This window comes from Lissotriton helveticus, chromosome 9 (assembly GCF_964261635.1).
Source record: "Lissotriton helveticus chromosome 9, aLisHel1.1, whole genome shotgun sequence".
NCBI lineage: Eukaryota > Metazoa > Chordata > Amphibia > Caudata > Salamandridae > Lissotriton > Lissotriton helveticus.
Window position 1 is genome coordinate 514,739,836 of NC_136070.1, and position 1,153,433 is coordinate 515,893,268.

A 1,153,433-nucleotide genomic window follows, 5' to 3' on the forward strand; every position below is an offset into this window, starting at 1 on the left:
TTCTTAATGACCGACAGAGACTGGACTGACAACACAGTCCTGTACTGTCGGTACATAGACGACATATTTTTAATTTGGCGGAATTCTACAACATTGTTGGAACAAAAAATAGCAGAGTTGAATTCACGTGATGAGAGTATCCAATTTACTCACGATATTGACGAGAAGGTTATTCCATTTTTGGATGTTTTAGTGAAACTGGGCGATGATACTTTGGAAACCGAGGTATATCATAAGACCACAGACAAAAACACCGCCTTGGCATACAACAGTTTTCACTCTAAGAACTTGATTGACAATTTGCCATTTTCGTTAATGTTGAGAGCCAAAAGAATCTGTTCTCAAGAGGAGACCTTGCAGACGAACATCAATGCTATCTGCAACAAATATGCATCTAAAAAGTATCCGGCAACTGTTCTACAAACTGCCAAAGATAAGGTTGATAAATTACCAAGGGAGGAACTTTTGCTCAAAAAAAACAGAGAACAGTTAAACCGCCAGGTTTTTGTTTCCAAGTTTTCAACAAGCTCACAAGAAATCAAGAAGAGCATCAACACTCATTGGGAACTGTTAAGTAATGAGACTGACTTCAAAGGGCTATTTACACACAAACCCATTTTTGCCTATAAAAGGTCTCGCAACATCAAAGAATTATTGAAGACCAAAAATGTGAAACATGTAGAAAACTTGAAAGGAATGAAAAAATGCCAAAACTGCATTCACTGCAATAATGTGATTGTTACTGATTCCGTAAAACACCCACACACTGGCGAAACTATCCCCATTAGGATTAACGCGGACTGTAATTCTATGAATGTAATATATGCCATCAAATGTCCCTGCGGATTATTATATGTGGGAAAAACTGAGAGAAAAATCAAAATACGAATTTCAGAACATAAAAGCACTATTCGCAACAAGAATGCAAACAGCAGCCTGGCAGTACATTGGGACAAAAACAGACACACCATCGCCCAGTTAAAATTCCAGATACTGGAAATGGTCACCCCAACACCCGGAAAAAGTCTCACTAAAACATTACTGCAACGAGAAATTTTTTGGATCAGGAAGTTACAGACACAAGATCCCAAAGGGATCAATGATCGTGCAGACTTTATTTGTTTTCTATGATAATTGCGCAAATGAGAACGCTGGAGACATGCTTTACATCTGTCTATGTCCTTTGAATTTTCTCCGATTTGTATTTCAGTTTGACTCATGTTTGTAACCTGTTTGTATTGTGTATATTCACATCTTTTTTTCACAACATCAATATGGTGCATGCAGGACTCACACATCCACGACATGGTTTCTAGTCCGTCGTTTATTTTCAGTGCACTGTCACGCTTAGCAACCACGTCATCATTGTGTTCAGTATTAGTAGAGGCGGCGTCTTAAACATTGTTGTTCGCCGAGCACCGGGGACCGTGAGGAAAAGGAGAGGGCCGACGCGCGAATGTTGACATCTGTGGCAGGGAAGAGAAAGGTAAACACTGCTCGTACCGGCACAACTTAGATTCTGGTTACACTCGCGAAGTCGAGTTTGTTCACACGTCGCTTGTTTTTTTCAGTTGAACCAAGTTGTCGGGATTGATAGAGCAATGCGGTAATCTTGTGCATCGTTTTCGCCTGCAGCGGCAATTTTAAAGGTGTGTTTTGTTTTGTTGTTTCCTGTATATATGGTTCCGTTTTGGACACTTAAGAACAAGTGCTTTTTTTTGGCAATGTCCCGCTTTGAGGGAATCAATGGAGATTAACACACACGACCCTTCTGTTTTTGCTTTTCAGACAGATTCTTCCACGCTGGGGTCAAAGTGATACACCAAACAGTTTTAGTGTTTGTCATCTGACAGCCAAACCAGCTGTTGTCGTTAGAAACCGCATCCTCCCTTGGTGCACAGATTTTGCGAGTAAGTTGAGAGGAAAAGTGTCGCATTTATTGTTCCTTTTTCGTTTTTTCAAAAAACCTAGCGAGAAATAGAACTTAGACGTACTTTTTCTTCCTATAGAACGGCGGATTCAGTCTCTTTTACCGGCACATTTGAAATACGTACACCTACATACAGTATTTGCTGAGCTTGAAGTGAGTATGATATTACAGAACAGGGTTGCAGCAACAGTAATATTTTGAGCACTCATTTTTATGACTTACAAAGCACACAGTGACTTGCTATCTGCTATGCAATTTGAAGAACCCCATTCAGTTTAGTGATGGAAATCAATTTTCTTGTTTTTTAGGTACCGCCCCTGACGAAGGGCCGGGTGGCCCGAAATGCATTGGGCAGGAAAAACAACCATTATTTGTTATTGTCACAAAAATGCTCATGATGAAATATTGTTATCCGGATTGATTTAATTCATGTATTAATGGTTTTTGTACACGAAGTGTGTGCCATGATGATTATTATAATTTGTCAGTAAAGAATATGAAGATCAAATCACAAGAATAATTTGCAGTGTGCTTTTTGATGTAATTTGAATTACTTATTTGATGAATGAAGTGAAGAAGTTCCCATTGTGGACTTGCAACAGTGCACAGAGGGCAAGCGGCCACGCTTGAATTTCAGTTTATGTATTGAATAACTGCCTAAGGCGAAACAAGGAATAGGAGTAGTGGATGTGATCAAAAAAGGATATTCTATTATATGATTGGTCACTGGATATATATTGGGGATAGTTTAATTCTCTTTCCACATAATTCTGGCTGTTTATTCTAAACGTTGCAATATTTTTGTAGTAGGTTGGTATCCGTGTTATGTACTTAATATGATAGAAGACTCTTAATTAAAATTTCATGATGAAATATCAGTGCTAGAAAAATATGTTATGGAAATCTGTGCATCCAGGTTTTACTTGCTTTGGCTATTTTTATTGGATATCTGACAGATATAAAATGTTTGTAGATTCAGCCTCTAGCTAAGTTAATGCTAGTGGCCTAGCCATTGGACTAGAAGACCAATTCCGGATGTGATACCTGTTAGGACCTATCATAAATCAATTCTCTTTGTTGACATGGAGGGATATCGACGATTACGAATTTGTGTAAGAAGTCAGAATGCTACAGAGTATCATTACAATGGTTGACTGAGGAATAAAAATAGACCTGTCTAGTCCTACGCTGATCTAAGAGTTCAAAATAATAGATATGTTGTATGTTTTTGTTGTAAATGTTTTGGAGATTTATGATTTCGGCAAGAAAATACCTGAGATGCTACTATTGGCCAATTAAGGAAATACTATAGTCTGATTGGATATCCACTTTGACCTTTGCGAGTGTTTGTTTCATGTTGACTTGCGAAAAGCTCCTATATTTGTTCTCATGATATCTTCTGAGATTGGACGCCCCGTTGCTGGGGCAGCTGTCGCGCTCAATAAACCCCTTAACATAACATAACATTGAACTTTTGGGCTGGAGAATGCCAGGGATGCTGCCATTGGCTAAGAAGCCCCATACTTCACATTCTGATTTGATACCCATTCTGACCAATATAAGCAGATGTGATTTCGTGATGCGTGCAAATTACTATTATTGAGTATGTTAACATTAAGCGACAATTATTTATGTGCCCGTCTCGATATTTTATCACTGGCATAGATTTTTCACCTGCCTGTTGCGACTCAGAGCTTTTGCCTTATTGATGGTGGTATTTAGATGTATTTTACCTCTACATTGAGATATTTATTTAATTGTTTACACTCATTCGTCTTATAGTTGAGCTGTATTTATTGTTTATAATATTTTTCTAGGCACATCAGCTTTTTTACATTATACTGACGTCGGATTTGGACTATCGCCTGATAAGGCAGCCTAATAGGTAAGGCAGTATTCTCTGCTGATGTCTATACGTAGCTAAGTCGGGACTGAATTGCTGGGACATGTTTATTGGAAGGAGTGCATAGTGGGATACGAATGTAGCAAAATTACATTCAGCTTATGTTTATTCTTGTGATAGTGATGTGCAGATTAGATTTCCAAACAATTTAATTTCCCATATCTTTGCAGGCAAAGAAGACATATTTTGTCTTTGTCCGTACACACCTCAACGGAGGTGACGTGAAACGGGGAGTTTATAGTTGACCAAGCCGGATGATTATTTTTTTCGGGTTGAAATTTATAAGCAACAATATATTTGGTAGGTGTATTTCTTTTCTTTTATATAGAATGACTTGTGTTTAGGATCGAGTTTACCCGGCAACCAGATATGAAAAATAACATGTTAGATTGGTACCATACAGTCTGGGTTTGGGGAGTAATTTTGTTACTTAACATTCTCTTCTATCTTTTTTCCCTTGTTTTCTGCTTCTTAGCTGTGCAAATATTTTTATCAAATATATATATATTTTTTCATTCTCTCTTTCTTTTCTCTCCTTATTATTCCCAGATTTTCTTTTCCGAATTCAAAGCTTACTAGTAGATCATTAGGTCCTAGTACAGGGCAATGGAGACAAGCGTTGGATATTACCTTATGAATTACGTTTGTATGTCATTGACCATTAATAGGAGGCGAAATGCTTGGCCTGGTATTGTATGGCATACCTATCCACCAGGGGTCCCTGTTATAAATGGGTTGTAACAAATCATTAGGCTGTAATAGGAAGCTTTTTTGGGGGGTTCTGTGTGGGATGACATATGATTACTGGGATGGAATATGTTTTAATTGTGAAGGTTTCAACGAACAAATGATCAAGTGCAGATGTTGTTGATACATGTAGTCTGTCAAAACCTGGATTAGGGGAAGTTTTTAATAAATGTCTTCTGTCTTTGCATATCTTATTAAATATATGTGTATCTATTTATAGGCAATATGTTGTATTACATATTTGTTTTTAAATGTTTTCACAGCCCTGATGAAGTTCTTTTAATAGAACGAAATGTGTTGGCTGTTTGGTGTATATTTTCAATTATAAACAAGAATAAAGATTTTTCAACACTATCAACACTGGATGGACATTCGTAAAGTTGTTTATTTATGGACATTTGGACTGTGTGGTACAACCTACAGTTGGCAAAGTAGATGTTGGTTATTCTAACTGTCCCTTAGGAACGGCAGGGGCAGTGGTGTTGCACACGGTGAGAGCATAAGGCTCATTGTTTTTGTTTAAACATAGGAGGGATATAACGTAGGGACCTGTGTCTTTACCTAGAGGGAGGTGCATCACAAACTCTTTCAGTGTTTGTATGGTCTTACTGTTTCCTATTTTGTTTTGAATTTATTCAAACCTTGTTGCACTCGTCTACCTCCAATACAACTATATTATAAAGGGAAAGTAATGGCTAAATTCAAAGATAGGAGAGAGGAGTTTGCTTCAAATCTATTTTCCTCACAAAGAATAACAGGTAACTTAACAAGTGAGCCCAATATAATGGCAGGATTAAAATTACAATCCAGAGGCTAGAGAGACTTAAAAAACAAGTACTTGCAAGGTGTTGAGATGGCATCACCTTGCAACAATGCCTAGATAATAGTAGGGTTCCTCGAGGTCTGAGGATTTTAATCTTCCTGACATTCGAGGACTTAGATGAACACCTTTTAAATGAATGGGAGGACAACCTATCCCACTCTTCGATAACCATGATGAAAATGTAATTGTCCACGCAGAAAAGAAAGCGGCATCCTTCCTTGTAGAAATTGACAAAGTAGAAAAGGAGATTAAGGCTAATCTACTTACTGAGGTGGTAAAAAAGAACTATGAAATCCTAGAAAAAGTGATGGAGGAATATCAAATCTATCAAAGGGACAAAAAGGCTAAGAAAATACAGAGGGACGTGACAGATTATTTAGAGGGAAGGATATATACTTTTGCAAAAAAGTATGATATTGTGAAGACCACTGAGCCAGCAAAAAGGAACAGGGAGGAGGTGTCGGAGTCTAGATCAGCTAGCAGTAGCTCCTTTACCTCCACAGAAAGTCTGCAGTCATGTAGCGACAGAAATGATAACATACTACCACAAGAAAAAAGCAATGTTTAATTAGAAATGGAGAGGCTACGCCTCAACAACAAACAACCCAAAAGAAACGCAAGACAAGGCAGGGAGGCAGGGCCTGGCATAAGAAACAAAAAAGAATTGCCAAAGCTGACAGTAGACTTACGTTCATCCAAGAGCAAATCAATAATGCTACTGCTGTTGAATTGGATGTAGTTGGTTCAAACACACTGGTGCTTAATACCTGTAACTTGTCAATTGTTAATCTTTCGGACCATTGCCTTACTACAGACGAATGTAACATATTGCAAAAGGGTCTTGGTTTTTGTCCAACACAGGCATGTAAAATTATTGATGTTATTGCTGATTTGAAAAATTCACACACATTTTGAAATTAAAACATTTTTTTCATACCAATCCAAAATGTAACAAGTCTGATGTTTCAAAATGTGTATCCTCTGATTATGCTGTAGGGGATGTGGAGAGTATACATTTGTTAATGACATTGAATGAGGAAACTACTATTAGCATGGAGGAACTAAATATGGAACTAGGAGTCCATCCTAAAACGGAAATAGACAGTGGGCTAAGAACACAACCTAAATTCATGCCCCAGGTGTCGCATCCCAAAATTGATCTTTTTAAAACACTTGTCACTGAGGATCTCCATCAGTTATTGAATGGTGACCAATATAGAGATGTGGGCCCATATAATCTAACCAGGGCTGAGCAACAGGCCTTACAGACCCTGAGGAACAGCAAAAATTTGGTAATACGTGAAGCCGATAAAGGTGGAAACGTTGTGATCATGAAAAAAGATGATTATATGGGGGAGATAATAAGACAATTGGCGGACTAGAGCTGTTATGAAACAATCCTATTCAATCCGATGCCAGACTTGACAATTTTTATCAACATGAAATTGGGAGACTGGAGGGAAAAGGGTCTTCTGACTGATGGGGAATTTAGAAATCTGGTGGTAACAAAACCAAGTTATCCCTGCATTTACGTTCTCCCCATAGTCCACAAGGGGGGAGCATTCCCCCCAGGCAGACCTATAATTGCGGGGATTGATTCTCCAACGGAGCGTTTATCTGAGTATGTGGACTCATATTTACAGCGCGAGTAAAAAAACGTACCTGCCTATATCCAGGATAGTAAGGACATCCTCAACAAGTTTGAGGATGATATATGGACTGAAGGGTTACACTTTGTCACATTTGATGTAACTAGTTTATACACCTTCATCAAAAAAGATCTAGGCCTACGTGCGTTGGGATAATATCTAAAAACGAGGTCAGCTGAGTTGTATGAACACAATGAAATAATCCTTGAAATGACAGAGTTGATTTTGTCCAAAAACTTTTTTCTACATGGTAGTGGGTGGCATCACCAACTCCAAGGGACTGCGTTGGGAGCAAAATTTGCCCCATCGTACGCAGGATTGTTCATGGGATGGTGGGAAAGGGAACAATGCATGGGGTCGATATGCCTCCCCCTGGGTAGATAACATCATCTTTTGGGGGAGGTATATCAACAACATCATCCTCCTGTGGAATGGATCTATTGGTCAATTGCAGGAATATTATGCTTTCCTTAATAACAATCCATTTAACATGATACTTACAATGACACATGCTGCAGACCAGCTAGATTTCGTGGATATTACATTCTATGTGGAGGCGAATAAAATCCAGGGTAAATTATATTGCAAACCAACAGAGAGCAATAGTACATTACATGCTACTAGTGCACATCCGAAGGCTACTATCAATAATATTCCATATGGAGAAATAGTGAGGGTAAGCAGGAATTGTAGTAACATCGATGTATTTCTGGAAAACTTACAAATCACCAAAAAGAGATTTGAAAAGAGAGGTTATAAACCTAGAGTTCTGGATAATGCAGAAAGAAAGATCTGATGAAAGCAAGGGAGTCTACTTTACAAGATAGAGGAACTCCACGTCACCAGCCAAAATCCAATGTCTTCTATTAATTATGTTACAAAATATAATAAACACAGTCAGGGAGTTTATAAAATTCTCTCCATACATTGGAAGTTACTGCAGGAAATGCCAGGAGTCAAGGGAGAAATCTTATTGAAGCCCAAAGTAACCTACCGAAGAGGCAGGACATTGCGAGACATACTATGTCCTAGCTATGTGACATCTAAAAAGACAAGGGAGACGTGGCTGCCAATTCAGGTACATGGTTTTTTTACATGCACAGATTGTAATATTTGCCAATATGGAAAAAACAAAATAAAGGAATTTAGTTACAATACCCCACGTATATACAAAATCAGGCACACTATCACATGTAAAACTACACAAGTAACCTATGTAATAGGATGCCGTTGCAATATAATCTATGTGGGCAGTACAACTCGGGCCTTTAAGATTAGAATCCAGGAACATATGAGGGCAATCCGGCACCAAGATACTAGATACCCGATGACAGCACACATGAATGAATGCCATGGGGCAAGACCTGAAATTTGGTTTCATGGCATGAATCATATTCCTGCAAGACCGAGGGAGGGAGACAGGGAGCTGTCCCTCCGACAGAATGAAGCAGGGTGGATTTGCCGCCTACGCAGTACAAAGACAGGACAGCAATACGGATGATGAGCTCCACTACTTTATGTGATTATCAACAAACCTTTTAATGTTTTGCTCTTCTCAAATAAAATGGTACAAAATGAACTGAGGATCAGTTTTTGACTGTGCTAGGCTGTCTGAGGTAACATTTATAATGTTGCATGTATAAACACCACTCAGCTGCCAGAGACTGTTCAGCTTATATTACTGGTTGTTTTACACTTGGATGACTGAAAAGGTTTGCTGGATGGATGACAACACTATGGTCGGGGTGGGGTCGAGCATAATCTGACACTGCAAGGTCAAATCTGGCAATACTGTTCACCTAAGACACAGAGTTCTCTAATGTTTCTTAATGTTTACTATCTTAAAACAAAATGCTATAAAATGAATTTAAGATCAATGTGTGACTGTGCCAGGCTCTCTGATGTAGAAATGTTACAATATTGCATGTATAATCATCACTCAGTTGCCAGATACTGCCCATTTTTGTCACTGTTTGTTATGGTACAAATGCACACCTTGACGACTGAAAAGGTTTGCCAGATGGGAAACAACAACATGGTCGGGGGGGGGGTCGAATATAATCAGACTCTACAAGGTCAAATATGGTAATACTGTCCATTTAAGACCTACTATCCCTGAACTCTATTCTTTTCACTATAATTTTATGAGGTTTGCTTGGCGGCACTGGTATGCTGTGCCTTTACATTAGGCAATTTTAGGAAATAGGCACCCGCCTTTGGTGGTGTGAGAGGCCTTCAGTTGTCATAGGAGATAATGGTATCATTCTTGATTTTATTTGACTTTTAATTAGAACAGAATGGGGGGCTGTCAAGATATTACCATGAGATTGTGATGCATAGTTTAATTTAGGTACATGTGGAACACTGAGGTGTATATTTAAACCTGTATGAATGAACAAGAGTTCGAAGAATTTGACTTGTATCTAGTTTATTGTTGGCTTGATGGGTGTTCCATTTAAGAAAGTATTTCGAAAGGCTGGTGTGACTTTTGGGGCTATTATTTGACCCCCCTTAGAGGATTAATTTGTCCTGTGGTTAGTTTAATGTCACTTTGATGTATGCTCAATTCAGGAAGCTTTTGCGATACTCCGGTTTGACCTCCCTTAGAGAATTAATTTGTCCCGTGGTTAGTTTAATGTCACTTCGATGTATGCTCGATTCAAGAAGCTATTGCGATTCTCCGGTAAGACCGTATGGGGTCTTATTTAACCCTTTCTAGAGGTGTTAGGAACTGAGGTGTATATACAAAATTGAACGTTTACAGGAGTTCAATGAACCTGTCTCGAGGCTAGATTGTTGCTGATCCGATGTGTAGCTTATTAAAAAATCATTGCGATATTTTGGTGAAATATTTGAGTAAATTTTTTGACCCTCCCTATGGGCTTTAGACACGGGAACTGCATAAAGAGTTAAGTAATTTTAGGACTCCCCCCTCACTGCTCGCAACGATGCGCGCTGGTTCGTCGGTTGATGTCATTTGATGCGATCAGGTGCTCAAATAGGAGGAGAAGGTTTGGGCGTCCTCTTCGAGCACTTGGAAATTTTCACACTTTAAGGCCCGAGACCACGTTATTTTGGTGAGAGTGGGAGTTGATGGGATTTGCGTTTTGGAACTGCCGCATGGAATACACGCTTGGGCACAATGCCTCATGCTGGGATGTGTCTATCAACTGGGGATCGCTAATTTAAAATGCGTCCCTAGGATGTTTTTGGCCTACATACTGGGCATTTAGACTCTGTTGTGCTTCGGAGCATGCAATATAACCAGATGGTTTCTCATATGTGTTTTCTACCAGGACCATAATAATATGATATGTGTGAGTGCGTTCCGAGACATTCTAACTGGCTAGGGCGCTAAGATATTCGGGTATACTTAATTACAAACAAGGATGACACAAGTAGATCCAGGTGGAACGTAACGGGTATACGTAGGCAAGATTAGTGCGTGGTGGCGGGGACTACATAATAGCCAACGTGCAAATTACAATTATTCAGTATTATTATTAATATTTATATGGCGTACGAATCATCCCCGAATTGATCTCTCGGCGCCCGGGAAGGCAGACAACGACATACTGAGTGAGTACCCTAAAATAGCCATGTTTGAAGGCCATGAATGTGGTACAGGACCGCAGGTCAACTGGTAGAGCATTCCAGTATTTGGGGGCAACATAAGAGAAAGCACGTCCCCCCATCTTGGCCTTTTTGATTCTAGGAATTTGGAGGAGCCTATGGCCACTAGATCTTAACTGCCTAGTAGGAGTCTACCATTTTAATTTCCTCCTTAGATATTGTGGACCTGGACCGACCAGGGCCTTGAACGCCAGACACAGGAGTTTAAAGACTGCTCTTTTCCTCATTGGGAGCCAATGTAGCCCACTCAATAATGGAAGCGAGGGAGTACGTGCAGATTTGTTAAGAACTAGGTGTGCCGCCGTATTTTGCACGACTTGAAGTTTGGAAAATAGATCTTCCCTCATCCCCACCAGCAGGACATTTCCGTAGTCAAGCCTGCTGACTAGGAGTGCCTGTAACAGGACCTTTCAGGTGGACAGCGGAATCCAAGGGAAAATCTTCTTTAGCATGCGGAGTAGTCCAAAACACTTGGCAGATAGTGTTTTCACATGCTGCTCCATAGAAAGTTTGGAGTCAATTGGTACACCCACATTTTTTGCCCAAGATTTAGGTAAGGGAGCTTCTCCTAGTTCTTCTGGCCACCAATCCTTAGTCCATAACTGCTCGGCTTTCCAGAACAGCAGGATCTCGGTTTTGTTTGAGTTTAATTGAAGGAAGTTCTTTTTCATCCATACTGCAATTTTGGGCATACATGCTTTGAATCTATCTCTAGTTTCTCCGGAGTCCTTCTCTATAGGGACAATGATCTGCGAGTCGTCGGCATAAGAGACGGTATAAAAACCACATGATTTAATAACAGAGGCCAAGGACGACACGTAGATATTGAACAGTGTGGGACTTAATACAGAGCCCTTAGGAACTCCATTGTCCACGATTGTGGTTCTGGATACCAAGATGTCAAGTTGTACACATTGAGATCTTTCAGAGAGAAAGCTATGAATCCAGTCCAACGCTCTCCCCATGACACCAATCTCCCGCAGTTTATCTAACAAGATCATTTGAGAGAAGGTGTCAAAAGCCGCTGATAGATTCAAAAGAACCAGCATGGTGGGGGTCCCTTCGTCCAGCATCAGCCTGATCGTGTCTGACACCTCGGTTAGTGCAGACTCCGTGCTGAAACCTGCACGGAAGCCTGACTGTGAGGGGTCAAGGAGGTTATTCTGTTCCAGATAATCTGAGAGTTGACAATTCACCAGAGACTACATAATCTTTTTTCAAAATAGCAGAAGAGAAATGGGTCTGTAGTTATGAAGGTCCCCATGATCAGCCAAGGGTTTCTTAGGCAGAGGTTTAATAAATGCCCTTTTCCATTTTCATATGGACGATAAGCGATTTGAATGTATTTTAACTCTTTTTCTAGGCACATCTGCCTTTTTACATTATACTGCCGTCGGATTTGGACTTTCGCCCAATAAGGCAGCCTAATAGGCGAGGCAGTGTTCTTTACTGATGTCTATACGTAGCTTAGTAGGGACTGAATTGGTGAGACATGTTTATTGGAGGGAGTGCACATTGGGATACGAATGTAGCAAAATAACATTTGGCTTATGTTTATTCTTGTGATAGTGATGTGCAGATTAGATTTCCAAACAAATCCATTTCCCAAATCTTTGAGGGCATAGAAGACATATTTTGTCTTCATCCGTACACACCTCAACGGAGGTGACATGAAACGGGGAGTTCATAGTTGAACCAGATGATTTATTTTTCTGGCTGAAATTTATAAGCAGCAATATATTCGTTAGGTGTATTTCTGTTCTTTTATATAGAAAAAATGTGCTTAGGATCGAGTTTACCAGATATGAAAAATAACACGTTAGATTGGTACCATACAGTCTGGGTTTGGGGAGTCATTTTGTTACTTAGCACTCTCATCTCTCTTTTTTCCCATGTTTTTTGCTTCTTAGCTGTGCTAATATTTTTATCAAATATATATATTTTTTCATTCTCTCTTTCCTTTCTCTCCTTATTATTCCCAGATTTTCTTTTCCAAATTCAAAGCTTTCTAGTAGATCATTAGGTCCTACTATAGGGCAATGGAGATATGCGTTGGATATTACCTTATGAATTACGATTATATGTCATTGACCATTAATAGGAGGCGAAATGCTTGGCCTGGTATTGGATGGCATACCTATCCACCAGGGGTCCCTGTTATAAACAGATTGTAACAAATCATTAGGCTGTAATAGGAAGGTTTTTTGGGGCGTTCTGTGTGGGATGACATATGATTACTGAGATGGAATATGTTTTAATTATGTCGGTTTCAACGAACAAATGATCAAGTGCTGATGTTGTTAATACATGTTAAATAAGTCTGTCAAAACCTGGATTAGGGGAAGTTTTTAATAAATGTCTTCTGTCTTTGCATATCTTATTAAATATATGTGTATCTATTTATAGGCAATATGTTGTATTACATATTTGTTTTTAAATGTTTTCACAGACCTGATGAAGTTCTTCTAATAGAACAAAATGCGTTGGCTGTTTTGTATATATTTTCAATCATAAAGAAGAATAAAGAATTTTGAACACTATCAACACTGGATGGACATTCATAAAGTTATTTATTTATGGACATTTGGACTGTGTGGTGCAACCTACATTTGGCAAAGTAGGGGCCAGATGTAGGAGCCTAAATACCGGTCGGTAACGGCCGATTTCGGCCGTTACCAACCGGTATTTAAGAATTGGCATGTAGGGGCATTTATTTTACAGAATCGGTAAATTTACCGAATCGGTAAATTTACCGATTCTGTAAAATACCGAATCGGTAATTTTACCGATTCGGTAAATCCAAATGTAGGTGGGACTCTTCTGAGTCCCAAAGGCAATACAGAATCGGTATTTTACCACCCAATTCAATTGGGTGGTAAAATACCGAATCCAGGTGTGCATGCACATGTGTGCATGCACACCTATGCCATGTGAGAGACAGACATGCCCTTAGGGCATGTCTGTGTGCCACATGGCACACATGCCTGTATTTGGGGTGCTAGAGGGTGTCAAAGTGACACCCCCTGCACCCTTGCAGGAATCGGTATTTACCGATTCAGTAATTACCGAATCGGTAAATACCGAATTTTAAAGAATCGGTAATTCAATTACCGATTCTTCCTAAATCTCCCTCCTTCATATTTACCGATTCATAAATACCGAATCGGTAAAATTCGGTATTTATGAATCGGTAAATGTCCCTCATCTACATCTGGCCCTAGATGTTTTATGTTTTTGTTGTAAATGTTTTGGATATTTATGATTTGGACAAGAAAATACCTGAGATGATACTATTGGCCAATTAACGAAATACTATGTTCTGATTGGATATCCACTTTGACCTTTGCTAGTGGTTGTTTCATGTAGATTCGCGAATAGCTCCTATATTTGTTCTCATGATATTTTCCGAGATTGAACTTTTGGGCTAGAGAATGCAAGGGATGCTGCCACTGGCTAAGAAGTAAAACCAAAGGGGATGATGGACGGAGTGTTGAACATTGCAAGCACTCACCCCCAGTCAACTGATCTGGGTTTAATCCATCATCATTCTTTAGCTCACTCCGCCACCCCAGTTCAGACATGGCCATATGCAAATCAGTCTGACCCTGTGCTTCATGGGAACAGTCCAGCCCGAACTGCCAAGCCATGTCTTCCCTGGACCGGAAACAAGCATCCTGGGATCGGTTTCTGGCTAATCAGCCGTCATCAGCCAGGCTAGCTTGAATCCAGTGGCAAAGTGAGCAAGGGACCCACACCTAAGAAGCCCCATACTTCACATTCTGATTTGATACCCATTCTGCCCAATATAAGCAGATGTGATTTCGTGATGCGTAGCAATATTTAACTACTGTTGAACGTATAGAAGATTTTCTTATTGTGAACAATGCTAAGTGTTGATTATACCCAGATACTCTGAATATACTAATTGATGTGAGTATGACATAAACGTTCATATATCTTTGTGGCCTAGATGCAAACAGTTTAAACACTGCTCAACTTGCAGCAAAGTAGAATTACTTGTCGGATCATAGTGGAAACACGTTAGTGCCTTTCACTTTCTCGTATGAGTGAACTCGATGGGCTGTATCTTTCGTCTTTTCTGATTGGTTTGTGAAATAGCATAAGAAGCGAATGTGATTTCTAGTCAGTTTCATCCTGACCTTGGAAGATGGAGGTTGCCATACTGGTTACTCGATGGAAATGAAAGTAAGTGATGTAGGTCGATAGATTTTTACGATACCATTGTGGCCCCTGTGTTTGGGTGAGACGAAACTTTTGACAAAAGAGCTAGTATACATGGTCATTTTTTAAATGGTGATATTCTTGTACATGTATTTGTGTAATTTTGAAGTATCGGTGTGATGATATCTAATGAATAGGATGATATATAGGTTGTATTTTAATTTTGGGGTACTAACATATATCCAATATTGCACATTTGGGATATTTTTTAAAATTTTGATTATTGGTTTTATTAGAAAAAGCGGATAGTGCGTTATGGAGATTGAATTTTGTTTTCAGATTCGTCCTGAGATTTCTTGAAAAATATTGTTTTCCCTTCGAATGAAAGAGGGCACACATATATGCACTGAAACCTCATATATGGTAGGATTCTTTTTGATGTAAGTAGTGTAGCTTATCTCACTCATCCATCTAGGGATTGATAAAACAGAAACATCATTTTGCTGAAATATAATCCAATGTATCTGTTTACAGATGACTATCCAATGATTGGATTCGAAACAGTGCCAGGTGCTTTTTCCAGTTACAACAAATGATGATATATTACAAGTGAGTAGCGATGAGAAAGGGGTGGTTTTCTTTGCAAAACTGATATAAAGTTACCACGCAGTCAGACATGGATTCTATATAGCTGTAGAACTCCTCTATGAGGTTAAAGTAGAATTTCTTCTTAATGGATTTGAACAAACCTAATTGATAAAAGTTTATTTAAATTGCGGGATTATTAATCTTATGTCACAGCCCTACTAGAATTGGGTGTATGTAGGTAAGCCGTTTAGAATTCGGACATAAGAGGAAATTGACTGTTGAGAAATCAGTTTTGTGTACATTACTGGTGGTCGATATTGACCTTAATTATAATGATAATATACATGGAACATGTGCTGTATGGATATTAAATCTCTTACAAATGTATATAGGACTGAGTTCCAGTGGTGAAGACACAGTGTTTTTCTTGTTTTTATTTCTCATATTTATATAAAAGTAACATCTGAGTTTTTATGTACATTTTTGACAATCATTGTAACAGTATTTTTGTATATGTTGTTTTTTTTAACCATTACAGCCCTGATGAAGTCCTTGTTGGCTGGGCTGAGCATGTTTATGTATCTGAATAGGGAATACAAATAAATCAAGGAGCTTTTCATTACAAACCACCTGACTCCATTGCATGATTAATGACAACTCCCGATGATTTCTGTTGGACTGATTATAATAATTGTAGTCATTAAACTGTGATGCTTTTATGTCATTAATATTATGAAACAAGTACTTACTTGTAGGAATATCATATGTGTAGATAACAGACGTTCCTGTGTTATCTTTTTCAATAGCCCTCCTCTTTTGTATTTAAGTCACCCCTAAGGTAGGGCCTAGGTAGCCAATAGGGCAAGGTGCATTGTAATTTATCATAAGGGACATATACTTTTAAGTTTTATATGCCCTGGTAGGGAAAAACCCCTCAATTTATCTTTCTCTACTGGGAGGCCTATCTGTCCGATAGGATAACATTGGGTTGCCTTATTACGTGCTAACTTTTGATTGAGGTCAGATAGGCATTTCATGTTTGGTAACTATGAAATTTAATTAAAAGTCCTCTTTAAGATGGATTTTAAATTGGAATTTTGAAAGTGGCACTGTTAGAAATTTAGCATTTTCCTGCCCCATGCCTTTTGGTGCCTACAGTGTGTCTTAGGTCACATGACTGGGTGTAACTAACAGCTAGATTTTGTGAATTCCTCCCAGATAGTCACACAGTAGAGTGAATTGGTTTTCCTGTATGGGCCATCTCCAAGCAAGATGGGGCAGATCTGGGCACAGCCCCACTTACAACTAAATAGGCCGTGCTCTGCCTTTACACAAAGGGCTTGCCACCTCCACATTGTTACAGCAGCCAGGTTGGAGCCCGGGAGTCAGGAAGTTCCAAGCACGTCAAAGAGAAACCTCTGGAAACGTAGCCTAACTTCAAAGAAGACACCAAGTATAAAAATAGGGCTCTCAGACCCACTCTTTAGTTCAATTTCTGGACCTGCAGAAGGACTCTCAGAGGGCTGCCTACTGCTGTGGCCTGCAATGTACTCCACAAGACTACTTTGGTTCATCTTGAAGGACTGCTTTGTTGCCTGGAGCCTACCTTGAAACCTCAGAGGCACATCCTGCTGTTTAAGCCCAGCCCCCTGCCTCGTCCAACTGGAGATATTGGCCTTCCAAAAAAATAACTACGTCTGAATGAGGAAATTCTCACCACAACTTCCTTCAGTGGCTTCCCGATGACGACCTATCCTCCTCGGACACCGCCTGCAGCCTTGCCCCACTGAACTTTACCTTCTCAGAACAGTTGTCTTGAACATTTGTCTTAATCCAAAGATAAGCACTGATTGGGCATCATCTACATTTTATATTGGGCCTGTGCTCCGTCACAATCCGCCATATTTTTAGATTGTGACCTGGTCATGCGGCACTAGATGTTCATGGTTGACACTTTGATCTTTTAGACACTTGTTTTTACTAAAAACTTTAAAAACTCATAACTCTGGTTCTACTGATTAGATTTGTTTTTGTTTTTGTGTCAAATAATTTATTAAAATGCACTATACTTTTCTAAATGGTTGTGTGATTTTTTTTCTTGTTGTGTTTCCACTTTATTACTGTTTGTGTGCTGCATAAAAACTTTATACTGTGCCTTTTAGGTAAGCATGACTGATGCCATTTCTAGGGACCTTACTATTCTGGCATTTTCCTTGTCAAGAGAAAACATTTGCTTCACTCCCTCCTTAGAATGGACATCAATACTATCTGGTGAATCAAAAAAAAGTGCTCAACCCAAGTTCTTGAAAGGCTTGCTTGACATTTGCAAACCAAGGAATAGAAGTCCTATTGCTTATGCTAAGACAGTCCTCTAAAATCATGCAGGAAAAGCTGGTTTTTGGGTGTGGCCCAAAGTTTTAGCCACAAAAGTGGGATGATTGTTTTCGGTCCAGGGAGGACCTTGCTTGGCAGTTCAAGCTGGACTGTTCCCATAAGGTACAGGGACAAGACTGATTTGCATATGGCTGGGTCCAAACTGGGGTGGCATGGTCAGCAAAAGAAAGATGTATTTAACCCAGATCCTTGTGACTGGGGATGAATGTTTGCATTGTTCAGCATTCCATCCATCAATTGTATCTTTTTACAAAAGTAAGGGAGCCATTCTCACTTGGTCAAACCAAGTTCAAGGTGTAAAATAAAGCTTGGCGTTGTTTTGGGAATAGCCTAAAGCATAGCTAAAAATTTGTCCTCCAAAGACTGCAAGTTATCCAGAACAAAGCAACCTCATACACCTGCCCGATAGGTCCCACTGAAAGGCATTTGCTCTTGTATAACAAGATAATTTCTTTAATTGGCTTATGGCTTAACATTTTTGCAAAGATGAAATTCGCTTTGCAAGACGCTACAAGCTTCTGAGCTCTCTGAGTGATTAACCTGTCCCATTTCAATTTGCCATAAACAAAATGCTCAAGTAGTTGAAATTCAGTACCCCCAATTGAATAATTGTTCGATTGGGTATTTTTTTGGGCCCCATGTCAAAATAAACGATTTCTAGGGATTAACTTTCAAATGTAAGTTCCTCATACATTCACTGAATTAATCTAACAGTGCTTGTAAACCACTGTTTGCACGAGCGATAAGGACTGCGTCATTCGCAAATAGGAGGAGAGAAACTTTGCAGAGCCTGATTTTAGGGACGTCCTTAATGCTTGAGACAAGTACCGAATCAAGGGCATTGATGTAAAATAAAAACAAAAATGATGCTACGGTTCAGCCTTGCCTAACGCCTCTTGGAGCCCATATTGAATGAGTGCATTCTCCATTTTGGGTATAGGGCACTTTCATAGTAGTGTAGTTTTGAGAAGGTCCATCAAGGGACGAGTAATTCCTGCCCCACCAGTCAGCTCCCACAGTTTCCCCTATCAACAAAATCAAAATCACAGGAGAGATCCATATGTAAGGCTCTCCTCCTGGCTTTGACATATTTCCCTGTCATTAGTGACAAATTAAGCGGTTGATCAATGTGCATAGCCCTGGATGGAACTCTTATTGAACTTCTCAAAAAAGGAAGTAGCATCAGCCGATTCTTCCAGCTTGCCCAGAATCACTTGCCGTTTGACAAAAGTATCCAGTAACGAAATGCGGTGTGTTACACGGCTGGTAGGTTCTTGTCTCTTTTTTTGAAAATTGTCATTATGAGTGAATCCTTCCAAGATTTGATTGGACCATCCCTGATGCCAGCTCGAAGTACATTTGTTAATAAGGGATAACAGAAAGTGGAATGGTCCTTAAACAAATCGATAGGGACTCCATCATGGCCTGAAGCCTTCCCAACCGTAAAACTCAGAATAGCCTTGGTGATGTCTGCCACCTCAATGGAGTTACTAAACTGGAGTTTGGCAGCTAAGGAGAGCACCAAACAATCTAAGGATGGGGGCCGATGCAGCACTAGGTTTCCTGAATCAAACGTTTGTGAAAAATGGGAAACACAATCATTTGCCGGAATGTGACATTCTATGCCTGTAGTTGGGCGTTCTAAAAAAATGAGTTATTTACGATTTCCCAAAATACTCTACAGTTTCTAAAATGAGCGGCTGCTTCCAGATCTTCTCAAGATTTGATTCGAACTTCCTCCTTTCTTATTTCTAGGAACGGGATTATATTCATTTCTCAGGTTTATGATAGCAAATATATTAGTTGCAATCGTATTAGTGGCTTTTTAAAGAGCTTTAAGGGCAGCAGTACAGTCACGTTTGAACCATGATGGACTGGCTGTTCCTTGATTGTTCTCACAATAAGATACATAAAGCCGTTCTACAGACTGCTATAAATCTATCTAGGACTACAAAGCAACACAAGACAGCACTGAATCAAATAGGAAAAAATACAGCAAAAGTAATATAATAGACTAACACACATAAGAACACCAAAAAATACAAAAACACCAATGCACCACAACGCAAAACATCAGCACAAAACAATAACACCTCACAATATCAAAGCGAAAAAAACACAAGCAGAAAACAAGAAAGAACACAACAAAACAGCATAGAACACAATCTAACAGCATAAAAACACACAACTGCATTTTTGTGCTGCTGTGTTTTTTTATATTGTTGTTCTGTGTTTTGCGATTACGTTTCCATTAACGGAAGTTATAGAAGCTGGGACATACAAAAAGTTATGGATGAAATCCTTGAATTAATCTCACACTGGTAATCGGGCCGCATCGTAGTCCATCATTATTTTGCACAACATGCCGCCTCAATTTTGTAGCAAGCCATATGCAAATCAGTATGGAAGATAGGGTCAGATGACCAATGTTATATGAACTGTTACAAAGTGCTGTGATACAAATGTGTACACGGGTGAAACATTAAAAAGATGAATATTGCTATTAATCAGAATAGCTATATATGTGCACGACCCCGCTGAGTAGATTTCAGACAAAAATTTGTAAAATGCATTTCAGAATGGAGGTTGAAGGTGGCATGGAAAAAAACTTGAGTGAATTCGTACCCAATTTACTCAGACGAGGGGAATAAAAACACATTTTTAATTTGACTTAATTATTCGATTTATCTAAACAGGGCTCAGAAGGGCTGTTTGGCGAAAGCGCTAAATGCAAACATTGTTTGCAATTTCAAAACTTTTGTCACAAATTGTGTATATATCTGTCCCGTAGTTATTCATCTGCTGTCTGAGATAATATGCATTGATCTGTTTTTCCATTGTCGCTGATGCCTGCCCATTCCCCGTTTTGCTCCTTTAGAGGCTAACGGCCAGTGCTTTCCAACAGCAGGAGGGGTTTAAATTCTGTGACAGGACCGGAGGCTTCGGATTATGCTTTCTCTTTCTTTACTGATTAATTCAGCAGCCAATGATAAATTTGCAATACATACAACAAACTACATTTCCCATCATGGCATGGTGCATATCCACCAATCACAGTGTCTCTGTTCCTATAAGAAGGGCCTTCCTAATAATTACTTTCTCTTTCTTTGCTGCTTGCAGCTGAGTTAAGTGCCCGTTACATTTCTTTATTATATTGCTCTGTATCATTTGTTTAGTGCATGTATATACGTTGATGCTGTTCATTGTGAGAAATTGTTTACTGTGCTAATTGTATAGTGGATTGAGCATTTTGTTGCCAGTTCCTTGTTTTGCTGGTAATGCGGGCGTGTGTCGGCATCGGCTCGTGATGAAAAGATCTGTTCACCACCTGCAGGTGTTTCCCTGTGATTGAGCTCAACGGTGACTCATGTCTCGGCGTTCAATGGGTTCCTGGGGGTGACACTCGCAGAGTGTCAACCCCCGGGCGATTTCGGGCATTGGTACGCCCTACGCCTCGTGCCGGTAACCAGCTGTTTTGGGAGCAGGGGCGCGAGACGCGGAGGCCGGCTCTGACGTCACCGCTAATCACACAGGTGGTGCAGGGCGCGAGAGCCGGCTCTCCTGCGTCATCGTGTGTAGAGGCAGCCTTTTCCTCACAGAGGGCTGAAGGGAGCTGAATTCTTTGGATTCCTGGCGGCGTTTTGCAGAGCTTTATTTATTGCTTTCCTTGTCAGCATGGAGCAAGTTTCCGCTTCGGTGAGAGTGTAATGTAGTTCCTATTATCCCAATAGGCTCTGCGCATTGGAATAATATCTTCAATAGTATAGACCTAGGGCAGAGGTTGTCTAGGTCTTCTACCGACGATATTAGACTTAAAGTTTTGTGTTTGCCAGCTAGCTCAGAGTTCACTAGAAACTTTCTCGAATAGGCAAGGAGGATCTGAACCTCCCTGGATAGACAAGAAGGGATTTAGTTTCTGACAACCATAGAACATGACAACTTTGCTCTCCCCTAATCAAGAGTGTATCTCTAGAGTCGTGTGAAAACAAAAGACAACTTATTTTACTCAGTCAGTTCAGTGCATTCTTAGTTTCACCAGTTTGTAGAGAAAGGAAGAGATGGGCGTGTTCAATAAAAAGATGTTATTTATTGATCAGTCTCTTTTCTCGTACAAGAGAAATGAATCGCTATTATTGCAATACTTATAGTTAAGTAAAGTGCATACAGTAAAGACAGAATTATAAAATAATACTGTAAAAGCATTGATATGGTTTCTGAGCCATATGATACTTAAAATGGATAAAATAGATACATACATATATACATTTGACTAATCGTACTCAACTGGTGCTTCTAACCACGCCTACCCCAGTGTACCTGACCTAAGCCTAATACGTGGGCGGGAGTAGATAAGTAGCAGTTTAAGTTAAGTATGTTTTGCCAAGGGACTGACTCAAGAATTCTCTGCAAGGGGTTATTCAGTTCTGTACCTGGGATCTAGAAGGTTGAGGACTGGTATCTCTTATCCCAGGTCTTGATATTCCAGCTGCCTACGAGGGCGGCTTGGAAGCGCCGGAGCTGGATTTCTCGGCAGGAGAAAAGCAGCGTCTCTCTCTCAGCGCGTCAGGATGGAGGGGAAGCGTCTGTTGGCTTCGCTATCAGCTGGGCTCCTCGGCAAGTCTCGCTGCTCCAATCTCGTCACCACCGCGTGTGTTTGCTTAAGGCAATGTCGGTAATATTTATACCTGAAAGGTGCCGAGATTGACGTAAGGATGGACATAAATACGTCAATAAGGATGTCATACGAACGGGTTCGTTCGCACATTCTTTACTGAAGTTCTCGATGAAATCAAAACAATGGCTGCAGGGATTTTCCCAGGTCGCTGTAGGTTTGATTTGTTTAGAGAACTCCGTATGCCTATCAGGGGGCTGGAGGAATATCGCTTGCCTAATTAGATGGCAAGCGTTATGACTTAATCAGATAACGCGCTTCTGTGCCGTGGTGTGGCTTAATCAGATAACGGGTGTTTGCGCCGTTAGATGGCTGCTAGTTACTTATTAACCAGACAAGGGTCAGGAATAGGGGGATCGATACAGTACCCATAGGAAATACATCACACCCACTCCACGTAATCTATGTCCATATTTACAAATCTAGGCATAGTAAAAAATTAGTAGTGTATGTGTATACGGTACCACCCCAAAATACAATCACATGTATTTCGTAAACTGGAAATGTGAAATACACGAAACGATGCGAATAGTTACTATATGCACTCAAGCAGTATAATAAATGAAAAATCTGTTACGCATATTTCTAAATCAGCATAAATGAAAATGAGAAATTTACACATGAAATGGCTCTTAATACAGAAGAAAAAATTGCGAGACCATTCCATCACAAGCATAAAATACTCATGAACATGCTAGAGGGTAACTAAAGTCTCTAGAGCACCTAAGAATAGAAATTTAGTTCTCTAAGAATAGTTCTACTTTAAGCAGAAGATAAGTGTACCAAAAATTGTGTAAATATTTTCGATTGGAAAAAAATTGTTCCCGCTGTCTGAAAAACTGATGAGAAAAAATTCCCATATCGCTTTTTAAAGTTTGAAGGCCAAATTCAGGATGTAGGGAACTCCGTGTGCTAGCTTGCTCAAAGTCATTCCTTCTGCTCTGGTGAAAACATCATATCATTCAGACTGTTGAAAAAACTGTCAACAGCTTCTTGCGAGAGTTCCACTAACTCGGAAAAAGTTGTTACCATGCATTCATGAGCATGATTGCCTCCATTGATGTTTTGATCAGCATAGCTGACTGAAGGTCGTACCTGATCGATGCTGCTTTCATCTCGTACTTCACTACCCCTCAATCGCAGTGGTGAAGTCTCCACGAATGCCGTCATCAGGATAGGTAGCCGCTGGGGACAGCAAAATGCATGAGCCGTTACCGGACCCAACAATGTATCCGCGTCCATTGGCACATCCGATTGTAGTGCCAGACAGGTGTCCAACACGCATTCTTCGCCACATAGCAAGCACCTTAATACAGGCATACCACAACGTTGCCACATCGGTCTAAATGGAAGAAACCAAGTCATGTTCAAGTCCCGAAGCCGTGCTAGTCCAAGGACTTTAGTTATGCGGTCCCGGTAGCCAATGGCTAGGATCGTTTCTTCCCTTGTCGCAGGTGTTTTGTCTGTGACATGGTTTGCCATAGCGAAGCAACAGGATCAAAAATAGGATGCCTGCCACTAGTCCCAAAAGGAGAGGAAGTCCGCCAAAAATGGAATGGACAAAATCAGGAAAAATACCCAGGATGGCTTTGAATGGTGTTAAAGCTCCTGAAAACACTGTCTTAAATACACTTGAGACACCACTGGTATCAGAAATATTTAAGATTTCGTTCAGTATTTCTGCGAAATGTATGGGGGAATTAGTTGATAACAATGAATGAATCTCTGCCGTTGTCCTTGCAACTTGGAGATCATACGTTTCTTTTGATGACGTTAGCCTGGACGGCGTCTGTAGGAGCACTGTCTTCATTCTGCTTAAAGTATCAATTCGAATAGAAGCAATTTTCAAGTTGGGCCATAACCTTGCCTCCCTGTCTGGAGAATCGTTCGGGAACAATACTCGTTCACAGCACATGACCTTCCTAGTCACGGTTATGAGATAAGGTTTTCCGGGCAGCAAACTACAACATCTGCGATCTACTATTAGAATGTAACTCCCGTTCGAGAGCCTCCTAAAGAATGGTTCTATTTGTGTTGCAGGTGTGCCTAGCTGGTGACATGAAAGATTATTTGAAGTCCCTTCACAGGCTCCATGCAAACTAATACCCTGACACAGAAGTGTACCGCTTAGTGACCTCGCACAATTATTGCCACTAAGAAACACACTCTGGCCTTTATTACTGACACATGCGTGTGTATAGGGCAAGTTCCATGTTGACTTAATGTACCCTTTACCCAACCTTTCATACTGGCCTGCCTGTATATATTTTTGGCAGTATTGAAACCTGAAAGTTGATATCGGAATATTAATTATCCCATGTATTATCCATTCAATGACAGGTCGTTCTGACATTGTCAATGGCAATCTCTCGAGTTTCTCAATGCTCAGGATTGTATAATCAGCACTCTTCTGTGCCATACTGATTTGTTTATCAGTAAGGTTAAAGATATTAAATAATGACGTTGTGTTGATTAAACGCCAAGGCACATAGCCTGAACGCAGATTTTGTAACGTCCAGCCAAGCTGTACAATAGAACGCAATTGGGACTGACCGTGTTGTAACATCAGTAAGTCTTGCGATATTATATCGATTGCTGAAGACACAATGCTGTCCAGAGAGTATATTCTGGAGGACAGAGTCATTAACCCATTGTCCACAACAGAAAGTGATTTTTCCAAATTAATACGGTCAATTTCCCGTATTTTCTCTGCTGTCTCAATTTGAGCTTCTTTCCAGGCTTCGTTATATGCTGCATATATAGAGGCCGCTATGAAACGTTTTTGACGCTGTTTGCGTGGTCCCATAATGAAATCACGCAAGTCAGCACCTTCTGTAAGTAAAGTTAGGTGTTGCTTAATTTCTGCCAGTGTGGATGTTTGTAGCCATTGAAGGCAGAGCTTGCCCACACTGTAGGTGGTTACTATCCCTGGATGTTGTCTTTGGGAATATCTAGGGTCTGGCCTGGTCAATGTGAACCCCTGTATTTTGTTCAGGAATCTGTCTTGACAGTTATTTGTATCTGTGGGCCAGATCAACCATTTTTTCCATTCAGAATGTGTTCTGTTTTGGTTTAATATATGGTTTACGTCTATCTCAACATCTATAGAGCTATTACTGTTCACTGTTGGCTTTGGAATAGACGGTTTGTTTAAATCTTTGATTTTGGCTAAGCCAAGACAGGTAGTTTGTTGAATAGTGTCATTCAAAAATATAATTTGTTCTGGGATCATGCAGGCTCTAAACAATGATTCTATACCTTGTACTTGCCAATCTCTTGTACCCCAAACAGTTTTTGCTTCAATATTATTGTTCCAGAAATCAAAACCAAATGTATTCATTTGCTCAAAAAATGAATCTGAATATATCAATTTTGTGTTTGTAAGCATGGTCTTCATACCTGTCTTATTTGACAATTTGAAATACAATGTTTCTGCTTGACTTGTGTTAAAACCTGAAAAGTATGAATATTTATCATAAAATGTTTTCGAGCTACCTTTTGGAGGAGTAGCACAATGTTCCCATTGGTTATAATTTAAAACATTTCTAGGTTGTGCAGATTTATGTAGATAATGGTTACCATAGTGGTTGTAGCAGAACATCTGATCATAATTAGACGAACCCTGCAAATAATCATGTTCTGTAAATTTAGCAGACATCACTAGGTCAGACACCATATCATTAATACTTTCAAAGTCCCAATCATCAGCAAATGTGCTTGGTTTTACAAAGTCACTCAACGAGATCTTGAATTGGTGTGGATACTTCAGGATTTCAACCGGACCATAGATTTCATAATCAGTATTGTCCCATGCTACCCCGCCGGGTATAGGGTTGGCTGTGAAGTTGACTGAAGAAAGTTCTCTTTTCTCGACGTGTGAAGATGTGTGTGGTTTAAGGACCAAGTTGATTTTCTGGCTTGCTGTGTCCATTTTAGCATATTTTCCCTCAATGAAATGTCCCAAGCATAGTACCATGATGAGCCAAAGTATGAGGATAAATGCACCTAAGGCCACCCAAAATTCAATCCATGGAGAAATCAGATAGGTTTCTTTCAGTTGTTGAAAAAGTTCCTTAGCTTTATCTTTAAAAGTTTTTGTTGATGGCTGTTTCTTCGATTCACTCAGATCTTCAGATGAATATATCGAAGTTGATGAAGTAGCCGGATGCTGTTCTGTCAATTGTTCCAATTGCTTCTGGATTACTTTTTGTTCTAGAAGTTTTCTTTGTTTCATCAGCATAGTCATATGTTACTGCATTGTAGGTTGGTGTGTCTTGACTAAATGTTTTTATTTAGGTTTTTAGAGGTTTAAGTTCCATTGCTTTGTTGCATAGTCCTTGTTGATGTTCTGTAGGCATTTCGAATGTTATTAGCCTCTTAGTTTGAACCTCTGAATTTGTAGCAAACATTGGTGTTCTACTACTTCTTGGGAGTCCACTTGGCCTACTGTTTGTTATCGGCCACATGATTGTGGTTTTACCAGGTCGATGGATACAACTCGGTTCTCCTTTTTACCAGCAAGGGGCGGTAGTACTACTGATCTTGTCCCGTTGACAGACAAGACAGGAACTGCTTTTCTGTAAGAATGCCCAAATTCCTTCTTTACCGCGATCTTCTCTCTGACTAGATCCCCGACTTTTGGAATCCAGACAGGCCTTGCTGGGACAGGTGGTTTCTCTTCAGTGGTTGTTGGCTGCTGTTTCAACTTTATGTTGCTCAGGTCTTTCCTTGTTTCATTTAAGTCCTGTAAAATAGCCAAACGATCTTTGATATCAAAGCATTTATCTTTAACCACTGAAGTCTGACTATCAAGATCTTGGATCATCATTCTAGTCCCGAACAATAGTTCGTACGGACTGAATCCTTTCAGAGAATTTCTTGGCAGGTTATTTAGACTACGTTGGACACTTATTAAATGTTTGACCCACCCAGCTCCTGAACCTAATACCTTTGCTGTTATAGATTGCTTTATGTCACGGTTTTTTCTTTCTACGATTCCGTTTCCCTCAGGATGAAATGGACAAGAGTACCGCAATGCAATGCCCATGCTGGCCATGGCCTCCTTATAGGCTCGAGAGCTAAAGGCAGGACCCTGGTCAGAATGTAGCATGCCAATTGCGTATGTGCCGATAAAGACTCGCAAATCTTTTATAACAGTTCTGGCGTCAGCCGATCGCTGGGGCCACATCCATATGAATCTCGTACATGAATCCACTGCGACCAAGATATATTTATAGTTACCATCCCTTTGTAAGGGACCACAGTGGTCCAGATAAACACAGGCTAATGGTTTATCTGAGATTAGAAGGGGCGTCTGTGCTGGTCATCTCACTGTTGATACTTTCATTCTTTGACATATTTCACATTCTAGAACATAGTTCCTTGTCTGTCATCTCATTTGTGGCCACCAGTATCTCTGCTTTAGTAATGATACTGAGGCTGAAACGCCAGCATGTACAGAGGCAAGCCCTTCGTGTGCCGCTATGATGAGTCCTAACCTATGTTCCATGTTTGGAATTGCCCTATCCCCCACTCCAGGGATTCGAGCAAACGGAACATTATTTGCATCAGTTATGTATGAGTACTTTACAGGAAAGCCTTTCGGGAGTGTTTCTATCGCATCTTTTACTGTCGCGCTGACAGCCTGTAATATTTTGCTGTCTATTTTTGTTTTTGACCGGGTGATGGCAGCTACGGAAGCCGTTTGCACAGCTGCCTTCGCGGCCTCATCAGCCAATGAATTCCCTGCAACGTGAACGCCATCACGTTGATGACTCAGTGTATGTATCACATGAGTCTTTGGTAGTTCCTTTTGTAAAAGAACTACTTGTTCCCAAAGCATCTTATGCTTGATTGTGCCACCTTTTGCATCTTTAAAACCATTCTGAACCCAGATCTGCAAGTATTCATTGTATGATTGAACGCAATAATACGAATCACACACTATGAGTGTGGGGAATTCTTGATCGGTATTTTCAAGCACCATCTTGAATGCCAGTAGTTCTGCTCGCTGAGCTGTACAATCTCCTAGAGATTGCGTTTTAGTGACCAGTGGTTTAAATTTTCCTTCGTGCCAGCGACCTTTAACAATCGCGCACGCAGCACTGTAAGCTTGTTTACCCCCCACTGCGGGGTGTGCTGATCCGTCTGTATATATTATACTTATCTTTGCCTATCGGACCTGTTTGGAGGCACCTTTATTCCTGCTGCCTGTCGTCGTTGGACCACCGGGAGAACTCAACAACTTGCCGGACCCGCTGCGCGGGTCCCGCTGCGTCTACAATCTCCGTGGGGCGCTGGGAGGCGAACTGAACACCCTTGAACCCCTAGCGCACCCGCTAATTCTAAAAAATCATCCTTGGGTCACATAGCATCTGCCATCACCCCGGAGCGTCAGGACAATCCGCGCTGCGTAATCACGCAGGCGGTTGTCCATCACACTCCGGTTCCGTTTGCCTCACCCTTACCCTTGTGCCCTACACCTCCATTTGTAAGTCAGCTCCCACTTGCGGTTACTCTTGACCAACAACTCACTACCACTCCCCATTCCCCAGATATTTCCGATGTATCCACATGTAATAGTACCAAGGGCAAACTACATAAAAGGAAACGTACCTCAAGGTCTGCTTACTCACGTAAGAAGTCTAAAATTGCTGGGGCACACCTATTCAACGTTGGTAACATTCCCGCGACTAGCGTTATAGGAGGGTATGCTTCCTCGTCATTGGTTCCCCAGGTAAAAGATAGTGATGGTGCAGCCTCTGCAACTACTAAAGATAATGTAACTGCAGAGGAAATCGGTTTACATTCAAAGGATCAGGAAGGGAGGGATGGGGAGTTCATAGGAATAGTCTGGGAAACCTTAAAAAAGCTATTATCTCCTTTGGACCTAAGACTTTCACGCATTGAGAACCATCTATTAGAGATGGAAAAGAGCATTATAGCTTTGGCCACTCTTGGCTTGCGAGGTCTAGAAAACCAAGATTCCCCAGAGAATAATATAGCCCCACAGACGCCAATCCTTCCCTCTTCAGCACCAGTTACAACAAAGCCAATCCCCAAACCTCGTACTAAGGGAGTCGATTACAAAATCTCTGATCCCCCGTCTAGGGCGCCAAAGCCAAAGCCCCCCATCCCCCAAGCCCCCATACATACTAATGTGGGTGCTCCCTTGAGTCAGAATGTTAGCAATACTACCCACCGACCCACTCAGGGCTCACATAACAAGAGCAACTTTCGAGGGGGGTATATTGATCTCCCCCCAGAGGCCAATGACTACGTGGTGGTGCTGACGGGTGTGCCGGAGGTCGTGAATGGCCAGCACGAAAACCATTGGTCTCTAAAGAACAAGGCCATGCACTGGCTTAATGTGCATAGACCGATTCCAAATGGTCGGACAAGTGGAGTTATAATGGTACGAAGAGTTCCCTGGGTGGGTCCCTCACGGAAATCTAGACCTGGCGATTGTATAGTCGTGACGTTTGAGGATCCTTACACGGCCCATCACATCTGTTCATGGCGTACTGATGGTGAAGGCTCATCCATTGCACCCAGGCCACTAACTTTCTTTTATCCACCAAGTACCGCACACACTTATGGGAGCAACTGGTCCATGGTTCATCACCAGTCCGGGAGGGGGTATTCTACTAAAGAGCAAATTCCAACTAGACGCTGGTTCGGGGTACCAACCTCGAACAGGTACAGCTGTCTCGAAGAAGTAGACTGACTCTTTAAGCCCCTTGGTCCTTCACTGCTTCCAAAGATTTCCTTATCTCATGGGGAACCTGACTCCTGTTCCTTGGTAACCAAATCTGATGGGACTAGTTCTGCCCCACCTGTTCAACCAACGGCACATGCTTTGCCAGTGCAGGGAGCACCGAACACCGTTAATACCGATAGAACTCATGCAATAGTGCATGAGATAGCTGCATCACCAACGACTGCTATGTCATTCCACCAGTTGTCCTTGCCTGCTGACAAACGAATCACCGTCACCAGGGCAAACACTCGAATCCAGAAAGATGCCACCCAAACACCAGTTAGAGCCGAGGTAATGGCGGCAGTGTCTGATCATGGCCCAAGGGTAGGCCTTGTTCCTAACCTTGATCCCCCTGTTTTTGCCCCAATGACCAGACAGAGAACCACAGGTAACCCACAGCTGAAGACCATAAGTTGGAATGTGGCAGGGCTAGCACGTAATGTGGACAACCCTGATTGGAATTCCTTTGTGGATCCTTTCGGGATCTGTATCCTGCAAGAAACATGGTGCTTGGAACCCCGCCACAGGGTAGGGTATACGACCTACTCGGTGCCTGCATCCCAACCTCAGGGCAGTAGAGGTCGCCCGTCGGGTGGTCTTCTTATTTGGGTCAGTATTGCATTGGGATTAACTATAAGGCATATAAACACACAATCTCCTGATCTCCAGAGACTCACAATACAGTGCCATGGGGGTAGGAAGCTAGAAGTGCTTAACCTTTACTTAAGGGGGGCAAGGGGGGGGGAATTCAATGTTATCCTCATCCGGAGTAGAAGAGGAGCTTAGATCTTGTAATATCGATTCCCTTGTTGTCTTAGCAGGAGACTTCAACTGTTGTTTCGAACCCCTAGCCAGTGAGGACATCTTGGACACCTGGGCAGACGATGCTAGGAGAGGCATTCCTCTGCTCTCTCTGGATCCGATTAAAAAATGGACCCAGAGTGCCATAGATATCAACTCACTTTGTATGGAACACGACCTTAGAGCTACTAATGGTCGATCCAAGTCAGATCCTAGGGGAGCGCACACCTATAACAGGGTAGGATATACTTCTAGAATAGATTACATATTGCTGAACCATAAGCTTTGGTCGTATTTCCATGACATGGAGGTCCTATTGACATCTGACAGCGACCATAACCCTTTGGCCCTAACCCTAACCCCCCTAACAGGAATCCAATTACGTCTTCACCCATATGGAAATCATCCCATGAATTTGTTCCTTCGAACTGCGGTAGACGACAAAAATGGGCTAAAGTTGCTGCGGATGAGGGAAGGATGGCCCAAGCTAAAACCATAATGTCAGCTGTGAAGCTCCGTCTAGACACATCGGAAATCATCAATCATGATATCTTTACGGTCCTCACAGAAACTGTATCAGCTCTAAGTGAATTGTTCATAGTCCCACAGAGTAAGGCAAGGGCCACAAGTAGAACCGCAACCAAGTGTATAGATAAGTGGTACTCCCCTGCATGTTGTGCTGCCAAAGGGGAACTCATCCTAGCTGTGAAACTAAAAGACCCAGTTCGAATCAGACTCGCTAGGAAAAGTTATAAAAAAGTTCTATCCGTGGCAAGGGAAGCACATGAAACTAACTTCTGGAGAGAGCTAATGGATGCGAGCTCTAAAAAGGACACAAAGGGGTTCTGGGATATGCTTAGAGGCAGGGATAGGCCCGTCGATTCGCAATTGACTTGCAACATTACAGGGGAGGCTTGGTTTGCCCATTTCTCTAAGCTCTATTCTATTTCATCAGGCGCACTAGAAATAAATAGGGGTTCTTTGCATTGAGCGCCGGTTGCTAATACAACCAATGACCACCCCTTTGCTGCTAAGGAAGCTGAAGGGGCAATCAGGTGCCTTGTTGCTAACAAGGCTGCAGGCCCAGATGGCATCCCAGGTGATCTGTTGCGGGTCAATATAGAGGTCTGGAGCAGACTAATTGCCTCACTTCTGAATGAGGCCGTGACGGGAGGGTGCCTTCCGGACTCCTGGAGGGGCGCGGAGGTCGTCCCGATCTTTAAGAAAGGCTGTCGGGACGACCCTGCGAACTACCACCCAATTAGCTTGCTCGACTCCACCCAGAAGGTTGCAGGCAAAGTAGTCCTAGGTAGGATTTTGCACTGGGCTGAAGAAAATCAGGTCTTGTCTGACTTCCAGGCCGGCTTTAGAGCAGGAACTGGTACTATTGAACAGACATTTCGCTTTTTAATGCTCTATTGGAAAGTGGTCGTATTGGGCAAAGGCAGTCTGTATCTCGCATTTATAGACTTACGGACTGCCTTTGACCTGGTCCCACGAGACCAATTGTGGAATGTCTTAGAGGGTTTGGGTATCCCTCCGTATTTGTTGGGTTTGCTCATCAAGTTTCATGAAAGCAACTTTGCTCAAATCAGGTGGGGAGACCAGGGCCAAAAAACATCTTGCATTCCTGTAGATAGGGGTGTCCGCCAGGGCTGTGTGCTAGCCCCCACTCTGTTTTCACTCTATGTTAACGGAGTGGTGGAGCACCTTCTCAAACATCCAGCAGATGCACCCTCCCTGGCGGGCAGAAAAATACCTACCCTCCTATTTGCAGATGACACCCTCCTGATCTCAAAGACCCCGATAGGCCTCCAAACGTTGCTTTCCAGGTTCAAGGGCTTCTGTGATTCTAGGGGCCTTGTCATTAATGTAAGCAAAACCAAATTCCTGGTCCTAAATCCCCCTAGGAAGACAGTCATCCCCCCAACCCTAGACTCAGTCCCACTTGAAAGGGTAAGGGAATTTGATTATTTAGGCATCCGACTCTGTGACTCCATGAGCTGGAAGGCCCACCACCAAAAAGTCTTCCTGACTCATAAGAGGGTGACAGGAGCCCTGCTAAAAGAACATCGTGCCTCGTCTCTTAAACCCATTGGGGTGATATTAGACATCTATAGGGCAAGGGTGGTGAGTGCGGCGCTGTATGGGGCGGAATTGTGGGGCACTCAGAGAGTTGATACTTTGACTCATCTTGAAAACAAATTTCACAAAGATCTCATGAGGTTACCACACAGTACTCCCACACTCCCTCTCTTATTAGATGCAGGTACACGCCCAATATGCGAGCAAGCAAGGTTACGTCCCCTCTTATTGTGGGCTCGAATATGGAATGTACCAGAACTGTCGAGTTACGCAGAAGCCCTGAGTGAACTTCTTTCATCCCCTGGCTGGCACAAGGTTGCCTGGCTCATGGAAGTTAAGCGGCTTCTCTGTGAACTGGGCCTTGGAGACGCTTGGGTTAATAGAACAGCTCCACCCAAACAGATGTTAAAGAAATTATATTGGTCATGGGTGGCAAATGAGAGAACGAGCAATTCCAAATTATGCAGATCTGTTGTTGAGTTTTTGTTAATCAAGGACCTCCCCTTTAGAGAACCTTATCTGGACTTGATCCTTAACCCGATGGATAGGTCATTGTACTTTAAATTTAGGGTGGGAGTTTTACCTGTAGGTCAGTGGACAGCAAGCTGGAAGTCACTGCTGCAAACCCCACCGTATTGCCCTTTTTGTGAAAATAGGGATGAGTCCATTGCCCATCTAATGTTTGAGTGCCCAGCCTATGTAGCACCTCGGTGCAGATGGCTGAAACCACTATGTATGAGCCTTGGCACGCGATCGCACTTGGAGGCTCTACGCATCTTAAGATCCGATGCTCGCCCTTTGTTCGCCTGTTGCCTGGCAAAATTTCTGGGTTGGGCATGGCGGATAAGATCCGTGAGGAAATTGCTTCTCCAGTAACAAGATCTGCATTGATCTAGCATGTTTTAATAATTTTATGGTAAATGAACTCCTTCTTACGTTATTCTATTGATGGTTACAAAAACTGAAGAATTGATAAACTGTATTTATTGAATAGAGGGATGATTTGTTAAATTGTATTGTATTTTCAACTGTTTTTGTATTGCAATGCTTTTATGATATGACAAATATATCGAAATAAAGCTATTCAAATCAAATCATATATTATACAGCCGTAATGTTCTAGAGGCAGAATTTCGGTTGGCGGAGGACATTCAAATTCATATTGGAGAAATTCTTGTGTTTTTAAGTTGGGATCAAATTCGTATACCACGTCTGTTGCAGCAAGAGAGTTAGCCCACTGTATCCACCTTGGATGGAGTGCTTTAGCATTCGGAATGCTTGCCTTTGTTACCGCCTCCAGGGCTGGTATCGGTGTCACGATGATTATTCGTTTACCTTGTGCTAGGGCCCGTTCCTTTGCCACAGCAGTCTGTACCGGGGTCAGAATTTTTTCCGTTGGGCTAAATTCCATTTCAGCTTTTGTGTACAAGTGTGATTTGTATGCAATTGGTATCTTTTCTCCCTCATTAGAGGTCAGGTATGTGAATCCGCATCTTCCTGGGATGACTCGAATCACAAGGTTGCGTGTGTTATCACGTGTTTGTAATTTTGTTTTAACTAACATGTCTGTTTGTAAAGATCTCAAAATTTCTGTGTGTCTTTGAGTCCAGTTGATTCTTTTAAAATCTGTTTTTATTAGATCATAGAGAGGTTTAACTCTCTCTGCATAATTTATAATGTAAGTTCTTCCGAAATTCAGGAAGCCTAGAATTGATTGTAAGTTTTTTAATGTTTTAGGTGCTTGGATTACAGCACATTTCTCTAGGAAATTGTCAGCCAGGCTTTTGCCTTCACTTGATAGTTCATATCCTAAAAACAGGACTGTTAGATGGGCAATTCTTGACTTTTTAAAGTTGAATTTGTAACCCTCTGCTGCGAACCCAAGTATTATGGTGTTCACTCGCTTCAAGTGAGTATCCAAGTCATCATCTGTTAGATAGATGTCGTCGACATAAGATAATGCCTCGTCATCATATGTTTGTAGTAATTCTGTTACTCTCGCTGAGAATAATCCTGGGCTGTTCTTGAACCCCTGGGGCAAACGACAGAAATTTTTTTGCGCGCCATTTATTGAGAACGCCGTCAAATATCTGCTCTCTGGTGCTATATTTTGACAAAAGAATCCATTAGAGATGTCTAATGTTGTTTTGTATTTTTTGCGCACTATGTTATTCATTAGTGCAGCACTATGCGAGTTTTGTACTGCAAAGGTTTTGCAACATGAGTTCAGGTGTCTGTAGTCCAAAACAAGACAATATGAATTGTCTGGTTTGGAGACAGGAAACAAAGGATTATTCATTTGTGAGGTGCAAGTTTCAATCACCCCCTGGTATTCAAGTTGATCTAGGATCTCTTTTACCTGTTTTTTAGCTTCTTGCTTAATTGGGTACTGCCTCTGTGCAGTTGGTTGTGATTTTAACTGGATTTTGTGAGGAGGAGAGTCCTTATCCCATCCCACATGATTTTTATATAAGGCAGGGGCTTGAGCTACTGCCCACTTTCTTGCAAGTGTATATTTTTTATGAATTGGAATATGATTTGAGAAGGCAGGCATAATTATTTCTTCGCCATGTGGGCACTCCCTGACAAACTCGGGTGGCCAGTCTCGTTCAGCTAGAAGGATGTCATAGCCTTTGGAGAGATTATCCCAAAATAGTCCCCTTATTTTTCTAGTCTTATCCCCCTCTATACGCAATGTTATTTCATATATTTTATGAGGTTTGCTAACTCTGGTATCTGCAGTTTCCACTTGAATGTATTCATTCGTGTCCACTGTCTCCAGATGATTCATAAGGACTTTGCGAGCTATGCTCACTTCTGCTGCGCTGTCTAGCATTGTCTGAGCCCATTCTCCGTTTTTCAGCTGTGTCCTCAGTATTCTCGGCATGATTTATTACTTTGATACTGGCTACCTTCTTCTTTGGAAATTGTAATTTTTTATTTTGATGAGCAGGTTCCTTGTCTTTGGACTTGACGTGCTCTTCCCTGTGTTCTGATCGTCCTCTTCTTTCCGATTTCTGCGAGGAAGTCTGAAAAGATTGAGAGGGACGTGTATCAATATCTTGATATTTATCAGGTTTTTTATATTATCCCTATTTCTAAGGTTGTATTTTTTCACAGAGGCCTCCCTTTGGGGAGACTTGCGTCCTTGGTCAGGAGATCTTTCTCTCCGCCGAGGAGACCTTCCTCTGGACTGGAATCTTTTTTCTTTAGGAGTGGATTGTTTATTTCCATCCCAGCTCTTTTTTTGAGTGTTTAGATTATTTTTAATAAATACCTTTTCAGGACTTTCAATTAGTTGGGGTTTCACCGGTATTCCACCCAAACTATCTCTTCCTAGTTCTTCATAGGATTTTTCTATAATTCTGGCAATTTCAGATGGTTGGTCTGCTATATTTGTCTCTTTTAACCTCTGGCGGATCGCCACATTTGCTGCTTCTCCCTTTATGTTGGCTAATAATATTGCCAAGACCTGCTTGAAGTCTTTCAGTAATTTCATACCGAGAGTTAAAGCGGGTTCTGGACCGTATTCGTCTTGAATTTGTTTTAGCACATCTGGTATTACTGACATGGATGGTACACCATGTGCTTTTGTGTAAATGGAAGCAAAGACTGTTCCCCAAGTGTCACAGTCCTCCACATGTGGTGCGATTCCCATTGGAAGACAGATAGTCAGAATCCTGTGTTTCTCAACAGGGGTGGTATCTGGAAACACCGCCTCTATTTGAGTAATTTTTTGTGCTAGCCAGAAAGGAATTTGTTCCCGTTTTGCGGGTACTTTACCTAGACAGGACTGTATGTTCTGTGGTGTAATTTTATTTGTGTTCCCCTGATGAGGGGTCAGCTGTGGAATTTTAATTGCTGGTTGGACTGTTGAAGTCCGCATTACATATTGGACTAATTGTTTATGTATTTTTATTAATTGTTTTAGCTGTGCTAAAAGGTCTGCTGCAGGCATTTCTTCAATGTCTGGATGTGGTGTGTATCCGGCTAGGACCGGCCACGTTGCTCCTGGTCTACCTAGTGGACCGAGCCTGGTGATGTGATTATTATGTTTTAGGGCGCCATTAAACAAGAGCAGGTGCTCTTGGAATTTGAGTGGTATTTCCACCTCCTCGAAAGGAGTGTACTCATTAGGAGGTTCCTCTATTTTGTAATAGTGGAAGTCCTTTGTTACAGCGTTTGCTGCTGGAAAGTTTATCCATGAATAGAATACCTCTGTCTGCCGATATTCGTGTGCCTCAATTACGAATATGACTGTACCACCTCTTGGTGTCAGCCCATTTTCTATAAGTTTTAAAGTTATAGATTTTCTTATGTTGACCGGGATGAGTATTATATCCGGGTCATTTTGCAGCAGAGTATTATCAGCTGCTATGAGCTCAGCTGCTATTCTAGCTGTCTCCCTTTCTACTTCACTGTCTGACATTTTACTGTTAGAAAGGTTATTTTGTTTGTTTGCAGATCAGGTTTCCACGGAAACAAAGATTAGATGCACAATATTTTGGAACAGTGTATCCTTCAACGTTGAATAAACCAAGAACCATACATAGGAGTCTCCTCCTGCGAAGTTTGGCGGATATGACCTTTCACCCACTCCAGACGTCTTTGGAGTATTATGGGGAAAAAGGGGGTCTGTGTGAAAAAGCACGACTGAGTTACTCTAGTGTCTTGTGTTAGTTTTATCGCCTATCCAAACGGTTGGGCGCCATGTAGTGTAGTTCCTATTATCCCAATAGGCTCTGCGCATTGGAATAATATCTTCAATAGTATAGACCTAGGGCAGAGGTTGACTAGGTCTTCTACCGACGATATTAGACTTAAAGTTTTGTGTTTGCCAGCTAGCTCAGAGTTCACTAGAAACTTTCTCGAATAGGCAAGGAGGATCTGAACCTCCCTGGATAGACAAGAAGGGATTTAGTTTCTGACAACCATAGAACATGACAACTTTGCTCTCCCCTAATCAAGAGTGTATCTCTAGAGTCGTGTGAAAACAAAAGACAACTTATTTTACTCAGTCAGTTCAGTGCATTCTTAGTTTCACCAGTTTGTAGAGAAAGGAAGAGATGGGCGTGTTCAATAAAAAGATGTTATTTATTGATCAGTCTCTTTTCTCGTACAAGAGAAATGAATCGCTATTATTGCAATACTTATAGTTAAGTAAAGTGCATACAGTAAAGACAGAATTATAAAATAATACTGTAAAAGCATTGATATGGTTTCTGAGCCATATGATACTTAAAATGGATAAAATAGATACATACATATATACATTTGACTAATCGTACTCAACTGGGGCTTCTAACCACGCCTACCCCAGTGTACCTGACCTAAGCCTAATACGTGGGCGGGAGTAGATAAGTAGCAGTTTAAGTTAAGTATGTTTTGCCAAGGGACTGACTCAAGAATTCTCTGCAAGGGGTTATTCAGTTCTGTACCTGGGATCTAGAAGGTTGAGGGCTGGTATCTCTTATCCCAGGTCTTGATATTCCAGCTGCCTGCGAGGGCGGCTTGGAAGCGCCGGAGCTGGATTTCTCGGCAGGAGAAAAGCAGCGTCTCTCTCTCAGCGCGTCAGGAAGGAGGGGCAGCGTCTGTGGGCTTCGCTCTCAGCTGGGCTCCTCGGCAAGTCTCGCTGCTCCAATCTCGTCACCACCGCGTGTGTTTGCTTAAGGCAATGTCGGTAATATTTATACCTGAAAGGTGCCGAGATTGACGTAAGGATGGACATAAATACGTCAATAAGGATGTCATACGAACGGGTTCGTTCGCACATTCTTTACTGAAGTTCTCGATGAAATCAAAACAATGGCTGTGGGGATTTTCCCAGGTCGCTGTAGGTTTGATTTGTTTTGAGAACTCCGTATGCCTATCAGGGGGCTGGAGGAATATCGCTTGCCTAATTAGATGGCATGCGTTATGACTTAATCAGATAACGCGCTTCTGTACCGTGGTGTGGCTTAATCAGATAACGGGTGTTTGCGCCGTTAGATGGCTGCTAGTTACTTATTAACCAGACAAGGGTCAGGAATAGGGGGATCGATACAGTACCCATAGGAAATACATCACAAGAGAAGCGCTACGAATGCTGGCTGAGGCAGGGAGAGAAGACCTGCTTGTTCCTGGCATGCTTTCCCAAGCATGGGTTGGCCTGGAAAGGGGAGTGCGTCAGTCGTCCAGAGGAGTAACAGCAGCTGTATCGGCATGCCTTTCCAGCGACGTGTCACCTGCAGTGTCAGGAAGAGGTGAGCCTTCACATTTGGATATTTCTGATGCTGTCTCGATTCAGAAGCAGCAAGCCACCACGCTTGGGGCACAGCTCAGCAGTGTACCCCCCAAGAGGAAGGGAAAGGCGGGCAAGACATGTAATTCTGCTACATGTGACATTCTAATGACTGGCATTTCGACCCCTGAGAGCAGCACACCTCTCTTAACAATTCCATCCTCACAAGCGTCTCATTTGCCTTCACCTCCCTCTAGTGGCCTTGTTGGGAATAGGTTTTCTTTGCCTGTTCATGCTAAGGATGTTTCACAACCGCCTTTTATTTTTGGCAAACCGAAAGCTACTAACACTGTGTTTTCACCGGCAATGCCCAGAGATAGGGGGTTGTCCCCTATTATTTCTCATGCAGAAGGAAACTTTTCAATGGGCCATAATCAGCTTTCTTCGCAGGCGCAAAGTGCAGGGTCCTTGGTTAGTATTAGCACTTCAGACGCCGCTACGGCTTCTGACCTGTCAACTGCAAAACTGGTTAGTATTCCTTCTGAAGATACAATGACGACGATGATTGACTTCCAAGGTCCCTGTTCCACGCAATTTGGAATCCAAGGAGACTGGTTTTGGATTCCTCGGGACATATCTGATAAGGCAGAATTGAAGAATTCCCGAGAAGAAGTTAGTTCCTCAGCTGCACGGTCAAGCGCTTTGCGGTTCTCCGAGGGTACGACACTGCCAAAAGCTAAGGAGGGCAGTGAGAGTGTCCCAGCCAGGTTTCGGGCGGCCTGTTCAGCCAGCGCTAAGACTTTGCGGGCATTTTCAGCGGCTTTCCGACACCATTGGACAGCAAACAAGTTTTCAGAAAGTAGAGAATTGGAGGAATTTTGATGGCGGTGTGGGGGATGGAGAAGTCCCGGGTAGTAGTAGTTTGTGTGTGAGGCAGAGACGGGATGAGATGGTAGTTCTCAGCCCCAGGGAAGAAGAGTCTGTCTTTTTAGAAGATGGTGAAATGTATCACTTTGCTGACAGGGATGTGGGTCTTTCACAGCATGAGAGGAGCATGGGGGGGGTTTCTAAAGATCTGTCCAGTTTTTCTTTCCTACAGAATGGCGCAAAGGATACCGACAATCCAGGTGGCAAGGGAAAAAAGAGGACCAAAGGGGCGATGGAGGCTCACGTGGCAGAATACAACGCTCTGCATAAGTCAGGTGAGCAACGTTTGCAGACTGTAAAACGTATAAGGTTGGACAAAGGCGTGGATACTGAAGCAGGGGATGCTCTGTCTAACTTACCTCCGGCAGTGCCAGCTACGGATACTGTTACTACACCTGATGCTGGGTCTCAACAGGTTGTTCATTTCAAACGTTTGCCATATATGGGCGTAGCGATGCCTTTGGGCGCACATTTGAGCAAGGCCACGAAAGATAATATATGGAAGGGGGATTTTATTGATGTTTTTAAACTCCTGCACAGGGACATTCAAGCTAAAGAGGGCTCCAAAGAAGAGGCCTGGGAGCTCTCCAAGCGGCCAAGGGTTCCCACAAATATAGATTTGTGGACTTCTGACTTTCTTATCTTTGCCAGTGTGTATTGTGAACAATTTGCGGACAGATCTGTTTCCCTGTTTAAATATATGATATTATCAGGAAGGCAGCTAATGAGTTTGGGGGGTACGCTTGGCTACATTACGACGAAGAATTCAGGGCTAGGTTATCACTTATGCCGGACAAACCTTGGGGGGAAGTTGATAATGAACTGTGGGTGCAATGGATGTATCCCCAAAGGCCACCCCCTTCCTTACACACAGCTAGCGGTTTAGCGGTGACTTACAGGCCTTTTCAGTCTAGACCCATCTCGGGGGGGGGGGTTATGGAACAGATCTAACACAATGCCATCTGGTGCATGCTGGAATTTCAACAGAGGTTTTTGCACCAGGAACCCGTGTAAATACAAGCACGAATGTTCCAGATGTGGGGGAAGACATGCAGTCACACAATGTTTTGGGGACAATGTGCACTGGGGAAACAGTTTTCCAGGCAGAGGGCGAGGTTTCACTTCACAGTTTGGTAACAAAGGCTTTTACTCCAATCAAGGTGGGCATACTATGTAAATGGTTGCGCTCATACCCTGAGACTCAAGATGCGAATATGCTTTATTGGGGTTTTCAAGAAGGTTTCCGGTTGGGTTATCAGGGTCCACGTCACCCCAGGTTTGCACCAAATTTAAAATCAGCCCGTCTTTTTCCACACATATTACGGGAGAAACTCGTGTCCGAGGTTAGGGCAGGCAAAATGGCGGGTCCTTTTAATCACTGCCCTTTAGATAACTTAATTGTGTCCCCATTGGGCGTGGTTCCTAAAAAAGCGGTAGGTGAATACAGAATCAGCCAACACTTGTCCTGGCCACAGGGTTCTTCAGTTAATGATTTCATTGCAAAAGAGGATTCCATGGTACATTTTGAATCTGTGGATTCAGCTCTGCTCATGGTAAAAGACATGGGTAAAGGGTCGCAGTTAGCTAAATGCGATATTAAATCCGCTTTCCGATTGTTACCCATTCATCCTTCTGATTTCTGTTTACTAGGTACATTTTTTGAAGGCCAATACTTTGTGGATAAAACGCTTCCTATGGGCTGCGCTATATCATGTAAACTGTTTGAAGCATTCAGTTCTTTTCTCCAGTGGTGTTTCACTTTTCACACAGGTCACACCGGCATTACACATTATCTGGATGATTTCGTTTTTCTGGGACCTGCAAATTCACAACATTGCACTTTGGCTTTGAGGGATTTTCAACTACTGGCAGAGACTCTGGACGTGCCCCTTGCAGAGGATAAAACCGAGGGCCCTTGTTGTTGCCTCACGTATCTGGGCATAGAAATTGATACTATTTCAATGCAGGCTAGACTCCCTACGGAGAAGGTTAAGGAGATTACACGATTGTTAGTGCACGCACGCTCTGTTCCCAAATTGACTCTGGTGGAAGCGCAATGTTTGCTAGGACACTTGAATTTTGCTTGTAAAGTTGTGCGTGCTGGCAGGTCGTTTTGTAGGAGACTTGGTTTTTCTATGTCTGGCATGCAGCTTTCTCACCATCGTATTAGAGTGACAGCACATATGCGGTCCGATTTTGAGGTTTGGTCCACTTTTTTATCGGATTTCAATGGCATTACACTTTGGTCCCTTGGGGAAATTTTCGTCTGGCAATTGCAGTTGTTTTCAGACGCCTCTGGTGCACATGGTTTTGGCTTGTTTTGGGACGGCAAATGGTGTGCAGAGCGATGGCCGGACAACTGGTTTTCTGTTAAAAAGAGCATCGCCTTTTTGGAGTTTTTCCCCCTCATTGTTGCACTCACGGTATGGGGTCCAAAGTTAGCCAATAAAACTGTTCTCTTTAATGTGGATAACAGAACAGTAGTGGATTTAGTGAACGGACAGAAAGCCAAAGACAAGCAGATGTTGAAATTGTTACAAATGTTCATGTTGGGATGCTTAAAATTTAACATTACTTTCAAAGCAAAACACATTGCAGGTACGGCTAATAATAAAGCGGATGCCCTGTCTCGTTTTCAGTGGGAGAGATTCCGTGGTTTGGCGCCCGGAGCAGACTTGAGAAGGACTCTCATTCCCAGCGAGATATGGAATTTGGGGATTTGACCGCTTATCAGCTCGTCGAGAACTCTCTAGCGCACAGCACCAAGTTGGCTTACAGAAGAGCTTGGCTGGAGTTTCTGGGGTCAGGTGCAGCATTTAGACATTGCCATAGGGTGGGGCTATGTCAACGTAGAGATGATGTAGTTAACTTCATTATGCTTAATATCCAAAGAAATGTTTCCTCCACCACTATCGCGGGTAAACTAGCAGGTATTTCTTTCTATGGTAAATCATTTTGGGGTTACGAGCCTTCTGCTGGTGAGATGGGGAGGCGCATATTGCAGGGCTGGGCAAAATCCAAAAAGCGCCGCGCATATCTAAGAGAACCAATATCGCTCCCTCTTCTTGCCAAGATTATCAAGGTTCTTCCTCAAATTGTTTTTCCAATTTTGAATTTCATTTGGTTAAACTGTGCATGGTTTGGCTCTTTTTTGGGGCTTTCAGGGTATCAGAGCTTCTAGGGTCCAACCTTTCCAATGATTTGAAAACCATAAATGTTTCTCAGTTTTCCTCACACATCGACGTTTTCCTGGACCACTCCAAAACTGACCAGACAGGAAGAGGTTCCAAGGTTGTTTTGCAAGCTATGGGAGGTTCACTTTGCCCCTTGCAGGCATGGTCCAACTTTTTGAGCGTTGGTGGGGCATTGTCTGATTTTGTTTTCCGCCATCATGATGGCTCTCGCCTGTCAGCGCCACAAGTCCTGGGTATCCTCCGGAAGTCTTTGAAGTCCATTGGTGAGAACCCACAGCACGTTGGTACCCATTCTTTTCGTATTGGGGCGGCTTCTGAAGCAGCCAGGTGGGGTTTTTCTGTGGGCGATATTAAGAAATTGGGAAGGTGGTCTTCTGATTGTTTTTTGCGTTATGTTAGAAAGTTGTAAAAATTTACTCTGTTTTCTTGAACACTAATTGTCATTTCTTTCCAGGCTCGAGGTCATCACACAAGAATGTCTGGGTCATCGGCCATTCCTTTATAAAGTGGGCAGCCACACAGGCAAATAAAAGACATTTTGGTGTGAATCTTGGGTTTTCGTCGGATGCAGTGGCCATCTCATGGTGGGGTAAGAGCGGTATGAGATGGGGTCAGTTGTTACCACTGGTTGCTGAATTTCCCCCCGCTAATATGCCTGATATTCTTTTAATTCATTTGGGAGAGAACGACTTAGTGCAGTTATCTGGTCTGGGTCTGTTAATAGACATGAAGGCAGATCTAGTGCAATTGATGGACAATTGGCAGCGAATTCAACTTATATTCACAGCATTACTGCCTCGCAGAGTTTGGAAGGGGGCAGACAGTTATGTTGCCATAGAAAGGGCACGCCGGAAGGTTAACCGCGAAATGCAACGTTTTTGTTTTGTGCGGAAAATGTTTTGGTTATTCCATGATGAAATTCACACTGCTGACTTCCAATTTTTCAGAAACAACGGGGTCCACCTGTCTTTCATAGGGAACGAGATATATTTGTTAAATATTAAGGACATGTTGGCACGCATACTGAACATTAACCCATGGTGCTAAATGGTACGGTAACAGCGACAGTGGGGGTGTTTTTTTAGTTGTTGCTATGGTTGCATTCTTAGTAGTTTGCTAGGTTTTTCCATCTCGCTGCTCCTTCCAATTTCTTTCATTTTCTTCCCTTTTTTCCCCCTGTTTTCCTTTTAGCTCATTCCTTCCTCAATTTCCTATAGTGCTAGTTTTTTCTTTCGAACATTTGGGGGAATGGGGGTTTTTGGGTTATGGTTTTAAAGTGCATTGCATTTATGTGTTTTTTACGCTATTCTTGCGGCAGTATATTTTGCTTACCTTTGATTACGTTTCGTATTGTAATAAAGTTTTTTCCTGTTTGGTGTCAGTGGTTTGGTGATCTTTTGTCAAGAATGGCCGTTTGGGGGGGGAACAGGAAAAACACCCGTGATGGGGTTTTTCCTGGTGGCAGATTTGGAGGGAAGCAAGACAGGCAGGAAGGGTTGGGGGCATTAGGAGTAGGTTTGGGCTGAGGGAAAAGGGGAGAGTAGTTGGACACAAGAGGTAGGCAGGAGACGGAGTTAGGCGTTAGGGGAGGAGCTTTGGGATGGCATAGCTTAGGGGAGGGGGGTGTTAGGGGGAAATGTATGTATATGATATATATGCACTATTATTATTCTGCCTACCTGTCCAATAAAGCGGCCTTTTACCCCACTTTGGCGTGTGGCGTGGTTATTGCCCGATGGGTTTCTGGGGGTGACACTCGCAGAGTGTTCACCCCCGGGCGATTTCGGGCATTGGTACGCACTTCGCCTCGTGCCGGTAAGCAGCTGTTTTGGGAGCAGGGGCGCGAGACGCGGAGGCCGGCTCTGACGTCACCGCTAATCACACAGGTGGTGCAGGGCGCGAGAGCCGGCTCTCCTGCGTCATCGTGTGTAGAGGCAGCCTTTTCCTCACAGAGGGCTGAAGGGAGCTGAATTCTTTGGCCCTCCCTCCCACCCTCTTATGTTTCGCAATCGTACATCACTGTTGTTTATACCTTTTTACTGTTTAATAATGTTTTTATAATGGTTTGTCGTCGCGTGGACAGGTGGCAGATTCGGAGGGAAGCAAGACAGGCAGGAAGGGTTGGGGGCATTAGGAATAGGTTTGGGCTGAGGGAAAAAGGGGAGAGTAGTTGGACACAAGAGGTAGGCAGGAGACGGAGTTAGGCGTTTGGGGAGGAGCTTTGGGATGGCATAGCTTAGGGGAGGGGGTTTTAGGGGGGAAATGTATGTATATGATATGTATGCACTATTATTATTCTGCCTACCTGTCCAATAAAGCGGCCTTTTACCCACCTTTGGCGTGTGGCGTGGTTATTGCCTGCATCTACCGCCCTCATACTCATCAGCGCGGTGAAGCGCGCTTACCAAATTGGCGCAGAGCATTTCTTCATCGGGTCTGCGCAGACAAGACTTTTTTCTGAGGGCCGGACACGCGAAGCCTAATTGACCTGGTTTTGGACTATGTGACGTCCAGAAAGAAAATTCCTCCTCGTTCCGTGCTCTTTTAGGCCGGAATGCAGCACAGAGAGTATCATGTCTGTGTGGTATTACACCTGTCCAGGTTGCAAAAATAGGAGCAGGCCCAAGCCAGGTGCGGGCAAATATATTGATTTATTGGCTTCCTTTACGCCCTTGGGGGCTGCAATAATACAGATTACAGCTGGGCTGAAGAGTACAAATTTTCCAGTGCAGTAAGGGTGGCTACCCCTATACTAATTCCCTTGAAATTGACTTGGCATAGTGATATCTTTAAATAATTGTCATTATCTCCAAAATGAAAGAGCAACATTTGAGGAAGACGGGTATGACTATTATGAAGAGCAACAGGGTCCTTCTCTTTAAGATAAATTGGTGGATGCTTTAGATGCATTGGTGCAACAATCTGCAAATAGGGCCATTGAATCTGCCATTCCCTAGACAGTCAATCAAACCATGGCAGCTGCTCTCAAGCCCATTACTGCTCAATTAGAGAATTTAACCAAAAGACATGGCTTACAGTCACCTGATGCTTCAGGCTCAACACCAAATCCCTTAGATGGGAATCCCAAAACGTAAGCGAAGTCAGCTACATGGCAGCATTCGCAGGCCTTAGTGCAACTTCCTCTGGGATCACCAATATTCTGCCCCAGCAGTCACACCTCCAGCGCAAAATAAGGCCCAAGATACAGACGCAGGTACTGATACCAACTCTTCAGGCCACAAGTCCCCTCCTAAAAAGAAGAAGGCAAAGAATGCGCACCTGAATCCACCTTCCTTAACTCATTTTCAGGCCACAAACCCCTTTGATTTTAATCCACAGGACATTGTCCATCCGAGGTCCTCCGACTGGGCTCCGGCCCCAGAGGTGTCTGACTATATGCACCAACACCTCTGCAGAAATGTTGGCAAAGAGGTCCATTACAGGCTAAGAGCAAAATGCCTGATATTCCGCACAAGGTAGCCAAGACCTCAGACATGGATTCCAACATGCTGGCGTTTCTTTAAAAGTTCGCCAAAGACCCAAAGAAGGGCTATGACTGCGCTTGGCGCGGTTGCCAGGACAAGCTCCTGGACGTCGCTGGCTTCTTGGCAAAGGTCCTCAAGATGGCACTAGTGGCCAAGGATACATGTGCACCGGTGGATTCCGGACATACTGGCAGGATGGACACAATGTGCTATTTGCTTTCTCAGCAACACAAACTGTGCCGTTTCAGTCGAAAGGCAGAAATCACTATTAATGCATTGGATACCAACCTCACTGAGGTAGCCTCCACAGAGGTGGGGCCTGTAGTGGAAGGTCTCCTGTTTGGCGACAGATTCGTAAAATACGTTGGCACATTCACTTCTCGCAACTAAGCTCACACAAACGTAAAAAGGGTCTTCCAAGCCGGCCTTTTTGGATGGGCCCGGCGATGCAGAGGCCGCCCTCAGGCCGCCAATATTATCAAGGCCCTCCCAGAGGCGGCTTCGTCGCTGTAGAGGGGACTGGCAAGATACCGCCAGGGGCTGTACCTTCTACCCGACAAGGAGATTCTCCTGTTGTTGTTTCCATCGAGACAGACAGAAGGAAAATTTCGCACCCCAGATTACCTCAGGTATGAACACTAGACGACTTCTTGTTTCCTCTGGGGGGGTCGTGTCCGACTTTTTCTGCACAAATGGACATCGATTACACAGGATGCCCGGGTCTTATAAACAGTTCAGGGCTTTCACATAGATTTTTTCCAGACCCCAATACGAGTTTCTGCCTCCTCAGCTGACCTTCTCCAGCTGCACGCGCTGGCATTTGGCGACAACAGCCCTAGGGGCTTCTGCAGCAATGTTTTCCCTAAAAGACTTCAATCAAGTTGTTCATTACAGGCATTTTAAGATGGAGGGTATTCACCTATTGACAGATCTATTGAGACAAGGTCATTGGATGATCCGATTGGACCTCGAGGACGCACATTTAACCATACCGATCTTTCCTCCACACAGGCGGTTTCTACAATTCCGGTGGAAGGACTGATGGCTGAATACTTGGTCCTGCCTTTCGTTCTGTCTTCAGGTCCTTGATGCTTCACCAAGTTGGTGAAACCAGTGGCGGCTCACCCTCAGGGAACAGGGGATACTACTAATATTATATCTGGATGATATATACTCATCATGGCCACAACCTTGTTACCTAGCATACCAGCACTTGCAGACAACAATATTACTGTTCAAGATCTCGGGTTTGTGATCAATTTGTCCAAGTCAGTTCTGTGTCTAACTCAATCAACAGAATTCCTGGAATGTGTAATGAATTCCCAAATGGCTGAACTACAACTGCCCAAATCGAAATTACAAGCCTTGAAGAAGGAACTGAAGTCAACCGTATCCAAGCAGTTCATGTCCTTACGAGCGATAGCGCGCCTAGTGGGTCTCCAGGCCTCATCAATACAAGCCATCTTTCCGGGTCCCTTACATTTCCGCGCCCTACAACGCCTAAAGATACGTCACCTTCAGAAGGGTCTGTGGTATTCAGATCAATTTCCCCTAACAGACAAGGTCAGGGAGGAGCTCAGATGGTGGCTAGCCCACGTGGATGCCTGGAACGGCTGGGCAATATTTGACTATCTCCCAAAAGTAGTGATTGAGTCCAATGCCAGCCGATGGGGCTGGGGTGCAGGCTGTTGGGATGTAACCACATGGGGCAAATTGTCTCTTCAGGAGTTGTCGCTTCACATCAATTGCCTCGACCTCCTGATGGGATCATTCGCAATTCGGACCCTCTCCCCCAAGTCAGTATCTTGTTGCATTCTCCTTCGGAAGGACAACATATGGACAGTGAGATACATAAACAAACTGGGGTCACAAAATCCGCAATGTTAGTAGAGATTGCCAAAGACTTCTGCCATTACTGCCTCTCTCACCAGATATCAGTGATAGCGCAGTACCTTCTGGGCCAAGACAATACAATAGTGGACTGGAACTTCCATCACTTGAGGGATTACAGCGATTGTCAGCTCCACACCTCTCTGTTCCAGCTGATCCATTTAATCTGGGGTCCATGCACAATAGATCTGTTCACCTCCAGACTCAATCGCCAACTAGAGACCTTCTTCAGCTGGAGGCCAGACCTTCTGGTGAAGACCACGGATGCCTTTGCGCCATTTGTCCTTAATCCCAGTGTGGCTATTCTCTCACCAGAAGGCGAAGATTCTGATGGTCACTCCGATATGGAAAACCCAACCACGGTTCCCCATGATTCTGGATTTGGCGTGCAATTACCCTCTCATTCCATGGTCTCAGACGATGCTCCAGGATCCTCAGGGGAACTGCATCCACTAGTGTTGTTAGAGCAGTTGTCCCTGATGGCCTGGAGGCTTTCAGGCAACAATGGATGTCGCCAGGGATTTCTGAAATGGCTTCAGTCCTCATCCAGCAAACCTGGGCACTCCCCACAAGGAAGCGATATTCTTCAGTATGGCATGGCTGGTTGGGTTGGTGCTTGGAAAAAGACGTGGATCCCGTGGAGGCAGAACTTTCTCAAGTGATAAACTTTCTTTCACAAGCCTCAGAAGGGTTATCTTAGTGATCGGTGAACAATTTCCGATCTTCCATTTTGGCGGGCATGCTCAAATAGATGGGAGACATGTAGGTATGCATCCCTTGATATGCAAACTGCTCAAAGGAATTCGGGTAGCAAACCCACCTAAGGCTAAGTATTCTGTTTTCTGGGATGTTTCTAAGGTGTTAAACTTATTTGAAAGGTAGCCAGAAAATGTACAATTGTCTAGAAAACAGTTATCTACCAAACTTGCTATGCTTCTTTGCTTATCCGCTTGTCGACAAGTCTAGGACATAAGGGTTCTTGACCTAACAGGTAGAGTATTCTTCCCTGAGGGGGTTTCTTTTGCAAGTTCTGCTAGAATGAAAACGTTTTCATGTTCTATTGAATATAATGCTTTTCCTTCCACCGATCAGCGGTATGTGGTTAATTGCTTAAAAGTATATGAAGAAAGTACCCAAGCTCTACGGCCAGAAGGTTGTTCAGTGAGGGGCGCTATGGCATCAAAATCATATATGTTAGGTACTAGTGTGCAGGACATAATGAAATCAGCTGATTGGTCTTCTGCTTCTACATTTAAACAATCTTATTACAAACCTGTGGGGGATATTTCTTCTATGGTGCTTGAAAAGTGTTAAACTAGCATGATCCGAAACATCCAGTCCTGAAATAGAATAAAAAATTTGCTAGCATTCGCACCAAGAATTTTCAGTTCTATTAAGGACACAGAGGCAAGTATTATCCCACCCAATGTATAATTATCATTATTATTGTAATTTTGTACCCACCTGATTGGAACTATCTTCCACAGTTATCACAAGTTTGGCCTTGGTTTCTATTGAGTCTTCTGTTAAAGTCAGTTTGGAGTTTTTTTCTGTAAATCTGTCGATGTTGGACGGTTGAGGATGGTGAAGGACAATACTCGTTCGAGGCAAAGAAAGAGGATGTGATTATAAGGAAGGTCCTACTTATTGGGACAGAGACACTGTGATTGGTGGATATGCACCATGGCATGATGGGAAATGTAGTTTGTTGTGTCCATTGAAAGTTTTTCATTGGCTGCTGAATTTTATAGTAGGGAAAGATAAAGCATATTCCTCGCCTCCATGTCCATAATAGAATTGAAAATTCGTGGTGCGAATGCTAGAATTTTTTTTATTGTAATCTATTCTGCACTCCCTGAGAATCCAATTTAAGATCTTTTGCACCATTGATTCAAAGAGACGCTGCCCAACACACTACTCTTGAAAAACAGAAACTTAAATACAAATACTATATGCCAATTTCATTTAGGATATCAGCCGACTGCTTGCACCCACAGGGGGTTTGGTCCAGTGGTGCGGCCGAGATCTATATGGTTCTACTTTATGGGCTGGAGGGAGCAGGGCACTTATGGGGCCATTCTACACTCCATGTCACCATTTTCAGTTAGGTGGTACAGCAGCCAGCCAGGGTTATTAGACAATGTTCTAGGGTCTTAGAAAATTTCTCCTAAAATGTAAGAAAATTTGCCTGGGCTGTACAGGAGGCCATGCACCTGCTTGCTAAGGCAGGGCACATGAGCCTGATTGATCCGAGGGCTCGTGCGACAGTGCGTCCGACAGCCATCGGTGTGGCTGCGGCAGTGTGGCATGTTCCCCACCCCGGCCACGGGACACAGAGAATGCAGGCAAGGTATGTTCCAGAGGCCACGAGAAGGGAAAAGGAGGGGTTCCTGGTTGCAAGAAGCAAAAGGAACAAATGATTGATGGGATGCTGAACAATGCAAACATTCACCCCCATTCACAAAGATTTAGGTTTAATCCATTGTTCTTTTGCTAACCACACCACCCCAGTTTGGACCCAGCTATATGTAAACTAGTTTTGACCTTGTTTTTTATGGGAACAGTCCAGCCCAAACTGCCAAGCCACGTCCTACCTGGACCGGAAACAAGCATTCTGGAACTGGTTTTGGGGCATCACCTCATATCAGCCATGCTAGCTTGAATCCAGTGGCGCAGTGAGCATGGGACCCACGTTTGGGCATACCCTTCCCACTCCGGGAGACAAGGGGCAATGGAGCATCTCCTGGTTGCAAGAAGGCAGGGCTGGGGGGGCGGGGTGAGCACAGCATCCCGCTGTTCAATTCTTATCAGGTAAGGACGTTGCCGTTACACAGGGCCCATCAAAGTAGCGAGGAGAGGAGCGTGGCTGGAGGAGCTGAGCATGCAGGAACAAAGGGGGCCAAGACCGCTGGACACACAATATGAATGAGCAATTTCGGCGACACAGCAGGGCAATGCGATGAGCATGGGCGGGAGGACAGCCTCTGCAGCATACAGGACATGGAGTTTCAGGAGGAGGCGGCCTTGGTGTCATGCGCCCATTTTAGCAGATTACACAGGGGCAAGCCTGGAGGGAATGGGGCTTTCGAAGGTAGGGTGGTGGGAGGGCTACCCAGATGGGGGTGTTGAGGGAGGATACTTAGGAAGGGCTAGTGACGGAGACTGGCTCAGTCAACAACAGGGGCACTAAGCATCAGCCCCCACAAGGGGATGAGGGGACAGTGAGTGAGGAGGGTCCAAGAAGATGAAGGCAGGGAAGGGCCCCAGTTGGGGCCCGTCTTCTTAGAATAAGGGGGTGGCTGGACAGGACACCACAGGGCTCAGGTAACAGTGGTTTGAGAAGGGGGTGTGAAAGCAGGCGGCGTGCCCAGGCGATAGCGACAGGCATTCAAGGGGAGGGTGGGAAGGACATCGGGCGAGGTCAGAATTGGGCCCAACGTCTGCCTTTGTGGCAGCACTGTTTAAATGGAGTGAGGGTGAGGAGCAGGATGAGCGCCTTTCAGGAAGACTAGATGTGGAACGTAGGCCCCTGGCCAAAGTATATTCACGTCGGAGGTTCGAGGAGAGTGGAGGCTCAGTGCGATAGGGAGAACACTCAGCGGAAGTGGGGAGGCTGGGGGTACCTCAACAAACCGTAGCAGGGGGACAGGTAAGTGGGTGGGGAGGATGGGAGGAACCCGAAGGGAAAAAATGGCAGTGGAGGCTGCTGGTAATGGATCCCGGCAGTAGGGAGGGAATGTCAGGTAGGGCTGCTAACCCGGCTTGCCGGATGTTACTTTTACTTTTCAGGAGCAGCAGCTTTGTGGACAAACAGACTTGGCAGAGTCATATGCAGCTCAAAGACCCCAAAGGGAAGTGATTGCACGGTATGGGGCAGCCAACCGGAGTTCAGGGAGAGACGTTAACGCCGCTGCCACACAAAGGTCAAATGTGGCCTTGGCAGAGCACCACCAGAATTGGATCAATGCAGCCTCTGGGTCCTCGGGGAGATTGGAAGCAAACAAGGAGTGTTGTACAGAGTTCCCCAGTGGGAGCTAGTGATATAGCTCGGTCAATTTTCTCTCTCAATTGTAGTGGCGGGACAAGTGCATGGTGTAGACCCTTTTCAGAATATAAGGATACCTCACACAGGTTACCGACAGGACAACACCTGTTGTCCCAATCGGTGGCCGTCCAGCGTCATCATCGGTATCCTGCTCCTACGGCAGGCTGGCGGTGCAATGCCCGTCGGGCAGCCCAAGGGGCTGCACTTTGATGGAGATCTTTTATTCCGAGCCAGCGGGTGTATGTGTGTGAGGGGCCTAAGGAGTGCAATAGTGAGCATGGGGGTGTGTGTGTAGGATTTAAAAAAAGTCAGTCGAGTCCATTGGGAATAAATTTAATGATCAGGCTCGCTGCTTTATTAAAAATAAGGGGTATTAAGGAGTGATAAACAATGGGACCAATCCTTATTCAACCCTTCATGTGAATATGGTCGACATGTTTCTTGCCGTAAGGGCAATTCGTCAGGACCTTAGTGCTCATATGATTGCTGGGTATCCTCTGAATTGAGAAGACCCCCATATACGACCTGAGTAGTATCGTACTGAAATGGTTCCAGGCGAGGGACCTGCTGGAAACTGAAAAAAATTAAATAAACAGACATACATGATGTTAAAATACGGTATTAGCAATTTACATCAGAAGGTGCCTGTGTTCAAGGTGACTTGATGGTGCGTGTCCCGTGAATACAACCACTGTGCCATAACAGATTCAATGGTACTGTGAGAGAGAAGTGATTGATCAAAACAGTGCGCGCAGTTGAACACGCTCTGTATGTGGGCAGTCATGCTGTAAGTCTTTAAGCATGCATCTTGGTGCAATGGGCGTGACTCAAGACTATGCAGCTTGCCGAGTCCGGTGTGAAACCAATATACCGGGCCATTGGTGATGTTGCGCCCTAACCCAGTTAGCTGGTATGGGGGGCCCGTGTATTTGTTAAAAGCTATACATATATATGTAGACTAAAGAATTTAGCCGTACAATCCAAAAGAAACCGCAAATATAAACAAAAAGATAAAATTAAAGTCGCTCATATGTAGTTTGACACTCTGTTATCTGCGTGGGGTCGGTGCTCGCGTGGTGATCGCGGTCACCGGCAGGAAGTCAAAACAAAACAACGCAACACAAAGAAAGTGCCCTGATTGACATATGCGCGTGAGCGCGAGCAATGTCAACATCGACGATGCGCTTACCCGTTATGGTTGTTCCCGAGGGCCTCACGAGCTGTCCAGGTGGGGCCAGCAGCGAGTGAGGGGTTCCTATAGGGAAAGTAAGGCATCCCGCGGGGTTATTGAGAACGGTAAACACCTTCACGCAGAGCCCCACGTGAAGGGGATCCGCTGGGTAGTGACTATCCGGGCGTCTAGCAAAGAGCGCGCGGATTGTAAAAAGTGGCTCAACACCTTACCTCAAACGTCGCTGAAGGCAGGCATCTCAGCACCTACCCGTCCCACGGTCACACGAAGTAAGGACATCCGACAAGGTAGCCCGGCAATCTCCAGTGTAGTTAAGGAGAAATTGAGCGCGCACCAAGCGGGGGGCGTGTCCCTCTGGTTGCTAAGCCCCGGCACGCAAAAGTAAAAAGTAAGAAGGGGTTAGCTCAAAGCGGCGAGTAGGATGCACTTCAATGCGGGGGCCATTTTGGAACGTGCAAATAGAGCTGATTTGTCATCTTAGTAGTCATTTAGGGATGGACAAAGGAGTCCAAATCATGACTATCTGGCGAGGGCAGTCCAGGGCACCCCATCGTTCAGTCCCCGTTCCTCGCACTGTAATCGATGTACCCATCTTTGTTCGAGTCGGAAGAGGGCTTGTTGATTGAAGTTAGGTACACACTCTAGGACTGCCCACCTGATATTTTCTGGGCGATGATGATTTATTTTGCAATGTTCATACAGTCTGGTGTGTGATTTTTGACACCGAATGTTGCTGTTGTGTTCCATTATACGTTGTTTAACTGGGCGCATGGTCATCCCAATGTATAACAGATCGCAGGGGCAGATCAACACATAAATACACTTGGAACTGTTACAGTTGGTATGTTTGTTCATTGTCCATGTGTAGTCGCCTGGAAGTACAATGGTCTTGCCTTGGATGGTCTGAGGGCAGACAACGCAGGACCCACAGCGATAGTGTCCAGTTACTGGAGGAAGGTCCCAAAGAGTATTGGCAATCTGGGTGATGGTTTTCTTAGGACGGGTGTGGATCAGCGTGTCCTTCAGATTAGCCGTCCTCTTAAAAGCAAAGCGAGGGCGTGGTAATTCCATCCCAGCAGAATTGAGAAGGTCCCAATGTGAGGTGATTGTTTTTTTGATGAACGAGGAGTGTTTCGTGAATGAGGTCACGCAAACAATCGTGTCCTCTTGCTCCTTGGGGTGTATTTCGAGCAGAGCCTCCCTGTTGTTGTTAAGGGCTCTCTTAGTGGAGGTTTTCAAGAGATGAGTGGGATAACCCCGAGCCTGGAGCTTGGTCTGCAAGGATTGTGCTTGCTGTTTATAATCAGTAGTCGAGCTGCAATTCCTCCGAAGACGGAGAAATTGGCCGAAAGGTAAATTGTCCCTAAGGGATCTAGTATGGTGACTGGTGTAGGGCAATAGACTGTTCCTGTCAGTATCCTTTTTGTACAGAGTGGTACTGATAGTGGTTGGTTCCAGTGATATTGAGAGGTCCAGAAAAGGTATGGATTGGTTGGAGATCGTGCCCGTGAACTTTAGAAACGGGTTTTGTTGGTTTATCCAATAGCAAAAGGCCTCGCAAGTCGAACGATCACCCTTCCAGAACACCAGGATGTCGTCGATGTACCGGCGCCAACACGTGAGATTTTCACGGTACGGGTTCTGTTCCGGGGGGTAAATACACTTCTCTTCAAACAATGCCATATAGATACATGCTAGGCTCGGCGCAAAGGTCGAACCCATCGATGTTCCACGGATCTGATGGTATAGGTTCGACTCGTATTTGAAAAAGTTCTCAGTTAGTGCAATGTGTGCCAACTCCATGATAAAAGAGATCGGGGTGGAGGACAGCCACTCCTCTCGTCGGAGAAGGGACTCCACTGCTTCCAGCGTGGCCTGTTGAGGAATGTTTGTGTACAACGCTTCCACGTCGAGGGTAAGGAGGAGGTCGATGTCTTCTCTGCCATCCATGTCGTCAATGAGACGTAGCACATCTCTGGTGTCTTGAAGATAAGACGGGATTGATTTAACCAGAGGCTGAAGGAATGCATCACAGAACTGGGATAGGGGTTCTAAAATAGACCCAATGCCCGACACAATCGGTCTCCCTGGGACTGGAGTGGTGCCCTTGTGTATTTTTGGCAGTGTGTAAAAATACGGTATTATCGGGTCCGTTGTTACCAGGAATTCTGCTTCATTCTTGCTGATCCATTCGTTAGTCTCTGCTTCAATGACTAGAGACATCACGGTAGTGGTTAGTCGATTGGTGGGATCCTCAGTTAGTAGTCTATAGTGGGTGGTATTGGCTAGTTGGCGTCTACACTCCCGATCATAGTCGTCATGATTCTGTATGACCGTCGCTCCCCCTTTGTCAGCCTGCTTGATGACAATTGAAGGGTCCCTGCCAAGGGCGGTAGCTGCCTGTCTCTCAGCATTGGACAAATTATTGAAGGGTTTGGTTGGAGGTATCTTCTGCATGGTTTTCAGGACTGCTCTTTCAAAAGTTAGGACCTCTGGAGGTACCATCCCGTCAGACGGGGTGAAGGTCGAAGGTTTCCTAAGGCCTGTGTCGTCGCTGGGGAGTACTGGCCGATTATCAAAAAACGCTCGGAGGCGTATCTTTCTGAAGAACTGCTTGAGCTCAATCATTTCCTGGAAGGAGTCAGGGATTGGGGTAGGGACAAAACCCAAGCCTTTTTCCAGAACACTCGTCTCTGGAGTCGAGAGAGTTCTATTTGATAGATTCACGACTAAACTCGTCTCCCTCTGGTTGTCGCGCTCCTGGTCTCCACCCCGGTTGGCTCCGGCGTCTGGTCCTGCCACTGTACTCCCTTGTTTCCGCCTCGCTTTCGCCCTCTTCCTCTGCCCCAACCTCTGCCTTGAAAAGGAGGCTGATTAAGAGGGTAGAATTGCGGGGGGGCTTGTGGGTAGAAGGGGTACTGCCACGGTGGTGGTAAATGGGGTGGGCCATGGAACACTGGAACTTGATGGTATCCCTGTTGCCAGGGCCGTGTAGGTCGTGTATTTCTCGCCTGGTAGCCACCACTGGAGTCACTGCTTGTAGACCCCCGTCTGGTGTCCGTGCTCGAATTCTCATCCGAGGAGTAGGTGTTCTTCTTTGCTTTAAAATCATCTTTAAGGTAGGGGTAAACCTTCTCCTTTGAGAATTTGGCTATGTCCTTCTCCAATTTCGTGGTTTTCTGTTTGAGCAAGAAGTCATGGTGGTCAAGCATCTCTTGATTGATCTCAGAGAGTTTTGTAGTGAATGCTGTTTTGTTGTTCTTTGTAGTAGCGTTCTTCATGGTCGCTTCAAGGGCAGAAATTTTCTCTTGTAGTGCTTCAGATAATCGTCTCGCAGTCTGGGTGATCAGAAACAGCAGGTCCTTAGTACATTTCCAGGAAACCTGGCACCAGTCAACTTTGAAGCGTTTATCATCCAGGAACAATCTGGGGATGATGTTCACAATTAAGCCCTGTGGTGCTATATTGCTCCGCAGGTACTCAGTCATCATAATCCCGTGGATCGTTATTCTGATCAGTTCTTTCTTCATTTCGCTGAGTGTGGACCACTCATCAGAGGAGGCTCCTGATGTGGCAGCAGGGGGATTGTTGAGTAACGACGGTGTGTTCCTTAGTGTTTCTGCTATGGTGTCTTCGTCGAAGCTGAGACCCGGGACATCCTCCATCTTCAAGTGCGGTATGGGATGGGGTGCCCTGTACTACTTAGAACCAGAGCAGAGTGTCAAACTAGGGGGAAATGAGCGTAAGATATATACTCTGCGGTATGGTCCAGGGGAACGAGGATGTCTCGCCCCTGGTAACCTGTGGTATACAGTTCCCGTGCGGTCAGCACGCTGAAATTAATATCAAACAAAGGGAATAAAAGTGGACGGTTGTTTAGTGGGGTCCAATGTACTCGTCCAAAGCAGCAGCAAACAAGGAGTGTTGTACAGAGTTCCCCAGTGGGAGCTAGTGATATAGCTCGGTCAATTTTCTCTCTCAATTGTAGTGGCGGGACAAGTGCATGGTGTAGACCCTTTTCAGAATATAAGGATACCTCACACAGGTTACCGACAGGACAACACCTGTTGTCCCAATCGGTGGCCGTCCAGCGTCATCATCGGTATCCTGCTCCTACGGCAGGCTGGCGGTGCAATGCCCGTCGGGCAGCCCAAGGGGCTGCACTTTGATGGAGATCTTTTATTCCGAGCCAGCGGGTGTATGTGTGTGAGGGGCCTAAGGAGTGCAATAGTGAGCATGGGGGTGTGTGTGTAGGATTTAAAAAAAGTCAGTCGAGTCCATTGGGAATAAATTTAATGATCAGGCTCGCTGCTTTATTAAAAATAAGGGGTATTAAGGAGTGATAAACAATGGGACCAATCCTTATTCAACCCTTCATGTGAATATGGTCGACATGTTTCTTGCCGTAAGGGCAATTCGTCAGGACCTTAGTGCTCATATGATTGCTGGGTATCCTCTGAATTGAGAAGACCCCCATATACGACCTGAGTAGTATCGTACTGAAATGGTTCCAGGCGAGGGACCTGCTGGAAACTGAAAAAAATTAAATAAACAGACATACATGATGTTAAAATACGGTATTAGCAATTTACATCAGAAGGTGCCTGTGTTCAAGGTGACTTGATGGTGCGTGTCCCGTGAATACAACCACTGTGCCATAACAGATTCAATGGTACTGTGAGAGAGAAGTGATTGATCAAAACAGTGCGCGCAGTTGAACACGCTCTGTATGTGGGCAGTCATGCTGTAAGTCTTTAAGCATGCATCTTGGTGCAATGGGCGTGACTCAAGACTATGCAGCTTGCCGAGTCCGGTGTGAAACCAATATACCGGGCCATTGGTGATGTTGCGCCCTAACCCAGTTAGCTGGTATGGGGGGCCCGTGTATTTGTTAAAAGCTATACATATATATGTAGACTAAAGAATTTAGCCGTACAATCCAAAAGAAACCGCAAATATAAACAAAAAGATAAAATTAAAGTCGCTCATATGTAGTTTGACACTCTGTTATCTGCGTGGGGTCGGTGCTCGCGTGGTGATCGCGGTCACCGGCAGGAAGTCAAAACAAAACAACGCAACACAAAGAAAGTGCCCTGATTGACATATGCGCGTGAGCGCGAGCAATGTCAACATCGACGATGCGCTTACCCGTTATGGTTGTTCCCGAGGGCCTCACGAGCTGTCCAGGTGGGGCCAGCAGCGAGTGAGGGGTTCCTATAGGGAAAGTAAGGCATCCCGCGGGGTTATTGAGAACGGTAAACACCTTCACGCAGAGCCCCACGTGAAGGGGATCCGCTGGGTAGTGACTATCCGGGCGTCTAGCAAAGAGCGCGCGGATTGTAAAAAGTGGCTCAACACCTTACCTCAAACGTCGCTGAAGGCAGGCATCTCAGCACCTACCCGTCCCACGGTCACACGAAGTAAGGACAGCCGGCAAGGTAGCCCGGCAATCTCCAGTGTAGTTAAGGAGAAATTGAGCGCGCACCAAGCGGGGGGCGTGTCCCTCTGGTTGCTAAGCCCCGGCACGCAAAAGTAAAAAGTAAGAAGGGGTTAGCTCAAAGCGGCGAGTAGGATGCACTTCAATGCGGGGGCCATTTTGGAACGTGCAAATAGAGCTGATTTGTCATCTTAGTAGTCATTTAGGGATGGACAAAGGAGTCCAAATCATGACTATCTGGCGAGGGCAGTCCAGGGCACCCCATCGTTCAGTCCCCGTTCCTCGCACTGTAATCGATGTACCCATCTTTGTTCGAGTCGGAAGAGGGCTTGTTGATTGAAGTTAGGTACACACTCTAGGACTGCCCACCTGATATTTTCTGGGCGATGATGATTTATTTTGCAATGTTCATACAGTCTGGTGTGTGATTTTTGACACCGAATGTTGCTGTTGTGTTCCATTATACGTTGTTTAACTGGGCGCATGGTCATCCCAATGTATAACAGATCGCAGGGGCAGATCAACACATAAATACACTTGGAACTGTTACAGTTGGTATGTTTGTTCATTGTCCATGTGTAGTCGCCTGGAAGTACAATGGTCTTGCCTTGGATGGTCTGAGGGCAGACAACGCAGGACCCACAGCGATAGTGTCCAGTTACTGGAGGAAGGTCCCAAAGAGTATTGGCAATCTGGGTGATGGTTTTCTTAGGACGGGTGTGGATCAGCGTGTCCTTCAGATTAGCCGTCCTCTTAAAAGCAAAGCGAGGGCGTGGTAATTCCATCCCAGCAGAATTGAGAAGGTCCCAATGTGAGGTGATTGTTTTTTTGATGAACGAGGAGTGTTTCGTGAATGAGGTCACGCAAACAATCGTGTCCTCTTGCTCCTTGGGGTGTATTTCGAGCAGAGCCTCCCTGTTGTTGTTAAGGGCTCTCTTAGTGGAGGTTTTCAAGAGATGAGTGGGATAACCCCGAGCCTGGAGCTTGGTCTGCAAGGATTGTGCTTGCTGTTTATAATCAGTAGTCGAGCTGCAATTCCTCCGAAGACGGAGAAATTGGCCGAAAGGTAAATTGTCCCTAAGGGATCTAGTATGGTGACTGGTGTAGGGCAATAGACTGTTCCTGTCAGTATCCTTTTTGTACAGAGTGGTACTGATAGTGGTTGGTTCCAGTGATATTGAGAGGTCCAGAAAAGGTATGGATTGGTTGGAGATCGTGCCCGTGAACTTTAGAAACGGGTTTTGTTGGTTTATCCAAGAGCAAAAGGCCTCGCAAGTCGAACGATCACCCTTCCAGAACACCAGGATGTCGTCGATGTACCGGCGCCAACACGTGAGATTTTCACGGTACGGGTTCTGTTCCGGGGGGTAAATACACTTCTCTTCAAACAATGCCATATAGATACATGCTAGGCTCGGCGCAAAGGTCGAACCCATCGATGTTCCACGGATCTGATGGTATAGGTTCGACTCGTATTTGAAAAAGTTCTCAGTTAGTGCAATGTGTGCCAACTCCATGATAAAAGAGATCGGGGTGGAGGACAGCCACTCCTCTCGTCGGAGAAGGGACTCCACTGCTTCCAGCGTGGCCTGTTGAGGAATGTTTGTGTACAACGCTTCCACGTCGAGGGTAAGGAGGAGGTCGATGTCTTCTCTGCCATCCATGTCGTCAATGAGACGTAGCACATCTCTGGTGTCTTGAAGATAAGACGGGATTGATTTAACCAGAGGCTGAAGGAATGCATCACAGAACTGGGATAGGGGTTCTAAAATAGACCCAATGCCCGACACAATCGGTCTCCCTGGGACTGGAGTGGTGCCCTTGTGTATTTTTGGCAGTGTGTAAAAATACGGTTTATAGGGTCCGTTGTTACCAGGAATTCTGCTTCATTCTTGCTGATCCATTCGTTAGTCTCTGCTTCAATGACTAGAGACATCACGGTAGTGGTTAGTCGATTGGTGGGATCCTCAGTTAGTAGTCTATAGTGGGTGGTATTGGCTAGTTGGCGTCTACACTCCCGATCATAGTCGTCATGATTCTGTATGACCGTCGCTCCCCCTTTGTCAGCCTGCTTGATGACAATTGAAGGGTCCCTGCCAAGGGCGGTAGCTGCCTGTCTCTCAGCATTGGACAAATTATTGAAGGGTTTGGTTGGAGGTATCTTCTGCATGGTTTTCAGGACTGCTCTTTCAAAAGTTAGGACCTCTGGAGGTACCATCCCGTCAGACGGGGTGAAGGTCGAAGGTTTCCTAAGGCCTGTGTCGTCGCTGGGGAGTACTGGCCGATTATCAAAAAACGCTCGGAGGCGTATCTTTCTGAAGAACTGCTTGAGCTCAATCATTTCCTGGAAGGAGTCAGGGATTGGGGTAGGGACAAAACCCAAGCCTTTTTCCAGAACACTCGTCTCTGGAGTCGAGAGAGTTCTATTTGATAGATTCACGACTAAACTCGTCTCCCTCTGGTTGTCGCGCTCCTGGTCTCCACCCCGGTTGGCTCCGGCGTCTGGTCCTGCCACTGTACTCCCTTGTTTCCGCCTCGCTTTCGCCCTCTTCCTCTGCCCCAACCTCTGCCTTGAAAAGGAGGCTGATTAAGAGGGTAGAATTGCGGGGGGGCTTGTGGGTAGAAGGGGTACTGCCACGGTGGTGGTAAATGGGGTGGGCCATGGAACACTGGAACTTGATGGTATCCCTGTTGCCAGGGCCGTGTAGGTCGTGTATTTCTCGCCTGGTAGCCACCACTGGAGTCACTGCTTGTAGACCCCCGTCTGGTGTCCGTGCTCGAATTCTCATCCGAGGAGTAGGTGTTCTTCTTTGCTTTAAAATCATCTTTAAGGTAGGGGTAAACCTTCTCCTTTGAGAATTTGGCTATGTCCTTCTCCAATTTCGTGGTTTTCTGTTTGAGCAAGAAGTCATGGTGGTCAAGCATCTCTTGATTGATCTCAGAGAGTTTTGTAGTGAATGCTGTTTTGTTGTTCTTTGTAGTAGCGTTCTTCATGGTCGCTTCAAGGGCAGAAATTTTCTCTTGTAGTGCTTCAGATAATCGTCTCGCAGTCTCCTCGGGGAGATTGGCAGAGCGGCAGGAGCACAAGGCTAGGACAACAGGACATAGTGCGGCCCAATGGTACCCGGCTGAAGACATTGAAGAGGTAATTCAATAAAGGAGGGAAGGGGTGGAGGCATGGGTAAACATGCAGGCATGTTCATGGGAAATGGAGGAAGACACCACACAGTTGCAGAATGATGAGAGGGGCAAGTAAGAGGGGGAGATAATTGAGGCAGAAAGAGAGGGAGCGCAGGGAGCCTGGGGTCACAGTAATGAGTTTGTGCCTGGTCTGTTGCAGGATCGGAGCTGAGAAGGATACCCTGCATGGGCTGATGCCATTCAAGCCCCTTCACAACTGGTTAGGCAGCTGTATCCAGTGCAGACGACACCTTAACGCCATGTAAGGGCACTGGGGGAGATAGGACGGATCTCAGGGTCACACAAATGACAAGGTGTCAGTGGGGGTTAATGTGTGCGGCAAAGACGATAACTGAGAGGTCAGTCTCCAAACGGTTACTATGTGAAGGATACCGGGTGGGTACGGAGACATAGGAAAAAGAGGGGAGAAAGTTTAGGTGTTGACAATGGTAGGTCAATGGGAACAAGGGGAAAAAATGCAAGCACGCAAAGATGAGGACACAGTGGTGGAGACGTACAACACAAAGCCACAGGACGAACAGGCACAGGAAAGTAACGAGATAAAAATAAATTACCTTACATTGGTCTGATGAAACCCTTTGGAGCGCACCTTCTGTTAGCAACCAAAGAGAAAATATGGAAAGGGATGTCAGGCTCCACCTTCTTGATTCCTCGGGATTGTGCTGAATTACCTATGACTTCCCCCTCACGACGTTCCCAAGAGTCTGGAGCATAAACGCAGACTGCTAGGATAGTCAGGCGAGGGAAGGAAATGAAGGGGACGGCAGGGAGGGAGACCTGAAACGATAAGAGCATACACTTAGTACATAACGCCAGAAAGTACTCAGTTTGACATCCCCAAGAACACTCTACTTCTGAACCCTGTACTATCCTCTTTCCTACCTGTAAAATACAATACTGAGGGCGTAATTCAGGGATGAGGAATGAGGCGAGATCAGAGGTTCATCAACTGTAATAGAAGAGTATAAGGCAGATGTTGAGACTCTCCTATCTTTAGTGCAAAACAATTCCTGTTAGCATATCCACAGCATACCTATATACTCATAAGTTCACGTCTTGTAGAAAGATAAATCCCTCTGAGTCTCCCCCAGTTCGTCTCTCCTGTATTAGAACATAAAGATGTACATCAAATGAAGGGTAACGAAAGTAAATATAATAAGCCTGGGTTAATGGATTCTTAACCTTGCCAGCTGTAGGAAAACAACCTTGTAAAGTTTGGTGATTGAGGACTCCCTTGAACGAACTCCCAGGTCAGGAAACAAGTAGGCAAATGAGTATGGCTGGAGCCCCAGCCAATCCTTAATCCACTCACTTAGCTCCCCGTAACGAAACAGCAGAATGTCTGTTTCCTCCAACGGGAATGCTGTAGCTCTAGCTCTCTCTCTGTCTCAGTCGAGAGAGCAACTCCAGGATACGTGACTTAGCACGAGGCGGACTTCACCTCGCCTCCCAAAAGGACATTGAACCCAATCCGGAACGGGGTTCACAGAAGTCTTAAGGAACGTAAATAGATGCAGCGCTTACCGGAGTTCGGAAACGTACAAACCACAGCCTCTGACAACAGCAGAATTATCGGCTCTGCCGTCATCTCAGGTGCCTTGTTTTACTTCCGGTATTGGGTGCCTTACGTCAAGCACGCGGCGTTCTCCCCGGGCATGCCGGGAATTGTAGTTTACGGCGGTTTGTCCTTGCCGATGCCGATCAGCGACCCATGAACATCCAGGTCCTGACAAGGGATATATGTGGGAATGCAAAAATTGCTTCACAGGGAATTAAGGACAAAGGAGGTGTCAAAGAAGGAGGAACTGTTTTGGGGGTATAACAGTCAAGGACAGCAGTTTGGCCAAAGAACCAGCACCCTGACTCCTACAGTGGACAGCAGATGCACCGCCGTCAGGGGCATGGAAGGGCGTGCTGCACAAGGTTCTAAGGGAAAAGGCTTGTACGCCCATTAAACAGCAAGTCAAGAATTCCGAGAGGGGTTTAGACTAGGGTACAAGTGACCACGGTCTACCAGGTGGGCAGAAAATGTACGATCAGTCAATTCACATAAGGCAGTAGTGCAGGAGAAACTTCCGTCAATAATTTCATATCTGTTGAACTAACATCTGTGTTTTACTAACCTGTTGACTTAGCCAGGAAACTGGTGGGGAAAGGGGCAGAGATGGAAAATGAGATAAAAAGTCTGTCTTCCAGGTACTGCTGGTAAACCCAGGTGATTTCCAGCGATTGGTCATTCAGTTTGATGGTCAATTCTTCGTGTACAAAGCGTTACCATGGGTTGTTCCATATCTTGTGCCATGTTTGAGCGTTTTATTTCATTTCTGCAATGTGTGTTTTCATGGCAAACTGGTAAAGATACGGTGGCACACTACCTTGATGACTTCTTCCTGAAGGGACAACTCGGTTCGATGGACTAGCAGCAGCAGTTGACAAGGTTCCAAGAGCTCATGGGGGTACAGGGAGTGGCTCTGACACCAGAGAAGATACAAGGTCCAAGCAGGGTGTTGTCATTTCTGGGAATTTAATTGGATTCAGTGGCGATTGAGGCATGCTTACCGACAGACAGAGTTGCACATGCAGATGCTGTTGGGTTGCAGGGAAGGGCGTGCAGCACAAGGTTCTATGGGAAAAGGCTTGTACGCCCATTAAACAGCAAGTCAAGGATTCCGAGAGGGGTTTAGACTAGGGCTCTTACCAGTATTACGACAGCTAGGCTCGTCTCAGACTCCCTGTGATTTTAACTGTCCCGTTTTGTGGTATTTTATTTAATTTCTTTTTTCACTGTTTCCCCTTGTTTTTAAATCCCCGGTCGCATTACCTGCACTTAAACTGTCTCCTCACTGCCTCTTTGGCGGGCCGGTCCCTCGCGCTCCACATTTGGTGAGCGCCATCTTGGGTGGGGTAGGGAGACGCTGGACACTCCCGCGCTCTAGCAGTCACGAGGACTGGCTAGAGACCGACGCTGGGATTTGCACATAAATAGAACAGGAGGTAGGCTCTCCTTGCTCTTACCAGTATTACGACAGCTAGGCTCGTCTCAGACTCCCTGTGATTTTAACTGTCCCGTTTTGTGGTATTTTATTTAATTTCTTTTTTCACCGTTTCCTCTTGTTTTTAAATTCCCGGTCGCATTACCTGCACTTAAACTGTCTCCTCACTGCCTCTTTGGCGGGCCGGTCCCTCGCGCTCCACATTTGGTGAGCGCCATCTTGGGTGGGGTAGGGAGACGCTGGACACTCCCGCGCTCTAGCAGTCACGAGGACTGGCTAGAGCCTTATTTTAAATGGTCATTATGACGCGCAGCGTGTGCGCGCAGCGTGTTTGCCGCAGCCACGCCGGAGTCACGCCAGAGTCCAGCCCGTCTGCGCCCGTCCGCGCTGAGGACGGGCTGGATGGCTGGACTGCTGGCCAGGCTAAGGTAAGCTCCTATCCACCTAAATATTCCCTACAGGATTTATTACGGCTTAAACCTCCATCTGCACCCTGTCTCCATCGGTGCACCCCTGAAGACCTCTTATTACCTCGGGGGTGCGCTTGCTTTCAGACAGACCTAGGGGGTTACAATCCTCTCTCCCCCCTGGGATTTCTGTTCCTCGGTGGGGCCCAATGTGTCGAGCGATCTCGGCTTTCTTATTAACGCTCGTTCTCTCGTTAAAAACAATATTGTTTTTAAAGAGTTTATTTCAGAAAGGAAGCCCTCTTGGGTTTTCATTACTGAGACTTGGGCCAAAGATTCTTCTGGCCCTGATCTCGTGGAAGCAATCCCTGAGGGCTATTGCCTAGCACGACAGGACAGAATAGGCCGAGTTGGTGGTGGCCTGGCCATCCTGTATATGGACAGGTTTCATTGTCACATCACACCTCTCTCTGACCCCAAGGATTCGTTCCAAGCACTTAACTTCTCACTGTCCGATCACTCTAATCCTGTGTTCAATGGGATTCTGCTCTATCGGCCTCCTGGCCCTAGAGCGGACTTTGGGCTGAAATTGTTTCAGATCTTGGAACCTTATTTTGGTCGCCAAAATCTCACGATTCTAGGTGATTTTAATTTTCACCTAGAGTTGCTGGAGGCAAATGACACCATCTCCCTTCTGGAAGCTATGTCGGCATGTGGACTCACCCAACTGGTGAAAGGACCCACTCATCGAGCCGGACATACGCTCGATGGTATTTTTTCTAATGATCAAAGGCTGACAGTTACCAACTCCCTCCATCTTTCATGGTCGGATCATCTGGCCGTTCCCTTTGGTCTGACTTATCTGACCCAGAATACAGCTAGAAGGTCTTCAGGGACGGTGGAAGTACGCAGGAACCTTAAAAACATTAAGGAAGACTCTTTCCATCCGTGGATACCTAGACTGTCCACTGCTCAGGAGCCGGACGCTTCATCAGCGGTCTCACAATATGAAAAGACCATTTCGGAGGCCCTGGATCTTCTGGCTCCTGCTAGGTCCTGCTATACAGCCAGGAAAAGACCCCCAGCTCCTTGGTTCTCCGAACAATTAAGGCTCTTTAGACAACAAGTAAGGAGACAAGAGCGCCTATGGCACTCTAGCTGGAACCCTAAGGACAGAGAAGCACATAAGATCTTGCTTAAAAGTTACAAACTGGAAGTGATCAAGACCAAACAGGATTACTTTACGTCCCTCACTTCCTCACTTTCGTCTCCTAAAGAGCTCTTCAGGATTGTTGATTCCCTTACTTCTCTCCAGACCCCAGACCCGGTGGTTGCCTCCCAGGGGCTCTGTAACGAAATAGCCTCTTTCTTTCAGTCCAAAATATTGGATATTCACAGTGCTTTGGAGTCCCTAAAATCTTCCACCGCTATGCCTTCGGTGCCCGTTATTCTGGATTCTAACGGTGTCGTCTCTCCTAGGCTCATAGGTCTTGAATTTTTTCCCCCTCTCTCCTACCAAGATCTTGAGATCCTCCTTACTAAAACCAAATCTGGATCTCCGTTAGATGTATGTCCGCTAAAGATCCTAAAGCAGTGCAGAGAATCCCTCCTTCCCCCTCTGGTTGACATCATGAATAGGGCGATGGAGGAGGGCGTTTTTCCCCAGCAGTGGAAAAATGCTGTGGTAAAACCTCTGCTCAAGAAGTCTTCTCTTGACCCTGGGGTATTAAAAAACTTTCGCCCCATTTCTCTGCTCCCGGCTCCCGCAAAGATGTTAGAAGCCCACCTAAATAAACATCTTGCTGCATTTGTGGAGAACTCCGGATGCCTGGATCTTTCCCAGCATGGATTCAGGAGGGAACATAGCACCGAGTCTGCCCTCACCATAGTGCTTGATAACATCCGCACGCGGGTTGATGGGGGACAGACCTCCCTCCTGATCCTCTTAGATCTCACGGCTGCTTTCGATACCCTTTCTCCCTCAGTCTTAACATCTCGACTGAGGGACATTGGAGTTCGGGGGGCGGCCCTGGGACTCCTTTCCTCTTTTCTCGATCATAGAGAGCAAAGGGTGATGCTGGGTAAGTTTCTATCTCCATCCTTGTCTGTGCATTGTGGGGTCCCTCAAGGGTCAGCGCTTAGTCCTACCCTTTTCAATATCTATGTGACCCCCCTTGCCAGACTTATTAGATCTTATGGGATGGAGGTAGTCTCCTATGCAGACGACACCCAGATCCTCGTCTCTCTCTCCCAATCAGTTACGTCGACTGCCGCCAACTTTAGATCTTGCATGGAGGCAGTCGGCCAATGGATGATTCACAATTCATTGAAACTGAACGGGGAGAAGACTGAGGTGATGGTGTTTGGAGGGAGGGAGGATATTTGGTCCGCCGAATGGTGGCCGGACTCTTTGGGTGCCTGCCCGGATCCCACATCCTCAGCTAAAAACCTGGGGGTCATGATCGATCCTATCCTTAGCATGTGCCAACAGGTCAACAGGACTGTATCGACCTGTTGGGGGATCATCCACATCCTTAGGAAAATCAGGCTCTATCTGTCCTTACAGGCAAGACAGCAACTGGCTGTTGCCCTGCTGGGCTCGCGTCTGGACTACTGCAATGCGCTGTATGCTGGACTTAATAAGTGCCAGCTGCAGCGCTTGCAGGTGGTTCAGAACGCAGCAGCCAGATTTGTTCTCGATCTACCCCAACGCGCCTCTGCCACCGCTGCTCGGAAGCAGCTGCACTGGCTCCCCGTTGCGGACCGCATCCTCTTCAAGTCCATGTGCATGGTTTATAAGGCCTTAGCTAAAACCAGCCACACTGGGATTGGATGCATTCTGTCCCGCTATAATCCTGGTAGGAACCTCCGTTCCTCAAATAGACTCCTCCTCTCCGTTCCCCGTGTTCGGAAGACCAGATGGGGTGGCAAGGCTTTTTCCAATCTGGCCCCTAAATGGTGGAATGCTCTCCCTCTTGAGGTAAGGTCTCTCCCCACTCTTCAAGCCTTTAGATCTGCCCTAAAGACTCACCTCTTTGTTCGTGCCTATCTGTAGTAGTGCTGCTGTAATTTGCTGATCTTTTTTGGGTAGGCGCCTTGACACCTTCGGGTTGAGTATGCGCAATACAAATCGCTTAATAAATAAATAAATACAAGGGATGTATGACGTTACAACACATACTTTTACAACGCATACCTTTACAACACATTTTTTACAAAACAACATCCATTACAACGCATTCCATTACAACGCACGCCATTACAACGAATTTTTTAAAACTACCTTTACAACGCATTCCATTACAACGCATACTACCTTTACAACGCATACCATTACAACGCATAACATTACATTGCATGTATGGTAAGTATTGGATAGTGTTGGGGTAAAAATTACTATTCTAACTCCAGGGGGGTGCAACATAGGGTAAGTGTTGGATAGTGTAGGGGTAAAAATTACTATACTAACTCCAGGGGGTGCAATAGTAGGGTAAGTGTTTGATAGTGTAGGGGTAAAAATTACTATCCTAACTCCAGGGGGTGCAACAGTAAGGTAAGTGTTGGAAAGTGTAAGGGTACTATGCGTTGTAATGGTATGCGTTGTAATGGTATGCGTTGTAATGACTGCGTTGTAATGACATGCGTTGTAGTGGTATGCGTTGTAGTGTCATGCTTTGTAATGGTTGCGTTGTAATGGCTTGCGATGTAATGGATGTTGGGTTGTAAAAGTTTTGTTGTAATGGTAGTGCGTTGTAAAAGTTGCGTTGTAATGGTTGTTTCCCGGGTACAAGTGACCACGGTCTACCAGGTGGGCAGAAATTTTACGATCAGTCAATTCACATAAGGCAGTAGTGCAGGAGAACATTTTCAAAGAAGTTACTGAGGGAAGAATGGAGGGCCCATTTACAAATTGTCAGATCCAAAATGTGATCATTTCACCTATTGGGATTGTTCAGAAGAAAGAGGCAGGTCAGTTTATATCAATACAGCACTTGTTTTGACCGGAAGGAGTTTCCGCCAATAATTTCATATCTGTTGAACTAACATCTGCGTTTTACTCACCTGTTGACGTAGCCAGGAAACTGGTGGAGAGAGTGGGGAAAGGGGCAGAGATGGAAAATGTGATAAAAAGTCTGTCTTCCAGGTACTGCTGGTAAACCCCGGTGATTTCCAGCTATTGGACATTCAGTTTGATGATCAATTCTTCGTGGGCAAAGCGTTACCATGGGTTGTTCCATATCTTGTGCCATGTTTGAGCATTTTAGTTGATTTCTGCAATGGGTGTTTTCATGGCAAACTGGTAAAGATACAGTGGCACACTACCTTGATGACTTCTTCCTGGAGGGACAACTCAATTCGATGGACTAGCAGCAGCAGTTGACAAAGTTTCAAGAGCTCATGGGGGTACAGGGAGTGGCTCTGACACCAGAGAAGATACAAGGTCCAAGCAGGGTGTTGTCATTTCTGGGAATTTAATTGGATTCAGTGGCTATTGAGGCATGCTTACCGACAGATAAAGAGTTGCACATGCAGATGCTGCTGGATTACATGTTGGCTAAACAAAAGGTGACAGTAATGGAGGTACAGGTTCTGTTAGGACATTTGCATTTTGCATGTAGAGTAATACGGACAGGAAGGACATTCTGAAGGAGACTGAGCATGTGATTAGCAGGACTTCCGTTACCATAACATGAATAAATTAATGAATATTAATCTTATAAAGCGCCAGCCTTGCCCAGAGATGTCAAGGCGCTGCGTAAAGGGCCAGCAGTCAAGCTACATGAAAGGCTCACATGGATTAGACAGTGAAGAGCCAAATCTTTAAGGCCTTACAAAAAAGAAAGCAGGACTCTCCTAAACCTGGGGACCACCAGCGGATTTTTGCCAGCAGATCTTAACTGCTTGGTAGGAACTCATTGTTGAAAGAGGCTTTTAATACCTTCGAGCCTAGATTATAAAATGCCTTGTGAGTGAGGCAAAGGGCTTTAAACCGAATTCTCCGGCCTAGAGGGAGCCAAAGCAGTTTACTGATAGACCCAGAGATTGAATGGAATTTGGGAACGTTCATCATCAACCTGGCAGATGCGTTCTTTACCAGCTGCAGTCGGTGGATGAGCCCCTTATTAGAGTCCAGAAATAGGGCATTACAATGGTCCAATCAGGACAATACTAGAGCAACAACTGCACATTCAGGGTGTCTGAGATTTGGGGGAGAAAGGTAGTGCCAGGGTTCGACAGGAGGGAGGTAGGGGGTGGAGACAGGGATCTAGGTTCCGTAGCAGTAACGTTGAGACACTCTACTACAGATTAAAGGGGTATAGACAAAGTGGTGCTGATGAAGGCTTGCACTGAACAAGCCTTGTGCCCAGTTTGTTGGGGTCTGAAGCTGAGAAATATGTCTGACTCTGGGGTGGCTTTCTGCAGAGTCTCCGGAGAGGTGGTGACCTCGGCCCAACTACTGTGGGTTATTCAGAGGGCCTGGTCAGTCAGTCAAAATTACTTTATTGGGTTATTATTAAAAACCATAAAAGCATGTTAAAAATACCCATCCGCAATACAAAACAGAAAAAAAAAGACTTTTACATAAAATAATCCTTGATTGAAATACAAACACAGAGCCGAATATGCATATATCATTATAAAATGCAAACAATATAAAAACATTTCATATACAATAGGGCAAAAATACACAAAAGGATCCGTACACATAAACATGCTTCACTCGCTACTTCCTTTTTTACCTTGCTCTATGCTGCTACTAGAAAGCTAGCAATGTTGAAAATTTCCCAAGGATTACTCAACAACTGCAGTTATAAAAGAGCTGGCCTAGCCTGCAGAAAACCTTTGTTCTTTAAAATTGGAGGAATATAACGCCTGCGTATTGATAGATGAAAATTGCAGAACAGGGAAAAATGCATTGTGTCCTGCCTTGAGAAACAATCGCATGAGCAAGGACCCAGGTTGTCAATCTTAGCCCAGCCTAAAGGGTCAGACAACAAAGGATGTAATTATTAAATCTAAATCTCGTCAAAAGAAAACGGTTTTGGGGTTTGGTGACAATGTCCAGGCAAGGTTCCATATAATAAGAAGTTTTTAGGAGCTCGTGGGCACGGACAGTAGGTTTCAATAATTCCGAGGCCTCTTTTTCTTGTGATGCAATGAGCAGAAATTAGGTCTTGGCCCACACAAGATCTTTTTACATATATTTTCTGGATTGTCAAACAAGGTTGGGCGACCTAACAACTCAGCTGTGCCTTTCAAATGTCTCAACCACGGTATACTACAGGCCCTACCTAGAGCCATGCAATCTTGTATGATCTCTTTGTTTAACACTAAATCAGGATTAGACCAGATTGAAATCCATGTAAGAATGGGAGACATTCTGATCGCATCAGCATCATAGCCGAGGCCCACCTCTTGATGAATTATATACAAAGATATAGATTGGGGGACTGAGAGCAGGCTTCTTAAAAATGTATTTTCAACAATTTGGAGCTCAGTGCAATTATTAGAACCTCAAATATCGGAGCCATACTTCACAAGGCAATACTCTTGGCCGTATATATATATATATATATATATATATATATATATATATATATATATATATATATATATTCAACATGGCCTGCATGGGCTTGGCGTCCAGCCTCTGGGCACAATCAAGAACTGCACCTGTTGATCTAGCCATAGCATTTCTATTCGCCCTCCTTTGTGGAACCCAAGAACACCTATCTTCGAATAAGACGCCCAGGTACGGGACTGTGGAGACCCTAGTAACTTCGATCCCGCCACAACAAAATAATTTGGCTATCTTTGACTTCCCTCCCAAGCTCACATTTAAATCTAATGAGCCCATAAAATTGGCGAAGGCGGCCAACAAGTGCTGAAGCCCCAGAGCTGTGCGTGCCAAAAGCGCTGCATCATCTGTATAGGGCAATGCAGGGATCAATTGGTTCCTTACACAGGGAATGTCCTTATCAGCTCCGGATAAAACCCGTTCGAGATGGTTAATATAAAGGGTAAATAACAAGGGCGCAAAGATACACCCTTTTCTAACTCCTCTTGTGATATCTATCTGCTGTGTAAACTTACCTTTTTGATCGAACCTTACTGCTGCCGAGAGGTCCCTATGCAGGTCCGCCAAAAGATATATAATATTCTTATCCATCCCCATTTCTAATAATAGGTCCCAGAGCTTGGACTCATTTACCCAGTCAAAGGCAGAGGAAAGGTCCATAAAGGTGAAATGTAAAGTCCCTTTCGTGGCAATTGTATATTTCCCTATTAAAAGGTAGAGGTTAAGGCACTGTTCCATGGTGCCTCTGCCTTTCCTAAAACCATATTGGAGGTCTGACACGACACCCGCTCATCAATCCATCCACTCAGTCTGCTGAGGACCACTCTCCCCAACACCTTGACTGTGAAATCGATCAGTGATATTGGCCTGTAGCACCTTGGATTCCCTCTATCGGCTTTTTTAAAAACAGGGACAATAATAGATGTTAACCAGGATTTAGGCAACCCTTTTAGACATGCTATGTTAAAAACATTTGCCAGTAATTTTGACCATAAATTAATATCTAACCTAAAAAGGTCAGCAGGGACCCCATCTGGGGCTGATGCTTTATTACACGTCATTTTGGCTATAGTCACAGCCACCTCTAGTGCAGAAAAGGTTATACTAACTGCAGTTTAGGGCAGATAGGGCCTGTATTAGCCTGATCAGGTTGGTCCCCATAAATATGTTTAAAGTGGGTAAAGCAAAGCTCTTCAGGGATGTTACACTCTACCATGTCAGTCCTAAGGTATGAAAAGAAGGGTCTATTGCCGATCTCCTAAAATTTTGCGCTGTTTTCAAGCACATCCACTGACAACAGGTCGAACCTTGCTTCTTGTTTAATTTCTGATTTGCGGTTGCATAGTGCCAGCTTATACTCGGACCTTGCCATGCCTATTCTATTTCTGTCCTGGGGTATTTGTTTCAGAGGGCCTTGTCACAGTTGGGGGAAGTCCCAAGTGAATTTGGCACTCACTCATTCAGGATCGGGGTAGCTACAGATGCAGCACCACAGGGTAGGTGAAAGGACAGGATAAGTCGATTGGGGCGATGGACTTCTGACTGCTTTCACAGGTATGTCAGGCTGGGGGATTAGAGGTATGCTTACGCATGTGTCTTTTCAAGTGCAGCAGCTTGGTCAGATGCTGTGGATCTGTCCATTAGGATAGTAGGACATTCATTCATAAAATGGGCTGGACGGCATGAAGTACAGAAGGTGAAAGGTTTGGATTCTAGACTGAATAACTCATTGTTTAAAATCGCTTCGCACAAGAAGGGATGGATGCCTTGGCACAAGCTTCTGTCTTGTTTGGAAGTGTGTAAAGGTTTAGCGTTGCTGAAGCAGATGAAGAGCCATTTACTGGAAATAACGCAGCAGTGGTCTGGATGTTTCGTCATGTGAATGGAATTTATCTCACGGAGACAGTGGAGGGGGGCAGAGCGGCCTGCCATATTTACCAAAGCAAGGAGATAAATCAACAGGGACATGAGAATATTTTGTAGGGAGGAAAGTGTTGGTAGGGTATAGTACCATGAGTTGAAGTTTGCAGCGGACGATATCTTCAAAGGAGACGCAGTGCATTTGTCTCACTTCGGGACAGAGCTTTATTTGACTCAGATAAAGGAGGCACTGGACAAGGCTCTGTACATAAGGATGTACTCTAGCTCTCTCTTCCTAATTGGGCGGGGGGGGGTCAGAAAAGTCAGGGAGAAGGAAGGACTTTTCTGAGTGAAGGTTGGCAGCTCATTTTTGCATGTTCACGGGTAAAGTTTAAGGTTGTGAACAAGTTACACAGGAGGAAGATATACATGAGAAGTTAAGCTAGGAGATACTTAGGTAGATGTTTATAGAAGTAGCTAAGAGGTTACAGGAGTTAAAGTTTAACAGTTAATGACAGAGTAGGGGTTTTAAACAGTTGCAAGGAAAGGATGTAAGGGTGGGAACCTTAGGGGTTGGGGAAGAAGTCAAAGTAGGTGAACAAATGTATAGTGAGGTGTAGTTTTGTAAGGCAAAGGCCAAGGTTAACATTGTGAGGTGCACCTGTCTGCAATAAAGCACCCTTTTTCACAAATAAAGAGCGAGTTTGTGGTCTGTGTTGTGCCTGGTTTAGCCCAAGGCAGCAATAAGTGCAACCTGCTACCGAAAGCCCCGAAAAGTCCTTGTGCTGACTCCTGGTGGCCTCAGAGTCTCTGGTGCTTCGCTTCATTAACCAGTTCCTAGCCCCCAGCATTCAGATACAGGTACAGGAGCTGTGCAGCCCATGAAAAGGAATCCAACTGGATGATGGGATATTAAGATTTTGTGGAGGAAGGTGAGGCGTGCATGTTTTCCACTTACACTTGTACTGTTTGAACCCTCGTTGCATTCTCTCAGCCAAAGTTGTTGAAATTTGCCTAGTTGCCTTCTATACCACACATATTTGTCTATGCCTGTCGCAATTTGAACTTGCAAGTTCCACAGCTGATATTGACTGATAGGAAAACGTTTTAATGAAAACCAACATAATATGGTTTATAATGAAGGTGCAGTATTAACGAGCAAGCTTAAAAGAAAGAAAATGCATTTAAAAGATGTGACAGAATGCACACAGCTTCCATATTTAGACGTACTAGGCCTGAAATAGCTAAAGTAACACTTCAGAAAGCTTAAATTGCTTAGAAATGCTTAAACACACACAACATTATAGAAGAATAAAGATATTACAAAAATGTTTAACTCTTGAGACTTCCATAGAAATGCTTTTCATAATGATGTAAGCATTTTATGAAATTTCACACATTTCTGCAGAATATTTCTTCTTAAACAAAGCTTACTGTTGAAAATGATTAAAAATTATTCTTTTTAATGGAGAAATTATAAAATCATACATGTAGAATCTGCATTTAAAATGTATCTTTAATCTTTAGAATAACTTGATTTCCTTTTCAGTGAATGTTTGCTGCAAACATTTTTTTTGGTAAAGAGATGCTTCAACTTTTACATTCGTGTAGACATTAGATTTGAAAGGTTAGTGGTGTACAAATATACGTGGGGAAGTGAATCTGAATGAGAAGCTGAACCATACTCAACATTAATCGATACAAATAGTGACTGTAAGAGCTATTGTTCTCTCGGTGATAAGATGAGGAGTGATCCTGTTCCCAGCAAAGCACTTGTGATGGTTTGCGACTATCAGACGGCGACGACCAATCCAATATGGCAGCCGCCGAGAAACCAGGAAGTGAAGTCAGCGGTCTAACTGACTCGCAACGTAGGGCGGTCGTGCCCATTGTAGAGGGCTGGTGGGAGGCGACAGGGTCGTCAGGTGTGTCGGACTCGTGTTCGGGAGGAGGAGAGGACGACACGCAACCAGGAGCGGAGGAAGAGTGGAGAGCGAAGGCCACGAGGAGGAAGAAGTCGGCATCGGGAACAGAGGAGGAACAACTCGGGCCCTACCCACCAATCGGGTGGAAGACAGAAAGGACACTGACGGCTCGAGGAGCATTGCCAACGGGACCACTGTTCTCCCCAACGGCGAGGAGGCTGGGTCTCCCATCGCCACTGCCCAGGAGGGTGGTGGGAGCAGGCAAGTGCTGAGCGCATGCACTGTATTAGTTAAGGGGTTGTGGGCATGCTTAAAGGGCACCAGTGAATGAGCACATATTTTTCTTACACACTAGGCCCCCCACAAATGTTAGGGCTCTGGTGGCGGTGCATGCTTCCCCCTCCCCTATTTCTGCCTGAGAGGTACAAACAGTAGCCTGAGCCTTTCTTTTGTCTATTTTGTTTTCTGGGTCAACGCTCGCCTGACACTTTAAGAAGAAGCCTGGAGTACAGAGACCAGAGGAGCCCAAGTCAAGGACCCCATGAGCTACACCCCCTTTTTACCCTGTTAAGGCTACAGACTGATTTTGATGTATGTGTTGTTAACACACACAAAGTCATAAAGAAGGACAACAAAGAATACCTTAGTGTGTTGGAAATACCTACCAGAAGGGGTTGGGAGGTCCGTACCGGGATCACACGACCACAGCACTGAATACTGATTGGATGAAAGAAGACTGAAGATGCAACTGTTTGTGACTTTCATGAAATATGTTGTTTATATAAGTGTGTGTTCCTAGCGTAGGTTACCACCTTCTGGCCCAGAAGCTTTCTTCATTTGCTTCAGACCCTACGCCACATTGCTCTGAGACTCTACTGAGTTTCTTGAACTTCTCTTTAAGGGACATTCTGCTTTGATATTCTTGATTTAGTGAACTGATTACCTGCTGAAGCTTTATGCTTACTCTCACTCTCGTTCTCTCTCTTAAATAGAGCTCTTTATGGGTTCTGACTGACTCCTTTGCCCCATATGTTTAGAATAGGGATTCTTTCCTTAATGGCCTGTGCTTAATACATGTATTAATATTTGCCTTCTGATTGATTTTAAGATTTTAATGATGAATTTTTGATGACTTAAAAAGATGATCTACTAAAAGATTTCGAATAATTAAACACTTAAAAACTTTACCTAACTCTCTATATTGACTCAAAATAATATTGATGATAATTTACTTGATTCATTAATCTTGTCTTCTCAAAACAACGGCTAAGATCCAAATTGGCCTGACAGTTGAGAATTAGCCAGGCTGTTGGTAAACCACAAACATTTAATTTAAGCCTGCGTCTGGACTCACGGAGGGCGGGAGTGAACCAGCTGGATTTCCTGGAGTGTTGCTTGTCTGCTGTCTTTTTGAGGGGGTGCCAAAGTGTTGGTGATCCATTGGTGAAGGTTACGAGCTGCGGTGCGGCGTCTGGTGGTGTTGGTGGAATGGTTGTGCTTAGAAAGTTGACAAGAGGTTCTTCGGTGGATATCGTGGGGTGCTGGTGGTTAAACAGTGCTGCAGTGTTTTTTTTACAGTGGGCTAGTATTGCTGCACTCCTGCAAAACCGTCCCTCAGTAACAAAAGAGGCCCCACTGGTCTAAAACTGGCTCTCACCCTTCCGACCCACCGGGAAAACGGCCGGCGCCTGCTACAGCCAGTAGGGCCCTGATGAATACTGACCATTGTTATGTTCATTTTGAAAGATATTGGTGTTCTCGTGTTGGATGAACTGGAGCTGCTTATGTGTTTATTGTGAAGCAGTTGAAAAGGTTATTGGGCTTGAAGATCCTGAGATAAATAAATAGATATTGAGATAAGTATAAAATACACTGCATGTTTCTTTGTCTGCTAGAGATTTGTTGTGTAGTGGTGTAGATCATGAGGTACCGCTGACTGCACAATTGAAATAGGGCCTGCAATGATGTTATGACGGTACAAATATTGATTGATGTTAGTGAAACCTACCTGGGCAAAACTGGAGCTGCATTGATTAGGGTGCTCTCCTACTGGTCGAGCTATCATTCATGTGCATGAAAGGTTTTTGTATGAAAAGTCAGAGGATGTTAAAACCTTTATATTCTGATTGTTGCCTATTTATTAATTTCTTTAGACAAGCAAACAAAGTTTTGTTTATTTTGCTGAAATTTGTGAAACTGTGTGTATGAGAGAACATGTACAGGAGTGTGAACTGCTACGAGGAGTGAGATCATACATCATAGTTAGCTGCACAGTTATTGGTTGGTTGGTGTACTACTGCGCTGTTATAGGTCAAAATTGTAAGTAAGTTTTGTATTGAGATCAGTTAAAGAGTCCTCAAGTATTAAAGCTTTAACAGGATTGGAATAAAGAAATCTGATGTTTACAGAAAAGAATCAAAACATTTTGACTTTCGAATTTTGCAGTTTGCTATTTTCTGAATGACCAGAAATCATGAAATGTTTTATAAGTATTAAGAATTTGGTGAAATGTGATGTATTCCAGTACAAAAAGGTGAAGGGGCACCTCCTGAGGGTCCACCAGCACATTATATGACAACAAATGTGGGATTACATACATTTTTATGGCTTTGTCAATGGTGCAAGGCAACTGAAAACGAGAGTCCTTTGACTTTTGCAAAATATAGCACATTTGACTTGAAAATTATTTAAAGATTGAGAGACAAGCTATATGAAATGAAGCCACCAACTAAGCCCGCACAGTATGCAGCATTACACTTTTGGGGTATAACAGAACATGCTAAGGAGAGAGAGAAAAAACAAAATAGGACTAGAAGAGCAGTGCATAATTATGCAGATGCTCAATGGGATGCGGAACAAGAGAGATGGAGGAAAACTATAGGCAAAGGGACTAGGCTGTATCCAGCCATTACTACTGACAAACATGAGAAACCGAAAAAGTATAAGACACATGAAAAAGATGATGAGGAAACTGCAAAGAAATCAGAAACTAAGAGTGATTCAGGGGATGAGATCTTGGATGCATTGTTTGCCACGTGTCCACTGTAATAAATGCTGAGGGTACTTCGACAGGGACTACAGCCCCAGTTAACCCGAATAGGGTTCAAATTGAAAGACCATTACAGATGACACAGCCCATTGCACAACCTGTTATATCAGGAATTGTGCCGACACGAATTGAGACTGCTCCTACAATGATGCATCCAGGTGTTACTGCTCAAATATAACTGCTGATATTTCAAACAGTGTTCCATTTCAGAAAGGTTTTAGGGTACAATTGGGTGATGAGTCTATTGAGACAACACACTCTTCAGAATGCGATTACATATCACTGAATTAATAAAATGCATTCGTAGATGGGGTGATTTTGGGAAATTGGAGAGTAAATGGCAAAGAAGATAGAAAAGAAAAAGATGCAATCAGGGTAGATGAAGCAAACAATAAATCGACAGGTTCCCTGGATGACGGAGATGTTTTGATCTATTCTTTGAGAGAAATACAGGGAGCAGCATATGCACATGTATCTTGGAGCATAGGAGATCTTGCAGAATTTACTAATAATTTTCAAAAATTGAGAGACAGGTCCATGCAGTGGTACACACAATTTGACAGATTTGTTAAAATTTCAAAAGTGCTGTGGATTGATTTGAATACATTTTTGACATTGTGGTGCTGAATGATTTGTGGGCTGAATGAAAAGTTGTTTTTCAATGCCCACATACAGAGTCAAAGAGCGATGCCAACACTGATGCACCATCTCCTGACATTATGGAGAATAATCAGTGATCACATTTCTGAGAGGCAACGTTCCTACAAAGGATTTGATTGGGTAAAGAGTAAAAGAACCTCACAAGAGCCAGAAGATTTAGTACATGATTACTATGAGCTGTTGCACAACGTGTTTCAAGAGAACAGTGTATGGGAGTTTCCCAGTTCTAGTTATATGGGGTTTTCTCTCAGTTTGTTATTGAGTTAAGACCAGAGATCAGTACGCACATACAGAAGAGTATGATTTGTTGGCAGACAAATTTGTTGGATGAGATTCTGAGGTATGCAAAGTATTGAAGTGATGAACAAGAGATGAAGCAGAAGACGCTTAAGGAGAAATTCATGTTAGCCCAGACAAAGCTTGCTCAAAAAGATTTTCAAAATCAGTTGTTTAAGGGGACTCAGAGTAGTATGCACTGTAATGGTTCACAAGCTGGAGTACAGGGTACTCAAGAAGGTTTTGTTTCACAGGGTAGAGGTAGAGGTGTTCTGATTGATCCGAATTCTAGAGTAGTTATTGCAACGTTGAAGAAAATTACCCCTTGTCAACTTCGTAATAAGATCAGGCATTGGAAAAGGGAGTATAGACTTAATCCAGATTGAATGTATGGAAATGTTCAAATGGAAGGAGGGTACAAGATGCAGATGCAAAATGTACCTGTTTAGCAGATGCAAATGCAAAGGCAATGCAAAAACAGGTACCAATAATACAGATTCCAAAAGCCCAGATGGTCCCACAAAACATGGGAAACCCTAGATTCAATCTAAATCAGGTGCCTCGGAGTCAATATAAATAAATTTCAGAATCAGAACACATTTCAATAATTACCGATGTTAGATAATTACTGTTTTAGGTCCCACAATTCCCAATGATGGGGCCTGGGGGAGAGGGAGGGAGTTTAAGTGCTTGGGGCAGTTGTAGAGGTGGAGATAGGCCAAAGTGGACCATTTGCAGAAGAAGAAGTAAATACCCACCAAGTGTAATTTCTGTTTGACAATGGTGCTATCAGATCCTCTGTTGGAACAGTGGAAGTCCCAGACCTACACCTCTTGGAAAAGAAGGTCCAAGTTGTAGGCATTTCAAATAAACAGATAACTAATTCAGTTTCAGAAAAGATCCCGGTAAAAATAGATTTGTATGAAGACAATAATCAGTTTGTTGTCATGATTCCAGTGAAGTAAATCTGTTAGGAAAGATTTAGGGGCATATTTATGAAGAAGTCACTCAACGCAGCCTCCTTGCTGAGCTGTGTGATAGAGAAGGGACAGGAATGTGCAGTATTTAACATCATATTGCGCATTCCTGCCTTTTCCCAGTGCTGGCGCACAATGTGCTGCCGAGAGCCAACACAGCCACTCTAGCGTCATGGTGCAAGGGTGCCTCTGTTTTAGGCACAATTGTTTTTGTGCATTAAGAAACACCTTACTGCGCAAAAACAATCCCCTGGGGCATTCTCCTCTATGTGTGATACAGAATGTGGAACACATAGAAAGAGGAAAGAACAAGTAGAAATAAAGATATCTCTACTCGTTACGCCTCCCCTGGGAAGGCATAGCATTTTGGGCATTCCCAGGTCTACAAGAAATGGTAAATCTGGTAATGCGTCAAAATATATGATGTGTTTGGTGAGGACACCCACGCACCGCCCATGGAATGCCTTCCTGGGGCAGAGTAATGCAATGCAGCAATTTACACTGCGTTGCATTGCCCTGGATTTATCAAGGTACTCGGCCACACAAGTGGGCCTTGCATGGCTTTATAAATCACATCTTTGGGGTAGCGTAGCTTTTGTACCATGTTCTGTGGTAAAAAAGCAATGCAACTTATTGATAAATACGGCCCTTATTATGCAACTTAATTGCACTATTCACTGTACTTCGAATGGAGTCGAATGAAGCTGATTTTAAAATGTCCCATGAAGAAACAGCTGTAGGATTGAAACCAGTGAGGACAGTGGAAGAACTGCTCCTGATTTAAAAGAAATAGTAAGCCTAGAAGTATAGAATTTCACAGGAAAGGATATTTGTCTGATTAAAGATGTAGAACCTGTCAGAATCACTGTGAGACCTCATGCTGTGTATCTGAGAACACCACCTTATAAATTGACAGCAGAAATAACTGCAGGAATATCTCCTGTAATTGAAGACATGCTGAGGAAAGGGATTTTTCAATTCTCTGATCATAGGCTTACAGAACCCCAATGGTAAATATTGGATTGTGTAGGACCTCCGATAGAGTAATAACATTGTTGTTCCATGCTGTCCCATGGTATTGAATCCAGCCACAATACTTTTCCAAATTCCATGTACTGCAGAGGGGTTCACGGTAGTGGATCTGTGTCAGGTTTCCTTTTCAGTTCCATAGCATGAGGGCAATACTTGTTCTACTTTGTGTTTAGAGAGGGTTTTGGAATTGTGCAGGGTTCCACAGGGGTATACAAAGAGCCCATCCATTTTCAACCAGATCTTGAAAAAATAATCTAGAGTCCTTGCAGATGCCTTACAGACCAGTTCTTGTGACGGCCTGTTTGTGATATCAGATACACAAGAAGCTTGCAGACTGGATACAATTGCTGTCTTGAATCACCTGGCTGGTAACTGACATAACGTGCCCCCAGATAAACTGCAATATTGTCAAAAAAGAAGTCCAATACTTGGGACATATCATTGAGAACGGAGCAAGAAAGGTGTCACCAGAAAGAGGGGAGGCCATTTTGCAAATATGCCCACCCAGAACTCAGACAGAAGTCAGAATGTTCCTGGGAATATTTGGCTACTGTAGACAGTAGATACCGAACATTTCCCTGGTGGCTAAGCCTTCACTGAGGCTGTCACAAAAAGATGTACCTGATCTGCTTCCTTGGGATAATGAGTGCTTAAACTCTTTCCTAGAGGTGAGAGAAAGTCTCTGTTGTGGCCGGGACTTGGAATGCTTGATTATAGTAAGACGTTCACAGTGTTTTGCAGTGTGAGGGAGGGCTGTGCTATCTCAGTGACAGCTACACACACAATGGATGAGTCAAAGTTAAACGTATAATTCATGAATTACAAATCAGAAGATGATTCTACAAAGGTTTATGATAGATTAGTTCAAGAATACCCACGAGCGATGGACACCTAAGACTGCTATGTCTGTGGCCATTTGTCTTCATCAGCTGCAGAAGAGGTGATTTACCACCACCTTCCTTACCCATATGCAACCACATGTAGTATATTGCTTAGTTTAGCGTATAGATGAGAAACATTTGAATATTTCTATTCAAATTATGATCTGATACTTTCACAAGTGCCATTACGAAAAAGCATGAATTTACACTCACAGGCAAAAGACATGAACACTGCTTGGTATTATTTAAGGCCGTTACTACCCATAGATAGTGTCAGGGCATACAAAAACAAGTTAACCTTCTTAATGTGACCTTTGCGAAAAGTATTCATCATGACATTACATGAAAGAAATAAAAACATTTCACGCAGCAAAAATGGAGAAGATTTTTTGAAAAACGTTTGGAAGAGTAAAAAGAAAACCATATACCCTAGACTGAAATTAGACAGCAGACAGAAAGGAAAAATATGTCTTTACAGAAGAAGAACCCAGAGGAGAAATTGACATGTAGGAATTTGTAGTTGTGAACCCACCTTTGAACTTATGGGAGGTTCATGGCAACTTTTGCAAGGATAGGGAACAGTTATCCCTGGTGTTTATTTAGTATGCAGACAAGATGCTTATTTTCAATTACAATCCGACTGGGAGGGTATTGCTATTTTGCTATATTATTTCAGTAGATGTACCATGTGAATAATAGAGCTGCTTTAATGATAACACCTTCACACAGACCCAACCGTAGTATTCATGATGCAACACTATTACTTGGGGACATATTTGAAGTAATAATTCCACCAGAAGGAATTATTCTAAACAATGTGAAAATTTTAAAGCTTTTCACGGTTGTCATCAAGCTGGCAACTAGTACTTCTGGAGCTTTATTAGTTGTAACCACAGAATTAGGGACTATTAGATGAATGCTTTGAAGGCTATATTTATGCCAGTACTAATAGTAGGGTGTTGAGTATTGATTTCATTTGTTTTTTTCAAAGGCTGCATATTAATAAAAGAAAAAGCAGAAAAATGAGTAAAAGAATAGCGAGGGAATTTGAATTAAATGACTGCATACATCAAGAATTCGGAAAAGCAAATCCATATGAGAGATTGAAAAGAAAGAGAACGAATTTAACTAAAGATGAGAGTGAATTCGTCTGTGAAGAAATTGTAATGGTTAGTTAACAATTAGAGGAGGAATCTGGGAAAGTGTGTTAATAAAATACAAAATAATATAGTTTACTAGCTTACCCGTCGCGTGTTGCTGCGATCTCTGAAGAAAGGAAATTCAAGGAAACTCGTTATGATAACATTCAATTTACATTGTGTCATTTGTATTGAAACTTCTTCCTTTTTAATATGGAAAACATTTCAAAGTGTCGTTTTAATTCTATTTATTTATTTGAGTGCTTGTGGATACACGATTTTTTGTTTAAAAAGTTTTTATGCCAGAAACCTTCGCGGGAGTGTACTCAACAACTTCCCAAAGGTTCCTGGCGATCGGATGAATGCTGTTTTAATTCTATTTATTTATTCGAGTGCTTGTGGATACACGATTTTTTGTTTTTCCGTCTTGTGCGTACATCAGTATTCGAAAGATTATGAGGGCCCTGGGGGGGGCTGATATTTAAAATAAATTTATGACAGAAACCTTCGCTGGAGTGTACTCAACAACTTCCCAAAGTTTCTTGGCGATCAGATGAATGCTGTTTTAATTCTATTTATTTATTCGAGTGCTTGTGGATACACGATTTTTTGTTTTTCCGTCTTGTGCGTACATCAGTATTCGAAAGATTATGAGGGCCCTGGAGGGCCGATATTTAAAAAAAATGTATGCCAGAAACCTTTGCGGGAGTGTACTCAACAACTTCCCAAAGTTTCATGGCGATCGGATGAATGGTGTTTTAATTCTATTTATTTATTCTAGTGCTTGTGGATACACGATTTGTTGTTTCCTGTCTGGTGCGTACATCACTATTCAAAAGATTATGAGGGCCCTTGGGGGCCGATATTTTAAAAAATGTTATGCCAGAAACCTTTGCGGGAGTGTACTCAACAACTTCCCAAAGTTTCATGGCGATCGGATGAATGGTGTAGTAATGCATAAAGGACAAACAGACAGACAGACATTCGTTTTTATATATATAGATAATGAAGCTGCAGTATTAATGAGCAAGCTTAAAAGAAAATGTGTTCAAAATAGGACAGAATGCACACAATTACCCTGTTTACATGTACAAGGCTTCAAATGGCTAAATATCACTGATAAAAGTTTAAATTGCTTAAAAATGCTTAAACACACAAAATGTTATTTCCTGAACAGGAGATGATGTTACACAACTATGTAGATTTAACAAATTATGTTAACTCTTAATCCTTACATAGACATGCTTTTCATAATGAGGTAGGTGTTTTAAAAATTTCACACATTTCTGCAGAATGTTTCTACTTAAACAAAGCTAACTATTGCAAATGATTAGAAATTGGTCTTTATAATTGAGAAATGATGAGGTCATACATGTAGAATCAGCATTTACACTTGATCTGGACCCTTTCGCTTAAATTGCCTTTCCTTTTCAGTGAATGTTTGCCTCAAAATACCTTCTTTTCTAATAGAAATGTTTAAACTTTTACATAGCATATTGTGTAGACATTGGATTCAAAAGGTTAGAAGTGTACAAATATACGTGGGAAAATTATTCTGAATGAGAAGCTGAACCATACTCAACATTAGTTGATACAAAACTAACATAGTGACTGGAGGAACCATTGTTGTGATCCTGTTCCCAGGAAAGAATAGAGCGCTGATTGCATGGAACAAGACTGAAGGTGCAACTGTTTCCAACTTTCTTAAAATGTGTTGTTTATATAAGCTTGTGTGCCTAGAGTAGGTTACTGATTTTTTACCCAGAAGCATTCTCCATTTGCTCCCGTCCCTACGGTACATTGCTCTGAGACTCTACAGAGTTTTCTTGAACTTCTCTTAGTGGTACGTTCTGCTTTGACATTCTTGATTTATTGAACTGATTTATTGCTGAAGCTTTATGCTTACTCTCCCTCTCTCTCCAATAAGAGTTTGTTAGACCTATTTATTTATTTTTTGTCCCCTTTTTGCTCCTCAATCTTTTTCTTTTTATGTCCACTGGACTTTTCAGGTGTTGACCTAGGGGTTAGGTGCCCCTTGCCCTCGTAGTCTTTTTCCTGAGGCTTAGGTGCCTTTTCTGACTAAAAACTAGGGGATACACAAAATGGTGGCCAATAACTGCCACAACTGATTACCTCAGGGACTGACCCATTGACTAATATGGGGGATCTAGAACCTTCTGGCCTGTTCTGGATACTTGGAACTAGGGGTATAAATAGGCCAACTGTAGTGCGGCCATTTTAGTAGTGACCAGAGAACTTGAGAGGACTTGGTGAGGAGTGAAGCGTTAGTGTGGGGAGGAAGGCGCACTAATAGTGAATAGATCGTCCTTTGGGCCGGCTGCGCTATTGGTTGACGTGCCCCCCTTCTATCGACTAAGCCCTACCCTGGGGGAATTTGCCACTAATCCCCCAAACTTCGCAGTGCCTGCAAGGCATATCCCTAAAGCGCTAGCGGAGTACTGTGGGCAGCTAGCTGGGAAACCTTCCTTGGGAGAAGAGTCTGACTGGGAGACCCCTCTACCTTGTGTCCCCTCCGGTGAAACCTTCAGTGAGCCAGGAAGAGGCGGGAAGGGGACTCGCGAAGATTCTGTCGCTAAACTTGAGTACAGTCCGAGGAAAAAGGGTCCGCGAAGCAAGACCCACCTGCTAGCCGAGATAACGGCTTTGGGATTTCCGGCCATCTAGTTGCGGCCCCCGCTGAGGAGAATCCGTGGGGAGGGCCTGGAGACCATCAGCTGAGCAGCCCGACATCGAGGACGGAGCCGCAGAAGCCAGTCGGAGCTGACGCGTGAGAGCTGAGGAGGGGGCGGGGTCCGGAAGAGGCTGTCCCGCGGAAGCACCCTCCCTCTCTTCCGACGGAGCTGAGGGAAGTGACGGGAGAGAGGGGAGGAAACCCCGGCTTGGCCCGCTGAGAGGAATCTGCCGTGCCAGGGCTGGGAAACTCCCGTGAACCGCCGCGACGTGTTCAGCGAAGGTCGCGCTGACGAGGGAGCTATCCGGGACGATCTTGTAGGAACCCGGTAAGACTGAGAAGTGAAGAAGGGGGCCCTGGGGCTAAGTGGGCCTTGTGGCTGCCTCAAGAGGGGAGCGGGAGGGGTGAGACCGAGTAACCTAACTGACCGTGATTGATGGCGTAAACCAGACAGTAAGGCCTGGGTCAATCTCCGTTTTCCATCCAGCGCTTCTGGCATTACTTCAGAAGAAGCGCAACTGAGGGCCTTCAAGACGGTCTCATTATAGTGAGGTTATCTTATTTTACAGCCATTACGGTGGGGGTTTGATTTACTGCCAGGTGCGCAGTGCTGTATTGGGAAAAGGGAAACCTGAGATGAGAAGGAATTCTTTCCCTCAGAAGTCGTTAAACACCCAGGAAAGTCATTGGAACAAACTGTAAATGCATTGAAGGTGTAGATCCAGCTTTATAGCTGGATGAGTTATTGAAATACCTTGCTTGTATAAGTCCAGACACCACACTGTGAATCCCAGTTCTAGTGAGCTAATTGTTGGAAAGTGACTGAAACCTGTATTTTCCTTCCAAGGATAGCACTGAACCCTCTGGGTAAAGCACCATCGTGTATGGTTACAAGAAACCTCCAAGTTCACTAATTACCTCAACAAGAGTTGTGTACTACACTTTGCTGGTTTTAATGCTAAAGATGTGATTGTGCATTTGCTAATGAACTAAAGTAAAGCTATACTTGTAACACTGCTAATAAGTAAAAAGAGAACTACGCAGAGATTTTATAAAACAGCCCGTATTTTTCTAAACTGGTGTAGTGTCCTTATTTTTGAGTGGATGGACGTTATGTTACTGAAGGGTGTGACGCAAACTTAACACATGTACCTTTGGGACTAGCCTACCTGCTTTGTGCCAAGCTACCCTATGTAGACTGGTAACCCCAGGTCCAACATAATTGGTGTCCAGCGGTGGGATGAGAACTGTGCTTGCGTCCACTCTATAGTAACCTAGTGTACTCCACAGGCCTACACCTGGAGTTTTCTCCTTGCGGACTCCCTAATTGTCTTTTTGTTTTCCAAATTTACTCCTGGTGGTGGGTGGAGGTAGCTTCTAAAGTGTCCTCTAAATTAATTCCTTCTAAGTGGCTGTCCCCGTCTCTCATTGGCAAAATGGAATTTGCTCTGGAAGAATTGGAGACCTATACTGTGGCCCAGCTTAGGGACTTTTGCCAAAATATGGGAGTGTTCTTTAAGCGTGGTGCTAAGAAGGGGGAACTTCAAACCAGCTTGAGGGCGTGGGTGGCAGCCCACCCAGATGGGAAGGAGGAGGAGGAGACAGACAGGGACACTGTCATCGGGGTCGATGGATTGTTCCAACCTGAAATGGGGAACCTACTACCGGGTCCTAGGACATCTTCAAGGGAGGGCAGCAGTGTCTCAGCGAGAAGCTTAACTGAAGCCGAACTAGCGGACAGGAGGGAAAAAAGACAGCTAAAGTGGGAGTTAGCCAAGATGGAAAAGGAGAAAGAGGAGCAGAGGATGGCACACAGGGAGTTAGATCTCAAGGCCCTACAGATAGGGACCTCCAATTCTCCAAATGGTGGCAGCGAACCAAAGGATTTGACCAGGGAACCCAGACCCTATTTACCCAAGGATGTAGTCGCCAGCTACGGTATAGGGGATGACATCGCCAAGTGGCTGGCTGCCTATGAGGTCTCCTTAAGAGCCCATGGGATATTGGAGAAACACTGGGGGGGTGGCTTGTATAAGTACATGCCTCCTGCAGGGAGGGACACACTCTTAGCCCTGGAGCAGGGGGAGCAAACCCACTACCCCACCATGAAAGTGGCGCTAATCAGAAAGTTTGGACTGACTCCAGAGAAATACCGTCAAAAGTTTAGGGGTAGTCACAAACTAGGCACACAGAATTGGGTGGATTTCCTAGACTACGCAAAGAAGGCATTAGAGGGCTGGGTGCAGGGCAGCGAGGTGGAAGACTATGAGGGGTTGTATGACCTTATCCTCAAGGAGCACCTACTCGAGAAATGTTTTCCCGAGCTGCGTCAACACCTGGTGGACAGCAAGCTGACCAACCCCCGGAAGCTTGCAGAGGAGGCGGACATCTGGGCAAGTACCCGGGTGTCCTCAAAGGGGACTGGAGGGGATTCCCAAAGGACAGGACAGGGCACCCCCCAGAAGAAAGAGGGGGGAGATAAAAAGAGGGAGTTCTCAAAAGGCCTCCAAAACAGTTTCCAGGGAAAGGGAACAGGATTCATCCCTAAGGCTAACCCGCCCAGAAACCCTCATCCTGGCCAAAGTCAGCAGCAAAGGGATGTCCACTGCTTTGAGTGTGGTGGTGTTGGACATTATAAGGGAGATGTCAAGTGCCCAAGAAGACCACCCCCTCCCACCGGAGGAAAAGCCCCGGGAGTCGCTAGTGTAGTGCTCGGGGAGGAGTTGCCCTTAGATAAGGGGGGTGAGTGGACGGGTGTCACCTTAGTGTCCCTGGGGGACCGGGAGATGGTTCCTAAGATCCAGGTGCCCTCAAATACTGTCAAGGATGGGCAATGGGTCACCATCAATGGCCAAAGAGGGGAAGCTCTGAGAGACACAGGAGCCAGTATGACTATGGTAAGGAGTAAACTGGTGTCTCCAGAGCAGGTGATTCCACATGTACTCCACCCCGCCGCGATGGCTGACGGCAGATTGGGCCACTACCCTGCGGCCGAGGTTCCCTTTGAGTGGGAAGGGGTTGCAGGTTCACTTCGAGTTGCCGTAAGCCCTGCCGTGCCAGTCGATTGTCTGTTGGGAAATGACATGGAGCACAATGCTTGGAAGGAGGTGGAATACCGGACTCATTCGGAGATACTGGGTACACCTGACTGGGCCTGTGCAAGCACAAGGTCCGCGACTACCCGGAGGGGGAGTTCGCATGGGCTGGAGCCTGGAACAATGGCCCAGCCCGCTGCCAAAAAGGAAAAGAACCAAGGACAGGAGAAGCCTGCTTCGGCTTCCACGCCCCATGAGACAGATCGGCCACCTGCAGTGGTGGACCAGGAGTCTGTGGGGGAGGAAGTAGTCTCCCTGGAGGACCTACCTATCCCTGCTGAGTGGCACGTGGAAGGAGGGCCTACCAGGGAGGAGTTTTGTAAGGGCCAGAAGGAGTGCCCTACCCTTGAGGGACTGAGGCGACAGGCCGAAGCCCAGGCAGCAGGGAACGTTGCAGGGCACTACCATATTTACTGGGAGGACGGACTCCTCTATAGTGAACCCAAGGTACCTTTGCCCGGCTCATCACGGGCCTTGGTAGTCCCTCAACGATACCGAGCCTTTCTTCTAGAATTGGCTCATGAAATTCCCTTGGCAGGACACTTAGGACAGGACAAGACCTTTGCCCGGCTTGTCCCCCACTTTTACTGGCCTCAGATGAAAGTGGCATCCGACACATACTGTCGGACGTGTGTATCCTGTCAAGCCAGTGGGAAGACAGGGGTGAAGCTGAAGGCTCCCCTGGAACCACTTCCTGTCGTTAGCACCCCCTTTGAGAGGGTGGGCATCGACATTGTGGGGCCATTGGATCCACCCACTACAGCTGGTCACAGGTTTATCCTGGTTCTGGTGGATCACGCCACGCGGTACCCAGAGGCAATTCCTCTGAGGACTGTCACTGCACCTGTAGTGGCTAGGGCCCTGATGGGGATCTTTACCCGAGTGGGTTTCCCCAAGGAAGTTGTGTCTGACAGGGGGACCAACTTCATGTCAGCGTACATGCGGGCTATGTGGAAGGAGTGTGGAGTTACCTACCGGTTTACCACTCCTTATCACCCACAGACCAATGGTCTAGTGGAAAGGTTCAACAAGACCTTAAAAGGCATGATAAGAAGTCTGCCTGAGAGCCTGCGGAGGAAATGGGACGTCCTCCTACCCTGTTTGCTGTTTTCCTACAGGGAAGTGCCACAGAAAGGAGTGGGCTTCAGCCCCTTCGAACTTCTGTATGGGCATCCTGTACGTGGACCTCTCAGCCTGGTGAAGGACGGATGGGAAAAGTCTCCCAGAAAGCCTCCCCGGGATGTGGTGAGTTATATGCTGGCCTTCCGGAGCCAAATGGCAAAGTTATGGAAGCAAGCTTCTGACAACTTGGAAGCCAGCCAAGCAGTGATGAAAGAGTGGTATGACCACAACGCTCAACCTGTGGAGTTGGAGCCTGGCCAGAAAGTGTGGGTGATGGAACCTGGAGAGCTAAGTGCCCTCCAGGATCGCTGGACAGGCCCCTTTGAGGTGAAGGAGAAGAAAGGTAAGGCCACCTACCTGGTGGACCTTAAGACCCCTCGACAGCCCCTACGGGTGCTGCATGCCAATCGCCTCAAACCCCACCATGAGAGGCCCGAGGTCATCTTGATGATGGTGACTGACGGTGCAGAGGAAGCGGAAAGCGAGCCTCTCCCAGATCTTTTTTCGTCTCAGGAAAAGGATGGGTCGGTGGAGGGAGTGATTCTCTCCCCATTCCTCACTCCTGAGCAACGAGAGGACTGCCGCCAGGTCTTGGAGCAGTACTCCTCGTTGTTCTCCCTTGTCCCGGGAAGGACCCACCTGTATACCCATGATGTGGACACAGGAGACAGCCCACCAGTGAAGTCTAAGACCTACCGGCTGTCAGACAAGGTGAAGGCTAGCATCCACGGTGAGGTTACCAAGATGATGACGCTAGGAGTCATTGAACCTTCCAGTAGCCCCTGGTCCAGTCCGGTGGTTCTAGTACCAAAAGCTGCCCCACCGGGCACCACTCCAGAACTGAGGTTCTGTGTGGATTACCGGGGACTGAACTCAGTGACCAAGACTGATGCACATCCGATCCAGAGGGCGGATGAACTGATTGACCGGCTGGGAGCTGCCCAATATCTGAGTACCTTCGACCTTACTTCAGGGTACTGGCAGATCTCCCTTACAGATGGAGCAAAGGAAAGGTCAGCCTTCTCCACGCCTGAGGGCCACTACCAGTTCTGTGTGATGCCCTTTGGCCTCAAGAACGCCCCTGCCACTTTTCAGCGGCTGGTGAACCAGGTCCTCTCTGGAATGGAGGCTTTCTCCGCTGCTTATCTGGATGAAATTGCCGTCTTCAGCAGCAGTTGGGAGGACCATTTGTGTCACTTACAAGCTGTTCTCCAGGCCCTGAAACAGGCTGGCTTGACAATCAAGGCCAGCAAATGTCAGATTGGGCAGGGGTCGGTTGTGTACCTAGGCCACTTGGTGTGCAGGGGAGCAGTGCAGCCCCTTCAGGCAAAGATTGAGGCAATCATGGCCTGGGAGCCCCCCAAGACCCAAACTGAGGTCCGAGCTTTCCTGGGCCTCACAGGTTACTACCGTCGCTTCGTGAAGGGGTATGGCACTATTGTGGCGCCACTCACTGAGCTCACCTCCAAGAAACAACCTCGACGGGTAGTCTGGACGGAGGCTTGTCAGCAAGCCTTTGGAAAATTGAAACAGGCAATGTGTGCAGCACTGGTCCTGAGTGCCCCATACTTCTCCAAGGAGTTCATTGTCCAGACAGACGCATCAGAGCATGGCATTGGGGCAGTGTTATCGCAACTCAATGAAGAGGGTCTGGATCAGCCTGTAGTCTTCCTGTCCAGGAGACTGCTTCCCCGGGAACAAAAGTGGAGTGCAATTGAGCGAGAAGCCTTTGCGGTGGTATGGGCTCTGAAGAAGTTGCGGCCATACCTGTTTGGCTCGCACTTCCTGGTTCAGACCGACCACCGACCCCTTCGCTGGCTGATGCAAATGAAGGGGGAAAATCCCAAGTTGTTGAGATGGTCCATCTCCCTACAGGGAATGGACTTCCGGGTGGAACATCGGCCTGGAGTGGACCACGCCAATGCAGACGGTCTCTCAAGGTATTTCCGCCTTAGTGATGAGGACTCCCAAGGGGTTGGGTAGCTCTCCCCACTTTCAGCTGGGGGGAACGCGTGTTAGACTTGTCAGCCCTTTGGGTGGTCCCTCCTAACTATTTATTTATTTTTTTTAGTCCCCTTTTTGCTCCTCAATCTTTTTCTTTTTATGTCCACTGGACTTTTTAGGTGTTGACCTAGGGGTTAGGTGCCCCTTGCCCTCGTAGTCTTTTTCCTGAGGCTTAGGTGCCTTTTCTGACTAAAAACTAGGGGATACACAAAATGGTGGCCAATAACTGCCACAACTGATTACCTCAGGGACTGACCCATTGACTAATATGGGGGATCTAGAACCTTCTGGCCTGTTCTGGATACTTGGAACTAGGGGTATAAATAGGCCAACTGTAGTGCGGCCATTTTAGTAGTGACCAGAGAACTTGAGAGGACTTGGTGAGGAGTGAAGCGTTAGTGTGGGGAGGAAGGCGCACTAATAGTGAATAGATCGTCCTTTGGGCCGGCTGCGCTAATGGTTGACGTGCCCCCCTTCTATCGACTAAGCCCTACCCTGGGGGAATTGGCCACTAATCCCCCAAACTTCGCAGTGCCTGCAAGGCATATCCCTAAAGCGCTAGCGGAGTACTGTGGGCAGATAGCTGGGAAACCCTCCTTGGGAGAAGAGTCTGACTGGGAGACCCCTCTACCTTGTGTCCCCTCCGGTGAAACCTTCAGTGAGCCAGGAAGAGGCGGGAAGGGGACTCGCGAAGATTCTGTCGCTAAACTTGAGTACAGTCCGAGGAAAAAGGGTCCGCGAAGCAAGACCCACCTGCTAGCCGAGATAACGGCTTTGGGATTTCCGGCCATCTAGTTGGGGCCCCCGCTGAGGAGAATCCGTGGGGAGGGCCTGGAGACCATCAGCTGAGCAGCCCGACATCGAGGACGGAGCCGCGGAAGCCAGTCGGAGGTGACGCGTGAGAGCTGAGGAGGGGCGGGGTCCGGAAGAGGCTGTCCCGCGGAAGCACCCTCCCTCTCTTCCGACAGAGCTGAGGGAAGTGACGGGAGAGAGGCGAGGAAACCCCGGCTTGGCCCGCTGAGAGGAATCTGCCGTGCCAGGGCTGGGAACCGCCGTAACGTGTTCAGCGAAGGTCGCGCTGACGAGGGAGCTATCCGGGACGATCTTGTAGGAACCCGGTAAGACTGAGAAGTGAAGAAGGGGGCCCTGGGGCTAAGTGGGCCTTGTGGCTGCCTCAAGAGGGGAGCGGGAGGGGTGAGACCGAGTAACCTAACTGACCGTGATTGATGGCGTAAACCAGACAGTAAGGCCTGGGTCAATCTCCGTTTTCCATCCAGCGCTTCTGGCATTACTTCAGAAGAAGCGCAACTGAGGGCCTTCGAGGCTGTCTCATTATAGTGAGGTTATCTTATTTTACAGCCATTACGGTGGGGGTTTGATTTACTGCCAGGTGCGCAGTGCTGTATTGGGAAAAGGGAAACCTGAGATGAGAAGGAATTCTTTCCCTCAGAAGTCGTTAAACACCCAGGAAAGTCATTGGAACAAACTGTAAATGCATTTGGCGGTGTAGATCCAGCTTTATGGCTGGATGAGTTATTGAAATACCTTGCTTGTATAAGTCCAGACACCACACTGTGAATCCCAGTTCTAGTGAGCTAATTGTTGGAAAGTGACTGAAACCTGTATTTTCCTTCCAAGGATAGCACTGAACCCTCTGGGTAAAGCACCATCGTGTATGGTTACAAGAAACCTCCAAGTTCACTAATTACCTCAACAAGAGTTGTGTACTACACTTTGCTGGTTTTAATGCTAAAGATGTGATTGTGCATTTGCTAATGAACTAAAGTAAAGCTATACTTGTAACACTGCTAATAAGTAAAAAGAGAACTACGCAGAGATTTTATAAAAGAGCCCGTATTTTTCTAAACTGGTGTAGTGTCCTTATTTTTGAGTGGATGGACGTTATGTTACTGAAGGGTGTGACGCAAACTTAACACATGTACCTTTGGGACTAGCCTACCTGCTCTGTGCCAAGCTACCCTATGTAGACTGGTAACCCCAGGTCCAACAGAGTTCTTTATTGGTTTTAACTGACTAATTTTCCCCATATTTTTAGAATAGGGATTCTTTAACTTTATGGAACATACTTAATACATTCATTAATATTTGCCTACTGAACAATTTTAACAAGATTTTAATAATTGAAGAATTGTTTGATGACCTAATAAAGAGGATCTACTAAAGGTTTGTGATTAATAAAACCCTTAAAAACTTCCCCTAGCTCTCTTTATCGACTCCAAATAATATTGATGATTGTGATGATAAGTTACTTGATAAATTAATCGCGTCCAATTTAGGTGCTTTATTGGAGGAAGTCAAAGGTCCCAGATTTCAATCTGATACTTTCCCATTAAAGTTAAACAGCAAGGATGAGACAGCGCAGGAGACGCAACTCCTGCACCACCAGTTATGACCGAGCACAAAAACAAAAAATGAACACTGAATACCAACACAGTTACCTCAAACTTAGCTTCCACACTGGGAATCCTCTTCCGGCATTGGGCAGACAAATAACATTTATCGGTGGGGCAGTGGGGGGGGAGGGAGGTGGGTTTGAACTCCCTGTCACCTGTACCCCAAAGGCTGCTTTCAAAAAGGGAGAGAAAACAGATGAGAAAAGCGGGGAATAAAGACAGTAATTGTTCAAACCATGTTAGGGCTAATCTGGATTTACTCTCTTTTCAATCATGAAATTCCCCCGCAGAAAGCAAAGCAGCAGCGCTCTTAGAAGCCTCCAAAAAAGTGATCAGATCACCAGCTGGAAAGTTGCATCAGATAATTTTTCCAAATCAGTACTATTCTAAAGGCAGGACAGTAGCAAGCCAGAGTGGACCTAAGAAACAAAGACCCATCTACCAACTTGCTTGCCCTGTGCCAGAGTCAACCACCCTCTATTTGCAGTCCACTGGCCCTCACAGGGCTTCTTCCTTCTGTGAAGCCAGCCGAGCCCATCCTGGTTCCTCCCAGGAATAGCAAAGATACCATTATTCTTAAGGATGAAATTCTGCCTATTAGCAATCTGGTTAGCGTTATGAGGCCCAAAAGCATGATAAAGCAGCAGGCAGCTCAACTTTCCTAGGTATAGGTAATCTTCTGTCCTCGTACTTACAAATTGGAGCAACAGCATAACTTCCTGAACAAGGCTCATGTCAGTCCTCGGGACTCGATAGTCAAGGAAAACGCCTGGTGAGACAACATCTGCAGGGCTCGAGGCCACTCGCAGACTTTGTTTGCAAATATAGAATCTTGTGCTGCTCCCCATCTTTGTTTCCAAAGACAGACATGACATTCTTAACAGAGGAGCCATACTTAAACTGAATGGCACCTTGAAGAGCCTGGAACACATTACCTCCAATCATCTTGAATTTGTAGAACTCAAGCCCTACCCAACGATGCAAGGTAGAGAGATTACTGTGACCTCCTGGTCTACGCAGGAAACCGCCAACCCTATCTGGGAATTCAGGAATAAATTCTCAGATCGGGGCATATAGGTTTTAATTCAGGCCTCCTTGCGTTATTCCACCCTCTTTGTCTTGGGTCCTTCAAACCTTTTCCCACCTCATAGAGGCACTCTTAGAGGTGCTGTTGGGCTGGAATGGCATAGGAGCAATAATTTAAGCATGTAAATTACCAGAGCTGTTTTGAATCTGTCTCACCGTCATATTAACACCCTGCCTTCTGTGCACCGGCAGCAGATCGTTCTCCCACCTCGCCACCAAAACCTGGAACACCCTCCCCATCTCCTATGGCAGACCCAGGACCTTCTAACCTTCAGGAGGCTACTCAAGACCTGGCTATTTGAGCAGTAGCAGCACCCCTCCCCGTCCTCCCCGTCCTCCCCGTCCTCCCCTCAGCACCTTGAGACCCTCACGGGTGAGTAGTGCGCTTTACAAATGTTCTGATTGATTGATTGATGTTGGTGATTCAGAGCCTAGGTTCCCACAGGGGCCTTTCCGTGCATGAAATCAATATCTCCCTCTTTCACCTGAAAAATTATATGTAGCACCTAGTTTCATGCTGGATGAATTGAGATCTGATCGATTTATGTGCTGAGATTCATCTGCTGTTTTTCTGACAACCAATGGTCACACTGCTCCTCTACCTCTCACATTCTTAAAACAATATGTGCCCCTTCCCCCACTGCTAACAGCAAGAGCATTCTGGAACTGAATGGTGGGCCGTCCTCTCACAAAGAGGAGATTGTCCCTTATCAACCTGTCAATGCTCCTGTTGTAGAACTTTTTGCCTCAAGGTCTGTGACCCTATCTAATCTCAAAGTCCAAGAGTCAATCGTTTTTTGGAATGTGGCAGCCCTAGGGCTAAAGGCGGAAATTATTCATAGGTTAGCTTTATGGACATATTTGCCGTAGCCTGCTTGCAAGAAACTGAGCAGTTAAGCAAGTACACTTAATGGATTTAGGAGCTAGCATCATGTTGTAATTCCATCAGCATCTGGTTGCCCAAATGGCGGCATGGTATTTTATCTTTCAGAATGGTCCATGCTAGGACCTTTTTATATAAAGCCGACACACCTTTTTATGAGCTACTCAGCCTTGAATTCCGGACAGCACAATGCTGGGCTCACACCCCTCACAAATCACTTATGCACACTTTTCTAAAAGCCTATAGGGATCCGCAAGAAGTTGTGCAGTGTAGGAAAGTGTATCACATGGCAAATAATACCAGGAAAAAACTTGAGGAAGCTAGTTTTAAGAGAGCCCTTAAGGCACTCAGGGGCGTTGTGAACCATTGTTAAGTAAGGTGTAGCAACAGGAATTCTTAACAAGTGATTTATCCCGTGGGTCCCTGGCTCTCTGTTCGACTGGATTCAATCTAGCCTGGCTGATGAGGGGTGTTACCTCAAAACCAGTCACAGGATGCTTGTTCCTGGGCCAGGGAAGACCCAGCTTGGTAGTTCGGGCTGGACTATTATCATAAGGAACAGGGTCAAGACTGATTTGCATATGGCTAGGTTCAAACTGGGGTGGTGTGGTGAGCAAAACAACAATGGATTTAACCAAGATCTCCTGACTTTTTCAGACAAAAGCACACTACGGCTGACCAAAGGTTCAGCACCTCAATCCCTGTCACATTTAAATTGATGATATGTGCATCTACTTTCGGCCCTCGCCACCGCTGAGCGCCACTGGAATCCAGAGACAAAAAGATACTTTTAAATGGAAGGGGCACCAGAGATGTAGTCGGGATAACAAGTTTAGTCCATCAATCTTCTTTATATAAACTTGAGTTATAATCGACACTCAGCCTACACACTTTATACCTTGTGCATAACAAACTTCATCAGGGGTGAAACAATCACATAAAGACACAAAATATATTGTCCCACAAAAAAAATTTGAAAGAACATAACAACAAATTATTTACATATATATATATGCATATACATACCATAATTGATAAACACAGACCACTCCAATTGGACATGGAGATGACGCATAACATGGATTATTATTAAAAAATTACACTATACATAATCAGGTCGCTAGACAGTCCACATAATATTGTTATACAACTATATACAATAAATAGACCAAAGAACATATATAAATAGAATCACACATATATACAACTTTCTGTACAGCCTAGGAGTATATTCTACCAGAGCGTTGCCATAGTCATTATAGTGCATGAATTTGTGCTAGGGTGGGAAAAGATTAGATTGTATATGGGATTACCCTGATATCATAGCGAGGGAAGAATTGTACCTATATACACAGGAAAGATTTTGCTAACTCATCCCCATATTCATAACTCAATGGCATCTCACCTTGATTGATAATGTAGAGTATTCACAAGAAGTCCTTAAAGTATGCAGTAGTATTGCCCAGGTATTCACCTCACAGTGAGGGCAAATCAAGTCAGATCCCAGCTCGAAATCTATGTGGATGATAGTTCTATTAGCCTTAGTCATAATACAACAGAGTATCATGGTACATATCATATCAAAAAGAGAGCAATCCATGCCTAGATTCCTATCATGCAACCAACAAATACAGATCCTATATAGGACCTGCATCAAGAGCAGATATAAATATCAAATAACCTAGACGGACCCATTTGAAATAAAGTAAATTTTCACAAATTCACACAATGACCCACACATGGCAGCATACATAATAGTATATGATAGTCCATACAAAAGAGATCGACGTAGTGAAAAATTGAAGCTAAACATTGTGACCAAATCTCTCGGGCATATTAACCATATCTGACAAAGGAGCACAAGAAAGTGTTTGTGTTATCTGTAATAAGTACTATAAATGTATTAGAAATAAAAAGTGCTATGTTTTCATAAAGCCAGAGCCCGTATTTGTGGACCATATGTCATCTTCAAAAATCAAAATGAAAGCACTACCCTGAGTACAGTTAAAAGGGGTAAAAAAAATACTTACTATATTATGTGGTACTAACTCCAGTAGGGCATAAGGGCCTGTTGATTAACTTCTAGACACAGTAAAAATCAGAAGTTGCTATATTTAACAATAGTCACCCCAGTGTGGCGGGTAATAATGATCAAGGCTAGTCACCAAGGAACATAGTAGGGCCTCGCAGCAGGAGCCCATGTTATAGACCATAGAGTGATTCCATCCACACTGCTCAACTATTCATCTTGTAACAAATTAAAGGATATTTCATAAGGTAATGTAAGATGGCATAGAAAAGAGTCATACTAAACAGCGGTCTATTAATCCAAATTGCTGAAAAATTACACAGTAGAGAGTGAAAAAACACGAGTAACCCTATTGTTAGACCTGTCTGACTTTTTGGCGAAGTCCCTCCTAATTTTTATTTATTTTGTCCCCTTTTTGCCCCTCATACCCTTGTTAATTTTTGGGTCTACTGACTTTTTGTAGGTGTTGGTCAGGGGGATAGGTGTTTTCTCCCCCCCTCATAATCTTTTACCTGAGGCCCAGAGGCCTGTTCTGACAGGAAAGTTGGCACCACCTAAAATGGTGGCCACCAACTGCCCTAACTGTCACACACAGAACTTGGCCATAGCCTAACATAGGGCATTCCAGAACCTTCTGGTCCATTCTGGACCACTGTAGGGCAGCCTATATAAGGCGGAATGCGGGGCAGCCATTTTGTCTACCTGTGGAAGTCAGCTGGAGGACAGGTGGTAGCTAAGGGTGGGAAAAGGTTAGACTTAGGGTTGACCTCCTGAACTGGGAAGCTGCCTATTTGGTCCAAACCCCCAACTCCCCTTTTAGTTATTTGTCCTGGCCCCGCTGTGGGAAGTTTCTGGAGACCCTGGGCGCCTAACTTGCCCCTTTCTAAAATATAAAGGGGAAGTCTATAGGAGAAGGAGACTGCAGCGCTGCGGAGCGCAGTCCTCTGCTCAGCAGCTTGATTCTGAAGAGACTGTGAAGAAGGACTCTCCCACGGAGAGGGGCTTATCCTGGTGCCCTCTCTTTGCTCTGCTTGTACCCCAGTGCTGCCCAACTGTGGGAATCGCGCCCCCCCCCTGGTGCCAAAACCCTTCTGTGACCGTCCCCCTACCTGAGACCACCAGGGCTGGAGAGGCGGAGACAGCGGGACCACAAGCGGTTCTACACCTGGGTCGGCGGGGGATTATTGAAGGAGCAGAAACGGCTGTTCAGCTGGCCGTGCTGTCCCTGCCTCGGTGTGGGCAAAGCGGGGCTGTTGTGGAGCTGTGATCGGAAGCTCTGAGGTGAGGAGCGGACTGCGCAAGCCCTCGTCAGTGTCCAAGGGGGCGGAAAAGGAAGGCGGCGACGATTGCAAAGCGCGACCTCAGGCGGTGAAACACTCGCCTTTCGCGCATGCCCATTGCGCTGCCGGGCTCCGTGAGGCGGGGCCGGATAGGAGAAGGCAGGTCCGGGAGAGAAGAGCGTCCTTCGCTGGAGGCTGCGCGTTGAGCGACGACATCAGCGTGTGCGGAGGAGCGCCGGTCACCGCTGCAGCTTGAGGAGGTGTTTGGCCTCACTCCCTCGCTCGAGCGCCAAACGGAGGAGCGGCGCGAGTGAGAGGCGAGAAACAGAGGAGCCGGCTGACTCCTAGTGAAGCGGTTGAAATCCATTCCCGCTCGAGCGCTACCAGAGGAACTCGCTCGAGTGGGAGAGGGGAACGCTGGTGTCCTGGAGACTGAGGTGCCTGGCTAGTGCTAAACATCCCTAACCTGGCACATGACCCGCTCCACCCGCTCTCTGACAACTCAGGACCCTGAAATGCAAGTAAGGTGGTAGTGTAAGGGGAAAGAGCCTTCTACCTAAGGGAACTCTGGCAGGTCTTAATAAACTATTGATCTGAGTGGTTCTTAACCAGTTGCTTTGGAGAGAGGAATAGAAGAAAAGCTGTACTGTTATCCATGCAACAGGGTGTTGCTCTGAACTGATTTATGTGTAGCTCTTGCCAACCTTTAAAGTAATGCGGTGTTAAGAGTTAGGATAAGGTGCGCAGAGTACAGTAAATGAATAGTTAACTAACAGGAAATTTAGTGATGTGATGTAAATACTTAAGGTCAGTCATCCTGTTTTAAAACAAAATGCTACTCCTGGGATGATATCTGTTTGGGCTTATAGAGAGTAGTAGCTTTCTCCCAAGATTCTAGCGGGTTAATAATTAGCCTGATTGAACCTGAAGTACAGTTTATCCGAATGTAAAAGTGTGATAAGAATTCAGAAATACAGTGACTGCTAGTAATTTAAAAAGTGATTATTTGCTAATGATTTAAAACGTGTAATTGCTAACCCTGAAAGTGATCTAAACTGATTTGAATTATTTATATGTGAATTACTGACGTGACAACACAGAGCATATTATTTTTATATAAAGCAACACGTATTTTCATATAAATTTTGGTGTAGTGTTTTTCTTTTTGAGTGCTATTGCGTGAAATTACTTTTGGGTGGTCTGCAACCTTTACACTGTGCCTCTAGATGTTAGTCTTGCCCTAGGCCAGGCTACCTAATTCCAACATATTGGTGCCTAGCGGTGGGATTGCGGACTTGGTTGCAGCTACTTACTAGTAATTTGACGTAATACACCTAACCTACACCAGGAGTTTTCTCCTTGCGGCCCTCTCAATTAGTCTTTTTGTTTTTTCTAAATTTATTCCTGGTGGTGGGTGGAGTTGGCTTTAGGTTGCCTTTGCCACTCTAAAATTTCTGGTGTGTATCCAGGTTTGCCTGTCTCACAATGGAGTTTGCGGTGGAAAACCTGGAAGTCTATTCCGTGCCCCAATTGAGAATGTTCTGCCAACAAATGGGGGTCTTTTTCAAACAGGGTGCCAGGAAGGGGGAGCTCCAGACTAGCCTTAGGGCCTGGGTGGAGGCACACCAAGAGACAAAGGAGGAGGATGAAGAGGTTGACCAGGACATGCTGGGGGAGGTAGAAGAGTTATTCCGCGATGAGGGGGAAAACTTACTCACCAAACCAATGTCCTATTCCAGTAAGGGCAGTAGCATCTCTGGGAGAAGCCTAACAGAAGCCGAGCTCACCGATAGGAGAGAGAAAAGACAGCTAAAGTGGGAGTTGGCTAAGTTGGACCAGGAGAAAGAGGAGAGGAGGATGGTCCATGAGTTTAGACTGAAGGAACTGGAGCTCCAAAGTCTGCGACGGGGGTCCTCTCCTGTTAGGAATGGTGGCAGCGAACCAAAAGAGTCAGCCAGCGAGACCAAACCCTATATTCCAAAGGACCTGATAGCGAGCTTCAGTCAGGGGGATGATGTAGCTAAGTGGCTGGCCGCTTATGAGGTTTCTTTGAAGGTTCATGGAGTGCAGGAGAAGCACTGGGGGGGTAGTTTGTACAAGTACATGCCTCCTGCTGGTCGGGACACCTTGCTGGCCCTGGATCCAGAGGAACAGACAAACTACCCCACCATGAAGTTGGCGTTATTGAGGAAGTTCGGGCTCACCCCAGAGAGGTACCGACAGAAGTTTAGGGGGAGTCACAAGATGGGCACTCAGAACTGGGTGGACTTCCTTGATTATGCCAGAAAGGCCTTAGAGGGTTGGGTCAAGGGCAGTGAGGTAAAGGATTATGAGGGGCTGTACAATTTATTTTTGAAAGAACACCTCCTCGAGAAATGTTTTCCCGAGCTGCGCCAACACCTGGTAGACAGCAAGCTGACCAATCCCCGGAAGCTTGCAGAGGAGGCGGACATCTGGACAAGTACTCGGGTGTCCTCCAAGGGGACTGGAGGGGAATCTCAAAAAGCCGGACAGGGCGCCCCCCAGAAGAAGGAGGGGGGGGAGAAAAAGAAAGAGTTCTCTAAAGGTCCCCAAAATAACTTCCAAGGGAAGGGAGCAGGTTTCACCCCTAGGGCAAACCCGCCCCGGAACCCTTATCCTGGCCAAAGCCAGCAGCCCAGGGTTCCCCACTGTTTTGAATGCGGTGGCGTTGGACATTATAAGGGAGATGTCAGATGCCCAAAGAGACCACCCCCTCCCACCGGAGGAAAGTCACCGGGAGTAGCTAGTGTAGCGCTCGGGGAGGAGTTGCCCTTAGATAAGGGGGGTGAGTGGGCGGGTGTCACCTTAGTGTCCCTGGGAGAGCGGGAGATGGTGCCAAAGATCCAGGTGCCCCCAAATACTACAAAGTATGGGCAATGGGTTACCATCAATGGCCAGAGAGGGGAGGCTCTGAGGGATACAGGAGCCAGCATGACTATGGTGAGAAGTCAGCTGGTGTCCCCAGAGCAGGTTGTTCCTAATGTACTCCACCCCGCCGCGATGGCTGACGGCAGAATGGGCCACTATCCAGTGGCTGAGGTTCCCTTTGAGTGGGAGGGGGTTGCAGGTTCACTTCGAGTTGCCGTAAGCCCTGCCGTGCCAGTCGATTGTTTGTTGGGGAATGACATGGAACACAACACTTGGAGAGAGGTGGAATACCGGACGCATTCTGCGATGCTGGGTACACCTAACTGGGCCTGTGTCAGCACAAGGTCTGCGACTGCCCGGAGAGGGAGTTCGCCTGGGTTGGAGCCTGGAACAATGGCCCAACCCGCTGCTAAAAAGGGTCAGAAACGGAGACAGGGACAGCCTGCTCCTGCTTCCACGCCCCATGTGACAGATCGGTCACCTGCAGTGGTAGGCCAGGAGTCCGTGGAGGGGGAAGTAGACTCTCTGGAGGATTTGCCCATCCCTGCTGAATGGCATGTGGAGGGAGGCCCTACCAGAGAGGAATTCTGTAGGGGGCAGAGGGAGTGCCCTACCCTTGAGGGACTGAGGCGTCAGGCTGAAGCCCAAGCAGCAGGTGATGCTACGGGACACCACCATATTTACTGGGAGGATGGCCTCCTCTACAGTGAACCTAAGGTTCCTCTACCTGGCTCATCAAGGGCCTTGGTGGTCCCGCAGCAATACCGAGCCTTTCTGCTGGAATTGGCTCATGCGATACCACTGGCAGAACACTTAGGCCAGGACAAGACCTTTGCACGGCTTGTTCTCCACTTTTACTGGCCTCAGATGAAAGCGGCGTCCAACACATACTGTAGGACATGTGTATCCTGCCAGGCCAGTGGGAAGACAGGGGTGAAGCTAAAGGCTCCCCTGGAACCACTTCCTGTCGTTAGCACCCCCTTTGAAAGGGTGGGCATCGACATTGTAGGGCCATTGGATCCACCAACAACAGCTGGTCACAGGTTCATCCTGGTTCTGGTGGATCATGCCACACGGTACCCAGAGGCCATCCCTCTGAGGACTGTTACTGCACCTGTGGTGGCTAGGGCCCTGATGGGAATCTTTACTAGGGTAGGATTCCCAAAGGAGGTTGTGTCTGACAGGGGGACTAACTTCCTGTCTGCTTACATGCGGACTATGTGGAAGGAGTGTGGGGTGACCTACCGGTTCACCACTCCTTATCACCCCCAGTCCAATGGACTGGTTGAGAGGTTCAATAAGACCCTGAAGGGCATGATAAGAAGTCTGCCAGAGAGTTTACGGAGGAAGTGGGACATCCTCCTACCTTGCTTACTGTTCTCCTACAGGGAGGTGCCACAGAAAGGAGTGGGCTTCAGCCCATTTGAATTGTTGTATGGGCACCCAGTGCGTGGGCCTCTCAGCCTGGTGAAGGAAGGATGGGAGAAGTCTCCCAGAAAACCTCCCCAGGATGTGGTGAGCTACATGTTGGCCTTCAGAAGCCAGATGGCCAAGTTGTGGAAGCAGGCTGCTGACAACTTGGAGGCCAGTCAGGCAGTCATGAAGGAATGGTACGATCAGAATGCTCACCCGGTGGAGTTGGAGCCTGGCCAGAAAGTCTGGGTGATGGAACCTGGAGAGCTAAGTGCCCTTCAGGATCGTTGGACAGGCCCCTTTGAGGTGTTGGAGAAAAAGGGTAAGGCCACTTACTTGGTGGATCTTAAGACCCCGAGGCAGCCCCTACGGGTGCTGCATGCCAATCGCCTCAAACCCCACCATGAGAGGCCAGAGGTCATCCTGATGTTGGTGACTGATGGTGCTGAGGAAGCAGAAAGCGAGCCTCTCCCAGACCTCTTTTCATGTCAAGAGAAGGATGGGTCGGTGGAGGGAGTGATTCTCTCCCCGTCTCTCACTCCTGAGCAACGAGAGGACTGCCGACAGGTATTGGGGCAGTACTCTTCACTGTTTTCCCTTGTCCCAGGCAGAACCCACCTGTGTACCCATGATGTGGACACAGGAGACAGCCCCCCAGTGAAATCCAAGACCTATAGGCTGTCGGACAAGGTGAAGGCTAGCATCCATGGCGAAGTTGCCAAGATGTTGGAGCTAGGAGTGATAGAACCGTCCAGCAGCCCTTGGTCCAGTCCGGTGGTGCTAGTCCCAAAAGCTGCCCCACCGGGCACCACACCAGAACTGAGGTTCTGTGTGGATTACCGAGGACTGAACTCAGTTACCAAAACTGATGCTCATCCCATCCCCAGGGCGGATGAGTTAATTGACCGGCTAGGAGCTGCCCAATACCTAAGTACCTTTGACCTCACTTCAGGGTACTGGCAGATCTCCTTGACAGATGGAGCAAGGGAAAGGTCAGCCTTCTCCACGCCTGAGGGACACTTCCAGTTCTGTGTGATGCCCTTTGGGCTCAAGAACGCCCCTGCCACATTTCAGCGACTGGTGAACCAGGTCCTCTCTGGAATGGAGGGTTTCTCGGCTGCTTACCTGGATGACATTGCTGTCTTCAGTAGCAGTTGGGAGGACCACTTGCAACATTTGCAAGCAGTTCTCCAGGCGCTGAAACAAGCTGGATTGACCATCAAAGCCAGCAAATGCCAGATTGGGCAGGGGTCGGTTGTGTACCTTGGACACTTGGTGGGTAGGGGGTCCGTGCAACCCCTACAGGCGAAGATTGAGGCAATCATGGCCTGGGAACCCCCCAAGACACAGACTGAGGTCCGAGCTTTCCTGGGCCTCACAGGTTACTACCGTCGCTTTGTGAAGGGGTATGGCACTATTGTAGCGCCCCTCACAGAGCTCACCTCTAGGAAACAACCTCGACGGGTAGTTTGGACAAAGGCTTGTCAGCGAGCCTTTGAAAAGTTGAAGCAGGCAATGTGCGAAGCACCGGTCCTGAAGGCTCCCAATTTCTCCAAGGAGTTTATTGTGCAAACAGATGCATCCGAACATGGCATTGGGGCAGTGTTATCGCAACTCAATGAAGAGGGCCTGGATCAACCTATAGTCTTCTTATCCAGGAGACTACTTCCCCGGGAACAGAAGTGGAGTGCCATTGAGAGGGAAGCTTTTGCGGTGGTGTGGGCTCTGAAGAAGCTGCGGCCATACCTCTTTGGCTCGCACTTCCTGGTTCAGACCGACCACCGACCCCTTCGTTGGCTGATGCAAATGAAGGGGGAAAATCCCAAGTTGTTGAGGTGGTCCATATCCCTACAGGGAATGGACTTCCGGGTGGAACATCGGCCTGGAGTGGACCACGCCAATGCAGACGGTCTCTCCAGGTATTTCCGCCTTAGTGATGAGGACTCCCAAGGGGTTGGGTAGTTCTCCCCACTTTCAGCTGGGGGGGACGCGTGTTAGACCTGTCTGACTTTTTGGCGAAGTCCCTCCTAATTTTTATTTATTTTGTCCCCTTTTTGCCCCTCATACCCTTGTTAATTTTTGGGTCTACTGACTTTTTGTAGGTGTTGGTCAGGGGGATAGGTGTTTTCTCCCCCCCTCATAATCTTTTACCTGAGGCCCAGAGGCCTGTTCTGACAGGAAAGTTGGCACCACCTAAAATGGTGGCCACCAACTGCCCTAACTGTCACACACAGAACTTGGCCATAGCCTAACATAGGGCATTCCAGAACCTTCTGGTCCATTCTGGACCACTGTAGGGCAGCCTATATAAGGCGGAATGCGGGGCAGCCATTTTGTCTACCTGTGGAAGTCAGCTGGAGGACAGGTGGTAGCTAAGGGTGGGAAAAGGTTAGACTTAGGGTTGACCTCCTGAACTGGGAAGCTGCCTATTTGGTCCAAACCCCCAACTCCCCTTTTAGTTATTTGTCCTGGCCCCGCTGTGGGAAGTTTCTGGAGACCCTGGGCGCCTAACTTGCCCCTTTCTAAAATATAAAGGGGAAGTCTATAGGAGAAGGAGACTGCAGCGCTGCGGAGCGCAGTCCTCTGCTCAGCAGCTTGATTCTGAAGAGACTGTGAAGAAGGACTCTCCCACGGAGAGGGGCTTATCCTGGTGCCCTCTCTTTGCTCTGCTTGTACCCCAGTGCTGCCCAACTGTGGGAATCGCGCCCCCCCCCTGGTGCCAAAACCCTTCTGTGACCGTCCCCCTACCTGAGACCACCAGGGCTGGAGAGGCGGAGACAGCGGGACCACAAGCGGTTCTACACCTGGGTCGGCGGGGGATTATTGAAGGAGCAGAAACGGCTGTTCAGCTGGCCGTGCTGTCCCTGCCTCGGTGTGGGCAAAGCGGGGCTGTTGTGGAGCTGTGATTGGAAGCTCTGAGGTGAGGAGCGGACTGCGCAAGCCCTCGTCAGTGTCCAAGGGGGCGGAAAAGGAAGGCGGCGACGATTGCAAAGCGCGACCTCAGGCGGTGAAACACTCGCCTTTCGCGCATGCCCATTGCGCTGCCGGGCTCCGTGAGGCGGGGCCGGATAGGAGAAGGCAGGTCCGGGAGAGAAGAGCGTCCTTCGCTGGAGGCTGCGCGTTGAGCGACGACATCAGCGTGTGCGGAGGAGCGCCGGTCACCGCTGCAGCTTGAGGAGGTGTTTGGCCTCACTCCCTCGCTCGAGCGCCAAACGGAGGAGCGGCGCGAGTGAGAGGCGAGAAACAGAGGAGCCGGCTGACTCCTAGTGAAGCGGTTGAAATCCATTCCCGCTCGAGCGCTACCAGAGGAACTCGCTCGAGTGGGAGAGGGGAACGCTGGTGTCCTGGAGACTGAGGTGCCTGGCTAGTGCTAAACATCCCTAACCTGGCACATGACCCGCTCCACCCGCTCTCTGACAACTCAGGACCCTGAAATGCAAGTAAGGTGGTAGTGTAAGGGGAAAGAGCCTTCTACCTAAGGGAACTCTGGCAGGTCTTAATAAACTATTGATCTGAGTGGTTCTTAACCAGTTGCTTTGGAGAGAGGAATAGAAGAAAAGCTGTACTGTTATCCATGCAACAGGGTGTTGCTCTGAACTGATTTATGTGTAGCTCTTGCCAACCTTTAAAGTAATGCGGTGTTAAGAGTTAGGATAAGGTGCGCAGAGTACAGTAAATGAATAGTTAACTAACAGGAAATTTAGTGATGTGATGTAAATACTTAAGGTCAGTCATCCTGTTTTAAAACAAAATGCTACTCCTGGGATGATATCTGTTTGGGCTTATAGAGAGTAGTAGCTTTCTCCCAAGATTCTAGCGGGTTAATAATTAGCCTGATTGAACCTGAAGTACAGTTTATCCGAATGTAAAAGTGTGATAAGAATTCAGAAATACAGTGACTGCTAGTAATTTAAAAAGTGATTATTTGCTAATGATTTAAAACGTGTAATTGCTAACCCTGAAAGTGATCTAAACTGATTTGAATTATTTATATGTGAATTACTGACGTGACAACACAGAGCATATTATTTTTATATAAAGCAACACGTATTTTCATATAAATTTTGGTGTAGTGTTTTTCTTTTTGAGTGCTATTGCGTGAAATTACTTTTGGGTGGTCTGCAACCTTTACACTGTGCCTCTAGATGTTAGTCTTGCCCTAGGCCAGGCTACCTAATTCCAACACCTATGTAGACACATGTACAATGCCACAATATCACCGGTATTGTCAGAAGGCATAAAATGAGGCCATACCCAAAGGGCAATCTACCGATCCGGTTTGCACAACCACAGTATGTAAGCAGTAGGGTTAGGAACCATATGTGACCCCGTATAAATATAGGTGCATAGCCACAATGTTGATGGTTTGAATTGGAAGGAATGAGATAAAGCCAACCCTAAAGCGGGTCTAACGATCCACCTTATACAAAAACACATAGATATCGTAAGCAAAGAAACATCAGTGACCCCATATGGACAAAAGTCCATTAACACAATAGCATGGGTAAAGTCATAAGGCATAACATAATAAGGCCATAAGCAAAAGACAGTCTGCCGATCTTGTTTCCAAGAACATGCAATATATTAACAAAAAAGAAGGAAACAAGGGGAAACTAAAAGGAACATGAGTGACCTCATAGAGGCACAAATGCGTGGCCACAAAATTATTGGAGGTGTTTGGAGAAAAAACAACCCCCCCACAGGCAGGATCTGCTGCGCTAAGGACAAAGAGTAACACTCAAGCTACGAGTACAGTATTCCCAGTTACGGCATGGTGGCCAGCAGCTGCAAGGTCTGCCTTGGCGTGCCATGTTCAAACAGTTATACCGAAAGGAGATGTATCATCGCCGTCATGATGCGAATTGAGTATCAGCGGTGATGCGGGGCTTAGCATATCGACGCGCCTTCTTGGAATACCTTGGAAAAGGATTCTCATACAAACCGGCAGAATTGCCATCACAAACACTTCACCGGCATAATGTGTTCAATCATCATAGTAATAAATGATCAAATTACGTATGTTTTAACTCAATCCGACTCAACAAAGAAGCAACATGAAATAGCAACGTCATCAGTGTCAAGACACAAATTGCGTAAGGAGGGTGACGCATTGGCGCGCCATCTTTAAGTATCATACAATCTTACATTTTTCATACTATTCCAGCTTGACGGTCATCACCTTAAAACCACCGGCATCATGAGTAGGTTTGCAATGTCATCAGTGTTAAGACGCGAATCACGTAAAGAGGGTGACGCGAGGGTGGCACATTGGTATACAATCATACATTTTTAATTAATCATACTTTACAGCTTGAGGGACATCACCATAAAACCACTGGCATCATGAACAGGCTTGCAACGTTCATTAGAAATTGAACGTTGTGACCCAATCAAAAAGGCAAACAGAACACCATAAAAAATGACCAAGGGTACATAATACGGGCCAGAGTTTAAACATAAAGATGCTTGTATGTCATTGACAGTTGAACTGTACTTATATAAGGCCATCATATATTGACTGAGCACAAGTGACAGGCCGTATCAACCCATGCACCAGTGTCATAGGTATAAATCAAGAGCCAATCAGACCATATTAAAAGGCTCGACAATCATAGTGACAGGTAATATACTCAAACGTGTCAGCATTAATATCATAAGGCAAAGGCCATCAAAAATAGTATTTCCATAAAGTAGATTGACGAACTCTATGTACTGGCATGCCAGAGCCGAAAATCGAAATACAAGTTAGGATAGCGAGTAACCAGATGTACATCATTAAATCTCATGTGGAAGGTAAGACTAGTGAAATCTTGTAAAAGCATGTTGGATTGGCACAAGAGAATACAGGGCATACAGTTTAGATACATAACAGTTTATTTTTAAACACTGTTTCGTATGAACATAGGAGTTCAATATGTATACAGAGTGTCATTACATATTACACATTTAATCAGACTTCATGATACAGTGATGAATCAATTCAAAGTGTAGTTCACCCCAATAAATAATGCAGCTCCCCATCTGTATTATGACCCTTAAGTGCTGCCTTCAAGCGACATATCCATTTAGCCTTTTTTTGCCTGAGCAGAAGTTCTCTGTTGCCACCCCTTTTTCCTACAGAGACGTGGTCAATGCCATGGAACCTTACCTGGAGGTGAATGTTTGATTCATTCAGTATTCCGTCCATCATTTGTTGCTACAGCACATTGCGGCAACCGTCATATTGCTGTCACGTCGCTGACTGGGCAGTTACGACCTAGAACACCAAGTGCGTGCCACATGTAAAAGTAAATACTCTATACATCTTCCACCTTTATTAATAATTTTACAAAAACATAACTGAACTGTACAAAACAAAATTACTACAAATTGAACAAAAGATGCATGCACGAATATCTCTGTAAAATTAAACCAGAATAGGAAGTGCGAAAAAAAAGAAAAAGTAAAACAAAAGAAAAACTTGCACATTCATTCCTTATGTGTGCAAAGATAATCAGACATCCACACAGGTTTCAAGCAGACTCTTCTGTTAACCGAATTTGTGTTAACCTTTTTTTCTTGGATTTTCCCATTCGCATGTCCCATCTCTCTCTCTGTTAAAACATCTCTTTCCCAATCCTGTGGTATAACTTCATTAAGTGCATCATCCTAAAATTCAAAATCCTCAAGAGGCCTGGAATTCTCCCTGTTAATAACATCTCTCTCCCCTTTGAGAATGGGAATTTGTATGTCAGGAAGCGGAGGCGAGGATTATGCATAATCTCTCTTCACTTTATTAACAGCAAGTTCAAAGGTAAAACTAAAAACACACTCCTTGCAATACATATCCCATGAACCCTAGCGGTAACCATGGTCACCAAATGACCAATCACAGTCCATTAACAAAGTCCATATAAGCAATCCTCAAGCGTAGTCCTTCCTCTTTCTTCACTGCTGCCCCCGTCAGTTAAGTCCCTTCACGCACGTATTTTGCCTTGGGGATTTGACGCATGGGGTTTTTCACCGTTATGCTTATTTGTATTTACTGGTGACCGCTTGTGTTTTGGGTTGTTCACCCGCTTGGTAATTAACGCGGTAGGCTTCGGCCCAAGTGTTTTTATTGCAATTATAGCGCGAATGCGTTGGGTGGTGCTGCCTCATGCTGCCAGCGTTTTCTCTGTTTCTCAACAGCGCCCTTTGCTCACGTGTGGCCGGAACGCGCAGGGAATTTGAGCGCTTCTCTTTCTGGACATTTCTTTCCCTCCCTCCTTTACCTGACACCGCTTTTGCGGTAAGACTGACGGGCCTAACCCTTTTTATATTTGCACAACATTGTACCAGGTGCTTCTGACGTTTTTCAGGCATTTTCTGTTGCTGGGCACTGGTAAAGGGCGGAACCCTTATATATTTCAGCAGGGTGTGTTTTTTCCTTATATAGGTGCCCGGCCCTCTGTTACTATGCAGTCCCGCAATGAGCACGACTATTTTACATTGCCCTCTCAGGAGGAACGGCTCTCACAAGGACGCATTCCTGCAGGGGTGGACAAGCTCCTTTGTTTGGCCTTTGCCCAGGCGCTTGCACCTCTGCTGGACAGTGTCAATAAATTGTCAGAACAGGTCTATAATAGTACTGCCATCCTGGGTGACAGAGGAGCCAGGCCTAGTGGCATGCATTCTGTGATGCCTCGCAGGGCCTTTAAGCGTGACGCGGAGCACCTCGAAGGCTTCGGTCGGCTGACTGAAGTCTTCCATAAGAGTGCGCGCACGCTGCGTAGCGCACCCTACCGGGAGGAGCGGTTACCCGGGCTTACTGGTGACGACATTACCCCGGAATTTGACCCTGATGACGGGTTTCCTGATGGCAGAGAGGGTGAGGACGAAGATGATTCCTCTGATGATTTGCAAGATTCTGGCAGGTCTTGGCGTCCCCAGTCATCTTGCTCGGATATGGGGGAAGGTGAGTCAGTTTCTTCTGATATGTTTGACCCTGAATACATTTTTTGTCCACGTTCTGTGGATTGGGTCCCTGACAAGAAGGTGGCTGATTACGTCGCCCTAAAAATTCGGCAGCCCCTTAATCAAGAGGTTAGGTCTTGTCTCCGGTCGGAGTGCCCTAGGCCTTCCCTACCCAATAGAGTCACGGCTACTCCGGAGATTAATCCGAAACTCTGTACGTTTTTCGCAAAATATATGAAAGACCCTAAAAAAGGAATAGATAGGTCTTGGAGGGCTTGCCAAGACAAGCTCCTGGATGTTGTTGGTCCCCTCACCAAGATTATTGAATTGGCAGAAAGGTCACGTGAATCTGGACAACCTCTCCCTACAGATGACATCGCCGGGTGGGCACAGAGGGCTATGTGCCTTTTAGGCAACGCCAACTGCGCCCTCTCGGCTGAACTTCGCCGCTCTCTTTTGTTGAAGATAGATCCCAAACTTGGAGAATTGTCATCTTCTGAGGCCGGACCGGTGGCGCAGGGCTCCCTTTTTGGAGATCCATTTGTTAAAGAATTGGGGAAGTTTGTCGCCACCTTTTCAGCTATGGGCAAGGCACAGGCTTCGATGAAAAAGATCTTTCCCAAAAAGGTATTTGGTGGGGCTGGACGAGGCAGGGGTCGCTCTTCCGGCCGCCAATCCAGTCAAGGCCCCAACAGAGCGCAGGCCAAACGCAACAACGGCTGGAATGATGGTCGTCAAGGCACCTTCTACCCCTCACGTGGCGGCAGAGGAAAGAACAGAGGCCGTGGAAGAGGTCAGGCCAATTCCAGAGGATACAATGGAAAGACTGGAACTCTTCTCTCCCGTTCGGTTGGGGGCAGACTTTCTCTGTTTCTCGCAGAATGGGCGGTTCTCACATCAGACCCTTGGGTGTTGGAGACTGTCCAAGGTTTTTATATAGAGTTCTACGGGACTCCCGTTCAGACTTCCCAACCACGTCCTTTAGTGTTTTCAACCCTAGAAGAGTCCCTGATAGATCGGGAAGTTCACGATCTTCTTTCCAAAGGCGCTATTCTCTTTCAAGTCTTCATCCAAGAGGCTTTTTAAGCAACATTTTTCTTGTAGAAAATAAAAACAAAGGCTTCAGACCGGTTATCAACCTCAGGTCTTTCAACGAGTGGCTGGTTTACTGTCACTTTAAGATGGAGGGGATCCACCTCCTCAGAGACCTCCTTCTCCAGAACGATTGGTTAGCTCGATTGGATCTAAAGGATGCGTACCTATCGGTCCCCATCTTTCCTCCCCATTGCAGGTTCCTCGAGTTCCAGTGGAAGGATCATATATCTGAGTTCAGAACTCTTCCCTTTGGTCTTTTCTCAGCACCTTGGTGCTTTACCAAACTTCTCAGACCGGAGGTGGAACATCTCCGGACAAAGGCCATCCGATTGATTATTTACCTGGACGAGGGATCAGATTCTCCTCCATCTGCGGATTACCATTTCCCTTCGGCAGACTCTGGGGTTTACCATCAATGCTCAGAAGTCGGATCTTGTTCCTCAACAAAGCATGATTTTTCTTGGTTTTCGCATCGACACGCAGGATGCAACCTTGAATCATCCATCTCAGAAGATTCCCCCCCAAAAAAAGAGATTCGTAAGGTTCTTCGTCGAGACAGAATCTCCTTACGACAGTTGGCCAGGATTGTTGGATTGTCATCGTCTTCTATACAAGCCATTTTTCCGGGGCCTCTGCATTACAGAGCTCTTCAGAGGTTGAAGGCCTCGCATCTGCGGAGGGGCCTCTCCTACTCGGAATTGATCTCCATAACCTTGGAAGCCAGGTCAGTACTCCAGTGGTGGATAGACCACATGGAAGCTTGGAATGGGAGAGCAATTTTCAGTTTCCGTCCGGATCTGGTGATAGAGTCAGATGCCAGTCGCCTGGGCTGGGGAGCCAGGTGCAGTGCAATCTCCGTGGGAGGCAGATGGACGGAGGAGGAAATTCTTCTTCATATCAATTGTCTGGAGCTCCTGGCCGGCTCCTTTGCCATTCGCTCCTTCACAACGAACAGGGCCTCCTGCTGTGTTCTCCTTAGAATGGACAATACAACGGCGGTGCAATACATCAACCGTCTGGGGGATACTCACTCCAAAATACTGGCGGAACTAGCCAAGGATTTTTGGCATTATTGTCTTCAACATTAGATTTCGGTGACGGCAGAGTATCTCCCGGGGATCAGAACTGTGTGGCGGATTGGAACTCCAGGCATTTCAGGGATGCCAGCGACTGGAGGCCGGACCCTGCGGTGTTCCTACAGATTACGAACCTTTGGGGACTTCCTCTGGTGGATCTTTTTGCCTCCAGGTGGAATGCCCAGCTTCCCCGATTTTTCAGTTGGAGACCGGATCCGGGAGCAGAAGCTGTGGTCGCTTTCCTTCAGGATTGGTCTGGGATTCTGGCCTATGCCTTTCCCCCCTTCTTGTTCATCCAAAGAGTCGCAGCCCAGGTCCGTCGACAGAGAGCCTCTCTGATTCTGATTACCCCGATTTGGCGGGCTCAGATTTGGTTTCCGTCTCTTCTGTAATTGTACTGGGACAGACCAATTCGACTGCCCTCATGCCACGGAATCCTGTCGGATCCTCTGTGCCAGCCTCACCCCCTGGTTCTCCAGGGGGGATCTACACCTTATGGCGTGGAGGATTTCAGGAGACTATGGACTGACGACTCGCTTTCGAGAGAGGCTGAGTTCCTTATCCAACAAGCCTGGGCCCGGGTACTACCAAGCGATACAGATCAGCCTGGAGGCGATGGGTTCGTTGGTGTGTGGCAAAACACCTGCATCCCGTGAGCGCCAGCATTGCAGAAGTAGTAAACTTCCTGGCGGAACTCTTTCAACAGAGACTAGCTTATTGCACCATTAATTCTTTCAGGTCGACCATTTCGGCTGGTCATTCTTTAGTGGATGGTGCCCGAGTTGGTGAGCATCCCTGGGTCTGTAAGCTTTTGAAGGGTATTAGACTTTCTTGACCCCCAGAGCCTCGATATGCGGGTCTCTGGGATGTTAACTTAGTTCTTCATTTGCTGGTTTCTTGGCAAGATAACGACTTTGTATCCAGGAAGGAGATCTCGGCTAAGTTAGCTATGCTCCTTTGTCTTATTTCCTGCAAGAGAGCGTCTGACGTCAGGGCGCTTGACATTGCTGCTCGGGTTTTTACCCCAGAAGGGGTTACATTTACCGTTTCCAGGAGGACTAAATTGAGTACAAGGTCAGTAACTTATCCTGCTTTTTCTGATTCTCCAAAATTGTCTGTGGTCAGATGCTTGAAATCCTACGAGGATATGACATCGGAGGTTCGACCTCCTGGAGAACGGCAACTCTTTATTGCCATTAAGAAACCGTTTAATGGGGTCTCCTCTCCGACCATCGCTAAGTGGGTCAAATGGATTATGTGAGGAATCCGGCATTGATGTCAGGGAATATGGTGCACATTCTACTAGGGGGGCTATGGCTTCCAAGGCTGTCCAGGTAGGTGGCAGGTTGGACGACATTATGAAAGTGGCTGATTGGTCTTCGGAATCCACTTTTAAAAAGTTTTATATCAGACCAATTCACGAAGCCGCAGCCTTGGTGGTAAGTAAGCTTTGAACATGCATAGTCCTTGCCTTCGCTTCCTGACATAGAATGAGAAATTTCCTAGTTAGCATGAAGGAAACTTTCAATTCTATTAAGGACGCGGAGGCGAGGATTATCCCCCCCCCAGGCAATCTTTATTTGCCTCCCACCCTGATGATCTGTCTGTTTCATGGGTGTTCTGATATATTTTTTCTACGGGAAGTAATGTTGGTCTTATGATTATTTGCGTTCAGTCTTTTTTGTACAGTGAACATTTGCATTATATTTCTTGTTCTCATTATACATTGCTTGAATTCTAGATATATTCCTATGTATTTTCATATGTGCTTGTATTCTTGATTCCATGGTTTACTGCCTGATAGTCCTTTTGCTGTTTTATTCCTAAATGTATGATGCACCTGGAGATTATAGTGTTTTCTGTTCTCCTAGGTGCGGATCCCAAAACGGAATAGAATGCGGATGGCTTAACTTCCTGCAGCAGCGAAATAGGAAGGACTACGCTTGAGGATTGCTTATATGGACTCTGTTATTGGACTGTGATTGGTTATTTGGTGACCATGGTTACCGCTAGGGTTCATGGGATATGTAGTTCAAGGAGTGTGTTTTTGTTTTACCTTTGAACTTGCTGTTAATAAAGTGAAGAGAGATTATGGATAATCCTCGCCTCCGCGTCCTTAATAGAATTGAAACTTTCCTTCATGCTAACTAGGAAATTTCTCATTCTACTTAGATTCTATACTGTTCCATCATTGAGTTTAACAAGATTATTTCACACTTTCTCTATTTCAAACTGCCCCATGAATTGACTCTCGCCATTTTACTCTCCAAGGTTTCTTAACCTTTACCAACACTCCATCTCTGACAATAGGACTCTTATTAGATCCTTTTATTTAATCATACTTGGACTTGCTGGGTTTCATGCGTTTCCTCTATTTTTTTTCTCATCACATCCATAGCCGCACTGGCGGAGGTAGGGGCATGTTTACAAGCCGCTTGCGCCACCGATGCGTCACTTTTTGTGACGCATCAGTGGGGTTTTTTGCGCAACATTTACAAGGTGACGCATCTACGGAGATCCGTCACGTAAACCGATATGCGACGGAATGAAGCTGCGTCGCGTAAGAATTAATCTATGCAAGGTAGGTGTTCCCACTTAAAAAGCAACTCAGTTCCGTCACAAGCATATTTACGTCATTCCGCTGCGTCGACGCATCTACAAAATGCGTCACGCAAATGTGAAAAAGTGCTTGCAAGCCTACGCCTCATAAACCCACGCGCAGGAATTAACGCAAGTCCCTCAGGACGTCAAACAAAGTGCCTCAGAGCTGTTTTGAAGCACAGGAAGAAACATGGACCTATCAATCCTGCAGTTGGGAGTTGCACCAAGAATACAACAACCACCACCACAACAAATCCCACAACCTCATCTTCCACCCTTACCACAAAGGCAGCGCAGGAGAAAGGAGCGCATTTACCGTCCAAGGACCACACTCATCGGACTGCGGAACGAACAAGTCATCAAAATGTATCGCCTCAAGAAAGTCTCAATTGTGACCCTGCTGCGGCAGATCACACCACAGCTGCAGACTCCAAATGAAAGGGGCACCAACATCCCACCGCTGACAAAGCTACTGGCGGTTTTGCACATGTTGGCATTGGATCATTTCAAACAACAACAGCAAAAGTGGCAGGGGTCTCACAGGCATCTTTCTCCGCCTTCCTCCCTTCGGTCTTGGATGCCATAATTCAACTCACACCACAGTACATCCATTTCCCAAACACCCACCAGCAGCAGATGGACATTAAACAAGGCTTCTATGCCATTGCTGGCTTTCCACATGTGCTTGGAGCAATGGACTGAACGCATGTGCAGCTTGTACCACCTGCAGCAACTTCACACCTATATCGCAACCGAAAGCACACACACTCTATCAATGTCCAAGCCACTGTCGACCATCGGGGACTATACATCAATGTACTTGCTAAATATCCAATTATCCTGGGAGTGTGCATGATGCATACATATTCCAAAACAGCATCATCAATGACCGTTTCCAAAATGGACAATATGGCAATGGGCTCCTTGTAGGTAAGCACACATTATTGTACATATAAGTATACTATGCAACAATAGATGACACTCTGCCACATCACATGCCTGTAGGTCAACATGATGTAAGAAGTCAATGTGAAAATTCAGACCCACATATATACTATAACCACATAACATACAGTACAAAGTTGCATGTAGGAAGGTGGATATCTGACTATATGGTTACCCCCACTTTTTGCCTGGTGTTTTGTTGGTTTTCGACTTAGTTGGACTGGGACCCTGCTATTCAGGGCCCCAGTCTATCTGCTTTCTCTATAAAATGGACTCCATGTACTTTAGGTACATACCAGATTGATTACTGGGTCACCCTTGTGAGCCCCTGTATAGTCTACCCTAGGTACCCAGGGCACAGGTGCACCCTAGGCCTATCAGGGGCTGCAGCATGTACTGTGCCACCCCTGGTTTGCCTTCCAAACTGACACCACAAGTCTGTTCTTACAGCCTGGGTAAGGTGGTGTAATCACCCCTTACTTAGATATAGTATACCTATATCTTTATACCTATATAGACACATATACACCTATAAGCCACTCCTAAGGCAGACCTCGACAATCCTGGAGGTACAGTGCTTGGTTTTATGTGAGAGGGTGCCCTAGCATGAGCTGAGCCCCTCTGCAGCTTTCAGAACCATCTCCTCATAGCTGTTCTATGATATAGCCATACCATATACTCTTAAGTGCATTATAGTCCTCGTGGTTAATGCTAACTTTGGTTTAGCTTTATAAAAACATGTCGTGTAAGCTGGCAAACACTTTACAATACTACCCCCCCCCCGCGAGTCCAGGGGCGGGGGTGGCATTCCACCCTTCTAGAGGGAGAAGACATGTAGTTACTGCTTTACCCGGTTAAACTTAAACAGAGCCTCAGCATTACAAAATGGATGCTGCTGCCAGAGACACGAGTCTGACCTCCTGTTGCTGGACGAAACTCAGGCAGGAGCGGCCTGGACAGTAGGTTTCCTGTCCAGGGAGGTGCTGGCACCTTCCCAGACAGGGTTTTGTATATTGGGGCAGGGAGGGCTGCATTCAGTGAATGCTTTACAGACACTGCCTGGGGCACACAAGGTGCTCCATGCATAGCCCAGTTCAAACCGGTGGCTGGGGCACTCTGCCCCAGCTCTGGCGCAAAACTGGACAAAGGGAAAGGGGTGTAACCACCCCCTTCTCAGGCCCACCCATAGGAGGGACCTTAAAGGTAGTCCAGCCCCTAAACGTAGTATAAGTATAGGAACCCAGTCCCTAGGAATTTAGATTACCCTGGACGAAACTCTGAAACATAAATCCTGGACATTCGACATTCCATTTCGACTGGAAGACGGAATACATCTCCCTTTTGGTCAAGGAGTCACTGTATTGTAGTTCCTATATTCTCTGCGCATTGGAATAATAAATCCTGTGGTTTAGACGTAGGACTGAGGTCGACTAGGTCTCTACCAAATCTATTAGACTTAATTGTGAGTGCCAGCTACCTCAGAGGTCACTAGAAACTTTCTCGAATTCACAAGAAGGGATTCGTTTCCGACAACCGCATAAACATGACAACTGTGTTTCCCAAGAATAAGAAATCAATCTCTAGAGTCGCGGAAACAATAGATAGCTATTTTACTCAGTCGTTCGTGCATGCTTCATTTCACCAGAGATGCTGAGAAAATAGAGAGACGGGCGTTTTCAATAAAAAGTATTTATTGAACAGTCTTCTTTCTCAAGCATAAGAAATGTACTGCTACAATCGTAATACTGGTAATAAAGTACAGAGTATATAATACGAACAGTATTATAAAGTAGTACTGTAAAAGCATGATATGGTTTCTAAGCCATAAATTGCCTTAAAACGGATAAAATACATACAGTGTTAAAATGATGGCTAAAAGTACTCAACTGGTGCTTCTAAAATACGCCTACCCCGGTGTACCTGACCTAAGCTTAGCACAAGGGAAGAAGTAAGTGAGGAGTAGTTTAGTTTAGTTTTAGTAGTGCCAAGAATCTAATCAAGAATTCTCTAAGGGTCTAATGAGCTCCGTACCTTGGTTTAGAATGAAGGAGGTCTTGTATCTCTCTCTCAGGACTCGATTTCCCAGTAACCCGCAAGGGTAGCCTGGAAAAACTGGAGCTGGATTTCTCGGCAGGAGAAAAGACAGAGTCTCTCAGTGCGTCAGCTGGAGGGTCGGCTTCCTTCGGCACTTGCTGCTGCAGGGCGTCGGGCAAGTAGTTAGTCGATCTGCTCCAAACCACCGTGTGTCTGCTTGGGCAAATCTAGGCATATTTATACTATGAAGGTGCCGAGTTTGACGTGTGATTGGACTTAATAACGTCATAGAAGACTCAGTTCTTCGAAAACTCCATGATTTCCTAGATAAATTAGTATTCAGGCAAGGGGATGTCCCTAGCTGCTGAAGGCGGGTTTTTCTAAGAAGTTGTTGCTGATTCTTGGAACATAGTGGAAGTAGCCATGCTGTATTTGGGCTGCATAGGCTCAGTCTAAATATGGTAATGATTTCTATGCCTATATAAGGATAGGATAATCCGTACCTATATAAGGGCATGAATTGGGAAAATTTACACTAGGGTCCTAGATTCATTTACAACACCTACTCCACGATCTTAAGTTCAATAAAACTAAACCTGTAAGCACTGAACATATCTAAAGCTGGTGTATACAATCCCACCCAAAATACAACATACAAAATTGCATTTGAAAAGGATTGTTTGAATGTAATGAGTATAGAATAAGCAGGTCTTTATAGACATGAAGCATAGTATACATTCTATCATTGTAAAATATATTCATGAAATGTCTCTGAAGTTTTACAGAAAGAAAAAATAAATTTTCAAGACCATCCCATAACATACTTTATAAGACATTTTTGTTCTGATTATTAGGCTATATATAGTCATTAGGAAGTTTTTCAAAATAAATCTTGTTCTCCAAGAATAGTTCTACTTTAAGCAGATTACTCTGTGCCAAAAGTTCTATTTTGGAAAAAGTTCAAATTAGTGGATTGTTTTGAAAAATGAAGGCCGAATTTCAGAGTTCAGAGAACGCTGTGTGAAATAATCAAAAGCTATTCTCAGGAGTGTCAGGAGAAAACATCAGATCGTCTAGGGTGGCAAAAAAACCGTCTACCGTAGTAGGTGAAAGTGGAACCCCTTCAGTTAGCAGATCAAAAGTGCAGAAGTGTGGATCATCGCCATCAGCGTTTGATGCATTAGCAATGTCCGTAGTAGATGGTACCTGAATGCCTGTAGTTTCTCGTATCTCACCCTCAGTTAGACTTGCCGGTGAGACCTCAATGAATGCCGTCATCAGAATAGGCAGCGGCAGAGGGCAACACGATGCATGAGCCGTTACTGGACCTAGCAAAGCGTCAACATCCGATGGCACTACTGATGGAAGTGTAAGACAAATGTCCAACACGCATTCCTGTCCGCAAAGGAGGCATCGAAGAACAGGTAAGATGCAAACTTGCCAGATTGGTCTGAACGATAGAAACCAGGTTGTGTTCAGATCTCTTAAACGAGCCAAGCCAAGAATCTGTGAAATTCTAGCATGATACCTCATGGCAAGGAGGCATTGTTCCATGGTAGTCTGGGTGTTGCTGGTGGCCGAACTTGCCATATCAGCGCAGAAGGAATAAAAATAGAATTCCTGCTTCTAGTCCCAAGATGAGAGGCAGGCTGCCGAACACAGAGTGCACGGAATTTGGAAAAATGTCGAGGACTGCTTCAAATGGTGTTAACAGTCCCTAAAAAATCGTCTTAAATACATGTGCGATGCCGCTGGTATCAGACATGTTTAAGATTTGACTTAACTTGACTGTGAAATGTACTAGGCAGTTTGTTGATCCCTAAATGTGTTCTCTGGGAGTATCTTTGATCTGGCCTATTTATTGTCAAACCCTGTGTTTTTTTCAGGAATCTATCATGACAGTTATTAGTGTCTGTGGGCCAGATTAACAATTTTTTCCAATCAGGATTAGTTCTGTTCTGTTTTAAAATATACGGTACGTCTACCTCCTCTTCCATAGTATTATCACTGTCAGATGTGGGTTTAGGTATAGACGGTTTATTTAAATCTTTTATCTTAGCTGAGCCAAGACAAGAAGTTTGTTGAACAGTGTCATTTAAAAACATTATTTGTTATGGTATAATGCAGGCTCTGAATAGGGCCTCTAAACCTTACACCTGCCAGTCTTTTGTGCCCCAGACAGTTTTTGTCTCAATGTTGTCTTTCTGGAAGTCAAAACCTAATGTAGACAGCTGAGCATAAAAGTTTGCAGAATAAATTTGTTTAGTATTGGTCAACATTGTTTTCATGCCTGTCTTATTTACATTTTTGAAATAAAACGTTTCTGGATTTGTAACATTAAACCCTGTAAAGTATGGAAACTTTTCATAGAAAGTTTTTGAGCTGCCTTTTGGCGGCGTTGGAACAGTGTTCCCATTGATTATATGTATAAACATTTCTAAGGTTTGCAGATTTATGCAAATAATGGTGACCATAATGATTAAAACAATACATTTGTTCATAATCTGATGAACCTTGTAAGTATTCATGTTCAGTAAATTAAGCAGACATCTCTAAACCTGACATCATATTATTAATAGTCTCAAAGTCCCAATCATCAGAAAATGTGCTTGGTGATACAGTCACTTAAAGAGATCTTGAACTGGTGCGGAATCTTCAGAAGCTCTACCGGGCCATAGATGACATACTCAGTTCTGTCCCATGCTATACCAGCAGGTATAGGGTCGGCTGTGATGTTCACTGATGACAGATCTCTTCTTTCACGATGGAAAGATTTATGAGGTTTCAGGACCAAGTTGATTTTCTGACTTGCTGTGTCCATTGTATTATATTTTCCATCTATCATTTTTCCCAAGCTCAAAACCAGAATGAGCCAGAGGAGAAAAAGTACTCCTAACACAATCCAAAATTCAATCCATGGTGAAACCAGATATTTTTTCTCAAGTTGATGTAAGAGTCCTTTTATTTTTTCTTTGAAAGTTTTATTTGCTGGCGCATCTTCGGGCTCATTGGGATCCTCAGAAAATGTATCAAAGTTGATAAAATAGCCGGAGGCAGTTCTGTCAATTGTTGGAATTGCATCAGGATTGTTATTAATCTTTGGAGCTGCTTCTTCCTTTGTCATATTTGTATAGTCAGAGGCTACATCATTGTAGACAGGTGTTTCTTGACGAACTGTTATTTGGGTCTCAAGAGGCACGAGTTCCATGGTTTTGTTGCATAGTCCTTCTTTTCTCACTGCAGGTTTATCGAAGGTGATAAGTCTTTCAGTTTGAACCTCTTGAATAGTAGCGAGATTTGGTCTTCTGCTACTTCTTGGGAGTCCACAGGGCCTACTACTTATTATTGGCCACAGGATTGTGGTTTGACCAGGTCGATGGATACAACTCTGTTCTCCCTTTTACCAGCAAGGGGCGGTAGTACTACAGATCTTGTTCCTTGGATTGCCAAGATAGGTACTGCTTTTCTGTAAGAAGGCCCAAATTCCTTCTTCACCGCGATCTTCTCTCTGACTAGATCCCCAATCTTTGGAATCCAGACAGGTCTTGCTGGGACAGGTGGTTTTTCTTCAGTGGATGTTAGTTTTTGCGTTACTTAGACTTTTTCTTGTTTCGTTCAAGTCCAGTAAAACAGCCAAACGATCTTTGACATCTAAGGGTTTTTGTTCCACCACTGAAGTATGACAATCGAGGTCTTCGATTAACATTCTAGTACCAAACAATAATTCATACGGAGTGATTCCACCCAGAGAATTACTTGGCAGATTGTTAAGACTACGTTGGACACTTATTAGATGTTTGGCCCACCCATCAGCCGAACCTAATACCTTAGCTGTTATGGATTGCTTTATGTCACGGTTTTTTCTTTCCACTACCGCATTACCCTCAGGATGGAAGAACTAGAATACCGCAATGCAACGCCCAAACTAGCCATGGCCTCCTTGTAAGCTCAAGAGCTAAACGCAGGACCCTGGTCAGAATGTAGCGTGCCTATTGCGTATGTGCCGATAAAGACTCGCAAATCCTTTATAACAGTTCTGGCGTCAGCCGAGCGCTGGCGCCACATCCAAATAGATCTTGTCCTAGTAGTTGTGGGACTGCATCCGTTCAATATAACGTTTGCGTGTAGATAGTCTAATGCTGTCTAGCAATGGTATCTGAACTGGGCTGGCTACTCTGTAGTCAGGTATCTGGTGGCTTTCGCTGCTGCGATTTCTGTTGCAGTTAGGGCAATAAATTGCGAAATTGTACACATCAACTCCCAGTCCCGGCCACCAGTACATCTTTTCTAATTCTATTAGAGATTTTGAGATCCCTTGGTGTCTCAGACCCTCTCCCATATGTGCTTCGTGTACCAAAGCAGCTCTCCGATTCCTGTTTGGAATTACTCTGTTCCCCACTCCAGGGATTTCAGAAAAAGGAACGTAGTTTGCATCAATTATGTATGTATTTGTGAGTGGATATTTTAGAGGTAACGCTGCATAGCTGCCTTCCATTGAGGCTTTTACTGCTAGTAACGTTTCACAGTCTATTATTCTTTTCGAACGAGTGATTGTAGCTACGGAAGCCGTTTGCACAGCTGCCTTCGCGGTTTCATCAGCCAATGAATTCCCTGTAACGTGAACGCCATCACGTTAATGACTCAGTGTATGAATCACGTGAGTCTTTTGTAGTTCTTTCTGCAAAAGAACTACTTGTTCCCAAAGCGTTTTATGCTTAATTGTGCCACCTTTTGAATTTTTGAAACCGTTTTGAACCCAGTTCTGCAAGTGTTCGTTGTAATATTCATCGCAAAAATACGAATCGCACACTATTAGTGTGGGGAATTCGCAATCAGTATTTTCAAACGCCATCTTGAAAGCTTGTAGTTCAGCTCGCTGAGCTGTACAGTCTCCGAGTGATTGAGTTTTAGTGACCATAGGTCTGAATTTACCTTCGCGCCAACGACCTTTAACAATCGCGCACGCAGCACTATAGGCTTGTTTACCCCCAACTGCGGGCTGCGCTGATCCGTCTGTATAGATTATATATCCGTAATGTTCTAGAGACAGAATCTCGGTCGGCAGGGGACATTCGTACTCGTATTGTAGGAATTCTTGTTTTTAAGTAGGGGTCAAACACGTATTCAACGTCTGTTGCAGCAAGAGAGTTAACGCATTGTATCCATCTCAGATGTAAAGCTTTTGCATTGGGAATGCTTGCTTTCGTCACTGCCTCTAAGGCAGGTACAGGTGTAACGATCATTATGCGTTGACCCTGTACCAGGGCTCTCTCCTTTGCTACTGCAGTTTGAACCGCTGTCAGATTTTTTTCTGTAAAAATGAATTTTATTTCCGCTTGTGTGTACAAGTGTGATTTATATGCTATTGGTACCTTTTCACCTTCATTAAAAGTCAGGTACGTGTATCCGCATCTCCCTGGGATGACTCGGATCACAAGGTTGCGTGTATTATCACGTGTATCTAATTGTGTTTTTGCTAGCATGTCTGTTCGCACTGAACGCAAAATTTCTGTGTGCGTTTTAGTCCAATTAGTTGGTTTGAAATCCGGTTTGATTAGTTCGTAGAGAGGTTTAACCCTTTCTGCGTAATTCAGAACATATGTTCTTCTAAAATTAAGGAAACCTAGAATTGACTGTAAGTTTTTCAGCGTTTTTGGAGATTGGAGCAGCGCACATTTCTCGAGAAAGTTTGCTGCCAGGCTTTTGCCTTCACTTGATAAGTCGTATCCTAAGAATAGGACGTTGAGGTGGGCAATTCGTAATTTCTTAAAATTTAATTTGTACCCTTCAGAAGCAAACCCAAGTATTATGGTGTTCACTCTTTTCATGTGCACGTCCAAATCATCATCTGTAAGATAGATGTCATCGACATATGATAATGCCTCATCATCGTACGTTTGTAGTAACTCTGTTACTCTGGCTGAAAATAACCCTGGACTATTCTTGAATCCCTGGGGGAGACGTCAAAATTGTCGCTGTGTCCCCATAATTGAGAAAGCGGTCAAATGCCAGCTTTCAGGTGCAATTTTTTGACAGAAAAACCCATTTGAAATGTCTAATGTGGTTTTATATTTTTTCTGCACGATGTTATTCATCAGTGCTGCACTATGTGCATTTTGTACTGCAAATGTTTTGCAACAGGAGTTTAAGTGTCTGTAATCCAAAACTAGACTATATGAATTGTCTGGTTTGGAGACAGGAAACAAAGGATTGTTCATTGACGAGGTGCATGTTTCAATCACCCCTTGATATTCAAGTTGATCTAAAATCTCCCTGACTTGTTTCTTAGCTTCTTGCTTTACTGGATACTGCCTTTGTGCAGTAGGTTGATTTTTTAACTGGATTTTATGGTGAGGGGAATCCTCATCCCATCCTGTATGATTTTTATATAATGCTGGAGCTTGGGCCACAGCCCATTTTCTGGCATATGTGTATTTTTTATGAATAGGAATGTGATTTGAGAAGGCTGGCATAATTACTTCCTCGCCGTGTGGGCACTCCCTAACAAATTCAGGTGGCAGTCTTTTTCAGCTAGAAGTATGTCATAGCCCTTAGAGAGCTTCACCCAAAAGAGTGTTCTTATTTTTCTAGTTATGTCCCCCTCCATCCGGAGTGTTAATTCATATAACTTGTGAGGTACACTAACCCATGTGTCGGTAGTTTCAACCTGAATGCATTCATTCAAGTCCACTGTCTCCAGATGATCCATCAGGATCCTGCGAACTATTGTGACTTCGGCTGCGCTGTCTAGCATTGTCTGGACCCACTCCCCGTTCTTGACTTGTGTCCTCAAGATCCTCGGCATGTCTGATCTTTATGCTTGCTACCTTCTTTTTTGTGAATTGGGTTTTCTTGTTTTTTGGAACGTGCTGTCCTTCTTTGGACTTCACGCGTTCCTCTTTCTGTTCTGATCGTCCTCTCCTCTCGGATTTCTGCGTAGAAGTCTGAAAGGTACGAGAGGAATGAGTATCAGTATCTCGATATCTATCAGGCTTTCTTAAAGTATCCCTATTTCTAAGGTTATACCTTCTTTCAGAGGGTTCCCGTTGGGGAGACCTATCTCCCTTTTGGGGAGATCTTCCTCTGGACTGAGAATGTTTCTCTTTAGGAAGTGTCTGTTTAGTATTTTCCCACTTCTTTTTAGGAGTAGTGAGATTATTTTTAATAAATACCTTTTCAGGATTTTCAGTTAGCTGGGGTTTTAATGGTTTCCCTCCCAAACTATCTCTTCCTAGTTCTTCATATGATTTTTCAATAATTCTTGCAAGCTCATATGGTTGGTCTGTTATATCTGTTTCTTTTAACTTTTGGCGGATTGCCACGGATGCTGCTTCACCTTTAATGTCGGTTAATAGTATAGCCGAGACCTGTTTGAAATCTTTCAGTAATTTCATACCAAGATTTAAGGCCGGTTCTGGACCGTATTAATTTTGAATCTGTCTCAGAACGTCTGGTATCACCGCCGTGGACGGTACACCATAAACTGTCGTACGATTCGTATTCGTAGCCGTACGAATGAAAAAAGTCTGTCCGAATAGCGTAGTACGATCCGATTCCCGAAAATCCGTCCGAATATCAGCGAACCTTACGAACCACAATCGAAGACCCGTACGAAATGTCGTCGGAACTCTAACCGTATGATTTGTAAACATGCCGTACGAACGAACAAGTACGATCCAGACCAGGGACCAAGTACGCGATTTGTACGGGCAAACGTAGTCCCGCATGAAGCATGATTCATACGGAAAACATCAGCCTACAATGTCTCAATTTAGATGTTACCTAATGTTTATGGAGGTGTAGTGCCAAGGATAGAGCCAGACTGAAAACAGAGCAGGGGTTAAAATGGATGAGGCACAGCTTAATTAAAAAACGAAAGAATTAGATTTTATATTTCCACAGGGGCCACAGAAAAGATTTTCCCTTTATTTGTTTTATCTAATCTACAAGAATGGGCGGAGGCAAAACATGTTATACCACTGGGGCAGGTAGAAGTTAGAGCGGGTCACTTGACTCTGGATAATATAACTGTGATAAGTCTTATATTGGAGAAATATGTGAAACAGAGGGGGGTGCCTTTCTATGTGGCCTATATTGATTACTACACTGCTTTTGATTGCGTAGACAGGCAGACCCTTTGGTGGAAGTTGAGTGCCACTGGAATGCCAGGGAGGGTGTCCCCTAAAACTCATAATTTCCCTTTGCACCGCTACCTGGTGTCATGGTATGTTAGGAAGTAGGCGGGTATGACTCCGGAGAATCCTTAACAGGAAATGACATGAAACAGGGTTGCCAGTTGGCAGTCCTCCTTTTTTCACAATATATGGCAGATCTCCCTGATGTGTTGATTAAGGTAGCTGGTGAGGCCCTAAAATGATTTGCTTATCCTTTAGGTACACTCCTTTATGTGCATAATATTGTCCTGCTAGACCTGACTCCTAACGGTTTTCAGAGACGTATTGATACCCTGTCATCTTATTCAGACGCTCAGATCTTGATGGTAAATATAAATAAAGCTAAGGTCATGAGGTTTCACCCAAAGGGGTGTCGGATTAATACAAAGTATAAGTGGTTTTATAACAATTCTACCATAGAAGTAGTAAAATCTTACCCTGATCTTGGAAGAATTATGTTAGCCAACTGACAGTGAACATATCGCACATAAATCAAATAAGGCATTTTCCCATGGAAATGATTAAAATCACTTTACGGAGCAAAAGGTCACAGTCACTTTAATCATCTCTTAACACCATATAAAATGAAGATTCCGCCAACTCTTTAATATGCTATAGAGACAAAAATTATTTTATCAATGGCACTTTATGCATAAGGTGGAGGGGAAGATTCTGCGCACTATTTGCACTTTAAATTCTATTGTATCAATAGAAGGCCTAAAATTAGAATTAGAATTGGCGGCTATTTTATGATGGTGCACTGTATACTACAGAAACGTCTTTAAGGAGTGTTATGGCTTCAGAATATTTCATTCCTACTATAAAGACAGGATCATGCTTAACTAATATTTTAACTACACTTATGCACTTTTCTTTGACTAGATTAGATATGTTTCATTCCTACTATAGAGACAGGATCATGCTTAACTAATATTTTAATTACACTTATGCACTTTTCTTTGACTAGATTAGATATTCAGTCTGAGCTATATTCACCTTAAAAATGTAGTTAAAGCATACCATAAAAATTGCTCCATGGAAAATTATACAGAAATATGTTGAGCACAATCTTGTTTCTGTTGTATTATTCAATCATGTCAAACAGCAGTCTCTCAAATGTATTTCAATTGGAACCTGGAACATAGGGTACGACGATTCATAATGCTATGTGAGCTGAAACATTTACAGTTAACTGTGATGATGTGATGATGCATAGCAGAATGTAGTTTGGGAGGAAAGAATATGCAAATTATGTTAAAATGATGTACCCACTATTGAACACGTTATATTTGTCTACCTTTAAGAATATGAATATGGAGGGAGGAGCTTGGCGGGCATCCGTGATGGCCGCGTGAGCACAGCGCTCTCCGGACCCCCGCCACTCCCGGCATGATATCCTGAACATATCCTGATTCTTCACGAGGATTTATGTAGAGGACGCTGGGCTGATCTTCCTGTGATTTTTGGAATTTGATTTGGACCCGGGACGCCGAAGATATGGCGATTTGAACTTTCGGGGTCCGCCCTTGGGGTGTGCCCGGGACTTGGTGAGGTTTTCTGGCCGACTCGGAGTTGAACAACAACGGCAGGGGGATTGGACTTGTGGGTCCCCCTCTTAAGTTTCGGTTTCGATTCTGCCTCAGACTGCGACATCTGGCAGGGGAGTCTGGCCTGGGCTGGGTCCGGCACACGGTACGGCTGTCGGGCCTTTGGCTGGCTTATTCTCCTTTCAAGCTGGTCCTCTCCTAGTGGTACCCTTGCAGCGGCCTTCTGGTCCCGACGCCCTACTTTCCTGTGGCCATTTCCATCGGGTCGAGTGAGTCTCCTGGTAGCGCGGTTTCCGACATGGCGGGCAGAGGGGACCGAGAGACACGAAAGACCAAGACGCCCCTGCGTGGGGGCCCGGTCCAGTCTAACGTTATGGACCGTTACACCCATGCGAAGGGGTCCCCCGGAGCCGCCCTGCCTGGCCCAAGTGCGGTTGATCACATCGTAGACGCATCAACGGAACCGTCCTTGCAGGACATCATGGGCGCCATTTCTGGCATAAAGGAAACGATAGGTCAACAATATGAAGCTTTGGCCCACAAAATCGACACCGTGGCCATTGATGTGAACTTGATTCGGGCCGACCTATCTAAAACCAATGAGAAGGTGAAGTCATTGGATCTCAAGTCATCCAGCCTCACGGCAGACGTCTCGGAGATACAGACAGAGATTGGCAATCTCCGTAGGGTGAACGATTTCATGACCCGGCGCTTGGAGGACTTTGAAAACAGGGCACGTCGCTGTAATGTGCGTGTGGTCGGCGTTCCGGAGAATCCAGAACCGCACTCTGTTGATCTCCTGGTTGAGGACCTGATCCAGAACTACCTCTCTCCATCTGGGCTGAGTAAGTTCTTCGCAGTGGAGCGTGCCCATCGTGTTCCGGGAGGCCAAGGTAAGCCTGGCGCCCCGCCGAGGCCTATTGTTGCGAAACTCTTCCACTATAGGGATCGGGACGCTATCCTGCAGGCATCGCGTGTGAAGGGCCCGGTGGCCTTTGAGAATGCCACGGTGAACTTTTATCCGGACTTTTCTCAACTGGTGCAGAAACAGCGTATGGGATTCCGTGGAGTCAAGAAGCGTCTCCGGGACATGGGACTGCGCTACGCTATGCTTTTTCCGACCAGGCTGCGAGTTGAGTACAATGAACAAACCTTTTTCTTTGTTCGGCCTGATTCTGTGAATGACTGGCTGGACTCCCTGCCGGACCGACCCCCTGCGGCTGAGTCCGCCGCCCACCCGGGTGGTGCTGAGGGTGGTGTAGAGAGCTGAACTGTTTGTTTATGCCCGGGTCCTCGTGTCAAGTAACTTCTTCTGGGATTCTATGCCCAAGTGCCTCTGCTGTCTGAGTGATCTCTTTGTTATTTTTCTTGTTGGGGTGGCGGGTGGGTCAGAGCCTTTCCTCCTCCGGGGTCTTTTTGTAGAATGGGGGTTCTTGGGCGACAGGCACACTGCATGTTGGGGTGGCTTTTTAGCTTCTTGCAGGGGTGCAGGGTGGGGGGTGTTTTCTTGATTGTTGGGGGGTGGGTGGATGGGAAGTTTGATGTTTGTGTGTTGTGTTCTCAAGGCGATTCTATCTTGCTAATGATGTTTTTGATGTCATGCTCATTGGAGGGGGGTTGCGGCGTTACTTTATGGGATGGGGGGTAGCGGGTTGAGGTTTATTTCGTGGAATGTTAATGGTCTGGGGGATCGTATTAAGCGGGGTGTGGTGTTGCGATGTATACGACGTTTGTCTCCAGATATTGTTTTTCTGCAGGAGACTCACTTGGTAGGCAATACATGTCGTGCAATGAATAGGTGGGGCTATCGCCTCGCCGCACATTCGGGGTTTACCACGGGTTCCAGGGGGGTGGGTATCCTTGTTCTGGCTTCCCTCCCCCTAGCTATTGATGATGTGATCCTTGATGATCGGGGGCGATACGCCGTCCTCGTGGGTCGCTATGAGGGTCGAACCCTTTCCTTGTTTGCCGTTTATGTGCCCCCTGGTCTACAGACCTCTACCTTTTCCGACTTGGGCCGTGTGTTGTTGAACCTCCCTGATAGTACTCTCTTCATAGCAGGTGACTTTAATTCTGTGCTCTCCGGTCTACATGATCGTCACCCCCCTAGGGACACCCCTTTGTCCCAACAGTGGCTGGGTGGGTTTCTGGATACGTTAGGCTTGGTGGATTGCTGGAGACTTATGCATCCTACTCAGCTTCAATACACTTTCCACTCTGGGGCCCATGGGAGTCTGTCTAGACTGGATTATTTCCTGATGCCTGCGGCGCAGTCGCCAGCGGTTCGTGAGATTAGGCACCTTCCCCGGGGCATCTCTGATCATTCCCCGCTCTGGCTTTGTTTTGAGGTGGGGGTGGAGGCGGCGGGCCGGGTGGCTCCTATCAACCCTTGGTACCTCACCTCCCCCGAGACCCGCAATCTCTTGATTAAGTCTTTGGACAATTATTTTTTGGACAACGAGGGTTCCGTCTCCTCTGCTGTATCCCTGTGGGAGGCCTTTAAGACAGTGATTCGCGGGCAGGCCCTCGCCCTTATTGCCGAATCCAAGAAGGCGAGGAATCGGGAGGTGGTAGACCTTGAGAGGGAGATTGCTGAGATAGAGGCTGACCTAGAATCGAACGTTACATCTGATAAACTCCACGCCCTGGGTCTGAAGCAATTTGCTTATAAGTCTTTGGTCACGGATGCGGCTAAACTGATGTTTCGGGAGCAACAGGGTCGTTTGTATGATGTGGGGGACAAAGCGGGTAAATTACTGGCATGGTTGGATAAGACGGAGAGGGCGAATCGTGTGGTGCCTGTGATTCAGACTTCGAGTGGCGTGGGAGTGACAGACCCGGTTGAAATAGTTGAATGTTTTGCGGATTATTTTCGTGCGGTTTATACCCCTGTGTCTGAACGGGATGTTGATGACTCTCGCCTTTTGTTGCGTGATATAGCTCTGCCCAGTGTTTCCGATTTAGACCGAGTCTCTTTGGAGTCCCCTTTTACTACGGACGAGATAGCGACGGCCATTCGCTCACTCCGTTCGGGCAAGGCTTTGGGCCCGAATGGATTGCCAATTGAATTGTACAAGCTACGTCCTGATAAGGTGGCGCCCTATCTTCGTGCCATGTTTTTGGAATCCCGCGAACGGGGTATTCTCCCATATGATCAGCGTTTGGCTACGATAGTTGTTATTCCCAAAGAAGGTAAACCTCGGGACCTTTGTTCGTCTTACAGGCCCATTTCCCTTTTGAATGTTGAACCCAAGGTCCTGGCTAAGCTCCTGGCAACCCGCCTCTTGACGGTCATTAGTGGCTTGGTTCATCCGGATCAGTCCGGATTTATCCCGCATCGCAACACGGCTCTCAATCTACGCCGTCTCCACGGAGCTGTTGCGAGGGCGGGGCTACTGACGGAGCCGGCCATTTTGGCTTCGCTGGACGCCTCGATGGCCTTTGACACGGTAGAGTGGCCCTATCTTTGGGCAGCTCTTGAGAAATTCGGTTTTGGGCCTGAGTTTATTGGTTGGGTGAAGTTGTTATACGCCGAACCCTTGGCACAGGTAGTAGTAAACGGTCGAGTTTCTGTCCCCTTCTGTCTTGGTAGGGGGACCCGTCAGGGGTGCCCCCTGTCTCCGTTGCTTTTCGCGCTTGCTCTGGAACCGTTGGCTGCGTGGCTTCGATGGGAACCTTCACTCAAAGGGATCCGTTGGTCACCGGATTTTGAAGACCGCGTCTCGCTTTACGCGTATGACATTCTTCTGTATCTTACTTCCCCGCGTAAATCTTTAAATGTCTTATTCGACGTTCTTACTTTGTTTGGTGCTAACTCGGGTCTGGTTATTAATTGGGCTAAGTCCTGTGTATATGTTCTCTCGGGTGTTTTGCCCCCATTGCCGGACAGGTTTCCTATCCAGGTTGTCCACTCTGGCTTCAAATATTTGGGGATTTTTATCACGCTGGACTCCTTAATCCGGTTCGAGCGTAACCTCCTTCCCCCGCTTCTTAGACTGCGACTGGATGTGGCCCGTTGGCGTAAGCTACCCCTGTCTCCTCTAGGCAGGGCTGCCCTTTTTAAAATGATGTCTTTGCCGCGATTCCTATACGCGCTTCAAAATTCTTATGACGACATTCCCGCTACCTATTTCCGGGAGATCGAGAGTCTTCAAAGGCAACTGATCTGGGACGGGCGTCCACGTATCGCCCTTGCGAAACTTACTATCCCTTGGTATGACGGGGGCATGGCGCTCCCCGATATCAAGAGATATTATTGGGCTGCCCAGCTGTCTGCCATTAATCACGTAATGTATTCCCCGGGTCGAGATCCGGCCTTTGAGATGGATAGACTCCAGCTGCCGGGAGGGGATTTTAATAGGGCGCTTTATTCCAGATCGGCCGGGCGCCATCTTGTGGGCCCGTCCAGGATCGCAGTCAATGTGTGGCGCGCCGCGAATGTGAGTTTGGGATGGGAGAACCGACTGACAATGGCGACCCCGCTTTATGCTTCTGAACGTTTGGGGTGTCTCTGGTCTACTAAGGGCTTTGACCGCTGGGATGTGATTGGGATATGTAAAGTGGGTGACGTTTGTGTGCAGGGTAGAGTGAAGTCTTTCCAGGCCCTTAAGGCAGAATATGACTTGAGTGATAGAGAGTTTTTTCGGTATTTGCAGGTCCGGCATGCCCTGGCCTCAGTTCTGACTCCTGATGTGACCCTGCCCGAGTCCTCTCCCCTTGAGGATCGTATACTGGATGGACACCTGCCCGATAGCACTATCTCCCTTATTTACAAGAAACTTATTAATAATCGCGCTGACTTATTGGTCCGACTTCGGGAGGTTTGGGTCGATGACGGATTGGACTTGGATGACGAGGATTGGCAGTCGGCACTCTCTTCTCCGAAAGAGGTCGCCATCCCCGCCCGTCTCCGTTTGGTTCAACTTAAGATCCTCCACCGGGTGTATGTAACTGGTCCGCGTCTGGTTGTGATGGGTTTTTCCCCGGATGGTCTATGTAAGCGTGGTTGTGGGATGAGTGCCACATTTCTGCATATTCTTTGGGAGTGCCCGGTGGTAGCAGCCTACTGGATTGATGTGCTTGCGGTGATGACTGTTGTGACTGGTATTACCCTGCGGCCTGAGGCCCGACGATGCCTGCTGAACGTGTGGGAACCCACCGACTATTCTGTGGCCCAGACCAGATGGGCGACCCTGGGATACATGGTCACGAAGCGGGACATTGAGCAACTTTGGGGCGCATCCAGACCTCCCGAAGTTTCGGTGTGGGAGGATAACATGGACTGGTCCATGTTCCGAGAGAAGACCGTCTATGTGGCTAGGGGCAGACCCAGGGCGTGGACGAAGATTTGGGGTCAGTGGAATGCATATCGTGGAGATATTTGTGTCCCTCCCCTGGTTGACGCTCCAGATGTGACCCTATCTCCCTAGGCTGACATTCCCGAAAAAATTTTCATATGGTTTTAGGATTTTCCTGCCCTCCCCGCTGGCCCCCCCCCTCCGGCCATGCCGAGTTTCATTGCTTTGTTTTTGTCTTCCTGATTAGTTGCTTTCCCCTCCGCCTCCTGGGCTGACTTGATTACTGTGCATTCGCCTTGTTTTAGAGTTTGTTGTTTTCATGATTATTATAAAAATTGTCATGTCCTGTCCTATGCTTCGAGCAATAATTGGTACCTTCCTTGTGCCCGGCCACGGGAATGATCGTTCGCTACTTATGTTGTGCGTTGCTACTAGCGGCCAGCCCGTGTGGTTGTAGGCCCATCTCTGTAACTCTTATTTTATTGCTCAATAAAAGTTTTTAATTAAAAAAAAAAAAAATAATAATAAAGAATATGAATATGGTATTCAAAAGCTAAATCTGCAATGGAGATGATAAATCTCCCAGTTAACGAATAATGTGTTATAAAAAACATCTTTTAAAATTTGCATTATTCGATATAATTTTGTATATTGTAGAACTCGTAAGATCTAAATCGCTAATAAAACCTTGAATATTTCACTGGGGCCAGCTTTAAGCCTGTATGAGGCTTAATAATAGCTGCTGTATCGAGGATTAGGATGAATCCCTCTTTTCCTGTTCTGTTCACACAGAAAAATAACAGCCATATGTTCACCTTTTAAATTCTAAAAAGGAACAGATTCTTTAGTAGAACGTTATATGAAATCATCCATCTTCGTTTTTAACCCCTCCATTCTGTCTTGGTTTACTTTAACTATCAAATCAGGGGTCATTGGCGCAGCTGTAGAACACATTTTTAAGTAATTTTCTGACATTTATTGTTAAGAATATGTACTGATAAGTGGTAAAAAAAAAATACTGCCTTTAGGTGATTGTTCTATTGTTGTACCTGCCCGGAAATTAAAAGGGCGGTCATGCCGGAGTAGTGCCGGCTCGGCCGGTTACGCAGGTGGAAACCCCGTCACCAATCGTACATTCCATATAGGACACGGATGTCTTTCTCGGTGCATCCCCATATACAACTAAGAACAGTGATGCTCTGCAACTGCCTCTTCGTGTAAAATGCATCGCTCCACGACCTCAGTCAACACCCTGTGTGCGCCCGATGCCGCTCATCGGGGTCCCAAAACAGAATTAGCTTCCTTGAAATCCTACTCCCTCTGACGCCCAGACAGCATCTAAATTGCCCCCTCTGCTACTAGCCAGCTATACGAGTTTTCTGCACAACCACAAGTTCCGATCTTTTATCGATGCTTTCGCTCAGTATAGCTACAAGTACAATTCAAATTATGCGCCTCTAACGATAACACTAGAGAGATTAAGACCATGGTCGACCTTCTTTAAACACCTCTTCTTATTGGCTGAGAGTTAGATCTTACGCAGCGCGTGCCAAGTCAGCTTGCTCACGCTTCTCCATGGAAACGGAAACTCGCGCAGGAGCAAGCGATACAGTCTCTCTTTTATGTTAATGCAGCCGAACTAATTGTGACTGACTTCCTGTACTACCGAACGAGGCTCTAAGATAGGTGTTAATGGCAGTGGAAATACATATATTTATAAAAAGGGGGTAAATATGTAGTACACGCGAGAAACAAGTGTGCAAATGTAGGGAAAACGCGACACAGTCCCGAAGCCTCCTGAGTTCCGCCTAACTCTGTCATGGCCGCGCATGGGACTCGGCTCCGCCCAGATGGTATGATATTACTAACAGTGGCAGCACATCTCTTGGGCTGTTTCACAGCAGCAGATGGCTGGATACTCATGGCTTCGAGTAGTAGTGCACGCAAATCGCACCGAATCCAGGGAAAGGGCAAGAGCCCGCCGGGCGCCGACAGCGAAGTCCGAAACCTAGATGTCAACCCGGTCAGGCATCCCCCCGGTCTTCTACTCAGCCTGTTTGTCTTCACTTTTGTTTCAGCTAGTTACGTGCACACAATGCATCCCTCGGTGCCAGGTGGAGATTCCGGTAATTTTCCCATTTACATCTCTGAGAGCGTACGAGCTAATATTTAGGAACAGTCATATAATAGAACGATTAACAGAACATCGCGAGGGTGGACTTTCATTTCCTCATTAACTTGCATTGGTGTAGAGGCAATGTATTCGGCTACTAAAATATAGGCATTTTTGAAAAACGGAATACATTTCTACAAATTTGTTGGCGGGGCTAGTGTGGCCGCCTTTGTTCAATCCGGGGCAATTTTGTGTCAATCTATTGTATTGTGGTTGCTTCTATTAAGCAAGAAAAACACCTGAGAGCAACGGTTGGAAGGTAACTAGCATTGGACTTGAAACAATAAAGCTCGATGATGTCAGCTTAAGTGGTTACCATAGACGGAGGTGCATTTCCTCTCCACTGTATATTTTAACAATAGACCACACGTGTAATTAACGTCTCAGTGTATGCTGAATTGCAACAGGAGCTGCCCTGTTTCTTATTTACTTATAATGCTGTTAGTTGTTCTGTTCCTTCATTTTTCCTAGCAGACAAGATCTCGTTTTCCTATAGCATACTAGAGCTAGAAGCCGTGCAAATGGTCATCACCCTAACATGTAACTTTCTACAGATGGAGAAGAACTCTTGTGTTCTGCTTTACACCCCTATCAATGATTTTCAGCAGCTCGGCGGGAGAGGTTTCAGGATGTGGTCTCCATCGTGTCTTTCCATTCAAAGAAGAGGGAGGGAGTAGCAGAGGCTCATTCAGCTTCCATTAGTCAATAACCATTAATCAGAATGGAGGAAAATGAACCACATCTGTCTGTGTGCCAGAGTCTCAGGAGAAATTGTCTCGGAGACCCTCAACCACGCTCTCACAATTGGCAGCATATAGACGACGTGGAACGGTCTGTCTTGATCAAAGGGTAAAGTGTAGGGACGTAAATTGCAAGTTGCAGCATTAAATAATGATATCAAGCCACCAATATAAGATAGATAAGGTTTCTAAAAGAGTACGTATTCTAAGAACGGGAGAAAAAAGAACATGGTTTGCCTAATTTATCACATACCTGACATGCAGCCGTCCATCGTGGTACTGCTGCTTGCCTCTCATGTCCCGAATGTTGGTGGTAGTTGGGGATGACTGCGTTTTATACTATGCCAGGAGGCCTTGATTATTAAGTAATTATACCAGGTGGTGTGCCCGGGGATGCGCGTTACGTGAAGTGTGGAATTTAGTAAGCACAAGCTACTGCTGTCCCGGCGGCCTGTCCCAGCCCCCATTTCCCACCTACCTACCTCTAGTCCTGCCCCCTCCCCTACTTAATGTCGGCCGTTGCAAAGGCGCGCTTAAGGCAAGCCCGTCGGCACGTGACCAGCGCCAGGGACCCTGGTTCTACCAGGCCCCATCGCTACGACTTAACCACCCTCCACGCCCTCAATCCCGGAAGACACGCCGACTGCGGAAGATCCTCGACTAACACCACTCGTGGACAGTTCTCCTGCAGACCCTGCCGCAGATCTTGCCCCAGATCCTTCACCATCGACAAAGCTCACATAAACGCTGAAGGTCCTGCTTGAATCGCACCTCTGTAACCCTGACATGCATCCTCCTCAACGGGCACTCCCTGCACCAACACGCTGTAGAAATCTGGGACCTGATTGACACCCTCTCGCCCGACGTCACCTTTTTCACGGAAACCTGGACCAACGCCTCCTCTGACCCGACATCGCCACTGGCATCCCCAAACCTCCCCCCACCGCCCAGGAGGAGGACGCGCCATCAGCGCCACAGACTACATTCTACTCGGGGACCTGAACTTCCACGTCGACAACTGCAGCAACCCTGACTCCACCACTCTCCTCGACAACCTCAGACTGAAGCAGCTGGTAACACGCCCACTCACAGAGCTAGACACACCCTCGACCCCATCTTCGCGGGAGGGACAAACATTCGCTTCAGCCACACCACCCAGCCCCTCTGGACAGACCACAACTGCATCCTTTTCACCTTCAACACCGCACCCAAGCCAGCCCACCCCCGCCGCGATGGAACTGGAGCAAGGTCACAGAGAAGCACCTCAACACCCCCCTCCTCCAAACCCCCCCCCCCCTCTCCACGACTGACACCAACACCGCAGCCATAGGATTTCACCGCTGGATCTCCTGCTGCGCTGACAAGCTTGCACCCTTCGCAACCCCGCCAAACAACGTCCTCTGAAGGCCGCCTGGTTCACCACAGAACTACAAGAAAGCAGACGCTCCTGCAGTTGTCTAGAGAGAACTTGGCGAAACCAGAAAACCACAGTAGCACGGAACAACTACAGGAGCGCCCTGAAGGAATGCTACCAGCGCATAAGAGATACCAAACGGACCTTCATAAGAGATAAAGTCTAGACCAACGCGCCCAACGCCAAGTAACTGTTCAACGTCATACAACAGTTTGCAAAACCCACCAGCGAAGCCACGGACGTCACACCTTCCCAGGAACTCTGCGACCAGCTTGGCTCCTACTTCCATCTGAAGATCAAGATCCTCTACGACAATTTCAATTAACTGACACCGGACACCACCCCCCTTACGCACCTCCGCCGATCAGCCAACCATCATGACCTGGGATCCGACCACCGCCAAACACATCACTGCGACCATGAAGAAAACCCACTCAGGAGTCCCAACAGACCCCTGCCCACCGCACATATTCCACAGGGCCACCATCGCACCCGAACTAGGACAGATCATCAACTCCTCCTTCATTTCCGGCATCTGCCCAAACGACTGGAAGCGGGTGGACTTTAAACCCCTCCTCAAGAAACCTACAGCCGATCCAACGGACCTGAAAAACTACTGGCCCATCTCTCTCCTCTCCTTCACGGCCAAAGTCACTGAGAGACTCGTAAACGCCCAGCTGACCGCCTTCATCGAAGAGACGCCTCCCAGTCTGGATTCCGCAGCAACCACAGCACCGAGTCCGCTCTCCTCGCCGCCACAGACGACCTCCGCTTGCTACTCGACCAAGGACCAACTTCGGCCCTCATCCTTCTAGACCTCTCCACAGCCTTCAACACTGTTTCACATCGCACTCTCGCAGCCAGACTCCACAACGTGGGTATACAAGGAACCGCCCCCGACTGGATGCAATCCTTACTCTCCGGCAGAACACAGAGGATCAGACTCCCTCCCTTCCTCTCCGAACCCACCGATATCAACTGCTGAGTACCCCATGGATTATCGCTCAGCCCCACGCTCTTCAACATCTCATACAGCGTGGGCTCGGCATTGTATCCTACGCCGACGACACCTAGCTCATCCTCTCATGCATGAAGAATCCTGAAGACACCAGACTCTGCTTCCAGGAAGAAATGAAGAATGTGGCAGCCTGGATGAAAGACAACTGCTTGAAGCTCAACTCAGAGAAGACCGAGGTCCTCATCCTCGGACCCTGCACGTCTGCCTAGGCGGCCCTCCGCCCTCGGAAATCCACCCACCCCTACAGACCACACACAAAACCTCAGCATCATCTTTGACTCCTCCCTCTCTATGAACCGCCAGATCAACGCCGTCGCCTCCACTAGTTTCAACTGCCTGCGCATCCTCCGTAAGACCTTCAAATGGATCCCCCCGACTGCAGAAGGACCGTCACCCACACACTCATAACCAGCAGACTGGACTACGGCAACGCCCTCTACACCTGAATCAACAGCACTCTTCTACACAAACTCCAAACCATCCAGAACGCCGCAGCCAGACTCGTCCTCGGGATACTACGTCACAAACACATCACCCAACACATTTGAGGCCTCCACTGGCTCCCCGTCGAGAAGAGGGTCACTTTCAAACTCCTCATCAAAGCCTACAAATCCCTCAACATCATCGGACCCAAATACCTCAACGAGAGGGTATCCTTTCACGTAACCAAGAGGAACCTCCGCTGCACCGGTCTCGCCCTGGCAGAGGTCCCCCGCATCAGCAGAAACAGAACTGGCAGAAGAGCCTTATCCTACATCACAGCCAAGACCTGGAACGAGCTCCCTGTGAACATCAGACGCTCCCCGACCCTGCACTCGTTCAGGAAGGGCCTCAAGACCTGGCTCTTCGACTGATCTGGAGCCGCTCCTTCCCCCCAGCGCCTTGAGACCCTCACGGGTGAGTAGCACGCTTTAAAACCCCCCTGATTGATTGATTTAGTAAGAGGAAGGTGCTGGTTAATTAGGTCAATGTACGTCTCTAACGAGACGCAGTGGGTCTTTGCCTCTGTGTTTTCTATAGATGGCCAGTATGACCCAAAATAAGATTGATAGGTAGACACAGTTGGGAATAATAGAGGTAGCCGATGACTAGCTGTGTGGTAATGGCATGAAAAAAGAAAGAATAAAATGTTTTTTTTTGTCAAAATCGCTTTATCACTATATATTTGATCTGGCTGAGTGTAACATGCAGAAGTAGGTGGGTGTCAATCTTTGTGTGTGTGTATATGTGTATATAATAAATTATTTTCAGTTTTTACTATTGCTTGTGTTTCTGGCAGTATCAGGTTGTTGCCAATACAGAGAGGATCTGCAGGTATGATTCCTTTAACTGTATCAAATAGAGTGAAGTAGATATGATTCTTCCAGAGTTTCCTACTTATAGGATCTTGCTAAATAAGTACTGACCTGAAGTCGTTGTCTTAAAGCTCTTATAGTGCGTGTATCTACTGATCCTACTGGTTTAGGTTTTGGCCAGCCAGTACGTTGTGGCTGTATGTGTATACCACAAAGTGTGGTTTGATGCTGAAGATTAATCTGTAGGTAATGTTCTTAATTTATCTGGCTGTCCTGAATGAATGGAAAAAGTATAGGACATGTTTTCTTCTGATTGGACCCTCAACGTAGAATATTGTCAACCATGTATTTGTCAGTAAGTTTCAGTATCTATTTTATTCTACTGGATAAATGCTAGACCGGGAATATTATCATTCAGCCCTTTGTCAAAAGTTGTGATGTGGTAGATCCATCGTTGCTCTTCTTGAAAAAGGATGCATTCTTCATCTTGATGATCAAGTAATGGTTGTCTTTAAGTTCTTAGAGCACTTTTTGCTCCTTATTGGTTATGTTGTGGAAGGGTTTGTAGTGTGTCTTGTCGATAGTTTAGATTTCCTTAAATAGAGCCTGTACAAATGAAAAGGATATCAACAGGTGTCAAGTTAGGTGGACAGAACGTTGATTTTCTCTTTAAATTAGTGTCTCCTGTTTGGGGAGTATCCTTGTCCTTGAAAAATGCTTGAAGTTTGATCTATCGACAGAATTTCGCTATTTTACTTTGGAGTTTAAATTTGTCGAGCGTTGGTGTAGGAAATATCCTAACCCTTTGTTGAGGACCATTTGTTGTTCCTCTGGCAGTAGTATGGTCAAGTTAAACACTAGCGACTGCTTGTGCTGGTTCTAGGTTTCTCTTGGTCTTTGGTCTTTCTCAGTGTGTGAATTCTTTGGTTTGTGTCTCCCCATCTTGCTTCTTTTATCTTCTTCCCACGCTGCTGATTCTGTCTTCTCCCCAAAAAAGGAGGCCTGAACATAGGGGGGAAGTTAGGTCGAGGTCCTGTCATATAGGGGTTCATCCAACCTCAAAAATGTGGCTAGAGGGAAGGCACTGCACGCTGATAACAAGCATTGGCATAGCCAATAGGTCTCGGTTTTAGGACCTTATAAGTATTTAGTTATGCAGCACAATATCCTTGGTGCAACACCATCAACTGTTGCATGGCAAAACACTTATAAGGTCCCAAAAGCGAGACCTATTGGCTATGCCAATGCTTGTTTTGAAAAGCTACAATTACTTGCATGTGTGAATTTAAAGATGCACACCAAGACAAAAACCTAGCATTGGCATAGCCAATAGGTCTCACCTTTGGGGCATTATAAGTATTTAGTTATGGAGCACAATATCCTTGGCGCAACAATATCAGCCGTTGCATGGCTAAACACTTATAAGGTCCCAAACGCGAGACCTATTGGCTATGCCATGTGACCCATCAAACAAAACCATAATTTGCCATAGTCAAAGGTAGACTGTTTTGTTCATGCCCAAACCAACATTAAAATCAGAAGTTACCTGATGAATGTAAATATTAAATGAGATTGGTAAGTAGGTAATCCTTAGGAAAATCTATAAATATTGATGATGGAAGGAAAGAAAAAGGAGTTGAAAGAGATGGTTGAAGTGTGCAACTAAAGGGAGGAAACCGTTCTGGTTAAGAGGATAGCCTTTATTGGGAGGTCCAACTTTGTTACTGCAGCCATTAAATGGGCAGTAATGAAGCACAGAAGTATTTTAGGATTTGTTCATTTCAGATTCAAAGACAACTCACGGAAAGCCTGTCTTCAGAATGAGGTCGGCAGGGTTGGATCAATTGGCAGCAGATGAGACCTGACCATGTTGGCTTTGAAGTGGAAGTAAACTGGTTACATGTGGATTGTGCTCTACTATTTTGGAGAGGATTTTTAAGACAGCTGCAAAGGTGCTGCCAGTTTCTGGAAGCCATAGTGCCGGCGATATACGCTGCTCCTGACCATACTTTTATTTGTATTTATCCTAAAAATATCCACTTGCGAATTACCTGATGAATATGGGAGCGCGTAGTCGCATTACACTCTATAGTGATACTAATGACCTCAGTGACGTTTGTCATGCTCCTCTCTGACTGGAATGTTAAAACGAGGAGTGGCAGTCTTGTTGGAAATAGCCCTTAGGTCGTGATGCTTTCACTATTTGTAGATTTTAATGATGGGAGTATCGGGCCAGAAGAAGGGTGGCTTGAAAGCTTCCAAAACATTATTAATCTTGTGAAGTGCGCGTATCCAGTAGTGTTGATCAAAATGTAACGAGTTTTCAATCGGAATGTTGAAGAGGTTGGCACTTTTGTATAGTTTGAGCTTGGAATTTAATTGATGTTGGTTACCGTGGAACAGCTTGTGCTGGCTTGGGATGGGCGTGATCTGTTTACTGGGCTCACCGGTCACACCTGGACGGCCCATAAACGACCTGTGTAGTCAAACATGCAAAAGATATTTCCACACAATAATGTGTTCATGCCAGTTATAAAAGTTGGCAGTATGTAAAGTAATTACTATTGTCTGCACCCTCACAAAAGCTGTGTCATCGCAGGGTTTTCCTGTTTGTCTTGGAGTGCCCGCAGGACCAGGTAGTGCTCTGAGGTGCTGGTACTGCTCAGAGAGTGTAATAAGCTCTAGCTGTTCGAGCTGCTGTTTGGCGCATCTGTGCACGGAGTACCATAAATAGCGGGCCGGACTGGACATGACGACTAGACCGCGGCTCAAACATGGCGCCTCTAGTCTTTGTGTGGCAAGGAGGAAGTGGCTCTGAACATGGCCACTAAATACTAGTAAAAACAGCTGAAACCACAATGAAAGTTAAAACACACTTTTAAAATTCACGCAAGTTTTAAGATATAAATTCACACAGATGTTATATTAGCAGCACAGTAAACTGCAAGAATACCGGCTTGTGTTGTGATCTTATGCTTGATAACGGCTGCCAATCCTTCTGCTCCACTCATTCCTGATCAGCACCCTTTTCAAGCACGGGAAGCTAGAAGGATAAGTAAGGGAGCAAACGAGAGAATAAGCGAGATGAAGGAGCAGAGAAATGAAAATAACGAAGAAAGTTATCAGTACAAAATTCAATAAAAACAAGGAAACACTCCGGGCAGTGAACCTCGGCGTGACTGGAATAGAGAATGCGAAAGCAGGGAAAACAAGCATTGTCCGCCCGCGAGGAACAGCCCAGGTGAGGCCTAAAAAAATGATCCTTGCCACCTTGGTTGCCAGCCACGTCCTCTTCCTCAACATCTACTATGATTTTCTTCTCCACTGCTCCATCGCGCAATAACAACATTCCACACCTTGTTATTCTTAGCAGAAAAGGTCACTTTATCAGGACAGGCAAACAGAATAATCCTTCTTAAAGCACAATTTTTGTCTCGAGAGAGAAAGAAAACATTAGCAAAACTTCAAACGTTTTTCCTCATAAATATATAATCAAAAACATTCCCAACAATACTTATCAATAAAACCCACATACTGTACAATCCCAACATTTCCATTTTCTTCCTCTTTATCTTTTTCCTACCCATCTTTCCGTCTACCCTCCCCTCCACCCCAGAGGGAAAGGATAAGCCCGCTCCAGACCATCCAGACCCCCAACTAGCGCCTAAAGAAACAGAAAAAACAATGAAAGGAAAAGCTGTTACCCGTCCTAAGGTGACATTATTTTTTTTTTTTTGTACAAAATAAAAGCAGCAAAACCATAAGGGTTGGGTGGGTGGGACAAACAAAAGCTGGCTGACGAATCTCCTTGAAGTGAGGCGTTCCCGCCCAAGAACCAACCCACGTAGCCCTCACTAAATGCCGCCCCCTATTGCCCTCCTAACCTATCGCGCTAGATGGATTGTTTCATCGCGCGAATCATCCCAGGGGGACACCGGCTCGCGCCAGGTTCCCCCTGGGTCCCATCGCGCAATAACAACAATCCACACCTTGTTATTCTTAGCAGAAAAGGTCACTTTATTAGGACAGGCAAACAGAATAATCCTTCTTAAAGCAAAATTTTTGTCACGAGAGAGAAAGAAAACATTAGCAAAACTTCAAACGATTTTCCTCATAAATATATAATCAAAAACATTCCCAACAATACTTATCAATAAAACCCACATACTGTAAAATCTCAACATTTCCATTTTCTTCCTCTTTATCTTTTTCCTACCCATCTTTCCGTCTACCCTCCCCCCACCCCAGAGGGAAAGGATAAGCCCGCTCCAGACCATCCAGCCCCCCAACCAGCGCCACCCAGGAAAACCAAAGAGTTTTCCTGGCCCCACCCCTCTCCTGCTCATAAACAAGGTTATTTGTTATTGCTATCACACCACAGGTTTTCGCCCCAAAAACCCGCCAGCAGATCCCTCAATTCCATCAGATAGTATGCTTGACCTGTCTGAGACTGGTGCACACCATCATCCCGAAAAAGATGTTGTTCAACACCTGTGATGTTTTCATGAGACAAGACTTTGATACCCATGGCAGGACAAAAAATGTTCATGGCACGGTTGAGTTTTCTCCGAGCTTTTTCCAAAGCAACATGACTACGAGCCCCCCTCCAATGATGACGATAAATAAATTCAGTCCAAACCACCGATGTACTCAACCAGTTGTCCTTTATGACCGCCAAATCCAGTTTCATTTGTTTTAAATGCGTTATACCGGATAACCTTACAAGATTATTTTCGCCTAAATGTATGATCAATAAATCTGTAAAACCTCTCTCCCGTGACACTTTGGAAAGCAAGGGAAATAGATCGCCCCCATTTCATCCCACCCCCTTCCAAAAATCTTTCTGACCCTTGCTGTGGAGGCAGAGAGCTCTGCCGCAAATCTGCCACTCTGCAAATGTAGCTGACCATTTTACAAAAGAGTGTCCTATAATCCAGGTCTGCATTTTCCTTGGTAGAGTCTTAACTCGACCTAATGCAGGAAAAAACAAAATTAGACAGGCATACTAAAAAATATACCACATTCAATCATTTCCTGCCAAAACGAGAACAGCAGTCTGATTTCCATCTACCAATTTGTTTGATATCCTCTCAACCTAGACGCTTCAGTAGCAGCCCCGGTTCTAAAAGAATGTGTTCCAAATGATAAGGGATTTTGTCCCACCCGAATCAAGGCTTTCCTTAAAACTGCAAGCAGCTGATCACAGGTAATTCTTTCCCGATTAAAATGTTGAAACATCACCCCTTGCCGAAACTCAGCAGACTTCAGGAATGACTCCCATCTCCCAAAGGACAGCAACCCCGCACACCACTTCCACTCAAATGAATCCACGCATCCTTGCCCAATTGATCAGTTTTCGATTATCTCAACAAAATCCTCAAAGACCCCTGATGAAAGTGAATATCACTAGTCTGAATGCCCAATTGACCTCGCAAACCCAGCACTTCGGACACTCTGAATGCCCCGAAAAACAACCAAATAATACAAAGTCTAAAACGTGTAAGCTCCCACCCAGAATAACAACAGTTTGGCAATTGTAACAACAATTGCTGCAAAAGTGTATAAGTTATTGGCTCACGCAAAGGCAAGGAATGAACCCTCTCTCTACTAAAAACCTTTTAACATACGCTGTAACAAAACGCCCCCCCCTAAGTCCAGCCCCCACAATAATTGTCCATAGAATGAAATACCAGAAAGTTTACCAGCAATGGTCGTATGAGATAAACCCTTGTCCATCAAGGATAAAACAAACTGTAACATGAAACCTTCGTCACCAACCGATAACCCTGAAACATTCTGAGACGTAGCATAACATAAAAACTCAGACCAAGCCTGGAGATAACTGCGTCTGGTGGAAGGAGCAATGGATTGTTCAACCAGCTCGATGATCTCAATCCCCCAGTGCCCAGATGTCTTGAGGAATCGCAGTTTTGCAGCTGTCCGCCCCTGGCGCCAAAGTGCGGAATTTCTGCCAATGAAAGCGAGATAAAGAGTCTGCGATTGTAGTATTAACACCTGGAATGTGTCTCACTCTAAAAACAATATTTAAACGGAGACTCTGTAACATAAAAGAACTCAAAAGATTCAATACACGTGAATCCTTAGCTCTTTGTCTATTGACAAGATCCACCACCGACATATTGTCGATTATGAAATAGCACACATCTATCTCTGAACTCTTCACCCCTGACCAACAAAGCAACAATGAGGAGAAAAAACTCGAGAAAGGCAATACTACGTCCTTGATGAAGCCACTGCTGAGGCCAAAACCGTGAGCCCCAGACGCATCTGAAAATATTTGTATCTGCCATATTGTATCATCTTCGACAAAAAAGAGGGAAACACCATTAAAGTCTTCCAGGAACTGAAGCCAATTCAACAGGTGATCCTTGATGGCTGTAGTTAGTCTAATTCTGTGGTGGGGAAGATAAGCTCCCGACATAGCCATACCCAGTCTCCTGCAAAATGTTCTGCCAGCCCTGACCACCCTACAGGTGAAATTCAAGTATCCCAGCAAACGCTGGACCTATCTTAGTTCAAGTTTTTCCCTGTCCAGTACTTCCAACAAAAAAAACCTGATTTCATCCGCCTTACCAGCTGGTAAACGAGCCATCATGTCTTCAGTATCAATCTCAATCCCCAAAAAGGTAAGTTTGGTAGAGGGTCCTTCTGTTTTCTCAGGAGCTAATGGTACACCAAATTCAGACGCCATAACCTGGAAAATGTTTAAAACTCTGCTACATTAATCCAGCTTTGCCTGTCCTATGAACATAAAATCGTCCAAATAGTGACAAACAGAAGTGTGATCACTTTTTTGCACCAAACACCAATATAAGAAAGTGCTAAAGGTTTCAAACAAAGCACAGGATACTGAACATCCCATAGGCAGTACTCGATCCACATAGAATGCACCATGAAAGAACATGCCTAACAGCTCAAAATCGGATGGGTGAATAGGCAGCAAACGAAAGGCGGACTGGACATCACATTTCGCAAGCTCAGCACCAGTTCCAGCCAATCGCACCAAACGTAAAGCATCATCCACAGAAGTATAGGACACGTTAGAGTCAGTAGGGGAGATGAAATCATTAACTGATTGACCCTCCGGCCACGACAGGTGATGAATTAACCTACATTCGCCTACCACCTTCTTAGGAAGAACACCCAAAGGGTAGACAATCGCATTTTGTAAAGGAAGCTGACTAAAGGGGCCGGCTTGCAATTCCTTATCAAGTTTTTGTTGGACTATATGGGGTAATTCCTTGGCAGATTTTAAATTATCGGCCCATCGATGGTAACGTGGCCTCTGATAACCTATTTTAAAACCAACCGTAAAACCCCAAAATAATTTGGAAGCCGCATCTGCATCAGGATAAAGCTCCAGCCAAGCCAACATTGACTGCAAATTAACTGGGATAGGAGCCCTTTGGAATAACTGGGGCAAAAGACCCTCTGCCTCTCTGACCCCACCCGTGATCCCCGACATTCTGGTTCGTGAGACATTGAGTAAGGGCATGTCTCCCTCCACATTTGCGAGCACTCGTCTTTAAATCTGCAAAATTGCCTGGTGCAGATACCTCGGTTGAAATTCCAACAGGCGCCTGCTGCCAGCAATTGTCCCCTACCTTAAACACCCACCCCCATTTGGGCGGGACGCTGCAGAAAGGGCCGATAAATTATGGGTAACCTGCTAGCCGTATGAGTAGTTGCATGCGGCTGTGTAGATGACATCCATTGTAACCATAGTTCCTGATCCACCTCCCCCCAAGGTTTGTCATGAAAAATGCTGGGTCTGGCCCTGAATTCCTCATCATAATTTAACCATGCGTACCCGCCAACTTGTAACTGTGCTCTACGTATAGTATCCATGTATTTAAACATGGCAACCGCCCTGTCCTGATGCCTCTCGCAATACACGCTGGCGTAGATTAAAAAAGCAGCGGTCCAATTTTCAATATTCTTGGGTACTCTGGGACGCCTAGATAATTCCCATTCTTCCTCCTTGGAGCATTCTCTGGCTTGAATGTCTCTATGTAATAATTTGAAGACATCACCAAATTCGTGTTGCCAAATTTTTTGCTTTGTTTTTTCAGAAAGATGCATACCAAGTGGCATAGCTAAACCTATATAAGGAAGTTTTGTCCGAAAAGTCATGGGACTTGAAACCTGTCCAGCTCTGGAAACGACCCTACGATATTACGGGGAAAAGGTGTAAATTCCATTGCAGACCCTGCTCCCATGTGATCCCCACCTACCAAATGTTGATTTACCATACCAACAGCAACCTCCCCAGAGACAATATTGCATTTGCCCGTCAAAGGTTGTGACCAAGCAGCCCACCAATGAGACTTACCTGACGTCAACTGGGCAGCTCTCTTCCGAAATTCCTGAGGATCATCGCGACCACGATGTCCACCACGCCGACCTTGACCCGATGAAGAATCCGCTCTTGATCTCTGTAACAGACTAGCAGAATTGATTGCACCCGACCCCTTCCCGTCAACCCCTGATTAGAACCCAAAAAAGTTGCATTGCTACCCACATCATCAGTTAAAACTGCATCATAAAAATTGTCCTCCTCATCTTGATCACAATGATCCCTAGATAAATCCAAAACATCAGTACTGGTGCTAGGCATTTCACCATCCCCAACCCCACCATCATAGGCTGTCCAACAGGTCACAGGTCTCCGTGTAGAGAGCCCGGCCGAAGAATCAAAATCCGCACTTGATCTGCCCTGTACCATACGGAACTTATTTGAAGTTGCAACTTGCTTCGCAGACGCCAATCTGGAAACACCAGGCGCCGTTGAAAAGTCTAAATGGGGCATGAACTTCTTACCGCTCCTGCCAGAAGCCGTTGAAAACTTACCAGAAATAGATGCCGAGATGGAGCCTACAGCCTCCGACGATGAAGAGGCAGAATGTTCAACCCAAACCCATTGACCACTCTGTGGTCCAAAAGAAGAATCAAAGTCCACCTGAGGATGAGAGGGAGGGGGGCGAGATTCTGGAAAAATAGAGACCATGCCTGAAACATTGCCGACATCTAAATGTTCATGAATGTGCTCCATTATAGGCCCTTCTTCCACCCCCTGAACCATGAGAACGCCCCCCCCTCCAAAGCATCTGCAAAGGCCATGTCCTCTGTGGAAAGCATCCTATTATGGCCTGACGTAGATTTTGACCTGGGGGGGGGCCCTAGGCTGAGGGGTTAACACATCCTCACTTGACAACACACCACATGTAAATTCCTCAACCTGTATATTACCAGTATCCTGTTGTACAGGCGTCACATTTGACAAGTCACTAAAGACCTCCTCCTCAGCTTCACTGTCAGTCGAATAATCCACCAGAACTGTAGGGCACCCAACATCAAAAACAGGGGGAGCAATATTAATAAGTGTTGAGACTGGTTTCAGTTGCACGCTGTGCTCCTGTAAATCATTCTTTAAGTGCATCTGTTTGTTCAGAGAAACACACTCCGTATCAAAAAATTGTAAATCCCTCGCTTTGCTCCCTCCCTTCCTCATTAATAAATCTAGCAAGGGGAGCCGGAACACTACTAACGTCCATAAAACCTCTTTATTGTCCGTTCTTGTGCTCACTCGCTGTAGACCAGAATGCTGAGGGGTACAACTGGGGTCTTGGCTAGTGGTCAGCTGAGTATTGGGGACAAGAGTCCTAAGTGTCACCTGATTGTCTAGAGGAACCAAGCCGGAAGGAACCCAGCCGGAAGGATCTATTTGGCAACCGGAACCCCTCCCTTCGATGTGGATTGTGTTGGATTGGCACTGTCTTGTGTTTACGTTGAATCCCCCAAAGTTGTCAATTTGTTGAGTTGAACAATTAGGGGGGCAACTTCTTCCTTTAGGATAGCTCTAAATTGAGTCATCAGATCTACCAATAAAGTCTGAGCCCAAGGTGGATACTTAGGATTTAAGTCCGTGGTAGCAATGGATTCTGGGGTAGGATTTAACATCGGCATGTATTCTACACTTGCCTCATTCCCACCTTTCGCCTTCTTACTATTAGGTGCCCTCCCAACGGCTTGCTTACGTTTTCCATTTTTGCGAGTGCCTACCTCCGCAGCCCCTGCAACCCCCTTCCTAGTTACAATTGTCGAGTCATTTGCTTGTTGAGAGGGCGGCGGGAGGCATTTTTAGTAGATGAAGGCACTGGGGGAATAGTATTCGGCATGGGCGTCTACTATTGGAAGGGAAAGATCAGGAGTTATTGACAACCGCCTTTCAGTGCGTTCAATTTCTGTTGTGACGGCACCTATGGCCCTTTGCAACATTTTGTCAATTGAAGTTGGGAGGGGCAGGGATAAAGGAGTGGCTTGGGCCAGGGACTTTTTAGTAGTACAAGTACGTTTCCCCATAGTTCAATTTTAAAAGACAATCCACACTATGACCGCCCTCAGTACAAGTCAAACAGTCCAGCGAGCAATAGGCAAACACACAATCCTACTGGTAATATAATGAGGAAGGGACCCAGGAAAATTTGTTCGACTCATAAGTAGAAGTAACCATTAATCTATCCCCCTTGAGTCGCTAGTAAATATCCTCAAAAATATCAATAGCGGGAGCGCCGTGTTCAAAAAATTATTCTCATAGGTTCAACAGAGTTGATTCCAAATCTTCTTTTATTGACGTTTTTTTATTTTTTTTTTTATTGAGTTTTTACCCCTTTTATCCCGTGGTGGTGGGAGAAAAGTAGACCATCAAAACATACATCATACAAAATGCATACATAAAAGAGTTATAGAGGCATGACAAATAAGATGAAAAAAAAAAAATAATCATAATTAATTTGCGACCCATTTTTCAAATGGTGCCCAGTTCTTAGAAGCTATTAAACGTCTTCTCTTTCCTCTGAAAGCCTGAACTGAAGTCTCAAGTTTGTACCAGGCCAACATCCTGGCTTTCCAATGACAGAAGGAAGAGGTTCAGGATTCATCCAAAGTGATGTAACACAAAGTCTGACCATGCCCATAGCAATAAAGAGAAAAGCTTGCAAATGTCTTGTTTTTTCCAAGGCCGTAGAGTATTCATAGCCGGTGATGACCATTTCAGCCGAAATTTTGACTGAAATTTGAGTAATCTGCGTGAGAAAGGTTTCAATTTGGTTAATGAAAAGAGATAACTCCGGACAACTATAGAACATATGAACAGAATCTGCAGAGGGAAATTTACATCTTGCACAGAATGACCCTTTGCCCCCACAGACGACCCCCCATCTAACAAGTTTTGCAGGTGTATAATAGAGATTGAACATAGCCATATAACTTTGTGAGCGGAGGGTACCGGATACCAAGACAGACCTAGCTAATACCAATGGAAATTTTAAATCGATAGAAGATACTCCGAATTTTGTCGCCCACTTATTATTCTGATCATCTAGATCGTCAGGAAGTTGGGATAGAAAAGACTGATATAGACTGCCAATTTTCACTTTCTTTCTAATAGATTCAACTATAGCAACTTTTTGAAACGTTGGGTTCTGAGAAAGCTTTTTATCCAAAAAACTTCTCATTTGGAGATATTTAAAAGAGTGTAGCTGAAATTTCTCCTTTAAGAAAGCAAAAGAAGCTATTTGCCCTAGATCAGCTAAATCACTGATCTCCTTTAAACCAAGAGCTATCCAGATATTTGCCACCCCATCTTGAAATATCATTGGGAGTAGTCCAGAGGCAGTTAGTGGGGTATAATAAGTAAGCTTAGAGATGTGAAAATATCGACATACTTTTTGCCATACCGAGAATAATGCCCACAATACCTTGAATTTAGTTTTTTTGAAATAGCTTGGTTCGAGTATACGAGTAAGTACCCCTTTTGTGGAGTCTCCCAATGATATTGAGTACATTGAAGGTGAGAGATGGACCGGAAGCTCAACAGCATCACCTAGTAGAGGGACAGCGAAGTGTTGGACCATAGCTGCCCAATAGTAAAGCATTAGATTTGGGACTGTCCACCCCCCACGATCCTGCGGGAGACAGGTCCACTTAGCTGCCCGTCTTGGTTTACGATATGACCATAAAAATCGTTGGCAAATTCTTTCTGCTTTTTTTAAAATTAAAGAAGGAATTAATAATGGGATAGATCAGAAAAGATATAAAAATTTAGGGAGAACGAACATTTTAAGAATATTAGATCGGCCAAACAACGAAAGGTGTAAGTGATCCAGCCGCTCTAATTTGTTATGAAGAGAGTCAATAGTAGGTGAATAATTCAAATCTAAGATTTGATCTACATCGGGCGAGATTTGAACACCAAGATATGTTGCTTCCGAAGTTATAGAAACTTGGGAAATGGGCATAGCCGTAGATTGTAAGATTTGCGTTTTCGCAATATTTAATTTATAGCCCGAAATTAAGCCAAATTGGGCTGCCAAAATCTCCAATGCAGGAAAGGATTGAGCGATGTTATCAGATAAAACTATGATATCATCAGCATATGCCAATGACTTATATTTGGTTCCATGAACAATGACGGGAGTGATGGTCTGAGATTTTTCTATTAAACATAAAAAAGGATCAATGAATAAAGCAAAAAGAAGAGGAGAACAGGGGCATCCTTGTCTGGTGCCCCTGCTAATGGAAAAATATTGTGATTCACTACCAGAAATACGGATTTTAGCAACTGGAGATATATACAGAGCTTGTAGAGCTTGAATAAACTTTGGTGTGTAGCCCTTCCAGGATAAAACACCCCATAGATACCCCGAGGAGACCCTGTCAAACGCCTTCTCGGCTTCTAACAGGATCACCCCGAGGGCGGAGTTTGTGGTTTTTGCCCAGTCTAACAGAGCTACTACACGCCTGATGTGGTCCGTCGTGTCCCGACTGGGAATAAACCTGTGTTGACGGATAGAAACCAGAGGGACAATTGTTTGGGTTAAACGAAAAGCGAGTATCCTTGAATAAATTTTGCTGTCTGTATTAATTAATGCTATCGGCCGATATGAGGCTGGGTTTAATTCATCCTTACCTTTCTTTCTAAAAAGTACAATGGTAGAGTGTCGCCAAGAATCGGGAATTAATCCAGTCTGGGCGAGACGAAAAACTTCTAGCATTTGCTGCTTGAATAAGTGTTGGAAAGTTTTATAGAATTCCAGATGGATGAGATCCGGCCCTGCGGCTTTACCATTAGAAAGAGATTTCATAGCGATCAGAACTTCCTCCCAGCTAATAGGTTCAGCCAGGATTTGATTTTGATCGTCCGTAACTTTTTGGGTGTCCATTAGTTGGAAAAATTGATTTAAACTAGTTTGTTGCTGTAAAATTATATTGGTATCTTCCGTGTATAAGGCTGAATAGAAATCAACAAAAACATTTACAACACCGGTAATTGTGTCCTGAATGGTACCAAAACGATCTTTAACCCTAATAATCTGATTAGCTACAGCCCTTTGTTGTAATCGTTTTGCTAGGACCTTACCAGAATTTTCACCCAATTCATACATTGAGGTTCGAAATTGAAAATATTTGGTTGCTATATCTTTATAAAAAGGCTCTAGTAAGTTAGATTTGGCTATGGCAACTAATTTTAAGCTAGCTGCTATGTCTTCCCCCAAACTAATATTGAGACTTAAATCCAATTCAGCTTGTTGGAGAGCTGCGAATCTAGTTTTAACGGTTTGTTGCTCAATCTTCCAGCGATAGGAGGCAAATCTTTTGGTTTCACCGCGCAATGCAGCTTTAAATGTATCCCAAACGATACCGACCGGGGCAGTACCAGTGTTAATTGCAAAAAACTCTGAGATCCAGAGATTAAGTTGTTCTTGATATAATTTGTCAGTTAAGAGTTTTTTGTCAAATGTCCATGGTCTAATTTGATTGATTGGGCGATCCCAGGGACAGCTAAAGACGATAGGATTATGGTCAGATATAGTTCTTGGGTTAGGTTCAATCTTGACAGACCCAACAATTTGGAGAGAGGTGAAAACATAATCAATACGGACCATTTTATTGTGGGGTATTGAATAAAAGGTATAACCCTCTTGATTTGGATGGTGATAGTGCCATGTATCCGACAAACCGTGTTCAATCAGAAGGATCCGGATCGCCTTATAGACTTGGGGCTTTCGTCCAACATATATATTGCTCTTTATTATATCTAAATGACTAGGAATATTTATATTGAAGTCCCCACAGAAAAACAGCGGATGAGGCCACGTAGCTAACTCTAAGTTTAGATTCCTCAAAACCTGTGGGTCGTCTAGATTAGAAGCATATATTGAGCAGATAGAGAACACACGGACGTTGACCAATCGCTCTACTATTAACCATCTACCGGAATTGTCTTGTTTTACTTTTTTAATACGCCCTATCCCAGTCTTTAAAATAACAGCAACTCCCCTGATTGTAGAGGTTTGTCGGGTACAAGCCGCTAATTCATAACCCAAGAATCTAAGATAAGCCCGGTTGCCCCAAGGAATATGAGTTTCCTGCAGGCAGATTATATCCACCTGCATCACCTTCAATAACTCATAAAAAATTCTGCGTTTCTTGGGGTCATTTAATCCACAGATATTCCAAGTTGCCCACGTCAATCTAGAAGCAGCCATGAAATTTGAACAAAGACCGACAGCCCTGGACAACTATTAAATCTTTTATAGCAGATATAATTACAATCAAACTGTTTCTTGATGAAAAGTAGAAAAATTAATGTCGCGTCAGATGCATTCAAAAAACAGAACCAATTATAAATCAATAATCTGGTCATCTCTGTCCACCACCACCACCACACCACCACACAACCCACCCTAGTTGGCGCACCCACCCTGTCTAAACCCACCCTCCTACCCGATGAGCCCCCGCACCCCTCTCCCCCCAAAGTGGGCATCAGGACCATAGTCCTTGTGATGGTTGAGTAAGCGTTTCCCCACACTCCGCTGAACCGATAGTGTTCCCCCTTATCAGATATCAGATGACCCTAACACATCCTAGAAAGGAAAAAAGGAAGTTACAACATTTTATGTATATCAAACGGGTCATCGAGAAAATAAGAATAATAAAGCGCAAAAAGGAATGACTTCTGTCATATGTTAAACAATCTAAATAATAATAATACATTGCCTAGTTCAGGCTATATTCAGGCTATATTGAGTCCAAAAATTCCTTAGCGGATATCTCCGACAGAAAAAACCTCGTCTGGCCTTTAAAAGTGACTTTTAGTTTTGCCGGAAAAAGCAAAAAAACCTGGGCCCCCTTAGCCTGAAATAAAGGAATCAGTTGCCGGAGATGCCAGCGACGAGTAACCGTCTCTGAGCAAAAGTCCGGACGAACGAAGAATTGACATTCCTTGGCAGATCGCTTCTTATTAGGTCTGGCGAGATCGAATATACGTTCACGGGCAAGGAAGTTATTAAAGCAAACCAGGATAGCACGGGGATAGAGATTATTCGCAGTGGTGGATTGTTTTTTCTTGTTTAATGGAAAGCGATGTGCTCTTTGAATCTCGAGATTCCAGTCCCACTGGGTGACCTCTGGAAAGGCCTCAGTGAAAAGCTCCACTATAAACTGCCGGACATCATCGCCCGGACAGAGAGGTAGGCAGGGGGGGCTCCAGTGGGCAGAACGAAGCTGCAGGCGAGTGTCCCAGCCGTGGGGGGAGAGGCAGCGCTTTAAGCGCAATGTCAGGCGCCTCCCCCTCACTAGCGGCAGCTGTGTACAGCACACTGGGACCCGTAGTCCCCCCTGGATGCTCACTGGTGCTGGAGTAAGGAGCTGGGGAGCGTTCAATGTTGTCCTGGGACTCTGGTCCCACCAGGACATAGAGGTAGGCAGAGGGGGGCTCCCGTGGGCAGAACGAAGCTGTAGAGAGCACTGAAATAAACTACAGCACGATCACCCAGGTGTGGGGAATGGAGCAATGGCTTTTTCCCTTCTGGACTCACCAGAATCTAATCTATGGACATAAATAAAGGATTCATACAGATGGTATCAAACAAGCATTATCGGAGATTGGATGACCTGACTCATGGTCAGATTGTCATGACCTGAAGATGGGATGACCCAATACAGCCACCCACATACCCCATCACTCACCTATACTGCCTTTCACAAATCTAGTTACTCGCCCATATACCACTGACCCATGCAGTGACTCACACATACACACACATGCATACACTCATCCATGCAGCCAGCCACACGCACATGCACTAACCCATATAGCCAATGACTCACTCACTCATCCACTCACTCATCCATACAGGCAGTCATATATTCACTCACCTACACACAGCCATACACCCAACTCATGTACGCACTCACACACCCATGCAGTCACGTAGACACCAGATCACAGACTGATACATACATTAACACAACCTAGTCACGCACCCACTGCATCAAACATACAGGCAGTCATACACACACTGGTTCACCAATGCACCTTGCTATATATATGTAACACTCATAAACCTTTCAAAAACACTTAGTCACTGGATGATGTCATCAGTGATGTCACTGACCATGTCATGAGTGGTGTAATATGTGAGGTCATAAGCAGTGCATTGCGGGGGTCCAAGTTCTAGTTAGCTCAACTAATTATAACTGTTGATTTTCTCTGGTTTTGTACGAGTGAAATGTTAGTTAACTATAATGTCCCTGTAACCTGTGACTTTTTCAGTGACTATCTCATATATATTCTATCAGAGAGGCAGTAGCCAATTAATAGTTAGGGTGACCAGATGGGGATTTTTCGGATATTTGTCCGTTAATAACTTTGCCCCTATATCATTCTTGGAGTCCTGAAAGTTTTGTGATGTTTCGTCAAGGGGGTACAAAAGAAATGAGGGTGGGGGGCTCCCAAAGCGTGTGTAAAATCCAATGCATTTTTCATAGACTTTTGTATTTCTCGTGGCCCGAAAAGAAGTATATATATTTTTGTGTGCAGATGATTCTTTGTGGTACTGCACCTAAGTAAGGCAAGTATTTCAGAATTTTAAGTGTTTTTAGTTTAGCTATATCTGTGACAGCGGTAGTACCTTGGTGCTCTTGAGGTATTAGCTGATTGGCTGATGACTGCCGTTATACAAGTCAAAGGCATCCATATTGTTTTATTAGGTTTGGACTTAATCCAGTACCTATTACCAGTTAATGCAGTGTAGAAGGTGAGGTGAGAAGACTGTGCAGAGGTGCGTGAGTTACGTGAATTGTAAGTTGTTGCGTCAGTTGAAATGTGACTTCGAAGTATGACATTTCATGAGCGATGTAATGTGTACGGTCAAAAGCCGTACATTGCAGTGGCGTAAGTTATGGTTAGCTCATGTAACTATAACTTTTGAATTTCAATGGTTTTGTACGAGTTAAATTTGATCCTATCTATAAGGTCCCTGTAACTTCTCTCCCTCTCTCTCCCTCCCTCTCTCGCTCTCCATCTCTCCCTCCCTCTCTCGCTCTCCATCTCTCCCTCCCTCTCGCTCTCCATCTCTCCCTCCCTATCAAAGCAATGCCAGAAAATTGATGATTCAAACAAATCAATTATTGCAGTGGGCTGGCTAAAAAGATTTGTTTTCTATGGGATTTAAGTTGGAATTGGCCTAATGTCACCAATATGTTTTTCACTTTGTTTGTACTTCTGCCTATTCTTTCCCCCAGCCTCTCCTATTTTGGTGTTCTGTTTTCCTCATATTTCCTTCACAGTCCTTCTCTCAGCACCACAGTTCTTAGCCTCTCAATGGCATTTTTTCTACCATTCTGTTTTCCTTGCACAATATGTTAGTGTGGGGAAAGGGGGTAGAGTTTTAAAATGTTTTATTCACTATGACTGATTGATAGAATGGTCTGTGTGAAGTTTCTCTAATCCTGGCTAACCATAGCATGTTCACTTCTCTGCAGCCAGCCATCAGACCAGACCAGGGCCTAAAGTAAAACCTTTTTATTTTTTTACGGTATCTGCTTCTATTCACCAGAGAAGTGAAAAATCATTAACAGCTACATGTTTCTGAATACGTTATATGTTACCTGTGCCAGCCAGCGGACCTGAACATTCCACTAGTTTGTCAATGTAACACTGTTGCTATTCCTTGTGACTGAAGTTCCTTGCACAGTCCCTCCATTTGCAGCCACCCATTGGACATTGCATCTTTCCAAACTATGCTCACCACTGGATTCATCCATGTTTCCTCATGCCACATCCCCGCTCATCTGTACTCTGCCCACCCCAACATTTTTCTTTCTGTGGACCTTAGTGCTGCATTCTCCTTGTTACCAGTGGGCCTCATTGAAAATGACCATTAGTACCCCCATTCTTTGCAGAGATAAGTAAAGAAAGTGTATTATAACCATGGTCACCTGCCCTCTAGGTGGATGGAGTCTTTGCCTGTTTCCTAGAATTGCCTCACTTTCTTTAAGAACTCTCCCTGTACTGACCTCGCTCAACCAAGATCTCACCTACTATGAAATCTATGTTACACATAGTTCACTTTTGAGGCAATCTTGGCTGTTTGCTCCAGTCCAGGCCTTGATTAGCTGTATCTAGGATAGTGGTTCTTTAATGGATTACAATTGCAGCCCTGGTCTTCCTAATATAAATGATCAAGATCTTCTCCAGAACATGCAAAGTAGCTCAGGATCTTCATGTTCCCTGAATGGAAGTATATGCTTTCCCTGCATAAAGAACCTCAAACCAAGCATCTGTGTCCAAACCGGTGGTGGTTCAATTTCCTTGAGTGAGCTTTTGATCTGAATGCCTGATAAAGGTAGTTCTACATGATGACTGGCCCTACACCATATCCCCAAAATACATACATACATACATACATCTTATTACTGGACATTACTGTGACCTTATTTTCCAGGCCATCTTGAAGCTGTAGGGCAAGACCATGAACCTACCTTCTCCGAGCTCAGAAATTGAGTTAACAAGCTAAGATGAATCCCACATGAGGTTGCATGTTTGCCCATAACTTCCCATCTCTTCACCCTCTCCCCACCTACAGCAGACTGGCTGTAATTCCACATGTCCTCTTCCATGCACAGCGCCAGACTTCTAGCGCCCCTATAGGCACCATCTTTGACTTTCAGGCTATGCCATTAGCTCCCTACCCTGTCCTCCAAAGAGCTCTGTACTCCAAAATGCCTGAATTGGACTCTTCCCATGCACCACAATGTTAGCCATCATTTCCACAGATAAACATGTTAGTAAAATCAGAGGCTTTGCTTCATCAACTCCTCCTTAATGCAAATCACGAAAACAGTGCACAAAGTATTATATCCTTCCTCAAAACTCAGAAACATTTCTCCTACTTTTCACTGTCGGTGTCCTCTGAAGGAATACTTCAAAACTGTCTACCTCTATCTCACTCCAGACTTGCAGTCTGTATCTGAGATTCAAAAAAAAAATCCACCTCTTTTTTTCAGTGTCCTTCTTTGCAGTCACACTAGGATGCCACCTCAGGCTGATCGCAAATGTATACAACAGTGAAATCATTATTTCCCAGGGCACCTGTAATATCTTACCACAGTCACCATCTCTTTGCAGTAGCATTCTTCTGTGTAAGTTCTCCGTTGCTGTCTGTATTGCAAATATATTTGTTGCTGAGGGTGTAAGTGTGTTCGCTACCACGCTAAATGATCCCACTTACAAATTTGCCGTTTCAAGATTGGCAACGTGGCCAAAACAAGGATTGTGTTGTGGTACATTCGAAACTTGAATCACTTCCGTTAACCTGATTCAAGGCAACCTCAATCCTGAACTATTTATCAATACAATGCTGCACTTCTGAGTCAAATTACACTAGACTAACACTGTGTTACATCTTACAAACCAATACAGAAGACGTCGGGTGCAGGTAAGAATATTTAGTGGTTTAAGTGAGCATTATAAAAACCACCAGTCTTTATCCAGCTTATCTTCAAAAGTAACTGCCCAACTTTAGTAATCCGGCTCCTGTGACATCCTCAAGACTCCAGTAGCGGGGTCATACAATGATATAGCAACGGTTCCTCAGCAAAGTTATCACACACCTCCAACCCTTACAATAAGTTGAAACAAAATTAAAGAACTGAGAAAATTAACATCTGGAATCAAGGAACAGAACAAAGATGAAAGAAAAGCAAAGTTAGTTAAATATGCATTAAAATATACATAAAACCTCTGATTTGAGAAAAAAAGAGAAATTGTGGGGCAATATTTGCAAAATGACCAGGTACCTTGACACAGCACATTGGCAGAGATAACTAGTCAATATTATGGAATGAGGAAGGCAATTCTGTGTGTATTCTTAATCCATGAAAATTGGAAATATGGAAGCACAACTAAGAATTAGGCTTTAACTAACTAGGATGTGTTTCACTCTTCTTACGAGTCCCAAACTACCACATTTCTCTTGACTTCATGATAAAATTTCCCATAACATTTTTAAACTCTTGACATGACCAGGTTTTCTGACCGCAACTTTGTCATCCAGCATCCAACTAATTGAGTCGGTGGGAGTTTGGCATGTTACCCATCTTTATACTGATTTAGTAAATTTTATGTCTTCCAGCTATCATCTCATCATGTAGGATTCTTCCTCAACCCACCTGCATCATTTTTCAAAAACTCTGGATTGAGCTTAGAGTTAGTTAACTTACCCCTCAGGATGAAAAAAGGAGATCCCAAAGTGTTGGAATTTGGTGTGTCTTTGAGCCCACCAAGCTTCACAAAGCACTTCTTTTAACACCACTTTATTCTCCGCTGTCCTCTGAACGCAGCTCTTAAACATTCTGTTCATCTGGTCAGCTAGCCCTTTGGCTTTAGTAGAATGGAGTGTCATTTTCAAATGTGAAACAGAAAGACTAGCTAAGAACATTTGCATTTCTTGTGAGCTAAATTGAACATGATTGTCCATTACCAAAGACGGCGGAATACCTCTCCACTGAAATTCCTACTTAAGAAACTCAATCACTGTTTGCGTGTTGCCCACCCTTACATACTTAGTCACCACCTACACTGGAAGTATAGTCACTTAGCATCTAAATATAATGTTTATTGTGAGACAAAAACTCAAGCAATCCCACAATATCCAGGCTCCACTTCACCCAAGGTTTAGTTGGCACTTCAACTGGTGACAAAGGAGGAGACCATGCCATTCTGCTCTAATCATTTGCTGCATGTGGCCAACAATCCTTGACTACAGCCTCCCCAGTACCATTGTCTCTTTGGTTAGACTTCTATTAAACTGTCCTTCACTGGCCAAATGTATCACCTTTTCTTCTCATGTATAACTCGCGAACATCTGCACACCTTCCCTTCCAAGAGATTCAGCTCATCACGGACATTCCGAAATCCATGCTAGCAGTTGCATAAATCCTTGATATCAGGCCATCCTTTCCTTACAAAATCTGACACCGCTTCTCTGTAAAATTAGTCTTATCCCTTGGAAATTCAAAAATTCAGTTTTACTCCAAACAAAACAGCAGGTTCATACACCTCATCAACACAAGGACAAGGTAATCTAGGCAAGCAGTCCTCAGCCTTGTTACTAGCACCTAGGATATATACAATCCAAAAATGATAATCTAACAAACCTTCAGACCATCTTCTAAATCTTCGGGTCAAGTCCACACTACACTTTAAATAAACAAAGTTGCACGAGGGTACAGTGATCTGGCTTTTTTTTGCAAAATCATTTTTATTGGCATTTTTTATTTCCACACTGTACATACACTACAGTTATGTCGGGAATAAACATCCTTCAAAACCTACATCATGACATTATATAAAGCTAAAGTTCTGAGTTTAGCACATACTGTATTTACTTAGTTGTTATTGTCGATGTAAGAAGGCATACAAGTGCAAAGCATGTTTCTGTGGGAAAATCGCCTATAGTATGTACTGTGTGCTCAGTGCTTGTCTGCGGCCCTAGTACTATGATTTACATCTTGCTAAGGTAGTGAGAACAATCCAAACTCTTCAACAGCGGTGACCTAACTGGGGTATACTGCATCTGAGGCTATGTCATTCAGTAGGAATCTGTGGGCTGATGCGTTTTTACTAGACGAGGGACTGTGTATGTGCTGTGGGAGTAAGTGGGAGAGCCAATTCAGGGGGATTAAATGTGTTGCATATCCTCAGCTTCCACCCTGCCTCACTGTGCCCCTACTCCGTAGAGGCACTATGTCAAATCTCCCTGTATCGAGCCTGAGCTATGGGGGAACGAGTGCTTTGCGACAAAGACGTTTCGGTTGTTTCCTGCGTGAAGGAATACAGCAGGATGGCCCATTGCATGGAGATGTGGTGTTTACGGAAACCCTTAATTTCTTCTGATCGAAGCACCTCCTCTACCGAGGTGCCCCATTTATTAACCACCCCCACCCAGGCCGCTAGCAGTGGTCCCCCGGGCGCCCTCCAGTGCATTGCTATCAATCGTTTAGCTAAAAGGAGCACCAGAGATGCTAAATGTGTCCCTACTTTTTGGTGCTTATGGAGTTTGGGAATGAACAGTGATCTGTCTTAACAGTGAATGGTATATATACCTTTCTACAGCACCTTTCAGAGAACGTGACGCAAATGCTATCACCTTTTCTTCACCTTCAACAACTTTGGAGAGAACAGCCTCTAGCCCAGGCAAGCTAGCATTAGTGGATAACAGTTTCCCTGCATGCAATTGACTAAGAGTAGCTAAAACAGCAATACTTCCTTTTATTGTTTCAAAAGCTTTGACACAATCTCCAGTCCAATGAAACGTTATCCCCTTTTTAAGTAGAGGCCTGAAAGTCAAAGACAAATTGGCAATATTTGGAGAACAGTTCGAGCAACATTCTGTCAAGCCTTGAAACAAAAGCATGAGGTCTTTATTACAAGGCCCAGATGCTTATGGGCAAATCCAAGTTGAGGCTAATAACTTCACAAGAGATTGTGTTTCCCCAATAAGAAGTCGATTCACCCTAAATTGACACTTCTCCTTTTTAAGGGTTAGATCAAAACTACACAATGTAACATGCGCTGTAAAATATCATCATGCTTACAACTGTCTATTCCTAACACAAAAATGTAATTTTAAAACACCAGAATTGTTGGTATGTCTGTCAACATTTTCTTGGTTACCCTTTGAAAACATTGTGCAGCTGATGCTAACCCATAGGGCAAGCATAGAAATGTGTATGCTCCTAAAAGGGGGGACAAAAATGTTAAGTGTCTAGATTCTTCATTTAAAGGAATCTGATAAGCCGATGATATGTCCATCACACTAAACAACTTGGCCTTACCTAAGGTTGTCAGAGATTCAGAAATATTGGGCAGATGTCTGTCAACCCAAATGTGTTTGTTGCGGTCAGGTAAGCTGACACACATCCTTATTTTCCTACTACCTTCCTTTGGTGCTATAACTACTGGGGCAAACTACTTAGTGATGTCATCCTAGGAAAATGTCCTCTCTTTTGGTCACATAAACCTTCCCACAGTCTGCTTGTCCCGGAATTGTATCCTTATTACATTATAACCAAGCACATCAAATTTGACACCACCATATCCTGCTTGATTAATATCCAATGTAACAACTCAATATTTTCAGAACCAAAAATACTCTCCCAATTCTTATTTCCCGCGGTCGGTACCCATTAGCCTGCACATTGGGCGAAGCCACATTCTCCGGGGCTCGATGTACACTGGGCCTTCGAATAGCAGGTGTCCAATGGTTTCCGGACGAGCTAAACATGATGGACAAACAGCCTTAACCCCCGGAGACCACCTACTAGTGAATGCCCCTACCGGTAGGCTCCCAATCCTCAGTTGGAAATATAATTTACGATCAAGAGGTTTCAAGATAGCATCCCAAAAGGCTTCCAGTATTGGGACATCCTTAATATCCAAAAACATTCCGGTCAAAGACCCAGGGTCAATAGACTTTTAAGCCCCTGAGGCCACAAACTGCCAATAAAGGGTCTTTAGAATCTTTTTGGGCGGGAACCTTGAGTTTGTAGGATCCTCCCACAGATTCCGTAAACCCATGCTAGTCAAAAGGCCCCGGATATGCTCTAACCACTTGATCTTATGAAAGATGTCACTATGAATAATATCAAGCAGGCACCTTGCAAAAATCTCAAGTTCCGGCGTGGTCCAGATCCTCCTCCAGTATAAAACTGGACGAAAGGATGCTATGAGCGCTATTGGGGATAACCCTAGATCTTAAAAGAGGGGATTCATAGGGGTACTCTGTGGTAGTTTTATTAAGTTCCTTAAAAAGGAATTTTCAGAGATTGACATCCCCCTCAGGCTTTCACATCCCCACATTTCAACCCCATACAAGGCGGAGCTGACTTCCTTACCATTATAGACCGCCAGTACCGGAGCTATTGGCTTGGTAAGTGACTTCTGGTGTTCGAGGCACAAGGCTCCAGTTAACTGCCTATGTCTTAGGGTGGCCAATTCAATTTGTTGTTTCCGAAACAAGTTGCTTGGACCTTTTCCAGAGGACGCGGATTCATGTTCACAGTACCCTTAAAAGATTTAGAAGCATTAAAAGTCATAAACTTTGATTTCTGTATGTTTACTTCTAAACCCCGAGCGGTACAAAAATCTTCAAAAAGCTTCAAGCCTTTTTGAAGCCCGCTAGGAGTTTTTGAAACTAAAAGACAATCGTCGGCAAACATTAAAATCGGGACTTTTGCTCCAGCAAGGGTCGGTGCATCAATATTGGAGTCAATTAAAATCTTTGCCACATCATTAATATATAAGGAAAATAGTGTTGGCGCCAGGATGCAGCCCTGGTGTACTCCAGTTTCCACTGGGAACTGCGGCGTAACATTCCCGGGACTCCCCCACCTGATTTGCGCATAGTTTTACTCGTGGAGTTTTTTTTACCAGCGATAAGAGGTGCCCTGGCAAACCCATGCCGCTAAGAACACTCCATAAGGTGGAACCAGGTCAAATGCCGCTCTTAAATCTATAAAAGCGGCATATAAGCTTCCATGTCCAATCAGCACGGTCTTCCAGTACAGCATAGCAAAATGCAGCACCTGGTCGACCGTGCTGATTGAAGTTCTAAACCCTGCCTGCAAGTGGGATAAGATCTTATTGTTACATTCCCAATCAAGAATTTTATTTAGAACCAGCCTGCCAAATATTTTTTGGGAGGTGTCAATCAGGCTGATTGGGCGATAATTACCTGGCTGCGACTTATCTCCTTTTTTAAAAACGGGTATGATCTCAGCCCTGTTCCAGGAGCTTGGTATGGGGGCTCCCCTGGCAACCATATTTGCCAGAAGAAGAATATAACAGCCCCAAGAATTCTGGTCTTGCAAAAAAAGATCTGCGGGTATGCCATCAATACCTGGCGCTCTACCAGGAACCACTAGATCTAGTGCACACTGAACATCCTTCAAAGTAAAAAGATCTTCAGTTTGGGGCTCAAAAGGGACTTCCACTAATGGTTGCCTGATCCTTGGCATATTGGGGCTGAAAATGTTCTACCCACTTTTCTTGGGGAACCCAATTCTGTGGCTTATCAGGGTTACCCTCCACACCCCACTTGTAGACATTCCAGGACCTACGGGTGTCTTTACAGGAACCTGCTTCCTTAAGGTCAGTCCATCTTTTCTCATCCCAGGCACGCTTGGCTCTGGAGACAGAGTTTTTGTACTTCTGCCTGGCTGCTCTAACATTCTCGATAAACTCAGATTTAATTGCTTTTCCCAAATCAAGGCGGGCCTTTCTGCATTCACCAGAGTACCAACGTGGTGCTTCCGGTGCGCAGGGACAGTTCCGCCTACAGGGCTTAGCAAAAAGACTTTTTAATTCACCAAAAAGAACCTCATGGATCCTAGTTCCTTCTTGTAAATTTAAAATATTATTGTCCCCTTCCGATATCAATAATAGATCTAATTTCGCCTGACCAAGCTTACTAGTTATAAAATCCAAATTCTCTTTATAAAGGGAAACTTTGGGCCATCGGACGTGGCGCATATCGTTTGATAACACAGTATCATGAGTGGGAGTAGGAGCCATTACGACCCCAGGATAATCAAAAGATTCCCAGTAAGTGAGGTTCATAGACAAGGGATTGTGGTCACTCTCGAGCCTATCTATGATCATCATGTCCTGAAGATATTTCCACAGGCCCAAGTTGAGCAGAATATAGTCTATTCTACTCTTACGTATACCACTACTAAATGTGAGTGCCCCAACCTTATCACCTGCGGTCCTTCCATTTTCTGCTTTTAAACCTATATTTAAGCAAATAGAATTCATTTGAACCACTATGTCTGACCATTTACAAACCGGTTCAAAATCCAATTTGGGAACCCCCCACTCTCTTTCCTCCTCCTCCGACACATTCCAGCTTCCCTTCATAAGAGGCTCAACATTTACATTAAAACCCCCCCACAATTACATTGAATGGAGAACAATGGTTTTCCAGTGAATCTTCCAAGAGCACAAGAACCTCTGATTTTCTGCCCCCGTGCTTCTCACATACATGTTGTAGACATAAACTGGTACAAGATTTGGAAACTTAAGTCTTAGGACCTGGAGATCTCTGTGGTTAGTAGGAATAGTTTTTACTACTACCCCCAGGTCCTGTCTTAACCAGATAGTTAGCCCTCCAGATGGTCTCCCCCTCCCTTCCTTCACTGCAGGAATGCTATAATTTAAATAGCCAGGGAAATGCACTTCCTCCATTGCCCATGTTTCCTGGAATAGGCATAGTTCGTGTTCTCGGATAAATAATGCCCACTCAGGTGACTCTAGCTTAGTTTTTAGGCCAGCTATGTTCCATGAAAGAACGGATCCATGGTTACTGACACGAGGCACAGAACAAGCCTTTCCTGAAAACTCTTGGTAAATAATGGGGGGGATAGATTCATCAGTGGGACAGGCCCCTAGAGTTTGATTTATAAGGGAATTTGCCAAAATACAACTAGGATCCTCTCCTGTAAATTCATTTATATCTTTTTTACTGGCTGATACGATTGGGGGTAGGATAAATTCATCAGTGGGACAGGCCAATGGAATTTGATTTATAAGAGAATTTGCTAGAGTGCAGCTAAGATCCTCTCCTGATGTTTCCCTGTTGTCTACTTCACTGACTAATTCGATTGGGGGTAAGAATGGAAGTCAATCGTTCAAGTCTAGTCGTGAACTTTCCCCATATGCTCTATCGTCCTGATTCCCTCTTATAGGCTTCCAGGACTGGCGGGGGGTTGCTCTCATCTGAATCCTGGAATGATCTGGGGAACCGGATCTAAATTCTAGATTTAATAGTTCTCCAGCTACCATTGGGTTTTTTAAATAAGTTCTATGCAGTCGTAGGCATCACCCTGGAAAGTTAGCCTACTTGCGCACAGGATGTCCTCCCTGATCACTGATCTACATCCCCTTACATACCTGATCCAATGGATAGCTTTGTTGGTCAAAGAATTGGGAGTTTCGCTTTCCCTGCCAACAGGGAGCTTAGGTATGTTAATCAAGTATACTGGTGGTGATTTGGCGAGATTATGATTTGGTGTAGTGAAACCAGTGTTTGATCCTATGTAGCCCATTTGCTGCCGGCTAGATGGGGGATTGTACCCAGCCTGAATTAGTCTGGGTGGTCGATTATCCACAGATTGCCTTGTTGCGCCCCTTGTTGGAACTAAGTTGTGCCCATGGGATTGGCGATTCTCCAAAGGCACTATATTCCCTGATCTAACAGTCTCATTTGCTCCAGAGCTTTTGGGTGCAGCTGCATCTGGTCTTGATTTTTTGTTTAACAAGGAGGTAACATTTCCTGCATGGGTTGATACGTTTACCTGGTTAGAGCTAGGGGCTTTAGGTATTACAGCAGCTTTATTTTGTTCCACCTTTAAGTTATTTACAACAGTAGTTAAGTTATCAATCTTAACTTGCATACCCTTGATTAGGGCACATAAATGTGTTACTAAGTTGAACAGAGGCTTATCACGATGATCAGCTGCCTCTGGGAATATCTCAGAGGTATTTTCTGCTGAACCTAGACCAGATCCTGTCAAGTCCAGCCCACTATCTAGATGGGAATTTTCGGTAGGGCTAAAACAGTGAATTTATTAGTACAGGGTAGATTTAAGAAGCTTTCTGTAATCTGATCTGCATTTGATCCACACACATCTGGGTTATCCTCTGTAACCTTAGGTGCTAGTGGATTAGCCTCTACTGGTGCTTTACCCATAAACATTCTAGGTATAACTGCTGGCCCCCTTGTTTTGCTCTTTCCACCCTTTGTTACCCCTAAGCTAGCTATCTCGTCAGCATCTCCCCCTGAAATGGGGGTGGCTGCTAGCAAATCAGTACAGTCTAGGATCAGTTCATCAATTCTATCAATCCGGTCCATTACACAATTTTCCCCTGTGTTTAGCTGGCGCTTTCTGGCGGGCTTGCATTTCTGTCTCTTAGCGCGTTTTCCTCCCTTGGTAGCCCCTCCAACAGAGTCAATAGGGTCCTCCGGGATTTTCCTTTTCACCATTGTTCCAAACCTTTAGGACCACAAACTAATAAACAGCAAATGAATGTACAGTACCGTTTGTTGGTAAATGAAAGGGGGGGCCCAGCCCTGCCTCCTCCTGCCCCGGACGGCCACAGACGGCCCGCCCTTTGCCCAGGCTTCGCCCGGAGCACTCCCGCGCAGCGGGAAGCCTGAGTCCAATATATAGAACGTGCGACTGTCAGTAGGCGGGGCTTCCAGTGATTTCAGGACCAGGTGTAGTTGATCACGCCGAGGCTCGTGGGACTTTGAGTCCCCGCTGCAATACTCTCCGCCCTGAGAAGGGTCTTACTGGCAGGTTTGCTTGCACCACGATCCCCCGGTGCCTCCAGCCCAGGTAAAACAGTGTTCACGATGACAGGCGCAGCGGCACCCGCGAAGCAGGTGCTGCAAGTTGTGGTGCGGAGGCGCTAGTTTACTCCTCGCTGTCAAGAGCTTCTCTAAAGTGGCCAGGCAGCTCCCAAAAGTTTGTGACCCAAAATGACTTCCTTTCAAACATTGGCACAGACATCTCGTACGAATCATCAGCTTCTCCATCTCCTCTTCTGATGGTATCTCGTCATGACTCATAAATGTTCCTTCCTTCAATACCTAAATTGTGAAGAAGTACTACCTGTTTCCTTTCAGTGTCTCCCACCAATGGAAAAAAGATATGAGTAAAATCAGTTTTTCCACTGTTTCCCCAATCAACAAAGGATCTCCCTTTTCAGAAAGAAATTTTGGAGTTTTTGACATTCGCAGCTGCTATGTTCTAACAATCCACGACGGAGCAAACAGTTGTATGTGTCTGCATGGTGTCTACAGTTTCAGATGTTGCAGTCTTCCAGATAATTATGATGAAGCTGAAACCAAAAACGTTTAAAAAATGGTGTGCCATTCACCACAGACAGACAACATTAAGGTTAAACAGAAACAAAACCTAATGCATCAGAACGAGAAGGGGTGAAGTAAAAAAGGCCTCCACACATGCAGGGCTGCATGCTTTTGAGAAGGTGTGAAGGTATCTCAAACTCATCAGTTGACCGCCAATACAAATATGGACTAGACTTGAAAAACTTTCTAAAGACAGGTGTTAGTATTCATGTGGTACTATAGAACTCCATCCAAGTATGCTTTGTACTATGCACTTCATAGTATGATTATCTGGGCTACGCTCTAGTAAGGGCAATGTGTGATGTTTTATTACTCATAGAGCTAAATCTCATCTATAGAAAGGCTTCTGACGAGGTGGTGAGAGTGACTTACACAAAAATCTTGTTCAAAGAAGTATACAGGTTTTACCTGCAGATCATGTGCCTTGAAATATATCTGCAGTACTATGGTAGAGGGTTGGAAGGGTGCCTCTCAGGCTTTTCCCCCAGATCCATGAATATATAAATACCACCTAGCCATATCAAAGGCATGTACTTCCTACGGATCAGGATTTAAGCAGCTTGATCTCAAATGGAAAGATAAACCTCGAAAGGCTCCTTGACTTTTCAATGTAGTGTGGTTGAGCAGTTTTGGCTTAGTTCATGGAAGGATTGAATACATTATAACACATTCATTGCAGTCTCAGTAAAGTTAGAATGTTTAGGTGGGATCTTTACCTTGAAAGAGAACACTTTAATGACAGTGTAGTTGTCCATAGATACTAAAAAGGTGAACTAAATATTAAGAAATCAAATAATACAGACAAACTCAAAAATTATTGTTTGTGGTCATTACAATTATCGTGATGACTGTAGTCCGGAATCCGATGATCCCAAATTATAGTCAAGTTCAAGAAGTCTTTATTCGATTAGTCAATCATAAAAGACAATAAAAAATACAATATATACATATTAAACAATTAATACAAGTATTAAATCATTTACACACTAATCAGCTTCTTATACAAATATACAATTAGTAAAAAATGAACACGTGGACAGCCAACATCGCCATGTTGCAGGAAACTATACAGTCACCATACGATTGTTTTTGATGAACCTGCTTCTAAGCACCCATGCCCACCCGAGAAATTTAGCCACCCCCACAACAATGAGGGGATCCAAGGTAGTTTTTAGCAATCTTGTAGCTTCAACAGCCAGTCTGGTTCCTAGGTGCCTACACACAGGCTTTAGCCATTTGGCTCTGGGGGCAGAATATAAAGGGCACACATAACAGATGTTCTAGGCTTTCCCTAGTACCTTGACAGTAAGAACAAAAGCCAGACCAATCTGTTCCCCATTTCCTTGTAAACTCCCCGATGGGAAGTGAACCGCATCTAAATTGGAAAAATAATTTGCGGTCCAGGGGTTTAGTAATAATGTCCCAAAACCCCTCTAACTTTGGTATGTCTTTGTGTACAAAAAACAAGCCAGTAAGGCTACTCGGGTTAGTTTCCGTGTACATATTCTGGGTCACCCAGTTCCAGTAGCTTGATTTAAGATCCCTTTTGGAGGGAAAATTAGCTGACTCGGGCGAGGACCACAGATCACCATAACCCAGAGCTAATAAGGTAGACTTGAGGTCTCTAAACCATCCAATATTTGAGGCACCAGGGCTGTTCTTAACCTCCAAACAGGCTTCTGCATAGTAATGGAGTTCTGGCGTGGTCCAAAGACGGCGCCAGAAGGTGAGGGGACGAAGTCTTGCTTGGTCTACTACCGAGTAGCACCCTAGATCATAGAGGAGGGGAGTTATTGGAGTCGACTGTGGGAGCCCTGCTGCCAGTCTTAAAAATTTGTTATGCGCATGTTTTAAAGAATCCAAATTACTGCCACCCCATAGTTCTGCACCATAAAGGATCGCTGGTAGAACCTTGCCACCATAGATCTTAATGAGCGGAGACATTGGCTTTGTAAATGACCCTTTATGCTCTTTAATCAGTGCTCCGCCTAACTGTTTCTGTTTCATGGTCATTAGCTCAATCTGGTGAGTCCAGCTCAGAGTGTCACTGAAGGTGACACCCAGATAGGTGAAGTGTTTTGTTTGTTCCAGGGGGATATCCCCCAGGGTGACCCTGGCATTTATTAGCTTACGCCCCCTTAAAACCATAAATTTGGTTTTGGAGACATTCACCTCCAGCTCATGTTCGCTGCAGAAACTCTCGAACCTTGACAGTGCGTTCTGCAGGCCCTGCCTGGTGCGTGAAATTAGGAGAGTATCATCAGCGAACATGAGCAGGGGGATTCTCATGCCGGCCAATGTTGGAGCATCCGTGGAAAAGTTGTCATAGTACTTGGTAACTCTGTTGATATAAAGAGAGAACAAGGTCGGTGCCAAAACACAACCTTGCCTGACACCCTTTGCCACTGGAAATTTCTCTGTCACCTCACCCGGTTTGCCCCATCGCACAAATGCGAATGTCTGAGCATGAAGATTTACTATAAGACGCACCAAAATGGGAGGCATCCCCATGTCCAGTAGGCAGTTCCAGAGCCCGGCCCTCGGGACTAGGTCGAACGCGGATCGAAGATCCACGAAAGCGGCATATAAGTTCCCTTTGCCCAAGGTAACCGTCTTCCAGTGCAGAAGCATGAAACGAAATGCCTGGTCCAGGGTACTCACACAGGGTCTAAACCCTGCTTGGAGAGGAGTAAGAATGTTAAATTCCTCAATCCAAGCCTGGACCCTTGACAGGACAAGGCGAGCAGTAATCTTCTGAACTGCATCTATTAAGCTGATCGGCCGGTAGTTCGAAGGAACCGACCGATCACCCTTCTTGAAGATGGGCAGTATTTCAGCGCCTGCCCAGGAGACAGGAACCCTGGCGCCCACAACCAGCGCATTTGCTAAACGCACTAGGTAAGGTACCCATAGATCCTGATCTTCTTGGAATAAATCCGCTGGGATACAGTCCGGACCGGGCGCTTTGCCCCTAGGGATGGCATTCAGGACAGACTCTACCTCTTTGGCCGAAAACACAAGTGTGTCAGAAATAATCGGCCAGTTAATGGAGACCTGCGTGGAGCCTTGACAACTAAATTGTTCCTCAAAATATGACACCCATTTTTGTTGTTCAATGGATGCGGGGCTAGGGCGGTCATCCTGAGACTGGCCCCACCTAAGGAGGTGCCAAAAGCGTTGAAAGTTCCTAGAGCCACAAGCCTCAGCAAGAAGGCACCACCGCTCGTCGTCCCATGCAGCTTTTGCCCGATGTTTGGCTACTTTGTACGCCTTCCTACAGGTTTTGATTAAGGCTGAGTTTTTTTATTTCAAAGCCTTAAACAGAGACATATGGGACTCACGGCAGGCGTCGTTAAACCAGTTCGCTGGTTTCTTACCCATCCCCCTTCCCTTGTTAACCACAAATTTAACAAACAAGGTTTTTAGAGACCTAAACAAGCTGGCATGGATATCTGTGATTGTTGTGATCATCGTTTCCTGATTTACACATTTGTCAATTTCCAATATGGAATTTGATACCAGGCTTCTGATCTTGGCACGTGCATCCAAATCTACAGAAACCTTTTGCCATCGCACCCTCCTCATGTCATTAGATAAAACCACAGCCTCTTGCACGGGATTAATCTGGTGGACAATCGGCCCAGCAAAACTCTGGTCCTTCAATTCCGCTAAAAGAGGTTCATGATCACTTTCTGGACGTGGTTTGACTGTCATATCCAGAACTAAGTGCCACATTTTAATATCAACTAAGATATAATCAATGCGACTACTATGTCTGCCATTAAAGAAAGTGAAATTGCCTACCCTATCGGAGCATACGCGTCCATTCAGGGCTCGCAGCCCCCAATTTAGGCAAAGGCCTTTAATAAATGTGGCTGCTTGAGACCACTTGGAAATCGGGGGTAACTCAAGATGGGGGATCCCCCATGTCCGATCCTCGTCATCAGTTAGTAGTCCATCCTCATTGCCTAGGGGTTCAAAACAAGTATTAAAATCCCCCATAACAATCACGTAACCAGTTAGTTGGGTGGAACCCAAGAAGTCATCCAAACATGTAAGAGTGGATGACACACGGCCTCCCGCAATGCCTCTTGCATACACATTAACAAGCAGTATTTTTAGCCCGCTACGTAGTTCCATTCTGATTATCAATATATCTGGACAATCAATAAAAACCTCCTTTACAGAAACACCTGCTACCTGACGAACCCAAATAGTGAGACCACCCATAGCCCTGCCTCTTTGGCCTCTAACTGCCGATTTATCAAAATTCAGGAAACCTGGAAAATAAACAGATTCGGTTGCCCAGGTCTCCTGAAACGACCAGACATCTCCTTGACGTATAAAATCAGCCCACTCAGGAATACAAGCGCAGGAATCAATTCCGGCAATATTCCAGCATCCCAAAATGATGCCCTTTCCGCATGGTTCATCGCATATTTTGGTAATAACATTTGAGCAGGGTTCTTTAGTCAGGAGGGTGGATTCAACATATCCCACAACATCTGTAGACGGACCATCCATACTCAAATGCATTGACCCAACCAAACTTATTGACCCACTACTTGCTCCTGGAGTATTAACCTCAGTGGTATACATGGGAGTAGATAACAAGGTTAATAGCTCCAACTCATCACTACAACCAATACAGCCCCCCACAGATTGATAAACATGATCCACTGAGCATTCAGCAACATAAGGAGGAGTACCCTCCAGACTGGTTAGCCCACTACTTGCTCCTGGGGTATTAACTTCAGTGGTGTGCATGGGGGTAGATAGCATGGTCAATAGCTCCAACTCTTCACAACAACCACTGCTGCCCTCCACTGTTCGAAAAACTTGATCCACTGGACTTTCAGCGACATGGGGAGGAGTACCCACAACATCTTCCCCCCTCCAACACTCCAGATTAGAAACAACAACCCCAGATGAAAATGCTGGTCAATCATTGGTCGACAGCCATGATAATGGATCGTATAAGTTTCTCAAGGGGATCTTCCAAAACTCCTTGGGCTGAGTAGCCACATTTGGAAAGGGGTGTGATGGGAAGAAACCTGAGTACTGCTGTGACTGTATGTGTGCGGGTGGTATAGTGACCGGTGGATACAGGGGCCCATTGGGGAATAAAGAGTCGGGTAAGACTGAAGGGCCCTTGGTCTGGGTATTGATTTTAGCCCAACCTGGCGTCTGATCGGGACAATTATAGTTGGATTGGATGTAGGAGCGATACTGCGCCTCCGGATTGAACTGAAAACCATAAAAATTTGGAGTAAAGTTAGTCCATTTAAGGAGGCTATTGGTGTTTTTGCTATTAATAGCTGAAGGTTGATCTAGAGGTTTAATCAATGTCTCTGGGTAAAAATAAGTAAGATTCCTCGTTGAGATCCCACCCTCGTTACTTCCTACATACCAATCAGAGAGATGGGATACAACTTTATGATCCCTAAAGTTGATAATAACTATATCCCCCTCTATGTCTTTGGGGCGTACCCCTACCCACCGACATCTTCTGACTGTAACAATGTCCCCGTTTAAATGTGAAGGAAGGGGCCTATTTGTTTTCAGCCAAAAGATGACTTTGTTTTTTAGGCTATCATAGTTTTCCCTATCCCCTTCCGCAACAGGGGGCACACCCGTCAAGACAATAACGTAATTCGTAGAGTCCGGGGGCAAGTCAACATTTTTCTTATGTGGCAGGGGTCTACTAGTTTTGCCAGTGGGAATGGCGGATTTGCTCGCCCCGTTCCTTGGCTGAGACACAAGACCCTTCTCGGGTTGTTTATTATTAACTCCCACCCTGGGATTTGTTTTAGCAGTACTTGTTGCTGGCGGATGTTTGGCCACTGGAACCAGTGCTTTATTAGCTATAATAACATTCTCAGTATTGGAAGCATTTTTAGTAGATCTGTTAGTAGAACTAATAACATTACCAGCACCCTGGGATGAACCGTGAGTTGGATTAGGTGGTCCCTTTACCTTGTCCGCGCTAGAAGCATGGATAGGCTCAATGGTCGCCAGCAAGCGGTCCAATTTGTCCCCCAGTGTCCTAACGCGTTCCAACACGGGAAGCATGTATGATTTAATAAGCTTCTCAATGTTGGCATAGGACACCTCCTGAACCCCTTCACTACATAATTCAATAGTTTCCAACCCCTGTGTGTCTAAGACCATAGGCGCTACGATGGGTGGTAGTGCCAAATCAGTTTTCCGTTGAGGTGATGTTGGTGTTGGTGAGGGCGGCCGACCACTATAGCCTTTCCTTTTTACCCCCCCCCCCCTTCCTCCTTCTTTTCCTTGGTGGCGATTGCACAGCCCTTTTAACCTCAACAGGCTTGGCTCCACTATTACAACGACTCTTAGGTGGTATACCATTGCCTAGAGTTGGACCAACCAGAGAGGGAGTGGGCAACATGGAACGAGAATCCAAATCAATAAGATTGGTAGAGGGGATGTTTTTTTCCACAAAACTAGAGTGATCAACCGGCGGGCAAACCAAGTGTTCGCCGCTAGTGGCATTGACACAAAGCGGGGAAATGGTTGGAAAACTAAAAATTCTTGGGGTTTGATTAATGTCAGTAGCATCGGCCTCAATTGAGCTCAACCCATGAGCAACCACATCATGGGTAGAGTTTAAGACAGTTAGAGACTGCATTGAGATTTTCTTTATATGCTCAATTGATCGTCGACGCTCTGCTCTTCTCTCGGCTAAAAGGAGGTCCATATCTACTTCCTTGGAGGATTTTTAAAAAAATTTATCAAGTGGACCAAGAACCGAGTTACCTACACCAGGGGGGGCAGAGTGGCTCATGACAAAACCCAAGGACAGTAATTGGATAACAATAAAATAAACATGCAACAATCACCAATACTAAATGTTGATAACCTGGCCCAGCCCGGCCTCCTGCGGCCCCGGACGGCCACAGACGGTCCCGCCCTTGTCCCGGGCTTCTCCCGCGCGCTCTCCCGCGCTGCGGTAGTACTAGAGGCTTAATATGGAGAGTGCACACAATAGGTGGAAGGGGTAGGAGGGGTCGGGGAGAGCGGCCCAGGTGTAGCTGTTCAGGGCTGGCGGGCGCTCCTGGGAAATGCAGTCCCAGAGAGCACACGCACTCGCTCGCAGCCCCGAGAAAGTACTTCCCTCGGTATCCCCTTCAAAGCGCTGCAGTCAATCACTCCTCACGCAGCGGGACCCGCGGAGCGGGTTCCGCAAGAAGTAGGCTGATGGCAGGCAAATCCAAACGGTAAGAGCAAAAACAGCAAGGCGTCCCACTCGCTAACTCAGCGAGAGCAATTGATAAAGGCTCGGTGGAAGGGTAGGAGGGGTCGGGGAGAGCGGCCCAGGTGTAGCTGTTCAGGGCTGGCGGGCGCTCCTGGGAAATGCAGTCCCAGAGAGCACACGCAATCGCTCGCAGCCCCGAGAAAGTACTTCCCTCGGTATCCCCTTCAAAGCGCTGCAGTCAATCACTCCTCACGCAGCGGGACCCGCGGAGCGGGTTCCGCAAGAAGTAGGCTGATGGCAGGCAAATCCAAACGGGTAAGAGCAAAAACAGCAAGGCGTCCAAATTATAGTCTTTATTTTAGAAAAGCTTGTACCATCGTTAACCTACATGACAAGAATTTAACCACCAATCCTACACTAGGTCTAGTGTCAAAGTCATGATGATTAAAACAACACTGTTCACAAAGCAATGATCACAGAACAATCACACAAACAACCAGTATAATGCTGAAATATTGCAGGGGAGTTTCAAATACGGTGTCAGTGCCAAATATGATGACTGTTGCTGTACGGCTCTTGGTCCAGACATGACCCGTCTTGCCAATGAAGGCCTTCATTTTGGGCTCTGACACTCAGATGCAAATGGTATGTGAATCCTTGAAGAGAAGGGATACACTTAGACTGTCAGAGGTACTACTTAGAGCTTTGGATCCAGCTATTCAACAGGGTGCTGGCTCTTTACCCAGTCATGCCTCTGATCCCTTGTGTGTCACTGGTGTTTGGTCTGTGCTCTAGACACGCCGGATGAGGACTAATGGGTAATGTTAAAGTGGCAGGAGGGAGAAAGTGGTATAAAGTTGAACAAATAATTTGATAGCGCGGGAGACTGCACCTGATGAATATGTTTTTGCAACTCTTCTCTTAATCTCTGGCAATGGTAAAGTGGGCATCCGGGTACTTTGTTCCGCTATCTTTGGACTTTTTGGGCAGTTTGGGATTTCTTTGCAGGTAAGATCGCAGAAGGATAAGCCAGAATATCTTTACAGGGCTCCTTAGAGCTCAGCCTTAGCAAAGGAGGAGACAGAAATGTGTTTCTCTGAATGTTTAGGAATCCCCTCTGCATGGCCAACGCAGGTGAGTGATGATGTAGCTTTTAAACTCACTGGACATGGGCTTTAGTGTATATATTCAGCCCAAGGCAGTTAGGCTGCATCCTACCTTCAATCGCACTACATCCTAAAAGTTCAAAATTGCTGACACTGATGTTAGAGCAGGATTTCACACTTCAATAGCATACTGATGTTTCACTTCATTAAGAATACTGATGTTTCAGGGCAGCACCAGCTTGTTCAAATCCCAGCATGAATGGCATGGCTTGGTAGCTATGTTGTCCCACACAATTAATTACCCCCAGAAAGCTACTATTACGGCAAAATCTTGTGTAAGCCACCCAGCTCACTCCCAAACTAAAAAGAGTAGGAAGTTAGGATGGCCTATCTGTTTTCTCTGGCAGCATCACGTCTTCGTCTTGCTTACATGAATATGCTCACGATCATCTAGGGGTAACACTCACGATTGGTGTAGCAAGGGTATTTGCAAATACTTTTCTGTCCAAACTAGTTTTGATTTTTGACTATCAACCTTCAGTTCGCATATATACATATTGACATAGGGGTCCCGGTTACCAGAGCTCTATTTTTGGAGGAAGATAGGAAATTCAGTAGTTAAGTATAGGCGAGTGTCTGCTTTAGCATTGTCTTTTTCTGACCTCCTTGCTGAACAAGTTGCCAACTAACCCTGAGTTTCAGCCATTCATGTGTTTTTTAGCCGTTGGCACTCCCCATAACAGTCTGGAGTGTCAAGTTTCCTATTTTGAGTGCGTGCATAAGGGTTTCAGCATTTAAGAGGTGTTGGCTGAAAAACCGGTCTGGCATCGGCGAATCTTGCCGCCGCATGGAGAAGGAGTCACACCGCCTTTGTCATCGTGTCCGGACCAGGCTTGTTTTCCCGTCATCCAAGGCTCACCGCCGCTCATCTCGCTGAAACTGTGATCCGAGTCCGGTCACTTTGGTGTTTCTTCCCCGATCTCAGAGGGATGACACCGACCGTTGTTTAAAGGGTTGCCTAATATTGTATCCTGACCTACCACCTGAAATTATGGCCTCCTGGAGCCTGGTCATCAGACATAATTGGAACATTTAAGAGACCCAGATTGGTCACTCCAGTTCCCTCCCTGAGCTCTCGCTGGATCCTCAACAAACATTTCAAATTTTGATGTTCCGGATTCTGACTGCCTATCAAATTTATTCGTGTACTGGACTCCCATCTATGGTGATGCAGCTTCTCTCCTGCTTATCATCTGAAATCTTACAGTGGCCCCGTTCTTGAGGGCCCTTTGAATATCCACCCTTGCTGTTACTAGGACCACTTCCCAGGACCTTGTGTCAGACGACATTCAATGTGTCTGTATGTCCTATTCCAAGTGCGCCCTGATGAAGGAAGCCTGTATTGGCACTTGTCCGAAACGCGCGTCGGCGCTTCTTTGTGTGTGGTGATAGATATGTATGTGAATGTTTGTGTATGTATCTGATGGTACAATAGGTGTGCTTGAGTGGATGAGTGAATGGACTGTGTGCCTTCTTGAATTATTACTGTGTGTCCTAGTTTTTATACTGTACCTTTGTATATGATTATGAAATGTTTTTCAGATGTTATTACACTGTTTAAATGAAATTATTTTTCTATTAAAATGATCTAGACATATATATATAAAAAGTAAAACTAAAAATCCTTTGAACAAATCTTTCTCCTTTTTGGTTGTGTGGGCTAGCTGAAAGTGAAAATAGAAATTTGTTCTCCTGGTACTTAGGGAACCCCCTTTTCATGTTTTTCTCGGTTGCATCCTACCTTCAATCGCACTACATCCTAAAAGTTCAAAATTGCTGACACTGATGTTAGAGCAGGATTTCACACTTCAATAGCATACTGATGTTTCACTTCATTAAGAATACTGATGTTTCAGGGCAGCACCAGCTTGTTCAAATCCCAGCATGAATGGCATGGCTTGGTAGCTATGTTGTCCCACACAATTAATTACCCCAGAAAGCTACTATTACGGCAAAATCTTGTGTAAGCCACCCAGCTCACTCCCAAACTAAAAAGAGTAGGAAGTTAGGATGGCCTATCCTTCTGTTTTCTCTGGCAGCATCAAGTCTTCGTCTTGCTTACATGAATATGCTCACGATCATCTAGGGGTAACACTAACGATTGGTGTAGCAAGGGTATTTGCAAATACTTTTCTGTCCAAACTAGTTTTGATTTTTGACTATCAACCTTCAGTTCGCATATATACATATTGACATAGGGGTCCCGGTTACCAGAGCTCTATTTTTGGGGGAAGATAGGAAATTCAGTAGTTAAGTATAGGCGAGTGTCTGCTTTAGCATTGTCTTTTTCTGACCTCCTTGCTGAACAAGTTGCCAGCTAACCCTGAGTTTCAGCCAGTCATGTGTTTTTTAGCCGTTGGCACTCCCCATAACAGTCTGGAGTGTCAAGTTTCCTATTTTGAGTGCGTGCATAAGGGTTTCAGCATTTAAGAGGTGTTGGCTGAAAAACAGGTCTGGCCAAGAGTCTTTTTCAACAACTTACGTATTATGGGGTTTCTGGTGAATTGGGTGAGTGGGAATTTGATTTTCTGTTCCCCAGTTTTCATGATGATTTACTCTTGCCAGTCTATTTTACAATGTATTAATGTAGTCTTGTATAATTTGAGGATGTATCAGAGACTTCATTAGAGACCTCAAGATATAGGTACAGCGATAAAAAAATAAAAAATAAATATATATATATACAATTGGAAAACATAAAAAAATTAAGTAACCTAAAGTGCTTGAGAGATGGGGTATGTGCAAAATTATGAAAGTGTCTCTGATGAGGAATAAAAGTATCAAGACGGATAGGAGAGAATGGGTTATGTACAGAGAAGTCCCTGGACAGCGAGGTAGGAAGTACTGGACATAGAAACCAGTCAGAAAGAAACGACATCTTTTATAGAGGGGGAGATATCTACTATGTATACAAAGTGGTTTGGTGAAAATAATTGTTGTCTTTGTCGCAGGTTGGATAGTAGACAAAGTAGAAAAGGGGTAGTAGACAGAATTAGATTAAGCAGCAACACTGGCGTTGAAAATTCAAAGATTAACGCGTGGGACTGTGGAGTGGCGTAATGTAAAATGATAGGAACTCCCTGCAAAATGAAGTGTGGGAGTTCTGAGACTTATATTCAAAAAGGGGGGAGAGAGGAGATCTAAGTCGATCAGGAGGGCAGATTTACCACTTGAGAGAAGTGGAAGGTCCAGGCCGCAGTATTTGCCCCGGTAATGCGTTCAACAAAGAGAAGACTGGGCTGTTCCTAGGGTGCGTGCACAGGTCAAAGTAGTGTTTTTAGTTTACGCATGGGACCAACAGAATAAAGTTCCTTCTGGTACTCTTGCGTTATTTTATTTTCACCATCCGTCTACTACCACCACTGGCCCCTCACCCACACTTCACCCACGGGCATTTGGAAAAAGATCTCCGCTAAAGAGCCCCTCTTTTACGGTGTAGCCCGTTGGGTATTGCACCGCCCACCCAACGAGGAGCATCCGCCCATGATGAAGCATGACACCTGCAAGGGTGTGTGAGGCCATTATATCCAACAAAATGGATACCCATTGGTTGGTTACCATTTAACCACCTTTCAATATCCACTTACTTTGACCTGTGCACGCACCCTAGGAACAGCCCAGTCTTCTCTTTGTTGAACGGAGTTCTGAGACTCCCATATCTTGCACATATTTTAGGCCTTGGGCTGAATAGGGGCCCCTTGTGGTTGTGGCCACCATGGGCAACAGGGCCTGCCGCGGAAAAAGTGGTGAAATCAGCTAAGCAGGACATGATGTGAAGTTCAAATTTGAAATCCATAAAAGAGAGATTAGTGGAAATAGCAGATTTGCCAGACTTTAAATTCTGGGAGAGCTTTCTGAGAAGGCTAGATGTATATTGTTACCATTAACTGTGCAAGTTTTAAGAAGTGCTGTTTGTTTTCCACGCCTTGGCACTTTGCAGCTACATCTGAAACTAAATAAAAATAGTTTCTTCAAGAAAAACGACCCCGTTATTCATTCACAAACTATCTATCCAGTTTTATTTCAATACATTCGGTTTGCTATGGCGAGACAAACTGTCAGGGTCAAAATATAGATTCACGTTGTAGAAATAATGGAAGTATTTTGGGTTGCGATTTACCAAGTATACTGTATATTGGAAAAGGAGCTTGCACACACTGAGCAAAATGTGTTGTTCTAAGAACCACGTGAATCCCCTGGAACTTGGAAAGCCTCATGATGAGTTAATTGAATTCTGGGCCCAAACACACACACACAGACACACGGAGAGGCATTTACGAGGCTCATACTGGAGAATGTAAGGCTTTGAAAATGCATTTCAGTGCAAGGTAAATCTGTCCATGGTTAAACACAGATACCCTTGATTGCCTCTCAATTCAAGATATTTAGATTCTGAAAAAAGAGACAGTGGAACGAAAATGATCTTTGAAAATTTCACGCTGTGAAGTCTCTGGAGATTTATCAAGTCGTATTAATGCAAAACCGTAGCGCAGGCATGTGGATTTGGAAAACTTGGAGCAGTGTCGTTTCCCGATAGTAATTATTGGTTTTGTATTATTTGTTCACAGGGGAGCTGATCACAGCCTCGTATGAGCTCGGGGTAAGTATTCGTTTTATTGTTTAATCAGTGTTCTCATTAGCAGTTTTAGGAATTAAGAAGGTTGAATAAAGCATGGAGTAAAGTACATTCATTTTATTTCCAGGCTTCCGTTTTTGCTAACTTACACAGCAAGTAGACTATGCGACAATTTGCTTTAAGTTTTAAATCCAATTAAATGGAATTATGAAGCAACGACTTTGCTGTACATACTGTAAATGGCTTATTAGCAACCCTCTTTTTCATAAGCTTGGGAGCAAAAAATGATTTGGCTCAATAGTCCTAATAAGTTGTAATATTTAATCAACTTTATTAACGACCATGATCCCTTAAGCCAAGATTTTAGGACTGTGATCAGGGTGGTAATCCGATAGCAGTGTGGTCCCACCATTGCTGGAGCTAAGCACAGAAATGGTTGACTGTCTTAAATATATGGTCGCTTTTGAATCCGAACATGAACTGTGTTTCTGGTTAGTTGATTGATTGTTGATATGCTCGAAGCACACAGCTGAAAAGTTTTCAGACAGCTTATGTGTGACATTTCCATATGTTCCATGTGTTTGAGTGACATTCAAATGGCTTATCAGTGACACTTTGACTGATATTTAGCACAGAAGTTATGCACATGCAGTGGGATACATTTTAGAAAAAAAATGTTGGGTGAAACCTTCAGCCTTTTTTTTTTTTTAGATGACCGCAAAGTTGAACTCTGGGATTTCTAGTTTTGTTCATAAAAACAAAAAAAAGACCAAAACGCGCTGAAAGTTGGACACATGGTTAATATAACAAACGGTTCTGTCGGGTGCGAAACATGAGTGATTCAAGGAATACCATTAATGTAGTTGAGGACCCCCCTCAAAAGACAACACAATTCAGATCCCCACAATTAATGACTCGGGGTCTTTTTCATTCCATTCTCATATTTATATGAATTAAAGTCATTCACTTGATTTTTCATGTAATACAAAAAGACGACTGTCAAAATAATTTTTTGTGCAAAAAACAGTGACAGTAGTGAATAGTGAACAAGTGGTGAAAAATGGGAATTACAAATCTGTACAGTCAATATATACATATATACATAGTTATTTTATTCGAAGGCCATTCCTGATAGATGTCTAGAGAAACTCAATTGCTTTAAGTTTTGGAATCCTAGATATCAATGGCCTGTTGTGAGATGTCGACGTTTCGACCCTTCTGCGCCTGTGTCTAAGGTCGCGGCGGGTCTTTTTCAAGACAAGGTGTGCTGCACGACAGTCCACGGAAAACAGGTCGTGTTGAATCGCCTGTAAAGATTGAGGCTCACTGGCCTAGAGATCCTCTTCCAAGTCGTGAAGGGATCTGATCGCTGGCTCGGTCGGACACATGACATCGTGGCTTCATGTTTTCATTACCTTAAGTCCAGATAGTGTGAGTGGAATTGCAGAATCTTGTTTGCTGCTTTAAAAAGTTAATTGGGTGGAACCTGCTGTGTGCTTGTGAAGTTAGAAGCCCAAAAGATGTTTTTAACCCTCCACTTTGCTGAGTTAGTACTGCTGCTTAGAGTGTTGACATTTATAAATGCGGAGTTGTTAATCCAAGAAGAAGTTGTTATTGTACAAGAATTGTTAGAAATGGGTAGCGTGGTGCAGAGCGGCGGGCCAAACTCCGGAGGAAATGTGTAAAGCATCCGCGCAGCACACACAGGGACACACCAGGCACACTACAAAAAGAGACTCCACACCAGGGTAGATGAAAAACAGCATGTGTATTGTAGAATAAACACATCGGAACGTAATCACCGTTGCAAAACAATGTGCCAACCGGCACGGGGTAGCACATTACACAGGGACTATTTACAGGGCAGTGCCAATCTATCCGCTGCCAGAACAATCGCTCGTACAGTTAGGATAAATGTAAGTGTGAAGAATAAAGGTGAGGTCCATCAATTTTAGACGGGTATCAGCCAGCAGTTCTGGCAAAATCCTGAATTTAGAACTTCCCCTTAGCATAAGAGTATCTCATTAGCAACAACTATTTTAGCATAAGTCCATTATGCCTAGCCTGGGCAACATTGCCATACACATAAAGCATTACAGTTAGGCATAGACCTGTGGGCATAAATCACATTAACATGAAGCACCGAACCTGGGAAACATTAGGCATAACCATGAAGCCTCATCATGAGCTAAATACAACCTCATTAGCATGAAGGCAGTAGGTCTGACCTGTGAGCACAAGGAAAGAGAATTAGGCAACATTAACATAAAGGCATTAGTCATGAAAACACATTATGCATAACCTCAGGCATAAATAATCTTTGCCGTAGCCTGGAATAGAAACATCAGGTTAGGCGTAGTATATAGAACACCAGTATTGCAGCCTTAGGGGAAAAGAAACCATTAGCATTAGGCGTAAAACACACAGTGGTCAGGCATATAGCATGAATCAACACCTTATGCCTACCATCACAGGGGACCTGAAAACATGAATACATCAGGCATAAACCGGTGAGCATATTCTGCATATTATTAGGTACACCATACTCAGCATGGGACCTACACATGAGGTCTAGAAACAAAACATCCCTGCATCATCCTATCACCACCAAAGTATGAGCATGGGAACATATGGGCATGGAGGCATAATCCTAACATAAATCTCATCCGGCATTGGGCATAATCATGGGAGCACTGGGGCATCAACCTTACGAAAAAGCGTCAGGCCCATTAGCATAAATGCATTACCCTGCGGGCATGACGGCATGAGTCATCACTAGCATGAAGGCAAGTAAGCATGAAACCGTTAGGCAGTAGGGAAAGGCTACACCTATTATCAAGGACCCGCAGGCCAGCTAGCCTTCTGCACCAAAAACGCATTCATGTTAGTCCCACTGCAGGTCGCTGACTCACTCAAGAATGGCCCAAAGTTACCTCGTGCAGCGGCCCGCAACTGCGGCACCGCTGGGCAGCCACCAGACACTGTCACCATTGTGCGCCCACAGGAGCCCCCACTCAGGGGCTCTGAAGTACAGAATGCCCAATGTGGCAGCTGCCCACTGTCCTGCGGGGCAGCTGTGTTTAGCAAATCAGGCCAGGGAGCACGGCCCATGTTGGAGCCCCGCACAGGACGCTAAATCTAAAAATGCCCCCAGACTTTGCAAAACTGTTGCAGCGGCCCGCAACTGTGGCGCCGCTGTGCCCGGGGATTAGTGCGGGCCCTCCCAGTACGTCTGGGGCCTCAAGCACCGACAGTGTGCCTCGGCCGGCCCCCGACAGTCCCACAATGCAGCCCCACTCACCGGCTGCTCTGGACTCTGCTCGTGCTGGGCTGGTGCCGCAGGGCTCTCCTCTCCCACACGGAGCCCTGCAGGCGTCCACGCTGCTTCCTCCCATCTTCACTCTTCACCTGGGTCCCTCGCCTGGGGCCTGGGACTTTAACATGGAGCCGGCGGGCTCCGGCTGCACTTGGGCTCTCCTCCGCCTCCGGGGCTGCTTCACTTGCGGGGGCACTGACCGGTGGGGTGGGCTCTCGCTCCGGTCTCCCTCCACACACGGGGCTCCCTCGTCACCACGGGAGCCCCGCCACACCTTCGCTTCCTTCCGGCTTCCTCCTTCTGGCCGGCGGGCCACGCCCCCAACCAGGCGCGCTCCTGCCTGGCTTCCGGGTCGCTGCGAGCAGCGCAGTGGCCCGGGGTTTTCTCGGCGCCCGGGTGGCGGTGGTGATGTCGGCGATTCTGAAGTGTGGGGTGACCTCCTGTCTTCAGTTTAAAATATGCAAGTCTTCTCGTTGCGGCTCGGCCGCAGCGGTGATTTCGGGCAGTGTTGAAGTGCGGGGTGGGCTCCCGCTGACTTCAATAAGCACCACGTTGTGGCACACATGCGGGGTAGGCTCCTGCTGCTTTCACTAGCACGTCAGGCGGTGTAGGCACTTGCCAGGGGTGAAGACGCTGTACAGCAGTCTATACTCCAGCAGCGGGCTCTCACTGGCCCTGTGGACAGCAGAGGGGTTACAGTTGGGCACAGGGGCCAGCACACAGACCCATGCGGCGGTACCTCCTGGCAGTAGGTCCCCACTCATTCAAGTCCACCCTCAGTCTGAGCACATGGCATCCCAGCTCCGCTATTTATACGCCCCTCACCCCACCTACCAGACAGTGCCAGAAGCTTCTAGAAGCGTCTGGGGAAACTGGTTCTAACTGGTTTAGGGGGAGGTGGCCAGCACCCTGATTGCTAGGTTTCCCTCCAAAAGCCGGGGGTGCTGGGAAACAAACAACTAGACTGCTAACCCACCTCAGTCAGGTGGCACAACACACAGCCATGGTATCCATTTTAAAAGTAGCATGTTTAAATAGTGAAATTCACTCTGCGCATGCCATTGCGCATCATGTATTATGGCATCTCACACCACACGTGGCCTCTGCATTCTTCTACGATGGGGGAGAAATCCTCTAATGGGGGAGTGAAAAGCGAACCTTTTCAGGGAAAAGGGGCCAAGTCCAACAAGAATATTTCCACTCTGATGGTAGTTTGTGTGTGTGTGTGTATATGTATATGTATATGTACATATATATATATATATATATATATATATATATATATATATATATATATATATATATATTATAACGCACAATTTCCTTTCAGACATAGAGTGACGCATAAATTGTGCAAAAAAAGAAGCGGCTACAGTATAGAGCACTCTCAGCACCAGCGACACTCTACATTTGCTCACCTCAAATGTCTGCTTTTCTTACAAAGTCTTTAAGCGTAGGATTAGGACAGTGCCATCCACGCCGAGATAGAAAAGGACAAAGTCTTTTACCATTTCTGCAGCAAAGTTTTTTTAGCATAGGATCAGCACAGTGCTATCCTCGCAGAGCTGTAAAATTGGCAAAGCCTTTTGCCACTCCAGGCACAGTATTTGGATTGGTAAATACCATCCAAGCCAACCTGAAATGAATAAAAGCAACCCCTGACACGTGTTTCGCTCTCAGAGCTCTTCAGAGAGGTACAGCTTTGTCCAGACACAAGGGAGCTCCCAGTATAAGTCAAAACAATTCCCTTTCAGCCATGACGCATAAATTATGCAAAAAAAGAAGCAGAAAGCTCTGGGAAGTTCTCATGTTTAGGTGGAAAGCAGCTCCAGTATAGAGTACTCTCAACACCAGCGACACTCTAAATTTGCTTACCTTAAATGTCTGCTTTTCTATCAAAGTCTTTAAGCGTAGGATTAGGACAGTGTCATCCACGCCGGGATAGAAAGGGACAAAGTCTTTTACCATTTCTACAGCAAAGTTTTTAAGCATAGGATTAGCACAGTGCTATCGTTGTCGAGCTGTAAAATGGCCAATATATATTATATTTCCAGCAGTGAGGCATGATCTCTGTCTAAAATAATTACCAAACTGGAAGTTGTGGCATAACAATAAGAAAAATATGCCATAAGCAAACTTTAGGCCGATAAAAAAAAAGACCTATTACATTTTAAGTTAGCAACGTGTGTTTTTATTGAAAGGCACAAGAAAAAAACCAAGCATTGGCATAGCCAATAGGTCTCTCCTTTGGGACCTTATAAGTGTTTAGTCATGAAACAGTTGATGTTGTTGCACCAAGAGTATTGTGCTACATAACTAAATACTTATAAGGTCCCATAAGCGAGACCTATTGGCTATGCCAATGCTAAATTAACAAGTGTTAGCACCGTCTAGGCAGGGTGAACCTAAAAGGCTACTGAGCTTCCGGTGCCAGAAAATCGCTCCTGAAACCATTCCAGGGGTTACCTTCTCACCAGAAGCTGGTCTTGGTTTGCCGATACTCCAGGCCTAGTACACCTTTCGCACCCGCATGCCACTCCCGTACAGCACCTGAAGCCTCTGCTGACACATCAACAAAGATGACAGCCGGACTGCACAACAAGGGGGCATGGGGGAAGCCAACCAATCCCTGGCCGCAGTGCGGTGTCGTCAGCGCACACCTTGTGGTTCTTCCTCCTACGAAGAGCATCTGGGTGTAAATTTCACAAGTGCAACAGCTGAGCCCTGGAGCACGACAAGAACAGGACCGGAGCTTCTTGGTTGCTCGGTGCGCTGTAGCCCTAGTCACGTCCACACAGTCTGCAGTACCAAGACCTAGGTTCTCACTATTTAAAATCAAAGGGCATGGCAGCGAAACGTATACTAGTGTTTTACACTGCTGCTCCTACCAACCCTGGAAATCTCCAGTAAGCACATTAGTTCCAATTAAGATACACGTACCAACTGTATAGAGTGCGATACAAATGGCCAATGTACAGAATTAGTACAACCACTATGCAATTTATTTCACAACTCACATCTGAGTGTATTATCAGACGTGTACCTTTTTAAATGAAAAGCGTGTTTCAAAATGAGTGAAGCACGATTACCTGTGCTACAAAGCCCCACCACGAACATCCCAAAACACTCTATAGTAATCTCGAATACGGTTATGATTACAACAGGTCCCATTCCTTATTACTAGTGGTGTGATTCGGGGGTGGGCAATCCTGACCCGCCCCCGCTTTGGGTAGCGGGCAAGGGTTGGAAACTTGCCCTACTTCAAAAGAGCGCTGTGAAGCCTGTTGCATGTATTGTACTTACAACCTTACTAATGTGAGGAATTTCGAGAACAGGAAATAAACATACCAATAACGTGACTACCTAAACCAAGCACCCAGTTGGGACAATCTGCGTCGGTGGCACAAGGTGGAGCCTAACCCAATGGAGGTGGAATAGCTGCTCGAGGAGAATGCGCAGAAGGTGACGTGCTCATGACGAAAAACAAGGACGAGTGGTTCTCGGCACTTGATCGCACCACCGAAGCTGTTGCAAGGCGGATTTAAATGCAAAATAAACTTGAGGTGGTGAGAAGAGCCTACTCATTAGCACCAACCCAGTTCACTGTGTTTACTGACATGTCCTTGCTGCATCGGACTGGCCACCAACGTACAGGCACACTCTAACTACCATAAAGTCAGCTTCTCTGTGGTTCTGTACTGTAAACTACCCACTAACGTAGGGCAACACGTAGCAAGTGGCAGCCAATGCACAACTGACAAGAGATTACCAGCCAACCCCATGAAAATAGTTCTCTCAACCAATAGAATGGCGTTGGACTTTTATCTTAATTAGTAGAAAGTGTGAAGTGATTTGTTGTGAGTATTTGAGTGCAAGCTTGCTCGATCACAGGGGTAAGGATACTTATGCGTGAAAGTTAAAGGAGGTTTACAAGCACTGGCCACCCAGCTGTGAAAGTGATGCGGCCGCGAAAGTGAAAGTGATTGCGGGCTTTAAGGGTGCACTTAATGACCCATGACGGAGGAAAGCCAGATGGCGGCTGCGCGCGTGCACGTGCGCGTAACCGCAAATGTGAGGCCAGCAAAAGCGTGTGATAGGACTTTTAAGAGCCCACTTACTAAATGTCTCGCAGAGCAGTGAATGCGCTCGCTCAGGCGAGACCTAAAAAACAGAGAGGAACACAGCTTCCTTATGACTTAAATGTAGTAGTGGAAGGCAGGAAGACGAGGTCAGCCTGTGGCCACCAAACATGAAGCACAGTCCTAGCATCTCATGACTCCTCCTCCCTAAGACACCAGACCTGTTGCTTTCTGAGGCACTGTTGTGCTTAAAGCACCTATAGAAAACTTGAAGCCAGAGAGAGGTGCCGCTAAACTAGCATGACATTGCAATTCAGTGCGGTGAAGCGCCAATCTGCACTGAAATGCATTAGACTAACATACACAGCGTGGCACTCGGCAGTGCTTGGAAGCATGAATTATTCTTATGGTTAGGTGCTTGTTGGTGTGGCCATGTACGTCTTTCAGGTAAAATATCCTGTGTACTGTGCTTTAGCATTGTCATCTGTCAAGAACTTGCATCGTCTGCTGGTGAGATGATGCTAATAAATAAATATCTTTATTAAAACCATTCAAATTCTAATAAAATTCATGCACTCCATAAATCACAGAAGAACACTACATATAAACCAAAGCACATATCAGATCTAAGACTTAAAGGAATATAATCCTATAAATTGGCCAAAAGTGCAGGTGCCAGGTATGTTTTAGAAAAAGTCAAATATGCTGCATTTAGAAAAATCCCGGGGTTATCCGATAAAGCAGATCTTGCTGCCACCCTGTCCATGAACCTCACAAAATGTACAATGTGCCTGCAGTCCCCACATTGCTTCCTGACATAAGCAAATGTTAATTTCTCGAAATAACGGCTTGAGTCAGACTCGCCTTTCGCACTCAAACCCAGGGCAGGAGGAGCACAATACTTTATACACCGTGGGCCAGTACTTGACTACTGTTTCATGAGCTACTCTTATCTGTTTACTTTTGCTTAGATCTAATTTTTTGCCTCCCTTTCATGACAGGAGCAGATGTTGTGGTCTCTATTGCAGACCAGTATGGAAACTGACAGAATACCCGCACAGGCACAACAATAACTTTAAGCAATTACTCTACTTAAGAGCACTGAACTTCACGAGTACCAGATTTATAATTCTGGATCTGGGCAGACCTATTTTTTTTTCCTTTCTTTTTTTTTTTTACGGAGTTTTATGTAGGGCGAACTTGACCCTAAGGTATCGGGTATCAGAGCGCTTTACACGAGCACCAGTTGCATTACATGAGGACACATTCATTAGGTCTCGGCCTGATCCACCGCATGCGCTGACCTCGGCCGAGACCTTAAGTAGGGCTCTGAGAAATGCTACTTTGCCAGCGATCAGCTTGCTAGAACATGCACAAGAGCGCGCGCGCGCATGCGTGTTATAGCAAGCTGATTGCCGGCAAGGTAGCACTTGCGGTGCCGCGCGTGCTCGTGTTTTTTTTTTTATTTCATTTTGCGGCCAATGATCTGTAACATGCACCATTACCAAATATTTATTTATCTTTCTCGATGGATACACCTCAAACATCCCTTTTCAGATCATATAATTAGCTAAGCTAGCAACACGTTACTTCATTTTGCGACGTTATTGTACCAGCTGCGTCCTGTGGTAGCAAGTCAGTGAGCATAGTGTGCAGGGGAGCTCCGAGCTCCTGTTCCTGCATGACTCGGCAAGTGTCAAAAAGCGACCCCTTTTATCCAGGCCAGCGAATGAGACCCCACTCTCTCTCACTGTAAAGCTGCCGGGGGTATAACTCATCCGTCGGATTTAGTGTTGCCTGAGCACAATTCCTTCCTCTGACCTCACTTACTACATCCTCCTGCCTGGCGAACTCACACAAAATAAAGGACGACCCCAGCTGCTCCTGGTCAAGCACAGAGTCGCTCTGAGGCCAGCTGTCAGATTACTTCCGGTTCACCAAGTGCGTCTGGAGATACAGCATAACATGACTAGGCCCGCTGAAAATTATTAAAGAGCCGCTGAGATGTCGCCATTTCTCAAACGCATTAGCTGAATGGAGACCCCACACCCCCCTGGAATGGGTGCCCTCCCCACTTGCAACAAGGTTATATACGGTACCATATTGCGTTCAAGTTAAATTGCGTGACATCCATTAAAACCCATTAAAAGTCTCGGCCCGCACGTATTTTGCTTTAATGTCAGGTCCAATCTCTTTCCTCTCTCGTGATCGCTGCAGCTCCACAGCAAGTGCTCAACACCGCTCCATACTCCCCCAGGAGTCCACCCGGCTGCAATCCTTGTTAACAGAAGTGATTCTTAATTTGCCATGAAATTCTCTGCTACTTGTTTGTGTCTTCTCTTTACTTCCTGTGGAATCAACCCTCATGTTCACGATAGGAGTGAGCTTCATTGCAGATCCTAGATCTGGCCCTGCTGGGCCCGCTCCATGGGTGAATGAATGCAGGGGGCCCTGCCCTTGATAAGGAGTGAACAGCCGCATTCTTCTACGTTTACTTTAGTGCATTGAAAGTTTGTAGAATGTTTTCACTTGTACATCATTGAGTCGTAGTACTCTGATGTTCTTGACTGATATCTGAAATTAATGTTTGTACCTATTAAGACATCTCTCTGAACTATTTGTTTTAGTGAGGTGTGATAATAGCAACGTTTTTCTCTCTAAAAAAAACTCTGCAGTCCAACCAGTTATACAATTATCGACCCGAGCAGTAACAAGGCGCTTCTGCCATCGCATAGCAACACTTCTGGGCCCATTTGTCAAGAATAAAATCTGCGTGGAAAAAAATGTGCCCCGATCTGCATTTATTGGCACAGTGCAAAGGTAAAGTTGCACGTTTCCCCCAGCACAGCTGCATCTTCAGGATATAATTTATATGTGGATGATCACGGTTCTTAAAATATACATGCAGATGTACAGAGAGCAATATCTTATTTATCAGCATTGTCGAGCGAGGGGAGGTGCAGCAGGACCCCCTCTTTGGGCTTAGCTCTGGTTAGAAATGGCAGCTCTCAACACTCGGCAGCGGCGCCGGAGTTAAATAGCATATGTAGAGTATATTGTTACCTGTGTGCTACGGTTTTAAATAGAGGTAAAACAAAACACACAACAGTATTTTTTAAATGAAACAGTCTAATGTTTTGGCAACCTGCTTTTATGTAAACGTTGACTTGTCTTTTAATTATATTCTAAAACAGGCTTTTTATGTGCTAGTGCCACAACCGTAATAATAATAATAATAATAATTCTGAAGCTTATAAAGCGCATGGTTACACTTACCAGTGTGTCCCCGCGGTGAATAAACCGCTGAGGAACCGATCCAGGCCTGTTCCTGTGAGGCGCCCAACTCCTGGGCACCCCCCTGGTGAAGCCAGGCATCCTTAGCGATTAGGGACGGTGTGGAGACTAAGCAAGCTATTGCCCAGAGTTGCAGCGTGGGACCCCATGATTAGAGTAGGCACCGTGCCGAGAATTATCGGGTCCGTGGACATTTGAGCTCAAGACCCTGCCGCAACGGGAATTGAACCCTGGTCCCGGGCCAGACCTCTGCATCAGGGTCTGCCGCTCTAATCAGTGAGCCACACTCCTCCACTACCAATTCAGCTTGTCTCCTGTCAGCTGCATTCTATGAGCATGTATATTGTTGAAATTATATTTTAGTGCATACAAAACACACACAAATCAACAATACTATAAGAACAGTTACACTGAGGAAACTTCTTCCTGCTCACTAGGCGGTTTTTGTTACTGCTCCGCGTCTGTTTGTCCCACGCAGACACTGTCATCTTTCCCCTACATACCCACTTCACCTCTCATCTTTCTCACACTCCCAACACCCACTCTCATATTGCAATACCACTGCCCTCTCTCGTCTATCCTTCACACTACCTATTCCTCTTTATACTGCCTACTCACACATGCTACCTTCATCTACCTCCTCACGTACACTAGTTCACCTCTTGCCTACCCCCAGGTGCCCCTTTCACTTGTCCCTCTATCTCTCTGTCTCACACTCTTTCTCAACCATCTCTCTCGCTCTTTCACGCACTATTTCTGCCGCTCTCATATGGTTAACTTCAGGTCTTCAAACACAGTTACTATCCCTTAACTTTTCAAAGTTTCCGTCCCTCAAACCCATGCCCTCCTCCTCTTCTCAGGGTGCGTTCTGCGTACACAAAACCAACCCTTTTTGTGCATCTATGGCCTGCTCTCCCGTCGTTCTATCTTTCTCACATACTATTTCTGCTCCTGTCTTAAGTTCAATAACCGCTTCCTACAGAAACTACCTAATCCTCTCGTTCTTCCTTTCTGGCTATTCTTTGCAGCTCTCACCACCATCTATTCACTAGGTCACATAATTCTCTTACACAAATACACTACACTACACACAATTCCACTACTTACAGTTCAAATACAAACCAACTAATCTCACTTCACACTCATCCACTACACTCCAAAACAAAACCTTATCAATTACAACGCCATTATCTCTAACACTCACAAATGCGAGACCTATTGCATTGCAAATGCTTTTTAACCCCTTCGATGCTGATGACGGCCCCCAGCCGTCATGCATCACGGGGCTCGTGTGCTGATGACGGCTGGGGGCCGTCATAAACCCACCCACTTTGAAAAACGCCGCACAGGCGCATAATCGCGGCCGCGCCCAAGGGGTTAAAGCGGGCCATGCGCTTTCTGTTTTACAGGGCAGCCCGCACACACCACTACCAGGATGCTGCCATTAATGAATAATGGCTGGGGCTTAAAATGTGCCTTTCTGGCAGTAATAAATATACAAGACTAGACGCTTGTAATGGTTTGTCTCTGTTGGAACCTAGCTCTTCATGATTGCTGACTCATGGTTGGACACAGTCTCTGGTGATATAACGCCATTCATTTGCAGTGACTGTTATGCACAGCTTAATTCATATATATATATTTTTAAATATACGTAAGTGGAGGGTTTTCTTAAAAACTGTCCACTCACACCGCTTTAGTCCATTTCATATAGGTTCTTTCACTTCCCTGCTTTCACCCTCTGTCACTGTTTTTCTCTTGCTCCTTCTTTCTCCCTTTTCTGCCTTTCTCTCTCTGTTTCGCTGGCTCAAAGACGATGATAAACAAGCATTGGCATACCCAATAGGTCTCGCCTTTGGGACCTTATAAGTGTTCAGTTAATCAGCACAATATCACTGGTGCAACAACATCAATTGTTGCATGGCTAAACACTTATAAGGTCCCAAAGGCGAGACCTATTGGCTATGCCAATGCTTGTTTTTTTGTTTGTTAGGCACAGGGAGATTGAGTGATTTGCCCCAGAATCACAGAATGTTGAGCATCCTTCCTTGTCGAGATCTTCTGCACATGTGTGCAGGTAACTAAATAGTAAATGTATTTGCTGGGTTTGAGCTGCATTTTCCGACTTTCAAGACAATTTACAGGGGGCTGTTTGTTCCCCTTGATATAACTAAGTTTTTGTAAAGGGAATGCAGCCATTTTCCATGTGCCTAGAACGGCCCTGAGCACGGGAAAATACAACATGCTACAGGCCACTTCCCCACTTTCTGTGGCTACTGTCTGCAAGCCATGCTTTACCACGGCTCTCTTTGTCTTCAAGAAGCTAAACCTCAGGTGAAGAAGGTGTTTTTCATGGGCTGTCACTTCTGTTTTCACTATGTAGTATGGGGTAGTGTTTCATGGTCTACATTTGGTAAGTTGTGACCAGTATTTGCACCATTGCAAATCTGTAGACTTTATTCTGTGTTGGCTTTCTGTTAACTCCTGCTCTGTATCTGCTTGCTTGATATGAAATCTTTCTGATGATAATTTTCCTCTCCAGTGCTGAAATCAATGGAATAGGCTGAAATCTCCCAAAATACATCATTACCTTAAGTCTCATTATGCGGCAAAATGATTGCTTATTTGAAATAGATGAATGTGTCTAAAATGATAAATGCTTTTTATATATTTAAAATCATCTAAAAATGACCTCTGTGCTTCTCTGCCTGTCACCGATTGTATAGATTTAGGATTTCTAGAAAGAAATTGACTCCTTTCCTGTTGTATTTTACCACTCACATCTATTCAGCTTCATTGGTGATGTACATCATGCATTGTCTAGCAGACTGATCAGTTGGGTTTTTCATGGGACTAGCCAGTTCTGCTGAACGAAAACATTATCAGAACAATATTTCTTCTTAAAATATCTTTATGCGTCAAGGCTCATTTCCAGTTTAGGTTTCACCTCCGTGCCACTGTCCAGCCTTGAGAAGAGCCTTTATATCGAGATTTCTTGACGCTATAGGAACGTGAGTTACTTTTTTGCTATGCAGTTTGCAAACACACCTTCCAAGTGCATAGCAAAGGTTGAAAGAAGAGCCCCTTTCTTATTCTTTTTAGCAAGTGGAGAAAAATGCCTAAACAAACACTGGCAAAGCTAAAAGATTTGTCTTTTTGATAGGGGAAGTGTTTGGAATTAGATGGGTAACTTTGTGTGTTGTCCCATGTGTCCTAGAAAGAAAATACAAAATAAAGCATCTTGGAGTACAATAGTCTGGAGGAAGGGGATTACGGCACCTTTTCTGAACAGACTGCAATAGCGTCACGAAAATGAGTCAGAAGTAACAGCATGACATATTAAACTATAAAAAACACTAGAATTTACCAATTATAGTTAATTCAAGTAACTATAACTCACGCCCGCCATGCGCAGTTTCCTCATCAATAATTTCACTCCAAAAGTTGCAGTGATATTATCAATGATGAAGTAGAAGATGTCATAGGTGATTTAATATGTGGGGTAATTAGCAGTGCACGGCGAGGGCACGAGTTATAGTTACCTGAGATAACTATAACTGGTGAATTTCAATGTTATTTAGAGTTTAAAACATTTTGTTGTTACGGAACAATTCACCCAAGTATAACCCCACTTTAACCTTTGTTTTTTGTCAGTGAATTCTTTAAAAACTATTTTTTAAAGTATTATTTAATTACCATATGTAATTCCAACCCCTGCTTTAAATTGAAAATGTGTTGTCTGTAGAGACAGTGCGCTACCACACCATGCATACTCCACACTACCCCACTCCACGCCCTTCAACACCATTCTACAACACTCCATGCTATGATATGCCACTCCACTCCCCTCCACTCTAAGACACTCTGTGATACACCCCTCAACTACACGCCACTCCAATCTATGCCACTCACTCTAATGACATGCCATTTCACTCTATGCACCTCCACTCTACACCACTTATTTCATTCCAATCTACCTAACTCCACTCTGTCCCACTGCAATCCAATGTACTCCAGTCTACCCCATGCTACTCCACTTTGCTAAAATCTACACCACTTAAATCTACCCCATTCTACTCCATTCTACCCCACCCCAGTTTACCCACCTGTCCCCTATTTACTTCACCCCACTTCAAATGTACCCTATTCTAACCCAAGCTACCTCACTCAAACCTACCCATTCTACCCCAATCCAGTCTACTCCAATCCAGTCCACCCCACTCCACTCTACCCCACTCCAATCTACCCTGTTCCACTCAAGTCTAACCCACTCCAATCTACTCCACTCCATTCTACCCAGTCTACTTCACTCAATCTAACACGATCAACCCCACCCCACTCAGGTCTACCATGCTCCACTCCAATCTACCACACTCCACTCAAATCTACACCACTCCAATCTACCTCAATCCACCGCGCTCCAATGTACCTCAGTCCAGCCCACTACACTCCAATCTACCCCACGCCTCTACTACACTCCAACTGTCAATTTACCCCATTCCATTCACCCCACTCAATACAATCTATCCAACTCCTCTCTACTCTAGTTTACCCCATTCCACCATAATCTACCTGACTCCAATCAACCCCACTCCACTCTACCCAAATCTACCCCATTCCACTTCACTCCAATCAAATCTACCCCGCTCCACTCCAATCTAACCCACTGCACCCAACCCCATTATATCCCACCTCACTCCACCCCAATCTACCCTAAACAATCCACCCCACCCCAATGTACTCCACTCCAATCTGTTTCGTCTATTCTACCCCACTGCAATCTACCTCACCCTATCCCACTCCAATCCAACCCACTTCCCTCCAATCCACCCCACTCCAATCTACCCCCACTCCACTCTAATCTACCCCAGTCCAGGCTACCCCAATCTTCTCCACTTCACCCCAATCTACCCAATATAATCTACCCCACTCCAAACTACCCCAATCTACCCCACTCCATTCCATTCTATCCTACTATAATCCATGCAATCTGCCCCACTCCACTCAAATCTACCCGACTCCACTCCAGTCTACTCCCCTCCAGTCTACCCCACTCTTCCCCAGTGAACCCCACTCCAACCCAATATATCCCACTCCACTCTACCCCAATCTACCTCACTCTAATTTATCCCAATCTACTCCACTTCATTCTAACGCAATTCAGTCTACTCCACTCTAATCTACCATGCTAATCTATCCAACTCCCCCACTCCAATCTACCCCACTAAAGCCCCACTCCCCACTACGCCAATATACCTCACTCCAGTCTATCCCACTCCACCCCATGCCACTAACTTTTAGCCATGCTGAACAGCCGCCACACTGGTATACATAATGGCTAAAACACATTACCAGAGCCAATAGCTCTCACAAAGGCGAGACCTATTGGCTTTGCCAATGCTTTGTCTCAATCTCTTTCCCTGCTTGACAGCTAAGTCTATAACTTCCAGGAAGTATCTTAGGTGGACTAACTTTTTTGCTATATTAATTCTATATTTGTATTTATATGTTACCGAGTGGCGATCACCAGGTGTAGTCATAGGTAGGTCAGAGTTTCCATAGGAGTATCAATTCCCAACGAAAATCTCTTTCGCAGATACAGAAAAACAGCTGAACAGTATTACACCAAAACTGGCAAAAAAGTTAGAACTTTACTCAGTGTTTTTTTTAGATTTGGTACAAATCTCAGCACATTCCCTATAAGTTCAAGCTATCTCCCTCTGCTATGTGAGAATAACGTCTGAAATGCTTAGGAAAACATGCAAGTCCAACAGAAGCAGCAGCAGCCTGTCAGTTGATCCATCTGAGTCCTACTTCTGCTTCCGACAGTATTCTAATGAACAATAACCGCACTAACATGCTGTATTTATGACAAATGTGCGGCACACATGGGGCCATCTTAATAGAATCAAAACTGTAAAACTTAAAACATTTCCTTTAGAAATGAGCAAAATGAGGTGGTTCTTTTTGTCCTCAAAATTATGATTAGTGCTCTAGAAAGCTAAAATGAGGACCTATTTTCTACGAGTTCTCAAATACCTTCCTCACACTTTTTGGTAAAATATTCTGAAATGCTGAGTGAAACATGTATTTTCCAGAACAGCAGCACTACCATCAACACAGAGTTCTAATGTTTTTTGGGGACATTCATGCTGGCTGGGCTTTGCAGGCTCAACTCTCTCTTATCCTAGCGCCGGCCGGGCTTAGCTCCGCCGAGCCGCTAGGAGCCTTCCTTCAACTACATCTCCCAGCAATCACACATGCCCTGATTGAGGCGAGGACGCCGATTGCATCACCATCCAGCGCCTGGAGGCGCATAAAGGCCCGTTTGCTGCCGAGGACCCCGTGTTACTTTGTTTTTTGGGGACATTCATGCTGGCTGAGCTTTGCAGGCTCAACTCTCTCTTATCCTAGCACCGGCCGGGCTTAGCTCCGCCAAGGCGCTTGGAGCCTTCCTTCAACTACATCTCCCAGCAATCACGCATGCCCTGATTGAGGCGAGGATGCCGATTGCATCACCATCCAGCGCCAGGAGGCGCATAAAGGTCCGTTTGCTGCCGAGGACCACGTGTTACTTTGTTTTTTGGGGACATTCATGCTGGCTGGGCTTTGCAGGCTCAACTCTCTCTTATCCTAGTGCCGGCCGGGCTTAGCTCCGCCGAGGCGCTAGGAGCCTTCCTTCAACTACATCTCCCAGCAATCACGCATGCCCTGATTGAGGCGAGGACGCCGATTGCATCACCATCCAGCGCCAGGAGGCGCATAAAGGTCCGTTTGCTTCCTCATCCCGCGGGGACGCGCGCGGGCGGTGCCGGGCCAAGCCCGGGCAAAGGGCGGGCCGTCTGTGGCCAGACGAGGCTGGGCTGGGCCACCCCCCTTATATCGGTGGACTCAGATACTTACAGTAAGCTTGCAGTATCTCCTTAGTTTCTATATTAATTGGACTTATATTACGTTGCACTGTGCAATACATAGTGCTAAAACATTCTCTCATGTTATTTTGTTTTTTCCATTAATCTATTTTTTTTCCTTTCCTCATTTGCATTGGATTTCTGTCTCTGTAAACATATTGTATAGGAACATGAGTTCACGCCTTAGCAAAGGCAGGAAATCGCTGGTGGGAGGGTCTGTCAGAGGGACATTAGACCAATTCATAACCAGGGCCGCTTCGGTGCTGGAAGGTGAAATAGCTATCACGGAACGGCGCCTCTCTTCCGAACACCTATATAATAAACGCTCGTCCCTGGGTCCCATCCAGCTAGCGATCACCCCACCCGTTGACAGCACAGTAAAAGATCTATCTGGGGACATTAGCATTCCCTTACAGCTACAAGACAAAACAGACTCTATTGAATTAAATAGGGACCGCTACACAAATAATCCAAACATAGATTCACTATTAGAAATCACATCTGAAGAGCATTCACCCATAAATTCCCCTAAGCACATCCCGAGAAAGAAAACATATAATAAAACAACAAGATGAGCGCATATATCAAAGAAAAGAAAGCGCAGGGGGAATAGCCATAACGGTAGATGTGCAAAAACATCGAAAGTACTTCCAAGCCCCCTAAAGAACTTAAGACCAGCTGTGAGGAAGACCATGTCAGACCATCTTCCCTCACCCTCTCACCACACCCAAGACCTAATGGGAAGCATTGAGCAACTAGTTAAATCTCTCTTACTACCTCTTGTTGAGAGGGTGAAAAGAATGGCAGAACAACTGGGGTCTATAGAAAAGGCAATTTCAACCAATAATGAGTTAACTAGGGAACTGACAACCTACAGGCAGAACCAGCCCACACAAATCATATCATCAGGGCCGACACCAACAAACTAAATGAATAGTGAGGTTCCACCATCTTTCCCCGATGACAACATTCTGGACCCTCCGATTACGGAGAAAGCCATTTCGACTGTCGGGGGAGTGAGAGCGGGAGGGCAAGTTAATAAACCAGATAGCTCCCAAGTAATTGCCGCTAGGACGCCCCCTTCTGTTAACAAATTAAGAGTACAATTGACTTGCCACCTGAGGCGGCACCCTATGTCGTGGTACTAACTGGGGTCCCGGGATTGGAGGTTGGAAAAACTGAAGGTTATCAAGAACTTAAAAATAAAGTTGTATATTGGTTGAGAAATAACAGACTTGTCTGGGTGGGGCATAGACCGAAGGATATAAAGGGGAACGTTATTATCATCAACTTTAGAGACCGTAGAGTAATTACACACATTGGAGATTGGTACATCGAGAAATGCAGGGAGGAAATTTCGACACGCGACCTAAGTTATATCTACCCTCAATCCTTATTGACAAATCCTCCAAGATCCCGGATCCCATATAGGTGTAACTTTAGCTATAACATCCCCACCTTTAACCGTTTTTCCATGCTTTCCGGATTGGAAGGAGTAGATTGACTCCCCAACCAGCTGCCTAGGGACCACTATACACTTAAACAACTAGAAATGTCAGTGGTCCCAAAGGCTGGCCTTCAAGGCAAACTGATTAATCCAACGGACCTCAAGAAAGCGTATGTGGAAATAAAGCCCTCTGAATGGGCGAGAGGCAACTCTGAAACAGACAGTAAACAGATCCGGTCAATAGAAATAGTGCCAGTCGCTCCTCCCCAGGAAATGGTCGTGGAACTTAGATCGAATGCCGATTCGCGATTGAAGTCGGTTATAATGGCATCGGACAAGAACTCAGGCATAGATAATTCCTCAATTGGGATACTTTTCTGGAACATAGCCGGACTTCGGCCTAAGGTAGACAGTAGCATCTGGGAGAGCAAAAGGTGGTTTAATTATATATGTTTCTAATCTGATAGGGGGACTGGAAATAACCCCTATAAAATTGGAGGTCAATTTCCAGATACTTAGGGCCAGATGTAGGTCGCCAATTACCGGTCGGTAACGGCCGATTTCGGCCGTTACCGACCGGTAAATGGTTTTCGAGATGTATGGGCCAATATTTTACAGATTCTGTAAATTTACCGAAACGGTAAATTTACCGAATCTGTAAAATACAGAATCGGTAATTTTACCGATTCGGTAAAACCCAGATGTAGGTAGCACTGTTCACAGTGCTACAGGCCTTCAGAATTCGGTATTTTACCACCCAATCCAATTGGGTGGTAAAATACCGAATTCAGGTGTGCATGCACATCTGTGCATGCACACCTGTGGGCATGTCTGTGTGTCACATGGCACACATGCCTGTATTTGGGGTGCTAGAGGGTGTCAAAGTGACACCCCCTGCACCCTTGCTGAAATCGGTATTTACCGAATCTGTAAATACCGATTCGGTAATGCCCATTGATTCCTATGGGCTTCAATGCCCATAGGAATCAATGGGCATTACCGAATCGGTATTTACAGAATCGGTAAATACCGAATCTTAACGATTCGGTATTTACCGAATCTGAAATACCTACATCTCCCCCCCTCTATTTTACCACTTCTTAAATACCGAATCGGTATGATTCGGTATTTAAGAAGTGGTAAAATAAAATTACCTACATCTGGCCCTTAGTCTTTGTTTTAATAAAGCGGACACAGTTCTCTTGGTAAACTTTTATAACAACCTTCCAGATGGAGAACTGTTGACAGTATTGCGACAGTTGCATCTTGAATTATCTGTCCAGACAAGGGGACTTGTAAAAGGCGCAACAATAATCTGGGGTGGTAATTTTAACCAGCATCCATGCCATTATAGTAACCCCATTTTTTTTGGGATAGCAGACGAAAATGATGATCCAATATCCCATTTTTCTCATTCAATTATAGGAAATTGTTTAAATGAAATACTTTTTGATTTGGATCTTGTAATCGCTAATAAAAAGAATGCTTCCTCTCTGCTGTTGGATCCAACCTTCCTTGGTAGGGGCAGGCAGAGCACCATAGATTTTATTCTCATATCTAATATAGATGGTGAACATGCCACAAATTTTGCAATATACATAAATGTACTGAGCGATCATTGTGCGCTCAGTATAACATTTCGACCGCTCTATAAGCACAGCACCCAAAGCATAGTCAGTGCATTGAAGCAAAACACCCTTCACCTGGATAGACTCAATGGATTCTCCATAAAATGGGAGAAAGTCGATCCTCCAGAGATCACCAGGAAAGTTATAAACACAGCATTACTTCCAATTCGTAAATGTTTAGATTTGTCTACTCCAGATGAGGAAGTATTAAGTAATTTCAGGGTGGTCTTAAATGCAATAAAAGAGGCACTTTTTGTAAAATTAAAAAACTTCAATCAAATAAAAGGGGGTGGTTTAATCATAGGTGCACAGCAGCCAACTCCAAACTGAAAATAGCCCTGCAAAAATCGAACAGGGTCCCTCAAGAAATAGCAATCCTTAGGAGGGAATACAACGCAGGACTCTCTGAGCAAAGTGGCGGGTAGAGTCATTCTTGACCGCCTCCAGCAGTGGGCGGTCGATGGTGGGATTCTCTCGGACCTCCAATTTGGGTTTCGGGAAGGCCTAGGGACTATTGAACAGGCCCTAAACCTGACAATGCTACTAGGCAAATATGTAAGTGCTAAGGCAGGATCTATGTACATGGTATACGTAGATCTGTCAGCAGCCTTCGACTGCGTCTGCCATACCAAACTTTGGTCCGTTCTATTGGAAATGGGGGTAGATTTACCACTGGTGAACTTTTTGCGTGAATTATATTTTAACGCATCTGCTAGGGTGAGGTTCGGGGTACAGGGCGAGTTAACCGCACCGTTTGGAGTGGAGAGAGGCGTCAGACAAGGTTGTGTCTTGGCTCCCTTCCTCTTCACGCTTTATACCAACGGTTTGGAGAGGGATATGATAAAAGGGAGCCGGGACCTTCCTTTAATAAACAACCGCCCGATTCCAGCTCTACTCTACGCCGACGATGCGGTGATACTGGCCCGTACCCCCATAGAACTACAGAAGGCGCTAAATAGATACTCCCAATTCATGGGTAATCTGGACTTACGTATAAATATCAAAAAAAACTTTTGTCATGACAGCAGGACCGGGGGAAAAAAGGATAAAGAACATCTATTTAGAAAAAGAGAAATTGGCTACCACAGATCAGTATCCATACCTGGGAATTATTTTCGACCACAGACTCAATTGGAAACCAGCAATTGAGTCTAGGAAACTCCATCTTATGAGAGCGACTATGGCCCTGGTAAACTTTTTTTAAAAAACTGGGAAAGAGGCCCCGGTAGAGCTTCTACAGATATATAAAGCCAAATGTCAAACAGTTGCACTGTACGGGGCTGGTGTGTGGGGGTATGTAAATACCAACATTTTGCAAGTGGTCGAAAATGCCTTCCTGAGGTTTCTATTAGCAGTACCAAGGAGCACAGCTACTTTCTCATGCCACACGGAATTGGGGATTTCACATTTATCAGATATAGCCAAAATACAACCACTCCTTCTATGGCATCGAATCTGGTCTTCAGATAAAAATGTTTTTATACAGGAAATCATTTTAGATTGTATGTCTTTGGATCACTCTCATAAAATCGTCTGGCTTCTATATATAAAACGTTTTTTGAATGACCTAAGGTTGGAAAAATATTATCTTGTACCATCCTCAATTCGGTCACTATCAAGGAAAGCACTACAGGTGTTGTGCCTCTCACACCTAGAAGAAATAAGGATGACTAAAGAGGCCATTAAACCATCTGTACAACACTGTATGGCCGTTCAAACTACCTTTTCTATTCAGCCTTATTTAACTCCTGACTTCTCCACGTTTGAGAGATTTCTTTTGACCAGATTTAGGTTAAATATTTTCATCGTTTGGTTGCCTTCCCAAAGAGAAATAACTGGGAATTAGAATTACCATCATGTCCGTGTGACAATATTTCTATTCAGGCAACCATTCACACTCTATTTTTCTGTAAATATTACATTGAACATAGAAAGATCTGGCTGATTCCGATACTAAAACATATGGGCATTAGAAGATGCCGTCCGGCCTTGCTTTCTCTACAGTATTTGGGTGAAGAGTGGATATCGAAGTATATTGTCAAATTCCTGAAATGTATTTTTCGACATCGATTAAACCTGTAATAAACAAACCGATTATGCCAGTAAAAAGTGAGATGATGTCCCTTTCTATGGTTTTATGTACATAGCCAGTACTTTTTTTAAAGAAATGTTGTATAGATTATATTGTAAATGTCTTTTTTAGAATTTTATATGTTTTATAATAATAGTTTTTATACTGGTAGTATTTCGCTTTAATGTAGAATGTGAAAATTAAATTTACTTGTGATAAAGCTTTCATGGTTTTTTTTCATGATAAAAACCGAATAAAGAAATACTTGACTTGACTTGAGCAACTAGAGTGCTAACACTTTTTATTCAAGACAGAAACGAGGCACTTCTACCTGCCACTTTATAGGAGCAGTTTAAGTGAAAGCCTTTCCTAAATGGCAGGCTAGTAAATGAGCATTGAGATGTTAATTCAGGAATAAACCAGAATGTTAAAAATGTGAGGGAGGTATGATTTTTATGAGAGAGAGAGAGAGAGAGAGAGAGAGATTAATTTAAAGGGGCTAAGCATAGTTAAAGTGAGAGATGTGTGCAGAAGTACAGCATCCATTTTCCAATTCAGCTTACTCATCCTACCCATCTTCTCGGTTGCTTAACGGCTCTGAAAAAACACTGAAATACACCATTTATAGTTTAGTAAACTAAATAGAACATGCACCTCCATCATGTACTGCTTATGTCCTTACACATTACTTGATTCATGACATGTCAAATTACCTAATTGATATCACTCATGACATATCAGTCATAGTCTCCAGCCAGACACTGCTTCCGAATCACATCAGGACTTATTACCCAGGCTCTGACAAGGCCCTGCACTCAACCTTCTGCAAGTATCAAACTTACACTGCACAGCTGTTGGAAATTGGGTTTCTGGTTGGCAGAGGTAAGTACCCTGTAAAAGCAGGAACCACAATCCTAGTCGGGGTAAGTTTAGTATACAATAAACGTTTACTTGTGCTCACCCTCTGGTAGCTTGGCGCAGAGATGTCATGCTAAACTAATGAGGCAATATGTAAAATATTTGTGCACACACACAGTAACACAAGGAAAACACCACAAAAATACTCCACAACAGTTTAGAAAAATAGCCAATATTTATCTAAGTAAAACAAAACCAAAACGATAAAAATCCAACAAACACAAGTCAAGTTAAGAATTTTGCAAGATTAAACAAGCATGCAGTGCTTCTTAATCAATAGCCCCAACTGGGGCTATCTGGTCACGCTTGACAGGGTAAATTCCAAAAGTCCAGTCTGACCGCGATGTAGCACGGATCAGATACTGGAGTAACGCAGACTCGTTGAAGCTCCGAGACGATGCTTTGAGCAAGGGAAGGGATGTGTCGCTGTCGAAGACGATGCGTTGTTTCCAAACTCATGCAACATCATTGATGTTTTGATGTCGAGCGCTGCGCGTCGGGTCGATGCATCGTGGATTTCAAACTGCTGGGATGTGTGCAGCACACAAACAATGCATTGTCACAATGTCTCACAGCATCTGAGCCTAAGGACGGGCGTCACAGATGTCAGCGATGCGATGTCCGAGACCCATGCAGCACCCAACCCAGATGTGTATTCCAGAGCCAGGCAGAAGGCACAGAATGCTTAAAGTAAGAAAATGTCAACCTTCTAAAAGTTCCGTTTGAGTCGGAATGCCGATCACTGAAGGCCTATGTTGTAGATATGTTTATCTCAATTATGGGTTAGTCTTTTCTTTGTGTTTCCTACTTGGAATCCTGACTATGTATGGGGTTCTTATGTTCTGTGCAGAGTTCTAGGTCAGACAGTTGAGCTTGGTCTGATGGTGGCTTGTCCACTCGTTTTCTGTGCTGTAATTAAACTCTACAATTTATCTGGAAACTCAATCGTCTCAAGGAACTTCTTGTTTACTACATTTTGGCGACAAGGAACCTGTGGAGTATCGACCAAGCTGAATGAAAATTACAGCGGAGAAAATAATAGAAAAGAAATACAGAAAACGAAGAAAACAGCCATCAAGAAAGAAACCACAGCGTGCTACACTGTGTCTTTCCTGTTAATAATCAGCCGGTTATGAAGAGATCGAAAGAAAATGCCATAATCGGAAAAGACTGAAGGTGAGCGCTAAACAGACTATATAAGTGAGCGTTTGAAACTTACTTCACGCGCACACTCGAGCTTCGTCCTCTCACAGCAACGCGTCACACTCGCTATTTGACTTCCGTCAGAAAGCCTGACGTATGCGGTGTTCGTTGCTATACCAACATCGACGAAGGCGCACTTCACCCTTCACGCATATTTGACCTTGACGTCGTGACGTAAGACGTTAGCGGCCATCTTAATAATTTTTTTGTTTACTCACATAAGGAAAAACGGAGCAGAAAGAAACAACGAAGGCTCTTGCTCCACTTCCCGCTTATCATCGTCCTATGTCTACGACCGCATTGATAATACACATGGACTGAAACAAAGGAAGCAATCAGCTATCTCGCTAATTTACTGAAAGCGAAGAAAGAAAAACAGAAAAGTAAGCGCTATTGTTTATTGTTCTCATTGAATATATTTCTCATCTTCTTTTTGCTACCATTTGAGACAATCCATCTTGAAATTAACTACTGACTAAAAGGTTTAGTACACAATGTCCCAACAGGTAAATATAGCCTTACCTCCTCCTTTTCTATCTGAACCTGGCAGTCCGAGTATTGCATGGGAAGATTGGGTGGTCATGTTTAATAACTACTTAGAGGCTTTAGATGGAGAAGATTTTTCCCCCAAGAGAAAGAAAGCACTGTTAATTTGAGAGAGTTGCTTTGAGAAAGCAACAATTTTATTTTGTTGATCTACATGTCATGTCCCTCACATTATCAACGAGTGCCTTACAACTGTGTAATTAGTACTTAAGAATAGCAAAGAAGCATAAAGGAGACTTTGGCTTGACAGAGAATCTGTGGACAAATGTCCAATAACTATCGGTGCACGGAATCCTTGGAAAGTCAAAGAGCAGGGCGAAATTAGTCCATAATTGAGCCGGAGAAACGAGGGGACAGAGGTAAAAGAAACAGGACTGGACAAAAGCTGTTCTGGAAAATAAAATATGGACAATGGTCATGCAAGTGGAGTCAAGTTTGCAAGATGGACAAAATGTTCACAACCGGGACAAAGGTCCTAGGTGAGAGTCTCGACGGAAGGTCCACATCGGGGACAGAGGTCCCAGGTGAGACTCTGGATAGGAAGTTCACAACGGGGACAAAGGTCCTGGTCCCACGTGAGTCTTTGGACGCTAAGTCCATAATGGGGACATTGGTCCCAGGTGAGACTCGGGACGGTGAGTTCACAATGGGGACAGAGGTCCCAGGTGAGACTCTGGACGGTAAGTCCACAACGGAGTCAAAGGTCCCAAGTGAGAGTCTGGACAGAAAGTCCACAACGGGAACAGTGGTCCTAAGTCAGAGTTTGGACAAGAAGTCCACAACGGAGAAAGAAGAAAATTTAGTTTTAAACAGATACAAGTTCTACAAGAATAGACAACGAGAAGCAGAAACTGTTGACGATTTGTAGCTCGTCTACGAGAATTATCAGTGAAGTGTAACTTCGGGCAGATGACTGATGAACATATACGTGACCAACTTATTGTTCAGAGTAACAACCGCAAAATAGAAGAGAGACTATGGGCTGCGAAAAACCCAACTTTAAAAGTTGCGATTGAACTTGCTAAAATTGTTGAAGAATCAGAAAAATGTATGGTAGAACTACAGAAAAGTGGCCTAGACCAGAGTGTAACAGAAGTGTCTCACAAGTCTGTATATAATAGTGATAATAGTGATAGTGAGGGTGGAGCAGTTGCAATGGTAAGAAAAAAAGGGTATGTTTTGCAAAAAAAAAATATGAGTCAGAATAATAACAAATGGCAAAACAAAGTGTGTTCGAGGTGTGGTAGCAACACCCATAGTTCTGATGCAAAGTTTTGCTTTGCAAATAACAAAGAATGCTTGAAGTGCGGCAAGCTCGGTCACTTTGCTAAAATGTGCAAGAGCAAGACTAATTCAAGAGTGACTGTAGTTAGTGAGCAACATGAGTTAAAACGTGATGCTACCAAAATTCTAGGTGTGGATGATACAGTAATCAATCTAGAAAATAGAGAGAGACGTCCTAAAGCTGATTTTATAATTGATGGCAAAGACATTAGTTTAATGGTCGATTGTGGTTCTAAGTGGACTATTATTCCTATGTCTTTGTTGAGACGTGTGTGGGGTGATAGGATCTTAGTAGCTCCTGATATTCACCCAAAAGGCTATCAGGGCGGAAAGATTGATTTAGTTGGATGTTTTGAAGGGAAAATTCAATTCAAAAACAGATTGATTCACGGTAAGGTCTATGTTTCAACTGACGGTCCAGCCATTTTAGGTTGGATGCATCAATTTGATCTTCATATAATAATCGATCCAAGAGCAATCGAACCTGTTTTAGTCGTTGATGATCTTAGCACTGATGATATCCTTCACAGTTATCGTAATGTGTTCAGAGATGAATTGGGAGAACTACAAGGGTATCATCATAAAATTTTAATAAAGGAAGGTTCCATCCCTGTCCAACATAAAGCTAGAAGGGTTCCATTTGCCGTTCGGAATGTATTGGAAGTATTGGAAGAGATGCTTCAAGGCGGGATCATTGCGGGATGCTTCAAGGCGGGATCATTGAACCTGTCGAGGCATCGTCATGGATTTCGGCAGTGGTGATTTCTCAGAAATCTGACAAAAAAATCAGATTTTGTGTAGATCTGAGATCTCTCAACAAGTGTGTTGTAGCAGATGTGTTCCCGTTGCCAAACATAGGGGAGTTAATCTCTACATTGAAAGGTGCTAAATTCTTTAGTAAACTGGATTTAAAACATGCTTACCACCAGATTCGTCTACATGACGAGTCTAAGCATCTTACGGCTTTTATTACTGCTGAAGGGACATTCCAGTTCAATAGATTACCTTTCAGGCTTATATCTGCAGCTAGTGTTTTTCAGCGGATGGTGTCTGAGGTTTTTAAGGGCATTGATAAGGTAATTTATTTTCAAGATGACATATTGATTTTTGGAGATTCCTTAGAAGAACATAACAATGTTCTCCAGTCTGTTTTGCGTAGGATTGATGAGGCTGGCCTTACACTACGGAAGGAGAAATGTTCATTTTTGTCACAAGAAATTGAGTACTTAGGGTTTACACTCTCAGCTGATGGAGTTAAGCCTAAGAGAAACTTGCTAGAAGCAATTGAAATGGCACCGTCTCCCGTCCATAAGGACCAGTTACGGTCATTTATGGGACTTATTGAATTTTATTCAAAATTTGTGAAAGACTTTTCCAGTAAAACAGCTCCTCTGAGGAGTTTACTTAAGAAAGGAGTCAAATTTTGTTGGACTTCAGATCAAGAAACTTGCTTTGTGATGATAAAAAAAGAATTAGCTTCCACTGAGGTTCTTACCCCTTTTGATATAAAATGTTCTTCTATCTTAATGGTGGATGCAAGCAGCATTGGTCTAGGTGCTGTTTTATTACAGAGGCATGGCTCGGAGGAGAAAACAATAGCCTTTGCCTCTAGACCTTTAACATCTTCTGAGCGGAACTATTCTGTGATTGAACGAGAAGCACTAGCAGCTGTCTGGGGCACGTACTACTTTAGGACCTTTTTGTGGGGTAATACGTTTCTGATACGGTCGGATCATAAACCCTTAGTTAATGTTCTTGCTCCTGGTGGTACGGGAAAGGGGTCTCCGAGATTAGCTAGGCTAGCTTCACGTCTTCAGGATTTTCAGTTTGAGTTAGAGTTCGTACAAGGCTGGAAAAACGTACAAGCCGATTGTCTGTCTCGCCTTCCTGTTCAGTCTGATGAAAAGGTTGAGTCTCAAGACGATTGTGCCATAGCCTTTATGGAGGATGTTCTTTTCCTGAGTTCTGGTTCATTCACTTGGGATGAGTGGTCGGTGAGCATGGAAAAGGATGTTGTTCTCAAGGGGATAGTGGATCTTATTAATAAAGGCACAAGGAGAGAAAGTACTGTTGAACCTTCTGTTCGTCCTTTTATCAAGATAGTGAATTAATTGTCTCTCTCTAACGATATAGTTTTGATGAGAGGGGACCGGGTTGTTCCTCCTTGTTCATTAAGACCCAAGATACTTTCCTTGGCTCATGAAGGACATCTGGGCCAGACCCTTACTCAACACAGGGTAAAAGAGAATTTTTGGTGGCCTTCTATTGATTCTGATGCTGCTAAATATGTTGTACAGTGCGAGTTTTGTAAGGAGGGGGAAAAAAGGTTAAAGATTGTGGGTTCCAAAGAGAACTGTGGAATTTCCTATCTCAATCAGCCTTGGCACACAATCAGTTTAGATCCCATGGACGAATTACCTTATAACCAACGTTTTGCAATCGTGGTTATAGATTGTTACTCTAAATGGTTGACAGTACGTTTTGTAAAAGAGATTACTACTGATGCCACAATTGATTTTCTCAGAGGTGTATTTATTGATGAAGGATTTCCTTCATTTATAATTACTGACAATGGCACACAGTTGACTTCACACAAAATGAGTGTGTTCTTACAGAGTTGTGGTGTGACCCATCGAAGAACTAGTCTCTACAATTCTAGAGGGAATGGAATGTGCGAGAGAGTTAATAGGTTGGTGAAAGGCGTTATTCAGATGTCTTGTGAGTTTGGTTGCTTTTCGGATGAGAGAGTTCAAGAACTTGTATGGGCCTATCGGTCTACTCCTCATAAACAGGGTGAAAAATCCCCATTTGAGTTGATGCGAGGACGTCCACCAGTCACGAAATTGATTCCTTCCTGGCTATCTAATCTTGGTGTGAAACCGTCCTCTCAACCTCGCTGTAATGATGTTTCTTTGCCTGTCGGTGTGGGGGATCTTGTCAAAGTTAAACCCGGTAGATTTTCTAAAGGTCTCAAGAAGTTTCGGGGTCCTTTTTGCGTCAAACAAGTGTTTCCTCACTTTGTTGTTCTTGAGAATGGGGAGAAATGGAACTTCCGCAGGGTTGCTTTATATAGAAGATTTTCCGATATTACTGGCAACTCAATTCCTAAACCCAATTTGAGCAATAATGGGTATATGTTCTCTACTCAAGCTACTCCTGATGAATGTTCGCAATCTGGCGCAAGGAGGGAGGTGGGTAGTGGTGATGCTTCTAGTAATGGTTGTGAGAATTTCCAAGTCACTTAACCTACCCATGAAAATGTTTCCAGTAATGACTATGCTGTTACTACTAATATAAGGTCTTGTGTGCGGAGTTCTCGCTCCCGACATCCACCCGCTTATTTGGGTGATTATGTTTGCTAAACAATTTATTTTTCCTTTTATTTTCCTTAGGTATTCAAGGGAGGGAGATGTGTTGTAGATATGTTTATCTCAATTATGGGTTAGTCTTTTCTTTGTGTTTCCTACTTGGAATCCTAACTATGTATGGGGTTCTTATGTTCTGTGCAGAGTTCTAGGTCAGACAGTTGAGCTTGGTCTGATGGTGGCTTGTCCACTCGTTTTCTGTGCTGTAATTAAACTCTACAATTTATCTGGAAACTCAATCGTCTCAAGGAACTTCTTGTTTACTACAGCCTAATGGATAACTGACACTGCGAGTGTCGACTCGTCAACTATTTAATGGTGATTACTTCACAAAGGGTGTCACAAGTAATCCTCCATTGGCAATAAAACTGTTAAATAATTCAATTATCTGGTCCAGATTGCACTAAGCCTTCATTGGGGCTATTCATGCATAGGTCCAAATCCATCCCCCCTACAAGGGTCTTCAGTCTACATATGAATTGTTGGTCCTGAAGATGGCCTTTAAGATGTTATACAAGATGAGACCGAAACATCGACAATTATAACCCATCTTTGCCAACATTGTTATATAGCTGTTAATCATCGTATGCTAAATGATAATTTCCATCTATTAAAATATATGATTTGTTTTGCTCAAAAATGATTAAGAGAAGATTATTATAAAAACAATTAATCTTAGTCATTTTTGTCAGTGTGAACTGTGCTTAGTACCCTCTTGCTATGCTATTTATTCACATAAATTTGTATAGAAAAAGTATACACCCGTCTGTTAGTTCCTTTTGATTTACTTCTATATGATTTTTGCAATTAATTTCAATAATTCATTTAGTTGAGGCCACTGATTTGAGCCCTCGGAATTGGTTTGTTAAAAACCACACTAGTTTGTGTTTAACAGAAATCTTTGGTAGGCACTGTTACCTGACACATAACTTTCTAAAAGTGGCATTTTTATTATTTGTTTTTGTAGAGTTTTATATAGCGCGAACTAGACCCGAACCGAATCAGGTATCAGAGCGCTTTACATAGCACAAGTTACGTTTTACATGAGGACACACACTTTCAATTTTAGGCACGGGGAGATTAAGTGATTTGCCCAGAATCATAGGAGGTTTTGGCGTCGTTACCGAGACTCGAACCCAGATCCCCAGGTCCGAGGTCGAGCGCCTTAGCCATTAGGCCAACTCCTCTCCCCTGCATTTGAAAAACCAACTGCACTAAAAAAAATGTGTTTTTACATTGCAAGTCCAGAGACACCACATTTACTTTCCCTATCTTTTCCCAATTGAAAGTTACACATGCAAAATGTTACAAGGCAGTTCCAATGTTAACCTATGGGAAAGATAGTCCTTGCAGTAATGAGAAACAAATTTAAGAGTATTTCACTGCTATGACCTATAAATCGTAAAAAGTACACATCCTAACTTTTACGTACACTGCACCCTGCCCACAGGTTGTCCAGGGCCTACTCTAGGGGTGACCTATGTGTAATAAAAAGGAAGTTTTAGGTCTGACAAATAGGTTGTCTTGTCAGGTAGAAATGGCCGTTGAAAAACGCATGAACAGGTTCTACAGTGCAAAGCCTGAAACTTGTTTGAAGGGATACTCATTTGGGTAGCACAATCAGTGCTGGATTCCCACTAGTAGCTTTTGATTTACATGCACTGAGCACATGTAGTGCACTGTACTATGGACTTCTCAGTAAATCTGATATGCCGATCATGAAGAAACCAAATTCCGTTACATTTTATACACATGGCACATGCACTTTAGCACTGGTCAGCATTTTAAAAGTGCACAGTCCTTAAACCAGCAAAAACGAAGTTCAGCAGACAGTTAAAAACAGGAGGTCAGAAGGCAAAAAGTCATGGGAAACCACACCAAAAGATGCCATGTCTAACAACATCATCTTTATCCATACAGAGGATAAGGTTGACACAGGGCTTAGCCTTTGCCAAGGGTCTGCACCCACCCCTCCACTAACAACCAACCCCCCATTATGCACTGACTCTGGCATAGACAGTGGAGGTTGTTTGCAAGGCCTGGTATTACACCGTACCCTATATCCAACATATAATAGGGATTGCCCAGTGGGCTTGCCCTATTGCCAGACGCTGTAGCCAACCCCTGCTGTGCATGACCTGTGGCCATGAGCAGCTGAGCTTGCCCTTGCCTTTGCCCAGGCCGTATGCCTACTCTTGCATGACCACCTAACACCTAACTTGCTCAGCCCTTCACCACAGTGGTTGATTCAAGGGTCTATTAGTCAGTGATGTTCAATAGCCATCTCTCCTCAAGTGACCTGCCCCCACTGCACCCATTCTGTGGGTTAATACAAGTGAAAAGGCAGACCTCCATAAAAAATTACTTCACTTCTGCTATATCCAGTTTCTTTTGCTTCTTTTGAAAGCTTACAGACAAGCGTCTAAATGTCCAACCATCAATTTAAGTTGTATTACTTCTCGTTCACAAAGTCTGTAGCACCCCGTTAGGATCTTTGGTTGATCTGCGTAATTTCATTAATGTCGTTATTTAAATATAATCAGTGTTGTCATCAATGATGTCATTTAACATCATGCGTTATGAAATTTGCGGGACATGATAGGGTTTGAAAATTATAGTTAGTTTATTAACATCACTTTAACCATCTTTTGTGAATATATATATATATATATATATTACCTACTGGCGGTCGCCAGTAGGTATATATAGTTAGGATTTTTTCCCTATGGGATTTTTGAAAATTCTATGTCTAATAACTTTGGCGTTTGTGGACGGAATTGGCTGAAATTTTCAGGAAAATTTTGTTTCTGAGCAGCCCCTGAAAATTTTGGGGGGGTTCGTCAAGGGGGGGCCGAGAAAAAAGGGGGGTCCCAAAACGCGTTTTTCCCATGTTAATTTCCATAGGGCGGTTGGCCTCACTTTTAGCCCGAACGGCTGAATGGATTTGCACGAAACCTGGCAAAATTGTAGGGACTGGTAGCCCGATGTGCCTTTTGTAGGTCTCAATATATGTGCTCCAGTGGATTTTGAGAAATTAACGTTTAAAAAAAGATATATATCTGTAACAGCGGACTGGGCAGCGCCCCAGGACGCGTACTTTTCGCGCAACGGAGCTTTGTGAAGCGAAGCTGATTGGTTCTCCGGCGTCTGTCAACATTCCAAACAGTCCGTAGCGGCCGCCATCTTGTCTCTCGGTAGGATCGAGAGACAAGAGGAGGCCGAAGCGAAGGGGCAAATGACCATAAGGGGGCATAGTACATTGTCGCTGACCCCCTAGGTTTGATGTGGAGGTTTTAAAAGGGCCCCGCGGGGCAAAAAAAAATAAAAATAATAATAATCGAACAGCTGAATGGATTTGCACGAAACTTGGCAAAATTGTAGGGACTGGTAGCCCGATGTGCCTTTGCTAGATCTCAATATATGTGCTCCAGTGGATTTTGAGAAATTAACGTTCAAAAAAAGATATATATCTGTAACAGCGCACCGCTTCGCGTACTTTTCGCGTTACGGAGCTATGCGAAGCGAACCTGATTGGCTCTCCGGTGTCTGTAAACATTCCTAACAGTCCGTAGCGGCCGCCATCTTGTCTCTCGGTAGGATCGAACAGCTGAATGGATTTGCACGAAACTTGGCAAAATTGTAGGGACTGGTAGCCCGATGTGCCTTTGCTAGGTCTCAATATATGTGCTTCAGTGCATTTTGAGAAATTAACGTTCAAAAACAAGATATATATCTGTAACAGCGCTCCGCTTCGCGGAGATAAAATTATATGTGTATTACCTAGCTGTTGCTAACACCAGTTAGCGACAGCTAGTAGAAGATAGCGACCATCTTGGGCCCCACTTTGCATGTGAGTGATATTTATCACTAATGACATGCAAAGTGGGCATGCCAAGATGTTAGCGACTGGAAACAGTCGCTAACATCGCTATCTCCTATTATCAACTTTTGGAAATATTCGAGATAAGCCCGAATATCTCCAAAAGCTACCACCTGCCCTGAGCAGTTCTTAGCCATGTTATCCAATGGGAGGTGGATAACATGGCTAAGAGCGTTAGCTCGGTAATGCATGAATATCGGTGAGTTTTCAGCGATATTAATGCATTGCGGTCGTTTTTTATCGTATTTCCGATAAACCTTGATAATAGCAAGGTTTATCTGCGATAATTTCTGACGGTAAAAAAATCGTTGCTAAGCATCGTTATGGATAAATATCGCTTAACTTTGGTAATATGCCCCAACGTCTGTTAACGTTCGATTCGAAGGAAATCAGGAAGTGTTGAAAAACATTGTCTGCGCCATCTTGTCTTTTTTCAAATGCCACACTTTTGTCGTGCACGGCAGCCATTTTAGATGCCTTGACCAGACCCACTCTGTGCACGCTGTCGATCCTTACCATGGCTCCCCACCCTCGCAAGCATCTCCCCCAGGCAGTGGTCACCCCCGCTCTCTGTCTTATGCATGGGTAATAAACCTCCCCCCATCTGCGCTGCTCTTCCCTGAGAATCACACCCTGTGCCCGCCCGACACCTCCCTTTCGCCCTATTCACTACCGCACCCTCTGACACTCCTTTTCCTCTGTGTCCGATTGTCCAGGCTGGTCCTAGGGTATCAGCTAGCCCTGCAGATATAGTTTATGGCCACAGCTGTAAAGAATCACCCCTCTTCAAAGGAGTTATAGTAGATCAAGGCCTACACTCGATGAGATCCGTCACAGCAGAAGCGTTGCTATTATCTGAAAACCATCCTGTATTGTGATTGGGGAGGGGACCGAGCCTGAAGCGGAAGATTCAAGGGATGACTCTTTGTACATCAAAGTTTTTACAATTATGTGTCACATTAAAAATATATAGCACTCCGACAAAGTAGTAAGATTATAAAACTTTAATAATTTATAAGTTCGAGGCATGTGGGCTGCTAAATTCATATCTTAGCATTAGATCGCCGCCTAGTGTTGGGCTCGGATGATCGCACATTGTTGTCCTGGAAGAGTCTTCGAAGTATCCTGAGATAGGTGGCTCCTCCCCTGGACTACAGTGCGCATGGGCATCGGCTCCATCCCCAGATTGTTTTTTTCCGCCATTGGGTTCGGATGTGGTCTCGACGTCTTACTGTCGGAACCAAGAAAAACTAACTTTTAGCGGCCAAAAGGCCTCGATTTTCTTGCGTCGGTATTGTCTGCGCACGGTCTCGAGTCTTCCGTCTCTTGGAGCCGGAATAAGCGGAGTTTTCTTCGCTCTCGGAACTTTGAGGCCTTCTCATCGCGATGTTGTATAGCTCCTATATATCCTTATATCGTGTTAAGTTAGCATAGGTACATTTCGGATTTAAACGCCATTTTTCCTTTCTTGCAACTTCTGCACACGACCCTTAATTGTTGACTTAGCTTTCAACCTAGTGGTTTGCCGTGGTGTATGTGAGAATAATATGTTATTGCTCTGATATCAGTCTTGTTTAATAAACCATGTCTGCACGGAGAGTGCTGAAGTTTCAGGAGCAACACGATATGGAATTGTTATGAGGTCTGATCTCCACGCCTTCATAGTCATAACACAAGTGCAGCCTTTGCCAACTTGGGCTTGAGGCGGGATTGATATTGCTTTGCACGAGAATTGTTAACACACTTGATGCGGTGCACATGCAGAGAGAGCTGGTGTATGCTGATGTGATTCCTTCATGCTAGGACACTAAGGTATGGGCCCGCCCTAAAACAACCCAAAGAGACCTTCTTAGATAATAATATAATATATGTGTTAGGGAGGGTGAGATATAAGTGTTGTTAACTCTTATTCATTACAGCATGTTAACATGCTGTCACCATTCGCTTTTTATGTCTTAGTAACTATGTTGATAATTTTGCTACTGATAATAAGTATACTTGTATTATCAAAGATACTGCGCCTGAGAAGACGGCATTAGTAAATAAACATTTCAAATGCACATGTGTCTTCTTTACTCCATGTTCTGGTTTGTAATGATAATATAACAAAAGAGTGTTCATGAGTCCCACGTACCCTGAGGTACTGTAAGTTCATGTTCTGGTTTGTCTAAACATTGGGTGTTTGATATGTCCAATGAGACACTGTAGCTAGCTCGGTAAGGGGTGAGTTGGTTGCTAAGGTAAGTTTTGGGACATCCTAATTTGCCGAGGTTCCACTCCTCTGTGCACAGTTCTGTGTGAGTACAGAAACCCTGCAACATGGCGCCCAACGGTTTCGGTGGTCTTATATCATGACACTCGAGTAGTTTATCGTTCATGCCTTAACCCCTTCACATCCGTTTCCGGAAAACGGGGTGTTGGTGAAACCTACCTATTTTTTGAAATAGGTCTTTATTCAAGCTTGATTCTTACTTAAACGGTTTCTTTGAATTACTACTCTAATTGTAAGTGATTCTTACTACTGTGTCCAGTCTTACAATGAAAACTTGTTCTTTTGGATTCAAAATGATTTTCATGATTCCAAGGGTAGCACAATAAAACATAAAATGATCTGGGTTCGAGTGGCAGAGCTTAAGGCTATGTTGCCACTCGTTTATGTGATTCATACTCTCGGTCATCAGCGCGTGGGAGTTCACGCTGTTGGCAACTCGCTTGCTGATGAAGCAGCGAAATCAGCAGTATCTACATACTTAGTTGCAGCAGTTACTAGGTCTAAAACCAAGATTGATAGCGACATCTTGGCAGCGATTGCTGCCTCTGAGAAGGGAAGTAAACATCCTTCGGGATTCCCTTCGAAGTATAAATACCACTTAAGTCCCGAAAAGGTTCCTTTTGTGACAATTCCTGATGTTGGGGAACGGCTGATTCCCAACTCGGATCGCAGAACAGACTTGATTACAGCGGCTCATGAAGGTGTGGCGTCTGCGCATGCGGGCGTCTCGGCCACTGTAACTCAATTACAATTACGTTTCTGGTGGCGGGGACTGTACAAACAGACGCGTGATTATGTCCTTCTTTGTGACATATGCCAGCAGATTAAACCTTCAACTGCTACGCGTCCGCCTCAGACTCAGTTGTACATTTCTAATAAACCACTAGGCTGTGTTTATTTAGATCACTGCGGTCCATTTTCATCTGATACTGCGTATAAATACATCTTAGTAGCAGTTGACTCATGCACACGCTTTGTGTGGTTATGGCCACATCGCAGCGCTGATTCCCGGACTGTCATCAGAGATTTGCGTATCTTTATAGGGATTTTTGCCTGTGGTACCTTCCATTCGGATCAGGGTCCGGCTTTCGCCTCTAAGGCGTATAAGGATGCCATGACTTCGATGGGGGTCCAAGTCAAGTTTTCGTCACCCTACAGACCCGAGGGTAATAGTGTAGTTGAACGAATGAACCGTGATTTAAAGCAATCTTTGACAGCCCGAGTTATAGGCACTGGCAGAAATTGGCTGGCTCACCTCTATGGCGTGCAGCGTGCTCTTAATAATCTCCCTAGAAGGTCTCTGGGTGGGCGGACCCCATACGAAATGCTCTTTGGCATCAAGATGTTCGTCCCTGACCTTGACGGTCTAGACTCGGTGGTTCGCGCCACTTCCTTTGACGCAGATGAACATTGCAATGTTTTACAGAATCTACAAAAGACGAGAGACACTCTTGCAAAGGAACATTTGCCCTCCACATCGGATGATGCGTTGCAGATCCCGGTAGTTGGCTGGCTACCCCAAGTTGGAGAACTGGTTCGAGAGAAGATCGACAACAAGAAAGAGTTTGGTCCCTCCTATCGAGCTCCGGTCCCAGTGCTTGGAGTGAAGGGCACAAGAACAGTCATTTTACCACCGCTTCCAGGTCGTAAGGAAAACAGGTTTATTTCTATTGACAATGTCAAGATACACAGAGTGGCCGATTCTTCTTAGCATGACACCGGCTGTTTCCTGTCCTTCCATTGTGAGAAATTCAGTTATGCCCACTGCTTCTAATAATGAACCTGAGGTGGCCATCGAATTACCTGCTGTTTCCAGTCCATTATTGAATAATTTACCAGGAACTATCCTTGATGAGACAGACTATACATACCCCACTGATTTGTCCATGCCTGACCTGCGAGCTCGTTTAGCCACGGAATCCAGATTTTCATTTGACTCTGCTTCCCTTGCCTCGAAAAAACCCTCTAAAATTGCAGTATATGCTAGCCTGTTTAAAAAACATTTTTTGATACCTCCTTGGATATACATTTGGCTGGTCCTTTTTTCAGTTTACCTTTTTATGTCAATTGGTTTTGTGTTTTATTTTTTTCGCATTATGAATGGACACTATGTCGAGGAGAGAACTTGCATTACTCATTTGAATGGAACTTTGGCCCCACTTTCCTCTTCACATTCTACACACAGATTAAAAAGAGACTTGAGTTTGGTTAACATCACAGCGTGGCCTGTTCTGGATGGAATCGCGTGGGATGCAGTTCGTTTTCAGATTCATGGCCCAACGGAAGTCGTTAATGTCCCTAATGTACTAAGAGTTAATATGGGGGATGTGGTGAAACAAAACATTCGTTCTGATGATTGGGATGTTAATGCTGTGGAAAGTTTGTTTTCTGATTTGAAATATTATGCTGCTTTTGATGCTGAGGATTTATATTTAGAATCTGCTAATTATGGTGAATTGTTCTGTTACCAACATTATGGCAATCACTTCTTACACAAGACATCTTCCCGAAGGGATGCGGTTAATTTTACTCAGTGGGAACATTGCCCAGCACCAACACAAGGGAGTTCAGAAACGTTTCTTAAAAAGTATACTTATTTCACTGACTTTAATCAGTCCAATCCCGAGTCCTTTTATTTTAAATTTCGCAAACAGCCACTGTCCAAGGTTCGACTTACAAATACAAAATTGTTATATTCATAGGCCTTCCTGGATCAATTAGTTACTGGAGGGTATGAGTTATGGAAGGATACCATAGACCTTAAATCAGTTTGGGGCTCGAGGGCCTGGCAGGTACAAGGCACTGAGGCTTTGCACCGTGCATGTCTCATCCCAAATCATATGTGGTTTTTAAATGAAACCATTTCCCAGACCACGTGCTTTGGATTGGCTACATCTAAAAGGTTAAACACCCGGTCTTTCCCGGAGTTGGAGGAATATGAGAATTGGAGTAATTTTACTAAATTGTCCATTAGAGAAATACAGGCTCTGCTTCTGAATTCCTCCTTTAACATTTCCAGTATGAATCCCAAGGGTTGGCTGCTTTGGCACCGTAGTGCTGATACTTGCCAAAAAAGATTTTTAAATATAACTGACGGTTTTAAGACTGTTAGATCTGATCCCCGTTTTGATTTGAGTCATACTGTCACCTCTTACTCTGTTGGCAAGTTGTGTCAAGCTTGGCTGAAACATTCAACTTTACCTGCGGTTAAGTATCACCTTTCCAAACTGAATGCAGACGTGGATTTGAATGATTTCATTAAGGGCCCAGCTAGTGGCAGGTCGAAACGCTGGTTATATGGTGTTTACAATGAAATTTGGAAACTCTCACAAATTGAGGCTGCTTCACGCCTTAGGGCTATTGATCAGGCAAATCTTGAGAAAGTGCTTGCAGTGGTTGACAATAGCATTAACGTGCTTTCTTCTAGAATTTACACATTAGATAATATTGTGTCGTCTGTTGTTGATATTGTGCATGATGAAGTGTCTGTATTATACCATGGTCAAAATCAATTACGTTCAATCATGCAGTTTGCATGGACACTACAGACTCTAAAAATGGGTAAAGTTCCCTGGGGATACATGAACGTTTCCTCTTTATTTGCACCGTTTAATTTGACAGACAAACAACGCTTGCTTTCAATGCGTGATGCTTCCTTTTCTATGCTCCATATTGAAAGATTGGAATCTTTACCTTTTTCTGTGGCAGAGACCACTGCTGCTACGTGGCTTATCCACGGTTTAATAACGCTGCCTTTTGCTTTATATAAGTTTTCAAATTGTATGAAATATGTGCCAATAGGTCGTTTTGAACCATTAGGTAGCGGTTTTCTTCATGAGGTCTGGTCACTCCCATACACATACAGATGTTTCAAGGATGAACAAGAGGTTTATCTAACAGGGGATGAGTGTACTGAGACGCCAGATCATTCTTTAATGTGCAGACACATACAGTTACACGGTTCATGTAACAAGGACCGACCGAATATGGCTTGCGTTTTACAGGGCACGCCAGTTCCTGCTATCATCCCCACGTTTAAATTGTTAGAGAATGGTAGTTATTTAATGCTCAATAATGAAAACTGCTGTGGTTTAACTAAAGGTATAGCTTTCATAGTAACGGTTAGTGAGCGAGTTATTTGCTGCAGAAATGTTCTTTATCCTCCCACACGTGAACATAGGGAGTCTTCCATTTGGCCACAGATACCGACCTTGGGAGCAGAATTCAGCGGCATGGCTAGAATAAGAGCTCTATTGTCCCAGAAAGAGGTGGCCTTGAGCTCGGCCCGTGAAACTTTCGTGCTTCACATTGCTAACACCCGCACGGAGGTTCAGGCTCTTTTAAACACTGATTTGCCCTTGCATTTCGGAGCCATGGTCCGTTCAATCTTTAACGCATCCTCCACAACGGGCCTAGCACATTTTTTTAAAGTTGTTAGCGGTGGTCTCGTGACTTCCTTTGAGAAGATTTTTGGAGTCATCCCTGCTTTCTTCCATTCTATTTTTTCATCCTTGTTTGGAGGGTTCCCGTTTTTGCTTGCATTAGCGGCTGGCGCATTGGTGGTTTTCTGCCTTTTTAAATATGGATGCCCTTCCTGTGCAAGACCACGCACAGCTACTACTGACGCGGTTTCGCAACCGCATGCTTGATTACTATGGCACACTGCCGTTAGCGACTCTCAGCACGGCGTTTGGATTATCTTTTCGGTTCTCCTATTTCACCTGTGTCCAGCCTGTATTTCGCTGTCTGACCTGTGATTTCCTTTGGGCCATTGATTTGTGTCTCTGCGGACCAGCATCTTCTGACGTCGATTTTGATCAACTGATGAGTCCTATCATTGCTCACGAGTTGGTTTGTTCTGACGAAAGGGTTATGGCCTTGGCGGTGGCACATGGACTAATGGGTCCCTGGGATGTGTTGTCGGCAGCGAAAAATTTCTTGGAACTAAGTTTTCTTGAGAACCCACCGAGCTGTCCTCTGATGGTTATAGAGGATCCGGTGCTGGAAGATCACGTATGTTCCTTTCATCTTTTAAATTGGATGGCTGAACTGTTTTCGGATGAGGACAGTGACTTCCTCCTGGAGGCTGTTGCAGCTTACTTTTCATATACAGTCTTATCATAGACACTGCCTCAAATTGACATGCTGATTGATAGCATTTCCTTGATTTTATTGACTTTTGGTCAAGACATTTTATTTTTGCTTGCCTATTGGCTTGAGCCACATTATATTTGTGGGCTATTTTTTGGCATTAGTTTTTATAATTGAATTTTTATTCATGCTCGTTTATAAATGGATTCTGCTCTCATGTGATGGCACTTCTGTTACCTTATTTAGTCCGTTCTCGGATCATGGGGGGGTGTTGTATAGCTCCTATATATCCTTATATCGTGTTAAGTTAGCATAGGTACATTTCGGATTTAAACGCCATTTTTCCTTTCTTGCAACTTCTGCACACGACCCTTAATTGTTGACTTAGCTTTCAACCTAGTGGTTTGCCGTGGTGTATGTGAGAATAATATGTTATTGCTCTGATATCAGTCTTGTTTAATAAACCATGTCTGCACGGAGAGTGCTGAAGTTTCAGGAGCAACACGATATGGAATTGTTATGAGGTCTGATCTCCACGCCTTCATAGTCATAACACAAGTGCAGCCTTTGCCAACTTGGGCTTGAGGCGGGATTGATATTGCTTTGCACGAGAATTGTTAACACACTTGATGCGGTGCACATGCAGAGAGAGCTGGTGTATGCTGATGTGATTCCTTCATGCTAGGACACTAAGGTATGGGCCCGCCCTAAAACAACCCAAAGAGACCTTCTTAGATAATAATATAATATATGTGTTAGGGAGGGTGAGATATAAGTGTTGTTAACTCTTATTCATTACAGCATGTTAACATGCTGTCACCATTCGCTTTTTATGTCTTAGTAACTATGTTGATAATTTTGCTACTGATAATAAGTATACTTGTATTATCAAAGATACTGCGCCTGAGAAGACGGCATTAGTAAATAAACATTTCAAATGCACATGTGTCTTCTTTACTCCATGTTCTGGTTTGTAATGATAATATAACAAAAGAGTGTTCATGAGTCCCACGTACCCTGAGGTACTGTAAGTTCATGTTCTGGTTTGTCTAAACATTGGGTGTTTGATATGTCCAATGAGACACTGTAGCTAGCTCGGTAAGGGGTGAGTTGGTTGCTAAGGTAAGTTTTGGGACATCCTAATTTGCCGAGGTTCCACTCCTCTGTGCACAGTTCTGTGTGAGTACAGAAACCCTGCAACAGCGACACGACTGCAAAACTTTTCGGACATGGAGCGGAGCCCGTTTAAGTACTGCCCGCTCTGTGGGTCCAAGTACCCACACATCGATCTACACCCCGTGTGTAACAAATGCCTTTCGCCTGACCACGACGACAGCAAGTGCAAGTTGTGTGCACAGTTCCGCTCAAAGAAGACTCTCAAGCTTCGGCGCGCGATGCGCATGGAAGCTAAACAAGCGGCCCCGGATCCGGAGAACATCTTCGGCGACCAAGACGAAGAGGACCAGGGTCATCATCTCCAAATCTCCCCACCCGAGACGGAGGTCGAGGCGGATCCGGGAGACGACGACGGAGTCGCGGGTCAAGGCCTTGAATACGTCGACGAGGTAGGAGACGACGATGAGATTTATGGGGCCGCGGCAGACAGCTCGGGGGACGAGCTCTGCCCCGAAGGTTACGAGGATACCGACCGGGACACGGGATCGCCTGTCGGCCTTACCCAAGACCCGTTGCCGCAAGCCACAGCCCCGCCTTCGGGCCCGGCCACGGACTTACTTGCTGAGCAGACTGTTTCGAAACCGAAACCGAAACCATCGGGATCGGCAACACCTAAAATGGCCGACCCGAAAACGAAACCGAAACTTAAGGACTCGAGTGTCCCTAAGATGGCTGCCGTGCCGGTGAAAACGACGGTGCCCGCTACCCCATCGCCTCCGTCGACCTCCGGTCCGCAGAAGTCGAAGAAGTCCGTCGATTCCGATGCTGCAAAATCGAAACCGACGCCAGAGGAGGGGTCCTCCAAGAAAGATGGTCGGCACGGGTCAGCGGCTACGACGCCGTCCAAGCCCGCCAAAGTCGGCGCCAAGGAGGCTACACAGGCACACGGAAAGAAGTCTGCGCCCCGAACACAGGAATCGGAGGCGGTAAAGACAGGATCCGCGCCCAAAGCGCACAAGGCCCACAAGGACGTCGGATCCGAGGGAAAGATCAGACCATCCTCGTCAGCGCCGACACAAACTGTGAGTGAGGCGTCCCCCATAGCCGAATCACTGAAAAGAATCAGGGAGAAGGCCTTTGCCCCGTCGGCTCCGATACCGTCGCCGCAGCCGCAAAAGGACACTCCAGCGAAGCCATCTGGGAAACTTCTCTTTATTTTGCCGCCGAAGGAGGCGCCGAAAGCATTTTCAACCAAATCGGCACCGAAACAGGTGATTTCTTCACCGACTGGCCCACTTCCACGTCGGGTACTCGAATCCGAGGACGATTCAGAGCATTTCATCGACGCTGACACAGGCAAACTGACCCTCTATAAGAGGAAAATCACTTCGGAGCCAGTGGACCCCTATGTCATCCCACTAAAGAAGAAGAGGGTGCCCCTTGACGCCTCAGGCCTCACGGAACCAATCCAGCCTCCTCCGAGACGGAGCCCTACTCCCTCCCCTGAACACTCTGCGGGTGAGGGGTATGATGAGGACGAGCAGTACAATTTCCCAATCAATGAACCTGATGCACAACCGGATTCATATGATGACACTGGTGACCAGAACACCCAAGGTGCGGGGCAGGACCCGCAGCTTTTCAATGCACGGGCATCCCCGACTGAGGATTCAGCAGGTTTTCATGCACTACTCGAAAGGGCGGCAGCCAATCATGATGTGGACATGCATGCCGACCCGGTTGAGGAAGACTTCCTTTTCGACACTTTTTCAGTCTCTGAAAGGACAGTATAGACACTGCCTATGCTTAAAGGAGTCCTCAAGCATGCTGGGGACATATTTAAGGAGCCTACAAGAGCGAGAGTGGTCAACCCTCGCATTGAAAAAAAAGTACAGACCTGCACCTGCAGACCCCGCATACATTCGGGGACAATTGCCACTGGACTCTCTTGTGGTCGCCAATGCCAGGAAACGTGCCAACTCCCAGACTACGGGTGAAGCTCCTCCCCCGGATAAGGAATCCAAAGTGCTAGAGGCAGGGGGCAAAAGAGTAGCTGCACAGGCATCAAACTTTTGGCGCATCGCCAATACACAGGCGCTCTTGGCGCGTTACGATAGGGCGCACTACGACACCCTAGAACAGATTGTACAACACCTGCCTCCACAGTTCCAAGAGGGCACCAAACTGCTTATTGAGGAAGGAAAGCTAATCTCAAACGCAGCCATCAAGTGTGCACTTGACGCTGCGGACACAGCTGCTAGAGCTATCAACACTAGCGTTATGCTGAGACGACAAGCGTGGCTCCGCATCTCAGGGTTTAAACCGGATATTCAGACGACAATTCTTAATCAGCCAGTCAATCCTGATAGTCTGTTTGGTCCGGATGTTGACACCACCCTAGAGAAAATAAAGAAAGACACAGAAACTGCTAAGTCTATGGGGGCCCTACAGTCACAACAGTTTCGTGGCAGCAATTTTCGTCGCTCAGGTGCGCGTGGAGTCACCAGAGGACAAATGGGTCAACAATCCCAGTTCTCAAAAGGTGGGGCACAATCCTCGTTCACAAAACAAAACAAGGGAGGTTACAGAAATAACAGCAACAGAGGTCGCGGCAGAGGAAACAGCTCCCGCTCCTCTACTCCAAGCAAACAGTGACTCTCTGTCACTGCCCCCCGACCACCTAACACCTGTCGGGGGGAGACTGCAGCAGTTCCTGCCCGTCTGGAGAAACATCACCACAGACAGGTGGGTGCGACAACTAGTCCAGTATGGTTATTGCCTAGAGTTGAAGTCCACTCCACCCAACATCCCGCCAAGGCAAAGGCCTATGTCCGCAGAGCACTTGCTCTTATTGCAGCAGGAAGTAGTGGTGATGCTGCAAAAGGGAGCAATCGAGCTCGTGCCGGTGGGAGAGGAAGGCACGGGGGTATATTCCCTGTACTTCCTTATTCCAAAGAAGGACGGATCTCTCAGGCCCATTCTAGATCTACGTCCCCTCAACCTGTACATACTATCAGAACATTTCCACATGCTTACACTGCAACAGATTCTTCCCTTGCTAAACCAGGGAGACTTCTTAGCAACCTTAGATCTCAAGGATGCTTATTTCCACATTCCACTACACCCGTCACACAGGAAATACCTCAGGTTCACTATTCAGGGCAGGCACTACCAGTTCAAAGTCCTACCCTTCGGAGTCACAACAGCCCCGAGGGTGTTCACCAAGTGTCTGGCGACAGTAGCGGCGCACCTCAGGAGGCAGAACATCCATGTCTACCCCTACCTAGACGACTGGCTCGTGCAAGCCAAGTCAGAGCAACAGTGCGCCGCAGACATGTCGGCCACAATTCACCTTCTTCACGATCTGGGTTTCTCCCTGAACTACCCAAAATCGCATCTTCAGCCGGCACATGTCCGGCAGTTCCTAGGTGCAACGATCAACACCCTGACGGCCATGGCTCAGCCAAACCAAGTCAGGATAGACAGCATGCAGGCTCTGATCCAAAAGTTCAGGCCACAACACTCGCTTCCAGCGAGAGTGTTCATGCAGTTGATAGGCATGATGGCCTCCTGCATCTTCATAGTCCCTCACGCACGGCTACATATGCGCCCGCTCCAGGAGTGCTTAGCGAATCAGTGGACACAGGCTCGTGGGCAATTGACAGACCTAGTGTTGGTTACCAGTCGGGCATACGACTCTCTGCATTGGTGGACTCCACACAACCTTTGCAAGGGCCGACTGTTCCAAGAGCCTGTGCCGCAGATTGTCCTGACAACGGACGCATCTCTCCAGGGATGGGGAGCTCATGTGCTCACTTACACAGTGCAGGGACTATGGACGACGCAGCAACAGAAGATGCACATCAACTATCTGGAACTGATGGCAATCTTCATGGCGCTCAAGTCCTTCATTGTACATCTGTGCAACAAAGTCGTGCTAGTCCGGACGGACAACATGACCGCGATGTACTACATTCAAAAGCAGGGGGGCACCCACTCGCCACAGCTGTCTCATCTGGCTCAGAGCATGTGGAAGTGGGCCATTCAGAGGAACATTTTCCTCATGGCAGAACACCTCCCAGGAAAGGACAATCAGATGGCGGATCTGCTCAGCAGGTACAGCCATCAAATGCACGAGTGGGAGTTACACCCATCTGTCCTCCACCCGTACTTCCGGCAGTGGGGTCATCCGGAGATAGACCTGTTTGCCACAAAAGAGAACGCAAAATGCCAACTCTTTGCCGCCAGGTTCCCTCACCCACAGTCGCAGGGGAATGCGATATGGATGAACTGGTCAGGCAAATTTGCGTACGCTTTTCCGCCAGCCCCTCTCATACCGCTGGTCGCAAGAAAGCTAAGGCAGCACGAGATGACTCTCATCCTAGTTGCTCCAACGTGGGCGCGCCAGGCTTGGTACACCACGTTCCTCGAACTCTCAGTGGTGCCGCATCAAAGACTGCGTCTCACGCCCAGTCTTTTGACGCAGAACCATGGAGACATTCAGCATCCAGATCCGCAACAGCTCAACCTGGCGATCTGGCTCCTGAAATCCTAGAGTTTGGATACCTTAACCTACCTCCGGAATGCATGAACATCATCAAGGAGGCAAGGAAGCCAACTACTAGAGCATGCTATGCTGCAAAGTGGAAGCGTTTTGTCATTTACTGTACAGCCAATGACATCAACCCGCTAGATGCATCTATCCCCAACATCATCTGCTATCTGTTGCATCTTTACAAGTGCAATCTAGCGTACACTTCCATTCGGATACATCTATCCGCCATAGCGGCTTATCTCCAGAACAGGCAGCACCTCTCTGTCTTCAGAGTGCCCGCCATTAAAGCCTTCCTTGAAGGTCTGAAACGAGTCATTCCCCCAAGAACACCGCCAGCTCCGGTGTGGAACCTCAATGTCGTTCTCACCAGACTGATGGGACCGCCATTTGAGCCACTGCACTCGTGTGAACTCCAGTTCCTTACGTGGAAAGTAGCTTTCCTTGTAGCTATTACGTCTCTGAGGCGTGTCAGTGAGCTGCAGGCGCTCACAATCCAAGAGCCATTCATTCAAATTCATCCAAATAGGGTAGTGCTACGCACTAACCCCAAATTCCTTCCGAAGGTGGTGTCACAGTTTCATCTAAACCAAACTATTGACTTACCGGCATTCTTTCAAAACCCGCAAACGGTGGCGGAAAGAATGCTCCATACCTTAGATGTACGGAGGGCGTTGATGTACTACATAGACAGAACACAACCCTTTAGAAAAACAAAACAACTCTTTGTTGCCTTCGCACCACAACACAAAGGCAACCCGATTTCCAAAGCAGGGATAGCCAGATGGATTGTTAAGTGCATCCAGATATGTTATCAAAAAGCCAAGCGCACTTTAACAATACCCCCCAGAGCGCACTCCACACGCAAACTGGGGGCATCCATGGCTTTCCTAGGGAACATTCCTTTAGAGGATATTTGCAGAGCAGCCACGTGGGTTACACCACATACCTTTACAAAACACTACTGTGTTGATGTGCATTCCAAGCAGCAAGCTGCTGTAGGACAGGCTGTTCTGAAGACACTTTTTCAGGTTTCTGCAGCTGGCACGGGCAACCGCCGCTGATGGAGGGACTGCTATGTATTCTATGCTAAGATATGAATTTAGCAGCCCACATGCCTCGAACTGAATATGCTACTTACCAGTATGCATCTGTTCTTGGCATGTAGGGCTGCTAACATTCATATCGCCCGCCCTCCTCCCCGGTGCCTGTCGCAGCTGCAGATATACTATTGTATTTATTCATTAGCATGGACATCCTTTACACTTTTCACTCCATCTTCTGCCACAATGGCGAAAAACAATCTGGGGATGGAGCCGATGCCCATGCGCACTGTAGTCCAGGGGAGGAGCCACCTATCTCAGGATACTTCGAAGACTCTTCCAGGACAACAATGTGCGATCATCCGAGCCCAACACTAGGCGGCGATCTAATGCTAAGATATGAATGTTAGCAGCCCTACATGCCAAGAACAGATGCATACTGGTAAGTAGCATATTCAATATATACAAGAAAACAAAAATAGTAATAACATATAAACATTTTTAGGGAAAAACAACGAAGTAGCGGTCGGCTGTGCGAATAGTCCCAACGCAGCACAACGTCCAGATTTCCGGCGTGGGGCGTCGCGGGGGGGTGGGTCATCAGTAGCAAACTGTTGTGCGAATAGTTCCAAGGCAGCAGAACGTTGAAATCTAGATGACACGAAAGTGATGTCTAGTAAGTTGCCACCCAGCAAATAACGGCATGGGGCGTCGCGGGGGGTGGGTCATCAGTAGCAAACTGTTGCGCGAATAGTTCCAAGGCAGCAGAACGAAGGCACCAAGGTGATGTCCAGTAAGTTGCCGCACTGGTTTTGGTATCGTACAATGCTGCTCCGAATAACGGCGTGGGGCGCCCCGGGGGAGGCGGTGTGAACGGGCCTCTCCAGGTGGAGTGTCATCTGTTGTAGTGGGGCGCTCCTTTACCGTTTTAGTTGCCATTCCGTCCGTTTTTGGTCCACTGTGTCAAAAGCCGCAATTCAGCTGAGTTGCGCCCACTCTTGCGGTGCAGCGATAGGCGGCTGTCACAGGACTCTCAAAATGGCGGCAGGCTGTTTCCTTTTTGGGCCTGGTCCACTGAAATGGCCCTGGGACACCTTGGAAATCGGACGCTTGTCTGCTAGGTCTTGGACCCCATTCTCGAAAGCGTCCCCTCCGCCTTGAGAATTCATCAAAAGTTTTGGGGGCTCCGACTCCTGCAGGCTTCTGGTGGGGAGCGGCTGCCATGATTGCTCGCGGAATGACCACGACTGAGCTACGAGATGGTGGTGCTCTCATGCTGACGCCAGCTTCAGTCTGAAACATCCAGAAACAAGGTGGGGCTTTCATCGTTTGGGAAAAAAAAAAGTTTTCATCCAATGAAAAGTGTTGTTTTTAGGTCACATGATCAAGCCTTCCATCATTAGGAAACCAAAAGTAAAATGAACCAATGAAAAGTTTTATAAACAAGTCACATGACCTGTTATGCGGCATAGGGTGTAAAATGCGGAGAAAATACGTTGGCACGTGAGGCGGCGTCATTAGCGGACCGATGTGCGAATAGGCCGAAGGCAATACAACGCGCCAAGATCCGGATGGCACCGAGGTGGTGTCCAGCAAGTTGCAGCAGTGGTGTGGCCATCCTACAATGCTGAAAGTCGGCGTGGGGCGCCCCGTTGGCCTGTGAGTTTGCGTCAGTAGCGGACCGATGTGCGAATAGGCCGAAGGCAGCACAACGCGCCAAGATCCGGATGGCACCGAGGTGGTGTCTAGTAAGTTGCCGCACTGGTGTGGCCATCCAACAATGATTTTGTTTCTGACGCGATTCGGCTGGGCACGCTGGTGTTTGTCTGTGCCTTTTGTGGCTTTGGATTTGGTGTTCTGGGCACTCGGGCCCTCGTCTGGGGGCGATCCGCTCCGGAGGGTGCCGCCATTTCGGGTTGGGAGCCGGCCGAGCAGTGCAGTGCTCCGCCCCTCCCGCCCTTTCTTCTTTAAAATCGTGACTCTTCTCGCATGAGACTGACTTGATAGTCTCGGTGCGGGGAGCTAGCGTCCTGAGGCGGAAGCCGGGACATTTAGAATAAAAAAACTATAGCGAATCAGGCACTGTTTTGACACTGTTTTAAAAATTGATTTTATTTCTGACGCGATTCAGCTAAGCACACTGGTGTTTATCTGTGCCTTTTGTAACTTTGGATTTGGTGTTCTGGGCACTCGAACCCTCGTCTGGAGGCGATCCGCTCCGGAGGGTGCCGCCATTTCGGGTTGGGAGCCGGCCGAGCAGTGCAGTGCTCCGCCCCTCCCGCCCTTTCTTCTTTATATGGCCCCCCTCATGAGGAAGCGCAGCGGACGAGCGCAGCGGGCGCGCCGGCGGCGCGCCAAAGGCGAGCCCGTCTGCGCTCGTCCGCGCCAGACCCGCGCCCAGGGCCAGTCCCCCTGTCGCTCCCACACCCTACCCATTACCCAGGCTTGTCTACAACAGAGACACGCTCCTAGCCATAAACATCGTACATCCATGTAGGGACGGCAATATCTGGGATCCCGGGACCAAACACCTTCCTATGCCTTCCCACTGCCCCAAGTGCCTGTCACCATTGCTCAAACCTCTCTGGCTACCAATTGCTCAACTAAGAGACCAGTCTTCCTGTTCTACAACCAACTACCCACTGGCAAAATGCCTCCTCCTCAATACGAGGTCTCTTGTTAAGCACAGCTTAGAAGTTGCCGAGTACATTCAGGATACCGGCATAAAAATTGCATTTATCACGGAAGCCTGGACCGATGCAGCATCAGGTCCAGATATAGTGAAAGCCACCCCTCAGGACTTTATCTGCTACACCCAAAATAGGGATAAGAGGAGAGGGGGCGGCTTAGCCATCATATATCACAAAGACATCAGAGGCTCCTTTCAACCCGGTCCCTCTGAACTAGACGAATCTCTGTTGTTCAATTTTACCCTCTCTAATCACCAGTCTTTTACAGGATGCCTTGTTTATAGGCCCCCGGGCGAGAAAACTAGATTTCTAGCAGCCTTGAGCAAATTACTAGAAGCAGCAGCCTGCTCCCAAAGATTCACTCTTCTGGGTGATTTTAATTTCCATCTGGAATGCAAGACATCTCCTGACACCCAGGAACTAACTGACCTGTTGGCGGGGATCGATATGCTACAACTAGTAACTGATCCTACTCACAGAGCAGGACACACACTAGACGGGATCTTCTCTAATCAAGTCCATCTGAAAGTCTCCTCTGTTCTGCCAGTCTCTTGGTCCGACCACTCAGCAGTTCACTTCTCTATCCCTCTCACCACCCATGAAAAATCTGTTAACAAGAGAAACAACCCGAAACTAGTGAGAAAATGGAAAAATATCACTGGGGACTCTCTAGACAACACATTAAACAACACATTGCCCCTTCTCTCGAACACTGTGGAGGAAGCAGCTAAGACTTACACTACCTGGCTGGACCGGGCTTGCCTTCTCTTAGCTCCCCCCAAAACCATCTACTCCACTCGGGCCAAGCCTGCCGCCCCGTGGTTTACAAATCAAATAAGGGAACACAAAACCAGGTGCAAAAAACTTGAAAAAATCTGGCGCATGCACTATAGGGAATCGGACAAAAAAACGCTTAACTCGGAACAAAGACGCTACAAGGAATCCATCCTACAAGCGAAAAAAGCCTTTCTCACGAGTCAGATAGAAGACGCTACTAATACCCCTAAAGAACTCTTCCTCACGGTCGCTTCCCTAGCAAACCCCAAACCCATTGAAATTCCAGCAAGCCTCCCACTCTGCGAAAGTTTGGCAACCTTCTTTCGTGAAAAGGTGGAAAACATCTTTCTCCCCCTAGACAGGATAGTGATGACCTCCTCACCGAGAGAGGCCCCCGATCCCGCCAGACCTGAACCCATGCTTCAATTTTTCCCGCCCATTACGGAAAAGGAAGTGAGCAGTCGCCTACTAAAAATTAAATCAGGCTCCCCTCATGACCCCTGCCCCACGACAATAACTAAACTCGCACCAGATGCGATTGCCAGGGTTCTCACCCCCCTCTTCAACCAGATGTTGGAGAAAGGGGAATATCCCGCTAGTTGGAAGCAAGCCTCCATCCTACCCCTGCTCAAAAAACCCAATCTTGATATCACGGAGATGAACAATTATCGCCCGATTGCCAGACTCCCCCTCCCGGCCAAAATAATAGAAGGTTACCTGAACGCACAACTTAGTGCCTTCCTGAAATCAGCGGATGTACTGGATTCCTCCCAACACGGCTTTCGAGAGGGGCACAGCACGGAATCCGCCCTGATTAAATCTATGGAAGATATCAGGCAGGTGATGGATGCAGGGGGCAGAGCAGCCCTGATCCTATTGGATCTTTCTGCGGCCTTCGATACGGTCCACCATAAGCTATTGGTGGACCGGTTGAGGGCCTGTGGAATTCAGGGTAAGGCTTTAAAAATCTTACAAGCCTTCCTGTCTGATAGATCCCAGACAGTGGCGTTGGGCAGCTACGAATCTCAACCCTTTGTACTTCCCTGTGGAGTCCCCCAGGGCTCCTCGTTAAGCCCAACCCTTTTTAATGTATATGTGTCCACCCTCGCCCCGGTGATTCGATCGTTCGGCTTTCAACTCACGGCCTACGCCGACGACACTCAGATTGTGGTGTCCCTCCTTCCCGGCAACACAGAAAACACCGCCGATAGATTCAGAAACTGCATGCTCGAAGTTGGCCGCTGGATGGCACAAAGCTGCCTTAAACTGAATTCCTCAAAGACCGAGGTTCTGCTCTTTGGTGACAGAGACAACTTTTGGTCCCCGAGATGGTGGCCAGACGAAATGGGACCTCTCCCAGAACCGGTGGACAAAGTGAAAAATCTCGGTATTCTGGTGGACACCACCCTGACCTATAAATCCCAGGTGGGTGCCCTCTCCTCCTCCCTTCACTTCATACTCAAAACCATCAGGAAAATGTTACCCTACCTTGATAAGAAACACAGGAAAACAATAGTCACTGGTCTAGTGCTCTCACGCCTAGACTATTGCAACAGCCTGATGTTAAATGCCCAGCAGAGTATACTGAATAAACTCCAACTTCTGCAAAATGCAGCCGCCCGCCTAATTACTGACACACCCAAATTTGCCTCAGTATCTCAGGAGCTGGTTAACCTACATTGGCTGCCGATTCGTAAAAGAATCACTTTCAAGGCAGTATGCATGGTCTTCAAGGCCCTCCATGACTCGGGACCTAGGCACTTGAAATCTCTTTTCTGCTGGCATAAACCAGCAAGAACTTTGAGGTCAGGACAACTGGCTCTGGTTAAGGTCCCCAGAATTAAAAAAGCTCGCTGGGGAGGCAGGAGCTTTTCTCTTGGGGCGGCTGAGGCCTGGAATAAACTTCCACTTGCGCTCAGACAGACCCAGAATCTGATGGCCTTTAGAAGAGGTCTAAAAACATGGCTCTTCACTCAGTAAGCATGCTCCGTTACACCAGTCTATCTTTCTAGCGCCAGGACACCTCCGGGTATTAGAGCGCTCTATAAATATGCAAAATAAATAAATAAATAAATAAACAATGCTGAAAGTCGGCGTGGGGCGCCCCGTTGGCCTGTGAGTTTGCGTCAGTAGCGGACCGATGTGCGAATAGGCCGAAGGCAGCACAACGCGCCAAGATCCGGATGGCACCGAGGTGGTGTCTAGTAAGTTGCCGCACTGGTGTGGCCATCCTACAATGCTGAAAGTCGGCGTGGGGCGCCCCGTTGGCCTGTGAGATGGCGTCAGTAGCGGACCGATGTGTGAATGGGGCCGAAGGCAGCGCAACAATATTTTCGGAATAGAAGACACCACTAGGCGCTGAGATGCCAAGATCCGGATGGCACCGAGGTGGTGTGTAGCAAGTTGCCGCACTGGTGTGGCCATCCTACAATGCTGAAAGTCGGCGTGGGGCGCCCCGTTGGCCTGTGAGTTTGCGTCAGTAGCGGACCGATGTGCGAATAGGCCGAAGGCAGCACAACGCGCCAAGATCCGGATGGCACCGAGGTGGTGTCTAGTAAGTTGTCGCAATTCTGTGGCCATCCTACAATGTTGAAAGTCGGCGTGGGGCGCCCCGTTGGCCTGTGAGATGGCGTCAGTAGCGGACCGATGTGCGAATGGGGCCAAAGGCAGCGCAACAATATTTTCTGATTTGAAGACACCACAAGGCGCTGAGATGCCAAGATCCGGATGGCACCGAGGTGGTGTCTAGCAAGTTGTGGCACTGGTGTGGCCATCGTACAATGGTAAAAGTCGGCGTGGGGCGCCCTGTTGGCCTGTGAGATGGTGTCAGTAGCGGACTGATGTGTGAATGGGGCCAAAGGCAGCGCAACAATATTTTCTACAATATTTTCGGAGTAGAAGACACCACAAGGCGCTGAGATGCCAAGATCCGGATGGCACCGAGGTGATGTCTAAGTTGCGGACCGATGTGCGAATGGGGCCAAAGGCAGCGCAACAATATTTTCTGAAGAGAATATACCACAAGGCGCTGAGATGCCAAGATCCGGATGGCACCGAGGTGATGTCTAAGTTGCGGACCGATGTGCGAATGGGGCAAAGGTAGCGTAACAAGATTTTCTGTATGGAAGATACCATTAGGCGTTGAGATGCCAAGATTCGGATGGCACCGAGGTGATGTCTAGCAAGTTGTGCCACTGGTGTGGCCATCGTACAGTGGTAAAAGTCGGCGTGGGGTGCCCTATTGGCCTGTGAGATGGTGTCAGTAGCGGACTGATGTGCGAATGGGGCCAAAGGCAGCGCAACAATATTTTCTGACTGACACCACAAGGCGCTGAGATGCCAAGATCCGGATGGCACCGAGGTGATGTCTAAGTTGCGGACTGATGTGCGAATGGGGCCAAAGGCAGCGTAACAATATTTTCTGTATGGAAGATACCACTAGGCGTTGAGATGCCAAGATTCGGATGGCACCGAGGTGATGTCTAGCAAGTTGCTGTACTGGTGTGGTCATCCTACAATGCTGAAATGTAGTGGGGCGCCCATTTACCGTTTCAGTTGCCATTCAGCTGAGTTTCGGCTGCTCTTGATGCTACAGCGACAGGCGGCTGCAAGAGGACTCTCAAAATGGCGGCCTGTTCTTTGGATTTGGGCCTGGTCCACTAAAATGGCCCTGGGACACCTTAGAACTCGGACGCTCGATTTTTTTTTCCTTTCCTGTACATGCAAAAAAAGGTAAATGCCCGGTACGTTACACGCTTCATCTGCCACGATGAACTCTCCAGAGGAACCGAAAAAAAATATCGTTGTGGTAACTATACCATGCATCGTCATATGGAGAGGTGGCACCAATTAATTATAGTGCTGCATAAAAGAGAGATTTGGAGGAGAACCCCTGACCTGCTAGTACATTCATCAAAGAAGTGGCACTGAGAGCTTCAGAGGCAAGGGAAACGGTCCCAAATATTTAGAAGAACTTTGGAAAGATTAAAATGACATGTTTAGATTGTGGTAAATTAATTTCATGTGGACAGATGAGTGTTACTCTAATAAATACAGCATATGAACATCATCATAGTCGATGGTTGGTAGAGACATTTTGACTATATCCTGGACCTGCCCGTCCTCGCCCAAAATGGCGCCGGAATAAATGGGACTCGTAACTCCTTGTTGTGTACTGGTTGCAGAACCTTGAAATCACGAGATACGTATGCAGTTTTGAAGCACATGGCGGGCGGGGACGAGAATTGATTGAATATTTCGACATCCCTATTGATATTAAGTTCTGATGTGTTATTGATTACTGTACTGTTGAAAATTCGAATTAACGTCACCCATGGTACTTGCCCGCAAATGTATATCTAGATAATTTTATTGTAACTGGCCCTGTCGTATTTTAATTATAAAATGTACGTCCACCGATTCCGTAACTGTTAGACACCTTAGTTCTTGCAACCTAATGGCCCGCCCGTTACGTTCCTCTACAGTGTAAATGTCTATTCATCATATACGATTACAGTTTGCTCCGTGGCAGGCCCACGTGGTTATAGGCTCGTATTTGTATAATGAAATTTTCACAATAAAGGTTTTTAAAAGAAAACATGGTAGTAGTATATACATTGGTAAAGTTTTTAATAATAGTCACTGTTTTAGAATCATTAAAAGGCAAGTGAAATAAAGCAGACCAATTACATGAAGGGTAAAAGGTATAATACGAAGGAACGCAGTAAAGATAAATGGTCAAGGGCTGTTGTGTTTTCTATTCCTGCAACATAAAGTGATCGATAAGAATCTCATATTCAGGCGTATCGGCGACTAAGACAGCAGGTCGACCCTCTTTTGCTCAACGGCTCCGTCATGGGACGAAGAAACGCTCTTTTTCTCGAAAAAAGAATATATTTTACTTGCAGAACAGTTGTAAAATTTCCGGGAAAGTACATTAGCCTGGAACATTATAACATATATTTAAAAAAAAATAATGTTCGGAAGTAATTAAAAGCGTAATTTTTAGGTGATATGACCAAGGCTTTCATCATTAGAATAAGAAAAGTAAAATGAACCAATGAAAAGTTTTATTAACAAGTCACATGACTTGTTATGCTTACGTTACGCGCTGCGCGCCCCGGATGACTTCCGGATGCGCTAACGCGGCGCGTCATATGACGCATTACGCGACAACGCAGGTCCAGAATATAGTCAAAATGTCTCCACCAACCAGCGGTCGAAACACAACCCCTTTCAGCAGGCTAAATAGTTCTGTTAAATGACAACAGAAGGGACAGGCAACAAGAACCATCAGTCAAAGAGGGGAGGGCTAGTTCTCCTCTACCGGGTTACATTGGGGCGCTACCGGAACTGATCGAATTGGTAGTCTACAGTGTTTCTGGATGTTTCAGACTGAAGCTGGGGTTAGCATGAGAGCACCACCATTTCGTAGCTCCGTTGTGGCCATTCCGCAACCAATCATGGCAGCCGCTCTTTATCGTTATTTTGGGCGGGGTGGGTGGCGGAGCCGAGCTGTTTTGCAGCCATCATTGTGTGAAGTTCAGTTCATCTCACTAGTTTTGTATTTGTCATGAGGGGTTGTTCCTAATGTTTCTATTTTAGCGAGGTCAAAAAGAGATCCCATTAGTGGCCTACTGATTTTACTCGATTCCTTTTCTTTTTTTTTACACGATTTTTCGTTATCTGCAAAGACTAAACAGAGTATTGCGACTCTGTGTTTGTTTGTAAATAGAGAATGAACCAAAGAGAACTAATTCTAAAACAGTAAATACTTGGATAACAATCAATCAAATGGAGAGAGAAGTAGGCACGACGGATTACAACCGGGGCAAAGGCCTGCGTTAACTACCTTTCACTATCTGCAAAGAGAGAGTACTCCTAATAGAAATGGGGGGGGGGGGCACCATTCAAAGCAGATCAGTGTGCATAAACACGAAAATGTTTTTACTTACCACGTACTTGACATTCGACAGCTTATGATATTTGCTATTAAAAAAACATTGAAATTCACTGAAAAAAACATAGGTTATAGACCATATATAGTTAGGAATTAGCATTTACAAAACCTTGAAAATTCACTGAAAAAACCATAGGTTATAGACCATATATAGTTAGGAATTAGCATTTACAAAACCTTGAAAATTCACTGCAAAAACCATAGGTTAGAGACCATATATAGTTAGCTGGACATTTTATTGACATAAAACCAATGAAATTCCATATATAGTTAGTTGCACTAACTATATATCGCGCACCCGCAATCCACTGCTGATGATGTCACATATTACATCATTCATGACGTGGTCAGTGACATCACTGATGACATCACTGATGACATCTCAAATGACATCACTGATGACATCACTGATGACATCTCATTTGACATCAATGACCACATTACTGATGATATCATTCATGTGACAATACAATGCATCTCCTCACATTTTAATATAACCAGTGTTAAAAAGAGAGTATAATTTTTGAATCCATTGACACACCAATACTAGTTACTACATACGCACTCACTGATTGCTACGTCTACACACACCTTCACTCATTCACCCATACAATCATTCATACATACAATCACTCATCTTTACACTATCATATGCACTCATACACCTATACAGACACTCACAGTCTGCCACTCATCCATGGAGTTACTCACACACCTAGTCAGTCCTGGAAAGAATCAATGACACTTCCATTTTCTTGTCTATACAGTTAAACATAGAGCACCTTACATTTTCAAACATATACTAACACATACTTATCTTCTTATACAATCATTGATACAAGTACAGATTGATCTGCACAGAGTCACACACCTCCCAGCTAGCCACACACACACTCAGTCTCCCATACAAATACTTGGGCAATCAATCAATAACCCATATAGTTACTCATATAGCTACTGATCAACACATGCAGCAGTTTACAGAACAACAGACATAATGATGCACAAATTAAGACAGTTTAGTCACTAACCCATGCACTCAGTGAGACACATTTAATCACTCACTCATACAGTCAGTCATGCACCTACTAAATCCTTCGTCCAGACACTTACACATCCACTCATTCTTCAATATGTAAGACATATTTAAACTTTATAGAAACAAAAAAATCACTGGATGTTGTTATCAGTGATGTCATCAGTGATGTCATTTGAGATGTCATCAGTGATGTCATCAGTGATGTCACTGGCCATGTCATGAATCATGTAATATGTGACATCATCAGCAGTGGATTGCGGGTGCGCGATATATAGTTAGTGCAACTAACTATATATGGAATTTCATTGGTTTTATGTCAATAAAATGTCCAGCTAACTATATATGGTCTCTAACCTATGGTTTTTGCAGTGAATATATATATATATATATATATTTATAAAACAATTAATGAAATGCCCTCTTTTGAACATTTACTTGTTCCATTACGCTCTTTGTTTATATTGCTTGTATGATAGATTATTGTTTTACTGAAATGATGTTGTTTTAAAGTATTGTACATTGTACTTCTACTGTTCCTCCTTTATTAGGTCTCGGCCTGACGTAAGCAGCGCATGCGCTGCTCTCGTCATACAAGGCTTTTTGGAATCAATACGATTCCAAAAGCCTCGTCCCAGCTCCGCCTTCGGTTGTGATTTGTGCGTTTCGTTTAGCGTCACAAATTATGCCAAAGACAGTGCAATGATTGCACTGAAGGCATGTCACTTACTGTTTGTTGCCACCCTGTCTCCTTTGATCCCCGCCCACCGGGATTGGTTAGTTTACGGGCGGATTTCCACTCTTTCCTTTAAAGGCTCGAAGCACTTTTTTTTCTCATTTGCAGCATGGTCCAAATGCTTGTAAAGGCTGCTCGGACAGCCTCCCCTGCTTCAGCCCCCCACCCTTGCAAAATGTAGAATTCTGCTGCTTACTTTAAACTATTCAGCGCGGCACCCTTTTCATTAGCGCCATGCTGTTTCTATTTTTTGTGTGACTGCTCCTCACGTAATGGCCGAGCCGAGCCATAAGCTTTTCACAGCACAGATGGTCTGCCTTTCAGTGCTTCGCTTGGAACTCAGCTGTGCCATTTATTTCAATGTATTCACTTTGAGCTGCGTCTATTTACTTCCCCCTCCCCTTATCTTTGTGGACCGCATCCCCCCCTTAAAAGCACCACCCCGCGCCTCCGGATGCCTCCTTGGTATTAGTGTGGCTTGGCAGGAAATGTAGTGGAGTGGAGTTGGAGACAACCCGCCAGAGGTTGCGCGCCAAGCCCACCACCACATCTGTGGTTGTATATAGACCCAGATACACCTCCCACTGGGTACAGAGTGGATTTGCTCTAATTGATCTTATACCCAACCTGGCGCACATATTCCTCGAATATAGGTAACGTGAGGGAGTGTCTCTGCCGGGTTTGTCACATAGAGTAAACTTTCATCTGCATACAGGGTTATGCGTTCCTCGTGTATTAGACAAGCTTCATCAGCAAACCTTCCCAGCCCCAGGACGGCTCTGATGACGCAGGCCAGGGGTTCAAGTATAAGGGCAAACAGTAAAGGGAAAAGGGGGCATCTCTGTCTAGTCCCTCTCTGGATCTGCCAGGTGCTCGAGAAGGCGCCATTCACCTGATCTCTAGCCTCCGGGGCCTTGTACAGTAGCGCCACCCACTACCTAAACTCCGGGCCAAAGCCAAACCTCTCTAATGCACATTTCAGAGAAGGCCAATGAACGGTGTCAAACGCCTTTTCAGCGACCAAGGACAGGAGCAGGTGGGCCTCCTCTCGATCACGGACAGCGTCCATCCAATTAGCCACTCTTCGCAAATTATATCGTGTGGCCTGTCTCGGCATAAACCCGGTTTGATCACCATGTGTCAGGGATGTGATGACGGTTAGGAGACACGTCACAAGGATTGTAGCCGATATTTTGGTTTCTATATTTAACAATGATATGGGACGGTAGGACCCACACTATTCTGGGGTTCCCCACCTTGGGTATCACCACCACCGTCGCCAATCTGAGATCCGGTGGGAGCTTTCCCTCCTCTTTCGAGGCCTGAAACATGTTGAGTAAGTGTGGAGCCAGCAGGGCACTGTGTGTCTTAAAAAAATCCCCAGGGAGCCCATTCGGGCATGCAGTTTTACCAGTTTTCAGGCGGCCGATGGCTTCGACGACCTCCGCAAGGGTAAGATCACCCTCTAATCTCTCCCTGTCGATTTGCGTAAGACTCGGGAGTTAATTCTGTTCAAGGTATTGGGCTATATTGGCTTCACTTGCTAATGTCTGTGGTGCATAAAGTGCCAAGTAGTACCAGGCAAAAGCCCCTGCAATGTCTAGGGTTGTGGTAAGGGTCCGGCCGTGCTCCCTAATCGAGGTAACCCATCTTGACTCCTGTTCCTTCCTACCCAGCCAAGCCAACAGTTTACCTGCTCTATCTCCCGTCTCATAGAGTCTATTCTGAACCGCTAACTAGTGTGCCCGTGCATCTCCAGTAACCAGTGCCTGATATTTTCTTCTAGAAATGTCTATTTGGTGGAGGATATGCTCAGTCGGGTCAGAAGGGCAACTATTTTCAAGGTCCTCTAGCCTGCGCTCAAGGTCTATAATCTCGTTTCAAGATAACTTTGAACAAATCCACCGCTATTGCCTTCAAAGGAGCAAAATTATATTGGTTAGAAGAGGCCCCACAAATAGAAATACCAACTTTAGGAACGTGTAAGATGGCAATATTTTTAGGAAATTATTTGGCGAACTGCTACTTCCCAGGTTAGGTAGCTGCACAAATAGTTCCCTAATAATGGTGAACCCAATTTGGGAATACCAGTTCTCTTTTTGAAACTTCTGATATTTTCATAATATTCAGACCTAGACCTTCTGCTGAATCTAACCATTTAATTGTAGAAAGATGTGTGGCATTCTATGAAAATGTTTCATTTATTTTAAAACCACTTCATAACAAGTATGAATGTCAGACAGAAAATGTAGACCGTAATACTTGAGCAAATAGCAAAACATTGCAGCACAGAAAAAAAACATATAATAACAAGTGGATGGACAGCAGGAGACAAATGCAGTACATAACTTTCAAGTGTTGCTTGTCTAATGACTTCAGGTTTGGGCTCATGTCACTTCCCTTGTTATGCACTAGTCATAGGACATAGTCTTTAGCCCTTTCCCAGTCTGAAATAGTTTCTCTAAGGTTGGAATTTGTGGGAATATATTCTGCCTTCACAAACCTATCCTGTCACTATATGTTGGTCCATAGTCGCACACCATCTATCCCAACCAGAACTCTGCATTTCCTCCTGTCTTGCTTCATCCCAGTTCTTGATTGTTAAACCCATGGAGCTGAAGGTTTACTTTCCTTTGACCATGTGTACACTAGTTGGAATATCCAGGATAGTGACTTGGGGTGTTCTTGGCACTTCCAGTATCTGAGCAAGTGTATGTATATCTCTGAACTATAATGTCTGGGCATTCCATATCATGTGAAAGAAGGTACTTTCAACAAGTCTGCACTTCAAGCAAGCCCCATCTGGTACCGGGTCCCTCCTGTGTACTCTGCCCCTTTTATAGTATGTTGTATGAGGTACCGTCAGTTGGATGAGTGTCAGGTCCACTGGAACGGTAACGTCTCAAGGTGTATTAGAGCCATCTCAATATTCAGATTCTGTTCCCACATATTTCTAAGGGTGAGTAGGGAGTCGGGGGGATTATTAATCAAAGTCTTATATATGGCTGATATTTTCGCTTTGGTCAACTTTTAAGTAAAAATCCTAATCTCTATTGAGCTTGCCTTGGGTATCTGTGATGGGGTCAGCTCAAATTCCTCTTGTAGCTGGGCATATAATTGTATTCCCTCCATCCCAGCTAATTCTCCCCCTTTAGAGATGCCTATGAGATCCCACCCCTTAAGGGACACCCCTTCCCTACGTAATGTGGCCAAAATTAGGAAGATTCCCTTCTTGTTCTGTAAATCCAACCTAGTGGCAATTAGGTCCCTTTTCACACCCCAATTTCATTTGCAGAGGCTAGAAGTAGTGTGGGTTTCTCTCTTCCTGTAGATCCAGTGTACACTTATCTCTATTGGGCACATAGCGCAATGCATGGATACCATTCACCCCAGAGCAAGGACTGTACATCCCCATATTTCCCCAAAGAAGGTATCCAGAATAGTTTATAGGGTGCTCTTCTCGCAAGGGGTGCTTATTTTAAAGACTGGTTCTCTTCCCAATAGAGCGTATGATCGTTTTACCCCTGTATTGCATCCCCTCAGAATTCAGCCAATCTTCTCTTAACATTACAATCAAAGAATGCTCCAGCTCACAGGCTATTTTATGTCTCCAATGTTAGAACCTATCTATGCTGATTGTAAGGCCTGTGGACCCTCTCTGTCTCATATGCAAAGGGTACCTGTCGGAGATGGGGTGGAAATGGAAACAGGAGGCCGGATTGGGGGTTGAATTGGGAGATTTATTGCGAGTATAGCACAGAGAATATGGAATATGATGTCAGGAGTCAATAGTTGGTCCAGTGGGTGCGGGAATGTTCTATTGGTTCGCCTTGTCTTGAGGTTCCTTCTTCGTTCCTGGTCCTGGTAGCTAGACCGCCGTCCCGGAAGACTCAGGCTCAAAAGAGAAAGGAAAGAGCGGTCAGTGGACTGTATGAGGGTTTAACGTGCTTTACCGTCACCACACCCGAAATGCATAAAACTACCAGAGGATTAAAACGTAAGGGAGTATTTCGGGATGAAAAAATGCTCTCCTTGATGAGGCAAACTTACTCGGGATTTTTAGGGAAAATGTTATGGTGGTTACAGGATTCCTCTCCTATATCGCCGTTCTTAAAAAGAAACAGTTTCGACGTTGAGGGCTGCGTTTGAGGGCAAGGGATTCGGGAATGGGTGTTCCGGACGTGCAGGGTACTCAACACGACACTGTGCCCGTATGCCAAATTACCCGTGGTTCCCTCCCTCTCCTCCCTTCCTCTTGCGTACACTCACCGCGTCTGCCGCAACTCTCCTGAGTTGCGACGGCCTTTCAGCAACCTCCGGGGGCGATCACCATTCCTCGGACCAGCACTCCGCGTCCTCCCCGTCGTCATCTTCTTCCGTCGTCGTCCCTTGGAGCTTCTTCTCGGCCCGTGAATCTTTCTCCTCCAACTCCGCGGCGTCTTCCAGGTTCGTGCTCTCCGTCTTCCTCGGTGTCCACTCCCATAAAGGAGGTAGTCCTGCCTCTTCTGATGAGGTGGCGCTCTCCGATTGGATCCTGTTGCCTTCCTTCTCCTCAGCTTCCTCTAGAGAGGAGGGAGGGCTTGCGGTTAACTCTTTGAGTCCAGTGTTTTCATGCGGGAGAATCACAGTCGGCAATGGTAAGTCCTCGACCTCCTCTGGCTCCTTTTCACAGTACCCCACTAGTATGATGGATTTAGACCAGCTGAACCTGAGGATTTTGTGTAGTCCATTAAGATGTCCCCCAATCTTGGTATTGCTCGCTAGGTGTCTGTGGCATATATGTCATCATCGTAAAGCAAAATGTTATGCTCATTTCCTTCCACTGACCTAAAGACCTGTTTATCTGACACTTTTCTACAGTAGACAAGGCTTCAATAGTTAAAGCAGGAGGATTGAAGACAGGGAACACCTGTGTTTACTCCCAGTTCAGATGTTGCAGATATCATGCCATTCACTCAGAGTGCCACTGTATAGCTTTCTATTTCCTGTCCTTTAATTGTTCAGCTTGAAAGCCTAGTTTCTAAAGAATAAACCTCCACTGTTGACCTTTCTGCCAAGTTGGAAGCAACCTTTGTTTAGTATAAGAAAAAATGACCTTTATTCTAGCATTTGAGGTTACATGAGAATATCAACCATCTTCTGTGTCCATTCAGTGAAATACTCCTTATGAGTCTTCTCAGGGTCTCAGTCAACGAAACACTCACCTGATGGCATCCGTTATGTGTGACCTATGATTGAGCTTGTCCCTCGGAAGTATTGTGGTATTGGTTAAACCAATGGGCCTAGGAAAGCCTTTAATATGAAACATTCTTACTTGAAACATCTGGTATTATGATCAATGTATCTACATGCTCTTTTCACATTTAAATCTGATAAAGTTTTCTTTTTAGGACATATGTAACTCCTTACCCATGATTTCTTTATTTTGGACGATTCAGTGCACCATAATTGGTTACATAATGTTGTCCCGTCACTGAAATTCTTCTCATCTCTTTGTGGTCATTATGTCCAGGAACCATTCTAAACTTTCAGGATGTCCAATTAAAATGTGTTTTACATAAAGTGAACCTAAGCAGGAATCTTTTACATGTTCATTGGTTATCCTGAATCCCAAGTTTGATTGTGCCCTCCTCAGACCAGTGTTGGACACTCTTGCTAGAATATTTGGATAGATGACAAGCCTTTGAAGTCCGCATTGACAGGGCTATGGATGTGAAACGTTGTCTCTAAAGCACATAACATAACAGGACAGGATAATCGAAAAACAAACGATGCTATATGTTTTAGCATGCTTACTCTGAAGATTATGTTGCCCTCTGTAATCTGTTTCTAGTGGTTTCAAATGGGAGAAGTAAGCGAGGTAAAAGCAAACAAAAGTTACTATAGTGAAGACTAGACAAACATCCACCTTCTGTCTCCACTTGGCATGTATTGGAGCCCCCATTATTTGCTAGTATCAATCATGGGATGTTACGTGAAGATTTATGGAATGCAATTGAAGAGCATTTTAAATGATCTTTAACATTTGGAAATTCGTTTCTAATCTCAATACTTAGTGCTTCAAGTCCCTTATGGTATTATAGCTGAGTTCCTGTTTCCTTTATTATAGCTTTGTGCATTGTTACACGTTTTATCTGTACGCTGTTATAAATTTTGAATATTCTTTATTTCCCTGTTCTCTAAGGTGGAATTTGAAGCTATGTTTTGACGTCAAACATGAAGTAGGTTTGTGTGCAGTAGGGGGTCGTGAAAAATGATTTTAGCCATTGATCTTTGTGTGAGAATTTGAGGTTTTGTACATTTTCTAAAAAAGATCAATGTGTATAGTTAATGAAGTTTGTAAGTAATCCATATATCAAAGCTTTGAAGAATTTGTTTCAAACTTTTATTATTTGATAATGTTCCAGCCAATGAATATTTTGTTCATAACATCAATCGTGTATAAATGTGTGGCTTGTATTTGTCTTTAGGTTGCTCATCCTCCTGGTTACCCTCTGTTTACTATGCTGTCCAGACTTGCAATCAGCCTTTTTCCATTTGGATCCATAGCGTACCGGGTTAATTTTCTCTGTAGCTTCTTTGGAGCCATGGCTGCTACTCTACTATTTCATACAACATTCCGGTAAGATTTTGATGACATCTAATTAACATTTACAAGATTTCTCTGTACGCCTTACTCATAAAGGCATTCATTGAAAAAATTATTAATATTGATCAATACTTCATTTGCATTGTAATCTTAACTTTTTAACCTGCAAGTTTTGTGACTAATTTGGAGTACTCCGTAAGAAGGATCATTTACCATCCTTGAAATTTGTTTTTCTGCCAGAGACCGCTTTAGTTTTTTGATCATGCACTAATTTTGTTTTTTGTTTGGTTTTATGTTTTTAGCCATGAAGTGCATTAATTTGTGCTGAGTACAGGCTGGGATCCTTTACCTCATTCACATACATGGACCATTTGTAGACCCAACTTCCTCTAGGAGTAGTTCTAGATGCGATTGTATGTCAAGTAATGAACTTATGAAGTATCTGTTGCGTGTTTCCAACAAATTGGTCAGGCAGTTTGGGATCCCTGTGCATCTAAAAGTATGCTTGAATTTATAAACCGAGCAAACAAAGCAGGACTGAGCTGTGAGAAGTAAAGCGCAATCTTTCGTAGAAGTTAGATACTCACAATAGTCAAAATATGATTGCTAGTGTGTATTTTCCAAGTAATATGTGTATTACTTATAATTATGTAACACTGTAGGAAATCCACTTAGTTTTCTGGCAGTGTAGCTTGACCTCTGGGCAGTAAGAGGCTGCTAATCTGGTCTCAGTACATGTGTTTTGTCCCCAAAACATGGTACCTGTTTTTGGAAAACTAATTGTCAATAATTACTTTTGTGTAAGTCCACAGGATAAGATGGAGCTAGTAGCGAAAATGTCAAAAACTCAGTGTGAATTGTAGGAGTATACTCTGAGCACCAGTACAACCTACTTTGGTTCAAATTGACACTGAAATACAATCATATGGGGCTGAGCCTTGAGGATGGGTCTTATAAATTCCGACAGTACTTGATCAGAATCAGGTCGTGGACATATGGGGCTGTGGGAGGAAGTTAGGATGTACCTCTGCCTAGTTCTTTCTTTTATGTATTACCGTTTTCATCGAGACTTGTGTCAATTACGATATCGGATTTATATGAAGACCACTCTGGCCTCGATGTACCTATATTTAGAAATACATATATCAACTGTGTATGCATTTCTTATATATAGTTAAGTTCTTGCTGGGAATCCTTGTATTTTTTAAGCTTGTTTATGATCAGAAAGACAAAGCCAGGTCTGCTATATAAGATCTATTTAAGGTCTAGTTTTTAAACCTGCCTTGTGCATAGTGCTTACTTTCCTGTGTTGAGTACGTCTAGGTCATGTTGAGTATTTGTAGATGACTCAGTTGTAATGGAGCAGATTTTTTCTGGATCAAGTCTTTTAGGGATACTACCTTGTGATTAATAAAATGAAAACAACTCCACTAACCTGCGACTAAAAGAAGGCCTCACGCAAAACAGAATTGTGCCTCTGCTATATTTTACATGGGAATATAAATTTGCCCTAAAGTCCACTCAGTTAATTTTTTTGCGAAATTCTTTTTTTTTTGTTCTGAAAAACAAAACAAAGGACTGCCATCAACTCATTACAAATTGTAGTCAAGTCAAGCTTTAAAACTATATAAAGGATTTAAACGAATAACAAGAAAATGCCCCGCCCCCCCTCCCCCTTTCATATGGGCGTTTTGAGTATGATCTGGAGTTCAGCTATTTTACATTTTGACAACTTTGAGTATACAATTATCCAGTTTCATAATGCACTATGAAAACATTGTGGCGCTGGCGCTGGTGCTTGCAACATTCCAAGACCATACTTTGTTTAATGTACCGACAAGATCAGAACATTAGAAAGCCCACAGTCTATTAGGAGGAAAGAATAGGTTTTCTGAAAGAAGCAATGTCATGGGTTTCCCCATAGCAGTAAATGTATAGCTTCTTTGGTTTATTCTGTGTATTGACATTTCCAGTGCTTTTACTTGCCATAGCTTATGAACGAAAGAGCTAGGTAGGGGCTTGTTTCTTCCCTAAGTAGTGCAATGAGTTGTTCAGCTACCTTCAACATATGCGATAAAGATGGCCCTCTAATGGGAGCACAACATCTCAAAGAGTTCAGATCTTAAGCCTAAAATGGCATTTTGTGGGTCTCCAGGTATGGGGAACAACAGGACCCCCTTACTGTGGCTAACAACTTCTTTCTAAAATACATGCATTTCTGGGGAGGACCACCAGATGCTAAGTGGGGCTCCCCTAATATTCATTCATCTCTAACACTCTGACATGGCTGTGAAGAGTTGGTGGAAGTATACTGGGATTCTGTACTATTGAAACATAATTTTGTATGCTGATTCCATCTGTGGTATACTTCTATATGTTCTGGATATAACAGGCCAGAGTATCACCCATTCCCTGTCTAGATCTTGTACCCTCTTTACGTGATAACTGCCAGTTCTTTATTGGCTCGCCAAACTGCAGTGTCTGATAGATGTTCAGTATAAGGCCCCTGTAGCTTGAGTAACACCAAGCCAGTTTTATTATGTCATCGCACTCTGATTCCTCCCTCAGGTTGCTTATGTGCATGTTTCCTGGCACGACCTGTTTTTAAATTGTCACACGTCATCGTGAGGGCTTTTGCCTGAACTTGAGTTGTCCTTATTCCACATAATCTGTCAGCTACGAATCTGCTGACTCCAGTCTATGGTTCAACGCATCAGTCTCTGGGTCAGCATCTTGATTTCTTAGATGTATTTGCCCATTTCTGGTCTTCCAGTAGTGTTTTTCAGGCAGGTCTTCAGCTTGGATTTCGAGGATGTTCCCAACATCTCCCCCTTGTGCTGTTCTTGACATCCTGCGCCTGTTTGAAGAAGTATTCAATGCCTCTTTGTGCTGTCTGATGGGTTGCATGCTTTTTGGCTTGGCCCGTGATGTGTCCATAGATTGGGCGAGGAGGAAGTATCTGCTTATATGAGTACATGTTAACATGTTGACATTGAGCCATTGCTGTGGATGTGCTGTTTCTGAGGCAGACACAGTAGCGTAGTCCCCATCCGTATTGTAGTGCATAATTGGTGAGCTCTGTTAAATGCAGTCTTCATGGCTTTGGAACTGAAATGAAAGGGCCTTCATGACTTGAAATTGTATCATGTGTTATCTAGATCCATTGTTGTGGATGTAGAGTCAAGATGTGCTGGCAATTGAGCTTGTGCTGCGCTGGAGTTGTGAATGTGGTGGGGCTCCTGAGACGAGCCTTCCCGTTTCTACCCCCAAACCATAGGAAGACTCTCATCCAGACCCTTATTATAAGCAGAATGGATTACTGCAATGGTCTATACATCTCAGCAAATGAAGCACAGCTAGATAAACTTCAGGTTGTCCAGAACACGGCGGCTCGACTGGCCCTCAATGCCCCTCCCAGAACGCCGTCCGGCCCCCTGCTTCGCCAACTTCATTGGCTACCCGTAAAGCAGCGCATCAAATTCAAAATCTGCAATGTTATATACAGATGCCTGTTTAGCACCAGCCCCAGCTATCTAAAAGCTAAATTCCTGCCCTACATTCCTGGCCGGACTCTTCGATCCTGCAACCATCTCCTGCTCCAGGTCCCTAAGATCAGAAGGGCAAGACAAGGAGGCCGAGCATTGTCCTACAAAGGACCCATTCTCTGGAATTCCCTGCCCATTGAACTAAAACAGACTCGGAGCCTAGAACTATTTAGGAAGAAACTGAAAACGTACCTCTTCACCATGCCTTACATTTTTCAGGTCTTCCTTTCAGCTTTTTTCTTGCAGTAACCCTCTAATGCTAGCACTAGCGCAGAGATATCCCTTCGGGAATTTGATTCATGCGCTTTACAAGCAAATAAATAAATAAATAAATAAATGCTGTCCATCAACAAGTAAGTGTAGGGCAGTGCTGGAACAGATGCTGCCCCTGATCTACAGCAGTAATCCGACCAGGCCTCCTGGCCATCAGAGCCCATAAGTCCTGAGTGGGAGTCAGGCCTGGCCTGCATCCTTGAGACTCAAGGCTTGCTAGGACCATCCAGGTACTACCACCCGACCACATCTACCTCTCACTGACCTTCCTCAGTCCACTGATGTTGGCTCCCTTGGAATTCATCACTCTTCCTCCAGAGGGTCCAGGTTTTCCACTGAGACACAAGAGTCCCCTCTGTTCACCAAGGGCAACTAAACCGGGCTTAAGTGCCCAGGTGCCACCAGCTTGGATTCCCATAGCCAAATTTGCGCACATGCAACTACTCCCTAATATTTCTGTTCATGGCATCTGATATCTGTCCCTCTTTAAATTGGTGCGTGCTCTGGGACCCAACAACATTAAGACCTTTGATGCTGCATTCTGGTGGGTGCTGTAAGTAGCCTGGGAAGAAAGCAAGGCAGAAGGTGATACATGAATACTGCTACGGTGCCACCATCATGACTGGAACTCTCATCATCCGCCATTTGTAACAAAACATTTTGTTCTCATGAAAATCAAGTTGTTAAAATGGTTGAATACAATGTCCAGTGCTGCCAGGGGTTGTGTTATGCACAGTCTAAAAATATTTAATGGCTACAGTGGCAGAACATTAGTAGTCTCACTTTGAAATTCATAATTGCATAGAGATATATCCGGAGTATTGTGTGGCTTTAAAAGTGATTCTGAAGTTTAGAACACACCCATAAAGGGTAAGACAAGATCTATTGTAATGTAATACAGAAACAAAAAGATTCACAAATGGCTCCTGTTCACAGCCCTTGAAGCATACATAATTGTTAAGATAGATGGTTCCAGACTTTCCCTAAAGGGGTTACTTTGTGAGCAAAGTAATTATCAAGGCCTTTGATCCCATATGTCCATGAAAATCCTAAAACAGTAAAATAGCAAAGCAACATTGTGATTATAATGTCAAGAGTATCTGCAAGGAAAGGGCATAGTATCTCATGACATATGGGTGTTGTCTTTGTGGGCATGATGGAGGAAGCTAACCTTGTGATGTGGGAGCGAGGAATCCAGCTGGAGAAAAGACAGTTCCAAGAACTGACCATGGATGTTGCTGGATACATTGAGCCAGTCAGTGAGGCAGCTGCAGGACTGCTACCCTCAGCATGGTCAAGAGAGCAACAAAAACGACTTTCAGTAGTCCGCTTCTTGAGCTGATACTCTTCACCACTGATGTAAGTTTCATGAAAAGTGGATGTTTATACTTCTTTCAGTTGTCTTTGCAGTTGACTCTTCAGGGCCCTGCCTCCATTTGTGGTGAGGGGTAGAGTGGTGATGAGCTCTCATCAGCATTCCTAGACTCCTTGAGGTGACTGGAGGGTTTCCTTCAGGGCATGATCAGCAGCAGGGCAGGCAAGTAGAGGTTAAGCAGGGTCCAGCATTAATGCTGGTCAGGAGGAAATGGTCAACACAGCGGCTTCCATAGTCAGGATGTACCAAAGCAACAAAGGTCAATGCAGGTCATATTCGAAGAGATGATCTATGAGCTGCTGGGCTGCTCCGGCTTATATTCTCAAAAGTTGGACAGATGCCATCAGCCAAACACCGCCCAGTGCATCCTTACTGTTCAAAGGTCTAGTCAGCCAGGCTGGAGTAATTTATCCCTTCTCTAAGAGGATCTGAGACAGCAATTACGTCTAGGTGTGGGCTCCGATGAATCCATAATGGCTCCTCTGTCATGGAGATATGCGCTTTCCTACAGGCGAAAATGGGCAACGGGGCAGTCCTCTGTGGGTAGCACTCATCCTCCATGTATGTCTATGTGTGTGTATATGGTATTTCTATAGCACAAACCTAGACAAAAGGCACCGGAGAGTTGTACAAGGTCAAAGCAGAGCCTAAAGTCAGCTAGTAATAGAAGTAGTAGATGGGGTATAGATGGTTAATGCATTGTGATCTAGTGTTCTTTAAAGAGGTGAGTCTTCAGCTCTCTCCTAAATTGGAGCAGCCGTGGGGCATCCCTGATGGATATGGGGGAGTTATTCAAGATCCTGGTTGCATAGATGGAAAAGGTCTGATGGGTCATTTAAAAAAAAATGTTTTTTTACACTTCCTAGTCAGCAGTCTGATGGTGTCCTGGCTGCCGATGTGCCAAGAAACATCAGAAATGCTGAACTTGTCTGCAAGATAAGTAGGGTGCTGATCTTGATGGCTTTTGAAATAATGTGGCTAGTTTTGATGATATTGCAGGCTGGCAAAGAAAGCCAACGACATTCCATCATCATGGGGTTGATGTGGTAATATTTCTTCAGGCCCTGGATGAGACATGCTGCATCATGTAGGATTTCCTAAAAGGGTGCTGGTGTAGACTTTCGGAGGCCATGAACCGGCATTACCACCATCAAGATGGAGAGTATGAGGACTTAAACACCAGTTTTGAAAACCCTTTCTGGAAGAAACAGTTTGACTTTCTTTATAAGAGAGAGCTGGTACTTGGATTACTTTGTTTTTTGGTTAGTGTATACCTTAGGTTGGAAATTTGTGTCCAGGGTGGATCCTAGTGACTTGGGGTTTAAGCTGTTACGGTTCATGTGAGTGAGCCAGCTTTGTACTGTTTGTTTTTCTTGGCAAACAGTTCTGTCTTGGTTGAGTTGAGCTTTCAGTAGGCGCTTGACATCCAGATCTGGATGATGTGCAGGTAATGTTTGAGGCATTGGATGTCTTAAGCAGAGTACACTTTCAAGTAGACTTGTGTATCACTACATATTGGTGAATCTTGATGCTGTTATCTGGGAGTAGAGCACTAAATGGTTCTTTATTAAGGTTGAAGATGTCAGGAGACAGTATGGAACCCTGGGGGACTCCGCAGGTGACAGGGATCTTTTGGGAGCTGGATGTGCCCTTGTGAACAAACTGGTGTATGCTGGAAAGGGAGGAGTCGAACTGTGATCAGGAGGGCATCATCTCCTATATGTAAGTTAGTGGTCTCCTTGCTACAGTGTCATCTGAAGCCATCATGGTAGTTCTGCACGACATGGTTAAAATAGATGTGAACTTGGAGTTGAATATAGACTGCTTTTTCAATGATCTTGCTGATGAATTGTATTTGAGTGATGGACCAGCAGTTGGTAAGGTTTTCAACATCCAGTGTCTAGCTTTCTCTAGGAATGAGTGAAGCTAGCCTGTCTTGAGAGCATCTGGGAAGATGTGGTTAGTGATTCAGGCATTGACTGTTGTGAGAAGGGATGAGAGAGTGTCCCCACGAAGAGTTTTGAATAAGGATGAAGGTAAGACCTCATCAGTTACTTTGAGGGAGTTCAGTATGTCGAGAGATCAGTGAGAGATGGGGCTTTGTAAGCTGACCATTGAAGGATTCTACAGGGTGCAGTTGTGCTTAAGAGATGAAGCAATTCATAAAGGGGGTGGTGATGGACAGAGTATCTGAATTAAGCAGAACACTCCTACCCAGTCAAAAGATCAGGGCTTGATCCATCACCGTTTTTTAGCTCACTGCACCATCCCAGCTCAGAACCTGGCTACATGCAAATTAGTCTGACCCTGGCCCAGTGCATCATGGGAACAGGGCAGACCAAACTACCAAGCCAATTCTTTACTGGAAAGGAAACAAGCTTCCGGGGACCGGTTTCTGGCATTACAGCCGTCTTCGGCCCGGCTTGCTTGAATCCTGATGGTGCAGTGAGCAAGGGACTCACATCTGAGCATACCCTTCCACACTTGTGGTGGCCAAAACGATTCATAAAGGGGGTGGTGATGGACAGAGTATCTGAATTAAGCAGAACACTCCTACCCAGTCAAAAGATCAGGGCTTGATCCATCACCGTTTTTTAGCTCACTGCACCATCCCAGCTCAGAACCTGGCTACATGCAAATTAGTCTGACCCTGGCCCAGTGCATCATGGGAACAGGGCAGACCAAACTACCAAGCCAATTCTTTACTGGAAAGGAAACAAGCTTCCGGGGACCGGTTTCTGGCATTACAGCCGTCTTCGGCCCGGCTTGCTTGAATCCTGATGGTGCAGTGAGCAAGGGACTCACATCTGAGCATACCCTTCCACACTTGTGGTGGCCAAAACGATTCATAAAGGGGGTGGTGATGGACAGAGTATCTGAATTAAGCAGAACACTCCTACCCAGTCAAAAGATCAGGGCTTGATCCATCACCGTTTTTTAGCTCACTGCACCATCCCAGCTCAGAACCTGGCTACATGCAAATTAGTCTGACCCTGGCCCAGTGCATCATGGGAACAGGGCAGACCAAACTACCAAGCCAATTCTTTTACTGGAAAGGAAACAAGCTTCCGGGGACCAGTTTCTGGCATTACAGCCGTCTTCGGCCCGGCTTGCTTGAATCCTGATGGTGCAGTGAGCAAGGGACTCACATCTGAGCATACCCTTCCACACTTGTGGTGGCCAAAACGATTCATAAAGGAGGTGGGGATGGACAGAGTATCTGAATTAAGCAGAACACTCCTACCCAGTCAAAAGATCAGGGCTTGATCCATCACCGTTTTTTAGCTCACTGCACCATCCCAGCTCAGAACCTGGCTACATGCAAATTAGTCTGACCCTGGCCCAGTGCATCATGGGAACAGGGCAGACCAAACTACCAAGCCAATTCTTTACTGGAAAGGAAACAAGCTTCCGGGGACCGGTTTCTGGCATTACAGCCGTCTTCGGCCCGACTTGCTTGAATCCTGATGGTGCAGTGAGCAAGGGACTCACATCTGAGCATACCCTTCCACACTTGTGGTGGCCAAAACGATTCATAAAGGGGGTGGTGATGGACAGAGTATCTGAATTAAGCAGAACACTCCTACCCAGTCAAAAGATCAGGGCTTGATCCATCACCGTTTTTTAGCTCACTGCACCATCCCAGCTCAGAACCTGGCTACATGCAAATTAGTCTGACCCTGGCCCAGTGCATCATGGGAACAGGGCAGACCAAACTACCAAGCCAATTCTTTACTGGAAAGGAAACAAGCTTCCGGGGACCGGTTTCTGGCATTACAGCCGTCTTCGGCCCGGCTTGCTTGAATCCTGATGGTGCAGTGAGCAAGGGACTCACATCTGAGCATACCCTTCCACACTTGTGGTGGCCAAAACGATTCATAAAGGGGGTGGTGATGGACAGAGTATCTGAATTAAGCAGAACACTCCTACCCAGTCAAAAGATCAGGGCTTGATCCATCGCCGTTTTTTAGCTCACTGCACCATCTCAGCTCAGAACCTGGCTACATGCAAATTAGTCTGACCCTGGCCCAGTGCATCATGGGAACAGGGCAGACCAAACTACCGAGCCAATTCTTTACTGGAAAGGAAACAAGCTTCCGGGGACCGGTTTCTGGCATTACAGCCGTCTTCGGCCCGGCTTGCTTGAATCCTGATGGTGCAGTGAGCAAGGGACTCACATCTGAGCATACCCTTCCACACTTGTGGTGGCCAAAACGATTCATAAAGGGGGTGGTGATGGACAGAGTATCTGAATTAAGCAGAACACTCCTACCCAGTCAAAAGACCAGGGCTTGATCCATCACCGTTTTTTAGCTCACTGCACCATCCCAGCTCAGAACCTGGCTACATGCAAATTAGTCTGACCCTGGCCCAGTGCATCATGGGAACAGGGCAGACCAAACTACCAAGCCAATTCTTTACTGGAAAGGAAACAAGCTTCCGGGGACCGGTTTCTGGCATTACAGCCGTCTTCGGCCCGGCTTGCTTGAATCCTGATGGTGCAGTGAGCAAGGGACTCACATCTGAGCATACCCTTCCACACTTGTGGTGGCCAAAACGATTCATAAAGGGGGTGGTGATGGACAGAGTATCTGAATTAAGCAGAACACTCCTACCCAGTCAAAAGATCAGGGTCCCCGGAAGCTTGTTTCCTTTCCAGTGAAGAATTGGCTTGGTAGTTTGGTCTGCCCTGTTCCCATGATGCACTGGGCCAGGGACAGACTAATTTGCATATAGCCAGGTTCTGAACTGGGATGGTGCAGTGAGCTAAAAAACGGTGATGGATCAAGCCCTGATCTGTTGACTGGGTAGGAGTGTTCTGATTAACTCAGATACTCTGTCCATCACCACCCCCTTTTTGTAATTATTTTGGCCACCATAAGTGTGGAAGGGTATGCTCAGATGTGAGTCCCTTGCTCACTGCACCATCAGGATTTAGGCTAGCCGGGCCGAAGACGGCTGCAATGCCAGAAACCGGTCCCCGGAAGCTTGTTTCCTTTCCAGTGAAGAATTGGCTTGGTAGTTTGGTCTGCCCTGTTCCCATGATGCACTGGGCCAGGGACAGACTAATTTGCATATAGCCAGGTTCTTAACTGGGATGGTGCAGTGAGCTAAAAAACGGTGATGGATCAAGCCCTGATCTCTTGACTGGGTAGGAGTGTTCTGATTAACTCAGATACTCTGTCCATCACCACCCCCTTTTTAGGTCGCGCCTGCGATTGCAGGGGCGAAAGCCCCTGCTGTCGCAAAGCGATCTATTGCAATCATTTCAGTCATTTTGCCTGTCAAGGACTAGGCAGAGACAACAGACTGTCACGAGCACGCAGCCGGCCGGAATCGGATCAGGTCACGCGCTCCGATCCCGGCCGGCTGTTCACAACACATGCACACGCAGGCACAGGCAGGCACACACGCAGGCACAGGCAGGCACACACGCAGGCACAGGCAGGCACACACGCAGGCACAGGCAGGCACACATGCAGGCACAGGCAGGCAACCACGCAGGCACAGGCAGGCAGGCACACACACACTCACCGTATCTGCCTCAGAGTGCGCCCCCGCACGTTGGATCTGGTTGGGGTGTGGCTGTAAGAAGCTACCGTGGCTCAGTGGAACTACCCGTGGGATGTACTCTACTGCGAGGTGCTCTCGCAAAGGGTCAGTGGGTCTGGGATCTCACCTGTTCTGCCGCCGCTCCCAGCGCCTCTCTCCAACGTCGCTGGTTTGCCCGAATGGCCGCAGACACCTGCAGGGCTGCGTCATAGCCGGGCGCTGCACTGGGGGCCTGCGGTAAAGCCGCCACACGGGTCCGAGGCCCCAGCAGTCGCCGCCCCATGCCGGGCCGTGCAGGAAACCGCCACCGAGAGCTGTGAGCCATCTGCGGCCGCTTCCGAGGGACTGAGCAGCAACAACACACGGCGGAGCGGGAAGGTGCGCCCCGGAACGTGCATGAGTATATCCCGCACAGGCTAGCCAAAGGACAGCACTTCAGAATACAGATTGCAGGGTCGTAGAGAGCGCAGCCTTGTCCTCCTCGTCTCCTCATTACTTCACAATTTGCTTTAAGCTTTTATTTATTTTTAAGCGCCCATCCCTCCTCCTCTACTAATACTAAATTCTGATCACTGTGCAAACAGGAGTTTGCACAAGGATTCTAGGGTGACCAACCGTCCGTAAATTTCGGCCGGTCCGTAAATTAGGGCTTTTGTCCATTGTCCGTGATGAAGGTTTTAACGGACGGCATTTTAGCTACTCGGATAAATAACAAAAGTTGATTTGCACAATTCAGATTCCCCAGCTGACGTGCAAGGGAGTCTCCTGTGCTGCATTCCGGAGGGAGGGGCAGACGGTGAAAAGAAATAAGCCCAGGGTGTCTGCTTCCCCAAAGAAATGCAAATGTGTGTAAATGGGTAGGTGGCAAATGTAAAGGCCGCTTGAGAGGCGCTAATTGCTGATAGAAAGTAGCCTGGGGCGCCGCGCACCAAGCACACAGTTCGTGAACCACTGCATGGAGCTCGATGCAAAAAATAAAAGCTTGGCTGAGGAAAAAAATGTTTCTCTCAAAAAGGCAATGACTGTGAACAAAGCGCAGGCAGCTTCGACTTCACTATAGACACTTGCTGAACTAGGAAGCGTTACCAAACCAAACCATCTTCCAGCGTGATGTGCATAACCAGCGCCAAGTCCACGTTCACTACACTCCTCACTGAGGTTTGCATTATGTTTATTCCCTCTCTGACTGCCAGAGCTATTTAAAACGCACGAAGGTAGGATCGACGTAATGCCACAGTCTGTCTTTTGAGCCAGGTATGCCATACGTGGCAAATAATAAACAATTTTTCATTCCTCGTGCCGAGGTGTGCTGGGGGGGGGGGGGGGTGGGGGGTGGGGGGGGGGGGCAGGGGAGAGGGGCATGCAGGTTTTGGAATCTGCTGAAACCCCTATGTTCTTAGGAAATGTCTGCCTTTTTTAATCTTCTATTTCTTTTCCACTGAATAGCAGGTGGAACCGCTGGTTAATCCGACTATAAAATTCAAGTACGTACATGCCAATATCTGGAAAGAGATAAGAGGGAGGTTTAGATAAAATCCCGGGAAGGTATTGTCTCTGTTGGGCTTTTATTGAACAGGGGGATCTTTTTGGCTGGGGGACATGTAAAACAGTCTGATTGTTGGGGTAAACAGTGTCCCACCATAAGCAGAAGTGCTGGAAAGAATGGTGGTTCTGTTATTTTACTTCTGGCCTTTAACATTAAAATAAATGTTTAAATTGGCTGCATATGCTCAGGTTGTGCATCTGTTTTGTTGCTAAGGATTGGCATGGATTTGCATTCAGTTTCATTCAGTGATATACAGGGTATGATGCAAGATGCTGCCATTGAAGGCTTCAAGGCCTGGAGTTTAAAAGTAGAAGAGGTTAGGCGAGTATTTGTTGCTGATAAAGGAAGTGCTTGATTACGCACCAGTACGGTGACACAAAAAATGCTACACAGGGCATTTAAAGGTATTTGGCATTTATGTTTTTTGTGGCTGGCCTTCCTATATATCATGGTAAATAAGTAGCACGTTAAAACGCATTGGCTGTAAGCTATTTCCTTAGCTGTTGTATTGGGATCTAATGGGATGAAAGTGACAGTGCCTGTGCATGGGTGGGTTTTCTGAGTGTATTGCACAGTGACAGGGAACAGTGACAGGATAAGCCACGAGAGGGGCTTGGGAGGAGTGAAAAAACCACTCCTATAGAAAGGCAGAATCGATAATTTCACTCAAACTTTTGCATATACCTCCTTCCATGATTTCAGCATCTGGCACACAAAACAGTTTATCAGCAGCCATAACATGTAGCACCCATGCATATACCTTGTAGAATTAGGTATTGTTAGGGGTGGGGCCTAGCATGAAGCATTCCTTCACAGTTCCCTTATCTAAGAACCCGGTATCCATCCAATAAGTCATTGACACCCCATGGGGCTCTGCAGTGAATAAGATAGGATTACATCTGTGATTATAAAAGCATCATCCCAATTATTTTCAGGAAGAAAAACGAAGTACACCTGAGGCCAGGCTTACATTCCCCCACACATCAAGAAAAGTGACATAATGGGGAGCCGTAGCTAACAGCCAATAGGTCAAGGGAGCCATGGGTCGAAAAAGTTTGGGAACCACTGGATTAGGGCAAAGCAAGCTGTGGAAGGGGATTTCGGGACACACAGAGAAGTATACTGCAAACTTTGAGAAAGAAAAGGGCACCAAGATCGAACACCTCAGTACTAGGTGCTGTTTAATTTATTTTCAACTGCTGGGTGGCAAGCGTTGGATAGCCACTTAGAAGTTTGGCAAAGAGCATATAGTCCTCCAAGTTTTTTATCCTACTTTATGGCACATTATGCAAAAGTGTGCAATAGCACCATAAAGGTTTGAGTGAGCACAGTTTTGTGTCACTTCAGCATACATTATTTCTTGGATATTCTGATGTTTTCCTTTGTTTGATTAGGAACTTCAACAATTTGTTTAGAAACGTAAACTTTCTTCTGCAGTATTTTTTACCAGCTTTTTTGTATCTCCTCTGATTCCTACATCTGGCATTGCCACCCTTTGACATGAAGGTGTAAATTTTCATTTATGTACCACATTAGAATTTCATTTTGGTCATCTCGTAATAGTGCCACCTGAAAGCAGAAGTATTAGATTTTTTTCCTACAACCTGAGGAGCCATTTTGTCCATCAAGTTCTGGCCTTCTACTTAGACCTACTGATTACTGCTACTATCGCCTGAGGCTTGAGCCGGGCGGTCACTCCTCTCTCTTGCTATTTTAAAATACTTTTTGCTTATTGTATTCACTTGCCCTTTGTGTCCTCTCCCCCCTGCACCAGCGCGCGGATTTAGCGCGACGCTGTGGTGTCTATGCCGATTTCGGGCAGGACATTATTTTAAATTAACTGACCTTTTAAAATTGATTGGTTGCACTCATTCTGCATAGCGCTGCCCCCCCCAGACAATACAGCCGATTTTAGGGCTGTTTGACCTGCTGGCAAGGCTGGAACTATTGCGGCGGCCATCTTGAGTAGGGCGATCCTTACTTAGGGGCGAGAGTCACGGCTATAAAAAGAGACGGCAATGACTCCGCGCAGCGGACGCGATCAGCGGACGCGCCGGACTCGCGCCGGAGTCAAGCCAGAGTCCTGCCCGTCTGCGCCCGTCCGCGCACGGGCCGGGCACAGGGCTAAGGACTCTGCTGAGACTACTAAAAGATACTACAGTAGGCAACAATTACTTGCATTAAAACCAGTCCTTGATTGTGAGTGCCACAACTTAAACCCTTCAGACTGGACAGGTCCGATGAGCTGCCATAAATGCCACAATGCATTTTCATGGTCTCAGGTCTCCGCCCTTACCACACTTACCGCCCCCACCCATACTTTAAAAGCGGGCTTAATTAACGCTAGATCTCTACCAAAACATGCTCAGCACATACATGACCTCCTTACAGACGACAACCTGGATTGTCTCTTCATCACAGAGACTTGGCTCAAACCCTGGTGCACCCCTGATCTGGTACATGCCCTACCATTAGGGTACAGCATCCAGAGGGTGGACAGAGGTATTGAACAACGGGGGGGGGGAGTGGCCATTATACACAGAGATATATTTGGGTGTGTAATGACAGAACTCCATGACATAAAGGATGCGGAAGGGATGGGCTTTAGTCTTAAAATCCATGACAACTTCTCGTTCTCTGGGGCCTTAATTTATCGCCCTCCCGGCACTAGCACTGACTTTCTAGGAAGTGTGGGAGAAGCGCTAAGCCCTTTGATACTCAGATACTCAAACTTTACCCTGCTGGGGGATGTGAACATTCATCTGGAATCTATAACTGAGACATCTACTGCCTCCTTTAGAGAAACCATGGAAGTACTGGGTCTTAAAATATGTGACACCCCAGCCACCCACGAGGCGGGACACACGATTGATTGTATTGCTACCAACTTAGATACCTTATCAATAGACCAGCTGAAACCCCAAATATGGACAGACCATGTACTGATACCTTTCTCAATCATACCAGAAACTAATGCTAATAATAAGCATACCTGCAAAAATAACCAGGCCAGACAAGAGGACTGGAAAGCCACTATGAAGCACCCCGAATTAATACCAATAGCTAAAGAGTGTAAACCTAAGGCAGCAGGACCCCCAAATTTAAACACCTTTAGGGAATGGATGACAGAACTAAAAAACATGACTGGTCAGGGAAGACACAAGCGTAAACCCGGGAATAAGAAGAGATCCGCCCCCTGGTTTGACCTAGAGCTCAAAAATAAACAGGGGGAACTTAGACGGGCTGAACGTAGCTGGCGGAAAAATTACCTCAGCACAGAACGCAGTAAATATAAAAAGACCAAGAAAGCGTACCATGTACTAATCAAACAAGCCAAAACAAAGTACTATACGTCAGCCATAGAAACAGCCAATAGTAAACAGAAGACGATCTTTAATATCGTAAAAGACTTTAGTAAACCTAAATGGCTAATGCAGGACATCCCTCCCTCACAGGCGCTCTGTGATTCTATTGCAGACTTCTTTGAGGGAAAGGTTAAGGGGCTGACGAACGACTTTGAGGCTCCCACCCTCGATCAAATATATGAGGATGAAAATACTAGGCAGGAAATCCCTCAACTTACAGCTTTCCGTACAATCAGCCTGGAGGAGTCAAAACGGGCTATCTTGGCAACCAAGTCAGGATCTCCGTTCGATCCATGTCCTATAGGACTCCTACATCTCATTGCTGATATTGTTAACCCGGACATAAATACTATTGTTAACAACTCTCTGTCCACTGCCTACGTTCCCCCTGAGTGGAAATTGGCAGCTGTAAAACCCTTACAAAAAAAACAACTCCCCGACCCCACCACACTCTCTAATCTACGTCCGATCTCATTACTTCCAACATTGTGCAAAATCACTGAGTCCACCGTGAACAAACAGCTGACACACTTCTTGGAAGAGAATGAGACATGGCACCCTAACCAAGCTGGTTTTAGGACCCAGCATTCCACCGAATCGGCCCTCCTGTTCACCACAGAAACCATCCGCTCAGCCTTAGATCAAGGCAAGAAGGCCGTCCTGATACTATTAGACCTGTCGGCGGCCTTCGACACGGTCTCACATGCTATCTTAATAGACCGGCTAATAACATCTGGCATAAAAGGCATTGCCTTAGAGTGGATAAAAAACTTTCTTGGTAACAGGCGACAAGTGGTGACCTTGGGGGATTTTCGTTCCAGTGAGAAGCCACTGTCAACGGGAGTACCTCTAGGTTCTAGCCTGAGTCCGACATTGTTTAATGTCTATACCGCACCCCTGATACAGCTGATATCGTCCTACGGCATAGATGTAATAGCATATGCCGACGATACTCAACTGATCCTGGTCATGGACAAAGATAACCAGGTCTGGGAAGAAAAACTCAAGTGTTGCTTAACAGCCACTTTTGAGTGGATGCGGAAAAACCACTTAAAATGTAACACAGGCAAGACCGAGATTATGCCCATAGGCCCTAATAATGATTTCATCCCTAGACTGTGGTGGCCTGAGAAGGCTGAAATACCACCCCACACTACCTCCTTGGCTCGCAACCTTGGGGTGCAGTTTGACGCCGACTTATCGTTTAAACATCAGGCGTCAAAAGTGGCAGGCACCTGCTTCGGGGTAATAAAAATGCTCAGAAAGTTCTTTGACTTGCTGCCCCTCGAAGCTAGGAAAACAGTCACGATTGCATTGGTCACTTCTCGCATAGACTATTGCAACAGCCTGTATGCTGGTACCAATAAGGTGGTTACACATAAACTCCAGATGGTACAGCATGCTGCGGCAAGGCTTGTTCTGAAATGGCCAAGAAGATCTTCAGCAACCAAAGCCCTCAATGTATTACATTGGCTGCCTATAATCAAAAGGGTCCTTCACAAAGTACTAACAATTACCTTTCGCACTGTACACAATTCAGGCCCCATGTACCTAAGAAAAAAATGTGTTAAATACTGTCCCAATCGCGCACTACGATCTTCAAATGCCAATCTTTTGACCATTCCAAGTTTCAGACTCAAAACCTGCGGGGGTAAATCTCTGTAGGTACTGGGTGCCAAAGCATGGAATGCGCTGCCCCCTGCACTAAGAGCACTAGACAGGGAATCCGATTTCCGTAAGCAATTGAAAACCTGGATTTACAATCTTCCAGACCCAATGGCCAGAGCACTGGTGTGACTCCGGTTTTGGTCTCCTTGAGCAGTAAGGCAACCTTTTCATCTGGTTGTCCTCTTTTTGGCGCCGAGATGCTCCCTGGAGCGATTGTTAGCGCGATATAAATGGACTCTACATATACATACATATACATACCTCACATTTGTTTTTGTTGCGTTCTCATGTGCTTTCTTTGTTGCTCTTTGCTGTAGTTGCTGAAGTGGCTGACACGCCAGATTTTGTGGGGTCAGGACTGGAAGCTTCTGCCCACACCAGCACACTTGAGGCCAGAAAGCAGGGTCCTGAAATTTGCACCAGTCGGGCGCATAAACAACGGATCTTTCACCCGCTGCGCAGGATACTCCCAGGCAAAGACTGGGCCAAAAGTGGGCCTGTTTGCGCCTGGAAGAGGCTGCGCTGGGCCATCGCCCGTGGTTTTGCTGCTAGGGGAACTGTAATTTCGGACTACAAGCCTGTAATTAGCGTGACCTGCGACTTTAATCAGATGTCATTGTCTGTTAAAAGCACCCTAGCTTATCTTGTTTTCTGCCCACTAGCATTGTTGGATGGCTAAGCGAAAGCTAGGTCCTAAGATGGAGGGAGCCACTGCCAAAAACAAAAACAGACCAGTACGTAGATTGGTATATTACATAGATTGGTATATTAAAAAGGATTGAAGATTCCCTGACTTAAATATATCAAGCTGGAACAGACGAATCTTGGAAGGCCGGCCCTCTTCTCTAATCCAACCGCCATGACTAAATCAGATATAGTCTGGGCTAAAAAAAAATTAACGCACTGTGCACTGCCAAAGGGAGGAACCCGAAATCTCAAAAACTACTATTAGGGAGTATGTTATGTTACAAACCTTACCATCCTTGGAGCCGTATCTTGAGTGGGTGGATAAACCGAGACAGATTGCCCTTAATTTGGTTTAGACTAGGCTTTGTGAGATGGCACCTCGGTGTCCCCCTTGGGCAGAGAGTTCATGTATATTACATACAGGTGAGTCCAATCTCATATGTAATGATATGCCCTCTGTGGTGAGGGGTGATATGTCCTTTTTGTTGAAGGGTCATAAGAGGTACACACATCCTCGCCCCTTGCAGTGCATTGCCGCTGACTTAGGGTGGCTCTCGTCCTGAAAGGCTGCTATGGTCTCGCAGCACTCTCTGGCCTTTTCCTCGTATGTCTTCTTTTGTATCCCTTCCCTGGTATAGTCCGTGCTCGTCCAGACAGAAATTCACACTAGTTCACACAGCTTTTCTCTCCCTCAGTCGGAATCCATGGGCTGATGATGCCATTCTGGAGTTCATCCTTATCTGAATTATTTACTATTGAGCGACCTCCTCTGATGTGTCTGTAAAACTTACTTTTTGTCCCAATTTTTTTGTCCTGAATTTTGACCTTTTGTCCTGAATTTGTGTCCTGAATTTTGACCCTTTGTCCTGAATTTTTACACTCACTGTCCTGAATTTGCACCCATGCCAGTTGGTCACCCTAATTGGAGCTAGTTGTGTGATAATTATGACCCCATGTGAGATTCCATTCTGGGGCCACAGAGCAGATAGGAGCATTGGGCTCCGACCCTGGTGGTTGAGGTCCTTTGCTTCTGGGCTCTTCCCTTCTAAACTGCGCCTAGTACAGCCCTTTTCAAGCTTTATTCTGTGGGTAGTAAGGGCGAGCAGTCATGGATTTCTCCATAAAGTAGTGCGGTGCTGCTTGAGCTCAGAACTCAGCAGGCAACCAACAGACAAAATAACGTAATGTCCAGTCCAGTGCTTATTGGTAATAGAAAACAAGCATTGGCATAGCCAATAGATCTCTCTTTTGGGACCTTATAAGTATTTAGTTATGCAGCACAATATCCTTGGTGCAACAACACCAACTGTTGCTTGGCTAAACACTTATAAGGTCCCAAAGGCGAGACCTATTGGCTATGCCAATGCTTGTTGTAATTATTTTGGCCACCATAAGTGTGGAAGGGTATGCTCAGACATGAGTCCCTTGCTCACTGCACCATCAGGATTCAAGCAAGCCGGGCGAAGACGGCTGCAATGCCAGAAACCGGTCCCCGGAAGCTTGTTTCCTTTCCAGTGAAGAATTGGCTTGGTAGTTTGGTCTGCCCTGTTCCCATGATGCACTGGGCCAGGGACAGACTAATTTGCATATAGCCAGGTTCTGAACTGGGATGGTGCAGTGAGCTAAAAAACGGTGATGGATCAAGCCCTGATCTGTTGACTGGGTAGGAGTGTTCTGATTAACTCAGATACTCTGTCCATCACCACCCCCTTTTTGTAATTAAGAGATGAAGCAGGCTTGGTGTACTACATTACTTTGGCTGATGTGATGAGCTATCTCGTACAAAGTATTTAAGCCCCTAAAGGGTGAAACTCTGATAGGGAAATAAAGATGAGACTAGATTTAAAGGGAGCAAACTGAGATGGGCTTATGAGCAAGAGTTGCTGCCTGAGGATACTGAACCACTCCCCAGTTAAGTTTCAAAGACCCTATGGACTAAAGTGCAGCAAGATGTGCAGCTGAAACTAACACAGTAAAAGACTCAATGTCCAGCCCTCTGGTTGCCTTCTACCCTAAGCGGCTAAGTGGTTCTAATTTTCTGATAGAGACAATATGTAATTTAAAAGGATTGGAAAGACTCAGAAGACCAAATAGTTGCCATAGAAGGAAGCATCATGGAATGGAGAGAGCAACAAAAAGCAGGCATTGCATTGTCTGGTAGACACTGTGGGACAAACCAGATATAATGTCAAATCCCAGTGCACAAAAAATTAAGAATGCACACGTTTTTGTTTTCAAGGGCCCAAACTGCAGAGGGATGGGGGGATTCAGTACCCTTTGACTTTATGGCTTTCTCCTTGTCTACTCTAAACTGGAAGGGGCATGGTGGACTTGTTACAAAGCATTGGTAAAAGTACTGCATCCCTACATTCCATATTTCATAACTTGCAGGAATCCCTGCAAACCTAGAAAACAAGGTGATGCACCTGGAGAAGTCTGCATGGTCCAGCCTAGAGGAGAGGGTGAATGGAGACAAACATCACTGGGTTGGAATAAGATCTGGCATTAGTCTTAAAACAGCAAAGCAACACAGAACCGTGAGCAGAATTAATTGAGGATGCTTTCAAACTAGAAACCTAAAGATATTTGTGTCCTAGAAGAAGAAGGCAGAGACCAAGATTTCCTAGTGGAGTAGTTAGCTGAAACCCTACATTTCACTCGAGAACCAATCATCAGAGATATTCTGTGGTGCTTGTGTCTGATATCATTCACATCAAATCTGTCAAAGAAGGGAAGTGGCTCCTCAATCCTATATGTTTGTATGAGGATGAGGACCTGTCCAATAGAATAATCGAGGCTATCAGGCAAAGAGAAAAGCTACTGTTGTGAGGCGGCCGTGCCCCATTTTTTACCCCTGCTGCCTCTCACACCACGCAGAGGAGCCCCTTGAAAGATGTTGTTAAGAAGAAGTGTGTATGGACAAAACTGCTCTTAACAATGAGTGTGAATTGTGCTGAACTAAATATCTGTTCTGAGATAGGTTCGATGATCAGAGGTTTCTGTAGCCTATCCTTTCAGCTGGGCCTCAGAAACCATAGCCTGCAGGCATTCTAGAGCATTAAGGAAACAACTGTTCCAGCTAAGGATGTACTGGTCACTCCTGTCATCTTATAAATTAATCTTGTTGTACTCTGTGCAGATTTGATGATAATGGAAATATAAACATCTCATGTTTCAGAGGAGACATTGGGTGTTCTATTACCTGAAATGGCCGCATGGGAAGATGCCTGTGCCTCCCATGCAGGGTTGCTGGCATTCTTTCATTGCTTTTTCAGGTGAGAAGAAGTGCAGAACGCATAGCGAATTCAACTTGAGAAGTACTACAACTAAGAGGCTAAGGCGGGCGGGGGCGTTGCTTTTCTATGCACTTAGATACATTTGGGATCCAAGCAGGAAAAGTTTCCCCTTTGCAAATGCTGTTGTTTATAGATCTGGGTTGGAGTCTTTTCAACCTTATTAAATAAAAGAGAAAAAAACATTTATACAGCAGCTTTGGGTCCTGTCTTTCATTCAGGTTGTGCTTCCTCCCATTAGAGCATCCAGCATGGGTCAGTGGGTCACCACACTTCAACCACTGGCTCTCTTGCCCTCTTTGTGTTGGCATTTTGCTTGATTTCATGCCTACATCTGCGTTAAAAATAGGGTCTCTCTTTGGCAGAGGTTTGCACCTTGTCCAAGTAGGGACCACAGTCCTAGTCATGGAAGATAACTACACAACCTAAATGAACCTGTGCTCACCCTCTGGTAGCTTGGCACAGAGCAGCCAGGCTTAACTTAAGAAGCAATGTGTAAAGTATTTGTGCAACACTTTAATTACAGTAACACAGTGAAAACACCACAAAAAGACTTCACACCAGTTTAGTGAAGTAGAGAATATTTATCTGAGTAAAATGACACAAAAAAAACAAACCTCCAATAAGTAGAACTCAAGATATACATTTTTCAAGTATAAACTGCAAAATAGTGCTTTAAATTCAGTAAAATGTATGGGTTACTCGAGGTCACGCCTGACCGGGGTTAAGTCAAAGTGCAGGCTGACCACGATGGAGGACAGGCTGGCTACTGGACCCACGTGGGGTCTGCTGAAAAAGTACCTTGGATGGAGCAAGCATGTCTCTTGAAGACTTGATGCGTCAGTTTCGATTCACACAGTCGGGCAATGCGTCAAAGGCAAGCCTTGTAGTCGGGTCATGCATCATCAAATCCCTTATGATGCAGGGGCTGCATTGTCGTATGGAAATCAGATGGGCGCTGCAGGGTCATCGAACCTCGCAGTCAGATCCCGCATTGCCATTGAGTCGATCAGCACTGTGTCTGCATCGAAGGGCACTGCGTCAGTTCTAATTGGCGCAAAGTCGTCACTGTGTTAAATTTTCCTGGGAAACAGCTGCAGAACCCACTTTCAAGGCCCAGGACTGGATTTGCACCTCTTGACAGAGCGGTACTCACAGTTGGCAGAGTCCAGCAGCTGAAGCAGAGTTAAAGGAAGTCTTTGATGGCCCTGAGACTTCAATACAGGAGTCTAGCCAGAAAGCCCTTGGAGAAACTTGGGTTGAAGGATGTGGCGAGCAAGTGCAGTCCTTCTCACTATCAGGCAAAAAGCAATAGGCCAGAACAGCAAAGCAGGTAGCAAAGTGGCAGTCCAGCAGGCAGCTGGCCACCGCCGCAAAGCAGTTAGAGTGGCGTTCTCTCCAACAGCACAGCAGCACTTCTTCCAGGCAGAATGTCCTTGGTTCCTGCAAAGTTCTGATTTGGTGGTGTCAGGAGTCCAGTACTTCTACTCAGTTGTGCCTTTAAAGTGAGGGGCACTCCAAAGAGGCTTTCGAAGATCACAAGGTCCCTGCCTTTCCTGCCCTGGCTCCGGACTCACTACAGGGGGTATCCAGCTCTATGTGTAGAAAAAGGCACAGCCCTATTCAGGTGCAAGTGTCAACTCCTCCCTCCCAATCTAGCTCAGGAAGGCCCATCAGCCTGGTGATGGACCACCAGGATGCAAATGTCACACCCCAGGTCCCTTTGTGTGTGACTGTCTAGACGGAATGCACAAAGCCCAGCTGTTACCCAACCCAGATGTGTATTCAGAGGCAGGCAGTGGCAAGGAATTGTTAAAGTAAGAAAATGCTAACTTTTTTAAAAAGTAGCATTTTCAGACTTACAATTTAAAATCCACTTTCACCATAAGTTGAGTCCAAAGACCCCAATCTCCAAATCTACTTTTTTTTTCCAATTGATTTAAAGCAATCCCAATGTTAACCTATGGGAGAGACAGGACTTGCAGTAGTGAAAAAAGAATTTGGCAGTTTTTATAATCTAACATAATGTGTATTTGCATGTTTTTAACTACCAGGACATGTAAAACTCAAAAGTACATGTCCAACCTTTTAAATACGCTGCACCATCACAATAGGGCTGCCTTGGAGGGGACGTATATGTAATAAAAGAGAAGGTTTGGGCCTGGCAAGTAGATTAACTTGCCAGGTCGAAATGGCGTCTTGAAACTGCACATGCAGGCTCTGCAGTGGCCAGCCTGAGCCATCTTTAAAGGGCTACTTGGGTAGGTGGCACAATCTCTGCTACTATCCCACTTTTTTCTTTGCTATCCCACTATTAGCATTTAATTTGCAGGCCCTGGGCACACATAGTTCACTTTACTAGTGACTTATGAGTAAATTAAATATGCCAATTTTGGATAAGCCAGTGTTAGCATCTTTTGAGTACAGATCATATGCACTTTAGCACTGGTTAGCAGAGGTAAAGTGCCCAGAATCCTAAAGCCAGCAAAAATGAAGTCTGTAAATCAGGAGGTCGGAAGGCCAAACGTTAGGGGAAAGCACACCAAGGATGCCAGGTCTAACAATCTGCGTGACAAGAAGCGAACTCGTGCTTGGAATGGTGGGCCAATACTTTATGTTCTCTAAATATTTTTTTTAAAATTATTTATCCTTTGTTTTTTAATCACACTTGAGTGTTTAACCTATGTCTTAACATAAAGTGCCAATAGAACCTTTTCTTTGCAACAGTAAGAATCCTATTTTCCAGTGATGTGATGCGGATTAAAACCCAAAAAACTTTCTGCACCTGATGAACTCATAGCTAGAGCGAAACCGGTCCTGGGTTGCTTGTGTTTTCTTTCAGGGTGTACCTGGCTTGGCAGTTCAGAACGGACTGTTCCCATGAGGAATAGGGTAAATAATATTTGCATGTGGCTGGGTCCAAACTGAGGTGGCATTGTGAGCAAAAGAATGATGTGTTGGAGTGTGACCCCTAACGATTGCCAATGTTGAGACTTATTGCAAGGATCCTCCCATCACCTTTTGTGTGGTCCCTTCTAAGTATACCTGCCTGCCGGAAACACCTTTATTGTTGTATTAAATTTAAGTGTGATAGTTGATATTTTTTAATTTTTATTGAAAACACATGCCCACCATAACATGTAGGTGGCGGTATGTTTTCTTTTTCTTTTTTGGGCATATACTTGGAATAGAAAGGAAAAAATAACCATTGCATCAGCTTACCAAAGCCAGACCTATTGACTTTCCCAATACTTTTTCTTTTAAGTGTATTAACAGAGATGTCTTATTGGTGATACTGCATGAAAACTTTGACAAAACTTAAGTTACCAAAATAAGAAATAATGTGAGAAAGAAAATGTGTTGTGTTTATGGACAGCACCTTCCTCTACCTGTAGGATTCTATGTGCTCCTTATGTGAAGTAATAATTAAAGTGGATAAATCCGACCCAAAACTTAGTTTTTCCTACCCTTTGAGTCTCTAATGTGGATATTGAAAACTGAGACATGCTATTGACAACATGTCTTTTTCTCATTACTTTTGCTTTAAATAAATATCCTCCCTATGGTATTCTTCCACTTTACAATGTTGTTTAATTTCTCCACCAGAAGATGTTTTTTAAGAGAGGAGTGAGACTAGCAACTGAGACATTTATATGGCGAAGTAAGATAGTCTTGATTGAATGCAGATAGGTACTCTGGAGAATGAGTAAATGAGATTGGCTTTTCCTATCCTTTCAGCCAATGTAAGTTCAGCTCATAGTGTTGATAGATTGCCTTCAGACTGCAGAAGAGGGCTATACACTGGTAAGACTTATGACATTTAGGTACAAATATCTGTATTGACTGTATTAAAATACTAACCCTCATTATGGCAACACTCTGATGCATAAAGATTAGGCAAGTGGGGATTCTTGGAAATGCTCTGTATATATGTTACCTATTTTCATAACATTTATACTTTCTGTGTACAAGCTTGCTATAATTTTATTGATTTCTGTAATTATTTAGTGATATGTATTCTGCACTACATTTGCTTGAATTAAGAGTGTGGATTTATTGTGTGTGCTCCTTGTGGAGAAAGGCTGCAAGAACTCACAACACCTATAAATAAATATGCTTGATAGCCTCTCGCATTGTTACGTATCCTATACGCATTACCTCAAGGTAATTTCAGGAGAGGTGTAGGCTTCATAAATTGACTGTTCCTTCTTTTCAGATTTGTCAGATTGGTTCATGACTGTTAATATAGTGCTTGTAAAATCGTACCTGTTTGACGTTTGTCTTGTTGGTTGATTAATTAAAAAGACTTATCCCCTGTGATGGTGATCAACCCAGGAGTTTAAAAATTGTGCGAGTTTGTGTGTCTGTCTGCCTGTCCATCTCTCACACCTCACTAGCTGAGAGAAGTTGAGTCTTTCTAGATATATGACAATGGTTATTGGCTGCGGTAGGGAAGGTTGATCATGCCAGATGTGCAGGTCACCAAGGATCCAGAGGTTCATATGACTTAGGGAAATGTCTGATATGGCATCAATGTACATGCACTTTAGACTAAACAAGATTTATTATCTGTCAAGAAGTATGTTTTTAATGTTGGGAGTTAATAATCATTATTTTAAGATTACAGTCAAACTACCTTCCTCTGGTGGTTACATGCATCGATTGCCTATCTCAATCAGATTGCCCCATAGAATACCTATGAATTGTCTTCTCCAAGCCACGTTTTGGTAATGAAGAGCAGGTTCAGTCCAATATCCGGTCAAAGATGTTATGTCATCTTATTTGTTGAATGTGCATTAATCAGCAAGCAGCTCAAGTGTCTGGTAGATGAGAGCAGGCTGAAAAAGAGGAAACGGTAGTAGGGGCTTTACTGTATATGAGAAAAGGAGCACTATGAATGAATCGAGGTAGATGGAAATTAGAAGAGAGAAAGAAGTGCATGTTGAAAAAGAGGAATCACTTGAGGGGTTTGTTTTCCTGCTCAAAAAGGTAAAAATGTCATTAGGTTGGCTAGAGTAGGTGAAGCCGAGGGGGTTTCATTTATCAGTGTGAAAAGGTTGGACGTGCATTAGCTGATGTACACTATGAAAGTGGGTGGCTTCACTCCCTCGCTTTCACCCTGTGTAAAATCTCTGAATCATGATTGATCAGACCCTCACATTCGTCCCATACATAAATAAGGTAGAAAAAGGTGCAAACCTCCACCTTCATGCATTGAAAAAATCTGTCCTTTCATTTCCCCTGAAAGCTGAAAACAGTTGTCGAGTCATTGGTCATAGACAGATTAGACTTTGGAAACGCCAATTTGACAGGAATCCGCAAATCATCCTCAGATCCACTTAACGCTGTATTAAACTCAGTGGCCAGGCTTTTAACGACCACTATAACATTCATTCACATCAACCACACTTTGCATCACATCCACTGGCCCCCTATCATAGCACAAATCAAATTCTAACTAGGCTGCCTTTGCTGTTAGTCTACTCTGATAAGAAAACTCCATACCTGGTGAGTATGCGTTTCTAGGGAAAGGGAGTGGTCCACAGGAAATGCCAAGTCTATATCAGTTTTCACGTTTCATATATTGAAGGGAACACACTCAAAAAACTCTGGACCGCTTGAGTTTTGTACCAAATAAGTCTTTGAAGGGAATGATGAGTGTGTTTAACCAAATTGTTGATGTCCTTAGGCTGAATCCTTGCTCATGTAATCAGAGTCAGAAGTCCATATAATGTAGAAAAATTACTTTTTATTAAATTAGGTTAAAACATGAACAGCCGACACGTGTTTCGCCCCCTGTGGCGAATTGCGCCGGGGCTTTTTCAAGGCTGTAAAAGATCAAGAAAGTACAGCTGTAAGCGCGAATAATATTAGACAGAGAGCCTTCGACCCAAGTGCTTGTGAGATGGAAAGGCAAAGGAAGAGTGCGGAAGTATGAACTAGAAAAAAGCTAGCGTGAATTTATAGTGTGAGTGTTCTGATTAAAATAGTTGATAGATGGAAAAAAGCTCAGTGATAATAGTGAAAAACAAGAGGGAAAACGGATGTATGGTGGTCTTAAGTTTATCTCCACTGTGATTTATATAAGTTTAGTGATATTATGGCTAACGATTCAGTGAGGTTATTTACCAGTAGTGAGATTCAGAATATTCGAGGTAAAATAACATGACCAATGTGATATAATCATAGGTGATCAAAATAGGCTGCCATTAAGTGTAAGGCGAAAGGAAAAGTTCAGACAAACTTCTGCATACCTATTTACAGTATCATGTGTTCATTTTACATATCTTCGAAATATGGAATTATTTTCAAAATCTCCGATTATTTTTGAAGTTTCAATCTGTCAAATATAACATATGTACATTCAGAATGATGTTTAAATTTTTTGTAAGAACATTTATAAAAAGCATTATACGAAAGAACATTATTGCATTTCAGTGAATTTTCTTATCTAGGCATGATTCACATATTAGTACATTCACTGCATTTAATTTGCTCCACAGAATTCGTTGCATTAGCCATATGCCATGTTTTCATGGGTTATTTGTGAATATTTTTGTCACAGGTGTAGCTGTGAAGCCCAGAAAGTAGAAATGTAAGCATTTGTTTAAGTAGAAAAATACCTTAGTGGGGCGAATAATAAAAAATGCAATTGTTCAAAACTTTAATACTACAGCCAGAAAGAAGGCAGCATTATTGGAAAAAAGGGGGGTTAAGAGCGTTAACGGATTGTTAAGAGTTGGCTTATGCGAGAGAGGTATTTCAACATATTGTTGGAACTGTCGCATTTGGCAAGGATTAAAAGGCCGACATGGAATCGTAATGTGGCAAGTTTGGGCGTCCGGTATTAAGTCAAGGTTGCAGTCGGTGACGGACGATAACTTGGTCATGGCAAAAGTTTAACCCAGAGGGAGTGTACATGACGGGTGAAAGCCACTTACTTCTCAAGGTGTAATCCCAGGTCACATCTTTTTCGTCCGCTCGGAATTTGCCGCTTTTGCGTTTTGAAGCCCGGCCCGCTGCCACTTTTAACCCGAAGGCAGAGTGTGGCTGACCCGGAAGTTGGGGTCGCCCGATGTTATTCTCATAACGAGTTGGTTTGAGAAAATGCCTTCGCTTGACAGCGGGGACAGAAGGAGTAAGGATTAGTTAGCTTTTGTTAACTAATTACTCTTGTTTGTGGAGTGTGATCAGGTTAGCGTGAGATTTGTCATCAAATGACCCGGATATTAATGCGCAGCACTGTTGGTGTGATCACACTCGAAAAGGGACTATTTGTAATTATGTGTTCCGCCATATTGAAGAGGTCGAATCACTTGCTCGAAGATCTTGAGACAGAGAGCAATGTACATAAGGAAACGTGCTGTAAGCAAAGGTTTCCAGCCTGGTAATTCATCATAGGTGCAAGTATGCTAAATGCGGATTGCGGAGGTCTATGAAAAAAATACAAGAGTGAGGAAAGGTCACTACATTCCTTAATATGTAGATAGAAATGCGAACTGGATATATTAAGGACACCTTATTAGGATAGTGAATGATTACGACTTGTTGCATCTAGACACAGGTCTAGTTTTTATGAAGTTTAGGGACAATGAGTATTTAAGGATATTTTTAGAGAGGGAGGTTAGTTAACCGTGTGCCATAGAGAGGTGTGAAGTTGTATTTCGGAATGGTCTGCAACATTGTTATGTGCATTACAGTAATGAATTCCCACACAGACTAAATAGGAACAAACAAGAAAGTCATCATAGTCAATGTAAAACAATTTGTATAGTGAAGACAACACATGTTTGATCTAACATTATTAGCTTGGATCAATGTGTATAGGTTCCAGAAAATGTAATCTACATGGTAAGGAAGAAAATGTTCACAGATTAAGCCATTATGTTGCTTTGAAAGTCCTTCTATTGTCTATCAGAAGTATATGGCCATAACAGTAGAAAAGCTACAGCTTCCTTAATCAGAGTTCTGGTTAGCTTCCGTAGGTGGTTACAGCCAGTGGTGCCATTCATATTCTTGATTTAGGCCTTTTTCTACTGTTTCCATTTTGATAATCAGCGAGCTCTCTTCCCTTCGCAGGAGGCGGTCTAAATCTCCGCCGCGTTTTGGTGTCTTTACTCTTTTGATACCTACAAAGGAAAATGTTAGGTTGTGTTCATGATGTTGCAAGTAGTGTTCCACCAATGATTGTCTTGTATCTGATTTGTGGATATTCCGATAGTGTTCCTGAATACGAATTTTCAGGGGTCTCCTTGAGCTCCCAATATAATTTTTGCCACAAGGGCAAGTAATCAGGTATATTGTATTTGTGCTTTCACAGTTGATGAAATCATTGATTTTATATCTTTGTCCGTTAATATTGACTTCTTTGGTCTTGGATTTGCCTAGTTTGCAGATTGAGCAGTTGGTGCATGTGTAGAAACCTGTGATTTGTGGTGGAAAAGCCCTAGGCTTGTTTTTTGCTTCAAAGAAGGAGGGGCAGAGTATATCACGTAGGTTCCTGCTTCTGGAAAATCCTAGTTGTGGCTTGTCAGTTAGAGAGTCTGATAGAGTAAGATTGTCTCTCAATAAATGCCAGTGTCTGTTCAGGATTTTACGAATTGTGTGTTGTCCACTATGGTATTCGGTATTGAAGCGGATGATGGATTTTTCCTCTTTGGTGACATTATTGTGAAGTAAGGATTGTCTGTCGGTTTTTAGCAACTTCTCTTGTGCTTTGGATAGTGCTTGGTCGTTGTAGCCTCGTTGTTTGAGTCGTTGTGTAACTTCCTCAGAGTAGCTTTGATATTCTTTAGTTGAGCTACAATTTAGACGGGCCCGTCTATATTCTCCTCCTGGGATGTTTGCAATTGTATGTGATGGATGGCTACTGGACGCGTGGAGAATTGAGTTAACAGACGTTGGTTTCCTGTGTATTTTTGTCTGTAGTTGTTGTTCCGAGACATAGATAGTTAGGTCCAGAAAATCAATTTCTGTTTTTGAGATATTGTGTGTTATTTCAATGCCCCATCTGTTGGGTACTAGAGACTTGATGAAGGTTCTCAGTTTCTGTTCACTGCCCTGCCAGATTAGGAGAATATCATCTATGTAGCGACCCCACATTATTATATTATCGATGATATTGTCAGGTCTTTCTTGCCAGAGCCAGTGTTCTTCAACTGCTCCCATCAGGAGGCAGGCATAGGGCGGGGCAAATTTGGCCCCCATCGCAGTCCCTTGCATTTGGGCATAGTACTTGCCATTGAAGAGGAAGTAATTATTGAAAAGACAAAATTCTAGTAAGTCCAGGATCATTTTATTTCGTGCAGTTAGATGGACTGATCTGGTCTGTAGGTATTTTCTTGCTGCAGCTAGGCCATCAGAATGTTTGATTGCGGTGTACAAACTACAGATGTCAATTGTTGTTAGTAGGTAATCATCTTGCCATGTTATGTTTTCGAGCTTCTGTAGGACATCTTTAGTATCTTTTAGGAAGGACGGTAACGCTTTCATTAGGGGTTGTAGTTCCGCATCTATGAGTGCTCCCACATTTGAGCAGATGGAATCTATGCCTGCTATTATTGGTCGACCTTTAGGTATTCTTCCTGGTTTGTGCACCTTTGGCAACAAATATAGTGTTGGTGTTATAGGGTTTTTGATGAAGAGTAGATTTTTTTCTTCTGTGCTTAATAAGCCTTTTTCATGCCAGTGTTCCAGCAGAGTGATTAGTTTGTCTTGAATTTGTTGAGTGGGGTTATGGTCCAGTAGTTGATAGCATGTCTTATCCTCCAGTTGTCTTTGAGCTTCCAACAGGTAGTCATTGGTGTTTAGGAGAACAACGTTCCCCCCTTTGTCTGCTTCTTTGATCGTTAAGTTTTCATTGCATTTCAATTCTTTTAGAGCAGCTCTTTCCTTTGTAGAGGTATTGTTGGGGATATATCTCTGTTTGGCTTTGTGTTTCTGGAATTCCTTGTCTAAATCCTCAGATACTCTTTTTGAAAACATGTCAATGGAGTTACCTGCTGGTAGTGAGGGAGTAAACTTCGTTTTTTTCTTTAACATGCTAGGTTTTGAGTGGAAAATGTCAATGCCCAGGTCATCGGCCGTTGTTGTTAATAGCTCTAAGTGATCTGGGTCAGAATCTGTCGCAAGATGTTATAACAAGTTGCTATTTTCCAAGTCTTGTGCTGACATGTCACTTGTTTGTTGACTGGTGTAAGTAGTATACTGTCGCTTTGGATTTTCATTGAAAAAGGATTGGAGCTTAAGTTTCCTTGTAAACTTGAAGAGGTCGACTTTTGTTTTGACCAGGTCCCAATTTGCCGTAGGGCAAAACGAAAGGCCTTTATTGAGGATTTGATTGTGTGTTTCTGATAAGACCTCTGTAGATAAGTTCAAGACTAAGTTGTTGGTTAGGTTTTTGTCAAGTGTTGTTCCTTCATTCTTGCTCTGGTTTGTACACCTGGTGTGTTTAATTTTGGTGTCCCTAGGTTCGGTGGTCGTTGTCGGTTTTCCTGTACATTCCCCAAGCGATGTCGCTGCACTTCCTCCCGAAAATTTACCTGAGGGCGAAGGTTTTTTGTTGTTGTTAGGTCTTCCACTGATCCGGCCTCAGAGGAACTTGGAGTCTGGATTGGAGTGTTCATGTTACTGCTAGTACTTTTGGTGTTGATATTATCGTACTTTTGAGCAAATGTATAGACTCTTCCCTGTTGGTAGTCATTAAGGTCGCGTCTAAATTTGCGATTTTTCCTCTGTATAATGTCTTCTTCAAACTCGTCCAGAAATTTGTTCAAAATGTCATAGTTTTTTGTGGTAATTTCTCCCCAGTTGGCCTCTTCAATTCGCTTGGAAAGAGTGTCCACTTCTTTTTTATTTGTTTCGTATTCCTCCTGTGCAATGTCTATGAGTTGTCTTATCATATTATTGGATGCGGTGCGTAGATTTTCTTCCCATAATTGTAGTTTTTCCGGCGATGTAGTTTCTATGGGCGGGAAGATAAGTATACGGAGGCCTCGTGGGATGAGATTGTGTTCCAGATATTTTTTAAGAGATGCTCCCTCCCACCATTTTGAAGTCTCTTTCTTTGCAGCTCTTTCCAGTGCTTGGAAGGTACTTTTTGCTGACGTCAGGTTGGTTGTGCTAGATGTTTTGCTGATTGCTGCTCCGGTTGGGTCAAAGGCTTCTGCTAATCTGTTATTGCGTCTATCCCGGCGATTGCCATATGATGACATTGTAGCGTTATTCTTCTTTTTTGTTCTTTTTTTCTCTTTTCTCACCAATTGGTTTATATTTTGCGGCACTTTTATTTCATGTGTTAATCAGATCAGATATAGAACTTGGAAGTCCGTACATAGCGTTTCTAGGGAAAGGGAGTGGTCCACAGGAAATGCCAAGTCTATATCAGTTTTCACGTTTCATATATTGAAGGGAACACACTCAAAAAACTCTGGACCGCTTGAGTTTTGTAGCAAATAAGTCTTTGAAGGGAATGATGAGTGTGTTTAACCAAATTGTTGATGTCCTTAGGCTGAATCCTTGCTCATGTAATCAGAGTCAGAAGTCCATATAATGTAGAAAAATTACTTTTTATTAAATTAGGTTAAAACATGAACAGCCGACACGTGTTTCGCCCCCTGTGGCGAATTGCGCCGGGGCTTTTTCAAGGCTGTAAAAGATCAAGAAAGTACAGCTGTAAGCGCGAATAATATTAGACAGAGAGCCTTTGACCCAAGTGCTTGTGAGATGGAAAGGCAAAGGAAGAGTGCGGAAGTATGAACTAGAAAAAAGCTAGCGTGAATTTATAGTGTGAGTGTTCTGATTAAAATAGTTGATAGATGGAAAAAAAGCTCAGTGATAATAGTGAAAAACAAGAGGGAAAACGGATGTATGGTGGTCTTAAGTTTATTTGTAATCAAAGGGGAAAGGATCACTTGTCCTGAACAACCTTAGGTCTGCAGGATGGTTTTCGGGGGGAATTCTGTCCCAATAAAAAGACCCTCATGCACGTGATGGGTATGGTGTTGTCTCAGAGCGGTATATCTTGGTTCTCCGCTTCTATTTCACGTGTGTGCATAATCATCAGGTCTACTTAGGTTATGCAGCCTCCACCAGGAGGATTTTACCCAAAGGTTGGTGCGGGTGAATGAGTCTGCTGACACATATTCGTGGCATGCAAGTCATACTCTGCGGCTTGGTGAACTGGGGGCGCCGTGATCGTAGCGGCGCCACGTGGCATGCAAATGTCATTTACGCTAGCAGTTACCTCGCGCATTGCTAATGCACACTTCCTTCAGCCGGTAAGAATATTGGAGCGGGCTAAAGGCGGGAATTAAACAAAAGTAAGCATTAAGGTTAGAGCGGTTGGATGGTACTTGCGGTTTTTGTGGACCGGGTAAGGGAAATCTTCTTGCTACCTGTTTCGCCTCGTCCTCAGCTCGCTATTGTGCGCGCTGCTCTGCTCTTACCGAACCGGAAGTGGTTCCTGTCTCTTCCGGGTCGCTTTTCTTGAGCCGCCTTGTGGGCGGTGCCGAAGTTCTTTGTGTGATCCTATTGGACCATCGGTGTTTACTAATATGAAACACGGGTAGTGTGCTCTTATCATTCCGCTAATCACGGCGCCCCCAGTTCACCAAGCCGCAGAGTATGACTTGCATGCCACGAATATGTGTCAGCAGACTCATTCACCCGCCCTGATAACTACAGACAAACTCACGACCATTATAGTCACGTGAATCCACAAACGAATATATTCACGATACAAAGATAGTCCTGCACTGCCCCTCTGCCAGCATGCTATAGGACGGTGCCTGAGCATGGAGAGGTTATGAGAGTTGACACTCGAATGGACACGAACGGTCTATGAAGTATTGCCATTTTTTAGTTGTTTATTGTGAAAATGACAGCGCAAATCGCTGTGGGTGTGTGTCTTTCCCTCCCTATCCCCCGACCCGGTGTGTGTGCGTTACAATTATGTGTTTACTCATTACAGGTACCATAAGACCTCCAAGACTTAGAAACAGGTCAATAACCTTTTCTTTTCACTTATTACACTGTATGATATTTTGCACGTTATTTCACGGTCCTGAAGAATGCCCGTAAGTCCTATTAGCAAGGCAACCGAGGCAGAAACATGTCGACCAACCTTTTAATCCCTTCATCACTCAAAGTGCAACTGTAACTCCTAAACAAGTACAAACGGATGCACAAAAGTTGAGTTTACCAGACCCGAAATCAGACCTATTAAAGCTTTGCCCTTCTGATCTCTGGTCTTTTTATCTCTGGCTCACTACTGCACCAACCTTTGGGTAAAATCCTCCTGGTGGAGGCTGCATAACCTAAGTAGACCTGATGATTATGCACACACGTGAAATAGAAGCGGAGAACCAAGATATACCGCTCTGAGACAACACCATACCCATCACGTGCATGAGGGTCTTTTTATTGGGACAGAATTCCCCCCGAAAACCATCCTGCAGACCTAAGGTTGTTCAGGACAAGTGATCCTTTCCCCTTTGATTACAAGTTATCTATTGGAAAATGAATGGATCAATATTCCATCTCCCTCACCTCTGATTAGAAGATTATAAGCAGCGCACAGCTGTGGGAGTCCCTACACAAATTGGAACAAAAGTCCTGTTGACTGCCGAAGACAATCTAAGATGGCAGAGAACTTAGGATTAAGCTATTCCATCGAAGAGATTGATGCAATACTCGCAAGACCGCCACCGTTCACGAACAGTGACCTCTCAGCAACCCTGTCCAGCTCAACCGAATGGGATGAATTAACGGAAACAAAAAAAGAAAGAGTCAGAACGGCCGTACATGGCATAATCATGACGGAGTACTTGAGAGTGAATGCGGCACCCAGAGGCCTCTGGGTCACCACAGCTCCAAGGATCTTCCTGAAAGATCTAGCCTTTAGAAAAGACTGGTCCGCAATTTCGTGGAAATGCACAAGAGATTACCTGGTACTGATTATAAAAACAGCTTCGAGATTGGCAGATGACTTAACAATAAAAATCCGCCTCCTAGAATCAAATCTGAACAATACAGTTGATATCACCATATACAAGACAAAACTAGATGAAATCAATAAAGAAATGAGTGATTCACATGAGTACCTGGTTCAGACAAAACTACAAAAATTGGCAAAGGAACTCAAGAAGTTTTCCTTAGAGAAAGTACATCCCTACAGCAGTAAGGACTACAAGGCAGATGACAACGCCTCCAGTAATGGGTCACACAGTAGTGCATCAAGTAACAACTCTGACCAAGGAGGCCATAACTACAACCCAAGACAAAGGAAAAGAGGTAACCGCCGTGGAGGCAACTCCTGGCGCCCACCCTTTTTCCAAATGGACAACCAAGGGATGCCCTTCCAGCCGTTTAATCCCCATTTTCAAGGTTGGATGAACCCATACTTTCAAGGCCCACAGATGATGAATCATCAAATGCAACCCCATGGGGGACAAAATTTCCAACCACGCATTCCTTTTTTAGGGAATGGCCGCACGTCCGAGAGAACGCGGAGAAGAGGAGTGACCTGGTCCGACCAGACGAGGCAGGTACAGACAAGGAGTGTAACCAAGGCCCAAACAGGAACATCAGCGAATCCCTCATCGTGAACCTCACAGATCGAGCCTTAACAAAAGATGAAGAAAGCGTACTTAACAAAGGATTGGGTTATGTCCCCACACCAAAACTAGACGTTTTCAAAACTAAATGTGAGATGGCGGAATTCTGCCGAAAACTAAAACTAAAGGCCTTTTTCAAAGGAGAAGGACCCAGAAGAGAGGAAGGAGATACATCCTTGAAAAAGAAATCAACCTTCTGCCCCCTCAACTCCCAGGTCCCAATCGAAATCCAGACCTTTGAACAAGCCATTTTCAAAGGGATTGACGATCTGGCTCGGAAAACTAAGAAACCTTTCCAGAATATTACTAGATCCGAACAAACAGCCTTGAATTCATTGACAAGTGACAACAACATAGTCATTAAGCCAGCCGATAAAGGCGGAGGGATTGTCCTACTAACCAGTACAGGATATAACCAACAGTGTATGGACCTGTTGTCAAACGACAAATTCTACAAAATTCTATCCACAGACCCAACACCAAGACTACAAACCACAATAGCCATGATGATAGAAGAAGGGGAGACCAATAACTGGATCTCCAAAAAAGAGGGGGACTACCTGAGAACCACAACACCGAGAACCCCCTACTTCTATTCCCTTCCTAAGACACACAAAGGACGAATTCCACCACCAGGACGCCCGATAGTATCGGGGATTGGTTCGATCCTTGAGCCCCTTTCCCAGTTCGCCGACCAATACCTGCGGCCACTGGTTCAAAACACTCCAACTTATTTACGGGACACAAGGGATCTCCTGAACCAACTAAAAAACATCGAATACTCACCTGAGACTATGCTCCTGGTGGGTTTCGATGTTGAAAGCCTATATACTAGCCTCCCCCAAGAGAAGACCATGGCAACCCTTGAAGATACTCTGTTTAACATTACATGGCCACACAAAACCCCCAGGCACTTCGTTCTAGAGTGTTGCCGCTTGGCCCTAATGGAAAAATTTTTCCAATACAGAGAGACACTATACCTACAGTGCCATGGGACATCGATGGGCAGTACCTTTGCCCCGAGCGTGGCAGGGCTGTACGTGAGCTCCTTCGAGGAGACTCACATTCTGAATGCAAGCAACAATCCCTACCATCATTGTATACGTTTTTGGAAACGATACATTGATGATATCTTTGTAATCTGGGAAGGAGACCACCAGACGCTAACATCATTTCACACCTGGCTGAATCAAAAGGACGAATGCTTACAGTTCACCCACTGTGCCAACAATAGGAGCATTGACTTCCTGGATATAACTGTCTATGCTGCAGAAAACACCCTCCACACCCGAACATTTTTCAAAACGACTGCAAAGAACAGCCTGTTATCTTATAACAGCTTCCATCCCCGCCCGCTACGAGAGAACTTACCTTACAGCCAGTTCCTCAGGCTTCGGCGCAATTGCAGCAACCCTAGAGAATATAAAGAACAAGCGAGTGACCTCTGCAAAAAATTAGAAAAGAGAGACTACCCAAAAAAGATCATCAACAAGTGTGAAAAACGTGCAAAAAACCAGAACAGAGAAGCCCTCCTAGAGATTACTCCAAGAGAACCTGTGGAAGAAGTACTTACATGCGTCACCACGTACAGCCCAATGACTAACAATCTTAAGAAAATAATCAATCAGAATTGGCGCATATTGACATCAGGCGATCTTACTTGGCAAAAACCACGATTTGCAAATAAAAGGAGCAGGAACCTGAAAGATATCTTGGTCCATACAAGACCTCCCCCAAAAAGACTGAGAGAAAATCTCAACCCATGGGGAAATCCACAAGTAAAAGGACACTATCCATGTGGCTCATGCTCAGTTTGCAGCCTAACAACAGCAACAAAAGAACTGCAACTCCTGCCAGATTTCAGATGGACCCTGAACAGTCACACGAACTGCAATACCACACACGTGATCTACATGATTACATGCCCGTGCAAGATGAATTATATTGGGATGACGTGCAGGAAAGCAAAACAGAGACTCTGCGAGCATAAGAGCAACGTGAAGTGCAAAAAGAGCACCACAAAGATGGCCACCCATTACTTGGAAAAGGGCCACACTACACTTGATTTACAATGGGTGATCTTGGAAACTCTCCAAAACAAAGACCACAATGCAGAACGAATCCTCTTTGAGAAGGAGCAGAGGTGGGTCCATAGACTGAAGACAGACACAGAGGGGCTGAATGACAATATACCCTGGCTCTCAGTGGCAAGAAAATAGAGGTCGTACCGTGCACCCTATGAATGAGCAAAACCAACCCAATGAAAGCTATCCAAGAATTCCTTGTAGAATGCTGACAACTATATTAAATAACATGAGAGAGAACGAGCTCTCAATCTGCCAAAGGTTCAATGAAGATAGATGTCAGTAAATAAAGATCGACATCATCGCACACACCCGTAAGGAAAAAGAAAAGACCCCAAAAATAACCACGCAGGTATGCACCTTGAAAGCAATTCTAACGAACATCGATAACTATTGCTAAAATAACCTTGAAATATCATACGCGATAGAGCCAACAAGATATCATAATGTCACCTAAAAGAAGAAGATACCACTCACCACATAAACGTAACCATGATGTAAACCAATCATGCGAGTAGCCCATCACAAAATTCTTTCATTACTACTAGCAGAATGATAAGAGCAATCTACCCGTGGTTAATATCTATGAATACTGAAGGTCCAATAGAATAATACAAAGAGCGACAGTACTATTGCAAGAATAACCTCGCCCTCCAACCCCTCCTTCGAAATATCACCTGTGAAAAAACAAATAAGAAATCACAGCGTCACCAAAAAAGACACTACTTGTCAGATAACATCACAAGCTGTGCAAGTAGTCCATCAACCCTCTTTTATAATTCCTTGATTCGTGTAACTTTCTTGGACATTAGCGGAATGATAAGAGCACACTACCCGTGTTTCATATTAGTAAACACCGATGGTCCAATAGGATCACACAAAGAACTTCGGCACCGCCCACAAGGCGGCTCAAGAAAAGCGACCCGGAAGAGACAGGAACCACTTCCGGTTCGGTAAGAGCAGAGCAGCGCGCACAATAGCGAGCTGAGGACGAGGCGAAACAGGTAGCAAGAAGATTTCCCTTACCCGGTCCACAAAAACCGCAAGTACCATCCAACCGCTCTAACCTTAATGCTTACTTTTGTTTAATTCCCGCCTTTAGCCCGCTCCAATATTCTTACCGGCTGAAGGAAGTGTGCATTAGCAATGCGCGAGGTAACTGCTAGCGTAAATGACATTTGCATGCCACGTGGCGCCGCTACGATCACGGCGCCCCCAGTTCACCAAGCCGCAGAGTATGACTTGCATGCCACGAATATGTGTCAGCAGACTCATTCACCCGCCCTGATAACTACAGACAAACTCACGACCATTATAGTCACGTGAATCCACAAACGAATATATTCACGATACAAAGATAGTCCTGCACTGCCCCTCTGCCAGCATGCTATAGGACGGTGCCTGAGCATGGAGAGGTTATGAGAGTTGACACTCGAATGGACACGAACGGTCTATGAAGTATTGCCATTTTTTAGTTGTTTATTGTGAAAATGACAGCGCAAATCGCTGTGGGTGTGTGTCTTTCCCTCCCTATCCCCCGACCCGGTGTGTGTGCGTTACAATTATGTGTTTACTCATTACAGGTACCATAAGACCTCCAAGACTTAGAAACAGGTCAATAACCTTTTCTTTTCACTTATTACACTGTATGATATTTTGCACGTTATTTCACGGTCCTGAAGAATGCCCGTAAGTCCTATTAGCAAGGCAACCGAGGCAGAAACATGTCGACCAACCTTTTAATCCCTTCATCACTCAAAGTGCAACTGTAACTCCTAAACAAGTACAAACGGATGCACAAAAGTTGAGTTTACCAGACCCGAAATCAGACCTATTAAAGCTTTGCCCTTCTGATCTCTGGTCTTTTTATCTCTGGCTCACTACTGCACCAACCTTTGGGTAAAATCCTCCTGGTGGAGGCTGCATAACCTAAGTAGACCTGATGATTATGCACACACGTGAAATAGAAGCGGAGAACCAAGATATACCGCTCTGAGACAACACCATACCCATCACGTGCATGAGGGTCTTTTTATTGGGACAGAATTCCCCCCGAAAACCATCCTGCAGACCTAAGGTTGTTCAGGACAAGTGATCCTTTCCCCTTTGATTACAAATAAACTTAAGACCACCATACATCCGTTTTCCCTCTTGTTTTTCACTATTATCACTGAGCTTTTTTTCCATCTATCAACTATTTTAATCAGAACACTCACACTATAAATTCACGCTAGCTTTTTTCTAGTTCATACTTCCGCACTCTTCCTTTGCCTTTCCATCTCACAAGCACTTGGGTCAAAGGCTCTCTGTCTAATATTATTCGCGCTTACAGCTGTACTTTCTTGATCTTTTACAGCCTTGAAAAAGCCCCGGCGCAATTCGCCACAGGGGGCGAAACACGTGTCGGCTGTTCATGTTTTAACCTAATTTAATAAAAAGTAATTTTTCAACCATCCTGCAGACCTAAGGTTGTTCAGGACAAGTGATCCTTTCCCCTTTGATTACAAGTTATCTATTGGAAAATGAATGGATCAATATTCCATCTCCCTCACCTCTGATTAGAAGAGGTCTTAAGTTTATCACTGAAATGCAATAATGTTCTTTCGTATAATGCTTTTTATAAATGTTCTTACATAAAATTTAAACACATCATTCTGAATGTACATATGTTATATTTGACAGATTGAAACTTCAAAAATAATCGGAGATTTTGAAAATAATTCCATATTTCGAAGATATGTAAAATGAACACATGATACTGTAAATAGGTATGCAGAAGTTTGTCTGAACTTTTCCTTTCGCCTTACACTTAATGGCAGCCTATTTTGATCACCTATGATTATATCACCTTGGTCATGTTATTTTACCTCGAATATTCTGAATCTCACTACTGGTAAATAACCTCACTGAATCGTTAGCCATAATATCACTAAACTTATATAAATCACAGTGGAGATAAACTTAAGACCACCATACATCCGTTTTCCCTCTTGTTTTTCACTATTATCACTGAGCTTTTTTCCATATATCAACTATTTTAATTAGAACACTCACACTATAAATTCACGCTAGCTTTTTTCTAGTTCATACTTCCGCACTCTTCCTTTGCCTTTCCATCTCACAAGCACTTGGGTCAAAGGCTCTCTGTCTAATATTATTCGCGCTTACAGCTGTACTTTCTTGATCTTTTACAGCCTTGAAAAAGCCCCGGCGCAATTCGCCACAGGGGGCGAAACACGTGTCGGAGTTCATGTTTTAACCTAATTTAATAAAAAGTAATTTTTCTACATTATATGGACTTCTGACTCTGATTACATGAGCAAGGATTCAGCCTAAGGACATCAACAATTTGGTTAAACACACTCATCATTCCCTTCAAAGACCTGGTGAGTATGCACCGTTTCGGTTGGCTAGAGGGGCCTCTGAAACCTGGACATGTCGTTTTTAAATTCCCAAATTCTGGACCGTCTCCGCACTGATAATGTTCTACACTGGGCCACCACCACTGCACGGATCTCTCTTCTTTTGCAATTAAAAGACACAAAGCGCAGTATCCACTTTCAGGAAGCATCTTCAAACACATCATGTCAGCAACTCCTGAATTAACTTGCATCAAATTTCCTGGAGATAGCTCAACTCCCACTAAGTTCTATATTTCTTCTGTTCAGTACTTCTATTAGAATTGTTAACTCCAGCAAGGTTCTAGGATAGGATGCCTCACATGAAACTGCAACAGTAGCATACACTTATGTTTGCTGCAGTTGCAGTTTCATGTGCGCCATCCTAGCACCATTTTCCAGGATACTACATTAGAAAATTAAATAAATAACACCCCAGAGATAACCGTTGTTCCCTGATGTGCATTTCCTAGCTTTACCTGTTGACAGCACCTAACTCGAAGGGTTTTTTGTTGCACATTCCTGATTTGAACCATCTGCCTCTCCTGGCAGTCAGTCAGCACCACATGGTCTTCTGCGTGTAAGGCAGCAAGTAGGACTAATAATTTGAGTTGGAATATGCACTTCATCACCCAAGGGACAGGTTTCTAACAACTGTTCAACAGCGTTAATTATGTCACTTTTAGTATATGGACGGTTTAGTATATTTCAAAAGATCTGCTGGGTTGATCATATTGCAAATACTGTATAGAAGGCCTGTCCATGTCCATACTTTTCCAATAGTGTCTTTTTTCTCAGTACCACGCAAGTTGTGATTCCAGCTTTGTCATACCTATTCTAAACCTCAGGTTTTGCTACAATCAGGCATTCTGCCATTGAATGTTGAAGACTATAAGTCACTGAGGCAGATGCCACCTCCACCCCTGTCTCTTAAGTGAACTAGATCAACTTCTGACAGCACAGTGAGACTACCTGCTCTTCAGGAGTCCCTTGAAAATGTGTTAATTTAAGCATATGATGTACTATGAGTTGAGTGTATCCATACAGCTCAATTACCAAAGGGATTGGTGAAGGGAGTGCTGTCATGAATTACATTCAGGCTGGACTCTTACTATGTCACTCTATCTTTCCCAGTTTTATATTCACTTACCATAACTCTTAAAGCAAACTAATTCCACTACAAATAAACATATTAACCAATTGTAGGTTTATCGACTAGTTTAGAAATTGAGATGTTTTGACCCGGAGCTCATAGAGCAAGTGTATATTGTTCCAAAGTTCCCAGATAGCTCAACACCTGGTGTGTGGTGATGATGGGGAAAAAGTATTTGCACAAACATTGTAGGAAAGTAGGAACTGCTTCTTATGGTTACCCCCACTTTTTTGCTTGATGTTACACTGTTTTTGACTAGTCTGACTGGGATCCTGCTAATCAGGACCCCAGTCTATCTGCTTTCTCCTTAAAATGTTATGCATGTACTTAGGTACACTCCAGATTGGATACTGGGGTAGCCTTTTCAGTCGCTACTATATGGTACACATGTACCCAGGGCATAGATACCCCAGAGGCTTTCCATGGGCTGAAGCATGTATTATGCCACCCATGAGAGGCCATGCAAAATGGAACTACAGGCCTGCCATTGCAGCCTGTGTAAGCTGGTGCTTGAACCACTTACTTTAGATATAGGTTTACTATATCTATAGGTCACTGGGTTTTACGTGAGAGGGTGCCTCTGCATGAGCAGAGCCCTTCTGCAGCCTTCAGAGACCATTCTCCCAGGTTGTCGCTGAAGCAGCTAGACATATAGGTAGAGGTGCATTATATGCTCGCGTAAAATGCTATCTCGAAAAAGGCTGCAACAAAACATGTTGTGTTTGGTATCAAACACCTTGGAATCATACCTCCACACAGTAACCGCGTGGGAGGTATGATTCCACCCTTCTGAAGCTAGCTTCGTGGGGGTCACTGGTATTTCCAGTACCAGCCTTCTCGACCCGGGCAGCACAAAATGGTTGCTGTTGACCAGAGACACTTTTCTGCCCACCTGCTGCTGAGCCAAGCTCGAGCAAGGGAAGGCAGGACAATAGGCATCCTGTCACAGGGAGGTGTGACCACCTCCCAGACAGGATTTTGTGTATTTGGGCTGGGTGGGTGCACTTCCAAAGTGCATGAAAGTCTGCATCTGGTGCACACTTGGTGTCACAGTGCATAGTCCAGTTCAATCCAGTCCTGGGATCTGTTGGCTCCTGCTCTGGCCCGAAACTGGACAAAGGACGGGGGAGTATCCTCCCCATTGTCCAGACCCTCCCTGGCAGGATCTCCTGAATCTGTCCAGCAGTCTCCCGTGGGGACAAAAGGGCTTACCTGGCTGTAGGGCCCTAGATTCGACGTGGACAAGATTCTGATCAAGAAACCACTGAACTTCAACCGTCTGGACACTCTGACTTCACCGGACTTTGACTGGGCCCAGCTTAGTCTTCCTCTCCGTCCAATGCATCTTCTGTGCACCATATAGGCTCCGTGCAGGACCTGTAGTGCATCAAGGACATCCGAAGTATCTCCCTTGGGGTGAAGGAGTCCCTCGCTTGCATTTGCAGGCAACGTAACGCAACTGACCTGTCTGCTGATCTTGAGCTCCTGCGGACTTAGAAGGCTCAGGCAAAACAGGAGATGGGTTCCTACGTTCCTTGAGGTCAAGCTGCCCTCTCACCGAGTTTGAGGCCAGTATCCCTTGTGGGGACCCCATAACACGAACCCCTGTGCACCGCGTACTTTTGCAATTGCATATGCTTGTTGGCATTCCCCAAATAAGTGTATTGGGCTATTGATAGCCCCAACCTCTGCGCACATTTCATACAAAGGACTTCGGCCTCCTCGCACTTCATGCCCTGCAAGCTGTGACTTTGTGAAACTGCTAGAGCTCCCCTCGCAACTCCTGTGCCTTTGGCCTGTGGGTCAATTTGAGGGACAACACTGATTTTCTTGGGCTCCCCTGGTTGCTCCAGCCCTGCCCTGACTCCCCTTGCTCTGGTGAGTCTCCTGGTCCTTGCTGGGCCAGACCGTGATCTTCCTCGACCTTCTTCGTGGGTTGTCGCTGCTAAGGTTTGTTGGTGCTCCCGCCAGACACGACCCCTCAGCACTCGACATCCTTCGTGGGACAGCTCGTATCCGGCTCCTGGTCATCTTCGACATCTCCTGGTCCCCGTCGCTGCAGAGTCAAGGTCTCCGTCTTCGCACCTGAATCACCCGACATCGGTGGGCATTCATCTACCGAGCCCCTGGTCACTCCTGAGTGACCCAGACTCAGTCCCCTCTGCTTTCAGGTTCCTTCCTTCAAGAATCCACCTGTGGGTTCCACCGGACACTTTTCTTCTTTCCAGCAGTGCCATTTTTTTTAACACTCCCATTGAGAGCGACAGCGGTTTCCGATGCCACTTCAACCCTATGCACCTGGCTTCCCTGGGATAGGTAACTCTGGTACTTCGGTATCCACGGGTGGGGTGGCTCACCAACCTTCTATGTTCTAAAGGATTTCTTCGTAATCCATAGTGAAGAGTCCTTAAAAACGAAAACTGCAACCGGGACTCTCCCATTGAATGCGTTTGTGTTCTCACATAGCACCCGTCCTCCTTGGGGTCCCTACTTACTCACCTTGGGTGGTTCCTTGGGGTCCCAGCGATTCTACAACCTCTAGACACAGTCTTGACTCGAGTCGTGGTTTTTATACCACTATTTTAGTATATGGTTTGGTCTCCCCCTGGAGCCCATTGTGTATTAGTGCAACTTAGGTTTGTTTCTGTGCTACAGTATTGTGTGCTTTGTATTTATCTTCGTGTAGTAGATACTGAGAGGTATTTAAGGTGTGTTATAATAATTACCTATTTTGATAAATACTGTGTGGTTCTCCTTTCATTTAACCAATACATTAAGGAAGCCATCCGGTAAAACAAGCTGCTTAACATTCCTTCAAGACTAAGCCTGAAGGCTGCTCTCCACATCTACCACTTGGACAGCTTTCTAAGGTTATCTTTGACCTCTTAGATCACCATAAGGGTTGTTTGGACTGGTGCAAGGTGTCCACTTTAATTAGTGAACATCATATACCAGGCCACCTTCTCACAAACCTGCATTGTATTTTTTTGTTACAAAGAATGTGATAATGTTTGGAATTATCTTCTATGCTTTGGAGACAATAGGGCTCTCTGATGTATCATTCATCAACAAGTAGGTCGAAATAATTCTCCCATTCAAAACTGATGATCCAAAGACAATGTAAATTTTCTTCTGCCCAAGGAGTCACCAGATTGTTTTCATTGGATTATTTTCCAATACCACAGTTGATGCTTCTGGCCTCCCATCTATAAAAATACCTTTAGCAGAAACACTGTTGGAGCCTTTCATCCAGATTTATACTTTTTATATTTTACATGGTACCACAGCCACTTCACAGCACTTTGATATGCAAATGAAATGAGTTAAAATAATTCCCATTTATCATTGTGACGTCAAAAATTAAATACTTACCAATTGTTCTAAGCACCCCTCACTAAGGTGCCAGGTTAACCGATATGTGATAAGTTAGGCATAGACAACTTAGTGAACTCAATTATATTGTCTACAATTACATGTTTGCTAAATTCATTTCCAATGTGAGACATTTTTCAAGTTACTGATTTTATCTTGGATAAAAAAAATACACGGAATAGAGTTTGATTATATCATAGATGGCTAATTAGACTCACGGAAAATAGTTGCCCAGCTTATGTTGTTGCTTTTAAAATCTGAATTTCCAGGATTCCCATTAAAGGAACCATGTCGACTGGGTACAGCATTCAACCGAACAGTGAGACTTGCAGACCATTAAAGCAAGCTTAAATGACCTTAAAAGATTGTAACGAGCAGCTACACCTTTTTGTGTTTTTATGTTGTACTACCTACCACCTTGTTAAGGAGGCAGCATTTATTTGTAGCATAGTACCGCATTTGGTTATAGAATCTGTATTCTGCACATCTTGCACTAGAATGTGCATCTGCCCCGATGTGCATGCTGATCAGTCGCTGTACATATTAATATTAAATGCAATTTATATTTTGAAGCATCTTTTCTGATAGGATTGTTTTATGTCTAAATTTTCTGAATTTGAACAGTCTTCCGTTTTTTTTTTCTTTAAGCCCTTATCCCTTCGCAATAATTGCTCCCACAGTGCATGCCGTACATTTACATGACAATGATTCAATATTACAGGAGTACATATAATTGATGAAGTACATTGCCTAGGGGAATGTCACAGTTCAAGTGGCAAATCTTTCTCGTCAAACAATAGATACCATTCAATAACCAGCAAGTCATCTCTATGGTAATGGGACTAGCTGTGCCCTATTGATCGCGCGGAGGAAGACATTATACCGTGTCACTGGGATTGTTACTCTTTCATTTGTCTTGCGACCTGAACTTAACCTCTAAATCTTTTTTTCTGCTGAGCACGAACCAACCAGGAGGACCAGTTGTTGTGAGATCGAAAGCGGGGAAGGAGTCAACACATATCACCTTGGCGAACAGTAAATTATATGCGGCTCTATAAATGGTTCATGGCAAATAATGGATTTGTCACGCTTACATTTTTAGTGTCAGAGGCATGATCACATTCATTTATGTAGTGTTGTTGGATGTGCTGATTTTTTTTTTTTAAATGAACTGACTGTAATTTTATTTTTTAAAAATTCGTATCCATCATTAAAACTGTAGAATATTATAACCATTTCAGCAGGAGTATTTTTGAGTTGGGAATGATAATTGCACACAGTTATGAATCTCGCAAGGATATTTCTTACTTAGCCTGTGCAAAGGAAAGAACAACGGATCACAAAAAAATCTGTTTTATAAAATGCCCACAATCCTATGGAACGTGCATAAAAGTCAATAATACTTGTGTGACTTTCTCAGAAACAGTCCCATCTATACTACTGAATTTTTTATCATGCATGCTGTTAATCTACATATAAGATTATACTATTTTTCTCATTTTCTAAATAATTTATGTATGAAAATACTGTGGCAGTATCATATTGTTGGGACTACATAGGCATTTCAATTAATTGGATCCAGTGTTCTTACAGAAAGTACAGTTTAATTTCTATGTAAGAATATTTATACATAAAACATATTTAAACCACTTTGGAGCCGTATTAAGCGTATTGTTCACAGATTTGTGTGACCTTTGTTGAATCCAAAATGGCGGGCAATTTGTCCGGGACAATTTGCCCTAGAAACAGTGATATGGTTCATCTGCATCTTTTAGCTGTAAGCTGTACCTTTGTCAAGACAGACCATAAGTTCCATTTGGTCCCCAGCATTAAACTGCATTATTCTTCGGCACTTTGCTCAGTTTAAGGTAATTATGCCTGGTGTTGATACCAGTGGCCAGTTAAAATTCAGGACTCTCATTTCCGTTAAACTTTTTCATGTTAAGCGCAAGCAATTTGGTTTACTTACATGTTTTAACTCAAATAAGTGCTGTGTATTTTAGTAACCTTATGGAAAAAGAATAGCATATTACTTTAGGATTTTGCTTTGATTTTCAGTCTGTTATCACTTGCAGCACCCACTTGTCTACACATCAGTTTAAGTGCATAATGTGTCTCCAAGTGATGATAACCATTTTTTTTATTAGGTCTTGCCTAGAGAGTGCTTTAGGTGTTTCACCAACCTGATGCGTTCCAGAACAAATCGTAATAAAATTGTGCGTGTGATGCACATCAACCCTGATTATCTGTTTGTGTGTTCAAGTGTCACTCACATTTTGTTTCCAACGCCACATTATGGGGCAATGGATCAGCCTGCTTCTTCCATTTTCTCGCTTCACTATGAGTGACAGCATTTTTCTTATACACGCATGCACTTCCACCTAAAAAAACAAGTTGTCGTTTTCGGTGCCAGGGACAATGAGCCAATCTCTACTTTCCTTTCTGCTTTCATCTTATGTTTTTTTGAAAGTATTTCGCTGTGAGTAATTTTTTAATTCATATGCATGCCACCTTTATTCGTATTTTATTATTTTGCGAGTTTTATTGCCAATTGCATGTTTCCAAAAAACAAAAATAAAATATCACAGGCTTGCTATGGCAAGCCCTTCTGGCTTTAGAAATGCTTGTTTTTTGTGTCTGCTTGAGAAGTCAATATATTTGAGGAAATGTAATGTATTTTCTTTGATTTAGCCTATGCTCTTCTTCTTTATGGTACTTGCATCAACTTGGGTAAGCATAAAGTCATTGAAGCAATTGCTTGTCGCACCATTGAAAGTAAATGGTTTCAAGTTAGCCACATTTAATTTTAACGGGTTTTTTCTCATCCCACATAGTTTGACTAGTTGCTTAGAACCGTGGTTCTTAACCCTTTGACTTCTGTGGACCTTCAAATAATCATTACTGGAACCCGGGTCTCCACTGCATCATTATTGGAATCCAGGGACCCCTACTAAGTCATTACTGGAAACTGTGTGTTAAGTGTCGAAGCTCATTACTGCTATCTTAGCTTCCACTCTGAAAATCTGTGCCTTGTTTTCGGTTTAAGAAGTATTTACTTAATAAATTAAACATTCTGGAAATGTTGTTGTCTACATTTAAAAACGTACTCAGCAAATTCTGAACTGAATCGCAAGATGCCAAAGATCACACATGCTGTCAAGATTGGAACCCTGAATTCAAACTTTCTAACTTCTAAAGCCAATACCTTAACCAACCAGACCCAAGCCTAGTATAATTCTTGTAACTGGTACCGATTTCTTCTGCTTGTCTCATCCAGAGTCTCGGGTAGTGATCCACAAAGTTCCGATCTAAAGTTGCTAATTACACATAGCATAAATAATAACCTTTTGATAATGCATAACATGAAAACTTGATATGTGCATAATGTAGAAAAGGAGTATATGCATGCCTGCGTGAGTAGTATTCACGCTTTGAGAAGACATTTTGATACCGCTAATGCTTTGACAGCCACATGTGCTAAATAGTGAGAGTGGAGGGTCTGATCAAAGTTGATTTGCTCCAGAGCACTTCTTCGATCCATACATGGAACGCTGAGTAACATTTCAGTTGCTTATGGACCACTGAATGCGCAGCGTATAATAGTCCTGCCCCAATACTAAAATGCATTTTGTACTTACTACAGCATTTATGGATTTAAGACTACCAATGAAATAGAGTTAAGAAAACTTCTGGATTTCAAATTAAAATTATTCTACGCATTAAGCAATGTTCTACTGTAGTAAGGAGCAGATTCCTTTTAACACTCTGTTTTACAGATTTTAACTCTGTTTTACAGATCTAGCAGTAAGACGTGGTCTCGCCCCTAGAGCTGCTGAATTTGGACCTGGGGATTCAGGTTTGAATCCTGTCCTCAGCTCGGTACCCTGTGATTCTAGGCAAATCACTTCATCTCCTCATACCCCTCCAAAAATATGTAACCCATTCTTGTGCTCAGGCCCAGTTTGCGCTGTATAAAACTTAAAAAATAGTTTTGTTATGACTATCAGTCAATTGTCTTGCCATCCATTTAACAAATGACCAAAAAAGTATTTCTTTATTTGATTAGCAGTTTTATGTAGCACAACTTCAGCAGTAGTATTGTGGGTTTGTCATGAATCAAGCATGTCTAGTAATTCATTACACAAATCGAGTAATTTTGAGCCTTGGGAGTTGATTCAGGTGTGGAGCTGTAGAGGGGGTGCAATACGTTTTGTTAAAGGGACATATATGTTTGGAATGCAGGTTGTAAAGGCAAGAGTTATAAGTCTCGAGACAAGTTCATTCTCACATTCCTAAGAGACCCCATGTACTCTGAAATTGTTCTGACCATTATCGTATACGTGTAGCTTTTAATTCAGTGTATATTTTGCATAAAACTTCATCTATCTACAACATTTATTGGTTCGTCTGAAAGCATGCTATAATGTTTTCTTTTTAAATAAATTCCACATTATAATCATAAACAATAAAGTAAGTCATGAATGTTTCATTAAAACGCAAAGGAAACCTAAGATTAAAGCATATTCAATTAGTTTTCGTTCTATGAAACGTGGTTATTTTTTAACATTTCCTAAATGTCATAAAAAAAATAATGAATTAGGAAACCGAGTTAAACTTTAGCTCGAATGACAGCATTTTTAATTACAATTACACTCTACTCATTTGCATCTTGTTTGAAATTGCACTCCCAGCCGCAGCACCGGGACTTTGTTTTGACTGAATAAAGTAGTGCAGAAGTGTCCCTGTTTTTTTTGCGGGAGATTGCCGAATGCTTCCTGACAGCTAGTCAGAGTCAGAATTAGTTCAAGGAAATGTTAATAACGCGCTGCCTAGCCTAATCCCTTTGATATCACCAGGTAGCCTCCCGTTCATGGGTTAATTGCTTTAAAAGCACAGGCGATATTCCGAGCGGTGGGCCGCTTCACCTTTTCACAGCTGTTACCATTGAGTGACAACTAAATCCCATGTGTAAAATGAGGAAGAGCTCAGGCTCCAATTGGGAGAAAATTTATGTAAACCACAATCCCTTCAGAATGTGCGGAAGTCATAGACTTTCTTGATTTACCCTGCTTTTGCCAGAAAGCGCCATTGTTCCCTTCCCTAAGTCCCATCAGCCCTTTGTAGCGGAATATCACAGCGGCAGCAGATAGCTTGAAATATATAAATGCTATCATAGCTCTGATTAATAGCAGTGCTTATGAGTCAAGTCTGATAACAGTGCAGCTCTCCACTCAATTTCAGATACTGCTAATGGAATCTGTCTTCTCCAATTGTAATCTGAGAAGGGCTAATTTGCTATGGAGCTTGGAGCTGTCACCAGTAGGGGATTGTGAGGTCAGATGGGAGCTGCCAGGTTTGTGCCCTGCAGCTTGTATCTCTCACTTTGAATAGAGCAGCCCCCTGCCTGCCAGTTTGCTGATAGGCCGCCATGGGGTTTATGCCACTTTGTACAATAGGCAAGGGCTACATAGCTGACTTTGTAATTGTGAAGCGAGCTCGTATTGCCACAGCTACTGTGCCGCATAATTTCTAATAAGTGGTCTTAACAAATGTCAGATTATGAAAAGTTTCCTCAATTACAAAAACTTGTAAAACATTTAAACTGCTCAATGCGTTTCTCGCTGAAGTTTTTTTTGCCACTGGCTTTAGACATCAGCTACAACGGTTATTTACAGCCACAGACGTGGCGTTTTGAAAATATGTTTAATTTATGAGTTCAAATGAAGCACTGCTAATTTAGACAAGAACATGACTAATTTAGCCTTGATGTTGTTTTTCATGCCTTGAAAAAAACAAGTGTAGTAAATTGAGTTTGTATATCGGATTACTTTGTACGAGTAGGGTGTTGCTCTCAATTCTAGAAACGTAAATAATTTGCATTTACGAATTGCAACTTTTTATCTAGGGAATTGTTTTAGGGAAGTATGGGGTTGAGGTTCAAACAAATCGGGTTTCGTTCCTTGATATTTTTGATTACTTCCTTGTGTTTTCCTTGAAATTACTACTAAATGTGCTGCTACAACGTTTTGTTTGATGACAATCCAACCTTTAATTTCCATTAACATGTCGGGTTTACAATAGTCAGTGTGCCTGCAAACATTTTTATGATAGGTTAGTATTTTTTTAACCTTCCACTCTTTATTGATGTTGCCTCACAGTTTGAGAACCTCTGCTCAAATCTCAAAAGGCCAACATTTGCTGAGGGTTGTCACCGGGGAGTCATATCATGTAAGATGCACCACCCAGAGCGCTTAGTGTTATAAGTATAAGGATGAAGGGCAGGCAGTAGGTGACATTTCCAAGCTATCAGCGGGACTTCTATCTGCCCTCTGCTACTGGTGTTTTTTGGTGCCTGCGAGGAACCTGTGTCCACCTGTATGGGTGTGTGTAAACGTGTATTAATGTTCTTGTGCATTTTAATGAAGAGTTGTGATGACTGTGCGTCAGGATCGCTTTTTTTTCCATAGCACTAGAGTGTAATGAAAAAAAAATCATTTCTGTGAAGGACCCGCATGGCAGTGAGTCAAAGTTATGGTAAGGTATGCAACGATAATGATTTCCATTTCGTCCATGATGACCTCACATGTGACATCACAGCTGACATCTCAATTGCTGGTGCCATCACATATGTCTTTATTGATGACATGCATTGTGGCACATCACATTGTCATGTTCACCAGCCCTGGTGTTCACCATACTATTATTGAGGATCACAACTGGTAGATCCTCAGAGCCTCAAGAGGGAGAACTTTAGTGTTTTCCACTCCTTCTTTAGCAGGTTATGCTCTGTTAGACAGAAGTGTCCTATTCTCAAAGGTACAATTACATGTGTAGATTTACTCACAAGTAAACTTTTTACTTCCCCTAGCAGCAACTTTACATGTTTTTGCTATTCATATTTCCCCGAGTGTAAATTTACTAATAGGTGCTGAATTGCTCATCACCGGCTCCTCAAAAACTGGGGCTTGGACGTGATAGAACATGTTTTTCATAGGTTCAAGAAGCTTGGAGGCAGCACCAGGTAGGCAGTCACAGAAGAGCCAGGAGTAAACGTTATCAATATTTTTTTATTCTTCTTCGTATTTAAAATGGACCAACAGCCAACTCGTTTCGTTCCTATCAAAGGAACTTCGTAAGGGCAGATGATATAATGTGTCGACCAAAAAGAGTTCCAAATGGTGGGCAATCAAAATCAGATGGCGCCTAATCGAATCCAATATCCAAACGATAATTTGGCCAAGCTCCTGTTCATATACTCTATAGTTCGTATTCACAAGTTGTCAATTAACTTCAATTCAAATCAGCGCACAAGTCATCAAAATGGCTCAATTCACAGTAATATAATAATCATATGTGTAGGCGACCAAATTTTCAGCTGTGACAAGGCAGGATAGTGGAAGTGGCCCTGATACGCCACCAACCTCCCAATCAAAGCGAAGGGTCAAAGGAACTGGCAGTATAACGTCCGCTCCCGTATCATGTAAAACGCCATTCTGATGTGTGGGTAGAGCGTTGACATTTGATCAACGCATGAAGAACAACGTGGGATTGCATCAGGGCAAGAAAAGTATGGCAGCAATCTGGGTACCATGAAGCAACCTACTGTGTTTTTTTGGCTCGGACTCCTTCCCAGTGAAACTGGGAGGAGTTTCGAGAACTAATGTTAAAGGAGAAAAAGAAGTATCTCCTAGGGCCTTGGAGAGAGAAATTCCACACATTCCTTAGAGTTTTCTGTCATCTGGTCAGTGATTCGTCTTCCTTGTGTTTTCGTTTTAATAGGCTTGAAGTGATAGGGTAAATGTAGTTTTGTTCCGCCATTTTGGGCATATTTCGTGCGTGCTTGCGCAAAGAAGTACATAAATTATAATTAGGAGCTGTCAGGGTGCCTCCGTTAGTGAATACAGATGGCCGGGCGCGTTCACAATTCTGCAGCGCTCAGCGCGCAGCTTCCTTGTTTTAATCGGCTGCTGCGATATTTCCCCCGTGGAGGCGATAAGCAACGGTGCATTTTTTAATTTCAAATGTACTCGAAAAGGAACCAGTACGCTCATTTTTTTGAACTCGGTCGACCTTTTGAGGGATTATTTGTAAATCATTTTAAAACGATGTAAACATGGATGGTGTGCACATGATCAACATCCAGCGGTTGATAGCGGCTGCAGAGTATTTGGAGAGGAGAGATCGAGGTAAAGGGCGCATGTTCCATGTGCATTTTATTGATATTGTGTGTGCATGCGTCGATTACACGTGTTATTGTTATACATGTTTATATTTTGTCGCCATGCTTTTTCTCATTTTCGAATATGACAGCGGGTCACGTAAATATTATTTTTGAGGAAGTGGGGAGATATAAACCTTCTGCATTACGGCGCCCTCTGTAACCAGAGATCTGCCACAGGGAACCCGACGCGCTGCGCTGATTCAGCCAGCATTTTGAGGCAGAAACCCCAGAGCGCTGTATTGAAGCAAATGCTTCATGGCCTGTTCTGATTACCGTGTAAAAGCGGTCTGAATACAAAAACCTCGGAAGAGATCACAACGTCGCCAATGACTCGCTATTTCTGTTCTGGGCTTGAGGTAGCGCAAAAGTTATCGGAGCCTTTCCCGCACAACAATTATGCTACCAGAGCTCCAACCTTCTCCCCAAACAACTCCGCCCCAGCGCCATAAATAGCGGTGCGTTGCAACACAGACGCCTTAAACCGTCACCACCACGACCAGTGCATCAAACTCCCACACGGAGCCACAGACAGAAAGAGGGAGACACATCGCTACAGTGCCCACACACTCCCCGGAACAACCCGACGCCAGACCACGATATGATGGCGACAGCCGGACGAACCAAAAATCGGCCAGACACCGCCTACCCCAATAGTCTTTAGAAGGGCGTGGAAATACACGGAAACGATAACTGCGACCAAGAAGTGCGGCAAGCTGAATCTCACCATCCATGGCATCTCCGTGGAAACCGTGCCCATACCAAACTAGCGCGGGCCCACACCAGCGAATCCCCATGCCATCGGATCTAACCGATGCCCTGCACCGGATATCGCGCTCGACCCCTGCACCCCCACTCGTATGGAAAGACCTTCTGACCGGGAGGAAAGTCAATCACTGCGAACTGAACCCACAGTACTAGCAGCGCTTACATAGCGCACCATAACCAGGCAAGAACACATCACCCGCGGGCCCATACACGCGAGACAGGCACACATGCCCCCGAAAACCCACGACCGGGCACTGGAGATGGCATAGGCCTCTGAACCCCCAGCTGTCCCCTCACCCGAAATGGCACAATTAACCAAAACCTTCGAGCAAACCGACTCACCACCATCGAAGCTAAGCCTCGGTCCGGCGGAAACAACGGAACTCCGACGCCAGATCAGGCCTCTGGCCCTCCAAGGTGCCCGCGTGACCAGAGGGCAGCAAAACGGCGTCAGGGTGAGGGGACGGCGGCCTAACAAGCTGTAAAGACGTACTGTTCGCTCATACTGTATGTGAAATATACTCATGCAAAGATGTATGTTCCTGTTAGTTGGTTTAGATGGAGTCGTAGATAAAAGCCTTTTCATTTAGAAAAACAATCACACTTTTGACTAGCTGTATTTTATACCCTCAGTGATGTTTTATAAACGCTTGTGTGGGAACGCAGTGGGTGGATTAAAATGCTATTTGTTTAGTTCCTGTCATATGTTTAGCTCTTTTTTCATCTAAATTGTTGACTTAAAAAAACCTGAAATAATATCTTCGGCCCCAGAGGGGGGGAAAGTGAGCGTGGCGTTCGTCTTTTTACAGACGTGCTTGAATAAAGGCAGGTCGTGCAGGTATGCCGACCCAGACACATCAGTTGCATTACGACCAGGCAGAAATCAACAGCAGTGTCTATAGAGCACGAAAACACGTTGCACTAGAACCAACTAGAAATCAAATACTAATCTTCAGACTGCATAGGGGGAATGTGGGCACAGTGACATCACCGATTGTTGAGCGAGCTGTAGCATGCATGCTGTGTTAGAACCAGGTAGACAGCTACCACCATTAGCATGCAGAGTAAATGCAGGTCTTGCCACCATACTGGCACCAGTGTTTGTATAGCGAGGGAGGCCTCGCTGTATTAGAATACACCAAAAGTACCAGTCATATACAGAATAAATGTAGGTGGTGCGGGCATACTGGCATCACAGTTTGTAAGGGAATAGGTTGCGTCGTACCAATTAGAAACAATTTAGAATAACTGCATGCCTTGCAGACAGACTGACATGTCTGTTTATAGTGCTGGGGCCACACTAGTAAATACCCAAATATGAATCCAATACTACTGTTCGGAATAAATGCAGATCATGCAAACATCAGTGTTTATAGAGCGAGAAACCCGACAACCACCCACACAAACGGTCAGACACACACAAACACGTGCCCTACACAGTCTGACTGCCCGCTTGACTTCGCTGCCATGCAACTCTTTTTGCCAGGAGGTATGCCGCTTGTAAGCAGACTTAATCAGCCGCTCGGGCCGGCAGCCCTTTGTCGGGTTTCTGTGGCTGTGGGGGTGTGATGTGCAGAGATTTGCACGGGTCAGGAGCGCCTTTCCAGCCGCACCGTGTATACATACACCACACACACATAACGCACACACAAACCACACACCTCAGTCTCTCAACACCACACACTTGTCACCACTCAACACAACACACTCACCACCACACTCACTCCCCAGGCTCACCCCCACAGACTCACCACCACACACTCACCAGCACATAGAAAACAACACACACAACAACACACCCCCAGCCGTCAATTAATGCTTTCACCATGCACAAACACCAACAACCATCATCCATCTGTGCACGCTTTTACCAAGCACACACCCACCAGCCGTCAGTGCACCCTTCCACCAGGCACACACACCTCCAGCCGGCAGTGCACTTTTCCACCAAGCAATCGCAGTATGGTACACTTTACTTTTAAACATATTCATATAAAGCACAGCATGCCACCATTGGTAAAATTACAATTCAACAAACATACTTCCACTACACACCACATGCAGACACTCCATAACACATGGCAAAAAGACATTGGCATTTACAATGCCATTAGCTCAAACTCAAATAAATCCGAGCCCGATTGCATTTCTAATGCTTGTTTTTTAATGAAGTGAGGAGATTAAGCAGCGGCATCTAAGAAAGTAAGAAACAATTAAGACTACAGATACCAGAGGGCAATGCGCCGAAACGCCCACAGGGCGGGACTATCACACTTTAACAAGCTACCTGCTCGCTGCCTCTCCCAGTATGCCAAACCCGTGATCAAGGGCGCAAGGACGCCAGAAACATGTTGGGACTTGAATGGCTGAATTTGCTACATCCACTATTTTGCAAAGCTGTACTGCCTGGCGGATGAAAGAATAAAACACGCTGTGTGAGTTTCTCCAATTGTAGGCATTTTTCGCATGGAATATATAAATATATATATATATATATGTACAAAAACCTTTTTTCTCCCGTTTTCGAAGAAATTCACAGGCTACTTCTGATGCTTAAGTGATTTTATTTAGAGGCACGAAATCAGCAGCTCCCTACCGACGCGTTTCGCCACTAAGGCTTGGTCACGGTAAATGTGATCATTTGCAAAGTGCTATTTACATATTCAACTCATAAACATGAAAAGAGGACTTTCCTTAGTCATTCCGGACCACTTTTGTAGTCGCCATCATGGAATGGTCAGAATTCAACAACATAAGTATTGCCACATTATGCCTTACAAACAATAATTATAGCACTACATCGGCTAATATTTTAAATCCATTCATGAATGAAACTTATTTGAGTTTCGCCCAAGTGGGCAATCATATAAAACTAATGCACAATATATAACGAAAATAGACAACAAATTATGTAGAAAACATTTTCAACATAAATCTTGCTCATGTGGGCTCATTGAGCTACAATAGTTCATTCCTGAATTTATGGATCTTGCCCTAGTGGGCTATTTGCTCGTGGCTGTCCTTGTTCAAAAAACGATTTTTAAGTCCTCCAGGTCTTATTTCATGTTCCTATATGAAAGAAAGATGTGTCTTTTAAAATCCAATATACCTAACATATTTATATATTAAAATTTAGAAAGAGATGTCAAAACCGGTTACAATTCACAGTTCATCCTAAATGGACTGCCATTTCTTCACTACAGTTCATCCCAATTGGATGTAAGGTCTCAAAATCAATAATGAACTTCGATTCCAAAATTCTCAACTGTCGCAGTCTATCACCCCCTCTTACATTATCTTTGACTGCATCAAGTACCAAAAATTTCAATAAGTTGTAATTTTGGTTGTGGTGTGTCTTGAAGTGGCGGGCAACAGGGTACTGTTCGTTATTATTCCTGATATATATATATATATCTGCTCCGTCTGCACCAAACCGGGAGTCACTCGTTGGGCGGGTGCTGTCGCGCTTGGTTGCAACGTGCCAATATGCTCGCTCCATAAACCTCCCAAGTCCTTAGGAAGTAAGACAGCACTCACGGGGTGAATTTAGACAGCATTTACCCCGTGAGTGCTGTCTTACTTCCTAAGGACTTGGGAGGTTTATGGAGCGAGCTTTTATGGAGATATAGATGTGTGTGTGTGTGTATATATATATATATATATATATAATTTGTTTTTTAAATATAAAAACAGAAGTAAATTAACATGACATATTTAATAATAACCTAGAGCTAAAAAAAGTTACTAGAAAAAACAAGGGGGACCCTAAAGGTGGCTGTGGACCAAGGGTATAGGTCAATTAAGGAAGAACAACGGTCCAAAGCAGTTTCAGAGATGTAAGGCAATGATATACAGACCATAATAGGCTGACCTGTGGTTGCTAGCTCGCACGATATCCACGGACATTGCTACTTCACACCGCGGATCCAACTATTCTCTTGGACCGTTACTCATCCGGGACGATCTATTCCTGCCTGCCAAGTGTGCAACCCTCTGAACAAACCTTGCTAAACCGCGCCCGGTACAGAAGACGGTAACCCTACCATGCTCTGAGCCCCGCTAGAGCTTTCACTCACACTGGAACCTTATCTCCCGTGAAGCTGAAACCCGTACCGCTGAGGCGCATCATTGTTTTAACCAGGCATAATAATTTTGTACAGTCCTGATGATGATCCCAATGTAATTTAGAGCGCGGGATCGAAACGTCTACCTTTTTAAAGTAGCCATACAGTGAAACCAATGTGTATTACTTTCTGTATGTACTACTCTGGCAAACACTTGTAACACTGATTTAAAAAGTGTCCAGCTTGCTCACTTCTCTTTTGCCTGTGAAATCTCCTCTTCTCTCACAAAGCTATTCTCTATTTCTTCACTGTGTTCTCTGTTCCGAGTAAGGCACAGGATTGTGCCCTTTATTTTCGAAATGTTGCTTTTGTACTGAGATGTTACAAATTCAATGAATATTCTAAAAATAAACTCCCCGTTCGTCTGGACTTGGACAAATATATAGCAGCCTATTATGGTCTGTATATTATTGCCTTACATCTCTGAAACTGCTTTGGACCGTTGTTCTTCCTTAATTAAAAAAAAGTTACAGCACATTAACTCATTAACTTAAATATTTTATATCCTATTAGTTTAATTCATTGTGATTCTTTAAACTTTAGAACATTTTAAAAAAAAGCAAATAAATGAAATAATGTAATTTTTAAAATGACTATAACTTTGCATATTTGTTAATATATTTACGGAAAAAGCTTAAGGTTATAGATACATTATAGTTATGCTCAGATTTCACTCTTACAAAACCAGTGAAATTAAGCAGTTGTAGTTCCCTGAGCTAACTATAACTTAAGCCCGCATAATGCACTGCTTGAGACCTCACATATTACATCAATCAGGAAATGGTCAGTGACATCACTGATACCATTTCAAAGGACATCACTGATGACATCAAGGAAGTGTAATTGTTTTTAAGAGTTTATGGGTGTTAAACATATATACTAACCTACTACACAAGTTGAATTGAATACTAGCAGCACAACTACTGAGTGATACTACTTCTAACATATGTGAGTGGTTGTGTGACTGTATATATGCTTGTGTGTATGGGTGTGTGAGTGCTGTATGAGTGTATAAGTGGGTGTGTGAGATGCTGTCAGTGGCCGAAAAGGTGAGTAAGTGGGTGTGTAAGTGGCTGTATGGGTGAGTGAGTGACATGTGAGTGGCTCTATGGGTGGGTAAGTAGTGACTATATGGGTGAGCGAGTGGGTGTCTGAATGGCTGTATGAGTGAGTGAGTGACTCAGTGTGTAAGTGGCTGGATGGATGAATTGGTGTGTGAGTGGCTGTATTGGAGAGTAAGTGTCTGTGTGAATGGCTGTGAGAGTGGATATGTGAGTGCTTGTATGGATGATTGAATAGGTATTTAAGGGGTTGTGTGAGTGCTTGTATGGGTGAAAGTGGCTGTGTTGAGAGGCTGTATGGGTGAGTGAGTGGCTGTGTTGAGAGGCTGTATGGGTAAGTGAGTTGGTGTGTGAGTGACTGTAGGTAAATAAGTGGGTATGTGAGTAGCTGTGTGGGTGAGCGTGTGGCTATGTGAGTAGCTGTGTGGGTGAGTGACTGGTTGTATGAGAGGATGTAAGGGTGAGTGAATGGTTGTGTGACTGCCTGTACGAGTGAGTGGGGGTGTGAGTATTTGTATGAGTCTGTGAATGGGTATGCGAGTGGTTGTATGGGGGTGTGAGGGGTTCTGTGGATCTCATCAGTGATGTCACTGATCATGTCATTAATGATGTAATATGTGAGGTCATAAACAGTGACTTACGGGGTTGTAAGTTATAGTTAGCTCAGCATACTATAACTGCTGAATTCCACTGGTTTTGTGCAAGTGAAATCTGAGCCTAACTATAACATCCCCATAACCTTTGTTTTTTTTTCCAGTGAAATTCTATGGTTTTAAAAAAAATTCTATTTCCTAAGTATAACATCCCTGTAACCTTTGGTTTTGTTAATGTTAATTTCTATGGTTTTTTAACTAGTAGTCACGTTTGCTGAGTGGTGGAGAAAGGGGGCGGGTCTCCGACAACCTCTCAGCAATGCAGCTGTTTGGAACTTACTGGAGGTAACAGGAGGGGTAGTTTGCCCCCAAGGACCCTCAAGAGCCACTGTGACTTCATCCCCCAACTAGTAGTGCGCCAGGAGGTGCGTTTTCAGAGTGGTAGAGAAAGGTGGTGTGGCCTCCGACAACCTCTCAGCAATCCCGCTCTGTGGGACTTAATGGAGGTAACAGGAGGGGAAGTTGGCCCCCAAAGTCCCTCGGGAGTAAAGTGGACTTCTTCCCCCAACCAGTCATGCACCAGGAGGTGCGTTTTTCAAATTGGTGGTGAAATAGGATGGGGTTTCCGGCGGCTTTTTAAGAAATATTTTTGATATACTGGGGGCAGGGGGGGGGGGGGGGGATGTGGCCGATTTCAGCATCTGGGATCCCATTCCCCAGGGCCCAGTTTTTAAATATAAAAAAAAATAATAATTTTTAAAGGGAGGGGGGTCAAGCGGCCCTCTTCCTGGCCGACCCCAATCCCCAGGGCCCGGCCTTTTTATTTTGTTTTTTTATAAAATTTGGGGAGTGGGGCCTCAATTTTGAGTGCCCTGGTCCCACCAAGCACACCCACTCACAACTGTTGGGGACTGTGGGGTGAGCCTCAAGGCTCCCGTGGTCCTTGTCGACTCCCCGCCTCCTGCCGGAGCCAGCATTTCTTTCACATACAAAACGTAGCTCCCTGTGTGTTAAAGCAGTTCTGCTCCACATCAAGCAAGCGAGAGCATTTTAATGCTCTAGCTTGCTGGAAGCAGAGCGTTTGATGTGGTTTGCTGGGAGCAAAGAGCTGTGTCCATATGGTAGGCATCCTGGGACGTAGCAGGAGCTGGCCCTGTGGGGGTGGAGGTCCCAGGGCCATATCTGGCTGCAAGAGGGGGCGGCGCGGCCTCCTCCATTTTTCTGTGTAGGGCCTGCCCCGGGGAGGTGCGGCCGGCAGGGGAGGAGGGCTTGTGGCCCCATCCCAATTATTTTAAAAGAAGATGACCCCGGGAAGGGTGGTGGTCCGGGGGGGAGGGGGGTAGTCCCTGAGGGCCTTACTTAATAATATATTAGCCCCGGGTGGTTCTAGAGACCCCCCCCCCCCATTTTTAAATGAATACTCCCTGGGGAGGTTATCGTCCCAGGCCATTAATAAGTCCCAGGAGGTAGGGGGGGCACGCATTCCTCGGCCCGCCCTGAGGCCGTTTACTAACAAGAGCCTGCGTTTCATTTTTTTTTTTTAAAGTTCTGCGGGGGAAAACAATGCTTTTTTGGCCCTTTGTGATCGGAAGGGATCGCGGATCCTCTGCACCCCCATATATACAATTGGAAATGTATTTAAATAATTCCGCAGCTACTGAACAGATTTACAGCAGTTTACAAAAATGTCGCTTTCTGGATCAACAGCTACCTTTCTGCTAAATTCTGCTAAATTTGGTCATTCCCTTGATTAGAATGTTTGGGTATATTGCATGGCCTTCACCACATTCGGTGCTCAGTACACATCACCTTATCCAAGGGCCTGGACTTAAAACAGCATGTTTTACATTCCGACTTTCCATAGAATTTCCTATCAGAATGCAACTTTTTGGAGCTGCCTAACATTTCTGGCCTGCCTTGACCAATCTGCAAGTGATATTATTTAAAAACAATAAAAAGCTCCTAATTTGCCATATAAAATTTCAGTTGAAGGGATTTGTGGTTGCTACACCAAAACCTAAGACACTGAAATGGACTCCTCATGGCCTCAGCAATGATGCTGTAAATGACACCATCTATGACCTCATTGGTGACAACACTTGGCGTCACTTGTGGCATCATCAGACATCACAAAAAGACATCACAAAAGCTGCAAAAGATTACCCTTTTAAAACTATGAATTCCTTTACTGTGTCAACTGTGATGTCCAGACCATTTCACTAGGGATGTTGTTTCACAGATACTCATAGCTGTAGAATTCCAGTGGTTTTCACTTTTTGTTTTCTTGTTTTACTTATACCGTCGCCTGCAACCTACTGGCTGACGAGAAGCAGGGAAATCAATATTTTATAATGCCAGACCTCACTGCACCCACCAAGCACACCATGCCTACGTTAAAAAAAGAGAAATACCATACAATTAATTTATTGAATTAGGTTTCTATTGCGCCCTTGTTGATGCTCCTCGGTAGTCTTTTAACAGGAGGGAACAGAGTTTTGTCGCCCGAGGTTACCTTTATCACCATATGGTACAGCAGGCATGTTGTCTCCTTCTATTCAGTTGACAGATATTCCAGGCAGGATGGCCATTCTACATCAAAAGGCCCCTCTTTTGTGCTCACGTTATATTCTCCTCAGCCAAGGCTACCAATAGTGTGAATGTCCAATCCCTCTCTGCTGGGAGCTTTGACTTCACTGATAATAAGGCAATTGCCTAGAGGGCTGTTACTATGTCGTGGGCAATGTTATTCCCAATTGAGGACCAGTGGGATGCAGCCACCCTTGAATGGGCATTTCAGTAACACCATCTCGTGACCCCTTGTGATTTGAGTGTCAAGCTTCTTATCTGCTGCCTTCAGAATCATTTTCCGTTCGAAACCTAGCTTTCTGTATTACCAGAGAAGATGTACTAGTGAGGTCACCTGGAACATTTTGTATGGTGTGGAGAGCAGGTGTTTATGTTTGCCCCTTTTGCCAACTTTTGGAATTCTGAGAGTTTCAATGTAATTTGGTGCATTACCCGGTAATGGACTGGTAGGTTTCTGATCCATTTAGTTTCTGACAAACCAAACTCCGTTCTGGGGTCCTCAAAAGCTTTGAAAAATCTTCATGTCCCCCACCCTGAAGAGAGGGCAAAGTATTAGACATTTGCACTCTTATAGTTTTTATAAGCCACCCCTGTCCTGGTCCAGTTGCCGGCTTCTCAGAGATCAGTGTGAAAGTAGATGGATACAATTAAAAACCTTTTGTTTCTGCCCACTTTGTTCCACATGTAAAGTGTCACTTTGGTTAGCGGAGACAAATACATCCCCTAAAAACCTATATTTCCTCTCTAACCATGGACCCTCCAGAGAGAAATTCCTGCAACAACAGATTTATAAAGCACTGTTGCTTGTCTGTCTCCATTTTCCAAAATCCAGTAAGAAATCATAACCTGACTGTGTCGCTTACAAGTAGGCAGTTAATTTTGGAAGGCTTGATTGTCCACATTTTGAGTTGTAGGATGGAAAAACTTAGGTAAAACATTGCATGCCTTTACAACGCATTTTTTACGCCGCATTTGTTCTGCACACATATGGTTTTAGATCGCATGCGTTTACCACATTATTAGTGTAACTAAGTGAAGTTTAAATATATATTTATGTATATTACCTACTGGCGATAGCCAGTAGGTATATATAGTTAGGATAGTTTTCCATAGGGAAATCGCAACATTCTATTGGGAATAACTTTGGCGCCGGTTGAGGAATCTTCCTGAAATTTTCCTTAACTTTGCCTCGCGGCGCTCCGCTCCTTCCCTGAAAGTTTGGGGGGATTCGTCAAGCGGGGGCCGATATAAAAGGGGGGTCCCAAAACGTGTTTTCCCCATGTTAATTTCCATAGGGCGGTTGGACTCACTTTTAGCCCGAACGGCTGAATGGTTTTCCACCAAACTTGGCAAAATTGTAGGGACTGGTAGCCCGATGTGCCTTTGCTATGTCTCAAGATATGTGCTCCAGTGGTTTTTACGAAAATTAACTTTGAAAAAATATATATTGGGCTACATTCGGCTATATATATAGGTTAGAGCCCAAATGTAGCCCAATGTAGCCCAATGTAGCCCAAAGATGGCCACCAGAGACAAAAAAAAAACAAATGTAGCCCAAATATCAGCCAGATGTAGCCCAACTATAGACCAATGACAGAATGTCCCAGAGTGTTCTAAAGAACAACTAGAGCGCTAACAGTCTTACTTATGACAAAAGTATGGCACACCTGAAGTCATCTTAATTGGAATAAAGTGTTAACACTTAAAACATTTAATTTGCAAAGGAACAAAATGAGGGGGTTCATTTTGCCATAGAAATTATGATTAGTGCTGAAGAAAGAAAAATTAGGGCACATTTTGAGTGACTTCTCAAATCCTCTTATATTTCATTAAAAAAATTCTGATATGCAGTCTCCCAAGATGGCCACCAGAGACAAAAGAGCCCAAATGTAGCCCAAATATCAGCCAGATGTAGCCCAACTATAGCCCAATGACAGAATGTCCCAGAGTGTTCTAAAGAACAACTAGAACGCTAACAGTCTTACTTATGACAAAAGTATGACACACCTGAAGTCCTCTTGATTGGAATAAAGTGGTAACACTTAATACATTTAATTTGAAAAGGAACAAAATGAGGGGTTTCATTTTGCCATAGAAATTTTATATATATATATATATATATATATATATATTCACTGAAAAAACCATAGGTTACACACCAGTTATAGTTAGGAATTAGCATTTAAAAAACCTTTGAAATTCACTGAAAAAACCATAGGTTTCACACCAGTTATAGTTAGCTGGAAATTTTACTCGCATAAAACCATTGAAATTCCCACGTTATAGTTAGTTGGACTCACTATAACTTGCACGTCTGCAATGCACTGCTGATGACGTCACATATTACATCACTCATGCATATATTTAAATATTTAAACATTACTCGCTAATATATGTATTCACTAAGATACACTTAATAAGCCAGTTAACCAATCAATTTTTTTTTTTAAAAACACTGAAAAAACCATAGGTTTCAGGCCTTATATAGTTAGGAATTAGCATTTAAAAAACCTTTGAAATTCACAGAAAAAACCATAGGTTTCAGGCCTTATATAGTTAGGAATTAGCATTTAAAAAACCTTTGAAATTCACTGAACAAACCATAGGTTTCAGGCCTTATATAGTTAGGAATCAGCATTTAAAAAACCTTTAAAATTCACTGAAAAAACCATAGGTTTCAGGCCTTATATAGTTAAGAATTAGCATTTAAAAAAACCTTTGAAATTCACTGAAAAAACCATAGGTTTCAGGAGTTATATAGTTAGGAATTAGTTTTTAAAAAACCTTTGAAATTCACTCAAAAAACTATAAGTTTTAGTGGTGTTATAGTTAGCTGGACATTTTACTCATACAAAACCAATGAAATTGCTCCTATATAGTTAGTTGTACTAACTATATTTCGCGCACCCGCAATCCATTGCTGATGATGTCACATATTAGATCATTCATGACAGGGTCAGTGACATCACTGATGACATCTCAAATTACATCACTGATGACATCATCCACGTGACAATCACATACACCTTTTCATACACTATTACAATTTTTCATCACTGTTTGTAAAATACAGAGTATCATATTTAAATCCATTGTCACAGCAATACAAGTATCTATAAATTCACTCAGTGATTCATTGATGTATACACACATCTAATCACTTACCTATGGATTCACTCATACATGCTGTCAATGAACAATAGAACACTATCAAAAATACTTATACATCTATATCGACATTAAACAACAGCACGCATCCTATTCACATATGAAGTCATCCTACTCACTTATGCAAACAATGGATCATACTTACATATTTACTTAGCAAAACACTTATACAAACACCACTTCTTCTATTCATTTAGATAGTAAGTCATACTTAGTGAATTATAAAATCATTATTACAAGTATACAGTTATCCATACAGTCACTCACACAATCATTGTGTCTTATGTATACTTATTTATATACAACAACTGACACATACAGTGCCTTTTATTTTTCTAGTTTGTTGGACCTGTACCTTTGAGAAATATATTTGCTCATCACCACACCCATAAAGAGATTCCCTCACCCAAACTGTTAGAACATGCAGTTTTAACTTCATATATCTACTGAATCAACTATTCACACATCTTTGGACAGTCACACACCCCCCACCGAACCACACACACTTTCACACTCCCATACAAATACTCAGTTAACTAATCAATAACTAATATAGACTTTCACATAGCTAGTAACCAACTGTAGAATCAGTTTACACAACAACTGACAAAGTGATACAGATATTCACACAGTTTAGTCACTATCCACTATATTTAGTGAGACATTATAAATTGGTCAAGTAAACAGTCAATTACACTGCTACTAAATCCTCCATCCAAATATTTATTTATATATATCCACTCATTCTTCAATGTAAATTGCTATATATATAATGCATATTTAAATAACGAAGCAAACCTCATTCACTGGATGATGTCATCAGTGATGTCATCAGTGATGTCATTTGAGATGTCATCAGTGATGTCACTGACCATGTCATGAATGATCTAATATGTGACATCATCAGCAGTGGATTGCGGGTGCGCGAAATATAGTTAGTACAACTAACTATATAGGAGCAATTTCATTGGTTTTGTATGAGTAAAATGTCCAGCTAACTATAACACCACTAAAACTTATAGTTTTTTGAGTGAATTTCAAAGGTTTTTTAAAAACGAATTCCTAATTATATAACTCCTGAAACCTATGGTTTTTTCAGTGAATATATATATAGATGTCATTTTTATCTATTTGGAGGGAGACCCCAAAAACCCCCCTACTTACCTTAAATGCAAGGTAAAGGCATACGTGGTAAAGGCCGATATGTAGTAAAAACTTGTGTGGTAATAAATGCATGGTAAACACACTGCGAAGTAAAAATCTCGAGGTAAAGACTGTTTCCCCACATGTTATAGGAATGTATGTCCAGTTGACCCTATCAAATACTTTTTCTTCCTGTATGGTGAGGGGTAAGGCATTCTTACGAGCGTGCTGGATGTTTTCTGTAAAATACAGTATTTTCTTCAATATTGTTGCCATGTTGGCAGCCTGGTATGAAGCCGAACTTATCCGGATGCACCATGTGTGGCAGCATAGGGTTCGCCGATCATGCCAAAATGCCAGTGAACATTTTAGCATTGATGTTCAAAAGGGATATTGGACTAAATAACTGCATTGGGTTAGGATTCTTGCATAGTTTGGGTATGATTGATACCAGGTTTTGTTACATAGAGTTAGTCACCCACCCCCTATCCCCAAAGATTCAAAGAATCTTGATAGAATTTGAATCCGTGTTTTTCAGAATAACCATCTGGCACCGTGCTTTCCCAATGTTTAATGTGTGCATAGACCCTATAAATTCTTCTATTCCTGTAATTTCCTCCAGGGTTCAATCCACCCATTCATCCTTTCACCCTTCCGTCCACGTTTCCACACACCCACCCATTGATCACATCTTTCATCAATACTTCCATTCTTTCTTTTGCCTACCGATGCAGATGTGCTTTAACCCTTCCATTTATCAATCCTTTCACCCTTACACCTAGCATTTCATCCTTTTGAATTGATGTATCATTTTATATAGCGCTCGAATGCCCTGAGGCGTTTTGGCGCTGCTGCTGTACTAATCAGAGGAAAAAAAGATGCAGAAATATGATAGCTCTCTATCGATTAAAGAGCCAGGTCTTTATTGATTTCGGAAACAATAGGAAATCTGATTTCCTTAGGTTGCCAGGAAAGGCAGACCATAGCTTAGCGGTCCTCAGGACAAAACTCCTACCGCCCCATGTGGCGTGTTAAACCTACAGTAATATTAAGAGCTTTGCATCTGAGAATCTAAGCATCCTCTGAAGGGTATACCAGACGAATTTTGTATGAAGGTAATGAGGTCCAACATTGTGAAGTGCCTTAAATGCAATCTAGAGTGCCTTGAATTCCAATCTTGTTGCTACGGGGAGCCAATGTAAATTCATCAAGACCTGTGATGCTGATTGATATTTTGATATTCCTGCAAGAAGCCGTGCAGAGGCATTATGCAGCATCTGTAATTTTGGAAGAGAATATTTTCGGATGCCGATAAAAAGGGCATTTCCATAATCTAGTTTAGCTAAAACTAAGGTGGAGACTTCAGTTTTTTAAAGGACCAAAGGAACGTAGGGACAAGTCTTTCTGATTTTTTTTAAAGGTAAAGCACACTGATGAGGCAAGGGCGTTGACCTGGTCTTCTTAGCGAAGACCCTTCATACTTGTACCAGGTCCTTCCTTCTTTTTGTATTTCCTTAATTTTTCTCTTCCTTCCTGCCTCCTTTCTCTTTCTCTTCATTTTTCCACCTGGGCCTCCTTTACTGGGATTGATTTTGTATTCTTCACATCTGTTATTTGATTCCCTGACTGTTTATTAGGAGATTTTGTTTGCTGAGCTACAGACAGAACATGCTTATAAACAATCAGCCTTTTTAATGCCAACACCACCCCTCTTAAGCCCCTGCTTCTCGCTGTTCCTCTCAGCAACGATGTGTCCTCCTCTGTAGTGGCCCCCTATAATTCATGTCATGATCCTCCAGGGTAGACCAAATTCAGCCCAGATTCTGCATTGCAGTAGGGTCAGATAGGCTGTCTTGAAATTTCCCCACAGCCGCGGTGACCTTGTCTCCAACACTGTGCTGGTGGATGTCAGGCGACAAAGGAGGCCGATGCCAGTAGGGAGATAGTAGAGTTCAGTAATCTCACATCTCTATTTCCCCACAAAGCAAAACCCTCTGACCCCTTGGTTGTGTTATAAATATTTTTGGTTTGGTACCAATCTTGGAGCCAACTATGCCATTCATTAATGAAAGGGTTTTAGTGGGAGAATCTGTTTATTTATACTATAAAAGGATAGAATTATTCTCTTTAGTTACTGGTGAGGCCCTGGGTCTATATATATATATATATATATATATATATATATATATATATATATATATATATATATATATATATATATATATATATATATATATATATATATATATATATATATATATATATATATATATATATATATATATATATATATATATATATATATATATATATATATTATTCTAATAAGGTTTGTCCTACTTGCTAAATTTGCTCCAGATTTGGAAGAGACCTGTCCTGTCCAGCTTTCAGACAACATTTAAAATTCCTACAATAGCTGAACAAGGCCAAAGCCTATGGGAGTTGGTGTGCATATAAAATCCTTATATTTAATCTTGCTCTCTAATGCAGAAAATTGGCAGGCCACTTTTACTTCAACCTTGAAATGAAGATGCTTCTTGGATCAGAGTAGATTTTTTGTGGTTTGGTGTAAGCCTGGTCTAAGGATGATCTTATATGGATGATGTCCCAATTTCAGCTTTATTATATGCCAATGAGACAGTCCTGTTAGTGAGAACAGAAGTTATTTATCATCAGTTAGTAGCAGCTCCTACGATGGATTATGAGAGAAACCAGGACAAGTAGACGATTCGACCAACTGTGGATACACGTTTAACAACAAAGGCATCTGGTCCTCGCATAGAGAGAAAAAAAGATATGAAGATATGAAATTCCTTTGAATACTGTGAGGTTGTATAACACCAAGTAAGGGGGAATGTTAGGTTCTCCCCTTGTAGCTCCATTGAAGACTTCCTAGACTAAAATTCGATATTGTGCTCTTCACAGCACCAAACATGGGACTTCCTGCAGAGTTGAATCTTTAAAGATTCCCCAAAATAAGTTTTTTGAGGAAGTTATGCAGTTTGCTGATTTTTACACTCATGATTGAGATCTGAAGAGCATGAGAGCTAAGTGTATATATAATAATGCTACATTACGAACTATAGCATCTTGTATACGTTTATGGACAAACCTCAACATGAGAACATTTCAGGATTGTGTTCCTCATATTCTACAATTGGAAAAAGCCAATCAGGTTTCCAAAGTTTCTGGGTTGAGTCTAAATGCATAACTGAATGGGACGTACAACTGGTTTGTAACCACAACTGGGAAAACGTTGAGTTAGTAGAAAATAGAAAATTATTTAGTTCTTCGCTTATCTGCTGTATTAAATTGTGCCAGGAAAGGATTGTCATTTGGAAACGGTTATACCTCGATATCTTTGTACTCTTTAAGTTTAGTTGTGCTGTTAAGTTGAGTTGATTGGGGTGTATGCCGTTTGGAAATTTTAATGCATCGTTATATAGCGATAATTCAGAGCTCTGCATAAGCGAGGATGGAGACAAGGAACATACAATGCACTTTGTTTTCCTGTTCATATAATAAGAGATTGTGTATCTGATGGCTCATATCTTATGCTACTGAAGTGTGTGGTGTAGTGTCAGTCAGTTAAGCTTTATTCGATTATAAAATAATTATAAAAGCATATTTATAACACAATAAAATCACATGTTACAGAAAGATAAAAAACCATAAAATTATGGAATAAGTTATACAGTGCAAAATCTTACATCAGAATAGATTTTCTACACTTAAAAACAGGCTTTAAAAACAACGAAACAATTAAAATTACAAGTTCTTCCCCAAGGGATTGCATGACTATGAATGCAGGATGGCATTGTCTCAGGCCTAGTGTTCTAAGTAGCGGGAGAATGCACCTTTTCCTCTGGACTGTATAAAATTTACAGAAGAATAAAACATGCATGGTGGATTTTGCTGTCAAATCGTCGCATGGGCAGTTAGACAGCTGCCTAGACCAATCGTTAATTGCTGGAAAACTAAACGATCTATGGACAATGCCCGTCCTGAAACGTGTTAGTAAAATTCTTTCAAAGTCCGAGGATACAAAAGTTAAATACGACTGCATCTTAAAAGTAGTTAGGATTTTTGGCAAAAGTCCTCACCACGCGGCTGGGAAAAGTGATCTCTTCTCTGGTGGACCCGGACCAGTCCGGCTTCATGCCTGGGAGAAGCACAGCCCTTAACATCCTTCGGCTCCATAATGTGCTGGCGTGTCGGGAATGTATGGATGAGGACACAGTCATACTGTCACTTGATGCATCCATGGCATCCAATTCAATCGAATGGCCATATCTTTTTGAGGTTCTCATGAGAGCAGGGTTGGGCCCTAAGTTTATACGGTGGGTGAGGCTGCTGTATACCGATATCCAGGGGCAAGTTAGAGTTAACAACTATACGTCCCGAACGTTCACCCTAAAGAGAGGCACCCAACAGGGGTGCCCTCTATCGCCGTTGCTATTCTCCCTCATGCTGGAGCCCTTGGTGGCATGGATTTGGCGTGACGTAATGGTAAAGGGTCTACGATGGTCACTAGAGTGTGAAGATAGAATATCTCTCTATGCTGACGATATATTGTTATCTTACTTATCCGTACAGATCCATCCACACTGTTCTTAAGATTCTCACAAAATTTCGGGAAGTATTCGGGGTACTCAATTAACTGGAGCAAGTTCGTGCTGGATGTGCTCCATGGACAGACCCTCCGCCTCCCAAAAGATTGTGCGCTGGTAGTCCCAGCGGACGGTTTTAAGTACTTGGGAGTCTTCGTCACGCCGGACCTGGCTCTCTTTTATGGCCGCAATTTGGCACCCCCGTTGGCCAAGCTGCGCTCTGATATTAAGCATTGGAGGTCACTGCCTCTGTCGCTGATGGGCCGTGCTGCTCTTTTTAAAATGCTGGCTCTCCCAAGATTTTTGTACATTCTCCAGAAATGCCCGCACAGAATTCCGGTTACATATTTTGTTGCAGTGGAAGGGAAGTTACGCACACTACTCTGGGATGGCAGGGCCCGAGGATTGCGTTTCAGAAATTAATGAAAGGATGGTATGAGGGGGGCATCGCACTGCCTGATGTACGGTTGTATTATTGGGCCTCGCTATTGGTGGCTGTAAATAGGTGGCGATATGCCCCACCGGATGACCCAGCATGTGCCCTGGACAGGTATCAGATCAATCGTTCGGGCTATCTTGGGGCTCTGTATTCCCACACTAGGAAGCAGCAGTATATCGGCCCCACTCAACATACAGTACAGATTTGGCGGTTAGCTGATTCACGTCTGGGCTGGGCAGGCGTTCTTACCAACTCAGCATGCTCTGTCATCACCCGGGGTTCGAAAGATGGGATGTTATCGGTATCTCGACAGTCAAAGACGCAGGTAGCCAGAGCCACCCGGACCGCCCCGCCATCTCACAGGAAGCTGTTCATGAGAGCATTTACTTGACAAAACCAGGACAGAGGGATGGGATAAGGGTAGTTTTGCAATTTGTATATTAAGCGCGGCAAAGATACCATTTTAAAAATCACTGACCTACCGTAAAGAGACAGGGGAAGATGGTACCATACAGTCGTCCCCTCCCGAACCGCAGGAAGCAGAGGGGCCATGTTAAGCGACCATGCGGAGGTGGGATCCCTGTTGATATAAACACCAAGGTATTTAAACCCTTCCCTAGCCACAACTAGCTATGAAACCCAGTCCTGACTCCCCTGCTTTCCACATATTGGGAAAAGCCTCGATTTAGACGGATTGGCTCGGAGCCCCGTCATCTCGCCAAACACCCGAAGTATCTCCAGCACTCTTGGGACCGTGACCTCGGCCTAGGCCTCTTGGGGGGGAAGGGGGTCCCAGAGGGACCCTGCTAGGGCATAAAAACCTTTATTAAAAATAATTTTGGAAAAAGTCGCACTGGAGCCACGGCTCTTGCCCAAAAACAAATAAAAGAGAAGTGTGGCCTCCCGTGCTTCTCCATGGTTTAGCCCCTGGGTGGGCCAGCTCTCGGGGCATGCGGCCATTGTTATTTTTAGGAAAGGGGGGGCTCGTGGTACCCCCGTGACCCGGAGACCCCCGCCTCCCTGGGGCTTATTAATAAGTAATGGGGGGGTCTTGTGGACCCGCCCAAGGGACCGACACATCCCCTAGGGTATTGTTTAAATGAATGCGGGTGCCAATGGCCTCCCTCTCAGCCCCAGGGACCTCCGCAGCCCCAGGGACCTCCACCGCCCGGGGCTGTTTGATGTAAAATGGCCTCACAGACCCGGCCCGGGACCACCACTTCCCCAGGGCCAAAATCAATTTCTTTTGAATGGGAGGGGGCTGTGAGGCCCCCCTCACAGGCCTTTCTTGGCCCCAGGACCATCAATTCCCCGGGGCAGGCCCTACTCCAACAAAGGACTCATTCCTGGAGCCAATAATGGCCCAGGGGACCACCACCCCTCAGGGCCGGCTCCTTGTATGTCCTAGGGTGCCCACCCCTTGGACATAGGTGTTTGATGTGGCTGAGCCACTCCCACCAAATCATAGCAAGCAAGAGCAGAATTGCTTTCAGACACAGGGAGCTGCATGTTTAGCAGCTCCCTATGTCTGAAAGCAATGCTGGCTCCCACTTGAGGCAGGGAGGCGGCATTTTTCAATGGCTGGGGGATGGGGTTCCGGGGCCGAAATCAGCTAGGGGAGGGGGGTGCACAGCCCCCCTTCCCCGTTTGGTAATGTCTGGACCCCAGGGATGTGATCTCCTGCTGAAATTGTAAAAGGACCTGTCCCCCGGTGGATGGGGTCCACAGGGCTGAAATGGGCTTGAGGAGGGAGCCCTGTGACCCCTTCCCTAATAATTATATAAATATTTTTTAAACGCCAGCCCCGGGGAAGCTTCTGGAGGCCCGCCCCCTTTTTCCATCACTCTGCAAACATGCCTCCTGGCGCACTATTGGTTGGGGATGAAGGCACCTTGGCTGAGGGTCCTTGTGGGCCAAACCTCCGGTTACCACCAGTAAGTCCCACACAGCAGGATTGCTGAGAGGTCATTGGAGGCCCGCCCCCTTTGTCCACCACTCTGCAGATGCGTCTCCTAGCTCACTACTGGCTGGGGGATGAAGTCCACTTGGATGCTGAGGGTCCTTGGGGGCTAAGAAACCTCTCCTGTTATCACCGGTAAGTCCCACACTCTGGGATTATTGAGAGGTTGTCAGAGGCCTTGCTCCCTTTTCCCACCACTCTGAAAACACGCCTAGTAGTTAAACCATAGAAATTCACTTAAACATCAAAGGTTACAGGGACGTTATAGTTGGGTTCAATGATGTAATATGTGAGGTCATAAGCAGGGCATTGCGGGGGCATAAGTAATTGGTAGCTCAGGTAACAAGAACTGGTGAATTTCTATGGTTTTGTACGAGTGAAATCTGAACACACACACAAGAACACACTTCCATACTCTCTCGCTAAGAAAATGGTTTTGCCATTTAACAAGATTTTGGACATTATTTAAAAAGAGAATGGAGGAATTTGCACCTGTACCCAATGCTGTGAAGACGCAATCCTCTATATCATATTCAGATATCACTTGGTTTATATAAAGGCAGTTGGGAGTAGCGCAAGCCTTTAGACTTTGGTTAAATTGTTAGAAATGTTGCTCTGGTAGGGATTTGCCTTGAAAAATTAAAAGACAAGAGGCGTTTGGCAAAACAGGAACAAGGTGGTTTAATTAAACTCAGTGTCCTGGAGAGTATCAACAGCGTAGCATCTGAAGAAAGTTTCTCATTGTACAGACGTTTTGTTCGACCATTTATATGGTTCGTGAGGTACAATTAACTGATCTGGTGAAACAACACGTAAAAACCATCTGATAAGGGGGACATAGGTGGCTCTCAACCTCTGGGAGAGATAGTTTGGGCCAGTGTGCATGTGTCCAGATGTCTGGAGTGGGGAGCGTTTGATCACTATGTGTTGTGTATGCTGTGTCCTGATTGGCTGAGTGTTCCTAACTTTATGTGGCATCTATCTTTGTAGTATTTTGGAAACACGCGCCTTTGACCAACGTGTTTTATTGGGACCAATTTCCTCTGACCTGTTTTTGGTGTATCTGCCTATCTGTGGGATTGATCAGGGTTTTCTCTGGGTATTCGTTTGTCTTTGGGCTAAGTGTAACCCCACCTGTGATCTGTCAATCAGTAGGCTCAAGTTTGGGTTGCAGGGCCTGTCTGACCATGTATCTCTTACTCTGGGTTAATGGGGAAGTCACCCTGGGTAAATCCGACAGCAATGATAGGAGTTTATTCAAATATTTACAATTAACATGGCGGTCATTGATATCATTTTTACCAACATCCTCAGTATTGTGCATACAGTTATCATAGCTTACATCAATATCATCTTTAGTGATATCGGCATTGTTATGTGTGTATAGATTATGGCATACACTTACATTGTTTCTACTGGTATCAACATTGTTATACAAGCACATTTTGTAGCGTGTATCAACATTGCATTTATTGATATTGTCGTGGTTGGGCCTGTATATATCATGGTGTGTAGTAGTAGTAGTAGAAAAATCTTTATTCCATTTCTTTTAAAACATAAAAGCACATCAACATACAGAGGCAATTTAAAGATTTCCAGTTCCCATTCAGGAAGTTATTTGATGAAGTCCCGAACCATAAGTACATCACATGCAATTTAATTACAATAATCACTTGCTGGTTCGGGTTTACTGGGTTTTCAGCTTTGTCCAGAAATCATATCACAGCTGTATTGGTGTGGTGATATCTAATATATGCTGTGATAATAAATAAAATGCCATGCGCAATATTCCATCACTATAATTACTATATAGAAAGTCAATTACATGAGTGAATACAGTTTCATGAAAATCTGATCCGTTCTAAGAAAATGTTAATAAAATGTATAAAAACATTTAATACCCCCACATGTAATTCAATTAAAAAGAATAAATCCTCAACTATCACCTCAAACAGTACTCTTGATCCGCTATAGCCAGTGTCATGTCACAAGTGATAATATCACTAATGTCCTAGGCAAAGTGTCCTGAGCAATATTTCATCATTCGATTTACTGCATAACAAATCATATTATGAGACTACTTTTGATACTATCAGTAATAAAAATCTCATGAAAATCCAAAAGCTTATAGATTGATATGACTGTGCCAAAGCAATAGGTGGACATAAAGACAAACACATACAGTACTTCATAGTTGATTTAATCCTTACTCGCCGATTTCAACATCCTAATTCCTAGTGTCCACGCATATACTAGGTGTCTAGACACAGCAAAAACTAAAAACTCTGTGCAGTCACTTTTTAAGATCCTGATGATCTTTCAATCTATTTGCAGCTAGAATCCATCAGATGGGGATTAACCAAGTTCTTCTAATCTGCGTGTACTTGGGCAAAAAAATAGGAAATGAGCTTCAGTTTCCGGTTCGGCCTTACCTGCAGGGCAGCTAGGGGAGGTATTAGCACTCCTCCAGTTACTACAAAAACTGTTATTTGGCAGAATGCTATACCTAAATTTCAAGTATAGAGATTTCACTAACGGGTGTTCTATACGGTTTATAAATTCTTCTTGATACATATTATCTTTAAAACTCAAGAACCTGCCTGTTGTCAACTCCCCTACAGTTCCTTTATTTAACCATGTATGATCAACATACTACCAATATTTCTTTTTGGGGATAGGGAAGGTCCTTTTTTTAATACTATTGGGCTTGTCCAAAGATCACTCATACCCAGTTTACTAACCAGCCCTTAATGAAGTTGAACCACTGAATACTCCCTCTAGCATCAAGAGAGAATACATCAAGTAAAGATTCTTTCATAGGAAGTTGTGTGTTATTTGACCAAATATGGATCCAAAAAGCAAGAGGCCTGAAAGCAATCGCATGAGCTACGTTCTTCAGTCCCAAGTCAAGATGCATCAGTGTCAAGGGGGCATTCTGAGAGAGCTCCAGAGATGTTCTCGTGAATAAATTTTTGATTTTTTTGGTTTGGGACCTTCATTGAAATGGCCCTATAGCTCTGCCCTATAAAGAGTTGCTCTGATACCCTGAGCTTGGTACACTTGGAACACTTGGGCTATTGGTCTTTATATTGATTTCCCTAGATTTTTTATTGTGTTGTAATGAGAGCTGGCTTTTTGCAATTTGTCGGGACCATGATTTTGTGCTGGTCAACCTTACTCCCAGGTAGTCATATTGCTTCACCTCCTCAAGTAGGGTAGAACCCACCTTTATGCCCCACTGAAAGACTTATGACTATTAAATGCCATGAATTTGGTTTTCGAAATATTAATTTCTAATACATGTTCCTCGCAAGCCACACCAAACTGATCCACTAGGTTTTGAAGCCCCATTGGACTTCTAGACCTAAGCAGGGTGTCATCTGCAAAAAGTATCACAGGCACTGCTTGTCCTGCAAACGTAAGGGTATCGGCCCTGAAGTCTGTTAGAAATTCAATGTTTGTTAATGTAAAGGGTGAAGAGAGTGGGCGAAAGGACACGCCCTTGTTGCACTCCTCTGTTCACCCTCGCATGATCAGTCAGCTCACTCTCGCACCCTCACCTAACTTGGGCGTAATTATCCCTATGGAGTCTAATGATGATCTGCAATAGATTTCTCCGGATCCCCATTTTAGATAGGACTACCCAGAGTTTTTCACGAGGGACTAAGTCGAATGCTGCACGGAGTTCTACAAATACAATATATAAATGGTCCTTTTTGATGGTCACATATTTCCATAAAATCAGTAGGAATCGGAAGAGCTAGTCTATAGTGCTAGTGCTACCTGTAAATTCCACCTGTAGAGGTGACAATATGTTCCCATCCCTTATCCAATCTAAAAGTCTCTCCAGCAAGTGCCGGCAGAATATTTTTTGGGCAATATCGATGAAGCTGATGGGCCTGTAATTCGCTGGATTGCTTTTATCCCCTTTTTTGAATATGGGCACTACCTCTACACCTAGCCAAGAGTCCGGAATTTCTGCCCCTTTTAGGATGGCATTAAAGGTGTAATTTAAAATAACACTCCAAACGTTGGGCTCCAGAGATAAAGGCCCCCTTGAATTTTGTCTAGGCCAGGTGCCTTACCCCATTGCAGTGTGGCAATTTCTTCCTGGGTTTCTTCTATGGTGAAGGTAAGTTGATCCATTTCGAAATCTAATGCAGGGTATGCAGTAGTGATTTGCTTGATATCCTTTGGTCCTGCGTACAGTTGACCAAAGTGGTCTTCCCAAGTCTGTGGCAGTATGTGGTAATTTTCCTCTGTGATTGAATCTTTTGACCCATTAGATATCAAATGCCAAAATTGTTTACTATTCATGGCTTGTGCCGCAGCTAGAGGTCCTCTCCAGGACCCTTCATGCCAGTTCCTTGTTGCCTCATTTTGAGCATTTATATAAGCTGTCCTTTTTGTGACTACCAGAGTTATTTAACCAGCTTTAATAGCTCCCTTTAAAGTTTGTTGAGCTTGCTTGCACGACTCATCAAAGCACTCTTTGTTTCTTACCATTTTCTTGCCACTATTTCCCTTATAAAAAAAAATCTTTTTAATATTGCTTAGTAAATTCGTGAATGTGTCCACCAGAAGTTGATTCTCTAATCCCTGGATACCCATATTGGCTAACTAATGGACTACTATATGGTAAATACTTGCAAGGGTATCAGCGTTGCTCACAGTTGTGGGCCACTTGACCCTCCTTCTATGGTTACTAAGAACGGGCGAAGTGGGGAAAATGGTCTCTAGGGATGGATGGCAGGAATTGAACACATTGATTAATTCTAAAGTTAGGGCATTATGGTCACTGTAAAATCTCTGTTACCCACATATCGACCAGCTTGGGCCAGAAGAATACATCCAGCAAAAAATAGTAAATCCTTGTTTTGCAATTGGTTCTTTTATATGTGAGGCCAAGCTTTAGATCAGAGGTAGAACACCTGTTAGCAGCCCTCAACCCAAACTTGAGGGTTAGAGAAGCAACTTGGAATGCTACCTTTACATTATTGGCTGACTTTTCCTGACTCTGGCATGGGATACCTACTTCAGCGTTCTCTTCATCTGTTACATTTTTAGTTACCTCAAGGGGCTCAAAAGTTGTAATTAGGTATATTGCGTGATTCCCCTTCCCTTTCAAGGAACTCGTCAAGGGCAAGAATTGTGGGGAAGTTGTGGTGGTGAGAGTGAAATTTATTGTAAATGTTAACCAGGAACACTGAGTTGTTTTTGGTGATTCCTTTCATTCCTTGAATATTCAGGGCCAATATATTAGTGGAATCTATATCAAAGTCCCTCAGGTTAGTTTTGGTCCAGATAGTAAGACCACCAGCTGGGCGACCCTTCTTTGATGGTGCAGCTTCAACATTATAATTAGTGAAACCCACTCTAAATAATTTATCAATGGCCCATGTCTCCTGGAAAAAACAGATATCATAACTATCCACAAATTTCCCCCATTCTTGACAAGCTATTTTAGACCCGAGACCTGCTAGGTTCCAGGATAGAAGTCTCAGTAGACTCAGGATTTAATAGACGGCCAAACAACAAGATGTTGATGATAATGTAATCATTGAGGTAAGGGACTGCCTCTCCCCATCACTCTTCATATTAACTCCAGGTAACTGCTCTGGCTGTGATGGAATATGGGAATAATAATCTTCCTCTGTTTTATTTATTCGAACACAGTGGGGAGACAGTTCCTCCTTATGTCAGTTGCACGTAACCGTGGGATCTGTCTGACCCCTGGGGTTTTGTTAGTGAGTATTATCACTTAGTCTCACATGCTTTGGGTCGGTTGCCAGATCCTTGCTTGATAGAGAATGTTTAAATTGGATCGACGATCCGTTGGGAGGTAAGATGCGGAGGTCCAGGTTAACTAAACCATCCGCTATATCCCTACCAGCCAGATCCAGAATAAAATGGTGTGTAATAACATTGTAATCATGGAAATTAACATACCCCTACTAGTTGAATTTTCAACTATTTCATCCCCTTCATATGTAATTACAGATATATTATTTGAGACTGTATGTGTTGCTGTAGTGTCTGTTATTCTTTCCCTAGCTATTTGCATATAACCTAATTTGAGGACTGTGTTTTTACAGCAGGAAAACCCCATTTGTAGGAAACCATACAACAGTAGTACACCAACGAAAACTGAAAGCAGTGATGTAAATAGTTTGGACACCCATAGGGGAATCCAAGAAAAAAAATACTGTGAAACCAGTCCTGCTCAGGGGCACCTCCCTCCTTTGTCAGCTTGTAGACCATGCCCCAGGGGTGTATTGTATTGGTGCAGTGCAAAAAGAGTCTTCTTTTTGTTTATTTGTTGTAAAATCAATTTGTAGTCTGTGTTCTTGAGCGGATTGTTGAAGTCTTTTGGGAGCTTTGATCGAAGGGGCGGCAGACCGCTGCAATGTTGGTGCATGTGATGCTTGACCATAGCCCTGGATGTTAAGAGCTGTGGGTTGTAGGTCAGCTTGGGAAAAACACATTGTTAGGCAGATTTTTGGAAAATCCCTGTGTTTACTTTTGTAGCGATATTCTATGGCTCCACTGTGAGTGACATTTTCTAGTGTGGTACTGGAAGGAGGTGATAGCATTTTTAGAAAATGGTGAGTTTAAGCTGGTTTAGCGCTATTTCTACTTTGGTTTCTCCTCTCGACTTGCTACAGTGGGGCCAATAATTTTCCTCTGTGGGCTGCTTCTTTCAAAGGTGTGTTGTTTAACCGGTGCGGAGTGTACTTTTGACCTGCGGGGACTACGTGCAACTTTAAGGGGAAGTGGATGTTTAATTTTTTTGGTTGATGTTTCTGTTGACATGTGCGCATCCCTCTGGTCTCTGCATGTGGCGTGTAATGAGATTTTCTTTAATGGGGTTGGGTTGTTGGGTTACACCCTCCTGGCAGGTTTGGGGATTTTGGGCTACTTTTGGGCTAGTTTGTGCAGGTCCCGTTGGGTGTTTACCTGTCGTTTGGGTGATGCTCCTTCTAACGCAGCCAATGGGAGGTAGTCAAGGAGTCGTTCTTTGCCCCGCACGGTCCTGCAAAAAAATGGCTGGAATTGTGTTTGTTTGCTGTGTTTTCGCTGAGAGTCTGGCGTGCCTTTGGGACTCGTGTGCTCGGCCCGATGTGGGCAACACTAATAGACTAAATGGATTTTTCCCTAAGAACTGGGGTCTTGTGGTTGTTTCTTTTTAAAGTTTTGAGGAAGTCCCTGCCCTAAACATGTGAGAAGCCTGACTCCCATCACTGGAGCATTTGCCTCACTTTTGGAACTATAGGAAGGCCTCCATATGTTGAAAACCCTGGGTTTGATGAGACATAGCTTGCCTAAGGCTGGGCTTGGACTGCTGGACCTGGGTGCTGTTTTTTTGCACCAGTTGTGGCCCGCCCTGCTTCCTCGTCAGACTCTCTTCCCCCCCAGGGGCATTGTCAGCCAACCGCACCCGGGAGATCAACAGCAGTGGAAGCCCAGGCCCCTGAGCTCACCCGGATGGCGTACTCGAGTGTGAACTCCCGGTCGGCATAGTAAAGCGGCCCTAATGTTGGCTGCTATTGTGTCATATAGTTATGCTTTGCCTATATGCTGTGTTAAGTTAGCATGAGCTTATTAGGAGTTTAAACGCCATTTTACCTTTTTGCTGCTTCTGCACACGACACATAAATGTTATTGTAGCTTTGAGCCTAGTAGAGTGTTTTGATTCACACACGAATAATATGTTTTTACTCTGATATCAGCTTTGCTTAGTGAGCTGTGTCTGTACAGTGAGTGCTGAAGCCTTCAAGGATATCTCGACACAGTTGTTGTGAGGTCTGATCTTCGCACCTTCCTAGACATAACATACATGCAGCTGCGGCCAAATTCAGGCTTTAGGCGTGTTTTATATTGCCTTGCACAGAGCATACACACACACTTGATGGTGCTTCGCATGCAGAGAGCTGGTGGAAGATGATGTGATCCCTTACCACTAAGATTTGAGGTATGGGCCAGCCCTGCTAAAACCCAAAGAGACCTTCTTTGATATAATATAATATACTAGCTAGGAGGGAGGGTGAGAATTAGGTGTTGTTTAACCATATTCATTTTAGCATTTTAACATGCTTTCACCTTTTGTATTCTATGGACTAGTAACTATGCTGATTACTTTGTTTCTTATATTACGTTTGCTTGTATTAGCTAAGATACTGTGTTTGAGAACACTGCATTAGTAAATAAACATTTCAAATATGCACGCGTCCTCTTTTACTCCTTGTTCTGGATTGAACTGATTGTATAACGAAAGAGTGTTCATGTGTTCCACGTTACCTGAGGTATTCTAAGTCCATGTTCAGGTTTGTCTAAGCATTGGGAGTGTGAAATGACCAATGAGGCACTGTAACTAGCCTGGTAGGGGATTTTGGGTACTAAGGTGAGTTTTGGCACACCCTAACTCACTGAGGTTCCAAGTCTCTATGCACAGTTCTGTAGGAGAACGGAATCCCTGCGACATGGCGCCCAACGTTTTGGTGGTCTTATTGCATGACACTTGAGTAGTACATCATTCAGTCCTTAACCCCTTCACTATTGTTTCCGGATAACAGTGGTGTCGGACAAACCTACCTATTTTTTAAATAGGTCTTTTCAAGCTTGAATCTTTCTAAAACGGTTTCCTTGAATTACTACCCAGGTGTGCTACAAAGTTTACTTTGTACCTAATTCTTTCTGTGTCGTTATGGCCACGGTGAACATTCCGCAGCATAGTCGCATTGCGGTGCGCAATCATTTGCAGAATTATAATGTTCCCATGGTAGGCATGGCCGTGATTATGGTGGTGAGTGCAGAGGTGGCTTACCCTTACGAAATCTTTTACTCGTGGGTGACCTTCCCAGCTGCGAACGCAAATACTACTGTGTTCGACACATACACTCCCACTGCTGTGCCGCTAGAATATACTCCGTATAGGGCACAGGAAGTTCCTATTGATGCTTGGCAGCACCGCGTTTGGTTTGATGGCGCCCTCCCCCACTCTTTGACAGCTCCGAGGTTAGGTCCTTTGTCCATTCCAGGTGCAAATTGGCCTGTTTTGCCTGGATTTACGCCTCATCCTCAACATGGCGCATGTACCGTTTTTGAACTAAGGCGACTACATGTAGTCGCAATTAGTGTGATTAGATCGTTAGTGCAATACATAACCCATTGTGATACGGTCCCGCTATCCTCCCCACCAGGACTGGGCCCTCTCGAACATGTACCGCCATCCTTTCCGCCAGGACTAAGCCCCCTCGAACATTCCCCTATGTCAGGAACGAGTCCCGAAGTAGAAACCATGACGATTAGACCCCGCCCTTCTCTGTCTTACAGGAACCAACCGGAGGAAGGCATAGACAGGAAGCACATCCCTCTGACCCCGGAATTTCCACCCCCGTGGCAGCGCCAGAACAAGGAAAATCGGAAGCAGAGACCAGAACGCCGTCGGAGCATCGTGGCAGGACACTCGGACTGGAGCTGAAGAAGGAGAGCAGGCGAACACTGAAAAAGACGTGTGGACGGAAGATTGGTGGAGTCCCCAGGAGGTGGCTGAAGAGCGGCCGCGACTCACGGGAGAGTTGCGGCGGACCGTGTGAGTACCCGTATTTCCATCTTCAGAGCACGCTAGGTGCTCGCTGTAAATACCCTGTACAATACTCTCTTAGTCACAAGCGTCGTGATAGCTGCACTGTATAGTACTTGTAAAGCACCCTTCACTGTGTATAAAGCCCTCCCCCTCACGACCCTACCAGACACTCTCTCGCTTCATACCTACCCCTCCCCCCTCGAAACCTTGCCCTTCCTCACGGTCTTCTTTCCATCCCTCACTACCCCGGGTGACCGTAACTGGTACAAATACTCACTAGAGTCCCAGACAGGACTAACAGTACCTTTTTCTTTCCTCTTATTGCCCTCCGAGGATCCTCCCTGATTCTGGACCCGCCATCTCTCCTCGAAGAAAGGAGCCCGGACCCAAGACCCGAAGAGGACCCGGACACCCTGCCTTGGAACCCTTTTTTTGTTTATGACATAACTGTTTTCTGACTTGTGTGAAATAAAACACCGGCATAGCCCACTATATCCGGCCTCCTTGCCTGCTTTTCCAGCCTGCGGCACACCCACGATCACACCCGTAATCTCCCGGGCGGGGGCCCGGGAGGTGCGGCGCTTCCCAGCTGGACAGGGCGGTATGAAGCTCAGTCCCGTGATGGTCAATGCTGTGATGGGCAAGCGCCCCCAGGATAGGGATGATTTTCCTTTCTGGCTTGCCGAGAAGTTTGACCAGCTGGAAGAAGTATTTCCTAACACGACTCCTGGTGAGAAACACAGGATTCTGACGATTAGCATGCCGAAAGACTTGACCCCTGAAATCGGTGACTGTGAGACCTGGGATAGAACATTTGCGGCAGTCTATGCGAGGTGTTACGGCACACCGTCTATGACTGTTTTGCCAACGGTCCTTAAGCGTGTTCAGGATGAGCACGGACCAGAGGCTGCTGTTGAATTGGGTATACGCCTTTGTGGCTCCTTTGATGTAGTTTACGATCTCATACTTGCTAATGTCAAGGGGGATGCGGTGAACTTTCAGGTAGCCAATGCTTTGCAGGCGATACCCGAAGTCGAGAAACCCCGACAGTTAGCATGAATTATTGTGGCGGCTTATAAAACCGTGGGCCGCAATAGTAGGGGTCTCAAGACTTTTTCTACAAAAGAGAAAAAACAACCCCAAGGGCAAAAGTCAGAAACTGACAAACAGCCCAAGACCAAAAAACAAAATTGGCCGAAAAAGCAAAAACAGGGTAAGCAACAACAGATACAGGAGTCTCGTCCTGCGTCTCCTTTGCCTGCGCCCACAGAACGTGTTTATGACTTGCGCGATCGCGCGACGATAAAATCACCTGATTGTTTTCAGGTTTCTGATCAACGCTCTCCTCGTTCTTTTCAGGAGTCATTGGCCTCAACGACCGGTGGTGGAGGAGGCGGCAGGGGTCGGATGGCCAGCAGGGAAGCGACCAGCCCCGCCCGAAAGACGGTAAAGGCAAGCAGGACGATTCTGCACCAAAGGGACCTCAGTTTCAGAAGAAGAAAGTCGCTGCTTTATCAGCGAGATATGCCACAGATAGTGAGAACGCAGCTTCGGAATCAGACATGGGCTCTGACCTTGCTGGACAGCGCGGCGGAGATCACCATAGTGCGAGAGGCCCTGCGTCCACTACTGAAGGTGACAGCGACTGACCGTTATGTTGTTGTGGAAACAGCTGACACTAGAGTTGCTCACCCTGACAGACTTTACGAAATAGTCTTATTAATTGAAGGTGACATACAACGTACCATAAAAGGGGTATTTTCGGAAAATCTTACAACTACCTATGACATTTTGTTAGTGAGGCTGACTGGCCCCCACCTTTTGTTCTCGCAGCTCCGAGAGGGGAGGAGGTAATCCTCCCTAGTTTCGCGCACACGAAAGAGCATGCGCTGAATTTTGCAGAAGAGTGGGCTAGAGCCCTTGCGCCGGCTCTGTACCGTACACACTGTGGTTGGGATACATTTTCCCCACACTCCGAGATTCCTTTGCGGTCACAGCCACAGCCTCAACCTCAATATCCCATCAGACGTGAAGCTAAGGCTTCCATTGCAGAACTCCTTGAACAATTAGAATATCAAGGGGTGATTGAAACGTGTGTGTCACCAATGAATAACCCACTTTTTACTGTGACCAAGCCTGACGGATCATATAGTTTGGTATTGGATTGCCGGCATTTAAACTCGCATTGCCGTACCTGTGCAGTACAGAATACTCACGGCTCTGCCTTGGTGGATAGTCGTGTGCGTAAGCGGTTTAAAACCACGCTTGACATATCCAACGGTTTTTATGCCCACCATTTGGATGGTCTAAGTTCCCAATGGACCAGTTTTACGTGCGGCGGCGTCCAAAAACAGTTCAAACGTTTACCGATGGGCTATAAGAATAGTCCTGGTGTGTTTACTGCCCGCATTGTCTCTCTCTTGCAGAGAATCGAACCTGATGCTTGCTCGTATGTGGATGACATTTATCTCACAGACGACGAACTTTGGGAGCATCTGTGTCGAGTTGACCGCTTAATTTGTAGCTTTGCAGACTTCGGTTACAAATTCAACTTTGCCAAATCACACATTGCAGAGTACACAGTGTTGTTCCTGGGCTACGAGCTCAACAATGAAGGTAGAGGATTGGTTCCTCACTTCTTGGAGAAATGCGCACAACTGCACGCTCTGACAACTCTGAAAAAATTACAGTCTTTGCTGGGATTTTTGAACTTCGGGAGAACATACATTCCTGAATATGCCCAGCGTATCAAGCCTTTGTATGCTTTGATACAACCAACTGTTACCAAATCATGCTGGCTGCCGTAGCACTCAGCAATACTGCAATCTTTACAGGCTTCTAAATACTTACTGACTCGTGATAACCACACCAACCTGGTGATAAGAATCATTCCTGGGACGGTGGGTTTCACTTACCTTACTTTTAACGAAGGAGACACAGTACCTATAGCCTACAAGTCACACTTGTACACTTCGGCTGAAATGCGGCTTTCCACTGTGGAGAAAGTTTTGACGGCTGTACAGATGGCGATTCTTAAGGAACGTGCTCTGTGACAGGGAAAAGGCATGTTGGTTGTTACCCCGTGTCCTGCTTTAGAGGCAGTTACGAAAGCCAGTGTACCTAATTCTAAAGCTTTGCACCCTCGGTGGATACAATGGGCAGCATCATTGACATCTCCTGTTGTCACTTTTATTTTTGATGCCTCCTTGCGATCGCAGGAGTTTTTGCAATATGAATTTGTTCATCCTGCACCTTTGGCTATGCGACCTTTGGAGGATTTCCATTGCATCATATATACTGATGGTTCGGCGCAGGTTGCGCATGGTTCTAAACACGCCTACGTTTCCGCATGTGCCATTGTGGTCGGTGCCATGGTGAACGATGAGTTCAAGTCCAGTGTCATGCACACACAGACTCTAGGGGACTGCACCGCACAATTGGCAGGTCTTCGTGCTCTGATGCTTGCATTAGAGTACGCTGATCCTAGTGTGACGACTCTTATTGTAAGTGATTCTAACTACTGTGTCCAGTCTTACAATGAAAACTTGTTCTTTTGGATTCAGAATGATTTCCGTGATTCCAAGGGTAGCACAATAAAACATAAAATGATCTGGGTCCGAGTGGCTGAGCTTAAAGAGCAGTTGCCACTCGTGTTTGTAATTCATACTCTTGGTCATCAGCGCGTGAGAGTCCACGCTGTTGTCAACTCGCTGGCTGATGAAGCAGCGAAATCTGCGGTATCGACATATTTGGTTGCAGCAGTTACACAGTCCAAAAGTAAAATTGATGATGATATCTTGGCAGCTGTTGCTGCGACTGAGAAGGGAGGCAAATATCCTAAGGGGTTCCCTTCGAAGTACACATACCACTTAAGTCCCGATAAGGTTCCTTATGTGAAAATTCCTGACGTTGGGGAGAGATTGATTCCCAACTCGGATCGCAGACATACATTGATCACAGCGGCACATGAAGGTGTTGCGTCTGCGCATGCGGGCGTTTCTGCCATTGTGTCTCAATTACAACAGCGTTTTTGGTGGCGGGGACTGTACAAACAGACGCGCGATTATGTCCTTCAATGCGACATTTGCCAGCAGATTAAGCCTTCAACTGCTGGGCGTCCGCCCCAAACACAGTTGTTCATTTCTAATAAACCACTCGGTTGTGTTTATTTAGATCACTGCGGTCCTTTTTCTTCTGATACTGCATATAAGTATGTCTTAGTCGGAGTTGATTCATGCACACGCTTTGTTTGGGTGTGGCCGCACCGCAGCGCTGATTCACGTACTGTCATAAGGGATTTGAGTGTCTTTGTAGGGATTTTTGCCTGTGGTACCTTCCATTCGGATCAGGGTCCTGCTTTCGCCTCTAAGGCGTATAAGGATGCCATGGCTTCGTTGGGGGTCCAAGTCAAGTTTTCGTCTCCATACAGGCCTAAGGGCAACAGTGTAGTGGAATGAATGAACCGTGACTTAAAGCAATCATTGACAGCTCGAGTTATAGAAACTGGCTGGCCCATCTCAATGGCGTGCAGCGTGCTCTTAATAATCTCCCTAGAAGGTCTCTGGGTGGGCGAACCCCATACGAAATGCTCTTTGGTATCAAGATGTATGTACCGGACCTTGACGGTCTAGACTCGGTGGCTGACGCTACCTCCTTTGACGTAGATAAACATTGCAATGTTTTACAGAGTCTACAAAAGACAAGAGACAGTCTTGCAAAGGAACATTTGCCCTCCACTTCGGATGATGCGTTGCAGATCCCGGTAGTTGGCTGGCTACCCAAAGTCGGTGAATTGGTTCGGGAGAAGATCAAAAACAAGAATTTGGTCCTTCTTACAGAGCTCCAGTTCCTGAGCTTGGTGTTAAGGGCACAAGAACAGTAATTTTACCACCACTTCCAGGTCGTAAAGAAAACAGGTATATCTCCATTGACAATGTCAAGATACACAGAGTGGCCGATTCTTCTTAATATGACACCGGCAGTCTCCTATCCTTTGATGGTGAGGAATTCTGTATTGGCCACTGCTTCTAATCCTGAGCCGCAGGTGGCCATCGAGATGTCTGCAATTTCGAGTCCTTTATTGAGTACATTGCCTGGTACTCAACTTGATGAAACTGACTACTCTTACCCAACTGACTTATCGATGCCTGATTTGCAAACTCGTTTGGCCACAGAATCAAGATTTTCATTTGACACTGTTTGACACATATCAGGAAAGCCCTCACGGATTGCAGTCTATACAAGTTTATTTAAAAAACATTTTTTGATTCCCCCTTGGACATATATTTGGCTGGTGCTTTTTTCAATTTACCTTTTTATGTCAATTGGTTTTGTTTTATTTTTTCCGATTCGTCAATGGACACTATGTCGAAGAGAGAACATGCATTCGACATCTCAATGGAACATTGGCACCCCTTTCCTCGTCACATTCTGCACACAGACTGAAGAGAGACTTGGCATTTGTTAACATCTCTGCTTGGCCTGTCCTGGATGGGATTGTATGGGATGCTGTTAAATTTCAAATCCATGGCCCCACTGAAGTCATTAATGTCCCTAATGTGCTTAGAGTTAACATGGGCGATGTAGTTAAACAAACATACGTTCTGATGATTGGGATGTTCAGGCCGTAGAGGCATTGTTTTCTGATTTGAAATATTATGCTGCCTTTCATGCTGAAGATTTATATTTAGAATCTGCCAATTATTGTGATTTATTTTGTTTCCAACATTTTGGCAATCACTCCCTAAATAAAGCTAATTCCAGAAGGAGTGCTGTCAATTATACACAATGGGAGCATTGCCCAGCTCCTTTACAAGGCAGTTCAAGTACCTTTTTGAAAAAGTACACTTATTTTACAGACTTTAATCAGTCCAATCCCGCTTCATTTTATTTTAAAATGACAGAGAAGTCCATGCCCAAAGTTAGACTTACCGATACTAAGTTATTGTATTCAAAGTCCTTTCTAGACCAGCTAGCTGTTGGAGGCTACGAGTTGTGGAAGGAAACAGTTGACTTTAAATCTGTTTGGGGTTCTAAAAGTTGGCAGGTACAAGGCACTGAGGCTTTGCACCGTGCATGTCTCATCCCAAATCATATGTTGTTTTTGAATTCTACCATTTCACAGACAACATGCTTTGGATTGGCTACTTCTAAAAAATTAAATACTCCTTCCTTCCCTGATTTGGAGGAATATACAGGTTGGGGTGATGCTACGAAATATTCGATCAGGGAGTTACAAACTCTAATGCTAAATACGTCCTTTAACATATCCAGTTTGGACCCCAAGAGTTGGCTGCTATGGCACAGAAGTGCTGACTCGTGCCAACATCGATTTCTGGGTTTAGCTGATGGCTTTACACAGGTCAGGGTCGATCCCAGTTTTGAGAATGACCATTCTGTCACCACTTATTCGGTAGGCAAATTATGTCAGAATTGGCTCAAACACTGTACCTTGGCGTCAGTTAAACTGCATTTGTCTAAACTGACAGAAGATGTTGATTTGAATGATTTCATAAAAGGCCCGGTTAAAGGTAGATCTAAAAGATGGATATATGCGGTTTATAATGAAATCTGGAAAATATCACAGATTGAAGCGGCTACCCGCCTTAGAGCTATTGATCAAGCTAATTTAGAAAAAGTGCTTGCTGTTTTGGATAATAGCATTAACAAGCTTTCTTCCCGCATTTACACATTAGATAACATTGTGTCATCTGTTGTTGATATTGTGCAAGATGAAGTGTCTGTATTGTACCATGGTCAAAATCAATTGCGTTCCATTATGCAGTTTGCGTGGACCCTGCAGACGCTTAAGGCTGGTAGAGTGCCTTGGAATTACATGAATGTCTCCTCTCTCTTTGCCCCGTTTAATTTGACTGACAAGCAGTGTTTGCTTTCAATGAGAGATGCATCTTTTTCCATGTTACACATTGAACAATTGGAGTCTTTACCATTCTCTGTGGCAGAGGCCACTGCTGCTACATAGCTTATCCACGGATTCATTACTTTACCGTTTGCTCTTTTTAAATTTACAAATTGTATGAAGTATTTTGCCATTGGTAGGTACGAGCCTCTTGGTAGTTCCTACCTTCATGAAGCCTGGTCGCTTCCTTTTACATACAGACGCCTTAGGGAAGGAAAGGAAGTTTATCTCAAAGGTGAAGAGTGCATGGAAACACCAGATCACTCATTAATGTGTAGACATATTCAATTACACGGCTCTTGTAATCAAGAACAGCCTAATGAAGCCTGTGTTTTGAAAGGTACCCCCGTTCCAGCAATCGTCCCCACGTTCACATTACTGGCAAACGGCAGTTTTTTACTTTTAAATAATGAGGATTGCTGTGGGTTAATAAAAGGCATTGCTTATGTGGTTACAGTCAGTGAACGGGTGGTTTGCTGTAAAAATATTTTGTATCCACCCCCGCATGGGAACTCGGATGTTTCCTTCTGGCCGAGGATTCCGACCTTGAAGGCAGAGTTCAATGTAATGAGTCGAATAAGAGCCCTATTGTCACAGAAAGAAGTTGCCCTGACTTCAGCTCGTGAAACATTTGTCCTTCACGTAGCTAACACCCACACAGAGGTGCAAGCTTTATTAAATACTGACCTACCGTTACATTTCAGTGAACTGATTCATACAATCTTTAACGCATCCTCCACATCGGGGCTGGCACATTTTTTTAAAGTGGTTAGCAATGGTCTTGTGACTTCATTTGAAAAGATATTTGGAGTCATTCCTGCTTTCTTCCATTCGATCTTTTCCAGCCTCTTTGGTGGATTTCCCATTGTACTGGCGCTGGCCTCGGGCGTTCTGGTGCTATTTTGTTTTATTAAAAATGGATGCACATCCTGCGTTCCAAGACGAACTGTCACTGCTGGCACTGTTTCGCAACAGGATGCTTGAGTACTATGGCACACTGCCGCTCGCCACCTTAAGTGCCGCATATGGATTATCGTTTCGATTTTCCTACTTCACATGTGTCCAGGCTGTCTTTCATTGCCTGAGCTGCGATTACGACTGGGCCCTGGATTTGTGTCGCTGCAAAATGGTGTCTCCTAACGTGGATTTTAATCATCTCATGAGTCCCTTAGTTGCTCATGAGTTGCTTTGTTCTGACGGAGGGATTATGGCCTTGGCAGCAATGCATGGAGTACTGGGTCGTTGGAATATATTCGCAGCGGCGCAAGATTTCTTGGCACACCGCTTCATTGAAAACTCACCGAGTTGTCCTCTGATGGTGCTAGAGGCTCCGGTAATTGAAGAGCATGAATGTTCTTTCCCGCTATTGAATTGGATGGCTGAATTATTTTCGGATGATAACTGTGACTTCCATTTGGAAGCTGTTGCTGCTTATTTTGCATATTCAGTCCTGGGCTGAGACCAATTCAGGTCTTTGTTGACATTGCACTTTTTTGTTAAAATTTTTTGGGGGGGATTTATGCATAAACTTTTCATATCCCAGACCTATTGACTTTGATCAAATTGAAAACTAAATTGTCATGATGGTGAGATTTTGTTTTTTTGGGTGACGAAAAATATTTTTTTCTCACGTCCTCAAATTTGAACTGACTGTCGTTCTTGAACTCTGCATTTCAAAAATGAGCCCCTTATCTTCTCTTATCTTCTTATCCGTGCTCGGATCATGGGGGGGGGGGGTGTCATATAGTTATGCTTTGCCTATATGCTGTGTTAAGTTAGCATGAGCTTATTAGGAGTTTAAACGCCATTTTACCTTTTTGCTGCTTCTGCACACGACACATAAATGTTATTGTAGCTTTGAGCCTAGTAGAGTGTTTTGATTCACACACGAATAATATGTTGTTACTCTGATATCAGCTTTGCTTAGTGAGCCGTGTCTGTACAGTGAGTGCTGAAGCCTTCAAGGATATCTCGACACAGTTGTTGTGAGGTCTGATCTTCGCACCTTCCTAGACATAACATACATGCAGCTACGGCCAAATTCAGGCTTTATGCGCGTTTTATATTGCCTTGCACAGAGCATACACACACACTTGATAGTTCTTCGCATGCAGAGAGCTGGTGGAAGATGATGTGATCCCTTACCACTAAGATTTGAGATAATGGGCCCGTCCTGCTAAAACCCAAAGAGACCTTAGATATAATATAACATACTAGCTAGGGAGGGTGAGAATTAGGTGTTGTTTAACCCTATTCATTTTAGCATTTTAACATGCTTTTGTATTCTATGGACTAGTAACTATGCTGATTACTTTGTTTCTTATAATATGTTTGCTTGTATTAGCTAAGATACTGCGTTTGAGAACACTGCATTAGTAAATAAACATTTCAAATATGCACGCGTCCTCTTTTACTCCTTGTTCTGGATTGAACTGATTGTATAACGAAAGAGTGTTCATGTGTTCCACGTTACCTGAGGTATTCTAAGTCCATGTTCTCGTTTGTCTAAGCATTGGGAGTTTGTAATGACCAATGAGGCACTGTAGCTAGTCTGGTAGGGGATTTTGGGTACTAAGGTGAGTTTTTGCACACTCTAACTCACTGAGGTTCCATGTCTCTATGCACAGTTCTGTAGGAGAACGGAATCCCTGCGACAATTGCAGGTAAGGAAATGTAACTGGGAGCGGTGTGAAGGGGATAGGTCGCTTTGGGGGATGGTTTTGGACTTACTTCGTGTTTGTACTCTGTAATTGCACAAGGACATTGCCACCCCCAGACAGTCTCCCCTCCCTGTCATGGCGGCCGGTCACTGTTGCGGCAGTTACCCTGCGCTTAGCCAACAACCCTGCCCCAGTTGCTGCGGGTGGCTGTAGCCTGGTTTCCTTGGTGCTGATTGTACGATGCAACTGCATTGCTCTGAGCTAGGTTTTGGGGATGGATGCTCTGTGGGGGCTTGTTAGACCTGGCATCTTTGGCGTGGTTTCCCCCTATCTTTTTGCCTCTACCTCCTGTATTTTTGATGTTGTGCTGGATTTTGTTTTTGCTGGTTTAGATGCTTTGGGCACTTTGCCACTGCTGTTCAGTGTCAAAGTGCAAGTGCTCCCTGTTAAATTTGTATTGAGATTGGTTATCCATGATTGGCATATTTGTGTCAACAAGAAGTCCCCAGTAAAGTGCACTGAGTGTGCCAGGGCTGGTGATAACAAATGCTACTAGTGGGCCTGCAGCACTGATATTGCCACCCACATGAGTAGCCCCAAAATGGTGCCCTTGGACAGGGGGCAGTGTATGTGAAAGGTAGAGCATGTACTTGTGCAGGCGACATGCTCTGGTAGTGAATTACAGCCATTTTTGTTTTTCACTATTGTAAGGCTATCTTGCCCCATAGGCTATCATGGGGGATGCTGGCTTCAGTGGCTACCAGCATATCTTCCTATAGGAGAATGATAGGACATAAAAGTCTGGTATCCCTAAACTCAGAATTTAATAACACATCTTTTAGGAAAGGTTGTTTTTAAATCCTGTGTTTTAGAACAGCACTTTTAGAAAGTTGCTGTTCTCTTGTCTGACCTTTCTGTGTGCCTTGGCCTGTTTGTGAATTGACTGTCTGGTTTGTGAGTGACAGGGGCTGGGTGGCTCCCAGAGTCTGAGTGGGCCATCCCTGGGCTGAATAGCTCCATCTGCATCTAGTGTAGTGGGAGGGGGTAGCACCTGGGCCTGAATAGGGCTGTGCCTGCCCTCCACAATGCTGGCTCTACCTCCTGCTGGGCGGCTGACGACCCTGCCCCTCTCTCTGAAAGGAAAGGAGAGGCCAGGAAAACAAAGTGCTCAAGGAACACCCAGAACTGGTTCAGACCGGGCTCAGAGCCCTCCTGCTCAAAGGGATCAAAGACTTTTAGGGGTATAAATAAAGGACCCCTGACTACAGAAAATTAGATCATCCTGGAATTTAAGAAGGAACCTCTGCCAAGGAGAAAGCTGAAACTGAAGAAGGAAGACTGTCCTGCTGTTGCTCTGCTGGACTGACCTGCTGTTGCTTTGCTGCCAAGGAGAGGGGAAGGACTTTGCTTTTGGTGCTGTGTCCCCTTGCTTGAAGGAATCTCCAATGGCCTGAGAAGAGCTAGCTCCCTGTTAAGAAGTCCCAGGAACAAAAGGACTTCATCCCCAGCTTCCCTGAACTCTGCTGAGAGAGTTCTGTCCTTTCTAGAGTGCTTGAGCCAGTTGTGGTGCATCTAGAAATCTTACCTGTGTTGGGAAGCTGGAAACCAATCTTTTAAAGACTTTCTGCAAGTTTTGTTGCATCGCTCGCTTGCGGAGCGCATCCCCGTCAGTGCGAGGAAATTCCTGCCACTACGAAGGCCGAGATCGTCGCAGCGCCCGTTGCCGCTGCCTGAGTCATCGCATCCTTCGTCTGCGGGACGACCAGACCGGTGCGGGAAGATTACCATTACTGCGAGTGTCGTCGCAGAGCCTGTCGCATCGAGGAGCTGCGAGAGGAAGATCACCGCTGGTCCTCGCATCGTCGCTCTGGAGATCGTCGCAACTCCAAAGATCATCGCTTCGTGCCTTTGCAAGTTTTTTCACTACGGAACCTCCGAACCGGAATCCATACAAGGTCGCATCCCTTCCCCTACAGACCGGAGTCACCGCACCACGCCCGCTACATCCAGCGGGGCTGTCTCATTGCCTCTCCAAGGTCTCAGGAGTTACGCATCGCTTGTTTTCCACCGCACCAGCTTCTGTTTTGGAACTTGGTCGCATTTAAAGGTACTGTTGGCTAAACGTGACACAACTGTGAACTTTTCACGCAACTGTGGATTATTTTATCGCAACTTTAGGAACTCTTTTGCAACCATATTCTTTGTTTTGTCGTTTTGGTCTTGTGTAGTTTAGATTATTATTATTAAACATTCTTTTTATTGAAATAAATAAAAGAAACATTAGCATCAGGTGAACTATAATTGACATCATTATGAGGTTTATGTTGTCATTTGTACAGAATCAATAATCACATTCTACATGAAATTTGGGATCACCGGGATTCCTGCATTTCTACGTCTCTTTGTCGCATCGGGGGTGTACATATTTCGCTGCAAAACCAATTCCAAACCCCCCAAATCTTCCCCCACTTCTCCGGACAACCCCTGGCCACACTGCCCTTTCCCTGAACATACACCAGTCGAGCTCCTCGGCCCATTTAGTAATCCGGGGAGGCCTGCTGGCTCCCCACAGCTTAGCAATATTGTGCTTAGCCACCATACATGCCAACGTTACCCACTGTTTCAAATATCCATTCAAATCCGTGGGTTCCCATATATTCAAGACACACCTCCTGGCCTCTGGTCGTATCTCCACCCCCAGTACTCCTTTAATCTCATTGTGTACCGCTGCCCAGAAGGTTTGTATCTCCTCACAGTGCCATAGAATATGTATGAAAGTGCCAAGTTCTCCACAACCCCTCCTACATTCTCCGCTCATTGCACGCCCCTTGTATACAAGCCTAGGCCCAGTGATATATGACCTATGTAAGATCTTAAGCTGTACCAGTCGGAGCCTCATCTGGATTGCAACCACCTTCGAGGAGGAGACTGCCTCTACCCAGTCTTCATCATCTAATTCCAGTCCATCTGCTCCCCACGCTGCTCGAATACTCCCTAACGGGTCAACCATATTATTAACAAGCTTCCTATAGATCAAGGAGATAGTTTTGTCTGGGATGTATCCGTCTAACACTCGGTCCTCAAGAGGAGAAGCCCCTGGAAGTTCCGCATCCCGGGATATGTGTGTAAGAAGAGTGTGCCTAATCTGTCGGTATCGAAATTGTTCATTATCATTCAACCGGTATTGTTGTTTTAAAAATTCAAATGTCTGCACACTGCCTCTTCCCCACACATCTGTGTAGTTTAGATTAAATACCTTTATTTTTCTAAACTGTTGTGGAGTCAGTTTGTGGTATTTTCACTGTGTTACTGTGAGTGTTGGTAGAAATACTTTACACATTGCCTTTGATAAGCCTTGCCTGCTCGTGCCAAGCTACCAAGGGGGTGAGCAGGGGTTATCTCAGAGGGTTTCCTCCTTACACTGACTAGAAGCAAGGGTCCCTATGTGGACAGTGGTACCTACCTCTGCCAACTAAAAACCCCCAGTTCTAACAGGGCTGTACTGGTATTATTCCATTCTGGTCGTGGTATAATTTTAGGCGGCACTGGTTAGCCATATGGCCCATTCGTGACAAAAGTGCCATTCTATGAGACCGGGTTGTAACCAGCTTCCCTGACCTTGGCTGTTAGGACTGAGTAGATATCCCCTGGGATCTGGGGGTGGAGCTCCTTTAAGGACTGGTGCCATCTGGAAATTTACGGCCAACACTGCTCCCTGGAGGGTGTTTTTTTCAGCTTTTGTTGGACCTATTTGGCGGTAGCTGTCTGGGCCTGCTCTTGCTTTTGCCTATCCTTCTGTCTTTTCTGGTCATAATGTAATATGTGAGCCTGTATATCTCGCCACGGTTTGGTGCCCCATCATGCTCGGCGTTGGTCAGCGTGACTGTGGGGATGTGGGCTCGGTAAAACACTGTGTTGGTCTGCTCACCAATGAGGCCGCTGAGCAGATTTTTGATGTCCGCTATAGCTAAGTTCATACCTGTGGTGTTTTTCGAAAAGCATGAGATCCACTTTCCTGCCCTGTCCATCAATGGTGGCAGTCTGTTCCTGAGCCCTTCTTAGTCCATTTTTGCCCAAGGCACATAAATGGTCCCTGCCATACCTTTCTGTAGTAGCGGACATATTCTGGTGTGGAATTGCCCCTTTGGTTTCTCACCGACATAGTGCTCCCATTGTCTCAGGCATTGTGGCATGGATTCCATCGTGGATCTCCCCCTTCATGACGGATGCATTCTTCTTCAACTGCCATGTTCTCTTGCTCAAAGGATCCCTCCTCTGGCCAGGGACTATCACAGTGGCCCTTCCTTTTGGTCCATTAGGTGGCAAAAAGTTCACGCCGGGGCCTCACCACCTTCTCTGGATTCTATCTCCCTAGGCGTAATTTTTTTTGCCTGCCTGGCACGTTCAGGAGTGGGCGAACGCCTTTGTCGTTACTCTCCTCGTGCACACGTAAAGGTGCCATTGTGCTTCTCCTTTATCTTAATTGTGTTTCAGTTAGGCACTCCTGGTTTCTTATCTCATGGTTGGCCCCTCTCCTACGCCTATGGCCGGGTGGAGTGTGTGTTTCAGTTTGGGGCCTTTCTCCTGACTCCTCCCCCTTATCACCTGGCTCATCCTTCGGTGGAACCCAGACCCTAGCTCTGCCTACCTCCAAGGAAGGGTGAGTTGTTCTCTCTTCCTGTTGGGCTTCCCATGCAAGAGTTCTTTGTCTCTTTCCTACCTTAGCTCACGCCTCTCCTCTAACTCCCACCTGGGCTGCCTCCTTTGCTTAGTGCTGCGTGCTGTTCTTCTGGGTAGCATGTTGACCTCACGCATACTCCCTGATAATTCCTCCGAGGAGTGCATAAAGCCTATCGCTCCCCCCTCAGAAAAGAGAATTTCGGCCAATATCTCCGAGGTACGACAGAGCCAAGACTGAAGCTAGAAACTCCAAATCTACTTCAGTTGAAGAAACCATGCAGATAGGGTCAATCAGAGGTACTTTATTTAAGGAAGAAAAAGAAAAGAAAATCGAAGCATCTATGCATGCACTGTGGAAATTCTGAGCATTTTGTGAGAAAAAGTCAGAAGAGACCCAAGTCTAGTCTATCAGGAAAGACAGGTCCCATCATAAGGAGAAACTCCAGAAGCTCAGCAAGTTGTAAATATTCTTCAATCTGTTGCTCTGCATCGTATTGTATCATTAACTCCCAGGTTTGGAAATACTGAGATCAAAGAAATCTCTATTATGATAGACTTAAGGGGCCACTGATAATTTTTGAGATTTAAAATATGCAGAGAATGGGAATGCGTTTCATAAAGCAAGAGATTTTTGAAGCATTTAAGAGTTGTGAATGGAACCAACCTAACATTTGTGCCCATCACGTAGGAGACAAACCAGGCCTCAAAAAATCATTAAAATGTTACTAGACCTGCAGGTCTAGTGACTTAAATAATCTACTCGACCTATTTGTAATGCTCTTGACCCATAAACTGGTTTCAAATGTGATCATGGGCAAATAATTTAATTAATTCAGCCACCATTTTTTTCATTATCACATGAGAGCACCTTCAAATGTGTCTCCTGTACAAAAAACTATTTTGTTTGATTTAATAGACTAAACTTTTTACAATACAAATCTAGCCACATATAGGATACACATGACCCCTGGCTTGCCTTTTAGTTCATTAACAGCATTTTAATCAGGGTGGGGGCAGCAGGAATAATTCTCAAAATCATGTTAAAAACTAGCATTTTTAATAAATACATAACTAAAGAATGAAGTGGCATCTTAATTGCTTGTTTACTTTCTTAATGAACAGAACACCTGTTCCTTTCCAACTTAAGTTTACTCACCAGATGGGACTATTAGGTACTAAAAATAGCTCACAATCCAAAAACTAAAACCGGGAGCAATTTTACCCTGTAGCAGAATCTATGCATTAAGTGAGGCAGAGAATCAATACCTTTAAACATACTTGAAGAAGTATTTAGAAAATTGGTTTATTCGTCCTTTATAGTCACCAGTATTGCCCTCATTGTTCTTCAATCCCAAGTCTTTTCCCTCTGTCCTTGAAGCACTGACAAATGTGTCAAGATTAACAGAGAATTTAAAAGCATCATTATGTATGGCTTGTAATTTCCCGACCCTCAAAGAATTGGCTGTTGGAAGTCATAGTTTGGGGAACGCTATCCTAGATCACAAGGCTCTGGAGAGATCTCCAGTTGAAGCTGAGGTCCGGAGTCTGTTGTCCACAGTTCAGGAGCTATTACTAGTTGAAGCCTCAGTCCTCGTCAATAGTTCAGATGCTAGTGGATCCCCAGGTACCTGTTGTTGGTTGTATCCAAAACCGTGGTTGGCCCCCACTGGAAAATTTGTACTTTGAGTAGCATATTCTAACACACAGACCCAAGCCACTACTCCCATCTAAGGAACACCTAGGTTGAACTGGCGCCCTGCACAGCCACTGGTCCCACTTCGGGAGCCCAGTGGATCCTAGACGTGGACTCTGGTGAGTGGGGTGATAGACCGCCAGGCATCCATAATTGGACAACGGGCGCCCCTCCCGCCCGCCATGGGCACGGCTTGAGACTCCATAAGAAGTGTAATATAAGTGCTGCATATCTTTGACGGGCAGAACCTAGATGGAGCAGCCCATGGATGCCCCGAGCTTCTACTGCTACAGACTAAATGTCCTTCTGATCAGCTCCCTGACTGAACATGTTCCTCTGTCTTTCAGCATCAGGACCTTTTGTAGTAGTTCACCGACAGAAAAAAAACGATGCAATGAAACTCTTGTACCCAGGACTGGACTGGAAACCACAACCGGCCCTGGCAAAGTGCTCGGCCGCCCCCCCCACCCTCTCCACTCGGGGTGGGGGGGGGGGGGTTGGGTGTGCAGCCGTGCTCTTTGCCGAGGCCGGTTTTCGGCCGATTTTGGTACAGGGCCGCAAAAACGGCCCCCAGGGGCCCAAAACCGGCCCCCAACCGTGCGGCGCACTGGGTATTGCCCGGTGCCCGTTATGGCCAGTCCGGTCCTGCTTGTACCCATGGCACTCTTGAGAAAGCATGCTTGATGAAGATGCAGTTCGAATAAGATCAATGTTTCCAATACATTATGAATGTGGAGCCAATATTTGCATTGGTAAGCGTATGAAAACATAATGCATGAGCTTTGCTAACATAATGCAATAATGTATAGTTTACAGTTTGCTGCTAGTCTCAGAATATGAAACTAATCTGGCACAGGATTTGGATTATATAGGTAATAAGGTCATAAATGATACATCAGTTGATAGATGACACATCGTACTTATGGCCATGTGACTTGGGGCTGTGAAATGCTCTCATCCCATTAAAAAGTAAGTCGATCTAAGGCTGGAAATAGAAAACTGATTCTGCAGGTCACTGGTGTCATTCACGCCTAACACTGTCTATTAAAATAGCAGACAGTTTAAAGTTGTGCAGATGGAGCACATGATTTTGAAACAGTGCGGCGCTCCACATCTCGCCAATCAGCACAAGGACCAGGTTGGAGCATCCAATCAGTGGTCTGGAATAGCTGATAGACTTAGAAGTATATTGGGGAGGAAAGGAGGGAGGACACTTGCATCATATAAAGCATGAAGTTACTAATGACAGGCACGTACTTTATAATGCCTTTATAGATGATGGATGCTTATTGACAGACTTTCATATTAGTTATAGAAATGTTGGTGGTCTTATTTATGCATAGGTTTCCCCCCTTACGAGTGTTTAGCTATACAAGTATACCCTTGTCATCTTTCTTTTTTTGTTAACAAAATGAAATGTAATCTAAAATTAATTCAATCTATCATGTTAATGTGATGGGCATAATGTTAGCTTCAGATACTGCCACGAGGTATCTTTTTTCCTAGTTACTGTTATGGAAGAGTTTGGATTCTGTTAAGGAGATACTGTGATGGGCTCTATGGCACCCTTTTGTTATGTTATGATTTCCTGTAATACTTAATTAATACACTATTGATAACGCCCGATTGTGTAATACTTTTGGTCATGACCCAGACTTCTGCGGTCCATGTTGTGTATATTGTGCTGTGGTAAGAGTCCAGCCAGGTATATCTAAAATCACTGGACATAAATGTGTAACTCATTTTTTTGCGGGTCCCCAATGAGAAGACCAGGATGACATCATCACCAACACAAAGGTTCTGCTGCCTGAACGCATGGAACAGAGTACCGGTTGAGACTGCTGAACACGTTGTAGTTATTTTTTATGACAATTCTCATTGTTTATGGGTGATATAGTTGTTCAGTGTTTCATGATTTGCTGCTGAACTTTGGCAATTAATGTGTGTTAGTTAAATGTAATTCTTTCCTCATGCCCTTGATGGAGTCGAACCTTTCCTGAGAGTCCGCCTCCCCCCGTTCAGATCCAAGGCCACCGAAGTAATCTGCGGCGTACCACAAGGATCATCACTCAGCCCAACCCTCTTCAACGTCTTCATGAGCCCCCTCGCAGCCATCGCACACCAACACAACCTCAACATCATCTCCTACGCCGACGACACCCAGCTCATCCTCTCCCTCACCAACGACCCAGCCACCGCCAGAACCAACCTACACGAAGGGATGAAAGACGTAGCCGAGTGGATGATGAACAGCCGCCTGACACTGAACTCAGACAAGACGGAAGTCCTCATCCTGGGATCATCACCCTCGGCCTGGGACGACTCTTGGTGGCCCCCTGCCCTGGGCAGCGCACCCAAACCAACGGACCACGCACGCAACCTCAGCTTCATCCTGGACTCCTCCCTCTCGATGACCAGACAAGTCAACGTCGTCTCATCATCATATTTCAACATCCTACGCATGCTCCGAAAGATCTTTCGATGGATCCCCACCGAAACCAGAAAGACGGTCACACAGGCACTCGCACCAGCCGACTGGACTACGGGAACACCCTCTACACCGGAACCACAGCCAAACTTCAGAAGAGACTCCAACGCATCCAGAACACCTCCGCACGACTCATCCTAGACATCCCCCGACACAGCCACATCTCCGGACACCTGAGAGACCTGCACTGGCTCCCCGTCAACAAGAGAATCATGTTCCGACTCCTCACCCACGCACACAAGGCCCTCCACAACCTGGGCCCCAGGTACCTCAACAACCGCCTGACCTTCTACACTCCCACCCGACAGCTGCGATCGACCAGCCACGCACTCGCTGCCGTTCCACGCATTCGAAGAGCCACAATGGGAGGAAGATCCTTCTCCTACCTGGCAGCCAAGACTTGGAACTCCCTCCCCATCCACCTCCGTCTGACCCAAGACCAACTCTCCTTCAGGAAGCAACTCAAGACCTGGCTGTTCGAGCAGTAGCGGACCCCCCTCCCCCTAAGCCTCGAGACCCTCCGGGTGAGTAGCGCGCTATACAAATTTCTTGATTGATTGATTGATGGATTGGATTTACCAGGCAGAGGCGTAGCGGAGGCCCCTGCGGTACAAGCCCCCCCCCCCCCTCCACAAACTTTCGGGGGAGCTCAACCCTTCAGAGGGCCCCCATTTAGCAGCCCAAGGCCTGCGAGGTAAAGGAGACTTAGGGCCACTCTTCACAGTCTGAAGGGCGAGCCCTTCATTTTGCCTTACGTCACTGTTACCAGAAAAATCTACATTCTGTTTGTTCCCATTCAGTAATTCTTGGCTTTCTAGCGCCCACTGCTCACGAGAATATCTGTGTAGAGTCAGTGAAGTGCTCGGCGGCATGCTGCTGCGTCAGTGGTAACTAGACTTTCAAGTCAATATGTTTATGTGGTAAATAATGTGCAACTTATCCGATGGTCGATATGTGTACTTGGAAGCAATTATATATGATTTCTGATGCTATGCAAAAGAGAAACCGTAAAGTAGGCCGTTTTTGGCTGAAAATAAGATTTTATGTTATCTGTATTCGCAGGCTCTCTGGCTCGTGTGCTGCAGGAATCCTTGCTGCGGGGATGTTTTCGTTTTCTCGCCTCACATGGCAGTGGTCCATTGCAGCGGAGGTTTTCAGCCTCAACAATCTGTTTGTTGGGGTGCTGATGGCACTTGCTGTACAGTTCGATGAAGCAAGGAGCGCAAAAGAGAGATCAAAGGTAATTGGCGTTGGTGGAACCACTGTAAATGTGTTTTCTTGATCAGTTCTCATCTTGCCTTACTTGATTTGCAAAATCAAATAATAAAACCTGAAATAAATCTGGAGGCTTTTTTTTTTCACCCCCAAAAAAATCGTAGCATATTTTAAAGACTGATATAGCAAAATTACCTGCTTGGTCCTGTGCTTAAATACAACCTGTCACATTTCCCGCGAATGCTGTCGAATGTCTAATTTGCAGTTTAAAAAAATATTTTGAGCATAATTTAGTTCATAGTCCAGTATCTTTATTTAATTTAGAACAATATTTTCTTTTACCTCCGCAAACGGAGCATGCATTCCTAACACATGTTATTTCTGCTACCATCATTTGTGTAACACATTTCTGCCACTATATCTATCTATCTATAGTGCTCTTAACAGTCCGCCATGTGCCTTTTAGGACTTTCACAAGGTCTGGAGTTAAGACTCAAGTTGGTCTGGTGTCTTTTTGTCTGGTCTGTGTATGTTCTCTGTAGTGCATCGTTATGGGGCATTTATAGTATGTGATCAATTGCTTTGGGATTGGGTGACTGAGCTGTTGGCCGTTTCGCCTTATATTGGTTAGCAAGTGAGATTGGTTATTCGTTGTCTAAAGGTTTGTGTTCCGCTTTGTTGTTAGGTACTATGCAGCTTTGTTGCTACAGTGTTTAATTGAGTGTGTGCATCGGCTGTCTATGTTCCTGTGAATTGCGAGCTTTAAATTGTTTTGAGTGGGGTTTGGTCAGATGCATTTCAAACCAACAGAATGACTGACAGGTGGATGTGCCACGCATGTACGGAATCTCGGAGTGTCGGTGTTTGTTTCTGTTTTGTGTTTGTGGCTTGCATCATGGTACTGTTGGAGAACACTGTATTGACAGCTATGTAGCGCTGGTGCTTTGATGTGTGCAGGAGGTTATGGAAAGCACTTTCTTACCTATTGTGTTGCGTTGTCTCTGAAAATGATGGTTGTGATAAATGTGTAGAAGCTTTGTTCTTCAAGAAGCATTGTTTTTTACTTGCATTGATTTGGAGCTATGTCGTGCGAGTTGGGAGCTGAGAAGGTTTGCCTAACCTATTCTGTATGGAACGTTGAGCCTTGTCTACATTTGTGGATTGCTTAGCCGAGCCTGCATCCAGCAACAGAGAAGAAAACCAGATTCCAAGAGACCCAGCTTTCTTTGAAAAGTGAATCAACATTGGTTGGCTAAAAAGTCAATGTTAGAAAACCTGCATCAGGAGTATCTTATGCAAAAAGGTGCTTGTTCATTTTTTGCACCCAAATCTCACAGTTCTCTCCACAGTGCTAACCTATTGCCTTCAGCTATGGCCCTCTGTGTTCAGTGGGTTTGTGTTTAGTAAATTGAATTTAGTGACACAGATTCACAATCTAAAAATATTGTATTTGTGCCTTATATTGCATTTTGTTTAAATTGCAGGCCCTTTAGGGATTCACAGAAGATTGCAGGTCTCCTCATGGAAATATCTTAAAGATGTAGATTGGCAAATATACTCTTGCTGCTCCGTACTGAATTATGTAGCTCATCAACTGCCCTTACAATATCCTTCAAAGACGGAGTTATGTACCATTTATAGAGAAAAATATACTTTTTTTCAAATTGATAAATTGCTTGCACAACCTTGTAGTGTGTGATGATAGCAAAACCTTCTTACAAGGCTGCATGATTGCCTATTCCTAGATTAGCACAGAGAAGAAAGGTGCAGTCAATTGGCATACAAGTAGTTTGTCAGTACGTGTCACGGACCACGAAAGAGCAGTTTTCAGAATGATTCTAGTCAGGGTTAGATGTCTTCACTATTGCTAAAATTCAGCACCTGCACCAGGAAGCTATTACCAATTTTATTTTAAACTCAATTATGTTAGATTATCGAGAAAAAACAAAATAAACAGTAAGATATTTACTACCATGTCTCAAGAAAAAGCCTTAACCATAAAACCAAGCCTATAAACTATGCAAGAGAGTGTAACGTTCTGGAGAATTCAGGAGAGATATACATACCCACAAAGAGTACTCCGCTTTAAAATTACCATTGATCAGGAGATCGGACGCCTCCTGACTTCCTTTATGTGGTCTCCAGAATTAGCTACATTGAAGTTATTAATGGATTATCAAGGTAACCCTTCTTTGATATCCTCCTAGAACCTCTAAAATAGCCTTGGTGTTGAATTTGTAGATCTGAGGTTCTTTAAGGAGGTGAATATTTGCTTTGACATGTATAAGAATTTGGTGTAAAGTGAAAACATTCCCTGGCATCCAATCTCTTCATGTTACATGTTCATGAGCCTGACACAGTCCAGCCGCATACACCAGGATCACTCAAAAATCAGCTTCAACAATAGACCTCACCTTCACGGATCATGAGCTTTTCCCATCTATCCCAAATTTTCAAATATTGGACATGACCGAAAGCGACCACCAACCGCAATCTTTCACATTACTAAGTAACATAGATAACCCTGTGCCAGCCAGAGTATTATCCCACCAAACGCAATGCTTCAATTTAAAACGTCTGGCATGGAAAACAGATTTGATCATCGATATCATGGGGACATGCACCCACCTCTTAGAAAGATTTCAAACAGAACCCATAAACACTCAGGCATGGGAGCGCTTCACCCTAGAATTAAATCAAAGATTTTCCAAGCAGGCCACAGGAAAAAAGTAAAAAGACACCAAGGGGCTGATTGGTTCACAAAACAACTCAGGACTCAAAAACAACAATTGAACAAACACCTTAGAAGACTACGCACCCAGTGCTCCGCCCCCTCCCGGGACCTCTTGCAACTAATTACCAAAGCCAGAAAAGACCTAAGAAAAGACATTAAGGCCGCAAAGAAAGCGTTCCAAGAACAACTCTGGGCCAAACTCCACCATTCCACCAAACAAATGGACTCTAGGCTCTTCTGGGAAATAATCAACCAGTTAGCAAACGGCAAGAACCGGCATTACAATTCTGACATCATGGAGGACTCCTGGAGAGCCCACATCGATTACTTATATAATGATATGTCAACGGTCTGTCCGGCAACTCATGGTTCAGAACCAGGCGTGAAGCCAATTGTAGCACGCCGCGTCAAAATCACCCCCAACCCTGAAGCATCCGAATATTCTCCGCAAATCCGGAAGGAGCAAATTTTAAAAATCATTAAAAAACTGAGACCCGAGGGAGCTCCAGGACCCAACGGGTTGCCAAACACCCTGTTCCGGCATAATTCTTCATTCTGGTCCAAACTCCTCACGCCACTTTTTTCTTCTATCCTTGCATCCTGTACCATCCCAGACTCCTGGAGGGGCAGTATTTTAAACCCAATATATAAGTTGGGTGCCCGTTCCGACCCCTCCAACTACCGTTGAATAGCCTTAATCGATGTGGAGGCAAAAATGTATGCATCAAACTTGTTGGCTGACTTGGAGGACTGGGTCAGAAGAAGTAACCTCATTCCCTACACCCAAACAGGATTCAGGGCAGGGATGGGCACACTCACGAACATCTCTGCGGTCACCCTGCTAGCGAACCAAGCTCTTGCAAAATCCAGGCCTTTGTACGCATGCTTCATAGACCTTAAAGCAGCCTTCAACAAAGTCCCGAGAGCCAAGCTATGGGTAAAATTGCACAACTGGGGTGTCCCAACCAAACTCTTGGACGCCATAATCAACTTGTATTCCCAGACGTGGGTTCAGGTCAGGAAAGGTGAGGGGCACAGCATAACCAAAAGGTTCCAAACCCTTAATGGGTTAAAACAAGGGTGTGTGCTGGCACCCTGCCTCTTTAACATCTACATTGCCGACCTTGATAATCAACTACGGTCAATTCAATCTGACCCCTCAAAACTGGGCAAAGTCCCCACACCCAGTCTACAATATGCGGACAACATTGTGCTCCTTGCTCAAACACCTGTAGGTCTGCAGCGACTCATCACCAAACAAGGAGCTTACACCACCATGGCCCAACTAACCATCAACCACCAAAAAACAAAAGTGATGTGTTTTTTGCCATACTAGTTAAAATAAAGGCTCACCGCAAATTCATCTGGTACCTGGATGGGCAACCTCTGTCCCCGGTAGACTCATGCAAATATCTAGGTTTCCTAATAGACCATAACCTCAACTTCAAATTACAATTGGGACAAGGCCATCCCAGAGCTAAACAACTGCAGTTTGCCTTCAGAGTCTTAAAGAAAAAACTCACAGGGTGTTCTACAGGGCATTTGCTTAAAGCCATTTCAGCAAAATTCCTACCCTCGATCTCATACGGCTTGGAAATCCTAAACCTGAAAGACTCCATCTCCCTAAACTCTGCACAATCAACCTTCTTTAAGGACCTGTTCTCAATCGCCCGACATATTTCACAATACCAAATTCATTTCTAGTATGGTCTAAGAAACCAGACTCCCAACAGACAAGAGGCATTAGCCAAATACTACTGGAGAATGAGGGATGCAGAGGACAACACCCTTGCACATCACTGCTGCGAGGAAATCGAAATCCAAACCAGGCTAAGTAACTCAATGTTCAGTGTTCTGAAGTACCCCCTTGTGGCATTGCAGCTAGAGGAGGCCTAGCTCACCCTCCCCACCTACTCCAGTTTCAAAACCGTAGTGAATAAGGCAATCAAAAGGACCTCCTTATTAATGGACAAAACAGCTGTCTAAAAAAAAAACACCCATGGGCCGTGATTCAAGGCTATCAGCGGCTGAAACCTCAACCATACCTGCTAGACCACTTTTCCCAGGAGAAAAAGCACTACCTAACGCTACTGCGGCTGGGGTCATTTCCATCAAAAGACCAGACACCAAAACGGGCAACTTTTGGAAGGCTAACTTTTAGGGGCTATCTTGGCAGGCACATCTGTTCATGTTAGAACTATCCTAGCTCGAAGTCTCACAGATATTTTGAACATTAGAGATGTTTTTCAGACATTGCCAGGATGACCCATCCAAATTAGCAATAAAGATTGTCCAATTAGCAAATATCAATTAGATCTGTGACGAAGCTGCTGGTCTTCTTTATTTAAAACACTTGGTATCCCTATAGTGGCCAAATCTGATGGGGAATGAAGGCACTCTTTATGATTTCCATAGAGAAAATCCACAAATACCTTAAACGGGAGGAGGTAGCTTGTCTCCGGTGAGGTGTGTCAGATGTGAATAAGTTGCAAATGCTTGCTGGCTTTCAGGTGCATAGGTTTTGGACAGGAGCCTTCTCCAATACCAACTATATTCCTTGCAACTAGGATATTTAAGTAGTATTCTTCAATTTACAAAAGCAATTAACACTGAATTGACGTTTGTCAGTGTAGATTGGTCATCTTTGTATGACCAGGAAATGGAAAAATAATCTCCCTCTTTCACTTATGGAATGGAAGAACGTGATACTGGAGTTCTACTTTCTGTTATTACTGCCAGTTATTACCTTTGCTGCCACAGATGGTCAATTATTGTTATATATTTTTATTTGACCAAGTGCCCAAGAAAATGAAAAATATTCTCAGCATGCGCCTCTCCCACAACCACTTTAGCTTAATTTTCAAGTTGTCCCCATTCTTAAAAAACTGTGGTTGAATTATGACCCCATTACAAAAAAAACTGAAAACAATGAGTCGAAAGATGCTTGTGATCCCACGGTTGGGAGATGCTAGTGTGCCAATGAACAGCCTTTTTTTAATTTATTTATTTCTATTTGTTGATCACCATTTTCCATTTTGCTCCCTATAGGTTGTCATTGCTGTGCATGTGCATTGTTATTTTTATTAGGATAATACCTTGTCAGTACCTATCAAAAGCCTGAAACTATTTGGATAGTGATAGTAGTTGAACAACATAACTTGAGAAGTCGCAGCAATGTTTGTTTCTTGTGGAAAAGAAAAAGATTAAAATAGGGAACATTGATCCTGCGACAATACTTTTGTAACAATATACATTTTAGTAATATTTCATGATAACCTACTTATTTTTTTTATTTCAGATATCTAAAGTTGGTGCATTTTTCTGTGGTCTTAGTTTATGCAATCAGCATACCATTGTACTCTATGTGCTGTGCATTGGATTATGGGTGGTGCTCCGACTGTTTCACCAGAAGGTAATTTTTGCAATATTGACAATTTACCATTTGTTCTGTTTCCGAAAGATGGTGCTATACTATACAACCATCAAAGTTTAATTTCTTACTTCTCGTCAGTTTGATTTTGGTTATTCGCTGTGGTGGCTTGTGCCACCATTTCTGCTGCCATGGCTGCCTCACAACTGCATCCCAACATTAGTCTTCCAGTAGTTTCATGCCTGCCAGCTTCTTCTGATGCAGTTGGTACCGTTGTTATCTTGATTCAGACGACCCCTGTAAGGGCCTGACCTCAAATGCCCTTTTGTTAAATATGATAAATATAGCACTCAATGAAATCCAACGCTTAGAATGTATCAGGTGCAATAATTAATGCATATTCCGAGTTTAACCCACATAAATAATTACCCAATATGCGGATTTCGGTTTTAACTGCACCCAATCCGCCTCTCAAGTATTTAGTCTGCATTTTTCACCCATTAAAATGTAATGGGTAGAGCGGATGGAATCCGGTTATTACCTGGTGTGATAAGCATGGCAACACTTATAAGTGTGACTGCGCTCGGATTGCAGTTTCTCAAGGACGCGTTTAATCTAGCCTTAATGCTGCATACTTTGATATTCCTAAAATTTTCCATCAATATTTGTTTTTTTCATTTTACATTTTTATGTAAAATGTGTTCCCGTGCTTAGGAACTGCTGACACCTACTTTCTTTTGTACATGTGTTTGCATCTAGTGTTGTGTAAACAGACATACATGTACTTTCCTACTGTACCTTTAAGTTGTAAGAAGCATTTGGCGACACTCTCAAATAGAAATTAAGGATTTCTGTTGTGTGAGATAGCAGCAAAAAAATATATCCCAATGTAGATAATTTCTGTTTTATGTGTTCTCAACCTTCCTTCCCACATACATCTCCTTTTCTCAGCCCACTCACAGTTTCTGTCACTAAGCAAAGTGTGTGTCCTCTCTTAACACCTACGAATAATTTGCAAGCTGCACCCCTGGGCCTCAGAGTATATACCTACTTGGGCCACACACAGCTTATCTGCCATAAGGGATATTTGTACTGGAGTCTTAAACTATGCACCATGAGTTCTACATAATGTAATCTGTCCACGGAAACATGCAGAGTGTTTAACATTTTGCAGCTTAATATGCTTGAAAAGTGAGGCAATCGAATTCATAATATTTTGGGAATTGGTCTTACGTATTGAGGATATTTGTCTGGCACAGTCCATATTGGTTACATCAGAGCATTGCTAAAACCAAGATGAAGGAGATATGTCCGTATAGAGGAGTAGCAGAGTCCATGAGGAGATGAAGTTGGGGCAGCTGGGCTATCAAATTATTATTAAAAGCAATTTCATTGATGGATTTGAAGCTGGTAGGAGGCGAGTTCTGTTCTGGGCCTATTTTGTTTAGGTGTGAATTATTAAGATTATCTTGCCTAGATCTGAGAATGCTAGTTGGATGGAAGTGCTGAAATCCTGAATGAAGGATTCCTGCTGTGGTTGCCCTTGTGGGCAACTGCAGTCTTGAGCCAGAGTAGCTTTTACGATTGTCGGGATATGGCCCTGTGCTACAAACTTAAAAGTAGCATGGACGTCCAATTTTGTATATTCTGTAACTTGATAAGCCCTAATATATGCTCAACATAGGAGGCGTTCCCATAGTTAAACTAGATAGGATGATGGAAATTATAATCTATGCTTGGCACAGAGTGAGACAGAGATGGTGATTGCAGATCTTGGAAATCTGATTACTATAGATTTTGAATTTGATCAGTTGGTCAGATTCACCTAATAAATCCCTGACCCTTTTGGAGAAAGGGGAGGTGTTTGGGGATCTTAAGAGAATCTCGCCAAGGGAAGTGGAGTTGAGTTCCTGGTGTGAAACCCACAACAGAAATTTCAGTTTTACTCCCTTTAAGGAAAATCAAGTGTTTCATCGGGCATAATCTGATTAAACATGCTTGTAGGTTGATTTAATGGCCTCTGTGTAGTTTTACAAATAACCGTTCATTGGCGTCCAACTGAAACTGAAGGTGGAACTAACTGCTTTATATTCCCAGAGGGGAGGGAATCATGTAGCTGCTGAAAATTATAGGGGAAAGATGGGGACCTTGAAGGGATGGCATGGTGGAGTTCAGAAGTAATTGACCAAAATTACTGGATTTTTACTTGCGGGCAGTGTCTCAATGTGAAAGAAACAAGACAGTGACGTGTTGTGTTGTTGACTCTTGTGAAGACAGTTTGATGCTCATGTAGAATTTGAAGATCTGTGTTACAGAAAGCTACAGAGACATCTAGCAGAAAGAGCATGGCACACTGGCCTTATTCAGAGATTTCCCCCAGTGACTGGAGGGTGTCCAGGAGAGCATTTGTGTCCCATCAGTTGTTCGAAAGCCAGCTTGATTTGCCCTTTAGTCAAATGGATAATGAAACATATAGAGCAAATGTCATTGTGTTGCATCATATGAATTTTCTCAATTACCATACTTTAAGTTATATTATTTCCTATTGAATTTATTTTTTTTTAATTTCAAAAGATTTTATTGTTATAAATAAACAAATGAAGATACAGAATATAAATAAAGTGATACATTTGAGAGCAAATAAACAGACCATCAGAAGATGAAATCCAAAAATAATTCATATGAAATGCATCCATATATAGTAAATAAAAGTATTCTGCCAGAGATAAAAATATGCATTCATGAAGACCAATCAGGTTAGCTTATATGTAAACCATCCACAAATGTATCACTATCAGCTGATCTAGTCAGAGGAGGAAAAAAGCAGAAAAAGAAGGAAGAAAAGCGAGAATAAGAAGAAGCAGATGGAAAAAAGAGGATACAGAGAAGAAAGAGGGGGAAAAGGAAAGAAGGATTTTCCAATGGATAAACCTTAAAAGTAAGGAATAAATCCGAACAAACAAGACACCATTCAGCCAGACATACGAAAGGGATATTGATCAACCAACCCCTGTGATGACAAATCCATGTAATTGTCTAGCGCGGTCCACACGCCACTAGCAATCGACGGAGAGAGATGAGCTTGATCGACCGAAGTATGAGCACTGCGTAAGAAGGAAACCCAAGCCCACCAAGTATGATACGAAACAGAGGAGAAGGATTTCCAGTCCATAAGAATTACTTTCACAGCAACGGTCAATAGAAGATCTAATAATTGTAGCTCCATGGGCTCCAAGGGGAGAGGAGATGGAGCCGTAAGAGGGCCCAATAAAATTAATGGGAGAGAAAGTTGAAAATTAATATCAAAAATGAGCATAATATGTTTATGTATGAGGTCCCAAAAGGGTTGGAGTAGAGAGCAGTCAAAAAACATATGTGAAAAATCTCCTGGCGATAAGCCACAACTCCAGCATAGATTATCTTCTTTGAGACTGAGCGAATGTAAGCGCACAGGTGTCCAATGAAGAAGATTAATAGAGAAAAATTTAGATTGCATTAACGATGGGGCGATTTTATTGCGAAGAGAAAATTTACCAATCATCTGCCATGTATCTGAAGAAATATGATCGATGACACTATGTTCAAAATGACGTAACCATTTATGTTGAGCAACCGTATGAGGGGAAGATGAAGACGTAGATAAAAATTTATAAATTTTTGAGGCTACATGACCAGATTTCAACCAAATTTGAAAAAGAGTAATCGTAGAAGAATTCGGATGAAGACGTACTTTAGCAAGTGCCACCTTAATTTTAAGAAAAGTATAAAAATCTAAATTAGTTAAGGAGAATTGTTGAGCTAAAGAGGAAAAGGGTAGAGGCTCCTCATTAGGACCATAAAGATGTTTAACCAACGATATCCCTTTAGCCGCCCAGTAGGAAATCAAGGAAGAATCAATATTAATTTTAATTTTAGAGTTCCGCCAAATAGACGACCATCTAGATTTATGAAGTGGAAGCGCCACCAACTTGTCTACCTTTCGAACCGCAGACAGAGTGTCTAAAATAATAGAGCGGGAAAAAGGGATAGAAAGAGTAGACGCAGTGCAAAAAGATGCAGTCGGTAATGGAGAAGCCAATTCCTGCTCTATGAACAATCAGAAAGGCACGTGACTAACGGGACAAGAAAACCAAAGAGCACCTTGGGAAGCCAAAAAGGCAGTTTGGTATTTATCCCAGTCAGGCAGATTAACCCCTCCCATATCATAAGGCTTCCGTAAAAATGTATAAGCAACTCTCGCTCGTTTATCATTCCATAAAAATTTAGACGTCAAAACATCAATTTCATGAAAAAAGGAATCTGAAAGTTTCACCGGAAGCATAGAGGATACGAAGTTAACAATAGGTGTAATCATCATTTTAAGAGTCTGAAGACGACCCCACCAGGAAATGTGTTTCGGTGACCAAGTATCTAAAAGGCGGCGAATTTTGAGAATAGTCTGGTTTTCATTATAGGCAATTGTATCATATAAAGTAGAACAGAAATAAATACCCAAATATTTTAAGTGTTTAGACTGCCATTTGAAACCAGCAGAACCCATATGTGTGGGGAAGCAATAGGCATTCAAGGGAAACAACTCCGTTTTATCCTTATTTAAGGTGTAGCCAGAAACCTTTGAGAAAAGGGCAATCGTATCCGAGATAGCAGGTATAGCCACGGCAATATCATCTGAAAAAATAAGGACATCATCTGCGTACGCCGCAGTTTTAATGCAATGAGGACCAAAAGAAAACCCTTTAATATCCGGATTCAGCTCAATCAATCTAAGGAGAGGGTCAATGGATAACAAGAATAAAAGAGGGGATAAGGGACAACCCTGTCTGGTACCCTGGCGAAGATTAAAAAAAGATGACGTAGCACCATTAACTCGTATATTAGCTCTGGGCTGGGCGTATAAGGACATGACCATGTTAATAAAGGAGTCACCAAGATTATGTGCATATAAGACAGCCCGCAGAAATGGCCAAGAAACCTTATCAAAGGCCTTTTCAGCATCAAGTGCCAAGGCCGCAGCTGGGAGATTAGATCGTTTGGCAGCTCCAAGAATGTGACAAAATGTGCGAATATTGTCACGCGCAAGACGGCCTTTCACAAAACCGGTTTGAGAAGAATGTACCAATGTAGGAATGAAGGATTCTAATCTCTTGGCCAAAATTTTAGCAAAGATCTTAGCTTCCATATTCAGAAGGGAAATGGGGCGAACATTTTTGGGATCTGAATGATCCTTTCCCTCTTTAGGGATCACCACAATCGTAGCATCCGCCGCAGTACCAGACACAGATCCATTCTGAATAAAAGCATCAAACACAGACTGAAGCTTGGGAACAATCACAGGAAGAAAGGTTTTATAAAATAGAATAGGGTAACCGTCAGGCCCTGGAGCTTTCCCCGAACGAGTAGCCTTAATTGCGGAGGTAATTTCATCAGAAGTAATAGGGCCACCTAAAAAAGTATTATCTTCTCGAGAAACCGAATTCACAGGAACAGATTTTAAGAACTCTTGACATTGTTCAAAAGAGGCCTGATCAGAAGGTGAGTATAGGTTATTGTAAAAATCCCGAAAAACTTCAAGAATTTCCCCGGTCTGAAATTTTTTAACACCAAGATGATCAGTAATAGAAGAAATTTGGAAAGACTTAAAGGAAGAATCTTGGAATTTCAATGTAGCTGCGAGCATCTTTCCAGCTCTATATTTTAACAATAACCTTTTGGATTTCTGAGCTTGAACCCCAATATAGGCTCTCTTGGTAACTATAGTGTTGTATTTGTATTTTAGGTGCTTAATTGACTGAAGGCAAGACGTATCTTTAGAGTGACGAAAGGAAGATTCCAGATTTTTAATGTTAGTAGCGAGATCCGCAAGTTTTGTTTTAATATCAGCATTCCTTTTAGACATACATTTAATAGCCTGGCCTCGGAAAGTACATTTGAACGAGTCCCAGAGAACAATCGGGGAGGAAACTGATCCTTCATTCTCCAAAAAAAAAGTGTCAATCGCGCTAGAAAATTCATCAACCTGGGTAGTGTCATATAGAAGTTCTGTGTTTAATCTCCAAGATCTAGCTTTTGATTTGGGAGCAAAGGACAAGAGAGTAAATGTAACCGCGGCATGGTCAGAAATCAGAATAGGATGGATAATCGGAGAGGAGGAAGCAGGAACAAGGGAAGAATGAACAAGTAAGTAATCAATACGAGAAAAGGTAGAGTGAGGTAAAGAAAAGAAGGAAAAATCACTACCAGTAGGGTTATGAAGGCGCCATATGTCTTGCAGATGAGAAAGGGAACACATATTAAGCATTTGTTTATGGGATTTTGGAGGACGAAATTGAAAAGCTGAATTCCTATCAAGAATGGGATCCATCACCAAATTAAAATCTCCCCCAACAACAAGGTTACCAGAGTGAGGCGTATCATTCAATTTTTTGGCAACTGATTTCCAAAAGGCCGGATCATCCTTATTAGGGGCGTAGATATTCATAACATAAAGATCAGAAGAACCATCAGACAGTCTAGTTAATAACCAACGACCTTCAGAATCGTGATCAGAGGAAACTATGGACAATTCTGAATTCCTGGAAACCAAGGTGACAACCCCATTTCTTTTGCCACACGCATCAGAGCAAACAACATCTGAAACCCAATCTTTCTTCAAGAATAATGCTTCTTTGGTAGATACTTTTGTTTCCTGAAATAGGACTAAATCTGAAGAGAGAGATTTGCAATAATCCAAGATCTTGGATCGTTTCACAGGATGATTTAAGCCCTTAACATTAAGGGACAACACATTCAAGCCAGGCATCGACTAGTATGGAAAACAATAACATAGGCTATAAATAATAGACAGAAAGCAACCCACATGAAGACAAACATCCAAGCATCCAACAACAATGTCCAAAAAGGAAAAACCATTGGGGAAATCCGAAAAGAGAAAAGAGGAAAGGAAGAAGAAGAAGAAAGAGAAGAGCCAGCGTAGGGGGTCTGAAAAAGACCAAATTCATACTAGGGGGAACGTGGGACGACAAACAGGGGAGCCGTCATAAGGAGCAAATATAATAGAAATCAGCAATCTACAACCCCACTGTATAGCAGGACGAAGTATAATTAATAGGGAAGAGAGAAAACATGACTATGGAATAAAGTTAAGTAGAGGATTATAAAATATCTCAACATGAAAATCTATGAGAACAACCTGCGTATATCATGCATGTATCAATATAATGGATAGGTATGAAGACATGTTAAGAGTAAATAAAGCACATCCATAAGAAACAATATACCTATCAGGGAACAATACATAGAAGGAGTTATATCATATAAGCAATATGCAAAAAGCAAGAGAAAACAACTAATCAATCAATTGACGTAAAATATGTAGAGCTGATTATGTGTAATGTAGAAACTCATGTAAGAGTATGGCAAATATAACTGAATATACAGTAAAGTATTAGAGAACTGAAAACTGCACTATTGACATAATCATTAAATCTAGTAAAATTATACAATAAGGAAAGAAATAAGCAGTAAGTGAGTGAACAAGCAGGAAATAAATAGGTGAATTAAACAATTATTAGAAGCATAACTTTAGATACATGACTGGAAAGAATAGGTAGCAGCGTAGCAATAACTGTAACAATCCATAAGACAGTACCGAAAAGAAATAAATGATGGAAGAGTCAAAATAGATAGCAGCAGAAGGCACACAAGAGTTTATCAATCAAACTCATATTAGAGGGAGCAAAGGGAAAGAAAGGTCAAATATAAAAATGAAGATAAAGAAATATCATGGAGACTGCAGAGAAGGAATGAACCGAAACATAAATGAAGATAAGAAAGAAAAAGAAAGCTGAAATAAACCAATGGTAACCAAAAAAGTAAGGAAAACATAGAAGCACTAACAGGACAGTCAAATTGAAAGGTAACCTAGAAAAATAGGCAGTACCACAAAAAGAATCGAAAAAGGTACAAAGAAAGTACACCAAGACATAGACAACCTATAGCATAAAGGGAAAGGGGAACAGGTAAGAAAAAACGAAGAAAAAGAAGAAGAACCACACCACCGTATTAAGTTAAAACATCGTATATAAACTAAGTGACTAAAAAAAGAACAATATTCGTGTACGCTAACACCACTACTCGAAGGAAAGAGACAGACCTAACAGCTCTTAAATAGAGCAAACACATTACGTGGACATGCACTGTCTCAGGTACAAAGGCGTCAGGTATAAACGAATCCTCCAGTTGCAGATCCGTCTGCAACAAGAGAAAAGACAGGTACAGAACTAACAAACACAATAGAAGCAATATAGAAAACAAGCAACCCACAGAAGAGTAGAGAAAATATTGAGAGAATATCTCAAACGTGGGAACGAATGAAACAGAAGAAAGGGAGGAAGAGTAGAGAGAATGAAGGAAGAGAACATATCGCACATTTAATTGGCAACGTCAAACAGAAAACATCAGAACACAGAGAAACATTAAGAACGGTGGACCATCATGCCACCACCCAGATCTAAAAAGACAAACTTAAGAGATCTGAGAGAGAACAAACACATTACAGGCATGGACATCCATCTCAAGTGCCGGAAGTACTAGGAGTACGCGAAGCGTCCATTTGAAGCTCCATCTGAAGCTCCATCTGATTGTCCAAAAAAGAGGCCAGGTCAGCAGGCTCATCGAAAACTCTAGAACGGCCTTTGAAGGTAATTCGAAACTTTGAAGGGCCAGAGAAGGAAAAGGGGATATTCATCTCAGATAATCGCTTCCGCAGGTTTAGAAAGCCCTTCCTTCTTATCACCGTGTCTCTGGCAAAGTCTTGAGAAATGGAAATCCGATGGCCATTCCAGGAAACATTCTTAACCTTCCTCATGTGCGCCAAAATTTGCTCCGTATGTTGATGACGCAGTGGCTTAAAAATTATAGCCCTTGGTTGTGAGGCCGATTTGGAGCGGAAGGTGGGGACACGATGTGCCCGCTCTATCTCAAAATCTCTTTGGAAAGACATTTGCAATGTAGCAGGAAGCCAATTGGATATAAAATCAATCATAGAAAGAGCCTCTTTCTCAACATCCTCAGGAAGGCCAAAAATGCGTAGATTGGATCTACGATTGCGATCTTCTTGCTCAGTGAGGTCTCTCCTCAATGCCACCATTGAACGCTCTAGTTGGCCCAGAGATCTAGATTGTTTCTGCACAACATCTTCTGCACCACTAATACGTGTCTCTGTGGCGGATACACGAAGGGAGAGAGCCTTAAATTCATTCCTGATGGCAGACACCTCAACTTGGAGCATATCTGTGTTTGTTTTGGTGGACTGAGCAATGTCGTGAACATCATTCAAGCGCGTCAGAATAGTCTCTAGCGTGGACGCAGTGTCCTTCTGAGAAGACTCAGGCGTGGGAGATGGTTGTTTCAATCGCTTTAAAGAGGCTTTAGCATCTTTGGCATTTGAGGGCTAGCCCATATTCTCAGCCATAAAGGTAACGTCCCAAAAAACGACAAAGCAACAAACACTGCAGCTATTCAAGAACAGCAAAAATTAAGGAGAGTGGGAGGGAGCCCACGACACGCAAATAAATTCTCACTCAAAAACAATAGTAAAGCGCCTCACAACCAACAGGGCAGAGCAAAATATATTGCCAACCATATGCGAGGAAAAAAACAAGATATAGCAGAACTCTTCCAAAATAAGCCACTGCGTAGTAAAAATAAAGCACTGTCACAATGTAGTATTGAAAAGGTAAAAAATCATTGACCAGATGAGAAACATCGTAAAAATAACGAAAAGAGTCATGAATAACCAACCAGAATCTGTTCCGACGTATTTCTGTCAAGTGTGTGACAAACGCACTGTCAGCTGAGGAGAAATTACGATCTCCGTCACAGGAATGCAAGATGGCGGCCACTCGTGAGAAATACCGAGCAGTGCAAACATCCGGAAAAATACATCATTCCACCAGCTGTCAAGGACGGAGAAAGACCGTAAGTTACACACGATGTGTTCATGCAGGCAGACACGTCTCTCTCGGGAGATGGGGCTCCTGGAATCAGCGTAAAAAGCTCCGACGGACCCTGTTCGTCGCGGAGCTCAAGCGCAGACCGCCATGTCAACGCGGCGCGCAAGCCACGCCCCCCTATTGAATTTATTTTTATAATTTAGATAATAACTCATTAACATAAGTTCTCATTCCAAGTTTCTTAGAATTGTAGACATGAGCTATTGGGTAAATCAGGACTGCAAGAAGTGCAGTGATTCAGCATATAGCATAGCTGCACCCTGGATTTTCAGAGTTCTTATTTCCCAAGTATTGCATGGTTGAATATGTTCCTTAAACTGGCCCAGAAATCAGGAGTTCCAAAATCAGTGTGAGAACATTGATTTATGAGGTAATTCTCAAATCACGTGGAGAAATTGTAATATTGTCCTAATTCTGCATCCTGGAATTACCAATCCCCGCAGTCTGAGTAATTGTGCCAGGGAAATTAGTGGTATGTTGAAAATAGGTTTGCTTTCTGATTAAACAATTTGTAAATTGATGGGTGGAATGGAACACGTCCACTGTACAGATGTTGGTAGTATTTTTTGTTGGAATGTCATGGCATGCTGTGAAGACCTAATATGGTGGAAATCATTCCAGCCTTAGGTGAAACCAGTTCATACCTTTTGGAATTGAAATGCTAGTCAGGAGAAAAGGTTATTAAGACAACCCCAATCTCTTAAATTGGACGAAAATGAAGCAATTACTTCCATATGCTAATTAAACTCCGTGAAATGCAAGCATACATTTAGAAATGTCACCTGACAAGATAATCTAGGTTTGTATTGCATAAAGTGAGCTCTGCAAAGGCTTATTTCAGATTTGTTCTCTGCCAAAGTTTTGGTTTGACTCGTGTTTTAAATAGCTGATTCGCTGGTGTAGCGCTATTTTACCACCTCCCCAGTGGTAAATAGTTTTTCACTGAAGATTTTACTGCTTTTAGCTGTAACTTAGGTTTCAAAACCAGGGGGTTGATTCAGTTACGGACCCTTGAGGCTGGAATCTATAAAGTAAGGAACACTGAAAGGGTACCTCTGGGACCATCAAGTCTCAATTTTACTAGCAGTATTTTTGCACACAAAATCATTCAAAGACTCATGATTTTTAGGTAATCCTACTGTATTGTCATATCTGTACCGGGATACATAAGACTCAAATTATCCTCGATAAACTGTTACTGAATGGTCCTGCAATAAAAGACTGTGCTCAGAATAACATGAAAATCCTGTTTCTATGTTTAGACCTTCTTATCTTTGCTAAACTTGTTATATCTTTTCCTCAATTTCAATTTTTATGTTACAACTCTGAGTCACGTGAGTATAAAAGTGAATGGTGTTGGTGCAAAAATCATGAGTCTTTGAATGATTTTGTGTACAAAGCTATTGATGTATAATGTGCTGGTTCTTGATATTTGTGTTTTGCTCATTGAAACATGGTTATATGTAAATGTATGCACACAAACCATATGTAAAATATAGTACTGAAATAATTTATAATTTGAGCCTCTATGAATGAAGTAAAATTCTTCAGAAAAAGAATAATGGAAATTGTCTATTTATGTTATGGTGATTGATGCTGGAAAGAGACAAAGTAAAGGGGCTGTCTAGCTATCTTACAGGTTCAAACAATCAAAAATTATAGGTTTCATTTATTGAAAGTGACGCTGGTAAAATAAGAATACCCTCACTGCTAGTAAAATTGAAAATTGATGGTCCCAGAGGTACCCTTTCAGTGTTTCTTACTTTAGCTGGGACTGAAGCAGCATTTGTTGACATTTAGAGTAAACAACAGAACATAATAAAATAACATAAAGCAGTAATACATCACAATTGAAACATAACAGGAACAACATTAAAGAAGTCAAAACAGAACGCAACACAATGACCACGGTACAAAGTAACATCAAATACTAGTATAGTGCTAAACTACAGCATTGCATAAAACAGAACATATCACAACCACAACAAAATGCCACTCTACAAATAGGCACAAACAATCTAGTCACACATTATCACATCTAGAAACTTGCTTTCATGCTATGGTGGTAAAAGGTGTTTGCAGCAAATACTGCATACACTTACCAACCAGGACATGAAACAGTGCCAGTCAAAGATATCTTTTGTGATCTGGCCCCTCGGTTGGATAGTTTGCTTTTGTGGTTTTAGGGCCAGATGTTCGAAAAAGGGTTGTGGCTCAAATACTCAGTTTGGGATTTGCAACAGCAAAAATGTTTTTGCCCATGTACTAAACCAATTTTAGGAGTTGATAAGGTTTTACTGAGTCCTTAAATGTTTTTTTTACTACCTACCGATACAGTATTTGGGATTATTTTTTTAGCATCCCTTCCAACTTCCAAATCTGCATCAGGCGTATCAATGCCTTGCAACTGGAATCCTGATTGCAAACCAGTGAAAAGATGCCAATCCACTTTAGGGTGGTAGCTTATTTGCAAAAGTCAAAGAGTCTCCCTTGGGCCCCTTTTACGAATGGGGATTGTAGCATCGTGCTACAAATAACCAGGGACACAAGTTATGGTTTACTGGAGGTTTATTCAGCACCTCTTATCTCGACCCTGTCCCTACTCTAACTACCCTCATCCTGTCCCTGCTCCGCCTCTTCCTTTCCCCTGCCCACCTAGCTCCTCCCACCCAACTACTAGACTGTTAACACATAACATCTCCCCCTTTCTTAACAAAATAAAACAACATGTTCAGTCATATCTCTTCAATGAGTCTCTTTGGCCGTTGGATATTGCGGCGCGGCCTTGCGTTCACTTCATCAGTGTTCTCTTCAATCTGGGGTACACCCAATTGGCTCAGATCCTCTAGAGCGCCCCGTTCAGGGGTTTCAGGATCGAGTGACACAGCTGGGTCAATCAACGATCCGGTCGAGTCTCTGGAGCACTTCTTAAAGTGAGACACGTTTCTTGTAATTCTGCGGTGGTCAGACTCTGCCGTCAGCATAGTGCCTTTCTGCTGAGTGACCAGTAGGGGTTCATTGCGAAAACGACAGTCAGTTTTCTTCTGTTGGTCTTGTTTCACCAATACATAGTCCCCTTCATGTACAGAGGGTGACCTCCCTCTTCTCTTGGTGTCGGCATACGACTTCATCTTGTCTATGTTGCGCTTGTCCGTGTCTGTCATCTCTAGATGGTTGTGGGTGGGTGATATAGCTCGCAGTGCTCCATCCCAGGTTGGAATTCGGTTTCTCATGGGGCGACCCAACATCAGCGTGGCAGGACACTTGCCAGTGGTCGAGTGGGGAGTTGTCCTGTAGGCTCTGAGGACCTCGTTGAGGGCGATCTGTAGGTCCTTCTTTTCGGCACAAGCCTGCTGAAATGTTTTCTTGATCGTGGCCATGAAGCGTTCAACGGTGCCGTTTGCTTGTGGCCAAAGGGGCGTGACTTTCCTGTGATGGAAGTCCAAGTGTCGGGCATATGCATCAAACTCATGTCCATTGAAGGGGGGACCATTGTCGGTCTTCACTTCTCTGGGGACACCCCAGGTTGCAAATAATTCATCCAACACCTTAAGGGTACTGGAGGCATCAGTGGAAGGCACGAACTGTGCGAATGGGAAACGAGAGTACTCGTCGACTATGACTAACACATACTTGCCAGAAGATAATGGTCCATAGAAGTCCACAGCAATTTCTTGCCATACTCCAGCCGGTAAGGGGGTCATTTGCAATGGTGCCAGGGGATCACCTTTGCTTGTCAGTTGGCACGGGTGACAGTCTTTCAGGGTGGATTCCACCATTTGGTCGAGTAGGGGAAACCACACACGTTCTCTGAGTGCTCGCTTCGTGGACACGACTCCCCGGTGGCCTTCATGGGCAAGATCGATATTACCTTGCTGTAACTTACTGGGGATCACAATCCGCTGTCCCCGCAGTATGATTCCGTCTGAGGTTACTAACAGTTCCTCATGGACGTGCCGGAATGCTTGTAGCTCTTGTTTGGTGTCCAACTCACTGTCATCATCATGAGGGTCATGTCTACACCTGTTGGTTCGAATCTTGCGGAGTACCTTCTGTAGGACGGCGTCCTGCCCAGTGGCGTCTCGGATTACGTCCATAGGAATGGCAGGAGGTAGCGCCTGGTCAGCTACGAAGTGGATATATTCCTCTGCAATTGAAGGACAAGAATTGGTTGATGCAGGCGGATGCCGAGACATGTAGTCTGCCGGGTTTTCAGACTTACCCGGCTTTTCAGACTTACCCGGCTTGTGTACGATCGTGAAGGTATACTCCTGAAGCCTCAGGCCCCACCTCTCAATTCTACGGGGCATTTTTGATCGGGGGTTGCCGTAGATGGTGACAAGCGCCTGGTGATCAGTGATCAGGGTAAAGTGCTTGCCGTAGAGGAAGACATGAAAATGTTCACATGCCCAGACCACTGCAAGGCTCTCCTTCTCGGGCTGAGAGTACGCCTTCTCAGGATCGGAAAGGCTGCGGCTGGCATAGGCAACTATACGTATCTGGTCAGAGTCATTGTCATATTGCGCCAGAATGGCCCCCAACCCTACGGGGCTAGCATCTACAGTGACTTCAGTCATACGTCTGGGGTTGAAGTAAGAAAGGTTATCGGCGGACTCCACGGCCCGCTTGATCTCTGTGAATGCTTGCTCACACTGGGGAGTCCATTCAAAGGGTTGTCCTTGCTTGGTCAAGGTGCGGAGCGGGTGACTGATGGTCGCATAGTCCCGGATATACCGGGCGCAATAGCTGGCCATTCCCAGGAAAGATCTTAGGTCACTGACGTCCTGAGGGCACTTGGCGTTGTTCAAGGTTGCCACTTTTTCCGGATCAGGTTTCATTCACGCTCCTGAGAAGATATGACCGAAGAATTTTAATGTAGATTGATGAAATTCGCACTTGTCCTTGTTCAGGGTCAAGTTCGCATCAAGCAGGGCATGACAGACGCGGTTGAGTGCAATGTCGTGCTCTCGGGTGTCGGAGCCATATACAAGGATGTTGTCGCTGTAATTGAGCGTATTGGGGATGTTTTGGATGACCTGCCGAATGGCCTCTTGGAAAATTTCGGCAGCTGATGATACCCCAAAACTCAGTCTCTTATATCTAAAGAGTCCTAGGTGTGTAGCAAAAGTTGTGATGGAGCGTGACTGGGCATCCAGCTCCAGCTGGTGATAGCCCTTGTTTAAGTCCAATTTAGAGAACACCTTGGCTCCGTTCAAGGCTGAGATCATGTCACATAGAAGCGGCCCTGGATGGCGCTCACGTTCTATCGTGGTGTTGGGTATTCGCATGTCGACACACAGTCTTACTTTGCTGGTGGTGCCCTTTTTTGGTACAACGACCACTGGCGAAACCCACGGGGTCGGACCGTCCGTGCGTTCAATGATGTCGGCGGACAGGAGGTCATTGATCTCTTCTTCGACAGCCTTTTGAAGGTGGAAAGGAACCCGCCGGGGGTGCTGAGCGACAGGTCTGATCTGTTTGTTGACGTGCAGATGTATCTGACGGTCCTTCAACTTCCCCAGCCCAATGAAAAGGCGAGGAAAACGGTTGACGATGTTCTGGTCATCACAGACTTTGAAAAGGATCTCCACAAGATGGAGACGTTCCGCAGTTGGCAGGCTGAGCAAACAGTCAGCTTCGGGGCCCTTGATGACATGAATGACTGCATCAATAGTGACATTGTCATGTGCAAGTGTAGTCGGGAATTTGCCAAGACATTGCAACGGCTTCTTGGACATCCAAGTGTAGACCCGGACGGGTGCATGAGCAAGCGTCGGCTTGGGTCGCATCCTCTCATACTCAGTGACGGGGATGTAGTTCAGCGAAGCTCCGCTGTCCATTACAAATTTAGTGTCATGATTCCCCACTTTTATGTGTAACCGAGGATACTTCTTCAATTGATCTGGGTCTGCGATCATGTACGCATGGTGAGTCGTGTATTCGGAGTCTCGAGATGAAGATCTGGAGCCCCGGGACGGAGATCTGCGCTCCCATCGCGATCTGTGTGACTCCCTGATGGAGTGTGATGAGCTGGAGGACCCTGTGTCTTTGTCATGGACGGCTCTAATGTGGTGTTTTCTGGTGCCCGATCGGGACGACCTCCCAGTTCCACTTCGCCTCTCTTTGTTGTACTCTCCGCACATTGCCTCGAAGTGGTTGGTCCGACCGCATTTTCTGCACCGCTGTCCCATGGCTGGACAGACGTCCACGTGAGGATAGTCATATCCGCACCTGTAGCATCTTCTTGCTCTCTCTGGTTTCTTCTCTCTCCGGCCGGTTTCCCGCCTCCTGTGATCTGAGCGCCTCGAGCGAGACGACGGTCGCGATGTCCATTGATTGTCTCTCGAGCGTCTTCGACCGCCACCACGGTCTTGAACTCGATGAGCTTGCTCATGGCTTACTTTGCGCCCAGATTCAATGGTGGCGGCATGCTCCTCAGCCTGATCGTAGACGCGAGTCAGTTCCTCAATGTCGTCCAGTTCCTGAGGCTTCCTCAGCAGTCGTCTCCTGAGGGATTCTGAATGGCACCCCTCTATGATCTGTGACTTGATGGCAGCGTCGGTTGAAAAATTGTCGAATTCGCAGTGCCTCGACAATCGCCGCAGGCGAGTGATGAATGTGCTCATTGCCTCGTCTTTCCCTTGACGTGCCTGGTGAAAAGCATGGCGCTCATAGTCCACGTTCCTCTTATGGAGGAATCTCCTGTTCAGTGCGTCGCGTACTTTGTCATATGTTCCGGTATCCGCAGCAGGGAGATCCCTGATTAATTTACTTATTTCACGCCCTGCCAGATTCCGGAGAGCTATTAGCTTGTCCTTATCAATGGTCACTTTGGATCCCTCGATGTAGTCCTCGAAGTCTTCGAGCCATTCCTGCCACTTGGGGCCCATGCTTCCACCTGTCGTTAGGGTGACTGGCTCTGGAGCCCTCAAATGCGACCCTCCTGCGATGATGGGCTTGACCTCATTTCGTCGTGGTGACGTCGACATCGTGGGACCGCCAAATCCCGCTTTGGATGCTTCTGGTTACTTTGGTATTGTTCGACTTCAAACTTCTGCGCAGTTTGCTTCTGATTGTCAGTTTGATTGGCTTGGCTCGTGCTTGTTGGCTTGTGTTATACTTTTAGTGAGGTGTCTGTGGCTTGTTGTGCTCTATTTTCTCTCATTTGCGCTTTATCTGGCTTTTTTTTTTCTTTCAGTGCCTTGCCTGACTCTAAAATGGCCCTCGCGCAGAGATCGTGGGGTCTGTCCTCGAGTCTGCCTGACTTCAAGATGGCCGCCGTAGCTGTCTGCAGGCACTACTTTCTCTCTGCTCACTCGGCACAGCTCCTTCCTTTTGGACTCACCGGCAGTCGTTTTCAGGGGTGGCACCCTCCAGATTCGGCTCCCTTCGGTTGCTGCTGCAGTCAGGTGAGGTTGGGGTGGGCTCCCGCCTTACTTTGCAGGGTCCCGAGCTACTTCGGTGGCGGCGTGCCGAAACCCACGCGTGAGGTTTTCCGACGTCGGATCTCCCTCGGGCTCCGATTTCAGTGCGCTCAGCAGCGCTTGGCAGCAGACCTTCGTGGGGCGACGTCCTCTGCGCCGAGGCACTTTCTATTTACTCTGGGGCTTGGCAGAGTCGGAGTGGGCTCCCGACCTCTGCTCGTGCAGTGCTCACCAGGTTTTGCACGCTTCCCGCGTGAGTCGCGTTTCGGCACGAACAGCGTCCCTTTTTCGAGCGGTGCAGCGCTCGGTGTTTCGGCTCCCTCTTGGGTCCCTCTCGATAGCTGGAGGGGTAGGGTCACCTGCTGCTATCTTCTTGGCTCAGGCAGCAACTCCGTTTCTCTTGGGCAGCGTTTTCTTCACTTCGAGGCTGCCTGGGACAGGGGTGCTCTTGTGGGGTATCGTGACCAGTGACTTGGCCTCATCCCACCCTCGTCGCCAGTTGTAGCATCGTGCTACAAATAACCAGGGACACAAGTTATGGTTTACTGGAGGTTTATTCAGCACCTCTTATCTCGACCCTGTCCCTACTCTAACTACCCTCATCCTGTCCCTGCTCCGCCTCTTCCTTTCCCCTGCCCACCTAGCTCCTCCCACCCAACTACTAGACTGTTAACACATAACAGGGATAACAGTTTCAGGAGAAGTAGGCAGTGGTCCAGGGAACCATCTGTCAACTATCACTGACACTTTTACAAAAAAAAAAATATTTTTTAAAGCAGCCAGTTTTCTTTAAGGAAATTGGCTGCTTTGATCCAGCGGCCTATAGAAAATATATCATAAACAACGCTACCCAACTTCATAACCTATAAACAAAATTCTATACTAAATATGGACCCATTTATAAACCTGACATATTTTGGGCCTACTGAATCAGGTGGTCAGATTAAATTTATATACACATTATCTACAATCTATATACATTTTATACATCTGTGAAAAGAATATTGTCATTAGAATAAAACTTGACCATTTAAATGACCACCATTGGCGATGTGATCTAGCTAATAGTAACCTACACTCCTGAATAACCAAGACCAGCTTGTTTGTCAAAAGTAAGATTTTATTTACTAAATTATGGTATATAAATTGATAGTTTTATAAATGAATTTTATTTGCAATAAAGCAAGCATGATTGTAAGAAATATAAGAAAAATACAATTTAAGCAAATGAATCAAAATCAAAGTGAATATTTAAAGTAAAGCATTTCTAAAATCTAATTCCCTAACTGAGCTAAATAGATAGAAATTAAAGTAAAGTTCATTGAGGATTCTTACGTGCTCCACGCAAAGTCCAACAGCACATCACCCTCATTTGAAAGTCAGAAAGCAGCAGCCAGCCCATCCCTAAGGGCATGACTTTTTATACCTTTCTATGCTAACTAAACTACGCAAAGGAAAGTTTTCAGAAATCTTCGACGTCCCATTGGCTGAGAGTGACAAGTGACATGTCACCCACTTTCCAAAAAGTTCCATTAAATCATGTTTCTTAGAGACCATTGTCTCTTCCACGTGAAACCAGGAGCTTCCTGAGTTTGCAACAAATGTATTAAGTCATTCTCGCAGCGTCCATTGACTTCCGCGGATGCCAAGTTAAGGACTGACAAAATGTTCTTTTTCGACCTTGGCCATGTCCGACAGAATGATGACAGCACATTAGTTTTTTGCTTTGTGAACGCAGCTTTTGACGAATAATTTATTTCAGAATGGGCGTCTCGTGACTTTTGCAGAATTACAAGTCAGCTCTTTTCTGCGACCCAAGTGACTAGGCCCAAAAGCAGGCAACTTATGATTTCTAATATAAAACAAACACAAGAAAAGTATTAATGTAAGAAATAATGTAGATTCTGTATCCACCCCAGGATTTACTAATTAATTAACCCACCCGATTAATCAAAATGTTACCTAGCCATTGCAAACAAATAAAGCAGCGTTTATATCTACCAGTCTCCGTTATTCCATGAGACTCATATGCACCTAGAATAGTAGAAATGACATCACACAGACAAGGAAAAGCAAAACAAGCACATGCTTCTTTTAAGTTTGCAGCAGTTAGTAATGACAAAAACGAAAACAATAAATTATTTTATTATTTTGCACGAACAAAAAGATGCAACAATTATGCACGTTTATGAGCACACATGTTAGTCCCCCCATGTGTAAAGTTTAATCTAAGTTGTATTAGCACGACATATCACAAATCATTAATATTTTTATTCATGTTATGGAAATGTGACTTCGCGAGTTTAAACAAAATTTTGTTTTCTATCTCGCTCCATCAACTCCCTCATCTGGTGATTAACAAATCACCACACCAGCACTCAAAATTTTGATAATTTAAATTTTTAAGAAATCGATTCAAATTCATTTGTATCAGTAAACCTAAAAGTCTGTTTCTGCATAATCTTTGGAATTAGCATAACGCTCTCTATGTAACTCCTGTAATTCGATCTCCCTTTCTTCTTCTTTTCTGAGTTTATAGATTCTTTTCTTTTCTTTCAACTGTTTCTTTCTTTTATGTAACAAACAACCTATTTTGGTCAAAATAAAAATGAATACTATTATAATCAAAGGTGCCAGAATCTTGCCAAGAATTGAACTTCCGATATTATGAAACCAGTTTTTAATTGCTTGAAACCTTTTTGAAAGTTTCCCTGTAAAATCTTCTTCTTCTAAAGGAATTATCTCTGAATGCATTTGTGTAATATTCTTAATATACATTTCAATATTCTTACTTTCATCAGGTATATATGTGCAACAATGTTGTACATGTAAAATGCCACAGACTCCTCCCTCTTTTGCTAGGAGTATGTCTAAAGCAAGGCGGTCTTGAATTACCATAGATCTAATTGCAATAACTTCAACATTCACTAATTGAAATCCATCAGCTGTGTCAGTTGATAATCTATCAACTATAGTGGATAATTTTCTGATTCTCCCTGCATTTAGGGTTATACCAACAAAAGGTATTACAGCTTGAAAAATATCTCCCAGAACTTCAGTAAAAGTTTCTCTTTTAACTCTATTTACATAATTATGAATTTTAAACAATCCTTCTGAATCTCTGTCAACATGAAACACTTTAGGAAAAACAATTCCCACATAACAAGTTCCATACCAGTGGTCTGGAAGGTTGTAGTAGGCTTTGTCACCACAAACAAAATAAATCCCAGGAAAAATAGGATCTTTTCCACCTTTAAATCCCCAACCTCCCATAATCTGATAAGTATCTTCACAGTTACTTGCACCTACAAAATAATTATCAAAAAGTGTATTATCTCTTCTAATGCAAAGCTTTCCACTAACAGGTTTGTCTATGTGAATTGCAATATTTTCAAGCATTTTGCCATTTAATTTCTCATCCTCTTTCTGCCAGAAGGCTGACTTAGTCTGCTTGACTAATTCATTTCTCTTATAAATTGCTCTTCTCTCTTCAACCATGTTCAAAAATTTCTTTCCTTCAGCACTTAATTTACATGTTAGATTATTCTTGTAAGCATACTCGTAAGTGAGTTCATTAGTAACAAGGAAAAATTCTCTCATTTGTTTTGCTTTCTTATGCTTATTTAAAGCATTATCAATCTTAATATTAGCAAAAATTTCATCATAATTTGAATAGTAATATTCTAAACGTCCAGTTTGATAAAATAAACTAGTTAATACACTACATGTTACAGCATAAGTGAGAGGAAGCATATTATATGTTACTCCCTCAGAAACAGAAGCAGGTAACTTAACGCAGACATAGCAGTCTTTTGCATCCATTACCTTAACATATTCACTCAATAGCTTTGTGAATGTATTACTTGAAAAATCACCAATTGATTTATCTTGATGAATGTTAGGCTGATGATCAATAACTTTTGCAGACGCACTATGTTTAGTTTGGCTAACCAGAGCTTTGCTTGTTAAGTTAACTTTGTGTAATTCTCTATTCATCTCCAAAGGGATAATCACAGCTAGAACCAACCAGAGCAGAACTAAAATGAGCAGACACACCAGAGTCATCTTACAGCATCTTTTAAAAACAGAACACTTTGAAGTGCTCTCCTTAACATAAGGCATTTTTGGTTAGTTTTAGCCTAAAAAAAATAAAATAAATTTTTAAAATTCTCTAAATTTATATTTACACCCCCCTTTTAAAATATATATATATTTTTTTTTTTTTATATCCCTAAACAAGATTTCTTCGACCTTATGTCATACATAAGTTTTCTTCAACTAAACAGTTTTTCTTCGACCTTGTGTCAACTAACAAATTTTCTTCAGCCTTTTGCCAATTTAATATTTCTGTACTTCAATCATTGTCACTAATTTCTTGGATTTCGTTTTCTTCTTCACTACTATCATATATGTCAATAACAGGTGGAATTACTAAGTAAGTCCACTCAGGAGACTTGTATTTTTGGTTTGGTCTTATTATTCTCTTCCCTTTTCTCGATATCACTTCAATTTTTCTTCCGACTCCAACTTCTTTTCCAGGACTCTTTTGACTACTGATTTCTTCAACTTGTTCTTTTGGCTTTTTGATCAATCTGACTCTCAATCTTCCACCTGGCCAGTAGTCTGCTTTTCTCACGTACTTCTTCTTTGGTTCAGAATTATTTGATTCTGACTTCCAAGTCCTTTTCTTTCTGTTTTCACTTTCACCTTCCACGTCACTTTCTTCAGTTTCGTAGTCTGAAATTTCAATTGACTCAGGAACTTCTCTATTCGGCAATTTCACTCTTTCAGGAACTTCACTTTGTCTTCCATCACTGGTACTCGGTAATTCGTTCTCCTCCTCTTCTTCAATTACCTCTAACTTCCCAGATTTTGGATTTTTGTTCCTTACTTCAGAGTTTGTTCTCTGCCTTTCGATACTCTCCTGGTCTGAAACTTCTTTTTGTTCAGCTTCTTTGTCTTCAATGGAGACAACCGAATCCTCAGTTATCTTTCCTTTTAACAGATTCTCTTCACCTTCAGAATCTATTTCAATTATTTCCAAGTCTTTTCTTGTCAAATTTCCATTTACTGGCACAGTTTCCAGATGTCGACTTTTTTGTCGATCTTCAGAATCTGGAATTATTTCACCTTCTGTTTTGCCTTCTGCTTCAGAATCAGAATCGTCTGTGGTATCACTTTCAACATCAGAACTCTCAGGAGTTGGTACTGGAATAGTATGACTAGGATGTATCCAACGTTTCAATCCTCTGCACTTTACAGCATTAGTAGTGATCAAAATTATCTGCCTAGGTTTCTGCCATCTAGGAGCTAGACAATTCCTTCTCCGATGTACTTTCGTTCTGACCCAATCGCCAGGTCTCAGATCATGAGTCAAAACCTTTTCATTTGATTGAGCTTCAGTTCCCACCTGATTAGACACAGAAGTTACCATATCAGATAACCTTTTACAGTAATCCAAAATTGCACTGTCATTTATGCTCAACAGTTTACCTACAGGTACAAAAGCTTGCCTCATTACTCTTCCCATTAATATTTCATGAGGACTCAAACCTGTCTTTTTATCTGGTGTACTTCTTAATGACATCAAAACAAGTGGAAGAGCATCAGTCCACTTTATACCTGTTTCAAGACACATTTTTCCAATTCTGTTTTTAATCGTTCCATTTATTTGTTCAACTACTCCTGATGCCTCTGGTCTGTATGCACAGTGTATCTTCTGCTCAATGCTCAAAGCTTCGCAAATTAACTTCATCAGTTTGTTATCAAAATGGCTTCCTCCATCACTCTCAATAGTGACTGGAAAACCGTACCTTGGGATGATTTCTCTGAGCATTAGTTTTGCTACTGTAATTGAATCACAATGTCGTGTAGGGAAAGCCTCTACCCATCTTGAAAATAAGCACACAATTACAAGCACATATTTCAAACAATTGTGTAAGGGCATTTCAATGAAATCCATTTGCAACCTGGTGAAGGGACCACCTTCTCGACCAATTATTCCTGTCCCCACCACTGATTTTCTGTTTGGATTCATTTGTTGGCATGACAAACACCTTTGACAAAAAGATTCAGCAATAGTTCTAAACTTGGTATTAAACCATGTTTCTCTGAAAAGTCTAATCATAGAATCTCTTCCTAAATGTGCTGGACCATGATATAATCTGGCCATGTCAGCAATCAAACAATTTGGTAAGACTATTCTGCCATCTTTGTAAACCCACACTCCATCTTCTTCACGTGGTCTACAATCTGATCTTAACCATAAGTCTTTTTCTTCATCTTCTGCTTCATTTTGTAAATCTCTAATCTCATGCCATGTTTCTACAACAGTTGTTAGCATTAATGAATTTGAATCAGTTTCTTTACTCCTCTCCCGATTGTATGAATAATTTTTCCTTGCGCAGTATTTAGCTGTTTCATCTGCGAAGGCATTTCCTTTGGAAATATAATCAGTTCCTCTAGTGTGCGCTGCACATTTAACAATGGCGATTTCTTTTGGCAATTGTATTGCTTCAATTAATCTCCTAATGAAAACTGCATTTTTAATTGGTGATCCTGTTGATGTCATGTATCCTCTCTGTGACCAGAGTTGTCCATAATCATGCACAACTCCGTATCCATACTGACTATCAGTAATGATGGTAACTCTTACATCCTTTGATATTTCACATGCACGAATTAAAGCAATCAATTCAGCCACTTGTGCTGAACGAACTCCTTCAAGACATGATGCTTCTTCAACATCTACGACTGTACAAACTGAATATGAAGCTTTTAAGACACCTCCTTCGGATCTTAAGCATGACCCATCTACAAAGTAGACAAAATCCGATTCAGACAAAGGTCTGTCTTTGATGTCTTTTCTTGGTTTAGTGCAGAATTCCATGACATCTAAACATTCATGTTCTGTTTCAATGTCATCAACAATTTCAGAATCAGGCAGTAATGTAGAAGGATTCAGATTTAAACATCTTGAAATCGAAACATTATCTGCTTCTAGTATGATTTTCTCATACTTTGTCAATCTGCTACTTGTTAAATGTTGAGTCTTACCTCTTGTCAGTAATATTTAACTGAATGAGGCACAAAAATTTTCACTGGAAATCCCATAATGATTCCTTCACTTTGTTCGAGGCTGATACTTGTAGCTGCAACTGCTTTCAAACAACCTGGTAATGCTTTTGCAATTGGATCAAGAACTGCAGAGAAGTATGCAATAGGTTTCTTTAAATTTCCATGTCTCTGAATTAACACAGATAATGCACATCCTTCTCTCTCACTGCAATACAGTTCAAAATCTTTCTCATAATTTGGCATACCTAAAGCAGGAGCTTGGCATAAGCTCTTTTTCAGGTTCTCAAAAGAGTCCATCTCAGCATCATTGAGAATAATTGGATCTTTTACATCTGATTTTGTCAGTCTTTGTAGTGGTTTTGCAATTACTGAAAATCCACTTATCCATTGTCGACAGTAACCAACCATTCCCAAGAACATTCTGACCTGTCTTTGTGTTCTTGGTGGTAACATTGCTTGAATCATTTTTATTCTCTCTATTGTTACTTGTCTTTTTCCCTTTGCTATTCTGTGACCAAGATATTTTACTTCTTGTTTGCAAAACTGTAGTTTTGCTGGGGACACTTTATGTCCTTCTTCTGCAAGGCGATTTAACAGAATTATTGTGTCTGTTACACAATTTTCTCTTGTCTTTGCAGCTATTAACAAATCATCAATATACTGCACTAGCGTAGACCTACCAGGTAAGTCTAGGTCCTCTAATGATCTTTTTAACAGTTCGTTAAAAATTGAAGGACTTTCTGTATAGCCCTGAGGGATTCTTGACCATCCGAGGGTCTTACCTTGGAATCTGAAAGCAAATATTTCATAACTGTCTGGATGTAAAGGAACAGTAAAGAATGCATTGCAAAGGTCAATGACTGTATACCATTCAGCATCATGTGGAATCTGAAATAGAATTACTGCTGGATTTGGAACCACAGGACAACATGGAACGACAATTTGATTAACTTTTCTCAAATCTTGTACGATTCTAAATGTTCCGTTAGACTTTTTAACTCCCATAATTGGTGAATTATAAGAGCTACTCTCCATTTCCTTTAATACACCTTGCTTGATTAATTTTTCAATTATAGGTGTAATACCTTCAATTGTTTCTGTTTTCATTTTATATTGTGGAGTGTTTGGAAATTCTATTCCCTGTTTCAATGTAATTTTTACTGGATCTACGTTTTTCATCAGACCCATCTCATTTCCAGAAAAATCCCATATTTCAGATTTCACTGTTTCTTTTAGTTCTTCAGGTAAATCTTTTTCTTCAAATGCAGGAAACAATTTTGTGTCTTCTGCTTCCATCATCATCATTGTCATTCTGTATAAACCATCTTCCTCCATTGTTTGTAACTCCACTCCATCAGGAGAACAATATATTCTACAATTCATTTTACATAGAATGTCTCTGCCCAATAGATTTACTGGACTACTATTACAAACCACAAATCTGTGTTTATCTCTGTAGTTTCCAATTTCAACTGGTACTGGATCAGTTAAGTCAGTTTTAATTTGCTGATTACTTACTCCGACAACTTGGATGGTATCCCCAGAGAGAGGTAGGTTTTCAATTTCCACTGATCTAACAGTAGAACGGGTAGCACCAGTGTCCACTAGAAAAGTGATGTCTACATCATTAACTTTCCCGTTTACAAAAGGACCAGACTGGTCAACCTCAAGAGTGGCTCCAACAACACACTCTTCCTCCTCTCTCGGGCACCGTCAACAATAATCATCAGAATCGCTGTCCTGACTTTCTGCTAATAAAAATTGTTGTGAAGCATTTTGCATTTGAACCCTTTGCTGCTTTTGCTGTTTTTGTGGTTTTATTACCTGTTCACTTCCCTGAAATCCCACGTTTGGATTATATTTTTGAACTCCCCCACAATTCGGAAAAGGTGGTTGTGGCAATTGGTCTTGACGATTATTCACCTGTTGTAGTTGCTGTTGCTGTAACTGTCGCTGAATATTAAATTCGTTTAACCCCTGTTGCATCTGTAGCTGTCGCTGCAGGTCAACACCATTCTGCATCTGTGGATTCAATAAGGGATTCTTTAAGTTTTTAGGAGGATGAGGACACTCGTCTCTCCAATGTCCAATTTCGCCACAATTAAAACAAGGTAATCTTTGTTTCAACTCCTCAATCTTTGGGCTAAATTTCTTTGGGAAATTATTACCTTTAAACTTTCCTTGTATCTGGTTTGTATTCCCAGTTTGAACAAAATTAGTGTTCTTATTTCCCATGCTGGCAATCTGTTGCTCAGCCACTTTTACCTGAGCCCACATGGCTTTCTCCTTCAGCTTCTTCTGTTTTACTTCTATTTCATCACTGCAATACTTTGCTTTTCTTAGAATATCATCTACAGATAGTGATTGCCATCCGACAATACTATTTCTAATCATTTCTCCAATTTCAGGTTTTAGTCCATAAACAAATCTATAGACAAAATGGCTCATGTCTTTTTCATCTAATTTTTCATAACCACTGTATTGTTTAAAAATTAACAGTAGTCTTTCATAAAAGGAATGAACTGATTCTTTTGTTTCCTGTTCTGTTCTTTCTATTTTAACCCAATCGACTTCTTTGGGTGGAATTTTGTTTTTCATCCAAACAATTACTTTCTCATAGAAATCCATTACAAGTGGATTTGGAGCACCTGTTTCTTTGATTCGCTCAGGTTCTGTTTTTGGCCAACTAATCGATATTTTGCATTCTGTCCAAAGATCAGATGGAACGACAATGTCAAAAAATCCATCTAAATCAATCCACAGAACTTTTGACACCTTGATAAATCTATCGACTTGCCTGTACCACTCAACTGGTTTTTCCCTCAATTTTGGAAAGTCATTTGTAAATAACAGAATGTCCTGTCTCGACCAAGGGACATGAACATATCCTCCACCTGCAATTTCTCTCATTGGAAATTGTTTTGACAATTTTTCTAATCTTTCATCTTCCTTCTTTTTCGTCCATTTTACTCTCCATTTGTTCAATTCTCCTAGCTTTTTGATATAGACAATCAAATCTTTAATATGAACTATTCTTCCCATTGAGTTTAAACTCTCAATGTCACTTTCTGAAAAGTCTAATCTGTAATGTTTCGCAAAATTCTTTTGTTTACTCACATCGATTTCAAGTTCTGCTGCTAGATCCTCTAGTTGATCATATTTGTTTTTCGTTTTCCATTGAATGCTTTTGCAAATGAACAGTAGTTCATCATCCCGATAGTAATTTAAACTATCTGGACCAATTGTTCCAATTATTAATTCTTCGATATTCGCTTTTAATTTGGCCACATCAAGTTTTGGTGTGGTTACCCTGACTTCAGGACTCCCTATGTCTGATATAGCACCCATTGGTGTTTTTGGAGATAAATCCTCATTAAAAGTTAAATCAGGCATTCTCGATTTAGAAGAGTTTATTTCAGATAAGTCTGAATAAAATTTTTCAGCAGCCTTTTGAATTTCTGTATTTAAAGGAATAGTTAATCCAGTTTTGTTTGTTTCCTTTTGGTCAAATACGGGTTGAACAGGACCAATTGTTACTGGAACTGTCACAGCTTCCATGCCCTTTGTCATTCTTTTTATTAATTCTTCTTTTGATCTTATATATTCATTATAATCAACATCTTCAACATTTCTTGCCTCTCTTGTATAATCTTTTGGAGGTTCTCTTGCTCTTGGAGCCATTGTAAAATGTCTACCTTCATTTCGAGCATTATCGAATTCTGGTCTTCTAGGAGTTTCAATGATTTCACAATTATTAGGATAAAGTTTAGGAGCTTCATTAATTGGAGGTGCACTCGGTGAAGTTTCAGTAGAAACCACCGGAGTAGACCATGATCTAGGAGGTCTCAAAGGCTGATTAGGCTGATTCTTTCTAGCAGTTGTATATATTTCTTCCATAACTGCATCCTCAGATTCACTTTCCATAGATTTCCCTGTAGGAGTACCCATTACCATTTCATGAATTAAAAACAATCCTTCACTCATGTTTCCCTGTCTCCACATTCGCAATCTATCTTCATGAGTTTCTCTTTTCCAAGGTGGATTTTTAGTAGGTCTTTTAATTCCACTAGCTTCTCTTTGTAACTGATACATCTCGTCTTCCCACTCAACTAAAGCTTCAAATTGAGTTGGTCTAGGTTTCGGAACAAGAGCATTCATTTTCTCTCGTAAATTTCTTAAGACTTTTACATTAAATGAACCATCATCAGGCCAAGTTAAAACACCGTCGTTCTTAGTATATCGTTTCCAACTATCGAACCATAAGACAGTATGATATCCGTATTCACCTTCCATATACGCTGCAGGTGTTTTATACTTATGAAGTAGTTTACCACCTCGCGTTTCGATTTTCTTGTCAGGTGAAAATAAATTCTTAAACTTCTGAAATAATGTTGGCTTTTTCTCAACATGTTTAAAATGATAACTCATTTTTAGGAGTTAAATCTAATTCACAAAATCGTTCGTAAAATATTTCCGGGATGTTCCGTAAAACAACCAATCCGTGCGCGAAACACACCAACAAGCCAATGACAGTTGAGCTACGTCACTTTTCTGCTCAACCAATAAATTTGGAGTTTTTCCGAAGGACCAATCAGCTCACAGGCCGTCAGAGACTCAAGAGCCAATTAGAATATAGCTTGTGACGTATGTCACCCAATCCCAGCGCGGCTCTGTGACGTACACAGCAGCTGCGGTTTCTCGTTTCTCACTCCTGGCGCTTACCCCTCCTTCACAAAATCTTTTCACAGCGCCATTTTAAGAACACTTTTCAGTGTAAATTAATTTTTAACGATGACTATAAGGACAACATCTGTTCGTTTCACTATTTAGGATAGTTTACATACATTCAAGTATCCACACTTCGGAATAGACGGCGCTATTCACACTAAGGATAATATTCAATTGTCAGTAGAGTAACCTTACCCCACCCTTCTAACACGTATAATTATGAACTCGCTTTGCTCTGAACCCACCGCGAAGTGAAAGTTCTAAGAGTTCCACTTGAACATAAAATACAATTCAAACTCGCACTTTCATACTGAAATTTCCCTAATTTCAAACACACATGAAATCCGTACAGGACTCTCACCTGTTTATAGAGATCATGCACCGTTAGCAAAATAACGACGTTATCCGTACAGGGCTCTCACCTGTTTATAGATATGAAACATGTACCCGTACAGGACTCTAACCTGTTTATAGATAATCATGCACCGACGTTAATTTACCCTTCACTCAAGCTCGGATATAACTAATACTCTCATCACAGTGAGTTTTATGGAAGGCGCTTTGTCCCTATTCTCATGCTGTTCTAATTTCTTAGAAAACCCTCACTATACAAGATTCAGACCTAGCCCTAAAACTGTGCTGCTCGGCGACAACACTATGGTACACGGCGATACCTCTTGTGATACTCGGCGATATCACTACAAACAGAACAGATGGCTTGCGTGACTAATTTCTCGCCACACAATCTATACCGGTATAGCTTACAGATAGCACGAAAAACGAACTCAACATGTGTTAAAACATCGATCCTATTTCCATACCATAACGTTTTAGTAGCCCTTAGCAACCAACATATTACCTTGGTTACCCTCAGCAACCATCAATTTCTGCTACCAGAGAATTGATCCAGCGGCCTATAGAAAATATATCATAAACAACGCTACCCAACTTCATAACCTATAAACAAAATTCTATACTAAATATGGACCCATTTATAAACCTGACATATTTTGGGCCTACTGAATCAGGTGGTCAGATTAAATTTATATACACATTATCTACAATCTATATACATTTTATACATCTGTGAAAAGAATATTGTCATTAGAATAAAACTTGACCATTTAAATGACCACCATTGGCGATGTGATCTAGCTAATAGTAACCTACACTCCTGAATAACCAAGACCAGCTTGTTTGTCAAAAGTAAGATTTTATTTACTAAATTATGGTATATAAATTGATAGTTTTATAAATGAATTTTATTTGCAATAAAGCAAGCATGATTGTAAGAAATATAAGAAAAATACAATTTAAGCAAATGAATCAAAATCAAAGTGAATATTTAAAGTTTAGCATTTCTAAAATCTAATTCCCTAACTGAGCTAAATAGATAGAAATTAAAGTAAAGTTCATTGAGGATTCTTACGTGCTCCACGCAAAGTCCAACAGCACATCACCCTCATTTGAAAGTCAGAAAGCAGCAGCCAGCCCATCCCTAAGGGCATGACTTTTTATACCTTTCTATGCTAACTAAACTACGCAAAGGAAAGTTTTCAGAAATCTTCGACGTCCCATTGGCTGAGAGTGACAAGTGACATGTCACCCACTTTCCAAAAAGTTCCATTAAATCATGTTTCTTAGAGACCATTGTCTCTTCCACGTGAAACCAGGAGCTTCCTGAGTTTGCAACAAATGTATTAAGTCATTCTCGCAGCGTCCATTGACTTCCGCGGATGCCAAGTTAAGGACTGACAAAATGTTCTTTTTCGACCTTGGCCATGTCCGACAGAATGATGACAGCACATTAGTTTTTTGCTTTGTGAACGCAGCTTTTGACGAATAATTTATTTCAGAATGGGCGTCTCGTGACTTTTGCAGAATTACAAGTCAGCTCTTTTCTGCGACCCAAGTGACTAGGCCCAAAAGCAGGCAACTTATGATTTCTAATATAAAACAAACACAAGAAAAGTATTAATGTAAGAAATAATGTAGATTCTGTATCCACCCCAGGATTTACTAATTAATTAACCCACCCGATTAATCAAAATGTTACCTAGCCATTGCAAACAAATAAAGCAGTGTTTATATCTACCAGTCTCCGTTATTCCATGAGACTCATATGCACCTAGAATAGTAGAAATGACATCACACAGACAAGGAAAAGCAAAACAAGCACATGCTTCTTTTAAGTTTGCAGCAGTTAGTAATGACAAAAACGAAAACAATAAATTATTTTATTATTTTGCACGAACAAAAAGATGCAACAATTATGCACGTTTATGAGCACACATGTTAGTCCCCCCATGTGTAAAGTTTAATCTAAGTTGTATTAGCACGACATATCACAAATCATTAATATTTTTATTCATGTTATGGAAATGTGACTTCGCGAGTTTAAACAAAATTTTGTTTTCTATCTCGCTCCATCACTGCTTAATACAATCTTCGTTTAAAAGCAATCATAGGCATGGTGGTCTGCTGACCCTTGTAGGCCACAATCCGTTTGATTGTGCCAAATTGGAGTGACTCACAATCTGAGACCTACATATGCGTTATAATAAGGTCGGTCATACTGCAACTCACTCTGATTTGGAATGTTGCAAAATGAGCTATTAGTATGTAGGTCAGATCACAAAATTGGATACGATTTGCAAAAATACTTGTTGCAATTCCAGCATGTTCTTACAACTCGCCTAAGTGTTTTCAGTAATCTTTGAAATAATTACTACTGTATGTTTAAGTGGAAAGTGAGAATAAAAGAACCCTGACTGGAATTCTTAGTCAAGCACGGATGACTGTTATCTTTGACATAGTGCCCATCTGCTCCAAAAGTGAGAAAGTTGTAGGGTGAAGGCCTGTAAAGGCTTGATAAGATTGTGGTGTAAGACAGATTCTTCACAGCGTCATCAAGAACACCCTCCGTTATGATGCGAAACTGTTATATTTTGTGTTGTATAAAAGAAAAAAACACATTATTATGATGTAATGTGTGCAGTAGTTTAAATTTCCTCTTTTTGGCACAGACTGCTTTTTGTTGAAATTGTCTCTACAGAATGTGGATTAAGGCGTATGGTAAAATTCCTGGAGGTAAAATAACTCCATATTCATAACAGAATATGAAATGTGGCTGCTGTTGGACGCTCACATTGTTTCAATAGCTCGTGTTTCCCTTTGGAGCCTCTCCTTTTTATTGCTTTGGTAGAGCATTCCTTGGTATAATGTTGATTTGCCTTAACCATAAAAGCTGTTTTTGAGGTTTTTCGTAATGAGCTAACTTAGAAAATCTCTGGGACCAAAGCTTCTTTCTTGTTCTTCTGTGAAGATGGTATATGTTTTCAGATATTTACTTCATATTGTATAAATATAAAATGTATACATAATTTATCTGTAAAGACTTCTGTTTATTTGCCTCGTCTTCCTGTTATTGTTGGGTTTCCTGTTCAATATTGTTACTTTAATTGGTACAGATCAATATAAACAACTCGCAAGTTCCCTTCGATTTGTGAATTTTATGTGGATATTAAAGCTCCTTTTAATTATTCCAGATTTGTTATGTCAGATGATGAGCAGAGAAAACATAGGATGCACTCGCTTCACATCATGATCGAGAATGGCACTGGCTTCACATCATGGTCGAGAAGATATATTTGAGTATCACTCACTAAATATCAGAGTGCAATAGGGTGCTAAATTGAGTGAAATATCTACAGCAGTCGGAGAAATCACAGGTTTCACACATGCCTAATCACTTCAGTTTCTTCCATCACAGATCACGTGTCATTTGAGGGCTTGATAAAGCAACTACAATATCTAATAGAAGGACAAAGGCGCACAGGAGCACTTCAAGAAACCGCATGTTTGGGAGCTGGGCAGAATAAAAAAACAGAGAACCGGATATAGACGAGCATGGCAGCACTTGAATCGTGCAATGACCAAGGAGGAAATAGCTGGACTGGACAATTGAGGTCTAATACAAAGAGACAGGACTGAGAAGGTGACAAAGGGGATAAGTCTCATGGAGTGGGGCATTGGAGGGAAGCAGCACAGTTATAGTAAAACAGGGGTCCCGAAATTGATGAGGAGTAAGAGAGTGACTAGGAACCAGACATGGACATTATCTCGACACCTCTCAGATGAATGGAGTCTCTATTCCATCAAACAGCTTCTCATCAGTTTTGCAGATTTGGTTTGATAGCTCTGCATCAAACAGACTGAACCTGCTAACTCAATATGCACCCTTCATTGTTTGGAAAGTGCATGATTTAAAGGCATGATCATGAATGCCCGAGTTGACCCATGTACAAAAAGTATAGCACTGCTACAATGCTTCCTGATATGGAGACGAGGAATGTGATGCGGCACTGTAGTACATCCCACAGAAAATGCTAGACAATAATCTGGCAGTAAATACCATTTTTGCTGTGCACTATATGTTTTTGATTTGATTTTTGGACTTAGGATGTCTGTCATTTTGACCTCTTATACGTTAGTCTAAGTGATTAGCTCCAAATTACATGTGCAGTGCTGTAAATTAGAAAAAAATATTTTTTGTTTAAATTAGTACATTTGAAACTTTGATAAGACAGCTGTAGAGAGTGTAAAGGTTTGGAACCGCTGCCCCAGGTGCGAATCGGTTTTTGTAAACTATTTTATTATACAGTTGTGCAAAGTGACCTGGGTTAACTTTTGCAGTAAGATACACTTGTGATACAGAACCTGGATCACACTGGTAAAATAGGTGGAGAATCTGCGAGTACTTTAGTCATATTTGCTAAGGTTATTGTCACTAATCACTAAGTGCATTCATATTTTAAAAAGAGTCTGGGGATAAAGCTGCCTGGAATATCAGTACAGATTAAGACTTTCTTACTTGCTTGCTCGAATAATTCCCATGGCTGGTTAAAGGTATATGTAGACCATTTTGTCTTGCGTTATCCTGCATCTTAACAGGACATCTGCTCCAAATGTGATTAAGGAGAGTCTTTTAATGATCCATTGGGGCAAAGAGGTCCAACTCCTTTCCAGAGAAGCGTGCATGCCTATTGGAACTCCTCTTCTGAAGTAGGAAAGGGATAAAGCGCCTTGAGATAGAGAAAGCTTCATCCACCTAGAAAAGAAGCAGCAAATCAGTTGCAGCTGGGTATTTTGCTGTGGATTTAAATCTGTGGGAAAAATATGCAACTGGAAACCATGCACCAGTCCTGAAGATCTGGATATTTTCATCACCTACTTTTTTAAACAAAAGCATTTGTTCTTACATGGAGTATAATCGTTATCTCTCACTCTCTCTAAATAGTGCCTTTATAGGTCTCGCACCTGGCGATTACAGCGCGAAAGCGCTGTCTCGCCTGCGAGACCTATAGTCACCGGCTCTGCTTCCCAGGAGACAGGAGATGGGCACGCGCAACATGCTGGAATTGGATCAGCTCGCGCGCGGACAGCATGGTGGAAACACATGCGCGCACACACACAGACACAAGCGCACACACTCAGACACACGCAAGCACACACAGACACACACGCACACACACACACACACACACAGACACCCACAAAGACATGCGCACACACACACGCACACACCCCCTCCCCCCCCACTCACCGGGCTCTTTCCGCTACAGGCTCCGTCACTCCGCTGCATCAGCGTACCACGCTGGTTGTCCCTCTCTCCCTCATCAGCGGGTCAGTGTCAGTAGCAAGCGGTGCTCTCCACGAGCACGGGAGCCCCGCTAGCTCACGCGCTCACTTCCATCTGGCTTCACGGGCACAGAAGCGCGGGGTAGGCTCCCGTCTGCTTCCTGTCTTTTTGCGGCCACGCCCCCGTCCCAACACAGGTTGCCTGGCTTCCTGTCCAAGCCGGGCTAGGGTGGTGAGTTTGTCAATTAATGTGCTTGTTAGTAATTCTGCTGATCACTTATCCGTAGCAAGCGGCTACTCTAGGATAGTCAATACACACTTCTATATTTCATTGCAAGCACTGCCCATAAGGGAATTTTATTTCTACGTACCGTATCAGGAATTCAGGAAGGTGAGTGTGTGAAAGTGTAGAAAAGGGGTGCCAAACCCCTAATGATACTATCTGTGCACATGGGAGGATCATACCAGCAATAAACTGCTCGTCATAACGGAACATGGTTCTTAAAACATTCACTCTCCTTGGAATGACAATGCAAATCTTCCCTGGAATGGAAATAGCGAAATTGGAATTCAGGAATCCCTGCTTCACAGCCGAGCATAACTCATTGAGGAGCTGTGATGAAACCAGCTGACCACAGACTAGGCGTGATGCTAGTTTTGTCTAAGAGTTTAAACACGTGCCGACACAGGGATCTTGAGATTACTAAATCTAATCTTGTTTTTTTTTTTAGGTTTGTGTGCAAGGGGCTAATGGCTTCTTCCATATCTTAGTATGGCGATGATGGTGAGCCTTTCTGCTTAAGCAATTATTTATAGCCCTGCATTTCCCAGTAGGCAGCTGAGTATTTCGGAGAGGCAGGTTGTAGTCCGCTGCATGCTGGATATCCCGAAGACTCTGTATGGGAATTGAGTCTTACAAACTTGTGATCAGTGAAATGCTTTACCACTACAGAGATCCTCCTGTCCCAGTGCACATGATCGTGTCTTTGCCAGAGTGCTGTCAGCGCGTCCTTTCTTAATGTGTGTCCTTTCCTCAGTGTGCATGAAACAGTGCGCTGACATAATCCCTGCCACAGTGTGCTGCCAGTAGTGTCGCTATTCCTGTATGCTGTCCTAGTCTCGTGTACCAGTGTGCGTGTTAATATTGCCTGATCACACTGCAGTGCCTCTGTCTGCACAATTGAATTGCCAGCGTCTCCTATCGCAGTGTCGTGTCCCAGTGTGCGTTTCAGTGTCTCCGGTCTTAGTGTGCATCAGTGTCTTCCTGCCGCTGTGCACGCTTTTCTCCTGTACCTTTGCTCTGTTAGTCCTGTTCCAGTGTCTCCCTGTGAAAGTATGCTTAAGGGTCTCCCTTCTCCAGTGAGTGTATTGGTGCTTCCTTGTGCCATTGCCTGTCACTGTCCCTCTGTCGCCGCGTGCATTTCAGTTCCACCTGCCTCAGTGTGCGTCTGTGTCTCCATGGCAGTGGCATGCCCTGTGGCAGAAAGAACGGAGACTCGATCCCAAAGCGTGTCAGTGTTTCACCGACACCTAGTAGGTCTCCTCTCCCCTTGAGCATTTCAGTACTTCCCATGACCGTGCGCTGTCACTGGGAAAATGCAGGGAGAAAATGAAACTCAGAGACTCGTGAAACTAAACGTGCCATGGAGACGCTACGGTTTGCTAATGCAAAAGCGGGCTAAACTGAAGAACTCCCATATAGATAGTAAATACGTCATGGTAAAGTAGTAACTTGCATTTAGAAGCCAGAAACACAAACCAAAGCGCCGCGCTCCGGCTAAGTAAATGCGGCATGAGATGTTACAGCCCGCTATTAGAAAGCTGTTTCCCGTCCAGGCGCGTGCACATCTCCTGTTCGAGATGATCTGGAGTCGACGGAGCCGTACACATGCACATCGCCTGTCCGGGTGCATGCACAGCTCCTGTCCCCCTTCCGAACACAAAACCGATGACAATAGACCTCAACAAGCATTGGCAATGCAATAAGTCTCGCATTTACGCAAGTTTAATCTATTAGTATTGAAAATGACATGCTTTTTTTATGTTTTAAAAACGAAAACAAAAATAAGACATTGTCATTTGCAAGGTCAATAGCTCAAACTCGTGTAAATGTGAAACCTATTGCATTGCAAATGCTTGTTTTAGAACAGCAGTAGCAGATTGCTTTGTTTGATTTTTTTTTTTATATCCAAAATCTGAATTTTGCTTCAATAAGCATTCTAATTATGTTTCCCCATACCTTGTGATCCATAATGCTGATACCTTTTATGTATTTTTTTTAATTATTTTACTTTATTGCATTGTTAAAAGCTTGTCTATCCGATAGGAACTACATTGTTTGGGCTTTTTGGGAGCTTAGTCACAACTTACATGAACTCAGTATCTGGAATCGACTCTCTCAGATATGTAGAAAGCCATGTCTGAAAGTGAATGTCTTCATCAAAACTCATGCTCCAGTAGTGCTCAGTTTAGAGCAAATAAAGGTGCTCAACAACAGTTCTAATGTCATTCTAAGCACGAGGCTGATAATTAAGTCCATTTGCTATGGGGAATTGAGAGTGACCGTGTTAGAAGATCTTAAAAAGGTCACTGATTTATTACAAGGTGACCATCAATGTTTAGAATATACCAAAAACAAGAACGAAGAAACTCTGAACTACTACCGCTGCTAACCACCACAATGCAGAAAGAAACGCAATACAATTTTGATCCAGTGACCATATTGATTAAGAATTCTCCTCCCAGTAACAAGTAGGTGTATGTGTGCAATGTAATCATCCAGGATTCATTCCCTGGCATCTCCAAAAGCAGCATTGATATTGTACAAGATAATAGAAATAGTGTGAACTTGGGCAATAAACTACCCATCTAATCAGCATACCATGGCAAAGCAACAAGTTTGAGTAGCATGAGTCCGAAAGATGAAAGAATTACAACTGCATTTAATCAAAGTTGCCAAGTTCAGATTGAATATAACGCTCCTACCCCAAGCATAAAAATGACAAAAAGCTATGAGGACCCCAAATGTGAGAATAGAGTTGTAAACCTCTCTGCCTGTTCTGTGATATTCTGACACATACATTGGGGAACCCCCTGAATGTGTGGCTTTTGTTGAGGGTGATAACATGGTTGGTATCAAGCATACAGACATGACTAATATCAGCTGCTAGGAAAATGAAACTGAAAACCTGATAAAGTCGCAAAGGAAACTTTCTTGATTGGGGTATTGAAATAGTTCAAAATGCCGAGGCTAAGTATCCAACATAAAGACGGCGGCTTAAGGATAAGGAGAATGTGATTCCCCCATAATGTAAATTACATAAACGTGAGTGTCTTAAGAAGCGGTCAAGGTACACAGCAAGCATCTAAGGAATTTGGGAACATCTCAATCACTCAAAAGAGGACTGGTGAATGTTCATTGTTGTATGATGTAACTTACCTTTACCAAGTAGGTAAGTATAAATGAGGTCTATCTTTTTGGGGGTCACCACCCCCATTTTTTTAAATATATAAATTAATGTTCTTTTCCATTGGGGGATCCCCCCCTTTATTAATTACCCTTACCCACTGCTCAAACCCCCAAATACCTCTACCACCCAATAACCCTAACCGACCCATAACCCTAAAAATAACCTTTCCACCGAACACCCTTACCCACCTGAAAACTCAAATGTGAGCTAACTATAACTTACGCCTCCGCAATGAACTGCTTATGACCTCACATATTACATCACTCATGACATTGTCAGTGACATCACTGATGACATAACTAATGACATCACTCATGACATCATCAAGTGAGTGTAAGTGTTTGTTTAGGAGTTTGTGTGCGTTAAGCACATCTACAATACTACTACAAAAGGTAAATTAGTATACTAGGTGCACTGAGTGATAGTACTTCTAACATATATTAAGTGAATGACTGTGTGACTGATTCTACCCTTGTGAGTATGGATGTCTAAGTGGCTGTTATATGTGTATAAGTCAAGGTTTGAAATGGGAGTCTCGCATTGGCTGAGGTGGGTACCTTAGTCCAAAAAGGGACCCTTGCTTCTAGTCAGGGAAAGGAGGGACACCCTCCTAGATAACCCTTGCTCACCCCCCCGGTAGCTTGGCACGAGCAGCCAGGCTTATCTCCAAGGCAATGTGTAAAGTATTTGCAACCACACTCCCAGTAACACAGTGATAACACCACAAATGGACACCACACCGGTTTTTATAAAAAAAGCGGTATCTTTATCAGAAGGAATACGATGAGACCAAACGATAGAACTCCAACATATGCGTATTCGTAATATTTCACTTTGCCAGTTATTAGACCAGCAATCACTTATAGGTCTTGCGGTATTAGTGAGCAGTTCACAATGATCTCCTGCAGTCCTAATGCAATGCTATGCAGTTCGTAATGCAGTTCGTAAAGGTAAGGCCTGGCAAGTGGATGTACTTGTCAGGACAACAAGGCAGTTAACAAACTGCGCGCAGGCACTGCAGTGGCAGGCCTGAGATCTCTTTTTAGGGCTACTTGTGTGGGTGGCACAGTTAGTTCTGCAGGCCCACTAGTAGCATTTGCATTAACAGCCCTAGCACACATAGTGCACTTTATTAGGGACCTTACTAGTAAGACAAACATACCAATTATGGACAACCAATTACCATAACACTTTCTAGAGGGAACACTTGCACTTTGACACTGATCAGCAGTGGCAAAGTGCCCAAAGCATCTAAGTCGGCAACATAATGTCAGAAAAAGGTCTAGGAGGAAGGCAAAAAGTTAAAGGAACTTTAGCCACAAAGGGCCAAGTCCAACAGTCGGTATATGAGTAGCTGTGTAGGTGAGTTAGATGCTGTGTAAGTGGCGGTATTGGTAAGTGATTGGATTTGTCAGTGGCAGTATAGGTGAGTGAGAGGCACTGTGAGTGGCTCTATGTAGGTAAGAGGGTGTGTAAGTGACAGTGAGTGGGTGTCTGCATGGCTGTATGAGTGAGTGACTGGGTGTGTAAGTTGCTGTTTGAGTGGGTGTTTGGTTAAGGGAGTTGGTGTGTGAGTGTCTATATTGGAGAGTAAGTGTCTGTGTGAATGACCTTATGGGTGAGTGAGCAGATGTGTGAGTTCTTTTATGGATGTGTATGTAAGTTGGTGTGTGAGTGCTTGTATTGGTGTAAATGATTGGTTGTATGGATGAGTGAGTGGGTGTGTCAGTGACTGTGTAGGTAAGTAAATAAGTGGGTATGTGACTGGCTGTACCGGTGAGTGACTGGTTGTATGGGTGATTAAATGGTTGTGTGAGTGGCTGTACGAGTGAGTGTGTGAGTGCTTCTATGGAGGAGTGAGTGGGTGTGTGAGTACTCGGATGGATCTGTGAATGGGTATGTGAGTGGTTGTGCCGTACGTAAGCGGGTGTACGAGAGGTAGTATGGGTGTGTGACTGGGTGTGTGAGTGTTTCTGTGGATGATTTCATCAGTGATGTCAATTGAGATCTCATGAGTGATGTCGCTGACCATGTCATGAGTGATACAATATGTGAGGTCATAAGTAGTGCATTGCAGGGGCATAAGTTATACATAGCTCATGTAACTATAACTGAAAATTTTCACTGGTTGTGTATGAGTGAAATCTGAGCCTAACTAGAATGTCCCTGTAACCTTTGCTTTTTTCAGTGAATTTCTAAGGTTTTTAAAATTCTATTTCCTAACTATAACTTCCTTGTAAACTGGTCCCCCAAGAATCCTCGGCATCAAAGAGGATTCATCCCCCAACCAGTACTGTGCCAGGAGGCACGTTTGTAGAGTGGTGGAGAAAGGGGGCTTGGCCGCCAAAGACCTCTCCGCAGTTCCTCTGTGTGGGACTTACTGGAAGTAACGGAAGAGCTTGTTGGCCCCCAAGAACACTCTAGAGTGAAGGGGACTTCACCCCCAACCTGCAGTGTGCCAAGAAGCACTGTTTGCAGAGTGGTGGAGAAAGAGGATATGGCCTCCAAAGTCCTCAGCATTCACGTTCTGTGGGACTTACTGGAGGTAACCGGAAGGCTTGTTTGCCCCAAAGGACCCTCAACATCCAAGGGGTCTTCATTCCCCAACCAGCAATGCACCAGTAGTCGTGTTTGCAGAGTTGTGAAGAAAGGAGGCATGGGCTCTGAAGACCTCTCAGGAATCCCGCTTCGTGGGACTCATTAGAGGTAACAGGAGGGCTTGTTTGCATCCAAGGATCCTTTGCATCTGGGGGGACTTCATCCCCAACCAGCAGTGCGCTAAGACGTGCATTTGCAGAATTTTGGAGGCCATATGGCCCCCCTCCCTGGACATGTTCGTTCCCAATCACCCCATCCCACGGGCCCATCTTTTTCTTTTACATTTTTTAATAAATTGTAAAGGGAGGAGGGCCAAGTGGACTCCTTTCCGTACCGATTTTGGCCCCGGGGAGCCCGGCCCACGAGGCTCTGGTGTGGGAGCCCTGGTCCCACCCAGAAAAACCAAAGGGGATGATGGAGTGTTGAACATTGCAAGCACTCACCCCCAGTCAACTGATCTGGGTTTAATCCATCATCATTCTTTAGCTCACTCCACCATCCCAGTTCAGACATGGCCATATGCAAATCAGTTTGACCCTGTGCCTCATGGGAACAGTCCAGCCCGAACTGCCAAGCCATGTCTTCCCTGTACCGGAAACAAGCATCCTGGGACCTATTTCTGGCTAATCAGCTGTCATCAGCCAGGTTAGCTTGAATCCAGTGGCAAAGTGAGCAAGGAACCCACGTCTGGGCATACCCTGCCAACTGCCAATACCCAGGGCTTGTAAACCAAATGCTGCTAGTGGGCTTGCAGTACTGGTTGTGCCAAACATACAGAAGCAACCTGTAAAAGTTTGTCACAGGACTGCCATTGCAGAGCCTGTGTGCAGTCTGGTACTGCCATGTTGACTGGGCAAGTGCACCCACTTGCCAGTCCCTAAACCCTCCATTTTCTTGATATCAGACACCCCTATGGTAGGCCCATGGGCAGGGGGCATTGTAATATAATGTAGGACATGCCCTGGTGTGTGTGGCATGTCCTAATAGTGAATTACATCCATTTTCATTCTTCACTATTGCAAGGCTACCTGTTCTCCATAGGCCAGAATGGGCAGTTAGATTATTACGTTTTATAATCCTAACTGACTCAGGGAACATGGTAGAAATTCGAGTTTAGTATGCCTGAACTCAGAATGATAAAATACATCTTTTAGTGACGTTGGTTTTAACATTCTGTGTTTGAAAATACCACTTTTAGAAAGTAGTTATTTTCTTGTCTAACTATCCAAGCCTGCCTCTGCTAGGTTGTGTATTCCTTGTCTGGAGTTTGAGTGACAGGGGATGGGGGATTCCAGGAGACAGGGTGAGTCAGCACAGGGCTGAATAGAGAGATCTGCATGTAGATGGGTGGGGGGAGTTGCACCTGGGACCTGAATAGAGAAGGAGTCATGTCAACAGAGTGCTCCAGGGCTGTGCATTTCCTCCACAATGCTGGCTCCACCTCCTGTGGGGCTTCTGATGTTTCTGCCCTGCACTGTGAAAGGAAAGAAGAAGTCATGTAAACAGAGTGCTCCAAAACTGGTTTGGACTAGGCAAAGGCCCATCTGCCCTCAGAGGACAAAGGATTTTGGGGTATAAGTATTGGGACCCAGTCCTGCCAAGTATCACGCATCAGGTGTGACACTCACGCATTTCAGTGCGGTGTTGCGCATCACCGCACTGAAATGCATTGTCACGCATTTTGCCGGCTTGCCAGCTTTTGCCACCGGCGGCGCCTGTGCACGGCTCTGCTGCTCCGAGTGAGACGGGCTGCCAGTGCCAGCAGCTGCTGGGCTCTAGTTCGTAAATAGTTAATCACCATGACTGCTCTGAGTACACCACAGTCTTAAAGCTAAGGTGCTGGCAGGCTCACAGTCTGCTGTGCTACAATGTATTCTCATCACCGGGACGAACCACCAGTCAGGTTGCTTGCTTATCTGCTGGTGCCACGTACGTCACTTCCTGATGCCGTGAGATTTGAGTAAGGCTGCCCCGGGCTTTTTGGTTTGCTGGCAGCGCGACAATTTCAATGATGGTGCTGCCACCCGCAGTTCTCCTCAGCAAGCAGTTCGTACCGGACAGGGTCCCCTCTGTGCTAGCTCACAGCTTGTTCATTTTTCCCTTCAAGTGCAGCCGATTCAGAAACAGGTGACCCGGCGGGATTGCAGCGCTGAGTGGCCGCCAGGACAATATTACTAGCCGCCTGACCCCCGTTTAACTCACCAGAAGTCAGGACAGCCGCAGCCCGATCACTGTGAGGAGGCCGCAGGCAGGGCAAAAAACGGTCTGAAAAGCGGCCTCGCCTGAACCCAGCTGGCCTGCAGGGGCGCAGCCAGCCCTTGTAAGCCAGAGAGAGTCGCCGCAGAGCCTGGGGGCGCCACCCGCCTGCAACACCATAGTCCTATTCCTCCAGGCACACACACTCGGATCATCTGCGGACAGGCCCAAATACGTACCAGCCAGAGCCTGTGCAGGCCGGGGCCGAGGGCAATTAAAGCGCACTTAATTAGAAAAAGAATAGCAAGAGCCTTGGACCTGCAGGTAGCACAAACACATTGGTAAAAGTATGATAAACACACAGATTTTTCCCCAGATGATGAGATGCCGGCTCCTACTTTCTGCGAGTTTCACAGACTCATGCCAACCTGCCATGTGTCTTCACCTGTCACATACATGCCTTGCTAACCCTGGTGCTGTGTGTCATGAAGACTTCACAAGGAAAAGGCAGTAAACGGGACTGACTGGCTGTAAGTTCTTTTTTGTTTGTTGTGGTTTCCATTCCTCACCCTTCCAGTACCACTCAGCAGAACATAGGCTGTGGGTAGAAAGGCAGGGCTTGCATAACACAGAGCCCTGCATCTTCCACGGTACCAATAAGTCCCGGCTCCTGGGGCCCCCTCAGCCACATTTCATCTTCGCCTTGAAAATCTCTCTGGGGCCCCTCAGCTTTAGGATGAACCCTTTGACGTCATCGGGGTCAATGGGTGTGTGACATCATTCTTCAACCCTAGGCATTTTTGTGAATCTATGTCAGTGATTATATGTGTATCAAGCAGCCACGTCCATCAGGTAATCTGACAGACAGCAGAGAGAAGCTCTGCACCCTCCCCTCCAAGGTGGGTATCACCTGCGTGTATCACATTCCACTAGCAGGAGAACACAGCAATTACAATCCTCGTGGAACTTATGTCCGGCGCTCAGGAGGCCTCTATTACACAGATGCTTTCCCCATGTCGGACGAGAGTTGCCCTGTTCTTCACCTGGGGCTGTAGTTTATTAGACCATATTATTTCTGGTCCTGATGCTCCATTATTTCCCTCTATGATATTGTGTCTGGTACCAGGTTATTGCCCAGTGAAGGTAGTGCAGCAAATATAGGTTGCATCAGTGTAACTGCACATTAGAGCAGGAGTAAGCCAACGTAACCTGTCCCCAGCCCACTGGGCTGCTGCACCGCCTCAGCATCTGCTGTGAGGAGGAGTCTGCAGGCTGCATGACAAGTGCCTGAGAGAGTGAGCGCAGGTAAAGTGTATTTATCCTAATTAAACTCAGTAAACATTATTTGTGCCACAAATGATGTGTTAATTGCTTATAAGGCTAGTAGACTGTGCAACTTATTCTTTTATTATACAATTCAGTTACTCAGTGGGTGTCTTTTTTTTAAAGAAATTACAGCCTGCGGCTGGGCTGTGACCCCTAGGCTGTGAGTGTGCCTCTCCTGCCCTTCGATTTCTGGTGCTTTGCCGAAGTTCTAACATCTTCTTAGTGTTTCTTGTTGCTCAAATGGGTGTAATATCTAATATTTATGTGTTTCCCTGGTCTTCATTGCTTAATTTTGCTTGTGACAAAGTGCCACTCATAGTCATTGAAATGTCACTCATAATGACACTGAAATTATGAAAATGTCGCACACAGCGATTTGAAACCTTGGCAGATATGGGGACCCTGGTCCCAAGAATTTAGATCACTTTTGGACAACCAGAAGAAACCTTTGCTGAGGAGAGGAACTGAAGAAACTGAGGAGAGACTATCCCTAAGCTGAAGTGCTGCTTGGGGGATTGACCTGCAGTGGTTGCCTAACTGCCAAAGAAAGGAGAAAGGAACTGTGTGTGCTTTATTTCAACTTGTGAAGGATCTCCAAGGGCTTGAGAGAAGAGCTTGCCTCCTGCTGAAGTCTCTGGAACAACAGACTTCAACCCCCAGCTCCCCAGAGTTCGTTGGAAGTGCCTGCTGCTGTTGTGGGCCATCTGAGGGACTGCGTGTCGCAAGGAGCTGGAAGCGCAACTCAAGGGGGAGAAGCGTGTCGCAGCGGCTGCCGTCGCATCATGGATGTCGCCGCTGTAGCTGACGCATTGCACCGAATCAAGAGAAGTGTCTCGCAACGAGGAAGAAGCGTGTCACCGTCGCAGCCGCTGCCGTCGCATCGTGGATGTCGCCGATGTAGCTGTCGCATTGCACCGCATCAAGAAAAGCACCTCGCATCCACGGAGAAGCATACCGCCGTCGGAGCTGCTTTCATCGCATCACTGAACAAGGGTGTCCCCGCTGCAGTTGTGGCATCGAGCGGAAGCGTCTCGCATCGTCGGAGAAGAGTGTCGCCGCCAAAGCCGCTGTCGTCGCATCGCTGAACAAGGATGCAGCTGACGCATCGAGCCGAGACTTCTCGCAACATCGGAGAAGCATGCCACATCAGGAAGAACTTGACATCTTTATTTCTTTGCACTGGATCTTTGCCGCATTTCCATCTTTGCAACACTTTTGTTGCCCTGCGTGTCGCATCTTAAGGTACATTGACTCATAAGCTAAACCTACCATTTTAAGTATAGTATTGTGGATTTTTGTCGTTTGTGGTCTTGTGTTAAGTCTATATAAAGAATATTTATTTTTAATATAAAACTTTTGTGGTGTCCATCTGTAGTGTTGTCACTGGATTACTGTATGTGGTCACAAATGTTTTACACATTGCCTCTGAGATAAGCCTGTCTGCTCGTGCCAAGCTACCAAGGGGGTGAGCAGGGGTTATTTTAGGAGTGTACCCCCTTACCCTGACTAGAGGCAAGGGTCCCTATTTGTCACAAGTACCTACCTGTGCCAACTAGAGACCCCCAAATCTAACAGTTCCTTTCAAGCCCTAGCCTGGGGTGGTGGTGGTGGAACTGTGTGTGCGTAGAAAGTAATAATTTTTTCGGCGTCCCCACTGATTTATTTATTTATTTCATTGTTGGACTTTGGTTAGCTCATAATCTGACTTCCCTGATAAAATCTGCTAGCCTAATAATTCTCTCCTATCTGAATGTACTCTACTCTAAAACTGGCAAACTATTTTGTGTTTGATACTTTGGTTGGATTGGTGTACAGTGCACAAATGTTTTTCTCTGCTGCCTGAAATGCGAATTTTAGGTTGCAAGTAGGGAAAAAAAGTATAGCTGCACATATTTTTTTATATTGCCACATTTGACACTGAAACAAGCCATCTATAAATATGCTGAAGAGTTACAAAGCTGTATATAGTTCAGATCTGAAGAGTGAAATGTGAGCTTGAATGAAATATTGTCCCCGCTTTCATTTAAACAAATAACCTAGGCTTAGAAGCCCACAAACCAGACATTTGGTTTCAAATCTTCTATATGTGCATGTTGTCTCAATAAGATGTTTTAAAAGTTTAAAAAAATACCACTGTAGTATCTAGCAACTTGGTATGCTCTAATACTTGTTGTTTGATGATTGCTGCAAAATATGCCAGTGCAATCCATTTGTTATTTAATGATTCAGGTGTTTTATATTCTAAATCAGTAACTAATTACTGAAGTTAAGGGAGCTTGTGTGGGTTTTAGCAATTGGGTGCAACATAATAACTGTGTTTATGTATGCTTAATAGAGTAATAAAAGGCTGAGGGATTTTCCCCAAAGCTTTAAATAATGATGTATAGGTTTGTCTCATCAATCACTGAATCATGGGACTATACAGTCATCCTGATGTTCTTGAAGAAACCAAAGTTCTGTATTTTCTTTTATTCTCTGCTGCTAAATATTGATTTTTCTTCACATGGAACTTAAGATTGTCAGAAGAGTATGGGCTGAAAGACTTACTAGTCTGTGGGCAGGTATGTCAAATCTGACCAACAAGGCTTAAACCAAGGACTGAATTTGTCTGAACAAGCTCACATGGCTGGCAAAACAATAGGCTTATCGATTGATAAGAACTTCTGTCTCTGGAGATGGACTGTTATGATTTAAAGAAAGCATTTGACTTAGTTCGTTTACTTGAATTCTAAAACTTGCCATTGAGAGGAGAAGCAAATAATCAGCAGGGAATGCCCTCTGTTATTTACAGTGCATGTGGAGTTATTAGCAGAACATATCTGGACAACCTTAAATATATAAAGCATTGCGTTAAATAAATTTCCCATGAAAAAATAATCTTGGCCTCTGACCGTGTTCATATTTAAGCCAAGTGTAGCCACCTGAAAGATAACATTTATTTGTCCAGAATATGCTGATTTTGCTGCTGTTTAAATACAAATAACGTAGTTTAGGCAAGAATCTGTAGCGAGTCACTATTTCAGTTTTTCCACACGGCAACATTTTTCTTATTAATCTCAATTGCATCAGCATGCAACCTGTTTTGCAGTGGCTGAATGTTTTACCATACCAAAGTCATGTTTCAGAAGTCCTGATACTCAGCAGATTTCATAGCTATGGGTGATTGTTGGCACAGCAAGCTGGAGTAGAATTCATCTTCAGTTTTATCACTTAGGTCTTTCCATCTTTTAATTAGAGCCCAAAATACCTACTGCCCCACATTTTGCAATGCAGGAATTGGATTTGGGGCAGTACAAGACTGCTGCCATTCCTTTTCTCTTATTCTAATTGAATCACAGCTATGCAAAGGCTGCATTTCGCCCTGCATTATATGTAAATTAAGACTTTCCAACAAATTAATTTGGCCCTGCTGTTCTTGTTTTACTCAAGTTCTTGACCCTTTGCGGGATTTAGCATTTTCAAAACTGTTCATATGAATACTTGGCTTCCTTAGTTTCCAAGTACTTTTGCCAATAGATTGTGACATGCAGGTTTTGACCACAGTCTAATCCCTTTTTGTCTGTGTTTTCACATCTCAGTGTAATGTTGGCAAAACACAATTAAGTGGAAAGCCCAGCGTGTTCTAGATGGCATTGAATATATTGGAACTAACTTGAAGGATTAAGGGGAAAGGAGTTATCTGTCTGTGGTATTACCGAGCACACCTTATGATGTAATTGGTAGCTGTATTTATGCAGATATATAATAGTGTAGTCCAGTTTACTGCCAACTTGTATTGCTTCCAATTAATTATTTCCTGTATCCGTAATCTCCTCTTCCACTAATCTTCGTTTTCTTTGCCTGACAACACTGTGTATTGTCCTTTATTGACAAAATTCAAAGATTCTGGTATAACAGTAGAAGCTGGATGTAATAGGCATGTCGCCTGAAATAACAGACAGCATAATTGTTGGATGTGAAAATCACCAACCAGGTTGGTTTCCTTTTTAAAAAGGATCAAATACTTTCCTTCAAGTTATTTGTGCGATTTTTCAAAAGTCTGTTTCTGTTTCAGCCATAGTTAATTTTATTTTATCGCTGTTGCAAGTTTTTCCTTGCGTGACATATTCTGCTACATTGAAAACATAAAAAATGTGGGGTTTGGCCAAGATGGTGAATATTAATTTAAGAGCTCCTGCCTGCCATCCGACCCAATCCTGCCTCTGGCGTTGAACATCAACCAGAGGCAGGGTCTGCCCTGATCTCCTTTCTGTCCATGGACTCTGCCCACCCATACTGGAGGCCCCAGCGTACCGGGTGCCTCGGAAAACCACGGTGAGCTATGAAGACAAGTTGGTGGCCGCGGGTTGCCCCGATCCCGATTAGAGGGGGTGCCCCATTTCTCCTCACCCCCGGATGGCCCTGCGGTGGTTAGCACGACGCCTTGTGGGGCCGCCCGGATCACTATTCCGTGCTGCCATGCCAGAAGAGGAACAACTGGGCTGGAGCCAGCCGTGCAATGGATAGCGCAGAGAGCCTTTCAACCTGCCTGAACCTGGAGTGGGCCCCACAACAGAAAACTTCACAAGACATCATGGGAGGCCTCGACCAATGACGCATTGAACTACCAGCTCTATCATGTATCCCGGAGTAGTCAAGGGACTCATACTGCTCATACTACCCGTGAATGGCCATGGCCCCATGGCGTAATTGGGTTGAATGGTCACTCGGCCCGAACCATCCAGTGGCTATGGGGAAAGAGCGCAAGGCCTCCTTGCACATTCAAATGGAAATGGATTGCTTTGCCCACCCACCCCCAGAGGCCAAGAAACCACTGATTTCTGCTGCTCCACTCCAGGTTCAGACGAGGACAGACTCCATCCTACAGGCCATGCAGGCGTTCCGCACAGCCCTCCAGTCCATGGTTGGGCAAGTGGCCATCATTTTTTACCTCCTGCACCAAGACCTACGCAATGTTGCAGAAAGAGCATGTGAGGTTGAGGGTCGATGCTCCACCCTGGAAGGCCCCTCAGGGGAACTCCGTTCGATGATGTTTCACCTCTCTTCTTAAGTGAAACTTCTCTAGGAGCACACAGAGGGCACTAAAAATAGAGCGCATCCGAATATCCTGCGGTTGGTGGGGTTCCCGGAGGAAGTGGAGTGCACGTTGCAGAAAAGTTCCTAGAATAAAGGAGTCACCCCTGGCTCCCTATGGATATCATCTTCCTGTGCTTCATCATCATCAAGAGGGCACATTGGGCCCTGGCACAGAAACTCCACTCCCCCATCCACCCACCTGGCCCACACCCAGGGTCCTCATTGCCAGGATTCTTAACTATAAGGACAGAGATACCACCCTTAGCGGCGCCCAGGCATGAGGCCTCATAGTCTTCCAATTGTCCCATATCTTAGTGTTCCCAGACTATACTTGTATGATGCAAAAACAGAAAAAATCCTTCGATGTTGTGAAACAAAAACTGAAAGCATTGGGTCTTGCCTATATTCTCCTGTTTCTGACTCTGCTGAAAGTGATCTAGGACTCATGTACAAACTGTTTCGACACCCTGGAGGAGGCCTGAGAGTGATCGACAGAGGAGAAAAACACTCACCGCCCTACAGGGCCACCCAGCTGATGTGGGACACTGATGGCCTGCCCGCCAAAACACCTAGGCAAACAGAGATGTACTCCGATGAGGTGACATTCTCAGAAGAGACCAGGCCAATGCCATGGCTCACCAGACTCCTCAGAAGCGGAGGACATTGGGATCCGCGGGGAAGCAATGGACACAGTCGACCCATGCAAGACCCTAGCGATAGACCTGCACTCCACTAGGGCTGCACTGCCACGATCCATGGCTAACACACCAGGGGTATCCCCTCTCTTGAAACTAATGAAGAGGTGTACGTCTCTTGACTTAAAGTATCATGCCACAGGACTGTATCCTACAGGTTATGTGGCTCTCAGTGCCTATACAGCCCCATTTGCCGTTAATGTTCATTTTTGGGTGATGTTTATAGAGTCTATAGGGGCGACGGATGCTTCTTGAGGGAATATGTGGGGTGGGGGTGGTTGGGAGCACTAGGAGCTATGTAAAATTCTCTCGTTCTGATTTGCATTTGTTCATGCTTTTGTCCACACATCTACTCCAACATGTCACAGCACTGTCACACACACAACATATGTTAGCCCCATCGGCTCCCCTTCGACCATGCAAGCGCCTCTGAGACCTGGAAACTGCCCACCTGTACTAGGAACCCAAACATTACTGGCTGAAAAATGAACACACTAGACGTCAGCTGACGGCAGTCCATACCTCTCTGAGGCAGCTATACCTCGAGGAGGCTAAGAAATGCTGGTTTGCCACACAGGCACAAGTCTATGAGTCTGGATATAGGACTGGGAAGCTGCTCCATTGGCTGACAACCCCAGACATAAGCTCCAGGCTAAATATGGAGATCTGAGACCCCTTCAGGGTCTCGCCACAAATTTATTTGGAGATCACACCGCATTTGCTGCTTATTACACCACTTTATGTGCTAGGCAACAACAGGACCCACGCAAAATCACGCAATGTCTTATCGCAGGCCTTCCTCTTGCAAAACTGTTGGCTGTAGACAGGGAGACACTGGACAGGTAAAACGCTGAGGCTGTATGGCTTTTGCCCAGACTACTACTGCAAATTTTTAATGATTCTTTCTACACACCTCTTAAACCTATATCAAGAGGCGATGGAGCAAGGCCACTTCCCTCCTGAACTAGACCTTGCCACTTTTCGTAGTACTCCACACATCCGAGAATACCCCAGAGGAATGCTCCTCATTTCAACCTATTTCTTTCATCAACTCGGAACTCAAGATATACCCCAAACTTCTGGCCAACCACCTCTTACCAATCATCGTAACAGTTATTCACCCTGACCAGTGCGTGTTCTTGCCTACGTGTAGGAAGCAACATTGCATACGGCGAGTAAACACTGCCCTGGTGCACTATCGGACGCTCCCTGACTCAACTGCGCTCCTCCTCCTAGACTTCGAAAAGGGGTTTGACTCCCTAGATTAGAAGTTTATTTTCCAGGTCCTCTGACAAATGGGATTCGGGCCTCACTTTCTCTCCTTCGTCAAGGTTCTATATCCTAAACCTGTGCACAGGGAAGGGTCGACAGCGTACTCTGCCTAATTGGCTGGGGAACGAATCAGGGTGTCCACCTTCACCATTGTAATTCGCTCTAGCTATTGAGCCCTTGACAGCATGGATTCAGTGTGACGCCCAGCTATGGAGGTTCCACTGGACAGGCTCATTTGAAGACCATTTAGCCCTTTGTCTGGACAGACGTCCTCCTTTGTATGGGCAGGCCACAGTCCCCTTATCCTTCAATTCCTGCATTTTTATGGCAAGGCCTCCGGTCTAACAGGACCAAATCACACTTGGTTCTTCTCAGAGGAAATGCATCAATAGTCAACTGGCAGTCCCAGATTCCAGACCGTTGTCTTAATTTCAGATACTTGCCCTTGGGTCGAATCTGACCTGGACCCTCATCCTCCAACCCTTAGAGTCACAAACTCAACAAGATATGGCAAAATGGGCTGATCTACCCCTCAACATCATTGGGCCAGTGGCCCTCTTTAAAATGATGATCATGCCTTGGCTATGGTTTGTCTTGCAGAACTTTCCGATATACATCTGCAGACCTGGCTCAAGAAACTCACAGGACACATTCAAACCTTCCTACGGAGAAATAGAACTCCCAAGGTCGCGTTCCAAAAATGTATCCAGTTCATTTATGAGGGTGGGATGGGGATGGCCAATCCGAAATTGTATTACTGGGCATTCCACAGCCAGGTGCTTAATGTCTGGTTCTTCGTGAGGCATGTGGACCCTCCCTTGCCACTAGAAGTATACATCGGTATTCTGAAATCACTGACTGACTTGGCCAGCATACCCATTCTGTGCTGGTGGGCAGCCTTTTGATGTTCCCCATTGGGACCAGAGGCCTACGCAGGCGACCCCGTCCCCCCAACCGCTCTCCCGCCCCCCTTGACACGGCCCGGCACATGGCGTCCTCTGATGGCCCTCCTGGAGGGTTTGGAGTGCTGGAAAACTTGTGGCATTTCAAGACTGGGTGATGTCTGGAGCGGCTTTCATGATCTCCTTTGAAGAGCTACAGATTGATTTCACCCTGCACAAGTCGCAATTCTACAAATACCTACAGTTGTGTCATGCCCTAGCTACGTACAACCTCACGCTGTCCAACCTATCTAATTACAACCCACTGTAACAAAAGATCACCATGTGTCTGCTGAGAAAGGGTGCAATCTGAACGATATATAAATCACTGGTCACCAACGCCCAGAACCACTTCACAACCATGAGGGAACAGTGGGAAGAAAGGATGGGCCCTCTAGATCAGAGTGCAAAATGACCCGAGAGAGATGGCCATTTCGTCCCATCTTCGTATCGTTTGATTAAAATATCTCCATCTGGCCTACCATACCCCTAAGTGACTGAAAAGGATGGGAGCGCTTTCCAACATGACATGCCTTAGATGCGCCAGCAACGACTGCAGGTTCTTCCACATGGTCTGGGAGTGCTCAGTTATTTCCCAGAACTTCCAGAGGTTTTCTCTACACTTTTCCGAATCGTAGAACAGCCAGTTAGCTGCTTCCCCCTGCATCGCTCTACTGGAGATCCTGGAGGAAGTGGGAGGCCCTGGGGAAGAAAGTAACTTGGTGGGAGTGGGGGGGGGGGTCACAATTGCTGAAAGGGAGATCACGCAACATTGAAAATCAGTCCATGCCCCCTTGCAAGTTGAGTGGAAGTTGGCGCTGGACTGGTGTGCGAAAATAGAGGGGCCCATATACAAGGCAAGGGATGCCCCCACAAACACTGCAAGATCCGAGGGAGAAGGTGGGAATATTAAAATAAATATGTGCCCTAGAGAATGTGTCGGGTCCCTATCTGCACAGGAGCAGCTGCACTCACAAATTTGCCCACAGTACAGTGCTTACCATTTGTCTTATTATTTTCTTTCATTCCTTTTTTTATTGTGTTTTATGTCATGTTTTTTTCTTGTATAAACGCTAATAAAATTTGTTTATGAAAAAGTGACATAAGAATATTCTTTCTGCTGTAACTAGTGTGTTCCTAGCACTCTGTCTTCTCTGCAAGCATAACATGAAGATTCCTATTGTATGTTAGTATTCCACAAACATAATCAAAGAATACATCTAAAAACCTTCGAGAGTCTCATCATTCTTAGTGACGACAATGACTCCCATAAACAATGCGCTACTTACAAACTGGACTAATTGGCAAACAACAAAGAACAAGCATTAGAAATGCAATAGGTCTCACATTTTTTTGTGTTAGAGCTATTGGCATAGCTCAACAGCTACCGGTCAGAAATTGCCACTTTGCAGGTGCTGAACCGAGCATTGCTTCGTGAAATGGCCTGAAAGCCTAAAACGATGTTGATAGCCTACAAAATAAAAAGGCAGATCAGGATGACCAGGAGGAACCGTTGACGTATTGGGATGGCCACTAAAGCAAACAATGAGTGAAATAGCGTGGGCGTGACCCAAGCACGCAAAGTTGAGCGAATCAGACCCAATGCACCAATAATAACCTTGTATTTCTAAATGGCACAACAAACAACAAATGGCATTTCATGGGCATGCCAAAAGCCGATAGAGGAGATCACAACAGGTCTTGCAGACAGCGCATGCGCGCTGCTTAGGCTCGACCTAAAAATGGATACAGTCATAATTACTCTGATCATTAGTACTGAAAGTCTAATATAACACCCTCAGGGCTTCGGGTAAAAATAAGGAACCTGTAATTTTCATTGATGACCCGAAGAAATCTTACAATAAATACTGAACTAAATACTGGACAACAAAGTAACTGCAAATGCAGGGGATGTTTTCAGAACTTAGACAAAACAATTGAAGAATTCTGGATGATTACATAAAATAGAAAATTGACCAAATTTGGAAAAGGAATTGCAATAAGGAGATGACATACCCCTATCAGTCTGACAGTTACTATCAGCAAATGAACCAATGCCAACACCAAACATGGGATGACCATACACAAACACCTGATAACATTCTCGGTAGCCTCGTTATTCAGTGGCTGAGATCAGCCACAGATCTCCAAATAGAAACTACTTTCTGATTCAGACAGCATGGGAGTAGGCGCTGCGGGATTTTAAACGGAACCATGATTCTGTGGAAAAAAAAGACAGATTAGACTGTAATATTGGAAAAAATATTGTTGCCAGTGCTAAATGTTAAAATATTTCTGCCATCGACAATGGCCACAACCAAAACAATGATCCAGGTCTTCACTGTATATAAACACATACTGTCACCAGCAGAACTGTCAATTCTAAGCAAAGGGCTATTTTCTGTTCTAACTCTGAGACTACATTTCTTCAGTATGAAGTTGAAGATGCACACATTTCTGTAAAATTAGAACAAATCATTTTTTAATGAAATAGTTTTCAGTAATTTTGAATGCTATGGCATATACCTACCCTCTGTTTTCAATTCACCACCCAAATACGTGAGGAAATAATCACATTGGAAATAAATATTTTATAGGACATTGAACCCTTAACACAAAGAGGAGTTACATTTGCTACAGTATTTCTAAAAATAAAAGAATATCATTTTCTGTATTAATGAAAAACAGGGAAAACTTGATCAAACAGCAGATGAGGGTGGCAGGTTTGTGATCATGAGCACATCTCTAAATACAAGCAGGCTATACCAATTTTAAAAAGACCCTACACAGGAACTTCAAAACATAATCAGCATTATAGAGCACTTGATTCTGGTACAATCAGCAGAAAGTAACATACTTTCCTTAACAGACCCTAATCTAGGACTCCCATGATTTTTATCCTGCTCACAATCAACACACAGGTACAAAATCCCCTGGACCATCTGGCAATGTCAGGCTGCGACCCAGTCCTCGAATCACAATCTGTACCAGCCATACAGATTCGATCTCCGTATCGCTTGAACCGTATCATAGACAGCACAGATCTCATAAATACCATAGAAAAGCTAGCATTTGCCAACCAAATACAGAACTTAGTCAGAATAGGCGAACAAATTTCCTTTATACAAATATTCCACAGACAAATGCTATAGCCATTCTGTTGGACACAACCCTTCTCAATTCTCAACCCTTGTCGCCTCAGATTTCATTGTCTACCCAAGCAATATCAACTCACAAAGAATTTCTTTCGATATCCGAAAGACTATTTTCATATAAAATGTGTTGCTACAGGTGTCAGCTGTGCACTGAATTGAGCAAACCATTTTATGGACCAGTTTGGAAAAGTATATACCTATACCCCATCCAGTCTATACTAAGCCCATTTGCCAATGTGGAGTTGGTATGTCTATGAAGTTTTTCTGATTTAGTCACCAATTTGTCCCACCTTTGTTTAATCACATGAATGTTCAAATACTGTACTTTCTGAAAGACTATTTTGCCAAGGACTGTTTTCCTTATATTTTCTTGGTTTTCCCAGCTCATGCGCATCCACATTCCGATGCAAATCAATTATTGGCAAATATTCTGTTTTGTTCATCTGATAGACGCGTCTAGCCACAGATTCCTTAACTTAGAATTATCCCCAGGCGTCAGACTGGATCAGTAAGTTTTTCGTGAGCGGTACCCCTGCGCGCCGGTAGCTGGCATCATCTGAATCCACATGGCATAGTCCGTGCCGGAAGTGTGATGTGCGATGCCTATATAGTCAATACTCTAGTGCGCTGACATCCGTTCTTTTTTTTTCCGCACCTGTCAGCACTCATCTGGAATGAGCTACCCCAGTAATTTTTTGATTGACCTTTAATCAACTTTTGTCGAAGTCGTTTTTAAGATTTTTCTCCTGGCCTGACAAGGATGTCAACAAGGAAAGATGGCTTCAAGCCATGTGGCACCTGTCACTAGCAAATGTCGGTGGTGGACCTGCACCTTGTCTGTCTCTGGTGTCTTGAGAACGACTCTTATGCCAAGAATTGCGTCATTTGTCGCGCCATGCACCCCAAAGCCTTGAGGAAGTGAACCCTCATAGGCCTTGCTGCTCGATGTGCAAAGCCACAGATGTCTCGATCTCCGTCTAAAGGAAGGTCCTGGGATTGGTCACGATACATCTATCTTCGTCTCAGTCGAAGTCGCCTCCGATAAGTCCTACAAGGAAAAGAAGACTAAGAATTCAAAGAGATCTATGACTTTGCCCCGTCCATCAAAGTCATCTGATGAGACGAGGGAGCGTTATCACTCGAGGCCTGACTCTGTGGTTGCACCTGGGCCTACTCTGCACCGTCTTGAGTTTCCGGGAGCTGGAGCGACCCCTCCCAGATCCGAGAGTTTTATGAGGCCATGCACCTCATATTTTGGCGGCCCATCCCCACTTGGCGCCTTCAGGCCCCTACTGGTTCACTGCTAGACGGTCCGCCCCCGGCACCAGTCAGTCCTCTTGGATTGACAGATGGATCTGTACCAGCGCCAGTCATACCACCTTGACCTTCACCGATGCAAGTCATGATGCAGACAATCCTGGCGCTGTTCCCATTCTCATCCCCGACTCTGACACGGACCCGGAGGGTGTCAACCGAAGCTTACTCCGGCGCTGACTGGAGCCATACTCTCCAAATTGCACCTTGAGCCCTATTCCTATGGAAGATTGGGAAGGGCCACTGGACCCTGAAGTATACGAGCCCCTAAACCCCAACATGGACTGGTTTGAGGAATTGGTGGACTCCAGTGGACTAGACACCTGCTCAGATAATGGCATGGTTTCTCCTCCCACTGTGGCTAGTGAGGAGGAAGCCTCTTTTGCTATGGTGGTGAGAAGGATGGTTGAGGTCCTGGACCTTAGCCTGCCCTCAGAGGCAGTCAAGACTAACTTCTTGACAGCGGTGCTTCAGCCAGGATTACCCCATTAGAATTGCTTCTCCCATTAATGAAGCCCTGGTCCAAGCCTTGCACAAGGCCTCCTGTGAACAGGACATTTGCCCACCGCCATCGCCTCCCATGGGACCCCCAATTTCCTCATGCAACACCCTACCCCAGAGATCTTCGTGGCCTAAGCCGCCACTTTTCATTTAAATCCTGGTGCAATACCTACCACCCCACTAAATAGGGAATCCAAGAGACTGGACACCTTCGGCAAGAAAATGTTTTCTTTCTCCAGCATGGCACTGCGGTCCGTGAACACTGCTAGCCTTTTGTGCCATCACTCCCATGCACTTTGGAATTTGGTTGTGCAGGTGCTGCTCATGTTCTCGGAGGAGGCCTGAGCCATATTCTCCCAAGCAATGGCAGACAGAAGAGATGCAGTGATGTACATGATCCGAAGTGGGCTGGACACAACCAACATGCTAGGCAGACGGTTTCTTCATCTGTGGCCTTACAACAGCATGTCTGGCCAAGGAAGACTAGCTTCTCAGTGGATGTCCAAGCTTCCCTTATGGACATGCCCTTTGATGGCTCCCATCTCTACTGAGACGAGGCAGAATCATCGCTGGAGCGCTTCAAAGATAGCAGAGGGACGGCCAGGTCCTTGGGCTTTTCCATGTCCCCCTGGTAACCCCAGTCAGCCTTTCACTCCTTTTGTGACCACAGAATAGTCTTCCACCACAGAACGCAAGCTCCCCAGTTCAGGACCAGTACCCCAAGACCCCATGGGTCAGGCAGCCAGAGGGTGGGTCAGTACCCCCCCTCGCCCCCAACCCGGCAGCCTCCAAACCTCTTTAGTTCGCCCTCCAGTCATCATGGGCAACCAGTGAGAGGTAGGATACGCCATCACCTACACCACTGGAGGCCTAAACCATTGGACCACTGGGTCTCTTGATTCTCCAGCCATGCCGCTTTCTTGCGACGTACTGACGGTGGACCATCTTACCGTACTCCAACAGGAAGTGGTGGCTCACTTGGGATAAGAGAGGGTGCCGACGCCAGAAGTAGGTTGTGGTTTTTCCCGCTACTTTCTGGTGCCCAAAAATGACTGCGATCTTCATCCTATCCTGGGCCTGCACCTCTCAATTTCTTCCTGATGGAGAAATTCAAAATGCTCATGCTCGCTCAAGTTCTGTCGGCCCGAGAGACTGGTTGGTAGCTTTGGACTTGCAGGGCGCATACTTCTACGTTCATGTCTTGCCTGCCCACAGGCGTTACCTGCGGTTCAAGGAGCACCACTAGTACTTTCAATTTGCCATACTTCCCTTCCAGCCTTACCAGCGCCCCTTGGATGTTCATGAAGGTGTTGGTGGTGGTTGCAGCTCATCTGCAGAGATCAGGGGGTTCCAGTCTTCCCCTAGCTCGATGACTGGCTATTGAAGGCGGGCTCGCCCCAAGTTGTCGTCTCCCACCTCCATCCAGACTACGTCAGACCTGCACTCGCTGGGGTTCACTATCAATGTGCCAAAGTCACACCTGATTCCCTCTCAGACGCTCCCTTTCATCTGCGCTGTTCTAGACACAGTGACGTTTTGGGCTAATCCTACTGAATGGCGAGTCCATGATATTCAGGCTAGGATACCGATGTTTCAGGGTCTATCCTGGGTTTCAGTGACACCGATTGCGAGGCTGCTGGGCCTCATTGCCTCCTGCATCGTACTTGTGACAGACTGGCATTTGCAAGACTGCAGTGAAACCTGAAGTTCCAATGAGTGCAGCAGCAGGGGAATCTCTCCGACCGTGTCCAGATCTTAGAGGGACCTGCAAAAGATCTGCTGTGGTTGTTAACAAACCACAATTGGGTCGGCGGCAGACCCCTCTCTCTTTCCCAACAAAATCATGCAGTATTAACAGGCGCGTGACTCCTGGGATGAGGCAACCATCTGGGAGAAGTGGATATCAGAGGGCTCTGGTTTCCAGAATCCACATCAACCTACTGACGCTCCGGGTGACCCAGATGGTATTGAAAGCCTTTCTACCCTCCATCAAGGGAAGGTGCAGGTATTCACAGACAACACCACCGCCATGTGGTACTGCAACAAACAGGGTGAGGTTGTGGACTCTTTGTCAAGAAGACCTATGCCTCTGGACATGGCTGGAATGTCAGGGCACATCCCTGGCTGTTCAACATCTGAAAGGCTCTCTGAACCCCAGGGTAGATTAACTCAGCAGAAGATGCCTAGTGGATCATGAATGGTGTCTCCATCCGGAGGTAACGCAAGGTCTCTTTCAGCAGTGGGGGAGAGCCATGTTTAGATCTGTTTGCCACTGCCAAGAATGCACAATGTCAGCCCATCTGCGTGCTGAAATTTCCAAGGTAGCTTTTCACCTGAGATGCTTTTCGTCTCAAATGGAACTCAGACCTCCTGCACGTCTTTCTACCTATACCACTCTTGCCCAGAGTTCTCAAGAAGGTCAGAAACAACGGAGCACAAGTCATTCTTGTGGCTCCGGACTGGGCTCAGAGGGCTTGATATCAATGGCAGTTGGTTAGGGCCATCAGCCTTCCGATCAGGCTGCCTCTTAGGGAGGAGCTACTGTCGCAGCAGTAGGTGAGGGTTCTCCACCTGAACCTGCTAACACTCCGCCTTTGTGCATGGAGATTGAATGGCGACAGTTGACAGCTTTCGAACTTCTACCCAAAATCTTCCATGTTATCTTGGCACCAGGCATTCTGCCACCTAGAAAGTACACCCCTGCCGCTGGTTCAGGTTTGTGGTAGGGTGTGCAGAAAAGCAAGTTGACCCCCTTGCTGCTCCTTTCTCAAGCCTTCTATGTATTCTTTCTCTTGCCCAGCAGTTCTCTGATTTGGGTCCCTTAAGGGGATATCTTTCTGCCATCTCAGCTTCTCTTCGATTGCTATATCAATTGTAAATAGTCCTCAACATATGTTTCCACCTTCATCATGCCTCAGTGGTACCTCAATCTAGTGCTCACCTTTCTGATGTGTGCTCCTTTTGAGATGCTACACTACTGTATTCTCCGGTTCCTTACCATCAGACGGCCATCCTAGTGGCAATAATATCTGCCTTGAGGGTCAGTGAGATGCAGACTTTGTTATCCAAGCCTTTGTATCTAAACATCTTCCCAGACAAGATGTTTCTTCGCTCTAGAGCTTCCTTTCTGCCCAATGTGGTCATTCCCTTTCATGTAGGCCAGTCCATCACCTTGCCTACCTTTTATACCCAGCCGTATCCCTCTAAGGAAGAGGAGCTACTTAGATTGCATGCAGGATAAAACCAGATGAAGACTTTCATCCATCATAAATATGCAGAACAATGTGTATTCTAGCCTGTTGAAATATGCAAAATCTCGTTCTTCCTTATAGAAGCCTCTTTTAAGGAGCCTGATTGCATTAGCCTTTCCCTGAATTAGTGGCCCTTAAAATCGAATTCGGATCCTCTCTCCATCCCTTGCCTAACTCGTATTTTTCACTCAAACCTTGAGGCTACAACCCCTGCCTTTACTTTGATTTTCTATTCATCATTCAGCACAATGTCTGTTCTTGAATGATGACAGTGGCCTCTTTCATTGCCACTCATAAAAATAGCCAATGCTGACTCTTCATTATTACAAAAACAACAGTTGATGGACAGAATGCAGAACAATGTCATGCATTCACCCCAGTACAGAGATCTGGGCCTAAATCCATCGTTTTTTTGCTCACCACCCCACCCCAATTCAGACATGGCCATATGCAAATCAGCCTTGACCCTGTGCCTCATGGGAACAGTCCAGCCCGAACTGCCAAGCCATGTCTTCCTTGGCCCGGAATCAAGCATCCTAGGACCGGTTTCTGGCTATCAGCCGTCTTCAGCCAGGATAGCTTGACTCCAGTGGTGTGGAGAGCACAGGACCCACGCCTGAGCATACCCCTCCCACTCGGGGTGACAAATGCAAAAACAACAGTTGATGGACAGAATGCAGAACAATGTCATGCATTCACCCCAGTACAGAGATCTGGGCCTAAATCCATCGTTTTCTTTGCTCACCACACCACCCCAATTCAGACACTTCGTTATTAGGCAGTGTCTGCCCCATCGTGCTTATGCTCTTTTCTATTAGTCTTAGAAAAATGTAATAACCATTAAATATTGTCTTTTCTTGAAGAAAGGAGCATTTGCCACTTTTTACTGTAGTTCACCCACCTCACAGTACAGAAACAGCTCTTGTTTCTGTCGTGCTTGAACTGAGGTTCTTAGGTTTTGGGGAGTGGGTCTGCTGCTTTTGTCCTACTAGAACTCTTTAATGTTTTGATATAGTGTCCCACACCATTCTTCTTCCTCATCTTATTGAGGCTGATATCTTTGGTAATACCATCTATGTTTGATTGTTTCCTATTTCTCCAGTCATCGGCAGGCAGTTCATCCTCCTTCCATTTAGGTCACATTAAGAATTGTTGTGCATTCCTTTGCCCACGGCTCCTCTGTAAGGCCTACCTTGTTTAATATATTTGTTGTCATTTGGTAACACTCATCTAATCCTTCGACTGTTGCTCTGCCACCAATGCTGACGTACCCAAATTATAATCGATTTAGGTGTTGATCTCCACACATCATCAGTGTATTGCAGATATTGCCTGGATGGAATCTAATTCCCTTCAAATTAACATAGAAATGTGGTGCTAAGATTTTGGATTGATATCTCAGTTTCAGCCAGTTGATGGTGTCCTACCAACCTGGGTGATCCCGCCCTCTCCCATTTTTACTACCTCAGGTAAAATTATCGTTTTGTTTCCCTTTCTTTTACAGTTTATATCAACAAAGTCTCTGCATTGTTTCTTTTTTACCTCAGTCTTGCATGAAATATCTCTTTTTCTTCTTCCTACAGCTTGACAAGCAGTCATGCAGGCTGCTGCCTCCTCTCGCCTAGACTACCGCAAATCACTCTACCGAGGGCTATCTACATACTCAGTGGTCAGACTGGAACTGATGTATAATAGTGCAGCTTGGTTAATTTTTGGCCTTCTGGGTTACACACATGCATCTCCACTGTTGTTGATTCTATATTGGTCACCAATTACAGGTGTAGAATTTTTAAGTATCTTTGTTGGACACATTGTACTTTGTGTTGCACAGGTTCATGCTAGATCATCATATCTGCTGTATTCCATGTCACTCTTTGAGGTGATTTAGTCAGTTGAAAGTCTGCCTAAGATTGAGAAATTGAGGTCAGATGATCTCTCTTTCTCCTGTTTTAAAACCAAGTACTGGAACAAGCTTCCAGATAACCTTAGTCATAATGATGACCACGTCGATATTATTAAGGCAATTAACACTCTGCTTTTTCCTTCTGTTCCACACGTCTCCTAGTAGTTGTGAGGGCTTTTTTGCATTTAGCACAGTATATATACCTTTTGGGTGAACAGAATAGAATCTGTTGTGAGGCAGTCACTATTTGGCATAGGGTCGGGAATTGTTTGAACAGATGTGGTTTGAACGGTCTCCTAAAGGCAAGAAGAGGTGTGAGCTTTCTATGATTAAACAAGAAGGGAGTGACGTGCTGCATTCACTACCACTTTGTTTCTTTGATTATGAAGTTTTAAATTGTGGTATTTCTAGCAGCAGAGAGTTCTTGCTTCTCAGACTTTTGGGTTCTCCTGAGACGGTCAAAAGATTCTGCTGGACATAGTGGCATAGCTAGACTTACTGCCACCCGGGGTGGACCCTAAGTTTGCCGCCCAGTGCAGGTAAGAGCGGGGGTGGTCGCTGACAGATGACTTGCTCGGTGGGGGGCGACAGATGACTTGTTCTGGGTAGGGGCTGACAGCCGACAGATGACTTGTTCGTGGGGAGATGGTGTTAGTCGCAGACATGACTTGCTCACCTCCGTCGGCCCCAAAAAAAAACTCACCGCTCCCCTCAGCCCCCCGCTATGCAATTGGCTGGATTAGATGGACTGTTATGATATATGGCCTTAAGGACGAAGACACAAAGCTTGAAGAATGTTCTTTCTTGTATATCAGTGGAGACCATAAAGTATAGGATTATTTTGCTTAAAGTGTCAAATTGCCTGTCGAGTCAAAGACTGCTTTTATTGGGACCAAGTGATTGTGGAATTTCTACATTGAAAAAACAAACAACAACACTTACCTGCTTTTCTTCTTCCTCCCAGTTTGGAACCTCTTATGGAGGTGGAAATCTAACCAATTACCTTAGAATATCCCAAGGCGGCAGACTGGATCCGGAAAATTTGGCTCCGCGTCCGTCGTCGGCGCCGGGATGACGTCGTGGGAGTACTTAGACGCTGCCTTCGCGCGCTGACGTCAGTTCTTCTTTTTTCCACGCCAGCAAGCGCAGGTCCGGAGAAAGTGGTACCCTTTAGTCACTTTTTGACTAAGCTTTTTCGATCCTTTTTGGAACAGTTTCGAGTCTACGACTCCATCGGTGCCGGTAGGAATGCCCGGGTTCAAGCCCTGTGCCGACTGCAACTGACTGATGTCGGTTACCGACCCCCACCGCCAGTGCCTACATTGCCTGGGGCTCGACCACGATGACATTTCGAGCCCCGACTGCCGGGCCTTGACGTCGAAGGCTAGGCGGGAGCGGTCGTGCAAGCGCCTCGAGCTCCGGCAGTCGGCCCCGCGCCGCTCGAGGTCCCGGTCCGGGAGGAAGTCGAGGGACCGGTCGCGGGGCCGGAGTCATCACAGCTCGGCGAGTCAACACCACTCGTCGGGCTCCAAGTCCTCAGGTAAGAGGCACAAGAAGTCGAAGAGACGACATCGCTCTTCTGATTCCCCCTGACGCTCGCGCAACGCGGCCAGGGGTTCAGGTGACACCGCCCACGCGGCTCCGCCGGAGCCGCAGGCGTCGTGGCCTGCTCCATACCCGCCGGTCCCTGGGCAGAACGCGACGCCAGAGGAGATCGATGCCTTCATCATGCCCATGAGGTCGCTTTCTCCTCCGTCGGGTTCCGCGGCGCCTTCAGGCCCAGCGGACCCGACTGGGAGCCCAAGCGGGCCGGGTGCTTCGGCCCTGCGCCGTCAGGTGCTTCGGCCCCGGCGCCAGCGGCGACTTTGGTCCCGACGCTGCAAGGCCCCACTGGATCCGGTTCCGGATCCGGGTCGCCGCTGGTCGACCTTACGACCCCGCCGGCGTCGACTCCTAGGGTGTCACCCCCGGCGCCGTCCTCGGACGCCGCCGTCCCTGGTCTGGCCCTCGGTCCGGATCCGGCGTCACATTCGGCGCCGTCCAAAGAGCAATTCTTCGAGGGTCTGGGTCCATCCTTTATCCCTGAATTTCAGGACATGGACGACGAGGGAGACGGGGGGGGGTCCTGAGGACCCCCTGGCATGTGAGTGCCAGTCATATGAGGACTGGACACAGGAACTAGGGGAAGCCAGTGGCCTGGATACCTCCCCAGACACTGGTTTTGTCTCCCCTCCTACCGTGGCTACAGAGGAGGGGGCAGCTTATAGTGTGGTGCTGATGAGGGCAGCCATGGCCTTGGCTCTTGAGCTCCCCGTCACAACAGTGAGGTCCAACATCCTCACAGAGGTCCTTAAACCGCAGGTAAGCTCACCAGAGCCTCTACTGCCGTTTAATGAGGCTCTCACAGACGTCCTATTGGGCACTTGGTCCAGGCCCACTACAGGCCCACTAGGCGCCACCGCCCAGCTCCGGGCGACCCTAGTTTCTTGTCCACCCACCCCATCCCCGAGAGTCTGGTTATCCAGGCCTCTACCTCCCAATCCGCATTCCTAAAGGCACCACCAGATCGGAAACCAAGAGGTATGAACAGTTCGGAAAAAAAGATGTTCTCCTCCCTTAGTTTGGGGTTGCGGTCAGTCAACACCGCGTGCCTCTTGGGCCGTTATACCCACTCTCTGTGGGATACGGTTACGGCCGTGCTGCCTGAGTGCCTGGAGGGAGCCCGGGCGAAACTTGCTCAAGCCCTTACGGAGGGAAGGGACGCAGCGCGGCACTCTATCAGATGTAGACTGGATACCATGGACTCGCTAGGAAGAGCAATTTCCATGTCTGTGGCGGTTCGCCGCCACGCCTGGCTGAGGTCCGCCAACTTTTCCGCCTATGTCCAAAACACCCTTATGGACATGCCGTTCGATGGCAGCCACCTCTTCGGTGGCAAGGCAGATCATGCGCTGGAATGCCTTAAGGACTCCAGGGCTACGGCCAAGTCCTTGGGCCTGTCGGCGCCGCGCCAGTAATCTTCTGCCCAGCACTCCTTTCGTGGCCACGGAAGGGGTGCTCCCACACGTCCTGCCAGCCACGGGCCGCAGACTAACATTCAGCGCGGTGGCGGACGTGGTTACCGTCACGGCAGTAACGGGACAACGGCGCGGCCAGTCCACATCTACCCCCGCAGCATCCGCCTCAAAGCCTTCCTAGTCCGAGCTTTCAGGCCCATTTGACGCCAGTGGGGGGCAGGGTTCGCCATCACCTCCTCCACTGGCGCTCCATCACATCGGACAGGTGGGTGCTGCAAATCGTCCGAAGGGGCTACTCCCTCCCCTTCGAGGCGACCCCTCCAGCCATGCCACCGCAGTACCACCGCGCGTCGGGGGATCACTTGCAACTTCTGCATGAGGAAGTTATGGCCCTCTCGGCCAAGGGGGCCATTGAGCGCGTTCCTGGGCCACAAGTAGGGTGTGGTTGTTACTTCCACTACTTTCTGGTTCCCAAGAAGGGCAAAGGGGGCCTACGCCCTATCTTGGACCTCCGGAACGTCAATGGCTTCCTCCGGAAGGAGAAGTTCAAGATGCTGACTTTGGCTCAGGTCTTAGCTGCCCCAGACCCAGGAGACTGGATGGTAGCTATGGACTTGCAGGACGCCTATTTCCACATCCCCGTCCTGGCGGCCCACCGGCGTTACCTGCGGTTCACGGTAGGCCACGAGCACTTTCAGTTTACCCTGCTCCCCTTCGGCCTTACCAGTGCCCACGGGTGTTCACGAAAGTGATGGCGGTGGTCGCAGCTCATCTGCGCAGGTTAGGGGTTTCAGTCTTCCCCTACCTCGACGACTGGTTGTTGAAGGCGGGCTCGCCCCAGTCATCCGTCAGCCACCTCCAGACTACGGCCGACCTCCTGCACCTGCTGGGGTTCTCCATCAATGTGCCGAAGTCGCACCTGTGTCCCTCTCAGAAGCTCCTTTTCATCGGAGCGGTTCTAGACTCAGCGCAGTTTCGGGTTTATCCTCCCGAACAGCGGGTTTGGGATATTCAGGCTCTGATTCCGATCTTTCAGCCTTAATCCCGAGTCTCGGTCAGGTTGACACTGCGGCTTCTGGGGCTGATGGCCTCCTGCATCCTTCTGGTGCATCACGCCTGGTGGCGGATGCGGGCTCTGCAGTGGGACCTGAAGTTTCAGTGGGCCCAGCATCAGGGCAACTTGTCCAACTATGTCTCGATCTCGGAGGGCACTGCAAGACAGTTGCAGTAGTGGCTCACGGACCGCGAATGGGTCAGCGGCAGATCCCTCTCCCTACCCCAACCGGAGCACGTAGTTGTGACAGATGCGTCCCTCCAGGGCTGGTGGGGCCACATGGGAGAGGCGGAGATCAGCGGCCTCTGGTCTCCGGCGGAGTCCCGGCTCCACATCAACCTTCTGGAGCTGCAGGCGATCCGGCTTGCACTGAAGGTATTCCTCCCCTCGGTTCGGGGGAGTGTAGTGCAGGTGTTCATGTGGTACTGCAACAAACAGGGCGGGGTGGGGTCGTGGACCCTTTGCCAGGAGGCTCTGTGCCTCTGGCAGTGGCTGGAACATCAGGGCGTGACCCTGGTGGTTCAACACCTGGTAGGTTCCCTGAATCTCAGGGCAGACAAACTCAGCCTCCGGTGCATGATGGATCACGAATGGCGTCTGAACTCTGACGTGGCGCAAGGCCTCTTTCAGCAGTGAGGAGAGCCTTGGTTAGATCTATTCGCCACAGAAGAGAACGTGCAATGTGATCAGTTCTGCGCGTTTGAATTTCTAAGGCGGCACTCGCTCGGAGACGCTTTTCGTCGCGAGTGGAGTTGCGGTCTGTTGTTCGCCTTTCCGCCTATACAACTTCTGCCCAGAGTGCTGAAGAAGATCAGGCGCGACCGGGCCCAAGTCATCCTCGTGGCTCCGGACTGGGCATGAAGATACTGGTATCCAGAGCTACTCAGCATGTCAGTCGATCCACCGATTCGTCTGCCTCTTCAGGATGACCTTCTGTCCCAGCAGCAGGGGACGGCCCTCCGCCCTACCTGTCCAATCTCCACTTACATGCGTGGAGATTGAGCGGGGGCAGTTGAGGCCATTTGACTTGCCTCCTGAAGTCTGTAATGTGATTCTGGCAGACAGGCGTCCCTCCACAAAATCGGTATACGCCTGCAGGTGGAACATATTTGTGGCATGGTGCACAGCAAAGGCTGTGGATCCCCTTTCTGCCCCTCTTTCAGAGGTTCTCCTCTTTCTTCTTTCTCTTGCCCAGCAAGGCTCTGCTCTGGGCACTCTAAACGGCAACCTCTCTGCCATTTCTGCCTTCTTAAGGCTCCCTAAACAGCCTCTTTGTTCAAGTCCCCGGTTGTAAATAGGGTTTTCAAGGGCATTACTCATATGTTTCCTCCTGTTATCTGATGTGCGCTCCCTTCGAGCCACTTCATAACTGTCCTCTTCGTCTCCTTACTCTTAAGACGGCATTCCTGATTGCCATCACCTCTGCCAGGAGAGTGAGTGAGCTCCAGGCTCTTTCTTCTCAACCTCCCTTCCTTTCTGTCCATCCGAACAAAGTTGTGTTGCGGACGCGACCCTCTTTCCTGCCCAAGGTAGTCACAGACTTCCACATCGGGCAGTCCATCACCTTGCCCACCTTCTTTCCGCCTCCGCATCCCTCAAAAGAGGAAGAGAGGCTCCACCGCCAGGACCCAAAACGTGCGCTCTCATATTATCTGGATCGCACACGCCAGTTCCGGGTGGATGACCAACTCTTTGTTGGTTACGTGGGCGCTAAGAAGGGACGGGCGGTGTACAAATGGACCATTTTTCGATGGGTCGTCTTGTGCATAAAGGCTTGTTACTCTCTGGCTAAAAAGAAGCCTCCTGTGGGGCTATGTGCCCATTCCACTCGGGCCACGGCGGCTACTACTGCCATGGGTCGGGGAGTCTCCTTGCAGGACATCTGTCAGGCAGCTACTTGGGCCTCGCTGCACACGTTCGCAAGATACTACTGCCTGGACAGCCAAATCTGGAGAGATGGCTTTTTCGGCTGTTCCGTTCTCCAGGACTTTCTGGTGTGATCATTGGTACGCAGACCCATGACCGGGGTTGGTATTGCTGGGGTATCTATTCTAAGGTAAGGAATCTAATACTAACCTGTTTCTTTCAGATGCACAAGTTACTTTACTTCGGTAACGATATATCTGTAAGAAACAGTAGTTAGTATTAGATTCCTTACCGCCCCACCCATCCTCCCCGTTCTGCGAAACCAATATCTAGGGTTAAGGTCATCCCCTTTCAGGGCCCTAGTTTTTATGGCACCAGTGTTGGTTTTTATCATGTCTCTGCGTTTCTGGCGCGGAAAAGCTGTGTATAAGAATTGACGTCAGCGCGCGAGGGCGGCGTCTAGGTACTCCGATGACGTCATCCTGGCACCAACGACGCCGACAACGGACGCGGAGCTGCAGACGACGCCTATCGATGCGCAGGGGTACTGCTACGCAACATTTTCCTGATCCAGTCTGACGCCTGGGGATATTCTAAGGTAAGGAATCTAATACTAACGACTGTTTCTTACATATATATCGTTACCGAAGGTAAGTAACTTGGCTAATCCGGATGTTGGAACACTGGGCTTTCATGAGTCCGTTCTGAATTGGTTCTTCTTTCCCATTGACCAACATAAAATGGTTAAGATTAGGAAACAAATTTCCTAAGAAGCTGCAGCGATATGCTCAGTCCCTCAATGTTTTTATTCTAGCCCCTTATTGTTCAGCTCATATGTGGAATTCAGGAGGATAAAGAATTGGGGGTTAAGAGTTACTAGTGCCTGGATGCTGGCCAAATCTACCCAAAACCAAGCCTGGGCGTAGTTCGTGGAGTGGCAAAAAAACTCTGCGGAGCTCCACTAGTGGCAGAGTGCAGTGCGAACTGCCGTTCGCACAGATCTTCCTGCCGCTCGGATACAAATTCTACCCGAGCGGCAGCTCACGTTCGCCTACTTACCGTTCGCAAGCGCGAGTGGGGAAAAACTCTGCTGCACTACGCGGAGGGGAGTTTTCTGCACTCCAAGAGCTGTCCAGAGTGCAGAAAACTCAGCGAACGGAGTGGAGTTACCCCCCAGGCCTACCCAAAACGCACAACCCTTGAAGATATCTTCACTCTCCATTTGAGCCTCGTTCCAGCTTCATTCCAGGATCTGCAAGATGCACTTCTGGGTCTCTGCAAAGTTTCATATGATTAACCTGCAAAATGCTGAGATTGTACTCATTAACCCTAAAACAGGAGCAAATTTGAATGGTGAATATTAATGAAAAAGATCCCTAAAACCTTTTTAACTACGTTTGGTCATCATGTATATCTAAAATCATATGATGTGACCCCCCACGAGATGGCATTCACTAACAAACATTTGTTACTCTTGTGATGGGATCCTATGGAGATTGAAAGAATGAGGCATATTAAAGACATCAATGTAATAAACAAAAAAAACTGTTTTTATAGTTTACAAATATTAACGATGAGTTCCATTTGGTCTTTTAATTGAGGAATATGGTAATTTTCGAAGTGGGTTGATAATAATAATAATAATCCACATTTGTATAGCGCACAATCACCCGTAAGGGTCTCTAGGCGCTGTGGGCCGTCGGGAAGATTAAGCAAGCTATTGCCCAGAGTCACATGGTGCTGGGCTAACCTGCCGCCGGCGCCGGGAATCGAACCGTGATCCCCAGATTCCAGCGTCAGTCGCCCTGGCCGCGGCGCCACACCTCTCCCTTTTTTGGAACAAACCAATACACATTTGTTTTACCCTTGTCTGCATGTCTGTTTAAAACTGCTCTGATTTATTACCAGGCTCTTTTAAATATCTCCTTTTTAGGTCTCGCCTTGGCAGCGCATGCCCTGCATGCGCTGTTTCAGCGAGACATAAAGTAATCTGTATGTTGGCTTAAACTCCATGTAATTTGTTTTTCTGCTTCCTATTGGTTTACTTGTGGCATTGCTGTTGTGATCTTCCTTTCTGATGGCTGTTGATCATTTGGTAACTTCCGTGTAGTCCCGAATCAGCGGCGCCTAACTACAGGTTTAGTCCGCTCTGCTTGCACTGCTTTAATTGCCTGCAGTGTGCCATCTGTTTCTCACGCTGTGTTTGTTTATTTATTTTGAAGATTTCCCCCTGCGTCTGTAACTGGAGACTCTCCTGTATGCTGGCTAGTTTTCCTTCCATGTAGAACAGCCCCGTACTTCCACAGCCCCCTGCTGCTGGGGACGGTTATCCTCACAGCAGGCACAGGCCACTGTGCGGCAAAGAGAGCACCGGCCCCCCGCACTGATTGCAGGAAGGGTTGTGGCTTTAACAAAAGGATGCAAAGAATGTTTAACCTGAATTAACCTGAATATACTGAATATTAAACCACTTGGTGTGAGGGGATGCCGCGCACGCACGAAAATGTCATATCCTAGAAATAACTAATATTAGGCATTTTAGGCCGCGGAATTGCCTCAGATTACTTTACAAACTGTGTTTTGTGGCGTTTGTCAGTTGCAAACTGACAAACATACCCACACCACACATCTTGCACCTCTGGTAAAAACTGAAAGCTGTTGATCCCATCGCAGGCCACCATACAAACCCTAGTCACTGTTTGCCAATATGCGCCCTTAGTAGCACACTGAAGTAAAATGTTATGGAAACGTCCCTTCCCTCAAATGCGCTCCTTGTTTCCAGAGGCTTTAAACCACCCTGTCTCCAGCACTTTAAGAGGTCTTCCCATCAGCAGCACAGACAAAGGCACCCAGGGCCCCTTCAATTTACACTTCACTGCAGTCCGCTGTTTGAACACAAAGCGCTCACTGCATGCCGCGATATCGCGCTTTAACTTTCAATATTATTTATTTAAAAGTGTGCGCCCACTTTATATTTACAGAAATAGCGCATGCCGCGATGTCACACTTTAAACAATGTTTTTTTTATGTGCCACAACGCACTTCAGCCATCCTCTGATTAGTGTAGTCAGTCAGACGTCTTAGAAAAGCGACTTTTTGCTTTCCTTACTAATTTCACTGAGTGACTCGTCCCTCCGACATTCCTACAAACAGTTTGTGCCTGTGTCAGAATTTTACGAGGCATCCGCAGTCCAGCAGTCGTTAATGTGCTCTGAAGATGCTGGCACTGATTTATTGAATGGTGGCAGGCAGACTTTCTGACTGGCTCGCTCCCTCGCATTTGTTCTCATGGACTTGTCTCCTTTGAGCGAACACTCTTTCTCAGTTTTCTCATTCACAGCGGGATGTGTGCCCATCCCAGAGGAGTGTAAATTGATGTATTCTTTAGGACGCTATATTCTTGAATCAACAGCCTGCTGGTTGGCGAGTCATAAGTGGCTTAACTGGCACTTTGAGTAAATCAAAGAGCTACAATAGCAAAGCAGAACATTACCGGCACAAGTTTCGAACGAAGCAAAAAAACAAACCCACAAAAAAAGAATTTGCAATGCAATAGATCTCGCATTTACGCGAGTTTGAATTATTGCCATTGTAAATGACAATGCCTTTGGTTTTTAAATCATAAATAAAAGGCATTGTCATTTACAATGCTAATAGCTCAAACTCTCGCGAATGCGAGACCTATTGCATTGCAAATGCTTGTTGACTAAGCAGTGACACTGTGCATCCATGTCTTAAAGAATACTGAATCACAATGCACCCCTGAACCACATTTTCACTAATGTGTATCAGATTACCATCACATCCACCTCATTCCCTTCCACGAAAGTGCTCATACCTTAAAAAATTTGCTAATTTGCTGCACTTGCTTATTCAGTTAAAGAGGCACTTAAAAGACAATTTTTCAACCACGTTTTTAAATTGATTTTTTATTACTGATTGTGCCCTATTCTCATCTATGGAAAGTCAGACAGCTTTTTGGCAGAGAAGAATGTGTATTTATCCCGAAATATGAAAGGCCATTTGTGGTAGGAATTCCACACATAAGATATTGCATTTCTGTATCCCAGCCGTACTGTAAATTTGGTACTTTATTCATTGGCTTCTTTTAAAGTGGTCGATGGGTCGTCTTGTGCATAAAGGCTTGTTACTCTCTGGCTAAAAAGAAGCCTCCTGTGGGGCTATGTGCCCATTCCACTCGGGCCACGGCGGCTACTACTGCCATGGGTCGGGGAGTCTCCTTGCAGGACATCTGTCAGGCAGCTACTTGGGCCTCGCTGCACACGTTCGCAAGATACTACTGCCTGGACAGCCAAATCCGGAGAGATGGCTTTTTCGGCTGTTCCGTTCTCCAGGACTTTCTGGTGTGATCATTGGTACGCAGACCCATGACCGGGGTTGGTATTGCTGGGGTATCTATTCTAAGGTAAGGAATCTAATACTAACCTGTTTCTTTCAGATGCACAAGTTACTTTACTTCGGTAACGATATATCTGTAAGAAACAGTAGTTAGTATTAGATTCCTTACCGCCCCACCCATCCTCCCCGTTCTGCGAAACCAATATCTAGGGTTAAGGTCATCCCCTTTCAGGGCCCTAGTTTTTATGGCACCAGTGTTGGTTTTTATCATGTCTCTGCGTTTCTGGCGCGGAAAAGCTGTGTATAAGAATTGACGTCAGCGCGCGAGGGCGGCGTCTAGGTACTCCGATGACGTCATCCTGGCACCAACGACGCCGACAATGGACGCGGAGCTGCAGACGACGCCTATCGATGCGCAGGGGTACTGCTACGCAAAATTTTCCTGATCCAGTCTGACGCCTGGGGATATTCTAAGGTAAGGAATCTAATACTAACTACTGTTTCTTACATATATATCGTTACCGAAGGTAAGTAACTTGGCTAATCCGGATGTTGGAACACTGGGCTTTCATGAGTCCGTTCTGAATTGGTTCTTCTTTCCCATTGACCAACATAAAATGGTTAAGATTAGGAAACAAATTTCCTAAGAAGCTGCAGCGATATGCTCAGTCCCTCAATGTTTTTATTCTAGCCCCTTATTGTTCAGCTCATATGTGGAATTCAGGAGGATAAAGAATTGGGGGTTAAGAGTTACTAGTGCCTGGATGCTGGCCAAATCTACCCAAAACCAAGCCTGGGCGTAGTTCGTGGAGTGGCAAAAAAACTCTGCGGAGCTCCACTAGTGGCAGAGTGCAGTGCGAACTGCCGTTCGCACAGATCTTCCTGCCGCTCGGATACAAATTCTACCCGAGCGGCAGCTCGCGTTCGCCTACTTACCGTTCGCAAGCGCGAGTGGGGAAAAACTCTGCTGCACTACGCGGAGGGGAGTTTTCTGCACTCCAAGAGCTGTCCAGAGTGCAGAAAACTCAGCGAACGGAGTGGAGTTACCCCCCAGGCCTACCCAAAACGCACAACCCTTGAAGATATCTTCACTCTCCATTTGAGCCTCGTTCCAACTTCATTCCAGGATCTGCAAGATGCACTTCTGGGTCTCTGCAAAGTTTCATATGATTAACCTGCAAAATGCTGAGATTGTACTCATTAACCCTAAAACAGGAGCAAATTTGAATGGTGAATATTAATGAAAAAGATCCCTAAAACCTTTTTAACTACGTTTGGTCATCATGTATATCTAAAATCATATGATGTGACCCCCCACGAGATGGCATTCACTAACAAACATTTGTTACTCTTGTGATTGGAGCCTATGGAGATTGAAAGAATGAGGCATATTAAAGACATCAATGTAATAAACAAAAAAAACTGTTTTTATAGTTTACAAATATTAACGATTAGTTCCATTTGGTCTTTTAATTGAGGAATATGGTAATTTTCGAAGTGGGTTGAGAAACAAACCAATACACATTTGTTTTACCCTTGTCTGCATGTCTGTTTAAAACTGCTCTGATTTATTACCAGGCTCTTTTAAATATCTCCTTTTTAGGTCTCGCCTTGGCAGCGCATGCCCTGCATGCGCTGTTTCAGCCAGACATAAAGTAATCTGTATGTTGGCTTAAACTCCATGTAATTTGTTTTTCTGCTTCCTATTGGTTTACTTGTGGCATTGCTGTTGTGATCTTCCTTTCTGATGGCTGTTGATCATTTGGTAACTTCCGTGTAGTCCCGAATCAGCGGCGCCTAACTACAGGTTTAGTCCGCTCTGCTTGCACTTCTTTAATTGCCTGCAGTGTGCCATCTGTTTCTCACGCTGTGTTTGTTTATTTATTTTGAAGATTTCCCCCTGCGTCTGTAACTGGAGACTCTCCTGTATGCTGGCTAGTTTTCCTTCCATGTAGAACAGCCCCGTACTTCCACAGCCCCCTGCTGCTGGGGACGGTTATCCTCACAGCAGGCACAGGCCACTGTGCGGCAAAGAGAGCACCGGCCCCCGGCACTGATTGCAGGAAGGGTTGTGGCTTTAACAAAAGGATGCAAAGAATGTTTAACCTGAATTAACCTGAATATACTGAATATTAAACCACTTGGTGTGAGGGGATGCCGCGCACGCACGAAAATGTCATATCCTAGAAATAACTAATATTAGGCATTTTAGGCCGCGGAATTGCCTCAGATTACTTTACAAACTGTGTTTTGTGGCGTTTGTCAGTTGCAAACTGACAAACATACCCACACCACACATCTTGCACCTCTGGTAAAAACACTGAAAGCTGTTGATCCCATCGCAGGCCACCATACAAACCCTAGTCACTGTTTGCCAATATGCGCCCTTAGTAGCACACTGAAGTAAAATGTTATGGAAACGTCCCTTCCCTCAAATGCGCTCCTTGTTTCCAGAGGCTTTAAACCACCCTGTCTCCAGCACTTTAAGAGGTCTTCCCATCAGCAGCACAGACAAAGGCACCCAGGGCCCCTTCAATTTACACTTCACTGCAGTCCGCTGTTTGAACACAAAGCGCTCACTGCATGCCGCGATATCGCGCTTTAACTTTCAATATTATTTATTTAAAAGTGTGCGCCCACTTTATATTTACAGAAATAGCGCATGCCGCGATGTCGCGCTTTAACTTTCAATATTATTTATTTAAAATTGTGCGCCCACTTTATATTTACAGAAATAGCGCATGCCGCGATGTCGCACTTTAAACAATGTTTTTTTTATGTGCCACAACGCACTTCAGCCATCCTCTGATTAGTGTAGTCAGTCAGACGTCTTAGAAAAGCGACTTTTTGCTTTCCGTACTAATTTCACTGAGTGACTCGTCCCTCCGACATTCCTACAAACAGTTTTTGCCTGTGTCAGAATTTTACGAGGCATCCGCAGTCCAGCAGTCGTTAATGTGCTCTGAAGATGCTGGCACTGATTTATTGAATGGTGGCAGGCAGACTTTCTGACTGGCTCGCTCCCTCGCATTTGTTCTCATGGACTTGTCTCCTTTGAGCGAACACTCTTTCTCAGTTTTCTCATTCACAGCGGGATGTGTGCCCATCCCAGAGGAGTGTAAATTGATGTATTCTTTAGGACGCTATATTCTTGAATCAACAGCCTGCTGGTTGGCGAGTCATAAGTGGCTTAACTGGCACTTTGAGTAAATCAAAGAGCTACAATAGCAAAGCAGAACATTACCGGCACAAGTTTCGAACGAAGCAAAAAAACAAACCCACAAAAAAAGAATTTGCAATGCAATAGATCTCGCATTTACGCGAGTTTGAATTATTGCCATTGTAAATGACAATGCCTTTGGTTTTTAAATCATAAATAAAAGGCATTGTCATTTACAATGCTAATAGCTCAAACTCTCGCGAATGCGAGACCTATTGCATTGCAAATGCTTGTTGACTAAGCAGTGACACTGTGCATCCATGTCTTAAAGAATACTGAATCACAATGCACCCCTGAACCACATTTTCACTAATGTGTATCAGATTACCATCACATCCACCTCATTCCCTTCCACGAAAGTGCTCATACCTTAAAAAATTTGCTAATTTGCTGCACTTGCTTATTCAGTTAAAGAGGCACTTAAAAGACAATTTTTCAACCACGTTTTTAAATTGATTTTTTATTACTGATTGTGCCCTATTCTCATCTATGGAAAGTCAGACAGCTTTTTGGCAGAGAAGAATGTGTATTTATCCCGAAATATGAAAGGCCATTTGTGGTAGGAATTCCACACATAAGATATTGCATTTCTGTATCCCAGCCGTACTGTAAATTTGGTACTTTATTCATTGGCTTCTTTTAAAGTGGTCGATGGGTCGTCTTGTGCATAAAGGCTTGTTACTCTCTGGCTAAAAAGAAGCCTCCTGTGGGGCTATGTGCCCATTCCACTCGGGCCACGGCGGCTACTACTGCCATGGGTCGGGGAGTCTCCTTGCAGGACATCTGTCAGGCAGCTACTTGGGCCTCGCTGCACACGTTCGCAAGATACTACTGCCTGGACAGCCAAATCCGGAGAGATGGCTTTTTCGGCTGTTCCGTTCTCCAGGACTTTCTGGTGTGATCATTGGTACGCAGACCCATGACCGGGGTTGGTATTGCTGGGGTATCTATTCTAAGGTAAGGAATCTAATACTAACCTGTTTCTTTCAGATGCACAAGTTACTTTACTTCGGTAACGATATATCTGTAAGAAACAGTAGTTAGTATTAGATTCCTTACCGCCCCACCCATCCTCCCCGTTCTGCGAAACCAATATCTAGGGTTAAGGTCATCCCCTTTCAGGGCCCTAGTTTTTATGGCACCAGTGTTGGTTTTTATCATGTCTCTGCGTTTCTGGCGCGGAAAAGCTGTGTATAAGAATTGACGTCAGCGCGCGAGGGCGGCGTCTAGGTACTCCGATGACGTCATCCTGGCACCAACGACGCCGACAATGGACGCGGAGCTGCAGACGACGCCTATCGATGCGCAGGGGTACTGCTACGCAAAATTTTCCTGATCCAGTCTGACGCCTGGGGATATTCTAAGGTAAGGAATCTAATACTAACTACTGTTTCTTACATATATATCGTTACCGAAGGTAAGTAACTTGGCTAATCCGGATGTTGGAACACTGGGCTTTCATGAGTCCGTTCTGAATTGGTTCTTCTTTCCCATTGACCAACATAAAATGGTTAAGATTAGGAAACAAATTTCCTAAGAAGCTGCAGCGATATGCTCAGTCCCTCAATGTTTTTATTCTAGCCCCTTATTGTTCAGCTCATATGTGGAATTCAGGAGGATAAAGAATTGGGGGTTAAGAGTTACTAGTGCCTGGATGCTGGCCAAATCTACCCAAAACCAAGCCTGGGCGTAGTTCGTGGAGTGGCAAAAAAACTCTGCGGAGCTCCACTAGTGGCAGAGTGCAGTGCGAACTGCCGTTCGCACAGATCTTCCTGCCGCTCGGATACAAATTCTACCCGAGCGGCAGCTCGCGTTCGCCTACTTACCGTTCGCAAGCGCGAGTGGGGAAAAACTCTGCTGCACTACGCGGAGGGGAGTTTTCTGCACTCCAAGAGCTGTCCAGAGTGCAGAAAACTCAGCGAACGGAGTGGAGTTACCCCCCAGGCCTACCCAAAACGCACAACCCTTGAAGATATCTTCACTCTCCATTTGAGCCTCGTTCCAACTTCATTCCAGGATCTGCAAGATGCACTTCTGGGTCTCTGCAAAGTTTCATATGATTAACCTGCAAAATGCTGAGATTGTACTCATTAACCCTAAAACAGGAGCAAATTTGAATGGTGAATATTAATGAAAAAGATCCCTAAAACCTTTTTAACTACGTTTGGTCATCATGTATATCTAAAATCATATGATGTGACCCCCCACGAGATGGCATTCACTAACAAACATTTGTTACTCTTGTGATTGGAGCCTATGGAGATTGAAAGAATGAGGCATATTAAAGACATCAATGTAATAAACAAAAAAAACTGTTTTTATAGTTTACAAATATTAACGATTAGTTCCATTTGGTCTTTTAATTGAGGAATATGGTAATTTTCGAAGTGGGTTGAGAAACAAACCAATACACATTTGTTTTACCCTTGTCTGCATGTCTGTTTAAAACTGCTCTGATTTATTACCAGGCTCTTTTAAATATCTCCTTTTTAGGTCTCGCCTTGGCAGCGCATGCCCTGCATGCGCTGTTTCAGCCAGACATAAAGTAATCTGTATGTTGGCTTAAACTCCATGTAATTTGTTTTTCTGCTTCCTATTGGTTTACTTGTGGCATTGCTGTTGTGATCTTCCTTTCTGATGGCTGTTGATCATTTGGTAACTTCCGTGTAGTCCCGAATCAGCGGCGCCTAACTACAGGTTTAGTCCGCTCTGCTTGCACTTCTTTAATTGCCTGCAGTGTGCCATCTGTTTCTCACGCTGTGTTTGTTTATTTATTTTGAAGATTTCCCCCTGCGTCTGTAACTGGAGACTCTCCTGTATGCTGGCTAGTTTTCCTTCCATGTAGAACAGCCCCGTACTTCCACAGCCCCCTGCTGCTGGGGACGGTTATCCTCACAGCAGGCACAGGCCACTGTGCGGCAAAGAGAGCACCGGCCCCCGGCACTGATTGCAGGAAGGGTTGTGGCTTTAACAAAAGGATGCAAAGAATGTTTAACCTGAATTAACCTGAATATACTGAATATTAAACCACTTGGTGTGAGGGGATGCCGCGCACGCACGAAAATGTCATATCCTAGAAATAACTAATATTAGGCATTTTAGGCCGCGGAATTGCCTCAGATTACTTTACAAACTGTGTTTTGTGGCGTTTGTCAGTTGCAAACTGACAAACATACCCACACCACACATCTTGCACCTCTGGTAAAAACACTGAAAGCTGTTGATCCCATCGCAGGCCACCATACAAACCCTAGTCACTGTTTGCCAATATGCGCCCTTAGTAGCACACTGAAGTAAAATGTTATGGAAACGTCCCTTCCCTCAAATGCGCTCCTTGTTTCCAGAGGCTTTAAACCACCCTGTCTCCAGCACTTTAAGAGGTCTTCCCATCAGCAGCACAGACAAAGGCACCCAGGGCCCCTTCAATTTACACTTCACTGCAGTCCGCTGTTTGAACACAAAGCGCTCACTGCATGCCGCGATATCGCGCTTTAACTTTCAATATTATTTATTTAAAAGTGTGCGCCCACTTTATATTTACAGAAATAGCGCATGCCGCGATGTCGCGCTTTAACTTTCAATATTATTTATTTAAAATTGTGCGCCCACTTTATATTTACAGAAATAGCGCATGCCGCGATGTCGCACTTTAAACAATGTTTTTTTTATGTGCCACAACGCACTTCAGCCATCCTCTGATTAGTGTAGTCAGTCAGACGTCTTAGAAAAGCGACTTTTTGCTTTCCGTACTAATTTCACTGAGTGACTCGTCCCTCCGACATTCCTACAAACAGTTTTTGCCTGTGTCAGAATTTTACGAGGCATCCGCAGTCCAGCAGTCGTTAATGTGCTCTGAAGATGCTGGCACTGATTTATTGAATGGTGGCAGGCAGACTTTCTGACTGGCTCGCTCCCTCGCATTTGTTCTCATGGACTTGTCTCCTTTGAGCGAACACTCTTTCTCAGTTTTCTCATTCACAGCGGGATGTGTGCCCATCCCAGAGGAGTGTAAATTGATGTATTCTTTAGGACGCTATATTCTTGAATCAACAGCCTGCTGGTTGGCGAGTCATAAGTGGCTTAACTGGCACTTTGAGTAAATCAAAGAGCTACAATAGCAAAGCAGAACATTACCGGCACAAGTTTCGAACGAAGCAAAAAACAAACCAACAAAAAAAGAATTTGCAATGCAATAGATCTCGCATTTACGCGAGTTTGAATTATTGCCATTGTAAATGACAATGCCTTTGGTTTTTAAATCATAAATAAAAGGCATTGTCATTTACAATGCTAATAGCTCAAACTCTCGCGAATGCGAGACCTATTGCATTGCAAATGCTTGTTGACTAAGCAGTGACACTGTGCATCCATGTCTTAAAGAATACTGAATCACAATGCACCCCTGAACCACATTTTCACTAATGTGTATCAGATTACCATCACATCCACCTCATTCCCTTCCACGAAAGTGCTCATACCTTAAAAAATTTGCTAATTTGCTGCACTTGCTTATTCAGTTAAAGAGGCACTTAAAAGACAATTTTTCAACCACGTTTTTAAATTGATTTTTTATTACTGATTGTGCCCTATTCTCATCTATGGAAAGTCAGACAGCTTTTTGGCAGAGAAGAATGTGTATTTATCCCGAAATATGAAAGGCCATTTGTGGTAGGAATTCCACACATAAGATATTGCATTTCTGTATCCCAGCCGTACTGTAAATGTGGTACTTTATTCATTGGCTTCTTTTAAAGTGGTCTAGTACGCCTGGGGGTGTAGATTTACTATATTAAACTGCTCATTAAACCAAACCATGCTCCGTAACACTGAAAGAAAAAAATTCCACTACCTCCATCCTCTTGGAGTGTTGGTCGTTTGATGGCATATCTCTTTGGCACATTACAGCCCCTTTCCACAGTTGATATATAAGCTAGGTTGATTTTCAAATCTTTGGTCAGCAATCCGTTTGGTAAAAGCAAACGTTTCTTCAGCTGCACTTAGTGAGTTAACATATGAAGGTTTCATAAGTAAACCATGTATGCATTTTGGCTTTGGCTTTCAAGATACCACCGATCTGACCACATTGTTTACATGTTTTAGAAGTGATCCTATCATGACGTTGTATGTGGACTCTGATATTTGTGTTTTTGAAGAGCTGAGATGTTGATTCATTGTAGCTGTAAACAATAATCCACTTTGTCAGTCAATGATCCTGTGTTGTCAGGAATCTGACAAATCAAAAAGCTAATTGTGAAATACTCCACCTGACAAAACCTTCCAGAAAAAAAGCTCATAACACATATGGGAAAAAGACAGCACTAAGATGTAAAATCTTCGTTGTTGCCCACCGTAGGTCCAGAAATGCTGAATCCATGCCACATTTTCATGCTGGCTACTGACTATGTGAACTGGTTAGGTGTAGGTCAGTTACATGGAAATGTATTTAATGTGGCTATCTAGAAAATCTCGCATGAAAGAGGGCCTCCTGGACCTAGGCTTGATGCCCCTGAAGGAGTCAATTGCTCAAGACGAGCTGAGCTCGTCATGAGCCACGGCGCTTCGGTGCTCATGACGAGCTCTCGTCATGGCCCGTGGAACGCTCAGGTGCGGGGAGAATTCCCCTGATGTGCTGAGCATTCCACTGGAGGCAATACACCTGTGACGAGCTGAGCTCGTCATGAGCACAGGAGCGCCGTAGCTCATGACGAGCTCAGCTCGTGATGAGCATGGGGGCGCTGTGCGCGCCCCCCTTCCCCCCCCCCAGCACATCGGGGGACTAACCCCCGCAGCGAAGGGGTTAAAAAAATAAAGAAATAAAAAACAGACTGGAGTTACATTTTAAAAGTGTATTCTTTCGTTACTAAACTGCGGTAGGGAAATCTATTGAGGGATAGAATTAGAAAAGCTTGGACCGCAGTACTTCATTGGCATAGATACAAAATATTTCTTATTTTGTGCTACCTGCTATGACCAGTTTTGTATTCCACACTCCATGCACTTGCCTTTTTCAGTGAACTTTTCACGCTTGTGATGAACCTTGCTAGTTTACTACAATAAATCCTTTTCGTGTTAATGTGCAATTCGAATATTAACAATACATTTTCAGAAATTGGCCTTTTCCTATCGAAATCTTGTACTTTGACAAAATGGATGTGGCTAGGCTACTAGGAATCCCATTGTTAGAACAACTTCTGACTCAGATTTTAGTTTAATTTGACTCATTTGTGAATATGAAAAAAGGAGTTGTGGTAGCAACTAATTGTAAGAAAAGTTGAGCGCTCTGAAACAAAATTTCTTGCTCACAAAATTGGCCCTGCATAGTTGAACTGTGCCGCATAGATCCTCAGCTGTAGTCTTCGTCTAAAGGACCAGAGTTACAAGACCTGCATGAAGTAGAAGGGTAGTGCAGCGAGTGTAAGTGCTGCACTTGCATTGTCAGCCTGGTTTTCGGAGGCCTAGCTCCCATACTAACTTTACAACTGGAAGAACTATTTACATGTACCTCCTTCAAGGGCCTATAACCGTCAGAGCATACATTACATCTCTTCCCACCCCAAGTTACAAGTAGGAATCCAAATCTGCTCTGTATTGCTTATGCAGTTCATGAGTGGTGAGATAAAAGATCAGCAATGTAGGTAAAAGGCATTTTTGTCCTGTGCCTGCATTACGCCCCGCACTATTTAAGGATTATCCTAGGGGTACTGGAAGAGCGTAAAGTGGGGATTACACTCATTTCTCTATGACTGAGGGATGTGTTGGAATCTCTGACTGCAAAATCTGAAACGCCCTCCTGGGTTTAATGTATGGGTGTAGGTCAATTTGTACTCACACCTCGCAGTTTACTCATGCATTCATTCTTTTGGGAAATATTCACTCAGAAATGAATCCTTTTCCCGACCTGGCGAGCATCCGTTCCGCAATTGTCGCAAAATCATCGTTTGTAGTGTAGTGTTTTCAAGAGTGTAGGTATTGCACAGTTTTGAAGTTGCCGCTCAAATAGAGCTGAAGATCTGTTTTGGGTAATTTTTAGTCTCATAATTTGTCAAAGACAGTAACATTTTAGGCAGCAGTTTTTCCGGAACTATCCTGTATGATCATTCTAAGAAGCCGGACGTTCAGTCGTTTAATCCAGCCCTGATGTTTACTTCCGAAAGATATACCAGAGTGGCACTTTTTTGCCAAGTGCAACAGCAGCCAATTTTTAATCAAGGCACAACTGGTTATCTCAGCCTTGCAGCACTTGAAGCAGCGCATCAATCTCATGAAGTGATTTGAATTTAAAAAATGTAGCCCGTATATGATGGAGGGGTCTTATGCAGTGGTATTTTCTTTTTTTAATATATCTCCTTGTCGGCCAAGTAGAAAGACTTGATGGACTTCAAACATAAGCTGAATTGTACTTTTTCTTAATAACTACTATTTAAGTGTCAGTCCTGTAACTATGTTTACCTCTTTCTGTTCTTGTTCTTATAAATGGTTTCTCTAAATTAATCATTGTTCCATGACTCTCTAATATTTTATGCAGGAACTAACCTTAGGGAACTTTCTGATGTTGACTCTATGCTTTTCTGGTGGATTGTTGCCGTACATCTATCTGCCTATTTCCTCTTACGTAAACAAAGCAAGATGGACATGGGGAGATCAGACAACCATTCAGGGATTCCTCACACATTTACTACGCTCGGAGTATGGCACATTTAATCTGGTAAGTCATTTTGTTTTTTAGAAAGTGTTTTGTCTTCAAACATTGCTATGCATACTGTGCTTGTCCAGCTGCTAGGGATGTGATGCATTGAGAAGTTATAACTCTCAAAACCAGTGTGTCAACTCAGATGTACTTGATCTCAATGACATTGTTATTTCACAGTTTAACAATTCTGGATTTGTTCAAATATTTCATAATTTAGAATCTTTATGTTGGAGCTTCCTAAAACAACATATTGTAGGCTTATGGCACTGCTTATAGGCTCACATAGTTGAAGAAGGGATAATAAAGGCATAGTATTTTCGTGTTTTTGTACTTGAATGGATCCAACTTTTAAATACACGCAACTACAGTACCATATTTTTCTATTTTTATTTTATTTATTTGGACATTTGTAGAGCGCATGACTACCCCAAAGGAGGTGTCCCGGCGCTAAGGTGAACGACTGATACAGATGCACAATGACTGGTTTTAAGGGTAGTTGAAGAGCCAGGTTTTTAGAGCTCATCGGAAAGCAGGTTCGGATTCAGTCAGGCAGAGAGAGAGTGGCAAGGCATTCCATAGTTTTGCTTTCCTGACAGAGAAAGCTCTGCTTCCTGTCCTTGCCTTGCGAAAGCGAGGAATGGTGAGGTACCGCAGATGGTTGGATCTCAGGACCCTGTCATGATGGTAATGTTGAAGTGTGCCTCTCGGGTAAGCCGGGCCTTGGCCCCTGGTGGCTCTGTGTGCCAGGGTGAGTGCCTTAAATTCTATGCACCTGATGACTGGCAGCCAATGGAGGTCTTTCAAGTGGGGGGAAGATAGAATGGCGATAAGGTACCATACATATCAATTTGGCTGCCGCATTCTGGATCATTTGGAGTCTGCAGGTCAGATAAGTGGGGAGTCCCAAATAGAGGCCGTTGGCGTAGTCCTGGTGAGAAGTGATGGGGGCATTGATCAACGTCCTTCTGCAGTCAAAAGGGAGGAAGTGGAAGAATTTCCTCAGAGTTTGAAGATCCACAAAACAGGGGGAGGAGACTTGTCTAATCTGAGATTTACAAGAGAGCTCATTGTTGAATCTGAACCCCAAATTTCTCACAGAGTCCACAGCTCGGGAGGGGGTTTCAGTTCTTGAGGCCACCAGAGCGCAGCGGGAGGGGGGCCTGCTGGTTAAAGAAGAGCTCATCGGTTTTATCCGAGTTCAGTTTAAGACAGTTATGAGTGTTCCAAGCCGAGATGACACTCAGACCCCTCCTAAAGTTGGCAAATGCAGCCTCTGATTGTTCTCTGAAGGAGAAGAGCAGTTGGGTGTCATCCGCATAGGAAATCACCTTTACTCCGCAGGATTCAACCAGTGCGGTGAGTGGCAGGAGGTAGGCGTTGAAGAGGAGAGGACTCAATGCGGAGCCCTTGGGGCCCCACATAACAAAGGTTACTGGGAGGATATGTGGGACCGGAGAAAGACTTGCTGTCTCTAGTTCTTCTGAAAGGGCCAGATCCAGTACAAGGCCACTGTCACGTCCCCAAATGCAGCGAGGAGTGAATGTTGCAGGTTGCCGGTATAGCGCTATACAGCAGCACAGTATCGCAGGTCACCACCGACCACTTCTGGGTAACGCCATCAAAACCTGACATCTTCCCCTACGCCGGTGCTTCTTATTCTGCATCGGACGTTGAGGAGCTCCTCTAGGAGTTGGTGCCGGCGCACGCTTCATTCCCCGAGACTCATACGGTAAGCGCTGGAGCACGTTACCGTTCTTTCCTTGTTTTTCAACATCACGGTGAGCGCTGGAGCGCAACACCGTTCTGTCCCTCATTCTCCCTGGTGGTAACACTGGTGCTTGTTACCTTTTCACCCCCTCTTCTTCACGGTGAGCGCAGGAGCGCTTCACCTATACTTCCTTGACCTTTATACCTGATATCAAGCGCAGGAGCACGTTGTTACTTTCTTCTTACCCTCAGTCAGGAGCTACCACATCATATGGCAGGCTAGGATCCCCTTATTAACCTGAGAAACCTGGAATCTTCACTTCCTTCAGGTGACTAATGTATCTGTATACCTTCCTGTTTAGCGAACGCTTGGGAATGAGTGTAAGCACTGATTATTACTGCTAGTGATTGTTTGTGGGTTATCCTTCCTTCAGGCTCCAAGGCAGGAAGACAACAATCACCCAGTAGGGTCCATTATTGTTTCACCATACCTTCAGGCACATCCCTACCAGGATTCCTTCCCCCGGCTGTCACCACGCCCCGGTCTGGTACTATTAAGGCAGGACAAGGGAGCAGGTGGGAGACTTTAGAGGTTATTCATATCATCCCTGCGAGACTACTCTACAGGCAGACGGTAAGGCTTGTGGGGTCCTTGACAGCCGTGCCCTGAATGTCCAGGCATTTTATAACCGCTCCAAGAGAATCGAATAGGCCACCGTGTCGAAGGCCGCGGACTGGTCCAGTAGCACGAGCATGGCGGCGTTGGCCTTATTGATAGTCTCGCGAACACTCTCGGACACTTCTAGGAGGGTGGTTTCCGTGCTATAGTCTGCTCTAAAGCCGGATTGGGAGTCGTGGAATCAATTTTTAGATTCCGGAAATTCCGACAGTTGAATCTGGACTAGTTTCTCAAGAAATTTTGCCAGAGCTGGCAGAAGAGAGAATTGGCAGTAGGAAAGCCTGTTTCCATACTGCAGGGAAAATGCCATAACTCAGTGAGGCATTCCAGATCTGCTTCAGAGGGGTATTGAGGCAGGTGGCCAGTAGTTGAAAAATCTGGGCAAGGCAGGGGTCACCAGGTGAGGCAGATTTACAAGCTTTCTTTTATTTTTCTAAGGTGGTGATCGGTAGGTCAGATTGGTTCACACCACCTTCCTTGCTGTCGAAACCGGCTCAGACTCTAGTCCTGTGTCTGGAGTCGGGCCATTTTTGCATTACTGGAAATGTTATAGTTTTTTTTTACCAGTGACACAGATGAAGAGGATGCACTAGATATTCCTATATTGTGAGCCTGGAAGACATCACTCTATGCAGCGCTTAGGCGGGCTAGAAGACCAAATCAGGTCATTAAGAAGAGATTGACCTTTCAGAGTCGTTTCACTAGGAGGCATGTTAGCTTATGGAGAGCTCCGTCCCAATATAATATTCCATTAACAAAGTAAAGGGTTTTGAACAGCTTAGTAATAATGACTTATATATCACTTTTAGATTTGGCAGCTCCTACTATGCTCCTTCTACTATTCAGCACATTTTTATAACTGACAAGGAATTTAATAGAATGCTATATTCCTTCAGTCTTGGTCAAAACTGCATCCTACGTGTGGGATTTAGTATGCGGCTTGCAATAGAAGAAATCTAGAACTGAGGTCATATCAATAGTGAAAAATAAATCCCATACACGTTCAATCACTGACCTGCTCCCAGTTTCTTTTAGCAACCAATTTAATTTAGCCTGACCTTTTGGGGAGAGAGAAGCGAGTGGAATGCACTAAAGAAAATGTGAGCACCAGTGATATAATTGGTGCAGTCTAAGTGAAATAAAAACAAATTCTGGATATTCCAGAGATGAACGGTCAAATAAAAGAAGTTAGCTAAAAATCAAAAATGATTTCCAGAATGTTGCTGCCTGAAAAGAGAAGCAAACCTCCCATTTGACCTCAGGGTTGTGGTGTAAAGTGTAAATGCTGACTAAGGACACCGCAAACTTTCTTATTTGTAATTTAAGGAACTCCATTGCTCCAGAAAGCTTTGCGTGATATGGGTGGCTCACATGAGAATCCAGAAAATTCATCAAGCTGCTAAACTATTCATACCAGTAAGTAGCCATTTTGTTCTAAAGAACTCCTACCGTTAAGTTACCATTTTGTTTTACAACACAAATCTTTTCTAGATTCACATGCTGTGCATAGATTTCATAGCGGTTTTCGGACTGTGGTGGTTAGGTTTAAAATGAGGCTGAGCTTGCACATAAATGCTCCAGTAATCTCTGCCCCACCTGTGCCTCACCGTTCAACTGGATGTTTATGCCGAAGTGTTTTGTGAACGTGTGTACCGACCACAATGTGGCTTCCATATATTTGTCACTCCGGAGATGTTTGCCAGGAAAGCTAAGGTGGCTCCCTTCTTTCATGTTGATTGTGCTCTTGACTTCGTTTCCAGTTGTATTCCAGCCTTTTTGTCATACATTTGGATTGTCAGAGGTATCTAGCTTGCAATGGTGTTGTTGGTAACTGGGATTCCTCTGTTATTGTCTGCAAATGATACAAAACTCTGTTTAAACTCCTGATTAGTTTTGTTCTCTCCAGGTAGTACAATATTGCCCTACACTCATGCAGTGTATGTAAGCTGCTGCATACTGGGGTTTTAAAAACAAATAGGTATCTGCATTTTCTAGCTTATATAGAAGTGAGATATGACCTTTGACAGGAAGCGTGGGTTGGTCCCCATGACTACAGTTGTGTAAGCACCACGTTTAGGTTTCACATGGGTGTTGGTGTACTTCTTGGTGGAGCATTCCTCTTGGCCCCTTGAAGGAACCGCTTGATAACTGGCGTAGTGACAAAACTTCTCACAATGTGTCCGCTTGTATAGGCCACTATCACTGCCAGGTGTACTTTAGTGACACGTAGGGTAAGTTGTTGTCTAGCAGGTGTATAAAGTATCAGATGACAGTGGTATCTTGTGATCTGTCTTGAAAGAGACCCAATTTCTGGCAGCACCTTCTGTATGTCTCCCATTTTACTCAAGCCACCCAGCAATCTAAATTCTGTAGGTCTTCTTACTTAAATGGACCTGGTCCAGGAAATATCCTGCTTCCCTGACTTGTGCCAAGATTTTGGTCGCACTCTGTACTCTTGGCTATAGTGCATGAACCTTGAGGAACCAAGAAAAGAAACGGGGGATTGAGGAGACCTACAGTCTGAAGTGCCAGAAACGCAGTGGGGTGCTTTTTGAAGGGCTCCCCTTGTCAGTCCCTCTGAGTCTGTGACTTTGTGTACTTACATACACACACAAACTCACCTCACTTTCTCTAGATCATTAATAGTGAATACCCTAATGCAGAACAAACATAGAAATGTATTGCAAGAATTATCATGGCATTAGTTCAGGCAAAAGTTAGAAAAGTGAAAAATGTAAAAATCCCATACACTGTCTCACAAAGAAGTACTTATGGTCTGCCTAAAACAGAAATGCAACACCGATCACACATAACTATATTAGGCTGAATGCAGCCCTTGACTTAGCAACCCAGTCATGCCCATGGAGTACTCACTGTTATCCAGTAAATGTCTTTCTGAATGGCATTGTTGATTAAGACTTTTCTTTCTGCTCTTTAGCTGAAAAATACAGTAATTATAGTGTCTCTCACAAGGTAAAAAACGTATGAAAAGAGAGTCCCGTGTTACCCTGATATGCGTGTGTGAGGGTGCATGAATCCGAAAATGCAGTGAGAATAGTACACTTCTGACGCAGAATAACAGTAAGGTGATCCTGTCTGTCATACATTTTATACACAATTAGGCTGTTTACTAAAGGATTAGCAGAAAAATGCTACAGCGTTAAACTTGTACCAAACATCATGAGGAAGAAAAGTGTTGTAACCTAAAAGAACAAATGATACATTGTATTATGTAAGAAAGGCCAATTGTTCTAGCGTACATGGTCAGACATCACAAGCCTAGCTGGCAGTGCCTGACATGCCACTCATAATGGTTTGAGAGATGTGCAGGCAAACCTAAAAACCACAGGTAGTTCTAAAATACATGCATACCCCCTAAGGATAATGTATGTAGACTATATGGAATGTTGAAAATAACTTGTGGCACTCTAAGAAACCAACATTGAACAGGAAAATTATATTAATATGTAGAAACCTAATTGAAGTACACCAGGGAAAAATAGCAGCATGCTGTCTCCAAAATGAAGGATAGGGCAAATCATTGCAGTGCCAAACACTAATGTTATAGGTAAATGTCAACAATGGCAAGAAGACCACAATGGATGTCTTTAAAGATGATGTTGGCAAAAGAGAAGCAGACCTGCTAACTTAAGTAAACATATTACTGTGTGAGAATTGGGTATGGCTGTGAAAGGGGCAGGGCCTTGTCATGAGAACTGCTTCTGTAAGAGGCACTTCTGCCTCCTTCTCCTTCGATTGCCCATACTCATAAAAACAAACGGAAAATAAACAGCAAAAGCTTGCAAAGGCTGCTTCTGCTAATGTTCTGGGGTGTTTTCACACTCCTTAATTGACATCAGCTACTCAGAGCCTCCTAAAACAGCCAAAAAAACATAATGGTGCGGTAGTTACCATCTGTTTCTCTGCCACCATGTGATATCGGCTCCTCACAATGTGACTGCGTGAGGGGAACCAATATTGTGTGACTTTGTGTGAGTTGGCAGGTCTGCAGTAGACAAAACTTTGGTGAACCTTGTTGGACCTGACTCTTTCTGCAGGATCACCCCCAAACGTTTTGCCTTCCTCCTCCCATTTTTATGATCTAGTTTTTGCTGGTTTTATGACTCTGCACACTTTACCACTGGTAACCATTGCTAAAGTGCATGTGCTCTCGCCCTAAAACATGGTAACATTGGCTCATACCCAATCAGCATATTTAATTCACTTATAAGTCCCTAGTAAAGTGCACTACATGTGCCCAGGGCATTTAAATTAAATGCTACTAGTGGGTCTGCAGCACTGCCTGTGCCACCTACTTGAGGAGCCTTCTAACCATGTTTCAGGTCTGTTACTGCAGGGTCTGTGTGTGTAGTTCACTGCCGCTTTGACTTAGCATTTAAAATCCCTTGCCAAGCCTTCAACTCTCCTTTTATTTTACATATGTCGCCCATAAGGTAGGCCCTAGGAAGCCCACCAGAGCAGGGTGTTGTGTAACTAAAAGGTAGGACATGTACCTTTATGTTTTGCATGTCCTGGTAGTGACAAACAGCTGAATGTTTTTCACTGCTGTGAGACCTACTCCTCTCATAGGCTAACATTGGGAATTCCTTACAATACTTTAAAGCTGTAATTCCTGATTAGAAAGGAGTAGCTGTATAATGTTTCATATGTCTGGAATGGTAATGAAAAAATCTTCTTTATTGGTAAAGTCAGATTTAATATTACTATTTTAGAAATGCCACTTTTAGAAAGTGTGTAAATCCGAACAAGAACCATTTTATATGCCCAAGAGGTAAGTATTGTATATGTGTGCAAAATGCAGTGGGCATCATTTAGTGGGTAAGAATCACACTCTCAATCAGTGAACCCGTAAACTTAATGCAGTTACTAATACAACATAGAGGAAATGTCTTGTTTACCGGCCAAAGTCATGGTAAAAGCTGCCAACAGTCAACTCGCCGCCTTCATAGAAGAAAACAACATCCTTGACTTCTCCCAATCAGGCTACAGGAAGAACCACAGCACCAAAACCGCCCTTCTCGCAGCTATAGACAACATGCGCTCCCTCCTCAACATAAGAGAGACTGTGGCCCTCATCCTCCTGGACCTCTCTGTGGCCTTCGACACAGTCTCCCATCGCACCCTAGCCTGCAGAGTCCACGACGCGGGCATCCGGAACAAGGCCCTCAACAGGATCCGCTCTTTTCTCTCCAGCAGAACGCAACGGGTCAGACTCCCTCCTTTCCTCTTGGATCCCACCCCAACCACCTGCAGAGTCCAACAAGGATCATCCATTATCTTGACCCTGTTCAACTTCTACATGGCCCTGCTCGCATCCATCGTCAAATCGCACACGGACTCAACATCGTAGCGTACGCAGACGACACACAACTCGTCCTCTCCCTATCCAATGAACCCAACATCACCAAACACAACTTTCAAGACGGAATGGAAGCAGTGGCCAGGTGGATGAAGAACAGCTGCCTACAACTCAACACAGACAAAACCGAGGTGATCATCATGGTCTACACCCTGACACCTGGAACGAAACCTGGTGGCCCCCTGCCCTCGGGATCCCCCCTACCCAACAGGCCATGCATGCCACCTCGACATCATCCTGGACTCCGAATTCAAAAGGGCCTGCCAGATCAACGCATTCACCTCTTCCTGCTACCACACCCTCCGTCTATGCCAAAAGACCTTCAACTGAATTCCCCCCGAACACAGGAAAACCGTCATTCACGCTTTCATCAGCAGCAGACTGGATTACAGAAATGCACTCTACGCAAGGATCAACAAGCACCTCACCCACAAAACGTCATCGCCAGACAAGTCCTCAACCTACCTTCTCACTGCCACATCAGCCAACACCTACGCACACTACAATGGCTCCCTGTCGAAAAGAGAATCACCTTCAAGCTTCTCACCCATGCTCATAAGGCCCTTCACAACACCGGACCTGCCTACATGAACCACCGCCTCACGTTCCACGCACCCCAACGATCCCTCCACTCGGCCCAGCTCTCCCTTGCGACGGTTCTTCGCATCAAGAAGACCAGAGCACGAGGACGCTCCTTCTTCCTCCTCGCTGCCAATGCATGGAACTCCCTGCCTCTCCACCTTAGACGCCGTCACTTCCCAAGTTCTTGAAGGACCTTAAGACCTGGATCTTCGACTGAGCGCTGTGAACTTCCGGGAGCTGCGTGCCCCTTTTGCCCCCCCACGCCTTGAGACCCTTTCAGGTGAGTAGCTGCGCTTCATAAACCCTTGATTGATTGAATGAAGCAGTCTCTCCTTCTGTTGTGATTTTTAGCTTGTATAGAGTGTCTCTGAACCTGTCCTGGGAAACACTCTTGAAGAGTTATGGTTATGATATCACTCAACATTGTGCAGTGTGTTTGTGAAACATGATCCCACACTATTGCATGCTATTTCTTAAACTGCACTGCAGAGCAGCCTCTTACTCTTTCTTGAAAACCATCACTCCCATGTGATCTCACTCGAGCATGTGCAGTCTCAACAAATTCTGGGAAGCACTCAGAAGAATTATTTCAGGCCTTGTCGATACTTTTGTGAACCCCAGACCGGTGCGGATAGACTGATAGAAAAAAGCAAACAGAAGGCACTGACATCATTATTAATGATGAAACAAAAAAAGTTATTCTAGTGTTAATGATAATAATTCCCAGTGAAAACTTGCATTACTGAAAAGGAGCCAATTATTGAGAATTCTTCAGTTGGAATTATTTACATGTTTGAAATTCATAATGTAGCTGGCTGAATCTGTGGGATTTGCTGTTTAGAAAATTAAATTGTGCAAATCATGCTCTACCCACACGTGACACAACAGTTTCTATATGCCATACACCAAGCCCCCTGCATCAGGTGTTTGTGAACTATGCTTTTTCTCCCCGTAAAAGTATTACATATCTATGACTGTAGTATCCTTATGTATTTCATGTGCATCTGGTGCTTCCAGGATACCTTGTCACAAGAATAGAAACACAGAAAACTTGTCAGATTGATATCAAATCCGGTAGTTTCTTTTAATTCCTTTATCAATAGTTTTGATGTGTGCTGACGTGTATTAAGGGATATCTTGTTTCAAATTTGTTATCAGTTTGCGTCAGCTTTGAAAATCCTCTAGTCTATCATTTTAGATTTTCACTATGGACATGAGAGGTGCCGGGAAGAGAAAATCACACAAGAAAGGAGGAGCTGAGAAAAATGTGAACAAAATACAAGAGAATGAAGCAAGCCACTACCGAAAAGTGACTGATATTTTTTGTCCCAAAAAAGATTTGTTTCTTTCCAAGGCGGCAGTACATCTACCAGCTTCAATACTGAAGGGCCTGAACAAACTGCTGAAGGCCAAATAACTGAAATAGGCAGTGAAGCTACTGTAACTGGGGCCGCTCCCAAGTGTATAGAAGGTTAAATTGAATTAGAAAGTGATGTAGATTCCAAAGAGAAGTGTCAAGAAGACCCTGTATTTGATAAATCAGCAGGTGCTGATGTGACTTTGACTTATGCAGCTTTTGGAAAGAGGAAATCGCACAAGAAAGGAGGAGCTGAGAAAGACTGTAAAAAGAAGTAAAAAATATCATTTTAGATTTTCACTATGATTTTCACTATGGATATGAAAGGTGCTGGGAAGAGAAAATCACACAAGAAAGGAGGAGCTGAGAAGAAATGTGAACAAATACAAGACAAAGAAGCAAGCCATTACCAAAAATGGATGGATATGTTTAGGCTGAAAAAAGATTTGGTTTCTCTTGAGGGTGACATCATATCTACCAGCTTCAGAACTAAAGCTGCTGAACAAACTGCTGAATGCCAAAGGACTGAAATGAGGAGTGATTCTAAAGTAAAGGAGGCATCTTCCAAGTCTTTAGAAGGTAACCGAATTAGAAAGTGAAGAAGACACCATAGTTGAGAAATAAGCATGTGCTGATGTGTGACTTTGATTGATCCAGCTGAAATTGTTGAAGCAAACCAATGGTTCTTGTGACCAACATCTGAAAATTTGAATGCCTTTGTTAAGTTTTCTCCCTGTCAACCAGAGGGTCTACTTTGGAATTCTAAAAGTTTATATCAGCAAAAAAGTGAGAAATTAAGGCAGTGGTTGACTTATTCACACAAAGCCAAAACCTTTTCATGTGTGGTAAGTCTAGCTTTTAGCAAACAGACAGCTAGAAGTGCTTTCATTGATGGCTGTCCTGATGCAAGGCATATGTATCAAAGAATCGATGAGCACGAAGACCGCATAATTCATCACACTACTTCAGAATCCTTCATGATGCGATCAAGAAACATAGATATTTGTAGCTATCCTTTTAAAGAGCACACAACTGCAAAACAAGAGGAAGTCAAGCAAAAACGTGCCATTCTAGAAAGAGTAGTGGAAACCGTAAAACTGATTGGCAAAAGAGGTTTGAGCTATCGTGCAACTACAGAAGCTACCTACACCTTAGAAGATGATGCATTGGATCATGGACATTTTTGGGAACTTCTTCAGAATCTTATAAAACGTGATCCATTATTGAAAAGCCATCTTGAGGATTTAATTAAAAAGAGTAAAAAAACATCTTGAGGTTGCATAGAGTGGTAAAGGACGTGGCAATCTGGCTACTCTGATTTCAAAAACAACTGTGAACTCTCTCATAAATATTATTTCCTCATTACTAAAAGAGGGTATTGCTGAAGAAATCGGGGGAACTGAAATATTCTCAGTACAGCTGGATACAACACTGGACATAAATATTTTAGACCGTGCCTTATTATGATCACATATGTGACTGATGTTGTCCACAGACATCTTGTGTCTGTTGTGAATTGTACAATGAGAACTGGAGAGGCATTGTGTGAGCTAGTTTGCACTGCACTTGAGTCCATGAACATTAACATTGTAAATTGTGTTGGTAACTAAACAGATGGAGCCTCCAATATGTAGCAACAGTATAATAGGTTCACAGGATGGCTGAGTAAAAAAGCACCTAATCCGTATCATGTGTGGTGCTACATGCATGTAATTAACCTTGTCATAATTGATGTCACTAAAATCTCTGTACCTGCAGTATCACTGTTTGTGCTGTTAAATTCTTCTGCTGTATTTCTCTGGGGTTCATACCTTCGAATGACAAAAGTATTGAAACACTGCTTCGGTCCAACTCTATAACTGGAGAAACAAGATGGTGGGCCAAAGATGTAGCACTCAAAAAATGTCTGGTCTATACAATGATCCAAGCAAATCGGTGCACATTGAGGTTCTTCAAACTATGGAAGAACTATTCACATCAGATAACTTCAATGATGAGATCAGATACAAAGCCATTTCATTTTTAAAGTGTAGTTAAATTTGACACACTTTTAACTGCACAGACGTATCTGTTTATTTTTCAAAATAACACGTCTTTATCTCTGTATTTACAAACACAAGGTATTGATGTACTGCAGGCATATCAAATGGTAACTAAAACCATTGATTCCCTACAGCACCAGGGTCGGGATTTCAGCTGCATAATGGATGCTACAAACAAATTCATCAGTTGGACAAAAGAAAAGTTGGATCAGTGGGATTACCAAATTTTGATTCAAGTTGACTTCCCAGAGTTTCAAGTATGCATGAAGAAGGTGATGACTAGTGAAACTGCTACTGATGAACCCATCAGGTCAACTACTGATAAATATAGGATAGAGGTTTACAGTGCTGCAATGGACAAAGTAGTTACCAGCCTGCAGAGTCCAATCACAACTCATGGTCAATAGTTTGCAGATTTGGCATGCCTGGACCCCAGAAACTTTGAAGGCATACTCCAGAACTTTCCCCCAAATCACCTTCAATGACTAAGTGGATTGCTATCTTGATTTGATTGAGAATCATCTGTTGAAAAACTGCAGCATGAGTTGCTTGATTTTGCATCTAAGTGGAGCGGACTAAAACTCAGTATTGAGGAAGAGTACAATGCTTCCGCACAGCCTGTGAGCTAAGCTTGGTTTTGCTCACATTTTATTTCCTTGTATCGCACCATGGTGCTTCTTTAGAGGTGGCTGCCTCTTGTTGTGTGGCTGACAATTTTTATTCTGTTTGTGTTCTTTTACATATTTGATTTTGTTTACCTACTTTACCAGTACCCTCCAAACACAGGGGAGCCTGCAGCTGGAAGGCTGGGTTGCTGGACCCTCGTTAATCTTTGATTTGCCCCACCTGTTTTTACTTCGATCGCACTGAGGCAACTAAGCCATGTCCATTGAGACACGCCTAGCCCTCCTGATAGGCTACTTAGGTAGTTGCACATCGCGTCCGCGCAGCAGGTGCGCCAAAGGCAAGCCCGTCTGCACCCATCTGGGCCCGTAAAGTGCCCGGGGCCCATCCCCCTGCCCTTTTCATGGCCCAAACCAGTCCATACAGATCCTACACTCGTAAGGAATTGCTAGACTTGAACCCGGGCGAGCATGCTAATTGTGCTTTACTGGACTTAGTCGGTAATAGAGAAAACCCTAATACCTGCCAGGTCTGCAAACTTGCATGCCTTAACCATAGAATTGGGTACACTGTCAGAGCCGCACTTTTGGAGGCAAGGAAGTTAACCTTAGGTAAGGTTCCGGAAAGAGAGAATGTTAGATGTGCCCTCGTCAATGCGAGGTCACTTGTCAAACATGCCTTTGAGGTAGCTGACTTTGTTGAGAGCGGTCAGCTCTGCCTGCTTTTTATCACAGAGACATGGGCAGACCTAACATTGGGTCCGGACATGGTCACAGCTACACCGACTAGGTATTCTATTTTTAGACATGATAGGCAACATAAAAAAGGAGGAGGCTTGGCCGTGATACCTCGGTCATCCTTCACATTTTCCTTCTCCCCCCTAGTTAGCAACCCTTGTGAGGTGCTGGTTTTCGGCATAGAACTCACCAAGACGAGATCTTTTTACGGCCTTTTAATTTACCGCCCCACAAGACCGAGGGCACATTTTAATAATGAGATGCGTGTTCTCCTGGAAAGATTCACCCTGAAATCAGATTTCACCGATCTAGGTGATTTTAATTTTTAGTTTGATAATGAATTAGACAGGGATACCAAGGTATTGTTGGAAAACATGGCCAGTTTTGGCCTTACTTGAAAAATAATAGGACCCACTCATATTGCAAGGCACACCCTAGATGTCATTTTTACAAACAATGTCCATTTGGCTAAAATAGAGATTATAGAAATGATTTGGACTGAACACAAAGCCTTAAGTTTTGAGTTAAGTCCCCCAAAAATTACCTCCATTACAAATCACAGGGGTAACTTGCAGAGGAGTCATCCCTGGCATAAAATTGGTGTTATACCTCAGAGACAACTAAGCCTGAAAATTCCAATGACCCAGAACAACAAGCTGAGGCATATGAAAACTGAATCCAGTCCGCTGTAGAGACCTTAGCACCCGCAAAAAAAAAAAAGGACACACTTTCTGCACCTTGGCTTAACGATAACCTGAGAGCTGCTAAACAAAGTTGTTGTAGACAGGAACGAATCTGGATGAAGGACTATAACAAAAGGAAAAAACAAGTATAGGAAGTGTAACCTGGATTATAAAAAATTAATAGAGAAAGAAAAAGCATAATTTTATACAAAACAAATTGAGTCCGCAAAAAACTCCATGAAGGAACTCTTCCAGACGGTAACTAAACTGACCACTACCCCGGTGTCAGATACTGTGGTGGGAAGCCAGGAACTCTGAGACCTTGGCCTCCTTTTTCCAAAGTAAAGTCAGGGACATCTTTGGCAAATTTGATACCACTTGACTCCAGAGCCAATTGCGACGGTTATGACCAACGTAATTAATGCCATGTTTACCTCAGGGGTGTTTCCAACACCGTGGAGGAAGGCCATGATTCTACCCCTTCTAAGGAAGGCGAACGTGGATCCTAAGACCCCCTCAAATTATTTTCCAATATCTAGACTCCCTTTTCCTGCTAAGGTAGCCAAGAAGGTAATGAATATAGAACTCTCCATTTATATAGAGACTAATCATCATCTCGACAAAACTCAATTCGGTTTTAGAAGGGGTTTTAGCACCAAATCAGCACATATTTTAGCTACAGAAGAGATCAGGCCATCCCTTGATGCAGGGGGCAGAGCAGCTTTGATCCTATTGGATCTGTATGCAGCATTCTACACAGTCAATCAAAGTAGTTTGATGGATCGGTTGAAGGCTGCTGGGGTAGGAGGCATGGCCTTTGCACTCATTCAGTCCTTCCTGAATGACAGATCTCAATTGGTTACCGAGCTCGACCTTGTTCAATGTTTGTTTCCCCCCTTGCTAAACTAATTAAATCATATGGGTTCTCGTTGGTAACCTACATGGATGACACCCAGATCATTGTGTCAGTTGCTGACATCATCCAATCCACAGCCGATAGATTTAACAACTGCATGAGGGAGGTCGGCAATTGGATGAGCATTAATTGCCTCAAGTTGAATTCCACTAAAACAGAGGTCATGCTCTTCGGGAAAGATACATTGTTTTGGTCCCCTTCTTGGTGGCCACAAGAGCTGGGGGACCTTCCTAAACCGAAAAGCAAGATGAAGAATCTAGGGGTAATGATTGATGACAGGCTCCTATTTAAAGACCAAATCAAACACCTGGTCTCCTCCTCCTCCTTCTATATTTTAAAAACGATCAAGAAGATCGCTCATCTACCCTCCTTCGACCTGCTAAAAACAGATGTCACATCTCTAGTACTGGCCCGTTCAGACTATTGCAATGTACTCCTCCAGGGCCTTAAAAAACGCTTTCTCAAAAGACTTCAAACAAGGCAGATTATAGCAGCAAGAATGGTTTTTAAAATACTGAGGTCTGAATCCGCATTTCTTGCTTCAAAACTTCTGCACTGGCTTCCTGTAGAAAAACAGATCACTTTTAAGGCACTATCTTGCGCACAAATCGCTATATGGACCCGGACCACCAGTCTACCTAAACAGAAACCTGACCTGGTATGTTCCAAAAAGACCCCTACCATCTAGCTCCTATAAAAACTAGGTCGTTCCTCTCTATAAACGGAAGTCATGGAGTGGTAGGGGCTTTGTCAGAAACACTGCCACCAAATTTGAATGGTCTCCCTCTCTCCTTAAAATCTACACCGGAGCTTCTTACTTTTAGGCAAATGCTAAAAACCTGGCTCTTTACCAACTGCACCTTTATACCTTAGGATTCACAGTTGGCGCCATGATGCCTCCGGGTATACAATGGGCTTTATAATTACTTTCAATATCAGAGGTTCAAGATGAGCAAGGCTTAGACACTCGTTATCTCAACTTTGAGAATGAGATAGTACAGCACGCTAATGTTGGGCAATAAAAGTCTAAGTGTACGACTTGCAAGGACTGTATTGCTAGCTGCTATAGTTTATAATTGTGTTATAAAATGTACACAGTACAGCCTACTCTTTTCTCTTTAATGCCTATAAGTTGACATTGACTTTTTCCTCCTAACCAGGTGGCTTGTGTACGATCGTTTACTAAGCTCAAGTACATCTTGAACAGGCTGCTTAATTCTCTCTCTCTCACATTTGGAAGCCTTTATGCTTATGTCTGTGGAAAAAGATGCCTTAGTGAAGGTAAGTAATGAGACAATCATTGATCTTTTTGCCTCCAAAAGCAAATTGATGCAAGGGATGTTAACACTTAAAATGTGAGCTCAAGTTGCCACATTTTTTAGGCCGAGCACTTGAAATAAAATATTTTATTTGAAGGCAGCATGTAAGACTAGGGACATGAAAATCATTTGACTTTTGCACGTTACCGTCAAATTTTGAGGCCGCTTTACAACTATCAAACGACTGAGTGCAATATCCAGAGTTGACCTCCTTGCATTGGCTTCTTTGAGCCTGTTTTGCACCATGCACACACTGCACACACACCTTTGTACCATAATGAAAGGTGGTGAGCATTATGTCTAGTATAGGTTTTGCACTGAAAGGTTAAATCTAGGTCAACCTTTGTTAGTAGGTAGGGCTCAAACCGCAAAAACTATGGGTGGTTGCTGGGGGACTCCCACATCCTACCCATGAAACACCCTCATGACACAAATTCATGCAAAATAGTGTGAAGGGCGATTGACTATAACACTTGTTTGAGATTAAGTACGTTATTATGTTTTTACCGTATTTCATGGTAAGAAAACTGCTACTGGTGAGGTTAACTTTTTAAAATTTCGAAATATCCAAAATCATAATGGTGTGCACTATAAAAATCATTTTATTTTTGCACATTGTCTTGTACATGTTTTCATCTAAACCTTTGTACAATTGTTTGAGGTTAAGCGCGTTTTAAATCTCTTGTTTTACTGTTATATTAAAAATAAATCTGGTATATTTAAATTCATGTTTCGTGCTCAGCATCTAATTTTTTGGTGTTCTCTGTAGGAATGTCTGTGAGTTATGACTAGGTATCCTAGTGCACCATAGGGTCATCATTTACTATGCCTTAAAAGTTAATATGTAATGAAAAATCTGTTGAAAAATGCATTGATTTAGCCTTTCTATCTCAAAAATTGTGTTATGGGGAGAACCCCCCAAACCTCTCTAGTAGTTGTCAGGCTCGCTCACTGCGCTCGCTCGCTCTACACTATATGGGGGCTGGTCTGATTTATTATTTGTACTCTCTGATTCAGTACTCTTGTGTCTATTTTTGATTCTCTGTAAGAATGTCTATGGGTACATATGACTGAGTAACCAGGTGCTCTTTAAGGTCGTCATCTACTATGTACTGTGGTTTGAAAGTAAATACAATTAAATATGTAATGAAAAATGTGCTGTAAAATGCACCTTTGTTCGGCGAGATTATAGTAGGCTTCCGAAAAGTCTCCCCAAACTGCGGATTCGGTACAGTTCAAGTGATTCAGGCGCGTGCACATCAGACACCATCGTCCTCGGCATCAGACTTCAAAGGAATGTGCTCCCCCGTCCCTGCTTCAGAATTCAAAGGAATGCGCTCCCCCGCCCCCGCTGTAGACTTCAAAGGAATGTTCTCCCCCACCACAGCAATGCCGAGAGCTTGTTTATGGTAGGAACGGGAGAGCCGATGCAGTGACTGGAACTCAGTTCCAGTTCAGTAGCTTTGGATGTTCCGCCACTTCCTCTCTATTGAGGACTCAAGGAGAGTGCATTTGTTTTTGAGCTATGTTCCTCGTGCACGCCTCGACACCTGCGCTCCTCTCTTTTACCTGCCCCATTCCTGTTGCGTTGATCTGCATGCTTCACCCCACTGACTTCCCACCGACTGCTCTCTCCCATGTTGCTTTCACGTCCCTCCGGCCCTCTCCATGTTGCTTTCGTATCCATCCCCCCACCCAACTCCATGTTGGTCTCATATTCATCCACCCACCCTTCCCTGTGTTGCATCTGCACCGCCCCACCCTCCCCCTTGTTTATGTTATACCGTACAACTAATTGTGACTGAATTCTCTTAATACTGAACAAGGCTGTATGACAGGTGTTCCTCGCTCTGGAAATACATATTTTTAAAACAGATGGACATATTTGTAGTGCATGCAAAACTATTATTTAAATGTAGTGAAAACGCTACCCTGTTCCGAAGCCTTCTGAGTTCCGCCTAACTCTGTCATGGCTGCGCATAGCACAAGGGTCCGCCCAGAAGGTATAGTATTACTGACAGTGGCAGCATAGGTTGTAGGCTGTAATGCTGTCTTGCAGCAGCGGATAAATGGCTACTCATACATTCGAGAAGAAGTGCACGCAATTCAGGCAAAGGGCAAAAGCTGGACGGGATCCAGCACCAGCACAAACCCCCTTCTGACCACCACCCTTCCTTTAAAACTGGAGGACACAGGATCAGCCTCATCACACCCAGTGGAACAAGCAGGAACACCCCGCCCCATGGTTCCACCCGTTGTCACATCTAGTTAGTCTGTGCCATCGGCTGCAGATGTCTTTGTTTGCACCCTTTCATTTGTGAAATGGCTTTTAGGCGTAATATTTGTGTAGGTGAAAAATTAGATCGGCTGTTCAGCTGAAGCAGTCCTTGCCCATGAATTTGCTGAGCACCTTAAACTGTTTATCACAAAGCAGCTTAACCACAATATGTTGATGCCGATAATGTGAGTATAGATAAAGTAGTTATCATGGGAAGCACACTGCCTAATGTGGGGTTGCTGCAGTGTGCAAAGTTCCTGACTGGCACTGCGTCTGCACAGTAAGCTATCCCATCAGTGAGAAGCAATGAGATTAGTGCAGAGAACTGTTCTCCCTTGATTTGACAATCTGATGACATGGAGCTGTTTGAGTTCACCGTCCATGCTGCTGCAGTCCAAATCTTGGTTAGTACTTTACTTAGAGCATGCCTAAAATAATTGGCAGAACCACTAGATCCCAAAGGCAAGAGCTGTTGGCTTTGCCAATGCTTGTTTTGTTGGTAGCTACTTACGCATGAGAAAATAAAAATTTAAAAAAAGCTACCAATAAGATCAGTGTAGCCTTTGCTTTTTCAGTAAGTTATTTTTGGGATCATAAACCACATGCAACAGTTCCCTACATCCAACCAACCGTGGACAAGTAGCCCCCACTGCACCAGGCCTGAGGGCGTGTATAGATGGGGTTGGCCACAGGAAATGGTCAGTGTGAAAAGATACTGGGTCCTAAAGGGGGGACCTATTGGCGTTTGCTAATGTTTGTTTCTTCTTCACCTCACTCCACCTTTTTCAACACGAGATAACTATTTTTTTTAAGTAGGTGGCTTTCTTTTCCATTTTTTTTTGTAAAATCTTTTCCATTTTTAAAATAAAGAAAACCCTCTTTTCACATGCCTTTACTGCAACTTTGCAAGCTTCTATTGCTCAATGTCATGCATTCCCATTTGTTTTACATTTGAAATGTGATTTAGAATTTTCTGTTTGAAATGTTTCAAATAAAATACATAAAAATTAAAAGAAGAGAAACCCCACCAAGATTGTAGCAACTTTCAGTGTGGATACAGAAAAGAAAAGTGTGCTTTTGAGGCATCATTGCTTCAGTGTTTTTACATTTTGCATACGGATGAACCAAGCAGCATGCAAACTGTCATCATCCCAACAACAATTACCTCTCTCGTATCTGAACTTAAAGTGCGTAGTGCATGCTCATAGTGACGGAAACCCAAAAGTTTACATACTGGCCTAATCCATAGTTTGCATGGTCAATCATACGCAGGTCAGAAATAGGCAGAATTATGGAGAGTTTCCTCTGCTGAGGTACACGAACAGCTACGGTATTGCACATCCCATTTTATACAAAAGCTATTTAAAGCTAGAACTCCATACATCCTCACTCTACCGCCCTCACTCTACCACTCTACCGCCCTCACTCTACCACTCTACTGCCCTCACTCTACCACTCTACCGCCCTCCCTCTACCACCCTCACTCTACCACTCTACCGCCCTCACTCTGCCGCCCTCACTCTACCACCCTCACTCTACCACTCTACCATGCGCACTCTACCACTCTACCGCCCTCACTCTACCACCCTCCCGCCCTCACTCTACCGCCCTCACTCTACCACTCTACCGCCCTCACTCTACCCCTCTACCGCCCTCCCTCTACTGCCCTCCCTCTACCGCCCTCACTCTCTCTACCACCCTCACTCTCTCTATCGCCCTCACTCTATCTATCGCCCTCATTCTATCGCCCTCCCTCACTGTATCTATCTATCTATCTATCGCCCTCCCTCTATCTATCTATCGCCCTCCCTCTATCTATCGCCCTCCCTCTGTCTATCACCCTCCCTCTATCGCCCTCCCTCTATCTATCGCCCTCCCTCTATCTATCTATCGCCCTCCCTCTATCTATCGCCCTCCCTCTATCGCCCTCCCTCTTTCTATCTATCGCCCTCCCTCTATCTATCTATCGCACTCACTCTATCACATCACCACAGCATCACTCAGCACCATCACAGCATCACTCAGGGGCACAACAACATCACTATGCGCTACCACAGCATCACTGAACGCCACAGCATCACTCGTCGCCACACAACATCACTCAGGGCCACCACAGCATCAATCTGTGCAACCATTCAACCACTGGTTCAAATATGTTCTCTCAATGTTTCAAGCTCTATTACAAATGTCACAAAAAGATGTTAATATTTCACTTCTGTTCTTGGATTTTCGTCGCAATAAAATACACTGAACATAATCTTCACAAAAGTTATTTACAAAAGTTTAAGCTATTGCCATTATAAATTACAATAACTTTTATTTAAGTATTAATTATTTAAAAAAAATTAAAAGCCATTGTTATTTGTGATATCAATACATCTAAGTCACGTAAATACAACACATATTGCATAGGTGTCGCATTTGCGAAAGTTAAAACTATTGGAATTGTAAATGACAAAGCTATTAATTTAGCTATTTTCAAAACCAACACATAAATACAAAATTTGTAATTTACAATACCAATATCTCAAACTTTCCTAATGCAAGACCTATTGCATTGCAAATGCTTGTTGGCCTTTCTTTTTCCAAAATTTCCTTGGGGGGAAAATCCCCCCTAGCAGTGGTCAGGCTCCCTCGCTGCGCTCACTCGCTACGCACCATATAGGGAGTGGTCTGCCAAAATTTGCCTGCGCTGCTTTCAGTTCCCAGTCCGACGCTGGCTGTGTACATCCTTCAGCCTTCGAAGTGGGGGTTACATACCCAAACTGCTTTCACGATGGTGGTTAGTCACAAAGCCTGGCCTGTGCCCAGCCTGCTGCAGGCACCCAACATCCCCTGGTCAATGCCTTCGACGTGGCACAGCAGGGCTTGAGTGCCTCACGGCGGCGGTTGGGTACAGAGGCCTGGCCTGCGACTAAAACCTACCTCTGCCCATCCAAGCAGAGGCAGATACATTTAAAATAAAAATAAATTGATTGCAATCTGAGTAAAGGTCGTCTTTCATGTTTTACTTTCATACCAAATTTGGTGTAAATCTACTATTAATGTTTTGAGGAAAGCAAAATGTCCTATGGGAGCCAAAATGGGAAATCACTTGTTCTCCACCACCCCATTATCTTTTTTCTCGTGCCCGGAACTTCACACAACTTGGCATACATAGCTGCTTAGCTGACTGAGTCAGTATATTTCAAAATTATGTGTAAATGCATCCACGGTGCCAAATGTTTTAGGCAACTCAAAAAACTGCCTTTTCAAAGGAAGCTATGTCTGAACCATAAGCATACATGTCTATTGCCACTTTGTATTCCATTTAGTCACTGAATCAGTTCAGTCATTGTAAATATGAATGATAATTGAAATTCCTGAGATCACCAACGAAACATGTGCGCATGCGAGTAAAGGAAAAATGCATGGTGTGTAACAAAATATCTGCTGTCGCATGATATGGAGCTCTAAAGTGAAGCCAGGCTAAATTAATGTTGAAAAATCAAGGATCAAATTCAAGAGAGCTCACCAGCTCATTGAATACATTTTCCAACACCCATAGTGCTGGCTTTCTGTAAATAATTATACCCAGCTCCTCAGAATCTCAAAGCATCGCCTTCATGGAGATCCGTTACATAATGCATTTCTTATGGAGTAATGCCACACTCCCCATAGAGGAATGGTTTAAGAATGAGAACATTTCCTTTGCTGTGAATTTTTTTTTGATTGAATGGGCTCTTGTCCTGATTCACCGATTTCATTTACCCCCACACCATGCTGACTTATCTTTCTAACAGTGAGGAAAAGTGGGAGGATATATGTAATAGGATGCAGAAGACAGGAGTGTAAAAAGAGGAAGTCCCTGTACAGAGTGATGTCATACAGGTATTATTCACTGATGCAGATGCATGACTTTAACAGGTGTAGGTTAGCTTTCGGGGTGGCGTGGCTTTGAGGGTGAGAAGGTACTACTGCACACATTCTTTGGGTATTCAGTAGATGTCAGAAGCTGTAGCATTTTTAGGATGGGTGAAATATGCTAGATGGGGCTTATGACGTTGCTCTTGTGTAAAATTCTGAGATCATCGTAATGGGGATTTAATTGGAAAGTATCTTCTCTTTGCACTCCAAGAAGAGGCAACAAATGGACAAGAACTGCTGGCAGCAAAACACATTGTGGCCTCTCATTGGAAAAACACATTCATCCCTGTGGACAGTGAGAGGTTGTTGGGAATTTTAGACTTACTAGTTAGAAAAAATTACCATTATATAGTGTAGACAAGGTACCAGATTTAGAATTTTGTGGACGGAGTCAAGGCAGTCAGTGTGGCGGAGCACTTGATGTCTGTCACCCTACCTTTCCTCCACCTGCCAGATTTAAAGTTTCCCATCGCCTGAAAGTCCCCCCACCCCCGCGGTGAACTTAGTGGGTTTGTATGAACCGTCATCACAGCGGTTCATACAAAACCATTTAAAAGTTTGCTGTGCACCCATTATTGGTGACAGTAAGTTTTTCTTTTTGGAAAAAAATCCCAAAGTGGGAATTTATGTTTTTGGGGGGAACAAACTAATGGTCCCCAAAACAGTACGTTTTCTCCCATGGTGTTGGCGTCATTTTTTAAAAATGTTTTACTGTGCCTCATTCCAGGATATTCCTGGCAGTGATGTACAGAAAAAAAGACAACCTACTCTAATTCGATCAGACAGTTGAATGGCTTTCATCAGAGGCAGGTTTACGCCGATGGAATACATTTTACTACATAGATGTAAATCTGGCGGTCCACCATTCTCAAAATAGGGGTGGTGGCGGACCGTGGGTTTGACATACAGGGTACTCTGTCACTTTTATAATGGAGTAACCTTTCCGCCAAACTCTTTGAATTAAGCCCAGACTCTCCACATTGAAAACTGACTAGAAAAGTGTGTTGGGAGTTTCAGCTTCACAATTTAGGGGACCTCTATGTCCCTGGTACTTAATGGTGATGGGGGTATTCAGTTAGAAGTTTCCCAGCTTTTTATCCACTATTCTTTAGTTATTGTAGGTGAATAGTTCATGTCAAACTCTATGCGCTACACATATTAATTAGCATGTCAACTATCCCAACTTCTTAGCTGCGCCTTGGACCTCTCAGTGGAAATGTTCACACTGATTACAAGTTAGATGGAGAAACAAACTCATGTTTTTATGCATTAATTTCGTTCTGCCTGTTTGTTTTTCCGTACCTGGTTTTTGTTGTGTTTATGGGAAACTGATCTTATTTTTCTAGACGGTAATTCTAGCTGGAAAAATCACAAAGATTTAGTTGCAGCAGCAGTCTCGCCTTATTCCAGGTTTTCTTTTTAAAAGGGGAAGCATTAAATGTTTCCCAATAACTTAAAAAAGTTGTACCAGAACCCCATTACTTTGTGGGACCGATTTTTTTTATTTCCCCAGTCGTAAAACCACACTGAATTTACCATTCTGAATTCAACGTGGTTTTGTGATTAGCAAAATCAGTCCTACATGATAATTCCCTGTTAGATTGGGTCCCTCTTGTGATTGCACAATACACTCAAATTTTTTCCAGATGGTAACCGTAAAATGGTGTTCTATTTTACTTTTGCCTAAAGTTGCACCTGAGGGAATCGCCCATCGATAAAGCAATGCATGATTGGTCATTGCATAATTTGTAGATCGAGTTGCATGTTTTATACATAAACATTGATTATACGTCACAAATTAACTTGAGATCTTGTTATGTATGTTATTCTTTCACTTTTAACAAGGCAAATTTTATGAAAACCCCGAACTGTCCAGCTCAAGTTCACTGTTTGTTTCCCCCTTTGCTAAACCAAAGAAATTAATTTGGTTCTTGCTGGTAACCTACGCGGAATACTCCCAGATCATTGTGTAAGTTGCTGACGTCATCCAATCAACAGGCGATAGATTTAACAACTAAATGAGGCAGGCCAGCGATTGGATGAGCATGAATTGCCTCAAGTTGAATTCCACTAAAACAGAGGTCATGCTTTTTGGGAAAGATGCATCGTTTTGGTCTCCTTCTTGGTGGCCACAAGAGCTGGGGGACCTTCCTAAATCGAAAAGCCAGTTGAAGAATCTAGGGGTAATGATCGACAACAGGCTTCTATTTAAAGATCAAATCAATCACCTCGTCTCCTCCTCCTTCTATATTTTAAAAGAGATCAAGAATATCGCTCATCTACTCTCCTTCTACGTGATAAAAACAGTTGTCACAGCTCTAGTACTGGTCCGCATAGACTATTGCAATGGACTCCTCCAAGTCCTCCAAAAATGCTCTCTCAAAAGACTTCAGACAGTGCACACTATGGCAGCAAGAATGCTTTTTAAAAGACCGAGGTCTGAATCCACATCTCTTGCGTTAAAACTTCTGCAATGTCTTCCTATAGAAAAACGGATCACGTTTAAGTCACTGTGTCTTGCGCACAAATCGCTATTTGGAACCGGGCCAGACGACCTAAACAGAAAGTTAACCTGGTGTGTTCCAAAAAAGACCCAAAGAATCTAGCTCATATAAAACTTTTGTAGTTCCTCCCTATAAACTGAAGTCATGGGGTGGTAGGAGCTTTGTCAGAAACACTGCCACCGAATGGAATGGTCTCCCTTTCTACTTAAAATCTACCCCGGAACTTCTTGCTTTTAGGAAAATGCTAAAAACCTAGATCTTCACCAAATAAACCTTTCTACCTTAGGATTCAAAGTTAGCGCCATGATGCCTCCGGGTAGACGATGTGCTTTATAAATACTTTCAATATCAGAAGTTCAAGATGAGCATGACTTAGACACCCGTTATCTCAACTTTGAGAATGAGATAGTACAGCATGCTAATGTTGGGCAAAAAAAGTCTTAAGTGTAAGACTTGCAAGGACTGTATTGCTGGCTGCTATAGTTTATAATTGCATTATAACATATACACAGTAAAGCCTACTCTTCTCTCTTTAATGCCTATAAGTTTACATTGACTCTTTCCTCCTAACCAGGTGGCTTGTGAAAGAACTTTTTATAAGCTCAAGTACAGCTTGAACAGGCTGCGTAATTCTCTCTCTCAGTCGAGTTTGGAAATCTATATGCTTATGTATCTGGAAAAAGATGCCTTAATGTGAGTAAGTAATGAGACAATCATTGATCTTTTTGCCTCCAAAAGCAAATTGATGCAAGGGATGTTAAACACTTTAAAATGTGAGCTCAAGTTGCCACATTACTGAAGCTGAGCACTTCTAATGAAATATTTTTTTTGAAGGCAGCATGTAAGACTCAGGACATGAAAATCATTTGACTTTTGCATGTTACCGTCAACATTTTTAGGCCCCTTTACAACTATCAAAAGACTGAGTGCAATAACCAGAGTTAACCTCCTTGCGTTGGCTCTCTTTGAGCCTGCTTTGCACAACGCACACAGCACACACACACCATTGTACCACAATGAAATGTGGTGAACATTATGTCTAGCATAGGTTTCGCACTGAAAGGATATCCAGCCATTACAAAATCATATGCTTAGCCTAACTTTAAAATGTTTACCGCACTGTATTTATGCTGCACAGTAGAGCAGACATGCATTCTTGGAAAACCTCAAAGAGGCATCAGTTTTTGGCTTAATCCAGGTCTACCTTTGTTAGTAGGTAGGGCTTAAACAGCAAACCTATGGGTGGTTGCTGGGGGACTCCACATCTCACCCATGAAACACCCTCTAGACACAAATACATGTAAAATAGTGTGAAGTGAGTGCGCTTGAATATAACACTTGTTTGAGATTAAGTATGTTATTATGTTTTTACACTATTTCATATTGAGGAAATTTCTGCTGGTCATGTTAACTGTTTAAAATGTGGAAATGTCCACAATCATAACTGTGTGCACTTGACATAAGATGCTTTATTTTAGCACTGTTTACAAAACCCAGGATATAAAAATCATTTTATTTTTGCACATTGTCTTGTACATGTTTTCATCTAAACCTTTGCACATGTGTTTGAGGTTAAGTGCGTTTTAAATCTCTTGTTAATACTATGTTATATTAAGAATACATCTGTTATATTTTAATTCGTTTCGTGCTCGGCATCTAATCTTTGGGTGTTCTCTGTAGGAATGTCTGTGAGTTATGACTGGGTATCCTGGTGCACCATAGGGTCATCATTTACTAAGCTTTAAAAGTGAATAGAGTTAAATATGTAATAAAAAATCTGTTGAAAAATGCATTGTTTTAGCCTTTCTATCTCAAAAATGTTCTTTTGGGGAGTACCCTCCAAACCTCTCTAGTAGTTGTCAGGCTTGCTCACTGCGCTTGCGCGCTCTACACTGTATGGGGGCTGGTCTGACTTATTATTTGTGTTCTTTGATTCAGTACTCTTGTTTTTATTTTTGATTCTCTGTAAGAATGTCTACGGGTACATATGACTGGGTAACCTGGTGCTCTTTAAAGTCATCATCTACTATGTACTGTGCTTTGAAAGTTAATACAATTAAATATGTAATGAAAATGTGCTGTAAAATGCACCTTTTTGGTCTTTCTTTTTCCAAAATTTCTTGGGGGAGAACCCCCACTAGCAGTGGTCAGGTTCCCTTGCTGCGCTCACTTGCTACGCACCGTATAGGGACTGGTCTACCAAAATTTGCCTGGGCTGCTTTCAGTTCCCAGTCCGGCCCTGGCTGTGTACACCCTTCAGCCTTCGCAGTGGGGGTTATTGCCTACCCAAACCGCTTGCACAGTGGTGGTCTGGCCTGTGCCCAGCCTGCTGCAGGCACCCAACAGTCCCTGGTCAATGCCTTCGACGGGGCACAGCAGGGCTTGAGTGCCTCACGGCGGCGGTTGGGTAACGAGGCCTGGCCTGCGACCAAAACCTACCTCTGCCCATCCAAGCAGAGGCAGACACATAAAAAAAAAAAGTTTGCAATCTGAGTAAAGGTCATCTTTCATGTTTTACTTTCATACCAAATTTGGTGTAAATCTACTATTAATGTTTTGAGGAAAGCAAAATGTCCTATGGGAGCCAAAACGGGAAATCACTTGTTCTCCACCACCCCATTATCTTTTTTCTCGTGCCCGGAACTTCACACAACTTGGCATACATAGCTGCTTAGCTGACTGAGTCAGTAGATTTCAAAATTATGTGTAAATGCATCTACGGTGCCAAATGTTTTAGGCAACTCAAAAAACTGCCTTTTCAAAGGAAGCTATGTCTGAACCATAAGCATACATGTCTATTGCCACTATGTATTTAGTCACTGAATCAGTTCAGTCATTGTAAATATGAATGATAATTGAAATTCCTAGGATCACCAACGAAACATGTGCGCATGCGAGTAAAGAAAAGATGCATGGTGTGTAACAAAATATCTGCTGTCGCATGATATGGAGATCTAAAGTGAAGCCAGGCTAAATTATTGTTGAAAAATCAAGGATCAAATTCAAGAGAGCTCACCAGCTCATTGAATACATTTTCCAACACCCATAGTGCTGGCTTTCTGTAAATAATTATACCCAGCTCCTCAGAATCTCAAAGCCTCGCCTTCATGGAGATCCGTTACATAATGCATTTCTTATGGAGTAATGCCACACTCCCCATAGAGGAATGGTTTAAAAATGAGAACATTTCCTTTGCTGTGAATTTTTTTTTGATTGAATGGGCTCTTGTCCTGATTCACCGATTTCATTTACCCCCACACCATGCTGACTTATCTTTCTAACTGTGAGGAAAAATGGGAGGATATATGTAATAGGATGCAGAAGACAGGAGTGCAAAAAGAGGAAGTCCCTGTACAGAGTGATGTCATACAGGTATTATTCACTGATGCAGATGCATGACTTTAACAGGTGTAGGTAAGCTTTCGGGGTGGCGTGGCTTTGAGGGTGAGAAGGTACTACTGCACACATTCTTTGGGTATTCAGTAGATGTCAGAAGCTGTAGCATTTTTAGGATGGGTGAAATATTCTAGATGGGGCTTATGACGTTGCTCTTGTGTAAAATTCTGAGATCATCGTAATGGGGATTTAATTGGAAAGTATCTTCTCTTTGCACTCCAAGAAGAGGCAACAAATGGACAAGAACTGCTGGCAGCAAAACACATTGTGGCCTCTCATTGGAAAAACACATTCATCCCTGTGGACAGTGAGAGGTTGTTGGGAATTTTAGACTTACTAGTTAGAAAAAATTACCATTATATAGTGTAGACAAGGTACCAGATTTAGAATTTTGTGGACGGAGTCAAGGCAGTCAGTGTGGCGGAGCACTTGATGTCTGTCACCCTACCTTTCCTCCACCTGCCAGATTTAAAGTTTCCCATCGCCTGAAAGTCCCCCCACCCCCGCGGTGAACTTAGTGGGTTTGTATGAACCGTCATCACAGCGGTTCATACAAAGCCATTTAAAAGTTTGCTGTGCACCCATTATTGGTGACAGTAAGTTTTTCTTTTTGGAAAAAAATCCCAAAGTGGGAATTTATGTGTTTGGGGGGAACAAACTAATGGTCCCCAACACAGTACGTTTTCTCCCATGGTGTTGACGTAATTTTTTAAAAATGTTTTACTTTGCCTCATTCCAGGATATTCCTGGCAGTGATGTACAGAAAAAAAGACAACCTACTCTAAATCGATCAGACAGTTGAATGGCTTTCATCAGAGGTAGGTTTACCCCGATGGACTACATTTTACTACATAGATGTAAATCTGGCAGTCCACCAATCTCAAAATAGGGGTGGTGTCAGACCGTGGGTTTGAAATACAGGGTACTGTGTCACCATTATAATGGAGTAACTTTTCCGCCAAACTCTCTGAATTAAGCCCAGACTCTCCGCATTGAAAACTGACTAGAAAAGTGTGTTGGGAGTTTTAGCTTCACAATTTAGGGGACCTGTATGTCCCTGGTGCTTAATGGTGATGGGGGTATTCAGCTAGAAGTTTCCCTGCTTTTTATCCACTATTCTTTAGTTATTGTAGGTGAATAGTGCATGTCAAACTCCATGCACTACACATATTAATTAGCATGTTAACTATCCCAACGTCTTAGATGCGCCTTGGACCTCTCAGTGGAAATGTTCACACTGATTACAAGTTAGATGGAGAAACGAACTCATGTTTTTATGCATTAATTTCGTTCTGCCTGTTTATGTTTTTCCGTACCTGGTTTTTGTTGTGTTTATGGGAACCTGATCTTATTTTTCTAGACGGTAATTCTAGCTGGAAAAATCACAAAGATTTAGTTGCAGCAGCAGTCTCGCCTTATTCCAGGTTTTCTTTTTAAAAGGGGAAGCATTAAATGTTTCCCAATAACTTAAAAAAGTTGTACCAGAACCCCATTACTTTGTGGGGCCGATTTTTTTATTTCCCCAGTCGTAAAACCACACTGAATTTACCATTCTGAATTCAACGTGGTTTTGTGATTAGCAAAATCAGTCCCACATGATAATTCCCTGTTAGATGGGGTCCCTCTTGTGATTGCACAGTACACTCAAATTTTTCGAGATGGTAACCGTAAAATGTTTTTCTCTTTTACTTTTGCCTAAAGTTGCACTGGAGGGAATCGCCCATCGATGAAGCAATGCATGATTGGTCATTGCATAATTTGTAGATCGAGTTACATGTTTTATACATAAACATTGATTATACTGTGATACCGATATTTTAGTCTGCTCATCGACAGATACCCTTTGAAATGTTTAAAGGTTGTCCGAATAGTCACAAATGAACTTGAGATCTTGTTATGTATGTTATTCTTTCACTTTTAACAATGCAAATTTTATGAAAACCCCGAACTGTCCAGCTCAAGAATTTTTTTGTTTATAATTATAGTCCGAATTTGCTATCCCAGTTTACTAAAATCAATATTAATAACCTGAAACTTGGCTAGGCAGTAGTTAAAAGCAGTAATATACTTAGACTCCTAAATGAATAATGTGAAACGTACATTTTGGCTTTTTGGTGATGTATTTATGTTTTATACAGCGCATTATGCCCTTCGGCGACAAAGCGCTTAAACATCTAAAAGAAACAACCCCCAAGAAGGGGTAGGTCAAGGGTGGGAAAACGGCCATGTCTTCAATTGCTTCCAAAAGGCCATGTGAGATTCTAAGTTGGCTATCCTAGGAGGCGGTGCATTCCAAAGATTAGCCGCTGTTCTTGATAAGGCTTGGCCTCCCCATCTAACCTTTTGACACCTGGAAACGACCACCTTTTTCTTATTAGAGGATCTTAGTTGTCTTGCAGGACAATACCAGTTAAATGCCGACCTCAGAGCAAACGATCCTTGTTGATGTAGGGCCTTATGTACCATGCAGGGGGCTTTAAAATGTGTTCTCTGTGGGTCAGGCAACCAGTGCAGAGAGCGCAGGCCTTCTCTTGTTGAGAGCTGCTTTGGTATATTTAAGACCAAACATGCGGCCCCATTCTGGATCACGTGAAGTTGCTTGAGGAGAGAGTTATTGATGTTGAGGTAAAGTGAATTGCAGTAGTCGAGCCTGGCTGTCACAAAGCAACCGCTACTGCAGTTTTAAGTTCTGAAGGAATGAAGGGATAAACTTTCTTCAACATCTTCATGACGTAAAAACAGGTACTGGTTGTTCTGTTGACTTGTTGGTGAAAGGCCAGCCTGTTATCGAAAATGACTCCCAGGTTCTTTTCAGTGCTGACTGGAGTGGAAACCACACAGAATTCTTAAGTTTTAAGTGATTCTCCTTCATCCAGCAACTGATGCTTAACTTGCATTGCTTGAACCTTTCAGCCACATCACATTTATCCTTAAATTCCTTTACTAACAACTTTGTTCAAGATCATTTCTAAATAGGTAGTTACTATATCTGGTGCCAGTAGGAGAACTTTGTGGGGGATATGGGTTCTCCGGGGATCCTGACATCAATTCCATTAAGAAATTAGTCTGAGAATAAGCTATAGGGGAAAAGGAAGCTAAAAACCAGAAGGTTCATTGGTTCTAGGATTCCCCATCTCTTCCAGGAGATAGACCCCACCTTCCACTGAATGCATTTCAGAAACGAAAATATTCATGATTTTCTTTTTAAAATAGTGTGCTATACTATTGCATAGGGAGGTTAGATAAATCCTTTACTGTCTGAAAAAGCTTATTTGGAACATTCGAGGCTGGATGTATTTTACCTTGTATTAAGCAGATTTGGCCTCTGCAATAGCCCTTTCATAGATGGCGATTGCGTCTTTGTTTACTCCTCTCCTCCTGAGACAGAGTGGTCCTCTATCTACATTCTAATCTCCGACACTGTTTTCTTTGGACTCCTAATTCCTCAAAAAACCAGGGTGCAACTGCTTGTAATCGCAGACATCTCTTCTGCTTTAATGGGTCATTCTCTTCTATTGCTGTTCTAATCCATTCATTAAAAACTCCTGGATTAGGGTTTTGCAAGATATTCCCTACCTCAAAAGATCTGCTTAATGAGGCTTCTAGGTTGGTGGTAGGAATTGTACTTGTCGAGGTTGACCCCTACATGTATTGTATTGTAATTGCATTTATATAGCGCTTACAACCCATGAGGAGGCGTCAAATCGCCTTTTTGGCAAGTAGCACGCTACTCCGGAACCCAAAAAGGATTAGTGGTGAATTAGTATAGGGAGATATGAAATTAATTTGAGGGGTGGACATGTGAGTTTGTTATTTGGATTGAAAAAGGATTGTGGAGAGATATAAGAGGAATGTTTTGCATTTATATAGCGCTTGCTACCCCAGATAAGGGTTCGAAGCGCTTCCCTTTAAGATCAGATCATAAAAGTGATTACCTCATGATCTTTCACCTAGGATTGCGAAATTATGAGTAGCAATGTGGGTTCAATAATCTGATCCCATTTTGCAATATACTGGGTGCATGGACCAAGGGGGCGATAATTCAGGATTCCAGAAAGTAAGATTCCCTGATTATCTTTCAGTCTAAAATACACTATTTTGCAAATATCAATCAGCTCCCTCCCAATCAGTTTCAGGGACCTTTTGCTTGGAGCGTGTCTACACCTACCCTTGGGCACTGCTGATTCTTTGTGTTTGCTGCTGTCGGGTGCTGGGCTCCTGACGCCGTTTGTGATCCCCGTTGACGGCGCCTCACACCATCTTGGCTGCCGAGGGGAGGAACTACGGTTCCCAGCATCCCTAGCGGCCGGATACCACCGCCACTTCCTGTCCCGCGCACCAGGAGGTGCTCAAAAGCGAGGAGCTCCCTCCGCGTCGCGGACGCGCGCGGACGGCGCCGGGCGGAGCCCGGGCAGAGGGCGGGCCGTCTGTGGCCGTCCGTGGACGACTGTGGTCGGGCGGGCCACCCCCCTAAGAACACCTCAACCGTAAGTGTCATACTCAAGCACAAACATGGGTGATCCTATTACTGTAAACACCCACATCGATATTTCCTCCCAGGATGCTGATACCTCTGCCTCAGTCTCCCTTATCACATCTTTTGAAACACTAATTGAAACTGCTTTCAATGAAATTGTAGAGACGGAGAGGAGGTTCTCAATGGGCTCTTATATTACCAACAACATATCGAGTGCCCCTGGAAACATCCATATTACCCCCGAGATCACAGTGGTCAAGCCACCACTTCCACCTGTAGCTGTGTCTACTGTGTCGGAAGATGAAAACACTGTCACATACATAGCTACAGACTCTGCCCCCTTAAGAACTGTGGCTGTTAGCCAACTGGCACCTCTGTCTAAAGAAACCATCCCCATTTGCACACCTGTTTCCCATGGGGATGTCATCACCCTGGATGTTACGGAGCCCTGCAGTAACAAACCAGGAAGGGGTAAAAGGAAAAGAAGTATCATTAAGCAAAATGATAATAAAAGAAAACAACCCTCACTAAACAAGAGTCAACCTACTCCCCAAAGCCTATGGAACTAACAAAAATCTTTGGGGGTGGCAACTGTACCCATGGAGGAAAAAGACTCAGTGGATATAGATAGCACTTCTTTTTCGCCCATAACTCACCCTGGTGGGAACTGTAATACTGTTTGGACCCAAACAACACTAATGGGAGACAATTATAATTTCTCCAAACAGAACGGAAACCTTATCGAAACTATAGTAGACACTATTTTTAACCGAGTGGAGAAACTTATGATCAATCAATTTAATAATGTTTTTAAAAGATTGGACAGATTAGACAACCTGGTCAAAAACGTTGAAGCCAAAAGGAAGGGGTCTATTAGTCTGGACCAAATTAGAGCCGACCGTCTTTTGAAGGACCTTGAATCCTTAAGCAACACCCTTCCACCTAAAACACAGGCTGCTTGCATTACATTGAATAAGGGAATGAAAAATCTGGAATCGTTATCATCATCGCCCATCACACAACCTCTAATCCAACCACGAACTGTTAATTCAGGGGTTAAGTGTGCAAAATCTAGTACAGCTGCCAAAACCATTCCTACCCCTGCACCAAGGAAATTTACTCCTTTGGCCGCCACTACTAATAAAAGTGTAACCACCAAGGACGACCGCCCTACCCAACCTATTAATGCAACAACATCAGCTGCAAACGATAACATAGGTTCTACCCAAGTAAGGCCAAATAAGCCCCGCAAAAATGAAGGGCCGGCGCGTCCTCTACACTTACCACCGGACGCCTGCCCGTTTGTTCTGATTTTGGCAGGAGTACCAGTGCTGAGGGAGGATCAGGGGGAAACCTGGGTTCAACTACGAAACAAATGTATAGACTGGCTAACTAAACACAAAGGGGTCGGATATGACATATCAAGAGAAATAATATCAGCCCGTAGGGTGCCTTGGATTGGACCACTACCTAAAGACAAGGATGGAGATTGCATAGTTCTTAATTTTAAAAATCCTGGAACTGTAAGGCATTTGCTTAATATAAGTGGTAACTGCTCAACCATTCCCACGGTCGCAACCATGCTACCTTTAAGCTATTTTTACAGACAGCCACCTATGCAATTCCAACCACCATTCATGCATTTCTACCCTCCACCTAGGTACCCTCAGCCACCAGCTATGCATTTCCAGCCAGTTGCTTTCCCTTTTAATACATTCAATAGATTTGCACCCTTGTCAGGTTTGGACATGTTGGATTGACCCCCTCTAATTAAGCCAGCCAACTCAGTTGTCTCCTTTTCATCTGTTACCAACGGAAACCAGGTAGATATAAACTCCCTGACAGGGACTCCTGGAAGAGGCCAATCTACGAATCATAAGTCCTCGGATTTTGTATTTTCTGTTGTGAGTTGGAATATAGCGGGTCTTAATTCCAAATTGAAAATCAAAGAATGGCTTGACTGGGTGAATACTAATTGTGACTTATTGTTGCTCCAGGAAACTTGGTGTTTAACTGACCCCACAATGGAGGGCTTCTGCTGTTATAACTCAAAGGCCTTAGCCTCATCCATGGGACGGCCAAGCGGGGGGCTATCTATTTGGTCCAAGATAAAACCGGGGGTACAAACCAAATTGATCCCTACACCAGGCAAATGTTTTATGGCTGTAAAATACATTAATAGGATGATTTTATGTATAATTAATTTTTATAATAATGATTTTGTTAACCATCCCAACGGAAACTTTTTGTCTTTGTTTAGTTTTATTGATGATATCGTTGAAGGTTTGAAGTATGGTCATTACGATGGTATCTGCATAGGGGGAGATTTTAATGCTCATATGTATCGCACCAGTGCTCCATGTCAAAATGGTGAGGAATTGAAGAATATACTAGCCTCACGTAACCTAGTGAACGCTATGGAAATCGCTGGAACTAGTGCTGAAACTAAATTTGCTCCCACCTATATAGGCCAAGGCTGCGCCTCCACGATTGATTAAATATTTCTCTGCCCATCTCTGTGTAATATAATTCGTAAAGCTGAGGTTATTTGTAGTACATACAGTGACCACTATCCACTTAGAATACATCTAGACCATCCTCAGACAAGAAAGGCTGCATCAAAGGCTGAGAGTGGGCCACAAAATTTGGTATTGTCTACTGATAGACTAAGACTAATATGGAAAGGGGCGAATAACAAAGCTATTCTAGCCAAGGTAATCAGAAAGCATCCAATGTTAATAGACATTTGTCTGTCTCTTGAGAGTACTGATGAAGTATTGATTGGGGCATTTGGCAATCTCTGTGGGGCAGTGAGAAGGGAATCCTCCAAACCATCTAGGCCCATTACAGATCACAGCCCACGCTGGTTTGATTCCGCGTGTTCTAAAGCCAATAGGGAACTGAGGGCGGCCTTACAACTAAAGCCTAGGGATTCCAACCTAGTGAGAGACTTGAGAGCTAAATATAAACGCGCCCTACGGACAAGAACTGAGGCTCTAGTGGTTAATCATTGGGAGTCACTAACGCGGACTGCCTCATTAAAAGACACCGCGGGGTTCTGGAGAGAAGTCAAATCACTCAGGTCCCTTGGTTCTAACATCCGACCAATTAACTGTAACATAAATGGAGAGGACTGGGTGGAGCACTTCTCCAAAATTTACAACACAGCTGCCCCTAGCATAGATCCTATATTGTCCTTAAATAATGCTGATCAATTGAACTTCTCAATATCTGAGGTGGAGGATGCAATTTCTGACAGCGCCAGCAATAAAGCCCCTGGCCCTGATGGTCTATCTATTGACCAGATCAAATCGGAAATTAATTTCTGGGCCCCCCTATTATGTAACTTATTTAATCACTTGACCGACAGCTCCATCCCCGAAACCTGGTCGAACAGCGTTATCGTACCAATATTCAAGAAAGGTGACAGGGCCGATCCGGCCTGTTACCGTCCGATCTCGCTGATCGACAATACATTAAAAGTCCTTGGTAGGGTACTATTTAAGAGAATAAGGGATTGGGCCGAGGACAATAATGTGTTACACTGCAGCCAACTGGGGTTTAGAAGTAATGTGGGTACGGTTGAGCAGTGTCTCAACCTGAACCTAATTATGGCCAAATATATTATTGTCAAAAAGTCCCCACTTTATTTAGGCTTTATGGATCTGAGCTCCGCTTTTGATTTCGTTAACCGTTCTAGGTTATGGTCAAAATTGCTGGAATATGGTTTAGACGATTCATTAGTATATTTTCTTTCATATTTACACAGGGATCTTAAGGCAAAAGTACGCATCAACAATGAAGGCGAATTATCTGGTAACATTTCCATCCAAAGAGGAGTTCGGCAGGGCTGTGTACTCGCCCCTCTACTTTTTATTTTATATATTAATGGACTGAGCCCTGCCCTGAGCAAGAACACCAAGGATGTTCCAATTATTAATGGTTCCCCTATCACTACCTTACTTTATGCGGATGACGCTGTATTGATGGGGCGTACCCCAAATGCGTTGCGCTCATTAATCAGAGGGTTTGTTGTTTTTATGTCTGACTTAGGTTTAAATACCAATTTTAAAAAATCATTTATCATGAATTGTGGTTTAAAAAGATACAACATTCTTTCAATTAAAAGTGGTGAAAATGAATTAAAATGCACAAGCACTTTCCCCTATTTAGGGTTATTATTCTCCAATACTGGCTCGTGGCAACATCACACCGCTCACGCAAGAAATAAGATTGGCAAATCAATCAACTCAATCTTATCTCTTCGCCAACCGAGAACGGCTGATGTGATCACCCCCTTGCTAAATATTTATCGTACCCAATGTCTGCCAACTGGGACGTATGGATCCGAAGTGTGGGGTTATTGTAATAGTCTGCCCCTGCAGCTAGAGGAAAATAGATTTTGCAGGAAGGTATTGGGTGGCATTCCTTGTACGTCCATCTTCATTTGTCACCAAGAACTTAAGTTGCCATATATAGCTGATTTTATAAAGTCAAGGCCAACGCTTTTTTGGTTAAAAACATGGGCAAATCCAGCGGCTTCCTTGACCCGTAACATAATTTCAGATTGTTTATCCCATGAACGATCCAACCTCATACCTTGGCTAAATGCGGTCAAGAATAGCTTAATTAGTGTTGGACATGGTTCCCTGTTTAGCTCGCCAAACACCATTGTGCCCGCCCATAAGAATATTGTAAAACGGGCATTGTATGAGTCATACAAAGAGGAACGCATGAGAATTGAATTAATGAAACCAGCTATTATCAAATATCTTCCACTCACTGTGATTAGTAATGCTGTTTTAAATGAATTTTACAAACCCTGTAGATATCTGTCTCTACCGATAGGAAGATGGAACCGGAGCCTCTTATTTAGGTTCCGTGATGGCAGTATTGTAAATTTACTGAGCTTTCCACTCGGCTATAATAAGAATCTAGAAGAGCTTGAATGCCCGTGTTCTGTCGGTGGGAAGCAAAGTTTACTGCATTATTTTATCTTTTGTGGCCACTATAAATTGTACATCCGTCACTACCTATTGCCAATTTTCAGAAAATACAATCTAAGAGACTTTAAATTGGCATTGAAATTCTTGCAAATGCTACCAACCGATGATGTTATACTCACCATAAGCTGCTTCATAAAAGCCTGTGTAAAATCGAGGGCAAGTATGGAACATGCATAACGATCTTCGGATGTATAACGCATTTTAAACTCTAAATATAAATTGTATAGAGATTTTATTACCTATATGGAAACACTGTTTATGATACCATTTCATGTAATGTGCACTTTATGTCATTTATGCTGCTCATGTCTGTTTGGGATGTATTTTAACAATTTCTTTTTTTTTAACTTTTGTATATGTTTTTATGTATTTTAAAAAGATTCATCCTGTATGTACTTTTATGGATTTCTCAGAATCCGAATAAAGATCATTTCATTCATTCATTCAGTTTCAAAGTGCAATTAATAGAGCTTTTTGCAATTATCACTAAACCACCTCCCCTCCGGTAGGGCCGGTCTCCTCTTGTGGTCGAGTAGCCAGGAGGAGTGGCCACTACTAGTTCAGGGACATAATCCACCTTAATCCAAGAGTCAGAAATAAACAATCTATTTTGTATAGCTCCTATCAATTCTCGTATTGCGTGGCAATATTTAACCAATGACCAGGCATCGATCAGATAGTGTTCTTCTGGGTAAGGTCAGTCCTCACTTTCCCTTTTTCCTTAAGGTTAAATCTGGAGTCCCCCAAACTTCACGGCAACCATTAGGTCCCAATGACAGTGCCCAGATTTTTCATATTCCCTACCAGCTATATTTAATAATGTATACTCCTCTTTCCCTCCTTCTAGTCTCCATCCCAGTAATTCTGTCCTAGAGTAGGTGTACAATTTACCCTCTGAAATGCAACTGGCAGCCTCCCTGGCACCATCCGGGCACCATTAGGCTTGTGTTATGCAGGCCTTTGGCACGGCAGTGGCGCGGCCGAGCACCGAGCTGCTTTTTATCTGCATCTTGACCCATCAATTAACCACTATCCTGCTAACCTCCGTGGCCTCACCAAATATGGCAGACGGAGGAGGAGTAATCCTTCTGCCTCAAAGAGGAAAACAAAACGGCACCAGGCGGGCTCTAACATGCCCCAATCAAGAGCAAGGAATAAAGTGCAAAAAAATCTGTGTTTAAAAATGAGCATAAGACTTAATTCCAAGACCCCCTCAAAAGTACCCTCATACATTTTCCCCTCATGTCCGATGCAGATTAAATAGAGACAAATGAGGTAGTATTGTACCTACATGTGTGTGCGTATGTTTGGCGGAGGACATACGGTTTCACCACGTGGCATGCTTTGGATTTTGCTACTTTGTTGACCACAATCCAAAGGCCGCCTAATTACAGGACGCTGTGCCCATTGCTGTAAGTAAAATGACTGTTTTACTTCAGTCCCTCTCCTTATTTCAGGTTTATCCATTATTTCTGAGCCAGAAAGTTTATTAACGAGTTAAAGTCGGAAATCGTTAAGTTTCTTTGAGCTGGAAGAGAGGCCGGACCAGCAGAAAGAAGCCTTGCAGAGCTGTCCTGTATGAGGGTTGGTCGCTGCTTGACCTTGTGAAATATTAATAGCAGTTGCATTAGAGCAGATTAGGCAAATAGCGCCCATTTCTACCTCGCAATGACAACTCTTTACTTCAAACAATGACTGAACAGCATGCACCATTGGGTTCTTATTCACCCTAAGCTTTTAACGAAATTTTAGATTCACCTCATTGAAACTTTCTTAAGAATAGTTTACTTCGTTGGTACAACCCTTGATCTATCTAATTAGATGGCTTCTCCGTTGTTACTGCCTGAGGTGAATTGGGCGAGGAGGCCTCAATGGTCCAGCCTGGGTTAATATGAACAGTGGCAAAATCAAAACATTCATGGAGATTCACAACAGATTCTGCCTTCTATTTAAAAAGTAATTATTTAAATATTTTAATTGACGCAATTGTATAACATACATTTAATATTCTTCTGGGAGCATATTCAGATGAAATGAGTGAGTTTATAAACTGTGAAAGTTATCGACTCTCTATCACCATCTCAAGCCTGCATCCAAGGAATGTCATTAGGATGTCATTCTGAGATGGAGGGAAGCCGGCATTTTATTAGAAAGGTATGCGATGACCCAGCTTAACTAAGTGATCTAAGTTGGATACTACATATTCACTTTATTATACCCCAGCGAACATGCATTGCTGAGTTCTAGATGTAAGCCCTTAATGTTAGAGCGGCATGGGACCATATGATGCTTAATTGTTCTAACTTGTATGGATTTTGTTTTTAGGGTTTCCCATGCTTTAGAAAGGATAGTTGAGGAAAATGTGATTTTGACACACAAACTTTACTCTTAAAAATGCGTCTGCACTCTTTGAGATAGAAATGAGCATGTGATCTTTCTTGGGACCTTTGCTCTAACATGTTATCTGCGAGTGAAGAAAACGTAATGGGTAACGTAATGGATCTCTCACCCTCACTAAATCGCAAAATTAATTTGGGATGTCACCCAGATGAAACTAAAAGTATACAATTATGTTAGAACGGGATAACGGGCAAAATGAAAAGATATTGAGGAGAAAGCCATTCCTTAAATGTTATTTAAATCTGATACAACCTGAATGTCTGAGTGTGTGTAAAGGCAATATGTGGAGTATTTGCACTTTCAGCTTGGTTTTATCCTTTAATATTTTTTGACCTAAATAGTGAGTCATAATCATGTTTATAATTAAACGATTAATTATGTATTTTTTATAGTTGGGTGAATAGTTTGAAGTAAGATTCACCTAATCTGTCACAACAACAAAATAAAAATTAAAAATAAAAATCTTCCTGCTTTTAAATAGAGGTTGTCGGGTGGGATTACTTTGCGTAGGGAAAACCGTATTCTTCCTGCAGCATTTCTTTTCATTTTGACTTTGCAAACTCACCATCGAACCATGTTTCGATAAATGCTCCTGTAACTTGTCTCGTAAGAGTTCCAATTTCTTGTAAACTTTGAGTTTCTAAATATTATTCATAATTTCGAAAGTAGATTGCATTTCTTCTGTATTTCAGCGGCTTTAATATAATGTTTCTATCATGTGATATGGTATTTGCTAGTCCATCTCTGACTTACTTTTTGTTTACGTACCTAGGCTAAATCTGTGACTGGATCCACCATGAGCCAAACTTTAATGTAAGTGTGCCCTTCTATTGGTTTATTTTCAGATAACAGATAAACAGAAAATCGTGCTGCTGTTTATAACAATGTATTCCTTTGTTTGAGTTTTAGAAAATGAGCCCTTGCAAGAAAGTCAAGGCTGGACTGCTTTGCCATCAGCTGGTTAAAATATGGGCAGTGAAGTTCTAAACTGTTTCAGTTGAAATTACTGATGGTCTAGTGTAGAGTGTGAAAGTCACTTATTATCATATAAACTGAAACGAGTAGTTAAACAATTCTTCTGGCTGCTGTCATTCTGCTGCTATGCCACAGATGCTGCTTTTTATTGGTGTACCCATTCATAGCAAATGTACGGTATCGGAAATCTGGTCTCCGGTGCACAAACAGGCTCACTAGCTAGGGAAAGTATGACTTTTTTCAGGAACTAACCATATCAAATATGGTTTTTCAAATGCTCAGATGGGTATACATTGTAAAGTAATGTCCGAAACTGCATTAATATTTATCCTTTATAGTTTTCAGATGACCCATATGAGGACTGAGCTTTCTATTGTAGCACAATTCCTTGCACTCTTGGCACTTCTGCCCATCTCAGCAAGACAGTAAGTAATGTTTTAATATGTTTTCAATATATGCTTTATTATACTGTTAACGTTGTAGAGAAATAGTTTTGCAAATGTTCTAATTGGTAGTATGACAAAACAAAGCAATCATTTTTATTTATTAATGGGAATTGCACTAGAGTGCCTTTGTCCTGTGGAAATCACATACTTTTTATTTTATTTTATTTTTTCTTTATTAATGCATTTTCAAAAAGAAAAAAATTACAAGTACAAGCAATGCATCATATCCAAATGTACAGGCGCAATCAAGATAATAAAGGCAATGAGACAGATGTTAAGGACAAAGTAGAAAACAGTAAGTCACAGAGCAATACATAATATCAGAGGCAATACAATGATTGTAGCAATAGATCATATACACTGGAAGTCTTAGTTACATCAGATGTGTCAATGGATTGCACACAGTCAAATGGAAAAAGGGGGGTCTGTAAGAGTGGATGGGCAAGCATAATTTAGGCAGTCGCCATAAAGGTCAGTCTGTAGGTTGTCAACTTCATCGAGTGGGTGAGACGGTAGGTTTGTATGTCGTGAGGGGTCCCCAATTGTCGCGGGGACGGGAGGTAGGGAGAAGCAGTTCAGCAAATGCATACATTTGTTCCTGCCAAAATACCATATCTCTGATCCATTCCTTAAATTTAGGTGCCCTGCCCCGCCCCCATCTGCATACTATCCACCTTTTAGCTAAGAAGAGGCTGAAGAAGATGAATTTCTGGTGTGGCACCTCTAGTTTCTCAGTGTAACCCAGTAAGGCAAGAAGGGGAAAGTACTGAAGGCGCAGTGAAGTCATGTGGTCTAGGGCCGTAAGTACCTGGCGCCAATACTCCTGTACAGCACCGCAGTCCCAGGCCAAATGGAGAAAATCAGCTCCTATGGCGCCACAACGATCACATCTGTTATTATCACACAATTTGTAGCGGTGAAGCTTGGCTGGTGTATAATATGTGCGGTGAGGGAACTTATAGTGTAGGATACGAAGGCGGCTACTGGACGTGCTGTGTTACATCACGTCCAGTGCCTCTGAATCGGGAAACATCCTTTACAACGAAACTTTTACAACGCAGTGCTTTTACAACGCAGGTTTTACAACGAAAACCATTACAACGCATTGCACTGGGGGGCGCTCTAGGATAGGGAATAGTTTTAATTTACTATCCAACACCTTCCCTACTATCCACGGGGACTGGAGTTGGAATAGTAAATTAAACTATTCACTATCCAGCACCCCAAAGCGCTATGCGTTGTAACAGCATGCGTTCTAAAAACTGCGTTGTAACAGCATGCATGGTAAAAGCATGCGTTGTAATGTCCTACATCCCTCCGAATCTGTTGTGTGTTTGTAATCGGAGTGTTTTTCTAGAAATGTCTCCAGACGCTGCCCAGAGTTATCACCCCAGAGATTGCTCTCCAGTTGTTTAAGCTCACCCTCAAGCATGTGGAGTGTGCGACGAAGGTCTCGTAGCACCCCAAAGCTTTTTACCATGCAGGAGCATCGGATGGTGACCTTAAAGGCCTCCCATACCGTGCCTACCGATGAAACAAAGCCAATATTGTTCTGAAAGAATTCAGTGAATTCTGTGCCGATTTCAGCCTTGAAGACTGCATCAAGTAGTGCTTCTGGCATAAGTAGCCATAATCTAGGAGAAGAGATCGAATTATGTGGGGCTATTGTTATAAGTACCGGAGAGTGATTGGAAAATGTTCAAGCAAGGTAAGTTGCTTGTGTGATCCACGAGACCGCCCCACGGGAGACCACCCGATAGTCTAGGCGAGCCCAGGAAGCGTGCGATGCGGTGTAGTGAGTACCTTCCCTTCCAACCGGGTGAACATGTTGCCATGCATCTGTGAGTCCATGAGCTGCAAATATGCCTGCCAGTGCTTCTTGCGCCTTAGTATAATGTTGGGGTGATGGATTGGATCTGTCTGCAGTGGGATTGAAGGCGGTGTTGAAGTCGCCACCTCAAATAATGTGAGTGGAGTCTATTTGGAGTATACGCCCCCATAATTTGGTGTAGAAATCGGGATCGTCAATATTGGGCCCATAGCAGCATGCTAGTGTGACTGACTGAGTACTTAGTGTACCCCTTATCATACAGCTTCGCCCAAGAGAGTCCTGTTGTGTACCTCCCAGAATAAAGGGGATATTCCGTTTTACAAGCATCACAGTACCTCTGGAGTAGGTAGCATAAAAGGAGAATACTCGAACTTCAGCCCACTTGCTGGCAAAGGTAGGGGTACGAGCTGGGTCTAGATTTGTCTCCTGTAATACCGCAATGTGGATGTGATGGCTATCCAGGTACGTCAGGACTTGTCTGCATTTCCGGGGATCTTGAAGGCCCCTAACGTTCCACGTGATTAGATTAAATTGTAGCGCCTCAGTGTGTGTTGACATGGTACTTTAACATGATAATATCATGGTGTGCTCTGTGAAAGTAGGGAGAGAGTGCGCCTTGGAATATGGAGCCCTGGGTCTACCTGTTGGAAAGAAATACAGCATACAATAGTGGAATTAAGCCCCCCCACCACCCCCACACACTACAGCACCCCAACCTTGCCGGCATTGGTATCCCTACCCACCAAAAAAAAAAACAATTGCTACAGTGCATTAAAGAGAGTCATACATTGAATATAAGGGGAACACCCGCGTGCGGAGCGCTAGTGTGCAACAATAACCTCCTCCTCCTTGTAGGTGTAAAGTCTGGCTCCTGGTGGTGAGGGGAGACAGGAGAAGAGGGGGGAGTTGCTTGGCATAGTTCGATTCACGAGTTAACAAACACATAGAAAACAAAGAGAAGCAGTGTCCGCCAATAAAAAATAGAACTGGCAAATCTGAATTTGCAGCACTTATCTGGTGATGAGTGGTATATTGTCAGGAGCCACTCTTCTACGATGTGATGAGATGAGGCGTTGAGCGAATAATAAGGGTGGCAGCGCCGATAACAGGCAAAAGCCCGGGTCTCACCCGGATGCGGCACCTTTGGCATGAAGACCAATGAGCAGTGACAATACCTCTAGGCAGGAACGCTGAAGACGAGAGAGGTAGAGCAGGGGTCATCATTCAGAGCCCAGCGACGGAGATTCAGATAGGCGGTCCGGGGAATCTCTGGAGGGAGAACGTTTCCTGATGGTACGAAGGAAGTCGTGGACTTGTTGCCCATTTGTGAAGAAGTGTTGCTTGTCATGGTATGTTACGCGAATATTGTTGCGCGCCTCTAAATCCTACTTTTAGGCCGCAAATATTTTGAGTAGTTTGTCCATTTGAGCCACCTGTTGTGTTCCTTGAGTTGTGGCATCTTCAGTATCGGAGAGCCGTCTCTCAGCTTCTTTAAGTTGTTCGCCATGTTTCTCCACCTTCAGCACTGGTGCACGGGTGCTCATGGAGTCAATTTTGTTTGAGAGATCCGTAAGGCTGTGCTGCATGGCCAAGAGGAGAGTCTTCACTTCATCCACCTGAACTGGCGGAGGATTCGTCGGTTGCGCATCAGTAGGCTGTTCTGGTTCTTCAGTATTAGATCGTGTGACAGCCTTTTTTGTATCAAAAGGGAGTTTGTACTGCCGACCATCTGGCTTTCCCATGGTGGGAGACGCACCCTAAGCGAGGATGCAGCGATAATGAGAGGCTTGAGGTAACTCCTGTGTAGTGGCTGTCACCAAATCAATGTCCCTGAGTCAGATCCCCCTTTTGTTGTATCTAGAGAAGGGACGTGCGCTTAATATTGCAGCTGTAGGCGTGCTGTTGAGTATAGAGTGCGCATGATTTCCCCTTCGCAAGACTGAGTCGTCATCAGGGGGTGTAGGCACCTCAATGATGAGCCGACCAGGAATGTAAAATAGCGCCAAGTGAGTCTAAGCAGGTGGGAAGGGAGACAGCAGGCTGTAGGACAACAACAATGTTGCTGTCAGGTTGGTTGGTGTGGGGGTGAGAAGGGCAATGGCAATGTTGTAGGTAAGCCGCAGAACACGACGCTAGTGTGGGAGGGCACGAGATCCAGCAGCGGCACCTACTCTGATGCCTTGAAGATAGTCCCGGATCCCGTCTAATAGCAATTCTCAGGTAGCAGTCTGTTGTGGGACAGCAGGGTTCATGAGAATGACAGGGCAGTATCGCAGGAGCCAGCGCCACGCTGCAGACCAGGCGCTGCAGAGATGGTGGTGCCGGGGAGCCCAACGGTGAGTGCCTCGCTAAGCTGAGGATTGCCGTGACACGGTGGCAGCTAGAGGACACTGAGCTGACCGGCGGAAGACCCCCGGGACCGGTCTGTGTCTGGGCAATGGGAATTATTGCACGCGGCTCACCGTGTTCAGGAGGTGATCCATATAGTGCGGGCTCGCCAATACAAATGACCACCGCTCCGTGCAGGATACGTTTAGGTTCCGTATGTCTCCCAGGGGCTCAGATTGCAAAGAGCCGTCACAGTGTGGTGGGTGGCGCAAGAGCACCACCGCGGGTAGGCATCTTGTTGTTTGGAGCTGCCTAGACGACACGTGGAATCCCTGGCCCTCTCCTGTCCACAGGGTGTCGTCCTCACCCCGGGTAGATTAGCGCGACACCTCGTAACACCAGCACCGGAGCGTAGCTGCAAGCTTAAGGAATATCAGCGGGCACTTTATTATAATGCAGCGTGCAAATAACTCAGGATAAATGATGAATTTTCCTGCCAAGCATCTGGAGCCTCACAGGTGCGCGACCATCTTGGTTGTGCACTACCTAGCGCCCCCGGAAATCACATACTTGAACCGAGGAGGAATGGTAGTGATGTTGAATGCTAGATTTCTGTATCATGAACATCTTCTGTGATCGCAACACCCTCTCCTAAACCCCAAGAATACATATGTGATGCTTTTGACAATAGTACTGCTTCAGCAATGCCTTCTAGACAACTTCATAAGTTACAAATGCTTAAATGTGAGACTGTGGAAATTATAAAATGGCAGAAGAAAGCATGCTAAAGGTTAATGCCTCTTGCAGCTTATGGAGCCCACTTCATATTATGTTCTTGTTGTCTGGGAGCTAATGAGTTCCATATTCATTACAGTATTCTTTGCTTTCTTACTTTGGCATAAGCAATGTGTACTTCACACTCACACACACACACCGAACATGGTTGCCTGGCTTTCAAACCCTCACAAAGTATGGAATATATGTGTCAAACTAATAATTTATTAAATTAATTTGAGATTACGTTGTGTTTTTATTAATGACACTGAACAGGGTGCTAGTACTGCATTTTATTCGAATTCATGATTGAACCGAGACGGGCAAATGTCTCACAATCCTCAGTACATCCTGTAATACTAGGGCAAATGTCTCACAATCCTCAGTACATCCTGTAATACTATTTAGGTATACACCAGAGTTCTGAAATACCACATTTTATGGATCCTGACTTTAATTGTGGAAAATTGAAAGCTAAATGTAGGAATCTTAAGAAATTCAACTGAGTTCTAAACATTCCCAGTTCAGCATAAAACCTATAACGTATATAAGAGAGATTGTCAACTAAATAGATAATACACTGTATCCTCCTTGTACAATGTCTGCAACTACAGGTTTTTGTATCTTGGTGAAGTTACCAGATGGAGAAAGAACCACCACAAGTGAAGAAGGGTTTGATGATGACCAGAAAGAGTATACCACTCGTATATGTAACATAGACTACCAACTCAATCTGTTGAAATCAGGGTCTCAGAATTCCCATCTTGTAGGGGTGCCTAAGTATGTTTTAAGCTACTTGGGCTGATGGACTACCAAATGGCCTATTTTTTATTTGCTATATAAACATTTTCTGGTGAAGGAATAAAGGCCAGCAACTCTTTTTAATACTAACTCGAAACTTAGACAGATGGTCCCCTAATATTGGAGGTAAGGCATAAGAAATATTCATTGCCTGGCCCGACAATTCTGTCGGCAATCTTTCCCTGTCCCTAAACGCAGTTTCAAAACAATTGTATGGGATTATTGTGATTTTGGACAACATGTTAAATGTCTTGTATGTATTGCTTTTGTGGATCAGTTTGATAAGCAGATTTCTATTGGAAGGCTTCCTTTTAATATTAGAATAGGTATTTCCAAGACAAATAAACATCTTTTGTCTCCGGTTTGATTTTTGTTTAAGCTTAAAAAGGCCCAAATAATACCTTTTCACTAACTCTGGATCCATTTTGATGAGACATCTATTGTTTCTTTCTGAAGAACTGTCTGGATTTTAATTTCCCAGCAGGTACATGGCTCTGAGCTCATCTGCTAATATTCTGGGACTACATAAGAAACACCACCATCATTTTCTGAGTGCAGGATTTCAGTCAATGATGCCACTGTGTTTAATCTGGACATGATTTATAGGCATTATACATGTTTTTCAGTTGATCTTTGTTAGACTTTAGAATCAATGTTCACAAATGTGGACCGAGTTCTGATGCGCCCATGAGAATCATCTCAGTGTTGGGGTTAGGGCATGGAGTTGGAACATTGTTTTTTACATCAGGGCTTGTAAGTAATTATCAATGTGATCTGATGGGCATCATTTACTCGCATTGAGTTTGTGTCTATCCTGTATGTTATGAGTTCTAGCACCATTTCTGGTATTAGAAAGAATATTCCAAGAGGCTTGCATCAAGGAAAGAGTAGCCTAGATGGAAGTAATCGTAGGAGGCTTTATGAGCCCAGGACTCTTTATTGATGTGTAAACTGAATTGCCTTGATACTCATAATATTGTGTCACATACTTCTTTCTCCAAGTTAAGTTTGTTTCTTAGAAGCAGTACCCTGGTATTGTTTGGCTAAGCAAAAGGTCTTTTCTTTGGCTGGATATCAACATTATGGGTAGGGTGGGCGGCAACATCACCATAGAGGCTAAAGGAGAGTAGCAGTGGGGCCCATGTTTGAATAAAAAATGTTCCCTGTGTAGGGAAGCAGTCAAATGGTTCATCTTGACTTCTACCTTCTTAGACCTGCTACAACTGGCCTCTGCTTAGTTAATATTGTGTCTGGAGCAAAGTCATCTTTCATGTTACAGTTTGTGAGTTACAGAAGTGGAGCGGGGATCAAAGACTTGTATCTCGCTTGGTAGGACATTTATTAGTGTGTCTCTTTGTCTTCCTAACAAATTATGTGAACAGAATCTGCTGGTTTAGGTGCTTTAATCAATAGTAGAAGGTGAGTGTTATTGCTAAGTTCTGTATTTCATGTGGGAGAAATGGGTTGTTATATGTGTTGCCTTTGGGAGGCTGAACCCCTATTGGCACAAGCATGAGCTTGCAGCATCCCCGAATTTGAAGCAATCATTGGATAATGCCAGTTGGTCTGTCTTGTGTATACAGGTAAGGAGCAATTTGATAGTATATTAGTGAGAAAACACTTGGGCCAAATCACGGGTGCCTGTTAATCCGAAATGCATTCATCTTGGAGACCGACCTATGGTTGACTTGTGGCTTTTCGTAACTACTGTATTAACAAACCACTCCTATGGATACAAGTGAGACAGTTTGGCATTGGTTGTGGTTCCGAATATTGGCGCATGATCCCCCACGAGTTCAGGGCTTTCATTTAACAACTGTGTGCATTCTGGGAGTTGTAGTTTTAGTTCACAGCTCAGATGGGAAAGACTAACTTATTATTTGCAATCAGTAAACATAAATTGGGTTGTAAAATAACAATTGTGGTACACACCTAGATTTTACAGTTTACAATGTAAATGTCCATTGATTCAATCTGAGCAGAGTGCATTTGCCGTTGCACTTTTATGAGTGGCCATGGCGCACAACGCCCTGCAATACCATTGCATACTGAGAGTGAGGCCTGCTCTACCTCAGCCTGGAATGCAGCCTTGTTGTTACAGTCGCAGAGGCCCGCAGTAACAGTATTTCCTGTTGTGGCTGACATCTACCCTGCTGCTGGCTCCATAGTCTGGCTGCACACAGATCCCAAACAGCACAGTGGTGACGGCTGGAAAGTGATAAAGAAAATTCTGATGGATTCCTCTATCTGCAAATTCCTCACCTTTAGAATATCCACAGGTGGCAGTTTGAATCGGGATGATTTTAACAGCAGTACTCCAGTGTGCTGGTGGGAGGTACTGTGCCGCTCCACATTCACTTTGTTCCACCCCGGAAGGGATGATAGAGCTGCAAATAAGCTCCACCCCTGCACGTCAACATCAGTGCCTTCTTTTTTGCGCCATCATACGTGGATCCGGAGGTCACTCCCAACTTTTTCCTCATCATTTGACAAGGTTCCTTTCCCCCCTACAAATGTTTTTTCCAGAATGCCAGGAAACTATGTCCTCTCCTAAAACTGGAGTGTTTAAGCCTTACAGAGAATGTTGCAAGCAAATGTCTTTGACAGACCCCCACAAGGTGTGCCTCTTTGTGTTTGGTTTCGGTACACAACTCCAAGTCCTGTGAAGAGTGTGGCCCCTTTAATCCGTACGCAATCTGGGAATGCGAATCAAAACTGAACATCACCAAACACCAAAAGTAGTCTTGGATGTCGTGGGCGAGGACCCGTTCCCACTCTTGAGAATGCTCCAGCGATAGATCATCATTGTGGTCCAAGTCTTGTGGTAAGTCGAAGTGGAAGCACAAGAAGGCAAATCGAGATTCGTCCCAGTTCCACCACTCTGTTTAGAAAAGGCTAGGATATCAGGATGCTTTGTGGTCTCACTCCAGAACCCCCACCGAGGAGCCATTCCGCAACTTATCCCAATCCAGACCGGGTTTTGGGTCCATAGGCGATATCACATCAAACTGAGGTTTTTAGAGGGACCATGCTCAAATGTTTGGCTCTCTTCCGGCTCACTCTGATGTGTTTTTTGCCCCCTAAAAATCCACGGAGGCTTCCAGGCAGGTTACCTCTGGTGGGTGTGCAAACGCAATCTGTGCTTCCTGAACTCTAGTCTGCCGCAAAAATCCAATGCATCAGCATCAGTGCCGGCACTGATGCCAGAGGATGCCCCGTTCCTGTTATCCTATCTGTCTGTGAGCCAAATTAATCTCTGCCCCGACCGAGGTTACACCCCAAGGCCATAACAATGCAACTGGCACTAGACTGATCCGATTTAGACAAAACCATGCCTTTCCTTTAGAGCAACGCCCCAGCTCTTCAACAATTTTCAGTTTGGACTTTGAGCTGAGCTAACCAGCCTTTGGGGATGACACTGGAGATGAAGGGGATTATTCTCCCCAACACTATGATAATGAAAGTGTATTAATGGACTTGCAGGAGGCCAGTTTGTTGAATACTTCCCGGGAACACTGGGTTGTGTTCGGCCCCTGGACTATCAGTGGAAAAAGTGCCTCCTTTTGCTTTAGTAATGGGATAGGCTGAGGATGTATTGGATTTACATCTGCCAACTATCAAAGTCAAAACTAACGTGTGACACAGGTTGTGCAACCAGGGCAAACTTCTACTGAGCCTTTACTTCGATTTAATGAACCATAACTAATACTCATTTGGGGGTACTTGATTTAAGCCTTGTTCCTTCTACCAGTGATGGCAAGTCAGCACCAGGTGACCCTCTTTTTCTGATGCAGCACCCTACACTGGAAAGTTTGGTGGCTAAGGCTTCCAGTAAGTTGAACCCCTATTCATTTCCCCGGATTCCCTCAGACAGAAATTCAAAACTAATAAAAGCATTCAGGAAGCATGTTTTCCCTAGCAGCTGTTTACTAGGGAGATACACCCATGCTTTATGGTACGTGGTTGGGGAGGTCTTGCCAGCAGTCCCTGAATAATGTGGCGCCAACCTGGCTCAAACCATGCATAAAAGTCATTATGCTGCAAAATTGACCATCATATGTGGGCTGGACATTACTGATTGCTGGGCTGATGATCTGACACTAGCACAGTGCTTTGGCGTGCCACTTGGATGAGGTCCATTGGGTTTCTCCGGTGACATGCTAGCCTGTTTAATGGATATGCTGTTCGATGGATCTTGCTTCTTTGGTGAGAAATCTTTCTCAACAGTGGAACGCCTTAAAGAAAGCTGGGCTATCGCAAACTCCTTGAGCCTTTCCAACCCTGTGAGACAGTACTCACACCAGTTTTGCACCTTTCCAGGGTACTCCAGAGTGTTGGCGTACAGGTATTGCCCCCAAAATAAGCACCACAGTTCTGGTGGGGAAAGGGTTCTAGCAGAAAACGGCCAGACCATCAGGGGCAGGCCACTTCCTTGTCCTCTGCCCCAGCGGCATCAGCCTGCAAACCACTTTAGTTTGTTCTTATTGGCACATGACCACTCTTTGGGAGGTAACGCCAAGGGTAGCATCCAACTGATGCCTCCTTCAGAACGTTCAACAAGGCTATGCTCTGCCATTTCTTATAACCTTGTTGCAGTTCCTGCCTACACGAGTATCTTTTAGAAGAGCACCTGTCCATCATGCTTCAAGAGTGCTTCTTGCTTAAAGAGTGCAGGGTATTTTGCCCACAGAAGGCATCAAGAGGGTCTTGGCCCTGAAAATAGCAGCTGGTTGCTACTTCCGCTATTTTGTCGTGCCGAAGAAGGACGAAAACTTTAGCTCGATCATAAATCTCCACCCTATGGACGCCTTCTTATGGAAGGACAGATTCAAGATGGTAACACTGGCCCAGGTTTTGTCCCCCTTGGAATCAGGCGACTGTATGGTGACTTTGGACCTGCAGGATGCCTACTTTCATGTACCCATTCTGCCATCCCATAGATGCTACTTGTGGTCATAGGTGGGTAGAAAGCATTTTTAATTTTCTGCGCATTCTTAAACCTTACCTGTGCTCCGTGGGTGTTTGCAAAAGTGATGGCTGTGTGCCATAGTTTTCCATTACCTCGACAACTGGGAATTGAAGGTGGATTTGCTACTGTAAGTCATAGACGACCTCCTGACATCATTGGAATTCACCATCACCATGCCCAAATCACACCTAACTCCTTTGTATATGCTCCCTTTCATTGGAGACATCATGGATATGGTGCGATATCGAGGATTTCTTCCATCACAACAAATCCAGGACATTTTGGCTATGATCCTGATGTTTCCACCCAATTGGACGGGTGACAGACCCCCTATCTCTGCCCCACCCAAACCTGAACGTGGTGACAGATGCATTGCCGCTGGGATGGGGAGGTCACTTTGGAGAGGTGGAGATCAAAGGACTCTGATCTGCAGGGTAGACATGTCTCCACATCAACCAGTTGGAATTGCAGAACCATTCACCTGGTGCTGAAAGCCTTCCTACTGTCTATCAAATAGGTGGTGCTTCAAGTTCTCATGGACAACATCATCGCCATGAACTACTGCAACAAGCAGGGCTGGGCGAAAACCTGGGTCCTGTGCCAAGAGGTACTTCTTTTCAGCAGGAGCATCATGGTATTTCCTAGTCATGAACCACCTGGGGGGTGTCTTTGAATACCAGGGTGAAAAACTCAGCCTATGGTGCTTGGTAGATCATGAACCAGGATTACAATGTGGGGCATCTTCTAGCAATGGTGAGAGTCCTAGGTAGATCTGTTCGCTACAGCCGAGAATGTGCGGTATCCAAACTTTTGCATGTTGGAGTTTACAAAACTGATCTCTCTGAGATGCATTCCAGTCACAGTGGAGCACAAGATTCCTGTGCTCCTTTCCGCCATTGCGTCCCCCTGCCCAGAGTTCTTAAGAAAATCAGGAACGACCGGGCTCACGTCATCCTAAGGCTCTAAATTGGACAAGGAGAGTGTGGGACTTCTGGGCATGATCATCAGTCATTCAATCAGGCTACTGCTTTAGGAGTAGCTCCTGTTGTAGAAGCAGGGTATGGTCTAGCACCACTTGCGCAATCTGCAACTCCATGCATGGAAACTGAGCAGCAACAGTTGACTGCATTTGATCTTGCTCCCGAAGTTGTGAGTTCTTTTTGTCTGCCTGGCATCCTTTCACAAAGTCTTTCTACGCACAACTTTGGGCAATGTAGCCTGGTGTGCCACTGGACACGTTACAGATCAAACTGTTGGATGTCTTGTTAGTTTTATCTCTGTCCCAGCAAGAACTTGCAGTGGGCACCTTTAAAGGTTTTGTCAGCCTTTTCAGCTTTTTGCATTTGCCTGACCGAACGTCCTTGTTCAAATCACCTCTTGTAATGAGGTTTCTAAAAGGTTTAACTTATTTAATTCCTCCTTTGTGACACAACAGTGGGATCTTAATTTGACTCACTTTGTTCATGTGCATGCAATTTTAACAGATGCGCAGATATCAGCTGTGTTCCCGAACTCTGAAGAGTGTGTTCCTGGTTGTGTTAACTTCAGCTTGCCATGGCGGTGAACCTCAAACTGTGTCAGTGCAGTCACCTTACACCACCTTTTTCCACATATAAAGTGGTGTTGAGGACGAGAGTGGCCTTTTTTCCAAAGGTAGTGACTGCTTTTGATGTTTGGCAATCCATCTTTCTCCCAATGTTCTTTGTTCTGACTCACCCCGTGAAAGAGGAGGAGAGACTCCCTCATCTGATTCCGAAAAGAGCTTTTAGATTTTACATCAATCGCACCAAAGACCATCAGATGAATTATCAGCCCTTTCAGGGGTTGTCTTGAGCAAAGAAATGCAAGGTAGGGCAGAAATAGACTTGGTTGTGGTGGATTGACCTCTGCACTAAGATCTGCTACGCACTGGCCAAGAAGTAGCCTCTGGAGTGATTGAAGGCTAATTCCACCGGGCTGCTGCACCCTGCAAGTGCTTGTCCTTAACTATTTTGGGATAGTGCTGCTTTGTTCTAAAGATAAAGGATTTGCGGTTCGAAGTATCTATCAAAAGAACAAGTTACTTATCTTTGGTAGTGCTCTTTCTGGTGGATACTTCATCTACCTGCTGATTCCTAACTGCCCTTGCGCTTTCCTGTTCTGTGGCATTGTCTCTAGTCCAACTAAAAGGTCCCAATTTAATACTCCGAGCACTGGTTCCTCTGAATATTGTTGTGCTCCACGTCTGAAGACACACTCAGATGTGGTTCCATTATCATTTCCAGAGTGGAACAAAGTTAACACAGAGCTGCATGGCACTATCTAGTGCCGTGCGGGAGCATTGCTGTTAAATTCTTCCAAATCCAGTCTGGCACCTGGGGATTTCCTGAAGGTGAGGAATCTGCAGTTAGATAGAGAATTCACCAGAAAGAGTAGTGTTAAAAGCAAGTAACTTTGTCTACTGCAACAAACCTGAGCCAGACACATGTTTATGTAGAAGCTCTATAAGCATCATCTTTGCAAACAGTTGGGGAAGGATCAGCAGCTTCAGGCATTTGTGCCTACTCACACTGAAACAAAGATAACCAGAATGGCTGCGAGCAAAGAAAAGCCTTAGCTGCAGCTCAGAGGACCTCTCACTGACAATAATGTAAGCACTTCCATATGCCAGGCCGAAGGCCAATCAGGAAGTCAGGCACCACATGGCCCTGAGGAGGGCAATCAGAAGCCAAGACCCTCTTCAAGAGAGCATAGCTGCCAATAGAGGGGTAGGTATGAGGGACCGGACCATGGTCCAATCAGAGAGGAACGTAGCCGAGGGCTATAGTTTGCAGCTGAGAAAAGAATGCCTTAGTGACATCAGTGTGATTTTTAAGGCAGTTTAATTTTTGAACCATAGCAATGCACCTCATTCATCACGAAGGCAGGCAGTGATGAAGGTACTGCCTGGATAGGTTGCCGCAGTAACTGCTCTTCAAATGTTGGTCTTTTTTTCTGGGTGCCATTAATTCCTTCTGTTTCCAGTCTCCATTAAATGTGAGGTACCACACTGCTTTTCTCTCCACTGCCTGCATGCAGCACACAGAGAGTTGATATGCAGTGTGCTATTTAAATAGTGCCAGAAAGGACATATTTTTCTCATACCCTACGCATAGAAAGACGTGTGGATGTAGCAATATGTGATACCAGCCAGCAAGAGGAAGGGGTGAAAAGTGGGTGCTGGGCGGATACTTTACTATCATCAGGAGGTCAATAGGAGTAGCAGTATAGGCTGGCATGTGGTGAAGAACAGTGAAAGGTAAGCTGCAAACAAGAGAAAGAAAACACATTTGCTTCCATGGCGTGCTTTAAGACAAAAAAGTTGTTTGTGATTGCAAGAATTGGAAGGCTATACCATAGGTGTAGGAAGTTGAGCTTTTGGTTGAGGGAAGTGAGAACCATGCTCAAGCAAATGCCACATACCCTGTCAGGGTTAATCACAAAAGTCACTAAATTATAGTCGGCTTAACCCTCTGGTAGCATGGCTCAAAAGCAGCCAGGCTTAATTTAGAGGCAAAGTGTTAAGTATGTATACACCACTCAAACAACCCACACGGCCCGTTCTGCCAACACTTAGTCCCCTTTTGTGTCACTTTCTGGGGAATACACAAAGGCCAACTGCAATACTAATCCCAGTCATGTAACCCAGGACAAAGGCTGCAGGCATCGAACTGTTAGGACAGCAAAATGCTGACTTTCTAAAAGTGAAATACAAAAATATCCCCTGTATCATTTCTTTTATGGCTCGACGTTTGAGCAACACAAACTAGTCTCAATATAGTTTGTGAGGTATTATTTATTTATACCTTTTTGTTTTGTTATTTATCAAATCTTTTTCAATTTCAATAATATCTCAGAAAACACACTATAACAAACAGATACATCACAATTCAACATACATATTTACAAATACAAATTACATCTATATACAACCAGCAGATCAAATCAAATTATCTTTTCGACAGACATTCAATAAGGTTAGAGTTATTCAATAACGCTAGTGATAATGCCATGCAGCATTTACCTGGACAGTCCACTACTTATGAACCAATATCATTAAATAAAGAATACATGAAACCAAAACTTAATTTAAATTTTTAGAAAAAAGAACAAAAGCAGATTTTTTTTTTTTCTGAAGACCACAAATTAATTTCCTGGTCAACTGGACAGTCAAGGTGCATATTTTTCAAATGCCGACGCGTTTCAAAAAAAGGAGGAAAAAAAAATTCTGCTTTTGTTCTTTTTGCTCTGTTTCCGTTCTGGGTCCATGTTAGGGGTTGGTAGATGGGGGATTGCGCTGTAGGTGGTGCGCAGATGCTGGCGGACTATCCTGTTGTGTTACTTTGTACCGCCCTTTTTGCTCGACGTATTGCCTTCCGTTGTTGTCTCCAGTGATGATGCCGCATGCCCGTGTCGAGCAGTTATTATACGGACTCAGTTCTCTTAATCCTTAAGCTTTATTGATTTCTATTTTGAACGAAAAACTTTAAAATTAACCTTACATGCTCCTTTGCCTCGGCGACGTGATTCTATATAGTGTAACGTTCATTGATTGTTGAAATGTCTCCTGATGCCGCTGAGGTTCACATTGCTGCACTTGAGCTTCAACAGTATTGCGGCCAGCCTGAAGGTTGTGGGCCCGTATTTGTTAAAAAAAAAAAAAAGACTTTCTAAAAGTGGCATTTTTAGACTTGTGACTTAAAATCCAACTTTACCATTAAAGAGGATTTTAAATTGCAATTCTTTAGAAACCAAACGTGACATTTTGGGAAGCCGCTGGACGAAGCTGAATTGGAGATTTGTACACTCGGCCTTAGCCTCTTTTTCCATCACTCGCACTTCCCAGCTACCCTGCGGACATCGCCGAGACATGGGGTCTTCTCTTCCTTACGCACTCTGACCGCTTCCTTGTATCTTCGATGGTCGCATAACCATTGCTTGTAAATACGACCATTACCGCAAAGGACTAACCCGTCCTGCTTGACCCCATCTCTGCTTCTATTTACTCGTTCTCAGTTCAATTTTGAAGTGAAGTACTCCCCACGTTGGAACTTGTAGATCTGGATATACTCATCCCATCGTTTTTTGTAACTTGGATACAGCTTATTTCTTCATTCAATCTCAGTAAAGACTCCTGATTTTTACATATATATAGTCCGTTTTCTGTTTCTCAGACCCCCGACCGGGTTGGAATTCTCACCGGCAAGGGGATTACTGTTTCCGTCCATTTGGACGAGGCCCTGAAGAGTCAAAGCTGAATGTGCTTTGACGAAACACGTGTCGGCTGGCTGAGTTCTATGCAAACTTTGCATTAAAAGAAACAAGAATAAGTCGTGGCGAACTTCTTTCTTCCAATTGCATTTGATATAACAAACACTGTTGTTGATTTATGTGTGCACAGGTCCTTTGGCTTTCATGATACGTGTTTGGAGTTCCAAACACTAATTGAGGGGTTAATAGGGTCACCCTTTTCCTGTTAGCACCATATTACCTAGTCCTTTGTCCACTTGACAACTGCTAATCTTGCAGTGCGCAACTGTTCCCTTTTCACTAAAACCCTTCCCATAGATATCTCTTTTTTTGGAAGTTGAAAACTTCCAGCAGGATAAGACTGCAGGCTGTATCCGACGAGGGATCCTGGAGGCCTGTTCGGATACCCTTCCTAAGAGGAGCCGTGGAACAGGATTTGATGCTGATGCAAAGAACATAGCGGAAGCTACTGCAAAGTCAAGCTATCAAGCGATGTACATTGGGTGAATTAGCGAGCGGGTTAGACCCAGTCTCCTGTTGAGTACTTTTTGTTGAACGTTTTGGCTGTTTGGTCAACTTTAGCACCACTTCCAAGGTTCTGGGACTAGGTGGGCACCATTTGGAGGGTAGGACTCACTTCAGGCATGGTCTAGGTGCAGGGTTCAAGTTGTTGCAGCTTTTTGTGTCCTTGTAGATCAGAACAGGAAGCCAGTCAACTAGTTCTTGGAGTCACTCTGTATTCCTGGAATCAAGCAGCAAGGCAGGCCCCAAGCAGCAGGGCAGTACTATGAGGATACATAGCAGGTTTCAAGCAGCAAGGCAGTCTTCTGATAGCAGCAGGGCAGGCCGTTAAATTACAAAGCAGGCCTCAAGCAGCAGGGTAGTCCTCTAGAGTACACGCCAGTCCTTCTGGGGGTATCTTCGCATGTCCTGGAGTGAACTGAAGAGTGGGACTGAGGGTCCTATGTTCACACCTAATGCCAGCTTTGAAGTGAGAGAATATTCTAAAGTACCCCACCCCCAGCACAGATGGTATTGGAATTTCCTTCCTCCCTGCCCAGGCTCCAGGACATCTGGGGTGACAAAAGGCTAGTGTGAAATTCTTTGAGAGTGTGGTGAGTTGACTCCTTTGAAATGTAAGTGGCCCAGGGAGCAGGTGCACCCCACGCATCCTGGCCGGCCATCAAATTCTACCAACACCTAGTCCCCTTTTGTGTCACTGTGTGGGAGGAATACACAAAGGCAAACTGCAATGCTAATCACAGCCATGTAACCCAGGACAGAGGCTGCAGGCACCAAATGGTTAGAAAAACAAAATGCAGACTTTCTAAAAGTGCAATTTTCAGATTTGTGGCTTAAAATCAAACTTTACTATTAAGAGGATGTTAGATTACAATTCTTTAGGGAACAAACATGACATTTCTACGTGTTCCAACCAAGTGTTATCACTTATTAAATGTAATAAGGCAGCCAAATATTATCTTATGGTAGAAGTAGGCCTTGCAGTAGAGAAATATGAACCAGGACATATAAAACTTTAAAAGTGCTAATCCAACTTTTTAAATATACTGCACCTTGCTCTAATGGCTGTCTAGGGCCTACCCTAAGGTTGACTAATAATTATTAAATAAGAAAATGTAGGCCTGGCAAGGGATTTATTTTGCCAAGTTAAATTGTCAGTTTGAAACTACACACAGGCTGCAATGGCAGGCCTGAGACATGCTTTAAGGGGCTATTTAAGTGAATGGCACAATACATGCTGCAGGCCCTCTAGTAGCATTTAATTTACAGGCCTTGGTATATGTTGTACCACTTTACTATGGACTTATAAGTAAATTAAATGTGCCAATTGGGTGTAAGCCAATTTTACTATATTGAAAGCAGAGATCGCAAGCACTTTAGCACTGGTCAGCTGTTTTAAATTTTAAAAAAAGTAGAGGTGAAGGCAAAAGGTTTGGGGTTGACCCAGCAGAGAGGACCAGCTTTAACAATTGATCATTAAAAGCAAGCGTAAAAGAGCTATCCATGAGTTAAGGTATAAACAGGATCTGCCAATTGGTCTGATCCGTAGGCTTCAGATAGTGCAGAATTCAGCAGCCAGGCTGGTCTTCAAGGTCCCTCTTCGCAAACGTATTTCTCCTTACCTCAGACAACTGCATTGGTTACCTGTGGCCAAGCGCATTGAATTTAAGGTTCTTAAGTTTGCTTTTCGGGCACTTCAAGGAAGGGGGCCCAACTATTTGAGGAAGAGACTTCGCCCTTTTTCCGCAGAACAGATCTCTTGGGTCTAACCACAAACGATACCTTACCACCCCCCATTTCGTGAAAGTCAGAATAGGGGGAAGGACTTTCAAGGTAGGGACCTCTAAATGCTGGAATAACCTTCTTGTTCAATTGCGCACATTGCAGTTTGAACAAGAATTTAGAAAGGCCCTGAAAACTTGGCTCTTTAGTCGTAATGACTAAGGTATACTGACCACTATCTCTAGTAATGTCTGTATTAGCGCCGGGACACCCCCATCCAGGGTAGCTGCGCGCTTAAAAGTTTATTATTATTATTATTAAACACATATTATAGAGGAAAGCCGCCAGTAAAATGTAGGGAACTGAGATTGAGAGGACAGCCATCTAATCATGAGCAAGGGTTGACTCACCTTGTATTGTATACAGTGACAGAAAGCTGGAACTGTCTGAAGCGAGATCACAAAAATAAATGTGTTACAGCAGCACCCTTCCCTTCCGAAAGATGGAGTTGGCACACATACACTGCAATGAAAAGGCAAAACTGATCTGATGAAATACAGAGCCCTTGACAAAATAATTAGACTGGGTACAGATGAATGTAACAAAACGGAAAATACTTTTGTTGATAACATTTTCGTTTATACTAGAAAAATACAAAGAACTGTAAAATTAAAGCAATGAAGCAAAACACCAATTCTAGCCACAGAAAAGTGATATTTGTAAAAGATATAGCAGGAGAATAAAAAAATCACAATGAGCTGCTGCCAACAAAAAAACCAAATATGACTTTTGAGCAGCAGCTCCAATATTATGTTTATGGCTGTAGCCACATTACTGTTTGGCCATTCCTGGAATTTGTAACAAGGTTTTTATGAGAGTTGAAACAAATTCTCTTGTTAATGTAAGTTTGAGCTTTGCTGTCAATGGCAGTAAAGTTACTAAAATAGCATATTTGTAGAAAATAGGATTATTATAAATCACTGAGAAGTAGCCCAATGTATGTATTGCATACTTTTTATAGGGTTTTATTTAAAAAACATTACTGACCATGCTTTACATTTTTTTTTGCAGAGCAAAATCGTCACTAATTTGGTTATTCACTGGAATGCTTGTCATTTATTCTTTATTTTTTGCTTGGCGGGCCAATTTAGACATCACAAAACCCCTTTTATTAGGTGTGGTAAGTAGCAATTGTATGACTATTTTATAAGAATATGCACATTGTTGTATCATTGTATTTGTTTATTTTTGTTCAAAAATGTTATTTGGTCAGAAAAGCAATTTTTTTTAATGTTATGGTTACCTTTTTATAAAAATGTCTTAAGATAATAGTGATCAACTTTTAGAGAAGCTGATTGTTGCATTTACTGTAAGTGGACTTGCACTGTAGTTGCATATAGTGCTTGATCAGTGGCCTGAGCATCTTTTACTTAACTGTTTTTAGTAGAACCCTCTTTTCACTCCCTGAATAATGGACTTTCTGTTGGCCTCCCATTTTCAGGTTTGATTCTCTGCTCAATCTTCAGTAGTCTCCAGCATGGATCAATAGGAGCTCCCAACGACCAGCCCACCTTCCTCCCTCTGATGCAGTGGTCTTATTATGCCAGACAGTTCTTCCCTGCAATTACAAAAGGAATACTCGCAGTGAAAGCCAAACAGCTTTTGTGGCAATCCTGCTATTGACAGACAGAGGTGTGTTACTCCCCTAACACCGGAGCCCTTTACAAGGAGGATTCTGGTCTTTCCAATAGCCATAAACATTTTAAGATGCCCTCTGAGCCCGATACAGCTAGAGCCTGCTAAGAGGGTCCTTTGAATTCTGAAATCACTAGAATTTACACTGCAAGCCACCTGCATGTGGACCACGTCTGCTAAAGTGTCACATGAGTCTAATTCTGCAAGTCCACACCCCATTGTGAATCTAGGATAAATTGCTTAATGGTTTATCGTAAAGTGCTCCATTGAGTTACTTAGACTTGAAAACCTTGTGGCCTTTTACAGGGATTCTTTGGGTTCTTACATAGTTCCAGTCAGGATTGCTATTTTTGTGTTGCTAAAGGAATACCATCTCACCTCTCAAATAAATGTTTGCTTTAATCGAAAGAGCTAGATATGGTTTCAGGATTAGACCCGGAACAGCAGCAGCATAAATGATTGTACAAGCATATGTCCGAGAAGCCTAGTCCTAGTTCATGCTAATGGAAGACAACCAAGAACGGGTTCATTTTTATACTATACTGTGCTGTAGGAGAAATTTGCCAATAATCTGATCGAGAACCCACGTTTTACTCTTCAGTTGCCTTCACTAGTAATCATTTTGCACCACTCTTGCCAGAGCCCTTATGCCCTGCAAAATCCCCCCTTTTTTGCAGCAGAGAGAATATAATCTTGAAGTTGGCTGTGACCAGAACCTTTTTATGGAGCCGTCTGCTTCCTCACACTCACCAGATGAATCTCAAAATACTCCCGCCCGAAATTTTCTTTATCATTATTATTAAACACATAATATAGAGGAAAGCCGCCGGTAGTTATCTTAATTGGGTAAGTCGCGAGTGTCTTCTTTGGTATGGGGTCACAATGGCAAGTTTCAATTATAGCAATAATGAACCATTGTGAAATGAATAACTAATCAAATTGATGCAAGTCTACAGCAACTCGTTCATCAGTTTGAGAGCACAAATGGCTTTTGTGAAGCTGTAACTTTGATTTGCCTGAATAAAGTGCTGCAGTTCTGTTTTAATTACTTGGGGAAGCAGACAAATGGTGAAGAAACTGCAGAAACCAGAATATCACTTTTTGGTGTTCTTTTGTTTCTTGAAATGAAAGTCTTAGAAATCTTTATTCCATGTATTGACCCCAGTCTTGATACCCATATGCTCCTGCTACCAGCATCCCTTTTCACCCACCATCAGGATGATCCAAAAGTGTGGAAATACCCAGGTAATGAAGCAGCAGTCCGCCGGAGCACAACTATAGCAATAACGTCCACCTCCAAGTCAGCAACTATATAGAACGGTTACTAGAAAAGCAAAATAGCAGTATGTAGGTCATGCAACATAACCCCATAGCCTTTATGTTAGATTATGTCTCAGCTAGGTAAGTGTGACAAAGTGTTAGCAGTGACGAGTACAACTTGGATGCCTGAAGTAACATCACCAGAAATTCAATGCAAAATTGACACTGGAGAATCTAAGAAGAAATCGCCGTAACACCAGCTTCCTCTCTAGTGGATCTTCAAGCAGCATAGTTGAAGAAGCCTTAAAACAGGAAAGGCTACAATACAGAATTCTTTGACTAAAGGGCTGTGGGTCAAGTCTTTGTCACTAATATTAACATCTGCTGCAAAAATAATGTTGAGAAAGGTATTTATTGACTTGCAGCCTCTGAACAGCCCATAGTACCCGCAACAGCTCAGTCACTCAACTGCTTCTCAGCATACTTTGAATATTAAATAATGTAAGAACTTTCCAAGAATGAATACAATATGCATATACAATAACATGTCATAACAGATCTTCTCTGCCTAAATATGGAATGCCATCCTAGTCACTCTCAGATTGGCATCAGTGCATAAATCTTTGAAGACCTGCTGTTTAGGAAGTACGATGGTTGCTCGCCATTGAGCTTTTAGAGCCTAGGTCCTCGTACCATATAGGACATTTAAACTGACATCTTTGACCACTGATTTGGCAGACACTGTAAGGTAGTGTAGTCTCTAAAAAAGGCTTCCTATACCATACATTAATCTATGTCCTATTGAATAAAACCAACTCTACCTGTAAATAATTATATAGAGCTTTTAGATTTAATTGTGCCAAGAGTTAGAGAGTTTCTGAATTACAATGACATATTCTTCAAAGTGGAAGCACAATGAGCTTGGTTTGTATTAATGGTTGTAATCTTTTACATGTAGTTGTGAGTGATAGATCACTTTGGCTTCACAAAAGAACATATGTTGCTGAAAAATGTTGAGTAGTCATGTATTACCTCTTTTTTTGTTAGCTTGGTCATGAATCATTTTGTATCTAGTTTTTTGTGTGTAAAGTTGGGTGGTTTCTATGGCACATTTGTATCAAGGTCTAGAAACGTTAGAAGGTGTGGTTGAGCATGGATTGCAGAGCGTTATTAATAACATCTAGAAAATTTAGAGTGCGTGGTTGAGAATGGATTGCAGCACTGGGACTTTGTTTTGAGTATGTATAACCTGTCATTGGAATGATCAGCTCTTTGTGTGTGTGTATATATATATATATATATATATATATATATATATATATATATATATATATATATATATATATATATATATATATATATATATATATATATATATATATATATATATATATATATATATATATATATATATATATATATATATATATATATATATATATATATATATATATATATATATATATATATATATATATATATATATATATATATATATATATATATATATATATATATATATATATATATATATATATATATATATATATATATATATATATATTACGCTCAATGGGGTTGTTCAAGTTGCGGGTAGCACCCGAGCCTGCGTGCGCCTTCCCCAAAGCGTTTGTTGGTATGGGCAGTTGCGTGTTTGAAATAGGTCCGACGTGTTTTCGCATCAGGGGCCAGCACTTTACTGCTGGCCCCTGATGAGGAAAATAAATTTTCGAAACGCCGCTGGGTTGCACCACCCCGAAGAAACAGGGGCCACGAGACTCGCTATCCAAGGAGTCTCATATGTGGAGCTGCGTGATGGATGAGGACAGGAGTGATGTTTGGGGCTCATGGTAGAGCCTTTGGAACGAGCAGTAATTTGAAAGTGCATCCATCCAGGATATATGGACTACATCTCCCACAAGCACAATGTGTGTTTTCATATAGGGAGATGGTAGACGTAGTGCACTTTACTGCTGGCCCCTGGTGAGGAAAATAAATTTCCGAAACGCGTCAGGCCTATTTCAAACACGCAACTGCCCATACCAACTAACGCTTTGGGGAAGGCGCACGCAGGCTCGGGTGCTACCCGTTACTTGGACAACCCCATGGAGCGTAATACATTAGCGGCGGTCCGCCGCTGGGTTGCACCACCCCGAAGAAACGGGGGCCACGAGACTCGCTATCCAAGGAGTCTCGTATGTGGAGCTTCGTGATGGATGAGGACAGGAGTGATGTTTGGGGCTCATGGTAGAGCCTTTGGAACGAGCAGTAATTTGAAAGTGCATCCTTCCAGGATATATGGACTACATCTCCCACAAGCACAATGTGTGTTTTCATATAGGGAGATGGTAGACCTCGTGCACTTTACTGCTGGCCCCTGATGAGGAAAATAAATTTCCGAAACGCGTCGGGCCTATTTCAAACAAGCAACTGCCCATACCAACTAACGCTTTGGGGAAGGCGCACGCAGGCTCAGGTGCTACCCGCTACTTGGACAACCCCATGGAGCGTAATACATTAGCGGCGGTCCGCCGCTGGGTTGCACTACCCGAAGAAACGGGGGCCACGAGACTCGCTATCCAAGGAGTCTCGTATGTGGAGCTGCGTGATGGATGAGGACAGGAGTGATGTTTGGGGCTCATGGTAGAGCCTTTGGAACGAGCAGTAATTTGAAAGTGCATCCATCCAGGATATATGGACTAGATCTCCCACAAGCACAATGTGTGTTTTCATATAGGGAGATGGTAGACGTCGTGCACTTTACTGCTGGCCCCTGCTGAGGAAAATAAATTTCCGAAACGTGTCGGGCCTATTTCAAACACGCAACTGCCCATACCAACTAACGCTTTGGGGAAGGCGCACGCAGGCTCGGGTGCTACCCGCTACTTGGACAACCCCATGGAGCATAATATATATATATAAAAAATATATATATATATATATGAGGTTTATTATTTTCTGGTTGGAACATGTATTTTACAGACAATGTCCAGAAATCGTTGGTTTATTTTACAATGTGCAATTTATAGCATTCATGCTGTAACTAACTATGTGTTGGAAAGAGAAAAAATGAGAATTAGTATTTTTTCTACCTCTATGACATGTGATGGCACTTTTGCACTTTAAATGGGTGGTCAGCCCTCGTGACGTTGTCATGTGAACAAGGCTATTTTTTAGCCGAAACGCGTCATGGCGGACTGGTGCTGGGCTTAAAAATCGAATAAAATAATATTGCACCACGCTTGGGTCTTGCTGGTTCCTGTCTGTTTGTGTGGATTTACTGCTGCGCCTACGGACCCGTTTGGAACTTTACATACCTCGTATTGGCATCCGGGACTGCTTCCCTGGATTTTGCGAGACCCCTCCACGTCTGGGCAAGCTGCGGCAAGAGGCACTGTTCTTCGGGACCTAATTGAAAGCTCCGTGTAGGAGACGCCACCAACGCCCCAGGGAAAGCGGAATTGACTGCAAGCAGGTCAGTGGAAAACCGGAAGTAGTTCGAGGCTTCGGGTCGGCGGCGGCTGATCGGGATCCCTGGGCTCACCGAGTGTGTACCTGGAACGCTGTGCGGACTAACTGCGAGATACCCTGTGTGGAGTAGCAGATTCGGCTCTGAGGCATAACACCTGGTAGGAGTATCGACTGCTTGTGCGTTTTTGACATTTGCCCATTGTTACGCACCATGTCAGCAGACACGTTAAGGGGGCGTGTGGAGGCGTCCAGGGGCATGTTTACGGACTCCCCGGCTGGGGCGTCCGGGTCTAATATTACATCAACTACCGTGCCAGTTAATATCATTAAAAACGGAGTAAAGGAATTGTTTAAGCGCCTGGAAAAATGCAGTAAGCGAGAACAGTCTAAATTGTGGGAGTTTACCTCATTAACTGGCTATTTGGACGTAGGGCGGGTGCCGCGCGGACTGCGCATTATGTTAGCGCCCTCCTATGAACAGCCGGACCCACTTATGTTATCTGCCTGGGCGCTCTGCAATTTAGATCATTCTAAACGCTTAATGGCCATACTTATCCAGTTTGCTGAGAGCGACAGACTCAAGCTCTTGGAAGAAATCAATGTAATTGAGGCTGAAATTGACAAACTGCCTCCCTCTCCTGAACTTGATAAATACAGAACAGAAATGAATATACGCCTAACACGAGAGGAGGGTGTTATCAAAAAGAGAAAGGCGTACAAATTCCAACGCGACAGACTGGACTACGAAAATGGCCAAATTTTCACATTTGCTAAGAAATACGACAGTATTAAACAAATTAAGATCACTAGTACTATTGCTGCCGTTAACATAACAGATACTACAGCACCCCCACAGCAGGTGGAACTATCCTCATTCTCAGGGGACAGCTCACAACCCGAAAGTGAGTCGGATATTGAAGCAAGGCGACAACAACGGTCGGGGTTTTGAAAATTAACCCCGGGGCAGGAGTTGGAGTTGGTCCAGCAGGATCGCAAACTAACCCTGCGCTCAGCAACTCAGTCAACCGTAGGCAGCAAGCCAACAGGAAACGTGCAGAGAGGCGGAAAAACAATAAACGCCGCAAACGCAAGGGGAATGCAAAGGAGACAACGCACCAGATGGCAGCGGAACAAAGCACACCCAGCACCACCACAGGAGTAAATGCCATCACTCATGCCAATGAGAATGCCCGTGCTGTCATCAATCTAACTGATATTGTTCTGACTCCAAAAGAGACAAGCATTTTGGCGTTAGGATTAACATACAGTCCACGTGGCGACTTTGATTATACCACCACCAAGATCGATGTGTTTAAATTTGTGCGAAAATTGAAACTGAGAAAATATTATGACTCACGCACAACTTTGAACTTACATGCATCTAGCAGCGTTCAACTTGCTGCTTCTCTCCCCAACACAACCAATGCAATCAATGAAGCGGCAAATTTAGGAGCAGCCTTAACACAAGAACTTTTCGAGCTCCAGGAGGTGGAATTCCCCTCACAATCTGATAATTTAGCAGTGCTCGGAGGAGAACCTGTTACTGCCTCATGCCCGACACCCTTCAAACCTAAATCAAAATTTTGCCCACTCATGATTAAGGACAATGTGGATTTATTTCATGATAAAGTAACCATGCAATTGAAGGAACTACAGATTAAAAATGCCCATAAAATTAAACGTTACAACTACAAGGACAGTGAATATCACAAACTAATCAAAAAACTTAGTGCAAACAAACATTTGGTGATAAGACAATCGGACAAAGGTGGCAACGTGGTTTTATGGCCACGTAAGATGTACTTAGAAGAAGCCCTAAAACAGCTTAATGATAGAGATTGTTACAAACGCATCACCTCACAAGATGCCCTCCTGGCTAGGAACGAAATATATTCTAAGCTTTCAGCCTGGAGGAGCAAAGGCCTGCTCACTATGGATGAATTCAAATTTTTGAAAAAAGATTACCCAGTCACTCCGGTAATCTATTTCATCCCGAAAGTACACAAGAGCTATCAACAGCCACCAGACAGGCCGATCATCTCTGCTTGTAACAGCTTGTTGGAGAATATGAGTAAATATATTGATTTCTTCCTGCAAGATTTTGTGAAAGGACTGCCATCTTTTATTCTGGACACCAGTGATTTACTTAGAAAACTGGTGGACTTTAGATGGAATTCCAACTACATTCTGGTATCCATGGATGTCACCTCGTTGTATACCAGTATATTCCATCAAGATGGTCTTAAAGCAGTGCAACATTTCCTTGGAAAAAGACAGAACTGCTTCCAGGAACATTCGAAAATGTTGTCAGACATGATTTCAATCTGCTTAGAGAATAATGTCTTTATGTTTGCTAAACAATTATTCCTTCAGACCAGGGGAGTGGCAATGGGGGCCTGCTTTTCTCCCAGTTACGCCTGTTTGTACATGGGGTACTGGGAGGAGCAGGTCCTCATGCAAGAACACTGTGCCACCATGAACACCAAAGTAAAATTCTGGTCAAGGTTTATTGATGATTTGTTTTTTATATGGGATGGCACTGAAATGGAAGTGAGAGACTTTATTGACAAACTGAATGACAACAATCTCAACATTAAATTTACCAGTAATATCAGTGCTGAGACCATTGTGTTCCTTGATGTGGAGATATATGTTCAGGCAGGCAATCTCCACACCAAGTTGTACCGTAAGCCTACAGCGGGCAATACACTATTGCATGCTGGAAGCCATCATCCAGCACACCTGATACGAAGCATCCCCTATGGTGAGATGCTTCGTGTCAGGAGAATATGCAGCAGTGAGGAAGAATGCCGGCTGGCACAATTCCAATGCAAAGCCCGATTCCTTCAAAGGGGTTACAAATCTGAAGTTATAGACAGTGCAATTCTGAAAGCGAATAGAATGGATAGAACAACACTCCTGGGCTCAGGAGTGAAACAGATGAAACCACCGGTCAATGGGCCACGAGAAGAGACCAGGTTGATCATTGGTTATAGCAACCAACACAACAGTATCCACAAGATAATCAAGGATAATTGGTCATTATTATCCGAAGATCCTGTTCTTGGTCTTGTTATTCCTAAATGCCCTAGCATAACTTATCGCAAAGCTAGGTCCATGCAAAACAGCCTGGTATCTAGCAGCCCAGAGGTGGTAACGGGAACCTGGTTAAATGAGAGCAAGGGTTTTCTGAAATGCTTTACATGTAAAGCTTGTAAGAACGGCGTTAGTAAATCTGAAGTAAACACGCCACTTTCGCCATTCCCAATTAAGATCAAGCAAAAACTGAACTGTAAAACTGAATTTGCAGTTTATGTTTTGGAGTGCCCTTGTGGGCTTAGATATGTGGGTAGTACGAGACCACAGGTCCACAAGCGCATTCTACAGCATTTGCGAGCGATCAGCAACGTTGACCCCTCATACCCAGTCGCCAGGCACTTTGAAAAATGTCATGGGAAAGATGCCTCCCTGCTTTCATACTATGTGATAGATTGTGTTCCTCCCCAGAGGAGGGGAGGTGATAGAGAGTCCCTGTTGCGTAAATTAGATACTCGCTATATCATTCTATTAGACACCAAGACACCACAGGGTCTGAATACTGGGGAGGACTGCCACACCTATCTATAGTAACCACTGATCTTTTAGAATTGCACTTTGCACTTTAAACATCATAATGTGACTGTGTCTGTTATGGCCAATAATATGAAATTGTAACCTGAACCCTGGACCCTTCCTGATCTTGAATGTAACATTTTAAATCTCACTTTATTGATTTAACAAATTTTGCACTTTATATGGTAGCACTTTTTGCCATCCTGACATGTTTTGCACTAGTTACGCAATTTTGCACATAAATCAATTGTACTGTTTACCCTAAATATCGATGTATATCTGTGTGGTAATTCTTTTAAATCACATATCAATTGCATCATCAACCGCCCAATCAACAGATGGGGATAGTATACTCTGATGAAATGCTCTTGTTTATGGCAGTGTTTAAATGATAATATTTATAGCTTTTAACTTTTGTATGCTATTTTAAAGGTTTTAGTGAATATTGCTAAACTACTGCCATTCCCTATGTGTATATAATGATTAACGTACAATGAGGTTTATTATTTTCTGGTTGGAACATGTATTTTACAGACAATGTCCAGAAATCGTTGGTTTATTTTACAATGTGCAATTTATAGCGTTCATGCTGTAACTAACTATGTGTTGGAAAGAGAAAAAATGAGAATTAGTATTTTTTCTACCTCTATGACATGTGATGGCACTTTTGCACTTTAAATGGGTGGTCAGCCCTCGTGACGTTGTCATGTGAACAAGGCTATTTTTTAGCCGAAACGCGTCATGGCGGACTGGTGCTGGGCTTAAAAATCGAATAAAATAATATTGCACCACGCTTGGGTCTTGCTGGTTCCTGTCTGTTTGTGTGGATTTACTGCTACGCCTACGGACCCGTTTGGAACTTTACATACCTCAAATATATATATATATATATATATATATATATATATATATATATATATATATATGTGTGTGTGTGTGTGTATATATATATATATATATACATACACTAGCTGTACCCGGCCACGCGTTGCTGTGGCTTAGTCTGGTTAAATGGAAGAGAAAGAAAAGAGTAAGCGCACGTTTCTAATATGTTTAATTTCACAATGCTTGTGGGTATACAGTATGTTTTTGTGACTATTGTCTGTATGAGTCCCTTGTAGTTGTTCCGCAGCAAGCAAATCAATAGGGTCTGTTTGGCCTTTCGATTAAAAACACGTGCGTATTGTACACACGCGTATTTGAAACCAACATTGTGTATATATAAGCACGCGCTAATGTTGCAAAGTGAACCAACTCCTCCCCCCTCCCTCCACCCACTTCCTGGTCTGCCATCCTGACACCAACTGTCCATCCTAATATATGTAGACTATTGTCTCTATGCGTCCTTTCTTAATGTTGCCCTCCCTCCACCCATTTCCCATTGTAGTTGTTGCTCAGCAACCAAATCGATAGGGTCTGTTCGGCCTTTCGATTAAAAACACGTGCGTATTCGAATCCAACGCTGTGCATATATAAACACGCGCTTATTAGAATCCAACGTTGTGTCAACATTTCAAAGCAATCGGTGAAGAACTTTCGGAGATTTAAGATTTTGAACAAAGGAACTTTGACATTTTTATGTGTCTGTTCGGGCTTTCGATTCAAAACATGCACGTATTTATCACGCATGTCTTCGAATCCAACGTTGTGTATACAAAAACATGCGCGTATTCGAATCGAATGTTGTGTCAAAATTTCAAAGCAATCGGTGAAGAACTTTCAGAGATTTACGATTTTGAACAAACAAACATTTACATTTTTATTTATATAGATATAAGATGTTTATATTACCTACTGGCGGTCGCCAGTAGGTATATATAGTTAGGATTTTTTCCCTATGGGATTTTTGAAAATTCTATGTCTAATAACTTTGGCGTTTGTGGACGGAATTGGCTGAAATTTTCAGGAAAATGGAACATTTTGTTTCTGAGCAGCCCCTGAAAATTTGGGGGGGGTTCGTCCAGGGGGGGCCGAGAAAAAAGGGGGGTCCCAAAACGTGTTTTTAACATTGAGTTTTCCATAGGGCGGTTAGCCTCACTTTTAGCCCGAACGGCTGAATGGATTTGCACGAAACTTGGCAAAATTGTAGGGACTGGTAGCCCGATGTGCCTTTTGTAGGTCTCAATATATGTGCTCCAGTGGATTTTGAGAAATTAACGTTTAAAAAAAGATATATATCTGTAAGCGCGGACCAGGCAGCGCCCCGGTTCGCGGACCTTAAGCGTATCGGAACTTCGCGTAGCGAAGCTGATTGGCTTTCCGGTGTCTGTCAACATTCTAAACAGTCCGGAGCGGCCGCCATCTTGTCTCTCGGTAGGATCGAGAGACAAGAGGAGGCCAAAACAAAGGGGGAAATAACTATAAGGGGGCATAGTAGATCCTCGCTGACCCCCTAGGTTTAATGTGGAGGTTTTAAAGGGGCCCCGCGAAGCAATAAAAAAAAAATTTTTTTTTTGTTTTTTTTCGTGGTTAGCGCCCGGTACGCGAACCGGGAAGCGTTCTGGGGAGCGTACCACAATGAAAAATAAATGATAGACTTTTCAAATGCTGTATGTTAATTGATTGTTGGTTTTGTTGATTATTTTTTATTTTTTTTAATTTTTTAAGCTTTTTTTATTGTGTTTCATAATTTATTAAACTTTCTAACAAAAAACCATTGAAATTCACTGAAAAAACCATAGGTTATAGACCATATATAGTTAGGAATTAGCATTTACAAAACCTTGAAAATTCACTGAAAAAACCATAGGTTATAGACCATATATAGTTAGGAATTAGCATTTACAAAACCTTGAAAATTCACTGCAAAAACCATAGGTTAGAGACCATATATAGTTAGCTGGACATTTTATTGACATAAAACCAATGAAATTCCATATATAGTTAGTTGCACTAACTATATATCGCGCACCCGCAATCCACTGCTGATGATGTCACATATTACATCATTCATGACATGGTCAGTGACATCACTGATGACATCACTGATGACATCTCAAATGACATCACTGATGACATCACTGATGACATCTCATTTGACATCAATGACCACATCACTGATGATATCATTCATGTGACAATACAATGCATCTCCTCACATTTTAATATAACCTCTGTTTCACCCAGTGTTAAAAAGAGTATAATTTTTGAAACCATTGACACACCAATACTAGTTACTACATACGCACTCACTGATTGCTACGTCTACACACACCTTCACTCATTCACCCATACAATCATTCATACATACAATCACTCATCTTTACAACACTATCATATGCACTCATACACCTATACAGACACTCACAGTCTGCCACTCATCCATGGAGTTACTTACACACCTAGTCAGTCCTGTAAAGAATCAATGAGACTTCCATTTTCTTGTCTATACAGTTAAACATAGAGCACCTTACATTTTCAAACATGTACTAACACATACTTACTTTCTTATACAATCATTGATACAAGTACAGATTGATCTGCACAGAGTCACACACCTCCCAGCTAGCCACACACACACTCAGTCTCCCATACAAATACTTGGGCAATCAATCAATAACCCATATAGTTACTCATATAGCTACTGATCAACACATGCAGCAGTTTACAGAACAACAGACATAATGATGCACAAATTAAGACAGTTTAGTCACTAACCCATGCACTCAGTGAGACACATTTAATCACTCACTCATACATTCAGTCATGCACCTACTAAATCCTTCGTCCAGACACTTATACATCCACTCATTCTTCAATATGTAAGACATATTTTAACTTTACAGAATTATACAGTCACTGGATGTAGTCATCAGTGATGTCATTTGAGATGTCATCAGTGATGTCATCAGTGATGTCATTTGAGATGTCATCAGTGATGTCATCAGTGATGTCACTGACCATGTCATGAATGATGTAATATGTGACATCATCAGCAGTGGATTGCGGGTGCGCGATATATAGTTAGTGCAACTAACTATATATGGAATTTCATTGGTTTTATGTCAATAAAATGTCCAGCTAACTATATATGGTCTCTAACCTATGGTTTTTGCAGTGAATTTTCAAGGTTTTGTAAATGCTAATTCCTAACTATATATGGTCTATAACCTATGGTTTTTTCAGTGAATTTTCAAGGTTTTGTAAATGCTAATTCCTAACTATATATGGTCTATAACCTATGGTTTTTTCAGTGAATTTATATATATATATATCACACACACACACACCCATATATATAGATATTATCCAACGTTGTGTATATATAAACACGCGCAATTGTTGCAAAGTGAACCAACTCCTCCCCCCTGCCTCCACCCACTTCCCGGTCTGCCATCCTGACACCAATTGTCCATCCTAATATATGTAGACTATTGTCTCTATGCGTCCTTTCTTTATGTTGCAAAGTGAACCAACTCCTCCCCCCTCCCGCCACCCACTTCCGGTCTGCCATCCTGACACCAACTGTCCATCCTAATATATGTAGACTGTTGTCTCTCTCCTTTCTTAATGTTGCAAAGTGAACCAACTCCTCCCCCCTCCCGCCACCCACTTCCCGGTCTGCCATCCTGACACCAAAAGACCATCCAAATATATGTAGACTATTGTCTCTATGCGTCCATTGTAGTTGTTGTGCAGCAACCAAATTGATAGGGTCTGTTCGGCCTTTCGATTAAAAACATGTGCGTATCGGACATGCACGTATTTGAATCCATCGTTGTGCATATATAAACACGCCCCTAATCGAATCCAACGTTGTGTCAAAATTCCAATGCAACCGGTGAAGAACTTTCGGGGATTTAAGATTTTGATCAAAGGAACATTGACATTTTTATGTGTCCGGGCTTTCGATTAAAAAACATGCGCGTATTTGACACGCGCATGTTCGAATCCAACGTTGTGTATATAAAAACATGCGCGTATTCTAATCGAACGTTGTGTCAAAATGTCAAAGCAATCGGTGGAGAACTTTCAGAGATTTACGATTTTGAACAAACGAACATTAAAATTTTTTTGTATATAGATATAAGATATATATGCGTAAAAAACAAGGACCCCCTGAAAAAGCGGATACTGCAAGTCCTAGGTCAGGGATAAATAGTGTGTGAAATAACAACCATGGCACTTGAACTAAGAATAAATTCTAATCAATTAAATAAATTAAAGAAGAGGTAGTAGGTCTGTACTCAAAATGTATTATTGACCTTGTTAAAATTAACAGTCACAAGACATACATACTAACCATCAATATAGACAATATCAAAATATTCATACATTCAATGGTACATAATCAGTATATATAAAAAATAAACAAATCACAATTTAAAAGGTGGCATAACAGTTAGTTCTCTACGCGCGTTTCGGCGACCAGCGCCTTCTTCTGGAGTAGCCATGTGTAACATATATTTGCACGCACTTAGTTGCAAAATAACCCCAAGCATAAATTATTGTCTGATAAAGCTGAGGGGGTGAAGCAGGATAAGCTGAATTAATATCGCCAAATCAGCTTCCTGTTTATGTTTTGCTAAAATTATCTAGTCTTGACACTCATTTCAGTTCTGATCTAAAAATGTTAACCATTCAGCCTCGCTTCACAGTTTATGTAGTTGATTGCGTGTTTAGATACTCAAATGTTATAACGGCTGCATGAATTGCAACAGAGAAGTCTTCTTGATATGAAGAACCTCCTTTCATATCGTCAGGTCAAAAATTAACTTGTTCTCGAATCGATAGAGACTGGAAGCGAGGCACGGGATTCAAGGCTTCTGGTAAAAACAGCCATATAAGATATATATATATAACACACACATATATATATATATATATATATATATATATATATATATATATATATATATATATATATCAATGATGTGTATTTAGCGCCTTCTGGACACATGTTTAAATATGTAAAGTCTCAATAAAATGTAATCACATACTGTCTTTTCAAATACCTAGTCATGATCTGTAACACCTGCTACAGGATCACTGTAGTTGGATTAGAAGTCCTAGTCCCAAGTTCCAGACCAGGTAGATCTTACCATTTTCTCCTTTTTAATTATTTCTTAGTGTATGGGAATGACTGTGCCCCATACGCCTACAGCTGCAACCCTAAGAAGGCCTCATTCTTTTGCTATGGGATGAGGATACTCTTAAAACCCTGACACTGGGAATGGTATATGCGATACATACTGTGGTCTTACATTGTAATATTGATCCCTAGGTGAGTGGCTGATAAGATGTTTTCTGGCTCGGTCCAATTTTTAGATGTATTGTGGGGCCAGTGTGTGCCTTGTCGCTGTTTAGGAGCCCAGATGCAATATCTTGTAAGTTAAGCATTTCCACCACAATGTTAGTTACCAGGAAATGTTGTAAAAGTGTTCCAAAGCAGCTGGTAGGCTACCTGTTGCTAGGCTAGAGAGAAAAATAAAGGTATACGTACAAACAATTCGTTAATACTTTTTAAAGGGTCTAAAAGATTATCTTGATGACATTTCCTAGTATGTTACAGTGTGCAGGAAATTTGAGGGCTCTTGACCTGCTTCTGGGCTCCTAAGTTGCAAGACTGGTTAATGCTTGACGTTGGGGGTCATCACTGCTGTTGCAAATATCACAAACCACAGTCTCTATAGGAAACCAAAATATATGGTTATCTTAATGAATGTAGTCCTGTGACATAATTGCACAGTAGTTCATCTTTTCTTTAGACCCACCTGTTAATGCATTATGTTTTTTGTTTCTTAGGTGGAAAGATTCTGGATGCAAAGCAATGCAGTGGTTTCTGTCCTGGCTGGTGTGGGACTAGCCTCTCTTGCATCACTGTCTGAGAAAGTGTTGAAAAATAATCGTGCGGTTCACTATGCAGAGTATCTTTTTGCTTTGATCCTTGTAACATATCATCTCAATGGCAGTTACAGGTAATCTGTTGTTAATATATGGAATTGTAAAGTTGTATAGCTTTTTTGTTTGCTATGGTGTTACTAATAAAATCCAAGTGGGTTTCTTTGCTTAAATCTACTATAATACTAGTTATTTATTTTATACTTGTATTCATACATTTATTAATATTCGGCAGTACCAGTTTTGGATCAGTTATTTAAAACACGTGTACTATGATCTTCCATTTGCAAGCTTGTTCTGTCTCATATGTAAGCATTGAAATAGTCACGTCCAATCATTGAATGTTTTTGGGAAGCAGGCAGGATGATATTTTCTTAGACCAGGGCATCTACTGCATTCTGGATGTTCTGAAACTGCTTAAGGTACTGTTGAGACAGCCTACAGAAAAGTTATGCACTTTATGAATACTGGTAACATAGTACTTGAAAAATGAACTACAATCCTTTCTACATGGACTTAAACTGCCCTCTGGTTTTTAAGTTGATTACTACATATTTATTTGCTTTCTCCACCCCGCCCATTTCCGTCTGCTGTGGTTAAAAACAAAATGCTGGGTTATACCGCTCAAGAAAAAAGCCTCCCTGGATTCTGTTGCACATAATAGCTATTACTATATTGCATGTTTACATTGGTTTGAGAAGACATTCAAGAGAGTGCGGCTTGACCAGCTGCAAACCTTCATGATGGAACACTTTATTCTTGGCTCTTGTATATCAGGGATTGGGCCCAAGCTTGGTACTGAGACCGCAAAAGCGAGTGTTTGGGATAATACCCTGCAAAAGGTCGACCAAGAGGAGTTTTTGTACCTCATTTTGCTGGAATTCTCTTTGGTGATTGATAACGTGGCCATCCTCTGTTGCTCTTCGGATGGAAATTGGGATAATGCTCGCACATACTTCACTTCCTTTTTAGTCCAATGCGTGAAGTTTGTACTGTACATTTCAAAACCAATACCAGTCAGTTTTGGGATTCCGATGAGATCTGCCCTGTCTTCACAATGTTTAATATATGTATTAGGGACACTCCTAGAGCAGGTGACATTGCAGTTAACTTTTAACTCATATGTTAGTGGCAGTATGTGCTCGTAAGTGGCATGAAGTTACCACCATCGTAAATACAACATGATGGCTACGGGATAGTGGTTGGAATACAATACTTGCAAAACAGAAGTTATTGTTCTCTGCCATAAACATAATCTTAATTCCCAGCTTGATCTTTTCACAACCTTGAGCTGTATCCAGTTGCTACATTTAGTTTTCAAACAGAGTTAAAAAAAAATGTACACACCATTTGAAACTATGACTTCAGTCGGCAATCACAAATGAATGCAATGGTTGGTCCAAGCTATGTCACCTGTGCATATGGTATTAAACTTTCATGTGGTGGTCCAACACGTGGTGCTAGATGCAGTTATCCATTCTAACTCCGATTATGGGAAGGACCTCAATGAGGGAATTACAACTATAGCATCTAAAATAAGTTCAGTGATGCTGATTTTTTGGGCTTAGGAATGGAGACATGGATTCCACTCTTTGAAGATTAAACCTTTAGCTTTCTGGGAGGCATGGTGTACTTCTGATACTGATCTGAGTTCTAAAGTATTTGCTTGTATGGGTCCACTTTATCATTTAGAAGAACTCCCCCATTGACGTCAATGAAGGCGGCCATTTAAACATACTAAGTGGAGGTCCCGAAAAGATGGGAGTTTTTCTGTCCTAGGGCTGAAAGTACAGAACAGCTTGCCAACTAGTTTAAGACTCAAACATTCCTTCTTGACCTTCACAAAGGTAGTAAACAATAAATAAAAATCTGAATGAATCTTTTATGAATTTCGATGTGGCCCTTTCTAGCCATTAGGTATTGTTGAGCCCATGGTATTCTCTGTCCTAAATAAACACATAAAATAAGAAAAAGTGAGCGATGATGGAGACTGAAATATTTCTTCACCTTATAGAAGTCACTGATTAATTTTTCACTGACGCCAATCTTTCCTCTGCCTCTAATGTGATTTTGTCAGCAAAAGATGAACATGAAACATACATCCTTAAGTTCCTCCTTCCCTCTTTCTGCCCTTTCAAACCACTGTCCCTCGGTGTCCATGTATGTGCTGTATGACTGTCTCTGTGTTGTGGGGGGCTGTATGTGTACCTCTGTGGTTCATGTTGTGTGCCTTGATGGTTCATGTTTATGTGTGCCAGCCTCTGTGTTTAGGTTTATTCTCATGGCGGCCTTGACTATCACCCTGGCTTGCCCTGTGATATTCTAGGTCTACGATTTCTATATCACGCCTTGATAATTCAAACTATTTAACCCACATCCCAGTTTATTATGTCTTCTCCTCTTGCATGCTGCTGCCTTCTATGTCCTGTAGCATACTTTATTCTTCTCTCACATCCTTTCCCAATAGAAGCCGAAGATCAGTTATAGAATACCACTCCAAGTAAGAGCTTGCCATTCAAAATATGCATTTCTCATTCCCTATCTGGTTCCCTCCTTTTCACTCATGTAACATTTTAAGATGGCCTATAAGAAGCATCAAGCATTACAATGTTGAATCAACATAACAAATGTCTCTTGTTCTGTTTGGATGGGTAACCGCAAGGCAGGTGTTCGCTGTGTATGGGTGCCTGTAGGACTTTGTGCCTGGGTGCCTTTTTGTCTGTTTGCATGGATGGCTGTAGATATGCTGCAGTTTCTCAATGTTTGCATGTATGCCATCTTTGCTAGTGTGCCTGCCCGTCGGCAGGTATCTATGCAGAAATACAAACTACAGACACATTAGCCTTGTCAATACTTGTTTCCATTCTGTTCTTAAATGTTTATATAGTGTTCTTGAAAACTATTGATGGAGGATCTTGTTTTACGGTGTTAATGCTCCCCCTTCCTGTGTTGCACGCATTCCTGAAAAGCTGTTCCTCTTTTGCAAATCACTATTCTTACTTCTATTAAGGTAAGAGCCCCTAGTTTTAATGCTTCGTTTCACGTTCTCATATAGCATCCGGTCGTCGACATACACAGAAGAAAATAAGTGAAACTAGAAGGGTTATCCTGGGTTCGTATGCTTGCACTGCTGTAAAACTTTAGAAGTCAGAAGTGTTGCTTTTATCTAGTTCTATATATTCTTAGCCAGATTCTCATGTTTAAAAAGCTGATGTTTTGTAGGAAATTTCTATTGGCTGCCACCCTCATTTCTGTAACTGGGTCTATTAAACCATCTCACATGTGTCTTTTTGTGACAAATACAAGGTCTGTCTATATTGATGAAGCCTTCAGCCTGAAATAATTTTAATTTCTGTACTAATAAGTAAATTAATTGTTGTGTCATACACCTCTGAATATTTTCTAAGAACTTTCTTAGTCTTCCTTGAGTAATAATGGAAAGAACCTTTTGACCCCTCTGTGTTTGACTATGAGAATCATTTTTTCGATATATCGTAAGCTTTTGCATTTTATTAGATTTAGTAGGATATTTCGTCAGATGTCATCATCTCCCTTGGATAACGAAAAGAATCTCAAACTGCTCTTTTGGCTCAAATTGCCTAGTTGTTCTTATTTGGACTGTCAAATATGCGTATTTTGTTAATTCTTAATGTAGGTTTTTTTTTGAAGGCTGAAAATAAATCATGGGTTTTTTCAGTTGTCTTTTCTAGGTTGTTGAAGAATCTTGTACATTCTTAATATGACTAGCAAAACATGTTTGTGTTCTTCTAACCTTGCCATTGACTTTCCACCTCCATGTTAAGTTATGCAACTATGATCTGATCCGGGCCCTTTTCTCCCTATACCCTTTGTTAAGATAATGATTCTTGTTAATTTACTCTGATACTCAAGTTGTCCGATTAGTTCACTCCCCTTCATGATCAAGCCCTCAGAACTCTAGATACGGTTTCTTCCTCCTTCAATATATTTTGGGACTAATTTATTAGAAACAAAAGAGTTCCTTCATGAACACAGCTCCTACGAGTGAACTGAATGTACTCCACATCTTTACTGCTTTTACTTCATCAGGGGGTCCTTTTTTGTACACCCTGTTGTGGATATCACTTGAATAGTGTTTTCTTTTACTAGGGCTTTCATGGACAACATCCTATATCAGATAATTCAGATTGTTTGATTGTGTCGTCTGTCTAGCCCTGAGATCCACATTTATTTCTCTGTAGACATCTGGCTATGCAAGCCAACTCTAGCATGATTCCATGTAGCTGCTTCTTGTACTTATTGTGTTTGAATGTACTGTTCTGGTGTGCCTTGGACCCAAGAGTTTTTTTTTTGCTATTTAATGCTTCTTTCGACAGTTGATTTATTCAACTGTCTTTCCACATAAAAATGGATTACAGGGTAAGCGGTCTAAGGATAGAGTGTATTGAGAGACTTGAGCAGGATAAGTGGTATGTGTTACGTACTTTTGTTATCTTCTGCTCAGATTCAAAGTAGCCCCCTTCCACCAATCTGCTCTTATCACACAAACTGAATTATCTGTATTTATGAGTCGGAGGGCTATAGTGCAGTGAATAAATCCACTAGAGTGTTGGCTAATTATTTTAAGTAAATAATGGAGACTGCTCTGCCCCCTTGTCTTCCAAGTTGATTGTCTCAATTTCTTTTAAAGCTTGATGACCGCACTGCTGGATCCTGAATTAAGAAAGATTTTTCCACGTGTTGGGTTGTTCTTTTTCATCCATTGACTTGGGAGGAGGTTATGATATGAGAATTTATTAGACTCTGTTTAGACATGTGATTTAGATCCCCCTACGCCAAAGATTTTCCTTAACAGGTCGAGAACACTTCCCTTTTCTTTTAATTCTATGGAGCTTTGTATGCCTTTTAGTCTGTAAACTTTTATAAACGTCTGCACACTTAGCAAAAGAAAATGTTGCACTATTCATCTAGCATTTGTTTGCTGTTGATTTCCAGTGGTATTAAAGTTAACATGAGTATGCTGTCAATGCCAATGTCTACTGTATCTGCCCATACCATTATTTTGACATATCAACCATTTCTCCACTTGTTTTTTGGGGGTATCATACAATTAGAATTAAAACTGAGACTTATAAATAAGGAGCAATGAAAGTTGTATGATTTATCTGAATGTCTCTGATTACTTCTTCCTATTCCTTCCCCTTCTTTGTTTTTGTTTTTAATTTAGTCCATCAATGCGTGCACATCTCTAATGGACAAAAAACTCACATCAAATGTAATTGCCCCAGGCAAGAAATAATATCCATGCATGTTCATTGTGTATGATTGAATCCACCATGTATATGAATGGTTGGTGTGATGGTCATCACTGATATCCTACAAATATCGTATGAAGTCCCACAGGAATCTGCCACGAGTCCCACATTATTTCATTTATACATGCAACCTTTGGCAAAGATAGTGGAGGGATTTGGGTTATCTATTGTATCATATGTAGATGATACCCAGTTGATACTATCAATGACTGAGGGCCCACAATCCAAGCACACCAAATTGACCACCTGCTGGGTAAAAGTAGCAGAATGGATGCATAGGTGCAGCCTAAAACTGAATGGAGAAACAACAGAACTTATGTTCCTGGGAAATAAGTCTGTTCCTAAAAACATCATCTGCTGGCCTCCAGAACTAGGCAACCCCCCTGTCCCAAACATTTCTGACAAAAATCTGGGAATATGGTTAGACCAGTCTTTCTATGGAGACACAAGCCAAGAAACTGGCAGCCACATGTTTTGGAATACTCCACATGATCCGGAAGATCTTACCTCTTATCCCTGAACAAACCCTGAGAACTGTGGTTCAGGCCATGGTGATATCACAGCGGGACTACAGTAACTCCCTCTATCTTGGCTTCCCCAAAAATGTAGTGAACAGACTACAGGTGGTTCAGAATGCCCAACAAGGATACTACTAGGCATCCCCAGACAAAACTCAGCAATAGCTGCGCTGAAAATACTGCACTGGCTCCCTATCCAAGCCAGGATCAAATTTAAATTGCTTTGTATTGCTCACAAAGCCATGAACGACAAAGGTCCGGCCCTTATAAGAAAGCTTGTAGCTCCTTATGTTCTGGGTAGATCTCTAAGATACTCATACGATCTGTTCATGAAGAGGACAAGAATAAAGAAATCAAGATGGAGAGGAAGATCTTTTGCACATCTGGCTCCTAGTCTGTGGATTGCAAAGAGATAAACCGGTATTTAGGAAAAAATAAAAACATGGCTCTTTCCCTGATAACTTCTTCGCCCTGACTGCACCTTCACCTCGGCCCTGGGAAGCTTTTGGGCAGCCATACGCTTTATAAATGCATAAACATAAAGGTCAGAGTGGTAGCTATTTGGTATAACCGCATCCTAGCTCCCTTTGCCCACCCAAGCTCCCTTTTCATAATCTCTTCATTGAAGAGCATTGAGATTTTAGCGTGCTCTGACATTGACTTTTCAAATACTTTAATGAGCGTTCCAATAAAATGAAAAACCATGATTGAAGCCCAGTTCCCATTCTAACAGCCAGGGCCATGGCAGATTTGGGCATGGATAGCAAGTTTTTAAGATAGCTCCTTTCCAGCTTTTCCCAGTTGTATAAAGTTCTTTGGCCTTCCATCACGAATGCCCCTCCTCAGTCTCATTTCATCAGTGCTAACCATTCCTATGAATGTCTTTGCTTTTGGTTCAAGTGAAACAGTATGGTACTACTGAGCCCCTTACTATGCATCCAGAGCATCCTCCACTGCTAAAGGCATCAACATGGTGTAGAGTAGTGAACCTGTATATTAGTGCAGGCTGGAAGATCCAACCACAAAGACTCTTCTAAGTTTCTGTATAAACCAGTGTGCAAAATGCTAGAGTGTTTTATGTCTCTGTCTTACCTGGGTTGCTACCCACCACAGTGGTGGAGCCACACAGAGCTATATCCATTCTGACCAGAAGAATAACAGTCATTTGTGACTCCCAAGTGGATCATCAGCCACCGAAGCAGAGTTATGAGCTGAGTCTAAGGCCCACACAATCCAAAGAATTATTCTTATGGATTGCTTGGTTGTATATTTATATGGCTTCAATACACATGTGATTTGGAGATTGGGCACTTAGGTGTGCCAGAGAATATATAGCATATATGCCTTGGGGAAGGGGAGTGGGCTATTGGAATTCACCAAGCTATAATGCAAACTGATGCGGTTGGAGGCTACACTTTTATGTGAGTGTGTTGTGTCTGTGTGCCAGTGCTCTGGATGGGGTCTGATATTGGTACAGTACTGAGATAGTCTGAGAGAGAATGGAAATGTCGGAGGTTTGTGTGGATAAACATGCACTTGTGCCTCCATTGACCTGACAATATATGAGATGTGTTCTCACTTCATAGATTTGCTGTTCCACATCTCGAGGATCAGCCTTGTCTCATGTACTTTTTTTGCCTCCTGGGAGAACACAAATTCACACATTTTAGCTTCTGGTCTTCAGGGCATAAGATGGATTCCACAAATGAAGATGGAACAGAGACTGAATTGAGCATGCTTTATGATCTGGAACAATGTGGCACAGTCAGCTGCATTGCATGCTGTGTGTTTTGCAAGTGCGGACATGAGGTTAGGAGTCTTATCTGGTGGCCTGTTTACTTTAGTAGTCTTCAAATACACACTCACTCTTCAGACTGTGCCCCCAGAGTAGTCTTGTGTGTGCACCTCATTCAGTGTATGTACGCTCCCAGAAGTGGTGTTGGTAGCTTGTTTTTAGCTTGATTCACTGCTCTGATCTTATGCACCTAGTTCCAAGGTTTCTCTCCTGTGAAGATTGGTGGCTAGTCATGACTCTGGCACATTAGTGTGTTCAAGTTATTGATTATCCACATTACTCATGACACCTTCTTGTAAGCCAAATGTTATGCATATACAAGTAACTTTCCACACATGAAAGGACAAGCATCTATGGCAATGGATCAAACCATCGCTGTGGTCTGTATCTAAGGAAACCATTATGCAACTCCAGAAATAGTTTGTTGCACTGGCTAAAGATGCAGCTACCATATTTATGCTTGTGACCAGATCTGGTGTAATTTACATCCTTGATTTAAAAAGTGCCCTTAGAACATAGCGGTAGTAAAGAATAGAAGCTCCAAGTCCACGTTTCAGGCCTTGGGGCTAGAGAGGGTAATTTATAATGCTGTTCTAATTATTCAAATTCTCAGTCATGCAATATGTATTTGATGTGCCAATTTAGTGGTGTTTCCTGGTATGCTGCTCTCAGCATATAGGCTAGACCGTAGATCCAGTTTGATGGATTGTACCTCACCGAGCTCCACATCTGGTGATGTACCCCTGTTAAAGTGTCATCTTGGTGCAGCCCCATTACCTGGAGAGATTTGTTATGGATGAAACCATACATCAACCACCACCGCCTCGGTCTACCTTACCTCGACATGGCTCTAGCACCCACATTGCCTGGCTTGGATTTAGAATATTAAAGCAGCCAGTCCATGGAAACGGATATGTTGATGTATTGATCATGTTTATGTCACAACTTACAACTGTCTTTTATGGAGTGATGTATATCATGGTGTCTTTATCGTACTTCGGTGGTGATAGAGCAATGTCTGTGATTCCTTACAGCTTTCAATCTACTGATTTTCCAATCTTAAGCCACTACTTTTAGAGCTCAGCTAAACAATGCTTTTTAATATGCTTCCCTTCAGTGGCCGATCAGGTTTGGTTGGCTTCCTCCATATCTTGCTGGTGAGGTCATGCAGGAGAGTCCCACTGGTCAAAGAACCCTTATCTTGTTATTCTGCTGTTTTCTTTGCTCTTGCAGACTTTTTGGATGTTGATTGTTGTTAGAATGTAACTAAAGTCAACAATAATTTTCAGGGTCAAGGTTATGTTAACTAGTTTTTAACTGCATATATTTTTATTGCTTTACATAATTTTATATTATCAAGTTTGCTCTGGTGTTTCTTTGTGATGTATATTTGTCTAAGTTATTTATAACTAATATCACTACTGATGTTCCACGTATATGTTTTTATTTTCTATTTAGCACTTGTGACAACAGCGCAAATTATGTGGTTGATAATTTCGCAAGAAACCTTCTATCATCCATGCCTCTGAACTCCATAATATTGCTTAGAGGAGATTTACCTGGAAACTCTCTCCGCTACCTGCATTTCTGTGAGGGAATGAGATCGGATGTTTCTTTAGTGGACCAAGAGGTATCAGTCATGTTTTATATATGTTTTTACAGTCGTAATTGTTTTTTGGCAATACACTATAACAGTTGAAACTGTACACTAAACATATTCCTGCACAGACATATTTGACATATTCCAGCAGTGTATATTACCAGTATGTCCTTTGTGATCTGCACGGTTGTTGTTAGGTCTTAGCAGAAGAATTTGGTTCTTCTCAAGGCACAACTGGACACGGTTTACTCGCCTATCTCTTCCTGTACAAAGTTTAGGTAAATAAAAGAAAACAATGTCCGCTAACCGACATTTAAATATATTAGGGGGCATTTTACTTTTCTGCACGTGCAATGGTGTTTTGTTTATGTTGGCACTCTAAAAGTGGTAAATGTTCTCACCAACTTTGAGCAGATGGCTCTGTTCAACGTTGAAATACCAACTAGGTCTGGGCAAATTTTAATTATGCCAGTAAAATTTTCAAAAGTCTCGAACTTTATCACTACTCTATTTCATGTTTTTTTTTTACCTCATTGAGCATCACGTGTCAAAAGGCGTAGCAAATATACCTTGTGGAGACTGGTTTACACTGAAAATGTCTAGCTAAAAGACATTTTCTGCTGGAACCAGTCTCCCTCCAGTATTTCACGAGACATTTCTACACACCTCGACATGAGATACTGGCAAATCACATTTTATTATGTTAGCACAATTTCACCATTTTTTTTATAGAATTTCACAGCACTTTGCAAGAGAGAAATATGACTTTTCTTACACAGGGCTGCAGATGCCAGGAAGAAATGCGTTACAGAATTCTGTCTTCGGTTCTAGACTGGACAATTTGATGGCCATTTTTAACAATTTTTTTTACTTTGTACTTAAAGCAACAGTAGCAATTTGAAATAGTGCAAGCTTACATTGTAGTTAAAAAAGAAGAGAGACTGCTAGTCTATATGCAAGTATTTAGTAATGTATTCAAGAGAGGTATTGACAAGGCACGTAACTTGGATAGATCGATAATCTTTGGATTGTTGGTGTCTAGGCAGGGTTGATGATAAGTTTCCCCATGGTGAAATGGTCATTGTGTTAAATTATGGAGGTGTTTAATTTATTGATTCATGGATATTTTTCCTTTGGGTTTTGGGGCTACTTATATGTCGAAATATACCTGCCATCACTGTCCCTCCTACCACAAATCAATCAAGCTGTGTTTTATTGTGTGTTCTCATGCGTACTTACAGGGGAAAGAATTCAAAGTATCAAAAAGGCACCATAAAATATAGTGGAATTGTGCATTGCACTATTGAATCTCAGTTAAAGAAACAGTGGTTTTTCCACGTGCAGGTCACCCGAATGTGTTAATCATATTTTTCACAAATGTAATCCCATGACTAATCTACTTCATGCAGCCATCAAACTTTAACAAATACTCTACATAGGTTAAGTACACGTTAAGGTGGATGATCCCTGCCGGTTTTAGGCTTACATCACCACCCTCTCTAAAAAAGAGTTATCCAAGTTTAGGAAAGTTCTTAAAACTGGACTTTTTGATGCCTGGGAATAGTTAATTTGGTCACAGCTATGTATGTCCTATGTTTTCCACAGAGCCAAGAGACTTCTTTTAAGGGAACACTTAGATTAGGTTAGATTTGGTCCTATTAGATTAGATAAAATACAGTAAGATATTGCTCCTTCCTAATCCTTGTAATGCATCAGTATGTGTATCAATGTAAGTCACAAGATTTTTAGTGGTAAAAATGTGTAAGTAGATGCATATATTATATATGCCTCTTTCCTGGATTGATCATCCTCTTCAGATTTCAATTTGCCTGGATGAAATGTGAGAAAACACCTGCAGGCAGGTCAGAAGCATCATCCACCTAACATGTTAGAAGTTCAGGCAATTATCTTGATTAATGGGAGATCGTTTTTTTGTGGATGAATATAACCCTATTAGATACTGATGTCTGATTATATATACTCTTCAATGGTTGAATTTATTTTTGTTTGGCAGCAACTCCTTGTAGTGAACTTGGATATAGTTGAGTTGAGGTAAACCTAGTTTAAGTGAATAAAAGGCCGTTTGTAGCAGAGCACCAGGTGCATTGGTTTGAGAGGACACATCTCTAAGCACAAGCATTGATTTAGTTAAAACATTTTGAAAGCTTAACGAATGTCAACCAACCATTGATCAGGATTGTCGAAAAATATCTAAACATAAACCAAGTATAGGATTTTCAACTTGATGTGCTTAATCTTCATATTGTAAAAACTTGTTTAATGTATTTTTGTATCATGGATGACAATACTCTTAGGAACTTAAAATCTTGTGTTTGATAGGTATATTTTTCTAAATCACCATAAAATGTGTTCATTCGTAGATTTGGCTGCACTTTCTGTAAATACAGATATTGTTTGTTAAGACTGTTCCAGAGTATGAAAGTATTGTTGATCATAATATTCACATGAAGCAAATATTTCCCTAGGGAATTCAAGAGTGTAAATAGTAATACGGGGTGTCATAAGCAAATCATAAAACCAGCCTTCCTCTCCTTTCCGCTTTCGTTTTAGGCTTGTTCAAAAGCACTCAAGAACAGAGTCAAAAGCACTGGATTCAATTTATTATTGTAATGACATTTATTTACAAATAATGTGCGCAACAGTGGAAGATCTACTTTCTTTTAAATTGATTTAATGCTCAGCGCTTGTGACAAGTGAAATGTCTTAACGCATCCTTTTTGGGTTTCGCCTGCCGAAGGCTGCGCTCTGCGCAGCTTTTCAGCGCAGGTGAAATCCTATGTTGACAATAAGCACTTCGGGAACGTCCCCCGGCTCTCATTGGCTAGCTCCATAAATGGAGGCTAGCCATTGGGTGCCGGATCTGTCCGTCAAGGCCGGACCAGATTCGGGGGCGTTCCCGAGATTTTTTCCCTGGGCGGAGTTTCGTTTTTTCCCGTTCCCTCCCCTTTCACTGAAAGTGATTTCAGATGCGCTGTCCATTCCCGCCCCCCTCCGTGTGCCTCCCCGCCCCCGCCCCCCCCTCGCTGTCCTGTGCACGTTTCCAGACTCCCTCCCGCCGTCCGTGTCCCCTCCCGCCGTTCGTGTCCTCTCCCGCCCCCCTCCACGCCCACAAATCCTCAAAATCCGGAAGCTTGTGTCCGCCATTTTCTCTCCTTGCAGTGAAGGTAAGCCCGTGTTTGTTTCCCTCCGTGCCTTCTTCCCCCTGTCCGTTTCCCGCCCCCCTCCCGCTCTCCGTGTATTTTGTTTCCCTCCGTGCCTTCTTCCCCCTGTCTGTGTCTCCCCCTGTCTGTTTCCCGCCCTCCGTGTATTTTCGCTGTCTGTGTCTCCCCCTGTCTGTTTCCCGCCCCCCTCCCGCTCTCCGTGTATTTTCGCTGTCCGTGTCTGTGCCTTCTTCCCCCTGTCTGTTTCCCGCCCCCCTCCCGCTCTCCGTGTATTTTCGCTGTCTGTGTCTCCCCCTGTCTGTTTCCCGCCCCCCTCCCCGTGTATTTTCGCTGTCCGTGTCTGTGCCTTCTTCCCCCTGTCTGTTTCCCGCCCCCCTCCCGCTCTCCGTGTATTTTCGCTGTCCGTGTCTCCCCCTGTCTGTTTCCCGCCCCCCTCCCGCTCTCCGTGTATTTTCGCTGTCCGTGTCTGTGCCTTCTTCCCCCTGTCTGTTTCCCGCCCCCCTCCCGCTCTCCGTGTATTTTCGCTGTCCGTGTCTCCCCCTGTCTGTTTCCCGCCCCCCTCCCGCTCTCCGTGTATTTTCGCTGTCCGTGTCTCCCCCTGTCTGTTTCCCGCCCCCCTCCCGCTCTCCGTGTATTTTCGCTGTCCGTGTCTGTGCCTTCTTCCCCCTGTCTGTTTCCCGCCCCCCTCCCGCTCTCCGTGTATTTGAGCGCCGCACCATCAGTACTTATTGCTAGAAAACAGCTGCCTTTTGTGCTTTCACTACGTGTGGGTTCATGTTGGTGATTGTTCTGTTTATTAAAGTGTCTTGGGCCCCCGTATACTGCAGTCAGCGCCAAGAAGCCCCACAGAGCTACTGAGAACCGCTCTACTGTTATTGGAGCTGGTGACGCCATCGCCGCCTCACGCCGCACCATCAGTACTTATTGCTAGAAAACAGCTGCCTTTTGTGCTTTCACTACGTGTGGGTTCATGTTGGTGATTGTTCTGTTTATTAAAGTGTCTTGGGCCCCCGTATACTGCAGTCAGCGCCAAGAAGCCCCACAGAGCTACTGAGAACCGCTCTACTGTTATTGGAGCTGGTGACGCCATCGCCGCCTCACGCCGCACCATCAGTACTTATTGCTAGAAAACAGCTGCCTTTTGTGCTTTCACTACGTGTGGGTTCATGTTGGGGATTGTTCTGTTTATTAAAGTGTCTTGGGCCCCCGTATACTGCAGTCAGCGCCAAGAAGCCCCACAGAGCTACTGAGAACCGCTCTACTGTTATTGGAGCTGGAGACGCCATCGCCTTCCGTTTCACAGTGAAGGTTCAAGGCACTCCGTTGCAGCGCGCTACCCTCTAGACCCCAGCTGCGCCCTCCTCAGTTGTGACCTATAACAGTCTGCGCCTCCCCCTCGGCCTCCACAGTCCCTGTCCAGACTATATGAAGGGGTTTGTGTCCTAAAGACTGCAGTTTGCCCGAAACGTTATTTTAATCAGACTTTTACAGTCTTAAAAGTGACCCTCTGTTTCCATAAATACCACCTTCAATTTTCCGCGTTTTGGCTCCAACAGCATGAAACTACAAGTCCCAAAATGCAAATGGAGATGGATTTTAAGAAAGACCATAACGGCTGAAACTGCTACACGTGACTTGGGGGCATTAGGCACCCTATGTAACAAGCATTGGCATAGCCAATAGGTCTCGCTTTTGGGACCTTATAAATGTTTAGTTATGCAGCACAATATCCTTTGTGCAACCACATTAACTGTTACATGGCTAAACACTTATAAGGTCCCAAAGGTGAGACCTATTGGCCATGTCAAAGCGGAGCGCGCAGCAGACGGGTTTAGGTAGTGGTGCTGCTGCTCATTTGACATACTACCAAAACGCTAGTTGCATGTGTCTGTGTTCCTGTTATATCTGAGGTAGTGGTGGATGTTACAGCTAGAATAAGGCATCTCCATGGCAATAAAGCCCTCGAAGGGAGGAGGAGAGAGGGTGTTCTAAAGCGGCCTAATTTGTGGAAAGGGCTCTCTTGTTTCCATCCCCGCCTTTTGTGTGGGTTTCGTGCAGTGTAGCAGAAATATCCTCTCCACCCTTCTCCTCCAAGCCCCGATCAGATCTTCTCTGCCAGCCCTAATGAGTACAAGCCTGTACTCATTAGGAAGCTTGCAACAGGTTCAAATTTTACATCCGGTGCAACCACATTCACCAAAACACGTGAACGTGTATTTGCTCGATATCCCTTCTATTATGTATGCGGTGTTGAAATGCTGTCAGATTTTTTTTCTTTGAGGGTCGTTATTGGTTAATATTTGAAAGTATTTGTCTGTTCCCGTCCTCTATGTAGTGACGTGAAATGCTGTCTGACTTTTTTCTTTAGCCGATGGTTATTAGTTATGACTGAAATGGATTTGTCCGGCCCTTTAATCTGTATGGTATGCAAAGTCGGCATATGGAGGGTACCAAAATTGTCCCGAGCCAAGTCCCGGCGTAACCTAGACTTACAGGATGTGCTGGACAAGCTTGCAGACATGGGGATTGCTATCCGTGTGGCTTCTCCGAAGCTGGTGATGGAGGAGGTAAGTGGGGGGCTACTCTCAGATGTTTGTTCTCTCTTTTCTAGGTTCAACATGGCCCGTGGCGATTCCCTTCAGCGATGTGCACCGCTGTGCACGGAGTTGTTCAGGCAGGTATGTATGTTGATTTTAGTTTATGTTAGAGGTAAGGCATATTTTTATTTTTACACTGCACTGTCCTTTTACTGCTGCACTCTCTCCTCAGCCTCTCCCTGCGCCATCGCTTCACTGCTGCACTCTCTCCTCAGCCTCTTACGGTACCGTCCCTTCACTGATGCACTCTCCTTAGCCACTCACTGCTGCACTCTCCTCAGCCTCTCACTGCATTATCCCTTCACTGCTACACTCTCTCCTCAGTCCCACTGCACTGTCCCTTCACTGCTGCACTCTCCTCAGCCTCTTACTGCACCATCCCTTCACTCTCTCCTCAGCTCCACTCAGCCTCTCCCTGCACCGTCCCTTCACTGATGCACTCTCTGCTCAGCCTCTCCCTGCACCGTCCCTTCACTGATGCACTCTCTGCTCAGCCTCTCCCTGCACCGTCCCTTCACTGCTGCACTCTGCTCAGCCTCTCCCTGCACTGTCCCTTCACTGATGCACTCTCTGCTCAGCCTCTCCATGCACTGTCCCTTCACTGCTGCACTCTCTGCTCAGCCCCCCATTGCATCGTCCCTTCACTGCTGCACTCTCCTCAGCCTCTCCCTGCACCATCCCTTCACTGACGCACTCTCTGCTCAGCCTCTCCCTGCACCGTCCCTTCACTGATGCACTCTCTGCTCAGCCTCTCCCTGCACCGTCCCTTCACTGCTGCACTCTGCTCAGCCTCTCCCTGCACCGTCCCTTCACTGATGCACTCTCTGCTCAGCCTCTCCCTGCACTGTCCCTTCACTGATGCACTCTCTGCTCAGCCTCTCCATGCACTGTCCCTTCACTGCTGCACTCTCTGCTCAGCCCCCCATTGCATCGTCCCTTCACTGCTGCACTTTCCTCAGCCTCTCCCTGCACCATCCCTTCACTGACGCACTCTCTGCTCAGCCTCTCCCTGCACCGTCCCTTCACTGATGCACTCTCTGCTCAGCCTCTCCCTGCACCGTCCCTTCACTGCTGCACTCTGCTCAGCCTCTCCCTGCACCGTCCCTTCACTGATGCACTCTCTCCTCAGCCTCTCCCTGCACCATCCCTTCACTGACGCACTCTCTGCTCAGCCTCTCCCTGCACCGTCCCTTCACTGATGCACTCTCTGCTCAGCCTCTCCCTGCATCGTCCCTTCACTGCTGCACTCTGCTCAGCCTCTCCCTGCACCGTCCCTTCACTGATGCACTCTCTGCTCAGCCTCTCCCTGCACTGTCCCTTCACTGCTGCACTCTCTGCTCAGCCCCCCATTGCATCGTCCCTTCACTGCTGCACTCTCCTCAGCCTCTCCCTGCACCATCCCTTCACTGACGCACTCTCTGCTCAGCCTCTCCCTGCCCCGGCCCTTCACTGATGCACTCTCCTCAGCCTCTCCCTGCACCATCGCTTCACTGCAGCACTCTCTCCTCAGCCTCTCCCTGCGCCGTCGCTTCACTCTCTGCTCAGCCCCCCATTGCATCGTCCCTTCATTGCTGCACTCTCTGCTCAGCCCCCCCATCCAGGCTGCAGCACTCTCTCCTCAGCCTCTTACGGTACCGTCCCTTCACTGATGCACTCTCCTTAGCCACTCACTGCTGCACTCTCCTCAGCCTCTCACTGCATTATCCCTTCACTGCTACACTCTCTCCTCAGTCCCACTGCACTGTCCCTTCACTGCTGCACTCTCTGCTCAGCCCCCATTGCATCGTCCCTTCACTGCTGCACTCTCCTCAGCCTCTCTCTGCACCATCCCTTCACTGACGCACTCTCTGCTCAGCCCCCCATTGCATCGTCCCTTCATTGCTGCACTCTCTGCTCAGCCCCGCCCCCCATCCAGGCTGCAGCCCTCACTCCTTCTCTGCACCATAACTCACTGCTGCACTCTCTCCTCAGCCTCTTACGGTACCGTCCCTTCACTGATGCACTCTCCTCAGCCTCTCACTGCACCACCCCTTCACTCTCTCCTCAGCTCCACTATACCGTCCCTTCGAACTCTCTCTCTCACTACCTCTCTCTCACTACCTCACTCTCTTTCACTAACTCACTATCTCTCTCACTACCTCACACACTACTACACTATCTCTCATTCACTCTCTCTCTACCTCAATCTCTACCTCACTACTCAACTCTCTTTCTCACAGCATCACAATATCACTACCACAGTAACTATCTCTCTAACACACTACTTCACAACTTCACTCTCTCTATCTCACTACCTCACTCTCTACATCACTACCTCACTCTATCTATTACTATCTCACTATCTCACTGCCTCACTATATCACGACACGCTCTCTCAAATTCACTACAACACTCTCTCACTACCTCACAACTTCACTCTCTCTCTAACTCACTGCTTCACTCTCTATCTCACTACCTCACACTCTCTCTATATACTACCTCACTCTATTTCTATCTCACTATCTCTCTCACTATCACGACACACTCTCTCTAAAGTTCACTACATCACTCTCTCACTACCCCACAACTTCACTCTCTCTATCTCACTACCGCACTCTCTCTCTCTCAAATACACTAACTCACTTTCACTCTCTCATACACTACCTCACTCTCTCTCTAGCTCACTACTTCACAACATCGCTCTGTTTCTATCTCAATACAGCACAACAACTCTCACCCTCACTACCTCATTCTTTCACTACCTTACTCTCTCTATCTCTCACTACCTCACTCTATATCTACTTCACTCTCCCACAAAACAAAAATAACTACATCACTACTCAAATTATATCTATAAAACTATCTCACTCTCTCTCACTAACTCTCTCCATAACATCACTCTATTTCGATATCACTCTCACTACCTAACTATAACACAAGTCACTCACTCAAAAAATAACTACAACACTCTCTCGCTGACTCACTCTCTATCTCACTAGCTCACAAGTTCACTCTCTCTCTCCAACTCACTACATCACTCTCTATCTCACTAACTCTCTCTCTTTCTATCTCACTAAGTCACTTTCACTCTCTCTTACCCTACCTCAATCCTGCTCTATCTCACTACGTCACATCACTCATTGTTTCTATCTCCCTACCACCAAAAATCACTCTCCATCACTAACTCACTCTTTCACTACCACACTCTCTCTGTCTCACTACCCCACTCTATCTACCTCACTCTCTCTCGCTACCTCACTCTCTCTCTTTCTATCTCACTAAGTCACTTTCACTCTCTTTCACTACCTCACTCTCTCTCTATCTCACTACCTCACAAACTCACTCACTGTTTCTATCTCACTACCTCAGAACATCCCTCTACCTCAATCTTTCACTACCTCACTTTCTCTGTCTCACTACCTCACTCTCTATCTACCTATCTCTCACTACATAACTCTCTACCTCACTATTCCACTCTATCTCACTATCTCACAACTTCACTCTCAAAACATCACTACCTCACTCTCTCACTACCTCACTCTCTAGCTCACAACCTCACAACGTCACTCTCTTTCTCTAACTCACTACCTCAATCACTCTCTATCTCACTACCTCACTCTTTCTATCTCACTAACTTACTTTCACTCTCTTTCACTACCTCTTTCTCTATCTCACTACATCAAAACATCACTCTATGCTTATATCTCACTACCTCACAACATCCCTCTCCCTCACTACCTCACTCTTTACTACCTCACTCTCTATCTACCTCACTCTCTCTCACTACCTCACTCTCTCTCTATTTCAATACCTCACTCGCTCTCTCTATCTCACTACCTCACTCTCTCTCAGCTAATGCAATAGGTATCACATATGCAAAATACAAAGCTAATGCCAATACAAATGTCATTGCCATTTATTTAGGGATACAAAAAAGATAAAAAAATAATGAGCAATTCCAATAGCTCTACCTATAATATTGCCGAGACCATTGCATTGTAAATGCTTGTTTACATCCTTGCGCTCTTCCTCGCTTTCTTCTTTTCCACAAAGCACATTCCCTTCGTTCTCAGGAGATAATTCCCCAGGAGTCGATAGTTCCTTAAAATGGGCATCCAACTTTTCGATAGCCCTAGAAAGACTTACTCCATACTCAAGATCTGCGTCTACAGCTGACAGCAATCTTTCTGTTGCTGGTTCTTTCAATTCATTGATCCCATGTGGTTTCATCTTTAAACTCACAATAATTGCAAGTAAAAGCTGGTCTCCTTCAGGCAGATGTAAAGTCAGCTATAGATTCTCTCTGTTCTTGACTTCTTTGTAAGAACTTGTGTCTTATTCAGCAAAACCCCCCTTATCCAAACATTTGATGACCGCGGCCCACTCATTCCATTACTTCCATAGGTACTACCTTTCCTGAAACCCCATCTTGAAGTACTTGAAAATTGACTTCCAACAAAGGCAAGGTTTTAAACATTGATCTGCCTTCAGGACCTAAATTATGTTTCCGCCCGGTGAGATCTCTGAATGAGCGGCCTCAGTTCCGAGTCGGACCATGACAAGCAGCGCCAGGCAGGAGCTGTCATCAATGGGCGAAGAGTTCCGGGGCGGCAGGGGTGCGGTGCCTGCAGACCCCCACAACTGGCAGGGGCAGCACAGCCGGGCCCGGCACAGCCCGCAGGTACACACGCGGAGCCCCCGATCATGCTCGGCCAGGAAGCTGCAGCAACGCTGCAGATGTGCACTGCCGTAAAAAAGTTCAGCACTGACTTCCTGAGCAGGACATCACCACAAGCCCTCTACCCCGTTAAAAAGACACACGTGCACTCCAGTGGAGAGCGCTACTTACTGCTGCGAGTCCTCTTGTACCTGCACTTCGTGCGCTGCCGTCGCTGCGGGAGGGAGTCCAGGCATGCACAGTCCTCCTCCTGGGTGCAAGGTGCTCGTCCCACTGGATGCCGATTTTGCAGAAAAGCTTCACCAGGGACCCGATTCCAAAAGGGGAAAAAAACAACAGGAAAAAAACTTGCGTGTGCGCCAGAGAGTGAGGAAGCAGCTCTGCCTGTCGGTGCTGCTGGCTGTGATCAGTGACTGAGCTGCTGCACTAGTCTCAGGAGACTCCTGGCAGCTCACACGGACAGGCACACTCCACACTGCATCTATTATCGAGCAGCTCGGGAAATGGAGTCCAGGCCAAGGGGCGCTCGCAGCTGGAATCAAGTGCCTAGCACTCCAGCCGCCCGCTTACACACACACTGGCTTCTTAGTCTAAGAAGAAACATCCATCCCTCCCATCCCCTCCCCCACCGTCAGACTCGAGGCTTCAAGCTCTAACTTGTGCATTTGAAACAGTGACCACAGCGCCATGAAACCGCCCAACTCTGGAAGGACAGATCTGAATATGGAACCAGAGGCAGTTCATGTTATGTGTATGTCTCTGGGTGGGTGTGTGTGGCGCTCTGGGTGGGTGTGTGTGGCGCTCTGGGTGGGTGTGTGTGGGGCACCGGGTGTGTGTGTGTGGGGCACCGGGTGTGTGTGTGTGGGGCACCGGGTGTGTGTGTGTGGGGCACCGGGTGTGTGTGTGTGGGGCACCGGGTGGGTGTGTGTGTGGCTCTGGGTGTGTGTGTGGCTCTGGGTGTGTGTGTGGCTCTGGGTGTGTGTGTGGCTCTGGGTGTGTGTGTGGCTCTGGGTGTGTGTGTGGCTCTGTGTGTGTGGCTCTGGGTGTGTGTGTGGCTGTGTGTGTGTGTGTGTGTGTGTGTAGCTCTAGGAGTGTGTGTGGCTCTGGGTGGGTGTGTGTGTGTGGCTCTGGGGGTGTGTGTGGCTCTGGGGGTGTGTGTGGCTCTGGGTGGGTGTGTGTGTGTGTGTGTGGCTCTGGGTGTGTGTGTGTGTGTGTGTGGCGCTCTGGGTGTGTGTGTGTGGTAGTAATTGCTGTCTGCTGAGCTCGTCCGTAGGGTACAATAGGTCTCACATTTGCGAAAGATTAAGCTAATGACAATGTAAATGCAAATGCCATTTATTTATCTGTATTCAAAACCAAATCATAAATACAAATTTTAACATTTACAATGCCAATAGCTCTAACTTTTCCAAAGGCGAAACCATTGCATTGTAAATGCTTGTTTAAGTCTATGTTATTGAAGTCCAGATCCGTTTTTCTGTCGATGAATATGAGAGGTCGACTAGGGGATAGTTTCCTAAATACGTAGTACAATTTTAGGGACTGTGCATGGGCAACTAATGAGGTGAGAAGCATGGTAGTCTGAGTATTTGACGAATTGTGTGTGGAATCAAATGACCAATAATTATTTTTGGCACATGATATTCCAAGTATTCTTTTGATTAGTCGAGCATTGATCGAGGCAACTATGATTTTTAAAAAAAGTTATTTGTCGCCAGTATATTAATTTGCAGACTAATGGATTCTTAAGTAAATGTTTCTGAAGTGAGCAATGTATCAATGTGAGAAAATGCTCCCTTTTGCATGGCCATCTTTCATTCTTTGTTGAATTTCAGTGCTGATTTTTAAGCACTGTACACTGGGGCACTACTGTCCTCTGCCCAGTGTATGTGCTCTGACCCTTAAAATATGTTAAAATTCACTAATCTCTTATTGACTCATTTAACTTTCTTAAAATATATATGGTGCTGAAAAAACCCCTGTGAAATAGAAAATAAAATGACATCTGTGAAATGCAGCCATCATATTGCCATCAACTAGTCTGACAAGCAAAACATTGTTTGAGGCCCACCATTGTAGCCTGACTGCTGCAGTTTAAACCTGGAGCTCAAACTGTCGAAATAACCTTTTTTAGAGGGAAACATTCATCCTTTTAACATTTTCATAAGTTTACACGATGTAGGCCATGTAGCCTACATGATAGGGTGCCTAGTAATTAAAAATGGGACAGGTAAAAATTAATGTAACCACAGCCCTGCAATGCAAATCTGTTTGCACTATGGAAGGCCATAGGTGCCCTATGAGAAAACTAGAGTCCAGATTAAACTATTAACCTTGTATCTCAGATATAGGACCAACTAGAAAAATAATTCAACCACTCCCTTTAATATTCAGTGCTGAAATTTGACTTTTAATAAATATATAGTAAAAGTAACTTTTAGAATGTTACCTTTCCATGCTTGATGCTGTGGGAGGATAATTTACATTAGCTCTCGAGCAGCTGTCAATCAAGTGCTTGGTCTTAATTACGTGGGAAATCTGCTCCAAGAGCAGGGACCGTGGCCTGGCTATGGGTACTTGTTTTTATTCCCCTGGCAGGAAGACCAGTTGGGGTGGGCCCAAGAGCTTCATTAACTTCAAAGAGGCCTGTCCTGTCACAAGTAAATGTCAGGGGGACATGTGAAATGGTCCAACGCTTGTTTCCATAGTGTGGCTGGCACCAACACGGTGGGTCAGAAAGCTACTCCCAGAACCGGTTACCAGAAGACATAGAGGAGGTGACTGCTTATTATCCCTGCCACATCTCTAAGTGGCCCTGCAGGCTCTGCACAAGGGGCGAAGGGTTTCCCCATCTTTGATTTCGGGAATAAGGTGCTCTGTGGGATTGTTTGTAGTAGTGCAAACAGTAATTTCTGAAAAAGTGGGTAAGGTTGCAGCTGGAAACATTTACCTCACTGGTTAGGAAAGGGCCAGATGTACACCAACTCACTAGATTGTGCCGGTCATATTTCTGGCACCCTGGATACCCTCCTCAGAATATTCTGGACCTGTGGAAGAACAGAATGAGGTCTGCACCTGTTGTTTGAGACCTGTGAGGGGATCTGAAGAACTGGACCTGCTTTCACTTATACCTTGGACAAAGATGTGGATGTGAAGCGTTAGATGACTTACACCATGCTGGCTACAGTGACATAGCAATCTGCAAGAGGCCTTTTTCATGAAATGCCCAGCAGACCAGTAGCATCTGGACATGGACTCGATCCTAGTTTTGACCTCTGCCTGACACCCTAAGAGTCTGTAAGTGGCTTCCACCGAGGTTCTGGGGCAACCTCGGTGCCATTAAAGTGTACTTTTGTGGTTATTTGGGCACCAGAAGAAAGTCTGTAAATGTTTGAAACTTTTTATCCAGCGCTCCACGGGGCACACCAGAAAAAGTATCAGAACGACAGTTCCATAGTATCGAATTGGATTTCACCTTTGTTCCCTCGGCGATCCCCACTCAATCCCCACTTAGTCCCATTTTGTGTCACATTTTCAGCAAGAAATCTCCAGAGCGCCAGCTGGATCAAGCAGCTTCTGGTATTTGGCCTTCAGTTTCACTGCTGTGGCTACAGTTTCAGCACTGACCAACATGGGGAAGAACTGTTTTCTCAAAAAGTGACAAAGTCTCAGTCTTTGTTGGGACTTAGAAGACATTTTAACATTGTTCTTCCTGAAGATGACAAAGTCCCTTTCTGAAGTGGGGCATAGAAACTTTTTAGAACTTTTTGACTTTCATACTTTAACCAGAACTAATTCATGTGGCGTGTCCTTCGAGAACTCTGTTGCAGGCAGCCTGAAATTGCGCCTTGGTCCCAGTCTACTGCGACCACTGATTGTCGTTGGAGCTTTACTTTTTCTTGGTGATTTTTCACCTAAATCTTTAAAAACCCAGATCACTGGTTCCCTATATTGGACTCTATTGTGTGGTGTGTCTTTGACTTTTTTTTACTGTTTTGGAACTTATAAATGCTTTACAAGTTTTCTCTACGTTAAGCCTGTATGGTTTGTGCCATAGCTACCAGGAGTCGAGCTCTGGTCTAAATTATTAAAACCTTTGACTTGACATAACAGGTCAGTGACTTTATTACTTGATGTGGATTATCATCAACCTTAGCTATTAATTCTCAATCTTACAGTCATCAACCAATTGTGTGCCTTCTGCTTTATCCTATAATATCTAAAGTATGGCATGCAATGGTTTGATATTCCTTTTGCAGTGAACAACAAAGAGTTCATGTTTAATTTGTCCACCTGACAAGGTGGTCCAGCACCCTGCAGCACAAACCCTTTGGATGCTAGTTTACCGTACCACACTGCAGCTATGTGTGACCTCATCAGCAGTGCATTGCGGGGGCGCAAGTTATAGTTAGCTGAACTAACTATAACGTCCAAATTTCACTGGTTTTGTACGAGTGAAATGTCCAGCTAACTATAACGTCCCTGAAACCTGTGGTGTTTTCAATGAATTTCTATGATTTTTATAAATGCTAATTTCTAACTATTACGTCCCTGAAACCTGTGGTTCTTTCAGTGAATTTCAAAGATTTTTTAAATGCTAATTTCTAACTATAACATCCCTGAAACCTATGGTTTTTTCAGTGAATTTCAAAGGTTTTTTAAATGCTAATTTCTAACTATGCCTACAGAGGTAGGACATGTACAGAAAGAGGAAGAAAGGTGCAGAAAGAAGAAACAGAAATGCAGAAAGAGGCAACAGAAGTCCAGAAAGAAGCACGAGATGTGCACAAAGAACCAACAGAGGAGCAGAAAGAGGCCTTGTTGAAAAGTCATCCTGTGCCCCCAACTTTTTTGCTAACGGGTACTGGTGTTAACTGACTCAGACTAACCTGGCCTATGGCCAGTGCTGTGCTAAAAGACACTTAGAATACAGTGAAAACACCTACATACACTAGGGAAAACTATGTGCTGGGGTACTGTCAGATAGTTACTGCTTATCTATATCTGGTGTTAAGTTAGCGTGGGCTTATTAAATGTTTAAACACCATTTTTCCTTTTTGATGCTTCTGCACACGACACTTAATTGTTGATTTAGCTTTCAACCTACAAGAGCGTTGTGATTTACATGAGAATAATATGTTATTGCTCTGATATCAGCTTTGCATAGTAAACTATGTCTGTACAGTGAGTGCTGAAGCTTCAAGGATAACTCGACACAATTGTTGTGAAGTCTGATCTCCGCACCTTCATAGACATAACATAAGTGCAGCTCCTGCCAAATTCTGGCTTTAGGCGGGTTTTATATTGCTTTGCTTAGAGCACCCATACACACTTGATGCGGTTCGCATGCAGAGAGAGGTGGTGGAAGCAGATGTGATCTCTTCATACTAGGATCTTGAGGTATGGGCCCGCCCTGCTAAAACCCAAAGAGACCTTCTTAGATATTAATATAATATGCTAGTTAGGGAGGGTGAGAAATAGGTGTTGTTAACCCTTATTCATTACAGCATGTTAGCATGCTGTCACCTTTCGCTTTCTATGGACTAGTAACTATGCTGATAACTTTGCTTCTGATAATATGTTTCCTTGTATTATCTAAGATACTTCGTTTGAGAAAACGGCATTAGTAAATAAATATTTCAAATGTGCACGTGTCCTCATTTACTCCACGTTCTGGTTTGAAATGATTATATAACGAAAGAGTGCTCATGTGTTCCACGTAACCTGAGGTATTGTAAGTTCATGTTCTGGTTTGTCTAAACATTGGGAGTTTGTTATGACCAATGAGACACTGTAGCTAGCCTGGTAAGGGGTTTTGGGTACTGAGGTGAGTTTTGGGTCACCCATATTCACCGAGGTTCCAAATCTCTATGCACAGTTCTGTGGGAGAACGGAAACCCTGCGACATGGCGCCCAACCGTTGGTGGTCTTATTTCATGACACACGAGTAGTAAATCATTCAAACCTTAACCCCTTCACTGTCGTTTCCGGACAACGGTAGTGTCGGAGAAACCTACCTATTTTTTGAAATAGGTATTTTCAAGCTTGAATCTTTCTGAAACGGTTTCCTTGAATTCCTACCCAGTTGTGCTACAAAGTTTGCTTTGCTTTGCTACGGTCCTGTGTTATCATGGCCCAGCTTGTGGACATCTCGCAGCATAGTCGCATTGCGGTGCGCAACCATTTACGGACTTTCCTAGTCCCATTGGAAGGCTTGGCTGTGATTTTGGTAGTGAGTGCGGATGCAGCTTACCCATACGAACTGTTTTATTCGTGGGTGACGTTTCCGGCTGTGGACGCTAATTCTGGTGTGTTCCACAACTACACTGCCTCACCTGTACCGAATGAATATACTCCGTACAGGGCACTGGAAATACCTATTGATCATCGGCAGCATCACGTTTGGTTTGGTGGCGCCCTACCCCATTCGTTAACCGCTCCGAGGTTAGGTCCTTTGTCCATTCCAGGCGCAAATTGGCCTGTTTTGGCTGGATTTACTCCTCATCCTCAACGCGGCAATTGTACCCTAGCGGAGGTATGTCGGCTACATGAAGTTTCCGTTGCCGTGATTCGTGCATTAGTGCAATACATAGGTCGTCTTCTCCCGGGTGGACCACCGGGCGGTCCGGCTCTTCCAGCTGAACATGGCGGATTGAAGCTCAATCCGGTTATGGTCAATGCAGTGTTTGGTAAGCGACCAGATGATAAGGATGACTTTCCTTTTTGGCTTGCCGAGAAATTTGAACAACTGGAAGCAGTATTTCCTAACACGACTCCTGGTGAAAAACATAGAATCTTGACGATTAGTTTACCTAAAGATTTAGCTCCCGAACTCGTTGACTGTGAGAGCTGGGGGAGGACTTTTGCGGCTGTTTATACGAGGTGTTTCGGCACCCCGTCTATGGCTGTACTGCCTACGATCATTAAACGTGTTCAAGACGATCACGGACCGGAAGCAGCGGTTGAATTGGGTATGCGCCTGTGTGGCTCCTTTGAAATAGTTTGCGATCTCGTACTTGCTAATGTCAAGGGAGAAGCTGTGAACTTTCAGGTGTTTAACGTGTTGGCAGCTATTCCCGATGCCGACAAACCCCGCCAGTTAGCGAAAATTGTAGTGGCTGCTTATAAAACAGTGGGTCGCACAAGTAAGGGTCTAAAATATTTTTCTGACAAAGAGAAAAAACAACCGTAGGGGCAGTCTGCTCAGGCAGATGTCCAGCCCAAGTCCAAAAAACAAAATTGGCCTAAAAAACAGAATCAGGGGAAGCAGAAACAGCAGACTCAAGAATCTTATCCTGCGACTCAAGTGCCTGCGCCGACAGAGAGAGTTTATGACTTGCGCGATGATTAAATCACCTGATCGATTTCAGGTTTCTGATCAACGCTCTCCTTGTTCCTTTCAGGACTCATCGGCTCCGAAAACCGGTGGTGGAGGAGGCGGAAGAGGAAGGGGTGGTCAGCAAGGACGCGACCAACCCCGCCAGACAGACGGCGCAGGGAAGCAGGAGGACTCTACGCCAAAGAGACCGCAGTTTGCGAAAAAGAAAGTCGCAGCAATAACAACGCATCGATATGCCACAGATAGTGAGAACGCGGCTTCGGAATCTGACGTGGGCTCTGACCTTGCTGGACAGCGCGGCGGAGATTACCATAGTGAGAGAGGCCCTGCGTCCACTACTGAGGGTGACAGCGACTGATGTCTACGTTGTGATAGAAACAGCCGATACAAGAGTTGCTCCCCCTGATAGACTTTATGAAATTGTCCTGTTAATAGAAGGTGACATACAGCGTACCATCAAAGGGGTATTTTGGGAAAATCTTTCGTCTACGTATGACATTTTGCTTTCGGAGGCTGACTGGCCCCCACCTTTTGTGCTCGCGGCGCCGCGAGGGGAGGAGGTAATCCTCCCGAGTTTCGCGAACACGGTCTCGAAAGAGCATGCGCAGCATTTTGCAAAAGAGTGGGCTAGGGCTCTCGCGCCGGCTCTGTACCGCAACCAATGTGGTTGGGATAAATTGTCCCCTTGCCACGAGATTCCTTTGCTGTCTCAGCCGCAGCCTCAACCTCAATATCCCATTTGACGTGAAGCCAAGGCTTCCGTCGCGGAAATCCTTGAACAAGTGGAATATCAGGGAGTTATTGAAACATGTGTGTCACCGATGAATAACCCTCTTTTTACTGTGACCAAGCCTGACGGATCGTACCGTTTGGTATTGGATTACCGGCATTTAAACTCGCATTGCCGTAACTGTGCAGTACAGAATACTCACGGCTCTGCCCTAGTGGATAGTCTAGTGCGTAAGCGTTTTAAAACAACGCTTGACATTTCCAACGGTTTCTATGCCCACAGATTGGATAGCTTTAGCTCCCAATGGACCAGTTTTACATGCGCTGGGGTCCAAAAACAGTTCCGGCGTCTCCCAATGGGCTATAAGAATAGTCCTGGTATATTTACCGCTCGCATAGTCTCCCTTTTGGAGAGGATCGACCCAGATGCTTGCTTGTATGTGGATGACATATATCTCACAGACGACAAAATTTGGGAGCATCTGTGTCGTGTAAATTCGATTATTTGTAACTTTGCAGACATGGGTTACAAATTTAACTTTGCAAAATCGCACATTGCTGAGTACACAGTGTTGTTCCTGGGCTATGAGCTCAACAATGAAGGTAGAGGTTTAGCTCCTCACTTCTTGGAGAAATGCGCTCAGTTGCGCGCTTCTACAACACTGAAAAAATTACAGTCTCTACTGGGCTTTTTAAATTTCGGGAGGACATACATTCCGGAATATGCCCAGCGTATCAAACCTTTGTATGCTTTGATACAACCAACTTTTTCCAAATCATGCTGGCTGCCTGAGCACTCGGCCATCTTGCAATCCTTGCAGGCTGATCTGCTCGCTTCTAAATTCTTACTGACTCGTGATAACCACACCAACCTGGTGATACGAATAATTCCTGGGACGGTGGGTTTCACGTACCTAACTTTTAATGAAGGAGACACAGTACCTATTGCTTACAAGTCACACTTGTACACTTCGGCCCAAATGCGGTTTCCCACTGTGGAAAAGGTTTTAACAGCTGTGCAGATGGTGATTCTTAAGGAACGAGCTCTGTCACAGGGGAAACGCATGTTGGTTGTTACACCCTGTCCTCATTTGGAGGCAGTTACGAAAGCCAGTGTACCGAATTCTAAAGCTTTGCACACTCGGTGGATTCAATGGGCTGCGTCCTTGACGTCCACGGATGTCACGTTTATTTTTGACGCCTCGTTACGGTCGCAAGAGTACTTGCAGTATGAATTCGTTCATCCTGCTCCTCTAGCTATGCGACCTTTGGAGGACTTCCATTGCATCATTTACACGGATGGTTCGGCGCAGGTTGCGCATGGCTCTAAACACGCCTACGTTTCCGCATGCGCCATTGTGGTCGGTGCCATGGTGAACAATGAGTTCCAGTCCAAGGCAGTACACACGCAGCCTCTAGGGGGCTGCACCGCACAATTGGCAGAGCTTTGTGCTCTCTTACTAGCGTTGGAGTACGCTGATCCTGGTGTGACTACTCTTATTGTGAGTGATTCTTACTACTGTGTCCAGTCTTACAATGAAAACTTGTTCTTTTGGATTCAGAATGATTTTCGTGATTCCAAGGGTAGCACAATAAAACACAAGATGATCTGGGTTCGAGTGGCGGAGCTTAAGACTAAGTTGCCACTCGTTTTTGTAATTCATACTCTCGGCCATCAGCGTGTAGGAGTCCACACTGCCGGTAACTCGCTTGCTGATGAGGCGGCGAAATCAGCTGTGTCTACATACTTAGTTGCAGCAGTTACTCGGTCCAAAAGTAAGATTGATGATGACATCTTGGCGGCTGTTGCTGCCACTGAGAAGGGAGGTAAACATCCTACGGGGTTCCCTTTGAAGTACACATACCACTTAAGTCCTGAAAAGGTTCCTTTTGTGAAAATTCCTGAAGTTGGAGAACGTTTGATTCCCAACTCGGATCGCAGGGCTGACCTGATTACAGCGGCACATGAAGGTGTGGCGTCTGCGCATGCGGGCGTCTCGGCCTCTGTAACTCAATTACAACGGCGTTTCTGGTGGCGGGGACTGTACAAACAGACGCGAGATTATGTCCTTCAATGTGACATTTGTCAGCAGATTAAACCTTCGGCTGCTGTGCGTCCGCCACAGACACAGTTGTACATTTCTAATAAACCACTAGGTTGTGTTTATTTAGATCACCTCGGTCCTTTTTCCTCTGATACTGCGTATAAGTACATCTTAGTAGCAGTTGATTCATGCACACGCTTTGTGTGGGTTTGGCCCCATCGCAGCGCTGATTCACGGACTGTCATTAGAGATTTGCGTGTCTTTGTAGGGATTTTTGCCTGTGGTACCTTCCATTCGGATCAGGGTCCGGCTTTCGCCTCTAAGGCGTATAAGGATGCCATGACTTCGATGGGGGTCCAAGTCAAGTTTTCGTCTCCCCACAGACCTGAGGGTAATAGTGTAGTGGAGCGAATGAACCGTGATTTAAAGCAATCTTTGACAGCTCGAGTTATAGGCACTGGCAGAAACTGGCTGGCCCACCTCAATGGCGTGCAGCTTGCTCTTAATAATCTCCCTAGAAGGTCTCTGGGTGGGCGGACCCCATACGAAATGCTCTTTGGCATCAAGATGTACGTCCCTGACCTTGACGGTCTAGACTGCGTGGCTCGCGCCACAACCTATGACGTAGATGAACATTGCAATGTTTTACAGGATCTACAAAAGACCAGAGACAGTCTTGCAAAGGAACATTTGCCCTCCACATCGGATGTTGCGTTGCAGATCCCGGTAGTCGGCTGGCTACCCCAAGTTGGAGAACTGGTTCGAGAGAAGATCGATAACAAGAAAGAATTTGGTCCTTCCTATCGAGCTCCGGTTCCAGTCCTTGGAGTGAAGGGCACAAGAACAGTCATTTTACCACCACTTCCTGGTCGTAAGGAAAACAGGTTTATCTCAATTGACAATGTCAAGATACACAGAGTGGCCGATTCTTCTTAGCATGACACCGGCAGTCTCCTGTCCTTCCATTGTGAGAAATTCAGTTTTGGACACTGCTTCTAATCCTGAAACTGAAGTGGCCATCGAATTACCTGCACTTTCCAGTCCTTTATTAAGTACTTTGCCTGGTACTGACCATGAAGAAATAGACTACACTTACCCCACTGACTTATCCATGCCTGACCTGCAAGCACGTTTGGCCACAGAATCCAGATTTTCATTTGACACTGTTTCCAATGCCTCGAAAAGACCCTCACGTTTTGCAGTTTATGCCAGCTTATTTAAAAAACATTTTTTGATTCCCCCTTGGACATATATTTGGCTGGTGTTTTTTCAATTTACCTTTTTATGTCAAGTCGGTATGTGTTTTATTTTTTCCGGATTCTAAATGGACACTATGTCGAGGAAAGAACATGCATTCGACATCTCAATGGAACTTTGGCCCCCCTTTCCTCATCACATTCTGCACACAGACTGAAAAGAGACTTCACATTTGTTAACATCACTGCTTGGCCTGTCCTTGATGGGATAGTGTGGGATGCCGTTAGATTTCAAATTCATGGCCCTACTGAGGTTGTTAATGTCCCTAATGTGCTTGGAGTTAACATGGGGGATGTAGTGAAACAAAACATACGTTCTGATGATTGGGATGTTCAGGCCGTAGAGTCTTTGTTTTCTGATTTGAAATACTATGTTGCCTTTGATGCTGAAGATTTGTACTTAGAATCTGCTAATTATGGTGATTTGTTTTGCTTTCAACATTTTGGCAATCACTTCTTACATAAAACGGCTTCCAGAAGGAATACTGTAAATTATACGCAATGGGAGCATTGCCCCGCTCCTAAACAAGGCAGTTCGAGTACTTTTTTGAAAAAGTACACTTATTTTACTGACTTCAATCAGTCTAATCCCGAGTTCTTTTATTTCAAAATGACACAGAAGCCTATGTCCAAGGTTAGACTTACCGATACCAAATTATTGTACTCGAAGTCCTTTCTAGATCAGCTGGCTGTTGGCGGCTATGAATTATGGAAGGAAACTATTGACCTAAAATCTGTTTGGGGTTCTAAAAACTGGCAGGTACAAGGCACTGAGGCTTTGCACCGTGCGTGTCTCATCCCGAATCATATGTTGTTTTTGAATTCCTCTATTTCACAGACAACATGCTTTGGATTGGCTACTTCTAAAACATGTAATTCTCCAACCATCCCTGAGTTAGAAGAATATTCTGGCTGGAGTAATTATACTCAGTTTTTGATTAGGGACTTACAGACCCTATTGCTGAATTCATCCTTTAACATATCCAGTATGGATTCCAAAAGGTTGGCTGATGTGGCACAGGAGTGCTGATTCATGCCAGCGCAGTTTTCTGGGTTTGTCTGAGGGCTTTACACAGGTCAGACCGGATCCACGTTTTGAAACTGAACATTCTGTCACAACTTATTCAGTGGGCAAATTATGTCAAAATTGGCTGACACATTCTAAATTGTCTGCAGTTAAATTACATCTTGCAAAGCTTAACAATGATGTAGATTTAAATGATTTCATAAAAGGCCCGGCTAGTGGTAGATCAAAAAGGTGGTTATATGCTGTTTACAATGAAATCTGGAAGACATCACAGATTGAAGCGGCGACACGCCTTAGAGCTATAGATCAAGCCAGTCTAGAAAAAGTGCTTGCTGTGGTGTATAATAGTATTAACATGCTTTCTTCACGCATTTACACGTTAGATACTATTGTGTCTTCTGTAGTGGATATTGTGCAGGATGAAGTGTCTGTATTGTACCATGGTCAGAATCAATTGTGTTCTATCATGCAATTTGCATTGACCCTACAAACACTTAAGTCTGGCAAAGTGCCATGGACCTACATGAATGGCTCCTCTCTCTTTGCCCCCTTTAATTTAACTGACAAGCAGCGCTTGCTTTCCATGCGAGATGCTTCCTTTTCTATGTTACATATTGAGAGATTAGAGTCCTTGCCTTTTTCTGTGGCAGAGGCCACCGCTGCAACGTGGCTTATCCACGGTTTGATAACATTACCTTTTGCTTTGTATAAATGTACAAATTGTATGCGATATGTTGCCATAGGTCGATATGAACCATTAGGTAGTGCGTTTCTCCATGAAGTCTGGTCCCTTCCTTTCACTTATAGATGTTTGAAAGACGGACAGGAGGTTTATCTGAATGGGGAGGAGTGTACAGAAACACCGGATCACTCATTAATGTGTAGACTCATACAATTGCACGGTTCTTGTAACCAGGACCGGCCAAACTTAGCCTGTGTTTTGAAAGGGACTCCAGTTCCAGCAGTCGTCCCGACTTTTACCTTACTGGGGAACGGAAGTTATTTACTTTTAAATAATGAAAATTGTTGCGGGTTAATTAAAGGTGTGGCTTATGTGGTAACAGTGACTGAGCGTGTAGTTTGCTGCAAAAATGTACTATACCCGCCCACGCATGGGAACGGGGATGTTTCCATCTGGCCGCGCATCCCAACCTTGAAAGGGGAGTTCAATGGCATGAGCAGAATAAGAGCTCTATTGTCCCAAAGAGAAGTGGCCTTGAGTTCGGCTCGAGAAACATTTGTGCTTCTTATAGCTAACACCCGTACAGAGGTTCAGGCCCTTTTAAATACTGATTTACCGTTCCATTTCAGCGAACTGGTTCATTCTATCTTTAACGCTTCCTCGACGACGGGGCTGGTGCACTTTTTTAAAATAGTTAGCAGTGGTCTCGTGACTTCATTTGAGAAATATTTGGAGTCATTCCTGCTTTCTTCCATTCCATTTTTTCAAGTCTGTTTGGTGGATTCCTGGTTTTACTGGCACTAGCGGCATGCGTCCTGGTGAGGTTTTGTTTCTTTAAATTTGGATGCCCTTCATGTGCAAGAAGCTGCGCAACCCCTCCTGGCACTGTTTCACAACAGGATGCTTGAATATTATGGCACACTGCCGCTTGCGACTTTAAGCACGGCGTTTGGATTATCGTTTCGATTTTCCTATTTAGCCTGTGTCCAGCCTGTATTTCATTGCCTGAGCTGTGATTTTGACTGGCCATTGATTTGTGTCTCTGCAAGACGGTTTCTCCTGACATCGATTTTAATCAGCTAATGTGTCCCGTCGTGGCTCACGAGTTGGTTTGTTCTGGCGATAGGATTATGGCCTTGGCATTGATGCATGGACTAATGGGTCCCTGGAACATACTCGCAGCAGGGCAGGGTTTCTTGGCACAGAGCTTTATTGAGAACCCACTGAGTTGTCCTCTGATGGTGATAGAGGCTCCGGTACTAGAAGAGCACGTATGTTCTTTCCCACTTTTAAATTGGATGGCTGAACTGTTTTCGGATGAAGATGGTGATTTCATGTTGGAGGCTGTTGCTGCATATTTTGCATATTCGGTCTTGCCCTAAAGAACTTTCCAAGTTTCGGATCCCGATCCCTTATTTCTGCTGGCATGACTTTTTGCAATTTTTGCTTCAATTTGTCACCTCCCAGACCTATTGGCATGAGCAGAAGTGAACAAAGTGTTGCCATTTTGGATTTTTTTGATACATAAGAGATAAAACAATGTTTTCACATCAATATTTTTTCGTTTTTAACATTGCTCATCGTTCTTGAACTCTGTTTTCATGAAGAGGCCCTTATCTGATCTTATCTTATCCATGCTCGGATCATGGGGGGTGTCATATAGTTACTGCTTATCTATATCTGGTGTTAAGTTAGCGTGGGCTTATTAAATGTTTAAACACCATTTTTCCTTTTTGCTGCTTCTCCACACGACACTTAATTGTTGATTTAGCTTTCAACCTACAAGAGCGTTGTGATTTACATGAGAATAATATGTTATTGCTCTGATATCAGCTTTGCTTAGTAAACTATGTCTGTACAGTGAGTGCTGAAGCTTCAAGGATAACTCGACACAATTGTTGTGAAGTCTGATCTCCGCACCTTCATAGACATAACATAAGTGCAGCTCCTGCCAAATTCTGGCTTTAGGCGGGTTTTATATTGCTTTGCTTAGAGCACACATACACACTTGATGCGGTTTGCATGCAGAGAGAGCTGGTGGAAGCAGATGTGATCTCTTCATACTAGGATCTTGAGGTATGGGTCCGCCCTGCTAAAACCCAAAGAGACCTTCTTAGATATTAATATAATATACTAGTTAGCGAGGGTGAGAAATAGGTGTTGTTAACCCTTATTCATTACAGCATGTTAGCATGCTGTCACCTTTTGCTTTCTATGGACTAGTAACTATGCTGATAACTTTGCTTCTGATAATATGTTTCCTTGTATTATCTAAGATACTGCGTTTGAGAAAACGGCATTAGTAAATAAATATTTCAAATGTGCACGTGTCCTCATTTACTCCACGTTCTGGTTTGAAATGATTATATAACGAAAGAGTGCTCATGTGTTCCACGTAACCTGAGGTATTGTAAGTTCATGTTCTGGTTTGTCTAAACATTTGGAGTTTGTTATGACCAATGAGACACTGTAGCTAGCCTGGTAAGGGGTTTTGGGTACTGAGGTGAGTTTTGGGTCACCCTAATTCACCGAGGTTCCAAATCTCTATGCACAGTTCTGTGGGAGAACGGAAACCCTGCGACAGTACCCCTGTGATTGGTATGACCTCTGTAAGGCCCTAGTACATAATAGGGCAGGGAGATTAAAACTACCTTTAAGTCCGAGGTGCAGAAAGACGCTTCTTTAAGTAGTAGTCACATTTGCAGAGTGGTGGAGAAAGGGTGCTGGGCCTCCGACCAGCGCTCAGGAATTCCGCTGCATAGGACTTAGACAAGGTACCAAGAGGGCTTCTTGGCTCCCAAAGTCCCTCTGGAGTAAATTGGACTTCATCCTCCATCCCGGAGTCTGCCAGGAGGCGCGCTTGCAGAGTGTTGGAGAAAGGGGGGTACGTCCTCCTTGGACGTCTTAGCAATCCCACTGTTTGGGACTTACTGCAGGAAACAAGAGGGGTAGTTGGCCACCAACGACAACCTTGGGGACCAATTACCCCTCTTATTACCTCTAGTAAGTCCCACACAGCAGGATTGCTAAATTCTCATAGCAGGCCACGCCCCCTTGGTGCGCTCTTCGCTGCTGGGGGTCCTTTAGGGGCCAACTATCCTACGTCTTACTTCCAGTAAGCCCCACACAGTGGGATTGCTGAGAGGTGGACAAAGGCCATACCACCTTTCCCCACCACTCTGCAAACGCTTCCCCTGGTGCGTTGTTAGTTGGGGAATTAATTCCCCTTGAATACTGAGGGTCGCTGGGGGCCAACTAGCCCACCAGGTGCCTCCAACTTAGAACGCGCCAGGGGGCGCGTTTACAGAGTCAAGCAGTTAGGAGGGCGGGGCCTCCGGCAAGCTGCTGGGTACTTTTTTCTTTTGTTGATTTTATGGGAGGGGGACTTCATCCCCCGGGGCTGGCAGCCTTGTTTTTTTTTTTTTGTTGGAGGGGGACCGCGTGCCCCCCCCCCCCCCTCTAGAGGCCACTTTTGGCCCGGGACACCATCTCCTAGGGACAGGGCATCCTTCTTCTAAAAAAAAAATATTTTTGGAAAGGGGCCGCGTGGCCCCCCTCCTTAGGCCAATTATGGCCCCAAGGACCCCATCGCTCGGGGCCTGGCCTCTCAGTTGGGGACCGTGGGGGGGACCCCAATGCCCCCACAGTCCAGTCGGCTTCACGCCTCCTGTGGGAACCGGCATTTCTTTTGCACAAGGGGAGCTGCTGACATGCATCTCCCCTTTTGCAAAAGCATTCCTGCTTTGGTTTTTGGAAGCGAGAGCAGGAAAAAACAAAGTAATGTTTGCTATGGCAGGGCGGGAGGCATGCTCCCACCCTGACATAGCAAATAGCAAGGTTCCGGGGTGGGCACCCTGGGACATTGGAGGAGCCGGCCCTGGGGGGTGGCGGTCCCCAGGGCCACCACGGGCTCCTGTAGGGGGTCCCTGCGGCCCCCTTCCATGTGTTTAAGGCCCCACGGAGGTGGTTGTCCCAGGGATCTGCAACGGTACCCATTTTTGAATATTTAGCGCCCAGGGGAGTTGGTGGTCCCTGGGGCAGTGTGGGAGGGCAGGAGCCCCCAACACTTTTTTAAATTCACTTTAAGCCCGGGGAGGTGGCGTTCCCCAGGCGGGCCCGCGAAACCGCCTCACCCATAATAATGAGAGCTCCCGGAGGTGGTGGTCCCTGGGGCAGCGTGGGGGGGGAGCAGGAGCCCCCCACGCATTTTATAAGAAGCCCGGGGAGGTGGCGGTACCGGGGGCTGCGTGCCCCCGCACATAATGAATAAAGCCCCTGGAGGTGGTGGTCGCCGGGGATGCAGGACCTCCGCGGCCCCCAAGAATTATTTGGATATTACTCCTGGGCCACAAAACGAAGCGCAGGAGCCTGGGCTTAGGTTTTTTCTTCTATTTTGTCGGCCGGATTCACGCACCCAGCGAGAATTTGCCCGTTTAAAAAATTTTTTTTTTTCTTTTTGGGACCTGTGTGTTCTTGTGGGATTCCCTGAGCAGGCCTAGGGGGTCGGGGTGTTTTTACCCTGCCCTTTTTTCTTGTTTTTCATTTTTTTTCACCCTTTTTTTTGTGACTTGGTTACTGAGTCACTAGATTGCTGCCAACACTTCCTGATTTGGAGTGTTGGCAGCCAATCAGAAATCAGCTCGTGCTCGGGAGGAGTTGCGACTCCTCTGTGCTCAGATATCTATATTTTTCTTTTTTTAATTTCTCAGGAACTACTGAACAGATTTACACCATTTAAAAAAAAGGTCGCTTTCTGGACCAAGACCTACCTTTTTGCTAAATTTGGTGTAATTCCGTTCAGCAGTTCGGGCTGTAGCTTTTTCTAAAGCTCCTACGTAAATTAAGATGGAGAAAACGCGTTTTGGGATCCCCGTTTTTTCTTGGCCCCGCTTTACCAATCACCCTGAGACTTTCAAGACTGGAGCTGATTGGAGCGCCCCATTCGTTTTGAAAATTTCGCGAAGATTCGTCAAACGACGCCAAAGTTATTGGCAAATCAAAAAACGCTCTTCCTATGGAAACTAGGTTCTAACTATAACTACCTACTGGCAAGCGTCAGTAGGTAATACACTGAAGTAATGCAAAGCATTTACTGTTTTACTGTTAGGAACAGTGCTGCAAAGCAATGCAGTGGGCTATGAGCGTAGCTTGCTTTGCCACAGTGATTCCAGTTTAAAACTTAGCACCGTTTTTGCTTAACTATTGTTGAACTTTAGATACTATTTCTCTGAGGTATCATTTAGCAAACTGTGTTAAATTCATGGCAATATTTAAATATATATATATATATATTAGTAGTAGAGAATCAGTGGAAAACCTCTATGGGCTATTTCTGGGCAACATGAAAATAGATTCAGGGGCCCAATTGTAAAGGAAATTCACAGAGGGGACCATGCTGGTTGATTTCTTTGCATTTGTACAAATACACGACTTAACTGAATTTAGAAGAGTTTACAGGCATAGGTCTACTCATAGCAAATGTTTGTGAATTGCATTTTACCTGTAAAACTCAGATGAGCAGTTGCAATTTCGATTTCCCTATTTTCCCCATCTGGTAAATGTTTTACTCCTGCTCTTGTCAGGAGTACATTTTCAACATTTTCTAGTTTAGGAAAAGGTTAGAGAGGAATTTGTGGATACCCTTTATAAAATGTAAGTGTATGGACATGCACAAAGGCATGCGTAATTTCAACCCTTGAACTACTGCTTCTCACTTACTTCTATCCACTTAATGTATATCTGCAGATTTGTGTTCTAATCAGAGCCATGCTAGGAAAAAAACCTTGGTATAATATGAACCGTCACATTATCAGGGGCCATTATAAGAGTGCTAATGTAAAGAGAACACAGCCATAATTTGTCATCTCACTTCTTGGCAGCAATAGAGACAACAGGATTTCTGAAGCATTCCATCTCTTGGACAAGTAGACATTTTATAAAATTCCATATTCCTGGTATGTATTGAGCAAAGTGTTAATCTATATATTTTAGGGATGCTCTATTTATTGCTTAGCAATGCAGCTGTTGCCAGTGTATCTTGCAATGCTTTGAACAACATTTCTAAGAACATATATAAGGCAGCATGAGCCTTATTTTGACTACTGTAGTACTCTGGGAAATGAAGCAAAGTCGCAATATGCATGCTACTTTTATTGACCTTGTGAGTTCTACCAACTGTATCAATGAACATCCCTTGATGAGGTCTCATTTTTAGCAACAATACGTTTCTAAATTCATTGTGTCTTCAAAACCTAATTTTCACATTGTCACCAAAAGAAGACAACAAATATTAGAATGTCTCCTGAGCAAGGTATATCTAAAATCTGTCACCTAAAAGAAGCAACATACGATATTCAATCCAGCATGATGGTGGTTGATGGCTAACCCTATGGCTTGGCAGTTCGGGGTGGACTGTTCCCATGAGACACAGGGTCAATACTGATTTGCTTATAGCTGTGTCTGAACTGGGGTGGCGAAATGATGGTGGATTCAACCCAGAACTGTTACTTGGGGTGAGTGTTTGAAAAGTTTCAGCACTCCGTCCATCATCTCCTTGTGTTTGCTAACCTTATGGTTGCATTGGCCCATGCCATATGTCTCAGTTTAAACATGGAAAGGGGCGACCGCTCGGTCCCCCCGAACGTATGGATGGGTGCCCGAACCTCCCGGGAAGCCATTTTGGGCGTGGTGGGCGTAGCCCGGCTGGTATGCCCAAAGCGGCGTAGCCGGGGCGCGCCTTTCCCCGCCCGAGAGGGGTTGTCCTAGACACCTCGATGGAAGACCACGCCCTGTAGGCGTATCGGGGACGGGTACACGCCCTCCCGCAGAAGGATAAAGGAGCGGGAATCCAGAAGATCGTCCTCTTGTTCCTCGGATCAGAAGGCTGCACCCACTCGTTGCTCGTGAGCCCTCGACGGAACAAGCAGCAATTTTGAATGTGGTAATCTTGTTTTTTCTCTTTCAGTTTCGAGGGCCCACAGATTTCAGGACCTCGTGGATAGACCAAGGGCAGAAGACTCGAAACCATGCCTAGCAAGAAAGCGGGAAAGGGTTCCGAGACAGAGAGGATGTTACGCCTGTTGTCGAATCGGATGGCTTGTATGGACCGAAAGCTCGGACAAGTCCAATCGCTCGGGAGAGGTTTAGCAGAGGTAAAGAAGCAATTGGCCGCATTGAACGACCCAGGTCAGCCAAAAAAGGTGATAGGCCCGGCTTTGCCGGGAATAGTCCCCGGGGGAAGAGGGAAGCGGGTCAAAGAAAGGGCGGTTTCGGGGGGGGTCCCAGTTCCAGAGGAACCTCTCATCGCCCCCCTCGTACCGGTCGATAACCCGGTTCGGAACCCAGATGTAGGCCAGCCTATCCCGGTGGTGATCACCTCTGTCGAGGACGATGAAATACCCCCAGAATTGGCCGCACAGTTGACGGCATGGCTCAACACAAAGGTGGGGGGCACAGCGACCCCGGGAGATCCGACCGAAGAAGCCAGAGTGTTGATAAAGCAGTTGCGGCAATCGAGAGATGTCGCGAAGGCGAGTGTTCCTCTTGTTCCCCCACAGGTGGTGCCGGGAGTGCCAGCAGCTGGTCAAGAAAAGACGGCAGCAACAACAGCCGATCCGGGTAAGCTTGCATTGCCGATGGTGGGGGAGGGCTCGATACCCTCAAGGCGGGAAAAGGTTGCACAGCACATTCCCTTGGCCACGAAAGAGCTAATATGGGGAGACAAGTATGTCAACATGTTTTCATTGTTAACGGACCATCGTGAGATGGAGTATGCTAAAACGCAGAAAGATTTGTGGCACCCTAGTGTCTGGCGCACCAAGATGGCCGAGTTCAGGGTGGAAGAGACAGTGACGAACTGGGTTAAGGCCTTCTCTATATTTACCGCAGTTATGGGGGAACGTAAACCTGAGGTTATGACTGAGTTGGTTTGCTATCAGAATCGCATTATGGATTTCTATTCAATGTATGAGGGGGAAGAATGGAAAGGCTATGACATGAAGTTCCGTAAAGCAAAAGAATATGATGCTTCTTTGTCCTGGGATTGTTTGGACTCGGTGTCATGGCACAAGCAACTCCTGCCAGGGGCGACAGGTACGTCCTCGCCAGGCGGGAGCGGGTCCGGAGTGGTCCGCCAAAAGCCCGGGGTGCCCTTTCGAGCAGGCACAGGTGGGGGCTATCAGCCTAGAGCTGGTGGGAATGGCGGAAAAGGAGGGGTCTGTTGGGGCTTCAATCGAGGCAATTGTAACAGACCGCAGGGGACATGCAAGTTTAAGCATGTGTGTGCCGGCTGTGAGAATTCCTCACACCCGGAAAGTGCATATAGATCAAAAAGTGGCGGGACGGGAGGAAAAGGTGGACCTAAGCAGGAGTGAGGTAGACCATTGTGACCGATTGCCTACACCCGTTGATCTCATGATTATGATTCCGTGGTTAAACAAATACCCTGATCATGTATCCGCTGGGGTGTTGAGGAAGGGATTCTTACATGGTTTTCACATCCCGGCGGGGGAAGTTCGGGGGAACTCCTTTTGTAGAAACCAGTTATCGGTACGGCGCAACCCAGGCGTGGCAGAAAAGAGAATAGCAAAAGAGGTCAGTTTAGGACGAGTGGCTGGCCCCTTTTCCTGCCCGCCGGTGGCCGAGTTCATCTGTTCCCCGTTAGGGGTTGTCCCGAAGAAAGATCCGGGGGAATTTAGACTCATACATAACCTTTCTGCTCCTAGGGGTTCCTCGGTGAATGATGCCATTGACCCAGAAGTTTGTTCAGTACGATACGCATCATTCGACGATGCCGTGGCCATATTGAACCACCTAGGCCCTGGGGCGCTGATGGCGAAATGTGATATCGAATCAGCATTCCGGTTGCTTCCGGTGCACCCGCAGGATCAGCGCCTGCTAGGTTTTGCATTTCAGGGAAGTTATTACATGGATAAATGCATGCCCATGGGTTGCTCCATTTCATGTGCATATTTTGAGATGTTTAGCTGTTTTTTGGAATGGGCATTTACCGAGGCTACAGGGCATAGACATGTTATGCATTATCTGGATGACTTTCTGTTTTTGGGGGCAGCCGGTGATACGACTGCGCACAGGCGCTGTATGATTTCTGCATCCTCATGAATGAATTTGGTGTCCCATTAGCACCAGGTAAGACGATCGGACCATCTACTTCACTGGAGTTTCTTGGAATTGAGCTCGATTCTGTGGAGGGGTGTTTCCTTGAGCTCGATTCTGTGGAGGGGTGTTTCCGACTACCAGTAGACAAAGTGATCAAGTTCCAGGCTTCCTTGATGCAATGCCTGGGTGGGGAGAAAGTGACCCTGCACCAGTTACAACAAGCAGTGGGTCAGCTTAATTTTGCCTTGAGGGTGATTCCTATGGCCCGCCCGTTTTCGCGCTCTATCGCGCAAGCTATGGGTGTTCTCAAAGAGGCTCACCACCGTACGAGACTGTCTGGAGAGGTTCGCCAGGATATGCGTATTTGGTTGGCATTTCTGGCAGACTTCAACGGTCGAGTCGTCTGGAGCTCCCCGCCAGAGTCTTCGGAGAAATTAGGTCTATGGACCGACTCGGCAGGGAGCGTGGGTTTTGGCGCCATCTTAGGTGATCGATGGTCGGCACAAACATGGCCAACATGGTGGCACTCCGACGGTCTCACAGGTAACATTGGGTTCCTGGAGTTATTCCCCATCTGGGTTGCTCTGATGACATGGGCGGACGACTTCAGGGGCCGCTCAGTGGTGTTTTGGTCCGACAATATGACTGTTGTTAATTGCATTAACCAACAGGCAGCACGCTGCAAATTGATCTTGAGATTGTTGAAAGAGATTGTGCTGCTTTGCATGAGATTGAATGTACTGTTCAGGGCGAAACATGTGCCAGGTGTACTGAATCATGCGGCTGATGCACTCTCTCGTTCACATATACAGGCATTCAGGGGTTATCTGCCCACAGCAGACCTAGAGGCAGCACCATTCCCAGAAGCAATGTGGCTAATCGGTGCCTCGGATTACAAGACCTCGTGGCAGCGAGTCTAGCCCCCAGGACAAGGAAAGCATACGAAGGAGCGTTTCGTTCCTATTGCACATATTTAGGTCTCACGGGGAGTCAGAATTGGGGTCATGAGGAATCCTTCCTGGGGTACCTGGTTGCACTACACAGGGAGGGCCGATCAGTGGCAACGGCCGGTAGGCATAGGGCGGCCATTTCCTTCATGGCCCAGGTACACGGCATAAAAGACCCTACAGGTTCTTTTTTGGTGAAGAAGGCCCTTCGCGGCTGGCAGCGCCTTGAGGGTTGCAAGAAAGATACGAGGCACCCGATTGGCTTAGACAGACTGTCTCTGCTTTTAGCAAAGCTGGATGAGACATGTTCCTCCCGTTACGAAGCAGTTCTGTTCCGGGCAGCGTTCACATTGGCATTTCATGGGGCCATGAGGGTGAGCGAACTTGTCGCAAAGAACAAGAGAGATATGGAGGGAGGTTTGTGCAGGGATCACATCCAGATAAGGGGTGATTCAATGGTAATCATGATAGCCAGGTCCAAGACTGACCAGGGGGCTATGGGAGATAGTGTTGTCGTGCAGCGCAGCCGTGGGTCCCCCGTCTGCCCGTTGAAGTGTGTGGAGGACTATTTGGCGCTAAGACCGGCCGCTTGGGGGGGGAGCTTGCTCCGACACTAGGATGGCACCCCACTGACGAGATTTCAGTTTCAGAGGGTGCTAGCACTGGCAATCGCTGACGCGGGCATGGACCCGTGCGATTTTGGGACCCACTCCTTCAGGATAGGGGCTGCTACTGAGGCTACAGCCAGGGGTCAGAGTGCTGAGGAAGTGAAACAATTGGGCCGTTGGTCCTCGAATTGCTTCAAAAGGTATGTGCGTTTGCACATGTTGTAAGTGATCAATTGACATGCACTCACGTTTTCTGTCTTTTGTTTACTTTGCAGTTTCGCGAGCCTGCCATGCAGGGCGGAATTGGAGGTCGACCCTGCATCAAGAGACCAGCGGTCAGAGATCACCGACTGGAGAGAGGATGGTATGGGTCGTGGGCCACTCATACATGAGGCGCGCCGGTGACGTATTCAAGGAAGGTGACGCGATTCACGCACCTGGGGAATACGGGTTCAGAGTGGCTTTCCATGGGAAAGGTGGGCTCGTTTTGGACAAATTTGAGTCCTTTTTCGAGGGACTTTTAGGGCGGCATAGGTCACCGCCATCTGTAGTCATAGTACACCTGGGAGGCAACGACTTGGTGACACTGGGTAGACGTGTGTTACTTGAACGAGTCTTGTCGGCTGTTAGCTGGTTGGCTAAAAGAGTCCCGGGGTGCACGATTGCCTGGTCCCACATGATCCCTAGAAGGAGGTGGCAGGGGGGCCTTTCGGTGTCAGCTCTGAACCATTCAGTTAAACGGGTCAATAATAAGATTGGTAGATTGTTCCGTTCTGCACAGTTGCATGTCATTCCTCATGGGTGTATCCGGGGTGACCATATGTATCTGAACGATGGGGTTCACCTGTCCAGGGAGGGGAATGATTTACTCATAGGAGACTTTGTTGCATGGCTAAGAGGTTTGAGGAAGCATGACCTATAGGAGGAGTTGGGGGGACCGGATAGTCGGTCAACTATCCGGTCTGTGGCGGTAAGGTCATGATCGGTGAGCAGATTTCAAGGTCCCTAGAGTGGGGCGCCACCCACAATGGATGGGAGCGCCCGGGGGAAGACGGCCATTGGCCCCTTCCACGGGGAGGCGGCACCCACTAAGGATGGGGCGCCTAGGGGGAGATGGCCATGGGCCCCTCCCAGGGGGGGAGGCGGTTATATGCCCCTCCTTACTAATTTCCCGGGGCCGGATATCCGCGACGGCGGATAGAGAGTGTGGGGTTGGGGGGGAGAGTCCACGCTGTCCTTCCTACAGAGACCTCATACGGGAACTCGGACGACCCTTAAGATGGCGTCGAGTAGAAAGGGGGCCCCCACCACGACAAGGGAAGTTACAGTTGGCAATGAGGGTAGAGCCCTCTGCGCATGCGCCGCACACACAGTGAGGGCGGGAGTTTGGTAGTAGGGATCTGACACCGGTTAAGACCTTGCCGTTGGCCTTAATGCTAGGATGTACAATTTGAATTAGAGTGTTTTCAGGATGTAGCCAAACGTACATGACTGCATCGAAATGTAATAAATGACAAAATTGTACATAATGCATAATGATGAAACTTTTATTTAATGTTTTAAATTTTGTTTCATATTTTAATAAATACGGCCGGGAGGGTGACTCCCTCCCGTCTTCCAAAAGTTCAACTATTGTCCGACTTCCCATCCTTGGGGATATGTGTTGGGAGGGGGTGGCGGGCATCCCGGCCATATGGAAAGGGGCGACCGCTCAGTCCCCCCGAACGTATGGATGGGTGCCCGAACCTCCCGGGAAGCCATTTTGGGCGGGGTGGGCGTAGCCCGGCTGGTATGCCCAAAGCGGCGTAGCCGGGGCGCGCCTTTCCCCGCCCGAGAGGGGTTGTCCTAGACACCTCGATGGAAGACCACGCCCTGTAGGCGTATCGGGGACGGGTACACGCCCTCCCGCAGAAGGATAAAGGAGCGGGAATCCAGAAGATCGTCCTCTTGTTCCTCGGATCGGAAGGCTGCACCCACTCGTTGCTCGTGAGCCCTCGACGGAACAAGCAGCAATTTTGACCCACCCACCAGCCCCTGATAGCAAATGTTTGGAGGAAAATAAAGTTTTTCTGAGTGATGAAAGTATAGGCCTTTTTTCCTTGGTACAGTGAATAAAGGAACTTTGAGAATAAAGAATGGTTTGCATTGGAGAAATGTCTTCTTGCAGGAAAGATCAGTGATAACAGTAAGATGATGTGAAATTTTTCTTTTCTAGTAGGTAAACAACTGTCGTATTTATTTGTCGGGCGGTAAGGTCATGATCGGTGAGCAGATTTCAAGGTCCCTAGAGTGGGGCGCCACCCACAATGGATGGGAGCGCCCGGGGGAAGACGGCCATTGGCCCCTTCCACGGGGAGGCGGCCCACTAAGGATGGGGCGCCTAGGGGGAGATGGCCATGGGCCCCTCCCGGGTGGGGAGGCGGTTATATGCCCCTCCTTACTAATTTCCCGGGGGCCGGATATCCGCGACGGCGGATAGAGAGTGTGGGGTTGGGGGGGAGAGTCCACGCTGTCCTTCCTACAGAGACCTCATACGGGAACTCGGACGACCCTTAAGATGGCGTCGAGTAGAAAGGGGGCCCCCACCACGACAAGGGAAGTTACAGTTGGCAATGAGGGTAGAGCCCTCTGCGCATGCGCCGCTCACACAGTGAGGGCGGGAGTTTGGTAGTAGGGATCTGACACCGGTTAAGACCTTGCCGTTGGCCTTAATGCTAGGATGTACAATTTGAATTAGAGTGTTTTCAGGATGTTAGCCAAACGTACATGACTGCATCGAAATGTAATAAATGACAAAATTGTACATAATGCATAATGATGAAACTTTTATTTAATGTTTTAAATTTTGTTTCATATTTTAATAAATACGGCCGGGAGGGTGACTCCCTCCCGTCTTCCAAAAGTTCAACTATTGTCCGACTTCCCATCCTTGGGGATATGTGTTGGGAGGGGGTGGCGGGCATCCCGGCCATATTCGAAGTACTTCTGGATAGAAGCAATTGTCATTTTATAGCAGACACTTCTTTAATTGTAGAGAAGGTGTGGCTTAGGTTGAGGCATGGTTGCATCATGGCTTATATCACTTTTTAATTACACCTCTTCTGTCTAGTTGTCCGGAATGAACTGATGTCCTGTTTGAGTATAGCATACAGTTTAACTGTAAAGAAGAAAACTGTATTATTTCCTTTGGAATAAACGTGGGCGCTGCAAACTGAAAATCTGCACTTGTCAAAAATCTGTGGAATGGTGCTTAATGGGTGAAAATCCACAACAGGCCGCTTACTAAAATGTGTCTCTTGTAATTAAGAGCCTGCTTAGTCTTGAACACCACCAGGTGGAGACCTACCTCACACCAACACCAGCCTAGTGTGCAATACACCCAGTCAGTCACGTAAAGGCGCTTGACGACGATAGATAAATAATAGACTCTGCATCACGAGACTAAAGAAATTAAATATGTCACCTCTTATCTTTTTTATACTAAATTGAAGTGCCCCCATCTGCAATCTTAGAGACTGTAAAGATAATAAAGCAGATTTTTTTCGAAAATTTCTTTATTTGCAATCTAAGTCACTTCACAGTTTACAGGCAGTCGTATTATACAGCTCCTCATCGTGACATGTATCTCAAAATGCATTGCAATATTAACATTTTCGATTTCTATAGGTAGTAACATCCCTTACCTCCCAACACCCTCCCTCTTCCCATCCTGCCCAGCACCTACTCAATCCGTATGCCAGCATTACAATGATGTGGTTTTACTGTTCATGTTACAGTCGGTATCTGACGGGGTTACCTGACTCCGCAATTACATCAAATATATTCAACATTTGATATCCTGTGGTCCTGCATCTTGGTTCGTGGGTATGTCCAGACATGTTCACGTGTCCCTCCCGTACTGCACGATAGGCTCGTACTAGTCCTCTTGTTCCAGTACGCCTTGTTCTAACGCTATAATTAAGGCATTCCATTCCATTGAAATGGGATGCTTCCTTAGGCCTCTTCCCTACTCAGTTCCTGCCCTTCAGCTTTTCCCCATCTGATCACCTCCCCGCTCCAGGTCTCTACCTCCGGCGGCCTGGCCGATTTCCACCTCATCGCCACTGACCTCTTCGCTAGCAGTAGTGCCAAGTCTATAAATCTGGATGTCACACTTCGTTTTCTTTTTCGTTTCGTTTCGTTTTCGTTTTCTTTGTGTCCTAACCCCAGCATGCAATAAGCAGCGGACGCGTAAGGTCTACCTGGTGCTAAGTCACTCAGAATGTGGTGTATCGTACTCCAATAGCGCCCCAGCTTAGGACACCCCCAAAACATGTGCATCATACCTGCATCTTCCAGTTGGCATCTTGGACAATTGTCAGCCACTGCCGGGAACATTGTGTGCAACTTGTGAGGGGTCAAATATGCCCTATGCATGATCATCAACTGTATAAATTTAAACCTAGGGTTTTGGGACACTTTTCTTGGTAATCTCAGCACCTTCTCCCATTCCCTGTCATTCAACTCCTGTCCCAGATCCGCCTCCCAACGCAACTTCAGAGGCTGTAGGGGGTCAGCTCTGCCCTCCCGTATTCCGGCAGTCAGCCACTTAGTCAGATGACTACCCTGTCCCATGAGATATTGCATAGTGATCAATGTATTGGTGGCAGGCTCCGCTCCACCCTCCAGCCAGTGGGCGCTTATATAGTGAGTCAGTTGTGCATGTTGTAGAAAGAGCGCCCTCGGTGTTTGATGGAGCCTGGTGAATTCCTCGTAGGGCAGTAGTCTGGTATCTGAGAAAAAATCCCCAATTTGTGTTATTCCCGCTCCCTGCCATGCCTGTAGTCTCCGTTCCGTCATCGGGCCTGTCCCCAGTGGGATGCCCAATAGCGGTATCGAAGGTGAATAGTTCGAACGCCTATTGGTGTATCTAATCGCCCTCTTCCAGTATGTAAGGGCCAATTTGAGGAGGGGTGGAGTCGTTGGCGGCGGTTTGGCCCCTGGTAGCAACAAGTGGTGTATAATCCCCCGATTCCTATCACCCTCCGTCATGTTCAGTTCATGTAAATTGCGACCTGCTAGCCAATAAGCCAGCCATTGCAGGTGGCACGCACAGCTATAAGCGAACAAGTCAGGCACCCCCAGGCCGCCCTTATCAGTGGGTAGTTGCAGTTTGGCCATGCTTATACGTCGTCTGCCCTTTCCCCATATTAGGTCGAGTAGTAGAGTATTAATTTTCTTAAAAAAGGGCATAGGGATATAGAGTGGTAAATTCGTAAAGAAGTACAACAAACGCGGCAATACCACCATTTTTGAAATGGCCACCCTTCCTGCCACCGACAGTGGCAGGGTATTCCAGAATTGCACCTGCGTAGTCAGGTTGGTCAGGGCTCGGCCCAGATTACCATCCAGTAAGTCCTGCGGTTGTCGGTATATCTGGATACCCAGGTACTTAAATGTCACGGGTGCCACCTGAAAACAGTGCGGCGGAAACTGAATTCACGTTCCCGCTACCGGGCCCCGGAAACCAAACCCATACGACTTTGTCTCGTTAATGGCGAGTCCCGATAACTCACGGAAGACCTCGAAGATTCGCGGTAGTGGTGTCTCTGGGTTATTCACGTCTCGTAGGAACAGCAGTATGTCGTCGGCGTACGCCGATATGACATGATAAGTGGTAAGCCTACGTATCCCCACTGCAGCCGCCGCTGATCGCACTTTCAGCATTAAGGGTTCCAGGGCGAGTATAAATAACAAGGGCGAGAGTGGGCAGCCCTGCCGCGTGCCTCTCGCCACCTCGATCCGATCAGAGATACATCTGTTGGTTCGTACCCGTGCCGTGGGTTTCCGGTATAACAGGGATACCCAGGCTATAAATCCGGCCGGTAACCCGAATTTGGTCATGACCGCAAACATGTAGTCCCACCTGAGGGTGTCAAATGCCTGTCGTAGGTCGAGTGAGATACAACCCTCTGTGTCGCTCCCCCCCATATCCGGAGACATTAGTTGGCTGAGTCTACGTAAATTTAGCGCCGTACTCCTACCCGGTACAAACCCACATTGATCGGGGTGTATCATGTCCGGGATATGTTGGGAGAGGCGCACCGCCAGTATCTTGCTGAGAATTTTGGAGTCTGTATTCAGAAGGGACAGCGGTCTGTAGTTGTCTAGACGCAGGGCGTCCCTCCCTGGTTTCAAAAGGGAAACAATCAGAGCCTGTAATGTCGTGTCAGGCAGGCCGTCTCCCCTCAATGCCTCGCTGTACAGCTCCCGAAGGCGGGGGGCCAGTATGTCTATGTATGTTAAGTAAAACTCCGCCGGGAGCCCGTCTGTCCCGGGTGCCTTGTTTTTAGGTAGAGCCCGAATGGCCATCCTAATTTCCGCAATCGTTATGGGTTTCGCCAGGTCCGCACTGTGTGTTGCACTCAGTTGAGGAACACGTATGTCAGAGAAAAAGTCCTCTAATGCCGGTTCCGAGAGCGGAGCGTGTGGACCGTATAGAGTAGCATAGTAATGCCGGAATGTCATGTTAAGCTCCCGTTGTCCCTGGATCAAGTCCCCAGAGGAGCCCTGTATCTCCATGATAGGGGTGGTGGCCGGCGCGTCCCTAGTCATACGCGCCAGAAGCGCACCCGCCCTGTCCGCCTGCGTGTGCTGCCGTACGGTGTATTCCCTATGGTCTAGGACCCTTAGGTCCTCCAGGAGTTCCGCATATCATATATTGGCTGCCTGTAATTGCGTGAGGGCTCCGCCTGTGCCTGCAGCTTCAGTTTCCAGAGCCGCTAGACTGTCCTCTACTTCTCGCAACTCCACCAGTATCTGGTGTTTGACGCCCACTTTGGCGCCCATGGCCACTCCACGAATGGTAGCCTTGTAGGCGTCCCATTCTACCTGTCTGGAGCTCGCCGTGCCCGCGTTCTCGGTGAAGTAGTGTGCGGTAGCGTCCGACAGTATGGACTTAAAAACCGGGTCTTCCATCAGGCTTGGGGTCAGGCGCCAAGTCGGTATAGGGGTGGGTAATCTTCCCCCATTGCAGAGACAATTCCACCGGATTGTGATCCGATAGCGTCTTTCCCATGTGTCCCACTTTCACAATGGACGGCGTGAGTGTCTTGGAGCAAAAGATGCCATCTATCCTGGTGTGGAGTTTGTGTGGAGGGGAGTAGAACGTGTATTCCCTATGGGATGCATGGAGCGCCCGCCATGTGTCAACTAAGTCCCAACCCTCAGCCCAGTGTGCCAGTGCTTCCGCCTGTCTCCGACTCTCTGTCGCGTGTAAAGGGGGGTGTGATCTGTCTAGCGCGAGATCTAGTACCGCGTTACAGTCTCCACCTATAATCCAATCATACTCCACCCAATCCGCTAGCGCCCTACCTAGTCCCGCACAAAACTGCGCCTGCTCCACATTCGGGGCATATAAACAACCAAGCACTACACATACACCATTCAGCAGTCCCTTGGCAAGCACATAACGGCCTTCCCTGTCTACTTTAGATTCGACGAGCTTAAACGGAACCAAATTACTAATCCAAATAGCCGCCCCCCGGGAGAATGCAGAGTATGTAGTGGCGTATAACTGGCCCTTCCATTTTCGTAACATCTTGGCACCCTCAGAGTCATTCAAGTGTGTCTCCTGGAGGTAAGCTATGTGTACCCGCCTCCTATGCAGTTGAGCTAAAACCCTGTGTCGCTTGTGTACCGAGCCCAATCCCCGTACATTCCAAGTGCAGACCACGTAATCATTAGAGGACGTCATTACCCCGGACACCTCTGATATAGTCCATAACCTTCGACCTCAGCAATATCGACCACAAAATGGAAAATTTCAGTGCTACAGATGCAAACATGGCCCCAACTCGTAGGTCCCCCTCTACAACCATAGAGGACCAAACCATAACACCCAACATGGGTATGAGAATACTATAACCGTGTCTAGGCTTGGGGGTGTGAGCCCAGTCAAACTTTCACAACAGTTCGCTTCCAAAAGTCTCGTAACCATTGTCCCCTATGGACAGAAGTATTCCAAGTTCTCGACCCCCTCCCTCAAACAGAGCAGAACATCCGCTACCTTACCAGACTGTCGCCACAGTGATTAAGATCACATGTCCGCCGCCATCTGTGCTGTAATTCGGGGAAATAACTGTATGCTGCCTTCCGTGTCCGTGGCCGCTGTATGGGAACTTGTCTGGCTCGCTGGTGTTGACCCAATGTTCGCATCATGTTCCGCCAGTGCGTTGGTGGTTAGTCGCGCTATTGCCGCCGAGCCGTCATCTTCCTCCCGGTCTTGTTGGTCAGTGTGAGACCCCACCGCGTCCTGATGTCCAGGGTGGTCCTGAGATTCCGTCCGGCCGCCCGACCCCTGTGTCTCCGGTACCTCCCGTACTTCGTGTGCGGACCGCAGCGGGGCGAGTGTAACTTCCAGCCACTCCGTGGCTTCCTCCGGATTGTCAAAGAAGTAAGTTTTGTGATCGTGAATGACCCTAAGGCGCGCTGGGTAAAACAAAGCATATTTCACGTTGCGTTCCCTGAGCTCTCTTTTCACACCCCAGAAGGACGCCCTGGCCCTCTGCACCGCTTGCGTAAAGTCTGGGTAAATGGATACCAAGTGGTTCTCATATTTTATGGGGCCTTTCTCCCTTGCGGCCTTCAGGACAGCGTCTCTGTCCTTGAAGTGCAGTAGACGTGCTATCAAGGGGCGAGGTGGAGCTCCCGGTTTCGGTGGCCTAGGATGGACCCTGTGTGCTCTCTCCACGCTGTACATCTGGGTTAGGTCTGCCGGGTCTGTCACAGTCTTCAGCCATTCCTCCACAAATCGGGTCGGATTAGTCCCCTCGCTGCGTTCCGGCACGCCCAAGATGCGTACATTGTTGCGCCTCGAGCGCCCTTCCGCATCGTCGACCCTGTCTCTCAGGTGTTGCATTTGCTTCTCCAGGCGTTCAAGTCTCGTGGAGTGTTCCGTTTGTTGGGGTATCAAATCGGCGGTTGCAAGTTTCTGCTCCGACACTCTTTCCGCCAGCTTCTTATGGTCATCTTTGAGGAGTGATAGGCCCGTGGACATTGTATCCATCCGAATTTCAAGTGCCTCTCTGGACGCCCTTATCTCCGATAGTATGAGGTCCAGTTCATCCTCTTGAGTGGTGGTTCCCGTGGGCGGAATCACGTCCTCGGTGGAAGAAGCCAAGGGGTCGTCCGAGCCAGAGGCATGCGCGCCACCATGGGGGAGTCTGTTCCTGCCCATCTCGCACCTCCACAGCGCCCCCCTGAGTAATACGCGGGTGTCCTGGTCACTGTCCTCCGTCGCCTCCGGTCGCTCACCTCCAGATCAGGCCAGATATGAGTGGTGTCGTGCAACTGCGCACCCTGCGATTGGACTGGTACTTCAGTAGTCTGCACGGTTAGGGATTCTAGACACTGCCACAGTCAGGACTGGTTTCTCGTCTCCTCCCCCGTGCAAATCAGAGTGTTGGCACGTTCTCGTGAACCCAAAACCGTGGGTTGGCCTGCAATGGTCATCCGGTGTGATGGGTGAGCGACACAGCGCACACGGCTGCAAGCCCCCTGCAGCCTCAGGTCGTGGCGCACCTCTTCCCACGTCTCTGTGGGACCGCAGTAGCGCTCAGCGTCCCTCGGGGGGGGGGCGCCGCTGTGTAAGGCCGCTCGGCGCCTCCTCCTCAAGTCTTTGCTCGCAAACCCAGCACCTCGGTTAATGCCCCCAAGCTTTCATCGTTACAGCACGAGCCCTTTCAGTGCCAGAGTCTCCGCCTGCTGCTCAATCCTGGGGGGGTCTCGAGGCTCACCTTCAAATGTCAGGTTCTGGCCACAGCGAGTCGGCAAGCCTCCTCCGCAAATCCGGGTCCCGCCTCTGTCAGGCCGCCGACCTTCGGGATGTGTCCCAGGGTAGTGCACAACTCTGTGCCTCGAGCGTCTCAGACCGCACCGTGTCCCTGGTCCCAGGCGCCAGATATCCCGGGGCTTCGGTGGTTCCCAGCGAGCTCCGACGTTCTGATCTCGCCCCGCAGTTGCAGTCGCTGTAGGGGGGCCAGCGGCGCTGCTCCGGCGGCTCCAGATCACCCAGGGCCGCTCCGCCGCGCACAATGGCCTCCACTGATCCGGGCGCGGGTCACTTCCGGGCCGCCCGGCAGCTCACTGTGGGCCGCGGTCGCCTCGCTGGTAGCAGGCCCTCCTTCCTGTGTGTGTGGCGTCTCCGTTTGGCGCTGCGTAGCAGGGTTCCCGGTGCCGCCAGCCAGGCATTGGCCGTGCGGAGCAGTCCACGATACTTTGCAGGCGAGGGAGTAGGGGTCAAATCCCTCGGTACAGGATATTTTACAGGATTTTAGGGGAAAGGAGGACGGAGCGGTTCTAGCTCACGTCCACCATGTTCGGCTGTTGGCCACGCCCCCATAATAAAGCAGATAATGATGCTTTTAACTTTTGATTAGTATGGAGTACACTCATTTTGTCTCATTTTAACTTGTAACTATAACAAAAAGGTGCAAATGATTGTAAAGATGTTTAGTAATCAAACAAGAAATGTTACCTTTGGCTCTGTAAGGACTAGTCTTTTGTAGTTGATGGGTATTGCTAAACTGTTTTCTGCATGCTGTCCGAGTCTTCATCTGGAGATGTGTGATAATTTGTGCACAATCCAACCTTGAAATATTTAACAGATAGTTCAACCGTGTATGCAGGGTTAGAGGATGGGATCAGGTTCCTAGAGATCCAATTAATTAAACAGGTTATTGAATTTTCCATGACACTACAGCTACCAGAAGGAATTGTCCCTGAGGCATCAAAGTGGATTATGAGATTTCGGTTCTAAAGCCTGTATGATCTGAACTTCGTCAAGAGTCTTCGACCTACTCCTCCTCAAATATCCACAGCTCCTACTCACATATTAACTATATAGTTACTACCAAGAGATTCATTGCTATTTCCTTTACAGCAGTTATAGGGAGTATGATTTCTGATTTTGCTCCTGTTTACCAGTAGATTAATCTACCCTGGGCCCCAATCTGGTGGATATGCAAAGATTATATGCTTGAAAATTCTGTATGTAAGAATGTCATAGCTGATCAAATTGCACACTACTTTTCTACACCTCTTATGTCGCAGGTCTCAAAAGCAAACCTACGGAATGAACTTGAGGGGACAGTGAAAAGGAAAGAGCGCAGTCCAATAGAAATCGTGAGGTCATATAACAGGGAAGATCAATTTATAGGCAAATTTGACTGAGGTTAATTCCCAACATAATGTTAATGGCTCATTTTAAACATGCACAATGGATCATATTTCAACATCTAAGAGTGCAACTGATTTTATCAGCAAAATATTAACTCTAACAATATGCTAGCATACAAGTAAATCTGCAAATACCTATATTACAGGAATATAAAATTAATCTGGAGTTGTAGGTTAGGAAGAAGATGGAAAATGATGGTAATCTCACAAGCTGTACCATAAATTATAGAGAGGTGGATACAGATTTAATTCGGGTAAGTAATGGATTACTTTTGCAGTTCTGTTAACTTCCTAACAGTGTCTGAAACCCTGTGGATAAATTTACGCCTCTTGAAGGACAGTGGAGCACTCTGGACTGCTGCTCTCTGATTAGGATTTTTTTTCAATTGTCCCTGTGGGTGTTGCATTTCTCTGTCGCCCTTGAAAGAACAAAATGTGTTTCTGCTTCTTTATAGTGAGACCGAGTTTCTCTTCGCCTTAGCGCTTTTTTTCAGAGAGGTAATGTACATTTCTTTCAGCAGGGTAGCTGTTAAGAATATTAGAAACATTTTTCTTAAAAAAAATAATTTAGGGCCATATATATCAACAACCTGATTTGCGATTCTCAAATAGCGATTTTTTAGAAATCGCTATTTGAGAATCGCAAATATGTATGTACAAAATCACAATTTTTTTGCGATTTCTTAGTATTCCTTAATTGCGATTAGCAAATTGCGAATCGCAATTAAGGAATACTTTCCCATTCATTTCTATGGGCCAGGAGGCCCATAGGAATGAATGGGAAGTTATTCTCAATTTGCGATTTGCAATTTGAGAATCGCAAATTGAGAATAATTGCAAGGGTGCAGGGGTGTCCAAAGGACACCCTGTTGCACCCCTGAAATTAGCATGGGTGCACATGTGGCGCACGTACATGCCCTAAGTGCGTCACATGGCACTTTGAAAAACGCAAAAATGTGCATTTTTCAAGGAATTCGTAAATTACCACCAACTTGAAGTTGGTGGTAGTTTGCGATTCCTTAAGGACACTGCATTTTTTTGGGCTTCATACATTGCATTTAAGGAATCGCAAAATTTGCGATTCCTTAAATGCAATTGCAAAATAAGGAATCACAAATTTTGCGATTCCTTGTTTTGCACCAGATTTTTCTTAATACATTCCATTTGGCAAATTCGCATTCGCAAACGCTGAAATTCTGCGAATTTTGGCGTTTGCGATTGCGAATTTGCTTGATACATATGGCCCTTAGTATGTAACCTTTGGGTGGCAAGATTGAATTTTGCCACTATACTTTCTAATCTAATTTGATTGTGAGTTCTAATTGCCCCAAGTAAAGGCATCCATTTTTTTTATTCTTCTCATAAATTTGAGACACCTGGGGTTAAAGTGCTAGACCAAAAATGTCATAAAATATGGGTTTTAAGTGTGACAAAAATTGTAATAATTGACGTACCACTTAAATGATCTGCATTCATATAAATTGGGATTGTTTCTAAATACATTTTTGCTGCCTTTACCGTCTAGTTGTTTCCCCCTTCCCTTTCGAATATGTTTGTTAAATTTTAATTTTATTTAAAAAAAATTGTATGAAACCTGTGAAACTCATATTGCGAAGGTAACTGATAAACCATGTGCCTTTCATTGTGTGAATTTCTGTTAATCTTAATATTTAAAAAGGAAACTTCTGTCTTTGGTGGAGAGATTCACAGCATATTTCACTCGATGCCAAGTAATGCGTGTTTATTTTTCAGATGATGACTTATGACTGGTATTTGCCTAAAATGACTAAGCATCTTCCAGGCATCGTTTTTCCAGGGAACAAATGGAATCCTGTCGAAGGAGTGTTTCTTGATGGCAAGCGCACCTTTAATCTTGAGCGTTTTCTCAGAGTCAATAAACAGTAAGAATGTTTAACGCAATATTATTTCTTGCTACAGTCCTTAACACGCTCGCTCATGCCAAATCACGAATACATCTGCATTTTTTTTCTTTGTTACAAGTTTAATCAATTACATCGATTTAGCTATTTAAATGCAATCGATACAATCCATGCAATTGATACATCCAAGTTCTGTGTGTTTAAACATAAGGATATGATGAAAGTCTTATTGTGTTGTTGCTGGTTCTCCTGCAGGTAGAACACCGAGAAAGGTTTAGAAACCCAGCCAAATACACAAATGTCAGTGTGAATGCAATGTGGCTCCACTTGTGTTGGCAACTTCTAGGCCTACCTTGTGGCAAATTTGGTATGCTCTCCTGCCCAGGGTTGGGAGGTTTTCACCTTGGTGACGGGATTGTGATTGGCATGCCAGGTGTTTGAGATATTTCACTGTGTCCTGTTGGCCTTCGTCAGTTGCACAGACGTTGCTCAACTCACACAAGTCTTAGTCATATGCGGGTGGTAACTTGCTAGGTATTTAAACGTTCTTACATAAACAAGGGCTCGAGTCGGGGTACCATGCGGGTGGACGGCGTCCCCCTACTTATTTTACCGGAGGGGTCGCCGTCCCCCCTGCCAAACAGCTGGACTTCACTCTTTGGCCGCTCTGGAACAAGGAGCTCGGCACCTTTCGTGACGTCACTTCCGGTGTCAGCGTCCCTCCACTTCTTTTTTTATGACTTGTGCCCTGACATAAACAGTGAGGAAGGACAACTGGTATGGTGAAGTACCCACTGCACTTAAAAAAAGACTAATAATAACAGGTATTCTACAAAGGTTCTCAATGAAAGACCGTGAATAATCAGACAATATGATGAGCTGCTTAATCAGTTCCAGTTCGATTTTTCTCACATCCATAATTTTAAGTCACTGTCATAGTTCGTCATTTTCAAAGGACCACATTAACCATAATGCTTTGTTGTTCATGTTGTAAACCCATGTCCTTGCAATATCACTGGTTTTTCTGTTAATATAACCTTCGATTCATGTAAATAACTTTATACTTCCCTTTGTGCCTTTAAAGGGCACACCACTCCTATATATATTATATATATGTGTGTATATATATATACATATATAGATAGATATTTAGATATAGATATTCTTTACAAAATACAATTCATACATGAGACTCTCCCGATTCCGCATAAGACCTGTATAAAGTGAACCTCTAGGGTACTCTACATATTACAGGAGGGTGGATGACACCTATTCAAGTCTAAAATTAGTTTCTTAATCTAAATCATTGTCAAGTAATTTGATTCTCATCTGCAAGTATGTGACATAATTCAACTAATTCGTTTACAAATTTAAGAAGAACATATACCGATTATTTACTATTTTTCACAGGAAAGAAACATTTGTGTGCATAGGGCTGCACGAAGGGGACTCGACCTGGAAAACAAGCTATTCCCTTTGGCCATGGGGGTCTTGTGAAAAACTGGTTGCTAAAGACAAATCTTTCATCCCAGACGAGTGGATTAAGCTCACAAAAAACATATATAACTGGACTGAAGAATATGGACAGTAAGAACAATACATGGTGGTTTAGACCACAGTCTTACTTTTTTAATGTGATGTCTGCTGAATTACATTTTGATTTGTTTGCTTTGTATTGCCCTTAATATGTGGTTCAAAGGAATGTGTAACATCACCACACTTGCCTTCACCATGCATTCCTTTACCCTGCAGAAGCCTTTAACACACATGGTGCCACTGTGTAGTGATAGTTTTTACAGTTGGGATCATGTTTCCATAAGAAATTGATTTTTTGGTTTTCTGATAACTTTGGTGTAATTTGATGAATCTTCATGAAACTTTCCAAAACAACGGGTCATCCACCTGAGCTCCTTTTTTGAAAAGTTTTGTGTGATCCATTGAGTGGGGCTGAGAAAAAAGTGAACTCCCAAAACTTGTTGTCCCCATGCAGTTTTCCATCTAATATGGCTGATCAGAATTACATCAAATTTGTTATTAATTTAGAACAATCCGCAAAGCATGCTTTTGTGATTTGGTGTAATCAGTTGAGTAGTTTTTGAGAAATTAAGGTTCAAAATGTGTAGATATTTCAGGCCTCAGTAGGACCGCAGGACTTACTTGCTTCCTTTACTTACTTATGCCTACTACCCCTCCTGGGGTATAGGCCATCAACTAGAATTCTCCATCTGTCTCTGTCCTGGACTTTTCTTTCAATCTGACTCCACATGTAAACCATGTCCTTGCAGTCAGCCTCGAGGCCTCCGTGCCAGGTGTTTCTTGGCCTTCCTCTTTTCCTTTTCCCTTAAGGATTTCAGGTCAGGGCTTGCTTGGTGGTTTTTGATGCAGGCTTACAGAGGGTGTGACCTATCCAGCAACAGCGTCTTTCATGATTTCTTCATGAGTAGGGAGTTGGAAATTCTGCATCCATTGGTCGATGACTGTGTTTGGCCAGCGGATTTGGAGGATTCTCCTCAGATAGGTGTTGATGAAGGTCTGGACTTTGTTGGTGGTGGTCACTGTTGATCCTCAAGTTTCTACTCCATACAGAAGGACTGATTTTACAAAGGTGTTAAAATACATGATCTTGGTTTGCAGTGTTAGTTCCTTGGAGCGCCAGATCTTCTTTAGCTGAAGGAGGGCAGCCTTTCCTCGCCGATTCTTGCCTTGACGTTGGTATCTGTGCCGCCTTGCTTGTCTATGACACTGCCCAGGTAGGTGAAGACCTCAGCCTCTTACAGTGCATCGGCTGCATGAGTGGCTGCAGTTGTGCTGGCCTTGTACAAAAAATATATAGGGGGTATAATAGGGATAACCTAGCCCCCTTCCTTGACATAATGGTGGGGTACCCCATTGCCAATTTCTTTTCCCGGTCACAAGGCACCACACAAAAAACTGGACCAGTGAGGTACACCCTATTTATTTTAATCCCTCCTGGGTGGGTCAGTGCCCGTGGGGGGGTCGCTGCATTTTTGTTTTTAAATGTGGGGAGTGGGCACGTGTGAGCCCCTCTCCCTGAGGCAGCTATTGGTCCCGGGTCCCAATCCCTGGAGGCCTATACATATATTGTTTTAATATGATGACTGCTATCACCTAGGGCGGGAGCAGTCGGCCACGTCTCTACCCGCTAGAGGTCATGCATGGAACAGTGAAAGTGCACCCGCTAGTGGACCACATTCACTGTTTCCAGCTCCCACCGGCACCCATGATGGGTACTGGCTAGGGAGATGGTGGACCATGGGGGCTTCGGCCTCCCTTCCACGTCCCCGAACAAATGCAGGTGTTGTGGGTGCCCTGGGTGGGCGGGGGACACCCACAAAAAAGAGTGGCCGCAGGGCATTTTCCCTCCCTCTACAGCCACCAACAGCTGACAATGTTGTGGGTGCCCTGGGTGGATATATATCACAAGAAAGGACGGGGAGATTACCGGTCCAGTATACACTCTCCCAAATAAGCAAAGTAAAAAAATCAGTATACTGTTCCGAGGTGATTTAGCCTCAGAGAAATTAACCCTAGGTGAGTGCAGGTACCTTGAGAAGCATGTGCTTTTGAAAACAGTTGCCCTTACTTACTCGAAGGTGACATGCTTCATCATAGGGTGGTGCTCCTCACCAGGCATGCGCTGCAATACCTGGCTGGCCCCACAAGAGGGCTCTTTGTCGGATTTCTTTTCATAAATATGCCGGGGGGCGTGGCCAAGATGGCGGAGTGAGGAGTCGCATACTCCATGAGCTCCTCTGTTCTCAACTTCCCCGGGCCGCCTACCACCGCATCTCTCCCCCCCACAACGCTGTAAAGGGGGCAGGAGAAGCTAGAGACTTACCTCCGCAGCTCCGAGGGCCGGTTTCACACACTCCGGGCCGGGGGGTGCCAGAGAGGGAGCACGCCAGCGGCGGTGACGCGATCCGGGGCACCCGCTGGGGGGCCTCGGGATGCAGCACGGAAAGACGCGGTCCGCCACTGAGGCCCGCGGCGGCCGCCGCTGTCATCTGGGAGGCCATCCGCGGGAGCTATTAGCTTTACTTTGTTTTAAACCCCGCACTGTCACCTTGCAGCGCTTGATCGCGCTTTTTAACTCACTCTTTGCTTACCTGCCTCAGGGACCTTGCCCTCGTCCCTCCCTCCCGCGCAGCCGAGCTTGACGCTGCCGCGGCATCACATCCACTTGCCTGCCGCCTTCAGCGGACGCTCCCCAGGCCACGCCCACTTCTTGGCCACGCCCCTCGGGCCGTTACTTAGGAGCTGACTACGAGCTCATTCGTAATCAGGATCACTCCCTGCCATCCGCGGGAGCTATTAGCTTTACTTTGTTTTAAACCCCGCACTGTCACCTTGCAGCGCTTGATCGCGCTTTTTAACTCACTCTTTGCTTACCTGCCTCAGGGACCTTGCCCTCGTCCCTCCCTCCCGCGCAGCCGAGCTTGACGCTGCCGCGGCGTCACATCCACTTGCCTGCCGCCTTCAGCGGACGCTCCCCAGGCCACGCCCACTACTTGGCCACGCCCCTCGGGCCGTTACTTAGGAGCTGACGACGAGCTCATTCCTAATCAGGATCACTCCCTGCCATCCGCGGGAGCTATTAGCTTTACTTTGTTTTAAACCCCGCACTGTCACCTTGCAGCGCTTGATCGCGCTTTTTAACTCACTCTTTGCTTACCTGCCTCAGGGACCTTGCCCTCGTCCCTCCCTCCCGCGCAGCCGAGCTTGACGCTGCCGCGGCATCACATCCACTTGCCTGCCGCCTTCAGCGGACGCTCCCCAGGCCACGCCCACTTCTTGGCCACGCCCCTCGGGCCGTTACTTAGGAGCTGACTACGAGCTCATTCCTAATCAGGATCACTCCCTGCCATCCGCGGGAGCTATTAGCTTTACTTTGTTTTAAACCCCGCACTGTCACCTTGCAGCGCTTGATCGCGCTTTTTAACTCACTCTTTGCTTACCTGCCTCAGGGACCTTGCCCTCGTCCCTCCCTCCCGCGCAGCCGAGCTTGACGCTGCCGCGGCATCACATCCACTTGCCTGCCGCCTTCAGCGGACGCTCCCCAGGCCACGCCCACTTCTTGGCCACGCCCCTCGGGCCGTTACTTAGGAGCATACTACGAGCTCATTCCTAATCAGGATCACTCCCTGCCATCCGCGGGAGCTATTAGCTTTACTTTGTTTTAAACCCCGCACTGTCACCTTGCAGCGCTTGATCGCGCTTTTTAACTCACTCTTTGCTTACCTGCCTCAGGGACCTTGCCCTCGTCCCTCCCTCCCGCGCAGCCGAGCTTGACGCTGCCGCGGCATCACATCCACTTGCCTGCCGCCTTCAGCGGACGCTCCCCAGGCCACGCCCACTTCTTGGCCACGCCCCTCGGGCCGTTACTTAGGAGCTGACTACGAGCTCATTCCTAATCAGGATCACTCCCTGCCATCCGCGGGAGCTATTAGCTTTACTTTGTTTTAAACCCCGCACTGTCACCTTGCAGCGCTTGATCGCGCTTTTTAACTCACTCTTTGCTTACCTGCCTCAGGGACCTTGCCCTCGTCCCTCCCTCCCGCGCAGCCGAGCTTGACGCTGCCGCGGCATCATATCCACTTGCCTGCCGCCTTCAGCGGACGCTCCCCAGGCCACGCCCACTTCTTGGCCACGCCCCTCGGGCCGTTACTTAGGAGCTGACGACGAGCTCATTCCTAATCAGGATCACTCCCTGCCATCCGCGGGAGCTATTAGCTTTACTTTGTTTTAAACCCCGCACTGTCACCTTGCAGCGCTTGATCGCGCTTTTTAACTAACTCTTTGCTTACCTGCCTCAGGGACCTTGCCCTCGTCCCTCCCTCCCGCGCAGCCGAGCTTGACGCTGCCGCGGCATCACATCCACTTGCCTGCCGCCTTCAGCGGACGCTCCCCAGGCCACGCCCACTTCTTGGCCACGCCCCTCGGGCCGTTACTTAGGAGCTGACTACGAGCTCATTCCTAATCAGGATCACTCCCTGCCATCCGCGGGAGCTATTAGCTTTACTTTGTTTTAAACCCCGCACTGTCACCTTGCAGCGCTTGATCGCGCTTTTTAACTCACTCTTTGCTTACCTGCCTCAGGGACCTTGCCCTCGTCCCTCCCTCCCGCGCAGCCGAGCTTGACGCTGCCGCGGCATCACATCCACTTGCCTGCCGCCTTCAGCGGACGCTCCCCAGGCCACGCCCACTTCTTGGCCACGCCCCTCGGGCCGTTACTTAGGAGCTGACGACGAGCTCATTCCTAATCAGGATCACTCCCTGCCATCCGCGGGAGCTATTAGCTTTACTTTGTTTTAAACCCCGCACTGTCACCTTGCAGCGCTTGATCGCGCTTTTTAACTCACTCTTTGCTTACCTGCCTCAGGGACCTTGCCCTCGTCCCTCCCTCCCGCGCAGCCGAGCTTGACGCTGCCGCGGCATCACATCCACTTGCCTGCCGCCTTCAGCAGACGCTCCCCAGGCCACGCCCACTTCTTGGCCACGCCCCTCGGGCCGTTACTTAGGAGCTGACGACGAGCTCATTCCTAATCAGGATCACTCCCTGCCATCCGCGGGAGCTATTAGCTTTACTTTGTTTTAAACCCCGCACTGTCACCTTGCAGCGCTTGATCGCGCTTTTTAACTCACTCTTTGCTTACCTGCCTCAGGGACCTTGCCCTCGTCCCTCCCTCCCGCGCAGCCGAGCTTGACGCTGCCGCGGCATCACATCCACTTGCCTGCCGCCTTCAGCGGACGCTCCCCAGGCCACGCCCACTTCTTGGCCACGCCCCTCGGGCCGTTACTTAGGAGCTGACTACGAGCTCATTCCTAATCAGGATCACTCCCTGCCATCCGCGGGAGCTATTAGCTTTACTTTGTTTTAAACCCCGCACTGTCACCTTGCAGCGCTTGATCGCGCTTTTTAACTCACTCTTTGCTTACCTGCCTCAGGGACCTTGCCCTCGTCCCTCCCTTCCGCGCAGCCGAGCTTGACGCTGCCGCGGCATCACATCCACTTGCCTGCCGCCTTCAGCGGACGCTCCCCAGGCCACGCCCACTTCTTGGCCACGCCTCTTAGCTTCACTATTAATCATGTGCCTCCACCGTTCGCGCAGCGGACGGGCGCAGCGGGCGCGTCGTTTGCGCGCCGAAGGCGCGCCTAAGGCAAGCCCGTCTGCGCCCGTCCGCGACGGGCCGGGACCAGGGGCCATAGACTCTGCCCTTCCTCTGATGTACTCTTCTGCCCAACTCTCTTCTCTCTCTGCCTCTACCCCTCTCTCTCCCTCCATAGTCAAACATTTATCCTCGCACGGTATTTATGTTCCTCCCCTTACTGGTCTAGTATTGTCCACCCCCCCTCCCTTAACTTCCTCCACGCCTCCCCCCACTTGTGTCACCCCTGGTCTCCCCGCTGCCTCTGCTTTTCTTCTCAACACTCGTTCTGCCGTAAAAAACCAAACTGCTCTCTTCAACCTTTTGGACACTGCCTCCCCGGATTTCCTTTTCCTCACTGAGACCTGGTTCTCTTCGGACTCACTCCCTGACCTTCTGGCCATTCTCCCTGGCACCCATTATGCTCTCCGTGCTGACCGCCCTGATGGAAAAACTGGAGGTGGAGTGGCTATGATAGCCCGCCGCTCTTTGCAATTCCAGCTTCTGCCGCATCCCAGCATTTCTGGCATTGATTTCCTGGTAGCCCGTTCGCTTAACCTCCCGGTTCCCCTCACGGAGATCCTTCTGTACCGCCCCCCTCAAAACATGCCATCATTTGTGTCCACCCTGCAGGATCTCCTGGCCACTCTGGCTGTAAATAACTCCTCGTTACTCCTGCTCGGGGATTTCAATTTCTGGCCGGGTGACCCGAGGGAGGACTCCTCCTCTAAAGACTTCTCCGCCACCCTTCGTTGTCTTAATTTTCTGCCTCACGTCTCGGCTCCCACCCACACCCATGGTCACATACTGGACCAGATCTGGTCTTTACGTTGCAATCCCTCGGTCAATTCGATCTCTCCATGCGTTTGGTCAGATCATTTTTTGATCTCTTTTTCTATCTACCTAGGTCAATCCGAGAAAGCCCTCCTGCCCAAAAACATCTGGGCTCGGAGTTGGAACAAGACCGATCTTAATGATCTTTCCTCCTCTCTGTCTTCATCGGCTCCCACCCTGACCGACCTCTCTGTGGAGAATCAGGCGGAGACCATTAACATCTGGCTTTCCTCGGCCGGCGACCGGGCCGCTCCACTTAAAAAGATCAGATCAGCCCGCCCTCACGATGCTCACAAGTGGTTTTCCAGCGCCCTCAGATCCCTGAAATTAGAACTCAGGCGCTCTGAGCGTCGTTGGCGCCGTAACTATTGCCCCACCCTTCGCCTCAATTACAAGGCTCTCCTAAATAACTATAAACTGGCCATCTTAGCGGCCAAATCCAAATATTTCACGGAGCGCGTAGCCCTTTCGGCCAATAAATCTCGTGAGATTTTTTCTCTGGTGCGAAGTCTTGCCACCTCCGACCGTGCTAGCTTTTCCCCTGCTCCCTCTCAATCTTTCTGTCACTCACTGAATGATTATTTTATCAATAAAATAATCACCATTAAGGCTAACATTCCGATCGTGCCCCAACCTAACTTGCCGGATCATTCCCCCTCTTCTTCTTCTGTTTTGGATCATTTTACACCCATTTCACCTGAGCTCTTCCGCAACCTTCTTGTTAAAGTCAAGTCCGGCTCTCCGGCGGATTGTGCACCTGCACGGATCCTTAGAACCCTATACACTAGCTGTCCTACCCCTCCTTTAACTCTTCTCAACTCATGCTTGGCTCTGGGTTCTGTCCCTTCTTCCTTTAAAACTGCCATTGTGCTTCCTATCCTGAAGAAAGCTGGCCTGGACCCCTCCCTTCCATCGAACTTCAGGCCGATCTCCCTTCTTCCCTATCTTGGGAAGATTCTTGAGAGCTACGTGACATCTTGCCTCTCCAATTACATCGAGGAGAATAACATCCTGGCCTCTCACCAGGCTGGCTTTCGACCTGGCCACTCCACTGAGAGTGTGGTCCTCGCGGTTCTGGATGAACTGAAAGGGAAGGCCGACAATAATCTCCCCCAGGCCTTAGTCCTCTTGGATCTGTCCGCTGCGTTCGATACGGTCGACCATGCCATTCTTCTCGACCGTGTCAGCGCAGCGGGCATCCAGGGCACTGCCCTCTCCTGGATCGCGTCCTTTCTTCAGGGCAGATCACAGGCAGTTCACATCTCTGATTTCTCTGCACCCCCCCTCCCGGTCACTTGTGGGGTGCCCCAAGGCTCTTCTCTTTCCCCTCTTCTTTTTAATCTTTACATCCGCCCCCTCATTTCTTCTCTTCTCGAGCTGGGGGTCTCGGTGTACAACTACGCAGACGACCTCCAGCTCGTCTTTGATCTATCTTCTCCTACTCACTCTCTCCCCAAGCTCAGCTCTACTCTTGTCTTCATTTCCCAATGGATGAGCTTCAATCATTTGAAGCTCAACCCCGACAAGACAGAGCTTGTCCTCACCGGTGGTCCCTCTAACCCCTGGTCCTCTGCTCACTGGCCCCTTTCCTTCAGTCCTCCCCCCTCCCCAGTTTCTTCTGTCCGGACCTTGGGCATCAAGATCAGTAATGATCTTTCTATGCATGCCCACATCAGCTCCATTGTCTCCTCCTGCTTTCTTTCCCTCCGCCTCATTCGCAAAATTTCCCGGTTCTTTTCTGTTGACGCCCTCAAAGCCATCATTTCTGCCCTTATCACATCCCGCCTGGATTATGGAAATGGCCTGTACGTAGGCATTCCGGCTTACGAAACTCGCCGGCTCCAGGCCATCCAGAACCAGGCGGCCCGCCTTGTTTTCCGTCTTCCAAAGTTTTCCCACATCACTCCCGCCCTCAAATCCCTTCACTGGCTCCCCGTTCATTTCAGGTCCTATTTTAAACTTGCCTGTTTGGCTTTTCGGGCGCATGCCCGTTCTGCTCCTCTCTTTATCAATTCCTTAATCTCTTCTCACGTCCCCTGCCGTTCTCTTCGTTCGTCTTCTCAATCTCTTCTTCACGTTCCCCGCTTCCGCAAATCCCGCACCGGAGGCACCCGCTTCTCGGTGCGGGCCCCCCAGATCTGGAACACTCTCCCTCTCTCTATTCGTTCCATTCCTATCTTTTCACACTTTCGCAAAGCTCTCAAAACTTTCTTCTTTCTTCAGGCTTTCCCTGGCTAATCCCCCCGGACCCCTTGGCAGATACGGTTGTGTTCCTTAGCGCCAGGAAGCCGCTTGGCCGCAGTGCGCTCTAGAAGTTTCTTTTTCATTTCATTCATTTCAAGGCTGCCCTGCAAAGCCACTCCGGAGGGGGCCGAGAGGAGCGGGCCCTGTGACCCAGGAAGAGCTAGTGAGTGTCGGCGCGCGGCCCGGTCGGGGGCGCGGCCTTTGAGGAGGTGCAGCATGGCCCTCCCGCCCAGCCTTGCATCTTAGAGGAGCCCTGCCAGACGCCCCCGCGCTGATTGGGGGCACACAGAGAAGCGCCCCAGGCTCCCCCAGCGCACTCCGGGAGCCCCGAGAAATTGAGGCTGGGGCTTCGGCCTACACCTAGAGGTGCCGGGGCCTGTCTGCGTGGGCCAACGCTGCGGCCTCGGAGTACGAGTAGCCCGACAGGATCTACTGCAGCAGCGAGTGCAAGAGGTAGAACGGCCCCACACCCACCGTAAGAATTGATGAGGGCCTTGGGGAATTTACCAGTCTGGGGGCCTGGAGCATAGCCTAGGGCCCGGACCGATCACACTGCCTCATCAGCATCCGCGGAGGAGCGGGAGACCCCCGCGCGCTCGCCTGTCCCCTCTGCTACTACGAGAGCCCGCCCTGCGGAATGTGTTGCAGCAGGTTCCAGAGAGGATACCAGGGGCACGAAAGGCGAGCGGGGTGCAAATCACCAGACGGCCAACCTCACGTGAGAGCCCTTGCAGCCTACCCCACAGACACCAGAGGAGGAGAGGCAGGAGGGAGCCTTCATAAAGCAGTGGACCCTCGTGTTCCCACCCGACCAGAGCAGGGAAGAGGTCAGTGCACTCGGGGGCCGTCGACATCTGAGCTGCATCCACGCCGCATAGACCGAGTGAGACGCCTGGAGAGGGGTTCCGCGTTTTTCCATCCCTGCCTCCCCCCCCCCCCCCCCCCCACCCCCCCCCCCCGGGCCGGGGCGGCCGAACGAGCCAGGGATCCCAAGGGGAGGAACCCGGGCCGTGCTGAGAAGGTCGCACTGCCATAACCCCACTACGAGACACAAGATGGCGGGACAACGGGGGGAAAGGGGGAACGCACCCTCCCCGAAATGCTGGGCAAAGGACAGTTGAAGGTGGATAAGGGACCATCATCCACGGGCGCATCCAAGCCCCACCAAGAGGCCAACGAAGGGGAAGTGCCCATCATCAAATCCTTCCTGGCGACTCTCTTCAATTCGCTTCGTGAGGACTTCCACAGTTTGAAGCAAGAGGTCGCAGTGGAAGTCCGAGAGATCAGGAGAGAAGTCGACAGCCTTGGTGAAAGGGTATCCACCATAGAAGAAACTGAACGCGCACGGGACGAGGAAGTGGAGCAGCTACAGCAGCTGTAGCAAGAGGTAGTGCGGCTGAAGGAACAACAAGTCGACCTCCAGGCCCACGCCGAGGATTTGGAAAATAGGCCCCGGCGGAAAAACATCCGGGTCCAAGGCGTTCCACCTAAAGAAGAAGGCACAGACATCACGGGGTACCTACAAACCCTTTTCCAAGACATCCTGGGCGAACCTGCGGACTATGCAATCAGAATAGACAGGGCTCACAGAGTGGGATTACCACGGCGGACATCTGCTCCAGCTCCGGACATCCTGGCATTCCTACCGGACTACCCTCTCAAAGAGCGAATCCTCAGGGAGGCGCGGCGACAGCAGCCCCTGCGGTTCCGAGGCCATCCGGTGGCCCTCTTCCAAGACCTGTCAGCAATCACACTCCAAAAACGTAAGGCCTTCAAGGTGGCGACCAGCTTTCTGAGAAGCAAAGAGATTCCATACGCCTGGGGACACCCCTTCCGCCTGATCTTCCCGTGGAACGGCGCCCTACATCAGCTCCGCTCCCTTCAAGAAACATGCTCCCTGTTGGGCATCACCCAGACTGATGAGGGCGCATCACCGAAGCCACCTACGCGGCCGTCTGGGGGTGGTTGGCAGCAGATTGCTTGGCGCCGGTTGTCAGGAGCAAGTTCAAGGCCCGATGCGCACACTATCAAGACAGAAATGGACAACGCCATCCAAGAGGTGGCCAAAGACACTGCTCTTGTGGACTGATTTGCCTCCGGGGGGAGAAACCATCAGCATCAGTCATTTTGCCGGTCCGGGGGGGTCGGGCTGGGGGCGCCACGGGGAGCGATGTGGCTGGACGTCCACACGGGTAATACACCACAGACCTGCACTGCAGGGAGGCAGGACCGGGACTATGCTCCATAGTTGGGGCATCACACAGGGGTGGTGGGAGGGGGGAGTTGGAACTGGGGGTCTGGGGGGGGCTGGGAACGTTCTGGGAAGGGGGGTTGTTGGGAGGGTTGTTTTGGGGGAGGTGGGGCTTCCCTTTGTCCACTTTTTTCCCTTTTTAGGTCTCGCTCGAGACCTATTGCTGCCGAGTTGCCTGTGAAGGGAGACAGAGCGGTGCACGAGCCTACCAGGGTCTGTGGACGCGCTTACGCCGGCCGAAGGCATGCACACACACATGCGCAGACACACACACGCGCAGACACACACACACGCAGACACTCACACACACACTCACACACGCGCAGACACGCCCACACACACACACGTGCCAAGCCCCCCAAGCCCCACTTACCGCATCAGCGGCCTCAGCCGCCACTCCTGCTCCCACCGGCGCCATCCACTCCGTGTGCGCGGGCTTCTCTCAAAGACGGAAGTCCCACCCCAAGACAGCCGTGAGCGTGCACATCCCGAAACCGGAAGTTCGGAAGCGTGCACGCTCACGGTTTGTTAACTGTTCTCTCCGTCTCTATTATGTTTGCATATTTCTCCTCCTGTAGTCCTTTGTTTTTTCCTGAATTCTCTTCCTAATGCCGAGTGCTTGTTAGTTCATGGGACTGATTTCATATGTTGCCTGGCTGACCTTGGGTTGCAGCATCGTCTCCCCAAGGAGCACTGTATCTGTTTTCCCCATGTTGTGTTTCATGACGGATCACTTGTTTTTTTGTGGTGACATGGGAGGCCCGGTTGGAGCACAGAGCCTCTGTTGAGATGGCGTCGTCTTATAACTTTGTGCCTCCAAACTCAGTGTTTGCAGTTGCTATGACCGGTGACGTCACGTGGGAACCATGCCTTTGATTAACTTGCATAAGCCTGCACAAACCTGCTTGGGCGCCGGGACTCGGGGCGGAAGGAGAGGCAGAGATGGCAGTTTCACTTCCCTCTCGGTATAAGGCAGGTCCTGTGCCCCACGCCTGCTCCGCCTGGAGACACCGAAGCAGTTAAAAGCCAGAGCAGAGGGCCGTGCCGCAGGAAGTGGAGTAAATGAGAGGTGGTGTGTGTCGGGATCACATGACGTGTCAGCGGCGTCTGCTGACGGTACCTTCTGTCTGACACTCCTCGGAGGCTGGCTTCGGGACACCTCGCCTGCGGAGCGGGGGCTGTGTAGAGTGACCGATCTCCCACTTTCATCAGCAGCTGAACTGCCGTAAGTACATCTCTCAAGTGCAAGGTTTAAGAATCTCTACAGTTTGCTCTGGTGGGGTGGGGGGACGGCTCTTTCTCTGATCGCAGTTTGGCAAAGTGGAAAAGTGGAAACCTAGATTGGCGGTTGCTCCCACTACTGTTTGTGGACATGAAATGTACTTTCACCATTTCGGGAAGCAGTACGAAAAGAGGCTTTTTTTTAATCCTTGCTATTCCCCCAAAAATAAAAAAAATATTCACTTTGTAAAAATCTGGGCTCTGGTACGGGAGTCCGCACAGGGAACGACAGATTCCACATGACTAGATCAGCTGTATCTGTGACTTTGCACCCAGCCCTGGCGCTGTGTTGTCGCAGAGGGGACGCGGAAGCTGTTGAGCGGGAGGTTTATCCAGGAGTTTGGTACAGAATCGTACACAGAACCGCGAATCTCACGATACATTTCAAGAGGGGGAGGGGGCCTCCCCCCCTGCCCCCCTCCCCCCCAGCAATGCAGAGAGCTTGTTTTCAAAGAGAACGGGCCTCGGCCCCCACATATTTCACGTACACGCTCACTCTTCCTTCTTTAGACATAAGACACCATATTGTTTTCCAAAGAAAAGGTGATACCTCTTTTTCCGCGTCCCGTAAAACGCTCGATTATTACACTTTTTCACCTTTCTTAGTCACACAGCTGCACAAATGTTGCCATATATTTTTCAGTTTTGCTAAAAGTTTTCCTTCTATTAAACTAGCAAAGATATCTCTGTCCTGGTGTTAGACGGTCTTAAACTAGCCGCCTGGACTTTAAACTGTCTTAAGACTGTATTTTCTGGTTACTGTTTTAAACCAGGCAAAAACACATAATAAATGAGGCTCGTGTTTCCTGGATCAAGAGAGTCTTAAAACTTCTTCAAGCCAGCGGTAAAACGTTGTAAATTGTGTAAGTGTGAGCACTCTTGGGAAGGTTGCATTTTGTAGGTTTTCATGCGCAGGTTCAGGATGATTTTTTAATGAAAACAAAAAAGACGAGTTTTGCGAAATAATGTGGTTAATGCCACTCCTACCTTTGCCTACTGGGCATATAGTTTCGAATAGACATGTTAAATTGGGCCACTTTAATTGTTATGCACCATCTCAAAAGAATGAAAGGATGCGTGCACCCGGCCAGACTCGAAGCAGACACTGCAGTGTGCCAGAGACACAGCAACCCACTAGGTATATTGCTGGCATTGATAGTAACCAAAGCCACGAACAAGCAGCCAAGAAGAAAATCAACCCGCTTGTCCCTGCTGACACAGGGAGACATGGCGAGTATGTATGTTTTTAATGAAACCTTTTCATAGCACGGTCCGCCCGTGACTTTACAATAACCGCTAGGTTGAGCACCTGCTGCCAATTTGCTAATACCGCAAAACCAAGGCGCACCTTCTAACATTTAGCAGGGGACTTTAAATATTCCCACCACCCGCGGCGTGAGACAGCTCTACATCAGGAGTGTAAGAAACACAACATTTCTGGGGGACAGGGGCAGCCTTGGGTACTTTCCAATTACCTTCTACGAATCACCCTTTGACTGAGAACCACAGGCTCCATTAAATGTATACAATCGCATAGTTCTGAAGTGAAACAGTGAGAAAGGCAGGCATATACACAGTTTGAAAGTATGCTTTATTGTTATTTACATTCACAAAGTAAATAGACCAAATGTGAAAAAACACATTGATGAACCTTGGATTTGCTGGATGTGCAATTTGCGCACTGACTGGATGCAGAATGGGTCGGCTTTTTGCGATATGTTCCTGAGTAGAGAACCTTTACCAACTGCACTCAGATCCCTTCAAAAGAGTTTGTACTAGGCTGCCAGCTTTTGGTCAAGTTATCTCCCTGCCGGAATACCCAGCTTTTAAAGCAACCATACCCAATTTGATTGGGCATGGTGGCTCGATAAAAAAAATCAACAATTATTTTATAGGTATTTAGTTAACAGTTGCTTATAAGGACCAGATTGTGTTTATTCCATCACTTTCAGTTTCCTTTGTGTAGAAGAAAGCTCAAACAATTATATCGGAAGATTCTACGTTGGAATCCTGCATGCCAACATTTCTCAGAACACGTCCCAAAAATATATAACGTATTTTGAATTGGCTACGGATGGTGGACACAGTTAAATCCCATCTAGCCTGCATGCCGCAGCAGTGACTGTACTTTGCATACCAGGTGAGAATTCTGTTGTGAGGGGTCCTTGATGTTGCCAAACTGGTGCCAGGCAAGGGGCATTGCTTCGAAAGGGGCCAGGCATACCGTCTTTCTTATCGTTTGTGGTGATGGAGCCAGTGTAAAACAAATTCAGAGTCGCGTTTTGTGCTATACTGTGTGCTTGGCTTAGGGGAAGTTTTGCTTTTTTTCCTGCGTGCACTAGGAAGGAATGGGGTCGGGTTAGCTTGCCCAGATGTGTGGCGTTTCCAGTTGTAAAAAATAAACCGCTTCTGGAAATGCAAATGAAGTTCAGAATAACCTCTTAGACTAATGGCGAAGCTTTATAGCAACGCTTTCAACACTTTGCAGCCCAGAGGCCAAATGCTGACCTCTCTAGCTAAGAGGTGGGGATGTTTGTCTTTTGTTCCCCCATACACAGGAGAGTAAATTAGAAAGTCGCCGTTTGAAGGTCAAAGAAGGTGGTGTCTTTGAACGCATTTCATCAGTGGCCACTTTAAACATATGCAGAATTAAACATATGCAGAATTTCAGTTACAATCTTGTAGTAAAACTAGCAAATATGCTTCTTGCCAGGAAAAATCAGGCTAAAATATCGAGCATCCATGTTAAACACACCATTTTATTTTTCTAATTAAACGTTCTCCGCAGCCATATGCAAATCTGTATTGGTCCTGCTTCAGTAGGAACAGCCCCTTCAAGCACTGTTATCTTAACATTTGTGTTTCTCTCTGTCTTATGATGTCTGCCCAGCCACCATTTACTTCGGACCCTCTCACCCTCACACACACTCACACCCTCTCACCCTTACACACCCTCATACCCTCACTCACACCCCCATACCCTCACTCACACCCCCTCAACCTCACACCCCCTCACCCCCTCACCCGCACACCCCCTCACCCCCTCACCCGCACACAACCTCAACCTCGTCACCCTCACCCAGTCACCCTCACACCCCCTCACCCTCGCATACCCTCACCCTCGCATCCCCTCACCCTCACACCCCCTCACCCCCTCACCCTCACACCCCCTCACCCTCACACCCCCTCACCCTCACAACCCCTCACCCTCACAACCCCACACCCTCACCCTCACACACCCTCACCCACCCTCACACACCCTCACCCTCACACCCCCACACCCTCACACACCCCCTCATCCTCGCACACACCCTCACACTCCCTCACACACCCTCACCCTCACACACCCTCACTCACCCTCACACCCCCTCACCCACCCTCAACCTCGTCACCCTCACCCTCACACCCTCTCCCCCTCAAAACCCCACATCCTCCCCCCTCACAACCCCACACACTCCCCCTCACTCACCCTCACACACCCACACCTTCACACACCCTCTCATCCCCACACACACCCTCACCCTCACACCCCCTCACCCTCACACCCCCTCACCCTCACACACTCACCCACCTCACCCACTCACCCTCACACCCCCTCACACACCCTCACACACCCTCACCCTCTCCCTCGCACCCCCTCACACACCCTCAACCTCGTCACCCTCACCCCGTCAAGCCCACCCTCAAACACCCTCACCCTCTCACAACCCCACACCCTAACCCTCACAACCCCACACCCTCCCCCTCACACCCCCTCACCCACCCTCACCCTCCCTCACCCACCCTCACCCTCACACCCCCACACACACCCTCACCCTCTCACCCCCTCATTCTCACACCCCCTCACCCTCACACCCCCTCACCCACCTTCACCCTCACACACCTACACCTTCACCCTCACACACCCTCACCCTCACATACCCTCACCCTCACACACCCTCACACACCCTCACCCTCACACACCCTCACCCCCCCACCCTCACACACCATCATCCTTACACGATCACACACCCTCACCGTCCCACCCCCTCACCCTCACACACCCTCACCTTCACACCCTCATCCTCGTCACCCTCACCCTGTCACCCTCACCCCCTCAACCCCTCTCCCCCTCACTACCTCTCCCCCTCACCCCCTCTCCCCCTCACACCCTCTCCCCCTCACACCCTGTCCCCCTCACACCCTCTCCCCTCACACCCTCCCACCCTCACACCCCCTCACCCTCACAACCCCACACACTCACAACCCCACACCCTCACAACCCCACACCCTCATCCTCACACACCCCCTCATCCTCACACACACACCCTCATCCTCACACACACCCTCACCCTCACACACACCCTCACCCTCACACACACCCTCACCCTCACTCCTCCTCACCCTCACTCCCCCTCACCCTCACCCTCACTCCCCATCACCCTCACTCCCCATCACCCTCACTCATCATCACCCTCACCTTCACATCCACATCCCCTCACCCTCACACCCCCTCACCCTCACACCCCCTCACACACACTCACCGGCAGAGCATACCAAAACATAACATAGCATAGCATAACAAAACACAGCATAGCATAGCATAACAAAAAAGCATAGGATAGCAAAACATTTCATAGCATAACAAAAGACAACACAACATAGCATAACAAAACAAAGCTTAGCATAGCATAACAAAACATAGCATAACAAAGCATAGCATAGCATAACAAAACATAGCATAACAAAACATAGCATAGCAAAACAAAGCATAGCATAATAAAACACAACAAAACATAGCTTAGCATAACTAAGCATAGCATAGCAAAACACAACAAAACATAGCATAGCAAAAGAAAGCATAGTATAATAAGACACAACAAAACATAGCATAACAAAACATAGCATAGCAAAGCATAGCATAATAAAACACAACAAAACATAGCATAGCATAACAAAGCATAGCATATCATAACAAACCAAAGCATAGGATAGCAAAACTAAACATAGCATATCGTAACAAAGCATAGGATAGCAAAACTAAACATAGCATAGCATAACAAAACAAAGCATAGGATAGCAAAACAAAACATAGCATAGCATTACAAAACATAGCATAACAAAACACAACACATAGCATAACAAAACATAGCAAAACACAACAAAACGTAGCATAGCATAGCTTAACAAAACACAACAAAACATAGCATAGCATAGCAAAACAAAACATAATAGCATAGCAAAACATAGCATACACAACAAAACATAGCATAGCATAACAAAACAACATAGCAAAACATAGCATAGCACAATAAAACACAACAATACATAGCATAGCATAACAAAACATAGCATAGCAAAACATAGCATAACAAAACATAGCATAGCATAACAAAACACAGCATAGCACAACGAAGCAAAGCATAGGATAGCAAAACATAGCATAGCATAATAAAGCAAAACATAGGATAGCAAAACAAAACAAAGCATAGCATACAGCATCACTCAGCACTACCACAGCATCACTCAGGGGCACCGCAACATCACTGTGCGCTACCACAGCATCACTGAACGCCACAGCATCACTCATTCGCCATCACAACATCACTCAGCGCCACCACAGCATCAATCTGTGCAACCATTCAAAAACACCTTGTTCAAATATGTTCTCTCAATGTTTCAAGCTTTATTACAAATGTAACAAAAAGATGTTAATATTTCACTTCTGTTCTTGGAATTTCGTCACAAACAAATACACTGTACATAATCTTCACAAAAGTTATTTACAAAGGTTTAAGCTATTGCCATTATAAATTACAATAACTTTTATTTAAGTATTAACTATTTAAAAAAATTAAAAGCCATTGTTATTTGTAATATCAATACATGTAAGTCACGTAAATACAACACATATTACATTACAAATGCTATAGGTGTCACATTTGCGAAAGTTATAACTATTGGCATTGTAAATGACCAAGCTATTAATTTCGCTATTTTTAAAAACAAAACATAAATAAAAAAATGTGTCATTTACAATACCAATAGCTCAAACTTTCCTAATGCGAGACCTATTGCATTGCAAATGCTTGTTTGTTTAGTCTCCCACACGGTACACAGGGGCCCGGAGTCCAATGTGATGGACTATGACACTCTACAGCCTTAAAGCCCTTTCCCTTAATGTGAGAGGGCTCAACAACCCAATTAAGCGTCGAGCAGTCCTCTACCTTCTGGAGCACTCCTCGGCTGACATTTGCCTCCTCCAGGAGACTCATTTGTTGCCCAAAGTCCAGCTCCGACTTCGAACACGGGCCTTTCCCACGCAACTCTTCTCATCCTCTTCCAAAAAGGTGGCTGGGGTGGCAATACTGGTATCCAAATCTTTCACAGGCAGAGTCCTACAACGGGAGGCGGAGATAAAAGGGCGACTTTTGGTGTATCGCTTTCTGATAGCGGGACTGGTGGGCTCGATTTGCGTGTCAATTATGCACCGAGCGGAAGATGTTAGCCACGCTAGAACAGGACGCGGCGGAGTGCGGGGCACTCCGTCTCCGGCACGCCTATTACACAGAGGGAGACCGGTGCGGACGACTACTAGCGAATAAGTTGCGTGAACAACGCCAGAGGCAGGGGGTACAGGCCATACGGACGGAGCGGGGCGATGTAGTCGCGGACGACGCAGCGATAGCGGAGGCCTTCGGGTCGTTCTATAAATCCCTCTACGCCAGCGACACTCTCGACCTGCAGGCGGGTCAGACTTACCTACATGGGGCGCCCTCCCGTCCCTGAACCAGGCACAGGCGGAGTTTCTGGACCGACCCATAGGCTTGGAGGAGGTGGTGTCGGCAATCTCACGCTTGAAGCTTGGGAAATCCCCCGGCCCCGATGGGTATCCCGCGTTCTTCTACGAAACGTTCTGCCACCAGGTGGCACCCCTCCTGGGAGATCTTTTTAACTCCTTTTCCCAGCCAGGCGCGATCCCCGCAGACCTTTTAGAAGCCGCAATTTCGGTCATACCGAAACCTGGTAGGGACAAAGCCCGCTGTGGTTCCTACCGACCGATCTCGCTATTAAACATTGATTTCAAACTGTACACCGGTATTCTGGCGAGCCGGCTTGCAACCTACATGCAACAACTGGTGGAGCCGGACCAGGCGGGCTTCATACCGCAATACCAACACTAGAAGGGTCCTACACCTCATTGAAGTAGGTTCACGTATGAGGCCTGATTACATGCTCCTCACTATCGATGCCGAAAAGGCTTTTGATAGGGTTCACTGGCCCTATCTGGATCTGGTGCAGCGTCACTTCGGCCTGGAGGATATCCTCTGTACTCGTATCGTAAACTGCTACAGGCAGCCTACTGCTTCTGTACGCGTCAACGGACACACCTCCTCTCACCTTCTTAATTGGCAGGGGGACCCGACAAGGATGCCCCCTCTCCCCTATCTTATTCGCCCTCTATATGGAACCGCTGGCGCAGCGGGTCCGGCAGCACCCCCTTATCAAGGGCATTCCGTTCGGAAGCGACATTCACAATATCAGCCTATACGCGGATGATGTATTACTTTCTCTCACCGAACCAGTCCAATCACTCAGTGCGCTTTTTATTGAACTCCATGACTTTGCACTCGCTTCTGGGTTCAAAATCAATACAGACAAATCGATTGCCCTTAATGTATCCCTAGCACCAGAGACACTGGCAGAGGTTCAAGAGGAACATAATGTGCAATGGTCCTGCACCACGGTCCCCTACCTAGGAGTCCTTCTGGGCCCCACCATTCCAGCTACTATTGAGGCGAACTACACCAGACTTAGCACACAGCTCCGCGAAGAACTCAGGTGCTGGAAACGCCACTCTCTCTCATGGCTAGGGAGGATAGCCGCCACGAAAATGACCCTTTTGCCACAGATACTTTATCTGTTCCAGACCCTTCCCATACGGCCACCAAAGGGCTGGATCCAGCAAACGCAGTCCGACCTGGCACGCTTCATTTGGCAGGGATGTCGCCCACGCTTTAAGCATGATGTCGCGGTTCTCCCACCTGACCATAGCGGCGTAGGCATACCAGATCTCCAACTTTATTTTAACGCAACTCCACAGCTTAGTGGAGTGGTCTCAACTGGAATCCGGAAAGACTTGGCTCTTCCAGGACCAGGCAGTAGCGGGCATGCCCCTCCAGGGGATCCCCTTTCTCCGCAAGCGCCATCGGTCGCCCAATCTCTACGCGTCCCAGATCACAGGCACGGTTATGGAGTTGTGGGATCGGGGCGCCACCAAACACGAGTTGACATCGTTCCCCTCCCCTCTGACACCGCTATTTGCTAACCCCGACTTCGACCCGGGACTGGACCCTAAGGCTTTTGCGGCTTGGCTGCAATCCCCTTGCAGGGCCCTGGGACATCTTTTTAACTTGAATGGCATCCTCTCCTTTCCACAGATTAAGGAGGACTATGGCATCTTGGAAGATAGCCGGCTATCCTATATTCAGGTACGTCACTGGGCACAACGACATCTAACTCCCTACGAGAAATGGTTGGTCACCCGCACCTCAGAGAAGAAATTAATCTCAGACCTGTATCAATATCTCCTCCTCACGGGCACTTACACATACAACGCTGGCAGATGCCGGTGGGAGCGGGAACTGGGGAGGGCCCTCACACATAAAGAATGGGGCAGTGTCTATCATTGAGCACGACATTCCTCATATCATGCTGGACTGACTGAGACTCTGACTAAAGTGGCCACCTACTGGTATCACACGCCTGAGCGCTTGCATCGGTTTGATCCCCGCATCAGTGACCGCTGCTGGAGAGGGTGCGGGGAGTTGGGTACACTGCAACATCTGCTCTGGAGCTGCGACTGCATACAGGGGTATTGGGACACAATATTGGATGACATAGACTCACACTTAGACACCCTACTTCCCCGATTCCCTGCGTACATCCTGTTGGGATTGCCTAATGCCCTGATGTATCCCTTGAAGTCACGGAGGGGCCGCCTAATCGCTATTGCATTAGGGGCGGCTACGCAAATCATTTTAGCACACTGGAGGACGCCACAGACCCCCCACATATAGGCTGGCTACACAGGTTGTGGATGGTGCTTGGAATGGAGAAGCTATCCCTGGTACAGGCTGGTCGGGGGGCCGAATTCCCGGAGTTATGGAGGCCATTCCTGACTCTCCTCACAGGGGAATTCCGTGAACTGAGTTGCCCCCGATACCTACGCCTTCTCCGATTGGCGGACACCCCAATCCCAGATAAGAAGGCGCCCAAGTGCAAACAGAAGCCACGCGCTGATGCCGCTCTTGCTCATTGATCTTCCTTTTCTTAACGGGGATAACCTTTTGCTTTGTGGACAAATGGGGCGGGGAGGGGGGAGGGACCAGGTGTTTTGTTTTGGGGAGTTCTATGTGACCTACAACGCCGATTGGCTTCATCAAACAACAAATATACTTATTATTATTGCATTGAAGCTTACCGCGCTACACATGCTTGACACAGTGAGGTCTGGTTGTTTTGTCTTTTGTGAAAATTCAATAAAAGATTTAAACCATAATAAATATGCCGGTTGAGCCCATAGGACAAAGAATAGTGTGTCCTACGATGTGAGAAGATTGGTGAATGGTGTGGAAATAAAATCAACTATCAACCACATGCTGCCAAAATATTTAATTTGAAATCCCTGGTTGATGTTCAGCTTAAAGAGAAGGCAGAGAAACTTAGGATATAATGGTCCCTGTCTCTGCAAGTGAGAGTGTAAAACAGCCACTGATTGACCAATTATTGGGCTATGGTCTACGTTAGTGGTTCCCAAACTTTTGACTTCTGAGGACCCCCATTGAGTCACCACTGGAAGCCAGGGACCCCCAAGCAATTTGTAGGAGTTAAATTTCAAACATTAAAACAGTAATTCGAAACAAATACACACGTGTGCACACAAAACAAATACTCAAAGTACTAAGGGTTTTGGGGCCAGATGTACGACCATTTCATTTAGCGCCTCGTAATTGGCAACACATTGTGAGTGGCAAATTGCGAGTCGCTAAATGAAATGTACAACAGTGTGTTTGACACTGTTTGGGATTCCCAATGGGGTCGCAAATTGCGAGGTTCATTAATATTAATGAGCCTCTCGCAATTTGCGAGCCCATTGGGAATGCCTTCCCTCCCAGGGATGGTGGCCTGCTGGGCTCTGCAGGCCACCATGTCTCGGACTGCTTTTAAATAAAGCATTTTTTTTTTTTAAATGCAGCCTGTTTAACATGCATTTAAAAAAAAAAAAAAAATTAAACGTTTTCGTTTAATTTTCAATTGGCAGGCAGAGGTCCCTGGGACCACTGCCTGCCCTTAAAAAATAATTGTGCATGCATTTGCAAAGGGGAAGGTGTCCCCTGGGGACCCCTTCCCATTTGCTAATGCATTACCATCTACTTGAAGTAGGTGGTAATTGTGACTGTTTTGCGACCGCAAAACATATGTACATGGTTTTGAGACTTGCTATTTGGAAGGGAATGCCCCTTCCAATTAGCAAGTTGCAAAACCTATTTAGAGAGTCGCAAACAAATTGCGACTCGCGAAATAGGCTATGTACATGGCCCAATAGGTTTTTGCATGCGCAAACGGGTTCGCAAACCAGTTCGCGCATATAAAAACAGATCGTACATCTGGCCCTTAGTATTTTATATTGAAGTAATAGCCCCTCTGTCACATGTATTTTGTTTTATAGCATCTCTCATTCCATTGTAGGATTTCAGAGCACTTTACATCACACACATATAGAAACATTGAATCATACATGTAAATCAGTGTGTATATAAAATGTTTAAAGAGTGCTTGGTCTGGAAAAGCACAAACTCAGGATTCAGAACATAACACAGTGGCTAGCATTGACTTTAACATTAAATATGTATTTCCACCCAAATATATCATTTTAGCAGCATCAGGTTAATGAATAACTGGGACAAAATATAAGTTACCAACTGGTACCATGCAGTTTGCAAGCAGCTCTTTGATGACAGTTAATAGGTCCCTCTGCTAGATTACGATTGTCACTTATGAAGTGCACAGTAACAAAAGAAACTCTGTGACAAAAGCAGTAACCACGAGCCTAGGCACATAAAATACTGCTTTTTAAGATGCATGTTACACGTTCTTTCCAGTAGACACATTAACGCTCTGTGCTACATTAGTTAAATCAAAGCTGCCACTGAACAAATCTCTCCTGCTCTCCAGCAGGTACAGTAATCACTGGCATTCTCTTGACACTTTTATTGTTGCTGGAAAGCTGCAATTATACAAGAAACGTTTCTGTGCTTTTAAAACTGTTGCCTACGGACCCCCTAGGAATGTGTCACGGACCCCTGGGGGTCCGCGGACCACAGTTTGGGAAACACTGGTCTACGTAATGGGTCAACATATTTCATGTCTTAGGTAGCCATGGAGCGATCAAGTGGCATTTCATCTGGACCATAATATATGATGTGACCTAAACTTCTCAATAGAGTGAGGAGCATGGATCCAGTATTTTTCTAAACTGTATTGCGAGAACCATGAGGAGAGTTAACATTCCAATAGGGAATCCCAAGACATTTACTGAAATTGGGATATCCTGCTTACTCTTACGGAAATAGAGCTAGCAATCTGAAGCCAATAATCAAAAAGCACCAGCTCCAAATTAGATATTTTCAAGTTAAACATAGACATCTTGGTTCCTATGCTACTCCAAGGGATAAAAAGTACTACTAACATCTCTCATCCTCTCCTTTGCCGAAGTCTGTAGTCCCAGTACTGCTTTGTAAGAAACGCTGCAGTAGGGAGCCTGATAACTGTAGGCCCATCTCATTTCCAGATGCAGAATGAATCATTTGTGTTACATTACACCTTAACACAGATTTGAAGTGGGTTGTGGAATAAGCTGTCCTAAGTAGAAAACAATCTGGGTAGAGGAAGAGTATGTGAACTACCGACCAGTGTTTTCAGTTCTACTTGATTTGTGTCAGGTATTGAAAATTGGGAAAAGCCCTGGTGCCCTCAGTATTGAAGTGGAGCCTCTTCAGCATCCTCATTATGTCAATGGTGGAATATCTTTGGATTTGAAGTTGAATTATTTAATGAGGAGCAGAGCACCAGCATTGATCTTGCTTGTAATACTGCACTCCTACTTTTGACTGAGCTTTCCATGCACCATGAGGAGATCCAAGGCACCCAATTCATAATGCCTATTTCTATCTCCAGATTTAGGTACCTTGTAAAAGTAGAGTTGTTTCTAAGTGTGTGTATCTCTGTGTCTCTCCAAAATAAGGAAACTGGCTCTGGCCGCACTAGAAGTGTCAGGAACTTTGACATTTTCTAGGTTGAAATAACTGGGACATTTCTTCATGAAATGACATATAATCTTTATATGACAGCATAAATGTGACAACTGTGAGCAAAAGGGAGTTGCAAAATGCATGTCTGTACTTACATTTATTTGTCCAAAATAATGTCTTCTGAAGTGGAAATGCTGTGTTATATATATATGTATCTCGAAGTGGAATATCTGGGGCAAGGACGCCAAAAATATGAGGATCATTTTAAAGATAAAAAGCGTGAGATGGGGTGCATCATAAGTCATACTAAAACAAATAGATGAATTATAATGCACTCGATTTATCACATATTGGAATTCCCAATATGGAAGGGGATGATTCTCCTGAACAGTTTAGGTATAGCGATTAAATCATGGAGACCAAGTCCAACCTACCTAAAGCTTCGAAGATCAAGTAAATTGATGCTACCCTGGACACAAAGTTGTTGTGTTCCCACCTATAGAAAGAGTATAGAACGCACATCTATGCTCAGCTGAGACAGCAGGGTCAGTGTCACGGCTGATATGTCTGAATGAATCTACTGCTTCAAGCATGCCTGAAGTTGCCTTTTTTGCACTGAACCTGTGGCAGACCGCGGAATCAATACAAAGACGAGTTACTAGACCTAGTCATTATTCCTCCTTCTGTAGAGCTTGATCAAAACTTGTGGAATTGTCCACACAATATTTTTCATGGCGAGTTGTGCAGCCTCCCCATTGCATCTTTTATTTATTTATTTGTTTATTTAATGAGTTTTATATAGCTCTGGCTGGACCCGTAGTTATCAGAGCGCTTTACATTCGGTTACACAATGTTACAGAAAATGATAACAATTACACATTACATAAAAAATAAGCAACACATTGAAAGAGGAAAGAAAGTATGGAGGAGGGGAAGAAGGGGGAAGTGTGAAGTGTGAAGGGGGAGAATGAGGGAAAAGACGGCAGGAAAGACAAAGGGAAGTCTGCCCAAAGACCGACTGGGTAGGTGACGTCCGAGGAGGGAATATACGGCCCGTCTCCCCTTTAGCTAAACAAGGTAGCTCCATCAGGCATCAGTCAAATAGCTAGGTCTCACCTGAAGAGGGAAAGTTCACATAAGAAAGTCCAGTGGATAAACAAGGTAGGAAATACGAGCATGGGCGGTTGAGGGCAGGGGTCATCTAATAACAGGGGTCATACTCTTCTCTTCTTGGTTCAGAATGCTCACCTTCTAAACATCTATATGAAAGCAAGGTTTGGTTCAAGAAGCCAACTCCATATAAAGATCGTAAAAGTAAGAGCTGAGAACTAATTCTCAGCGCTTTCCCTCTAAAGATCCATGGAAGCCGCTGTGGAAGTGGACCCTTGATAGTGGAATTGGTCTGTCAGCAGTTTATCTAATGGGCTGCCTAAATATGAAGGCAGATTATTTTATTTGGAGGGGGGGGGGGGGGATCTTTTTAATTGAAGGAGACAAAAAAAAAAATACAAAATAGAAAAAATACATACAAAAAAGAGCAGTTGTCAAGATGAACAAGTCACATGGTATAAACACAAATTACATACAGTCAATCAATGAAGGCAGATTTTTAATAAAGATATCTACATACCTGAAATGGGAAGTCATGTGTTTTCTTGGATAGTATAACTAGCGGAAAGTAGATTCTCTAAGATGCACTTTCAGTACCACAGGCATGCAATCTACTTCATGAATTCTCTTAATCCTCCGATTCAGGAAGTGCAACCACCCCGATTGCACCGGTATTTCTTGAATGCAGCTTTCTTTCTTGATATTCAGATCGTCAAAATCTCATTTGTGTACCTTTGTGGTCTTTTCGAGACACTCCTTTCGAACGAGGGAGGTCATATTTTTCATCTAAATGCGTAAAGGTTTTTACCGTGGGGGAGGAAAAAAGTGGGGCACCCTGCAGAGAAGAATACGTGGGATTACGGAAAACACTGATAGCGATGGAGTGGGACACCCTGCTAGAATCCTTTAAGACCCTAGACCACCGAAAACCTAAGCACTAATCCTGATGCCCTTAAATCAGTTATATTCTAGGGGGCCACTACAAAGACTCCGATAGCTGCCGTCATACCCAGATATTACGCAGCCCGTACCACCCCAGATTTTTCTATAGACCATACTGTGTTAAGGTAACTGTTCCTGTTTGACTCCATCAGGAGGGTACTGACAATGTAACTGAGCTCACCCATGTCCCGATACTGAAAGTAGGCAATTGCCAGTAGGGGGTAGGTGGGAGGGAGTTTGTAGTTTCTCACATTTAAGGATAACAAAGTTGTGCATATAAGCACTGTACGGCACAGATAATGTATCCTGTACTGACTATAAGTCTGCTATTTCTTTGCATTCAATGTTATCCAAGATATATGTACGCAGAGCATTTTGTGGTCCGACTACATGTGCAGAACTGCACCAATGTCACCTATTATATGTGCTGTAAAAACCCAATAACGTTTGTACAAACCAAAATCTAAATGTGTGAAGGTTTGTGCAAGGAATTTGAATAGTTAGCCATTTTGCAATGCTTTCTATCAACGTAGGTGTTGAATGGTTTGGTAGCAGCTAAAGCAGCATGCACAAAAGCTTGTTTACACTAGTAGTTAGTTGGTTTTTGCCGAATAGCATTCTCAAATTGAATTGGATCCTTTGAAAGGTGATTTTTTTTTATAATGAAAGAATTCAATATATACTAGGTGAAGTTGAGAAAAGATCTCCAGTTAGGTTATTTTAAAGCAGCACTGTCTGCTGTTTACTTTTCTTGACCAATGCTGTTGGCTTAAAACTTCCTGTGGTTTTACAGATTAATTTCCTTCTAGTTTCCTTTGTAGTGCAGAGTTTTGCTATAAACCCTGTTCTTGCTTTTCTGATGGGGCATTACGTTGAGCGCCTTCACTGTGGTCAGTTCAGGTTTTTTGCCACGCATTATCATCTCCACCCATAACTGTTTTTTCCCAAATCTACATTTAGCCTCAGGGCGATATTCTCTTTGCTTCATAAAGTTGTGTCAGTTAACTTTAGCATGGGTGATTTCTTTACCCTCCTGCTACCTTTCTTATCACTTGTCGACGGGACGAGAAACGATTTGTTTCTTCTGACGTTAGCTTTTCAAATTTTTTTTTATGGTGGTGCAAAATCTGGAACCGGGTTTCTTTAGTGGTAAACATTTTTAATGAGCTTACTGAAATCTACCCTCTAGAAGATGCTTGGGACCACACGCAGCTACTCTGGTGTTGTTTAGGGATGTACAGGCTGAAACAAGTGGTTTTTTTGGTGTTTTTTTTAAAATAATTTTTTTTATTGATAATCCATGAGTACACAAAAAGGCACATAAATAATAGGAGACAGCAATCAAAGACAAATAAAACAAAAAGAATGACAAATTGATACACAAATTCAAATCATCCTAACAGGGGATAATATACCATGCCATTATAACCATGAATTTACAGGTATAGGGCTAATAAAAATATGGAAAATAAAACGACAAGCCATACCCTGGTCATACATTTATAACTCCATATAAGTCGCAACTGCCCCCCAAATTTGACAACCGAGTTTCATTTTCCGTCTGCCTTTAAGAGCATATAAACTATATTCCATATTAAACATTGCCAAAAACCTTGCCCTCCATGCCTCGAATGATGGGGCGTCTTTTTGTAGCCACATTGATGCAATGGAATGCCTAGTCACCGCTGTGGCTAAAAAGATCAGATATCGAAATTTACTAGGTACTTTGTCCGCTGCTGAGCCCATCTCTACCCCCAGCAATATCTGAGTAGCAGACAGTTGTATAGGCCCCCCAGGATTTCGGCTAGAAATTTTTCCATATGCCCAAATAACGTGCTTAAATGCCCGCATGAATAAAAGACATGGACCACGTCAGCAGCTTCAGCCCCACAGCGGAAACACTTCCCCCCCCCCCCCCATTTAGAAATTTTGTCTGGTGTGTAATATAGATTAAAAATAGTTTTATAATGTTGGGCATAGAGATTAGCAGACATAAACAATTGTCCTGCCAAGTCTATGGAAGTCTCAACCTGTATACCCTGACATCCCAATCTGTTGTCCCATTTGCAACTATGGACTTCCAGATCGTTGGCCATTTTGCCCAGCATTAAGGTATAAAGTGTGCCGATTCGTGCATCTTTCCTCACTGTCTCAATGAGAGGATTGACTTGAATTTTCCATTGGGCTTTCAACAAATAATCACAAACTTGTAAATATTTAAAGTAGTCCGCCTGATGCAAATTATATTGATCCCTAAGCTGCTCAAACGACTTTAGCCCACCATCCACGAATAAATCACCAACCATACACACCCCTTTAGCCTGCCACTTGTCTACCACCCGGTCCCAAAATACTGTTGGAAGTAGGGTAGTTGCTGTTAACGGAGTATACCAAGAAACCCTTTCCACCTCATACATCTTCTTGACAGCTGTCCATACTTTATAGGCAGCGATAAGAGTTTTAAATCTTGTGCGCTTATAATAGCTCCAATCCACATTGACAAACAATCTATTTTTTGCATCGCTGCCCAGCAGCATTGGATAGATAGAGGGAGACTCAGCCATATCCATAGGTCCTACCCCAGTCAGCAATATATTCTTATGTTGCAGCATACACACGTAATAGTATAATATAAAGTCAGGGACGGCCCAGCCCCCTTGATCCCTCGGCAAGACCATATATCGCATTGCTCTTCGCGCTTTTCCTCGCGCCCATATAAATATAGCACATATAGACTGTAATAGAGCGAGATTGGCTCGTGATATCTCCAAGGGCACAGATCTAAAGAAGTATAAAATTGTCAGCAGAATCAGTATCTTAAGAACGTTGCTTCTTCCCATCATGGAAAAATGTAGACATTCACATTGATCCAATTATTTACGGACCCCGCCACTAAGCTCCCCCAATTAGACTCGACCAGCGCACTCAAAGATGCCCGTATCCTAATCCCCAAGTAAGTCACCTCATGTAAGACCCTTTGATCTGTATATGGCCCTGTGTTAACACATAACATTTGTGTTTTGGATGCATTTAACTTATAACCAGATGCTGCCCCGTACTGTGCTGCCAATCGCTCTATTTCAGTCATTGCGGCTTCTGGCTTAGTTGTTACTACGGCCACACCATCAGCGTACGCGAAAACATGATATTGATTATGCTGTAAACTTACTGACTGAATCTGGTTACTATTTTCTAACATTTTCAAAAACGGATCTATGTATAAGGAAAATAATAATGGGGAGCAGGGACACCCCTGTCTTGTCCCACGCGTGATTGACACAAGTTTGGATTCGAGCCCCATTGTACAGATCTTGGCAACTGGGTGACGATATAATGTCTGTAAAGCAGCTATAAACTGTTGCCTAAACCCACGTCGCCGCATCACTGCCCACAGAAAACCCCATATAACGCGGTCAAAAGCCTTCTCGGTATGCTACAGTTAGCATGATCAAGAAGCGTTATGACTCTATTGACATGATTCGTCGTTCCCCGTTTAGGGATAAATCCATGTTGCCTAATCGACACAAGTGGTGTTATGACTTCCGCCAGCCTAGTCGCCAAGATTTTTTAATATATTTTGCCGTCCGCGTTCAGTAGAGATATCGGGCGATATGATGCCTGATGATCAGCATGTTTATCTTTTTTTTTTTTTAAACACAACAATATTGGCCTCATCGCACGACAAAGGAGAGGCACCAATCTGAGCTTGTCTAAATGTGGCCAACATATCTTCCTGCAGGACTCCGAAAATTTTTGTGTAGATCTCAAGTGGAAGTTTATCCGGCCCTGCCGCTTTACCGGCTGCTAGATCATTTATAGCTCTCTCTCTAGCTCACCCATAGTTATAGGGGTCTCCAACCGCTCTGCTTCTGCATCACCCAGATCCTTTTTGACAGTCATACGTTTCTCCTGCATACAATGCTTCATAAAAATCTTTAAACACCTTCAATATTCCAACTTCGTTTTCCACACGATTCCCACTGGAATCAAGAATTGCATTAATTCTCTGAGCCGCTTCCTTTTATCTAAGTTTTTGAGCCAGGCACCTGCCACTTGCCTCCCCATATTCATAGTTCAATTGTCGCTTAATTAAATATTTCTTAGCTGCCTCTTGGCTCCAATGTAGATTTATTTTTGCCTTACACCTAGCTACTTCTGTTGAAAGATCTCCAACATCTATGCCGGCATGTATGGCCGCATAAGCTTCTCTTCTGCCAATGTCAAATCCTGATACAGTTCTTTTAAATTCGCCCGATGTTGTTTTTGCCTGTATAACCCAAAACTAAGAGCTTCACCCCTGAAAGCAGCTTTAAAAGCATCCCAAACAAACCCAATTTCCGTACTACCCCGATTAATTCGAAAAAAAGCAACAATCCATTCCTTCATATAAGAGACAAACTTTCTGTCCAGCAAAAGTTTCCTATCAAAAGAAAACCCCCGGGGCTTATGTGCTGTCCGAGTACATGCTAGAGTTAAAACCACAGGACCATGATCAGAAGTAACCCTTGGATAGACTTGGATTCGGGTATCCTTCAATAAATAGTGCGGAGCAAAAAAATAGTCCAGCCTCACAAGTTTTTGGTGCGGACAAGAAAAGAAAGTGTACCCTGGCTCCTCTCCCCTCAATGTAGCCCACACAGCTACCAAACCATGTGCACCAGCCAAAGATTGAGGCGCCTTAAAAACTTTTGGTTTTCTGCCGATATATCTGTAAGTGTCATTTCCCAGCGAATTGGGGGGAAGGTTTATATTTAAATCGCCACAAACTATTACTGGAGTTGGCCATAAAGCCAGTTCAACATTGAGAAATTGTAGAACTAATGCCTCATCAAAATTGGAGCCATATATGGAGCACATCGTAAATTTCAATGTCCCCCCAACGCATTCAGCTATGGCCCATCTCCCATGTCTATGTGTCAATGTTCTTCCCGTATTAACAATGTGATTTTTTTGCCAGAATTGCGACGCCCCTTGATGTGATAGCCTGTTCAGTGCAGGCCAATACCATATACCCCAGCTCAGATAACAATTTTCTCTTAGCCCATGCTATGTGGGTTTCCTGAAGACATATCAAATCACATTGGAGCATCTGTAACTCACTTGCAACACGCTGCCTTTTATTAAGATGGTTTAATCCCCTGACATTCAAAGAACCGAATCTAATACCTTTAACCACCATCTATCTCCCCTGTACATCTAACACAAAAAGCATGTGCCATACACACCTATATGTCACACAACAAAAAAAAGTGTAATCATGGATTGTTTTTTTTCCCCCAACCCCACTCCACCCCCCACCCCCGTAAACCCCCTCCCCAGCCCTTCCCCACCCCGAACCGCCCAAAGCGGGACGTAAGGACCATGTCCTCAGTGATGGGGAGTGTTTGTGTGCCGCCCCACCCCCGCCGCCCCCACCCACGTTCCACCCGTCACCACAAAAGCTTATCCTTTATAATGCACCCCCTGATCGTGCCGAGCACCCCGGCAGCGCCGATGGTGGTTCGCCGGAGCAAGAGTGACTTGTGGGACCGGACGTCTGAGCTTTATAACCTCTTCAGCTGAGTTTGAACAATGATTCTTTTGTTTGCCTTATTGGTTGGCCTGAGGGTGGCGGGGGTGAAAGGGGACTCTTCCTCCTCTGGGGTTCTTCGTGTAGAATGGGGTTTGAGGGGGCGACAGGCACACTGCGAGTTGGGGTGGCTTTTGAGTCTTATGCAGGGGTGCAGGGTGGGGGGTGTTGTAACGGGTTCGCCTTGGGGGGTGGTGGGGGGTGTTTGTTTTGTTGTTTCTTTACACAAGGAATCAAATTGTTTTTTCTAACTGCTTCGGTCTTGGGGTTCCGTGTGCATGGTGCTTGACTTCTTCTAAGGGATGGGGGTGGTGAGTTGAGACTCTTATCATGGAATGTTAATGGATTGGGAGACAGGATAAAACGAGGGGTAGTGTAGCAGATCCTTAGACGCCACTCCCCTGATGTTGTTCTTCTACAGGAAACGCATCTTATAGGGAATACGTGTCGAGCCATGAACAGGCGTGGTTACCGCCTAGCCGTTCATTCTGGCTTCACCTCTGGCTCCAGGGGAGTTGGCATTCTGATTCGGTCTTCTCTCCCCCTGGAAATTGATACAGTCATACTTGATGATAGGGGGCGTTATGCCGCACTCACGGGTAGATGGGAAGGGAAGACACTGTCTATTCTTGCGATATACGTCCCCCCGGGCCTACAGGCCTCCACATACGCCGATTTGTGCAGGGTCATCTTGGGACTGCCTGAGGGTCTCCTTATCCTCGGTGGGGATTTTAACTCTGTTGTTTCCGGTACAGCTGATCGCTTTCCTCCGAGGGACCTGCATACATCTCACATGTGGCTGAGCGACTTTCTAGATACCTTTCGGCTTATTGATAGTTGGAGATTGATGCACCCATCACAGATTCAATACACCTTCCACTCTGGGGTACATGGTAGCCTCTCCAGACTGGATTATTTTCTCATGCCATCTGACCAGGCCATGTCCATCAGCGAAGTCCGCCATCTTCCCAGGGGTATTTCTGACCATTCCTCGTTGTGGCTTCGGTTTGTGGTAGGGGTGGGTAGTGTAGGCAGAATTGCTCCTATTAACCCTTGGTATTTTCGTAACCCCGAAACCCGTTCCGAACTTGTTAAAGCGATGGACCATTACTTCAATGAAAATGTGGGTTCTGTTTCTTCTTCTGTTTCACTGTGGGAGGCCTTCAAAACTGTTATCCGTGGCCGCTCTCTTTCGCTTATTGCTGCTGCCAAAAAAGCAAAGAATGATGAGCTTGTGCGCCTCGAATCTGAGATAACTGCACTGGAGGGTGACCTTGATACAGGGGTGACACGCCCAAAACTTCATTCACTCAGCCTGAAACAGGCCGACTATCGAGCTGTTGTCACTGATGCTGCGAAGTTGATGAGCAGAGAGCAGCAGGGCAGGTTGTATGATGTGGGTGACAAGGCTGGTAAATTGATTGCGTGGTTGGACAAGAAAGAAAGAGTGAATCGTGTTGTCCCTGTGATTGAGAGGCTTGATGGAGAGTGTGTCACTGATCCGGCTGGGATTGTTGAGTACTTTGCCGACCACTTCAAAACAGTGTATGCTTCGGTCTGCGATAGGGATGAGGAGGACTCCCGGCTGTTGCTCCGTGACATTGCATTGCCCTGTCTTTCTGAGGAGGACAGGGATCTTATGGATGCGCCCCTTACGGCGGACGAAGTGGCGGGGGCCATACGCTCCCTACGCTCCGGTAAAGCCATGGGCCCCAATGTATTACCCATCGAACTTTACAAACTACGACCGACAAAATGGCGCCCTATTTGAAGGGCATGTTCCTTGAGGCCTTGGACTCGGGTTCTCTTCCCGCTGATCAGCGACTTGCCACCATCGTGGTAATTTATAAGGAGGGTAAGCCTCGAGATCGGTGTGCCTCGTATAGACCCATATCCCTTCTTAACGCCGAACCCAAAATTCTAGCTAAACTGTTAGCTAATCGTTTGAATAAGGTGATCGGGGACTTGATCCATCCGGATCAGTCGGGTTTCATTCCTCATCGAAACACCGCCCTTAATCTTCGAAGACTCCACGGAGTTCTCGCGAGGGCCGGGACTCTTAATGAGCCGGCCATTTTGGCTTCTTTGGCGCAACCATGGCTTTTGATACCATCGAATGGCCCTATCTTTGGGCGGCCCTCACAAAATTTGGGTTCGGTCCCGTGTTCATCGCGTGGGTGAAACTTCTTTATGAGATGCCCCTCGCCCAGGTGGTGGTTAACGGGAAGGTGTCCGGTATTTTCACACTCGGACGCGGCACTCGGCAGGGTTGTCCGTTGTCCCCATTGCTCTTCGCCCTCGCGCTAGAGCCGTTGGCGGAATGGCTCCGATCGGAACCTTCTATAAAGGGCATTCGGTGGACTCCTGACTTCGAGGATCGTATCTCGCTATACGCAGATGACATCCTTCTATATCTTACCTCCCCTAAGAAGTCCCTGAATGTGCTCTTCGATGTTCTTGCATCCTTCGGGAAAAACTCTGGTCTCATTATCAATTGGACACAATCCTGTGTCTACGTTTTGGCTGGTGGTTTTCCCCCGTTGCCACGTAGATTTCCAATTCAAGTATCTGAGACCGGCTTCAAATACCTGGGGATACATATCTCATTGGACCCTGCCGTTCGCCATGAGCGTAATCTACTGCCCCCTCTTCAACGACTGAAGCTAGATGTTACAAGCTGGTGTCGTCTGCCACTGTCACCGCTCGGTCGTGCGGCTCTATTCAAAATGATGTCGCTGCCCAGATTTTTGTATGCTCTCCAGAACTCCCGTGACCTTGTCCCCTCGAGTTATTTCCGAGAGGTGGAGAGTTTACAGCGGCAACTCGTCTGGGACGGCCGTGCTCGCATAGCCCTGTCTAAACTCACGCTTCTGTGGTATTGCCCTTCCTGACATCAGACGCTACTACTGGGCCTCCCAGCTGAGTGCGGTTAACCACGCAACATATGCCCCCGGACCTGCCCCGGCCTTTGCCATGGATAAGCATCTTCTACCGGGGGGGACTTTCAATAGTGCACTGTACTCCAAGAGGCTCATCAGAACACTTGCAGGACCCACTAAAACTGCTGTGCGAGTGTGGCATGATGCGAATGCGGCTCTGGGATGGAATGACAGACTAACTCGTGCGACCCCGTTGTATGACTCTGAAAGTCTGGGTAACCTATGGCGAACGAAAGGATTTGCTAAATGGGATTTGATAGGGATCTCTAGGGTGGGGCATCTTTGGTCTAAAGGTGACGTTAAGACCTTTGAGGCGCTCAAAATAGAGTATGCACTCGGGGGCAGAGAATACTTCAGGTACGCTCAGGTCCGGCACGCCCTGTTGTCAGTCTTCGCTGTTGGCACAGACATCCCCGAATCCTCACCCCTGGAGGATCGCAACCTGGATGGATATGTGCCCGATAGCACGGCTTCACTGATTTACAAGAAGATGATCAACAATAGGGCTGACCTGCTTGTGCGCCTGAGGGCCTTATGGATTGCCGATGGTCTAGAAATAGATGATGCCTGCCCCCCTTTGGCCTGAAAGACTGAGATTAACTGCTGCAATCTCCACCTTTGCTGTACAGTCGTCGGGCAAAAGTCGGGGCGTACAAAAACTCGCAGCCTTTACCTGACCGACGCCTATCTGGCTGAGCGAGATCATATATTGCCTCACGGAGCAGACAGTTGTTCAAGCATATTAAGATTGCTCTGGGCTGTGCATTCGCCTCTCCCCCAACCCCCCCAGCTCTCCTACGTAGAGCTAATGGATATCTATGTGCCCTGATAACTTCAGTCTCCCACTTCCAATTTTCCAAATCAGGAAAGGCCTCCTTAAACATTTCAACCATGAACTGTCTCACATCCGGTCCCTCTTTAGTGTCAGGTATGCCCAAGACACGGAGGTTATTACGTCTTGATCTGTTTTCAAGATCGGTTAATTTCCAATCAATGTCCGCCTTAGTCTTCTGTAAAGCTTCAATGGACGACTGCTGCTTCCCCAAGGAATCCTCTACACCAGATATGCGCTCTTCTGACTCCACGATCCTAGTGGTTGTTTCTGCACAAGACCTTGCGATGGGACAAACTGTATTATGTAATTTGCGAACCGCCCCCTGTGTTCGCAGACCTTCTGCCTTCGTCTCCGCCCTATGAGCCATGATAATCTTGTATATTGTATTCAAAGTAACCACGTCACCCTCCTCCTCTGGATTATTAGCATTGAATGCCATCTGAGGAGACTGTTCAGGTGGTGTACCATCCCATCTAGGCTGATCCACGGGGATCATCATCTCATGTGTCAGAAAGTCTTGCAGCTTCTTGTATTTTTCTTGCAGTCTCTTGCCTCAAGGATTGCTCCAAACAGGAGTCATCATCATCGTGTACTTCCATGTCCATGTCATCCCCCCAGTCACCAACTGCACTCAAATTATCATTTACATTCTCCGTTATCGATTGATAGGTCCGACATGGAATAGAATTTACCGCTAGACCCGGCGGACTCAGCATCATTCAACTTTTCCTGAACAATGCCTCCGTTGTTGTCTGTATTTAATGTAGATAACATATCTTTACCCACAGTTGGTAGCTCTCCCGTAGTTATCAAATCCGGTCTCATCCCAAGACCTGATATAGGCACATCGGTTGCCGTAGTATTGGTCAGCAATTTTTCAGTTACAATATCGTTTATAAGTGCATTTTCCCCCGTATCTGCTACCAAATCAGCTGCTAAAGCTCTGTCGACAACAGTCCCACTCGATAGCAAAACTGAGGGTTGATTTACCATGTCTCCTGATGACTTAGTTTTGAATGCCAATTTTCTTTGAAAAATTGCAGGCACTGTGCGGTCTTTTAGTGGGGTATCTTGCTGCCCCCTCCTACCAACTTGCAGTAATGGCTTCCCTGCTCCCTGAACTCCAGGGCCAGCGTTTTTGCCTGATCCCAAGGAGCCCCGTACCTGTTCAGACGACCGCTTAGCGGCACCATTTTCACCACTGTTGCCCATTTCTGGGGGATCAGATGCCTCCATATTTGATGCTGCATCCAAAGGATCAGCCCCTCCAGTCGTTGCCGCCGCCAAGCCCAGAGCTGCAGCCGCACAGGCTTTTGCTCCTTTTCCTTTCGGAGCCATTGCAACTTAATCAACTCCGCGAGCCACCAGCCCCAGGAGAAACACGAAGTCAATCCCGGCGTTCTCAGCCACAGACTCTGCTGCTCCGCTGCTCCACTCCAATTACGCCGCTTTCTCCGCCCTGCTCCGCGAGAGCAAGAACAGCCGAGAGCACCACCGCGACGGGTCCACACTACGCCGCGCAACAGGATCGTACAGAGGGGCAGCTCTCAAGCTACGGCAAAGTCCAAAGGAATCACAAAATTACAAAATATAACCGCCGCCTACAGCAAACTTTTCGGGCAGTTTTCAGGAATGTTCAGCTCATCAAAGTCGGGTGAGAGAGATCACAGGTAAGGAGCCGCAGAGGAGCAGCACACAAACTCCTCACACGGCCTCCACAGCGGCTGCTATCTTGCCCCCATGAAACAAGTGGTTGAGCTGCTATTTGGAAATGTTAGCATTTCTTTTCAAAATACTACTGTCTAGATGCTAACTTGAAAGGAGATATGTAAAGGCTATACTTCAGTCCTCTGTGGAATAATTCTGTTTTTTCACTCAGTCTTCATTACTGCTTTGCAAGTGGTGTACATACGTTGTCTAGGACAATGAATCTTCAACAACAAGTTACTTGCATTCTGTAACTTTCTTTCTGAGGGATATTCATCTTTCTTCAAATTCCGTATTTTCCTCCTACCTTCCCTCTCCTGAGTGAAGATGAATTAGTTTGTTCTCTTGCAACCATTATTTGACTTTGTAGAGGGTGACGATGTTGAACGTTATTGGATCATATAAGGAATTTGTGGGAACATGTTTATCTCTTAGAAACACCATTGTCAATAGTAAGCAACTTGTTTTCATGCCAGTGATCATAATGAACTATCACTACGGAGAGCAGTTTTATTATCCAAAATAATATGGTAATTTTAATTGTTGGCAAATAATTTTTACGTGGGAAATGGTCTTTACCACTTTTGTTCTTCGTGTATGATTCACTTATATTATCAGCTCGCTTTCTGGTTATTAAAACAATTCACAAATCTTCTTTACCATATGTTCTTTATGTGTTCAAACAAATGTAAGGTGCATTCTTGTGAATTTTTGACATTTTGCACACTGCACCAGCTGAGAGAAAAAAATATTTTGGATCTGGGTCTATGCTGTTTAGGATATTTCTTTATTTAGTAATATGTGTTTTACTTATTTTATTTTTACAATCTATGAAGATATAATTATTAGAATTTTTGCTTTTTTTAAGGTTTGATCCTGTGTCTTGGGAATCTGTTGCCAATGAAGAAATGTGGCAAGCCAGGTAATATAACTTTTTTCTTGAACTCTAATTTCAATGACCAGAAGTCCAGTCGTGTTTACACTTACTGCAAGACTACTACCATCATTGTGTAAAATCAAAATGTTGTTTTTGAATACAGAATTACAACTGCACCCTGTATTCTTCAGTTGGGATGGGCTCATCCAATTATCTGATCAACTTACACTTGTTTAGGATTTTTGGATCCTACACATTTTAGGTAGAGATTGGCCAATAAGCAGACTCCATTCATTTGTAAGTGGCACATGGTAAAAAAGTAAGAAGCAGCTCCAAGAGTTTTTTCTCTTTGGCTTAAGGGATTTTTCTGCCCTTGAATTCCTTTAACGACCTGGCCATTGAAAGACTTTGTTGTCTCTCACACAGACCTTTTATTCCTAAATCTTAATCTACATGAAATGATTTTCAAAGTAGAAGTATTACTCCCTTACCTCATGCAATTGGATCTTTACTGTATCATGCCACCACTTACACAGTGCTTCTATTTGCAATGCACAAGGGGCTAATTTGTATGTAAAACTATAGTTTTATCAACTTTTTGTTACCCTCAGTCCTCTGTCACCTATGGATTCTGATCAAAGGCAATTTTGTTCTGCTACACTAGAGTGCCAGATTGTCGCATAATTACTTTATTTTTTCGCTTTACAGTGGCCTGACCTCAAAATAGCTGTCTGCCATTCCTTTTTCTTGCACGTTCCTGGCTCCTACTCTCTCCTGCCCTCCTTGTTACCATGTCTCAAGGTGTTCCTAATTAAAGCATCGCCCTTCTCTCCTTGTCACCCCTTCACTGTAGTGCAGCTGCCCCAGCTCCTTCTCTTCCCTGCCCACATTGTTACCTTTGCTCATGGTGATTCTAACTTTTGCACTGATCCACCCTCCTATGCGTTTTACTGCAGTGTCTAAGAAACTCTAGGATTGTTATAAGGGTTGCATGACCTAAAATACAGACCCTTAGAATGACAAAACTTGGCAAAATGAGATCTGATGCATACGCCACCCTTTTTCCTTCATCAGACATGCATTTCCCTGCAGTTACATTCACAGCTTCTTTGATTTGCCTGTATTTACAGAACTACCCCATCAATGTGTTTAACACATTAGGAAAGTGCCATCTAACGTATGTTTAAAAAGCTCTAAATTATTTGGAAATAAATTAAATGGATTTGCTTTTTCTAAGTTAGAATTAGGGTTGGGGTTAGGTTTTAGGTAATTAACTGAAAAATAATTTTGTAAAATTCTTTAACCTCTTCCGTGCTCATGACGGCCCTTGGCCGTCATGAGATACGGTAAGGCATGTGTGCACAACGGCCGGGGGCCGCCCGAGCCATGCCCAAGATTGGAATGTCCCAGCACAGTGGCGGAATTCACGCCGCAGCAAAGCGATTAAGGGGTTAGTGTTGATTACTGTTGCTTAATAGTTTCATTATTTTCAATATAAAATAAATTCGTACCGTTTGCATTTAGAATTAGGGCTAGTATTAATAGACTAAAAATTTAATCAAAGTAAAAGTATGTAATAATGAAGTCTAGTTTGGCCGTTGGGTTAGTACAAGGTTTATTATAATTTGAATCAAATTTATTTTGGGTTAGAGAAAGAATTCAATGCAATACAAGTTATTTTAGTTTGAAACAATAAGGGTAAGGATAGTCCCAGGGTTACAAAAGTGCATTATTTTGTATATTCAGTTACAAAGGTAATATATAGGTATAGGCTTAGAGTTAACATTATTTTCATTATAACTAAATATAATTTACATTCATTTAACTTACAATTGTGGTAAAACTTATTGTCACAATTCAGAAATGAAATGTTATTCCTTTTAGGCTTCTAATAAGGGTTAGTGTTAAGGAAATGTAATGTATTGAGATTAAAGTAATGTTAAAGCACTATGGTAAATATGAAGTTTAGTTATAAAGGTGATTTGAATGTTATGGACAGGGGTGTGAAATAAAAGTAGTGAAAGCACGTTATTGACTATGAACAATGCTCCTGCTGTCATGTATACACTGCAAGTATAATTAGCGGCACAGACGTTAGATGCATAAGGCAACCTCCCTGGAGCATCCATGTCTTGTCAGATCAACTCCATCTCCAGTCTGAGGGAACAATACTTGAAACTCTGAAAAGATTAAAAAGAAAGGAACAACTGGGAAATACCAAGGATCTCTCCAAGAGAGTTATTGTAGTTAAGGAACTCCAGACTTGGGAGTTCAAAAGTGAGCAATTAGAATACCTGCCATTCTTTTCTGTCAGTCCACATTGAGACCTTGGAAAGCAACAAAATCGCAGAACATGATTATAGCAGACCATTTGTCCAGAAAAAGACAGGTTATCCACTGTCCATAATTTAAGTAGGGAGACTTTGAAGCAAAATATACAAATGTTCTGCCAAAGCAAAGAGATCGATCCAATGAATATGTAAACCTTGTGATTATTATCTGAAACACCAAAGGATGGCGACATTACAAGACTGAAGATGGAAATACTCTACTCAACTTGACTTTAAATCTATTTTTTACCTGGAAGATAAGACTTAATTAATAGACAAAACATGGCATACAGCTTATGTCTATGTCTTCTCTGGCACTATCGCCAGAGTAGGACACCTGGATAAATCCCTATTGATTGACATAAGATTTTGCCACCGGATTGATTGCAACTTCTTGGTCCTATATCTTAATGCATTGCTTAAGTAACTTTCAAACTGGATAATTGAAGAACCCCCCTCCAGTTTATGTACCAATTGTCCATTTAAGATTTCTCCTCATCCATGTGGCCGGCATCTGTTGTAGCCTCCTGAGGGGAGGATGTGTCTTACAGAATCCTTGCATTCTCCATGACGATACCAATCTCCTAAGAAAGTGTGGAAAAAAGCGTCCCTAGAAATAGTACAAATGGCCCTATGAAGTACCAAGCCCCATATTAAAAGAGACCTCTTACCCCCAAGGAGACTGCTTGTTTTCATTGATAGTGCTTAGATGCACCTCAGTTGAAGAAAAACGTCCTACCGAATCACTTAGAACTTTAGCTGCAACTCTCTTTGAGAATAGTAGACTGTGGACCTTCAACTTTGCTGATTTCTGACAAATCACTATTGCATGGCCAGGCAGGAGCAGTGATAGGACCAGCCACACAACTAAATCTGGATAAGGGTGCTGTAGTTGGTGCATACTCTACAAAATGTGGCCATCTGGGTCCTTCCCAATGGTGTCCTAATAAGCAGGCTCCCCAATGAAGTGTCTCGGTCCTCACACAAGCACACAGCTATCAAGAGTGTGAACAGGGGTAAAAGTTAAGAAGAATTTTGATATCTGGGGGTCTGGGTGACGCCTAACCAGGAGGCCTTTTTTCGACATAATTTGGCACCTCCTCTTGAGCGCTTTCGTAGTGATGTAAAACATTGGCACACTTTGCCACTGACCCTTTTGGGAAAAGCGGCGCTATTTAAAATGATGACTTTGCCCCGGCTGCTTTATATCCTTGAGAATACTCCATTTCTCGTGCCTCTTAAGTATTTCACGTCTATAAACGCACTGGTCTCGCGTCTTCTTTGGGGGGACAAACCAGCGCGCATTTCCCGACATAAACTAGTTAGGGGTTGGTTTGATGGAGGCATAGCACTCCCTGATATTCAACTATATTATTGGGCGGCCCAGTTAAAAATCATAAACCAGTGGTTGCACGCTCCGCAGACTGAACCGGCGTATAAAGCCGACCGGTATGACCTGGGTAGCGGTGGTGTGCTGGCCGCACTTTACGACACGAAAAGTGCCGCGGCCTTGTTTGGCCCTACGGCCCATACGGTGAGGTTGTGGTATTTGGCCTCGGCTCGCCTTAAATGCAAAGACATGCTTACGCAAATGACGCCACTCTGGTCATCGCGTCGACTGTGCCGTCTGTGCAATAGTAAGGGCTTCGAGGCCTGGGACTTGATTGGTATCTCTACGGTTGGAGACCTCTGGAGGCGGGGTGCCATCCTTTCCTTTGAACAACTTATGGAACAATATGATCTAGCACACGCAGAACGATTCCGATATTTGCAGATTAATCACGCCCTGAAGTCACTAATCCAACCCGGTGAAGATTTACCTGAATCTACCCCACTAGAGGATAGGCTTCTCACGGAACATATGCCCAAAAAGGTGACCTCCTTTGTTTATCGTAAACTTGTTAATAACCTGCCTGACCCCACTCTGAAGCTAAGGACGGCCTGGACTGCGGAGGTGGGTGAGTTCGATGAGTCGGATTGGCAGACTGCGCTCTCCTCACCGCGGAAAGTTGCCGTACCATCTAGGCTCCGATTGATACAGTTGAAAATTTTGCACCGTGTTTACTACACTAGGGTCACTCTTCATAAGATACGGAAAGCCGCACATAAGTATTGTCTGAGGGGCTGCGGGGAGGAGGGAACATTCTTTCATACCATCTGGTAATGCCCTCAGGTTGCCGGCTTTTGGGCTAAGGTTATGCGGACTATATCACAAGTGGTGAAAGACTCACTGGTCCCGGAACCGCGATGTTGCTTATTAAACGTTTTGGAGCCTAATGATCTCAATCATTCCACGCAGCACTGTGCCACACTGGGTATCATGTATTGTAAAAGGAATATAGCCAGATGCTGGGGATCTCCTCTGGTACCGGCGCTCAGGAATGGTGTTCAGATTTGGATTCAGCGATGGTGGCTGAAAGGACAGTGTATCTGAATCGGAAGTGTCCGCGGAAATGGGCCAAGATTTGGGGTGCGTGGAATGAGTATAGAGGGTTCATATGCGAGCCACCGCAGTTAAATAGCGACAGCGACTCCGAGTAGGGTGGATGGGGGTGGGGGCCCGGGGGGGGAGACTGACGGAGTGCCACAACTGTATTGTTTTATTAAGTGTGACGTTTTAACGGATTCCTTGATTTGCCGCTATCTCTGTATGCATGCAATGCTTTTTTTAAATGCCCAATATTTGTTTCTTTGCATTAATAACAATAAAATTAGAAAAAAAGAATTTTGGAGAGCACTGGGAACAGCTAAGGTTCCTCACATTGTTATCCCGCCAGGTGAGGCAGTCCATAAACCAATTCTCTCTCAGCTCTCTAGGTCTTGGGCAGAGCAACAAACTCTAGAAAAAAAACTTTGAAATATGTATTACTGCCAAAAATCGCTTGGGTGTCTCAATACAGAAAAAGAAGGGACACAAGGAATTATGTCTTCGCGAAGGCTGACTAAACAGGCAGAGTTGGTAGCCGGTGCTGGTTTTTAGTGGAGATAACATGGCAAAGCAAATAGGTGTGCTTTGATGCCTCACAGGAGGGAGCCAGCAGAGTAGATAGAAGTCTTACAGTTATAAAGTAGTCTCTCCTGCAGATTTATGCAGGCACTCAGTTGAGGCACAAGGATATGACTAAATAGCTAATACCATTAGGTAAGCGATGAATACTCCACTGGGCTGAGCTAAGCTGTGATTGACAAAGTCTCACGTCAATGGTTGAAAACGACTGGTTGTTAGCAGTAGGCTTGACAGCTGTGCTGTCAAAATCCAGACCTACAAAGGACAAAGCAAGGGTTACACTATAGGAAGAAAATTTTCTGTGGTGGCGGGGTCAAATCAAAGAATAGCTTTCCTCTTAAGCGAGGAACACAGGTCACTTAGGAAGGACTGTAACAAAGAAGGACGTGTCCCACTTCTGCACTGAAATGATGACAAGCAAAAGGACAACTGCTAAAAGAATGTGGGTGTAGCAGCCAACACCCACGATCACAAACCAAGGAAAACAATCCACTGCACTGCATGGATTTTAGGAGAGAAATATGGAACTCAACAGACTTCACAGATATGGCTTTTAGAGCTCCCATGTAAATCTCCTTCCCTCATGATCTTCGTGTGATTTAAACCAAGGGGCACATTTTGTGTTTTACTCAATTCCTATAGCATACTGAGCTGCAGTAGAGAGTATCCTGACTTTCACCCCTTTACAGGTCAATACCAAACGGTTAAATGTACTGAGATCTATGCACTAAGCTGGAGGTAGATCCTTGTCTGTATTAGCTCCCATTTCAGAAGGTGTGAAGCTTGCTACTGTTTAGAAACAACTTAAAAATGTTGGTTGTGGTATGTGTATATACAGCTACACATGCAGAGTGTACTGCCACTATCTTGTGTTGGGCTTGGCCTTGTACAACTTGTTTTTTTCAACTGAAACGTTTTTGAGTCATGAGACCTAGTGACTCCATCTGTTAGTGGTATTGCACATGGGCATTGGCTCCATTGTTAGATTGTTTTCTCCGCCATCAGATTCAGACTTGTCATTGTGACCTCCAGATCGACGCTGTTTGGTGTTCTCACTGTGCCCTCAGACCCGTCCCCTCGTCGGTTCTACAAAACAACCCTGCTTCTCTACTACTACGTGTCAGCTACATACCTCTCAACTTGGGTCTAGAATGTCCCTGTGATGGATAGAACTTCAATTCCATTCTGTCCTACTTGCCAAGCTAAGTACCCAAGATCCGACCTCCACGAAGTCTGCAATCTCCATTTGTCTCCTGACCACTGAGGACTCCTGTGAGACATGTCTTGTGTTCCGTAACAAAAAGACTCTACGGGGGGGAGGAGCTACGCTAGCAACCAAGATGGCCGCGTAAGCTCCCGGCTCCGTCGACCTCCGCCAGCAGCTCGAATATCCTGCCTTCAATCCTGACTTCACACCCGATTCCCTTGTTTATGAAGTTTTGCTGCTTCTACCGGTGCAATCCCGAGTTTTCTACCTCATCGGTCGACGAAGATACGCCGTGTCTCCATTTTCGGCCTAACATCGTGTGGAAGCCGGGACCTCGATTTCTAACCTATCCGGTCTAGAAGTGATCAACAACGGCCGTGAGACCTGGACTGAGCCCGGTCTCCCGAAGTGTGCCGTGAATTGCTGCTTTTTGGTGACGGTCCTGTGATTGATCTACACCGAGGGCACACCAACGTGTTCCACCGGATGCCGTGGTGGGGGTCTGGTGCCCGAAGACCTTGCTGACCTCCCGGGGTCGACGGGACGGGGCCCTCGCTGACGGCAAAGGTGTGTTCTGCTGTACGAGGAGCACCCACTGTTTGACATTTGACTTGCGTGGCCTGTTACCCCGGAGTAGCCGGCCTCCGGGGTTCGAATCCGGCTCTGCTGCCTACTGAGAGGGGACGGAGCGGATGGAAGGCACGCCATCGCTGCGGGCCGTCATGGCCGCCATTGAGGCGCTCCATTCACGTACTAGCGCTGTGTTCCGGACACTGATCGTGAAAGTGGACGGTATCCTGGAACCGGAGGACGACCCTCTGCTGAGTTCACCACGGGCTGTAGTGCCAGCGGGGCATCGAATGTCTGGACTCGGGGTCCCTGTGCCGATACCGGCTTTCCAGAGCCCTGGCGGTTCCGAATCAACGACCCTCAAGCCTGTGTTTAATGCCAGCGTCTCCTGTTCGATTCTGTTTCCTCATGTTACATCTATGGACGCTTTCCAGTGTGATCACAAGTTCCTCAGTGATTTTTTGGGACATGTGCTGTTCCTGGAGGCATTTCATTGTCTTATTCGTGGACATTTATCCTGTACTCGACTCTACTGCACGGCCGAGAACTCTCATGGACGCTTTGCCTTTTTTCTCAAGATGGCGGCTCGAGGGAAGGAGACTCTTAAGGAAGATCGTACTGGCCAGGGCTGAATTTTACTGCTTCGATCCGATATTATAGTTTTCAGCAATGCCGGGGTTGTGCTTATAGTGTAACGGGAGTTGGGTGGCTATTGACTATACTCCCCCGACTGGTATGAATATTTTGCTGAAATGTTGGCTTTATTGCGTCTGGGGTGGTCGCTGTTGGCGGGGGGCACGGGAGACCGGGAGTGTGTTTGGTTTCTCCTCCTCCACTTTTTCTCTCTTTCCCTTCTTTTAGGGTAGCTCTTGGGCGACAGGCACGCTGCTAGTGGGTTAGGCCGTAGCCATTGCAGGAGTGTAGGGTGGGGGGTTAGGGGAGGGTTTTTTTATTTTTCCTTTGTTTTGTTCTATGGTCCTTTTGTCTTTCCTTTTTTCCTTTTACGAGAAGTGGGCTGTTTACTCTTCACGGATCCTTTCTTGCTCGGGTGTTTATACTAGCCTTAATTATCCGGTATCGTTGCGTATGGGGGAGGATGTGGCGGGGTTGTTTTCGATCGTATCTTAGACTATTTATTTCTCCTAATTGTTGTGTATAGTCGTGATTCAACGTGGGTTCCTTATGATGATTCCTGTATGCATAATCCCCCGCCTGTCCCTTTCCCGCATTGTATTGTTTGACGCCTGATATTTGTAATGCCTACTCTTGTCTTACTGTTAAAATAAAAAATATATATAAAAAAAAAAGACTCTACGGAACTGATGCACTCATTGCCACGGCACACAGACAAGAGGCGAAAGACACTCCAGACATATTTGGAGAGAATGTGAGAAGACGGATATTGATGTGGTTGATGCTTCAGTCATCGAAATGGAACCAGTCTTTTCGCCGCAAAGCGTCGACTTTGAGGCGGAAATCGATACAGAATAACCTCTGCCTGTCCAGCAGCAGCAAAAGACTGCAGTGGGTACTGATGCTCCTCTTACCACCAAGAGGCACCAGCCTCGAGCTCCTGTGCTCACGAGGCCTCTGGTGCCCCAATGCCTTCAGGCAATGGCTGACCCTGACATTTCAAGATGGACCCGACATCCGTTCCAACTTTGGTTCCAAAGTCATCCTCGAAGCATAGAGCGTTGTCTGCAGGATACGAAGGCGCACCCTTATCCACCCTTGGACTCGAAAGGGGTGCAGCCGAAGGTTTGGAGCCGAAATATCTTGCATCAAAACATTGAGGCAAAGGCAAGTTTGCCACTGAGACCCGCCAACCCGGAGCATTCAGCACCAAGATTGAGCTTGTTGCCCTATGGTGGGTCCCCATCTATCCCATTAATTTCTGTTTAATTAAATCCTACATATTCTGGCAAATGTTTAACAAAAAGACCATCGATCTGGAGTATAATTTGGGGTGAGATATTACATTTGGCCAGGAAACATTGAGGCGATGTAGTGCTGTAGATTCACGTGTGTCCATCCTCCTCCCCGGTCACCTGAGCTTGTTACAGAAACCTCCTTTCTTTCATTACCTTTATTTCTCTGCTTTATGCTTCATTCCCAATCGTGCCTTACGTGCGGGGAAAACAATCTTACAATGGAGCCTATGCCAATACCCCTTGCCACTAATAGGTGGAGTCACTTGCTCCTGTGACTAGAAAGCACTACCTTCAAAGAAAAACAAGTTGTACACGTTCAAGCCCAACTCTAGATGGTGAAAGTATGCACAGTATGTGAATCCACAGAACTACATGCCACAAACAGATGCTTACAGGGTAAGTATCCTTTTCCTTATTTGCACTCTTAGCAAGGGAACGGAGAATCATGTGGTGAGGGAGCGATTGCGTCCATTATAACCTGAAACAATGACTATACACGCCAGGCAAGAAATAGAACAGTAATACATGAAGTATCTGATATGCATCCACCTTTTAAGTTGTTTGAAAGGTAACAGGATTCATCAGATATACCTGTACAAATCAATATTTAATTTCCTAACTCTCCCTGACTCACTCACATGGATGAGGGTTGCAAGATCCACCACCCATATGAAACAGGTCTATAGATCAAACCCTACAAAACAAATCACCAACACTTGGGCCGGTGGGTTTTTGAATGTTATGCCTTCTCCCATGGAGACCCTCCATAAAGTAAATACAGAGATTAGTATACCCATGAGAACCTAAAGCACCAGAAGACTAAGAGTTTGGTGAATGCTGTGCAATACAAAAACTACATGACAGAACACAACATTCTGACTCTACCGTACTCCAACTACCAAGAAGCTTTGCCTTTTGATTTCTGCGTTTGTACCTCAGCATTTATTCATTTTACAGCATTCTATTGTGAGAAACCCAGCTCAAATGGCATCCTAACCCTGTAAAAAGACCTCTCTGCACATATACAAATACCCCATAAACAATAAGGAAAAACGTCCAGTCCAGCTGTTCATGAGTATTGAAGAGGTACTAGTGCAGATCATTCACGGTAAAATGTCCGGATAATAGGCTTAGAATGCACTGCTAGAAAAAGATCTGGTTATTTCTAATCTCACCATTGCCCTTAACTGGCAAGTGACCATAACTATTTATTTTTCAGATCATGTTAAATCCGTCCATGCAGTTATTTTATTCACCACTTTTCTAAAATGAGCAGCAACAAATGTATCGCTGCAGTAGATTCAATGTCCCCTCTGCTAGGATTGGAGCTCATTGACCGCAATTGAAATTGTGATCTACGGGTGTCGAAGGGACTGTATACAACCCCTGCCCCTAACAAGTTTGCCTCCACTCAACCATGCCCATCTGCCCCCTGGTATATGGACAATGTACCTGCGGCCAAATGAATTTGTAAGTTGCTTTAGGGTACTTGGCAATACTAAACAACTGCTTTATAGAACACAGGGAGAAGGTTCAAATACCCTGTGTTGTTTTCTGTTTTTCCCACGTGAATCACCTTGATTAAAAGGTTCACCTCAGAGTAGTAAAAGATGGTTAAATCACTTTTTCAGCCTCAAGTCTGTGGTTCTTCTTCCCCATTCTTAAACGGTTTGTGAATACTTTGCAGACCTTTTCCTCAAATGAAAGTGAACAGCCATGTTTCGTTTACCTCTAATGCTGGTACTGCCACTTGTTGTACACCCTGTTTTGCTCCTTGTGCTTTCAGCCCTACCAAACTCAAAGAATTAACCGACTATACTACATCTATTTTTAATTTCTGTTGAATCTGGATCTCTTCCTGACCGTAACCCAGCATGCCTCATGCTCCTCCTCTTACGTGCAACTGCTCCAATATTAACGGGCCGATGTAATGTTTCCTTTAGCAGTGTCTTACTCGAGACTGCCTCAAAGAATAGGTTATTGGTACCCATTTTTAATGAAGCTTTAGCGAGGTTGCACTATACTCTGGAATTTTCGATCGATTTCTCTGCTGTCTTTCTATGCCAAAGTAACCTTTTACTGTGAGGTGTTTGTTCCTTGCTTTGGTACGCCACCCTTTCCAGACTGCTGTAGAGCTAAAAAACTGACTAGCAATCCATCTTTGCATTTCCTTTTATATGTTTTGTAATTGAGTTATTTTTTCTTACTATTCCTAAGATAAACTGGAGGACTGGCTCTGTTCTCGGATCAAACAACTATTATTAGTTAACCTGCAATAATAAATGGATTGTGAAGCGATGAGTACGAGGTGAAAATTGTGATATTATCCTAGAGTGAAATTATTAATTCAATAAAGTTAGAGAAAAGATACATTTAAATCAAATAATAAACAGCAGATACAAAACATGTTAACACTGGGTGGAGTGAGAATTACGTGAACGGGGTGACTTGATTACGGTAATCCTCAACAATACGCGCAATTACACAAGATTGAATGAAGGTGGACCGATAAGAGGTTGCCAAGTTATCCTATGAAGTACAACACAAATGAGGCAGATGGATGTAAGCAGATAGGTGAGCTCAACAAGATTTTCACAACAGCTGACTGAGGCAACAAGAGCTTAAAGGGATTATGTGTGGCGGAACATTAGGTGAGAAAAAACACCCTTGACATCAATACTATTAACTCATCAAGTTAAAACCTGCAATAAAAGTCAGCACTAACAGCATTCAGTCTGGAAACGAACGTTTATCTCATAATTGTTAACTGCATCGTGGAAAATTAATCTATATACAGAAAGGCACAGAGTCCCTCTAGTAACCTGTACACTCACATAATAAAATGGGGGAAGACAGTAACTTGCGCCGGCCTCCTGCCTATGGTGGTTGGTGAACTACGGCAGGGCTTCTCTCAGCGGTACCCTGCAATCGGATTCTCCAACTACTCCCTATGAGGTGAAATTGTTTCATTATGAATACCACTTTTGGAGGTACAGTAGCCATGCGCATTTACCATAAATAGATATCTGGGTGCATGACTACTTGCATTTGTATAATGTTGTTCATAGGTTGCATGCTTAAGCACCATGCATTGGCAAAGCCAACAGTTCGGGCGTATCACTTAAAGTTCCTCTTCCTTGGTTGATGAATTTTGCGGTACCATAAATGGGTACTGCAAGAATGAGCCAATGGGTAGACGAGGGGAGGAGGGACAGATCTAATGATCAATATGTTGTCATTGCCCTTGATAAGACTGTGGACATAAAAAAATGCGTGTGGTTCTGGTGTAGCTAATGAAGAGAAAAAATCCTGTTGTTTTTTTTTTTTTTTTTTAAAGTTACAGCACTTCGTTTCACCCCCATTTTGTCAGCCTTGAAAAAGCGGTAGCAACCCGTGAAACATGTTGGCTGCATATTTGGGATCCGTTGTTGTCGCTACATGTGCTCAGTGTCATCTCTGAATATGAACTTCCTGAGATGAACTATAAAGGCTGCTTGAATACAAACTTTCATCGAACTTTGAAACAGTCAATGAATTTTATATCTGTTGGATAACCAAGAAGAATAAAATGAGAAGATACAGCTCAAGTTTGGGATTGTAATTTATTTATGGAGGGAATTACTTTTTCAAATTATGACCTGTAAATTGTCAATCTAAATACGATCAAGGTTGAAAATAGAAATGGCGGTAGGGGAGGAGTTGTACTGTGGGCAGCACTTAGTCCGCCCATGCTGATTTACTGAGCCTAGGGGGAATGATGCATCCTGTCTTTTGGGCTGGTCAGCACTTTAAGGACATTGACGTGTTTAAACACTTTATGCAGTAAAGTCCTCCCTGGAAAATACTACATGAAGGGAATTCTACTTGGCCAAGTATGTTAAATATTCATGAGTCGGTGCATGTATTGTTGTCCAGACTGATCCGTTAGTAAAATAGGTAGACATAACTGCAATATGAAGCCACCTTGCTACTATTGACACGCAACTGCAAAAGGGAGTTGAATAATAACTGTTACAATAAGGCACCTGCTGCTGCAGTCAACAACCCACAGGTTGACACTAAATATAAAAATTAAAGAAAAAAGAGTGGTAGCAAAATGTCTGTTTTGCGAACCAGCACAGTGTTAGCATATCATATTGTGCTAATAAGGGAATGCTGCTTGCCACACTTCTGCCTTTTACGAGTGCTGTAAAAAACAGGAATTACTATTACTGAGTTTCATAATCCTCAATGAACTGACCTAGGAAGAATGGCCACCAAGCCGCCCTTCTTGGGAATTTGAATTCATGACCCCCATATTTCAGCAGAAACTTTCTTGTTGCTCATATAACCATCCTATCAGTATATTCCTTTTATGTAGAGAACTACATGCTAAACATCCCAATTAGTTAGCACAGTCATGCAAATGTGTCAATTCAAGAAAAAGACAAATATTGTGTAACATCCTCGTAATCTATACTCTTCGCAGTTTGCAAGCAGGAGCCTGAATTTTAACTGCCCATAACATTTAAAATATTCACCTTTTTGAAAATGTACTATACCCTCTTATATTTGCTTCAAGACCGTTTCTTCTCTAGCACTCCCTTCTGCTATTTTTGCTCACTTTTAACAGGTGCTGCCATTACCAAATGTCATGGTGTTCACTTTGCTGGCCAGGGACAGTGGGCAGCTGCAAACTTTCCCTTGAGCTGTACCTGTGACTCACTGGCTCCTACATATCTCTAGAGTTAGCGCTCAATTCACTTGGCCATTCTACCAGCACACAACTGCGGTGGGCATAACAATATGATGGGTGTAACACATAGCAAAATACTTTATAAACTGTCCATTAAGGAAAAAAACTAAATCATGTGTGATAGCCCTCTTAGCCACACTTTCTGAAGTCTGAAAAAATGTGTTTTATCATAAATTGTCTTACCATTGTAGAGATTTAGCAGTTCCGGCCACTTCCCCCGCTGGAAGGGCATGGTGGCCGGTTTTGTGGAGATCAGTAGGCCATCACAAGTTGGCTGCGAAGTTGGAAAAATGCAAGAGTGCAAGCCTGGGCAGTGAGAGAAGAATCTTGAGGGTGCATGTAACAATGATGGCTTGACCCAGGAGAAAGGGAGTGACGTTGATGGGGGCATTCTACACCACCCAGAGATTGTTGCACGCTTTCTGACGTTTTTGTGGATGAAAAATGTAGTACTGCAAAGCTGGGGGAGGGGATGTGGCCTGACGGTCAGAGCTGCCAACTTTGGAGCTTTCGAGACTTCCGTAGGCTCAACATCTTGTGATTCGGGGAAAAATCATTTAACCTCCCTGTGCCGACCAAGAAATGAATGTGCCCTTGTGTACAGTAACTAATGCTCATGTAAAGCGCTCCAATACCTTAGGGTCAAGTTGGCACTGTATAAAACTGCAACAAAAAAAATCTTGGATTTACCCTTTACTGAAAATAAGGACCTGGAATCTCAGTGTATCACATACACGTAATCCTAACTCTGGCCTGATAACACACAGTGCTGATTTACCTGGAGCCCGCCCCCTGGGTGAAGGTAGCCCGTGCTTGACATTTTTCTGTGGCCTTCATGGCAATTAGTGAAGATGTGACTATATCCATCCAACCTGCTTACAGCACCAAGCACAGGCCAGTGATACAGGGAGTTTTTATTTTAATAGTACAACTTCCCCATTAAGCCACACATAATGCTATGACCTTCCAGTAACTTTGGTTTTTCAGTAATTTCAGCAGTCCACTTTGTAATGTAAGATTGGAAAGGGTTTCAATTGTTAAAGCAGCACATTGTTCATGCTGCATTTCTAATCTTATTTTAACAGCCCTATCAAACAATAAACAATAAACTGTGCTGGAGGTTTTAAAAACTTGCAAGGAGCGTTTCGAATGGAAATTTCAATGTGGTCAGTGTTTGGAAACTAGTAGAAAAAACATTGTTAAGAATATAAATGCTGACAACCAGATTATTTATATATTTTTTGTACTGTTACATTACTTATTTCCCATACATACATATGCCAAGTGCACGCAGTCTCTGAAAGTGATGTTATTTGTTCTGATTCTAGGATGAAAACACCATTCTTCTTATTTCATCTGGCAGAAACGGAGCCCATGTCTGCAGATATAAAAACTCCACTTTACAATTACTCCTTTAAGGTACGGTTTCCCTCTGTTTTGCTACTTCATATTAATTTGCAAGGTACCGAAGTGCATATCCATAAATGGAAGAAGTGGTTTAATTTGTATTTTTACAATAATTGAATAGTGAGCCAGGAGTCACTCTTCCTTAAAGACCGCTTTATGGGTTAAGTACTGTATATGCTTTATACAGTGTATGGTCTTCTGTAGTGGGAGCTACGGCCCGCTACAGAAGTAGCAGTTACCGGCTGCCCAAGTGCGCTGAAGATTGACAACAAACCATAAACAGTTGGGGGGGGGGGGGGGGAATTGTTGGTGGAATTAGATCATGTCTAATGGATGAATCGGTTAGAAGCCTGACTTAAGTTAGGGTGACCAGGCGTCCCCGTTTTGCCAGGACGGTCCCCGTTTTGCCAGGACGGTCCCCGTTTTTAACCAGCTGTCCCAGCAAACTTCAAGAAATTTAGCTCATGTCCCGGTTTTTAGAGAGGGTCAACTGAAAACGGTGGGAGGTGTTTTTTATGTTTTACAAAGCAGGGAAAGTTAGCAGTTTTTTCAAGAAAGCCATTTAATTAACAGGCAAGCTACTGGGTTTAAAAATTGCATTTTATGTATGTTCTTACTGCCTGTTCTGTAATTCTCTGCTGAGGAGAACTCTCATCGGTTGAAGTAAAATTGTAGTCCTTCTTCTATTTTTGTTGTGAAATGTCCTGTTTTTTGGCTTTAAAATTCTGGTCACCCTAACTTAAGTGCATTTATTTTATATTCGCAACATCCTTGACTTTTGTTGTGCTGTTGCTTGCACATTTTTCTGTAGAAGCAAGTTAACCTCCGTGCCAAAGTTTTTTAAATTTTCTCTCGAGTGGTTTCATTCTCGTTGGAGTAAGAGGCAAGAAAGAGGAGCTCTGAGCTGCACCAGTCACAGTTGGTGAGCATGCCAAGTGAAGGACATCAGTCCAGCCATGGCACACTTTTGCCTGGTAAAGTCGTTGAGCCTTTTGACCAGCAAAATACCTTTGATGCTGAAGAAATGGCTTCGATATTTTCTGGCTCGGCATTGATAATACAGACATTTGAATGTGCAAAAAGAGTGTTGCAGATGGTTTGAAGCTTTTCGCTTGGAATACTGTCTGCCTAATATCAGCTCTCCCTAGAATCCAAATTTATGTGTCTCTCCAAGCTTTCAAATTGTTGTTTTGGACCATAGGGTGCTTTGGGCGTATGGCCCCCAACTAAGGTCACATTCCAATTTCTCCTCTATACCAATCTCTGGAGGAAAACATTTCTTACCAGGGTAGCTAGTGACCCCCCAGGAACAAGTAAGTGACGTGAGGCTGGGCTCTGAATTGCAGCCTTTCTGCAAGATGCAGCAAGAGATAACAGGTATGTATTTGCAGGAAAATGTCATTTTTTGCATGGCTACTCTTACTTTTTGCTAGGTTTTGTTTCTGCTGGTTTTTGACTTTCCTAACCAGGCCCCAGTGCATGTGCTCTGTTTGACCCCTAAAACATGTCAAAATTGGCTATACTCCTAATTGGCATATTTAACTTACCTATAGGTCCCTATTACATGGTACAAAGTGTACCGGGCCTGTATGTTAAATGTCACTAGTTCGCTGCGTGCCACCACTAGAGTGAAAGTGCAAAGCATGACTAAAAGCCTACCACTGTAGCCTGCATGTGCAGTTTTAAAATTGCAAATTCTACATGCCAAAATAGCCCCGTTTGACAGGCCTAAACCCTCCTTTTTAATATTAAGTCACCTCTAAGTAGGCCTTAAATACCCGTAAGACAGGGCACATGATATTTAAAAGTAGGATACGTAAAGGTTTAATGTTAAACATGTTCCTAAACTGTGAAGGCCCTAAAAACTGTTTTCACAGTAGCAGGGTGTGATGGATCACACCATAACAACAATAGCCAGTAATTACTTTTTAGAAACTTTAATTTTTTAAAGCACATTCATTTTTTCAGTATTTTGGTGTGTTTCTAGGTCACTTGCTTTATGATCGTATGTTCCCGAACTCTTGTCTCTCTTGATTAGGTTTTATGCACACCCACTCCATACCTTGGAAAAACAAATATAAAGTATAGTGAAATAAATGCTTTTCAACCTATGCAATAATTCTCGGCACCGTCACGTGTACAAACTCTTGTGGCTGAGTTAGTTGACCAACACTGTCACTTTACATTCCTGTTATTACCAAGTGCACCTAATGACCACCTTGCCACCAATTCACCCAACTGCATACAATGGGTTGGATTACTTGGCTAAAGTCACAGCTCTCTTCCAGGGCCATGGTAGCTGAGACCACAGCACCTCTCTCCTCTAGGTTCAAGGGCTAATGCATGTTTGGGGCTACAGACACTGGCTGGCTGCTTGTCGATTCCCCACTACATTGTGTCCTGCGGTCACCTCTCCCTTCCTTGCCTTCAGCATCTTCTGACCCTGCTAGGTAGCTTAATTGTTCCTCACGGGATTTCCCCCTCTCGCTCTGCTTCACCCTTCGTCTTCCTGGATTCTACTTGCTGTCCTGGTGACTCCGCACACTCCTCCAATCCTTGGCACTCCACACTTTCTTGTTCTCCATCCTTCCTCCTCTAGGTCACATAAATCCTCTCTTTACAGCACTCGACCACTAACCGTCGTCTTTTCTACTTTTAGCATCGACAGTCTTGAAAATCTCTGTGGCTTCTCCTTGCTCCCCATTATAAAGGTCAAGCTGTTCCATACAAAAGCATTGGGATACAATATTAAATGTATATCTCTGTGGTATCTCTTCTTAGGAACCAGCTACAAAGTTATTTCTTTGTGTTTTTAAAATATCTATTACAAGCCTAATGCACTAGTAAAGCCAGATTTACAATAAATATTTTGCAAAAGCTACTTTTAAAAAGTCACCTTTTACCTGCCTAAAGCCTCTAGAACCCCATTTTCATGAGCATCAAACTGCCACCCAGGAGCTGAATGGCCCATTTGATGAGGTGTGAATTTTCTCCCAGAGATCAGAAAAAGGCCTTGGGTGTGGGGAGATGTTTGGTCTCTCTGACAGGATGACCATCTGGGCTGTACCCAGGAACTTAGTTAACTTCAAAGAGGCCTATCTTGTCACAGGCAGATGTAGCTAATACCTGGGCTCACTGTATCCTTTGTACCCCTAGTCAGGCAGGCGCCAATCTCAGTGGGAAATGTGCTTCCACAGAAACAGTTTTGAGTGCCCACAGAGGAGGGATTGCTAATTTCCCTGGTTTTGAGGCACAGGTGCTCTGCACAGGAGAAGAAAGGGTCTGCCGTGTTTTATTTAGGTAGAGGGGGCACTATGTGATTGTTTGCATTAGGGCACCTTGGAACTGCTTTAAAAATGGGTAGTGTTACCCCTGGGAACATTTTCCCTACTGGAGGGGGCAGAAGACATCCCTGCCCATAATGCCTGACTCAAATGTGGTACCCCTGGTTACCCTCTTCTGAGGACTACTGGACATGTGGCAGACGGAAGAAGAACTGCATCTGCTGTTGAGACCTGGGAGGAGGCCTGGAAGGCTGGACCTGCTCTCACTTGCACCCAGGACAAAGAAGAGGACTCCAAGGGTCAGTGGCTGACATCCTACTAAGCTACAGGGACCCTTTCCCTGAAGAGCCCAGCTGACCAGAAGAAGAAATTCTTTATTTGTTTTTTTACAACCATAAAAATAAAAGTTAAAATTATTACAATAGAAGTTAAAAACTAATTTTGCGATAAAATACATAATTATATCTGGATATGTGCAAAATAGATTCCTACTCATTAATAACCATGTTCTCAAGTTCACGGTAAAATGCATCATTAAGTCTAGATCTGTACATGGTTTTCCAACTAATTAGTAACCATATTCACGGGTTCAGTGTCCACTTTTTTTAAGAGTGTGCCAATCAAGGTTAGTAACTTTACACCTTGACAAATTAAAATGGTTGATGATCACCCCACCCAGTGGGTAATGGTCTGCCTTCAAGTACGAATATTAAGCCCTTTTACAATTGGTTTTAAAAGCGTTCTTCTCGCTTCACTGACTGCAGGACAAACACACATCACGTGGCATAGGGACTCCTTATGATATCCACACAGTCTGCAAGTTGCGTTATATTTCCCTTTCCAACTTGGTTGCAGATCCTTGGTTTCGTATACTCCAAACCGATACAGCACATACTTTTTTTTTTAGCAACAATCTGAAGTGAGCTGCTAGATAGTCTTGCGGTTTTAATTTTACATAAGAATTTATCACTGTCCAAGAATGACGTATTTTTGCCACTGCATTTTTATCGTCTAGGAAAGATGATTTTTTTGCAGTGCCATTGCACACTTTGTTAAACGCCACCCTCTCCATCTTACCGTCCCATGCCTCTTGATTGTCCAGTTCCACCAGAGCTGTTCTTAGGTGTGCACCCCATGAATACGTTTTTTTTTTGGTTAAACTGGGCCCTTATTTCTGTCCAGCATAGATTATTCAGGGTACCGGGTTCCGAAGAGCGAAGTTTCCAACACAATTTCACAAAAATAGATTGCCTCTGGAATTTCTGGTTTTGTAGTCCAAATTCCAGGCGAATTTGTGCTGGTGACACTTCTCTAGGAAGCTTAAAAACGGCTTTATACACTTTTGTCTGTAAATCATTTAAAATGTCAAATTCCCGACCATGCCATATTTCCAGTCCGTAAGCCAAAGCTGGGAGTAATTGTGCTGCCATTGTTTTTAAAAGATGACTATAAGACGGGCAACTCAATTTTGTTTGTAGCTGTTTAAATGCAAAAATTAAGGTTTGTGCCTTTGCTATTATTGCATTTTTCTGAGGGGTAAAGGACATGCATCGCCCTAAATTGATGCCCAAATACTTGTAAGCGCCAACTTCTCTATCTCTTTACCCTTGGCGAACCACTTGAATTTTTTCGATCTAGGGCCTACTAAACGCACCACCTTTATCTTTTTCCTATTTATCTCCAGCCCCTGAAGGTCGAAGTAGTTAGTCAGGTGGCCAATAGGGGTTTGGCTTAGGACCACAATGTCGTCTGCATATTGCAGATACTGTAGGTGGTCCTCTGCCAATTTCGGGGGATGGCCATTTACTTTTAACAAATGGTTGTCCAGTTAAAAGGGCTTGGGGCCAAAACACACCCCTGTATCAGACCATTTTCTATTTCAATCTTAGATGATGCTATGCTACCATCTCCCAGCTTCACCCGGGCCCAGGTTTCACTGTGGAGGGCTACTATGGAGTTAATTAGTTGCTGCGGTACTCCCCATCCTTTCAATTTTGCCCATAGTCGTTCACGTGGGACTCTATCGAAAGCCTATTTTAAGTCAATATAACATACACATAGACCTGATTTCTTTAGGATTGCTTTCTCCGTAAGAAGGGCTATGGCTGCCAAGTTTGTGCTTGTACCCATTTCTTGCCTAAAACCAGTTTCGTATTTGGGAATTATACCTTTCTCCTCCATCCATTCCTGTAGATGCAGTCATAAACATTAAGCATAAAGTTTTGCATCAACATCCGTCAGGGCTATGAGCCTGTAATTACTCGGCTCATTGCGATTACCATCTTTGTATATAGGATGAAATATGCTCCCTCTCCAAGAGTTAATGATCTTATTTTGAGAATACAAATAATTAAAAAGCGGAGTAAGAAAATTTGCCCAGAATTCCACATCGTGTTTGAAGATTGCGTTTGGAAGCCCATTAGGACCTGCAGCTCCCTCCTTTTTCAATTTTTGTAATCCTTCTTTTAGTTGTTTGTTATCAATTAAGGAGGTTATGCCATTATGATTAGGTTCCTGTGATAAGTATTCAATCTGAGCCATTTCGCGAAGGATTAAGATTTCTTCACTTTGTGCTATTTTCCAGGAAGTGTGGTTAATGTCAAATTTTGTATGCTTATCTTCCTGCAGGATATCCGGTCCAGGTTCCAAATTCATTAACATTTCGTGGTTAATATTGTTGCATACATTTTGTATATGTTGTTCCCAAATCTTCTCACTTATTCCAGCTTTTTGAGATATTCCTGTTCCTTTAATTAACTTGTTTATTATGCCCCAAAATTCACAACTGTTGGGCTGTTTGCTGGCCCAAAGTAATTTTTCCCACAGCTTTTCCATACGTTCATTTTTTGCCAATCTACACCTCTCCCTAAAATTCTTCCTCGTCATTAATATTGTTATTCGTTACTGGATTTCAAGATCTTACGGCCATAACAGTTTTTCTCGATTCCCTTGAAATTTCACTTTTTTGATTACGCAACTGTTTGTTAAACCATGGTACATAAATTCTACTTTGTGGGCCTTGACGTCCCGGGAAAAACGGAAATTTATTGGAAAGAAAATTTCCCAATTGTTCCCGAAAATCTTCTGGTGACTTGGTACTCAGTGACCCGACATCATTTATGTATTTATGTACAGCAACCATTATTTGCGAGACGTTCGTACCGCGCCATTTTAATTTCTTCAGATTGTATGTTACTGGGATTTCTGTCAGTGCAGTTATTTTCTCTTTCTCAAACAGCTTTGCATTGATGGTCAAAACTTGCGGCAAATGATCACTTTCCGGGCGGGATTGTATGTAAAAGGAATCAACTGTGGTGTAAAGTTCATTGCTGACTATGGTATTGTCAATGGTTGATTGATTTTTCCCACTTAGAAAAGTGATCCTGGCCAGTTGATCTCCCTTTATTTTACCGTTCAGAATGTATAATCCCAGGGTATTCAAATAGTTTTTCAACTCATTAGCCTCCAACTCCTTTTGACACATTCTCTTGTTTGACTTACTCCCTATTAGGTTGGAATTAAAGTCACCTGTAATTATCATCTCACAATTTTGATGGCTTTTCTGCAAAACCTTTATTAAGGTAATCCAGCTTACCAGTTTTTCCTTTTTCAACTTTTTGTTGGGGTGAATATATATGTTTAAAATCAGGAGCTGCCAGGGCATTTTATTTCCAGAGTTGTTGCTTTCCAATTTCACAACCTGAATCCAGTTTTCACAAGTGTCAAGTTCCTCTGTTTGCCAAACTAATTTTTCTGTTGCATAAATGGACAGGCCACCTCTTGGGTGCCCATATTTATAAGTTTGTCCTGCTGAGACATGAAATTCTGTATATCCATTAATGGGTTTAGGGATCAAGTTCCAGGTCTCTTGTAACATGATGATATCAAAACTTTGTAAAAAGGCTTGCGTCTCAGGGTCTTGGCCCATTTCATTGAACCCATGAATGTTCCATGAACAGATTCTAATTTTGTAATCCTTGGACGTGCCTGGGTATATCATCAGGATCGTTTATGGCTCAAGAAGTGGGGCACCCACGACCAATCATGAAGTTCTTCCGGCAGTTGGTTTGAACAAACTCGATCCTGATTTGTCATCTCTGGTGTATTATTTACTGAATTTGAGTTTTAGGAGTGGTGCTTCGAGCCCCCCTTAGGCAAGTTATTGGACAAATCTCCTTTCCAGATGCATTCGGGGGTCACAATAACCGATAAAAGTGGGTTTGGATATTTTGGATTTTTTGGGTAAGATAATACCCCATGCATCAAAGTTTACTCTTTCTTAGAAAATCAGAGCTATTATTTCCTTTGAGGACCAAGTAGAGTATCCTCTTTTTCTGATATGTTTTTCATTTGCAGAAACTCTACTGTCCAAAGATCTGCTGTAGTGATACTACGCAGCTTTGGTATCTCCTTAAATAATCTCATTAGGTTTCCCCTATTTAAGGAGTCCAATCTGCTCTTTGTTTGATATTCTCGCTCAAAGATCAGTTTATTACATGACTCTTCCGGTTCGCTTGGTCGAATCCCCGTTTGAGGGGAACTATTCTGTTGTATCTGTGTTATAGACTTTATTTCTGATTTGTACTATATTATCAAAGATCTCCCTTTCCTGCTGTAATACAGTCACTTGTCCATCACTTATTGTTGTACTTAGTCGGACAGCTTTTTGACATACTTCCGTGCATATAAGATCTTGTAAATTAGATTGAACTATTGGAAACTCGCAGACCCGTCCCTGTTTATCTAGGGACATTTTTTATTTATTTCAATTTTTATTTTCCATAAATTCACTCAAAGAACTCGGAGATTTTTTTGAATATTCAAATAACAACATATCCGATTTAGTTTTGTTTTGATCTTCTTGTACTCTAGCTTGAGAGGTTACCATACTATGTTCATTTGGAATTCCTTCAGAATTTGAAGGTATAATTTGTGAATTTAAAGAGTCTCCATTTACGCCACCTTGTCTGTTGGTTACGGTTTTATCGTCAAACCGTGTCTTTATGAAGACGTTGTCCTCTTTGGCAGTTTTTTCTTTGTATCCTTCTTTTAGCGGATCTTTGATTTTTCCTTGATTTGGTTCCAAAGTGTTGTTACTCACGGAACCTTTAGAATTGACTGTAATGTCCTGTTTCTTTATGGTTGTTATATACTCACATTTTGTTTGTTTGACACCTTCATTTAAGTGTATATTGCTTTTTTGTGTACCTAAAGATAAATCACTTTGAAGGGATTTATTAAAACGTACAATTGGATCTTGCAACTAAAACAAGGATCCACTTAAGACCCCAGGAGGGCCTTTATTACTATGCTGGTTGGTTTTATGGGGGCAAGGTGTCATTTCTACTTTGTCGTCCATCACATCTTTTCTTTCGGTCATGGCTCGGTGTTCCTTGTCAACCTTATTTTCTATTGGCTTAACAAGATGTAGGATTTCTGTTAATATTTCTGGAAGGGATGCCAATGTATCTATTAGCTGGCTACATCCACAATTTTAGTTTAATAGGTATCCATTGCTGGGTGCCTTACTTTGGTTGTCCTTAGTAATCAATACTGATAGTGAGTCCAGTTTGGTGTTAATACCTGCAATATAGGTAGCAATAAAGTTCATTAGATCGATCTGAACATCAAGTTTATCTGATTTGAAAGTTTAGAACATCTATGGCTCGCTGTAAAGATCTTAATAAAGTATCACTCCATTTTACAGATTGGGGGGATTGCGACGGGAAATCTGATATTGAATCAATTCCACTCACTGAAGAGGTTGTAATTGGGGGTGACCGGGATGGTTGGCTTCCCATTGGGCTAGTGTTTAGCGTAATATTTTTCCCCTCCTACTGGTCTGTGCACACTAAACGTTTTATTGGGGTGGAGGCTACCCCTCCTTTCTCCCTAATTTGTTGATCCGAAGGTGAGCCTAAGATGGGACTCTTTCCTGGATCTTGAAGTGTGCATCCTCATTTGGCTGAGTATTCAAGTTCAGTGCATGAATGAGGTCGGCATCATCTGATATAGAGAAAGAACTGATCCATTCATCAATTTGTACTTTGTCATTTTCTTTGTATCTAACTACACCGGGGTCTCCTTTTTGCTTTTGATACTCTCCATATTTCCCTTCTTTATTTTGACAGGGCAGGTCCTTAGGCTGGATCTTGGGCAGATACATCTGCACTGTAGTAGTTATCAACCCTTTATTTGGGGGCACATCGTCTCTGACCGCCTCGCCATTTGCATCTTTGTTTGCCTTGATTATATCATCCTCAATGTTGTTTCATGGTTTATCATCCTTATACGTGAGGGTCTTTCTCTTACAGAACTGGGTTGTATTAATTTAATGTCGGTACTTAGGCATCCCGATGACTGTAGACTTCTTTTGTCCTGTGTTTTTGGCGTTATTGGACTGGGCAAGCCTTGGGTCCCATCTGTAGCATATATTGCGGCCATTGGATCCATTAGAAAATGGAATCTCTGATTCTCGTTTTTTCCTCCAAAATGAAAAAAATCACTTTTCGGTGTTAAAACCGAAACCAGCATTTACTTTTGTGACGATTAATTTTCTTTCCTTCTCTTAATGTTTGATGTAGAGTTTAAATCTGTTTTTGACACTCTCTTTTTTGGTTTCCTCTGTGGTGTTTGTCGAGTTTTTCCTGATCTCATAATCCTTGGTTTCTCAGGCAAACCCCTGACGGATCTGCTCTCACCGAAAAATGATTTTCACTGGTTCAAATTGCCAACTTTCCAATCTGGCAGTGGGTAGGGGTACAGGCTCAGCAGGTAACGGATAATCCCCAATACCCCCCCCCAACAGGGGTGCTCACACTATATAACACACTATCCACCTGGAGGGTCGCACGGGGAGCACACAATTAGTTTATTCCCTGCTTTTTTGCTGGATATTCCAATGTGGTAAAACAAGGAGCGTTGTTATTTTGATCAGCTTGTTGCCTCCGTGGCTCACGGCTTTTTAAGCATTTTTTTGGCAGCTCCCACTGCTCCTGGGGCGAGTCTTACAGCACAAAGCCACGAGTCGCAAGCCACAGGCCACAGGAGACACACGCACACTGCTGCAACCCCTACACGGCGTCCATATAACTCCTCCATCGACGCACTGATGTCAGTTCCTTCTTTTCTGCGCTTGCAACGGGGATCTGGAGCGGAATTCGGGCCGTTATTGGGCCCTTCCTCTTTCTTCATTGTCAACGAACAGTGTGCCTATACGATGTCTTCTGGGTTTAAACCCTGTCGTTCCTGTGAGAGGCAGATATCGATCATGGATCCACATACTGTATGCTTGTGGTGTCTGGGTGAACACCACGACTCTGCCGACTGTGGCTCCTGCTAACGTCTCCAGCCGAAGGCGTTGAAGGAACGCAGTATGAAACTCCTCGCGGCACGGTTGAATCGTCTTCCCCGAAGTGGCCTTCGGATGAGTCGTGACATCTTTCGTCTCCCCTGAGCCCGGAATACAGGTCGTGGAACTGCTCAGGTGTGGAGCCATCGCCCTCCCACAAGACGCCGAAGACCCAGCACTCCAAACATGAGTTGGATGTTGTCCCACACCCTTTGGTTGCTGAGGCCTCTCAAACAGCCTCGCATCCCCCTGAATATCCTGGAGCCAAGGCAAGCTTAGATAAGATGAAAGAGTATTTTCTTTCACTTCAGCGGGTCTTCGACCCACCTACTTCCTCTGGTGCGGTTTCCAACCCCAAAGAGGTTGGGCGTACCCCAGCTGCTTCTTTGCCGGCGGCTTCGACCTCAGCCACAGCGGGGCCCCCTGAATGCATTGGCTGATTTGTTATGGCGCCGGTGCACAGCCCTCCGGGATTCACACCTCCAGCGTGACCTTTCTGGTGGTTCCCCCTGGCAGGGACTCCAGGGATTTGGATAATAGTGGTTGGAATTGCTTTTCTTCTGCCAGTGCAGCCTTGCAATCATTAAATTCTGCCTTCGTTTTAGCCAGAAGGCGTCATGCTCTGTGAAACTCTGTCGTATAGCACTTGCCCGCAGAGTCGGAGGAAGCTAGACAGGAGCTCCTCCAAGTAGTACAGGGTGGCTGGAAAGCTGCCAAATTTTTTATTCAGTGTAGAATGGACATCGCCTATTCTGTCTGTAGAGGTATGGCACAGGCTGTGGTGCTACGCAGGCATGCATGGCTGTGACAATCGGGAGTTTCAGGGCCTGTCGAAGACACTCTTCAAAATATGCCATTTGATGGTATTCATGTCTTTGGAGAACAGGCTGAGTCAACCCCTGCATCGGTTCAAAGCTAACCTATCTGATAAATCTACCTGATAGGTTCACAGTTACATTTGATAATCCTCCTCAGAGCGGTAATCTACAGATCTGAGTTACGCCTGTTTTTGTTAGGTGCCTCCAGCACCCTTTTGAGGTAACAGAATGATTCTGTTTATGTTAACCTGCACTCCTTTTAGGAAGTCCCTCTCTGTAACACTTGCGAATTTCAAGTAGGTGGCGCACAAGTAGTGCTGTGTTTTTCCTCTACTAGGTGCGGATTTTCCTCCCAAGTTGTCTACAGCAGATACAGCTGCTTTATTCATAAGGGTTTTCTTATGTCCTGTTGAGTTGTACCTTTGTGGTGTATCCTATACTCTATATAGGGTATCTCTAGTATGCTTTTGTCCAGCGTTTCTGTTTATATCCATATGGGTTTTGTATATGCCTGTCTATTCCCTGCATCCCTACATGGGAAGACCAGTTATTCACTTTGCGTAGGTTATGTTGTATACTCTGCTTCTTCAGATGTATAGTGCATGTAGCTATGGATATTGTTTGTAATTATATCTTATGGATATCTGGCCTTCCGTCACATATCCGAATATGTCTTCATGTATTTAGCCCTGTGGGCATTCCTGATGAGATGTTTCTAGAGTCCTATGTCGCACTATTTCCATACGATTGAACTCGTACCTCTGGTGGGTACTGGCCCTTTTTTCTACCATTATGGCCTGATGAGGTCCTCTGCCCTATATGTATATTGACCATGCCTTAATGCGTTACGCGCATACTTGTCGTCAGGCTGATTATATATATATATATATATATCTCCTCTTGTATGTATAGTGGCCCATTCCTTAATGCGTTGGTTCACGCGCATTGTCTTCTGTGTTGCAGTTCTTTCTTTGCACATTGACACAGTCTACCCGTCAGCACTTTAGTGGGGCCGCCTGTGGCGGCATGTTTGCCTCCTATAAATGGCACATAAAGCTGCTATCAAGGCCCTGGGGACCCTTCCTGCTTCTGGAGGTTCCTAATTATGAACCGGAACACTCTATCGTTGTGTTTTTAGTTCCCTTATCTTGGTTGCCAAATAGCTGTGCTGTAACCATACACTGCATTTGCATGCTCTTTTGCCCTTGGAGTGTTATAACTCTATGCGTTACTCCTTCTGCTCCCTTTTCTGGAGCATTAATTCCTCTTTTGGGGGTTCTCTATGGCTATGTTGGTTTCTTCACCATTACCCCATCAGGTGACTTCTTCTTGCGTACTTATGCCTTGGAGTGGTGTAACTTTCTATGTTACTATTCTTTCCTCCCTTTTTCAGGAGCATTAATGCCTTCATTAGGATTTTTCCGTCTAGAATGGTGTGCATTATCATTGTCCGTCAGCAGTAGAGGCTCTAGCCTTCTGGTTTTTGCCAATAGGGACTACTTCTTGTCTCTCATTCAGGTTATTGTCACTCTGGGGACGACCCCTTTCGTTTCTGGCTTCTACTGCAGATAGTTGGGACTTGATTTTATCATTAAGGTCCCTGTTTGCCTATCGTGGCATGGTTATGCATCTCTATTGGCTGCCTTTTATTGTACATACCTGCCAGTTACTTCCTTATGGACTCATTACTACAAAATCCGTCTTCTATTCCTTCTGCGGTCTGGAGACGTTTTCCTATGTCATGTGATCGCTTCTATTTGCATTTTTGGTCACGTGCCACTGCACTTGATGTCCGGCACTGCATTGTGCTCTGGGGATTTCCTTTGATTGCAACCCTTTTTTTTCCTCCTTATTATGCTACCTCCTTTTTTGGTGGTTTCCATGCCCCTTTCTCTCCCCTTCGTGGCAAACATAGGGTTGTTTTCTATGTACTGTACTACTCCATTTTGCTATATTGTCATAACAGTGCTTCGTACCGTTATTTCGGTCATTCTTCCATTTAATTAATATGTCTTTCCCTTGGGGTAGTGTAAGCTTTATTCTCATGCGCTCCCTTTTTTCCAAGGGAATATGCATGTATATCTAGATACCCATTGTGTAACTTAATACGATTTCTATGTCTGCATACTTCCATATATATGTATATTTAAATGGATTATCCTAGAGCTCTTCCATTGTCTATAGCTCTTTATTCTGTTTACGGCCGCTTCTTGTGGATAGTTATTGCGATTGTTTCTACTTTACTAGCATGTTTACTCTGCGATATTAGGAGATTGCTCAGTGGCTTAAGAGGTTCTGTGTTTCACATGGCCTATTCAGTGTCCTAGATTCGCTCTATGATCACTATGGCCTTCTTGGGTCAATTAGTAGCATTTCTTCTTGCCATGACTATTTTCCTTCCTACTGTGGGTGTTATATTGGCTACCCAGTGGTTGTTTCATTTGTGGTCACCTTGTATATACCTGGGTCAGATGCAGTCGGGTCGAAACTTCTTGTTTCTCCTGTTGTATTTCTTTGACTTGCTGTGGCAGGTCAACCAGCCTTCGCTCCCATGGTTTTTGGTGTACAATTCTTCAACACCTGGTCCCTTATGCAGGATTTTTTGTGACTAAGTTATTATGTGCTGGACTTGTGTGATCCTGTCTCTACCAGATACATCATTACCAAAGGTAAGTAACTTGTTCTGTCATACAGTCACCACAAGAGTGCATGGTTCACAGGCTTTTCACCAATAAGAAGCAAGCAAAAAGAAACATTTACGCCAGTGTTCCTAGGATCTGCACGTGCAACTTGACTTGTTACTTATTATGTTGTCCAGTTTGAGACGGTTAGGCTGTCCTTGGAAAAGTACATTTCGTTCAAAATAGCTGGGAACGTGTTAGTCCTTTCATAGCAACACCTAAAATCTTTATTGAAGGAAAGTAATGGCAACAATAATAATCATGTGGTATACTACGGTACTGCATCCAAGATGGATGACAGAATAAAGTTATCATAAGATAGTAAAGCTCGGTTTCTTGTGCACTGTGTGTATTACAATTTGAAAAACAACCCCAACAGTTTAGGAACGTTCCTGCCTTCTCATACCAGGACATGAGTACTTCTCCCATTTATTATGGCATTTCTTTTTGGTCATGCATTATCCATGTTTATTTATTCCTCTAGTAGCCATATTAAGTAGCCATATACAGTGCAGAACGTTTTATTATTGATTCTCAAACACACATAGTGATGTTTATGGAGTTTTTGCAGCACTTAAGCCAAGACTTATCTGGGCACTGTAAAAGGCTTTACTCATGTCAAAGTGTCTAGATGAGAAGCACTGGAATTTGTAATTCTCCACTAGTGATTTAAGTAGCTTGAGTACTGCAGGATTTCTACACAGGCAAGGCAGAAAAGCAGTTCTTGAGATGGTTCCTAGAGGTACTCTTATTTGGTCATTGTGACCTAAATTCATATTAAAAATCCCGACACCTTTTGCAGGCTAAACAAACCTGGGTAACAGATTTTGAGGAAGGGGTGAACTAATCATTAAAACCTAATCACTCTTACTGTCTGAAGCTGTGTTATGCAGGATGTCTTCTATGCTGCAACTCCTGAATCAAAGTAAAATTGAAAACAAATGTTTCCCTGCAGACACCTCTTCACCGCTCATGTTCACAGTATGCAGGGTGGCTAGAGAGATATGCCATTGTTGGGGGTAATAGAGTTGTAGGACAAGGAGGATGAATTGAAGGGGAATGGGTAGAAGCACGAGATTTGGTAGGGCGACCAGAAAGACATTGGGCCGTATTGCGGATATGGCATACTGTACCACCCTGCCCCACAGTGCATGATTAAGTCTCTACACCAAGTGCAAACTGGAACAGGGCACTGTACCACATCAAATGCACTGCTTCTAGTGCAGACGCGAACCATCACCTGTTTCGGGAAAAGCAAATTAGTGAAAGGTAAACTGGCTGCTTAAAGCAGCGAGTCCGCCTTGACACTATGGCAGCTCAACATGATGATGTAAGCATGCACATGTGTAACCATGCATTCACACACATACTGCATAATGCGAGCTATATTTTTAATTTTTTTTATCTTATCGACCTCTTCTAAGATGGTGGGCCCCACTTGGTGCGGTAAATAAAAAATATATATATTTAAAAGTGTGCTAAGGCGATTTTTAAAAACAGAGTGCCCTGGCAGCATTGGGAAAAACAAAGAGTAAAGAAGCATGATGACTTATGCGCGTCTATGTGTCATGATGCTGTGACGGTACAGCCTTTTGATGTAAGCATGTCCATGCATCACCACACATTCGCACTCATGATGCAGCTGCTGTTTTTCGTATACTTTTATTTGCCTGTTTCAAAATGGCCTACTCTGCTTGGTTCCTTTAAAAATCTATCCATTTAAATGTGCAAAAGCACTTATTAAAAATAGAGCAACGGAATAGCTAATGACAGCCACAGTGCCCTCCAAAACATTTTTATGAGGATCTGGGTGTGCTATATGATATGGCTGTGGGGCCTGGTATGGGTCCAGTCAGGGTTATTATTTACTTAATCTTCAGCTCAAACCTTTGGTAGCATCGGCATAGAGCAGCAAGGCTTAGCAAAGGAACAACAAGTAAAGCATTTAACACCACCAAACAGAATAAGAAAATCACCAAACAAGGAAGAGCCACAATAACAATTTATAAACATAGAGCCTATTTTTATGAATGTTTAGAGACCTTATTCCTTGAAATCCACTGGAGGGTTACGGAGATACAGATTTGAGAACGTTTTATAACTTTTGAATGCAGCCGCAAACAAGCACTGGCAAACGTAAAGTTGAAATTTTTTATAAAAGTTAGTGTGCGTGTTGATGTTCCAGCCCACCCTGGGCGACCAAATCCATCAGGGACGAGGTCTAGGGGGGTTGAATTCTTGGGGCAGTTACCTGGCCACCAGAGTGTTTTTAGAGCGAGTTCCAAACCTAACAGGACAACCGCCATTGATATCTATGGAGTGGTCCTGATGCTGAAGGATGCAGGCTTAAAGATGCTCAGTGATGCTCCTGATGCTGTGCGGTCCACAGGGGTGAAGTCAGGTCGAGTCCTCGGTCCACAGGTGAGTGGGGGCGACTCTGTCCACAATTCTCGGGGTCGCACAAAATCCTGCCGATGCAGACCTTGTGCTTTTGCAGCACATCGGTCACAGTGCAAATCTTTGGTGGGGGCAGGTGTTCGCATTGGATGACTAATCCAGTTACAACCAACACTGACGGGTCCAGCAGACATGGGTGAACCTTTTGGCTATTTCTGAATTGTCTTTTGGGGGTGCCCGCTGTCTGGTAGTGGCAAAACTTCTGCGGTGACTACCAGAGATGCGACTTGGACTCTTTCAGGTCTAGTATCCCCAGTGCCTGTCTGGGAGGTCATCCAACTGACCCTTGGAGTCTCTTCGTACTGGTAATCAACTTTTCCTCCAGCAAGGCACGTAGAACATGGTCTAAACTCTACTAGCAGCAGGTGCAGTTGCTCCGACGATACAGCCTCTCTTTGTTTGCTTACAACGGGTGCAACCTGGTCATCTTCTGGTCCTTGTTCCAAATCCAGCGAGTACTAAAGTCTCATTATATGGGGCAGCCCCTGAGACTTTATCCCTGAGACTATATCCCAGCAAAGTGCCAGAGGGGACAAGGCAGTCACTAGCCAATGGGCTAATAGGCCCCTTCCTATCTGGTGAGACACTTCCAGTGAAGTGTGGCATCTGGTTATCCCAGAGTGTAACTTGCACGCCACAAACAACATGGCTGATGTCTTCCTCGAGTGTAAGGACCTTGGTAGCCCAGTCCCGGGGGTGTGGTTATCAGGGGCTGCACGCCCACGTAAAACTGGTTCTGAAACTGCTTTTCCCTTCCTTGGACCTGGCTGTAACTTGTCTAGGAGAAACATAAGGCTCCCTGCGCTGGAGTGTTATTGCTGCGGCCCTTCAAAGACTGCATCATACTTTGATGCATGTCTTTTGAGCTAACACCCTTTGCAGCCGATCCTGTGGGAGGGAGCCACGCCTACAGTGCAACAACAGCTTTTGTTTCTGTCCTGAGAGCTGTTCACATGTCTCTCCATGAGGGTAAAAACCTGTCTAAGTCCCAGTGCCTCTGCAAGGTCACTGGATCAGCTGGGTTTAGGAATGGCAACTTTCGCAAAAGTGACCAGCATTACATTTGACATGAATGTCGACTGCACCATCCAGTTGCATTCAGTGTCACCTTCAATTTGATACCTTACATGATATAGTTAGGTAGCCCCTGTAAGGAGTTACATGTATTGGAATGCCAACCGTTAATCCTGCAATTACCGTATAAGGCCTACATAACTATCCCCAGCAACCACCAGCACTTAAGGGTTTTGCTGAACAGACAAATTAAAAATATATGTATGTCTTTACCATATGCAGCTCCTTGTCTTAGGGGTTCATAGGCCTGCCTTAGAGGAGATCTATATTTAAGGGATATGGCAACGTTGTGTGTGTGATGCATGCGCAGCCTCGTTAGTCTGCAATGGCAGCTGAAAGTTGTGTTTTCCCTTTGTCACATACAGAGTGGTACAACCAGTGCTTCAGGTGGTGTGGACAGCCAGCCTTACATGCTCTGGGTACCTGGTTATCATACACTAAGGACTTATAAGTAAATCAGCTCATGCCAATTGGGGTCTTCTAATTAAACATATAATTTTGAAAAGGAAAGAACGCTGTCACTGAGATCTGGACAGCAGGCCTCAGTGCACTCTAAAAGTCGCAAACCAACAGCTAATAGTCCAAAATGGGGCAAAACGTTGGGGGAAACCTGAAAAAAGCTGGCTTTCTCACATTTTTTTTTAATTAAGTATTCTGATGGGAGAGGTGGAGGCAACAGAGGAATAAGCAGGGAATAAATCAATGCAGGGGGAAGCAACAGGCAGTTGGGGCAGGAAATAAAAAAAAATAATAATCAAAAAAAGCAGAGTTGGGATGGATCCACGGTGGTGAGGTGAGGTGATGCGGGAGAGCAACATGGAATGTGCAGGGGCTGTTATCTGTGGGGCAGGGGGGCCAGCACATGAAAGAGAGACCACAAATACACAAGCCTTACACAGATAGATGGCAGTAGTGATTCTCAAGATTGCACTAGTCAGTATTCCCAATTCTCTTATATTTATGACTGCTCCCAAAATGTTGACTTCCCACAAAACTATATACAGTAAAAACATTTCAATATTCATAATCATTTTCACTTTTTTTTACTTTTTTAGTTTTGTATAAAAAAGTAGGTATGTACCTCAAGTACATACATTATCTTCAATCAAATTTGCCCAATAACTCACCTTGGTCGCAATTTCCTATTGGGACCTTAATTCGCTGAACATCCTAGACCCTAAAGATTTACCCACAGCGATTACAGTTCAAAACAGTGCACAAAGGTTCTACTTTTTATAGCCTGTATTCCTCCAAGATCAATATCGTAATGCATATCCTATATACAGGAGAACACAATGCATTACTTACAAATATTGTCCCATAAAAAGTCCCATCAACCAGTTTCTCCTCAATTACAGTAAAATTGTATTAACTGCTAAAGGAAAGAAACAATCTTTCATTCGTGTATCTTTCTTAATACTTATGCATAATATGGTTCTTTTTGCTGTATCTTAATGTGCGAAACCGTAACTTTCTTCAATTGGCTACAATTTCTTACTATCTTAAAAACATTCATATATCTTCTATGCATATCTTGTTATGTTATAGTCCATGAAATCATATATCTAATGCAGTTCCACAATGATGCTTTCTATAATACCTACGGTATTGCAATCAGCAGGATAGTCTTCCCATATTTAATATCCCTAACTACTTTGTACGCTATATCAATCAATCAATCAGGATTTGTAGAGCATGGCTGCTTCATCCGTGAGGGTCTCGATGCCCTGTCTGATCATGCTGCTTGTTCTACTGTTGGTTGAACATTCAGGTCTTGGGGTCCTCTCTGATTTGCTGGAGCGATGGTGAGGCTCTGAGGTGCAGGGGAGGTAGTTCCACGTCTAGGCCGCCAAATAGGAGGTGGAGCGGCCTTCGCTGTTTGTCTGGCAGATGAGACGAGTGGCACCTAGAGCGAGGGATCAGGATCTGAGTTTTCTAGAGGGCTGGTGAAAAGTAGTGCGTTGGTTGGGGTACACAGGTCCTTCGTTGTGTAGTGCTTTGTATGAATGGGAGAGTGGCTTATACTGGCATCTCTTCATAACTAGTAGACAGTGAAGTTTTCTGAGGTGAGGGGTAATGTATGTCCGTCTAGGGAGGTCGAGGATGACAGCTGTGTTCTGGATCATCTGGAGTTTCTTTATGAGTTGGGCTGATATTACTATGTAGAGGGAGTTGCGTAGTTGATTCTGCTGGTGACGAGAACCTGCGTGACAGTTCGCCTGCTGTTGGTCTGGAGCCATCTGAAATCCTTCCCAAGCATTCGGATAGTGAGGAAGCAGGTGGTGGAGACAGTGCAGATTTGCTTCTTCGTGGATAGCTGGCTGTCTAGGATGATGCTTAGGTTGCGGGCATGTTCGGGGGCCACCATTCGTTGTTCCAGTGTGTGTCCTTGCGTTTCCCGAAGATGAGTACTTCTGTCTTGTCTGTGATGAGTTTGAGGCAGTTGTTGTTTATCCAGTTGGCAACGTCTTTCATGCATCTTTGGAACTTGTCTTTGATGGTTCTTAGATTGTTAGTCAGAGAGAGGATGAGTTTGTTTGTCGCTGATGTAGGAGATGAGATTGAGTCCGTGAGGAAGCGGATGCTGTTTGTGGCGGGGGTTGGGGAGCAAAGTCTTGGTAGATGGTGATAATTTTGTTGTGGAGAAGTCTGCAAGGGTGTCGCAGAAATCTTGCGAGGGTGTGATGTTGTTTTCTGTTGCTCAAGGGGTGGCGAATTCCTTGACTTTGTTGAAAAGTTCCTTGTTGTTGGAGCTGTCATTGATGTGGGTGGCTATGGCGGCTTCCTGTTGTTTTTCAGGAGGTGGTGGTAGCGGTTGAGGGTAGCTTTGAAGCGTTTTCGGTCCTTGATGGTCTTACTGGCACTCCATCTTCTTTCCGTCTGTCTGCAGTTGCATTTCTGGGTTTTTAGTTATTCCGTGAACCAGTTAAGGTGTTGTGTTCGTTTCTTGGGGTTGGTCTGTTTTCTCTGGGCGACTTCATCAGCTCTTGCTGTTATCCAATTTGTGAAGTTGTCTACTGCTGGTTCTGTGTCCTCGGTGGTGGTGGTGAGTAGGCTGGAGTTGAGGGCATTGGGCCAACGCTGTTCCGATACCTTGGACCAGTTGCGTCCTGCTTCGCTAGCAGTGGTGGTGGGGTATTGAGGGGTTCCGAGATGACAAAGTAGACGCGGTGGTGGTCGGTCCACATGTGCTCTTCCGTGTGGGTGTTTTTTACTATGTTGCTTGCCGAGAAGATAGGGTCAAGCGTGTGTCCTGCAATGTGTGTGGGGTTGTGACCAGTTGCTTGAGTTCGAGGTTGGCCATACTTTCTAAGAGGTCAGTCGTATTGGTGTCATCGGTGTTCTCAATGTGAAAGTTGAGGTCTCCTAGGAAGATGTACAGATTTGAGTCAAGGGTAATAGGAGCGATGTATCAGGGATGGCGTTGTAGTAGAGTGAGTGGGCCCAGGAGGTCTGTAGGTGAGGGTGCCTCGGATTGTGGTTTTGCTGTTCGTTTGGAGTTGGAAGTGGGTGGTGTTGTATGTGATGGTTGCGCATTTGAGGGTCTCTAGATTCTGGCGATGCTGCAGCAATTTCCCTTGGTGCGGTCTTGGTGCACGATCTTGTACCCAGCTATGGTGGTTGTTGCAATGTCGAGTGCTGATGCAGGGTGTAGCCAGGTCTCTGTGATGAAGACAGCATCTTGGGCGTGGGCGGTGATGGGGTCCCAAATTTCTGTGGCGTGTTTTATAAGTGAGTGTGCGTTGATCAGCAGGCAGTTGATCTCTCCGAAGGTGTTTGTGCCATCCTTGCTGCTGAGCCTGAGTGACGTGTTGTGGGCGGATGGGCGTGGCGTCAGTTGTTTGCCTTGTGATGCAGGTGAAGTGGCAGTTCCGCTGGAGAAATGGGCTTCGGTGGTCTTGGGGGAGGCCTGGGCACAGCTGTTGTTCTGGTGTCTGTGATCCAGGGCCTGAAGTTTGTCTGAAGTGAAGCAAAGGCGGTCCATGGGGGTTAGAGTCCTGGCGCAGCGCGAGGTACATGCACACGGCGTGACCCCTGTGTGTGTCCACTGCATCGGTGCACTGTGGTCTCCATCCTGGAGAGCTGGTGTGCGCCCTGACGGGTGGGTGTGGTCTCCGCAGTAGGAGATACCAGGCACAATAGGGTGCTTAGCAGGAGCGAGGTGCGGAGTGCAGCAGGCCTGCAAATAGCAGACATGGGAGGGCGCAAGCAGAGATGCGAGTCATGGGAGAGATCAGGGGGGCCCCAGCAGGTAGGGTAGGCAGGGAGAGAGGGAAAGTGAAAGCCAGACTGCAAGGGCAGGTGCAGCCAGACAAAGCTACCTGGGCCGAGGGGGCGCAGAAGGGTTGTTAAGTACTGGGAGCCTGGCGCAGGTTGAGCCGAAGGAGAGCACCGTGCGCAGTGTCAGGGGGCATGAGGCAGCAGGGCACTGTATCTGAACCTGTGGGCAAAAGAGGGGTGGCCCAGTCGAGCCTCCTCAGGGCGTGGACGGGCCCAATCTTGGCCCAGGCATTACTCTCACGCATCCAACGATGCGCGAGCCGCAGATGGTTACAATCGGCACTGGGAGGCACAAAACTGGCTAGGCCCCACCTCCTGGGGGGCTGGTGGGAATTGCAGTTCCTTTGTAGAGATGGCGACACTGGCTTCCGAGTGGAACTGGGAAAAAGCACAATGCAAGTGTCCAGGGCAAAGACAAAGCAGCAGGTGGAGGACAAACGTCTCTGCGGAGTGCTCAATGATAAATGTTCCTTATCCAATCATTCTTATAAGTTCTTTTAGAGTACCAAACCCGATCCATAAGTAGAACAAAAGCACATATTCTGCAATGGAGTACATTAAAAGCCATACTGTATCTTCATCATCATCAAGTACCATGTCTGTGCACCACACCCATTTACTTATTTTGCTAATTGTGTACTCCATATCCTGTATCTCAAATTACAAATGGGAATGCAATACCATGGATGCTTGCAAAAATTATGTGATATGTTGCCCTCCCTTATAGTAGTTTTCTACAAAAATACACAAGCAGTCTAATGGAGTGCTGAAAGCAAATTAAAATCGTTTCCTGAATGTAAGCATTGAAGAGATAACAGTCACCGATTCAAAAGGATGGTCAAGAAGCTATACTCCAGGGAAGCAATAAACACAAAAAGCGGAACGAAAGCCATCGAATAATAATCAAGCCAATTAAACTGACCCATTCGAACAATCAGGCTATCCCAGAGTGCACTATGAATTTTGGTTTGGTAGGTCTTTTTGACCTAAAAAGAGCCACTGTTTCGCTTCCATAATATTTAGGGATTATATTTAATATGGAGCAGAAATTAAACAGGGAATAAAAGGAAAGTATCAATAACAATTAAGAACGTAATTGTTTTGTTATTAAAATGAACTGAAATAGTACTTGGCTTGTGTTCGTGTTTTGACATTTTGCAAAGTAAAAAATAAGAAAATGTTTATAACAAACAGCTTGAAAATCTGATGCACGTCTAGGTCATTAGTGGTAGCTTGATTTGAGCATTGTCTATTAAATGTAAAGACATTCGTAAGCATTGTAAGACTGCATGATTTAATAGGGTTGTTCGATTTTACTGTATTATTTGTAAATGAATGTTAGAAGTCTTCTTCAACAAAAGCTTAATGAGGAACATAGTGGTGGGGTATGCCAAGGGAGGGTTGGAGCGTTTACAAATAGACAAAAGATTACAGAATTGCTCAGATCATAGAGGGGATAGATGTGGTACCTTGTGAGCGAAGTTACCTTAGTGCTAGAATTGAGTTTAATAAGAAGTGAAAATCGGATCTGATCACGGAGGTCTGGTTAAGGTGTGAAGTGAATTTTCTTAGTTTAAAAAAAATAAGGTTGTCACTGATGTTTTGACTGCAGAATTTAAGAGCAGATGATGTTAGTTTCCAGGATCTTAGGATGACATGTATGTAGGTTTCATTTTGCAATTTCCTAATGGTGAATTTTTGCAATTCGCTATAAGGAAATTGCAAACACCTGGGAACTAATGGTGCTAATGTGTCTTTGACACATTTAGCTATTCCTAATGGGGTCGCAATTGAACTACCTCGTTAATATTCAGGAGCTAGGTCGCAATTTGCGACCCATTGGTAATCGGTAAAAATACAGGGCTGGTGTCCTGCTGGGGAGAGCAGTCCACCATGTAGGTGTTTGCATGTAAATAAAGCAACGTTTTTTTATGCAGTCCATTTTCCTTAACCCCCTGGCTGCGGCCGGAATTCTGCGCCTGTGCGGCACATTCTGATTGTGGGCGTGGTAATGACGGCTCCCGGCCGTCATCAGCACACGCCCACCGTAACTGATGACGACCGGGAGCCGTCATCAGCACCGAAGGGGTTAAAGGAAAACAGGATGCGTTTTTAAAAAGAAAAATGAAACATTTCAGTTTCATTTTTTAATGGGACCACTGTTTGCTGTGAAAAAATGTTTTCGTATGCATTCACAAAGGAAAAGGAGTCCCCTGGTGACCCTCTTCTCATTTGTGAATTGGTTCCCATCTACTGGAAGTAGGCGGCAACATGTGAATGTTTTGCAACCGTATTTTGGTCGCAGAACATTTGTATATAGTACTGTGAGTCGCTATTAGGAAGGGACGCCCTTAACACGCCCCTTCCTAATACTGAATCGCTAACCCATTTTGCGATTCAGTATTAGGTTACTGAATCGCAAAATGGGTTTGGTACATAAGAAAATTCATTTTTCCAGTCGCAAATGATGCGAGTGCATCAAAAGAATACCTGATCTATGATTAGCAGTGTTTAAGTGTTGCATCTCGGTATGCCTTACTCAGCTTTTCTTCTTTCAGAGGGCAAATAAATTAGTCCCATTGAGTCAGTGGTCAAAGTGCATAAAAAAAAGTATGTGAATTACAATGCTGTCAGCAAAGGGGGCAGGGTGAGTGAGCGTTAGGGCAGGGTCAAAGGCATAGCTAAAAAAATTACAATATTCTGTAACTTTTTTCGGGTTTTCACCTTCAGGTAACTACATATAAAATAAGGCACAGCTTAAATGAAAACTAAAGTTAAGTTAAACAGTGGGATATGCACTTACCTTATGAAACCGTCATTAGTTAATTATCTACAGAGGTCTGTGTTTGGAACCAGAGTGCCACTAAATTGAATCCGAGTTGGTGCAGTGGAGAACAGTGATGTGTGTGTGTTTAGTGCTACGAGGTCCCTGTTTGTGACAGAAAGACTTGTAAATATGTATGCCATCATTGTAAACTCTCATCATACACAGTATAAGATAGGCTGCTACAAAATGCACAAAAAAGATTTAAGATAAAGTGCTTCGAAAATATAGATTTTAGTAACACCAAAACTGTACAGAGTGCATTTTTTTTATAACTGTCCATTAAAAGCACACACTTCGCTGCTCAGCTGGTAACTCTTCCCTTGCAATACCACTCAAAAAGAATAAATGTTTCATCAGGAAGCTTTAAGTGATTCCATCAGCTACAGCCAATGCCAGCTTGCAAGCACCCTATACATTTGCAGGTTAACCAGTTTTGCACATTTACATTTCTATTAAGCAGCATTCACCCTGGCGGGAAGGTTTGATCAACTGTCTGCCCCTCCCTTGGTTTCAGAGCACAGGCCCTGTCTTATGCTTCAGGTTAAGCATTTCAACTCTCGGATTTCCCCGTCCCGGGACGGTTGTCTTCTCACAAAAAGTAGAGGAACTGTTTTTCTAAAATCAGAAAAGTATGGGCATTTAGTGCCCTTCAGATCCCACCCACTTCCACCCACTTCGACCACTTAATTGAGTTAGATAACCATACATATTAACCCCTGCTATAGATTGGCTCTGCCAATTAAAAAGCTTTATCTATCTAATGATGCTAATAAAAAAACAACTGTTTGCTTTATTTTAAGTGCATTGAAAGTCTGAAGCAGGGACATAAAGTCCATATGTACAGTTGGGGCTTGTCTGTATTTCTGCCAGGTTTAAAATTAAATGGTATGTGTGCTGATTACCTTAATGTCAGCATTGAAGCTAACTGCCGTTTCTCCTCATCATGCAAAATTACTTTTATCTGGGCTCTTATTAGTTGGGCTGGGAACGCCATGCTCAATTCATTTTTAAAGTTCTTAGAGGAGTGCATGCATGAAAAGTTGTTAACGCCTCCAATAGAGGGCAATAACTGTTATTCATATTCCTGGAGACAATTTATTTGCTTGTATGTGCTATATGAATAGTAATTGTTAGTGATATTTGTTATTTCTTGTGACTTTTTATTTTGGTTTGATATGCTTCAAGCAAGGTAAACACACAGCAGTATAACACATTTATATTTAAAATGTAATTCTATTGTATAATGTGCGTGTACATGTCTTTTTTTTCAGTTGTACGAGGAGTTGGTTAAGACACATGAAACACATCCCGTGAACTGGCACAAAAACTATGCAATTGCCTGTGAGAGGATGTTGCGTCTTGGAAAGATGGACACGGATCAGGAAGCGCTGCTGTCAGAAACTATCAAACATTTCACCCTATATCTGGCCAAGGAAACTGATGACCCGCAGTCATCAGCCATTTCCCAGGCCGTACACCACCTGAAAGATGAATTGCACAGACTGAAAAAAATGAAAGCACGTTTATAAGGCCAGGCATTTAAAGCATCCGTTGGCCAGACGTATGAAGGATCCGTGTGCCAATTTTTTAATAAGATCATGGACTTTTTTTGTACGGGTTGGGCACCCCCATACCAATATAAATGTTTTTTACAGAGGATATGAGAGAAAAGTAAGATTTTTTTTAATTCACAAATCAAAGAAATTAGCAGAATCATTAATGCTGGAAACGGAAATACGGCTAATAATGTTATTTTATGAACTCATTGGAAATGTTCCAATGGGCTTGTCAGGTGAATTTTATTAATATAATGTGCAAAAAGAAATGTGCATTTTACTTTTCTTTTTACAGAGCCACCTCTAGACGTTTTTATAAAAGTCATATTGGTATTTTTATATATTTTGAGTTTTAAAACTATATTCAAAGGCTGTGCTGCTAAAAATATTATTGTCAGTCATATTGCTACTTAAGCAAGCCGACTTGGTGCTCGTTTGTTTCGGTTGCTAAGTAAACGTCGTTCTTTTTTTACCTAATTACTTTCATGTTTGTATTTCTGTGTGTTACTCTTGTCCCGGCCTGGACCCTATAATTAGGCCCCTGCTGCCAAAGTGTTTAAAATGAGGTTTCTGAGATTTCTATAATTTCACCACTCGTACAAGAGCCTTTCATACTTCCTGCTAAAGAGAAGAGGAGAATACATGTAAATAATAGTTTGTTATTTTATTATGACAGTTAATTAATGGCAGCCTGGTTCAATGAATAAAGTCACCTAGGGCCCTTTAGCACATCCTAAGCAGAGACAGGAATCTGTAGGTTTTCTTTTCCTTCCAATTGTGCAACTTCCAGACTGCGCGCACTATATAGCGTCCTGTATAGACATGCTCCCTAATGAAGAGGGCGGGTACGGAGCTTGTCTGCATTCAAGGATCACTGGTGAGTCATTCACGAAGAAAAAGGCCCTTTAACGAGGAATAGTCACAGTTCCGTGGCATTGTGCTGGCGAAATGACCCGATCAAAGGTCTCCTGCGGTGCATGCATGGTTCCTTTCATACCAAGGCCATAATTAAAAGCGCTAATTCTCTTTTAAAATGCTGCAGGATGCCACGCAGGCATCGCTCGGGAGTGCCCTTTGTGATGTCATGAGCCGTCGAGGACCCGCGCTGAGGGCTTTTGAGTGAAATGCCAGTCATGGCGGTGCTTCAGCACTGCGCGGCCTCCAAAGGCCTGACAGGGCCTTGACTACACAATTAGAGCTGAATGTGGCCCTTGTCAGCCGCCTGTAAATACATTTCAAAGGGGCGAGCGCTGAAGTTTCATTACCTGATCCCGGGAGCTTTGTTGTCTCCGGAACACACGGGGAGAAGCTCTTGCCCCAGCCGTGCTCCTGTTTTTGAAGATGTCCACCGGAGCCTGTCGAGCCCGAGCAGGATTCGCAGCCAAAGCTTTTGATGAGTGTCAGTGGTTGCAACAGTTCTGCTGTTAAAAAGACTCGAAAGTGGGAGAGCTCATTAATCTCTCCTTTGGCTCTCCGTGCCTTTTGCCCTTTTATTACGGCCCTATTAGGCTCCAGCTCATCTTGAATCACAGAAAATAAATTGGAGCTGTTAAGCACTAATTGGCAAAGACGCTCACTTAAGGCACAGTCCAGTGCAATATGCTCTCTATGGGGAAGCCCAGGTTTACATTAAAGCCAAATTAGGGCATAACATCTTAAAAATGGTGAATGTTCAGGCGTAAACCGTTTATGGGTGACAGGGCAATATTAAAAGTCACCAAATGTAAGTAAGTCAAAGACACATTTAATTGACGGGTTTGTGTTTTTTATTTTTTATTTACATTTTGATAAGCTTACCCAGTTAACTGGATTTGATTCGGGGTATATTTTTCAACTAAAACGTTTAGTTAAATATGTAATAATGCGGATGTTCAAGAGTGATTGACTCAGCTCAAGGTGGTCTTGGTCTCTGTCTTACCAGTTACCTTTTAGATGCTATAAATTGAGTTATTGGTCTCACTTGGGGAGGCGCTGTATAAAGGTACAATTCTTATAAAATGTCAAACTATAATTTAAAAAAAGTAAAGTGATTTCACTTTTTTTGTTTTAAATCAGGGTTCTCCAATGTTTACTCTAGTGAGAGCTACTTCTGATGAGTGAAAATCATTGTGAGCTACTGAAGGCCAAGCCACTCGCGAAATGTTACCAGACACCACCACACCCAATTTCATTGAATCTAAGCTTAATGTCCATAGAGCCAAAGGCTAGGGTTTGAACAAAATGCTTTGACTACGGGTCCTATGACAGGGCTGCCATGTATGTCAGTGAGAGCGTGGTCTTCGAGGGATATATGAACGTGTGTGTATGAATGTGGTAAATGTGCATGGGTGAATGAGAGTGTGTTGTATTTACTTGTGGCACAGGACATCCATTTTGCCATATGTGGCCCGTTACACGTATAACACAAACATATAACTATTTTCTTTTTTAAATGAGAAAAATGTAAAGTGCAGAAAAATGTTCTGCAAAGAAATGTTTGTGATATGGAACACATTTCTGCACTTTAAATTTCTCCCACTTTAATTGCCTGTATTTTGCAGTTATATGACATTGTGTCTCCCAGCCACTGAGAGCAAGGTGCCTGCTGTGTGTAAATGCAACACATTGCAAGGGGATAAAATTAAACTGAAGAGTTAACTTTGTTTATACGGATTCCATAAAACTCATCATTTAAATTTTGCTACCAAAAGTGTTGCATTTACAAACAGCAGGCATCTTGCAACCAGTTGCTTGTAGACACCGTGCCATATTTATAACAGAAAAATACAGACATTTGTTTAAATAGGAGGAATTTACAGTGAATACACATGCATCTGAAAATATTAAGATTTAATTGGCTTAATTGAAAGTGGAAAAAGCATTGACTCATTGTTTCATAGAAATATTTTTATCAATTCCCCCATTTGAGAAAAATTTCATTTTTTTCAATTATAAATATGGCATGGTGTCTACTAGCCACTTGGAGCAAGAGGCCTGCTGTTTGTAAATGCAACACTTTGAAATGGGATACATTTAAAAGGATGAGTTGACTTATTCATTAAGTTAACTCTTCATTTTACATTTCTCCCATATAAAAGCATTCAGAAATGTTCTAATATTGAGTTGACAAGGATTTTTATTTAAGATTAAAATACCTCAGTGCTTCAGATCTTCACATCTTTGCCCTGGCGCATAAATCTGCCTCCGGCACTGCTCATTATCAGGCCCTCCTATCTGCAGCCTGAAAATAATAATGTAGAATAAACACAGCCTTCCCTTAACTCTAAAAGGAAAATGTGTCCCTATGTTAATTTTAAAATAAACTCAAGGCTGTGAGGTACTGGTAGTTCGTTTTCGACTGGTTGAAGACACATGTTTTAAATGTATATCACATTCAGCTTATGAGTATTGACTTAATTCAAAAGTCTCAGAATGCGTTAACGGTCTTCCATTATAATAGACACCTTCATAGTCAATCTTCCATAACGTCAAAATAATAAAAGCCGCCTAATGAGAATAGTTAGTCAATGCTGGTTTTATGCCTTTTTCATTCACTTATATAAGCACTGCCACTGTTACTTCATTTAGTTCATCTCAGTTGGTAAAATGTGTACAGTACTGTTATATGATTGAAGCTAATAGTATAATCTTGGATTTTGAAAAAGTGGCACTTAGTGTGGTTGCGCTATGAATGGCAGAAAATGCAAATTTCCTAGCTTTCACAACTGAAAGCTTGGATTCTAGTAGATACTCCAAAGTGTGGATTATGCTTCACTCTTTTCTAGACTGCAGCCACCATAGAAAAAAATGAGTACAATCAACGTAAATACCTATATGGCTTTGTTAAAAAAAATAAACTACACCTCACTTGGTAAAAGAACAAGCAGTCAGAAGTCAGGAACTTTGTTTAATCCTTGGGTGGGTATGCTGGGTAGTACTTTTCACACTGATAATCTTAATCAATTGACTGTAAATTCCCTTTTAGATCAGTGTTTCTATATCCCACCCATATCGAAGGTTTGGAAATTACATCATTCCCTATCTGCCCCACACCTCCATCACCCCTGGTATTTAAAGTTGCTTAATAAAAAAGCAACGATACACACATTTGAAATCCTTTATTTCTGAGGAATAACTGTCTCAATTGTTTTTAATAATATGGAGTACGTGCAATAGCTGCAAAGGGGACTGGTGTTATTACATTAGGTGAACTGGTGGATGGCATACATTAAATGCAATCGAGTTAGCATTCCTTATAATATATTCTTGTCAAATATGATAGTCATCTAAAGTAATGCATAGAACTATGCTTCAGTTTTCATGAAATTTACTGCTTCAGCTTCTCTTCCTTTGCAAGAATTTATTTTCATAAGAAAACTGCTGAATATTAATAATAAAGACAAAAAACATTACCGAACAACATACAAACCAGGGTTACCAGAAAGCTACAGCGTAAAAGGATAACATTTTGTTCTGGTGATAGTAAATGAAATGCTCTGAGGTGTTATCATCCTACCTTCTAACACACTGCATGAACAATAGATACTTGCCTTGAGGAAACCAAAGTAACAGAACCAGCTTGAATGAAAATTGTTTTCTGGATAAATCTCAATTGGTAGGACAGTTCCTTAAGCAATGAGCTATATTCATATATTCACATCTCATAACCTTGAATATGTAAGTTATAAAGGCATATATAAGCAAATGCTTCTCAAAATCTTCTAAACAAAGGGATGTGTACTCACCTATGCCAAAGATAATTTGTTATTGGCAGATGCGCTGCAAAAATAGCTGACATGTAATAGTTTATGATCTTGTAAGCCATTGCCCCTTCAGCCCCCTAAGAGGAAATTTAGGACATCAATCATATCTTTCTCCACAAGATAAGAACCCTGTTCAGCGTACAACATAACTATTGTCCCCAGGCAGAACCACACCTCTTGTGGCTCCCTCTAGATCAGAACTGCTGTAAGGCATTCTGAAAGGCTTGAGATTTGCCATCATCCTCCGAAATTCTCCAGACTATGATTGGCAAGTGGCCTGATTCAGTAATGGATATCTGTGTTCCAGCAGGTTCATCACAATCATCTGAGAATTGGGTAGAGAGATTGCACTAACCCATGAAAGTTCCAGAAGAACTTGAAACTTGCTTGCAGACTCCAGAATAGTATAAGAAGCACAAGACCTGTCTCCTCACATGAGATGTCACCCCTCATAATGTTAAGAAATAGGGTTAAAATACAGTTTTCCACTCCAGTACTGTAGAAAACATCTCTCACTTGAGCGGTCAGACCCAGTTACCAGCTGAAGAACCACAGAAGCAACCTTTTGATTCTGGATACAAAAAGATCAATCTCATCCCAAATTTTGATGTTCCTCCTGAAAAGAGTTGAAGAGTTGGCTCTAGTCTTGTGCTGCTGTAATATTTTAGGAGCCTTTAATGAGTTTGGCCTTGAATTGAACATCCACATCTTTAGTTCAGTGGTCTAGACAGTGGCGCCAAAAGCACTTGACTGGAGACTGAATTTCACGTCCCTTAGGTGACTGATATGTTGGACAGCCATGATGTTGTCCATTGTCAACAGTACACAGCACTCTGCCCAATCCTGAGCAGACTCTGTATTTCAAATAAGCCCATTAACAGCTTCAAATGTTTTATGTGTAGTCGCAGCTCTGCATGTGACCATTTTCCACCAATGGATGAGTTGCCACATCTGTCTCCCCGTCCCAGCCTGGTTGCATCTGATTTGATAACCAGATGCAGTGCATCCCTTGCCTGGCATCCTCGGATTGAGTTACTGAATCTGATTATGACAGTCCTCTGCAGAGGTGTAATATTTTCATATGTTGACAAAGCCCTTTACTGTAGAAAGATTGGAAATTTGACTTTAAATAAAGTGGCTAAGGCTCCAACAGTTGTTGTCAAGAGTCTGAGCGGAATGTAATTTTTTAAAATATCTTTATTTTTAATGTTTTTTCAAGTTACAAAACATTATCCATTCCATCAGAGAACAATGAAACATCATTCAGTAGCTATTATAGAAAGCTCACTAGAGCAATCGAATATACATCGCTGACAGATTCACATAGGTTCTCAGCTGAACCCACAGTTTAGTTTGTTTAGGCAAAAAACAGTAAAAAGTACAGTGAGGCCCACAGCCTAAGGGGGAAAATGATCCCTAACCCTATAATTCCCGGAAATATCTTGGGCCTGTCCATCTGTAGAATCCACCTCTGCCACAGTCCCCTTCATAGAGCGCCTCAGGAGGTACATGCAGAGCACCCAAAATGTCTTTATACCACAGTTTGGCCGGCATCAGGCCCAGTATGCATCTATCTGTTCATTTCAACAGGCAATGTCTTTCAACCAATGATGGAAATTGGGTCTCTAGTTGTCAGAGGTATGCGCCCTATCCTAGTAGGGAGTGCAATTCTAATCAGGGTAAGTGAGTCACACACTTAAATGAGCCTGTGCTCACTCTCTGGTAGCTTGGCACAGAGCAGTCATGCTTAACATAAGAGGCAACGTGTGCGGTAGTTGTGCATACGTGGGTACTTTAACAGTAAAAACGCTACAAAAAAGACTCCACAATGAGGTATGCAAATAGTATCTCTTTTACTCTTCAAAACAAGATAAAAGCTATAAGAATTCAATTAAAGCATCTCAAGTTATGAATACTTCAAGAATGTACAAAGCTGAAAGAGCCCTTGCACTTTCAGTAGGTTCTTTACTTTTATGCTGAGGAAATGACAGTGATCCATTCCGTGGATTGGGAAAATACTTTCTCCCCTGGTCAGTGTGAAGCATTGCTTCCAAAGTTACTAGAGTTAAAAGGCAATGTCAAGTTGGCAGGAGACTAATCTACTCACTCCGTACTGGCTGCCTGCGAGAGTGCTGGTGGACCGCAGGGACCTTGTAAGTCCCGGAGTGCACAGTACCTCTTTTGGGGATTGCAGCGGTGCCGTCCGCCTCAGGATCGAGACCCAGGTTGATGAAGTCTCTCCTTGCTGGATAAGATGCGGTGATTGGAGTCACAGCGGGCAGACTTTGATGTGTGCAGAATGCCCCAGGTCACAAAGTCAACAAACATGGTCAGCGCTTGAGCAGGCCTACACCGCAGTTCTTGATCGGTGCACCATGCTAATGCATGTGTATGCCCAAAAGTGGCTGCCGACACTCTGCTGAGGCCCGGGGCTGGTTGAGTGCAAGTCAGGCAGAGTCAGACTCCGGAATTGGCAGAACCTAGCAGCAGTCATTTGAGCAAATTAAATCTTTGATGGCCCTGAGATTTCCTGAACAGGGGGCAAGCCAACTAGCCCTTTAAATTACTTAGGTTGCTAAAGGTTGTAGAGAACGGGTCCAGTCCTTCCCACCACCCAGGTCAGAGACTGCAGACAGCAGGCCAACACAGCAGAGCAGGTAGCAAAGTGCCATTCCCTCCTGTAGGCCAGAAATCAGCAGGCAAACACGGCAAAGCAGCTAGCAAAGTGGCAGTCCCTCCTTTAGCATAGCCCCTTTTCTTGGCAGAGTCTTCTTAGGGCCCCAAAGTGAACTAGTGAGAGGGGGTCATATACCCAATACTTATACCAAAATGTTTCCTTGAAGAGGAGCTGACTATAGAGCAAAGCCATTGTGGTACAGAAGTCTCCTTTCAGCCCAGCTTTGTCTGCCAGCCTACCTGCGGGGGGTAAATCATTGTTTTCTGAGAGGTCCAGGCCACTACCTATTCAGGTGTACATGTCGGCTCCTCCTCTCCCTGTTGCCCAGGAAGACCCATAAATATGTAGATGCAGCTGAGTGTCCTGTAAGTTTGACTGTCTTGAGGTAATGCACAAAGTATAGCTGTCACCCCACCCCAGACATGTATTGGAGACAGACTGTAAAGCACACAAGAGAGTAAGAGCAGAAAAATGTCCACTTTCTACAAGTGGCATTTATAGATCATTAATACCAGTTCCAACTTTACCACTAAATAGGATGTGTCATTACCAATCCAATGATATAAAACATAAAGCAGCTACTCTTCTGCAATCAGGAATTTACACTTAGAAAGGCTACTTAAGGAATTCCCAATTTACACGTATGAGAGGAGAAGGTCTCACAGTAGTGAAAATGAACTTAGATGGTTGTCACTACCAGGACATGTAAAGCAAAAGGTAAATGTCCTACCTTTTACTGACACAGCACCCTGCCTTAGGGCTACCTAGGGCCTACCTTAGGGGTGACAAAAAGGGGAGTTTAACGCTTGGCAAGTAGTTGGGAATGCCAATTCGAGATGGCAGTAAACTGTGCCCATAGTCCCTGCAGTGGAAGGCCTGAGTCAGGTTGGAAAGGCTACTTCTGTGGGTGGTAAAAACAGAGCTGCAGGCCTACTAGTAGCACTTGGTTTATAGGCCCAGGTTAAATTGCATGTGCTTTTATCTAAAATGTGATGACAATTGGTTTATTCATGATTGGTGTGTTTGGTTCACTTATATGTCCCTAGTAAAGTGGTATACCATATGCCCATATGGTATACCACTTTACTAGGGTCTTATAAGTGAATCAAATATACAAATCCTGGATAAACCAATTGACATCACATTTTAGATAAGTGCATTTGCACTTTGGAAATGGTCAGCTATAGTAAAGTCCTCAGAGTCCTAAAAGCATCAAAAACAAAGTTAAAAACAGAGGGGGACGAAGGCAAAAAGTTTGTGGTAACCCCGCAAAAATGGCAATTTCCAACCACCAGTCATGAAATTTATGAGATGGGCCATGCCCGCAATGAATTGCCACTCTCCTGACAAGCAGTTCAGACAGTACTATGAATTTGCAGGTTGCAGCAGGAATATCTTTAATGTAGCCTTGCAAGGCCAGGAGCATAGTATGAGGGATTGTTGCACCTGTCATGTCGGCACAAACTCACAGTACCTCAGACCAGAAGAAAGCAACTGGTGGGCATCACCACATTAAGTGGAGGAAGCCAGCATCCTAGTGCCGGGATCTTGTGCAGTTTAAGTCATTGAGGAGAGCCAGCCTAAAAAGCACAATGGTGTGTGGTATATTCTATGTAGGAATTTGATATGTATTATTCTCAATCTGTAATTAGGGGAGAGGAACACCTCTGCGCGCAGCAATATTTCCACTGTTTGTCAGTCAAAGGAGCTTCTTTGCAGGTTGGCTGTCCTCCTCTCTCTGTCCTTGGAGACGCACACCGGTGCTACCGCCTGCATAGTTAAATACAACGGGACACCAGTCTCTTGAGGGATTCTGAATCAATCAATGTGGTGAGTGCAGGAGGTGGTGAAGGAAATGTGTTTGTACTAAACTGGGGATTCTCTCTGAGTCTGAAGTATAATGTATCTAACAATGTCTGGGCAGTACATTATTGAATGGCAGCTAACGGGAAAAGCTGTCTGCGGTGGCGCAGGTGTCCTAAAGTGTGCTGCTGTAATCGATGCAATTGGTTATCCATCCTAATTTAATTTGTCAATGGTAGACCTGAATTATATGCCAAGGGTATTCCTGGAGCAAATTGTTGGTTAAGATTAGCTTGGTGCCTCGGTCCATCCCAAACCCACACTGTTCACCTTACTGTGCTTAGGACAGCCATTGTCTGCACAGCAGATGAACAGAGTACTGTGTTAAGTGCAGTGGGACTGGCGTGGCCTGCCTCAATGAATGCATGGTTGGAAGGGTGTGGGATATAAAAAATGGGCCTGAGTGCATAGATAATAAAGTTTGAAGTGGGGAAGAAAAACTACCTGGCTCAAAGGGAGAATCTGCGTATTCCAGCTCAAGCAAGGTTGTTTGCCAGTCCAGGTAAAATTCGTCATGGAGGACCACAATCTGTTAAAAAAAATTGGTAATATGAAGGGTAGGGATGTTCACAAATAAACACAGTAATCTATGGAGGACAACCATCTTGATGATTGCTAATTGGCCTGCCAGGGACAGGGGAAGCTTTCTCTTCCCCGAGACGTGATCCTCAAGTTTGCAGTAACTGTGTCATAGTTATCACGGAGGGTAGCCTCTACATCTCTACTGCCGTGGACCCCCAATTATTTAGCATGAATGGTGCTCATTCTCAAAGGGTATTCTAGGGGGCCACTCCGGAAAGAGGGAGTGAGTGGAAAGATAAATGTTTTGGCCCAACCAATAGATCTCCTGAACAGGAGCGCATGCTTAACGAAATCCTGCATTATCTGCGAGGTATTGGCCCCTGGGTATTTTGACCAAAAGGGTGATTTTGTCCACATGTAGGCTGCTTTCTGAGTGGTGCTGACTGAGCCTGTAGGCGATGAACTCCATGAGCATGACCACAGCAAAAGTAACAGGATAACAAGCAGCCCACTGTGACACCCCTGGATATGAGGCGAGCATCCATTCTACCAGTTGCTTGCCACAGGGCAGTCTTACAATAATTTGATGTAGCTGATAAATTTGCTACTAAAGACAATTCTATGCAATATCAGGAACAGGTACCACCCTTTCAAGGAATGAAACACCTTTATGGCGTCAAGGAACGCTGCAACAACTTTTATCTGTAGGTTGAGCTGGTGAATCAGGGCAGAGATAGTGTGCAAATTGAGACATGCTCCATCCCAGTATGAATCCTGATTGGTCAGGTGTGACCAGTACAGAGAGCAAAGGCAGGAATCTGTTTACAATTAGCTAAGATGTTATTATAAAAATAATTGATAGCGGTCAGTACGAATCATTGTGTTCCACTGGCTTATTCACCTTAAGGATTGTGACAAGCAGCTTTTTGCCAAGGGATTGCAGAAGAGAGCTACAGCACCTAGCCTCTTCGTACAAGTGTGCTGCTAATAACTGCGTATTCTTTATAAAATTGGACTGTCAGTTCATCAGGACAAGGGGTCCCACCGCTTGGTATACTGCGAACAACCTGAACATTCTCTTCAGTAGTAATAGTCATCTCTAAATAGAAGTGGTGGGATCCGGAAAGCCAGGAAAGAGCTGTAGTGTCATGAAATTTGGATGTGTCTGCATCACTGTGGTTAGTATTAGTCTGTTAGAGATCAGTGTAATCAAACTCCTGTAGAATGGTTTCTGCCTTGTGCACAGAGGAGCAATCCTCACAGAGTATTCAAACAGTGTTAGTTGGGTCTCCTGCAACGTTTCCATGTCTATTGAGGTAGGCCAATACCTTGCAGGCCTTAAGTCTGTCATTCATGTCGCATACGTTCCATATCGGTAACCTAATAGCATGCCCATTCCGTTTGATCAAAGTGACATATCTACTTGTAGGATCCCTGGGTGCACGCATGGATCATGATCCACATGGGCATTATACCGAACTGTTGAGTGTCCACATTTGAAAGAGACAGTTAGTTATAGATTCCTTTCCTTAGAATTTCCCCCCGGCATCAGACTGGATCTGGAGATTTTTTCTTAGCAGTGCCCCTTCACGTCTGTAGGTGGCGTCGGTCGACTCCGTTGTCGGCGTTGTGGCCGCAGGGATGATGTCACAGTGCCTACTTAGACACTGCCCCTGCACGCTGTCGTCAGTTCTTTCTTTTCCCCCGCCATCCTAGCGCAGATCCGGAGAGAGTTACCCCATTAGTCACTTTTTGACTAAGCTTTTTTCGACTTCTTTTCGATTCCTCGATTCCTAGTGCACAAGGGATGTCCCATGGTTGGACCAGCTTCAAACCCTGCGAGGCCTGTCACAAACTGATGTCTGTGACGAACCTGCACCTCTTGTGCCTTTGGTGTCTGGAGCGCGACCACAACCCGAAGTCATGCTCCGACTGCCGGGCCATGAATCCAAAGTCTTTGCAGGAATAGTCCCGAAAGCTCTTGAAGGCCCTTCAGTCGGCTCCGCGTTGCTCCTGGTCTTGCTCGAGGGGAAGGTATCGAGATCGCTCACGGAGCAATCACACCTCGTCCAAGTCTTCAAAATCTTCGGCTAAGTCGAAGCACAAGAAGAAGGCAAAGAAGCATCGCGCTCTTCGCCTTCATCCCGTCTGTCGGCTGACGCGACGCAGGATTGGGAGCGTCATCGCTCACCAGCTCCGTCTTCGGAGCTTCCTTCAGGGACGATTCTGTGCTCTCCTCCGTTTCCGGGAGCCGAGGCGTCACCTGCCACAGCTTTGTGCACTTCACGAAGCCCTTCATGGCATCTTTGGGCAGCCCAACTCCGCTGGCGTGCCTTCGGGCGCCGCGGAGCCAGTTGGGGGTCCTGGGCCTTCGATACCGGCAGCTCCCATGCCCGAGGGCCCCTGAGGATCCAGGCCTGGGTCCAGGTCGACATTACTCAACCTTCCCTGGCGACAACGCCCCCGGAATCGGCCATGCCCTCGACCGACAACGTCCCATCCTCATCCCCAAGATGGAGCCAGACCGACGTCGGCTGATGTCGAACCCGACACCGGAGGGTACTGTTGTTCCCTTGTTCATCTCTGGCGTTCCCTTTCACCCAGAGGGTGGTGATGAGGACTGGGAGGGGTCATCAGACCCTGTAGCAGACCAACTTGAAGAGCCGGACTGGAGAGAGGACATGGGTGATGCCAGTGGTCTGGACACTTCCCCAGACCCTGGCTTGCTTTCTCCACCTACCGTGGCTACGGAGGAGGGAGCGTCTTACGCTGTGATGGTGCAAAGGGCAGCCGAGGCCTTGGGCCTAGAGCTCCCTTCAGTGGCGGTCAGGACTATTTTCCTGACAGAGGTGCTTTAGCCTGCAGCAACCTCCTCTGAACTCCCTCCTGCCCTTCAATGAAGTCCTCACTGATGTCTTTCTGTGCACCTGGTCCAATCATGATTGCCCGTCATCACTGCCCGGCCTCGGGCGACCCAGTTTTCCTCACCCAATACCCTCCTCCCCCGAGAGCTTGGTGGTCCAAGCCTCTGGCTCCAGGGCGCATTCCCTTGTGCTCCCCGGGCTAGGAAACCAAGAAGCTGGACCATATTGGGAAGCATGTTCTCTTCTTCTAACTTGGCACTGCGGTCCGTGTATTCCGCGTGCTTCTTGGGCTGATACCCCCATACAACCTGGGATACAGTTGGGCAAGTGCTGCCTCAGTGCCTGGAGGAGGCCTGGGCCGTCTCTCCCAAGCAGTGGCAGATGGGAGAGATGCAGCAAAATTCACGGATCAATGTGGACTGAATACCACCGACTCACTAGGCAGAACAATTGCCACGTCGGTGGTCCTTCGGAGCTGCGCCTGGTTGAGAACGTCTGGCTTTTCGGGGGGTTTCCAGGCAACCCTGCTGGACATGCCCTTCGATGGCCATCGCCTTTTTGATGACAAGGCAGACTCTGTGCTGGAGCGCTTCATGGATTCTCGAGCTACAGCCAGATCCTTGGGCCTCGCTTTGTCCTCCCGTCCACCACAGTCTGCCTTTCATCCCTTTCGTGGCTACAGAAGGGGCACCCCACCACGTCCGGCCCAGTCTTGCCACTGCTCCAGGCAAGCTGCCCAGCCTCTTCATGGCTGTGGATGTGGGACCAAGCGACCTTGCAGGCCTGGGAGCCAGCAGGCGGGCCAGTCCACCCATTCCACTCATGGAGCAGCCTCCAAACCTTCCTAGTCCGACCTTTCAGGGCCATCGGCGTGCTAGTGGGTGGCAGGATATGCCATCAACTCCTCCACTGGCAAACTATCATGTCAGGTGGGTATTGCTGATATTCTGAACGGGCTATTCCCTCCACTTTGAGTCTACCCCTCCCTCCAAGCCACCGTCTTTCAATTGCATGTCGGAGGATCATTTGGCGCTTCTCTGCCAGGAAGTTTCAGCTCTCTTGGCCAAGGGAACTATCGAAAGGGTCCCTGTGCCAGAAGTACGTTGTGGTTCCTATTCTCGCTATTTTATGGTGTTCTAGAAGAACAAAGGCCTGCGTCCTATTCTAGACCTCAGGGCCCTTAACCACTTCCTCTGGAAGGAGAAATTCAAAATTCTCACGTTGGCTCAGGTCCTGTTTGCCCTCAACCCTGGAGACTGGATGGTGGCGTTGGACTTGCAGGACACCTACTTCCATATCCCTGTCCTGCCAGCCCACAGACACTGCCTACAGTTCATGGAAGGCCACAAGCATTTTCAGTTCACCGTGCTCCCCTTTGACTTTACCAGTGCCCTGCCCCTCGGGTGTTCACAAAGGTGATGGCGGTGGTCGCAGCTCATCTGCGCAGATCAGGGGTTCTAGTCTTCCCCTATCTCGACGACTGGCTGTTGAAGGCGGGCTGACCCCAGGCTGTTGTCTCCCACCTCCAGACTACGGCGGACCTCCTAAATTCACTGGGGTTCACTATAAATGTGCCGAAGTCACATCAGACTCCCTCTCAGTCGCTCCCTTTCATCTGAGCTGTTCTGGACGCAGTGCAGTTTCGTGCTTATCCTCCCAAGCAGCGAATCCGGGATATTCGGGCTATGATACCGATGTTTCAGCCTCTGTTCCGGATTTCGGTGAGAATGATCCTGAGGCTGCTAGTCCTCATGGCCCCCTGCATCCTGCTGGTGGATCATGCCAGATGGCATGTGCGGGCTCTACAGTGGGACCTGAAATTCCAGTGGATGCAGCATCAGGGGAATCTTTCTGACTACGTCCAGATCTCAGAGGGGACTGCACAACAGCTGCAATGGTGGTTGAAGGACCAGGATTGGGTCAGAGGCAGATCCCGCTTCCTTCCCCAACCAGAGCTAACATTGGTGACCGATGCATCACTCCTGGGATGGGGCGGCCATCTGGGAGAGGCGGAGATAAGAGCAGTCTGGTCTCTGGCAGAGTCTGGGCTCCATATCAACCTGTTGGAGCTTCGGGCGATTCGCCTGACCCTCAAGGCCTTCCTTTCCTCCCTCAAGGGGAAGTAGTGCAGGTGTTCACAGACAACACCACCACCATGTGGTACTGTAATAAACAGAGTGGGGTGGGGTCGTGGACACTACGTCAAGAGGCTCTTCACCGCTGGACATGGCTGGAACATCAGGGCATGACCCTGGTGGTTCAACACCTGGAAGGTTCTCTGAATGCCAGGGTAGATGAACTCAGCCGTTTGTGGCTGGTGGATCACAAATGGTGTCTTCACTCAGTGGTGGTGCAAGGTCTCTTTCAGAGGTGGAGAGCGCCTTGGTTAGATCTGTTTGCCACCGAAGAGAATGCGCAATGTCAGCAGTTTTGTGTATTGGCGTTTCCAAGGCAAGCACTAGCTCTTTGGCACTTTTTGTCATGAGTGGAATTGCGGCCTCCAATACGCCTTTCCGCCTGTACCACTTATGCCCAGAGTGTTCAAGAAGATTAAGCACAACCAGGTCCAAGTCTTTCTTGTGGCTCCGGACTGGGCACGAAGAGTCTGGTACCCCAAGCTCATGAGCATGGCCATCGATCCTCTGATCAGACTGCCCCTTCGGTAGGATCTTCAGTTGCAGCAACAGTGGACGGTCCTCCACTTGAACCTGTTCAGCCTCCACCTCCTTGCGTGGAGATTGAGCAGCAACAGTTGACAACTTTTGACCTTCCGCCTTAGGTTTGCCACGTCCTCTTGGCAGCCAGGCGTCCCTCCACTAAGACGGTATACACCTGTCGATGGAACAAGTTAGTGGCATGGTGCACAGCAAAGGCTGTGGATTCCCTCTCTGCCCCTTTATCCGAGGTTCTCTTATTTACTCTTTCTTTGGCCCAGCAGGGCTCTGCTCTGGGCATTGTTAAAAGCTATCTGACCATCATTTCTGCTTTCCTTCAGCTACCTGATCAGGCTCCTTTCTTCAAGTCTACTATTGTAAATAGATTCACCTCTTTCCTCCATCTCCTTTCATAATGCCCCAGTGGGACTTGAACCTTTTCTTCACTTACCTTATGTGTGCTCCTTTCGAGCCTCTTCACCACTGTCCTCTCAAGCTCCTCACTCTGAAAATGGCCTTTCTTGTTGTCATCACCTCCTCTCGCAGAGTGAGGGAGCTTCGGACTCTTTCTTCTAAGCCCCCTTTCTTCTCGGTGCATCCGGACAAAATGATGCTTAGGACGAGACCCTCATTCCTTCCTAAGGTAGTTACACCTGTTCCCTTAGGACAGACTATCACTCTGCCCACCTTTTTCCCACCTCCGTATTCTTCCAAGGATGAGGAGAAACTCCACCGTCTGAACCCAAAACGCGTGCTGTCCTACATTGACTGCACAAAAGATTTCCAGGTGGACGATCAACTCTTCGTTGGCAATGTGGGTGCCAAAAAGGCCGGCTGTCCAAAAGCATACTATCTCCAGATCGGTTGTCCTTTATCCACATGGATGCTGGAGTAATTCCTCTGCTGTGCTGGACAGCAATAAAAACGGGTGTGGTCATGACGAGCTCAGCTCGTCATGAGCACCTGAGAGGTGTATGCCATGACGAGCTGAGCTCGTCATGAGCACCGAAGTGGTTAAATAAACATTTGTTACATTTTCGCGAAAAAGGAACCTCGAGTGGGGCTGCTTGCTCATTCCACTAGGGCTGGCAGCAACTACTGCTTTGTCACATGGAGTCCCACTCATTGACATCTGTCAGGTGGCAACGTGAGCATCTATGCATACGTTCACCAGATATTACTGCCTGGATAGTCAAGTCCGGAGGGACGGCTATTTTTCCTGTTCTGTCCTCCAGGACTTTCTGGTGTGAATTTTGCTTCACAGATCCTCCTCCAGGGTTGGAATTGCTGGGGTATCTACTCTAAGGTAATGACTCTATATCTGACTGTCTCTTTAAGATGAACAAGTTACTTACCTTCAGTAACGATGTATCTGTAAGAGACATTTAAATTTCAAAGATTCCTTACCGCCCCACCCATCTTCCCCGCTCTGCGTACTAACTCATAGGCATAGGGACTCCCTTACAGCGCCCTAGTTGTGGCGCACCAGTGGTCAGTGTCTATCATGGCTCTGCGATTCTGGCATGGAAAGTCGTGTCAGAACTGACGTCAGCGCACAGGGGCGGCTTCTAAGTAGGCACCGCAACGTCATCCTGGCGACCACGACGACTGGCGCGGAGTTGATGGACACCACCTACCAACACGCATGGGTACTGCTAAGAAAAAATCTCTGGATCCAGTCTGAGTCCTCTGGGAAATTCTAAGGTAAAGAATCTATAACTAACCTATGTCTCTTACAGATATATTGTTACCGAAGGCAAGTAATTTGTTCTTATGTGCTCGCTCCAGTATGGTGTAGAAAGCCAGTTCTCTCTGCAAAAACCACCCACACCTACTCTGATGCAGCTCCAGCATCAGAGGTGAATAGAACTCCCCGACACCCTACCCCCACACAACAATGAAACAATCCTAAAACTGAGCCTATAGGGGATGTACTGTCCATTAACAAACTAAATTGCGCACAAAGGTCAAAAGAAAAACTCAGTAAGAATGTCAAGGGAAATTCTTGCGGGTAGCCACAGTACGAGGCAAACTCCTCCCTGCGTAGAGAAGGTGGCCATGTCATATAGGAGATCTGGAGTGGAGTTAGAAGCAGTACAGTTCCCCAAAGTGTTTTCGTAATCTGATGTCTCGCTAGCAGGAAAGCATAGGATAGTATTCCCTGCACGTGCTACCACGAACTGGAAGGAGAGCAATGAACACCGGAGGGAGTATAATCAGCCTGGCCAATCAGCCCGGCATGTAAAAGGATCATCAATCTCCTCTAGGCATACAGTTGTTAACTTGGAGCAAGGTCTGGCACAGATGAAGGCACCACATTATTGAGCCAGGGAATGCTTCACCGAGTAAAGCAATGTTGCTGATGGCAGGAAAGGTCCACTTGCATGTGCCACGACATACCACTCAGTGGATTCAGAGGACCCCGTCTTGGGACGATTGCCCATCACCATGACGAAGGGCAGCACAGACCTGAGGATCAGTGAGCAGTAAGGCTGGGCAATGCAGGGTGAGTGTGTACGGGACTAAATGCAGACAGCCAAGGAGGAGAGTGAGCAGAGTTGTTGTTAATTTTTTTGAAATTCTATTTATTAAACAGTTGCTCAGGACACGTTACAGAGTACATTCTTTGTTAAAGGATATGGCATTTTGTTGTGGAGAGGTACAACATCCGAACAATTTCACGAAATAGGCTTAGCACAGTACACATAGGTGTAATTGTAGATACATGCAAGTTATCTGTATCAATCACCATTCAGACCTTGAATCCCCCCAACCTCTTGGATCAGCCTTAAAATGCCCCTTTACAGAAACAGACGTCAGTGATTCACAGAGCAGAAATTTGACTATCAAATCTCCCATTATTCCTTTTTTTGTTATATCCTTTTATTTTATATTTCAACTAAGGAGGGGCAGCCTTTTAGAGTTCTCCCTCGCCTGGAGATGAGCACACAATGCCCCCCTGAAAGCCTTTAAAAAAGAAAATTCTAGACTGTCCCTCAAGTTCTGAAATGCCTGCTGCAAGAGAAAGTTTTCAATTCTGGCAGCCAATCAGATGTCTCGGGTACGCATTGCCAACTCTGGTTTTGAGGATGGTGACAAAGAACCATCCTGAAAAAAATATTCAACCTGGCTATCCACAGAAGGAATGATGACACTGTAGCACAAATCTAAATGTGTAACCATCGTGGAAAAATGTATCCCTCATTGCAACATCAATAAGTAAAAATCCATCTGTTACACTGACTGATTTCAGACATTGGCGTTTATGGTAAAGACAGAAGGACAATGTCCAATGTGGGTTCCACATCTCATAGTGTTTACTAATCAGACAATGGCTAACATAGTAATTGTTTTTTAAAAGTAATGTAATTAGAGAAGGGTGAACATTGCAAATAGCAAAACATTGTACCTTTTAAACGGAATTCTGAGAAATGTAGTGTCTTAATGTGAAAGCGATCGACGAATGACTACTTTAGTCCCTTATTAATGTTACGCGAAGGTAGGAGGTGCACACATGAAAGAAATGTATTACTTTTTCATGCTGAATATGGGTGGGGCCACGTTAGAAAAGAACTTCGAAGCAAGGAAACTTTATTAGCTTCAGAGCCGTGTGTACACGCTATGAAAGTATGAAGCAAGACGGGATTTTAAGCACCCTGGGGACCCATTTACCATGGTAAGCGCAAAACAGCATTTAAGGTCGCGTAGAACTGAGGGGGATAGAATTGCGGGGTTAGAAAGTACCGAATACCAAAGTTGAAATTTAAGAGGGGAGATGTAGAAACACGAGAACAACTAATGTCATAATTTGGTTTTAAAAACGATTGATGTTTGTAATGAAGCATTTAACAAAATTGAACCGGTCAGTTAAAATTGACTTTTATATTTGTAGATGCCCTTGAAGAAGGAAAAGTACTTTCCGAAATGCATTGGGCCGTTTTAATAAACACTATGGGATGTGGAACCCACATTGGACTCCTGAGCTTTTGTGAAATAATTTTGTTCACTGAACTATTGAGTAAAATGAATTGATAACACAAGTGAAGAAACTAATTAAAATAGTTAAATTAACGAAGAATGAGTAAGAGAAAAGCGGAGAAAATATTGATTCAATTGATTCAATTAATAAGATGAGCTGTGCAACCTGACGGAATCGGAAAAGGAGGTTCTTTGTAAATAATGACAGCTATACTCCCAGAGCAGACATAGCTTCCATAAACTCCATAGTGGCAAATGCAGGACCGTTATCTGAAATGAAAGATATGAAGTGCTCTCTTTGCTACTGTACACTGCAGGTCTTTTACGGCAGAGCAGTGGCAGTATTTTGTGGCCAAATCTGCAGACATCTAGAGCAGGGATAGGCTGAAGTCAATTATATATACTTTGATTTATAGTTGGCAATTGGGAAACATGTTTGAGGATCGCTATTCCAAAGTGTTTATCAGATATCACAAGGGGAGCAGGTACTGGTCTTACAACTATAGAATGGTGCATGTGGTGATATTTATTACATTGATGTCCATTTTTTAAGAAAATATTTTGGTAAATATAAAAACCAGTATCGCGGCTGTAGCATTTATACTGTAGTCCTCATGCCAGCATGAGCAGATGCTAACTCTTCATGATCTGTCCTGATCAGATGTAACCTAACTTTCTCATTCTTAGCCTTGATCTCTGGTATAACCAAACATAAAAAAATTGTCTTGGTGAGGTTATGTTAATATTTAGAAGGGATACCATTAGAGGATGTTTGCCCTGTCAATGTTATCTCCAATTGCCACCATTATCTGTGCATTGAAGTTTGCTTGAGATGGAGTAACGTGCTACGCAAACAAATGAACAGAATGCTGAATTAATCATACATTCACCCCCAGTCATGAGATCTGGGTTAAATCTATCGTTCTTTTGCTCACCATGCCACCCAAGTTTAGACCCAGCGTCCTAGGACCAGTTTCGGGGTTTCACCCCTCTTCAGCCAGGATAGCTTGAGTCCAGTGGCATGGAAAGCACTGGACCTACGTCTGGTCATACCAGTCGCACTCGGGTCTAGGATGCTTGTTTCCAGTCCAGGGAGGACCTGGCTTGGCAGTTCGGGCAGGACTGTTCCCATGAGGGAGAGGGTCAAGACTGATTTGCATGTGGCTGGGTTCAAACTGGAATGGCATGGTGAGCACAAAAACATTGGATTTAGGCCCAGATCTCTGTACTGGGGTGAATGTATGACATTATTCTGCATTCTGTCCATCAACTGTTGTTTTTGCATTTGAGATGGAGCAACAGCAGCAACCTTAAAGATTTGCGTAACTATCTTCCCTTTAGCATGAATTCCTTCACTTTTGTGGCCCATTGTATGTTGTATATGGACTGATGGTAGCTTGTACTGTTGGGCAGCCACCTTTCCCCAAAGTCTGTTTTCCTTCTAACTGAGCACAATGCTTTAAAATAGCCATCTGCATAGCCATGATAAATATTCTCTGTGGAAGTGAATAATTCTCGGCAGTTCAGTGATTTATATGCTACGTGGGTCACCTGTCACCCATTTTAAACTACACATGTGTAGCCTGAAGTTCAAAGAACAACCCTAATTATTACTACTTTTCTCTTGGTACCCCATAGTTGGGGATACTTGGTCTCTGGCATGCCCTTCTTACAGTCTACGTACAATAGCTGTACGTGTGGCCATCCAATTGTTTTGCTAAAAGTTAAGTCATGAAATCGGATAAGGGTTTCGCTCGCTCAGCGTGGTGTGGTAAGGTCTTCTAAAGCTCAAGAAACCCGATAGGACTCAGTGTGTTTGGAGGCTGCATGGTGGCACATTTCTGTCAGAAATATGGCACCAGTCCTTTGCCTTCACTGGATAATTCATATCCTAAAAAGGTTGCAATAAGGTATGCTTCTTTTAATTTGCCGCATTTATATTATTTCCATGTCCATTTAAGAACGTTGCTATTCTGTCCAGCCTATCTTGGTGGGTATTTAAATAATTTTCAGTGATATATATGTGATTGATATATAGTAACAGTTAAGGATCATCTCGTACAATCTCCATTACTCTTTCTGCAAATAAGGTAATTCTATTGTTAGGTTTTACTTGTGATAGCGCTTGTGACAATCTATTGTTTCCTTTAAAAAAATCTCTAATTAGGGATTTTAGCCCTCCCACTACTTAAGGTTGGTTGGCTACATTGTCACTCTTATTTTCTTCCTTTTCATTGGTGACCAGGTGTCAATGCATGTCGGCTTCACTTTGTGTCTGTGTGTTTTTTGTTTACCCTGGAGCATGGACCAAGTGCTGATTGATTTTTTGAAAAGATTTCTTTCCCCTTGCTTACGCTCAAACTGGGGTAATTTATTTTATTCTTTTTGGTTTTATTTGCAAGACAATTTGAAACCATCAGAGTTGCAGAGTTGAAGCTTGTGCTTCCCGTTATTTCCAAGGGCTGAACTCAAACAACAAGTAATGACAAAACTTGGTGGCATGTGACCAATTTACAAAACATACATTTCTGTCACTTTTATTGATAATGAAGCTGTAAACATACTAACTGTGTTTAAGACTGTTGCCATATACAGTGTGATTTTCTTAATGTTTGCTGAGGTGTCATATTTACTCATTTGTTTGCTACCTCTTTTATATACACACAGTGATTTCAAAAGGTTTGTTTCACTTTCATTCCTACCCACCCCTATATTCACCCATACCTTCCTTTACCTCTACCCACCTCTCAACCCTAAAATTGCGCTCGTCTCCCTTTCCTCTGTCAACCTCTAAATCTCCAAGCCACCCTCAACTCCATTTACCTCTACCTACCCCTGAACCCTTCTCATCCTCATCCTCACCCTCACCTCCCTTTACCTCTACCTACCCCTATGCCCTCAAGTTTCCCTTCCCACCCTTTACCTTTACTCTTTCTTGGGCCCTCAAGTCACCCTAACCACCCTTTAGCCCTACCCACCGGAACCCTTAAGTCAACCTCACCTCAGTTTAGCACCATGCACCACAGAACCCTCAAGTTACCATCACCTCCCTTAACCTATGCCCACCAAACTGTTAATTCCGCTCACAATACTTTCTCTACCCACCCCAAACCCTTGTCACTCTCACCTCCCTTTACCTCTACCCACCCGAACCCTCAAGTCACCCTCATCTCCCTTTACCACTCCTGAGCTCTCAAGTCACCCTCACCCCTTTTACATTTACCCATCCATGGACCCTCAAATCACTCCCACCTCCATTTACCTCTTCCCACACAAACCATAAAATTATCCTCACTTCCCATTACCTCTATCCAGCCCGAGCCTTCAAGTCACCCTTACCTCCTTTTAACTCTACCCACCCCAAACCCTCAAGTCACTCTCACCTTCCTTTATCTCTACTCACCCGAACCCTCAAGTCACCCTCAGGTCCCATAACGTCTACCCACCCGAACCATCAAGCCACCTAATCTCCCATTACCTGTGCTCACGCCCCAACCTTCAAGTCACCCTAACTTCCCTTTACCTCTACCCAAATCAGAGGTCCCATGGCACCCTCTCCTCCGTTTTACCTCTAACCACCCAAGAGTCCTTAAGTCACCATCACCTCTCTTTACCTGTACCTACCCCTAAACCATAAGTCACCCACATCTCCGTTAACCTCTGCCCAACTCTAAGATCTCGAGTCACCCTTGCATCCCCTTACCTCTACCCACCTGTAGGAAATTGAGTTAATGGTTAAGTGTCAGGGTGAAACAGAAGCAAACCCCAAATTAACATGTGCTTAACCCACTGATAGCTTGGCACCAAGCAATCAGGCTTAACTTAGAGGCAATGTGTAAAGTACTTATGCAGCACTTCAAACAGTAATAAAGTGAAAACACAACAGAAGAAAAATCCCACACCTATTTAGAGAAATAGAGTAAAATGGACTAAATTATTTGACTCCAAAACGACAAAAATCCAATTAGTATAACCAGAGATATGCAATTTTAAAGTTTTTGGTGGAAATAGTGCCCAGAAGCACAAAGCATCAACTGTGGTTATCTGGTCAGACCAGACTCTACTGCAATGGAGACTGGGCCAGATACAGGGATCAAGTTAGGCCAGTTGAACAAAGTACCTTCAGTTGGGTTGCAGAGCGATGCGAGATCCTAGGTGAAGGATACGTTACGCAGTGGCAATTCCGATGAGCTGCTGGCTTTGATGCAAGGTCCTGCATTGAGGATTTGTCACGCATCGGCAACTCCAGGGATCTGCGGGGCTGTGATGCGAGATCCTGCATCAAGGATGATTTGCACCACGGTGGTTCTGAGGAGTTGTGGGGCTGCGATGCGAGGTCCTGCAATGAGGAGGCATTGTGCAGCTGCGGTTCTGATGGGCTGCGGGGTTCTGCGTCAGGGATGCATAGTGCAGTGGTGGTTCGTTTGTGGAGCTGCAAGTTGATGAGTCACTCTGCGTTGGTTCTGCTTGGACCACATCTGGGCTGGCAGAGCATCTTCAGGCCCACTTTCAAGTGTCCAGGACTGGTGCTGCACCACTTACGGGGGCAAGACTCACAGCAGGCAGAGTCCCGGTACTGGGTTCAAGGTGGTTGGAGTCTTTTCTGTCCGCCCGGTGGCTGTGATCAGGAGACCAGCGAACTAGCTCTTGGAGTCACTCTGGTGGTCCTGAGTTCAACATACAGGTCCAGTCCTTTTCATTCAGTCAGCAGGGCAGAAGAGTAGCAGTCCTTCTTGCAGAAGAGCAGCACAGTAGTTCTTCTGATCCTTCCAGAGGTGTACTGAAGAGTTTGGTCTGAGGTTCCACTATTTATACCTGGTGCCAACTTTGAAGTAGGAGATGATTCTGGAGGTTTCCATCCCCAGAGATGTCTAGAATCCTACCTCCCTTCCCTGACCCCAACTTGTCTGGGGGCACAAAAGAGTAGTGTCAAACTCTTTGTGAGTATGCTCATGCAGAACCTTGGTGATGTGCAAGTCTGCTAGTTGACCGCTCCTCCCCCCTCATCAAATAGAGATGGCCCAACCTGCCAACATCTTTTCGCCCTTGCTCTCACTGTCTGGGAGCAATTCACAGAGACCAGCTGCTAGTTACACCTAGTCATGTGATGCAGGCAGCAAATGGTTAGGACAAGAAAATGCCAGCTCTAAAATGGACAATTTCAGAATTGTGACTTAACACATTAAAGAGCATTTTAAAGTGCAATTCTTAAGAAACCAAATTTGATATTCCTACTTGCTCTCAATTGAAAGTTATCACTTATTAAATGTAAGAAGGTCAACCCAATGTTATCCTTTCGGAGAGGTAGGCCTTGCCATAGTGAAAAACAATTTAACAGATTTTCACTATAAGGACATGTAACACTTAAAAGAACATGTTCAACCTTTTAAATACACTGCACCCTGCCCTCTGGGCTGTTTAGGCCCTACCCTAGGGGTGATGTATATGTATTAAAAAGAAGCTTTAGTCCTGGCAAAAGGTTTATTTTGTCTGGTTGAAATGGCCATTTATTACTGCACACACAGGCTGCAGTTACAGGCCTGGGGCATATTTAAAAAGGTACTTAAGTGAGAAGCAGAGTAAGTGATGCAAGCCCACTAGTAGCCTGGGTACATGTAGTACCATTGTACTAGGGACCTGTGAGTAACTTAAATGGACCTATTGGGTGTAAGCAAATGTTACCATGTTTAAAGAAGAAAGTACTTTAGCACTGGTTAGCAGAGGTAAAATGTGCAGAGTCTTAAAGCCAGCAAAATAAATAATCAGCAGAAACAGGAGGATTGAAGGCAAAAAGTTGGGGAGAGCCACATTATTATTATTATTATTATTTAAAATCTTATATAGCGCGCAGCTACCCTTGGGCATCCCGGCGCTTTCCAGACAACATCCGATGGTAATGGGGACAAAGTTGACACATTATGCAGGAAACAGGAAGGTTTTAAGACCTTTACGGAAACTCAGTGTGCAGGGCTCAGCGCGTAGTTTTAGAGGGAGCGAGTTCCAGAGCTTTGCCGTATTAAAAGAGAATCTTCTCCCGCCCGTACGGGCCTTTTTGACTCTAGGAACTTGTAAAAGATGTTTCCCTTCTGATCGCAGCATTCTGCTTGCTTTGTATGGGGTAACTAAGTTTTTTAGAATGAGGGGGCCTTTACCTGCGAGGATTTTATGGGCAGTACAAAGCGCCTTAAAAGTCACTCTCTCCCGCACAGGGAGCCAGTGCAGCGCCTTCAGTGCCGGTTTCGCTGAATGCGTCCTTGGAATGTCCATAAGCAGCCTTGCCGCTGCATTTTGGACCTGTTGAAGAGTCTTGAAGGTCGATTCAGGGGCGCCCAAGAAAATGGCATTGCTATAATCGAGTCTAGATGTTATGAGACCCTGAATCAGCAGCTTCCTCGATGTTGCCGGTAAGAGAGGAAAGATTTTACGTGCCGACCTAAGCAAGGCATAACACACTCCTGCTGTTTTCTTAGCTTGAGTGCGAAATGACAAGTCTGGTTCTAGCCAGACTCCAAGGCTCTTGATCGCTTCTTTAGGGGCCGGGGGATCACCCATACATCCCGGCCAGCTAAGCGACGGGAGAAGGGTGGTTTTACTTCCCAGCAGCAGTATTTCCGTCTTTGAGCCGTTTAACTTAAGGGAGGATTCTCCCATCCAGGTGTGAACATCTGCCAAGCAGAAGTTCAAGATATCCGGATTGTCGGCCAGGTGGGATAGGGAAACCACTAGCTGCGTGTCGTCAGCATAGCTGACGATTTTGATGTCGTATGGGGATACTACGTCCTCCAGGGGGGCCATATAAACATTAAATAAAGTAGGGCTCAGCGAAGAGCCCTGTGGCACACCACACTGGAGGGGGATAGGTTTGGACCTCTCAGGGCCATCCCAAACCTGGAACGTTCGATTCGAGAGAAAAGACCTCAGCCACTGCAGGGCCACCCCAGACACCCCTACCTCAGCCAGCCGTTGAATCAACACCTGATGGCTCACGGTGTCAAACGCCACGCTGAGGTCCAGGAGGATCACTGCCACTGATCCTCCTGAGTCCAGAATACGTCTCGCTTCATCAACGACCGCCAAGAGGGCCGTGTCTGTGCCCTGACCTGGGCGAAATCCCGTTTGTGATGGCCGGAGGAGTCCATTCGACTCCAAAAAAGCCGACAGCTGCTTGTTGACTAACCGCTCAGCAATTTTGCCGAGGCCCGGCAGCAACGAAATGGGCCTAAAGTTCGACAGGTCAGTGGGGTCCAAATTGGATTTTTTTAAAAGAGCCCTAACAACCGCCATTTTCCAAGTGGGTGGCACCACACCCTGGATAAAAGAGGCGTTCATTAGGTCTGTCACGGGAGCTGCAATGGACGCCGTTACCTGTTTGAGGAACTTCATGGGGGCCGGGTCCATGGGGGAGCCACTTTTAATCGCCAATAGGGTTTTGGTGACATCGCTCACTGATACTGGGCCAAAGGTGTCGATATCAAAAGCGGTCGTTCTGGCCTGAGTTCCCACCACCTGCTTGCCCTTTTCCTGAGATAGACCAGGCTGGTGCAAGGAGTCTAAGATCTTCTCAATCTTTGTGTGAAAGAACTCCGCTAGATCCGTACTTTTTTGTTTGTCATGTGTGACTGCCGGCTCCGGAACTTTAAGCAGTTCTTTAACCACTTTAAAGCTCTCCCTAGAAGAGCTCGAGGCAGATTTGATGCGGTCTTCGAAGAATAAAGCTTTCGCGCGTCGCAAGGCGGACTTATAGCCCCTCATTGCCGCACGATATTCTTCTTTCCTGGAGACTTCCCAGTTCTTCCTCCATAACCTCTCCATCCTTTTACATCCCTTCCTAAGGGTGCGAAGATCTACGGAATACCATGGAGCTGAGCCAACTCGTTTCTCCCTCTTTTGAACTCTCTTTTTAGGAATCAGAGCGTCCAAAGAAGCGGATAACCAGTTGTTGATGTTAGCATCGGCCTTAACTGGGTCCGACTCAGGAAGAGGGGACGTGTCTTCCAGTTTAGAGGTCCAGTTATCAATCGATAATCTGGACCAGGCTCTATCCACTAGGAAGGCCTGTTTGGTACTTGTAGGTGGTGGGTCAACTTGCCAAAATGCTGTTACCAAATAATGGTCTGACCATGGAAGGGGGAGGGCCGGCCTAGCTGTAAAGCGGGGAATGTTCGAGAACATCGGGTCAAGCAAGTGTCCCTTTTCGTGAGTGGGCCCAAAATTAATTAGGTCCAACTCACACTCTTTTAAATCGCTCTGGAGGTCCATAGCCGTTTGGTCAGTTGGCTCGTTGAAGTGAAGATTGAGATCACCCAACACCATGAAATTGGCTGAGGATGCGGCCAGGACCGTCACTGATTCTACGAGGGAACTCACAAAATTACCCAGTGCGCCTGGGGGCCGATAGATCAGCAGACCCGATATTGACACTGTCGGGGATATCCTGAGAGCGAAATGGCAGCTCTCACAGTCCGAGAGTTGGCCAGTCTGTGCCCTGCAAACAAACAGGCTCCTGTATATAATAGCAAGGCCGCCCCCTCGCCCCTCTGGTCTATCCACCTGACAGATAAGGTAACCCGGCATCAAGGATGTCAGGTCCAACACCAACCCATAATCTTCAAGTCACTCTTACCTCCCTTTACCTCTGTCCACCCTGGAGCTCTCAAGTCACCTTCACCCCATTTACTTCTGCCAAACCCAGAACCCTCAAGTCACCCTCACTTGCCTATACCTCTACTTACTGCTAAGCCTTCCAGTCACTGTCACCTCTCTTTACAGCTACCCATCCCTAAACCCTAAAATCTCTGTTTTATATAGCATAGCAAAATGCATTATATTAAAGAAAAAGAAAATGTACTTGCGAGGTAAAGTACTGCTTGTTAAAGGTACAAATACTTAACTGTTTGGTACTTGCCTGCATGATAAAGACTGTGTGGTAATGGTCCTGCATGGTAAAGGCTATTTCCTCTGAGGCAGAACACATCCCGACCCTTCCTTAAACACCCTCCTATCCCCCCCCCCCTCAACACCCCTAAATGTTTTGGGGGCACTGTTGGTTATTTTATGCCCTTCAGTATGTTTAGTGGACACCTTCACTCATATGAACAGTGTGCTCCCTCCCCCCTCCTCCCACGACCTATACTTTAAGTCTCGGCCGAGAGAGCACATTTGCTGTTGCTTGTGCGACATTTTGTATACTTACAGGGTACTTAGAGCCTGCATGTTGCTTGCAATTGGTAAGCTTCATTGTCACTCTCATGTCCTTGCTTCTCTTTGGTCAGGGAGTGCCAGCTTCACTTCTTTGTGTATTTGTCCCTACTATAGAGCATGCCCAAGTACTGCTTCCCTTGCCCGGTGTCCTTCCACTGCTCTTCACTTTCAGAGGTACTTTAATTCCCGTTAAGTTGCACTCCATTCATCCCTCTTCTTCCCATATAGTTGCTTCACCTGAGATCCCACCCTACTCATTCATTTTTGCTTGCCTTGCCCCCCACCCTGCTCTTACATTGTTGTTAGTCATGCCCCCCCCCCCATTCTCCTGTAGCATTGTTACTTGTCAGGTCCCCTCTGGCCCCTCCCCCATTGTTGCTTGCCCTGCCCCCCAATTCTTGGCTTACTCCCTGTTCTCCTGACAGAAAAAACTGCCCAAAAGTCACACCAGGAAGTTTCAAGATGCAGACGGCTTTGCGCTACCTGCTGTGCATCTCCTTTTTGGTGCTGTCTTTACGCAGAGCTAACATTAAAACTTCAGCTCTGACATAAGATCATGAAAAGTTTTTTTTGTTTTAAGGTAGAGAATAATGACATACTAACAAAATAGATCTCCTCCCCTCATGGTCATTGCTGGCCACATCACATTGCTTTTTATTTTTCTAACTTTCAGCCATGCTGCACAGCAGTCGCACATTTGCTCCGTATGCATGCTTGTTTTTCTATAGCCCTGTACAATTATATTGAATTGCCTGGTTTCAACTCTCTTCATGGTCAAATGGCATAGCGCTTTCAATCTTTGATACTGTAATTGAACCATGGTGTCCCTAATATCGTGCTTCACCTGTGGTTTTAAGGGATATTGAGCCTGTACCTGTGGTTCACACCAAAGGGAAATCATTGTCTGACCCCGGCTGAATTCTGAACCCCCAAGCTTGTTTCAAGGACCTCTGGAGTCCTTACTTGTCCCTAAGATCTTCAGATACCTGGGAGAAAAATGCTTTTAATATTACCTCCTCTCCAAGAGAAGTATTCTTTTTGAAGGGTGAAGGCCCGCCATCCCCAGAAAGTATGATGTTACTGGAATCCAACAAATTTGACCAGAATATAGCTGTTATCGTGTGCTGTCTACTACTCTCTCTCATCCTGTATTTCTACATTAGTAACTCTTGCCAGAGCTTGGGTCTATTCGGTGTTTCTTTACTGAATGTATTCTTTAGTTGATGCCATGGCCAGATGCTCTTTGTGGTCTGATGAACCATAGCTGTTTCTCCTGCTCCACATATTTACTCACAGTCTTAGAGGCATGTTTCTTTGCATGCCAGCCACTTTCTTCTCATAATGAGCTGTTGGTTTCAAACTATTCACGTGCTTCTTTATAATTGTCTCAGTGTCACATGATTTTTCTCACTCTCTTGTATTGAGTACCAGTCTTTCCTGCTTTACTGTTTGTCCGCTCCTTTCGTCTTTTTCTGAATGCCTACTTTCCCCAGAATCCAGGGATTAGCGGCCTTCGGTATACTGACACCAATCTAGCTTTTTACTTTTTCTAAGGTCCCTCGAGTTATAACCACCATACTACTGCTGAGGAGCAGATCAAGTTCTAGTTTATGTTTCCCTTTCTGGTTTTCAAATCTTTCTCCTTTTACCATACCCTTTGGCTCAGTCTGAGGCTTGAGTCATAGCTCTGAAGGGCAAGTGCGTAAGGTGTCTTAGCCTGCGGAAGTGTATATGTCTGGAATAAATGTAGGTAGTACACGAACTTGTACAGCTACTGTAGCCGGTTGCTGGCATATGGCCTCCCAAGCCAGCTTTCCCAATCATTACGAAGAACTCATAAAGGCACTGTTTCATAGCTGCCTATTAACTTCATACCCAAATCAGCCACTGGATTGGTGCCAAGTTCATAAAAAAAAAAATCTGGTGTTACTGCAAAGATGGTTTGCCATGCATAGTAGTATATACATTAGCAAATATAGGTCCCGTTGTAGTAGACTCCTCTATAGGTGGTACCATAACAGGGGGAGCATACATAGTCAATAATCTATTTTTATCTTTGGGTGTTGTGTGAGGATAGACCGCTTCCAGTTGATTCGTTTTACCAGTGCTCCAAAATGGGATTTCATCTTGCTCAGTTGGCTCTTCTCCATAACTGTGTTTATAGTCTGCAGGCTAATTGTTTGCATTTGCAGAGGGGAGGGCACTACTGCCGCTGATATAGTCCCTAATGTGTGTTATACATTTTGTCGAGTAATCGATATACAATCACTAACTCATTAGGTGCCTGTCTCAGTTGAGCTTGGTTCAGATATCCTGGTTTGAAGCATGACCCAGAGGCACTGGTCAGGTAGGTCCTGAAATGCTTAAATGATCCATTCTAACAAACTTCACAAATAATAATGCATGTTTTGGGAACCCCATGGGAATGTCTAGTCTGTCGTATGGTACGTAATTTGCACTAATTGGAGAAGGCTTATAAGTGTCTAATGCCTTGATCTGCTGAATCAAACTCCACACAGGAATGATGTATTTCAAGAGGATAAGCTGGACTCACTCCAGCCACTAAAATTAATTCATCCTCTGCCTCAGGGAACCCTCACCTTGTCATACATTTTGCCAATGGACCACTAAAGTTTGCCATTCTCTCTGCCACTGTACATTTTAACACAGAATCAAAATACGATTCCAAATTCAGCCGGTTAGGTAAAATGTTACTAGTCATGCACTTGAAAAACCATTAAGCTGATGCGAAGAACCCATCTGAATTGAGGGAGGAGACCAATATCACAATGTACGTCCCCACTTTAATAGCAATGGATATGTACTTAAGTGTGACCACTAAGGGTACTACAGCCACTCTAAACCACTCCCCTTTATGCCTCTCCACTCTACGCCAAGTCACTCTGAACCGAGTCAGTTATTGTACCATATTTGCCTAATGTATCGAGTGAGCATCATTGGTTTCTTCTTACCAGATTTCGGTTCAGTCAATTACATCTGTTGCTGACCTTACCTAGGTCTATTATGGGACTGCTCAGCTGGGACCTTGTTCATGTGATACATTTTCTGCTCAGGATCTTCCACATTTTGTTTTCTTGGGGCTTTAATGATGTTCCTCGTAAAACTTTTTTGTTACCTTTGTTGAAATCCCTGAATTTTGGCCAGGTTAAGCCTGCTCCTAGGTACCGCCAGTCACTTCTGGATGTTCCTATAATTAATACTGTTGCCTGTTTCTTGACTTCGTCTTTGAGACTAAGAAAGTTGCTTGATGCAGGATCTGGATGAGAGTTCGCTGACTTTTAGCCCACATTTCATTGTATACGAAGTTCAATTACCCTCAGGTCGGCCTGATTCTGTATACTATACACTTTATTGCTATTATATAATTTTCATGTATCCTATTGCTATGTTATGTTAGGTCAGATGGATCCAAATGATATATGTTTCTCTTGCCTTCTCTCCCCAGCTTCACCTCTTTCTGCCTGTGTCTCCTTTAAATACGTCTCTTTGCCCTGAATTTTGCCAGTGCCTCTATCCACAGTCCCCCAATGTCTAAACGCTTGTCTTTCTTCTTTCCTGGGGCCTACATTCTAGCTCCCATTGCCCTTCACGCTCTCTGAGCCCCTCCTGTCCCTGTCTGCCAACTGCCACCTCTCTCTTGGCTCTGTGTTTGCTCACTTCCTGTGGTCATCTGACCCTTGCCTGTCCTCTGCCTTCCGTGGCTTGACTTGCTCGGTGGATCGTCATCTTGCATAGCTGCCTTTGCCCCTCCTGTTCCTCCCTGCGTGATCTCTGGCCTCTGACCCCAGAGTACAAACTGAGCTCAGGATGTCGAAGGGTGCAACCGGGTCCTGACGTGCAGGCTACCAGGCCTCGTCGAGCCCTGCAGGCTCTGTGAATGCAGATCTCATGAGCGAAGACCTTCTGCAGGATTTGCTGGCGGCTTGTGGAAAGGATCAGGGTGTGAGTGCAAACTTCTCCCTCAGTTTCCGGACTCTGGTGCGGGTTTCTGTCCATCAGACCCGAAGTATGCAGGCTACTCCACCTCGGACCACGAGTGTGCAGGTCTTACTCCTGTAGTCTCCAGATGTTTCTGTCCCTTCTGTTCGCCTCTTCTCTGCATCCAGTCCACAGATGTGCAGTTACCTTACCTCCAGGCTGAGGATGTGCAGGCATCTCACAGGGGTCCCATATTTGCAATTCGTTCTCATACAGATGTCCATGCCTCTCCTTGCATGTCCCACGTGTCAGATCCCCAAACAGCAGCCACTGCCTCTCGGTCCACGAGCCTGCAGACAGGCAGGTCTATTCAATGGAGGTACTTCTAGTTTGACCCATGGTGCACAGGAACATGTCCTCTGAGATGCAGTCTAGCATGCCTCGCCTGCAGGTTCCTGGTGGGCAGGTCCCTCTGGACAGATGTAAGCATCAGTCTTGCCCCCAGTTGCCTAGGCCTCTCGTATAGGTGACACATGTGTTAATGTTTAACGGCAGTGTGCAAGCTGTGTTGGCTGCATTCCTTCTGTCTCCAGCAGTGGTCGAAGTGGTGAAAAAAAAGTAGGGGAACTGTGGGCGGAGAATTAGAGGGTGGGAATAACCTGAGGATTGGATCAGTGGGCGGAGTTAGAGGTGTGGCCAGGATGCAAACAACATCCCAATCTTTAGTATTTGTGTGGCATTTCACTGACCAGTTACAGCTTATTATGTTATGTAATTCAACCAATGGATACACATGATTATTTAACGATTAATATGAGCTATTGACATTAGAAACATCTTCCACTCTGTGAATTTATTTTAATCACAGAATGTCCCAAAAATGCTTGAAAGCGGAAGCACGAGCCATTTGTTTCCGAGCCATGGAGTTTCTGTCGTCAGCAATATACACAGAGACAATCAATTTTACGTGTGTAAATGACTGTATAGGAAATGTTACATAAGACAAAGGACTACAAGGTGTAGGAGTCACATGATAACCATACTAGTAGACAGTATGGTTTAATAGTGATTGGCCTGGAGAAACACAAACTCAGAATTTAAAACTTAATACCATGATTGGGGGTTCTCTTTAAAAATCATTATTGATTTGTATCAAAAATAACACTTTTTGCAACATTAGGATAATCTAAGGCTTAGGGAAAAAACCATGACACTCTAGTTTATACCTTGCAGTTTGTATGCAGCTGTTAGATGAAAGTTAATAGCTCACTGTTCTTTTTTAGGATTTTAACTTATAAACTGCAAGTAGCAAAAGGATCTCACTGACAAAAGCAGTAACCCACTGACCTATTTACAATATGTGCACTTTGTGATGGGCCTGGTACATTTTCTTTGCAGCAGGCACATTAACCCTCTGCGCTATCTTTCCATGAGTCAAAACTTCCACTAGACAAATCTCCGATCTCGCTCTAGGAAGAAGTTTATTCATCAGAGTTATCATGACATTTTTATTATTGCCGAAAATAGCTGGCGGCCAGGAAGGAGGCAGCAAGTGCTTTTAAAACCATAATATACGACGCCCCCACTCAAAGTCAGAGCCCGTTGCGGTCACACCAGTCGCACCGCCCTAAAGCCAGCTCTTCTCAGGGGTCCTGTGACCTCAGTGACAGAGTCACTGTTGCTCTAGGGTCTGCTACTTCGTAGGCCTGCCCGCAAGACTGGAGGTGAACTTCAGTATGGATTGTGGTGGGCAAGCCTTCAAGGTGAACCCACACTTGCCACTGCTAGGGTCCACCTGCTGGTGCTAACACACCAGGGCTTTTCTGGTGCCTTCTAAGGTCTGGCATGGGAATGTGCTCCCTCAGGAGAGTGGTCTGGGGGACTGTTCATGAAGGCTGAACCTGGTTCCCCAGTTCTAAATTTAGCAGCTCTGCCCCCAGTGCTACATCTGCTCCCTCACTGAACACCGTACTGCCCCACTGAAAGAAACTCATACTGCCTTCAGCTACAATCCAATTTGACCTGCTATAAACAACTGGATGCGACTACACACTAGGCAAGAGCAATATGCTGCCTAAAAGAAAAGGTAACAACATCCTGGAAAAAGCAAAGACACATAAGGAATGAAAGATTTAATAAAGCATGTAAATGTACGCAGGAACATGGTGAACTTAACGCTTTTACAGTCATTATTCAGAAATCAACAAGTATTTTTGCCTGAAAAGTTAAGGACATAACTACAGGATCCAGAAAGGACCCATTTCAATGTCCACTGCTTATATGCTTACAAAACGTAAGCAATATGGTTTCAAAAGACCACATTTGTGAACACAAAGCCGCCGTACACATTTAGTTTTCCAATCCACCCATCAACCAGGTATTGCAGTACCTCCAGGCAGGGCCGGTCCTAGGATTTTCGGGGCCCTGGGCAAAAGGGAATGTGGGAGGCCCCTGAAATCTACCTAAGTGACACCTTCTGATCTCAGGGAAGCTGCTTTGTGCAGACTCCACTTGGGCTGCAGCTCCTCTTCTCAGCCACCCCAAGCAACTCTTGTACAGCCCATTTCAAACTGAAGGTGTGAGAATTGCTTGGGGGCTGAGTTAAACCTGTGTGGGCTAAAGTGCTGACAATGAGCGCCCTGCTGAGTCTCTGAACTGGCTTCCTGAGAGGTGTACCCTCCCCTAGGCCTTCCCACACCATCCCTTAGAGGCCCCAGGAGGGGGGTGGGGGCCTCCCATGAGCCCGTTTGTGAAGCATTTCTTTCACTCTGATTGGCAGACATACACGAGGACTAGTGGGGTGTTAATTGCCATTGAGGGGGGCCCCATACTGGCAGGCAGAGTGCCAGGCCCTGGGCAGCTGCCCACACTGCCCAAGCCTAGCGCCGGCCCTGCCTCCAGGTAGGAGGTACTGGAGGAAAACAATGCTGTTCAAAGAAAGACAAGAAAACAAAAGTAGCGCTTTACTGGCAAACTCTGTAAAGTGGCGCTAATGTGTTGGGGTTTGCAAAAAATTATCTGGCCACTTTAAGAACACTCCATCTTGCTTTATTTAATTATTTTTCAGAGTTTGAACATTTTATTTCCGAGGCTGCACTTTGGAATAGAAAAATGTCAAAACGGCATTTCCAGCAAAAGTGGTTTTCTTTTTTGCATCCATTTCACAGGGGTTCAAATGGACGACAGGATGAGACGGTGAGAACCATTTCTTGATTCATGATTTTCGGAAAAGTGAGAAGGAGTTAGACAGAACTAGAGGGAATAGGAGTAAGAAAGAGGGGGCAGCTGCCAGCGGCAGAGCAGAAGCGGACACCTTCCTTGTCTTGTCTGGGCAGGAAGTAAGAGACAGAGACCTTTTCCTTCTCTGCTCCCCTCCCGTCCTCGAAAGGAATATTTCTGGCGTCCAGGGACGTATGTTCATAATAAAAAAGTAGGAGAACGGAATCTACAGAATTAAAGAAGTAGGGGCATGCCGTGCCGTGCCGTTCCCGCCCACTTCGACCACTGGTCTCCAGCTATTAAACTCTTTCTACTGCTGGCTGCCAACTTGTCATCGATAAGAATTCCTTTTAAACATTTTGCATATCTGCAAAAGATTTTAGACACGACGGGGCTGGTGGTGGTGCTGCTGCGAGGTCCATCTGGTGTAAGCAATGCCCTGGTAGAGATGTGCTGGCCCCAAGCAGCTTCGTGGTTACTCAGTGCATGCATCAAACTCATACCAAATGCCTGCTCGGCACTCCCTGCTGCAAGGACTCTGTAATGCCGCTGCATAGTAATGGCTGCTTCACGAAGGCAGAGGTACAGGGGCAGCTCCTCCGTAGTGGCGGAGGAGAGGAGCGTTGCCAGACTCGTCAGTCAGTCACAGAAAAATAAAATGATAATGAAACAATATCAATATATTTTTCTGTGACTGGCTCTGACATCCGTGCGGGGCTAGGCCATGACAGGCAGGTGGTGGGCACATAGAAGTGTATGTATGTTTGGCCGGCCGTTCTAGGCCAGCCAAACATACATGCGCACTTATATTTCTCCAACCCAGCTGTGTTCACAGCCGGGTTGGAGAAAAGCTGCAGGCTACTTAACAGTGTCTGAGCGGCAGAGCAGGCTGCTCAGACCAGTCCTGCCACTGCTCTCATGAGGAGAGTAGCGCCAGGATTGGCTGAAAAGCCTCTGCCTTCCCAAAGACTGCTGCGAGGGCTCTGAGGCTTCTGTCAGCGTCGGAGGCTGCGGCGAGAGGTACGTTTTCTAAAATTATTTTCTCAGCCCCATTATGCCCCCCCACCCCCTGCCTGTCCGTCCCCGCCCACCCTCCTTCCTGTTGTGGCAGCCGCCACTGCCGAGGTAGTGTTTTTGTTGATGACTTCCAAGCCTTGGTAACTGAAATGTATTAAGAAGCACAATAGCAGCTTTCTTCAGCGAAAGGAACCTTTATCTTTCTAAATAACGCTTGAACCTCTGCTGAATGGTTGTTGCAGCACCCCTCCTATGCACATGCGGAGGGGTTTGCAAGCCAAGTTACGCAGACTGAATGTTGATAACGTTCTGGAGAGCTTGGTATTTCTGGACCTGCCTATTTCGGTCTCACTGTAAATAAGCAGCATTTATTTGGTAGCCATGACTATGTCTTTGTAGTATCTTCTTTGTAAGTACATCAGATTGGATTGCAGCATTTGTTCTCTTTCGTTGCCCTTCCTGTGTTAGCCACACCCACCTGGTTGCCAAAGCCAATAGCTGGCCCATGGGCGAGACCGATTGGCTTTGCCAATTCTTTTTAAAACATGGAGAGGGATTGCCTGCCTCTTTAAATTGCTATGCCTCCAGATATAAATAGCTTCTGTTATAGAGAACTTGCAGTCTGGATTTTCAAAGGTTTGTAAATGAGACATGCAGTTCTCATAGACTTGCATGCCTTAATTGGGAGGCATTTAAAGTAGCTTCCACTATTGTTCTCAAAGTTTTGAAGGTTTGAATGGTTTCATCTGTTCGGGAGGGAGAACAGGTACTATGATTTCTTGGTTTTCTTGTCGGTGTGTATGAAGTTGTCTGGGCTGAAGTCAGACTACCAAACATGAATTTGTGGATGTTTGAAGCTGTTGGCCAAGAGGAGGAATGCTTTTTTGTTTGTTTGAGCTTTAGATATGTTCTTCACATAGAGTTTTGAATTAGCTGGAGACAAGTTTTGTAGCACTAATGGCCAGATGCACAAATACATTTTGCATTTCTTAACAGGCTAAATAGAAATTTCGACCTGTTAAGAAATGCAAAACAGCTTTTTCCTATGTACTTGGAGGCAGATGTACGACACATTTTACTGGTCAATAACCGCTGGTTGTGACCACTAAAATCCATGTTCCTATGTATCAACAGAGAGGAGTTGGCCTAACGGCTAGGGCGCTCGACCTCGGACCTGGGGATCTGGGTTCGAGTCTCGGTAACGATGCCAAAAAAAACCTCCTGTGATTCTGGGCAAATCACTTAATCTCCCCGTGCCTAAAATGAATGTGCGCTCTGATACCTGATTCAGTTCGGGTCTAGTTCGTGCTATATAAAACTCTGCAAAAAAAAAAAAAAAAACTTTTTTGTAACCTATTACTGACTCGAAAAATAGGGTGTGTGAGTCGCTGTTAGGAAGGGGCATGTGAAGGGTGTCCATTCCTAATAGTGAGCCACATTGGTATGTATGAATGTTTTGCGACCGGGAATGCAGTTGCAAAACATTCACAGATTACCACCCCTTCCTTTTCGTGAATGGGGGCGCCAACATTTTTTCAAAGCAGACACTGTCCACTGTAAGAAAACAATGAAACAAAACTTTTCATTTTTATTTTTGAAAAAGCGGTCACAGACGTGGTGGTCTGCTGACTCCAGCAGACCTAGTATCGATCACCAGGTAGGGAGGAGGAATAGATGTCCATTCTGTTCCCCTGAGATAATCCACATAATCAGTAAGAGAATGGACACTTGTAACTGCGTTACAATGGTTCTCTTAGACAACAACTCATAAACGCTATGTTAATCTCGGTTGCGGTTTATATCGTTTCTCCGCTCCACATATGCGTTATGGCATTATCATCGGGTTCTCTAAATTTGTGCTGTATGCCAGCCTCAAGCCTGAGGCAACCTCTGGTGTAGCGCAGTAGTGTCCAGAGATATATATAGGCCCACAAAAAGTATCTAAAAAACAAACCTACATCAAAGGAAGTGTTTTATTTGTCGAAGGATGAGGTTTATTATTAAAACAGTCGGGTATACACACAGATCGAGTTACTTGGTCTGATTATACCACTTGAAAATTCAAAAAAATGTCAACATGTTTCTGCCCCACCTCGCCCAGCCAGGTCTAGGGGGCATTCGTCAGGACAAACACACTCAAAAATGGAACTGTACTCACACGATTTGTGTAGTAGTCACAGTAGATTTTATGTTACCACTTAGTTTCTAGGGCGGTAATTTGTACCTGTAATAAGATAAACATACACAAAGAAGGAGGGGGGGTGCATATATATACAGCACATTAATATTCATTTAATATTTAAATTCTCGATTTGAGATGAAAATGCATAATTATGCGTATTCGATTCACAGAAATAGTCCTATATGGAGACCGTCGTGTTCAAGCTAATGTGGAGAGTGATATCTTGTTCTACATACTGTGAGGGTAATATTAAGTTCTTAATAACAATGTGGAGAAATGTCATGGTGGGAGGGTGGGGAGATGTCAATCTCTCTTAAGGTTCGATATTCAAGCTCTCCGATATCACTAACCACACCCTCTTAGGCACTCCCATTTATCGGGGTTAAGATTTTGACAAACGTTACCTCTGTAATATTTTCACCGCGTGTCTTCAGGGGGAAGCGGACACAATGGTCCCAGGCTGTAAGGAAAGGATACGGTGGTTGAGAAATAATCTTACCCCGCGGTGTTTTCTCTCTCGGGACCAGCTCTAATTCTTACCCGCTAATGGAGGTTCCTCCGCGTCTTGTGCTGGCTCTGCCCCTGGACACGGAAGTCTAGTTCGGAGCCTTCTTTTACTGTGTGTCTCGCGAGGCATCACAATAAAAGAAGGACTAGCGTATTCTTGTAGTTTTTTACTTAACTCTCCTGAAATATTACTTAAGGCTTCTAGACGTGTTTATCATATATATATATTTCACCTGAAATTATATATACAACAGTCATCTAGATTTTATGCCACGATTTTTATGGTCGATCATTTGTAATATGATGTGATTGGCAAATCGTTAGATCAGTATATTGAATATCCCTAAAGCTTTCCTTAATTAAAGGGAATGAATTTTTGGAAGGTACTTTGGACATGCATTTTTATATAGTCTGGATATATTTTCTTATGCCAACCTTCATTGACATTGAAAACTGACAACTGGGTGTTCGCATACTACTCAGTGTTAGCATACTACTCAGTTTGGAATGGAAGTTGTAAGGAGAACTTGTAGTACACTGTTTGACTATCCCTAGACTAGACTAGATGTGAAGCAAAACAAAAATCACCACAAAATGCTTTTTGTTAAAGTGCAATGAGTGAACACGTCCCTCGGGCATATGTGTGCTCTACATGTGCACCACTATTTTTGGGGGGCATTATGAGGGGCCTTATGCCCATAGTCATCCTTGGTTTAGCAATTCCAAAATAGTGATTTCCTAATAGGAAATCTCTGTTTTAGAAATGCAAAACCGGCCCATTGGTACGAATGGCATGGGATTTTCTATAGCGATTCCTACTCTGTAAGAATCGCTATTAGGAAATCGGTAATTTCATACATATCATTTTGCATTTCCCAAATAGCGATCCCTATGGAGCCGCTATTTAGGATCTGCAAAATTGCATTTTCGTACATCTGGCCCTTAATGTTTTGAGCCGAAACAATTCTGAGATAGAGTTTTGTGTCATTTGCATATTTGTGGATCTCAGACCCAAAAGGTCTCTTCTAGAGATTGAAGGTGATTGGAGAGAGAGAATGAATTCCTTGGGTATTCTGCAAGATGGAGGGAGTTTCAGGGATTTGAAGGTTCCTATTTACGCAAAAGGTAGCTATTGGTGTAGCTATTGCTCGATTGTTCCAAATGTCCATTCTTCTTTCAAGGGTTTATATAAGTGCATGGTGGCCGACTGTTAAAGATTTCAAAAAGGCGAGCAGACTCAGGAGGCAGGAATTTATTTTGTCAAAAATGAGAATAACTTGGACAACCACTATTTAAAGGGTAGCCGTCTCCAAGCTGCAACATGGTCTGAAGTTGATTTTGTCGAAGGAAGGGCTTGGAAGAAGTGTTAATTTACTTTGATATACCAGGGATGGAGTATACTGGGGTTACCAGCCTCCACTGCACAAATACCAGTCATTTTACTGCTTTGGAAGCATTAGGAAACATCAACTATTTGCAAATGTGAGCTGTGGCAAGCTAAATTAAATAGATGCAATTAAAAAATTACCATTGTTGCAGTTAATTGAACACCAAAAATAATGAGTGTCTCATTCACCTTTAAGCCCCAGTTTAACCCACAGCCAATAATCAGGCAATCCACATTCCACAAATATATTTAAGAAATGTGTCCGTCCAGGACCACATTTTGGACATTTCACAGCTTCTGAAACCTAATTCTTCAACAGTTTTTGTGGAAGGCAGTACTACCTGTCAGTTCTGTATAAATGATATTTCCCGAGTGTCTGTAGTGTGGGGGTTGACTTTTTATTTAGCACATTTGCTAAATGGACCAATTTTTTAGTTATTTTGCAATTGTTTTTTTCTTCGAGCTGATTGACCGGATTACATAATGCATTTTTTTTATTTTTATTTCTGAACTCTATTTGTTCACACTAACCAAACGCATTTCTACATTACAGGTATTGGTCTTGAATCTCTGCGACATTCCATTATGTATATGGGATCAACTTGTTGAATGATATCGGCAACGGAAGACAACATTGTTTTGTAACTGCTGTCCGTTTTTAATTATTGTCTCCTTTTGTCAATTGTCAGGGCATATGCCTTCTATGGAGTAAATAAAGCCTCTATATCTGTGCGTCAGTAGCAAAAGGTTTAAACATGGTCTCCGGCTCTTTTCAATTGTTCCTTTTTGAAAGTTTCTGGTATGTCTAGCACATATATTGCCAAAATCAGCTTGGCCAAGTTTAATGAACCGATTAAAGCTAATTAATAGGGTTTAATCTGTATATTGATATTTTTGTAAAATGTTTTGGGCAGCAAGTCAATAATGAACTGTTAGACCTGGCACCATTGGCGTGGGTCTACCTTCCATTTTTGCTGTTGCCTCATGTGTTTTTGCTGGTGTTAGATGCTTTGGGCACTGTGCCACTGCTATCCAATGCCACAGTGCAAGTGCTCCCTGTTGTAAATTCCAAGAGACAGGCTGAGTCACCCAGTGGTGAATAGAGAGATCTGTAACTAGATGGGAGGGAGGAGTTGCATCTGAACCTTGAATAGGGCTGTTTCTGCCTTCCACAATGCTGGCTCCACCCCCTGGGGAGCGGCTGATGTCTCTGCCCTGTACACTGAAAGAAGAGAAGGAGTCCTGTAAACGAAGTGCTCCAGGACTGTACTTGCCTTCCACAATGCTGGCTCCCCCTCCTGTGGGGCGTCTGATGTGCCTGCCCTGCACTGTGAAAGGAAAGGAGAAGTCTAGTAAACAGAGTGCTTCAGGACTGGTTTGGACTGGGCAAAGGCCCCTCTCCCCTGGGAGAACAAAGGATTTTGAGGTATAAATATTGGGACCCTGATCCCATGAAATTAGATCACTTTTGGACTACAAGAAGAAACATTTACTGAGGAGAGGAACCTGAAGAAACTGAGGAAAGACTATTCCCAAGCTGAAGTGCTGCTTGGGGGATTGGCCTGCAGTGGTTGCCTTACTGCCAAAGGAAGGAGAAAGGCACTTTGTGAACTTTGCTTTCAACTTGTGAAGGATCTCCAAGGGCTTGGAAAAGAGCTTGCCTCCTGCTGAAGTCTCATGGACAACAGACTTCACCCCCCAGCTCCCCTGAACTCTTTGGAAGTGCCTGCTGCTGTTTTGGGCCTTCTGAGGAACTGCGTGTCGCAAGGAGCTGGAAGCGTGACTCGCTGTGCCTGCTGTCGCAACTCCGAAGGAGGGTGTTGCCGCAGGAACTGTTGCACTGCACCGCATCGGAGAGAAGCGTGCTGCAACGAAGAGGAAGCATGTCGCCGTCGCTGCTGCTGCCATCGCAACTACAAATGAGTGTCCCTGCTGTAGATGTCACATAGCACCGCATCAGGAGAAGAATCTTGCAACGAGGTCGGAGCATGTCGCCGTTGCTGGGCCTGCTGTCGCAACTCCGAAGGAGGGTGTCACCACTGGAACTGTCGCATTGCACCGCATCGACCAAGAGCACCTCGCATCCCCAAGAAGCGCGCCGCCGTCAAAGCTGCTGCCGTCGCATCTTGGATGTTGCCGCTGTAGTTGTCACATCGAGCGGAAGCTTCACGCATCGTGGGAGAAGAGCGTCGCCACTGGAGCTGCTGCCGTCGCATCGTAAGGGTGTCGCCGCTGCAGTCCACGCATCGTACCGAAACCTTCTCGCATCCCCGAGAAGCATGGTGCATTTGGAAAATCTTCACGTCTTTATTTCTTTGTATCTGAACTTTGCCGCATTTTCCAACGCTGCGACATTGCTTGTCGTGGAAGCGCAACGCAACCTAAGGTACATTGACGCAGAGTGTCGCATCTAAGAACTGAACTGAACTAAGCTTAAAACTACCATCTTAAAGTAATCATAGTGTGTATTTTTGTCGTTTATGGTCTTGTGGTAACTTTATATCAAGTCTACTTATTTTTTATATAAAACCTTGTGTGGTGTCCATTTGTAGCGTTGTCCCTGGGTTACTGTATGTGGTCACAACTGCTTAACTTGCAACGTCTCTGAAGTAAAGCCCTTCTGCTCGTGCCAAGCTACCAAGGGGGTGAGCAGGGGTTATTTTAGGAGTGTAATCCCCTTATCCTGACTAGAGGAGAGGGTCCCTATTTGTCACAAGTACCTACCTGTGCCAACTAGAGAACCCCAAATCTAACATGAACCTAAACCATCCTCAGAAGCCACGATAATTCCTCCAGCTCTAAGTTAAGGCATCTAGGGCCACATGGGCGTAGGTTTCATTTTGCAATTTCCTATTGGCAAATAGTTACATTTTCATAGTATTAAAAAAAAAGAGTAAGATTGCCACTGATGTTTTGACTGCAGAATTTGAGAGCAGATGGTGCCAGTTCTCAGGATCTTAGGGTGACATGTTCGTAGGTTTCATTTTGCGATATCCTAAAATCATATTTTTGGGATTTGCTATTAATCACAAACACCTATGTACTTGTGTGCGCTTGACACACTTAGCGATTCCATATGGGGTCGCTCTTGACCTACCTCATTAATATTCATTAGGTAGGTTGATATTTGCGACCCATCCGGAATCGCTAAAAAAGAGGGATTTTGGCTTGCTGGGGACAGTAGACCACTATGTCTGTGTTTGCTTTTTAATAAAGTAAGCTTTTTTTTTTTTTTTTTTTTTACTGCAGCCCGTCTTCCTTAAAAGAAAATGGGATATGAGATCGAGCCCCAGCTCCGGAAGATACGGTTGATTTGACCTCTTGATTGTTGATGCATGTACTGTGTTTCTTGCTCAATAAAAATATTGAATACTAAAAGAAAATGGGATATGTTTAAAAAATAATTTAAAAATGAAACGTTTGTTTAATTTGATAAGAGTAGGCAGTGGTTGCCTGGGGACCCCTTCTTGTTGGGGAATTGGTTGCCACCTACTTGAAGTAGGCGGTAAAATGCAAGGGTTTTATGAACACATTTCGGTCGCAAAATATTCGTACATAGCACTGCAAATCACTATTAGAGAGGGACGCCTTTAACACATCCCTTCCTAATACCGAATCAGTAACCCATTTTGTGATTCGTCATTAGGTTACAAAATCGCAAAATTAGTTTGAAACTTAGGAAAATGCATTTTTCCAGTCGCAAATGGCCCGATTCTATGAATCGGGCCATTTGCAAATGGAAAAATCTATGTACATGTGGTCCATAGTTGCATTTGCCCATGATAATGGGCAATATTCCCTTTGAGGATTTTAATAAATTGTTTGTATTTTTTTAGTAGTAAGGAGGCCTGCATGCTTTCATTTCTTGGAACTAAGGATTGATTCCCAAACTTGCTCACCTGAAATATCTTTATCCAATTCATTCCTTATTTTGTTTGATTAATAAAGGGTTGCTTTACTGCCTCCAACCAGTTGCCTGCAAGGGCTCTCCTGAATAAAAAATGTTCCTCAAGTAATATAAACAAATGGTTCTAAAGCTTCTTTGATCTCTCTTTTGCTCCCGGTGTCCCTTCTTGATGATCCGTAGGTCATCCTAGAACCCCACCCAGGGCTCGACTGCTGCGAAGGAGCAGGCGCATAAATGCGACCCTCTGTTTGGTGGTGGGAATGCTGGATCCTGACCCACTGGGGTACACCTGCTGAGAAGTTTCTTACCGCAGCCTGTACTAGGAGGCGGGACAGGCCTGATCTCTGGACGAGATCGCAGTCATGTGGGCGCCCAGAGGAGCACTGTGGCCTCACAACAGGGAGCTAAGTGGCGCTGGGGCGTGGCCTGGAGGTGCCCTGTGAGTGTCAGCAGAGGAGTGGCGGCGGTGTAGTGCTCAGAGGCTGCTGGCAGGGTGCTGCAAAGGCCCATCACCGGCAGAGGACTGGCACTTAGTGCGGCCTACTCCTCCATGAGAGTACAAACCCAGAAATGTGGGGATATTGAGGCCACATGGTGCACCGAGAGGCAGCTTTTACTACCCAAGACTGCTACTGCACAGAGCCCTTGAACTAGGGGAGAACGCTGGAAGTGTATTGTGTAAAGGAGACTGGTAAAAGCTTATTTGCAGCGTACTACAGCCTGAAGGTATGTGGTTTGAACCAGATGGAGCAACATGCTGTACCTTATAGGCCCAACTAATAGCCTCCTGCCCCATGCATGAACCCGAGACTCATGCTTCATCACCTTGCTTGTGGTGAGTGGCAGGGCTAGTAGGTGGCACTCACACACTATCGGAAGGTACATAAGTCAAAGTGTTGAACACTGCAATGTGGTATCTTAGAGCAGCCACTGAGTGGTTCCTTACTGGTAGGGACTGCCACCTACCCAGGCTGCCAGGAGCATTTTTGTGTGTGGGTCTTGGGGATAGTGGACTTCTCCACACGGGGGCATCATGGTTAAGCCCGAATCTTATAAAGGGGGAACATGCAACCCCCACTGGCAAAGATGGCTCTGGCAAACCTGCACCAAATTCACTGGAACAAATACACATCCAGTATCCTGTCAAATTTGGTGATACACTACAGGCTATTTCAGGCATTAAGACGTCACTGGAGCCAAAGCTTGACACACTGGTGATCGATGTGGGGCACCTCCAGGTAGACCAAATGTAGCTCAGAGAGCAAGTGGCACAGAATCTACACTAGCGACGATGCAGACAAATTTGTCTAATGCCCAAAAGCACATCCGAATGCTATGGGAGGAGGTTCTGCACCTTTAGCGATAGATGGATGAAAGGGAGGGTTGCTCACTTCCCAACAACATTATGGGAGTCAGATTGCCGGAACAAATCGAAGGGCTGAGCTTGGATCCTTTTATGGAAAATTGGTTGTCTGATAATCAGGAACCCTGCTAGCATGGCTGCTGAAGGCTGAGAACCCTGACCAACTAGGGATGCAATTCATACCTGGGAAGGGGGTGCTGGTTAACTGTCAATTGGACATTAATGGTATATTTGAGGATTGTTACAAGGACATATAGAGTGTCCCAAAGGATCCTGACCTAGCCACTGTAAATAAATAATTGGGTCACCTTCCTCTGTGCCCCATAAGTCCTCTATATTGACAGTGACTAGATTCCCCTCACCATAGAGGAGATGCATCTAGCAATAAAAAAATTCGCTTGTGGTAGACACCGTCAACGAATGGCTTACTGGTGGGGTTTTTTTCAGCATATAGAACCAGCTTAGCCTTGTGGCCCTTGTGGTTATTTCAAGCAGGAAGGGGAAGGGTATACTGCCAGATATACTAAAGGTGCCGCTGATCGTAGTCCTTCCAAAACCGGGCAGGGATTCACTTCCAGTAGGCTTGTGTGGACCTCTGTCCTTCCTCAATTTGAACCATAAAGTGGTAGGGTAAATACTGGCTAACTATCTGATACCTGTGGCACAGGCAATAGTAGCAAACACAAGGAGATGATGGACAGAGTGCTGAAACTTTTCAGACACTCACCCCCAGTCACAGATCTGGGATGAATCCATCATAATTTTTTAGACCCTGTGCCTCATGGGAACAGTCCAGCCCGACCTGCCAAGCCAGGTCTTCTCTGAACCGCAAACAACCATCCTGGGACCGGTTTCTGGGTAACACTCTTCATCAGCCAGTCTAGCTTGAATCCAGTGGCAAAGTGAGCAAGGGACCCACGTCTGGGCATACCCTGCCAACTTAGGGCAAACAAAGCACACACAAGGAGACGGAGCTCTGAAACTTTTCAGACACTCACCCCTAGTCACAAATCTGGGTTGAATCCATCGTCATTCTTTAGCTTACTTTGCCACCTCAGTTCAAACCCAGCTATATGCAAATCAATCTTGACTCTGTGCCTCATGGTAACAGTTCAACACCATATCAGAATGGATTTATACCTGTCAGGAACACTTTCCTCAGTCTGAGAATACTTCCCAGAATCATAGACTCGGCTAACAGGAGAGGATTGCAGGTGTTGGTTGGCCTCCCTAGACATCAAAAAAGGTATTGATATGCTGAGCTGGCCATAATTGATGATGTTGTAGAACATGGGAATGGGCCAAGACTTTTTAAGCTGGGGTGACAACACTACATAAACCCGAAGCCAGGGTTCAAACTGGTTTAACTATTTCAGAGTACATTCGGATACCACCAGTCAGGGGTGCCCTATGTCTAAGATTCTTTTCTTCCAGGAACCGTTGGCCTGAATGTTGCAGTTGAAGGGTTGCACTGGTTTTACAAGTGAGAAACAGCACCCATATTATTTCTCTGTACACAGACGATACCTAAATATATCTGCAGGCCAAGGGCTCCATTGTCCCGCACCTGATAGAGTTGCTTCTGACTTAGGTCATACCTTTCAGGACTGAAAATTATTTGGAACAAATCTTGCCTTTTCCCCTTGGTCTGGTTAACCAAGGAGCGAATCTGAGCACTACCTGTCACCCCACTCCAATGACACGTTACCACCCTAAAATATCTAGTAGTCAACATTTAACCCACATAATGGGTTCTCCTAGACAGGAATTTGGGAAGGTCCATTTCATCCATACGGCAGAGGTTACATTTTTGGTGTTAGCTCCCCCTGTCAGCAATGGGCAGAGTGGTAACATCAAAAATGCTAATATTTCCCCGCCTGTTGTATTTCTTTGTGGCTCTACCTATAATCTTTAGATTGGCTATTGGGCCTGTTGCCCAATAATGTACTCCTGGCAGTAGCCTGGAAAGCCTACATACACGAAAGCCCTGGATTGGTTCCCGACACACCTGAATTACCCATATGATCACTTTCTAAATGAAGAACCCTGAAGACTTTCTATCATACAGAGGTGTGGTCAGAGGCAAGCTTGATGGTATGAGGAGACGTGGATGAAGATGGGCTGAGATCCTTTGAGAACTTGGCTGATGCATATGGATTAGGGCAAGGGCACTTTTACTCTACACAGCACTGACATGTCTGGGGCGCTATATGTTTAGCAATGCAATAATGATGCCCACTCCGGTCCTTATGCTGACGCACAGCCTGAAGTCAACAACATAGTTGTTCTAGCCACTAATACAATGAAAAGCCACACTCAAAGACTGGTGGGAGGACGGACTGGGTCAGGAAATCCCTCTGGACATAAGGAAACAATGTCTGGTTTCAGTGAAGCGGGTCTCGATGAATGCACCGCTGAGATTCAAGCAGTTCAATTTCTCACGTCATACATACCTAACCCGAAACGCATAGGTTTAATCTTCCCAAAGGCTTCCAACACATACTCCAGATGTACAGAACCGGCAGCGTTTTTCTATCACATGCTATGGTAATTCCCAGATTTTGAGGGCAGGTAATGGAATGTTTTGATGAGGTGGCAGTTGTTGCTTTATCCCAGGACCTGCTCTAATGTCTGTTATATATAACCTACCTCTAAAAAAAACAAAGCATCATAGCCTGTTTGTAGCCCTGGCACTGATATTCACAAAACAGTACATAGCTATGGCATGGCAGTCGCCCCTTGCTCCTATCATTGGATTGGCACCATGACTTAATAAAATGGTTGCACACATAATTCTTCAAGCGAACACATTTACTGAACAAGGGTTGGGCTATGTTGGGTAAATTCTTTCACAGTCATATCAGAAGATGTACTAATGAATGAAGAAATGAAAAATTCACCAGGACTTAGCTATTTAAATAGTGAAGATGTTTGGGGAACAAAGGGTAAATTAGCCATTGGATCAGGCTCTAATATCAGTGCCTAAGTGCCATATTATATATTTGGCGAATTTGAATTGTCTGACAAAATTAGAAAGAAATATTGATAGTATGTATTAAAAAGGGGAAAATAAACTCTAAGAACTATCTAAAAGGACATGGATTTTATATATGGCTGCTAGATCAGCACAGAAAGGAGTTCACACAAAATGCAAAAGTTGTTTTGAGACTGCAGGTTAAACAGAAGATAGTATTAGAAAGACTAGAAGGAAGGGTGCAGTTAAATGTGCTCCCAAGAGTGTGCATCTCCTGGGTGCAACACCTCTTTTTAGGGCCTTTTTTCAGTGGTTCTGTAAGAGGGAGAGGGTGAGTGATAACAATCAAGGCTTCTGTCGCTGCAGTGAGATGAGGAAAAACTGAGATGGAGATGCCGTCCAAGGGGAAAGTTTTGAAGAGTAAGATACCTTATAGCCTCTGAACCAGTACAGGTGCCCTGGGACTTCCCTCCAGTCTGTGGAATTGAGAGACCTCAAATGAAGGTTTGTGTGGGGGGAGTTGAATGAGGCTTGTGTCAGAGGATCAACTGAGAAGATACAGCTGGGGTGTTACACTGGCGTTTCCAGAGCCCTGGATGAGAGCTGGTGATCCTGGCCAAAGCCTTCACTGCTGGTGGGTGCTAAGGTGCAGAGAAATGCCAAGGAGGTGGGGATGACCAGAATAACAAAGGCTCAGACAAGCCCTTGAGAAGGACTTTAGTATGACTTTTGCGCTGCTTGTTTAAGTGATCATGTGTGAGAACAGAATAGGCTTATGATTACTTTTTCAGTAGGGGGAGACCTGTATAAGAGAAGCAGAGATGTCACATTGCTGCACGAGGCTCAGATCCTTTAATTCCAACATTGAATGAAAAGTTAAGTCATTGGGAGTCATGATGCAGAGTCTAGCTGCTTCCTTGTAACTCCTTTCTAAATTTAAGGTTACGTTCAAGCATTATAGTCTTTACTCAAACTGATTTGAATGAAGACTTTCTGTAGGCTAGGGGACACTTAGCTCTCTACTTGAAGGGCCAAAAGGACTGGGATTCACATACCCACAAACCAGCTAGGCTCACCTTTGTAGTTGGAGGTGGGGTCTTTTGATTTTCGGTTCCAATTAAGGTGCCTTGTGATACCTGTTTCACTGGACACTTTTGCTGTGCACCAGAAGGACCAAATGGACTGGGACTTTGATACCCACAATCCAGCTTGGCTCACCTTTGGTGTTGGAAACAGGGCCTTAAGATCTTCAGTGCTTCTTGAGGCACCTGTGATTCCTTGCGTGCAATGTAATTTGCTTTGCACCAGAATGACTAAATGAACTGGGACTCACTATCCCATAATCCAGCAGGGTTCTCCTGTATTGTTGAGGGAGGGCCTTTTGATCTTCAGTGCTTCTTGAGGCTCTGGTGATTCCTGCTGCACAGGATTCTCCAGGACTGTACCAAGATGATGGCCTTTGCCAAGAGAGGGCCCGTCTGTACCAGTCCGCTGCCAAACTATTCCAGACCGAGCCATCCCTCTTTTTTCTACAGCAGGATTCAGTGACAGCAACTCCACTTCATTGAAGAGCTTCCGAAGTAAGTCATCCAACATGTCCTTCTTGTTCTCAGTAGTTGGGGTGCTCAGTGAAAAAATCTCCATTGTTGAAGAAAAGCTGGGCATTATTGCACCAGGCACAACCCTGGGTACATTTTTGGGGAGCACAACCTTAAATAGGACCTGCCCGCCGGTAGATGTGTTGACCTTGAGGCGCAACCACGGGGCTCACCTAAGAATAAGAATTCTGTTTTGGTTATGGCCGATGTTCATCATGCACACCGAATTTCCCATGATGACTTTCTGTATTCCTGCCCCATGCCAGGAAAAAGAAGAAAAAAGATGTACCTTTCAGGAAAGTAGTTGCTAAATCCCCTTTGGACTTATCCAGGCCTGCTAAGGAGGGCCCTAAACTCGATGACCGAGCCCTGTTTCAACATCTGCTTGACAATTTATATTGTGAAATTGAATTACTAGTCAAGAACACATTTGATTATTTTTTTAAGAGAATGACTGGTATTGAAGTGCACAAATTGAGCTGTTCACATCTTCCTGGGCCAAAAAACCTTTCTTCATTGAATATGAAGGGGAAGTTGACTGAAGTGTGAACTACAGATTCTGGGGATGGTCAGTTATGTCAAGATCCACTCACCTGAATGCCAGGTTTTGCAGGAACGAAGATAGCCATCCCAAATGCCTGCTAACTAACCCGTAGCACATGAATTGCCTCAACGAGTGCTAGCAGTTAATCCCCAGGGGAAAGGCGGTTGGGAGTGAGAGAGAGACCGGATGGTAGATGGCCTCAGGATAGGTCCTCTTTTTGTAGTACACAACTTTGAATGTCTTCCCTGACTCGTAAGGTTCAGTATGTACTGGAAACTCTGACTTCGACATTCACACAACGGGGACCCTAGTTTATTAACACATACGTAGAACATTAGATAACCAAGAGAACAGTGTGAACAAATTGTACACGGCCGTGGCCTGTCCTAATGGGCGGAGAGGCCGTGCCCTCTCACCTTTTGCCCCAAAAGAAGAGTGTCTGTGAGGCTGAGATAAGGTCAGCCTGACAGACACTCAAAGGGGCATATTTACAAGAAACTAATGCAGCGCGGTGCAGCAAGTCATTTTGCTGCGCTGCGCTGCACTGCACTGCGTTAGTTTCGAAGCACAGAGATGTGACATATTTACAACAATATGTCACATCTCTGTGCTTCCCCCTGTGCTGGCGCACATACTGCTGCCATGTGCCGACGCAGGCACCCTTGCACCGTGGTCAATGGATGCCTGCATCATGGGGATGATAGTTTGTGCAGGAAGGGAACCCTTCCTGCACATAAAATCAGAAATGGTGTTTTACAACTTCTATGTGTGCTGCATTAGCACACATAGAACTTGCAAAACGTCATTGTTTTAATGATTGTTTGTGCAGGAAGGGACACCATCCTGTACATAAACAATCACCAGAGGTGATTTCCTCATTCTATGCGTGCTGCAGAATAGAGTACACATAGAAAGAGGAAAAAACCCAGGAGAAATAAATACATTTTTCCTTGTTGCGCCTCCCTACGCCTCCCCTTGGCAGGTATAGCATTCAGACGCATTTCCAGATTTACGATTTCTTGTAAATCTGGAAATGTGTCATGTTCCATTGGTGTTGCGTGTAAAGGGGCCATATTTACAAGGACAGAAAAAGTCATGCAGGGTGACTTTCCCTGCCCTTGTAAATATGGGGCAGCAAAATGCGCTGCTGGTGCGTCATAAAAAGTGACACACCAGTGGCTCAGGTGGCTTGTAAATCTGCCCCTTAATTCTCAGGTCAGGCAGATAGGTGCTAGAAATGCGCTAAATGCGCCGGCTCATGGCTGCCTGAGCTGAAATTTGCAGAGCTGAAGAAGCTACTGCGCCTGTGGATGTGACCGTTTCAGCCTGTAAAAGCACTTCGAAGTCCTCTCTCTCATGATGAAGGGGAGTGTCACTGATTTATTCAGACTTGGGCGCTTTCGTTTTAAGCCCTGAAGTGCCCAATTGATGACACCTCACCACAGAGTTAGAGAAATAGTATTTTCTTTGCTCTTTAAAACAAGATCAAAACGACAAAAATCTCTTTTAGAATCTCAAGATATGCACTTTACAAAATTGCAATGAGAACCATGGTGTTTAAATCAAACGTCATTAGGAACTTTCACTGGCACAGATCCCAGGAGGGGATAAATAGATATGTCTTTTCAAAGTTCTCACATGCCACGGGATCCAACAGGCACCAGAACTGAGCTACTCGGCAGGTCTCTCGGGACCGGTGCAACTAAGGGATTTCAGCCACTTGCAATAATACGCAGTTCAGCTATAGGAACCTCATGGGTCCCAGGTGCACCTAGTAAATTTCGCTGATGTTTTGACTGCAGAATTTGAGAGCAGATGGTGCCAGTTCTCAGGATCTTAGGGTGACATGTTCGTAGGTTTCATTTTGCGATATCCTAAAATCATATTTTTGGGATTTGCTATTAATCACAAACACCTATGTACTTGTGTGCGCTTGACACACTTAGCGATTCCATATGGGGTCGCTCTTGACCTACCTCATTAATATTCATTAGGTAGGTTGATATTTGCGACCCATCCGGAATCGCTAAAAAAGAGGGATTTTGGCTTGCTGGGGACAGTAGACCACTATGTCTGTGTTTGCTTTTTAATAAAGTAAGCTTTTTTTTTTTTTTTTTTTTTTACTGCAGCCCGTCTTCCTTAAAAGAAAATGGGATATGAGATCGAGCCCCAGCTCCGGAAGATACGGTTGATTTGACCTCTTGATTGTTGATGCATGTACTGTGTTTCTTGCTCAATAAAAATATTGAATACTAAAAGAAAATGGGATATGTTTAAAAAATAATTTAAAAATGAAACGTTTGTTTAATTTGATAAGAGTAGGCAGTGGTTGCCTGGGGACCCCTTCTTGTTGGGGAATTGGTTGCCACCTACTTGAAGTAGGCGGTAAAATGCAAGGGTTTTATGAACACATTTCGGTCGCAAAATATTCGTACATAGCACTGCAAATCATTATTAGAGAGGGACGCCTTTAACACATCCCTTCCTAATACCGAATCAGTAACCCATTTTGTGATTCGTCATTAGGTTACAAAATCGCAAAATTAGTTTGAAACTTAGGAAAATGCATTTTTCCAGTCGCAAATGGCCCGATTCTATGAATCGGGCCATTTGCAAATGGAAAAATCTATGTACATGTGGTCCATAGTTGCATTTGCCCATGATAATGGGCAATATTCCCTTTGAGGATTTTAATAAATTGTTTGTATTTTTTTAGTAGTAAGGAGGCCTGCATGCTTTCATTTCTTGGAACTAAGGATTGATTCCTCACCTGAAATATCTTTATCCAATTCATTCCTTATTTTGTTTGATTAATAAAGGGTTGCTTTACTGCCTCCAACCAGTTGCCTGCAAGGGCTCTCCTGAATAAAAAATGTTCCTCAAGTAATATAAACAAATGGTTCTAAAGCTTCTTTGATCTCTCTTTTGCTCCCGGTGTCCCTTCTTGATGATCCGTAGGTCATCCTAGAACCCCACCCAGGGCTCGACTGCTGCGAAGGAGCAGGCGCATAAATGCGACCCTCTGTTTGGTGGTGGAAATGCTGGACCCTGACCCACTGGGGTACACCTGCTGAGACGTTTCTTACCGCAGCCTGTACTAGGAGGCGGGACAGGCCTGATCTCTGGACGAGATCGCAGTCATCTGGGCGCCCAGAGGAGCACTGTGGCCTCACAACAGGGAGCTAAGTGGCGCTGGGGCGTGGCCTGGAGGTGCCCTGTGAGTGTCAGCAGAGGAGTGGCGGCGGTGTAGTGCTCAGAGGCTGCTGGCAGGGTGCTGCAAAGGCCCATCACCGGCAGAGGACTGGCACTTAGTGCGGCCTACTCCTCCATGAGAGTACAAACCCAGAAATGTGGGGATATTGAGGCCACATGGTGCACCGAGAGGCAGCTTTTACTACCCAAGACTGCTACTGCACAGAGCCCTTGAACTAGGGGAGAACGCTGGAAGTGTATTGTGTAAAGGAGACTGGTAAAAGCTTATTTGCAGCGTACTACAGCCTGAAGGTATGTGGTTTGAACCAGATGGAGCAACATGCTGTACCTTATAGGCCCAACTAATAGCCTCCTGCCCCATGCATGAACCCGAGACTCATGCTTCATCACCTTGCTTGTGGTGAGCGGCAGGGCTAGTAGGTGGCACTCACACACTATCGGAAGGTACATAAGTCAAAGTGTTGAACACTGCAATGTGGTATCTTAGAGCAGCCACTGAGTGGTTCCTTACTGGTAGGGACTGCCACCTACCCAGGCTGCCAGGAGCATTTTTGTGTGTGGGTCTTGGGGATAGTGGACTTCTCCACACGGGGGCATCATGGTTAAGCCCGAATCTTATAAAGGGGGAACATGCAACCCCCACTGGCAAAGATGGCTCTGGCAAACCTGCACCAAATTCACTGGAACAAATACACATCCAGTATCCTGTCAAATTTGGTGATACACTACAGGCTATTTCAGGCATTAAGACGTCACTGGAGCCAAAGCTTGACACACTGGTGATCGATGTGGGGCACCTCCAGGTAGACCAAATGTAGCTCAGAGAGCAAGTGGCACAGAATCTACACTAGCGACGATGCAGACAAATTTGTCTAATGCCCAAAAGCACATCCGAATGCTATGGGAGGAGGTTCTGCACCTTTAGCGATAGATGGATGAAAGGGAGGGTTGCTCACTTCCCAACAACATTATGGGAGTCAGATTGCCGGAACAAATCGAAGGGCTGAGCTTGGATCCTTTTATGGAAAATTGGTTGTCTGATAATCAGGAACCCTGCTAGCATGGCTGCTGAAGGCTGAGAACCCTGACCAACTAGTGATGCAATTCATACCTGGGAAGGGGGTGCTGGTTAACTGTCAATTGGACATTAATGGTATATTTGAGGATTGTTACAAGGACATATAGAGTGTCCCAAAGGATCCTGACCTAGCCACTGTAAATAAATAATTGGGTCACCTTCCTCTGTGCCCCATAAGTCCTCTATATTGACAGTGACTAGATTCCCCTCACCATAGAGGAGATGCATCTAGCAATAAAAAAATTCGCTTGTGGTAGACACCGTCAACGAATGGCTTACTGGTGGGGTTTTTTGCAGCATATAGAACCAGCTTAGCCTTGTGGCCCTTGTGGTTATTTCAAGCAGGAAGGGGAAGGGTATACTGCCAGATATACTAAAGGTGCCGCTGATCGCAGTCCTTCCAAAACCGGGCAGGGATTCACTTCCAGTAGGCTTGTATGGACCTCTGTCCTTCCTCAATTTGAACCATAAAGTGGTAGGGTAAATACTGGCTAACTATCTGATACCTATGGCACAGGCAATAGTAGCAAACACAAGGAGATGATGGACAGAGTGCTGAAACTTTTTAGACACTCACCCCCAGTCACAGATCTGGGATGAATCCATCATAATTTTTTAGCTCACTTTGCCACCTCAGTTCAGACCCAGCTATATGCAAACCAGTCTTGACCCTGTGCCTCATGGGAACAGTCCAGCCCGACCTGCCAAGCCAGGTCTTCTCTGAACCGCAAACAACCATCCTGGGACCGGTTTCTGGGTAACACTCTTCATCAGCCAGTCTAGCTTGAATCCAGTGGCAAAGTGAGCAAGGGACCCACGTCTGGGCAAACCCTGCCAACTTAGGGCAAACAAAGCACACACAAGGAGACGGAGCTCTGAAACTTTTCAGACACTCAGCCCTAGTCACAAATCTGGGTTGAATCCATCGTCATTCTTTAGCTTACTTTGCCACCTCAGTTCAAACCCAGCTATATGCAAATCAATCTTGACTCTGTGCCTCATGGTAACAGTTCAACACCATATCAGAATGGATTTATACCTGTCAGGAACACTTTCCTCAGTCTGAGAATACTTCCCAGAATCATAGACTCGGCTAACAGGAGAGGATTGCAGGTGTTGGTTGGCCTCCCTAGACATCAAAAAAGGTATTGATATGCTGAGCTGGCCATAATTGATGATGTTGTAGAACATGGGAATGGGCCAAGACTTTTTAAGCTGGGGTGACAACACTACATAAACCCGAAGCCAGGGTTCAAACTGGTTTAACTATTTCAGAGTACATTCGGATACCACCAGTCAGGGGTGCCCTATGTCTAAGATTCTTTTCTTCCAGGAACCGTTGGCCTGAATGTTGCAGTTGAAGGGTTGCACTGGTTTTACAAGTGAGAAACAGCACCCATATTATTTCTCTGTACACAGACGATACCTAAATATATCTGCAGGCCAAGGGCTCCATTGTCCCGCACCTGATAGAGTTGCTTCTGACTTAGGTCATACCTTTCAGGACTGAAAATTATTTGGAACAAATCTTGCCTTTTCCCCTTGGTCTGGTTAACCAAGGAGCGAATCTGAGCACTACCTGTCACCCCACTCCAATGACACGTTACCACCCTAAAATATCTAGTAGTCAACATTTAACCCACATAATGGGTTCTCCTAGACAGGAATTTGGGAAGGTCCATTTCATCCATACGGCAGAGGTTACATTTTTGGTGTTAGCTCCCCCTGTCAGCAATGGGCAGAGTGGTAACATCAAAAATGCTAATATTTCCCCGCCTGTTGTATTTCTTTGTGGCTCTACCTATAATCTTTAGATTGGCTATTGGGCCTGTTGCCCAATAATGTACTCCTGGCAGTAGCCTGGAAAGCCTACATACACGAAAGCCCTGGATTGGTTCCCGACACACCTGAATTACCCATATGATCACTTTCTAAATGAAGAACCCTGAAGACTTTCTATCATACAGAGGTGTGGTCAGAGGCAAGCTTGATGGTATGAGGAGACGTGGATGAAGATGGGCTGAGATCCTTTGAGAACTTGGCTGATGCATATGGATTAGGGCAAGGGCACTTTTACTCTACACAGCACTGACATGTCTGGGGTGCTATATGTTTAGCAATGCAATAATGATGCCCACTCCGGTCCTTATGCTGACGCACAGCCTGAAGTCAACAACATAGTTGTTCTAGCCACTAATACAATGAAAAGCCACACTCAAAGACTGGTGGGAGGACACACTGGGTCAGGAAATCCCTCTGGACATAAGGAAACAATGTCTGGTTTCAGTGAAGCGGGTCTCGATGAATGCACCGCTGAGATTCAAGCAGTTCAATTTCTCACGTCATACATACCGAACCCGAAACGCATAGGTTTAATCTTCCCAAAGGCTTCCAACACATACTCCAGATGTACAGAACCGGCAGCGTTTTTCTATCACATGCTATGGTAATTCCCAGATTTTGAGGGCAGGTAATGGAATGTTTTGATGAGGTGGCAGTTGTTGCTTTATCCCAGGACCTGCTCTAATGTCTGTTATATATAACCTACCTCTAAAAAAAACAAAGCATCATAGCCTGTTTGTAGCCCTGGCACTGATATTCACAAAACAGTACATAGCTATGGCATGGCAGTCGCCCCTTGCTCCTATCATTGGATTGGCACCATGACTTAATAAAATGGTTGCACACATAATTCTTCAAGCGAACACATTTACTGAACAAGGGTTGGGCTATGTTGGGTAAATTCTTTCACAGTCATATCAGAAGATGTACTAATGAATGAAGAAATGAAAAATTCACCAGGACTTAGCTATTTAAATAGTGAAGATGTTTGGGGAACAAAGGGTAAATTAGCCATTGGATCAGACTCTAATATCAGTGCCTAAGTGCCATATTATATATTTGGCGAATTTGAATTGTCTGACAAAATTAGAAAGAAATATTGATAGTATGTATTAAAAAGGGGAAAATAAACTCTAAGAACTATCTAAAAGGACATGGATTTTATATATGGCTGCTAGATCAGCACAGAAAGGAGTTCACACAAAATGCAAAAGTTGTTTTGAGACTGCAGGTTGAACAGAAGATAGTATTAGAAAGACTAGAAGGAAGGGTGCAGTTAAATGTGCTCCCAAGAGTGTGCATCTCCTGGGTGCAACACCTCTTTTTAGGGCCTTTTTTCAGTGGTTCTGTAAGAGGGAGAGGGTGAGTGATAACAATCAAGGCTTCTGTCGCTGCAGTGAGATGAGGAAAAACTGAGATGGAGATGCCGTCCAAGGGGAAAGTTTTGAAGAGTAAGATACCTTATAGCCTCTGAACCAGTACAGGTGCCCTGGGACTTCCCTCCAGTCTGTGGAATTGAGAGACCTCAAATGAAGGTTTGTGTGGGGGGAGTTGAATGAGGCTTGTGTCAGAGGATCAACTGAGAAGATACAGCTGGGGTGTTACACTGGCGTTTCCAGAGCCCTGGATGAGAGCTGGTGATCCTGGCCAAAGCCTTCACTGCTGGTGGGTGCTAAGGTGCAGAGAAATGCCAAGGAGGTGGGGATGACCAGAATAACAAAGGCTCAGACAAGCCCTTGAGAAGGACTTTAGTATGACTTTTGCGCTGCTTGTTTAAGTGATCATGTGTGAGAACAGAATAGGCTTATGATTACTTTTTCAGTAGGGGGAGACCTGTATAAGAGAAGCAGAGATGTCACATTGCTGCACGAGGCTCAGATCCTTTAATTCCAACATTGAATGAAAAGTTAAGTCATTGGGAGTCATGATGCAGAGTCTAGCTGCTTCCTTGTAACTCCTTTCTAAATTTAAGGTTACGTTCAAGCATTATAGTCTTTACTCAAACTGATTTGAATGAAGACTTTCTGTAGGCTAGGGGACACTTAGCTCTCTACTTGAAGGGCCAAAAGGACTGGGATTCACATACCCACAAACCAGCTAGGCTCACCTTTGTAGTTGGAGGTGGAGTCTTTTGATTTTCGGTTCCAATTAAGGTGCCTTGTGATACCTGTTTCACTGGACACTTTTGCTGTGCACCAGAAGGACCAAATGGACTGGGACTTTGATACCCACAATCCAGCTTGGCTCACCTTTGGTGTTGGAAACAGGGCCTTAAGATCTTCAGTGCTTCTTGAGGCACCTGTGATTCCTTGCGTGCAATGTAATTTGCTTTGCACCAGAATGACTAAATGAACTGGGACTCACTATCCCATAATCCAGCAGGGTTCTCCTGTATTGTTGAGGGAGGGCCTTTTGATCTTCAGTGCTTCTTGAGGCTCTGGTGATTCCTGCTGCACAGGATTCTCCAGGACTGTACCAAGATGATGGCCTTTGCCAAGAGAGGGCCCGTCTGTACCAGTCCGCTGCCAAACTATTCCAGACCGAGCCATCCCTCTTTTTTCTACAGCAGGATTCAGTGACAGCAACTCCACTTCATTGAAGAGCTTCCGAAGTAAGTCATCCAACATGTCCTTCTTGTTCTCAGTAGTTGGGGTGCTCAGTGAAAAAATCTCCATTGTTGAAGAAAAGCTGGGCATTATTGCACCAGGCACAACCCTGGGTACATTTTTGGGGAGCACAACCTTAAATAGGACCTGCCCGCCGGTAGATGTGTTGACCTTGAGGCGCAACCACGGGGCTCACCTAAGAATAAGAATTCTGTTTTGGTTATGGCCGATGTTCATCATGCACACCGAATTTCCCATGATGACTTTCTGTATTCCTGCCCCATGCCAGGAAAAAGAAGAAAAAAGATGTACCTTTCAGGAAAGTAGTTGCTAAATCCCCTTTGGACTTATCCAGGCCTGCTAAGGAGGGCCCTAAACTCGATGACCGAGCCCTGTTTCAACATCTGCTTGACAATTTATATTGTGAAATTGAATTACTAGTCAAGAACACATTTGATTATTTTTTTAAGATAATGACTGGTATTGAAGTGCACAAATTGAGCTGTTCACATCTTCCTGGGCCAAAAAACCTTTCTTCATTGAATATGAAGGGGAAGTTGACTGAAGTGTGAACTACAGATTCTGGGGATGGTCAGTTATGTCAAGATCCACTCACCTGAATGCCAGGTTTTGCAGGAACGAAGATAGCCATCCCAAATGCCTGCTAACTAACCCGTAGCACATGAATTGCCTCAACGAGTGCTAGCAGTTAATCCCCAGGGGAAAGGCGGTTGGGAGTGAGAGAGAGACCGGATGGTAGATGGCCTCAGGATAGGTCCTCTTTTTGTAGTACACAACTTTGAATGTCTTCCCTGACTCGTAAGGTTCAGTATGTACTGGAAACTCTGACTTCGACATTCACACAACGGGGACCCTAGTTTATTAACACATACGTAGAACATTAGATAACCAAGAGAACAGTGTGAACAAATTGTACACGGCCGTGGCCTGTCCTAATGGGCGGAGAGGCCGTGCCCTCTCACCTTTTGCCCCAAAAGAAGAGTGTCTGTGAGGCTGAGATAAGGTCAGCCTGACAGACACTCAAAGGGGCATATTTACAAGAAACTAATGCAGCGCGGTGCAGCAAGTCATTTTGCTGCGCTGCGCTGCACTGCACTGCGTTAGTTTCGAAGCACTGAGATGTGACATATTTACAACAATATGTCACATCTCTGTGCTTCCCCCTGTGCTGGCGCACATACTGCTGCCATGTGCCGACGCAGGCACCCTTGCACCGTGGTCAATGGATGCCTGCATCATGGGGATGATAGTTTGTGCAGGAAGGGAACCCTTCCTGCACATAAAATCAGAAATGGTGTTTTACAACTTCTATGTGTGCTGCATTAGCACACATAGAACTTGCAAAACGTCATTGTTTTAATGATTGTTTGTGCAGGAAGGGACACCTTCCTGTACATAAACAATCACCAGAGGTGATTTCCTCATTCTATGCGTGCTGCAGAATACAGTACACATAGAAAGAGGAAAAAACCCAGGAGAAATAAATACATTTTTCCTTGTTGCGCCTCCCTACGCCTCCCCTTGGCAGGTATAGCATTCAGACGCATTTCCAGATTTACGATTTCTTGTAAATCTGGAAATGTGTCATGTTCCATTGGTGTTGCGTGTAAAGGGGCCGTATTTACAAGGACAGAAAAAGTCATGCAGGGTGACTTTCCCTGCCCTTGTAAATATGGGGCAGCAAAATGCGCTGCTGGTGCGTCATAAAAAGTGACACACCAGTGGCTCAGGTGGCTTGTAAATCTGCCCCTTAATTCTCAGGTCAGGCAGATAGGTGCTAGAAATGCGCTAAATGAGTCGGCTCATGGCTGCCTGAGCTGAAATTTGCAGAGCTGAAGAAGCTACTGCGCCTGTGGATGTGACCGTTTCAGCCTGTAAAAGCACTTCGAAGTCCTCTCTCTCATGATGAAGGGGAGTGTCACTGATTTATTCAGACTTGGGCGCTTTCGTTTTAAGCCCTAGAGTGCCCAATTGATGACACCTCACCACAGAGTTAGAGAAATAGTATTTTCTTTGCTCTTTAAAACAAGATCAAAACGACAAAAATCTCTTTTAGAATCTCAAGATATGCACTTTACAAAATTGCAATGAGAACCATGGTGTTTAAATCAAACGTCATTAGGAACTTTCACTGGCACAGATCCCAGGAGGGGATAAATAGATATGTCTTTTCAAAGTTCTCACATGCCACGGGATCCAACAGGCACCAGAACTGAGCTACTCGGCAGGTCTCTCGGGACCGGTGCAACTAAGGGATTTCAGCCACTTGCAATAATACGCAGTTCAGCTATAGGAACCTCATGGGTCCCAGGTGCACCTAGTAAATTTCGCTGGCGAGATCGTTGGCGTCGGGTTCAGGGACCAGTTTTGGTTTTCACTCGGTGTCATTGTTGCCCTGGCAACTTGTGGAAAAAGGAAGGTGAGGTGCTCTTGAACCGGACTTTGCTGGCTTAGGCGTTGCTCCGGCAATGCTTTGAGAAAGGAATGATTGATGCACTGCTTCTTTGTCCCAGCTCCGCTGCCACTAAGAATGAAGTGCGGCTTCTGGGATCCAAGGAGCCCTGAACACAGAGCTCAATTGCATATTGGGGCAGGTGCTTGTCTTGGTGCATGCAGCACCATGCTTCGCTAGCAGTCCGGATAGGAATCACTGCCTTTGGAAGTGTCAAGCACTGAGTTTTGAAGGGCTCAGCTGCCGGATTCATGGATGGCAGAGTCCGGTAGCCATGGAGATGAAAATTATGTCTTCGATGGCCATGAGACTTTGTGAACAGGGTGCAAGCCAACAAGCACTTGGTGTTACTTAAGCTTTTTCTAGAGTTTGTAGATTTAAGGTTCAGTCCTTCTAACTGGAAATCAAGATTGGTCCTGGATACCCCATACGTTGAACTTACACCGTTCCTGATGAAAACAACATAGCCAGTGGGGCACAAAATAACGAGGTCATTAAGCAACATGAATGGAAAATAACAATCTGCTCCTGGAATGTACATGGATTTAAAGAAATGGAACAAGACCAAGAGACCATCTCCTTTTTGAGTAAATTTAACATAATCCTGCTACAAGAAACGTGGAACGTAACACCAAAGCATATAGCAGGATATGAAAAATTTCATATATTGTCAGAAAAAATCGCCAAGTATGGACACCCAAGAGGGGGTTTGTCCATATACACAACAATAGAATATGACTGGAAAATAGAGGAAATGGACTTCGGAGAAAACTGGATCCAAGTCATAAAACTGGAATGTAATCACCCCACATACTGAGTGGGGAGGAAGTTAGTTGTCTTAAATATATACATTCATCCCGAAAAGAATAAGAAAATTAAAAAACTGTTAAACCTGATAAACATAATAAAAACGTTACAATTTACACATCAAAATCTTGAGATGATAATCTCAGGTGATTTTAATTGTAATCTGACAGGGGGTAACGACAACAAGAATAGAATTAAAAAAACATGGAACGAGCTGAAAGCACTAGGTCTTGTCACATTAAATGGAAACACGAAGGGAGACCAACCAGCAGGTATTACCTTTTCTTGTGGAAACAAACAATCAATTATAGATTATACAATAATCAGTAAGGACCTCGCACCCCTGGTCGACCACTTCCGTATTATAACACGACCGGAGAGCGACCATTTCCCCCAAGAAACAGTCCTACACCTAAACATACTGCAAAGAGAGTGTGTAGCTTCGCTAGTCACATTACCAGAAACATATAACTTAAGGAAACTCAAATGGAGAGGAATAATAATCGAAGAGATAATGGACATGGTGAAAAAGCACATAGAGAATGCTGAGGACTCAGCAGCGCACTCATTGGCAAAAGATTGGCAGATGTTAAACACGTCCCTACTGGACAAATTTCCAACAAAACCAGGAAGCAAAGGCACGTATAGGGCCAACAAAGAGCCATGGTACACAATACAGTTGAGAGATAAAAAAAGAAACATCGCCAAGGAGGTAAGACAAAAAGCAGGAGCAATTAGAACGGGAAGAGACAGTGACAATTGTAAGATTCAAAAAATGAGAAAAGAATACATGGAAGAGTGCAGAGTGGAAAAAAGGAAATACACAGAAAAGATATGGGAAGACCTGTTGTGGGCAAGTAAATTATCGAACAGCAGGGAATTTTGGGGTTTAATTAATAAATTAACGAAAGGAAATGGAACTCTACACAATGTAGGAATAAGCGAAACAACGTGGCTGCAATACATTGATAAATTGTACAACCCCAAAGCAAGACCAAAAATGCGTGAAGAAGAAAGTATAGACAAAGTAAAAGGAAATGCACCAGAACCATAGGCAACCATTTCCAAAAGGGAGGGAGTAAAAGATCTAACCAGCTGGGAAGCCAACGATCCAATAACATTGACAACAGTAAAATACACAAAATTCCTAATAAAAAATTGAAAGCTGAAGGCACCGCAGGACCAAACGGACTGCCAAACGCCCAGTCCACACGAGACCCTGAAGTTTGGGCTAAATACCTCACACCCCTTTTTAACCAATTGTTTTGTGACAGCAAGATGCCACGGTCTTGGAGCGGTAACCTTCTTAACCCAATCTACAAGAATGGCAGCAGAACAGAACCTGGGAATTACAGGCTGATTGCCCTTATTGATGTAGAGGCTAAACTCTTCGCCTCATGTATTCTACGACATCTACAAGAGTGGACAGAGGAAAATAACATCATCCCAAAATTTCAAACGGGCTTTAGACAAGGCATGGGCACCATCTCAAACCTATCAGCATTGACGATCTTGATGGAAAAAGCAGAAAGGAAAAGGGGAGTACTATTGGCCTGTTACATCGACTTGAAATCTGCTTTTGATAGAGTGCCACGCGACCGCCTGAGGAAGAAACTGAAAGCATGGGGACTCCCACAGACACTGATAGACGCAATAACATCATTATACAGAGAAACATGGGCCACCGTAAAGTTAGGAGACGGAAGAGTATCGTCAAAACTAAACATAACAAACGGACTAAAACAAGGCTGTGTACTCTCACCATGTTTATTCAACCTATATTTGGCAGATTTAAATAACTACCTGCTACAAGTAAACGGACATCTGCCAAAATTGGAAAATGAGCCAATCCAATTTCTGCAATACGCAGATGATATCGTGGTGGTGAGCCAAACCCCGATAGGGCTGCAAAGGGCCATAAACAGACTAATAGACTACCTGGATTCACAAGGTCTGGAACTAAATAAATCAAAAACCAAGGTGGTAAGACTGGCGGGCCTGAGGCCAGGAAAATACAAATGGTACGCAAAGAACTCACAAATAGAGGAAATAAGCGCATATAAATACTTGGGTATCAAATTGGCAAGAAATTTGTCTTGGGTGGATCAGAAAAGGGAGATCACAGCAAAAGCCCAATCATTAATCTTTGCCTATAAACAGCTCTATAAGAAATTGGAATGCCCTTCACATGGGCACCTCTTAAAAATCATGGCAGCACAATTGCTCCCAACCTTAGCCTACGGATTGGAAACATGGCACGGCCAAGAAATTAACATCCAAAACAAACTACAAATCAAGTCTATAAAGCAGTATTCAACCTTTTTAAAGGTTCCTCGCCAGCACAAATACGTCTGGAGTTTGTACTCCAAAACCAAGAATTCCAAAGGAAAGCAATCTTTGCAAAATTATGCTGGAAACTCAGAGCGGCGGATGTGGGAACATTGAACAACCTATGCTGGACAGAAATAAAACTACAATATGATCAAAGAAACCCAAACACTTGGGGTGACCATCTGCGTACTGCCCTGGAGGAACTAGAGATCGAAGAAGCATGAAATAGCAAGCTGGAAAGGTCCTCATTCAATAAAGTCTGTAACAACAGGGCAAAGGCATTATCCTTCGTGGAAGATAAAAGGAGACTGGCCAAACGCCGCCACGCATGGGTCGTAATAAATTCATATATAAGCTTAAAACCACAACCCTACCTAGCAGCCCACTTCCGACTATCATTAAAAAGGAGGTTCATGGCATTCAGATTTGGCGATCTCTGCTCGAAGGACTTGGTTCCCATCTGGAAAAATAAACAGCAAACAAAGACATGTCGTTTATGTGGGTACCATATAGAAACTTTAAGCCACCTACTGTGCGTCTGTGAATCAGTAAAAGTAGAAAGAAGGAACTTGTTGAAAACAGTTTTAATTGATTTAAATGTTCGCACTTGTAGACACGCGGTAACAAGTTGGATGGGCGCCTCATTAAATATTTTATTATGTCGGGGGTAAAATTCATGATATTAGTACAAAATGTACTCACGAAAGCTGTAAAAGATTAAATGCTTGGGCCAGAAAAGGACTTTTTTACAGAAATTGTAAATATTTCAACAGAGTGAAAATACGCTTCGCTTTTCATTCTTTCATGTAACAGATTGTGCTTTTATATGCTTTATGGTTATGAAAAACCAAATAAAGTTATTTTTTGACTGACTGACTGACAGTCCTTCTAACTGCCCAGGCAGCAGGCCAACACAGCAAAGCAAGTAGCAAAATGGAAGCCCCTCCTACAACACTGCAATCAGCAGGCCAACACAGAAAATCAGTTAGAAAAGCGGTAGTAACTTCTGCAGCACAGTTCCTCTTCCTGGCAGAGTCTCATCAGGTCCCAAAAGTGAACTGAGTACATGGTGTCAGAGGTTCAGTACTTCTACCCATTTTAGCCTTTGATGTAGGGAGACTTCAAAGAAAGGCTGTTATAGTAGACAAGACTCTGCTCTTCCCCGCCAAGGCTCCAGACTCAGACTTACAACAGGGGTAATGAAACCCTGTGTGTGGTGATAAGACCTATCCTTTTCAGGTAGAAGTGTCAGCCACCCCCACACATTCAGGCATCACCATTCATATGACCACTCAGGCATACCTATTCTTCCTTTGAGTGTGTCTGTCTAGAGGTAATGCAGGAAGCCAGCTGTCATCCTGCCCAGACGTGTATTCTAAAGACAGGCAGAAGGCACTGTCTAGGATTGTGGTTGCTGCTTAAGTAGGGTTTCACCCCCCTCAACCAGTAACCTAATTTCTCACAGGGTGTCTAAAAATTACCCTTGCCTCGTATGCTGCATATGTAATGCACCATCAGGAGTGCAAATACCACGCACACTAAGTTCAGGAATGACTTCCTTGCAAAGATGGATATTAATGTCACCCATTAAAACATAAACGGCTGGTAGAGATCACTTAGGAATTAGCCTCACAAAAATGAATTGTCAATAGATTTGGACTGAGAAAACATTAAGTTTGGAGAGCCAGTTGTAATCTCCTACCATTGCCCCTTGATTGAAAGGGACATCATGATCATCAAACCTACTTTAGTTCTTCCAGAAGGCCTCCCTCGCTCCCCGCGCTCTGCTTCTGGTTTTCCCGCCGCTGCCTCCCCTGCGGCCCCACCCCCTGCTGCTGATTCGCCGCTGCGACCAATTCCACCCTCCTCCCAGCTGAGCCTTCCTCCCACTCCTCCTTTTATGGCGGCCAAAGGCGCGCCTAAGGCAAGCCCGTCCGCGCCTGGGCCGCGCCCAGCGCCACGACCCATGGACGACACACCATCCATGTAGCCCGCATCCGGTACGATGCCAGCACCCTCATCGCACTCAACCCCGGACGACCATCCAGCTGCCACAAGGCTGAACCCAAGCGCACCCACGGCCCCTTCACCTGCCGGAACTGCAGCTTCTCCTGCACCAAGGACGCCGTGTCACCGACCACGACAGAGCCCAACCAGCTCCGATGCATCCTGCTCAACACCCGCTCTGCACGCAAACACGCCGTCGAGCCCTGGGACCTACTCGACTCCACATCACCAGATATCGCCTTCCTGACCGAGACCTGGATGAACGAAGCCTCCGCCCCAGACATCGCAGTGGCCGTCCCCGACGGATACAAGATCACCCGCAGAGACCGCACCAACGGAGTAGGCGGAGGAATCGCCATCATCCACAAGAGCACCATCAAGGTCTCCACAAGCACCGCCGACACCCTCAACACCGCTGAACACATGCACTTCCAGATTCACGCAGACCCCAAGACCACCCTAAGAGGCACCCTCAACTACAGACCACCCGGACCCCGTCCCCAATTCTGCAACTCCATCGCCGACTTCATCAGCACGCACGCACTGGGTGACCTGAACTACCACTTGGAAAACAACAATGACAGTAACTCATCCACCCTGATCGACAACCTCACCACCCTCGGACTGACACAGATCGTCACGATACCCACATTGCCGGCCACACGCTCGATGCCATCTTCACCTCCAGTCCCCACGTTGCCTTCAGCCACGCCTCCGAACTCACCTGGACCGACCACCACTGCGTCCACTTCAGCTTCCGGAAACCCATCTCACGTCACCGCACCCCACAGATCCCTAGACCCCGCTGGGGCAAAGTCACCAAGGAACTACTACAAGCTCACCTCGCACTCAACGCCCCGACCAACCCCATCGACCCCGAGGCTGGGGCCCGCGCCCTCAGACACTGGATGGAAGACTGCGCCAACACCTTAGCCCCAATGAGACAGCACACCAACAGGGACTCCAGCCAGAGAGCCAGCTGGTTCACCCCGGAACTCCTAGCCTCCAAGCGCGCCTGTCGGAGACTGGAAAACACCTGGCGCATCGAGAAAACGCCCGATAGCCACGCAGCCCTCAAGGACGCCATCCACAACCACCACCACCTCATCAGGACCGCCAAGAAGGCCTCCTTCAGAGCCCGCCTCGACAACAACACACACAACAGCAAGGAGCTCTTCAACATAGTGAAGGAACTCTCTAACCCTGGCTCCTGCACCAACGACATCCCACCATCACAAGCCCTTTGCGACGCACTCGCTGCCTTCTTCCACCGCAAGATCGCCGACATCCACAACAGCTTCAATCCACGGACGCACCTCGCCAACCCCACCACACCGGTACCACCAACACCCACCGACCACGGCCACCTCACCGCATGGACCAGCGTGACCACCGAAGACACCATCATAACCATGATCACCATCCACTCCGGCGCCCCATCCAACCCTCTTCCCCACCACATTGTCAACAAGGCCGACAGCTCCATCGCACCCCACCTGTGTAACATCATCAACCTCTCAATCAAGACCGCCACATTCCCTGAGTGCTGGAAGCACGCCAAGATTAACGCCCTACTGAAGAAACCTAAGGCGGACCCGAGCGACCTCAAGAACTTCGGGCCTTTCACCCTGCTCCCGTTCCCGGCGAAGGTCATCGAAAAGATCGTCAACACCCAGCTCACCCGCTACTTGGAAGATAACAACATCCTCGACCCCTCCCAGTCAGGTTTCCGCAAGAACCACAGCACCAAGACCGCCCTCATCGCAGCCACAGACAACATCAGAATCCTACTCGACAATGGCGAGACAGCAGCCCTCATCCTCCTGGACCTCTCAGCCGCCTTCGACACCGTCTGCAATCACACACTACGCACTCGCCTCTACGATGCAGGGATCCGCGACAAGGCCCTGGAATGGATCACCTTCTTCCTCTCCGACAGAACCCAAAGAGTCCGCCTCCCCCCATTCCACTCAGGAGTCACCAAGACCATCTGCGGCGTCCCGCAAGGATCATCCCTCAGCCCGACACTCTTCAACATCTACATGGCGCCACTTGCACGCATCGCCAGACTCCACAACCTCAACATAATCTCGTATGCCGATGACACCCAGCTGATCCTCTTCCTCACCAAGGACCCCCTCACCGCCAAAGCCAACCTTCACCGTGGTATAAAGGCTGTCGCCAACTGGATGGAAGACAGACGGCTCAAACTGAACACGGACAAGACGGAGATCCTCCTCCTCGGACCCAACCCCTCCGCCTGGGACAACTCCCGGTGGCCCACCTACCTTGGCACCGCCCCGACTCCAACCAACCACGCACGCAACCTGGGAGTCATCCTCGACTCGAAACTCACCATGGCCAACCAAATCAACGCAGTCCCTTCAACCTGCTTCTACACCCTCCGCATGCTCTGCAAGATCTAAAGATGGATCCCTACAGACACACGGAAAACCGTCACCCACGCCCTCATCAGCAGCAGACTCGACTATGGCAACACCCTCCATGCCGGAGCCCCGTCCAAGCTCATCAGCAGACTTCAAAGAATCTAGAACACCTCTGCAAGCCTGATCCTCGACGTCCCCCGCCGAGATCACATCACCCCCCATCTGAGAGGCCTGCACTGGCTCCCCGTCGACAGAAGAATCACTTCAAGCTCCTGACCCACACACACGGCACTCCGCAACACCGGCCCAGAATACCTCAACAGCCGACTGTCATACTACGTACCCAACAGAGAACTTCACTTCGCCAAACTCTCACTGGCCACCGTCCCACGCATCCACAGAACCACTTCCGGGGGCAGGTCATTTTCCCACCACGCCGCCAAGACATGGAACTCTCTCCCTCTATCCCTACGCCCTACGCCAGACAGAAGACCCACAAACCTTCAGGAGACTACTCAAGACCTGGCTCTTCGATCACTAGTTGCAGCCACCCTCCCCCCCCAGTAGTGCGCTCTATAAATTCTATGACTGATTGATTGATTTGAGAGGGAATGGCTGCCATGAAAAATTATAACCATCAAAGGAGAGGGAGTGGGTTAAGTTTCACTTTTTGGTATATCAAACCAAACTTTGAAATGCAATCAAGCCAGATCTTATCAGAAGACGTAAGTGGACAAACCAGCAATATTCCAGCATAAGATGTCTAGACAACTGGGGTTTAAGCCACCTCCTGACAATATATTTGCTAGAATTTCTATGACTAGTCTTACCCTGATAATATATTGTACAATATAACAGCCCCCATGGCGACTATCAAGACAATGAATGCCTTTATTAACTGGGAGAAATGTTCCCTCATACCTGCATTCAAAGGAGTGTGAGAGGAGAACGTTCCCCAAAACTACGGCATAGTCAGTTTGATCTTGTTTTAAAGAGTAAAGAAAATACTATTTCTCTAGCTCTGTGTTTGGTCTTTTTGTGGTGTTTTCACTGTATTACTGTGTGGTGCATAAATGCTTTACACAGTGCCTCTTTAGTTTAGCCTGACTCCTCGGTGCTAAGCTGCCAGAGGGAGAGCACAGGTAAACTTTCTGTGTGTATTCCACTTACCCTGACTAGTGTGATGGTTCCTGCCTTTCCTGGGTGTATACCTCAACTAACCAGCAACCCTATTTCTAACAACAATTAACATATTTTTCGACATCCTGAGTGGGATCCTTTCGTGGTGTGTTTTAGTAGCTCATAAAAATCTTTATTTCGGCACATAACCATAAAAGAATAAATTAAAAAGGATACATTACAATAAATACAAATGAAACAATTTACACAACATGCCAATTCGAGTTCGTCCATCCAATATTAACCAAAGCACTATACATCCACTATCAGAAATGCATCAAGTATAAAATATAAAAGCAGTAAAATATAACAACCCATAAAACATCAGGCTCATTGAAGCTAAGAAATAGATAAAGGATTCCCACTAGCTGGGCAAATGTTTATGCCTGTACCTTCGCTTATGCATCACAAATGTGAGACAGGAAACACAATACATTGACTGGTGTTACTTCTTAGAATCCTATATGCAATCCTATATATTCTTGTCCCAAGGTTGCAACAAACCTGTGAAATTCACTTGTTCCTGATTACTTGGTAACCTGGGCAAAAAAATATGACATGCTCGGTCATCACCTCAATATGTGGGCATAATGGACAAGAACTCTTACCCTCACTTAAGAAGTGCTTCTATTTGGCTGTGAAGGCATGTAGGGGAGGAGTCCCTAAGCAAAATTTTACATATAGAGTTTTTGCCTGCGGAGGTTTGATCTGAAATGAAAATGAAAATGAAATGAAATGAAATGAAATGAAAATGAAATGAAAATGAAAATGAAAATGAATGAAAAAATATTTGTTAAGCGCGGTTGCTGCCCCCGGGCGTCCAAGCGCTGAGTTAAAGCAGAGAAGTGACGGAGCAGGGAGATAAGGACTAGAGGGGTTTGGCGAACAGTACTGTTTTCAGCTTTTTCCGGAATGAAAGCAAATCAGGGGTAGACCGAAGAGAGAAGGGGAGGGCATTCCAAAGCTTGGCGGCGTTCAGCGAGAACAGCCTACCCCCGGACCTGGCTCTCTTCACTCTAGGAACAACTGCCAGGAAAGCATCCGTGGACCGAAGGTTCCTGTTTGGGTGGTAGGGGATAACAAGGTTGTTGTTGATTGCTGATCCGGTCTTCCAAAAGGCCCAATGCGCAATGCACAGCGCCTTGAATGCCACTCTTTGCCTCACTGGCAACCAGTGCAGGCTTTTCAGTCCAGGTCTGGCTGACTGGGTTCGTGGAATCTTGAGTAAGGTACGTGCAGCGCAATTTTGTACCACCTGCAGCTTCCGGAGGGTCATCTCAGGGGCCCCTACGTATAGAGCATTGTTTGAGTCCAAGCGGGACTGGATGAGGCCTTGTACTGCCACCTTTTTGGCCTCTAGAGGCAAAAGTGGGAGGACCTTCCTCAAGATTCTGAGTAGGCCGAAACAAGTGGCGGACAGCTTGGTGGCCTGGGTGGAGAAGGAGAGCTTTTTGTCTAGCCATACTCCCAGGCTCTTGACACTTTCCTTGGGGGTGGGGGGAACACCCAGGCCGCAGGGCCACAAGGAGGTGAAAGGTACTGGCGAAGCTGGGCCTAGGAGCATGAGCTCTGTTTTTCCTCCGTTCAGTTTGAGGGAGGAGTTGGTCATCCACTCCTTCACGTTCTCTAAACATTTCAACAGACCAACCGAGGATTGCCTGTTGTTCTCTTGGGCCAATGAAACCACTAGCTGGGTGTCGTCGGCGTACGACACGATTTTAATGCCGTACGGTTCGACTACCCCAGCCAGTGGTTTCATGTATACATTAAATAGTACAGGGCTCAGGGAAGAGCCCTGCGGTACTCCGCAGCTGAGAGGCCTACTGGATGATGTTGTATCGCCGTCGAAGATCTGAAAAGATCTATCAGCTAGGAAGGAGTCGAACCACCTTAATGCATCACCTGAGACTCCGATGTTATGGAGACGGTTCAGCAGGGTGGCATAGCTGACCGTATCGAAGGCAGCACTTAGATCAAGGAGGATCACTGCCACTGATCCTCCCTGATCCAGTATCCTTCGAGATTCTTCGGTGACTGCTAATAAGGCGGTTTCAGTCCCATGCTTTGGTCTGAAGCCTGTCTGGGACGAATGTAATAGGGAGTGGTTCTCCAGAAACTGGACCAACTGGGCATTTATGTATTTCTCCAGCACCTTGCTAGCCCAAGGGAGGAGTGAGATGGGGCGGTAGTTGGAGTGATCATCAGGGTCCAGGTTGTTTTTTTTTTAGCAGCGCCCGTACCATGGCCTGCTTCCAGGCAATGGGAACTGCGCATGCAGATATGGATGAGTTTAGAAGTTCCAGGATTACAGGCAGGGTAGCTTCGCCTGCCTGCATCAAGATTTCTGGAGGAGCTGGGTCACATGGAGAGCCCGACTTAACTTGGCGTGCCACTTTGTCTAAGGTGTCAAGGTCCAGGAGGGGAAAGTGATCAAGAGTTGGCTGGTCTGGGGAGAGGGAAATTTTCGGGTGAAGTGAATCAGTCGCCTCCTGGTTTGAGGCTGTAATTGCAAAGATGGAGTACATTTTTAACACCTTATTATGAAAGAATTCCGCCAGCTCATTGCATTGATCTTGAGTCTTGATTGGATGGGGGACAGTGATGACACTGGTGCATTGTTTTATTATGTGGAAGATTTCCTTGGGCTTTGATTTGGCTTCCAGGATTTTGTCGGAGTAGTAGGTTGCCTGGGCTGACCTAACCCCTTCTCTGTAAGCTTTGATCGACTCTTTGTAGGATGCCTTTTTTTCCGGGAGAAAGTCTAAACGCCAGGCTCTCTCTCGTTGCCTGCAAAGGCGTTTTAGCTCTCTTAGCGAGTCGGAAAACCAAGGAGCTGATTTCTGCGTTCTCTTTGAGGACGTTCTGCGAAGAGGGAGGAACGAATCCAAGGATTTCGTGATCCAGCCTACATAGTTTCCGTTTGCCACGTTGGGGTCTGGGCAGGGTGGCGGACGGGTGGAGTCCAGATCATGCATCCAGGATTCCACGGGGAGTTTTGACCAGTTTCTCCTAGTTGTGGTTTGAGGGGGTAATTGAGGGGCTTTGTGGGTGACCCAGGTAAACGGGACCAAAAAATGGTCCGACCATGGGAGGGGGGTGGGTTGGTCAACAATTAGATCAGTGCAGTTACTGAAAATAGGGTCTAGTAGGTTGCCTTTTTCATGGGTCGGGGCTGTGACCAATTGGGCCAGTTGAAGAGCTCCAAGGTCATCTGTTAGCTCCTTAGCAATGTGGTCTGAAGGGGAATTAAAATGGAGATTGAGGTCTCCTAAAACCGTATGATTGGCAGACGATAGAATTCTTTTCGCTATAATCTCAGGGAGAGATCTATGGAATAATTTTGCAGACTCGGGGGGGCGATAGATCAAAGTGCCGGAGAATGAACTGTTTGCGTGGAACTCTATGCAGAATTCCACACTCTCGCAGCCAGGGATAGTTTCTGCTGTAGTGCGGCAATGGTACTGGTTCTTTATTATGATGGCCAGACCACCCCCTCTCCCTTCCGGTCTGTCTAGTCTGAGGATGTGATAGCCAGCGGGTAAGGCTGAGACTATATCAGGCTCCGATTGAGCCGTGAGCCAGGTTTCTGTCAAGAAAATCGCATCTGGCTTGTGCTCCTCGAGCAGCATGGCAATTTGTGTGCAATGCTTTGGCAGTGATCGGCATTTTAATGCGTACATGCAATATTTCTGAGCTGTGGCCAACGGGGTGTTACGAAAGGAGTGTTTGCAGTCCGGGCAGCGGGGGGGAAGCTCTGTAGGAGCAAATATATGCATGCACTGGACAGCAGCTGTTCTTCCTATGCTGTATAAGGCTGTCGAACAATATGTCCGAATCCAAATAAGATTCCATACAGTAATCCATTTTGAAGCCTGAAAAAAAAATCCGTGAGTGGTCCTACCCTTACAGAACATAGCGCTTGGTTGTCAATATATTGCTATTGGGCAGTTTTTAACTCAGATTTGCTGTGTTTTCACTCTGTTACTGTTTAAAGTTTTGCACAATTTCTTGACACATTGCCTCAAAGTTAAACCTGTCTGCTCTGTGCTAATGTATCATATGGGTTGAGCACAGGTTAATTTGGGGTTTGCTTGTGACTTCGCCCTGACTAGGATTGTGTTTTTTGCTTGAGTAGGGTTTTAGCACCTTCAAACAGCAACCTAATTTCTTACAATCAATACTTCAAATTATAAAGAAAAACCAAGAAACTCTTTCTTATATTAAAGCTCAGGACCTGAAGGACATGCATATGTTAATAAGTATCAATTTGTAGATGCTGTTTTTGTTGGGAAATGTAAAAACGTGCAGACTCCAAGTAAGTTGAGATTGTTTTACTAAAGTCAGAAGTACACAGACAGCAACAAACTGCTTCCTAGGAGCACACCAGCTGCTACTTCTCTCAATCTAGAACCCAGACACCCAGAGAATGTACAGAAGAACCCAACACATCTTTCCCCTTTATGTCAATGAAATTTAAATATAGGAAGTTCCAAAAACACCAACACATCTTTCCCCTTTACATCAGTAAAATTAAAATACAGGAAGTTTCTAAAACATGTAATAACAAAAGAAGAGAGAACTACCGGTACTATTAAAACTGAAAGAAGAATACATAAGTAAGAAAACAATCAGTATTGTAAAATATAATCCTGGAACTTAGAAGGCAATCTGGTAGACCTGGATGAGGGGGAACGACCCATGACTTTGGTCTCCCTATGATCTTCTACCCGAACCTGGTCTTATTTCAATCACTCAAACACATTGTTTACACAGAATCCTTCCCTTTGTTCCACCACTTGCCATCATTCAATTTTACAGCACTTTTATTGACCTTCACAACCTTTTTCAGGGGCGGGAATTTGTAATCCCCCTTTGGTAAAATCCTGGAACACTTCACTCTCACCATATCACTCACATCAACCTTTAACTGCTTAGAGCCTTGATCAATATGCATGTGATTATTTCTGTTCTGTGCTCCAACTTTCTTCTGCCAACATCTTCAATGTTCTTCCTTGGCAACGTAAACCCTCTTTCACCCATCCATCTTTTCAACAACCGGGAAGCAGGCACACGCCCTCTTAGCAAAATGAATGGCGACACACCTGTGTCTGAGTTAGCGGTTGTGCGAACTGCCCATAATAATTTTCCAAGTTCCACTTTACAATTTAGACCATTTGCTCTTGCCAATTGCACATTCTGTTTTATGACCCTGTTAAATCGTTCAACAAGACCATTACTCCTTGGATGATATAAAGACGTTTTAACATGCTTAATGCCCATGGATCGCAGGAAATCCTCAAATTGAGTGTATGTGAAATGACAACTATTATTGCTAAGCATTTCATCAGGCACACCCTCCTTATCAAATAGCGATTCAAGGAACTTAATTACAGTTGCAGAATTGGACGTTTTCACAAATTTGATTTCTCTACATCGTCTATAGTAATCCATGAGGACTATACCAAACTCGGGTACACTACCAGATATAGTCAGGGGACCAGCAATGTCAATTGCTAGTTTGGTTTGCTGGGAACTTCAATAGCCTCTATGGGACTGGGAATCGTTACCTGTGATTTGACACTAACCGCTCACTCCATGCAATCCCTCACAAAATGCTCCACCTGCCTGTCTACGGCTTGCCACCATAAATTCTCTCTTATCCTCCCCTTAATGGCACGCACGCCTATGTGACCTTAATGTGCCAATGTAAGCACCTTGCTTCTCATGGCACCTGGAGCCACCAAAAGTGACGACCGATACAACAACCCTTTCACCACAGATAATTCATCAAAGACATGTTTATATTTGTTGACATGACCTTGGTCATTGTTTTCATGTGACCAACCTTTGCTTACAATTTCCATAATTTCCTTAAATTCTTGATCAGTCTCGGAAGCCTCTCTCCACTCCTGCTCTGTTATTGCACCTTCAGTTTGTTTAACTACATTGTAAACCAACTCAAACTCTCCATTTGCATCTCTCATCTTAACACGTTCATTGCAACGAGCAGTTAGCCGAGACAAGCAATCTGCCAAAAGATTTTTCATCCATGGCACATACTCAACACTAAAGTTATGTTCCATGAGCCTATACTGCCATCTTGCAATTCTAGGGGTTGCTTTTCCTCCACCTCTTGTGGTGAATAGCTCCACCAATGGTTTGTGGTCAACACGTACCACGCACCTTGAACCATATAAAAAGTGTTTAAAATGTGTGATACCCCACCAACAGACGAGAGCTTCATGCTCAATCACAGAATAGGTAGACTCAGGTCCATGCAAACTCCTAGAAGCAAATGCTATTACCTCATCCTTACTACCTCTGTGTTGCATGAGCACAGCACCCAAACCCCTTCTGGCTAGCGACGGTCATAATTATGGTTTGATCCTCTGTACTGAATGCCTTAAGAGGAATGGCATGTGCCACCTCCCACTTGTTTACTTCAAACTCCTTGGTGCACTCATCATTCCAACAAAACTGAAATTTTCTTGAGGAGACATCTAATGTTATAAGTCTTTGATGAACAATTGGGAACGAACCTGGCATAGAACTCCACAAGCCCCATAAAAGATCTCAATTGTTCCTTGTCACTAGGAGTGCAAAAGTATTCAATTGCTTTGACTAAACAAGCCTTAGACTGCACTCCGTCTGATGATAGCCTATATCCTAAATAGCCCACAAAGGGCACCTTCAACCTACATTTGCTCAATCCTAGGGTCACATGTTTTTCTTTCAACAAATACTGAAAAAACCTGGGAGTCTAGTAGGAACAGAGATTTGTCCTAGCAAGTGATAAAACCAATGCCCGACACTTAGGTGCAGAGGAAAAATCCTTACAAACTTTTAACAGGAAGTGCATGTACCAACGCACATAGCCACCAGCAACTGTAGGTGTATCCCAATGTCCAAAGATGGATTCCCATCAAAGTCTTGTGAATGATCAATACTATCATTTGGTCATCCAAAGGTAGGGATGGTAGGTCTCTAGATCATTGAGACAGGATCCATACCCTCCATAAGAGTCAGGGTTATACCTCCTGAGTTGCTCGTAGACCATGTGTTTGATCATTAAGTGGGAACTAGTGCAGTGCAAAAAGAAAAAAGTGAGAATAAAATTAATAGAGAAAGACAGCGGGGTAAACTTTAATGGCTATCAGTCTCTTCCAGATTAAAACCAAGAACAGCGCAAACATAGCAGTTGAAACAAATAGCTGCTGAGGGGCCGACATGTTTCTGCCAAACGGGAAAAACTCCTAAGGCTTTCTTCAGGGCCTCTGTTCTAAATAAATCTTGCAACTGCAAATGTATAGTACATTTGAATCAATAAACCAAAAGTCATAAGTGAAAAAACCATAAAGGATATGCGTGACTATTTCTCCATGTCACTTGGTGTGATGTTCACCTACAAAAGCAAATGGTGACGTCAGTACGTTGGACATAGCAACATAAAAGAGAGTTTAAAAATGCATTTAACTCACCTATAGTAACAGGGGATCGGACCTCACCTCACCTGGACCATGCTCAGGGTAGAGAAGGCCACGCGCTAAAAAGGCAAGGAAAAAAGAAGGTGCTAGATCTAATAACAAGAAGGTTGACCTTCCTAGTTCACCACAGATCTGTGCCACCTTTCCCTTTGCTAAACTTCCTATATCTCCTAACAGCCCACTGTCAAAAAGCTCAACCACCCCTCACTAGGAGGCAGTCCCTCAAGTATAATAATAATTACTCCAAAACATTTCACTTGTGCCCAACATTGGTGACAAACACTGAGCTCCCTACCTCTCCGTCGTTGCCTCAGACTGATCCTGAGTCTGGGGGAGGCGACATGGAGAGGAGAGGGAAGCTATTTTATAAATGTAAGGGACGGGCCCTTGTCCAATCGGGGCAGTACCCAAGCGAAAACGCCAATATAAATATAAATATACTAACGATCGATGACATATTTTACAAAAGGGGGAGTAAATCGTAGCAGTTAACCTTCCATACTTTTTCTAAATTTCAGGGCTGTTTTTAAAAAATTGCATAAGAACAAAGTGCTTTCACAGTGCAGCATTTGAAGATAAAATAATGCAGGCCTTATTTGCATAAAATTCAGTTGTTTAAAAAGGGATTTTAAAAACAATTTTCGTGGAAACGTATAATAGGAGCATACAAATAAAAAGTGTTCCAGATCTTGTGGAGACTTACTGTCGCAGCCGCAAGCTGGCAAAACTTGACCCTTGTGGGCCCCGCTGGGCACAGCTAGCATCAGATGAAATAAATCAAAGCGAAATCTAGATAACAGAAAAGGCTCATATCTAGAGATGGGCCAGGATAGATAGGGTTCAATTAACAATGTTGTTTTTGTTAGAACATGTCTCCTCACGCTGCCCTTTTTCAACTCTAGCTCTTCTCTAGCAAACTGTCGATTCAGCAAAAAAGTGTCTTTCACGTAGATTATATCGCGTTCAGTTACTTGCTGTGGGGCTAGGAAAAGTTCCAGCCGACCCAAATCGTGGAGACAGTTTCTGATGTATCTTAACCAGGGTATCTTAAATTTCCCTTCCCAGTTAAGTGCTTCGAGAAGAATATTTTGTGTAAATGGTATTTCATCATTCATCCAGCAGTTTAGCCAGCACAACAAGGGTTTTACTGCAATCTTGTCGCCTAGGTAGGGCATACCCAGTTCCTCATGAACGGCATCGTCTGCATAGAGCAGAACAGGTACACCCTTTTTCCCTATGTATGGGTAGTCGGTTTTTGTTTTTAAAAGATGCTCCTCAGGGCCATTAATATATAGATTAAAAAGAAATGGTGCTAAAATACAGCCCTGCCTGACCCCCCGATTTATCTTAAAATCTTTAGTGACTTTCAGATCTTTAGTATATCTTACATTTGCTCTTGTGTCACTATGGAGGTCGGCTAAAAAGTTGATCAGGTTCTTCTCAACCCCCATTTTTAATAGAATGTCCCAGAGTCTGTTTCTGTCAACGCAATCAAAGGCCGATGAAAGGTCCATAAAGGCCATATTTAAGGTTCCGTTTCTAGCCAGGGTGTACTTGCCACTGATTAAGTATAAGTTCAGGCATTGGGTTATAGTTGAGTGCCCTGGTCTGAACCCGTATTGAGCGGGCGACAAAACCTTATTATTTTTGGCCCATAAGGTCAGCCTATTTAAAATTATCCCTCCCACAACTTTAGCAACATAATTTATCAGAGATATTGGTCTGTAACACGCTGCGTTACTTCTGTCACCCTTCTTGTAAATGGGTACTATAGTTGAGGCTCCCCAGGACTTTGGAATCCCAACTATATCTCCAGCGTTGACAACTGCGGTGAGGATTGGGGCCCAGAGAGAAATGTTTGATTTAAATAGATCAGGGGGCAGGCCATCTGGGCCCGGAGCCTTGTTGCTAGTTAAACTGCGAATCCCCTTTTCCACTTCTTTAACTGTAATAAGCAAAGGTGCTTCATCCGATAATTTAATTGCTTGTGTCGTCTGCGGATCATCACTCTTAAAGATTTGGCTAAAATGTGAGACCCATTCATTCTCAGGTATAATAGTTCCAAGGCTGACAGCATTAGGGTCATCGAACATCGGCTTATTGATTATGCTCCAGAACTTAGAGCTGTTTCCCAGAGTTGATGGGTCTAGCAAGGACTCCCAGATATCTGTTTTTATGACCTTTTTACGGGATGCCAAGGTTGATTTATATTCGGAGCGCAAAGTTTTAATACATACAGAGTCCCTTGGCTTTGCCTTGAGAGCCATTTTCAAATTTCGTCCAGCTACTGAACAAGCGTGATCAAACCATCTTGGCTGGTAATCAGTTGGGCCTTTTGTTGGAGCAGTTAGCAGTTGATCAATCATTTGGACTACCACATCAAAATCAGATAGAATAGATTCAGGAGGTGTGGACTCAGAGACACAACGAATAAGTTCCTGTTCACAGCTCATTTCAACGGACTTATACAGAGATTCAGTGTTTATCCTAGACCATTTCAGGCGGCGATTACTGTTGATCAATTTTAAAGCACCCGTGTCTTTGGAATTTTTCCGTAATTCGAACAAACCCTCGCCTAGTTCCACTGAGATTGGGTTGTGATCACTGAAGATGCTTTCATGTATCTTGAAATTTAGGGCTGAATTTGTTAGATCAACAGAGAGGAGTATATGGTCTATGAAAGAACCGTGTTCAGAGCCTTTATAGGTTGGTACTTCAAAGATGAATGAGTCGTCTTTCATTGACATTGCCACAGTCAAGTTCAAGTCGTCTATTAAATTATTCATTTTGGTTCCACGCGGGCAATGCACAAAATGAAGGCCCGATCTGTTCCCACATCCCAGAGAGTCCAAGGTTATCTTAGTCGGATTTCCACAAATATGTGCGTTAAAATCACCAGTGATTATTTTATTCCGAGGTGATTTTACCAGATTGTCTCGCAGGTAGTTGTGAAGTTTAAGAATATTGCAATCACCTGATGATGTTACAGAATTGTAGAAATTAACCAGGGTTAAAGCTTTTTTGCCCTTTCTGATTTCCAGGATCTGGATGTTCCTGTTATCCAGCTGCTTAGTCTTGACCTGAGAAATAAGGGAGAGGCTAATAAATATTGCCAAGCCCCCCTTTGCTCTGCCACTGGGCGATGGAATAGCTGGGACAAAGAAGCTCTGGAACCCCTCAATAAAGACATTGTTCTCTGTAAGCCACGTTTCCTGGAAACACAATATAGCAAATTTTCTGGCAAACTCCATCCACTTCTGATCGTTTATTTTTGCTGCCAGTCCTGCTATATTCCACGACAGAATTTTTATGAATTTAAGTTCATCATGGATAATCGGTGGCTCTTGAGTCTTGTTAGGTAATAAGTGCAGGTTTTGTTTGTGTTGACTTGTTACAACTGTTGATTGGTTTCTAATGCGGGGTGGCAAGTTTTGGACTATAGTAGAGGAAGAGCTGCCCAGTTCAGGAGTAGAGAAAGTGGTTACAGATTGTAAAAAAAGATTTCTCAGGGGGCGAAGTTACGGGGACTATTATATTGGTAGCTGGTGCCATTCTAGAGAGGGCTAGGGTGCTAGTTGGACTAACAGATCTTGTTATTGTCTGCTATAACTTTAACATTTACATCATTCACATTGATAGAACATAACAGTCTCCACATTCCTTGTGAATTGACACCCCATATATCCTCTGATTGTTCCATTTCCAAAATGGTGAATATTTGGTTTTCCTCGCTGGATAAAGACGCCCCTCAACAGTCGATTCTACATTATGTACCTTCCTAGACGAGCTGTCGCTACTAGATCTACAAGCGTTTGCAAAATGACAATTCTTAAAACATTTGGCACATATTTTATCATCAGCAGGGCACGATCTGGCATGAGCTAGATGACCTGTACTTCCACACCTGTAGCACTGTAATTGTTTCCTTGTTGTACTGTTACTGTCTCTTTTATCCAACCTTTGCTTGAGTTCTTTTGTTTTCCTATATTTGCTTTTAGCCGCTAGGACATTTTGAGCTTTACCATCTGATAAAGTCATTTGTTCCATGTATGAACTTTCTGTTCTTGTGGCGATGTCCAGCGCCTTTTGCAATGTAAGGTCCGGTTTGGATAAAAGAGCTTCCTGGACTTTCTTATTGTTTGTCTTCTCTACTAGTTGATCCCTTATTATTTCCTCTTCAAATGCTTTGTACTCACAAGAGCCCGAAAGAATGTGCAAAGCCCCAATGTAACTTGACGTAAACTCTCCTTGTAATTGAACCCTTTTGTAAAATTGTTGTCTCTCTAAAGTTACATTTTTGCAAGCTTTGAAACATGTGTTCAGAGCTTTGATGGCTGTGGCGTACTGATCTGCTACCCCATCCCCTTCACTATCAACTGTGATAACAAGGTCTTTTGAGATATGTTTCAGAATGTTGAGACTTTCTGAACCTAAGCAATGTCTGACAATAGCATATTTATTTTTGTGTGTGAATGACTCCCCATCCTGGGCGTCCAGCTATGCTTCAAACCCTTCCTTCCACCTTTCTAAATCTATTTCTGGAGATACTAGGCTGGGCACAAAAGGTGCTGGTAGGGACAGTTGCTTGTTGCATGACTCAAGCAAATAAAAAAATGATGATAAAGTTTTTGTAGGATGTGAAGTTCACAAAACCAAGGAATAAATGCTAAATAGTTAAAGTCACAAGTAAAACCTTAAAGAAAATGCAAGTTACAGTAATACAATACAGTAAACAAATAGGTGCTAAAATAATTTTAATCTGACGCTAAAAGTTTGGTGTGGGAGTCACTGCAAAAGGTGCACACAGAAATGCTGTACTGCTGTTGTGCTTTTTTAAAGTATGCTTGTCACTGAATAATTGCACGCTTAATAGAGTGTGTGGATCACTGAAAACAGCACTTTTAACAATGATCCCGAGTTGATCACTTATTGTGTAGTAGAAAACTTTTGCATACATGTTTGAAATTACACGCTTAATTGAGGTGTGCAGATCACCAAGATAGGCACTTCCCGATGAAAGATGGCTGCCAACCATGCTTTGGACTATAAGGTGCACAAATAGGAAATGAATATGCCTGGCTAAAGATGGCCGCCACACTTTAGATCCTCAAGTGTTGACATTGGATGCGTGCTGGTGTGTGGATCACTGAAATCAGCATGAAGGAAAAATGACCAGAACGCAAGGGACGCTTGCATGAAGACATGGACGTTCCGAAGGCGGTGGCGGAAGGTGTAATGAAAGTTGGCTTGCGGGAGTCAGGCAGACGAAAAGGACTTATTCCTTAAAAGAATGGAAAACAAATCACAACACCTTAGAATTGTGCACACGGTCACACCGCCACTTGTAGACAACAGTCATTCCTCTGGCTTGTGGTTCCGCTGTAGGTATGATTGAATGTCAAAGCACTTAAACAGCTGGAGGCAACAACACTTTTTATGCGTGGAAGTCCTGCTGACTGGAAACTCATCACCAGTGTAAATAGGCGCATACTCCAAGTAAGTTGAGATTGCTTTATTAAGGTCATTACAAAAAGGGGGTGGTGATGGACAGAGTATCTGAGTTAATCAGAACACTCCTACCCAGTCAACAGATCAGGGCTTGATCCATCACCGTTTTTTAGCTCACTGCACCATCCCAGTTCAGAACCTGGCTATATGCAAATTAGTCTGTCCCTGGCCCAGAGCATCATGGGAACAGGGCAGACCAAACTACCAAGCCAATTCTTCACTGGAAAGGAAACAAGCTTCCGGGGACCGGTTTCTGGCATTACAGCCGTCTTCGGCCCGGCTTGCTTGAATCCTGATGGTGCAATGAGCAAGGGACTCATGTCTGAGCATACCCTTCCACACTCATGGTGGCCAAAATAATTACAAAAAGTGGGTGGTGATGGACAGAGTATCTGAGTTAATCAGAACACTCCTACCCAGTCAACAGATCAGGGCTTGATCCATCACCGTTTTTTAGCTCACTGCACCATCCCAGTTCAGAACCTGGCTATATGCAAATTAGTCTGTCCCTGGCCCAGTGCATCATGGGAACAGGGCAGACCAAACTACCAAGCCAATTCTTCACTGGAAAGGAAACAAGCATCCGGGGACCGGTTTCTGGCATTACAGCCGTCTTCGGCCCGGCTTGCTTGAATCCTGATGGTGCAATGAGCAAGGGACTCATGTCTGAGCATACCCTTCCACACTCATGGTGGCCAAAATAATTACAAAAAGGGGGTGATGATGGACAGAGTATCTGAGTTAATCAGAACACTCCTACCCAGTCAACAGATCAGGGCTTGATCCATCACCGTTTTTTAGCTCACTGCACCATCCCAGTTCAGAACCTGGCTATATGCAAATTAGTCTGTCCCTGGCCCAGTGCATCATGGGAACAGGGCAGACCAAACTACCAAGCCAATTCTTCACTGGAAAGGAAACAAGCTTCCGGGGACCGGTTTCTGGCATTACAGCCGTCTTCGGCCCGGCTTGCTTGAATCCTGATGGTGCAATGAGCAAGGGACTCATGTCTGAGCATACCCTTCCACACTCATGGTGGCCAAAATAATTACAAAAAGGGGGTGGTGATGGACAGAGTATCTGAGTTAATCAGAACACTCCTACCCAGTCAACAGATCAGGGCTTGATCCATCACCGTTTTTTAGCTCACTGCACCATCCCAGTTCAGAACCTGGCTATATGCAAATTAGTCTGTCCCTGGCCCAGTGCATCATGGGAACAGGGCAGACCAAACTACCAAGCCAATTCTTCACTGGAAAGGAAACAAGCTTCCGGGGACCGGTTTCTGGCATTACAGCCGTCTTCGGCCCGGCTTGCTTGAATCCTGATAGTGCAATGAGCAAGGGACTCATGTCTGAGCATACCCTTCCACACTCATGGTGGCCAAAATAATTACAAAAAGTGGGTGGTGATGGACAGAGTATCTGAGTTAATCAGAACACTCCTACCCAGTCAACAGATCAGGGCTTGATCCATCACCGTTTTTTAGCTCACTGCACCATCCCAGTTCAGAACCTGGCTATATGCAAATTAGTCTGTCCCTGGCCCAGTGCATCATGGGAACAGGGCAGACCAAACTACCAAGCCAATTCTTCACTGGAAAGGAAACAAGCTTCCGGGGACCGGTTTCTGGCATTACAGCCGTCTTCGGCCCGGCTTGCTTGAATCCTGATGGTGCAATGAGCAAGGGACTCATGTCTGAGCATACCCTTCCACACTCATGGTGGCCAAAATAATTACAAAAAGGGGGTGGTGATGGACAGAGTATCTGAGTTAATCAGAACACTCCTACCCAGTCAACAGATCAGGGCTTGATCCATCACCGTTTTTTAGCTCACTGCACCATCCCAGTTCAGAACCTGGCTATATGCAAATTAGTCTGTCCCTGGCCCAGTGCATCATGGGAACAGGGCAGACCAAACTACCAAGCCAATTCTTCACTGGAAAGGAAACAAGCTTCCGGGGACCGGTTTCTGGCATTACAGCCATCTTCGGCCCGGCTTGCTTGAATCCTGATGGTGCAATGAGCAAGGGACTCATGTCTGAGCATACCCTTCCACACTCATGGTGGCCAAAATAATTACAAAAAGGGGGTGGTGATGGACAGAGTATCTGAGTTAATCAGAACACTCCTACCCAGTCAACAGATCAGGGCTTGATCCATCACCGTTTTTTAGCTCACTGCACCATCCCAGTTCAGAACCTGGCTTTATGCAAATTAGTCTGTCCCTGGCCCAGTGCATCATGGGAACAGGGCAGACCAAACTACCAAGCCAATTCTTCACTGGAAAGGAAACAAGCTTCCGGGGACCGGTTTCTGGCATTACAGCCGTCTTCGGCCCGGCTTGCTTGAATCCTGATGGTGCAATGAGCAAGGGACTCATGTCTGAGCATACCCTTCCACACTCATGGTGGCCAAAATAATTACAAAAAGGGGTTGGTGATGGACAGAGTATCTGAGTCAATCAGAACACTCCTACCCAGTCAACAGATCAGGGCTTGATCCATCACCGTTTTTTAGCTCACTGCACCATCCAAGTTCAGAACCTGGCTATATGCAAATTAGTCTGTCCCTGGCCCAGTGCATCATGGGAACAGGGCAGACCAAACTACCAAGCCAATTCTTCACTGGAAAGGAAACAAGCTTCCGGGGACCGGTTTCTGGCATTACAGCCGTCTTCGGCCCGGCTTGCTTGAATCCTGATGGTGCAATGAGCAAGGGACTCATGTCTGAGCATACCCTTCCACACTCATGGTGGCCAAAATAATTACAAAAAGGGGGTGGTGATGGACAGAGTATCTGAGTTAATCAGAACACTCCTACCCAGTCAACAGATCAGGGCTTGATCCATCACCGTTTTTTAGCTCACTGCACCATCCCAGTTCAGAACCTGGCTATATGCAAATTAGTCTGTCCCTGGCCCAGTGCATCATGGGAACAGGGCAGACCAAACTACCAAGCCAATTCTTCACTGGAAAGGAAACAAGCTTCCGGGGACCGGTTTCTGGCATTACAGCCGTCTTCGGCCCGGCTTGCTTGAATTCTGATGGTGCAATGAGCAAGGGACTCATGTCTGAGCATACCCTTCCACACTCATGGTGGCCAAAATAATTACAAATTCAGAATACTCTGTCCATCACCACCCCCTTTGTAAATATTTTTGGCCACCACAAGCGTGGAAGGGTATGCTCGGATGCGAGTCCCTTGCTCGCTGCACCATCAGGATTCAAGCAAGCCGGGCCGAAGACGGCTGTAATGCCAGAAACCGCTCCCCGGAAGCTTGTTTCCTTTCTAGTGAAGAATTGGCTTGGTAGTTTGGTCTGCCCTGTTCCCATGATGCACTGGGTCAGGAACAGACTAATTTGCATATAGCCAGGTTCTGAACTGGGATGGTGCAGTGAGCTAAAAAACGGTGATGGATCAAGCCCTGATCTGTGGACTGGGTAGGAGTGTTCTGCTTAATTCAGAATACTCTGTCCATCACCACCCCCTTTGTAAATGCTTTATTAAAGTCAGCAGGATGCAGACATTAGCGCACTGCCTCCGAGGAGCACACTAACTGCTACTTCTCTCAATCTGGAATTTCTCCCCCCAATAACCTTCTATGCATTCTGCTGGGGCGTGGCAGCTCCAGACGCCCAGAGAATCTACAGAAGAACCAAACACAATGACATGAAGGATTTTCCAGATGCCTTTATAAGGAGTTAAGCCACAGGTTTTGCTTTAACCTAATTAAGAGATCAATTCCTATTTTAATTGAAAAACTGAGAAACCAAGATGCACCTTTTGACTAATTTTCATAAGCCCTGATGATGTGGTGGGTAGTCTTGAAAGATGCGTTGGCTGTTAGACTGTTGGAGCATTTTCAAACTTTGATGGAATTGATATAACTATAAGATGCTATAAATCAGAATTGGCATTTGCTGTCTTCATAATGATAAGATCACTGTCTGGTTATATACATCACATGAGAAGTGTATTGTAATATGTGAGTGCCGTATTAACGCAGGATCAATCTCCAACTAAACTAACATCTCAAGCTCAATTGGTTTCTTTTGCTGTCCCCCCATTGACAGCAAATCTGGCATCCCTTTGTTGTGTGGTTACAAAGGCCCTGGGCACACACATTTTCATTTTGCATGCCCATGTTTAAAGTTGACATATTTTTAAACAATGACATTTAACACACATTGCTTGTTCGGTCTCATGAGATAAAGTTTTCAGAAATGGTTTTGCTTACAGTTACACATCTTTGTCGGCACATTATCTGGTCTTAGAATATTCTGTACAAGGACTTAGTACACTGAGCAAAATGTTGTTGTTTGTTAATAAACAATGATAACAGGACCAGGACTCCGGCACGGACTGAAAGGGTCCAGTTTTGTTATATAAACTGTGGCAGTCTTTGTTTAGACAGAGGAACATCTCAATGGATTGTCGATGGTTGTCCTTGGCCTGCATTCTAGCCCAGCTGAATTCCAACACCATCCTCAGAAGGAAGGTGACCTGTTGCAAGACTAGCTACCAGATGACACATGCCTGCAGGTAAATGGGGAGTTAGACCACTCTAAGGTATTCTAGCAGACACACACCACCTATGCTTGTTAGGATAGGAAGCACTAGGTAGAAGTAGGAGTACAAATGTATGTATTCATATAATCAATGCAACAGCACAATATTTGAACTGTTGATTTTCGTCACCATTCTCGTAATGCTGGATACTCTGTTTTGTTTCCTACTATTAATCATTGCAGTGCACGTATGTTGTGCAAGAGTCCAGTTGCTTCAGTAAATATTTGAAATGCAAATCTGTGTACTTCTTGTACCTCCCTGTGGGCATGCAAGAGTTACTAATGAAAGGGTAAGAACTGTTTCCATGATTTCCTTGGGGGAATTATGGTTGTCATGCTCTGAGGTTGCAGCCACCATCCAGCGCCCTGTCAGGTTAGGGGTCCGGATGGCGCACTGTAAGCTAGTCAGTAATTAGCTCAGCATATTCTGATGGTATGCGCGGACTCAGGCCCACATAGTTTTAACGCTTATGTTGTCCAAACGCACAGTCTTACTGATAAAGTAAGAACTGTATGACACCTTGTTGGTTTCTCCTGCCAATTGCTGCTCTGGGGTCAGTGAGACAACCACCTCTGGTATAACCCTCTTATGTGCCCCTATTTTCAGGTTATCCTTTCCCCCAGCACGTTTACGTCAGCAGCAATGGCCCTTCCTCAACCACTGGCATAGAGGTCTGCTGCTCTGTACTATAGATGGCACTCCTATGAAACACACATTATGCAATAATACCTTTAGCTCCACTATGCTGAAGTTATGTCTTGTTAGGTCCGATTTGCTAGTCTGACTCTCTTCTCTAACAGTCCTGTAATATTTCTGCACATCCTCTGTTGCTTACTCCAATTCATGGTCACACATACTGTCTGTGTAGCGCTGCGGGCCTGTTTACTTGTGGTGTGAATGAAGAGCGAAATGGGATTGGAGCAGTTATTCTTACTCTTTCAGTCAGCCATTTTGAAGAGACCTGCTACTTATTGAAGTGAGGGCCAACGTTTTTTTGAGTTCCTAAGTTCACCCACGTTTTGGCGCTACATCCACATGCTGGCCTAAATCTATAACACTACCAACGGCTAACATTTGTTGTTGCTCATGATGATATTGATGAGGCAGCAGTTATGCATTACTGTAAGCACTACTTCTGCGTCTTTAGTTCAGCTGATGACATACTACTGAGACTGTTCAATGTATTCTGCCTCCTACAAATTGAGCCATAATCACGTCTAAGTTGCCAGAGAAATGGACCAATCTGTTATCTGAAACTATTGCTCACCTGCTAGGGTCCTGGACATTCCACACTATAAAGTGATATCCAATTGTCCATTTTTTTTTTACAATGCGTATCTATTTTTTTTTGTAAACGTGTTTTTTATCAAACAGATGCTTCATACACCATTCGGTATAGTACAGAGACAGAGTGTAATGTGGCAGGCATACCATGCGTATTTTTAACCGCATGCATAAGTGTTCTGTATTACTATAAGTTTATTATCACAAAAGCCTGTTCAGTCGGTGTTTACATAAACCATTCTACTAGCTCAGTGGCCATACAAGAATTTCCCATAATAATATTTACTCTTTTGTCAATTTGAAGTGCAGCTGTTTACCATCTCACCATTTCTCTCAATCAGTATAAATCCCAAATGTTATTTTATATAAAAAAACATATTTCTACTTCTAAAACCTACTTCTTGAGACGCATGCGTTGATGTATGCATCAATGAAATCGCATGCCCCAAATATTTTACAAACAAACCTTATCAGTTGCTCCTAAGTCACAAATACACACAGTACTTATCTCCTGTGCCCTCTGCTGGCTAGAGTACACAAGGCAAGTCTGATTATTTCCAATTAACTTTTGGCATCATCCCGATGCATCTGCTTCAGGAATGCAAAGCGTGAAATTTGTAGTAGCAGGTTTAATATGTGATCCAGCCAAAAATGTGTTTTGCTACAAGGACTTGCCTTTGGTAGAGGTTTCCTTGCCATGCATCTTTGTTCACTGGCCAAGCTGCAAATCTGTTACCAAACGAGATACGTGGCAAGAATAATTTTATGTAAAGGGGAAAATGTTATCCTGGAGGAATATTTGATTAGCATGATTCAACTTGAAAAGTGTTCCTATCTTCAAACACGAGTACATTTTTAGAACGGGATTCGTGACTTTTCTGCCCATTATCTGAAAAGCCTTCAACTCCACAGTTCAAATGTGGCCCCTATAGAAAACTATGTATATAGAAAGGTTCACTTCTCGGGATGGAATACAATACTAACTTCAACATATATTAGTTCTTGTGCTTCTGATGTAACGAAAAATGACTGTTCTTTCTTTCCTGAACAAAGGACAGATAATGTATATGAGAAGTGTGATTAATTAATAAACACTCCTAATAATTTCTGCCTACCTGAGATGCAATATTGATTTATAGGTTGGATGCAGTTCATATACGATAAGTAACCAAAAGGATAGATTAATTATGCAGATTATTGTTGACTGGTTAAGGTTTGCCAAATTAGCTAGACACACACACACACTCCTGCTGCTCCTTGCATACGTGTAGAAGTGAATTTAAAATGTAATGTTGCATGTCTAGTTTCTAAGGCATGTGTAGCCACACTTTCAGTCTAATGTAAAAGACGGTCAGATATTTCATGTTTTATTAATTAATTCAAATAGATAATACAATATTCTTTTGATGAGCACTTCTACATTTGTAAGATAAATACAATGCAAATTCACATCTCCCGTCTAACTTGTGGGAACGTTATTTTTCAGATTTGAGACGAAGGCAAACGTGTTCTTTTGCTTCCGTACGATTTCTATAGCGTCGGCTAATGAAAGCTATATGGACACACTCACACTGAGGCAACTAATAAATAACAATTAAGATAACCAATAACCAAACCAAAGTTATCAACAAATCTAGCTCGCATTTTGGTGCCCAGGCCACTGATGCCTTGACAGCTCCACTAGACAGGCGCACAACGCCCATTGGGCTGAAAGGGGTTCTGCCCCATCCTGTGACAGCTTCCCGGGCACACGCACAGCCACCACACCCAAGTACTTCACAGGTCTTTAAAATACCATTTACTTGCTAATGAGGCTTTGCTGTGTTTTCACCCCTTCTTAGTGCGCCTGCATCTCCACTCTGCATATTGCTGGAAGAATCAGCCCCCCCCCCTGAAATTTTTAATACCCCCCTCCCCCCGAAATTTGGCTCTAGTTGAGCCTCTGCCACTGGAACAGTATTTTAATCAGGTCTGTTTTGTGTGTGGGGCAGAGGTAGCACAGAGCACCGGTAGCTTAGCTCCATTACTTACCTCACTACCTCGCATTTCCGGTGATCCTTAAACCCACATGGTTCAGGTCAGCACCTGAGGTTAGAGACTTAATTGGTCTAAGACAAAACACCGCCCTACTGGTCCATTATATTTGTTTCATTCAAAATATTTTGCACAGCCTACACGATGCGTAGCCCCTAGATAAATGAAACACGGTAGTGCAACGAGTACAGGATAGGGACTTTGTCCTGGTAAATGGCTTAGTCCTTGTTAGACTTATTGATAGGCAGCACCAAGTTGATCCTGTTGACACAGTAGGGTAGAACGATTCCCCAGGAGTTTTGATCGTTACACTGAGACAATAATACTATAAAAGGCTTCACTTCAGGTAATTTCTAATCACCATTGGTCCCAAATCACCACTTGCATTTCGAGAATCCTATCAGTAGTATTTCTACGCCAATTTTATATGTTTGTTAGGATTCCTTACCAAAAGAGGTGACTGATTCTGGTGGTTACTGACTCTGATTGTGCCCTAGGCTCTGCTAAGCAGTTCCAGGGTCAGTGCTCTGTTTAAAAGCTATATGGTAATTAGGTGTAATTACAATTGGCTCTGACATCCTACCTGTAAGTCCCTAGTATATGGTAGAGCATGTAGGTTTGGAGACCCCGGTGGATTTAATGCACTTAAGTGTGCACTGCTGTGGTGTCTGGTGTCATTTAAAAGACAGCCCTGCTTTGCAGACTGCTTTTAAAACAAACAGTGTCTGAACTTAACTTTGGAATTAAAAATACTTTCATAGACAAAAACTACCTTTTTATTACACATAAGTCACCCCTAAGGTCTACCGTAGGTGCCCCAAGGGTAGGGTGCATTGTAAAAATAAGCATTGCCATTATAAAAGTTGTTTTTATATGCCCTGGTGAGGGGAAAACCACCAATTTCGTTTTCCCCCATTCTAGTGTTGCTAACTTTATAGGCTAACATAGGAAGGCTTTGTTAAACTTTAATAATGTCTAAATTATGACAGGAGTGAGCTAGAACAATAATTCAAAGTACCAACATAATAGTTGCAATAAATCCAACAACTTGCCAAGGTTAGATTTATTATAACTATTGCAGGAAAGAAGTTAAAGAACTTGATTTCTTGAGGTTACCAAAAACAGCCCTGTAGCAGTCTCTTCTGATTGGCCAGCCTTTGACCGACTGAGCTAAGCTCCTGATTAGGTGTGAAGTCGCTTGGGATGCAATAAAGAGGCTATCTGAAGGGAGGAGATCTGCAGCTGCAGGTAGCAGTACAGGAAGGGAGATAGGGTAGCCAAACTGGTCTTCAAAGGGAAAAGACAGATAGTACAGGGCTCAGGCCCATCCCCATCCAGATCGGAGCCCCTGTAATTGAATTTGGAGAGGGGCTGGAAGGGTAGGGGTAGGGAAAGGGTAGCCACACCTGTGGGTTGGATTAGCCACACCTGAATATCCAGGAGATAATTTCTCCATTTTGAGTTTTTGTAAATAGTGCATTCTGGGACAAAATGATGCCACACTTCTAAAGAAGTGGTCATCACAGAGGGTGGGAACTTGGACCCCATTGGTCAGGGGTGCCTCCCTTCATGCCAGCCCAGAATCTTCAATAAATATGGGAGCATTACACAGCACCTCAGATGCCTGCCTGGAAATATCAAGAGAAGAAGCACTGCCCTGCTGAACCCCTGGTCTGTACCAAAAGAGGAATGCACTTACAAAGACTGCGCCTGCTGCACATTCTGGGCTTCACCAAAGAGGACTTTGTCTTGCTTCAAAAGATTAAGGTGTGGACTCGCTGAAAGCAACAGATAGGAAAGAGCTTCAACAAGTCACCTGCAACAACTCTACCAAGACAGACCCAGCTGATCAGTTTCACCTGGACATTAACGTATTTGACCAGGTGTATTGTGGGAATTGTATTCCCAAACCTTCAAGAGGCAACTCAGAGCTTCTGGGCCTTTGGCTGATTTTGTGGATCCTCACGGAACCTCAAGAGACATTCTGGAAGAAGATCCAAAAGTTTGAGAGTATTTGGACAACTTTTGATTAAAAGGTCTGTAGTGTAGTTCCTATATTCCCAATAGGCTCTGCGCATTGGAATAAAATATTCAGCAGTATAGACGTAGGACTGAGGTCATCTAGGTCTCTATTGACTATATTAGACTTAATTAGTTTTGCCAGCTAGCTCAGAGGTCACTAGAAACTTTCTCGAATGTTCAGGAAGGAGTTAACTCTCCTGATTTAGACAAGAAGGGATTAGCTTCTGACAACCGCATAAACATGACAACTTTGCTCCCTCAGAATAAAGAGTGTATCTCTAGAGTCGTGTGAAAACAATAGACAGTTATTTCACTCAGTCAATCGTGCATACTTAGTTTCACCAGAGTGCAGAGAAATAGAGAGACGGGCGTTTTCAATAAAAGGTGTTATTTATTGAGCAGTCTTCTTTCTCATGCAAGAGAAATGAATTGCCACAATTGCAATACTTATCATGAAGTAAAGTGCGTACAGTAAAAGCAGTATTATAAAATAATACTGTAAAAGCATTGATATGGTTTCTTAGCCATATGATACTTTAAAACGGATAAAATATGTACATACATAAAAACATTGACTAACGTACTCAACTGGTGCTTCTAATATACGCCTACCCCGGTGTACCTGACCTAGGCCTAATACGTGGGAAGGAGTAAGTAAGTTGCAGTTGAAGTTAAGTTGGTTTTTGCCAAGAATCTGAATCAAGAAATCTCTTAAGGGTTTAGTCAGCTCCGTACCTTGGTTCTAGAATGTAGGAGGTCTTGTATCTCTCTCTCAGGACTCGATCTCCCAGCAACCCGCAAGGGTGACTGGAAACACCGGAGCTGGATTTTCTCGGCTGGAGAAAAAGACAGCGTCTCTCTCAGTGCGTCAAGGGAGGGTCGGCTTCCTTCGGCTCTCGCATCAGCTGGGCGTCGGGCAAGTAGATAGCCGCTCTGCTCCAAACCACCGTGTGTTTGCTTAAGGCAACGTCGGTATATTTATACCTGAAAGGTGCCGGGTTTGACGTAAGGTTGGACATAAGACGTCACTAAGAACTAACAGTTCTTTCTGGACTCCAGGAGTTCTTGTGCAAATCAAAACAAAAGCAGGGGGAATTCCCGGGCTGCTGGAGGCTTGGTTTGTTTAAAGAACGCGTTGTACTTTCTAGGAGTCTAGGGGAGTAGCCTTGCCGTATTTGGACTGCATGGGCTATGACTAGATATGGACATGATTCCTATGCCTTTATAAGGATATGCTTTGTTATAACCACATAAGGGCATGAATCGGGAATATCGAATTAGGGTCCGAGATAGAAACACAACACCCACTCCACGTATTAATGTCCATCATTACTAAAAACTAAGCAATATTAAACATATAACGATGCATGTGTGTTTTACAACCCACCCCAAAATACATAATTCGCATTTGAAATGGTATGTGGTAAATACACGAAAAATGAGTATTGGTACTGTACGCTTTTCAAGCAGTGTTATCATTCAGTTAAAAAATGCATATATATATTAGCTGAATGAATTGCTAAAATGACACATGAAATGGCTCTGAATACAGAAAAGAAGGTCGAGACCATTTCATCACATATTTATACAATACTGTACATGTGCTAGAGGCTGAGGTAAAATATTGTTTCTAGTGTCTCTAAAAATAGAAGCTCTGTTCTCTAAGAATAGTTTTACTTTAAGCAGATTACTGTGTGCCAAAAAAAGTAAATATTTTGGAAATGGAAAAAATAATTTCGTTTTCAGGGGAAAAAATAGTTCCAAATGTTTTCAGTAGTCTTTCTTTAAAAAAAACTGAAGGCCGAATTCAGAGTTCAGGGAACGCTGTGTGCTCGTTGTTTTTCAAAGTTATTCTCGTTGACTGGAGAGAACATCATATCAGACAGGCTTGCAAAAAATTGGTCTACATCGACCAAGTTTGAAAATGCTGAAATGGTGCATATGTGAGAATGATTGCTATCATCGATGTTGGGATCAGCAATACTCACAGATGGTTGTACCTGTTTGGTGCTGCTTTCCTCTCATACTTCACCGCCACCTAATCGTAATGGTGAAGTCTCAACGAATGCCGTCATCAGAATAGGTAGCCGCTGGGGACAACACGTTGCATGAGTCGTTACCGGACCAAGCAAAGTATCGATATCCATTGGTACTGCTGATGGTAGTGTAAGACAGACGTCCAACACGCATTCTTCTCCGCATAGCAGACATCGAAGCACAGGTAAGATGCAATCTTGCCAGATTGGTCTGAATGAAAGAAACCATGTTGCACTCAGATCTCTTAGCCGGGTCAATCCGAGGACTCTAGTGATCTGGTCTCGGTAGCCTATTGCTAGGATCGTTTCTTCCATTGTAGCTGGAGTTCTGTCTGTGGCTTGGCTTGCCATATCGGAGCAGAAGGATCAAAAATAAAATTCCTGCTATGAGTCCCAAAAGAAGAGGCAGTCCGCCGAAAAAGGAATGGACAAAATTCGGGAAAATGCCCAGAACTGTTTCAAAGGGTGCTAACAGTCCCGAAAAAATTGTCTTAAATACATGTGCGATGCCACTGGTATCAGACATGTTTAAGATTTGACCTAACATTTCTACGAAATGCACGAGGCAATTTGATGATAATAGGGAATGTATCTCTGCTGCTGTCCTTGCAACTTGCAGATCATACGTCTCTTTTGACGAGGTTAAAGGCACAGTTGTCTGTAAAAGAATGGACTTCATTCTGCTTAAAGTATCAATTCGAATAGAAGAGATATTCAAAGAAGGCCATATTGCCGCCTCCATGTCTGGATTGCTGTTTGGATACAATACTTGCATACAGCAAGTGACCATGGAACTAACGCTCACGAGATAGGCTTTTCCTGGCACCATGCCACAACAGCTGTGGTCACTTATTAGAACGTAGCTGCCGTTGGAAAGCTGTCTGAAAAATGGCTCTATCTGTGCTGCAGGAGTGCCGTGCAGGTGACATGAAAGGTTATTTGAAGACCCTTCGCAGGCTCCATGCAAGTTAATACCTTGACACAGAAGTGTACCGCTTAGTGATTTTTTACAATTGTTACCACTAAGAAATACCTCTTTTTTCCCTTCACTATAACATTTGTGTGTATAAGGTAAATTCCATGTTGACTTGATGTATCCTTTACCCAACCTTTCATACAGGCATGCTGGTATATATTTTTGGCAATACTTAAACTGGAAAGTTGTTATTGGGATTGTAATCGTTCCATGTATTATCCATTCAATGACAGGTCTCTCTGACATTGTCAATGGTAATCTCTCAAGGTTTTCAATGCTCAGAATCGTATAGTCTGCTCCTTTTTGTTGCCAAACTGATTTGTTTATCAGTACGGTTAAAGATAGAGAATAATGACGTTACGTTGATTAAACGCTATGGCACGTAGCCTGAAAGCAGATTTTGCAACGTCAAGCCAAGCTGTACAATAGAACGTAATTGGGACTGACCATGTTGTAACGTTAGTAAGTCCTGCTCTATTATATCAATAGCAGATGATACAATGCTGTCCAGTGAATATATTCTGGAGGACAGAGTCGTTAACCCATTGTCCACTACAGAAAGTGATTTTTCCAAATTTATACGATCAATTTCTCGTATTTTTTCAGCAGTTTCAATTTGTGTTACTTTCCAAGCCTCGTTGTAAGCAGCGTATATACCGGCGTACATGAAACGTTTTTGACGCTGTTTGCGTGGTCCCAGTTTGAAATCACGCAAGTCAGCACCTTCTTTAAGTAAAGTCAAGTATTGCTTAATTTCAGCCAGTGTGGATTTCTGTAGCCATTTGAGGCATAGCTGCCCTACACTGTATGTTGTAACTATCCCTGGATGTTGTCTCTGGGAATATCTTGGGTCTGGCCTGTTCAGTTTGAACCCCTGTATTTTGTTCAGGAATCTATCTTGACAGTTATTTGTGTCTGTGGGCCAGATCAACCATTTTTTCCAATCAGGATTTGTTCTGTTTTGGTGTAAAATATGGGATACGTCTATCTCCACATCTGTAGTGCTATTACTAACAGGTATGGGCTTCGGAATAGACGGTTTATTTAAGTTTTTTATCTTGGCTAAACCAAGACAGGTTGTTTGCTGAATGGTGTCATTCAGGAATATTATCTGTTCTGGGATCATGCAGGCTCTAAATAATGCTTCTAAACCTTGGACCTGCCAGTCTTTTGTACCCCAGATGGATTTTGTTTCAATGTTGTTTTTCCAAAATTCAAAACCAAATGTAGTCATTTTTTCATAAAATGTTTCAGAATAAATTAATTTAGTATTTGTCAACATTGTTTTCATTCCTGTCTTATTTAACATTTTAAAATAAAACGTTTCTGCATCACTTGTGTTAAACCCTGGGAAGGATGGGAATTTCTCATAAAATGTTTTCGAGCTGCCTTTAGGCGGTGTTGCACAATGTTCCCATTGGTTATAATTAAAAACATTTCTAGGTTGAGCAGATTTATGCAAATAGTGATGACCATAATGATTTTAACAGTACATTTCTTCATAATTTGATGAACCCTGCAAGTAATCATGTTCTGTGAATTTAGCTGACATTACTAAATCTGACATCATATTATTAATATTTTCAAAGTCCCAATCATCAGAGAAAGTACTTGGTTTTACAAAGTCACTTAATGAAACCTTGAACCGGTGTGGATATTTCAAGAGCTCAATCGGGCCATAAATTTTATAATCCGTTTTGTCCCATGCTACCCCACCGGGTATTGGATTGGCTGTGATGTTCACTGATGACAGTTCTCTTTTCTCGATGTGAGATGACTTGTGAGGCTTTAGGACCAAGTTGATGTTCTGACTTGCTGTGTCCATTGTACTATATTTTCCTTCACTGAATTTTCCCAAACATAGAACCATGATGAGCCAAAGCAGGAGGAAAAGTACACCTAATACAATCCAAAATTCAATCCATGGAGAGATCAGATATGTTTCTTTGAGTTGATGAAAGAGTTCAGTTACTTTGTCTTTGAAAGTTTTTGTTGCTGGCGTTTCTTCATGTTCACTTGGATCATCAGAAAAGTCATCGAAATTGATGAAGTAGCCAGATGCAGTTCTGTCAATTGTTGGAATTGCTTCCGGATTTTCATTTGTCTTTGCATTTTTCTTTGAGACATTAGTATAGTCCGATGCTACATCATTGTAGACAGGTGTTTCTTGACGAACTGTTGCAATTTGGGTTTCAAGAGGCACAAGTTCCATGGCTTTGTTGCATAGTCCTTTTTTGTTCACTGCAGGTTTATCAAAAGTGATTAGTCTTTCAGTTTGAACCTCTTGGATTGTAGCAAGATTTGGTCTTCTGCTATTTCTTGGCAGTCCACTGGGCCTACTACTTATTATTGGCCACATGATTGTGGTTTTACCAGGTCGATGGATACAACTCGGTTCTCCTTTTTACCAGCAAGGGGCAGTAGTACAACTGATCTTGTTCCGCTGACAGCTAAGACAGGTACTGCTTTTCTGTAAGAAGGCCCAAATTCCTTCTTCACCGCGATCTTCTCTCTGACTAGATCCCCAATCTTTGGAATCCAGACAGGTCTTGCTGGGACAGGTGATTTCTCTTCAGTGGCTGTTGGCTTTAACTTTATATTACTCAGACGTCTTCTTGTTTCATTTAAGTCCTGTAAAACAGCCAAACGTTCTTTGATATCAAAGGGTTTTTCTTCTACCACTGAAGTCTGACAATCTAGATCCTGGATGTGCATTCTATTGCCGAACAATAGTTCGTAAGGAGACCTTTTAGAGAATTTCTTGGCAGATTGTTAAGACTACGTTGGACACTTGTTAAATGTTTGACCCACCCATCACCCGAACCTAATACCCTCACCGTTATAGATTGCTTTATGTCACGTTTTTTTCTTTCCACTACCGCATTTCCCTCAGGATGGAAGGGAGAAGAGTACCGCAATGCAATGCCCATGCTGGTCATGGCCTCTTTGTAAGCTCGAGAGCTAAACGCGGGACCCTGATCAGATCGTAGCATGCCAATTGCGTATGTGCCGATAAAGACTCGCAAATCTTTTATAACAGTTCTGGCGTCAGCTGAGCACTGGTGTCTGCATTTTAAGTGAATCTAGTCTTAATATTTGTGGGATCGCATTTCTCCTGCTGGATTTTTGCGTATAGATAGCCTTATGCTTTCTAATAGAAGAGTCCTGGCAGTAGTCTAGTCCGGTTCACAACTGCGATCTCTGTTGCAGTCTGGACAATCCTTTGCAAATTTGTAATTTTGCAGGCTCATCCTCGGCCACCAGTATTCTGATTGTAATTCTTTTAGAGATTTCACGATCTCTTGGTGCCTTAGACCCTCTCCCATATGTGCGTCTGCTATTAATAAGACTCTCCGGTTCGTGTTTGGAATTACTCTGTCCCCCACTCCAGGGATTTGAGCAAAAGGAACGGAGTTTGCATCAATTATGTATGTATTATTGAGTGGATAGCCGAGAGGTAATGCTGCATAGTCGCCTTTTAATGAGGCTTTTACCGCTTGCATGGTTTCTCCGTCTATGTGTTTTTTAGAACGCTTTTTTGCGGCTGCGGAGCCGGTTGAACCGCTTCCACTGTGGCTCTTTTAGCCAATTAATTCCCTGCAACGTGAACGCCATCACGTTGATGACTCAGTGTATGGATCACGTGAGTCTTTTGTAGTTCTTTCTGTAAAAGAACTACTTGTTCCCAAAGCTTTTTATGCTTTATTGTGGCACCTGTGTCATCTTTGTAACCCTTTTTGATCCATGTCTGCATGTCATTATTGTACGACTGGACGCAGTAATGCAAATCGCACACTATTAGTGTGGGGAATTCGCGATCGGCATTTTCAAACGCCATCTTTAAAGATCTTATTTCAGCTTGCTGAGCTGAACAGTTTTTGAGTGATTCAGTTTTTGTAATCATGCGTCTGAATTTACCAAAGCGCCAGCGACCTTTAACAATCGCGCACGCTGCATTGTAGGATTTTTTATCCACATCGTAATGTTGTGCAAATCTGTCTATGTAGATTACACATGTGTATTGTTCGAGAGGCAGAATTTCGATTGGCAGAGGATATTCTTCATATTCTAGATTTTCTAGTTTTTTCATTTTCGGGTCAAAATAGTACTTCATGTCTTCTGCAGCAAGAGAATTTTCCCATTGTATCCATTTTGGATCTAATGCCACTGCGTTTAGAAAGCTTGGGCTTGTTAATGCCTCAGGGGCTGATTCTGCTGTTAAAACAGATATCCTCCTGCCTTGGGCTTGGGTTCTTTCTATTGCTACAGCAGTTTGAACCACTATTAGAAGTTTTTCAGTAGAACTGAATTTCATTTCAGCTTGTGTGTAAAAATGAGATTTGTAAGCTATTGGTACCGTTTCTCCCTCATTAGAGGTCAGGTACGTGAATCCGCATCTTCCTGGGATGACTCGGATTACAAGGTTGCGTATGTTTTCACGAGTTTGCAGTTTTGTTTTAGTTGTCTGTTTGTAATGATCTTAAAATTTCTGTGTGTTTCTGAGTCCAATTGATTGGTTTGAAATCAGGTTTTATTAATTCATAGAGAGGTTTAACCCTCTCTGCATAATTTAGAATGTATGTTCTTCTGAAATTCAGGAATCCTAGTATTGATTGTAAATTCTTCTGCGTTTTTGGAGCTTGGAGTACAGCACACTTCTCTAAGAAGTTGTCTGCTAGGCTTTTGCCTTCACTTGATAATTCATATCCTAAAACAGGACAGTTAGATGGGCAATTCGTGACTTTTTAAAGTTGAATTTGTACCCTTCAGCTGCGAACCCAAGTATTATGGTGTTGACTCTTTTCAAGTGAGTCTCCAGGTCATCATCTGTGAGATAGATGTCATCGACATTTGATAATGCCTCATCATCATATATCTGTAGTAACTCTGTTATCCTTGCTGAGAATATTCCTGGACTTTTCTTGAACCCCTGTGGGAGTCGACAGAATTGTTTTTGCAACCCCATTATTGAGAAAGCGGTCAAATACCTGCTTTCAGGTGCAATGTTTTGACAAAAGAATCCATTAGAGATGTCTAATGTCGTTTTTTATTTTTTGCGCACGATGTTATTCATTAGTGCTGCACTGTGTGAGTTTTGTACTGCAAATGTTTGCAGCAGGAGTTTAGGTGTCTGTAGTCCAAAACTAGACGATATGAATCGTCTGGTTTGGAGACAGGAAACAAAGGATTGTTCATTTGTGAGGTGCATGTTTCAATCACCCCCTGATATTCAAGTTGATCTAAGAACTCCCTGACTTGCTTTTTAGCTTCTTGTTTAACTGGGTACTGCCTTTGTGCAGTGGGTTGATTTTTTAACTGGATTTTGTGAGGATGAGAATCCTCATCCCATCCTACATGAATTTTATATAATGCAGGAGCTTGGGCTACTGCCCATTTTCTTGCAAATGTATATTTTTTATGAATTGGAATATGATTTGAGAAGGCAGGCATAATCATTTCTTCGCCATGAGGGCACTCCCTGACAAACTCTGGTGGCCAGTCTTTTTCAGCTAACAGGATGTCATAGCCTTTCGAAAGGTTATCCCAAAAGAGACCCCTTACTTTCCTAGTCTTGTCCCCTTTCTATACGCAATGCTATTTCGTATAATTTATGTGGTTTGCTAACTCTGGTGTCTGCAGTTTCCACTTGAATGTATTCATTCGTGTCCACTGTCTCCAGAAGATTCATCAGGATCTTGCGAGCTATGGTTACTTCTGCTGCATTGTCTAGCATTGTCTGGGCCCACTCTCCGTTTTTCAGTTGTGTCCTCAGAATCCTCGGCATGTTTTATTTTAATACTGGCTACCTTCTTTCTTGGATATTGTAATTTTTTACTTTGATGAGCAGGTTCCTTGTCTTTGGGCTTGACGTGCTCTTCTTTGTGTTCTGACCGTCCTCTTCTTTCCGATTTCTGTGAGGAAGTCTGAAAAGATCGAGAGGGACGTGTATCAATATCTTGATATCTGTCAAGTTTTCTCAATTTATCCCTATCTCTAAGGTTGTATCTTTTCTCAGAGGGCTCCGTTTGGGGAGACTTGCCACCTCGTTCTGGAGATCTATCTCTCCGTTGAGGAGACCTTCCTCTGGACTGGAATCATTTTTCTTTGGGAGGGGATTGTTTATTTCCATCCCAACTCTTTTTTGGAGTGTTTAGATTATTTTTAATAAATGTTTTTTCAGGATTTTCAAGTAGTTGGGGTTTTACTGGTTTCCCACCCAAACTATCTCTACCTAGTTCTTCATAGGATTTTTCTATGATTCTGGCAAGTTCAAAAAGTTGTTCTGCTATATCTGTTTCTTTCAATTTCTGGCGGATCGCCACAGATGCTGCTTCTCCTTTTATGTTGGCTAATAATATAGCTGAGACCTGCTTGAAGTCTTTCAGTAATTTCATACCCAGAGTTAAAGCAGGTTCCGGACCGTATTCATTTTGAATCTGTCTTAGTACGTCTGGTATAACCGCCATGGACGGAACACCATGTGTTTTTGTGTAAATCGAAGCAAAGACTGTGCCCCAAGTGTCACAGTCCTCCACATGTGGTGCGATCCCCATTGGAAGACAGATAGTCAGAATTCTGTGTTTCTCATGAGGTGTAATATCAGGAAATACTGCCTCTATTTGAGTGATTTTCTGGGCTAACCAGAATGGAATTTGTTCCCGTTTTGCGGGTATTTGGCCAATGGCTGATTGTATATTCTGTGGTGTGATTTTATTTGTGTTCCCCTGGTGAGGGGTGATCTGTGGAATTTTTATTGCTGGTTGGACTGTTGAAGTCCACGTGACATATTGGACCAATTGTCTATGTATTTTGATTAGTTGTTTTATTTGAGCTAAAAGTTCTTTGTTTGACATTTTTTCAATGTCGGGATGTGGTGTGTGGCTGGCTAGAACCGGCCACGTTGCTCCTGGTCTACCTAGTGGACCGAGCCTGGTGATGTGATTTTTATGTTTTAGGGCGCCATTAAACCAGAGCAGCTGCTCTTGGTAATTTAGTGGGATTTCAACGTCCTCGAAAGGAGAGTATTCATCCGGAGGTTCCCCTATTTTGTAATAGTGGAAATCTTGTGTCACAGCGTGTGCTGCTGGAAAATGTATCCATGAATAGAATACCTCTGTCTGCCGATATTCATGGGCCTCTACCACGAATATGACTGTACCACCTCGTGATGATAGTCTTCATCTTGGAGACTTGTGTCATCCGCTAGGAGTTGAGCTGCTATTCTAGCTCTCTCTCTTTCGTCTTCACTTTCTCCCATTTTACTGGCAGAAAGTTTTGTTGCAGATCAAGTTTCAAGGAAACAAAGATTAGGTGCACAATATTTTGGAACACTGTATCCTTCAACGTTGACTAAACCAAAAACTAATACATAGGAATCTCTTCCTACTAAGTTCCGGCAGATATTAACCTTTTACCCACTCCAGACGTCTTTTGGGGTATTTACGGGAAAAGGGTCTGTGTGAAAAAGCACGACTGAGTTACTCTAATGTCTTGCGTTAGATTATCGCCTTACCAAACGTTGGGCGCCATGTAGTGTAGTTCCTATATTCCCAATAGGCTCTGCGCATTGGAATAATATATTCAGCAGTATAGACGTAGGAATGAGGTCATCTAGGTCTCTACTGACTATATTAGACTTAATTAGTTTTGCCAGCTAGCTCAGAGGTCACTAGAAACTTTCTCGAATGTTCAGGAAGGAGTTAACTCTCCTGATTTAGAAAAGAAGGGATTAGCTTCTGACAACCGCATAAACATGACAACTTTGCTCCCTCAGAATAAAGAGTGTATCGCTAGAGTCGTGTGAAAACAATAGACAGTTATTTCACTCAGTCAATCGTGCATACTTAGTTTCACCAGAGTGCAGAGAAATAGAGAGACGGGCGTTTTCAATAAAACGTGTTATTTATTGAGCAGTCTTCTTTCTCATGCAAGAGAAATGAATTGCCACAATTGCAATACTTATCATGAAGTAAAGTGCGTACAGTAAAAGGAGTATTATAAAATAATACTGTAAAATCATTGATATGGTTTCTTAGCCATATGATACTTTAAAACGGATAAAATATGTACATACATAAAAACATTGACTAACGTACTCAACTGGTGCTTCTAATATGCGCCTACCCCGGTGTACCTGACCTAGGCCTAATACGTGGGAAGGAGTAAGTAAGTTGCAGTTTAAGTTAAGTTGGTTTTTGCCAAGAATCTGAATCAAGAAATCTCTTAAGGGTTTAGTTAGCTCCGTACCTTGGTTCTAGAATGTAGGAGGTCTTGTATCTCTCTCTCAGGACTCGATCTCCCAGCAACCCGCAAGGGTGACTGGAAACACCGGAGCTGGATTTTCTCGGCTGGAGAAAAAGACAGCGTCTCTCTCAGTGCATCAAGGGAGGGTCGGCTTCCTTCGGCTCTTGTATCAGCTGGGCGTCGGGCAAGTAGATAGCCGCTCTGCTCCAAACCACCGTGTGTTTGCTTAAGGCAACGTCGGTATATTTATACCTGAAAGGTGCCGGGTTTGACGTAAGGTTGGACATAAGACGTCACTAAGAACTAACAGTTCTTTCTGGACTCCAGGAGTTCTTGTGCAAATCAAAACAAAAGCATGGGGAATTCCCGGGCTGCTGGAGGCTTGGTTTGTTTAAAGAGCGCGTTGTACTTTCTAGGAGTCTAGGGGAGTAGCCTTGCCGTATTTGGACTGCATGGGCTATGACTAGATATGGACATGATTCCTATGCCTTTATAAGGATATGCTTTGTTATAACCACATAAGGGCATGATTCGGGAATATCGAATTAGGGTCCTAGATAGAAACACAACAGCTCCTTAAGTTCACTGACGAGAGTCAAGCAGGCAACGTTGAGCTGTGATTCAGCCTGAAATCCAGGTTTTCCCTGCTGAAAGCTCTTTGTGTCCACAACGAAGACAAATACCTCCTGGAGTGACCGAGGCATTGCTCTAAAGATGCCAAAGTTGTTGAATTGCAACGCTTCTTTGCGAGGATGATTTGCTCGCTGTTGAGGGAAGAATAACTAAAAAAGTGACTAAGTGTGACAGTAAAATTTTGACTGGCCCCAACCACCTAACTTATCCGACCCACACTCTATCGCGGTCGGCTTGAAAGTTTGATTTGGTCCCTGTTGAATGTGAACAGATGGCCAATGGCTGATTGGCGCTTTTCACTTTTAGGTGGCAGAGAGCATGTTTGCATTTAGCTTTTAAAACTTCATATCTCCTGTTTCCTACATTGGATTTATGTAGTTTTGGTGCCATTTCAATCATAATAATATTCTAAATTTTCATAAATTGGTGTTGGATTTTTTTGGTGTGTTGTGTCTTGCATATTTACTGTTTTGGTAATATTAAATGCTTTACACAACTGTCTCCTAAGTTAAGCCTGACTGCTCATGAGCCAAGCTAACAAGGGTTGAGCAAGGATTAATTTATTGAGACTTGACTGGACTTTATTTACGATTGTGGTGTTATTATTAGCTGTAGGTACCTACCTGCACCTACTAACCACCTTCCAATAGTGTAGAAATGCAGATTGAGCCTGCAGGTAAATGGGGTCAAGTGAGGGGCTTGAAGTATACATGTGGGAAGAAGTGGAGTTTCTCAACCACATCAAATGTTGCCAGTCTTGCCATGACTCCATTAGTTGCCTGTTGTTATATTGGTTCACTTAAATGTATTTTGCACACCTTCTAAGGCATGCTTGATGTTTACATAGATCAGGGGGCATATTTATCAAAGTTTTGTGTTGCCCTTGTGTCATGGAAGTAACACAAAAACAATCCTGCCCTTTCATGCAGCACAACGTTGAAAGGTGTGTTGCTGCGTTGAGTAGCGGGCTAAAATGACTAATCTGGGCCCAAGTTTCTATCTCTGTAACCTTGCAAGAATGGTAAACAGTAAGGGTCTTTTGCTGCCTGTGGTATCTTTGATTCATCTTAACTTTTACTTTTTGGTTTTGGTCTTAAAAAGATGACTTTGAAATTTTAATATGCACTCTGTTCTGAAATGGTTTGGACAGGAACTCCTGAGGTAGACTGCGGAAATATTCTCCCGTAATGGACCTAAGTTCCTCTGGTAGCCTGATGTTGACTATGCTTCAGCACAGAAATGCGAGCAAGGGTGGGATGCCATTTGTCATAACACGTTATCACCTAGGAATACATTCTTAAAGGTCTGAAACACCTTTCTGACCACTTCTAACATCTGGACCTGGCTCTTAAGGAACTAACCATTTTAATCTATGTCAGTTGATCAAACCACTAAGCTTAATTTACATGTGACCAATTGGTAATTGTTCACTCTACAAGAAACATATAACTGGCAGGAGAAGGGGAATACATATAAAAATATAGATGCATATCCATGCATAGCAGTTTTTCACATAAGGATTCTGAGTCACAACAAAAAGACAACGGTAGCGACGCTTACATTATCTATGATGTCATTCAGAACCCTGAGGTGTAAAATATTCATGTTATTCTCTTTGAACCCATTTATAGGTTTGTTATTTATGGCCCCCAAAATCATCTGCCCCTGCTTTATGCTTTTAAATAATTTTGCAGTAGCAGAGGTGCAATTGGGAGCTGTATCTAACATGGTTTCTCATCTCTGTCCCAAATGTAAATGAAACATACCCCTGTCTTCCCTCATGCACTCATCTCAATCCCCAAAGCTGTGCTCTCTGCTCTCCAGTGCTCCACTGACATGCCCACAGACAGAACTGTCAAAGCAGCCTGTGATTCCTTTATGATGTAGCAAAAGTAGGGAAGAACATTTGTTTCCCGTTATGGCTATGTCATAGCAGTAAATACCGGATTTAGAATCCATTATCTGATAGAGACTTCTAGCCACAGATTCCTTACCTTAAAATTATCCTCAGGCCTCAGACTGGATTTTTCTTGAACATTACCCCTGTGTGCCAGTACAAGGCATCAAGCAACTTCTTGTGGCATCATTGGCCACGCCAAAAGTGATGTGCATGGTTCCTGTATAGGTGTTACCCTTTCACGCTTACATCAGTTGTTTTCTGTCTGCACCAGTCAGTGTAGATCCAGGAAGAGCTACCCCTTAGTCAGTTTTTGATTAACTTTTTTTGAAGGTCTTTTCAAAGCTTTTTGAGGTTTTTTCCTCCTGGTGTGGTAGGAAATGTCATTGAAGAAAGCTGGCTTTAAGCCCTGTGTAGCCTGTCACTGCTTGATGTCGGTGACCAACCTGCACCATGTGTGCCTCGAGTGCAACTAGGATATGAAGCCCTGCTCCGATTGTTGCGCCATGCACCTGAAGGCCTTGAGAGAGCAATCCCTCAAGCTACTGGCAGCTCAACATATGACTCTGCAACATTCCAGATTCTGGTCGAGAGGGAGGTCCTTCGAGCGGTTGGCGAGTCTGGGAAGTTTGTCGCACTCAAAGTTGTCCCGACACAAGAAGAAATAGAATTCAAAGCATGTTACAGCTTCGCCGTGTCTGACCAGACAAGGGAGCGTCACTCGAGGCCTGGCCGCGCTTTCGAGCAAGTGCCTGGATCGGCTCCGAGTTTCCTTAAACAAGAGCAACCCCCGCCCAACGTAAAAAAATTTATGAAGCTATGTTCCTCATATTTATGTTTCCTGTTTCCTCTGGCGCATCTTTGGGCCCCGCAGGTTTGGGAGGGACCCCTACTAGATCTACGGCAGCAGCTCTGGTGCCAGTCAGGCCCCCGGGATCCACAGACAGATTTGGATTGGCACCGGCCTTGCCATATTGACCTTCCCTGGGTACGGTCCCGAGGCTGATGCTTCCGGAGCACCATCCGCATGTACATCCCTGACTGGAGCCATGCCTTCCAGGCTGAAGCCTGAGCCCTATTTTTATGGTCTAGGGCTCGGGGAAGTATAGGAGGTGCCGGTGGAGCTCTATGACTCCTCTGAATGATGTGAGGATCTGAGTGAAGCCAGTGGACTGGACACTTCTCCAGATAATGGCATGCTTCCTCCCCCTACCATGGCTACGGAGGAGGAAGTGTCATTCGCAATGGTAGCATGGAAGGCGTCTGAGGTCCTGGAACTTAGCTTGCCGCCGATGTCAAAAAAAGTGTTAAATGTATATACTAAGGTTTATTGGTGAATCAGTGGGTGTATGAGTGTCTGTATTGATGACTCAGTGGGTGCATGACTGACTATCTGCATGACTGACTATATAAGTTAGTGATTAGGTGTCTCATTGAATGACTGGTTGTGTAAACGACTAGGTGAGTGACTGGTTGTGTAAACAAGTGTATCTCTCTGTCAGTTGATGTCTAAGTGGGTGTATGAGTGTGTAAGTGGGTACATGAATGGATATATGGGTGATTGATTGGTTGTCTGACTACCTCTATGGCTGTCTGGGTATCTGTGTGTGTGGGTGAGGTGGCATGTGACTGCCTGTATCGATGAGTGACTGGGTGAGTCAGTGGCTGTAAGGAGTACTGAGTGTGTGTCTCAGAAGCTACATGGGTGAGTGAGTGTCTGTATGGCTGTGTCGATGATTAAGTGTAGGTATCTGTATGGGTGAGTAACTGGGAATGTGAAAGGCAGTATAGGTGAGTGACGGGTATATGAGTGACTAAATGCATGAGTGAGTGAATATGAGACTGGCTATATGGATGAGTGCGTGCTTCTGTCACTAACTGTATAGGTGAGTGAGTATGTGTGGCTACTTGTATGAGTAAGTATGTGGGTGTGCGTGTAACTGTTTGGGTGAGTAAGTGGCTGTGTGACTGACTGTATGGGTTAGTGCCTAGGTGTGTGAGTAGGTATATGGCTGACTCACTTAGTGTGTGAGTGCCTGTATGGGTATATGAGTGGATATGTCAATGGCTGTATTAGTGAGGGAGTGGGTGTATGAGTGGATGTGTGTGTAGATCTATGAATCAGTGAGTGGATGTGTAAGTAATGGTATGGCTCTGTGAATGGGTATGTGAATGGTGTGGGGGACTTACCGGAGGTAACAGGAGGTCTAGTTGGCCCCTAAGGATCTTCAGCAGCCAAGGGGACTACATCCCCCCTCAGCAGCACCCCAGAAGGTGCATTTGCAGAGTGGTAAAGAAAGGGGGCAGGGCCTTGGCGATTTGCCAGCGGTTTTTTCTTCAAATTTTTTTATCAAGGGGAGCTGCGTGGCCCCCCTTCCCTGGACCATTTTGGGCCCTGGGGACACCATTCCCCAGGGCCTGGCCTTTTCCTTTTTCAATTTTATTTTTAAATAAAAGAAGGAGGGGCCGCATGGCCCTCTTCCCTGGGCCACTTTCGGCTCAGGGACCCCATCCCCGGGGGCCAGGCCTTAACCTTTTTTGAAAAATGGGAATGGGGTCTGCGCAGCACCGGTACCCGGGCCGACATTGCTCCGGGGACCCTATCCCCCGGGACATGGTCTCTTGTTGGTGACCGAGAGGGAGCCTGAAAGCCCGAGTGGCCCCTGCGGCTCCCTGCCTCCTGCGGGAGCCAGCATTGCTTTTGGACAGAGGAAGCTGCTGACATGCAGCTCCCTCTGCCCAAAAGCAATTCTACTCCACTTCATGTAAGCGACAGCATTTTCTACGCTCTTGCTTCCTTGAAGCGGGCTAGAGTTTGCTATGGTTTGGCAGAGCGGTGCTCCCGCCAAGCCATAGCAAACTGCAATATCCCGGGAGTGGGCACCATGGGATGTTACCGGAACAGGCCTGGGGGGTGGTGGTCCCCAGGGCCATGGAGGGGTCTTGGACCGGGCCGCGTGGCCCAAATTCCAACTTCTGTATCGCACCATGGAGTTGGTGGTCCCCGGGGTCAGTTGTCCGCACCGGACCCCCATCGTTATTTCATTTGTACCCCGGGGAGGTGATGTCCCGGGGCTGCGTGGGGGGCTGGACCCCCATGCATTTTTCTAGATATAGCCTAGGGGAGGTGACAGTCCCCGGGATGTAGAGGGGCTGCATGGCCTGCCCGCATTTCAGTATTCAAGCCCTGGGGTGGCTGTGCCCAGGGCAGCATGGGAGTGTTTCAGCCCCCAAAGCATTTTTTTTTAAATATAGCCAGTGGGAGATGGCGGTCCACCGGAGCTGCGTGAGGCCCGCGCGGGTGTCCCCATCATTATTATTTGGGCTTACTTAAACGAAGGGCGGAATCCCACGCTTCTCTTTTTTAAATTTTCGGTTGGATTTGCAGATCCAAACGCAACTCCTGCCAAAATCTTTTTTAAAAAGAAAACATTTTGGGGCCCTAGTAATCCTTTGGGATCCCTTGAACAGGTATAGGGGTCAGAGTGTTTCTACTCTGCCCCCTTTTCTTTTTTTTATGTTTTTGTTTTTGCTTGTGACTCGGTTCAACCGAGTCACAAGATGGCTGGCACACTTCCTGGTTTGAAGTGTTGGCAGCCAATAAGATCTCAGGCATGAAATCAGCAGGGTTCGTGAATCCACCGCGGCCACAGATATCTGAGAAATCTTTACATTTCTCAGGAACTACTGAACGGATTTACACCATTTAACAAAAAGAGCTGCCTTTTTACCAAATTTGCTGTATTTCCACTCAGCAGTTCGGGCTGTAGCCATGTCTAAAGTTTCCTATGGAAATTAACAAGGAGAAAAAGCATTTTGGGATCCCCCCATTTTCTCAGCCCCACTGGAGAGATCATGCCGACATTTTCAAGACAGGAGCTGAAGTGAGCATCAAATTAGTTTTGAAAATTTCGTGAAGATTCTTCAAACAACGCCAAAGTTATTGGCAAAACAAAAAACGCTTTTAATAGAAATCAGGTCCTAACTATAACTACCTACTGGCGACTAAACTACTTTTATATTGTATTTAACATTTAAAAATATTAAATTAATATGAATTACTGTTAATATTAATTATATTGTAATATGTTCATTAATTATATTAATTTTTTTTAACATGATGTAATTATAATCCTACCCCTGAACTGTAAAATCTCTCACTATCACTAGCACTACACACCTCTGAACCATACCAAACCATTATTACCCCTATTCACCACTCCCCAGAACCCGAAAAAACCTTAACATCCCTATACATTACCCATCCTTGAGCTCCAAAAACACCCTAATACTGCTATATACTACCCATCCCCGAACCCTAACCACCACTCACTCCCTCTATACACTTCACATCCCCATATCCCTAAAAACATATTAAGGCCCCTACACACTACCATCCCTTATTCCTAAAAACTCCTTACCCTCATACACTACCCATCCAAACCCAACACACTACTTAATGCCCCATTGACTACCACCCCAGATTATGCTATACTTGTTTTTTTTACTAATATTACTAGCTTTAATAACCAAATATATAATGAACTGTTTCTTACTTTATTTGTTTCTTTATAAATATGTTATTTATTTAACGATGAATAAATATATCACTTCTTTAGAAATTAGTGAAAAAACAGTGTTAAAAGAAACTTAAATTCACATTTCCTCATCAATATATAGGTGTAAATAAATATTTATATATTTACCATATGTTATAAATATATGTTTTTAATAAACATTTACACATATGTAATGACAAAAAAACCCTACCTGCGAAGTAAAATACTGCTTTTTAAAATACAAAAACGTACCTGTCATGTAAAGACCTGATGTACTTACTTGCGATGTTAAGTTCCACTAAGTAAAATCTGTGAAGTTATTATACCATACCCTACCAATACCTCCATTGCAATACTAATAACACCACTGCTACCAATTTATTTATTTATTTATTTCAAAGGTTTTATATAGCGCTGCTGGACCCAAGAGTATCAGAGGGCTTTACAAGGAAGGTAAACATAATAAGATAAAATTAACAATATGCAGAAAATTCACAAGGGAATAAAATATTGCATTCAGAGTACTTTACAAGGAAGGAAAACAAAATAAGATAAAACTAACAATATGCAAAAAATTCACAAGGGATATAGTATTGCATTCAGAAGATCTAGGGGGGCAAAGAAACAGAGAGATACATTAAGGGGAAAATGCATTCTGAAAGTTAAGAGAGGGAAGCGGGTGCAGAGAGGGTGAGTGAGAGTAAGAAAAAGAGTGGGGCGGGGACCAGAGAAGAGAATAGAGTGGACATGATCAGAGTCAATAACATTAGATACCCCAATATTTGTTGAGAAGAAGTACTTTGAGTTCTTTTTTGAAAAGAGTGTAAGTGGGGTTGCAGTGAAGGTCCTTGGGGAGAGAGTTCCAAATCGTAGGAGCATTACCAGAGAATGCAGGGAATTGGGTATTTTGACATTTTAGTCTGGGTGGGATCAATACAAGGGAGTTAGTGCTCCTCAGAGACATGGAGCAACCTGCTTTTTGTAGTTTGATTGCAAGGTAAGAGGGGGTGTTTTGGTGAAGAGCTTTGTGAGTGAGACAGGCAATCTTGCAGGTGGATCTTCCTTCAATTGGGAGCCAATTGAGATGTTTGAGGACGGGGGAGATGTGGTCAAATCTTTTACAGTTAGAGATAAGTCAAGCAGCTAGATTGAGAACAGATTTAATCGGTGCAAGATGGACTTTAGGGGTGCCGGCAAGTGTGGCGTTACCATAGTCAATCCTGGAAAGGACAAGCGATTGGACAACGATTTTGAAATCATCAGCTGGAATGAAAGGTTTAATTTTCTTGAGGTGGAGAAGGGTGAAAAGAGAACTCTTGGCTGCATTTTTAATGTGGGGGATGAGATTAAGATTCTGGTTGATGCTGATGCCTAGGGATTTAACAGAATTAGAGGTGGAGAGGGAGCAATTAAGTGCTTTGATATCATTGACCCAGCGTTTAATGGGAAGGGGATTGTTTTTGGGGGTGAAAAGGATGATTTCAGTTTTTTTCGGACTCAGTTTGAGATGGTTCAGATGGAACCAGGTTTGTACTCTAGTCAATGTGTCATTGAGGTGAAGAATGTCTTTGTGGGATTTGATCCTGTAGTATAATTGGATATCAACGACATAGAGGTGGTAACTTATTTTAGCTTGTTTGAGAATGAGGGTGAGTGGTTCCATGAAAAGATTGAATAGGGTTGGGGATAGGATGGATCCTTGAGGGACACCGAGAGAGACAGGTGAGGTTTAGAGAGGAAGCGGCTAAGCTTGATTTGCTGTGATCTGTTTTGAAGGAATGAGGAGAACCATTTGTATACAGTGCCTTCCAAGCCAAATCGATCTTTGAGAGTGTTGAGAAGGGTGGGATGGTGGACAGTATCAAATGCCGCCGAGAGGTCAAGGAGGATTAGTAGTGAGGATTCACCTTTGTCTAGGGAGCGATGAATGTCATCTGTAATATTTAACATAGCAGTTTCTGTACTACATCCTTTTCTAAATCCTGATTGGAAAACCTCAAGGAGATTGAAGGCGGGGATGTGGTTCTCTAATTGTGATAGGACACATTTTTCAAGGGCTTTAGAGAGGAAGGGAAGGTTAGAGATAGGGCGTAGGTTGTTAAGGTCATTAGGGTTGGCAGAGGTGTTTTTCAAGATGGAAGAGATTTGACCAAGCTGAAGGGAGGCCGGGACACAACCAGTGGAAAGAGAGGAGTTGACGATATTAGTCCATATAGGGGCGATGGTATATTTGAGATCTTGGACCACATGGGCGGGAATGAGGATCTTTGGAGTGGGAGGAAGTTTTGAGTTTGGCAATGATATTAATGATCGAGGATTCTGAAACTGGACTAAATTCTCTCCATGAAGCATTGTTTTTAGCTATGAGGCCCTTGGGAGAGGGGTCTGGTTTGGGGAGAGCAGGGAGGGTTAGAGATGGATCATGAGGTGTGGGAAAAGTGGACGAAAGTGAATTAGGAGTGTTAGGGAGGGTGTGTTGGATGAAGGGAGGTTGGAGTGAGAGGGGAGGGAAGAGAAGGATAGTTCGATCTTATTGACTTTATTCGTAAAGAAGCTGGCAATTTCTTCGCATTTGTCAATAGAGGCTAATATTTTAGGAGGGCCAGTGGAGGTTTGTTTTTTTAACAATGTTAAAGAGTTCTCTAGGTCAGTTTCTAGCCTGGTCAAATTGTGACCGGAGAAAGGAGGCTTTTTCGTTGAAGATGTGTTTTTTGTATTGGGCTCTAGCAGTTCTGAGGGGAACCAGATTATCTGCGGTTGGATGATTCCTCCAAACACGTTCAGATTGTCTGAGGGACCGTCTTTCATTATTGAGTTCGGAATTGAACGAAGATTTGGGAGGGTGGTTTTTTTTGTTGTTTGAGTTTAATTGGAGCAATTTGATCGAGGGCTTCAAGAATAGAGTTATTATAATGGTTAGTTAAGTCGTTGGTGCTGTCAGAGAGAGGGGGGAGAAGTAAGCGGGTTTTAATTGTGGATTCCAGTTCGTCAGGTGGAATAAGGTGAAGATTGCGTGTAGGTTTCATAGGTAGGGTGCTGATGGGGGCGGGCGAGTAATGGATCTATTCAGGGTGAAGAGGATAAGGTAGTGATCAGACCATACATGCTGCAGCCTGTGCTCGTATGTGTTGTCATTAAATCAACACAGACCTGTAGGCTTTGCCCATGCTAGCTAGAGTGCACTATAAAAAGCTGACAAATAGTTCCATATCAGGTTTGAGATGCTTATTTTCTCCAGGTTTCTTTGCATGTATTCTGGCACATGTAGTTCTGATTTTCCATTTTAAATATTCATCTACAAGACACAAAAATAAATAGGACTCCATGAGCCACTCTTGCCTGACATGAGATATCATGAGATCTGCCACTATATAAATATTGTCCCTCCGTAAGCCACTCAATCAAGACAGAAGCCCTGGAGCACATTCTAAATCAATGATGAAGAACCAATTATTGATGTGCTACATAAGTGAGTCATTTTCCTTCTGATCAGAGCCAGCCACACCTTAAATCTTAAACATAGCATACCCTGAAAATAATAAGGATGTTCCAAGATTATAAAACTATGGATAAACCAATATTAAAAAGTGAAAATTTACATTTTGTCAAAAATACACAGAATTTCCCTAAGATGCCTCAAAGTACGGTGTTGTGTGGGTTTGAAGTTGTATCAAAGTGATACTTTTACTTTTTTTCTGCAAAACATTTTGGACTCATAATTGGACCAAAGAATAATCATGTTTGTGTTTCCATGAATTATATTTCTCGCAATTTAGTTGCTAAAGTATAGACTTAGAAAATAGGAGATCGGTGTTGAAGTCCATGCTTGCGCATTTGACTAAAATGTGCCATTCTGGGAAAATCCTCCGGCATCTTGCCAAGTTTGTTCAGTGAAAAGTGAACCCAGGGATGTCACTGCTCTCTTAGGGCCTGATTATGAGTTTGGCAGTGTGGGAGCGGCATGCCACCACCCCACTCCCACACCACCAAACCTCACTGCTGCCCGCCCACCATATTACTCGTGGTCTGGCAGAGCTGTCCTTTGGCTTTACCCCAGCAGTGCCTATTAAAAAGGTACCATAATGGGAACACCAAATCCTGTTTCTGCATGGCGGACTGTGCAGTACTTGCTGTGCTGGGAAGGGGGTGCATGCAGACAGGGAGGCGCCCCTGCATGCATCCTCAGGCCCCCTTAGTTTCCTCACCACTACAGGTTTCATGGCGGGCTCCCCACCATGAAATCTGTGTGGTGAGGAAATGCATAATACGCTTGGCAGTGCCGCAGTGGCACTGCCAGCATTATGCAGTCCTCAGACTGCCGCACCACCGCCACGGATCGCGGATCCCTGGAGGTTGAGGCGGTACGTCCGCCATAGTTGTAATCCTGCAGTTGGACCATTTGTTCAGCTGTCCCCGGCCGCCGCCCCCCACAGCGCCTCTACCGCCGTTTGGCGGTCCTATGGACCACCAAACTTGTAATTAGGCCCATAGTTAAGAGAAGTAGCGTAGTGTGGGTCACATCAGACCCCTGTTCTCCATCTGTTTGAATGAAAGCTTGTTTGTTTATTCATAATAAGTGCACATCTGTTTATTCAGCAATTACCCAGTGCTTCCACTTTCTATGGAGCCCCCTAGGAAAGTGAACTTTCTTTTTCAACTTATTTCTTATCTTAAGGTCTCTCCCTCTTCTCGACCTTCCTCTACTGCTGACTTGGCCTGGTATCACCTTTAGGAGTTTTGTACCCCAGGCAAGGCCTATTTTAACATTTTTTTGTGTCATCCTTTTATTGAACTTTTTAGCATATGATTAAGCATTGTTTTGCATCATGTGGGCTTGATTTAGCAGAAAAAAGCTAATAAAATTTAAAGTTGTTCCGGATGGGTCCCCAAAAATATGCCTTGCTGAGGGCCCACCAAATCCTTAAGATTTCACTGTTATTTGTAATTTTCAATTTTGCTTTTAATTGTTTTAAAAAGACAACCAAAGCTGTAAACATCCCATTAAAACCCTCCACTCTCCCCAAAGTTATCCCAAAAGTACAGTCTAATCTCAGTTCCATGCACAAAGTATATACCATGTAATCACTGCTTCCTCAATGTTTCAAGGTCTCCAGCCCGTGCCTTAAATCCTCGTCAAAGAAGGTGTCCATTACTGCGTTTCCTCTTGAATCATTTCCACTTCCCAACCTCCCTATATTTTTTCATATTTCTTCATGCACCATCTACCCTTATATACTTCCTTTTCCACGATCCTGCAGTATTCCATCCTCATTTCCCAGGTTTGATATGCAGGGAAAGATTTCACTGTTGGTATAAAATAAAGCTTTGACAACAGAGAGTAAACCAAATGGCAATGCTTTTATCTTCCCCGTGTTGGCAAACGATTAAAAAAAATATTATGTGCAGGGACTGTGGTTCATATGAGCACCATCTAACTGGAGACATATCTGCGATAAGCACCGCCATGGCTGACGATTCAACACGAGGCATTGCTATCCTCAAACATTTGTAAGCCTGCGATTTAAACAAACATTTGTAAAAATTCACATCAATAGATGTTAAACACTGCCTGAACCTGAATGCCCCCAAACGGATTATACAGATTTCCATGTCAAATATTTGAAGCAAAACACTTACATGGAAGATGTGTATTTTTGTGTTTTTGATACCTTTATTTCCATAAACTAGATTACTTTTTTAAATTACCTTCACGTAGTGAACAGTTTCTATTGCTTTTCGCTCAATGAGCCCCAAAGATTGTGATGAGAATAAAACTGAGGCTCTGTGAAGCAAACATGAATCTGTTTAGTGTGGAAAGAGCAAACAGCATTTCGAATTTATCTTTCAGGAACTCGTATGCCAACCAATAAAAATATCCCCTGAAAACCATTTTAATTTCTTATTTAATGGGAACACTTGCTCCTCAGTATCTCACGAAAATGTATGGCAATGGCTGTGTCTCTCAGGTGTTAACAAAATATCTTGTTTGTGTGCAGCTATTTCTCACTCTGCGTGGCTTTTCCGTTTATCTGTTTGCTTAAACATTGTTTTTCGGTCAAATAGAAAAAAAACACACAAAAAACATAGCTGACTTTGAACTCATTTGTTCCAGCCCAGAAAACTCAAGTGAGTCCAGTGAGAAATACAAGAAACAGCAATCGATATGGCTGAACGAACAGGAAATTCGATCCAAGCGAGGAGACTGTTTGCTCAATTCGTGCCAACATAACGCAACAAAACATGGGTTGTAGGCTTTCATGTGGAAGAAGAAGGACTGACAACAAGGTCAAACTCTAGTACACTTTATTTACTACCTTTAGGTGTTGTTGCCAAAAATGTTTAATGTCAATTTACTAAGCTGTTCAGCTAGTTTCCTCATGGGACTAAAAGCTTGCACTGACAAAGCATAAGCAAGTGGGCCTAGCAAGGAATGTTTAACATTTACTTCCGTGTTCCTTTAATGTATACAGTGTCTGGATTTATCTGTGATGCAAAATAAAATAATTTGGAGCTGAACACAATGCTATTGTACGAAAATGTATAGCAACCAAATACAAGTACCTGGTTATCTAGTGCTTTCATCTCGTTATGCAAGTCAATGTGTTGGAATTACACTACACCACCCCTGGGGTTAATTGGTTTTGTGTTATTTGTGCTCAGAGAATCCCACAATTGATGCATATTCTGCTTGTATGTATAGATGACTTATTTTCACAGAATATGCATTTTTTTGGCTTTAGAATTTTTGGTGAAGAGACTTCTCAATCTGCAACACGCATAATACAGAGTTATGCGCCTGCTTAATGGGACATACTAAAATGCAAAGAACAATAAGTAAAGTGGTTTTGTGCGTTCTACGTATTGTACTTCTATATATGCTAGTAGATGTAAAAGCTGACACTGTTTCAAACTCGGGTCTATTTCTCAAGCCTTCATCAGGACAAGTCATGCCAGTTGTCATCTGTATGAGTCATAGAGACACTGTAGGAACCTACAATACAACATACTTAATTGTATATAGTCTACCACCGTATATGGTTACAAAGCTGTTTCTTGATAGATGCATAATGTTAAGCACTTTTCCTGCTGGTGTGAATATATGTTACCTAACAGTTAATTTGTGATTCTGAATTTAATTTATTCATATTTGCATCATCTACATATTTACACACATTAGTACATGATAGGTAGATATTATGGTGATTTACTATTGGCCGGCAGCTTTTTAAACTTTTCTGGTAAAAGTCACTGAATGCTCTTGTCTCACCAGTAGCTTCAATAGGCATCTGCTGCATCTAAGTAGTTGCCAGATGGAACTGCAAGGTCATGATCACAACAGAAGCCCTAGGTATCAAGAGGTGAGGACCCTGCACAGTGCAATGATAAGACGAGGTGAAACATCAAAAAGCTGGAGCCCTCCTACTTCTCCCAACTAAGTGAGCTTCCCCAGCTCAAAACACCCATGATGCAGCTCACTTGGAACCAGAATAATCCTTCCATAGGAACAGTGTCATGTAAGCCCGAGACACTCTGTCTAAAGCAGGCAAGGCAGTGACAGTTTCCATTATAGGATGACAGTATGACATGCACAGAGGGGATTAGTGCACTGTGCATGTTGAGTCTGACTGCAAAGGCACTATGAGCCTTTAAGATGTGTGAATCACCCAAACGCGTTCCCTTTTAAAGAATGAGAATGATAAATAAGCCAAGGCTCGAGATAGCTTGTAATGCCAGCATGGAGGACATGCAGTATCTAACTGCAGGTAACCTTGTTTCCAGAGCATAACATAAAAACGCAGGACCTGAAAACGATCGCCTCATACTGACAACTGTACGGCTATTCACCTTACCTTTGCTAATAAACAGACATAAAGATAATCACTAAAGCCACCTTTCGACTTAAAACTTTAGCTGTTTATTATAATGTTGAAGGAGCAACTAGTAGTCCCAGAATGCATCGGAGTGTTGGCTAAAACATAGAGTCTCGTTTAATATTCCTGCAGCCATTTTCATGCCGTGAGATTTTGCCTCAGGGCATTAATTTAAACCCTTCTGGTCAGTGTTTACAATTCCATGCAGGGTCCATTCAGTAACAGTGTTTGTGGGATTAACATTCAGTGTGGTTTTTGTATCATTTAATCTAGCAAAATGTTAGTTACTACATTTAGCATTTGAGATGTTAGTTATGGTTTTCATGCTAATTGTGCTATTTATGGTATTCTCTGCTAACCATAACTCGTCAATTTCTGTGTTTTTTCATGTTTGGTAATTAACTTCACTTTGTGATTTTTAAGGTACCTTTAGTGTTTTGTCTTGGTTTTGTGCGTTTTAATAAACACCCAATCCAAGCAGCACATCTTGGATTGGGTGCACAGAAAATTTGGCCAACTCTTGCTTTGCATGGTCAAGCGCCATCTGCTAGAGGTTGGACAGAAAGCCATGTGTAGCTGGAGTTGGGTGCATGGTAGGTTAATCACCGGGGCTGGCTAATGGGCATGTGCTGTGTGAGTTGGGCACTTAGGAAGTTGGACACAACAAAGGGGTATGTCATATATGATCATGTTTCAAAACTTCACTGAGAAAAAACTTTGTTAAAGTTTAGTTATGGTTTTTTCTGCTTCAATAACATTAAACATTAACAGAAATACAAGTGCTCAGCCATTCACAGCTGGTTCTGGGTGCACGAAATGCACCATTGACTTAGTTGTGTATGGGTCCATGGCATTCAGGGCATGCACTAGCCTTTGTGCCACAGAACCAGCTGCACATGGCCTTCCGGCATACGTAATGGGCTCCGTGTACACTGTGAACATGGTCTGCCTGAACCTGGGCCTGCACAAGTACAGGCCTTTGCCCAGTTACTGAGCCATTTCTGAGGCAAATAGTGATTACTGTACATGGTCTTTGCAATGCATAGCGCTATTGCATACTTTTTGGGATTTGCAAAAAGAAAGGAAAATAATTTAACATCCACAAATTCGTGGATTGGCAACCTGATATTTGATCCGAAATTCTGTGAGAAAAACTGTTTCCTCATTTGTGACCAGAGAATTTTGCTGAAGCAGAAAGCAAAGTTTCCTAGGGGAGTTAAACTGAAAAAGGCACAATTTTGACCCATTTTGATAGATGGGTAGGACATCTGCCAAAAAGTCGTGAAAGATCCACCTACCCTGCTAAGACTGCATAGAGGCCTTATGCACTCTAAATAGGGCCAATGGGACTACACATGAACACTGTAAAACTTAAGAACCCTTTCAAATTTTGAGTAAAGTCCACGGGCTCGACCTGAGGTGTTTGGACTCTGGAAGTCATGCCATAATTTCTAGGTTTTAAAATGTATTTTATGGAAGCATTTCCTGTGTGAGGCTCTTGGGCTTCCTGTTCTGGGTATGAATCCAGGTCATTATTAAAAAGTCTGAGTTCAGTATATATGCAGCCATTAAGCGTAGGTGAGCCTAGGAATAACCTATCAAGTTTATCTTTATATTGCAAATTATTTTATTTTTGCACATTATTACAAAATTAAGCCCACAGACTCGAAAACCACAGAAGACCCGTCACAGTATGTGTGCTCGTCTACAAGCCCAGAAATAGAGCCTGCATACTTTCCATTGAGAAACAAAGGGTGATTTTGTTAAATAGTCATCCTCTTCACAAAATGTGCAGTTGTTACAAAGCATTTTGTACATTATTACCTATGAGTTATTTCCCTATTGGAAGGTCCATTATCTTTTGATCCAATGTTTTGTCACTTTTTTCCATTCGATTTGAGCCAGAATACCATGTACTCTTGAGAAGACAACTCAATCAACATCTCTGTGGTTCATGCCTATTCCAAAGAGCCTGACTGATGTAGAGGTTGTAGTAGAGGATATAGTGAGAGAAGGAGAACATGAGATGGAATAGTCTAATTTAGAATCCATTGTAGAGAATTTGGATTTTTTTCAATTCAATGCAATATCTGTTACATGCTTACTATATGTCCAAAAGCTTGGACTAGGCACACGTTTTTTAATCTGGTCATTGAATAGGCATCTCAATGCAAAGTACACAACTCCTTTTTTTTTTTTTTTTTTTTAGTCCTCATACGCCACTTCCCACCTCTTCGAATCTTATAGCGCCCTTTGGTGGTATTCAAGCTCAACTGTGAGAGGTTGATTCCTACTGCTTATGCTACAGACCTACAAGCTTGAAAGAAGTTTGAAAAAAGTAGGGGGTGTCACAGCCGTATCTGTTGCAGGGAAGCATATAGGTTTCATTAAACCTCCAAGAGCATCCGAAGTGACTTAATCATCGAACGTTATTCTCTCCCGTCTTTGAAATCAGCAACTATAACTCCCAATTCCCTCACCCATAGTGATTTAAAAATAAGTTCCAAAATTGGTGCTTCCTATTGTTTTGCCCAGCCATATCCAGCTTAGCTATTGCTCTCATGGCTCTAATCCACATTAATACTGTCGGAGGTTCTGACGAAATCCAAAGTTTACATATTTCTCTTCGAGCAATCAAAATAGCATAGAAAAACAGCTTAGTATTATCATCAAGGCCCTTACCTTGTATATCCAATCTACCCGAGACGATCTGTTCAGGGCTTACCGTAATTTCTAGCTCCAATATTTTTGATAGCATTTCACTTACAGCTGCCCAAAACTCTTGAATCTCTGAGCATGTCACAAACATGTGAATGTCATCTTCATTTGGGCTTTTACACTTTGGACATAACACCATGCCCCCATCTTTGAATTTCGCAAGTCTCTTTGGGGTCCAGTATGCCCTGTGGAGAGTGAACAAGTGATTCCTCCTTAGATTTGCAGGTTTCACCACTTTATATAGAATCAACATATCTACTTGCCATTGTTCTTCTGTTGCGATCCTCGGCAAGCACTCTCCCCACAGGAACTCTGGAAGTAAAAAGGGGACCGTCCTCCATTTCAATTATTTCCCAATACCACGTTGCCACTTCTTTATTCATCCGAATGTTTGAGACCAGCTTTTCTTCAAACTCATTGTGTCGTCCCATTAACTTTCCCTTACCTATTACCCAGCTTTGTATCTGCAGATATTTAAATTTTGCAAAATTGCGACCCCAGAGTTGCTCGCAAGCTGCCCACGGTATCAAGGCACCTTCACAAAGCAGCTCCCCCCAGACCTGTGGGCCTTCTGATTTTAACGCCCTTGCTAAAGCATCTTTCGTCCAACTTGGGGCCCCCGGGCCCTCCCAAATTGGTGCAGCCATGCTAAAATATGGGATTTTTGTCACGCGCCTAATACGATACCATGCCGTGGCTAGGTCTCTTAATACCTTCAGTCTGACTTTTTTGAAGTATTTTGGATCTGCAAATCCATATAGGAAGCCACGCTTATAGCATTTTTCTACTTTCAACATGGCCGTAAAAAGCTCCCCTATTGATGAGTCATTGGGAGTTCCAAAAAGCATTCTACAGTTCTTGAGCAAAAAAGCCCAAGAATAAAATTGAAAGTCTGGGGCTGCTAAACCTCCCTTAGCATATCTTCTTCGAATTTTTTTCCAAGATAGCCTTGACCCCTTGGAGCCCCAAATAAATGAACCAATTTCGCTCTGTAGCTTTGCTAGGCCTTCTTTTTCAAACATAAGGGGAACAGAATCAAATAAAAAAGTCAATTTCGGAAGCACCATCATTTTAACCAGATTAACCCGGCCAATCATAGTCAGTGATATTGAACTCCAGTTTCTCAATAGTGCTGTAATATCTTTCCTTGTTTTGGCCAGATTTACTAATGTTAGCTGTTTTATATCTTGAGTAATTTGTACCCCCAAATATCTCATCTGCTTTTTTGCGATCCCGGGGTCTATTGCCATGTTCCAGGCCATAATTTCAGTCTTGTCCGAATTTAATCGATATCCTGAGACTTCTCCAAACAAGGCGGGGGTGTATAGTTAATTGCTGCAGTTCGGGCTTACGGCCTGTGTAGCTTGTAAATATGTAATTAGAATAGAATAACAAATTAAAAAAAAAAAAAAAAAAAAAAAAAGGTTTTTGCATAGAAGCAAGGGTAGCACGCCTGCTGGTGACCGGCACTTAAAGGGCCTAGGTTTGGGCCTTAGAAAGCTGGAAGGGTTTTCCCAGGGAGGGGGGGGGAATGGAGAGGGGGGAGTTGGTTAGGGCTTAGAGTTGGGGGGGGGGGGATAGGAAGAAGAGGGGGAGAAAAACACAAATGTTCTCAGATGCCAAGGACCACCCTGAGGGTAAGGATTCGGAGATTAGTTTACGATGGTGGAGGGTAAAAGTGCGAGGGTAAAAACACAAATAGTGAGATGGGTATAGAGACAAAATATCGACTCCAAAATATCGACTGGACATAATATCGAGTTTTAAATATAGACTGGACAAAATATCGACTGGACATAATATCGACTACAAAAATATCGTTTTTCAGGTAAGTGAAGTAATATCGACTGTATAAAATATAGATAGCAAAAATATCGATTTTTTAATAATATATAATATTTTATAGTGTATTTTTATGTAATAATATGTGTGAATAGTGTGTATTAATGTTATAAAATATTTTATTACATGAATTTTGTTTTTATAATAATTGCGTAATGTAATTCTGTAGCGGGTTGTGGGTTTATAGGGGAATAGGGTGGGAAGTAATTTAATAATAATTAATTAATATATGTTTGTTAATATTTTTATTTAATAATTAATTGATGATTAATTAATATTAATTAGTTAATTAATTAATATAATTTTGAACATATTTTGTATTAGTAAATAATTGTTAATTAATTAATTGTAATTAGTTAATTACATTAATTAGAGTACATTTTTAATATATATAATTTTGTGTTATTTTTAAGTAATTAATTTGGAAAAAATAATATTAATTATTAAAATAATTACAGCTAATGTTCTAATATATTTACTTTATTGTTATTGTTAATTAATAATTAATTGGTAATTAAATAATATTGATAAATTTTGGGTAAAGGAGCATTTTTAGGGTTCAGGGTCAGTTTTCAGTTCATGGGTAAAGGGGTATTTTTAGGGTTCAGGGTCAGTTTTCAGTTCATGGGTAAAGGGGTATTTTTAGGGTTCAGGGTCAGTTTTCAGTTCATGGGTAAAGGGGTATTTTTAGGGTTCAGGGTCAGTTTTCAGTTCATGGGTAAAGGGGTATTTTTAGGGTTCAGGGTCAGTTTTCAGTTCATGGGTAAAGGGGTATTTTTAGGGTTCAGGGTCAGTTTTCAGTTCATGGGTAAAGGGGTATTTTTAGGGTTCAGGGTCAGTTTTCAGTTCATGGGTAAAGAGGTATTTTTAGGGTTCAGGGTCAGTTTTCAGTTCATGGGTAAAGGGGTATTTTTAGGGTTCAGGGTCAGTTTTCAGTTTTTGGGTAAAGGGGTATTTTTAGGGTTCAGGGTCAGTTTTCAGTTTTTGGGTAAAGGGGTATTTTTAGGGTTCAGGGTCAGTTTTGGGTTTTTGGGTAAAGGGGTATTTTTAGGGTTCAGGGTCAGTTTTGGGTTTTTGGGTAGAGGGGTATTTTTAGGGTTCAGGGTCAACAAATAAGATTTAAAAAAATTATTTTTATTATTTTCATTTATTATTTAATTATTATAATTTAATTTAAGTCGTTTTAAGTATATTTTAGTAATTAAAATTTAATATTAATTTAATTTAACACTGTTTTTAATAAAGTCGATATTTTTTACATCTATATTTTTGTTAACGATATTTTGTACTCGATATTTTTGTACTTACCTGTTTGTAGATACAAACTCGATATTTTGACTGTCGATATTTTGTCCACGATATTTTGGCAAGTCGATATTTTGTCCCTCGATATTATTTCAGTGATCCAGTGAGATGGGTGTCATGGAATGTAAATGGTTTAAGGGTTAAAGCAAGAAGAGACAGGATCTTGAAGTACTTAAGGGACACTCTAGCTAATATCATGATCCTTCAAGAGACTCATTTAACTGGGGAGGAGTGTAAACAATTCTTGGGTCGACTGCGGTGGATAAGGCACTTTTTCAGCTCACCACAAACAAGGGTAACTAAAGGAATATTAGTGATAATTAGATATGGGCTGGATTGTCAGGTAATCAACAGCATAGCTGATGAGAAAGGGCGATGGTTGATAGTGACTTTAAAGATACTGGGTTCTTTATATAATATTATTGGTTACTACGGCCCTAATCAAGACGATGTTACTCCGCTGCTAGAACTTACACACGAGATGACTGGGCTTTCAGGATATATAGTTTTTGCTGGAGATTTTAACACTGTATTGGATGCTAAGCTTGATAGATCCGTTAACAGCAGAGCCCAGGGAAATTGTAAAATGGCGGCTAGTGTTAAAAATATAATAGAACAATTTGGGCTTTGTGATATTTGGAGGAGGCGGGCCGGGTCTGGGCTTGGATATACATATTATAACAAAAAATATAATCATAGATCCAGAATAGACTTTTTCCTGTTAGATGCAAGACTAATTGACTATGTGAAGGAGGTGCTACACATAGGGGTTCATTTGTCTGATCACTCAGCGGTTTCCTTAGAACTGGAAAATGTGTCTTGTGTTGTGGATTCAGTCTGGAGGCTGGACCGTACAGTTTTGTATGATCAGGAAGCAATGCAGTCCCTTCAACAGGAGCTCGAGGTATTTATAGAGCATAACACAGGATCAGCCAAATTAGATATTGTTTGGGAGACAACTAAGGCCTTCCTTCGAGGCAGGTTGGGAGCTCTGGGGGCTAAGAGAAGGAGGGCATACCACCAGGAAATAAGGACTCTGGAACAGAACATCCGAAAAAATGAAATTAGGATTATAAATTCAGGGGGCGCTCCTGTGGGGGAGATCCTTCAAGAGTTGGAAGGGTTAAAGGAACAGTTGACTGATGTAATTAATAAAAGGGTGAAAGAAAGATGGGAGGCTGCTAGGCTGGATCACTTTGAATACGGGGAAAACGCAGGCAAGCTTCTAGCTTGGAAGGTTAGGAAGGATCTGGTCAAAAATATGATAAAAGAGGTTAAGGTGGGTGCAGAAGGAAAAGTAGCCTCAAACACTAATGAGATTGTGGAAGCATTTCATAACTATTTTTCGGAAGTATATAGTGAAGAGTTACAACCAGACAAGCAGGAAATCAATAAGTGGGCTAAAGTTCTAAAATCTGCTACAGAAGAACACCGAAAGATTTTGAATAGAGAGATCAGGCAGGAAGAAATAGAGGAAGGGATTAGGAAGGCAAAAAAAGGCAAAGCACCTGGTCCCGATGGCCTCCCTGTAGAGGTATACAAGACTCTGATGCAAGGACTGGCACCATTATTAACAAAGGTGTTAAATGAGGTGTTCTCTGGAAACTTGAAGATTCCGGCATCATGGGATCAGGCAAATATAATCATCATACCCAAACCTGGTAAATCTCCTACAAATATGGATTCATATAGACCCATTTCACTCTTGAATAGTGACTACAAAATGTTCACCAAGATCTTGGCAGATAGGTTGGGCAAAGTGATCCCGTACTTTATTCATGAAGATCAAAAGGGATTTGTCAAAGGTAGACACTTAAATGAATTAACATTTTCCCTGATAGGTAGTATAGATGTTGCGGTTGAGCAGGGGCTTCCTCTGGCGGTGGTGGCCTTGGATGCTGCCAAGGCTTTCGACCGTGTAAATTGGGAGTTTTTGAAAATTTTACTTGAACATCTTCAGTTAGGGAAAAATTTTCTTCAAGCGATATCACAACTATATCATACGCCGAGTTCTAGGGTCTTGGTTAATGGAACACTCACAAAATCTATTAGAATTGCGCGAGGAACCAGGCAGGGATGCCCCCTGTCCCCACTCTTGTTCGATCTTTATATTGAACCACTGGCCTGCAAAATAAGAGAGTCAGAGAATATTCCTGCTTTCAAGTTCCAAGGGTGGTCAAGGAAGATAGGGTTATATGCGGATGATATCGTAGTTTTAACATCGAATTTGACAAAATCATTGGGGGAAATTGAAAACATCACAACTCCTTTTTGAGCTGAAAAGACACAGACGTCATGGATGTACAAAAGATGCTGGACATGTAATGAAATTACTTTCTGTGTTTGTGACTTCTGCCATCTAAGATGTTTCTCGTGAAACACTTCTCAACTAGTGTGGAAGCAGCTTTCTTTTGCCCGGTAGAATGTTTCTTTACAGTATTTTGTTGCTCTGTTGGCACATCGGTTTTTGCTGTTCCTCGTGCATATTGGATGGTTGGTTTTCCCTTGAAGTTTGTGTCTGTTCTGGAACAGCAGTATACTTATTAATTTTACTTGGTGCCGTCAATACCCTGATTTTAATTGACAGAACTGTACTTGGGGCAAGCGCCTTTGACAGGCCTGGTCTAAGTATCCCTCACTTGCCTTTGGTGCTTTGGTGCCAGTGACTGCTGTTGTTTTCTTAAGTGCCGAGGATACTGCAAAAATGGGTCCTCCCCGCCAAATTCTTCTTTTTCTAAGTCATCAGTGTATTGTAAATTACACTTGGGCCCTGATGATGTTTCTGGCGGTCTGAGGACTGCCAGGCAGGCTTGGGTGGTCCAGCCACTGCCGCTACAACCCTATTAAGAATTTGGTGGTCGGACCGCCATTGCACTGCCGCAACTGCCAGGGAACCGCATTCCTGCAATATGCTGGGTGGTGCCCTGAGGCAGGTCACCTGGGTGCCTGAGGCAGGCACCCAGGTGACCGTCTGACTCTCGCACTCAGAGGTCGCTCCCACTCGCTCCTCTTCGAGCCCTGCCTGCCCAGTGAAAGCGCAGCTCCATAACGCCTGGTATCCTCTGTGCATAGCGCTCCTGTATAGCGCCTGGTATCGTTTGCATCTTATTAATTAATTTATCAATTTGCCTGGTATCGTTTTCTCACCTGATTAATTAATTTATTAATCTGCTCAGTGCTCCTGCATAGTGGCAACTTTATTTACTATTTTAGCAACAGCGCGTGTACTGTATTTTTGCTAATTGAAGATCGACTGTGCCCCTGCTTTGAATCGCGCTACCCTACCGCCATTTTGCTGTTGTTGTTGGTGTTTACCTGTCCCCGTGTCTCCTCCCCGCACCCGCCTCCCAGCTGACCCTCCCACGCTCCGCCCCCCCCCACTATCCATTTATGGACAGATGGACTTACGCGCAGCGTTCACGCGCAGCGGTCGCGCCGAAGGTGCGCCAAAGGTAAGCCCGTCTACGCCCGTCCGCGCCTGGACCGCGACCAGAGCCAGACCCTCTGGTCCTCGCTTCACCCATCCTCCCCGCATTACATACAACACCTCCTCCCTCTTTGCACTCAACCCCCGGCCGACACACTAACTGCGCCCAAGCAGCACCAGGACACACCCATGGACCCTTCACCTGCCTCTCCTGCAAATTTACCTGCGTCAAATCCCAACCCAAATCCACAAACACCAAACCGAGAGCCAACACCAACCACCTCAAATGCATTCTTCTCAACACCCGCTCGGTTCACAAACACGCCATCGACCTTTGGAATCTACTCGACACCATTTCTCCAGACGTCGCCTTCCTAACAGAAACCTGGATGAACGCCTCTTCAGCTCCAGACATCACCATAGCCATCCCGGACGGCTACAAGATCATCCGTAAGTACCGCCCCATCCAAACAGGAGGAGGCATCGCCATCGTCCACAAGAACACCATCCGCGTCTCAACCAGATCAGATGACAACCTCGCTATCGCCGAACACCTTCACTTCCAGATCCACACCGACCCCAAGACAACACTTAGGGGCACCCTCCTCTACAGGCCACCAGGACCCCGTACAAAATTCAGCGAAGACATCACTGACTTTATCTCCCCTCACGCCCTCCCTTCGGAAGAATACATTCTACTGGGAGACCTCAATTTCCATCTGGAAAAGAGCAACGACAGTAACACCATCACCCTTCTGGACAATCTCGCCAATCTCGGACTCAAACAACTTGTTAACACCCCCACACACTATGCAGGACACACACTCGACCCTATCTTCACTTCCAGCAAGCATATCTCCTTCACTCATACCACACCCCTCCACTGGACAGACCACAGCTGCATCCACTTTATTTACAATAAGACCTCGACCCACAGCCACCCTCAACCAACTCTGCGAAGAAATTGGAACAAAATCACCATCGACCAGATCTCAACATCGCTTCTTCAAAAACCCCCTGCCTATTCAACGAACCCTAACCAAGCCGCCATCAACCTCACACAATGGTTAACCCAAACTGCCGACAAATTAGCACCCTTGAAAAAACATCAAACCAAGCAAGGTAGCAAGAACGCCCCCTGGTTCAACGATGACCTTAAGAAATCCAAGAAGCTCTGTCGCTCCCTTGAGAAAACTTGGAAAACAGACCCAAACACTATCACCCAAGCCGCCTTCAAAAACGCCACCCGCAAACACCACCAACTAATCCGGACAGCCAAGAAATCAGCGCTCAAAGACCGACTAGACAACAACGCCCACAACAGCAAGGAACTTTTCAACATCATCAAAGAATTCACCAACCCCACCGCCAGCTCTAACGACATCACCCCCTCTCAAGTCCTCTGCGACTCCCTTGCCTCATTCTTTCATGACAAAATCGCCGACATCCATAACAGCTTTGACAACACACCTGTAAACTAATCCACCCCACTCACCTCCGAACAGTCACCTCCTCCGAATATCCTTCTCGAATGGAACCCAATCAACACAGAAGAGACCATTCGCCTGATGAACTCCATCCACTCAGGATCCCCTACTGACCCATGTCCCCATCACATCTTCAACAAAGCAGACTCCATTATCGCACCCCATCTCCGAGATGTCATCAACTACTCCCTCAACTCCGCCACCTTCCCGGAAAGCTGGAAACACGCCGAACTCAGCGCCCTTCTGAAGAAACCCACAGCTGACCCCACCGAACTCAAAAACTACCGCCCCATCTCGCTCCTCCCATTCCCCGCCAAAGTCATTGAGAAAGCCATTAACAATCAGCTCGCCACCTTCCTCGAAACCAACAAATCACTCGACTCCGCACAGTCTGGCTTCCGAGCCAAACACAGCACCGAGACCGCCCTCATCGCAGCAACAGACGACATTCGAATACTACTGGACAACGGAGACACAGTCGCCCTTATCCTCCTCGACCTCTCCGCAGCCTTCGACACAGTCTGCCATAGCACCCTGATACAACGCCTCAGAAACATCGGAATTCAAGGAAAAGCATTGGACTGGATCATTTCGTTCCTCGCTGGAAGAACTCAGAGAGTCCGCCTCCCCCCTTTTAAGTCAGAGGCCTCCAAAGTCATCTGCGGCGTCCCGCAAGGATCATCACTCAGCCCCACCCTCTTCAACGTCTACATGAGCCCCCTCGCAACCATCGCACGTCAACACAACCTCAACATCATCTCCTACGCTGATGGCACTCAGCTGATCCTCTCACTCACCAAAGACCCAACCACCGCCAAAACCAACCTACACAAAGGGATGAAAGAAGTAGCCGAATGGATGAAGCACAGCCGTCTGAAACTGAACTCGGACAAAACGGAAGTCCTCATCTTAGGCTCATTCCCCTCCACCTGGGACGACTCTTGGTGGCCAACGGCCCTAGGAAAAGCCCCCATACCGACGGACCACGCACGGAACCTGGGCATCATCCTGGACTCCTCACTCTCGATGACCAGACAAGTCAACGCCGTCTCATCTTCATGCTTCAACATCCTACGCATGCTCAAAAAAACATTTCACTGGATCCCCACCGAAACAAGAAAAACGGTCACCCACGCACTGGTTACAAGCCGTCTGGACTACGGAAACACCCTTTACGCCGGTTCCACCGCGAAACTACAGAAAAAACTCCAACGCATCCAAAATGCTTCAGCCAGACTCATACTAGACATCCCCCGCACAGACCACATTTCCGCTCACCTGAAAGACCTTCACTGGCTCCCCGTCAACAAGAGAATAACGTTCCGTCTCCTCACTCACGCACACAAAGCCCTATACGAACTTGGACCTGATTGTCTCAACACGCGCCTTTCCTTTTACACCCCCACCCGCCAGCTGCGCTCGTCCAACCAAGCCCTCGCCGCTGTTCCGCGCATCCACAAAGCCACCATGGGAGGAAGATCCTTCTCCTACTTAGCGGCCAAGACCTGGAATTCCCTTCCCATCCACCTCCGCCTTACTCAAAACCACCTAGCCTTCAGAAAACAACTTAAAACATGGATATTCGATAAGTAAACCTCCCCCCCCTTCCTCAAGCGCCTTGAGACCCTATGGGTATGTAGTGCGCTATATAAATTCTGACTTGACTTGAATCCTCAAGCGGTGCCTCACCATGCCCTTGGCTGCAGCAGAGTGCACTCCTCTACAAGAAAGGGTGCAGTTCAAAAGTTTTGGGCTACTCGCGGCCTCCACAATCTTGAACTGGTCTCTTTGTGTCAGGCTTTGAGAAGGTAACATTTTCAGTGGGAGCTGGTCCCTGTATCCGTCCAGCACTCCATCAGCCTGAACTTGTGACTTCCCCATGTCTAGTACAACCAGATGACAACGAGTGATGGTTTGTGCCTTTAGGTGCTATACTTGCTAAAAACTTTAAAATTGCATGAATGCTTATCTCTGGATTTTTGCCATTCTGGCATCCTTTTATTTATTAAAATGTATCCTATTTTCCAGAATTGGTTTGTGATTTTTTGTGTGTTTTGTTTTAGCCATATTACTGTTTGTGTGCTTCAAAAATACTTAAATAGTCAATGTGTGAAGGTAAGGAAGCCTTTCACAAAAACGTGCGCTCAATTTAACATGAAATCACAGTGTTTCTTCACTGAATTTTGCACTTTCTTTCAATGATATAAACTCCAGAGGGTTTTTCCATGAAATCATTTCACTGTTTATTTATAGATCATTTTCTTTCCTTATTTCATTTCACAATGATAAAAAACTGGATTGTTTGAAGAAAAATAATTCGTTTAACATAACTCATCCGCCCAATGCATTTCGGGTCGATAAGAAAGACCCTTCATCAGGGGCCTGAAATATGAAATAATACAGGACCTTAGCAGACAGCAAGAAACTACATATTTACAAGCATATTTACAATGATATAATGTAATATTGCATTAAAGCGATTATACGGGAATCTCTGAAGTCACAAGGATATGCATTTGTAAAATCAAAATAGCTAACCTAAGTGCGCAGTTAAAAAGAAAAGTTAGTGTCAATAATTAAGGACGCTGGTAAAGATATCGTCTGTTCTATGTGACTTTAACGTGAAGACAAACATGCTGGAATTCGTGCTGCTAGTTAAACGAGGTTAGGTGCACAAGAAATGAACACACTGGGGTGAAGCGAGACTTACTCCGAGTCAGCGTTAGGGTGCTCGTAACGGATTTTCTGTCGCCTGGTTCGTGGAAGTTAAAGTTGGTATTAAGGCAAACTCCGCGATCACGTGATAGGAGTACGTTGGCTTCAATAGAAGTGGAAAACATACTGTGTGGGCAGCGTGAGGTGATTCAAATAGTCTGAACGACATTTCGAATTAAATGCAGATAGTGTTAAGTTGTTGAAAGTGAAATAAATTCTGGGGTAAAAGAATAATGTATTAAAATGAAAATGGAAAACGGTGTGTGTTTGCGAAGTTGACTTATGGTTACCTGGTCTATACATTTGTCACTATAATGAAAATAAAAAACATATTGACCTTGTGGTTCAAACTGTTAGTGTCAATATTAGCATCATCGATGATCAACAAAAACTATTTTTAAAGGGAATATTTTAAAAAAATATGAATATTCGCACTCATTTAAATTTTCAAGACAAAGCATGGTAATAGTCTATTCATAAAATGCGAGGATATAGCAGACATACAGTTGTACATTGAAAATCACAGCGCTGTCAATGAATAATGAGAATCAAAATTAGATCAAAAAGTCAGTCTGATGACATCTAGTTTTGTTGTGAATGTTAATGTTGATTGAACAGGGGAGGGAGTAGTCCTTTCGTTGTGCTGTCTATAAGAAACATGAATATTCAATCCGATCATTCATTCCTGTTGGGTGTAAGGAGTTCAATTTTTTTATCCAAAAAAATTCCGCTTTTAGTCTCTGTTTTGTGGGGTCCATATCGCTGCGTTGTGGGATTACCTCAAGGATAGTAAATCTTAATTGTGATATTTGGTGTTTCGCTTCCATCCAATGGGTGGCTATGGTTGATTTAGGATTATAGACTCGAATGTTACTCTTGTGCTCTGTTATGCGCACCTTGATTTTTCTTTCCGTTTGGCCAACATAAATTTTTCCACAAGGGCATTTGATTCCATATATACAGTTTCTGGTATCACATGTGCTAGTATGTCGTAGTTCTATTTCATATCCTTGAGTAGGATGCATAAGTTTGTTACCAACCATGACATTATTACAGTGAGTACAGTTCAAACATTTTGACATTCCTTTATGGATGATTTTTTGATCTTTTGTCGTTGTGAGTATTTCTTTCAAATTTTTGGATCGCTGAAAGGCGAAAGTGATGCGATCACTGTAAAGGTCTTTAAGGTCTGGTTCCATGTTGATTAGACTCCAATGTTTGTTGATTATTCTTTTTATTTTGGAAGCCTCTGTAGAGTATTTCAGAACACATACTGTTTTCTTTTCTGAGGTCGTCATTTTAGGTGTCAGTAATTTCTCTCTTGGAGTATTTTGTACTCTTTTGATTGACTCTTGAAGAACATCATCAGGATAACCTCTTTGCTGATATTTTCGGATTTGTTCCTTAATTGTGGTTTCCAATCGGTCGGGTTTTGATGTTATTCTCTTTAATCTAATCAGTTGAGACGTTGGTAAATGTTTTTTAAGTGAGTCTGGGTGAAAGCTTTGGTACAAAAGGCTTGAACTTCTATCTGTTGGTTTAGTGTGGACTTCAGTCGAAAATTCAAAATCTTCAATGTTAACCTTTACGTCCAGAAAGACGATAGATTCATGATTGATGTTATAAGTGAAGTTGATTCTTTCATTTCGTGTATTCATAATGGCAATATTCTTTTCGAGTTTGGTTCTTTCTCCCTTCCATAGGACAAAAATGTCATCAATAAATCGCTTGAATATGACTAGGTGATTTTGCCAATCAGGATTATTCAGGATGAAGTCAGTTTCAAATTTTGACATATAGATTGAGGCATATGAGGGGGCCCCCCCAAAACCCATCGATGTTCCGTTGCATTGATTATAGAAACGGCCTTGCCACTCAAAGTAGCTATGAAAAAGTGAAAAATGCATCAATTCTACTTTCTGAGTGTTCTCGATATCTTCATTGAGCAAGCTCCATTCTAAGGCCTCGAGGCCTTCGTTATGAGGGATTGAAGTATATGGTTCAAAAAGGGAACACCTATATCAAAGATACAATGGCTTTTCTAAAACTTCTCAAAGATGTCACTTTATCACCTGATTCAGAATACTGGCTATGCACTATAGATGTGACTTCACTTTATACTTCAATCCCTCATAACGAAGGCCTCGAGGCCTTAGAATGGAGCTTGCTCAATGAAGATATCGAGAACACTCAGAAAGTATTTCTATTAGAATTGATGCATTTTGCACTTTTTCATAGCTACTTTGAGTGGCAAGGCCGTTTCTATAATCAATGCAACGGAACATCGATGGGTTTTGGGGGGCCCCCTCATATGCCTGCATCTATATGTCAAAATTTGAAACTGACTTCATCCTGAATAATCCTGATTGGCAAAATCACCTAGTCATATTCAAGCGATTTATTGATGACATTTTTGTCCTATGGAAGGGAGAAAGAACCAAACTCGAAAAGAATATTGCCATTATGAATACACGAAATGAAAGAATCAACTTCACTTATAACATCAATCATAAATCTATCGTCTTTCTGGACGTAAAGGTTAACATTGAAGAGTTTGAGTTTTCGACTGAAGTCCACACTAAACCAACAGATAGAAATTCAAGCCTTTTGTACCAAAGCTTTCACCCAGACTCACTTAAACATTTACCAACGTCTCAACTGATTAGATTAAAGAGAATAACATCAAAACCCGACCGATTGGAAACCACAATTAAGGAACAAATCTGAAAATATCAGCAAAGAGGTTATCCTGATGATGTTCTTCAAGAGTCAATCAAAAGAGTACAAAATACTCCTAGAGAGAAATTACTGACACCTAAAATGACGACCTCAGAAAAGAAAACAGTATGTGTTCTGAAATACTCTACAGAGGCTTCCAAAATAAAAACAATAATCAACAAACATTGGAGTCTAATCAACATGGAACCAGACCTTAAAGACCTTTACAGTGATCGCATCACTTTCGCCTTTCAGCGATCCAAAAATTTGAAAGAAATACTCACAACGACAAAAGATCAAAAAATCATCCATAAAGGAATGTCAAAATGTTTGAACTGTACTCACTGTAATAATGTCATGGTTGGTAACAAACTTATGCATCCTACTCAAGGATATGAAATAGAACTACGACATACTAGCACATGTGATACCAGAAACTGTATATATGGAATCAAATGCCCTTGTGGAAAAATTTATGTTGGCCAAACGGAAAGAAAAATCAAGGTGCGCATAACAGAGCACAAGAGTAACATTCGAGTCTATAATCCTAAATCAACCATAGCCACCCATGGGATGGAAGCGAAACACCAAATATCACAATTAAGATTTACTATCCTTGAGGTAATCCCACAACGCAGCGATATGGACCCCACAAAACAGAGACTAAAAGCGGAATTTTTTTGGATAAAAAAATTGAACTCCTTACACCCAACAGGAATGAATGATCGGATTGAATATTCATGTTTCTTATAGACAGCACAACGAAAGGACTACTCCCTCCCCTGTTCAATCAACATTAACATTCACAGCAAAACTAGATGTCATCAGACACCGGGAGAGGTGTGGCGCCGCGGCCAGGGCGACTGACGCTGGAATCTGGGGATCAGGGTTCGATCCCCGGCTCCGGTGGCAGGTTAGCCCAGCACCATGTGACTCTGGGCAATAGCTTGCTTAATCTTCCCGACGGCCCCCAGCGCCTAGAGACCCTTACGGGTGATTGTGCGCTTTACAAATGTGGATTATTATTATTATTATTATTATCAGACTGACTTTTTGATCAAATTTTGATTCTCATTATTCATTAACAACGCTGTGATTTTCAATGTACAACTGTATATCTGCTATATCCTCGCATTTTATGAATAGACTAATTTACCATGCTTTGTCTTTAAAATTTAAATGAGCGCGAATATTCATATTTTTCTAAAATATTCCCTTTAAAAATTGTTTTTGTTGATCATCGATGATGCTAATATTGACACTAACAGTTTGAACCACAAGGTCAATATGTTTTTTATTTTCATTATAGTGACAAATGTATAGACCAGGTAACCATAAGTCAACTTCGCAAACACACACCGTTTTCCATTTTCATTTTGTTTAATACATTATTCTTTTACCCCAGAATTTATTTCACTTTCAACAACTTAACACTATCTGCATTTAATTCGAAATGTCGTTCAGACTATTTGAATCACCTCACGCTGCCCACACAGTATGTTTTCCACTTCTATTGAAGCCAACGTACTCCTATCACGTGATCGCGGAGTTTGCCTTAATACCAACTTTAACTTCCACGAACCAGGCGACCGAAAATCCGTTACGAGCACCCTACCGCTGACTCGGAGTAAGTCTCGCTTCACCCCAGTGTGTTCATTTCTTGTGCACCTAACCTCGTTTAACTAGCAGCACGAATTCCAGCATGTTTGTCTTCACGTTAAAGTCGCATAGAACAGACGATATCTTTACCAGCGTCCTTAATTATTGACACTAACTTTTCTTTTTAACTGCGCACTTAGGTTAGCTATTTTGTTTTTACAAATGCATATCCTTGTGACTTCAGAGATTCCAGTATAATCGCTTTAATGCAATATTACATTATATCATTGTAAATATGCTTGTAAATATGTAGTTTCTTGCTGTCTGCTAAGGTCCTGTATTATTTCATATTTCAGGCCCCTGACGAATGGTCTTTCTTATCGACCCGAAATGCATTGGGCGGATGAGTTATGTTAAAAAACTGGATTGTTTGAAGAAAAATAATTCGTTTATCATTGTGAAATGAAATAAGGAAAGAAAATGATCTATAAATAAACATTGAAATGATTTCATGGAAAAACCCTCTGGAGTTTATATCATTGAAAGAAATTGCAAAATTCAGTGAAGAAACACTGTGATTTCATGTTAAATTGAGCGCACGTTTTTGTGAAAGGCTTCCTTACCTTCACACATTGACTATTTAGTTTGAAGACACGAACAGGCATCGTGTGACAAACGTTTGCGCCACCTTTTCAAAATCAAGAACGATTGTTTATATTTTGTTGAAACGAGTGCATTGGGATACAAAATTCTTGTTATATTTGACTTTGTGCCTACCCTATCCTAGTAGCACCGAAGAATAATCATGCAACTTGATGAAATAGCACAGATTACCACAAATAAAGCCGAAACCCTAGCATTTTCCGCTGAAGCAGCTAAAGACATATATGGTTTAATACAGGAGACCGGAGCATTCACACCTCAAATTTCCACAACCACACAATTGTTGCATCAACTAGAATATATTAGCAAAAAGGAAATTAATCAAAGGCTGCATGCCACCACACTGATCCATTATCACAAAAATCAAAGGATTCCCAGGGGACTACGAATAGCCCTGAAACCGATGCTGTGTAAAAATAATAAAAAAATTGTTGAAAAGTGGTACCAAATTCTTAACAAATGTTCATTGGACCTCATTCTTCTAATTGTCAAAGAACTTGCTAAAGTATTAAAGGAGCTTGAAGAAGAACTTGAAGGCATAAAGAGAGAGTTAAATAAGCACGAAGATCTGCAAACATTACTAGATGATATTAACAAAAAACTTGACAGATATACTAAAGAGGTGAATGATCGAAAAATACGGAAATATCGTCGAGATGCTATCGATTATAAACTCGAAGAAGTATATACATGGGCTGAAATCTATAATCAAAAAAAGTGGCAACATCCACAACAAAGATCAAACGTCGGCTCTTCCCAAGAAAGTGTAGTATCGGAATCCGAGATATCTCAGACAAGAAAACCTATCCCCTCCACTTCGAAAAAATCAGAAAAACAAACACATTCAATTCAAGTATCACAACCGGCTTTTTTAGATACAAGTCCAGCAGCAAATACTCCACCTCATACAGGAAAACAAGGAGAGGAAAAAGAAACAGAAGAAGAACGTGTGAGGCGAGTCACAAGAAGCCAGACGAAAGTAACTTAGTCATAAACATCTCTACTAAAGAACTAACCACCACTCAAACGATGATCCTAAACAAAGGTACTTCCTTTGTACCTACCTACAGATCAAATCTACCAGAAACTGAGATAGCCTTTTTCAAATTCATCCGAAATCTGAAATTACGATACTTCTTCAAGGAAATTCAGAACCCCATAGAGGATGAACAAGACACCTCCACTAAACAATTTAAACCAAAAAGCACATGTTGTGCACCTACCACACACAAGACTATTGAAGCCTATGAAAGAACTGTCCTCACAGAACTGCAACAGATCAAATTTGCAAAACCTAAGAGAATGAATCTCTCACCACAAGAATGGAATACCCTCAAAAATCTTAGTCAAGACAAAGAACTCACATTTCAACTTGCTGATAAAGGAGGAGCACTCATAGTAATGGATACTAATTACTATATTCAAAGTGTTAATACACACGTTCAGGATGAACACACTTATGTACCACTTGACTTTGATCCAACTAACGAGTACAAAAAGACTTTACAACAGATAATTGATCATGCTCTTGAAATGAAATGGATTGGGAAAAAGACTCACCAATTTTTTGTAACAAAATATCCAAGACGCCCTAAGCTCTATATGCTACCTAAAATTCATAAGGACTGTCAGAAGCCGCCATTTAGACCCATAGTTTCTGCTTGTGGATCTATCTCCGAACCTATAGGGCAATACATTCACTGGTACCTTCAACCTATTGTTCAAAAAGGGAACACCTATATCAAAGATGCAATGGCTTTCCTAAAACTTCTCAAAGATGTCACTTTATCACCTGATTCAGAATACTGGCTATGCACTATAGATGTGACTTCACTTTATACTTCAATCCCTCATAACGAAGGCCTCGAGGCCTTAGAATGGAGCTTGCTCAATGAAGATATCGAGACCACTCAGAAAGTATTTCTATTAGAATTGATGCATTTTGCACTTTTTCATAGCTACTTTGAGTGGCAAGGCCGTTTCTATAATCAATGCAACGGAACATCGATGGGTTTTGGGGGGGCCCCCTCATATGCCTGCATCCATATGTCAAAATTTGAAACTGGCTTCATCCTGAATAATCCTGATTGGCAAAATCACCTAGTCATATTCAAGCGATTTATTGATGACATTTTTGTCCTATGGAAGGGAGAAAGAACCAAACTCGAAAAGAATATTGCCATTATGAATACACGAAATGAAAGAATCAACTTCACTTATAACATCAATCATGAATCTATCGTCTTTCTGGACGTAAAGGTTAACATTGAAGATTTTGAATTTTCGACTGAAGTCCACACTAAACCAACAGATAGAAATTCAAGCCTTTTGTACCAAAGCTTTCACCCAGACTCACTTAAAAAACATTTACCAACGTCTCAACTGATTAGATTAAAGAGAATAACATCAAAACCCGACCGATTGGAAACCACAATTAAGGAACAAATCCGAAAATATCAGCAAAGAGGTTATCCTGATGATGTTCTTCAAGAGTCAATCAAAAGAGTACAAAATACTCCAAGAGAGAAATTACTGACACCTAAAATGACGACCTCAGAAAAGAAAACAGTATGTGTTCTGAAATACTCTACAGAGGCTTCCAAAATAAAAAGAATAATCAACAAACATTGGAGTCTAATCAACATGGAACCAGACCTTAAAGACCTTTACAGTGATCGCATCACTTTCGCCTTTCAGCGATCCAAAAATTTTGAAAGAAATACTCACAACGACAAAAGATCAAAAAATCATCCATAAAGGAATGTCAAAATTTTTGAACTGTACTCACTGTAATAATGTCATGGTTGGTAACAAACTTATGCATCCTACTCAAGGATATGAAATAGAACTACGACATACTAGCACATGTGATACCAGAAACTGTATATATGGAATCAAATGCCCTTGTGGAAAAATTTATGTTGGCCAAATGGAAAGAAAAATCAAGGTGCGCATAACAGAGCACAAGAGTAACATTCGAGTCTATAATCCTAAATCAACCATAGCCACCCATTGGATGGAAGCGAAACACCAAATATCACAATTAAGATTTACTATCCTTGAGGTAATCCCACAACGCAGCGATATGGACCCCACAAAACAGAGACTAAAAGCGGATTTTTTTGGGATTAAAAAATTTAACTCCTTACACCCAACAGGAATGAATGATTGGATTGAATATTCATGTTTCTTATAGACAGCACGACGAAAGGACTACTCTCTCCCCTGTTCAATCAACATTAACATTCACAGCAAAACTAGATGTCATCAGACTGACTTTTTGATCTAATTTTGATTCTCATTATTCATTAACAACGCTGTGATTTTCAATGTACAACTGTATATCTGCTATATCCTCGCATTTTATGAATAGACTAATTTACCATGCTTTGTCTTGAAAATTTAAATGAGTGCGAATATTCATATTTTTCTAAAATATTCCCTTTAAAAATTGTTTTTGTTGATCATCGATGATGCTAATATTGACACTAACAGTTTGAACCACAAGGTCAATATGTTTTTTATTTTCATTATAGTGACAAATGTATAGACCAGGTAACCATAAGTCAACTTCGCAAACACACACCGTTTTCCATTTTCATTTTGTTTAATACATTATTCTTTTACCCCAGAATTTATTTCACTTTCAACAACTTAACACTATCTGCATTTAATTCGAAATGTCGTTCAGACTATTTGAATCACCTCACGCTGCCCACACAGTATGTTTTCCACTTCTATTGAAGCCAACGTACTCCTATCACGTGATCGCGGAGTTTGCCTTAATACCAACTTTAACTTCCACGAACCAGGCGACCGAAAATCCGTTACGAGCACCCTACCGCTGACTCGGAGTAAGTCTCGCTTCACCCCAGTGTGTTCATTTCTTGTGCACCTAACCTCGTTTAACTAGCAGCACGAATTCCAGCATGTTTGTCTTCACGTTAAAGTCGCATAGAACAGACGATATCTTTATCAGCGTCCTTAATTATTGACACTAACTTTTCTTTTTAACTGCGCACTTAGGTTAGCTATTTTGATTTTACAAATGCATATCCTTGTGACTTCAGAGATTCCCGTATAATCGCTTTATCGCAATATTACATTATATCATTGTAAATATGCTTGTAAATATGTAGTTTCTTGCTGTCTGCTAAGGTCCTGTATTATTTCATATTTCAGGCCCCTGACGAAGGATCTTTCTTATCGACCCGAAATGCATTGGGCGGATGAGTTATGTTAAAAAACTGGATTGTTTGAAGAAAAATAATTCGTTTATCATTGTGAAATGAAATAAGGAAAGAAAATGATCTATAAATAAACATTGAAAGGATTTCATGGAAAAACCCTCTGGAGTTTATATCATTGAAAGAAATTGCAAAATTCAGTGAAGAAACACTGTGATTTCATGTTAAATTGAGCGCACGTTTTTGTGAAAGGCTTCCTTACCTTCACACATTGACTATTTAGTTTGAAGACACGAACAGGCATCGTGTGACAAACGTTTGCGCCACCTTTTCAAAATCAAGAACGATTGTTTATATTTTGTTGAAACCAGTGCATTGGGATACAAAATTCTTGCTTCAAAAATACTTAACACAGTGCCTTTAAGTTAAACCTTACTGCTTTTGTGCCATGCTACTACAGTGTTGAGCACAGGTTAATTAACTGACTTTTTTGGATCAACCTGACAAAGATTGTGCTTGTTGCTTCAGTAGGTTTCTCACCCTTCTCAATCAATAACCCAATTTGTCACACATTGCCTGAAAATTAAGCCTGACTGCTTTGTGCCAAGCTATCCCTGGGTTTGTGGTGCATCCTGACACGGTTTGTGGTTGTTGCCTGAGTTATGCTTCCACCCCCCCACAACCAAAAACCCAATTTCTTAGAGATATCGGTTGCAGTGGGACTCGGGACAAAACTTAAAAATACACAATCTAACACCTGTAATACCGTACAATGTGACTGGTGGCGGCACCATGAAGAAAAGTGTTGTACCTACAATTTAGGACTCTAGGACTTGGTCCTGAAAAACAAAAATAAAAACATACAAAGGACCAGGGTAAGGATACCCTAACCCACTAGCCCTTGTGGGCGGTCCCAGAGGGAGAAAAAATCAAAATAGAATTATTCAGGTTCCCCATGGTCCCATTGGACTTCTTCTGGACCCAACACAGTCTTCTGTATGGTCCCATGGGTATGGTCCCATGGGACTCTTGTGAGTGAGTTGGATGGGACAAGGAAAATCTTTTTTTTTTTTTTTAAATGTAAAACATTATAAGCCAACTGACAAGCCACCTTTGTGCCCAACCCCTTGATGTGCATGGCCAAAAGAGTGGGTTCGCTGACATTGTTTACATTTTTGGTTGGCAATAAATGTAGCATATAAAACATAAAACTTTACGTTAATAAACCATAGAAATTCAGTGAAACAACAAAGGTTAATGTGCAGTTATATGTGAGGAAAGCAGTAAGATTTTAACTTACATTAAAAAAAAAAACCTTAGTAATTCACTGAAACAAGCACTACTGTTTAAAAAGCACAAAACCAGGTAAATTCACCAGCTATACGTAACTGACATAAGTATATCTTGCACCAATGTGATGCACTGCTTATGACCTCACTGTTTATGTCTGAAATCTATGTTGGTGCAATTTATACTTAGGACAGTAACGTATAACTGGCAAATTTACCTGTGCTAGTTGTGGAGTTGGTAGAGCGAGAGATGAGCTCAAGCTTTATAGTTCTTGATGGAGAAGTCTCTGAAGGGTTTGAAACTTTGGTCTTCACTTTATTAGTAGTATGCTAAGCAGGGAGATAGTGATGGTAGGTGTTTGATCCAGTCCAGGTGTATGGGTGGGCTGCATTGGATTGATGGTGTTGCAAAGAAGACATGGTCTAGGATATGTTCTATGTAGTGTGTTAGCTGGGTGATTGGCTGTACCACATTGAGTGTGGTAAAAATGTGATGGGTGTCTCTTGTTTTTTTCCAGATTGTGTTTTCTGGGAGGTTGATGTCACTTCTTTCAGTAGAATAGGCAAAATCTCTATATGAAACACAAAGAACTTCTAATACTGATGTTTCAGAAGAGATTCTTGTACCTGGCACATCAGAATTTACAGGCCAATTATAATGAGGATCATTGTGGCGTATTAGCAAAACAGTTGTGTAGTGTGAGGTTATCCCCAAGTAGGATCTGAAGATCAACTGAGGAGCTCTTGATAAACTTACAACCTGCCTCCCTAAGTAAAGAAACGTGGCTTGCCTTCAATCTCACTTTCTGAAAGTGTGTAAAAAATGTAATGAAAAGCCAAATGTTAGGGAGATGATATGCTCACAATATCATTGGCAGTGGATTTTGTTCTGTTATCAGGAGTTAAAGAAAAATCAGCCCATGCACTAAAGCAAATCATTAATAAAGCTGAAAACCTGGTGATGGTTCCCCCGCACATAATTCTCAGTTACATTGTGTCGACGCATATTTCTCCATTAAATTCAGAGAGCAAGATAGGCCCCCAAAATTATTTATTCATTGTTGACACTTAATAAAATTGTATATAAGACATATAGGTATGGATTGAAAAAACAAAAAAGCTGCAGCTTTACACATATTCACAACATTAGTGTGCATTATTAGAAACATATAATTCTTTATCCCGCCTTCTAAAAACATCACTTAGATCATTCATAATTATCTGCAAAAACAGGAATTGGTTCATCAAATATTTGAAGTTAAGCTACCTAACTTATTGAGTGTTTGTAATCTCTTTGTTTAAAACATTATTCCACATAATGCTCAAGGCTTTGTTAATGTTTGGTTTCAGGTTCAGACAAACTACAATTCTAAGTGATTCCACAAAAGTATAATCATTTGTTCTATATGGCTTCCATAGGTAGCCTTTAGCGTGAAAGACCGATCGAAGTCCAGTTATTCACTGGGGAGACCTTAGAACAGTGTAAAACCAAAGTGGGTAATCACTGTTGTGATGTCACCCAGGGCAAGCACTTGCTTCACCTTCATTCTGCCACCTCTTTAGGTGTGGGTAGATATTATTCTTCTCTTCATTCCTGCAGCTCATGGAATTTCTGCCTATGGAAATCATTTTCCTGGTGGCCTATCTCACACAGGGCTTTCAGATCATAGTATTAGTCACCAGCATTATTACAGCAAGGGAACCTTCAATATATTCCCCTGCCTGTAACAGCCATGCAAGGTATGGTGGTCTTGCGCAGGGAAATGAAAACTGCCCATTGCACAAAGGAAAATACCCCCTTGTCAGTGTGGGCCTTGCATCCTAATGTTGCTGGACCTCTCAGCTGTCTTTGACACAGTCGACCATCCTACCCTGATATGCACCCTCGAGTCAAGAATGGGATTCACCAACAATATCATTCACTAGTTCTCCTTCTACCTTTCCAGCCAACACCAGCCACCACCATATCGCTTGGCACTTAACATGAACGCACTTCTTTTTAATTTTATTGTTAATTTCATTGACCTTCCACCATACTACCTTATATTGTCGCGTGTCTTCTCTATGTGAGTTAGTAGGTACTGTCTGTGATGTGATTGTATGTTTGTTGTATGGGCACAATCCTGTCATACCTGAAAAACATGTTTAGCCTAAATCAAATTCAAACACTCCAACACCGTACTCCCGATACTTCTCACCTCTAAGCATTTGCTGCACCAAACTGAAGAACTGAATAACATAATCAAATTAAAGATGGGGATAATAGGCATACGGGTAAACTAAAGGGGAGTTACGGAAATGGTATGGGAATGGAAGTGTGAGGAAAAGGGTTAATTGTGGGTTGTTGTCTCTCTTTCTTCCTGTACCAGGTCTACCTCTGCAAACAAATTTCTCAAGTGCGGAGATTAGGGGCCAGATTAATCTTGCATTTCAGCAGATGAGGATCAAAGCAGCGGATACTCTCGCCAGAGTGTTTCGACTAAACTGGTCCCATATCTGATGAAGTAACAAGTATCACAGAAGTTATCTCTTAGTCATGAAGGAGAGAAGTATTCTAGCAATAAGGTGATCGTGTACGAATGGTCAGTGGTCAACTCTGCCACAATCTGATGACTCATCGTTAGATGCACAATAATCTTTACTCTGGGATCTGACCTGTACTCTAAAGGTGCATCTCAATAGCAGTCTATGTCTGTGCCTTATGCGTTATTCCTTGATGCCCGAGTATTTCAGAGTGGTGCAAATTCCCAAGGGGTCACGTTGGTATTCTCGCTCAATACAGACTTTCCTTGAGGCATACCCAGGCTTGTTCTTGCACCTCAAAATACTATGCCTTATTAACTGAAGAGGACTTTCAGCCATGCCGTAAACATGAGCAGGTAGCGGATATGCATTGTGCGGACCTTCTGATTTACTTAATCGTAGGAACGCCTCTGTTGCTGAACAAGTTTTGTGTATTCTGGGAACACTGATATCTTGCAGGAGTTTCATTGCCGCCCAACATTTATTCTAGCCATTCTTACTACAAGATCTCATGCCCAGTAACTGAGGAAAGGAACAATCAGTGTTTACAACACGGCTCCTGGAGGCAACCTCTCGCCGAATGTCTGATGTGTTCAGGAAGCAGGAGGACATTGGGGTCTCTGGGAGTTGTGGTTTCAGCCACCTTTCAAGAAAGACCACCAGGAAACCCACCAAAGTGCAAGACAAGGCCTTCCTTCAGCTTCCTATGTCTGGCAGCATAATTCAATACTAGTTGCTTTGAGTTTATTTACTGACAAGCTAAGATCTTTTACTGAGTTTTCCAACGCAGAAATTTATTTCTGTCAGTAACGCAGTCAACTTTTTTTCTCACATCTTGACGCAGGAGCATCGTTACCAATTGCACCTATTTGTTATTCACAAGCCAACCTGGAAATTGAGATGGCTTGAAATATGATATCGGTGGTACCATTGTGGCGTTGAGCATTTGTTCCTCTTTGACTGCTCTATCTGAACCGGAATTCTTTTTAGACCTGGATGAGTGACCAATGACTTGGTAACTCTCTCCAGGTTCCCACATTTGGCGGTCCTGTTGGTCTCGTCTTTTCTCATTATTTCCCATATGACCTGAGTCCCCCCCCACTTTGATCACAGATATGATTTCAGAGCGTAATAATGGAGCCCTCCAGATACCACAGAGGGCTGGCACCTCAGTAAGTGACCACTTATGAGGATGGCTATTTGTTAAAACCGATCCTGTACACTGTTTTTAATCATCGATCGCAGTATACACTAATAAAATCCGTAGTATATTTGCCCATCAATTTTAGTTTTTTATTACACTGGGTTTGCACTGCACTTATTCTTTCATTCCCATGCACTCCACCACGAGAACACACTACTCATCTTGGTAACTATACCTTTTTGACATTCAAGAGCTCCGAATTCTATGGAGCTAGTATGTCAACTTCTACAAAAGGATACCCAAATGATGAAGCTAATCACCAGGCATAGTGAGTGATGGGAATCCATACATATACATTTTATGTTGGCTGTAGGAATCGAGAGGTTTGGCGAGTCCTTTCTGTCCTTCTTTGTTCATAGACACTGGGATATATTTTGTATGTATATGTTTACCAGGGCCGCATATCCCGGTCTGTCTTCATAAACCTGGCCTTCGACCCCATCTAAACTTTTGTGTGTTTTGTACCTCAGTAAGTGGGCCATATCACCCATGTCTACACCTCAAATCACCTGCTGGATCCCCCATCCCTGACCTGTCAGGCAGCACAAGCCGTCTCTAAAGTGGAAGTACAGGTAGGTGCAAATGCACTGCTTCTGCAATTTCCAGCAAAGGTCAAATCCCAGGGAGTCGAGGATGTCTGCCAGGTGTGTGATGGTCCCATGGTATATGGGAGGACTTCACAGTGTGAATGTTCATTCCAAAACTGCAGTTCTCCTCAGTTTGTGTCTTAAAATGTGGTAAAGCACAGTGATGCCAGCCAACATTAAGTCAGGGTTCGGGTCCTGGATTGTAGGGGCCACAGTGGGACCCCCTCCTAAATGGGTGCTCCGCACACCTCAGTACATATTGTCAATCCCCCGACCTCCATTGTCCAAAGCAGTTCAAGGCACATTGGCACAGGGAGGCTTGTGTGGCTGGGGATAGAAGGATAATCTCTCGAGGAGAAAGCCTAGTCGAGCCCATGATGTAAGGAGAAGGCCCAACTCTCCTCCCAAAGGCCCCAATGTGGCATTGCTTGGGCTTAGTTACAGTGCTCCTCTTCACAGGTCGCCGGGCTCAAGGCAGTCCCCTCTGTGAGCGAACAAGGTGGTCTGCAGTGACCACATAGCCCCTCTTTCCAGGCTCAGCCGTAGCAGCTCAGGCACACACACTTTGCGGCCCGGCAACTTGTCTGCCTGAGTCTCCACCAACTTTCTCACTCAGGCTAATATGACATCTGCAATGTCCCGGGAGTCAAAGACTCTGCCTCATACGTTTTGGCAGATGTCTCCGGGAGAGATGAAGACAGATTATGCAGGCTCTCAGAGGAAAGTCAGCCAGGAGCGTTGCGCAGTGGTGTTCGCCATGTTGAGCAAACTATGCCCACCTCACATATGCATTTAAAAAAAAATATACATTTTTTTTTTTAAATATGTTTAATTTTAAATTGATTTCAGGGTAATTTCAGCTCATGTCCAGCACTATGTGCTCTCTAAAGAGATGGTTACCCTACTATTCTCCAATAATGTAACAAAAATAACAAAAAATGTAAGAGGAGCATTTTGTATTCCAAAATGCAGATTCAATATTGAAGAAATACACCTTAATTCTAGCACTTTAAATATATTCCACAATGCACAAATGTGTATGAATCCAATATCCATTCATACAGTGTTCATTTTGTTATAAATATCTCATGGATGTTTGCAATTATTAAATTTCCCAGAGTGTGTCATCACTTGAAAAGAATAGAAAAATAGAGAAGAGCAATCAATTAACATACTTTCTTGGGTAAACGAGCATTGAAGCCAGGTACAGTCAACACATGTTTTGCAACACCGGTCGCTTTTTCAAGGCATTTTCATCGAATCTCATTCTAATAAGGTGTAAGTTATGGAATTCAACTTATCAGTGTTAAAAAATCACAAATACTTGGTGATGATTTATCCTGCAAAGTAGTCATGCTATTGGCTGCCGAGTGAATTGATATAGTGAAGTTGGACCATCATGATAGCATGAGTCACATTTGTGCTAAAGTGGTCTTCTGAATTTAATTTGAAATATTTTGTGTTTTTGTAACACATCATAACACAATTTTGTGTGGATTGGTTATGATGTATGCATCAATTCAGAACTACTTTGCAAGATAAATCATCACCAAGTAATTGTTATATCTTGATACTGATAAAATGAATTTGCTAACTTACCTTTGAATATTGAAATGAGATACAATTGAAATGCATTGAAATAGCGAAAGGTATTGTGAAGTGCGTATTTACTGTACCACGGCTGCAATAGGCATTCACTCAAAAAACAATTATGTTAATTTCTCTTTGCTATTTCTCTTTTCTTATCAGATGATGACACACTGTATGGACTCTAATAATTGCAAACTGCCATTTTACCATGATATTTTTAAAACAAAATGTTATAATTGTTAAATATATTTTAAAATACTCCTCACACAGGGCCTTTAAACCCCTTAAATCCTATAGGTAAAAATACATTATTTACGTGTTTGTTTTTAAATTTTCTTTTCGAGTTTATAGTAAATGATATAATACTACCAAATGACTAATAGATTATTTTTGCTCTAAACATTATTAAACCTTTATAAATAACACTGTTTCCAAGCATTTTTTAAATCAATTTTAAAATACTCCCAACCCGTTCTCCCTACACTGCTTACATCTTGTTCTAAAAAATAAATGATATATGCTTATTTAGAAAATAAGCTTATGTTTTTATTAAAAATATGTGAGTGTTACTCTTTTGTAAGTGGTTTTATCTTTTTAAATAACACTAAACTCAATAATTTTTGGTATTAATTTAAATCAATTTATTTTAAAATACTCCCCATCTGGGGATCACTAAACACCTTATATTCCTCGCCTAAAAAAAATATAAATCTTTAAAATATAAAATAAAAGTATTTTTTAAATAAAACACTACTAGAATATGAACACAGTATTGTTTTACTCAGTGTTATGTATTATTAACTGTATAAATTACACAATACTAAAGCATTGTTTACTATTACTTTAAAGAATATTATGTTTTAATAATGGTGTAAACTCCACAGCCCACTTACTTAATTATTTAAACTAATACCCCTTCAACTCACACATTTATTTCTTATGGGAGTGTACCCCATACTCCATTACCATAATCTTTTCAGTAATACACAATCAAACCTGATTTATTTTACATTTTTAGGTGGTTAAACTCACACCAATCCCTCTTAGCTTAATTTGTAGAGTAATGCACCAAAAGTTGAACATTTTTAACTTACAGGAGGTAAGTCTCAACTGTCCTTTCATTCATTTTCAAGGCATTTCAGAAAAATACCAATTTTCTAACTTTTGGAGGTAAACTTGTGCCTTCCCTTGCCATATTAATTTTATTTAATAACCCAAAATCCCAATTTGTTCTCTTTTATGAGGGTGCGGATAGAGCCCCCAAATCCCTTACTTTAATTTTTAAGCTAATATCAACAAAATCCCAAAATATTTGGTTATACGCGTAGCCCTAAACAGGCTCAGCTTTTTTTGTCTAATCTACGTAGCCCCTTCACTTCACCCAACAATAGCATACTTACCTTACTATGCGTGGTAAAGTCTTGCGTCATGAAGTCTTGCATGGTAAAGTACCATGTGTTGTAGTCACTGCTTGGTAAAAGTAACATACCTCAGTGACTACAGAGATCTGGGATAAATGTCCGTCTGTGAGCTCATGCAATGGTATTCCTTTCAAACTGATAAAATCCAAAGTTGCCTCAGTGAGTAAAAAATGTGTGGTTTAAATGTTTTATGTTTCCAAGGCTGTGGATGAGAATGCAGCATGTGATATACAGGATGTGATGAGGAAATATCATGTGACTTGCATTGCTAAGTAAGAACATTAGAAACACTCATGTATATAGATTGTCTCCTCTAGCATAAGAGAAACATTTTTAGCATATTGTAAACATCATGTTAAACTAAAAGCATTTATAACCTGAATAATTGATAAAATAACAGTGGTTTCAGCAACAGAGATTTGTAATAGCTCATCTCCACAGTGTTGCCACAGTCTCCCTCTCTGGGCTGTTCTGAGAATTACCAGGTCCCCAGCGATTCTGTGAGTGCTTCCCAATTGAGAGAAGGGCAATGCCCTTATAGGCCTTGGCCTTGATAACCTGAGTAGTTGACGCCTGATCAGTGATTGGATTTGGAGGCAGCACTCGAGAATCATCCAGCTTGTGCTGCCTGAACCTCAATGCTACCAAAGTCCAGCAGTGCTGCATATATAACTATGCTGCTCCCATGTGGAGCTCTTGATAAAAAGAGTGGTGAGGCAGCCAGACAATGCTATCCCAAAGATAGCTGTGTGGCTCAGAAGAGTCTTGGGAGGTCTGTCCTGGGAGAGTGACTAGAGAGGCAGCCACAATGAAGGGCTGACCACTGCCCTTGCAGGTTCCTGTAGAAATCACCCATTATTTGAACTCAGACTGTATGAAGGGGACTTTTTAAAGATGTCATCTTGGTGTGCAGTAGCCGGACCTTGGAATTTCCTATAGAATATGTATACCATCTTCTATCATGCTTTCTTAGGACAACAAAGTTAAGGGTAGGAAGGATGACTTTTTCAGCTCATTGCCCTCAATTGGGGAAGGGGTTGATCACACTATAAGGCATGAGACTCCAGAGCAGCAGCAGAGTGACATATCTCATGACAAGTTCTCTCTTTGTGAACACCCTTAAAGAGTTTCAACCATCTTTCATAATATTGAGGTCAAAGGGAGAGCCATGGAGGTGAAGAGCTATTTGTTTCATAGTATATTGGAGGCTATTGAATGTACTGTCGGTGACCTTCTCAGAGGATGAGTGAGGTCTGAATGGCAGAGGTGTTGGGGCGCTTGCACTAGTCAGCCAAAACACATCATCTTTATTTTGTGGACTAACGGTGATTTATCCCTGGGGTACCAGCTTGTGCCTCCTCTTGCTGGAGGAGACTACACTGCTCCAAAATGTGCAAATTGCATAACTGCAGAAAGCTGTCAATATATATATATATACATATATATATATATAGTTATGGTTAGGACACTTAAAACTCACTTACCTGTGATGTAAAGACTCTTGAAGTAAAAAGAAAAAAAACCTGAAATATTGGCAAAAGGAGATAATATGATGTACCAGAGAAGAGTGTGGAACATTGTAAGAGGAGAGAGTGATGCTTGTTTCCGGACCTCAAACAGCTTTGCTATACTGGGTTCTAGATTTGGGAACATCAGCCATTATCTTTAATATGAGTCATCTTCTTGGAAGTTTTTTGTAAGCAGTTGAAGACTTAGCTATTTTAAGGATTTTCTAGTTGTATATATTTTACATTTAATCGGTTTTGTTTCTTGCTGATCCTATGATTTATTGATGTTGAATCATGTATTGTGTGGCTTACTGCTATTTTTAATTGCTGAGTTGTAGTGTTTATGATTACTATTATTTTTTTGTACTAAAGCCTGTTTTTTTTATTGTTGCATGGCAACATAAACATACCCTATGTGGGATAATGTAATCATCTGACTTGAGTAAAGAATGGGAATAAATGGGGTCATTTTGAGTTTGTTAGCACAGTAACCCTATTGTGAATTGGTGGGCCTCAGGTTCCACCAAATTTGATGTTTCCCACCCAATTTAGAGGCGTTTGAACTGCTGATTGGTCACAAATATTGCTTCTTCTGGCTGTGCAAGTGATTAATCAATGGCTACAGGCAAGTCTCTACCTGGCTTTCGGGCACTGAGAGAACCGCTCTATTTAAGATAAGCCTCTGGGAGCAGACTTTTCCTGCCCATACTCACCACACAGGGAAAATCATAAACGGCATCCACTTGCAGGAGGAAGACCTCACTGGGAGTCAGGGTGACTGTTTTATGTTGTTCAGAAATATACCCCCAAATTCAAAGTTTGTTTGTGAGAAAAAAAGAGATACAGAATAGGCTGCCACAAAATCGTGGCCCATGTGGCAATCATTTCTGATGAAAGTGATTCCCCCATGTCAGCAAAAACACTTTGATCAGAATTGCTCTGCCAAATTGCAGCAATCTTTGGATAAGGAGGGCGGTCTGCATGGGGTGGAGTTGGGAGCTCCTTTAGTGCCACCATGAGTTAAACAAACCACCAGCCGTGTGACACCCAAATTAATGAAGAAACTCAAAAAAATATAAAGGAGTTCAACGTCGGCCAAACCTTCGGACCACGTCCCTGCAAGACACATTTTCCCACAAAGGATGATGTTAATCGTAACTTTAAGCCTTAGCATGTAGCTCTTCAAACATATTGAGGTCATAGCTCAACCACATATGTTGCTAGATCCCACTGTGTTTGTTAGTTGTGTTTTATTACAATGGACCTGTCTTTCATATATGTAGATAGGAGAAAGACATGAGTATTTATAAATTGCCAAAATATATGATGTGCAGGTGCCAACAAGAGGAACTTTTTAGGATCATCCTAAACTAGATGGTGTAGTCAGACTAAGGAAGTAATGGAGTACTAAAGGAGTTTTGGGATATATATTGTAAATGCAGAAATACTGAAGGTCCTTGGACACCAATGGCAAATGACAGTTCCTGACACACATACTACTTAGTAAACAGTGGCTGTCTCAAGACTGTTAGGAAAGGCCATAAAATGGTGTCCAATATTCCTCTGGATTTCCAAAATCCTCTAACCTGCAGACCCCCTCGAGAAGAATAGACTTACATCCCTTACACAAGTGACTGGGCAATTTTCTTCTGGTGACCAGGCAATTTTGCACAAGCATATACAAATACGTGCCAGTGCAAAACCCCTTTTTCAATGTAATTTTGCAGTTTTTCAATCATGCAAATGCTAGTGCAAAACTTCTCACTCACTTAGGTAATGCATGTGATCAGGGCCCTGTTTCATTGCAAATGTGCGGAATTCTGCCCCAGATAGTGTACAGTAATAATTATTTAAATAAATCAAAACATTTCCATTAATTTTGCCCAATCAGTCCACGCATAAATCAAAACATTTCCATTAATTTTGCACAATCACTCTGCTATTTATGTATTGCAATTTGGCAACGAAATGCAGTGTAATAGCACAGAGCCGAAAGTGTGCACACTGGATCGCTAAAATATTAATGACAGGCGTTTTCCGTAACAGAATTGTAGTGTATAGTTGATGAACTGACCTCTCATTAAATGTCTCTAAAGGTTTTCTAAAAGGAATATGTTTAGAACGCGTCACGGTGCAGGGGTATTAATTGAATGAAGTCTGTATCAGCAGCAGTTTTCCTGGAACATAGGCTTCCATTGATTTATTCACTCCTGCCTGAACTTTAAACTGATTTTGCAGCGAGGCCAAAGGTGGATGCGGTGTTTTGATTTCCTTTAACTGATCACCTGTTTAATTGTGTTGCCTCCTCATGTAATGTTTAATATGGCTTGGATCACACTTATCTTCCCTATTAAACACCAAATATGACAAACAACGGAGGCTGCTGTGATTTAATTCATGCTGCCAGCATGCATAAATTACAGTTCATGTTCAATTAGGCACATGGTCTATGCTTTTTAAACAAAAGTAATAAATAAGTGTGTTTGGCTACCACGAACGCTACCAACTCGTTACTAACATCAATACCCTTAATAAAACAACATTTAATAAAGTGGCAAATTAATAAGCGCCTCAGCAATCGGAAAACTCTCAGTGAGGTTGTCAGTTCATCGCATTCAAAATCAATCTGAGCCAAATTCGGTGTAGACTTTGTTTGATGTACAATAGTCAAATAAAATACTTATTTTCAAGATCTTATAATGCAAAATAAATATACTCGTCACTACATCTCTATATGACCCTACATTTTGAGTTCTGTCTCTAAAAAAAGTCTATATCTTTGTTGTTTTATGTTACACTGTACACATAGGGGTATATTCACAAGAACGTGTGATAACTACCGCAAGAGTAACGTAACACAACTTTCAACATCGCAGCATATCGTTGGAAAATAACCCAGTGTCAACGTGGAATTGACAACACGGCGGTAGCATGCGATAGACACCATATATGCATCAAATGTCCGTGTGAAAATCAACCCCACGCCGCAAAAATGCGATACGCGAACGCAAAAAAACATGCCATGTGGCCAACCGCAGTACAAAAAGCAGCGAAAACCAGCTGCAGGCATGCAAATCCCACGCGCCTGGTGGGACAATGCACCATAAAAAAAACACAGAAAAAGCACACCAGAAATAAGCCAAAGCACGTAGCAACATGGATGCACCCTGACCCAGCGCAGAGGCCACCTTGAACCCCAAAATTCCCACAGACTACCAGCACGGAACAACGGGATTGGGGAAGGCCAAGACGAAGAGGGAGGGGAAGACGGGGTGCAGACCGCAGAAAAACAAGACCAGCATTACGGAGGTGACAGAACACTACCAGCAACTGACCCCCTAGCAGACCACCTGGATTGCAGTCCGAGTGCCGAGGAGGCCAATCGAGGAGGCTAATAGGCGCTGGAATGACGTGACAACATAAAGCAGGCACCAACCCGCTGCCAACAGGAAGGCAGCAACAGCAACAGGAGGTGGCAGTCCAGCGCCACCGGAGGAGCTGGTGGAAAGCCAGGCCACAGTCATCAGTGTGGGGATGGTGCAAGGAGTAGGCAGTACGGACACAGCTCGAGAGGACCTGACACAACTTCAACAGGGAGTGCAACGAACAGGGACTTGGGGGATGGGGGAGATGGGCACAATGGCATACATGCACAACGAGGTGTAGCACACTGCACACCCACAATCACCCAGGGTCATGTCCCAGGCTCCCTTGGGACACTACAGCACACACACATAGCAAGAACAGCACACCCACATTGAGAACAAGGTGGTACAATGCGCATAACTGACACTGCAGAACAGAGGACACAACTGGCTCCGCACATGCACAGAAACATGCCTACTACATCTGACAGAGCCCGTAACTGTGAAATGGAAATGTACGCGCATGACCTCACATCTGTCATGTAGTCCAAATGTACACTGTCCCGCAGAAGAATCCAGCACCCCCAAACAGTCACAATGTACATTGCCATACAGTCTGCATGCAAACCAGCACAATGTGCCAACATACATGTCAACACAAAGTCAACATGCAACTCCTCTTCACATCCCATAGGGGCACACAACACCTTCAGCTGAGCACAGAATACAATACATCTGTGATGCCGGAGAGGACCACCACACCGTCGACACAGACGCCCCACAACAAGTATACAAGTATAAGAATTTACGTGTATTGTCTTGCAGAACAGCCAATTGCACAAACTGGGAATATTTTATTGATGATCCTATTAATGTTGTTTTTAAGCTTAATAATTTGTGTACAAGGGAATCTTTCTGTTATGTATTTGCAAAGATTTTAATTAATCAAGCAAAAATAAATATTACCTTACCACAACAGCCCCTGGATATCCCAAGCAACCCCCCAACAGGACAAGGCCAGCCAAGCTACTCAGAGGAGAACACTGAGCCTGCAACAGACAACACAGCAGGAAGCACCCTCAAGCACTGCTGGCTCATGACACTTCACCCACCCCCACATGGCACCCCAATGCCATGTGTCAGCTTGTCAAAAGGAGGTGGCCCAACAGGTGTTGGTTGTGGCTGAACCCATGGAATGCGAACCAGGACACATACGTAGGTGTCTGTCACCCTTCAGGGCCCACCCACACCCCACTAAGGAGACCCCCACTGCCATAGAGACACATGCAGATGCACATTCACAATACAGAACCACGCCCAGGGGCGCTCAAATAGCAGTCACACACCCATGTTGGCTCTGCGTATGACGGCCCTGGCCACTCCCCTTACAAATTGAGTGATTGACGACAACGCTACATGTCCAAGCTCCAACCCGCTGCTTGCGGCGACATAGCTGCATCCGATGTACACAGCACATTGTAATGCCGTAGGGCCCTGGGCCCTCATGCATACAACAAGACCACAGGGACACACGCAGATATCATGTTGAACTGGTTACGGGCACATGCGCCCGTCCCCCTTATTGGCAGGGCCACATGTAAAGTGACGCCTGTGCTGGATGTGTGTGGGGTGAGTGTAAGCCATTCCGCACAGAATGTCTGGTGCTGGCAACCACTTGAACATTTGACACCAGTACAACAGAAACATAAAACACATGCATCACAGAGTCAACTTCTGAGCAACATGGAGTGAGCAAGAGAAAGTCCAGAGGACAGCCAACATGCAAATAGAAGTGTCCGTGAGTTGCAGGGCACTGGGGTTGGTACATTTGAGATGTGCGTGCTCATCTGAAGAAAAAGTCTCGGATTGTGTCCCTTCGATATATTCCTGATGCAGATGCAGTGGGGTGTGTTAGACCTGCATCATCTTCCCCATCAACAACTCAGGTCCCCCTCACTGTTTGACGTGACATAGCTGTAAAACTGCTTCACAGCACAAAACACAATCAGCAACAGACAATGGACTGCGGTGCACTGAGTCACTGGCACCTGGAGTGCTGAGCAGGGTATCAGGCCGATAATAGCATCCACAACAGGTCTGTGCAACTCCGTAAGTCTGTCAGGACCACTGTTTCGACTCTGGCAGATGGCGGTTGGAGGTGGTCCTTACGGTAGTGGTGTGTACCCCCCGCGGTGATGCGACGTCTGGGCCGGTTGGGACTCGCTTTGGTGTGTGAGCCCTGATGGGACGCTTTTGGGCCCAAAGGCTGCGTACAACGCAAGGCCACAGAGAAATGGGGTTGATGACCCCAAGGCCAATGCTTCAGGGGCCATCCAATATCTCAGTAGAAGGGGTCCCTGCCCGAACCAGCATAGAGTTAGTTGCCCCGGATGCACTGCGGCCGGCACAGGCACCCAACCACGGGACAGTGACTTGCAGTGCAGTCAGATGGGCCATGCTACCTGAGCGGGTCCTCATCAATGTCCGAGGTGTATGTTGTGGAGGGTTGCGGGGGACAGTGGAAGGTGTCCTCCATGGCATGAGGCGGAAGGTTTGATTTTATCCAGAAGCAGCAAATGGAGGAGTGAAATGCTACAGCCTCGTTGCCTCCACCAATTCAGTATCAGCTACATGAGGATGAAAACTGCCGCCTAGTCCATAGACTCAGACACCACCAAAGTTCGACCAGAGAGTGTCCATGAATGTCGGGGAACAAACTTAGTGGTACTGGGGCTGAGTGGGGATGCAGTCTGCGATGATGCCGGTACACTGATATGAACTCCACCATGGAAGAATCAAGACTCCGTGCCCTACTAGACCACTGTGTAGGCTGGAGGCAGCGGCCAGCACGGGCCATTCACCAAGAGTCGCCGGCATAGGTTGGTGGCCCCACCGGCCTGCGTAGTTCAGGTTCAGTGGCACCTCATGTTCGGTCACCTCCGTGACTGTGACCCGGCTTTCGTCCGACTAGGCCGCATCTTTCTCTTACTCCTCTCCGTGGGACCACTGGTGTGGACTCCGCCATTCGTGATTCATGACTAGGTGCTGGATGTGAGACCTACTGGTCTGCAGGGTGGTCCTGGTCCCTCATCCACGTGTCGCTGGCTGGCTTAGAACAGGGTTTGTGACACCATGTGTCACCGGCTGGCGTTGAACAGGGTTTGTGGCACCACATGTTGCCGGCTAGCATTCAACAGGGTTTGTGGCACCACGTGTCACCGGCTAGCATTGAACAGGGTTAGTCCAGCACGTGGCGCAAGATGCCCATATGGAACTATGCCTCACTGATCGGGGGTCCGGTGCTGTGGCCACTGGCCCGGATTTGGGGTCACTGCCAGTCAGGACCCAGAACACAGTTTCACATATGGGACCTTCTGGGCTGCAGAAGGTGGCCCTCCTTGACACACATCGGTGTTGGCAGATGATCAATGTGGCCTGGCTTTGCAGGGGTGGGCCTGACAGGTTTGTGATCCAGCGGGCCGGGGTATGGCAGGCGCACAGGATGGCGTCGGCCTCGTGGCGGGGAGAGAGGCGTCGCCCTGGCAGAGACCTTGACCTTTCCGGAAGAGGACCACACCCAGGGTTACGTGCTTTTTATTCACACCCCTTCGCTGGCCTGGTGTACGCCAGGCCATCCTACTCTGCTCACGCTTACGGGGGCGTAACAGGCAACATTTCTGCGAGGACCCCCACTGGCTGGGGTGGCATGGTTGTGTCCACTACACTCCATACACCAGAGGTGTATGTCGCCGTGGAAATCGGTGTGTTCTGCATACTGCGGTCTGTCCAGCACATCGCCGCCACTCTTGGCATTGTGTACTTTCTCAATCATGGTTCTACTGCATCCTTCATACATGCCTGGTTGCCACCTCTCCCCGCATTAGGCTATTGTATGGCTGAGGAGGTGCCATGCCGTTGATTGGTCATGTTCACGGCTTGCCCGGGTGACCATTGTAAGTTGTTCTGTCGTGTCTGGTGTGTGGGCATGTTGTTGTGCATGTTGGTTGTGATATTGTGATGTGTGCATTGCTAGAGTTGTGGATTGCATGGTTGTGGTGATGAGGTGAGTGGGGTGTTCATTTGGAACTTGCAAAGGGGCTGTGCATTTCCCTTGGTGCCATCCTGGGAACGCTGGTTGCTGATGAACTGTCTGAGGGTGAAGGGATCATGTACACTGGCTGTGTATTTGGAGGCGACATTGGTGAAGGTCCCACAGCGTTATGGTGTTGCCTGCACGTTGATGTGTGACGTGTGCTTCCTGTAGCGGTGATTGTGTGCTGTGTCACTAGGGGGCACAGGTGGGACATGTGTGCAGTGGATTGCCCTCAACACGTGCGTGCATCTGACTATGGCGTATGGTCCTTGCTTGGTCTCTGGCAGTTCCTGCACATTGTATTGGACATATGGGGACTGGGGTGCCAGGGTGATGGTGATGTCCAGGACAGGTGTGGGGGACTTTGATGTGGCTGGCTGTGAGACTCCGCCGACTCTGGTGGTTGTTGGTTGGGGTGTGCCAGGGGCCAACAGGTGCAGCACAGCCAGCAGCTTGGTGTAGGGTGGGATGTTGGTTGTCCGCTCTGTTGGTGCCATTGGCATGTAAGGTGATGATGGTCAGGATGCATATGATGGTTGTCCCTTTCAGCCTGTAGTGGACAGTGACATTGTCAGATGTTGGGCCTGTGAGGCAGGTGCGTTTCCTGGGGGGCCGCTGTCTTTGTTTGCGCTGCCTCTGTGGTGGTCGGGGGGTTGCCGGGTGGGTGTTGTGGCCCTCTTGGGTTCTGGGCTGCATGATGAGTGGCCCCATGGCCTCTATTGCCCTTCCGATGATGCCCTGGGCTGGGCTCCCTTTTGTGGTGCAGGCTGTCATCCGACTTTACACCAGGTCAGAGCAGGTGTTAACTTCCTGCTGCTAACTTGCCTTATCGCATGTTTTGTGTTCTTATCGCAGATCTGGCTGGTCATTGTTAATGTTGAGGTGGCGTGTCTTCGCGGCTTTTTGCACATGAACGCCTACTCTAAATCTCATTAGGAATAGTTTCATAGGTCCTCTGTGGTGATGTTTTTTGCGGCTGCTATCGCGGGTTAACTGGTGGTGTGAGCTGTTAACACCAGCTTGTGAATTGGGAGGTACATTTATCACGACTTTGACTGCGATAAAGTGCTGTTGATTCGGCAATAGCTCCTTGTGAATATGCCCCTTATTGTCTTGAAAATGTAGTACTGAAAAATGACTATTATTCGGCCAACCACTAAAGCCAAAGCGGGAAAGCACACAGGGCTAACACACCATTAACTCAATTGCCATACTCAGTGAAGGCTGCTGTTGGGTCGCATTAGATGTAAGAAGTGTCCTCTGAGTTTGCACTGGCAGTGATATTTGAACAGTCACTACTCACTAGAGTAAACATCCTTTATTATATTCATGGGGAGTGAACCGGGGTGATTCAGTAGATCTCGTATTTACATTTTCCAATTCTACAACTCTTCCACTGCTCTGTCACCCATGAGAACTATTTCTCCAAAAATGTCCTACGTCACTGTCAACTCATCTAATCCTTTACACATCTCTCCGTTATACTACATTTTACTCATTATAAGGTAAATAGTGCCGCCCTTTTGCATATTCTGATCTTAGCGTTGTAGCGAGGTATTCCCAACAGACACACGGAATCTTTGTGATCGGCCACTACCTGGAAAATGTCCTTTAGGTTGCGCACCACATGAGAACAATAGCATGAAAACAGCAATTACGGATGCCATTCCTCATTCGATCAGGGGCGTAGCACAGGCCCCTGCCGTGCATGAGGTCCCACCATACCTTCTTGGGCCCCCTAACTCTTCAGATAATGATTGAAGGTAATTTGCTTGGGCTTCATTCCAGTCAACTTTTTTGTGCCAACACTGCCACTCTAAATAAGTAAATTACTATGGTTCCTTACAAATATAAAAAAGTGTGTAGACAGAACAAAATAGTGACCGTATACCAATAATCTCTCAAGATCACATTACATAATAAGATGCAAACCACCTCGACAATAAAGTTCAGTAAGACAGCAATGGTATTTTCAATCACAGTAGATTGGGTCAACCACTCGACCCTGTGGCATAGTAGAGAACTGCTGTAATCCAGCCCTTGGAGAAGTAAAGCAAGATTCACCATAAGGGGATCTCAAACTATCTTGAACCACAGAGCACTGGTTGTCGATTAGATCGAAATACTGCCAAGAGGTATTAATCTCTTTAAGCCCCCAACCCTCTTTGCGTAGGCTTCCTCAAAATTGCTTCATTTTATTTAGCCAATTCTGATACGCGGGGATCCTGCAGGTTCACCACATTTGCAGAATCAGAGAGCGAGCTATAGTAAATTCAACTGACAAGAACCTCTGACCTGAGTTTGCTAAATTTGAAGATTGCCCATTCATTAACCCCTTCCATGCTCATGACGAGCTCAGCTCGTCATGCAGTACACTGCTTGTGTGCTCATGACGAGCTGAGCTCGTCATGAACAATGTGAATCATGGATCTGCAGCACAGAGGATGAATTGCTGTAGCATTGATGTAGTTAAAAGACCAAAAAGTACCAAGACAGGATCAAAATCAATTGTTACCTTCATAGCTGAGCTTAACACCGACAACTGCAGCAAAAAGCATTAACAGGGAGCAGAAGTAAAAAATCTGTAGCCACCCCACTTCACTCAGGTGCTTAAAATGAAAGCAAGAATCATCAAGTGCCGTAAACATTCTATTTAAGGCTGCTAGAGTGTAATAGGCCATCGAACGAGAAAGGGATGATATACTTTTGAAATTCGTCGCTCTCAGCGACTTATGGCCTAAAAGTGATATGGTCTTCAGTACTCCCTCTGAAAAATGTATTGTTAACCAGATTTTATCTAAAATAGTCTGAATTACATTTTGTTGCACCTCTAAATTAACCGATATCAGTTCCCTACCCTAACCATACTGGACCTAAAAAAAGCTCGAAGCGCAGTATGAATATCAAGACTGGAATCCAAGTATTGAGCCCTGAAAAAAGATGTGATCAGTTGATAGCCAAGGAAAAGTCACGGCTCATGTTCATCACACCGAGCAGAAATCTCCTGCGTTGCCATCCATCCATGAAAAGGCCCCAACTCCCTAAACCCAGAATAATTTCAAAGACTAATTAAAGCTTGGGAAATTGTTAAACCAAGAAAGTCAAATTCCTGAAGTGTGAGAAACATCCATCCTGAGGAGACAATATTAGAATGATATATGCTCAAAATCAGCGAAACCTTGTATCTGGTTTTTTGGGGGAATTTTGGAATCTTAATAAAAACTGGTAATTGAGTGTTGGCATCCTGCATCGTCTTATAGAGAAGGAATGAGTCAGTCGTGCCTCTGCCATTTTTTAAAGTAATTTAGGTGACAATCCTGCTGGGGTACAGGTACAAGAAACAAATGAACAGGCTGTAGGATTCCAGTTTTATTCTAAAATACATTTGAATATCAGTAAATAAACTATAAACATTTGTCAAATTATATCAGCAATTAGGAAAACACAAATTAAGCTCTTTTTTGTAATTCTGAAGTGTGATGGAAACAAAGATTTTAGTAGGATCAAAATAAATCTGGAAACTTTACTTGGTGATGTGCAAATGATAAATAGTTCCTGAAACCCGATTTCCACTCATTATCATTTTTGCACAATATAGTTTTAACAGTAAAACTGCTTGTCTATGCAAATTTAGTGGCCATTTCAACAGTAAATGTACTGTCTATAAATGAAAGCGCGCTACCTCAACAGTGCTCCAAAATACACCACCAGCTACGTGCCACAGCCATATTACTCTCCTGCTGAATGGGCCTGGCCCATTTGCTACATTTCTCTTTTGGATGAAGCTTGGATTTTTCACAATCCCTATGACTTTGGTGATAAAACAATAATGGCAGCACTCCCACTCGGACAATTGTTCCAGCACCACTGTATTCTAGTGGCCATGAAATTTGGCATTTATGTCAGGTTATTCAGAGTAACACAAAAAGACGAGCAACTGCATTCAAGCTAGCCTGGCTGATGTGGAGTGATACCGGGAACCAGTCCAGGATGCTTGTTTCTGGTCCAGGGAGGGCCTGGCCTGGCACTTCAGGATCGACTGTTCACATGGGGAGCTGGGTCATGACTGATTTGCATATGGCTGGGTCCAAACTGGGGTGGCATGGAAAGCAAAAGAACGATGGATTTAACCCAGATCTCTTGACTGGGCGTGAGTGTTTGAAAAGTTTCAGCACTCTGTCCATCATCTTGTTGTGTTTGCAATGTTCACCTAAGATTCTGATAAAGCTACAAACAGGCACCTCTTTCCATATGACAACCACAAAGTGTACATCTCCGCTAATTACTCATCATGAACCAACACCAAAAGAAAAAGATTTCTGGCAATGATACTGACCATAACTAAATGAGATATGAGTATGGGCTAATTTTACCGCCACTGTGCTCATCACCAAAAATGGACAGACCAAGGAGGTTCATTAATATTACAATCTTGCTAGATTCTAAGATTAGACTGTCACATTGAAAACATCACCATCTGAGCATAGGCAGAAAGGGAAAACTCACACGGTGCCTTCAAGTACCCAAGAGAGAGTAATGTGAATGGCAGGATACAAACACACCAAAGGCTAGAATTATATGACTTTGGGTAAACCCAAACCTACAGGACAGTGAAAGTAGTCAAAGGGATGAATTTAGATCTCTGCTAAAGAACAACATGTTACACTAAGTGCCATTTAAAGGATGAAAAACAAAAACCACAGAACTGTGATTGTGCCTTACCTTGGGTGAGGGAGAATGTGAGTATTTGTCAGGGACTGTCCTGGACTATGTGGGGAACACAGTCAGGGACTTGGGCAAGGACTGGGAACTGGGTAGAAGACGTACACAGAAAGGAGGAGTGCAGCGCTGCCCAGGATCATACAGGGAGCCAGAGGAGAAAAAGGGATCCAAAGGGTAAGCCTGTACAAGTGAACAAGATGGGTAAGACTCAGAAAGGAAGGGCACTCACAAGGCAATTTAGCATTCAGACTAACTACACCCAGGACGGACGTGCAAGACATATATAAAATACAACATTAACAATAAAGGGGGGTGTGGGGTAAAGCACTCAGGAGCTCCACATGGTAAGACTGAAGCTCAGTAAGTTTCTTACCCACAAATGCTGTTACAGATACTGACTGCAAATACCCACATGTAGGATATGCATGCAAAGGCAGGGTCTGTGGATCTTATACCTATGGTGATGTTATAACTGTAACTCAAAGACAATACTCACAGTGAACAAGAAACACCACCTAGGTAGTCAGCTGTGCCCACGGATCCTGGCGATCAAACAAGAACACGCAAGGCAGTAAGAGCAAGGGGGTAGAACTAAACACAAGCACAATAGACAAGGAGCTAGCAAGGAGGATTGCTTAACAGGAAAGGAAGGAAATCACAGGGCACAGGTGGCAGAAAGCAGGTAACAAACATACAAGGTAACAGAAGTAAGACAGCAGAATAGGAAGACAGCAAACTAGAACTGGAATTAAGGAAATGGGAAGAAAGGCAGGGACTAGAAAGGGATATACAGAAGGAATCAAGAAAACAAAGTAGCATAGAAGGCAGTGCTGGGGCAGGAACAAGAAGTGAGCTAAGTCTCAGGAGTCAAGGCAGCACTGCAGACAGTGACGGTTCAGGAACAGGGAACTACCAAAGCTTCAGGAGTCAAGGTAGCACTCCAGGCAGTGCTAGTTCAGGAACAGTGAAAATAATAAAGCTTCAGGAGTCAAGGTAGCACTGCAGGCAATGCTAGTTCAGGAAACAGGACATAGCTGCAGCTCAGGAGTCAAGGAGTCAAGAGAGCACTGCAAGCATTGCTAATCAGGAAAAAGAAATAGCTGAAACCCAGGAACAGGAACAAAGAATAGCTATAGCTCAGGAACTCTCAGGAAACAAGAGCACTGCAGGCAGTGCTAATTCAGGCACAAGGAATAGCTATAGCTCAGGAACTCAGGAAACAAGGTAGCACTGCAAGCAGTGCTAATTCAGGAGAAGGGAAACTGCTGCAGTTCAGGAACAAGGAATACTAAGGCTCAGGGGTCAGGGTAGCACTGCAGGCAGTGCTAATTCAGTAACAAGGAAAACAACAGCAGATCAGGACACAAGGCGTAACTAAAGCTTAGGAAACACTGGTAACAAAAATAGCAAAAGCTCAGGAAGCCCTGGAACAAGGATTGGTCTCACCGGTATACAGCTACAATGACCAACCTTAGCCTGAAGGAAGCTGGGGCTTATAAGAGCTCACAGTAATCTCATGCAGAAGGTGTGAGCAGGCTAGCAGCAGCCAGCCACAGGTGAGCTGAATTCCACCACCCATCCTTGGCTGGCTTTCACAAAACCCGGCATGGATTGGGAATGGATGTCAATTCCAAATGGCTGGAAGTCAAGATATGCATGCAGGGGAGTGTATGGAAGCATATTAGGGCACTGGAGAGTCCCACAGTTCAGCCCCCTGGTGGTGGACACGAGAACACAGGGGGCGAATCGTGACAGTACTCCCCCTCCAAAGACCGTCTCCCGGAGTCTGGAACTGGATCCAAAGACTTTGCTCCTAAGAATGAAGTCAATTCCCATCATAGATTCAGTGCACGCTATCAGAGGACTGAAGGTAAATTGTGATGTTTTGGAGGGTTGGATAATAGTCTGTAAATTAACAGCAATATTGAAGGTAGAACTTGAAGAGTCCAAATCCAGTGACAGGGGCTTAGAAGCCTGAATTAAACTTTTTTGAAGTCCTGATGATGACAGGTTAGAGTAGCACTCTGAAAACAAAGGCAGATTGACTGTAGGGTCATAGACCAAGGAAGACGGCTCAGATGGGCAAAAATCGACGGGGATTTTTTTTTATAAAGACCTAATGTCACATGGGAAGGCACTGATAGAGGAATGTTTAGATCCTACGATAGAGGGGAGTAACTTGCTTGGGGCATTTAGTTCAGTAACTAAGCTGGTAGACGGTCTACTTAAAACAAAAGCCCCCAAGAAGAAGAATATGCAGCCAATGTGGTTTGATGGCAAGTGCTCAGGAGCCCTGAGAGACTTAAAACTCAGCTTAAAATCTAAGCCCAGGGACTCCTATAGAATAGTTCAATGCAGACGTATGTACAAAAATGCACTGAAACAGAGAAAGACCACCCTACAAACGGAAGCCTGGGCAGATCTGAGAGAGCCAGGAGAAAAAAGGGACATGTCTCAATTCTGGAGGATTGTTAATAATCCCTGCTTCCAGGACAGAAACACCCCAGAGATTGGGGTATGCATTTTACCAGAACAATGGGTCTCACATTTTGAGGGATTATATAACCATAAGCAGGATACAGAAATGGATTGGGGGGGGGATCCCCAACTGGGAACAGGTATTGAGTTTACCCTTGCAGAAATAACAACAGGCATACAAGGCCTTACTCGCAATAAAGCGCCGGGCCCTGATGGCACCCCACCTGACCTATACCTGAGTCAAGTAGATCTTTGGGCCCCCATCCTCACCAGAGTGTTAAACAGTGCTGTCCAGCTTGGTTTGCCCCGTTCTTGGTCTACAGCGGTCATTGTCCCCATTTTTAAGAAGGGTAACAGGGACAACCCGCAATGCTACAGGCCGATTTCCCTGATCGATGTCTCAGCAAAAATTCTGGGCCGGGTAATTTTGCAAAGGCTCATGGAATGGAACGAGGAACACCATCTAATAACAGACATTCAGTATGGTTTTAGAACAGGAAGGTCCACAAGCGACCAATGTCTTAATCTGTATTTGTTGGTCGCCAAATACACTGAAGCTAGCAATGAGGCCATGTATTTGGGCTTCATGGATTTGGCTGCAGCCTTCGACCACGTAAATAGGAACAAGCTATGGTGCCTGATGAGGGATATGGGAATAGACTTAGGCCTGATTAACATCTTGAGCGAATTACACCAGGATACAACAGCAAGAGTACGCTACAACACAGAGGGGGGGGAACACAGACTCATTCCCCTGTACAAGTGGAGTGCGACAGAGTTACATTTTAGCACCCTTCTTGTTTTCGCTCTACATTATTAACCTAGAGAAGGCGCTGCTGGCTCTCAACTCGGACTGCCCCAAAGTAGGATCGCGTCATATCCTGGTGCTTTTGTACGCGGATGACGCGGTCCTGCTTGCACGCACCCCGAGGGGCCTGCAATGCCTAATCGACGGCTTTGTTAAGTTCATGGGGAGTTTGGATCTGTCGGTAAACCTGAGCAAATCGTTTGTGATGCTAGCAGTCTCTAAACCGTGTAATAGGTTCTCTTATAGGATAGGGAACCACACATTAGAGAAGGTGAAGTCTTTTTCCTATCTAGGGCTATGGTTTGACGGGGCACTCAAATTTAGATCTCTAGTGGAGGATCGGTGCTCAAAATTAATCTCCACAAACTGTGGCATAGCAAACTATGGCCGCAGGCTGGGTCGTTGGTCTCCTGAACAGATCTTGAACCTCTATAGTTTGATAGGTTGTGCAAGAGTAGTATATGGGTCGGAAATCTGGGGTTATGTGAATGTGGAGCAATTGCAAGTTGAGGAAAATAAATATATGCGAAGGATTTTAAAAGTCCCGCAGTGTACCTCAGCTGCAATTGTACACAGTGAACTAGGAAGCCCCTTTATTGAGGACCAGATTAAGCTAAGACCTGTACTGGCATGGTTGAATACCTGGTCAAATCCCGAGGCAGTCTTAGGCAGACAAATTTTGGAAGAATGCTTGCACAGGGACAAAGGGTTACATATTCCCTGGCTAAATTATGTTAAGACCACCCTGGAAAGTATTGACCGGAAGGATTTGTTCATTAATCCCAAACTTATTTTACCCTCGGATAAATTAAAAATTAAAAAATTACTATCCAATCACTATGTAAACCGTAGATCAGCTGGGGAAACAACCAAACAATCTGTAGCTGCCCTTAGCCTCATACAAAATGAGGGCATGGAGCCATACTTGTACTTGGTACACAACTCCCATGATAGATTTCTGATGACCCGCTTCAGGTTTAACCTACTACCACATTTATTAGCGGACCCTGCAGGATTTACATTAACTATTGCACAGAAGGGTGCCTGCGGCTGCGACAATAGGTCTCCGCAAGACACCCTTCACTTTGTTCTTTTGTGCCCATTTTTTAAATATCCCCGGTATAAATATCTGGTTTCAATTTTAAAGAAAGAAAAATTTAGGCATGCTAAAATGGCTTTACTCTACTTGCAAAGAGCTAATGAGGAGTTAGCTAAAATAATGTGGTTTTTAATTATGTATCCCTTTTATTCTTTTATCTGTTTGTATTGGAAATTCTAGATGACCTTCAGCTGTAATTTAATTCTATTTTAACCTTGTAAATATATTGTACTTTTATGATGTTTTTTCTAATCATCGAATAAAGAATTACTGAACTGAACTGAACTGACTGTAGGGTCAAAAGCAGATAACGGATTGGCAGGAGGCACATAGGTCAAAGGCAAACTGGCTGAAAATGAAGGAGGTGATAGGAAGCAGACCTGAAGTTCTGGTCCCGGAGGAAAACATACAAAAGATACACATGCAGGAGGCTTAGGAAGCAGGTATGCAGGAGACCCAGGCGCTGGAGGCTTACATTTTGTGAGTTTTATCTCTGGTGCTGGAGGTTCAGTCTCTGAATGTATATGTATTGAGACCTCTGAAGGCTGCGAAACTGGAAACACAGGGTCTAAAAGTTGGCAAAATAGAGGCTCAAGGCCAGAAGGCAGGAAGCCTGTAAGCTCTGGTGCTGAAGATAGGGAGCCTGGAAGCTCTGGTGCAGAAGGCAGGGAGCCTGGAAGCTCTGGTGCAGAAGGCAGGGAGCCTGGAAGCTCTGGTGCAGAAGGCAGGGAGCCTGGAAGCTCTGGTGCAGAAGGCAGGGAGCCTGGAAGCTCTGGTGCTGGAGGCAGGCGGCCTGCATGTTCTGGCGCTGAAGGCAGATGGCCTGCAGGTTCTGGCGCTGAAGGCAGGCAGCCTGCAGGTTCTGGCTCTGTAGACATGCTCCTTGGAAGCTCTGGCTCCATAAACAGGCTTTTAGGAGGCGCCGGCCCTATAAGAAAATTGGTTGGAGGATCAGTAGGCTGGTAGACTGCAGGCTGAAGTTCTGTAGGTAGGCCGGCTGAGGACTCAGGCTCTGAAGGAAGGTTGTCTGGAGGCCCTGGTACTGATGGCAGGAAGGCTGCAGGCTCGGGCTCAGATGGCAGGAAGGCTGCAGGCTTAGGCTCAGGCTTGGGCTCAGGGGGCAGGAAGGCTGCAGGCTGAAGTTCAGGAGGCAGAATGCCGGCTGAGGACTCTGAAGACTCTGAAAGCAGACAAGCTGATGGCAGCGAGGCAAATGGTTGACAGTCTTTAAATTCTGGGAATGGCGATTGCCCATGAACATCCCTATTGTCGATAGTGAAATCTTCACAGTTCCTCGGTTCCTGAAACACACTGACTTTCTTTCTTTGGGATGGCTCAGAATAGTGCTTTTCTTAGAGTCTCTCATGACCAGACTTCCTTTACCATTTGGCAGTTCACAACTCTTAGTCAGAGGAAATAGGCCAGATAATACTTGGTCATGGGAGGTCTTTTCATTTTCTGCAGCATAACAAGGTGGAACAAATGCATCGGAGCAAGGAGCATAATCATTTCCTGACTTTTCAATTTGTGTTGTGCTTGAAGGCAAGGGAGCAAACAAGGGGTCAGGAGTGTGTTTCTTCTTAGCAAGGAGGTTGACTTGAGTTGCAGCAGTTAGATCAAGAGTGTGGTCTGAGTCACAGGATATGGTCACATCAGGGATTATGTGTGTCACTGGTTCAGGTTTTGTCTGTATATCAATGGCCTGTCTATGGGTTATCTCTGAGATAGGATGGACCTCACTACCAGGAAAAGAAAGCAAATAGATGTTTTTTGTTTTGCCTAGCATTTGGAGTTCCTGAAAAGTGGAAGTACGCATCTCAGATGTAGTGCCTACGTGTAATTTAGCACTAGAAGACAAAACACCAGAGGAGTTAGAAAATTACGAGTTCATTCACATACTTTCATTAACTGCACTGTGAGAAAAAGTACTATGGCTTTTCTGAATGGAATCGGAGTGATCAGCCACAGTATTTGTCACACAATTGCTGGACCAGCTCTGAGGGGAACGCAAAAGAGAGTGCAAGGCTTCATTCTCCACTTCTAAGGAGGCTAACATAGAGGTAGAAATGAGGTCTTGAACAGGGATTTTAGATTCCCACTTGAACTCTGGGTTTTAATTTTTTAACAGAGTATGAAACATTTTATTCTCTCGTTGTAATTCAAGAATCTTGGATGTACTTATATCCTGTGAAGACTGCAGATCTTTCTCTAAAAGGACAGTGGTAGACTTAGCAACTTCACAATATGCAACAGAGCTATACCTTGGATTTTGTTCAAAGTATCTATTAGTCACCTGTGTTCTAGTAGTTCTTTTCTCTCTTATGTTAAACTGATTGTTTACTTTGAATGTGGTATCTAACAACGTCCCTTTAGTATCCGGGACTGTGATCTTCACTGGACTACAAGACTGGGTAACATTATTTGAATGGAGAACAGAGGTTATATAATGAATCTGCTCTTTCTTTGGCTGCTGTGGGGTTAAACATGATTTAACTGGGGTCATTGAACTACCAATTTGGTAAGATGCTGAAAAATACTGTGTCTGGAAATTGTCTTCAAAGAAAACATTGTCTTGACAGGGGGTCTCTAAGTTACAAACTTCAGAAAAATTTCTCTTAATAGTATCACTCTCTAAATTGCTTTTTTGTCTTCGTTTTCATCCTGTAGGTCACTGGCTGACATCAGGTTTGGATCAGGGTTACAGATTGAATGAAAATCTAACATAGAAGTATCAGCCAACCACAGGGAATAATATTCAGCACGTAAAAGTCTAATTTTGTGCCATGAATCGATCTCTATAGTTTCTAGTACTTTTGAATATGTTATATAGAGCTGTGCTGCTTTGGTAATGGATGTCTGCCAATATGCGCAGACTTTCTGGATCTGACACTAAACATCTTGCCAAGAACTGACTGGGTGAGCTCTGAGAAAAAAGTGGTAGCTAACTGAATGCAAAGAACCCTCACAAGTGACCCTGGAAATGTGGGTTGGTCATTCTGTCAGGGACTGTCCAGGACTATGTGGGGAACACAGTCAGGGACTTGGGCAAGGACTGGGAACTGGATAGAAGACGTACACAGAAAGTACAGCGCTGCCCAGGATCATACAGGGAGTCAGAGGAGAAAAGGGGATCCAAAGGGGAAGCCTGTACAAGTGAACAAGATGGGTAAGACTCATAAAGGAAGGGCACTCACAAGGTAATTTAGAATTCAGACTAACTACACCCAGGACGGACGTGCAAGACATATATATAATACAACATTAACAATAAAGGGGGGTGTGGGGTAAAACACTCAGGAGCTCCACATAGTAAGACTGATGCTCAGTAAGTTTCTTACCCACAATTGCTGTTACATATACTGACTGCAAATACCCACATGTAGGATATGCATGCAAAGGCAGGGTCTGTGGAGCTTATACCTATGGTGATGTTATAACTGTAACTCAAAGACAATACTCACAGTGAACAAGAAACACCACCTAGGTAGTCAGCTGTGCCGACGGATCCTGGCGATCAAACAGGAACACGCAAGGCAGTAAGAGCAAGGGGGTAGAACTAAACACAAGCACAATAGACAAGGAGCTAGCAAGGAGGATTGCTTAACAGGAAAGGAAGGAAATCACAGGGCACATGTGGCAGAAAGCAGGTAACAAACATTCAAGGTAACAGAAGTAAGACAGCAGAATAGGAAGACAGCAAACTAGAACTGGAATTAAGGAAATGGGAAGAAAGGCAGGGACTGGAAAGGGATATACAGAAGGGGAGGCTACAAGGGTATACTAGAATAGTGCAGGTTAAGGAATCAAGAAAACAAAGTAGCATAGAAGGCAGTGCTGGGGCAGGAACAAGAAGTGAGCTAAGGCTTAGGAGTCAAGGCAGCACTGCAGACAGTGCCGGTTCAGGAACAGGGAACTACCAAAGCTTCAGGAGTCAAGGTAGCACTGCAGGCAGTGCTAGTTCAGGAACAGGGAAATTACTATAGCTTCAGGAGTCAAGTTAGCACTGCAGGCAGTGCTAGTTCAGGAACAGGGAAATTACTAAAGCTTCAGGAGTCAAGGTAGCACTGCAGGCAATGCTAGTTCAGGAAACAGGACATAGCTGCAGCTCAAGAGTCAAGGAGTCAAGAGAGCACTGCAAGCAGTGCTAATCAGGAACAAGAAATAGCTGAAGCCTAGGAACAGGAACAAAGAATAGCTATAGCTCAGGAACTCAGGAAACAAGAGCACTGCAGGAAGTGCTAATTCAGGCACAAGGAATAGCTATAGCTCAGGAACTCAGGAAACAAGGTAGCACTGCAAGCAGTGCGAATTCAGGAGAAGGGAAACTGCTGTAGTTCAGGAACAAGGAATACTAAGGCTCAGGGGTCAGGGTAGCACTGCAGGCAGTGCTAATTCAGGAGGAACAAGGAAAACAGCAGCAGGTCAGGAAACAAGGCATAACTAAAGCTTAGGAAACACTGGTAACAAAAATAGCAAAAGCTCAGGAAGTACTGGAACAAGGATTGGTCTCACCGGCATACAGCTACAATGACCAACCTTGGCCTGAAGGAAGCTGGGGCTTATAAGCGCTCACAGTAATCACATGCAGAAGGTGTGAGCAGGCTAGCAGCAGTCAGCCACAGGTGAGCCGAATTCCTCCACCCATCCTTGGCCTGCAGGGGTGGAGACAAAGCAGTGAGCAGGGAATTCTGGGTAATGGAGTTTTAAGCATAAACAGGCTGGCTTTCACAAAACCCGGCATGGATTGGGAATGGATGTCAATTCTCAAATAGTGTCCAAATGGCTGGAAGTCAAGATATGCATGCAGGGGAGTGTATGGAAGCATATTAGGACACTGGAGAGTCCCACAGTTCAGCCCCCTGGTGGTGGACACGAGAACACAGGGAGCGAATCGTGACAGTATTCCCAGTCTCAAGATGGCAAATTATACCACAAATATATTGTGATTGAAATATTTGGAAGTGGCCTGGATAAATTATACTGTGTCATACCACTTTATATACCCATGACACTGCAGGACAGCTACAAAATGAGTCCATTCAATCATGAAATCTTTATTTCGACCAAAAAGAATGGCTATAAAAGCATGTGTAAACAGTACACACAATCATAATAACAATTAGTCACAAATGAAAAATACTTATTCCAAACAGTAAAAGGCTAAAATGTTAAAATTAGATAAAACAAATATCAAAACAACATGGAATTACACAATTTGAAAAATAGTCCCGCTCTTAAAGAAAGGCCCTTTGAACACAGTGACTGGAGATAAAATAGAGCAGCTCTCAAAATATTAATATTGGTTTTCCGAACAGCTGAAATATGCACGCCCTTGGATAGTTCTCTGTAAAATCTGCAGAAAAACAGAAAGTACAAAAAGGTTTGCTCAATGGATTCATCATAGGGACAGTGACAGGCGGTGGAATCATTGTAATGTTTAAAAAGGGAAACATTTCTTACATCTGTCATAGCCCAGTCGAAATCTGGCAAGGAGTGATCTCTCCCATGCATTATTAGCCAAATCAAGATATGGTTCAGTCCCGGGACAAGATTAGATCAGCACATAATTCTCAAGGAGTCAGGAATTGAAATAATTGACTCCTTGTGACTAGCTCGTTTCCAGAGGAAATGTTTCTTCACCCACTACATATCCTCCTTCTTAATAGAAGATGGATCAGCGATTAGGCTAGGTCTACCAAGATTTGAGAAGTTCAGCTGTACGTACTGAAACCATGGTACAGAAAGGCGAATCGCACATGCCAAACAATCCTCTATTATATCCCTACTAAGGGAGGCCTGCACGTTATACCAGATACAACCCCAAAGTAACAGGGAAGCTAGTTTTATACAATCTTTAACATAATCTAAGCCGAGCTACTTGTGCACCTTAAAGTTATTACTACTAGGAAGGACCCCCAAAAGCTTACAGAGAACCCTGTTCTTTTCTACCTGCATGTGTCCCATATTAGAGATACTCCAGATCCCAATACCATACATCAAAGTTGGGACACATCTACATTTGTAGATCTATATAAGAGGATAGATGGGCTTAATCCCCAAGCATGCTGAGACTTTAAAAACCAACCCAGTGGCCTGTTTAAAGCTGGATCACCTATTTGCCTCGTAAGAAGCCCAGCTAAGGTTCTCATCAAACGTAATACCAAGATAGGGAAAAGAACAGACTCTTTCAATATACGTTTCTCTATTATAGAGTGGCTGAGTCTTCACAAACTTGGGACCTGAGACCATAACATAAGTTTTTGATCTATTTGTTTTCAAATTGAGGCTCTCCATAAAACAAACAAAGCCATTGATGAGAGCCTTAAGACCGTTGGGCGTTCTGACTAGCAAAACTGATAGGAGCGTGGGTATCAATTTCTTTTAACTGTGGGAACAAATGCACCTAGACCTATCAGAACTGACTCCAGCTTGTTAATGTGCTGGAGGAAGAGGATCAGTGCTAAAACACATCTTTGCCGTACCCCTCATTGAAGGCTAAAAGACTCTCGATTACTCCCATATCCCACTGAGACCTCGAGATTCAGATTCAATGCTCTAAAGAATGAACTAGGCCCTTCTCCAACATCATAGAGCCCTGGAGGGCCCACAACCTGGATCTATTGACACTGTCAAAAGTGCTTCACAGGTCTGTGAATGCTAGGTGGATAGTACTGTGCTTAAGCAATTAATATTTACAGATTATAAGATTCAAGTTAATACATTACTCAATGGTCCACCGTTCCATGGTGAAAGCTGAATTGGACCTCCTACAGAACCCTGTTTTCCCAATCCAGTGTTTCAGCATGTCTAAAATGATACGTCATATGATCTTATTAAAGAAAGATGATAATTGGTGTTTAAAGTGGGGCTCAAAGTCTAGTTAGAGAACAGAATCTGCTGTCTCTAGGGAGAAACATCAAAAAAGAGACATAGACAGAAAGAGAGAAACAAATCAACAAAATAATATAGAAAAAAGGGAAAACCAGAGTACTGTTTCATGGCTACGCCTCATAAAGTTAAGAGAGGGAAAGAAACCCATTATCTCAGTGAAAGTACTGGAGACCCAAAAGTATTTTATTTCATTCTGAATGATATGAACATATCATGGAAAAAGAAAAGGGTACTTAATTATCTGCCATCCAAATTACTAGAATTATCTGTTATATACATAGTGGTGACACCCATCACAGATTTTAAAGATAAATAAATGAAGAGAGGCATTGAGAGGTAGAAGAAAGAGAAGATTAATAAGATAGTCAATGTAGCAAACCTAATACAGAAAAGACTACCCTGCTAAAAGTTCAATATCCCAAAAATATGTTAAAATTGTAATGACTTTTTCCCAAAAGAAAGATAAAGGATAAAGGAAACATGCACCCAATGGAGCAAAAGTTGTTTTAAAATGTATTTCTTCATTAGCATTTCCAAGTAAAATGTACAACATCTACACAAATCAGGCGGTGGTCATCACTGTCCGTAAATAGGTAACATAAAAAACATATATAGCACACCTCATCCTGTATTAAGATAATGACCCCCCCCCCAGCAACTCACCAACATATCTCCACAGATGTAACTCATAAGGAGTCTGTAATAGTTCTACAAAGCCTACCATTTTCACATCTCATCTCAGGCAAATTACAATTTCAACAGAATGGAAATATCTTTAAACCCCTTTATTCAGGTGGATCATCCTGGGAATTGAAGTTGGGCCTGTGTCATAGACAGTAACATTGCATTCCAGCCAACGATACCTCCTGAGCCTTCTTGTCTGGTCCTCCTCAAATGGGCCTCCTCTACTCCTGCCCACTCCACCACATCCACCAACCATGCCTCCAGGGATGGGGGCGCACCCCCATCCAGTGAATGGCTATACGTCTCTTCTCTACTACCAGGCCAAGCACTGCAAAGTATCTACTGTTCCTCTTTTGGGGGCTTTTCTGAAGGAACCCCAAGATACATTGCTCAACTGTACAGGGAATTTCTCATTTTGGCACTCTCCGTAGGTGAACTAGAGCACAATCAAGGTAGGGCTGTACAATTCCAGATGAAAAAAATCACCTCATTACACCTCACACTTGGGGCACCCACATCCCTGGGAGGGATATATTGCCATGTGTCCTCAACCTTGAACAGGCTGGGTTCGCTATCAGAGTGAGAGAGCACAAGTTTGAAAAAAAATGTATAAGTACGCCATATTTACAAGCACGTAGTTAGTTAACATGTACTTTGCACCAGAGTGTTTATATTTAGAAGTGAAATACACCGAGTGTCTTATATTCAGTGGTGAAATGCATAGAATGTTTAAGTAGAGTAACAATAATCATAACTGTGTGAGACTAATGTAGAAATGTTTGGGATGAATATGAAAACCTCACGTTCTCATGTTAAAGGAATAATGTAAGAGTTGAATGTAACTCTAAAACCCAGTATTTTGTGTAGGCCTCATGGCAATTCACAAGCAAATCTAAACGTGCTGCTAAAATAATGTGAGACAAGGTTGACATGGTTCTTTCAAAATGTACTATTGAACTTAGGGTTAAAAGTATATGCTTTATAGATGTGTTATTTTAGAAACGTATGCTAGTTAAGAATGTTTGCTGTTTAAATCAAGTTAACGTTTAAGAGTGCAGGAACCTGCTGCATGTAAATCAAGTAGGCCAGAGCAGATAATGTCATGTAGTTTAAATCGTCATGTGCTCGTTAGAGGAGAGGTCGTGAGGTGTCCAGTATGGAGCTCTGAGAGTGTTTTATGGCCTAAGATATGGTGAAGTCTGGAATTTGAGGCCCACTGCAGGACGAGCTGTATGCAGGTGCGAGGGTCCTAATCAGCTCGAATGAAAGGGACTTTGTTCAGTGGCGCCTTGCGCAGGCCTGTAGGAGTTTCCAGGAATTTCAGGGGGTATCAGCGCACGGAAGAAGAAGCCTGGGAACCAAGGTCAACTATAACGAGGGTCTTCAAGAGTACCATCATGGAGTTTGCCGCGGAAAGATGTACCACGTGAGGGGCGTCCCAAGGGGCGTTTCTATTGGAAATGTGATTTGGTATTAGGGAAAGAGACCCGGGAGGAGAGCAGAGCAGATGATTTTGGGAGCCTAAGGAAGCGGATGGGTAGGCAGATAGGCTGATCAGGAGAAACCCATTATCAGAGAAGAGACAAAGAGAAGTGCGTGATCTTCTTAGGAAATCACCACGGCTGACACCTAGAGGGTAAAGATCTTGTTAAGTAGGGATGTCATTTAGTATAGTGTAGGGACAGACTAACCTTAATTTTCTTTTCTGTAATGACTTTGAGGTTGCAACTTGTATTCATTTTGGCAACACTCATGTTATTAGAGCTTGTACTTATTATTCTGTTTTTCAGACTCAGACTATTCAAAAAGTTCATGTTCATAGTGATTCCGATCTACCTCTTGAATCTCATTTTGAGAAGTTTGTATCTTCAGTTATCTTTGACTTTATATTAAATCTTTAAAACTTAATTTTGGTCAGTGGTCATTTAGAGTGGTGTAAGTTCTTAAATTGATTTTTACTGCGAGATTACCTTTTACTCAAGACAGGTACCAACGATTCAGTCGACAGGAAATGGGATTTGGTAAGATAATTAGTAACCAGTAATCCCGCGTTAGCAAGAGTGAAGAGCCCGGTATGAATGGGAGATGAGTCTGCATCCGCCTGCCATAGCCTAAAGCGTCACCAGGGTGAGTATGGTTCCTGGAGCCTCCAGGGAACGTGGAACAGAGCTGTCGGGTCGTTGCAGCCAACTTAGAATATTGCAGAAACTGTCCCTGGGCTAGATTAAATGCTGAAACAGCTTCTCTGAGAGAGACAAAGCTGCCCTTGTTTACAAATGTGACAGCATGATACAGCCACCCTCCTGCCACTTCTCTACTGACATCACCCAGGCCACCTGCACAAATGGGCGGATTAACCAGAAGTCAAGATCAGGAGCAAACCGCACCCTTCTAAAAACGTACTTCGCCATACTCTCCAATGATCCGCCCCATCAATCGAACCAAGTACTGCAGGTCCGGGTATACCACTACCTCACATCAGGAGGGCTCCTAGTTGTTGGCCACCATGATTACCTGCCATAAGGGACCATTCCCTGTTGGATTCCCCACACAGCCAATGTATTGCTTGTTGCAGTGGAGCCGCAAAATAATGGAGCTCCACGTCGGGGACCTCCACCCGTTCCTTATCCCATTCGCACATCAGAGTAGACAACACCACTCTACATCTTTTGCCCTGCCACAGGAGTTCTAATAGTAATTTGTCGAGCTCCACGAAGACCCTCCGTGGAAGTTCATGAAAAGCGTTTTGCCTTATGTAATGACACCTCAGCAGTACCACTATTTTTATGAGCGCAATCCTGCCCATCAGGGAGAGATGTAACGAACCCCAAAACTTTATAGTAGTCCATAGATTATCCAGCACTGTCCCATATTACGAGCTTAGAACTGGGATTGATCATGGGTAATATAAAACCCTAGGTATTTCACCCCCGCAACTGACCAGAGCAAGTCGAATTTTTGTGAGTCAGAGGGCAATCCCATAGCAGCCCCAGCGGCAACAGTATTGTTAGGGTTGCGTTTCAGTCCCGACATTTACCTGAACCCGGACATCACTGCCAGGAGTAACAGGGCCGAAATGTCTGGTTGTCGTAAGTAGACCATAGCGTCATCCATGTACAATGAGGCTACATGTTCCGTCGGCCCACCCAATGGAGGAAAAGTTTTTTTGTTTTTTTTGCTAGACTTTCCAGAATCAGGATGGAGATAGGACACACACAGATGTTGGTTGGATTCGGGTAGAAAGCCCCAATTCATCCAGTGGTGGACAGAATTAAATGGCCACATATGCTGGACAGAAACAACAGGACATCATGTGGACACATCGCACCAGATGTACAAACTTTTCATTTTGTACAAACTTTTCATTTTGCCAGTCTCTAATTGCGATTTTCAACCACTCGCAACTGGAGACTCTCAAAATAAAATGTATTGATGTTTAGCGATTCCCAAATAGATTACAAGAGACCTGCCTCATCAATATTCATGATGCAGGTCGCAATTTGCTGTCCATTGGGAATAGGCAATAACACAGGGATGGTGGCCTGCTGGGGACAGCAGACCACCATGTCTGTGTTTGCTTAATAAATCAAGAAACGTTTTGCTCCATGGGTCCCCTGCCTGCTCTAAAACAACTTTGGTGCCCCCATTCACAAAGGGGAAGGGGTCCCTTGGGGACTACTTCTCGTGTGCGAATGGCTTTACGACCGCATTCCCGGTCACAGAACATTCCTACATACCAAAACTACTCGCTATTAGGAAGGGAGGCCGTTAACATGCCCCATCCAAATAGCGACTCACGAACCCTATATTGCGAGCCGGTAATAGGTTACCAACTTGCAAAATAGGGTTGGTACATGCCAAAAAGCATTTTACCAGTTGCAAACGGCCTGAAGGGCTGTTGGCGACTGGTAAATGTTTCATACTTCTGGCCCATCATGTCACACAAGTCTGTTAGAACACTGGACTGTTGAACCCCCATCCCAAAGGAGAGAATAGACAGCTCATGTGTGCGCATAGCATGATCGAGTGCAGACATGTGACATCTTGGGTGGCATTGTCAACTTTACTTCTAGAAGCTGGGGGAGACCAATTGATTAGCAGCAGATAGATGCTGATTGACAGCTGCTTGAAAGATCTATGAGGGAAAACGCAGCAGAAAACAATTATGACTAAATACATGGGCTCAGATTTTCAAAGATTTTGAGTCTGATTTGCATCACTTATTTGACCTGATGCAAAATCCATTTTAGGATTTACAAAGCAATGCAAATGTTGGATTTTGATAAAAACCCATATCAGAGGCTTGTAGACATGGATTTTTACCTCAAGGAGGTTGGCCTTAGAGATGTATTGGGTATCCATACAATTGTCCCAGACCTCACACTAAGCACGTATAAGGGGAATGCTAGGAAAATTAAAAACAGGCTTGAAAATAATGAAACTGAGGAAGACAAGGCAATTGAGCAGAGATATTCAAATACCAGACAAAGAAAAACATACAGACATCTGATTGAAATCTTCGCAAATTGACCAAATATGAATTCAGCTAGCTGTTTACCATGCAAAGAAATATGTTACAATGGATAAGACTGTGCAGTGGAGAAGCGTGGCTCAGTGGTTAGAGGCGGCAGACCCGGAAGCTGAGATCGGCCGTGGACCAGGGTTCGATTCCCCGCCTCGGCGGGTCTTGGGCTAAAAAATTCCACGGACTCGACAATTCTCGCTCCGGTGCCTACTCGACTCACGGGGTCACACTCTGCGACTCTGGGCAGTAGCTTGCTTAATCTCCACTACGGCCCCTTGCGGCGGGATGCCTGGCTTTCACCTTGTGGATACCCTGCTGGGGTATCTCACAGGGGAATACCAGGACGGGTTCCCTAAGCAAGCGCCTTGAGACCCCTGGGTGATTCGTGCGCTATATAAATCGAAATACATTTACATTTACATTTACAACCTGGAGCAGGGGTAGAAAAGTTAGTCAATTGTCTGCTGCACAACTAAAGAATAAGATGACAATGCCAAGATGATCGACTCCTGAGGAAAAAAACTGCTAAACAGGATAAGTACCCAAAGAGTTTTCCTTCTTCTTAGGGAATCTATACAGCCTGGGTGTGAAGAGGTCAGAAGAGCCATTCAGGACGCTGGTAATCACTGGCGGAGGGTTGCACAACTACAGAATTCTGCAACATTTGAAGGGCTAACCAACAACAAGCATTCAGAGAAATGGTGGACTCGTGTAGATTGAGAAGTGAATTCAGTAGCGTTATGATCTCTATAATACCCAACCCAACAAAGATCACTGATCTTTGTAGATATCAAATATCTAGCAACGCTACTAGAAAACAGGAACAGACTCAACTGGGTAACACAACTCAAGTAAATATTGTGCTTGTGATGGATCAACATGAGGATATTTCTACATACATTATGTAAAATAATACAATTTGCATTCTAGGATCCTGCTTTCAGCTAGCGCTAAAAAGGCATTTGATCCAGTCAAATGGATTTCTCTGTGCCTCATGGAGTTTGCTTAGTGAGGCAGATGAAGGTATTACATTCATACAGAACAAATTAACTTTGAAATCTTATACCTGAACTATTGAATATATTATGGGGCACAAAGCAAGACTATTGACTCCCCCATCCCTTTTATCATCACATGGAAGCTGCTGGCAGCAGCTATCTGCCAGGTTAAGGGTGTCAAGTTCAGATTATAGTAAGAGAAGAGCTTCCCATTCTGTTCACAGATGATGTGATGTTAACTCTGGATACCCAGAGGCACCAATAAACAATTTTACTTCATTAATACAATGTGCCGTTGACTCTGGATACCCAGAGGCACCAATGAAAATACATATTTCATTGATACATTGTTTCTTAAAGATATCAGGTCCTGGAATCAGCTATCTAGGAAAGAATGAATTTCTTCCTTTGATAACTAAGAACTGAAATCCATTGGTGGTTTCACTTTGGTCCACAAAAACCTCAGGTATCCATGAAATTAAAACAGCTACTAGAAAGCTCTGTTGAATTTGTGATAAAATAGGATACATTTTCTTTTTGCTGGCAAAGTACAAATGATCCGAATGTTAGAGGTACATAGATTTAAATGCCTTTTTGGATGCTGCCTCTGTCGACCTTGCAAAAACTACTCAAATATCCATTAGGGAACAACCTGCAGAAAGGCCATTTATAATATAATTCTAAAAATACTTCACTGATTAAAAATATATAATTACTGCCATGAATTGATATTTTTTCATCATTATGGGCATAACATTGCTATACCACAAATGTAATGCAGTAGATTTGGTTTGGGCTGCTATGAGCTGCTAACGTGAGTATACACACGGTAGATATCCCTTTATTTCCAATCGATCATCCCTCTGTGTTACCGTGTCTGGATGAGTGGAAAACCTGTAACCAAAGAATCCCTCCATCTCTCTCCTACAACTCTACAGTCAAATAAGGCTATACAAACAATGTGAATTGCAATTAAGGTAGTCTGTCTTCCTAGAAAACTGCAAAACTACTTCCAAAACATCAATATGTCTGTACATTCAGTTCTCTGCTGTACCCTCAGAAATTGTGTTCTGCACACTGCATAACCGTTGCAATTTTTTTCTGCAAGATCTCTGTATCTACACTCTAAAGATTAGAGATGGGCACCTGAAATCTGAGGCGTTGCATTTACATTTCTTGCATATTTCATCCTTCTTTTAGTTCCGCAGATGTTTACCAGCCATAAAGATTGTGTATGTATTCAAAGCAACAAGCTGGATTAGTGAGCAGGTCTGTCAACAGTAAATTTAGAGTAGTTACGAGGTTCTTTATGTTTTAATAAAAATGAATATAAAGCTGTTCAACAAATACATGCTGTGCTGTTTCTCTAGAAATGTTTTAAGTTAAAACTTTATGTGGAAAGCAAAAACAGATGCTGAAATGTATTTTCTTATATCAGTAAATTTTACACATGCTAAGGCGGAGGAGCATCGCCCCTCTGAGCAGTTAAAAACGGAAAAATAAAATGTTAATAACACAACGTTATTATCATTTTTTTTGTGTATTTGCTCCGTTCGCAGGGCTGGGCTGGGCTGTGCAGAGCAGGGGAGGAGTGGTGAGCACTTTCTAAGTGCGCATGATGGTTTGGCCGGCCGTTTTGGGATGACCAAACAGTCATGTGCACATTGTATATTCTCCACCGGGCTGTAATGCACAGCCTGGGGGGAGAACATGCACAGGCTCATAGTCCCGGTCTGAGAACTGAACCACGGCGCTCAGACCAATCACAACGCCTGCACGGCCTCTTAGATCAAGTGGGACTGGCCTGCTGATAGTCCCTAAGGTTAAGAAGGCCAGGATGGGTGGTAGGTCCTTTCGGCTTCTGGCGGCCCAGAGCTGGAATAAACTCCCTCTTAACCTCCAGTTGGAATCATCTGAGATGAAGTTTAGGAAGGATCTTAAAACTTATCTGTTCTCACATTAATAGGTATGCTCTGACGTAGTTGTAGGTTTTGTGGTTCTGCCTCTCCCACTTATTCTAGTGTGGGGACACGCCGACATGGCGTAACCAGGCGCTTTATAAAATGTAAATGTAAATGTAAATGTATGAAACTTATATAGCGCAGGACTTACCCTGGGGCATCTCCGCGCTTGCTTAGGGAACCCGTCCTGGTATTCCCCTGTGAGAAACCCCGGCAGGGTATCCACAAGGTGAAAGCCAGGCATCCCGCCGCGAGGGGCCGATGTGGAGATTAAGCAAGCTATTGCCCAGAGTCGCAGAGTGTGACCCCGTGAGTCGAGTAGGCACCGGAGCGAGAATTGTCGAGACCGTGGAATTTATGAGCCCGAGACCCGCCGAGGCGGGGAATCGAACCCTGGTCCACGGTCGATCTCAGATTCCGGGTCTGCCGCCTCTAACCACTGAGCCACACTTCTCCACTAAAATGCTATATTATTATTATTATTATGATGACAGCAGCGTTGTGATTGGCTTAGGCGAGCCTGTATGCTTCCTGCTTGGGACCGGGAATCAGCAGAGATGAGTCGAGTCGGTAGTGCGGCGACAGTACCCAGGTAAGTTTGTTTTTTCACTCATTCCCCAACCCCCCTGCCCCGCCCGACCACCCCCATTCGGTTGCAGCCGCCATTGCACATGTTGATACATAGCCTGGCAGGAATGAAGCATTGACATATCCTATAAGTTTATTAATTGTATAGTGCATGCTCACAGAGAGATACACTATATTTAAATCAATACACCTCTACGTACCCAATACCAAAACACTGGCAGCCATCACAACGACCAACACATATTTAGGCATCAGTGCATACAGAGCAACAGTCATACATAACTCTTTGCAACTACAGTGCACAGTCATGTTCATTAGAATAGCACAGGAAGTCATGAAGCTGCAAATACAAGGCATGTGGATGAGGAGGTGGTAGGATGATGTCTATATACAAATATGAGAGTGACCTCTTTATAGACAAGAGCTAGGGTACAATAATCAGTTTTTAAAAAAAATAACAACTCTTGGCAAGTCTATATACACTGCTTTTTTGCATGTGCAGGACTGTATGGGTGGATGAGTGTGTATATGTGTGTGTTAGTGAGTGAATAACTGTCTCACTAGTGTCTTTATCAGTAACTACATATGTTTTAATCTAGTATATGTGAATATTGATGTATATAAGTGAGTATATGTGGGAGTGAGGGATTGCAAGAGTTCCTGTTTAAATTAGTATGTGTTTCTATAAGTGATTGTTTAAAAGAGTAAGTATGTGTAAGTTTCCTTAGAAGTAAAGTGGTAGTGTGTGTATAGCTGTATATGCAAATAAATGGATGTTCAATAGTTTATTTGCATGTGTGAGTATGTGTGTGAGTAACGTTTGGATGACTGTCGGTGTGTAACAGGATGTATAGGTGTATCACTACATATGATGAGTGAGTATATGTATGAGTGACTATATAGAACTGTTTGTGAATGAGTGGATGTGTATATAGTTGATAGAATTACTGAATTGGTTATTGTAACTGGTATGGGTATCTCCATTTTTTTGAAAATTTTTGTTTCTATTTTTGAATATGTGTTTCAAGGGTTACATTACAGTGAAAGGAGGTCTGTCACTCTGTCACAAGGATGGTGTCATCAGTGATGTCATGAGTGATGGCACTGACCATGTCATGAGTGATGTAATATGTGACGTCATCAGCAGTGCATTGCACGCGCAAGTAATAGTGAGTCCAACTAACTATAACGTGGGAATTTCAATGGTTTTATGCGAGTAAAACTTCCAGCTAACTATAACTGGTGTGAAACCTATGTTTTTTTCAGTGAATTTATTAGGTTTTTTAAATGCTAATACCTAACTATAACTGGTGTGAAACCTATGGTTTTTCAGTGAATTTCAATGTTTTTTTATAGCAAATCTCTATAGGTATGAAAAGTCATATTTTTTATAACGAATTTTATATTGTATAATTATGTAATATTTTTTTATTTATTTTTTTTGCCCTGGAGCGCTCCCGGGGCGCGTACCGGTGAACGCACGGGTAAGCGCAATGCCACGGCACGCCCGTTAGCGCTATTCTCGCGAACGAAAACAACATCGTGACGTTTTGCGTAACCGCGTGATGCGTCATATGACGCACTGCGTAAGCGCACCCGGAAGTACGCGAGCGTATACGATCGCGCAACGTCCTGACGCGCTTACGCTACGCGCCCCGGGGCGCGTAGCGTAAGCGCGTCGGGCCATGTGATCTGAAAATAATACTTTTCATTGGTGCAGATCAGTTTTGGTTTCCAAATGATGAAAGCCTGGATCATGTGACTTGAAAATAACACTTTTCATTGGTCCAGAACAGTTTTGTATTCCAAATGATGAAAGCCCCCACCTTTTTTCCTTATTCTGACTTTGTCCTTTGACTGAGGAAGACCTGTTTGGAGATCTGTCTCTAATCTTTTCACTTTAAAATGGCTTCAGTAGTAACAGCAGCTGGAGCATCTGCACCACCACCACCACCACCACCACCAAGAGGACCACCACAACGTTACATTGGTGGTCAAGAAGAAGAAGAGGAGGAGGAGGACGAGGAGGGGAGAAGGACATACCTCCCAGAAGACAATACCCCATATAGGCCAAAGGAGCACATAGTATGGGAGTTTTTTTCCATTCCAGAGGGCAAAAAGTAAGTCAATGCACCAAAGGTGACTTGCCTAATCTGTGGCATGGAACTTTCAAGGGGGAACCCTAATAGGAAATATTAATTTGGTAATTACACCATGATTCGGCATATGGAGCGCAAGCATCCCAACAACTATGCTAGGGCAGAGGTCCAAGAAATGGCCAGGAACCCTTCTGGATCATCACCAAGCACCTCCCAAAGAAAGCAACCCACTCCATGGGATCCAGAGGCAAGAGAGACAATGTCTATAATTCAACCCAAGTTTGCTGATTTTAAAATCGTGTGCAAATTTTGTGGGAAGACACTTTGCTATGGTGAGCAAAGTCTAAAACTTATCCTCTGTGCTGGTGATAACCACAGGTGCCCGAAAAACACCTAATTTGTTCCTGATTTTTTTTTGCTCCAGTTGAGCCATTTTCAATTTCCTGTTTTTTGTTTCTCCCCATAAAAAATACAAAAAAAAATAAAACTTCAGAAAAGCCAAAAAAAGTAAAAAATGTTCAAAAAAACGATAAAAAAATATAAAACAACAAAAAGAATAAAAAAAAGTTCTTTTTAGAACTACCTTTAATTTATAGAAATAAACCTATATTTGTAAAGAATCTCTGTCAATCTTTTTTCCTTAGGGTACGCGCACCGGGGCGCGCACCCGAAAAAAAGAAAAAAAAATTAATGAAGGAGTTAGCATGAGGGAAGAACACAGAGAGAGTAATGTTAAGAGTAAGAGAGCTAGAGGGAGCAACACAGAGGGATTGTTTATTACATAGTAAAAAACAGAGAAGGTGTAATAGGGTGAAAGTGAGAAAAGTAAAATGAATAAGGGAGCGAAAGAAGGGAAGAGAGAGGAAGAAGACTAAAGTAGAGGTACTGGGAGAATGTGAGTGGGAGTTGAAAGAAAAAGAAAGGACAGTAAAAAATGGGGAATGAAGGGTAGTGACGGAACCGGGATAAATGAACAACGGTGAGGGAGGGTGAGAAAAGAGCAGTGAGTGTAAGTAAAGAGGGGTGAAAGAGGGTGAAAAAATTTAATTAGGATAAGACATGGGGAGTGACAGAGAGAAAGGACAGAGAGAGTAAAGGAAACAGTGCCTGAAAGGGTCTGAGTGAAACAGCAAAGAAAGGTAAGTAAGGCAGTGTGGGTGACTTATAGGGAGTCAGTGGGTGTAGGTGGGGGTGTGGGTGTGTAAGGTGTGTCTGTGGGTGTGGGTGTGTGGGGTGTTTCGGTGTGGGTGGAGGTGTGGGTGTGTGAGATATGTGTGGGGGTGTGTGGGTGTGGGGGGTATGTGTGTGGGATGTGTGTGTGTGTGTGTGTGTGAAGAGTGTGTGTGTGTGTGTGTGAGGTGTGTGTGTGTGAGGTGTGTGTGTGGTGTGTGTGTGGGGTGTATGTCAGAGGTGTGTGTGTGTGTTGGGGGGAGGTGTGTGTGTAGGAGTGAAGTAAATGATTATGGGAAAGAGAATGAGTGAAGGAGCAAAGGAAGGGAACAGAGGGTAAGGGAAGTAAAGAATGGGGACTGAAAGAAGTTGAATGTGGGAGGGGAAATAGGGAAAGGGGAGTAAACATGGAGAATATGAATAAGTGAGGGAAGCAGAGTAAAGAAACAGGAGTGAGGTAGGTTGAGAAAATAGTAGTGAGGTTAAAGCAAAGGGTGATGACAAACTACATTTTTTTAGTCACACTTACCATATAATAAATGTAACTTTAATTACATTTTTTTACTACATTTTGTATCTGTGAAAGAGAGAAGAAAAAATAAGTTATAATTAGTAAAATATGTATTTAAAAAAAAAGATACAAATGAAGAGGTTAAAAATCATAACAGTGTGTTTAGAAATAAAGTAAGAGTGAAGGACACAGAAAGGGAAATAAAGTAAGGTAGAAGGACAAAAAGAGGGAAAAAGAAATAGAAGGAGAGTAAATTACTAAGAGTAAGGCATATAGATTCACTGACAGAAAGGAAGAGAAGAAGAGAAAAATGAACTGAAGGTAAGAAAGATACTAAAAGAATGTGAGTTAGCAAAACTAAATCAGGAAACAGGAGTAAGTAAAACGATAATGACTGAGAGGGAAAGGAGTCTAATTAAGGATGCATTTAGAAGAATGAGGAATGGAAGATAACTGAGAGTAAGTGTAGGAGAGTCATACAGTGAAGGGATGAAGGGAGGATAATATAGAAGGATTGAGGGGAAAGGAGTGATGAAGTTAGTAGACAGAGAGACTAAGGGAAGGACTGAGTGAAATGGACTACAATGAGTAAGGAAAGAAAAATGAGTAAGGGAGCAAAAGAAGGAAAGAGAGGAGAAGAGGACTAAAGCAGTGGTACTGAGAGAAAGTGATTCGGTGATGAAAGTAAAGAGAAGGACACTGAAAGATAGGAAACGAGGGGTAGTAATTGAACCGGACTAAAAGAAATGGGTTGAAGAACGATGAGAGAGGAGCAGTGAAGTTCTTGTAAGAGAAATTATAGAAGGTAGATAAACACAAGTGAACATAACACAAGGAGAGTGAGGGACTGAGGACATTGAGGTAGTGAACGGAAAATAGAGAGAAGAGGTCAAAAGAAAGGAGCAAACAAAGATAAGCGAGGGAGAGTGGGTGATTTATAGTGACAGAGTGCGACAATAGTGCTGAGTGACTAAAGAGGAATTACTAAAAGAGCAAAGGAGGAAAAGACGGAAAAGGGAAGTAAAGCAGAGAGACTGAAAGCTGAATAGTTATGCAAAGGAGAGAGGGGATGCAGACAGTTGAAATGAGAATGAGGGGTTGTGAAAGAAGTGGAGTAAAGGAACGGGGGTGAAAGAGAGTGAGAGAAAGACATTATAAGTGAGTAAAAACAGCTGAAAGATGGTGGAAAAAGGAAAGTGAGTGTGAGACAATGGGAATACAATTTAAATTACAGAATACAAACTATAGAATAACTTGTACAACATGTTACATAGTTTATTTTTGCTGTTCTCAGAATATATTGAATTTCACTTAAAACAGTGAGTTCAAACTACTCATCATATGACAGCGGGAAAAAAAAACACAATCTAAAAGATTGTGTTTTAAAAAAACCCTTAGAAACTTGTAAATCACAGATGTACACTAATCCTTCATTCACTTACTTTTCCTTTAGGCCAAATAGTATATCATGAAGGTCCTTTTCGTTGGAAAGTACTCTGCTGCTCATTAAAAAATCCATTTCATCGACTTTCTAGAAGAAAAGCTCCAAAAACTTCTGAAATATTTTCATTATATTCATATACTCCTTTTTTTCAGTCATGACTCTTTGCTCATTCCTTTACTTTTCCTTAAGGCCAAATAGTGTCAGATGTATGGATATATTTTCAAATTAATTAAAAGAAACTGTGAATTTACCGTTTTTCCGATGTTGTGAAAGAAAGGCTTATACAACATATTCACAATATTTAAGTATTCGTAATTTCATCTCTGACTCACTCATGTTCATCATTTTGTATGATACTGATAACACTTACTATGAGATCCACTTACAGTACCTATGGGGCACATGCATCAACCTATTTAGGAAGTGCAAACGGTGCGAATCGGTAAATTCGGCCGTTTGCGCTTCCTAAATACGTTTTTAGGATGCATGAAACAATTTTTCAAAATTCGCTTTTTTTTGCATTTCCTAAAAATGCGAATGCATTTAAGGAATCGCATTTGTGCGATTCCTTAAATGCAATGCATCAATTTTTAAAAAAATGCGAATTTTGAAATAGGAAGTGCAAATTAACACGAGGTTGACCCTCGTGTTAATTTGCGAAATTCTTTAAAAAAGCACAAAAATGCATTTTGGAAAGTGTCATGTTACACACACATGTCCTTAGGACATGTGTGTGTGAAACATGCACTTTAAAATACATTTCAGGGGTGCAGGTGGGGGTCCTTTGGACCCCCCTCTGCACCCTTGCAATGCATCAACAAATTGCGAATTCCCAAAAAAAGAAATGCAAAACGGCATTGATTCCTATGGGCCTCTAGGCCCATAGGAATCAATGTAATGCCATTCCTTAATTGCGATTCGCAATTAAGGAATCGCAAATTCCGAAAATTAAGAAATCCTAAAAAAAATTAGGATTTCTTGATGCATAGGATTTTGCAATTCCTAAATTGCGATTCCTTAAATTTCGCAATTTAGGAAATGCAAATTCCTACAATGATGCATGTGCCCCTATATGACAAGTCAATTTTTTATATTATCTTGATCACTTTTACTCAGAATATAATTTTAAACAGCAAACTAACCTTTATTAACTGCTCCCGTCTTCATAGGCCAATTACCTTTACTTAAATTTTGGTTCTAAAAACACCAGGTATGAATTTTTTAAGTCAAAAGGCAAACGTTGTTTGAAAGTCAAATGAGTGTCATTACAGTGGGTCCAACCTTTACAACTTTTTAAATAGCATGTGTAATGCCCTGATGTTGTAGAAGGACCGTCATGATAAATAATAGCTACAGTTGCAAAGGTTCTTCCTGAAATTGATAACTGAGAAGCCACAAAATTTTTAATAGAAGTTGACAATTTACTTCCATCAGGTCTACATCGTTGGAACATTAAAATCACATATTTACCATAAGTTTGTAAAAATAATGTGGACAGCATTGCAGACTTACATTGGGTACACACCATATTGTGATCCGCTGCTTTAACTAGATTATTAAAAGGCACTGATTTGCAGTCTGGTAAACTCAAATATATAAATCTTTCAGTGTCTATTCTAGTACTACTTGATAAACTACAGTTGTCGCAGTCATGCTGCCATTGATAAGAAAGGCTAAAAAGATTTTTTATATCTACACCTTCATCTTCCAATACATCAAACATATACATTAAAAATTCCTGACAATCCTGCTGAATATTCTGTGAAAATTGATTTTGACCAGAACATATGTCTAGAAGATTTCAAATTTCTGAAACACTTTCTATTTTTGCTCTATCACTGCTACATTTCTCAAACACAGAATTCAATAAACAGCAGAGTGTTTCATCCCGATTTTCAGCAATCTGTTCTTGTAAAGTTTGAAGAAAAAAAACAACATTAACCACTACATCAGCATAGCAGTTGACACCAGAGCTGTTTTCAAACTGAAATCCAACAACATCTTCAACAAAATCCTTTTTCTTTCTGCTTACAATTACAGTTTCATCTACTTTTTGTCTTTTTGCTACTACCTCACTGCAATTATTCTCATTTCTTCTTTTTCGGCCTTCCACATGTTTTTCAAACAGAGGATATTGAGGCAAATGTGGAGCATACTCTCTTCTTAACCTATTGTATTCTTTAACACAATCTAGATCTGCACAAATCTTTGTTTCATCACACTCAATTAAGTACAATCCTGATAAAGTTCTGACTCGTGATAATGCCACATATGCCATACCCTCTTTAAACACAGAACTTCCACTGTTTACCAAAGCGCTATCTACACTTAAACCTTGAGATTTATGAATTGTCACCGCATATGCCAAACAAATAGGAAACTGTTTTCGGCGAACATATAAGTCTTTCACAAGCAAAAATCTAGCTGAACAACGACAAATTTGTTCTATTTCGTCAATGCCTTCAAATTTAATTTTTAAAATTTCAATTCCATCTCTATTTTTGTAATTCACAAAACCAACAACATGACCCATTGCTCCATTTACCAGATCTCTTTCAACATTTAAATTCCTTCTCAAAATGATACGACAATTTAAACACACATTCAGAGTCTTTTCAAAACCAGCAGTTTTAGATATAGTCTTCTCTAATGAATCCAATTTTGATTTCAAATTTTCAGACAAAATGATTGTTGCTCCCATATGTTCTATTTTATCTATAGCTTCCAGTTTCACTATCTCTTCATTTTCTAACTTTAACATTTTGTTGTTGAACATGGAACATTCTTTCAGAGTTGGCATCAAACATATGCCAGATTTCTTCTCGTTAATTTTCTTAAAAATATTCTCTGGAAGAATGTTTTCATTTGGGTACAAATTTGAAATTAATCGTCCATGTAAAGCTTCTTTCCCATGCTGACTTACTTTTCCGATTCTTACATCTTGTAGAATATTTTTATAATCTTCATCCTTTGCCTGCCGCATATTTTGAAGCAGTTTTGCATATTTGAAGTTTAACCATATATTAACGTTTCCAATGCTTCCTAGGCACTTCCTGGTATCTTCATGCGTGAGCATTTTGAACACAGGTTGTCCTTTCACTGGAGTCAACTGCAGTAGATCTCCAAAAACAATAATGTGTTTTCCTCCAAATAAGACATCATAGTCTGTTCTAAGAATTTCTTGCATTCTCAAATGCACAAAAGCAAGCATTATATTTGAGACCATGCTTACTTCATCAATGATAAGAAGTATCATTTTCTTCAGGACTCTCGAAACTTTGGAACACGCATCTCCAGATAGCTTGTGGTATTGCAATTTGTTATCATGCTCCACTGGCAGCATCAGTAAACGATGTAAAGTAATCCCTTTAATATTATGTGCTGCCAGCCCAGTTGGAGCGGTAACAACACAAGACAGCGGTGATTCAGTCCTTTTCTGCAGATAAGTTGCAATTGCTTTAATCAGAAAACTTTTCCCAGTTCCCGCTTCTCCACTCACGTACAGTTGGACAGGTTTAAATGATGTACATGAGCACTCTTTTTTCTCATGAGTGAATCATTGTTCAATCTGTTCTGTGACTTCATCATATATCTGCTTCTGCTCAAGGTTTAGTTGTTTCACCAAATCTTCTAAGTTAACTACATCATCTTGAGCTTGTTCCATAGCTCTTTCCACCTCATCCATGGCAGTGGCAGCTTCATTTTGGATAATTGGTCCTCCTAGTGGATCCTGACTCAATGAAGTAGAACTCTGACTGTCTTGAGAACTGTCTCTCGCAATCTCTGCAACAATTGTGGCTTCTTGCTCTATTTCTTCGTTCAACATTTGCAGATAATTTGGAAAAACAGGACATTCTATGGTATCCTTGGTTGCATTAAAAGAATCTTCGTAACAGAGAAAATCTCCAAGTAGTTCCTCTTCTGTACGCCATGGTTTAAAGAGTTGCAAAAGAGCCAAATAGTAAAATTCTCTTTTGTCTGGATTTTCGCAACTCAATTTTCGATGATTAATCAAATGACCTTTTCTCTGTTTCAGTAGACATCCTTCACATCCAATGACAGCATGTATTCCAGTATTGATATCTTCTCTGATGTTCCTCTTATAAATATAGCTTTGCAGAACTTCATAGAGACAATCGTTCTCAAGGTGAGGACTTCTATTTGGATAGTATGTATCCAACATGTTTGTCTTCAAAATATCTGTACTTTCTGGTTCTTTCTCCACCAAATACTCTATCTCTTGTACAGATTTCAAAACTCGGTTTCGTGTTGCAGCAAGACCTAGACTCACCCAAATGATGGTTCTAGATTTGGCATAGAGACTTGCTGATGACAATCGATCAGAGCATTCATATGCTCCAATTTCTCGATGCGACAACATCTTCAGACTGTCTCTGTATAATTTCTTGCTTAGACTCTTTTCATGTGAAATGTCCTCCCACATTTCCTTCAGTTCTGTCTTTTCTTTTTTTGTGATGTAAGACGTCACATATCGAACCACAGCAATAGAGTTGTCAGCAACAAACTGAATATCCATGTTAGCATTCCACATGGACAAAATCACTGGGTTGTAGTCGTTGATGTACTTGGACTCTTCGTTTCTTTTTAAATTGAATGTATTTTTTGGTGATTTCCTCGTCACAGTATGTCGCAGAGAAGACATCAAATTATTTACTCTTCCTTTAGAAATCACTGGTCGTGGAAACCCGAAACGACATTTTGTGTAGAACTTGTCCTTGTTTCTGAATTTTTGACGACAGTACTTTCCACAACGATGGGATTGAAAGCGTAAAACTTGTTGCCTTAAACTGTTTTCTTCGGTACAGCACATGTTGAATACTCTTCAATGAACCTCATCACTGTCTCATCCGAATCTGTTCCAAATTTGGGTGCATCTTTAATCCACAACAACATATGTATGTGAGGAGCACCTCTCGCTTGTTACTCCTTTCTCCAGAAGAAATCCAAAACCTCTCCAAGGGGAGGATTTTTTTTTGTTGGTAATAAAAGACATCATAGCTTCAAATCTATGATTGAAATATCTGCATACATTCACTGGATCCAAAGAACACAGTACTCCAGGTGTTTTGAATTCTATATTTTGTATATTTGCATTTGCTTCTCGTAGAAATTGAAGTAAGTCGTCCCATGCATACTCGGCACAGCTAAGAGTGAGGAATCATGAAGGAGTTCCTAAGTTTCTTAGCATACATTTCAATTCCCCATGACGACGGTACCAATACTCATTTGTACCACGCTGACATGCCATGAGATTGATTAGATGAGATTCCAAAATATTATCTTGCAGATTCACTTTCTCCATAAAGTCCCTCGCCGAAACATTTTGCAGATGTGCTCCACTTTTCAGTATATGGTTTACTACATAAGAAAGCCCATACAAGTCACTTTCATACAGTAGATGAAACAAATAGGGAATGCATTGACGAAACCTTGGATCTTCAGCATATAATCTTACAGTTCGATATTCAGATGCAGGAATTTGAAGTGGTCGATCGTCATATCGTCCACCTCGACCTGTTGGAAATAGCTGTGGAAAACAACGAGCTTCCAAACTTTCTTCCCATACACTAATGGGACTTCCTTTTGCTGCTTTCATTTGAAACAATTCAATTGCATTCCCCATTACTTCTTTGGAATACAAAGGATGAACAGTATAATGTTCATATATTTCTTCACTTCTAGACACATCAACTTTTTCAATTTGGCCGGCTGAACAATCACTGTCTTCTTCTGCAGCTATTTCCTCTGCTCCAACACATACATGTATGTAATAATCATTGTTTTTGACTAAATACAACGTTGCCTTTTTGACTTTCCTAACATCCACTAAATCTTGCCAGATTTTCTTACTCTTTGTCGGAACCCCATTAACTAGAATAACTAAAGGTTCCTCTTCTACTTTTTCTATACCAATTGTATCAATATTTTTCTTGAAATCTAGAGGCAAATAAACAACTCTTCCCTTTAATCCTCTCTTCAAATCTGAAGGAGGCAATTTCCCTATCTTAGGCTCCATGCGAACAATAGCCTGAAAAGGATAGACACATTGAATCAAAATAGATTCATATGTATTTAAATCCATCAATTCAGGGGGAATGTCTACCAACTCCAGATTATTATGAACAGCTCTAGCAGGCATTCTGTTTTGATTAAATTTATCATAACAATATTTACAAATACGCTGATCAGAACTCAAATCAAAACAATTCTCCACCCACAAATAAGTTGCAAAATCCTTCCACTCATAATTATTTATCTTTTCACTTTTTACGTATAAATCAACTAATCTAGTTTGATGCTTATAATGAGTTCGTCGACAACACACACAAGTAAAATTCGGCCTTTCACTTGATTTCACCTTAAACCTGGTAATTTCCTGGTCAAACTTTTCTGTACTTGAAATCTGTACATTGTCTTCCACATTACCTTGAATTTCTGTGTCAATTTCTACACTGTCCTCTTTTTCACCAAAATAACAAATCTCAATTTCTTCACAAATCTTCTTCACATCTAATTCAGTTCCATGCAAAAGAGCACTGTTTAATTGTTTAAGCTTAAGTGCTGGACTTTTTGCATAATACAACCTTCTCACTAATTTCCTCATTTTGTTATGATGCACTGCTAACATCCTAAAATGATGAGAAACACTCTGACAGACTTTTCTAGAGAGACAAGCCAGTGAATGCCCTTGCAAACCTGTGTTTTCTCTCACTCTGCAAGGATCTAACTCTTGCAACATCTTCATTTTCTGTTTTAGACTTTTCTTACTATATGTACGTAAGAAATTACAAAACAAATCAATTGATTCCTGTCGCACACTACAAATACTACTACACTTCCAAGTGTACACTGGACCCTTAGTACATCTCCCTAAAACTTCATCAGTTAACACCTCTTCTGGTTCTCTAGGCACAAGTTTCTCTTTTTCAATCGGACAACCGTCTTTCACCTCATATGCTCGACCACTGGTGTCAACTGCATGCACTAAATCATTCTCCAGGAAGTAACTCTCCTCATTAAAAAATGGCTCACAACTTGAACTGTGCATCCATTCTCCTGAAAAAACTTTACAAAAATTAGTCCGATTAATTACTCTTTTCCATCTACTGTTTGATTTGAAAACATCAATTGTCTTGTTAAGTGTTCTAATTCTATTGATTATTAAAATAAATAATTTTTTCTTAACTTCAAAAGCCTGATCAACAATCTTCTCTACACTTTTCTTTTTCTTATAAAAAGCAGCTCTCTGTTTACCTTTCCTAATGTTTTTTAACAAATTTAAAACCACCCTACTGCGAAACATTCGTTTACGAATGTCTCTAAACTGATTCTGCCTTCTATTCCTATAAATATTATTCTCTCCTGCTCCAGTAATAACATATTTAAGGGCCACTCCTTCCTTTTCAAATTTCCTCTCTCCTTCTCTTTAGCCACATTTTCACCAACATTTTTTTTTAATCTACATATTGATCTACATATTGTCTACATTCCGTAAGAAAGACTTAGTTGTCTTACCAGGAGCTTTTTTCCTGTTTTTTGAAGTATTTGTTGTAGAGGAGTGCTGTAATTCCGTTGCTGTTTTTGATTTTTTCCGCTTATCATCTTTCCTTCTTCTCTGCCTTGAGAGCATATTTCCTTACTCTTGAAATCTTGATTTCAATCTGTGATAAAGACAAAAATAGCACATTATAGACCACTATTACCAAACAACAAAGCAATGACAAAAAGCAAACGGTCTATTCAGGGTTACAGATCAGGTGAGGATTTTCCAGGGGTGCAGAAGAGGTGAGGCCTGTATTGAAGAGTGTAGTGGAAGAGAGGTCTGTCCACGGGTACAAAGAAGGTGAGACCTGTGTCTAAGAGTGCAGTGGGGGATAGGCTTCATGAAGTCTAGTCCACTGCACTCTTACACACAGGCTTCACCACCTATGCTTCCCAGGAAAGGCCTCTCTCCCACTACAGTCTTGAACATAGGCCTCACCTCCTCTGTCCCTCTGGACATGCCTCACCTCATCTGCACAATCTACTTCCTAATCTGACATAACACAGGTGACATCATTGTGAAAGGTTGACATATATTTATTTAATCATGCAGACACTATTTATTCCTTCTCAAAAATTGAAAAGTCATTGATTTACCCCAAAATCGTTTTTTAAATAACATTTTAGACACACAGCGCAGGTCCTATGAATAAGCATTCAGTATCCATGAGTACAGTGGAGAGGACTGACCTCCTCTGACCCTTGGACAAGCCTTACCTCATCTGTGTCCTCTGGACAGGCCTCAATGTATTGAGTATAATTGATGGTAACTGGGTGCAGATGAGATGACGCATGTCCAAGAGTGTAAATAAGCTGAGGCCTGTCTAAGGATGCAGATTAGTTGAAGTCTATTCAGGGTTGCAGATGAGGTGAGGATTGTCTAGGGGTGCAGAGGAGGTGAGGCCTGTATTAAAGAGTTTAGTGGAAGACAGGTCTGTCCAGGGGTACAAAGAAGGTGAGGCCTGTGTCTAAGAGTGCAGTGGGGGACACACAGGCTTCACCACCTATGCTTCCCAGGAAAGGCCTCTCTCCCACTACAGTCTTGAACATAGTCCTCACCTCCTATGTACCTCTGGACATGCCTCACCTCATCTGCACAATCTACTTCCTAATCTGACATAACACAGGTGACATCATTGTGAAAGGTTGAAATATATTTATTTAATCATGCAGACACTATTTATTCCTTCTCAAAAATCTAAAAGACATTGATTTGCCCCAAAATCGTTTTTTAAATAACATTTTAGACACACAGTGCAGGTCCTATGTACAAGCATTCAGTCTCCATGAGTACAGTGGAGAGGACTGACCTCCTCTGACCCTTGGACAAGCCTTACCTCATCTGTGTCCTCTGTACACGCCTTAATGTATTGAGTATAATTGATAGTAACTGGGTGCAGATAAGATGACGCATGTCCAAGGGTGTAAATAAGCTGAGGCCTGTCTAAGGATGCAGATCAGTTGAAGTCTATTCACGGTTGCAGATGAGGTGATGATTGTCCAGGGGTGCAGAGGAGGTGACGCCTGTGTCTAAGAGTGCAGTGGGGGATAGGCTTCATGAAGCCTAGTCCACTGCACTCTTAGACACAGGCCTCACCACCTATGCTCCCCAGGAAAGGCCTCTCTCCCACTACAGTCTTGAACAAAGGCCTCACCTCCTCTGTACCTCTGGACATGCCTCACCTCATCTGCACAATCTACTTCCTAATCTGAGGTAACACAGGTGACATCATTGTGAAAAGGTCACATTTTTTTCTTTAAGCATGCAGACACTATTTATTCCTTCTCAAAAATGTAAAAGCCATTCATTTTCCCCAAAATCGTTTTTGACATCACATTTAAGAAACACAGCACAGGTCCTATGTACAAGCATTCCATCTCACTACTGAAAACTTACTATTTTATAAAATACAATTCCTCTATGCAAAGAAACTCAATGTGCTTCCTACACTGAGTTAACACAGGTAACATCATTTTGAAAGAGTCAAATTGACGCCTGTGTCTAAGAGTGCAGTGGGGGATAGGCTTCATGAAGCCTAGTCCACTGCACTCTTAGACACAGGCCTCACCACCTATGTTCCCCAGGAAAGGCCTCTCTCCCACTACAGTCTTTAACAAAGGCCTCACCTCCTCTGTACCTCTGGACATGCCTCACCTCATCTGCATAATCTACTTCCTAATCTGAGGTAACACAGGTGACATCATTGTGAAAGGGTAAAATTTATTTCTTTAAGCATGCAGACACTATTTATTCATTCTCAAAAATGTAAAAGCCATTCATTTTCCCCAAAATCGTTTTTCACATCATATTTAAGAAACACAGCACAGGTCCTATGTACAAGCATTCCATATCACTACTGAAACTTCACAATTTTACAAAATACAATTCCTCTATGCAAAGAAACTCAATGTGCTTCCTACACTGAGTTAACACAGGTAACATCATTGTGAAAGGGTCACATTTATTTCTTTAAGCATGCAAACACTATTTATTCCTTCTCAAAAATGTAAAAGCCATTCATTTTCCCCAAAATCGTTTTTGACATCACATTTAGGAAACACAGCACAGGTCCTATGTACAAGCATTCCATGTCACTACTGAAACCTCACTATTTTACAAAATACAATTCCTCTATGCAAAGAAACTCAATGTGCTTCCTACACTGAGTTAACACAGGTAACATCATTGTGAAAGGGTCAAATTTATTTCTTTAAGCATGCAGACACTATTTATTCCTTCTTAAAAATGTAAAAGCCATTTATTTTCCCCAAAATCGTTTTTGACATCACATTTAAGAAACACAGCACAGGTCCTATGTACAAGCATTCCATGTCATTACTGAAACCTCACTATTTTACAAAATACAATTCTTCTATGCAAAGAAACTCAATGTGCTTCCTACACTGAGTTAACACAGGTAACATCATTGTGAAAGAGTCAAATTTATTTCTTTAAGCATGCAGACATTATTTATTCCTTCTAAAAAATGTAAAAGCCATTCATTTTCCCAAAAATCGTTTTTGACATCACATTTAAGAAACACAGCACGGGTCCTATGTACAAGCATTCAATTTCACTACTGAAATTCAACCATTATCAAAAAAATGACACAAACCAACAGCAAAGAAACTCAATGTGCTTCCTACTCTGAGTTAACACAGGTAACATTATTGTGAAAGGGTCAAAATTCTTTCTTTAAGCATGCAGACACTATTTATTCCTTCACAAAAATGTAAAAGCCATTCATTTCCCCCAAAATCGTTTTTGACATCACATTTAAGAAACACAGCACAGGTCCTATGTACAAGCATCCCCTGCAGATCCCTGCCCACACTTTGTATTTTCTGAAATCGCACCGACTCTATGCCCAATCATCACCAAACTTTTTAATCAATCTCTTGCCTCCGCGTCCTTTCCAGATTGCTGGAAACACGCATCTGTAACCCCCCTCCTGAAGAAAGCTGGGGCCGATATTCTCAACCCAGAGAACTATAGGCCAATTTCACAACTCCCTTATCTCTCCAAAGCATTGGAGAAAATGGTTAACTTACAGTTATCCAAATATCTCGAGGACAATTCGCTTCTGGACCCCACCCAAACTGGATTCAGATCCAACAATAGCACCGAAGCTACGCTGCTGGCAGTGTCGGACAGTGTCAGATGCATCACTGACCAAGGGGGCTCGGTGGCTCTGATACTGTTGGACCTGTCGGCAGCGTTCGACACAGTGTCGCACAAATGTCTATTGAACATCCTCCGGAGCAAAGGAATACAAGACATAGCGCTGCAATGGATTGAATCCTTCCTGTGCAACCGCACCCAAGCAGTGCATATGGGCCAATTCCATTCTGAACCCCGTCCCATTGGCTGTGGAGTCCCACAAGGGGCTTCCCTAAGCCCCACTCTCTTTAATGCCTACGTATCATCTCTGGCCGACATCGGAAGAAAGTGGGGCATCGGCATTTGTTCATATGCCGACGACACGCAGCTGATGGTGACCTTGGATGAAAGATCGGAAAAATTAGAAACAACTAAAAACAAACTCCACAGCTGCCTCTCCGAAATGGCGGACTGGATGCGTAACCACTGCCTCAAGCTTAATGCCGGAAAATCCGAAATTCTATTGTTCGGAGGAGCCAAACTTTCATGGAACGACTCTTGGTGGCCACTGTCACTGGGAACAGCCCCCGCCCCGAAACAATATGCCAGGAATCTGGGCATTATGATAGACGACGCACTATCCATGAAGGACCACGTGCGCACACTTTGGGGTAAGGGATTTGCAATCCTGAAACTCCTCGCTAAGATCTTCACATGGATCCCACTTGACTGTCGTCGTACGATCACCCAGGCCCTTCTAGTCAGCCGCCTGGACTATGGCAATGCTCTGTTCGAAGGAATGAACGAGCAGTTGTTCTCCCGCCTTCAGGTTCTGCAAAACCAGGCTGCCAAGCTGGTATGTAACAAAAGCAAACGAGACTCTGCATCGGCATGTCTAAAACAACTCCATTGGCTGCCGATGCGCCAGCGCGCCACATTCAAACTACTTTGCCATGCGCACAAAGCCCTCCATAAAACAGGCCCTACAATCCTGCAAGGGAAAATTGAATTTTATATTCCAAACAGGAACTTAAGATCCATTAACTCAGCCCTAGCAAAACCTAAGCGTATTTACAAAACAAGAACAGGAGGACGAGCCTTCTCGCACCTGGCGGCCAAACGATGGAATGAACTACCGATGGATCTGAGACACACTACGAACCTTTTTTCATTCCGGCAAAAACTCAAAACACATCTCTTTCCCAAATACTAACCCCCCCTGCTCAAACCTCAGCAGCCCTTTCTTATTCAGCGCCTTGATATCCCCTGGGATGAATGCTGCGCTTTACAAATACCACAAATAAATAAATAAATAAATAAATAAATTCCATGTCACTACTGAAACTTCACAATTTTACAAAATACAATTCCTCTATGCAAAGAAACTCAATGTGCTTCCTACACTGAGTTAACACAAGTAACATCATTGTGAAAGGGTCAAATGTATTTCTTTAAGCATGCAGACATTATTTATTCCTTCTAAAAAATGTAAAAGCCATTCATTTTCCCCAAAATCGTTTTTGACATCACATTTAAGAAACGCAGCACAGGTCCTATGTACAAGCATTCCATGTCACTACTGAAACTTCACAATTTTACAAAATACAATTCCTCTATGCAGTAAAAACGTTTTACCAAGCATTATCAAAAAGCATGACACAAAGCAACATTAAAAAACCACAATTTGCTTCCAAATCTTCTCCATAGAGTATACAAGTCTCTATGTATATTTAATGAATCATTACTCACCTTTACAAATGCTTTAGGAGATTGAGAACAGTGTCAGACACACACACCAATATTTCTTTAGCAGAGCAAAAGGTATGTACTCCAGGCACTGCAACCATGAATGGCACAGAGAACCTCTAATTCTACACACATATTCCTCATGGTAACCAATCAAAACTCTTCCCTCTCTATTTTCAAATCAACACCCTTCCCCCCTCAGCCCTTTCTACCTGTTACCATAGCAACTCCCTCCTCACTGAGCTCTCAGGTTTAAAAGTGTATTCTACAATGTTGCAATTGAACTTAGCAAGGATGTTTGACCTCTCAATACCCCAGCTTATCCAGTGCAATGTTTCTTTAAATGACTTTTTCTTAACCATTCAAATTGCTTCTTTCACAAAACAGAACCATGCACCCTAACTTTCAGTTTTCAACTATCTGAATCCACCAATCATTACTTGTGATTCAAGAGCACTGAAAGTGCACAGTTTTGTTTGCAAACTCCTACTGTTCCAACTGCCATTTCATTTCCACACTTCATCTGACTGCACCAGAACCTCCTCTTACCATGTATTCTGTCTGGATTATTGGACATAGCTACATCCACTGGGCTCAAAGGTATGCAGCTACCAGACATTTTCACAACCTTGACTTACCAAATGTAGACATCAAATGGATTGGCCAGAGAGGATTGAGATGTCATCAATTGATACCATTGGTGAAAACCTTTTTGCATCTGCCACACCCTCACCTCATAATTCTGCACTGTGGTGGAAATGACTTAGGCACTTTGACTGGGGTAGGTCTGGAAATGCTTTTAAAGGACACCTTTGAGCAATTGATGGCACTTTTTCCTCAAACTGCCTTGGTATTTTCCAATATCTGCCAAAGACAGAAATGGAAGTGGTCCAACCAATTTTGTCCACAATTTGAGAAAGCACGGAAACATGTGAATAAATCTGTTTCTGCTTACATGAGAGACTATGGAATGGGTTCAATATACAACAATAACTTGCGTTACAACATGCAAGATATCTACAGAGGAGATGGTGTGCACTTCTCACATGCGGGGAATAGAATATTCCTCCTGAATATAAGACTGTGCATTGGAACCTACTTGTAGGTACCTAAATCAGCCACAGAACCCAAAAGCTCTTTTCAGGGCTACCCTACCTCTGATCACTCAAAATGATTATTTTTCTCTGACTTTTTTCACTGTTTTTCACCGAAGTACGCTCCCCGGTACGCTCCCCGGTGCGCGTACTGGGCGTTTCCCCCACGAAAATTTATTTTTTGGGGCCTATATGGGCCTCCTAAGCCCCCCTCAGAAAACCTAGGGGGTCAGGGAGTGTCTACCGTGCCCCCTTTTACCCATTCCCAACGTTGTTTGTCCTCCATCTTGTGTCTCAAATCTACCGAAACACAAGATGGAGGACTCCCGTAGCGCTGCCGGTGCACGTACCGGGGCGCGCACCGGTAAGCGCTCCCAACATTTTTTAAAAGTTAATTTACATAAAAACCACTGGAGAAACTTTCACCAAATATAGAATAGGCCATACTACATACCAGTCCCTACCATTTTCCCAAATTTGATGGAATTCCATTGAGCCATTTCGCCTGTAGCCCTGTCTAAATATCCTGAGGTAAATTACATGACAAAAACACATCTGAAGTGTTAGAATTTACAACATATTAAAATGTTACTTTCAATTTCTAGTATTATTTCCTGACATTTGATTGGTTATGTACATGAATATAAATGAAAAAAGAGGGAAACACAGCCATTTTGACTACAACTACCTGAGGTACATCTTGAAAGGATTTTCAAATTTTTTCTTCTTCACCTCTCTCAAAAGTAAGTTGTTAATTTGTAAGGACCACTTTAAATTAACTAGTAAAAACGTTTTATGATAGTTATTTATTGTCCCTCTGTTATAGTTATAGCTTGAGATACGCTTCTCTATTATATTTATGGATTAAGTTAGACTTCTCTAGTATAATTATAATTTTACTTCGGCTTCATCACATGCACTTTTTAATAGTTCTACTTCCTGCCTGATACCATACACTGCCCAAAGATAACTTCACTGTTAAAAACTCAGAAGTACCTGTCTGAACTTAAACCTAACAGTGCCCTATCTCTACTGATATATTTATGCAATTTACAGCAAGAAAATGGAAGGAGAACAAAAGAAATTTAATATTTCATTCTAAATTGTTCTCCAGAACAACCCAGAGGAAGAGATTGATGATTTAGACTTTTTGGATCAGTCTCTTGATCAAGAGTTTCTTAAATGTGTGAATCATGGAATCCAAATGAGGACATTCCTGACGATGTAATGTTGGAAGTGTTATTACATTTTGAAAAATCAGAGCAATACATTTTTATTATTAAATTAAAAATTGTTCCAGACATTATTCTTTTTTATATGTAATTCATGAAAAAGTACCAAAATGAATATAATATAATGTGAGACTTATACTATACTGTGCAACTTTTTTATGTTACATAGTAATTTTGCTCATAGTTACTTCCTTTCTCCCACTATATTATCTCCAATGTGTATTTGACATCTCTTTTTCATCTCCTGCCTCCATGTTGTTTCTACTTTCCTGACAAACTATGGTATGGATTCCATATACCACTATAACTTCTGTAACAACATGCAAATTATCTACAGAGGAGACAATCTACATTGAATTTAAAACTCTGCATTGGTACCTACATGCTGGTACTTATATCACCCACACAACACAACAACTCTATGCACTTTAAATTATTATTTTACTTTTTCACTGGGTTTTCCCCATGTGTGGGGGGGGAGGTGTGTGTGGGGGTTGTGTGGGGTGTGTCTGTGAGGTGTGTGTGTGTGTGTGTGGGGGGGGGTGAGGTGTGTGTGTGTGGGTGTAGGTGTGTGGGGTGTGGAACAGCACGGAGGAACAGGGAGGCCGATTTCGGATTATAAGGTATGTGAGTCCTGTAGATGATGAACTTCACATAGAGTAAGGGGAGACTCTGTTTGTCATGTAGGAAGTTAAAACTCCATCAGGTCATACTTTGGGTACTAAACTAAGTAAACCCTGCATCTATGGGATACATTTAAAGAACATGAAGCATTTAGGATTGGTTTTGTGCGTTTCATAAAAGCACAGAAACCAGGCAGTACATATAATTATCAGGAGTACTGCTCACTAGAGCTTAGTTTTTGATCTGCAGATATATCTCCTGGATATTTAGATAACGACCATATATGAAAATGACAGACTGTTAAACGACTACTTTGTGGTGTCCGATATCGGTTAAGTAAACAAGAGAGCGATGTGCGAGTGATATCTATAAAGTAAAATTATTAGAAATCCGTGCATAATAGTGCCATGCAGAAACCATAACTAGAGTTTTTCCCTACCTATATCCATAGATATCGAAATTCCTGTTTATGAAAAATATCCAGATGGGTGGTGAAGATTGATTAACTCAACCGTACCTATAGACCTAACTCAGACTAAGCTGGTGAGTATTCACCTATGGGACACTGAGTAAAATGAGGAGAATGTCAGGTCTGATAACTAGTTATAACGAACATGAGACTGATCACACGTGATCTTTCTATACTCAGGTCACGAGGAAAGACTTTTTCAAAATATCAAAACTGTCTAAAAAGAAGCCACTTCTATCGTCAACGGTGGTTCCTCCGTGCAGATAGAAAACATTGAGTTCTATCTTCAAGGTAAAGACATTAGTCTCTGGCACAATACTTGTGGTAGTCCCAGTACCAGCAAGAAATAAAGGGGCACTTCTGTTTCTGTATCCTTTACAGATTTTTAAAAAAATAACGGTGATAACTATTGAGAAGTTCACATCAAGTTGGAAAGCAATTGAAAAGCTCTCTCAACCCAAGATACAGGTACATTCGGCCATATCTTCGAGAATTAACTTAATGGAACTTGGTAACCAGCAGTAATATCCTGGGTCCATGCAGATAATATTAACAAGTCTGTAACTGGGGTTAGGTAGAAGAAAGGGATTAGCATAATGTGGAATGTCTAGATAATAGCCTGAAAAAGTAGGGCATGTATAAAATGGAAAACAAAGTACAAAATGATACTAAAACACTGTTATTCATTTATAGATACGGAGTCAAATGTCCTTAATGTCCTGATGAAGGTGTCAAGACTGATTAGCACCGAAACGCCGCGTCGACCTTTTTACACTTTGACTGTATTTTTATTGTGTTACCACTTTAGGTGGTATTTTAAATGTTTTGTATTATGTTTTAGAATGTGACCCATTTGGGAGGCTAAAAATAAATTTTGCATATTTTTATAATTTTGGTGGCAGTGCCATATACTCTTGTGTACTTTAGTGACTTGATTGTATTTAGCTATGAAGCTTGCTTTGTAACATCCCTACTAGTTTATAAAAAGACAAAAAACCAACCCCCCCCCTAGCTTTTTTCAGCGATCCTAGTCTGCTACAACTATAACAGGGACTTCCAATTTTCTGTGACTGAATATCCCCCTCCCTGGCATATATGACAGGGGAACCTCCCTTTCTTTGAGGTACCTAAATCAGCCACAGAACCCAAAAGCTCTTTTCAGAGCTACCCTACCTCTGATCATTCAAAATGATTATTTAACACTAACTTTTTCACTATTTTTCACCAAAGTACGCTCCCCGGTACGCTCCCCGGTGCGCGTACCGGGCGCTCCCCCCGCAAAAATCGTTTTTTGGGGTTTTTTTTTAGCCCCGCGGGGACCTTTTATGGCCCCCACATCAAACCTAGGGGGTCAGGAGGGGTCTACCCTGCCCCCTTTTGGTCATTTCCCCCTTTGTTTTTGCCACCTCTTGTGTCTCGATCCTACCGAGACACAAGATGGCGGCCGCTCCGGACTGTTTGGAATGTTTATAGACACCCGAGAGCCAATCAGCTTTCCGCTCGCGAACTCGCATAGCGCGCTGGTACGCGCCCCGGTGCGCGTACCGGGCGCGCTTATAGATATATATATTTTTTTGAACCTAAATTACTCAAAATCCTCTGGAGCACATATCTTGAGACATAGCAAAGGCACATCGGGCTACCAGTCCCTACAATTTTGCCAAGTTTCGTGGGAATCCATTCAGCCGTTCGGGCTAAAAGTGAGTCCAACCGCCCTATGGAAATTAACATGGGGAAAACACGTTTTGGGACCCCCCTTTTATCTCTGCCCCCGCTTGACGAATCCCCCCCAAACTTTCAGGGAAGGACCGGAGCGCCGCAAGGCAAATTTGAGGACAATTTCGGGCAGATTCCTCAACCGGCGCCAACGTTGTTCCCAATAGAATGTTGCGATTTCCCTATGGAAAACAATCCTAACTATAACTACCTACTGGCGACCGCCAGTAGGTAATAAATATATATATATTTGCTTTTATTATGATTTCACTTACGCTTCTGCAATAAAGAGTTGGGCAAGATCGAAAGACACAAGAAAAGAGTAAGGATACATTTAATCCAGAAGTAGGGGTGAACACTATGGTAAAAATCCTGACATCTCCCAAATGGATAACATAGATTTATTACCAATTCCTAGGTGTTCCCATCAACGAGGCTATACTAAAAGAATGGTTCACCAAAGTGAATGTCATCTTGATAGTATAGGTGAGTTTTTCAACAATATCTGTTAAAATAATTTAAAAAAAGGGATGAATGGAAGATTGATAGATGATTCTACTTCACAGCCTGAAAGAGGACAACATGGGTTGTGTAGTTATGCATATTAAAACAGCACCAGAATTATTAGAGCTTGTAACTGTTATGTTGGTAAATTAAGTGAAAAAAGAATAATATCATTTGTATTATGATATAGTGTAGTTTATATTAGATTTATATTTTAAAACATGTTGTGAATGTGAAATAGAGATAGAATATACATTGTCCTGAAGAAAGTGGTCTTATGCAGTTTGGATACCAACGAAACGGTTGACGCTGGGCTTTTATGAGGTTACATCCAATGAACAAATAGCATTGATCATAAAAAAATTAAACATTGTCAATACTGTTATCGATTCAGATGGAATAACCATTGTTAAAGGCTTATTTTTATGTCTGTTTTCATTTCTCTCTGATGTTTTTAATATTTTTGTAATTATTGTCTGATATATGTTTTTTAGAATGATGTAATGTACATTCTGACGATGTTTTAATTAATTAAAAAGATACATATGAAAATGACGAAGAGCAGACCCAGGAATCAGTGCTTATTCAAAGTGATTTTTTTTTTAAACTGTTTTTATTGAAATAATGAGCACGTGACAGTACACATCATGGCATAAATCAGACAATTTCCAGCATAGTATAATCACAATAAGCATTAACAGCTGTCTCTGGTAATTGTCACCCTTCCTCCTCCTCCTCTTCTGAACTATCCCCCTCTGACTCTGGCAGTGGGTCACAAATGTCTCCCGGGTAAGAGTTGCACATAGTCCAAATTTGATTCCATTTCCGTGGGGTGCCCCTGTATGCACATACTGTTCGTTCAGTGATCATCGCCAAGTCCATGTTTCTGCACCAAGATGGCAATGTCGGGGGTTCTTCTGCCCCCCATTTCTGAAAGTGATTTATTTTTAGCCAGCCAGCCGCCATAACGCGTTTCGCTTCGACTGAAGCTTGATCACATATATATTTACATCCCCATGGTGTTTCCTCTTCAGTACAGGTGAGGTTTCATTGTTTACAAAAGCATTGTATATCGACTTGCCAAGAGTTTTTTTTTTTTTTTTTTTTAAACCGGTAGGATGATGTCTGCCAGTGTAGTACAGCACCATGTTTATCTGAGGGGTTTTATTAATACACCTCAAACTAGCTCTGGCAATGCACCTTGGTAGAGTGAAATGCGATGTGCTTAGAAGTGCACTGTAGTTGATTATTAGTAGTTAAACAAAAAGGGAGGAACCAGGAGCTTTTTAAATAGGTCCTGCATTGTGCTCCTGAAAGGTCAGTCAAGTCAAGTGGATGTGCAGTTCCTAAAGGGGGAGAAAGGGGGAGTGAACAGGTCTCTTATGTAATGTCCTCACACACCCCGAAGAATGTCATGTTTCATCATTGGGCTGTGCTCCTCGTCGGGCCGACACTGCGATGCCCGACTTGCACCGCAAAGGGGCTCTTTGCCGGAAATCTTTTAAGAGACAGCCTTTGGGTGCGTGAGGGTCTGTGGTCAAGGTAGTGAATTAAGAGTGCAGGGTGGGTTAAAATAGGTTTAGTCCTACCCTATCTGGAACAAATTTTATTCTGGTGGTGTACTAACCTAACTAAAATAAGTGAGCCCTGTCTGGAAACTATGATCCCACAGGGTCTAAATAGGATGAGTGATCAAACTAGCTTTGGGGATGCACCTTGGTGGGGTGAAGTGTGATGTGCTTAGAAGTGCACTATGGTTGATTATTAGTAGTGCATTAAGCATTGTGATTTTTTTCCTTGGAGACCCAGGCCCAAAGAACTATTGGCCTGATGAATGAAGGGTATATTTTAAGTTTCCTAAATTGTCACAAATACAGATTGGAAAAATTGGAATCCCTAAATATGATTCATGTACCTTTCGTATATGCAATTAGTGATTTGTAAGCATTCAGTACTTTTAAATACGGAATTCAAAATTGAGACTTGGTATATGTTGCAAATCGCGACTGTTGGACCTTCAATAGTGGGTAACCTCACCCATTTCAGTAGGAACATTTACTTTCAGCTGCACAGCAGAAAAAGCACTTCTCTCCCTACAGTGGACTAACTCAGAGCAGCATCTCCAGTGAAGAGCCATAGCAAGAAGTAAGCTGAAAGAGAAACAGAAAGTTTAGTGACACAGCTGTAAATATTAGTGGAGGATTGTGTCTCGGAACATGACAAACTCTTTGGGAAAACATCCATTTGAGCCCAGAGAAAACTAAAAAAACAAAAGAAATTGGACAAGGATCAAACAGTGCATAAATGTAGCGGGTATTACAAAGAGGCCAGTGATGAAGGTAGCAGCGGGAAGAAAGGAGGCTGCAGGTACATGTGGCGGACATCCCACTCTGAAGCCATCTCTAGAGTGTCGAATGTAGACACTTAAGGCCCTGCAACTGATGCTCCTGGTTAGTTATTTACAGCTTACCTATTTAAATATATTTAGATTAAACACCAATTATATAACTTGTAAAAAAAAATACCACCAGACGTTTTCATCAAATGTTTTTCATTTTCAAAACACTCACAGTAGTGTTTCTTTCCATAAGCAATAAAATTGAGAAAATATTACATTTCAGATTTTCATCATGTTCAAAACAATGGATTGTGGGTAATCTAAGCCATATGTATTTAACCAGTATTTACATGCAGCACTTTTATTTTTAAATTTCTTTCTTCATGATCTACTTAAAATGTCTTATTAAATAAACATATGTGTTCTAAATATAACAGAAGCATTAACTTAAACAATAATGTTTATGTTGAATTAATAAACATGTTATTCATTTATATTAAAATAATATTTCCATTGTCCTTTGACCTACAACAGCTCAGCCTATTCATACAACACCACCGGAAGCAGAGGATGTTGGTGACACATTCTGTCACACTGAAGCAAAAACTGTGATTCACCATACCCACACAGACCATAATTGCACTAAGCAGTAAAAAACTAATATTAGCAAACCCAACAACTATTGCTCCCTCTGAAGTAAAGAAGTGCACTAAGCAGTCAAGATACCATCATTCCTTCTGATCAGTTTAATGCATTGGAACAATCCATGTTGAAAATTCAAAAATACAGCACAGGTTTACCTCTGAATTTAGTAGACAGGTAACAAAATTAGAGGCAACTATTTCATTAGATCAGCCTTTGAAGAGTTAATTATGGCTATAAAGTATCTGCCCACACAAAGTTCAAGACTGTACATCACAAAGAACTCAGCAGAGACACGTGAACACTACCCTCCAAACATTTGGGGGTTCTGTTGAAAAACACCTCAACTATGTATTGGAGTACTGAAAACATGCAGGTGTCATTAGTACATCACAGTGGTGTTGTAGCAAGGAGCCTAGCTTAAATAACAAACAATTTAGAGGAAATGCAAACTGCTTATGCAGGAATTCCCACAGCAATGTCTGTTGGGGAAACTGAGGCATGCTCAAGTGTGAGCAGTATTACAGTTGGTGAGCCAGCTACATCAAGGAGCACTAGAAACCACAGTGGAGAAGGGCAAGAAAGAGCTACACAGCGGTTAACACCTAGACAAACAACTGGATGTCAAAGGCGTAAATGTAAAACATACAATGACACTATTTTCAAGAAAAGAAGGCAAAACCTTTTTTGTATAAACCTAATAACATCTCTGTTTCAGAGTAAAATGCTCAAATGTACATGTTCTTCATGTTCAAATTAAACTGTGAATCAACAGAACAAAATTGTTTAGTACTCCATACACTTTGCTTGGTATTTGTTTAGAAATATGTATGTGATATGTTTCTTAAAATTAGTTGTTTGTGACATCATCCCTGTGAGCATGTCTAGCTGCAGCTCTTGCAGCATCAGGTCCTGGAGGTGGCAAGCAACTGAGATTTCCATTATCTTAATTCGAATTGTAACTTGCAGGGAGAATTGGGGGTCTCTTACGATTGTTAGATAATGCCACATAGTACTGGTGGCTATTATTTAGCAAAACATTGCTGGATCAAACTCCAGGGTATCACCATTTTTGTGCAGAAATCTGAATCTGGCTTTAAGTAAGGCAAAGCTTCTCAATAATGCTCCTTGTTGGCCTGTGAGCTACATTGTATCTCCTTTTTCTAGGGTTTTGGGATGAAAGTTTCGAGGCACGCTTCATAGTTTTAATGTATATTCACTGTCACCTGAAAACTAACATAGTTGCTTTACAATTTATGAAATACCCAAACATGAGCACTAACATATACATTTTTTTTAAACGACCTAACAACCATCATTCTCCAAGCTCTCCTCCCGCTAGTTGCTCACGCAGTTCACTGTGTCTAAAGATGTAGTAGTCCTGAGTTCTGCCAGGGTATTGAGTAACTAGGGTTATGATCAGACATGTGGTGTGGCATTGTACTTATATAATGAAGATTGCTGGCTCTTCCTATTGTGATACACATACTCTGCCTCAGATGGTGGACAAATTAGAACATGTGTACAGTCTACACTTCCAATCAATTGGGAGAAATGTGTTATTGCATAGAATTAACTTTGTGTAGCTTCCAACTCAGCAGGGGTACGTGGAAATACAATGTGTTAATGTAATCTACCCAACACATTTCTCAAAAACCATGCATAAGGCACTTAGTGATATCCCTCCTAGGACTGCAACCATGTATTGGTAGCTATCAGAAGCTAAAGTTGTAAGCTACACAAAACATGCATGTGGGTAGAAACAGCTCAACTTGGTTGTTTAGGCCTGCTTCGTACAGGGTCCATCCAAACCATTAATTAAAGTTACAATGGCCTCTTTGGTAAACCCGCGTCTAGTATAAACTTCCTCATCTGTTTGTTCAAATAGGGTCACCATGTGTCTGAAAAACATTTCTCCCCTCCTTTGAGCTCCAAGAATCTAAATCCTCTTCACTGCAACACAGAGTGCAGCCATTGTAAAAGATTGGACCTCCTTCTCATCTTTCGCGACTTATTACCAACTGCTTTCAATTCATTGTATTTTGCACTTGCAAAATTCTGGTTTTAATAAAGGGCCACATGTATCATTTTTGGAAATAATGATTACCTAATTGCGATTTTCTGTGAATCGCAATTAGGTAATCGCTATTCCTAATGTATGAAACTCTTTCGAGTTTCATTAGTGATTCCTAATGGGTCGCAAATTGGCCACATCATGCATATTAATGATGTAGGTCACAATTTGCGACCCATTAGGAATCAACACCATCACAGGGCTCAGCAGACAACCATGTCTGTGATTGCTTTTAAATAAAGCAGTCTTTTATTTTATGCAACGCGTTTTCCTTAAAGGAAAACGGAATGTATGTAAAAAGAAAAAGTTACACTTTGCAGTTTCATCCTTTAAGACTAGGCAGTGATCCGTGGGACCACTGTCTGCTCTTAAAAAGTATTTGTTTTCCATTCTCAAAGGGGCAGGGGCACCCTGGAGACTCCTTCCCATTTGCGAATGGGTTATTACCTCCTTCAAGGAGTCAGTAAAATATGAACGTTTGCGACCGTAATACAGTCGCAAAACATTCATACATCCCATTCAGATTCGATACTTGGAAGGGACGCCCTAAACACACCCCTTCCAAATACCGAATTTCTAACACAAATTGCGATTTGGTAACATGTTACCGATTCGCAATTTGTGTTCCATACATATGTAAAAGCATTTTTGCGGTCGAAAAAGGACGATCGCTCGTTTCCGACTCCAAAAATGCTTAATACATGTGACCCAAATTTCCTATTTGCCAATGCTTTGTACATTGAAATAGCGATTCGTTATTTTGTAAATACATTTATCAATTCCATATTTTCCATTGCAAAATTAAATTGTTAAATATTCGTTTTGGATTGCTATTTTAAGAAATGTGTGATTCTTCGTAAATCACTAACACTATTTAGTGGTCTCTAACTAGTTTGTGAGAGTTTGCAGTGACTTGTTATTTATGAAGCCCTACAGATTCTCAAAAAAATGTATCTGGTTATCAATTCCGTTTTCTGTCACAGTAACAAACGTTGCTACCTTAGCAAGACACGGTTATGCAAAATCCATCTACCTGGCATCACCAGAAAAACTCCTACATCCCCACAGCCGCACAATTTTTTTGGCGCAAATCTAGAAGAGGCCATATTATGAATATGATAAGATGTTTTCACTAGCTGCCTATCCATTTTGAAGTCAATTTCAAAACTCTGGCCAACATGCACAGAGCCTAACATAAGAAACATCCAACTTTTGTGCCCACCGGATTCAACATCTATCATCCGTTCTGCTCTTTAAGATCTGCAAAATCTTCTTGCTCTCAGTTCTGGAAGCTAGAATGGCCACCTTTGGGGACCACTCTTTGTATATAGCCCTGGAGCACTTTGCCAGCTAACCTTCCACTTAGTCCAATGCTCTTCAATTCAGGTGGTTTGTAAAAATCTGGCTTTTTAATAAGGGATCCCTTCTGTGTTGTCCTATGTCAGATTGTGTTCTTATTTTCTTAGCATCCAAAAACTTTGCAAACAATTCTAAAAAGAAAACGTGATACGTAGAAAGAAATTTATGGCAAAATATTTATTTTTTCCCACGCTATAAGTCATTGCAAGAAAGATGGATTCACTGGATGTTAACACAGACCCTCAGCATGTTTAACTTGATTTACATGAAACTGATGACAGTGACATCAGCTTATTAGAGAAAAATAATGTGTTTACTTTGGTGAATACCTTCACTAACATATGCAACCAGAATTTGACTCAGACAACCCTTTAATGTAAACCTTCAAAATGGGCGGAGCAGATCTTCATGCAACATAATTACTTCTATGCAGTGCTGTATTTGTAAAAAAATATAAGTGCCAGGGCCCACCGTCAGGTGGCCACTGTAGCTTGCACCACCAATTGCCCCTGCCAGCGCTGCCAAAGAGAGTACCAAGAAAAATACTAATCTCACACTCGTGCAAGTTATAATTCAGACTATTTCAGGCCAACCAAAGCTATAAAAATGGCATGGCTACAAGGCATTAGTCATATTTGCTGTATATTACATTATTCAACAACTGTTGTTGTGCACATTTCCAAATTAGACAAACTGTGCCACTATGGCGGTGGACTGTTATATGTGCTGGTGTTGACAATTAAGTGCTGGTGCTGAGCACCGGAAACCACTGGCTCAAATTAAGCACTGCTTTTATGCTCGATTCTTTGAGTAATTTTCAGGCTTCACAGCTGCAGAGTGTTTTAGCACTTTGAGTTCTTTTCACATTCTTCTGTCAAATGTTGTTTCTTTTGTGCATTTCAGTACTGTTCCTTTCAATAAGATATCTTCTGACGCTAGTATGTTAGAGAGGCCCCAGTTCATCAAAAAAGAATAATATGTTTACTTTGTGGTACATTTTCACTTGACCAGGCTCCTTGATTAAAAAAAATACCTTCAAAGGCCTAAGCAGCTAGCACAGGGCTCGGAGATCCCTTTTAAAGTGAGAATTTCAGGTATAAACTCAAGGGCTGTCTGGGCCCATTGCTGGTTGTGCTCTGCCTTGTAATCTTGCGTACTGGATCATGATTTAAATTGGTAGGAAAATGAATTTTCAAAGTCCAAAATAATGTATTCATATCGCAGTAGTGGGCCTTTATTCAAATGTTGCCTGAAAATGATTGCGTGAATAAATGGCCTTATCTGCCACTTGCTCATGTACAACAGGGATCACAAACAGTCTACATAAACCACAGGAATAGAATTGCTTAGACAGTGCTGCCATCATCTTTAATGTGGCATCCTTAAGTCGTGAGAAAACGCTTATGAAGCAAATATAGATTTTAAAAAAACATCCTTTGTTTTGTAGCAGCAAAATCCTGTGATTCAAATATATTTCGTTTACTAATAACAGCCTATTTTCATTCAAGTGTGACTCACAGAAGGTATCAGTAATCTTTGTCAATGGAAAGGCTTGTATTTTTTCAAACGTTTCCAACTTACATTTAAACAGTGTATAGTACAACAAGCACACAACCTACTGGCTAATCTTGGGTCTTGCCCTTTTCTGATCTATAGCTTCTGTAACACATAGCAGTTCTATGTGTGTTACATTCTGTATCTGGCATTTGGTAAAGGTGCAGGTGCTTACCAGAACATTTGATTTTGTGGTAATATGAGCACGTTCACAGTTTCTTTTTGTTTATTCACCCATTACAATGTATGTTAAATATATTTGATATATTAATGGGTAAACCCTTCTCCGATGTTTTTTTAGGACTTGTCCACATTTCTAATATATCATAAATACTTTTTTCCCCTCACCGGTATGTTGTAATGGTCAGTTCTGTTTTAGAAAAACTTCCAAGATTGTTTTGGCAAAATTAGATGGCAAATGGCTAGATTACTTACCATTAACCTTCACTAATCCAGTTAGCTCTTTCTCTTTCCAGTAATGATCGATGACGTATCCACCTCGTTGGCCCAATACCCATGTGAAAATGCTCTTTTATTTTTGTCAAGACCTCTTTCCTTCCCCTGCCCTCTTGGGCTGTAAATGACCCACCGAGCATCCTAGCTAGACCAAACCAATGCACAGCCTCCAGGAGAGGGGGTGAAAACATGAGTGCAGGAAAGTACTCTAACGAGGAAAGGAAGATTAGAGTAATGAAGATTACTGGAAAGTAATTAAGCCCTTTGCCTCCTAATCAATGTGGATATACAAAAACATCATGTTTCACTGCAACCCTACAACCTTTGAAAAAGACCCCCAGCACACATAGGTAATGCATCACCAGTCTTTTTCTTGCGGTACCGTGCCATTAAAAGCAAAATGCATGTCATGTTACAACAAGGTAGTACGCTACATGACATTTGTACCAAAGACCTGATTTTATTCCTTCGGCACATCTAACCTTAGTGGAAAGTAAAGTTGAGCTCTATCATCAAAGCAGTGGGTCTAAAAATATTAAAAATAAATGGAAACATACCAAACTCTGGTCAGGAGGTTGCTATAATCCTGGAAAACTGAGCCTGAATTTAACAAGGGTGGGACAACCCAGCCTGACTATAAGCAAGGAAGCCAAAATATCAGTGGAGGGCTTGCACTCCTTTTGGCCATAGCAAAATCAACAAAAAGGCTATCTGAATGCATACAGTTTGCAGATCAGTGGAGATAAATCTGTACATGTTTGACAATGCCAAACAAAAGCAACCTGGCTTCAATATCAGAAGATAGGCTTGAAAAAATGAAATGGAGGATCACTTCTTCATTCCGGTGGGAGGCAGAGTTGGCTTTTTCGAAGACACCTATTCCCACCGAAAAAAACATAGGATCCCCAAAAATGTACAAGTAGAATGGATGGCAATGTATGAAGCCTAACTCAATTGTTTCTTTTGCATATGAAGCCTAACTCATCCAATCAGTAAGCAGTATTTATTGCCACCCAAAAAAATACCTTAAGTGATAAAATCTTGTATGGAACCTCATTTAATGGCTCAAAAAGAGGGCCCTGTAATGCAGAAAGGAGTAGCGTTAGATTCAAGAGATGGCCCCAATCCTAAACTTTTAGCCTTATCAAGGCAAAACCTCAGGACAACATAGTGTGCAACACCTTGACAGTTAACAGACTGCACCAAGGAACCTGAAATGATTGTATGGCAGCCCACTGCAACCAGAAGGTGGATATTGAAACGCCATATCAAAACCAGCCAGCAGGAATTGATGTGTCAATGCTATGTCACCCTGTTTGGGGAAAAACTTTCAAAACTGCCACCACTAATAAAAAGAGGCCCAGTGATTGTCATATGCCTACTAAGTGGTCAGCCTACAGGAGGCCTGAATTGAGAGGAACACTGGAACGGAAAGCCGTAGCTACTGAACCCTCATTCTCTACATTTGTACACCAACAACTTCAGGTGCAGTCTGGAGGAAGGTATCAAGGAGGGTGGTGTATTGGACATGGTATCACTGGAAGAATCCATTCACGGACTTCCTACATCTAATGGAAAAGAAACCAAGGTATCCTAGGCCAAATGGAAAGGACCACAATCTCAATAGCCTCCTCATTGTACCTTCAGCAGAATTCAAGGAATGTGGATAAAGGGCAACACGGCCTATCACAAGGCATATCACATCCCTGCTGGCCAAGGGCTCAGTGGGACATGTGTCTACATTGCTTGCTGATCTTGGAACCTGTTGAAAAATAAGGAATAAGGGCATTGTACTGTTTGGTAAATAAATCCACAACTGGAGGTCTGAACTGGCTGAAGATCTCTTGGGCGTCTAGAAAGACTCTTATGAGGAGGGAAATACCTGACCCAGAGTTGTCCATTCTCCTCTGTGAGTATCCATGATGGAGACTACAGACGTTTACACCCATTGTTAGATCTGACATTCTTGGTGTGGTTTCCCCTAAATGTTTCTCTTCTCACCTCCTGTTTTGCTGACTTCATTTTTGCTGGCTTTAGGACTCTGGGCACTTTACCACTGCTAACCAGTCCTAAGGTGGATGTGCACTTTACCTAAAACATGGTAACATTGGATTATAAATAATTGGCATATTTAATTTACCTAGATATCCCTAGTAAAGTGCAATACATGTGCCCAGGGCCTGTAAATTAAATGCTACTAGTTGTCCTGCAGAATTGTTTTGCCACCAACTTCCGTAGCCCTTCAAACATGGCTCAGGCATGCCATTGCAGAGCCTGTGTGCGCAGTTTTACACTGCCGTGTCGACCTGGCAAGTTAATCCTCTTGCCAGACCCAAATCTTCCTTAAGTTACCCCTAAGGTAGGGCTTGGACAGCCCCAAGAGCAGGGTGCAGTGCATTCAAAACGTAGGACATGTACTTTTAAGTTTTACATGTCCTGGCAGTGAAAAACTCTTAAATGTGTTTTTCACTACTGCAAGGCCTCTCTGTCCCACAGGTTAACATTGCGATTACCTTATTTCATTTCATAAGTGTAATTTCCAATTTTGAAAAGATAGACTTGTAAAGATTGGGTCTCTGAGTCCACAATTTAAAGTCACGATTTATGGTTACATTGGATTTAAAGTTTCAAGTCTGAAACTGCCAATTTTAGAAAGTTAAACGAACAAACACAAATGCTGACTCTATTTAACCAACACAATGATCTCTGTTTGTGATCACACAACTTAGTTACTGTGATCGCCATATAACTTCAACATTGTTCCTAAAAAACTTTCCATTTTGCATATAACTGTCATCAACAGAGGAACACATCATCTTGAAACAAAACAATTTGCCTTCAGTACATGACTCACATCAAATAAACATCAATAAATTGTCACAACAGTGAAGTTTTATACACAACATCAAAAAACACAATAAAAACATGTAGCAATGAATATCCAAGTTCTGAATTTTAAAGCAACCAATGGGGCACTGAGTGGAATGCCCTTTCTAAGCCTCAACTTTTTGGGCTTACAAATTAGCAGTGTCAGCGCAAACTTTCATTTAATTTAAGGTCTAGAACAGGGATCCAACCATAAACGTATTTCCAACAACAATTTCCTGTATGCCTATATTTTAATTTAAGTAGACACACTTCCTAGTTCTCTCAAGCTGCCAACACGTTTCAATCCCAGCGTTACTTTGGGGTTCTCTTCAAGACCCAGAAGTGAAGAATGATAAGTTTTAGTTGTAAAGAAGTACCCCGTAGCAGAATTATTTTTGTCTGTTTTTCTCTTGAAACTATTCTTATCATTTCTGGTTGGGGCACGGAGCTTTGTGGTTTCACTTTGTGGTTCCACTCAAATAGTTTTGTTCCATGTTGATGTTGTTCCTCAGTCGATGACAGTTGTATGCAAAATGGAAAGTTTTTTATGAACAATGTTGAAATTAAAAGGTGATCACAGTAATTGATTTGTGTGACCGCTAACTGAAATCATTGTGTTGGTTAATTAGAGTTAGCATTGGCGTTTGTTTGTTATTTTGATTTTGTAGTGGCCTAGCCTTGCTCAAGTTAAATTGGCCCATCCCCACTTAGTTATTGAACTTTTAGAAAGTTGCCATTTTCTTACTTTCATCATTTTATGACTTCACGTCTAGGATGGGGACAGCTGGGGTCTGGGCATTCCCTCCAGACAGCCACACACAAAGGGAGCTTAGGTGTGACTGATGGCCATCCACATCCTGATGGGCCATCCTGGGCATGATGGGAGGGAGGAGCAGACACTTACACCTGAATAGGCTGTGCCTGTCCCCAAACAAAGGGCTGCATACCCCCTTGAAATGAGTCTGGAGCCAGGACAGGAAGGGCAGGGACCCTGTGCTTTTCAAAGGCCTCTCTTTGAAGTCTCCTCCAATTCAAAGTCACAACTGAGTATTAGTATTGGACCTCAAACACCACCACTTCAGTACACTTCTGGACCTGAGGATACTTTGGCAGAAAGAAGGACTGCTGTGCTGATGAAGGAACTGCCTCTCTGCTGGACTCAGCTGGACTTTGCGGGACTCATCCTTTGCTGTGCCTGCCCTACTGCCTGCTGTCTTCCTTGCCTGGGAGTGAGAAGTACTGGACCTGCGTCTCTACACCCTAGAACCAAAGTGACTCCAAGGACTTGCTGGCTTGCCTCCTCTTCTGAAGTCTCAGGGACGTCCAAGACTTCCAACCCCCCCTGCTACAGCACCTGGACTCTGCCAACAGTGAGTCTTGCCCTGCCAAGTGGTGCCAATCCAGTCCTGGGCCCTTGCAAGTGGGTTTTCTGTTCTGCAACTAACAACATCCACTCATCATTGTCGTTGCACCTGTTGAAATTGACTCATCTTCTTCGGCACCGAAGCTTTGCCGAGGACATCACATTGCGGGATGCGTGACTCGACAATGACGCATTGCCTACATTGGAAGAAGCTGTTGACGATGCATCTCGATGCATTGGAACCGATGCATCGCCTACATCCAGAGGGATCGACGCCGACGCATCGCTTCCTCTGCTCCACACTTCGGACCCCTTCGATGGCGAAACAAGTAAGTCTTTCAGCGGGACAAGTTTGGTCCCTGTATCCGACCCGCACTCCATCACGAGCGGCCTGAACTTTTACATTTGACCAGCTCAAGCATGTCCAGATAGCCCCGGTTGACGCTTTATGCTTTTAAGGATTATATTTGCAGATATTCTTTAAAAATGTGTAACACCAGTTCTACTTATTAGATTTTTGTGAATCTAGTCTTGTGTTGTTCTTTAAGTTAAGCTCTGTGTTTGGGGGCGTGGCTAGCCAGGCTGCGAAATGGCCGCTATCTAAGCGAGCTCCGCCGGCTGAGCCAGTAATCCTGCTAATATCCTGTTAAAAGCGAGACTTCAGGGTCGCAACTTCGCTGATTTGTGCATCGGACCCCACACAGCACCCGCGGACCGAGTTTGGTAGTTCGCGGTGCTCCCTGACACAGTTGGCGGCGAAGTCCGGAGGTGGCGCACTGCTGTGGCCGGGACTGGAACGGCCCTCCCTGGACGCCTCCCAAAATTGAGGCCGAGGCTGCATGGGCCTGCTGCGATTGTAGTGGGGCATCGTGGCGGACGGTGAGAGCCTTCCTCGGATTGGTGGGGCCTCAGCGGAGGTGCGGCGGCCCTCCGGTGCCACGACAACATCGGCTGCCCCTACGAAGCCTGTCCGGGACTGCGGTGATGGGATGGCCTCTGCTCCTGCACGGCGCCATTTTGTGGTCAGGAGGTGAGGCGGCCGCCGAGGTAATATCCAGGCGCTGTGCTGGTACATGGACAAGGTGGTGACCGCGGGGTGAACATCACCCCTGCCTCCTACTCGACCACTGCCCCACTCCAGTCGCCCCCATTGCTGCTGCCGGGGGTTTGCCGGATCGGCCGCCACTTGCTGCCCTGTATGCCCTGGGCGATAGTGGTGCTCTGTGGACCCCGTGTGGAGCTGCCGGTTGAGACACAGACGGTGAGGACCCCGGCGCCGGGAGCTGCGTGGAAGGTGAGTTGACCGGTGGTGAGGGGGGCCCAGAGCTGCCCAGAGTCTGCCCTGCGTGGTGCTGCACCTCCCCCCCCCCACTTTGAGACTTGGCCCAGCGTTGTCTGTCATTCCCGGTCCCGCTGATGATGTTTTTCATTCAGTGACTGTGATGAGTGGATAGTCCTGTGGGCTTATTGCGTGTCCGGCGCAGGGGTGCTGGAAGACTCTGGGAGACTGACACCCCTGCCTACGCTTTGCAGCGAACGATCCGTGCTGTGGGGCCTGAACTTTAGAAGGGGGTGCACGCAGACAAGACCTGATTCTGGGCAATAGAGAGAGTTGGGTCTAGAAAGCCCTCCTTGTGCCCCGCATCGCCCTACATAACACCGCGACGGCTGCATTGGCCCACGAGTGAACCATGGGCAAACCTGACACCCGTCAAACCAAAATCACGTTTGAGAATAAACGCCTGGCAAAACAGGTGGGCCACGACCAAGACGCTCAGGGTGCCGCGAGAGAAGAGGAGGACGGCGACAACCAGGGTGAAGATCTTAGGTCATTAATGCTGGAAATGCGAAACAGTCTACAAAATATAGATGCAAAGTTAGATACCCTGACGACCCAGCTTGACTCTGTAAAAACCCAAGTAGCCACCCATGAAAGGCGGCTAGATTGCCTGGAGAATCGTCACACCGAACAGCATGAATTCCAACAAGAAGCCAGAGAACAGCCCCTATGTATGAAAAAGGTGCTGGACATCATACGCGCGAAGTCGGACGATTTAGAGGCGCGTTCCCGACGCAGCAATGTCCAAATCACAGGCATTCCAGAGACGACAGCCATCACGAAGATGGAGGTGTTTGTAACAGATCTCCTGCATGAACTTTTTGATCCTCACCTATCCTCAGTGTTTGTGGTGGAGCGAGCTCACCGAGCCCTGGACCAAAAGCCACCAGTGGGCGGCATGCCTCGACCAATACTGGCTAAACTCCTAAACTATCAGGACAGGGACACGGTGTTAAAACTGGCAAGAGAAAAGGGTCGTATCACGCATAAAGGTAATACCATCTCCTTCTACCCTGATTCTACGCCAACAGTGCAGGCAGCGCGGCGTGAATTTCTACCGGCCAAGCGTCTGTTGATGGAGGCTGAAGTTCCATATGCGCTACTCTATCCTGCCAAACTGAAGGTCTTTTCACAGACGCCAAATCTGCCCTTAAGTTTGCTAAACACATATGTGGCCCTAGGGGAAAGAAATCAGGGCCCAAAGCAAATGGAACTCAAGGCCACCTGAGTGAGAATGATTGACCCCACTGTCTTCCATGTGTGCTCTAATACCTGATCTTTGGTGCTATTTCCAAGTCCCTCATTTGAAGCTTGAAAGTATGTATTTCATGATATAATGCTGCCGCTAACCGCAATGCTCCGAAAGTTGGTCTGTCACATATTTTCTGATATTACTACTCTACACTGTATTTTTGGTTTAATTTGTCTATTTTGTGACCTTGATGTCGAGCTTTGTCATGGGCTCAGCCACCCTGTGCGAACGGGGGCGTATGCGTGTGCTCCCATGCCTCCGAGGGATTGTCCCCACTGTTAAGTTGTTCCCACTGTTTAAGTGGACCGGGGGGGATTTGTCACAACCTAATTGGGGGGTTGAGGCGGGTGGAGGGGTGGACTGGGTTGTTGGGTTTGTTTTTCTGTTTGAGCTGTCAGGGCTGTCTATATCTACACAAATATATGGAAGTGGTATCTGTATAAAGGTGGTGAGCTACCATGATATGGCCCAGGCGCTCTGATAGGGACTGACTCTAATCTATGTAGGATCCTTACTTGGAACGTACAAGGTATGAATGATTGCCGGAAAGCGCGCCTAATTCATACTTACTTGGTGAGGCATCGCATAGACATATGCTTTTTACAAGAAACCCACCTAAATGCCTCGCCATCATCACGCTTGAAACATACTAGATGGTCAGGTGTTCATTCTGCAATATACTCTAATTATGCGCTTGGGGTAGCCATACTCCTACGTAGGGGCCTTGACTGGAAGGAGTGTGGAGCTGAGCTGGATCAAGAAGGTAGATTTGTCATACTTCAGGGTCTGCTGAGCGGGAAACCTGTTATTATGGTCGCCCTCTATGGACCGAATGTAGACTCCCCAGATTTTTTCCGTGAGATTTGGGCTAAACTAGCCTCTATTGACTGCTCTACTGTCATTTGGGGTGGAGACTTCAATGTGGTGCTACAAGACACGCTATATAGGAGAGGGGCGCCTAGGCCACTGCACCCTGCTGCAACCCAGGCCCTTCATGACCTAATGGACGAGGGGCAGCTGCTTGACATCTGGCGGCTCCGACACCCAGACTTGCGGGCGGGGACATGTATTTCCAGTTACCATGCTGCTTGGTCCAGGCTAGATTTTTGGCTTGTATCCCCTGATGTGGCTGCTTGGACCGTTGAGGTCAGACACCTTGCTCGCTCTCTATTGGACCATGCCCCTTGTTTACTGACCCTTGCCCTCCCTGATCTACCGCCTAGGGCATCCAACTGGAAGCTCCGCAACGTGCCTTGTTAGACAAGGTGTTTAAGGAAGGCATTCGATCTGATATCGCACACTATTTTGAATTAAACACTGGTTCGGTGTCCACGGTCGCTTCTTTGTGGGAGGCCTTCTAGGTGGTGATCAGAGGAAAATGTATATCGAGACAAGCTGGGGTGTTGAAGGCAATCAGAGGCACCCTGGCAAACATAGAAATGCAAATAAGAGAACTTGAGCAACGATTCTGCACGGACAGTAGACCCCAAGTGGAGGCGGATTTGAAAACTAAACTTTTGGATTTTGCAGAGGAGGCACAACGTGAACTAAAGTTCTTAGGCAAATACGCTGAAGCTAGATGCTACGGTGAGGGGGATAGACCAGGATGCACACTAGCTACTATGATCCGAAAATCGGAATCCCCCCCTTACATACACACAGTCAATACACCAGAGGGAACCACCGTGGTCTGTCAGGAGAAGGTCCTTGGTGAATTCCGCACCTTTTATTCTCGCCTCGACACTGCTACACAGACGGAGGGAATGCAGGCCTTTCTTGACTCAGTTGCCCTCGTGTGGTTCAACGACTCACATCGTAAATACATGGACCTCTCTTTCACATTTGCAGACATCGAGTCAGTCACAAAAAGGCTTCCCATTAATAAAGCCCCAGGGCCTGATGGTCTTACGACAGCATTTTATAAGATGTACACTGACGAACTGGTTCCATGCCTTCATGCAGTCTATGAGGAAGCCCTTGAAGCAGAAGTCCTCCCAGCATCCATGCGAGAGGCGCCGATTATGGCATTGCTCAAACCAGACAAGAACGAAGCTGAACTGGACTCGTACCGTCCTCTGTCGCTCATTAATGTGGACGTTAAAATTGATGCGAAATTACTGGCCAATCGCCTCCAGCCCCTCCTGCCGATGGTGGCATTACCTGACCAGTCTGGGTTCATACCTGGTCGCTCGACATCCCACAATCTCAGGACACTATTTTCAGTCTTACACTATTTGCACCCCTCGGTAAAAGCTGTCGCAATTTTTCTGGATGCCACGAAGGCATTCGATTCCCTTGAATGGCCCTATTAGTTCCGCATTCTAACGCATATGGGATTTAGCCCTCTGTTCATACGGCGCATAAAATTGCTGTACACTGCTCCACTGGCCAGAGTGCGGATTAATGGCTTGATTTCCGATGCATTTCCGATTACACATGGAACTAGGCAGGGGTGTCCTCTATCACCACTCCTGTTTGCTATTGCCATGGAGCCCCTTGCTGCCCGCATTCGTCAGCACCACACCACCAAGGGAATAGGATTTAGTTTGCGTAGTTTACTGATTTCAATTTATGCTGACGATATTACGTTGTATATCTCAAATCCCTCCGAGAACCTAGATCCAGTGTTGCGGGACTCAGTCATTTTCCCGCTAACCGATGGCACACCTGAGGTCCATTTGGAATACCCATTGCGTTGGGAAGTGGACGAAGTCAAATATTTAGGTGTTTGGGTGTGTCGTAATCTACAAGACATCTGGTCCATGAACTTTGGAAGGGCTACTATGTGGCTTGAGGGAAAGGTAGCGATATGGTCCAAGCTCCCCCTATCCGTTGCCGGCAAGTTGGCGCTGTCAAAAATGGTTATACTTCCGAAATTTTTATATCTTTTTGCGAACATACTGATTCTGCTCACACAGCAATTTTTTTAATGTCTCAGATCCCACTTGCTCTCTCTCATTTGGGCGGGTGGACAGGCACGCGTCTCATGTGATCTCCTGACTTTTCCGCTGCGCCAGGGAGGACTGGGGGCCCCGGATATGCAACTCTACGCACTAGGCGCACAAGCCCAATTCTTGCATTTCTGGATATACCAAAATCCCTATCAACCACATGTTGCAGTGGAGATGGACGCAGTGGCTCCACTGCCATTGACAGTGGCACTATACAAAAAAGCGCCACGTCCAGGTGCAGATGTGGATACAGCTAACACGCTGAGATGGGCCTGGAGAGCCCTGCAGCGCGGTGCACACCTACCGCTCATGTACGCTCCTGCAATCCAACTTCGTCACAATCCAATGTTAGCATGCTTGGAGCTGGAGTCCCTGAACTTGATGTTTTGGCAAGACCCATTCCAATATGGCCGCCATATTTTGGCCCCTTTTCTATCTCTAACCCCATTCTCCGCGTTGCCTTATACAAACGAATGCTCCATTGAGCCTCACTGCAACCGCAGCAAGGGTCGGATAGGATATTGTTCCCCCGACCCGCAGAACACCAACGGAAACGTAGTCATCGCACTACTAAGGTAAGCGCCTTCAGTCCCCGGGGCTAAACACACACATACGATATTTCCAAATGGAATTATTTGTGACCAGGTCCCTTTCTGTCTCCCTGATTTAGACGGAACTCCAAGGACAACCTAGTCACTGTACTACTGAGGTAAGCGCCATTATTCCTCCACGTTAAACGCAACCTACGATATTTCCACCCGGAATTATTCGTGACTCGGCCCCCCTGCCTTTTTGTTTTTCCAGACTCTCCATTGACCGTCACCACTGGTTTCACAATCCCGCTATAAAGCAGTCCCCAGACTTCCAAGGCGCCAAATCCCAATTGGACCCTGCTGTTCCACGTACACGGCCCAACTTAGGACATCGCACCAAGGTAACTATTGATAAGTCCTTGGTCCAAGTCACTGGCATGTTTTCGACAGATGCTAATATAAAATTCAGTAACCGATACCTCACGCCCTCTAGAAATCTTCCGGGCGCTTTTGTACGGACCACGGAATCCCAGCACAACAGTGCGGATCCTCAGTTCTTAAATTCCAGGTAATACCCGTTCTCGGCACCCAGTATGATCACGCACTACTAGTGTGGGCACCTAACGGGAACAAAAACCCCCCTTCCCTTTTTCCCCTAGAACCACATTGTCTGCCACAAATTGATGTCAGGCGCGCCCACCGCTTTACATAGAATGAGCTACAACTTGGGTAAGGCAACCATTCTCTTCGAGGGGCTAAATATCACCTAGGGCGCTCGGTCCCAAGACACGGTTTGAATGTACACGGATGCATTGTCACGTGACGGTCGATAAAAACGATAAAAATTAAATTATATGTAATAGCTTAAATGAAATGTATAGACAATAGCCAATTGTAGTGGAACCTTGGTGACATACATTAAGAATTGTAGTTTTTTAATTGTTGGAATTACACCAGTCACTAGCGCACATGGTCGCGACAGCCCAGTAACCTCACCTTGTTTCTAGACACTATATAGAACACGCTACGTCGATTCAGATTAACTTGTTGAAGTATCACCTCTTAATTCAGCCACTGGCTACCTTGTTCTTTTCTTTCTTGTCTCCTTCCTCCTCAACAGGCGGTTGTATCACAATTCCAGGCAGGCAATTGTTGTCATTTTTGTCCTGATGATGATTCTGTATAACTAGAGCATAAGGGATCGAAACGTCGACTAATATAGTGCTTTCATAACCTAACGATTCAGTTTTATCTTAGTTGTGTTTAGCGCTGTCCGGCACACACCTTGAATTTAACATCCAAAAAGTGGCCGGTATTGCTCTTTCTTTGCCTGTAAAATTCTTATTCAATTTACCTTTTCTTCTCAAATTCTCTTATGTGTCGTGTGTCCTTCATGAGAAAGGTACAGGACTGTGACAAAAAATCGTTTATACAAATGTTTATTCTTTGCATCTAATAAATACCCTGTCCGGCTGGACAGAGGATAAATATAGCTTCCTATTATGGCCTATATTTCATTCTTCCCTTTTTTTATTTTGGTAAGCTAAGGACCCTTGTCTTCTAAAGCCTGAACTTGATGGCACCCAATTACTGACATTTGCGGATTTGTACCCAGATGGTACATTTCGGCCCCCCCCATTGAAGTAGATGGGAATGAGGTCCCCTTTATGGAGAAATTTACATACCACAGACTTCGATCGGCATGTCAAGCTTTTGGGGATGGCTTCCCTGAGGCTCCCCCCACGCTCCAAGCCTTACAGACTTTACTTGCGCGGGCGTCGCCGATAAGGTTGGTGACTAGACTATATACGACCATGCAGGACCAGGCCCCAATGGTCACGCCACGATCCCTGGAACTTTGGAATGTTGACCTAGATCCCCCGCTAGATGAGGAACAGTGGTCTTTTTGCTGCAGACAGCTCCTGGACCTCTCCCCCAATTATAAACTTCACCTCATTCATTTTAAATTTTTACACAGATATTACAGAACGCCTGTTAGCCTGCACCGAATGGGATTGAGGGAAAATGCTGGATGCTGGAGATGTGGGTTTGAGCCAGCTACATTCCTTCATATGGCTTGGAACTGTCCGGAGCTCGACGAGTTCTGGTCGAACGTGTTTGTTGCAATTAATCAAATAATTGGTAGAAATGACGACATTGTGGCACATTTGGGCTTGTTGGGTTTGGTTAAGGACACGGTGCCGCAGAGGAGAAAACTTCATGCCCTTCTGCTTTTATATGCCCGTAGACAGGTTGCTGTTAAATGGGGTAGACGCATGGTACCCACCTTTAGGGCATGGCTAGAGGATGTGAGTTACGGTCACACGCAGTTGGGGACCTTCTGGGAGTTCATGCCCGTAGCCTCCAGGCCTAGAGATATTTGGGAGCCCTTTCTGCAGTGGTCTAGGTCAAGGGCACAATCTCACCAACCCGAAACCTAAGAGGAAGGCTCTTGAGAATCCCTGATTTGTCTGTGGGATGTTGGGTGGGCTGGGTATTCCTGTCTCGACGTTCTGCGATGCAGTCACAACCACACGTTACATTTTATGGTACTGACGTTCCTATGTGATGTTCCCGGGTTCCTAATTGCAGAGCTGTGTATATCATCCCTGAACACCATATTTCTCCTATATGTGAGTCAGTGCCCCACCTATTGTTTACGCGCACTCCGTCAGTAAATATGAAATCACTATCCAAATAACTTGAGGTCAGACCATCCGATGCTAAGGTCATTTTTCCCTGACTTGCTCACAACCTTGTGGTTTTGAAATGGTGTTTGTAAACTGCATCTGTTTATTACTCGCTGCATTGGATACTATATGTTTGTTTGTATGACATGTCTTTTTATTCAAATGCCAATAAACAGATTATATAAAAAAAAAAGTTAAGCTCTGTGTTTTAGAACCTAGTGTGGATTATATTTATGTGGTGTTTTCGCAGTTTTACTGTTTTAAGTGTTGCACAAATACTTTACACGTTGCATCTTAAGTTAAGCCTGACTGCTCTGTGCCAAGCCACCACAGGGTGACCACAGGTTAATGTAGGGTATGTTTCTGACTTACCCTGACTAGGATTGTGGTCCCTACTTGGACAGAGTGCATACCTTTGCCAACTAGAGACCCAATTTCTAACATCCAAGATATGGAACACCAGTTGGTTTAGGAGCTGAGAATCCACCTTGAACTTATGGTTTAAGGAGGGTTTAGTGACTTTTATGTCTGCACAGGCCTCCACCCCCTCCCTGGATCTCTTGGAGAAAAACCTAAAGAATCCTTCTCAAAGCACAAATTCCCCTCAGTAGGGTGAATAAACCAGTTGATGTGGAGCTCAATGTTCCTGATTTAGACCGACCCCACATCCGCCCTACCCTAAGCTGCTGTCATCTTTGGTAGATTCATTTGGGGTGGAAGGCTGGAGGGAAGTCCCCGTTGACAGGTGAGAAGGGAGACACCCATCACTGAAAGTAAATGTGGATGCCCCTGTCACATGGCGGCTTGCTTCAAAGTACTACAATACTGGCATCCAATGTTGCACAATGGCACCATGAAAACACAGGCAAGCTACAGAAAACATAAAGAGGACAGAAGGAAATGTCAGGAATCATGGACAGACTGCAGCCTGACAGCAGCTCATACAAGCCACTCCACTTGCTATACACCAATGCACCAGAAGCCACTCCCTGGTGTTCCTGATTCATTCTACAATACACAAATAGGACCAAAGCCCTTTATGCCCAGAACAGGAACCAGGATGCTTCCCTGGGTCTCATTCATTACGAGTTCAGTTCCATGCATCTGTTACAGAAACTCAGGTGTTTACGCTAAAGATACTTAGATTCATAAGGACAAATCATGATTGGACTTGACATTAGTGAAATTAAAGGACACCCTTGAATGTCTATATATTGTGAATCACTTTGTACAGTGTGCAACACTTTCACTTTTGAGCACCGCATCACTTTGATTAATTGACGTATATGGCAAGGAGAATATAATTTGGCCACATTCTGAAAAGCCTCTGTGATTTATATTTATGGTAAGAATTTCAATGTAAGCAGGTCTGGATACATTGAATAGACCTGCTAATCAATGAGATTCGTTTTCGAAGGCAGTCATACGGGACTCAGTTTGTGAACCCCAGGACGGTACAAAAGGATAGGTCATCAACCCCTCCCCAAGGTGGACAGCCATCAGGGTTGCAGATGCTTGATAAATATCTGTGGGAAAGGTTGTTTTATTAAAATTCAAGTATTTTTAATTTACATTTTATAAGAGTGAAAGAGTACAGACATGGTAAATGTATCGGGAATAAGCGGTATCCTGTTGGGGAGACATAAATGCGATAGAGTACATTATTCTCTGTTTTATTGAGGTAGGTGCCAAATAAAACATTGAGTATGGGCAGTTGTATGTAGGTGATCTGATGATGGCGATGCTGTTGTTTGTGTTGAGGGAGTTGAGGGGATGAATCGTGACTTTCTGGTGAGGGTCACCCCAACTGATTTAGTTGAGAGGACAGAAAGAGGGAGCTAGTAAAAGAGGGAAGATAGGACAGATGAGAGAAATATGAGAGTAGGGTTGGGGAAGGGTATGCCATTGGGAGTATGCAGGGGGAGGAGGTAGGGATGGGGTGGTAGTGGAGGTGCAAATTAGGGGGATTGAATGGGAGTAGTTATGGGGATGTAGTAAGCATGAAGTTGTCTAGGTTAGACCAGATATTATCTTTCTTCTCTGATGTAGTCTTTAGATATGTGTTTAGGGAATTATCCACCCCTCTGGTGAATTGTACCCATTGCCACAAAGTATGGGGAGAAAGTTTGAAATAGCCTTTCATTCAGAGAGAATGTTTTTTAGTCCGCTTGAGACAAGGATGTCCCATAACAGGCAGTCTTCCTTGTTTAGCGTGGAGTTCATGTCAGAGGGGGGGGGATACCCATGGTAATAGAGGCTAGGTTTGGTGTCCAGTTCAGATTTAGAATTGGTGAACTGGTTTTAGCTATTTCTGCCCAACAATTCTTTGAGAAAGTGCAGTCCACCAGCATGTGCCCGAAGTCTCCTGGGTCTTTTTCGCAGCTCCAGCAGATATCAGAGTTTCTGAAAACGAGTTTGAACAAGTTGGCCGGAGTTTAGTGGGCCATACATGCCACACAGTTTTTTACTCTGAGCTAAGGATGGTGTAATTTAGTTTGAATTTATGTTAGCCCAGATGTGCTCATTGGTGCTGCTTGTAGCATATAGTAATGATTCCTATTTTTTTGTATTGATTTGAGTAGTTCAGAACTGGTAACGGATAGGAGGGATTAAAGTTTGGAAGCAACATGGCCTCCTTTACTGTATGAGCGTAAATTACTGGCTAGATCAGCAGTGATAAGGGATTTGCATGTGGAGATGATTACTTTGGTTTTTAAAAAGTGGTAGAAGTCTAAATCATTGAGGTCAAATTTGGCTTTAAGATGAGAAAAAGGTTGGGGATTGTAGGAGGTGCCAAGGTCTTCTATTATCAGTATGCCTTCTTGTGCCCAAGTTTCTAAAAAAACAAAATTTCTCATCTCTTTTAGGTGCTCATTTTGTCATAGTGAGGCACGAGGTGAGTATTGCATTTGTTAGGGAGTTCGTTATCTATCTTTCGGAGGACCTGCGCTGTGCACGTAAGGATGCTTGCTTGGTGTTCCATTATTATATTCTTAGTTGTACCAAAGGAGGTAAGGGAGAGTGGTCTAGCCAGTGCTTTTTCAGTCTTGAGCCAAGAAGGGGATGTTGAACTAGGAGTGGGGAGACGGGGGGGTCAAAGTCTCCACTGTTTAGCTAGGAAGGCGTGCTGATATCTCATATAGCAGTGGTTCCCAAACTTTTTTGACCTGTGGCTCCCTTGACCTAACCGGCAGTTGGCCGTGGCTCCCCACCATTTTTTTACCGGTGGGTGGGTGGGGGGTATGTACTTCCTGTTGTCTTCCTTAAAGTAATTGGCACGCAATTAAGGTATTATAATGGATAGAATGCTTGAATTATTAATCTCATCTTTCACTTCACTCATCTATCCATCCTTTTGTCCATAAAACCCCCTTTCACTCACTCATCAATCCTTACATCCACCCTTTCACTCATCCATCCATTCACCATTTCACTTATCAATTCATCCATCCACCCATTTACTTGCTTATCATCTACCCTTTCATTCATCCATTCATCCATCCTTTCACACACCCATCCAACAATTTACTCGCTCATCAGCTGCCCTTTCACTCATCCATCCATCCTGTCACACACCCATCCACCCTTTTACCCATCCATCCACCCTTCCACCCATACATCCATCTATTTACCTTTTCTCTCATCCATACTTCCACTCATTCGCTCATCCATCCTTTCTTTCATTATCTATCCATTCCCCCCTTTCATTCATCCATTCATCCTTTCAGTAATCCATCCAGCCATTAAGACATTCCTTCACTTATTTACTCACCCACCTTTTCACATGAGCTGAGCCTTTGTCTGCAGAGTTGCAAACAGAAGAGGCCTATCAAGAATGAACTACAGCAAGGGGTGAGGGTGGGGGGGGGGGAGGGTTCACTATACTCCTGCACATAGGCAGACTGAAAACGTAGAAGTCATGAGTCACACATGATGCACAGTGCCAGTATGTGAGGTGACTGTAACATGGGGGTGTTTCCAGGGCTTTAAGTGGTGTAATAAAACTGGGTGGTCTCTTCAAAGGGGGTGTTGGATGTAATTAGGAGCGTAGTTTAAAACACCTAGGCTAAAAATCGGCGCTTAGCATAGTGTTGCGCCCAACTGGTATTATGTTGTTTCTGTCATTGCAGTCAGATATATAATACAGCAAGTATCATTACACCAACAAGCCAGGACTATTGGCTGTGTCAATGGTTGCTAGTTCAGTAAAATAAAAAAGCAGCAACCATGGCTTTGTTGAATCTAATATTGAAAATACTTCAGTTCTAAAATGAGGAGACAGAGAAAGAACGATAGCCCGTTCTTTTTATTAACTTGTTTTTCATGCTTCTTTAAATGAAGTGTTCTCTCACGTTGCAGCTTGGGCGTTTTACTTTTTTCTAACAGATTGCCCTGCTGTATCCTGAGCAAGGAGGAGGCCTCTACATGCTGCCACACTCCAGACTGCCCCATTGTCATTCTGTATGTGGCAATCAGCCCCATACAGAATTTCAATGGGCAGGAGGGGCTGCTCTTGTGCCCCAGGAGGAGTACGAGGCGGCTCCATCAGGGGGTGTGAGGCCTCTCACAGGGAGCAGCGCTGCTCCCCGTGCGCCAAAATTACAGGACGGTTGGTCACCCTAGACTGTGCGCGGCGCCCCTGGCACCTCATTACGGCGCACCGGGGTGCCGCGGCGCACAGTTTGGGAACCACAGTCCTATAGTCTAGTAAATTTAGACCACCCAATGTTTTACATAGCCCTAGTTTCTTTAGGGCAATTCTGTTTTTTTTATTTGCCATAGGAATTTGATGAGGATTACATCTATATTGGAAAAGAAAGTGTCTGAGGGGTATACAGGTGACATACTGATTTGGAATATGATAAGTGGTGTGATCATCATTTTGATGGATCCTATTTTTCCCCACCTTGTGATGAACATAGAGGACCAATTTTCATTGGTGTCCTTAATTTTTTTTAAGGTCATATTCTCATTATGGTTAATGGATTCTCTAAGATTTGGGAACAACCACAGACCTAAGTATTTTATTTTTGGGAGCCCATTTGAGCCCTTGGTCTCCTATAAGGGATCTGTTACAGTCTATATTAAGAGGGAGGAGCTCTGTTTTATCTTTGTTAAAACAATATCCTGAAACTTTGGCATAGTTGTTGATAGTGGACATGATATTGGGCAATGCTGGATCTGCCTGGGAAGTGAATAGGAGGACAGTGTTGGCATAGGCTGACACTTTCTGGGGGCCTGCCTTGAAAGGCATGCCTGGGATAGAAAGGTTCTCTCTAATTTGTATGAGGAGGGGTTCTAGTGTGAGTAGAAATAGTAGGGGAGATTGGGGGCAACGTTTTCTGGCCCCTTGCTGGAGGCTTAGTGTTTTGGATAGAGAGCTGTTACTATTCATTCTGGCTCTGTGTTCCTTGTATAAGGAGAGAATCATTTTAATAAGATAAGGGCCTAGGTTCAGGGTGGTGAGGGTGACATGGAGGAAAGGTCAGGAGACCTTATCAAAGGCCTTCTTCATGTTTAGTGCTATCAGACAGGCCAGGTGATCAAGGTGGGGGACTTTTTCTATTATATATCTAATGATATCCGCGCTAAATTGCCTCTGATGAATCCCATATGGGAGGGATGTGTGCTTTTGCTAAGTATGGGTTCCAATCAGAGTGCTGGGATTTTTGTGTAGATTTTACATTCAACATTAATTATGGAGATGGGACAGTACATTTTGGAGTTAGACAGGTATTTCCCTTCTTTTGGAATGACTATTATCGTTGCCTCTGCAGACGTTACTTTAATTGCGCCTGTGCAGTTGAAGTATACAAAAACGTCCTCTGACGGATAAATCAGGATGTGGACCATGTTTGGTAGATGAAGCCTGTGGAGGCGTCCGGGCCTGGTCCTTTCCTAGCTTTTAGTTTTTTTGATTGCGTATAGGATTTCATGTTGAGAGAATGGGTTTTCTAAGGAAAGCTTGGTAGCCTCTTCTATTTTGTTGATAGTAACCTTTTTGAGGTATTCTAAGCAGGATTCATAGGGAGTGTCATTAGATTTTGTGTAGAGGGTTCGATAGAAGTTTTCAAAGGCAGCAAGTATCTCTTTCTCTTTATTTGAGGTTATTCCACGTTTGTTAGTTATGATGTTATCCTAGGTTTAAGGTAGTTTTGTTTAAGGTAAGAAGCTAGTATTCTGCCTGCTTTATTACGGCTGTTTACTTTGATGCCTTTGTATCTTTGAACAAGTAGGTGAGCTTTGTTGCTCAAGGTTTTCTTGTATTCATATTTTAGTTTGGTTGGTTGGTTTAGTTGTGGCTTATCTCTGGACAGCTTAAGGGTGATTTCTAATGATTTTGTTTGGCTTTCCAGTTGAACTAGTGCAAGGTTGTCCTGCTTGTTTTTCCTTGACATGAGTTTGATCATGTGCCCCTGATGGTGGTTTTCAGAGCGTTCCACACAATTTGGGGATTAGGGATGGAATTTCTGTTTATTTCTATATATTGGTCAATCTCTTTTGTTATTGATTCTCTAAATGTAGTCTTCTGTGAGAAGGTCATTCATTCTCCATGTTTTGGATTTAGGTGCGATCCTTGAAATGTCATAGAGCAGGGAGATACAGACATGGTCTGATACTAAGATTGGTTCGATAGTGGGGTTTGATGTAGCTGGGACGTGCACTTCGTCTACTAATAAATAGTCAATATGGGAGAAGGAATTGTGGGGGTCGGAGAAGAATGAGTAGTCCTTGCCTGTGGGGTTGAATAGTCTCCAGATATCTTTTAGATTATGGGTTTTGCAGAGGCTTCACATTTGCTTGTGAGAATTGTTGGGTTTAAATGAGCACTGGGAGTTTCTGTCTAGTATACCGTTCCAAGGGAGGTCAAGGTCCTGCCATTATGAGTCTACAATGCGGGGGTAAGGTTGCCAATTTTCTGTTAAGGTTTGAGTAAAACATGAGAAACTGGATCGGTACTCATTTGCACAAGGGCCTTTGTCTAGTGTAGCACGTGGGGCGTAAAACATTGGAAAGGAATGTGGCCGAGTGATCGGCATTGGCTAAAAATAATTCAAGCATTCCATCCTCCACTTAGTTGTCTTGTGGACCAAGGCATCGTTCTCAAATGCTTGTCCCTCCCATTGCTCTCTTGACCGCCCGATTATTGTTACACCAGAACGTAAAGCAACGTTTAAGAATACGATGAACAGCCAGGAAAAGTTGGCTGCTGAGAGTGATACAGGGAGGGAGCACTATGCCTTGCTCCCGGCAGTTCAGTGTCTGAAAGACCATCCTCTGAAAAGTAATCAGGATACCACTGCTGGAAATTCTCTACAGAAGGAGTCAATATGCTTACCTATGTTACTTTAGCTGATTGTTACCAATGTGTCCCTGTTAAGCACAGACCGAGTGTGTCCAGGCAAAAGTGCAGATGCAGAGAAAGTGCTGTTGGATGCCTCTGGTTAGCATCTCTGACTACAGGGGGAGGAAGAAGTTGCTTCTGCCTGTTGGAGGTAGGGGTCACAAAAAAGGAATAATCTGCAACTCCTAAATGAGATGCCCCCAGGACTTCTTTTGTTTGAAGACATCAACGATGCTAAAAGTTGTTGAGGCATGAGGGGCTAAGTCAGAATGGAAACATTGTTGACTAAAACTGTGACTGTTTTCTTAAAGCCAAATACTGTTATTATAGCTGTGAAGAAACTTTGCAGGACATTGCAGGGAAGTGGAAGCGCTGTTGTCAAATTTGTCATCAAATTTTGGAAATGACGCTATGATGGCCAATACACCAGACTGTATCCAGAAGTGGATCGTACCCGACAGCCTAGGGGCACTGTCGTCTTGGGTGCGGCATTACCTTCACCTAAATGCTTCGCCATATCTTGGCAGGATGACCATAGGTTTTTGGGTTTCTATATTTTTGTTTTTTTGTGCAGCAGATATAGCTTGAGTATATCTTGGTTCATTACAGATCATGGGGGGGGGGGTAGCAGTAGCACACACTATAGCCAGTGGTGTAACGAAACTTGAAGGGGCCCCTTTACAAAGTGCATGGAGGGCCCCCACTCGGACGCAGCCATGCTCTCAGTCCAGGGGACCGCAGCCCATGCACAGTACCAGAGGGTGCCCCCTGGAGCTCGCCCCCCCTGCATTGTGGGAGCTAATGTTATGCCTCTGACTGTAGCTCTGCATAGGGGTCTCACTCCAGAATGTCACTGTTGCACACATTGTAGCAATGCATAGGGGCTCCCCCTCCAGCCTGCTACCATCATCTGCACATCTCACATGTATCAGCAAGTGGTTAGCAGCAGCACACTTATGTTACTTCTCAGTGAGGCAGTGCCAGCATTCCTGTATTAGTGTGATGGAATGCTATAGTACAATGTCTACTTCTTAGTCGGACAAAGGGAGTCACTAGGTTGTGATGTTTAGTTGTAAGTCTCTGAAGCCTGATTATTAGTTTGTTTTCTACCCAAACGAGGTGTTAATCTATAGGTGTATATTAATGATGGAGATTACACAAAATGTGTAATTCATTTAGGTACCCACAGTTCATTACTTTGTGAAGAAACCCGCTCACTGTGCTCTAACAGCCACTGTAAGAAATGCAAGAGTTCTCGGGTAGGTAACAGTAATTTCGCACACCATTATGTTGGTGCCTTGGTGATAGGGGAAGCTTTAGATGCAAATATATGAATTAGTAGCCCATACGAGGATATTTAGGAGCAGGTTTGGCTCCCCCCTACTGGATATGGAAGGGCCAGGAATAGACATGGGTAGGCTTTGAAGATGAAATGGTGAACAAGAAAAAAAAAGGCTTTCAACATACATGCCAACTTACAAATGAATGCCACAGTGTGAAGAGGGGAGGGGCATGGTGGGCGGGGCCTCGTGCCGAGAGCAACCGAAGAGGTACTCTGATCCTCACCAAGCCCCCACACCTCTACCCCACCCCCAAAAAAACTAAACGGTCATTGAGGCTGTCGCCAATGTCTTTTCACACCTCTTACAGGACATCAGCTGGTTACTGCCTCCGAAAACGAGCTGAAAATCCACTGTTTACAGTTGTTTTCAGATTGTTTTCCCTGCCCTAAGAGATTTTGGCTCCTCACCAGGAGACCGTGTGAAGGGAGCTGAAATCGTGTGACACACGGTGGCACCCATGAGTTGACAGGTCTGCTAAAGACCTGCGCAAACTTTAAATTAACTTTGACAGGGAACACATACTACATCTCCATATCTCGAGGGGCTACAATTTCGCCCTTAATGGACCCAGTGCAAAGGTTGCTTACTTTCAACTGAACTGCATGAGTCTTGCCTCTGATGTGCGTATGCCCTCCTAGAGACGCTGCAGATTGAATGCTATAGGGGAGGGAAGTGGTTACTCTCTCCAATCGCCTTCACATTTCAGATTTGACTCTAAGGAATCCATCATTTTACAATAACACAGGGGCATATTATCAAGGGATTTATCTCCGCTTTTTTGGCTTTAAAAGCCAAGAAAGCGGAGATAAAATGATCTCCCTATCAGCAACAGGGTGCTAACATGCAAATTCGCATGTTAGCCTTTTTCTCTACGCTTCCCCTTGCATCTCTAATGAGATGCAAAGGGGGCGTTCCAGAGAAAAATATTAGGAGAAATGTTGTTAAGCAACATTTTTCCTATTATCAAGGATTTCGCTAACCCTGTTAGTGATAAAAAAAAGCAGCGCTAACCGCGGTTAGCACTGCTTTTTTACACCTGGTATTTTCCTGATTTAGCCATGATATCCTATGGAAGGTGGATATCATGGCTAAGTTTGTGAGCCCCTGTCATCAAGCAAACGCCAAACTTCGAGAGATTATTGTTGGTTTTCCAGCGATAACCTCTCATTTGGCAGTTAGCCCGAGGATTTTTATCACTTTTGAGATAAACCTTGCTAATAGCAAGTTATCTCTGCGATAATTTACGGCGATGCTTAGCGCTAAAAAATTCGTTGCTAAGCATCATTAGCGATAAATATCGCTAATCGTTGGTAATATGCCCCACTATTTTTAGGTCTCACCTACGAGCCAGCTTTTAGCTGTCTGTAGGCAAAAGCCTATAGTGGATTACAGTGCTTTAAGTGGGATGCAAAGGTGAGGAGTCTCAGAAAAGCCTATAAAATGAAGGGCATGGCTTAAAGTATGTGAGCTAAAATCCTGTGCTTCGCACAGCGTGTCTCCTGGCCAGGGAGCCTCTCAGTGAGTTTTCTGTTCTTGTATTCACACATATTGCACAATAACAAACATGCACCTTAAAAAATTCAGACCTATTAGCTTTTTAAATGTTTGTTAGCAGTTTGATATAAATGAGTAACAACAATGATTTTTTTGGAAATAATGAGAATTCGTAAATACAAATGGTACATATGTGACCATCACTCCATGTAAGCTGCAGAGAGGCCAAGAACTGGATATCCATGTTATTTGAACACTATTAAGGCCCACAGACAGGCACTCACACTGCTTTCAGCCTCAGCGCCAGAGCTCTCGATGGTGCCTGTCATAAACACCCTCCCAGGAACTCCCCTGGATACCTTGAGGTGACTCAGTTCACATGCACTATCCAAGTTCTGTAAAAAAACAATAGCTGGGCCTTTTCAGGGCTGAGACCTCTTGGTTTTGCCACTGCCTACTAAAGTAAATTCCATTTGCAACATGTTTACAATCTTTCAACAACTGGCCATATAACAAACGTTACAACGAAAGTTGCACTACAACAAAGATAGTTTACAAATTCACTAATTGACTTACTAAAATGCTATGTCTATCTATCTATCTATCTATCTATCTATCTATCTATCTATCTATCTATCTATCTATCTATCTATCTATCTATCTATCTGTCTGTCTGTCTGTCTGTCTGTCTGTCTGTCTGTCTGTCTGTCTGTCTGTCTGTCTGTCTATCTATCTATCTATCTATCTATCTATCTATCTATCTATCTATCTATCTATCTATCTATCTATCTATCTATCTATCTATCTATCTATCTCTTGTAGAGTGCTTAGCTACCCATAGGCTTCCCAGTGCTGGTAGTGCGGAACAGAAGTTTCAGAAAGGATATCATTTGTTCCTCTATTAAGGGGATATATTCTGGAACAGCCACGTTTTAAGTATTTTCATGAAAGGTAGTACCTGATTTAAAGAATGTAGAGATACTGTTCCACAGCCTAGCCACATTATATGAAAAAGAACGCCCTCCAAATCTTTCACCTTCTGACTTGGGGAGCTTTGACCAAGTAAGCATTAGAAGAACCCAAAGTCCTTTGAGGAAGGTAAGGAGAGAGCAAAGGACGGGAGATCAGAGCCTTTGTCTAAAAGCGCCGTATGAGCAATACGGAGAGATTTAAATGTGTATGTATATATATATATATATATATATATATCATCAAATAAAGTTTGCCCTTTTGAATAAAGCCTCACAGCCACAGGTTGTATTTCAGCCATTTAATCAGGATGTGAACAACAGCCTCCTGGTCAAAGCGATGTCATCCAAATTCAAACGCCCGACGCGTTTCGTGCTTCCTGAGCACTTGGTCACGGGCTGTGATGTGAAAGCAGTTCAAGAGTCAATTGGCACCACCTGTTGTTCAAGTACCATGCCCCAGTGGGCGTGACAGCGAGCGCTGCCTGCTGGTCTTTGTAGTGCCAAAAACGTATTACTCCAGTGAGTGGCTCGTGAAGTGCAAAATAATCCATCAAAAAATGAAAACCTCAGTGGGGTGAAGACAAACGTTTTAAACTTGAAAGGCTGCAGAGTAGCGTTAACATCCAGGCTCCGATGGCCCTCCAAAGTGCTGGCGTCATCAAACACCAGCGGAGATCCGCAGCGCGGCGGGGCTTCATTCGCGACCGAGCCTGGCCGCTTAGAATCATCAAATAAAGTTTGCCCTTTTGAATAAAGCCTCACAGCCACAGGTTGTATTTCAGCCATTTAATCAGGATGTGAACAACAGCCTCCTGGTCAAAGCGATGTCATCCAAATTCAAACGCCCGACGCGTTTCGTGCTTCCTGAGCACTTGGTCACGGGCTGTGATGTGAAAGCAGTTCAAGAGTCAATTGGCACCACCTGTTGTTCAAGTACCATGCCCCAGTGGGCGTGACAGCGAGCGCTGCCTGCTGGTCTTTGTAGTGCCAAAAACGTATTACTCCAGTGAGTGGCTCGTGAAGTGCAAAATAATCCATCAAAAAATGAAAACCTCAGTGGGGTGAAGACAAACGTTTTAAACTTGAAAGGCTGCAGAGTAGCGTTAACATCCAGGCTCCGATGGCCCTCCAAAGTGCTGGCGTCATCAAACACCAGCGGAGATCCGCAGCGCGGCGGGGCTTCATTCGCGACCGAGCCTGGCCGCTTAGAATCATCAAATAAAGTTTGCCCTTTTGAATAAAGCCTCACAGCCACAGGTTGTATTTCAGCCATTTAATCAGGATGTGAACAACAGCCTCCTGGTCAAAGCGATGTCATCCAAATTCAAACGCCCGACGCGTTTCGTGCTTCCTGAGCACTTGGTCACGGGCTGTGATGTGAAAGCAGTTCAAGAGTCAATTGGCACCACCTGTTGTTCAAGTACCATGCCCCAGTGGGCGTGACAGCGAGCGCTGCCTGCTGGTCTTTGTAGTGCCAAAAACGTATTACTCCAGTGAGTGGCTCGTGAAGTGCAAAATAATCCATCAAAAAATGAAAACCTCAGTGGGGTGAAGACAAACGTTTTAAACTTGAAAGGCTGCAGAGTAGCGTTAACATCCAGGCTCCGATGGCCCTCCAAAGTGCTGGCGTCATCAAACACCAGCGGAGATCCGCAGCGCGGCGGGGCTTCATTCGCGACCGAGCCTGGCCGCTTAGAATCATCAAATAAAGTTTGCCCTTTTGAATAAAGCCTCACAGCCACAGGTTGTATTTCAGCCATTTAATCAGGATGTGAACAACAGCCTCCTGGTCAAAGCGATGTCATCCAAATTCAAACGCCCGACGCGTTTCGTGCTTCCTGAGCACTTGGTCACGGGCTGTGATGTGAAAGCAGTTCAAGAGTCAATTGGCACCACCTGTTGTTCAAGTACCATGCCCCAGTGGGCGTGACAGCGAGCGCTGCCTGCTGGTCTTTGTAGTGCCAAAAACGTATTACTCCAGTGAGTGGCTCGTGAAGTGCAAAATAATCCATCAAAAAATGAAAACCTCAGTGGGGTGAAGACAAACGTTTTAAACTTGAAAGGCTGCAGAGTAGCGTTAACATCCAGGCTCCGATGGCCCTCCAAAGTGCTGGCGTCATCAAACACCAGCGGAGATCCGCAGCGCGGCGGGGCTTCATTCGCGACCGAGCCTGGCCGCTTAGAATCATCAAATAAAGTTTGCCCTTTTGAATAAAGCCTCACAGCCACAGGTTGTATTTCAGCCATTTAATCAGGATGTGAACAACAGCCTCCTGGTCAAAGCGATGTCATCCAAATTCAAACGCCCGACGCGTTTCGTGCTTCCTGAGCACTTGGTCACGGGCTGTGATGTGAAAGCAGTTCAAGAGTCAATTGGCACCACCTGTTGTTCAAGTACCATGCCCCAGTGGGCGTGACAGCGAGCGCTGCCTGCTGGTCTTTGTAGTGCCAAAAACGTATTACTCCAGTGAGTGGCTCGTGAAGTGCAAAATAATCCATCAAAAAATGAAAACCTCAGTGGGGTGAAGACAAACGTTTTAAACTTGAAAGGCTGCAGAGTAGCGTTAACATCCAGGCTCCGATGGCCCTCCAAAGTGCTGGCGTCATCAAACACCAGCGGAGATCCGCAGCGCGGCGGGGCTTCATTCGCGACCGAGCCTGGCCGCTTAGAATCATCAAATAAAGTTTGCCCTTTTGAATAAAGCCTCACAGCCACAGGTTGTATTTCAGCCATTTAATCAGGATGTGAACAACAGCCTCCTGGTCAAAGCGATGTCATCCAAATTCAAACGCCCGACGCGTTTCGTGCTTCCTGAGCACTTGGTCACGGGCTGTGATGTGAAAGCAGTTCAAGAGTCAATTGGCACCACCTGTTGTTCAAGTACCATGCCCCAGTGGGCGTGACAGCGAGCGCTGCCTGCTGGTCTTTGTAGTGCCAAAAACGTATTACTCCAGTGAGTGGCTCGTGAAGTGCAAAATAATCCATCAAAAAATGAAAACCTCAGTGGGGTGAAGACAAACGTTTTAAACTTGAAAGGCTGCAGAGTAGCGTTAACATCCAGGCTCCGATGGCCCTCCAAAGTGCTGGCGTCATCAAACACCAGCGGAGATCCGCAGCGCGGCGGGGCTTCATTCGCGACCGAGCCTGGCCGCTTAGAATCATCAAATAAAGTTTGCCCTTTTGAATAAAGCCTCACAGCCACAGGTTGTATTTCAGCCATTTAATCAGGATGTGAACAACAGCCTCCTGGTCAAAGCGATGTCATCCAAATTCAAACGCCCGACGCGTTTCGTGCTTCCTGAGCACTTGGTCACGGGCTGTGATGTGAAAGCAGTTCAAGAGTCAATTGGCACCACCTGTTGTTCAAGTACCATGCCCCAGTGGGCGTGACAGCGAGCGCTGCCTGCTGGTCTTTGTAGTGCCAAAAACGTATTACTCCAGTGAGTGGCTCGTGAAGTGCAAAATAATCCATCAAAAAATGAAAACCTCAGTGGGGTGAAGACAAACGTTTTAAACTTGAAAGGCTGCAGAGTAGCGTTAACATCCAGGCTCCGATGGCCCTCCAAAGTGCTGGCGTCATCAAACACCAGCGGAGATCCGCAGCGCGGCGGGGCTTCATTCGCGACCGAGCCTGGCCGCTTAGAATCATCAAATAAAGTTTGCCCTTTTGAATAAAGCCTCACAGCCACAGGTTGTATTTCAGCCATTTAATCAGGATGTGAACAACAGCCTCCTGGTCAAAGCGATGTCATCCAAATTCAAACGCCCGACGCGTTTCGTGCTTCCTGAGCACTTGGTCACGGGCTGTGATGTGAAAGCAGTTCAAGAGTCAATTGGGCAAACTTTCGTGTTGATATATATATATATATATATATATATATATATATATATATATATATATATATATATATATATATATATATATATATATATATATATATATATATATATATATATATATATATCCAATTCATATATCTTTATTTCAGCAATTTTGTAGCCATAAAAGATATTGACATAATACAGATATATACATTTGTTATAAAAGAACATGACGTTAGATAAAAAGGAGCAATATCTACAATACAGGAGCAAATGAATATCAAAGCTGCACCGTACATGGATTAACATAAAGGCCCAGAAAATACAATTTATAGGTCCAGTCATCTGTAAAAATTGGTTTAGCCATTTGGGCAAGTAGATGAATATTTTAAGGCAGAAGTTGTTAAAGACCTACGCTTATGCCACATGGCTGTCAAACATTTTTGCTACATCAAATACAATGCAACCGGATAAGTCTGTTTTAAATATACTATAGGCCTGCATGCAATTTATAAATCCTAAGTTTTTGCATACTGGTAAAATCCAGTACTTTCTAGACTTTTGATAGGCTGGGCAAAAAAACAGCAAATGCAAATCGTTTTCAGAGTCACATGTACAACCAGGACAATTTTTCGGTGTAGATGGAGCCAATTTGCTAGTGAGAGCTCTAATTGGTAAGGTGCCATATCTCCATTGTAGGTATAGTTTTCTTGTTAAAATTGGGAAGATATTATCAAAGACATGTTCAAAATAATAAAAATCTTTAACTTTAAAAAAAGATTCCGTTAGGGGGCCGATCTGTGAGTTATACAAAACAGCAGATAATTTGCTATCATAAAATAGTGTGGCCAGATGCTTGCGTGAGATGGCATTACAGGCAGTTTCAGGATCAGACTACAGCGATGGTATTCCCAGCCTCCCACATTCTTTCTTAATGTACATGAGCCAGGGGATTCTCCCAAGATTTTGTAGGCTTAGGATTTCCTGGAGTTCCTGCCTATAATTATGAAGCTCGGGTGTTGTCCACAGTCTCCGCCAAAATCTCAATGGTTTAAGGCCCAATTCCTCCTCTATTGATTTGATACCCAAATCGAGCCGCAAGGGTAAAAGTGGAGTACTTGGCGGCAGCGCCAGAAGTTGTCTGAGGAATTTGTTTTCCGTGACGGTGATCTCTGGTCTACATGAGTAGCCCCAAAGTTCACCGCCATAGAGAACCGCCCCCCCTTGCCTGCATTTTGTATATCTCCAGAGGTGGGCCAATGGGTTTGTAGGTGGATGTGTTGTAAAGCTTCATGATTCCCCCTGTAAGTTGGGCCAGTTTGAGCTGAGATTTAATTTGATGGGGCTCCCAGGTCATGTTCTCATTCATGGATACCCCTAAGTACTCAAAAGTCTGGAACCGCTCTAATCTTATGGGGCCTATACTGGGGGTTGAGCGAGTGGTTGGTGGGGGATTGAAAATCATAAATTTAGTTTTTAAAGCATTTATTTCCAACCCCCGTGCCAAACAAAATGCCTCAAATCCATCCAGCACGCGTTGGATTCCCATTGGGGACTTTGAAAGCAGAAGGGTGTTGTCTGCGAACATGATCGCGGGCACCCTTCTGCCGGCCAGCCTCGGTGCGTCCGTATTTGATACGCCATTCAGATGAGCAATTACCCCGTTGACGTAGAGGCAAAACAGGGTGGGTGCCAGAACGCACCCCTGCCTTATTTATTTATATATTTATTTTATTGAATTTGTATTGCGCTCACCTACCCTCAATGGGTTTCCCGGCGCCAGGGACAGACTGAAGAAAGAGAACAAGCAAGTGCAAAAAAAAAAGAGATCACGAAATGAGGAGATCAAAACAGAAAAGTCTTAAATTTTTTGCGAAACGCCAGAAGATTAGTTTCTGTTTTTAACGCCAATGGAAGAGCGTTCCACATCTTAGGTCCAAGATATGCGAACGAACGACCTCCCATTTTAGCCAGTCGGATTCTTGGAATCAAAAGATTGCCATTATTAGATGACCTTAGCGAACGGCCAGGTACATAAGGCTGGACAAGGTTCAAGAGGTAAGTAGGAGCAGAACCCTGACGGATCTTGAACAAAAAACACAGTGTTTTGAAGGTCACGCGATCTGAGATTCTCAACCAGTGTAGATCACGCAAGGCTTGCATTGCAGACGTTCTCCGTGGAACATTACGCAAGAGGCGAGCGGCTGAATTTTGTACCACTTGGAGTTTGTTAATTGTTGCTTTATCCGCTCCAAGATAAAGCACATTGCCATAGTCAATGCGGGACATCACAAGGGCCTGAACGACAATTCTGCGGGTGGACTCAGGCAGCATCCATAAGATCTTCTGCAGCCAGCGTAAGATGGAAAAACAGACTGCAGCAACCTTAGTCACCTGCTGCCTCATCGAGAGTTTGTCGTCAATCAGGAAACCGAGGTTACGAGCAACAGGCACAGGGGTAGGCAGAGGACCCATATCACAGGGCCAGTGTCTAGAGCCCCACAGATCTTTATGCTTGCCTAATATGATAACCTCGGTCTTATCTCCGTTGAGCTTCAGCAGATGGTCTTGCATCCAAGCAGCAACGTGGGATAGGCCAATTTTGAGGGCAGAGACTTCCTGGGCCCTGCTGCTAGAAAGAGAAAACACAATCTGTGTATCGTCTGCATATGAATATATGGACAGACCGGCGTTCTCTACGATGGAAGCAAGAGGTCTGATGTAAATATTAAACAACAATGGGCTTAATATAGACCCTTGAGGGACGCCGTAAGCTGAAGAATGAATCGCAGATTCAGCCTTGTTTGAGAAAACCTGAAAGGTGCGCTCATTGAGAAATGAGGCCACCCAGGCAAGCGCTGATCCATCAACACCAAGGGAGCGGAGGGACTCCAAAAGAGTGGAATGAGACACGGTATCGAATGCAGCGCTTAAGTCAAGAAGAATAAGCGCAAAGGTCTCACCGCTATCGATACCGTGTCGGAGTCTCTCGGTCACCCCAAGGAGTGCGGATTCGGTGGAGTAATTAGCGCGAAAGCCTGATTGGGATGGATGGAGATATCCCACGTTTTCAACAAACTCATTGAGCTGAGTGTTGACATGGCGTTCCAATATTTTGGAGCAGGCTGGCAGCTGGGATATAGGCCTAAAGTTGGCTAAATTTGTGATGTCAGCACCAGATTTTTTGAGCAAGGGGACGACCATGGCATGTTTCCATTCCTGTGCCACCAGAGATTCGGTAAGAGAGATGTTTAATAACCTCATTAAGAATCTCCGTGGTTCAAGGTCTAGTTGTTTTAGTATCTTCATAGGAACTGGATCCCGAGGAGATCCCGAACGGATACTATTTAGACACAACAGGAAGGAGGAGTCATCAAATGGTAACCAATTATAAATAAATGCAGTGGGAGAGAAAGAAACACTACAAGAAGGGCCAGGTTGGAGGGAATCAGTAGGCAATGAGAGGGAGGCCAAAGATTGATAGATGCCCTCAACCTTAGATATAAAAAAATCCGCAATGGCATTAAATTGTGTGCCATCCAGGGCCGGCAGAGAGGGAGTGGTGTCTGCTCCTGTAAGTTTCTTTACGGTGGCGAAAAGAGTCCGAGGACAGTTTTGTGCAAGGGTAATAGTAGAAGCAATATAAGTGGCCTTGGCACGTTTACAGTTTGCATGGTAGACTTTCAATTCGTCTTTGTAAGCCACCTTGCAAGGAGTGGAGTATGAGATCCTCCACTTCCTCTCCAGGGCCTTACATTTGGCATGCTGGGTTTTTAATTCGTCGGAGAACCAAGGTGCAGGGGGGCGCAGGGATCTATATTTGCTGCTAGAACACGGGGTAAGGGCAATCACTGCGTCTGTTAGCCAGCAAGAAATAGGAATGTTCAAGTCTTAATAGAAATCGGAATTGTCTCAGTCAGACGCTGATTAAAGGCAGCGATATCGAGCCTATCCCAACGGTAAGAAGATTTAATTTCCTCCACATGAGATCTGGTAGAAAATAAACCAGGTGGTAACATAAAATGTATCGCGTAATGATCAGACCAATTTAATGGACGCGCTGATTGAGTACAATCGAACGAAAGAGTAGAAATAATTGGGTCCAAGAGGTGGCCTGCGAGATGAGTAGCCCCAGAATTACAAAGTTTGAGATTAAAAACCTCAAGATCAGATAAAAGAGATTTGTTCAGGGGGTTATTAACATCTTCTAAGTGAATATTTAAATCACCAAGAATAGTAAAATTATTCGATTTCAGTAAAGTTGCAGAAAGGCAATCAACAAGTGAGGGAATCCAAGAGGCTGCATTCCCGGGCGGCCGATAAATTAGCAGACCGGAAAGCGTCAATCGGGGGTTAATCATTAATTTAAATAATGCTGCCTCACTACCTGGAAGATGTACTTGTTCCAGTTTACATTGATAGATGGATTTGAAGATGATTGCGATTCCACCACCTCTACCGGAGGGTCTGTCCTGATGCAACACAACATAGTTGGGAGGAATAGCTGCAGCAATGTCCGGACCCGAGCTAGCATGTAGCCAGGTCTCGGTCCAAAACACTGCATCAGGAGATTCATCACTTATGAAATCGAAAATATTTAGTATATTCTTAGGGAGCGATCTACAGTTTAAGCTCCAAAAGTGGAGAGGAGAAAAAGATGGGGTACGGCCCTTGGTCGGCTTCCTTTTCCCCCGGTAGTGTTTTCTATTTACTTGCGTATTAGAAAGCTGCATTTTGCCGGTGGAAAAGCCACAACCAGCACATGTGAAATAGTGAGTGGGCAGAGTGCATAAAGTGCAGGTAGTGGGGATGGAAGGTCGCAATACATGTAGTGCCATGGTGGTGTAATGTACACGGTCACACAAGGCATTCCGAGTTAACGTACCTAAGGACATGTTAGCAGAGAGCAGCCCGTCCTGCAGCCCGTCCTCAGCGCGGACGGGCGCAGACGGGCTGAACTCAGGCAGAACTCCGGCGGAAACTCCGGCGATCCCGCTGCGCGATGACGCTGCGCGTCAGCGTGGCTCGCTTAAATGCGCGTCCAGCCTCCAAGACTAGACCGCGCAGAGCGCCTAGCGTCGTCAGCCCCACCTAAGATGGCCACTATAACGAGACGTGGATAGGGACCCGCAAAAGCGCGGTGCTTGTTTCCAAAATTATATGCAGTGAGCGGGGCAGAGTGCAGTAAGCTGTAGGCCAATTTTAAAATCAGGGTAAAAGTTTTAAATGAAAAATGAAATCAGGCAGACAAAATGGGAAGTTTTAAAAAGCTGCTAAAATGCAGCACGATCTGATCAAGGTCTCCTTTAGAGTAGCGCCAGCTTGTAAGAGCGCCCGCCGAAGGTTTGTCTCGCTTTAATGCACGTCCAGCCTCCAAGACTAGACCGCGCAGAGCGCCTAGCATCGTCAGCCCCACCTAAGATGGCCACTATAACGAGACGTTTTAAAAAGCTGCTAAAATGCAGCACGATCTGATCAAGGTCTCCTTTAGAGTAGCGCCAGTCAACGGGGAAACTATATATATATATATATATATATTACATACAATTTGCACTATTACTAATAAAAACTTGAAAGGAAAAGTTTCTCTAACAGTCTCTATTCCATTCCTTTATAGGCAAGCGAGATCGATTGTCATTGCCAATGCTTGTTTACATATGTACACAGCTGAAGAAAGAAACACTGAATAACCAGCACGATTCACTTACAGAGAACTGCAATTTATTTGTGATATCTGTAAGTAAACCAAGATTCCCACCAAGGTCCTTGCCTTGTTATTTGAAGACAGAATAACCAGAGAATTTCCCCGGAGGAAATCAAAACGCCTTTCCATTTCGAGATAAACTAGAAGACTTTTTCAAGCTTGACCAACCTTGGCAAGCAATGGTGGAAGGAACACCTGCAGCTGTTCCAATGTGCTTTTCAAAGTACAAGTTGCCATGGTGAGGGGATCTGTGAAGAAACATATTGTAGAAGGTTTAAAGAGAACATTTTTGTTACAGATGTTCGCCTGTCTATTGAAAAATATTCCTGGCACTGAAATAAAATATAAAGTGATGAATGGAATAACGCTAGAAAGGCAATTCTCTATGACATTACAATTTATGGAAGCATCTACATCATTGCAAGGGAAAACAATTTCAGTGGCCCACACTGAATTAAAACATTCTAAGGGTCCTTAAAAAATTATCATTGTTCATAATACAAAGTCTGCTATTTGTGTCCTACATGTGATAATGTTCTTGTCTTTCAACTCAGTAAACATTGCAAAAACCATGATTCTTCACTGCATAAGATGCAAGAAAAAGTACAATCCAAAAATGTCGGGTAGCAGAAGGAAGAACAGCATCCTGACAAGAAGGAAAATTACCACTTCCTCCAGATGGGCAGAAAGTGGAAGAGATTAGGCACAGGGGAGCGCTCTACAGGTGGCTAGCGCAGGGCTTGCATGGTGTGGTGCCAGCACTTCCATTTGTAGCCTGGCCCTCTGTATTGAGCCAAAGTAGAACGTTATCTGTGTGTGTGTGTGTGTACAGAGACTTGGAGACAATATTAACGCCAATATCTAGTTAACTAGTCAGGTTTCTTCTTGCGCCTTCCATCTAAGGCGGTTTGCCACATCCTCCACTGCCTTAGTTTTGAAGGTCGTTTTGCGGTTACCACACCCTTGATATGCTCCAGAGTTGATTACTGCTAGTTCAGCTAGTCCTATATAACTGAACCATGCTGTTTCAAAGCTGCCTGCCCATGCCTGTTACTATTCTCGCTTCATGAACCTTTACCTTCAACTTTGGTTGCTGGATGAAGATGGTGTAACTTGGTCTTCTTGTTTTAGCCATGTGGCAGTGAAGGGTCAGGGCTTGCAAGCAGATAGTCTATTTGGTGCAGACTGCTTTCTGGAGGTGCATTGGAGTTTGAAATCAATTATTTGCTCTATTAGGAGCCATTATAGAGTTAGGCTCAATGGGTCTTGAGTTTTGAGATCCAAGAAAATTTTAATTATGTTGTGCTGTAGCTTCTGAAGCTGCACTTTGGGAAATGAGTATGCAGAGTTGTGATGTTTTCTCAATGCAGAAAAGTCAGACTTCCTGATGATTAGAGAGAATTTAAGGGAGAGTGTTCAAAAGAAGTAGATGATATCAAAGGTGATTTCGGAATTATTTGCTTTTTGATTTGGTGTAGGGGGCAAAAAAACAGTAGTTACTTGTTGGAAATACCTCAAATGAAAGGTAACTCAATTTCTTAACTGCTAATAAACTGGAATTCATCCAGATGTAATCATACTCGAGTCAGAATTTGGATACTTGAGCAGTTTTCTGAGTAATTTTGATCAAAATTGCTGTCTTTTTGTGGTATAGTAATATTTTCCTAGAGTAACCTCATTATGATGCTAGAGTTTTTTTTAAATTGCTTTTAAAGTAATAAGTGTAAAATATTTGTAAACTATCTCTGCTGCTTTTCACATTATGCTTATATTCATAGCTTTGAAAGTAATGCTACAAATATTTTTAAGGGAGTAGAGTTGAACATAACATTGGCACACGACTCTTGGAAACAGTGGCATAATGTAAAATGATGGGGGCCCCCTGCACAATTTGAAGAGGGGCCTGAGTCTCACATAAATCTTAGATATCCATTTACCTTGGGGCGAAATGAGGCCAGTGGTGTAGCTAGACCATTGGCCGTCTAGTGCGGCCCTGGTACTTGCCACCCGTGGCGGCATGTACGGATTCCTGCGATGGCCGGGAGGGAAGTGTTGGCGCGATTCCTGCACGGCCGCTGATAGAAGCAAGGAGGTGGGGGAGACCGCCGCCCGGAACTTGTGTCGCAAACCCTTGCTACACCACTGAATGGGGCCCCATGGTTTTGGGGCTCAAGAAAGGTTGGGCCGTGTTACACCCCTGCTTTGAAATAACTTTTTAAATAATTTTAGTAAAAGAACTTTAATATAGCTGTTGTAAAATAAATTAAAAATCAACTTCACAAAAAAACCTTAACAAATTTACTTTTAAAATGCATCAGAACAGCAATATAAAAATGTCACTTAAAGTAATATAAAAATAACCTTTAATCAAACTAACCATTAATTTCAAACCGACATAACATAACATAAATAACATAACATAATAACATAACATAAATGCCTTTATGACAGATAGTTGAAAATACTTTACAAAATACTTTACAAACAACTTAAGAAAGAGAAATGCAAAGATATATAAATATTTATAAAAAATAACTTTGCTTTTTATGTGTCTCTCATTTTCATGTTATTAACAAGCTTTGAATCACATGCCTGGCCAACATTTTAAATGCATGTTACAGCTAATAGTGGTCCGGCAAGCATGGGCCACTACAAAATGTTTCATTTTATATTTTGGGTAGACTGGTGCCAGAAATATGGACAGTGCCTGTTTCCTTCATGTTCTTTGCTTTGTTGATGTGTGCAACCAATCCAAACAATGAGATCTTGAAGCCACTATCTAAGTTTGATACATTTTTGGTATGAACATGGACCATGGTAGCGTGTAGCTGAGATATATGTTTGCTGAGCCAGCAGGAGCATAACTATAATTTCTGTAGCAGGTACAATAGCACTGGGAACTCTGGGTTGTGATGGGCCTATTGAAGCCTAATTACAGCTATAGCTAGGGCAGATTGACCATTTTACGTGCTTGCATCAAGGGACAATGACATCGTTAATGTGACACTGAAAATCAGTCTGTGAAATGTGGACAGTAGCTCTTTGTGATCAAGGTGGTACTGCAGAACACAACCCTTCAGCAGCTGTTCAAATGAAGTACTCTTATGAAATTCAAAATTCAAAAAGTGTGACATCAATAAAGTTATTCCGCCCCCACAACCATAACTCTTCCCCGATTCATGGCTAAGACTGTTATGTTCCCGGGTTAGGCCCATGTAGCGAAGCTGCTAATTTCTTACATTGTCCCTTTTTTCACAATAACCTTTCTGCCGTGAACTTTTGCACATATTTGCATACACAACAATGTTGGATTAGTGTCTCTGAAACTACCTTTTTTACACATCTAGCTTCACCCAACATTATCACGATGCCTCAAACATCATGTACAAGGCCTCTTTACGCAATATGTACAAATGTTGTTCTATCTTCCTCCACGGGGCAACAGAGCTATCTACATATCCATAACATTGTTGATCTACAACGTACATCGCAACACTGCTTTCTTTTATAAATAATGAGCATCCTGACAGATTAGCAGAGGAGGCACATAAACTGACACCGAGGGTCCCTGCATGCTGAGAACTTCACCACGCAGCGGTCTGACATCTCCGTGAGGAGTGTCCAGTTCATGACCAAGACGGGGTCCTTCATTCTCTCCCGCCAGGTAACGGGGTTGGATCATCCCTTGGGGAGAATTATGGGTCTACACCTACTCACACTCTAGGTACACTTAGAGTGTATGGTTGTGCATAGTAGGAGTACACCTGATTACTGCCTTATTTATATGCCTACATAGACACACCATTTTAGCACCATTGTAGACCTGTACTTACAATTTACTCTTCTGGGGCTCATAATCACTTTTATCTGCTTCTGTCTACTGACTATCGCAGCACATGTATTCTATACAAGAATAACAGTGGTCTAATAAATATATTGAAAACGTCCCACTGTGTGTTCTGTATATTCCTCTGAGTACTAGTGAGCAGGCGTGACTGAGCAAAAGGTTCTGACCTGTTTCCATGATCCCTGAGGAGTCAGGGTTGTCATGTTCAGTGGTTGTCAGAAACCATTCGCTCCCTGGTAAGGTTCAGGGGGGTTACGGTGGCACTGTGAGCTAGCTGGTCTAGGCCAACATATCCTGTGGGGTGCCCGGAATCAGTCTAGGCACCTCACCCAAAGCTTATGTTGTCCAAACAAACGTGCAGGTGCTATGGATTAGCGGAAACTACACAACGACATATTCACACATAGGATCCTAGATGACATCACAAAATGCATCATTGATGAAATTATTGATAGCCTCAATTCAGACATCACTAATTACATTATCAGTTTTATCACACATGAGATTATACTTGAAAAGTATGGATGCTGATGAATTGGTGACTGTTCCTTTTAAACAACCTCCTGCCCACCACCCCATGATCTTCACCATCAACGCATACCTAAGTGCTGTCCAATGAAATCTCTGACACCTATGTTCTTCTCCTGTGTCCACCACACTTATATCTACCACACACTTCTGGCAACCATTCAAACCTATGGTAACCATGTGTTTTAAACATAAGCATGGCACAATGTGAACTCAACGCATACTGCCATCAGCCAAGTGTTCTACTCAATTCTGGTACTCGTGCACCCTCAACGCAGACTTGGTAAATGCCTGCCTTCCACTACCTAGTACTCATGAGATCTCTACATATATTATGGTCATCAATTAAACAAATAAACACACACCCAGTATCGAAATCTGCAAACATACTATGACCCATTTACTACATACCAGGCCTTGTACCTACAACATTTATTATTGTCACTAGTAAATGCCATGCAAAGTATTTTTTCAGCAAAATAATCCTCTTGCCTAGCATTTTCTCCAACAGCTTGGACACAGATACATGCTAAACTATTTAATAGTTTAGTCACATCCATCATAAAAATATAAAACCGTTTCAGTCTTAAGAATTTCTTAAAATTAATGGATTTCAAGTGGGTGTAGAAAAAGCAAGCCAACTCTTGTTAAATAACTGATTGTCTGTTCAGGGATTAGTTACTCTCAAATTTAAGAAGCCTACATCAGCAAGCAATCATTTTAATTCATCATCTGATACTTGAACAAATGACAAATATTAGGATTACACATAAGATGATGAAAGTTGAAAAAGACAAAAGAAAAAATAATAACAGTAACTCATTAAACAAATACTGAATCACTAACAATCATGACAAAAGACGTACTGGTAAAAATATATATAAAAGGTTATACAAAGCAGTTTACAAACTATTTTGTGAACCACTACATATTGATTATTCTAAGCAGACTGGATAAGAGTTATCTCTAAATAGTTATTTTTTACTAACTTGATACACTGTTAAAAAGAATATGAATTGCAATGTGGAATATGACAGATTATTGACATTATCCAAAAGGGATGTAATGGTAGCAGCATCTTAATCCTGCAGGCATTTAACATAGGAAAATGTGTCAATATATTTATAATCTCCACTCCTAGTAACATACTGAGTCGGATAACTGATGTTCTCTTTAGAGTAAGGATCCCAAAGGCATATGAACCAGTTTTCATTGGATAGGGTGATAGGGTTGATATACAGCGCCTAAATTCTAATAGGTTTGTAAGAGTTGGTTAATATTTACTATTGTGCCTAATTTTAAATTCCCAACAAGTTAAATATGTGACAGGGGATGTTTGAATTCAGAGTCCCTCCAAATAATTAAGAGACATAAAACACAACTAGTGTTCCAAAATGGTTGCAGAATACCAAAGGAAAAATGGGATATCTGAAAGTGATATTATCTCTCTTATATTATGCAGGATAACAGGGATTATAAGTAATGTTTTAATTCCTGTAGATTTGTAATGTCTAATTAAAATGTGTTACTGTACTTCAATATAAATGTTTAATATTATAGCAATTCAAAACATGTATAGAATACCAGTGCAACAGAAAAAAATCTGAAATGATTCATGAAATGACACAACTCTGGCGTTTTAGAAATTTATAGAAATATGGAAAGTACCTCACAAAGATTATGTTTCAGGTTCAGGACAAAATATTTTCAACCAAGGGTAGATTTATAAGAGAGCATAATAATTCGAATATAGATCACTCCTGGCGAAAGGGGGACTCCAACCCCCAGAATCCACCTTTGCATCCAGGAGGAAGAGCTCTATTATGCACGCTATTTGAGCTCTGGGACGGCCCGCCGCATGGGTGACACTGCTGGCAAGAGGGGGACTTCAATCCCCAGAATCTGCCTTTGAGCCTAGTAAGGGAGGCTCCAACATGCGTGCTATTTGAGTGCTGGGTCTGCACCTGGAATGCATGCCTTGGTGAAGAACGGGCAAGAGCGGGCCGATCTCCGCCTGTCCATGGCTGTCCAAGGCTGGGCTGGGCTACTTCCTCTTGGTCTTCTCCTAGAGGTCTGCATGCATAGTGCACAGAATATTGTAGCTGTACTAGTATTTGTGTGTCTATGGTTTCAAGAATGGTAGTCTGTATTTTAGGGTGTGAGGAGGTGCATCAGATGATCACGTGGATGATGTCATGAGTGATGTGATATGTGACGTCATCAGCAATGCATTATGGGGGCACAAGTTATAGTTAGCACAACTAACTATAACGGCTGAATTTCTCTTGTTTTGTACGAGCGAAATGTCCAACTAACTATGACGTCCATGAAACCTGTGTTTTATTCAGTAAATTTTTGAGGTTTTTTAATGCTAATTTCTAACTATAATGTCCCTGAAACTTGTGTTTTTTCTGTGAATTTTATATATATGTATTTAATCTCCTCTCACTCTTACAAGGAAGGAATCAGCACTCAGGTTGTAGTTTGGAAGTATTTAATCTGCAAATGACGTGATCCACACGTTTCGGCTCGTCCGAACCTTGATAACGATACAAGAAGTCATTGTAGCATCCTTATTTAAATGTACAAATGCCTAAAGTTGCCAAAATTGACAAAGGACTACATATTACTTTAATCCAATATTGCTGGTGGCCATATTGGCCTGATCACAATGTGAAAATTCAGGAATTTATACAATAAAGAAAATAAAACAAGTGTTAATATACACACAATGTAATTTCAGCATATCTTGCCCCGTGCCTGCCATACATGTATGTTCGTCAACGTGACATATTCATGATAAACATACTTAGGATTGCAAACATCAACATAAACAATGGACTATACATTCCTCTAAAGTGAAAGGCTATCGGCCATATTAATCTGGGCACGTTGTGTATTATAATGGTTCTTACACGAAAGAAAAGAAAAAAAGTGGTGTTAAGATACACACACTATCCCTAAATAGATCTCTAGCGATTATAGTTCCATTCCATTCACAGCTCACATGAGATGTCATGAGTGATGTCATGAGTGATGTAACTGACTATGCCGGTAAACAACCGTTACAACGCAACTTTTACAACGGACTACTTTTACAACGCAACTTTTACAACGCAGGATCCATTACAACAAACTACCATTACAACGCATTTTTTTACAACGCAATACCTTTACAACACATACCATTACAACGTAAGTATTGGTAAGTATATAATTATAGTAAAAATGTTTTATTTTGGGGGTTTTGGGTAAAGGGGTATTTTTAGGGTTCAGGGCTAGGTCTGGGTTTTTGGGTAACGGGGTATTTTTAGGGTTCAGGGCTAGGTTTGGGTTTTTGGGTAAAGGGGTATTTTTAGGGTTCAGGGTTAGGTTTGGGTTTTTGGGTAAAGGGGTATTTTTAGGGTTCAGGGCTATGTTTGGGTTTTTGGGTAAAGGGGTATTTTTAGGGTTCAGGGCTAGGTTTGGGTTTTTGGGTAAAGGGGTATTTTTAGGGTTCAGGGCCAGGTTTGGGTTTTTGGGTAAAGGGGTATTTTTAGGGTTCAGGGCTAGGTTTGGGTTTTTGGGTAAAGGGGTATTTTTAGGGTTCAGGGCTAGGTTTGGGTTTTTTCGTAAAGGGGTATTTTTAGGGTTCAGGGCTAGGTTTGGGTTTTTAGGTAAAGGGGTATTTTTAGGGTTCAGGGCTAGGTTTGGGTTTTTGGGGAAAGGGGTATTTTTAGGGTTCAGGGTTAGGTTTGGGTTTTTGGTTAAAGGGGTATTTTTAGGGTTCAGGGCTAGGTTTGGGTTTTTGGGGAAAGGGGTATTTTTAGGGTTCAGGGCTAGGTTTGGGTTTTTGGGTAAAGGGGTATTTTTAGGGTTCAGGGCCAGGTTTGGGTTTTTGGGTAAAGGGGTATTTTTAGGGTTCAGGGCTAGGTTTGAGTTTTTAGGTAAAGGGGTATTTTTAGGGTTCAGGGCTATGTTTGGGTTTTTGGGTAAAGGGGTATTTTTAGGGTTCAGTGCTAGGTTTGGGTTTTTGGGTAAAGGGGTATTTTTAGGGTTCAGGGCTAGGTTTGGGTTTTTGGGTAAAGGGGTATTTTTGGGGTTCAGGGCCAGGTTTGGGTTTTTGGGTAAAGGGGTATTTTTAGGGTTCAGGGCTAGGTTTGGGTTTTTGGGTAAAGGGGTATTTTTAGGGTTCAGGGCCAGGTTTGGGTTTTTGGGTAAAGGGGTATTTTTAGGGTTCAGGGCTAGGTTTGGGTTTTTGGGTAAAGGGGTATTTTTAGGGTTCAGGGCCAGGTTTCGGTTTTTGGGTAAAGGGGTATTTTTAGGGTTCAGGGCTAGGTTTGGGTTTTGGGGTACAGGGGTATTTTTAGGGTTCAGGGCTAGGTTTGGGTTTTTGGGTACAGGGTAAAAATAAATTAAAAATTAAATTAAATTAAAATAAATTAAATTAATTTTAATTAATTACATTAAAAAAAATATTATATGCTTACCATTTTGGGGTACAGGGGTACAGGGTAAAAATAAATTAAAAATAATATTAAATTAAAATAAATTAAATTAATTTTAATTAATTACATTAAAAAAAATATTATATACTTACCAATACTTACGTTGTAATGGTATGCGTTGTAAAGGTATTACGTTGTAAAAAAATGCGTTGTAATGGTAGTTCGTTGTAATGGTTCCTGCGTTGTAAAAATTGCGTGGTAAAGGTAGGCGTTAAATGTATGCGTGGTAACGTCATACATCCGACTATGCCATGAATGATGTAATGTCTGAGGTCATTAGTAGTACATTGCGGGGTCGTAAGTTATAGTTAGCTCAGGTAACTATAACTGCTGAATTTCACTGGTTGTGTATGAGTGAAATCTGAGTCTAACTATACCGTCCCTGTAATCTTTGTTTTTTCAGCAAATTTCTAGTGTTTTTTAACGTTAAGTAAGATGCATATCACAATGGATGGTGGGGGTTGGAAAGCAGGGCATGGCATTGTGCTGCCCCCACCCAAGCTTGCTGCTCCTGCCTTCCCTCCTCCTAGCCATCCATTGTCCAAGTCCATGTCCCTGCTCCCTTATTACAGCCCTGTGTGGCTGTTGTTCTGCCACTGGCCTTCCCGCCTTCTCTGAACAGTTAGATTGCTGCCCCATCCACCTCCTCCCTATCCTCTGTTGTCTGAATCCATGGACTAGCCTCCTCCCTCCTGCCATGCATGGTCTGATGTGCTGCTACTGCCCTTCTTTTAGCATGATGTACCAGTCCACTCCTCTATGCCCCATCATTGACCTCCTGCTTAGCCTCCGTGCTTAGCTTGCTGACCCTATTCGCCTTCCCCCTACCCTCCGATGTCTGTGTGCATGCCCCTGCTCCATCCTTTTTGCCCACCATGTTCCATGGACCTGACACTCCTATCTACTCTGAGTGTTCTGTTGAGCAGCCACTCCCCTACCACCTGCCTAGCATTGTCAGATGGCTGTAACCTGTCCCTGCCACCTCTACTCTGCCTGTCCACATTCCATACCCATATCCCCTTCCTCCTGTCCCCCAAGGTCCATTTTACTGCCACACCCTTCTGCCTTCCCTGTCCTGTTGTGTTGCAACTGCTCCTCCTGCTGGCCCCACGTGGTCTCATGTGAGGCCCCTTCCCCAGAACTCTCTTGTCTGTGCCCAGGTCCTGACCCTCCCTTCTATCCTCCATGGTCCTTTGTGCATGCCCCTGCACCCTCCTTCTTGCCCATCATAGCCATTGTGCTGTCACTAACCCTCTCGCTTGCCATGCATGGTCTTCTGTGCTGCCACAACCCCTCCCACCTTCCCTGTGTGGTCAGCTAGCTGCCCCTGACCCCCTCCCACCTTCCATCCATTGTCTGTGTGTATGCCATTATAGTCTCACTGTTACTCTCCATGGTGTGTCATGCTTCTAGTGCGCATCCTGCCTGACCTCCATGGTCATCTTGCTGCTCCTGCCCTGCCCCCTTGCCCTCAGCCCTCTGTTTCCATGTGCAGACCCCTATTCCCTCCCTCCTGGCTTGTCTGTTCCATTGTAATGCCCCGATCCGTCCCTCCTGCCCTTTATGGTCCGTTATGCTGCAGCTTTCTCTCCTGTCTGTCAATTATGGTCAGCTAGCTACCATTGCCTCTTTCCCCTCTGTTCTCTGTTGTCCATGTGCATGGTCCTGTCCCCTCCCTATTGCTTTCTACAGATTGTTGTGCTGCACTCCCGTCCCGCATGCCCTGTGTGGTGTATTGTGCTGCTTCAAATCCTGATGCCTGCCCTATAGTGTCAATTTGGTGCACCTCTCCATGTCCCTCCTGTCCTCTGTTATCCGAGTCCATGTCCCTACCCCAATTCCTCCTGCCTTCCATGATCCAATGTACCATACTTGCTAACATTTTGAACTTGGTAAGAGGGAGATTTTGAAATAAAACGGGGGTATTGATTTTCCCCTTTGACTTACATTGAAACAGAGGAGATTGTAGACAGGAGACAGATCAAATAAAGCCCATTTGGGCTTAAAAACATTGGATGTTTCCTGGCTGAATCGGGTCTGTTGGCATGTATGGTTGTACTACCACTGCCTCTTCCTTCTGCCCAAAATGGTCTATTAAATTGCGACAGCCTCTCTTACCAGTCCTGTATTGTTGGTTTGTTGCCCCTGCCCCCCCTTTCCATTGCCCTCCATAGTCTGTCGTGCTGCCACTGCCCTTCCTTCCTGCCCAGTGTGGTCAAGTTGTTGCCTCTGCACTCTCCTACCTGCCTTCAATTTTCAGAGTCCGTGCCCCTGGCCTCTGCCTCTCAACAGTATCCTAATGAACAACTAGATTGCTAACATTCTATATTTATTACAAAAGTGTGGAACCCCTGACATCATCTTGATGTAATCAAAACTGTATTACCTAGAGCATTTCCTTTAGAAATTACATATATGAGAGGGTCTTATTTGCATCAAAATTATGGTTAGTGCTCTAAAAAACTAAAATGAGGACATATTTTCTGAGTTTTCAAATAGCGACAAAGCACTTTTAAATTATTCGCTACCTTTATGTTTTTTTTATCCAGTTGACCACTTGATTTAATGTTGCACTTAGGGGAGAGGATGTGGTGTTACTTCCAGAGCTGCAGACTTTGCAACTGGGGAACCAGGTTGGAGTTTCTGCTTCAGCTCGGCATTCTGTGATTCTGGCCAAATCACTTAATCTCCCCATGTCTAAAACCAAAATGAATTTGTTCTTGTGTGATGTAACCAATGCTCATGTAAAGCACTCCAGTACCTGACAAGTCTGCACTATATAAAACTGCAAAAGCACAAAAAATAAAAAGTGTTTTGCACACTTCTGTCATTGTGGGCTACATCTGGGTGATATTTGTGCTACATTTGGGCTCTTTTGTCTCTGGTGCCTATCTTGGTAGATTTATTAGTTATAAAGTTTCCTAATTTCTTCATTTGCTACAGTCTCCTCAGTAGGAAATGCTTTCAGTTTTTTACTTTGATTTCATCAAGAAGGTATTCATAAAAGTCACACATTTGCTATACATTTTTAATGTTAGCACTCTAGTTGCTCATTAGATCACTGTAGTAAAGCTACTGCTCACCACGGAAGTCTGCTGCTGGTATTAAAAGTGCATGTTTCAGTCTGCAAGTCAGAATTTTTTAATGAAATAGAAGAGGATTTGAGAAGTCACTCAAAATGTGCCCTATTTTTTCTTTCTTCAGCACTAATCATAATTTCTATGGCAAAATGAACCCCATCATGTTGTTCCTTTGCAAATTAAATGTTTTAAGTATTACCACTTTATTCCAATCAAGATGCTTCAGGTGTGCCATACTTTTGTCATAAGTAAGACTGTTAGCACTCTAGTTGTTCTTTAGAACACTCTGGGACATTCTGTCATTGGGCTATACTTCGGCTACATCTGGGTGATATTTGTGCTACATTTGGGATCTTTTGTCTCTGGTGGCCATCTTGGGAGACTTATTTGTTATGAAGTTTCCTAATTTCCTCATTTACTACTGTCTCCTCAGTAGGAAATACTTTCAGTTTTTTACTTTGATTCCATCAAGAAGGTATTCAGATGTGTCACACATTTGCCATAAATTCAGAAAGTTAGCACTCTAGTTGCTTATTAGATCACTGTAGTAAAGCTACTGCTCACCAGGGAAGTCTGCTGCTGGTTTTGAAAGTGCATGTTTCAGTCTGCATTTCAGATTTTTTTAATGAAATAGAAGATGATTTGACAAGTCACTCAAAATGTGCCCTAACTTTTCTTTCTGCAGCACTAATCTTACTTTCTATGGCAAAATGAACCCCCTCATTTTGTTCCTTTTTAAATTAAATGTTTTAAGAGTTACCACTTTATTCCAATCAAGATGGCTTGAGGTGTGCAATACGTTTGTTATAATTAGGACTGTTAGCGCTCTAGTTGTTCTTTAGAACACTCTGGGAAGCTGCAGTAGAACAAAAAGAAATCAACTGACAGTCTCTGCCCTTGTTGGATGTACATGTTTTATTGAGAATGTCAGACTTCATTCTCACATGACTGAGAAAGATAATGTGAATTTACAGAACCAGTAACTTGAATTTCCTTCCATAGGATATTTTTGCCTACTATATAATATATATATAATTTAAAATATATATATATATTACAATTTCAATATTTTTAAAAACATTTTTTTCAATTTATATTAAAAATTGGTAATGTAATTATAAAAATAAAATATATAATATATTTAAAAATAAATAGTTAAAAACAATGTAGTAAATCAGTATAAAAAATAAAACAATTAATACATTTAAAAATTTATCATTTACAAAACCTTTGAAATTCACAGAAAAAAACATAGGATTCAGCCACATTATAGTTAGGAATTAGGATTTAGAAAACCTTAGAAATTCACTGAAAAAAACATAGGTTTCAGCCACGTTATAGTTAGAAATTAGCATTTAAAAAACCTTAGAAATTCACAGAAAAAAACATTAGTTTAACACATGTTATAGTTAGCTGGACATTTCACTCATACAAAACCATTGAAATTCCCCCGTTATAGTTAGTTCAGCTAACTATAACTCGCGTGCCCGCAATGCACTGCTGATGACGCCACATATTACACCACGTCAGGTAAGGGCGAGTCATACGGAAAAGCACACAAACACATACACACCGTACGGTCCGTACACCCCATGATCGCAGGGGTACGCACCGTACCCCTGCGATCATGGGGTGTACGAGCCGTATGCCATGTACGATGGGTGTATGAGCCGTACCCCATGTACGATGGGTGTATGAGCCGTACCCCATGTACGATGGGTGTACGAGCCGTACCCCATGCACGATGGGTGTATGAGCCGTACCCCATGTACGATGGGTGTACGAGCCGTACCCCATGTGCAATGGGTGTACCCATCGTACATGGGGTACGACTCGTACACCCATCGTACATTAGGTACAGCTCGTACACCCAACATACTTGGTGTACAGCTCGTACACCCATCGTACATGGGGTACGGCTCATACACCCATCGTACATGGGGTACGGCTCGTACACCCATCGTACATGGGGTATGGCTCGTACACCCCATGATCGCAGGGGTACAGTGCGTACCCCTGCGATCATGGGGGGCACGCACCGTACCCGGGGGGCCGTTCCGTACCTGTTTGGCGCGAACTCTGCTTTTACGGCTGTTTTCAGCTCCCGTAGAAAAAGGGTCGTACCGTGCGTACCCAACACGTATCGTACTTACTGGGTCGTAAAAACCAGCCGCGAACCGTACAGATGTCGCGTACAGCGGGTTCTGAGGGAGAATCGTACGGAGATTAGAGTCGTACGGTCTCTGTACGACTCGTACGGAGTACGGCTCCTGGTAAGAATCGTACTTCGTCATACGTACGGGGGACATTGCAGGGTACGATTCGTACGGGAAAAACGCTCCGAGCGGCTATTCGGAGTGTTTTTTTCCGAATCGGCCCCTATGTGTTGGGGTACCCCTGTGATTACCATGGCCTCCTCTATAAGACCCTAGTACATAATAGGGCAGGAGTATTAAAACTACCTCTTAAAATGTGCCACAGGGCGTGTTTTCACACTGGTGAAGGGAGGGGGTCTGAGGTGACATGTGTGCAAACACGCCCTGTGGCCGTTTTAAGTTGGGAGATTAAGTTCCCTTGAATCCTGAGGGTCCCTAGAGTCCAACTAGCCCACTAGGTACCTCCAGTAAGCGCCACAGAGCTGTTTTGCAGAGAGGCGTAAAAAGGGGCACGGCCTGGACCACCTCTCTGCAACGCAGCACAGTGGCGTTTACTGGAAGCACCTGGTAGGCTAGTTAGCCCCCAGGGGCCCTCAGGATTGAAGGGGAATTATTTCCCCAACTTAAAATGCACCACAGGGCGTGTTTGCACACGTCACCTCAGGCCCCGTTCCCTCCCTTCCCCCACTGTGTAAAAAAGCCCTGTGGCTATTTTAAGTTGTGAGATTCAGTTCCCTTGAATCCTGGGGGTCCCTAGGGTCAAACTAGCTCACTAGGTACCTCCAGTAAGCGCTGTTGCAGAGAGGTGTAAAAAGGGGCAAGGCCTGGACCACCTCTCTGCAACACAGCGCAGTGGCGCTCACTGGAAGCACCTGGTGGGCTAGTTGGCCTCTAGGGGCCCTCAGGATTGAAGAGGAATTATTTCCCCAACTTAAAACACGCCACAGGACGTGTTTGCACACGTCACCTCTGGCCCCGTCCCCTCCCTTCCCCACTGTGTAAACACGCCTTGTGGCCATTTTAAGTTGGGAGATTAAGTCCCCTTCAATCCTGAGGGTCCCTAGAGTCCAACTAGCCCACTAGGTACCTCCAGTAAGCGCTGTTGCAGAAAGGTGTAAAAAAGGGCACGGCTTGGACCACCTCTCTGCAATGCAGCGCAGTGGTGCTTACTGGAAGCACCTGGTGGGCTAGTTGGCCCCCAGGGGCCCTCGGGATTGAAGAGGAATTATTTCCCTAACTTAAAGCACGCCACAGGGTGCGTTTGCACACTTCACCATAGACCCCGTCCCCTCCCTTCACCACTGTGTAAACATGCACTGTGGCCATTTTAAGTTCGGAGATTAAGTCCCATTGAATCCTGAGGGTCCCTGGGGTCCAACTAGCCCATTAGGTACCTCCAGTACGCATCACAGAGCTGCGTTGCAGAGAGGTGTCAAAAAGGGCGTGGCCTCTGAACACCTTTCTACAACACAGCTCCCTGGCACATACTGGAGGTACCTGATGTGCTAGTTGGCCCTCAAGGACCCTCATAATTGAAGGGGAATTAATTCCCCAACTTACAACTCGCCAGGGGGCCGTATGCACAATGGTGAAGGAAGAGGGCGGGACCTGAGGTGACATGTCTGCAAACACACCCTGTGGCGCGTTTTAAGTTGGGGAATTAATTCCTCTTCAATCCTGAGGCTCCCTGGGGGCCAACTAGCCCACCAGGTACCTCCAGTATGCACCAGAGAGCTGCATTGCAGAGAGGTTTTCAGAGGTCACACCCCTTTTTACAACACTCTGCAACACAGCTCCGTAGCGCTTACTGGAGGTACCTGGTGGGCGAGTTGGCCTCCAGGGACCCTCAGGATTGAAGAGGAATTAATTAGCCCACCAGGTACCTCCATTAAGTGCCACAGAGCTGCGTTGCAGAGAGGTGTAAAAAGGGGCGTGGCCTCTGAACACCACTCTGCAACGCAGCTCCCTGGCGCATACTGGAGGTTCCTGGTGGGTTAGTTGGCCCCCAGGGATGCCCACTATTCAAGGAGAATTAGTTCCCCATCTGCGAACGTGCCAGGTTCGCAGATGGGCCAAGGTTTGCAGAGTGCTGCAGAGAGGGGGCGGGGCATCCGGAGCGATGCCTTTTTTTTAATAAATTTTTTTGAGAAGGGGGTGTGTGGCCCTTTTCTTTTCCTAATTTATTGGCCCTGGGGAACCCATCCCCCAGGGCCTGACCCCCTTTTTTTTTTTATTGAAAGGGGGCTGCGTGGCCCCCTCCCGAGGCCATAATCGCCCCCGGGGACCCCCTCCCGTGGATCATTGCCATTTTTTTAATACAATTTTTTTATTGGAAGGGGCTGCATGGCCCGGGGACCCCATCTCCCGGGGCTAGCCTTTCCTTTTTTTGAAACGTTTTTTTTTATAATGTGTGCAGGCCACTTATGGCCCCAGGGACCCCATCCCCGGGGCCGGCCCTATCCGTTGGGGACCTTGGGGTTGTCCCCAATCCCCCCACGGTCCTGTTGGCTCCATGCGTCCTGCGGGAGCCTGCATTGCTTTTCCATATGGGGAGCTGCTAAGATTCAGCTCCCCATGTGCGAAAGCAATCTGCTTTGGTTTTTGAAAGAGAGAGCAGGTTTCCTGCTCTCTCTTCCAAAAACTAAAGCAGAGTTTGCTATGGCAGGACGGGAGCCGCGAGGCTCCTGCCATAGCAAACTGCAGTGTCCCGGGGTGGGCACCCCGGGACACTGCAGGAGCCGGCCCAGGAGGGTGGCGGTCCCCAGGCCCATCGAGGGCTCCAGGAGGGGGGCCGCGTGGCCTCCCTCCCACCATTTACAAAGCCCCGGGGGTTGGCGGTCCCTGGGGCTTGGGGGTTCATCACGTACACCCCAATTTTAATATTTAGAGCCCCGGGGAGGTGGCGGTCCCCGGAGCCTGTGGGGGGCTCAAGCCCCCCCACATGTGCACAGGGTGATACCAACAGCAATCACTCGGTTGGCTATCCTGTCCCACATTTCTATTTTCCTATTGTGAGGAGTATGCTGGACTTGGGACCCAAAGATTTGTGGCTCTACTCTAATGATTTCATCCACCATGACTGTCAACTCTTGCTCAGTGCAGCAGGGCTTTTTTTTTAGCAGGCACAGCACAAAAATGTGAGGGAGTATGTGAATGGAAAACAAACAAGTGACAGAGGTAAAAAAGTGCCCCAAAAATAAAAAGTTACAGGTGGTGGAGAGTGCTAAATTGGAAGGTGAAAATGTATAGCAGAAAAAATGACTGTCTGTCTGCCTTGCTGTGCTGCAGTTGTGGAGCAGAGGATGTTGGTCAGGGATGGGGTATGTGTTATAGTGTGATGTGCAGGTGTGTCCACTTGCCAAAGCACATCAGGTGTGTAGTTTTTTAATCCATCCAATGGTCAAAGTTTTTGTTTTAGGCTGTAAAACAGCGGTCAACCGTGTTTGGGTTACTGCCATTTGTTGAGCACTGCAGTGAGGCCGTGAGTACAAGCGTGTAGTCGTAATACGCTCGGCGGCTAGACCGTGGACCGGGGGTCATCGTAGTACGCACCGGCCTCATTACAGAAAGCCACAATCATGCCAGGCAGACCTCTTTGGCCGCGATCGGCATTTCAGACAGCACCACTCACAATACGGCAGGCGGTAGCTCACCAGCGAAGCAGAGGCATGGGTGACGTGAACACGGTTCTCAGGTGGTTAGACCGCCAAACTCATAATCAGGCCCAAAAACAATATTTAACTTGTAACTAAAAATTGTAATAAATATTATTTTTAAATCTCCTCACCCTTATCCCCTAGAAATCCAACATCCCTCAACTAAAAATATATTTCTAAAAATCAAAAACAACATTTTAAACCTGCGAGGGCTCTCAACACTAATACATTCTGGGAGATCTGAGCTCTACGGAGGAGCCTGTAGCTCTTGCCCCCCCTGTTACACTGTTCGGCCAGGCCATACACAGGGGTCTCTGACCGCATGATCTGAGTCCATCTAATGCCAACCTGGGCCAACACTACTTACTTTAGCATCATTAAATTTGATGGGCATGGCCTCCCTGCACCTCCTGAGCCCCAACCCATCTTGTGCTACTCCCACATCATGGTGCCCTCTCAATAACACTGATCCCCTAGCTGTGTGCACCCTATCCTCCTCCTCTACCTACCCATGCCCACATACAGTGCAGAATATTACCTGCAGCTCTCAGTTCAATTCCCCCTACAGTGTGCCGCACAGCAGCCTAGCCTACTATGCCCAGAAGCAGGTCTTCCAGGAAGAGTCAGTGTTTTCCCTTTGGGCCAGAACAACTACATCTGACATGAGCAGCAAGAAGGATCTGTCCACACAGCTTCTGCTGCCTCCCCCACCCTCTCCATCACACAGGACTATTTGCAGAATGTTTTAGCGGATATTCAGCAAGAGAAGACTCCTTGAAGACAGGTGTTAAAAGCTACCTCAATGACTTACGTTAGGATATCACTACGGTGGGAGACCGGGTGGACGACTTGGAATGTCGCTCCTGTGCAGAGGACCAGGAGGCCCTTTGGAGGAGGGTCAATGCATTGGAAGCACAATACATCGAGCTCCAGGTCAAACAAGACGACTTGGAAAATCGGGGGCAATGCAACAAACTGCGCATTACCCGTGGGACAGAAAGAGAGGACATTATGTCTTTCATTAGAGACCTAATGATGGCTATCCGGTGTGAACCAGACAGGGACCCCCTAGTCCTAGAACAGAGAACAGCAGGTTGTAGCTGCCCCAGGCTGACCAGATGCACCCCTGAACATGCTCACTAGGGTTCACTTCTCTCAGGACAAACAAGCAGTACTCCGAGCAGTGAGGGGTAAAGTAGACATAGTGTTTTGAGGCCACACTGTGCAGATCTATCCAGACCTCTGCCCGCTGACTCTGAAGAAGCAACTAGCCTTGAAACCTGTGACACAACACGCACACTCTGAAGGAATCAAATATCAAATATCAATGGGCCCATCCATTTGGCCTGCTCTTCACCTGGACTGGGAATTAGCACATTATTTGCTCCTTCACAGAGGCCAAATCGATCCTCCTGGTGACCTAAGTGCCACAAGGTCCAGCAACACAGCTGTAGCCACAAAAACAAGGCTGCACAGGACATTGGGCAAAAGCGGACATTATTGCACACCTCCAAAAGATGAAGACGGAACACTCCTGAACTGCCTCTGTTACTTTCTGGCACAGTGAATAACAGCCCACTTGGCGGGGCTCAAGGCCCGGACTCCAACTGTCTATTGGTTATATGTTACATATTTCTTCTTTCCTATTACAGGATTAGCTCATAGAGCACATTGCTTACTGCCGTTGCTCCTGTATTCCTGCCCCCTATCACAAGCTCTCCTCCATTGAGGATAACACCGTGATAAGGTTTGGTAAATCTTCCCTGAACCTCAATGGCTCGGCTCATATGGTTGGGCCCTGTCGGCCCCTTTAGTTATCCCCTGCCCGTCCCTACACCCTCCTACTCTCCAAGGGGTCTCCATACTGCTGCAGTGGCTATAACCATCTTTTGGCTATGTGGGGGGTCTTTTTTCCACCACTCACCACCCATGAGGTGGCTCTCTGACTATCGACCACTGCACCGAATGTCTCCACCCTTATATGAATACTACCCATAACTTGAAGTTGCTCTCCTATAATGTCTGTGGGCTCATCTCCCCTAGCAAACAACACCAGGTTTGGTGGTACTTGACACAACACAACCCCAACGTAATCTTCTTTGAAGAGATGCACCTGCTTCACAGTGATTGCCACTGCAGGCCAGGTCGCTCCCCAAGCCGCACAGCTCCTCCTGTGTGTGAGTGCCGCCCCCCCCCTCGCTGCCGCTCATTCTGCGAGTTCGATCCTGCTGTTGTTTTCTGTGCATTCCCTAGCTCTGTGCCCCTTGATTGTGCTCCACTGCTGACTCTGCCCTGGTAATTTTTTCCTTTTTTCCCTTGCTTTGCCCTCGTGCTCTCTTCTCCCCCACCCCCTTTTTTCCTCTGTACCACGCTGCCCGCTCCCACCGCCGCTCCAATAAGGCCACGCCCCCTCACCTTCCATTCGCCACCCCGCTCCCGCCTCCTAGCTGCTCCTCCCTCCCAGCCTCAAATGCCGGCCGCTGCGCGGCAGTGAGAGCGACCCCCTGACCCTGCTTGCAGGCCAGGACGCTCCCCATGCCGCACAGCTCCTCCTGTGTGTGAGTGCCTCCCCCCCTCGCTGCCGCTCATTCCGCGAGTTCGATCCTGCTGTTGTTTTCTGACAAGCGGGCACAGCCGTGACCCGTAACATTCAAGACAAAACAACGAAAAAATTGGCCAACAGGGCAAAGCAAGAATCTGTCTGTATACTTGTAGTCAGTGTTACAGACTCAAATTATTCTGAACACACCATTGCATTTTACAATATTTGCATTATCATATTGCATATGGGGTTTTGTGGTCGACAACGTTTCGATGCCGCCTTTAGATATAGGGCGGTACAAAAGGGTGTGGTAATGGATGGAGCATCTGAACCAATCAAACACTCACACCCAGTCAAAAGATCTGGGTTTAATCCATCACCGTTCTTTAGCCCACTCTTCCACCCCAGTTCAGACATGGCTATATGCAAATCAGTCTGACCCTGTGCCTAATGGGAACAGTCCAGCCCGAACTGCCAAGCCATGCCTTCCCTGGACCGGAAACTAGCTTCCGAGGACCGTTTTCTGGCATTACAGCCGTCTTCAGCCCGGCTTGCTTGAATCCTGTGGCAAAGTGAGCAAGGGACTCACGTCTGAGCATACCCTGCCACACTTATGGCGGCCAAAAGCAGTACAAAAGGGTGTGGTAATGGATGGAGCATCTGAACCAATCAAACACTCACACCCAGTCAAAAGATCTGGTTTTAATCCATCACCGTTCTTTAGCCCACTCTGCCACCCCAGTTCAGACATGGCTATATGCAAATGAGTCTGACCCTGTGCCTCATGGGAACAGTCCAGCCCGAACTGCCAAGCCATGCCTTCCCTGGACCGGAAACAAGCTTCGGAGGACCGGTTTCTGGCATTACAGCCGTCTTCAGCCCGGCTTGCTTGAATCCAGTGGCAAAGTGAGCAAGGGACTCACATCTGAGCATACCCTGCCACACTTATGGTGGCCAAAAGCGGTGCAAAAGGGTGTGGTAATGGATGGAGCATCTGAACCAATCAAACACTCACACCCAGTCAAAAGATCTGGGTTTAATCCATCACCGTTCTTTAGCCCACTCTGCCACCCCAGTTCAGACATGGCTATATGCAAATCAGTCTGACCCTGTGCCTCATGGAAACAGTCCAGCCCGAACTGCCAAGCCATGCCTTCCCTGGACCGGAAACAAGCTTCGGAGGACCGGTTTCTGGCATTACAGCCGTCTTCAGCCCGGCTTGCTTGAATCCAGTGGCAAAGTGAGCAAGGGACTCACGTCTGAGCATACCCTGCCACACTTATGGCAGCCAAAAGCGGTACAAAAGGGTGTGGTAATGGATGGAGCATCTGAACCTATCAAACACTCACACCCAGTCAAAAGATCTGGGATTAATCCATCACCGTTCTTTAGCCCACACTGCCACCCCAGTTCAGACATGGCTATATGCAAATCAGTCTGACCCTGTGCCTCATGGGAACAGTCCAGCCCGAACTGCCAAGCCATGCCTTCCCTGGACCGGAAACAAGCTTCCGAGGACCGGTTTCTGGCATTACAGCCGTCTTCAGCCCGGCTTGCTTGAATCCTGTGGCAAAGTGAGCAAGGGACTCACGTCTGAGCATACCCTGCCACACTTATGGCGGCCAAAAGCGGTACAAAAGGGTGTGGTAATGGATGGAGCATCTGAACCAATCAAACACTCACACCCAGTCAAAAGATCTGGGTTTAATCCATCACCGTTCTTTAGCCCACTCTGCCACCCCAGTTCAGACATGGCTATATGCAAATCAGTCTGACCCTGTGCCTCATGGGAACAGTCCAGCCCGAACTGCCAAGCCATGCCTTCCCTGGACCGGAAACAAGCTTCGGAGGACCGGTTTCTGGCATTACAGCCGTCTTCAGCCCGGCTTGCTTGAATCCAGTGGCAAAGTAAGCAAGGGACTCACATCTGAGCATACCCTGCCACACGTATGGCGGCCAAAAGCGGTGCAAAAGGGTGTGGTAATGGATGGAGCATCTGAACCAATCAAACACTCACACCCAGTCAAAAGATCTGGGTTTAATCCATCACCGTTCTTTAGCCCACTCTGCCACCCCAGTTCAGACATGGCTATATGCAAATCAGTCTGACCCTGTGCCTCATGGGAACAGTCCAGCCCGAACTGCCAAGCCATGCCTTCCCTGGACCGGAAACAAGCTTCCGAGGACCGGTTTCTGGCATTACAGCCGTCTTCAGCCCGGCTTGCTTGAATCCTGTGGCAAAGTGAGCAAGGGACTCACGTCTGAGCATACCCTGCCACACTTATGGTGGCCAAAAGCGGTACAAAAGGGTGTGGTAATGGATGGAGCATCTGAACCAATCAAACACTCACACCCAGTCAAAAGATCTGGGTTTAATCCATCACCGTTCTTTAGCCCACTCTGCCACCCCAGTTCAGACATGGCTATATGCAAATCAGTCTGACCCTGTGCCTCATGGGAACAGTCCAGCCCGAACTGCCAAGCCATGCCTTCCCTGGACCGGAAACAAGCTTCGGAGGACCGGTTTCTGGCATTACAGCCGTCTTCAGCCCGGCTTGCTTGAATCCAGTGGCAAAGTAAGCAAGGGACTCACATCTGAGCATACCCTGCCACACTTATGGCGGCCAAAAGCGGTGCAAAAGGGTGTGGTAATGGATGGAGCATCTGAACCAATCAAACACTCACACCCAGTCAAAAGATCTGGGTTTAATCCATCACCGTTCTTTAGCCCACTCTGCCACCCCAGTTCAGATATGGCTATATGCAAATCAGTCTGACCCTGTGCCTCATGGGAACAGTCCAACCCGAACTGCCAAGCCATGCCTTCCCTGGACCGGAAACAAGCTTCCGAGGACCGGTTTCTGGCATTACAGCCGTCTTCAGCCCGGCTTGCTTGAATCCAGTGGCAAAGTGAGCAAGGGACTCACGTCTGAGCATATCCTGCCACACTTACGGCGGCCAAAAGCGGTACAAAAGGGTGTGGTAATGGATGGAGCATCTGAACCAATCAAACACTCACACCCAGTCAAAAGATCTGGGTTTAATCCATCACCGTTCTTTAGCCCACTCTGCCACCCCAGTTCAGACATGGCTATATGCAAATCAGTCTGACCCTGTGCCTCATGGGAACAGTCCAGCCCGAACTGCCAAGCCATGCCTTCCCTGGACCGGAAACAAGCTTCCGAGGACCGGTTTCTGGCATTACAGCCGTCTTCAGCCCGGCTTGCTTGAATCCTGTGGCAAAGTGAGCAAGGGACTCACGTCTGAGCATACCCTGCCACACTTATGGTGGCCAAAAGCGGTACAAAAGGGTGTGGTAATGGATGGAGCATCTGAACCAATCAAACACTCACACCCAGTCAAAAGATCTGGGTTTAATCCATCACCGTTCTTTAGCCCACTCTGCCACCCCAGTTCAGACATGGCTATATGCAAATCAGTCTGACCCTGTGCCTCATGGGAACAGTCCAGCCCGAACTGCCAAGCCATGCCTTCCCTGGACCGGAAACAAGCTTCGGAGGACCGGTTTCTGGCATTACAGCCGTCTTCAGCCCGGCTTGCTTGAATCCAGTGGCAAAGTAAGCAAGGGACTCACATCTGAGCATACCCTGCCACACTTATGGCGGCCAAAAGCGGTGCAAAAGGGTGTGGTAATGGATGGAGCATCTGAACCAATCAAACACTCACACCCAGTCAAAAGATCTGGGTTTAATCCATCACCGTTCTTTAGCCCACTCTGCCACCCCAGTTCAGATATGGCTATATGCAAATCAGTCTGACCCTGTGCCTCATGGGAACAGTCCAACCCGAACTGCCAAGCCATGCCTTCCCTGGACCGGAAACAAGCTTCCGAGGACCGGTTTCTGGCATTACAGCCGTCTTCAGCCCGGCTTGCTTGAATCCAGTGGCAAAGTGAGCAAGGGACTCACGTCTGAGCATATCCTGCCACACTTACGGCGGCCAAAAGCGGTACAAAAGGGTGTGGTAATGGATGGAGCATCTGAACCAATCAAACACTCACACCCAGTCAAAAGATCTGGGTTTAATCCATCACCGTTCTTTAGCCCACTCTGCCACCCCAGTTCAGACATGGCTATATGCAAATCAGTCTGACCCTGTGCCTCATGGAAACAGTCCAGCCCGAACTGCCAAGCCATGCCTTCCCTGGACCGAAAACAAGCTTTGGAGGACCGGTTTCTGGCATTACAGCCGTCTTCAGCCCGGCTTGCTTGAATCCAGTGGCAAAGTGAGCAAGGGACTCACGTCTGAGCATACCCTGCCACACTTATGGCGGCCAAAAGCGGTACAAAAGGGTGTGGTAATGGATGGAGCATCTGAACCAATCAAACACTCACACCCAGTCAAAAGATCTGGGTTTAATCCATCACCGTTCTATAGCCCACTCTGCCACCCCAGTTCAGACATGGCTATATGCAAATCAGTCTGACCCTGTGCCTCATGGGAACAGTCCAGCCCGAACTGCCAAGCCATGCCTTCCCTGGACCGGAAACAAGCTTCCGAGGACCGGTTTCTGGCATCACAGCCGTCTTCAGCCAGGCTTGCTTGAATCCAGTGGCAAAGTGAGCGAGGGACTCACGTCTGAGCATACCCTGCCACACTTATGGCGGCCAAAAGCGGTACAAAAGGGTGTGGTAATGGATGGAGCATCTGAACCAATCAAACACTCACACCCAGTCAAAAGATCTGGGTTTAATCCATCACCGTTCTTTAGCCCACTCTGCCACCCCAGTTCAGACATGGCTATATGCAAATCAGTCTGACCCTGTGCCTCATGGGAACAGCCCAGCCCGAACTGCCAAGCCATGCCTTCCCTGGACCGGAAACAAGCTTCCGAAGACCGGTTTCTGGCATTACAGCCGTCTTCAGCCCGGCTTGCTTGAATCCAGTGGCAAAGTGAGCAAGGGACTCACGTCTGAGCATACCCTGCCACACTTATGGCGGCCAAAAGCGGTACAAAAGGGTGTGGTAATGGATGGAGCATCTGAACCAATCAAACACTCAAAAAAACAATTAAAGTACGCAAAGATATCAAGAATTTTAGTCAAGAAAGAGCGTACCCCTATTTGGCCAAAGATTACTATACAAACCGCCCCTATAGCGGCCCACAAAATCAAAGACCCTGGGGTAGGTTCAATAGGAGACAACAGTTTGTAGGATTTACTGACAGCTCAGCTGATTCATCAGGACAGTCAGATCAAAGTGATAGTCCAGGCCCTTCTAACCGCACTTTTTTAGAAGGGGGCCGGGGCCAACCCAGGGGCAGGGAAAAGCAGCCCCAGGCATGGCCCAAACCAGTGAACCCCCCAGGCGAACGGTTCACACTCCGCCAGCATTACCGTTGGTAGCAACATCTAACCACATTGCTAATGACACCACCTATGAATTAGAGAATGGCCTCCTCCCAATCTTTAACCTCACTGAACATATCTTGTCCAGCAACGAAGTGTCATTCTTGAGCAGAGGACTCTCGTTTGTCCCCACAGTACGTCCCAACTTTCAGGACGTACAAATAGAACTCTTGCGATTTTTCAGAAAAATTCGCCTACCCAGTTTTTTCATTCTCAATCCCTCCCCATCTAAACATTGCCACACTCCCTTCAAACCTTCCTCAAAATTCTCCCCCACAGCCGGTATGATTCCACCTGAGATACCAACCTTTGAGAAATTGGTTCTCAAGGACCTGTCCAACCTCGAGAATAAGAGGTCCTTCACACCCTACAACATCACTCTCGATGAAAAAAACACCATTGCCTCCCTTAAAAACAACCAGTCCCTGATTATAAAACCTGCAGACAAGGGAGGGGGCATAGTGATCCAGGATATCGACATATACAAAAAGGAAATACTACGCCAACTTAACAACACCGAGCATTACTTGCAAACTCCCACGCAATTCCACTGGTGAGATGCAGGAGTTGATCACTAAAGTCACCACAGAGGCACTTGACTCAGGTTTTTTGTCCAAAAAAAGAGTTTGATTTCCTCAACACAAAATCTCCCCGTACCCCTGTTATCTATTGTCTTCCAAAAATCCATAAAAACTCATATTCACCACCGGGCGCCCCATAGTCTCAGGGTGCGGCTCTGTCCTAGAACCACTGGGCCATTACATAGATTTCTTTATAAAATCATTTGTCCCCGAGACTACATGCTACGTCAAGGACAGTATGGCCATGATCAACCTGATCGAAGACCACCCATTTGATCCCACATCCAGCACCATGTGTACGCTGGATGTGGAATCACTTTACACTAACATTCCACAATATGAATCCCTCCGGGTCATTGAAAAGGTGCTGGAAACACGCATACGCCCTCATAATGTTCCATCTGTGTTCATCCTCCAGCTATTGATAATTTGCCTGACGAAAAACTTTTTTCTTTTCGAAGGACAGTTCTATGGCCAGGTTAGAGGTACCTCCATGGGAGCTATTTTTGCCCCTAATCTGGCTATCTTGTACATGGACCATCTGGCGACCAACAGCATTTTGGACACGTCTAACCCTTTCCACAATGGCATCGCCTTGTGGAAACGGTACATAGATGACATCTTCCTACTATGGACTGAATCCCCTGACAATCTCATGTGTTTTCAACACTGGCTGAACAATAATAGTGGAGGACTCAAATACACACTGTCCACTAGTAAAGACTCAATCCCATTCCTAGACTTTGAAATAAAACATACTGAAGGCCGCCTAACCACCTCCCTGCATCGCAAACCAACAGAGCGCAACAGTCTGTTAGAGTATACCAGTCACCATCCATGGGCCCTGCGAGATTCCCTCCCCTTTTCCCAGTTTTTACGCATCAGGCGTAACTGTTATTTCAAAGAGGATTATTTCATCGAAGCAAAAACCCTTAGCAAAAAACTCAGAAACAGAGGCTACCCGCGTAAACTGGTGCGTCGTTCCCTTAAAAGGGCCTGGTATTGCCCAAGAGAAACCCTTTTGGAGCCCAAACAGAAAAAAGAACAAGATAGGCTCATCTGTGTCACCACATTCTCGCCAGCATCTAATGCCATTAGAAAAAGTGTGCTCAAACACTGGCCAGTTCTTAACGCGGGCCAACTGACACTGGATCGCCCAATGTTCGCCTTTAAAAGGGCCAAGAACATTAAAGACCACCTAGTAAGGGCATCCCTTCCACAGCAACCCCTTAAAACCAAAATAAATGACGCATGGGGTCTCCCTCCTCTCACAGGCCATACAAAATGTGGAAATTGTGTTTGTTGTGATTCTACAATTGAAAGCAAGACTTTTGAGTATGGCACCATTAAATTTGATTGGAAATACTTCTCCAATTGTAATTCTGCAAACTTTGTGTATGCTATTTTATTTCACTGCATGCTTATCTACATAGGGCAGACAAGCCAAAAAGTGAAACTTAGAATTGGCCAGCATCGCAGCAGGATCCAGTGCAAAACGGCCAACGCACCCCTTGTAGAACATTTCTCAGAAAAAGGCCACAGTGAAAAAGACCTACTTTGGACAGTTGTAACCATCATCAAACCACCCCCCAGGGGAGCGAACATATCCCAATTGCTCAGTAAAGAAGAACTCCACTGGATTTTGAAAACCAACAGCATTCGAAACGGCCTAAACCGCCTTGAGGACTGGACCTCCCTACTGTAATTCCTGCCTAAATGCTCTGTATATATGACAACATTATGTGGAATGTATTCTCTTAAAGTCACATGCGTCGTTCTGTGCACCCTTCACCTTTAGCTTCCAAAACCACTTTTATCACTTCACCACCTTAAGATGGCCGCCTTTATTCCTCACACTAATCACCAGCCACTTAGCACCATAGTCCTTTCTCGCTGTTGGCAACCCACGTGGCTTGATACACTGCTCCACCGGCTAGGAGCCATAACACATCGGACCGCCGTAATTGCCACAGTGCTCCCGAGTAATGCAGTAAGTCACTCTACTTTCTGAATTGTTTGCACTGAATATATGAGACGCTGCCTCCGGGCCTGCTAACCTACCCCCGCCTCGCTCTTTTCAGATTGAGCTATTGCGCTCGAACCCAGGCGGATCCAGAAACTTACTATTATGTTTAGGAAATGGTAAATATGCTTACCCACCCTACTCCTCACTCCCGGCCACTGCCTATACGGGCGCCTTGACTAATTGTCTATTTCTCTTTAGAAAAGCTCATCAAGCCGTCAATTGTGTTAGAACTCTAGAGACCACGAGAAAACCCCGCACGTAGGTCTACCTCTATGTAATTCTCCTCATGGCCTCGCACCATGCATGTACCCCAACTTTCACGTAGGCCATCTCCCATGTTATTGGATTGCCTCTCGTTGCGGCCGCCACACCTTGCATGCCGAGTGCATTCGTTTTTTCACCATAATCGCGAGCCTTCGCACTGCGGTTTAAAACAAACCACCAGTCACTGTTTTTATCCTGCCTCGCATACTCGGGCAGTCACCAATGAACCTGATAATTTTACACGCACGGTTTTGAGACAGTCGCCTCACCGATAACACCGTCTGTTTCAGGACTCAGAGTCCAAAAGCTTCTTGGTACAGAATCAATGCCTTTAACATAATGGCTCACTATCACAATGTTCCTATGATCACTAACCACTCCACATGACCCCACGAACACCCTGCGCCGTTTTTAAACTATTCGCCATGACCTTCACTTGAATTTTTAAACAACACCTCTTCACTCGCCGTTTTTATCACTTCACTCAGCTTTCTGAGGTTTAAAATAACATGCCTAAAATTCATGTTTATCTTTTGTTTCCCCCCCTTTTTCTTCCCGTGTAATTAATGTGTGTGAAGTAATGCGACAAAAGGCATAGTGTAAATAATTCATGTGTAAGACAACAATGATGAAATTTCTTGTCCTGATGATGATGCCCTATATCTAAAGGCGGCATCGAAACGTCGTTGACCACAAAACCCCATATGCAATATGATAATGCAAATATTGTAAAATGCAATGGTGTGTTCAGAATAATTTGAGTCTGTAACACTGACTACAAGTATACAGACAGATTCTTGCTTTGCCCTTTTGGCCAATTTTTTCGTTGTTTTGTCTTGAATGTTACGGGTCACGGCTGTGCCCGCTTGTCATTATTTGGTTCTCACATCTTGTGAAATCTATCTGAACGCTAAAAATAAATTTCTTGTCCGGCTGGACAAAAGACATATCACTTACCAAGTGTATGATTATTGTTTTTGTACATTATTCTGTCCACAAATAGGGACCAATGTTCTGTGTAATATGATACTGCCCAAGGTCCCTATGGCATACCTTTTGGGTTCCCTTGTCTTTTTGTAACAGTTGTTTTCTGTGCATTCCCAGGCTCTGTGCCGCTTGATTGTGCTCCACTGTTGACTCTGCCCTGGTGATTTTTTCCTTTTTTTCCCTTGCTTTGCCCTCGCGCCCTCTTCTCCCCCCCACCCCCCTTTTTTCCTCTGTACCCCGCTGCCCGCTCCCTCCGTTGCTCCCATAAAGCCACGCCCCCTCGCCTTCCATTCGCCACCCCGCTCCCGCCTCCCAGCTGCTCCTCCCTCCCTCCCAGCCTCAAATGCCGCCCACATTGCGGCCGCTGCGCGTCCGCACCCAGTGAGCGCGCCACTGGTGTGCCGGAGGCGTGCCAGAGGCAAGCCCGTCTGCGCCCGTCCACGCCTGGACCGCGCCCAGCTCCAGAACCACTGGACCCCGAGAACGCCACGACACCAGACTCCACTATGACGCCAGCAGCCTCCACACACTCAACGCCGACCAAAACCACAGCTGCTTCCAGGCCACCCCGAAACGGACCCATGGGCCCTTCTCCTGCCACACCTGCAGCTTCACCTGAGACAGAACCACCAAACCTCCAAGGACTGGACCAACCACCTCCGCTGCATACTCCTCAACTCCCGCTCCACACGGAAACATGCCGTAGAGCTCGGGGACCTGCTCGACACCTCTGCCCCAGACGTGGCCTTCCTGACCGAGACCTGGTGGAACGACTCCTCGGCGCCCGACATCGCAATAGCCATCCCGGATGGCTACAAGATGACCCGCAGGGATCGCACCAACGGAACCGGAGGAGGAATAGCCATCGTCCACAAGGCCACCCTCAAGGTCGCCACCCACGCAGATGACACCCTCAACACTGCCGAACACCTGCACTTCCGGATCCACACCGACCCCAACACCACCCTCAGAGGAACACTCGTCTACAGACCGCCCAGACCCCGGACTCTGTTCAGCAACTCCATCGCTGACCTCGCCAGAACCCACGCACTCGCCTCCACGGACTACATCCTCCTCGGGGACCTGATCTTCCACCTCGAGAACAACAACGACGCAAACTCCACCACCCTTATCGAAAACCTCGCCAACCTCGGCCTCAGACGGCTCGTCACCACACCCACCCACGCCACCGGTCACACGGTGGACCCCGTCTTCTCCACAGGCTCCCATGTCGCTTTCGACCACACCACCGAACTCCACTTGACCGACCACCATTTCCACCAACCAACCAACCACGCACCACCGCACCCAACAGCTGCCTCGCCACTGCTGGAGCAAAGTCACCAAAGACCAGCTGATCTCCTCCCTCGCCAAGAACCCACCCACCAACCCCACCAACCCAGATGCCCCAGCACACAACCTCAGACAGTGGATCGACGACTGCGACAACACCCTCGCCCCGCTCAAGAAACCCTCCAACAACCACTCTAGCAAGAGAGCCACCTGGTTCAACGACGAGCTCCAGACCTCCAAACGTGCATGCCGGAAACTGGAGAAAATATGGCTCCACGAACGCACACCGGACAACCACGCAGCCCACAAGGACGCCACCCGTAGACACCACCACCTCATCAGATTAGCCAAGAGATCCGCCTTCAAAAACCGCTTGGATAACAACGCTCACGACAGCAAAGAGCTTTTCAGCATCGTAAAAGAACTCTCCAACCCCAGCGCCAACGACATCCCGTCCTCACAAGAACTGTGCGACTCACTAGCCATCTACCTCCACCGCATGATCGCAGACATCCCCAACAGCCTCAACTCCACGACTGCCCCGACTACACTAGACTCCACCTCGCCTGTGAACACCACCAGCGCCTTCCGCGTGACCTCCTGGTCCAACGTCAACGACGAAGAGACATGCAAGGTCATGAACTCCATCCATTCAGGATCTCCGTCAGACCCGTGCCCACACCACATATTCAACAAAGCAGACGCAGCCATCGCACCCCAACTACGGAAGATCATCAACATCTCCTTCGAAACAGCGACATTCCCGGAAAGCTGGAAGCACGCTGAAATCAACGCCCTCCTCAAGAAGCCCAAATCGGACCCCAAGGACCTCAAGAACTTCCGGCCCAACTTCCTGCTCCCGTTCCCGGCAAAGGTCATTGAGAAAATCGTCAACGGACAACTGACCCACCACCTGGAAGACAACAACATCTTGGACCCATCCCAGTCCGGATTCAGACGAAACCACAGCACCGAGACAGCCCTCATCGCAGCCACTGACGACATCAGGCGCCAACTGGACAACAGCGAAGAAACAACCCTCATTCTCCTGGACCAGTCGGCCGCCTTCGACACGGTCTGCCACTGCACTCTAAAGACATGCCTCCTAGAAGCTGGAAACCAAGAGAAGGCCCTTGACTCGACCACGTCCTTCCTCTCCGGCAGAACCCAGAGAGTCCGCCTCCCACCCTTCCGTTCCGAAGCCACCAACATCATCTGCGGTGTCCCCCAGGGTTCATCCCTCAGCCTGACGCTGTTCAACATCTACATGTCCCCCCTCGCACAAGTGGCCCGCCAGCACGACCTCAACATCATCTCCTACGCTGATGACATCCAGCTCATCCTCTCCCTCACCAAGGGCCCTCACACCACCAAAACCAACCTCCACGAGGGAATGAAGGCCGTCGCCGACTGGATGGGGAGCAGCCGTCTGAATCTGAACTCGGACAAGACGGAGATACTCATCCTCGGACCCACCCCCTCAGCCTGGGATGACTCCTGGTGGCCGACCACGCTGGGAACAGCACAAAACACCCACCGACCATGCACGCAACCTAGGATTCATCCTCGACTCCTCCCTCTCCATGGCTAAACAGGTCAGCGCCGTCTCCTCCTCCTGCTACAACACCCTCCGCATGCTCCGCAGGATCTACAAGTGGACCCCAACCAAAACAAGAAGAACGGGACACAGGCCCTCGTCAGCAGCAGACTGGACTACGGCAACGCACTCTACGCATGAATCCCAGCCAAGCACCTACAACGACTGAAACGCATCCAAAACGCCTCCGCCCGACTGATCGTCAATGTCCCCCGCCGCCGCCACATCACCCCCCCACCTGAGAAACCTACACTGGCTCCCCGTCGACAAGATGATCACCTTCAAGCTCCTCACCCGTGACGGATACTTGCCGTCTTGGATACTCCGATGCCCATGAAGCGATAGTCACCGCTTCAAGTGTAAGCAGAGCTAAACACCGCATTTTTCTATACTAAGGTTTTCTATACTAGGGTCAACAATAACAGTGTAACCTGCATAACAGCGGCACGATTGCTTAGCCGCCGATCACATCCTGAATTGCCTGAGCGCGCCAGACGCCGCACTGTAATGGCGATCACTCTCCCTCACTTTTCCCTCCCTTTCACTATCATAGTTACCCTGCAAGACTACCATATCTTCAAGGCGCTGTGTTGTTTTTATTTAACCCACACCCACGCTCCGGTAATTACCGCCTGAGCACTTCAGTCTATCATTTTAGACCTGACAAATAAGGTGTCCCTTTGTCACCTTACTCGGGTGAATGCACCAAGCACAATAATTGTTAAGTGTGTACCCTTGTTTTTGTCTTCCCCAGTATGTAATCCCAACCCTATACAAAACCTTTTTCTTACAGGTTTTTCTCCTGATCCAGGAAAAGACACATTTTTACACCAGACCATTATTTGTGGTCTTAAATTGAACGAGGGCAGGACGCACTTTAGCGTGTGCGGACCACACCGTCCAATCTCCACGGTCCTGGCGAAAACCAATAATTTTTAAATGGTTGAAACATGTAGACCTAGTTTTTCTAAATCACATAGCACACTTCGCTATTTTTAATTTATCACACTTCTTGAGACACCAAAGCCTTCCTAGTTAGGCACAGGTGCCACACTGATTTTATAAGGGTTCGAACACTCAAGAATAAAGTCTTGTAGTGAGTAGCTTTGGCCCTTTTTTAACACACGTATCACTGTAACTTTTTGCACATATAAACGAACAAGATACCCGCTCCACTGTAATCAGGTGTCGCAGCACACCCTATGGGCACTCGGCCTATGGGGTGGGACCCCGATGATGAAGCATGTCACCAACTAGGTTGGTGAGTGAGGGGTCTTCTTCAAGGGCATGCACTGTCCAGTAACGGGTTGGGGCAAACTGTGCTAACCTGAGCTTCGTGCTCTAGATACAGAAAAAAATTATTTTCTGAGATAGACAAGTACCTCCAGAGCTGTTCTTGGCAGACCCTTCTCAGACCCGAAACCTAGAAGAACCCTTCTTGACTGCCGAACTCCGCAGGGCCCGCCAAGAACTTCCCAAGGGCAATCCCCTGTCCTTGATGACCTCACCCCAACCTTTTAAACTATCTTACTACCACAGCTGTCCAGACACTTGCTTACACTCTACAATTCCCTCACCCATGCCACAGGTCTTACACCCACTATGTCTAATGCCGAAATTACACTGGTCCCTAAGCTTGGCAAACGCCCAATGCTCTGTTCATCATCTTGAATATAGATATGAAACTCTACACTAAGTTTCTGGCCAACCATTTAGAACCCCCCCTTCCCGGGATAGTAGACCCAGATCAGGTAGGCTTTATACAACATTGGCAGGGATCTGACAACATCCAGCACCTTGCACACCTAGTAGAAAAGGTCCAACAATATACCATCCCTGCTCTCCTCCTTTCCCTTGATGCCGAGAAGGCTTTTGACCGGGTGAGTTGGGCTTTCCTCAGAGCGGCCCTTCGGAAAATAGGACTAGGCCCTGTCATTATCAGCAAGATCATGGCCTCATACCTGGCACCCACAGCCTCCATCTGAATCAATGGCCAAACTACCAGCTCATTTCGTCTGTCTTGGGACACCCGACAGGATTGCCCCTTATCTTCCCTGCTATTTGCCTTTGTGGTGTAACCCCTGGCCATCCACCAGCAACAGGCAGCTGAAATTCATAAAATTCAAGTGGGGGCACAGAAGCATAACGTTCTGTTATATTGCTTACGACTTTCTCCTTGCCCTAACAGAGCCAGACACCTCCCTTCCTCAGGTGGTCCAAGCTCTACAGGCCTAATAGCAGATATCTGGGTATAATATTAATTTAGCCACGTTACAAGGGTTTAATCTCACTCTCCCACCACAATACATCCACCACTTACAGACACTCTCCCCTTTTCAGTGGACCTCTCACGCCATACAATACCTAAGCCTCCCAATCACAAACTCTTTAGCCACCTGGGGGCTGCCTAATTGGCCACGCTACCATAAGGCAATTTTTGAGACTCTCGAGCGATGGAGACCGCTTCATATTTCCTGGTTGGGCCACATTAAGATAGCCAAAATGAACATTCTTCCCCAACTACTATATCTCTTTCAGTCATTGACCATCCCTATTCCCTCGGAAGACACCACGACATGCACAGTACTGGAGATATCGAATGAATTAGCAAACAGAAGGGGACTGACCACATTCCTGTACCCCAATGCTCCACTTGCATGGAACCCCGACTTCTCTACTGCCCTTCCCCAGAAATCCTTCCCAGACTGGGTTTTGGGCGAGTGCAGATTCCTACAGGATCTATTCCAGGACCAGACAATTAAGCCTTTTGATCAGTGTAGGAGGGGGTTTCACCTTCCAGAATCTGCCAGGTATCAATATTTTCATCTGTGGGATTGGGCCCTCCACCTTCCAAAGAGTAAGGGGATGAGCTACTCACCCCTTTACTCTTTTTGAGCAACTAGTCCTCAGCTTTGAAGTCCCTTGGGCATGGTGTCTAAGACTTATGACATCCTACAGCAATCACACCTCCTTCCGTGCCAACCCTATCAATGGAAATGGTCTTCAGACAATTCTTCAGACATCACCCAGAAACAGTGGGAACTTCTCTGGCGAGAGATTCCACGTATCCGCTGACTATCATGTGCTCATCCTGGGCATCTGCCCCACATCCATGGCTTCAATGATCCATGTGGAGCGATATCAGATACGCCATACGACAGGCGCAGCCAAACAGCTTAAAGCTTGAGCCTGGCAGTCTCCTTTGGCCCCCTTCTACAGCGTCATGGTTCACACAGCTCTAGCACACCATTGCTATGGAGTAGATGACAGACAAACTTTCCTTCACAGATAAGAGGTTCCAACGCCTCTGGACGGCTCTTATTTTATACATGTCCCACTTAGAATATATTTGTGTTTCCAACCTCCCAGACTGCACCCTGTTCACCTGTTTGATACATCAGGATGAGTAAAGGTCCTTCCCTCTGCCCCTTAGGGGTCTCATAGCACACCCACACACAGCAAGCAGCTTGCTCCCCCCTTCTACTATGAAAAACCAACTGGAGACCACCTGATCTCCCCTGTTCCCCCATCTCCTCCTCACATTTGCTTCTTAATTAGTCTCACCCCTCAAACAGGCAACACAATCAAGAGACTAAAGTACACTTACCTTTGCTTAGGATCTTAGAGGTTCCTTACTGGGACCAAATAAGCAAACCTTAAACTCACCTTCTCCCAGGGGCCCTGGACAGTTTTCATTGTAGCGCCAGTATATCATTCTGAATATATTGTTACCACTCCGCAAATGCCTATTGAGGGTATTTTCTCAACTGTAATCATATTGTAATGTTTTTAACCTCAATTAACAGATCTTGAGTAAAAAAAGCATTTTAAATTATAAACTAAACATTAATACATCATTTTTAAAAATTGCCACACCCTTATCCCCTATATTAAACGTATATAGCATAAAAAAGTAGCACACTATTTAGTACTAAAATACAATTAACAACAATGATATATACTATGTAGATGTTAAAAAAATGATATTTTAAACACCTAAAACAATACTTTTGACAGCGATTAATATTCACAATACTAATGGTTTCACAATATTCTAGACATGATATTTTTGTAACACAAACTTTTTGATTTTATATTTTGTCTAAAAAATACTTAAATAAAATAAGTATTATATTATTCTACAACACACAGATTGCTGTTAGGAATAGCCACATAAATCAATTCTCAGAAAGGAAAAGTATTGTTGAGTCACATGAGATATATAAAACAAGCCATGGGAAAATACACTGGAAATGTACAAAGTATTATTCTAATGCATGTAAAGGGGGGGTTTATGGTAACAAATGTGTTTTTTTTTTAAATGTTAGAGAGCACAGTCGCCCCCAGACATTATGGAAATGAAAGTCAGAAAATTATTACAAGACTTCAGCAAACTATCACAAGCTCAAAGGAGCTTGTAGGAGCAATAAAAAAATAGAATACCTAATGGAATTGGCTAAATTATAGGCCAACTCCCAGGTATCCGGAATTTAAAAAGACCGTTAGCCAGAACTAGCAAACAGGTACAGAAACCCCTACTGCTCCAAAACTATCACAAGATATAACTATTTCTGAAAACATAACTATAACACACAGCAATAAACCTTTCCTTTACAATAAAAACATCAATAATGACAGGACAATATTTATACATGCAATTGACAGCCATTGACAGCAGTCTACTAAAACTAAGAGCCTGATTATGATCTTGATGGATGGGATAAAATGATGGATATCCCATCCTCCATATTACAAGTACCATAGGATATAATGGAATCGTAATTTGGCAGGCAGAATATCCATCACGTTTGTGATGGAGTAACCCTGTCTGCCAAGATCATAATCAGACCTAAGTCAGATATTAATATTTGGATGATGAATGGCACGTTTAAATAGTTGTTAGAAATAGGGTATGCGCCCAAACCAGACAGAAACCACCACTCTAGTACGGGTGAGCTAAATACACACTTAAAAATAACCTGTGCTCACTCTCTGGTAGCTCCGAACAGAGCAGTCAGGCATATCTACAGAGGCAATGTGTAAAGTATTTGTGGAACACACCCACACACTCACACACACAGTAACACAATGAATACACCACATAAAGACTCCACACAGGCTTAGAAAAATAGAGAATATGTATCTGAGCAAAATGAGACCAAAACAAAAAACCATCTAATCAATAGAAGGTGAGATATGAATATTTAAAGATTAAATGTAAAAATAGTGCTTGGAAGTCACTTGTGATCAAAAGGTCCTTGAGGTCCGTATGAACCCGTGCAAATCCAAAGTTCAGGCTGACCATGATAGACGGCAGGCTGGCTACATGACCCAGACAGGTCACGCTGAACAAATACCTTGAATAGAGCTTTTTTTGACGTAGAGAGCCTACTGCGTTGTCATCAAGCTGCGCAAAGTGGTTTCCGCATTGTCGTTGAGCTACGTTCAAGTGAATGCAATGCTTCAAAGTCAAGCTGCTCTGGCTGTGGAAGCGCTGTTGTCAGGCAGTCTCTACATCGGCATTGAAGGGCAATGCAGTGGAACTTCCCACGCAGTCCATACAAGGCATCGTTTTTTAATGAAAACAGCTGCAGAACCCACATCTGAAGCCCAGAACTACTTGGAGGGGGCACCTCAGGCAAGGGAAGGACTCACAGAGGCAGAGTCCAGCAGCACCAGCAGAGATGTAGGAAGTCTATGAGTCCCTGAGACTTCAGAAAACAGTAGGCAAGCCAGCAAGCCCTTGGAAATCACATTGAGGGAAGCCAGAGTCCTTTCAGCAGAGTTAGCTAGCAGAAGGCAGCAGGGCAATAAGTAGAAAAGAAGTCTAGGTAAGTCCTTTAAGAAGCACAGATGTCCTTCTGGCAGAGGTTCAGTTCAAGATCCAGAAGTGTCTGATTTTAGGGGGTCAGAGACCCAGTACTTATACCCAACAGTGACTGTTGAAGGAGGTGACTTCAAAAGAACTCTCTGAAGTGAACAAGGATCCCTTTCAACCCAGCCCTGTCTGCCAGGCTAACCCTGTGTGGTAACACATTGCTTTGCGTGTGGACAGGACACTGCCTATTGAAGTGTTATTGCCAGTCCCTCTCATTCCTCCCTGCCCAGAAAGACCTATCAGAATGCAGATGAGTGCTCAGAATGTGGATGAACTTAATCTTCTTGCGTTTCTGGCTGTCTAGAGTGAACGAACAAAGGGTAGCTGTCACCAAGCCTAGACATGTAATGGAGACAGGCTGTCAGGCACGAAGAAAGTACAAAGAAATGTCCAAAAGAACATTTCTTAGAAGCAAGAGCACTCCCTCACAGAGTTCCAACACTTTTCATACTGAAATTTGCATAATTAGCGCTAAAACGTAACACAAAAAGCCGACTGATATTAATACTTCTCTTCATTACAAAAGCCATCATCCTCGGAATCTACAAGATAATTTGTCTTATGGGCAATTTCTAAGAATCAGAAGGAATTGCACGAGATTAGATTATTATTTTCTTCATGCGGCCGATTTACTTGATAAACTCAAAGAAAGAGGATATCCACAAAAACTTCTTAAACACTCAATGAAAAGCCCTGGTTTACACCAAGAAAGACTTTACTTACCAAAAAACAAAGAATGCCAATGGAAAAACTGGTATGTGTGTCTACATATTGTCCCCAGACTAACAACTTCAAAAATATTGTCAGAAAGATTTGGTACTTAATAAAGAATTCTGAATGCGGCTTCGAGGTCCCACTGTTTGCACTGAAGAAAAGACACCAGTATAGGCACACAATTGGTTCGAGCAGACAGTGACCCATACAATAAAAAATTAGATCTGGTCTCCCAGTGGAGATCTGGTCTCCCAGTGGATCACAGGCACAAATATGGTACAATTACATAGAGATGCTGCAACATGCACCTCCAGACAACAAAAGGCATCAGATTGCTCGCGAAACATACAGGTCAGCCTTGGAGTGGCACAACCATCACACACATTAATCCAAGGACACTACAAATGTGGCGATTGTATTACTTGCGTCCAGAAAATTTGAAGGTTCGGTGTTCACTTAAGATAAAATCCAGTGGAATTACACAGTGAATTGTTTAATTGCAGAACAAGAAATGTGGTATATACAGTAATTTGCCCTTGTGGGAAATGTATATCGGAAAACGAATCAAGAAATTAAACAGCGGATCAGCCACCACAAATCCTGCATCCAAACAAAGAAAGGTTCATAACCCCATGCCACTTCATGAAAGAGGGCCATACAGAAAAGACTTCAGATGTGCAGTCTAAACCACCATCCAGTCTAATTCTAGAGGAGGCGATGTGGAAACAAGATTGATTCAAAAAGAAGTGCATTTAATATTAAAATATAACACCGTCAATCAGGGACTTAATGAAATGTCAGATACCAACAAACTGCAATAGTTGAGAAAAAATTCATGCCTCGCAATTCAAAATGTTAATCACCACACCATCCAATATAGTTTAAAACTTCAAGTAAGGCCTTGCTACGACTTGACCTGGATTGATTAATCATGCCTGGATAAAAAAAACTGAGCATGAACAAACAGATTGTTGCCCGATTCGAGATGGAGTGGTTGCTGGGAAAACTGGTTCCAAACATGGAACATTTGAAGTAAGTGATTTCAAACTTGCAATGATTAGTTACTCAAAGTATAAATATAATTACTTCACCCGCGAACTCACGAGCAGCTGTGTACATCGTAGCAATAATTTTTCCAATTCATTCCTTACCAACAATGGATGAACACATCTAAGCACGACCTGAGTGCTCACCTACTGGCGTGAATTAATGTTTGATAGAATTTCCTGTATAAACCACTTTTTTGATAATGGGCAAACGAAATTCACTAACACATTGCAAAAAATCATGCAAACCAGTGCAAGGGATTTAAACTTACAAACAAAGTGATTTGCTTGTTTCAGATAAAGAAAGCAAGCGCATTTTTAAACTATGTTCGTCAAGAGGAGAGAGGACTTGGAGAGCAGCAGTCTCCTCCCATATGTTGAATAGAGGTACATATTTTTACTTGATGGCAATCCTGACTCAACCTTAAATCATTCTAGTAGTCTAATACCGTGAATATTTTGTTTACAGATTTCAAAACAGTTTGAAATAAAATGAATGGCCTTCTAAAAGGAAAGAAGGAGAAGAAATAATTTTTGAGTTTTTTCATGAAAGAAAAATTCAGGTAAACTCCATCCCTTTGAACTCACAAATAAAAGTGTCCAGGAATGGAGGCAAGCATTGCCTAATTTATTGTATATAATATTTATTTCACAGAAAATGTCTAGTTTAGATCCTGAAACACGTTGATGACAAAGGCAAGGGCAATAGCAGATAATATTTGATGACGGCTAGTGGGAAAATATATTCAAAACATCTATCCCACTTCTGATCACATTTGCAATAACTCCTTAGCCTGTTCAAAAAGTGTCACAATAACTCCATCATCTGTGAAAAATACCTCTGCTATTTCAAAATAGTATCAGACTGGAATCGTCATTGCGCAAAATTATGCTGGTTCAAATAAACTCTTTTATGTTGTGAATGTAATTTGGTAGTAGTAGTTGATTTTTCATCATCGTCATAAATGTTTGTCTGTTGATTTATTTATGCTTTAAACATTCATTGAATATATTTGTTATTCTTTTCTATTAAAAAAATAAAAAAGGTCTTCATTGAAGAAGAGTTGTTCTGTAGGACACATTTTTAACTACAGTAAATGAATGTGTCAATATTTGTATAGTTAAATGTGAAATAAATACACAGACCAAGGTTATGAATTGATTTGACCTGGGTCTCTTGAAATACGTGTTTCCAAACTATTACATCCAGATACTTATGAGATGTATCGACCTTCTAAAAGTGACATTTCTAAAATAGTAATGTTAAATCCTACTTCACTCGTAAGGAGGATTTATCTTTACATTTTCAAACATATCGAACATGAAAAAGCTACACTTCTCTCATCAGGATTTACAGCTTAAAAATGTATTAAGGAATTCCCAATGCTGGCCTATGAGAGGGGTAGGCCTTACAGTAGTGAAAAATGAAATAGGCTGTGTATCAATACCAAGACATGCTAAACATACAGAGACATGTCCTACCTTTTACCGTGGCCTTAGTGTTACTTAGGGCCTAGCCTAGGGGTGACTTGTATGAGATAAATACGGCTTGGCAAGTAGTTTTAAAAGACAAGTTGTAGTGACAGTAAAGTGCACATACAGGCACTGCAGTGGCAGGCCAGCGACAGGTTTGAAAGGATACTTGTGTGGGTGGCACAGTGAGTGCTGCAGGTTTACTATTAGCATTTAAAGTACAGGCCCTGGGTATCTTGTATACCACTTTACAAGGGACTTACCAGTACAACGGATATGCCATTCAGGTATACACCAATGTAATCATGTTTAAGGGGGAAGCATATGCACTTTAGCACTGGTTAGCAGTGGGAAATTGCTCAGAGTACTATGGCCAACAATTGAATCAGAAGAAATGAGAGGCAAAAGGCAAAGAGTTGGGGGAAAGACCACCCTATGGATCACATGTAAGCAGACCCTTAGTTTATGTACTTTTACCAAACAAATTAAATGCAACATACTGCAAACTACTAACTGAAAAAAAAATCCAAAACTAATACTTATTCCCTAAAAATAATCGTTGACTTTGAGCAAACAATGATTTCTAACATTTTAAAAATATTCCCACATAATAAGAGTACTACTACAATTATAACCAATATAAACGGAGACACCCGCAAAAAATTCCTCCAAACACAACTAATTCACCCATGAAATAATAAATGAACATCCCTAGCATATGTCCCAGTAAGACTAGTGGTAGAAAAAACACTACAACCTACTGATAGAATCCTCCCCCTACTAAAGATGAAAATACGATTCCAGTCCCCTACAGGACAATTTTGAAGATGCTTGGGTTAGCGGACTAAGCTGTTTTGGTCACAGACGCCAACCCAAGTATTGTATACTGTGGTAAAACATATAATGAAAGCCCCATGGCACAATAAACAAAAACAGACAATGTGGCTGAAAGGGGCAGAATTCCTTCCAAGGGACATTAATGATGAAGCTATCCCACACTCAACCAATTGCTCAAATCTTGACATAGAAACAAAGCTACCAACAACTTATAATAGAAAAGTCTGTAACTGAACTGAAAACTAAGATATCAAAAGAAACTAAAGAAATGCTTGCAATATTACAATGTGATGTATTTGCTAATAATCAAGGCGTAACATACCTAGAGTCGATAGCAAGAACTTTACTTTAAAAATAATGAACAAAGTACATATAAACTATAACAAGAGAAAATGCATTTATTTATAAATATTAATAAAACCAGTTTTACTAATCCGTCAAAAATACATACTCAACTTGAAACAAAACTGTCAGATTGAAACGTAAAAATTACTTTAATATAAATAAATAAACAGTAAACCACACAAACTTTTGTAGGTTCCCCAGTTCCCACCCTGGGCAACCACCCCTTTTTTTAGGTCTTGCGCCTAGCGTTGCAGTGCGCAGCACTGTTTGCGCAGCGCGAGATCTCTTGAAAGGGCTTAAGAAAACTAACCACATGTGTGTGTGTGTGGTTTTGCTTTCGGCTTTTGCGTGCTTTTTTTAAATAAATACAGCATGCAATTGGGCAAAGACGGGACAATGTCCCGCCTTTGCTCTGCCCATTCCCACCGGTGGCAAGCCCCGGCAGCAGTGCGCGTTCGCCTCCTGCCGCCCTCCCTCCACCCACCACTTCCTCTGTTGTGTGCGCGCACCACTACTGTTTTTTTATTACTTTCATTCCGAGCGCTGTGCCCGCTTCAGGGACACCGCGCTCCGTTTATTTTTTTTGTTTTGTTATTACATTCATTCCGAAAATGCATAAATAAATAAATATACAGTGCACAGCCCTGCTCACCCTTTCTGGGCGTGTGGTGTGGTTTGCCTTCAGTCCCTTTTCACCCAAGTTTCGGGTTTTCAACAAGCGTCTAATCGGGGCTTTGGCTGAAAGAGATAACCGCGTGGAAAACCACCAGATACAACGAATGTCTTTGAAGTTTGAACCAAGACTATATTTCATACACAATCTGGAGTTGCAAGAACAGGGAGATAACTAGGAAGGATGGGGTGTGCTCTTTTTACACCAACAGTTGTGTGGCTGGCTCCTGAGAGGTCCATGATAAACGCATTGCTTGGCGCACACAGGATGCACACGTGGGAATGTTTTTTGTGCACGCTCGAGTGCTCCCGGGTGAAGTCACCTCCCAGTGACAGATTTATAATGCACACGTTTATGGCCTCTGTGCCCTTCCTTCTGCTGTATCACTTACCAGGGTTGGCAGCAGGCAGATCTCTGATTGGTCGATCTGTCCGGATCAGTGTTTTACTTGCTCTGGCTCCGGGCACCTTGATTGGCTGCCACGGCTTTGAAGCACTCTTTTACTGGACAAACATTCCCTCCTATCTTCCTTTAATGGCAGGTGCACTACAAGCACTGAGAACTTCATGTCTGAAGCAGGGTGTTAGAAGGGACACACATTCACGAGGGCGTCATGCACTCTGAACTGGGGCAACCTGAAATGATACTACCCCACATTATACCATTATACCATTCTGGGAGACTTCAATTTCCACCTTGAAGTAACTCACGACCCTGATACCTCGGCGTTAATAAATGATCTAGCAGCTGCCGGTCTCCAACAAATGGTTAAACAGTCTACACACATAGCGGGACACACTCTAGATGGTTTATTCACCAGCAACCCTCACATTGTGGTCACAACTGTTATCCCTCTCATTTGAACTGATCACTCAGCTGTTTGTTTCTCAATAAAACGTAACTCCCCTCTACTCTCTTCCACATCACTTTCGCCTATGTCCTTCAGAAATTGGAAAAATATCGACCCTCCTCAACTAGCGGTTACGCTGCTTGATACTTTGAATACTAGCGAACAGGATCCCTCTTTAGCATCCACAAACTATCTTAACAGTCTAAACGAAGCCTGTTACAACCTAGCTCTCCTTAAAATTTCCCATCGCAGCAGAAAATTCCCTTCGGCTCCATGGTTCACAGAAATCCTACGACTGCAGAGACAACATTGTAGGAATCTGGAGAGACACTGGCGCCGCTACTACAATTCCTCAGAAAAAAATTGCCTATAAAAGTGCACTTTCCAAGTATAAATTACTTATTACCTCAGAAAAAACACGCTACTACACCGCCCAAATTAATCAGGCAAACAATTCTGCAAGAGAACTGTTTCAGGTGGTTACTCACCTTTCTAGTCCTCCCGTCCCCCGTTTTGACGGATCTCAGGAGCTTTGCAATTCCCTTGCCAAGTTCTTCGAAGACAAAGTAACTGCTATTTTCTCAGCCTTCACTCACCCACCCCCTGCCATCACCACCACGGTACTTCCTTCCAGGACCGCACCCAGCTTCTTAACCTTCGAAGCTGCCACGGAGGAACAAATCCAACGACTTGTTTCCGGTACAAAATCAGGATCACCCTTAGACCCCTGTCCTCCCGCCATTCTTAACCTCATTCCAGAAGCAATTTCACCTGCTCTCACCAACATATGCAATGCCATGTTCATAACAGGCACATACCCTTCAGTCTGGAAGGAAGCCATCATTAAACCCCTCCTAAAAAAACCTACGCTCGACCCCCTTCTTCCCGCCAGTTACCGACCCATTGCATGTCTTCCGTTCCCAGCAAAAATCTTGAAAAGATAATGAATATACAGTTGTCTAAATTCATAGATAATAACAACTTACTGGATGATACCCAATTCGGGTTTAGACAGGGTCATGGGACTGAGACCGCGCTACTCAAAGCAGCTGACGAAATAAGAACGACGATGGATAAGGGAGGAGCGGCAGTTCTAATATTGTTAGATCTTTCTGCGGCCTTCGACACGGTCGATCATGCCACCTTGATCGACCGTGTCTCATCAATAGGAATTCAGAAAAAGGCGAAAGAACTTCTTGCCTCATTCCTGATGGATCGTCCACAGACAGTAAAAATGGAGCAGTTCACTTTCCGCACCTTCATACTTCCTTGCGGTGTACCACAGGGCTCCTCGCTGAGTCCGACATTATTTAACATTTACGTTTCGGACTTAGCGAGGGTAATAAAATCTTACGGTATTGCCCTTACAACATACGCTGACGACACTCAACTGGTGCTATCGGTACACAACGATGGTACTTCGGTTGCAGCAAATTTTCAAGAGGGAATGCGGGCAATAAGTTCCTGGATGTCATCAAACTGTCTTAAATTGAACTCTGATAAGACAGAGGTGATGACATTCGGGAAACTGGAACCAACCTGGTCCCCCCAATGGTGGCCACCCGAGATGGGAATCCCTCCTCAATCTGTCACCTCGGTTCGAAACCTTGGAGTCATATTTGATAACAAAATGACCTTCCAGCAACACGTGAACTCTGTGGTATCCTTATCCTTCTACATCCTGAAAAAAATCAAGAAAATTATGCCATATCTTCCGTCGTCGGCCGGCAAAACCCTAATCAGTACTTTGGTCTTTTCAAAAACAGACTACTGCAATGCCCTTCTTCTGAATGCCCAAGAAAAAGTCCTTAACAGATTGCAGCTAGTCCAGAATGCCTCGGCCAGAATTCTACTGGGCATCCCCAAGTTCACCTCCATCTCCCCTTACATTCGACAGCTGCACTGGTTCCCAATCAGTAGCGGACAAAATTTAAGGCACTATGCATTGCATACAAAGCCATCAATAATATAGGCCCACAGTTCCTTAAAAATGCCCTCTCTCCGCTCCACCACTCAAGAACACTACGTTCATCCTCAGCTCACCTGCTGAAAGTCCCACGCACAAAAAAAGCTAACTGGGGTGACAGATGTTTCACTATCTCCACAGCCAAACTTTGGAACACATTACCCCTACACATCAAAACCGCCCCCACCCTCATTAACTTCAGAAAAAAACTAAAAACCTAGTTCTTTGCATTATAAATTTTCAGCCACAGCGATGGTTCTGTACTCTAAGCGCCAAGACACCTATGGGTAGTTGCGCGCTATAAAAATCGCATAAACATAAACATAAACATACCGCAAGGTAGACGTGTTGACCGTTTCAGAAAACCATAGACTCTAGTTAACTCTGTGTAGCATCATCATGTAAATACATTCACTACAAGTAGGCACTGCACAAGTAGTGTATGTAAGTGATGCACACCGATGAAGTGCATCATGCCAACAGTGCTTAATATCTGAAATAGTAAGTGCCAGGGCCTTTCGCAGGAGGCCACTTCAGTTTGCACGGCCCATTGACCCTGCTAGCTCTGCCAATGACACTATCAGTACAAGTACTAACAAACCATCACACTCCTGTGACAAGCCGAATTATTCCAGTCTCCCAAAGCTATAAGCATAGCACGGGTGGCGGGTATCATTCATATTTAATATAAATTGAATTATTAAACACTGTTCTTGTGCTCATCTCAAAACTAGATAGACAGTGCCACCGTGTGGTAAACTGTCAGTGCGGTGTTGAGAATTAAGTGCTGGCGTTGAGCACTGGAAACAATCGGCTCAAATTAAACACCGGTACCCAGATACTGCAAGCATGGCTTACCTACGTACTGCAACATTAATGCACCCTTATTCTGCAAGAGTAACATACTTGCACATTGAAACCATAGCACGTTCGCACAATGCCACCACTTTACCCACTGGCTATACAACCATCACGTACCTATAGTGTAATCTCGAGTGTGCTCACAGACTGCAAGCATTGTTTACTCACAAACTGGAAGCAAAGCTTGCCTAAAATACTGAAAACATGGTGCACCTAGATCCCTCAAGTATAAAATAATACACCCCGGAGTACGCCCACACAATGCCACCAGTTTTCCTGCATACTGAAAGTTTATGTAACCATAGCACACCTTTAGTGTAATATGAGAGTAGCAGCAGACTGCAGGCATTGTATGCGCACACACTGCAAGAATCACATACACACTGCCTTCATACCCATGTAATGGCACCAGTTTGTCTGCAGACAGCAAGCCTATGCAACCAACCATAATATACTCGAAGCATAATCTGAGCATACCCATAGACCGCAAGCATTGTGTATCCATAGACCGCAAGCATGCCATTCCTGCTTACTTCAAGCACAGTCTATCTGTTGACTGCAAGTATAGTGTACCCATATACTGTAAGCATACCGTATCCACATACTGCAAGCTTAGTGTATCCACATGCTGTAAGCTTAGCGGACCCACATACTGCAAGCATAGCATACCCACAGACTGCAAACTTAGCATACCCACAGACAGCAATTATAGTGTACCCACATACTGCAAACTTAACGTATCCTCATACTGTAAGCATAGCGTACTCACATACTGCAAACTTAGCATACCCACATACTGCAAGCATAGCATACCCACATACTTTATTCAATCTTGGCATACCCACATACTGCAAGCATAGCAAAACCATGTACTTCTTTCAATCTTAGCATACCCACATAGTATAAGCATAGCGTGGCCACATACTGCAAGCTTAGTGTACCCACATACTTCAAGCTTAGTGGACCCACATACTGCAAGCATAGTGTACCCCCATACTGCAATCTTAGCATTCCCACAGACTGCAAGCTTAGCGGACCCACATACTGCTGACCGCTCCACCATAATCCAATTGTATCTCTCAAAGGGACTGTGGCAATAAAGAGGAAGGTTTGGGGAACAGTCACCACCCACAATTTTTTTTTTAAGACTTCTTTTTATTTAAGGGCTCAGTTAACATTACATGAAGGACACATCACACAGTATATCATCAATCAGTAAGCCACAAGTACAACGGTCAAATCAAATATCACTTGACTGAATCATGGTAGTAAAGTTATATACATTTCTCCTTTCTGTATCTGATGTCCCTACTTACACACCCCGGTATGCTTGCCAATCTCCCCATACCTTTTCCCATTTGAGTGAGCACGCTCTACTCATATATATTGTATGTTCAGCTCGCCAGCACCAATCCAGTTCTGTTTTCTAGTCAGCCACTCTCGGCGGAGAGACCGCTCCCCAGCAGCTCGCTATATTAACCTTTGCCACCATGGCGGCCAGTGCTAACCTTAACTTTTACCACACACAATCTCACTCACCAATGGGAAATTGACAAAGGGGGTGCCTGTAAAACCCTGCCACCATTATTCATCATCTCCCCCAAAGTGACAAAGACTACATATCCGGGGAACTACACCACCAGCACCCCAATGCACGTGCCTAAAGATAATGTTCAGTAAACAACAGGCATGGCACTGCAAGCTGCTTCCAAGTGAGGCCACTTTATCCACGACATTGTGGTTCGCTCCACTTTCTGACAGCTGAAACAGGAAATCTCCTAGCACTGATCTCTTGACTGTCAGAGGTATTTGTTATGCAAACAGTGCTGACACCACACAGAGACAGACAAGCAGACATACAAGTAGCACTTCCTACCTGCTAAGTATGCATACATTTACCCACACAAACAAACCTCGTGAGCAGCAACAGTAGGGCGCTGAGCCAGTGGCAATTTCAAAACACAACAAGCATTTGCAATGCAATAGGTCTTGCATTATTAATGTTTGAGCTATTGGCATTGCTAAATAATGAAACACCAATTGCTCAAAGTTTAATAATGCGAGACCTATTGCATTGCAAATGCTTGTCTATGTTTGGGTTCTGAGGTGAGCCCTGAGGCCCTTGCCGGCTCTCAACAGCAACCATACTGGTAAAAACTGGCAATTTGTTTTGTAGGTGGGAGCCCACCCAGGGCACACACAATGCAGGTATCCTTGGGGACCACGGGGAAGCCCAGCAGCCCTAGCCAATACCCATTGTGGTGCTCAGAGGAGCCAGCACCATTTTCCTTTCTTTCCACCTGGGTGGGAGCAGCTGATTTCACTGCTCCCACCTCAGCAGTAGTAAAGATGTGTTTTCTACCTGGAGAGTTCCAGGCAGAAAACAGCAGTGTCCCAGGGTATGGGGCTTCACAGAGGTTCAAGGATCACAGCAGTGCACCCCCCTCTCCTAATTTTAATATACGGCCCCAGGGTATGGGGCCCCGGGACGATCAGCAGCACAGGGAAGGGAGAGGCATGCCTGCTGCCCTTATTTCAGAGATACGTCCCCAAGGGATGGGGTTCCCAGGGGTTCACGGGGGTATAGGGAGAGGGGCCGCATAAAATAAATTACCATTTTTGCCCTGAGGGGTGAGAGTCACAGTTCCCCTGCCAGGCTGCAGGCTGAGGGGGTTATTGCTACCCTGTCCTCCATATATTTTTTTACTTTAATCTAGGACAGGGGTTTCTGGGTGTTAAGATGACTGCTGTCACATCTTTCTTTAAGTGGTGGCAGCCAATCAAATTTAATCCTGAGATCTGTCAGGTCTGAAGATCCTCCACTTGGTGAAACATTCAAAGTTTTTGGGCCTTAAATTCTCCAAAACCTCTGAATGGAATTATCCCAATCACAAAAAGCATACTTTCTGGGCCAAGATCTTACTTTCTACCAAATTTTATGAATTCCGTTAAGCTACTTGGGCTGTAGCTGTGTACAATATTTATATGGAAATATGAATGTGGATATGCGCTTTGGACAGACCCTTTTTCTCTGACCCTGCTTGACGGATCACCCCTTTCTAGGAAGGAGGGGAGGTAAAAGATTTTTTTTTGTTAACGTTTCATGAAGATTCATCAAACGCGGTCAATGTTATTAGCAAACCATATCTAAACACCGCCAGTAGGTAGTTATAGATAGTACCAACTATTCTCATAGAAGAAGTGTTTTTGTGTTACTAATTACTTTGGCGCTGTTTGATGAATTTTCACAGAATGAAAGTGGCCTACTTTGCCTATTTCTGCATGGAAAGATTCAGGGGGATTCCTCAATCAAGCGCGGGCCGAGAAAAAGGGGGGCGTCCCCAACGATTTTTCCCTATGTAATGTCCATGGGAATTTTACAGTTTTTGGACACGGCTACAGGCTGAACCATTGCACAGATTTGCACCAAATTTGGCAGAAAGCTAGCTCTTGGTCCAGTAAAAGGTCCTTTTGTAATTTAGTATAAACCTGTTCAGTAGTTTTGAGTTATTAAAAGAAATAAAACTTTGTATTTCTAGGGACACAGATCCTCCACTGATCCGTGAGTACCCGCAGTTCCATTTACATATTACTATAAGTTAAAAAAAATACAAATTCACCGAAAAAAAGTCAAAGGATACAGGAATGTTATAGTTAAGTTCATGTTTTGCCCACATAAAACCATGGAAATTCTGCAGTTCTAGATATTCTTATACATCTGAAAAAACTCTAATGTTAGTAGGTAACTTTAGGCCATAGGATTTTGTTTCTTAACATAAGTATAGCTATAAGTATAACTATAACTGCTGAATTTCCATGGATTTGTGTGGGTAAAATGTGAACCTAACTATAAAAACCCTGACACCTTTGATTATTTGAGTGAAAAAAAAAAATATATATACATATAAATATATATATGTGTGTGTGTATATATGTCACCAGTAGGTAGTCATAGTTAGGACCTCGTTTCTATTCAAAAAGCGTTTCTTCTTTTGCCTATATCTGTAGCGCTGTTTGACGAATCTTCGCGAAATTTTCAAACTCTTGGTTCACTCAGGTCAGCTCCTGTCTTGAAAGTTTCGGGGTGATTCGTTGAGTGGGGGCTGAGAAAAAAGGGGGTCCCAAAATGCATTTTCCCCATGTTCATTTCCATTCGAAGTTTTGGAACAGGCTATAGCTGAACTGCTGAACGGAATTACTCTAAATTTGGCAAAAAGGTAGCTCTTGGTGCAGAAAGCAACCTTTTTTTAAATGGTGTAAATCCATGAGAAATTAAAAAAATAAAAATGTAGATATGTGAGCACTGAGGAGGGTTCACGAACTCTCCCGAGCATGGGCAGTCATCTTGTGACTCGGTAACTGAGTCACAACAAAAAGGTTAAAAAAAGCCTAAAAATGAAGAAAAGGGGGTGGGGTAGAAACACCCGACACCCTAGGCCTACTCAGGAGTCCCACAAGGACCCCCAGGGCCAAGAAAAGCATTTTTTAAAACAAAATCAGCCGCGTTAACGCTGGGTGCGCGAATCCGGCTGGAAAAAAAACAAAGCGCAGGCTCCCGCGCTTTGTTTTCTATAAGCCCTCGGGTGGGCCAGGTCCCAGGAGCAATATTTCTAATGTATGCAGGGGCCTGTGTGGCCCCCGCATCCCCAGGGACCGCCACCTCCCCGGGGCTTTGTTCATTATGCGCAGGGGCATGAGGCACCCCGCAGCCCAGGGACCGCAATCTCCCGGCGCTTTTTTATTAAATTGCGTGGGGGGCTCCTCTCTTCATGCTTCCTTGGGGACCACCACCTTCATGGGACATTGGTAATTAAAAGTGGGGGCCTCGTGGACCCCCCGCAAACCCCGGGGATGCCACCTCCCAGGGGCTTTATTAAAATAAGGCCGGGGACCTCGCTGGCCCCCCAATCCCCCAGGGACCACCACCTCCCCAGGGCTTTTTCAAATAATTAGTGTGGGGGGCTCGAGCCCCCTACACTGCTCCGGGACCACCCCCCCCTGGGCACTGTTTATTTTAATTTGGGGGTCCGTTGCGGATCCCCAGGGACCACCACCTCCCCGGGCTATTTGCATGATGGGAGGGGGGTCACGCTGCCCCCCTCCTGGAGCCCTCGATGGCCCTGGGGACCACCTCCCCCCGGGCTGGCTCCCGCAATGTCCCAGGGTGCCCACCCCCAGGACATTGCTATTTGCTGTGGCAGGGCGGAAGCCTGCCATAGCAAACTCCTGCTTTGCTTTGTTAAAGCGAGAGCAGGAAAACTGCTCTTGCTTCAATGATGCAAAGCAGATTGCTTTTGTGCAAGGCAGCTCGCCTTGCCCAAAAGCAATGCCGGCTCCAGCTGGAAGCAGGGAGCTGGCCGGGACTGTGGGGGCATTGCGGCTGCCCCCACGGTCCCCAAGTTGAGGGCCAGCCCCGAGGATGGGGTCTCCAGGGCCAGAAGTTGCCCAGGGGAGGGTGGCCACGTGGCTCCTCTCCCTAATTACAAAATTATTTTTAAAAAGAGGTCAGACCCCGGGGTGTGGGGTCCCTGGGCCCAGAAGTGGCCTGGGAGGGGCGCCATTTGACCCCCCCTTTAATTTAAGTTTTTTTGTTTTTTAAACTGAAGGCTGGCCCCGGGGATAGGGTCCCCAGGGCCATAAGTGGCCTGAGGAGGGGGGCCCACTCAGCACCCCTCCCAATTTTTTTTTTTTAAAAGAAGGCTGGCCATGACCCGGGCATGGGTTCCCCGGGTCCAAAATTGGGTCGGGAGGGGGGCGCGCAGCCCTCTTCCCATTTTTTTTATATGGATGGCCCTGGGGGATGGGGTATCCAGGGCCCAAAAATATTGGAAAAAGGGGGACCACACAGCCCCCTTCTAAAAAATAAAATAAAAATAAAAGCTGGCATCTCGCCGGAGGCCCCATCCCCTTCCTGCATCACTCTGCAAACGCCCCCCCTTGCATGTTCTAAGTTGGGGAATTAAGTCCCCTTGAATGCTGAGTGTCCCTGGGGGCCAACTAGCCTACTAGGTACCCCCAGTAAGCACCACACAGCTGCATTGCAGAGAGGTGGTCTGAGGCCACGCCCCTTTTTACACCACTCTGCAAATCTGCCTCTTGATGCACTGCTGGTGGGGCGATGAGGTCCTGATGTGTCCTGAGGACCTAAGGACACAAGTGCACCAGGAGGCGCATTTACAGAGTGGTGTAAAAAGGGGGCGTGGCCTCGGACCACTCTCTGCAATCCCGCTTTTTGGGGCTTACTGGAGCTACCTGGTGGGCTAGTTGGCCCCCAGGGACCCTCATGAGTAACAGGGACTTCATACCCCAACCAAGAGCACATCAGGATGCGCGTTTGCAGAGTGGTGGAGAAAGGGGCGTGGTCTGTGTCCACATCTCAACAATCCCACGGTGTGGGGCTTAGTGGAGGTAAGAGGTAGGCTATTTGGCCCCTAAGGGCCCCCAACAGTAAGGGGACTACAATCCCCATCCAAGAACGCACCAGGGAGTGCATTTGCAGAGTGGTGGGAAAAGGGAGCATGGCCTGCTATGAGAACTCAGCAATCCTGCTGTGTGGTACTTACTGGAGGTAATAGGAGGGTTAGTTGCCCCCCAAAGATGTCCTTGGGGGCCAACTACCCCTCTTGTTACCTCCAGTAAGTCCCACACAGTGGGATTGCTAAGACGTCTTCAGATGCCACGCTCCCTTTCTCCACCACTCTGCAAACGTGCCTCCTGGCAGACTACGGGATGGGGGATGAAGTCCACTTAACTCCTGAGGGACTTTGGGGGCTAAGAATCCCTCCTGGTACCTCCTGTAAGTCCTACGCAGTGGAATTCCTGAATGCTGGTTCGAGGACCAGCACCCTTTCTCCACCACTATGCAAACTTGACAACTAGTTAAAGAAGCATTTGCAATGTAATAGGTGTTGCATTTGCGAGAGTTAGAGCTATCAGCTTTGTAAATGTAAAAGTGTTTTACTAATGTTTTTGGGGTAGAGTGGATGTACGTCGTGTGTAGTGGAATTATGTGTTATGTTGTGCAGTGAAATTATGTGAATAGAAAGTATGTGGTATTTAGTGTATAGGTATTATGTGGAGTGGGATTATGTGTTTTGGAGAGTAATTATGTGGTATTGTAGTTTATGTGTGGAGTGGTAGCCTCAGGCTTAGTCTTCCTCGTTTCCATAGAAGCAAAACTATAAACTCAATGAGACAATAAAAGAAGGAAACACGGAGGAGCACTTCTGGACTTAGTCGGAGGTATGAGCAGGGCCACTGGAATTATGTGACTGTTTGGCTGCACCAATTTTCACATAATTAAACATTTTCCACATTTGCCAAATATTCCATCATCTGCTGCCTAACCTGCAGATTTGAACAACAAAAGCTGTGTTTCTCGCTCAAACGGCTCAAATGTTCCCAAAAATGCAGCGACATGTGTTACAGCATGGTGGAAGGCCCTTTGCAAAGCTGGAATGGTCCTGTGTTACTTATTGCGAAATGTGGGTGTTAAGCTGGTACTAATGGTGCACATACCTCTCTTCTTTCTGTGACTCTCTTTCCTCTTTCTGCATTTTTCTTGCTTCTTTCTGCACCTTACTTCCTCTTTCTGCACCTCACTTTCTTCGTTCTGCACTTCACTTGCCTCTTATTGCACTTCTCTTGCCCCTTTCTGTACTGCACTTGTCTCTTTCAGCACCTCTGTTGCTTTTTTCTGCAGATTTCTTGCCTCTTTCTGCACTCCCCTTGCCTCGTTCTGCACCTCTCTGGCCTCTTTATACACCTTACTTGCATCTTTTTGCACTTCTCTTGCTTCTTTTTACACCTCTCTTGCCTCTTTCCGCTCCTCTCTTGCCTCTTTGTGCATTTCTCCTGCCTGTTTCTGCAGTTCCCTTTCCTCTTTCTGCACTTCTCTTGCCTCTTTCTGCACCCCTCTTGCCTCTTTTTGCACGTCTGTTGGTTCTTTCTGCACTGCTCTTGCTTCTTTCTCACCTCACTTGCCTCTTTCTGTACTTCTCTTGCTTCTTTCTGCACCCCTGTTGTCTCTTTCTGCACTCTTCTTTTTTCTTTCTGTACCTCTCTTGCTTCTTTCTTCACTCCTGTTCCCTCTTTCTGTACCTTTCCTGTCTGTTTCTGCACCTCTTTTGCCTCTTTCTGTACCTCTGTTGGTCTTTCTACACTTCTCTTGCTCTTTCCCCATCCTTTGCACCTCTTTCGGCACCTCTATTGCTTCTTTATGCACTTCTCTTCCTTCTTTCTGCAACCCTCCTGCCTCTTTCTGTACCTCTCTTGCCTCTTTGTGCACATCTCCTACCTTTTTCTGCACTCCTCTTGCCTCTTTTTGCACCTCTGTTGCTTCTTTCTGCACTGTTATTGCTTCTTTTTGCACCTTACCTGTCTCTTTTTGCACTTCTCCTGCTTCTTTCTACACGTCTATTGCTTCTTTTAGCAATTCTCTTCCCACTTTCTGCACTTCTCTTCCTTCTTTCTGCACCCTTCCTGCCTCTTTGTGCACCTCTGTTGCCTCTTTGTGTACCCCTCTTGCCTCTTTCTGTACTTCACTTGCTTCTTTCTGTACCTCTCTTGCCTGTTTCGGCACCTCTGCTGCTTCTTTCCACACTTCTCTTGCCTCTTTCTGAACCTCTGACTTAGAGGTAGTTTTGATCCATCTGCTCCAATACAGGGGAAGTTATGCCAACTACAGGGGTACCCCAACCCATAGTATACCCTAGTGTATGTAGGTGTTTTCACTGTATTCTAAGTGTCTTTCGGCATAGCACTGGCTCCGGGCCTGGTTAGTCAGAGTCAGTTACACCAGTGCCAGTCAGCAAAAAGTTGTAGACACAGGATGACTTTACAACAAGGCCTCTTTCTGGTAAAATTCCATAGGGGAAAACATGGTGGCAGCTTGAGACGCGGTCGGGGAGGCTCTCAAACTGAGAAGCCAATGCGTCTTTAGATTCTGCGAATAAGAGGCAAGGCTGTGGGGTAGGATTGCGAATGAACGCCTCGAACAGCAGTAGGAGGTAGCTGTGCAAGAAAGGCTTCCTACCTAGCAGTGACACAGGATATCCGGCTGCTACAGTACTTCAGGGCACGGCAGGCTGGCGGTGAGAGGGCTGGCGGCGATGAAGTGCGATGGGCAGTCGGTTTCGCTGGAACCCGCGGGGGGGGTCTGATTGGGACTCCTGCTGGTCACGAGCGACCAGAGAGGTAGGCAGAGGAAGGAGGACGGTAGCACAGAGCCCAATCCAGTGCAGTCTAGGCAGAGGCAGAACAGGAGCGATAGAGAGCTCCATTCAACAAGAAGGTAGTGTTAGGTTACAGAAGCCTTTGGCCGGTGGCAGTTGTAAGCAATGGATGATTTTGGGCACGAATGATACGGTAGAATACGCAGTTTCAGGCTGTCTCAGAACCAGGCCAGAACCAGGTCAGTGGCACACCAAAATAGCTGATACAAATAATGAATATCTATACTACTATTATAAAGAGAGAACTGGAAACCTTTGAGGCGGGTAAACTGAAGAACTACAGCGCCAATCACAACACCCAATGCACCATTGGAAAGGGTAGTTTCAGCAGATGGACATAGGCTATACAGCACCACACCATATACATTAGGGGGGAAAGAACGTTAGGGGAAAAGTAGTCCATTGGGGCATGTGCGTATGCATACAGTGATATGAACGCGGCGTTCGGCGTCATGGGCATATACAACGCTTGCGAGAGGCAAGATGGCGTTGTTGTGTTTCTATCTAGGACACTAATTCGATATTCCCGATTTATGCCCTTATGTGGTTATAATAAATAATATCCTTATAAAGGCATAAGAATCATATCCATATTTAGTAATAGCCCATGCAGTCCAAGTACGGCAAGGCTACTCCCTTAGACTCCTAGAAAGTACAACGCGTTCTTTAAACAAACCAAGCCTCCAGCAGCCCGGGAATTCCCCCTGCTTTTGTTTTGATTTGTACAAGAACTCCTGGAGTCCAGAAAGAACTGTTAGTTCTTAGTGACGTCTTATGTCCAACCTTACGTCAAACCCGGCACCTTTCAGGTATAAATATACCAACGTTGCCTTAAGCAAACACACAGTGGTTTGGAGCAGTGCGGCTATCTACTTGCCCGGAAGCCCAGCTGATGCAAGAGCCGAAGGAAGCCGCCCCTCCCTTTTTGACGCACTGAGAAAGACGCTGTCTTTTTCTCTAGCTGAGAAAATCCAGCTCCGGTGTTTCCAGTCACCCTTGCGGGTTGCTGGGAGATCGAGTCCTGAGAGAGAGATACAAGACCTCCTACATTCTAGAACCAAGGTACGGAGCTGACTAAACACTTAAGAGATTTCTTGATTCAGATTCTTGGCAAAAACCAACTTAACTTAAATCGCAACTTACTTACTCCTTCCCACGTATTAGGCTTAGGTCAGATACACTGGGGTAGGCGTATCTTAGAATCACCAGTTGAGTACATTAGTCAATGTTTTTATGTATGTATATATTTTATCCATTTTAAAGTATCATATGGCTAAGAAACCATATCCATGCTTTTATTTCATAATACTCCTTTTACTGTACGCACTTTACTTTATGATAAGTATTGCAATTGTGGCAATTCATTTCTCTTGCATGAGAAAGAAGACTGCTCAATAAATAACACCTTTTATTGAAAACGCCCGTCTCTCTATTTCTCTGCACTCAGGTGAAACTAAGTATGCACGATTGACTGAGTGAAATAGTTGTCTATTGTTTTCACACGACTCTAGAGATACACTCTTTATTCTGAGGGAGCAAAGTTGTCATGTTTATGTGGTTGTCAGAAGCTAATCCCTTCTTGTCTATTCAGGGAAGTTAAACTCCTCCTTATTTACTCGAGAAAGTTTCTAGTGACCTCTGAATTAGCTGGCAAAATTAATTAAGTCTAATATAGTCAGTAGAGACCTAGATGACCTCAGTCCTACGTCTAAACTGCTGTTTATATTATTCTAATGCGCAGAGCCTATTGGGAATATAGGAACTACACTACAGCGTGTGGGTGATGGCGTCAGGGCGTCTGCATACAACGAGAGGCAACATGGCGTGTGGGTGATGGCGTCAGGTGCGGGGGATGAGGCGGGTGCACAGGCGAGTCAGCGGCGTGGCGGCGCTGCTCATTTGGGCGTGATGTGGGGCCTCGAAGTGGCGTAACGTGCACAACTCATCTGGACAGGTAAAGAATGAAATGCTGCCGGAGGTCTGTGCACGCGGCCCGTGTGCGGCTGCTTGGAGGCCCTGAAGGTGGCGGTTGCGTCGGGACGGGCTGCTACTATGCAAACCCTTAACGTATTTGTCAAACAACCACCTTCCAAATAGGAGGCTAGACGAGGGAAACGAGAAAGACCCTTCTGACGCAACGAACACACTCGCATTCTCATTCACACCATTTCGCCAACAACACAATCATTACTGAGTGCGGCCAGTATTTCGGAAGTATGGAGAAAGGCCTTCTCGCACTGCCACTCTCTACAATTGCTGCGCGAAATACAACTGACTTTCACCCTTTGGAGTACATCAAACCGTCTGAAAGGGGGCTAACATAGAAAAACACATAACGATTTCGGTACCTCTAATTTTACTTGGCCACACACAGTGCTATATGGTAATTCACGGCGCTTTCATCAATAGCACTGTTCTCTCACCACAATCCACTAACTTTCATCTCAAACAGAGTTTAACACTTTGATTCCCCGGACAACGTTGGGACGGGCTGCTAGTCAGATAATAAAAGTGGAGGAAAATAATTGAGGGGAAGGAAGGAGGACACACTCAAATACAAAATGAAAAAACTTAAATAAGTAAAGTGGCATCGCAACATTTTAAAAGAGTGGTGGAAGGGCAGGACTCAGAAAGGAGCACTCACCAGAACAGGTATCAGCTGAGGAACCAGAGGCCAAAAAATCTTACTAACAAAACACCAAGTAAAATCCTAGAAGAGACTATGGCAACCAAAGCAGTAGAGGTTGTAGGAGCTACTGTTTCAAAGCAACACAGTATAATAGAAAGCGACTGGGATATTCCCAGAAGAAGGAAGCGAAGAAGTAAAAAAGAAGAGATTTGAATAACAAGCTTGAAAATTACCCCATCATTAAGGACTTTCTTTAAAGTAGTCCTGAAAACCTTGGTTTTAAAAAATCCAGTTCAAACCTGTATACAGAATAATCAGGGAGAAGACAGAGAAATAGTAAGCCCAAACATGTTCCCGATCTTGGCGAGCCTCCCAGAGCTTCAGGAAGTAGTGGTAGAGGAGGGAACCTAGACTGTTACAGGCTGAAGGAAGAGTATACCCCCCTTAGGAATATGGAGCCTAGCACTTTGCACATAGGTGAAACACAGAAAGAGTTAGGCGGGGTATCCAGGGAAGCTGCTATACTATGCTTTGAATGGCGGGAGGTGGTAAATCAGGCTCGGCACAATTCTGAAATAGTAGTGACGTCCCTTTCCCAACCACAACTTCAACCGCAGTCTCAATCAGTTATTGATTTAATCAGGGTGTTAACAACGGAAGTGAGGAATAGGTTTGAAGTTTCTGAAGTAAATCAAAAAGAGATTAGATCGGCATGTGATAGCTTAGAGAGGAAAATGAATGACCTTGCCAGTAGGACAACTCAGGTGGAAACTTCAGTAAAAGAACTTACACTTCAAACAGAAGTTAACACTAAGGAGATAAAGATATTAAAGGGGAATGAGTAGATCTGGAAAGAAAAGATGGAATCATTAGAAAACAACATGAGAAGAAACAACCTCCAGATTTTAAAAATCCCAGAAGGTTCCGAGGGAGCAGACCTGAAGGCCTTTTTTGCAAGACTTATAAAATCAAGCACACAGATTGAGTGTACGCTACATGACTTGATGGAGGATATTCTGAGAGTTCAAAGAGACATATTCAAGGCATCCCCGAATAAGGCAAAACCGAGAAAAATTCTTGTAAATTTTAAAACATACAAGGTCAATGAGGAAATTATTATAAAGGCCCTAAAACAGAAAAGTTTAACAGTGGATGGTATGACTTTTGAAATTAGATCTGACATCTCTCAAATTACAGCTAATAAGCAGTGAGAATTGGGAAGTCTTCGGGTGATGCATAACAACAAATTGTATAATTTCAGAAGGGTAGAAGATGCAGCAGAATTTCTTAAGACACTAGAAACAGGAAGGAGTTAGGGCATTCTTCTGTAGTTAACAGGTATTTAATAGTCAGTTATTATGTACCACCTCACTCCCCTGGCTAGTGTTTTGTTTTTTCTCCGACTGCTATGGGTTAGTAGCGGAATTATTAGTATTTGTTTCTTTCCTTTCTCCTTTTCTCTTATTATTTTATTTTAAGATGGTTTCTCAATTTAGTGGGCCTCGGGAAGTCACAGATAGGTATTAGCATACAAGTGAGGGAGCAGTGGGTAAAAAAGACATAAACATGTAGTCCTCATTGGAAAATATATAATCAAGCCTCTAATAAGACAATGACTCTAAGGAATATAAGATGACAGCCAGCCAAAAAACTCAGATAGAAATTCTGTCATGGAACGTTAATGGGCTTAGAATGAAACATAGAAGGGAGAAGCTGTTGCAATATATAAAAGATGCCCCGGCCCTTATCATAATTCTACAAGAGACCCAGTTAATGAGTGATGATATGAAAGAGGTCCTTAAATAAAGGAAATAGATACAAAATGCGGTATTCACCGACCAACAGCTTACCATTAGAGGGGTAGCGATTTTAGTGAAAACTAACCCTCAGATAATAATAGAGCATAGCAAAGTAGACAGGGCAGGTAGGTGGTGATAGCCAAAACAAGATGTTAAAATGAGGCATATACAGTGGTTGGCTATTATGGCCCTAATTTAGATGACCCCACTCCATTCTGTAATTTGCTTACAGAACTTTTGGACTTCCCTGACCCTGTCATTTTGGCAGGCGACTTCAGTATAGTTTTGGATATCAATTTAGATCGCTCAACCAAAAGTAGAGCAGTGATAAACAATAAAACGCGATCCTTGGTTAAAAATTCAATAAAGGATCAAGGCTGGTGTGACATTTGGAGAGAGAGGAAGGGACCCCTTAAGAGCTATACCTTCAATGATAAAAAATATGGACACCAGTCTAGAATTTACCTATTTCTGATCAGTCAGAATATAAAAGACCAGGTTGGATGCGTGAATCACCTGGGATCGGACATGTCAGATCACTGGCCATTAATTTATCTTTGACACCCTCAAATAGTGAAGTACAGAAGAGGTGGTCAATGGATCGTACTATATTGTTCGATGACGATACAGCAGGAATACTTAGAATGGAAAACCAAGAGTTGTTTTAGAAACATTTAGATACAGCATCTATTGGCATGGTTTGGGATGCCTACAAAGCCTTTTTAAGGGGAAAAATAATATCCATTCAATCATACAAAAATAAACAATGAAGGGAAGAGATAGCAAGTATAGAGAAAAAGATTTGGCTTTTAGAACAACAGCTGCTGGATAATGGGATTGCACAAGAACGTCTGCAACTTTCTATTCAGACTTTAAAAAACGACCTTGCAGGAGTGGTGGAAAGCAGATTACAAGAAAGGTGGCAAGCAAGTAAACTGGCCCATTTTAATTAGGGAGAAGGATGTGGCAAACGTCTTGTGTGGAAGACCAAAAAGATCACGTAAAATCCTTTATAAAAGAGTTATTGCAAAAGGGTTCAGGGAGCCTAATTGAGACAAGGGAGGGTATAGAGGAGGCTTTTCTGAACCATTTTGGAAAAGTATACACGGAAGACCTAACCACAAGAGAGGGGGAAGTGGAAGAATGGTTGGGTCAAGATACCACACGGAAGAATCCCGATGCCCAGAGAGAAGCTATTAATAGCCCAATAACAGTAGAGGAAATAAGGAGCATGAAAATCAAATAAAGTAGCTGGCCGAGATTGTCTCCCTATAGAGTTAGAGGATTGTTTAGCACCCATAATGGCTAAACTATTATCAACTGTTTTTTAAAATGGTAGAGAGATTCCACTGTCCTGGGATGACGCCATTGTGATGCTGATATTGAAACGTGACAAACCACCAAATTCCTGTGACTCCTATAGGCCTATCTCGCTTCTTAATTGAGATGATAAAATCTTCTTGAAAATATTGGCAGATAGGCTCAGTGGGGTCGTAGGGCACCTCCTGCATGAAGATCAGAAGGGTTTGTGCGAGGAAGGGGATTTAAAGACCTTACATATAGTTTAATTGGGGCCATAAATATAGACACCACGAATCAATTACCACTGGCAGTGATAACAGTGGACGCAACTTTGCCCTTTCGATAGGGTTAACTGGTCCTATTTACAGAAATGATCTAGTCTTGGAGAGAATTTTTGCAGGGCGATACACCTACTATATGGAAGTCCTACAGCCAGAATTGTAGTGAATGGGAATCTGTCAAAATCATTTACAATTTTTAGGGGAACTAGGCAAGGGGCCCTTTATCTCCCCTCTTATTCAATCTATATATTGAGCCCTTAGCAGAAAAGATAAGGAACCATGAGGGTATTTCCTCTTTTAAATTCCGAGGGTGGGAGAAAAAAGTGGGGTTATATGCTGACAACCTGGTGGTTTACTCCTCAGAAGCTGATTCCTCACTTCTGGTGGTCTATGAGCTAGCATCACAGTTTGGGGCTATCTCAGGATATGAGATAAATGAAAATAAAACTGTAGTAGAGACCTGGAATATTAATTCGCAGCTAGACTGTATTCAGAAGGAGATGAGATATTTGGGCATTAAGATAGTGTCAAGAGTAGAATTATTCCCGGAAACTAACTTCAATAGGATAAATAAAGAAGTGGGAAAATTGCTATTAAGTTGAGTCCATCTTCCTTTGAAATTATATTGGAGAATAAACCTGGTAAAAAATTTCCATCCTCCGCAAGTATACTTTCTTGTTTCAGAATCTTCTGATGGGTTTTAAGGAAGTGTGGCTCAATAAGGCTCAATCCCAAATAACAAACTTTATTTGTACATCAAAAGGGGTCCGTATTTCAAGGAAGAAATATGATAAAGGGGGGCTACGACTGCCAGATCTGTCGTATTACGCTTGAATATTTCTCTTAAAATCAGGGAAAATGCTTTTTAGTAATCAGGACTCTTCTGATCTAGGGAATATGTTTAAGGCAATGCTTTAGGAGGTGGAAGGGGGTGAATATGGTTGTATTCACAAATATGGTGACCCGCATTTTTTCAAAAGAGTGAGACGTAAAATGTTGCAGTCTTTTGCGGAGACACGGTACAAAATCAGGAAAGAATTAAAATTAAACTATTACAGTGGAGTGCCTCCTATTTGGAACTCAGCCGGTTCACCATAGTGGTCCAAAGATAGCCTGGTTCTTCCATTGAAAAAAGCAGGAATAGTACACTGGGGTCAACTGATAGTTGATGGAACACTGATTTCATGGGAGGAATGTCAAGAAATACATAAGAATCAGCTTTCAAGATTCAAATATCTTCAAATAAAAAGCTAGCTCCTTTCTGTTGGTGCTGGTGTTAGAATATCAAATGTTTTGGAATCAAGGATGGCGACGACTATGTCCTGGAAAAAAGAGGTGACGAGCTGGTATTGGCTTTTAACGGGATTGGCAGACGGAGACTTCAATCTACCATCGCTACTTTGGGAGAAGATCTTGCCTGGAGAGCAGTATGAAGAATTATGGCAAGTATCATGTAACTTTTTATACTCCACGGTCCGTGCTGCAAATTTAAGGCAGAACCACCTTTTCTGTCTCCACAAAGTTTACTGGACTTTGTATAAACTGTCTAAAATCGGAAAAGGCCCCACGCCGAGATGTCCAAAGTGTGGTAAGGAAAAAGGAGACGAAATTCACATGTTTTTGGAGTTCCCTGTCCTTCAGGAGTTCTGGGAGCATGTGAGTAACACAATATCTTCTAGACTTGGAGAGCCACTCAAGGTAAGCAAAATTCTTGTCTTTTTGGGATGATGGAGCATGGTGAAGCTATGACAAATAACACAAAAAAATTAATTTTCTACCTGATACTTTTGGCCCGCAGAGAAATTTGTAAAAATTGGGTTAAATCTACTTCCCCAATCAAAAAAAAATGGTTCATGTCAATAAAATATACTAATCTGCTGGATAGGTCATCTAAGAAAAAGCTTAACAATTTTGGCTTCCTTATGAGAACGGGGTGAAACAATATAATTAAATATAGTCCGATGATTAGGCCTCTAAACTATATTGCTTAGTTACTCCTTTGGTGACTTCACATTCGACGGTGTGAAAATAAGTTTCCTATGGTTGGAAGGTATAGAGTGACCCATCCTTGATGTGGAATTAGGATCTTTGGTTGGAGCTAATCGAAAGGAGGGCCTGGAGTACAAAATGCCATTGATTGGTAACCGAGGCTAATGAGGACAAAAAAAACTTTCTGCATATCTCTTGTTTCTTTCTGCACCTTTCTTTGTCTTTCTGGACTTCTGTTGCCTCTTTCTGAGCTTTTCTTCCTCTTTCTGTACATGTCCTACCTCTGTAGGCATGGTTAGAAATTAGCATTTAAAAAACCTTTGAAATTCACTGAAAAAAACATAGGTTTCAGGGACGTGATAGTTAAAAATTAGCATTTAACAAACCTTTGAAATTCACTTAAAAAACAATAGGTTTCAGGGGTGGAATAGTTAGTTTGACATTTCACCTATACAAAACTAGAGAAATGCAGCTATTATATTTAGTTGAGCTATCTATAACTCGAGCCCATGCAATGCACTGCTGATTACATCACATAGTACATCACTCATGACAATTCTCAATAAAGCAACCATACATACCCCGCTGTGTCCTCTGCCTACTCTTGTGGAGGAGAAGGTTTTGGTGAAATATTCAGCGTGCAGCTCGTGGTACGCAACAGAGGACCCTTCCGTCTTGTGGTCGCAGGGACATGAGCAAACTGTAACTGTCTTTACTTACCGAGTGATCGGATGTCTACGACCCGCCACCTACACTACAGGAATTAAGGAGCTGCTGCTTATCGGTGGTCCAGGATTTCCTGGAGAGGTGCTGGCATTGTCCTTATGCCTTCAGCCTTGGGAACTGTGAATTGGGCTGGCTGGAAGTTGGTGACCCAAGGTTGTTTTGTTGCCAGTAACTCCGCTGAAACGACCTCCTGCAACGCGGTATGTACCATCACGCTGCATTATGGGACAGGTAGTCGTGACATTTGACTGCGGTTGTTCCGTTCTGCAGGCACAAGCGGCACAGGTGAGCTCTTCACCACTGTGTTAGGAGGAGCATATTTAAAGGAACTTGTGAGGCGATTGAGCAATGGACTTTGGCATTTGAAAAAGGCTCTTAGCCGAAACCGGTCATGCCGTCCCAATTTTCTCAATAAAGCAACCATACATACCCCGCTGTGTCCTCTGCCTACTCTTGTGGAGGAGAAGGTTTTGGTGAAATATTCAGCGTGCAGCTCGTGGTACGCAACAGAGGACCCTTCCGTCTTGTGGTCGCAGGGACATGAGCAAACTGTAACTGTCTTTACTTACCGAGTGATCGGATGTCTGCGACCCGCCGCCTACACTACAGGAACTAAGGAGCTGCTGCTTATCGGCGGTCCAGGATTTCCTGGAGAGGTGCTGGCATTGTCCTTATGCCTTCAGCCATAGGAACTGTGAACTGGGCTGCTGGAAGTTGGGGACCCAAGGTTGTTTTGTTGCCAGTAACTCTGCTGAAACGACCTCCTGCAACGCGGTATGTACCATCACGCTGCATTGTGGGACAGGTAGTCATGACATTTGGCTGCGGTTGTTCCGTTCTGCAGGCACAAGAGGCGCCGGTGAGCTCTTCACCACTGTGTTAGGAGGAGCGTATTTAAAGGAACTTGCGAGGCGATTCAGCAATGGACTTTGGCATTTGAAAAAGGCGCTTAGCCGAAACCGGTCATGCTGTCCCAATTTTCTCAATAAAGCAACCATACATACCCCGCTGTGTCCTCTGCCTACTCTTGTGGAGGAGAATGATTTGGTGAAATATATATATATATATATATATATATATATATATATATATATATATATATATATATATATATATATATATATATATATATATATATATATATATATATATATATATATATATATATATATATATATATATATATATATATATATCCACTGAAAAAAGCTTAGCTTTCAGGGATGTTATAGTTAGAAATTAGCATTTAAAAAACCACTGAAATTCACTGAAAAAAATAATAGGTTTCAGGGACAATATAGTTAGGAATTAGCATTTAAAAAACCTTTGAAATTCACTGAAAAAACCATAGGTTTCAGGGACGTCATAGTTCAAAATTAGCATTATATATATATATATACATATATTATCTACCGGTCCCAATTCCTTTCCAAGTTAGGAATCCATGCCTGCAAAGACACCACATCCCTCCTTTTGGTATTTGCGCTGGTTTTATTTTCTGCTGTAACCTGTTTTGGCGATATACGCCTTGATAACACATTAAGCGGCAATTACAATCACCATCTTTTTTATAAAACAACACTCGGATACTTTTTTACACATTACATTTGCAGTGATCATTGTGTTGTTATAGCTAGGTCACAGTTTCCATAGGAGGAGTATGTTTTGTTTTGCTAATAACTTTGGTGTCATCTGACATCTGACAATTCCAGCAAATGTTCACCCCTCTCTATACCTCCTGGTAAGGTTAAGGGTGTTCTGTCAAGCAGGGGTTAAAAAAAGGGCAGCTCTCAAATGATGATTTCCCATTCTTATTCCTATCTGAAACTCCATCACAGCTACAGAAAAAATGGTTGAACAGAATTATGCCAAATTTGGCAACCCAGCTAGAACTTTAGTCAGAAAGGCTGCTTTTTTTACTAGGTATAGAGTCATTCAGCTGTTTCTTTTTTTAAAAAGAATTCATTTAAACAGGTGTTTTGGGGGTCATGATGGGGTTAAAACAATAGGTATATCTGAATGACTAGTCTTGCATGAGTCCTGATGGAGTCCTGCATACCAAAAATAAATAAATTGAGGTCCCACAAATTGGCTAAGGGAGCTTTTTATTCTGTTGGCCTTTTTGGTGCTGTGGGACTGGTACAGGTCCCGTGGTGCCATACGATCTGATTAGCTAGTCGCAACTTGGAAGAAAATGTTGGGGCAGAATTTACAGTATTCCGGGACCCAGTTCCTGTGTCCAGGATTTAAAAAAAAAAAAAAAAGGTTGAGGGGCAGTATAGGGATGCCCTGGCCCCAGGCACTTGGATGGTTGAAAATGACCTTCCCCCGGCCCAAAAGTAGTTTTTTTTACTATTGGGTACCACAGTACTCCCACAGGACCCAGCATGGCATGTCTGTCAGGGGAGAGTTGTGTCGCGCGGCCAGGGCGACTGACGCTGGAATCTGGGGGTGACGGTTTGATGATGAAATTCCATGGCTAGCCTTATAGCCCATTGCTTACTGAGATGTTCCAATTGGTGCTTCGATCTATATGTAGAGTAAGTCGCTTCATTAAATAATTTACAGGTAGCACATCAAACATCAGAGTTCGGCTGTAATTATACACATAGCGTAAATATACACACTGTACTAACCGAATGTAGTTGCTACCAGGGTTCGATTTACCCTATTCATGTAAACTAATGATTGATAAAGATAAGCTACAAGTGTTATTATTCTTCCTTTTTGCACAATTTAAAAAAGTCATTTAAAAAAGTAATTAAAAAGTCATTAAATTCATATTAAACGGCCTTTTAACATCGGCGATTAAGTATTTATAGTGTGACAAGAGGGCGCATGCGCTATCTAGAGAACCCTGACTCGACGCTGTGTAAAACAATGCCAAGTTGTAAATTTTTTTCATAAACTATTTTTCTCTTGAGGATGCACATACTGCACAGGCCAAGCTGCTGTAAAAAAACGTAAAAAACGAGAAAAACCTTTTGAACGTCTATAACATAATCAATGCCTTCGATATTGCGCATGCGCTCTAGTACATCCATAGTCGCGATAGTGGCGCTGTAATCGCGCATGCCCAGAACTCACTAAACACGCAGTAAACAACAGGCACCGGAGTGGGCACTCCATTAGTGAAAGGACCTGCAATGACGTAACTAAGAATAAAAGCCCGCTACAAATAGATGAACGGTACCTTCCGGGGCAGGCTCTACCTACTTTGAGGTACCGACGGATAGGTAAGCAGAATTTGCTATTGACTACTCCATCTAGGCGCAGTCTGTTACCTTTTGATATCCCCGTATTTATATGCCTATAAGCTATTGCGGGGGATTTGATGAAGTCTCTAAAACGAGGGTATTTTTGATCACACCCCCCTTACTTCGAATCTCGGCCATAACTTAATATTATGACTATGTGTGCCTCTTTACAAATCCGGGTAGAGTTGCAGTGACCTAATAATGTTTAGGGGTCTAAATAGAGATTTTTAAAGATTTTTTAAGGAGTGTTTGTGTTGCTACACAAACAGTAGAAGGGAATACTGATTGATTTCTTTCCCATAGAAGCGGGGCCTCTGTCCTGAGCGGCCACCCAGGTTGAGGTGAGGCAGGGCTATTCTACAGGAAGGGTAAGTGAAGTGTTCCCTCAATTAATGAGGCAGGAAGCAAAGTAATTGATTTAAGGAGATTTATTCGCAGTATAAGAAATTACGTCCATCAAGCCCGGGCCAACCGATACATCTGGAACCATCGGAACACTCTTCACTCCGAGTGTTCCGAGTTCTAGATAGGAACAGAGGACACCACACATCTCCCTTCTTAAAAGAAATATAAAAGAAAAACAAAAACAAATTTTAACAAAGGATCAAAGAGTGAGTAACAAATTATTAACGTTACAGAAAAGGAATACACGAATACATTGCATTTCAAAATAAAATTATTTGTGCATTACATAGTCTTTACACCATACAGGAGAATGTCTTGACCTAAAACTTGCTCTTGGTTGACAGCGCAAGTTAGTCGTGTCTACCTGAGGAGAGAAAACATCTTGACAGACTTTTCTATGGGAAGATCTAGCATCACACATCTTTTGAAGAGAACTTACAAAATCGCGAAATTTGGAAACCTTCACCACCTTTGACCAACTCCAAACATTACCATCTGACAATTCCACAACTTGTTTCCCTACTCTTACAACTTGCATAGGATCCGAAAAGCGAGACTCTCCGGATCTGATGAAACCAGATCTTTTCACCTGTACCCAATCACCAACAGCACATGGAGAATTAACAGAAGGACAAAGTATACCAGATACAGTCCTTTTGGATTTGTTACAAACCAGATCCCTCATCCACTGTTGACTCATATCTTCGAAACGATGAGCTATATTAAGAGCTTTGGTAAGAGATAAGTCCTTTGCATCCAGCAATTTTTCTTGTAACTTTACGTCAGCAACATTATGTACCATTTGGTCTCTTACCATCTGATCATGAAATTGAGGATAATTGCATTTGGCAGCCAAAATTCTTAGATCTTTAACAAAAGAGTCAATTGACTCATTAGGTAACTGGGATCTGCTCAAAAATTTGTGGCGTGCAACTACTTCATTCACCTTCTTGATGTACTGTTTATCAAGTTGCATAATGGCGTTTTCGTAAACATCACCTTCATCACTAGAATTGTCCGTGGCAAAAGGGGATAAATCACCCTCACTTCTGGGAGTGTTCCTATAATTCCACAAAAGTTTCTTCACAGCATCATAACAATTTTGACCATTACACAAAGCAAGCTGTAGACCTTCTTTTAGCACTCTAATCCACCTTTCTACAATACCGTTACCTTGAGGATAATAGACAGAGGAACGTTTATGGATTATTCCGTGATTGTTACAGAACAATTTCATTTAATTCGATGTAAACTGTACACCATTGTCGCATAAAATCGAAACAGGAAAACCTTCCTTTTCAAAAATAAAATTGAGAAAATCAATAACAACTTTTGACGTTACTTGAGGAACAAACTTCACTTCTGGCCATTGGGAGAACTGATCAATTAAAGCAATGGCATAAACAGGACTGTGACCAAAACTCATAGGCCCTGCAATGTCAATGGAAACACACTCCCATGGTCTTGTGGGCCTAGAAACACAATCATGATGATATTTCACAACCTTTTGAGATTTGTCACTGTTAGTACATTCCACACATGTTCTAACCTTTCTTTCAATGGATCTGTCAACACTGGGCCACCAAAACTCACATCTGATTCTTCTTTTCATACCAGTCATTCCAGGGTGCCCCTCGTGAGCCATTTCAAGCACAACTTCTCTGAAATCATGAGGAACCACTAATTGTAAACCTCTTAGCAAAATGTTGTTTACTACCGACAGCTCCTGGCCAATCTGGAAATATGGTAAAACATCTTGAGACAAACTAGATTTGACATGCCAACCATTCTTGATAAAAGACATGACACATGTGTAAACCTCATCGTTTCTGCCCGCAACCCTCCAATCTTCTTCCTTTATGCAACCATTAGAGACCTCACAAATAGAAACAACTCTATCAGGATCCTCATCATAAGGTACTATGTTATCATCAGCGATGGGCAATCTTGAAAGACAGTCAGCTAAGACATTTTTCGCTCCTGGAATATATTCCACGATGAAATGAAATTCTTGTAATTTATATTGCCATCTGGCAATCCTGGCAGTAGCTTTATTACAACCTTTAGTTGTGAAAAGATCTACAAGTGGACGATGATCTGTCCTCACAACAAATCTAGACCCATAGACATACTTGCGAAAATACTCTATACCCCACCAACAAGCAAGGGCTTCTTTTTCTGGAGTGGAATATTTGTCTTCTGCACCACGCAATGGTCTAGACGCAAAAGCTATAGTAACAAGACCTTCTTTTTGCTTTTGCATAAGAACTGCGCCTAAGCCAACATTGCTTGCGTCAGAAACAATTAAGCATGGGTGTAAAATCCGCTCCGATCGCGGATTTTTCGGATTTTCGGCAAATTCGCAATCCGCGAACTCTCGCGAATTTGTCGAAAATCCGTGAATCCGCTCGCGGCGGATTTTTTGCTTGGTTGCGGCGCGCGGCGTGGTGCACGGCGTTCACTTTCCGTCATTTAGCGTTTGCCGAGTTGTTTTTCTTTGCGAGTGCCGCTCAATTTTGGATCTTGCTGCGTGATCCCGCGGGAGTTTGGCGCCCGCGAATACGTAATCGCGGCTTGCCACCTTGCACAGCACACCTCGCGAGAGTATGCAATTGCGAACACGTAGTTGCGGCGGAAAGGAACAATCTCGCACTCGCGAAATAGAGATTTTGCAATTCTGCACAAGAAAATCACCAGCAAACAGGATAAACCTTCAGAAAATTATGATTTTCATCAGAATCACTGCTCAGGTTGACATTTGCATGGCCTTTTTTTTTGCAAGGAGTCCATTTTGGGGGGGGGGGAAGGAAGTGCCCCACAGTCTCCAACTTCCTGTTCCTGTCCAGCAGGCTCCTCCCAGTGCTTTGTCCATCTCCTGGTCACTTTCATTTGGATCTGGAGCTGGAAGGATTACTTTTTGTGGGTGCTGCTGGATATTTGGATTTGAGGCCTTTTTGACTGTCTTTGGATCACTTTTGGATTAGAAATCAACTTTCACAAGTAAGTTTGTTTGGGGCATTACAGTTGCTGCAAGTACAATTTTGGAACTTTTTCAGAACATTAAATAAATTATATTGTGGGTAGCCACAGTATCCAGTAGGACCAGGGTTGGTTAGGGGTGCATGATACAACTGTTTTGTTGAATTTAAACACCATTGAGGCCATGGATGGGCTGGGATTGTGCTGATTTTATTGTTTTTTGTCGTTTTTTGGGGGCTGCTGGTGTGGCCTTTTGCCCAGGGGTGGTGGTGCATGGACTGAGTGTGCCTGTGGTGTGGTCTCACTCTCTTTAATGTAAACATCATGGATGGCATTGGATTGTGGTGATTTCTGGCTGTTTTTCTGGTTTTTGGGGGTGTACTGTTGATGTGGACTGGCCATGTGGGTGGTGGTGGTGGCCATCTTGAGTGCTGCTGGCTGGTACAGGCAACATGTGCTTGGGGTGTAAGGGGCCATTTTGAGGAGAGGCAGTGTCTGAGGCCTGCACTTATTTTGCCTACTTTACATCCATTATGCCCAGGGATAGTGAGTGTTGCATGGGCCTAGTGTTTCTGAGGGGTGTCTTCTTGAATTTAAACACCATTGAGGCCATGGATGGGCTGGGATTGTGCTGATTTTATTGTTTTTTTGTCGTTTTTTTGGGGCTGCTGGTGGGGCCTTTTGCCAAGGGGTAGTAGTGGTGCATGGACTGAGTGTGCCTGTAGTGTGGTCTCACTCTCTTTAATGTAAACATCATGGATGGCATTGGATTGTGGTGATTTCTGGCTGTTTTTGTGTGTTTTTTGGGGTGTACTGTTGATGTGGACTGGCCATGTGGGTGGTGGTGGGTGGCCATCTTGAGTGCTGCTGGCTGGTACAGGCAACATGTGCTTGGGGTGTAAGGGGCCATTTTGAGGAGAGGCAGTGTCTGAGGCCTGCACTTATTTTGCCTACTTTTCATCCATTATGCCCAGGGGTAGTGAGTGTTGCATGGGCCTAGTGTTTCTGAGGGGTGTCTTCTTGAATTTAAACACCATTGAGGCCATGGATGGGCTGGGATTGTGCTGATTTTATTGTTTTTTGTCGTTTTTTTGGGGCTGCTGGTGGGGCCTTTTGCCAAGGGGTAGTAGTGGTGCATGGACTGAGTGTGCCTGTAGTGTGGTCTCACTCTCTTTAATGTAAACATCATGGATGGCATTGGATTGTGGTGATTTCTGGCTGTTTTTGTGTGTTTTTTGGGGTGTACTGTTGATGTGGACTGGCCATGTGGGTGGTGGTGGTGGTGGCCATCTTGAGTGCTGCTGGCTGGTACAGGCAACATGTGCTTGGGGTGTAAGGGGCCATTTTGAGGAGAGGCAGTGTCTGAGGCCTGCACTTATTTTGCCTACTTTTCATCCATTATGCCCAGGGGTAGTGAGTGTTGCATGGGCCTAGTGTTTCTGAGGGGTGTCTTCTTGAATTTAAACACCATTGAGGCCATGGATGGGCTGGGATTGTGCTGATTTTATTGTTTTTTGTCGTTTTTTTGGGGCTGCTGGTGGGGCCTTTTGCCAAGGGGTAGTAGTGGTGCATGGACTGAGTGTGCCTGTAGTGTGGTCTCACTCTCTTTAATGTAAACATCATGGATGGCATTGGATTGTGGTGATTTCTGGCTGTTTTTCTGTGTTTTTTGGGGTGTACTGTTGATGTGGACTGGCCATGTGGGTGGTGGTGGTGGTGGCCATCTTGAGTGCTGCTGGCTGGTACAGGCAACATGTGCTTGGGGTGTAAAGGGCCATTTTGAGGAGAGGCAGTGTCTGAGGCCTGCACTTATTTTGCCTACTTTTCATCCATTATGCCCAGGGGTAGTGAGTGTTGCATGGGCCTAGTGTTTCTGAGGGGTGTCTTCTTGAATTTAAACACCATTGAGGCCATGGATGGGCTGGGATTGTGCTGATTTTATTGTTTTTTGTCGTTTTTTTGGGGCTGCTGGTGGGGCCTTTTGCCAAGGGGTAGTAGTGGTGCATGGACTGAGTGTGCCTGTAGTGTGGTCTCACTCTCTTTAATGTAAACATCATGGATGGCATTGGATTGTGGTGATTTCTGGCTGTTTTTCTGTGTTTTTTGGGGTGTACTGTTGATGTGGACTGGCCATGTGGGTGGTGGTGGTGGTGGCCATCTTGAGTGCTGCTGGCTGGTACAGGCAACATGTGCTTGGGGTGTAAGGGGCCATTTTGAGGAGAGGCAGTGTCTGAGGCCTGCACTTATTTTGCCTACTTTTCATCCATTATGCCCAGGGGTAGTGAGTGTTGCATGGGCCTAGTGTTTCTGAGGGGTGTCTTCTTGAATTTAAACACCATTGAGGCCATGGATGGGCTGGGATTGTGCTCATTTTATTGTTTTTTGTCGTTTTTTTGGGGCTGCTGGTGGGGCCCTTTGCCCAGGGGTAGTGGTGCATGGACTGAGTGTGCCTGTAGTGTGGTCTCACTCTCTTTAATGTAAACATCATGGATGGCATTGGATTGTGGTGATTTCTGGCTGTTTTTGTGTGTTTTTTGGGGTGTACTGTTGATGTGGACTGGCCATGTGGGTGGTGGTGGTGGTGGCCATCTTGAGTGCTGCTGGCTGGTACAGGCAACATGTGCTTGGGGTGTAAGGGGCCATTTTGAGGAGAGGCAGTGTCTGAGGCCTGCACTTATTTTGCCTACTTTTCATCCATTATGCCCAGGGGTAGTGAGTGTTGCATACTTGCATGTCCCTAGTCTTTCTGTGGGGTGTCTTCAATGTAAACATCATGGATGGCATGGGATTGTGCTCATTTTTCTGTGTTTTGTTGATTTTTTGGGGTGTATAACTGAACTGATGTTCCTCTGTCTTCCATTGCTTTTAGGTGCACAAGACTCAAGAGAACCACCAGTGCCAGGAAGAAGTCCTGCAGCGGTGTGTGTGTGCAGCATAACGTCACGCGACGTCACGTCTGGACACTGACAACTCTGCAACTCGTGCAACTGCTGCCTGCTGTTCTGACCTGCTCTGAAGAAGATGGCCCCAAAAAAAGTAACCTGTAGCTCCTCTAGCAAGAAAGGTGCCAGTAAGGAGTAGAAGAAGCAAGTTACCAAGGAGACTGGTGTGCCGCCCGCCCCTTTTTTTGGTGGTAAAAAAAAAAGTATGCCTGCAGCAGCAGCGGGATCTGCTGCGGACCAAGCTGGCAGCAGCACCCCCGCTCCATTGGGCTCAGTGCCACCACCACCACCACGCCAACTTAAGTCCAAGCCCTTGAGTGCTGCAGAGGCAGCCAGTATAGTTGTTCAATCACCATCGACCAGTGATGTTGGCTCATCGCAAGAAAGCAGCAGCAATGTCCCTCAATCAACACAGGTTGTTGTAGCTCATCTGACGAGTGTTGAACAACCACAGCCGCAACAACAATCACATGTGCAAGTACAAGCCCAAGTACATGTGGAAGGAGAGGCAGCGCAAGGAGATGCGCAAGCAGAGGTGCATGGAGGGTCGCAAGTGCCCACAATAGTTGTCCCTCCCGAAGTTGGGGCACATCAGGAAATCGACAATCAAGGCGAGGTATCATTTGAGGAAGCCACTCCTCCTGATGATCCTTCATTGTCTTCCACACCCCTAGCAAGGAAGAGATCAAGGGAGGTGTATACATCTTCTTCAAGCACACCTCCTTCTGATGATACGGATCAAACTTGGGAACCAGCACCACTGCCGTCTGGGAGTGAGGCACACCATGATCCGACAAAGGTAGTTAAGCGTAAAAGGAAGCTCGTCCAAAGTCTCAGAGTTATGGAGTGTGATGAGGCTCAACAAGAAGTGGCGGATACTGCTGCTGATGAAGACTCTGCCAACGACGACCCAGTCATCATAAAGGTCACTGCAGCCCCAGCGGGCATGCAGCAAACAGACATTTTGACCCTAGCCCGAAGAGCTGCTGAGCGTGATGATGATGATGTTGTCGATGAGGAGGCAGTGGAAACACCACAATCATTGGAGTTAAGTAGTACACCAACTCGTCCCGCTTCCATATTTCTTTCTGGCAAGAAGAGACCTCCATCCACCTCGACCTTAATTAGTGGCGGTGAAAGTGCACAACGTACAAAAGTTGGGCAATCCAGATCCTCCACTTCATCTGGCATTAGCTTCATGACCACCACCACCAGTATCGCCGCCTCCTCCAGGTCCCACAGACACTTCAAGTCCCCAGTTTGGGACTTTTTTACTGTTTGTCAAAAAAATCCAAAGTTTGCCATTTGTACCCTTTGTAAGGTTGCAGTTAGTCGTGGTAAGCCAGGTACCAACTATGGTACCGGAGGCCAGAGAGGTCATCTTAGGAGACAGCACACTGTCCAATGGTTTGCGCACCTAGATGCGATCAAGAAAGGCCGAATTCAAGGAAACGTTGATGTTGCCTCTGATGATGACGAGGAGGAAGAAGACGTGTCAAACACTTCCCTTACACCCAGTACCCCTGTCAGCAGCACACCCAATGTGAGGCACACTAAGAGTGTTGGAGCGAGTGAGACACCAACGCACAAAAGTTCACCAGCGAGCAAAATTGGGTCAACAAAGTCATTATCAGCCCGTAAATGCTTGGTCCAGGGCAACATTAGAACAATGCTTACTTCAGACGTGCCATATGAACGCAACCACCCACTGACGCATCTGTATAACACTAAGCTGGCTAAAATGCTAGCTGTGGACCTTCTCCCTTTTTCTTTTGTAGAAGCGGTAGGTTTTCTAGAATTAGTGGCAACGCTCTGCCCTAAATGGAAGGTTCCTAGCCGGTTCTATTTTGCCAGAGTTGCGGTTCCAGCACTACATGAAGATGTGCTGGAGGCGATTGGGGCAGCTTTGCAGAAGAGTGCTGTTCACACAATACATCTGACAACAGACATGTGGACCAGTGGCGCAGGCGCTGATTACATGTGCATCACTGCACACTGGGTCTCTTTTTCAGGTGTTAAAGCAAAGCTAAACGCAGGTGTTGACCCGGACAAAGTTTTCAAAGCTGCTCGGAAACATGCAACACTAGCCATGTTTGGCTTGGAGAAAAGTCACACATCCCAAAACATTTTGGACGAGTTTGACAAAAAGGTCTTGAAAATGCTATCCCCAAAAAAACGCCAGATTGGTTATGTTTCCACGGATAATGGCGCCAATGTAGTTAAGGCCATGGCGCTGGGTCGCTATTTTAGAGTGCCGTATTTGGCGCACTGTATCAACCTGGTAGTTCAAAAATTCTTGAGTGATAGAGACAGTACAGCGTTCGCGGTAATGGCCACCTGCCGCAAAATGTGCAACCATTTCAGCCATTCTTTTAAGGCCCGGAAGCATCTGAGGAGGCTGCTACTTCAAAGTCGAATACCAGTGAAAGCACTCATCCAGGAGGTGGCAACACGTTGGAACTCAACCTTCTACATGCTTGAGCGTCTGTATGAGCAGTATACGGTACTCGATCACTATTTCTTCACAGAGGGTACATCTCAGAAGGAGGACATGCGGATGGGTGCGGCGCAATGGGACATAGTTAAAAGCCTGACAGACATGCTTCGTCCTTTTGAGTTCTTCACGCGTGCAGTCAGCCAGGAGGACTGTAATTTGGGAAAAGCTATCCCATTGTTGTGCATGCTGGAGCACCAACTGATGGCGGTGTCTTCTGAGTTTGAAAAAGATGAAAAAAAAAAGACCATTTTATTTTGTCTGAGAAATTATTAGAGCGCCTACGTGGTGATGAACGTCTTCAAAAGATCAAGTCAGAACAGCATTACATTTGTGCTACTATTCTGGATCCACGCTACAAAAAGGCGCTGGCAGGCGAAGCATTCTTTCCTTTTGCTGATGCAGATGTTCAAAAGTACAAACATTGGTTAGCCTGGTCAGCCAAGAGGTTTGAAAAAGAACGGCAGGTTATTGAAGGAGAAGACAGTACATCAGCATCAGCAGGCCATCCCCAGTCACAAGAATCCACTTCTGCACCTGTGGCTGGGGCACAAGTGACCTCTCAGCCGTTAAAGACACCGGCAAGTGGATCATCTGCACCACACACAATGACAACACTAACAGTGGCTGCGGAGTAGGATTGGCTAAGTTTGATGGGGTATGGTTCTCGAAAAAATGTCACAGGCACAGCAAAAAGTAAGCAAAGTGGAGGAACAGTTGATGACCTTGAGTCGATGGTGCAGGACTATCTGAATGACTCAACAGAGGTCTTTCTTAATGATGAGCCATTGCAGTATTGGCATGGGAAAAAACAATTGTGGCCAGAGCTCTCCAACCTGGCTATAAACTATTTGTCTTGCCCACTCGCAAGTGTGTCTTCTGAACGTGTTTTCAGTGCTGCTGGTGGCATTGTAACTCCCAAACGGAGCCGCCTCTCGCCCCAAAATGTGGAGCGGCTGACAATGATCAAGATGAATCAGCACCTCATACCACCAGATTACAAAGTACGAGAAAGCATGCCGCATGAAGACGAGGAGGACGGCAAGATAGATGAGGGGATTTGTTCTCTGTTCGGTGGCACTGACCTCATCCTGCCTGAATTCGCAGAGTATGATGACGAAATCTTCTTCTTATTCCCTGACACCGAGCCCTGAAAATGAGACAATGAATAAAGAACTTTCTTTTTCGTCCTTATTCACTTTTATTCCTGTGTGTCTCTCTTTCTTTGTTTTGCACAGTTAATTTAATTCAAACTTTAATCACCTAATCCCAAAAACAAGACCATCAGCAGAACTGTCTTCACTTGTTTGCTTATTGATTTGAAGGTGCCGCAGTCTACATTCCTCAGGTTCACAAGTTCTGAAGAACATGCTCCTCTATCCTCCTCCTCCAGACTGCGATTTCCCTCAAAGCAGAGTGCTGGATTACGCCCAATGAAGAAAGACTCAGCACTTGTGGGGGTGTTGTACTTCTTTGCGGGTGAGTTGACGGATTTGGGCCCATTGCTGTGAAGCTCTAATAATGGACAAAAGTGTTTTGGACCAAATATGAGGTGGAAATTTCTTGCCGTTTTTGCTGACTTGCTTGCCTTTGAGGTGCTGTTTGGCGGGGTTCCGGGTGTTTGTGGGTGATTTTTGGTGTCTGGGAGCACTGCTGCGACAGTCTAATCTTGATTGCATTTGCTTTTCAGGAAATCCGTGGTGGAAAACAGGAGTTATGATGATTGATGATGACCTAGCTGCACAGCGCCGCGTTTGGACCGAAGGCCGAGAGATATTGTAAGTATGAGATTTAGCTTTTTCGCTGTTTGGGGGTGTTGTCGGGTGGTTTTTTGCAGGTGGGTTGGCGGGTCTTGCCTGGGGCATTCCTGGGAAGGCCTAATACCGGATAAAAGTGTTTTGGACAAAATCCTTAAGGAACAGCCTTTTTTTTGCTATTTCTTCTGACATCTTGTTCAATGTAGCGTTTTGGGGGGCTTCCTGCTGTTCGTGGGTGGGTTGCGGCCGGGGTCTCTGTCGAAGCACTGCTGCGACAGTCTAATCTTGATTGCATTTGCTTTTCAGGAAATCCGTGGTGGAAAACAGGAGTTATGATGATTGATGATGACCTAGCTGCACAGCGCCGCGTTTGGACCGAAGGCCCAGAGATATTGTAAGTATGAGATTTAGCTTTTTCGCTGTTTGGGGGTGTTGTCGGGTGGTTTTTTGCAGGTGGGTTGGCGGGTCTTGCCTGGGGCATTCCTGGGAAGGCCTAATACCGGATAGAAGTGTTTTGGACAAAATCCTTAAGGAACAGCCTTTTTTTTGCTATTTCTTCTGACATCTTGTTCAATGTAGCGTTTTGGGGGGCTTCCTGCTGTTCGTGGGTGGGTTGCGGCCGGGGTCTCTGTCGAAGCACTGCTGCGACAGTCTAATCTTGATTGCATTTGCTTTTCAGGAAATCCGTGGTGGAAAACAGGAGTTATGATGATTGATGATGACCTAGCTGCACAGCGCCGCGTTTGGACCGAAGGCCGAGAGATATTGTAAGTATGAGATTTAGCTTTTTCTCTGTTTGGGGGTGTTGTCGGGTGGTTTTTTGCAGGTGGGTTGGCGGGTCTTGCCTGGGGCATTCCTGGGAAGGCCTAATACCGGATAGAAGTGTTTTGGACAAAATCCATAAGGAAACACCAGTTTTGGCACTTTTTGTAAGTTAGGGTTCGTTAGGGTTCGCCCTAGCAGCAGGATTGCATGTGTTTCGGGGGGTTCTATTGCAACGCAGTTCTGGGGTTTTAGAGCACTGTTGGAGCGATGCTGGCTATGGATACTTTTGCTTGCTTGCAAGTGGTTTGAATACAATCCACGGTCTGTATTTGGGCCTACTGTTACTTTCAAAGTACGTTTTGTCACCATTTTTCTGCTAGGCATCATTTTTGGAGATCTGATTGGGGGTCTTCTACATTTTTGCGACTGGCTTTAGTAAGGGTCTTGGTGGGAGCATTGCTGGGAAGGTCTAATTTTGTTCTAAAACACAGTTTACAGTACACCTACCTTGAGGGGAAAGATCCGCTATAATATTTTGGCCATACTTATTTATCCTTAAAAAGGTGACTCAGACAGAGCACGCAATTTCAAAAATATTGTACTGTCTATTAGGGAAATCAAAGTGTCACTTTTTGCACCACACAGCGTACATACCTTTCATTTATTTATCAGTGGTATTGTAATAGCACTTCCTGTTTTCCGTTCAATAATTACAGGCCGGGTTTCAGTCAACATCCGCCAGGCAGGCAGTGGACAGGGTGTCTTCTGTCAGTGGTCACCAACATTGATGGACGAAGCGTCAGCTGGAATGAAGGAGTGCCGCCAATAAGAGGAATTGTTTGCTGCATGCAACTTACTTACCAAATTCAACAGGACAACTCCAACAACATACGCAATACAGATACAGTATCCATTGTTTTATTCTATGAGTGTGACTGCATGTGCTTAGCTTTAGTTTGTACCCAAAGATTCTCTTTATCTTCAATTATTGTTTGTCCATGCTGTGCTTTTTTTTTCTTCTCTCAACAAAACCTACCCAAAAAGAAACCCCCATTCCCATCCATTTTCCAAACCCTAACCCTCTTCCCCCGGGCTGTGTTGTTTTGCTTGATGTCTGACTAAAATGACATCAATAATTCCACACACTTGCTGGGGAGGATAAGGTCATAGCAACAGGCTGGTGAAGGAATACGAGGATATCTTCTAGACTTACTCAGCTTCAGTACTATATCTTCTAGTAGTAGGAGCCAATGTCAAATAAATTCAACGCAAGTACTAGTTATACTTGCAAGCAAATACTTTACCATTTGTTAGGCTACATTATGGCACTGTTCTAGTGTACTGTCACCTGCTATATTCTCGATGGTACCGTAACCGTTGTAATGCTACAGTAAGGACAAACCAGGTTTCGTTTTCTTTTTTTCCATAGGCATGCAACTGCCACTGTGTCACACCACTAGTACCACCGCAATGAGGAAATTTTACCCGCCCAGGATTGCCAACGTTAATCCCCATTTCACGTGGAGCCAGCCCTGGGCCTAGCCCTAATTTCTAACACAAATTACAGGTAAGATAAGCGTTTGGTGGGAGGTAGTATAATGGAGTATTATTTAGGACTAGACGAGAGATTGACGGTAGTACTACTAAAGTCCTACGACTGTTCAGGAAAACAAACTTACTGTTACACCCCCGTCCCCCACCCACCAGACTGAAAAGCAGTAAAAAACAGGTATGGTCAGATAAAGTTTAAAAATGTATATTTATGTAGCCCTAACAAAATAATCTCCCTCAAGACCCACCCTAACCCCAACGATTGTCTTTGAAAAGTCCCAAAACGATCCCAACTCCCAAATCCCACCCCCCAAAAGTCTATAAAAAAAGGGCAAGGGACACTCCACTACTGGAGGGTGCTGGACCTGGTGCATTTTGCGGCATGGGCATCATACTCCTTGCGGAGGGTGGCAAGCTCGAAGCGGAGGCCCTCTACCAAGTTCTTATAGTTCTGGACCTCCTGCTCCAGGTAGGACATTCGGACTCCTAGGCGGCGTTGGCGTGCCTTGCAGCTCCTGTGGGGGGCAGCTGGTCTTTCTGTTGCTTGGCGGTGGCGGTTGTCTTTGTTAGCCCGGCTCGGTCCCGCTGGAGCACTGCGCATGCTGGCGTCCCGTGGGGTCACGGAGGAGGATGCAGCGGTCCCAGTCGAGGATGTTGTTGTTGCACCGGTCGACTGCGTGTCCTCCTCCTCCTCCAGGGCCACCAGCCGCCGATATTCGGCGACAGTGGCATCCAGCCTCCGTTGCCGGGCTATTCGCGCCTGCTCCCTCCGTGATGTTGATTTGGAAGGAGCAACTATATGAAGAAAGAAAGACATAGTCTGTAACCAATGCTCCTTAGCATTAATAACACAAAGTGATTGAGCCGAAAGTTGGGTCACAGTACAAGTAGCAAATTGAAAGCACAGTACATAACTATTGAGGACAGTATCTATGTAACCTCCCACTTCTGCATCCTTGCTCTAACATTAGTGGTAGTTTAATGAACAAATTCTACGACCACTATGGACTTCCATTACAGTCGACTATGACAGTACACCAGTCTTATTCTTCTTCTTCTCTCTTGTTTAGGAAAATTGGTACGTTATCTTATGCAAGCCGGCAGAATGGCAGCACAGTGAACTTGCACCCGAGAAAAACAGTTGCACACCATGATGAGTGAGACAGACTTGCGTTACTGTACCCGTCCAGTACATGCGGGTGGTGAAGCTATTACTTTTCTATTACGGGTGGCACTGAGAATACTCTGTTACAAGGGCTACTGCTTAATTAATTTACCTTTCACCCTACAGTGCAAATGAGTACTAGAAAAGGAAAATGAAGAAGCTAAATAATTTGATTATCTATCACTTCACATGGGACGTATTTGATGACATATGGGATGACTTTAGGTGCTTTGCTTAATATTGAGTGAACAGTGATACACCCACACATGAATGACGCACTACAACTAAACTAAAGTTATTAAGAGAGGTACGGAGTGTCCACCGTAATAACCAGATATATGCTGTGCTTGCAGTTGCAATACAAAGTACTGCTACTATTCATGGTAGTATTGGACACATTTACAATTTCTTTTCCTTGCCTTCCCTACACTGGAACGGACGTGCGGGTGCGGTGGTACATGCTCTTCAAGGTAACACTTAGTTCATCCAGCGACCATCTACTCTCTATAGATACACATGTGCTATCTAAGAGTCAGAGAATACCATGCTCCAGGCATCCATTCATTCAAAGTATACGCACACATACAGTTTCTGTTTCACCCACCCAGGCTGATGTCCTTCCACCCATCCTTGCTTCATCATTGACCCAGCCATGCACCATACCATATTCTTTCCTTCCCAGCCACCTCGGGGGCCAAGCAAACACATATCGTTCTTCTTTGCCAGCCATCATACAATTTCGCGTCCCACTTACTTACACCCTTCTTTCGCTTTTCGTTCATCCCATCCATCACGTTCGTCTAAGAACTTATTGGGATTCTTCTCACCAAAAACTTCACAGCTAAGTCGAAGTACATTTCGAGGAGGCTACTACCTGGTTGATTTGTAATACACCCGTGCAGAAAGCACACTATGCAGTCTTCAATCTCAATAAGTAAGGAATATATAGCTTACCTGTTCCCGCCACCACCGTGCGAACCCCCACAGGACCGTCCGCCGGTTCTTGCACCGCCTCCTCCCCAGAGTCCTCCGAGTCCTCGCCCAACACCGCCACCTCCGCGCTGGCCCCGTCACCAGATGTTACACCTACAAAGTACATTTAAGAATGTTAGAATACACCACTCACTACTATATAATATTTGATGTAGGAGAAATGTTAAAAAATCAGAATACAATGTAATAATTTGTGACTGTCTACTCTAAAGTAAAAATGTCACTTTTTCCAGGGAAGGCTGTTGTCTTGCTGCACTTTTATGCACAACTGATGAATGCTTGCTTTTTATTTTTAACACGCACCACTTTTTCTCCTAACAGACAGAAGCTTGACTCCTAAGAACACGACCAGGATCAAGTTCAAACCAGGTGAGAGCTCGGCTCGACCACAAGAAATGTGTCCAATTAATCGTCAGCACTAAGCACTTTTCCGTTTTCAGTTAAATAGTTTTATGACAAAGTAGATTTTAATAAATGTGTTTACTTTTAATAAAGCTTTTAAACTTAAATAGACTCTGTGGTTTTTGGTCCTCCCGACTAGAGTGGATGAGCTAAAGGTTTTGGAATTTTTGCAAGCATGAGTGCCTCTGACACTTCTTGACTGTGCTGTGACTCCGTACTCTCTTGTCCTGCGTACGATAATCTAGAGATCATTGGGGATCAATCATCGGTGACTTCGGGAGCTGAATGACTCTGCCACACTATCTAGTCAGTAAGGAGACAGTGCATAGAGCTATTGCTGAATAGAATGGGAGTCCAATGGAATTGCCAAATGTCCAATCTTAGTTAGCTACACAGACAGACTAATAAGAATAATCTACTAATACCACAGGGAGTCATATTCGAGCCAGGATAAGAATTTATATCCAGTTTACAAGAAGATCAAAGACGATTTAGAAAAAATCGAATGAGGAACGCTAGGAAAAAATAGGTACTCTTTATTACAATTAAAACTTACTGGGGCCAGCAAAGGAGCCCTCGCCTGCCCGATCCTGGCCTGCATCCTGAACAGCACCCTCCTCCTCCTGTGTCCTCTTGCCCTTGGGGGGAGCTGATGTACAACATGAAAGAAAGAAAGACCAGAAAACATGGATGAGATTTGTCAACCAAATCAACCATTTCAAAAGAACAATAACAACATTTTTTGGAGAAATAGCAAATAGATAGACAACTATTCCACGGGATCTATCTCATGTGGTATACTACGTTATTCATATTGCCTGATTTGCGGACCGTTGACTTAGAATGTTCCTATGTAACTCAATAAACAGACTACTAAAGAGTTTTGCCTAGGCCTGGCACTGCAGGCAGCAGTCCGCAGCACGCGAAGTAACAGACAAAGTCCATCCTGCTTGCAGATCAGTGAATACTCAAACTATCAATCCACCCACCACCACCACTATTTCTTCTTATAGCCATGTGTCTAAAGGAAGGACTGGACTTCAGTCTGTTGGGGCTGATTTAGAAGTCCCTTGCGGCTCATTTTCCTCCATTGTTGCGTGACTTTTGTGACGCAGCAGCAGAACAAAAGACTCGCCATGGTGTTGGTGCGGCGTATATATTAAAAAATAAAAATATGGGCGATGCATCACGTTGTAAAGCCCTGCGCCATCAGGGGGCGTTCCGGCGCAAGGGAGGGCGTACCTGCGCAGGGACGAATCCTAAAAGTGGCTGAGGGAAATCTACAAGATGTCAATCAGTCACTTTTAAGACAAAGATGCATGAGTCAAACCCTGCGCGCTTGAAGCCGACGTACGGCTTGATGCAGCATTGGGGAGATAGGGTACCCTAGAGCATTGCTGGAGCTGCGCCATCGTTGGCACGCAACTCCAGCAATGCGCCGTCTTTACGGCACAGATGCGTAAGGCTTCTGTGACGTTTTGGGCCAATGGGTGGTGGTGGCATGGCACACAATTACTGCCGCATCCCTGCTACTTTGCAGGGATGCGCCGGTAATTGAAAATATGACCCTTAGTGTCTAGCATTACGCAGTTCTTATCTTTACACTACACTCATACATAATTTCTCAGGCCAATGAAATGAACACAATTTACAAAACAAATAAGCATAGTAGCAAGCAAGGCTACTGAGAAGGAGAGCAGTGCACCTGAAATGCATAGAAGATTTTGAAATATAATTTACCTACAATGTAATCGGCAGCATTATTGCTCTTGGTAAAGAACAAAGATTTGCAAATAACAGAGCCGGATAAAACAGAGTAGTGATGAATACGTAAACGTAAACGTACAGGAATTTTATATAGCGCAAATCACCAAGCGGTCTCTAAGCGCTTGCTTAGGGAACCCGTCCTGGTATTCCCCTGTGAGATAACCCCGGCAGGGTATCCACAAGGTGAAAGCCAGGCATCCCGCCGCGAGGGGCCGTTGTGGAGATTAAGCAAGCTATTGCCCAGAGTCGCAGAGTGTGAACCCGTGTATCGAGTAGGCACCGGAGCGAGAATTGTCGAGTCCATGGACATTTTAGGACTCAAGACCCCGCCGAGCCGGGAATTGAACCCTGGTCCCGGGCTGACCTCTGCTTCCAGGTCTGCCTCCTCTAACCAGTGAGCCACACTTCTCCGGTGAATAGCTACTACTACTCACCAAGCCCGGGGACCTCTACGCCGAGCGCGTCCAGCAAGTCCCGTTCCCGGTCCATGACATCGGTCCAGCGGTGGGTGGCCTGGTTATATGTGCGCCGGACCCCAGAGAGCTTATACATGGCCCGGCACACCTTCTCCCACCGCTTCCGGCGCTCCCGGATGCCAAAGCCAGTTGCGATCTTGCCGCCTCCCAGGATCGTCTTGGGGAGGCGGCGCTGGACGTGGAAGATGAGCGCGGCCACCTCCTCCGCGCTGAAGATCTCCCGTGGCACCACTTGCTCCCCCCTCAAACGCCCGCACGGGAGCCGGGCACAGGGTGCGGGACCCTTCCCCTTCTCAGGGTGCTTCCCGGCTCCCTTTACCATGGTCTGGGCAGAAATAAACTTAAATGATAAAGAAGAAATAGAATAGTGAAGAAGAAAAGAAAAGAGTTTAAAAAAGTAGTTTAAAAGTAACTAAAAGTAGCAGAAAACACAAAAATATACAGCTAGAAAAATAGAGGGATAGATAATAAGTAAAATAGATTAAATAAACTTCAAACAAGCAAAGGATGGCAGAGATTCAGAGAGGATACAGAAAGCATGCCCAGAACCATAGCAATGAATGAGAAACAAGATGGCCGAACCCGTTCACGACCGCGTGGGTAAGTTCGCGCGAGATTTTCCTCGCGAGCACGCGCGAAATTGTACTAGCGAGCAGCACAGTTTGCGAGATTACACATAGCGGCCGGAAACGGAATTACGTCACGCAAACAAGATGGCCGCGCCCGTGTACGACCGCTAGGGTAACTTGGCAAATGTATAGCTACAAGCGCCTCGCGAACACGCGCAAAAGCACGCGAACATACACGTCGCAAAAAAAATTTCGTGTATTCGCAAGCATTCGCGGCTTCCGAAATCGATCTCGCACGGATTCGCGCCCCAAAAAACGCGCGAAATTGCAGAAAAAACGATTTTTGCTAAACTGAAAGCAATGAGCAGGTGCAAAAGTTCAAACTTAACATTTGTAACATTCACTGTAGTGCTTCCTGAGGGGCCCCTCCAGAGTTTGCAACTATTCTATGACCCTGCTATGACCCAAACAGCAGGCTCATAGAATAGCTACAAGTAGACCATAAAGGTCCTGTGAAAAAAAATTTCACTGCAACAGAAAGCAATTTAGAGATAAGGAAGGAAGCAGGTGCCAGCCAGACTGGAACTTTCTAAATAACTGACACATTAATCAACCCCAAATTAATTCATGGCAGTTGAAGTAGGGGAGGTGTGCTTGCTTTTTTCACCCCCCATAAACTACAGTGATAAACAAACCTAATGGGTGGCAGTGAGGATGTACCAGAGGGTGGCATGGGTGTCCCAGAGGGTGGCAGTGGTGAAACAGAGGGTGCTGTGAACCTGTGAGATAAACCAGACGTAGAAACAACATAGTCGCGGCCGTTGCGTGCCGAAAAGTAAGTTCGCAATTGCGAAATTGTCCCAAAATCGGCACGAACGCTCGCCAACACAAAAAACGGGAAAATCCGCAAATCCGCCAGAGTTCGCGTATCTTCGCGCATTGCGAATCCGTAAATCCGCAATTTCGCGTACGCGAGATCCGCTAGATCAGATTGACAGGAAGTATCAAAAGGAGCTAGGGAAGGAGCAGAAGCAATACATTTTTTAAGATAAGAAAACTGTTCTTTACAATTAGAATGCCAAATAAACAATTGTTGGTTCTTCATCAAGTTTCTCAAATACTTCGTTTTGTCGGCAAAAGTAGGAATGAATTTTGCATAGTATTCAGCTAACCCTAAAAAAGATCTAAGTTGATCTTTATTAGTGGGTTCTGGGGCATCTTCAATGGCTTTTACTAAGCTCTGCTTAGGCGATATACCTTTTTTACTAATTGAGTGGCCTAAGTAATCAACAGATTCCATGTTAAATTTACATTTTTCTCTAGTTAACGTTAATCCACTATCTTGCAAGATAGATAAAACTTGGTACAAAACTTCTGAATGTTCTTTTTCATTTTTCCCAAAAACCAATATGTCATCTTGGAAGTAAAGCACGTTAGTCACATTTTTAAACAATTTGTGCATGACACGTTGGAAAACCGATGAAGCTGATACTAGCCCAAATGGCATTCTTTTGTACCTATAAGCTCCTTCGGTAGTAATGAAAGATGTTAGGTGTCTACTCTCATCATAGAGAACTATCTGATGATAAGCATTAGATAAATCTAACGTTGTAAATACAGAAGCATCTTTAAGTTTAGAAAACATCTCACCAATGTTGGGAAGGGGATGTCTGTCGACCCACACTTTGGAATTTAGGTCCCTTATGTCAACACATAATCTTATTTTGCCATTAGGTTTATGTGCGATAACAACAGGCGAAAGCCATTCAGAAGATTCAATCTCTTCTATAACGTCAAGTTCACAAAGACGTTCTAATTCTTTTTTGACAGACTCCCTTAGAGATAAAGGAATGTTCCTTACTTTGTGAACTTTAGGAACAGCATCATGTTTTAAAATTATTTTATGAACAAATTTCTTCAATAACCCTAGTTTCCCAATTATTATCAGTGCAGGAAGAAATGTGACCAATCATATCAGAATAACCCAGAACTTGTTGAGGATGGTTGGGATCTAATTTGATCATCAAATCACGTTGTTGTGGCCATCCTAATAAACATGAACCTTCTTTAGCAACATACACTCTAGATTCAACATACACTCTAGTTTTGCCCTTGAAAGTAATGTCTGCAATAAAATAACCCAAAACTTCAATAGGTTTCTTTGCATAACTAACTAATCTGATGTCTGATGGAAATAAAGACACATTTGGAAATTCTTTAAGCCATTCATCCCATCCTCGTCGCCAGTGAAGTGTTCCCTCAATTAATGAGGCAGGAAGCAAAGTAATTGATTTAAGGAGATTTATTCGGAGCATAAGAAATTACGTCCATCAAGCCCGGGCAAACCGATACATCTGGAACCATCGGAACACTCTTCACTCCGAGTGTTCCGAGTTCTAGATAGGAACGGAGGACACCACACAAAGTCCTTAAACTACGATGATTAGATAAACATCTGATTTTGAAGTATTGTTTAAAATGCACAAACTGATGGCTAGCTTGATATTGATTGAGCTCTATTTGGTTGTCCTCTCTTTTAAATCTACAGATACCCTGAGGATTTCCTGCTAAGAAGACACAGGAATACGGGTTGTATAATTATTTTGTATTCATTATTGCACTTGTATTAAGCAGCAGCATTCATTATTTCACCTGGTCCTGACGAAAGCCCACGATACGCTGATCACTGGGCTGAAACATGTTGACCACTATTGGACAGTGGTTTTAAATCAATACCACTGTGTTTCTTCATATTTTAACACTGTCTGATAGAGCACAAGAATAAAACTTTGAGTAGTGCATCTATTCTAGATAGTTTTACTCTCACACTTTATATGCCTTTTCTTCACACAGCGCTGCAACCTCACGACACCCTTCATACTCACATATGGGATTTAGAATCCATCCCAATAGAAAACTAAAACATCTCTGAGCTCCTTCATAACATCACGAAGTAGTAGCTCCCAGTGTCGACTAGGATTTCTTCACTGGTAAGGAGGCCCCATATGATGAAGCATGTCACCCTTGGGTGAGTGAGGGGTCTTATCCTTAAGGGATGAATTCCCCTTATGGTATACACCTTTTGTTCTGTTTTGAGAGGATCAACTTAATTAAGTTCATCTAGCCTTGCTCTGGACTCACAGTGATTTAAGTTTTATATACGTTATTAGAGGGGAATCGTCACTTTGTGGGTCATAAAACTTTTCCCTTGGACCCCCAATCTCTGGTTGTTATTGGTGACGGTTTGATCCCCGGCACTGGCGGCAGATTAGCCCAGCACCATGTGATTCTGGGCAATAGCTTGCTTAATCCTCCCACCGGCCCCCAGCGCCTGGAGATCCTTACTGGCTTTACAAATGTGGATTATTATTACCGCAATACTCTTGTGGCACTTGCCACAAAATGTTGCCCCTATGGTAACATGGCACAGTGCAAGCTTCAGCAGGTGAAACTTGCACAGGACCGCACTACTGTAAAGGTGAAATTTGTGCATCAGTATTGTGGGAGTACCATGGTACCCAAGAACATTTTAAAAAATATGTGGATGGGTTGTCCATGGGGGATGAGCATCTAGTGCATGATTGGCCACCAGGCCTCGCTGAATGGATGGATGATGTCATCACTGATGTCATCTATTATATTATTTGAGATTTTATCAGTGATGTCATTTGACATGTCATGAGTAATGTAATATATATATATATATATATATATACTGGTGAATGTGAATTTCAGTGTTTTTGACACCTTCCTAAATTGCCACTTTAACCTTATATAAATTTTCACTGAGTAATCCAAAGGTTACATCTTACAGTTAGGTGAATATGTGAATTAAAACATACCATCTTGAACTATCAAAACCACTCAAATTCACCAGTTATGGTTATCTCAAGTAACTATAATTTATGCCGTAAATGAACTATGACTCCCTCTCCGCCATGCACAGTGTTGGTATCAATGATGTTATTTCAGATGTCACAGTGATGTTATCATTGATATCATCCATGAGTGGTGCAAGGGCAGTATGTTTTAACTTACTTTTTCACCTAAGCATAATGTTCCTTTAACTTTTGCTTTTTTAAGTGAATTTCTAAAGTTTAAATAAAATGAAAATTCAGAAATTATTAACATGCCTAACTTTAAAGTCACTTTAACCTTTGTTTTGTCAGTGATTTTTTTTAATGCAAAGTAATATTTTATAACAATTTGGAATGCCACCCAAAGCTGGCATGGGCCTGACACCACCCCCTGTGAGTAGCTAACCCCAACTGTGCACACCTTAGGCATAGGGTTGGCCAGAAGCCATTTGTTAACCTACCATGCCACCTCAGACAGGAACCAGCCTAATGTAAATCAACTGTGATTCTTCTCCAGTTGAACAGTCCAGCCTGATCTTCCAGACCAAGTGCTTTCTGAATAAGAACACAAGCAAACCAATACTGGCTTGGACCCCCTCACAAAGGTATAGCTGGAATGCCTTGGCACTGTGGGCACTGTATACAGGTCTGGGCATACCTGTTTTACTTATGGCTTTGTACCGAGGAAACCAAAAAGTGATGAATGGAATGCTTGTATTAATGTCAGCCACTCGTAATTACTCCGGACTGTATTAAAGTTCATCATTTTCTGCCCACCTTGCCCCCTCAAACAGGAACCAGCTAAATTGGCCTTGGTTATACTCCTATACGAACTGTCCAGCTCAAAATTCCAGGCCAGGTGCCCCATGAGACAGAAACACACGCAACCACATATTGGTTTGGGCCTAGTTAGGCATCATCACTGAGATATATTTGAGTTATGTGGCACAGCGTGCTTGGAATCAACATCTATACACAGCTGTGACACTTACAGGGTTGGACTGACACAAACAAAAATATCACAGGTGGAATGGTTACATTTTTCTCAACCACTAGTGATTACTTGAGCCACATCCCAGTCCATATTTTTTCACACCACGCCATCATACACTTCTAAACAGCTTTGCGTCTAGTGCCATTGACAATTCTTTCTCTTTAATATATTAACTCAAAAATTAACAAGAACAGTTCTAGGTCACCAATTCATTTCTGAAGATGAGAAGGGACCCGATGGGCACGAGAAATAACTAGATTGTCTTGAAAGCCTTAAAGTATATGATCTTTAAGATATTATCTCTCCCTTTCTGCTTCTGCTCTCTCCGATGATGGATTCCCACTTAATGGAGATTAGAACATCAAGATCTGTTCTCCAGATCTTCCTGCTTCAATTTTCAACTAGCCATTACTTTGATAAGTTGGTTTACTTTGGAATGAATCTGACAGGCATCTGTCAACCACTCCGAGGCATATAGCTTCCTCATCATTAAATTAATTGAACTTACAGTGTGTGAAGAGCGTGTTCAGTCTCAATAAATTTGTTAAAGGTTTCACCAACTTTCTGTTTTTCTTGGCTGAAAATATATATTTCATAATCCACATTAGGCATTGAATTGTACTAGAGATTCAAGGCAGCTTTGATTTGACAGTATGTCATTTTGTCAGCCTGCTGCATTTTCTTTGACTTTTTTTTACACCTTCACCAGCAAGATTCTTAAGGTATTTGATAATCTTCTCGTTATCTGCTTCTTCTATTGCTTCAATTGAATAATCAAATTTCTCTAGCCACGCAGTCCACCTGCCCCCAATATTTTGCTGTTTGGCGGTATCAAATGGTTGTGGTGATTTCCAGAAGGCGGCGGCATTGTAACCATTTATGAGATGTTATGTTATGTTATGTTAATTGAGGCTTATTGAGCGCACTAACACCCGAAGGTTTCTTGGCGCTAACTGGAAAGACATGTGAATGAGCAGAAAAGAATTTATTCAGGAAGGGTAAACAGAAAAGTCTTAAGGAGTTTCCTGAACTGAAAAAGGGAGTTGCTAGATTTAATAGTCAAAGGAAGGGAGTTCCAGAGCCTGGGGGCAAGAAAAGCAAAACGACGGCCTCCAAATTTATGAAGTTTAAATTTGGGGATGACAACCAAGTGATGGGAAGCTGAACGAAGAGAACGGGCAGGTTGGTACAGGGTAATCCGGGATTTCAGAAAAACAGGACAAGGACAGTGAAGGGATTTGAATGCCAGGCAGCCCATCTTGAAGGTCGCTCTCTCCTTCACTGGCAACCAATGGAGCCTGCGAAGCAGGGGCCTTGCCGATTGCCACTTAGGGATCTTGAATATGAGGCGGGCTGCCTGGTTTTGGACCACCTGAAGACGGTGTAAGAGGAAGCGTGGGAGTGCATGATAAAGGGAATTAGAAAAATCCAGGCGCGATATGACAAGGGACAAGACGACCTGACACAGGGCCGCGTGTGGGAGTAGGTGCCTGATCTTCCGGATTTTTCGGAGTTGAAACATACACGAAGAAATCGTGGCACCCACTTGGGCCTTAAGTGACAGTTCGGCATCGATTGTCACCCCCAGACTCCTGACGGACTTGAGGGGTGTCGGGGGGGAGCCCAAGTCAGGAGGCCAGAACTGCGGGCCCCAATAAGCGGCACTGGCACCAGGAAGGAGTAGCTCAGTCTTTCCAGGATTGAGTTTCAATTGATTCTCATTCATCCATTGATGGATATGGATCATAGCGGCGTGGAAGTTGTTAGTCGCCTGAAGAGAATCAAGTGGAAAGACGAGCTGCAAATCGTCGGCGTAATTGAAGACGCTGACGTCCCAGTTGTGAAGGGAGGAAATTAAAGGACGCAAATAAAGATTAAATAATAGCGGGGAGAGTGAAGAACCCTGGGGAACACCGCAAGTGATGGGGGATTTGATGAGATTGGTTGATATTGATGGTGGAGTTCTCTCCGAAACTGTCTGCTGTTCACTAGAACTGGTTTCATCCACACCATCTCCAAGGCCCTGTGCTGTGCTGGCCTCTGGGTCATCTTGTACAACGGGTGGAACCTTGACATCCTTTTTGGTCTCCATTGCAACACTGTAATTTTATGGAGACCTTTGGAGTTGTTCTTAGCCACCACTTTGGTGGTGTGCCGCTTCAGGTATGGATGGCTCTGTCAATACAACCGCGGGCACTTCTTCACCTAGCTCTCTGGTATGATGACTCTCATTAATCAGTTCTGGTAAGCAGATGACCATTTCTTGTATCTGTATTGCTTTGCTTTTAGGCATCTCTTTGTACAGTCTGACAACTGGTTGATCTCTCCCTTGCAGCGCTTCTGTTTGCAGTGTTATCTTGCAATTTGCTGCTTTTTCAAAACCTGATTGCATCCGCCTTTAGAGTTATCACTCTGTATGATGTGTAGCTTTAGGTTATGTAGTAGTGCAGTACCTCCCTTTACGGCCGTCCCAGCAGGTTCATGGCCAACGATGTGTAGACTTCTCAGTGTAGGTTTTGTTATCTTCAAATGCTTCACACGGACTGGGGCTGTGCTTTGACTCCACATACGTCAAACGCCCATTCTGCACTTTGAAGAAGGGAAACGTGGCATGCATGAGCAGTAATCCTTAACATAAGAGGGAGGGAGAGGGAGTAGTGGATTCTGTCTCCCCTAGCGAGTATCATAAACAAAATGGAATCCACAAGGTGGAAGGTGGTTGTTACCACAATGGTGGGGAGCAACCAATGTTGTTAAAATACCCCTCACACACCAACAGGCCCCTTGGTGTCATGCTTCATCATCGGGGTCTTCGCAAACCTCTACGGGATGCGGCGTGCTACGACTTCACGACTACGCAGGAGCACTTTAAAGGTGAAATATGTGTTTGGTGTGTGTGGGTAAACAATGTGAGTGGTGAGGTGAAGATGAAAAAATTAAAAAATACCTGGCACGTGAGTACTGAAAAAATTTATTACGTCTCCGGCTGGTATTGTTAAAAGAGTGCTGGGATGGTTGTGGTCTACTAATTAGGGTAACCCAACCATGTCAGTGCGTCGACATGTTTCGGAGTTTTGAAGAACTCCTTCTTCAGGACGAGGATGTGCACTACTTATCCCCACCTTACTCACATGTGTGTAGATTTAAAAGTGTGCTCTACAAAAAATTAGAAAAGGTGAAAATGTACCTATCTATGTTTAAAGTAAGGTCCGTTGCGCCCAATTGGCGATTAAAGACACCTGTAAACAGAAAAATCAAGTAAAAAACAGGATAATACATGTTTTCAATCTCATGCTGTGTAAATGCACAGGAGGGTAACAAGGAACAAAAGTGAAGGTCCAGGAACCCTGAAAAAAGAAAAAGAAACAAAAAACGAACAACACATGAACTCAGACACACATTCAAGCATAGTATCTGATAAGCCCTCTAAGGGTATAGTTCCTGACACAGATGTATAGCTTACTTATGAAAAGAGGTTACATGGCCTCATGAGCCACAGCGTGTTGGGGGGTCCGTTCTACCCGATATGGCAACCTATGAGGTATTCAAGGAAAAGGATCAGAATGATGTAAATTCTCGCTTTTGATGAAAGTTTCACACACCTCATCCACACAGTCAGACACACTCACGGTTACTCTCAGGGCTGTCTGGCTTCCTCCCCCTTCACGCGGCTCCGCCGAGTGAATTGTGAGGTTAAGGGCGGGCTTTTTATAGTCTAGATGAAATCAATTAGCCGCTGATTGAAAGCGGAATAAGCCCATAATAGTACATAGCCTTTAGTCTCATTGCCGCTTCTGCGCGCGTCGGGGAAATTATTTCCGTGTAACCGCGCATGCGCGGTAGAGCAGTGAGGGCCGGCCGCGCATGCGCGGCCTCCTGGTATGTGGATGACAGCATTTGGGCAGTGTAATTCGCTTCGCGCATGCGCGAAGGAATACCGTGTCTGTCTTCACTCTGAGAGGAAAACGGAGGGATAGCTTTGGACTTAATAAGGGATAGTAACACCCTGTAAAAGCGCCTGATAATTCAAGGATACGGGCAAAGCTTGATATACTGAAAAAAGCTCTTAGAAACACTGCCAAAGAAGGGGGCAATGACAGTGTCAGCCAAATCAAGTGGAACTGCAAATTCCATATTACATAATTACAAGAATTATGATTTTAAAAGCCCTATGAGAAATAGGGGCAGTTAATGCTTTGAAGATATGGTTAATACAATAAAAAAAATTTTTTTTTTGGTCAGGATATTCACCTAAGTGATGAATTAAGGGGAAAAACAGGCTCATGCATAATACATAATTACATGGGTTATAATCTCAGAAGCCCATTGAGGTGTAGGTGCAGTTATTGCTAGCAGATAAGGTTTATACAGCACGATCACCTAAGTAATGAGTTCTGGGATATAGTTGTTAATAGGTTACTGAAGTGGGTGGCTGTTAGTTCCTAGGCGTACCTGGCATGTCTCGTGGGTTTCTTAGCGTAATTGGCTCCATGGAATGGAGTCGTTCAACCCCGTTACGTCTGAGCCCAGACGAAACACCCATCTTTGTTCTTTCTCAAATAAGCCTCTTTCTGATGGTAACTGCTCAATAACAGTCCAATGTATGTCATTCACACAGTGCTGTGCTTCTAGAAAATGAGATGCCATTTTCGTTGTCTGTTTCTTGCACCTCACATTGCTCTTATGTTCGTTAATTCTCGTTTTCACTGCACGTGTGGTCATTCCCACATACTCTTTACCACAAGGGCACGTAATGAGATACACCACATTACGGCTGTTGCAATTCGTGACTTGCAACAGCCGTAATGTGGTGTATCTCATTGGACTGTTATTGAGCAGTTAACAGCCACCCACTTCAGTAACCTATTAACAACTATATCCCAGAACTCATTACTTAGGTGATCGTGCTGTATAAACCTTTTCTGCTAGCAATAACTGCACCTACACCTCAATGGGCTTCTGAGATTATAACCCATGTAATTATGTATTATGCATGAGCCTGTTTTTCCCCTTAATTCATCACTTAGGTGAATATCCTGACCAAAAAATGTTTTTATTGTATTAACCATATCTTCAAAGCATTAACTGCCCCTATTCCTCATAGGGCTTTTAAAATCATAATTCTTGTAATTATGTAATATGGAATTTGCAGTTCCACTTGATTTGGCTGACACTGTCATTGCCCCCTTCTTTGGCAGTGTTTCTAAGAGCTTTTTTCAGTATATCAAGCTTTGCCCGTATCCTTGAATTATCAGGCGCTTTTACAGGGTGTTACTATCCCTTATTAAGTCCAAAGCTATCCCTCCGTTTTCCTCTCAGAGTGAAGACAGACACGGTATTCCTTCGCGCATGCGCGAAGCGAATTACACTGCCCAAATGCTGTCATCCACATACCAGGAGGCCGCGCATGCGCGGCCGGCCCTCACTGCTCTACCGCGCATGCGCGGTTACACGGAAATAATTTCCCCGACGCGCGCAGAAGCGGCAATGAGACTAAAGGCTATGTACTATTATGGGCTTATTCCGCTTTCAATCAGCGGCTAATTGATTTCATCTAGACTATAAAAAGCCCGCCCTTAACCTCACAATTCACTCGTCGGAGCCGCGTGAAGGGGGAGGAAGCCAGACAGCCCTGAGAGTAACCGTGAGTGTGTCTGACTGTGTGGATGAGGTGTGTGAAACTTTCATCAAAAGCGAGGAATTACATCATTCTGATCCTTTTCCTTGAATACCTCATAGGTTGCCATATCGGGTAGAACGGACCCCCCAACACGCTGTGGCTCATGAGGCCATGTAACCTCTTTTCATAAGTAAGCTATACATCTGTGTCAGGAACTATACCCTTAGAGGGCTTATCAGATACTATGCTTGAATGTGTGTCTGAGTTCATGTGTTGTTCGTTTTTTGTTTCTTTTTCTTTTTTCAGGGTTCCTGGACCTTCACTTTTGTTCCTTGTTACCCTCCTGTGCATTTACACAGCATGAGATTGAAAACATGTATTATCCTGTTTTTTACTTGATTTTTCTGTTTACAGGTGTCTTTAATCGCCAATTGGGCGCAACGGACCTTACTTTAAACATAGATAGGTACATTTTCACCTTTTCTAATTTTTTGTAGAGCACACTTTTAAATCTACACACATGTGAGTAAGGTGGGGATAAGTAGTGCACATCCTCGTCCTGAAGAAGGAGTTCTTCAAAACTCCGAAACATGTTGACGCACTGACATGGTTGGGTTACCCTAATTAGTAGACCACAACCATCCCAGCACTCTTTTAACAATACCAGCCGGAGACTTAATAAATTTTTTCAGTACTCACGTGCCAGGTATTTTTTAATTTTTTCATCTTCACCTCACCACTCACATTGTTTACCCACACACACCAAACACATATTTCACCTTTAAAGTGCTCCTGCGTAGTCGTGAAGTCGTAGCACGCCGCATCCCGTAGAGGTTTGCGAAGACCCCGATGATGAAGCATGACACCAAGGGGCCTGTTGGTGTGTGAGGGGTATTTTAACAACATTGGTTGCTCCCCACCATTGTGGTAACAACCACCTTCCACCTTGTGGATTCCATTTTGTTTATGATGCATGAGCAGTATGCTTGACCATGGCAAACTCTCTGGGAGAGCACTGTTGATATTAGGGTTACTTATCCCCCATCTCATTGCCAGTTGTAGTGTCCTGCCCAGCCTGGGTACTCACAAATGACTACACTAGAGACAGAGCTTAGTATAACACCTCTTTATTTTTGTGTGTAACCACAAACTCAACATTCTGCACCTGCATTCACTTCACTATGCTCTAACGCTTACGTCACAGTTCTAAAAAGTCCATCAGGAGCCACAAGGTTTCCGTCATTGCTAACTCCCACCACACTACACCCTTGATGTGTGATGTGAATGTAGGAAGCCACCTATGATACTACGGTTTAAAAGAAATCACTATGTACCTCTATCTGATGTAGATATGTACAAAACACATAAGTGAGCTTTTTATTTTGTATGTGCTTGAACTAGTTCAATCATGTTATTTAAAACATATGTTACTCAGGTTTGTTGCTATTAATTAGGCAGCAAGTTTAGGCCTGTAGAAGGCCCACTGTACCCCAATTATTACTGTTTTTACTAATAAAGCTGGGGGAAGACGGCTCATTTTAATTGTTTGTATTGTTGCAGAGATTCTGCTCAGATAGAGAACTATGCTTGGGACCATAGAACATTAGTAGATAGGGACTGAGTCACCATACCACCCCAGTACCATGAGCCCTAGGCCGACCAGCTATAGGGTCTCACTTGCCCTCCTACTCATACCCAGCGGAACAAGTGAATTGACACCCCAGAACACAACACTCCTAACCCTCTCAGGGATGGCGGTGACAAGACACTCCTAATCTTGAAATGTTTATTTAAACTATTGTGTTCTGAAATGAAGTATATGTGCCACAATCAGAAAAAACTGCCTAGCAAAAATACCATCAGCATTGTCAATAATACATATATTCAGAAAAAATATGTCATATTATAAGGCAGAATAGTGTAACCCCCTCCCCTTCTACAAAAGCAAACTGATTATACAGCAAAGATCTCTGGGTTTAGCAGCGGACCCCGTACCTTAGCATACACAGATGGACATTCTACATCTCAGATACAGCTGTGATCTTCTCTCAGGAAATATCTGTGTTTCTCTTTGTTCTCTGGAAATATCTGTCTCTCTCTGTGTGTTGCGTTGCTGTGCATACCTATATGGCAAGGTTTCCATGTTCATAAACAACAACTGCCTTTCTGTGTTGTGTCTAGTTGCGAATGCCTGACCAGAACAAAATAACAGGGTACATTGTTGTTTGATCTTGTCTGCTGTTCAAACTAAATCTCAGGAAAGAACAGAACATGAAAACAACTTAAGGTTCCGTGTGAAAATATGATTTATCAGAGAAGCAAACATGATTATGTGGTAATATATGCTAAGCTAATGCAGCCTGTGTTGTGCAGAGTTAGGCTAACATAGGGAAAACTACAATAGGCCCTGTATAGAACACATGACAGTATCAGGGCATCCTCACTACATCACCAGTTTATATGGTCTTTGTGTTTAATCTATACAGATAATGGTGCCTCAATGTGCTGTTTACATGTTTTTTTAATAAATTGTTTGCCTGCAATGCTGTCTCTAATCATTCTGCGAACCTCATTTTCACGAGTAGTATGCACTGCATAACATTTGCACATTGAGAAATGGTGATTTTCATGTTTCTGAACATCTGCTATCTGTCTTTCTGGCGCACGATGCGTATGTAAGTACAATCGACTGCACCCACTGCTTGAGGAGATGAAGACAATAAAAACACTTTTGGCAACATTCAGCCAGGCAGGTTCTCTAGAAAAACTGATGTAGTGAGACATGTCTCTCTTCATCCCTTGTAGCGACAGCCGTAGTTCTCTGAAAGAACCCACCTGTACAGAAACAGACGTCCAGCAGTAATTTCATAAGAGGTGAAACTACAGTCAGGCGTGCATACGTGTATGAATAATAATTAGTCCTTTTCTGTCCTAATGCCATCGGATGTAACAGTACAAATCCTGTTAAACACATAAAATGTTACTTATTAAATGAACGGGGTAAGGTAGATTCAGACAGGAAGACCCTTGAACAAGTATCATTTGGCAGGAAAGCTTCCTCTAGCGCTTACCAAGAACATCTCATTATGAAAGGAAAAGAGAATCACAACAAACGCATGATTCAGTGCACATCTTGCTGCGTATGTAGACATTAGGGATGAGAACATGGTCATGTTTTTAATTTCAAAATGGAGTTAGGGCCTAGTTTGGCTAACTTAAGGTAACACGGTTCTGTAGAGTGCAGCACATTTGTTTCAAATACAAATCATTCATGCCACTAAATAGACAATATTTTGAATTAGACATTGGCTCTAACAGATTTAGTGGATCCCAGTTGAGGGTACAGTTTACAGCCATGTGTCTTGACTAAGACCCCTTTCTAACCTAAAAGGAAAGGTATTGCTGAAAAGGCGTTCCAAATGATTGCTGGGGGGGGGGGGTCTGCGAGAACCCCTCTAGCTTCTGTAGATCATACTGTGAACCAGAGCATGACATAGAGCTGCAGCAGTCAGATACATGATGCACACCTTTGGTAACCCACCAGTTGCGGTGGATGGGTCCCCTTAGCAATTTATTACTTGTGGAATAGATCTCTCAAGAAGCTCATACCCTTGTAATTGCCACCTATGGCACTTCTTGGTGTTATGTTTTATTTGTATTTATTCCTGTATTTTGAAGTACATGATTTGCACAGAGATTGTTGTTTTTACTCTGATATTATCATCTTTGCATTTGTTTACATCATTGGTAATTTGTTGTTATATTTTTTATTAGCTAATACAATAGCGTGTATTCGATGCTATTCAAAATCGTATCCGCTTTCAAAAGCATCACTTTTTAGTTCAGCAATTAAGCTACATAGTAATTCAATTTGACTGACAAAGACTTCTTTAAGAGATTTCTATTTCTTTATTGTGCAATCTCTTTCAAGGGATGTCCCATGAACGCTTAGTTTGTTTTCCACTGAGCTATGTTATGTGTGTATGTGTTATTCTAATATTACATATTTTAGTGGCAGTCTCTCCTCCTTCATGCAGTGCCAGACGGAAACATCTGGTGTGAACTAAACATCACAATGTTGAATCCTGTTAAGACCAAATCCGCTCTTCAGTCTTCTAAAGCCTTTTTTCTCCACAAAAGTTTTATTATTTTTTGTAGTTTTTTTAACAACATTGGAAACATGCAGAAAAAGAGACGTTTATCAAGCATATCTTCAAATCGACATCATAACCATGACAAATTGGTCAACAGAAATCTGCATCTCAGCAGTTCATCTATATCTTACCTTTAGATTCTACACTCACGCATTTTTCTAATAAGTTAACCCACAATATAGATTGCAATGCAGATTTTCTCAACTCTGTAGGTCCACTGCCACAAGACCTAAACAAAATTTGGAATAACTAGCAAAGAGAGGCACACATTAAACAGAATATAATATGAGTATTCCAATGCTCGGTGAAGGGTTAAGTAAAACCACCAATATCTCCAATTATCCAAGTTGATTCACGTCGAACGTCACTTCATTCCATCCTATGGTCTGATTTTTCCAGCGGCAGAACGGCGATCCGATAGTCGTCCGGTTCCGATTCGAGAGGCACCGGACGACTATTGGATCGCCGTTCCGCCGCTGGAAAAATTAGACCATAGAATGGAATGAACTGACGTTCGACGTGAATCAACTTGGATTTACTTAACCCTTCACTGAGCATTGGATTACTCTCCAATGAAGACAGAATGTCAAGAACCTCTTTTTAAAATACTGAATACCAGAAGGCGGATTATTTGCATACAGGATCGTGCAACAAAGTATCCTACCTTTAGCCCTGAGGAAGCCCTTTGTGGGTGAAACGCGTTGGGCTGTGTGTTTCAAGAAACAAGAATAAAGATTTTCTACACATTCAAGTCTCCCAAAAATATTGTCGTCATTTGTCTGCATATTATATGCTGTTTAATGTGTTATTCCAGGTTCTCAAATATATTACAAAGACTCCTACCATTCTGTGTGCCCTAACTCACTCAGTTGTATCACCCACATTGACCTCATTCTACCCAGTGGTTGCAAGGCATTGTTTACTTAAGTTCGATAGAATAATGACACAGCGTTCCTTGTTAAAAATTACTTGAGTATGCTATACTTTATTGCAGAGACATTGTAAATCAAAGTATCATAAGAAGTATGTGTAGCTGACATGTTTGAGAACTGTGAATACAGAAAAAACTCTGATCCACTACCTTGTATTCCGCTCACTCAACGGGTTTCAACTCATCCTGATATCAAACATCTGATGAGTGAAATCTATTGTACTGAATATATCTTAAAAGGGGCTTACATCCCGTCCCCTTACATCCCGTCCCCGTGCTTTCCTTGTTTTTCATTGGTTCCTGTGCTTGTCACTTACTTTTCCACCATTTCTATTGGCTGTAGCATGCTGTTTCCTGTGGTTTCTTTGTTGCTCCTCGTGTGCTTCTCCTATCAGTTTCCTGGTGCCTAAGTACTGTTTTCATCCCCTTTGTGGGGCTTTTTTAGCTCGCGCATAGGCAGCACTTGTGCTGTTTCTAAGATCTGCAAGTACCGCTTAGATCCCGCTCTAAAGATGTTGCAATGGCAGGAAGAGGAGCCCGTTAGCTCCACGGAGGTCTTCACTGCTCTCAGAGAGATACCACAGCTCATTGTGCTCCCGCAAGCACAGTGCAGTCACTCCACTGACTCCACAGATACTGCTCTACTGCAACTGACTACTGGCACCCTTGTGCTCCCTCCTCTGAATCCACATGAATCTGAGCGTGTAAGGAGTTCCTCTTCCACAAGGATCAGGTGCCGACTTCTATGAAAACAGCGCTGTGCAGTGTGCTTCTCCAGAGCAACTCTTGGAGCACCCTGGCATTATTGCCACCCCTTCCACACCCCTAGCAGGAACTCTCCTGGCCATCTCATCTCCTGCACACACATACCTCTCTCTTTAACACCTTGGCTGCTAAGGCTTTTCCCGTCCTGTGCTGAAGACCTTCATTTCCCATTGTTCATGACAAGGTCAGCTCGTCATAAGCACAGCTCCAGTGTACTGCATGACGAGCTGACCTTGTCATTAGCATGGAAGTGGTTAGATATGCTTGCTGAACTATAAAAAACACTCTCAGCTGGAGGATCTTTGATAGGAAGCGATTTTTGCCAGATAGCAGTGTGGAGCCATAGAGACAGCAGGCGCTATAGCAGTAAGGCTTCACATGTGGAGCGCCATTCTAATGGAGCCTGCACAGCATTTGAGCTGTGCTCGTTCATCTAATCCCCCTGTATTGCGCTAACATGATGATTCTACCCCACAGCCCATTTACATACGTATTTCCCCCTTGCTGTACGCATTTGCGTGTCTGCTCTGGCTCCGTTTTTTTCCCTTTAATGTATTATTACACGAGGCCTGGAACGCATCGTGTTCGAAACCTCCCTTTCACCTGAGCCCACCCTCCAGAAAGCCTGCAAGTTCACATTATATTGCCCTACCATTTCCCAGTTTGAGATGGCTCACGAGGCTTGTTTTGACAGGTTCCCTTTTGGTACCCCAGTCCGACCCTACTACTGCTCCTGATGCCCCTGTTTGACCCACTGAATTCCTTGGTTTGTTCATGCAGTAATTTGGAAATGAGAAGCACTCTTAGTCACTGAGTCACCAAAATCTAGCTTTATTGATGCCTGCACATAACAGTCCTTCTCTGCAACCTGCTGCTATTTTTGTAGACCTCACCTGTAAAACAGATTTTGTGTTATCTTTGGAAGTCATTATAATTGACCCTTAGCAGCTAACCCCCATCACCCACCTCTTCCCGCCTCATTCATGCATTTTAATTGATATTGCTCAACTGCTCACCAAGCTAAAACTTAAAAATATATATATATATATATCCACGCCCCTTTTTACAGCTCTCTCCAACGCAGCCCCCTGGCGCATACTGGAGGTTCCTGGTGGGCTAGTTGGCCCCCAGGGACCCCCAGTATTCAGGGGGAATTAGTTCCCCCACTGCAAACAAGCCAGGGGGCTGCCTTGCAGAGATGTGTAAAGAGGCCACGCCCCTTTTTACACCTCTCTGCAAGGCAGCCCCCTGGCGCATACTGGAGGTTCCTGATCCCCTAGGCCTACTCAGGGGGCCCCACAAGGACCCCCAAGGCCCAAGTGATGTCATCAGTGATGTCATTTGAGATGTCATTAGTGATGTCATGAGTGATGTCACTGACCATGTCATGAGTGATGTAATATGTGACGTCATCAGCAGTGCATTGCGGGCGCGCGAGTTATAGTTAGCTGAACTAACTATAACGGGGGAATTTCAAAGGTTTTGTTTGAGTGAAATATCCAGCTAACTATAACATGTGTGAAACCTATGTTTTTTTCTGTGAATTTCTAAGGTTTTTTAAATGCTAATTCCTAACTATAACATGTGTGAATCCTATGGTTTTTTCAGTGAATTTCTAAGGTTTTTTTAAATGCTAATTCCTAACTATAACATGTGTGAAACCTATGTTTTTTTCAGCAGTGAATATATATATAAATAAACACATAGGCAACATCTAATGCATTTACCAATGTTTGTTATTACTTAGTTGTTGAAAGCAGATGCCTTGGTCTTATAACATTTTTGGCATTTTCTATTCATGCCTCAGTACCTTTCTTTGCACTTTGTAGGCATTATTGGAATGCTTTTTTCAACTTAATCTATTTGGTCATTATGATCAAATTCTAAACGTTGTAATACACATTGCATGTTAAAAATAAAGTTAATATACAAGAGCTGCGCTATATTTTGCTACTTAACAGGCAGCCACAAGTGCAGTTACCTTACAGACTACATGGTCATGATTTGAATTGTGCAGCAGATGCTCTTGCACCGGGGCCAAAGTTATAACGCCTCTGGACACGAGTTATTGCCATATTTTACTACTAAATAGGCAGTCACAAATGCAGTCCTCTTGCAGGCACTAGGGGCATGATTTTAGTGGTGCAGCAGGTGCAGTGGCACCTGGCCCAAAAGTTGTCAGAACTCCTCTAAATAAATAATATTGGTATTATATCAAATAATTCTATGATTTACCTCTCTCATTTCATTTTTCAAACTTCTGCCCGCATTATCCCACTAGTAACAGCATAATTTTGCCCGCACTATACCACTAGTAACAACACGCTACATTGCCTTCTTGTACATAAACAAGTCATAACACTTTCTCAGACTTTCCGTAATTTATATTGTACAGCTACTCAATAGGCTACAACCAACAACAAAAAACAGCTTAATACTAATCACATAGGCAAAGCCTAATGCATTTACCATGGCTTGTTGTACTTTGTTTAATTATTTTTGGAATAAGGTTGAGAACTATAAATATACATTTTTACTTTTGATTCCACATTCTTCTTGGGTTGTTTAGATGTTATCTTTCTTTCCTCAGACATTTGAAACATTCTCAGCAGGTTTTCAGATATTTTAAGATGAGCTGGACAGCCTCTACTTATTACTTAAGCTTGGCTGCTTCTATAATGAGTCACTTACCTGAACATAAGTAGTACCATATCCCCTCCAAAAATACCCATCCTTCCGGGCAAGCATGACTTTCAACTTTGCCAAAAAGGCTTTTAAAAAAAAAAAATTATAAACATATTGTATTGATTTTTAAGGCATAACTATAGCAACTAGATAAGGTACAATAACTTTGCACTACATCGCTCATATCCAGACGCTCAAACAGGTTGATTTGAGTCACCAAGTACAAGTTTGGGCTCTCCGACATAATCAACAGATCATAATATTCACCCATTTGCCATACATCTTGGTAAATTTACGGGGGCAGTGCAATGCAATATAGATCCCCTCTTCTTGATTGCCACACCAGTCCATCCCAGCCCTCCACATTGAGGGTGCCGGAGGACGTTGACATTTCCACTTGCACGCAAAGTCCCTTTTAGCAACCATTGTAGCTAGGCCCATCAGTAAGCGGTCTCCTGGGTTTCCCCCAAGCTCATCAAGGAGGCCCAGCAGAGCCAACTTAGGTGTCATCTCGATCACTCTATCAAGCACTCAGGAGATAGCTTGAGCTGTAAGCTTCCAAATAACGCACCAAAGAAGGACACTGCCACACCATGTGAAAAAAATCGGCATTTGGAAATGAACAATGGACGCAGTGGGGGTTAGGAGAAAATGCCTGCATGCAAAAGGTGAGACGGCGTAAGGTAAGTTATGTGCAAATAATGCAGTTTTACCAGTTGCAAGTGCGTTGGTATAGCCATTTCATGAGGGGCCATGTAGGCTTCGCTCCATTCTGTGTCCTCCAGATCGCCCAACCACTGCTCCCATTTGGGTTGGAGCTTCTCAAGTGCCTCTGGAGCATTACATCCCCAGGGAGTGGTAAATCTGAGAAATGCCACTGTGGCCCAAGCGTCCCTTGAGGAACTTCGTCTCCACTGGTCTAAATTCAAGTAGATCAGGGAGCTCTGAACTGTGCATTGTTATTGCATGCTAGAGTGGAAATGTTTATGAAACTGAGAATGCGAGAGCTTAAAGGTCCTGAAATGAGTACATGTGTGACCCACTCAAGACAACTCCTAATGTTGTAACCCCAAACAAGTCTCAGCCTCGGAAGCCCTCCAGTTGCACAGTTTGGCTGAGCCAGTAGCCTCTCCAGAGGGGCGTCTGCGGGTCAGCCACTTGTCCCAGCCCGTGAACCTATTAGCTGGCTGCCAAAGAAGACAGACTGTCTTAGTGAGGGGATGGGACGGCCTTAAAGGATGTGCATCACCTCTTCAAGGCATAAATGGACCAGTTTGCTTTGGTATGCCGGATCACTCCAGCACCGGTCAACCAGTCATTGATAACAAGAAGCTGAGGTGCCCAGTAGTACAGTCAGATGACTGCTGCCGCTAGCCCCCATCATAAACTGACCTGCAGAACTTAGTAAATGCTATACAAGGGGGTTGATGACTCCTTTAGAGAAAGGAGCACAGGAGCATTGTGACCTTGTTAAACTAGGGGCTAGGAATGTAGCGCAGGAAATTCTGCAGCACATACAGGAAGCATCTGAGCATTATTATTTTGAAGAGCACTACCCATTACAGTGTGTTGAGGGGGAGTTTGTTCCATGTGTGCAAGTTGGCTTTAGTAGTGGTAAGTAGAGGAGCAAGATTTAGGCTACGGGTGAGGTCCCGCACCATAGCAATATAGATGCTGGAATATTTAAAGCTAAGAAGGTGGATCGGGATGTCTGTTTGCCATGAGATTACAGTGTGGTCACCGCTCAGTGGTGCAAGGAGCGATTTGTTGTGATTTTTACAGAGTACGGAAGCCTCCTCAAATACTCTAAGGATGCCCAGTACCCAAGGACCAGATGCTTGGGGGTCTGAGGACCAGATGCTTGGGGGTCTGAAGAACATCATCCGCATACAGTGCAATTCTATCCTCTACTGCCCTGCCCCAGCTCCATTCCCTCACCCCAGCATCACAACAGATAACCCGGTCTAGAGGCTCCATAGCCAGAGCAAAGAGGAGTGGGGAAAGAGGGCATCCTTGCCTTGTACCGTGCTGAATCAGGAAGGTGAGCGACAGATGTCCATTAATCATGACTTATGCCGAGGGCAACCGATAGAGGAGCCCAATGTACTTGCAAAAAGTGGGGCCAAAACTCATATGCTGGAGAACTAGGTCAAGATAGCTATAATCGACCAAACCAAAGGCCTTTTCGAAGTCAGTGAGCAGAAGCGCTGTGGAGTTAGGTATTTCATGAGCATGTGCCAGTGCGCAGTGAACCCAACAGACAGAGTGCCACGGTGGGGCATAAAGCCACACTGGTCTGCATGCACCAGATAACTTAGAACCCATTGGAGCCTGGTAGCCAGCGCCTCAGCAAAAATCTTTATATCAGCATTGTTCAAAGATATGGGACATTTTGATATACAGCAATCTGGAGGGTGTCCTGCTATAGGGAGGAGCACTTTGGTGGCCAAGTCCAGGTCATGGAGGAAGGAACCAATTTGTGCACCCTCCGTGTAGAGTTTAAGCAAATGGGAGACAAGGATGTCATGGAATTTACAATAATATTTGAGGAGGAACCTGTCCAGGCCAGGTATTTTCCAGGGATTCAGTGCATGAATCACTGCCAGTATCTCTTCTTCTGTGAGAGGGCACTGCAACTCCTCCATTTGTGAACTTGCAAGATGCGGAAGAGGGACATCACTAAGGAATGGGCTGACCATTTCCTGGGCAGGCCGTGGTTTGATGAGGATAGAGCCTTTCATATTAGTCAGCGAAGGCATTGGCTATTGCACTGGGGGTGTGTGTAAAGGGCAGCCCCTAGGGTCTGTAATAGAAGGGATCAGTCTGGAACTTGTCTCTCTAGTAGCTAGCCAATAATGGAGCTTGCCGCTTTATCGCCATATTCATACACGCGGCAGATAGATTCCCTCCAACATTGTCAAGCTTTGTCAAAACCCAGTTGTTGTAGGGACATCGGATCAAACTCGAGCTGCGAATTCAGGGACTTGGATGCATCAGCAGCAGTTTTGGTCCCCAGACACAATATGTGGGATTCAAGCACTGAGATGTGGTTAAATTTCTCCCACTCAGCATGTTTGAGGTATGTCTCGGTCACATCCCCCTAATTGTGGCCTTACTCGCTGCCCAAACAGTACCCACCCTGTCAACTGGCCCAGTGTTGATATCAAAGTAAGCGTGAAGTTCCATTTCTATATTTTCCACAATCCGGTCATTGGTAAGGAACCAGGCATTTAGTCGCCATAGGGGCTGTTTGCAGGACACAAGGGTCCCTATATCAGCATAAGGGGTGAGTGATTCGAGATACCATGAGGTAGAATATCTGCAGGACTCCTGTGTATCACATCAGTGGTGGGGTGAAGCATGAGGTCAATGCGAGACATGATTCTGGTAGCTGTGGATAGATGTGTCTAGGACTGTGTAGTCGGGTGCCCCACCTGCCAAACATCACACAGACCTAGGGAGTCACTCGAGGAGACAAACGCCTGTGACGTCTCCCACCAGTGTCTTGATGGGGTTTGGACAAATCCATGTCTGGGTTCAGAGTGGCTTTAAATTTGCTCCTGAGAATCACCTCCCTAATGTTGGGGGGTATGTATATGCTAAGAACATTATATGGTTTCCCCTCAAGCATCTCCAACACCTTATGTACCAGCCCTGAGGGTCATAGATGGCAACTAGTGGAAAACGCCTGTGCAGCAATACAGCCACCTCCCTGGTCCCCTGCTACAACCAGAGTGGAAGGCTCTGTCGAATCCAAACCTGCACAGAAATGGACCGCTGGAGCCAAGTAGGTGGGTCTCCTGCAGAGGGCAACACCCGGTAGATGTTGTGTGATAAAGCCGAGAACAGCCGTGTGCTTGATGCAATCAAGGAGACCATTGACTATCCAAGAAAAGAGGTGAAAATCAGCCATAAGGGTTATTAGTGAACTTGACTAATGTCTGGCGCAGCAGTGATGAGAAACAACTCATGCGGTGTCGATTGTGTATGAACACCAACTGACAAAACAAATAACTGAAAAGACTCCTGCCCCCCCATCAACAGCAACCCCGCCCAACTCTTCCACTCCAAAAGCATCTGTCGCCCAAAGTCCCCAACAAAAACAGTATACACTGCTGGGTATTCTAGGTGGACCTTCTCCAGAACAGGATCTCGTGTCTACATTTGCTGAGCAGCCTGAGCCCAGGGCTGAAAAAACAGCCACAGGACAGGAATGGAAGTGTCTCATGGTTGCTGTTCCCATCTCTCAGGGGATCCCCTGAGCCAGAGCCCTTCACGCGCAGGGAGTCTAGAGTGCACAGAATGGTAGGGCAACAGGGGATCACAGTCCCCCCACCTGGGATCACCCAAGTTTGGTGTCCAAGACGTCAGGTGAGAGCTCGCGTGAACCACATTCGTCGAGATCTGGTCTGCTGGCATGATCTGGGTGTGGCAGGAGCTGTGACAGGTGGTGCGTGGATGTCCGTGGAAGCAATATCTGCAGGATCATGACACTAAAGAGCCCTTTTTTCCACTGCTCACTCACAGCCCCCTCCAGTGTTTCGAAAGGTAGATGCGGGACTCATAGACCACCTTCAATTTGGCTGGGGAAAGCAACATATATTGCAGGGCCATTGCCTTCTGTTTTACTTTCACCTCCTCAAACGATTTGCTCTGCCTCTGGAAAGCTCTTTTATAATCATGAAAAATCATGATAGGAGTCGAAAATGTAGCTTCTCCTGGGTGCATGCATGGTGCAGGATGGCATCTCTGTCTCTATAATTGAGACTTTTAGTGATGATAGGGCGTGAAGGTGCATATGGCAGGGCTGCTGGTCTAGGGTAGGTGCGCTCGTTCTACCACGAACCACGGGGAGAGAAACCCTTCCGGGATCCATAACTTAGTCCATTTTTCTATAAATAATTGCAGCCGGAGGAATTTGTCGTCCTAGGAGACCCCCATAAAGCCAAAATTGTTACGCCAAGAGCAGTTTTCTGCATCTTTAGCCCTTGCCTCCAGGATACGCATAGTGGAAGGCAGCGCAGTCACACTTGCCTTGAGATCCACTGTATCATTCTCCATGGTAAGGACTCAACCCTCCGCCTCAGTGACCCTCCCCTCCACGTTGTGTAGATCTTGGCGGAGGAGGGCAACATCCATCCCCACCTCACAAATCTTTGTCTCAAGTGTTTCACAGGAACTTTGAATGGCCTGCAGGATTTTAGCCACCTCTGCAGGGGCTTGGTACTTGGAGTCTGGGTGGCCAGCAGCCTGGAAATCTCTGGGGGCAGGTAGTGAATGTGTCAATTTTTGGCTGGGCACCCATCGTTAACTTCCCCATGGCAGCTGCGAGCAATATGGGCGAAGGCTCTGACACCAACGTTGGGAAGAGGTGGGCCACAGGTGTCAGATTGGCAGTGCAGGTCCAGCCACCACCACTACAGGTCTTGCCCTCAGAAGGGAGAACGCGAGAGATCCCACAGGAAATGTACCTCCCTCGGCCCGTGTATCTTGGGGTCTACAGAAGCAGCATGAGCAGTCATGCGGGCCGACCGACACGTCCCCGTAGGGGACCCTCATAAGAGGGCGGCCCCCTTAGTGCCACAAGATGGCACACGGGGCAGCCCAGTATTCCGCTACCCCTGTATGGGTCCCGCGTGTCACTTCCGGCCGGGTGGGGGGTGGGGGAGAGGTATAAATTCCTCCCCCGCCCACCTGGCGGCCTCTTTGTCCCCTCACCCTGTCGCCGTTTGCATTGCGGTGTCCCTCGTGCATAGGATTTGCAGACCGTACTCATGGTGAGTGCGAATCCAACCACCCCCCACCCGCTCGCTCCCCCCTTTGGGGGTCGCAGCTGAGCGGGGTGGCCTGCTTGGGTGTAGGCCGCTGTGGGGGGTAAATTTCTGCGCAGTCCCTTCGGGTTCACGGGGGTCGTCTTTGTGGCCCCGGTGCTGGGAGCGCTGTGGGCACAGGGTTGGGGGGGATAGAAAGAGCAGCGAGGCTTCCCCTGCCGGTCCTCGTGGTGCAGGAGGCCGCTGAGAGGCTTCCGGCGGGGAGGGGCGCGTGGCGCCTTTTCTGCCTGGACGGGGCCGCTGTCCATGTTGTTGGCTCATGTCTGGTGTCACCAATCCATTAAAGGGGATCCCCCAGCGCCCTCACGGCCCAGCCCAGCGGGGGGTCCCATGCCATGCGGGGAATGGGCCGAGCTGCCCGCCATCAGGGGCTGCGCGAGGGTGTATTGTTACGAATCCCCCCCAACACATGTATGGTGTGCGGCCGGGACAGGGGAAGCTCGTTAGGTAGGGGATTTCAGCGCCGATCAGGTAAATGCGTGGGGGTGAGTGAGGGCAGTGGGCATCTGGGCGGATGTTTTTGTTATGCATATCGGACGAGAGCTTGGCTGGTAAAGTGAGACCTACGCTGGCTATCACAAGGCTGTGAGTCGCGGCTGCTCGATGGTAATTGCTTCCTTGGCAACTTATCTTCGCCGCAGCTCACCTCGGAGTGAGCGTGTCTCCTTGCGCCTCTGAAGTCAGTCTCAAGCCCGAGGGTCGGCTATGCCCAGGGCCGGCTCGGTATCTGCGGATCCTGCCGATACGGCGCATCCTCGAGTGTGGGTGTCCGTTTTTCAAATATGGCGGCTTCGCGCGTGGTGCGCGTCCATTCAATGGCGGCAAGCGCGGAGATGACTCACCATCCCCCCATCTCCCCCGCCACCTTGGGGTCGCGTCGGGAAGATGTTGCCTTCCTCTGCGCACGTTTGGGTAGCCTGGTCATCGATAGTAAAACACGAGCCGGGCAGGCACTACGAGGCTTATCGAGCCTGTGGAGCCTAAGAAATCTGCCCGGCTCACGCACAAGCGATATTTTATACAGCGGTTGAATATCTCCCAGACTCAATGTCGCCGACTCTGCCCCATGTGTGCGGGGCGGTCTGTGTTCTTAGCGGGTGTTGGTTGTCGGTCACCACACTTGGCAGATGTTTATGTGGGCATGGCAGCAGCCGAGAAGGCAGAGCATCCCGCGAGGGTGCGTTGCCTGCGAGGTAATCACATAGCTCCGGATTTGCGGGTTTCTCTTGGGCTGCTTCATGCTGCATAAGCAGGGCCTGATATGGGCGGAGACCGGGTGCGGTTGTTTACCGCAGTGTTGTGTTATTTATGTACAAACCATTGTATTGTATATAGCTTTATTTCGAAATATTTCATTTCATAAAAGCATTACAGTAAAACAAATACAGAATAAAAACAATTGTTGAGGTTTAAAATCACAAAAAAGAAATCATTTAAAAAGTGCAATATACAACAGTGCTAAAAAACGTCCATTTTAGGACAATCATAGGGACACATACTTAGTCGACCTTGGTGAATGGAATGGGACACACAGTAAGTAACTAAGCCGCTGAATTCAAAAGAATGAAGCCATTTACTGGAGGATCATCATCCTTGCGGATCTTATCCTCCAGGCCCACCCCAGATATTTCGCCAGGCCACATGCGAACAAGGGTTGGGGGTCTGATCTTAACAAATGTAGTGCCTCCACATATGACCGTGTACCCAGCCTCAGACAAAGTGGTTTCAACCACCTACGGCGAGGGCTAGAATATGCGGGACACACAAACATTAAGTGGGAGATGGATTCGACACTGCTTACACAGAAAGGGCAAGTTGATACCGTTTGCCAGGGGGGTTTCCAATTTGCTGTCCATGATCCCAGGGGCAGAACACCAACCCTGAATTTAAAATACAACGCCCTATCCGTTGGGTTAGAAATCACATCCAAATAGTGCTCTCTGTAGGGACGACCTTTAAATGACAAAAACTCCACCGCAGATCTACATAGGTTGGTTTGATTAGATCTCTCGTTATCCACCCACGCCCAGAATAATTTCTTTAGTAATTGTTTTGGAGGTGAAGATCTGTTGGCCCAGGCGTCGTCCAGGCCAAGTTCACAGAGCAGACGCTTTACTTCCAAGAGCCAACCGATCTTATACCAACCCGAGGTGGAGAGAAGCTCGCGGAGGGCATCTGCATAGCTCGCGAGTTCAGGCACATTCCATATGCGGGCCCACAGGAGAAGGGGGCGTAACTTCGCCTGCTCAGCTATGGAACGTGTACCAGTGTCAAATAAAAGAGGGAGAGTTGGGGAGCTGTGAGGGAGCCTCATTAGATCTTTATGGAATTTGTTCTCAAGATGGAATAGAGTGTCAAATTTCTGGGTACCCCACAACTCCGCCCCATACAGAGCCGCACTCACAGCCTTTGCCCTATAAATGTCAAGTATCACCCCAATAGGCTTGAGCGAGGAGGCACGATGTTCTTTTAGTAGGGCGCCCGTGACCCTCCTATGAGCCAGAATAATCTTTTGGCGGTGTGCCTTCCAGGTCATAGAGTCACAAAGGCGGATTCCCAAATAATCAAATTCCCGTACCCTTTCTAAGGGAACTGAATCCAGGGATGGAGGATGGACTGTCTTTCTAGGGGGATTCAACACCAGGAACTTGGTTTTGCTGATGTTAATAGCCAAGCCCCTGGTGTCACAGAAGCCCTGGAACCTAGTTAGCAAGGTTTGAAGGCCCGCCGGGGTTTTTGAAATTAGCAGGGTATCATCTGCAAACAGGAGTGTTGGTATCTTCCTGCCCGCCAGGGAAGGTGCGTCTGCTGGTAGCTGGAGCAGATGCTCCACCACTCCGTTTAGATATAATGAAAACAGAGTGGGGGCTAGCACACACCCCTGGCGGACCCCCCTGTCTACAGAGATGCGAGATGTTTTTTCGCCCTGCACACCCCATCTAATTCTGGCAAAATTTTCCTCATGGAATTTAATAATTAATGCCAGCAAATAGGCGGGCATACCTAACCCCTCAAGAACAGCCCACAGTTGGTTACGTGGGACTAGGTCAAAGGCAGTCCGCAGATCTATAAAAGCAAGATACAGACTGCCCTTGCCCAGTTTGACCACTTTCCAATACAACATAAGGAAGCGGAATGTCTGCTCAATTGTGCCGGTACCAGATCTAAAGCCGGCCTGAAAGTCAGACAATACCTTCGCTTCCTCCGCCCATTGGAGAAGCCTCCCTAAAACCACCTTCCCTGCTACCTTCCGGGTGGAATCAAGCAGACTTATGGGACGGTAGTTAGCAGGGTCATCCCTACACCCTTTTTTAAAAATTGGGACAACCTCTGCGCCCCTCCAAGAGTCTGGAAATCCACCGCCCTCCAAGGCCTCATTTAGGAGTTTGGCAATAAGTAGGCTCCACTCCTCTATATTTATGCGCAGCAGGTCACCAGGAACTCCATCTGGGCCCGCTGCCTTATTGGGCACAATACACCTAATTGCTACTTCTACCTCCTTGGCTGAAAAGGTAGAGTCAGGGTGTGAGCTGTTGGTCGGTATTATCTGACTTTCGCCCCTATAGTGACCCCTATCCCCCATAGAATTAGTGTAAAGTTTTGAGAAGTGGGCCAGCCAAGCATCCCCTGTAATGTTGCAAGTCAACAGTGAGTCAACCGGCCTGTCCCTAGCTCTAAACAAGGCCCAAAAGGCCCTTGAGTCCTTCCTGGATCCCGCATCCATTAATTCATTCCAGAAATTAGTTTCGTGAGTTGCCCTAGCCACCTCTTGGGCTTTTCTGTATTCCTTCCTAGCAGAGGAAATCAACCCGGGATCTTTCAGGCCTACTGCTCGAATAAGGTTGCTTTTGGCCAGTCGGCAGGCAGGTGAATACCATTGATCTCTGCCCCTTAGTACAGTTCTCCGCCTAGCCCCGCCCCTTCCCAGGGGAACTAAGAACAGGTTGCCAAGAGAAGCAATAATCTCCGTGAAGGTAGTTAGAACTGCTTCATCGGGGTCCAACATACTCAAGGTACCCTTGGCTTCCAGCATTATGGTTCTTGCTTGGGCCATTCTTGATTCATCCAAAGCAACTTTGGCCCATTTCAGCCGTCTGCCACAGTTGGATGGGACGACTTCATTGGATGATTTCCAAGTGGGTCGAGGCGATACTAGATCGCCTGCTTCCCATGGGAGAGCAAGTGATAAAACCAAGGGATTGTGATCACTGTCCGCTGTTTGTTGGACCTCCATATCAAGAAAATGCTCCCACAAATTGTGGTTCAACAATATATAGTCTATTCTAGAGGTGTGGCCCACCCTATTATAGGTGTGCACACCCCTAGTGTCTGATTTGGAGCGGCCGTTTGTGGCTCTTAGGGCATATTCCAAGCAGAGAGAGTTGATATCGATAGCATTCTGAGACCATTTTTTGATGGGGTCGAGATTAAGCAAAGGGATACCTCTTTTGGCATCATCCTCCCAAGTGTCCAGAATATCTTCACAGTCCAGCGGTTCGAAGCAACAATTAAAATCACCAGCCAATAGGATAAAGGAGTCAATCTCGCAACCCCGAAGCTCTTCTTCAACTCCAGAGGAGAGTAGAGGAGAAGAGTCCCCCCCCCGACCCCCCCTGACATACAGGTTAAACAATTCCATAGTCCTACCCCCCGAGCACCGAATGGAAAGTCTCAGCAGGTCTGGCGACTGGATGTTGATTTGTTTTATGGTGAGCCCCAGAGAGATACTGACCCAAACAAGAAGGCCACCAGACGGGCGTCCTTTACTGCCTTTTGGCTTGGAGGCCGGCACATGGTATGTCGTGAAACCAACCCTGTGCACGGGCTCCAGGCACCAGGTTTCCTGTAGGAGACAGATCCCAAAAGGCTCCACAAAAGAATTCCAGTCAGGTTTATTCAAATTGCGCACTAGCCCCGCCACATTCCAACTTAAGATCTTGAACGAGGAACTGCCTACCGGGCTAATGCAAGGTTGGGCGGCAGTAGCCGGGTACACAGCATCGAGACCGTCGGGCTCGAGCTGCTGCGAGTGGACCTCAATTTCCAGCAAGTCCTGGGCTAGCAAGATCGCTGCTGAGGAAGAACTAGCATTGCCATCGAGCGGGGGAAGGTGCGGCAAACCCCGAGCAGTGGTGGCCAGGGGCGTGACCTGGGTCAAAGGACCAATGCCCCCCGTGTCCAAGATAGTGTACAGTGGTGGTGAGTCAACCTCCACCTGCGGGATATTAGGTTTGAGAAGTGAAGCCGGCGCAGGGGGTGTTGCAAGTCAATCCACATCTTCAAGGCTGGCAAACCTGTTAAATGTTGTGATACCAGGCCAGCCACTGTCTGGATTTTGTGCCCTGGGGGCGAACCCCCAGCTGGGCTGCTGGGGAACCAGAGTCCAACTGCCCCTCTGAGGGTGCGCCACCCGGGGTGGATAAAAGAATGACAAGGGCCTCGGGGCAATAGAAGAGCCCTCATTCTGGCTCACCCAAGAGCAGATGTAATTGGCCGTATACACATCATCAAAGGTTACAACTATGCAGTCCCCAGGGATTGATTTCGTGGTTGTTCCCACCCACGGAGCTCTGCGAACCATTGTGACTCTACTCTTCCTACCATTAGGGATGGGTCTGTAGGAATTGAGCCAATGCATAACTTTATTATGGAGGGATTGCTGATGTTCGAAGAGGCCGTTCTGTAACTCAGGCACCCCCGTCAATACTGCCACATAATCATTGGCTTCAGGTGGAAGATCAATATATCCCCCTCGGAAGTTGCTCTTAGCACTAGGACCCCCCCAAGAACGAGTGCTAAATTTGTTTTGGGAGGTGTGCGCAGAACGAGAACTAGACCTAGTGGGATTCTGAGTTCTCGCGTGGACCGGGTTGGCACGAACATGTGATTGAGTAGTAGGGGCGTTTGAGATGTTGGCCCTAGGCTGTGGGGCCGGGGTTGCAATGTCAACTCTCTTGGTCCGTGGTTTGGGAATGGGCTGAGTGGAACAAGGCACAGTGAGATTAGGCTGAGAACCTGAAGTGACCGTGGGGGGGGGGATAGCTGCCTGGACAACTCTATTATTATCTATCAGACCCTGGTGTTCAAGGCCTCTCAGGCCAAGAGTGGCCAAAGCAATAATGCTTTTCTCCATCTCTAGGAGGTTGTTCTCTATTCGAGAGAGCCTTAAATCCAGGGGAGATAATAGGCTTTTTAGGGTGTCCCAGACTACTCCTATAAATTCTGTTTCCCTCCCTTCTTGATCATTTGGGGCAGAGTCCAATCTCCTGCTAGACGAGGAACCACCAGATACCACAGAAGCAGTCCCCTCATTAGCAGCACACCAAGCGGTCTGTGGGGCAATGGGGGGCGTCCCTGTGCTACCATTAGCTGCTGTGTTACCCATATCAGACAAATTACCTCCCCTCTTTAAGGTCTTTTTGTGTGGGGGGGATATGCTGGGTGAGCGTTTTCTTTTATTAGTGTTGCCAGGGATGCTATCTAGTCCTCCATAGGTGGTGGAGGCAAAAGAAGAATCTGACGTGTTTAGGATAGAGGTAGAAGCAACAGAAAGACTACCCATAACCGTTGTTTGACCCTCGGGCAGAACAAGTGGACACAAAGGGGAAAGGGGAGTAGGTGAAACTGGGATATTATGGACATCCACCTTGATTTCAGTTCCCCCTATATTATGAGCCCGGGTAGGAGTAATGGCAGATGCAATATGCCCAAGGGAAGATTTTTTAAGGGTGGCAAATTCCAGAGACAATTTTCTAGCGGCTTCTAAGTCCAGAGACACTCTTGATTGTAATTTAATAATTTCATGGTCTATGGCAATGTTCGTTCGCGTGATGAAGTCATCCATAGGTCCATTCGAAGCTGGCCCCGCCTTGGCCGCCCTGTTGCGGGTTACACGAGTACACATGTGGGCTAATAGTGTCGACCCAGTAGGACCCTGCTAAAAACAATCCCAAATACCAACAGCAACCGGATGGTGAAATATGGGTGTCAGAGGAGGGGCCCAGACCAGACCGCTCAGACCTCGAACGGCCTCAAACGGCCCGCTCTTAGCCCGGTCTTCGCTCCGGGCTGCGTCCCGCGCTGCGGGAGGAGTTGCCCCGGATATAGCAAAGACTGAGAGCGGTTGGCGGGCCGGCAGGGAGAGCGGACCGGAAGTGGTCAGCGGTCACTCAGGGACTCCTGGGATTTGGAGTCCCTGATACGCTCGCAGCCCTGCAGCCCTCTGGTGGTGTTAGGCTCCCACTCCTCCTCACTTGTCGGCGAAGCGGCACCCGCGGAGCGGGTGCGGCGAGTTGCTGGCTGAAAGTCCTCCACGCAGTAAGCAGCCAAAGGTGAGCGCGTCCCAGCAAGCGCTAAGCAGAAAGGTACAAACCAGAAACTTCAGCGGCTTTGTCAGTATAATGTCCCAGAGTCCTTCGCAATATTCCGATTAACAATGTGTCACTGCAATATTTGGAGAAGCATGCACCGTTCTGTAGTGTGCATTTATTATTCCACAACTGGCGGAACGCTGATTGCCGCCCAAACGTGGGGGAGGTGTCATGTAAATACGGTGCTCGGTAAGCGTCCAATTCTTTTGGTCGAGTTAACGCTATAGATTTCTAAATGGTCTGGCTTTACCATGATGTGGCAGTAAGGTGTGAGGTCGAGCTGGAACTGGCTTAATTTTCTGTTTGCTGTTTACAGATATTCATCGCTACAGTTCGCTTCCTACATTTTTCGAATCCTTCCCCTATGGTTCGGGTGCGTGTTTTCCAGTAGTTTATGCGTGTTATGGCAGTGCATGCCTATTCAGCACCTAGGGTCCCCAGGTGCTTAGACCTTCTAAGTACAAGACAATATTTATTGTGTTCCAACCCTTGGCCCAGTTGATCTTTCTGTTTAGTGTACACAACCTCTGTCTTTTCTCGCACATTCATATTGTTCTCTAAAACACTTGCATAACAGTTCCCAATTGGTCATCAGTGTTTCTTGACTAATCCTCATCTCCCGCACTTTTATGGTTTTACGAGCGGTGCTCGCTGGCGCACCATTACGGTCCGGTGGTCTCGCAGGTGAAGACAGTGCTTGGGTGACGCATTGGGGAGCAGCTCATGATGGAGATTGCATTTTGACGTTTAGCAGAATGCATAATTTAAACTGTCTTGGCCCACTTGTAGAATTCTGTCCGCATTTAAGGACAAGTGGAGGTAACGTAGGGCAAGACAGGGCAGACATTAAGCACTGGAACTAAGGTTACGTAGGCAATGCTGGCGCTTGTGCAGGTATCGATAGGAAACACAATTGTAAGAGGTAGCAAACAGTGTGTTACAAGTAATAAGTGATGGGTGCGTGTTGCAAGAGAGTGCCTAACACAGGAAAAAGGGTAATACGGCATTAAGTGGCAATCTCCCTAACCACAGAACACAGTGAATAGGCACTTCCATAGTCAAGGAGTATAGAATTTTCTATATTTTGCCTTCAGAAGATGGCGTATATTAGTGCTGTCGGCACTGCTGCTGCTGGCCAGACCGGTTGCCCATCCTCTCCGTTAGTCTTATGAGGGCTAGAAGTGCTTTACACTTAGGTGCGTGCACAGGAGTGCCGTTGTAAGCTTGTTGTAAGGTTTTAGAGACTGCAGCACGGTGGGGCAGCATGCATTTGTGAAGCCACCGCTTACTTGTTGTGCAAGGTGTAGGAGTATGCTTGGGTGTTGTTTTATATTAAAAAAAGGTATTAAGTAAGGGTAGCTTGAAAGACAATTATCAGGCCACGGTCAGTCATAAAACAGCACTCACTCTGACCTACCAGTTGGCCTACCCACTAGGGCGCTCAACCTGGGGAGCTGGGTTCGCGTCTCGGTAACGACGCCGAATGTCCTGTGATTCTGGGCAAAGCACTTTATCGCCCCATGCCTTATATGTTTGTGTCCTCACGTTACCTAACTGGTGCTATTTTGCAGTGCTCTGTTACCCTATTTGGCTCGGGCATAAGATAACTTTAATCTATTTCTTAGGTGTTGCCAGTCGGTGCATGGTAGGTTGTTATGTAACTATCCTTAGCAGTCAGTTCTTGCGCCCCTCCTTCTTGCAACAAAATGTTGCGTCTTGTAGTGTGTAGTTCTTTATCTCGAACATGCTACGATGGGCAGGAGGCTAGTTTTTTCCAGTATGAGGCCTTGCCTCCTCAGCGCTAGGTGGCCTTCACCCGTTCCGGTTTCATTTGGCTGTTTCTTGAAGTAGCCACTTGGCTAGACCAGAGAGCGTGTGTTAGACCTGGGTACATTGTGTTACTTGACGGCTTTCCTTTCATGTGGCTACAGATTTTTACCTTGCGGCAATATGAAACGGAGGGCAGTGGTGGAGATATTCTTTCAACTTCTACCCTGCCCTACTGGTTTGTGCGAGTTACATTTCTTTCTCAAACTCAAGAACTAACGTTACGTAGGCAATGGTGGCACTTGTGCAAGTACCGGAACCAAAAAACAATGTAAGAAGTAGCAAAAAAGTGTGCTACAAACAAAAGTGAAGCGTGCATGTTACATTAGAGTACCAAACACAGGTAGAAGGATAATACTTCAGAAAGGGCAGACTCAAACCACAAGAACACACTGGGAGGACACTTCCATAGTCCAGGAGAATAGAATTCTCTATAATAAAAGGACTTCCCGCAGATAATAGAGAGGGCATGTCATTTTGGAAGTGTCTTTGCAAGAGGAGAACATTGAGGTCAGTTTTGTAGGCCTGGGACGCAGAGGTGGTTATGGGATGAAAAGAAATTAAAGTGCAACGGTCATTATTGATTTAGCATTCAAATAATTATCGGGGTATTTGCCTCAACCAACAGCTTATGAGAATGTGAGGTGACTACCTAGTTCTCGTAGCTGACAACCAGGCTGTGGCCTTGTTAGCGTGGCGGCATGAAGGGCCCCTGTCCCAGGGCAGTGAATTCATATTGGTAAATAGGGGGGCAGGGCTTTTAATAAATGTGCTGTCTCAATTGCAGGATCAGCGATGGAGAACCACCCTATTCACAGGGGGGCCACCTAAAGTTTCGACAGGTATAAGGGCCATAGCACACTGGGATTGTGTGGGGCTGTGGGCACAGCTTGGCTGCGCATAGGTCAACTATTAGGGGGTGTGTTGCATGTCCTCCTCAAGCTCAAAACAAGGGGTAGGTACTTGGGCATGCTCCTTGCTGTATTCAGCGCGCGTATCACAGCTGGGCTGCGCGTAGGTCAATCATTAGGGGGTGTGTTGCATGTCCTCCTCAAGCTCAAAACAAGGGGCAGGTACTTGGGCATGCTCCTTGCTGTATTCAGTGCGCGTTCTCAGGCATGTGCATGCAAGGGCATGGTATATCATAAGCACTGCATATTGCATACGTCCACCAGTCTTCCAAGAGACAGGCATGCCCATGCCACACTCTTTGGTGGAGGGTTAGCAATTCTGGCAGCTACAAGCGATCCAGGGCATGGTTGGTTCAACATCAAGGGTCACTTTTGGGCAGCAGGTAGGCTTACCTGGGAGAGGACTACAACAATTAAGCTTGAAGGGATTTGGATGGATCACCCCACAGGGGATGCAGTGACTGCACTGACTTTATCAACATTGGTAGATTGTGACTACAGGGCGACTATTCATTCATGTAGCACATTAGTCCTTGATTGCAACATGAATTTGTATACTGCAGGGGAAAGACTCAAATACACGTTCTCCTGCCTTAATAAGACCCAGCATTTACACAATTGTGTTATGCGTTACATGCCTGTTAGTTACTGCCTACGGGATAGCAATTTATTTCATTGCCTGGCCCAGATGTACCTGGCAGCCTCACAACAGGGGCAGGATAAGAGATTATCGCTCTATAGTATTATGGGGCATGTCCTTTTGACATGTACTAGAGGTTAGTACATGTAGACAGTTGGCTATTTTTCCCAAGCATATGTTACTAGCAGGCGATGCTTTGCATCCACTTGATAGGGCACGTAGAAGTGCATTACGCTACGAAGTGCAGCTAGTAGATTTGTGTTAACAAGCTTTGGATTGCTCTAATCAGCTATTGTTGAACCCCGTTATGTTGCTGTGTGAAAATATACCTGGACACAATAAAACACAAAAGTACATCTTTCCTGTCATAGCAATCCACCTGTGTTGCACGGTACACACTTGTCACCTGGTAACTTTTAACCCCACAAGGTGAGAGAGTCTGCCTGGACTTCCGTAAGTGCGGCTAGGGCCCGCCACTGCTATTATCAGCAGCAAGTTCACCGGCGCTCTATTTTACAGGGTGTTTGTTTCGGGTGCGTGGCACCGTCCCTCAATCGTCACTACATAGCACTGTCTGGCTTTCAGAGAAGACCGCTACAACAGCCACGGGGTAAGTCAAGATCTTCGGTGACTTTGCCTTGTTTTTTTTGGTTTGTTGTAAATTCTGGTGCCCAGAATAGTTAGACACTTGTCGCACATTAGGCCAGATAGGGTTGTGTCTTAGCAGGAGGGCCTGCGATTGATTTTGCTGGGTTTCACTTGTAGGGTCCGTATGTGGGCAGGTAATAACCACAGTCTTAAAACGAACTGCTGGGGTTCACATGCAGTGGAGGGCCCTTTGCTAGGTGCACTAGTAATAGTTTGGCCTGAGTCACATTTATTTAGTCGTTATTCAGGATCTAAGGTGGGGAGATCGTAGGCAGTATCTCCACGCCGGGAAGTACACAGTGACAAAGTAGTAGTGTCCCAAGTTGCCCAACTTGAGATATACATTTGTTAATAGCCGCCTTGGGTCCAATGAGTGCCCAATCGGGGTGACTGGTCAAGAGACAGACATTATTAGTTAATCGGCACGGTGTACTAGAAGGGAGTTTGCATAAGAAGGTCCCAACTAGCCTTATATGCATGATGGAGACAATTAGTGACATGCCTAGAAGTAAGCCTTGTGTTGTAGGGACGGGATGCCAAGGGAGGTAGCTTGGTCGGCTCACACAGGCAGGTGATTTCCGCAGGGGCTTAGCTAAGCTTGAGGCCAGGCAGGTGCTTGCACAACCAAGGTGATTACATTAAGGGCAAGCACGCAACAAGTGATGGATTTTCTAGTCCATTCAAGGCAGACATTAACACCTGCGCAAGTGCCAGGGAGCTAGGCAGTGGTGGTAGCTGGCAGTTAAATTGTGGGTTGCGGTGCAATAACCTGAGGAGAACGTGGGGCCAACATAAAAGGGCTACAATGATTGAAGAAGTTTTTGGCGGTCCGACTGCCCAAAAAGGGTCAAGTGTTTTGCGTTCATCTGTTTTCCCCTTTTATACGACAAAGACACATGGACACCCGTTTCTATGTCACTTTTCCCAGGGCAGGTTAGTCCCTAAGGTGGGAAATGGCCTTTAATATGCCTTGCCAGGACAGGGATAGCCGCTCACATGAGCAGGAGCCTGCAAGGGAGAGAAAGGTTAGAAACTTAGACGGGAAGCGCTGGGCTCAAAACCCCCTCACAACGCAGCGGGGGGTATCAGGCTATAGGTGTCTTTGAGGGACGGGCTAGTGCATTATAGGGCTGAAGTGGGTGACACAGCATTGGCAGGGACACAGAAGGGTCCCAGCGAATCCACCAAACAGGATTATAGCTAAACATGTGACTCACTACCTTGTACTTTGGCAGCATTACTGGTATATGTATCAAGGGTTCCATGCGGATTTCAGGGTCCGGGCACCTGTAGGTTGGCACTCCACGATTGTCTTGTCTGCTTATTTATGCTTTATGTATGTTGCTGCAAGAGGGCTGGTGAGTGGGCCGATATTGGCTCTAGGGGTCCACACCTGGAGGTCGGCCTTATGTTGAGGAGGAGAGCAGTCTGTATGGCCAAGTAGGTGCTCTGGTAACACCATCCTCCGGAGGAGCACCCACGGTTCCAAGGTGGGTCACACAAGGCAGCCCTCGCCAAGGAGGGGCCCAGGATCAGGAGAAAAACAAACTGCCTCTGATCCGCCCACCCCCATACACGTCTGCAGGGGATAGCTCGAGTTGCCGGGGGAGTATCCCTGATCTCCCTGATGTGCCCAACAAAGTTAGGGCAGGTGGGGCCGGTGAATACGGCCTTTGGGGCCCGAGTGAGTCATGCACCGGGTCTGCCTCCTTCTGCACAGCTCTTCACCTGCATTGCCGGCCCAAGGCCAATCGGAACCCAGGCCATACCCAAGGGCCCCTAGCACCAAGGATGCATCCACGTCCGGGCTGTTACACACCCCCAACACTTGCTGAAGGGTCCTCGCATCACGCTCAGCTGAGCAGGCAGTGTACCCGGACTAATCAGCCCCAGCCTCCAGAATGCCATGGGCAGGCCACGCTCCTACCTCTGGTTAATCACCATTCGGCCCATCCAGTCAGTGGCCGCTCCCTCATCCACGCTGGCGGCAGGTGGGCATCCACAGCTGTGACAGGGGCTCGCAGCAACTTGAGGATGCAGGCTGGGCATCAGGCAGCTAGGGAATGCGGTGAGATTGCGGCTGTTGATGGAGGAGCTCCAGGAGCATTATTAGAACGCGTCCACCATTTTGGCTGCTGTGGCCACGCCCCCAAAAAGGCTATTTATACCATTAAAAATTAATGTTTATTAACACTGCGCAACAAGACATTTTCACTACAGACTATTTGCTAAAAAGTACAATGAATTATCTTTTTTCACTGATTAAAGAAGGTATGACATCACTTCCTGTGATGCCATTGGATGGCTAAAAAGTGGGTGAAGTTGCTTTGGACGCCAATGATTTTGGCGAAATTATGTGCCATTGTGAATAACGTCTAATATTTAACAAAGGAACTTGAGAGTTCTGGAAAACTAATGTGCTGTTGTACTGATCTTTACACGTATTTTATTTATACTGCTTACAACACGCACAATTCAAAACAAATGGCGATATGCCATCTGCGTGGGAACAAAAGGCAATATATTTAAGTTAAAAAGAAAATAGAAAATAATATATAGACACGTGACAAAGCAAAAAAAAAAAAGCATTGTGTTAGTCTAATCTCCTCTTATCACTAGGCGCTACGCTAGTCTTCCTTTTAACAAAAGGAAATAGGGCACACATACGCAAATCGATCTACTGCAGGCTTTTTGGTCTCTGACTGGTTTCGATTCTTTCCGTCTCTGGAGGTGCGGCGCCTTTCCCCTTCTATGTCAAGTGTTACTTATGTTTTGTGAAGTGATAATGGTTTAAAAGTATGAACTTCAAATCCGCTTCACCCCGTTTTAATTTCTCCCCAAAAGGGTGAAAGGGGCACCATTTGAAAGTTTAATTTGCGGCGCGCGCGCACTATCTTTTAGGAGCAGGAGGAAGCAGACCTTGTCCTAATATTTATCACAGACTTGCTGCCCATCTGCCGGAGCTCGGCAGAGAAGGATTTGCCGCTAATCCTTCAGCCCCATCTGCGGGGGTTCATGCTGCTGACCAGAAAGCTGCGCGCGATGAGGTTTACTTAATTAAAACTCCTGCTCCGGAGGGCACTGGACACCAGTCTGCAGGAGAAAGCGCTTTCCACGATGTCTTGTATAGTTGTGAGGGATGGGGGCGGGGAAAGGTTACACATTGGAATAATATAATATAGTAATACGCATTGAAGGAATGCAGGGTTGTAACCTAATGCTACCTTTTACCGCCTGGAAGCCGTTGCATTGTTTCTTTAAAATTACAGGATTTAAAACCGGAAGAGGATCTACACCTATCAATATTACTTCCACAAATGAGCACACATCTAGAATTAACATTAACAAAGAAACTGTTTTATTTACGGTGTTCCCATTAAAATGCATGTTCTTTGTATTCATGGAACTGAAACTATGTGTAACTTTTTTTTAAGTCAATCTATAATTATTGCAACAAAAAAAACAAGACAGAAATTGGTTTAGAAGGTATTAATATAATGCATTATGCCTGCTGAGAAACACCGACCCGCACCAGCGGTGATTGTTGGGTGTTCACACTTAAAATATTTAGGGAAAATACTACCAAATGGCGCATTTTGCAGTGCCGGAAATTTCGTAAAAGCCTTAAATAATCTGATTATGCGGCGTTACCAGTTTTCAAAATTATATAGCCTTCCTCCACTTTCTTTCATTTTTTCACACAACCCTTTGCAACAGGGGCATAGCTGTCATTCGTGCAACAAACACTTTGGCACTAGGGCTCAGGCGCTCATGGGGTCCTCGGCACCACAATCATAGTTCTATTTCTCTGATTAAATGGAATTGGGTCAATATTCTCTTGTTTGCTTTATGGCCCACCATTTCCACGCAAGTACCTTCCAAGTAGAATCCAATTTACATAATAAGGCAGAAAATATTCTTATAAGGGGAAGCATGGGAAAATTAAAGAGAGATGTCGCCGCCTTGGGCTTTAAACTGGACCATCCCCTACCCCCAGCGCCTTGAGACCCTTACAGGTGAGTAGTCACGCTTAACAAATGCCTGATTGATTGATTGATAAACAGCAAAGCTATTCCCAAGGTAGAGAACGTACAGGTGATACAGCAGAGGTACCACTCAAGTTACAGGGTCCTTAAAAAGTTCAGAGAGGAAGCAAATCCCGAAGGTACTGTAGTCTTACAGGCTAAGGCCACAGACGTAAACATTGTATATGCCAATGTGATGAAAAGCTATCAGTACAGATGGTAAGCACACGCACGTAAATCATGAATTAACCATAGCCGAAGCTACCAAGTGACTTTGGACACCAAGTAAATGACACCATACCATCAGCAATGAGCACCCCTGCTAACATGAGCTATCACTCAGTTATCAGATTTAAATATGTTTCAGGAATGCACTGACTTTGTCACCACATTCCAGATTTAAAAAAAAATAAAAACATGTATACCCCCCTCAACGATAAGCTTGTCATTTTCTGAGACTGACATAAGCAGGCCCTAAAATGATAAAATGCCATTTTCCAAGGATGTCTTTTTTTTCCATTTATGTATTTGCAATAAATGCACACTTTGGGGGTCTACTTACAAAAGTATTTCGGAGTATGTAAAGTAACACTCCTGTAGTACTCTTTTATATACTCTTAGATGTCTTTATAAATTGGATGCAAAACATATAAAATGTGAATTTTCAGGGGATATTTAATACAATTGTTACAAATAGGACTGTGCCCTCTTTGCACTTTTACTAAAAGGGAGTTGTATGTTGTAGGGCCGGCTTGCAAAGGAATATGAGTACATAAAGGAGCTCTCCTATAATACTACTTCCAATATAATAAAAACACTCAAAAAGGTTTGAGTAGATTTAGAGACCAACAGGGGGCGACTCCCCTCGTATCAATTATGGCACCACAAATAAGCCACCTTGGGCCAAAATTGCAACGTCGGAGTGCAGGGGAGTCCGTTTTTAAAGGACGAATTCCCTCACTCACCCGTGGGTGGCATGCTTCATCATTGGAAAGCTCCTCACATTACGAACCTAGTCGCAGTGCAGGCTACACCCCCTCACTGTGAGGGAGGAGCTCAGGGATGTTTTAATAAAATAGTTGGGAAGTATACTAAAACCTTCAGATGAGCCGGGCGTGGGGGGAGTAAGTGAGAAAGGTGTGGGTGAAGTTAAAACTAACTACCAGGGCCTTGCACTGCAACTAGGTTCGCAGTGCAAGGGGGGTTCCCGATGATGAAGCATGCCACCCATGGGTGGGTGAGGGAATTCGTCCTTTAAAAAGGGACTCCCCTGCACTCCGTCGTTGCAATTTTGACCCAGGGTGGTTCATTTGTGGTGCCATACTACTTCCAATACTCATTAAATGCTTTTGTGAAATGGCCCCTTTTGTGTCCAAATTTAAAAACACAAAGTGCTTCGCAAATACATTCTTACACCATGCTAAAGCTACAGTATTAACAAAAATACAGCATAAGAATATCAAAAATGAATAATTGCAATTTACCAGCAATCAGTAAATAGTTAGAGATGCTATACTATTATGCATGCAATTTCCAGCAATCATGTCAATAAGCCATTTAGGATATAATAATTAATTTCAAGTGCTACAGTGATAATCCCACTTCTTTCCTTATTCACCAGACCTCCTGTAAATATCTGACGAGGCCTAGTGCAATTGGAGTGCTACAGTCTGTCCTTAGAATTTGGTCACGCCCACGGAAATACAAATATGTCTCAGCCAAGATTACAGAAATGGCAGTTTTGTGTTTTAGGTTATCTGGGGTCCATTTTGTAGGTGAAATTGCTCAGAAGCAGTGTACCTACTCTAAATTTAGGAGCATAGCGCAATCTAAAGATGGTACATATGTATCCATGTACACTTCTAATTTGGGTAGTAAGTGACCACTTCCCACTTAATTTAACTGTCTATACCTCATTATTTGCACTCCCTATGGTGCGGGTTCCCTGTGATAGTAATCTATCTGATGACCCCCTAGAGTCCAATAACCGCAGGGCCTTGAAATGGCCTGCTGTAATGGCCAATGTGAGTATCACAAAGAAAATGTATGATCTTTATGTAACAATAATGTCACCATTAGTTGATGCTAACATTGAGAGCCATTACCTAATAGAGGTACATGGGAACCTGATGCGGCAGCTTACCGAGATACTCTCAAAAGGGATCACTGACATAATATAGAATGACAAAATATAGACTTACCAAAATATAGTCACCAAAATATAGAATGCCAAAATATCGAATTCCTATCTACAAACAGGTAAGTACCAAAAGATCGAATCCAAAATATAGTCTGTAAAAAATATAGTCAGTGAAAATATCGATTTTTTTTAAATGTCTTAAAAGTAATTTAAAATTAATGAAATAATAAATATAATTAACTAAAACATACTTAAAAATACTCAAATAACCTTAAAATTAAGATATAATTAATTTAAGTTATTAATAAAAAATGTACAATATTTTAACGTAGGATAGCAGGAGGGTAACATTTAATATTACCACTCCAGTGAGTGCAACAGTAGGGAAAGCGTTGGATAGCGTAGGGGTAAAAAATACTATTCCCACTCCAGTGAGTGCAACAGTAGGGAAAGCGTTGGATAGCGTAGGGGTAAAAAATACTATTCCCACTCCAGAGAGTGCAACACTAGGGAAAGCTTTGGATAGCGCAGGGGTAAAAATTACTATTCCCACTCCAGAGAGTGCAACAGTAGGGAAAGCGTTGGATAGCGTAGGGGTAAAAAATACTATTCCCACTCCAGTGAGTGCAACAGTAGGGAAAGCGTTGGATAGCGTAAGGGTAAAAATTACTATACCCACTCCAGAGAGTGCAACAGTAGGGAAAGCGTTGGATAGCGGGAGGGTAAAAAATACTATTCCCACTCCAGTGAGTGCAACAGTAGGGAAAGCGTTGGATAGCGTAGGGGTAAAAAATACTATTCCCACTCCAGAGAGTGCAACAGTAGGGAAAGCGTTGGATAGCGTAGGGGTAAAAATTACTATTCCCACTCCAGAGAGTGCAACAGTAGGGAAAGTGTTGGATAGCGTAGGGGTAAAAAATACTATTCCCACTCCAGTGAGTGCAACAGTAGGGAAAGCGTTGGATAGCATAAGGGTAAAAATTACTATTCCCACTCCAGAGAGTGCAACAGTAGGGAAAGCGTTGGATAGCGGGAGGGTAAAAATTACTATTCCAACTCCAGAGCGTGCAACAGTAGGGAAAGCGTTGGATAGCTTAGGGGTAAAAATTACTATTCCCACTCCAGAGAGTGCAACAGTAGGGAAAGCGTTGGATATTGGAAGGGTAAAAATTACTATTTCCACTCCAGAGAGTACAACAGTAGGGAAAGCATTGGATAGCGTAGGGGTAAAAATTACTATTCCCACTCCAGAGAGTGCAACAGTAGGGAAAGCGTTGGATAGCGTAGGGGTAAAAATTACTATTCCCACTCCAGATAGTGCAACAGTAGGGAAAGCTTTGGATAGCGTAGGGGTAAAAATTACTATTCCCACTCCAGAGAGTGCAACAGTAGGGAAAGCGTTGGATAGCGTAGGGGTAAAAAATACTATTCCCACTCCAGAGAGTGCAACAGTAGGGAAAGCGTTGGATAGCGGGAGGGTGAAAATTACTATTCCCACTCCAGTGAGTTTAACAGTAGGGAAAGTAATGATTTAATATAGTATTAAAAATAAATTAAATATCATTACCAATAAAACATTAATTGAAATTAATAACCAATTTAATATGTAATAATTAATTAGAAATACAACTACATATTAGTTATTAAAAATAAAGAATCTATTCATAATTATTTAACAACGAATTACTTTTCAATAACAAAAACTAATTAATAATAAAAATTAATACCAATTAAAAATTAACAGTAAATTATCAATATACAAAAAGTATTTTTAATATGTAATTAATTACAATTACATTACTTCCCACCCTATTCCCCTATAAACCCACATCCCACTACAGAAAATACATTAATACAATTATCATAATTATCAAATATTTAATTAATACAAAATAATTACCAATTAATAAAGATTAATTGCCAATTAATAGAAATTAATTACCAATTAAAAATTAATTAACAATCAATTTAAAATCAATACCAATAAATGAAAAAAATTATTTACTTAATTACAATTAAATTACTTCCCACCCTATTCCCCTATAAACCCACAACCCGCTACAGAAAATAAATTTAGAAAATTAACATATTTAACAATTAATCAATTAATACAAATGAATTGGCAATTAATAAAAACTAATTACCAATTAAAAAATAACAATAAATTCAAAATGAATACCAATAAATAAATACAAATATTTAATTAATTCCAATTAAATTACTTCCCACCCTATTCCCCTATAAACCCACAACCCGCTACAGGACTAGAAAGCAAAATTTAATTAAAAATTACTAATAATTGCTAAAAATTAATATTTAATTTAATATAATTAAATTACTTCCCACCCTATTCCCCTATAAACCCACAACCCGCTACAGAATTAAATTACGCAAAAATTAAATAACATAAAATTCATTACTTAAAATACATTACAAAAATTAATGTACACTTTTCACACATATACTAACATACAAAACACTTTAAAAAATTGATATTTTTAAAAAATCGATATATTTAATACCTATATTGTATACTTCGATATTTTGACTTCTATATTTTGAAAATTGATATTACTTACCTTAAATTCGATATTTTTAACCACTATATTGTGTCCATTCGATATTTTGTCCATTCTATATTTTTACTTCGATATTATGTCCATTCTATATTTTGGAATCGATATTTTGACTGTTTACCTCTCAAAAGATATCCAACAAATTAAAACTGGCCGAAATAGCCGCCCTAAGCAAGGATTTTGGTACAATAGAGTGTGTCGTCATGCTAAAGTAGACATAATAAAAGCAGTAAAAGGAAACCAAATAAATATTATAAGGGACAAAAGAAAGGATTACAAAAGAATAATCTGGCAGGCAAAAAAGGGATGGGATGAAAAAGTTTGGTTGGATTTAATTGTAGCATGCAAATTGAAAGACCAATCTTTGTTTTGGAAACTCGTTGCCGGGGGCACTAAAGATGGAACCTGATCAAGGGATAGGTTCCTTGAGGAAAGTGTCTGGGTAAAACACTTCTCAACACTCTATACGGGTGATGGGGGTGATGACGAGTGGACATACGATAATATAGACCTAGGCACTTGTGATACATCCCTAAAATTTAGTTTGGCTGATACGATATCAGCTATTAAAGCAGTATTAAAGCAGCTATTAAAACAGGGGAAAGCCCCGAGCCCAGATAGAATACCCGGCGATCTCTGGAAACACGAGAACTTTTTGTGGGCACCGTATATCAATATACTTTGTAATGAGATCCTGAGGGGAGCTCCAATTCTTGAGACCTGGCGGGGCGCAGAAATTGTGACTATCTTTAAGAAGGGAGATAGATCCGATCCATCACACTACAGACTAATTAGTCTGATAGACGTGCTCCAAAAAATGTTTGCGCGTCAGCTTTTAAGTAGGCTGAATACTTGGATTGAGGAAAATTCGATTTTTACAAAATTTCAGGCAGGTTTTAGAGTTAGAGTAAGTACTGTAGATCAGGTTTTTAGATTTATATGTTTAATCTGGAAATATATAAACATAAGGAAGTCACATCTATACTTAGCCTTTGTGGACCTCAGAGCGGCCTTTGATTTGGTCCCCAGGGGAAAACTATGGAAATCGCTAAGGGACATGGGTATGCCCGGGGAGATTCTTCAACAATTAATAAAGCTGCACGAGGGAAATTATGCAAGAGTCAGGTAGGGCCCGAATGGGGAGCTAACAGAGAAAATAGATATAAAGAGAGGCGTCAGGCAAGGCTGTGTCATGGCACCAACACTTTTCTCTCTTTATGTAAATGACATCCCAAACACTCTCTTGGGCTGCGAGCAAGACTCTCCCAAGCTATGTGGCCAAGCCGTTCCGTCATTACTATTCGCGGATGACACGATTTTAATTTCTCAGACCCCCATAGGCCTACAGAACCTGCTGAATAAATTTTGGTCCTATTGTTTGGATAAAAGTTTAGAAATAAATTCCTCTAAAACTAAGGTTATGGCGATTAACCCTCACAAAGGTTTTAATAAAGTTTTTAAGGTAAATAGTGACAAGATTGAACATGTTCATAATTTTAAATACTTGGGTATCACCCTCGACACCAAAATGAATTGGAAGTCACAAATAGAAAAATCAAGGTTACTATTAATACAGAATCAAGCCCCTATAATTAGGAAACATAGGAGTAGCTTCACTAGAGCAGTCTCACCTGCAATTGAGCTATTTAAGTGTAAAGCTCAATCCGCTACCCTATACGGGGCAGAACTATGGGGCCATGTAGGAGGAGATGCTTTCTCTGTACAAGAAAACAGTTTTTTTAGACAACTTTTATCTGTGCCCGGTTGTACCCCCTTAATTCCTTTATTTTTGGATTTAGATATTCGTTGTTCTGACGATCATGCCTGCCTACGCCCATTGTTATACTGGATACGCCTGTGGACCACTGACAAGTTAGTGGATTACAGGAACGAATTAAGGGAAATTATGAGAATAAAGAACACTACAAGATTGGCATGGCTAGTCCATATTGAAAATTGGTTGGAAAAATTGGGCTTATACAGTTTTTGGACAGACCCGGAATCCCTTACGCGTCTTTCAAAAAAACTCCTGAAAGTAAGGTATTGGGAGTTTATCCATAGCTGTCTTTTGCAAAACCCCAAAATCGGGAAATTGACTCTCACTTTCCTCGATGTCAAAATTGACAGTAAATTTGAATGTTTCATGGACGAAATTGTGCCTACATTAGCAAAATTATTATATCTGAAGTATCGCTATGGCATTCTGCAAATTAAATCTAGAACATCCAAGTGGGGTTGTTATAAGGAGCTCATAGAGAATGCCAAACATGATATGTGCGAATTGTGTGACGTGGGCATTAGGGAAGATGAGGCCCACGTTCTGTTCCTTTGTCCTGCATATTCACAGGCTAGGAAAAAATGGATTGAACCCATCTGTCTCCTCCTAGGACTCAGGAAAATGAATGATGTGGGAAGAGTATTTAAGGGGGACACGTCACAGACTATAGTTTTCAGCCTGAGCCGTTTCCTCTTTGCTGTGGCAATAATTAGAAAAAGACATGGCCTAAAAACGTAATTGTATCATCAGGCTGTGTACTACCATTTGTACTGATCTTGAAAAATTAATTTACTCACTTGTCTCTTTTATATAGTTCTTGGTACTTTTAAAGTTTTAATTAAAGTATTGTATTAACTTATATTAACACGATTTTCCTCGCCCAAATAAATTTGTATTTTAACTCCCTAACTTTTAGATAAAATTTTGTTCCCCAAATTGTCAAACCTTTAAGATGCTGGATGTACGTTTATACAAAGTTCTATTTTTACTCTATTTGGACCTTATTATATGTTGAATGTCAACTATTGCACTGTATCTTTTATGGTTTGTTTTTACCCGAAATAAAGATTTAATGAATTTGGGTAGTAGGTTTAAAAGAGAGGTACTCTTCAATTAACCCACCTACCTTGGTATTTAGGTTGTAGTTGTGGGTCGTAATAGTCCAATATTTCTCTTTGACGACTGTCTTGATGTTACTGTTTATTAGGTAAGGGTTAGACCAGTACATGCCCATTCCTAATATTAATGACCTCCTCCAATGCTGATTTATAGAAGGCCAATTGCAGGGTAGACCAAAGTGTAAACCAAAAGAGTAGCGCCTTCAACCTGGCCAAACCTCATATCCTTTTGAGGCTTGTATCAAAGAATATCGGATAAGTCGAAGTACTTCTTGATAATTTAAACAATGGTTTTATTGTATATTCTCTTAATAGCTCAACCTAATCAAATTCCCCACCCTCCACTTTTCTGAGCCATAAAGGGATGCTGATTGCGTCTTTGCCCTATAGAGCTCGATTGCTGGTGAGACTGATTTTGAGGTGGTAGCCTTATTTCGTTTAATGACTGCGGAAGCACTATGGAGAATGGAAAGTCCTGATTTTAATATTTGGGCCTTCTGTTTGTTAGATTTATCAATCCTAACTCCTAGGTAGTCAAAATTATTAACTTGCTGGAGTTTTGTCCCTCTCATGTGGAATCCCCTTTAAGATCTATATGCTTTGCGGACCAATATCTTTATTTTTGAGGAATTTACTTCCAATCCCCAGGAATCGCAGAAATCTGCACAACTATTCAAAAGGTTCTGCAACCCGATTGAAATACGATATAGTAACACAGTATCACCTGCAAATAATAATGCGAGAGTGAGTAAGTCCCCCAATTTGGAACAGTCATGGACACTAGTTAGCCGGAAGTTGACCACATCATTAATACAGAGAGAAAAAAAGGTGGGGCGAACACACATCCCTGTTGCAAACCGCGATTGATGGATATGTGGTCTGTGAGCTCCCCCCCTTTCCGCCACCTTACTTGGGCAGAGTTTCCTTCGTGTAGCCTGATAATGATGTCCTGTAGATTAGGCTCCATACCCATTCCTGCGAGGGCGGGCCATAGTTGGTGTCTAGCAACCAAGTTAAAATCAAATCTACAAAAGCGGTGTAGAGGTGGTCATTAGAAAGCCCCAAGTATTTCCAGCCTATAAGATTCAACCTGAAGACCTGGTTGATAGTACTTACTTTGGGGGTGGAAACCTGCTTGGAGTGGATAAATAACCTTAGATTCATCCAACCAGATTTGTAGCCTGTCAAGAACTTGATGGCATAATACTTTCTGGAGGTTATCAGTGCCCCATCCTGCCCTCCCCCACCCCGCCTCTCTGCCCCACCGTAACTCCATCCACGGGCCGCGACTGGTATTATCGCTACCATGGCTACACAAACACACCGTCATTTCCATTATTTTGATCAAACACACAGAGTTAGTTCCATCATGTTATTTAATGTCATTGTCCACCCTTTCTCTACTATCCTATATAGATAATACCAATCTAGTTACAACCCACTGCCCTCCTTCACCTTAGCAAAGTCTGTATGGGCTTAATTATCGACATTGATTATCAGATTGCAGTTCATGTTAAGAAGCCAAACGTATTTTGGTAAGAACTCACTACAATGTGTTCTAAATAAAAGTTATGATTTTTATTTTATCAATATCACATTACGTGGCTTAAAGGTCACCATTACCACAATAGAATGACACTGAATAACGAGATGAGATGGATGGATGGTCACACAATGTTTGTACAAAGCAGTCTAACTCCTATGGTTCAAGTTACAGTAATAACTATGTGACTATTATTTTGAATAACTGTTTTTTACTACACTTCTTTTATGGACATGAATGTGCTTTTATAACCCCATTGGCTACCATACCAGATATAAGAGAATAATCATTATATAGAATACATTATGGGTTGCAGATTACTAGCAAACATGTTTAATGTACTGTTATTGTTGATACATTCGGAACACTGTATTGTGAATATTGGCTGATATCTCTTTCCCACCTGTGATGCAGTTTGGCATCTAGTTGTGGAATTCCATATAATGGAACGTTTTTAATGTATGTTTTTGACTTTTTTTAGGTAAATAATTCTGTATATGTTTGTATAATTTACAGCTTTGAAAAAGTCGCTCGAGGGAGTGAATGCATGTACTAGGGATACCCAATTGTTTATGGTTGAATACGAAAAATAAAGCTCAAGACCTTTGGGTGGTTTTCATCTTTTTTGCACTACTTTTAGACCAAACTTGTTAATTTGTTTACATTATCACTGTGTGTGCACGAATTTGATGAATATCACATTTTAATCCATTTTGAAATTAGAATAATAATCAATTAATAATTACTATTACAATTAAACAAAGTATACGTACATTCATGTGCATTATTTAAAACATTATCCATCCTAGACCCCTATAAATCCCAGCAGCCCAAAACCTCACATATTATTTTAACGTAGAAAGGAACAAATTAAATAAATGAAAACAATTCTTTTTTTTAATAAATAATTATATATATTTATTAAAATTAAGACAAACCCTACAACATAAAATTATATTTAAACAAATAATAATATTTAAAACACTACCCATCCTAAATTCCTGTATATCCTAGCATCCTGAAAATAAAATGACACTTAATCTTATATACCAATATTTATATACAATACAATATATTAAACAAATTACACAACAATTTCAAATGAATAACTTTAACAAAATATCAAACGAAATAAAACAACAACATTTATAAAAAAAACATGAAATTGAAAAGACTACCTACCCTAACACATTACATTACCAAACACCTTACGTTATATTTTCAAAAATACGAATTTACTATATAGCAATTAAAAGTATAAAACAGAAAACGGTATTATTAAATATATAAAAATAAAACAAAATTATACATAACATTAAACAATAACAAAATAACATATAAAAATATATAACATGCAACAATATTAAACTTTGATACTATTATAAGTATTATCCTTCTGCGCCATAAGAAAGGCCTGATGAATCAACCCTGTAATTACAGGAAGATAATGTTACTTTGCTCTACTGGGAAAATATTTGGTCAGAGTTTTCAAAACTGCTTGCAAAGTCAGGCAGAAAAAAATAATATTATTCTGATGGAACAAGCTAGCTTCTGATCAAATAGCTCGATCCGTGACAATATCACTACCCTTCAGGTGATTTTAGAGAAATATGTCATGGCACGGGGTATGTCTTTCTATGCAGCATTTAGCGATTTTTCAAAAGCCTTTGATCACGTAGACAGACCTATCCTATGGAGACGATCTGTACCCTGAGCATACCAGATCTCTTATTTAGGGCCTGATTACAATGTCGGTCGGAAAGCCTCCGACTGACAGTTGGCTTCTCCTAGACCGTGTCGGAACCCATCCACCGACTCGGTCGGAAACATTTCCGCCCGACACATTATGATGCTCGTGGTCGGAACTGAACCATTCCAAATCAGTTCTGACCGGCATTCGGAGAACCCCACCAAAGTTACCACATCTGAAACTCCGCATTTACTACATCTAAGTCATCCCTAAGGTAGGCTCTTGCTACCCTATGGGCATAGTGCTGTGTAGGTAAAAGTTAGAACATGTGCCTTAACTGAGAGACATGTCCTGGTAGTGACAAACAGCCTATTTGGATTCTCACTCTTATAGGTTTGCATTGGGAATTCCCTGAAATGTGTTCCAGTGGTAGAAAAGCCAGGTCTTCAGCTGCTTGCGGAAGGTGATGTGGGAGGAAAGACTAGCAATATGGATGGGAAGAGTATTCCATAGCTTGGCAGCACTACCCAAAAGGTTTGTTCCCCCCCACCTGACTTTACGAAATCTCTGTATGTTCACCTTCCTGAGAGAGGCAGTCCTTAGTTGCCTATTAGGAGTGTACCAGTGGAAAGCCATTTGCAGGTGCATTGGGCCCTGATGGAAGAGAGCAGTATGAACTAGACAGAGACCTTTGAAATCACACACTTTCTGACCGGTAGCCAGTGCAGGGAACAAATGCCCTGTCTGAAAGACAAGCGTTTGGGAATATCCAGGACAATCGGAGCAGCTGCATTCTGGATAGTTTGAAGTTTGTTAAGCGTAGATATGTTAATATTTAAAGGCAGAGAATTGCAGTAGCTGATGCATGAAGTAATAAGTGCGTTGACCACTACAACTCTAAGCTTGGTTGGAATAAAAGGAAAAGCCTTTCTAAGAGTTTTGAGGATGTAAAAACAGGAGCTCGCCGTCCTTTTTACCTGAATGTCAAAGGAAAGAGAGGCGTCAAAGTACACCCCTAGATTTTTTACCTCCATAAATGAATAGGGTAAAGGGCTGCAAGTCTCTTGCCACCACAATTCAGACCAGACAGACATGTGCTCTCCGAAAATCTAGATTTTTGTCTTATCGGTATTCAATTCAAGACAGTTATTAATGTTCATCATACAGTGTTTAAACCTCTCAGCTACCTCTGGAATATCGTCGGATATGGATACAATACTTTGTGTATCATCCGCATATGAAAGTACACTAAAACAGAAATACCTGATATCAACTTGGCCAAAGGGGCCACATACAAGTTGAACAGCGTCGGGCCTATACCACAAGGTAGCTGGAAAGGGTGTGCCCTAAATGGTCCACAGCTCACAGTGTGAGATCTGTTAATGAGGAAGGACTCCAGCAGGGCTAGAGCATTGTCCCTCAACCTCGCCTGGCGAAGTCCGTAAACCAGGTGGGAGGGGGCACTGTGTCAAATGCCACTGAAAGGTCCAACAACACCAAGATGGCAGTCCCTCTCTGATCAACTTGGCATCAAATGAGATCCGTTGCCACCAACATTGCAGATTCTGTGCCAATGCCACCCAGAAGCCATTTCTGTGAATGATCTAATAGATCCTGGGCTGCTATAAATGCTACGAGTTCCTGATTGAGATATTTTCCCAGTATCTTAGCTGGTGCCAGAAGAAGAGAGATAGGACGTAGACTACTGAGATCTTCAGAGTCACCATGGGTCTTTTTTAAGAGGGGGGGGAGGCACTATCACCTCTTTCCAAGACTAAGTAAAATGTCTGTTAAAAGATTTTGATTTTAGACCTTTTCCAAAAAGAAGGCGATCTGATCTGGAACTAACTACAAAATTCTGTGAGGACACGGATCGTCTGGAGAGCCGGGCCTTAACCACATCAATGCTACAGCAATTCATCCCTGGTGCTGAACTCCCTTGAATCCCATTGTTCATGACGAGCTCAGCTCATCATGAGCACACAAGCAGTGTACTGCATGACGAGCTGAGCTCGTCATGAGCATGGAAGGGGTTAATTGTAGAAGAAGCTGCTTAACTTTCCTGAGCAAGATAGGAGAGAAAACGGATAAAGTGGCCGTGTAGGCTATATTAAATGCCTCTTCCTCTTCTTCTGATGGGGGATAGTCCTCGGTGAAATTAAAACAAGAAACAATCTTCAAAATCTTGTGCTTAAAATAGGCTGCCACACTGTAACAAAAACCCCGGGGAACTTTCAACAGCCGGCTGACCAATAGGGGTGGAAAGATTTTTAATCGTTTTAAAAAGATTGTTAGTGGCTACCCTTATTTTTGTAGTAAAATACAAGGACTTCGCTAATAGAATAGCTTGTTGTTAACTCTGCATTAGTTCTTGTAATAATAGTAATAAATCCTGCTTATTAGTGAAAGCAAATTTGTTATTACTATTTTTAAAATGCCACTTTTTAAAGTGGCCATTTTTGTGTGCTTATGACTCTTTGTGCCCTGCCTGGTTGTGTAATCAATGTCTGGTTTAGACTGACAGGAGAAGGGTATGTGAATTCACTCTAAACCGCCACGGGGGTTGAGGTGTGTCCTGCCCTTCCTGGGTGACTCAGCTCTGGGCTGAATAGACCTTGGCTGCATTTAGAGTGGTGGGAGGAGTTTCCCTTGCACGTGAATAGGCATGATCTGCATTTGGATTGGTGGGAAGAGTTGCACCTGCACCTGAACGGGGCTGTGCCTGACTTTCACAATGCTGTCTGCACCCCCTTGTAGTATGTCTGGGGCCAGGGCTTGGGATGTGAATGTTGTGCACTTCTAAGAAGTGTCCCCAGAACTAAGACTTGTGGAGTATAACTAGAGGGGCTGTGACACCATATTTTAGACACTGCATGGGACTTGTAACCAGGCGCTGCTGGCTCTACAGACTGCACCAGAGGACTATTGGGGAAACCACCAGTTGGACTGGTCTGTGAAAGGACTGCCTTCCAAGGATCCTGTGTTGGCCTGTCTGCACCCTTGCTTGCATGACCCAGTGATGTCCCAGGGCTTGGTTGGCTGGCCTGTGTTGGTGGACCAGCATGTGGAGAGCACTTTACCTTTCATTTTGCTGAGCGCTGTGGAGACCGGGTGCTTAGGGTGCCTTGTTATCCTATTACCGGCCCTTCAATCGAGCGCACTCTCTGAGGTTCCCCCCTGGGCATAGGCAGGCATCCACTTCGGTGCCCCCTCGTGGTGCGAAAGCCCCGGTTGTGAGGGGTTTCCCAGAGGCTGCTGGTGAGCAAGAAACTGAACGGGTTCTCAGGGACGTGAGAACCACTCTGCCTTTCACGGAAGGAGAGAGTGCCTGGTGTGCGCATGTCACGAAGGGCTCATGCAGCATTTTCTTTTCAGCAGAAGGTATTATGTGGGGCTGGGGGAAGCCATGCACCCAGGGCCGTGCAGGATCAATGACTGGATGTCCTTGCCTTGCGGCCACACCTGGAAAGCCTCTCTCAGCACTCTCCCATGAGGTCGAGAATCAGAACGATCCTCTGGCACTGCCGAAGACTGCCTCGCACTAGGAGCATTGGCGCATTTTTTCGGCTTTTCAGCTTATGGCTGTAACCTAACCCACTCAGCCCCCAGTGATAGGTGAGTGGGGCTAAGCTCCACTACTTTAAACAGCTGAGCTGCATGGTCATGGGCAGCCAACTCTTTTGTGAGGGGAGGTCCCCTGCCAACGTGAGCAGTGCAGGAACCTCCTCTCCCTGTTATGCACATTCCTGGGGGCAGGGTAGCGGATTTGGCAGGATGGGGTAATCCTCGACGGAGGCCACCACTCCTCATTTAGAAATAGGAGGAGAATTGGAGGTCCCAATCGGGAGCAGTAGTTACCGTATTTCCTGTTGAAGGCAGGCAGGTGGCCCAAAAGCCTATGTGAAGGGCACAGAGGCACCAGTTATCATATAATAGGAGTGCATGTGCCGCTCTTGGTGTTGTTTCTTGTAATATATGGTAAGGTGGAGATGCTGGTAGTAATTCTGCTGTGGTGTGCACTCCCTAACTGCTTGGTGCCCATACCCTGATGTTGTGATTTTGGCTGGTCTTACTCTCATTCCCAGAATGGGCTTAGTATGACCAACAGCCATGATTGATGTATAACCTAAATCATGCATTTTAGGACCTGCTATGTTCTAACGTTTATTGTTTTTACCTTGCATTGGTCAGAATAACTAACATTATTCCAGGGTTCGCCTTTTTTATGCAGTGACGGTAGTTTTATAACGTGCAAAATGTATGAGTATTTTACCCTATTGCACTATCTATGCTACTATTACCATTGCCTAGTGGCAAAGTGATTTTATGACCCATGTGACGTCATGACAATTGCCTAGTTGGCAAAGTGATTTATGTAACTATGGTCTAATGTGTTTTATGTACAATACAAAGGATATTTTCATATAACCTTGTGTGGAGTTTCTTTTTGTGGTGTGCTTAGTGTGTCTCTGTTGCGTGTGTGTTGCGCAAACACTTTATACATTGCCTCTTGGATAAGCCTGACTGCTCTGCCAAGTTAGCAAGGGGGTGGGCAGGGGTTATCTTGTGTGTGTATCTCCCTTGCCCTGACTAGAGTGGTGGGTTCTGCCTGGTTTAGGTGCATACCCTAGCCAACCAGAAACCGAATTTCTAACATTTTACCTGCCCTACTTTGCACTTTTTGTGGATACCGTTGTAAATATGAATTTTAAATAAATGTATCTCTCTCAGAGTGCCCAAGTTAATCTCTCTCTCAGATATTCTTATAACAAAAAACATATGCAATATATTTGAAACTCAATGCAATCATACTCATGTTAGACCTGCTCCTTTTTGTAGGGTCGCCGCCAGATTTTTTGCCTTTTGTTGCTGAACCCGTTTTTGTTAGCATTAAGACACTATCGGCCACATGCATCATTGTTGCCGTTTGCGATTCCTAAATTGCGAAAATTAAGGAATCGCAATTTAGATATCGCAAACGGAAATGCATGAAAAAATCGCAACTTTTTTTGCGATTCCTTATTTTTCCTTAATTGCGATTCACAATTTGCGAATCGCAATTAAGGAAAACCTTCCCATTGATTCCTATGGGCCAAAAGGCCCATAGGAATGAATGGGAAGGCATTCACATTTTGCGATTTTCAATTTGCGAATTCGCAAAATGTGAATGCAATTTCAAGGGTGCAGGGGGGGTCCAAAGAACCCCTCCCTGCACCTTTGAAATTTAACTTTAAATGCAATTTACACACACACATGCCCCAATCACATGTGTGTGTGTAAATTAAAACTTTCAAATATGTAACTTGTGCATGTTTGAAAGTTTTCGGTAAATTAGCATGAAGTTCAACTTCATGCTAATTTACCCCTTCCAATTTGCGAATTCGCTATTTAAAAATTATCATGCACTGCATTTAAGAAATCTCAAATTGCGATTTCTTAAATGCAAACGCAATTTTAGAAATCGCAACATGGTTGCGATTCCTAAAACTGCGAAAATTCAGAAATTTGAGAACGGCCGAAAATTGCGATTCGCACCATTTGCGAACACAATTCTCAATGATGCATGTGGGCATATGTTCTTTTTCCCTTCTAACCCATGGAAAAGTGCTTGTGCTCTCTCTGCAACAATTGTAAAATTATACTAACCTAATTGATACATCTAATTGAATTGTAAGTCATTAGTAAATGGTACTACCAGTACCCAGGGCCTATAATACTACTAGCGAGCCTGCAGCACCCCTAGTGCCACCAACTAAAGTAGTACTTTAGCACTATTATGTCTCAGGTCACCCTCAACAGCCTATAAAACAATTTTAGGTTTAAGATCTTTTTATTATTAATAATAGCAATAATGCAAACACAGATACAACCACAGCCCATCTACATCTAACAGCTGGTGGGAAATGCACTGTCAGCTGCCTGTAGGCCAAGAATCAAATATAAAAACCATTTAAAAAAGAAGTGTGGGGGTGGGTTACAGTGTCATGGATAGGAAGGGGAAATAAAGGACACAAATCGCTGAGAAATGAAAGTCGGGATATTGAGTTACGTAAATGGCTATCAGGAGTTAGGTGAGGGGAAGTCACGATCTGGATGGGTTACCAAAGAATCAGTAAATAGAGTGGGCATGTCAACTCTCGTAATTCATCTGACAACTAACTGATGCACAGTTCCCAGGTCTTGTTAAATAGGAGTAGGGAGTGGGTCGCTACAGCAGTCAGCTTTTCCATTCCTAGCACTTCCCAAAGTTTATACAGACAGTCCAGGTGTGTGGATATCACCTCGGAGTCCCACCTGGAAAGTAAGACCTATTTGGCAGCTACCAGCACCAAATCAGTATCTCAACCCCTCTGGGAGACTTCAAAGGATATGTCATGGGACTAGGGAGGCCCAATAGAACAAAGCTGGGGAATCTGGGGATGTCAGTGTAGAATATGTCACATACAGCAGTTAGTACCTCATTCCAAATGGTGTTTAGTAGGGGACATTGCAAAGGAAATGTGTGAGAGTGCCCGTCTGCCCACAGTGGCGCCAGCATGTATCATCTTTATTTGCATTTCACTGGGCGACCCGAGATGGGGTAGAATATCGATAGTGGGCAATCTTCAAACACATGTATTTGCTGAAGGTATTACAGGCAGAACCATGGGCACGATGAAGAATATCACTCCACTCTTTATCGGTGATGTTAGATTTGGGGGTCTCTAGTTGGCACAGGTAGGTACTTGTGACAAATAGGGACCCTCACCTCTAGTCAGGATAAGGGGATTACACTCCTAAAATAACCCCTGCTCACCCCCTTGGTAGCTTGGCACGAGCAGACAGGCTTATCTCAGAGGCAGTGTGTTAAGCTTTTGTGACCACATACAGTAACCCAGTGACAACACTACAGATGGACACCACACAAGGTTTTATATAAAAAATAAGTATACTTTATATAGAGTTACCACAAGACTATAAACAACAAAAATACACAACACTGTTACTTTAAGATGGTATATTAAGCTTAGTTCAGTTCTTAAGATGCGACACTTTGCGTCAATGTACCCTAGGTTGCGTTGCACTTTCACAACAAGCAATGTCGCAGCGAGGGAAATGCAGCAAAGTTCAGGTGCAAAGAAATAAAGACGTGAAGATCTTCCAGTTGCGGCACGCTTCTCCGGGGATGCGAGAAGTTCTCGGTTTGATGCGTGGACTGCAGCAGCTACACCCTGAAGATGCGACGGCAGCAGCTCCAGGGGCGACACTCTTCTCCCACGATGCGTGAAGCTTCCGCTCGATTCGACAACTACAGCGGCGACATCCACAATGCGACAGCAGCAGCTCCGACGGCGGTGTGCTTCTTAGGGATGCAAGGTGCTCTTCTTGGATGCGGTGCAGTGCAACAGATCCAGCAGCAACACCCTCCTTCGGAGTTGCGACGGCAGGCACAGCGACGGCGACACGCTCCGACCTCGTTGTGAAATTCTTCTCTTGATACTGTGCAATGCAACAGCTACATCGGCGACACCCTCCTTCAGAGTTGCGACGGCAGCAGCAGCGACACACTTCCTCTTCGTTGCGGCATGCTTCTCTCCAATGCGGTACAGTTCGACACTTCCAGCGGCGACACCCTCCTTCGGAGTTGCGATGGCAGGCACAGCGACTGCGACATGCTTCTTCTTGTTGAGTCGCGCTTCCTTGCAACACTCAGTTCCTCAGAAGGCCCAAAACAGCAGCAGGCACTTCCAAAAGAACTTTGGGGAGCTGGGGGTTGAAGTCTGTTATCCCTGAGACTTCTGCAGGAGGCAAGCTCTATTCCAAGCCCTTGGAGATCCTTCACAAGTTGAAAGCAAAGTACACAAAGTTCATTTCTCCTTCCTTTGGCAGAAAGGCAAACACTGCAGGCCAATCCCAAGCAGCACTTCAGCTTGGGAATAGTCTCTCCTCAGTTTCTTCCGGTTCCTCTCCTCGGTAAAGGTTTCTTCTTGCAGTCCAAAGTGATCTAAATTCATGGGACCAGGGTCCCAATATTTATACCCCAAAATCTTTTGTTCCCTGAGGGAAGAGGGGCCTTTGCCCAGTCCAAACCAGTTCTAAAGCACTCTTTTTACCAGACTTCTCCTTTCCTTTCACAGTGCAGGGCAGGCACATCAGACACCCCACAGGAGGTGGAGCCAGCATTGTGGAAGGCAAGTACAGTCCAGGAGCATTTTGATTACAGGACTTCTTCTCTTCTTTCAGGGTGCAGGGCAGAGACATCAGCCGCTCCCCAGGAGGGGGAGCCAGCATTGTGGAAGGCAGGCACAGCCCTATTCAAGGTTCAGGTGCAACTCCTCCCTCCCATCTAGATGCAGATCTCTCTATTCACCACTGGGTGACTCATCCTGTCTCTTGGAATCCCCCAGCCCTGTCACTCACAAAACCAGACAAAGGAATACACAACCTAGCAAGTACCAACTTCCTAAAAGTGGTATTTGCAAACACAGAATGTTAAAACCAACTTCACTAAAAGATGTATTTTATCATTCTGAGTTCAGGAATACTAGACTCGAATTTCTACCATGTTCTCTGAGACAGTTAGGATTATAAACATGTAATAATCTAACAGCCCATTCTGGCCTATGGAGAACAGGTAGCCTTGCAATAGTGAAAAACGAGAATGTCTGTATTTCACTATTAGGACATGCCACACACATCAGGGCTGTCCTACCTTATACTTACAATGCACCCTGCCCTTGGGCCTACCATAGGGGTGACTGATATGAAGAAAAGGGAAGGTTTAGGGACTGGCAAGTGGGTGCACTTGCCCAGTCAGCATGACAGTACCAGACTGCACCCAGGCTCTGCAATGGCAGACCTTAGACACATTTTACAAGGCTGCTTCTGTGGGTGGCACAACCAGTGCTGCAGGCCCTCCAGCAGCATTTGGATTTACAAGCACTGGGCACACTCAGTGCACTAGACTAGGGGCTGACAAGTAAACCAATTAGCCAAATATGGAACCACTGATTGATACATCAATTTACAATAGGGAGCACTTGCACTGTGACACTGGATAGCAGTGGCACAGTGCCCAAAGCATTTAACACCAGCAAAAATACATGAGGCAACAGCAAAAATGGAAGGGAGACCCACGCCAATGATGCCAGGTCTAACAGGTGAAGACGCACTCACATTCTTCTTCCTACCTACGTCTAGCGGGTGTCTTTAACAGACTCCATGCAGTGGTAAGAAAAGTGTAGATATCTGAGAGAATGCGTTTATCAGAAGAACGAGTAAGGAGCTACTTTTCAAATGGGGTGAAGGGTCTGCTATAGTGTGAATGGAGCCAAGGCTGTTTCAGTCAGTGGCCAAGAGCTATGGGCGGGATCCCGAATGCCGACTGAACTTGGGAGGAGTTCATGAGGCCATCAACATCTAACAGATTACTGATCCGTTTTCAGTTGGCCTCCTGCCACACAGCAAATGCAGAGCCGTATCATGCAGGGGAGGAAGTCCAGGTCTGGAGGGACAGAGGGGTAGAAAGACTCTGTTGAAGCTGTACCCTATCCCACACTCCCACAGTGGCTCTCAACATCAGTGAAATGTAAACACCTGTGGGCCGGGGCATTTTTGGTAGTCACTGGACCTTTCAAATTGCAATACTTGCCACTGCCTGGTCAATAAAGCACCAATGTTTTTCGGTGCTAGGTCGACCCCTTTCCACCATGTATCGCAACTGATCTACCTGATAGTAACACTGTAAACTCATGACCCCCAGGCCACCCTCCGCCTGTGCATATTTTATGCCTGTGATTTAGCCATTCTACCATTCTAGCCTTCTTACCATCCCAAATGAAATCCCAAATAAGGGCCTGCAACTTATCTAATTTTCACAGAGAGGGGGGAGTCATAGAGAGAGTGTTTGCATTATATATATATAAATTTCAGGAGGAGTGTCATCTTGATTGCTGCCAGGCGGCCCAATCATAAAAGACCGTAAGACTTCCATTCGGAGAGATCTGTGCATGTAACCGTCAGAAGGTTGCCATAATTATGTGCCACTGTACGGTGTGGTGTAGAATTTATGTGTAGACCCAGGTAACGTATCCCTTGTGTAACCCATGTAAATGGAAAGCAGATTCAAACTGGGCATGAGTAGTCTCCGGGATAGTCAGATTAAGGATAGAGGGCTTCTGGAGATTGGTCTTTAAGCCAGAGGCTTTCCCAAAGGCCATCAGTTCCTCTGTCCAGCAATGTTAAGGGGAGGAATGTGCACTAAGGCCTTTAAATTGACTAGAATTCTGATTGTAGGGATGTACCCATCGTGGGGAAGAGGGCAGGCACTAAAGAGCCAGTGGCTCACGAGAAACTCTCAGGGAGCAGGAGTTTCTGATAGGGGTGACACAGTGGGGGGCATACATGGAGGTAAAAAAATGCTGTGACCCTGGTCTGAGGAATATGCAGGTTCCATGGGGGCAGTGGGGCCCATGAGCACAATATGATTTTGTGGCACCTTCCCAATGGAGAGCCATCCTGATTGTGTGGTAATCGGATCATGCAGCTCCGGTCCACCATCGCTCAGACTGGGGCCACTGTCTGGACTCCAAATCACCCAGTGTCCCATGACCTCCTTTTCGTCTTCAGCCAGCCAGTGTGGGGAGGGGCACCTCGATTTCCTCCACCATAGGGTCACAGGGTGGTAGCGCTAGTCGCTCCTCAGATGAAGTGCCTGTGTCATTAATGGGGAGGGGAGTGTAGGTGGCCAGCATGGAACGACAGGCTGGCTCATTAAGTAAAAACAGGGGCGCAGAAGGTCTGTGCACAGCCAGACCGTCGTCCCACACCACACCCCAGCGCGCAATATGAGTTGTCAGCGCAGACAGGTACAGGCTCAAACACAAGCTGGTGCTGTCCCCCGACGTGCCGCCAGTAGAGAAACGGACCCCGCGGGGGAGGCAAGGGTCGTAGAAAGGGACTAGCTCACTTTGGGCACAGTATAAACAGAATTGGCCTACTATGAGGCCGTCAACACCTAAGGTCGCAGCTTCCGCCTTCCTGCAGGCGTGGTTGCGGGCCGCTCCCAGGTCTGACAGATTTTCAGGGTGCCCCTCATCTCTCAGGGACCCTACATCGCCCATGACGACCAGTGCTCAATCCAGGAGGCAGCCAGCGGCAAAAAGGTCCCCAATACGGTGAATATCCACCCCAGACAGCAAACGGGCAGCAGAGTTCTATGGAAGTCGACCAACTCAGGCGCTATCTTGGACACACCTTCCCTATAGAACAATTTTAAACTGCCATTTCGACCTGCCAAAGAAAACCTTTTGTCCTGTCTAATTTTTCCTTTTTAATACGTATAAATCACCCCTAAGGTAGGCCCTATAGTCTCATAGGGTAGGGTGTGTGGTATTTAAAAAAATAGCATATGTTTACTTAAGTTATACATTTCCCTGGCAGGAAACTACTACTTATAAGTGCCAGATGTTGCGATTGTATGAAGGCAGTCAGCACATGGATGAGTAGGAACTGCCTGAAAATGAACCCAGGAAAAACAGAAATCATGCTCTTTGGTGTACAAACTTCCTTCTGTACCCCGTCCCTGCTGGCCAGCAAATATAGGCCCTCCGACAACTCCTGTCACTAAGTCCCAAAACTTGGGAGTTCTAATCGACAACAAAATAAACAACACAAATCACGTCAGAGCCCTGTCCTATTCTGCTTTCTTCACTCTGAGAATGCTAAAAAAGATTGTCCTGTTTATTCCTGTCCACCTCCAGAAAACTCTAATTGCATCATTAGTAATGACTTAATTGGACTATTGAAATGTCTACTACTCACCGCACACCAGTATATCCATAACAAACTGCAAACACTGCAGAAAGATGCGGCAAGACTTCTCTTAAAGATTCCAAAATGTCACTCAGTAGCTAATGCCATCAAAAACTTGCATTGGCTCCCTATCAGACAGAGGATTACTTTCAAAGCACTTTATATCACCTACAAACCACTCCATGGTTCAGGCCCTAGTTTTTTTCAACAAAGTTTAAACTGGTACACCCCAGGCAGAACCTAATCAACGGCCACAGCAAAACATATTTTTGTCCCTAGATTCAAAGGACCCACCTGTGTCGGCAGGAGTTTCTTTCTGGGTACGTCAAAAACCTGGAATCCTTTACCACCGAATATCAAGAGTGCACCTAATCTCATGGCCTTTAGGAAGCTCTTGAAGACAGGCTTTTCAACATCTGCTAGATCTTCGTTCCATTTCCCTGCCACTCTTCTCCGGTATCGAAGCCATCGCCAAGACACCTTTGGGTTATTGAGCGATTTAGAAAACTTATTAACATAAAAAACGTCTAAAACCATTTTTCACCGTTGTAAGGCCTATTTCTTCCATTGACTAACACTGGGTTACTTTATTAAATTTAATAAGTCCTAACTTTAGATCGGTAACAGGTAGAGATATGCTGGTTATACTCAAATGAATTGCAATTTTCAGTCCTTTTTAATGGTGAAGTCGAATTTTAAGTTACAATTTGAAAATGTCGCTTTTACAAAGATGCCATTTTTTTGTCCCAGCCTAATGTGCCTTTCTGCCAGTTTCCCGGGTCATATGGCTGTGAATGGCTCTTCTGTTGAGGTTTGTATATTGTTGCTTCCAGACAGTAACACAAAGGGGGTTTCGGTGTGACAGAATGGGCCATACTGACAGGATGACTGGGGAAGACCCGTGACCAGCTGCACTTAACCTTCAAAGGACTTTGCCTACAGCACACACAAAGGAACCTTAAAGCAGGCTGCCCTGTCTTTTGTCACTCCAGACTGTGTATATCCTTGAACAGTGGAAGGGGCAGAACTTTCCATACCCAGTTGTGGGGTTGAACAGATAAATCCCTATACAAAGGCTGACACCCAGTATAAATATTGGACCTCCAGAACCACTTATAAGAACACTCCTGGACCTGTGAAAGATTCAGAAGAAGGTCTGTCCTGCTCACATAAGGACTGCCTTGCTGCTTGAAGTACTGCTTTGCTGACTCAAAATGGAAGATTGGACCTGTTTGAATTGATCCCAGGCTATACAGAGTGACTCCAAGAGTCAATTGGCTGACCTCTTTGAGCTACAGGGACGCAACAGGCGTCCGGAGACCTGCCCTCGAACTGCCAAGCTGACTTGCAGGACTGAGACCTACTCCTGGCCTCTGATGGAGTGAGTCCTGATCCCCAAGAGGTGCTGCCTAGGTCCAGGAACTTTGTCTGCATCCAGAGAGTACTCCATCCTGCCTGAACTGAAGGCTTCATCAGATCCAGCACGGAGCGACGCAGGGCCCTGCAAAGCAGCTCTTAACCGAAAGCTTCACCAGAACTGACGATGAACGATGGAAACCCTCACAGGGGGCCCTCTCTTCAGATCTCATCTAAGAGCTGCACCAGTTCCAACACAGAGCGACATAAAGCTCTTCAAAGCATTGCAACCCAGCTGAGAGCTTCATCCAAACCGAGGCCAAGCAACACAAAGTCCCAGAAAGCCTCAGCTCACAGATGAGAGCTTCATCGGAACCGATCCTGAGTGATGCTAAGTCCCACAAAGCCTTGCTGCACAGCTGAAAGCTTCATCAGAACGGACACCGAGAACTCAAAGCCATGCGAAGCAATGCAATGCAGACCTTGCATCAGGGACATAATGTACAACTCCCAGCAGGCCAGACTGAGTCTTGTGTTTGGTCCCTGCTCCATCGTGGTCAGCCTGAACTTGTGATTTTCACCCAGTTGAGCATGATCAGATACCCACATTTAATATCTATGGTTCAACTGACTGGATTTTTTTTGTTATGGTATAATTTTTTATTTAAAATATACTCTTTTTATAAATTGGTTTCTGATATTTCTTGTCTTGTGTTTTAACTTTATTACTGCTGGTGCGCTGTATAAATACTTTACACATTGCCTCTCAGTTAGGTCTGACTGCTTTTGAGTCCAGATACCACAGGGTGAAGTACAGGTTAATTTAGAGACTTGAGTGGTTCACTCGTGCAAGGACTGTGGTTATTGCCTGAGTGTGGTTTCCGAACCCTCAACCAATAACCCAATTTCTTACACTCGCCATACTTTATCTTCTATATTTCATATCATCGATATTCTGACTTTGATATTAAGGTCCCACCCCATCTTACTGTCATTGTAACACCTGATGGTGCATACCAAATTTGCAGATACCTTTTACCCTGACATCTGCAATGCCTGTTTTTAATGGTTAATTTATGAATTATTTGACTAGATTAAAACAAAACCTTATTGCGTTTCAAGATAATATCTTAATTTTTTTTTTAATGACGCATGACAAAACCGTGGAAAAAGTGTTGCAGATTTAGAGAGAGCGAGACTAGTGATATTAACAAAGGATTAGTGCATTTTTGGAATGAGTGAAAATTATAATTTGAGCCATGTTTTGATGAATTGAGACCAGTCTAAGAAAGAGTGATACAAATGTACCTCTACTAACTGACAAAACTAATTTACACTTTCTAGGCCCTTGTGAACTTTATGCCTGTTTCAAAAAAGGGTTTGCTGACATCATTGACATTTTTTCTCAGGCCCGTTTGAAGAAGAACATTACATTTGTACTGGCTATTTCTTAAAATAAATCATTTTATTTTTGAGGTGCCTGCATTGCAATCATTTGTTGATGGTTGCATGAGCTGTGTTATGGTGGATGCAAGAGCACATATTCTAGGTGAGATTTTGAATCAAGTCGAATATAAGAATGAGTTTTCTCTAGGTTTCATCTTCAGAACATTGAAGCCTGCATTGCTCAGGTATTGTGTTATTAAAAGAGATGTGGGCCTCTGTTCGGAGTATCAAGAAATGTAAAGCCTATTTTCAGAAAAGACCATTCATCTTAGAACAAATTATCAGTACCAGGGTGACTTACTCAAGGAAGGAGCACTTGTTTCTTGTCATTGTTAAATTGTTTGTATAATTGTTTGTATTATTGTCACTTATTTAGTTGCTGTTTAGCTTAGTTTTCACATGTTTTAGATGTGTAAGGTTTGACTGATGTGTGTGGGTATGTGTGAAATCATTAGGGGATGAATGTTCCTTTGTGGATATACATTTTTTTTGGGGGCTCTGTGTAAATATGAATGGTGTATAATGAAGAATGTAAATACAACAAAGAGTTTGAAGAAAATTCCTTGCAAAATATAGACTTTACCAATGATACAATAAAAAAAATAGGGGCCGATTAGGATGGTGGACGGACTTTGTCCGTCCGCCATCCCGTTGTAAGAAGGGACCGTCCGCCACAGGGGTGGAGGTCCCGTGAGGCGAATTAGGATGCACCCGCCACAGTGGCGGGTGCATTCCGCATTTTTAACATTGCGGCGGGCAGTGCTGAAAGCACCGTCTGCTGCAATGCTAAAAATGCATGTTTTGCGTTTCAAAGCACAACATGACAGGCACCGTGTGGTGCCTGCCATGTTGTGCTTTGAAATGCAGGGGGGTACCATAGGTACCCCCCCTTGTGCACCCCCCACTCCCCGTCACCCTGGGGGCCCACAACGGGCCCCCAAAGCAAAGACCGTATGCCTTTCCATGGCGGCATTGCCGTGGAAAGGCATAAGACCGCCGGCATCGTAATATGGTTGGCGGTGTCTCGCAGACACTGCAACCATATGTAGGCACTTTTGTCCGCCGATCTTGCCATCCGCCGCGGACTCCCCCGCCATCCTAATGTGGCGGGGGGTCATTTATGTCAGGATGGTGGACGGATTGCCCCCACCAGGCCGGCGGTGGCTACCGCCAGCCCAGCAGGGGCATCCATCCGCCATCCTAATCGGCCCCTTAATGTTTACATATTTCTGGTTTGGGACAATATTGATGTTTATCTATTGATTGAGGTGATTCTCATGTATTAAATTGTTGTCAGGGAGAGGTTTTTGTTCCTGTGTTACGTTGTTCCCTGCCTTCTTCTCCCTACAGTTCAAAGCTCAGGGACCCTCAGTTGTTCATCAAGGAAGGAGCACTCCAGTCCATGTATTTGTGCCGTTCCTGTGCAGCCGAGGAGGAGAAAAGGAGGAAGAGAGACGCGGAAACGACTCGCGACTCATGTCTCCCGTCTCCCGGGCTACTCTGCTTCTGGCCCCGGCTTCTAGCCCCCGGTTCCCGGCCCCCGGCTATCGGCCCCCTCCCGCTACCCGGTTTGCAACACAGAGGAGCTGAGGAGGGGGGAAGTGAGAGGGAGAAAGACGCAGAAGACGCCTCCCATGAGGCTGCTCTGGTCCTCAGCGTTCACCCGTTACTGCTTGCCCTTGCACCTATTGACTGCTAACTCCATCCCGGCTATTCTACACCCGCTGAAGTACTTACCCTGCTAATGTGAGATGAGGGTTAGCAGGGGCATTGTGGTGGATGGCGACAAATAGTGTTTAAATTGGTGAGAACTAACAATTGGGACAGCTGGCCGGTGAGTGGTCAGTGAGAGAGGGAGAAGCTGTGTAGCTGTGGAAAAGCTATTGCGGGATGTGAAAGCAGCACTAACTCAGATTTCCGGCCCCAGTAAATACATATATTGTAGCAGGGGGAACCTCCGTTTCAGCTGCTGTGCTCCTTGTTTCAACCCCGCACCCCCTAGTTGCGTGTGGGGGCTAGAAAGAATTGGCTAGAGCTGTGGCTAGAGAGAGATAGATGAGGCCCAACAGCAGACTCTTTGGTCCAAGTGAAGTTGCCCTGGTGAAGCTGTTTACTGCTACACATGGGAAGTTGGGGAGAGTTATTGTTAAGAGAGATACGTAGTTGAAACCAGCCTATTTTGGTAAACTCTCATTTGATGCACCCCTGGGAGTCGCTCCGCAGGGCAAAGAATCTTGAGTTACTCATAGACTGAACATTGTTTTGGAGACACTGGGGAATATAATACCAGCAGCAATAGGAGGAACACAACGCAACGAGGAAGAGGGGGCACGGAAACAGGTACGGAATACAGAAAACGGGGACTGAGCTTGGGCTTGAGCTAGAGCCTGAGCAAATCTGGTGAGGTGGCAGACACCGGTGATTGCTCGCTCGCTCGCTCTCTCATCCATCCGCCTGCTCACCCCCCTTGTTACGCTGTTGCTGTCTTGGTGTTGGCAAAGTTAAGCACGGAGTGTACACAGCCTGAGAACTGGCTGGGAAAGGCTGCTACTCTGCTTGCCTGGATTTCTTACCTGCGCCAGCCGGATCACCTCTCTCGTCCCTTTTCCCTCTGCCAGGGAAAGTTAGGAGTGGTTGCCAAAGGGTACGGTACAAGATCAGGAAGGGCGACCAGTGGCTAGTTATTATTACGGAATAAAGGGAGAACTATGCGCTCAGGTAAAGAGAGGGTGACATGTCCATCCACAAGACGAACAAAGAAAATACAAATACCAAAAGCAATAAAAAAGGTAAAAGCTAATTCTATAGGATTGAATCAGTCGTTAATAACGCCGATAGCAAGGATGTTTGAAAAATCCACAAAAGTCCCAGATAAATTTGATTTGATGAAAGATCCGTCTGGAGGCCTAATGACCATGCAAATAGAATCAGAAAATATGTAATTACAAACCCCAATTAAACGAATTAATAATGAGACATCAAGTATCCAAAGCATACAAATTAGTCAGCAGGAGGAGGAGCGCTATTCGCAAGTCAAGATGGATCATGTTGTTGACAATGAATTTCAAATTACTGACCATGAAACGCTAAATATAACATCACCTACCAATGTAACTCAAAAGGAAACAGATGTGTCAGGTATACTCCAGGATGAGACATACCAGAGAGAAGTATATGAAAGAAAACTGACTCCAAGGTCCATGTTACCTTTAGAAGTAAACGTAGAAATACAGAAAAGAATACAAACAACTGGTGATAATACAATGCATAGGCAATTAGTCAACCAAAACTGTGGCTTGGGGATATCTACTCAAGATAATGAGGAACATCAAGGAGAAAGCAGGATAAATTTAACTTGGAGGTTGCATCAATAAACAAATCAAATGGAGGAATCAATCCGATGAGAACATGGAAGGATACCCAAACCTAGTGACCATTGAAGATCAAAGGAAATAATCGGTGCAAGATAGTCGAATAGGAACAATCGAAAACAAAGGAATTAACGTGGACATAGCATCAAAAATCACCAGAAATAATAATAAGCTACAGCGTAACGAAGAACACGATCTCAGCAAACATATGGATAGAGATACATTCAATATACTAACTGAAGAAAACCAGAGTAATTTATTTAAAGGTTTCACAATTAGTGCTTATGATCAACCAACAGAACAAAAGATACAAACTACAGTTAACCAAGATAAGGGGACGATCTGGGATATCTTCTACCAAACCTCATCTCTAATGTTGGAAGCACTAACATATCAATCAAATAAAATGGACATACAGATAGATCTACTTAAAATGATGGCAAAAGCAGTTGCTGGAATTGATCAAAAACTTGCCCAGCTGAATGGTTTGATAGTTAGAGCTCAAAGCGAAAGTGCCAAAATAAGCACCAACTGTACTTGTACACCTATAATAGACAAACTGTCCACAATACCAGAGGTTTTGTATACCATAATTGAAGATGTTAAAAAGAACCTTCGAAAGGAAAGAAAAGAGGATAATGATAAAACAAAGGAAAAGAAAATTTCTATTATAGATACTGATAAGGAGCAGTCCAGTTGTTTCGAAGATGTGGATGATCCGGAACAAATAACTGCCAGAAAATTGCAGATTGTGCAGCAAGTTGGCCAAGAAAGAACAACACCGGTAAAATTGCAAACATGGGACCAGGAAAGAGATGAGATGATAGGTATAAAATCATTGACCGCTCGAGTGGAAAACTTAAAGGGCTGATCAAGAAGCCAAAGACCTAGACACCCCCCCTTTTACCATTTCAAAAAGACATAGGAAAAAATTACGTAAAGCGAGGAAAAAGGCGAAACAACTAAATACTGTATTAAAACAATCAGAGCAAAAGTCATCCACATCAATGGAGACTCATGGAAATAAACTAGGGAATGAAGCACCGAGGGAAGAAGAAAAAGCCTTGAATGAAAAGAGTTCTCCCATAATAAAGAATAGGAATAACAAATACTTCGCTATATTCGAAAAAGAACTAACTATTGACCAAATGAGTTCACAGAAAAATACACCCATTACAACAGCCAAGGTAAAACGCACTGGGAATAAATTGAAAGTAACGGAGGAAGGTAGGAATGAGAAGAAAATTAAGACATCTGGAAATGGGTGCATCATAGAACAGGTGCCAGTGTACATAAAAAGTGAACTACCGGAAGAGTTAGTGAAGCTAAAGACCATACCTATCTCACTTAAATCTAAAGACAGGATACCCGAAAAGGAGGAGGAAAAAATTAATACCTTCCCGATTGTACATAGGCCTCAGGTGTGGGACTACAACATACCCAATAGTGCAAATATAAAAACAACAGAATCAGCAAATTGCCCAAAAAGTAGAAAAGCAAAAGAAATTCTCTCCAATTGCTGAGGGGAGAAGAATTACATTAGAACAATCAGAAATAACAAGGCGATTACCAGACTGGGACCATCTGGTCATTGAAAGATGTGGTGGGGAAAAGCAAATTACATATAAGGCTATACAAAATATGGAAACAGATAGGTATAAAGAACATCCATTTAACGAGAAGGTGCAGCTGATTTTCAAACCAGAATTTGACTCGAGAAGTAATCAAGACATATTAAATAGAGGGAACATCCTTCGCCTATTTAAATTCATCCCATCTCTAGCAAAAGTGTTGAGTAAGGACATTGACTCCAGAGGATTCATAACAAATATTGAGGGTATCCGGGCATCAACCTTGATTACTCTAAATTCTGTGTTAATAGCAGATCAAGTCATAAACGAACAGTAAATATTTAACAGCTGGGGTATAATAATTAGTAAGCCAGTCCAAAGGTTTATCCAACCCCACTTATTAGTGATGAAGGTCTGGCACAGAAGGTAAAAAACAAAACAACAAGCAAAGTTGCACCGTATTAAAAAATGCCCTTGGTGGATCTGCCCAAAATATAGAGGTAATACCTGCACAAAGAAAAATAGAAAAGTCAGCGGGAATGAACGAAAAATTGATTGCTATGGCATTACATAGCAATAAGGACCTATGACTGAATATAGTCACTGTTCCGACAAAGGACGAAAAAGATTCTGAAAAATTTATGATGTGCTCACGGAACATAAACAGGGTAGGAAGTAAGGAAAACAATGCCCACTTAAATTCTTTCTCCAACACATGTCAAATTATTCTACTGCAAGAAACATGGGAAACCAATCCAATTATACTACAGGGATATAAAGGCTATTTTGAACCTGCAAATAAAATACATAAATATGGCCATCCGAGTGGGGGGCTAGCAACATTCATATCTATGACTTACTAGCAGAGCACGAGCAATTAGACACAATCAGTCCTAATATCCTAACGGTCAAGTTGGAATATAAAACAAATAATCACAAACCAAAGACCTTAATTCTGATTAATGTATATATACACCCAACACAAAGTATTAGAGAAAAAATGTGTGCCACCCTTAATAGTTTTGTGTTGGAGCAAATGTTGCTTGACCCATTAGTAGATTTTATTTTGACCAGGGATTTTAATTCAAACTTATTAGTATTGTTCATTAGAGATGCCATCACGCAGTCTCAAGATCACCAATGGGCTATCCCTCACCAGGACCTGGAAATGGAGACAAATCGCCCACAAAGTAAAATTGGAACACAATTTGTAAAGGACATAGAAGCGATGGGATTACGAATTCTAAATGGGAGATTTACGTCAGACGCACCGCCAGCATATACCTTCCAGTCGCATAATGCACAGACAAGGATTAACTATACGATTGCATCACTTAACATTTCTAGTAATATTACCTCATATCAATTGAGGAAGGTTCCAGACAGTGACCACAGTCAGCAGATAATTACTACAAACCTTATGAGTAATAAACATCAAACGTACCTATCTATGTATGGTCAGACGGGAACAATCAATTACAGGAAACTTATCTGGATGGTACATAACAAAGAGGAGATGAATTAACTGGTGCAGAAACTCATCAAAGATTGCTTTAACGATAAAAGCTTGTTTTCAACAATGGGTAAACTTTACCTGTAAATTAGTTAAACCTCAGGTCCCTATACCTGTAATTAAGAAGAACCAAACTAAACGAGCAGAGAAAAGGAAACCGTATATTAATCTTCCTTACACAATAAACCAACTGAAAAGAACCCGCAATAAGTTAAGGAGACAAACTATAAACTTCCCCGATAATGGCAAATTATCAACTAAACTAAAAACCTTAAATCAAAATTTGAGGAAATTGATATGGAATGAAAGAAATCAAGCTAAGCAAGTTTTTTGGTCAAAATTGTTTTTCGCAAGCAATCAAACAAATCCAAGGGAATATTGGAAAACCATAAATGGCTTAGTGCGACCAAACAAATTAATGGTGTCATCAACATTATCGGAGCAAGAATGGGTTAGATTCCTTTAAAAACATTTAAATTCTGATCTAAAAGAAAAATGAATAATAAAGGAGGAGACCCAGATCAGAACAAACATACCAAAGTATGATATCGAAGGTCAAATTGATATATCAAAAACGTAATTAACTAAATTAATTAGGAAACAAAAAGACCTAATGGAATTCCTTTTGCCCTCTACAAAGAAAATCCGGATTTATGGTCAGAATACCTTGCAGACGTTTTTGAAGAAATAGTACAGACAGGCACGATTCCTGATTCATGGATAGGGTTGCTAATTTCACCTATTTATAAAAAAGGAAACTGGGCACTCCCCGAAAATTGTAGGCTTATAACATTACAAGACACAGATACTAAATTGTTTGCAGGGATCTTGCTTACCAATCTTACTGAATGGGCAATGGATAATAAGGTAATACCTCCGAACCAGACCAGATTTATTAAGAGACTCGGAACAACAACAAACATCTTAGCTTTATCACTTTTAATTGACAAATCGATTAAAACGAAGCAGCCGTTGTACTTATGTTTTGTAGATTTTAGATCTGCTTTTGATTGTGTCCGAAGAAAACCTCCTATGGAAAAAACTACCGCAAAAAAATATTCCAGATCAATTGCTAAAACTGATTCAACTTTTGTACTGCAAAACATGGGTCAGAGTAAAGATGGGGGACGGCCACACACTAACAAAGGAAATACTAACAACAGTAGGCCTTAAGCGGGGATGTGTACTGGCCCCCTTACTATTTAATTTATTTCTAGCAGCTCTAACGGAGTCCCTGGATGAAATGAACGCACATTCACGGAAATTAGCCTGCAAACAAATTTCTAATCTGCTATACGCAGATGATGCCATCCTCTTAAGCCAAACAAAAGTGGGATTACAACGCCTAATATATCGAATATTTACATACTCAAAAGTAAATGGAATGGTGATAAATGAAACCAAGACTAAAATTATGGTTGTCACTAAAAATGTAAGATTAAAACATAAACACAAGTGGTATATGGAGGATACCCAACTAGAACAAGTTGAAGTATACAGGTATTTCGGAGTATTATTCGATGAAAAAGGAAACTATCGCCCACAAAAATTGGACATACAAAGAAAGGCAAATGCTTTAACGGCAGCATTCAGGATACTGCAGAAATCACTTGGAAATCTCACTTATCGTCCCCTTTTAAAGGTTATAGCGCAAAACTCCTCCCCACTCTTACATACGGTAGGGAGGCATTAACCGGGAAAGATAATGCAACAATAAATAATGCAGTCTCAGAAACTTTTAAATCCCTTTTTTATCTACCAAATAATGCTTCGCCCGCACAAATAAGATTGGAGTTCGGCCTAAATAACCAGCTGTACGCACGAAAGGGACAATTTATTAAAACATGGAATAGGATAAAAAATGACCATGATAACTAGCTGTCTCAGTTACTATGGCAAGAAATAAATACCAATATGAAATCACAAGTCTGGAATTACCTTAAAATGGTGTTAGAAGAATTTGCTGCTATGCCAATTTAGAGCAATACAATAAACGCGGCATCATTCAAAAAGGTAATTAACAGAACAACAAATCAACTGTCGCTCGTACAAGATAAAGATACATTGGCAAAAAGAAAACATGCAGGGCCTATAATTAATTGGTTTACAAAAAAGCAGGTTCAAGCCTATTTGGAAATACCATGGTCATTAAAAAAAAAAGCACATTTTTATTAAAGCAAGATTTGGTGTACTCCCTGGACTTAGTCATCTTCCCCCTTGGATGAAAATGGAGGGGTTTACAGTATGCAGATTGTGCAAAACCGGCGAGGAGAATATTGTCCATTTGCTATGTATTTGTCCTGAACTTCAGATCGAAAGAAAAACTATACTTAAAACCTGTTTTAATATGCGAGGAATAAGGACATGTAGGCAAGCTCTGATAAGGTGTCTGCATTCTAATGACATAAGTATGAATTCTGCGTTTGTAAAGTTTTTATTGAGAGTAAAAGCAAAACTGGGATATTATAATTATGAAAACCTTTGCGCAGTTTGAAACCGTTTTAAAACTCTGTCACCTTTTGTGGAAAAGTAAATTTTGCTATGTTCTGTGTCCCTACGTGTCATCCATCATATATTATGTGTGCATGATTAAATATGCCTATGCATTCCCCATGTTCGATTAATGACGCAATTACAGTTGTGTCCACCTCTAGTATGCCAGTTTCCAGTCCTCGTGAATACTACGAATATCAGGCCTATGTAAAGCTACGTTGCCACGTTTCTCAGTGTGCACGTTATTCTATTATAAAGTCCCCGTTTCTAGGCTTCAAAAGGGCCTGGACACCAGATTCAGCTCCTGTCTCCTGAAGCCTCGCTGAGGAGCGATACAGCCCCCACCTGTATCCTCGACCCTTCACTTACTTCCTGCCTCGCAGTGCCCGGCCCAGCCTGGCTCAGTCTCTGAGTCTGCCAAGAATATGTTATGATTCCAGTTATCAGTTCAGTCCTCCTTCTCTGCATTCCTAAGCTACTGAACTGCATCAATAGTTTCCGTCATTATCTAGCCTTCACGTCTCCACGTTAGAGAAATACTGCATTTAATGGTCATTTAATATTCTTCATCACGCACTACATGTAGAATAATGCATGCTCCAGTCTTAGTGTCTGTTAGCCTTTCCCCTCTTGACTTCTAGTTTATATCAACATGTTTCCTAAACATCAGATACTAGATAGGGTTTAGGTACATGTCGCTCCGACCCTCCAGACTTCAGTCTCTGCTCCTAGCACAGAGTTCATAGCCCCCAGCTTCTCCTAGTCATACGTCATTGCCAGTTTGCGCGCACCATTAGGTTAGAGGTCCCGGCTCCTCAGGTAGCCCCCTCCATGGTTTCCGCCCCATTCATGACATATTCTGTTACGTTTGCATCACATGTCTATGTATACGCCCTGTTACACCTTCTTCTCACCCTTATCTTTCGCGACTGCTACGCGTCACACCTACTGCTCCACCCACTGCTACGCCCACTGCAATGTAATGCTATGTGTTTGCGTTATGTATATATGCTCATGTATTGTTATTAAAAGTTAGAGCTAGCCATTCCAGATCCGGTCCCCGGCAGCTGCCGGGCCACGCTAGTCCAATCCGGCCCCCCTGCTGGGCCCTGTCATCCTATTCCTATGCAGGTTGTCCTGTTCCTGTCCTTATGCTATATTAAACCTGCAAAACTCCTACTACCTCGAATCTTGACTCTTATTTATTGAGCTATCTGTTATGTTATATGTCTAGTCAAAAAGAGAGGTATTATTTATTTATTTACCACATAATGGCGCCCGAACAGGGACTTGCCCTTTCCCCACGCGTCGGTGAAGCCACGCCGACCCCCTGACCCTCTGCAGTCGTGACGGAACTCTTCTGCGCAGTGCCAGATATTTCTGCTCAAGTATCCCTCAGGCCCACGGAGGAGACGGAGGAGGCGGTCCAGCATCCAGACGAGACGGTGGAGGAACGCGGCGAGTCCCGACCAGAGCCCAAGCCAAGAGTCCAAGGTCCGAGGTATCCGGAGGTCCACCCGTAACTGAAGTCCGAAGTCCGAAGTTCGGCGTCCGTCGTCGTAGCAGTCCAGTCCAGTCCGAGGCCTTCTGTTCTTGCTGCCCGGTGAGTACCGTTACTGGGGTGGTATCTAGACAGGGTCAATTTAATTGACTCTGGTCCGTGGGTTGGTGGTACACAGTCCCACAAACGAAGTGTCCACTTCGGTGGATGCGGGTCCTGACGTGTCTCTTTATGAGACCGGTAAGTTTCGTACTGTTTCAGCAGTGCATCTAGTTCCTGTTCTAGTCAGTTCTGTTCTCGAGAAAATTCATGTATTCTGTGTTCCGTATTCCAGGTAGTATTCTGTTCGAACTGTTATTTTAAATGTTCTTCATGTATTTCAATGTCGTGGTATGAATGGGGAATAAGTATCGTGTTCATTGTGTATTGTATTGTGTCTAGATTACAGTTCAGTCATGCCCATATTTTCCAAGTTACGTCAGTTGAAAACTAGAAAGGGTCTGCTGGAAGCAGCAGTTCCCGTCCCGCCCAGGGACAGTCCAGGTCACTTTATGTATCAGAAACATGGCATAAGTGCCATATTATATCTAGATTTATGGGTAGAGTATACCAAACAGTTAGAGGAAAAGTATAGATGGCCCGTATCGGGTACATGGGATGCCGAGTGCATCATGAGAGTAGAAGAGGCATTATGGAAAAAGAAAGCCAGACAATCACAGAAAGATGCCATTGAGTTATGGCGCAAAGAAGCTCATAAAAGAACCGAAAAAGAAATCAGAAAATCAGAATTAAGTAGAGAATCCCAAGAGCGAGCCCAAGAAAAAGAATTAATCGAGATAGGTGAACAAGTCAAAACTGAACAGAGAGACAGACAGAGGAATGCCCTTATTAAGGGTATGTACCCTCTTCTTGCCGAGGGCTTGCCAAAAGCGACCCCGGAGGCATCCAGTAATTTTCCGCCACCATTAGTTCCGACCAAGCTACGTCACAAACCGACCGCAGCTGATATTTTTATTTCGTCCTATCTGGACGACACAGTCCCTGAATATGCAAATCCTGTCCGCGCTCCGCCGGTTCCTGTAAATCAGGCACATCCTGCTCCTCCAGACACCGGGGCACCCCATGCAGTACCTACTACGGTACCCCCGGTCCAGCCAGCATTTCAATTTCCCGCTCCGCCACGAAGAATATCAGTCGACGATTCTAGTCTAGGGGCCGCAGGAGGAGGTCCTCCTCAAACCCCGCCGCCACGCAAGCGTTTATCAGCACTCGAATTACATGCTCAAGCATCACAGCGTACTCCCAAGAGTAATAAGTCTGTTGCAGAAATCAGGCAAGCCCTTGGCGAATGTGCCTATGACCCAGTCCCAGGCGAGAATAATATGGTTTTATATTCAGTACGCGTAAGGAGGGTGACCGAGTATCTAGTCACCCTACCCAATATGAAAGAAGATCTAGACAGAATATATCGTTTCATCCGTACAGGGGATGATCCAGAAAGTATTAGTGATGCCATGTCTCAAAGGAAAGCTGAGATCCAGCGTATGATATTAAAGTTTTTAATTAACTGTCTAATAAGAGAACAAGATTACCCGTCTAAAGATCAGGCCGAAATGAAAATCCTGACAAAGTGGAGTGATAATATAGCCGAGGGTAAGCACAATACCATTAGTGCCATGGAGAGTATGTACAAGAAAATCCGTAGAGAAATAATAAAGATACACGAACAACGTAAAGCAGCACAAGTAAGCGAGAAAGAAAGTAACTCTGATCCTGAAGAGGAAGACGACGAGAATACCGCCAGGATAGCGTATGTAGGAAAATCTAGATTTCCAGATCGCCATTTACGCCTAGAACACAAGTCAATTTTCCATCATTCAGCACCAGAACAAGGTTCCCTAGAACAAGTGTTTCAAGCTACCGATCACATTCTGAAATCACGAATCGGTTACAGTGAGTTAAGTACTATGCATGAACAAGAAATAGTCCGATCAGCAGTCCGATGGATTACTGATTCTACCACTTTTCCAGACGAAATAGTGGCACAAATGTTCCTGAAATTGCCCCCAGCCGAGCAACGACTGGTGGGTATGTATATGATCCAGCACCTCATTACTCTGTATGAGGGTCAGCACTCTGATCCAGGTCCGTTACATGATATCCTGAACGAGTTACTCCAGTATAGATGGAGAGGTCTAGGTACCGATCTGATTAGTGTTATTCTAGAACAGCGCCACAAATATAGAACGTTTCTGAACCCGCATTTTGCTCATGTCTCACCCCCAGAAAGTAAACCCTTTTACATAGAAAGACAGAACCCGTTACGAGAAGTGCATCCAGTTAAGACAGAGGACGGTGAAATGCAACGAGTGTTTGTTTACACCCCGATTACAAAGATGGAACTCCTCGAAATGAAGAAATTAATTCCCTGTCATGACAAAGATCCAGCAGGGTTCCATAGAGAATTAAAAGACATGCTCCGTATGGGAGAATACACTTACCCAGATATCATTAAAATGTTAAAGGTCCTGTTGCCCGCAGGGGTGTATGAAAAGCTAAAGGAAAAAGAATGGGAGGTGGGAGAGAAAAAGATAGATTGGGCAGTTCTAGAAGCAGAAGATAAGTCACGTGTACCAGGTACCGGTCTAGGAGAGAAATGTAGAGAATTACCAGAATTATTGATTCAAGTTTTACCCAGATTATTAACAACGAAAAAGGAAGACTGGGATGCAATCTCAGCCTGTAAACAGAAACAAGAAGAAGACATTAGTGATTTTTATTCTAGGTTTGAAAAATGTTTTAGCATCAATAGTGGTCTCAAGACAAGTAGCGAGTCATACCCTCATCTCTTTGTTACTAAATTAGTCGAGAATTCAAGTCTACAAGTTAAAAATCGAGTTCTGAAAGTCGAAAGTACCTGGCAAGCTAATACCCCGTCCCAGATGTTGCAGATGCTCCAGTACCACCAGAATAGAATCAGGGAAGAACAAGAACACGAGAGAAAACGTATGAAAGACACGAAAATGAAAGTATTAGTTGCACAATCCGTTCCTCAAGACAGTCAGAAGAGGGGTCCGAATCAAGTCAATCATCCTGCGGCTCCCGTTAAAGGGAACTGCAACTATTGTAAACAGCCAGGTCATTTTATAAACGAGTGTGCAGTTCTGAAACACAACATAGCTACCGGCAAAACAAAAGAAAGACCACGTCCGCCTAGACAAGAGCAAGTTTCACAGACTCCTCAGCCACAGAATGCACAACAGACAGTTACAGTACCGCAGCCTATTGCTGCAACACAGCATGTCACACAGCAGATGTACCAGTATGCACAGTCCGAGTATCCAGAGTATCAGCCATATTCATGAAACAGCCTAGAGAGGGAGGTAGGCTTGCCTCTCATCGAGATACCTGTAGATCAAGAGGGTCCCTATGTTCATAGTCAAGTATTAGGGAAAGACAGAAAGTTTTTGATTGATACAGGGGCAAGTAGGACCACAATTAGTCACGCCGAAGTTCCAGGGGCTCCGCTCTCAGGCTCTAGAAATGTTTCCCTTGGATTTTCAGGAAAGCCTATCGTAAATGAGATCTCAAAGCCAGTTACTCTAGAAGTAGGTCCATTGTCCCGTACTACTGATCTGTTACTTACTAAGTCATGTCCAGAAAATCTATTAGGCATTAAAACACTGAAAGAGTTAGGTGCAGTTATATGTTGTTCCCCAGAGGGAATACGTCTGTTCCTACGTGACTTTAAGGGTCACTATGTTTTACGAGATTTTGATCCCAGATTGTTTAATGTTCCGCAGCATTTATGGGCGCAAGGTCCAACTGATGTAGGATACATGCAAATCACACCCCATCGTGTGACTCTCAAACCAGGTGTAGTGTTACCACGAATCAGACAGTACAGATTGCCACCTGAGGCTGTAGCAGCCTTATCCAAAATTATTGACGAGCTCATCGCTCAAGGAGTAGTTGTAGAAACTGACTCCAACGTATGCAATTCTCCGATCATTCCAGTCATGAAACGTACTGATCCAAATGCACCCCCAGTATATCGATTAGTGATCGACCTACGAGAGCTTAATAAGTGTATTATTCCGCAGTACCCAGTTGTTCCAGACATCTCTTCCCTATTGACAGCCATTGATTCCGAAGCCATGTTCTTTACTGTAATCGACCTCAAGAACGCATTTTTTAGTGTTCCAATTCATCCAGACAGCCAGTTTCTTTTCGGATTCTGTTTAAATGGAAGGAGCTATATGTTCACACGCGCTCCTCAAGGTTTCACAGAAAGTCCTAGTATTTACAGTCAAGCACTTAAGAGACAACTAGACAATGTTCACATGCCAACTGACACTGCCCTGCTCCAGTATGTCGATGATCTACTGATCACAGCCCGTTCTGAACGTGCTTGCGAGCGAGCGTCACTAACAGTTTTGTATTTCCTAGCCGAGATGGGGCACAAGGTGTCCCCTTCGAAGCTTCAATTCTGTGTCCAGCAAGTGGTCTACTTAGGACACTTACTGTCCAAGAGGGGTAGGCAGTTGACACCAGACCGTATCCAGTTAATAGCGAGTCTTCCTCAGCCCAAGACCCAGAAGGAGGTACGTGCCTTTATCGGCCTTACTTCTTATTGTAGACAATGGATTCCTCAGTATGCATTTCTAGCCAAGCCACTGATACAGTTAACGACACAGGAGGCAGCCGCACCGACTGTCCTCCCTTGGACATCTGAACATACATTTAGTTTCAACGAGTTAAAGAAAGCTTTATGCCAGGCTCCAGTTCTAGCCACACCGAACTACAGTAAGCCTTTTACACTTTTCGTCACAGAACGTGAAGGTACAGCATTATCTGTTCTTACACAAGATCAAGCAGGACAAAACAAGCCCTGTGCTTATTTTTCGAGCACATTAGATCCAGTCGCCCAGGCGTTGCCTGCGTGCCTCAAGTCAGTTGCAGCCACAGCACTAGCTATTAGGCAAAGTGATTCCATAGTTTTAGGACACTCCTTGACAGTACAGGTTCCACACTCCGTAGAAGTTCTTCTGAACCGAACACAGACCCAGCACTTGACAATTGCACGTCTAACAGGTTATGAATTGACACTGTTCCAGCCACACATAGAAATCAGATGCTGCAACGTCCTGAACCCTGCTACACTGTTACCATCCGCTAATTCAAATCCTGACACACATGACTGTGTGGAAGTAGTTAACATTACGACAAAACCAAGGCAAGATCTGACAGATATTCCATTACCAGACCCTGACCTGACACTTTATGTGGATGGTTCATGCATGAGAACAAGTACAGGAGATCTAGTCGCCGCGTATGCAGTGACTACTGACACTGACGTTATTAAGACACACCGTATTGACACTCTGTCCGCTCAAGCAGCAGAGCTAGTTGCTCTGACACAAGCCTGCATACACGCCAAGAACCTGAAAGTTAATGTTTACACAGATTCACGCTACGCATTCGGAGTCGTACACGACTTTGGAGTACTCTGGCAGGAGAGAGGTTTCATGACTTCTCATGGAACCAAGATTCAGCATGGTCTCCTTATCCAAGCTCTATTAGATGCAATACATTTACCGACATCCATTGCCATCATGAAGTGCAAGGCACACACGAAAGTCACTGATATTATATCCCAGGGTAACGATCTAGCAGATCGCACAGCCAAGCTTACAGCCCAGACTCCAGACATTCCAGTTAACATGACACATACTCCAGATCCGATTACATGTATGACAGTTAAGGACCCTACTCAAGATGTCATAGACATACAGTTACATGCTACTCCCGATGAAATCAAGAAATGGTACGAACAAGGAGGGGTCCAGACAGATCAAGGATGGTTAACAAAGGGTAGAACCGCATGGTTTCTCCCCGACTCTATGGTTCAAGTCATTATTAATACCGCACATAGTCCAGCACATTTAGGAGAAAAAGCTATGTTAGACAGTATCCAGAACATTTGGTTCAACAAGCATTTACGAGCTGCAGCCAAGCAGAAAGTCCGTACCTGTATGATATGTTGTCAGTTTAATCCAGGTAAAAGTGTCCCGGTGGAACAAGGTGGTTTCCAGCCCCCTGACCACCCTTTTGAAGTCCTCCAGATGGATTATATTCAGATGGAGCGATGTCGAGGTTTCAAGTATGTCCTTGTAGTTGTATGCGCTTTGTCCAGGTGGACAGAAGCATATCCAGTCCCAGATTACACAGCCACGACCACTGCCAAGCAGTTGGTTCGTGAATTCTTCCCTCGTTATGGACTCCCTAGAGTCGTATATTCTGATAACGGCCAGCCATTCTCCTCAGAGTTAATGAAGCACGTTTCCCTTTTGTTAGGGTACCAGTGGAAGTTCCATTGTGTACGCCATCCTGAAGCAGCCGGTCTCGTTGAGAGACATAATCAGACCCTGAAAATCCGCATCGCCAAAGTTTGTAAAGAAAAAGGTGTGGACTGGCTAGTAGCTCTGCCAGTCGCTCTGTTTTACATGCGCATGGTCGCACATTCCAGATCAGGTCTGTCCCCGTACGAGGTCGTTTTCGGCCGCCCCCCAAATATGTGGGGTACTCCTAGACCCCGAAGTATTACCGATGTTTCAAGTAATATGCTGACAGATTACCTAGCTTCCTTGATGTCTGCCCTCAACTCATGTCGTTCACAGGTTGCCGCCGCATTTCCAGACAATACCGAGGTGGCACCGCATGAAATCGTTCCAGGATCCATGGTGATGGTCCGCAACTTTGACAGATCAAGTCCGCTGGAGCCTCGTTGGAAAGAGCCCCGACAAGTCCTCCTCACCACCCGTACAGCCGTGAAGTTGGAAGGACGCAAAGGCTGGGTGCACCTTTCTCATATAAAACAATTTAATGGACTGAAACCCGTTTTTAAGAACATTTCCCAGGATTTGAAGGATTGCCAAAGCATTGTTCTCAAGGACTGTCCCGCAAATGACATTGATTCAAAACCCCCCCTGCTAGAGAAAACTCCGCAGCAGGAGTATAAACAGAAACTACGGTCTAGTAAAATAAGTCAGCCAGTTTGATTGTCTAAGTCCTCCCCTAGGTGAAACGGTTAGACTGTTTCTGACATGTATAAAATAGACCCCCATAGTGAGAGAGTCAGTCAAAACTCAATCCGATGTATCGTTTTTCTATGTTTCATATTGTTTCTCAGCATTCTGATTTCCTGCACTAGTTATGCATTTTATCTGTGTTTCTCAGTTTCACATGTAAATAAGTCTTTGTAAAGTTTTTATTGAGAGTAAAAGCAAAACTGGGATATTATAATTATGAAAACCTTTGCGCAGTTTGAAACCGTTTTAAAACTCTGTCACCTTTACTTTTTTTTTACTCTCAAGAAGCAAAATTAAGAAATCAACGGTGTGGTTGGTGTGCTTTAATTCAATTTCACAGTACAATATATTCCAGATGGTCTCAATGCGAGAGAAGATTGCTTGTCCAAGTTACCCTTAAAAGATGATTGGGATGAAAGAATTGATGATGTGGAAAAGTGCATTATTGCAGATATCAATAATGATGCTATGGTGTGCAAGGACAAACAAAAATGTTTGAAAGAAATGGATAAGGATGTGATTATGCAGGAATTATTGAATTTTCTGGTCAAGAGATGTCCCATGGAGAACGTTTCGAAACAGGAAGTCAGTTGTTTTGAAAAGTCTAAAATGAATTATCAGATGTGAATAGGTTGCAAATGAGAGGTGATAAATTATTTCCACCAATTAGTTGACAAGAGAAAATCTTAGAGCTAGCACACCAAGTCCATCTGGAAGTGACCTTTACCAAGACACTTGTAAGTAATAAATACTGGTGGCCTTGCTTACATGAGGATGTGGAGATGAAAATTAAGGAATATGTTTGTGTGTGATGAGTGAGAAGCACCTGATCATTATATCGCTTCCAAAGGTTCCACTTTGTGCCCTGACTGGGTGCGGCAGAGTTAGCCTAGATGTTTTAGGCCCTTTTCATATATTCCCTCAATGCTTGCAGGACTTGCTGTTGATGATTGACCGCCTGTCATGATGGGTGAAAATGACGTTTTTGAGCAAGTCAACTGTGGGAATGGTGACTGAGTTTCTGGAGGATAATTTTGTCAAAGGATGGGCCTCTGAATGGAGTCCAATTCACATCACTTGCGAAGTCTGAATTCCATTCTGGCTGTGATATTACAGGTCAAGTGTATTGACCTCAAAGCAACAGTATGGTTGAAAGAATCACTGTAGGTTTGGTAGATTATGAACAGACAACTTATAGATACAGAAAGGAAGTGTGTAGGAAACTCTGAAAGTACTATTATGGACTGTCAAACCCACCCCTTTGGTTTATATGGGCAAATAGCCTTTTGAATAGATGAGGGGAAGGAGAGCAGCCATGACGTTAAGGTCATTCCGGTTCAGTTTGTTTAGAAAGAGGATACAAAACGATGGGCATGTTGTGGCTTGAAGCTAAAACAAGTACCAATTGCAATGCCAAAAGGCAGTGTGCAAAGTTAATATGAAGACAAGAAGGGGGTGTGTGTTGGGGGTCGGTGACTGGGAGAGGATAAACTGTTGAATAAAAAGGGTTGCTGAAGTATTATAACCTCACCAAGGCACTGGAGGATTGGGGTAATGTTGCAAAGTTGGTCAACGGTCAATTCTTTGTAGCAACCAAAAATGAAGGCTGTCTAGCAGGAGGTTAGATTTGTCTTGCCACACACTATTATGACCTCTTCTATGAAGGTTTGCTGTTGCACAGTCATTTTGGTTGATAATGTATCACTTTGTATTTTAATATATCTGTTGTGTTCTTTCCTGCAGATCTGTCTTTGTAATTCTAATTACATTTATATATCGCTTACTACCCCTGACGAGTCATTGAAGTGTGGTACGGTGAGTAGCACGCTACCCCGGAACTCAAGGTTAGTGATTCATTCAGTGGTTATTGTTAATTATTGTAATTAGTCATGTGCGTTCTACAAACAAAAATGACATGCACTTGCTCCAGTTACTTTGTGATAGATTATATCAATACAACTTAGGTGTGATTATTAGTGAGGGCTAGGTGGTCTCAGGTGAATGGTTGGTGGGATAGATAGGCTGGCGGAGATTAGGTAATGCTAGATTACAGGGATAGGGTTTTAAGGAGGAGAGATGGTGATCTATGAAATGAGGTATCAGACAGTTGCAGAAATACAAGAGAGAGGTAAGGCAGACAGGCATGAGACTGAGAGTACTCTGTACTCAAATAGAAGGCATGTGGATGATGCAAGGTAAGAAGAGGGTCACTCTGAAGAAAGAAAGAAGAGTCAAACTGAAGAAAGTTTAGGTCAGTTTTTAATGCACGGTTTTAGGAATATTGTGGGGAGACCCCATGCAGGACATAGAGAAATGTATTTTACCTACAGGAGCTAGCACAATGCACAGCAGATTTGAGCTGGCTATTTTCACTATTAGAGGATGCTGCATAACTGGTATTGTTACATTAATGTTAAATGACGTGTATACTTGGACATGTATGTTTACGCTGCCTGTCCCCTGTGAAAGGAAAATGTGTTGTGACTGGGTTGTGCTCAATGATGTACCCGCATCTTGGAAGATGTCATGGGTAGAGTGTTTAGCATGTTCTGTTTAGTCACTTACTTGCTGGCAGGCCTGATGAGATTAGTTTTTTAATTTGCCTCAATAAATCCTACTGAATACCCAACCTGACTCCTATGATTTCATCTTTTCAGAGGTCCTTAGATTTTTATTTGGGGAATTTGACCCTTGTAGTTACTGATACTTGGGTTGCTGGTAACTCAGGTGGGCTCGAGTTACCGGGGAATTATGACGTGAACTTGAGGGTCCCTTCGAAATTAAGAATAACTGCTGGATTCTGAAATACTGCACACAATTCTGCTGTTTATTCGTGATTTCCCCATTGAGGAATGGTCTACTCGCAACTACTGTGAACATGGCGGATTGAAAGAAATGTCAGTTTATTGGCAAAGTTTTATACTTGCACAGTAATAGAAAAAAGTAGGCAGATAAAACAAGATTAATGTGTAATGATTGCTTAGCTTAGATACATTCTGAACCCATTACATAATCATGAGAACGGTGATTAACCCACATACCCCCAGATCTTGAAATGTTAATTAATATATAAAAGTCTGCTTGACATGTTACAATCTGATTAACAACGATAAAGCTCACTTAACGCTTGATAGAAACAAAAACTAGCATAGTGTACTAAATATAAATTTTAAAAGTTCTCACAAAGAAACAATAGTCCTGAATAGAGCAGAAACAGCTTGAAATTTGAGAATTTAATTACTGGGGTAACATGTTGTTTTTCCAGACTGGGTCGGAGTAATTTGGCTCCTGAAGGCGCGGAGTTAGAGACAGGGCTCAGCCATTGAAAATGCTCAAGACGATCTGACAGCAAGCAACCACCTTTTTGTAAAGTTCTTGGTATTCAGCCAACACTCCCTACATTAAAGCAGCAAGATCATGACCAGGAGAATAGTTTTGCAGTGATGTGCCTGAAACATGCGGCCTGACAACTCAATTAAAAAAGGTACACAGCTCAAGAAGCGGCAAGCAAACGAGCAGCGTGGGATAAAGCAAACGAAGTCGATGGGGGTGAAGTACTGAATGAACTCACGCCTTGGAAAATTGTAGGATAACAATTGGCCATTGTGCAGAGTTCTTATTAAGTGTTCTCCCATCCCCCAAGCTCCTTTGCAATGCAATGCTCGCATTGGATGCAGCGCCCTGTGTCAGTGTTCACCCTACTTGCACTTTAGCATATTTCCCACAGCCACTCAGGGCCTGGTCACATACAGCGCGCCGGAAGTGCTAAGGCAAGGGGCCAGATCAAAACACTTTTGTCGCGTTTTATTTCAGGTCCCTGGCAGGGCTCGCTAGAAACACCTTTTGCCGTCTTGTTTTTTTGTGCTGCGTTATGCAATGTTGTTTTGCTGTGTTCTCTGTTTTGACTATTTTGCTTTTAAAGGACACATTAGGTTGTAATTGTGTTGCTATGTTGCTTTGTGTATGATATTGTGTTGTGTTATTTTGTTTAGTTTAGATTGTCAACAAATAACGCAATATTTCAAACCAAAAGCAGCACCTGCCTCAAGGTTCATGAGACAAGTAAACATTTACCACTGTCTAAGGTGGTAAAATTGTGACGTTCCATCTCTTTATCTATTTAAGATACCAGTCAGTTCAAAACTTTGGTAGTTACTGTTTCGCCCAGCGCGTATTATGTGATATGACCCATGGACTTGTTGGGAGTTTTAGGATAACTGGCGTCCTAAATAGAGCTGGAGCAGCAGGATTTGGTAACATTACAGTGTGGTAAATTGTTGTTTACCAATGGAATTTTAAGCAATATGCTCTTTTTGGCTGCAATTAAAATAGTGTTTGGGGATATCTCAAAAGAAATTACAGATCACAAAAGAACACAACACTGTTACATAATACAGAGCAAACACAATGACACAAAGCAAATGTAAAAGGCACAAAAGGACAAAACAGGCAAAACAGAACGCACCATAATAAACACAGTACACAACAGTAAAAACACAATTACGCTGCCCAAAAACACAACAGCCCAAAAACAATGCAACACAAAGTGAAATATAACACATATGCATAAATATTCTTGTAACAAATAAGCAACTCCACAAATCTGCCTTCACATTGAGTTGATATAAGTACTTTGCATCAGTTACTGCTTTGCTGGACACCAATGACATATAATAGTGATTGAGGGGAAGGAGAAAACCTGATTGAAAAAAGCACCCACCATAACAGCAAAACACACACCGAAGACGCACAAGCAGTCGACCATGTGGGGATCTTTAGACCACTACCTGTCATCACACAAGCCACCGTAGGCGTGAACGTGATACATCTGAGGTCACGGGCAGAAACACGCTAGTGCCAACAGAGCACCGTGTACATCTCCTACTTAACCTATAACCTATATCTCTCTCCACTATCCCCCGGGGCGGCGCGGGGAGCAAGATGCTTGGTCACAAACGCCAAGGAACACCAATGGACGCAATATGACTATGAGTCTATGAGACTTGGGACTATGAGACTACGAACCGGCGAATGATCTCAAGAGTACGGAATGCCACTCCCCCCCCCCCCTTTTTTTTCTTTCTCTCTTTTCTCTCTTTTCTTCTTTCCGCTCATGTATAAGCCTCTTCCCTGTATGTAAAATTATATTTTTATATATACAATAAAGAATTTCGGAAATTAAAAATAAAAAAAAGAAAAAAGCACCCACTGCTGCTAAACTACCTCTAATGTTCTCATTGTCAGTATCCAAAAAGAAGGTTGTTTTTCTTTCTCTGAGTTTTATATAGCGCAAAATTGAGCCGAAGGTATCAGAGCGCTTTACATGAGCACCAATTGCCTTACATAAGGACACATTCATTTTTGTTAGAATCACAGGATGTTGAGTTTCCCTGCCGAGCCTCGAATCCGGTTTCCCAGCTCTGTGGTCAACTGCTCTAGCTGTTAGGCCAAAACCTCTCCCATTTAAGATTTGTATTTTGGCAATATTGATACTAAGCTTGTTTTCCATATAGTACTCAGCTAACTAATTAATATGGTGCTGTAGGACAGTTGATATTAGGTCCAGAACAACAAAATCATCAGTGGAGAATAAATCATTCATATGCTTCTGCTTTCCTTTAGTTGGAAATCTTCTAGTCTTCCTCAAAATCAACCGGAGATCAAGTAGAAACAATTAAAATACCATGGGTCTGAGAAAGCAGCCAAAAAAAGGTAGGTACCCTGAGTATCTAATTAAAGTTGAACCCAATTGGCTGAGTTAAAGAGGTTTACCAAATATAGAAAGCTATATAGGATATTCCAAGCTTTAATTACGTGCCAAAATCTTTGCTACAAAGTCAAGCAAGGTGATTAATCTGCATTCATAAACTTCAGAGATTTGATTATTGTTGTTATATTCTCTTAGCTTGAACTGCCGGTAGTAAAATAATCTTGAAAAACTTCAAGCCCATATGCGGCATATAAGCAGGTAAAGATTTTCTTGCCAGTTACAGTTCTCATAGTTACTAGTGCATCCTGGACCTCTTCATTGAGCCATTAATGGCTTTGGGACCCCATTCCCTGGGGCTGGCACTCATACTGTGGCCTAGGGAGCCCACCCCAGGGACACAGTAGTGTCAGTGTCCACACTGGCATGGGCAGGAAAACATGTGTTAGTTCCCGCCTGGTGGGAGCGTTTTTTAAACTCTCACTAAACGGGAGCAAGCACAAAGGAGGTGGAGGCTTTAATAAATGCTACAGCTATTGGGAGGAGACTTGTGATCTTTATAGGCCCTGGGGACCCCATCTCTTTTGACAGGTAAGGGGGGCTGTGTGGCCCCCACCCTGAGCCTTATCAGGCCCTGGGGACACCATCCCCCAGGGCCATATCCATTTTCAATGGGAGGGGCCATGTGTCCCCCCTCCCTCCCGAAGCGTTATTAGGCCCTGGGGACCCAATCCCCAGGACCCCTCTTTTTTTAAAGGGAGGAGGGGCTGTGTGGCCCCATTCCCCTGGCCTCATTAGGCCCTGGGGCTCCCATACCCTAGGGCTCTATGTACTTTAAAGGGGTGTGGGCCATGTGACCCCAATCTACAAGCCTTATTAGACCCTGGGGACCCCATCCACAAGGGCTGTTTTTTTGTTTAAAGGGGAGGGTGACCATGTGCCCCCTCAAGCCTCATCAGGCCCTGGGGACACCATGCCACAGGGCTGCGAGTCTTTTAAAGGGGAGGGGGCACGCAGCCCCCCTCCTCAAGTCTATTATGCCTCCGGTGAGCTCATCGTCAGGGCCCTTATTATTTCAAGGTGGGTGCCCTGGTGCATACCCAGGGCACCCACCATACACATGTTGGGGGCCGTGGGTGGAGCCCCAGGGCGCACAAAGCCCCACCGAGCTCCACGCATGCTGCGAGAGTCGGCAATTCTCTCCCCCACAGGAAGCAGCTTTTTAGGCCCCTCCCACTGGACAGGAGCAATATCTCCACCTCTTTCGCTGCCAGTATCAGCATGAACAGGGAAACATATTACAAGTCTACTCCCAGCCAGCAGAAGCATTTTTAAAGCTCCAGGTTCTATTCTGTGTGCTGCAGACAGGGCCGCTTGTGGTGTAATCAGGGAACACAGTTATGCTGCACTGGCAGAAAGGCATTTTTGGTTTAAGGCAGAAAAAGGACAACTTTCTAAAAGGGGCATTTTCTGAATAGTAGCTTAAAATCCAACTTTACCATTAAAGGGGATTTTAAATCACACTGGTGGTTCAGGGAGAGGGGCCACACAGCCACCCTCCCCTTTAAACAAAACAGCCTTGAGAGATGGGGTCCCCAGGGCCTAATACGGCTTGTGGACTGGGATCACATGACCCCCTCTCCTTTTAAGTTCAATGAGCCATGGGGTTTAGTGTCCCCAGCCCCTAATGAGGCTTGGGCAGTGGGGCCACACACCCACCTCTGCTTTAAAAAAAGAGGTCCTGGGGTCCCCATGGCCTAAAAATGCTTGGGAAGTGGGGCCACATGGCCCCCATCCTATTCCAAATGGATGGGGCCCAGGTGGTTGGTGTCCCTAGGATCTGATGAGGCTTAGGGAGGGGTACTGTGCCCCCTTCCCCTTTAAAATAAAATCTGCTCTTGATATGGGGTCACCAGGGCCTTATAACGCTCGGGGTGGGGGACCACACAGACCCCCCCATTAAAAATGGGCCCGGGGATGGGATCCCCAGGGCCTATAAAGGCTGAGGGCAGGGGTACATACAGCCCCCACCCATGTTATTTATATTTCGACCCCTCTGGGGATGGGGTTCCTGGGTCTCAAGAAAGCTCAGAGAGGGGGGCAATATGCTCCCTCCCCTGTTTAAGTATATTTGGCCCCAGATGATGGGGTCCTTGGGGTCCAAAGGCCAATCTTACACCTCATGGCAAAGGATCGACGCCCCCACCTCGGATGGCCGAAGGCCTTGTGTGGCATGGGGTTGACTGCCCGCGCAGAGCTGGCCGCAGGGCCTGGCCAGGCCCTGTGGTCACCCCCCACCATGGTCCGCTAAAGATCCAGTGCAGCATGGGTTGGCTGCCTTTGGGGAGCTGGCCACAGGGCTTGGCAGCAGGTCAGGCCATGTAGCCAACACCCCACCGTGCACGGCCATAGGCCGTGCAAAGCATGATGTTGGCTGGATGTGGGGGGTCGGCAAGGCCCTGCAGTGAATGCCCCACTGTGCAGCGGGGGATGGATTTATGTATGGTAATAAAATATTATGATGTGTTAAAAGTAACTTTATAGTTAGGTGAAATGTTCAGTAACAATGTAACGTTTTAAACTCTAAAAATCACAGAAATTCACCTGTTATAGTTATATCAAGCAAGTATAACTTGTGCCTAAGGAAAATATAAGTCACTCCCTCACCATGCCCTGCTAATTACCCCACGTATTATATCACTCATGACATCCTCTATGAGATCATTGATAATATCACTGCAACATTTGCAATTAAATTAGTGTATATATATATATATATATATATATATATATATATATATATATATATATATATATCGCTAGTAGCTGCCTGCCTCTACAGGGGTGTATTGAAGTGCTGGTCGCAGACCCACAGGCTGGTAACAGATTGTGCTCTCTCTGAGTAGCCTCATCAAGAATTTATTTTGTGCTTTCGAACTCCACAACAAGTTTCGACTGAAAATCAGCCTTGGCCAGTGTTGTAACTGGCCCTTTCTGCAGGGCCACTCCCAGATTTTTTTGCCTTCCTTTACGTACCATTGCTGAACCCGTTTTTGCTCAGGAGAGTATTGACAGAGGGTTGCAACTAGGTTTATAAGAGAACAGAACTGACATTTGATCGCTAGAGCAGGGGAGCCCGTCAAGGTCTCTTCCCCAGCTTTTGGCTGCTGGGGGGTGCATGTTGGACCTGGCATTCTAACAGATCCATACTCCATTGCAGTCAGCGTGACCTTGTAACTTTTCATTGGTCCAGCATGACCAGATAACACTTTAAAAACGTATATCTCCAGTTGAACCAATTGGATTTTTGTGTCATTTTATTCATCAAAATGTACTCTATTTTCCTAAATCATTTTGTATTTTCACTTTATGACTTTTTGAGTGCTGCCTATATACTTTACACATTGCCTCTAAGTTAAGCCTGACTGCTTTTGTGCCAAGCTACCAGAGGGTTAAGCAATGGTGTATTTTGGGAGTTTTGTGATTCACACTAACAAGGATTGTATTTAATTTTTGATATATTTGTATATTTTCACTCTCAGTGAATTAACCAATTTCTTACTGTCAGTGTCATACTGTTTCACCAATTCTATAAAAGTTTGTATACAAGCAACACCAACATAAAAGAAGGACCCTGTGTACAAACAAACAGACAGCATACTTGGATTCCATGCTCTGATGTGTTTTATGGAAACTATTTCAAAATGTGTTAGCATTAGTAAAATAAAATGTACTTCTCATGTCATCTTCTTGAATTAAAAAAATGAATCCCTCCTGGGCTATGGCTGTGCACATGTCAAGTTTTCTGCAGTCCCTATGCACATTCTAAGTCTTCCGCAGTCTCTATGCACATTCTAAGATATCGACCACCATATTTAAAAGCCCATCATTTATGTTAATATACTGCAAGTAGAGGATAATCTTACAAATGAAACATAGTGTTGAGAACCACAGTAAATATATATCATATGTCATATGTATGAGTTTTCAAACAACCAAGGTCCTGATGTGCAACTCACTGATCATAATATAATACATCTTAGTAGTACCTGTCAATGCCCCACCCTGATATCATTGTGTCCTTCTAAAAATGAAGATCAAGGCAGATGCCTCAGTCCTAGTTTGTCATGCTATTGTCCAAATACTGACAGTTGCCAGCAATGCCCATTCTAATTATTAAAACCAGTGTTTGCAGTAGAAATGTTAAGGTATGTACGTTTTTCTACCTTGTGCATCACAAATTGATGTCATTATTATATGTTATGCAATGATGTACAATGACCAACTTATCACTTGTGGTGTGGCTTTGCAACCCCCATCCCCACAATATTGTGTGTAAAACGTGCAAAATGGTATACTTTTGAAGTAATTTCCATCCTTCTGGACTATTTTGTCCAATAGCTATTCCAGTTGTTGAATTCTATAATAGTACATCTGTATCTGTTGATCTGTAAATAAGCATGAATAATAGTTTGGCTTTACGTACAACAAATTATAGCTACTTATTTCTGGTCGTTTTAGCATTAGCAGCATTTAAGCATTGAATGGTAATTGGGTTTGCTCTGGTTTACTGCAAAAATGTGCAAGGATATTATTTACTCGTTTTAATGAAGGTATTGAAGGAACCCATATTTTTAATATGGTGGTGCAGTTAAGTGGAGAAGGACTATTATGAGTACAGGGAGTACAGGAAAGCAAAGCAAAAAATGCTGGTGAATAGTCGAACGCACTAGCAACCACTCTGAGTAGCATTCCAACCCATTGATTTTGTCCACAGTGCCTCTTTGGACTGAGGCCCACCTTATTTAAATCATTACTGACACTGCCTGTGGGACTGGAATGCTACCCCAGGTGATTGCCAATGCTTAGGCAAATTGCAAGCATTCTTTCCATCATCTTTTGTGTGTTTGATGTACCACCCGAAGTGGCAAAGGTATATCAGGGCAAAATTGCCCCTAGGTTGCTTTTTTTTGGTTCAGCGAGGACCTGGCCTGGCAATTTGAAGAGCATGGTCACGGTTGATTTCCATGTGGCTGGGTCCAAACTGAAGTGATAGGTTGAACAAAAGAACGATTGGTTGGGATGCTACACCGAAGGATAGCCTGTGTTTGGACAATTTGCACGCATTCCTTCCATCACCTTTTGTGTGTTTGATGTACCTAAGTGGCAGGATATGCTCAGACTTTGGTCCTGTGTTTGCTATTCCTGGTTGCTGAGCTCTTATTAGGGTGAAACTGCTCCTAGGTTGCTTGTGTTCTGGTTTGGTGAAGACGTGGCCTGGCAGTTGGGCTGGACCGTTCCAATGAGGAGCAGAGTCAGGCTGATTTGGACATGGCTGGGTCCAAACTCAGGTGGAATGATGAGCAAAAGAACGATGTGTTGGGATGCTACCCCAAGTAATTGCTAATGGTTAGACAAATTGCAAGCATTCCTCCCATCACCTTGTGTGTGTTTGATGTATCGCCCTAAGTTGCAGGGGTATGCCCAGTCGTGTGTCCCATGCTCACTGTGCCACTGGAACCAAGCTATATCTGGTTGATGATGCTGGATCCAAACTCAGGTGGCATGGTGAACAAAAGAACAATGGGTAGGGGTGCTATCCTGAGCGATTGCCAGTGGTTAAACAAATTGTAAGCATTCCCCCTATCACTTTTTGTGTGTTTGATGTACTGCCCTAAGTTGCAAGGCTATGTCCAGATGTGGGTCCTGTACTCACTGTGCTAAGCTACATCTGGCCAATGAGCCTTATCAGGGCAAATCTGGTGATAGCTTGCCTCTGTCATGGTTTCGTGAGGACCTGGCCTGACTGTGTTGGGCAGGGTCAAGGCTGATTTGTATATGACTTGGGTTTTTGTGTAATTTTATTCATCAAAATGTACTCTATTTTACTAAATCATTTTGTATTTTCACTTGATGACTTTTTGAGTGCTGCCTATATACTTTACACATTGCCTCTAAGTTAAGCCTGACTGCTTTTGTGCCAAGCAACCAGAGGGTTAAGCTGGGTCCTAACTGAGTTGACATGGTGAGCAAAAGAACAATGGGTTGGGTTGCTACTCTGATTGATTGCCAGTAATTGCAAGAAGTCCTCCCATCACATCACTTTTGTCTATTTGATGTACTGCAAGGATATGCCAAGACATAAGTCCTGTGCTCTCTGTGCCACTGGAACTAAGGCATACCTGGCATACCTGGCTGAAGAGCTTTTATCATGGCAATACCTATCCTAGGTTGCTTGTGTTCTAGTTCCGTGAGGACAAGGCCTGGCAGTTCGGGCTGGACTGTTCCCATGAGGAGGAGGGTCAAGGCTAATTTGCATGTGGCTGGGTTCAAACTGCTGTGGTATGTTGAGCATAGGAATGATGGGTTGGGATGCTACTCCAAGCGATTGCCGGTGTTTAGACAAATTGCACCATTCCTCCTATCATCTTTTGTGTGTTTGACTGCTCCTCATTGAAACAGTACATTCCCAACTGCCACTTGGAGAATGATGGGTTGGAATGCTACCCAGAGTGATTTCCATTGTTTTGGCTATTTGCAATCATTCCTCTCACTGCATTGTCTGTGTAAGTATTAAAGGCTTCACAGTTATTAACAACTATATTGCAATGAATTTTCTGTAAATAAGCAATGTTAGCATTTAATTTAGAAAGATGAGAAAGTACCTTTTGCCTCTTAACAGAATAATCAAAGACCACAGACATTAATTGATACAATGAGAAGAACCAGGATAACAACATCAATAATGACAACCCGTAGGATCATACGAAGAAAATCAATAAGCAATGATAACAAGCAAAAGACATAGAAGAGTGGGATATGGGATATGGAATGTGTAAGTGTATAACAGAACTTAGAAAAGACTTAGGAGACAGAAAGAAGAGAGGAATGAAGAGGCAGAGAGAAAAAGATATAACAAAGGAACATCAGTGGCTCCTGAGCTATAGAACACAAAGAACAGCAGGCAGAAGTAGCATAAGATAAACGTGATGATAGAGCTTGATGAAATCTCCAGGGGGAAATAATATATTGCAGGGTAAAATCCACCAACAATAAGCATAATAAAAATACAGCTAATTGAGCAGACCAATTGGAAAAGAGAGCTGACCCAAAGCCTCTTTATGGATGTGTATATATATATATATATATATATATATATATATATATATATATATATATATATATATATATATATATATTATTACATGAAGTTGCCAAAACACCTAAAGCTGTCTCGAGTCCACACTTAATGATGTGTGCATCTGACCACCACCGCTATGCATCATCCGACTTGCAAGCACTCAACGCAGGACACTGCCATGACTGCTGGCCCCGCCCCACACTGCACTCCACGGTAGGACCACTCTCTTGCACTCTTCTGCTCATTGGCACTTCTCATACAGCATCACTCATACTCCACTTCCCACAAGCACCTCACTCCGTATTGCATGCATGCTACTCAGCACCAGATCTCTCTGCAAACATGCCACTGAGGTCTAGGACCTCATCAACAGACATTGCTGATCATCCTTTTGCTCACTCAAAACTGGCTTAACCCGCCATCCACCGCTGCCATCACCAAGGTCAACCCTTCCGGCTACAAGATCATCCACAAAGAGGGGCACCACAAATCTGGAGCAGGTCTCATGATCGTCCACAGAGATACCATCATTTGCATCACTTCCATGGACGATCCCATTGCGTTCATGGAACACATGCATTTCTGACTACGTGTCAGCCACGCACTCTCGCTTGCCTACCACCAGGACTATGCACCACCTTCAGAAACCTCCTCATCGACTACATCACTCCCATTAGGTCAAATTCAACAACTTCTTACTGCTTAGTGACCTCATTCTTTACCTGGACGACCCGAAGTGCAGCATCTCCACCACCCTTCTTGAGCCTCAACTACATTGGACTTATACAGCTCATTCAAGGCCCAACTCACAACACGGGTCACACCCTCAACCTCATCTTCACAGCCAGCAACAAGATGACCTTCAGCCACCTCACCCGCTCACATAGATGACCACTCCAATGCTCACTTCCACATCAACACATCCCACTCCAGAAAGCCGAAGCCAGCAACTGGAACAAGATATCAGAGGCAGACTGAACCCAAACTGTCAGATTCAACCAGGCTACCTCACTGCCACCTTCAGAACGACTTTAGCACATTCAACAACTGGATCACAGATGTGCACCAATACACTATCCCCCCTAATTTAAATTCGGCAAACAAGAACAAACAGTCAGGGTTGTTGGTACCCGAAGATCTGAGAAACTTTAAATGTTACTATAAGAAACTAGAGAAAAGAGCTGAGACAGTATCTCAAGCGACACCTACAAATCTGCACTCAGAAGGGATCATATCCAGATCAAAGAAGCCAGGAAATCAGCTACTGAGACTGGAAACCTGCTCCAACTCTGGCAAATAGCTTTTCAACATTTTCAGACAATTCTCCAAACCAACTGCAGCCACCAACACAATCACCCCTTCACAGGAAGGCTTTAACAGCCTCTATGACTTCTTCCATAACAGCCTCTATGACTTCTTCCATAACAAAATACTCAAGATATACAGTAACTTCGTACCCCAACCGCCACAGAAGACCTCATCGAGAAACTGCCTACCACCACCAAGAACGTCCATGAACTACAAACTGCAGTACCTTCACCACAGAAGAAACTTCTGGATTTATGAAGACCATCCATTTAGGAGCCCAAACGGGCCTCCTGCCCGCACCACTTCTACAACTTGGGAAGAACACTGATCAACGTCAACCTCGCCACCATCACCATCCATAGCGAACTCCTCCCAGATAACTAGAAAGATGCTGAGGTCGAAGCTTTCCTGAAGAAACCCTTGGCAGACCCAGAAGAACTCAGCAACTACGGACCCATCACGCTCCTACCAGTCCAAAGTCTTGGAGAAAGAAATAAAAAAGGATACTCTCCTCCCACCTGTTGCACCGTGGGCCGCAATGAACCCTGTGTCCCGCCCAACAGTTTTCCTCACATCTTGCTCTATACAGTGGGATGCGCTGCTTACTTACCTATCGGGTAATGGTTGTGTTGGCGGGCTGTCACAGGCATTCAACGCACATCTTCATAGCGTTTAGACAGCTGGTAGTGTCTTAGGTGTTCCCTGGTGGCCATTTTCGTAGCCACCATAGTTCTCCTTTCAGAATTCCTGGGGAGGAATTTTCGAATCTCCAATCCATCATGGCTGCTTACTCATTCATTATCGTATTATCTTCCCAATCCAATGTGGTAGCCTCATTTTCTGATGTAATTTCCTGTTCTGAGGCCATATAAGGAGTGGGAGTTCCTTCCTCATTGCTTTGCAACACTTCTTTGCTCCTGTAGGTGTGCTTCCATGCTCCTGTTGTTCCTGATTCCAGTGACATTCCCAGTTTGGCTGTTCTTATTTCCCTGCTGAGCACTTCTCACTCCTGTTAGGACTTTCACTCCTGTGGGAGGTTACTCCTGTAATAGGTTCTTCTTCTTCAGTGGTGCACTTTTGTCCCGTTCCAGTCTGTTGATCCATATAGGAGCTCTTCCATCATCATCTACATGTTTTCCTTTGTGGTTTTTCCTCTTAGGGCTCTTTCTATAAGGTACTATTTGCTTAGGCGCTAAAGTGTCAGCAGCATCATGGCTACCAGAAGAGGTCACACTTACCTCTGGCAAACCAAGACGATAAAGACTTGGGCTCAAAGCTCTCACGTCATCCTAGGAAATAATAATCCAGAAGCTCTAAATCCAAGTGTCTGGTCAAACCTGACACCCACATAGAACAGCACCACCTCTTGGACATCACTGAGTCAGGGTCCTGCAGCAAACACAGCCTGGAAACCACCCTCTTGGTAGCAACAGTTGACATCCACACCATCATAGACAGAGGGGAAACCACCGCTCTCTTACTTTTCAACCTATCAGTGGCCTTCAACACTGTATCTCATGGCACCCCCCAGATCTTTCCTCAGCACAACCCTTTTCAACATGTACATGACACCCTTTGTCCGCATCATGAGAGCCCATTACATTGATATTGTTGTCTCCTATGCCAATGATACACAGCACATCCTCTCCCACTCCGACGAGAACAACTCCCCCAGGACCATCTGCATCTCCTGCATGACCGAGTCAGTGAAAATGTTTCCCTTTGGACAGATTGACCCTAAGGCATTCACTCACACATATAAATGTAAAAAAACCCAGCAATATCACATTTAGAAAAAATGACGAATATAAACAAACAACAGAAGGCAATGCAAAAAACATATGTATATAAAAAAAAAGTTATACTTCACAGTTTATTAAAGCACATACAATTAAAACAATCATAACCAATATGGTTTGAGCTCACTAAATTATTCCAAAATAGGAAACATTAAAATAATTACATAACAAATAATGGGATAGATACAGGTGACAGTAAAAGTTAATTCCTATTTGTAAAAAAGGAGATACAGAATAGAGATCAATTTAGCTTTTCATCAAAATGTTTGTCTCTCAGTGCTTAACGTATTTCTCCTTATATTGAAGCATCGACGCGTTTCGGTGTGCGCTTATGAAGAAGCCAACACCTTCATCAGGAAAACAATACAACCATCCTATAAGATCTGAAATAAAAATTTTTAAATTTACACATAGTGAGCATCAATTAATATCACATGTGAGTACAATCATTTACTATGTTTTTTTAGCAGAGCCTCCGAATTGACATAAACCATGTACAAATACATCTTGGCTACATAGACATTTGATAGACACCTCATATCATTCATACAGAGACATAATAATACTGTTTATGGTGCAAAATGTTTTTAATCCTACATTAGGTCCAGGTGGTGCAGTGAGCATTAATTCGGCTTATCTGATAAATATCACACACTACCTCATATTGGATCAGGACTGTTTCCTATTAACCAGTATATAGGAAAGGCATAGGACATCAGGGACTGATACACATCAATATTTTTCTCGCAAAATAGAGTTCATTTAGGGATATCATTTCACACAGTTAATCAATAATTGAATACATGCATATGATTTCAGATTCACCAGATAACAGATGATTATTGGTTCTATTTAGTAACAGTAAACCCCCTTCAAGTCATAGCATACTTAGTCAAAGCAAACCTGATGAAGGTGTTGGCTTCTTCATAAGCACACACCGAAACGCATCGATGCTTCAATATAGGGAGAAATACGTTAAGCACTGAGAGACAAAAAATTTGATGAAAAGCTAAATTGATCTCTATTCTGTATCTCTTTTTTTACAAATAGGAATTAACTTTTCCTGTCACCTGAATCTATCCTATTATTTGTTATGTAATTATTTTAATGTTTCCTATTTTGGAATAATCTAGTGAGCTCAAACCATATTGGTTATGATTGTTTTAATTGTATGTGCTTTAATAAACTGTGAAGTATAACTTTTTTATATACATATGTTTTTTGCATTGCCTTCTGTTGTTTGTTTATATTCGTCATTTTTTCTAAATGTGATATTGCTGGTTTTTTTACATTTATATGTGTGAGCGAATGCCTTGGTGTCAATCTGTCCAAAGGGAAACATTTTCACTGACTCTGTCTTGCTGGTACCCTATCCCTTTGGTTAGTGGGTCCCTCTCTCTTTTATTAGAGATATTGTGTACGGCCCTTTGGGCTGGAGAGTTTCTTTGCATTTAAGTTTGTATAAAAACGTCAAACTATGGACCAATTTAGGACCTTTGGGTTCAGTGCGGACCAGCTTAATCGCATTATCAATACGAAAAATGGTAACAAAATCACTGTTGTTTCTGGTAAAGGGGAAAGTTGGGGGAAGTTACTTAATCTTAAGAAAAAATTAATTCGGACTGAAGCCCATGCAGATTTTCTAGTTGAGTACATTAAATCTGGTACAATTCCGATTGGCTTACAGGTACGTAATGAGCCGGGTCTTTTTACTGAGAACAAAAAATTCCTTGAGACATGGGCATTGATCTCCAATCGCTGTAGTAGAGATTGGATGCTTCTTATTATTGAAACTGCTCATGAACTTACAGTCTTTGAAAAAGAAGCGATAGATAAACTTGAGACAGAGCTTTAAAACTGCCCTGCATTAGAGGAAGCTAAAAAGAAGCTTGAAGAGATCAATAGAGATGTGGAAGGCTATAGTGACTATTTACTCAATAAAAAAACAAATAAACTTAAAAAGGATATTGAACGTTTTTCTGAAGAAAGAACCTATCCCTATTTAAGAGAAAACTACTACCAACAGAGGAATGATGGTAATTGGGATAGGCCTCTGAACAAACAAATCTATTCTAGAGGTGGTAAGAAACAAATTACCATCTCTGATACGTCGGGTTCCAGTAGTGAGGAAGACTGCCCACAAACTGATGATAATCCAGGCAGAAATATTAGAGACCAAGGGCCCTTTTTAGAATCACTCCCGAGGAGAACCCAAAGGTTCAATGGGAATTCGGGGAGGGGTCAATACAATCGAGGCCCGCCGCAACAACAATACAACCGGGGCCCTCCTCAACAACAGGAGTATATGAGCACTCGGAGCAAGCGCTATTGGCGCCCGACCGAATACCAGTAATCAATTTATCTAAAAAAGATCTGAGTGATGTTGAGATTAGGGTTCTTAACAGAGGACTTAGTTTTGTACCCTCCACTAGTTTAGATAAATTCCAATTAGAAAAAGATCTGCGTTCATTTTTTAGAAAGGTCAGGCTTAATAGATTTTTTGAAAATAGAGAATGTATGGAACGTGAGAATGTTTCCGGATTCAAACCCAAGTCTACTTTTACCCCCACTTTGGGAATGGTTGATTAGAACATAGAAGCCTTTGAGGTGGCTGTTGAAAGTGGAATACATAACATCTTAGAGAATGATAAAAGACCCGGTACCTTTAACATCAGTAAGGGAGAGAGAGACGCTCTTAATAAGTTAAGAGAATGATAACTCACTCACTATAAAGCCTGCCGATAAGGGTGGCGGAGTAGTGGTGTTTGACACTAGTGAGTATGAGAACAAAATGTATAAACTGCTAAATGTGAAGGAACATTATGTTCGCACTAACAGTAGTAGTCTGTCAGATATAGCTAGTGAGTGCCTAGCCCTTCTAACTAACGCTAAAGAAGCAGGATATATATGTGAAGAGGAATTTAGATTCCTTAATAACCAGGAGCCTAATATCCCCGCCATCTACGGATTACCAAAGATGCGTAAACATAGTACCGATCCTCCTATGGGGCCTATTGTGAGCAGCATGGAATCACTGCTTGAACCTATCAGCAAATATGTTGACCATTTTCTTAGACCTATGGTCTGTAACCTAAAGTCCTATGTGAGGGATTCGGCTCACATCATTTCCCTTGTGGAGGGTAGGCCATTCTGTAGGGATACTCAATGTCTGGTTTCTCTAGACATTGAGTCTCTCTACACGAATATCCCCCAATCAGATACGGTCAATGTCATTGATGAGATCATTACTGATTATGATCTAGGGGGAGCTAACAAAGATTTTATAGTTGATTGTGTAAGACTTATACTTACTAATAATGTATTTTTGTTCAAAAATGAATATTTTAAACAACTTAAAGGGACCAGCATGGGGGCTACCTGTGCTCCTAGCCTGGCTTGCCTCTATGTTGGTTACTTTGAAGCTAAGCATATTGAGAATGAGGTCGCCCCCTTTTTTGAGAATGTAGCGGACTGGTACCGCTACATTGATGACATTTTCTTTATTTGGGAGGGTCCTATCGACATGTTAGATGAGTTTTTAATTTGGCTAAATTTGGGGGATCCTAACCTGAGGTTCACCTCTCATTTTAGTACATCTAGGGTCGACTTTTTGGATATCTCTATTAAGGACTCAAATGGTCTGTTAGAAGTAGAACTATTCACAAAACCTATGGCGAAGAATACTCTCCTTCATTACTCTAGTTTTCATCCGAAGACTCAGAGGGAGAGTATTCCATTCAGCCAGTTTCTTCGCCTTAGAAGAAATTGCTCTGATGTGAATGACTGCTACAAACATGCGGAGGTTCTCGAAAAAAAGTTCAAAGACAGGGGGTACCCCAAGAAGTTGTTGTCACACTCAAAAAGAGTGAGATTTTATGATCGTGATGCTCTTGTCCACAAATCTATTAAAAAAAAGGAACCACTGAATAAGATGGTGTTTGTCAGTAAATTTTCAAATATGAGTAATCAGGTCAAAAATGTAATAAATAGGAATTGGCATATCCTGAATCACGATGAAGAGATTCTCCTTGAAAAACCTCTGTTTGCGTACAAAAAGAATAAAAACTTACGCGATCTTTTGGTCCACACATACAAAGATGACACTGTTGAGAGTCAGAGGACTATTGATAATATGAGAGTTGTAGGAAACTCAAGGTGCGGAACATGCAATGTTTGTCCCCAATGTATTGTTGCATCTGACATTTCTTATAATGGACAGGTTGTTAAGTGCAGAACTCATAATAACTGTAGGAGTAAAAACTTTATTTATTTCCTTCAATGCCCCTGTGGACTTGCTTACGTGGGCGAAACAGGTAGAGAAGCCTGTATAAGATTTCAAGAACACAGGTCAGCAATTAAGACTAAGAAGATCACTGCACCCCTTGTTGTCCACTTTTTAGAGCTAGGTCATTCTGAGAACGATTTCAGGTGGTTTATTTTGGAGAAGGTCAAAATTGGCAAAAGAGGAGGCGATATTGTCACTACACGCAAACATCGAGAACAGTGGTATATATCATTTTTGAATACTGTGAGGAAAGGCCTCAATTCCAATGAGGAGTGGGAACGGGTCCTTGGGGCGACATGATTTTTCTAATCCCTTAGATATTTCCCTATAGAGGCTTATATAGGATAGTAATATAGGATACAAGTGTAGGATAATGCTGAGCCTGTTATAGGATTAGAGAATCTATATCTATTATTTGGTTATGGATTCCTAATTAGTATTCTCTATTTTTAATTCATTTTACTGGATATTTGTGGTTTGCGTCTAGTCCTAATTTGATATGTGTTTCTTTTTGACCAGACCATACACATTACATCTTTGTCGTATTTACTTCGAAATCGGCATCTATGCACTTTTTATATTGACCTATTGAACCCACAAGAACCATATTTCTGCTACTTTTCATCAGTATTGAAACCGAATATTATAGCCCTTAGTAAGACCTACGACGGAGGGATGTAGGGCTAGTCTGTCTTTGCGCTCCATTTTGACGGTTAGCGCTCCAGCAGTATCAGTGGGAACCATCCACACGGAAGTGGAAGTCACCCTCCATTGAGCATGCGTTTCGGGTCATATATTGTGCGAGTGAAACAACATGGCGTTTCTTCACTAAAAACGCTTTGCTGGGGCACTTTTGAACGCCGCTTGCTTTATACATGCTGGTAGGTTTCGACGGCCAGAGGCCTTTTTTGGCAACATCGCACTTTATTAAATTTATTATTTAGTATTTGTGTTTCTGATCTGTGTCTTTCAGAAGTAGCGAGGGGTGACCTTTTACGGCGCCTGGGCAATTTTGAAAATTGAATCGGAGGTGTTTTGCCCCGCTGTGATTCTTGCGATTGTTCTACATATGCTTAAATTATTTTAAGTAAGTAACATGCTCTGATGTGCACACTATACCGGTCTTTTATGCACTCTGATTAAAAAATGTTTAGCCTATGGCTCGGTATTTTTGTCGTTTTAGTGTGTTACGCGATCCTTCATGGTGATTTTACATGACCAGACACACTTCGGGTTACATTTGGACGAGGAATTGTCTAGCTGGAGGTGCCCCGCCAAATAAGCGTTTGTCCTCGTGTAAAAGGTATGCCACTAACTATTCGTAGTGGTTATGGTAGTGCATACTTTGCGTTATTTTATGTGCACTCTTTGCCTACAATTATGTTTTTCTTTAACAGAAACGTAAGGCTTGTTTTTCAGAAGTTCTTGAGAAATACTCTATGTGACGAAGCTTTGAACCTGCTTGTGGCTGCAATCTAATGACAATATTACAGCTTGTTTGAAGGTTAGTGCTTTAATAGGTGATGCGTTTTGGCGCTTGCAGGATGGAATAAGATATAGGAAACTTTGCTTTTAATTGCTAATATAACGCAATTCCTTCTCCAAAATAAATTCTTGAAATCAGCATCAAGGGTTTGCTTTGACTAAAAATGCTATGACTTGAAGGGGGTTTACTATTACTAAATAGAACCAATAATCATCTGTTATCTGGTGAATCTGAAATCATATGGATGTATTCAATTATTGATTAACTGTGTGAAATGATATCACTAAATGAACTCTATTTTGCGAGAAAAATATTGATGTGTATCAGTCCCTGATGTCCTATGCCTTTCCTATATACTGGTTAATAGGAAACAGTCCTGATCCAATATGAGGTAGTGTGTGATATTTATCAGATAAGCCGAATTAATGCTTATTGCACCACCTGGACCTAATGTAGAATTAAAAACATTTTGCACCATAAACAGTATTATTATGTCTCTGTATGAATGGTATGAGGTGTCTATAAAATGTCTATGTAGTCAAGATGTATTTGTATATGTTTTATGTCAATTCGGAGGCTCTGCTAAAAAAAACGTAGTAAATGATTGTACTCACATGTGATATTAATTGATGCTCACAAGGCGTAAATTTAAAATTTTTAATTTCAGATTTTATGGGATGGTTGTATTGTTTTCCTTATGAAGGTGATGGCTTCTTCATAACCGCACACCGAAAAGCGTCGATGCTTCAATATAAGGAGAAATACGTTAAGCACTGAGAGACAAAAATTTTGATGAAAAGCTAAATTGATCTCTATTCTGTATCTCCATTTTTACAAATAGGAATTAACTTTTCCTGTCACCTGTATCTATCCCATTATTTGTTATGTAATTATTTTAATGTTTCCTATTTTGGAATAATCTAGTGAGCTCAAACCATATTGGTTATGATTGTTTTAATTGTATGTGCTTTAATAAACTGTGAAGTATAACTTTTTTTATATACATATGTTTTTGCATTACCTTCTGTTGTTTGTTTATATTCGTCATTTTTTCTAAATGTGATATTGCTGTTTTTTTTACATTTATATGTGTGAGTGAATGCCTTAGCGTCAATCTGTCCAAAGGGAAACATTTTCACTGACTCTGTCTTGCTGGTACCCTATCCCTTTGGTTAGTGGGTCCCTCTCTCTTTTATTAGAGATCTCCTGCATGACCAACATGGCCAATTGGTTGAGGGAGAACTGCATACAAATACACACAGACAAAACAAAAATTCTGATCTTCAAAACAATAGACCCCCATGGGACTGCTACTGGTGTCTAGCCGAAATGGGACCCACACCCACCTCACAGACAATGCCAGAAACCTCTATATCATCCTAGACAACAAACTGACAATGAATAAACAGGTAAACGCAGTGACCTCATCATGATTCCTCATTCTCAGAATGCTGCACAAGATTTTCCAATGGCTCTGCACTCACACAGAGATGCACAGTTACCCAGGGCCTCATAACCAGCAAACTAGAGTGCGGTAACGCACTTTACATTGGCATCTCCAACCAGCTCACTCAAAGACTCCAGACAATCCAAAACAACACCGCCAGACTCATCCTAGACATCTCCAGAGGTGCTCACACTACTTCCTACCTCACATGACTATACTGACTACCCATCCATAAATGTTGCCTATTCACGCTGCTCGTCAACGCCTAGCCCTCCACAACACCGACCTGTGCACCTCAACAACCGACTTAAACTCTACCATCCAACCAAACAGCTACGCTCAGCCTCACTTGCCCTCATACATGTCCCTTGCATCTGCAGAAGCAAGTCAAGAGGCCACTCCTTCTTCTACATTGCCCCCAAGACCTGGAATGAACTCCCTCAACACATCAGGACTGCCCACTCGCCCACTCAACTTCTGCATGAAACTGAAGGCCCGACTGTTCAACTAGGATCTTCAACCAACCCACGTTCCTACTCCAGCGCCTTGACACCCTCACAGGTGATACGTTGCACCATACAAATCGACCTAACATAACATAACTTCACAAACTAACTTGTATTTCATATGCTTTTCCGCTACAGGTAATGACGCACATAAATATTTGGAATAACTACACATGTAACTGAATCCAACATGTTTTTGTTTGATTTCAAAGGCATCAGCACTTAAATACATCTACAAAATCTGGAAAACTTGCAGTTTTTAATTACTTGTCATGTACCAATCCACACTATTAATGCACTGCTGCCATGAAGCTATTAAAGTAGTTTTGGAACCAGTCGAAAAATGTATGCCCAGATTTTTGCAGTAGGAGCCATTGATCTACCAGTATCAGATCAATTCACAAAATAAATATTTTTCGCCTGTGATGATACGCATAGAGTAGTCCCCTACCCACACCTGACATAATAGGTTTCAATCCACAAAGCTTCAGTGGAAAGAATACGCATAGGGAGGGGCAGTCATACTTCATTGTGCGTAACAGTATGCCTTCATGTGTACCAGTATGCAACCAATAATGTATCACAAAGGTGTACAAGTGATAATTTCCAGAAATTGAAACCAAAAAAAGGGAATCGCCCTTTTGAACAATTGTGTGTGCCGAGTATAAAATGAATGGGATCCCACACAGGTAATGTATGTACTCTGATACACCCAACAATGAAAATACATGAGGAAGGCTGATTTACAAAGGGAAAGCCACACGTGTACTCAAATAACACTTTAAGCCAGTTTTCTCAAATATACACCCAATACGAGCTGGAGTAACTCATACAGTGGCGACTCAGTGGCAGTGTAAAGGATACAAATAACTCTACAGTTGAAAAAGGGTACCTCCTTCTTGTTTTTAATCAAAGGATGCAAATAACAACAGCCTCTGCAAGGATGGTCTCTCAGGTGCTATTGAAACTGGATGCCAGGTCAGATGAATGGTGAAGTGCAAGAGCGTTAACAGCCCTCTGGGCACAACATACAAACTGATGAATGCCGGGCTACAAAACTAACAATTCCTAACACATTCTCATCAATCGCACCCAGTAATTCACTTGTCATGGCCGTGGACTTCATTAAATGTGAATAACATCCCCACATTTGAAGGGGTTGCAAGAGACCCCAGAAAAATAGAAGTCATTGATCCATAGGTAAATTCGGCATTATTCAAATGCTAAAATACAATGTAACCATTGCTGATATACAATGTCAAGAAAAGCATACATCGAGTACACCTGAAAAAGCAGGAACGGTTGTGCCATTTGATGCAGACCTTGCGAGACACACCCTCACCCCTGGTACATCCCCATCACTAGCCACCAGCCATAAGAAAGCTACCATCAATCCACACCTCTTCCAAAATGGTATCCCAATGTCTCCGATTACCAGGAAAAAAAGAATTACAGCAAGGGATCTATAGATGTACTGGCTGACTGGGAGGGGGGGTGTTAGGTGTTGTTAAGGAGTTGTTGCTTCTTTTGGCGTCCAATCCAGGACATGATTGGCAAACAGGAGCTGGAGTTGTCATCACCAATTTTGCAGCCTAACTAATCTAGTGACCTGCACCAGGATCTCTAATGCTTAGACAAACATGTGAAGCAGGACATTACCAAGGCAGTAAGATTCCCCAGCATGATTCCGTGAAACTGGTAAGCCAATCCAGCCCGGCTCCCGGGTAGGTAAGGTGGCAGTGAAACGACAGCAGCAGTGGGAGGAGGATTTGAATTTCAAATTTGGCTTTAGCCAATTTTTAAAAGTGGCAGCCATGTTTATCAGGAGTCCAATAATATGTTGCTAGTTCAGCAACAGAGAGACCTTTGGCTGGAGCTGTATCCCCCTTGTCTAGCCTCGAGGAGGATGGGTCATTTTTAGTCTCATTACTTCATTGACTGGTTTAAAGCAGTTTCATCAAGAAGAAACACTAAGGGGGTCATTAGGATGGCGGGCGGACATCCTGTCGGGGATTGGGACCGCCCGCCATAAGGGCGGGGGTCCCGTGGGGGGTATTAGGATGTGCCCGCCACATCCTGTATTTTTAGCATTGTGGCGGGCGGTGCTCTCTGCAATGCCCGCCACAATGCTAAAAATCACGCGGTGCCTGCCGCTTTGTAAATGCAAATGAAGGGGGGTACCACAGGTAACCCCCTGTGTGCACCCCCCCACCTCTCCTTCAGTGAAGACCGCATGCCTTTCCGTGGCGGTATTTCCGTCACGGAAAGGCATTGTTAAATGCATTTGCATTTGTCCGCCCGCCATCCTGTCGGGGATTGGGACCGCCCGCCATAAGGGCGGGGGTCCCGTGGGGGTATTAGGATGTGCCCGCCACAGTGGCGGGCACATCCTGTATTTTTAGCATTGTGGCGGGCGGTGCTCTCTGCAATGCCCGCCACAATGCTAAAAATGCATTTCTGCATTTGCATTTACAAAGCGGCAGGCACCGCGCGGCGCCTGCCGCTTTGTAAATGCAAATAAAGGGGGGTACCACAGGTACCCCCCTGTGTGCACCCCCCCACCTCTCCTTCACTCTGGGGGCCCCAAGAGTGAAGACCGCATGCCTTTCCGTGGCGGCATTGCCGTCACGGAAAGGCATTGTTAAATGCCCATTGTAATATGGCTGGTGGTGTCTGATAGACACCGCCACCATATTATTCCCTTTCCGCCCCTGCTGCAAGGCGACAGGGGTGGAAAAGCGGCGGGCGGTCTTTCCGTCCGCCGAGGTCCCCCACCATACTAATATGGCGGGGGGGAAACGAGTGAGGATATCGGGCAGATTGCCCCCGCCAGGCTGGCGGTGGCTACCGCCAGCCTGGCGGGGGCAATCTGCCCCACATCATAATGGGCCCCTAAGTTTCTTTCAGTGCCTGGTAGGGGAATTCTTGAAATCCTTATATCTTCCAGCAGGTCAACAAACCAAAGCCAATATGGAAGGTATTCAACCAACCAGGGATCAGTCTGCCAGTCTATTATGTCACAACTCCAGCATCACCAAAGGGGAGAGCTAAGGGGGAAAACTCCTCTTCTTTTGATTGGTTAATGAAGTCTGTTACATTCTTAGCCAAACAGCACACAGAGCCCTATCCTGGAAGCTGGTGTGTGGCCTAACAAATGTTCTGCAGGTTTTGTGCTATTTCAATATACGTACATTGTTCTGTTTTTAACAAGGCTTCTGTGGCAATGCTTTGATTTCTGAGTATTGTTCACCAACTATCCAGCTCCTACCTGGGCTGAGAGTAACAACTGTTGCTCTGGAAACGCAGGATTTATCCCCTAAAAAAGGTTCAACCGTTGAAAATGTGATGAATATAGGAGCTTCTTAAAGAATGAATTTCTGTTTTACTGTTCATGTAGTTTTCTCTCCACATTATCACCCCCTGCAACCTGATCCTTTCAAGCGATACATTCTTCTCTTTTTGAGGTAATTTCTTTTCATTAACAAAGTTGTGTTATTTAATTTAATTTGCAGGTCGAACTTATAATGTAGTTACTACTGTTTTGACTTTTACTAACTTTGGGGTCCATTAGGATGGCGGGCGGACTTAGTCCACCCGCCATCCAATCGGTCATTGGGACCGACCGCCATAAGGGCGGGGGTCCCGTGGGGGGTATTAGGATGCGCCCCCCACTGTGGCGGGCGCATCCTGCACTTTTAGCATTGTGGCGGGCGGTGCTCTCAGCACCGCCCCCCACAATGCTAAAAATGCACGAATGCATTTGCATTAACAAAGCGTCAGGCACCGTGCGGTGCCTGCCGCTTTGTTAATGCAAATGCAGGGGGGTACCACAAGTACCCCCCGTGTGCACCCCCACCTCTCTTTCACTCTGGGGGCCCACAGGGGGCACCCGAAGTGAAGATCGCATGCCTTTCGCCACGGAAAGGCATCTGTTCTGGCCCATCCTAATATGGCTGGCGGTGTCTAATAGACACCGCCACCATGTTAGACCTTTACCGCCCCGGTCGCAAGGCGACTGGGGCGGAAAAGCGGTGGACGATCTTTCCGTCCGCCGCGGTCCCCCCCGCCATACAAATATGGCGGGGGGTCATTTAGGTGAGGATGGTGGGTGGATTGCCCCGCCAGGACGGCGGTGGCTACCGCCAGCCTGGCGGGGGCAATCCGCTTGCCATCCTAATGGACCCCTTTATGTTGTTTTAATATTTGTTAAGGCAAACCCACACACTTTAAAATGTTTTCTCAGGCAGGGATTTGTTTCTGTGATTTTAAGAAACCTCACATCAAATTGAAAGGACATGAAGGGAAAAAAACAAATGTTTTGGTAGATTGTTAATGGTCAGACGTTAGCTATGTTCCTGGAAACTATAGAGAGCCTAATGGGATGGCAAGCACTTGAAGGAAGACAATGCCAAAACCCAAGTTATTGCAGACTTCAGTAAGGCAGATTGAGATAATATGCCTGGTGAATGGCCATTACCTGTTTTAAGAGAGTGCTCTCAAAGGAAAGTCCATTGGAAAAACCTGTCCAGGCTTGGAAAGGACCCTGTTCTGGCATTAAAGAGATAATTTACCTACAGACAACTGGAAAGTACCCAGCTATTTAAAATGTACCCAGAGGAGTGAGCCTACTGGACTATGTGAGGCACAGGGAGCATCAACAAAAAATACCAGAGATTGTGTGTTTGTTAACATGTCTACCTGAACAGGCCCTATGAGCCATGGGGATTAAAAGTACAAAGCGACTGATCTAATTTGTGATAGAACAGATGTTTCTGAGAGGAAGTATCATCTGCAATCTGCTTCAAAAATCCTGGCCTAATGTTGAAAATGTCTTGGGAACATTGAACGAAATGCTTCACTTCTGGCATAAAAAGGACCTGTTTTTCTAAACAGAGCACTAAGTTTTCCTGCCCCTAAATAGCAAAGAGGCACAAGGTAATTAAGGTAGATAAAAGATAAACCATCAATATGATCTGCAGTGTTCACTCACCTTTAAGTCAATCCACACAGTCCTTCCATGAAGGGTTATTCTCCTAGGCCTGAGGTTACCACTGGTTGTTCGTATTCTAATACAAATTTACTATGCGGTTTGTCCATCGTGACTATGGTACATACAGTTGTTTTTACTAACTAGTGTTTGTGTGGTAAGTTACAAAGTGGCCCATCTCTGTACAAAGGTGTTTGAGGTTCACATCCTTTGCTAGAGTAAAATGTGTTCTTTCTAGTTAAGGAGCTCTATTATCATGCTTTGAGGAATGGAGCATTGTTCTGTTGCCTAGAAATGTGAGCTGTCCGTATTGAGCCAATCCAAGGTTAAACACAATACAATTCTTAATAAGTACATCCTTTTATAGTAAAATGTGAAGCCAATTTTTGATAAGCCAAATACATCCATAATGCATCTGTTCCCATTAGATCTGGTCCTGTTGTGGGATATTGAGGGGCATGTCCTGAGTTTACAAGCTTACTTTAATGTCATTCCGCATTCACATCCGCATTGCCTGGTGATAAAAATTGACATGTCTCTGCTGGATCTTCTAACTAAGAAAGGTAAGATTCCTCGAGATGCTCCCAGCTTTGCAAAGGAGACTGGTGCTGATGTTTATCTTACAAATACACCAACACCTAAGTGGACTGCAGGCATTTTAAACCCCTGAAAGGAGGATGAAAAAACTTGCTCGTCAATCAGTTGCTTGGAACCAGAATAAATTATAGGAATTCTACTATCACTGCCCTATAGAGAGGTCTGACAGAGATACCAGGAGATACAAGAGAAACACATTCCCTGGCCATGAGTATCTTTAGAATAGGGTAGACAGCTGTAATTAGAAAAACTACTCTCAAGAAAAGATAGAGAAACACTGATTGGTCCCTTGAGGACAATAATTGCAACCCCAGTGTTTTGTACATCTTTTGATGCAAGCATTTGATCACAGTCAACATTAACACTCAGATATTGGCAGATCTACTTTCTTGTTTTTACGGTTACCTTTAAGAAACTTGAGACATGAATTAGCCTACTCTCACCCCATAAAGAAAATATCTGTTGTAGTTGGACAACAAATCTCCTTTGGAAGAAAGCCATTGCACTGTGAGAGCTCCCAAACAAAAAAAAATTGGGCCTTATCAAGGCGTAAACATTTTACAATTGCTCCTTTTTTGTATTCTAAAAAAAAGATTCTAAACTATTTCAATGTAAGTTGAATGTGTGCTAGGCCTATCAACTACATTTGAAGAGTGGCAATATTTTGGTAAGCAAAACAATTGACTGAAACAGATATTCTCTTGAGATGTGGTGGAGTTCTTATTGTGGCTTCCTGAACTAGAGAGAAAATCCCTTTTGCTGAGGCATTATTCGGATTTTGATGGATGGGACAGAATGGGAGAGCCACCGTAAGCTGGCAATTTACCCTTTCTGCCATATTTGCTTTCCCTGTCTCTTTTATATGTAGAACAATTGACAGAGTTCTGATAGCAGAGCTACAGAAGGCTCTACTGTCAGAAAATTTTGACCAGCGGCCAAACCACAATGGGGCTGCTAACAACAATGTGCAAGAAAGCAACTCCAGCATTACATATTTTCTAACACTACATCAGCTTCAGCAGTGGAAGCACTTTTGTCAAAAATTCTCCAACAGATGGGAAGGAAACTGATAATATGATGGCTGAGGTTCCGTGGGCTGGGTGGAGAATGGGCCTCCACTAGCTAATCCAGTGGTTTGCTGGATTGCACAGTGAACCCACAGTGATGTAGAGATCACTCACTCCTCACGTTCAAGAGCTCCAACTTGAAATTATTTCCAAAGGCCCTAAAGAATATTCCGGCATTCCAGGTCCATTGCTACATAAGGATCCCACATTACATTCCTATTTTTCTGCGTTTAAACCTCTGGCTAAGAGGTAGATGGTGAGCATAGCAAATCAAGTCAAAACCTCTAATTTACCCATTGAAATATGCCCACCAGGCTGTCTAAAGAAATCCATCCTGCGGTCATTCCGGATATCACCAATAACTTAAAGCATCTAATCATTATGCTCCTGAAATAAACCACTGCAGATCAGTCAGCTACGGTGGACGCTATTTAGCGGTCTTATGGGTCGCAGCTGTGACCCCTGGCTTTTCCCTTGCTATCCCTGGCACTGCTTTTGCGACCCCTGGCCTCAGAGATCACAAAATGAGTTCCTGGAACACAGGGGCAGCTCTTCCTAATGGACGCTGGTTGGAGCTCCACTTGCCTGGTTTCTGGTACCTTTTTTTTGCGAAACAAATAGCGAATACTATTAGTGAATATGAATTTACCTTGAAAAAACAAAGCCAGGGGGTTGGCAAAACAGGAACAGTTGGTTTAATTAAACACTTCATCCAGGAGTACAACTCACAGAAGAGGTCTGAGGACTGTCTCAAAGTACAATCAATTTGTGAGGTCTTTTATAGAGTTTTGGGTATAATAAAAGTGCATCCTTGTTGGGTGAAGCAATGTGGGCTTGTCTGTGAAGTCATAAATAAGGGATCTTTTATAACAAATGCAGGTGGGTGGACCACGTTTGGACACAATGTGGGCCAGTGGGTATGGTGTCCAGATGTTGGGCATGAGGGGCTTGTGATTGCAGTGTGTCCTGTGTGCGCTGTATCCTGATTGGCTGTTTGTTCCTAACTCCATGTGGCATCTAACTTTATGGTGTTTGGGGAATGTGAGCATCACTCTGGCCATGTATGCTTTATTGGGGCCAGTTTTCCTGGACCATTGTGGTGTTTCTGTGCTTATCTGGGGGACCGACCTGAGTTTTCTGTCCGCATGTTTGTCTGCCAACTGCATGCCACCCCACCTGTGCCCTATCAATCAGTTAACGTGGGCCTGGGTTGCAGAGCCTGCTCGATCATGTCTGCCATGCGACCCGGCCTACGCTCGAGAGAAGTGAGTAATGAACAACACCCCCATGCTGGATTATCTATATGAAGGAGGGGGCTTGGGGTCCCTATCGCCAGGGAAGCAGGTGCTATTGGGTCTGTAGAAGCGTTCTTTAAAAGGAATGGGGTGGTGGGGAAAACCGAAGGAACAGACTCCATAGTGGCAGGGCTTCACCAGCTGACCCAGCTCGAAGGCTTCTGGACTAAACTCCTCATGGGAGATCTAGCGTCCCATAAAATAACATAAATATATCAAACACTGGTCACTAACCACACCCACACATTACCGGTCCTTCTGGCGGCATGGGAGGCGGACCTGGGAGAATTGGATAGTGAGGGCTGGACTGAGGCACTGGGGGCCCATTGAGGAGGCAATTTCAGCCATTTCCTTCTGATACAATTTAAATACAAACATAGGGCCTACTATATGAGGCACTGTCTATGGTGCATGGGCCTTTTCGGCTCCCTTGTGTGCCTGTGATGTGGAGTGGCATAGGGTACCTTCTTTCCCTTGGTGTGGAGCTGCACTGCGCGGGGCAGGTTCTGGTGGAATGTGTTCTCCTGCCTGGGCGAGGTCCTCACATGGATTGTCCCAGAGACCCCAAATTAATCGTTCTTCATAGCACAGATGGGATAAGGGGCAATACATATGAATGACTTCTTCAGTTTTTGGGCCTCAACCTCACCAAACGTGATATCGCCAGGACGTAGAAGGTGGAGCCTTTGTCTCTAATGGTGGTATGGAAGCGGTGTAGGGACCATTGTATGGGGTTGGAAGTTGATGTGTAACAGGCTAGGGGCTACCCTCAAAGACACTTCTAGATCAGGCAAAGATGGGCAGAGTATAGAGGTATTGTACTAGAACCAATCTGCCCTACTGACTCTTATATTGATGCCGAAATTCAGAATTATGGTTCAGACAATAGGGGTAATGGTACATCGGAATAAAACTCTTTACCTTGTGAATATGATGGTTAGCGGAAGGGATTTAGGTTGGGGTGGATGGGGACAGTCTGTGCAAGTTTTTTGTGTAAGAAATTTGGTATTTTGACTCCGTTATCCAAACTCTCAATTCTGGCAAATACATCCATGTGTACTTATGAAAACCAAATAAAATGTGTTGTGAAAAAAAAATACTATAGTAAAGCTACATCAGCCATAATACGGCTGCTCTCCATCAGAGGTTTTGGAAACATGTAAGTTTACACTTAAGTGTAAATCTCCACTCAGAAATTGTGAATAGCAAAAAAATGGATAGTTACACCTAGGTGTAGGAGTAGATCTACATGTTAGTTGATGTACATGTTTTCAAATGCAAATTTTCCTTTGGGTATCGGGACCAGTGTATGCTGAGGGATGAGGTTGGAAATCACACATTTACTCTATATACAGGGCAGAATCTAGGGCAGTATCAGTTTAGGCACCCTCCTTGAACCCCCCCCCCCCAGTAGGCTATTGTCAGATTGCCCACTTTAAGCATAAAAGGTATCTAGAAATGGACTGTGGCAAAAGGCAATTTGCATATGAAAACAAAAATGAAATCAAGCAAAAATGCATCATCAATGCTTTTAAGGATTTTTGTATGTTTATATTTTTGTGGATTAGTAACAACGTGCAGTATATATGGTCACACTAAATTACAACTTGTATGCAACAATATAGTACTGTTGTCTTTGAAGTGAATTTCCTATGATGTGGAGAAGTGTGTTTTTCGGACTCTTTCCAATTAGGCCTCAATTTGGGCCTAGCCACCATTATTTACAAAATGGATGTCACCCTGTCACTCTATTCCTCTCCCTGCATGTCTCACTGCCTGTGGTTTCTGCAGCACAATGTTATTTGTTTAATTATGTTGTCATTGTTCATGCTATATTCAATTAACTTTCCCCAGACCAGTCACAAAACTAGAACAATTTCATCAAGGTCTTTTTGCTACATCACTGTACTCCATTCATTCATATAACACACTGTTGATGTATATAATTTGTTCTACCGTTTCCGGGTGGCATTAGCATAGAGGGAGTAGAATGGCTATTCATCTAGTGGGATAGTATGTTGGTGTTAAGATAATATTCCTGTGTTCTGATTTGTTAATGAAATTAAACATTTGCACACACCACAGTGATTCTGCAGGTCTGTTAATTTCATATGCGAAAATAATGTATAAAACCCCTAATCTTTGGGGCTGATCTGTGAGACTGTCCTACCCTACTAGGGATGCTGTCCGTTTCTCTCCCGATTTTTCTGCCTATTTGGGACTTTTACACATTTTTGACATTGCATTCCTCTGCATTGCCCTGTTTACTGAGAACCTCCAATGCATTTACTGTGTACCTTCTTACTTTTTAATTGTGTAATAAAACCCTTCACCTCTACTGCTGAGCTAGAACCCAGTTTTTGAATGGGCCCCTTATTTATTTGACTCTATTTCTGATATTTTAAATGTGTGGGGAGCTGCCTTAGCTAGGGGACATATTGCCTTATGAAATAGAGGTTTAACCCTGTCCCTGAATCATCGAAACTGTGGATATTCTATAGAGGTACAATTTTGGGGTGTCAATATTTTGGGGGGGTCCCCACACCCACAATACTTGCATATCACACTGAAGGAGTGTGCAGAAATATAACATTCAACAAAATGCTGGGGGTGGTGTAAATGATATCACACATGATTTGGCCACTTTTCAACCCTTCACCAATCACCACAGGGCAAGGCAAGGAGAAGAAACTAAGAAAAAACATAACGAAGGCCTGAGTTTCTTTTCATGTTGCTGTCTTCAATCATGATTCAGAGTCCATGGGTAGCAATAACACCTTGAAGGTGTAGCAAAAGCGATTCCGGCGAACCTCCATGCGAAGGACCACTTTATCTCACTATTATTGACATAACAAATTTAATTATAAATTTCGCGGGCGAAAAAAACACGATAGCAGATTTTAAAGTTACAAATAATTTCTTGTTCGCTTTTCGGTCCATTCGTAAATCGTCTTTTCTGTAAACATTTGTTTTTCGGTTGTTTAACACGTTTACTGCTTTTTTTATCATGTTGAAAGGCAATGACGTTTTAGTTTGTTCTCAAGCTTAAACAAGATGTATTATGTACAAAAGCTGACCCCAGTTGCTACAAACAACCTGTTGGCATATTCCTCCCAATGTCTTCCCTTGCATGGCAATGCCTTTCTGTACCCCTCCATTGTATGCTTTCTTTTCTAATTTTACCCTAAATTGACCGTCCCTATTCAGGCCAACCACATTATTATTCTTTTATAGAGTATTGACTTTGTTGTAATTATGCCAGTGACAAAATCATTGAAGAAGCCCAAGAGTTTTCACTGGGAACAATTCTCTCCTCTGGGGCCTGCATGGCCTAACTAATTCCTTTCAACCACTAGAGAGTACACAAACACCTCATTAGAGGCATTATGCTCTACCTCCAATTACTTCAGGAGGAAATGTGCGAGTACATCCAAGGAAGCATCAATTTCAGACATCTCACATTCTACTTCCTCATTAGTTTGAGTCACTGCTGTACCTTGGTTTGAGCACATATTCCCACAATGGTTCATCAGTTTGAGAATCCCAACAATTGCATGTTATTCAGTGCTAATCTCGTCTGTATAATAGCTGAACTTTATTGTAATTTTTCTCGAAGTGAAAATTTGAAAATAACATATTTTAAGTACATTCTCTAAATAACCCCATCGTTTGTCGAAAATGGCAAACCCATCCTTGCAAAAGTCTTCTTTCAAACAAGACCAATGAAAGACTTACCTAGATCAACAAACTATCTCTATGGTAAAGCTACCAAACACATGCATCTTGCCACTGTGAACTGGAACTAGTTAGCAGGGAGTTACAGAATCCAGAGGGACAGGGCCACATTACTAGATGGCTTGTAGTTAGACGTGTAAATATTGGCCTCAGAATTAACGATCTCTGTAGATTTCACCACCCTAATTACTGGCCAACACAGGTTTCTGGGCCCGGGTGGGAGAATAACACGCACAATCCGGCATTACTTGGTCAACTACAGTAAGCAGTTCTTCAATTCCGGGCACTCTTCAATGCATCTGCAGAGCTCCCTGACAGATAACACGGGAGTGGAGAGGTTGTGGTGCAAACTGCCAGAGAAGCTGACTCATGGGCTGGGATTTCCAGTTAAAGTCTCGCCGGCGCAACATCCTGTGATTCTGGACAAATTACTTAATCTCTCCCGGTGATAAATTGAAACTCGATAAAACTGCTGCAAGACGAAGACGCAGAAAGAGGCAAAACTTTATTTATGAAAAAAGAATTCCACCAACACGGATGTTAACAGTATTTCAGTGGCGGGAAACTAATAAGAGAAGCGGAGGATGAAAAAACATTGGTAAATGGAGGAAAATATGCTACAGCCAATAGAAATGGAGGAAAAGTAATGGGCACACACAAGAACCAATGAGAAGCCAGGAAAGAGAGGAGGAGGGATGTAACTCCCTTTTAAAAACAATACATTTCTCAAGTGCAGGTGAAACCTAAAAACTGTGGGTCTTATTTATGAAGGCCTTGCGCCATCGGTGCGTCACTTTTTCCCATTTTAAAAATGACGCACCGGCGGCGCAAGGCCTTCATAAATAAGGCCCTGTGTTTGCTGATTTTGTAATGCAAAGTGATTTCTAAAATAGATACTTGAGCAGGGTTTTAGACGGTTTGCAACCAATTCTGTTTGAGATCGTCTGCCTTACATTATCTCAAGAATCGTAGAACAGCTAGCAAATTATGTGGAACCTCCCAAAGACTGGAATAAGGGATCCCTTCACTCGCTAATATTTGTGTACAAACCTCAAATAGAAGAAGATGCTATGAAAAAATATCTTGAACATAGAGACTAGAGCCAGCCAGAGCATACACTGGGAGCAAGAATATTGAATTTTCAGATACCAATAAATTGTCGCATAGTGGCATTTTGCACCAGCTGCAGTTGTGCCCCAAAACCAACAAGCACTGACAAAACCAACAGGTCTGGTGTCTTTTTACCAGTCTTTTGGCTTTCCCTATGCTAGTTTTGTTTTGTCATGGTTTTCCAAAAACGTTATTGTTGGGGGTTCAGCTAAAACATATTTGTTGGTTGCAAAAGTCACACATTGACATTACTTTGGAAGAAACTAATTTTTTGTTTGTGCTCTTTGTGAAAATACAGAATTCCATCACTCACAGAAAGGTTAGCCAAGGGCTGAAGCCGGGTGACACTTTTCCCTATGTGTATGCTGCAGGCGATAGAAGAAAAATGTGAATGATGCAATAACAGACCAATGGTTGAAGACAACTGGCTGAAACCTCTTACATAAATATATTATATAAATCATTTTGGTAAAATCAAAACATATTGGTTAACACCAGACCTAAAAAAAGATACATATGAAGGCAGAATTACAAGCCATTTTCATTTTCTAAACAAAAAGCTGTTAGTGACAGGGAATGTATGGCATCCTGTATTCAGGAAATAAAGATGTTTGTAAGACCTTTAATTCTTGTTATGTTATTGTGTATTTTATAGCACACCGTTTGTAATCTATTTGGACTATTGTTGCTTTGTGCAGCCACTCGCCTGTTATTGTGATTCATCCAATTGAGGTTTTCCACTAGGAGATTTCATTCCCAAACCACTTTGGAGTGGGTGCGTGGCTTGGAGTGGTTGTATTATATTCACAGAAGCTTTCTGTAAGGGCTGTGGATCTTATAACCTTCTAGCGTAATCTGTGTGAATGTTGAGTGTTTAATGGATTTTCTTTGCATGGTGGTTGGTAGTGGGGGCTCACACCATTAAGACATCCGCTAACTAGTGTCACCTTTGGCAGAGTTATCATGTAGGACCAATTGATCTCTCAACCTCCTAAAGGAACTATGTACTTGTGTGGCACCGTCTTTCTAGGTCAGTTTGTGAATCTTCAGTTTTTCATCCACAGTGTATTGTTACTGATCTAGGATCTAATGGAAATATGCCACCCTGGATTCCTGTCTCCTTGATTCCTTCGACTTGAAGAGGGCCTGCTCCCTACCTTGCACTGTTTCTGTATTTCATGGGTGCACTGTATTGTGTGCTATGTTTCTCAGACCAAAGTAACTCAGTTGTGATATGTCCCTTGAACTGTGTCTCTATGCAATATTTTTTCTCTGTCCCCAACAAATATTCTCTGTTGTATATGAAGCTGTCTTTCCTCAAATACCTAGGTTCTCTTGCCTTTAAGAGTTATTAAGATTGAGATTCTACATTTGGGGCTCCATGGAAAGAGCAATGGATGGATGGGTGTAGACTGAGAGACAAATAGACAGCTACACAAATACAGAAACAGACAGGCAAGGACACACTTATTTGGGTATCGCTCAGGTGCACAGGCACAGCTCTGCTGTCTGAATCCACTGAGGGATAACCCTGCTGTCTCAGACAAGTTAGAGGTAGCTAGGCTTTCTGAGGCAATAGAGGGTTAGCTTTGCTGTATGCCCTGCATGGGCTGTAAATCGGATGAGCATGGAATCGGCCTGCTAACGTTGAGGGATAGAACTGCTGCCTGTGGATTGTGAGGGACAGCTGTGATAACTGTGGCCTGTTAGGGGCAAGAATGACATGTGTGAGAGATGAGAGCTAGATCTGCTGTCTGGACTGAGTGAGGAATAATCTCTCTGAGAAAGAGATGGCCCTGCTAATAGTGACATGTGGATGTGTGACATATTGCATCTCTTTATGAGTAGATGGCAGCATTTTCCCTGTTGTGGTCCAGCTATGTTCTCAGAGCTCTGGCTAGAGTAACTGCAGACAGTGGTGACCCCTGCTGCTCTCTTTCGCTACTTCCTACCCTGACCTGCAGGAATCCCTGCTTCACTGGCTCAATACATGTATTAGGGTGCAGAGCCCAGAGTTTCAGCAAGAGCTGGGAGGAGGAGGCTGCCGGGAAGAACAGTTTGAGCATGAGAGGGACACAGTGGGTTCCAGACATTGGCCCTATCACATTATTAAAAGACAGGCCCTGTACTCTCCAATCACCCAGTTGTATGGTCTAGACTACCAGAGCTCTAGCCCTGACCTGAGACTGCCATTGAGATTACTCCAGGAAGTCAGCAGCTGTCTAGGCCCAACCTGGGCTGTGTCACATCAGGACTGTTCAGTCACTGAAGTACAGGGTTGGACCGGCCTATATGGTAGTTTGGTAGTACCCGAAGGGCTGCTCCCACAGCGCAGTGTAAAGGCTGATTTGTTGTCTGTTTGTTGGCCCGTTTATGGTTTGGTGGGCCGGTTTTTACTGTTAATTACCACTAACAATGCTTATAGAAATCACAAATGCATGATGCATGCAGTGTCCCATGGCTCTGATTTGCATATGTGGGCCACTATTTAGCGATGGGATTGGTTCCACTTTTAATTTGGTGCCTGATCCTATTTTGTGTCCCAATCTGATCCTTCTGTGTCACATTAGGACACACTCGAGAGCTAAATGCTCAGAACCCTATCATGAAGGAAGGCATACATATGCACATACATTACCTCATGTCCGCTGTACCTGCATCCCAATCCTTGAGGTTTCTGAATGTATAAAATCATCGCCTGACCAAAGTTGGAGTGACTATGAGGGATATTTTTCAAGGCACAGAGGAATGGAAAGGAAACTGTTCTTGGGCAGAGCCATTGACTCTGAATGGAAGTGTTTGCTATTGCTGTGATAATTAGATGAGGGACCGTCATAGGCTTGGGGAGGGGGCATGCAAGGGAAATACATGTTTTTTCTTGTGAAGGCTGACAATAAGAACAGGGGTGAATTGAGGAATGTTATATTATCTTATGTTATGTTATGTTATACTATTCAATTTTATGTTATGTTATATTATGTTATGCTTTGCTATGCTCTGCTATGTTATATTATATTATGGAATGTTATGCTCTGCTATGCTATGTTATGTTAGCTCTGCTATGCTATGATATTTTCTTTTAAGTTTAAAAGCTTTATTGAGTAACAAAAGATAAATACAGAAGGCTAGTAATATACAACTTGAATAGGGAAATAATGAAGTACAATGTACAACCAGCAATAAGAACAGAGAGGAAAGCTATGTAATATTTTATAATAACCATAAGGGGAAAAAGAAAAAGAAAGAAAAAGAAAGGGGGTACGGAGAGGAGGAGAGAGAAGGAGATACTCTTAAAATTAGGAACGTGTTCAATTGCATAAGAATAACAGATTATAAAACCAAGGGGCATATGTATCAATGAAAAGTTTTGCAATTTCCAAATACCGATTTTTAGAGAATCGCTATTTGGGAATCGCAAAACGATATTTAACAAAAAATCGCAAATATTTTGCAATTCCCTTATATTCCTTAATTGCGACTCGCAAATTGCGACTCACAATTAAGGAATCCCTTTCTATGCATTCCTATGGGCCAAGAGGCCCATAGGAGTGGATGGAAATTGCCTGCGCAAATTGCTCATACCCAATAGGTACTCGCAAATTGTGCACGCAATTTCAAGGTTGCAAAGGGTTTAAAAGGAAACCCTGTTGCACCCCTGAAATGTGCATGTGTGCACATGTGGCACACATACATGCCCTAAAGGCATGTATGTGTGCCACATGGCACATTGAAAAAGCAAAAAAGTGTTTTTTCAGATAATTCCCAAATTGCCACCAACTGTCAGTTGGTGCCAATTTGGGATTTCTTATGCAAAATTGGTGCTTTCTACATCGCATTTCCTTAAATGCAATTGCAAATTTGCGATTCTCTAATTTGCGATGCCCTTTTGGGATGATACATCCCCAAAGGCCTTTTCCCGTTCGCAAACGGGACGATTCTGAGAATCGGCACATTTGCGAATGGGAAAAGGGCTTGATACATATGCCCCTAAGTGTATAATAAAGTAGAACAAATATATGACAACAAGAATTCAATGGAAAAAGAACAGAGAAAATAAATCTATTATGGAAGTTTAACATTTTCAGAATGTATACAGGAGCTTTGTACATTTTTACTCAAATATGTTGTGAGTGGCAACCAAAAAAGATCTTTATCAACAAATGGATTGAGGGTGGCAAAAGCAATATCAAGACGGCGGTAATGACATAAATGATTCCACCAATGTTGACCTGAATTTTTGATGAGTCTTTCCAATTAAGTGTGATTTGTTGAAAGGCTAAAGCTAGCATAAGGTCCAAAAAGGCCATGGTCAGGAGTTGGGAGGTCTAGGGAATCTAATAAACATCCTAAGAAAAGGGTAACATTAGTGAAATGAAGGTGTACCTTAAATACAAGAGAGATATAATACCAAATTTTCTACAAAAAAGTAATAACAGTGGGACAGGAGAAGAGGAGATGCATTAGATCAGCAGAGGGGAAGCACATGTCCAACAGTTCGTGTTAGTGGAATAAGAAAAATTAGCAATTAGAGTAGGAGAAAAATAGAGTCTGTGATTTAAGAAAAACATAGATTGAGTAAGAGAGGGGGATCTAGAGACTTCTAGCAATCATCTCCAGAACCTGTCCCAAAAAGTGATGCTCAAAACACAGCCCAGATCAGTTTCCCAGGTCAGTTCCACTTTACTCTTATGGAGGGAAGGAACAGGGGAAAGAATGTGCTTATATATTAGAGAGGCCTTGGGGAGGGTAGCAAAAATTTTAAGAAGAGAATTTTCTTCTGAGGCTCAAGGAATAGAAGGGAGAGAATAAGAATGGTTGTCATAAGAGAATAGAATCTGTGCCAAAAGGAACGGGACATTTAAAGGTGGATTGAAATTGAGGAAATGAACAGGGGGACATACCATCAAAAAGGTCTTTAACCCAAACGATTCCTCGCAGTCTCCAGGATTCCCAAAATAAAGGTCTATTATTAATAGTAATTAGACGATTGGGCCAAAGAGGGCAGCATAAAAAGGATTCTTTCGAATTAATCATTGGTTGAGTCAGGGGTTTTAATAAGGAGCATGTATGTTTAAATAAAGGAAGAGAAGTCTGAGGAGTTTTGGCAGAAAAAGCCAAACTTTCCTTCATAGAGAAAGGTAGAGGCTAGGAACGTTCAATAGAAAGCCATAAGGGTGTGAAGGGGGAGGAATCGGAAAGAAACCATTTGGAGGCTTAACGAAGGGTAAAGGATTTATGATAATTTCGAAAATCCGGAAAATTGACACCGCCGTTGGATTATGTTTTTGGGAGTAATAATGACATTCAAGACTTTTTACCTTCCCAATGGAGTTTGGAAAGAAGTGAGTCTATCTTCTTAAAATAACAAAAATGAATAAAAACAGGAAGCATAGAAGAAATATAAAGTAAGATAGGAGTAATCATCATTTTGATGGAATCAAGTCGTCCCAACAATGAAAGAAATAGAGGGTTCCAAGAGGAGAGTAAGTTATCAATACGGAACAGAGCATCTGACATAGGAAGGTATAGAATTTGAAGATTGAGAAGAAGTATTAATAGTTGTCGTGGAGGAGGAAAAAAGTACTTTGGCACTGGGGTTAAGTTTTTTGAGGAATGAAGTAACTTCTTGCTCCTACCCATGCAGCAGCGCTGCCACAGAACGAGAGATAGTATGTTGAGCAGGAACAAGGAATATGTGACGCAAATGGTAAAAGCAAAGTCTATATGAGGAATTATAGAGGAAACATTGTAGTCCAGGGCACATATTAGTAAGAAATTGAGGCAAAAAAACATGCAGAGGAGAAAAACAAAATGACAAAATGGCCACCGCAAAGCCCCAAGGAATCACCTGAGGAGAAATAGAGTCATATCCATAAGACAGACATCATTAAAGGTAGCCGCCCACAGTGCTAGTATTCCGCTTCAGGAATACATCAAAGAGGTGCCGCAAACAGCATTGGGAGTGCCGAAATCGGAACTAGATGCTCGGTGCAGGGTGCGGAGCTCCATCAGGTGGTGGCCATCTTGGGTTGTGGTGTGCGCAACCTCCCTATGCTGTGTTATGTTATGTAATGTTATGCTCTGCTATGTTATGCTATGCTCTGCTATGCTATGTTATGTTATGTTAGATCTGCGCTGCTATGTTATGTTGTGTTATGTTATGTGGCATCAATATGTCATGGTATGTGTGGTAATGCTATTGAATGGGAAGGTATGTTGTTGTGTCTTGTTTTATATTATGCTCTATTTGTATGGAAGGTATGGCATTATGCTGTGTTAGTCGTTTTTTATGTAATGTAATTCTAGGCTATGTAATTGGATGGCGTGTTGTGGTGTGTTCGGCGATTTGAAAGCAGGAGGAGAGAAATTACATAAATGAGGTGAAAGGGAAAATTTGGAGTGAATCATTAATCTGCGGTTGCAGACAGTTTTCACAGAGTTGAGGAAAATTCTCATATCACCTAAAGGAGAAACCCCATGCAAATCTCCACCACCTACTGGAAGCAAACTTGATGGAATATCATGCCAGGTGACTGGAATCTTGGTGGAGCGGGAGACCTAGCTCAATGACTTTTTTTTAGCAGAAGATTATTGATCCTCATTTTGACTACTTGTCCAACCAAGGCCCATTGTTATAGGGGTCAGGACTATGTACAAATGTTCTCTCTAAGTCCAAATAAACTCTTGGTTGGAAAAGGACGATCATCGTTTTAAAGGTAAAAACATATAAACAATTTGTAAAAGTATCGCAAGTTTTTGATTTTAAAAAATGATTTGCGACAAAACTGAAGATTTGTTTTATGAATTTTGAGAAGAACAGATTGCTTGTTAACAAAAATCATTTAATCTGAAAATGATACATACTAAAAACAAATCTATGGATTAAAACTAATTTGCAATTCACTTTCAAAATATGTTAATTTGCAATATGCTTGACAACACAAAACATTTTAATTTGACGGTTCCTTTGGAGAAATCATTACTAAATATTTCAATTACATTCATCTTAAACTATTACAAACTGCGTATGTATTAGAGTACATGAAATAAGTGGGTCATCTCAATCCTGTTCCCAGGGTTCATTTGTCCACTTTACAAAAACATCATCAAATTTGCCTCTGATAGGACCCCTTGTTAGTTGGGTGGTCAGAAAGGTCAGAGGGTTAGAGAGGAGGTAGTCCTGAAGCACACTGGTTACTGGAGCAGTGTGAATGAGTGAAAGGTTTTACAAAGCATCTTCTACAAGTTACACAAAAGTGGCTGTCAAGCAATTCAATTCTTTTAGCTAGAGGATGTGATGGGAAACACAAATCTCAATTTAGAAGGACGTATAATTAATATTTAAAATAGGTAACGTGAGCAATGTGCACACCGTGCTCCAAAACTGAGAGCAATACAGAGGCACCTAGGCAGGTCTGGGCGAGGAACAATACATGAGTACCTACTATTCACAATATTTCTTATGTGGGGTTGGTAGGCCATGCAATTTCTAACCTTCACTAATATGGATTGGAAGTCTTAAGCTAGTTGTGCAAGGTGTGTGGTCTGGTAATTTAATGAACAGTGTGACTTAAGGAATGTTTTTTGGGCTCAACTGTTTGTCAGAAATATTGTTTCCAATAGACATGGAGCGGGTTGTGAGGCAGCCCCTTGCTCATGATTGGATGAAGATGTTGTCTCTTTTCCTTCCTTGTTTCCTGATGTAAAGGCTTTTCTCATACTTGTATTTGTCTCGCCCAGGAGCGTTTCTGCCTCACATTGTTCTGACTGGATGACTTGTATCCTTCCACAGCTTAATTTGGGGTTTTTAATTTACTTTTAGCACTCTATGGGAGTGTATGTCTATTCTTGTTCTCTTCCTGTGTGCTGTCCCTAACTTTTCATTCCACCCGCAATCCAGCTCCTCCTTTTTTATCTTCTTCCTCTTGCCACTCAGTCGCCTTTACCCTCCAGCACTCCTCACTGATCTACTGTTGCTGCCCCAACCTTCTCTGTCACACCAATTAAAAAAATACATTATTATTATTATTTTTGAGGGCCTGAATGCTGATACTTGCTTATTGGCCGCTCCTATCTTTAAAAATGCTTTTGTGCGCATTTCTTTTTTTTTCCACTCCAAGATAGGCATCCACTGGCAAATTAAGAAAACAAACAAAATAGCAGCAGGTCCATGATGCATATGCACCCAAGCGGCATGATGCATACAACCACCTATGGCATGATGCACGTGTGCACAAATCACTGCATACATCACAATGCACACACACACACATACGTTGTGATGCATGTGTATGCATCCTAATAAATAGCAGCCATCTTTGAATGGGTCTCCTTTAATAGGAAACCAATCACAACATTTCAAAACATGCATGCCCATGTGTCTTGATACATGCATTTGCATGCTGGTGTAAACAAGTTTTTGTAAATGCAATAGCTCAGTCATATAAAGCCGACATCTATTCACTTTGCCAGTGCTTGTTATTCTTGAGGCCCCAGTACCTCGGAACCCTCTTTAATCAACCTTTTGTGCAACTTACCCCCAGACTCACCCTCCTCTGTGTTACTGCTGGTGCCTTGGACTTGACAAGTAAGTAATTGCCTAATTTTAGACATATTTGCCTCCATATTGGGGGCCCATCGTGCTGGAGCATTTGTGGTAGGACCGTGAGGAAGAGGTCTTATCGTCCCACTCCTTGCAGGTTAGTTAAGTTGTTTCTATGCTATTTCTTGCCTGCATTTCAGTTTTGATTTCCTGACTAATATCTCTCTATAGATCTGACTGAATGATAGGGTGGAAATGGCCACTGGACTTTTGCAGCCACAACATTTCCTGCATAATTATAGATTTACCTCACTTGCCATGGAATCCGGCATCTGCTGCATGTTTTGTTGTTTTCAACAAAATATTATTTCTAGCTAAAAAAAAAGCAACACATGTGGTTCTTGCTGTGACAGACCTTTTCCAAACGTTAATTGGTCAACTTTAATTTACTGATTGCTGTATTCAGATGTTAAACTGTTATTAGTGAGATGAAACCTTTGCCAATACTATTTTAATATGTGCTAAAGTGACAGCATAAAAAAAAAACACTACCTCAGACAGTGCTGCATAATGGAAACTAATTTGTATTTTCCTGCAGCATAATATTGTAGCATAATTTGGCCCCATAATTCCAGTGGGCATGGTATGGCTTTCCTAGGGAGGTGCACTCTGCAGTGAACTACATAATGTAATGTGGTCCTGGGAGAAGGCTAATAACATTGCTGGATGCTGACTCTGCCTTGTGTTTGATGTCTTGAGTAACTGTAACAATATGTTTTCTTAAAAGGAGGCTATGCTTTCACCCATTGTAGGTGTCATGCTTCATCATCGAGTACACTCCTCTCTGTGGAATAATGCCAATAGTGGGCTCACCTTCAGCTCTTTAAGGTCTTGTCTCAGGGTCAGCTTGGGTAAGGTGAAATTTCACCCTACTGACTGAAGCCCAAACATTACAATTTAATAGTGCTAGGCAACAATTAATTGTGTTACCCTCCCTATCGCAAGCTGGTTTTATCAAAAACCCTGCAAGTTTGTAGCCGAATGAAAACGCAGTGCCTTGATCCATAAACAATGTATTACTTTACAAAATATTATTCTTTACACATTTTGTGCCATTTTAAAAGCAGCACTACATCAGTTCACAAGCATTGTGTATCACGTGATCTCAATCTGATTTTTTTCAGTATTAGAAAATGCACATTTAGAATGCACACATGCAAGTAGAGGTAAATCGAAATTAACAAAGAAGGGAGGTAGAGTAAAAGAAGTAGGATTCTTACTCCACAAACTAATATGTATAAACAAAAGGAATCCTACCAGAGGAGAGGTGTTACCCAAGGGATATGGGAGCACTCAGTGTTTGTTAAAATACCCCTCACACACCAAAAGGCCCCTTGGTGTCATGCTTCATCATCGGGGTCTTCGCACCCCTCTAACGGGATGCGGCGTGCTACGACCTACGACTACGCGGGAGCACTGATAAATGACTATGTGTGGTGTGTGTGGTGCACGTGATAAAGCAAATAATGTGAGTGGTGGTAGATAGTGACTGGTTTAAAAAGTACCTGGCTCGTAGGTGAAAGAATTTTTTTTTATTCAAGACCTCGGGCTGGCACTATTAAAAGAAGTAAAGTGCGAGGTAACATCTGTCGTGATAATGGACAGTACCTCATGTGTGCGTCGACATGTTTTGGAGCAAACGCTCCTTCTTCAGGACGGGAGCACAACTTCCCCACCTTACTCACGTTTTACTAATTAATAACTCAAAAATTATTGTTAGTTAACAAAAAGTGATAATTTTTAAGTGATAAACGGCTATAATGTGCCTACAGCGGTTTTTGGCTCAGGATACATGCATTGCATGACCTGAAAAAGAAAAACAAAAATAAAATTGAAATGGTCACCCAAGTTATGGGTAGTTCTACAGGTGCAGTCACCTGGAACAAACCATATAGCACAGTTTGCCCTGTAAAAGAAAAGACTTACAAAACACACAATACATGGAACACACAAGACTGTCTGAATTATGATATCAGGGAAAAGTAGGTCATACTTAATAGATATGGTTTGCTTGCTTCATGAGCTCACAGGGGCGTCTGGGGGTTAATTGCTATTTTGTGCAATCTGAGTGGAGAGATAAAAATAGCAAATGAAAAATGAACAAAGGATTTGATGATCAGATCTTACTCCCTTGTTTTGGAAGAGAAGTTCAGATTACCCTGTCAAAAATACTCACAGACCGGGGACGAGTATTCACCGTCTTTCCCCACATGCAGCTCCGCTCGAATGGTAGTGTGAGCTTGCTGTGGGTGGTATTTATACCATGTTGTCCTAATTGGGTTAGCTAACCTAAAAAAAAACTAAAAAGGAGTTGTCAAAGGATACTCAAAATTAGAAAAAAGATAATTACTTTTGCAATGCACTAGCATTAAACAAATTTCAAAATAACACAGTTGCAAAACAATGCTATTGGTTCTTGTAAACAAAAATTCAAAGATGTGTGATCTTTGGCAAACATTGGGCCCAATGCACAAAGGTAAAGTGAGACGATAGTCTAACTTTAAAGTCATAAAGTTAGACTTTCGTCTCGCTTTACCTTTGTGAATCGGGCCCATATACATACAGTATACCAAATTAATATAAATGAGCTTGGATAAAGAATATACATGTTAACTATATATCTGAATGTACTCATTCTTAAATGAGCTAACCCAATTAGGACAACATGGTATAAATACCACCCACAGAAAGCTCACACTACCATTCGAGCGGAGCTGCGTGTGGGGAAAGACGGTGAATACTCGTCCCCGGTCTGTGAGTATTTTTGACAGGGTAATCTGAACTTCTCTTCCAAAACAAGTGAGTAAGATCTGATCATCAAATCCTTTGTTCATTTTTCATTTGCTATTTTTATCTCTCCACTCAGATTGCACAAAATAGCAATTAACCCCCAGACGCCCCTGTGAGCTCATGAAGCAAGCAAACCATATCTATTAAGTATGACCTACTTTTCCCTGATATCATAATTCAGACAGTCTTGTGTGTTCCATGTATTGTGTGTTTTGTAAGTCTTTTCTTTTACAGGGCAAACTGTGCTATATGGTTTGTTCCAGGTGACTGCACCTGTAGAACTACCCATAACTTGGGTGACCATTTTAATTTTATTTTTATTTTTATTTTTCAGGTCATGCAATGCATGTATCCTGAGCCAAAAACCGCTGTAGGCACATTATAGCCTTTTATCACTTAAAAATGATCACTTTTTGTTAACTAACATTAATTTTTGAGTTATTAATTAGTAAAATGTGAGTAAGGTGGGGAAGTTGTGCTCCCGTCCTGAAGGAGCGTTTGCGCCGAAACATGTCAACGCACACATGAGGTACTGTCCATTATCACGACAGATGTTACCTCGCACTTCACTTCTTTTAATAGTGCCAGCCCGAGGTCTTGAATAAAAAAAAATTCTTTCACCTACGAGCCAGGTACTTTTTAAACCAGTCACTATCTACCACCACTCACATTATTTGCTTTATCACGTGCACCACACACACCACACATAGTCATTTATCAGTGCTCCCGCGTAGTCGTAGGTCGTAGCACGCCGCATCCCGTTAGAGGGGTGCGAAGACCCCGATGATGAAGCATGACACCAAGGGGCCTTTTGGTGTGTGAGGGGTATTTTAACAAACACTGAGTAGAGGTAAATCAGCAGGCGGGAGTGAAAGGACCTCATTCTGTCAATTTGCGTTCACATATATTAGAATTCTAGATTTTATGATATAAGAACAAATGGGCTATGTTGAAGGTAAGTAAACTCCAAAACTAAACAAGCAATGTCAAAGCCTCTAAGTCTTAGGACTTGGAAAGCTGTGCTATGGTCATTTTATTTAATTATTGCTATCATATGCCACAAAAATAAAAAAAAAATGAAAACATGTGGCCACCTAAATGGTGCAGCCATATGCTTGCATGAACAATGTAAAATGTAAAATACATTCATTAATGTGGCCATTTACAAGCTATTTCTTTTAAAATAACAAGCATTTTAGTTGTGCCATACGTTTGTTTTTATGATTATTATGAGTATTTTGTATCAATATTATTATTATTTGTGGCAGAGACAAGATTAAATCACCACTTACCCAAACATTCAATTTGCAGGCAGGCGCAATGCTATTTAAGCACTGTATAATTATAAATAGGAATCTTAAAAAACAAATTACCATCTAAATAGGTAGCTGAAGAAAAATAACTGATATTTAAAGTTAATATGAAAGAAAAAAACACAATTTAAACTAGCCTTGTCACTGAAGACAAAGGAACAGTTTTTGGTGGTTGTGAACACTGTGCACAAGCTTTGTGCAGTTACTCTAAGTGACTTGAGTAAATGGGTGAAGTGGGTTTACCCATGGCCCCATGCTGTGTACTGTGTCAGACAGAAGCAAAATGTGAATGACAAATTAACAGACCAATGAAATAAGCCCTATGACCAAAAGCTCCTCTATCTATGTATATAATGCATGACTTGTTCGGAAAAACAATAATCTGGTAAAGCTGAGACAAAATCTAAAGATGTCTCCAAAGGCCAAACCTAAAAAAAGAGTTGTCAAAGGATACTCAAAATTAGAAAAAAAGATAATTACTTTTGCAATGCACTAGCATTAAACAAATTTCAAAATAACACAGTTGCAAAACAATGCTATTGGTTCTTGTAAACAAAAATTCAAAGATGTGTGATCTTTGGCAAACATTGGGCCCAATGCACAAAGGTAAAGTGAGACGAAAGTCTAACTTTAAAGTCATAAAGTTAGACTTTCGTCTCGCTTTACCTTTGTGAATCGGTCCCATATACATACAGTATACCAAATTAATATAAATGAGCTTGCATAAAGAATATACATGTTAACTATATATCTGAATGTACTCATTCTTAAAACCACAAACTTTATGGATGTTTTTATTTATAAGAATCTTAATCCATGCTCCATTAAATTGAAGAAATGGGACATGTGAAATTCGAAATTAAAGAAACTGCTACTTCTCTTAGGTAATTAGGCAACACATTTCCTAGACCATATAAGCAATTTAAGTAGCAGGTCCATTTTCGACTAATATTGGGTACTTTTGTCGCTTGAATTGTATCATATATTGCACTTTTCAAGGTTTTAGGGTGCCTGGGTATCACTGTTCAGGTTTAGTATACAAAGGGCACATCAGAAGGTGCTCACGGTGCCAAGGTAGCAAGCTTCACACAGGTAATCACTAAGGGAAGGCACATTTTCCCTAAGCATATTAGCATTTTTTTCTCAGAGTGGAGTTGAACAGGGCAATACATTCCTTCTATATTAGCTGTCAGCCTGAACTTTGCGTTAGGGTTGTGTGCTGCTGCATGAGTAGCTCAGCAGGCCTTTTGGGCCACTTAATGGCCTCGTGATATCTTCTGTCTTGCAGCAGATTTTGGCTGCTCCGGTCTGTAACTTAAACCAGTGTCTGGCCCCAGAGCAACCAACCACATGCATGTCAAGTAGGGCAAACAATTCACACTTTAAAACACCACAAAGAAAACTATAAAATGGCAGGACAGTGCAAAATAACTAGTGTGTGGAGGGATGGGTTGGTGAGCAGCATTTCTAATGCAAGTAAAGTCAGGGGGTGTCGCAGGAAATGTGGCATGCATAGCTTGCAGGGCTGTGTGTAGTTGATGATTTGTGAGGATGTCCAGGAGGGTAGAGGTAGGGTCGTCAAGTATAAACCAAGGTGAGATGAACTGCCTCACCGGGTACATATCCCCCATAGTCAAGAGCTGTAGCTTAGGCAAGCGTCTACAAGTGCCATTTTCCGCAGCTGCAGATTGCAAGGGGTGGACACCAAGTGGCACAGCCAGGGTGTACATATGGTCCATTTCATCTGCTGTCACAGATTGCCTCACGTCTATATCGTGCAAACCACTGTGTTTATCTCTGTATGGGGTCGGCTAGCAGGGAGATACAAAGTGGCCCTTAAGGCAGTAGGAAGCTCTTTGATCATGTTGGGTAGCTGTGTGAGGTCGAAATGTATGTGACCAGTAGTGGGTCAACTGTGCTTGTGCGCAGTAATTGTAAAGGTACATGCCCAGAGCACAAAGGCCACCCGGGGTTGTTTGCCTGCCCATGTCAAGTTTAGTATTTGAGACCTAAGGTGCCTACAGAAGTGTGCAGTTACAGGGTGCAGGAGACTGGTGAAGAGGTACTGGAATTTTGGGAGCACAACCATTTTATCTACAGCTAATCTCCTCGTGAGGGACAATGGGAGTGTCATTCATGCTGGTACTCGATCCTCCAGCCACATAATTAGTCTCTCGTTTATGCACCAGAGTTCATCCAAGTCGCAGCTGAGCCAGCCTCCCAAGTATCGAACCTGTCCCTCCGCCAAAGGGTACTTCCTGACAAAGGGCTGAGTAGTGGCAATGAGCAGAAATATGATGGACTTTGACCAATTGATAATGGTGCCAGTAAGCCAGCCTAAGTGAATGAGTTCACATATAACAGGCTGGTATGGGGGTCTCGGACATACAGAATTATATTATCAGAGTACATGGAGACTAGGATCTCCATAGAATTAAAGGCAATCCCTTGATGCAAGTGGTGCTGCTGCAGCCATGTGACCAAGGGCTCTATTGCTATGGCAAACAGAATGGGTGATAGGTGGCAGCCCTGATGTATTCCCTGGGATATCTGGAATGGGGGGGTGACCCCACCATTTACTTGCCGGCGGCCCACGGGTTGAGTGTACAGAAAGGGTCCACCAAATCCAATACATGACACAAGAGGTAAAAGATAGGGTCACTCTAGAGAGCTAAATGCCTTGATTATGTCAAGCATCACTGTCGCAGTTTGGGATTAACTAAGTGTAGGAGTACAAAGAAGGTCCACAAATTATGTGCTGTCGAGCTGCCTGGAATGAAGCCTGATTGATAAGGATAAACAATGTTCGGTAACTGTAGAAGGAGGCACGAGGCAATCAATTTAGCCGGGTTTTTGTTGTGTCTACATTAATCATAGAGAGTGGCCTGTTGGAGTCAGGGCACTGGGGAGGCTTGTCAAATTTAAATATAGTGACTATCAGTGACTCCCGTAGGAAAGGGTAAAGCATGGCACAAGCCAGGGAGTCTTTCATACATGGCGAAGAGATGGGGACAAGGATCAATGCATATTCTTTATAAAAGGCTGCAGTTAGACCATCTCAACCCGGCACCTTGTCACCAGAGAGGCTATTAATTACTTGCACAATATCTTTTGCTGTAATGAGAACATCTATGAATCGGTGGTGGATGTCATCCAGTCAGAGATTTGTATGGAATTCAGGTAGGAAGTCAGGTTGGGAGGTTCTCCAGGCAGTGAAGAGGGGTACAGGTCAGAGTAGAAAGAGTTCATAATGCGCAGTACAGCATCAGGGCTTGCATTGCCCAATCTGCTGGTCATCCACCAGCTCCATGATCTCCTCACCAGCTGAGGGGTTGTGCAGCAGTCTGCTGAGCATCTTACCCATCTAAACCCCTCACCAAAATTCCAGAGAAATTGCTTCCTCCCTAAATAAAGTGTCTCCCTGAGTGCTGCCTCATCATACTTACTCCTGAAGGACGCAAGCATGGCGTCGCCTTCCTGACGGAGACCTGGCTGAACAACGTCTCGGCACCCAACACCTGACATAGCCATAGCTGTCCTGGAAGGCTACAAGATCACCCGCATGGACTGCACCAACGGAGCAGGAGGAGGAATCACCATCGTCCACAGGAACACTCTCAGAGTCTCGACCAACACCGACGACACCCTCAGCACCGCCGAACACCTGCACTTCCAGATCCACACCGACCCCAACATCACCCTCAGAGGAACCCTCATCTACAGACCCCCCGGACGCCGACCACAGTTCAGCGACTCCATCGCCGACTTCGTCAGCACACATGCCCTTGCCTCCACGGACTACATCCTCCTCGGGGACCTAAACCTCCACCTGTAGAACAACAACACCAACTCCAACACCCTGATCAACAACCTAGCCAACCTCGGACTCAGACAACTCGTCACAACACCCACCCACTCCGCCGGTCACACGCTTGACCCCATCTTCTCCGCAAGCCCCACGTCTCCTTCAACCACACCACCATACTCCACTGGACCGACCATCGTTGCATCCACTTCACCTTCAAGAAGCCCACCATGCACCACCGCACCCAACAGATACCTCGCCGCTGCTGGAGCAAAGTCACCGAAGACCAGCTAACTACCACCCTCGCCCAGAGCCCACCCGCCGACCCCACCGACCCCAACACCGCCGTCCGCAACCTCAGACAGTGGATCAACGACTGCGCCAACACCCTCACCCCGATCAAGAAACCCTCCAACAGTCACACCAACAAGAAAGCCAGCTGGTTCACCTCCGGGCCTCCAAGCAAACATGCCAAAAACTGGAGAAGATCTGGCTCTGTGAACGAACACCGGACAGCCACGCAGCCCACAAGAACGCCACCCGCAGACACCATCACCTCATCAGATCCGCCAAAAGCCTCCTTCAAAAACCACCTAGACAACTACGCGCACAATGGCAAAGAGTTCTTCAACATAGTGAAGGAACTCTCCAACCCCAGCTCCAACACCAACGACATCCCACCCTCTCAAGACCTTTGGGACTCGCTGGCCAACTTCTTCCACCGCAAGATCGCAGACATCCACGACAGCTTCAATGTTATGACAGCCCCGACAAGCACTGAGACCTCCGCCCCCACGACCACCATCCACACCAACCGCCTGCTCTCTTGGACCAACATCAACGACGATGACACCATGAAGATCATGAACACCATCCACTCCGGATCTCCGTCGGACCCATGCTCACACCACATCTACAACAAAGTCTGCATACCCATCGCATCCCACCTCCAGAAAGTCATCAACACTTCCTTCGAGACAGCAACCTTCCTGGAGAGATGGAAGCACGCCGAGATCAACATCTTACTCAAGAAACCCAAGGCGGACCCCAAGGACCTCAAGAACTTCCGGCCCATCTCCCTGTTCTCGTTCCCGGCAAGGGTCATCGAGAAGACCGTCATCGAACAACTGACCCGCTACCTCGAGGAGAACAACATCCTGGACCCTTCCCAGTCAGGGTTCCGCAGCAACCACAGCACCGAGACTGCCCTCATTGCCGCCACTGATGACATCAAGTCCCTGCTGGACAACGGAGAAACGGTGGCCCTCATCCTCCTGGACGTGTCAGCCGCCTTCGACACGGTCGGCCACCACACACTACGAACACACCTCCACAACGCTGGGATCCAAGAGAAGGCCCTGGACTGGACCACCTCATTCCTCTTTGACAGAACACAGAGCGTCCGCCTTCCTCCCTTCCGCTCCGAAGCCACCGAGATCATCTGCGGCGTACCCCAGGGCTCACCCCTCAGCCCAACTCTGTTTAACATCTACATGGCACTGCTCGCCCACGTCGCCCGCCGGCACGACCTCAACATCATCTCCTACGCCGATGACAACCAGCTGATCCTCTCCCTCACCAAGGACCCCCACGCCGCCAAAACCAACCTTCACGAAGGAAGGAAGGCCATGGCTGAATGGATGAGGAACAGCCAACTGAAGCTGAACTCAGACAAGACGGAGGTCCTCGGATCCGCCCCTTCGGCCTGGGATGACTCCTGGTGGCCGACCACACTGGGAACTGCTCCAACACCCACCGACCACGCACGCAACCTAGGGGTCATCCTCGACTCCACCCTCTCCATGACTAAACAGGTCAATGCCGTCTCCTCCTGCTTCAACACCCTCCGCACGCAGAATCTACAAGTGGATCCCCACTGAAACGAGAAGAACGGTCACCCAGGCCCTCGTCAGCAGCAGGTTGGACTACGGAAATACCCTCTACGCAGGAGCCTCGGCCAAACTCCTGAGATGGCTCCAACGCATACAGAACGCCTCTGCACGCCTGATCCTCAACATCCCTCGCTGCAGCCACATCACACCCCACCTGAGATACCTGCACTGGCTCCTGGTCAACAAGAGGATGTGGCTCAGGGGTTAGAGGCAGCAGACCCGGAAGCTGAGATCGGTCCTGGACCAGGGTTCAATTCCCCGCCTCGGCGGGGTCTTGGGCTAAAAATTCCACGGACTCGATAATTCTCGCCCCGGTGCCTCCTCGACTCACGGGTTCACACTCTGCGACTCTGGGCAATAGCTTGCTTAATCTCCACAACGGCCCCTCGCGGCGGGATGCCTGACTTTCACCTTGTGGATACCCTGCTATCTCACAGGGGAATACCAGGAAGGGTTCCCTAAGCAAGCGCCGGGACACCCACTGCGGGTAGCTGTGCGCTATATAAGCTCAACTACATTTACATTTACATTTACATTTACATAACCTTCAAGCTCCTCACCCATGCACACAAGGCACTCCACAACAACGGACCAACGTACCTTAACAGACGACTCAGCTTCTACACCCCCGCCCCCCAGCTCCGCTCCATCGACCTCACCCTCGCCACAGTCCCCCACTTCCGAAGAGCGACCTCCGGTGGCAGATCGTTCTCCCACCTCGCCGCCAAGACCTGGAACACCCTCCCCATCCACCTACGGCAGACCTAAGACCTGCTGACCTTCAGAAACCTCCTCAAGACCTGGCTTTTGGAGCAGTAGCAGCATTCCCCACCCCAGCGCCTTGAGAACCTCATGGGTGAGTAGTGCGCTTTACAAATGATATGATTGATTGATTGATTGATTGATTGATTGGCCGAGCTGTGAGTAGCAAAGAATTGTAGTTCCAATGCATATATGTCTGCCTCTATTTGAGAGAGATCCCTGTGCTGGGTCCAGAGCACTCTGGCCTGTTTGGCTATACATGCCCCCCAAATCATCACCTTGAATGATTCCTAAAGTGTAGAAGGAGAGTCAACTGAATGTGTATTGTGCTCAAAATATTCAAGAATGATAGTTACAATTTAAGCCCTAAAAACCTGTCCTCTAATCGCGTTGGGGGGGGAAAACTCCAGGAAAAAAAGCCTTTGTGGCGAGATCTGGGGGGTGACAACTCCAGTAAAACAGGGACATGCATCCTAGGGAGGCGTGTGGTGGTAGTGGTCCGGGTGACCCCATCTTTGGTAACCAGCCAGTAGTCTATTCTGGCCCAGGTGTTCTGAATAGATGCATTTCATGTGCCATCTCCACTAGCTGCATGTCAAAAGCGCCATATGTCCATGAGCTCATTATCAGAAATGAGTGTATGCAATTGTGCGGTGGCCCCTGGGAGAGGGTGACAGGTGTCACTGGATATCTCTGCATGCTCATCAATGATCACAATAAAGTCTCCCCCGTAACATTGCGGCTGGTCCCTTGGTTCACACCAATCACCAGACCTCGAAACAAAGGGGGTCATCCACATTTGGGCCATACATGGAGACTTTGGCATGTTTAAGAGGTTCTTTACTAGTGGTAGGTTGTGATCTTTGAGGACCGCAGTTAATTGAGCTGGGGAAATAGGCAAACTATTCCAACACTTCTGTGTCAACTCTCGGTGAAGCAACCCTCTCAAGGAATGTGTACTCGCGGCAACACAGTCACAAAAGTAGTAAATTCTTTGAGTCAAGTGGACCCCCTGAATTGCCGGAGATTTAGTTCAAGTCGGATCATTGCATGCTGAGATGAGCATTGTATATTAAATAGAAGACAAACATTTTGAATAAAATTGGTGTCCAATTTGGGCAACTTCTTGTTTAATATTGAGGTGTAAAACAAAAGTAGAATCAGTTTAGCATCCTAAATATGCCTGTACAAACCATTTTAAGGATGTTATTATAGCTTTTGTTTTTAGTTAATGTGTTGCACTGTAAATAGTCGATGGTCCAGATAAAATCCCAAAGAAACATATGAGTTTACTGTCTCCACCGTATAATGGCCTAATTTCCATTTGAATTTCCATGCCAAAAGATCTAATTTTGGTTTTATTGATATTAGCCGATAATCTGTTAATCTGATTATATTCATTTAGTGCTCTAAATTAATGCTGTAAGCCAATTGGAGTCTGGGAGCAGATTACAAGGTCATCTGGATAAGCTAAATAACTAACAGATCAGTTTCCAAGTTTTGATGCCATAAATTCTGTTTTTGTATAAAATTGCCTAAGTCAGAGGTGCGTAGTGAGAAGATCAGTGGAGCTAACAACAGGTTTACTTAAGTACAATTTCGATGGTAATTTTAAGAGAGACAGTTAGCTTGATTGATAATTTAAATTGCATCCAGGAGTTAGAATGTAAAGCAATAATCAAATGTAGCATGGATGCGCGATGTTATGAGCTTTGACCATAGCAGGTTACAGTTTACTTTGCAAACACAAGGAGACGACAGAGCCTGAAACTTTTCAGACACTCACCCCCAGCCCCACATCTGGGTTGAATCCATCATCATTCTTTAGCTCTCTCTGCCACCTCAGTTCAGACCCAGCTATATGCAAATCAGTCTTGACCCTGTGCCTCATGAATACAGTCCAGCCCGAACTGCCAAGCTAGGTCTTCCCTGAACCCGAAACAAGCATCCTGGGACCAGTTTCTGTGTAACACCCCATATTAGGCAGGCTAGCTTGAATCCAGTGGCGAGGAGAGCAAGGGACCCACGTCTGGGCATACCCTGCCAATTTAGGGCGAACAAAGCAAACACAAGGAGACGATGGATGGAGCGCTGAAACTTATCAGACACAGACCCCCAGTCACAGATCTGGGTTGAATCCATCATCATTCTTTAGCTCACTTCGCCACCTCAGTCCAGACCCAGCTATATGCAAATTAGTCTTAACCCTGTGCCTCATGGGAACAGTTCACCCGAACTGCCACAGTTTACTTTGACAAATGAAGACAACAAAGGAGACATAAAGTGACCTTCCGTGGTGTAGTGCCTTATTTATAAACAGTGTCCATCCTACTATGTTATCTATATTGGCACATCCAGCTCTGAAACCTGTTTCATAAACAGGTAATAGATTATTAATTGTTACCCAATCAGTGAGATGTGATAGTAGATATTTTGCACAAATGTTCCCTTCTGTAGCTACAAGGGCTATCAAGCAGGAGTTTGTTTGATCTTTCCGACATCCTCTTCTATGGAGATGGTTAAATTGTGGACCCTTCCCATGATATTGGTATCTGGACAGAAAGCAAAATGTAATCAAAGACAGGCTTTAGTGTCCTAATCCACATTAATGGGTCCTGCTTCATTTTGGCTATGGGAATCACATTTGGGACAGGGGGTTCTTACATTGAATAATTAATGATGCTAGCTTCTTCTCAGATGTTTCCATCCCTTTTTGTACATACAAGGTTAGCATGCATATTGGAAAATCATGGCTCACGTAGTGGGATTTGAGGTGAATTTCCCATTTATCTGACAGAATATCATTATCTATGGCCGGCCTGTATGAGGCAGAACCAGTCCCTACTAGGCATCAGAATTTTTTGACATCCTTATTTACAATTGTCTTGTGTAGAATGGCCCATTTTTGTCGGCTTCATGAATTTTGATTTTCTCGACAGATTTTCTGTAGATTGCTTTAAGTTGCTTAATGGAATTAGAACGATCTGTACTTCGTGGAATAGCTTGTAATTGTCACAGAGAACTCCTGTATTTCTTCTTTGTGCTCATTATTAAGCTGAACGGCTTATGAAAAGACTGTTTTCATCGGGACAGAAAATTACTTCTACTAATTGTGATACGAGATGATCAATAATAGTTTTTGTTATTTTTTCACAAATTTCTTTCCACGTGCCGTCCTTTTCATCGAATTTCCTCAGTTCATTCAGCTCTTCACTGAGCTTTGGATTGGGGAATAATGTTGTTATGTTCTCTGGAAGTTTTCAAATTCTAAACTATTTTCTTGTTATATACGGGCGTTAAAGAATCTAAAGAATCAGGCAAAGATGCAAGTGTCTAGAAACGTGAAAGCAAGTATTTTAGAGAAATCACCTGATTGTGGTCACTTTCTCTTCTGGATACGACTTCTTAGCTTTTACACATATGAAAATGTGAAAAAAGAATCAGGTGAAATCTATAGTGGAACTTGTGTTTGTCAGAAATCTCTTTTTCTAAGGTTGGAGGAAGGCCTGATTCTATTAGGAAGTTTTTCAGAAGTTTACGTTTTTAAGAATGACTTCTCGCGTTTCTTTGAAAATACATGGAGGAATTGAAAAAGCTTCATTAGGGCCATGTTCACATGAATTCAATTCTAAGAATAAATCAAGAAAGTCCTCGATAAAAATTTCCAGTAAAGACGCTGAGGAAATCTCTGTATCGCTCACGAGGAAGTTCCAGCTCATCCATCGTTCTATTTTTAAATTTGTTGAGTCATTCCTTGAAGTTGGTAGGGAAATAGTAATAATGAGTGGCTATACTTTGGAAAAAAATATTTTATTTAAAACCAGGACTTGATTAGAAGAAGTAGGAATCTCTTTGCAGCCAAGTTTTAAAATATTTTTTTAATAGTGTGATAAATCCCCCAGCTGGGCGGCCTTTTTCTTGAAATTTGCTAAGCTATGAAGGTTAAAGCTGTCACTTTCCCATAACTCTTGAAAGAATACCACATGAAATCTATTTAAAAAATATCAGGTCGTATATATATATATATATATATATATATATATATATATATATATATATATATATATATATATATATATATTCACTGAAAAAACCATAGGTTATAGACCATATATAGTTAGGAATTAGCATTTACAAAACCTTATTTTACTCACACAAAACCATTGAAATTCCATATATAGTTAGTTGCACTAACTATATATCGCGCACCCGCAATCCACTGCTGATGATGTCACATATTACATCATTCATGACATGGTCAGTGACATCACTGATGACATCACTGATGACATCATCTAGTGTCTGTGTGTTTTTGTAAAGTTTAAATACGTTTTACATATTGAAGAATGACTGGATGGATGGAAGACTGAGTGTGTGTGTGGCTGGCTGGGAGGTGTGTGACGCTGTGCATATCAATGTGTACTTGTATCAGTGATTGTATAAGAGAGTAAGTATGTGTTAGTATATGTGTGAAAAGTATGGTGTTCTGTGTTTAACTATAGATGAGGAAATCGAAGTGTGATTGATTCTTCACAGGACTGACTAGGTGTATGAGTGCATATCATAGTGTTCTAATAATAACTGACTGTATGTATGAGTAATTGTATGGGTGAATGAGTGAATGTGTGTGTAGACGTACGAATCAGTGAGTGCGTATGTAGTAACTGGTATTGGTGTGTCATGATGTCATCAGTGATGTCATTTGAGATGTCATCAGTGATGTCATTTCAGATGTCATTAGTGATGTCATCAGTGATGTCACTGAAGTATGGTGTTCTGTGTTTAACTGTATAGATGAAGAAATGGAAGTGTGATTGATTCTTTACAGGACTGACTTGGTGTGTGAGTAACTCCATGGATGAGTGGCAGTGTGTGACTGTCTGCATAGGTGTATGAGTGCATATGATAGTGTTGTAATAATGAGTGACTGTATGTATGAGTGATTGTATGGGTGAATGAGTGAATGTGTGTGTAGACATAGGAATCAGTGAGTGCGTATGTAGTAACTGGTATTGGTGTGTCATGATGTCATCAGTGATGTCATTTGAGATGTCATCAGTGATGTCATCAGTGATGTCATTTGAGATGTCATCAGTGATGTCATCAGTGATGTCACTGACCATGTCATGAATGATGTAATATGTGACATCATCAGCAGTGGATTGCGGGTGCGCGATATATAGTTAGTGCAACTAACTATATATGGAATTTCAATGGTTTTGTGTGAGTAAAATAAGGTTTTGTAAATGCTAATTCCTAACTATATATGGTCTATAACCTATGGTTTTTTCAGTGAATTTTCAAGGTTTTGTAAATGCTAATTCCTAACTATATATGGTCTATAACCTATGGTTTTTTCAGTGAATTTCATTGGTTTTTTAACAGCTAATATCTGTAGCTGTAAAATGTATTCTTCTTTAAATCCAAAAATATATTTTATATGTTTATTAATAACTTTTTTTTAAAATATTTTTTTTTCTTCGTTCCCGCTTCGCGAATCGGGAAGCTTCCCGTTAGCTGACCTTGATGCCGCGAAATAGACCGCGAGCCGGTAAACGTTTCTTTACCGCAACTGCCGCGTTAGAAAACAACATCGTGACGCCTCCCGTCCGCATGACGTTTCGCGTTGTCGCGTGATACGTCATATGACGTGCTACGTTAGCGAACTCGTACGCTTACCGAGTCGCAAAGCACAGGTTTCTGGAAGCAAACCGGGAGGCCCTGCAAAGCGCGTAACGTAAACACAGCAGGTCATGTGACTTGGTAATAACACTTTTCATTGGTTCATTTCACTTTCGGTTTCCTAATGATGTAAGACTAGGTCATATGATCTAAAATGAACACTTTTCATTGGTTGAGAACTATTTTTTTTCCCAAATGGTGAAAATCCCTCCTTCTTTCCTCACTCTGACTTTCATCATTGTGAGAGAAAGACCCTTTGTTACCAGTGAGCAATGGCTTCTTTACTAGCTTCAGCTGGTGCTTCCCCACCACCTCCACCACATCCAAGGAAGAGTGGACCACCTGCTAAAGTTATAATTCAGCAAGAAGAGGAAGAAGAGGAACAGGACGACCTAGATAATCTCCCTATTATGGCCAGAAGATCTGTTGTACCGGAAGTAACGGGACCAGAGGGCAGGGAGATGGTGCCAAATATACAAACGAGATTTCGTGAAGTAAAACAAGTCTGCGTACATTGCAGTGGATTCATTTGCTACGGAGAAAGTAGCATCACTCTGATCAACAGAGCTATTGACAATCATGCTCATGTTTGTCCGAAACTCCCCAAACAATAAATTCTTTTTTTTTGTTTTCTTGCTCCTGTTGAGCCCTTTACAATGAATCGTTTTCGTTGCCCCCTCCGAAAAAAAAAACAAAAAAATATAAAACTGTTCAGAAAAATTCAAAAAAAGTAAAAAAATGTTAAAAAAAATAATAAAAAAATATAAAACAACAAAAACAATTAAAAAAAAAGTTCTTTTCAGAACTACCTCCCCGTTATTAAAAAATTGGTACAATATTTGCAACTGTGCCAACCTCTATTTCTCTTAGTTCGCTTCCCAGTTCGCTCCCCGGTACGCGAACCGGAAGCGAACCAAAAATTGTTTTTTTTTAAAAAAAGAACAGTAAGTATAAGGGAAGGAAACAGACAGTTATGTTAAAAGAAAGACAGCTATAGGGGAGTAAACTAGAGATACTATTACCCGTAATCCACTGCTGATGATGTCACATATTACATCATTCATGACATGCTCAGTGACATCATCAGCAGAGGATTGCGGGTAACAGTATCCCTAGTTTATTCCCTATAGCTGTGTTTCTTTTAACATAACTGTCTGTTTCCTTCCCTTATACTTACTGTTCTTTTTAAAAAATTTTTTAGATCAGTCAGAAACAGTGAAAGTAATGAAATATAAAAGACTACGTAGAATATGAGCACTGTATGCAACAATTTTGACACTTACAGAAGCCTCACCTTCTCCATGCCTCCTACACAGTTCTACATGTACATCATAAATGCAAACAGAACAGAATTAATTATACATGTTAAATGGTTTATTTTTGCTGTTCTCAGAATGTATCAAATTTCACTAAAACAGTGACTTGAAGGTATTCATCATATAACAGCGGGAAAAAAAAAACACAATCAAAATGATTGTGTTTAAAAAACCCATACAACATTACAAATCAGAATTCAGAACTCCTTAAAGTTAACTTACTTTCCATGACAGCCAAGGATGTCCTATGAACAGCTTACACTCTGTTGTGCTGTTATTACTTTCAACCCGCCACTTTCTGAAAGAAAACCTCCATCGTTTTCAAAAACATGTTACATACAATAAATGACTTCTTGCTCTCTACCACAAGTTTCCACAAGGCCAAATCTTGTCAGAGCCATGTATAACTCTTGGATTTCTTGTTAGCCAATCCCGTCTTTTCGCATTTCCGCAACTTTCAGAATTAAAATGTTGAAGATCATTTACACAATCCTGGACTAGTAATATCTTCCCCTTCTTGCTCAATCATGTTCTACATTTCCTATCACACTGATACTGCTTACTATGAAGCAGACTTACACTACCTTTATGACTAGTACAATTATTTAATTCTCTACATCACTTTTAATCACAAAGCAATGTAAAACAGTAGACAGCATTGCAGACTTACATTCCCTCTACTCCATGTTTTGATTGGCTGCTTCAATTAGCTTATAAAAAGAAATAGTTTTTCTGAACTCATTCAAAGTGCACGTATTTCTCAATAACGTCCAGTGTTATGGTAAAAAGTTATGTCTCTGTACTACACTTATCCTCAAGGCCAAATAATGTAGGAGCCATGAGAACTTCTTGAAATTCCTCAGAGCACATCCCGAGATTCTTTCCCTAAAATTTTGGTTTTAAAAACACCAGGTAAGAGTTTTTAAGGTCATATGGCAATTTTTTTTTGAAAATTAAAACAGAATCATTGCAGAATGACCAGCCATTTCTACACTTTAAATAAGCTGTATAATGTCCTGATGTTATTGAAGGACCATCATGATATATAATTGCTACAGTTACAAAAGTCCTTCCTGATATTGACAACTGTGAAGCCACAAAATTTTTAATTAAAGTTGTCAATTTTGTTCCATCAGGCCTACATCGTTGGAACATTAAAATGACATACTGGCCATATGTTCGTATAAATAATGTGGACATCATTTCAGATTTACATTGCCTACACTCCATATTGTGATCAGCTGCTTTTACTAGCTTATTAAAAGAGACTGATTTACTGTCTGGCAAAGTTAAATATATAAATCTTTCTGAGTCTACACTAGTACTACTTGATACCCTACACTTCTCGCAGTCATGCTGCCATTGATAAGAAAGCCCAAACAGGTGATCTACATCTACACCTTCAGCATGCAATACATCAAGCATATACATTAAAAACTCCTGACAATCTTGCTGACTATTTTGAGAGAATTGTGTTTGGCCTGAACATCTGTCTAACAGATTTCGAATTTCAGACACACTTTCTATGTTTGTTCTATCAGTGCTACATTTCTCTAACACAGAATTTAACAAACTGCAAAATCTTTGATCAGAATTGACCACAATCTCTTCTTTTACATTTTGTAGAGAAAACAAAACATTAACCACTACATTAGCATAGCAGTTGACACCAGAACTGTTTTCAAATTGAAAACCAACAACATCTTCAACAGAATCCTTTTTGTTTCTGCTTATAATTTCAGGTTCATCGACTTTTCGTCTTTTTGCTACAACCTCCCCAGTATTGGTCACATTTCTTCGTTTCCGGCCTACCACACGTTTCTCAAACAAAGGATACTGAGGCAAATGTGGCGCATACTCTCTTCTCAACCTATTGTATTCCTTAACACAATCTAGATCCGCACAAATGTTTGTGACATCACACTCAATCAAGTACAATCCCGATAAAGTCCTAACTCGTGACAATGCCACATATGCCATACCCTCCTTGAACACAGAACTGCCAATATTCACCAATGCACAGTCTACACTTAAACCTTGCGATTTATGGATTGTCACCGCATATGCCAAGCAAACAGGAAACTGCTTACGACGAACATATAAGTCTTTTACAAGCAAAAATCTAGCAGAACAACGAGCAATTAGCTGTACTTCCTCAATGCCATCAAATTTAATTTTTAAAAATTCAATTCCATCTCTATTTCTGTATTTCACAAAATCAACAACATTACCCATTGATCCATTTACCAGACCTCTTTCAACATGTAAATTCCTTCTTAAAATTATACGGCAGTTCAAGCACACATTCAGAGTCTTTTCAAAACCCGCAGTTTTAGATATACTCTTCTCTAATGAATCCAATTTTGTTTTCAGATTCTCAGACAAAATAATTGTTGATCCCATATGCTCTACTCTGTCAATAGCTTCCAATTTCACAATCTCTTGCTTTTCTAAATGCAACATTTTGTTGTTGAATTTGGCACATTCTGCAAGAGTTGGCATCAAACATTCCAGATTTTTTCTCAGTAACTTTCTGAAAAATATTCTCAGGCACAACATCTTCGTCTGGATATAAATTTGTCAGTAATCGTGCATGTAAAGCTTCTTTCCCATGCTCGGTCACTTTTCCAATTCTAACATCTTGTAGAATAGTCTTGTAAACTTCATCCTTTGCCTGACGCATATTTTCATGCAGTTCAGCATAATTGAAGTTTAACCATATATTGACGTTGCCAATACTCCCTAAGCACTTCCTGGTATCTTCATGCGTGAGCATTTTGAACACAGGTTGCCCTTTCACTGGTGTCAGCTGCAGAAGATCTCCGAAAACAATGATGTGTTTGCCACCAAATAACACATCATACTCTGTTTTGAGAACTTCTTGCATTCTCAAATGCACAAAGGCAAGCATGACATTGGAAACCATGCTTACTTCGTCAATGATAAGAAGTTTCATTTTCCTCAAGACTCTTGAAACTTCAAAACAAGCATCTCCAGATAGCTTGTGATATTCTAATTTGTTGTCATGCTCCACTGGCAGCATCAGTAAACGATGTAAAGTAATCCCTTTAATGTTATGTGCTGCCAGTCCAGTTGGAGCGGTGACAACACAAGACAGCGATGACTCTGTCCTTTCCTGCAAATAACATGAAATTGCTTTAATAAGGAAACTTTTTCCAGTTCCCGCTTCTCCACTCACGTACAGTCGGACAGGCTTCAACGACGTACATGAGCACTCTTTCTTGTCATGACTTAATCCATGATCAATTTGCATGGTAAGTTCGTCATATATTTTCCTCTGCTCAACGTTGAGTTGTCTTTCCAACTCTTCTAAGTTAACCGCATCCTCCTGAGCATGTGCCATGGCTCTTTCCACTTCATTCATAGCAGTGGCAGCTTCATTTTCGATAAGAGGTCCTCCTAGTGGATCCTGACTCAATGAAGCAGAACTCTGACTGTCCTGAGAACTGTCTCTGGCAATCTCGGCTGCAATCGTTGCTTCCTGCTCAATTTCCACATTCAACATTTCTACATATTTGGGAAAAGCAGGACATTCTATGGTCTCCTTGGCAGCATTGAATGAGTCTTCGTAACAAAGGAAATCTCCAAGCAGTTCCTCTTCTGCACGCCAAGGCTTAAAAAGTTGCAAAAGTGCTAAATAGAAAAACTCCTTTTTTTCAGGAGATTCGCCACTCAATTTTCGATGGTTTATCAAGTGGCATTTTCTTTGCTTGACCAGACATCCCTCACTTCCTATTACAGCATACACTCCTTTCTCAGTATCTTCTTTGATGTTCCTCTTGAATATGTAATTTTGCAGAACCTCATACAGACAAACATTCTCGAGGTGACTGCTTCGATTTGGATAATATGTATCCAACATGTTGCTCTTCAAAATGTCGGTACTGTTTGGCTCCTTTTCCGCCAAATACTCAATTTCCCGCACAGGTTTCAGAACTCGATTACGCGTTGCAGCAAGACCAACACTCACCCAAACGATACTCCTGGACTTGGCATAGAGACTTGCTGAAGACAACCGGTCAGAACATTCGTTATCTCCGATTTCTCGATGCGACAACATCTTCAGACTGAAACTGTACAACTTCTTGCTGAGGCTCTTTTCATGGGAAATGTCCTCCCACATATCCTTCAATTCTGTCTTCTCTTTTTTGGTGATGTAAGATGTCACATACCGAGCCACAGCCATACAGTTATCAGCCACAAACTGTATATCCATGTTAGCATTCCACATGGACAAAATCACCGGGTTGTAGTCGTTGATGTACTTAGACTCTTCGTTCCTCTTCAAATTGTATGTGTTTTTAGGTGATTTCTTCATCACATTATGTCGCAGCGAAGACATCAAACTGTTCACTCTTCCTTTAGAAATCACCGATCGTGGAAAGCCGAAACGACATTTGGTGTAGAACTTGTCTTTGTTCCGGAATTTACGACGACAGTACTTTCCACATCGATGGCTTTGGAAACGTAGAACTTTTTCTCTTAGGCTTTTTTTCTCCTTTGCGTTTGGAACAGCACACGTAGAATACTGTTCTATGAAACTCATCACTGAGTCGTCTGCATCCGTTCCAAATTTAGGTGCATCCTTGATCCACAGCAACATATGTATATGAGGAGCACCTCTTGCTTGGTACTCCTTCCTCCAGAAGAAATCCAACACCTCTCCAAGAGGTGGATTCTTCTTATTCATGATAAAAGACATCATACCTTCAAATCTATGATTGAAGTACCTACATACATTGACTGGATCCAAAGAGCACAGTTCTCCGGGTGTCTTGAATTCAATGTTTTCTACGTTAGCATTTGCCTCTCGTAGAAATTCAAGTAAGTCTTCCCAGCCATACTCAGCACAGCTCAAAGTGAGGAACCATGTGGGAGTTCCTAAGTTCCTCAGCATACATTTTAAATCACCATTACGACGGTAACAGTACTCATTAGTACCACGCTGACACGCCATGAGATTAATCAGGTGAGAATCCAAAATACTGTCTTGGACATTGACTTTATCCATAAAGTCACTTGCCGAGATGTTTTGCATGTGTATACCACTTTTCAAGATGTGGTTCACTGCATATGACAGTCCAGACAGATCGCTTTCAAACAGGAGATGAAACAAATAAGGAATGCATTGTCGAAACCTAGGATCTCCTGCATACAATCGCAAAGTCCGGTATTCAGAAGCAGGAATTTGATGAGGTCGCTCATCATATCTTCCTCCCTGACCTGTTGGAAAAAGCTGTGGGAAACACCGAGCTTCCAAACTTTCCTCCCAAACACTAATGGGACTCCCTTTCGCTTGTTTCATTTGAAACAACTCAATAGCATTCCCCATGACTTCCTTGGAATGCAAAGGATGAACACTATAATGTTCATATATTTCTTCACTAGTACAGGGTTCTACTTTCTCAATTTGACCAGCACACAAATCGCTATCCTCTTCCTCACTTACTTCCTCTTCTGCAACATATACATTTTTATAGTATTTATTATTTTTTTTCAAATACAATGTTGCCCTTTTGACTTTCCTAACATCTACTAAATCTTGCCATATTTTCTTATTCTTTGTCGGAACCCCATTAACTAAGATAACCAGAGGTTCCTCTTCCACTTTTTCTACTCCAATTGTGTTAATGTTTTTCTTCAAATCTAGAGGCAAATAAACAACTCTTCCCTTTAATCCTCTCTGTAAATCTGATGGAGGCAATTTCCCTGTCTTTGGCTCCATTCTTACAATAGCCTGAAAGGGATGGATACTTTGAATCAAAATAGATTCATAAGTATTTAAATCCTTCAATTCAGAAGGAATCTCAACCAATTCCAGATTATTATGAACTGCTCTAGCAGGCATCTGGTTTTGATTTAATTTGTTACAACAATAAGTACACACACGTTGATCCAATCCCAAATCAAAACAATTTTCTACCATCAAGTATGTTGTAAAATCCTTCCATTCACTATTATTTTCCCTTTCACTTTTTCCATATAAATCCACTAACTTAGTCTGATTCTTATAATAAGTGCGTCGACAACACACACAAGTGAAATTTGGCCTCTCACTTGATTTCACCTCAAACGTCGCAATTTCCCTCTGGAAATTATCTGTACTGGAAACCTGTACACTATCTTCCACATTACTCTCTTCTTCTTGGTCAATTTCAACATTCTCCTCTTTACTTCCAAAGTAACAAAACTCAATTTCTTCACATATATTCTTCACATCTATTTCAGAACCATGCAAAAGAGCAGCGCATAATTGTTTAAGCATAATTGCTGGACTCTTAGCATAATACAACATTCTAACTAATTTCCTCACTTTATTATGATGCACTGCTAGCATCCTGAAATGATGAAAAACACTCTGGCATACTCTCCTGGAAAGACAAGCCAGTGAATGACCATGCAAACCTATCACTTCTCTCACTCTGCAAGGATCTAATTCTTGCAAGAACTTCATTTTCTGCTTCAAACTTTTCTTATTAAATGACCGTATAAAATCACAAAGCAAATTGATGGAATCCTGTCGTACACTGCAAATACTACTACACTTCCAGGTGTACACAGGACCCTTAGGACGTCTCCCTAAAACCTCATTACCTAACACCTCTTCTATCTCTGTTCTCACAACTTTTTCTTTTTCAACTGGACAACCATCTTTCACTTCATAAGCTCGACCACTGGTGTCAACTGCATGCACCAAATCATTATCCTGGAAATAACTCTCCTCATTAAAAAATGCCTCAGAGCTTGAACTATGCATCCATTCTCCAGAAAAAACTTCACAAAAATTACTACGATTAACTATTCTCTTCCATCTACTATTTCTTTTGAAATCATAAATTACCTTGTTTAGCTTCCTAATTCTATTGATTGTCAAAATAAATAACTTACGTTTAATTTCAAATGCCTGATCAATAACTTTCTCAACTATTTTTTTTCTCTTATAAAAAACCACTTTCTGTTGACCTTTCTTAATATTTTTTAACAAATTCCCAATTATCCTGTTGCGGAACATTCGTTTACGAATATCCGTAAACTGTTGTTTCCTTCTACTTTCATGCATAGAGTTATCTCTTACTCTAGCAGTAACATTTCTCATTGGCCTTTCCTTACCATTTGAATTGTTTATCCTTTTCTGGACTGAAACATTTTCTGTAGTAATATTTTTTTAATACACATATTTCTTATGACTGTTTTTGGACTCTTACCCGGTGCTTTCTTCGTGACTTGACAAATCTTTTTGTTAGAGGACTGCTGCATTATTCCATGGTCCTGCTGTCTTTGACGTTTTGCAGCCTTTCTCACTCTTTCTTTGCTAGGCATCCTTGAAATAATCTGCAGTTGAATCTGTGGTAAAATATAATAAAAAATGTTATTAACCACTATTACCCAACAGTAAATTAATAACAGTCATCAAAAACTTAACACACTACTTAAGTATATAATATACTGAAGCCTATCTCCAATTTTTCACTGAACAGGACTCATCTCTTCTTAACCTTGGATAAACCTCACCTACTCTGTGTCCCCTGCACATAATTAAATGTAAAGGGGCAGATTTATATTAACTAGCACATCCTCAGGGATGCACCAGTTAACGTGCACCGCTGCTCTGCCACCCACGGTGTGCCGCATTTACAATCAGATAGGACAAAGCTACATCAAAACCCTGCGCCTGCTTGAAGCAGGCATAGATCTTGACGCAGGTAGGCTGAAAGCTAAAGCAACAACTAAGTGTCGTGTGCAGAAGTTACAAAAAAGGAAAAATGGCGTTTAAACCAGTAATGAGACCATGCTAACGTAACACAGAGTAAAAATATCCAGGATCTACATCAGTTTGGGGTTCACGAACCTGGCAGGTACAAGGCACTGAGGCTTTCCACCGTGCATGTCTCATCCCAAATCATATGTTGTTTGTGAATGAAACAATTTCCCAGACCAAATGCTTTGGATTGGCTACTTCTAAAAAATTAAACACCCCTACTATCCCGGAGTTAGAGGAATATGATGGTTGGAGTAATTTTACTCGTTGTCCATTAAAGATTTACAGGCCCTACTCCGTAATTCTTCCTTTAACATTTCCAGTATAAATCCAAAAGGTTGACTGCTTTGGCAACGTGCCTTATCCACGGTTTAATAACGCTGCCTTTTCCTTTATATAAGTTTTCAAATTGTATGAAATATATACCAATAGGTCGTTATTAACCTTTAAGTAGTGGTTTTCTTCATGAGGTCTGGTCGCTTCCATACACATACAGATTTTCAAAGATGATCAAGAACTTTATCTGAATGGAGAGGAATGCACTGAGACGCCAGATCATTCACTAATGTGTAGGCACATACAGTTACACGGTTCATGCAACAAACACCGACCAAATATGGCTTGCGTGTTGCAAGGCACACCAGTTCCTGCTATCATCCCCACGTTCAAGTTCTTGGAAAATGGTAGTTATTTGATGCTCAATAATGAAGATTGTTCTGGGTTAATTAAAAGTATTCATTTTATCGTAACAGTAAATGAACGGGTTATTTGCTGCAGAAATGTTCTATTTCCTCCCACACATGAACATAGGGAGTTTTCAATCTGGCCACAAATACCAACCTTGGGAGCACATTTCAACGGCATGGCAAGAATAAGAGCTCTTTTATCTCAGACAGAGGTGGCCTTGAGTTCGACCCGTGAAACTTTCGTGCTTCACATAGCGAACACCCGTACAGAGGTGCAGACCCTTTTAAATACAGATTCGCCTTTCCATTTCAGCAAGATGGTTCGGACTATCTCTAACGCGTCCTCCACAAAGGGCCTGGCGCACTTTTTTAAAGTTGTTACCAGTGGTCTCGTGACTTCATTTGAGAAAATCTTTGGAGTCATCCCTGCTTTCTTTCATTCTATTTTTTCCACTCTGCTTCGTGGATTCCCATTTTTACTTGCATTACTAGCGGACGCTCTTGTGCTTTTTTACATTTTTAAATATGGATGTCCCTCCTGTGCAAGCTCCCGCCCTGCAGCTGCTGACACTGTTCCGCAATCGCATGCTAGAATATTATGGCACAATGCCGTTGGCGATATTAAGCACGGCATATGGATTATCTTTTCGATTCTCCTACTTCACCTGTGTCCATCCTGTATTTCACTGCCTGACCTGTGATTTCGATTGGGCCATTGATTTGTGTCTCTGCGGACCGGTTTCTCCTGACGTCGACTTTAATCAGCTGATGACTCCTATCATTACTCACGAGTTGGTTTGTCCTGGCGAAAGGATTATGGCTGTGGCATTGATGCATGGACTAATTGGTCCCTGGAATTTACTGGCGGCAACACAGTCTTTCTTGGAACAGAGCTTTCTTGAAAACCCACCGAGCTGTCCTCTGATGTTGATAGAGGATCCGGTGCTGGGAGAGCACTTATGTTCTTTTCCGCTTTTAAATTGGATGGCTGAACTCTTTTCGGATGAAGACGGTGACTTCCTATTGGAGGCTGTTGCAGCTTATTTTGCATACACAGTTATGTCATAGACCTTTTTCATGTTTGATATGCTGAGTACTAGCATTTCATTGACAATTCATTGACTTATTTGTCAAGTTTTTATTATTTAGCTTGCCTATTGGCTTAAGACTCGATAAAGTACTTGGCTGTTTTATTTTTCTTTAGCATTAAATTTTCCTAGTTTTTAATGTTTTACCTTGCGAACCGTCCACATATAAAGTTGCAATCTGCTCTCATGAGATGACACTTCTATTATCTTATTCAGTTCGTTTCCGGATCATGGGGAGGTGTCATCTAGGTCCTGGATATCTTTACACCGTGTTAAGTTAGCATGGACTCATTACCGGTTTAAACGCCATTTTTTCCTTTTTTGCAACTTCTGCACACGACACTTAGTTGTTGCTTTAGCTTTCAACCTAATAGTTCATCGTGATTTACATGAGAATAATATGTTATTGCTCTACTATCTGCTTTGCTTCTTAAACTATATCTGTACAGCGAGTGCTGAAGTTTCAAGAACAACACGATACAGAATTGTTATGAGGTCTGATCTCCACGACTTCATACTCATAACATAAGTGCAGCTTCTCCCAATTCTGGGCATGAGGCGGGTTTTATATTGCTTTGCCGAACACACATACACAACACTTGATGCGGTTCACATGAACAGAGAGCTGGTGTATGCTGATGTGATTCCTTCAAATCTAAGACACTAAAGTATCGGCACGCCCTAAACCAACACAAAGAGACCTTCTTAGCAAATAATATATTATGTGTATTAGGGAGGGTGACATATAAGCAGCCGCGGGCCGTGGAGGGACTTACGGTGGGGCAGGGAGGCGGGGAGGGGGAGGGGCAGGGTGGAGCCCTCTCCACCCTGCCCCTCCCCCATCCCGCCTCCCTGCCCCACCGTAACTCCCTCCACGGCCCGCGGCTGCTTATAAGTGTTACTAACTCTTATTCATTTACAGCATGTTAACATACTGTCACCATTCGCTTTTTATGTACTACTGACTATGCTGGTAATTTTGCTACTGATAATATGTGTACTTGTATAATCTAAGATACTACGCCTGAGAAGACGGCATTAGTAAATAAACATTTCAAATACACATGTCTTCTTCTTAACTCCATGTTCTGGTTTCTAAGAAATATATAACGACCGACTGTTCATGAGTTCCACGTATCCTGAGGTACTATAAGTTCATATTCTGGATTGTCTAAACATTGAGAGTTTGTTATATCCAATGTGACACTGTACCTAGCTTGCTAAGGGGTTTTGATTACTAAGGTGAGTTTTGGGACACCCTAATTCGCCGAGGTTCCAAT

General features: G+C 44.1%; 2 protein-coding genes across 3 annotated transcripts; both read left to right on the top strand.

Annotated features, from left to right (window-relative positions):
* The first annotated feature begins 112,880 nt into the window (after nt 1-112,880).
* On the top strand, nt 112,881-114,464 carry LOC144783208 (uncharacterized). Its single transcript, XM_078662303.1, has one exon. The coding sequence runs from the start codon at nt 112,881-112,883 to the stop codon at nt 114,462-114,464; it is 1,584 nt and encodes a 527-aa protein (XP_078518429.1).
* A 23,499-nt stretch (nt 114,465-137,963) lies between these two features.
* Nucleotides 137,964-777,715, top strand: TMEM260 (transmembrane protein 260). Of its 2 annotated transcripts, none has more exons than XM_078660364.1 (16): nt 137,964-138,273; nt 185,044-185,075; nt 250,736-250,887; nt 354,540-354,717; nt 360,725-360,838; nt 444,418-444,597; nt 485,348-485,388; nt 485,889-485,975; nt 505,283-505,391; nt 520,994-521,166; nt 530,155-530,326; nt 577,452-577,600; nt 578,990-579,166; nt 617,620-617,673; nt 632,737-632,827; nt 658,860-659,621. In XM_078660364.1, the coding sequence occupies exons 1-16, from the start codon at nt 137,967-137,969 to the stop codon at nt 659,115-659,117; spliced, it is 2,274 nt and encodes a 757-aa protein (XP_078516490.1). In that variant the 5' UTR covers nt 137,964-137,966; the 3' UTR covers nt 659,118-659,621. The 2 variants fall into 2 exon arrangements, with proteins under 2 accessions (XP_078516490.1, XP_078516491.1); XM_078660365.1 differs by lacking the exon at nt 658,860-659,621 and adding an exon at nt 777,568-777,715 and having other exon boundaries at nt 137,992-138,273.
* Nucleotides 777,716-1,153,433: the final 375,718 nt, after the last annotated feature.

What these genes read in the sequence shown, in the direction of transcription:
- TMEM260 (XM_078660364.1), top strand. Translation starts at nt 137,967, where the DNA reads ATGGCCGCGCATGGGACTCGGCTCCGCCCAGATGGTATGATATTACTA. An exon ending in CAGCCTCGTATGAGCTCGGG is followed by an intron (nt 185,076 to 250,735) that starts GTAAGTATTCGT and finishes ATTTGTCTTTAG; the next exon opens with GTTGCTCATCCTCCTGGTTA. An exon ending in TGGACTGAAGAATATGGACA is followed by an intron (nt 579,167 to 617,619) that starts GTAAGAACAATA and finishes GCTTTTTTTAAG; the next exon opens with GTTTGATCCTGTGTCTTGGG.
- LOC144783208 (XM_078662303.1), top strand. Translation starts at nt 112,881, where the DNA reads ATGCAGTCCCGCAATGAGCACGACTATTTTACATTGCCCTCTCAGGAG.